The sequence below is a fragment of the Zonotrichia leucophrys genome, chromosome 1 (assembly GCF_028769735.1).
Source record: "Zonotrichia leucophrys gambelii isolate GWCS_2022_RI chromosome 1, RI_Zleu_2.0, whole genome shotgun sequence".
Lineage (NCBI taxonomy): Eukaryota > Metazoa > Chordata > Aves > Passeriformes > Passerellidae > Zonotrichia > Zonotrichia leucophrys.
Genome location: NC_088169.1, coordinates 39,510,474 through 40,628,482, shown reverse-complemented (window position 1 = coordinate 40,628,482; position 1,118,009 = coordinate 39,510,474). Strand labels below are relative to the sequence as shown.

The 1,118,009-nt window shown below is 40.6% G+C and overlaps 15 protein-coding genes and 2 long non-coding RNA genes across 42 annotated transcripts; 6 read left to right on the top strand and 11 right to left on the bottom strand.

Annotated features, from left to right (window-relative positions):
- Positions 1-2,717: 2,717 nt before the first annotated feature.
- Positions 2,718-54,581, bottom strand: STK24 (serine/threonine kinase 24). Of its 4 annotated transcripts, none has more exons than XM_064712371.1 (11): positions 54,211-54,581; positions 41,387-41,617; positions 19,231-19,287; positions 16,270-16,378; positions 15,988-16,145; positions 11,418-11,603; positions 11,031-11,176; positions 10,048-10,171; positions 9,075-9,143; positions 8,069-8,205; positions 2,718-5,719 (listed from the first exon to the last, which is right to left on the bottom strand). In XM_064712371.1, the coding sequence occupies exons 1-11, from the start codon at positions 54,250-54,252 to the stop codon at positions 5,683-5,685; spliced, it is 1,296 nt and encodes a 431-aa protein (XP_064568441.1). In that variant the 5' UTR covers positions 54,253-54,581; the 3' UTR covers positions 2,718-5,682. The 4 variants fall into 4 exon arrangements, with proteins under 4 accessions (XP_064568441.1, XP_064568449.1, XP_064568450.1 ...); XM_064712379.1 differs by lacking the exon at positions 54,211-54,581 and adding an exon at positions 29,267-29,404 and having other exon boundaries at positions 41,569-41,597; XM_064712380.1 differs by lacking the exon at positions 54,211-54,581 and having other exon boundaries at positions 41,569-41,617.
- Positions 54,582-69,584: 15,003 nt separating this feature from the next.
- Positions 69,585-96,457, bottom strand: LOC135450627 (solute carrier family 15 member 1-like). Its single transcript, XM_064719025.1, has 23 exons — positions 96,376-96,457; positions 92,947-92,969; positions 89,954-90,038; positions 89,729-89,870; positions 87,092-87,211; positions 86,830-86,929; positions 86,504-86,594; positions 84,589-84,672; positions 83,443-83,525; positions 82,187-82,273; positions 81,122-81,211; positions 79,848-79,892; positions 79,718-79,747; positions 79,508-79,596; positions 78,237-78,318; positions 77,354-77,479; positions 74,864-75,013; positions 74,405-74,454; positions 73,641-73,751; positions 73,400-73,496; positions 72,801-72,947; positions 71,429-71,536; positions 69,585-70,472 (listed from the first exon to the last, which is right to left on the bottom strand). Exons 1-23 carry the CDS (start codon positions 96,377-96,379, stop codon positions 70,284-70,286), a joined length of 2,133 nt encoding a protein of 710 aa, XP_064575095.1. The 5' UTR covers positions 96,380-96,457; the 3' UTR covers positions 69,585-70,283.
- Positions 96,458-117,504: 21,047 nt separating this feature from the next.
- On the bottom strand, positions 117,505-151,656 carry LOC135450568 (solute carrier family 15 member 1-like). Its single transcript, XM_064718909.1, has 23 exons — positions 151,615-151,656; positions 147,637-147,659; positions 144,812-144,896; positions 144,587-144,728; positions 141,780-141,899; positions 141,526-141,625; positions 140,732-140,822; positions 138,833-138,916; positions 137,669-137,751; positions 129,469-129,555; positions 128,404-128,493; positions 127,137-127,181; positions 127,007-127,036; positions 126,797-126,885; positions 125,531-125,612; positions 124,648-124,773; positions 122,171-122,320; positions 121,708-121,751; positions 120,959-121,069; positions 120,719-120,815; positions 120,115-120,261; positions 119,150-119,257; positions 117,505-118,523 (listed from the first exon to the last, which is right to left on the bottom strand). The coding sequence occupies exons 1-23, from the start codon at positions 151,616-151,618 to the stop codon at positions 118,335-118,337; spliced, it is 2,127 nt and encodes a 708-aa protein (XP_064574979.1). The 5' UTR covers positions 151,619-151,656; the 3' UTR covers positions 117,505-118,334.
- Positions 151,657-161,229: 9,573 nt separating this feature from the next.
- Positions 161,230-274,771, bottom strand: DOCK9 (dedicator of cytokinesis 9). Of its 14 annotated transcripts, none has more exons than XM_064712362.1 (54): positions 274,498-274,771; positions 236,942-237,058; positions 229,189-229,278; positions 227,382-227,464; positions 226,217-226,286; positions 222,109-222,204; positions 221,326-221,460; positions 217,595-217,769; positions 216,241-216,308; positions 212,264-212,338; positions 212,030-212,170; positions 211,465-211,665; positions 211,215-211,337; positions 208,732-208,814; positions 208,165-208,287; positions 206,366-206,445; positions 206,094-206,281; positions 205,914-205,979; positions 205,292-205,384; positions 204,914-205,037; positions 204,409-204,530; positions 202,963-203,049; positions 202,287-202,376; positions 200,912-201,027; positions 200,708-200,777; positions 200,443-200,568; positions 200,243-200,314; positions 197,854-198,000; positions 197,070-197,153; positions 196,350-196,461; positions 193,865-194,043; positions 192,972-193,088; positions 192,167-192,287; positions 191,520-191,653; positions 188,259-188,373; positions 187,323-187,389; positions 185,855-185,902; positions 183,974-184,041; positions 181,012-181,127; positions 179,171-179,308; positions 178,676-178,858; positions 177,945-178,058; positions 177,590-177,805; positions 175,851-175,908; positions 173,952-174,058; positions 170,559-170,681; positions 170,088-170,207; positions 169,400-169,435; positions 168,477-168,623; positions 167,479-167,689; positions 166,549-166,739; positions 165,267-165,367; positions 164,926-165,064; positions 161,230-162,453 (listed from the first exon to the last, which is right to left on the bottom strand). In XM_064712362.1, the coding sequence occupies exons 1-54, from the start codon at positions 274,609-274,611 to the stop codon at positions 162,331-162,333; spliced, it is 6,243 nt and encodes a 2,080-aa protein (XP_064568432.1). In that variant the 5' UTR covers positions 274,612-274,771; the 3' UTR covers positions 161,230-162,330. The 14 variants fall into 14 exon arrangements, 13 of the variants coding, with proteins under 13 accessions (XP_064568432.1, XP_064568418.1, XP_064568412.1 ...); XM_064712348.1 differs by lacking the exons at positions 183,974-184,041; positions 274,498-274,771 and adding exons at positions 183,412-183,455; positions 256,376-256,992 and having other exon boundaries at positions 170,094-170,207; XM_064712342.1 differs by lacking the exon at positions 274,498-274,771 and adding an exon at positions 244,643-244,882 and having other exon boundaries at positions 170,094-170,207; positions 183,974-184,110.
- Positions 274,772-305,827: 31,056 nt separating this feature from the next.
- On the top strand, positions 305,828-393,351 carry UBAC2 (UBA domain containing 2). The gene is made up of 9 exons (XM_064712278.1): positions 305,828-305,946; positions 314,521-314,648; positions 317,759-317,878; positions 318,307-318,413; positions 362,733-362,856; positions 364,745-364,792; positions 375,289-375,534; positions 388,772-388,891; positions 392,634-393,351. Exons 1-9 carry the CDS (start codon positions 305,916-305,918, stop codon positions 392,739-392,741), a joined length of 1,032 nt encoding a protein of 343 aa, XP_064568348.1. The 5' UTR covers positions 305,828-305,915; the 3' UTR covers positions 392,742-393,351.
- On the bottom strand, positions 319,696-324,423 carry GPR18 (G protein-coupled receptor 18). Its single transcript, XM_064718789.1, has 2 exons — positions 324,369-324,423; positions 319,696-321,032 (listed from the first exon to the last, which is right to left on the bottom strand). The coding sequence occupies exon 2, from the start codon at positions 320,986-320,988 to the stop codon at positions 320,023-320,025; it is 966 nt and encodes a 321-aa protein (XP_064574859.1). The 5' UTR covers positions 320,989-321,032; positions 324,369-324,423; the 3' UTR covers positions 319,696-320,022.
- On the bottom strand, positions 345,857-355,644 carry LOC135450451 (G-protein coupled receptor 183-like). The gene is made up of 2 exons (XM_064718654.1): positions 355,569-355,644; positions 345,857-347,906 (listed from the first exon to the last, which is right to left on the bottom strand). The coding sequence occupies exons 1-2, from the start codon at positions 355,607-355,609 to the stop codon at positions 346,802-346,804; spliced, it is 1,146 nt and encodes a 381-aa protein (XP_064574724.1). The 5' UTR covers positions 355,610-355,644; the 3' UTR covers positions 345,857-346,801.
- An 8,398-nt stretch (positions 393,352-401,749) lies between the features above and the next one.
- Positions 401,750-402,808, bottom strand: LOC135450397 (G-protein coupled receptor 183-like). Its single transcript, XM_064718522.1, has one exon. It carries the CDS (start codon positions 402,806-402,808, stop codon positions 401,750-401,752), a length of 1,059 nt encoding a protein of 352 aa, XP_064574592.1.
- A 34,886-nt stretch (positions 402,809-437,694) lies between these two features.
- On the top strand, positions 437,695-466,246 carry TM9SF2 (transmembrane 9 superfamily member 2). The gene is made up of 17 exons (XM_064712268.1): positions 437,695-438,003; positions 442,664-442,731; positions 443,800-443,893; positions 444,592-444,719; positions 448,838-448,967; positions 450,485-450,609; positions 451,464-451,575; positions 453,431-453,510; positions 453,597-453,705; positions 453,829-453,961; positions 454,206-454,325; positions 456,477-456,534; positions 457,184-457,343; positions 458,806-458,957; positions 459,977-460,088; positions 460,701-460,872; positions 464,886-466,246. The coding sequence occupies exons 1-17, from the start codon at positions 437,872-437,874 to the stop codon at positions 464,951-464,953; spliced, it is 1,953 nt and encodes a 650-aa protein (XP_064568338.1). The 5' UTR covers positions 437,695-437,871; the 3' UTR covers positions 464,954-466,246.
- A 19,912-nt stretch (positions 466,247-486,158) lies between these two features.
- CLYBL (citramalyl-CoA lyase) lies at positions 486,159-652,125 on the top strand. Of its 4 annotated transcripts, none has more exons than XM_064712237.1 (9): positions 486,159-486,241; positions 573,734-573,923; positions 623,336-623,524; positions 627,050-627,151; positions 628,907-629,000; positions 630,381-630,548; positions 635,636-635,760; positions 651,104-651,203; positions 651,334-652,124. In XM_064712237.1, exons 1-8 carry the CDS (start codon positions 486,189-486,191, stop codon positions 651,197-651,199), a joined length of 1,017 nt encoding a protein of 338 aa, XP_064568307.1. In that variant the 5' UTR covers positions 486,159-486,188; the 3' UTR covers positions 651,200-651,203; positions 651,334-652,124. The 4 variants fall into 4 exon arrangements, with proteins under 4 accessions (XP_064568307.1, XP_064568310.1, XP_064568318.1 ...); XM_064712240.1 differs by having other exon boundaries at positions 486,188-486,241; positions 651,607-652,123; XM_064712245.1 differs by lacking the exon at positions 486,159-486,241 and adding an exon at positions 570,691-570,760 and having other exon boundaries at positions 651,334-652,125.
- LOC135447325 (uncharacterized) lies at positions 606,734-678,484 on the bottom strand. 2 transcript variants are annotated; one of them, XR_010440073.1, is made up of 5 exons: positions 678,367-678,484; positions 678,183-678,242; positions 609,426-609,581; positions 608,034-608,105; positions 606,734-607,892 (listed from the first exon to the last, which is right to left on the bottom strand). It is a non-coding gene; the product is annotated as an uncharacterized LOC135447325 (long non-coding RNA). The 2 variants fall into 2 exon arrangements; XR_010440068.1 differs by lacking the exon at positions 678,367-678,484 and having other exon boundaries at positions 678,183-678,307.
- A 5,843-nt stretch (positions 678,485-684,327) lies between these two features.
- Positions 684,328-692,275, bottom strand: ZIC5 (Zic family member 5). Its single transcript, XM_064712210.1, is given in 4 exon segments — positions 684,328-686,481; positions 690,978-691,869; positions 691,872-691,944; positions 691,946-692,275. Coding segments are annotated over 4 exon segments (1,743 nt in total). The 5' UTR covers positions 692,269-692,275; the 3' UTR covers positions 684,328-686,026.
- On the top strand, positions 692,255-694,125 carry LOC135447289 (uncharacterized). The gene is made up of 2 exons (XR_010440050.1): positions 692,255-692,867; positions 693,605-694,125. It is a non-coding gene; the product is annotated as an uncharacterized LOC135447289 (long non-coding RNA).
- A 7,149-nt stretch (positions 694,126-701,274) lies between these two features.
- Positions 701,275-706,089, top strand: ZIC2 (Zic family member 2). Its single transcript, XM_064712222.1, has 3 exons — positions 701,275-702,415; positions 704,142-704,305; positions 704,501-706,089. Exons 1-3 carry the CDS (start codon positions 701,413-701,415, stop codon positions 704,759-704,761), a joined length of 1,428 nt encoding a protein of 475 aa, XP_064568292.1. The 5' UTR covers positions 701,275-701,412; the 3' UTR covers positions 704,762-706,089.
- A 9,992-nt stretch (positions 706,090-716,081) lies between these two features.
- On the top strand, positions 716,082-1,015,351 carry PCCA (propionyl-CoA carboxylase subunit alpha). Of its 3 annotated transcripts, none has more exons than XM_064712168.1 (24): positions 716,082-716,108; positions 750,775-750,852; positions 753,959-754,006; positions 754,095-754,163; positions 782,393-782,506; positions 784,282-784,335; positions 819,259-819,390; positions 825,855-825,891; positions 831,688-831,766; positions 837,413-837,515; positions 842,605-842,699; positions 848,896-849,046; positions 858,874-859,017; positions 860,680-860,754; positions 865,890-865,958; positions 866,754-866,829; positions 877,365-877,475; positions 886,283-886,385; positions 908,969-909,071; positions 945,165-945,263; positions 957,143-957,196; positions 999,343-999,483; positions 1,011,644-1,011,721; positions 1,014,999-1,015,351. In XM_064712168.1, exons 1-24 carry the CDS (start codon positions 716,097-716,099, stop codon positions 1,015,065-1,015,067), a joined length of 2,094 nt encoding a protein of 697 aa, XP_064568238.1. In that variant the 5' UTR covers positions 716,082-716,096; the 3' UTR covers positions 1,015,068-1,015,351. The 3 variants fall into 3 exon arrangements, with proteins under 3 accessions (XP_064568238.1, XP_064568233.1, XP_064568247.1); XM_064712163.1 differs by lacking the exon at positions 716,082-716,108 and adding an exon at positions 742,337-742,435; XM_064712177.1 differs by lacking the exons at positions 716,082-716,108; positions 750,775-750,852; positions 753,959-754,006; ... (1 more) ...; positions 782,393-782,506; positions 784,282-784,335 and adding an exon at positions 813,154-813,229.
- On the bottom strand, positions 1,015,086-1,043,261 carry GGACT (gamma-glutamylamine cyclotransferase). Of its 2 annotated transcripts, none has more exons than XM_064712187.1 (2): positions 1,043,118-1,043,261; positions 1,015,086-1,018,314 (listed from the first exon to the last, which is right to left on the bottom strand). In XM_064712187.1, exon 2 carries the CDS (start codon positions 1,018,295-1,018,297, stop codon positions 1,017,824-1,017,826), a length of 474 nt encoding a protein of 157 aa, XP_064568257.1. In that variant the 5' UTR covers positions 1,018,298-1,018,314; positions 1,043,118-1,043,261; the 3' UTR covers positions 1,015,086-1,017,823. The 2 variants fall into 2 exon arrangements, with proteins under 2 accessions (XP_064568257.1, XP_064568267.1); XM_064712197.1 differs by lacking the exon at positions 1,043,118-1,043,261 and adding an exon at positions 1,042,743-1,042,889.
- A 2,513-nt stretch (positions 1,043,262-1,045,774) lies between these two features.
- Positions 1,045,775-1,102,146, bottom strand: TMTC4 (transmembrane O-mannosyltransferase targeting cadherins 4). 3 transcript variants are annotated; one of them, XM_064712155.1, is made up of 18 exons: positions 1,102,028-1,102,146; positions 1,099,550-1,099,765; positions 1,094,901-1,095,016; positions 1,092,726-1,092,942; positions 1,088,654-1,088,741; positions 1,077,805-1,077,902; positions 1,075,623-1,075,715; positions 1,072,103-1,072,264; positions 1,071,143-1,071,345; positions 1,067,392-1,067,563; positions 1,067,173-1,067,304; positions 1,059,710-1,059,789; positions 1,059,430-1,059,537; positions 1,059,165-1,059,306; positions 1,058,378-1,058,492; positions 1,057,781-1,057,893; positions 1,051,071-1,051,140; positions 1,045,775-1,050,558 (listed from the first exon to the last, which is right to left on the bottom strand). In XM_064712155.1, the coding sequence occupies exons 2-18, from the start codon at positions 1,099,709-1,099,711 to the stop codon at positions 1,050,407-1,050,409; spliced, it is 2,223 nt and encodes a 740-aa protein (XP_064568225.1). In that variant the 5' UTR covers positions 1,099,712-1,099,765; positions 1,102,028-1,102,146; the 3' UTR covers positions 1,045,775-1,050,406. The 3 variants fall into 3 exon arrangements, with proteins under 3 accessions (XP_064568225.1, XP_064568212.1, XP_064568216.1); XM_064712142.1 differs by lacking the exon at positions 1,102,028-1,102,146 and adding an exon at positions 1,100,411-1,100,452; XM_064712146.1 differs by lacking the exon at positions 1,102,028-1,102,146 and having other exon boundaries at positions 1,099,550-1,099,780.
- Between the last annotated feature and the right edge of the window lie 15,863 nt (positions 1,102,147-1,118,009).

Here is a 1,118,009-nt window from a genome sequence, read left to right as displayed (position 1 = left end):
ATTATTATTCAGTGGTAAAATAGTACCTTACAAGACAGGGCCCTGCCTCTTCCCTTTAGAAGTGTTGTCTATAACAGTGAAAGACTTTTTTTTTAATGGAAATTATATTGAGGGCCATGCCCTTAATTCAGCCAAACTGAATTTTAATTTAGAACCCTGGGGCCTGTTGAATAGAATGTTCATTAACTGCTGTCTGCTGCAGTAGTTTATTCTGAGCTCTCCAAAGAAATCAAGTAACACTTTTTCTCATTAAGTTTCATTTTTACACGAGGTGAATTTGGAAAATAAGGCAAAGACCAAAATACAGTGATCTTTATTTTAACAGCAGAGACCAAGCTAAGCTGTGGGTGCAACTTTTAGAATATCCACCTAATCACCATTTTTACCTTTTTGTATTTTTCCTATAAAAAAAGCTGCACACACAAGACTTTTTTTTTATTCTCTCCTAGTGTGATTTTTTATTTCTTTTTAAAATGGAACCATTTGAACTGCTGTCACCTGTCAGCATTTTTCTAGGTGTCTATTCCCAGGGTTAACCCAAAACTGAAATGATAGTAAGAGAGTGAGATCACTTGTCATGATTCTCCTATCTTGGAAATGGGCAGAGTCCACATGTGTGAATAAAACTCAATGTACTAGAAAGCTCTAATGTAGAACCACTTATTTTTAATCCTGATTCACATCACAGCACTGCCTGCTCAGCCCAGCAGGGCCTGCAGAGAGGGAGGGTCACTGTGTGCCAGGTCAGGAGCTATCACTAAACACATCTCTCTCAGCTGCAGGCAAACCTCAGATGGGGCACTCCAGGAGATTTGCTGCTGGTGTTGTTATTACTCACCATGAAATAGCTGCCAGTTTCCAATAATGGACAAATAAAAACAAAACAGGGATTTCATTGCCTCAGGAGGTAGCTCCACAGGCAAAAGGATCAAAAAAGCCTGGACTCCTGTGGTTTTTTCAACAAGATTAAGCATCTCCACCATTTATCTGCTGTCTAATTTAACCTCTGTTAAGATGTGTTTGATAATATACCTCAAACCTACCTCTTTTCAGAACATTTTATTTGAACAACACTGACACCTTAATGCCTTTGTAAATTCAGCTGAAACCAGACAAAAATGACAGACTGAAAGACAAGTCAGCAGGTAGGGGAAAACATGCTGTGATTGCAGAAATCTTGATGAAAGTCTCTGACTAAGGAGGAAGAAAAATTTGTTTTAGAGACAAAATCAGGTGTAATAGCCTGCCATTCCATCAGCCAAGAAAGAGGATCAAGAAAGACCTGAAAAGCCCAATCTTGCCCATTCTTTCTTTCTATACAGGACCAATTACGTGGTCTTAGCCCTCAAAAGCACAGTTACCTATGTGCAGGCAGATGCACAACTCCAGCTGCTACAGCACAGGGACACTGCCCGTGCCCTGGGGCACAGGAACGCTGGTAGGGGACAAAATAATTGGCAATGTGCCACACATACAGGTTTTAGCAGCAGAAAATAGTAATGAAGTACAACTGCTGGAGTGCAGCTGTCACAGAGTTTGTCACCAGGTAAAGGTGCAATCCATGTAGTTTGTTGTGAGCACTTAATCAGTTTCACTGGGCTGGCAGGATGGAGGCTGCAAGGTGGGTTTTAACTCACTGCCATCTGCAAGTGCTACAAATTCTGATTGCCATAAAAAAACCCAACACTGTTTAATGACCTTTCTGCATATCATTGCTGACACATGGGCAATAACTGCTCTGGAAGCCCACAGAGCGTCCCCTCGAGGGAAGGGGCCCTGAATCTCATCTCACTGACCACTCAGGTGGCAACATTTCATGAAACTTTTCCTTCTTTATTTCTAGGTCACGTAGTTTACAAGGAGGTTTACTGTGTTGGTGTAGAGTGACAAAACTAAAATTGAAATACACGGTTATAAACAGGGAGCAGTGTTACAGAAAACAAGACACACACGTTCATGGTCCTCTGTAATCATGCATTAGAGGTGGCAGGAAGCCCTTGCATACAATTTGTCCATGGCATGTGCTCAGTGCAGTTCCCAGCACATCTGCACAGCACAGCTAAAAACAGGAAACACATTTGTGCTATACCTTCAGCTCCTCCCCAGCAGCCTACAAAACCGATTTGGAATTGTCCTGATCTTTGCATCACACCTGTTCTTATCAGCACTCTGGATAACCTTCCAATGGTGACAGTTTAAAGGGAAAACATATTTCCTTTAAAGTCAGGTTAGTGTAAAACTCCTACAAACTGGTACCACACAGTTTAAAAAGTAACACAGAATGTCACAGAAAGTAGTGAGACCTAAAGAAGACATTGCCCAACTACATTAAAAGCACATTAAGAGGCAGGTGATGGGGTGCCACCCTGCAGGAGGATGGGAACTCACACTGAGCCAGCTGCTTTGCAGTGAGGTGCCAACACACCCAGCCTCACCTTCCCTCTCCACCTGCCCCTCTTGCACAGCAGGGGCAGAACACCCCAGTTAGGGCATTCCACAAAGATCAGTTCATCTTCTGTTCCCACAAGCTCACACAGAGTGATGGAGCTGCAAAGGAACCATGGCACTGCAGAGTGAAGTCACTGCTTTGTCACTACACAGAAGTGTTCTGTGCCCTAGCACATCATCCTTCAGTAAACTGCACAGCAACCACAAAGTGCAACTGCAGAGAAAATTAAGGTAAAAAAATAGATCTGAGAGTTATAAAAAAGCAAGCCTTCAGTTCAAATAACTGATTTTATTGTTTTTAAACAGTGAGTTTATTTACTGCCTAATCATGAAATCCCTGACAAATAAGCAGTTCTACTAATTTAAGGGTTTGCATAAATAGGGATAGCTTGTCATTTAGTATAGTCAAGACTGAGAGAAGTACTACCTGCACAGAAAAATCATCAGTGCAACATCGTAACACAGACATGTTTTAAGCATGAAAAAAACCTCTCAAAAATATCAATACACTTCCTCTGAGAAACTGAGGTGGTGCTTCTTTCAAATGAAGCTCCTCTTCTGTTATCAATATAGACCTGATTTTTAAAGCATCAATACTTTTTAATAGCAAATGATTGTACTTCTACATTCAAGATACAGCACACTTTTTTTCAGTGAATCTCAATTTAAGATAGTCTATATTTAAATAATCTGTATATTACATATAAAAATACACATCTCTACCATAAATGAGGTCTTGTCTTCTTCTAAATGCCCAAGCCTTTTGGCCACCTGCCCTCACCACAAGTCTTACTCATCTTAAGCTCTGACACATCAAGCAAATTCTTCTACTCAGAGAAGTACTTCCTCAACATACAGTCCTGGAACACAATTAAAATGCAACTCAAAACACATATATATAACTTTTCAAATGAGTGTTCAAAGAGTGTAGCTAAGAATTTAATTCAACTTGCTGATTGATAAATTCTTGACATTCAAGCCAGCAGCATAAGTTTCAACTTCCCCACTAAGTCTCAGAGTTCTGTGCATCTCCAATTAAGCTCACTTTAATTTCCAGTCCTTACATTAACAGATGACTAGGGAACAGCTTACACTGATCAATTTACATTTCCAGTGCAAACACACCTGTTGATTTCCTTGTGCAGTCACAGCACAGGGATCTATTGAAGGCTGAATGCTCTCATATTGAGACATCAACAGGTAAATTTCCATTGCACTGCATTCTGATGCCCATTTCACAAAAGCAGTGCTAAATTTGTTTCCTCAAAAGTGAGCCTATCCATAACACTTGAGAGCACAGTAAACAACATAATTAAAACTATTAATCTAAGTGGAGTTGTAAAACATTGCTCAGACTTTAGCATTGTTCAATTTATTTTAAATTTCCTTAGCCATAAAGGAAACCCGTTACCTCATTAGGTTGGCAAATGAGTAATGCCTGAAAGCATGGCCTCAAGATGAACACACACCCACATTTCTTCCAACTTTTGTTCCAACCTGGGCAGAAGTTTACTAGCTCTGTTAGCAAGACAGTGTCCTCTTACTGTTAAATTCTTAAATTAATAAATTAAGGCTATTAATATGCATAGACTAAGGGCTACCATGGTGATAGAAGTCCTGGAAGGAGACCTCACCAGCTTCCACAATGGTTAGAGTACCTGGGTTTCTTGTACCAAGCAAGGCAGATATGCCTGTATTTTAAATGTTAAGCCTTTCTGTTCCAAAGCTTCCATCCATATTTTTTTAAAAAAGTAAATATGTTAAGTTACTTCACAGTCATGCAAAGCATAAAGTCATCAATTTCCTCATTAAAAGAAGGCAAAAATGCTCTCTTAGCTACTGGAATAAGATGAACCTGAATATAGTCTTGGTGAAACCAACCAAGGTGAACCTCAGAGTAATACTGTGGGGGAAAAAAAAATATCAGCTACCTAATCAACTGTGCATACAACTAATGGACTAGTATTACTGTTTCCAACATCTATCACACCTGAAGTCTGCTATCTAGAAGCCCTCACAGGAATAGTGGAAATCTTAAAATTCCAAATTTCAAGAAGTAACTCTTCTCTGGAGAGGCAAGCAGCAGGACCCAGCACACAGCACTTGGGCTGTTTCTCAGTCTCTCTGTCCAACATCTATCCATTCTGGTAAAGACATGCACAGAGCTAGGCAGCAAGACCAAACAGTGAATCTATGGATGATTTCTCTTTTATGCCAAAAGACATTAGTTTTAATGATAAAAATAGGCATGATAAAGAAATACTTGCCACTGTCTCAGAATCTACACCTTAAGGAGATATTTCAGTATAAATGAAGGGAATAAACATGTTTCACTTAAACATGTTCAGGTGAAAAAAAAACAAACCTGTGTCTGAATTTCACAAGCTTCACAAATATCTGTTACTAAAACTGAACTACTTCAGAATTTGCATTGGCACAGTTTGAAACTGAAGATATGAAAGAACTCATTCTCTAGGAAAAACAATAATTTAAATTTAAAGCTTTGAGAGACCAGGTGTATGAAATTTAAAACAACTAGAAGTAGTACCATAAACAGAAAGTGATGCTCAGAATATAAGTAAAAAGAAAGAAATGTTAGAGAAACAGAATAAAATTGTGTCTGTGCTGAGGTACAAATAGAAGGTTCTATAATACAGGATTAACTCTTTCAATGGCAAATACTTCACATACAAAAATCTAGCCGAGATTCACTTACCACATAATTCAAACTTTACATGTAATAAAGGCAAGGCAATACTCAGTTATGGCCTGTCAAATGTTTACCTCACTAACATTATCTACAAAAGCACTTTACCATTTTGTACACAGTGATTCCTTATGCACACTGAAAGGCTTTCTTTTAAAAAAGACATTATATACATATCTGTACACAATTCCAACAACCATGCTCCATCTCTCAGTGGAATTCTTAAAGCAAGATACCTGAGGTTTCTCAATATCTTCAATTTCTCTATCACAAACCTAAATATACATTTCAGATTTTACAAAAGGACACCTCCCTGGAATATGTGAATTATAATTTTAAAAAATTATAGCTTTAAGGAGCTGAAAAAGACTGCCTCCATCCAAGAGACTTCATTTTCACTCTTAGAACGTCCTTCCTCCCAAGGACTTTCCAGAGACTGAGAGGCAGAACAGCATTAGGGTGCACGCCTTCAGTGCAGACACCATGGCATCTCTGCTGTCTTGGGAAAGCCAGGAAGGAAGAGCATGTCAGTAGGATGAAGAACTTCCTCCAGCTAGGGAATATCTGAAGAGGAAAAGAAACAGTTACTGTTGCAACTTTTAGAAAGGCATTCTACAAGAAGCAGCAATGAGGTGATTCCATTTTATGCTGTTGAAGTTCTGGCCTTTTTCCTTGCACAATGGCACTCACCACCACCACCACACGTTCAAGGAAGAGCCTTGGAACCAAACAATCCTGATAGAGTATCACTGCTTTCCTAACAAACAGCAACAGCCTGTGCTCAAATGTGTTACTGAGCAGCACTTAATGATGGAAGAACATTCAGTGACTCCAACTTCCCTACTCTGCAAGCTTACATCAAATCTTTTCAAAATATTACTGGGCCAGGACAACTCTATCTCTTGATCTAAGCAGATTCTTAAATCATCCAAAGAAATTTAAGTACACCTTTTAATAACAGTTAACAATTTAAGTTTCCAGTAAACTTCACCAAACATCCAAAATCAAAACTGGAGGGGGAAGGTAACCGGATTCACACACATTACAGGGCAGCTATTCTGAGGGTCCCAGTTATTTTATTCAGACAAGCTTACAAAATCCAGTTCTAACCAATCATAAGGGGGAGTGAAAATGTAATCAGAAACTTGTTGTTGAAAACCTACCTTCAGGAATTAGCTATCAAATTGAGAGGGTATTATACTGAATGACCTAATGATGTAATAGAGCATACTTTTTGCAGCACTCAAACAAGAAGGAATCATTTTTTCAGAATTTGACTAGCCTCAAGAAACAGGTTTATCCCCAGGGGAAACCTACTAAGCTATGGAATGATTCAAGCTCATTTTTAGTGGGACTTCTTGCTATTCATTCTTTCACTCCCTTTCTGGAGTCATTATCCCATACTAGCTGGAATACAATCCCTGAAAAATAGAGAAAGTTCACCCAGATGTGATCCACTGACAAACATTCTCTATGAATAATTTTTTCTCTCCTAGAAAGAGAATAGAGTGCTTGCCTTCACTGCTCTAAGACATTATGACCAAGAAAAACAGTAACAGTCCAAGGAAGCAGAACAGAAGGAAAGCAATGCTAAACAGGTATATAAAGGGTTCTGAAATCTTTCTCACAGGACAAAAATTATGAATGTTGTTGTTGTGACAGAACAAGTAAGATGACTCCCAGCATCCCCAAAAATGCCCATGTCTTGGCACTGTCTCCACATGGCCATTTTCAGCCTCAACTGCAGCATCAAGTCTTTGAGGTTTCCGGTTCCAGGAAGATCCTGTACCAGACTGATAAAAATACGACACTGAAATATTAGCTGATGAAAGACTGGATTCAATTTTGGAACCCCTAATGGAAACAACCGAGATGGAAGCTCCAGCAACTCTTTCAATTCTGCCAGGACCAAATGAGACAGGACAGGACATCTGGCATTGGAAGTAACCTTTCAGCACTAAAGATGCTGACTGGGCTTCATTCTTAACAGCCCATAAAGCAACAAACATGATTGCTTGCAAGTTTCTTGGCATTGGTTTTTACTGAAGGAGAAAGTGTCAGCCTGGAAATCCTGTGCTTCAACCTCAAAGCTGTGAATTCCTAAACTTTACCAAGCTGTGGTTAGAGACAGTGTAAGGAAGACACTTGCTCCGGGTGATCTTTTTCCACATAGTGGTCCATGATTAATCATTGACATGAGTTTTTTCTAGTACCAAGCAATCCAATCTAGCTGCTGTGAATTTCACAGCAGCTGTGGGCTCCTAGATTCAATGTTACATTTATAGCCTCTTCCAGCAGCAATTCTGACATTTATACCTCTTACCTTTTCTTGTGCAGCATTTAAAGGAACAGAAAATTGATTATTTGTTCCTAACAAATTCCTAAGGAAGGCAGTTTGAAAATCTCATTAAATTTGGCCTTTTGAAGTAAGACCAAATACTGGTTTTGGAGGTGTCACCCAAAGGCCATTACAGACTGTCTTGAATGAACAAGGAACCACTGACCATGTGAGTGAGGGAAATACAGACCAACTGAACAGTCAATTTCTCCATGTGGGTAAAAGAACCTAAGAGTGACACAGAGTGCTCTCTGCAACACACACCCAGAAACCAAGGAAGTGTGTATCCTTTACATGAACTGCAAAGGGAAAAGCCTGTCCAGTCTCATTTGACACACAATATGCACACCAACAGGATGAACATGCATATGTGCTATCACCCAAAGCAAGAAATCAGAACTGCTGACACAATTAGGTGTTTTTCCAGTAAGCAAACACAACTGCACAAACGGCAGGCACAAGTGGTTTTCTTCCCCATTAGAAACAAAAATTAATTCTTCAATTCAACATAAGCCAAATATTTACAGAATCAGATTTGCAGTTTTCTGTAAGCCATACTGCAACAGTTTAATTACCTCTGAATCCTCTGCACAAGGTGTGACACCATGGTATCTGCAATGCCTGGACAAGCCTCTTCAGCTAAATAAACTGCCTTCCTCAGCTCTTCTATGGAATCTGTGTTACCACCACACACCTCACTCTTCTCTTTCAACTGAAAGGGAAGCAGGAAGAAATATAATAATGAGATATTAAGAAGTATTTCCATACACAATATAATGCAGAAACTTGTTAAGAAGTGACCATCAGTGTTCACAATGTCAGCATTTGACTTTCATCATACACCCTCACATACTGAAGACTTTTTTTAAGCAGAAGTTTGTCTTTACTTATCAGGATGTCATTCATCTTCACACATCCTTTTCAGCATGCTCACAGTCAAAAATGACAACAAAGTATCCCAAGGGAAAAAAGCAGTATTTACCCCTAGCTGTTAGTTACAAGATGTGCTTCCTATACTTTAGTATCCATACTTGCACACCTATAGTTTATACACATACACTGCAGTCATTTTATCAACTTTTTAAATAATGGCATCTTCATAAATTCTTCTCTTATACTTCATATATTCTTTTTCAAAGTTGTTTTTAAGTATTTGGGGGGAGAGTATAAAAAATATAAAATTCAGAATAGGAACAAAAACCAGTTTTCAACACTGAAATTCAAAAGTGAAATTCTTGATGATCTGGTCCACAACAGTATCTTGGAACAGATCTTGAGCTTGAAATTTGTAATAAGACAAATACATAAAGCAGTGTCAAAAATAGAATGCTTCAACCCAAATATTTACACACCTTTTACTTGTCATGTTCATTGCTTCAGGCCAGCATGGCTGATGTTACTACCATGCATATCAAGTATTGTTAGAAGCAAAATACAGATCTCAGAAGCAGACATACCAAGCTAAAACTTAACACAGCAAGTTCAAAATGGGTAGTAGCAATCTCAGGTATCATTCATAATACTTTCCATTTCTTTTTCAGATAAACCCTGGAATTGTTAAGTTTTAAAGCTATAACTTACCTCTGCAAATAAAGGGGATATAATTGTAGACAGACATTGGGATAGAGGCCTCTTTGGGATATCCTTTTCCTTTAAAGAAAAAAAAAATCTGACCAATTTTATTTTTGAAAAAAAGCATCCTCATTGTATGCTAATTAAAGACAAAATGTAGTTCCAACATGCTACACTTTATGAAAGCTCTGTTTCCATATATGGAAAATGTTCTACAACATACTATTCCAAAGCACTGTGGAAAATAAAGGCTGAATTAAAATTTGAGACTGCAGCACCTCAAATACATGCAAGCTCAAAATTAGAAGGGAAAAAAAAACCCAAACCACAAACCAAAACTACCAAACTCCCACAATTCTACTAAGCATTAACTAAGTCATAAATGTGTTGATATTTACTAGGTTCATCCTGGATGATACAATATTTTTCTTCTATTTCTCCAGAATTTTCAGAGCCAGCAAAGCAACAACCTGCTGTGGCCACACAGGTTGCAGAAAATACAATGGAGCAATTCCTAAACATTCTTTATTCTAGGTTGTTTGGGTTTGGAAATATTTTTTTTTTTTTTGACACAGGCACATTTTGTTCTTTGTTACATTGTTCTCTTTTTCCTTAAAAGACCAAAATGCCTTCTCTAAAACTCTGAGCTAGATTTGCACTGCACTGGTTTTAGTTTACTATACAGAATGAGATTTTAAAAATACAATATTGCCTGGTCTTCCTCCAGTGGTTATATTTCAAACTAGAGAAATATTTTGGTATGTATTTTGTCAACTACAAAAAAAGACACATTAAAAGAATGCTCGAACTTCAAGACTTACTCAGAAAGTTTTGTGAAAGACAACTGTAGAAAACACATTTTTAGCAAAAGTACTGGAAGTTTCACAATATAAATGCTTTTAAAGGCATAAAATAAAATCACCCCACTAAATTATTAAAGCAGAATTATCTCCTTGTATTATGAAGTCAATATTTTGAGCACCTTATTTCTTTGCAACTCCAAAGGCTGGGCTGCTCCATTCTCTAGATTCTTGGGGTCTTTTTCTCTTATTGTAAAGATCCACTCTTCTGTGTCACTCCCACCTGAAGCCTGACCATCTGCTTCACTTCAAGGGAAAGGAAAAAAAAAATCAATTTTCATTACCTACACCTTACTGCTGATGTTCATTAAATATACACACTAAATATAAAAACTCAGTAAAGACCAAGATCAGGATTCTATTGTGCAGGCCATTACATATAAAGACAAGTATGAAAATTAAGGTAACTTTTTTTTTTTGGGTAAATTAAAAATTTAAACCAAGATGCTCCACCAGATTTAAGGAAGTGAAGCATTACAGAGTGAAAACGTTTTCCCAAGTCATATAAACAAGTTACATGAAGTGTTTTATTGCTATCTGAAAACTGGCTTTAGCAGAGTACCTCAACTCATTAGGAAAAGGGGATGAAATTAGAAAACTGAATTCACTTTTCTTGCCTAGAAAAATAGCTAAGACATTGGAACTGTGGTCACTGGAAGGCATGAAGTCATTAATACTGTAAAGAAATAGCTGTAATGTCACCCAAGAAATAACCTGATGCTTGCCATTAGCATGCAGCTTGGAATTGCAGAGAATAGTTGTGTTTCCTTTACTATGAGGTATTTAATCCATTTGTGAATAAGTTGTGGCAACCTCTTCACCTGAATCTCATTTGCACGGTGTTTCTTGGCTGTGCAGCTTGAGACCTGGGCTCCTGTCTAGGAAGAACCCTGGACCCTACATAAAAAGAAGGCAGCATAGAATATGGGCCAGGAGAGATTTTCCTCAGTGACTGTTACTTGCACAAAATCCCTGCCAATACTAAAATTGAGACTGCAAGGCCACTAAGTTGAAAAGCTGCAAATAACTGAATACAGCAATACATGTGCTAAAAATAACTCCTTGGCTCCTAAAGGACGATATTTTATAGACTCCTCAAACTCACGTGTCCGAGTCATCAGAACTGGAGTCGTCATGGCTTTGCTCAGACTTCCATCTCTTATGCCTGTCAATGAGGTCAGCCAAGTAAGATGTTTTCTTGGAGTTTCGTAAAATGAACTTGTGTTTTAGAAGCTCTTTTGCAGTAGGTCTCTTAAAAGAAAAAAAGAGAGAGTTGGGGTTTTTTTACTATGTTTAAGTGTTGAGTGACTCACTACAAAAACAAATCCAGAGTTTAGTCTTGATACAAATGAGATTTTAAATATATACAGTAACTAAAAATATACCTGTCACTTATGTCACACCATATTAGAGAAGCTGAATGACACTTACTCATGCAATCCATGTAAAGCAGTCAAGTTCTCTACTACACACTGACAAACATGAAACTCACAAAGCTTGGGTCCTTGTTTAAGCAGGCCTCGACAAATTCTTTGAGGGATTTACTGAAGTTTCCTTCCAGCGTTGGTGGATTGTTCTTAGGAATGAGGAACAAAACTTTCATTGGATGTAATTCTGAATGAGGTGGCTCTCCTTTTGCAAGTTCTATGGCTGTTATTCCTAATGACCAGATATCTGCCTGTAAGAAAGAATGCTTTTAAGATGAGGTTGGAGAAAGAGAAGAAAAGAAAGTGTTGGCTTGCTGCTCTGGTTTAACCAGCAACTCACATCTGCTTGCTCACACCGTCCCCTGGTGGAATGGGGGAGGAAGAGAATTTGAAGGGTAACGGGAGAAAACTTGTGGGTTATGAACAGTTTAATAATTGAAATAAAATAACAATAATAATAAACTACAATGGAAAAGAAAATAAAGAGAGAGAACTAACACCCAAGAAAGGCAAGTGACGTAAGTGGAAAGAGCTGTTCTCCACCAACAGAAAGATGCTCAGCCAGTCCCTGAGCAGCAGGGACTTCCCCCTGGTTTCATTGCTGAGCATGCGGCCACATGGTGAGGAATATCCCTCTGGTCAGCCGGGATCATCTGTCCTGGCTGAGTCCTCTCCCAATTCCCTGTGCACCCCCAGCCTGCCCAGTGGTGGGTGAAAAGCAGGAGAGGCCTTGACTCTGTGCAAGGACTGTTCAGCAATCAGGAAAACATCCCTGAGCTGTCAGCACTTGCAGCATACACCCAAAACACAGCCACAAACAAGATACTGTGAAGAAATTAATTTTACCCCAGTCACAACCATCACACTTGTAAAGGTAGATTTTCAAGCTTTACTGTAAATAACTTCCTGTGCAAATTGGTTTTGTTACCATTGTTTTATGTGATTAGCCTCATAGCCCAAGTAAACAGAGCTTCTTGGTTGTCTCCACTCTTCTGTATAAAAGTTATACTAAGCAGAGTTTAAATTTTTTTGAAATCAATACTACTATACCAAAAAGCAATGGCAGAGTTGTTATAAACCATCATTTTATCTACCATATTCAAGCACACTCTGTAAATATGGGGTAAGTCTAAAATATTTACATAAAGTGTTTTAACTTGCACAAGATTTTTCCTCAACATAAATTAGCTAGTACAACCGTCAGAAGTTTAATACATTAGAATATAACTTCCCTGGAGCTCAACACTGGTTTTATTTATCATTCTTATTCACAGACTAGAGAAATGCAGTCTTGTACAGTAATATTCAGCTTTTTGGTCCAAGTAGCCTCTAAAAGTTTTCACCATCAAAATGTGCTACTCTTTCTAGGGAATGCTGTCTCCCTTGACACAAATCTTATTGCAAATCTGCCTGAAGTAATGTGAAGCAATGCATTGTAATTCTCTTAGGTTTTGCTGAAATCACAGACCCAAAAGTCAAGAGAATGGATCATAAACCTGTCAGAAAGGTAAAATAAAAAAATTTTCACAGAAATGTCTGTTCCAAGTACAAGATACCAATTAAAATATTTATGTTTGGTTTTTTCCTGTTTCTTTTTAAGTGAAAGCAGAACAAAGACTTATTCTCAGGAAAACAGGAAAGATCTGACATCTGACATAAGCTGTCTGGTTTTACTCCCAAACAGAGCAGTTGGAATTTTGATATGCTGTAAACAAAACTATTTCCAGGTACTGGACAGAGCAGAGATTTCATTCATCACTGCTGCCTTTACAAAGTACCCCTGAACCCCACCTGTGTCACCCCTGTGGATTCTCAGGGTTATCCCTGACAGACTTGTACACATCCATTCCACTATCACAGCCACAGTGCCTGGCCCAAAACAAGCTCCTCCTTCCTTGTTCAGACAGTATCCTACTGTTAAGAGCTTAGTTACTTAATTTTGCAAGTAAGAATGGAAAAAAAAAAAAAACACAGAGTCAATTAGCATACCATTGAATTTATGAAATGCCATTTTGTTAGCCCATGTTACAGAACAGTTCCTGAGCACAAAGAATTACATAAGCACATGAGCCCTGAGTTTCATTTATCTTAATAATAAGAGCATTATCAGCTAAGCTCTCCTCAAGCCTAATTATGAGTAACTTCCCTCTAGCAGGAAAGCTTTTCCTGGTTACAAAAGAAAAATGTCACCTGTGAAGATGAGTCTTCATGATAACAACTGAGTATTATTATTTCCAATTTATTCAGAATTTCAGTTTCTCAAGAGTGAAGTGTTAAAGCCACATAAATGGATACTTTTCCTCTTCCAGACTTTCAGTCACAGGTGGAGAATGTGTATATGAAGTATAAACACCAAATTTACATGTGTTTGAGTGCACAGACTTCCACCTGCACACACATATATGTATATAAATACTTCCTTTGTTCTCATGTACTTATAACTCTACTGCTAGTGACCTTCCTCTACAAAATGAACAAAAAAGTGCAACAAACCATGGCTGGTATAGTCATGCACACTAGACTCTTTGAAGTCCCAGATGGGTTTTGGAAACCCATCATCAAAAATAACTAACCCCATATTCCTCTGGAACCATATCCTCCCCTTTCACAGATAGGAAAGGAAGTACCAATTGCACATGTACCCAATTAGGCATTTCTGGGATGGACTTGACTGTGACAGTGAAACCCCAGAACAAGCACAAATAGTTCTCCAAATGGAGAGGGATAAGCATGACCTCAGGATGTGGTGACAGTCCATTCACATGTTGCAATTTTTAAAGTTTCAAATCTTGAACAGAAATTCTTCTTCCAAGTTCAGATGACAGTCACCAACTCACTGGTAACTACTATTTACTGCAATACTGCCATAAGCCTTTCCTCTTCTAATCTAATGAGTAAAATTCAGTCTGGCTTTGAAGTTCTTGTAATTCAAAGAAACAGGCTATGTGCAAAAGAAAGACACTTTCAAATTAAATATCTACTTTTTACAGTACAAGTTTTACAGTAGAAAGAACAGAGAACTAGATATATGAAAATGAAGCATGTTAAGAAAACATGTTTTCAGATAAGACAGGAATCAAAACAGGAAGCAGAAGCACTGGCAAAACCTAGAGCCCTTTCAAGCTTTTATTGGGAATCCTCATCAAGTATCCAAGACTCTTATGTCCATATGACATTGCAGACTGAAACAGCCAGAATGGAAAACGTAAGAGCTGAATCATACTTTGTCCAAGTGATGGTCACTCCCAGGAGCCAAACCTCAAAAAAACAAAAAGCCCAACCCCAACCAACCAAAAACAAAACAAATAAACTAACTAAAAATCCCCCACAAAAACACACAAAGGGAAAAAACAACTACCACCATTCAAAAAATGTTTACTCAACTTTAAATTGGGATTTGGGGGTTATTTAAGCTTCTATAGGTTCCACAGTGTTTTGCTTGTTATAGCCTCTTTACAGAAAGATATCAAATAGGGAATTAAGCAATAGTACAGCCTAGACCAGAATCAGCCTTGGCAAATGGAAAGAAACATCCCAACCTGTCCCATTGCATGGAGATACAACCAATCAACAAATCCCTAAAGGGAAATCAGAGGAGATGGGCAAGGAAGATGAGCTCAGGGAAGAACATAATGAAATACTGATTATTGTAATAAAGACAGTTTATCTTAACACAAATTGGGCTTGAGGGTGACCTTTGTTTCAGACCTACAGCTGCAGCAGTGGGCTGGGCAAAGATACATGGGTGCCTTTCCTGATACATGAGGGTCCTGCTGAGCTAGCCAGGCCGTGTGGGGCAGGGAGAAGGCAGGGGCAGCAAAGAGCTGTAGATGTACCTCAAACCAACAGAAGCATAAAAAACAAGTAACCAACACAAAGAACTTTGAAAAAAAGCAATAGGCTTGAAGTGGCTCTAGTGGGCATATTCCTTCCTGGCAAGTAGGGACACACAGTGCCATACTGGTGAGAATACAGAGAACAGTCATGGAATCACATTTCTATTGTGACCCAGCTATGTATTACAATTGGTTTTTTGTGCTTGTCTTGAGATTTCAGTATGCTGATGTGCCACTCTCCTAGATCAAAATCCTGTATATAGATAAATTTGGTACTTAATATCAACACCTCCCAAATGGCAAATCTGAAAGAACACGGTCAGAGCAGCACATTTTGCCAGAGATGAGTAACAGCCCTTTCAAACAACACTTTCACATCCACCAAATCCATATTCTTCAACTGTGTTGCTGGCTATTTTTTTTTTCTAAAAGCAAGAGGAAGAATATTAACATTATGAATATATTCGCACTCTTCTACTTTTTCTAAATATCTGCACTCTTCTACTTTTAAAACAGCCAAAAATACTCATCGATAGAGTGGGAAAAAAAGGTGATGAGATGCACTCGTGAGTACTGTATCATTTCTTGCCATCTGGATTGTCTTAATAAACTAGAAAACGTAAACTTTAGATACAAATTAGGAAACCTTTCCTCACCAACAGCTTTTAGCTGCTAGGTGTCATCTGAACACATCCTCATGTAGACACAGCCAAAGTTATTAGCTGCATTCTGAAGACCAACCTATGCAATTTGATTCAGAAAAAGGAAGGAACTTTAGTAATGCATTGAAGTAGCTCACCTTTGAATCATATGCTGATTGCTTTATTACTTCAGGTGCCATCCAAAATGGTGTTCCCACAAAGGTATTTCTCTTTATCTGTGTATCTGTTAGCTGCCCAGCTACTCCAAAATCTGCCAGTTTTACTTCCCCTTGTTCTGACAGCAATACATTAGCAGCTGGAATAAAGAAGAAGAAATACCTGAAATGAAGATATTTGATACCATTTGACAATGTAAGGGTGCTCATACAGGTTTGCATGAGTTCTTCTGATATTCTTTCATCACAAATAAAACAATTTACCTTTAATATCTCTGTGGATTTTCTTTTCCGAATGCAAGTAATCAAGTCCTTTGAGTATCTCCCTCAATATTGTAGCAATCTGAGTTTCATCAAGTGAGCCAGGCTCTAACTAGGAGATGCAAGAAATGTTTAAATATGTATAAAAAAAGGACAAACAGAGAACAAAAATAACACTGTGACTATAAAAAGAAACGACTCCTTCTGTCAGCCCTCAAAACTTCCAATTTTCTAACTTCATAATGGGAGACAAAATACTCTTTTTTAAAACACATAGTTCTAAACTAAATGGCTTAATGAACAACAGGCAAAGAAATAATTTATTTTAAATATTATGTAAAATTTGTTAAAGGTGCCATAAAGACAGAGCCTCGAGTTTTTGCTTTGTGGTCAGATATACTATGACATTGAAAAGCATCTGATTGTTAACATTACACTGAACTTAGATGTCCAACTCCACAGACCCTATGTGGACCCAAATCTCAAAGCCTGAGCAAGAAGCTAAGACATTCAAGGTACTACATCCATCAGTCTGTGACTACATACTGCACTGGACTTTGAGAAACGCTCTAAAACTCAATTCAAAATGACAGGCTGAAAGAATATTACCTTTAAAACATTAACTTTTTTCAAGTAATACTGGAAATATAAATCTGCTAATTGTTAAAAGATTCCAAGTAATTTTTCTTATGAGAGGAATCAGTAACATTACATGATCCCAAAGTACTTTACATGTCATATGAATTCTAAAAGTGAGAATAACAGAGGAAAGGCCACTACCCAGAGAGACAATAAGGGCATCTTAAACCCTGTCCTTAAACAATAAGGGCATCTCCAGGGAGACACTGAAACTTTGTGTCCAACAGTTAATATTGGAAATATTCCACTATTCTAGTTTACTGCACAACAGCACTCACTGAATCACAATCAAAACGTTGTACCTCTAAAGCTTCATTCTGGGAGAAGGAAAGACTTTCAGATAAGGATTTTCAGATAAAAATTAAAAATAGTACATCCCTCAGAAATCCTCATGCATAGCAACAGAGGTAATATTTCATGTAACAATGCATTTGCTTTATCTTTGCAGCTTTAGTTATAATCTTTATTGGCTTTTCCTTAGCTCTGATAATACACACAATATTACCACTGAAACCCACTAAGACATTCTCAAAGCTTTGCTCCAGCCAGGCTGTGAGCACCAGTTTGAGACTTGGTAACATGACACAGCACATCTAATGGGGGAAAACCTCTTATGTCAGCTTCAGCTCACCTTAGTGAGGAGGAATTACTGAAAACAGAGTAAATCTGAGAAGACTGGCACTTGTACCTTGGTCACAAACTTGAACTATACTCAAAGTTTGACCAAAAATGTACATGCAGTTGCACTATATGTACTTCTCCTTGTGAGGCAGGATTTTGAAATCATCCATACTCATGCATATTCAAGTACAGAAAACACCAAGCTAGAATGACACGTGTGCACTCAGAACATGGAATTCAAGGATCTCGGCAATCCTTGCCTTGAGTATGAAAACGTGGCAAAGCATGCCAGGCTCTAGTTGAGAACCATAATGTGCATGTTAGAACAAGGAAAACATACACCAGAACATAAACTGAAAATTAATGAAGCACACAAAAGGTGTTTAATAGACACTTAGAGGATGATTTAATTTCTGGGGTGAAATTTCTTCAATAATATTTTAAGATGTGAACATGTACTTTCTACTATTTCTAGGCAACAAACTTAGATAATAAACACACAGTGATCACACAAGTGAAATTTGTGAGATTTTAAAAAAAGAAGAAAACATGGAAACGTGTTTTCATTCTGCTCTCTTATACCTATACAAAGAAAGAAATAGCTAATTTATAAAAGCAAACACAATTTCTAATTGCTCTTCCGTCTGGAAGAAAAAAGTGATCACAACAATAAATCCAGATTTTTTATCGTATCTTTATGGGGAACTTAACAACCACTGAACTCCTAACAGATGTGGAATCTAAAGGTATAAATGCATTCAAAAATACAGAACTGCAGGAAGCCCACATTTAATACCCACTCCTGTGCTCTGGATGTCACCAGCAGAATCCCCTTGCTCCTTTTGCTCTTTCCTCAAGCATTTATCAGTTATCCTATCTGACAACTGCAAACTCTGCTACAAAGACATTCTGCCACAGTTTGAATAACAATTTTCACATACTTAAAACATGCATTATTATTTCTATAATAGTGTTTTTCAAATCCACAGTGAACATAAGGAGGTGTGTCATTTGGGAAGGGGCTTGGGTGCTTTTTAATAGCTGAATATCAGCATTCAGTTACAGAAAACATGATCTGCACTGTCCCCTTTGAATTCCAATTCAAACCTGGCTACTCCATCCCAGGTGCAGAATGAGGTCCTTGCTCCTGTTAAATTTCATACCCTTGATGATTGCACAGCCCTTTGGTCTATCCAGGGCTTCCTGCAAGGCCTCTCTACCCTCCATGGAGTCCAGAGCTGCTTCTGTTTCTCTGAAATACTATTTTTAATACCAGCCGAAATTGTATTTCTGTCTGTTTAGGCTTCAGAAAGACTTCAAACAAGGAACCTTTTGTTTATTTTCTTGGGGGAGGGGATGGTGAGGAAAATATATTAAAATGTATAAATTTGTATAAGGGTTCTGGTGGCAGAATTAAGAGATACAAAAATCTATTTTCAGGCACTAGTGCTCTCTGGCTGACTGAAGATTAGCATTCTAAGATGTTTATATCCTGCTTCCAATATTATGTTGCTTAGTTCCCTTCTATTTACACAAATAATCAGTCATGCCTCATGGAAAATAACATTTTTCTTGCATTGACAAATAATTTTATCGTTTCCTGAAAGTGAACATTGCCACAGTCAAGTGATCTATTATAGTTTCTAGAATTATAAGATAGGAATATAATTATGTGAAGTAAAAAAAAATGCATCATTTACTTACTAGATCAAGGGCAGAGCCTCCACCCAGATATTCCATTATTATCCATAATTTTGTGTCCTGCAAAACAAAAAAAACAAAAAAAAAAAAAAAAAGAAATGCATTAAGGTTAAAAAAAAAAAGTTGTAACTTGAGTAAATGGGACTTGTCCCATTCTTTTTGATGAAGAAATTATCCATAGTTTTGAAACATCACTAACATTTAGCTGTTCCTCAAAAATATCTCTGGATTATTTACTCAAGAGTGTGTGAGCATGGAGAAGAATGCATTTCAATTTTAAAATTCCAATTATGGACACTCCAAATATCAAATAGTGTTACATATAACATATTTCCTTTCCTTAAAAAATATCTCTATTTTGTTGATCATCTTTATTTGTACAGATACCTCAAAATATTTTCTTTAAGTAAGCTTGACTCCTGTCTAGTTTAAATTGAAATAGAATTTATTCTTCATTTTTTTGCACTGTTTCATTTTCTTGAACAGTCAAGTAGGTTTTCTCCACTAATGCTTATGCATCTGATATATGGTATAGAATTTTTGCACAATTTTGTTCAAGAAAGAAGAAGCAAAGTAGTAACGAAGACTGTTTAAAATGACTATAGCAACTTACTGGATTCAGCTAGTAAAAGAAAAGCTAACAACAACATCAAGCTACTATACTCCTAAAGAAGACCTTGGTACCACAAGACTGTTTAACACAAAATATACAACGCAGTGTGCTAAGAAAGACACTGGACCAAATCATTTCTTTCCACTGTTTGCAGCACATTTTTCCCAAATACACTAAGGAGAAGCAGTTAGTTCAGCTTTTCCTTACAGTACCAGCCTTAAAACACACAACAAAGCAAAGCCACAAATCTACTTGGTAGGTATTCAAATGAAATTGCTGCACAAAACACATTGGTGGTTTAGTTTTTATGGTTATCAAGTTATTTTACACTTAGTTAGTTTCACCTCTATGGTATGCACCAAACTTTCACAAGACCTCTAGCATAACAATATAGATATCTCTCAGAGCAAGGAGCACATAAACAGCAACAATATTCATGTACTTTATCTGACAGAATAAAACTTCGTGTAAAAATAATGGCACATAGCCAGGACACCTGACTCTGAATTCTCATCTGTAACGATGGATTCAAATTTTTAGAGAAGTGGTAAATGTATTGCAGGACATAACTTCATCTAAATCCTCTGAGGGATTAAAATTTTAGCCCTTAGGACTCACTTAAGTCTTTAAGTCATTATTATATTTATACTTCACTCATCAACCCCCTCTCTGGACTCCTGCTGTAGGTAAATGTGCATTTTTCCTACTCCCAGTTACACATACCGTACTATTTTTAGATAAGACCCTGGATTAGGGTTCCTTCTTCATCCACTATTTTTAACACAGAGATTCAGCTAAATTTAGATACCTTTCTTCAGGAATCAACTCATGCTATTTGACAAACACTGCCTTGTTAAAAATATTTCAAGAGAGCCAGAACATGGATTTTAGGAAGAAAGAGTAATTAAAAAATATATTCTTCCTCAGTACTGAGAGACAACACCCTGATAGTGCTTACTTTCTTGCAGACACCACAAATATTCCAAGAACTGTAACTCATCTTGATAGAGTCTCTCACAGTACTGAAATACTTGTTTTTCTGCTTAAACTTTTCCATGTTTTTCCTGTCCCTTCAAGGCTCCAGGTCCTAGCAGTTCCAGAACAAGAACATTACTGAGATGTGTCTTATAGTGAGTCATCCTAAACGTGATCAAAATTTTATATTTATATTTTGCTGATAAAATGTGTTTCAAAGCTACATGAAAGTTCCTGAATATTCAAAACTCACACTTCATTTTAATAGTAACTTAAACACAAAGATGTCAACTATCACTACTTCCCAGTCCACTGGAAGTGCCTGGTTGGGAAAGCACAAGGTAAAGGAAGCAGGCAAACCCCTTGACCATTTTCAAGAACAATGAAGAAAAGAAGGGAAAAAGAAAAAAAAATGGGAAAAACTTCCAAACATCGACAACACCTCACACAGATGTCAACGTGAGTTGTGTCTTCCCTTTTCTATTATCTCAAGGATTCAAAGATTTAACTCAAAAATAAGATGTAATTTCCCAAAAGAGAAACTCTCTAGAATCCTAGGTACCAAATTCTCCAGCTGAAAACTAGAAATTAGAAGTAGAAAATAACTCACATAAATTTTAATTACACAGTTGCACAACTATATAACACAATTACACTACTACATGTTATATTACTCACAGTCTTTTAAAATAATCATTTATAATTTTCATTATTTTGCTAGTTCAACTAGTCTTTGCTCCTGAAATTTTCATCATCAGCTGCCTGAGGCCACATGTCTGAAGTCACAATACAAAATCCACTAAATTCAGTAATTCTACATTTTAAAACAAATGAAGCACGGAAATACAGTAAAGAAATACATACACACACAAACACACACACACGCACCCCTGTACCTGTATCCCAGTGTAAAGCTAAGTAATTGCAATCTATTACAATTATGCCATCTTTTTATCTGTATCTCTATATTCAAAGTTATTTTTAATTCTCTATGGTTCCCCCTTGCCTCAGAAATATCACTCAACTTCATCTATGGTTTTGGGTTTTTAAAGTTTCCATCATTCATATGAAGTATCTGAACAGATTCACACGTTGTACTGAAACAAATTTAATTACTATGGTAGCAAATCTTATTATCACCTTTCTTTAATTATTTTTTGAATGTTTTTAAGCTTTTATATATAAAATCTGCATATATTGCTTGACAAGAAGATGTAAATAAATCCTTTTGGTGAGACAGCTGTAATGAATTTCTCAATATGTATTTCATTTTAGAGCCAACAACTATATATACTGACTTTATGTCTGTGGGGGCTTGGATGCTAGGTACCCCCCAAAAGCACTCTGTCACTCCCTTCCTCACCTGGGTATGGGACAGAGAATATAGCAAAAGGCTCATGGGCTGAGGCAAGGACAGGGAGAGAACAACCTCCAGTTGCCCTCATGGGCAAGCAGAGTCAAAATGGGGACATCAGTTTCATTAATTACTAGTCAAAGCAGAGTAGAAAAATAAAACCAAATCTTAAAACCAATTCCCCCTGGCCCATTCTTCATGGGCTTGAATTTCATTTCCAAATTTCTCCATCTCCTCCCCTCACTGGAAATGGGGATGGGGAATGGGGATCATGGTCAGTTCATCACGTCTCTGCCACTCCTTCCTCCTCAGAGGGAGGACTCCTCATACTCCTGCCCTGCTCCCACAGGAGATAGTCCTCCATGGACTTCTCCAATTTGAATCCTTCCCACAGGCTGCACTTTTTCATTAATTGCTCCAGTGTGGGTCCTTTCCGTGGGGTGCAGTCCTTAGGGAACAGCTGTGGGTGTCCCACAGCGTCCTAAGTCCTGTCAAACCTGCTCCAGAGTGAGCTTCCCACAGGGTCCCAGCCTCATTCAGGCACATCCACCCGTGTGGGTGGCGTGGGTGCCCCCATGGGCTGCAGGTGGATCTCTGTGGTCCCACTGAACCTCCCTGGGCTGCAGGAGGGGAATGCCAGCTCCAGCATTTGGAGCACCTCCTCCCCCACTCCTTCTCCACCAACCTTGGTGTTTGCTGTTCCTCTCACTCGTTCTCGCTCCTCTCTCCAGCTGCAGCTGTGCAGGTTTTCTCCTCCCTTCTTCAATCTGTTATCCCAAAGGCACTGCCACAGTCACTCAGGGGCTCAGCCTGGGCCAGCAGCACACCCACCCTGGAGCCAGGTGGCAGTGGCTCTCTAGGACTTGGGGAAAGCTTCCAGCAGCTTCTCACAGAAGCTGCCCCTGTGCCCCCCCAGTACCAAAACCTGGCCATGCAAACCAGAGATAATGCCTTGTAACAACAGCACAAGGCCAGCACAGAGCTACTATCAATTGACTTTGGCATCACCATAGCAACAGGCCTCCTTTCCTGCTTTTCTGAGTATCTCTGGCATGCCTTACATTCCCTAACACCTACTGGCACTTTCCTTTTTAAAGCTGCCCAAATTCTTTTTTTGCTTGAACTTCTCACCCTCTTCAGTATATATTCTCCTTTTGCTCTCAAACAGAACTCTGAAAGCCCTATATTTTCTTCCATAGCCTAGATTAGTAATTATATATTACACATAATCACTTATACTTTCAAGAAGATACTACATTTATATACTGACACTAACAACATTCAGTGCTTCACTTTAAGATCTGAAACAAGAACAGTTTTCTTCTTCTAAGCATCAGCCACAACACAGCATTGAATTTTCTTCAAAATACAGTGATGCCATGGTGAGTCACCAATCCAAATTTAGAATTATTATTTCTCTATAAAATTAGAAGTAGATTAATGAGGGCACATGGAATATTTCCTTTTTTTGCCGCAAGAACAAGGGGTTTTCCTCTGATACTATGAAGCTGAAGAAAGGAACAGCCAGAAGAAACTTTTAAAAGAGTTTCTATAGATCCTTTCCAAACTATGGTTGCTCTTCTTGAGGTCTGACTTCTGATTTTAACTCTGAAAGCACAGGAAACCTTACAATAGCAATTTCACCTCTGATGAAGTTTCCTTCATCAAGTTACTTCCATACCATGAAAGTACTTGCAAAATAAGTGCAGGTACAGTATGTAAAGAATTTCTAGTACATAAAAATTGAAGACTGTACACTGGAGAAAAAAGAAGGCCATCTGCCAAAAAACTCATATAGTATCTCAAAGGTACATTTTAACTGAAATCTGAGGAGGACAGAAGACCTACAGAAACAAGTAATCAAGATTACCATGTGTCCTGTGTTGGCTATATATATAATGTTTGTATCCCCAGTCATCTGTTCTGTTTATGCTGGATAATAAGTTTTGCTAATTTTAAGTCCCTACAAAGTTAAAAAAGATTTGAATAAACATGGGAGAGGCCTACCTTCAGAGATGCTTTGTATTTTTTTTATGTGAAGAACATACACATTTCTTACACAATGATATTATACAGGAGAGACCAAGCTAGAGCAATCAACCCAAGTATGTACTGATGAAATTGTTTCTAAATCTCCTTTCTTGTGGGAAAGAGAGACTGCAGAGGAAAACCAAACACAGTCACACAAAAGAAGGACTGGAAGGACCCTGAAGTAAGTGCACTGAATGACCTGTCCAATTTGAAAACTGTAGTAACAACAGTAAGCATACGTTTGCTTTTTAAGTGAAGTAAAATCTCCCCACACCAATTGTAAGAAAGAGAATTTCCCAACTTGAATTCATTGTGAGAAAAGGCATTTCCCACCTTACATTTATGGTACACAAATGTACCATAGCAGCAGAACAAAGTATATTTATAAACATGTGTAAAAAGCTTGTTTAGTTATGGACACAAGCCACGTCCAAACTCCACTTAAAATCTCTATTTGCAAGCATTAAAACACCTATGAACAATCAGAAGCTAGAAATACTACATTTGATTGAAATAACATGACAGATTTGCTAAATTGACCTATATACAGAAATTTTACCATCACTGCATTAGAAGAAAAACCTCAAATACAGAAAAACACAAAAAGACACAACTTCAACTGAAAAGAACAGACTAGTACCAAAACTGATACTCACTGCACAACTTGAGATGTGATAATTAGTTTAATTGATTTTTCAGTTATGCCAAAGTAATAAGACCAGAAAAAGACTCTTATATTTAAGTACTGATATAAATTTAGTATTGATATTTGTAATTCTCCAAGCATAAGAAACCAGATTAAAAGAACCTTGAAATACACAATGCACACAACATGATAACTTCTCTAAATTGCATTTCAGCTGGAAGTAGTTACCATTACATGGAGATTTGTCTTCTGTTAATCTCGTATTTTAAAACCCAGAGAAGCCTGACAAGTGTAGTAATCAGAAGTTTTTAAAATACTTGCATACTGATTCTTAAATGCTCAACTTTGAAAAACAAGATGCAGACATCATGTATCTCATCTTCCACATCTACTTTATGCCACTTTTCCCTCCATGTGAGGGGATGCATTTTTAAGTGGCATCTGAAGCCCCTGCTGTTTGTCAAAGCCACCAGGTGGCAGAACCACGTAATGCCAAAGGTGCTTTCACCAACCCCACAAGCACAATAAAAGGGCCTCCTCCAAAACAAGGTGTGTAACTCACCAGAGACAGAAACACAAACTACTTGTCTAAAATGAATCTGAAAACATTTATGGCCCTGACACCCTTCATAACAAGAGGAAGAATGATTAACCAGGGAACTCTACCTTAAGGGATATAATAGTTCATGTACCTAAATTTTTCACAGTCATCAAGCACAGCTTCAGGCACCATTCTTACTTATCTCACTCTCCTTTCAACACCAAGCCACAACTGCAGCCACTAGATCATTATGAACATTATGAACAACGCTGGTATTTGAGCTCTTGTTATTTATTAACACACATGGACATTGGGAAATTTCAAAAAAGATACAGATCAGGCACAAAAAGTTACGTTCTGTATGATGCCACAAATAATGCATTTGGGCAATGACAGGAAATGGCATTTATGTATCTGTGGTTCCTGCTTCCAAAACTTTCACCAACAATAAAGGTCTGAAAACATGTATCAAGAAGCATCAAGACCTCCCAAACACTGTAAATGTCCTTGTCCTGGAGCTCATCCTATCATAACAAGCAATACACATACAAGAAAATAATTATTTAGGGCTTTAGAGAGAGGACACCTGCGAGTTGATGTATTGCCATTACATCTGTGAAATTCATCAGGATTTGCAAACTTTCCACTAGCTCACTGTTCAATTTATAGACCCACAGATTATTATTAGAACAGAAGCAGCTGCCAAAATTGAGTTCTTCAGGAGTAAGTACAAGATGGCTGTTGCTGTTATTCAGCAAATGAACAATTTTGCTAATGAATACAATTCAGATCTACCTCATGGCCTCAATTCTTGTCATTTTTTGACTAATTTTAAATGTTACATATATATATACACACACACACATTATATATTTTTTACTCAATTTAAATCAAATCAGAACAACACCCAGTGCTGCCATATGTTAACAGCACAGAATGAGTAGCATATCACTATCTACTCTTTCACTCCATTCTTTTCAGTACACAATCACTGCAAAGGGACAGAAGGTAAGCAATGCACCCCTGTACTTCAAGCAGCCTATCCAGATGCCAGTCTGATCGCTCAATGCCACAGAATAATTCTTTCAACAGACAGCAAGGATTTGACAAGGAATAGAATCACTGATACCAAAAGTCAGATATTCACATTAAGCTTCTCCAAAATTTGAACATTATAGGTACCTAATTCTGTTAGTGTTGATAAATAAAGTCCTTTCCACTGCAAATGGGCAAATCAATCCTATTACTCCAAAACTCCAGTCCTACAGCTGTTAAACAGTTTCAGGAAAGGCTACAATGTTTTCAAAACTTTTTGGAATTGTATTCGCAGAAAACAAGGAAAGAAAAAGAAACTTTCTATGCTAATTCGCATCTTCTTTCTAAGACATTATGGTTTGTTCTTGAAGGCAATCACAATATGCACTGTAATTTTTTCTCCATAGCTGAAAGAACAGAAAATTTTTAGCCTCATTAATAAGGAATAAGAATACGACCATTACTCCAACACTTCCTATGAAGCACAGAGTGCTTCAATGTACATAATCTTTCACTTGAGCTTTTCTTTGACAATCTAATCATCTGCTAATCATTTTCCATCTAATTCCTCCTACTACAACAACATGAAATTGTATAGGTTGGTGTATTATCTGAAAGCTATTTGCTTATGTTATTAGAGATTTCATTAAGTAAAACCAAACTCTATTATTTTCTAAAGACACTTGTTTCAAAGCACTTGACAGTCAGATGGCATGGAAAGACAAGCACTGATTTCAAAGAACAAGAAAAACTATTATTTATGAGGTAACAGCACTACACATACACAGGTATGCCACCAAAGACATCCTCTGCATAAACTGTCCTCTCCCTCCCCATGCTGACACAACTAACAATCCATGCTTTAGAGCAGAGTCTTCAAGTACTGTCCCATTTTCTTAGAAAGGTGAAAAAGTATTGAAAAACCAACAGATGCCATGAATTAGTTATCTTTAACCTTGCAAATTAATATATTACCTTGGGATTTCGAGGTGTAAGAGGAGCAAAAGCAGATGGTAGGAAATACAGATTAAGATAAACTATTAATCACTAAAGCATGACTAAAAATCTTCCCATTCTGAAGCAGATCATCTGGTACACTACTAAAGAAAACAGTTTAACACTATTAACAGTTAAAACTGTTACTAAAGAAAATGGTTAAAATTGATTTTGCTTCCTAAATGAACGATTGAGTTCTACTCTCAATTTGAAAGAGAAAGAATGTTGCTTTGAATATCAGCTTCTTCCAGGAAAAACTGACAATAGGAGTAACTAGATTTACCTTTAAAACGATTTTTTAAATTATTTAATTCCAGAGCCTCCAAACAATATAACATTTCCCATCTACAGCTAGGTCACTCATTTTACCAGAGGAGATGCCCATCAACAGACACTTTTAGACTAGAAAGCAGTCTAGCAATTCTCAGTCCTGTTTCTACTCTTCCTTGCTGAATTTCTAGAGAAGCAGGCATAAGACCAAATTTATTTAGAATTATGTCCCCCACCCCAAAAAAAACCAAAATACACACACACACAAAAAACCCCAAAAAAACAAAACCCCCCAAAAAACCAAAAACAACCACTTCCACTTTCACTGAGAGTAAAAGGCAGATCAAATGAGGGAAGACAAGTTGTCTTCATTTCCACATATGTAAGTGTAGAATTAGGCAGGACATTATTTTCCAAGACAATCCACTTGTTCACTACCTCAACATATTTGAATATACTAAAGCTTCCATAGTCTGAGTGCCAACTATACTCTCCAAATCCACACCCTCAGAAAAAAAATAGTAGCTGTTTAGCAAATATATGATCATCTTTACTAAAGGTCTACATGCCCAAATGTTCCTACTAAAGGAAAAAAAAAACAAACAAACAAACAAAAAAAACAACAACAACACAGCAAGAACCTAGAAGGTTCTTCCTTATGATTCCAGTAATATTCTTTGTTTTCATATAATAAGAATATACTGGAACATATAATTTTATGTACAAAATATGCATAATATATATTATCTACTAGAATAAGAATGTGGAAAGAAAGATCTAGCGCTGAGTATTCATACAATTCACCTGAATTAACCGGTTGATGTCTGAAAAGTCTGCTTTTACAAAACAATAGATTTTAAAAAGCTACAATGGGCATTTTGTGTTTAAATTTATGATATCAAAGTAAACTTCTGTTTATTTTAAATTGCTTTCTTTACTAAGTTACTTTTCCACAGGTACTTGGAAGGCTGTGCTTCATGTAGGTAGCATCTCTAACATGGAAAAATAATTCCGAAGGACATATGTCCCTCAAGGAGAGTAAAATGCAGTAATTTACTTCCACAGGACCTTTCTGGACTAATGCTCACTAGAAATTTAAGCACACAAAGAATTAGGTGGAAATCATCTGGATATAAAGAGCTAATTCAAAAATCTATTTTAAAAATGGGTTTAAAACTATGTGAAGTAAGCAGCACTTGGTTTTGCCTTCTTTTTTTTCTTCCTCCAAATTTACCCTTAAGGAAGAAGAATTGAAAAAAGCGCAAGTTTGGACCTCATCCAAAATATGAAAATAAAAAACTAAGGGAAAGAGGGGAGCATATGTCTGAGTTATACTCCAGAAGCATAGCACGTCTTTTTCCCTTCCACTGGGGGCACGTTGTTAAGCAAACTGACAGCAATGGACAACTTTATGAATCTTAAAGGGGGCTGCAAGCAGCTGATGAGGCCCCATAGAGTTCTCAAAAAATTGTCCCAAAGGAGCCATGAATGCTGGTAGTGCTATGGTAAAGAATATTGCCAGGCTGGGGGGCAGGACTGACAAGTGTTTTGGCTGGGGAGCATTTCTGAGGCGCTTACCTCCTTTGAAGTCTCTTGGCGTCAGGATGAATGCTAGCTGTCCTGGGGCTGCCATCCCTTTGAGGGGAGGGAGATACAGATGAGCCCAAAGGTTCTCTTCTAAACACAAGTCCTTACTGCAAGCTGGCCAAAAGGTCCCTGCAATCAAAGAAATCATTGTGGTTTTGCATGTGGCGCATTTATGTCCTTTCATCAAGGTTTGTCAGCCATCTAACATGTTCAACCACAAAGGAAAAAATAAAGGCATCTGCTGGGTAGCCAATGCAGAACAGAAACTAAGTAAAGACAAGAACTGCTCGTCCCAGTTAGAGTCAACTCTCTGAAGTCCATGAAAAACACAGGTAACATGACACTTCAGACTAAGCAGAATCATCTCAAGTAGACAGTATTTTACACATGTATACATGTATAAAAAAAGCTGTTTGCCTTTGGAATCATTCTCCAATCCTCTGAAACTCCTGCCTTCTCCAGGTCTCAAGAAAAGATGTCACATTTCAACTCCTAGACACATATACTAGTCAGCTCTACCATCTAAGGCAGCAGACCCTCTTCAACAATTACCTCTTGCAATCACCACAGCAGTATACAATTAACCTTTAAATGCATCCTTTTTGCCATAAGCTAGTAGTAGGAGAGTTTGCAGAGCCACTTGCTTGCAAAAAAACCCACAACAATGAATGTTCTGTCACAGTGCTGAAAAAAGATTCCTTCTGCAGAGCATTTAGCAGACTTTTGTGTTTGCATGCCAACATGCTAAAGCCACGAGCTACATGTTTTTCCTAAAGTGAGTCATCTCTAACAGTGTCCATATTCACAGCCTCCTTGGCACATTTCCTGGGCACATGCCCTTCCACCATAGAAATGATTCTTTATAGCCCAGCTGTCACTAGCCTAGGCATGTCATATTAAGCACATGATTTCCCAGAGCTGCAAATTAGTGGGCAATCTGGATCTGTAACTTTCTACCAAAGTACATTACAGTGGAAGCACAAAGACATATATTTCTTGACTTGACTGCAAAACCAGCTCCTAGCTAGTAAATTCAAGGAACTTGCACAACAACAGAAGAACAGCACATATTTCACTTGGAATGGGTAACCACTGCTCTGGAACACTAAGTGTACACAAACTCATACTCTTCCTCCTCCCACCTGCCTACAGCCACTTTCCCTTTCCTTGCTTCATAACACAGTGGTGGAAGAATGAAAAATCCTGCCCCTTACCACCACTATCCTTTTAACTGTTACGTTTTTTATTCTTACTAAGACTGACAAGATTCATCCTTCCCTTCCCTGTCTACCAGGTAGATAAGTACTTCATAACCATATCCACCAAGCCATTGCCTTATGGAGGGGGGAAACCTACACTGCTGACTGGGGTAAATCTTTTCCCAGTAAGTCCACCAACAGAGTCACACAAAGATTAGTATGTGTATCTCTCTAAGTGCTAAATTACTTATGTGGTCCTATGATAATCCCAACAGACCATCTACTCACCTCTTATAAACAGTTACCAAGACAAAAATGTAACCCATAAACAAAGCTCCAAATGGAACTGAATTTTACTGATACTGGTTATTGATGAACTGTACAAGGTCCCAAACCAGAAAATTGGAAGCAAAAGCAAATCAGGAAATGGGAACCAAAAGTAAATTAGTTCACAGAATTCTTTACCTCAGATAAATTGCATTATATCTAACAAAAGAACCTTGCAGCCAACAAATACTGAGATTAGTAATTTCCCCCCCACAAAAATGTCACTCTACACCTGTGTATCTTAAACCTTCCTCACTGGAGTAGCTCAAATCAATAGGACGCAGGGGGTTTATAATTATTCCCTTCTTTATATCAGAAACAAAATTCCAACAAAAACATGAGGCACAAAACCCCCTTCTTCTCCACTGCCCAAAAATACAATTGCTCTAATGCTTACATCCATTCCTGTTCATCCATTGCATCAAATTAAATTAAATATGAAAGTTACAAATCAGATTTACTTCTTAGCTCAGATATCAATCCATTTCAGTTTAACCCCTTTTTTTACCACTTATCAAAACTTCCAACATCTGCACCCCTGTTTTGCAGCCTATCAAGCTATAACCCTCTTTTCCTCCCCCTTTTGCATTCACATGCTATTAAATTCCACTATTCCCTTCACAGAACACACATAGGCCAATCCTTCTTCAAAACTCTTACTACTGATGGCATTGTACACATGTATCAACCCTACAATAGCTCAGGATCTTCAAGTCAGATTTCTGTCAAGCTTATCATTCCAGTCCCAACAACACATAATTTTTCTGGAAACTCCTTATTATTTTCTAGTTTTAGTCTTTACAAATTTTACCCTGACCTAATTACTGGTAAAAACACCTTATATTCACATAAATAATTTCCACTCTCCCCTATTCTTTTATGTTTTTGTTTTGCTCTTAGAAGTTGTTGTTTCAAGGAACTACTGAAGGAAGCAAAAAGGGAGAAAGCTCAGTACCTCCAAATGATCATTTTTATCCCAACTGTTATGCAAGAGCACAGAATTTAATAGTATAAAGAAAGAACCTTAGGAATTTGTTTGAAAATACTGGCTACTGTATACAAGAACTGCAATGTTTTAGAACTACTACACTCCTTAAACCTATTAATTGGGCAACTTCCCTTTTGAAGTTCAGTATTTCTGAGTCTAACCAACTTTTTCCAAACAACAATTTCTGAAAGTTCAACATTCAACATTTAGAAATGTTTACTAACACGTTTTGCCACATGCCATAATGTCCCTTAAGTGTAAAGATTCCTCTGCTTTTATACTACTATGTGCATACAGAGCACACAGACACTTAGAACAAGTAATTTGACCCAAAATGCTGCATAAATGCCAAAGTATACTTAAGTAAAAGAAAGTTAACTAAGCTATGCAGACTACCTAACACTCATATTCAAGTTGCAACAAAAACACAGTAAGTATGTAAGAGCACCAGATTATGGTGCTATGGATGTAGGTAAAGAAGTTTTCAACCAGAATGTTTTAGAGGTTCATGAGAACATCAGATCAACAGGCTGGCAGCCCAGGACTAATCACATTCTAGATGAAAAGCTTTGTACCAGGAAGTGTATCTGAGCAAAAAAATGGGGAAACAGCCCACAAAACTAATGCACATAAGCCTAAACATATACACATACATAACACATACACACACTCTCCTTTTTCAGCTCTACTGCTGGCTGGCTGATGGAAGAACCTCCACAAACAATGTATTGGCATTGGGCTTGCATAAAACTTTAGACTAGTCTGAACCATCAGTGACAAATGCTCTAATCCTTAAGACAAAAGATTTAAAAATATAAATAAAAAATAGGTGGTTAGTCCCCTACCCACTCAGTGAGCTGAACCACTTCACTGAAAGTTCCAACAGCCTCTGTGGTCACTTTTAAGGCACAGTTGGACCTCCCCCTTTGCAGCATCAGCAGCAAAAGATTTACACCTCAATGCCACATTAATACTCTCTTTTTCATTATTTCGGAGGCCTGCAGCAAGAAGTGTAGCAGTTAATGCACAAGTTACAGAAGGACATTTAACACAAGATTACATATGGCTAGAAAGCAATGCTGCATCATCCTCATCTGTATAGTCAAACTAAATAAAGGGCTTCATGTTACAGCTAACCTAGAAGTAAGCCATTACCAAAACCTGAGGTACTTTTCTCTCCCCCTACCTCCCAGGTTTCAGACTACTCAAGTCTACCATTTTTTTATTTATATTTTTTTGTGCACCTGACCTAGCATTTCGTAGACAGAACTCAGAACTGGTTGATCTGTTAGTGTTTGGGGTTTGCTCTTTTCAAGGTTGTTTTTGGTAGGGACAGGAGAAGACACCAAGGAAACTTGTCTCCCAGATGAACCACCTCATGATGCAGCCAACAGATCCAACACAAGTTACGTGGCAGGAACAGGTAAGCAGGATGGGAAACAAGATACTGCTGCTGCCTTTTTTTCATAACTGTTAGATCTGCCTAAAAGCAGATACTGAGATGTGAAATTACACACATACCATACAGAGGTCAGCAATCACAGTGGTACAGAGGCAGCTGTTAAGACAATCACAAGGACAACAAACATATTATTTCCAATAAATGATATTTTATATTAAGCTTTCTAAATTTTTATTTAAAACAAGATCAGAATAACATGATACAGTTAAGTACTTACACAAAATACAAAATATAGTAACTACAGACTCTCAGTTTTCATTGAGATATACTAGGTGATGCTTCCCAACCTTGATACATTTGTACAGTAAGAATTACTTAGCCATAAAAGGCTAAAAGTGCAGAACTGATTACACTGATGAACAGCAAAATTCTTGAAGACACCATTGTTTACTAGGCAGATTTTTCAACAGATGTGAAAAAATAGGGGAATATGATACAGATTCCAGAAAGTGCCAAAAATCCCTGCAACTGCTAAAGAAAAATACTGGAATAACAAGTTTCTAAAACTACAATTTGAAACCATACCTTTGAATAAAGACAATGCAAACTAGGGACTTTTTTATCATTAAGAGCGCAGCAAATAGCTACAGCGAAAGACAGTAGTAAGGACTATGCACAACAAAGGCTCAGAGTTCAAGTTAACAACTCTGAAATAAGAAGAGACCAAACTATTTTAAATATGAAAACAGGACTTCACAGCAAAAGAACATGACTCTAGAAACAGAGTTTATGGGTTCTCTGGCATCCTTTTGCCTTTGTCTTATTTATGGCTACCATATATAGGGCTCTATCAATGGAAGTTTCCTACTCATTTTCTCAATCAGTAGACCAACAAGACCTGAGAGCCTTTTAGAACTACAGAAACCTTCTTGCTACCTCCCTCTAAGCAGTCCAGCCAGGTGTCATCTCCACATTTACTACAGCTAAATGAAGGCAACTCATTCAACTTCTCTGCAGGCCAGGGCTGCCTAATGAGAACAGAGGGTTACCAGTGATTCAAAAGAAGAGTAAGCATACCAGAACACAGGTTGGCTCACAGGAAAGTGGGCCTTATTTTGTTCTTAACACTGCCACAAGAACAGAATTTGCAGCCCCAGCCTTCTTCTCATTCCAGCTGCAAGAATTCCTAAAGATGAAGACAATTCCTTCTAGCTTAGGTCAAGAGAATGAAGAAAGCATTTCAGCACTTCAACCCCTCATAAAATGCAACGATGACAACATGGTTGCAATTGTAGCAGAAAAAATGAAAGATGGTTACTGTTTCATTTAATCCTGTCTAAATGAGTCCAGAGGACAACCAGTCTAGGGAAGGGTGTGGAGCACAAGTCACCTGAGGATTGCCTGGGGGAGGTGGGGGAGAAAAGGAAGCTCAAGGGAGACCTTATTGCTCTCTATAACCACCCGAAGGGAGGCTGCAGTGAGCTGGGGGTCGGTCTCTTCTCCCAGGTAACAAGTGACAGGATGAGAGGAAACAGCCTCAAGTTGTACCAGGTGGAGAAATTTCTTCACAGAAAAATTTCTAGAAAGGACTGTAAAGCATTGGCACAAACTATCCAGGGAAGCAGTAGCCACCATCCCTGAAAGCGTTCAGAACAAAGTGGTCATGGTGCTAAGTTGATGGCTGGGCCTCATCTTGAAAGGTCGTCTCCAACTTTACCAACGTTATGACTCCATGGTTCTAACAGCCAAAGTTCAGGGACTGCAGTTGCAAAAGTCAGCTCTGCCAGGGCACGAGCTGCTGCTGTGGGGCTGGGCACAAAGCACAACAATGGACCATCAAGAACTACTCACACCTTCCACTTCTCCCTGCGCTGAGGTAGCTCCCCTGTCACAGGGGACTCCACACTCTTACAGTTGAGCAGGAAAAATCTCTGTTCAGTCTCCCACCCCAATAAGCACCATGAAACCTGCCAAAGGCTGCCTGTTGTATCAAATGACAACAGAATGCACCAAGTCCATTAACTTCTGGCTGACATTTAAGGTCACATCAGCTCAGAGATGCTCATAAATGTTAAAGTAAACCAGTTAAACCTGCGAAGCAAAAGAACACCAACTTTAAACTCATTCAAGTCCCACACAAACACCCACATTCCAAGTTACATTACCTAGGATATTCAACATGTCCACATTAAAGTTCATGAGTCTCCCAAAGCATTCAAGCTCAGGCTTTTTTAAATTCAGCAAATACTGACACACAAAAACCCCAAAAACCTGCTAGTGGCATAAAACCCACCTCATATAAGCTGTTCCAATATTTAATCTGTCTACCCTTTAAAGCAGTACACTAGATTATGAGATGAAATTTGCTTACCTTGACCACTCAGCCAGTACATCTTGTCACATTTTGGCATAACTGGTTAGAAAGCACTAAACTCTCAGAAAGGGCTTTCCTATATACACAGTGAGCCACTTCCAACCTTTTCTTAAAAAAACTAAAACCTAGCCTGAACTTCAGTCATCCTCTTGAATACAGGCTTCCCAAACCTCGAGCTGTTCCTGAGAAGCTCTTTACTGACTGCATTGCAGTTTTCCAGCCCACCGTGAACTGGCCATGTTATTCTGAGAGGAGATATATTGGTATATAGGAGATATAGAGGATATATAGGAGATATTGGTATACACTGATCCTGTGTATACCAAAGCCCTAATCAACACAAGACTTTCTAAGGCTCAGTATCAGCACTGTTCACCAACCTCACATTCATCAGATTACCAAAAATAAAACCACAGATTAATTTCACAATCACCATTTTTCATAAATATTTTTTTGTTCTGGCTGGAGTTCATTTGCCAGAACTGACTGTACTACAGAATTCAGTTAATTAAACTTCATAAAAGCACTTTCTTTTTTTAATTAGGGTAGAATGTGTCACTCATAAAAGTTAACCAGAAGCTATTTTCTGTGTTCTTGCTGTCTATAGAAACACCAGCTTCACTTTCAGCAGTAGGTATATTACATCCTAGACAGGAAATAAAAAGCCATACTGGTTTTAGGCAACAAAAAGTCTAAAAATTATTGGCAGCTATCCTTTATGAACCTTCTATCACTGCTTCCTATAAAATTTAAAAAATAATTCTTAAAGTACATTCATAAAATAGGAGGCTATCTGTATGAAAAAAGGGGGAAATACAGAGTAAGTCTTATTCTTAGGTCAATGAATTTAAACAGTTCAAAAGAGGGTATTCTCTAAAACTCCAAAGTGTGCTAGAAAAATATATTTGGAGGATGAAGAAACACAAGCTTAGAGATAGTAGTATTTTTTAAAAACATACTACAAAACTAGTTCAATACCAGTTTGATATCATGTGCACTTAGTTACAATGGATGATGAAACTACTTATAGATTATTTGCTCTGCCATTACATACATATGTACAGAAGTCTAAGATGAAGAAATTAATTTTTAACATATACATACATATAAACACATCAATCTCAGCTTTTGACCATATACACTTATTAACCTGAGTTTGGAGTGTAATGTACATATACATATATGCAAAAAAGTCAAGGGTCTTTAACCTTCAGTGTTTTAAATATAAACACAAATTAATTTGCTCATATATTTCTAAATAATAAAACAAGATCAAGAAATATAAAAACATTATTAAGTTATAATAAAGCCATCCTTAAAGTTATTAACAAAACTGAAGAAACATTACCAGAGAGACATCTAAATCTTGAAAATAAAACTGATTTGAAACAACAAGGACAGGAGAAACAACCATAGAACCAAATCTAATTAAGCTCTTGAAAATTTGGTAAAACAGAATAAGATGCAAAAAGCAGAGCTGACAAGCTTCTAGACTGAAAAAGTTTTAGAATAAGTAGCACAACAATACTTCCTAAGAGTTCCAGCTCAGCAAAACTCAGAAGAGACAGCAAATTTCAGCCAAATTTATAAGAAATTTTTTAAAAATTAACAAAACAAAAATAATCCCTAATCCATTACAAGAAAGAACGTGGATGCTGTTAACCTAAAATCTAAAGAAGTAAAAAGATCCAAAGAAGTTTCATTAATTAATTCTATAAGGATCTAAAAAACTATTCTTCTATCCATGGAGCATTTAATCAGATGATAGAGGAACAGATGAACCTTTCATTTGGAAGACAGCAAGGACCATTAACACAGGTTTTCAACACACCATGGCAGACAAGGAATGGCAATCCCTGTAGATATCTGCACCCACGTAAACCATGGAACTGCAATTTATTTTAAGAGCAACACTGCAGTTACTTAGTATATCCCACAGACAAAAGAACTTTTTTTCCAATAGAATGGGAACATTAAGACATTGTATTTAAAAATATAATGCCCTTAGAAAAGGGCATTTCCATTTCTGTTTTATATAAATACATCTTGATTTCTGACTAAAAGGTGTACCACAAATAAATTTATATTCAGAATGACAACCTAAACTGGTACAACTTCACTATTGCTTTTGCTCTATTTGCATGAACTCTGATCACAGCAACTGCATACAAACCTCCAAAAACAGATGCACAGAACAAAGTCTAGAAGGAATGCAAGACTTGTTTTATGGGAGCAATAAGTTGCTTCTTATTTAAGATTCATTGTGCTAAAGCAGTAATATTTCATATGAACTTAGTTTTTTATTTCATATGAAAGAAGAATTTGCTATAAACACACTTTCAAAACGTTCAAATAGGATATACAGAGTACTGCAGAGTTAACAAGGCTTTTGAGTATATCACACTATTCTAGGTATAACCAGTGTTTTTAAAAAGTTACTAGAACAAAGAAACTTTCATTAACTCATTAAGCTGTAATGGTTATTTCAATCTGTCCTACCATGTATATCATGCAGAAGGCACCCAGAGCTTGACATGCTCTTCTCACATCATCTCAAGACAGCAAGAGGCATCAGGCAAGCACAGCAGTATTATATAAGCCTTCTAAAATTTCAGTCAACAGGTTCCTGAACACACTGGCATATAAAATCACCTAGCTTAATGGAAGAAGGTGTGGAGTAACACAGAATGAAGAACAATATAAAGATTTCTCAAAGACAGATGATTTGGTTTACTAAAAAATAAACAAATATTTTAAAACTCAAGCCCAAAATATTCTGCCTACTTAGAGAAAGGATAGCAATTCCAAAAACAATTTCAATCTGTCTGCCAAAGTAATTAATAGAAAATCAAATGAAGAGTTCCCTACAAACAGTAACTCTTTCTATCCAACATCCACCAGAGACATGGTCAACGTGCACGAGGCTGCACAGACTAGAGGATGATAATTAGTGAAGTGGCTGGCAATATAAACTGAGATCCTATTGTTTTTCTACTTGCTTACTTCAAAGAAGTTTGTTCTGTGACAAGACACTATTATCTTTCTTGTAATTAGTGCTAAACTCTCCAATCACAGAAGAAATAATGTCTCCTAATCACTCAACACATGGAAAATTAATGTGTTGAACATTCTCAGTGGCAGATTATCTGCACTGTCAGAAACAGAGCTAAAAGATGGTCAGACCCTTAGAACTACATATGGCAGTCCTGGCTTTCAAATACAACAGAGATCTGCAGCAAATAAACTTAGATTTCTAGCCAAGAATATGAAACAATTCATTTAAATATTAATATAGTCCCTTTTGTGTGTGTGTGTATATATATGTGATGACATAATATCTCTATCCGATAACAAAACCTTACTCTTTTTTTAGAAAGAAAATAAAACTGCAAAATGTTTCTTTTGCAAAGATTCTACCACTTATCAGCATCACCCAGTAACTACCACACACTAACTTTTAACAGCATAAAGAAATCAGCTTTTTGTTTTGAAGATCCAACATGCTGCAGTACCAAGTGTCTTACAAACAATACACATTCACAAAGTACTGAAGCTTCACATTCTACTAACTGCAGAAAGAGCTGTACTTCACTGCACAACTAACTGAGTCACACACAGCCACTATTGGTGCTGTATCTTACAGAGCTGACACAAGCTAAAAACTCACAGGCTACTGCACTGAACAGAAAAAGGGATATGGAAGGTATCAGAGGGTCCCCCTCACAACAATAAGCACAAGTATCCCTATTGACCCTTCAACCCAGCCAAACTCATTCAGGGTACAGAGCCCTACAATCTCCTCTCACCTTCTACTAGGAAAAGCAGCCACTGCCATAACACCTTCAAAAAACATCAACATTCACTTACTTCAAATTTGAACACTGGGTTTTCTTTTTCAGCCTCATTGTAATTATACACATTTTTAAAACTAATAAGAGGTTTTCCCATCAGACTTTTTCTTATATTTGATTTTTTATCCTGTGGGCACAAATGACACCAAGGGTAATAGGAACCATCACATCCAATATTAGGGCTCCGGAGACGAGGGTCTGGAGGCCCAGGTAGTCTTTTCATTAACTATGCCAGTTTGGGTAAATGATGAGAGCAGAAGTAGTTGGATTTACAAAGTAAACTGGCTGCACCACTGGTGCTGGCAACAAGATTTTGTTTTAGGACTCTGCTGATTGGAAGAGATAGAACCCACCTCATGAAACAGGTCACATAAAAGCCTTTGCCAACAGAATGGCCAACCTGGTAAAGTCAGCTTTGAACTAGGAGAAGTGGGAGAAGAGGAAAGGACTGTGTGACATTCCCTTGCAGCCCTACTGAGACACAGACACACTCAAATACCTCTGTGAAGAGCTGGCACACCAGTGAAGGCAGTACAGGGAATGATCAGCAGGAATTTGAGATCTCTGTGCAGTTACAAGGCTTTGATCTCACTGCAATTACCAAGACATGATGGGACAGCTCACACAGCTGGAATGTCACAGGGAAGGGCTACAACTGTTTAGAGCAAACAGACCAGGAAGGCACAGTGGTGCAGCTGCCATACTTCATTGAACTATCAGTCCTTGACAGTGTAATTTCAAAAGCAGTGGTAGAAGCCATGAGGAAAACTTTATCCAATTTACTGTGCTCAATTAACTGCCTTCTGATGCTTCTGAGCCCAAACCTATACCTAACACCGAAGTCCAGCCCTGGTAACAAGTTAACAGGTCTAAAAACCATTACCAAATTACTGATAAGACACCCAAGCAAACTGGTTCAGAGCACAAGGAGGAAAGGAAAAACTGTCTCTCATTTGAGTAACGCATATCCCGGATCCAGAAAAAGTCCTTTTTTCTTTGGAAATTAACTGGCAATCTCAGAGACAGAGAGATAAAGCAGGGTCCCCATTTCAGAACCTTCATGTCTTTGCAGATAAACAGAATACTTCCACAAAAGCAAAAGCAGACTGAATAAAGTATTTTTTGCCAACTTCTAACTTCAAATCTTGCCAAGACAACAAGTTCTTATCTAGATTCTCATCTCACTGTCATAAAAGAAAGAGCTGTTGAGATGGGAACAAAGTCTGCCCAAGGAATAAAGTAACACTAAAAGCTTCCGGATACTTCCACTACCTTCAAGAAATAATAAATCATTACATCTATCCAATTAAAAACAATAACCATAAAAGAAAACCTTAACAAAAGAGCAAACTATCTGGCACACCTCAAACTGAATCCTGACAATAATAATATGGCAGTGGGAGGAAAGGGAAACAGAGTCACAAGACAGTTAACAGAAACCCCTTCCATTATTAGCTTCACTTATGTCTAATGTGCAAAATTATTTACTTTCAGATTTTAATTTTTAAATCACTCAGACCAAGGATGGGTTCAATTTCCTCAGAAGAACAAACTAAGAGCTTAGAATGATCAGGGATCAAGCCCTGACAAAAAATTTCAAGCCTCATAAAACAGCTGATACTAATTGTTTTTAATGTTTTGGTAATTCAAATGCAGACTTAGGTTGAATTTTCTGAATTTAAATTAACTAATATTAAGAGAATCTAAACATATTAGAGCTCAACAAACTCATGTTATTTAAAGGAGTTTTTGTACAGAAATAGCAATAGACAAGTATTTTTTCTTATTAAATTCTGTCACATACTTCACAAAATACAGTAACTCATTCTTTCTTTAGAGTTGAAAGGACAAAAATATATTTTTCTTCAACCAAGGTTTGACAAACCTCACCAACAAAAACAGGCACAACTGGATAGCCTGGAAAAGAATTACCTGTAAAACCAAATAGCCACCATCTGTGAGTATCTTACCTTTAAATAGGATCCATAATATTTAGTTACATATGGACTGTCACACTGACTCAACACCGTGATTTCTTGTTGGATGTCTTCTATTTCATCTTCTGCTTCTTCTAGGTCAATAATTTTTATAGCAACAACTTTCTGAGTCCGATTGTCAATTCCTTTAAAAACTTCACCAAAAGACCCCTTACCAATTCTCTCCAGTTTCGTAAACAGTTCTTCTGGATCTGCCTTCAGAGTCTGTTAAAAAGAAATATAAAAAGAAAAGTCACCCAGTATTTTGAACACAATATGGTATTTTTAAAGGCAACAAACACTTCAAATTCTGCATATTCCTATTTATCTAGCTATCTTTTTCTACCTCCATAATTGTCACATTCTTTCTAAATCCCTTATATGCACACACTGATATGCTTATATTTTGCTCTATATAAAGAACAAATTTAACACTGTCCATGTGTCTGGGTTCTATCCTATTTGGCAACAGAAAATGCTGCCACCTCAATGTCTTTTTCTTTACCAATAAAGAGTATCAGAATGGAAGATCATTACAAAGATTTGTTTTTTATGAAAAGCAAATAGATCAAACACAACTACCAAAAAAAGTAAGCCTTTAGTCTAACATTTTCTCTTTAAATCGGTTCCCTCCTAGATCCCAGAATCCCTCTTCTGTATTTTTCTCCTATCTCATCCTTGCAAGGATTTCATTCACCTTCTTTAGTGCACAGAGCACTATTTCCCTTTGTTTGTATGACAAACAATTTTCAATTTTCTCTTATTAAGGATCACCTGCATGAACAGCCATGTTTCCTCCCGCTCCCTGATGCCGAGGTTTTCTCAATCCAGATTTGTTTATCTTTTTCTTTGTCTGTCCATTGTGTAAAGTCAGTGACTCCTAAAAAACATCCTGCTCCAGCTTTCCTGATTTGAGCAGTCACATAAAAGCCACGAGTGCTCACCTAAACATGCAAATGTAGGACTGAGGTGGACCAGGCTGCCACATTTGCTTTTTCTCCACTATTAAGTATTCAGCTCACTACTGCTTCTCACTTTCAGTGCACAGATGGTAAGTTCCACAGTATACCTTCTTAATCTAACAACATGGAGCCTCACTAGCTAACAAAAAATACAAACATTACAGCTACAGGGGGGTTGGATGGTACGACCTTTAATGAGCTCTTCCAATCCAAGTTTTTCTATGATTAAACTGGAAAAGCCATAAATAGAGAAAATAGTCATAAAATTAACAAAGATAGGACAGGATTACTTAGAATCTTGTGCTCAAGAAATAACATTAATACTTTAAAAGACTTCAGACATATGTGTTTTTAAAAGGATGACACTCATGCTAGCTAAGTGAAAAAACCTAGTTCATAGAGAAAAAGGCTCATACAAGAAGAATTCAGTAATGCCTACATAAGCATAAAACCACAGTTTATGCTTAGCCCAACTGTGTAGTAGCATGAAGTGGGGAATGAGAACTTCTAGAGTACCACTGACAAGCACTAAAACAGCATTATCTTTAACAATTAAATTTAGCTTATGAAGCACTACCCACCTATACTTTTCTGCTCTCACATCTCAGAGTTACATAATTAACCCATACAGCTGCAAGAGGAAGATAGCCTAGAACAAAGTTTCTCTGGAGGTATCTAAATTTCACAGCTGAAAGAGGTGTTTTGAGGACAGGTAGCTGGAACTGACTGAATCCAAAGATAAACCCACTCAGTTCTCAGAGCGTTTCATCATCATCTGGCACAAACTGGGAGTCCACAACAACTTTTAGTACTTTAAAGTCAGCCATAAGACATCACTGCTTTCAGGTAATCATTCCAGGAACACATCACTGGTGAGATCAGCCCAAAGCAAAAACACTCTAAGTGTACCTACTACAAGGCTTCACCAGCCCCAAGAAATTCCCCCTGCTTTACATCTTACTGATCCATCCTTTTATGCAAAGTCAGTTTTGGGAAACAAACAGAAGGGCACGGGGTTTTATCACCCTTTTGCCATTAAATGAACAGAGCAAAAGATCCACACCCCTTCCAGCAAAACCAGCTTGTTCCTCTGTTTATTTCAATGTAAAGAGAACAACACACTATTAAATATTACATACTGTATCTATATATGTATATGCTTATGTATCTCCCACTTAAGAAACCAGACCAGGGCACTTCATGTTTTCCCACAAACAGTCATCCCTCAGCTGCACAGCAACCCTTGCCAACACTTCCAGGGACATAATTTCTAAGAGATCACTAAAAAACTACAAACCAAATTGTGCTTACTGGTTCTTCTCATGCTTCACAGAATGCTCTGCTCTCAATATTCAAAGTCTTCTCTGAGAACTCCTCATGAATAAAAATAACCTTAACACCGGCATCAGATATTTTCCCTTGTGGAAAACAATTATCTGTCTACACTTTCATACATCCTGTGCTGGAATTTGAGATGATGTGCTGCAGAGAGATGTGCACATCTAATCCAACCAAACAAGCCTTCTAGTTCCATTCACTAGCCACAGGAATCTGAGCATTACATCACTACAAAGGCATCTGGATAAACCACAAACCAATCCCAGTCGCAGCTGCCTAAAACATTCCATGTTTCACCTCCTGAGACTAAAAAGCCAGCGCTGCTCAGTTGCAGTGCACTGCAGTTGTTCATACAGAGAAAATGCAAGAGCTACCTGCCAGCAGCTTTTCTAAGTTCTGCTGGCTTTATGGATACACCTCCTATTTTCCCTTTTCCCCTTAACAGTCTATGACTATCATCTATTAAAGCTCCTTGTTTCACAGCACCACAGTCTTCAGAGATTTTCAGGAACCTCACAGTTTCTTTTTTACAGTGTCAAGCTCTTGGGATTCTGGTGTTAGGCTGACAGTTTTATAAGACAACTGTAAAAGAGAATTAACAATTTCAGAAAAGTGAGGAAAATAACTTGCTGGAAGACCCAAGAAAAAGGGAACAACTGTTCGCTTGAATTTTTATAATCAAAATTTTGCAGCCATTTTGAAATGTTAATTGTTCAATAATAACACAACTTAATGGGATCAACATCATTATCAATAATAACGTTATTTCAGAAGCTTCCTGTGAAATGACGAATTATTAAACAAAAAAAAAAACCCACCTTCCTTCCCAGTTCACAATTTTTGTAAATTCATTCCTTTGTTCTAAAATGTAACAGTTGTCATTCCTGAATTTTCTTCTGAGCAACAGGAGGCAGCAGTTGTTTCAAAAAACCCAAACAACACACTCTTGCTCTGTAAGAAAGGGCTCAGTTTTCTTCTCAAAACACCAGGTGTTTGAAGTGAGAGCCTTGAACCACTGGCAACCTGTGTTTTTGCAAGAACTAAGAGTTGGTTTCTTTAATGACCTGCTGTCTTTCAAAAATATAGAGATCAGGCCTCCAGACACATAATGAACTGCTTGAATCTGAAAGTACATGATTGGCCAATTCCCACTCTTTTTTCAGAGATCACATCTGGAAAGGATTCTTGCCAAATTTGATTTTCCTTGGTTTTGTAAATACTTTCAACAGAGATAAAATAAACAAATAGCTTTATAAATATTCTCTCTACACAACTACACAGAGAAAATTACTTCCACAGACACTGTCACTATAGTCTTGCTGACTCTATTCTTTGCAAACTTTACTAAGCACAGAGTTTATTCCTACTAATATTAAAATAATGGGAACTGATAAAAGACCCTTCATGTAATGGAGCACATCAAATATTGCTAGAAACCACAGATTGGAACATCAATATCTGCTGCAAATGGGTAAAGCTAATCACCTTGATAAAGAACTAGATCTCTACCACTACCACATTTTTTTCAAAGCTTGTCACAGAATACATACAGTAACAAATCAAAAACAAGTTATGGAGCATTCAGACCGAATGATTCCAGAACTTTCAATTTCCATAGACACTTGAATTACTTTGCTTTTCATTTCAAATAGTTTTTCACACTTCTGAACACAAACTGCAACCATCTTGTCTCACAGTCCAGCTTGTTCAGCCATGCAGAACAAAGTCCTTTTCACCATAAGCAAAGCCACCATTCATCCAATAATTTGAGTAATCTCTCTGTACTTGTTCCACATTGGATTCATTACTTTTGACCTTAATCAGCCAGAAAAACATACTCCATTTAAAATTAACTCTTCTTAGGACCTAACAACACTATTGCCTACTTCCACAGAATAAAAATAGTTCAATACATTCTCAGATCCTATTTGTTCAATTTGGTCTCATGGCTCAAACTCAGCTGCAGCCAAAAAAACCAAATTGCCTACTTCTAATGCTCTGTATTTCCAACTAATGAGCTCCCAGACTTTTGCAAAGGCTCTTTGTAATACTCATACTCATGACAAGCAGCATTTTATGCTGTTTTGTTCAGTAATTCCAATCCCCAGGGGTGCACAGTTCTTCAGCACTGCCTCTCACATGTAACAGGTGCCTTTAAATTTTGTCTTTTTGAGGCATTGCCTTTTTCTATGCAAAGGTCACTTTTCAGTCAACAATAGTCAAGAACAGTCCTGGAGAAACCAGCAGTGTCACCCACTTGGACACCACCTCTGCAGTACCCTCTTCACAGTAGGGTTACACACATCTTGCAACACATTTATTTTTATGAACCTCCAATTCTCACCCCCACTGACTGTCCCTTAAAGCTCAACAGAAAACACTACTGTAATTCAAACTAGTTAGATCCGACTTTACCCATATCATTCTGAGAGAAGATACAGCTTTGAGTCTTTCTCCACATCTCACTCAAGTTCTTATTTCTAACTTGTTTTTAAGAAGAGTTGTTCCAGTTATTATAGAAAAGCATTAGAAATATTTCTCTTTAACTTACAAGAATTATAAAGCTTCTCCATAATCCAAGTTCTTCAGCTTAACTGTGCAACTGATGGTACTTGCAGATCTGTTATGTATTTTTGAAGCTTGTTTGAAACAGACAGTCAATCATCTTTTAACATCTCAATTTGCATAGTTTTCATTTCACCAAATCAATTTCCAATTTTTCAGTCCAATTCTCATTCCCTATCAAGACTGAGCCCAAAATATGATAATCTGAAGAGATTCCGTGATTTCTGGGGATTGTTTAGCTTGGAAAAGAGTAGCCTGGGCAGCTGGAAATCTTACTCTGTGAGAATACCTGATGGAAAGGAGTAAAGAACACAGGGCCAGACTCTTCTCTGTGGTGTCCAGCAGAAGGACAAGATGCAATGGCCAGAAATTGAGTTCTAGGAAACTTCATCTAAACTTCCAAAAATAAAAGAGGAAAAGAAAGAAAAGGAAAAAAACGAAAACAAAACAACAAACCACCAAAACAAAACAACCACAAACCTAAAAACCCAGGGTTTCTTAATATAAAGATAATCCTGTATTAGATTAGGGCTGCCCAGGCAGGCTGTGGATCCTTTGAGGCATTTAAAACTAGGCTGGATGTTGTCCTGAGCAATCTGGTGACTGCTTTGAGCAGGAGGTGGATAGATGTGCTCCACAGGTCCCTTACAATCTCAGCTATTCTGTGATACGCTTCCTATCACATGAAAAATTAGTTTTGCTGCTAAATTTACAGCACAGACATCTAATTTCTTCCAAATTGAGATACCACTGCTGCACATAATTTCTTTACTTTTTATCTTTGGTCAGACCAGAGAACAGAAATCTGCCAGAGAAGTTCACACAGGAAATTCTCCCACATACCCTGAGAACTTTGAGCCTAAAGCCAGTCAAAGTGAGCAGCAGGCACAGTGAGGTCATTCTCCTTCACACAGCTCCCCATTTCAAGGCACTGCAAAGGTTTCCCTAGATCACCACTTGCAATCTTTCAAAAACCATTTAATGTCTCTTCACCTCAACACAGACCAGTGTTAAGGAGCTCCCCTCTTTACTTTGATCCCCACAAAGCTAGCAGCACAGGGGACAGCACTAGAGATACATAAATTCGGGTAAATTGCACAAATTCAAATCAGCCCTCCAACAAACTTGGGCTTCCAAAGCAGGGGGCAGGGAATAAAAAAACCTACGAGAAACCACCAAGACCCCAAAACACCCATATAAGATGGTTTTGCACCAGAGAAAAAAATACCTCCAGGAAGGAGAAGCCTCAAAGTTTGCTACCCAGCATTTCAGCTATCTCAGAAGCTCACAAGTTCTTGTTTTCAGCAATATATATATCCCATACATGAATAACTGAAACAACACACAAAATTATTTCCTGCAGTTGGTGTGAAATTGAAATGCAAAAGAGGCAGTAAACAGATGATAATTGTTTGGTTCAATTGTATCAATCCCTACCTGCACTTTCAAAAAGCAGCCAACTAACGCAAAAAGACAAAATATAATCAAGTATTTGGATTGATAGTCTGGGACTTTTAGATAAACAATGAAAAAAAAAAGACATTTTAGAAGCCTTAAAATTGGAACCAAATTTGAGCCATCTCTCAGTCTTATTTATCAATAATAAAGTAAAATGAGACAAACTACCATAGCCATCTTATAATTATCATGAACAGCAACAACTGATTTATTTTATTTTATTTAAGAAGACAAATCAGCAAAACATTGAATGAGAGGTACAAAGACTAGAAAGAAAGCATTTATCTCTAATAACTAGGTGTAGAACTAAGATCCAGCTCTTTCACTGAGAATTTGTCAATTATAAAAAGTAACACATAATTGTTTTCTTTTTTTCTTCATACGCATTCCATATTTCTACCACTTTCCATCTCCAATACTATAATTATTCAATTCAGACACATGCTACCATAAGGAAATTGCTTTTTTTCTGGGAGAAATACAATATGCCAAAAATACAGAGAACTAGCAATAGCAATACTTTTAACTATCAGAAAAAGGAACAACTGCCACCAGTTCTGCTGTGAATCTTCAATGGGTTGAAAAAGGGGAGAGAGGAAGCAAAAACTAAAGCTGTAAACCTTGCATCTCAAACACTGAAGGTAAAAACATTTAGCATGAATCACTATGGCCTACTAATACTCATATTTGTCACTAGAGTTAACTCTCTTGTTCTGATTTCTACCTAGACTGAAACAGGGTGTAAGCACATTTCCACCAGCTGCCTGAAGTTAGCCTATCATAAAAATATTCTTCAGCCCTTGTATAACTCTCTTTCTACTTATTTTCAAGGAAGGTGCACTTGTCTTACATTCAGAATACAAAATATTCAATTTTTCATCAGTAACACAAATATGTAAAGCATGCTTCCAGATTTCTAATTAACCAATACCATTTTCTGGGTGCGATGTGGCCTGCACAAATCAGTCTGAAATTTTCTGCTATTTTTCATTCAGAAAACTGCTTAATGTACAAGCCTGAGAGTTTACTACCAAAATGAATAGTTACCTAACTGTAGCCTGCTTCCAGAAAACATATTTAATGGGAATTTTTTCGGAGTTTTTAGTGCAACATCACGAAAAACTTTCATAACCTGTAGCTGACTTCCTCCCTTCCATCCATGACACTTCTGAACTGTAAATTACTGCAATTAAAAATCCCTCCATGCCCTGGGCACACAGTGAAAGCAACACTCAAGTATCAGCAGCATGTGCAGTACGGCAGTGAAACACAAGATGTATTTCGGACATCAAGAGAAAGATAGCTAAGGAAAAATGTCCCAAAAAGAGTTTTAGAATAATGTCTCTCACTTATTTACACTTGCTAAAAAGCTAAAACTTCTGTGATGAAAATCACTCTTAATTAGCTAAGCTACTGATAAAAAGAAAAATTAAAAAGTAGCTCTTTAGGAAAACCCCATCATTACAACAAATGGCTGAAAAAGAATGCTAATAGAGGCAATGAGAAAGTTCTGTTGCATTAATACTACTTGACAAAAATAAGAAAAATAGCAAATTTTATTCTACAGCAATGTCATAATTTGAGGGGAGACTCTTCTTGCACCCATTGTGTCTGACAGAAAACCCAGATGTCTGTCTCAAGAAGCTGCCAAGCAGAGCGACTGAGAATACAATAAATTCTCCCAATTCAAGCCTCACTTTTTCTCAAGTTACACTACAGAAGGCTCTTAGTTCTATACTAACATACAACCAGCACAGTCTGACATTTGTGCATACCTGCACATAGAAAATTACCCAGATCAACAAAGAGCTTACAAGTAAAACCAGCTTTGATTATAAAGCTGCATCCACACAAATTATTACTTTTAGGCACACAGAAAACCACTGAATTAAACAGCACTCCACAAAAGATGTACCATCACAAAAGCAATAACCAGATCAAAATCACTCACAGTCACAGAACGCCAGGTTGGAAGGGATCTCAAGGAAGATCTGGTCCAAACTTTCCCAGCAAAAGCACAGTCTAGGCAAGGTAGCCCAACACCCTGTCCAGGCAAGACTTAAAATTTTGAGTCCAGCTTTGGGGAATCCACCATTTCCTCAAGATGGCTGATTGTCCTAATTGTGAAGAATTTTCCTTTTGTGTCCAATCAGAATTCTCCCCTGGTGTAATTTGTACCTCTTATCCTTCATCTTTCCATGTGACTCCTAGTAAAAAGGGAGTCTCCATCTTCTCTTCAGACACCTTTGAAACACTGGAACACTGTGATAAGGTCTCCATCCTGGGCCATCCTTTCTCAAGGCCAAACACATCCAGCTCTCTCAGCCCTCCCATGCAAAAGGCTTCCCAGTCCTCCAGTTATCTTTGTGGTCTTTTCTCAACTCTCTCCAGCTGTCCACGTATTTTTTTTTTTAATAGAAGGGACCAAATTATTATAGGATGGATGCAGTATTTTTTATTATTAATTTATATTCGATGCCGTGTTGACTTTGTCCATCAGTGTTGTGTGCATCCTCTATTCCCCTTCCCATCCCACTCACAAGAAAGGGAGTACGAGAAGAATTTAAGCAAATGTTGAAAACACAGCCAAGATACATTTTCTACTTCAGAAACACAAAAGATGGCACTATGTAAAAGCTGACATCAGAGCTTTGTGCACCACTTGTAACACAAGGCCTGGTATTAAATGTGTCTGCTGCCTCAGTGGCCTTTTGTCTCTCTGGGGAACAAAGATGCCAGCTGGCCAGAGGGTACCTTGCTCACACATGGAACTCACCACAACACAGGGCCAGTCTGACGGGCCTGTGAGGACACCTGAAAGACACAGTTGCCATAAGCTGCATCTATTTACCTATTCTGGAAGGCCACACAATGGAAATAGGTTTTCCTGACACCCAAACTGCTCCATACATCTATTAGATAGCCCTGAAACAGCCTTTGACTGCAGAGTGAGAAGATGCCCACTTCTTTTTCACCAATTAAAACTCTTCTGTCCTGATACCCAAGGGCTGAGCTTGTCATGTCACAGAACCATGACATCTGTATTGAGACTATTTTAAAACTGATTATCCAAGATCATAATGGTTCAAGGATCTGTCCAGTATTTAAGTGCTGTAAGTTACTGCAAAGTATTTGTCAAACTGTAACATAAACAGTAACAGTGAGCACAAACTCTGAAAAAAAAAAATCAAACTGGGGAAAGCTCATCTCCTACACAGAAGCTGCAAATGGAAAGCAGGAGAAGCTAAGAGGCCTTTCCACAGTGCCTTTGATTTAACAACACAATATTTTGCAGTCACCAAACACAGAGCTCACACAGGAAGCACTTAAAGCAGTTTATTTTAAAAGGAGAATGAGTTACAACAAGGAAGACAGTGTTACCTATAGTGTGTAACTATGAAAGAACAGCCATGCCGACCAGAACAAAGGATCCTCTAGGCCAGGACACTCATCCTACAGCAGCACAAAGCGCACATCTTGTGAACAGCACAAAAACAGACAAATAAACAGCAGCATTTCCCAAAGCACCCTTCCAGTCTCTGGCAAACTGACACTTTCTGAGCCTGAAATGGTGCCTTTATGCTTAAAAACCTTTTCTGTTCATTTGTCAAGTTCCCACTTAAATTTAGTTAAACTTCTAGCATTTCTTGAAGCAACACAGCTTGAATGTCAATGCTTATTTACATTTTGCATGAAGAACCTGTAGCTCTTGTACTGAAAATACAATGAAGAATGAATAAAAATAACTTGCTGCATAAACATTGTTATTGCTACAAAAACAACTGAAAAGGGAGGAAGATAAAAAAAGGAGTTTATCACACAGAAGAGGCTTGTCTTCAAGATGATGGAATTTTAAAAGCATCACAGGAATTTATTACCATAAATTTATAAACACAGTACTTGATTTAAAATACAGCTTCCTTAAAGAAGCTCCAGAAGCTTACCACAGCCTTGAAATGCAGGCCAGTCTGAAAATCAAGGTCGTGTACACGCTTACCGGAGCCAGTCTTGCAGGAATCTCACACGTTTACAGGCAAACACACACTCTGCCCAGGCCACTTCCATAAGGCATGAAGAAGCAAGACAACACATCCTCAGTTTAGTCATGGTGCAGCTTCACCCTGCACACCCAAACTCACATCTGTACAGAGCCCTTAAAACAGCAACAGCAAAAACTTCCAGTCCGAACTTAAAGTGCACGCACAGAAATTTAGGTCAAAACCCAACTCTGTTTTTATTCAGGTTACAACATGCCCACTGTACAGCAGACAGCAAATCTCAGGTTTTGACAACCTTCCAGCACCATCCTACATTTCCTCCACAGTTTTTCATTCCTTTGGCTCACTCTCTACCCACTCATTTTTATGCATCACTCTTCAAGCATTGATCAGACATCTTGTTTAGGGAGAAATACATTAATCCTTCATTCCTCTGCTCTACTGACACTACCATGCTCATTAACAGCATTAATAAAGTGATGTCCCTCCAAGTGATTTTCTGGGGTCAAGAAGTCGCCCTGCTCACACAAACACAATGGGTGGTGCTCTCTTGTGCGAGTACAGCAAAGAAAGCTCCATAACTTGTCACTGACACTGCTTCCACCATTTGTGGCAGAAGCTGGTAGGTGGGGAGGAGGGATCACACTACAGAAAAAGGATAGTCCCGTGATTTAGGCAATTTAATTATAGCCCAGAGAACTAAGCTCTATTTCTCTCTTCTACACAAAGTCCCAAATCTTTTTCGTATCGAAGCAGATGTCACATATTGTAAGTACTTTACTCTTTGAACATTTATTTGGGGTAAAATCAAAGAGAATTGTGTACTGAAAACAGGCCGCTATAAAACTGCTATATATTCTGACAGACTGGAAAAGGATACAGACATCTTGAACTGGGCACAGGAAATGAGTGAGCAGCATTCACATTGCTCACAGACTTCATGCCTCTACCTATTGGGAGATCTCTGGTGCTTTGGGTTTGTTTTTTTAGACTATGAAAGTTCACACTTGAGCAACTCTCAAAGTAATAGAATTAAATTCATGAGAAAAATGACACCACTTTGAATAAAACTATTTGAAGCAAAGTCCCAAATGACATGGACTAATAAGAACTCTGAAGATCCACGCATTTAGTACAGCTAACAGAACTACAAACCAAATAATAAATCAAGTCAATAAAAAGCACAGGTCCTCAGATCATAAAGTGACATACAACATCAGTACACGCATACTGATGGAATAATCTTCATTCTTTCACTTCCAAGCAGCTACAAATCTGATTTTTAAATGCTAAATGTTATAGGCTCTATCTCAAAGTAGGTAGTTGTCTTAGTTCTAGTACGTCCCAAAGGAATAAAATAAAAAGCCCAAACAATATCCATAGTCAATCAAGAAACCCTCATTTCTCTGTCTATCAGCAAACTGCTCATATTTGGAAGGTGAACTTGAACTCCCAACAGCAGGACCTACACAGCAATAAATTAATTAGCTCAGAGAGTGGGCCTACGTGGGCTACGGGGCATCCAGTACTATGTATGAGCACATAATTCATGCTTTGCCTAGGCATGTAACATTTTCAATTCAAATTTTGGAATGAAAAGAGATTCATGACTTAGAATCTTGACTCACAATAAAACAAACCATGGTAAATCAATACTTAAAGCAAATGATGCACAAACACTTTCAATTCAGGAGACAAATTTGAGAGAGACTCTTACATGTCATTTATAAGTTGTTCCTGTGGAGGTAAGGGCAAGAAAGTTTCTAATCAGATGTGGGGAATATTAGAATAACAACACACAGATACCAATGACCTTAACGTTTTCCTGGCAGCAGTTTCCATTTAAACCAAGAAAAACGAGGTGGGGGGAGAGGCTCAGACTGAGCCAGCTCAGCCAGCATTAGTTTTTTCAAATATATAGTTTAGACACAGAACAACCAAATTCCACCGTACAACAACAGCAGCTGAGCAACTCTCGGGATCAAACACGGGAGACAAACACGATTCCCGAGCACTCAGCTCACAGCAGCACCACAGACATGGGCACTGCAGCATGCGCTGAAGGTCAACATTTCCAGGCCCTGCTTGTACGGACTGGCTGTACGAATGCTTGCCCTACGCACCTCAAACTAACGGGGCCGAAAATCGCGCACGGAGCCGCGGCTGCCTTCAGGAATTGAAACACCGAGCAGCAGAACTGCCGGCCGGGGGAGGGGGCCACCGGCTCCGCTCCGCACGCCCGCAGCGGCAGAGCGGCTGCCGAGGACGGATGGAGGGAGCAGCGGCAGGCAGCAATCCACGGGCGGAGGGACCTCGCCGGGCGCCACGCCAAGCGCCGACAGCACGTTTCTTCTCCATCCCGCTCCTCTGCCCCCAGCCCCCGCGGCCGAGCCAGGGCCAAGAGGAGCTTTCTCCCCTCAGCCCCGGGAATCCCCCCGTTTACAGCCAGCCCGGCCCCAGGAGCGTGTCGGTGCCTGCCCTTGGGGCAGCTGCTCACCTGCATCCCCGGCAGCCCCGCCTGCACGGGGGAGTGAGCCATGGCGGCGGCGGCGAGGGAGGCTGGGAGGCAGCCGGGTCTCCTCAGGCGGCTCCAGGGCACAGAGCTGAGCTCATCTCCACGCTCTCTCACACACAGCACCGCCGTCCTCCTCCTCCTCCTCCTCCTCCTCCTGGCCCTTCCCCCGGGTGAGCAGCGCCTGTGCGCCGGCGGTGGGAAAGGGGCCGTCCCAAGCCCGGGCTCTCCAGGCCCCCGTCACGGATGCAAAGGCGGCAGCGGCTTCCTCATCCCCCCTCCTCCTCCTCCTCTTCTTCCTCCTCCTCCTCCGGGCCGTGCCGGCGACACGATGACAAACCTGAGGCGGGAGGAGGAGGCGGAGGAGGAGGGGGCGGAGCGGCAGCGGCGGCCCCGCCTGCCGTGCGCGGTACCTGCCCGCCCGCCGCCATGGGCGCGGCCGCCGCCCCACACGCCGGGGCCGTGGCCGGGGCCGGGGCCGGGGTCGGGGTCTCCGTCGCCGCCCCTTACCCGGGGCTCGGGGAACGCACCGCGACACCGGCGCTCCGCCGAAGGCTGCGGTGACAGGAAGCGCTCGGCTCCCTGTCAGAAGCTGCAGAAGCCCCAACCCAAAATGCCTGTCGTGCTTCTCCTGTAGTTCCTAAGCGGGCGCAGAGTGGGTCAGCACTGAGGTCTCTCCCACGCACAAGTTCTGCGTACATGCAAATCCCTTGAGAACTCGACAATGTTCTGTTCTTTGTTACAACTGGAATTTAGCAGCTCAGTCTCTCCATTTTCCGCCCCGGCACAAAAGGCTAGGGAATTTCAGGAGTGTTAAAGTTTTTGTAACCTGTCAGCCGGTGGGGCTGGGATCCGTAGGACAGCGAGGCTCGCTGTCTTTTCAAGTGATTTTTTAAAGTAATGCGAGCATCCACTGCAGCATAAGTTGCTTTTCATTAGATAATTCACTAGAGTTAGTACAAATCTCTTAACTGCAGGAAACATTTGAAAACAGTCTTATTGAAAAGTGGTTGGAGCTTCCATTGAAGTTTTTCCTATAGTTATGATATTCTTTGTTGTCTTATGTGGGATGAGTTAATGCTACACAATCTGGTTTTCCTGAAACTTGGAGATACATAAACGTTCCTAAGATGTCTACGGCAAAGTATTATTCAAATAAAATTAGCCAACAGCCTTATGCAGGCAAATAAGTGTGCCCACACACATGCATATTGGTGTTTTACCTGAGAAAATAAACTAAATATACCAGCCCTTGAGTACAGTGAAACAGGAAAAGATGATGGCTAGAAACTGAAAATTGAAATCTTGAAATTATTTTTTCAATTATTCATGAAGGAGTTTAAAATTTCCTTAATGCTGGGATGGAGTTGAGATTCTGTGGAGTTTGGCTTTAGGAAATATGAACAAGTTTCTACTGTTTACTGGTATGTAATTTTCAAAGAAATGTAAACTCTTTTCTTTCAAATCAAAAATCAAATAACAGTCATGAGAATCAGTATCAAAACTCTCTATTTAGATTGTTTTCTAAAGCATTTTTGCAATGCTCTTATTAAAAAAACAAAAAAAACCCATTTAATATCTCCATGGTTGCTCCACTGTTTGCAGTAAGTTTTTCTGGCTTGCTAGGAAGAAAGTCAGTGGGCTACAAGTGAACCTCTTCTCTTGTCTCATGAATATCACTGAGCTTTTGCTACAACACAATGTTAAAAATCCTCATTGAGAAAATGCCAGTTTTACTATTGTTTATGCAGTTTTATTTTGGGTTGGTTTTTTTTCTATATAGGCATTACAATACAGATTTTATCAGCTGCTTTACTGTTTCTGCAGTTGCATATTCAGTGTGGAATCAAAATAAAAAAGGTACACAAGTTTTCTCCTTTGTATTATGAAAGGTATGCAACTGTTATTTTCTGTCCATGAAAATAATTGAGACAATTAATTTTCACAAGGAATATACACTTGACTTGGTAGAGGTGATTCTGGTTTATTTAATTCCATTTCTATGTCTAGGTTGTAGATTCTGTAGCTCAAGGCACATAAGGACAGAAAAGTTCCCTTGCTGCTCTGAAGTGACTTCCACCATGTAACCTCCTGGCCTGGGGCCATCATGAGGTCTTTCTGTTGTTTATGTATTATTGTGGACGTATTTCATCACAAAATTTTAAAGTTCTGCATTATATGTTCAACAAGATTCTGTGCCTGAAAAATTATTTTATGGGCCGTGGAATAAACTCTGTGGGCAGATTTACTTGTCAAATGCAGGAAAACAAAGGAGCAGATTCAACTCTTCAGTCACAAACCAGATACCAGTCCGAGTTCTAATGAAGTCAGAACAATTCATTAGAAGGTCTAATATCTTGTCAGCTTCTAAATTTTGTGCTGTATCTCATGTTCTGATACACTTGCAATTTCTCTCAGAACATGTTGAAATTTTTAAATAACAGTTTTGAATGTAATTTTAAAATAATGAGTTAGTGTGTTTGCTGTTCATTTTGTCAATGCTAGTCTTTCTGTCTGAATTTCAACTCCATCTCACAGACTAAACAACACAAGCCTTTCAAATTTTCCTGTCCTTTTCTCAACCTTTTGTGGGTTTTAAAAATCTTTTCTGAGAAAAAAAAAGATTTTGTGCATTATAGTCCAAAGAAAGGCTAGTCTTGCAGAAATCTTTCTTAAATAGAATGATTACATGTTATGCTAGCCAACCATCCCAACACAATGACTGACTTCAAAAATAAACACTTCATATCATTAGGACAGTTCCCTGATGTATCTTTTTGAAGACAGAAGTTCCAAGCATTCAAAGATTCAATTTATTTTATGTATCAACTTCTCAATAACTGGTTTTCTTCCAATTTAACATGATATTTTGCATATGCACAGATTTTCTGCCTTGCTGATTATGTTTAAGCCATAAATAATAGCATTTCAATCTCTAACAGTAAGATAAGAGTTACAAAAGAAAAATATAATTGCATCATTGTAAAGGCTGTGACTGTGAACTTCTGCTTATAAATACCTGTGAAGAAAAAATGTTTTCCTTAGTGACAAAGACTGAAACTTCTCAAATAAACAATGTAAGGTCATTGGTGTTTTCTAAGATGAAAGGTGTACCAGGAACCCAGCTTGTTTTAAATTTATAATAATAAAAGTGTTACTCTTGCCTGTATCACACAATGCACAGCAGCTTTAACAAGACTCTTCACAAATGACCTTTAAGAATTTAAGTGTTCCTGGGGCAAGAGGGGAGCTCCTCACACGGGTCTCTAACTGAAGATAGAGAGGAAAGAAAAAGACAAAAACCTTTCACAGTGAGGGATGTTATCAGTAGGCTGTCTCGACCAATATGGGACCCATCTTGCTCAGCATATCCATTAATGAGTTAGGAAATAGACTAAAGAAATTGACAGTCTCATATTGCCAATCATCATGAGGGAGAAACTAAAACAAAGCCCAAGGAGTTGAAGAAAAATCTCAGAGTGAGTGACTGCTGATTGACATGCCAGCAGATGGGGGCTCAGCATGGAAAACGTGCTCCTTCAGCAGAGTAGAATGTCAGAATATGAGTGCTGTGAATATCCTCAATGTGGCCCTATAGAAAAGCAGCTTCCTGGGAAAACTTTATAAACATGAAATATCTAAATCAGTGAATTAAACCCCAAAGGTATAAGTAACGCTCATTTCTGCACACTGAGTCATCCTGACTATGCTTCTCTTTTCAGATCAATGGCCAGTCCTTTCAGCTTTCCTTTCTGGGAGATCTGATCAAACAGCAACTTAGTCTCCCAGGAATGAGCCAAGGAACCAGACAAGGGTAAGATGCAATTTTATTTTTTTTTAAAATGTGATAAAAAGCACATTTCCGTGTAAATAACAAAAAATATCCTTATGTTGTCCAGGACTGATGTTTTCCCTGCTTTTGGTTGTGTATGCTCCACAAGATTAGTTTCCAGTGTACTTCCAAACTAGGCAGCAATGATACAGCCACAAAACATTGGGGTTTTCTCTGTTTCCACCAAAATTTTAAAATTTCAGCTCTCAATTTCCGTTGGAAAGGGTGTCCCTTCTACAAAGTTTGTGATGGAGCCTTTCTTCCTCTCAAGGGCCACGGATAGCCCTGCAGCTGTGTATTTCTTCCAGCAGAGGAAGCTTGTGTAGTTTCAAAAGCACACAGCTTGCCTTCCACAGCTAGATTTGGCTGTGTATTTACGTTCTGGTTCAACAAGCCATTTGTCAGAAAATGGTTTTGTCAATTGCAGAAGCAGAGCTGGCAGTTCAAATAATGGCATTCTACTTTAGGTCTTATGAATGCTGAAGGGGAAAAATGTGGTTATTAAACTATGTTCCCCCCCAAAAAACCTTTTTTTCCTATGTTTGTATAAAACATGCCATTTTGTATATATTTCCCTTCCTGCAGTGATGTTATTAAAATCATTCATAGAAAATGGCAGGTTTTTGAGATTCCTAATAGAAGAAAATTCACTTTCTTGTAGTACTGAGAATCATAATGGATAAACCAGAATGAGGCAGGAAATGGAAGAAACATCTTGAGTGTTATATACTGTTTATTAATAATGAGCAGAATATAAGTGCCTGAAAGTATTTTAGTATTCCAGGCAGAAAATTAAAATTAGATGGAGACCTAGAGCTTATTAAGAAACATGAGATTGATTTTGCTGTCCTATGCCTCTGCCCCTGAAGAGCATCATTGCATTATATCTTGCTTTTTATAAGCCTTTCTCTTAGCCCCTTGTCACACAAGCCAAACTTATGCAAATGGAAGAAAACATACCTTCTCCATTTTCTTCTCACATTTCACATTTTATAATGGAGACATCAGTTCTTATCTCAGGTTAATGTCTGTGTAGACAGCAGACTAGCAAACTCTCTGGACTAAATGGATCCATTAAGGGTGACCTTTAATGGTTCTAAACTAAAATAGAGTCAATTTAGATTAGATAGAAGGAAGAAGTTTTTTACAAGGAGGGTGATAAAACACTGGAACAGGTTGCCCAGAGAGGTGGCAGATGGATGCAACATCCCTGCAAACATTAAAGGTCTGATTGGACTGGGCTCTGAGCATCCTGGACTATTAGAAGATGTTCCTGTCCCCAGCTGGGGGGTTGGACTAGATGACCTTTAAGGGTCCCTTCCAGCCCAAACTATTCTGTGATTCTGTAAGCATCCTGAGACACATGCCTTAGACAGTCCATGGCATCACAAACCTGAGATGTTTGCTTGCAGGCTGCAATTGTCCCAGTAGAAGAAGTTGCACTGTATCTCATTGATAACTGATAAGTAGCAGTCTTAAAACTGACTGCACTACTTCACTATTTTAATTCAAGGATTATCTCATTTTTTACTCTTCATTAATTTCATTATATACCAGCTGTTACCTGTAAAATCTTGTGTTGACAGAAGTGTATTGTATTCATCTGTTGAATAAATAAACATATTGATTCCTGCAAGTACCAGTTGTCACTCTGGGGTGCAGTTACCAAATGAAAATCACCATGATGTGATGAGTTTTTCAGAGTACAGCTTTGTGCTGTGTTTAATCCAACTAAACTGCAGTCTGCTGCCAAAGTGCTGATCCCACTCTTCCTTTCTCCCAGCCCTGGCTCCAGTCCTTGCATTAGCAATCACATGCCTGCTTGGTGATTTGGATCAGTTCACTGATCCCACGGGAAATGCATCCACATCCTGCTGGATTAGTGTCCTGTGGCAGCAGTCTCTGGATGTCACACAGCAGGAATACCATCTGGAGGGAGGGAGGCCAGCACCTCCCATGCTCTGCTAGCCCACAGTTAGCTCAGATGAGCTAGGAGGTGAAACTCCATCCAGGATGTCCTCTATGGAGTGGGATGGTGGCTCCAGCCCTCTCATACCACAAAAGCCACCTTCTCAGCTTGCAGGAATGAGTGCTCCTGCCTGTGGTTTAAGCCCAGAGCTGTGTATTCATAGCAGTCAGTCTTCACAGAGAATGTACAGAAGGTAGCAGTGGAGGAATGACTTGGTGGACAATAAACCTCTTCGCTAGGCAGACACCCTCAGCCTGCAGCCTTCATGGCCCAAAATTTAACACCCAAAAAGGAAAAGCCAGAAATCAGATATCCTCAAAAAAAGTAAGCTTGTTATTTTGGGAAGGTTTTTATTAGGCCATGAGCTATCTTCTAGCACTTGAACCTGCCATAATCCCCCCTAGGTATGTGTGGGAGACAGCTACAGTTTGTAACTGTGCCCCACAAAAATGCAGCTCCTGTGTGTGTCCCTTCCTCCTCTGCCCATCATTCCCTTTCCATTTAGCCTTCTAAAAGTAATTACCCAGCAAGTTCCTGTTATGCCCACAATGCTCTGACATGATCCAGCCATCTTCCACCTCCTCCTGCAGACCTCCTCTCATTCACAAAAGCAGCTGCAACCTCCCACTTGCCCTAGACCTTTGGCAAGATCCCAGAGCCTTGCGCTCCCTTGACATCTGCAGCTGCCAGCTCAGTTTTCTTCCTATCTTTTTTATGAGAGCAGGCTTCCTGGGGATTTTGGACTGAGTATATCTCTTCTGCCAGCTGAGGCAGTGGGTACCTGATGCTTTTATTGCAAACAAGAGCAGATCTTGCTATTCCACATCAGCACCACTATTCTTCCCTGCACAGAAGCAAATTTACAGAGTGAGCTATGGTAGGCTTCTCTTTACACTTCAGTGTAGTAGCAAAGCTGCACAGTCTGCCCATCCCACTGTCTCCTGACAGCAGAAGGATTTGCCTCAGCATCACAGCTGCAGAAGGCCACAAATCTGCATCTTTTTCTGTTGAAGCTTAAGTGAGAAAAACACATATAAGCCCTTGAAACCACTACCAAGAATTACCATCATGAAGAAATACAGAGATGACTCTTCTAGACATTTTGCCTACAGACTTACTTGGGTTAAATGCACATTTCTGCTACACTCAGTGTGCAGAACTCACCTTGACAGTGTGTTCTTACTGGATGAGGTTCTAGTTTCTTATCTGAATACTGCAATTTTGTCAGATATTTACTCACAGTTCTGCTCATTCTGCATCTTGGACCTGGAATATATCCTGCCCCAAAGTGCACCTTCTTCTCCAACTCTCCAAGGTGCGATTCATGACTTTCCCTACCATTCCCTTGAGAAACTCTTCAGTACCAACTCACAGGTACTGTGGATCAGGTATTGTAGACCATTATCTATCTATCTATCTATCTATCTATCTATCTATCTATCTATCTATCTATCTATCTATCTATCTATCCAAGGTGATGTGGTTTTGTCCACTGATATCAGTGCAAAGATTCTCATCAGTTTCACTGGAACCCATGATTTTTGATATTTGTAGGTAGTACAAAGGCTTCTCGGCCCATGGCATATCCTTCTTTTTACATGCATATTGGTTGACACTATTGTCACTGACTTATTTCCATGAGCAGTTTTCTCAAAGAATTTAATATGGCCCTATGCTTGCAGTTACTTGTACTTATGAAAGTAAAATAAAAATTTCTAAACTGTGCCTCACTATAGTTCAAGGTTTTACCATGTGTCTTCACATGATTCTTCCAGCAGAAACACAAGATCACTTAGCTTTTATGTTCTGTTAACCACAGAAGCACTTTCAAAAGATGCATCCCTGTGATTTTTATACACATGAAGGGTTTATATTTAATGACTCGAGTGTTCAACCAACTTCTTTAGAGATTATTTTTAAAGCATTTCAGTTCAGCTTCAAGATTATATTCCAGGCTTCCCAAGAAGTCCATGTGAAGATGAGGGTGCAGCATCATTAGGGTGTTTAACTGCTCAAAGACTGTCCTTTCCAACAACCACATCTTTCTTCAACACTGGCATCATTTCATGTTGACTTAATTTGATCTGGAAACAACACCTCTCCCCTACAGAGATCCTAAGCTGAAGTTTTCTCTGCTTTCCATGGGGCAGACAAAGTAGAGGACAGAGCAGGAAGGAGCAGCCCCAACAATACTTACACAGGTCCTTGGCCCAGTCTGGAGATCTGGTTAGAAGTGCCTGAGGAGCTGCCATCAGTGACTTTCCTAACTCCTTCCATCCCAAACCTTTGCCACTGAGCATCTCAAATGCCCAAAATTATTTAAAGTCCCAAATTATTTAAAGTATGTGATGCTTGGGTAATGTAAAGCTCCTCTGAGCAGTCCTGCCTCCCAGAGCTCTCCCATCCAAGTCACAATTCACTGCAATTCCCATCTGCTTTGACAACCTCCCCAGGTCCAGTTGCCTGAGGGTCCATCCAGTGCTGATTACAATTCTCTCAACCCTTACAGCAGCAGCAGCTATAGCCCCACAAGCTATGGATGTTCCTTGTTGTCCTCTCAAGGATTATACCCAAAGCTCTTTTCTTAGCATGTCCAGGTTTAACTCTAAAGTTTGAAGGATAGCTCTAAAACCTGCATCTCTACACACTTGACAAATGCCAGGATGAAAAGTGCAGGGCTTAGGAGATGTCTAAAACTGAATGTCATGCAAGAATGAGCTGCCCTTCCAACAAACTCCCTTAATGGACAGTGTCTAGCTGGCATGGCCTCACCAAGAGACATCTTGGAGAGCTGGGGCCCCTATCAAATGCAGTGATTATGGATTTTTGTTAACAACAGGGTGGGTTAAGTAGTTGTACAACAGATTAACAATCTGGGAAGCCACCCAGGAGGCAGGATTCTGAAATCAGTGCATACTCACTGTGTCAGAACCAAATGCAGCCCAATTCAGCCCAAATTTGTATCCACTTAACGCTGAAGTGTCTACACATTCCTCTGTTTAACATGGTGCTGTTTTTTCTGGGGCTGTTTTTTTCTGGGGATTAGTCTGCTGTGCCCACAGAAGGCAATATTGCTCTGTCTGACTGACATTTTGCTCAGTTACAAAAAGCCCCCTCAACTTTCTTGTGTCTTTGTTTCTTAGGGCAGAGTTTCATGCCTGGGGTTTAAGTCTTGCAGTTAAATTGGATTAAGCACCACATGAAGCTGTAGCCAGTGATTTTATCATCTTTTGGGGTAAGAGTGTTGGGTGCTGCAGCACAATCAGCTTTATTCTTGTTCTTTATTATTCTTCAACATCAAAGTATCTTTTTTATAATACCACGTGGTATTTTGGCAATTTTAATAAGTTTTTTAAAGTTTATAAGAGAGGCAATTTCCACCAATACTGCCAGAGACTCTCTCTTGCTAAAATCCACCCAAATATAATTTTTCCTAGTACACAGCAGTTCTGTGGTCTTCAAAAGCAATACTGATCTATATGTCTCATATGATACAATAGTGATCTAGGTATTTTCATAGGGTAATCTGAAGCTTGTGATACCTGCGAGCGAAGGGCGATTAAGTTAACGTTGTAGGGGGTTGTTCTGGGTGTGCTTCTCCGAACCCATTCCCTGCCACTGTAGAGTATTTTTCTGCCACCTGCTGGTGGAAATTGAGTTTCTGGTGAGGGACCCCGGGCTGCGCTTAGGGAAGCTTTGCCTGAGCAGGGGGCCTCAGAATTGGCAAACAAAGAAAGGTTAAATAAAGGTAGGGAAGTGTCGTGTATTTCATATCTAGCAATGTTACCTGGAGTCTGTACTCACAGACTGGCATTTCACTGCAACAAGCCCAATCTGGGAAAAGCAAATAAATCCTTCCTGTTAAACAAGCTGCCTCAAGGCAGATGGGAAATGGCTCTGGGCTTCTCTAATTCCTCCTGGTTCTGCCAAGCTGCCTGAGCTGGAAACAGCTGGCACAGAACAGCATCCTGGGTCTGCCCCCTGCACAGGGGTGGCAGCAAGTCAGGGAGAGAGCTGAGTTCATCACTTGTGTGCTGTGGGTGCTGGAGCTGCCATCTGCTCTGAGGCTGTAGTGGGGAAATCACAAGTCACACTTGCAATGACTGCATGAAATAAACACCTAAAAACGAAAACCAGCCAACCAAAAGATGCTAAACCCCAGCCTGGGTTTCCATAACTCACAATAGGTTCATACATATTCATTCCGCGTGACATTTATCGCCAGTTCTTCTTTATCAAAGTAATTCCTAGGTCAGGGGCAAATCGACCTTGTGGTCATTTCTGTTTTTGTTTTTTTTTTCTGTCTGCTCACTGTCTCTGCCCAGCAGTTTTTCCTTCAGCTTTGGCCTCACAGACTTTTCACCTCTCCTAGACACTTCACCTAATTCAGAATGGATCTCTACTCTGTCTCATTGTGTTGGTGAGTGACCATAGCCTGGTCCAAAACAGAGGGAGGAGATGATCTGTGGCAGTAACACCTTGCTTTGCTACAACAGAGAATAATGACCATTAGTCTCATATTCCTGCTCTCTGCAAGACAGAAGGTGAAGATGTGGAGAATCTGGAGGTTCTCTTCCCACCCTTCCCAATTTCCATGCTCAGTTTCTTAAACAAAATCTCTCCCTCCAGTTTCAGCGCTCAGCCAGGCCCTGCCACCCTGGGACATCCACAGCTCTAACTCGAGCACACTTGTGTAGCAGTGTTCAACTCCTACCCTCCCATGTTTGGGATCAGATTTCAGTAAAAATGCCTTCAATATCATGAATTCACTTAGGTGGTTACAGAAATGGCCTCAGGCAATCTGTTGAACTAAAGTACCAGCCTGAAGGAGCTGAAAAAATTGAATTAACCTTTTACTTGAAATATTTCTTTGTACAATAAGACCTTTAGGAAATAGAACTCTCACCTAAGTAGAAAACATTTCAAATTTTCACTACCAAGGAAGGATGGTATGGCTCTGGGAGCATTGATTGATTGACTGATTGATTTTAAATTTGTGAGGCTTAAATAATTTTTTTTTCCCAGCTGGGAAAGCACTTAAAATTTTTTTAAAAGCCCTTTATGGGCTAAGATGGAAAGAAGTTCAGACAGGAAGATACATTGCAGTCCTCTAAATCTCACAGGAGGAGGATAAAAACAATTTCACATGAGCAGACAGCTGAAATTTCATCTTAATCTCATGAGAGTTTTATTTGCCACTAGAGCAGCAGCAGGTCAAATGAGGGGTTGCAAGAGCAGGTTGAGAATCAGTGATGTCACAGTGCCTCAATATTTCGTGCTTAGCCCTTGGATGCTTTTTATTCATTATTTTATTTAGTTATGCATCTTCCACAGTTTTGAATGTTAACTCCCCTCACCCCCAAAATACAGCAATAGAGTTACAGAGACAGAGATGCTTTCACTGCAGATGTTCTCCTTCAGAGTGTTCAGGAGGTCTTATGACCATTTTGGCATTGAAAGGAAAACCAGCTTTTTCATCCCAGTACATCTGCCAGCAAAAGCAAACCTGTCTGATTAGCATCTGCAATAATTAGGAAGTAGTTGCTGGCTAGCCAGTTTGGCACCCATCTGCAGGAAGGCTCGGAAGGAGGATTCCAGCAGCCTGTCAGCCTGACCTCAGTGCTTAAGGAAGGTTATGGAACAGATTATCTCGAGTGTGATCACATAGCACGTGCAGGGGATCAGGCCCAGTCAGCAGAGGTTTAGGAAAGGCAGGTCCAGCTTGACCAACCTGCTTTCCTTCTATGACAAGGTGATTCACCCAGTGGATGAGGGAAAGGCTGGGGGTGCTGTCTACCTAGAATTCAGTAAAGCCTCTTGTGGTGTTTGTGAGGGTCTCAGGATGAGGTGAGAGATGAGAATTTGACTCTATGTTCTCAGAAGGCTGATTTATTATTTTATGATATTATATTAAAAGAATGCTATACTAAAACTATACTAAAGAAAGAGAAAGAATACATCAGAATGATAAAGAAAAACCCGTGACTCCTCAGAGCCTCGACACAGCTGGACCATGATTGGTCATTAAATTAAAACAATTCACATGCTCCAAATCACATTCCAAAGCAGCAAAACTGGGAGAAGCTGAAGCTTCTCAAGGAGAAGAAATCCTGGCGAAGGGATTTTTCAGAAAATATCTTAGTGACAGCCTCTGTCACTGTCTCCCACAAACTTCTGCTGGAAAAGCTGGGAGCTCACAGCTTGGACAGGTGCACTCTGCAACTGTCAGGAGTGGTAGTGGAGGGAGTCACCTCCAGTGTACAGGGAACAGTCTGTTTAATATCTTTATTGATGACCTGGACAAGGGGATCAAATTCTCCCTCAGTCAGTTTGCAGAGGACACCAAGCTGGATGGGAGTCTTGATCTGCTGTAGGGTAGGAAGGCTCTGCAGAGGGATCTGGATAGCAGGGATCCATGGGCAGTAGCCAGTGGTATGAGGTTCAAAAAGACCAAGTGCCAGGTCCTGCCCTTGAGTCACAAGCACCTGTAGTGCTACCGGCTGGGGGGGACAAGAGGCTGGAAAACTTGCCAGCACAAAAGGACCTCAGAGTGCTGGTCAACAGCCAGCTGAACATGAGCCAGCAGTGAGCCCAGGTGGCCAAGAGGACCAGTGGCATCCTGGCTCGTTGCTTATTGCATCAGCAGTAGCGTGGCCAGCAGGACCAAAGCAGTGATTGCCCTCCTGCATCAGCACTGGGGAGGCCACAGCTCAAGTGTGCTCAGTTCTGGGTCCCACATTACAGGAAGGACATTGAAGTGATGGAGCAAGTCCAGAGAAGGGCAGTGGAACTGGGGAAGGGTCTGGAGCACAATTCCTGTGAGGAACAGCTGAAGGGCCTGGGGTGTTTAGCCTGGAGAAAAGGAGGCTCAGGGGAGACCTGGTCCCTCTCTACAACTGCCTGAAAGGAGAGTGTGTAGCCATGTGGGGATCAGTCTGTTCTCCCAGGCAAAGGATGAGAGGAAACAACCTCAGGCTGGGCCAGAGGAGGTTGAGAGTGGATGTGAGGAGAAATTCCATCACTGAAAGAGTGGTTAAGCATTAGAATGGGTGCCCTGCCACCAGGGAGGTGGTGGAGTCACCATCTCTGGAAGCATTCAAAAATGGTTGAATGTGGCACTTCACAGAATGGTTCAGTGGGCAGGGTGGTGTTAGATCTAAGGTTGGACATGATGATCTTGCAGGTCTTTTCCAACCTTAATGATTCTGTCATTTATGTAAACACAGAGCTACTCTCTGAAAAGCACAAGTCCTGTTTTGCTCATCTTCCAGTCCTCTCCCTCCTATACAGTCAGAGCAGCTGTTACACTCCCTGGAATGTGGACTAAAGCCCACCTCTGGGGTTAATGTGGTTTATGCAGAGCTTGGACTCAGGACTAGGAAAGAGCATAGGAAAGGGATAACATTTAACAGCCACATTAGAAAAGCCACTGAATTACAGCTCTCATGTTACCCTTGTGCTGTGCTAAATGACACAAAATTCTGTCCTGCAGTGGAGTCTGTAAGAAGAACAGCATTGATTGAAATAGGGGAAAATGGGGCATCTTTGATTTTCCTGAGCCTCCTCCTGGTGGAGGAGGATGATTTTACTTGTTACTTCCCCTTGGCTAATTTGTCTCCCTTTGACATTTTAAGGCAAGACTCAGTTGTTTTATTACGACAATGGTCAATGAATATTATGCTAAAGTACTGCATCAAGCTGTGAAAGAAAGGGGGAAAAAAAAGGTGTAGAGTATGTATTGGTGGCTTGCAATTTCTTCCAGGAAATTTTAAGAAACCAAACAACTTTGTATAGACATTTTTTATAACTACAGATAAGTTTGTCCAAAGATTATGCTGCTAATAAGCCATTTTTTAAGAACAGCAAATGGCAGAGGATGGATTCATGTGGTTCAGAGAATATGACATTGAACTATTTTAAGCCAAGTGTCATTAAGCTGAGCTAAAGGTCATATGGAAAAAACATAGAAGTTTTACAGTATATTTGATATATTACTAAGCATACAGACATACACATTCCTATATCTGCCTGGCCATGCATGAGTGCAGATTGGATTGCTAGAGCAGGGTCTCATAATTCACTACTTTTGCATATTGTTAGTTTACAATTATCAGCTGTTAATTTGATTCATTTCAGGGCACTTTCTCTGTAACAGAAAATTACATGCAAAAGTGCCTCTGAGTAAGTCTCATAATCTAGTATAGTGTGCTGCTGTCTAAACACTATCATATTTAGAGGTTAACTGTACCTCTCTAATGCTTAAACTAAGAAACTGAAAACACTCAGTCTCAGCCCAAAGACCGATTCCCCACACACAAATTCTAAACACAGTCACTGCTATGCTGAGAGGAACTACCTGGCTAGGCACAGGGATATTTTAACTTTAATTACTTAAATCCCTGTTAAAAATGAGATTAAAATCTTGTCACACACAGCTGTCTCCATTCTACCGTAGAGGTAAATTTCACCTCATCAGAAAGGTTCCCTATATAATTTTACAGAATTACTGGCTTTCTAAACATAAACCATATCCATCATGTTGTAGACAACTTAGTGGGTTTACTAAAGTACTAAAATACAAAAGCTTATGGTTTTAGCTTTTATGGTATAAAAACGAGACACATGACGTATATTTCTAAGTGGAAAAAAAGGGAGTTGAAATGATAGACATTTTACCTGACATGGATAGAGTAGTAGGCAAAAGATGCTTCTCAACTGGATACAGTTAAGAGATAATTTATTTTGCTTAACTTGCAGGCAGAGGAAAAGCTGCCTAGTCTGCCAAAAATAAAGCTGGTATAAAATTCCCTTAAGTCCTCAGAGGATGGCAGGGAGCCAACAGCTCCTGTGGCTGTTACAGGAGACCCTCAGTTCCATTGGCTGGGGGACATGCAGTATCACAAATCCATGGGGAAGGCTCTCCCCAGATGACCTGAGAGACCAAGAGGGGATTACTGCCTCTGGGGTAACAGGACTATCTCTAACACAAGCAAAGAGGGCCTTGGACTTGCCTTTTCCAACTCCATTTGAAACTGTCTTTGTGGGTGAGCGACTCTATTCCCAGGGCACATGGAGGCCCAGGTGCCAGCAGCTGCAGTGGCCCATGGAGCTGCAGTGTGAGCAGAACACTCATGGCTTGAATATGGATGTCTGTGTCATCACTTGCAAATACCAAAATGGAATTGCTGTAAAATAGGATGAGAGTATTGGAAGACAGGTGTGAAAGCAGCTGACAGTCTGGCCAGGCAACTGGAGGGGCCAGTGAGTCCCAGCTGCTGGAAAAGTGTAAGATGTAGACCCTAAAGAACAAGAATTACCAAAACAACACGCAGACCCCTGGCACTCCATAACATGGAGCTCAGGACTACAGGAGCAGGTCCTGTTAAGCAGCAAAATTTCATCTCCCCTAGCAGAAATTTGGTGTTATGATATATAGACCAGCCCTGAGCCGTTAGCTTTAAGTGATGGAGTGTGTAGATAAAGGCACCACAGAGGCGGTATGGAGTTTTGTTACCATGCAACTGTAAGCCATGTTCTTAAAACACTTCCTTATTTTGTTATTATGTAAGTTTTATTGCTCTTGCTTGTTCCAAAGGTCATTTGCTGTTATCATTTCACCTGAGTGGGCACTTCTAATATTAACCAAAGACATAACAGGAGTTAAATGGGTAGTTAACAGGCAGATAAAGCATTATGTTACAGTGCACATCCAAGTTCCTGCCACTTGGAACACAGACAACATTTTAAATCTGATCACTGCCAGAGCTTTGCTCCCATTATCTACAAGGAAGTACAAAAGAATTTAAGGCACGTGTGACCTGCTGTCTTCAAGTAACAGTGATGCTAGAGAGATCATACAGAGAGCTTGGCTCCAATTGCTGTTCCTTGACAAGTCTTGTTTCCTTCACGATATAAAATTGAAATACAGTATAAAAATACATCTTTTCAAAGTGTCAAATAGTTCCAAGTCAAATTTCAAGATTATAATGCTATAATAATTAAGATTGAGGTACATTAAGAGTGCAACTTCTCCTGGAGATTCTTCAGGATACCATATTCAGTACAAGAGAGAGACTAATATTTTCCTGTTGCTTCCCTAGAGAGGCTGCACTTTAGGTTAGAACAGTTTTGCTTAATGTCTCCCATTGTACATGTAATCCAGTATGTTATTACTGATACCCTGGTTCCTCTGACTGCAGGAGAGTGAGTGGGATTTCCATGATTCCATGATTTACAGACACTCCTTGAGTACAGCTTTTACAGTTGAGAATGAGCTTCAGCTTCCTTTTCATTGGTGTCTTCATCTTTCTTGTCTTCTTCCTTTTCTTCCTTACTGAACTGGGCTTCAATCTCATTTGGATCAATATAGGTATAAAAAGAAGCCATGATAGCAAAAATGACACAAACTACCAACAGCAGGGCAGCAAACAGCACATACTCTGCCCACTGCAAAGAAAAAAAAACAATGCAGAATTTATCCACCAGTATTCACTTGAGTATTACACCCTTTTAGTATTTTCAGGAAGGAAACTCAGAATGTGAAACTGAGCACACATAACAGGTATCATATGGCTTACAGGACTAAGTATTAATTAAACATATAATGCATATTAAAGCAACTCAGAATTGAGGCTCTTTCAGCTTTTCTATCTTTACTGAAAAAACAAAAATTCTGTAAATGCTGAAAAACTCTGCAACATCCTTTTCCTGGAGGAAATGGGAATTGAGTGAAAGACTGAGAAGGAAACTCAGCTCCTTCCTTTTGGTCAGATTTCTAAACCAGGCTGGCAATGCTTCTGCTTACAGCTGATCTAGTAACCACAAATGTGGGCAGAGATCAGAAAAGCCTCTATCTGAAAAGCCTCAATGTCTCTGTTTCATGCTCTTTCTGATTTAATTTAGCTTAAACTGGGGACTGCCAGAGCTGTTTCAGAGACAAGCTTTTCCCTCTCTCAGATAGCCATTTGAATTCATTACAGAGCACCACAAAAGAAAATCTTGTACAACTGCTCTTCACCAGGACAGACATAGTTTTTATGCCCCAAATAATGAGATTTTAAACCAATGAAGCCAGAAGAAGGGATGTGGCAAGGCTCTGGTATGCCGGTGAAGGCTCATTAGCAATTAACAGAACTTCAGTAGGGTTTTTTCCATTCATGCAGAACTTCAGCTCAAAAGTTCGCAGACTTTCTATACCATGAGAAAAAATTTACTGCAGAGATGCTAGAAATTGCTCCTTGTAAGCAAAGGGGCCTGGCAACAAGAATTAAGGATGGCAAGTAATAGGCAAGTAGAAACCTTTGCAGAAAAACAATTTGTTTTATCTGCCATCATTTCCCACTGGATTAGAACTGCTTTTACCCAGTGTAATATAACAGCACACCTACTGCTTGCACACTTACCTGCTGTTGGATTGCAGATACCCCAGCCACAATAAGGACAATTATGTTACCAACAGCCACAGTCAGCAGCCATCCAGCCTGCAGCACTGACTTCATGTTAGATGGGGCCTGTAGGGACAGACTTTTAAGTTTTGGGGATATCATTTATTTTCTGATGCATTTACTGTAGTCTTTACCTTACAATAAACACTGTTTCTCTGTGGGGAAGAGGATTTCATGGTTTGCTAGGTTTTGGTGGTGGTTGGGGCTTTTATTAAATTTATTTTTTGACATTAAACATTGCTAGAGAGCTAAACAGGTCCAGAGAAGGCTTTGAGGAGCAAGAGACCACTAGCACACTAACTGTTAACACCTTTTACTTACACACACCAAGTAACTAACAGGTGCACAGGTGTAATTTTACATCTCAGGAACATGTGGCACACATGACATGAAGAAATTGAGGGCATCACCTAGCAAATCACACCTTACAACATGTCCATCACTGCAGTTTCTAGATTCAGAATGAAGAGAAGAAATACACACAGCTACTAAAGTGGACTCAAGAGACAAAGGAATTCAAAGTGTTTAATTATAACACTAATAAAAGCTAACAAAAAGGCTGTATGGAGTAAACTGGTGGGGAGATGAAGTCTCACTACTTCCTCATTTTATATTTGAGAGCTCTCCAGTTTGGTTTTATTGCAGCAGTACAGTTGCACTTAGTTTCAATAGAAATTTACATGGGAGGAGGAAATTTGAGGACTGGTAGTCAAGTCTTCAAATGATATAACTCAGCATAGTTATATCATAGTTTCCATTCATGGAAAACGCCAAATCCTTGGCTAAACAGGGCCAACTTGCATCAGTCTATACAGTCCTTCTAGGAGCTGTGAGGGACATAGGGGTCAAAGCAGCAGCACAGAGCCACCACTTCAAAACAATACAACGTGGAAGATCTTAACTTGCACCAATATTACAGTGTCTTTAGACAGTCACTGTGGTGAGAGAAGGACGAGAATCTTGTTTCTTGATCAGAAAGCTTGATTTATTGATATATGATATATAATACATTATAACTATACTAAAAAGAATAAAGAGAGAAGTTGCAGAGAGCAGCTATGCTAAGAATAAAATAGAAAGAATCAATAACAAAGTTCTGTGTCCAGAGAATCTGTCCCTGAGCTGCTCCTGTGATTGGCCTTTAATAGTACACATAGAAAATGAGCCAACCACAGAGACACCTGCTACATTTCACAGCAGCTGATAACAATTGTTTACATTCTTCTTCTGGGGCTCTGCTTCCCAGAAGATAGACAAATGTGAAAGAAAAGATTTCTATGAAAAAATGTCTGCGACACACCAAGATTCTTACCTCAGGAAAAATACCTACCTGTGAGTATGAAAACTCCAGCCCAGTGACAGAGAAGAGAACTTCTGCACATGTAAGAAGAAAATACTGAGGGATCTGCCAAGCCATATGGACTGTATTTGGTGCAATATCTTCAAAGTGTGTAATGAAAAGGTTTTTTTCAACACACTAAAATTAAAAATAGCATGTTAGGAACAGTAATAATGAGTGTGCACAGTTAAGGCATTCTAAGCCATTCTATAATTATATAGAAAGTTCAGAGTAAATAACAAATATTGCACATGAAGCACTGCATACCTAGTTATAAAAAAATAGCTTTTTTACAGCAGACTTCATGCAAATCTGTAGTGTCTAACAGGGCTAAAGGTTTAAGGCCATTAGTGGTGATCATGAATTCTTGCATTATGTTATTACTGTAACCATCATTATTTTTATAGTTAACAATGGCTTTGTGTCCTGTTAAGGATACCAGAATTCTATCATCTATACTTAAAGACAAGAGGAAATTAAGGATTAAAGACAAGAGGAATGATTCTACAAGTGTTTTTTTTAATTAAAGGAAAATATCAACATGGAAAGGAATTCTATCTATTTTGTCCAAGCAACAAGTGGTAACTCACATCATCAAGTGAAATGGTATAGGCAGCACCATATCCAAATTCCTTTGAATCAACTGTACAAGTGTCCTGAGGCATTGTAGCCTTAATGGTATATGACCTGAAAAAGAAAAAACCCAAACCCCACAGTTCAGACCATAGGTGCTGTCAATTGAGTGCAGCACATAATTTAAAAAAGCTCTTTGCCCTTTTCCCAAGGACAAGTATGTGTAGCAGATTAAATTAGGATAAAGGAAATGCTTACCAGCCTGCATGTGGAATGACGCTGTAATTACTGACAGAAAAAGGTTCCAGTACTCCAAAATTTATGTCACCCATAGTAACGTTGACAGGAATACTGAAATTGTTTATGAACCTTTAAAATGGAAGAGTGATCAAAAGTGTGATTAAATACTACACAAAACATACAGAAGTCAAAGAATCCAGGTTTTACTTTCAATTATATATTGGCAGCACAACAAGTATCGAGTCTTCCCATTGAAGGCCTTTTTTTTTTTTAAATCAATTAACATTTTGGAAAAAACTCTAAATCTCCTAGAAATGTAGCTAATACAAAAAGCCAGTTAGATCCCCATCAGCCCACTGCCTCAGGAGAACATCAAAAGTGAGTCACTACTACAACCACTAGGAAATGCATCTGCAAGTGGGAGATGCAGAAGAAAAGCAGAGAGGGGAGAGGTGATCTTGGATACCTCTTATGCAGGATTAAAAATGAGGTATAGATATGTAATCCATGCCATTTGTTCAATAAAAAAAAATCTAGGCAATGGAATAAAGCATACACTTCCAATTTTAGCTAAATTACACCCAAGCAGGTGTGCAAGATAACTTAAGTGAATCGTGACTCAGACATTATCCCATCCCCTAAAACGTCAAGGGAAGTGTCCAGCAAGATGTGAGTTCCTAAAGTATAGAAAACTTTATTTCAACAAGAAGAGGCTACCCAAAGACAGATTGAAGAGAGAGTCACATTAGTGTCAAAATTTAGACAACAAAAAAAATTTGTACCTGACGAGGCTTTTTCCATCCTCTGGTTTTGATGTGACATTGTCCTCTACCTAGTGGAAGAGACCATTATCAAAATATGTTCTTGGCATCAGAGAACAGCTTAAACATGCACTATTACACAGCAGTGGGACTTAACAGAGGCTTCAGAGCAAGAGTCCAGACCTTCCTCTTTAGGTTCCTACTAGCACACACATCTACTAGAAAACACTGTATGACCACCTAAGTCTTGGTGAAAGTGTAGTTGTCAAGGTACATAAGAAATTGGTAATTTTTTTTCTAAAGGACATCCTGGTGTACTCTCTGCAGCTTACCAGTCTTACTGGTCCAGCAGAGACAAGGAGAGACAGAAAACAAGACAGTGGAAAAAATTTATCCAGAGTTTGTCCTCTCAGCCTCACACACTCCACATAGATCGTTGTCAGAACATTGATTCATATGTTAAGAAATAAGCAGACTTACCCAAGTAAAATTGATGTCCATTGGAACCCATTTAAATGCCAAAGTGTAGCGTTGTTCCTCTTGCAGCGCCAAATGCTCAGTTTTATTTAGAGTTGCAGAAATTATGTCTAATGATTGCAGTTTAGAAGTCTCAAATGTCATGTAGGCAGTCTACAAAGACAAATTGCAATGGATTTCTGTGCAACTGCGTACTTGTCTATTGAGGGAATGTTACGGGCTCTGGGAGGGTCAGAAATTTACACATGTTACTTCTGAAGTGCCAGAGATCATGAACATCCCCTCATTTTCATTTTTGATTTGTTTTCTACATCAAGCATTATTTCCATTTGATCATGATTTTTTATTAGTTTAATTTGTTACACAAGCTTCACAGTTACATGAGCTTCCCACAAGCATTATGGAATAGCTGCTCTATTTTCCTATTTCTTGCTCCAGATAAATCAGGCTTACCATAAACACCCAATAAAATTCTGTTCAGCCACAGAGGTAGGACTAGCATAAGATGTGATGCAGTATTTTCCAAAAAAAGCAGTAATGCTATGTTTTAAATACTTAAAACACATTTATTCAACATAAAATACTTAAACCATTAATAAACATGTTAGTGCTACACTAAAATAGGCTCTTTGTTTTATGGGATTATCAAAAGCACTTTATAATCCACATCTGGATGATAAAGTGTCTGTAATAGGAAATAGAGCATTCTATACCTTTAGTTTTCATGTGTGTACCATGGTACATCAATTCCCTGTCTGTATATAGTGTGGGTGCCCTTATCTTCTCCTCACAACTCTGTTCCTGTGTGAGGCAAATTTGGAGGAGGTTGGACTAAGATCTCTCCTCTTCAAGGGAAACAGAGCTGCAGGCTATCAGAGAACACACATTCTAAGTTTCCTTATCCAAAACATCCATCAGAGCCACCACATTTTGCTGTCAATAGAACTACCAATGCTGTGCTGTATTAGAACCTGAATAGTTCTTTGGCAGAAAAACATGAAGCCTAATTTGTGATGTGGCCACAGAAGAAGTTCCCTGTTCAGGTAAGTCATTCCTCACAGTAATAGCAGCAACTCACTAGAGCTGAATGGACATTAACTGCAGGAAGGGGCTACTTTTAGGAAATGGAGCCTTTTTAACAAGAGTGAAATTTTCATCTAATTCCAAATTTCTTAAGTTTATGGAAATTTCTTGGGAAAACCTGTAAAAAAACCTGGTAATACCTCAAACATTGACATAGTTACCATTTCTTCATTCACTGTGTTTTCATTAACAGTTCATTCCACAGTACGAAAAAAAAAGAGAACTCATTAAAATGATTGGAGTAAAAACGCTGTAGAATAAATAATAGAATAAAATAAAGGTAATGTTGCAGTGTGTTTTAAACTTCCGGGTCCCTTACCCAGGTGTGCCAAAACCCTTCTCCCCCCTCGCCTCGCCCCTGCTGGGCTGTCAATCAGTTTTAACATTCCAACAAGGCGTTGTGTGGTTGGGCAAGTTCAAAGGATGCTCCTCAGGCCCAGAGGTCATTGGCCTGTCTAGGTGTCCCTTGTCCCTTGAGACCCCGCCCCCCTCACCTGGTTGGTGGCTCACCTCCCGTCCCCTCCCCCTGAGCTTAAAAGGTGAAGCAGGCCATGCAGTGGCCTTTCTGGTGGAGCTCTTCCCAAGATGCAGACCTCTGTAACCATGGAATAAACCTCTGGATATTAAAGCCTCCAGCAGAATCCTCTCCTTTTTCTCTTCACCATTGCTTGAAGCTTCCCTCCTGAGGGAAACGGATTTCCTAACAAGCCTGTACTTTTTTAGAGCCCAGCTGCAATCACCAGCAAGTTAAAGGTGTCCCTGGGGTGATACACCACAGTTGCTGCCTTTGGCCTGGCAGCGAGGGTCAGACTGGCCAGGCACAATCTAACTGGTAATATTGAGATTCTTATTCCAATAAGGTAATACTACAAAAGCATTGGCTAAAACTGACAGAACCAGAATTGGATCTGAAGCCCTGTCAGCCAGGTTGGTGGTAGCAGTCTGATGAAATGGCAGCTACAGTCATTGTTGGAGTGATGGATGGGATTCTATCTAAGCAGTGATCCTGTAGAAAGGTCTGATCTTTCTAGAGGTCCTGTGGTAGTTATCAAGCTCTTGTCCTCAGGGAATCCAGTGATTCTTGTGGTGTTCTGAGCCTCTGATTACACCCAGGTGGAAATGCTTGGTTCACAATGCTTGCATTTCACAATGGTGTGATGTAATTTTATGAGTCATGCAGTGAGACTCGATGGCCCATTAGCAGATATAGCCTCTGGAGGGGTTATCAGGTCTGACTTGAGGAGAAGATAAAGAACACCTCTCCACCTGTTTTGACAGCTTATGAAGATGGCAATAGAATACAGATTTCAGTTACATCTTACATCATAACCTAAAAAACTCCCTTAGATTTTTAAAGTTTTAAGTAATTTTTATTATTTATTAGAATGTTTCTCATCTACCCTTACTTACCGCTTCATTAGGTTCTACCTCCACACTCTGAAGTTGAGGCTGGAACTGAACTGTTGCAGGAACAGCACCCAGATTTATTAATTTAATTTGAGTTTGCCCAGCTGCAGGGAAAACTGGATTGTGGTTCTATAGGACAGAAAAAAAAGTAAAATCAGTGCTCAAGGTCACTTGGAAAAATTACTATAATTACTGTAATCTTTAATATTTCATGTTGAAGATGAGCATCTGCCCACTGCTCTGTGACTGTCTGACAGAGGAGACTGCAATCAGGTTTTGTTACTAGTCTCATAAGTTGCCTAAGGAAAGATGACTCTCATCCTCAACAGACACCTCTAGACGGCTGCTCAGATCTTGGGATGCAATGGATCACCACCCAGAGGTGTTGCCAACATCCCAACTACAGGGGAAAGATTCATTGGGCTCAGGCATGGCAGCTCCCTTTGGGGCAAGGAAGCTTAGGGGAGACAAATCCTTCCTTCCACAAGTGTCATCTTTGCACCTGCTGTGATGATGCTTCCCAGACTGTCACACTTCACCTCCAGACTAAATCTCAGAAGACGTCAAACATAAAGAGCTGCCCTCTGGTGGGCCAACCAAGTGTCTGGTTTCCAGCTTTTAGTCTCAGTTTAGAGATTGAGGTTGCCTTTAATGCATGATTTGTACTAACTGCAATGTGGTGTTTTGCAGAATGGTGTTTGTTGCTTGTTAATTTTACTATGCTAACAACAGTATTGCAATCTATTTCCCCTCCCTCTACTTCTATGCTTATATGATTGGCTCCAAATTTAGGACTCTTGATACATTTCCCCCTTAAACACACTTTTTTCCCCCTGAATTAACAGCTAAATATTAATAGTAAATACTTGCATGTGGCTGAACTTACATCTATTTGCACTTGCACGAGGGCAGCAGCAACAAAAGCCATGGAGCCGAGGAACATCCCCACAGTCATCTTCTTCAGGGGCCTGGCACAACAAAAGACACAAGAGATTCAAGAAAAGTGACAATTCAAAGCTTCAGCTGCTTGCTTTTTTCTTTCCACTCTGGGAAACTCAAATGGCCACAACTAGCACATTATTACATTTTGGATGTTTTTACAGAAAGTGTTCTGCTAAGCTGGGAACCTCTCAATTCATAGCCACACTATCAGGAAATGCATCTTTCCTGCAGCATCCTAACAACCTGTTACTCTGCATCTGCTGGGCACAAACATTGACTGACCATGATTATTAGGTTCCTGAAAAAATCTGGTTTTGCAGGAAAAAAACCCCCAATCCAATACAGTTGTTAGCTGTAAAACAAGAAAGAGACAAGAAGATATGCCTTTAAAAACAGAGTAACAGCTTGTCTCCATATTGCTATGTTTAAATAAGATTGAACAAAAATGGTCAGGGAAATTTGTTGGATTAGGAGACCTCTACTGGCATGCAGTTAAGCTGTAAGGATAGATTTAGAGTATATGTGTCATTTGTGGCATCATTTATCCAGTTCAGAATATGCACAAATGAATGACAGTGTTCCCAGCATAGCACACACCCTAGATTTTTAACAGCTATATGGAAAAACAGCAGTGCACTTTGGCTGTCTGAAAATTATCTGAAGAACTGTATTCTCTTCTGCCTCTCCAAGCATTCTTGCAACTGCCAGACACTTCTTCAACAACATTGAAAAATAAAGTGGAATACCCCCAAAGCTTCACCTAGAAGGATTCAATAAGTCAGACTTCCCAGCTGAGACTGAAGAGGAAATGTTTTGTGTCTCAGTTGCTTTTTAGCCCAAAGCATGACAAATGCCAAGGATGTATGTTGTCTTTCTACTTCATTTGTTCCTCAGGAGGGAGAAGGGGTAGATATAAGGGATATGGGAAGCAATCAAGATCATCTCTCCTGCAATCAAAAGATTTTTGTCCTCAACTGAAAAACATTGTCACTCTTCTCTTAGATTCTCCTCTTATAATCTGTGATGCCTCTACATACCACTTGCAGTATTCTGGGTTTTTTTTATATTTTGTTGAAATATTAAACCATTTTAAATACACTTCTCTTTCATCCTTAGCTGAATGCTTGCTCTTTTCTTACATTAAGGCTGGAAGAGCCAGTTACAGAAACCAATAAAATGAGCCTCGTTTGAAATCAGGTAATAACATCAACTTACGTAAAATTCAGCTTGCATTTCCTGATTAAAGGATAAATCAACGAATCTGCAACTGGGACCATTATAACAATCAGGATTGGATTCACAATCTGGGGAAGACGAACATGAGAGAAAAATTAAATATTTTTCAAAGTGCTTTTTATAAGTGAGGGCAATATGTATACAATCTTTAAGAAGTACTTGAAATTCGTAGATAGAAAATTAACGTACCTGCATTTGGTCTGGTTGAATTTTAAAACCCTGGTGAAGAAAAACAGAAATAATTTTTAATATTGTGACAACAAATAAAACGGGTCTGTAAAGTGGTAATTAAAGAAAAAAGGAATAAAAAGTAACCTACAAAATCCCCATCCATTGCTGTGGCTTGCAGTGTCCATCTTGACCCCTTAATAAGAGAAGAAAAAATTAGATGTCACAGTAAATCAATGTTCTCAAGGTCCTTTTGAATTGTTTTCATAAGTGAAATGTTGGAAAAGACATGCAATACAAGAAAAAGTAAAGCTAGCTTGCTATGGGAGTATTCTTAGTCTGCAATGTAAACCTTGGAACAAAGTGGCCCATTCCACTTCCTTTACTTGTTTTGTGAAATACAGCAGAAAAGAACTTAGATGCAGAAATCAGCTGGAGAGAGGGCAGGGCCATCCTGTGCAGGGCACTGCTGGGTGCTGGGCACAGGAGCCAGCCCAGGGCCCGTGTGCCACTGGCCTGAGCCCCAGCAGCCCCCACATCCCACTCACCCATCCTTCCTTCCTTCCCACAGACAGAGGACAAGCCAGGGCCTGACCTGCCTGGAGCCCCCTGCCCCAGAAACTGCCTGTGGCTGGGACAGGCAGGGCAGACTTCAGGCCTGAGCCCAGGATGGGACAAGAACGCTACTGCTGCATCTGTCACAAGGTCCTTCAGCCAGCCACAACACAGCACTGCCCGAGATATTACCCTGGGAATGAGTACTGAGCTCTGAATTTCACAGCAGGAATTCAGAGCTCCAATTGCAACAGGTCACGCTGGCAGCTACAGCTCACAGGCACTGCACTGGAGCAGTAGGACATGGGAACTCTGCAGCAAGCTTCCTCCCATCTGCCTTGGATAAGGTTTTTAGCCCCTGGTTCTCTCTCAAGCATCTTCCTAAATTCCTACTTCCGTGCTTCACTATAACTGATGCTTTTGTGGGCCTTGAGCAGCCAGTTCACCAAGTGAATGGGACTTACAGGATCACACTTCTGCTTGAAGGTGTAAGGTATTTATAACAAGGTGTGAGTGATTAAGCATCCAGATCATTTAAACACTGGTTCTCCAGCTCATTAACACAAGGACCCTAAATTTCATCTGACAACTGACAACTGAAGAAACATTAGTGCTAAGAGAGCTTTAAATTACTGTTCCATCCCCTGAGTCCCAGGCTGATACAAGATTTGGAGAGGCCTCAGTCACTGAATCTGTCCTGGGTGTACTCAGATAAACCAAGATTGCCCCTGGCTGCAGATCATCTTGTATTGACATGACTCAGTGACTACCCTTTGCAATAAAACAAGGATAAAGAATTTGTTTTTCCATGCTCCCATATAGACTGACATGGCACAGCTCTAGTTACCAAGCCAAACCCTTTCTACTTACCTGTTGGTCAAAAACTGCCCAGAACATGGGGAGAGGGATGTAAAGGAAAAGCACCCTCAACACCATCTTTATCTGAGCAATCAGTCGTTTCTGCAGAAAATAAAAATCACACAAGAGGAATTGGTTCAAAAAGAAAGGGGATAAAAAAACAAGACAGTTTCAGACTACTACGCACATGACAGCAACAGGTAAAGACCCATCGTGTAATGTTTACCCACACATTCAACTTTGCATGTTGTGGCTATATCTGATGACTTCTGTTAAAACAGTACAAAGTCTGCTTGTGTGTGTGGGAAGGGCTGCTGGTTAAAGGTAACTGATATCAGAAAGACTTGGGCCTCTTTGCATGTACACTGATGGCAGCATGAGATTGAGCACTGAGTGAAGTGGACATTTGAGCAATAGGCAACTGAGGAATTTCACATAAGAACAAAGCATACAGGCAAAAGGAAAATAAAGGTGACAGGCTAAGGTTTGTGCTGCCATTGGAGAGGATAGTAGGCAAGGGACAAGTTGGGAACTATGGGATACAAGGCTTTGAGAGTCATGATAAGAAATTGTACTGAGTTTGGAGGGGATGCAGTCTAAGTGTTTACTCACTTAAACTGAAATTCCAAAGCATAACTCTAATGTTTCATACCAAGAAAAGTATTATGGCCCTAACCTGTGCATTAACAATGACAGGCAGCATCACTTCCCTTTTCCCATCTGCAGCCATGAGATATGGGAAATAGAGAAAGAAATATAATTCTTGCTATTTCCCTAACAAAAAAACTTAAATGTTTGTATTTGTTTGGCAAGGGAAAGAACTTTTTTTGTCTCCCTTGAATTTCCCTGGACAGCCTATGATTACACAGAGCATTGAGACACACAGCTCTACTTTCTCCCACAGGAGCTGAGGAGATAACCTGCAGTGACACGAGAGCACTGAGGTTTGGCCAGGTCAGTTACTGAATGATGGAGAGGCCCAAAACTATTTGCCCAGTGCATGAGGCAATGGATCAGAGCAGAGAGAAGCTGAGGGTCAGCAGATGTCACAGCACAGGAGGCTCCCCCAGTACTTACATCATACTTGTCACTTGCCCAGTCCAGCCAGTGCTCTCTCTTGGGGAACTCCTTGCTGCGATGACGAAACCTGTTTTTGATGGCAAACTGAGGAGAGACAATTATGTTTAATGGCACTACAAATACTTAAAACTGCAAACTGGTTTGTCATTAGAGATGATGCTCCTGGCTTCTTGTGTTTAGAGGGTGCTAAAGGTGACTCAACTTTTGTTACCCACTCCAGTCATCTAGGGGAACGTTGTTTTTAAGGCCTCACACTGCATAATCAGCAGAGCGTGCACTTGGGGTCAGGTGGACCAAACAGCTCAGAGCATGAGATTCTCTGAGGACTCAGAGCAGTCCCTCTCCATGTGGGTTGCTGTGAGGAGCTGGAAGATGTGCCTTCCTCAGACTTACTTATGTACAGCAGTAAATAGAGTAGTGTCATATGCACAGGTTTTCAAGGCTGAATGGCTGTAGGAGAGAAGCTCCTATGACAAGCTCCATCTTGTAGGTATGTCTCACATCTTGACATGGAATATACATAAATACGGTCCCAGGGGACTCCTAAGATTTTCTGCATGGAATAACATTTACAGCCAAGCTGGGCCTTCAGAGCAGCACTCTAAGTAATGGCCAAAGTCACCTACAGAGATTTGGTTTTGACAGTGCTTACAAGATAGGCAATAGGCTGAGCTGTATAAAGATGGCAGATCTGTATGGAGAATGAAGTACCTCATGCATGAATAAATTTGATCTCAAGGTTGAGGCTCTGCAAAGTTGGGACATGAGGTGCTATTCCTGCAGATTCCACTCCTTTCCTTGCAAGATCACACTGATGTGCAACCCCCAGAATTTCCTTAATGCAGTGGGGAACAATAAACCTCTGGATTGTAAATAATATTCTTTTAATAAGTAATAAGTTTTTGCTGATAAGATGCACTAGTAGCTCTGCTCTTGACTCAGCTCAAGGCATGTTTGTCTCTTTCTGCATAAAGGGGCACAAATGTGGAAGGAATGATTCCCACAAGTTGGGATAAGTTTTTACATAACAATGACACCTGATTTTGTTTCCTATGTGCATAAATCCGCATATAAATCAAGATATGCATAAAAAGACACCCTAAATGTGGATGTATCAGTATGAAGCCTTCTGTAATAAAGCAAAAACCTTCAGAAACTTTCCTCATATTAAGACAGACTTCTCATTGTGGCACATTTACAGAACAGCTTTAGGAATGGCTGCCAGGGGTTTGGGGAATGTAAGCAGTACTTACTCCAACACATTTGGAAACTTCAAGCATTACATTTCCTTGTGGTTTAACTTTCTTGTACATTCTGCTTCCAATTACAAACACAACTACAATATGCAAACAGAAAAGCAACTCAGGATTAAATTAAAATAGTGGCAAATAATTAGGTATGGAAACTGCAAGCCAAAGAGATAATCAGGGTGGGAATAAGCCTCCCAAGAAGCAATGCAATTGCCTATTCACATGCTATCATACAGTAAGACCAATCAAATTAATACCAGCAGATTGCTTCTATTCAGGACAAAAACTAAATCTGCATACTCCCACAGTAAGTGCTCAGTGGGAGGTTTGCTCAACTGAGGGATGGTCAAAACGAGGGCATTTAGGACCTTGACTCTGGCCTTGCTGTAGGGGCTCCTTTTCAGGAGCTCACATCATGCAGGGACACACAAGGCTCTGCCTGAATGCAGGACTGGCCAAGGTGTCCTCTGCTCCCAGGCACGTTGCTCAGCCTCACCATCCCACACCCAGGGCAGGCACAGGCAGAGCCCCACAGCCACCATCCAGCCTGGGCTGGGCTCACGGGCAAGGCGAGGGCACTGGCAGCCAGGTGGGCTCCCAGGCAGGACCAGGAAGAACAAGGACCATCTAATGGCACCCCCGGTTTCTTGGGCAGCAGGAAGGCTTGGGGAGTGACCTGTAGCACAGCTGGTAAAAATGCAGGTGTTTGAGAAGTACTGACATATCAAATATGGGATTTCTCCAGCTCAGGGACAATCACCTTACACAGATTATAATCCTGGACTACAGACAATATCCAAAACACACATTTTCTGAGAGTTCTCACCCTGCATTCAAAAGATCAATTTGTACACACCAGTAATCCAAGAAACATAGCCAGTAGTTTACATGATGTACAGAATTCAAGCATATATTCATGCCTCAGCCCAGCCCCATCCAACTCTCCTGGTAAATCAGACTCTTCAGTAAAAGTTAGTACATCAGATTAATCCCACCCACCTTCCCATCCAGGAAAAAAATTAAGTCAAAAATCACAGAAATGATCAGGTATTGGGAGAGGTCAATACCTGGGAATTTCTATCACACTGTCATTATTCTGAGATTATCATCTAATTACCAAGGCAACAGGATAGCAAGAGATTCACCTACCCAAGGCAACAGCCATGAGGATAGCAGGAACTCCAAAAGCGAGGGGGTAACATTCCTGTTTGCTATGAATGCCACACTCTGAAGCTGAAGTAAAAATAACATCAAATAAAAGACCCAGTCAGCACTGCTGATGTTTTCCAAATGGTTTCTGGTCTTTGCATTCACTGAAAACTCTTGCGGGAACAACAAATCAGTCTACCAACACCCTCAGAGTGGAGGATCAGTATTCAACTTATCTCTCAATATTGGAAAGGGGATTTATGTATCACAGAACAGTTCAAGGGCAAGGGACCTCTGGGCATCATCCAGGCCAAGTGCCCTGCTCAGCTAGGGCTACCTGGAAGCAATTGTCTAGGAATGTGTCCAGATGGCTTTTGAGTATTTCCACAGATGGAGACTCCACAACCTCTCTGGGCATCCTGTGCCAATTGCTGATCACCCTAAGAGTGAAAAAGAGTTTCCTGATGTTCAGAGGGAACCTCCTCTATTTCAGCTTGTGCCCATTGCCTCTTGATCTGACACTGGGTACCACTGAGGAAAGCCTGGCTCTGTCCTCTTCATTCCCCATCAGGGATATTTCTACTTGGTTAAAATGCCCCCTTTGCCTTCTCTTCTCCAGGCCAAACAGCCTAATGCCTCTCAGGATCTCCTCACAGGAAATTTACATCTAGTTTTACACTGAGACATGAAGAATTACACTAGAAGGGTCAAAAGCATGTCCTTAGTGAGAAAGGAACTAGATTACAAAAGTTTTGGGCCAAGTTCATAAGCAAAGATTTTAGTGATGTAAGTGTAGCTTGTTGAAACAAAACCACAATCACCAGCCCCCTCCCCTCCTTGGCATTAGTCACAGATTTGACTCTCACTGACTTCAGCAGTATAAAATAAAAGACTAAACAAAATCATTACATTCTTTCCATACTTCTTCTAAAAGGAAAATTAGATAATATGATTGGGGAAAAAATGGTAGCTTGCAGATAATTCATGCCTTGATTTAATTGTATAAGTCTTCTGGTCAAACCTTTCCAGGCTGAAACCGGTTATCACTTCCCTCAGCTCAATTTGTCATTTTTTTTTCCAAGGAATTTTTCACCCTGTATCAGCAAGGAAGTAAACTACATGCTGTGCCTCATGCATCTCTCCTTTTTTTTTGGGAAAGGGTAGAATTTGCATTAAGCAAACATCTAAAACTCTTCTACAGAGTCTTTTCCAGTCAAGAAATCCAAAGGCCAGAAGTTCAGCCCGGTGCTTTTGGGTTATTCCAGAATTCACATGCTGTTTCCTTGCTTTTGGGAAAAGCAGCCTTGTGAAACTGCTGGCAAGTGCATCCATACAGCACCATCTGTGCAAGCTTGCCACAGAAATCCATATGCACACAGGTTAGCAAATTGCTGGGGTTTGTTTAGGATCATGCTATTCTTCACAAGCAAAAGACAACATAACTTTCTTATTTAAAAAGATGAAAAATTATTTACTTTGTCACATGGATTAATATATTCCTACATGCAGAGATGCTTCTGTACTTAGCATGGGCACATTTCCAGAGGAGAAGGCTCTCTCCCCCCTTCCTTTCCCAGGAAGCAATACAATTCTATCAAGTGTGATACTTCACAGGTATTGGAGATGTGACACATTTGTACCTTAGTGGAATTACAACGTGCAGTAGGCATACAAGCTGCTAGCTCCAGCATGTCTCTTCAGATCTAGTACTTCTGGCCCTAAAGGCAATGAAGGCTTTCAACTGGCTTGTTTTTGAGAGTACCTCATCTCTGAGAAGCTGGATGACACACTGAAGACTATTTGCTAGATAAGTCCAGTGTGTCAGAGAACAGAACCTGAACTTTAACTGGACTGGACTGCAATCCAACACACCTTTTCTGGTGTTTAACAATCGTCAACAAACATGTGACCTTACCTCTGATAGTTGGAGTGATTAAAGTAGATAAAAGACTTCCAGCATTAATGGACAAATAAAAGAGAGAGAAGAAGGTACTTCTTTGCTTTTCCTACAGTAAAAACAGGAAGATGTTTAGAAAGGCTTAGCCACAACCACCTTGATGTGCCTAGATCAAAAAATCAGTGCCATTGAAGACAATTCAAGACAAATAATTTACAAGCTCCTTCTTCAGCTCCTTAGGAAAAACCATGCATCTATTCAAACATGTATAATATGAGAGTACTATAATAGTCAAACATTAGTTAGAGAATCTGTATAACTGAAAATCTGTAAGACATTGTTACCTGATCATCTTCAAACTGATCTCCACCAAATGCTGACACACACGGTTTGATCCCACCAGTACCGAAGGCAATAAGGATCAAGCCAACCATGGACAGAGCACTGGAACAAAGGAGACAAGAAAAAAAACCCCATCATTTTGTGTTAGTTCTTACAGCATACATAATAGACTGGTTGAAAGACAGTTGAAATTCAAGTAACATAAACTTAAGTTGCCCCATCATTCACTTGCCTGGGACAAAAAATATGTACAAGGCAACTCACACGTTCACTGCGATAGCATCGGGAGAGCCATCCTGGTTGTGATCTGTCAGGTCATTTATGGAGCCCACGGACAGCACTGTCTGCCCAATGGCATAGACAATGGACAGGTAGAGAATGGTCCTGTTGTCAAGAGAGGAGATACATTTTCTTAGATATGTTAACACACTAACACAAAGATAATTCCACAGCTAGTGCAGACTTTTTGCTTACTTTAAAGATTCTTGGTAATGAAAAAAACTAACTTACAATGAGTTATGGACTGAACTTGTCAGAAGCCAGTATAAAAATCAGGTCACATGCCACAGCCACAGTATTTCTTTTTATTATTATTATTCTATGTAGCCTTTATTTAATAAGGTAGCCTTTAATTAATAAAGGCATGATAAAAAATGGATTCTATAGGTATCACTAGGTCACAGTATCTTAAGTGGTTGCCTTTTTAATGACCAAATCAAGAATGCTATTTTCATATTTTTATATGCTGAAGTTCAAATAGACTACTCTGCAAAACTAAAATCTGCAATTTACACTGATTTAAGGGGCATTAAGCATTCCCTATGGTATTTTAGATTTTAGTTGCAGGACTACAAAAAAAAGGAAAAATCAAAAATCTGCTTCACACATGGCAATACCCCTGAAATACTGTTGTGAACAACAACTCTATAAGACACCTTCTTCACTGTAAGTGTACCAACAATTTACACTCAGATCTGAGTAAGAGCTGCACTCAAGTGTGCAGGCTGCAGGCTTTCAGCCTGACTACCTTGGCCAGGAGGAGCCTAGGGCAATAGTACTGCATAATTACCAAGTCTCCCACCCTGGCTTTAGGGTCCAGTCCTCTTTTCTGTAAGTAAAAGCACGTTCCATTTTCACTTTGTTGGACCCTAAGTACACAGCTGAAGTTTAATCCATGTTCGCTTGTGTCCTTGGGTGGGCCTCCATTCAATAGGCACAGACACAGGTCTCCAGGTTGGAGGAAAAGCAGGAGAAACATAATGCAATGATGTGAAATTATTAAAACCCCAGCTTTCAGGAGTGGTCCCAAATCAAGTGCAAGGTAGGAGAATGAAAGACAATGCTCAAAGACCTAGAACAGCTATTTGACATAGGCAAGAGATCCTCACAGCAAGCTTGGAGCAGCGCCCTGACACAAGAGGGAAATTGAGCAAGTTCCTCTCACTTTAAACAAGGTTTCTCTGACTTAAAATTGACCTCATCTGTAGTGTAGTAAAAACAAAATCTATAAAGTGGGGCAACATGAAGTCTGCTCTTTAGTGGTATTTAATAGACACAGCTTAATGGGGTGCGCTTTTTTATAGCACTGTCACAGAGTCACTTTATTTACCTAGCAACCTGGGGAAAAGTCTCCAATTAAAGCTGAAACTGAGCTAATCAGGAGTGAAACTTCTGGGTTTTATTTGTGAGGCTTATGAACCCACTGCAAAGACTTACATAATTGACATTGCATTGATGGCACACACTTAAAAAAATAACTGTGGTTTCTGTAGTATTTTCCCCAAGAAATTCACACCCCACGATCCGTGAGCATGTCCCGTCACACTTCTTGACAGGCATTGCACCAAGTACATGGATTGTGGAAGACTGGAGCCTCTCCTTTAAGGGTCATTAACAGTGCCTAGGTTATCTCCCCTTCCACTCGACATCATAGATTTTTTTTAAAAATTCTTGTTTAAGCTTTCCTCATGACACCTTGCTGCATTTTTGGGTGTTAATACCTAATGGCATATCCTAAAGCATGTTTTCTCTTATTTAAGCCATCCTAGCAAGCTCCTGTTAAAGGTCTGGGCCTTTCAGTTGCAGCACGGGCATATCCAAGTACTAAAGAAGAAGAGAAACGAGCTCTGGAAAATTTCATCTTGATAAAACATGAAAAAGCCAAAATAAATTTTAAAAATAAACCATAGCATGTAGACAGGCAAGTGCATAATATTTTTAGGCTGCAATCTGTAAGACGTCCAGCTAGCTGCAATGAGTTTGCACTGCTCAGAGCAGCTGCACAGAGCTCACGGGGCTGTGGTTGCAGCGCTGGGCTCCCAGGGGCTGTCCCTACAGCAGAAGAAGACAGTGCAGCTGACTGCACAGCACATCTCTGATCTCTGGGAGACCTTTGGCAAGGTCTTACACTCATGGCTCATAACCCTCCATAAAATCTTTACTGTGCTTTTTCTCAGGCAAAGTAAACACTTTTAGAATCAAAACATCAGGAAAGGAGAGAGAGATAAAGCCCTTGGAAATAAACTGGTCACATTACTAAGCACTGCAGTGGTACTATCTTGATCAGTATCTATTTTCACAGCTTGGTGAACACTCTCCTTAGTTTTGCTTACATTTTGCCCAGGTGAGAGAAAAAACATGCAGCATGCTCAGAAAGCAAAATGTTACCACCCTTAACCAACTAGCAGATCTGGAACATTTGTTAACTCACAGTGCAGTTTCAAGTCTGAGCTGAATCAGTGAAAACCTCATTCTCTGGTGAAATAAAACAAACTATCCTGGAGCAGGCAACACCAGCTCTGAAGCTGATGTTCAGAGCTACAGTTTTAGGTGATGATTTAAGTAATACCAGTTTCAGGTGAGCTTTCAAGATCTTTGGCTGCTCTCTGAGGAAGCACTCACTTAAACTTTCCCAGCCAAGAGTCTGCAATGATGGCTCCGAGGATCGGCGTCAAATAACACAGAGCCACAAATGTGTGGTAGATGGCAGTGGCAAAGTTGTCTTCCCAGTGTAGGAAACGTGTGAAATACAAAGTGAGCACAGCTGTAGGAAGAACAACAAAACAACAGGTTACAGACCCAAGTCAGGCCTGGGCAACACTCAGCACAAGGAGACGAGGGACATACCTTTCATGCCATAGTAGGAGAACCGTTCGCAGAACTCATTGATGACAATGAAGAAAATGCTCAAAGGGAAGCCAAAGCAGAGCACCTGGAGGCAAGAGAGAATGTGAGCTCAGAGCTGTGCAACCCAGACTAACACTCTTCACTGCAACCCACAGCTCAAGCAAGCTCAACATGGACTCAGTGGGAGTGGTAGGTACTCAGGGTCTGTACACTGCACAGGCTTCTGAGGGAGGACAGGAGTTTACCTGAACCAAGAGTCAGTTGTCACTTTCCTCTCTTGGTCCCCAGAGGTCTGCACACCTCTCATTTTGCAAGAGACCTTCAGCAATGCTAGAAATGACCTATAAGTGTTGTACTATGCACATTTGAGGTCTCCAGCACCTAACCCTTACAGCAATCTTGACTGGTATCAAAAAATATACAAAAAGCCAAAATGTTTCTGGAAAAACAAAAAATTAAAACCCAAGACTAAACAAAAATGCACCAAACCCCTGCAGTACACCTGTTAGAAGCTCAGGGCTACTTTTAAGCACCTGTAATTAAAACAAATACACATTTAAACTTTTCATTCAAGCAAATCCCTGAGGAAAACTAGTTATACTTAAAAATATTCTGCCTGATGAAGAATCCTTCATTTCTTCAGACCTGATAACAAAACAGACTTTATTCCTAACCTGAATTGACATGGCTTTGGCTGCCAGGTTCACTGAGCCTTCACCTGCTACAACAGGCATGACCATGTTCATCATCATGCAGTTCTTGCCATCGAGACAGTGGTTTAAGAGCATACATCAGGTACAAATCTGACATGGTCACTAGACCTGTAGCTTCATTTCTGATCACCTACTTGGCTTCATGGAGTGGATGAATATATAATTTCTAAAAAAACTATTGGGGATGCAATTTAAACATAATCCTACCTTTTAACCTTTTTTATGGGTTTAACCCTTCTCCGTAGCAAAGAATCAAATTCTAAAGACATTTCCAGAGGCAAAAGAGTTCTCAGTGCTCAAGTTTAATTAAAAATGGCATTGTTTGAATTGCAAAAGCTTAGGAATTCAATGAATCTTTATTTTGTGTGAAACAGGAAGAAGTTAACTTTGCAGTTCAAAAGGAAAAAACATACACGGAAATCATGCCTGACACAAGTAAATTGCAAGCCACTGTTTCCAGCAAAGTCTCAACAAACACCACAACATTTGGAGACCTGGGTGCTACAACAGGCTTTTTTTGGGAATCCTACAAAAGAAATGAAAATAAGAGAGTGGCAGGAGCATTATTGACTAAACTCAGTCATGAGGATGCCTGAGCAGCGCTGACCTTCATTGTTTGCAGAACCAAGTACATACTGCATATCCTACCCATGGTTTGATAAGCAGGCTTCACAGCAAGAACTCTATCTCTCTCAGCTGAAGCCAGTGCCAGGTGGGACTCCTCTAGCTTCAGAGAACAAAAATTTTGAGCCCTAAATATAAACTTGTGACTCTTGATTTATCACATCCTCCATGGGCTGTAAGAGGTGTCTCCAAAGGAAGAGTATTCACACGTATCCCAAAATTAGGTAAAATTCATTTGAGCTTGCACATTTCCTTCAGCTGAAGGCAGCAGGAGGTTTGGACAACTACTCCCAAGTTGGATACAAGTGCTGGAGGGCTGGAGCTCACCCAGAAGAATGCCTTGTGCCCCATCCACACAGCATTCCCCTAAGCCATGCAAATGGTCACAGGATGGAGAGTCACACACTGAAGTTTTGATTCAGCACAGGTTAAGTTGGTTACTGAAACCCAGGCTGTGTGACTTGTAACTGGGAATAGCCCAGGTGGAGAGGAGGCAATGTCTGTTCCTGAAGCAGAACAAAGACCTCCCCATGTCTTTTCTTGCCTACAGAGGGAAAGACAAAGCAGTCCTGGCCCAGGACTGGTGGGACCCATCTCCACCTGAATTTCACAAAACCTCACTAAAATCTTTGACCACTTGGGGTTCTCACAAACCTCTCCAGTGTTTTGCCACCACCCTACACAAGACCTTATTCTTTAGGACGGTGTTACATGCTGGTCTGGGGAGGTCACAGCGCAGCAAGGCTAGGTTTTTGTTTCAAGCCACCACTGCTTCTGTGCCTGGTGGAGCTGTCCTGCACTCCCATGCTGGCACAGCAGCCATTGGTTGGTTTTAGTGACTGCCCCCAAACTGGAGAGGGTCTGCATGTAACAGCTGGAGCTGAGCACGGACAGGGCCATGCAAGAGACAGCTTCTGGGTCATTCCCAGGTGACAGGCCTTCTGTTTTTCCAAGTTGCTACAGAGAAGAGACTATACAATTAATCCTTGCTAATATATAATGCCTGCTTGTCCTAATATATAATGTCCTTGTTTTGCACCGTACTGTCCTCTGTTACAGTATTCATGTGCCCATACACACATCTACCAAAACCTTTTCTGTTGTTACCCTCATTGGTCAGGAAGCACCAGATCCACCACCAAAAGGTAACCTGAAGGTTTTATATGTTTTATAATCCCCTCTGTAACCTCACCCAGCCCTGGGGATGCCAGCACCCTGCTGCAGAGCTCTGACTTTGTCTGCTGAGGGAAAGCCTGTGGAGTAAAACCTTGCAAGATAATAAATACAAAGGCAGAGTCAGGGTTCCTGAGACACATGTGCTTAACAGTTCAAAGATTCAAGAGCAGCTGCAGTTCAAAGATTCAACTCAGCTGCAAGAAGGATGGGCTCCAGGGACCGATCTCCACCTTACCAACATCCGCTCAGTCAGCAATGGCTCCACAAACATTTTATCAGGGTGGTGAGCAAATTAATGCTTAGCTAGAATTTAATAAGTTACTAGGCTGCTTTTGCACATTTGCCAGTAAGTCTTTATTGCATACATTTAGTGTATGTTTATAGGCTTATTTTTATTTTGGGCACTGTGAACATTACCAAAACAATGTAACCTAAAGAGAATCAGTAGAGCAACATTTTATGTGGGAAAATAATACTTACCGACTTGCCGGTAGTTTTTCCACCTGTGGAAGGAAAAAACCAAAATACAAGTCAATTGCAACTAATAATTAATACTGCCTTGAAACCAATGGAAGATTCAAAAAAGGTTCAACTTAAATAAAGAATGAAATGTAAACACAGTACTGGTCAGGGTGAGTAAATTTTCAGTTTATTAAAGGGAGACTTTTCTCAGTTTTTAGGCAAAACTTCACTTGGCAGCCTTTGGTTCTTCAGAGTGAGCAGAAACTCCTACACTGCCAGGAGAGCCTCAAAGGGACTGAGGAGGCAAAGCATCCCATGGCCAGCTCACCACACATCATTCAAGGGGGTGGTGAGCCAGCCACCCACAGATGATGAGTCCTGTAACAACTCACTCTTGGGGATGTTACCTTCAAGGCAAGTCAAGATTAAAGAATAGGCTCAAGATGCCCTGCAGGGATGGAGGTCAAGTCCTGAAAAGGGACTTACAGAGGACTGAATATAAAGCCCCAAGTGAGTGATCCACTTTAGCAGGCACTCCCATAACCTGAACCCTTAATCTGGGAAGACCGGAAAGAGCAGAGGGGTCCCACTGAGGGCAGCAAGAGCACACAGCTGCTTGCAGCCCTGAAGTCACTTCCAGCTGCTCTTGGCAGGCCTCCTACCCCTGGCAGCACTCCAAGCAGAGCCCTGCAGGGCTTCCCCAGCTCAGGAGACAGGCTTGAAGGCTGAGCTTTCACTGTGTCAGATAAAGGCCCCATGCCCACATAGTGGATGCCAACATTTTATATAAAACCACATGAGCAAGCTCATTATCATTAAGATAAGACCAAGTACAAGATGTGAACTTTGAAATCCTTGCTTGTTAAACAAGTCAGGTCATAATACATCTATAAGGCCATAATACATCTTATAATGCCTATGAAAAGTATGTCTGTGAAAATCATTATTTAGTCCATAGTCCACAACACTTGAAAACAGCTGACAGCAACACTGTAGGTTTTGACAGAATATTAAATCAAGTAAATCTTCAGGAATCACTGAAAGAGATTATTCCAATTCTTTACTTCACTGCTGTGGACAAGTACCTTCACAACAGAGACAGTAGTACTATGCAGGTGATTCAAGAATGTATTTTATTAGGGAGCAAGCAACATTCTGAAAGTGCTAACAGACCCAGTTCAGAGCACATGTGGCTACACGAGTTATTGAAGTTATTGGCATTTGTCCCTTCCACAACCCACCAGAGAAGATACACTGAAGATACCAAGGTGTCAGCAATAGCCCATCTTCATAGCAGCTCCTTGGTTATTTCCACTTGTTGGCCTTTCCAGCACAATGTGCATCCCACTGCCCGTTTTTAATAACATGCACTGAGAAAAACAGTTTGGGCAGCTCACTTCTGTCGCTTAGCTAAGCCTTGGAAAAAAATATTTAGGATCTGGTTGTTGCTTTGGTTTGGGGTTTCTTCTGCTTTCCTAATAGCAAAAGTATCACCTCTGCAAGAAACCTTACCCAGAGGAAATCAAAGAGGCAAATTTTTTCAGACATCATCGTCTGACTTCAATGTTTAAGAGACACAACTATTTCTAAACATTTTGACTTCACCTCTCTATTCTCTATTCTTGTTTTGCAGAGAGGGTTGGGGATACTCCAGACAGCATTAAAGCCAACCTTTCAGCACAGGCACCTCAACTGAGGACTCCACTGTCAGGCAGCTTCAAGATCTGACCTGCAAAGCACAGAGCATCCACCATCTTGCATGATAAATCTGAAGCTAGCTAAAGGCAGGTTGGAGCAGTCCCTCTTTGGGGCAACCTTCAGCCCCTCTTCTTTTTTCCCCACAAAGAATGACCCACAGAACTGCTCATTTTCATGATACCAAAATACCAAAGAGCTCCACATTTTTCATGGCAAAGCTCGAATCAGTTGTTCAATTTGTATTCCCTTAAGACATTTAACATTTTTTAAGACATGTAAAGTCAACAACCACTCAGTTCTTGGCTTCAGCACAACATCTAAATGATTATCAGTGTGCCATTCTCTGCATCCCAACCTTGCAGGTCAGGTGGGGCAGCCTTACAGCTCCAGCCCCCTCCCACCAGGGTGGTTCCTTCCCTGCAGTCACAGAGATGCAGTGGATGCTGCAGCCCTTGCAGCTCACAGTCTGTGGCACGAGATGGGAGCACACTGCCTTGCTCCATGCAGCCATCACAGCAACTCTGCCCGGATGAAATGCTTCCTGTCCATGGCCACAATAAATCTGTACACACCCACACTGTCACCTAGGATGTTCCTGCCTCCAGAGCAAGCCCGCAGTCCTACACCTGATCTGGGGCACAGACAAGCCTAGTGCCTCTGCTCCCTGGAGCAGCCCTACAGCACCTGCACAAGGATGCTGCTACCAACAGGACTTCCCCCTTCAGGAGTCCCTGCTTCACACCTTGCTACTCCAGAAAAACACCTACACAGAAACTATCCAAGCAAATCTATAAAGCAACAAGCCTGATATTAAATGGGCAGACACAGCTGCATCCCATTTCTTTCTCTTCAGAGAACTCTTTCCATTTTTCTGGTTGTCTGCCCAAGCCAGCAAGACCCCTGGCAGCACCAGTGACATGTCCTGCCTGCTCACTACTACGGCTGCTTGTCCCCCAAGATTTGCTTGCTGAAGATGCAATGGCATTTTCTTGGGTTCATTTACTTGTGGGGTGGAGAGTGGGCATTTCAGGTTCCTTCCCTGTGTGAGACAAGGTTTCTCCAGCCCAGGAGCTGCTTGCTGTGAGAGACACCCATGGACTCAGACACTGCAGGACCAAAAGACCAACAAAAGGCAATGGAGGCGTACATCACAAAAAAGTTGGGTTTGCACCTCTATTACTCAGTGTTCCAGTTTAGACAGGAAAAAACCTTCAGGATTAATTAGATAGGTGGGTTCTGCCCTTATCTGAATCTCCCCGCTATTTATCTATGTATTTAAAAACCACTAAGTCAATCCTAGGTAAACACTCTCAATGAAAAAGCATTCTATAACATCTGCAAGGAACACCACCTTTAACTTGTGCTCAGATCTCAAGCCCCACATGCCTGACAAGTGTAGTGTAGGATAAACCTTACCGGCTCAGCTCTCGGAGCTTACAGAGACCGAGGCACCAGCTCTCGGCTCTCACTCGGGTTTCAAGGCAGGCTCGTATAAACACGAGGATACAGCGTTTGCAGAGGGAGAGTAGAGACCCAGGAGAGCCGGGGACTTCCTCAGACCGACACCGAGCAGCAGAGGCAGCCCTGGGCGGGCGAGACCCTTGGCCACGCTGTCAGCTCGGTCACGGCACGAAGAGCCGGCTCGGAGGGAAGCGGCGGGAGGGATGCTCATCCCGGGCCGGCATCCCTCCCGCGGGCCGGGCACCGCCACCCGCTCCGGGCTGCCCCGTCCCGCCCCGCCACACCTACCCATGTCGCCGGCGCGGTCCCGCCGCAGCGCTCGGGGCTGAACGCCGGCAGGAAGGCAGGGAAAGAGGGAAGGAGGCTGCTGGGGGCGGCCGGGCTTTAAGGGCGGCGGCGGGGCCCCGCCTGGCCCCGGGTGCTGCGGGGCGGCGCCGCGCAGGTGTCGGGGCGGGAGCGGAGCGGGTCGCGCTGGCCGGGAGCCATCCCGGGGCTCACCTGGCCCTCGAGCCGCCGCCAGCGGCCCCGGCTGCCCCAGGAGCGCTCCGGGAGCCCCGGCGCTCCTCCCGCCGCCGCCGCTCCCCTCACGGCTGCCAAACCAGGGCTCTCACCTGTGCCCGGGGCTCGCTTCGCCCTCCGGCCGCCAGCAAGCACCGAGACAGGGCCACAGCTGAACCGAGCGCCCTGCACTGCTGCCAGCTCCACCTTGTCTCTCTGCTGTCAACGGCGTGACGGAAAACTTAGCAAGCAAGTAAGGGAAATTATCAGCTGTGTGGAGAGCAGCTTTCTGCCTCGTTCCCTCCTCTCGAGCCAAGGAAACAGATCTCCTAGACTGCTGCAGCTGCCACACGTTTCTAATGTTCTCTGACCTGTGGCTCCAGTGGACAGATGCTTCTGAGAAGCTGCCTGGAGAAGATGTGCATGCGTCCCTGGAAGTGTTCAAGGCCAGGCTCAATGGGGCTTTGAGCAACCTGGTCTAGTGGAAAGTGTCCCAGCCCAAAGCATGGCATGGGAACTAGAAGAACTTTAAATTCTTCTAATCCAAACCATCCTGTGAGTCTGTGTTTCTATGACCACTTTGCTCATCCCTTGGTCAGTCCACAGCAGACATCTGTCCCATGTGCCATTTGTGCCACAAGCCATAGGGAAAGCTGGGAGAATGCACATCAGTACAGCATGATGTACGTTTCATGCACACACCTTACTGAGCCATGGACTTGGAATAGATGGATGAGAAGTTTAGCAGGAGCAGGAGAGCCAGAGTGCAAGGCTGACCAGAAGAGCAGCTAGGGGAAGCTACATGTTACCAAGGCTTGAATGAACTCAGCATGCAGAAACAGTTAAACATTAACTGACATTTTCAAAACAGAATTTTCTGAAAGAAGAATGAGCTCCTTCTTTGAGGCTTGAAGATACAGTGGTACACTCTAGTTTATGCAACCAATCCAATAGCATTCTCTATGGCATGCACTTAATAATTACCTGGCTGCCGAACAGGTTCATTTTGTCTTGGGTACAAATCAAACAAGCATTGCAATGCATTGCAATTTGGAATATCTACAGTCAGCACTTCAGCTGCTAAAGGCTGCTCTGATTTGTGGTCCAGAGCTACAGCTGATCCTGGGTTTCTTCAATTGTATCTGTATGGGGGTAATCTACTCAAAGGAGCTCTAACCCCTTAGCAGTTACCTGTACCCTTGACTGTAGAAATTAGTGAATAAATTCTTAAGTTAAAAATGAGTAGGTGGTTATAGCTATATTTATAGCAAGTTCTCCAGTAAGAAACATAAATCTTGCTGTATAAGCTCCACTGACACAGCTGATGCTAGTCATGTATCACTTCTCACTGGGATATACATATATGGCCACACAGCACAGGCAGTGTTGTGTTTCTCTATTATGGTTACTCCAGCAAAACAAGCAATCTGTAATGCAGCAAAGAATGCTGAAACCTCCAATGGCTCATTCATCTACAGAAATAATTGAGATATGACCATCATTTTCTGTTAAAGTATGGAATTACAGATGCCATTTCTTTCCTGAACAATGGGAAACTTCTCATTGCATGACCAGTGTTGGTAAAAGGTTCGTTCCCAGGCACATCTTATATAGACCTATGCATATAGTGAAAACGAAGAGTAGGCCTTTGATGTTTCTTCTTAGAAATCAACATACAAACTGGAATTCTGATGTTAAGGAAAAACATCAGTTTTCTCAAAAATTTGGGATAAATTAGTTAGTTTGATCACCCTGGCTTTCACTCAGCTGATCTTTCAATGTTTAAGGTCTCTGTTAAAGTATTCACCCTGCTGAGTACACACTTTCATTTGTCCCACAGAGAGATAAAAGGACACACAATGGTTTCACAGCTGTTTCTGAGGTGGATTGGCTTCTGCTGTCCTTTAGTAAATAGATGCCACAGGGTTGATCACTGTGGAGCTGTTTTACGGTTGTACTTGTTGTAGGGACAGAATTTATTATCAGAGGATTAAAGTTTCCCCCTCAGGCTCTCTTTTAAGGAGTACTCAGTGCACAGCAGGGCTGTTAAATACTCAGCAAACAAAAATGCAGAAATGCATTTCTGCTTTTTTTCTGCAAAAATCTGAAGTCATAGAATCATATTTTCAAGGTGTAATAGAATACTGTCCTGCTTCTTCCACACAAGATCCTACACTCCACCATCTCATGGTCACCCCAACCAAGACTACTCCCAGCTCTCATATCTCAAACCTGTCCTACTTTCTTAGTTCAAGGTCCAGCAGCACAGGTGCTTAATGACTCTTCCATCACTCATGTCCAAAAGTTACCATCAGTGCTCTGCAGGAACCTCCCAGGCTATGTGTGTTCCTGCTGTAATGATTCTTCCACTGGAGGGATGGTTCCACATATTGCTCAGTCAAAGGTTGTACCTTGGTCTGTAAGATTGTTTCCTTGCATCTCCTAGGAAGGAAGAATACAATAATTTCAGAGGGGCTAGTGAGGTGAGTCCATAACATGGAATAATTGATAATAACTATTCATTATTTAAAGATGAACAACCTGAATTGAGATTGAAGTATTTTAAAGAAAATTAGGGCAAATTACTATCTGTTCAGATTACATGTTATTTATAAATATTAATAGATGTTTTTGATTCATTTTTTTAGATTGGAAGAATTGTAATAAAGAATTTGCAGGGGTGTGCAGCTCATCATGGGATGGTCAATATTGCATGCGATGCTGCAAACCGAGTGAGGTTGTACATTCATTCATTCTAAACAAAGGCTAGTGGATCTTGTTCTACAGCCACAATCCACTGGGCTTTCATGATGGTAGTATGCAAACACTAGCACTTGTCACTTCCCAGTAACTACTCCTCCCAAGATAATACATCCTTCCAAGAAAAGTTTATTCAAGCTTTCCAGATAGGGAATGTCAGGGGGAAAAGTGATTTTTTTGCTCTGACTTTTCTCATGCACTGTGTCCTGTTTTGCAAGCAGAGCAAATAATAGGTGGGACAGTCTGGAGGAAAAGGGGACTGCTGGGAAGGAGAGCACCAGGGGTCTCTGCAGCAGTTCAGGTGTTTTCAGGCAGCAGCAGTCCAGCTACTGGGCACCGTGCATGCATAGTGACATGGGATTTGAGATGCTCACTCAACATTTGTTCAAGGAGCAACTCTGGCCCTAAAATACATGCCCTTGCTTCTTCAGGAGTTTTCTAAACCAGAGCAGGGACATGCAGAGAAAGAGGTTTCTATCAGCCCAGCCTGCCAGCCCAGCTCAGCAGCATTCTAAGTAATCGTCTGCACAAAAAGGAAAAGAGTTTATGTGCTGTGGCCCACAAGGAACTTGGCTTTTCTGGCACATCTTTATGTACACACGCTGGATGTGGGTGGAGATTAAAGCAGGGGAGCAGGAACTAGAGCCCAGACTTGTATCTAAATAAAGTAAATGAGTGAATTCTATTTATCTGGAGCTGCCAGGCAAAAGCAATGGCAATAGTCCTTGGCTCATTACCAGTGCCTGTGACAACATGCAGAGTTAACTAATATGGCAGATGTAAACCTAATGAGTTCATGGTAAACAATACATTGTGAAGTCACTCCTGCCAAGATGTGAGTTTGTTCCTTTTGTTTTTGCCGAAACATAACTTGAGGTTGATAACTCTGATTGTTTCCCTTTCATTTACACTGATAACATTGTTTCCTTGGTAGTGCCAGATTTACCCCGTGTCCAGTTCTTTTTATATCTATCTGCATCCTGACAACACCTTTGCTGCTGTTTCCTTCCATGGGTTTTCCCATGGAAGGGGATCTTTTGTGCAAAGCCTGGATTTAATAGGGAACCTTAGTTCTGGAAATGTAGGTCTGCATGGAAACCAGCCTTAGGTGACAGTTGCAAGGAGGATTTTAAAATCTTCACTTTGGACTTAGAGATGTGACCATTCCTTCCAGCCCTGAAAGGCCTTTGTGGATCCAGCCTTCAGCCTGGGTCTTTGCACACAGCCACAGCCAAATGTGAGCAGACATTGTCTTGTGCCTTCGCAATGCATGAGGCATGAGACTAGGAGAACAGAAACACACACAGTAATCCCACATTGATGCTGATTTATGGTCAGGTGTTGTGTAACCCATCTCTGAGGCCAGGAGAGTCTCCCTGCCAAGGGAGGGCACTCCCAGCAGGTATGTGGGGTAGACAAATAGGAGTGTTAGCATAAGTATTAAGGGTAGCTGGCAAGGGAATTAGGGCAGAACAAAAGAGCTCCTGATTTACATACTCCTTTCTACTGCAGATAAACACCTATTTCTACCCTTGAAGTATGTGACTGTATTCAAGAAAAAAACAAACAAAACAAGTGTATGAGTATCCTTCACCCAAGCTAGGATTCAAGCCTTTCAATGGGTGCTGAATTTTTTTTTTATTTTGAATTATGTACCTCTGCTTTTCTTCATATTAAATTTCAATTTCCTAACACACAGCATCACCCTCTCCCACCTAAGGCAGCGCAAGGATGCTGAATGTTGTTCAAAGCACCTTGAAACCATCCAAACATCTCTTCAATAGTCTTTTTTCTTTGTACTGCTGCATTGCTATTCTTCTGAAACTTCAGATCTGTGGTATGAGACCTGACATTTTCGAGTAAACTTTTTATCTTCTCATTGCATTGTGTCTGCTGAAGTTTCAGTTCTAGCATGTTTTTAGCCAAGTTGTGTTCAGCTTTTTTTTAATACGGAAAGCACATGAGAGTGTCAGCAACACAGCAGCTGCTAGGTAGAGCTGGCTGGATTATACTGTCAATTTATGCAACCAGCCCTACAACATGAATCATGTTGTTGACTGGACCATGCAAGTACAAGTGTCATCTGTTGACCAATCTGTGTTTTGACTCAAGCAGATGTTAAAAGACTGGAGTTAAACTGACACAATATTTAGGAACTGATGTGAGATTTTAAACTTGTGAAGATACTTAAGGGATTATTTTTAAGGGATGCACCCAATACACACCACCCCTCCCCATCCACACACCACCCTCAAATAAATTATCGTACAAGATTGGATACTCACATTTTCAAGGGAAAGCATCTTAACATCCTTTGACTTTATACATAATTTTTGGGGTGGGTGAGGCAGCAGTGATGCACAAAGCATACCTGACTACAGATGACATCAATGTCCACAGTGGAAATAACACCTTTTTATCTGAGTTCAGATAACAAGACAACATAATTTAATTTTCTAAAGACAAATTTTCCAGTGTGGAAATTCTGCAGCTGGAGACCAAGAGTTGACACTGTCTACCTATTAAAGCCCTGTTAGAAGTTTGCAGATGGATTAATTTCTCCTGAAGTGGATTTTCATGTTATTTCCACATTCATATTTCACCACAGGTTACAAAGCTTCCTTTTTTTCACTACCCAGAGCTGTCCTGTGTATTGTTCAGATTTAAATGAAAACTTCCACAGCAGTACCTGACAGAATTTAATGTGCAATAGGATTTTAATAGATTCACTTATCTCACTGCTCTCTCATGAATTCTCTATAAAGCCAATTTTTGTATTTCATCCTAGAAGTCTTGGTCAGTTCTGTTGCTATTGAAAGATCACAGCATCCAGGGCTCAAATGGAATCATTCACCTGTGCACTGCAGTGCCCTTTGGCACTTTTCTCTTTGGCCTTTTCCAGTAGCACCTCTAACCTTCTCTAAGTAGTCTCCTTATTACTGTTGTGATATTTGTCCAAATTAGCAAAAAGATCTGTTAGGATGTTATTGATCTACGTGGCTGTATTCTTACTTTCTTTGTTCTTGACATTCCGGAGCAACTGATTCCCAATAAGCACCACGACACAATCCAATTATTTTGTTCTGTCAGCTTCTAGAAAAGGGAGGTCCTCTTACTTTCATGCTTAAAAAGCCCAGGATCTGCTGTTACTTTGCAGGAAGTGTAAACAAATCCAATAGGTCAACCCATTTTCCTCTTCCGAGAGTGGGAGATTTTGAAAAGAAAGAAAGGAGAAAAAAGGAACCCCAAACCACAACAACAGAAATCCAACCAATGACAGCTTTTTCCTTCTTGCAAAGGCAGCTGGGTAAAATGCATTCAATACAAAGGTTACAATATGGCAGCACATAAACCACCCGAAATTACATAATATATTTCATAAACTGAAACTGCAGCACATAAATAATCTACTTGTCAGCATAACATGTTGCTGGGTCACTTGCTGCTTCCCTCACTATAAAAAACTTTTCCAAGGAACAGGAAACTGTCTTCCAAGAGGAGCCAGAGAGAGAAGAGAAGCAGCATGTTCACATTGAGTAATGCTGTTACGCAGAATTACAGGGAGCATACCTAATGACAGAGAAATAGTTTTTTAGGAAATCATTAAGAATTTTACCATGAAGGTTAATACTTTTCTAAAGATGAAGTGAATTGTGTTCATTTTAGGTATTTCAGCAATTGCATTTTTTTTTGGGAACCCAATTGTAAGGGGCAAAGAGTACCAACAGGTTTTTCAGCCTCTACCTACAAATAACTTTGTAAATACAGTCAGATAAATCCACTTCTTAGGCTGAAAACTTTGGAGTGTGAATTTCAGAGGAAATCCCACAGATACTTGAACATATCCCACAAGAATATTTTCACATCAGGACAAAAGCAAAGCTTGAGAGCGTATTGACTGCTCCTCAGAGTGGCTGGCCATGTTCCTGCTCAGGCTAGACTCGTTGTTGGAATACACCCAGCCATTTCTTTCTCTAAGCACATGTTTATTCATATGTGTTGAAACATATTCCCTTTGTCAGAAACGTCTCCTGGAGATACCAACAAACAAATGTTTGTCTGTGGCCTTGTAGCACATTCCTCATCAAAAAAGTAGCATCAGCAACACAGAAATTTTAGTTCTGTAATGAAAATTACTGCAGTTCTGGTGCTGAAAGCTATCCTGAAAAGAGTGAACAGAGACTCCCTTTCTGGCAGCTGAGGCTGGAAACATCTATTTTCAGATGTTTTAAAGAACCCTAATCCTGGCAGATGGGTTCCTTTCCATCAGTGTGTCTTTTTATCTTTGTTTCTCCCTCCTCCTCTCATAAGACTGGAAACCAAATTGCCATCTCACTTTCTGCCTAAAACCTCTTTGCTGAGGGAAGGTTGCAATGGGAAGGAGAATAAAACATGTTACATGATTGAGGTCTTGCAGTCTCCACTTCTTAGAATCACGGAATCTACCTTTTAACTACCTCCAGGGATGATGACTCAACCACTTCCCTGGGGAGTCTGTTCCAACATGTTACAGTCCTTTCAGTGAAGAAATTTTTCCTAATATCCAGTCTAAATCTTCCCTGTCACAACTTGAAACCATTTCCTCCTGTCACCTGTTACCTTGGAAAAGAGACCTCCCCCACCTTGCTGTAACCTCCTCTCAGGCAGCTGTAGGAAGTGAGAAGGTTTCCCTTGAGCCCCCTTTTCTCCAGGACAAATAATCCCACAACCCTCCTCCAGTCCTCGTGGGATGTAGCTTTCAGACCTTTGAGCAGCTCTGTTGCCCTTCTCTGGAGGCACTCCAGCACCTCAATATCTTCACTGTAGCAAAGGACACAAACGCTCAAGGTTCTTCTGGTAAGCATGACTGCTAGGTATAAGGATGGTAATGATCACAAAACCCACCACTATTTTTATAGTAGTTTAAATGTTTAAAGACAATATGCTGCCTAATCAAAGGTTATATTTTGTATATTAAGCAAGACTTAATTTTGACTGCTTTCTGAGCTGTCAAAGTTTGCAGAGTGTGTAGTTATTTTTTGACCGTGCAGTTTTATAAATGAACAAGTTTTACAGAAAAAGCTGTTATTACTCAGTCAGTAACAGGCCTAATGGGTTGAAAACAGGGTCCAAAACTCACAGCTCTGCTATTTCTTTCTTTGCTATTGACACACTGACACTTCAGTGACTCATCTAAACTTTTCCATCTGTAAAAACAGAACAGCTATGAATCTTTGCAGATATCAATCAGATTTTCACACTTAAAATTTGCACTCCTTTACCCCAAAAAAGCTATATAATATGATGATAAAATATCAAGTCAATACATGTATCATTGTAAAATTCTTTGCAATATCATTCTAAAACATCAAGTCTGCTTATAAGGAGATCATCAGTTAGAACATTGTAAATCTCGTGATCCCACACACATGCTACATGAAAACCTTGTAAAAGAAAGATTTCAAATTGCTCAACCTAGCCAACAGATACACTACATATGCAGGAAATATTTTCTATAACAGAAGCAGTCCCTTCACAGTGCAAAAGCAGAGAAAGATTTCCCTATAATCTATAATGAAGAGCAAAAGAAAAAAAAAGGAGGGAAAGGGCATGCAAGCAGAATTAATTGCTCTATTTTTTGTTTGTTTGGAAACTGATGCAGAACAGATTAGCTTGCATGTAGTGCTTTCTTCCATAAACAAGCAATTACATTTGGTCAAAAGCAAAGCTGTTTAAAACACTCCTAGCTAGCTATGGGTAAAAGCTCAGAAAAAAAAATAGCCTAAAATGGATGTTATTATGGAAAATGATAATAAATGCTTGTTATTGTGGAAAGCCCTTAAGACCCTTGAACATTTTAATAACAGGCTGAAAAATCATCTTCCAGAGAACAAATGTAGCATCAGCTTCTGAAACTGCTTGAACTGGAGTGGCTGAGAACTGAGACTTTGTGTATCAGAAGTTAATCCAGGCTTCTCCATCCAAAACTGTTGAAGCTTCAGACGAAGCAAGTACTAGAATAGGGCCCACATTCATCTGTTTCAATACTGGAGTTAAAAACTCTTAAGTTCCATATTTAACCTTGTATATAACCTTATAAGAAACCAGTGCTTTACTAATAGCAGTCTCCAGGACATTTAAAAATTCTTTTTAACTAACATAGTATTAGTCAGAAGTGCTTTCTTAACTAAGTCCTGCTACAGCTGCAGAGCAAAACCTCTCTTTTGCTTATGATAAAAAATCAAGTATATCCAAGCAGAAATGGTTTATCTGCATTCTCTCCATAAGAAACAGAAATGCCTTTTTCATTACAGCATACATCCTGAATTGTTTTGTACTTTGAAACTTCCTTTCTGACAAAATCACATGCTTGTCTATTACCACCTCTCTACACTTATTGGTGTGTCCCAAAAAGAAGCACCTCCAGATACATTAAGCCTCATATTGAAACAGACAGATTTTATTTGGGTTTTGAGAACATTCTTAAAAGGGGATGAGAAAATATGGTTAAAGAACAAAGTATCATCCTCTTGCTCCCATATCCATTCATTTACAGTTCCTGGAGACAAGGAGCAGTTCCTGCATTCTACTAAAATGACTTCCTATTCTTTCTGTTATCAGATAACCCGAACTTCTAACACTGTCTCTCAGCCACAGGTGGTTTTGTTAATATTCACACTGACCTTTTCCTTTATGGTTCACTTGGTAACAGCTGATGCTGGGTATCTGCCTGGGGCTTGAAATACTCCATCCAATAACCCTCAAGGAGTTCCTCTGAAGGCCAACAAACCTTTCCAGAAAAAAAAGTGTTAGTGTTCAACTGAACTCAGCTGAGACCCCAGAGGTTTTTCATAGGGCAAATATTGCCTACTACAGAAAAAAATCCCACTATGTTCAGAAATCTTGTGCAGAGATGGATACTGTCCCACCAAGGATCCTCACTAACACCCCCATTTGCTGCATGGGGTTATTAACAAGAAGGAAGGCACATCTCTGGTGCAAGATACCCATGGTCAGAATGGACAGAGGTGAGATTTAGGACACCATTCTAGTACAAGCGCACAGTTCAACATATTTGTGTCTAGCTCACCTTACACGATGAGCTGAACCATGCCATATGAAGATGTTCTGTCTGGTGCTGAGCATGGCTATTGTTTGAACATCAGTGCTGCTGACATGTGCTTTGCAAGAGCAGCTGAACACAGAGAGGAACTTTGGCTAAATGGCTTATCCACAGGGAAGAAAATTACCTTTTGTTTCCCCCTGGAATACCCCCGGATCTGAAAAGAATGCAGATGGCCAAAGAAGAGTGTTCAGGACTGGGTCTTGCAGAGGGGCTGGTGAGGAGAAAGACCAGTGGACTTTTCTAAAGGAAGTAATGATACAGAAGAACGCAAAATATTTCAGCAGCCAGGCTGCCGAACGTGAGCTAACTCAAAAGTGGAAAGGTCAGTCCAGGCAGAAGGGACACACTGCACGTGACTTATCTTTTCCCTTCTCATTATTAAATATGTATTTTTCACTCCTGATGTTATGCAATGCAGTTTTACAGTATGAAACCATTGCCACATCCTCCTAACAGGTGCTGCCACATTTTGTATCGGGGTGAAGCTGGAGTCGTATTAATTATGTTTGAAATTACCTGGGATACAGAGGTGTCGTTTAACTTTCACTATAGTGGCTCACTATTTTGGGCTTTTTTTAAGAGCAGTTTGACATATCTGGTAAGCAGAACAAACAGATGGAACAGAGATGATGAAACACAGCCAATCTTTCATGTAGTGATTCAGTTCTCCTAGCAAGGAGTTTTTAAAGAATTAAGGTTTCAGTAAGGAAGAAGCCAGGCCTGGGGCAGGTCAGGAAGCAGGATGATCCCTCTTACGATCCTTGTGGGTCTCTTCCAATTCAGAATATTCCATGATAGTAAGATGCTAATACTGCCAATAAGAAATTAAAAATTTATCAATTATTCTTAATATAGGACCTGAAAAATGGTTCTGATGACATAATTGCATGCAATACATAAAAAAGGGAAACAATTTAGTGCAGGTTTTGGGCAGGAATTTGTAAACTTCAATGGCAATATAACACATACTGCTAGGAAACAAGGGAGATCTGATCACGTCTTAATTTACATATAGTGATATAACTAGCTTAGGATAGAGTCAACCTCATATATATTAGTTTTAAATTAAATTAATAAAAATTAATTAAAATATACAAAATAAATGGATTAAGAAAATGGTGTTGAAAAGGTTGAATTGAAATGTTTTATATCAACTATGTAACTGTTTGACAAATAACTCTGATGCAACGTCATGTGTACTTGACTTGCAATTTGGTAGAAGGTGAAAAAAAAGCCAGAATTAAAGACTTACAAGCTTTAGGAGGACCACACCTCAATAAACAGCTTTTACAATTAAAGAAGACAACAAAGTACACTGCAAATTTTGTCACATACTTATTATTTAAATGAACTCAATTTGCAGTACAGCCCCACTCAGATATCTGGTACTTGAGCCAGAACAAGAATGGCTACAAGAACTTGCAGCCATTCCTAGGACATGCTATATGAAGTCTGAACAGTTTAAAAATGACAAATTAGGACACAAGACACATCATGGGTGAAATTCAGTTAAGGAGTTCCAGCTTCTAAGAACTTCAGCCCAGGACTTTGTTGCTTTTGACAGGATGAGACAAAATACAACTTTGATTCTGCACAGACCAAATGACACACCTGTGTTGCAGAAGCTGATAAGTACCACCCAAACTGAGTTCTCGTTGCTACCTGAAAAGCAGAGGCAGAGAAAAGGAACAAGATTGTAGTTCTAGAATATTCATGCAAGACACTGCTCTCTCAAAGAAGCATCCTAGGAATTTCTTCATTTATAAATTTCAAACCATTTCAAATACTATAAGTATTAGGATGTAGTTGCCTGGAAACTGCTTCCCCAGTTCTTGTGATACAAGTTTCTGCTGTGATTAATGCCAGGCTGAAATCTGGCTGTTGAACACAAGTCTTGTGGTAAGTATCAATGTGCTGTCCTGAGTTAAAACCCAGTCAACAAGACCACTTTCTAAAATTATCATGTTACAGACTGCATTCCTCTGTTTTTCCAAAACATTATTATAAAATAGCCATGGTATAGGTTAACAGTTACTAACATTAGCTTAAGACAGCTAATGATTTCAGGATTTCAAGTTTTGGTTTTAGCACTTAGACCTAAGAGAGACCAGTAGCTCTGAACCAGGTTAACCATAACTGAAATAAAATTGTAATTAAACAACACTGCATCAATACCTTTGGTATCCAGCACAGTTGATAGTGCTTCATGTAGTTGTTGACAGGGATTAAGAATCTGATTTGAATTTCTAGTTTGAACTTGCCTTGCTTCAGTATCCAATCTCTATTATGTCTTCCTTAACCAAACTATAAAAGCTTTCCAGCATTCTCTATTAACTTAGAAAAAAACTGATTTTGGGTTGTTCACTCCTCCTTGGGTTGTTCACTTTTACTTGGTAAGTTGAAGTGCTGTTCCCCAGATCTCCTACCACATATTGCTTGAGTATGGATTTTTGTGGCCCTTGTATCAATTCTTCAGTACAACATTCCAAAACCTCAGCCCCGGTGTTGACCCAGTAACAGAGTGGTTTAACAGTGGTTTCACGGGTTCTGTAGGACAAGGGATAAAACCACCACAACACATTCTGTTTACATCCACTTCCTGAAGTAGTTCTCTCTGCCACAGAATTACATTAGAAGTTTGTTTATGGGAAGCTCCATGTTCAGAAGATTCCTTAAATCCATTTCATTGGTGCTGTTTACCAGGACATAACATGTATATTTAAGTTCTTTTCCTGTTCCTAGAAGCATGACTTTGTAGGTGATTACACTAGCAATAGACAATAGCATACTATGTTTAGAGGTATGGTGCAATTAAAACAGAAGAGACTGACTTCTGTTTACATGCAATTTAAATAGGCAGGGTTTTGTCACATTTGTTTCTGGAATGCCAGTGAAAATGTTGAATAATACCAGTATGACACCAATAGGTTTGGGAAATCTTGTAGAAAGACTGTCAATGGTCTCTAAAACTATTTGCCAGGCTGCACTTCAACATTTGGACATAGGTGTGTTAAAAAGACCTGTCCATGTCCCACTTTATGTGAAAGCACAAGCAGCAGCACAGTTTTAAGGAACAGCATGAATTGATAACTGAGGACATGACTAAGAGCAATTCAAGTAGTAAATGCTGAGAAATGTGCTGTTTCCATCAAGACCAGGAGGACTGACCTCTGATAAGGCCATGGTAGGATGATTTGTCAGCAGAGGACCCGAGGTCTAATAGCAGGAGGATGGCAGCATGGTTCCAGCATAGCGTGTGCCTACTGCTTCTTACCCCAGCATGGAAAAAGGCCAAAAAGTTACTGAAATGAGGAAACACATACAGGTAACAACCCTCCCTATGATTTATGGGTGATGAGGTAAGCAAGATTATGTTGGAACATCACCTTGTACAGGCTGATGGATACAAATACCTGGGTGGCTCTGGTATTTTTATCTGCTATTTCACCCTGGCAGGCAGCTCAGCCCCACGCAGGCACCTGTTCATCCCCCTCCTAATGGGATAGGGGAGAGAACTGGAAGGGTAAAAATGCAATAACTTGTGGGGTTGAGATAAATTATAATTTGCCAAATAAACCAACAACAAAGAAAAACAAACCCAAATCACCACCATGCCCACCTTCAAACAAACAAACAAAAAAAGTAAAAAGCTAAAAAAAGGCAAGCAAAGATAAAAAAGCCCTAAATCAAGAAAAGTGTTGCCAAAAGCCTAATTGCTCATCAGTGACAGATGCCCAGCCAGTCCCCAAGCAAATGCTGCTCTGGCTGACCTCCCTCCCCTACAGATTAATTCCTGAGCTCAATGTCATATGGTGTGGGACGTCCCTATGGCCATTTGGGATCAGCTGTCCTGCCTGTGTCCCCTCCTCCCAACTCCTTGTGCACCCCCAGCCTGCTCCCTGGTGGGCTGAGAGCAGAAAAAGCCTTGACTCTGTGCAAGGGCTGCTCAGCAACAGCTGAAACATCCCTGAGTTATCAACGCTGTGTCAGGCACAAATCAAAAACAAAGCCCCATATCAGACACTGTGAAGAAAATTAACTCCATGCCTGCCCAAACCAGCACAATGAACAAGCTCTCCACTGCCAAGGAAGAACCCCAGACACATGGCATTTACTCAAGGGTCACCACTCCTTTTCTCCCATGGGGACCCCCAGCCTGCCTGGAGTAGCTGCTTTGACATGGGCTCCTTGGTGCTTGTGAGCACATGGGTGTGAAAACACAGCTAGGTGAAATCTATCAGATTCAACATGAGGGACTGAAATTGTGTTTAAAATAAATACCAAGTTCCTTTTCCTTCTGGCTTTGAGTTGACTTTTGTCCCATTAATTTCATCCTGCATTTTTTTCTATAAGCATATTTTACTATTGGCTGTGAGCCATTTTCCCCTGCAGATGTGCAAGGCAAGTTAATCGTCCAGTTCTGAGTCCACATTTTAACAACACAGCTCTTCACCAACACATTGCTGCCTTGTGCTTTACCAGCTGGTGCATTCCTTCAGTTCTGCTTCAGTTCCTGCATTTTGGAATTATCAGGATCTCCAAAACAGATAACAAGTAATTTTAGTGTAGTGTGTCACCTCCCCTATTTTATCTTTCTCAACTAAGTAAGAAGAAGAAAAAACCACAGAATTTGTCTAGGTACATTCAAATAATTTTTTTCAAGGCTCTATTGTCTATTGTGTATGTGTTATTTTAGTCTCCTAGCACTCTGTGATGAGAAAATATTCAGCTGTTTCAAATTATGGATGCAGAATAAGGATCCAACACTGCTGACAATGAAAGAAAAAAGCTTTAAGCAATCTAAAAAAAACCCCTTCAAAAGGCTCTTGTTGATGAAGAGATTTTCTGTTTTCTGTCACAGGCCTTTAAAAAGTCTAAGTAGTGATGTGTACAATTTTTCCATCTCATTACACCAATTGTAAAAAGGGTTGGTTCCCCTAGTGCCTTGTTATTGATTACTATGGGTAACATATGCCTTGTTATTGATTACTATGGGTAACATGACTACTAAGCTTCACTAAATGGAACACAGCTCCGGGCTTGTCCCTCCCCAGGCAACGTTCATGGAGTTCTGAGAGCTATGAAATGAACAAGGAATTCAACAGTTTTGCTGAACTAAGGTCCTTTCCTTGCAGTTATCTGTACATCCTTGGGAACTTCTTATCTCTTCCTTTTACAGTCTACACCACTGATAAAAACCCAGGGTACTTGCCAGCTCTGTCAGAAGTTTCACTTCTATCTTGGTACTAATAATGTTGACTGGAGCAAAACGGTAGAGTCACTTTCTTTTCAGACTTCTTCCAGGCTTCAGAATCCTTTTTTTTTCCCCCCAAACATTAAATGCTAACTCAAATTCTGATGTGTGTATTGTAAATCTGTGCGTTTACTGTGTACCTGTGTAAGATCAGTAATTGCCAGCATATCAGGAAAATCCAGGTGCGGAAGGCACCTGCTTCTGGAGTGCTTTCTCAAAGCTCTGTTTCTTCGCCGATTTTCCAACCCGCCCCAGCTCAGCTGGGGGGAAAGCGGGGCGTGAATGTGCCGCAGGCTGAGATTGTTTATTGGTGAAGAGAAGGATGACTGTGCTAGTTTATTTCGTGTTTAACATGCGCGGGTTTTGAATGCGGGGCTCGCCGGGGCACAAACAGGACAGGTTCCTCGGAGCGGCCTGGGGGCTCGGCCCACGCCATGGCGGAAGGCGGGGGAGCGGCCCCATCGCCCCTGCTCCCTCTGTGGAAATGGAAGTCCTAGACCTCGGCAGGCTGAAGCGGGCCAGTCCGAAGAGGGGCTCAGCTTCTGCTGTGAGAAAGGCAGAAATTTTGCGGAGTTTCTTCCCTGGGTTCTGAGGCAGGGGCGAAAGAACGGCCCAAAGTCACGCGGCAGTAGCGAGAGCGGGGAGACTGCATCGCCCGTGAGGGAAGGGGGAGCAGCCGCTCTGAGGGGGGCCGAGTAGGCCGGTAACGGCCGGCAGATGGGCCAGGTAGTGAGCCGAGCCTGGAACCACCGCTGTGCCGCCGCTTTTCTCGTGGTCTGGCGAGGGTGGAGCTCGGGACCGCGGCCCGGCCGGCCCACCGCCCCTGGACCCGCCCATGCCGCCCAGAGGGGCCGGGAATGTGAGAGCTGTGGGCGGGGACGCGCTCCCCGGGGGTGGCGCCGCTTCTGCTGCGGCGGGGCAGGGGCAGAGTTGAGCCGAGCCGCTCGGGGGAGCTGGAGTCTCGTTTGTAGCCGAGAACGGCTCCGTGGCGGTTTCCGGAGTAACGAGCTTTGTTTCTGTCCTGGTTTAAGGCAAATTTGGGAGAAAGCCTCCAAAGGGGGCCCCTCCAGGAAGCAAACCTACACGGCCCCTCCCCGCAACCGGTTCGGGAAAGATTCCTCGGATAGAACTGGAAAGAACCCATTTATTTAACAAGCACAGCACCCCCAGCACACAAAATGAACAACACCGGATGGCACCACTCTTTCACCGCTCTGGAGGAGATGACAGATTCAGAAAGTCTCTCTTGGGGGTGGTCGCTCTGTTATCAAATCCCTCAGGTCTTGGGGCAGCTGCTGCAGCCACAAGGTGCAAACTCTAGGTGTTTCCCAGGTCCCAGTCCCGAGCAGGTTCAAGTGGTTCCAAAAAGGGTAAGGAAAAAAGAGTCCAGGGGAAAATTCGGATCAGGGCGTCTTGAAGGCATAGAACATAATATCCAGCATAAGCAGAACACACGAATGGGGATACAAGCATCCAAACGTCACCCTAGGACGGTTTCAGACGGAAACCGAACGCGGCGGCGGGATGGAGCTCGGCGCCCCTCGTGCCGGGTGTGTCCCCACCGCGGGACCGTCCCCGCGCCGTGTCCCCGCACCCGCGCTAGGAGGCGCTGTGGCCGCAGGGAGCCACGGGCAGCGGGCGGGTCTGGTGGGCGCTGCGAGACTCTGCTCGGAGCAGCCGCTCCTGACACCCCGCACAGGTCAGTAATCAGAGTTTTATAAACCCCCTTAGAAGGGAAACTAAGTCAAGGTACTGTAAGTATTGTTAATGCCACAGGGGTAAGAGAAATGAGACCTTTCTTCCAAACTTTAAAATATTAATTAGGACAACGCCACGTGATTTATCAGTTTCTCTGTTCTTCCAAGAAGGGTCTGTTGGAATTTTGCAAAAAGAGAAGAATAGCAGATAGTTTAAGATGGTTTGCTGTATTAAATTCTAAAACACCTTCTCCTGCACTCCTGCAAATAAGGAAAAGCCAAGGACTCTCTGGTATGAAGTGGAAGAATTCTAAAACAGGGGAAAAGAGCCAGCTCACCAAGGCCATCCTGCTTGATGAAATAAACAGGGCAGGAGACTTTTTCTCCTTTTAATGCCTTTATTAAAAGTGATCAGCTCAAGGCTGAGAAGCTCGAGTCCGCAGCTTCTCTGTCAATACTCCCAGGGTGACTCGGAGGAGGAGGAATAGTGCAGCTTTGTCCACCAGGGGCAGAGCTGGGGGTCCGTGCCCCAGAGAACAGTGGGTGTAGCCCTGCGTTTCCCAACTTTGTAGTTCTCCAGGCTCGAGTCTTGGTTCCAGCTGAGGTCTATGCTCAGGGCAAGAGGTAACAAAGTTTTTCAGCATCTCTGCAGATTGTTCCTCACTTCCAGACATCACTCTAATCTCTTAATTCTGTATTGGCTCGTGTTCGTTGTTTTTGGGGTGTTTTCCGTAAGCTTAGTGGGGTTGCTTCCCATGGCATGCTGGTCTCGAGGCTGTTCGGCATTCTCTCTGGTGCACCCCCCTTCCCCCCACCCCCGTCCCCTCCTCTCACCTTCCGGGGAGAAGGACAACTTAGCCCCAGGCAGGGCCATACCGATACAAAAGGAGTAATTAACGAGAACGACCGGTGATTAAAATAACAGACAGATAGAACTTCACCTTGGAAGCAACTGGTTTAACTGGTTCTGCAACCCTTTTTTTTCCCCCCAAAAAATTGGCAGATTTTTTATTTATAACATCTGAGGGTTTAAATAACAGCCCAGTTCTATTCAGAAATCAGCTGGCAAAAGCTGGAGAAGGCAGCAGTTAAGAATTGCAGCATCCAGCTAGAAGCCAAGAATTACTGCATCCAACAGTTGTATCCAACTCACTGTAAGTTTATTCTGTGAAACTATTAATGACTGGTAATTTCCTACTAGCTGCAAAATTGTTAACACTGTTATTGACCTTATGTAAATCAGAGTGACAAAATTAAGAAGGATTTGGTTGAAATTTGAAAGCAACTCAAATTCTACACCAGGTAAACCTCAAAGGAGCTCACTAAATCTTGAATATGTCTTTAGTACAGTCACTTCATCGTTACCAAACTGGATAAAAGCTGTAGTTATAGTTGGCATCTGTATGATAACGATGGTGTGATTAAATATGGAGTAGAGACTAGACAAAGGAGAGTCTTGTTACTGTCTAAGAAAGGGAGAAATTATGCTGGGGGTTTTTTTACCTTTTCTCCTCCTCTGTATTCACTGTATTCCTTATGTATGTAAGGTGTACAGTATAACTTCTTATTGTAGCTTAGTTTCAGCATTTATCTAAGCACGAAGAAAAAGCAAAATTCAGGATCCCTTTGCTACCTTAGATCTCCCTGGCTACTAAAGTTGAAAACAGCTCTTTGAGACACATTTTCATAAACAAAGTACAGCAAGTACCAAGGGAGGTCTCCAGAAATGGGGCTTTACCAGAGGGGGAATTGCATCACCACTTGTCCTCCTAATTTTCATCCTGATTTTTGTCAATTACGCTAATTTCCTAAAACCTATAAAACTGTATTCATCCCTGTGGGAGTGGGATTTTGTGGACATTTTTCCATTTTTCCAACTGCTTCTGGAGGCCTTCAAATAAAGATCCACTTTTACATTACTTCCTCTGCTCATTTTATCTTGAAAGTGTGTTGTTTCATTTCTAGGTTGAAAAAGGCATCAGAACACCAAGCTGGATGGGAGTCTTGATCTGCTGTAGGGTAGGAAGGCTCTGCAGAGGGGTCTGGATAGCAGGGATCCATGGGCAGTAGCCAGTGGTATGAGGTTCAAAAAGACCAAGTGCCAGGTCCTGCCCTTGAGTCACAAGCACCTGTAGTGCTACCGGCTGGGGGGGACAAGAGGCTGGAAAAGTTGCCAGCACAAAAGGACCTCGGGGTGCTGGTCAACAGCCAGCTGTTGTTGTCACAGCAGCAGTGAGCCCAGGTGGCCAAGAGGACCAGTGGCATCCTGGCTCGTTGCTTATTGCATCAGCAGTAGCGTGGCCAGCAGGACCAAAGCAGTGATTGCCCTCCTGCATCAGCACTGGGGAGGCCACAGCTCAAGTGTGCTCAGTTCTGGGTCCCACATTACAAGAAGGACATTGAAGTGATGGAGCGAGTCCAGAGAAGGGCAGTGGAACTGGGGAAGGGTCTGGAGCACAAATCCTGTGAGGAACAGCTGAAGGGCCTGGGGTGTTTAGCCTGGAGAAAAGGAGGCTCAGGGGAGACCTGGTCCCTCTCTACAACTGCCTGAAAGGAGAGTGTGTAGCCAGGTGGGGATCAGTCTGTTCTCCCAGGCAAAGGATGAGAGGAAACAACCTCAGGTTGGGCCAGAGGAGGTTGAGAGTGGATGTGAGGAGAAATTCCCTCACTGAAAGAGTGGTTAAGCATTAGAATGGGTGCCCTGCCACCAGGGAGGTGGTGGAGTCACCATCCCTGGAAGCATTCAAAAATGGTTGAATGTGGCACTTCACAGAATGGTTCAGTGGGCAGGGTGGTGTTAGATCTAAGGTTGGACATGATGATCTTGCAGGTCTTTTCCAACCTTAATGATTCTGTCATTTATGTAAACACAGAGCTACTCTCTGAAAAGCACAAGTCCTGTTTTGCTCATCTTCCAGTCCTCTCCCTCCTATACAGTCAGAGCAGCTGTCACACTCCCTGGGCTGTGGACTAAAGCCCACCTCTGGGGTTAATGTGGTTTATGCAGTGCTTGGACTCAGGACTAAGAAAAGCTGACTAGTGTTAGTCTGCCAAAAATAAAGCTGGTATAAAATTCCCTTAGGTCCTCAGAGGATGGCAGGGAGCCAACAGCTCCTGTGGCTGTTACAGGAGACCCTCAGTTCCATTGGCTGGAGGACATGCAGTATCACAAATCCATGGGGAAGGCTCTCCCCAGATGACCTGAGAGACCAAGAGGGGATTACTGCCTCTGGAGTAACAGGACTATCTCTAACACAAGCAAAGAGGGCCTTGGACCTGCCTTTTCCAACTCCATTTGAAACTGTCTTCGTGGGTGAGGGACTCTATTCCCAGGGCACATGGAGGCCCAGGTGCCAGCAGCTGCAGTGGCCCATGGAGCTGCAGTGTGAGCAGAACACTCATGGCTTGAATATGGATGTCTGTGTAATCACTTGCAAATACCAAAATGGAATTGCTGTAAAATAGGATGAGAGTATTGGAAGACAGGTGTGAAAGCAGCTGACAGTCTGGCCAGGCTACTGGAGGGGCCAGTGAGTCCCAGCTGCTGGAAAAGTGTAAGATGTATATTGAAGATGGAGGGAGAAGACTCACCTTTCATTGATCAGCATCGACTCCGTTTATTCACTCAATCAATCACTTTTTATAACCGTGTTAATTAAGTTCATGCATATTGCAAACCCAAGCTCACAATAGGTCAGAGATAACACACCAACTCCTCCTTATGTTTCCAATACCAAGATTTGGGTTCTCAAAATTATTTTAGCTTTCCCAAAACAGACAAAGATAGAATATCTACTTGTTATGAGAAAGCTGCCTGAGAACTCTGGTATGCAAGGTTCTCAAGGTCTTCATGTTTGTCACTTTTACTTGTAATTAAAAACAACCTGAGAACCTCTGCTGTTTACAGAAACTGGCTGTGAGAATTTTACTCCTCACAGCTGCCTTCTAAGCCATTTCTGAAAAAATCTCCAACAGATGTAGACCCTAAAGAACAAGCATTACCAAAACAGCACGCAGACCCCTGGCACTCCATAACATGGAGCTCAGGACTACAGGAGCAGGTCCTGTTAAGCAGCAAAATTTCATCTCCCCTAGCAGAAATTTGGTGTTATGATATATAGACCAGCCCTGAGCCGTTAGCTTTAAGTGATGGAGTGTGTAGATAAAGGCACCACAGAGGCGGTATGGAGTTTTGTTACCATGCAACTGTAAGCCATGTTCTTAAACCACTTTCCTTATTTTGTTATTATGTAAGTTTTATTGCTCTTGCTTGTTCCAAAGGTCATTTGCTGTTATCATTTCACCTGAGTGGGCACTTCTAATATTAACCAAAGACATAACAGGAGTTAAATGGGTAGTTAACAGGCAGATAAAGCATTATGTTACAGTGCACATCCAAGTTCCTGCCACTTGGAACACAGACAACATTTTAAATCTGATCACTGCCAGAGCTTTGCTCCCATTATCTACAAGGAAGTACAAAAGAATTTAAGGCACGTGTGACCTGCTGTCTTCAAGTAACAGTGATGCTAGAGAGATCATAGAGAGAGCTTGGCTTCAATTGCTGTTCCTTGACAAGTCTTGTTTCCTTCACGATATAAAATTGAAATACAGTATAAAAATACATCTTTTCAAAGTGTCCAATAGTTCCAAGTCAAATTTCAAGATTATAATGCTATAATAATTAAGATTGAGGTACATTAAGAGTGCAACTTCTGCTGGAGTTTCTTCAGGATACCACATTCAGTACAAGAGAGAGACTAATATTTTCCTGTTGCTTCCCTAGAGAGGCTGCACTTTAGTTTTGCTTAATGTCTCCCATTGTACATGTAATCCAGAGTGTTATTACTGATACCCTGGTTCCTCTGACTGCAGGAGAGTGAGTGGGATTTCCATGATTCCATGATTTACAGACACTCCTTGAGTACAGCTTTTACAGTTGAGAATGAGCTTCAGGTTCCTTTTCATTGGTGTCTTCATCTTTCTTTTCTTCTTCCTTTTCTTCTTTGCTGAACTGGGCTTCAATCTCATTTGGATCAATATAGGTATAAAAAGAAGCCATGATAGCAAAAATGACACAAACTACCAACAGCAGGGCAGCAAACAGCACATACTCTGCCCACTGCAAAGAAAAAAAAAACCAGTAAAACACAATCCAGAATTTATCCACCAATATTCATTTGTCAAGAGTATTACACCCTTTTAGTATTTTCAGGAAGGAAACTCAGAATGTGAAACTGAGCACACATAACAAGTATCATATGGCTTATAGGAATTAAACATATAATGCATATTAAAGCAACTCAGAATTGAGGCTCTTTCAGCATTTCTATCTTTACTGAAAAAACAAAAATTCTGTAAATGCTAAAAAACTCTGCAACATCCTTTTCATGGAGGAAATGGGAATTGAGTGAAAGACTGGGAAGGAAACTCAGCTCCTTCCTTTTGGTCAGATCTCTAAAACCAGGCTGGTACTGATTCTGCTTCCACTTAAAAATTTTTACAGCTGACCTAGCAACCACAAATGTGGGCAGAGATCAGAAACTCTACCTGAAAAACCTCAACGTCTCTGTTTCATGCTCTTTCTGTATAAATTTAGCTTCAACTGGGGACTGTCAGAGCTGTTTCAGAGACATTGAGTGACACAGAATGGCACTCAGAACGCCATTTTAATTCATTACAGAGCACCACTAATAGCTGCTTTTACCCAGTGCAATATAACAGCATACCTACTGCTTGCACGCTTACCTGCTGTTGGATTGCAGATACCACAGCCACGATAAGGACAATTATGTTACCAACAGCCACAGTCAGCAGCCATCCAGCCTGCAGCATTGACTTCATGTTAGATGGGGCCTGTAGGGACAGGCATTTAAGTTTTGGTGATATAATTTATTTTCTGATGCATTTACTGTAGTCTTTACCTTACAATAAACACTGTTTCTCTGTGGGGAAGAGGATTTCATGGTTTGCTAGGTTTTGGTGGTTGTTGGGCCTTTTTTTAAATTTATTTTTTGACATTAAACATTGCTAGAGAGCTAAACAGGTCCAGAGAAGGCTTTGAGGAGCAAGAGACCACTAGCACACTAACTGTAACACCTTTTACTTACACACACCAAGTAACTAACAGGTGCACAGGTGTAATTTTACATCTCAGGAACATGTGGCACACATGACATGAAGAAATTGAGTGCATCACCTAGCAAATCACACCTTACAACATGTCCATCACTGCAGTTTCTAGATTCAGAATGAAGAGAAGAAATACACACAGCTACTAAAGTGGACTCAAGAGACAAAGGAATTCAAAGTGTATAACTAAACACTAATAAAAGCTAACAAAAAGGCTGTATGGAGTAAACTGGTGGGGAGATGAAGTCTCACTACTTCCTCATTTTATATTTGAGAGCTCTCCAGTTTGGTTTTATTGCAGCAGTACAGTTGCACTTAGTTTCAATGGAAATTTACATGGGAGGAGGAAATTTGAGGACTGGTAGTCAAGTCTTCAAATGATATAACTCAGCATAGGTTCATGGAAAACGCCAAATCCTTGGCTAAACAGGGCCAACTTGCATCAGTCTATACAGTCCTTCTAGGAGCTGTGAGGGACATAGGGGTCAAAGCAGCAGCACAGAGCCACCACTTCAAAACAATACAATGTGGAAGATCTTAACTTGCACCAAGATTCTTACCTCAGGAAGAGGAATACCTACCTGTGAGTATGAAAACTCCAGCCCAGTGACAGAGAACAGTACTTCTGCACATGCAAGAAGAAAATACTGAGGGATCTGCCAAGCCATATGGACTTTACTTGGTAAAATATCTTCAAAGTACGTAACTTTAAGTATGCTAGCAAAACACTAGAAGTTGCAAAAAGCATGTTAGGAACAGTAATAATGAGTGTGCACAGTTAAGGCATTCTAAGCCATTCTATAATTATATAGAAAGTTCAGAGTAAATAACAAATATTGCACATGAAGCACTGCATGCCTAGTTATAAAAAAATAGCTTTTTTACAGCAGACTTCATGCAAATCTGTAGTGTCTAACAGGGCTAAAGGTTTAAGGCCATTAGTGGTGATCATGAATTCTTGCATTATGTTATTACTGTAACCATCATTATTTTTATAGTTAACAATGGCTTTGAGTCCTGTTTAGGATACCAGAATTCTATCATCTATACTTAAAAACAAGAGGAAATTAAAGGGTTAAAGACAAGAGGAATAATTCTACAAGTGGTTTTTTTTAATTAAAGGAAAGTATCAGCATGGAAAGGAATTCTGTCTATATTGTCCATCCAGTAACAGTGGCAACTCACATCATCAAGTGAAATGGTATAGGCAACTCCATATTCAAGTATCTTGGAAGAAACTACACAATAGGTCAGAGCTGTTGAAGCGCTAATGGTATATGGCCTGAAAAAGAAAAACCCAAACCCCACAGTTCAGAACATAGGTGTTGCCAATTGTGTGCAGCACATAATTTAAAAAAGCTCTGTGCCCTTTTCCCAAGGACAAGTATGTGTAGGAGATTAGATTAGGATAAAAGAAATGCTTACCAGCTTGGATTTGGAAGAATGCTGTAATTACTGACAGAAAGAGGATCCAGTTTTCCAAATCTGATGTTGTCCATTAAAACATTGGCAGTTAAAGGCAAATTGTTTATGAACCTTTAAAATGAAGGAGTGATTAAATACGACAAAAAACATACAGAAGTCAAAGAATCCAGGTTTTACTTTCAATAATATATTGGCAGCACAACAAGTATCGAGTCTTCCCATTGAAGGCCTTTTTTTTAAAAAATCAATTAACATTTTGGAAAAAACTCTAAATCTCCTAGAAATGTAGCTAATACAAAAAGCCAGTTAGATCCCCATCAGCCCACTATCTCAGGAGAACATCAAAAGTGAGCCACTACTACAACCACTAGGAAATGCATCTACAAGTGGGAGATGCAGAAGAAAAGCAGAGAGGGGAGAGGTGATCTTGGATACCTCTTATGCAGGATTAAAAATGAGGTATAGATATGTAATCCATGCCATTTGTTCAAAAAAAAAAATCTAGGCAATGGAATGAAGCATACACTTCCAATTTTAGCTAAATTACACCCAAGCAGGTGTGCAAGATAACTTAAGTGAATCGTGACTCAGACATTATCCCATCCCCTAAAACGTCAAGGGAAGTGTCCAGCAAGATGTGAGTTCCTAAAGTATAGAAAACTTTATTTCAACAAGAAGAGGCTACCCAAAGACAGATTGAAGAGAGAGTCACATTAGTGTCAAAATTTAGGTAACATAAAAAACTCTACCTCACGAGACTTTCTCTGTTTGCTGGTTTTGATGTGACATTGTCCTCTACCTAGTGGAAGAGACCATTATCAAAATATGTTCTTGGCATCAGAGAACAGCTTAAACATGCACTATTACACAGCAGTGGGACTTAACAGAGGCTTCAGAGCAAGACTCCAGACCTTCCTCTTTAGGTCCCTACTAGCACACACATCTACTAGCAAACACTGTATGACCACACACCTAAGTCTTGGTGAAAGTGTAGTTGTCAAGGTACATAAGAAATTGGTAATTTTTTTTCTAAAGGACATCCTGGTGTACTCTCTGCAGCTTACCAGTCTTACTGGTCCAGCAGAGACAAGGAGAGACAGAAAACAAGACAGTGGAAAAAATTTATCCAGAGTTTGTCCTCTCAGCCTCACACACTCCACATAGATCGTTGTCAGAACATTGATTCATATATTAAGAAATAAGCAGACTTACCCAAGTAGAACTGATGTCTGTTGGACGCTGTTTAAATGCCAAAGTGTAGCGTTGTTCCTCTTGCAGCTCCAAATGCTCAGTTTTATTTAGAGTTGCAGAAATTATGTCTAATGATTGCAGTTTAGAAGTCTCAAATGTCATGTAGGCAGTCTACAAAGACAAATTGCAATGGATTTCTGTGCAACTGTGTACTTGTCTATTGAGAGAATGTTACGGGCTCTGGGAGGGTCAGAAATTTACACATGTTACTTCTGAAGTGCCAGAGATCATGAACATCCCCTCATTTTCATTTTTGATTTGTTTTCTACATCAAGTATTAATTCCATTTGATCATGATTTTTTATTAGTTTAATTTGTTACACAAGCTTCACAGTTACATGAGCTTCCCACAAGCATTATGGAATAGCTGCTCTACTTTCCTATTTCTTGCTCCAGATAAATCAGGCTTACCATAAACACCCAATAAAATTCTGTTCAGCCGCAGAAGCACTAGCATAAGATGTGATGCAGTATTTTCCAAAAAAAGCAGTAATGCTATGTTTTAAATATTGAAAACACATTTATTCAACATAAAATACTTAAACCATTAATAAACATGTTAGTGCTACAGTAAAATAGGCTCTTTGTTTTATGGGATTATCAAAAGCACTTTATAATCCACATCTGGATGATAAAGTGTCTGTAATAGGAAATAGAGCATTCTATATCTTTAGTTTTCATGTGTGTACCATAGTACATCAATTCCTTGTCTGTATATAGTGTGGGTGCCCTTATCTTCTCCTCACAACTCTGTTCCTGTGTGAGGCAAATTTGGAGGAGGTTGGACTAAGATCTCTCCTCTTCAAGGGAAACAGAGCTGCAGACTATCAGAGAACACACATTCTAAGTTTCCTTATCCAAAACATCCATCAGAGCCACCACATTTTGCTGTCAATAGAACTACCAATGCTGTGCTGTATTGGAACCTGAATAGTTCTTTGGCAGCAAAACATGAAGCCACAGAAGTTCCCTGTTCAGGTAAGTCACCACAGTGTCAATCCTCACAGTGATAGCAGCAACTCCCTATAGCTGAATGGACATTTACTGCAGGAAGGGGCTACTTTGAGGAAATAGAGCCCTTTTAACAAGAGTGAAATTTTCATCTAGTTCCAAGTTTCTTAAGTTTATGGAAGTTTCTTGGGAAAACCTGTAAAAAAAACTGGTAATACTTCAAACATTGACATAGTTACCATTTCTTCATTCACTGTGTTTTCAGTAACAATTCATTCCACCGTAGAAAAAAAAGGGAACTCATTAAAATGATTGGAGTAAAAACGTCATAGAATAAATAATAGAATAAAATAAAGGTAATGTTGCAGCGTGTTTTAAACTTCCGAGTCCCTTACCCAGGTGTGCCAAAACCCTTCTCCCCCCCTCACCCCCTGCTGGGCTGTCAATCAGTTTTAACATTCCAACAAGGCGTTGTGTGGTTGGTCAAGTTCAAAGGATGCCCCTAAGGCCCAGATGTCATTGGCCTGTCAAGGTGTCCCTCGTCCCTTGAGACCCCGCCCCTCCCACCTGGTTGGTGGCTCACCTGTCCCCTCCCCTCCCCCTGAGCTTAAAAGGTGAATCAGGCCATGCGGTCAGTATTCTGTTGGAGCTCTTCCCAAGATGCAGACCTCTGTAACCATGGAATAAACCTCTGGATATTAAACCCTCCAGCAGAATCCTCTCCTTTTTCTCTTCACCATTGCCTGAAGCTTTCCTCCTGAGGTAAATGCAGTTCCTAACAAGCCTGGACTTGTTTAGTGCCCAGCTGCAACCACCAGCAAGCTAAAGGTGTCTCTGGCGTGATACAGCACAGCTACAGCCTTTGGCCTGGCAGCGAGGGTCAGACTGGCCCAGGCACAATCTAACTGGTAATATTGGGATTCTTATTCCAATAAGGTAGTACTACAAAAGCATTGGCTAAAACTGACAGAACCAGAATTGGATCTGAAGCCCTGTCAGCCAGGTTGGTGGTAGCAGTCTGATGAAATGGTAGCTACAGTCATTGTTGGAGTGATGGATGGGATTCTATCTAAGCGGTGATCCTGTAGAAAGGTCTGATCTTTCTAGAGGTCCTGTGTGAGTTATCAAGCTCTTGTCCTCAGGGAATCCAGTGATTCTTGTGGTGTTCTGAGCCTCTGATTACACCCAGGTGGAAATGCTTGGTTCACAATGCTTGCATTTCACAATGGTGTGCTGTAATTTTATGAGTCATGCAGTGAGACTCGATGGCCCATTAGCAGATATAGCCTCTGGAGGGAGTTATCAGGTCTGACTTGAGGAGAAGATAAAGAACACCTCTCCACCTGTTTTGACAGCTTATGAAGATGGTAATAGAATACAGATTTCAGTTACATCTTACATCATAACCTAAAAAACTCCCTTAGATTTTTAAAGTTTTAATTAATTTTTATTATTTATTAGAATGTTTCTCATCTACCCTTACTTACCGCTTCATTAGGTGCTACCTCCACACTCTGAAGTTGAGGCTGGAACTGAACTGTTGCAGGAACAGCACCCAGATTTATTAATTTAATTTGAGTTTGCCCAGCTGCAGGGGAAACTTGATAGGTTTTCTATAGGACAGAAAAAAAAGTAAAATCAGTGCTCAAGGTCACTTGGAAAAATTACTATAATTACTGTAATCTTTAATATTTCATGTTGAAGATGAGCATTTGCCGGCTGCTCTGTGACTGTCTGACAGAGGAGACTGCAATCAGGTTTTGTTACTAGTCTCATAAGTTGCCTAAGGAAAGATGTCTCTCATCCTCAACAGACACCTCTAGACGGCTGCTCAGATCTTGGGATGCAATGGATCACCACCCAGAGGTGTTGCCAACATCCCAACTACAGGGGAAAGATTCATTGGGCTCAGGCATGGCAGCTCCCTTTGGGGCAAGGAAGCTTAGGGGAGACAAATCCTTCCTTCCACAAGTGTCATCTTTGCACCTGCTGTGATGATGCTTCCCAGACTGTCACACTTCAGCTCCAGACTAAATCTCAGAAGAGGTCAAACATAAAAAGCTGCCCTCTGGTGGGCCAACTAAGTGTCTGGTTTCCAGCTTTTAGTCTCAGTTTAGAGATTGAGGTTGCCTTTAATGCATGATTTGTATTAACTGCAATGTGGTGTTTTGCAGAATGGTGTTTGTTGCTTGTTAATTTTACTGTGCTAACAACAGTATTGCAATCTATTTCCCCTCCCTCTACTTCTATGCTTATATGATTGGCTCCAAATTTAGGACTCTTGATACATTTCCCCCTTAAACACACTTTTTTCCCCCTGAATTAACAGCTAAATATTAATAGTAAATACTTGCATGTGGCTGAACTTACATCTATTTGCACTTGCACGAGGGCAGCAGCAACAAAAGCCATGGAGCCGAGGAACATCCCCACAGTCATCTTCTTCAGGGGCCTGGCACAACAAAAGACACAAGAGATTCAAGAAAAGTGACAATTCAAAGCTTCAGCTGCTTGCTTTTTTCTTTCCACTCTGGGAAACTCAAATGGCCACAACTAGCACATTATTACATTTTGGATGTTTTTACAGAAAGTGTTCTGCTAAGCTGGGAACCTCTCAATTCATAGCCACACTATCAGGAAATGCATCTTTCCTGCAGCATCCTAACAACCTGTTACTCTGCATCTGCTGGGCTCATTGACTGACCATGATTATTAGGTTCCTGAAAAAAATCTGGTTTTGCAGGAAAAAAAACCCCAATCCAATACAGTTGTTAGCTGTAAAACAAGAAAGAGGCAAGAAGATACACCTTTAAAAACAGAGTAACAGCTTGTCTCCATATTGCTATGTTTAAATAAGATTGAACAAAAATGGTCAGGGAAATTTGTTGGATTAGGAGACCTCTACTGGCATGCAGTTAAGCTGTAAGGATAGATTTAGAGTATATGTGTCATTTGTGGCATCATTTATCCAGTTCAGAATATGCACAAATGAATGACAGTGTTCCCAGCATAGCACACCCCCTAGATTTTTAACAGCTATATGGAAAAACAGCAGTGCACTTTGGCTGTTTCAAAATTATCTGAAGAACTGTATTCTCTTCTGCCTCTCCAAGCATTCTTGCAACTGCCAGACACTTCTTTAAAAACATTGAAAAATAAAGTGGAATACTCCCAAAGCTTCACCTAGAAGGATTCAATAAGTCAGACTTCCCAGCTGAGACTGAAGAGGAAATGTTTTGTGTCTCAGTTGCTTTTTAGTCCAAAGCATGACAAATGCCAAGGATGTATGTTGTCTTTCTACTTCATTTGTTCCTCAGGAGGGAGAAGGGATAGATATAAGGGATATGGAAACCAATCAAAATCATCTCTCCTGCAATCAAAAGATTTTGTCCTTAACGGAAAAGCATTGTCACTCGTCTCTTAAGATTCTCCTCTTATAATCTGTGATGCCTCTACATACCACTTGCAGTATTCTGGGTTTTTTATGTTTTGTTGAAATATTAAACCATTTTAAATACACTTCTCTTTTATCCTTAGCTGAATGCTTGCTCTTTTCTTACATTAAGGCTGGAAGAGCCAGTTACAGAAACCAATAAAATGAGCCTCGTTTGAAATCAGGTAATAACATCAACTTACGTAAAATTCAGCTTGCATTTCTTCATTAAAGGATAAACCAAATAATCTGCAACTGGGATAATTATAAAAATCAGGATTGGCTTCACAATCTGGGGAAGATGAACATGAGAGAAAAATTAAATATTTTTCAAAGTGCTTTTTATAAGTGAGGGCAATATGTATACAATCTTTAAGAAGTACTTGAAATTCGTAGATAGAAAATTAACATACCTGCATTTGGTCTGGTTGAATTTGAAAACCCTGGTGAAGAAAAACAGAAATAATTTTTAGTATTGTGACAACAAATAAAATGGGTCTGAAAAGTGGTAATTAAAGAAAAAATGAATAAAAAGTAACCTACAAAATCCCCATTCATTGCTGTGGCTTGCAGTGTCCATCTTGACCCCTTAATAAGAGAAGAAAAAATTAGATGTCACAGTAAATCAATGTTCTCAAGGTCCTTTTGAATTGTTTTCATAAGTGAAGTGTTGGAAAAGACATGCAATACAAGACAAAGTAAAGCTAGCTTGCTATGGGAGTATTCTTAGTCTGCAATGTAAACCTTGGAACAAAGTCGCCCATTCCACTTCCTTTACTTGTTTTGTGAAATACAGCAGAAAAGAACTTAGATGCAGAAATCAGCTGGAGAGAGGGCAGGGCCATCCTGTGCAGGGCACTGCTGGGTGCTGGGCACAGGAGCCAGCCCAGGGCCCATATGCCACTGGCCTGAGCCCCAGCAGCCCCCACATCCCACTCACCCATCCTTCCTTCCTTCCCAGAGACAGAGGACAAGCCAGGGCCTGACCTGCCTGGAGCCCCCTGCCCCAGAAACTGCCTGTGGCTGGGACAGGCAGGGCCGACTTCAGGCCTGAGCCCAGGATGGGACAAGAACGCTACTGCTGCATCTGTCACAAGGTCCTTCAGCCAGCCACAACACAGCACTGCCCGAGATATTACCCTGGGAATGAGTACTGAGCTCTGAATTTCACAGCAGGAATTCAGAGCTCCAATTGCAACAGGTCACGCTGGCAGCTACAGCTCACAGGCACTGCACTGGAGCAGTAGGACATGGGGACTCTGCAGCAAGCTTCCTCCCATCTGCCTTGGATAAGGCTTTTAACCCCTGGCTCTCTCTCAAGCATCTTCCTAAATTCAGTGCTTCACTATAACTGATGCTTTTGTGGATCTTGAGCAGCCAGTTCACCAAGTGAATGGGACTTACAGGATCACACTTCTGCTTGAAGGTGTAAGGTATTTATAACAAGGTGTGAGTGATTAAGCATCCCGATCATTTAAACCCTGGTTCTCCAGCTCATTAACACAAGGACCCTCAATTTCATCTGACAACTGACAACTGAAGAAACATTAGTGCTAAGAGAGCTTTAAATTACTGTTCCATCCCCTGAGTCCCAGGCTGATACAAGATTTGGAGAGGCCTCAGTCACTGAATCTGTCCTGGGTGTACTCAGATAAACCAAGATTGCCCCTGGCTGCAGATCATCTTGTATTGACATGACTCAGTGACTACCCTTTGCAATAAAACAAGGATAAAGAATTTGTTTTTCCATGCTCCCATAGAGACTGACATGGCACAGCTCTAGTTACCAAGTCAAACCCTTTCTACTTACCTGATGGTAAAAAAGTGCCCAGAACATGGGGAGAGGGATGTAAAGGAAAAGCACCCTCAACACCATCTTTATCTGAGCAATCAGTCGTTTCTGCAGAAAATAAAAATTACACAAGAGGAATTGGTTCAAAAAGAAAGGGGATAAAAAAAGAGACAGTTTCAGATTGCTACTGACATGACAGCAACAGGTAAAGACCCATCGTGTAATGTTTACCCACACATTCAACTTTGCATGTTGTGGCTATATCTGATGACTTCTGTTAAAACAGTACAAAGTCTGCTTGTGTGTGTGGGAAGGGCTGCTGGTTAAAGGTAACTGATATCAGAAAGACTTGGGCCTCTTTGCATGTACACTGATGGCAGCATGAGATTGAGCACTGAGTGAAGTGGACATTTGAGCAATATGCAACTGAGGAATTTCACATAAGAACAAAGCATACAGGCAAAAGGAAAATAAAGGTGACATGTTAAGGTTTGTGCTGCCATTGGAGAGGATAGTAGGCAAGGGACAAGTTGGGAACTATGGGATACAAGGCTTTGAGAGTCATGATAAGAAATTGTACTGAGTTTGGAGGGGATGCAGTCTAAGTGTTTACTCACTTAAACTGAAATTCCAAAGCATAACTCTAATGTTTCATACCAAGAAAAGTATTATGGCCCTAACCTGTGCATTAACAATGACAGGCAGCATCACTTCCCTCTTCCTTTTCTGCAGCCATGAGATATGGGAAATAGAGAAAGAAATATAATTCTTGCTATTTCCCTAACAAAAATACTTAAATGTTTGTATTTGTTTGGCAAGGGAAATAACTTTTTTTGTCTCCCTTGAATTTCCCTGGACAGCCTATGATTACACAGAGCATTGAGACACACAGCTCTACTTTCTCCCACAGGAGCTGAGGAGATAACCTGCAGTGACAGGAGAGCACTGAGGTTTGGCCAGGTCAGTTACTGAATGATGGAGAGGCCCAAAACTATTTGCCCAGTGCATGAGGCAATGGATCAGAGCAGAGAGAAGCTGAGGGTCAGCAGATGTCACAGCACAGGAGGCTCCCCCAGTACTTACATCATACTTGTCACTTGCCCAGTCCAGCCAGTGCTCTCTCTTGGGGAACTCCTTGCTGCAATGACGAAACCTGTTTTTGATGGCAAACTGAGGAGAGACAGAATTATGTTTAATGGCACTACAAATACTTAAAACTACAAACTGGTTTGTCATTAGAGATGATGCTCCTGGCTTCTTGTGTTTAGAGGGTGCTAAAGGTGACTCAGCTTTTGTTACCCACTCCAGTCATCTAGAGGAACGTTGTTTTTAAGGCCTCACACTGCATAACCAGCAGAGCGTGCACTTGGGGTCAGGTGGACCAAACAGCTCAGAGCATGAGATTCTCTGAGGACTCAGAGCAGTCCCTCCCCATGTGGGTGGCTGTGAGGAGCTGGAAGATGTGCCTTCCTCAGACTTACTTATGTACAGCAGTAAATAGAGTAGTGTCATATGCACAGGTTTTCAAGGCTGAATGGCTGTAGGAGAGAAGCTCCTATGACAAGCTCCATCTTGTAGGTATGTCTCACATCTTGACATGGAATATACATAAATACGGTCCCAAGGAACTCCTAAGATTTTCTGCATGGAATAACATTTACAGCCAAGCTGGGCCTTCGGAGCAGCACTCTAAGTAATGGCCAAAGTCACCTACAGAGATTTGGTTTTGACAGTGCTTACAAGATAGGCAATAGGCTGAGCTGTATAAAGATGGCAGATCTGTATGGAGAATGAAGTATCTCATGCATGAATAAATTTGATCTCAAGGTTGAGGCTCTGCAAAGTTGGGACATGAGGTGCTATTCCTGTAGATTCCACTCCTTTCCTTGCAGGATCACACTGATGTGCAACCCCCAGAATTTCCTTAATGGAAATTTCCTTAATGGAAGTGGGGATTGTTATGAACAAAAATTCGGTTAATATTTTTTTTGTGAGAGGGAGTTACAGGGACGCAGCCAGATCTGTCTCTGCCAGGGTTCTTAGTGCTTTGTTATTGTAATCACGGGTCATTGTAGCTTATCTCCTCTTTTGTATTAGTAAAAGCCCTGGCTGGGGCGAGGTAATGGCCCTTCTCAGAGACAGTAAGGGGTGGGGACCTTCCCAAACAGTGAGGAGAAGAGACCTAGAGGGAGGGGTTATGCAAAGTGACTCCAAGACCAGCAGGCTTTGGGACCTCGACTCCAAAATGCAACGAGAAAACCCCCAAAACAACGAGCCAAATAAGAATTGAGAGACTAAAGTGGTGTCTGGACACGAGGAGCCGATTGCTGAGCCTGCAGAGATGCGGAGTCCCTCTCGCCCTGAGCAGAGAGTCGTCCCAATGCCGGGACCAGCCAGCTGAGACGCTGGGAGGAGTAACATCTGACGGGGACATCACACCCTAAAGGCTCCCACGAGGACTGGATCCCCCGGCTCTGCCCCTAGTGGACGGAGCTGCGCATATCCTCCTCCTCTGAGTCTCCCTGGGAGACGCGACGGGGACTGCAGCCCTGCCGAGCCACCCAATCCTGAGCTGATCACTTTTAATAAAGGCATTAAAAAGGAGAAGAAGTCTCCTGGCCCTGTTTATTTCAGCTGGGGACTTGTCTGGGATAGCCACGCTGAGAGAGGACTCAGGACTGGCCATCTTGGACCTCCAGGACAGCTGGCTACCAGGACCAGAGGGATCTGCTCAGGACCAGCGACACAGAGGAGCACCGGAGCACCGGATTGGTGAGAAAGCCGGTGGCGGGGGTGGGAGACATGCGCATGTGTGTGTGAATGAGACGGAGGCCGGCAGCCGGACCTTCGAAGTGAGAGCGGACCCCTCAGTACCGCGGTTCCGTGCTTTCACGAGAAAGCCGGCCGGAAACAGGGGGAAGCGAGTGTTATTAGCGTGAGTGAGTCTCCCAAGGGGGAATAAAGGGCCTCCCCCTCCGGGCGTGCGGAGGGAATATTTGTATGAGTGGCATGCACCCAAAATAGGCCCTGACAGAGGGAAGTCAGGCAGATTTGTCAGTCCCGAGAAGGATTCGGGTAGCATTTGTAAGTCTCGAGAAGGATTCGCGTAAGATTTTGTCAGTCCCGAGAAGGATTCGGGTAGCTCACAAGCCCTGCAGGCAAAAGTAAGTCCTGACACAGGAGTCAGGCACAAACCCCAGCGAAGGAGGCTGTGATTTGCTTTTAAGTCCTGATACGGTGAAGCCTTAAAATTGGCGGGTTAGGCAAACTAAAAATCAAGCAGTTGTTTTTCCTGACTGAGGGAGTCAGGCACAACCCAGATTCTTAAGGCCGAGGCTTCATGTGTTCAAGTCCCGATAGATGTAAGTCCTGACGTGGGGAAAAGTTGGGCAATCAAGAGATCGGGCAGTTGTTTCAGTATAAAGTCCTGAGCATCAGGCAGAAATTTGAAGTTTCAGTGGAGGAGGCTGAAGCTCCTCAAAGAAGGTTCTTTTTGAAATTACCGGTCAGTAAAGGCACCTTTGGGATTTTTTACTGTTGAGACCTGTAAAATGGGAGGGTGTAATAGTAAAACAACCGGCAAGAGGCTGAGGGACATACCTCCCAATAGTCCCTTAGGAGAACTGTTAGTAAAATGGGATTCTATAGAGGCCACAGAGGGATTAGATAAAGTGAAAATGATCCATTATTGTATGGAAGTGTGGCCAGAATTAGAATTACAAGGAGGATGGCCTTGGTGTGGGACAAAGGATAAGTGGATGTGCCAACAATTAAATAATTACCTGACAGCTCAAGGCAATACTGATCATGAGCAATTATTGTAAGTAGCTTGCTGGTTAAAGAGCGCTGCTGGGGATGAAGGGGTGCGAATTTGTAAGGTACAGAGGAAGAAAGAAGGGAATGAAGGAGGGGATGATAGGACTAGTAAAAGGATTATCTGCCTCCTTCTGCCCCTCCACCTTATAATCCTCTTTTTCAAGCACCTCAAATGGCAGGTCCGGTTCTTCCCCCGGCTGCCATCTCATTACCACCTGTTCAAACTCCTCCTTCTACCTCTTCAGCTTCCCTTATGATAAACCCAGTATCCCCTTCAGTTCCGTCTGCACCACCACAAGTGCCTGCTCCACCTGCTGCATTCTCCACCCCTTCTCCAGCTGCACTTAATATCCACTCAGGCTCTTCTCCCCCTCCTATTGCTGTCCCTTTACCTCCTCCTAGTTGGGGCACAAATGTCTCCGCGCCCGATAAACAGCTATCAGCAAATACACCTGCTGATGGGCAGAAAGTTCAAGGTAACCCAGATATCCCTCAAAGTAGTTTGGCATCTGAAGATGGGCCGTACTGTAGCACCAGATCCAAGACCTCCAAGGCAGAGAGACTCTTTCCCCTCAGAGAGGTTCCTATGGGAGGAGTAGCGGGAGGTGTTGGCTTTCTGAATGCTCCCCTAACTGCTTCTGAGGTGAGAGGATTCAAGAAAGAGTTGGGGCATTTAGTTGAGGACCCAGTGGGCATAGCCAACCAAGTGGATCAATTTCTAGGTCCAAATATCTACACTTGGGGAGAGATGAATTCCAGCCTGAGTATATTATTTTCCCCAGAAGAGGTCCAGATGATTAGGGTGGCTGGCATAAGAATTTGGGAGAAAGATAACCGTCCAGGACCCCAGGTGCCATCAGGCGAACAGAAATTGCCACTAACGGATCCCAGCTGGAACCCTAACCAGGAGGAGGGGAGGAAGGCCATGATGGAATATAGGTCTTTGATAATACGGGGGATCAAAGAGTCAGTTCCCAAAGGAACTAACACCCAATTGGCATTTGAGGGCATGCAGGAGAAAGATGAAGCTCCTGGTGCCTGGCTTAACCGCCTAAAGCGGAACTTCCAGTTGTACTCTAGAATTGACCCAGACACCCCAGAAGGTCAAATGCTACTAAAAGTCCAATTTGTTACCAAATCTTGGCCTGATATAAGGAGGAAACTGGAAAAGATGGAAGAGTGGCAAGCGAAGGACATAAATGAGTTATTAAGAGAGGCATTGAAGGTGTATTTAAGGAGGGAGGAAGAAAAAGCAAAAGCCAAGGCTAAGATCATGGTTGCTGTAGCCAGAGAAAGTGCAGGGTGGCGGGTCCACCACCAGGAGGAGGCAAGGATAGGCCTCATGTACTGTCAGGTGCAAAAGGGATAGAGACACCTCAAGTCCCTTTGAGAGGACAATATTGCTATTACTGTGGAGAGCCAGGACACACCAGGAAGTTTTGTAGAAAGCTCAGTCTTGATGTGGCAATAGCCAGGGAACAAAATAATTTAGACAAGATCCTTAGAAGTGACAATTAGAGGGCCAGGTGCTTTACACTTTAGGGGACCTGATGCAACATCTAGAAGAGCCCTTGGTAAACTTTAAGGTGGGACCCCTAAATGAAGAATTAGAATTTTTGAGTAGATACAGGAGCAGATAAGTCCTGTCTCAATAAAGTAACATCAGAAGTTAGACAAAAACAGCTAGGTAGAAAGGATATCCAATAGCACCAAAACTGGCCAGTAAGACTAAACTTGTAATAAGAGGTGTGAAAGTAAAAGGTACCTTATTGTTGTCTTGTTGTGTGTGTGAGAGTGAGTCACAAGCAAAATCAGCCTCAACTTCCCGGGCAGGTGGGAAGGGGGCAGTGGAAGTGTGTGTGTGACCTGCAAACCAGGCTTGTGTCCCCCGGGCAGGTGGGAGCTGTGACTGAAGTGTGTGTGTGTGACCTGCAAACCAGACTAGTGCTCCCCAGATGTGTGAGGGAGCCGTAGCTGTGAGAGCGTGAGTGACACGCAGGCAGCCTCACAGGTGAATGTACACCAGAGGCAACCAGAGTCAGGGCCCTTCCAAGAGGCCCAGAGATACTGAGACCTGTGGGCCAACCCCAGGGTGGAGGGGGGGCTACAGGGACCTGTGATTATCTAGCAATAATGATCCAGTTTGTGTCTTGAGGGTGTGGAGGAATGTGTGAAAGTGAATGAGAAATGAGAGAGTGAATATAGACAAGTTAGAATAGAGGTAATGTAGATTGTGCATTACAAGTTTTACCACATCTTCTTAGAGGGAAGTGTATTGTGTAGAAGAATGGTGTAAAGAAAAAAAGAAAAAAAAATTAAGTGTAAGGGGTTGAAAGAAGTATTTAAGCTGTAAGTGAAAGTAAGAAACAGAAGCAATTTAAGATCTTGAAAAATAGAACAGAAAACCAGTGAATTAAATATACAGAAAAAATAAGAGAATAAGAGTACTTTGGGAGTTAAGTTAGCTGAGAAATACAACTCCTTGCAAAAATACAGAGTATGTAGAAGTTGATGAGAGAAACATACAAACTATGGAAAAAGAGAAATTACTGATAACATTAAACAGAGAAGCTGAGTTTTGATAAAATCATTAACAGTAGACCATTAATGCCTGTGTTTGAAAGCCCGTTTCAGGTATTCTTCATTACTAAGACGGTTGGACTCACATCACTCTCACCCCCTGGTATTGGACCAAGATTCAACACCAGGTTTTTTCCCTCTGGCATTCTGGCATTGGACCGGATTGCACCCCATTCTCCCTCTGGCATTGGACCGGACTCCACCCCTGTCTCCTTCTGGCATTGGGCCAGACTCCCAGTTTCTTCTTCTGGCATTGGGCCAGACTCTCAGTTTTTCCCTCTGGCATTGGGCCAGAGTCCACACCACTCACCTCCGGGCACTGGATAAGGATTCATCCACATCACAAGTTAATTCACCTGAGTATACTGGGATTTAAAGTTGACCCTCAGGAAGAAGAGTCAAAAAGACTGAACTGTATAGGAAAAATTGGTATCAGAGTTCTAATATTGCTTAAAATGTTTCAAAACTGTTTTGTGTAAATTATGTTGGTAAAAAGTTTAAGGCTGTAAATAAGTAATTCTGGTTTAAGTTCCCCAATATATATTTCTAAAGACTCCAGGTTAATCCTCTACAGAACACTCCCCTGGGGGGGGGGGGAAACTAAAATTTGTAGGGAACAGACCAAGAGGGGCTTAACCAGAGAAGCGGGTAGAAGGGACTCTAAAGAGCTTGGAAGCTTCTTCTCAGTAAAAAAAAAAAAAAAAAAAAAAAAAATTCCCCAAGAGGCAAGGCCGGGTGGGCAGGCTGTGCAAGATGACCCATACCGGACTCTTGGGAAGGGTAGTAATGCTGGCTCTGATTGCTGGTGGTGCTCAGGGGAGCCCAGGAGAGCCGTGCAGTGAAGGCTACCAACCCCGCTATGAGGAGGAAGTGAGCTCCTTGTCGAAAGTCCACATCAGTTCTAACCCGGATTGTGTTAACCCCTCCCAATTGGTCCTTTATCAGAAAAATAAGAGAGTGTATTGGATAGCCCAGAATACTGCCACTTTTAGGCAGCCACTCCTAGGAGAGTGCCCTATAGAGGTAGCCTGGTTGTGCTTTGAATGTGATGCTGCTGACACAAGCTCAGCAGATCTAGTAAAAAGCAAAGAAATGGTGAAAATGGTAAGAAAAATTGTTTGTTATAAGTATTTATATGAGTGTACTGGAAAAGAGATAAACCCCTTTTGGAACACAGTTCAGGGGAGCTCTAAACCCCTAAGTTTGATCTCATCTGGCAACTGCATTGCTAGGGTGATAAAACCAATTTTCTTATTACCCAAAGAAACTGGATCAAGTTTGGGAGTTCCTATATATAATGATTTGAGAGAAATGAAACAAAACCGGGAAAGTGAAATAGAAATTGAGAAAATCCAAAATTGTAAAAGCCAAGTTCAGATCCCAAAATCTGTGTTGAACAAAGTCATCCGGCTCCAGGCAGTATTAAAAATAAAGAATTCAATTATTAGGGACATTTCAAACGAAATAAAAAGATTGGCATGTGTAAATAATCAAGATCAAACTCCTACACGTGATCCCAGTGGGTGGGAGAACTTGGAGATTTTCAGAAAATATGTATGGGAAAAAGTGGTTTTTCTCGCTGTGTGTGTACTTGGAGGATTGCTCTTTTTACTATGCTTATTTATCTGTCTTAGTAAAACAATATTGGCTGTACAAACCAACCTGAAGAAACCAAGAAAAGTAACAAGGTTAAGTAACCATGATTACCAAAGTGCACAAGAGATTTATAGTAGATTCAAAACAAAAAATTGTGAGTTGATGCGAGCTTAAGAATTTAAGCTTGATCAAAGAAAAAGAGGGGGGACTGTTATGAACAAAAATTCGGTTAATATTTTTTTTGTGAGAGGGAGTTACAGGGACGCAGCCAGATCTGTCTCTGCCAGGGTTCTTAGTGCTTTGTTATTGTAATCACGGGTCATTGTAGCTTATCTCCTCTTTTGTATTAGTAAAAGCCCTGGCTGGGGCGAGGTAATGGCCCTTCTCCGAGAAAGTAACGGGTGGGGACCTTCCCAAACAGTGAGGAGAAGAGACCTAGAGGGAGGGGTTATGCAAAGTGACTCCAAGACCAGCAGGCTTTGGGACCTCGACTCCAAAATGCAACGAGAAAACCCCCAAAACAACGAGCCAAATAAGAATTGAGAGACTAAAGTGGTGTCTGGACACGAGGAGCCGATTGCTGAGCCTGCAGAGATGCGGAGTCCCTCTCGCCCTGAGCAGAGAGTCGTCCCAACGCCGGGACCAGCCAGCTGAGACGCTGGGAGGAGTAACATCTGACGGGGACATCACGCCCTAAAGGCTCCCACGAGGACTGGTCCCCCGGCTCTGCCCCTAGCGGACAGAGCTGCGCATATCCTCCTCCTCTGAGCCGCCCTGGGAGACGCGACGGGGACTGCAGCCCTGCCGGGCCGCCCAATCCTGAGCTGATCACTTTTAATAAAGGCATTAAAAAGGAGAAGAAGTCTCCTGGCCCTGTTTATTTCAGGGATCAATAAACCTCTGGACTGTAAATAATATTCTTTTAATAAGTAATAAGTTTTTGCTGACAAGATGCACTAGTAGCTCTGCTCTTGACTCAGCTCAAGGCATGTTTGTCTCTTTCTGCATAAAGGGGCACAAATGTGGAAGGAATGATTCCCACAAGTTGGGATAAGTTTTTACATAACAATGACACCTGATTTTGTTTCCTATGTGCATAAATCCGCATATAAATCAAGATATGCATAAAAAGACACCCTAAATGTGGATGTATCAGTATGAAGCCTTCTGTAATAAAGCAAAAACCTTCAGAAACTTTCCTCATATTAAGACAGACTTCTCATTGTGGCACATTTACAGAACAGCTTTAGGAATGGCTGCCAGGGGTTTGGGGAATGTAAGCAGTACTTACTCCAACACATTTGGAAACTTCAAGCATTACATTTCCTTGTGGTTTAACTTTCTTGTACATTCTGCTTCCAATTACAAACACAACTACAATATGCAAACAGAAAAGCAACTCAGGATTAAATTAAAATAGTGGCAAATAATTAGGTATGGAAACTGCAAGCCAAAGAGGTAATCAGGGTGGGAATAAGCCTCCCAAGAAGCAATGCAATTGCCTATTCACATGCTATCATACAGTAAGACCAATCAAATTAATACCAGCAGATTCCTTCTATTCAGGACAAAAACTAAATCTGGATACTCCCACAGTAAGTGCTCAGTGGGAGGTTTGCTCAACTGAGGGATGGTCAAAACGAGGGCATTTAGGACCTTGACTCTGGCCTTGCTGTAGGGGCTCCCTTTCAGGAGCTCACATCATGCAGGGACACACAAGGCTCTGCCTGAATGCAGGACTGGCCAAGGTGTCCTCTGCTCCCAGGCACGTTGCTCAGCCTCACCATCCCACACCCAGGGCAGGCACAGGCAGAGCCCCACAGCCACCATCCAGCCTGGGCTGGGCTCATGGGCAAGGCGAGGGCACTGGCATCCAGGTGGGCTTCCAGTCAGGACCAGGAAGGACAAGGACCATCAGGGATACTGAAGCACCTAATGGCACCCCCAGTTTCTTGGGCAGCAGTAAGGCTTGGGGAGTGACCTGTAGCACAGCTGGTAAAAATGCAGGTGTTTGAGAAGTACTGACATATCAAATACAGGATTTCTCCAGCTCAGGGACAATCACCTTACACAGATTATAATCCTGGACTAGAGACAATATCCAAAACACACATTTTCTGAGAGTTCTCACCCTACATTCAAAAGATCAATTTGTACACACCAGTAATCCAAAAAACATAGCCAGTAGATTAAAAAATGTACATAATTCAAGAATATATTGCCCCATCCAGCCTAGCCCCATCCAACTCTCCTGGTAAATCAGACTCTTCAGTAAAAGTGAGTACTTCAGATTAATCCCACCCACCTTCCCACCCAGGAAAAAAATTAAGTCAAAAATCACAGAAATGATCAGGTACTGGGAGAGGTCAATACCTGGGAATTTCTATCACACTGTCATTATTCTGAGATTATCATCTAATTACCAAGGCAACAGGATAGCAAGAGATTCACCTACCCAAGGCAACAGCCATGAGGATAGCAGGAACTCCAAAAGCGAGGGGGTAACATTCCTGTTTGCTATGAATGCCACACTCTGAAGCTGAAGTAAAAATAACATCAAATAAAAGACCCAGTCAGCACTGCTGATGTTTTCCAAATGGTTTCTGGTCTTTGCATTCACTGAAAACTCTTGCGGGAACAACAAATCAGTCTACCAACACCCTCAGAGTGGAGGATCAGTATCCAACTTATCTCTCAATATTGGAAAGGGGATTTATGTATCACAGAACAGTTCAAGAGGCAAGGGACCTCTGGGCATCATCCAGGCCAAGTGCCCTGCTCAGCTAGGGCTACCTGGAAGCAATTGTCTAGGAATGTGTCCAGATGGCTTTTGAGTATTTCCACAGATGGAGACTCCACAACCTCTCTGGGCAGCCTGTGCCAATTGCTGATCACCCTAAGAGTGAAAAAGAGTTTCCTGATGTTCAGAGGGAACCTCCTCTATTTCAGCTTGTGCCCATTGCCTCTTGATCTGACACTGGGTACCACTGAGGAAAGCCTGGCTCTGTCCTCTTCATTCCCCATCAGGGATATTTCTACTTGGTTAAAATGCCCCCTTTGCCTTCTCTTCTCCAGGCCAAACAGCCTAATGCCTCTCAGGATCTCCTCACAGGAAATTTACATCTAGTTTTACACTGAGACATGAAGAATTACACTAGAAGGGTCAAAAGCATGTCCTTAGTGAGAAAGGAACTAGATTACAAAAGTTTTGGGCCAAGTTCATAAGCAAAGATTTTAGTGATGTAAGTGTAGCTTGTTGAAACAAAACCACAATCACCAGCCCCCTCCCCTCCTTGGCATTAGTCACAGATTTGACTCTCACTGACTTCAGCAGTATAAAATAAAAGAAAAATCATTACATTCTTCACCATACTTCTTCTAAGAGGAGATTTAGATAATATGGTTGGGGAAAAAATGGCAGCTTGCAGATAGTTCATGTCTTGATTTAGTTGTATAAGTCTTCTGGTCAAACCTTTCCAGGCTGAAACCGGTTATCACTTCCCTCAGCTCAATTTGTCATTTTTTTTTCCAAGGAATTTTTCACCCTGTATCAGCAAGGAAGTAAACTACATGCTGTGCCTCATGCATCTCTCCTTTTTTTTTGGGAAAGGGTAGAATTTGCATTAAGCAAACATCTAAAACTCTTCTACAGAGTCTTTTCCAGTCAAGAAATCCAAAGGCCAGAAGTTCAGCCCGGTGCTTTTGGGTTATTCCAGAATTCACATGCTGTTTCCTTGCTTTTGGGAAAAGCAGCCTTGTGAAACTGCTGGCAAGTGCATCCATACAGCACCATCTGTGCAAGCTTGCCACAGAAATCCATATCCATATGTTAGCAAATTGCTGGGGTTTGTTTAGGATCATGCTATTCTTCACAAGCAAAACTTTCTTATTTAAAAAGATGAAAAATTATTTACTTTGTCACATGGATTAATATATTCCTACATGCAGAGATGCTTCTGTACTTAGCATGGGCACATTTCCAGAGGAGAAGGCTCTCTCCCCCCTTCCTTTCCCAGGAAGCAATACAATTCTATCAAGTGTGATACTTCACGGGTATTGGAGATGTGACACATTTGTACCTTAGTGGAATTACAACGTGCAGTAGGCATACAAGCTGCTAGCTCCAGCATGTCTCTTCAGATCTAGTACTTCTGGCCCTAAAGGCAATGAAGGTTTTCAACTGGCTTGTTTTTGAGAGTACCTCATCTCTGAGAAGCTGGATGACACACTGAAGACTATTTGCTAGATAAGTCCAGTGTGTCAGAGAACAGAACCTGAACTTTAACTGGACTGGACTGCAATCCAACACACCTTTTCTGGTGTTTAACAATCGTCAACAAACATGTGACCTTACCCATGAGCCGTGGGATGACTATAGCAGATATGAAACTTGCAACAACAGTGTTCTCATAGAAGTAAGAAAAGAACTTACTTCTTTGGTTTTCCTACAGTAAAAACAGGAAGATGTTTAGAAAGGCTTATGTTGTATTGCACTAAATAGTTTATTTAGTAGTTGTTTTGCACTGGGTGATGGGAAGTTTGTACTGGGTATGTTATGTTACTGAGATTGTCATTGCCCCTTCCTCATCACATGGTTTCTCCCCATGCCCTCCTTTCTACACACCTGGTGGTCAGTCCCATGGGTACCCCTCCCCTCGCCCCTCCCCAGTGGCATCCCATTGGCCGCAGTCCTCTTTCCCACCCCCATCCCCTTGGGTATAAAACTCCACTGCAAAGGTACCACACCCTCCTTTCTACCTGGGTGGTTGCTGCCGCCCGGAGTGTCCTGTCCCAAGCCAATAAACAGGATACTTGTACCCACGTGGAGAAGAGTGCTTCTCATCTCTTACTTTCTGTCCACGCAAGTCCGTGTGGGCTTGGGTTCGAGCTAGCCGGATTGGACCCACACAAAGCCCAGAGGCCCACGGATTACTGCAGGCTTAGCCACAACCCCATTGATGTGCCTAGATCAAAAAATCAGCACCTCTGTTTTCAAAGTTCAAGATAAATAATTAACAAGCCCCTTTTTCAGCTCCTCCGGAAAACCCTGCAGTAATGCACCTGTCTAAACATGTATAATATTAGAGTACTAAAATAAAACATTAGTTAGAGAATCTGTATAACTGAAAATCTGTAAGACATTGTTACCTGATCATCTTCAAACTGATCTGCACCAAATGCTGACACACACGGTTTGATCCCACCAGTACCGAAGGCAATAAGGATCAAGCCAACCATGGACAGAGCACTGGAACAAAGGAGAAAAAAATATATAATTTTGTGTTAGTTCTTACAGCATACATAATAGACTGGTTAAAAGACAGTTGAAATTCAAGTAACATAAACTTAAGTTTTCCTGTCCTTGACCAGCCTGGGAAAAAACCGTGTACAAGGCAACTCACGTGTGCACTGCTACATTATCAGGAGAGCCATCCTGGTTGTGATCCGTCAGGTCATTTATGGAGCTCACAGTCAAGACTGCCTGCCCAATTATATAGACAATGGACAGGTAGAGAATGGTCCTGTTGTCAAGAGAGGAGATACATTTTCTTAGATATGTTAACACACTAACACCAAGATAATTCCACAGCTAATGCAGACTTCTGCTTACCTTAAAGATTCCGGGTAATGAAAAAACCTAACAGATACCATGAGTTATGGACTGAACTTGTCAGAAGCTACTATAAAAATCAGGTCACATGCCACAGCCACGGTGTTTCTATTCTTTTTATTATTATTATTCTACATAGCCTTTATTTAATTAAGCAAGGCATAACAACAAATGGACTCTATGGGTATCACTAGGTCAGAGGAAAATACTTATATATCTTCAATGGTTGCCTTTTTACTGATCAACTCAAGAATTCCCTTTTCATCTTTTTTATAAGCTGAAGATCAAATGGACTACTCTGCAAAACTAAAATCTGCAATTTACACTGATTTATTTTTCTGTGTTATTTTATATTTCAGTTGCAGGAGTAAAGAGAAAAACAAAAATCTGCTTCACACATGGCAATACCCCTCAAATACTGTTGTGAACAACAACTCTATAACACACCTTCTTCGCTATAATTGTACCAACAATTTACGCTCAGATCTGAGTAAGAGCTGCACTCAAGAGTGCAGGCTGCAGGCTTTCAGCCTGACTACCTTGGCCAGGAGGAGCCTAGAAAAATAGTACTGCATAATCACCTGGCCTCTCCTTTTTATGATCCAATCCTCATTTCTGTAAGTAAAGGAGTGTTCCATTTTAAGTACACAGCTGAAGTTTAATCCATGTTTGCTTGTGTCCTTGGGTGGGCCTCCATTCAATAGGCACAGACACAGGTCTCCAGGTTGGAGGAAAAGCAGGAGAAACACAATGCAATGGTGTGAAATTATTTACGAACCCAGCTTTCAGGAGTAGTCCCAAACCTGGTGCAAGGTAGGAGAATGAAGGACAATGCTCAAAGATCTAGAACAGCTATTTGACTGTTAGGCAAGAGATCCTCACAGCAAGCTTGGAGCAGCGCCCTGACACAAGAGGGACATTGACCAAGTTCCCCTCACTTTAAAACAAGGTTTTGCTGAATTAAAATTGACCTTGCCTGCAGCAGAGTAAAAAACTACATAAAGTTGGGCAACGTGGAGTTGGCTGTTCAGTGGTATTTAAAAGATGGAGTTTAATGGGGTGGGTTTTTTAATTGCGCTTCCATAGGGTTGCTTTATTTACCTAGCAACCTGGGAAAAAGTCTCCAATTAAAGTTGAAACTGAGCTGATCAGGAGTGAAACTTCTGGGTTTTATTTGTGAGGCTTACAAACCCTCTACAAAGACATTCATAATTGGCACTGCATTGATGGCACACAATTAAACAATAACTGTCGTTTCTGTACTATTTTCTCCAAGAAATTCACACCCCACGATCTGTGAGCATGTCCCGTCACACTTCTTGACAGGCATTGCACCAAGTACATGGATTGTGGAAGACTGGAGCCTCTCCTTTAAGGGTCATTAACAGTGCCTAGGTTATCTCCCCTTCCACTTGACATCATAGATTTTTTAAAAAAAAATTTGTTTAAGCTTTCCTCATGACACCTTGCTGCATTTTTGGGTGTTAATACCTAATGGCATATGCTAAAGCATGTTTTCTCTTATTTAAGCCATCCTAGCAAGCTCCTGTTAAAGGTCTGGGCCTTTCAGTTGCAGCACAGGCATATCCAAGTACCAAAGGAGAAGATGCAAGGTCTGGAAAATTTCATCTTGATAAAACATGAAAAAGCCAAAATAAATTTTAAAAAATAAACCATAGCATGTAGACAAGCAAGTGCACAATATTTTTAGGCTGCAATCTGTAAGACGTCCAGCTAGCTGCAATGAGTTTGCACTGCTCAGAGCAGCTGCACAGAGCTCACAGGGCTGTGGTTGCAGCCCTGGGCTCCCAGGGGCTGTTCCTACAGCGGAAGAAGACAGCGCAGCTGACTGCACAGCACATCTCTGATCTCTGGGAGACCTTTGGCAAGGTCTTACACTCATGGCTCACAACCCTCCATAAAATCTTTACTGTGCTTTTTCTCAGGCAAAGTAAACACTTTTAGAATCAAAACATCAGGAAAGGAGAGAGAGATAAAGCTCTTGGAAATAACCTAGTTACATTTCAAAGCACTGCAGTGATACTATGCTGACCAACTAGCCTGCAGCTAAAGACACTAAAGACATTATTTGGAGAATGAATTCCTAATCAGCAATACCCCCTCACTGATCTGTCAATTCTGAAATCACATAGCATTTTAAAACTTATTCTAAGGCCCAGTTAACTCCAGACAACACAGTAATTCACTATTTCATTGGCCACTTGCAACAGGTACATAGACTGCCCTATGTAATTATAAATCCCAGTATCTATTTTCACAATTTGGTGAATACTCTCCTTAGTTTTGCTTACTTTTTGCCCAGGTGAGAGGAAAAACATGCAGCATGCTGGGAAAGCATGTTATCACCCTCGACCAACTCGCAGATCTGGAACATTTGTTAACTCACAGTGCAGTTTCAAGTCTGAGCTGAATAAGTGAAAACCTCAAGCTTTGATGAAACAAAACAAACTATCCTGGAGCAGGCAACACCAGCTCTGAAGCTGATGTTCACAGATGCAGTTTTAGGTGATGATTTAAGTAATACCAGTTTCAGGTGAGCTTTCAAGATCTTTGGCTGCTTTCTGAGGAAGCACTCACTTAAACTTTCCCAGCCAAGAGTCTGCAATGATGGCTCCAAGGATCGGCGTCAAATGACACAGAGCCACAAATGTGTGGTAGATGGCAGCAGTGAACCTGACATCCCAGCGCAGGAAATTTATGCAATATATAATGAGCACACCTGCAGGAAGAACATCAAAACAACAGGTTACAAACCCAAGTCAGGCCTGGGCAACACTCAGCACAAGGAGACGAGGGACATACCTGCTGTGACAAAGAAGGAGAACCGCTCGAAGAACTCACTGTTGATGATGAATGTGGCTCCCAAGGGGAAGCGAGAGCGGGGCCTCTGGAGGCAGAGAGAGTGTGAGCTCAGAGCTGTGCAACCCAGACTAACATTCTTCACTGCAAGCCACAGCTCAAGCAAGTTCAACATGGACTCAGTGGGAGTGGGAAGGTACTCAGGGTCTGTACACTGCACAGGCTTCTGAGGGAGGACAGGAGTTTACCTGAACCAAGAGTCAGTTGTCACTTTCCTCTCTTGGTCCCCAGAGGTCTGCACACCTCTCATTTTGCAAGAGACCTTCAGCAATGCTAGAAATGACCTACAAGTGTTGCACTATGCACATTTCAGGTCTCCAGCACCTAACCCTTACAGCAATCTTGACTGGTATCAACCCAAGGCCAACCAAAAATGCACCAAACCCCTGCAGTACACCTGTTAGAAGCTCAGGGCTACTTTTAAGCACCTGTAATTAAAACAAATACACATTTAAACTTTTCATTCAGGCAAATCCCCGAGGAAAACTACTTATCCTTAAAAATACTCTGTCTGATGAAGAATCCTTCATTTCTTCAGACCTGATAACAAAACAGACTTTATTCCTAACCTGAATTGACATGGCTTTGGCTGTCAGGTTCAATGAGACTTCACCTGCTGCAACAGGCATGACCATGTTCATCATCATGCAGTTCTTGCCATCGAGACAGTGGTTTAAGAGCATACATCAGGTACAAATCTGACATGGTCACTAGACCTGTAGCTTCATTTCTGATCACCTACTTGGCTTCATGGAGTGGATGAATATATAATTTAAAAAAACTTAATGGGGATGCAACTTAAACATAATCCTACCTTTTAACCTTTTTTATGGGTTTAACCCTTCTCCGTAGCAAAGAATCAAATTCTAAAGACATTTCCAGAGGCAAAAGAGTTCTTCTCCGTGTTCAAGTTGAATTAAAAAATGGCATTGTTTGAATTGCAAAAGCTTAGGAATTCAACTAATCTTTATTTTGTGTGAAACAGGAAGAAGTTAACTTTGCAGTTCAAAAGGAAAAAACATACACGGAAATCATGCCTGACACAAGTAAATTGCAAGCCACTGTTTCCAGCAAAGTCTAAAGAAACAATGCAACATTTGGAGACCTGGGTGCTACAACAGGCTGTTTTTGAGAATCCTACAAAAGAAATGAAAATAAGAGAGTGGCAGGAGCATTATTGACTAAATTCAGTCATGAGGATGCCTGAGCAGCCTGAGCAGCGCTGACCTTCGTTGTTTGCAGAACCAAGTACATACTGCATATCCTACCCATGGTTTGATAAGCAGGCTTCACAGCAAGAACTCCATCTCAGCTGAAGCCAGTGCCAGGTGGGACTCCTCCAGCTTCAGAGAACAAAAGTTTTGAGCCCTAAATATAAACTTGTGACTCTTGATTTATCACATCCTCCATGGGCTGTAAGAGGTGTCTCCAAAGGAAGACTATTCACACATATCCCAAAATTAGGTAAAATTCATTTGAGCTTGCACATTTCCTTCAGCTGAAGGCAGCAGGAGGTTTGGACAACTACTCCCAAGTTGGATACAAGTGCTGGAGGGCTGGAGCTCACCCAGAAGAATGCCTTGTGTCCCATCCACACAGCATTCCCCTAAGCCATGCAAATGGTCACAGGATGGAGAGTCACACACTGAAGTTTTGGTTCAGCACAGGTTAAGTTGGTTACTGAAACCCAGGCTGTGTGACTTGTAACTGGGAATAGCCCAGGTGGAGAGGAGGCAATGTCTGTTCCTGAAGCAGAACAAAGACCTCCCCATGTCTTTTCTTGCCTACAGAGGGAAAGACAAAGCAGTCCTGGCCCAGGAACTGGTGGGACCCATCTCCACCTGAATTTCACAAAACCTCACTAAAATCTTCTGACCACTTGGGGTTCTCACAAACCTCTCCAGTGTTTTGCCACCACCCTACACACGACCTTATTCTTTAGGACGGTGTTACATGCTGGTCTGGGGAGGTCACAGCGCAGCAAGGCTAGGTTTTTGTTTCAAGCCACCACTGCTTCTGTGCCTGGTGGAGCTGTCCTGCACTCCCATGCTGGCACAGCAGCCACTGGTTGGTTTTAGTGGCTGCCCCCAAACTGGAGAGGGTCTGCATGTAACAGCTGGAGCTGAGCACGGACAGGGCCATGCAAGAGACAGCTTCTGGGTCATTCCCAGGTGACAGGCCTTCTGTTTTTCCAAGTTGCTACAGAGAAGAGACTATACAATTAATCCTTGCTAATATATAATGCGTGCTTGTCCTTGTTTTGCACCGTACTGTCCTCTGTTACAGTATTCATGTGCCCATACACACATCTACCAAAACCTTTTCTGTTGTTACCCTCATTGGTCAGGAAGCACCAGATCCACCACCAAAAGGTAACCTGAAGGTTTTATATGTTTTATAATCCCCTCTGTAACCTCACCCTGCCCTGGGGACGCCACCACCCTGCTGCAGAGCTCTGACTTTGTCTGCTGAGGGAAAGCCTGTGGAGTAAAACCTTGCAAGATAATAAATACAAAGGCAGAGCTAGGGCTGCTGAGACCCATGTCATTAACAGTTCAAAGATTCAGGGTGGTGAACAAAGGAATGCTTAGCTAGAATTTAATAAGTTACTAGGCTGCTTTTGCACATTTGCCAGTAAGTCTTTATTGTATACATTTAATGTATGTTTATAGGCTTATTTTTATTTTGGGCGCTGCTAACATTAACAAAACAATGTAACCCAAAGAGAATCAGAAGGGCAACTTTTTATGAGGGAAAATAATACTTACTGACTGGCGGGAAATTCTTCCTTCTGTGGAGGGAAAAAACCAAAATACAAGTTAATTGCAACTAATAATACTCCCTTAAAGTCAATGGAAGATTCAAAAAAGGTTCAACTTAAATAAAGAATGAAATGTAAACACAGTACTGGTCAGGGTGAGTAAATTTTCAGTTTATTAAAGGGAGACTTTTCTCAGTTTTTAGGCAAAACTTCACTTGGCAGCCTTTGGTTCTTCAGAGTGAGCAGAAACTCCTACACTGCCAGGAGAGCCTCAAAGGGACTGAGGAGGCAAAGCATCCCATGGCAGCTCACCACACATCATTCAAGGGGGTGGTGAACCAGCCACCCACAGATGATGAGTTCTGTAACAACTCACTCTTGGGGATGTTACCTTCAAGGCAAGTCAAGATTAAAGAATAGGCTCAAGATGCCCTGCAGGGATGGAGGTCAAGTCCTGAAAAGGGACTTACAGAGGACTGAATATAAAGCCCCAAGTGAGTGATCCACTTTAGCAGGCACTCCCATAACCTGAACCCTTAACCTGGGAAGACCGGAAAGAGCAGAGGGGTCCCACTGAGGGCAGCAAGAGCACACAGCTGCTTGCAGCCCTGAAGTCACTTCCAGCTGCTCTTGGCAGGCCTCCTACCCCTGGCAGCACTCCAAGCAGAGCCCTGCAGGGCTTCCCCAGCTCAGGAGACAGGCTTGAAGGCTGAGCTTTCACTGTGTCAGATAAAGGCTCTGTGCCCACACAGGATTTCCATAAACATTTTACATAAAACACATGAGCAAGCTCATTAATATAAGACCAAGTACAAGATATGAACTTTGAAATCCTTGCTTGTTAATCATGCCTGGCTGTAATTCATCTCTCTAAGAAAAGTGTATTTGTGAAAATCATTATTTAGTCCACAATCCACAACAGATGAAAACAGGAAAATACTATTGTTTTTGACAGAATATTAAATCAAGTAAATCTTCAGAAATCACTGAAAGAGATTATTCCAATTCTTTCCTACACTGCTGTGGAGAAGTACCTTCACAACAGAGATAGTTGCAAGTAATTCAGCTATGCAGGTGATTCAAGAACATATTTTCCTAGAGAACAAGAAACATTCTGAAAGTGCTAACACACCCAGTTCAGGGCGCATGCAGGTACATGAGTGTTGCAATCCTGGATGCTGATAATATTAAACTTTCTGCGCTTAAAGGCACAGACCCACAAGAGAACGCTGCATTTGACCTGAGGCTGTGGAGAAGGCTTCCAAAATTGATTGATAGCACTGGCATACAAGTGTGTAGTTGTTGAAAAGTGTGTAATTTCACAGGGTGGAAAACTTGGAGTTTGGGGTTTTAGAATATAGAAATAAATATGAAGCAAGATGGAGGTTTTAGGATGGAGGCAGGTTGTTCATCTTTACCTTCTTCCTTCTTCTTTATGGGTTTGTGTGGTGTTTTTTAATTGGGCAGAAAAGTCCGCATAGTGGGCTTCGAGAGATCAGTTATTCGGTTAAAAGTGAAAATAATCTAGGTGTCCTTTCTTAACTTGATACTTCAGGCTTAAAAGGCCTAGTAACAAGAGATTATTAGCCATTTGTGCCTTGCTAATGATAGGTTGTTGAACTCATGGTTGTGAGACTGTTTTACTGATAAGAAATAATAAACACCTGAGTCGAACATGAACAACTGTCTCCAGTGCCTTGAATCCAGACCCAGAGAAAAGGATACATGAGTTATTGAAGTTATTGGCATTTGTCCTTTCCACAACCCACCAGAGAAGATACACTGAAGATACCAAGGTGTCAGCAATAGCCCATCTTCATATCAGCTCCTTGGTTATTTCCACTTGTTGGCCTTTCCAGCACAATGTGCATCCCACTGCCCGTTTTTAATAACATGCACTGAGAAAAACAGTTTGGGCAGCTCACTTCTGTCGCTTAGCTAAGCCTTGGAAAAAAATATTTAGGATCTGGTTGTTGCTATGGTTTGGGGTTTCTTCTGCTTTCCTAATAGCAAAAGTATCACCTCTGCAAGAAACCTTACCCAGAGGAAATCAAAGAGGCAAATTTTTTCAGACATCATCATCTGACTCCAATGTGTAAGAGACACAACTATTTCTAAACATTTTGACTTCACCCCTCTATTCTCTATTCTTGTTTTGCAGAGAGGGTTGGGGATACTGCAGACAGCATTAAAGCCAACCTTTCAGCACAGGCACCTCAACTGAGGACTCCACTGTCAGGCAGCTTCAGGATCTGACCCGCAAAGCACAGAGCATCCACCATCTTGCATGATAAATCTGAAGCTAGCTAAAGGCAGGTTGGAGCAGTCCCTCTTTGGGGCAACCTTCAGCCCCTCTTACTTTTTCCCCACAAATGATGACCCACAGAACTGCTCATTTTCATGATACCAAAATGCCAAAGAGCTCCACATTTTTCATGGCAAAGCTCGAAGCAGTTGTTCAATTTGTATTCCCTTAAGACATTTAACATTTTTTAAGACATGTAAAGTCAACAACCACTCAGTTCTTGGCTTCAGCACAACATCTAAATGATTATCAGTGTGCCATTCTCTGCATCCCAACCTTGCAGGTCAGGTGGGGCAGCCTTACAGCTCCAGCCCCCTCCCACCAGGGTGGTTCCTTCCCTGCAGTCACAGAGATGCAGCGGATGCTGCAGCCCTTGCAGCTCACAGTCTGTGGCACGAGGTGGGAGCACCCTGCCTTGCTCCATGCAGCCATCACAGCAACTCTGCCCGGATGAAATGCTTCCTGTTCATGGCCACAATAAATCTGTACACACCCACACTGTCACCTAGGATGTTCCTGCCTCCAGAGCAAGCCCGCAGTCCTACACCTGACTTGGGGCACAGACAAGCCTAGTGCCTCTGCTCCCTGGAGCAGCCCTACAGCACCTGCACAAGGATGCTGCACCCAACAGGACTTTCCCCTCCAGGAGTCCCTGCTCCACACCTTGCTACTCCAGAAAAACACCTACACAGAAACTATCCAAGCAAATCTATAAAGCAACAAGCCTGATATTAAATGGGCAGACACAGCGGCATCCCATTTCTTTCTCTTCAGAGAACTCTTTCCATTTTTCTTTTCCATTTTGGTTGTTTGCCCAAGCCAGCAAGACCCCTGGCAGTGCCAGTGACATGTCCTGCCTGCTCATTACTGCGGCTGCTTGTCCCCCAAGATTTGCTTGCTGAAGATGCAATGGCATTTTCTTGGGTTCATTTACTTGTGGGGTGGAGAGTGGGCATTTCAGGTTCCTTCCCTGTGTGAGACAAGGTTTCTCCAGCCCAGGAGCTGCTTGCTGTGAGAGACACCCATGGACTCAGGCACTGCAGGACCAAAAGACCAACAAAAGGCAATGGAGACATACATCACAAAAAAGTTGGGTTTGCACCTCTATTACTCAGTGTTCCAGTTTAGACAGGAAAAAATCTTCAGGATTAATTAGATAGGTGGGTTCTGGCCTTATCTGAATTTTCCAGCTATTTATCTATGTATTTAAAAACCACTAAGTCAATCCTAGTCAAGCACTCTCAATGAAAAAGCATTCTATAACATCTGCAAGGAACACCACCTTTAACTTGTGCTCAGATCTCAAGCCCCACATGCCTGACAAGTGTAGTGTAGGATAAACCTTACCGGCTCAGCTCTCAGAGCTTACAGAGACCGAGGCACCAGCTCTCGGCTCTCACTCGGGTTTCAAGGCAGGCTCGTATAAACACGAGGATACAGCGTTTGCAGAGGGAGAGTAGAGACCCAGGATAGCCGGGGACTTCCTCAAACCGACACCGAGCAGCAGAGGCAGCCCTGGGCGGGCGAGACCCTTGGCCACGCTGTCAGCTCGGTCACGGCACGAAGAGCCGGCTCGGAGGGAAGCGGCAGGAGGGATGCTCATCCCGGGCCGGCATCCCTCCCGCGGGCCGGGCACCGCCACCCGCTCCGGACTGCCCCGTCCCGCCCCGCCACACCTACCCATGTCGCCGGCGCGGTCCCGCCGCAGCGCTCGGGGCTGAACGCCGGCAGGAAGGCAGGGAAAGAGGGAAGGAGGCTGCTGGGGGCGGCCGGGCTTTAAGGGCGGCGGCGGGGCCCCGCCTGGCCCCGGGTGCTGCGGGGCGGCGCCGCGCAGGTGTCGGGGCGGGAGCGGAGCGGGTCGCGCTGGCCGGGAGCCATCCCGGGGCTCACCTGGCCCTGAGCCGCCGCCAGCGGCCCCGGCTGCCCCGGGAGCGCTCCGGGAGCCCCGGCGCTCCTCCCGCCGCCGCCGCCGCTCCCCTCACGGCTGCCAAACCAGGGCTCTCACCTGTGCCCGGGGCTCGCTTCGCCCTCCGGCCGCCAGCAAGCACCGAGACAGGGCCACAGCTGAACCGAGCGCCCTGCACTGCTGCCAGCTCCACCTTGTCCCTCTGCTGTCAACGGCGTGACGGAAAACTTTGCAAGCAAGTAAGGGAAATTATACGCTGTGTGGAGAGCAGCTTTCTGCCTCGTTCCCTCCTCTCGAGCCAAGGAAACAGATCTCCTAGACTGCTGCAGCTGCCACCCGTTTCTAATGTTCTCTGACCTGTGGCTCCAGTGGACAGATGCTTCTGAGAAGCTGCCTGGAGAAGATGTGCATGCGTCCCTGGAAGTGTTCAAGGCCAGGCTCAATGGGGCTTTGAGCAACCTGGTCTAGTGGAAAGTGTCCCAGCCCAAAGCACGGCATGGGAACTAGAAGAACTTTAAATTCTTCTAATCCAAACCATCCTGTGAGTCTGTGTTTCTATGACCACTTTGCTCATCCCTTGGTCAGTCCACAGCAGACATCTGTCCCATGTGCCATTTGTGCCACAAGCCATAGGGAAAGCTGGGAGAATGCACATCAGTACACCATGATGTACGTTTCATGCACACACCTTACTGAGCCATGGACTTGGAATAAATGGATGAGAAGTTTAGCAGGAGCAGGAGAGCCAGAGTGCAAGGCTGACCAGAAGAACAGCTAGGGGAAGCTACATGTTACCAAGGCTTGAATGAACTCAGCATGCAGAAACAGTTAAACATTAACTGACATTTTCAAAACAGAATTTTCTGAAAGAAGAATGAGCTCCTTCTTTGAGGCTTGAAGATACAGTGGTACACTCTAGTTTATGCAACCAATCCAATAGCATTCTCTATGGCATGCACTTAATAATTACCTGGCTGCCGAACAGGTTCATTTTGTCTTGGGTACAAATCAAACAAGCATTGCAATGCATTGCAATTTGGAATATCTACAGTCAGCACTTCAGCTGCTAAAGGCTGCTCTGATTTGTGGTCCAGAGCTACAGCTGATCCTGGGTTTCTTCCATTGTATCTGTATGGGGGTAATCTACTCAAAGGAGCTCTAACCCCTTAGCAGTTACCTGTACCCTTGACTGTAGAAATTAGTGAATAAATTCTTAAGTTAAAAATGAGTAGGTGGTTATAGCTATATTTATAGCAAGTTCTCCAGTAAGAAACATAAATCTTGCTGTATAAGCTCCACTGACACAGCTGATGCTAGTCATGTATCACTTCTCACTGGGATATACATATATGGCCACACAGCACAGGCAGTGTTGTGTTTCTCTATTGTGGTTACTCCAGCAAAACAAGCAATCTGTAATGCAGCAAAGAATGCTGAAACCTCCAATGGCTCATTCATCTACAGAATAATTGAGATATGACCACCATTTTCTGTTAAAGTATGGAATTAAAGATGCCATTTCTTCCCTGAACAATGGGAAACTTCTCATTGCATGACCAGTGTTGGTAAAAGGTTCGTTCCCAGGCACATCTTATATAGACCTATGCATTTAGTGAAAACAAAGAGTAGGCCTTTGATGTTTCTTCCTATAAAGCAACATACAACTGGAATTCAGATGTTGAGGAAAACAGCCATTCTCTCAAAAATTCGTGATAAATTAGCTAGTTTGATCACCCTGGCTTTCACTCAGTTTATCTTTCAATGTTTAAGGTCTCAAAGTATTCACCCTGCTGAGTACACGCTTTAATTTGTCCCACAGAGAGATAAAAGGACATACAATGGTTCCACAGCTGTTTCTGGGGTGGATTGGCTTCTGCTGTCCTTTGGTAAGTGGGGGCCAGAAGGCTGATCACTGTGGAGCTATTTTATGGTTGTATTTGTTGTAGGGACAGAATTTGTTCTCTGAGGATTAAAGTTTCCCAGTAAGGCTCCCTTTCTAAGAGAACTCAGAGTACAGCAGGGCTGTTAAATACTCAGCAAACAAAAATGCAGAAATGCATTTCTGCTTTTTTTCTACAAAACTCTGAACTCAAAGAAGCATATTTTCAAGGTTTAATAGAAAATTCAGGCAACAGAACTTTGAATAATTAAGCATGTTTACCTATGAGGGACGCTCTCAGAAGCCTTGCTGAATTCAAGGTAGACAACATCCACTGCTGTCCCCTCAAATCCCCAGGTAGTCATGCTATCAAAGGCAATCAGGTTGATCAAGCAAAATTTCCCCTTGTTGAATCCACGGTAACTATTCCTGATAAGCTTCTTTCCCTCCATGTGCTCAGAGATGACAACAAGGATGAGCCATTCCATCACCTTTTTGGTGACTCAGGTGAAGCTGTGACTGCCTGGTAGTTTTCTAGGCCTTCCTTCTTTCCCATTTCTAAGACTGAATTGACATTGACCTTCCTCCAGTCCTTAGGCACCTCTCCTGGTCTCCAAGGTGTTTCAGTGAAGGAGTAGCTTAGCAGTAACATCTGCCAGCTCCCACAGCACTCATGGGTGCATCCCATTGGGGCTCATGGGTTTGTGGCTGTCAAGTTTGCCTACTTGATCTCTAACTCAGCTCTCTCAGTACCAAGAGAAAGAAAATCTGGAGACAGGAGGACTTTCTTGGCTTCACAGTCTGGGATTCCTGAGGGCAGGCTTTAGTAGTAGGAACTGAAAGAAGGCATTCAGTAACTGCTCCTTGTCTTTTGTCACCAGGGCACCCACCTAACCCAGCAGCTTGCACATGTTTTCCCTAGCATTCCTTTTCCTACTGATGTTCTTGAAGAAGCCCTTCTTGGCCTTGATTATATTAGGGTCATAGCTCTTCTCATCTCATCCCTTCATACTCTGACATTCCCATATTCCTACCAAGTGGCCTGTGCATTTTTCAACATTCCATAAACTTCCTTATTTATTTGAATTTTGCCAGAAGCTCCTTGCTTATCCGTGCATTTTTCTTCCCTCCTTCCCTTGATTTCTTACTCAAAGGGATGCACCAGTCTTTAGCTTGGAGGATGCGATGCTCTATAAGGGCAGGGTTATCAGGGTCTGTCTGTCCCTGGCAACCGTCGGTGTCACGGATAGAGGAGCACTGCTGAGCACAGCCTGTCCAGGTACCTCAGGCAGGCTGCCAGCCACAGGCAATCTTAGCAAGCAGCTCGGCTCTTGAAGTGAGATCAGCTTTTTGGTGAATTCAGCTCTTTGCTTGCTAAGTGCCGTGGCAGACGCAGGGATGACAGAGGAGAAGAGCTGTACCAGGTTCCACAGATGTGTCTTTATTGGCAGCCTCTGCGAAGGGCAACAGTGACAGCTCTTCTGCCGAACTGGGCAGAGGCAGGGGTTCATATAGAGTGTAGGGCTTTTGGGAAACAGTCCAATAGTAAGGGTCAAGGCAAATATGATCTATGATCTTACAGAGACATAACGAGGGTGTGAGGTGGAAGAGAGGTTTCTTGGTCCAGCCATCACGACTAGGCATTTCTTATCTTAGGCAGCTGACTGCCAGGGAGGCCTTGCAGGCCTACAATGCTCGAATATAAACTCTTGGACCCTCCTACCTTGCCCACGGGATTCCTCCAGGTAGCCAAAATTAGCTCTCCTGAAGTCCAGGGCTGTAATCCTACTTACTGTCCTGCTTCTTCCACACAAGACCCTACACTCCACCATCTCATGGTCACCACAACCAAGACTACTCCCAGCTCTCATATCTCAAACCTGTCCTACTTTCTTAGTTCAAGGTCCAGCAGCACAGGTGCTTAATGACTCTTCCATCACTCATGTCCAAAAGTTACCATCAGTGCTCTGCAGGAACCTCCCAGGCTATGTGTGTTCCTGCTGTAATGATCCTTCCACTGGAGGGATGGTTCCACATATTGCTCAGTTAAAGCAATATGTGCATGGTCTGTAAGATTGTTTCCTTGCATCTCCTAGGAAGGAAGAATACAATAATTTCAGAGGGGCTGGTGAGGTGAGTCCATAACATGGAATAATTGATAACAACTATTCATTATTTAAGGATGAACAACCTGAATTGAGGTTGAAGTATTTTAAAGAAAATTAGGGCAAATTACTATCTGTTCAGATTACGTGTTATTTATAAATATTATTATATGTTTTTGACTCATATTTTTTAGATTGGAAGAATTGTAATAAGGATAAAGAATTTGCAGGGGTGTGCAGCTGATAATGGAATAGTCAGTATTGCAACATTCATGGAGTTCTGAGAGTTATGGAATGAACAATGAATTGAACAGTTTTGCTGAACTAAGGTCCTTTCCTTGCAGTTATCTGTGCATCCTTGGGAACTTCTTGTTTCTTCCTTTTACAGTCCACACCACTGATAAAAGCCCTGATCAAACACTGATAAAAGGGTACTTACCAGCTCTATGAGAAGTTTCACTTCTATCTTGGTACTGATAATGCTGACTGGAAGAAAATCATGCAGTCACTTTCTTTTCAGACTTCTTCTAGGCTTCAGAATCCTCTTATTTTTTTTTTCCCCAAACAATAAATGTTAACTCAAAGTTATTTATTCAGTGGCTATCAGCATTTTCTTGTATTAAGTCTAAGTTCTAGGCTGGTAAGCATGTGGTTTCCCTCATACACTTGGAAAAAAATCTGATGTGTTACTTCAATTAATTTGAAAGCTATATTTGTATAAAGCTGCTTAAACCTTATACCAATTCTTAAAATAGTAAATTGAAACAAAACTAATGTAAAAGAATTTTTATTTTGAAAGATGAGTGTGTTTTGAAGGCCTCAGCTGCAGTTCTGCCAATTATGGTCACAATTTTCATGTTCTCCATCTTAATTTGTCACATCAAACTTCCACATTTTTGGGAGTCAGATATCACAGTTATAAACATGAACAGATTATACAGCACTAGCTACAAAAATCACTATCCCAAGAAGCTCCACTTGCTGTTCAGGTATCTGGTGTCAATGAATCTTACAGGACAGAGAGAGACACACAAAGAAAAAGATGTTCTAAGGATTCATAGTGAAAGGTTATTTACCTAATTCCCTTCAGACTCCTTTTTTTGTCTTTCCAGCTAATCCTTCATAGCACAACCCAGAGAGCAAAACAGAAACATGCAGCTAGAAAACTCTCAGTGCTTTTTTCATCATTTACAACATGTAGTAACAAAACAAGGTGTAGCGTTTCCAAGGTATTTTACTAAAATCAATCACACCCTGCTTTGCAGCAAAAAAAAAAAAGTTGCAAGTTTACATTGAGAGAAGAAATTACAAAACTCATTTCTAAGCAGAAAATACCAGCAAAAAAAGCCCTAATATCTACTACAGTTAACTTGAAAAGGATATACTGCCTAGTCTCTAGATATAATTTTAATTGTTTATTTGTGTTGAGACCAAAACATATTTAGAGTCTAAAAGATTCTAAATAACTCATATATTCACTATACCACTTAAAAAAGGGAAAAACCCACCATCAAAATATTTTAAAGATATTAAAATATTTTGATATTTTGAAAATTAAAACTTTCAAAATATCATAAAAACAATTGAATTTTTTCATTATCTGCCAAAGCTTTCTTTTTTTTCTTCCTGCAGGAAGCTCCAGGACTCCCAGTCTGAATACAATTAAATTCAGAATTTTTCAGTTCATGAAAAACCACAGAACAGCAGTCTTCATAAATTTTAACAGCTAACCTTCATGGCAGACAGATGTCTCCTTTGTACTGAAGTTTTTTCATAAAGAAATCAAAGATAATAGAAACTGGATATAAGAAAAAACCTTGCCTGCCTTAGCACCTAGACTAGGTGCTTTCATTAAGAGCTAGGTCCATCCAAAGAGACAGTTTTATTTGAAATAATTATATTTCAACTTAAATACTTATTTTTAATACTTATTTCTACTTAAATACTATTTAAAACAATATTTATAACATTAATTTACTGCTTACCATGTCCATCCTCAGACCCAGCTGCAAAGACCCCCATGACCTATTACAAGTTGCTGTTGTGCATCTAACTCTGGCAACAGTAAACCAGAGCCCGCTCAACAACTTGGAAAAAGATTTTTGAAGAGTATGAATTGGAAAGGTCCAGTTTCATTTGTCCCTACACCTCCTCATCTTTACAATCCTTAAGCCCCCTCATTCCCGTGGGGGGAATGACAGACTGCTCAGCACAGAGTGATGCAGTCGAGAGGAGGGGTCTCTGCTTTGGCCAGTGTCTGTCTGTATGTCCCCAGAGCCACAGACCCTCTGGCCAGTGTCTGTCTGTATGTCCCCAGAGCCACAGCCCCTTTGGCCAGTGTCTGTCTGTATGTGCCCAGAGCCACAGATCCTTTGGCCAGTGTCTGTGTGTCCCCAGAGCCACAGATCCTTTGGCCAGTGTCTGTGTGTCCCCAGAGCCACAGATCCTTTGGCCAGTGTCTGTTTGTATGTCCCCAGATCCACAGATCCTTTGGCCAGTGTGTGTCTGTATGTGCCCAGAGCCACAGATCCTTTGGCCAGTGTCTGTTTGTATGTCCCCAGATCCACAGATCCTTTGGCCAGTGTGTGTCTGTATGTGCCCAGAGCCACAGACCCTTTGGCCAGTGTCTGTCTGTATGTCCCCAGAGCCACAGATCCTTTGGCCAGTGTCTGTCTGTGTGTCCCCAGAGCCACAGACCCTTTGGCCAGTGTCTGTCTGTATGTCCCCAGAGCCACAGCCCCTTTGGCCAGTGTCTGTCTGTGTGTCCCCAGAGCCACAGATCCTTTGGCCAGTGTCTGTCTGTATGTGCCCAGACCCACAGATCCTTTTCTCCCCTCGAGGTTCCCAAGCAGGGCTTGGTAGCCAACTGTCAGCCCTGGCAGAGTGCTAAGCTGTGTTTCTGCCATAGCCAGGACATCCTTTTTTATCAAATATTTGATCACCTCAGGATCCTGCACTTGTTCTGTGGTGAAGTCCCAGACTGCCAGAGGGGACAGTCCTTGTCACCTGCCTGTATTATCCCACATGCCTTGCTACCCATGACCATACTGCCTCGGGACATACCCCTGTGTGATATTCTTGAATTAAACTTAGGAAAAGCTGGAAAAATATACTTGAAACATGCCAGTAGGAATATCTTAGTTACCAAAGGGTATCCAAGATACTGAAGAGTTTTTGTAGAAAGGGAGAAAACATCTACCCCACAAGAAAAGAAGTGGAAGGCGCCATTCTTTCTTTCATCCGCCAAGTGGTTCTTGGAAAAGGGAAAGTGTCTAACTTCGTTGTCCTCATGAGATGGTTCCCAACGTGCAGGGAGGGCAACAATGCAGGGCCCAAATACCAGTTTAGGTTCAAGGCCAACTCTTTTATCATAGTTCTCCCAAGCAAAACACAACTAAATGATACTCTGCAAATTCAGCTTTTAACAAGCTCTCAAATTTGATGTACAGAAAAAAAAGAAGAAGAAAAAAATAGGGAGCATGGCAGTGATTAGATAAACTAATGCTGTGAACAAGTAAATCAACACTATGACCAACAACTGTCAAACTGATAATAATTATCAGTTCCTTCTATAACACACTGTGGTCAAATCTGTTATCTCAAACCCTTCAAGCCTGACACTGGGTGCCAAAACAGGACTGTTGTGATTCAACTTGATCCAGCTGCTCCCTCTATCCTCTGCAGCAGGATAGGGAACACAATCAGAAGGATAAAAGTGAGAACATTTGTGGGTCCAGATAAAGACAGTTTAATACATAAAAAAAAACAAAACAAAACCAAGATGAAGAAATTATGCAAAAAACCCTCAATTGCTTGCCAGCAGCTGACCAATGCCCAGCCACTCCCTGAGCAAGTGCTGCTCTGGCAAACTTTTTCTGCAGTTTTTATTGCTGCACATGACACCTATATGGTACAGGACAATCCTGTGCTCAGTTGGGATCAGCTGTCCTGGCTGTGTCCCCTCCTCCCTCCTTGTGCACCCGCAGTGTGATCATTGGTGGGGTGAGAGGCAGAAAAAGCCTTGACTCTGTGCAAGCGCTGCTCAGCAACAGCTGAAACATCCCTGAGTTATCAATGCTGTTTGCATCACAAATCCAAAACACAGCCCCATACCAGCTACTGTGAAGAAAATGAATCAAAAACCTGCACAGAGCCCAAGTCTTTATAAATAAATTAACCTACACTGGATAATTAATTTACATGCTACAGAAGTAACAACAGAGAAGGGTACAGGTGGTACAGAAAGAATTATTCAGGAGGGAAATGCCCCCATTTATTACTATGTATAAAGCTTAAACAGTAGAGGGTGTGTTCCCTCATAGAAACACATCACAAGAGATTAAGTCTATAGACATGTCATTTATGTGTTAATCATTAATGATTTAAATGATTTAAGCCTGTGTAAACCTACAGCAATGTCAACTACAGTTTGCTGGTTTTCATAGGCCAAGGTTCAGCAAAGCAGTTACATATATATTTAGATGTATGTGTGCCTCTGTGTGTGCATATATATGCATATATATATATATACACATAAACATATTCACTTCTGAATACAAACTACATTTATAGGTTAGTTGTCAGATGCATCTTAACCCAAGTGAGGTCTCAGTGCAAAAGGCAAACTGTCAGTTCTGTTACCAAGGCAAAGCAGAAAAAGTCACAAAAAATGAGGCAATTCAAAGAAGCCATCGTGATACACACAGCAGCTCTAAATACATGGATACAGAAGTCTTCCTAAGTGGCAAAACAGCTTTACAAGATGTATTCTATATTCTCCCAATAATGAAACACCTTTTGAGGTAGGTGTTCCTACACCTATTTCCACAGACGAACAGAAGTGTGAAGCATTTAGGGCAGAGGAGAAGAAAATGCCTCTTTCAGCATTGTGAGTTCACTGTCTAGAAATGTAGGATTTTTTTTCCTCTTGAGGGAAAGAATTTTAAACAATGAGAAATTTTGCTTCAGAAACATAGAGAAAGCAGAGTATATGCAGCATTTCACTGCCAAGATGAGCTGCTTTAGAAAAAACCTTTGATGAGTAATGGCAACATATGTGTTTCACACTGTGCTACAGAAAAATGACAGCAAACCTTATGTCATAAATAAAAGATGATTTCTACTGTCATGTGATGAAAAGTTTTGAAGACTTCCTAATATTAACTGTTGTGGTGAATAACAACCTGTAATTACAGTAACATGGTACTAGAGTCAAATGCAAGGGACTCAAAACTGATGTTTCAACTAATAATTTAATTGCCTTTACTGACAAGGAATATGAAATAAGACTGACAAGTGTCTGCATCTCATACACAGGATGCAAAAAGGCATTTTTTAAATTCAAGCTTTCATTTTTCCCAAATGTCAGGAGTGAATCTAAAACAAAAAAACGCAGCACACAGTGAGAAAAGTAACTACCTTTTTTCTTTTAATATAGATGTAGTACAGAATGTTTAATTACAGCAGGACAGTGCTTCCAGTTAAATAAAATTAAAAACCTTTATTTCCCCCAAATATAAAATTACTAAATTAATGTCTTAAAAGAATAAGAATATGGAAAAAGCTTTAAATTATACCACCATTTACCACAGTAACCATGATTACCAATTACATACTCCATTGCTTTGGCAAAAAAGGTTTTTTTTTAATAACTGCATATAAACCTAACATAGCAAAGACTGTATACATCTTTATATTGCACTTATTTATATACAGGGATAAATGAACTGTAAAGTCTGCATATACTTGGAATGAGCAAATTTTCAAAAGAAACTGAAAGCAGAATGGTAAGAGCAGGTATGAATATTAAAAAAATGCTTAGAAATGTAATACATTTATGTACAGACTGTACGGACTGTATTAACAAACCATATGTACATAACAATTTACTACTATTGATATTTTAGTATAACTCAGTGTTCATTAATACAGACCTTTGGTTGTATTTAGTTGTTCAGTAAGACCTAAGCTCGCATACCTCCAAAATGCAACAAGGTATAAAATAAAGCACAACAATTTGCCAAATGGTACAAAAACTACTATTGTCAGTTCCATTAAACCCCAAAAACTAGTGTCTCTGTCTAGCCCCAAAATAGTTCTTGTACTTGGAATCTCTATGTGCCATACACAAAAAGAACACCTGAATGTTACATATCTGCAAAATTACATCCCACAACACTTTTTTTGTAATGTGCAATTCATCTTAATAATACTTTCTAACGAAAAACAGAAGCTAACTTCATAATTTTCCAACACGCACTTCTGCAATGACATTGTGAACACTTTTAAATTTTACCAGCAAGATTAAAAAATATATATGTGTGCCTCCCTTACTCTAAAAGACTATTACCAGTAACTGCTATTTGCTAAGTGTGCTCGGACATTCGTATGAACTACGCAGTTTGCATGTGCCCAACATTTAGCTTCGAGGTCATCCTGAGTTTGCACACAATGAAGCAAATCCACAAGCTTCAAAAGAAACAAACATACTTTCCTTTACAAAACAATCATGCAACTGAAGAAGAACTGGGCATCCCGTGAACTGTTGTGCTTGTCGGAGTCCCACTTATGGCGTTGAAAATGTGCAGTGAGTTGGGCATGACACTGGCCTTTTCTTCCACTGGAGTAATCTTAAAATGAAAGACAGGTATTTACCAAAATGTTTCAAAATGCATTATTTATGTATTTATTTTTATGTTTAAAAATGGCACAGGCATGTCTAAAACAGCTAACCAATTTCTTGATGTGCTGCTCATTGACTCAGCCTCCCAGTACTTTTTCAACTGCACAAAACTTTTTGGAAAGGGTTACTCTTTTCAGCCATCTCCTAGATTTAGGAGAAGTTACTTCTCCAATATCAGTTCTCCTAACTCACTGTCCTCTGCAGAGGATGCTTGGACAGTTTCTATCAGTCCTCCTGTTAACTTTCAAAAGGAGTTTCATAGTGACAACAAGCTAACTTTTTGCCCTTTTTTAGTTTTCCTTTTTTTTGACTTAGAGGTATGATTTGAGCATTTCTCACAAAAAGCTATCGAAACACTGCAAAGATTTCATTCTTAACAACTATAAACAAATTGATGCTAAAATTAGAACTACTATAAAAAAAGGAATTATATAAAGATTAGACAAACTAATAGAACAGAAGTAGAGAAAACTAATTACCATCCCATCTGATCATATTGGCAAGCAGCAGAGGAGAAAAAAAAAATCTGTTAAGATTCTTTTATGCATTTTTATAACAAATTTTTTGCAGTTCTTAAGACCTTGTATGGTTACATTACAGCTAATAGTTTATTCAGTGATGCAAAGCTCTTTTTCCCAAAACAGCAATAGGCAGATACATAAAGAAGAGATTTAAAAAGATTTAAGTGAAGACCTTCATGTTTCTAAGCCTTCAGGGGAATTATCAGTCTAACTGACAAAAAACCAAAACCCTAAAGCAAAACCACCAACAACATGGCATGTTTTAATTATATACAACTAATTACATTTGTATAAGAACACAGAGGTAGGCTTATAGTACATATTACTGCAGTCAGTGCTGTACTTTTATATTCTGTTCACAGTATCTTAAGGATATCAGTTGTTTGTCTAAATGTAAACCAAGAGAAGTAGGGGCAATGTGATTTACACCTGAAGTTTCACAACGTGCTTTTTCTTATCACCAATCTTTGGAAACTCACACATGTTAGCATTTTTTAAACATCTACATCTTCCACTGAGTTCAAAGTACTTTTTCTTCTGTACAAATTTTCATTATATTCTTTTCCTGTGCCAGGGAAATGCTAATCTTGCATTTATCATTAAATTCTTTGACCAAAACACTTGCCTGTCCTTTCCAAAGGGGTATTATGTATTGCTGTCTAATTCTCTCATGTACCTTGTTCATCTCAATCAGTTTTGCAATCAGTTATGCTCCATTCCAAATCCTCCTCTGCTTATCAATAAATCACATTGAAATATAGTCCAATTTCTGCTAGCTAAGCAAATTCTTTTTCTGTTCCACAAATCTTTCAAAACTGTTTTCCTCTACTACTGTTTTTTATTAAAAAAACAAACCCAACCACATAATTCTGGAGTGGTATCACGATCACTTCCTATAAATTTTGGTTCACAATGTCTTTTATTGATGGTAGTTAAAGAGTTATGTCATAAACTCTTCTCTGTGACAGGATATCAAAATAGGTGAAGGAAAATAAAGCCAGTGTGCTTCATTATAATTATATAATATCACACATCATAGTTATATAATATCACAGAGCTACTCAGAACACAGTACCTGAGAAACCACATTGGGAAATAATGGAAAGCAAGAAAGCATGTGAAGTGAGCTTTAGACAAGTGGCACGTTTTTGAACAGAAAAAAGTTCCCCATAAAAGTTTTGGGCACCATCTAAGCAAAGGTCGAATAAAGGCAAACCTCTCTTAAGAAATATGAACCATTCTATGTTTCTGGAAAAAGGTTTTAAAAGTAACAGTGCATGAAAGAAAACAGTGCTGAAGTGATGAATATGATGAATAAAAATGTCAAGCATGCAGGGATCAAGCACTGAACTTCAGCTCTTCCTGTCCTCCTGGAAATAATATCTTTGCCTTTGAACTCATGAGACATTTCTACCATGGAACCCAGATGCAAAGGTTCATCTCACTCCACAAAAGTTCTGGGTTTCCTTCCCCACATATTTCTAGCTTGTCAGTATAAGCCTGCCCTCAAGAAAATGTATTGGAATATCTCTTGAAAGACATTTAACTCTTTGTTGCAAAAGCAATTATTTACACCTCCAAAATCGATGAAGAAAGGGCTAAACTTGTGGATCATATATATTAATTTAATTACATTTGTTTTATCTTTACTGCAGTCTTCCTTGCCTACAAAAAACCAGGCTGGGAATACACAAGCAAATAAAAAAATAAAACCAGACTGGGAAATACACAAGCCAGAAAAATGAAGGTCCACCATCTCATGACAGGCTTATACTCCCACAGAAAGAAAAAAAAGAAACAATCCTTTTGTGTAAAGCATCCCATACATTTCCCCTGCTCTTTCCACATTATAGTTACATTCTGAATGATAGCATGCATAATTTCATTTCAGCACATACTTGTTCATGCATTATTTCAGAAAGCTCTTTTGCCATTTCTCTGTAGTTTGCCTTCATTTCTTCTTGATATTCCAACTGATCTTCCTTTATCAGTCGTTCATTTATACCCAGAGCATGCCCACAGGCTTCAACAAATTGCCTGATTTGGAGAAAATAAGAAAGTTCTCAAACAGAAATCCAAATGATTGATTTAAAATGTCAGCTTAAAGTACGTTATTAATGAATCAGAACACTTTAAATGTTGAAAGTTTCAAAAGGAATTTTTATGAGTCTTGGGAAAAAGGTCCGTTTCTTTTCCCTCTCCCTCATCCCCAAGAAATCCCAAACCTTCCATGTCATACCTAAAAACTTCTTTTAGGAGCTTTACTTTATTGTCTGGATATCTTTTGGTGTTAGTGTCATCTAAGAAAGCTCTTGCATATGCTAATGGACCAGCATTAACCTAAAAAGAACAAGAATTTAAAAACAGTCAGATATCGGACATACTGTCTTAGCAATAACAGTCCCTACAGGCATTTTTTGCATTTGATTTTCTTATGAGAATACATTGATTTCAAAAAAGCTGGACTTAAAAAACAAGAAAACTACTCAAGATGGAGCATGAAAGCAGGAGAGGTCTCTCCAGTGCTATAAACCTGTCCTGGCACAAAGAAACCACTTCAATGATGTGGCAAAGTAACTGCAGATATTGCCAATCTGCCATCTCTGTTATGAAATGAGGGTGGGAAAATGAGATAACCTACTACTGTTTGGTCTGTGTATCTATTGAAAACAGATTTGCAAGCTGAGAATTCTGCAAAAACCTGCAGAAGTTTAATTGTGCTCTTAGGGCAGCTACAGGAGAAGTGGTTTCAGTGACTTATGACTCATCCTTATTATTCCTTCATATTATCAACAAGAGCCTCTCCCTTCTCATCCCATAATACCAGCTTACAACTTACTGATTCTGGAACCTTGGTTTGTTTTTTTTCCCTTTTCTGCTGAATGAGACAGCTGGTCATATCAGATGACTGAACAGTTTCTTTGTTTCCAATCAATTTAAAATAATAGAGCAGCACTTTTGTCACTGCATTTTTTGAAGATCCTTTCCATACTGACTTGTATCATGCTATACCTGCTCCAGGTACCCATTCTGGTGAATCTGATGGCTTCTTTATACATTCCACTTCCTGCCTGCCTTAGGCAAAAAGGCACACACAATGAGATTTTCTATGGTTATCTTCTTCCTATATGTTATCACTCATTCTTTATCTCCATAGGGTTCTTACAAAAATGTCCTAGACCTACTGTGGGCAGACCTACAGCTAGACAAAAATAAGCTAATTTATCTTCACTTTCATCTATTATCTTCTTGCAGTTTCAGCTTTTCACCAAAATCTGGTGGGGCTTGGAATGCAACATATTCCAGAGATGAATCTTAATTCTTTTGTGCAACTGTCTCTGATCAGTTGTTTATACTAAATACTTTTATTTCTTTTCCTATTCATGAAATAACTGCAGACAGTGAGCATTTTTCTAATTTAGGACCCTGCTGAATGTGCAGAATAGAAACCAACTATAAAATGCCACTTATATAATATTTCAAGGACAGAAGCAAATGAAACTTCATGGCAAAGCTCTTACCTGAACACTGACACTTCCCTGTAGCTTCAGCTGCAATTTGATCATATCAACTTCAGCTGAAGAGCAAAGCTGCCTAAGCTCAGCAACTTTTTTACTCATTTCATCAATGGCTACTTCAATGGGGTTTAAATCAGTGTGGTGCTGGTACATCACTGGAATGCGCTTTTTCACATATGGGAAGCAATGTATGGCTGTGGACAGAAACAAGTTTAACAAAGTCACACACCTTTTAATAAGGTGTGCTTTGAGAGAATCTTACGCTAAATCTCATTTTGATGTAATTAGCTACCCAATTGTATAACTTATATAATTATAAATATTGCCAAATGGACTGGGAGGCAAGACACTGAAATGTAAATATGCACAGTGTTACATGCATTACAGCAAAGAAAGATCACGATCATTACTGCTACTAATAACCACCAGAAATAAACTACTGGAACTTAATTTATAGGAGAACTCTGAAAAGAATTGCTTAACATTGACAAATCTCAAAGAAGAGAAGAATCAAAAATAGCGAAGCTGTATTTTCTATTTCCTCACAGGTACTGGCTATGGACAGCTATAAAGTCACTTTTTATTATAAAGTCACTTTATTATTATAAAGTTACTTATTTGTTTTTACAACTATATTAATACAGAAACTCATACTTAACAGAGACAAAACACAAGATAGTCTTTTTCTAAGAAAAAGGAAAGCCAGAGTCCAGATTCAGAATTCTGAAAACTTAAGGAAAAGGAGATAATAATTTTGAGGATTCCTCACTGAAGAAATCAACCTGAAAAACCTAGTTGTGGCCAAAAATATGAAAAGGATTTTAGTTGATAGCTATAAAGGAGTTAGTTAAGTGAAAAGAAAAAACCCATACAGAATAAAATTAGACCATTTGAACTAATGCTTCCAGTGAAAGCATTCCATTCCATCAGTACCTGTCAAAATAGTCCTTCGCTTACACTGCTCTTCTACCCCTCCTTGTCTTTTACCACCTTGAGTAAAAGGCATCTCAAACATGAAGCGACGAATGTTATGAGTCCTTTCAAAGTCTGTTTTCCTCTCCTGCAGCTCCTTTTCTTCAAAGTATGGAACTACATGTGTAACTTGAATATATGCATATTTTGAATCTAAATCCTTAGGATTTACCTTAAAAACAGGACCAAAAAAAAAATCAAATAGCTACATTGTGAATAAAGTGGATCTAATAGTAGTCACACAACTTCCAGAAATTTTTTTAAATTCGGTCTCTTAACCTCTAAATTATTGAAAACATGGGAAATGTTCATGCTTCCACAGGGGTTTCCTGCATTCAATTTTTAACTATAAGGAAGTAAGACAGCCAGATGCATTACAGTGCACTGTGGATTTTTTGGTTTGTTTGGTTTTTGGAGGTTTTTAACCACTTGTGATCATGAAACCCAGCCCATTTATCAAATTTTCCTCTCCTTTAAAGTTCCAATATTGAAATGCCCACCATTTCTGCACTTAAAGGCCAAAATGCACAGAAATTTTTGAATCAAGGACTCAAAAGGATCCTTATCAAGGAACAAAAAGAGTCATGAAATTATACTAAGAGGAAGTCACCATAAAGTCTAAGGGTGAGGTGTGGAAAAGGGAAGAACTTCCAAACAATGACTGTGCATGAATGGGCAAGAAATATAGCTAAAGTTAACCCAGAATAAGATCATAATCCAAATTTGTTCTAAGATACAATTACTGTTTTGAGAGGTAACATTACAGAAATTAAGCTTTTTAGTTGCTCTAAAAGGCATACTTAGTAGGAGATAACATTCCTCTCATGCCTTTCCAACAGCAGAGCTTTTAGATGCAGATGCTTTGTGCCAAATGAGTAACAGCCAGTGAGCCCACAGTACTTCAAGTAAACTAGTGAAAGCAGTATATTATAATTTTTTAGAGAGAACAAAGATCATACTTTGCCAGAATCCTGAATCATTTTGACATTTTCAGCTCCAAATTTGTCAGAATAGAGTTTCTGGAGTCTTTGGGAAATTTCTGAGAGAGGTGTGAGTTTAGGCTCTTTATAGATATATTCCTTTCCATCTTCATCCTCAAAGAAACCCTGTAAAAAATAAAGTAATCAAAATCTTGGGGAACAAAACATAAGGGAAATTACTAAGATGGATATAATGTGTGTGGTTCAAAGGAAATATAAACATTTAACATTAGTATTCAAGCAAACATAAATAGACAGAAATTAAAATTAAGTAAAAAGATTTTCTAAGAGAATAAAAAAAAACAACAGAAAAATGTAATTCTCTACTACAACATGAGCGAAAGATAATGGAAACACAGAGTTTAAATTTTAAAAGTTTGTAGCAATTCTATGGTGTGACAAGCCTTTGAGATAAGTTTCTTTCACTTTTATTTAAAAGTGAACTTGCAGCACTGTTTCACTTGCCAAAATTGGTAGTCTTGCCCAACAGGACTATCTGTTTCACAAGTGACTATTTTGGCAGAAGTTTACATTGAAATAATCTGAAAATTTTCCTTAGGTAGTTATAAAAAATTAATTCCACAAGATGCAAAGATCTTAATTTTATGATGTACTATTGGTATTTATTTTATTACACACAATACTGTTTTTAAAACCACACCTAAATGCACAATACATGGAAAGTGAAACAGTTCGTTGGTTTAAAACAACAAGCCATGTTGAGTTCATGTTTGAAACCAGAAAATAAATATTTTTGTCATAAACGAAACAGACAAAATAGAAAGGCACAACATATCATGTATAAACACAGGCTAGATTGACAAAAATACCCACACCAAACTAAGGTGAAATGCAGTAGTTGGTACTGCATTGCTTGCTTTGTAAGCAGTTACTGTAATTACCTCAACATCTGTCTCACTGTCTGTAAACTGGTATTGCTATAAAGTCATAAAAGACAACAGAATACATGTAAAATTATACTGCTCAGAGTATTTTACAATTCTCCATGCTCAGCTGGACAATTAAGCAACTGGGCTATGCATGTAGAGAGTGTTTTACTGGATACTGCGTGATACCATAGGGATACAGAGGCATTCTAGACACGGACCAGAGGATGTGAAGCTGCCCAATACACAGCCAGAAGTTTGGTTTGAAGCATGCAATACTGATGCATAGAAAAGAGTGATCTGTTCTCTAAATGGAGCTTGATGTTACTTTTGGACTTGCAATGGCTATTAATGCATACCAATCTAAGAAGCAGCCTTGCAAACCACACCGTAGCACTACAGACATTAAGTCAATGCATTGCTAAAAACTGACATTACAGAAAACTTACCGCTGCCTTAAGGTAGTAAACAAAAGAAGAAAAAAGGAAAAAAGGCAAAAAAATTTACTGAGGAAAATTATAAGAATTTTACTGGAATTGATAAATGTTTTAAAAATAAGTTACTGATGGTGTTTCTTTATTTCATACAGAACACATTCCTTGTGCTTTTTATGTCACGGTATCAATACAGATGATGAAAGAGTAAACCTTGCAAAATAAATTCAGGTTTTTCTCACTGCATAGAGCAGGCCAATGGAAGTAACACTCACTTGTCCAAAGAATGCTACCCTGAAATAAGTCCCCAGCAGCCTCTTGCCTGTATGCATAACTTCAGTAACTTTGCTGTATGCTCGATGAAGGGTGTCATATAAGTGAGCAAGCCTCTAAAGGTAAAAGAAAACAATCATGAGGGAGAAGAACAAAGCACAACTTTCCCATCTTAAAATAACAAATCATATCTTTGTAGCCAGCAACAACTGAAAATATTCTTTTATTGAATGGTATTATTAGCTTTAGCATTTGCAACAGGATGACAATATCTAAGACTAATTTTTAATAATTTGTATTTAAAGAAAAAAGTTAATTATTTAAAATAAAATTAAACATTTCAACACATTCAAATTTCAGTTACTACTTTAATACTCTTATTATGTGATGCCCAATGTGCCATGCAGTTAAACTTGAAAATTCAGGAACTTTTTCTTGCCCAAATTTACATTTGATGAATTAAGTACCTCAAAATCTCTCCGTTTTTCATAAATGGGAATTATAAGCTTATATATATCAGCAATGAGTTCATAGCGTTCTGCCTTCCAGAGTCCATCAGCACACTGCTCCAACAATTCCATCAGCACATCCTAGATTTGGATACACATTTAGAACAATTCAGTACTCATCAAAAGCACAGCAAATAATTATACCAAAATTCTTCCCAGTGAAAAGGGAAATCTTGCCTCAAAACAGAATTACGTACACTTTGTAATTTAAATTATTGTGGCCATCGAAAAATGCTAAAAGGAAACAGAACAATACAGAATGGTCTGAGGTTACACAAATACTCCTCCTATTTAGAAACAGCATGTATCTTTTGTATATTCTTGAGAATTCTTTGGACCTTCTTCTACCACTCTTGCATCACCGTGGTCATGAAGGCAGAAGCTGGAAAAGCTCCTTTCATGCTTAGAAGCTACTCTATTCCACCTCCTTCTTCCCTTTGGAAGGGGACTAAGTCAGCTTAAAGACATCACTAAGAAAATCAATTTTAACACTGCGAGCACAGACTAAAGAATGGTACCCTTATCCTGTAACAGACCTTAAAATATTTCCTCCTTTCCCCCAGTCATTATGGGGCTGTACAGACTCCTCAGTACCTCCATTCTCAGCAGCCAAGTGGTGACAAGTGACAGACCAGTGTCACTGCTGGACCACGAGAGCTGTCCACCAACACTGGTTTATGACACAAGTCTTAATTCAGACACCAGAGGGCATCCAGATGTAGCAAAGTAAAATTTTGTTTACAAAAGGAAAAGAACATGAAGAGCACAAGCTTCAAAGCAGGAGAGCTGATAGGAAGGAGCAAAAGAACACAACATTTTTTGAGCCATATGTCTCAATATTTGTCCATTCTCATGGGAAAAGTTCCATATATGCAATCAGTTTCCCTTGACACCTGTGAGCACAGCCTCTTGCTCTTGGTGGTGCTTTTCTCGGAAAAGTCTGATTCTTCAAGTAACCGCTTTAGGAACTGGACTTGAGTTTCTTGACACCTGTCTTGACTTTTGGGGGTCAGTGCTGGGCACAAGGTTAGAGATGGGGTTCCACAAATGCCAGCATAAAAGGGAAAAAACTCCCTTCCCTCTGCTTCTTGAGTCAATCCTCTGAAACACATCACAATCTGCATTGGCTTTTGTTTCCACAAAGCCACACTGATGATTCCCATTCAACAGGCACTCCATTAGAAACTTCCATGTCTTTCTGCAGAGCTGCTGCTTGGCCTGTACTGAGATTTTTTTGCTCTTTTTTTTAAAAGGTGCAAGGCTTTGCACTTGTCTTTGTACAGGCTTGAGAGGACACTGTGTTCCTGCAAGGCTCCTTCATTTACCCATCTGCAAATCAGGACAATGCCTCACATGGAATGTCACAGGCAAACAACTGTTTTGGTGAAATGCACACAGTAGCCTTGTTAAAAAGCAAAATCCCAAACGAAATTTTTGGCTAGCTTAGGTAATCCTGACCTCACACAGAATTCTTTTAAAATGAGAACTAAATCGAGAATCCCAAAATTTCAATTTTTTAAAAATGAGAATCTATGGAAGTCTTCAGAAAAATCTCACTTAACTAGGAAGAGGTTTTGTAAACTGAAGAGTATGAAAGATATTTTCATCCTTTTAGAAACATGAAGGGATTCTCTCTGATCCTCCAATACTTGTAAATGCTCCTTTGGAAATTAAAATAACTAGCAAAAAGGGAAATATCAAGTTTTAAGGGAAGAAATTCCACATGGCTTGTTACCATGTATAGGAAAAATTGTCATCAGAGCATCATTTCGCTAAGTAGCAGCAAAATACAAAGATGTTGAAAGATGTTTCTGCTTTTTGACTTCTATGCAAAATTGATCTCATTTTTTTCTCAGACAATACAGTTCTGCTGACTTATGAACACACTGAGGAAACACTCCATTTCTGAATATGTTCCTGTTCCTGAAGGAACAGGCCTACCTGTTCTGAAGCACTTCTGAAATTATTTTTAGTCTGCTAAAGCCAAAAAGTTCTTCCCTATTGTTACTCTTATTATTATTACTATTTCTCCCCTATTATTCCTTTTCCCATGTTTCAGCTAACTTTCAGAATTTATCTGAAAAATAGTAATTTTTTTCAATATTTAATCAGTTAGAGTACTACATGGTTAAGTTTAGAAAGGGTTGCATGCAGGGAAAAAAGGAAATTGGCTTGGTTTGATCCTTCTGCAAGCTGTGCAGGCTTACATTTTCACTCTTGGCTTACTTCCGTTCCACGGAAATACTGAGAGATGGAAATAAATTTGTGTAGGGTTCAATGACCCAGAAAAATCAGTATATTCTTTTTGCAGGGAGTGACTAATGAAAACAAGAATAAAGACATTCCAGTTTTTAAAAAAATGCATAATAATTTAACTCTGACAAATGGTCTGGCAGGAAAACAGTGACAGAAATTTCCAACAAAACTTTCCATCAGCAGCAGTCACTAGAATTCCTGATCTTCAATAACTTAGAGCAGCTTGCATTTTGCTTTGAGTAACAACATTTCATGCTGGATCAGAAGAATCAATGATTTTAAAAAGACAGCACAAAAATTGAAAAAAAAATACAAACAAAAAACCAATTTGCACACTCAAGTAATATTGTCATAAAGCTTTACCATACACTAATTAAAACACAAAAGAAAAATATTTTTGTTGTACCATTACACTTACAAACAAGAGGGTTTTCCAACATGACTGCTGCCAGTTGTGGTCTGCCCCTCTCTGCCACAACTATACCAGCCAATACAGAGTGCAGACAGCTTTTCATGAGCAAGATTATTAACATTTTCATATAGGCTGCTCACTAGTAAAATTTACTGTAGAGTTTGCACAGATGGATCAGCAAACACACAAGGAGTGAAACTTAAGCCAGAAAAAACACATGGACACAAGTCTGGTGTCAGTAAAACTACTTTCATTGTTATGGCATATTTGCTTCGGGAAACTAAACAGCAGAAAACCAGTGAGCACATTTTCATGATTGCTGGTGGAGTAATACTCTAAATCCAAGTCAGTTTTACAAAACAACAGATTTTGCTAACTCTAATAAGTAACCCACATTAGTGTTCATCCTGTCAACTAGAATAAACCCCCAATTTGCTTTTATTCCAGAAGTGGAATAAAAGTTGAGTTGATGTGCCAGCACTGCATTTAAAATACATGCATATGGTAAATTCTCTAAATCTCACAGAGTTTTTTTTTTATTTCAGCTTTAGGGTACAAATATCAGATCAGAAAACAATTATTGTATCCCTTTATCAGCAATTCTCCAGACTGAAACATAAAATTTGGAAAAAAAACCCAGCCTTTCCATGTATGTAAAATTTAACATTTTTATGTTTACTTACTTCATTGAAGTGAACATCTTGCATTCCAACATCCTCCATCATTGAAGCTTCTTCATCTATATTTGGTGTGATTACTCTGAAAGCAGTACAGCCTTGCCTAAACATCCCTATCATTGAAAAAGAAATACAAACAAATTTCATTTTCTCCAGCAGGATAACATTGGGCCATTTTGTGATCCTGGATAAAGCAAAAGCCATGTTTAAATAAACCTATCACCAAATAAAGAAATAGATCAGCTTTCCACTGCATGGTTAAAATACAAGACCTTACATTACTGTGAATGTACAAATGGGTTTCAAAAAACCCAAAAATGTTACTATCTGGAACCTTACCTACCAAACTAAGTAGTGTCTGACTTTTCCTACTTTATCTTAAATTTGTGTCTAATCTACTCCACTCTAAGTCTAAGGTACTCAAGGTAACTTTTACAGTATTTAATTAAACTGCCATGAAGTTTACTTACTCAACTGGACCTGAGTACAGGAGCAGGACCTGGCACATAATTTTTTCCAGTCTGAACAATATGAATTACATTAACCATAAAAATATGATCAAGGGATGGCAAACCAGATTATTCAAACACAGAAAACCAGGAAAAACTAACAAAATACCAATCTAACTTCCTTCATTGAAAAAAAAACCAACTTAAGAAAAATGGAATAAAGAATGTTCCAACATGAAACCCATGTCTTTTACTCATGCTGTTTAGATATTTTTGATTACATCAGACTGCTGAATTAAGAAAACAGCATTTTCAAGGAAATCAGTAAATATTATGGAAGCTTAAGGATTTGAACATATTTATTTTACAACTCATTCCTCCAAAGATTCTTGCTCCTCAGTGAGGAGTTCTAACCATCAGAGGTTTTATGGAATGATTGCCTCAAATGCAAGGGGCTTTTCTGTTCTTAGAAGTACTATCCTCTGTATTACTGAGAGGAAATAAATTTTATATGACAGTTTACAAAAATAGCAGAACACCCAAAGGACTCACAAATAAACAGAGACTATCACTAGTTCTCAGGTATCATCAGGCTTCCAACTGGACACAGTAATTTGTCTAAGCAGCTTATTTCAGATTTGGTCTCAGAGAAGGTTCTGAAATCACTGGGGCAAAGAAAATAGACTATACACTGCAAAAGCATTTGGTGAGAAGCACAACAAGAATAGAGATAAATCATCTTTTAGACTCATGATTTTGCTTCATTTTGAACTGCCATGCAAATGCAAAGCTAAAAAGATGCAAACATGAATTTGCCCACAAATCCAAAACACTATCTCAACATCATAATCAGTTTTAACAGATTCCTGAAATTTTCTACAAGAGAGCTCTTTTTGTTAATTTAAATTGAATCTCAAATCCCTTACTGAGAACACTTCTGATCCTGTAGATGAAAGGTGGTTTTCTACCCTATCTCAAGGGTCATCAGAACCCACTTTTACAAAAGCTGCTGGCACAAAGTATACCACAACAAGGTGAAACAGCCTGAGCCCTATTATCATTGATTGAACATCTGAAAATTTGTACAAATTTATTTTGACTCCTCTGGCAATGCCAGATTTCCCTAGAGGCAGTGAGAGACTGACTGCTTGTAGAAACAAGAATATTCACAGATAACTTTGCTCTAGAAAGGATCTGATTTGAACTATTAGCAGCTCTGGTGTAAAATTAAAATTTTTACTTTCCAAAAATTTTACTTTGCCTTCACCTGAAATGCTGCCCCTTAGATATGCAAGTTTACTCTTAAGTATGTGAGTTTGCTACCTGGTTAGGTCAGAATTTTTTTCCCTGGTGAACACTGAAATACTTACAATTTCCTCAAGGAAATTATTTATTTTCCCAAATTCTAATAATAAAATATATTTGAGTCCATTAAAATAAGGTTCTGAAATCATACCTTTTCGTGTGAGATATTCTGCAACCAGTGCTGCTACATGGACGTAGCACATTGCTGCCTGAAACAGAAACAGTCTTTTAAAATACAATTAAAATGGGAATATTAAAAACAAGGTATATATGAAGAGCAACAGTATGAGACAGGTTCTTCAGTTTTCCGTTTTACTGCTTTGCAGGAGATATTCTATGACTACTGCAAGAGTTCTCCACCTCATTTATGTAAAGCTGTAATTCTGCAAGTGCTCTCTCTCCTCCTTAACCAGAGCCCTGAGTGGCATGGACAGCAGCTCACAACCTAAGAGTGACCCTGGGTCACAAATCACAAGGTAGGAACATCATGCTGTAATAAAAACAAGTGAATCTCTCTTTTGAGGGAGGTATTTTAAGTGTTAAGCTATTAATGATTCTACCCAACATTTGGTAGCCCTTCTGCTAACGTGTTTTGTCTGCTTTTTGGCTCCTGACCAAGAAAAATGCAGAAGAAACTGGTGACAGACCATTTGAGAGCAGCAAGAGAGACCTAACCTATGAATGGAATTTGAAGGAATTGGTGCAGTTTGGAAAACAGAAAAAAAAAAAAAAGAATAATTTTCAGATATCTGGGATTTTTTATGGATTTGACACTGACACTTTTCTTCAAAAAAATGAAAAGATTTCACATCCTTGTTTTATTAAAAAGGCTTAGGCTTTCAGCAAAGTAACTATCAATTGAACAGCTCAAATATGGAGGCTGCACATCCTCAAACAATGGAGGTGAAGGAAAAAGGTAAAAATCTGCCAGAAATTCTAACTCATACTTTGTATTGAGTTGAACTTGACAATTTGCAGACATCTTCATCTAGTTGCACAGTCAAATATTCTAAGCTTTTAACAAAAAAATGAAAAACATAACTGAAAAGGACTAAAAGACCTTGTCTTCTCAGATAGGTGAAGCTGTTCAGTTCAAGAGACAAGCTAATAACAGAGTAATGTGTATTTCTTCTGTGTTGCTACCATTTAGAAGAAGAGAATTCTAGTACAAAGAACTGAGTTTGGAAGATGGCATCTTCTATTTCTTGGAGATCTTTACTTGCTCACATGATGCTCATTTTAACAGATGTTTATGAAATGCAATGATTTCATACAAAGCAATTTACTTTCAGATGGAAAAACCTTCTAGAAAGAGACAAAATTAATCTCTATCCAGTTAAAGTGTTAATGTCTCATTAAGACATATAACAATCCCCAATTCTGCTTTTTGCTAGAACTAACTATTTTAAGAGCACAGTAAAAACAGAAAGCTTTCCTTTTTTTCAAATGACACAAAAAATATTTGTCAGTTTTAAGAACATCAGTAGTTTTTTTAGTAACAATTTGGAATAAAGTCAAGCTAATTCTGTAAAGGCAACTGGAGGAGAATTCAAGGAGTGGCTTTAAGTGTTTAAACAAGTAATAACAAAGATATTTTTAAGCAAAAGGCCTCTCTTCCATGGCTTGCTTTGTGCATTCCATTCTTAGTAGTGTGTCAGTTATAGCAGTTAAACATGTTCCTTACATTAATAACCAGAAATTACTTACAGATGTACTTGGGTCGGACAAAAACTTATCAGCTACTGAAACCAATCCAGCAACAATTCAAAAATTGTGAAAAAGACTTATTATGTTACATGCTAGCAGCTACATATAGTACACTTCCTTTCTATAAAGGGAAGCTTAAGCTTATTACAGATTACAACTAATTTGATTATTTTTTTCTCTTACCTCTGAAAGATCTCCATTTTTAACATGGATCCTTGCCATGCTGTCTAACCATGTTTTCCTCAGTTCAGGTGTACTAGCATAGGACTTTGCCAAGCTGTACTGGAGGTCTACAAGCATTTCTGGATCATTCTCATGTTCCTTCATCTGAGCTGTAGCCATCAGCACTGTACGAATCCGTTTGGTTAAATCCTTAACATCAGAAGGGAATGTAGTGTGCTAAAACATGGAAAAGTCAGGTTAACAACTGTGTTTTCGTAGTCATTGCACAACAAAGTGATAAAACATAACTGGAAAAGATGCTGTGAAAGAGTCTTCAAGCATCCTTCGCAGTATGGAAACAGGAATAAAACCAGACCTTAATAATCCTGTCGTTATTGGCACAATTGTTGATGATGGAAAGAGACTGCTGAAATCTAGTTCCTCCAATTCCAACCACATCAGCAATTAACTGGCTTACTGAAATAATAACCTTGACAGAAACAAACATCTTGTTAGTGCATATTTCATTAAATACCCTTGAGATGTACCTCTGAGGCAATTACAAAGCAGGTTTTGTTCTTTTTAATTGAAAAATCATTCTCCTAAATAAAATAATGTTTGGGGGTTCTTTTCCAATTACTTGTACAATAACATAGGATAAAACAGGCTTGTGTAAATTCAAGACACATGACTGAATGCTAGGTGAACTAGCCAGAGGTCATTAAACTGGCAAACTGCTGTTCCCAGCTTTGTCAAGACACACAATTTTCAAATTATTTGCACTATTTTAGACTTCTGTGTGCTTGTTGCTGCATTCTTTTCCTTCTTCAGATGCAACAGGATACACCATTTAACAAACAAAATAACATCTACAAAACAGAATGTTTGCACTGACAAATAAAACTCATTTCCTACAAAACACAGGGTCATCCAACTATTTCTAAGTATTTCCTTGTACTGAATATATTTTTATGGCCATCTTCTTACTCTGAGTACCAGCCTTGCTTCAACACCAGATAAATTATTTTAAGACTATCTGACAGGGCTTTGCACACTGGTATGCAACTGTGTATGTACAATATTAAAAGAAAAAGAAAATATACTAACTTGCAGATGTGTTCGAACAAAAGACTTCTTCCCTGTGTAGTCAAAATTATTTCTCATCAAAAAGTACAGTAACTGTGAAGCTTCATTTCGAATTGAACTCAGCTTGGAATTACAGTACTTCAGAATTTCATAGCACAGTGCAGAGCACATATCAGCTCTACCTTCATAAAATGTAGAAGGAAACTGAGGAAAAAGAAGAAAACAAAGAATTTATTCATTTAAACTAGGGTCAGATCTTGATAAATTAAGCATGTCAAGAAAAACACAAATATATTCATATCCTCAAACTGTGGAAAGAGCAAGAGTTAGAGTAGGTCATGATACAAAACAATTTTTACAGCAAATCAAAGGACAAACATTCCACACTGCTGAGATCAGATCAGTCCATAGTCACCAATTTTATTTTGGTATGTTACTTCTTTAATTCTTATATAGTATATTGTTAACTAAAGAACTGGACAAGTACTTGAAGATGAATTTTTTAGAACTTCTCACCTTGTAAATAAGTGCCCTTAAAGCACTGAATACGTTTTTCAATGCTGTTTCAGACTGATTCTTTTGAAGGAAGCAGAGGTATACATCAAATACTTTCTTCATCAGTGGATTATGTCCATGATCAGTCAGTAGTTGATTCTTTAAAACAACAGCAAGGATTTAGGAGTTTTGTACAGCAATACATTTATACTATAAGATCATATACAGATCATCAAAAAGAAAGACATTTAAAAAATATAACCTCTATGGCATTACCAGGATGTTTAATAACACAAACATACCTGAATTCTAACTAGGTATTTCTAACACTTCATTAATTTTGCTTATAAAGGAAGTGTTGCCTTCAGAATAGGCTTATAGAACATGATTGTTTTTATCAGTTGTTAATTAAATCCATTACTATTAATAGCTTTTTGAGGGGCACACTCAAAATATTAACAGACTTTGCTTTACACTGGCTTTAGCAGCCCACACAGTGCAATTTTCTCATAGCAGTATCTCCTACTACAAGGTGATTCTGCCCCTTCTGCAACTCCCCTGGGTGCACTCCACTCTTTCTTGTCCTCACTGCATAAATACAGGCATATATAAAGGAGTGGAAGAGGCTGGGTTCAGACTGGACATAGCAGAACCTTTTCTACAGTGAGGGTGCTGAGGCAATGGGACAGGTTGCCTTGGGAAGTAGAGGATGCCCAATTCCTTGAAAGGTTTTTTCAAGGCCAAGCTGGATGGTGCTTTGAGCGACCTGGCCTAGTGGAAGTTGTCTCTGCCCCTGCAGAAGGATTGAACTAGATGATCTCTGGAAGTCCCTTACTACCCAAACCATCATTTGACTCTGATTTTATATATTTTAGTGCAGTTTATTGAATAGAAGCTCCTGATTGTCCTGTTTTATTTGGATCTTTAAGACTAGTCTGGCATACTCTTGCCTACCCTCTCAGTATACAACACAGAGATAACCTTGAAGGATTGTCATTCCAAGCATGATGGGTTGATAAATGAAGGAATAGTGTTCATTCCTCTTTAAAAAAACCTTTTTAGCTAGTTTATTAATTTTCAATTCTGTAACCAGATCTGTAGACAGAACTGGCTCTAAACTCTACTAAATTAATTACCAGGAAAAAAGGAAGCTTATTGTAAATAAGCTCATGTTTTCATAACTAGATTAAAGATAAGACACTAAATTTGAATCTTCAAGCAAGAATCTGGATACACTGCCCCAATTAAGGAGAAACAAGCTAGAGTTATGATCTCTCCTTTTTATGGCTTCGATTTTAAAGTCTGGAAAACCTCAGAAAAACAGCCAAGAGGGGTAAGTAAGTGGTGTGCTATATAAAAATTCCACAGGAGAGCGACAGCAACTGATACAACTAAAAGAAGACTTATTAGTGGACAAATGGAAAAAAGTTACAGAAGAGGAATACACAAATCACTATTAAGGAGTGCATTATGATAATAAGCAGCCAAGCTCAATATGAAAGTCTGAGAGTATCCAATTATGGTTTTGCCATAGATCTTTCACCTCACATGGCCTTTAAAAGCCACTTTTACCACTAATATTAGATAGACACTAAAGCTCCTAGAACTATTTTTAAGTTAGGCTGAGGAAGGAGCTTTTCCCATAGATTACTGCTGGTGTATGATGTGCAGCTGAAGCCAAAGCATTTTGCTGTGAGATATTATCAGTCTTACATCGTAATAATAAAATACAATGCTAGAGAAGCTAAGAATAGCAATGCTATTTAACTAGACTATAAAAATGTAATTTAAAAAATAGTTTTTAAAAGTATTTCTTCTCAAAGATACTTAGGAGAGAAGTTAACACCAAGACATGAACAAACCTTAAAAGCCATTGTGAATAATGACAGAGTGTCCAGAATTGTAATGCAAACTTCGGTGGCAACATTTGCTTCAAGTAAAGACTGGTGAAGGACATCTGCATCTGAATGGCCATAGCCTACAGAAATTCCAAATGAAGTGTAAGTGCTGGATACACTCATTTAAATGTTTCTTATTTCCAAAAGACTTGCTGAACTAGGAAAAGATTAACAAGTAAAAAGCCTGACAGAAGTTAGTATTCAATACAGGAAAAAAAATCATATGCATTTAAATAGTTTCAAATATGGTCAGACAATTATTCTAACATAATTTGCACAGGACTATAAAATATATTAAGTAAGAATTTCAACAACAGAAGCATTAAACAGCAGTTAAAAACTATGTGATATTTCATATATATGTGCATGTAGACACAAATGTGTATATATATATATAAAGCTACACAGTTATATATATATATACACACATTTATACACACATATATTGTGGTAAGTACTGCAGTAGGATGAAGTTACAGCTGAAAATATGAAGTTTTGGCAATTTAGTGATGTTACAATGGTCTCAAAGTTAATCACAAGTCAACCAGGATATAAATACAAAATAGTAAGAGTTGAAGGAATACAATCCCATACTTATATGCAATTTACCACCCCAGTAATGAATTCTGCTCTTGCAGCAATACATTGCAATATCTTCATATTTAATAAAAACATTCTATCACTTCTAGCTCCACAGTGAACTTAAATAATTTTAAAAACATATCCTGCCTCAGCACTGATAATAATGTGTCACTTCTGTTCCCTAACACTGGTCATGAAGCACCAGATTGACAAATGTGATTGGGCTGCTTTATAAACATTTGGTCTGGGTCATGTTTATATGTCAGATTTACAAACAACTTAGCATCACTAAATCAATCACAAGGATGACAAACTTGTTGAGATCAAGTAAAGAACAGAAGCAATGCCAAACTCTTTTGTAATGACACCAGGCCACTTCTTTCTGCACCTTCTTGCTTCCCTCTCTGAACTACACATATATACTCATAACCACCAGTTTCTTCAGATTTATACATTCTTTCTTTAAGCACAAAACTACACTGAAATTTCTCAGAGATGAAAGGCATCATACCTTTCAGGTACGATAGGTATTGAAAAGGTATATATGGAAAAGGTATTTCAGTTTCATTTCTAGCTTAGGTGGTTAGAAAGGGAGAAAATAAGTTTATAATTTACACTAATAGACAACTATCTTGCCAAAGAATCTTGATTTTAGAAACAAGTAAAGCAACTATTTCCACCAGACACTTCCTCTCTTTATGTATCCCACACAAAATAGGTGCAAGATTATTCAAGCTCTGAATGCTATTTTGGATACATGACAGAGGCAGACTGACAACTAAACAAAACTGTAAGTTAACAACAACAGAACAAAGACATAAAAATTAATTTCATACTTCATGTGGTTTTTACAGCAACATATTTTTGATTTGTAAAACCTTGGTCAATACAATGTGTAATATCCTGATATTTATTAACTGTCCATTAAAAAAACCCTCACCTATTATCAGTTTAGACAAAGTTATCTGAATAAGACACCTTCCTTCATAATTTCCTTCAGTTGGAAAAGAATGGAAAGTTTCTTTTTACATAAGCATGCATTTTTTAAAATCTTTCAGCTCATTGTTTCCTAAAAAATCAGTAAAAATTGCCAAGTTCTGAAAGCATGAAATCTCTTTGCACAGAGACATGTTATCTGTTTCTCAGAGTTTTTTTTTTTTAACCTGTCTTTATCTGCAAATTATTATACTGTACCAAATGTGTAGCTACGTAGTGTAAAGGCTTTCTTTTCTGTATCAACAACCATGCAGAAACTATGACAATACAGCAGTAGCAGACTGATTGCAAGGGAAAAAAAAAGTAATTTTCACATAGTTGTCATTTTAAAAGCAGGCAATTCCATTTCTTACATTTAAACAGATGTGACAATGCATTTATGAATAGAGAGGTTTTGTGGGATTTTTTTTTCACTTTTACACAAGACAATGTGATAAGTCTTGTGCAATTAGGCTAAATTTTGCTTTATATTACAGCAAAAGAGCTAAAAGATTTTAAGGGACAGTTAGATATGCCTTGAGAAATCAAAGAATGAACACAGTGCAAATACAGTTAACTCAAGTTTTACTGCACACAACTCTTCAATACCAGTGTTGTATTTTATTGAATTAGTCAACCAGTTTCATTGTTTTTTGAAGCTGAAATTTGAGAAATGGTGCTTTAGAATACTTTACATACAGTATATTGCAATTTAGAAGCAGAATGTTTAAAAAGACAGGCCACAAGCAGATTTAGTTTTCAATACAGCAGTCTATACAAGCTGACTTCAACCTGATTAAATCTTACCATTGTCTACAGAAATTCCAAGAATACTTGATATCTTTCTCACACTGAAAACAGAAAAATCACTTCATTATTGGACGCTTTTTCACCTCCAGACAAACTAAATCATGGGCTTGCAATATTTGTAGAAATTCTAAGAAACTTATTTCTCCTCAGGGGATGTCAAAACATGGAGATATGGTCAGAATACATATATTTAATTTGAGACTAGTAATTTATAAGATCACATAGGAGAAGAAAAAAATTGAAGCTCAATAAAACAAATAGAAAAAAAAAGTCAATTTTGTAACTATGCGCAGCACAAGTGTGATGCGTACATAACTAAAAGAAAAGATTAAAATACAGTTTTAAGACAGACTGTAGTTAACCACGCTCCATGTTATGGCACCACCCAGCAGTGATTGCTCTATCACAAAGCAGAGAACAGACCATGGACTGCTTCCAGCTACTCGTTTGCCCTGGAACAGTAAAAGTCATTGGGATGCACTGGTGTGGCTCTGGGACCTGTCTCTGGTGTTGTGGTACTGGTTGAGGATGACAGATGTTATCATGTCATGAGACTTACTGTGGTTAAAAGTGAGAGAGTTATCCAGGCTGCTCAGCTGCTGCAATCTGGCATGCATCATTCCTGTTCTGTTACGGGAAACAGGCAATGTCTGAGATTTTCGATCATGAACTATGGATCCTAACCCCTCCTGGTTCCTGCAAGATGGGTGAAATGGGATAGAAGCAAAAGTTAGACATGTCAAACTGCAGCAAGACAGGAAGTGCTGTTAGTTAAGCACAAGAAGTTTTATAGAAAGAATTATAATGCAACCTATTCACTGTTTTCTTTATAAAACAAAAATAGGTAGCTCAAAAAAAGCATCACAGCAAACTCTTCCTTAAAACCTCAAAGCATGAAAGCAAAAGCACAAAAGCAGTCACTCTTGAAGTGTTAAATTTACTTCAGAGGTTTCCAAAAAATTGGTATTTGCAAACATAAATATTCTGAAAATATTCAGAACCCAAAACTGAATCCTCTATTTTGATTGCAAAAAAATTAGCAAAAAAGTTAGGACACACAGCAGTAAAATTAGAAAGCACACATGCAACAGGAGAGCAGGAATTAACTGAGATAGTATCATATACTTCTTACCCAAGCAGGAAGGGAGAAGAGCCATAGACTTTGTTAAATTTGCAGCAATCAAATGAAGAAAACAGAAAAGTGATCTGTGTTAGCAATCAGTACAGGCTAACTTCCTACTGTGTACCACCACCAGAGCTGATGAAAAATGAAAACCAGTGCTTGACCTGCAGAATTCCCTGTTCCCTCTCGTTCTCTGTCATTTGTGTATTTTAACAGCACGTGCATTGACTGTGATATACTTCAGTGTAGTGACAATGTGAAAGACATGAAAGTTACATTTACAATTCGCAACACCAGATGCTTTCCATAGCTCAGCATTTTCAACATTAACATGCAGCACACAGACCAGGTGATGAGTAAACAAAAAAGAACTGTAGTAGTGTCCTCTACAAACTCATCAAACAAAGCAGTTGGAAGAACTTTTATAAAAAGCCTGAGAATTATAGACTCCTGTACATTCAGAGTTTGATGTACATTTGAACACAAAGATTACAATCAAAAATCTGGCTTAAGAAAGCCAGATTTATTTTCCAGTTTTTTACGTTATTTGAACCATTTCCCCCCCCCCCAGAAAAATCTCCAAGGAGAGAGTCAAGTCTGTAGAAGATTCACATTATCTAAATTAAAATCAAAAAAGCTAACATTACAGTTAGAATGTATTACCATCCAAAGTCAGCAACAAATTTCTCACTGAGTTCAAAAGGGCCAGTATTTTAACCACATCAGTTTAATTATTACACTTTTACCATGTCAACCACAGCGTAAGGCCTAAAGAAGTTGGTATCTCTTACTCCATTAAAAAACACTTTGTATTAAAAAAAATTAATGCAAAGATATAAAAATAAATTAATACTAGTTTCTGACTTCCACAGATTTTCTTCAGACTTCAAATTTAACAACAGCAGTGTTGGAATGTTCACTACTTACCGTCAAGTAAAGACACTAAATATATGAAATTTCTAAAACATTTCAATTTACATGGTTTTATGGCCAACTGAGTAAACAAAACATTATCAAATTTCTTTCCCAATGACATTATTTCAAGGAAAAAATGCTGTAAAAGATAGCATTTAAGGGATGGATTCTAAAGTCATCATTAAAAAACAGCTCACAGAACATTCTTAAACAAATACCAGACTTCCAGACAGGATACAGATTTGTTAATATGGTAACCAGCTACTTACTTCAAAATCTTATGTATCATTCCACAATAACTCTTCTACTTGTGCAATTTGTTTGTTACAGAGGGTCAAGGCATATCTCACACAGTGCAGTTATTAACAAACAAGACAGTGAAATTTAAATTCCACACAGTACCTGGCTATGTATCGTTTCCCCATGTACTGGAACTGATGTAAGCACACTCTGCAGAGAACACAAGTCAGAGAAGACACATTTAAAAAAACCTTTTCTAGATTTATGTACACTGGAATTATACAACAATTATTGTTAACTTTAGACTCTTGCATCATAAAAGTTCTTTATTTCTAGCCTTAAAATTCCCTTCCAACTCCAAGCCAAGAAAAGGTAAATGTGTCAGTTATCTACAAATGGACAACAAGACAGGGCAACTAATGTGGAAGAGGGAAGCAAAGAGATAACCAGACATTGCCTATTCACACAAATTTTGTAAATTGTGTGCAAGTGTTCAAAACAGGGGCAAAACATTTTGCTTCCCCCCACCCCAGCCTAAACTCACTTAGCTACAAATTGGTGTTTTTGTTTTGTTGGGTTTTATTTAAGGTCTCCAAATTCCAGGATAACAACAGGGTTTCTGTTAGAACTATTTTCAAAAGGGAATATGCTTTTATAACAAGATGATGACAAAGACAAATTAACAACACAAAATTTTCATTAAAAAAGTAATCTATATTACCAGTAAGTGCACAACACTAATGACTAATTAACTAGAAGTCGTATTTTCAAATCAAGAGAAGTGGTGTGTGTGGAGCTGTAATACTGATTTTATTTTACTCTTTTCACACTTTAAACCTTTATTCCAATAATACAGAAAACAACACAACATCCTTGTTGATCCAATAAGATATTCTAAAAGTTCTTCTCTAAAGTGTAAAGCCAAAAGGAAAGCCAGTTTCAGGCTCTGTCTTCCATGTGCCAGCTGAGAATGAGAGCACAGACTGCCTCACTGCCTCTTCAACTCAGATTCATTTTTTCCTGAGACCTTGAGTAGCTCAGCTGCCTCCAACCTGCCTGGGCACAATGGTGTTTGCCTTCCCCAAACTTGTCATTCTGAGCACAAAATAACCTCAACTCCCCCTTCTGAGATCTTGTCTTTTAGACTAGTGGAGTCATACTGGAATACTGGACTCATCCTGCACCTATTCCCTTAGGGAATAGCAGAGGACACATGAGGAATGCTAGGAGCAAAGTTCTGAAGTTATGCAATTCAATCAGTTTTGCTACACAACCATGTATTTGCTATGGAACAGCTGATGTTAGAAGACACAGTTGAATGCAGAAGGGTATCAAGACAGTTGGTTCCTCCTCCATGAGCACTGCAATACTCTGAGCACTGCTTCTTGTTCAAGAACCTCCTGAGATCCCTTCTGGATAGCCTGATTCCAGAGACTATCATGGACTTGGACAGACATGCAATTGGGGACATCAAGTTAAGGACTTCCAAACAGATCAGGACAATATTATTTAAAAAAAAACCCAAAACAACAACAACCAAAAAAGCATTTACACATGCTTATATCCACACTCATGTTGTTCACAGAACAGCAAAACATATAGCTGCATGACAAGCACAACAAAAACTTACTCTGTAATGGTGAAAAAGTCCATGAGTTCAGATTTTGTAGCCTTGTTCCAATATGTAAACAATGCATCTAGGAAAATTATTAACAATATAAAAGATAACAATTACTATTTGAAGTTTTCCTTAAAACTGATTATACAAATGCTCCTATCAATTCTCCAAATGAGCTTCTGCAATATGATATTAATTAATAACCCATAATATTCCCATCCTAGTTCATATTTTACACAGTAATATTTGTGTAGCCTCTAGTGCCTACAGCCCTATAACAAGGTAAGACTTCAAAATATTTCAGACTGTTAGTCCTTTAACCTGCTTCTTTACAGATGGGTCCCAACCTTTTTTTAAAATTAGAATTAATTATTTTTTTCTTTGACCACAGACAGGGATGATTCCAAGATGTATGATCCTAACAAACAAGTAAGATGTGCCATTCATGCCCTATTTCTATACCTCTGCAACCTTCTTCAGGATAACATGACTCTTTCAAAAATTCAATGGATCATCTCACAAACATCCCAGGAGAATGAAGAAGCACTAACATCTCCATATTCCAGAAATGGAAATATATACAACAATCAAATCATTTGATTCCTTGTAATACAGCAAGTTCTGCAGAACAGAGCCTAAGACACTTTTACAGAACAATGAATTATTCTTCACCTCTGTTTTACAAACCAAACTGTACCATCACACACAAATGTTCACTTTCTTAAAAAGTCCTTTAGTTGACCTCACACTTTGAATAAATGATGAGTACTTAATGCTTACAAGTTTCCAGTCAGAGTTTAATTTGAGTGATCACACATATTTGTAAAATGCAGCACATCATGGTACCTACAACTAAAATATTCTGCTGATTTTGAGAAGTTATTGAAATAACAGGCATAAATCCAGCAAATGACTTTGAACTTATAAAAAGCAGGAGGAATTACCTACCATCTGACATGCTTCTTAAAATATGAAGGAAACACATGAGCAGACTTTTGATCTCTGCTTGGTCAAGTTTGTCATATCGAACAACAGAACTTCCTAAAGTGCTGCTCTGCTGGTTCTGAAAAGCAAACAGATGCATTTTGGTTGAAGAGTTCTTAAACTGAAAACAAATTAAATTGTTTTCAATTGCTGTAATAATTCCTGCAGCAGAAAAAGGATTTCAGAATGAAGACAAAAATGTTTCATGTAGAGACAGGCCACTAAAACACACATAACACACACCAAGTATACCAAATTAAGCCTCTTTGCTTTGCTTGTTTTTAATTCCTTCTAGGTATAATTTTTTTCCCCTAGGAGCAAAAGGAAAAGTCACCTAGGAGTGATTATTGAACAAGTTAATTATACCTAGGTACTCACATTGTAGAAATCAAGCCTGCCCCTTCTGCTTAGATCAAATACTTGAAAACCAAATGCTACTGTTAGGTGATACATAGATGCTCCTTTGCTTTTCAAGAGACTTTCTGCTGAACTGTAGACAGGCCTGCCTCTACAAAATTTGTTCCATTTAAAGATATAAGAACCTCAAGAAAAACGTACATGAAGGGCAATAATATGCATTCTGGAAGACTAACTGCTACTAAGTAACTTGCTCTTCCCCTCCCCTCCTCTCCCAACACACAAACAAACAAACCCAAACAAAAGCAAAACCCTTTCCCTGTTTCATTTTTTAATGTAATTCCTGCACTTGTGGGAAGTTTATCAGCAACCCACAATACCATCATCTGTGCAAAAAGATAAAAGCTCTATAATTGGTCTTGCAAAACGTATACCACCAAACAAAATGGAAAACTAAAAATTGTAAAAATATATAAATTGAACTTTGGGCAGAGACTTGTAAAAGAATAATTTCCACACAGTCTAGAGTTACAAAATCCTCAGTCTGAAGCTTTTATAGATATACTGCATAAATAATTTATATCTGTTTGAAGTATAAATTATGCCCTTCATAGTGCCTAATTCTCACATCAAATACGGCACTTATGCAAATGGAAAATGAACCAGACATTTAATAAGTTTTCTGTTAAGTCAACAGTCTGGTATAATTGATCTGTACAACTCTTACTGTAAAAAATTTACAAATACAAAGGTAGACTCAATGGAGAAAAGCACTTGGTTTCACAAACAAAGCAAGAAGTGACATTAGAACATTAGTATGCCTTTCCTGGCATACTCCTACCTGAAAGCAGGAGACACACTAACCATGAAGGAACATTTCACAGCAGCCATTCACTGCTGAGCCCTTTTTATGCATTCTGTTCCATTAAAGAATTCCTGTCCTAAACCAATCTGTGAATCTGATACCAGTAAATGTGTAAATCACATACTAGTCATTGAATGGATGCACAGTGAAACTGAATGTGAAACTATGATGAATAGCCAGAAGTTACTGTAATTTAGGAGGAGGTGGACACTTCTGTGAGCTCAATTATTGCAGATTCTAAAGACCTCAAAAAGACCTCAAAAACTGTTTATTTTGAAATATCTCTGGTGCACAAGGAGGTGCTACTCTACAGCTTTTTGGATGCCATGGCAGGCAATCAATGAGTGATGAGCAGAAACAGAATTGTGTTTCCTACACTTTAAAAAAACTGCCCAGAGCACTAGGTAATAATCCCACTAAGACTGTTTAAGATACATACAGATAAAATAGGACTATAGCTACTTCATTTAGAATCATGTCAATAACCTAAATAAATAAAGTATACACATATTGAAATAGAAATTGATATACTTCCAGTCTATTCTAATTCCACAAGCATAATACTACAGATTATTCTGAAAGAAAATTAGAACAAAAACATGGCTCTTCACTATAATGATATCAAGCAATGAGCAAAAACTTTGAAATAACATGCACTGAACAACTGATCTACTAGAAAGAAAGTTCAGAAAGCAACAAATAAGAAGCCAGGATTAAGTATTATTTGGGGAAAATATCAACAGCATGCAAAACATAAATCCTCTGTTACCTAAGTTGGCAGACCAGAGTAGAATTTTCAAAGGCTGTTGACTCCTTTGAAAACCCTTTTACTTGGTGAAAACACTACACATTAGTAATCAACAACATGACAACTAAGTAATAGATGACAGCATTGCCATTTAGCAACAGTGTATATACCAAGGTATTTCTTTATTACCTTGGTCAATACCAAAGAACTTTCAGTTCTATCAAAGACTCCAAGACTCAAATTCTGCAGTTATTGAAACTGATTGGATTTTTTATACTTGAACTAGATCACGTGCATGCGCCCCAGGTTTGACATTTGAACATATTTCACATGGTCAAATTGCATATATTGGGTTTGAGATTCAACTGTTGCAAAGAAGCGGCAAAACTACTGACCACACACTTCACTCAGAAGCTTAACTATACCAAGCACAAAAACCAGATACTTCTTGTAACTGAAGAGAGAAAGTAGTATGCAAAATGTTCTCTGGCAAAGCTGGGATTGTCAGAAGTGAAAAATCCATAGTGACACGGTTTTTCTTTGGAGGGTGACAATTCTCCTCTTCTTCTCCACCTGGGCGCAAAGCATGAGCAGAGTGCCTTCTGAGAAGCTTCTCCCTCTGCCCCACGAAGGCATGTCAGGGTCAAGGGGAAAAAGTCAACATGATGTGACTTGCACAACCAGAGCTAAGGAAATGAAATGTGATCAGCATTGACACAACCTCGAGAAAGACAGGACTGAATACCTCATAGCTACCGCAGCCAGAGCTCCTACTTTGTAACAGCTTTAAAGAAATGGTTTGGAAAAGTCAAACTAAGATAAAAGAAATCACCCAGAGAAAGCACAGAAACTGGTTTTCTCAACATTTTAGAAATGCCAAGTATATTGAGCATAGAAAGGGATGGAGTGATGATCTTTGGAAAACCAAAGAAGCTGTTCTAACTGAATTCAATCCTCTCAAGCACAGTTCAATACACTTCATCTAGTGCCTTTCACTAGCAAAGGAAACAACAACTGCTTGCTTTTGTCTCTACATTGAAAATCTGTTTGCATTTTTTGTGAAACAACTCAGTAAATGCAATGGAAATGGAGTTCACAGGATAATTATTTCACAAAAAAATTATATAAAATAGTGCTTTGAAGTTATTCTAGAAAGCCCATTCACAATGGAGATCAGAGAAGTTAACTTCTATGAGATTTAGGATAAAATTTTAAAATACACTTTTAGGATTCATCTTGGTTTGTTTTTTGTTACCTTGTCAAGAGAATTGCTCTTGTCACTGTGTCTTTCTGGGAGACTGTTTCCTGAGTCTGTGCTGATAAGAGAGCCTCTTGAGTCAGCATTCCTCACACTATTAATATTTGGAGTTGATGTGGTGTATGGGGAAGCTAAAAGAAAATGAAACCACAACCTCAAACAACATAAAAATCTCAAACAATACACACAAGTCACTCCATAGTTCAGTCAGACTTTTAAAATCACCATATATTTTTAAGAAGGCAAATAATTAACTCCATTTACTTATTTTTAATGAAGACAAACTTATTCCAGAATTTCAGCAAAGTATATATGTGTCTTAGGGTGACTAAGCACATACACACAGACTTATGTACAACTATGTAGACACATGCATAAAAAACATATGTAGCAACACATACACACTTCCATGAAGAAGCATGTCTATTTAATTAAAAAAAAAAAAAAACCAACAAACTATTCCCATTTTTAATATCTTATCACCTTGGACAGGGAAAAAAAGCAGCCCTGCTCCAGAAAATAGCTTTAGTTTCATGTAAAAGAGCAAACCCCAAAAGATCCCAAAAGACAGATTTTATGTACAGACTGAAAAAACAAAACAGTTCCTCTTTAATTATTTTATTTTACTTTTTTAAAGTGCTTACCAATGCCAGAGATAACACCAAACAGATCTTTAGGAAGGTTGTTATCCAGTGAGTTTCCTGATTTTTGTGGTGTTACTAACTGACTTGCAGTTGGCAAACTTGGTGCATCATCCTTTGTGCTCTGTTTGGTAAAGAGAGGAAAATGTGATTATTTTTCTATATTAAGGACTTAGTGAATATGACCTGCCTTCTAGAGAAATATTTGTTACATATTTCTTCCTTAAAATTTAATTTCTACTAAATATGCTCAAAAGAATGGAGATGTTCACATACTTGCATAACCTTGGAATACCTTAAAACTTAAGACACTTCAGGAAACATTGAAGAAATGAGTATTCAATTGAATTTTAAACCCTATTAAACAGATATTTCAAAAAGACTCACATTATTTTAATTCAAACACCCAAATATTTATCTTGTTGGAAGAGTTCGGGAGATTTTTTTTCTTAATACTAAATGGAACACAAGAAGATAAGGACAGAAGTAAAATACATGAATAATTAAATCTCAGATTCAATAGCTGTGTGCAGCCATATCAATATATACCCTTCACAAATTGCATTTTAATTAATTCTCCTGTAGCCCTCTTGCACTATAGCTCTTTCAAAATCACACTCCTTTAGGGTTAAGTTCTTCTCTAATTTCTAGAAAATTAACAATCTTTCTGTGGTCCATTTGTTTCAGTGCTGGACTGCGCTGAAAAATTGCAGAATTCTGAAGCTTCTGAAGCCAGAGTTTCATATACAGGTTACCAATAAATTATGATAAAAACAATTGAGAATACTAAACAAAAATTGTCACTCACATTGCTGGAAGGATTAACAGGAAATGGAGACACATCTTTCACATTGATCCGCTGAACATTTTCTATGAGCAGACCAAAGAGTGGCAAATACATAGTGGCTATTCTTGCTTGATGGCCCTAAATAGAGTTTAACAGTTCATTAAAAAACTACAGTTTTAATTTTTCATCACCAACTAGTTTTAATCTATTCACTCCTAAATTAAAAAAAAAAAAACAAAAACATTTAATAAATATTTGCCAAGCCTGAGCTTACATTTATAAATGGCAAAAGCAGGGATCATCATTGTATTTCATTCTAATTTACAAAAGATCAGCAAATTTTATTTACTGTCTGAATAAAATGCAGAAAAACTCCAAAAATTAATGTCATTTCAGCTAAGACTAACCAAGTAAATTAATGTTATGTTAGCTCGATGAGTTAATGATACCTTTCATTAAAATTTTTTTGGCTTCCCCACAGTACTGCTGATGTTAAAAAGAGTCAGAAAATTAAAAATCACTCAAAATTTACCACCACGACTTGTAGTTTTCTTATACCCATTTCATAAATAATAAATGATGGAAGGACAGTTTCAAAATACTAAGAGCTAATATTTTATGAAATTAAGATCTTGAAACACACTTGTAAAAATCTGATTACTTTAAGCACAGCAGTTAAAGTACACTGTGCTAAAATGCAAATCCACACCTAATTATATTAAAAGGTGCTTTGTCATTTAATTTGGTAAAAAGATGGAATTTGCAGATTGGTCTCAATACAGTTTTCATTACAGTCTGGGCAGAGATAATTTTGCTGAAAATTAACAAGGGTTTCTTCTATGAAAGAAAAAACTTTGTACGTGTGCACACCTAACCTTTATTATTTTGAACTACTAGCATAGCAATAGACTTACCCTGGTAGCATATCTATCATCAAAAGAATGCTTTATCATCAAATTCTTGAGCACACTGATGGCAATCTGCCTCACATCTCTGAATTCTTGTAAGGCATTGCCCACCTCCCTTAAAAGCAGTCCAACCAAGAAGTGATTTTTACAGAATTCATCAGTTAATGAATAGTCCAGCTGAAGGTCTGGAAGTAAAATACAAATTTCACATAAGGAATGGTTTTATTTAAATCAATTTACCAATCAACTTAAGGCTGAAGTAAAACCCAGCACATCAGACACAGCAAAGTCAAACTGCTCCTTCTGTAAAGTACATTTTGTGTAATAAAATAATCCAGTTTATTTATGTACTGAGTGTATGACATCTTTAGAGAAACTTCAGCTTGAAGGGCTCATTTATTAGAACATGTATGTTTACAATGTCAGCTGAGGAGGTGTAGAAGAGTTTCTCATGTTCCCTGTCATTGCTCAATACAGTGATCACAAACGAGATGCTAATCTCAAAGCACTTTCATTTTCCAAAGAACCCTCTCAGTAAGGCAATCCCTCAAGTCAGAGAGAAGCAGATCTGAGACAGCACAGCCATTATACAGACACTCTACAGGCATTCCTGTAACACACTTAAGAGCCAGCCACATCACCTGAGATATCTTTTGCTCAACACAGCAAAACAGAGCCAGAAACATTTCTTATAAAGGTCTTCTTTCCTGGCTGAACTCCTAGCTCTCAGGGAGCAATTTATACTCTTCTTCTATGTGCAATCAGAAACACTGTCTTCTCTGGGTTTGCTATTTTCTAAGGTTCCCTAAGCCATCAGCTCATAGTCTCTCTTTTCTATGAAAATATTTATGCAGTGTTATTATCCAAGACACTCCCAAAGGCTGAAAAAGCCAAAGACAAAAGAGGTTCTAAGCAGCTCTTCAGCTTGTGGTCTCAAATCTTGCTTTCTCTTGCTCAACCCTGAGGAAAGTGTTAATTAGTGATATTCAACTTAACTAACTAGCAGAGTGTACTGAATAAATATTTCAGGAAAAATAGCCTATTCTACAAAAATATGTTAGGCAGGTTTACTTGTTCCTTGTAAAAGCACCTTCCTTGCTTCTGTTTAGTGATTTCTGCTGTAGTTCAGTGCCTGGAAGAAATTAATGTGTCTTCACCGCCACAGAAGCAATAGCAAACATATGACTTGTTTTGGCACAAGACTGGATGTACCAGGAACCCAGCTGGGCTGCACAGAACTTTCATGACTGAGCTCCTACCCACACCAAAAAAAAAAAAACCCAAAACCAAAAAAACCAACAAAACGCCACCCCACAAAGTGGAAGCAAGAATGAGCTGCAAATGAGGGATACAGAAGTATTCAGGGAGAGTGCCAGGAAAGCCAAAGCTCAGCTCCAGCTGAAACTGGTAATGGACATCAATGAAAACAAGAAAAGCTTTTACCACTACATGAGCATTAAACCCCTGAATAAGGGAAACATAGGATATTTGCTAAATGGGGATTGTGATTTAAAGACAGTAGGCTCGGGTAAGGCTGAAGTACTCCATAGCTTTGTCATTTTATCCTTCTCTGACATGAGACTCAGGCCTTAACATTCCAGAAACTATCTTCAAGAAAGACAATTAGTGCCAGTGGATAAGGATCAGGTCAGATTGCTCACTATTACCTTTGTTAAGCCATGGTGAAGTCACCTTTCAGCAAGTGAAGGAGAAGAGTGTGACTGGGAATGGCCAAAATAAATTTTTAAATATTAAATCATGTTTTAAGACTAAACTGTTGTAAGGGGAGAATAGCAGATGTTGATATGGTCATTGTATCCAAGCTGGGACATTTCAGTCTAGGTGAAGAGACACCCAAATGTGAAAAATAACTATGTGGATCACTGGGCTCAAAGTTGGAGGTTAATGGTTTGTACCCTGCTTGGAAACAGCTGCAAGAGGAGTTTCACAAGGACCATCCTACTTATTACTACTTCATCAACAGCCGGAAAGGGGAGATGGAATACACCCTCATGAAGCTTGTGGATAGGTACAGTCCATTTGCTCAAAGGGCAGAGCTGCATTTCAGAAGAATCTAGATTCTACAGAAATGGCAATCAAATTTCTCAAGGAATAATGCAAAATTCTGCACCTGGGATGGACAAACTTCCTGTAATGACAGGAATCCTTCCTTCAGCTGTGGAAGGATTAGCATTTCTAGAGAAAGGTGACATGATCAAAGCAGAAAACTGGGCTACAGACCTACTCAAGTTCCTTTAAACCTGAATGAATATATGAAAATGAGTTTACCATGTCTCTCTTTGGAAAGATTACTCTGCTACCTAGCACTTCCTTTAACTTTCAATGAAAGGACTGAAACTTTAGACTTGTATTAAACAATTTCAAGCTTTCCATCATCTCACAGACCTGAAGTTACACAGTGTACACATCTAACAATAAAAAGCTGACATACAAGAAAGATAAATTCTTCTACTACTTTGGAAGAATTTACCTTGGTATCTCTGAACTCTGCCTTTTCCAAATGGCATTGGTAGATTTAGTGGTATATAGTGCTCATGATTACAGACTACACGAAGAAATTCAAATTTGAATTCAAAAAGAGCCTGCAAAAAGAAAAGTGTAAGTTAAACAACTGATGCAGTGATTTGAATAACATATTAAAAACAAATTTCTAACACAAAAGGCTGATTCATTTCAGCTTTGCACTATGTTAGATATAGACCTGTCAAAGTTCCACATGTCAGCACAAAATAAATCCAGAATAACTCATACTTAACAACTGTTCCTATTTACTGTTTCCATTGTCCAAAGTTTACAGCCCTATTATGTATTGATGTAAGAAAAGTTTGGACACACAGCAGAATCTCTTTGGGTATCTGATACATGCTTTCCCCACTCCAGTACATGTAGCTTACAATATTCAGTATCAACTCTTCCAACTTCAGACTTCCTGCACTCATGCTTAAAATTTCTGCTTAGGGTGGCACGCCCACACCCCACTACTTCTGAGATTCACACACTCTAGTGTGGCAAAATTGCACCTGAAGATGGGAATCAAAACAGGAAACACTGCTTTGATGGAAAAAACAATGCTGTAGGCACAGAGCAGGGATTTCTAGTGTAACTGGGAAAAGACTTAATGCAGGACTTTATCCCCATGCATCAAGAAGAGACAACACTTAAAAACAGCTTGCTGAAAAACACTGAGTACCTTTGGATCTCCTGGGGCAAAGCAACTGATGTAGTTATTGATCTGCTTGAAAACAAAGCCTCTATCCATAAAAGTGAAACACCTCTGGGGAGAACAAGCAAAACCAAAATAGAATTGATTTACTACTTTCTCTGCATTCAGTAATTATATTTCTGTATTTAACAAGTTTATTTTTGAAACACATTATTGACATTTCAGTTTGAATATAAAAAACAATAAAACAAGTAAACTAAATACATGTATACACATATACAATGTATGTATATTATATATGAATATCAAATTTTCCCTTAGGAGTGCTGATCATAAATCACATATAAAAAGCAGTTTGAAAAGAATCTTGCCAGAAATGAAAATGTCATGCCACTAGAAGTTTTATCTATTTCAGATCCCATCCTTTTTTATCCCTTGTAGATATTATTGGCTGAAAAATGAAAGACAGTGAAATAAAATGCATTCAAACAAAGCACTGCTGAAAACTTTTGCAGGATCTGAAGGCAACCCAGATGATATTTTTAAAGGAACAAAAAACAAAAAGCAAAATACATTTTTAATAAAATACAAATTCATTTCTTAAATTACCAAATTTCTGAACGGATGTCATCTCGTTTACAGAAGATGTAAATCATACTTCAAAGCATTTTAACATGGACATAAAACTATATTTAAAAGGCTTTATGCATGTTCAGCTTTATATGAGTTGGCTTTAAGATTTCATAACATCCATACAGAAGCGATATTATTGAAAGAATAACCACAGAGTCCAAACCTCTTGTGTACCTACTTTTATAAAGGCAGCCAGGCTGTGGTTTGCATTTTTTGAAGCCTCTGGATTGTCTCTGTACTTCTGAGTGATGTGTGGCATTAGCATATTAACAACTGTTTCCACTGCATGATGAAAGGAGGCAGAAAATCTCTGGTTTCTCAACAGCTAGAAATTAATTCAGATACAATATTAAATATGGTTTATAACACTGGGATATATCAGAAAATTTACTTCAGATAAGATATAGATAACCTGACAGGGAGAGAGGAAACAGTTTTCGAATTTTCTCATTTTCTAGAGTGAGGGATCATTTGTTTAAAAGAAAATATTATAACATGCACTAGCATCTATTAGTGAAATTCAAGCAAGGCAGTCTTTGATGACATAAACCACATGTATAAAAGCTTCTAAGTGTAATGCATTAATATTTTTATATACTGCAATAAACAACACAAGCTTAAGAATAAGAGGGAATCTTTTAATTTCACCCATCTTCCTCTCCAAAGGAGACACCAGCTGGTTCACATATACTAATCACATTATCAGTCTTTCCTGTCTTGGAAAAAAATCCTTTTTTACTGTTCTGTAACTATCATGGTAATAACTGCTTTCACCAGTGAGGAAATTGTCATCCATGCTTCTTTCCTTCTTTCTCATACTCCTCAGCAACTTCAAAATCTCAGCTCTTCAGGCATCAGAACCTTACTCTCTGTGTTTTTAAGTTTCCACAATCAGAACTTCTTTCTCTTACTTTTTGGTACTTTGCCAACTAGCTTAAAAGATCTCCTCTTCATTCATAATTTCTTACTTTCCACTCACCATCTACATTATCTTCATCAATGACTTTGTACACCCTGACAAATATTGGTCAGTAAGTGCTCTTCAGCTTTTTGGCACTGCAGGGTCTCTTTTATTTCTCTACATCTTACAACCCTTACTACAGAATCTGTCTTTTGTGTAAAGAAACTAAATGGCATGTGGTATGAGGCTGATGACATTGACAAAAATTGTTTCAATTGTAAAGTCATTATCTCTTTAATTTTTGAAAACTGAAAGCAAAACATCCATGTCCAAGTACTTTTCTTTAAATAGTTTTTTGAGCTACATTAAATGCAACATTCCTAAACAGAACAATTGTCAAGGCCCCACATAAATCAATGATTACATAATTTGCTCCCTTTGTGTTTGAATTGCGGTCCAAAACCTCTAGCTTTAGTTTAAAAAAAAAATTAAAATAGATATAAGGCTGAAAAAGATCCCTTTATAAATATAAACAGTACTCATGCAAGAAGTAACAAATAAGAAATAAAGACTGTGTTGGTGGGTATGCCAGCGTCCTACAACACCCTTGTAGCTCTATCTTTGTTGGACAGTAATGAAACATAATCCTTGCTATAGAAATAATTTTGTCACACAAGAAATGCATCTTTTTATCAGATATCATAAGCAGGAAACATCTGAGTGTATGTTGCATTTATTACATTATCTAGTAAGGCAGAAAAAATCTAGCTAAATAATTTATGTTTAAGGGGCTTGTAAATCAAGAAGCAATATTCAGGGGTGAGAACACTTGCAAACTGTAGAAAGTTCTTCTCTCTCTTTCACATTACAGAGAAGGTGACAATAAGGCTCCTTCAACTGAGACTCGAACTCTACTGATGATACCACAGAGTTTTAAGTGTAGCACTATAAAGCTTTTTTTCCTGATCATTGTACAATTTTTTTTCCCTCACATACTTCAGACTTCCAGTTATATTCTAAATACACAGTGAAAATAGTGATAACAATATCACAACAACCTATTATGTTACTCACATGAAACTATGTTGTATACTTGAAACTTTCAAGATTTGTTTCAATCCAGAAGTAAATACACTAAAAAGTTGTCACCAATGCAAAAAACACTGCTCACAGGATAAGCTTGTAGAAAAATGCATTTCTGAAGTCTTAGCATTCTCCTTCCAGCACAGCAAATAACACAAAATTAAATATTGACACTTTTTACTACATCCAGAAGACTGTAAATTTCATGACTCACTGTTCTCAGGGTCATTTAATATCAGAGCTACAGTACTGCTCAGGAAAAAGCCCACATTTTTTTGATACAGCTTAACTCAAAGGGTTATCTACTGCTCCCAACTTCTTTGTACCACAAGAATAACGAATTTCTAATAGAAAGTCTGGTGATTTCCAAAGACTGCTCCACTCTATGGACTTTAGGGTTTCTATTCTTTATATTAATGTTGAATCCAGACCTGTAGTTTTTTCCATCTAATATTTAAACTGATTTCTCCTGCTGCCTCTTTCTCTCCCTTTCTTTCTAATATGCAGTAAGAAATATGTGACTGGAGAAAGAAGAGACCACACAGATCTTCCTTTAAATATTTTTTTGCAAAAGTTGACATACCTTCACTTTAGAGTTTTCTATCAAATGTTGAGCCATTGACTTTATCAGAACTTCAAAGAAAAACCATGAATACTGCAGAGGAAAGAAAAATTCAGTAAGATTGCCACATGTGTTCAACAACTATTTCAGTACACTTAGTTCCTGTTCTTCAATTATGACTAGGTAAGAACATACAGTAAAAAGTACAGTTCAACACATACCTTAAGCAGTTTGTTGCTTGTAAGAAAGTCAGCAGATGGCTTTAAAATTGTTGTCATTGACTTTGTCAGCTCTTCATGTACTGTCTTATATTCAGAAGCAACATAGGGTTCTGCTTTATATGCATACTTGGGGAGGAAAAACAGAATTAAATACAAAATTATGGCATAATACAAAAGAATTGAAATTAAATAGGTGCAACTGAATTTAAATATGTTCTTTATTTGGGAAATAAAAAAAGGAAATATTCCATTTACTTTTACCTACCTTCACATAAGATCTCAGGTAGCTATCCAAACCTTCTTCATGACACTGAGCAACAATATGGATAATAACCCTAAACAGAAGTCAGAAAACAAGTAAACCTATAAAGAAAGCTCTGATTGCAACAGCAAAAATGCTACTCTGTTACAGATTTATGTGATAACCAAATCATCATGCAGACTCTATGAACCACTTAAAATTCTTTACCTTGTCACGTTGACTGCAACTTCCTCTTGAGTTGCTCTGGTGAGAACTCTGAACAACTGGTTTAGAACAGTTGGCAGGAAAGCTATCATCACATGGCCCTCCATAGCATGAAGGCTCTAAAAGAGAGTGGCAATACTGTCACTCCTGTGACTCAACAGCACTTAAATCACAAATTCTGAAACCAATAGTTTATTGCAAGTCTTCTTCCAAAAATACAAGCTGCTTGCACCACTTGGTGTTTGCTACCAAAAATACGGCATAGAAAGCAATTGAGGATATTTTCCAATATAAATATTTAGTAAATGCCTTCTACAGGAAAGTAAATTAGGGATACAAATTAGGTGTTATTAACAGCATTTTAGAAGTACTTATTTGTGTTTCTCCATTGAAATGCACTCTAGGTAATGATTCAGTGAAAAGTCTGTCCATGTGCCCAATAGCATGCTGAGACTGATATTGGTATATTTTGGTATTTCATCCACCAATGCAGACATCTAGCAAACACAAGCTCCACAAAAACATGCAGATTTCTTACTTGAGCTAAGTGTAATACTAATTACACTAGTTACTGCTAAACAATAAACTAGCAACCATGTTAAAACTGAGGATGAACTAAAATCCCTAACTACTTAAGGGAAATTGGAGACAGTGAATTATTAATGAAAATTTCTTCCTGATATGCCTTTGCATTCCATCACACGCAAAGGGTCCTACAGACATAATCACCCTAACAGAAAAGGCAGTGCATGAAGCTCATCCTACAAAGTATTATGCCAGAAAATTCCCTGGAATTAAAGAGAATTTGACAGAAAGAATGTATTTGCTGAACGTGCATGCAGATAACAAATATCAAATGTTTCCATTTAGTGTTGGGTGTTAGGCAGCTGTCTTGTCTCTGACTGTTTGCCTGCACATCCACACTATTCAGGACACAAAATGGTCGTTCATCCTATGTGATCTGTGTCAGAAAAAATTGAAGTGGAAACCATTACTGATCTAATCACAAAAGAGAACTGAAGACCCAACAATGACAACCTTCTAAGCAAAATTTTAGAAAAATCAAGAGCTGTGATTCCTCACAATTTCCATACACAGTTCAATTTGATTATTTTAGTGTTTTGAAATTACCACTCATAAAACTGACCAATACTGTCTCATTATTTCTTTTTGGTTTCCTCTTACATTGCAATTGTAAATTTATTTAAGGCAGAAAGTATCTTTGTGGGTTTTTTTCACAGCAAATTCCATTAATGCGAGTCATAGTCACAGTACTAATCCTCACACTGAAAAATGAGACCTATAAAATGTCTGAAGCTCCAAGGCTTTGCAAAAACATAAATGAATTACACAATCTGTTATTCACTCCATTTTATACCTTAAGATATTTCACGAGATCAGTTCCTAGTGCACGAGCTCCAGACTCTGTTTTCTGACAGTACTGAAAAAAATTATGCAAGTGCTGGTCCTGTCAAAGACAAAAAGAACAACAAATTAAACAATATCCAACCTTACAATCTATAATTCATTTATATGTATAAATACATATCTTTGTCCATAGATTCAATTTTCAAAAATAATAGCTGAAGTGCACTATTCTGAAGACTTATTAAGTCCTAGTTTAAAATAAAATTTCAAGTGTTTTTTGAATACCTGTTATACAAAATGCCACCTATATTTGCTTCCTACTGACAGAAAATAGCATGCTTAATTATCCCAACCAATCATAATATTTCTGTGAAATGGTCTAGCAGGACTCATTGCTTTGCAGACATGCCAGGAAACAGCTTTTAGACAACTATGACCTTTCATCTAACTGGAAAATTCAGACTGGAATGGATGACAGGAGACAAAAGGCTCATGTTTTGAATAACTTCAATTTAAGATCTGTTTTTCACATCTGATGTAAAAGAAACAGACCATGAGAAAAGCCCAAGAGACAAAAAAAGAGATGAGCACACCGAGTTCACGAATCTTCCCATATATTGTATATACATACTATGAACATATATAATTTCTAAAAATTCTCTAATTAAATTTGCTTTATAACTTACCTGTGTATACACAGTTGACACCAGATGAGTGGATATTTTTAGCAGTTGTTTGCCTCCATCTACCCATTTAATTTCAGGACCAGAATGCTGCACACATACATGAGGGGGAAAAGTAAAATAATGTAGTAGTATATTAAAATAAAACAAGTAACAGTACCATTAACAACACTTCTTTCAAAAAGAAAAAAACAGGTTGAAGAAATGCAGTGTGCAATGAATAAAGTCATAAATAAAGCAAAATTATGCAGGCAATATTTCCAAAAGCATTTATGAAGCTTAAAATGTACTTTACAAGTCCCACAGTATTTTCCTTGGTGGCTAACAAAATTGATTCTCTGCAAGTCACAGATTTTGTGTTTCCCCTAAACTCTGCAAAGAAACTTCTGACTAGAGAGAAATATTTACCAGTTTTCTCAAAAAAATAACACAAGGATTTCCACAGGTACTCACAAGGTTTAAAACTTAACATATGTCACTGACAGGTAGTGACACTGTCAGTCCTTCCTTCTCATCCCATTTCCAAAGAACTGAGAATGCTGACCCTGATATCCAGTTAGGGAGAGATTTTATTGCTAAATCTATCACTAGTCATATTGGTCCTGACATTGTACCCATGGGCATGAGCAGAGACAAACAGCAGAGGCATAAAGAATACACCTACAAGGTGAGAGGATGAAAGATGTGAAGGAGACAATGGTTGGAAAGCTTACAGCAGAGTTGAACAAAGAGCAGCTGGTACAACAGGAGGAGAGCAGCATCTCTTGCTGTTGATTTCAGGTCTCTTCCTCCAAAATTAGTCAATTTTGTCTCTGCATTCAAACTTTGTCAAATTCCCTATCACATTTTCATTTTGTATCCTCCTTGGTATGATTTTTATGACTACAATTATGCAAGCTTTCTGCTTTGAAAAATACAACCATAAATTTTACTTGTGAAGTATAGAGATCACAAAAATCAAGATGTGAGAATAAGACTTGTTCAGGAATAAAGGACTTACTGAAAGGAGACAGCATGAAATGCTAAAAAAAATTTAGTAAAGGACTTCAGATTATTTGCAGACCTTCAGAAACTCAGAATAATTTTAAATGTTTAAAAATTACTGTAATTTCTAGCTAATTATTACTATAGAAAATGAAACATAAGCATATCTTAATTGTATCAGCTAAATAACAACAGAAGTAAGCATGTAACAACTTTCTGACTTCTACAAGAATTTCACTCAACCTGTCCTAATACATTTTTTTTGTCTCCCATCTCTCTTTGGGCTTTTCTGTATCCTCTGTCAGACATCTGACTTTTGCTAAGCAGTCCACTTAAACTATAAAAGAAAATAAATTCTATTAGAAAATTACTTAAATCTTATCAGCAGACTAGGGAATTACAACCAATCTTTCTCTCCACTATGTTTAATCTTTTTTAAGATTAGAGCCATTTTCTATAACATACCTTTCCAATACCCACTTCTTGATAGCTAAGGTAGCCCGAGGGAAGATTTGCTGACACTGGGATTTGTTGCTCATTGGTGACCACTCTTCCATCTTTTATCAAAGGAAGCCAAGAATACCCAACTACAGAATATGAAAGGCAAGTAATTTTAAATATTATGAAACTCCACATACACCCTTACAACAAAAGTCTTAACAAATAATTTATGTAATTCATGAAACAGAAAATGTTACTGTAAAGGCCAAATGATTTGAACTCAAAAACTACAAAACATTGAAAGCACAAAGTAACTGTCACTGATTTTGAAAAACACTGTACATTCAAAGGACACTCTAAACCAAAATTTGAAACATTTAAATTAGAAGAAATATTTTATTAAATCTTTCAGTCAGTCCTATGTAACTAGAAAGCATTATATAGATCACAAGAATTATGGGTTACCAGATAAGCATACTTCAAAAAAATTCACTAGCAATGACTGAAAGTAAGGCATTAGTGTACAAACCTTGTGTTTCAACAACATCTTTCTTCTTTGTACTCCCTTTGCTTGAATTATCACAGCTGACATGGTAGAAAGTGAACAACAAATGGTGCTTTTCATGTAACTGAGTGGGGAGCTCTATTTTAATCTGAAAGACAAAGAAATCTCTGTAGAAGTTTGCAGCCAGAGCACTGACATGTGTTACTGGTTCTACATTTAAAGAGTAATTCCAGATTACATGTTATTTGAAGCTAGACCACAAATCAAACATACAAAAATTATAAAAGGTCCTTAGAAAGGGGGCCTGATTTAACTGAGAATTTTGCAACCCTCTAATATTTTCTTGCAATTTGAAATTTACATCGTAGCTGACCTGGTAGTTTCCTCAGAAAGGCAGCTTACCTCATCATAGAACTCTGGATTTTGATGGTGATGCAGAACAGCAGCAAATGCACTTCTAGTAAATACTGGTCCACCAGGCCTACCATAGATACACTAAGAATACAGAAAAGGAAAAAAGAACAAAAAGACCCTGTGATCCTTTTTTTACTCTCAGCTTAGGATGTCTCACCCAGAATTTGAAATATTTTAACTTGTGTTTAACTTGGTTTCTTTACATGATGTTAAGTCTGCCTGCTGTGCAGTAGAGCTGACACTGTGATCTCACTTCAGGATGCCTCTACATTTCTCTACTTCTGGTCTTCCAGGCACCTTTTATACACTGTGATAGCTCATAAAATGGAGTTTGGCTCTGCAGTTGAAATATATCTTTAATGTTTTAACTTACTGGGGAGCAGGGGTAAAATACCCTTGTTTGCAACAAGTTTATTCCTAGAATTTTAGCAAAAAAATATTAAAGACATTAAATGCTCTGAGGACTCTTTAGAATCTCTTTTATCAGAAACAAGCCATCCAGAAGTTACTCTCAAGCCACCATCCCAAAGTAGCTCAAATAAAGTACTACTGTTTTTTAGCTACCTGCTCACTATTTACTTCTATCAGCCACAAAAATGAAAAGACTGACCTTCAAAGGCAAAGAATCCTCTTCATCAGAATCCTTGAACTCAACACACACTGCAATATTTCTAGCCTAAAGCAGTAGTTAAAAAACATAAACCCAAGCAATTAATCATCACAGAAATAAATATGTAAACAACCTTAACTAAACCTGAGAAAGAAACTGGTACAGGTTTCCTCTACTCACCTTTGCAAAAGACTTTTGACTGTCATATTTTAAGTGCTTTGGATAAACATAAAGATGATTGTTGTAGATGGTAAAAGGCTGAGTGCATTTTGGTATACAGGGAACAAACTCCTCTATTTCAAATGCTGTGAGTGTCTTGGTATTGTTTTCAAACTGTTTCATGGGAATGTATGATGAGTTAACGTAATCTGAAAATACATTGAAAAAAACAAATAAAGAACTGAAGAGGAAAAAGCCCAAATGTCCATTTAACAGTGTTTGTTAATACTTACTTGGAAAATCTGGTGACACATTGTCAATTGTAACATCCAGATTTCCTAAAATAACAGGAAGTTTGGCCATCTTTTCAGGTCTGTAGGAAGGGGAAAAAAAAAACAACCTCTCAAAGTCAGGCTAAATGCAAATCAGATGCCAGTAAAAAAAGATAATAGGAAACAGAGGCAAAAGTAATATCCTGAAATAGGAGTATGAGAGGAAAGGTGGTTTGAGGGTGCATGACTGATCTGGTCTTGCTTTTTGCCTAGGTACACAGTTTTCTTTTCCTTTAAACTCTCAGGAAAAGAAAAAAAAAACACAAGTGTGTCAAAGATCACAGAAAAGCATGACTTTTTCTTTCTTTAAATTTAAATGAAACACCTTTTCAAAATTAAGTTTTGCCATGTAGTAACTCATGGCACCTATCATTTGCAGCCAAGAGGGAATCTGTAAGTAAGTTTTAAATCTCAGTGGTCACTGATAAGATCATGGCAGTAGGATAAACCTGGGGGAAGAGAAATCAGCAAGTTTCTATCTCCTGCTTTATCCAGACTAACAATTCACCTTGCAAAACCCAAGTATAGATGTTATGATATAGCTGCTTCAGAAACATGAAGTACAAGTTTTTCCATGCCAAAACCATGCAGAACCCTTTATTAAAGACAGTCAGCAGCAAAATTTTTAAAAATTATTGCACAGCAAGTGGATGCAAAGTTTCCCCTAAAAGCAATCCCATGTTGTGAAGCAAACTTCTGGTTGGATTTGGGATTCTAATTCCAACAGATATGCCTTAGACATTAGAACTCCTTTCCTCCTGTACTTCCTGTGAAATACTGTACATGGTTCCACAAACAGGATGCTGCAAAAACCAAAAGCACTCCCTTAACTCACGGAGTAGTGTGGCAGGCTAATTTACTGTTTGTTCCAATTCCAGTAATAGTGTTTATGGCAAGGAGTACTATTATTGTCTGTTGTAATGTCACACACTTTTAATTAAACTACATACTTATAATCTCAGTTCTACTATTTAATTTACAAAACTTTCTCTACAATCTCAAGTTAAATATAATATTCTCTTAAAAAATCAATACTTAACAACACAAAAAATCTAAAATTCTCAACAACTAAAGTTCCAACAGAGTACCAGCATACTCCACTGCTACAGGAAGTTCAACAAAACTTTTAGCCCCTTGCTAAAAGTGACCTAAAATATCTATTGCAAACCTCATCTCCTCATCAGATTTGCTAAGCAAGAAGAAAGAAACTGTAGCTCATTTTGTGCTTAGTGATTGTTCAAGTTAATACTTATAAGCCTTGCACACAAACCAATAAAAGCTTTAAGAATACTTGGTAAAAATGTTCTGGTTTTTAGGTATCCTGAGACACATTCCCAAGGAAGATGGACTGGAGACTTGCTTGAATCCCTTTCCCTGAGAGCCAGCATCCCCTGTCCAAGGTCAGGGAACAGATGATTTCTGCTCATACTTGTTTTCCTTTGAGAAACAGATGAGCATATTGTGCAAACATAACTCCTAGCAGAGAGATACTTCAGGATATGACAGCATTTTACATGTGGGATTATACCTCAGTCCTGTTTACAGCCCTATACCATGTAAGAGAAAGATCTGTAGCTTGTTTGAAGGCCTTAATTATATTTATATAGATTCTATATTTGATGTGAAAGACATTTATAAATACATACATCAAAATATTAGATGCTCCAGTTCAAGACCATAAGAAAATATTGTGTGGGTTAGGAGTGAGGGGTTTTAGGTTGGTTTGTTTCTCTTTTTTCAAGTGGGAAAATCAGACTTACTTCCTGAAATCTGCTAACAATTTCAACATGTCTTCATTTGAGAGTTTATTACTGTCTTGCCTGAAGAGAGCAGAAAATCTTGCACTTTTGTCCAGGGTTCCTGAGGCATCTTTAAACAACGTCCTGAAAGTAAAAATCCTGCTTTTAGCTGAGTTTATGAAAGTGTTGAAATTCATTTCAGGAATTTTTTAAATTACAAATCAGAATATCCTGCACCATCCTTCATTAATATTCATTAAGCATTTAATATTTTACTTATTGTAGGTGAGTTTAACGTATAAACAGCTCAGTCTAACAAATAAGTGTGAGCCATTTCATCCTTAATAACATAAAAAATATTGACAACAGAAAACAGCTGGCAATATCTACAGTTTGAATAATAATGTATGTTTATAACTCTTTTCCTACTACAGAGCTGAAGTACAAGGTTGCTGGAAATCTTGGGTTAATTGAAAGCAAAAGAAGAAATAATTCAAATAGCACATTAAGTTTTACAAGAAGGGAGATGAAAAAAGATGTTAGAGAAAAGTTAGGAAAAAAATACAGATTGACAAGATTTGTCCTCACCTAGCTGCCCAGGCAAAAGGCATTCTGTATTGACCTAATCTCTGGCATGCCTGCTTAGCATTCTTCAAAACTTTCTGTGCAACCTACAAGGGACACAAGAAATAGCCATATTTGAAAAGCTACGTTTTTTTGAACCATTACTACTCAAGGAAAAACCCACATATTGACACTGACATGAATTAGAAAATCTTCTTTAGAAGACTATAGATTAATCCTAAGTATGTGAAGAAAAAGACAATTGATAATGCCTCTTAACTATTTATTTGAGGTTAAGCACAGCCTGCTGATTTCACAGCACTTCATGGATGAAAACAGACCCATCTACATTTCTGGTACGAAACACTTAATTAAGCATGAGAAACATTATTATACACAGAATACAGACTGAAAGCTAGAGCAAAATTAAACTGCTTTTAAAAATAAAACTGCAACTCAAAAAAAAACCCCAACAAACAAAACAACATTTCCCCTCTCACTTGCTCCCCCACCTCTATCCAGCACTCACCCTCTGTACCAGAACACATTCCTGCAGAATACGTAGCACAATACCCTGCAAGACTTGTACTACAAAATCTTCCCCTACAAAGTCTCTTCCACACAGACTATTGGAAAGAATTGTATGAAGGTCACATGGACAACCCTGTGCATGGACACTGCAACACTGTTCTCATTAAAAATTTAAATTCTTGATTTTAACTTTTAAATGAACAAAAAACTCCATTATACAGAACCAACAACTACAACAATCAGAAGCCAGAAACCCACTGGTTTGAGATGTTCAACACTGAGCTGGACCACTTGGGCTTCTCTTTTCCAGAAATCAGCTTTTCCCATGTGTTCATACAGAGCAAAACCACGTACAGACTAAAACTTCCTGAGTATTATTCCCTGATCTGTGCTGTTGATCTTATAAAGAGTTGATTCTATTAGTGTGTTTGAGAGGACTCTCCATTACCCTTTCCTGTAAAAAAAGGGGAAATAGCACTCGGAACCATAGAACCTTAGTAAGCAATGATCATTAAACCACTGTATTCAACATTAAAGGGGAGAAAAGGTGATTTTTTTTTTTTTGGCTGTAGAATTTGCTGCTTCCATTTTCCCTTTTTCTTGTCCAGACTAGTAATTTTGCAGGGAACTGGAACTCTCTCCCTACACTGATCCACATGGAGGCCTATATAGCTGGTACTGTTCTAATTTGTTTCAGATTAATACAGTGTAGTTCCTGAGAACAAGAACACAAGAAAAATTCAAACTAAGCATTCGTTGTATAAAACTGTAAGTGATTGAATGCTAGAAAGCATAAGTTAGTATGACCATGAGCATTCTCATTGTCCACTCCCATTGTACAGGACAACTACAAGTCCAGAACTCAGCATCAAATGTGGGAACACCTGGGCTTTTTTAACCTCCCCACATGGCTCAGGCCCAAGGACACCAAAATCACCCACACTCAGTTCAGGTTTTATTTTAACTCAGAAACAGTCAACATCAAAACCAGACTCCTAAAATACAAAGCTGCTGTTTTTCCAACAATAGCTGGGGGGGAAAAAAAATAACTCACACAATCCTGGAAAAACAAATCAGTAGGCTGATCTATATTAAGACCAAGTGAAAAATACATGGTTTTTTACATGCAGCTCAGCCAGCATCAAATTTGTAGGAAAGAACACTGTTGCCCTGAAGAGACTGAAAGTCAACTGTTTATTCTTAGCTGAAAACAGGCAGAATGTCAACAGTAGCTGACACTGCCTACAAAACCACTTTTCTCACTTTTTCTGGTATGCTGGTCTGGCTATTTAAGCATAACTGTAAATCAGAAACACTGAACTTCTGCTCCTTCACTGACAAGAAGTAGCAACTAACAAAACTTTTTGTAGCTATGTTTCAGAGAGCATCAAAATGTTATGCCATCCTAGATTCCTGGAAATTTAAGATGTTCCAGTGGATAATTTCCAGAAGTGATTCGGGGTTCTATCAAATCTGCAAAGAATTTTATACATAAAACCAAAAGCTTAATGATCTCAATGGTTCTGGAGGAAAAAAACTGCAGGAGTGCAGATAAAGTTATAGTAAACTATTGTCACCAAAAAGTAAGACAAACACATCAACTATGTTACACTAAGTAAGATACACTAACTAAGAGAGACATATAGTTATGATCTATATTTAACATTTCACTGTTCAACAATTTTCAACTCAACTTTCACACTGAAGTCCAATATTCTCTTGTCAAAACAGTTTACTTAAAGACATTCTAAAAATTACATTGTCACAATTATAAAAAGTGAAATAAATGTTTCCAATAAAATGTTCCCTTATCTACAGTGTAATAATAGTTACATGAAATAACTACAACTTACTAAATCAAATTATCCAGTTACATGAATTTACTATAAAACAACTAAGATTTTGATTTATATTAATTTGAAATCAATCTGGTTTGCCTCAGCATTTTTTTCATGCCACAGAAGAAAATAACATACCTTTGATGAATCTGAACTTTTCATGTATGGCTCAGCACAATGTGTAATACTTCCCTGTAACACCTTTTCTATTCTAGCCACAAGGAAAATGTCTGTATGAGGACATGTGACTGAGAATATTCCCTAGAGACAAAACAAGAGATAAATAAAGAAGGAAAATGCACATTTTACATCACATATGAGAAAGCAAATGAAATCATGCAGGAAACTTGCATCCAAAATCCTACTAGCTCAGGTTCCTAGCTCTTACCTGCTTTGGGTATTGCAAGACAGTTTCATGAATGTCCTGAATTCTGTGTAAGCTGTCACCACTGCCATTCATCATTTGTTGAGATGCACTGGACAGCATGTGCCTTACTGAGGGGTGGTTCAAATCAACGTGGAAATCTGCTGAAATCTTCCTGTTGTTTTTGATATCAAATAGTGACAGTGTGACAAAGAAAGGTTCTACCTAGACATTAAAAAAAATTAAAAATCAAGTGTCAGTGCTGGCATCTACATCGCTGTAAAAATGTGTATGAAAAAAAGATAAGTAATATTTTCAGGAACACATATGGCCATCACCCTACGTATTACTGACAACATGTAAAAGACACTGAAAGAAAAATTTTTTTTCTCTCAACGACCCAACAAAAATATTAGCAGCAAAGTTAATTCATGTAGGATTTAGGCCTTCATTGTGATTTAAAAGAGCAAAAATCCCCATAATAAAAATTTCTCAATGACAATGAATCCCTGTCATTAAGGATAGTGCCAACTAAACATCAGGGTGTTTATTTCCAAATTAACTGAAAATAATTAGATTAATTATTTACATTTGTTGTTGGTCCTTCTTCATTTTCTGCAACGCAGCTTTGCAAATTAAAAGATAAATCATTACACCTTACAAGAATTTTTTTTCCAAATTTCTCTTCAAATGGCTTCACTTCTGGTTCAATACTAGAAAAGTCAAGTTTCTATAAAAAGAGAAAAGAAAAAGTAAGGTACATTTGCTTTCATCTCAAAAGGATCAACATAAAATACCCCTGCATCCTTGTAAGAAATCTAACCTGTGCATCTGGATCCAAGGCAAAAAGTTTAACTCTGCTTTCAGTTTTCAGCTTGATTTCTGCTTCTCTGGTGCTCTGTTCAAAATAAGAAAAGAGGTCTTGATATCACACCATTAAAGTGAGCTTTAATTTCAAGCTTTTTTCTGTGATGTTCAAAGCTCCACACATTTTTGATTCATGCATTCATTTCTCCCTTGCTGAGCTTTGTACCTCCTGAGTTTACACTGATCAAACATGACTAAGCACAAAGTGAGAGCCTTTTCTCCTAATGCTTCTTTCCAGCCTAGAAGTACAAAACCTTACATCAGTAACATATAACCTTCCATGCTCATGAGAAGTACACTTCAGTGTTATTTATATATCTGCCTCCTCAAACAATAACTTCCATAATCCTATTTTATTTAAATAAAAACACATACTAAGACTGCAGGTTAAGGCTCAGAGCTATCCTGAGACCATAAGATTGCTGAGGAAACAACAGATCACCTATATTAAGAAACACCATCATAGCTTGCTTTCTTTTTTTTTTTTTTTTTTTGTTGGTTGCTTTTTTTTGGACTTTTCTTGAGCTCTACAGCCAAAGAAGTGGTTTTCCTGTGGGCAGCTGGAGAAAACCCAAAAACTTCCAAAAGATAAACCCCTCACATTTAAAAGTTACTTTGCAGAGTTCACTGGGATTTGTGGACACCTATCTTTAAACAGTAAAACAAAAGTGAAATGAAACAAAATAGAATGTGAAGACTGATGGTATACATAGGTTACCTTTGTTTGAAAAAGGAATTATTTAAAGAGCATTCTATGATTTTTAAAGTCCCAGGACATGACAAATGAACAGATGCATGTACCAAAATTACCCATGCAGGAGAAATGCCATTCTTAAAGTAGCAACTGGCTAAACAAGGATACAAAATATTACATTACAAGCAGGTGTTCTTTTTGGATCAGCCTGTATGGGTTAAAAGAAACTACAACCCAAAATGCTCATCACTGGCCATCAGCAGGAAGTGATCTACTGTCTACATCTGCTTTGCTGGAGACTGAAGCAACTTTTACTCAAGAGAAAGAGTGTGTCTCGAGAGAAAGAAAAAACAAAACAAAACAAAAGAACAATCTCCAAGAGCTCATAACCATATTTTTAGGTTGATACAGGAATTTAAAAAAATAATTTGGCTTAGAGGATGTATTACAGAAGAGAAAATTCTGAGGTGCTATTTTGAATATAAATGCTCCAATGGTTTTCATTTACTTTACTTTGCTAACTTTAACACAAAAGAAGAAAAGAGGAGAGTTGCTGTGAAAGAGACGACCCAGATACGCAATACCAGCAGAGTACTGGTAGAATTAGCTTCTGGTTCAACAATTAGTTGAATTGGTACTGGTTCAACAAGCTAATTATAATTAGAAAATACAGGAAATGTGAAAAAGTTTAAGGATGGCAGGAAAGTTCTGTGCATGTTTTGCAAAGGTAAAATTTAGTGGCAAGAACTAAGGAAGAAGATTGCCCAGCCATAGGAGCCAGACAGAAATTGCTTCAGCTAAAGCATCTTGAATAGTTTTAGATTCTTTAGTGTTTTGTGCAGGAAGACCAGAGGATTATATGCATTTTTGACTGACAGAACAGGGGTAGTTGTCAGAATTCAAAAACTGAAAATGCATGAACCTGTTACCTGTTACCATGAACTCTGTCTACAGCACATCAGTGGCTCTGTGATTTTATTTCCTCATCTGTAAAACTGAGACAGTATTTTCCCACCTCAAGGTATTCTGGGACCAATAATGATAAAGGAGATGCTTGGGCACATTGATCATGACAGTCACAGCTACTTCAGAGGTCTAATTTATTTTAAGATTAATAAATGCAACAAAAACAAACAACCCCAACCAACCACACAAGAAAAAAAAATCTACTACAAAACCTCTTCATTCACTTCTGGTAGTTAAATTGCAGATAAATGGAACATGAAATAGGTAGGAAAGACAGACTGAGACAGATGTGTGTCCATCTATGCACTGAAGTGCAAAGTACAATCTTATTTAGTTTATGTTATGAACTAACAGCTATTGATAGAAAAATGAAGGCTTGGAGATGTATGTACTCACAAGGGTTAAACCCTTCCTAGGAAATCTGTTTTTTCCCCTACTGTCAGGTGCTCTACAATCACCCCTGAAGGAATTTCTCTCTCCTCATAAGGATATGAGGTCAGCTATTGTGAAATTTTCCTCCTAGAACTAACAAAAATAATAGAGCAGCTATAAACTCTTCTCAAAGAAAGCCCAATACCCTGCAAGGCTTCCACTGGGGAAAAAAGAACCAAATCCAAACAACAGCTGAAAAGACAAGGCAAGACAGAATACAGGACAAAAAATCCTCCAAACAACACCATTTATATATAACAATCAAGTAAAGACACAGAGAGTAATGAAAATGGGCAGAGTTTTCCCTGTAATTTTCCTCAGGAAAAAAAGGGCTAGGAAAATACATTAGAGGAAATTATTTTGAAAGGCAGTGTTTAGGAAAGGTGAATTAGAAGGGAAGGGGAAATTAAAAAAAATTGAAGGAAATAGAAATGTAAATAAGTTATAACAATGGAATAAATAATAATAATAAAACATGTCAGTGCTTAAAGAACTGAGCAAAAATAATATTCTAGAAAATAACGAGCTTTAAGAGCTGAATGCTTCTGATCTAAAAGTTATGGAAACTGGAGTACCAAAACTATATGCAGCCCTGAAGTAAAGTCCCCTCTGTAAGGAATATGGACCATTAGCATTACAATAACTGACTGGGAAGAAAGAAAAATCTTCCACAGAATAAGAGCATCTAATTTCATATTTAATTCTGAAACAAATTTTCATGGCCTCATGCAAATATGCTGTTTGATACTTGCAACTCTTCCTAGGAAGCTTTGATTATAAGCACCACAACCCAAATTAACTTCCAATTACAGCCATAGCTGGAGCTAGATTATCACATAAGAGCTTTTTGTGTGCATGTGCTAAATTGATTACAAAGCAGTAACAGAAAGAATTAAGTCAGCCAACCAATTTGGGTGCTAAAAGCTTGTTAATGTATTCTGACTGGATCCTTTGATATGTTAGCTACTGTAGTAAATAGAATTTGGTTTGCTTATTCTCAGTTCATAAGCTGCACTACTTTCAGGAGGAGTTACTAGGTCAGACAGATCCTCAGGAAAAAAAAAAGGACAGCATTCCAGAGAATGGTCAAGCAGAAAAGTTTCAATACTCCAGGCTGTACCACACAGAAGAAAGAGTAAGGAAGTCACAGGAAGGTGTTTGGATTCTGCAGCTTCAATAAAAAAGGTCACCAGTTAAAGTTCTTGGGTGATTTAACAAAAATTTCTCCTTTACAAAATTCACAAAACAAACTGCAACACAGAATTCACTGATTTAACTGAAAGTCAGCAAATGGGCTGAGGAAGAGTTACTGTTATTTTCTATTTGGCTCCATTTTATTTCATGCTTGTTTATATCACACTTCACTAAGAAAAAAATGGAAAAGCAAGAACCATGGCAACACAGGAAACATCCACAGACCTGCCAGTTCATTATAAACACAAACATCTTAAAATACATTCACTTCATCACTGCTATTAAGCTGCCCTGGATTTTTAAGTCTAAAAATAAAACTTGACTTTAGTACAGCTAGATTTCTATAGAAACACTTTAACACTTACCTGAATGCAATAAACCAACACAAAATAGAATGAATTAATAAAATAAGACATGCTGAATTTACACAGCATATTAAGATTTATATAGGAAACTTCAAGACAATATCTTGTTTCCTTCCAAAAGCAGAAAATAATGAAGCTCAATAACCACATCTCATAAAAGAGCTCCTAAGCTTTCCAAGCACCACAAGCTACAAGCCAATGCCTTACCTCTACTGAAAGTTCATGTGGCTAACTTATGTTTAATACTTTATATCCCAAGTTGACATTTACAATATATATTACCTTGGCAATTTCAGGATAGTAGTTATCAAAACTACTTGATGAGCTTTCCAGTTTGCTTTGTTCATCATCTGAAATTATAAAACTCATTTTAAAATAAATATAAAAATTCCAACGTGCTCACAAAACTCCATATCAAAAGAATTTCATATTTTTTAATCTCCTGCCCCCACAAAAATGACAACCATTAGCATAAATAGGTTGTGGACAACTGCATCATTTTGGTGCAGCGATTCTTGAAAGATGTAACTAGTTACAAAAACCATTAAAGTAGCAGTTATGTCTAATCTTACCAGAACACATCTTTAATTTTAATTTTAATATCTGCATGAGGCAAGCAGATACTCAGTGCACAAACTTACATTACTCTTTCCACAATGCATTGTAACTTGATTTCAAAACAAGTTCCCTCTGTTCATTAGGTTCCCAGCTCTACTCACCAACAGTTACTGGATTTACAAAGCAGCCATTCAGTCAGCTATAAACATCTTGCAGTGCTAAGGTCAACTAAGGACCACAGACTAAAATGTCTTTCCCAGAGCAAGATACTTCTCCTTTTCATATCTGCTTTTGTTGCAAACATCACACTAAATTCTGACAGTCTTTGAAGACTGTGATATCTCATTTTAAACTCTAATGATCCCTTTTGGTACTTTGTACTATCTATAAAAAACCATCCTTCTGTAATATCCTCCAGGCTCTTTTGGATATGCATACAGTTGGGTTCACACCAGTTTCTCTCCCCATTTACCCTCAAGAGGAAAAGTGAAGGAGAGGACATTCCGATTTTCTTTTTGTCACTGAAATACTGGTGACATACACTGCATTCTTTACAGATACCTGCCTGACCCATTCTTAAAGGGCTCCAACAGAAAGGATTCTGCACCCAAGCAGTCTATTTCAATACTTGCAGGAAATATTTGTGGTCAAGGGAATTATATTTAAATTCAAGCGCCACACTGTAACCACCATTTCTACCTACAGTGACCACAGAACAGATTATTTCATTTTCAGCAGCATTTTACACATTCCAAAACAAGTCCATCCTAAGTTTTTTTTTTCTTCCTTAAGCTGCCTCAGTCCTGATTCTACATTGTGGGTTCTACTTTTCTAGACTTAATCAGTCCCAGAATTATCTTGTGGACTTGACTCAACTGGAATCAATACAGAACAGTACTGTTTTAATGCCCAAAAGGCTAAAATGCTCATCAGTTGAATTGGACAGTAAAAATGCCTGCAATTTTTATGCCCAAAGAAAACAAACAAAAAAATTTTGCCACATGAAAGCCCTTGATTCCAAAATGCATGTAAGGAGACATGGTCACGTAACATCAGCCTTGCTGGAAACCCTGCTTACCTTCATGGGACTCGCCATTTCTTTTTTCTTGCATTGCAGCCTCAAAGTTAAGCTGAAGGATTTTGTTCAGAGTGTTTATCCACTCTTCCATTTCAAGTTCACTGTCTGCAGCTAAAAGGAAACTACTCTTGTCTTGCATCTTGAGCTCAAATGCGAAACGTCTGACTTTATTGTTCTATAAGAAAATAAAAGACCTGTGTAGCACTTCACATGCTGTCTAATCACTATCAAAGGAAGTTACACATATTTCAGATACTCTATACAAAAATAGTTTGATATTTTGAAAAAATGTGTCATAATGACAGTTTTTGCTCTCTGACATTTGACTTTTAGAAGTTATCCACAGCACTGCAACAAGTGCAAGTAGGAAAGAGAACAGCCTGTATTCCAGTTTCCAGTCATCATTCTGCTTGCAATCATTTCATAAAAACCCAAAAGCAGTCCAAAAAGATTTCCAAATCTTTATGTACTTCAGATCACCTAGAAATGAAGCTAATTAAGGTCTACTGAAAAAACAAAGGAAAACAAAAAGCATGAAACACTATTATATTTGAGTGACAACTGTTTGCAGACTGGGATTTTATACTGGAGGTAAAATTATAACCAACATAACCCCAAATGCTCCAATACTGTTAGTCATATAGATATACATAAAGTTGTGAATCAGTTCCTCCTTTTTTCCTCAACCATTTCTGTCATCCTTCTCTGCACAATTTAAACCAGGGTTTCAAATGCTACTTAGCCTGACTCATGTTTCTGGGAATGAATTCAGAAGTCTTAAATGAAAATTCTATATTATCATCAACTTAGTTTTACAAATTGATAATGCACTAGAAAAACACTAAAATAAACAGTAAGGCAGACTTAATAGTTGGGGGATTTTTTGTTTAAGTTAAATTAAATGCCAAATTACATATTAGTTTCATTGTATCTCTGATTCTTCAATTAACTACATGTTGACAAAACAGTCAGCTTTCTACCAAAGCTGAGTTTCTGTCAAGCATACAAACAAAAGTGAAGACTTCAGACAGCCCTAAGACAATCTTACCAGTTGAAGTCAGTGCTGAAATAAATGAAAAACTCTTGAGAAAAGTAACCTCTATGTTTGACAGTATAAAAGCTTGACACAGGCAGGAGTTGTCACAGATCTCAGATTTCACAAAACACTGAATTAGAGCAACCATACCTACACATGTGGCTGAATGTGTGAATAGATACACTGCATATATTATGTGTTCCTCATCTCTGATCAGAAAAGTCTCTATAGAATTTAGTATTAAAACAAAATCCCCAACAAAACAAAACCAAATATGAAAACGCCAAACAGAATTCCAAGAATTCCAGTTTCTTCATTAAAGTTTGGGGGAAAAAAGAAATCCACCCAAAACAAATACCCCAACCAAATAAAAACCCTCCTATTGCACAAATTTAGCATTCCTCTTGATACAAGTTCTGATGAAGCAGCATATTCTGGTCTAACTTCATGTCTGTAAGTGAAGTCAGTATTTTTCTCTCAGGCATCTACAGTCTTTGAAAAATAAGTAAGCAAATGCACTGAATGAACTCAGACCAGGGGAGTGTTATAGCAATGCAGTAGGAACTAATCTCCCCTCACTGAAAAGACTAACTCTGAAACAAGTAGTCTCATTCCAAGAACAAAATCTTGTAAGCATAACTACCTGAGAAAAACCATTTCTATAAATTCCACATCAGACTACTTCAAAGTAAGATGGCTGGGTCTTTTTTTCCTTTGTTTTCCTCTTCTGTTAAATGAAAGTGCAATTTCTACTGTGTAGATACCATTTTTTTCCCATATGAGTTTTTAAATGCTAATTCAACACCAACAGTAAAACAATAAGGTCAGCCAGAAAGGATACAGGACATATTATAAGACAATAAAAATACATGCCTGGAACAGGGACGTTTATGGATAATGTTTGATAGTTTAAATCACCCTTAATTGCTCCACATCAAAAATTCAGGTGAAGAAAGAGTTATTTCCAAAACCCTTTATTCTAGCCACTGAATAACTACTTGGCTTCTTGGAAGTGAGCATTAACTGGTTTTGATTTTGCACATGATGCTAATTCATAACTAGTCTCAAATTTTTACACGCAGTTTTGAAGACCAGGTACCAAGATGATCACTGAGGGTACTGTACAATACAGTACAGCACTAGAGACTTAGCCAACTATAAATTTTAAAGCATCCAAAGTACACTTTTACTTAGAGATGACTGTATCAGCCCTACTTGCAGAAGAACAAAAGAAACAGTAATACGTTGTTTGTTTTAAAAAGCAAGCTTCTGGCAGAGTCTGAGGAAACTTGAGGTTAATTGGATTGAACTGCCGGAACAGAAAGTATGGAACAGCATGAAAGTGTGTGTGAGGAAAAGAGATTTTCAGGTTTTAAATCCCATAATGAGAGAACAGTTACATGTTAGAAGGGGCCTCTGGTCGTCATTTCATCCAACACTCCCTCCTCAAGCACAGCCAATTGGAGCCGTTTAGCACAGGCCAGGGAGCTTTTGAACATCTCCAAGGATGGAGACTCCAAACCTCTCTGGGCAGCCTGTGCCAGTGCTCAGTCCCCTCACAGTGAAAAAGTGTCCCCTGATGTTCAGAGGGTTCCAGTGGTTCAGGTTGTGCCCATTGCCTCCAGCCCTGTCACTGCACAGCACAGAGCAGAGCCTGGCTCTGTCCTCTTTGTATCCTCCATCCGTATTTGTATTTATTGATGAGACCTATTGAGTGGCTTAGCAACCACTTTTGTGTTTGTTGGCTTGTTTTAAAAACACAAATTAAATTCACTTCAGTGGAGCTGGCCAGAATTGTATCTCTAACGCAAAATATTTCCTGTAAAATTATATATATAACTTGCAATATGATAAAATTTATTACAGTTATAAGATTTTCATAGAAGTTACCTATTAAATGTGTATCCAAAAGACAATATTACAATATTTGGGTGGAAAAAAATCCTCTGTAAAGCTGTTTTAGCTCTTTGTGTAAATCTCCAGACAACTTTATGTTACAAAAATATTATTTAAGCAACATATTTTCATTAAACTTTGCCTATTTCTTTATTTATTGTACAAGTTAAAAAAAAGCCTAAGACCCATGGGGTTTTTCCAGGTATGCTGTGCCTAACAGAACAGTTGCATGCTGTACTATAAATACATAACAGAATCACAAAAAAAATGAAAAACAATCTTTTCTTTGGCACTTGCTACTGACAAACATTTTACCAAAGCCCTTAACTTTTCAAAATAAAGAAAAGCACAAAAAAGTAACACTAGAAAGGTCAAACGAAAGCATCTGGAAGGGTGTTTGAATTCAATACAACTCCCGCAACAAAAATCCCACACAAGAAGCTATGAAAAACATTTTACAGCTCATGCAAGCACAAAATCTAACTGAAATAAACTTCAATTTTATGCTGTCATTACTTTGCCAACTTTGGGGTTCTTTGTGCATTTGCCTTAGAATTTGGTTTGCTAAATACTTGACATCAACCAGTAATTTATGTTCTTTTCAGAAAGATTTCAAAAATTCAGTCTCCTGCCCTTTGAAATCTTGTTCACTGCTTTGGCAAGATGCAGCCTGTCTACTTGTTTCTCTGCATAATAGGTACTTATCTACATTCAACAACACTAATCTATATTTTAAATAAAATTTCACTTGCTAATAAATATCAAATTAATTGGCAAACAGGAGAATAATTATAATTACCTGAACCACTCCCATGCATGAATCTAGAAATATTGATCCTTTAGGTTCTTTTGATATTTTTTCATCTTTGTAGAAATTGAGATTATAGGATCCATCACCAAGCTGGATTAAGTGGAAAAATCTTCTTTTAAATGACTAGTGAAAAGAAAGGAGGGAAGAACAGTGACAACAAGTATCAATTAGCTTCACATTGTATACTCAAAAGTGCTATTTACATAGTAGGTAAGAGAAAAAAGTTTTTATTTATAGATAACATAATCAGTATCTGCAGAAAAGAAAACAGAAACCATTAATTAAAATAAATAAGTTATGATATCTGCAGCAGGACTGTACTATACCATTTGACAGTATTTTTGACCTATTGAAAGGTATTTAAAACTGACTCTATAATATACATAAGAGGCATATTAAAAATTATAGTTTCATATAAAATACAAACAAATAAACCCCCATCAATATTACAGTCCCTTTTCCACTAAAATCACACAAGGGTATAGTTAGGAAAATTTCTCTCACGTACCAGATTTTTCATAGCTTTTTTTTTCTGATTTACATAAGATAAAAGCAAGGTTTCAGATACATGAAGTACATACAAGCTTCCCTCTTTCTTTTAATAAGATTTTTTTTAGAACTAAACTGTGGTAGATAGTTTTTCTGTTGTAATCTTAAGGTATTCCTTATTGTGAGTTTAACCACATACCACAGATTGACCTCTCCAAGGCCCAGGGATATTGAATATCAGTGCTCAGGTTTTTGTTTTATGTAAGATATTCTTAAACTTACTCTCATTGTCACACTGATTGCACTGTTCATGTTGCCTTTGTACAGCCATCCTTGTTTTGTTATTCCACCCTTCTGAGACCCAAGAGATGCTGCATCCTGGACATGAAGAAAGGAATACAGGAAGAAAGAAAAAAAGAAGAAAAAAGAAAAGGTAAATGTTTGCATCACAGTCTATGTAGTATTTATCAATAATTTCAGAAGTAATTTTAGAAGTTGGAATAACTATGGTCATAACATAATGATAATAATGTTACCATGAGTCCCCGCTGAAATTCTATGGCTTTTCCATTATTTTATTTAAAGACCTGGCATGAGATTGACCTCATCTAACTTTTACTATGTAATGTGGCCACTTCTACAGGCTTTATCTACAGCCAACAGAATGATCCAGCCTATAGATAGCTTGATGTTAGTCAAGACAAATCCCAATGAAACAGGGGAACAAGCAAACTTAACGAGTCAAAACTTAAAACATTTGCTTACATTTACCTTGTCACCTTTTCCACAGAGTGTAAGAATTTTCACCAATTTCTATTGCCAAAAAGAACAATGCAAACACATGCTTATCCAAAACTTCAATCAAGATTTTCAAACCATTTTGCTTTACATACAGTACTTCAAAGACATCTTTCTTAAAAATTTAGAGAATTAATTCTTGAATTGGGTCTGCCCTTTTACAGATCAGAATCAAAGCTTTGCAGAGAGAACAAGACTGAACTTGGCAGTGATGGCAAGTTCACAAACAGCAGATCCAATGCAAGCATCACACATCACACCCACTGCCTGTACCCCACATCCATCTGCCAGGGGAGGGAACTGAATGACTGCATCTAAAACCTTAAGATGTTAACAACTACCAAAAAGCAGCCCTTTGCAATCAAAACAGATCAAAAAGACAGATTTATAACTGCCACAAAATAAATATTAAATCACCAGTTCCAAGTAATCTTTTAGAGTACTACAAAGCTGACGTTACCATGGCTCCCTGTTGATATAGCCCACTTTGAAACAAAATTACTAATGAATTAGACATGTAGGAGGATTTTCATCCATATAAAGGAGAAATACTCCTGGTAATGTTTTTACTGAAACATTCAGAATTAGCTGAGCATCCAGCTGAAAATAAAATCACAAAACATCCTCGAGTACCTCAAGTATTTTTCTAATTCGTTTTCTTGGCTGTTAAAGAAAACATGCAACAAAACCTGATTATATAAGGGGGAGAGAGTCACTAGTTCAACAACAGAACATTAAACCAAATCTTGGAATAACATGAATCTGTTTCTGGAACTGAATCAAGGAACATTCTGTAAAATGTTACTAGGTAATTTATTTACAGATTATTTGGTCTGTCTAGCTTGCATACTCGTAAGCATATGCACATGTGAACTTCAAAAAACTGTGAACAGAAGGCAAAAGATGCATCAATCTGACCTTTTAAAATTTACTGTCAACTTGGGACTATTGAAGCTAGGCCCAGTAAAGATGACATGGTCATCAACTATCAGAGCATCTGATATAATGGCGCAAAGGCATAGACCAGAAATACTCAGTAAATTTTCATGTGCTCCAAAGAGTCTCCCTGTTCGAGCAACACAGTTATCATTTTTCCATATTTTCAAGTCATTAGCCTCCACTGCTCTTCTATTAGCTAATAATTATTTTTCTTATACAAGAATAAAGATACAGATACAAACTTAAAAAGCTAGGTTTCCAAATATGACTCTATATGACTCTTCACCTCCCCTGGCATGAGTTATCCCCAAGGAAAGGGTGGGTTTAAATCACCTTTACAAGTGTAAGGCCATGAATATATGATGAGTTATTGTCAAAACTTGGCACACAACAGCCTATGCTTTTCTGTAATCGCACAAACCATGCATAGGGTCACCTCAATGACTAAAATTCGTTGATTACCTGAGTTAACAAAAATTGAGATTTAGCTCTATTAAGACTCCAGTTCCCAGTCTCTGAGGTGCACATTTCCCAGCTCTGTTGAGCTGCATGCTGTTCTCTAGCAATAGAACTGAGCATCATTTGGGCCTCTCTAGTTACAGAATTTCTTCTGTCAGGCAGAATTCCTGCCTGGAGAGCCAAAAAGCTACTGAATCTTTCCAGCTGACCATCTGTTCATACAAAGGAACCCAGGATCCAGTTGTTAACACACCACTCTCACACTGAAAACATGCTTCCTGTTTCCAACTGGTAAGGTAATTTCCTCACTTTTATCATTGCTGCTGCACACTGTGCTGCACTTTTTAAAGTGATCTTTCCCACAAACTTGGCTCCAAAGTTTACTTCAACAGCAACTGTTTCAACAAAAACAATCCCATATCTTGATCCCATACCGGATTGAAAAATTCCATTTGCAAACATCAACCTGATGGCTTGATAGCCTGAATTAATTTTGCAAAGGTAATTTTCTCCTTTTTAATGATGTGTGATTAAACTAATATTTATCTGCAATTTTCCTGCAAATATTTTTCCTGCAATTTTTAATCACTTTTAGCTTTTTGTTTTCTATGATTCTCTTAATAAATCAGCTTTCTTCAAACACAAACAAAAGCAAAACAAAAGGACCAAACAACTTTCAATCTAAGGTTTGCATCTGTGCTTTTTGGCACAGAAAGATATTCATGTCTGAAACAAACACCTCTGGCATTAAGTCTTCCCTTGATGAAAGAATTTATGTCCCCCCACTCTATTGTACCACTAACTTCCCTTTTCCTCCCAGCATGTCCTTTTCTTGTGTTTATTTTCTAAGTTCCTCAAAGAGCAGCAGAGCTCTGCTCCAGTGACTGTACTTCTGAAAGAGATACCCTGTTCCTGCCTGTTCTTGCAGGACACAGGCTCTCCTCTCTACCTACATTTCCTAATGAAACACATACTACCTGCTAGTAGCCAAATTACAGTTTTTCAATGTTTAACTAACTCAACCCATAATGTATTTCCTGGTAAGAATTATAGTAAATTATACATCCATTTAATTTTTTAGTGTTTAACTCGCTGTTTTCTAATACACTTCTGTTGTCAGAAATATTATCACAGTAAATAATGCTAAGTCTTTTAAATGTCAGTATAATAGTAATCATAATTATTCCCATCCTACAAATAGGAGGTTTTGGATATAGATGCACAAAGTTATTTGTCCAAATATCACAGTGCAGATTAATAGCAGTGCTGGATAAATGTCAGCCTGGGACTCTCTGCTGGGGAATCTATCTACTCAGATGAATTCCCCAAACAACTTCTTCACATTTAATCCTTTCATTTCATATGCAGCAGTTCTGAGTACCAGGAATTTAGAAGCAAAGTAATTGCCAAGAGGTAAAAAAACCACAAAAAAGAAAAATTATTTTATTTTCATTCTTGTCTGAGATGGAAGAGTTCAAGTAACTGTAAGAAAAGGTAACAGTGGCATTTAAAAACATGTTTTGGAACAGGGTGTGGTAAAAAATAAATAAATCACAAAAATAACAGAGGCAGTTGCTGAAAAAAAATTCTTTGGCATTCTAAATATACTTGAAAATTGCTCGATGCTATACATCTCTCCTTTCCCTAAGCCAACAACACCAGAGAACATATCTAGGAGTTTTAGTCAATTTTTAAAGCCTTTGTTTCCATGACAGCTCCTCAAGTCTTATCCTGTGCTCATATTTGTGATGAATTGATTTTAGCTCTCACACTGTATGCTATACTGTCATGCATGCTGAAGTGCATGTGCTGTTGCTGTGCTGGAACAGATTCACCTATGATTTTATTCAATTCCATGATTAAACTGCAGGAAACACTTCCCTCTGGGAACCTGCCTACATAGACACAGTATAAAACAGATTTTATGACAGCTGAAGGATTATATGTCACCAAGTACTAAAACTTCAATTTTATTATCTGTCAAAACTTTTTCTGGCTCACCTGACAGATCTGCAGAGAACAAGGTTATTTGAAAGGAGACAAGAAAAATAACTGATTTGTTTCCCAATAAGGTGGTTCAAGCTAATCTCTGTTTTCATGTACTGACATCAACACTTAACCAAACTCACAACCTCTACACACCCAACATTCTTTAATGAAAACAAGAGAAAGTAAGGAATTGCTATTATCTCACCTCATCTTTATCTGCTTCTTCATCCACTTCATATAAATGAACAGGAAGCTTGTCTGGCTTTGTCCCTTTACTACAAGAGAAAGAAAAAGCTTCTGAAGTACTAGGAACTTTGTGATTAGTTACATATTTTATTGATGCAAAAATTTAGATGTTCTTTTCCTACTTAAGAGGAAAAAGCACAAGAATGACTAGGTAAAAGCATGTATTTTTCATTAATTCTACATCTTAGAAAGCAATTTTCCTCATTTGTACATCTGGCAGCCATGTCCTTTTTGTTCTGCTTGTTACTGTGCTGACGTGTAACTGAAGAGAACAGATGCCTTCTCATTCATTGCACTCCTAATATCTTATCAGTAAGAATTCATACCTGCAACCACTGGCTCCTTGCAGGACAATGCACTTTTTAAAATTCCTATTGTGGTTTCTGTTCAGGGCAAGTGAAAACCAGGTCCTGCCTTGTACAAAACCTGTGAGAAGATCAGAACTCTCCAGAGGGCAAGGCAACTATTTCTCAGCTGATAGATGCAGGACAGCAATCAGGGAAGACACAGATCTTCCAGAGCTAGGGCATTCAGGGTATTTAGCTACTCTTAGACATTCTGAATTAAGGTTCTAATCTCTATCCTCTTCCTACAAAATTTTGAAAAAGTGGGAAAACATTTCTCTAGCAGATGGTTTAGAAAGTTTGTCACAGATGTCGGCTAGGCTTGTACTTTGAATCATCCTTGTGAAAAAACCTGCTCCAACCATCTCAGTTAGGTTCTATTCCCCAAGCTCCTAAAGGGAGTTCCAAAAGCTGCCTTTGAAACAATGAAAACAGGATATTACCATTTTAGGTTCATCTAAACATTAGCCTGTTCAGTTATCTTACTCAAAGTCACATTGTCAATGATACAATGTCTTGTTTTCACTTCCCTGTTAACAAGGCAACGTTATGACAGTACCTTCCCAGCAAATGGTTTAGCATGATATTACAATTCAAGTTCATCAATTCCATCCAACAAGTCTTTATCCTCTCTACTGACCATTAAACATGGATATAGCATATTTCAGTTTAGATATTATACGTATCATACTTCTCAAATAAGTAACTCTATATTAAATGCAAAATTCCTCCACAATTTCAATTTATCATACCACTAAATAAACTACATAACATACTTACTTTGGAAGCTGTCGAAACTCTCCTGAGTAATCTTCATATCTGTAGTTAACAATATGCCAGTCTGAATTGTAGGTTTTGATGCACTGTTTAAATGAAAACCAAGTATCAATATTAACTGGAAGAGGATTAAAGGCATTCAATAGGCACAGGACAAGAAAATCTCTTAAGATATGTCTGTTTATGAACTATTATGGTTACATGTCAATCTTTGAAAATTCTGTACACTTCCTTTCTTTTGCAATAGTCTAATGCAATATAGCTTTTGGAACAAGTTATATGTTTCAATGGAATGTTATGATCCATGCTAGACATGTATTTAATAAAAGCAGAAAATGATGAATGCACTCAGCATCTGGATTAACCATCTTCAGTTGTCCAGAAAGTTAAACCAGCATTTTGCTGAAGCTGAAAACATGGCCAAGTCTTTAGAAAACTCAGCTGAAGCTGAAAACATGACTGAGCCCAAAGACAGCTCAGCACAAAAACAGACACCTTATTAAAATAGAATGTTCAATTGTGCACATAGTGATACAGAAAGCCAAAAACATATTTTCCTGAATTTATACTTCCAGTACAATTAAATTAATACTTAAATTTAGACTGCATGCTTACAGTGGTTGAAAAGCAATTATGTCATTAAGTTCTGATCTAGATCACAGGAAATACCACTTTACTCCACCCATATTGTTACAACATAAAAGTACTGATTTATCTTGGCTTTGAACAAAGTAACATAAAACTGACAAAATCTGTTGACAGAAACCATTCCATACAAAATTTTATGTAACACAATAAACCTACACATACACAAACACAGCATCCAATAAATCGTAAATATTTTCTTTGTATTTCAAAACACGAGTTTAATACTTGCCAAGCAATTGTTTCAGCAGAAACTCATTAAACTCTATGAATTACCTCTAACACTCCTCCCTCCTCTTGTCTATCCTCTTCAAATTTATCTCAGAAATGTTTAGGTTAGGTATTAAGGGTATTTATCAGTGTGGATAAAACACTTTGATGTACATTCAGCTATGTGGACTCCTTCAGTTTTATTAGAGTTACAACAGACATTTACTTGTTTCAGATGTTAAAATAACAGCTTAAAACATATCAGTAGAAAACACAAAAAAAAAAGGAAAAACAATTGAACCTTTAATTCCTTAAAGGCCTCAACAAGACAATAAATGAAGAACAGCCTCACAAAACCAAAGGAATGCCAACCTAAGCAAACAGTTCTGAGAAACTTTAGGGTTGAGGACATTTTTTCTACATATAGCATACAAGCTGAACAGTCATAATGAATTTTAGCCTCCACAAGTGTTACAGTTCTGGATACTGTTGTATCTTGTACAGTTCTGTTCCAGCAATCTGTACAAGATTATTTGAAACAAAGTAAGAATAGCTAGTGTGAGAGACTTTATCAGAAAAAACAAGTCCCAGTGATTCATTCCAGATTTATTGTAGATCCAATATTATGCATTGAAATCACCCACGTTCATCTGGAAAAGCCAAAAGCATAATGAAGTGGAGGAGAACCATCTGCAAAAGCCAATGACGCAAACAAAAGAATTAAAATCTATCCTGTAAAATTTCTTTTCCAGCCACCAATGGAAAAAATACTGGGTTTTAATACTAGGTTTTCCTGGAAATTTTGCATTGAAATAATTTACAAGCAGCAATAAATATTTAGTTCTTTTCCCAGGGCTTATTTTTCTGTTTGTTTTAAATGGTAAAAGAAGGAGAAGAAAAACAACTCAGGTATAATATTGTTATTGCACACAGTCACATGCAACTGCAGTATTACCTCAGTTACAAACAGGCTCTGAGCTTCTTTCTCTGCATTTTCAGGAACTGTTGACCGAATGTATCGACTCTGCCGCTGCAATAATGCTGTCTGATAAACAACAAAAGCAATTAATGAAAATTGCAATTAAGGGGAGATGACACACTATGGCCACACTCAGTTACACCACTACAATGAAGAAAAGCTCAGCAGAAAACATCCTATGAATAGGATGTTTCAGAATAGCCAATAGTGAGAATTTGCTTTCATTCAAGTGACATGTTCCTTCTTTCACAATAAGAGTAAGACTGGAATCAGTGAGGAATAGATGCCATAGGACAGTTTTTTCCACTACATTGCCAATGTGCGGAAGAAAATACTAGAAAAAAATAATTCCACCATGACAACATAACTCAAACATTCTGAAGACAAACATTAAGGTAGTGTTATTACTGCACATAAATACTATTATTCAAGGACGGTAAGAAAACCACACCAAAATAAAAGAATAATTGAACTGCAGATCTCAAGTGATAAAAAATGAGACTAGCACTGTTTAACTGCAGGTTTAGAGAGAAGGTGTGGATCACTGAAGTATATACATATTTCAGCCTACCAAGTCAGAACTTATTCCTATCCTATGTCAGAACTCAGAGAGGCACAGGAAGGCTGCCAGAGAGCAGGAAATATCTCTGTGACCATGGAATTCTGCTTCTCAAACCTGTGCTGAAGTAAGCCTTAGGATACTTTACATTTGTAAAAGTGAAAAAGATGAAAACTTAACAAAATCTTCTGGACTACAAATGAAAATAACTACAGAGCAATAGAAGTTGTTTTTGCACTATGTGGAAAGGAATCTCACAGCTTAGGCCATCAAAGGTGAGCAAGAGAGATTTACACAGCCAGGGCCTGGAAGGGGGTTGTGGTCCCTCACCTGTTAGTTACAGGACTCCACACATCCAGGAAGGATCAGATAAAAATGTGACAAGAAAAAGCTCCCCATGTTATATTGAAAAACAAAGGGTGCATAAGTACATTAGCTTAACTTATCTCTTTTGAGAGTCTGATCCATAAGGTGATTGATTATCTTGGTCATTACCAAAGCCCCACTCCATTAACTGGGGAGGGTATTTAAGTCAGAACATTCAATTACAGTAAAGATTGAAAGGGAAAAAAAAACCCATAGTCATGGTCAATTCATTCATCTAATCTAGAGCACTACAATTGACAGTGCTGACTTCTTGTGTGGGAGAGGTGGGGAGGTATTAAAAACAAACACCACAAACTCCAAAATATTTCATGGGACCAATAAATCTTGCAAATTACAGTTAAAAAAACAAAAACCCAAACTGCAAGACAATACACTTTTATATGCTAACAGGTTATAAATGAAGTTTTCTTAATTCTAGAAATAATTTCAAAGCATGTTAGATTTTTGTTTTCACAAGCTATGGAAATAAAAACTTCTATTAAGAGCAATAAACTTCTTTAAGACCAGAATTTCTAGATACTATTCCAATGAAATAGTCTGATATTTGATGAGAAATTATTTATACTTTATATATAATAAAGTATACATAATATATGTAAATACTGCATGTGTAAATATTACATGCAGTATTTATATATATTCTACAAGCACACAGTTATACCATGCTTTCCTAAAAAATATTATTTTAAGAAAAGCCAGACACTAAGGTGGTATCTTACCAGGCACTTTTCACAGGAAACTCATGAACTCATCAATCAAATTAACACTGTAGCATAATTTGGTAAAATTGAAGTTGCTGAACATACTTTTAAAATGTCTGCTGCAGTTACCCTGCTAGACAACTATCAATACAATATTAGGGCTTTTTTCCTAGTTGTTCTCACATAATAAGATTTTTATCTTAGTACTGCCTCAATATCAGTGACAAACCAGAAGAATCTGACTTGTCAATTTTGTTCATATTAGTAATTGTCTTAATGCATTTGTCTCCTTCTCAGCACATCCATCAGCTGCAGTAGTGCGTCAAAGAGCCAGGAAATGCAATGAGCGAGGTACTGTGATTTAGAGCAAACTCCTAAAAATAATTACTTAAGCAGCACCACAAAAGAAAGCACGCACATAAATACACATCATATTCCAAAAGAAAAACTAGAGAAGCAAGGATTGTCTTCTCAATAAACTCTCTTCACAACTACATTGGCTGAACTCTTTTGTAGAAATGAAACTTTTCAACTCTCTGGGTTTGAGTGATCATTTGATTTATGGTAACCTCAGGAACCATAAAGTGTTTGTCTCATGCTCTCAAAGAAAATTTAAAAACCCTTTCAATTAGTCAGCTGTCAAAACTAAGGAAGGCCACTTCTAACACGAGCCAGGACTCACATGCACTCACTGAGGCACACAGTGAACAGATTCTTAGTGACACAACTTCCTGACCGAGTCCCAGGGATTTAGAGTATGTTGAGGTCTCAGAAAAGAGAACAGCAGCAAGAACATTTCCCCAAGTCAACTAAGGAGTCCTCACTACCCAAAACCTGATGGAATGTGGATAGTGAACGTGTCCACAAGGAGAGCAGACTGCAATGGATGCTCTTTCTGCGCCAAGGTTGTGTTTGCCAGTGAGGCTGTTACCACAGAGGCTCATGCTCCAGATGCAGAGACAGAAACTGTTCTAAAAGACTCAATGGAAAAGATGGCAAGCTGTGAGATCCTGCCCTTAAAATAGCCATGTGTCAGAAGTGACTTCACCTTTGCATGGGAAGTGTCAGATCCTTTGTATGGGAGGTGTCAGAACCTGTATTATAAAGTAATTTCCAAACTAAATTGATTTAGAACAGTTGGCTAAGGACTTAAGGGAAAACACCAAAGAGATTTGAATGGGAAAAAGTAATAGAGAAATTACTTGGAATAATTTAAAATTAGTTATTTGAGGAGTTTAATTTGTGCTCTCTAAAATAAGGACATTACTTGGATTTATTTTTTTGCTTTTCCTCTACTGAAGATGTGCCTTCTCATAGAATGACCTGGATTTAGTTTTACTTCTGCAAAGTTGGCACAAGATCTATTTTCAGAAGTACTTAACTCGCATTAAATAAAAGCTGAGAGCTTTAAGTGAAAGTGTGTTAAATCCAAATGGCTCAAACCCAGAAATAACAAAGGTGAAATGTTGTCTAAGCTAAACCACCAAGTTGCCTTCAAAATAACACTGTGATAACTTTGCAAAGACAAATTTAATAAGGGTAGGAATGCACCCACATTTTATTTGCTACAAGCAAATTTAGCCTGAATTTGCATCATTTAACAGGACAAAGGGGAATGGATTCAAACTGAAAGAAAGCAGTTCAGATGAGACATTAGGATAAAGTTCTTTACTGTGAGGGTGGTGAGGTACTGGAACAGGCTGCCCAGAGAAGCTGTGGATGCTCCATCCCTGGAGATGTTCAAGGCCAGGTTGGACAAGGGTCTGAGCAGCCTGATCTAGTGGAAGGTGTTCTTGCCCATGCCAGAGTTAGAACCAGATGATCTTTAAGGTTGCTTCCCACCCAAACCCTTCTACGATTTTATGATTTCCTTTAAAAATTGAGGTAGTATGCAAAACTTATGTATTTTGAAAGGAAAAAAAGCACAGTATTTAGATAGAGGGTGACTTATTGCCAAGTACACACTAGTACTGTTTGGGTTAAGGTTTCTTTACTCACTGTGCAATTAAGATAAACATCACCAATTTTGCAGTCATTGAGCTTACAGCTTTAACATGACAACCACCACCACGGAGGTGGCCTGTTTTAAACTAATGCTATTTTGTTATGAAGCCATTTCATTATTGAGCAAATTACTGAAATTCAGGTGAGAAATTTACAAGCAGCCATGAAGAGGCAAAAGCTTGGATACAAGAGTATCCATGCAATGGATAATTTACTGTTACAAAGGAGATGGCTCTTCCCACTAAGAGGCTACAAGAGGGACAGCCTTGAAAATCTGGCAGCATTGTTGTGACTGGGAGAAGCAAGAACCTTAATAGAGATGTTCCAATGAGTGGCAGAAAAGTGGTTCTACCATCATAATTAACAAACACAATGTATAGGCAACAAAATGAAAAAGAGGACAAAAATGTAGCTGAAAATGAACAGACTACAAAGCATGAACAAAATTTAGGCACCCCACTTACTAAGAATGAAAGCAAATTCAGGGATGCCAACAGCAAAACATGTCTCTGAACACAACCTGTCTGCCTCTATAAATTTGTTGAGAACAAGGTAGGGAGTAACCTGATAAGTGAATTCAGTGCAGAAAACTCAGAGCTTGAGCTTGTGAAAAGCAGCTGAAACAATCTTCAAGTGGTACATTTAAAAAGACCCAATATATGGAGATGAAGTTGCTGATTAAGAGCTCTTCTGGTAACTACAGAAAAGCAAATCTTGCTATTATTTAGATATAATAGCATGAAGGAAAAAAAAAATTGAAAGAAAAAACATTACAAGTCAACTTTTTGGATTTGAAGCTCTACACAAAGCAGAACAGAAATCATGTTCTTATGAAAAGTAAATGAACTGCTATCAAACATATATAAAAAGAGAGAAAACAGGTTTCATAACCTCAGCTAACCACATTTGGGACAACAGCAAATGCAGTTAAGTGGAAATCTGGACAGATTCCTGTAACCAGATAGCTGGCTGAGGAACAATCCTTCAAACTTTATGAGTTTTCCAAGACTGGAGCATTTTCTGAGCATTTTGAGCATCCATGCTCAAATGTTTCTTTGGTAGTGATTTGAGCTGAGAGCTGCTTCTGACAGCATGTTTAGAGAACAGTCGTACCTGACAGAAAAAGAGCTATTTTCCCCTTTTGTGTTGTTTTTTTCCCCCCTTCTCTCACTAGACAATTTTAATCTGAGGAAGAGAAAAAGAGAGGAAGAGAGGAAAGCTATATGTGATCCCAAAAAAGCCAGTTGCTGTGCTTTTTCACTTCTGATATGGACTAAAACTTAATATGGGTGCTCCTTTAATACAAGCTTCTCACCCGTAATAAATTAACTTTCAGTTATCTAACTGCATTACCTGAAAAAATCCAAATCAAGCACAAATATTTCTTTCCTATTTCTCCCTAAATAATTTAAACTTTAACATAAATTCAATGGTGGTATCATCAATGGTGCTGTTTTGAAAACATGCATCTTCTTCTGTAATCTTCCAAAAATTCTGAAAGTCATATCTAGTACTGCAAGCTTTCTATTTCCCATGCCATTTAAGTGCTAGTTTTAGGGCCATGCTGAACAAAATAGCCTCACTTTTAATGTTATTATAAATTAACACTGCTGAGCTTCCTTTCCAGGCAAGGGTTTTTATATTGTAATCAATTTAACCTAAGTGTGAGGAAGAACTTTGTAAAGATAAAAACTGAATGCTCTGAAAGGAAATAGCTTCAACAGGTTTCTAGACAATGGCAGGCATTTCCACCTATAAACAGTCATAAGTGTGTTTACAGATAGTTCTAAATGCTCTAGTTCACTATTTAAAATCTTTCTTGAAGGGGATGAAGCCAGTATCAAACATTTGAGCCATGGCTTACCCAAGAGCTGCTCATACACTGAGTGACAGACACAAGTTAAGATAGAGGAATTAAAAAATACATGTGAAGCTGAAAGGCAAATACAGAAAATATGCCTTAATTAATTTTTTTTTTAATTATTCAAATGATACTTCCAACTATGTAATGACTAGTGATTTCAAACCTGTAAATATGGCTATGGAAAACTGAACAGGGTTAAAAGGTTTACCTTTCAAATAAAAATAATACACACTTAAGAGTTTTCTGTTCTCTGACTTGGAAATATTTGCTTAATATATTGAATGACAGATTTAAATGTTTCGTGTTGTTGAAAACAACCTAGATAGATCAAAGTAGTGCAGAAGAGTCATATGTACAACAAAAATATTTGGAGTTAGTTTGTGCCAGCAAGTCTTCGAAGGAAATGAAAGTTTGATAATACAGTTTGATAGTACAAACCTGTCTTCATGTAAATCACATTATGAAATGAGACTCCACCAAAACTGGGGAAACCCAGAAAACTTGTTCAGATATTATACTCATGAGGGATAAAGAAACAGGAAAACTGACTATATTCCAAAACTGTGACTACTTGAAGGAAATCTTCTGATGTAACACACACTTTAATGCCTGCCTTGATGAAAATCTGACCACAGAATCCAAACAAAGGATGACAAAAGCCAATACCATTTATGACAAGATTCAGTCACTCCTTTTGAAGGATGAGACTGAGCTATGGACTAGCTTCATTCATACAGGCCTGAGGCTAAGAACTGCAGGAGGTCACTAGAAATAGCAGTTAAACACTTCAGCCATAGCCCCAGACTGCTCAGACAAAATGCTGAGGATATTCTTGATGGCTTTGTTTCCTCTCCATTGATAATTCAGAGCTGCTCACCGGAATGACCCTGGTAAGTGAAGCAGTCAATCAGATAAGGGCACACTTAGCAGAGGTAGCCTGGATTCCTTTTCACCTGTGATACTGAAGAGGTACACTGCAGAAGGGGATTTTGGTGGTGTAGCCTACTCATGTTTTTCAGTCCCAGAGCCAACACCAGGTGTAGGGTATCATACTGAGAGATTCCATATTCGAAACTTGTCTCAGTACAACATCCTTTTCAAGAAGTTTTACTCCTATAAACTTCCATGCGGGGCTGGGAACACATGAAGCCCAAACTCCTCTCTAAATAACTGTAGCTTCCCAAAACTCAAATTTTTTAGCTGAGAGTGGGAAGACTACAAGTAGAGTTATTTGTGTCAGAATCAAAGAAGTCCCCAGACTGTATTAAAAAGAGAGTCCAGCTGCATTCAGGTAAACACTCTATTAGGCCAGAGAAAATTAATTACAAATTCAAGATGTAATTTATAGGATTTCAGATGTCCTTCTGTAGAAATATACCAACTCATCATCAACTTTCCCCACATTAAACAAACTTAGCTTCAACTACTTGGTTAAATAAAATTAATTTACAGATTGTTCAGATGTCTGCATACTTTTCAAATAGACATTTTGATTACAGGTATGAGCATGTGGACAAGAGACTTTCCTCACTATTTACTCCAACCCCAGTGTCTAAGATGCTTGGTAGTTATCCTAACAAGATCTACAAGAAGATTTTTTAAGAAGTGTACTGAAATAAACTATATATTTCTATAAACATCATCATAAAAAAACAAGATAACAAGATTATCCCAAAGCTTGGTTCAGTCTGGCTTAATCAAGTCAGAAGCTCTGTTATGTAAGGGGTATTTTACTAGAGCACAGTTTTGGCTGGGATGATGCAGCTAAGAGTAGCAGACTGCATTTGAAGAGTTCATGTCTTTCACTATTAAGAATGAGGGGAAAAAATCAGTTTAAGAATTAAAGAAAGCTGATTTATTTTTTAACCAGTCATCACATCATTTCCTACATTGGAAAGGGAGGGGGAATATCTACAAGTGACTGATCATTTACTTCAAAAGGCAGCAAAATTGTTGAGTTGCAATAAGTAGATCTTATGGTCAGATAAGGAAATTGTTTTATTTCTTCTGTACCCAAAAGAGTTAATCAAGCAGGGTAATGGGACTCACAGCAAAGATTTTGTGCAGATTTTTGGAGCTAAAGAGAGTTAAGAAACAAAGAAATAGGAGGTTATCACCTCATGGCTCCTACTGCTAAAAGCCTGTGGTAAAAAATGAAACCAACCCCAAACAAACAAAAAATCCCCACAACAAAACCAGGGTGGATTAAATTACCTGGAAGTCATCATAAGGGAACAGTAGCATCTCCCGTAGAGGATCATTCAAAATCTGTGTTTTCCTCTGAACAATGACATTTTCATAGTCTATCGGTTCTATAAGTTTTGGCTTTGCCTACAGGAAAAAAGAAAAAATCAAAATAAATTCAGATATATTGAGGGAAAATTACAATTATTGACTTATTCTAGAAGTTACTCTTTAAAAGATTGGCAGGATTATATTGCATCTACATCAAAAACATACAGTATTCAAAATGCAGACTTTGTCATGTTACACCATATGGGGAAGTGCAAGTGACAATTAGAGACAAGCATGCTGATTGCCTCAGAACTATCTCACAAAATCCAGTAAGCCAGAGCTTATTAACATAATCACATATGTATTCTCACAGCAAAAAAAAATTATAAAAAAATTACTGGTCTCTTATGTTGATTGTTGCCTTTGCTTGATACAGCCCAGAAAGCTCTGATTTGGGTTTAAGAGGAATGAAAACAACCTTGGCTCAAAGACTGAGCTGTATTTTAATTCAGCAGTAACCTGCAGCAGGGGCAGGCTAATTGACATTCCTCCTTCTTTCTATTTTTTTTCAAAATTCCCATAGGCCATCTACTTCCCTCCTAATTGCACATGTAGCTTTCCTCAGTAACTGTGCATTGATTCCACATTATAACCCCTTTCCACAAATGAGGCATTACAGCTGCCCCTGCACAATCAGACAGAGAAAAACCTTCACCCTGCCAAGCATTCTGTTAAGTGGTCAGATGGCAAAGCAGGTTTAGACAGAGCTCTGAACAAGGCAGCACTGCCTTGGAGTGTGCAAACTAATGCAAAAATGGGGTTATAATCTAGCTTGAACTAAAATTCAGCATCACAGTAACAGACAGAAAATTACATTTTTTTTTTCAAGCAACAACTACAAGAGACTTTACAAATTATACTTTCTCAAGATCAGTGGTACTAATTTATAGGCAAGGTAAATTAAAGATAATTGTAGCAGCAAGACCAGTTTCTGTCATCATTATAAGTAAAATGACAAGATAAACTTTACATATTGTTTTATATAACTCATGACAATAACCTTCCAAATTCTAATTGTCCTACACGGAACAAATATCTCTATCAGTAACTGCTGGTAATCACTAGTACATTAATAATATTCCTGAGAAACCCTACAGATGTTTTCTTAATCCAAAAGTGAATCAAAGAAATTTGTTTGTCAAGGAATTAGGAAAGCTTTGGTCAGAGAAAGTTACCAAAGTTTTCAGGGTTAGTTCACAGGCTATTTAAAAGTTTTTGAGATTCCCCCATATGTACCACACAGTAGTTTTATTGGCAAGAAAAATGTGGAAACATAACAAAGCATAACAGCTGAAAAGGCAAAAAAAAGCAAAGTCTGGAAAAATCTACCAAAAAATATGAACAAAATATGGCTTTGTTAAGAAAAACAGCTAGCATTTACAATCACACAGGAAGCATTTACTAGAAGTTCATTCGCTATATAACAACATACTCAGCACAGACCAATACTTCTAAGAGGCATGATTATTATGCTGTGTTTGACATCTTTCTGCTCAGATGAGATGGAGAAGGGCTGCTCAGTTCACTCCATATTGCACTCTGACACCCTTGGAGAGCTTCTCACCTCAACCCCAGCTCCTGCCTAATCTTCTCCTGTCATTCATGAACATGAGTTATCACAAAGCCAAGAACTAATGTCAGTGTCCATCAGAAAAGGCTTGAGTTTACGTTCATGCACCCTTCTGCAGCTTAAATGGTTGGACAGTTTAGCTCAGAAAAGCATAAGGCACACACAACCTAAGAAAAGATTATGTTTCCTCTAATGTACTAATTTACACAAAATATTTTGATTACAAGTTTACATTTGACTCTTCAGACTGCTGCAGTGAATCCCAAGCTAATGAAATGATGTGCTTTACACTTCCTTGTTCCTTGTTCCTTGTTCCTTGTCCACCCAACTATTTGAAACATTTCCTACACCCTGCAAAATTACCCCTTCACAAAATTTCAGACTGAGCAGCCCCACTCGAACAGATTGTCATACCCAGCTCTGATTCCAAATAAACTACAGTAACTTCACCTCTTCCAACTCTTCACTAAGGCAATAACTGTCCTTTACAAATTTTCTTCCTTAAACACAGTGAGATAACAGAATACAAAGAGCATTTCAAACTTTACTGGTCTATAAGTGAAGTACAAGGCAACATATCAGCCAAAACCAAAACACCCTTTGCTCACCTTTCTCTCACTTTCAGTATAACAGGTCTCTCTCTACCTATCCAGGCAAGCAAGATGCCCACCTGCCAACCACTGAGCCTGAGCTCCTATGGATTACATTCTTTCTTACATTAAAGCAAGGTTTAGAGACTACTACAGCAATGTGGCCCAGTCACTCCTTTTGGCCAAGTTTGCCCTTCCCATGTGACCACTCCTCAAGAGTTTGTCATGAGAAATGATACACAACATGCTATGGTGACAGGTTGGTTTGAGAGTGGTTCAGGATGACTGACCTTTAGAAGAAGCAAAAATAAATACTGCAAATTAAACTGTGCACAGAGGGACCATTTGATTTGTGGAGACAGTCTCTGCAGTGAGCTGAAAAGGCTTGGCTTCACAATTGCCTTAAAGCAATTAAAAGCAGGGCTGACACCAGAAGGACCCTTCCCCTCTCTCATGGCACATTTCTGAGAAGTGGCCTTCTCACACAAAGACCAGCAACTGAGGCAGAGCTTTTGTGACAGCTTAGGAGGTGATCTGGCTGGGGAGAATTCCTTCCAACCAGGGGCCTTCCAGTCAGATTGTGTCTGAAATGCTGCTCAGATGCTGTGTGACCACTTGCAGCAATCTGGGGAGCTTTTTAAAGGAAAGAATAAACACGTGCTTGGTCAATATTGTCAGAAAACTCACAAAGCAGGACAGCTACTATCTGAACTAGCAAATGGATAGATCACAGCCCCAGTTCCACAGCCTGGTAGCAAGGGAAAGCTGTCATCTCAAATGGGTAATTGTAGGGGGATAGAATATAAGAAAACAAAGGTAGAATAGAAAGTAATCTTATCCCTTAAGGAGTTGCAGCTAGGCCAATTATTAAAGATTAGGAGCCAGCCTGACTTTACCAGGCCACAGCTGTAGCCAATAAGAAGAAAAGTGCTATAAAAGAGTGGGGTGGCTGGTTGAAAATGGAGCTGGAGTCCGTTGGCTGCTGTGAGGACAAAGGACGAGTCAGTGCTCTGAGGAGCTGCCTACAAGAAACACCAAGGAGGTATGAAGCTCTAGCAATATGGAACCTTTGCAATATAATGACAACAGGTAATGGATTTTGACACGGTGCTGCACATGTTCAGCACTCTCATTCACCTCTCCCTGGTGCTAAAGAGCTATGTCCATCCTCCTGTTAATACTCTTGGGAAGGTGACAGGTGAACACTGGAAGAAACCTAGCTCTGGCTTCTCTCATTTTACCAGCAAAACCAGAGGAAAGGAATTACTTTTAAAGAACATGCAACTAATATTATTTCATGGGTATGCAAACACACACACGCTTGTCTAGCACAGCTAATTCAAAACCCAAAAATACAGCTTTAAAAATCATCCAATTAATTGCAAATGCCTCTCTTTGCCCTGTAGTCACAGAACTGGTTTACCACAACCATCAAATTCATGAAAAGGAATCTTTAAAGAATATAAGCTTTCCTTACATTTTGTTTGCATGCTATAAACACAAGATAAAAAAAAAAATCCTCATGAGAAGCTTTTAAAAAATCTAAAGCTCACTGGAGCTGAGGTCTTAAATACAGACTTCTCCTATTTAATCAGTGAGGTATTTGATTTGCAGAAATATCATTTATGTAAAAATTAATGAAGAATTTGCTTCCTTGGGTTTCTCCTAAATGTTACTCATTTCTTTCTTAGTCATTTTTCAGATTCAAAAGGAAGAGGATGTTTTATCAGTTTGGACCAGATATGAAAAAAGAAAACAATAAACAACACACTGATACTGGCATTTAGCCAGACATAAAACAGCACAAGGAAGCAGATTCTCTCTCAGGCTCTTTTACACTTAAAAATCTGGTCTATTACTTCATGTAACATAAAAGAAAATATGATGGGTAGTTACACAATTGTTAAATACGATTTATGGACCAGCAGACACAGATAAAACTCAGCCCAGTTAAAACTGCAACATCAAATTTATAGGCACTAAAAGTCAGTCTTTACAATAAGGCTTAACTTTTCCTATTAATCTGCAGCCAACAACATTTTTATTTCTGTAATCTAGGAAAATGCTAAGAGCATAGGTGTTCATGGCTGGTTCTGAGCCAGCCAATGCTCTATTTCTGAAAGATAAAAGAGCAAATTTTCTGCCATACCACTTTGGGGTTTGCCTGAGTATTATAGGCATGGAAACTTATCAGAAATAGGAAATATTTCAAAAGAGAAGTATGACACCCACACAGCAAGCATTTTAATCTGTCAGAACACAGTATATATATTTGGACAAGCAGTGTCAAAATTCATCAGATAAAATAAATTTTAAGCTAAGAGTTCACTGATTACCTGCATTACAGAAAAAAACCCACAGGACATGTTTTCCTTGCATGCTTAAATTGAGACAATTGTTATTGTCCAATTCTCTTCTCAGAAAACAAAAGGTAAGGCTAAGCACACTGAATATTGTTAGCCTCCTGCTACAAAACATCATTTACATTATAAAAACATGCTTGGCTTATACACCTGCAAATTAACAAGTTCCCATAAGGAGTAAAATGGAGCTACAGGCACTAGCAGGAAGCAGCGTATAAATAGATTAATAGGTGTTATGTATTTCTTAATAGTGGCCTGAGGAAAGCCACTGTGGACATGCAGTAAGATTATTTAATACTAAACATGGGTAACAGCTCCATGTATCTTACTGTCCCATAATAAACAGAAAATAAATTGCCCAGGTTGAGGTTTTAAAAATTAATTCAAGAAATTATTTGTATCCTAGAGCTTACTTTTAACTATTACATTTTATTCTGCCAGCAAGTTTCCAAGCAGAAAGATGACCTCCAAAATATCCAACTTCCCAGAAACATCATCTGTTTTGATAAGCAGTTACTACTTGTGACTATCAAAATGCAGCTGGACAGCAGGAACACTCATCCAGTAACTGCTACAAGAGCTAGCACAACAGCAGCTCATCCCAAGCAGGGTTTTGAGGCACCACCTGGAAAATCTAAATGTTTTTTCCATGGGCTCTTCTTGCTTGTTAACCTCAAGGGCAAAGTTATGACCCAATGTAATTCAAATCACAGGAACACAAAGGAGCGCACACATACTGACATACTGGCACTGAAAGCAGCAGATGACTCTGTCTGTGAACCCACCCACCTAATCAGGAAAAGTTAATTCTGGCACAGCACTCAATCAAATAACATTGTTTCAATAAAACATGGGAGTCTTCCAGTTACAGATACCCAGCTCCCTCAATACTCCGACAGACTCTCAGTGAACTACTGTTGAAAAAAATTAAATTAATATGACATAAATTGACAAAAAACCTGTTGCTTTCTGACAGCTGATCCTATCTCATCTTTATAAAGAATACTTAAATTGAGTGCTAGGCAAATCTATTTGCACAAAAGAAATACATCCACACTTGAAAAAATATATTAGGTAATAGTAAATGAGAAGTATTACTAGAGTAAACCAGAAGCCTACTGTTTCATATGGAGGATTGCTATCTAATGTAATTCCCAGGTTTTTAACCCAGGAAACAAGAAGTTCTGCTGTTCAGAATTTGTTGCAGCAGCTAGCAACTTTGTCAGTCTCAGTTATTTCCCCACTGCACCCTGCACCAACACCAAGGTACCTACCTTCACTGTGCCAGTAAAAATTTACTGCAACAATTTACTGCAACATCACAGCCCAATGAAATAAAAATGGACGCAAATGTCAATGTCAAATGAAACATATCACCTTACTCTTTGCTTTGAGCCTGGCAACACACTTGCTGCAGTTTACTTGCACCACTTAATCTAGCTGAGCCCAATAACTAGACAAAAGGGATCTATAATTATGTTATATACACATTTGTGTATATATATGTAAACAGATTAAGAACAAAATAGTAACTGAAATGACTGTGAAGAGATTTTTAGTGTGACCTATCCAAAACCTAAATGTTCTTACCTTTAAATATTAACCTTTGTGTTGAATGCATGCACTTAATCCAAAAAATTAAAAAATGGGAGAAAACACTGGAGATGTATTATTCCATGAACATTAAATAAAGTAGTATTTGAGGTATACTATTATAAAGAGGTACTTAATAAATGGCAATAAGTAAACACAACATTGTGTTATACTTCTTTTTCCTTCTTAAAGAAGTACATCTGCCTTGCTGATTGGCTGCAGTACTCCAAGTATCTGCAGAAACACTAATATCCTCTCTGAGTATTCATGGGGGAATAAAAACAATTCTAAATAAAGTTAAACATTCCAAAGGCAGGAAAGCACACAGAAGATTAGCTCATATTGTACTGATGAAAATCTGGACCAGAAATCAGAACACACCCATCCAAAAAAATCCCACAGTCTACTAACAACTCTGAATAGAACAAAACCAAAAAAAAAAAAAAACAGTGACAAAGAAAAGAAAGTTTGTCTTACTAGCACACATGTAAGCTTTCAGTTATATACAGTAACAAGTCCCTAAAAGTTACAGATGAGTATTACTAAATACAAATGGCCAAAATGTTTTAGTGCAATTCTTAAATACATAGTTTGAAGCTCAAATAAGAGGGAGAGGGGACACTATACTTTGAGGATCACCCCACTAACTTCAACTACAGGCAGACAAATAAAGAGAAGACCAGCAGCAGCAGCAATTAAGAATGAAATAATACCAAATGAAGTTGAAATTTTAGTAAGAACTGTCAAAGTACTTCTTTCTACTAATATACAAGTGCTAGTTTCCCAATTCTCCTTTGAACAGAGTTGGCAGATCTGTTGCAGCTCACTTACTATGTTCTCTTGCTGTACTATTAAAGTCCCAACAGAACTAAGTGTCTAGCAGTGTTTCAGACAAAATAGTTCTTATTTGATTATTTCCCCCACAGACAGAAAACTTTCCTTTTCCTTCACGGGAAGCTATTTTAGAACTTTAAATTCCTAAATAATTTGCATTGAAAGAATTGAAAAATAAGTCCTTTAACAGATAGATAGATACTTTAACAGAAGTAGTCATTAATTATTTAGACAGTTCTTTGATCATTTAAGTAAAATTTAACTGTTACACACACGGTTCAGGAAGTTCAAAGATACATTAATTAGAAGATATGCTGGGCAATTAAAAAACAGAGGTGCTAGGAAGAGTATTAAAGCATATGTAGTTTTCATGCTAGGTTCAAAGAGCTGTATAAAATATGCTAGACAGAAGAGACTGAAAAGCAGCTAGTCTGAAAGCCAAATTCCAAAGTCACACTCAAAGAGAACCAAATATCTGATAAACTAGAACAGTAAAAATCAATTAAAAAGGCAGACAACCCACAGAGAATCAAACCTAAATCCTAAATGCAAATTATTCACAAGTAAGAATGCTGGAACTTCTCATCTGTATCACATTAATAAGTTTTTCATTGACAGAAAGGACAGGATTTATTAAAGGGAAGAGACAGCCTGTTTAAAGAATTCTTACCAGCACAAGCACAGGACTCTCTCCTTGCACTTCACAAGGACCTGCATCCTTGCCTTTCTGTGGAGATTCTACAGAAAGCTCTTTCTTAGGATTTCTGTTTGTTCTTGCCTGCATTCTTTCATTGAAAATACAGACAGCAGCAAAACTGTATGTTTTTTGGCATCAAAGTAATCCACATGCCAGTGATTCAGTGAAAACAAAAGCTTTTTCCCTGGCACAAGCAGCACAAAGCAAAAACTAGTCTAACTTCTCAGCTGCAGTTTGCTAAATCTGTTATGGTGGGAATGCATGACAGACAAAGGCCAGCCCCTAAACATGCTGTACTCCTCTGGGGAAGGAAAAAAAAAAAGGTGGATCCATTTTAACGCCTTAAGGTTATGAGTCAAACACAAAAGAGAATGTGCATATCTAAAATTACTATGTAAAACAGGTTGAGTATTTTGCAGCATGTATAAAAATCAAGGCTTCAATAATTCAAAAATATTTTAAGTGTAAGAATTAGTCACTTATAGACAACTGTGTCTTTTTAGAAGCATGAAACCCTAACTATTGTGCTTTTTAAAATTTTTTGCAATAACGTCACTTACTCAGGTGCTATCAACAATCCGCCACTAAGCAAGGACATTCTCCCTGAACAGATACCCTACTCTTTTTTGGGGGTAGAGTGGGCATGACCTTTTTTATCTTAGTGCTAAATCTGTATTAAAAGTTTCACTTAACACCAAAGTTTTAGTGCCTTCACACTAAAAATCTTACATACTCTACAAAGATACTAACTCAAAATAAAATTTAAAAAACTTAACTCTTCAACTACCAGTATCCCTCTGCCTCCTTCCTCTCTTCAGCCAGTTAGCTCACTCCTGTATTGCACATTATTTGTGCTCATTCCTCATTCCTCACAACCCTTCAACACTGTAGGTGTCCATGACTGCTCAACGTCCAAAAACACAGAGAAGACAATGCAAAAAAAAATCTTCATTTTGAGAGAAGGCAGTTGGGAAGAAGACACTTGTGCAGCCATGAAGACCAGCCAGCCCTCGCTCGCTGCCTCTGGCCAGTACCAAACCCCGCAGGGTGTCAGCCCTGCCGTGTGAACAGCTTGCAGAAATGTCTCCTGGCCTCAGGATATCCAGGCTACAACAGCGCTCCGTGGCTGCTCTCTTCCTTCCAGTCTTTAATTACAACATAAACTCAATCACAGAATTCACAGAATCACAAGGTTGGAAGAGACCTTCAAGATCATCCAGTCCAATCCAAACCCCAATACCTCAACTAAACCATGGCACCAAGTGCAACATCCAGTCTATTTTTGAACTCATCCAGGGATGGTGATTCCACTACCTCCCTGGGCAGGTGACAAGTAATGCTTCAACTTTGCTTTTTTAACCCAACCTACTCTCTTACCATAGCACTGCTTATAGCCACTGTTCAACACACAAATACAGTGGCAAAATAAGAAGCAGCATTTTTATTGGAATAATTTCTGTGCAATCGCAAAGAAATTTTGTAAGCAACCTAGATGATATTTTTGGAAATTTTTAAGGTTTGACTACTCTAACTTCTGCACACAGTAGTTTTAGCTAAATTCTCCTGGGGAAAAAAAGTGAATGGAGATGAGCAGTTTTCTCCAGGTTTTGAGAGGAATATTTTGGTTTTCCCTTTGTTTCTTTTCAACACTAATGAGTTGCAACCTCCAAGTTCACAAACCTCAGTAGCTGTATTTACCAAGCAAAAATACATCTGAGAGAAAATTCAACTCCCCAGAGAAACACATCCTTATTTTAGACTCTCTGTCTACTAAGGAACCAGACAGCTGTGGAAACTAAGCCACCACCTTCATTCAGCTCTCAGTTCTCTTGGGACAGTTAGTTATCTCAGTTCAATATAACTCACATCCTAAATTTAACTTGGCATAGACTTTTATCTATTCTCTAGTAGAAGAGAAAGTCACCTTAAACTGCAGAAAGCAGATGAAGTTGTGGAGAAGCACAACTATCCTACTTTATCACTAGTATTCTTAAGAAGGCACAACTTGAGGCAGAGGTTTCTTGTTCTTCAGAGCTAACATAAGATGTTGATCTCCCTTTCTCTTCCTCCTCTCTCCACTCTCACACTTGTGTATCATACTCCTATTTCAGCCTGCACTCGTGAAATTGAGTCTGAACAGGTGTCCACAAGTCTGAAATTGTGTCCACAATGCAACTACATTTCTAAAGAGTAAGAAATAATAATATTTATTTATTGTCTAGACAATAATGATTTATTGTGTTTCTGACTTTTTCCCTAGGAGATACAAGTTCCATCCATGTACTTTTTAAGCTGCCTCTCTCATACTGAGAAATTAAACTCCAGAAAGCAGTACTTTATGAAGCTTCATTAAGAGTTAAGAAGGAAAGCAGCAGTTCAGTCAGATTTACAAAACAGATCTTCCTGTGTAAAGTAAGGTACACAATAGTTCAAGAACATTTAGTTACACTTTTTATTTTGCACCAGCCCCCTTTGTTTCCAGAGAACGGAAGCACAGAACAGCTTAGACTAAATTACACCATTACTTGAGGATGCAGCTGCCAAACAGGAATTTGTTTCATTGAGATGGTCTGCAATTATACTTAACTGCAACCAGAAATGCACAACCTTATTATGAAAAAGGCATTTGTGAACACTCATACTAATAAAGGCTTTAAAATTATATACATTGCAAGTAGTATTTCTGCTTAATTTAACAATGCATTCTTCTTCTAAATGGCAACATTATTTTACCCTGGGCAGGTACTTCTCCTGAATGCATCTGGATTACTTTAATTCAGTATAAATGTGATTTTCTTTCCCTGCCATTCTCCCTACTCTTCTCCAAATGTGATGAGGGACAAGAAGAAAGCCAACAGGCTAACATTTTTATAACATCAGTTTAAAGATATAGAAGCTGTTTTTCCTTATGAATGACTCATGTAATTTCTAGCTCGCATTTCACTCACAGATACACCAGTAGAAGAGGTTCTTTCATGTAACAAAAACAGAAGTGTGAGGCAGTACCTCTGGAACTGTATCCTGCATGAAATAGACCTTAACTGCCAAATTGATGTGTACTTCCAACATTCATTTTCTGTTGAGGACTTAGTGATTACCTCAAGAATTTAATTAATTTAAAAACACTTAGGGGGAAAAACCAACCAAACAAAAAAAACTGCAGCAAAAATATCAAAGCAAACCAAACAAACAAAATCCCAAGAGATATTGTCTATTCAGGCATCACACTGTCAAAATATTTAAGCTACTTTAATAAAGTAGTGTATTGAAACAATTTACCAATAATACAGTTAAATTCAAAAAGTGAAATATGAAAACCAGAACTTTAGGATATGATGAAACTTTTATAATCTTGTTACATGACCTGTAGTTTTAACCTCCTTAACTGCAATTTTTAAAAAGTAACAAAAAAAATACTCAGTTTGTTGCATCAGTCAGTTAGTTACCTCAATAATGATCAACAGAAAATCCAGAAATATAGTGCATACACAAAAAATGTCACACAAAAAATGTGCAAAAACTGACTGCATTTCCAACATGGCTTTCAAAATTGCAGGAAATGACTGGCTAGAAACCTATCTGCAAAATGACTCACATTATTATGGAAACAATGCAATTCATCTTTTTACAAACATTGTGGCTTGAAGGACTTCACATGGTACTTTTAGCAACCATAGTTTTCACACCACTTCCAACAGCCAAATATTTGTCTCTCTTCTTGCATCATACAGTCCTAAGGAACAGCCTAATTAATTACAAAATTACATAGGTAACAAAGTTCTGGCATACCCCAGTGATTCATCCAGCCAATCTGCTGCCCAAAAGACAAAAGATTTGATTCCTTCAAATCACTTTTCCCTTCAAGAACTTACTTAGCTAATGCACAACATCACATAAAAAGTGAGTGATGATAAGAGAACAGGCAGCCTATGAAAACTTCCTCTGAACTTTAATGGAAGAAAAGATGACTACCCAGCCTCTGTGTAGGAGCAGCCTAAAATCTGTGTAGTTTGGTTTGATGGCCCTTCTTTTGCTTCAAGTCCAACTTAAAGTTGGCATCAAGGTCACTAAACCTACTGGCTATAATTACAGGCACCAAACTTGCCTCTCTAAGGTGTTCTAGGGAAAGAACTGTCCCTAACCTATAGCAGTCAGAGGGAGAGGAGTTAGAACAAGAGAAGGAATAATATTACTGTAGGTTTGCATGTCCTGTATCTGGAAAAACAGAAGGATTTTATATTATTTGCTAAAACCCTACAACTGTTCTCTGCTCTGAGGCTACACTCTCTACTTTGTGTCTCTAAATTCCCTGGCAACTCACAGCATCTCTTAAAAAATAATTCAAAAATGAGAAGGATAGGTAACTGGAGAGGGTTGATGCTTTGTTTTGCTAGGGCTTTGGGAGTTGGGTTTCTTTGGTTGGTTGGTTTTTGGTTTGGGCTGGATTTCTAAGGCAATAGCTCATCTGAAAATATGGACCCACCTTAGCAGTGTGACAAGAACCATTAAAAGCCAGTACTTCTTGCTCTCCTCTGTATTAGTACAAGATATTCCAGCACTGCCCTCCCACACCTGGCAGCTTGCCCTGCAGCTGCATTCAAAGCTAACATTTCACAAGTCAGTGGAAGATTCAGTGTTGCAGCTATATGTATCTCAATGCTGCCAAGTTTCATAAGTGACCAACAGATAAGGGCTTCCCTGGAAGAACATATGCACAAGTTCAAGAAAAAGGCTGATAGCAGATGGAATGCAGCATGCAATTCACCTAGCAATTCCCTGCCATCCATGCTACACTCAGATGAAATAGAAAAAGTCACACAAAACTGAGGAAAACTCCTTCTATGGCAAACACTGCAAATGTGTAATTTGCAGTCCCACCAATAAGAACATTCTCAATTGGAAACAGGGATGAGAAAAGAAAATGTGTAGGATACAGATAGGAGTGTGCTGCACATTATGCAACTTCTTGTGTTCACTTTCTTTGGCAAAGCAAGAAATAAGCCTATTTCACAACAGGGAGAACCACAACCACCCTTTGTAGAGGTACCTCTAAATCAGTATGAATGACACAATCTTAAATTTTGCATTGCAGGGAAAATTACTCTCAAAACACTACTTTTAGGGAGAGAGTTAAGTAGCCTGGATAGGACAGAAATGCTAAGATACTACACAGAACAGATCTCAATCATGAGTAGGTTGCATCAATCAAAAAAATGTGACACCAATGTAGAGGTCCGTACTACCACTCAAGAAGCTGGACTAAAAAAGCCTTTCTTTTAGCAGCAGTATAAAGTTAAAGGATTCTTGCAGTGAGCACCTCTATTGGACCCACAGTGATTCTGCACAATGCAGTTTTTAAAAGCCTTATTTCACAGAATAAGAATTTGGCTAAATTTGTCAAATTTGTCAACACAGACATGGCATTATATAGTAGCTTAGTTGGGGCACTCTTACACAGTGACAAATAAAAACCAAAACAAATGTAAAATCACAGCAAAGCTAAAAAAAATACAGATTAACATTTGTCCATGTCACATATCTGCATACCATTATCTATGAAGTATCAACTTGTGATGCAATTAATTTCATACCATCTTAGTAGGAATGTTTTTGGGCAAAACCAGACTTCCTTAAGGTCCATGGGGAAAAATAAAAGAAAACAAATCAAACAAATAGGAGATGTCAAGATCAAAACTGCACTTCTGAATGAACTGTGGTCCTGACATATGTCCTTACAGACAGGACAAATACCAGCAGACTGACTGTGGAAACAGTATTGGATTAAAGATGGCTTTTTTCCTAACTGGACAGGACCTTATGACTATCAGAAACTAACAGGGCAGAACAGATCCAAAAGTGGATCAAACCCCCAAGTCTGAAGATCTCTCCAATGGAAGCAGTTCTGTGCCAAGCAAGCCTGAGGGATGGGGGAGGAAGGGGAGGCGTGGGAAGGTGCCTGGAGTGTTCAGGCCCAGGTTGGATGGAGCTCCAAACAACCTGCTAGGGGAAGATGTGCCTTCCAAACCAAAGGATCCCATGATCCTATGATTTACTTTAGTTGCATTTAATTTCATGACAGAATAGGGTACCTACATCTATAGATGAGTCAAATGAGCATTGAGGCTGTTCCTAAAGCAAGTGGATAGAAGTATTAATCAAGAAAGAGGAGCAGAGGTGTGAACTCCTTTCCATATGCTCATGAAGTCTACACTCTAGTCTTAAAAGCTTTATATGTGCAGCTTCTCCAACACAGGAGTCTTCTTCTCATTCCTTAAATCCATATAAAACTTTACAGGGGGTTTTCAGGAATTTTTTGTATGGGTTTTTTAGGGTGGTTTAGGGGTTTTTTTTTGGTTGGATGGTTTTGTTTGGGTTTTTTGTTTTGTTTGGGTTTTTAGGGTGGTTTAGGGGTTTTTTTGGTTGGATGGTTTTGTTTGGGTTTTTTGTTTTGTTTGATGGGTTGTGTTGCTCTTTGGAGTTTTTTAAGCTCCACACATTTTGACTTCTTTCAGCACAAGATACCCTTCTGCTACATTCAAAGGGAATATGTTTTCCACCTGGATGTAAACTGGGGCCACATTTTTGGGTTGGGTAGCACATATCTTTCTGTGCTAGTCCAACACATTTTGTCATTGATGAACAATGGATTATGCATGCAGACTTGACCAACTATCCTGATTTTACACCCAGGCCTGAAGACATTTTTCCTGAAGATAAAATGCTTAACCTTATCTTCTGTATGCCAGGGCACTGAGTGCTTGCCAGCCTGTTTCTGACAGTCCTCTCATGCATCTTTCAAAGATGTGTATTTGGTGTAGGTACTATGCACTTGGTGAATATGTGCTGCAATTTCCCCTGCTGAGAGGGCAGAGGGATATGAGGATGGACATTCGAGCATTCTTCCCAAAGGAATCTAATGAAAGGTCAAAACAAAAGAAGCCTACAGAAACCATCAGGAGATTTACCAAAACTACAAGTCAGCACATCAGCCGCCAGGTTTTTATTCAGGCAGAGCAGTAAGATGAAAGGAGATAAAAGAAGTGCTCTAATTCAAGTGACCCATGAAAAACCCCATGCCACAGTTAGATGCTGTACTCATACATATCTGTTTCCTCCTCATTAAGAGGCCTAATGAAGCCTAATGCTCCCCTTGCTGATGAGTAAAAGCCACTGGTAATACAGTTACAAGTTGAAGCAAGTTATGAGAGTGCAACAACAGACTAACTCGTACAAATTGTCTGCACACCATTACAGAATTGCTGCATAAGCTGTTTGAGCATATTAAAATAAAACAACTTCCACTTACTCAGCACAATTACTTCCTCAGAACTCTCTCCCTTTTATATATTTCTACTAAACCTTTCTACCTCATACAAACAAGTTGATATTAATTTGCAAATTCAGACAGCAAGAACACACCTTAATATCAGCTGTTCAGTAAATGAAGGCTTTAGAGTTTATTTAAAATATAACACATTAAATTAAGAAGAATCTTTCTTAAAAATTATACATATATAGTTCATTTTGAAACCAAAATATCTGCAACTTGAGTGTCTCCTGTGGAGTTATTTCCAGAATGATGTAGCTCACTGCTGTCATTAGTCAATCTTCCCACAAGTCCAGACTTTGGTATATCTTAAAAGATGTCACAGTTTATTAATAAACCAGATGACTCATGAGCAACACAGGAAAAGCAGTCACCAAAAAACTCAGGAACACCTAATGATGATGCTGCTGTCAAGTCAACTGGTGACACACACTAAGACAGTGCAGCTACTAAAATGCAGCAGGTTCTGTTTCCAGCCAACACCTAAATCTACCCTATTAAAAGCTGTGCACGTGCTATTTCAAAATGCCCCGCATTTCTTTTCAGAAACTGTGTAAGAGCAATTTAAATAACAGATATTTTCAACACCAGACATAACAAATTTAAAGACTACTTGAAATTATCAGGCCCCATCTTGCACAAGCTACAGCCACCATACTAACTTAAGTAGGTTTACCAAACCACAAGGTTCTAAAGCTTAATGAGAGAAATGCCAGCACTGGATAGGCCATTAAAAGCAAACTGGACAGAAAGCATTTCAAGCATGGGAAAAAAAGGAGTTGTTTTCTGCAATTTTCAGACAAATAAGTAAAAAATAAGTGAATGTCCTTCAGTGCAGTCCATCTCACTGCAGAATTTTCTAGCTCTTCCATAGGTACTAGTAACCCACTCACCCCAGCTTCTTCCATCACCAAATACTTCAAGGGGATTGTTAGCAAGCCTCAAACTTGTAAAATTTTGCTAGTTCTGCTATCACCACATCATTTATCCTTGCTCATTTTCCACCTTTATCAACCACCCAAAATAGCTGTTTATGACCTGACTTGTACACTGACATTTGACTCTGAGATAATGTCAGCTTATACAGTGATAACAAAAAAAACCCCAAAACCAAAAAAAAAAAACCCTAAACAAAAAAAGAATATTAATATAAAAAGAAATAACATGCAATATTCTTGTGCAGATTAATTTTTTTTAATCACAGGAAAATTGAGAAAAATTAAGTAAAGTAAGTAAAGTAAATGAGCACTCCAGCTAGTATTCTGAAACTATGTCCTTCAACTTACTACAAAATTAAGCCCATTAAAATGTTTTCTCAACACTTGCCAAACATAAATATGCCCAAGATGGGCATTTGGTGAAAATATAATTTCATTAATTTTGGTGCAACTTTTAACAGTATCTCAAACTAAATTTATAATCTTTAATTAAAATAAAGATCCTTATACACGTGGACCTAAAGACCCTACAAGACCCCATGTTCTAGCAACACAAAGTGACAGGTTAGAAATATGCCTGAAGCTAAGCTATACCATTTTCATTGCAAGTTTGAATGACATGAGGTGGACAGAAATAAACTGTACTCGTGAGAACACATTCTCAACATGGGCTTCATTTTATCTTTCCTTCAAGCAATCAAAAGAGCAGGTCCTCTTAAGATAAAACTTTAATTAGATTTAACTAGACTTTAGATTTAACCTCCTGACATCTGGGTTAAAGGGTAAATAAGAAAAACATATGCTAAATCAACTGCCTCTGCCTCCTTACTTTCTTCTCAGAAGAGGTGATTTGTTCTTCAAGTGGAGCTACTTTCACTGGAAATTTTCAGGTTTTCAACATGGATTTTACAAGAGGATCAATGTGTTGTTAACTGAAAGGAGTCCCTGAAATTCACTGGTGTTTTGACAGTAGCTCTGTATCTGGAGATATTTGATCCAAAGTGGCTACACAGACGTGATAGGAGGTACAGCCAAACAGGCTAAGCTAAGACATTGCAGCGCAGATATGTTACAGCACAGACAAAGAGGTGAAACCACACACCCACTTGCATCTGTTGCAACAATCACCAAAATAAAAAACAACACAAGCAAGAGACACTGCTTTTGGTGGCACTCTTGGTCTTGGCCATACAGGTTTTCTTTAGAAATGAGATTTCTGGAGCCTCCACCTCCATGCACAGCTTCTTGATGAGAAGTAACACAATTTGTGCCCCTGAAAGCCACCACTTTGGAAGGGAAAGAGCTAGACAAGGTAGCTTTCATAGCAAAGCCTGCAGACATTATGTAATGAGATAAATGAGTAATTTAAGAGATACAAGTCCTATATACTTCGACAAGTTCCATAAAATCACTTGTCACTGTTGCCGGGATTGCAGTATCTTCCCCCTCCTCCCCATTCTTCAGAGAATCCCACTTCCCAATCTTCAGGGCTAAATCTGTAGCAATTGCTCCCCACCCTCAGACAACACCTAAGAAAGCAATAGTCAGTGCCAGTTCTGATTATCAAGAGCACGACCTTTAAACAAACTCCTGGTTTGTTCTTGCAAAACCCTGACTTTTATTTGTCTGGACTACGCTGGTCCATTACAATGAGCAGGAAGTCATTCTGACTCCTTGATTCCACACACGCCTCCACACTAACATTCAGGTATTTTCCCCGGAAAATACCTTATCTTAATCCACTACTTCCAGTTAAACCAAACTACCAAAGCCATAAAGGAAAATTCAAAAAAGTAATGTCATTATTTAAAAGCATCTAGACATTTTGGAATTGGAAATAATCCAACTCCTCAAGAGACAGATGTAGAACTTCAGTTGCAAATGGCAGCTTAAACATATCTTGCCAGTTTGTATCAATTCTGAAGGACAAAATTAAAGAAAAATAATTGCTGGAACAGTATCATGTGAAACAAAGAAAAAATATATACAAAAACATTTCACTGCATACTCCAAGTTGCAGTAAGTCATATTACATTAAAAAAAAGAAGTATTTCTTCATTCACTCACCTAACTATATGCAGAATTCTAGGCCAGTAAGGGTGTTAGGTCTTAAATTCAATGGGTTACCAAAGTAATTGAAAGTACTCATTACACAGAATTTAACAAATTTCTAACAATATTCCGTATGAGGCTAACTTAAAAATGGCTAACAGTGTAAAAAGGCTTCTAATACCCAGAGGAAGCCATTTTATTTGTAATATCAAACTATATTAAGCAAATGCAATGCTATCATGAAGGGTAATATACATACTATAAGTTATTGAAAGCATCTGAAGACAGCTCAGATTATTCTGTGTTCTTTCCTAGAAGCTTGTGTGTGTATCCATGAATAGAAATATACATGTGTGCATACATATACACTTTCACACATATGTGCAACCACACACCTGTTTTTTCCCTTAAATTTCAGTTCAGCAAAATAAAAAGGACCTGAACAGCACAAAGGCAACAAAAGCTTTATGAAATTTCAAAAGACTTTCCATAGCTGCAGTTGCACAGCATGGTTATGCCAGCAAGATAACAAGCTCAAAATCTGTCCAGCTATTTCAGTGCACCACGCCCCTCTCATCCCAACTACCGAGCCAGTGACAAAGCAATTAGCAAGTAAACTCAAACTGGTTTGAATTAAAATTAAAATCCTTAACTAGCCCAATTGTGAAGCAAGTTATGCACATTAGTTAGCTCTTGCAATTCCACCCCCTCAAGCCTAAATGTAATACACCTGACGCAGGAACACGTCACAAACCTGGGGGGTACCAAGACCACAGTCTCACTGTAAAGCCTGGTTTCTTTACATCAGGAAACACCTAGAAAGTCTTTCAGAGCAAAGCAGGTTCAGGAAACAGTTATTGCTACCTTTAACCATTTTTTTCCCTTCTAGAATGCTCCTGTATTCCTTTCAGGAAGGTAAACAGAAATAGAACAGTTAAACCATTTCAGAGAAAAAAAATGCACTCAAATCCCTAAGAAAAAAATAAACCTTAAATGCTGGGTTACTGTTTCCTCAACAATGCCTTCCTCAGTTTTTTCAAAAAACATAACCATCAGTTGTTCCTCAGTCCAAGTGCCAAATACATTCCAAGAGTATGTTTAGAAAGATCTAAGAGCACACAATCTTCTACAACAATTACAGAGTGGAAACTCTTCAGAGCTATCATATAAATCTAAATGATACAAGGAATATGAATCTTAAGCTTTAACATTACAGCTGCATGCACACATACATAACATGCCACATACATGCACTAACATCCTACAACATCAGGACAAGATACATATCCATGTCTGTGCATAGCAGATGTTAAACAAACATGTTATTCTAGTTTTAGTTTAGCTTTCAATTAGCAGATAAAATTATTAATGAAACAAGTTTTTATTTACCAGGAATGAATGAATCAATATTTCTGAATCTTCATCTGGCAAGCTGAATGCTGTGTATTCAAGGGCATTGTTTTCCCCTTGCTGTTTGCATATATAACCACAGTTTCTCTCAAAAACTGTACGAATGCCTTTAAACAGAATCACACTTGTCGTGCAACCCATTCCCAATCTGTTGAATTTTGCATTTCTAGCAGCCCTGATTGCATTTGCAGAATGTCTTCTTCCGTTGCTCGACTCAAGTAATTTTCCTGTGCTTTGCAGAAATATTTCTTTGTACAATCCTCATTATGTCCCACATTTAGTATGTTCCTCGACTAGAAACCATCAGCTACGGAAATGTAATCCTATTTGCTTAAGCCAAATACTGCCAAAAATCCAGCGGCTGAAGACAAAAAAAATCAGAGGGCGATGAAAAGCAGAGGATACCTCAGCTGTAGAAGACAGGAGGCTTTCAGCATGTGCTGCACTCCACGAGAGAGATGAAAAGGTATTCCAAGGGGTTATGGAAAGAGCTCCTGTATTCAGAGATCCTCAGAACATAATCAAAGATGAAAGGAAACTGCAAAGATACTGCTGCAGTTTCTGCTGCCAGCCACAAAGAATCCTCATCTGCTGCAAGAAAGCAGGCTCCCAGAATGCTTAGCACAGAGTTCGTACTGGCAAACACTTCTTTACTTGACCTACATGTGCTTTTTAATGTCTGAAACAAAAAGCTTCAATATAAAACACTGGAAATATGAGGGGGAAATACTAAATCACTGCTGCTATGCAAAGAAAACAGCATGCTATGTACACTTCTTTCAATCAAACCTGTACGTCAGAGCATGCTATTATCAGTTCAGGCAAACCACAAGGGAGCTGAAGACTGTCTTCACTTTTCCCTTTCTTTCTTACATGCAAAGTGATTTGTCAGTTCCCACCTGACAAAAGCTGAATTTACCAGTCCTTGACTGCAAATAATCAGTTGCAATTGCAATAATTGCAATTTTCTTAATCACAAAAGAAAAGGAAAAACAAACAAAAAAGGCTGTCTAGTTCAGATCAACATCCACCTCTAAAACAAAAATATACAATGAAATTTAAAATACATATATTTCTTGGTTTTATAGTGACTCACACCTGTACTGACTGAATTTATCACTACAGGGTACTAGTTCACATACTGCAACACTACCTGTTGTACAAGCACATAAATATCTTTAACTGACATTGGGAAGAAATGTCAAATTTTTAAAAGCACTTTTAAAGGTAAACAATTTGCAAAAAATAACTGTTCCAATCCACATCACAAGAGTGCTGTGTCACCCTGTCAGAGTGTGCTGGTGAGTTTTATATTTCTGCTAAACTGAAAGCACTTATTTACTTACCAAATTGTAAAATTGGATGAAAAAGTGAACTTACAGCATCACAATTGTTGCAGTGGAGTTAAAACAAGCTAAATTAAAAGCAGGGAGGGAGGGAATAAACAGATTCAAGATGTCAGCTACAGATTTGTCCCCATGAAATTTTCTTCTCAAGGAAATATTTGCAAGCTATAATAATACTTCTCAATAAATATTTCAGACTTAATACCATTTTTCCCTAACATCTGCCTAGCTAATACATGTCTATATGCTTCTCATTACATTTCTAATCTAGATAAAACACAGTAACATGCAGACACATCAATAAAAAAACTCCAAAAACCCAACAATACTAGACAGTGATCCAAGTAGCTCCTGTCAGTCCCATATTCAGAAAGGCAGAAGTTAGACCATTTCTCATACTGGGAGAAATACCAATTGTTTTAAGGCAGTTCTGCTAATAATGAGCAGCTTTATCATAAGGGGGAACAAAGAAAGTCATGGTGAAGAATTTGGCATAAATTCTACTATGAAGGACAGAGATACTTCATACATAACCATGAAGCTTGCACAGCAACGTCTCCCTACCTATCTTACCCTCTTTGAAAAGAAGAAGTAGGTCAGTGAGGAAATGCAGTGCTCCATTCACTAAGGCTGCATAACGACATCCTTACAAACATGCAAGGGAAAACAGCCATGGGAATTACCACCGAAGGCATTCCCCAAAAATACATTCAAGTTAACTGTTTCTAGTGCAGAAGCCCACTTTGTTCCCATCTGAAATGTAGGATTACAGAGACCTGACAAAGTTCAGGTTATACACACGGTATCAAAAGTTAAGAGATCATTAAAAGGAAGCACTGATTAAAGGGTTTTCCATGCAATTTCAAAGACTTTATAATAGCAAATAGCAAATGCCTCTAGCAAAAAAAAAAAAAAAAAAAAAAAAAAAAAAAGTAGCTAACACCTTAAGAGAGTATGAGAAAAACAGGTCAGTTAACAAGAAGTTATCATGCACAAGGCAGTTCTTCCACATGTCTAGAAAATTACCTTACTTGTAAAATACTAGCTAGGTTATGGAGAAACAGGAAGACAAAAAATTTTAATTTGAAAGGACAAACACCATAATCTAACTCAGGTTGGAAATGACCCTGGGAGGTGTAATAATTCAAAACCAATTAAGAGAAAATTTAATTCCAACTATACCTTGAATAAATTTAGCATCAGGTTTCTACAGTATTTTAGAAACAGCAACTGAAACTGACATGGATCAACACAGTGGTAACACCACCATGAAAAGCATCCTCATCAGTCTAGAACTTCCTCATGAGGAGAAGGGGAGGGGCAGGCACTGATCTCTTCTCTGAACAGTGACAGGACTGAGGGAATGGCCTGGAGCTGTGTCAGTGGAGGTTTGGGTTGGATATTAGAAAAAGGTTCTGCCCCCAGAGGGTGTTTGGGCTCTGGAACAGCTCCCCAGGGCAGTGCTCACGGCACCAGCCTGACAGAGCTCAAGAAGCTTTTGGACAATGCTCTCAGGCATATGGTGCGACTTGGGAATAGTCCAGGGCAGGGCCAGGAGTCAGACTCTATGGTTCTTGTGGGTCCCATTCAACTCAGCTTAGATTCTGTGATTCCAAACAGATCTTGAAAGGGAAATCATTATGGGGACATGTGGGGTAGGAAGAAACCACAGGGAGTGGGAGAAACCTGAATAGTATACAATGCAAAGAAGTCTGCCAACAATCAGACTTTTCATTAATTTGGTGCAAAGTGGAAGTTTCCAGCTTCATTAAGGAGATTCCTTGAATTATAATCAGCAACCACACTGCACAAGCAGTGACCATCCGGGCAGCAATGTGACACAATGCAATATTATTCACTTCAGTTTCACATCTAAAAGTGAAATGGTGTCATGGCTTAGTAAAGGTATTCCCCAATTTAGTGTCCCCACCGAAACATTCCAAACCATTGCCATTGAAACACTCCTCATTCATTGCCCCCTGCTCTTCCACAATGTGGGTGGCTGGAGAACTAGAGGCACAAAGATCACAGGCTGAGAGAGGAACAATTTCCAGGAAACAGCAATTAAATAAGAAAACACAGTAACAGCAGCAACACTAATAACAGTGTACAAGAATGAGGTGAATGGTTCACACAATTGATCACCACACACCCCTGGTAACACCAGAACCACCATCACACTATCCCCACTGCAAGAGACCACTTCCCCTGTCCCCAGAAAATGACATAAGGTGGTAGAGAGTAACCTCTGGGAAAAAGCCATGCCCCTCCTGGTTACTGCAAATATTAACCCTGTCCTGGCCAAAACCAGGACAAATGGGAGGCCAGAAAAATTCTTACAAAGGTCTGACAGCACTTTGCCCACTGAAGAGAGCTAAAAGGTAGCCCAAGGTAGGTAAAAGTCTTAATCCAATGGTAAAAATACCAAAGCAGAACAAATCAATATATGAACAAGCCTGGACTGTCCATATGAGCACCAAACTACCCATTGCAAACTGCCTTTAGCTGAGCCTGGGTTATGGAAAGTCTTTTTCCATAAGGCAGGGAGTGGAGGAGAGGAATGTAAGGCTACAGGGAGGAGACAACACTAATGCCTGCCTTCTCCTGGTTTATGCAAAAGGGCATACACCAGAAAGCATGCAGTCTTACAAGCTATTTGTGTTAGTATAATTGCAAACATTGCACCCCTAAGCCAAACCCTCATTTATATGGGGAACAACAAGCTCCTCCCTGCTGCAGACTATATTCAATCTGCACTGACTGCACCAGGAGGACAAAAAAATTATTTAGGTGTGTTAGCTCCAGGTTATTCAGAATCATGTATTTTTGAGAAATGTTCTTTTGGAAAAGTAATAAAGAAGTTCTAGTTTCCTTCCAAAAAACAAAATTGCTTTAAGGACCCAACCACTCCTCTGATTACAGTAAATTACTAATAATCACTTTGCATTTGGGAACTGGAGGATTTCAAATCAACATGTTAAGCAATTCTTTGCCAACCAAATGAGTTCCAAGAAAGCATAATGACACAGGTACAAATTAAATGTGTGTTAGCAATCAGTTCTAAACAATGCTTACATGTTTCCATTTGACAATGCTTAATGTATACGAAGGCTAAGGAATCAGCCTCGGTTGATGTAAAATCTTCAGCTCATCCTATAAAATTCTCAGTATCAAAATGAGAACTTAGAGACTCCTAGACAGAAATAGAACAGTTAAGAGGGTAGAGGTCAAAACAGGGAGACCTTCCAATTGAATGGGTTACTACAAAACATGTTTCTGTCTTCAGAAAAACCTTGACTGAAGGAAAACACTTCATAGAGACACAGCCCCCTATCTGCAAGAGAGCATACTTCAGGGAGGATTCAAGCACCTAAGTCCTAGCATAAGAGCCACAAGAACATCCTTAACCACTTGAAACATTAGCAGCAGGTATTTGTATTTTGACCTACAAAGTTGTCCATGACAATTTAAATGCCCAAACTAATGCCATCTTGACATGACTGAACATCTGGTTCCTCAGATCTTACACATCCTGGCTGAATTCCATTTTTCACAAAACATGACAGCATTTGTAGGTGGAGGAGCACCACCTCTCATCTGGCAGCTGCCTGTACATTGGCTCAGAACATTTGAGATGGGGCCCTAAAGCCTCCTCAGTCCAGAGGTGAAAACCAACATCACTTGACATTTTTGGAGTGCCTTAACAAGCCAATGACGTATTTCAAAGGCAACACACTCCCTTCTGCCTGAAAAAGCTGTGCTGCAAAAAGACCTGAAGATCTAATAGCCCTGCAAGAGTAAAAAGAAGTGTATATCAAACACTTCATACTTAACAGGAGTGCTCATAGAGGACCAAAAGTTCAGATGTCAGTTCCTTTTGCAAATACTGTTTCTGCAATGACTGCTGCATGCAGATTTCATAGAAGAGTTTTACCAGGTAATTATCTTCAAGAAGTAAGGTTTCTTCAGAGAAAAGAAACTATGCTGAAAGTTTCTTTGTGGCCACAACAGGGAGTTTTATTTTGTCTTAAAATTCTTAAGCACTTGATTTGTCAAAACTAGTGCAGAGGATGTGTTTGAATTCAGATTATCCTTAGTTATCCTCATAGTTGCTCTCCAAAATGGTAAGGAGAATATGGAAAACTACAAGCTGGTCACATTCACTACAATCTCTAGGAAAATTATGATGCAAACCCTCCTGGAAGCCATTTCTTGACATACAGAGAGTGAGAGATGTATATCAGTTCCAAACAGACCACATGGATTTATTTAGAACAAAGTATGCCTGACCAGCCTGTTTGTCTTCTGTGATGTGATGGTTGGCTCTGTGGACTAGGAGACAGCATTGGACACTGAATACTGTTAGTGAAAGAATGCTTTGGGCAGTCTCCCATAGCATCCTTGCAGCCCAATTAGGCAGATGTGGTCTGGATGAGTGGGTATGGATGGATGAGGGGATAAGAATGACATCCTGCTGAACAGGGAGTTGAACATGCTGAGCAGGCTCCTCTGGACAAGAAAAACATTGATATATTGGACTGAGTCTAATGGAGAGCCATCACAGTGTTTCACATATGAGAAAAATCTAAGGGATCTTGCATAGTTCAGCCTTAAGTGAAGGCTAAAAGGAAATCTTATTGCTGTTGCAAAACCTAATGGGAAGCTAGAGAGAAGAGCCAGATTGTTCTTGAAGATACAGTCACAGAACAAGAGGAAACAGAAACAGAATATTCCATTTGCATAAAAGGATTTATTTACTTTCTCTTTAACCATGAGGCTACTGGGGTTAAAGTATTTCCATCTTTGTGGGTATAACAACCAGGTTGTCACAGTCTCTGAGCAACCTGCTCAGATCTGTTTTGAGCAGGGGATTGCACTAGGTGACTTCTAGATATCTGCATTTCAGGAAGTGCATTTCCATGATTCTGTGATGGTACACTGGAGAGCCACACACTAACCACTGAAACAGAAAGACAAAAGCTCCAAGAGAATTTCATCCTTCAGAAGAAAGCCAGGGTAGTTACTCCAGGAGTAGTCTCGAGAACAGTATCATTAAATTCCCAGTAATTTTGACTGAGCATCTGAGCACTCAGCAAGACCCTAAGAAGAGATTTTCATCCAACAGAAACAAAAAGCTACCATGACAATAGACATACTGAGTATAGCACCAGGCTGAAGACCAGAGGCAGTTTATCATTCATACAAGATGCCACGAATGTCAAAGATCAAAAGTAAAAGCAAATGCTCATGAAAATTGGAGGAAGATTTAGTCTGTCCTACCTGTACAAGGTATTTTTTGTGTCTACTATGCCTTTTATATTTTTAGAGAAGTGAGGAGGCATAAATGAAGCAATCTCAGAAATGCTATTTCAAATCTTACATACACATATGACTGGGATTATATAGGCACTGATGGAGAGATGCACACAGATTTATAGCCCTGCTAGCTACAAATTGCTAAATATCTTAGCTAATAGTTTTAAGTTTCATATTTGAGAGCTGCAGAAAGCTCAATCTTCTCACAGATCCATTCTTACATGAGTAATACACATTGATCCAGAGATGAGCAATGGGATCTGCCAGTTCTGTGCCTTAAGTTCAAACTTAATATTCCTTGAGGACAGACATATCAAGAACAACCCAAAGAACTTTGGGAAGTTGACCAAGCTGATCTAAACTGAATAAATGAGCATTTATTGCTAAGCATGAGACACAAAACACCAACCCCTTTTAACTCTGCAAGCCATAACACAGGATTTCTGGTATTGAAATATGCTCAGTGGACTCCATCTAGTGGTCACATAACTTTCAGCTTTCCGAACTTAAAATGATTATTCTGGGGTTTTAAGTAGCTGATACAATAACCATAACAGAATATTATTTCCATCAGAGAGCTACAAACCAAAACAGTAATTACAGGATATTATTTTATTACGAAACTATGATGGAATAAATAATGGTCAACAATACAGCAGACTAGGGAAAAAAAATCCATTTTTTTATCAAGCTTACTGTATTCAGGTAAGAGCAGCAGAAACTTCAGGCTCAGACATCCTTTTTTTACTTTTAGTTTGTCTAAGAAGGTCATTCAGGTTCAGGTCTTTCTCCTTTCCTTTGTTCTGAGCTCTGCCAGGAACAAGTTCCAACTTCCCCAACAGGAGATGAATTGCTGCCAAAATATTATGCTGGGTGTATTGTCCCTTGAACTTTATCAGCAAGACTGCATACAGCAGGATTAGTTGATTTTTCTTTCCTAATAGGAACCTCATATTTAATGTGAGGAAAAACTTATTGGATCGTGTTGTATACTCTGGCTGGGAAGAAATTAATATAACAACCACATTAAGCTATATACAATACCAGGCAAATAACTCCAAAGTGATAACAAGCCTGGCAAGCAAGAATCCCAGGACAATTTCTGCAGGAAATTTGAATAGCATCCTTGAAATAATTATGATGTGTGTCATCTATTCATTAACCTGAATGCTCTTTTTAAACTCACTGACGTTTAAGGACCAACACAGATTTAAAATCCCTTTTGGACTAGCAAACAGTGAGAGTGTGGCCTCCTTGAACATCCCTTAAAGACAAACACACCACTATAATTTACATATAAACCACCTATGAGATCAGACAACATAACACTGCACATAGAAGTGCCAGTGCAAGTGGGTGCAGATATGCCTGGCAGAAAGACATCTGAAATGCCACTTGACAACATCACTGTACTGGGAAAAATGAGACATGGGCTAGGTGAGACCACGTTCTATCTTATTTTCACAAGGCTCCACTTCTGTATCATTCAGCTGCCTGGTAGTCCCTTACCAACATGGCTACAAACAAGCCCAGAAAGGCATGAAGTGAAGGGCAAGCAGATTCTCTGTCAGAATCAGCACCGTGGTGAAGGACAGGACTCCTCCTGAAACCAAGGATATAAAGACCATTATGCAACATTAAAGAACAGAGTGTGATTGACAAATAGTATTGTCAATGTGATCAAACTGGAAAATGGATGACAACCCTTCCAACACCTTAAAACTCAAGCCTCTTTTCTATATGTTGATACCCACAGCATTTCCATTTGACTTTTGATTTCTTAACAAACCTGTTAAAATGAGAACAAGAACTATCTCACTGTCATTCTCCTCTCCATGGAAAACACCCAGCTCTTTCTGTGGAGCACCCACCTTCTCATTCACATATGTTTCAGCACTCCTTCCAGCCCATGAAGGGCAGCTGTGTATTGGATAACCAGTAAGGTAACAAGATCATGTATCTCCATCTCAAAACAAAAGCATCCAAAGGCAGTGGAGGCTCTGGATTTGCAGGCTGAAACCAAATTTTTTGTCTATAAACTCAGTCACATTGAATTCCAGGCTCTTGAAATTAACTACTTTACTATTTGGGTATTGTAACAAGTAAAATGTATTACATCCTGCACTGATGTAACCCAATCTTTAAATGCTTTCTCTACTTCAAATTATGCAAGCTTTATCTATTCTGATTTCAATTCTCCCACTCTTTGTTGGGAGAATAATTTTATAGTAGTCAAAATATAAGCTCCTGTCTTATCTCTGAATTCAACAAGCAACTCCTCCCCACCCACAGTGTACCTGGAAGTACTAAAAACAGTTCCATCTATGCCTCAAATTTCCAAACCCAGATCAGTGTCTGTCAATGTGCCATTTCTTCTTAAGTCAACAGCTCCACCTGAGTATCAAAAAACACACAGAAGTACACAAAGCAGCCGCTAAGGATTATTTATTTACACTGATGGATCTATATTACAGGCTTCTCTGAACCCTAGCAGCTATGGATCAGCATTACTCCTTCTCAGGTTTGTTGTGACTACATTTATGTGTTCATCTCCCTTGGTTTTTTTTTTTTTTTCATTTTGGGTGGTTTGGCATTGTTTCTCTTGTTTTATTTGGGTTTGGGGAAAAGTTGTGTTTTAAAGCATATTTAGGTAGCTTAGCTAATTTTATGTGAGGTCACTTGATACTTCCACTGCATGAAAAAAATTATGTTTCTTAGCAGAATAAACTTCAGGAGGGACTATTTAATTTTTACTTGTAAGGACTAACACTGTTCATTCTTCCCTGAAAACTTTAAACAACTTTAGAAGAGTAAGGTATCATTTTGAAAAGCGACTACTTTTGTAGAGTTGGTGTCCTACATTTTTTATTTTTCAGTATTCTTTCCTAGAATTGTTACTAGAAGAAATTTTCCATGAGCACTATAAATACAGTTAGGAGAAAAAAAGCCAGTCTAAATCATGTTTCCTTGACTTGCTCAGAATTATAAGGTTGTCACTTTCTTTCTGAACTATCGCTACTGAGAATGTTGCACAAAACAAGGTCTGCTTTGCATTTAACCTTTCCACAGAAATACTGTGAATCTGATTTTTTAGGCAATGTGCAGCCTCAGCTGACTTATTTCTTCCTCTTCCAAGTCTCCAGATTGAAAAATGATCTAGAACTTTCATATTCTTTGTTGTTGTTGTTGTTTTGACACAGTTGCTGGCAGGGGTTGAATTACAAATGTTGTTCTAAAGGTACCTGGCATTCTTTTCATCAGCTATTGAGCTGAAGAAAAATTCTAGCTGGTTCTCTAGAGAAATGGGCCTTTCTATTCAGAGAGGGCCCCAACCCAAAACTTGGCCTGGACCAAGAGGTTTAAAACTAGAATTGCAGAAAAAGCCTCCATTAACATTGCCACCAACAAGTACTCCAGTCTGAAAGAGCCTGCAGTCTGCTTGAGCCGCGGATGTACTGGAGAGAGCCCAGCAATGACCATAAAGGTGAATAAGGAACTGGAGCACCCTCCCATGAGGACAGAGAGCTGGCACTGTTCAGCCTGGAGAAGGCTCAGGGGATCCCATCATGTGTATAAACACCTGCAGGGAGGGTGCAAAGAGGACAGAGCCAGGCTCTGCTCAGGGATGCCCAGTGACAGGGCTGGAGGCAACGGGCACAACCTGAAACACAAGAGCTGCCTCTCAACGTCAGGGAACACTTTTTCACTGTGAAGGTGACCGAGCACTAGCACAGGTTGCCCAGAGAGGTTGTGGAGTCTCCATCCTTGGAGATACTCAAAAGCTCCCTGGACACAGCCTTGGCAACTGGCTCTAAGTGATGCTGCTTGAGGCAGAGAGTTGGACCAATTGACCTCCAAAGGTCCCTTCCAGGCTCAGGCAGTCTGGGACTGTGTGACAGAACCATGGCACTCCTTTGCATCCCATCCCTTGCAGAGATCTTACCTGCTGCCTTTTTTTTTTTTAATTCTGGATATTCACTACTAAGCCTAAGGTAACACTGCCTAGTCACAGAATGGAATGTTTAGTTTCACCAGCCTGAGGTGCCAGATCCAGACTTTTTAACAAAGGCTTTTGGTTTCTTCTTCCTCATTTTTCCCCTCATCTGAACTGCCAGGAATCCCTGGACCCAGCAGGAAAATGCAGAAGACAGTGCCTGGATTCCCCATTCCTCCTCTTACACCTGATTCATTGGGCACAGATGGGGAGGTGACAAACTGCTGTAACAGATGCAGCCATCCATCCTTACACTAACAGGGAATCCCATCCCTCACTCTTTGCAGCCAGATTAAGACTTTTTATTTTCTTAATGTATCTGCAGCAAAGCTGCTATTTCTCCCAAATGGTCACAATGGGAGTGTAACTAGAAGACAACACCAGCAACAGATGTTGAATTTCTCTGACCAAACCTTTTTGGTCCACAAGAGCTTTCTTCATAAAACCCCACTCAGTGTTTCTGATCAGCTTTCTGGAGACCTTTAGATAACCTAGCACATTTTTTCCTAAAGCAGAGTCAATTCCACCAATGGAATTCTAGCCCTTGCTTAATACAAGAAATCTAGTCCTTAATGTTAAAAGGGTTAGGTTTCAATGTGTGTTAATTTATTGCACTTTTAGTGCCAGAAGAAATCTCTGTTTTGAGATAATACATGTTTACTTTCATTCTCACAAAAAGAACTTTACTTACAATAAAATAAAATTTAAAAAAAAACAAACCTGTACCTTTCTCAAGATGCAATAGCTACCACTATCTCATAGATTATTAAATTTAAGAGATCAAAGACATCAGTGCCTCTGGACTAAGACAGAATGCAAGCCACCTTTCACAAATCAATCAATCTATCCATCTATCCATCCATCTTCTAAATTAAGGTCTTGAATAAGCTACCTGACCAGAATTATTGGAGTATCTTCTTGTCTTTAGAAATAAGTTATTTCAAAAATACTTCAATGAGAAAAGTGTTGTGTCATTCATGGACTACTCCTGCAACTTTTCTGCCTTGCATAATTAATCCTCTCCATGGACACAGACAATCTAAGGAGGGGCAAGGGAAAATGGATTTGTCTTTACTCTTGCAAAATGATGCCCAATGCCCAATGAAGCACTTGAGACTGTTCAAGTTCAAAACAAAAAATAAACAGTAGCTAAGGAAATAAGTTTTACATTTATATTATTTTAATACATATTATTTTCTATAGTCATTGCATTATTATGTTCTTCAGCCACCATCAGAAACTTCAGGTCTAAATGAAAGCTCCCTGAACACCAGCACAGATGTTACTGCACCTTTTATCTCCATAAAGAACCAGTGGCATCAAACCACCTCTAACAATTACAAAAATTCTTAAATAAAAGCAATATAGGCTATACATTTCTCAGGAGGCCAGAATCAAGCTGCTTGCTATCTTGAAAACTGAACTTCCCTTGTTTGCTTCAATAACTTATTAATAACTTCTCATTATTTTTAGAGCAGACCAACATGAATTTGTCAGAATCTCCAAGTTACCTCAAAAATACAAATATCTGGCAAAATTGACAAGTTCACAAATGGTTCATCTTGCATACACATTCATATCTCTGACGGTCATCTAATCTCAGGTACACACTATTCACAAGAGAGCCCAGTGACCACATAGGCTTAAAAATTACTTGAGCATTCATATCTATGCAACAGAAAAGACAGTTTACACTAGTTTTCAAGAGGAGTGGTTACAGACCTTTTTGAAGCACTTGCATTGAAGCATAATGTAGCACAACTAATGACTTTAAGTCAGATAAATGCTTTTCAGTTAATTGCACAAGGTCTTAAAAAATAATAATCACAGAGTTGTGAAAGTCCCAAGTTTAAATGTAGGTGTGATGAGTTCTACTTCCATTGAGATAGAAACATCCTGATTGAGGATTAAAGGGCATGAGTAGGAGGAAGAGAGGAAAGATAAGGTATGCTGTGGTATCCCATATTGAGTAAGATGGAAAACCCAAACCAGCATCAGGTACATCTGACATTTGCTGTATTAGGAAAAACTACTTATAAAAAGCACTTATTCTTCTATCTTAAACATAATTATCCTTGTCTAGCAGGAAAGAAAAAATTCCAGAAAATAATAAAGAAAATGCACCTTTCAAGAATGATCTAATGTTGCTGAAAGTCTAAAGGTCTACCTGTTCACACAGAAACTCAGCTGTCCTGTATTTTGTCTCTCAAACTGCCTTTCTGAGGAAGAACTTTAAAATTCAAATAAGTTTAATGGTATTTCTTAATAGAAACTTTAGTATTGTAGTCCAGCCTCTGAATCTTTACAACCATAGAAATGTCTATCACATCCAGTGAGTCCTCTTTGCAGTATCAGACTTTCCAGAAGTAAGTGTTGTAACTACTGTCTTGTACCAAATCAAAAAGGTTTATATATTGCACTTTGCAGAAATAAAATTAGCACCTTTATTAAAAATATCTTATTCTCTGAGTATTTTTATTTCCTTTACAAAAGGTAAGCAGCACATACCATAAACTAAAATAACTTCTTAGGGTCAAGGACTAAGCTTTTTCCCCCAGGTAAAGAAAGTTCAGCAGTTCAGAGTGACTGAATTAGCATCACCATTTTTAGCACGTTCCTACAAGATGAAATACGTTATGGTGATGTTCATTGCCAGCAACAATTTTTCCTTTAAAATCTTGAGTGTCAGTTCACATCTCCCTGCTTTTATTCATCCATTTATAACAATTTGCTGCTTCCAAATTCCCTATGTATACAATTTCGCATTCCATGTACAGAAAGCTCAAGCTTCATCCTTCTTTCCAGCTTTTCTGTATCCATCAGCTCTAAAACATCCCAGTCCTTCCTCATCCCTTTAGCATTACATACCACTTTTAAATTCCTACTTGGCTAAAGGAAGCCATCAACCCTCTTTTGTAGACACACTATGACTGAAATCTGGCACTTAATGAGGATCCAAATACTCTGTTCATCACATACAGAGAAGCTGCTGTGGAGAGAAGCACTCTGTGCACACAGCATATGAAATGATACAGGAATCGGGAAGGAAAATGCCAACCCCAAAATAAATACTACATAATCCTCCCAGTATTTTTTGGGAAACATTGTATTAAAAACTTGGCAATAACACAGCATAGAGTGCACCTCACCATCCTTTCTTATGGAGTTGAGATTCACAGGAAGCAGAGATCAGGATTGGAAGGACCAAGTTGACATAAGTCTTCTTACAAAGAAAAGAAAGAATACCAATGAATTTGAGATCAAAGGCTCAGTAGGAGATCCAAGCATTGCCTTTGTGATATACTGATTTTCCACCATGTCTGAAAAGCTGAATTTCTGAAAGAGTTTTAGAACTCAAGAGCTCCATCAGGTATCTGAACTTAATGTATGAAGCCCAAGATTGTCTTAAGATACAGTTCTAGCCTTTCAATAATAAAATCTATTTTACATATCCAAATCAAAAAGAAGAAATGTATAGAGCAATTTGGGAATCTCTCAGATTTCATCCTATTTCCCATATCGCAAATTTCTTCTGTATAATATTAATTTTTACATGGGGAAAACAACTTTTGCTGCATTATTTGGCATATTTCATCATTTTCATTATCTGCACATTCAACAAAGGCATTTTATTTACAGCTAGGCTAAAGCAGATCAAATTTCACAGGCCAAACATTATCTTAATTGCTTATTATCCTTAAATGTCAGCTCTAATATAGGTATATTATTATAAATAACCCTAATGTAGAGTAATTTTGTCACTGAGATGAGTTATCATTAACATACTACTGAACAAGACACTGATCTGTATGCAACATGCTTTGAGTAACTCATCATCACTTAAAGACATCACTTTCAATTATGCATAATACTAAAACTGCATTGAAAACTGCTCTTGGCAAGATTGCTGGTTTAAGAGACACACTTGTCATCCCCATAATCTTCCCTCTCAGACATAAATGTATTTGGGTGGCCAGAGGCATCAAATTAAGTCACATGACAAGTCTGAAGTCAAAACAACATCAACAATGCACAAGAGGATATTCAGCAAGGATGCTACTGTCAAGCAGAAAATACAAAAACTGAATCCAAATAATCAAGAAATGCATTATGGGCCTTAGAGCACGGTGAAAAGCTGATTGCCAAATAACAAGATTTCCTTTCAGCCAACCAAACTGTACTTGTTGGTTCAGCAAACTATATCCAACAGAGAGAATGTATGAGATGTCAAATGCTGACAAGACAGCTTGCTTCATTCTGTGATGAAAACTAGCTTGGCAAACCACATCTGCTTCATGTTTTTTTACTACACAGTCAAGTTATTTAGTCTGTCAACTGGCTGAAAGTCTCTGACTTTCAGATCCAATGAAGAGCTATCTGAAAATTTAAGATATACCACACTATCCTGCTGACATGTGGTTTTCAGTTCTTTTTCATCAATATAATCTCAAGGACATTAATAAAATGGAAAAAAATAAGCATATTTTAGTAATGTGATCTAATAAACCTCATTAAATATGGGCAAAGGTTTTCTTTTCCCTTTTTAATCTAGCCACACATTGGTGATTGTAAAAATGGATGGAACTGTTAAACAGTAGCCACAATAGCAACTTACAGAATCTACTCAAGCTCAGAGAGATTCGTAGTTCCCATTTATCTGCTAGTGCAAGTAATGACTGCATGTTTTGCATCACTGCTCAGTACATTCTGCTGCAGGGATGTACAGTCCAAAGCAATAGCTGGTTGTAAAGATCTGGACAGACCATCCACCATGAACTGTTAGTTGGAATTAATTCCTTCCTACCTCCACATTCTACACAGCACCACTAGTCAATGGCCAACAGCAGTGTTTCAGTACTGGAAATCCTCAGCACTTGCTCATGTGCAAGTGATGACAGTAAGATCCCTTTAGTAACCAGTGCTGAACTATGTTTTAAGCAAGACAATTTGTTGACGACTCAGTTGAAAAAATCCTGGGAAAGTGCTATATCAAAGAGCTGTGAGAGGCAGCTTGGGAAGGAAAATGGGTCTCCTTTACTTTAAAGTCCCACATCTGAACAGAGCATTCCACAACTACTCTAACACTGGTAAGACTCGTATTTTCACCAGGTCAGCCTAAGAGATTGTTCAGATAACAAAGCCCAGAACTTCCAACAGATAAGAAACAGGTTAACCTGTCAAACTTAGAGATGCAAATATTTTTTTAAGTCTTCTATAGCAGACTATAAAACAATACTATCCCACCGAAATTTCTCCTTTAAAAAAAGTATTATCTCATTCCAAACATCAATGTTCAACAAAAAGAGTTACAGTATATTAACAGGAGGAAGAAAATGCAAATGTAAACTTGCAATTACTAGCCTTTTATTTCATTATTTAAACAGTGTGTGCACAAGAACATTGGAGTTCAGTGATAAAAAGAACAGCACTGATAGTAAAAGAGACACAGCAGCCTGGGTAAAATACAGCTGAAACAAGAAGGTGAACTTCAGCACAAGACTGTAAGCGAGGGACATGGGGATTCAGCTTCATGCATCAAGCTAACATAAAAGGATCAAAAACCTGACATGAATGTTAAGTCACCACTAATGGCAAGTCACCCCTTCTGCTCTCTAAAATGCTGATGAAGACCTTATCCAGGATAAGCTAAAGACAGTACATCACTCCACACCATCAATTCTTTAATCTCCATAAAATTCTGCAGAACATGCTGCTGTGACAGCATAAAAACACCTGGGATATTAGTGCCTATCACCCTATTACGTACTTAATAATTTAATTAATCCAGGTTCACCATTATTATCATGAACCTGAATTAATTAAAGATGCACATAAATATTTTCCAACTCACTGACACTAGTCATGAGTGACCGAAGGAAAAACCTTCTAAAGGCAGAGGAGGTAATGGCAGGTTTGCAGACTACTGCAAAAAAAACCCATTTATGTCATGAAAATACCTAAATCTCCTTTGTGCTCCCCCAAAACTAAAAGTATTTTAAAATACATATACTCTTTTTCTACAGATCCCTGTAAGTACTTGGTTCCTCAAGAAGTGTTAACATATTTGGATGTTCACCCCATGTAGATGTGCTAGTACCTTGTGGAAAGCTGTCAGTATCCAGGAAGACTCTGAACCCTGCATGTTTTATAAATTCTGTGATGCACGGATGAGTAAAGGGCAATTTAGTTTTAGAGCCACTGTCTTTTTTAAAAAAGGTATTTGTCTTTCAATCACAGCTACAGCATTTGTTACTCTCAAAACACACACTTAGGACAAGACACTGTCCCAACAGGAGGTTGGGACAAGACAAGATCATACTTAGCAAGCGCAAAGAACAAAGGACAGATCAGCTTCCAGTATCAGGAATGCCAGCACCAAAACTTCTTCACTTACGCAGAGTTAAATGCTTACTGAAACATTCCCCTTGGAGATAACAAAACCGCAAAGAAAACAAATGCATACCATGAATAAGAGTCCCAGGAGAGAAACCCTGGAAAGTCTTACTGAGGCTATTTAAGATGTCATCACCTGCTGCCTCAGTACAGCATCGAACAGAATTAAATTCTGAGGGTTGGAAAGGGCTCCTGGAGATCATCTAGTCCAAACCCCCTGCCAAGGCAGGTCACCTGCAGGAGGTGACACAGCAACACATCCAAGTGGGTTTCAAATGTCTCCAGAGAGGGAAACTCCATGAGCTCCCTGGGAAGCCTGTTCCAGTGGTCTGCCATCCTCAATGGAAAGAACCTCTCCCTCATCTTGAGGTGGAAATTCTCGTGTTTATGGCCATTGCTCCTTGTCCTTTTACTGGGCACCACTGAAAACACTTTGGCACCATCCTCTTGACACCTGCCTTTGAGATATTTATATGCACAGCGATGCCCTCTCAGCCTTCTCTAAACTAAAACACCTGGTTTAGACAACTATTTACACAAATTTACTTTCAGCAGTTTCAATTAAATGAACGCGCCCAACTGTGCACTGGAGAGAGCAGCAACCATGTGCGAGCAGGGTACAGGACAGCGGAATAAACAACACACCAAAACATTCCTGCTGCACTTGCCAGCGCTCATCTTCCATTCTGCACGACACAACGAAAAGCTGCATCTTACTTGTAAAGAGAGCAGGGAGATGAAAGATGACTTTCGCGCCGCAATTTCGACACACGCGAAAGCGGCCGTGTCCCGTCAGGCCGGGCTCCAGCCGCCCGCTCCACAGGTGAAGTTTGCGGGGAGCGGCGGGAGCGCCCGGCCGTGTCCGCCGGGAGCCGCATCCCCCGCGGCCGGCAGCGCCCGCCCCGCACCTCGGCCCGCCGCAGAGGGATCAGAGCCCGCCCGCCGCCGTGACAGCCCGCCGGGGATCAAAGGGCCCGTCCGCTCCCGGGGGCCGCCGCCGCAGCCCCGCCAGGCCCGGCCCGGAGCCCCGCCCGGGCCGCCGTCGCACTCACCAGGAGGACGGAGCCGCGCACCACCTCGGAGACGCTCTGCCGCAGCTCGGCCGCCGTGCCGGGCTTGCTCAGCGCCCGCGTGAACTTCCGAGTCTCCGGAGCCACGAGTGCCATGGCTGCTGCCTCCGCGCTCCCTCCCTCCCTCGGCGCGGGGCCGCAGCAGCCCTCCCGGCGCGGCCGCCGGACGGACGGACGGACGGACGGGCAGCCGGACAGCCGGGGCTGGCCGTCGGGGGGCGGGCAGGGCAGGCAGGGAGCGCAGCCCCGCCGCCGCCGGGAGCCGCGGGCAGCCCCTCCCTCCCCGCTTCCCTCCCTGCCCCGATTGGCGCGGCCGCCAGCGGGGCGGGGGGCGGGGCCTCGCCGTGCCCACCTGTTCCCGCAGCGCCCTTCTGATTGGTCGCCGGGTTACCTGCCCGGCTGCGGCTCCGCTCTCCCATTGGCCCGGCGCGGAGCCGGGGCTGCGCGGGGCGGGGCCGGGCCGAGCCGGAAGTTGCCGCCTGCGAGCGGCCCCGCCCCGGCGGGAGAGGCGGCGGCGGCTCCTGTGTGGCGGTGCCTCGGCCGGGGCTGCTGCCCGCGCTGCTGCCGCCGCTGCTGCTGGTTGTACCTGCCCGGGGGAGCGAGGCGTCCTGCCCGCTACTCAGCCCTGGTGCAGTGCTGTGTCCAGTACGGTGCCGGGGAGTCCTGGAGCGGGTCCAGCAGCGGGGAACAAAGATGAGAGGGACTGGAGCATCTTTCGTGTGAGAACAGGCTGAGGGAGCTGGGCCTGCTGAGCCGCGAGAAGAGATGTCTGAGACAATGTTTATCAGTGTCGAAGGGAGCGTGCCAAAGGATGGAGCCAGGCTCTGCTCGGTGATGCTGAGCAGCAGGACAAGAGGCAGCGGGCAGAGACTGATGCATAGGAAATTCCGCTTGAATATAAGGAAGAACTTCTTTACTGTGCAAATGACTGAGCACTGGAAAAGGTTGCCCTGAGAGACTAAAGATTCTCCTTCACGGGAGATTCAAGAACCTCCTGGACACGGCCCTGTGCTTGGGATGACCCTGCTTGAGCAGGGAGGTTGGGCCAGACTCACTGTGGTCCTTTCCAGCCTTGTCCCTTCCAAGATTCTGTACCTGTAGACACACGTGCACATGGAGCTGTATAAGTGAAAGAGTCCAAAACTTTGGGAAATATTTCGTGGTATGAGCATGTGTGCTGCTCATGAATCCAGCTTTTTCTCTGAGGCTTTCCTTTTTACTTTTTTGCCCTCACAAATTGTATCTGTTTGTAGGTAAAGTTGCATGTGTCCTTATTTAAGTGAGGACTGCAAAGGTGATGAGAGCTCTGGAGCATTTCTCAGGAGGAGAGAATGAGGGAGCTTGGTCTAGAGAAGAGAAGACTGTATATAAATTGCATTAATGCATATAAATGTCTCAAATGCAGGTCTCAAAAGGCTAGCGCCAGACACTTCACGGTGCCCAGTGACAGGATGAGGAGCAATGGCCACAAAGACAAGAATTTCCACCTCAAGATGAGGGAGAACTTCTTTCCATTGAGGGTGGCAGATCACTGGAGCAGGCTGCCTAGGGAGATCACCTGCTCCAGGTGACCCTGCCTTGGCAGGGGGGTTGGATTAGGTGATCTCCACAAGTCTTTTCCACCCCTAAGAATTTGCTTCTGTGGTTCTGTAGAAGTGTGGATGCCTGTAGCATGTTTAATTACCAGGAGTTCCTGCTGAGAGCCTGGCTGGCAGCACTGCTGGAAGGTATGCAGGCATCAGACACGTTTAAATGCCTGGAGCATTTGAGAGCATTAGAGCTTGTGCACCTTTATCTTCTTAAGCACCTTTTTATATAAACTAACAGCACTTGTCTACACTGAATATACAGCTCACCACTGAGGGAGGGAGGGACAGAGGGACTGAGTGCCGTGGGCAAGGGGTAAGGGGGCTTTCAGGTGGACAAAAAATAGCACAAAATGTTTGTGTATGAGGGTGCACACACTGCTGGATAAAGGGCCTACTTTTTTGGCTGCTTCAGAGGTACATCTGTAACTAATAAGATTCCAAGTAATTGAGGTAATTCCTTCAGAAAGACAGAGGATAAAAAATGTTCAAACACACAAATGTGTATCTTACACAGAGTTCTTGTCCTTGAAGGATCTTGCCTACAGATGCTCTGCAGACCTGCGTCAAAAGCTCATTTATCCAACAAGCTGGGATTTTTTGGTAGGATGTCTGTCACAACTTGAGTGTCCCAACTAGTTTATACCTTAAGAAAGACATAATGTGCAGAGAGTGGGACTTGCCAGGCTCACTAAAGATCACTGAGTTTCTGTTTTCACAAGTCCAAGACCTGGTGTGTTTATGAGTCAATGTTTAGGCTGATAAAACAGAAAATTGCATACTGGTGAGAGAGATTATCTGAATGAGCAGTTATGTAAACATTTAGCTAGAATGAGTTATCTTATGATCATCTTTTTAATTTTTGTATCTCAATCTGTAGGATATGTCTAGATCTCCAACTTCCACAAGTAAACATGCCCTAGATTTTATATAAATAATTGATGATTATTTTCTAAAATTAAATAATTTGATATTTTCTCTCAGGTTCTCAGGTTAAATTCTGACAATTCTGACCAATATAAAGCCACTTTAATCTAGAGATTTTAACCATTGCTTGAATGTAAAATGGCATAATTTAACTGTGTTTGCATAATTAACTGTGTTTGTATTCTATAAATAATTCTCATGTATATTATGTATTTTCCTGGAAAAAAGACAGTGTTCCAAGTCTGAAAAAACTCTGAATTACACCTGTATAGGTAGAGATATGTAGGAAAATTGGTAAATGATAGTTTACTTAAGAAAACCACGCAGGATACCCAAAAAATTAGGTTATGACAATCATCAGAGTTTCTTTACAACTAAATTGATTTAGTTAAAGAAAGAAAAAGACAGTGACAATTCTGTGTATAAAACAAAAGGAAAATATGAAAGCTGATAAACAGAAATGGTAAATTACAGTTGTGAAACAATGAGAGTGACTAATAGTAGCTAAATATAGGAATGAAAAGTCTTGGATCATTGCCTAAAGGGCAAGGGGAATAATTTTTTTAAAATATCAGGATAAAGAAAGAAAAAAATCTAGACAATGGCATGGTTTCCCTGCTACTTTGAAATACACAACTTTGAGTAACAATGCCAATGCATAAAAGCATTTGTTTTTTAACAGAAACCTGAGTAAAACTTCATGGCAGTAATACTTCGTGGATGTAATTGCAAATGTTTATTCAATCAGTACTTAGTAAGGATGCTAAAGAGCAACCAGTAAAGGTCAGAACATTTAAACTTTCAAGACCAACTAAGTCATAGCACAGAATTTCTAAATGGGATTCTAAATCATTCATGATAATAATTGACCTGTGTTTTTTTCCAGAAATTAAGAAGAGAAACTGATTTAGTGTCCATTAGAAGCATAAAGCAAAGAGGTTTTGGAGCTAAAATAACATGATGGCACTCTTTGGCAAAATCTTGAAAGTCAAAAGTAAGAATCACATGTAGGAATTAAAGAATTATCGAGTTTCTAATATCAACATGATTTGCTGAAATTTAGGCCTGTTGTTTAATGGGATTAGTATTTTACCTGGCACGGGTCACTGTATAATTATGGGTTTCTATGAAGACGTTAATGTATATTCTCTTGAATGCTAATATTCTATTCAAAAAAATATTTATACAAAACTTGCAGCATAGCTTTATCTGAGAAAAAAAATAGATGCAGATATAAATATTTACAGGAAAGAAAGGCATCTAAGTACAAAGAATATTTAAAAGTCAAATTATAGAAGTGTTATAGTGTGGTTATGAACAACTCAAGAAGATTCATGCTTGTGGTACAAACTTTGGATTTAAAAGTGAAGGAATATTAAGAAGTAATGATGATGTTATATATGGCATTCATCAAATTTTTACTGAAATAGTGTTATTGCACTTTAACACAAATGATTGACAAACTGGAAAGGCCAGGAAAATCTGCCTTGCAGTGAGGGAATGAAGAAGCATCTGTCTAGCTTATACAAAACCTTGATCATAATGTACTAGGATTTATAAAAGAATTTCAAATATTAAAAGTCCCTTTAATCTGTCAGCTAAGATGACAGTGAGAACCAATAAATGGCAGGTGAAATTATACTCATGTAAGGTAACATCCTTCTCTTTTAGCCACAAGAGGAGTTATTTGGTATTATCCCTAAGGACCCACTAAGCTCTATTTCCCAATTTCTAAATTAAGATTCAATGGCTTTTCTAAATCCTGTGATCTAAGTCATCCCTCAAGGTATGGACTCAAAGCAAAGCTCACATTATAAAATTTCTTGGCTTTTGTTGCTGTGGAGGTCAAAATGATCATAACCTTTCTGGCCTGAATATCCTTTCTGTTGGGGAAGAGCTGTTGAGCTCAAGGTCTCTGAAAGTACCAATCTCTTCACTCTTGTGACCAGTGGCAGGACTTGAGGAAACAGCCAGGAGAGGTTTAGGTTGGATATCAGGGAAAAGGTTCTGCCCCCAGAGGGTGTTTGGGCCCTGGAACAGCTCCCCAGGGCAGTGCTCACAGCACCAGCCTGACAGAGCTCAAGAGGTGTTTGGACAATGCTCTCAGGTGTGACTCTTGGGGTGTCCTGTGCAGGACAGGAGTTGGATGGATAATCCCTGTGGGTCCCTTCCAACTCAGCTCATTCTGTGATATGGCCAGAGTAGGTGCTAAAAGATCAGAGGAAGCAAGGGTGTACTCACTAAATATTAGCTAAGCAGACAGTCTGGAGGTTTTACAAATAATAAACAACTTTAAAATGTATTCTAAAATCCAGAGAAGATGTAGGAGGTTTTCTGGGTGGTTTTTTTTGTTTGTTTTTTTTTGTTTTTTTTTTTTTTGGGTGGTCTGAAAGGCAGCAGCATAAAAAGATACATTTTGATAGCATTTTATCAGTAATTTAAAAAAATTTACTAGTTTTCTATACCTGTAAAAGTTAAATTAAAACAATACTGCTAATAGGTAGATTTTTTAGCATCTTCAGACATACTAACCCATTCAATGATGTGCTGGAGTAGGTTCATTTAAGCTCCTTTTTAAAATTCTCCCAAAGCCTGAAAAGAATAATGAAGTGTTTTTGCCGCATCTGGCTAAGCCTGACTTTGTCCCAGATACAGCTAATCTACCCTTCCAAATATTATACAAGCAGTGCACACAGATATTTCTGAATAGCAGCATTTAGTTCTTCCCCACCACCCCCAGTGGAACACAAGAGCTTGCCAAAGTTTGTGTACAGAAAGGTACAAGCATTTAAAAACTACTTTGATTATTCAACACTGGTCTTTTCCCCTCCATGAAATCCATAGTATGCCTTTTTAAGATAACACTTTTTTTTTTTTTTTCATATCAGATGGTGTCCCCAGGTCTACAAAGTTCATCCTAAATGCAAATACCTGATTAGTGTAAGGTAGAATAAATATGTATTTCCACTGAGGAGATACACCATAAATTACTTTGAGGTTATTTCCTTCAGTTATATTAGTAAAAAAGAGCACACACATGTTTCTGCTGCTCATAAATGGAAATGCAAAACTTAGTTTAGCTTATTCTCTACCTGGAAATCTGGCAATATCATGAGGTGAAAGGAAGGAGCATTTAGTGGAAGTTTCTCTGTAATTTCCAGCATGTTACTGTTTATAACACTACATCCATTGCCTGCTTTGCAGAATGATGTAATTAATTTCAGTGAAACTCTGTGTTTTAGGCTTAGTTCTTGTAACCCTGCCAATAGAAACTTGAAGAAGGACCAAGTAAGTATTACATGATCTTCCTACCCATTCATGTACAAGTTTAAAAGATCATTTTTCCAATTGTATTTCTCCTGTTCAGCGGAGATATTACAGAATTAATATAAGCAAACAAAATTTCTCTGCACTGATGCACAGCATAAATGTACCTTCTTTTTTTCTGAAAAGCAGAGGTGATGTTAACTCCCATGACCTGGCTGAACTCCAACCAGGATAACTGTAGTTCTATGTGAATATATTCCTATGCAAGTTCACAAGGATACAAAATAATTCGCTTTCTGCCTTTCCTACTGACCCCTAAGACAATTATGACACTCCTTTCAGTTTATCAGTCAATCAGTTTCATTCAGGCTTCTGGCATAGTATTCCCTCTTCAGCATTAGTTGTAAGACCCTATCCATGAGTATTGCTGACATCTTTTGGAGAGTTAGTCATGCAATATGAACTGAGTTCCACATAATTTTCTTCTATATCCAATGGAGGATGACAACTGTGTGATTTTAAACCTGATAGAAAATCGATGCAGGAATTCTGAGTGGCTGCTCTGATTTTGTTTTAGTTTATTTTGGTTTGTCTAAACACAGTTTAGATAGTTTTTGTTGGACCAAGTTTAAAAAGCCTACACTTAACAAAAGTAAAAATAGATGTGTCATGTTTTGTACCAATAAACTCATATTTTAAAATTATTTACAGTTTGACTTTTACAATTTAAAATGTTTATTTACCTTCACAGTTTTCTGTGAACTGCTGTTTAGGATTGCTGTGTTCTTTTAAGCGATGCTTCGTGTCATGCCATGACCACCAGAAGCTGCTTAAGAGCCTACCATGGGATACATCTTTCTTTTATCATCAGCATAAGGATTGTTGAAATCTTTAGAAGAGGATTTCTCTTCTCAGTGGGGATGGAGATTTCCAGCTAAGCCAGACCATATGCTGATTCCCGGATTTCTTATCTGTAATCAGTCTTTCTTTGATGTTGTCAAAGATGTTTCCACTAAAACTGCAGAATAATTCTGATACTTCATCAGTGTTCATGTGCAGTATTTATTATGATGAGACTACATCCCTTACTACATAAATCAGTAATACATTTCTTGCAGTGTTAATGTTTGGGATTCCCTACCCACTTTAAACTCAGAGCAGCATAGAGGAGATGGCTGATAACCTCTTAACACATAAAAGTACTGGCAAGGCCTCCTGCAGACACTGTAATTCAAAGTAGTCTTTGTGAGCACAAATCCTCCATTATTGACTTGCTTGCTCATTCCCTGAGTTTGACATAGCTCACATTTCTTCCATTCTGAGTAGGTAACTTCTTCCTACTCAAAGCATTTGGATAAGTGTTCCTTGTTTCAAGGTCAGTTTAGCTACAGTTCCAAGACATGATCTGAGAAATAAGTAATAGGGCATGATCTGTATTCAGCAAAGTAACTGAGCAGTGATTGTTTACACCATAGGTGAGTCCTAAAGCTCACAGTTCTTACCTCCACGGCAGAGGAACTGATGCAGCAGAGATCCTTGCTGGCACCAGGGATCAGCTTTCACCATATGTTGTTCACAAGAAAAAGAAAACTTTTTTTTTTCTGTTTATTGCATGCTTGTCTAGTATCTGTTCAAGTAGTGCATTTAGGAGCTTGTTTCTCTGGTATAAATATATACTCTAAAATAAATATATACTCTAAAATGCTAGGATTTGGTTCCTGTGCTTTCTTCCTTGCCAGTTCTGGCTGTCATCTATAATAAACACAGTCACAATAAGAAACACTGTCACAAGTGTCACAAATGCAGTACACTGCCATAAAATAAAATTATTATAGAATATTTTCTTGTAAATATTTATATTTTAATACAACATACAACTATTATAAACAACTGCACAATTGCTAATTTTTACTGGCTAGGGGTTTGGTTTGGCAGATTTTAAAACTGCTTGCTAACTGCTTGCTGTGGTTAGCTTACGTAAAGTAACCCTGTGGAATCAGTTTTTAAACTTTTTAAAGCAACTTTTAAATAGCTGCAGGGCAATCTTAAAACAAAATGAAACAAAACAAAAAAAAAAAAGCCAAGCAAACTTGAAAAACAGTACATATCCAAAACCAAAAGAAAATATGTAAAGGGTTTGAAAGTTTCCTGTTCCTTTATAATTTTTGCATATTTGTAGTCTATGATGGTATACCACAACAATAAGCCTTATTCACATGAGGAACCACAATGACACTACTAGAAATAATCACATGAGGAACAGCTGCAAGAATGAATTTGTGGATGTGGTGTAAATAAGAAAATTGTAAAATGGAATGCTGGAATTTTTGTGACTACTACAGAACAGAAGGGGAAAATTCAGACATCTTTCTAAGAAATATAAATACTAAGGAAGTTAAATACTTCATAATCAATCCTGGACTATATGACAGACTGAATTTATAACTTGGTGCAATACTACCTAAGAACAACATATCCTAATCAAAATAATTATTCAAATCCTTACTTGAAACCTTTCAAATGTGACCAGTGATCAATGTGACTTAGGACAAAAATCAGATTTCTTGGAAGGAGAGTTGAAATTTGTTTAGCTGTTAAGCACATTGGTCTTGGAGGAGGATCCCTGTGAGTGAATGAATCAGATTCCACTGTCTCCTATTTTCCTATGAAACATGATGAATGGAAGCTCATGAACACTTGTCAGCCTTCCTTTGCAAGGACAAAGGAAAAAGGTCATTTTAGGTTTGATTTCTTAGATTTTCCTGATGTACCCTTTCATATGTATTTATGTTGTTTCAAAAAAGCAAGCAAGCAAACAAACAAACAGAAGAGAAATTTACATTTAAAACTGATCTTGCTTGCTATATAGGATTTACATCACTTAGATGTCACTTCTCTGTCCCCCAAGAACTACCAAACAGGCCTTGCGTTTAATTTTAATCACATGTGTGTTCAGAATTAGTTGTCAAAAAAGTGACAGGGTTCAAACTATCTGTTTGAAAGCTTCAGCTGTCTTGTTATGTGTAGTAGTATCTGTAGCAACCATAAAGCCTAAGAGCCTTCCAGAAACCTATTAAGCAATGTGAGTAATACATTTTTGTTTGGGTTTGGTTTTGGTTGTTTTTTTTTACTCATGGAAAAATGTGCATCTGCTGGAATGTTTTGGCTGCTCTTTAATAACACATACTCCATCCATTCATCCACCAATATACTATGTTGTTTTCTTTTGTTAGACAAGAGAAATTCACAGAAAAAAGCCTTCAGAGCCTGTGGTGCAGAGTGGGGAATTAATTGCTGGAGGTCCCTGGAAGGCTCTGTCTCCTCCATCGGAAGTCTTTTTCTCTGTAGGGAAGTCTCACGTGTCAGAGGATGGAGCAGCCAAACCCAGATTTATTTTGGGGCCATGTTGTCCTTAGGTTCTCTCCTAAACACTTCGCAGCTGTCCTCTGAACTGGTAAATCCTTCAGGAGTTAACATGGCTTATATTCCAAATACAAAAGCAGCTGTAAGGAGACACAGGGCCACAGATTTACTGGCACATTCCAGGGGCTGCAACAGTGATAAATCATCTGTAAAACTCACATTTGTGATGCAAGTAACCATATAAACAAATATGCTATTTTTATGTTTTACATATATAATAAGTAAGAAAACATAAAGCCTTGTGTTTGTTCTGACACTAATTTTGTCTCCATTTCTCAGCATTGTTGCTCAATCCTATAACAGTGAGTAAAATTCCACTAAATAAAAATGCTCCTGCTTTCAACAAGCTTTGCATTTGTTTTCAGAAAAACCTCTAATGTGTTGGACAGTGTCTTCAGCCCTCATCATCTTTCAGATCTATGTTCAAACAGCAGACAGAGAGGATCAAACAAACTGTCCTCTGTCCCTGTGGCTCAGTCACTCGGCATTCCAGCTCTGCCCTTTCTCACTTTCTTACTTTTCTCAGGGTCATTTCCTTGCATCTTAATTTAAAGAAAAGGGGTCATTTAAGTTTGCATAGCACAGATCTGTTTGGGATACCATCTGTCCTGAAGCATCATCCCTAGATTCCATGTTTGGGAGACTTTTTACATCATGCCTCACTTTCTTTAGATTTTATATTATGCTCTAGTTATCTCCACTCATCATTTTTAGTTGTCTAAAATACCATTTTAAGAAAAATTCCTGTATCTTTCAATTGAATCCCTCCATTATTTTCTTCTCTTCCTTTAGTTTATTAAATGTATTTCAGTTCCATTCCTCAGAACAAATGCTACTTTTATTGTTCTTATCACTGTCTTTCCTGCTTACATTCTTCTTTTGTATTACTGGCCATGTAATTAGGAAACCTGGAAGAGAGTACAAAATATTTGTTTGCCTAATAATTTCAATTTCCAAAATTGGACATATTCATAATAAATGTAAAAGAGAAGGTGCCATAACCTGAAAGGATTGTTGGAAAATGCTGCTTTAGGTAAATAATCCAGCGTAAAGTGAAAGAAAGTCCAAAGAACAGTTAGAGTTTAGGACCAGATCGAGAAAATGAAACAATAACCAAGTAGCAAATAGACCAAAACAATGTAACAGAAAAGGAAAAGAAACAAAGTATTTAAGCTAGCCCTAGGACTAAGTATAAGAGGAATGGTGTAAAGGAAATTCTGACTTCCAGTTAAGAATCCTGCTGCTGCAGTTTTAACTTCTTGTAATTGTAACCTAAGAGTTTCCTGGAAGCTGCTAGCACGGAAGCACATTCAGCCTGCGGAGAGGCAAGTTTTGCCAGCCAAACATTTTACTTGCTGTTAAAATGAACTTGAAATCTGAATTTAATCCATTGTTTTTTATAATAAACCACATCACAATGCATATTATGAAGCTCCAGTGAATCAAGGCAAATGGTTACAGTACTCGTGCCCTGTGTCACCTCTGCTTTGAAAATTAACTCTTCCCTTTTCCACCACTCTTTATTGGTTTGGACTGGAAAGAGTGAATAACTTTGATTTAAAGAGCAGACTGAATGTCCTAGAAAACAGGTTGTGCCTTTCCACACAGGAGAATATTTTGCTCCAGCAGCCAGAGGAGCCAGTGAAACCTAGTGGGATGTGAGCATTGCTCCAGGGCAGTCCCACAACATCCTTCTCCCCAGCAATACATGGCCCCCAGCTGCCACCACAGCATGTCATTCAAGGACAGCTCTCCAGCAGCCTTTCCACAAGCTGAGCTTCAGGTGTGGCAATGCCAGGGTAAATTCTAGTGTGGAGAAGTCAGTTAGGTGTGCAGCACCCCATGGAAGAGGCACTGGGCTGTGCCAGACATGGTGTACTGGTGAAAAATGTTAAGGAGAAACTATTGTGGTGGTTGGATGCTGCAAAATCTCAACTTCAGACATGGCTCCTACCACAGCCTAGATGAGTTGTCTTCATACAAATGGGAAACAAAGCCTGTTAAAGCTGTGATTTTTATTGTCATAAAACTGCTTTCAGGTGGCAAACAGTTGGCAGAATGCCCTTGTCATGCCCCATCAGGGTTCCCTGAGAGCAGCACAGTCAGAGACCATCTTGGCTATGGCAATAGGCAGGGGTATGCTAGAAGGGGTGGGAGCTTCTTTGGATTTATGCTGAGTCCTGGAGAGCTACATCTGCATTCTTGAGGAAGCTGCAAATTTACAGTAACCTTGGGATCCCACCATAGGCTTTGCACGTCACTTCCATGGGGCAAAGTAGATTAGATGCCTTGGTTCTCTTTTCAAAACAACACAGACATTGAAGTTGGGATACATACAATTCACCACCTAAACAGTGGCCTAAACCTCACCATGTAGATAAAAGGCAGCAACAAATGTTTCCAGAGGGCACTTTGTTGGATCTACTTCAGCTGTCTGCCTTGGGCATGAGTTGCTCTCTGCAGGTGTCCCTTTCTGACCATCAGTGCTAAAGGAAGCCAAATGCAACTGCTATAGATACGGACATCCATCTTTTAGATGCCTAACTTTCCTCCCCTCCACTCTCCTGTGTGAGACTCCTTTCCAAGCTGTAGCCTGAGGAGGACAAAAGTGTGAAACTGAAACCTTGGCAGGGACACTGATAGGACATGCTCACACCATATAATCAAAATGAATTTTAAAATCACAGGATAGCTCCTCTTCTTGATAAAGTTGTTTCAATGGAGTCAGGACAGTGCATGTAACCTGTGCTCCTTAGAAAACAAACATAGGATTGTTAACTGAACTCCTCCTATGTAGTAATTTCCTTTGGTACTTCAAACTGTTTTTTTCTGTACATTTAATTTGGAGATGCACAATGGAATAAACTTCTGTTTTATATTCAGAAATACACATGAACATCACACCCTTGCCATGTAGTCTTTGGGAGTCCTTAGATCAGGCCTGGATTTCATACACTTTTAGAAAGGAAGGGGAAAGAAAAAAAATGCACTCGAGCTAGTATTTGAATTAATAGAATGCTGTGGATTGTTGACATATTTTGTACAGTTCAGTAACATTAGGGTCTAAAGTATTTTACTTGTACTTCAATTATTTGACTGGTAAAATGAAACAGGACTTCATGTAATACAGTTTGTTGTCAATAAGCTTTTAACACAAGTGTCAAATAATGACTTTACTCAGAACTAGGTCTGATTCTAATACATAAAAAACTTTACAGCACTTCAATTTACTATTTTAACATAACTGGGAAAAAAAACCTGTAAGTTATTACATAAATTAATGAAAGGTCATATAATGTTCACTGACATCTAGCAAAATCAGTGATTTGGTTACAGTTAAAGTCTATCTTAAGAGTATTGCCAGTTTTACTTGCCACAGAAAGCACTGTGCTTCTGAAAAGCCCTCTTAAAATGAAAATTTTTGTTGGAAAATATGGTAGGAATTCTAAAAACTGCAAAGTTTGGGTATTAAAATTGCTAGCAGAAACAGACTTGAGTAAACATTTTATGTCCAAATATAAAATAAATTAGCTGTTCAAACACTCTCTTACCAACAGATGATGCACTGTAGTATCAGTCACCAATAAATATATAAAGATATGCAAAATACATATTCTATTTAATTTCTCTAGATGTTAAAAGCACAATGATTTTGTTAAAGTAACTTTTCTGTAGACAGGTTGGCTGGCATACAGTGGACACTGACACGAAATTTCAGGGGATATGTGCTGTGATAAGAACAGCTACTATTTGTACATTGAAAACTGGTTAAGTGTAAGCTGGTTTAGAACTCAAATTAAATATATGCTTAATTCTGTGAAGATAATTTCTTTCAGGCTGCCCAAGCCTTTGCTTATACCCTTATATTTAGCTTTAATGATGCTTTTCTAACCTTGCCCTTCTCAGTGACATTCTTCCTTTTGAAAGTCTTCATTACCCTCCATACAGTTTTCCCCTTCTCATTGATTCAGCTGCTCTTAGGGCTGCCATAACTGTGGCAGTTCAATTACTTTGTTTCTGCCTACCTATTTCCTTTTCTCATTAAAGCTGAACGTGCAGCTTTGAGAAGGAGCTGTTGCAGCACACTCCGTGTAAGATGGTACTCAGAGGTATGAATGAAACAGCTGACAATGGTGATAGTCCTCGTGAAAGATCTGCTTTGATGCCTAAAAGGCTGCAATGGCTTCCTATTTGTCACCACTTGTATATTGGCTTGTTGCAACTGGATCTTTAAAGTGCTATGTGGTCTGGATCCTGTTGTTTACAATGCCACTTCCATCCCAGTGACAGCTGAGACAATCCCATCTGCTTTGGTTAGCAGCTCTGATATTAGTAGGTGGCTAAAATAGTAAAAATTGAAAATAAAAAGAAAGCAAGAAAGGCCACCTCCAGACAGGTGTCAGGTCCTTGACTCTGTCAGCAGTTAATACAACAGAGTCCAAGGGTATGTCAAAGAAATGAATGTAAATGTTTGCTGTCATACTTGTGATAGCATGAGTTTAGACAGGGCTTCACGGAACAAATAGTTTTGTTTCAGGCAACATTGGACAGAAGCCAGGGCTGGTCACATCCACATTCAGATGAGGTCAGAAAAAAAATCCAGAAGTGTTATTTTGCTTTTCTTGCAATAACTGTGAATCTTTGAAAAGCTCTCCACAGATTCCATTCTTGGGATGCACAGTGAGTCACAAAGGCCATGCTTATCCTCTCTGCCTTGTAGGATGTGTGTGGATTGTCTACTCAGCATGAATGAAGACTGAGCCTGGCCAGCTGAGTGCCCTGGGATGCAGAGTCAGTCTGGATGGCTACAAGGCTACAGAGCCTGCACAGGTCAGATACACAGTGCACAACACATGGCTGGCTGAATTGCAGGTATGACTTGTGCACTTTATCCACTTAGGTGCAGAAGCTGCTTACTGACAGTCCCCAAGAGCTGCCAGCTGCTATGAAATACAGGAAATGCCACATCTTGCACAGAGCAATGCCAGAGATCCTGTGAAGTCTGCAGGATTCCTAGCCCTGGCTGAGTAATATCACTGAGGGCTTGGACCTGCCAATGTTACTGTAATCTCACCAACCTTGATAAAAGCACCTTTCTTGTGGCAGGCATTTTATGCATTTCCCTCTTGCCAGAAGTAATCCTGTGGTTTTCCAATTTTGGAGTCAGTCCCTGGATGCCAGTCCTCTTGCCCACCCCCAGCTTTGAAGATGCTTGCAGAGCCATCAGCAGCATGTAGGGAAATTCCCTCCAGGAATCTGTGGTCAGTCTCACCACGGTTATTGAACATTTCTGTTCAACTAGCCTGGCTCCCAATTCATCTAGAGAGAGAGTGAACAGCAAAAATCAATAGACACACCACTAGTCTCCTGCTTAAGGCCTTTCAGTGTTGCAGTCCTTGTTGCAAGGAGAGGGACTTGGGTTTGCTACTACCATGATATAATCCTGGCTGAATCTCTGCCAGGTCACTCTCCTCAAGGCAGTGCATCCCTCCTACTGACGACCAGCTAGGCAGGGTGTGAGCAGATTTTTTTCCCTTTTATTGCTGGAGATGTTCCCGAGTAGCAGTGGCCTTTGGTATCACCCTGGCTCACACACCTGAGTGCAAATATCCCGTTTGTTCTCCGAACAAAGCTTCCTTCTTTCCTCCCTTGCTCTGCTCACTCATTCATTCCCCTGGCATGCTGTACTGCACAAAGCATTCCTGTGAGCCAGCAGGGCTGCTGTCATCCCTCAGAGCTTGCTGAGAGCAACCTGCTACTGCTGGCAAGCTCTTGCTGAGTGATGTAATCCTGGGCAGATCTTACGCCACCATCCTGATGCCAGATATTGTGTTGGCTCCTGTTGTTTGTTACAATGTGTATGGCTCCTTAATTTCCCCCCCCCCCCCAAAGGATCTGAAATTTAATCCATGTTTGTCTTTTTGGTTCTTGATTTTTCTGTTGGAGACCTCTGAAATCTCTGTATCTGGCATTGTGGAAGGCTCTTATCCTTCCTCTTGTATGCTCCATCTGGGCTAGGTGATTTCCTCTCTTTCACAAATTCTAGTTGTTTTGTTAGCATTTAACCCAAGTCTTCCAGCTTTCCAGTCTTATGTTCCTGATCCAAATAGCCTTGTTTTGTTTGAGTCAACTGTTCAAAACAGCCTGAGATCAGTCAACCTTCTCCTGTCTTTTACCCTCTTTACTTACCTCCTGATGAAAAGAGGGTTTTTAAAATGTTTAACTCCTGCATTTTTACATTCTGTAATTCCCTTTCATGATTCATCCCCCTGGTTTCATGGAACAGTATCAAAGGTACAAAGTGCTTCAGCTCTTGCCAGAAACAAAGCCAGGACCTGGCTGGTTTCCATTTTGCTGCAGCTGTAATATTGTTACAGTCATTATCTTTCAAGTACCTGGGTGAGAAAAATTTTGTAACAAGAAAGGTAAAATACCTTGCATTAACCTGATTTTTTTACAAATACCTCTCTGATTTCTCCTCTCATCCTCTACATTTCCTGATATTTTCAGCATTTAGGGACCAATATGCAGCTTCCCTGTCCTGCTCAGACATTTTCTTGGTTTCTTCTCTTCACTACAGTGTTTGTTTGCTCAGTGATGACTCAGAACAGAAAACTATGAAAGAGGTAAACCTATTTGTTTCCCAGCCTCCTAAAGGTGCAGTTATCCACCCCAACAGGAAATTCAAGACTTTGTGAATGGATGTTACAGAGTTATAGCAGCAAGAGGAGCCTTCGTGCCATAGCCTGGCACACATGCAAGGTGACTTCCATAAGCCAAATAAATTAGATTAATTGAGTGGAAGTAAAAATCTTCCCTGAATTAAATACACTGAAAAGAGAAATAATTTACAGACTGTGCTGCCAGGAACCCAAAAAGGTTTTTCTCCTCCTCCTCTGCCCTAAAACCTGTGCACTGACTCCTGGAAGGAGCTCACACAGCAATCTTCCCACCAGGTCCATACTAAACCACAATAGATCAGAAAGGTGATGTTTTCAGACTTTAAGTGTTACTAAATTAGACAATATTAACAGTATTACAACTTGGTAGTTACTTTGTAACATGGGAAAATACAGAGGTACCAGCTGTGTTTTTAAAACGCCTCACACATAGCAAGGCCTGAATAGTGCTGCAGCAATGACTGGAATCTCCCTCATCTGTTGAAATGCATGTGGATTGGGATCAGCAGGGCTCATTGAAGCAGATGTGTGCATTTCAGGATTTTACACCTTCCCTTTGACTGCAAGGTTACAGTGTTGACTCAACCTCCAGTTTACTTCCTCTCGGATTTCCCCATCTTTGGATTTTGTTTCCTCTGTCTGTTGTAGGAGTGAAATGTTACAAAACAGCCATTGACATATAAAAATAAACATTGCTTTTGAGTAAAATTATGGATTAACGTAGCATTATAAAATGATTATAAAATGATTAAAATCAGTTTTATTAGTTATTAGCTGGCAATAACTGAGACATGAATAATCTTTTTTTGAGGATTGACACTGATTTGTTGTTCATGGTTGAAAGACATATAAGATCTTCATTCTGTGCTATTGACAGCTCTTTGGCAGCACTCTCTTCAGGATCATGCACCTTACCATCAATATTCCTTTTTTGCAACCTGATCCATGATTCATTAGAATAATAGAAGTCGGAATTGTTTGACATTCAAGGAGCAGCCACTGGAGAAGTTATGAGTTTCTGTTTCCTCCTTTCGAGAGATATGGAGAATGGTGAAAGAATATTTGGAGCAGCTCCTTTAATATGGAGCAGCCTGGAGAAGAAGGACTTGGGGGTGTGATGAATGAGAATCTCCACATGGGCAATGTGTGCTTGTAGCCCAGAAGGCCAACCACATCCTGGGCTGCATCAAAACCAGCATGGCCAGCAGGAGGGATGGTGATGCTGCCCCTCTGCTCTGGGTCACATCCCAGCTGGAATGCTGCATCCAGCTCTGGGTCCCCAAGGCAAGAAGTGTGTTGGAGCAAGGACAGAGGAGTACTACAACTGTGATCAAATGGCTGGAGCACCTCTTCTATGAAGACAGGCTGAGAGAGTTGGGGCTGCTCAGCCTGGAGGACAAAAGGCTCTGGAGAGAGCATGTAGCGCCTTCCAGTATCTCAAAGGGGTACAAGAGAGCTGGAGGGGGGCTTCTTACAAGGGCCTGTAGTTAGAGGACAAAGGTGAATGGCTTTAAACTGGAGGAGGAGAGTAGATTTAGATTAGATTTGAGAATGAAATTCTTCTTTCTGAGGCTGGTAAGGCACTGGAACAGGTTGCCCAGAGACATTGTGGATACCCTGTTCCTGGGAGTATTCAGGGTCAGACTGGATGGTATAGTAGGAGTCCTAGTAAAATCTATGTATTGTATAAGTGGCCTTGCCCCAGTCCTAGTGGTTCTAAATGGGCTGCAGCTGTGATGTCCCTAATTGGGTGGCAGCTGTGGCTAATGAAGATAACTGGGATAAAAGAGGGTGGGTCGGCCAGTTAGGGAGAGCCTTGGAGGAGCCCTGATGAAGAAGCAGGAAGGGCACTGCTATTGAGATCTGCAGCCATAAGAAAACACTGAGAGAAGGTATGGGACCCCTGATGCAATAGAAGATAGGACAGCCGAGAGCTGTGGCAGCCTGAGAGCTGGGACTCTAGAAATATAACAACAACAGAATGGGACTCTGAGTAACCTGGTCTAGAAAAATGTATCCCTGCTCTTGTCAGGGGATTGGAACTCAATGATCTTTAAGGTCACTTCCAACCCAAACTATTCTATGATTCTACTATTCACAAATACCAAAATCACACTTTGATGGTTTCAGGTGCTTTGTCTATTTCATTAATAAACACTTACGTGACTGTCACTGAGTGACAAACCTGTGGGGAGGGAGAGGCAGAGCAACTTGCCTGTGGCAGCACAAGTCATGGGTGGAATGAGGATGATGAGACAGGATTTCCTGCCTCCCAAATCTCTTCAGGTTCTTCCAGATCAGGCTGCCTCCCAAGCAGGTAATTACATGCATATCAGTCATACCGCTTATAATTTTCTTATCTTTATTTATGAGCTGTGATTCTCCTACTTAACTCAATTGTACTTCACTGCATTAATTAGCTGTGCTTCACAAAACAACTTGGAGAAGTATTTAGTTAGTGTGTTCATGAAGTCAGTTCCAAGAGAGGTAACTAAGCTTTTAACAAGGCTAGACAAAAAAAAAAAAACCCAAAGCCCAATTACAGTGTATTTGAAAGTGCTTATTTCTCTGCCAATCAAATGTGGTAAAGACACTTAATCACCCACAACTCTGAGGGTGAATTAGTTGCAAGGAAAATTATAGCTGCACATATTGTTTGCGTTCAGGGAAGAGATTTGCATGCCTAAACAAAATGAACTTTAACACAGTTAAAAAAACTCACACATTTTGTAAGTGAGATGGTTTTTGTATAAAGTGATAAGAGGAAGCTATATCTTTTCTCAGTTTTGGAGGAGGGAGAGGGCAAATCCTCAACTGCAATAAAGTGATTTTGGTTTAAGGCAATGAATGGATGGAGCTAGAATTTTTAAATCCATCTAATGATCTACATCAAATATATGATACTTTCAACTCTGAAATTCATTTTGACAGGTGGGGAAAGAATGGCTGCTTTGGAAGAAATGTTGCCTAAACACTAAAGAAATTGTTGGCCAATTTCATTAGGTTTGTTGTTTTGTTTCATTTTCCATGTCACTGAACAATTCTGCTGTCTGTTCCAGCCATGAAGTATTTTGTCCTGTGAGGCTGGTGGGTTTGTTTTAAAAGTATCTCATCCTTTTGACATTTTATCCAAACTGAATTTCTTCACAGAATCGTAGAAAGAATTATAGAATATTCTGAGTCAGAAAGGATCCATGAATTCAGCTCTTAAGTGCACAGCCCCTATGGGCACCCTCATTGTTTCTGAAGTGTTCTTGCCTCTCTGTCTCCATTTAAGAAGGGGCACACAGAAAGCAGGATGTTAGCTGTGCACACCAAGACAATGGCAAGATGATGTTGCCCCAAATACCTAGAGAAGTGAACATAGAGTCTGAGCACAGACTTTTTGCATACATAGGCTATTTTTAATGTACACAGCCACAATTAATTATTATAATTAATAGTTTTCTGGTCTGCTGCTTCTGACTCCTTCTGATCTCCCCAAAGAAGAGCTGTGTCAGTTAGCTGTGTTTTAACATCACTATCACTTTGCCCAAGATTTTCAATAGAACAAAACAGAATCATTGCTCTATCCTTTGCATCACTGGTCTGAGTGAGACAGCATTGCTACTTTTACAAAATAAGAGTAGTAATGCTTTATAATTATTATTTTTGGCACAATTGTTTGCATAGGTGAAGTAGGGCGGAGATGACCCTACAAAATACTGCTAATTGCACTTTCCAAAACACATGAGTAAGCCTCCAGAGATAATAAAGTGCCTTTTATTAACTTTGGTGTTTTCTTTCTGAATCTCTGGGCCAAACTTGAATCACATTTTTCAAATCTTTCTTTGCCATGTCAAGGCCTCAAAAACGTTTCATTTAGAAACATAAAAGCAGGAATTCTCTGAAAATATCTGGATTTCACATAAAAGAAGATCACAGAAGGTACTAAATCTCATAATAAAGGGATGCTGTAATACATCTGGGCTGCTTTTCCATTTTGCAGTGCCTGCAGTACTGAGGCAGAATGGCAAAGGCGGGTACTGAAACACATTCTGCTACCAGCTTGTTCTTACATGTCCTCCAAATAAATATTTCTTTGCTTCAGGGCTGAAAGCTGTGATGAGCAAAATATATGCATGTGTGTATATATATATATGTGTGTGTGTATATATATATACACATGCATACACGTATCAAAACAAAATCTAAAATCAAATTAACATGAGAGGAGAATCGAACCTTTACCTTTGCCTAATCCTTGAGTACTTGTCTACACAAGGGACAGCCAAAACTGAAAAGGAAGGAACTATAATCAGCACATAACCTAGTCATGGGGCTAAGAGACAAGGAGAAATTCTCATATAACCATCCAAGATGTTGACCCAGGATGCAGAAATAATCCCTTCTGAGTACTATATTCATGGATCATGTGGTGTAAGACATGAAATAGCTGAGCAGGACAGCACCACAGTGTTTGACTTTTGTGCAGGGTGATGCTTCTCTTGGAGGTGGTATTGATGGAGGTCGTGGTGGACTGGGTGAGTGAGCACTTTAGCCCCACATTTGATTTCCACTTGTAAACTTGGGCTGGAGAGCAGCCTCTTTACCACCACTGCCTTGTTCCCAGCATCTTCTTGGTTGGTTAGCACAAGTTATGACAAATTCTTTAAATGTGTTTACATGAAGGAAAAGCCTGAAACAACAAGTGCTAGAAAGATTCTGTGCATCAAGTGATAGTACTGAGTCTCTTGCTGGTGTTTTGTGTGCAAAAGTTATTCTGCGTTAGATTATGCTAAACCTCAAGACAGCTTTTCTTGTAAAATAGGAAAGTCTATGCAGAGGGCAGATATTAAATAATAATTAAACTCTAATTATGTCTCATAGCTATTGCACAACAGTTTCCATACAGGAAGTCTTGGAAAAAAGTCACTTGACATGGGAGGAGAGTGGATGAGGCATTTGGCCCCTGGCACTTAAGTCATTGAGCATAGAATCATGGAATCATAGAATCCTAGAATGGTTCAGGTTGAAGAAAAGCTCTAAGATCATTGAGTCCAATCATTAACCCAGCACTGCCACATCCACCTCTAAACCACATCCCTAAGTGCCGCATCTGCCTGTCTTTTAAATACCTCCAGGGTTGGTGACTCAGCCACTTCCCTGGGTAGCCTGTTCCAATGCTTGACAACCCCTTCTGTGGAGAAAATTTTCCTAATAGCCAACCTGCACGTTTCTTCTACCAGCTGTGCTGTGGTGCTGGCAGCCATCGCCAGAGAGACTGTAATGACCTGCTGCAGGGTTGCAAGGGAAAACAGTAATATTAATTATGTAATAGCCCATGACAGCACTCAGGATGAACTGTTCCATGACCTTCCCCAGCACTGAGGTCAGGCCTGTAGCTCCCCAGCTCCTGCTTCCAGCCCTTCTTGCTGATGGGTGTCACATTTAGTAATTAGGGCATCCCATTTGCTGACTTCCAGTTAACCAGGACCCCTCCAGTGAGCCAGGGCTGCTGGTAAATGGTGGAAAATGGCTTGGTGACAAGTCCCACCAAGTCCCTCGGTGCCCTTGGGTGGTTCCCATGCAGCCCCATAAATTTATGTGTGCTAAAGTGGTATAAGCATCTGAGGTCACGCCTCTATTTTCATTCTTTCAAGCCCACACAGTTTAATGAGGGTTCCCTGTTGCCATAGAGCAGCACTGCTGATTGAAAGACCTGTGCAAAGAAACTGTGACAGAGCCATATCAGCAGCCTGCTCCCTCATGTTTGGGCAGTGGGAATATGCAGAACCAATTAGTCAAATTATGAGAACTGTCACAGCAGGAAAGAGATTAAATAATCCCTGTTGGGTCTGAAGACACTTTGATTATGCAAGCTGTTGGCAAAGATTCCTAGGCCTAGAAGTGATTTATCAGTCAGGCTACCCCATTTTGTTATCATACTGTGAATAAAAACCAAGACACTCATTTGTACACTGTGATCTAAGGGGGCAGGGTTATTGGTCAATAAAGCTTTGTAGGAGACAGGAACATCTGTTGTTTAATCATCTTCTCAAATAGGCCAAAATCTAGAGTTCCCTTTAAACATACTTACTTTTTTTTTTCCCTTGGTTAAATTATTATTTGTAAATCTAATCAATTCTCTTTCATTCCTCACATCTCTGAGAAAGCCAGCCAGGGTGCTGACAGAGGGACCACAATTGCTGTGGTTTAGCCAAGACAATATTAGAACCTGGATTTTGGCAACGTTGTCTGGTTTTTTCATGAATGCAGCTTACCTCTTAAATGTGACAACCCAGGAAAGAGAAAATACTCCACCTTTACCTCTACCCACTGTGAAAGTCTATATGATTTTTTTCTCCACACTCTAATTAAACCCTTGAAGTCTTAATTCTGCAGTGACTAATCTACTACCCCTTTGGATCTCAGTTCTGTTCTCCAAGTCTGAAACAGTCTTATCTTGAATCCAGGCCAATGTCTTTTTAATTATGGCTGTGTCTGAGAGGATCATCTTTGTTGTTACTATATCAGCAAGACAAAATGAAGAAATCTAATACGTGATGAAAGACACACACACCTTTTCCAATTTTCCACTCAATAGTGTTTCTCAGGCCCCACCCCACATTCTTACCATAGCTGGTTGCACAATGTCACTTGAATTAAGTGATCCACTTACTGATTTTCTTCCTTGTGCTTCTTTCAGAGAAGGGAGAAGCCAAGTTTCATGCTCTCTGGATTTAGAAAGTATTTGCCTCTTACTTGCAAAGAACCTTGAAACTTCCTTAAGAGCGCTAGTAGTAATCAAACACCAGTGAGTCATCAAATTTCAGTTCAAAGTCTATAAAATCGAGTTTTAAATTATATTAGGATTTTTTTCCTAACGTACCACAATGAGATCTTGTCCCATTTGCTGCTTATATCGGGAAGAGGCTCATTCTCATAGGCTGAAGCTGCTGATAGGGCTGTTTAGCCCGTGCTATTACTATGACATAGTCACTGATCAGCCCAGGTTTTCATTAAGTGTTTTCTATCACAGAAGTACCAACAGTAGACAAAATTACTTTTTAAACTGTAGGGTTTTTTGCTGGAGAAGTACCCTGATATCTTTTACAGCCTCCCAGCACCTCCTTTAGCTCCCAGATTATGGATTGTGTGTATTGTAGTTCTGTGTGCATGTACACTAAACATTTATTGGCAAGTACTCTCCAAGAAAAGTTACTTACCTGCACATTATTTGGAGGGTTTTGCTGGGTGTTGCCTACACCCATACTCACAAGGTCCTATAATATTTGCATTTTACACAGGAAAGGCATTTTTTGCACTTCTTTGTACCTTATGTGGAACATGAAGTTACTCAGAATACAGAACACCCTAGTTAGTGCAGCTCAGAAAACCCTTTTGTTGGGTGAACTCACACAAAAGGAGGAGACACAGTGGACACCACATACAAAGCAACCAGAATTCTTCAGCATTTATCTCATTTCCTTTTTCATCTTTTGTTTCTCTTTTTTTAAGTCATCATGCTACCCTGCACAGACCATGGGCTCCATGCTATTGATGTTACCTTTCCCGTCAATCCCCCCTACCACTTCTCCTCCTCGGAGCTTTTTATGGATTCCTCCTCCGCCTGCGTCAGGGGTTAAGACCTGCCAAATTGCATAACCCCAAGCGTGCCTCTGTTTTTTTCTCCTGTCTCTTGCTCCACCCTGCGCTAATTCCGCACATTCCACCCAGCCTTCCTCTCGGACCGCTCCCTTCCTCTCTCTCGTTTTGTTCTGGCCTCAGTATCTCCATTCATGCCATAGCCATCCATCCGCGCGGAGCACAGGCGGCCTCCCGGTGGATGCCAGCTCCGCGCCCCGCCGCTCCCCGCTCCGCAGGAAGGCGGCAGAGCCCATCTGCTCCCTGAATCATCCCGCCCGTGACGGCCACTTTCCATCTGCCCCAGCTTGCTGCTGCACTGTCTGCGGTTTGCAAGTTTAAAGTGCACCCATCTGAGCCAAAGTCTGCTGAAAACATAGCAGGCTTCTGGCTGATGAATTCAGGGCACTGTGAATCAGGCCGTAAATCACCTGGGACTGACATGCTCTTTTTTTGTCGCTTTTTTTTTTTTTTTTCTTTCCTGTTTTACAGCAAAATGTAGTGACGCATCTCAAGCGTTGCATCAAATGCAGATACTTAAGCCCCAGATTGGTGCTTTTCCTGGGCATGGTGTCTATCCACACAACGACCTTCAGAAGAAAGCAATTAACTTACAAGCAAGCAAAATATCTGGGGTTTGTGTGAGGCAGCCTAGGATACAAATGGTTAATTTTTGCCCCCAAATGTACATGCCACCAAAATCATTGATGCTGAATTCAGCTGAAAAGCTGCTTCTCCTTTTTACACAAACATATCAGCTCTTACTCATACTGACTGCACAATACGTTCAAATCAATTTTTATTGAGACCTCAACCATGCTGTTGTGGAAAGACTAACTGCTGTGAAATTTGGAATCAAAATGATAGGAGAATGGCTAAGAAAACTTTCTTTACAATTTGCTTTCACACACAAAATTAATCAACAGCAGTGTCCCATCCAGTACACATGAAGTATGTGTACTAACCCATTCTTGTCACCTGTGTAACATGTCTTATGTGGAAAATATATAGTTATTAGTATAGATAGTCAGAGAACAAATACATATCTAAGGAACAAATGCTGCAGTGAATGCATGCCTGGTGTGTATAAAGAAGTGTACTGACTTTGTTGGTTTATTTTTCTCCCACTTGAAAAGTTTGCTAGCTCAGTTTACAGTAGGAACAAAGTAATAAACTTGAGCTTTTAGTATGAGCAGATTTAGTATTTCATTACTATTTCTTAAGGGCCAAAAATGGCCTCAACCTTTAGCACAACTGCCAGATCAATATATGAGCCAGGAGGACATGTCTGGGCTCCAGCTACCCAACACTGCCTGTGCTCCCAGAGGAGTCTGTGGCAAGAGCTCCAACACATGTAAAATAGAAAATATTAAAATACTAAAGGAAAATACTCCTCAAATAGGGCCTTCCAGTTCCTCCTCTTGCAATGAATTCCCAATTGCTGTCTCATTTTTCCTCAGTGCAGCTGCATTTGCTTAGAGGAGCCACCCTGGAGCAGTGAGGGCAGCCCAGGCTGGTCTGTCCAGGCTGCAGGCCATGTGGGAAGGTCCCCTGGAAGCTTCATCACCCAGGCATTTTGGGGTTTACTTTGAAAATTGTGGTGACATGAATGGTTTCTCTGGTTTAACACCCCAGTCAAGTCTGTCCTGGGAGCCCAGTGGCAAAGTGCTCTCACGGTGGTGCCAGCTGACCGGAGAGTGACACTGTCCCACCTCCTGGGTGAGGTGAGGAAGAGCCCAGAATGGCAGCTGAGTGAGTCATCATGCCAGAAAAAATTTCTTTGCCACTCTTGGTGATTTCTACTACAACTAGCCCCACAACCAGAGAATTTTATAGTACCCCAATTTATAAAACACTCTAGGTATTTTAGAAATGTACTAAGTATATTAAATTGTGTTCAGCAAGTAAAGCAAGAAATGCTTCCTATGTGCAGAGAAGGCAATTATGCAGTAAGAATGCCAATGTTTGCATTTAATGAGTTTTATATTTCAGTCTCTGACTAGATCCAATCTTCAGTTTTAGAAATCTGCCTAGCCTTACAATGTCTGTAGCAGCAAACAGATAATGGTCCATACTGGAAAGAGTACAGCAAAGAATCAAGAATAATTGTAATAAACTGTAGATTCTCTGTGATTTTAATAGCCCTACTATACCTAAACATTATATGTGAATATACTGATTGTTTTTACAGTAGTTCTTCTTTCTGATAGTGAAAAGCAGTTTGGTTTTCTGATAGCTATTTAAAGGACACAGCTGGGCAAAATTTTACACTTTTGTATGCTAAAGCTTTTTGACAACTAACTTTGCCATTATCAACATTCATGGAGGAGAAAAGAAAACCTGGGAGTGCTTATTTCCTGTAGGTGTACATATTTCTATTGCAAATATTGTGCAAGTATATTGCTGGGATGAATATCCTCTATTCTTTTGCAAGGTCTTCTGAGAGATCATTGTATTTCAATAAAATTATATGAAGACAAACTTCTGGTTTCAGTAATTAGGTGAAAAAAAGACAAGACTATTCCTTCATGTTCAAATTTAACTCAAATACAAATGAGATAATGAGAACTGCTTAAAGCTTTATTGGTTCTTTTAATCTCTTAGCAGTGTTATGCTACAGGCCTGATAACATCATGATGTGGCTCATCAGGTATTCCCTTAAACACAGATTTGCCTCCAAGTGTAAACACAGGTGATTAATAATCTTTGCACTGTGTGGAGATACACAGATAACATTGCAATATGGATGTGAAGCAAGAGGATGAGGATATCTGAGACACAGAGAAATATGGGTAGCTATCAGAGATAAGGAAGGCCTTTAAAAACTTCATAAATATCTTCTAACATCTGATTTTCAGAATAGGCAATTTCAGTACAGTCGTACCTGTGTGGAACTATGAAAATAATTTTCTGCATCTTAAAGGCTCTAGTGTTTTTGCTATCACTGATAGTTATCTTGGGTAATTTAGCATATGCTCCAGATCTCAAAGGTACTCTTTGACATAAATTCAGTCTGAAATAGATGACTAGTGCTTGATCTCTTGTATGCATCAGAGAACACAGATAAGCAAAGTACATCATGTTATGCAATGCTATACATAATTATTTGCCCTCCTAATGGATTCCTTAATTGGGTCTTCTGAGCACTATGCTTAAACATTATCATTTTGCTAATGCTTACTATGTTTCACAATTTACTTTGCAGTAAATTAATGGCCTTCAAATGAGTGATCTAAAATGCAGCGACAGCTGCTTAAACAAGGGCAGCCAGACCAGTACATTTTTAATTCTCACAAGAAGTCTCATCTAAGTGAAATAAAACATGAGCATAGGCAGATTGATTCTGATGCTTCTTAATTGTTGATTTTAATCTGAGTTTTTAATATTCTATCTTAACCTTGCTTTCCCAATATGTTTGCATTAGGATCTGGTTCCTGGTTATGCCGGCCATATGTTCTTGTTTTTCACAGGATCTCAACCTTTATTGAAATAAATTTATTGAAAATAAATGTGACACGGAATTTTAGTACTTTTAGGCAGTGCTTTATGAGTACTTAGAGACCAAGCTGCTGATCAAGTGCTTGGTGCTGCACCTTGAACACAGAGATGCCAAAATCTGGGTGCATTTGGTGCCAGTGCTTGGGATCACATGACATGGTTAAAAGGGAAGTGATGGTTAAGACCTGCAGTGTAAAAGTGCATGTGGCTCAGCTCCAGATAAGCCAGTACCTTAAACTGTTACTGCACTGTCATTGCCTGCCATTCAGGGGGTCCAGCTGGAAAACAAGCCAGTGATGTGTTTGAGTTACTGAAGCAATAGCTGCCCACATTCATGTTACCAGACACTGACGTGCCATTCAGGTTTAACATGTTTGGCATTTTAAGTTTTGTATTCAGGTTTAACATGGCATTTAAGTTTTGCAAAAAATCTCATAGCTAGCACCTAAACTAATGGAACATATTTGAGTATTCTAATTTTTTTTATAATAGTGTGATGCAAAATCAATTGTAAAAATAGCAAACAAAGCCCAATATCCCTTCAGCCACTCCATTGCCCCTTATTAACTATATGCCTACCAGCTCTACATGGAAAGAACTGAGGGAGAAAACATTCTGTATCTTCTAGCTCCAGTAAAAACCCCCGAAACTATGTAATAAAATGATCACACTAGACTTTAAAAGGACAGGAGGTCTGCTGCAGTATAAAGTCTTGTCCACTTCTGAAGGAGTGAGAGAAATTCACTAATTTTGGAAGGATACAGGTCAAATCAGTCTGATTTCAGTAGCGTGAGTCTCTGCCTTCTGTTCCTATGCAAGCTGCTATCAGCAAGCTGCACTGCTGCTGAATTTTCTTCTGCAGGGCATGTGTGCTGCACAGCTGCTTTCCTTAACATCTTCTGTAGCTGAATACAAAGGTTAGAAACTGTAGGGAGAATTTACTGAAATAATTAAATTTAGCATTAACTTATCTATGTATCTGTTAATATTCCAGGTAATTTTAATAACTGCCAGAGCTACTATGAATGCCATGAAAGCCCTAGATGTCAAAGAGACAGAGAACATTTGCAATTAACCTGCAGAATCATTAACCTGCATTGAGTTTAGTCAGAAAATGCCTAAGCAAGGTGTTACATTTCCATCCTGTTTTCCTCTGCTGCTGTCCTTCATTCTATATGCCAGAAGAGAATCTGACTGTTGGAGATTAATTAGTAATTAAGAATTGCTTCAGAAACATCGCAAGTTCAGAGAAGAAAGCAACCTAATCATATTAGAAAATAGAAATCTAAATTCCAGTCTCCTGGGATTTTCTTTTGAGCAGGAAATTTAAATAACTTTCTTTTGACCATACCACATTGACCCCACTAACTAGATGTAATAAACAAATGGGAGATATTCAAGCTGACATTTGAGCAGTGTCAAAGCCTTCTAAGCTTGTTCTGAGTAGATTAGTAGATAAGTGCTAGCCTTCCTATTCTGGGATATGTTCCAAGGCAAGCATGAGGACTGATGATTTCATTTAACTCCAAAGTAGTCAACACTGTATACTTCAACAATGCAAATAATTTGCTTAATTCTTTTGACACACTACCAGTTGATGGTGATGGTGTTGTGATAAAAATACCTCTCTGCTTGGCACTCTATTTGAGGGCAAAAACTACATTTCCTCTGCTATTCAATCAGTATGTGAAACTGTCATTATTAGCAAGGGGTGTGCAGTTTTCTCAAAGATACATAGTGGATCTCATCTGCTGTATTCTCAGAAATATTGACATAATCATTTAAAAAAAAAGAGATAAAAACATCAGGGGTTTCACAGACTCCGTAATGTATTTGTAGACATTTATAAGATAGCAGCAAATAGATTGAGAGCCAGCTGCCTGTATTCCAGCAGTATTGACAAATCTGCAAGGGTTTTGGTTTGCTGTTGGGAGAAGCTTGCCAGCTATTGCTACTCATCCAGCTTTGCTGTATCTGTCAATGATAACAAGTCCACAGAGCTGCTTTCAAAAAGGCCCTTAAACATTTCCCAAATGCATCCTCATTGAGTGGAGTACATGCCTAAGTCTTTAGTACGTTCAGTGATTATGACTTGAATCCAATTCTAGCGCCTGACGTGGCAGAGGAGAATCCCTCTAATATGATTACCTTGCAGGACATCAATCTAAGGAAATCTTCAAAACAGAGCCTATAAAACAGAAAAATACTAGGCCTTGGCTCTTAGGACTGTAAACTTTTAAATAATGATTGCTCTGTCACTTGATTCTGTGAGACTGAAAGAAAAGAAAAAAAGGCAAGTTTTATCTCCAGCACTGAAACAACATTCCTAAACCTATTACACAGGCAATACTGGAAAAGTTTTCAGGTTTTATCCTCACCTATAGTAAAGCCAGACCCACAAAAAGGCTTAATTACTTTAAGTGGAGGTTAGTCAAAAAAGTTCAAAATGGTAATTAATTAAGCCATGAGTACCTCATTAGAGCCCTAAAGCTTCAGGAGACACCAAGCTTTTCCCAAAGAGGTTTCACACTGGAGGTATTACAAGCTTTGCAGGCTTTGCACCTCCTTATTTACCTTCCATTCCTTAGAAATGAGGGTTGCCTGTCGCTTTTGTGTGGTTACAGGCATTCAGCAGTGCACTGGCAAGACAGAGTTTGCATATGTAGCATACAGCAGCCAGAGTCATTTGCATTTGAAAGAAAGAAGGAAAATTTCTGTAGCAAATCATTTCTTCCAGCTGCGCTTTAACAGCAGAGAGTAAGCTGGTTGTCTGCAGCCAAAGACACAAAGTAAGGATGGGTTTCATGCTGTGAATCCAATTTAGATTCTTTTCAGAGGAAAGAACCTCAGCTTGGGATAAGTCAGGATTTCCAATGTGCTATCTCTTTGTCTCATCCTCCTGGCTGGTTTAGACATACCTCCTGCTCTGTGAGCGGATTGTAACTCCCAATCCCACCTGCCTGATGCAGGCCTTGTACAGAGAGGACAAGTGAGCAACACAAATCTGAAGATAGTGCCGGAAATTGGCCATTTTCAAAAGACATGCTGATATGCTGATCTTAGCTGAAGCCTTTGTGAACCAAAGCAAAAGGTCTTTTTATGTCCCCTTGGCAGTGTTTAGGAGATTATGTTTACAAAGATTCAGGAACTCAGCATTTCTGAGTGCTAGTTAATAGTTGCATTTGAATGCAAATATTAAAATGCATTTTTAAGGTATATTACAAAATTTATGGAGTATAAGAAATATATGACTTACCTAACATTTTTTTATTATTGGTTGCTCCTTAAAAATTGTTACCTAGCTGAAAAGTCACATTTTTCAGTTCCAGAGTGCCATTTGTTTTCAGTCTTCCACTGCAGTAAGGTAAATGCAACTTTGAGGCCCACAGTTCCATCACTACACAAACACAAAGCGCACACACCTTATGCTGCAAAGCACTGTCACCTTTTTTAATGCCCAGCATGATTTATTTCAGTAAAGTCTGAGTTCTGCATTTTCATTGAACATGTCAGTGAAATTTGTTGCCCTAATAGTTTCAGCCTTATGATATGCTATCTCCTATGAAATCAGGAATTTGGCTCACCTCATTCTGAGGGCCTACCTTGCTGTTAGAGAGCTGGAGTCTGATGTGCCATTAGAGCTCGTGTGATCTGTTCAATGCGGTCCCTTGGTGGAGCCCGGGGAGGAATTAATTGGATCCTAAAGCAGACACCTTAATTCGGCCACCTTAAAAGCTCTCCAGACTCTGCTCTCCAAACTCTGCTGTCTGTGTTGGCTCTGTCTCCGTTAGCTGCAATGACAGCTCGCCCACGGCTCCTAATGAGACATTTACCTGCTGGACTCCCCAGATCAGGGTGAGCCTCGAGGGCCAGAGTTTTCCCAAGGGTAAGGAGTCAGCCTTCCTCAAGGCACCTACAAATTTAAAATTTAAATCGTGTTGCACCACGAAATCACAGAGTAGTTCGGGCAGGAAGCGGCTTCTGGAGATCGATTAGTCCAACGCCCCAGCCAAGGCAAGGTCACCGGGAGCGGGTGACACGGGAAAGTGCCCAGGTGGGTTTTGAATGGGTCCAGAGAGGGAGACCCCAGGCCCCTTCCCGGGCAGCTTTCCCAGTCCTCTGCCACCCTCAGTGGAGAGAAGTTATTCCCATTTCTTAGGACAGGAGTAATTACAGATAACACACGCACACCGAAGCGCCGCCCGCGGCCCCGCTCGCCCGGCGGGCCCGGCAGGGGGCGCCGCCCGGTCGCCTGGCGGCGGCGTTTGGCCCATCGCGGCCGCCTTAGCCCTCCCCAGCCCCGGCCCCGGCCCGCCGCGGCTCCTCAGGGGCTGCCCGACCTCGGGGGCTCCGCCAGCCGCGCCCGCCGGCCGGGCCGGGCCGGGCCGCTGCCATGTTCACCAGCACCGGCTCCAACGGGTTCTGTGAGTACCGGCCCCGCCGCGGTCCGGGGAGGGCGGCGGCCAGGGGTGGGAGCGCGGGCGGCGCTGCCGCCGTCGGCCCCGGGGGAGCCGCTGGCTTCGGTCCTCCCTTGGCTGGACTTTTAAACTACGTGACGGCGGGAGGAGCCGCGGGTGTGTCTGTGTATGTGTCTGCCTGTCCGTGTGTCTCTGTGTGTTTATATGTACTTGTCTACATCGATACAGATCTCCGTGCCAAGATACGTATCAGAAAACGCAAGCAACCCCTCTTTTCTAAATGTGAAATTTAACTTATTTTTTAAATCCAGTTTATTGATAAGGCAAACGTAACGTGCCCCTAGCTCTGCACGGCACATGTAAATAATTTCGTGTCCCGGTGCTGCCTGAACTGACTTGGCAGGTGTGTGGGGCTGGCTCTGAGCTTGTTTTACAGGACAGACTCTGCAGCGTCTGGGGGCAGCAGTGGGGAGCTGACCTGCCTGCGCTGTGGACTTGGGCACCACAGTCCTAAGAGCAGGCGAGGACAAATGCTAAGTCAAAGCTTTGCTGACTAACTGCGTGCTCCTTGCAAAACGGGAGGGAGTGTCTGTCTGTCCGCCTGCTGAAGGGCAGGAGGGCTCTGCAGAGCTCTCTGAACGGGCTGGATCAATGGGCCCAGACTCAGCAGCAGGAGGTGCAGAAAGGTCAGGTGCCGGCTCCTGCACTTGGGTCTCAGCCACCTCAGGCAACACTACGGGTCTGGAGAAGAGGGGCTGGAAAACTGCCCGGAGGAAAACGATCTGGTGCTGGTTGACAGCCAGCTGAGCATGAGTCAGTGTGCCCAGGTGGGCAAGAAGGCCAATGGCATCCTGACCTGTATTAGCAATGGTGTGGCCAACAGGGCCAGGGCAGTGACTGTTCCCCTGTACCCAGCATTGGTGAGGCTGCACCTCAGGTGCTGTCTTCAGTCCTGTGCCCCTCAATTTAGGAAGGACATTGGGGTGCTGCAGCATGTCCAGAGAAGGGCAGTGGAGCTGATGGAGCATCTGGAATGCATGTCCTGTGAGGAGTGGGTGAGGGAGCTGGGCTTGTTTTGCCTGAAGAAAAGGAGGTTCAGGGGTGATCTTATCACTCTTTACAAGTACCTGAAAGGAAGCAAAGTGAGGCTTGCCTTCTTCTTGCAGGCAACCAGCAACACCAGAGAACTTAGCCTCAAGCTGTACCAGGGGAGGTTCAGGTTGGACATTGGGAGGAATTTCTTCACAGGAAGGATAATTAGGTATTGGAATGGGCTGCTCAAGGAGGTGGTGGAGTTGCTATTCCTGGAAGTGTTTAAGAAAAGACTGGAATGTGACACTCAGTTCCATGGTCTTGTCAACAAGATAGTGTTTGGTCAGAGCTTGGACTTGATGATCTCAGAGGGCTTTTCTAATGTAATTTATTCTGTGAAAGGGCCCTCTGACTAGGGGGGAATAATTCTGGCATTTAAAAAGGGATGTTAGTTGTAGCTGTATTTTGTATGAGGAATCCAAAGAAGGGAAGAATTTTTCAGATGGATCTGATAATACTGTACCTTGATTTGCAGCTCCTGATTTTTCATCTTTCCCTGTGCCCCCCCAGTATATAGATACTGTAGAGGGACTTTTCAATGGCATGTGTCTTTGTATAATTCTATGAGAAAGAATGGAGGAGGAAGAGTATCCTTGTTAGACTGAATGAGTGGAAAGTCATGGTCAGTATTTACAAGTTTTTCCAGGTTTGATCCATCAGAAGGATGAGTGGGAAATGGTTGTCATAAGAAACATATATATGGTAGGGAAAAAAACCTAGATAATATGTCATTCTGCAGAAAGAAAATCATAGACTGTCCTGATCTGGAAAAGACCCACAAGGATTATCCAGTCCAGTTTCTAGCCCTGCACAGGATAGTTCAAGAATCACACCATGTGCCTGAAAGCATTGTCCAAATGCTTCTTGAACTGTGTCAGGCTGGTACTGTGATCACTGCCCTGGGGAGCCTGTTCCAGTGCCTGGTCACTCTCTAGGTAAAGAACCTTTCTAACCTAAACCTTCCCTGACACAGCTCCACACTCAGTGTTGTGCTTTTTTTTCCTTCTCAAAAATAAATATGCAGATGTTCTTACTGACCTTACTGTTAACCTAAAGTGGGTTTTTACAGTAAGACTTGGCTGGTACAGGTGCACTGACAAACTCCAGTAGAGGCATGGATTTAGGTGCAGTGACATGTGCTCACTTAGGGCACAACTGTGGCAGTCTCAGGTGTGCCTGTGCCCTCAGAGTTGTTTCTGGGTGTGTAGCAGAAGTTGCTGCAGTAGCAGCAGGAGTGTGGGGTTCTGTCAGTGATGCACAGAATCTGATGGTTCAGGCAGTTAATGAGTTGGTGCCTGGTGTTGTATCAGGGAACTCTGTGTGTGTGTTCTGCCCTGGGGGTTTGGGAACCTCTGGCAGAAGGCAGTGTTGGTGGGCTATGGGACCTGTGTCAGTGACCCTGCATAAAGTAAGTGGACACCTGGTTCAGCAGCAGTAACAATGATCATGCCAGGTCACACTGAAGGCTCCTGCAGCCTGCTGTGCCACCTCTGACAGACTAATTGACATCTATAATGTTGGGACAAGGAGATGTAAATGCAAAAATAAACATACCTGGTACACGGTACGACTGTGAGATAGGGAAGCCAGGAAACAAAGGACACCACCTTTTAAAAGGACAAAGATAGTTTGCCTCTGCTGTGGAAACTGTTATCTGGAATAATGGAGGAGCTGGTATGCTCTGGAGAAAAGAGCCAGTGGCTCTGGGTACTAGTAAGAGACAGTGCAGATATATGCAGATGGCTTATCAGAACACTAACCCAGGTGAGCTGACTTGTCAGAGGGCATTGCAGTGTGCTCAGGGGGCATCCTGGCAGCACCTGGCTTTAGGTGGGCTTGACAGCTGGGCTGAGGTGCCAGACCCAGGCTGGTTGCTTGTGTTGCAGTCTGCTGGCAGCTTCAGTCCCGTGTACAATGCTGCTGAAACACTTGGGCAGTTCTGCAAGGGCTCACATGAGTGTGTGAATGGCCGGGCTGTTTGCTTTACTGCAGTGCTGCTTAGTTTGCCATGAGCAAAGGATGGTACACAGGAAGGCTTTGCCTTATAGGACACAAAGGCCTTACCAGCAGTTTAAACCAGTTAGACCAACACAAAACCTTTCTGCAGACATTGTAATATCCCCTCCCAATATTTTTCATGCTGTTTATGTACTAGTAGGAAAGTCTGTTAAGAGTTAGTCATTAAGGTAAAATTTGAGTCTATCTTTTAAAGTATATACACTTGTTACACCTGAAAAACATTTGACTACTTTGACTGCTGCACACAAGCTATTTCTTGTAGTAGGAGGGAGGAGAACCCTTTGAACTCACTAGTGCAACTTTAGCCTTTTACCTCTGTGAGCCTTGTAGTGCAGAGCTAGCAATTTGTTAAAAATCCCCAAGGCAAGAAGGGATCTCTGTGCTCCTCTGCTTGCATAACTGGCAGGACTGAACTCTGTTGTGCAGAGGCGTTGGGAAAATAATAAAGCGATGTAAATTAATGCTTTGTGGTATGACTGAAGGAAAAGTGAAGCATGTACTGAATACATAACACTTGTGCATAACAGTGTTATGCAGTACAGTACTATATGGGAAAGCAAATTAGCTTGTACATCAGCATGCCACTGTGCAGCCTGGTTAGCCTGAGCCCTGAAAGCAGCACAGCATTGAAGGCCACAAAACTGTGGCTATTCTGCTTCTGCAGAGCTAGCTCTGTTCATTTCAAGCTCGTGTGGGGATCTCCACATGGTTTTGTGGTACCTGTTATTTCTGACAGTGTATACTAAAAGTAGTATGGTAACAGCTCTGGTTAGAAGGAGGAAAAGTTTGCTGAATAGGGTGAATATTTTTGATACTTTCAACCTGAATCAGTTTCTATTCCAAGTATTGCTTTTAGAAACAAAGCTTTTCTTTTTTTTCTTTTTCTTTTTGTATCTCCTTTTTTTTAATTTGTGACCTAGGCTTCACCTAGCAGTTTTCTAAACAGTAAATGTATAGGCAAGTGGTTTGATTACAGTCTTGCCTGTACCTTTAAAAAATAGATTTAAAGCATGATCACAGGTTTCTCTATTAACTTTCTTAATACTAATATTATTCACCTCTCAGCTTCTGGATTGAATTTAGAAGCATTTGGTGAAGAACTGTTTCTGCAGTGATACTCTTACTTGCAAATGAACATCACTGCTGGTTGGTTAGCCAGCTGAAGGTTCTTGGACAGGTCTTGGAATACAATAGATTGATATCTGCATGATGGCTTAATGCAGGAAAAACAATCACTCAAAATGCAGATTCTGTAAGTGGGTTTGGGAAGTACTGTGGATTCAGTTGTGTATTAGTTATAGTTTAATTCACAGATCTTGTGTATGAGCATTTCAAAACCGTTTTGTGGGTATTTTGTGCTATTACAGTAACACCCAGCAGTTAATTGTGTGTTTGAAAGTGACATGCCTGCCTTATAGCAGCTGGGTTTGGGAAATTTGCAGGTGAAAGTGGAAAAAAAGAGTTGTTACACAGCATGTTTTCTGCAGCTGCTGTGTGAGCTCAGTAGGGATCCCCACAGAAATTGCCCTGAGCTGATTTGAACTTCGGCAGCCGCTGCTCATCAGCCGGCTCATCACTTCCCATCAACCGGCAGTGAGATCCTGTCCCAAGTCAACACTTGAGTCCTGAGCCTGGAGTAGCAGTCCGGGGGGTGAAGCTGTTCCTGCAAGGGCTCTTGTGCCACAGTAGCTTGGTCTGGCTGCCTGCTTTGCTATGCCCATCTGCTGTCTCTTCATCTGTGAGTAGTGAACAGGCAGGGACAGGAAATAATTTCAAAAACTGTAGTTGTTGCTGTATCTTTTCATTCTTGCCATTAGTGCTGTGCTGATTTCTGAAGCTGCAACTCAGGCAGTTGTGCCATAAACCTCCCCCTCTGTTTGTGACAGATGGACACTTGTGTCCTTCACTCTCTGTACTGTAAAAGAGGCACAGGCAACCAGCAGAGTAGTAGGTTCTGGAAGAAGAGGATCTGTGAGCTTTGTAGTAAGTGCAAGGGTGGAATGTGGAGGCTTAGAAGTGGTTTTCTCACCTATGTCACATTCTGGGATCAGCTTTGCATTGCACAGTTGGTAGTATGAAGGTTGGGACACTTGCCCATGAGATTATGAGGGCAGTTTTGGGGGAGAACTTCTCCATTGCACCAGGAGGAGGCAAAGATCTGTAGTGGAAGCTAATTCCTTGCTCTTCATCATACTGTGAGTGTATTCTGCTGGTTATTACCAAAATTTCTCTGGGTACTTAGGTGGATGCTCAGTAGATGTGTTGCAGCACCAGTGCTATAACTGCCTGTTGTTTGAAAGAAATGCCGCTTAAGGAGCACTTTGGGATTGCAAATTTATTCCAAGATCTTTGAAGACAGTATTTGATATGTTTTAACTTTCAAGGTCAAAATGAGTGTTTATCCTTTCATTCTTTTTTCTCTATGTGGTATAAAGACACCATGCTGCCAGCAGACTGGTGCCCTGGTAGGTTTGTGGTAACTAGTTCCATCTCATCCATGCTTGCACATTCATTGGATTAGAATTCTGCTTTCTAAATTTTACCTTTGCATTGTAAGTAAGGAATTTGACTTGGATATCAGAATGCCCGATTGTGCAAAATCTGGCATTGTTGTCATTTTTGGTCTGCCATGCTTGAGGCATTCCACAGTAGTGGGAAGGTTATTCCTTCCCCACAATCTCACAGCAGTCCTCAAGAAGGAACTATATGCTCTTGGGGAATGTAGCAAACTGCTACTCTGTGCAGTGAAACACTTGGAAAAAGAATTTCAGAGGATGCATTATTATATTTTTCAAGTTCACCAGACAAGAATAAACTTCTCAACCATGATGGCATTATAAGAAGCTGGAGAGTAGAAATTTCCATCACTTATGTGATGTTTCCTGTTGGGTGACAGTCAGATTCATGGGTTAGGTGCTTCTGTGGTTTTTCACTTGATGACATGTTTTATAATAAGTATTTTTCCCTGTATCAGAGTTTAAAGTGTCTAAGATGAAAGCTAAAAGGAGATTCTTAATAAAAATGTGTGTTCACACTTTTGGAGAAAACAGATATGGTTCTGTTGGTTGGATTTTTTGAAAGCATTCAAATTAGGAATTAACTTAATAGGATGAAGTATTTCGGTGTATATTACCTATAATGTAAAAATGATCTAATAAAAAAATTGCAGTAAAATCTACATATTAAACCTGTATAGAAAAATATAGTCACGGTGGGATATCTAGAGACTATGTTCTCATGTGTGTCTGTGGTAATGTGATCCTTGTGTAAAAAGTTTTATAGGATTAATTAGTTCTTGTGAACTAATTAATTTCTTAAAATTAATGAAATAATGTAAATGCTTTTAGTAAAATATAGTAAAAAACCAATTTAAAGTGAAATTTAAAGTAAAATTTAAATTTGAAATACAGTAAAGTAACAATTTTTATCAAACTTTGGTTCAGAAATGTTTACTGTTGTGACTATTACAATTCTTCCGAATTAGGCTGTACTTCCAAGTATCAAAAATCTGTATCCTGATTATAAAATTGACCTTTTCACATCGAGAAATGTTAATTTAAGTAAGTTAACTCAGGGAGTATTGCTTGAGGTTTCAAATGAATATCTGTGTGCATTGTCTTTGTAGTAGCTTTCAGGAAGTTCCAGCTTCTTTTTCCTCCCCAGTGTTGTACAGTTCTGTGATGGCTTCAGATGGTTTTGAAAAGTCCAACTGAATTAGAGGAATGAATAATTAAATAAAAAAGGATGTCTAAAGAATATAGACTATTTTTGGAGGAAAAAACCCAAAAAACAAACCCAAGGAAAGATAGCAGATTGAAATGTGGACAGTTTTCTTGCATTAAAAAAAAAAAAAGAATCAGCCAGACTGGTGTCTGATGCAGTCATAAAAGTAGAGCTTATATTTAGCATAGTAACATCAACCCTTGCCAATCCAAGTCACTGCCTAATTTCTATAAAAGGATGGTTCTTCAAGGCCATACTTGCTTAAATGAAAACTGCATTTTTAAATAATGAACTCAAAAGGTATGGGTGTGAACTGAATTAATAGTTTTAAGTACAAGTTTCCATTATGATACACATAGATGTTTTCTTCCCATGGTGAACATCAGAAGACTGCAGACTTCAAGGTGGTGAGCATCTCACTGTGCCCATCAAAGTAATTCTTGATGTCATCAGTTAATACTTGGATGAGGATCATGCTTAAACTATGTAGCAAGAGCCATTTTTTTGGTGGCAGTGGGATTGTGCCATGATTAAAGTCTTCTCTTTGGTGCCTATTGCCATCTGCTTTTTCTAGCAGTTTACTGTTCTAGTGCACAGCAGATGTTGAAAAAATCATTCATGATAGTCACTTTAATCTGGACAGGTAGTAACTGTTCATTGTATTATGCTGTTTCATGCAGTTTTGTTCCTGCTGTGTTCCTGCTCTTCACTCCCCATTAGTACTTTTAATGTAATCTCATTGCTCCTTTTATTATATTAGGAAGAATGACAACAGAACTATGGATTTTTGTAGTACCCTGCAAAAACAGTTGTGTGAAAATGAATGGATTTTGTGCTGTAGCTGAGGTGTTTGGATAGGAAGTAAATGTGATTCAGGTTGCATTTGTGAGAAGGAGAGAAGTTATAGAATGAATAACATTTCAGAATCTCTATGCTGGCTTGAGTTTTTAGGCAAGAGTTTGTGTTTTATTGCACCAACTGCACCAGCAGGTTAGGGGGAATTGCTGCTATGCTCCTGCTGGATATTCTACTTGGCAGATTTTAGTAAATGCGAAATATGTATTGCAGATTTCGCTGTTCTTTGCCTGCTTTCTTGTGTGTGTCCTTTCTGAAAGTCATGCCCCTAGAAGGAAAGAAGTTCTCATTTCACAAACATTCTGAATCTAGTAATTTCTTTATGAATAATTGTAGTGATTGAATGGAAGATGAGTATCATGTAAATTGACTTAGATATGATTCCTTGAATGGTATATCTAAGTGCAGTGGTGAGAAAGTCCATTTATTCAAGTGGTTCCTGCTTCATAGCCTCTAAGAAAAATCAAATCTTAATCCCTAAGGCAAGGGAAACAGAAGTATTTAACAGATGTGCATGTATATTTTGGTAGAAAAAAGAGTGATTATTTTATTTCCTGAAATGCAATGGAGCCTTCCTAAGTATAGGAGGACATGACCTCAGTAGGTGCAAAGAGCTTAGGTTTAACTGAGCCAATTTCATGACACAATGTTGGAAACAAAATGTCTGGTTAATATTCAACTGTAATTAATATTTCTAAACATTTCCTTTGATTAGTGTGTTCTTCCCATCTATTCACAAGTTTTTGAGAACTTGGGAAGTTGTTGAGCTAAAAAGTCAAGGTGATGTCACTGCTATTATGTCTTCCAGTCACCTGTCTAAATATGTCACTTTTTGAATGTGAAAGACTTTTCTCTGAAATGGTTTGATTGTTTATTTGTTTTGTCTTTAAGATAAAGCGCCTTTGTCAAAGAGTTTGTTACTAGTCCCAAGTGCCATCTCGATTCTATTGACTCTGCTCTTCCAACACTATCAGAAGTTCTTTGCTTATAACCTACAAGCTGTAAAGGAGGATTTTCAGGTAAGAGTCTGTTCACTTTGTGTGAAAAGGGACTGCAAACTGTGGTTTTCTGTGCAATTTCCCCCCACAGTCTGTTTGTCCTTTGGCTCTTTCCCTTTGTTCTCTGCTGTAGATCAGCTTGTTCTTATAGTTTTTTATATAACCCCAGTATGCTGCTTTTTGGAAAACATGAGAAAAACTGATCTGAAACAATCAACATAGCTTTTAATTTATTTTTCTTGTCTGGGAAACTACTTGGTTTGTGTTGTTTTTCCTTTCAGGCATTGGCATGTGTAAACTTGCTGTGAATGAAGTGTGACTTAACCCATTTATTAATACAAGTATTTTGATATGAATGTCAGTGTCTTATTGTGCCTAATTTTTGAGGCTGAAGAAGGCTACTTTGATTAGGCATGCTGATTATAAATTAGTTATTTTAACAACAGAGGCCATAATTTTCATTCTCTATCTAACTGTTGTAGTCAGTTGTGGAAAACTAAACTTTGCTTGTTGAATAGAACTGCTGCTTCTAAATTGAAAATTCCAGATGATGGGGAGTTTGTCGTGCTCTTCAGTAATTGGGTAATTTCATACTCATTCCTGTTTCAAACTAAGACACTTCATCTTTTAGATATTGTATCTTGTAACATTTTATTTTAAATTTAATTAATTAATAAATTTTAAATTAAATTAATTTAATAGTATCAGCTCTAAATGTTGAAATAATGCACTTTGATAAGTTCTGTGGGTATTTCTTTTGGGATGTTTTTAATTTTTGGAAGTGGCAAACTACTGCTCAATAGAGAAAGGTTAGCAAATGCCTCTGTGTTTATCTTACCCCACAGATATTACAATTGCATCAAACCAAAGGTATGTAGTCAAATTAATGTCTTTGAGGATGCCAGCTGTAGCCTGTAAGCAGTAAAAGATTATTAGACCTAGCTAGTGATCTCTGTGCTATTGTGGTCTCTGTAATCTTTCTTGTCAGAAACAAGAGCTTTATTGTAACAATAAATTACAACTCTGCAAGAGCACTGCTCATACTTACCAAGTATCTTGCTGATGCAGTGCAGTGAAAATACACAAATGATGTCTGCCTTTTAAAAATGTTACAGCCAAGTGTTTGAGGAGGGGAGTGAAAAAGTCTGAGAAGCTATTCAAGTTTTAATGGAAATTGTGTGGGTTTGGGGTTTGTTTATTTGTTTGTTTTGAGATCTGTCTTCAGAGGAATCCTCTCTTTCCATATGTTTGATCTGCTAAAAAACAGTAGTAGCTGCATTTTATTAAAAGAAAACATCTCTACCGTGTCTTAACCATGAACACTTGCAAGTATGTGTAAAAGCTGTGACACTTTTATTGTGGTGCATTGGGGGAATTTGTGAGTTTGGATTTTTTATTTCATGAGATCATTTCATTTATTGCCACAGCCCTTGGAGCAAGCTATGTACTATATCACTGAGTACCTCTGAGATCAGAGAGAACAGATTGTTTAACTCCTGTCTGGTGCTAATATTCAAATGAGAACTCTTAAAAGAAATTTTGTTTAGAATAAATTCACCTGCAAGGATGTGTTTAGTGGAAAGGTATTTTTTCAAGGAATGAACAAACATTTTGGATGTTGGATTTTAACACTTCTTAAATCTGGTAGAGAGCACACAAATTAAAGTGAACAGTTGAAGAAGAGTACATTTGATTTGGAAGGCAAAATATGTGCTGCCCAAAACTAAAGGGTCATTGTCTCCATACAGAGGGCCCTCAAGAGCAGTGAAAATGCTATGTGTAAAAGATCTTCATTACATCATATGTGTTTTTTTAAGCTGGCTAAAGCAAAGAGCAGTAAGGCTAGAAGCCTTTCATAGTCTGTATGAGAGCTGTTCAGTTAGTGCATGAAATATTCAGCTTCAAGGTCATGGCCCTGCCAGTCTTGACTTCAGGAGGGATCATAGTCAGGCTAGCATTTAAAACTGGGCAAGTTGACATGGGATAGTGGGAATGCTGAGTGGAGTGGATTTGGGCCAGTACTGTTTGGTGTCTTCATTCATAACTTGGACAGTAGGACATAGTGTTCCCTCAGCAAGCCTGTGGATGATGTAAAACTTGGATTTGGAGTTGTTACACCTGTTAGTTCTGCAGCCATTTAGAGGGGAGAAAAGGGTCAGTAGGAACATTAGTACAGCAAGGGCAAATGCAAACTCCTGCTCAGAGAGGAGTAACACCATGCACCAGTACAGGCTGTGGGCTGAACAGCTGGAAATCACTTTACAGGAAAAGCCCTGAGGGTCCTGGTGGAGGCTTAAATTGAAATGCAGCATTGAGGCTAAGAAGCCCAACAGCATCCTGGGCTGCGTTAGGTAGGAAGAGCCTCACAAGGAGGCCTGGAGGGTGATCATCTCTGCTCTCAGTGGGAGCAGTCTGAAGTGTTGTCCCTTGTGCTGGGCTCCTGAGTACAAAATTGACCTTGGCATGTTGCAGAGAGTTCCAGTGGAGGACCACCAGGGTGGTCAGGGGCTGGAGGATTTGGTGTATGAGGAGAGGCTGAGAGAGCTGGGATTGTTTAACCTGGGGAAGAGAAGGTTTAGGGTAGATCTTACCAGTGCTTGTAAATACCTCATGTGAGGGAGCCAAGCCCAATGAAAGGACAAAGAGGCAATGGGCAAGAATTGAAATACAAGAAATCCCATTTAAAGATAAAGGTTTTTACTGTAAGACTGATGGAACAGAGGAACAGTTTCCATCCTTAGAGATCTTCAAGACTCAACTTGGCATGGCCCTGAGCAAGCTGATCTGGTTAGACCTTCTTAGAACAGTTACACTGTACCACTTTGTATCTTGAGGTTGCTTCAAAAATATTTTTTTGTAATTCTAAATTCACTAGGGATGTGATTTACATTTGTATTTCTAAGTGTAAAATAGGAACCTCAAAGTGTATTTTGAGTTAATTTCAATTGTTTATTTATTTTAACAGTTAGACATCTGCTTTGAAAATATTTTTGAGACTCTCTGTATTTTCCTCCTTAACTGTGCTGTGTTTCTCTTACCTGACTCCAGTATTGCATTCTCTCTGAGCACAAATTCTGTAAAGAATTTCCTTGAAGGAGGAGTGACTTAACATGATGATATTAACCTTCCAGATTTGGAGACTTGTCTGTGGAAGAACAATATGTCTTGATTTGAAAGACACATTCTGCAGCACTCTGCTCATTTACAACTTCCGAATATTTGAAAGAAGATATGGCAGCAGAAAATTTTCAGTAAGTTCAATTTTGAGAGTTTTTTAATAGAAACTTTTCTATACCGTTTAGTCTTGTACTCCTGGATGAATACTGAAGTTTTATTTCTAGTGTGTTGTATAGAAATGTGTTATAGGGTTGTAAAGATAATTTGGTTTTAATAAATTTAAATTTATATTGATAATACCTTGCAGTCAGTGGATTATTCTGATTTCTATTTGCAGTATCACTTGTAAGATCAGACTCGTCAAATTTAAGTTTGGAAACAATCTTACTCTTGATTCTTCAGTATCTAGACAAGTAGACCTGGAATTACATTGTGTTCAAGATTGAATTTACCTTAATTTACCTACCACAGAGGTTTTCTTATTTTTTGTTATATTTAGAGGTATATTAAAACCTTATTTTGAAACTGTTGAATTGATTCAAATTAACCTTTTTCTTTCCAGTCTTTTTTACTGGGCGCTTGGATGCTCTCAGCTTTTTTTGATCTTCTCCTTGTAGAAATCACTCAGTATGTATTTGGCATCACCATCAACAGCTTGCCTTCTGGTTTGTAAGTAGCTTCTAATAAATTGGTTCCTTTAGATATAGTTTCAAGGGATTGTGTTCTCAAGATTTTATTTTGAAAAACCTTTCTTTGTGTAACTCTTCAAATTAATTTAATCCTCTTTTGAACTGAAGTGTAAAGGTTCTTGGCACAACTACTGTAATTTCAAACATTTATTTCTTAGCTATGATTTGTGTTTAATTTATAATTTATCCATACGATGATTAGTTTCCAATCTCATTTCCTCTGTTAACATGATTGCAACATGGCTTGCAGCACACAAATTATTGCTGTATTTGTTCAGTCTAAATTGTTTGCATCCATTCAGTTTGTAAAAACTGCAATCAGTTTGGGCTGATTACTGTCTTAAATCAGAAAGGCAACAGGACTGTAAGTCATGTGCTTTATGTTCACTTGTAAATGCACATGCATTTCGTATTGGTATTTTGTATGTTTTTGAAAAATTGAGTGCCAGAGGTCGTTACTCCATTTCATGCTTGCAGCTGAAGTTCTTACAGCTTTAAGGTGTTCAGTGGTTCAGTTTTGAATAACCTATGTTTGAGATTTCTGCACTTAATAAAATATATGCATATTACAGTAGGACCACAGAGCTTGCAGCCCTTTGTGGTTAAACTTCTGGCAGATGAGATCACACACACTTGAGTTTCCATGTGTTGGACACTCTGAGGTAATAATAAAAGCTCTTGGAGTAAGATTTTTAATATTAAACACCATATCAGATGTTTTCTTTTTTATTTCTGCTTTTCCAGAGAATCTGTTGAAAGTATCTAAAGATTGATTTATAAGGGACAAAAAGCATGTGTTTGATATTATAAAAATACGTTTTTTGTAGTGTCTGAGTATTCAAAAGAAGTTGAAAGCTTGAGTAGCTACTGCAGTTACTTGTGTTTGTTACCTAGAATTTGTTGCTAGGACATAGGCTGCTAATGTGTCTGGAGAAATTAATATTTTCCTATATGTAAAAAGATATTTTGTGCAAAAGTAAGGTGTCATAAATGTGCACACCATACCCACAGGTAGGTAATCAACAGTCTGACCATTTTACCCTTTGATGGTATTTTTATGACTGCAGAATGTAGTCAGTTACAAAGAAATCTGCATCAAATAAGTTTTTAATTAAGTAAAATATAAATATTATCTACATATACCTTCTCATTAAGTCATAATGACTTTGATATTGAGAGAATGAAATTAATTTTAGAAATGTGGGATATACAGTAGTTTCAGGAGCATTTGATCATGCAAATATAAAAAATTCATATATGCATTGCATCATAATTCTTCAGTGTTGTCTACTTTATTGTATTAATAGTCACTTTCACATCTGACAGTATTCACAGTCGTTTGAGGTGATAAAAGCATTGGAAAGTTTAACGCTGGTGCTAGGTTTTAGTTCATTTCAGGTGAAACAACAAAAGATGTTGAGCAAATAAAAAGAAGTGCAATTATTATTCTGCTTCTGTCACATTTACAATGCAACAAATATAGCTGTTACCTTTGGTTATCGAACATCCTTCTGTGTAGCTGAGTGCTAGAATTTGGAAAAAGAATCCCTTGTTTGCATTGTAAAAGTCCCCTGACATTTTTCCTCTTTTTATATCATTTCACTGTTAATATTATTGAGTGATCTGACACTTCCAGTTCGAAAACTTTTCCTGCGCACGCTCCGAAGGTAATTGCGATAAAGGATTACGCTGATGACTCTTGCCTGGAATTGTTTGGAAACAATGTAGTACAGTATAACATCCAAGCATGTGCTGAGATTCATGAGGAAGGTGGTAAAGGCTGCCCAGGGATTGTAACTTGTATTTTCATCTTGCAGCATCAGGAAGGCAAAGCAGATGTGGAAGGGTACAAAGCAGATGAGTACCTGAGCAATCAGAGTAACTATGATTCTTATGGATCTCTCCTTGGCCTTAGGCTTCAGTTTGGAAGTCTTGCCATGAATAAAATTATAAATAATGACTAGGTAACACCCCATCATGATAAACAAGGGGATCAGAAAGAAAAAAATCAAGCGACAAAAATTCAGTGTATTTACTTCCTTTAAATGGATGATATCAAGCATTTTCATGCAGGTGGTGAAATTTGAGGCTTGGTCTGGATCAGATCGTAAAAACACCAACGGGGATGTTGTTGAGAGGGTCATTATCCAGATTCCAGCGCAAGCCAGCACAGCTTTTTTTGTATTTTTGAGTTCTTTGACATGTTTGGGCTGGACAATAGCCATGAATCTGTCTACGCTGATGAAAGCGAGCAGCCACAGAGCAATGGCTGGGTAAAACACGGTGAAAGCCCCGAGGATCCGGCAGAAGGTATCTCCAAAAGGCCACGCTTCTGTCCCGTGGTAGATTATCCGGAAAGGCAGCGAAAAGATAAAAACCAGGTCAAGCAATGCGACGTTCATCATATAAACAGTTATAGTTGTTCTCTTCTTGGTAGTGCAGCTGAACACCCACAGTGCTGTGGCATTCACCAGCAATCCCACTGTGAACACAAAGCTGTAGAAGACCAGTGATGCAATCCTGTATTCTTCTGGGTGGGAGTTTTCTGGCGTCATAGTTTAATTGAACTCAGGAATAGTTGTTGCACTCCATAAATCCCCTACAATTAGATAAAATATGGGAAGTTATTCTCAGTCAAATAAAATCTGTCTTTAAAAACAAACAGGAAGAAACATCCTAAAAACAAACATCCTTGTTTTAGGATGGTGTTCAGTGATGAAACTATTGTTTAGCTCTGAAATGTTCTAGTTTTGTTGCTTTTTCTGACTGCAAATACATTATCATCCTCTGAGGGAAACATATGTATTTTCAGACTTGTGAAAATTGTAAGTATGTTTGAATAAAATATTTTTATTACTTACGGGGCTTTTAATATAAGGAATTAAAAAGTCAAGATTGGCATTTCAAGTGTGCATCAGTAGCTGATAATTAGATTGAAATAGTTGTATTTGAGATATGACAGGTACTTTCTAAAGAAAATATTTCTTCAAGCTGTCTCTGTTCAAAAAATTCTTGACTAAAACTAGTTATGAATAGAAACAAGTCAGCATGGCATTTAGTGACATTTGGATATGCAGAGTATTGACTTTGCCTTTTATCTGTGTAGGACCTACTTAACGCCCAAAAGAGCAGGTGCTTGCTTATTAAAGACACTTAAAAAAACTCTTTGAGTATCTGCATAGCTTCTCATGTTTAATTAGTGTTTAATCCCAGGGCATCAGAACCACCCACCCAAAATATGAGTAAAATTAATAGATAATTAGACTTCCTGTTAAAAAAACTAAAAAGGAGGAAAGCAGCACAGTCTCCAGCCTGGCCATATGGGAACAGTATTTGTCTGGGGCAAAAGTTGCTGTGTGGTAGCCAGCTACCCCAGAGCACAGTTATGTTCCTTCATCCTGCTTCTTGATCATAGAGGTTGGACATCTGAAATGTCCCTGTGCAGGCTGAGGTGATGAGAGCTGAAGGAGAGGGTCCCTGGTTTTCTCTGGAGCCCATGAGGATGGCAGGCCTTACCTGGTGCTTGCATGAGTGCTTTTTTAACTTTCACCCCCAGCACTTTCCTGGCCCTTTGTGTGGTCACAGTTTCATGACTTTATGTGGGAGGGTTCCTCTTGTCTGGCCTTTTACCCAGCCCTGTGGCAGCTTTATGAAGAGGAGGAGGAACAAGTTAGTTGTTTGTCTGATCTTCCCACTTGTGACAAACGGCCAAGGAAGTTCCACAGTATCTGTTAGGCACCAGAACTGTTCTCAAGAGCAGAAGGGTGCCTAGTTCCTGTGTGTTTTATCTCCAGAAGTGAAGAATGCATTGAAACCCAGGTTTATTGTTACTGCCCATCTGGTTAACATTCTCTGTAATGTTACCCAATGTTTCTCAGTGCTACAGGAATGCATAGGGGATTGAACTAGTGTTTATGAATCTGGCATCCTGGTTTGACGCTGGCAAATACCAGCTGCATTTGAGAAGATTACCATGGAGTAACTAACTTAAATATGACTTATTAAATCTTTATGTAGGTTAGTTTCTGCCTTGAAATATAAAATTTGGAATTCTAATTTTCTTACAGTTCTCCAGTTTACAGATATAATAAAGTTATGCATAGAAATATTTAACCCTTAACTTTGAGGTCTTTTTTTCAGCTGTACAAAACAAAAAAGGTGTGTTTTGTTCTCAGATGAGGACATTAGAACATGCAACAAAATTTATGTTTTGTTTGGGAAAAGCCATGTACGTAATACAAAAGAGAGGTTTGGGGGGCATCTGTATAAATGCCTCTCAAATTCCTCATTGCGTGAAGAACCCTAAAAATAAGAAAAATAAAATAATTAAATAATGCTAGCAAACCTTATTGAAGGTTAGATGGCATATGCTAAAAAATGTTGTGCATGTGCTAGCAGCATAGTTAAAATGTTATCTGGCACACTGTTCCACTTTCACTACTGTTGCACAAAATTGTCCAAATGTTGCTTAATATACACCTCCCCCTTGCCCTTGCATATTGTAAGTGGTTTTTTTTTTCCTCTTTTGTTCTGTTATTTTTTCTCTCTTGCTAGTGATTGTGTTTGACAGTTCAGAGCTACCAAGCTCAATATCCTGAGTGATTTGGCAGGTGAATTGAGTAGTAATGTATAAGACAGGTAGAATAATTCACTTGAATATTAAGAAACATCATGGATTTTAGTTTTGATTTTGCTCTTGTCTCCTTTGGACTTGCAGTGACTGCAGTTAGTTCTGGTCAGGTCATACTTTCAAAATAACCAGTAGCCTGATGTTGATGGGAAGTGAGGAAGCTGAATCTCGTGTCATCTACTTTTCATGCCTTGTTTGCTGGTTATTCCAAGTTTGCAACAGTTTTGAGATATATCAAAGAACTGACTTGCTGTAACAGAAAGGGTTTGTTGGGTTGTTTTTTTTTCCTTGGTTTTTGGAGACTGTTTCCCAACTTTGTGAGTTTAAATGCATGCCAGTTAATTTTTAAGAACCTAAAATGTAGCATTTATGTAGGTAAGAAATATTGAGATTTTTGAAAAGCATGTTACTTGTCTGCATTTATACACAATTGGAGATATTTAGCTTTTTCGTTGGTACTTTTCTGCTTGGAGTTCAAGTTGGTACCTCCCAGGTCAGCCCAAGCATATCTTTGGGTGCCTCTGGGTGGATGGTTTTGCCCTAGTTGCCATTTTTCATAATGGGAACATTTACTTACTGGTATTGATTAGAGCACTTGCTGAAGAGCCCTTGGTTCACTGGTTTCTGGAAGACTTGTCTGTGTCAATTCTGAATGACTACTCTGTTGTTTATCTCTATATTTTATCAATCTTTTAATTTTTTAATGATAACTAACATTCTGAATGTCTAATGTGGATTGTGAAGGCCAGCAGGTGCCGTGTACGAGACAAAGATGTTGACAGCAAAATCACAATTAAATCTTTTCTTTCAGATTCCTAATGTAAGTTAGATAACAGTGGTTCCATTTAAAGGGCCATGTGTGTATCTCTCTTCCCAATTCCCCTTTTTACTTTGTCCCTTATATTTGGTTGCAATTCCCCAAGGATAACATGGCTTTCACTGAAGCACAGAGGTACCAAGTAACATGATCTCCTGCTTTTCATTTCATGAAAACAAACATTTTTCTTTTAGTGATAAATGTACTTACCAATGTTTTTGTTTATTGCATACTCTTAAAATTTTTGTTAAAATCTTAAAATCCTAAAATCCAGTATTTATGGTACTATGCTTTTACAAATGCAATAATTTTTCTTTAAATGTTATTTATAGAATGCTGCTGATATTTTGAAAGTGCATTAAAAATTAAATATCTTTTCATTAGTTCTAGAATTAATGCCCATGTTCTGCTTCTGAACAAAGTCTCTTAGCCACATCTATGAACATCCAAGTTACTTTGTTAGCACAGCATAAGGGATAGTTACTCACCTTTTGTGCTCTACAAAATTCCTTCAGAGATGCTTCTTTCATGGCCCCAAATCTGTAGAAGGTTTAGACTTCCTCTTCTTTGCTCAGCTTCACTTAGCTAAAATAGCTCCTCTTCTCAGGCAGGAAACAATGACGTAATCTCACTAGTGCTGAGCTCTTTTATTGGTCATGCTTAAAAGTTACTATTTCACATAGATGGGGTGTGTGTGAACTGGTATTTCTATTACCTTTCAACAGTCAAACGTTTGTAATATTTCCAGTGTGGTCAGACTGGGCTGTTGTACTACATATATTTTCAACTTTTAAATATTTGTGGTACAATGAAAGCATATTTTAAAGTTTCCATAAAAAGGTATCTGCAAGAATACACATCTTGGTTATGCATAAGTTTGTAATAAGCACAATGTAAATGTATTTTCAGTAGAGCATAGTCTGGTGGATTTTTTGTGGAAATCCCCTTTTTATTTATATTGCCTTGGACAGTAGTCAATCTGAAAGTGACAGAAAGTCACTGCATTTGAAATGAGAAGTTTGATTCACTTGAATACACAACTTTGTTTATGCCTGTAATTACAACATTTTATTTACACAGCAGCAATGTTTCTATTTTTTATTTGCTGTCTAAATTAATAACATGCTTATTTGAGAGCTTTGCTGAAAAATGCTGTATGAAAAGAGGTTTTAGCCTGTGTTAAAATGGAGTAAAATCTCTCAGCTGTGTCTCTACAAGTCATCTTAGGTGGGATGGGAGTAGTCACAAAAGTTTATAGGTGGAGAAGACTAACTTCCCGTGTTTCCTCTTTGTCAGCTTGAGAAAAGATCCACCCTTTAGAAGAGCAACTTGGAGAAGGAGCTCGTGCCATATTCTCTGTAGAGTGCTTGTTGCTTCAGGTCTCTGGCTGGCAGTCTTTGGGAGGTGGTAGCAGAGAGCTCTGTGTTGAGTAGGGGAGCAATAATGTTTTGGTCTCCACCTGACATGTGGCCAAGAATTTGCCAGGATGTTCCCTTGGTGCCAGAAGCAACAAAGTCCTGCAGTTCAGAAATGGCCAGAATCAGGTTTGTTTGTGGGAACATCTTTCTTCACTGACTGTAAAACTAATGTGGGTAGGTGATCCTCACTTAGTGCTCAATATAACTTCTGGGAAAATAAACCCCTCTCTACTGTAAGAATGTAATTTATATCAGCTGAATGGGTTTGTATTACCATGTAGGTGTCTGCATGGGTCAGTGTGATTGTTTAGGTAATTATAGGGAGGGACCTGGGCGTGATCTTTGGTGTGTAGATTACCTTTAAATATTTAGGGTTTTTTTCTGTTCAGGGGAACTAATATGAAACTTGTTTTTTTATGATCATTCCAAAGGCCTTTTAAATGCAGTGAGCTGCAAATCCTGCCCAGATCACCCTAGGGAAATATAAATTTATTTAAAAGCACTTAATATTTTAGGACTAAGGTGTATCTTAAAAGGGCTAACCAGTGCTGAAAACTCTCCAGTGGCTTTATCATTAGTAAAGCAACTCCAGAGCATGCTTCAGCAGAACAAAGCACTGTTTTCAACTGTTCAGTGAAATTCAGTGCCATATGTCTATCTTGTGGAAGACAAGAACTGGACTTTTGCACTCTCCTGGGCAAGAGTACTTTATTTTGGGTAAAAATACAGGATTGTGGAGGCACCTTCTAAGCTGAACTGCTCTGTGAATGCAGTTTATGTATTTATGTTTATGCCAGAACAGGCAAGTGGACAGCCAGTGCCTCCCTTAGCAAAAGAGGAAGTACAGAAGTGATTCTGGGTTTAATAGGAGGCAGGCAGATGTTGAGTTTGGGATCAGAGAACCCATATGCTGTGAGTTGTCTCTAAGCTTGTTGTCTGCTTGGGGGAGGGTGGAAAGTGTGACCTCTTGTAGCTGTGTCATTTTGTCTGGAAGGTGGCTGATGTTCTGACCCTGCAAGGGAGGTCATGCCTTGTGAGGGCAGCTGAGATCAAATCCCACACTTTACACAGGTGGCTAGCTGCAGCCCAGTTGAGTCTGCTGGCAGGTTAGCCATCCATCTGGTTTGCTGCAGCATGTCAGTGTGTGTTCTGCTTTCACTCAGGCTTTTCACAGCCTTCCTGGTGGAGAAGAGGCAGCCAAACCTCTCTGCTGCTTGTAGGCTGGCAGGCCTTCCCCCAGGCATGGAGAGGCAGCTGTGTTTGGCAACAGGAGGCTGAAAAGAGGTGTTTGCAGTACCCGCAGTTGCATACTCCTTGTCTAGGTGCTCAGCTGGCTGCAGCTGCAGGCTGCTAAGCATTTGGAGGTGAACACCCAAGTCAAAAGTTGCACTGCCTGTGGTTTGTGAGAGGCAGTGGGCTGCTCTGCAGTGCCACATTCCCCTGTTACTTTGGTTTCTGCTGTAGGAAGCACCTGGCTCTATTTTTATTTCCTTTGCTGTTTTATCAGCTAGAAATGAGTGCCTTGCATTGGTTTCCCACAGATGGGTGAGTACTTCCTCTGCTCCAGCTTCTACTGAATTAAATGCTCAGTTCCATCTGGGGTCTTCTTTTGCTATTCTGAACTTTGAGCAGTAGACAAGGTAATTTTAGTTGCATTATGTTGTGCTAAAGCTGGTTTTAAGTAGTTAAAAGCTAAGCCAATGTGCTTCCTGTCTGAGGATAGGGCAGAGTGCATGTGGTCTGCCATGGTGTCTTCACTGACTGGTAGTAAGCCTCAGAAGAAATGAGTTTGATCACTTGCAACAACCTCAAAGTGCAGCACTAAAGAGATTGGTTTCATGCTGTTGCTTTTGCAGAATTAATGCACTGCTGGTTCTTTCAGTGGTTTAGTCATGGTACAAAAAAGTCTGCTTTTCCTGTTCACTTATTGTGTAATGTAAGCCTTGTCCAGCTGATACAGAGAAGGTCTGCACACAGTGGGACAGAAGGATTACCCTGTGCCTCAGTTTGGCAGGGAGCTGGCTTGAGCTCATGTTCTTCTCCTTTCAAACTTTCCACTGTTGGGATCTATTGAAAAGAAAGAACTGAAGCTTCTTGCATGGCTCACTGCACCAGTGGTGCAGGAAGCAACTCTCCCATGTCAGTGTGTTAACTTACTGGCTTGCTGTTGTGGGTGAGTTCACATGCACTTTTGGGTTACTGTTCTCAACCTTGATGAAAACTGGCCTCATTTTTTATTCCCATACTGTGTTCACCACAGTGAATACTAAAGAATAAACTACTGGTTAAAAGTTGGCACTGAATGCATAAACTTATTGCAGTTGTTTCCAGTTTTGCTGTGTGTGTTACTCAGAGGCTGTGTCATGGCACAACTGTCTCTCCTCTCCCACTCATGTGTGAGGAGGTATAAATGCAGTGTGCAGCAGTGCTGAAGGAATGGAAAAGGGAGCAGCTTAAGAGAACTGCAGCTTACTTAGCTGTACCTGACATGTCTTATTTACTGTTATAGTGAGCTTTCTCTTCCCTGTTTTGCTAGTACATGGTATGGTTTGAGGAAGGAGATCTTGTTTTTTCCCTTAAAAAAAAAAAATCAACATTCCATGTTTCTCCTGGGTAATTTCGGTTTTTTCCTACCCCTCCTCCCTTCCCTCCACCCCCTACACCACCTCTTGTACAGCCAAGACACACCCTGTGTCACTAAATAGCCTAAAAATATACAGTGCATCTGGCCTGTAGTTCATCTGTTTATCACTGTCAGTCAGCCTTTGAAAGAAACAATACTTTACAAATTAATTAAAGTGAAAGTTGCATCTCTGAGATGTCTGTGGCAGTGGGGGTAGTGGGCTGGAGACAATGGTCTTTTACACACCAGCAATCTCAGTGTGTCCATGGTCTAATATTAGCTCATGGCAAATACCTGCACAGTTCCATGCTCCTTGATGACCCCATGTTGCCTTTGACAAATTCCTGTGTTCTGTTTTTTGGGAAGCAGCTTTCCTAATTCAAAAAGTGCACAATTCTCATGACAGATATTTCATAGTTTTTTAAAACTGGCATGAATGCTTAACTTTTTTATTTTCTTTTTTAAAAGCTGCATTGTCAGGAACTAGTTAGTTCCAGTTTGGAAGTATCTAGGAGAGGGTTTTTTTCCAATACTCTTTCCTTACTAAGTATGGCATATGTGATGTTTTTGCTATTAAACTGCTCTTAAAGGTCTCAGGTGCATAAGAAGTATTGTTCTGAAACCTGATATGCCTCCCAGGAATAGAGTTAGTGTTTCAAAAGAAATGGCTTATTTGGACCTGTATGTACTCAGATTCCTTTGATGAAGTCAAGTGCAGGAGTAGGGAGAGTTGTTCTGACTCCTCCAGAGTTCAGGTGTTTGGACAAGCTCTGTCAGTAACTAGCCCAAGTAGATGTTATCAGAAATTAAACAATTAAAAATTGCTACATAGGCTTTAGCAGAGCAGTGAAGGGTTTAATCAAAAGTACCTGTAGTGAAAGTGGCCTGTGTGAATTAGAATAAGCACTTCAAATTCAAGGGTGCCTTACAGTGCCCTACAGTGATGGTCTCCTAATGCTGCTCTGCCTGCACCCCCTGTCCCTGGCACAGATGAACCAGCAGCAGTGTATTGGGGTTGTGAAGCCTGGGGTGCTGTGGTGGAGTTGAGGTGACACAGGAGGAACATCAGGATGATAAAGGGGCTGGCATAGTCCAGGCTGGGACAAAGCAGCCTGGTGCCTGTTGCACAGCAGTGAATCTGGTTGGTTAGGAGCTCTGCTGGGCAGGTTTGCTTGCTGTGTAGGCTCAGCATTGTCCTTGGAGGAAAATGAAAGAGCTGCTGAGTGCGAGTGTGCTCAGAGCACCAGGACAAGGGCAGCTCGTGCTCTGAGCTGGCTATAGTGGACAGCAGAGCTGGCTGCAAGCAGGTGATTTCAGGGTCACTGTCTTTTCAGGTACAGAGCTACGTCCAGTCAGAGGACTCTGTATTTCCCAACTAACTGTTCAACTACAAAAATTATATCTCCTTTACACACACACACACACACACACACACACACACATGCACATTAAAGGGAAGGGGCTGAAAATCCCAAGCTTTATCATGACAAGAGGCCTAGGAGCGTAAGTCAGGGCATAAATCTGAAGTTCAATAACGTAAGCAGCTGTTTTCCTTATGTAGAGATTGTGTTGGTAAAAGTGGTTTTAAGATAGGATGGAACAGTGAAACTGAACTGGGACTTGTGTGCTCCGTATTCTCTACCACTTTCATCCTTTGCCTCCAAACCATACTGCCTGTCAATGCTTTTTTATTTTAGTCTTAGAACATCTAGGACATTGCCTTTGTTTGCTTGTAACTGAGCTATGTGCTGTCTGATGATTGAGGCCACCAAATTCATATCACTTACAAATAGCAGAAATGAGAGGGAGGGCAAACCTTGTTTTGAGCAAGGAACAGTGAGAGAAGAAAGGGCAGTAAAGGTGGCAGGATGTTGGACATCTTCGCATTCCTTCTTCTTTCAAATTTGGAGCATATGGAGGTGACCATAAGAACTGTGGACAGCAGCTCTGGCTGGCTCTGAACCAGCAGCCCGTGGTTCACAGCATTCATTACTGTCTAGATAATGTAGTTTATTTCCAAGGTAATGGGGCCTAACCTGTCACAGTTATTCAGTGAGTGATTGACACAGTGTCTTGTAGTAGTGATCCTGGATGTGGCTTCTCTTTAACTGCCTGACAGTTCCTGGCCCAGTGCTTTTACTGCCTGGTGCTAGGATTTCTCGCTCTGGAAAATGGGGTTTAGCCTCAAATTCGAAGCAGTTGGGTGAAATGGTTTTGATTTGACCTCTGCTGTGGTGAGGACTAATTACTGCATCAATGCTGCCATCTGCGGATCTTCAGCAAGCATAGCAGCTCATCTTTGGAACGGCAGAAATGGCTGATGGATTCATTCCTTTATACACCTGCACTACTTAGCCTGTTTTTCAGAAGAACTGATTATAAAGAATGAAAGCCACTTTTTCTCTCCTATGAAAGGGACATACCATGTGGCATGGAAGCTGTGATTGTTCCCATAGTTGTGGAACTTCAAATTCTGTTATTGCTCAAATAGTTACATTTCATACAGGTCTCCCCTTTGCATTTCTGTTTAATTAATTCTGTGCATTAAGGTGCAATTCTGAGAATGAGTTGTAAGCAAAGACTTTCTTACTGTGCATAGTCTGAGTTGACCCCGAAAAAGTGAAGAATTAGAAGACACCTAGTGGAGGAAGAGAAGAAAGACTGGAAACATTTACCATTCTTCTTTTGGCTTTGTTATACAGCACGAGGATATAAACTAATAATAGAAATTAAGCAACTCTGTGTTTTTAAGCTATCCTCTTTCTGATTTTGTTGTTGTATTTGTTTGATATGTCTTTATTAAAATAAGACACAATAGCAACGACTCTCTTTGCACAGCATTCCATTTTTCAGAAGGAGATTTGTGAAAGTTTTATGATTAAATTATTTCATGAGAATAAACAATGCCTTCTTTCCTATGTGGGAATAGGGGCCTCCTTTTTAGCTTAGCAGTTGACCCTTGAAGGTTGTTTTCAGTCCACGTGGGCATGATCAAGCTTGCTTTCTGTCTTTACTGGCAGCTTGGGGTTTTTTTCCCCTCTCTTCCCTTCCTCTTTCCGGAGTTAGAAACACCTTGTTTGTTCGTCATGTTCAGCCGTAGTAAAGAAAGACAGGGATGTGGAAGTCCCTCTGGAATTTAAAAGGAAATCCTGCAGCTAATTGTAGATGTCTGTGCCAAACAATTCTGTACAAGTTATCATTTCAGCTATTGTTTGCAAACTGGCTCACTGCAGTGCCCTCTGTCATTTGATCTGAAGGGAAACCAGCTTAAAGGAGTCATTGCATCCTAGAAACATCAGTTGTCTCCTGTCTAGTTCTGCTACGAGCATACATTGCTACATTTTGTTTTAAGGATCTGATATCCTTTCATGTAAATGATATTGTCCTCCATCACAGAATAAACTGCTTCCATTCCAGTGATGTTCTTTGAATCTCTTCCCTCTCCCTGTATTTGTAGGGCAGTTAATTATTTGATTGCAGTGGAGGAAGAAGGAAGACAAATGAATTACTAATTCTTCACAGCAGTTGAAGACATTCCTAGTGTGAGGAGATACTCTGCCTGTTGTAGCCTTTTGCAAGATAGTGTGGTGCTAGGATTGGTCTCCTAGGACAGATGAGGAGGGTAATGAAGTAACTTCACAAAGAAGGTCTTGCAGTGACTAATGCTTTAAAGAAACCCCTCTTGATTTACCAAAGTAATGAACAGAAATTGATTCAGTAAGTTCAGTGGTATCTAAGAAGGTACAGTTGTTATGGCTGAGACTTTAAAAAACAAATGTGCACGAAACAGAAGATATTGTGCACAGTTAATAAAAAAAGTATTGCAGTTGTTTCTCTAAAGAACTTAGAAATAAAAATGTCTCTTTTTCAGAGTTAAATGACCTTGAAGACTTCCAGTATAAGTAACAACATCTTTTAAAATTTCCTCTTTGCTTTTATTTTATGCTTACTGAATACTCTCCTTTTGTTTAGTCATCACTTTGCTTCAAATACCTTGGTCTGTCGTTGAGAAAAAGGGTTATATGGTGGTCTTAATGGGGAAGTTTGTTTTGCAAAGAAATCACTTCTCTGCTACAGCTTTTCTATTTTGTTACTGTTTTATCATGAACAAGCTAAAGAGTTTCCTGCCAGCAACTTGTGCCTTACAGTACTTACTCATTGGAAAAGTCGAACTACAGCCATGAATCACAAGGAGGTGTGAATGGTCTCTCGACCAAAAAGCCCTAAAATGGTGGGAAGCATTTTAAGGTTCAAGTATTGTGAAGTAAGTCAAACTGTGTGACTAAGATAAACATTAAAACCTCCCTTTACTAGTCTTCAGCCTTTGAAGATATGTTATGATGTCTGTTACAATATCCTCATCATAATGTGGTTAGAAGGAATTTGATTTTTTTACCAAGAGTACAAAAGTAGTTAAATAAATGGCTCAGCTAAAAAATAGCACAACGTTTACTAATAATATTTACTGTAGAAGAGGACTGAGGAGTAGCCAATAACTTAATTGTTCTACAGAATTATGCTTAAAATATTGAACACAGAATATATGAGTCACATTCTGTATTTAGCTTCAACTTATTGTCTCTACCATGAAAATAGGTCATAGTAAATGAGGCAAAAATAGCTTGTGTGCTTTGCCACATAGGTCAACATTAATTGCTGCACTTTGGCTCCACTCTGCCCAAGCATTATGCTAAATACAGATCCTGATAAGATCATTTAATGCTTGTATCAGATGGGAGCTGGGAGTGAAGACCCTCTTCATCCCATCACATACTCAGGTGTGGTCTGGGTGATCTGAGCCGTTTGTGGGATCAGTAGGGTAGAGAGAAGCAGGGTTTCTGTGCTGAACTGTTGGAGCTCATCGTGCAGTGAAGGATCAGGTATCAGGAGATGGTAGGAAAGGCTACAGCACTCATTCATGTGTGGTGCCCACCTCTCCCTCCCCAGCACAGGCAGTTGTCATGTAGCCAGACTTGTCCATGCAAAGGATTCTGTGAGACTGATGCTACCCAGGGGGTTCTCTGCACTTCCTTTACTCCAGGAAATATTAAACAGGTGAAGTTATGGGAACTGTAAGTTCAGGTAGCATCTGCATGTTTTGAAAATGTTTCTCAGGTGAAGTGAGAACAGCTGTGAATCTAATAATGATGAAAAGTAAGTCAATGAAATCTTAACCCTGAAAATTCAGGTATGTAACATGCCAGGGTCTTGGATCACTACTTATCAAATATGTTTTCTCTAAGGCAAGAAGTTTGCAGAATAAAAGTATATGCATTAGAGTTTAAAGCTATCTCCATTACAAGTTGGATCATTCCCAGTATAAGGTTCTACTTTTGAGGTTATATGTGTCTGAAGGGCCTTTGAAGTAGGTGCTTATCTTAAATGAGGTTACCTGCTCTTCTTGATTCAGTAGAGTGCCTCCCAAGTGGCATTTTACCACAATAAGTGTCAAGATCCTTAAGATCTGCTAGACAGCTCTCTTTAGATTCAGAAAGATTATAAAAGGCTTGGCTGTCCCTCATAGAAGCATGAGTTTGCTTCCAGGCTGTCCGTGTCCAGACTTGGTGGGCAGGCACTTCCCTCAGGCTGTGGTGTGCAGCCTCACATCCTTCTGGATGTGTCCTTTTGAGCCCCTTGGCACTGTGTCCAGAGGTGATGCTTTGCTCCTTGCTTGCCTTGCACACAGGCACAGTTTGAGAGAGTGAGTATACAGTGGCAGTAAAGCCAGTGCCCATGGGATTATAGCCTATTGTCATTGTTACCAGGTGTGCAGTCACAGATTTCTGTGGCCTAAATCAGGAACCTCCTGTGACATCTTTTGAGAAACAGAGACCCTGTGTCTTTAGTTTGCCTATCTGTATATCAGCTAGGCAGCAACTTCGGGCTGGGTGGTCCCTTTGTCCATCCAGGTACAGCTTAAAGCTGACACTGCCATGGTGCATTACACAGGCATGAAGGGTGACACATCACTCTCCAGCTTTGGTTAGGGATACTGATCATTTGGTGGAACTGAGAGGGACTTTGAGTGCTTCAGTTGGGTGTGTCACGAGCAGGAAATCTGAGACGGTTTCTCAGAGCTGTTTTAAAAATGTTTTCCTCTGTTCTGGAACCAGTCAGATATGTGGACACCTGTTGTATTGCACTAAATAGTTATTTAGTTGGTTTGCACTGGGTTCTGTACTATTGCACAGAATAGTATGGTTGTGTCCTCATGGGATTCCCCTTTTATATCCCATGGTCTTTCCCAGAAACTCTGGTGGTGATGGTTTGTCCCAGGTTTACTCCTCCCCTCACCCCCTCCTCACTTGTATCCCATTGGCTGTGGTCCTCTTCCACTGTCCCCCATTCCCCCAGGTTTAAAAGTCTCCCACCGTGAGGCATCTCTCTCTTTTCTTCACCTGGGGAGTCACCTGGATGATCTGGTGTCTCCTATCAAGGAAGTAAAATTAGGACTTTGTCCTCACGTGGAGAAGAGCGCTTCTCATCTTTTCCTTTTATCCTGTGTAAGATCGTGTGGGCGGGGGTCCATAGCTGGCCAGATTGGACCCAAACAGCCCACCAGGCACGGATTCTTACAGACACCTTTTCCAGTTTTCTGACAATACACAGAGATTGGCCAGGATGTAGATGAATTAGCTGTGATGACAGTGTTCCATCTGAGTGGGAGCTTTTGTTCAGGACTATCTCAGCTAGCAATGCAGTTACACTACATCTACTTCTTTGCTTTTTGTAAATTTCTTCTGGCCTGCAGATAGCTTTTGGGCTTTCTAAAGCATGTCCACTAAAATTCTTCATTGAGAAACAGTTAAGAAGAAGCACTTACTCCTTTGTAGTTCATAAGTGAGCTGACTTCCCATCAGTATGAGACAAAATACGTTTCTCAATTTTAAAACTTTAGTTTAGTTTTTTTAGCTTTTTATTTCTGTGTCTTGTACTCTTAATAAAATCAGTTCCATAAAGGGATACTCAGCATTAATCTCTGTGCTTTTCTGTGAAGAGCTTTTCTATTTCTTGTCACCAGGGGTTTTAGCAAAGGCTTGATGAGAGGTGGTTTTGTTTGTCTTGCCTTCACTTAATGATCCTTCTTCTTAGTGAGATATTTGTTTGATGCAATCTTTCCTCACATCACAGCTCTTTGAGACTGTGGTCACCAGCTTTTTTCACCTTTTGATAGTGTTTTGGTGGTTGTGTGCTCTGCCACAAGTTTGAAAGAAGATTGAAACCTGTGTGGCGGAAAAAGTAGAACATCCTGTGCTTCTCCTCTTTTCATTTTTAAGATTTCCTCAGAATTCATCCCACATTCCTGTATCACTTGTCAGAAAATCAACCTGCTGGTGTTTCATTTAGACTCCGCTTTTTTTTAGAACTGGAGCACTTCTTTACCTCCTGGACATCAAGTACTTTATTCTTTTTATATTTCTAAAGTTTGTTCAGGAGTTTTTCTTGCTTCTTCGGTACAATAAATGTCTGTACAGGCTGACACAATAAACAGCAGCCTGTGTGGTGACAGGGGAGCTCGGGGCAAACACAAGGCTGGGGCTGCACAGTAGGTTCACTACATTCCTTCTTCAAGTAACTTTTTTTGGGCTGTGGTTAAAAGAAGTGAATGTTTGCAGTAATCCCAGTGAGTGTTCCTGCAAAGATTCATTCAAAGGAAAAAAAGGACTTCTTGCTTATAACTGGAGACAGGGACGTACTATCTGTCTGCATATCTCTGTCTTCAGATCTACTTCTGAACTCCTTCTGTGTGTCAGAAGTTTGAGGTAAGCAAATGGAATCCTTAGGGTATGTTTCACTCCTTTCACACTGTGTTTAACCAACAAGGGGAGTAGACAGTCAGGAGTCCACCTTTCTGGCATTAAGCTGAAATGTCTTTGTCCTTAAGTGCTTAAGTAATGCACTTCTAGATTGTCACTGATTATTCCCATCCAAAAAAAAAAAAAAATCTTGTGCCAAAAATGTATAGCAGGGACTCATTTAAAGTAATTTCTGCTTAATATAGGACTGATTGTGAAAAGAGCTGAAAAAGTAAGGGGACAGGATCAGAAAATGAGACCAAACATACTTAAGAGTCTTGAGGGAAATAGGAAGATCTTAACATATGGGGCAGAAGAGATAGAGCAATGGTAGACAAAAAATATCCATATCGAATACAAAGTGACACTTGGTCAGTGTAAGGGAGTCTGAGGCACCTGGACTGAGGGCTCTGACTTGCATTCAACTGATGGAAAGAATGGAACTCATTCAACCCATAACCATGGTTCCCAGCCATGTTCTCCAATCCTCTGCCTGTGCCTTGCACAGGAGGCAGCAAGAACGAGCACTCATGGCTTGGTTTCACCTGCTGAAGGTGCAGTTTTGTAGCAGGGCCGAGCTGGTTGAAGTGTGGGCTGCTGCTTACAGAGCTGCCAGTTGGCTCTCACGTGGACTTTCCTATCTACATCTTGCAGCACAAGTCATCTGACTTCTTACAGGCAGTGGTTATCAGGAGATAATGTTTGAATGTAAAACATATATATATGTATGTTTTGTCATTTGGGATCATTTCCCACCAGCTTAAATTTTTAAACCTGCTCACTTCTGGGGTGGATTCATACCAACACCAGAGCAAGGAAAGTGATGGAAACGTGTAGCTGGGAGATAGAACAGGACTTTCTTTTTCCATTGCTCTGTACCACAAGATTTACAGTTGATTACATCAGCCCAGCCTCAGGTGCCTGATGTTAAGGCACGAATTGCTGCTGACAGAGGATGAGGGTAGATGAGGCAGAAGATCATAACCTCTGACCTGGGGTTCTCTGTGGTGTATCACAAACTCTGATTTTAGTAATTGTAAGAGGAGTCATTATCACCCAGATGCTCTGCCCTGTACAAAGTTATGCCATTCAAGATATCACATGTAAGAACAAATGCATAATCAGGTGTTTTTTAAGTGGTGTCAAGATTTGCTGAGGATTTTGAGGATGATCTTGAAATGTGGCAATGCTCCATTTTCACATTAATTAGGATACTTACCTCTGCCTTGCAGCTGGGACGTGAAGTCAATCTGATATTGCACCTCTCTGATAGGCACACTCATGTTCAGTAACAGTATTTAGAGAATGAAAGCAGTGGGAGGTAATTTGGCAAAAAGTAAAAAAAAAAATTACCAATGATTGAATATGTCTGGAAACAAGATAGAGCATCTTCGAAAGGCTTTCCTGAAATGAGCTGTGCTTTTAAAATTCAGCGTATTGAGTGGCATTTGTAATTGCAGGCACTCATCACTTTCACACTTGCTGTTTAGTTGCTTTTGTTAGGTGGAAAGTACCAAGCATGGTTAGAGATCTGAGAACTACTTATTCCAATTGGAAACTGGTCTGCCCTGCAGCAGGATTAATCTCTGTGGTCAGCACTCTGTAAGCAGCTTATGGAGGTAAACATTACATGTGTCTCTGCCAACCTGGCTAAATAATGCCAGCTTTAAGTCTAAACTCTTTTTGAAGATAAATGAGCTGTAATTGGATTTCTGCACTGGATAATTTTAAACAAGGGCTATTAGAAGCGGTAGTTGTTATGAAGAAACTCCACAGTAGGCAAATTATGATGAGATACTGCATGTCTGAGTGATTTAGTATTTCTCTGTTAAAACTAGGGCAGCAGATTAGAAAGAAATGTGCTTTGGTGAGGCAGTTTCAATTTTTTCTTGTTATGTGTGAACAAACAGAAATGGTAAGGAAGTTTGGGTTGAGTTGGCTGCTACTGAGAGTTGCACAATGTCCCAACAGTGTGAACTTACTAAAAAAAAAATTAAAAGAAGGGAAAAGATAAATTGCTATCTTTTGTATTTCAACAAAACTTGAAAAAAATAAAAGCAGACTTTTTTTCTGTAATAATATGCTTAAAAGAAAAACCTGACATTTTAGTCAGAAATTGTTTCTCCATACAAACAGTTTTTGTAAGAGGGAGGTAAATATTATGAGTGGAAAGCATTAATTTGAAGAGACTTTTAACCACTGTGCTGGCAATCTTATTGAATTATATGAATCTTATGCTTATTGAAAATTATTAAAAGCGTAAAACTTAAGCCCAACAACTGTGATGTTGCCCACAGTATTTGATTTGCTTGGTGTTGTTACCAAAGACCAGCAAATGGGGTTTTTTGGGAAGCACGGATAAGAGTTCTCAACTGGTAAAATCTAAATTTTTTTATTTAGGGAGCTTTTTGTTTCACTAGTTTGTTTTGAACAAATAAAACACAAGTTTATTCAGCTTATGATGTGTTTGTGAATTTTTTACACCAACATCTGAGCTCTTACATATGAAGGAGAGGAATCACTAAAAAATTTAGCCATTTTTTTCCCAAGTTCATGTAGCCTTAATTGGTGGTTTCATTTTTGTGTGTTTTTTACCATCCCTAGACCATAAATGTGGGGTTTTTTTCAAGTTCATATTATAATTCCATGTTTTCTTACAACCACTGCTTGATTACAGTTTTTCTCAGAGAGAGCACTGCTTGAGGGTCTCACAGATTTTAAGATCACTCACTGTTTGGTTTTCCATGACTAGTAATTTGCTTATGTTTTTATTCCTTTTTATTCACTCAAAGCCTTATCATCAGTTTGTTTTTTTCGTTTTGCTCATAACAAAAATTAACTTATTAAATTTTTTTAACTTAGTGGCTTTGGTCTTTTTGATTTGATAGAATACTTCTTGGAGAAAATAATTACAACTCATCTGTTATCCTCCTGGTATCTGCAGTTGGAAAGGTGATAAATAAAAGACCAAGGAGGTCTTTTGCATAAGGAGAGGACTAAATCCCTGTAAGAAAGGCACAAACACTTGCAAGGCAGATAAGTGTTCATTAATAGCCTAGAAAAGCCAATAGCAAGTTATGAAATCCTTTATCTTTTCCAGTGCTGGGAACAATGAGATGTTACAGCACTGGCTGGAGCTCAGGTCAGGGGCAGCACACGGTGCAGATCCCATCTGTGGTGAGGTTCACCAGCTCTGACATCACCTGTATTCCTTCAGGGTCTTCTCACAGTACAGGTTGATCAGTCACTGGCAGAACCCAGCAGGGAGTAAGGACATGGCTTTCAAGATCCCTTTGAGCAATATAATCACTCTTATATCATTAATAAAGCTGCAGTCACAAAACTGTTTCAGATAATAATTCATATGAACAAGACATTACATTATACACATATACTTAAATGTGCATTGACTACACACTGGGTAATTATATATTGACTGTGCATATAGTGATTAATTATAATATTGATTACATGTGCCTTGAGTAAGTAGTGATCATGTAGTATGTGTGATCCAGAGGCCTGTATCTCAACTGGTAGTTATGTGGGTCACTGCCTCTTCACAAAATAGCTGTCCACTGCTGTCTGCTACAGTGGGTAAATCATTATTGATAAGGTTATTTCTGCAACTGCCAACATTTTGGTTCAAAACACAGCTGATTTTATGTTTTCTCATCAATTGAAGAAGTATTACTGTTCTAAGCAAAGGTCACTTAACTAAAATAAAATTTTCTGTATAGTTCTGAGGTGCTCTGCAGTTGTTGATGTGTCTTGCCTGTACACCCTGACATTTTTCCCAGGCCGGTGCTGTCAGCATTCTGTGTATGGAGGAATCCTGCTGTGAGCAGTTGTGTTGTATCATCAGATGAAATGGAGTATAAGTCATGGTTTTTCGTTGCCTGGACCTTTTTTGACATGTTCACAAAGTTGAGTAACACTGTCAAAAGAGAGTAGCAAAACCTTTTTCTGCTTGTGGGTCTGTGGCCAGTGAGGCACACTTGTTTCCTGTTTTTGTTTGGGACTAGAAAGTGGCACTTCTTGAAAGAGCATTTGAATCAGATTTCTGAGAATTTTTTCCCTTTTTTTTCATGTTGTGAAGACCTTGTCTGGACCATATGAAAATGAGACTTCATCTGTAGTTAAAATACGTTATGGTACTAACTCTTTATTGATGTCTGTTCCAAAAATTATTTTTGTGGGTATTTAAAAATTACAAATCCAATCAGTAATCACTTAATTTCAACAGGAATTTACAAGCTGCAGCACAAGAAGCACTGCAAAGGGATTGTGATGGCACTTGTGCTTGACTGCTTGAATAGAGATGCTGAGCTGCACAGTTAAGTGGTCCCACACTACCAGCAGCCACACTATTAGGAAGGCAGGGCTGTAGCCAGAGGAATTAGTTTTTCCAAGTTCAGCTTCCTCATGCAGTGGAGGACATGTAGAGAGACCTTTTGTGGAGGCAGTAAAACCAATTCAGACAGGAGGCATTTCCCTGACCCTGGGCTCTCCATCTGCAGCAGCCCTCAGCTGGTTGCTCTCAGCCATGAGCTTGGCCTCTGGGTTTGCCAGCTGTGGGCAGCTCTCCCTGTGCTCTTGGATATAGGGATGCCAAGGGCCTGGGATGTAAGTTGAGAATAATCAGTCTTCAGCATCTCTATATTTAAAGTAGGCTGCCTTGGAGTTAAACTAACCACAACTTCCCTTGAAAGTTACATGACACAGGAAGGATGAAACTGCTAAGCTTAGCTGATTAGAGGGAGGAACACAGCTCTCCTTTTGCATTTTATAAGACAATGCATACTTTTCTGGAGGGGATAGGATAACCACAACTTTGCTGCCTTCCAACAGGTGCAAAACTTTCTTTTTTTAGTTTAGCCCTTTGCACAACATCTGTCACAACTGAGGAAAACAAAAGAGGAAGAGGAGAAATTCATACTTTTACAGTGAGGAAAAATGAATGCAGTTTTGTGAAAATAAATCTGTGCCATGTCTTGACCTTTCTTTTATTTTAGGAGGATGCTAATGACAGCATTTTGATAAGGGCATAAGTAGAGGACAAGACCAGAAGATTTTAAAGTTATGTAATTTGCTAGTTTTACTGCAAGGCGGTTGAGTTTCATGTTGCTTTCCTGTATAACTTGGACTAATTTGCTGGTCATAACAGAGGCAAGTTGAAAGGAGCCACTGGGGATTATGTTGCTCAGCCCTGGAAGTACAAATTTCAGCATGGCTGTGTCAAATCAGGTTTGGAGTATCTCTAAGGACAGATATTTCAAAGGCTTTCTGTTTAACCTTTCCTAATGTCTGACTAACCTCATGATGAAAAAAATGTTTCTTAATGTTTAATTGGTCCTTGATGCAATTTTTGCCTGTTAGTGGGTGTTGCCAATTTTCTGTATCCCTGCCTGTGGTGGTGTTTGCAGGGGTCCCATGAAGAGGGAAGAGACGGGAATGTTGACTCCATGTTTCAGAAGGCTAATTTATTATTTTATGATATATATATTATTAAAACTATACTAAAGAATAGAAAAAAGGATTTCATCAGAAGGCTTACAAGTAAAGGAAGAAGAATGGAATGATAACAAAAGCTCCTGACTCTCAGAGAGTCCCAGCCAGCTGGGCTGTAATTGGCCATTAATTAGAAACAACCAACATGGACCAATCAAAGATCCACCTGTTGCATTCCACAGCAGCAGATAATCATTGTTTACATTTTGTTTCTGAGGACTCTCAGCTTCTCAGGAGAAAAAATCCTAAGGAAATGATTTTCATAAAACATGTCTGTGGCGCCTCCCCATTAGGCAATTGCAGATAGCAGTAACATCTCTCAGTGTGAACCATCTCAGTTCCCTCTGCCTCTTCTCCAGTAACATGTGCTGCAAGCTCCTTCCACAATTTTGGTGCCAGTCTGCTGGGCTTGTTCCAATATGCCAAATATCTTTCATCTACTGGGAAACCCAAGACTTAGTACAGAATTCCAGGCATGATCTCACAAGTACCAAATGGAAGGGAAAGAATTCGTTTTAAACACAGCCATGTTTGTTTATGAGGTCACACTATTAGCTCTTCTTTAACCTGTCTACCAGGAGCCCAGAATTTTTTGCCAGTTTGCTTTCTAGCCAGGTCATGCCCAGCCTCCACTGTTGTGTGGAGTTATTCTAGCTTGGTTCTGCATTTGGCCGGCTCATGTGAGTGCATTTTTCCAATCCATTGAAGTCCAGTTCTTCCTTATTTAGTGCCCTGGAGCAAGGTTATCCAAATTTGTCAGTCATGTGGCAAGATCCTAGTTTAGAGAACCTTTATGCAAATATGGTAAGAAAAGTAGATCAGTATACTGTTGATTTCATGTGTATAGAGATACCCTGTTCTCTTCTGCCACACAGCACAAACACAACTGGATTCCCATTCTTTATTTATACTTGCCTTCTTTCCTTCTTTTAGAGCTTGAATGAAGTGGTGAACAGCTTTTATCTGACTGTTTACAGGAGAAGAGACAAGATAACTTGAAGGAAGGGGATTTGGTGGAGGTTTGTAAAGTCACAAGTACTGTGGACAGGGTAAATAGGGAGTCACTGTGTTCATTCGTTTCTGGTACAAGAAGCAAGGGACTTCAGATGAAACTAGCAGGTGTCACAAGTGAACAAAAATGGCTCCAGACACCATGGGTAGTTATTCTGTGCAGCTTCTTGCTGCAGAACGCTGCAGTTGCAGATATTTTATTTGAGTTCAAAAAGGGACCAGACAGGCTGATGGAAGAAAACATTGATTGAGGGCTGTCATGTGCAAATATGAGACATCTGCCTCAGGAAGTCCAAAGTTAGACATTGCAGGAAGCCAAGGGAGTATTCTAAGGGGAAAAAAAATTGAGGAAATATATCTTAGCATTTACTACACAAACAGTAATTCCCATTTTTCTTCAGAGAAGGGTTGCAGCTTGGCAGAGTTTTTTGTATTTATTTTGTACCACAGTCTTAGTCTGCAGGCTGCAGATTAGCCAAGAGTGTATTAGGAAATATTGCACTCAGATGAATTTGTTGTTTTTCGAGTAATTCGTGTGTCTGTTGACACACTGGCTCTGTATTGAGCCAGCACAGTGGGAGACTGCTGAATACAAACCTTAGTTTATCTCCAGTTGTTCCCCTGCTCTGTACCACAGACGTGGTGACAGAAAGAACAGAGTATGTCACTGCTTTTCAGTTCCTCCAGAAGTGGTCATATTAGGCAAAGCTTTTCTTCTCTTTCTCTTCAGCTGCATGCTATTTATTTTTCCTATGTTGCAGGCTATCTCATTGGTTTATTGGAGTCTTTTCATTCCTTACTTATGTAAAAGCTTTTAAATTTCAGAACAAAATTTCCTTAAATGGAATATCTATTTAAAAAAGCTCAAAACCTTCCTTTTTTTTTTTTTTTACACTAATGAGTTTGCTGATTTAAGAGGAGTCACCACTTTCAAGAATTGTGTTATTTGTGGTGGCACGTTTACAACTTCAGACAGTTGCTGTCACTGTCTTTTGCTAGATGACCATGCTGCTTACAGTTTCCTCGTCTATATAGCTTTCAGAACCACAGACCACACAGGCACACAGCAATCCTCTGGGACATACCTGTCCTCTTCTGCTGGGACTGTAAGCCACAGAAGACTGCCTTCTTTATCTCCACAGTTTCAGTTAGTCTTCAATACCTTAGAGTCCAAGGCAGCTGAGGGTACTTGCACTATTACTGTTTAGTTTTGTGTTCTCAGTGTTCTCAGAAAGAAAAGATGAAGGTACTAGATGCTCTTCTGCTGGAAGCGTGCGTGTTTTGGGATTTTTCACATGGTGCACCTTTACTTGATCATGTGTTTGACAGTAGATGTCTATCCAGCTTTCTTTTCTGGACTTAGAGACAGCTAAAAGGTACCAGTTGGCCACCATCATCACTTTTGTTTCCTATATGCTCTGTCTCATTCCCTACCAGGTAGGTTTTGAGAGAGTTGTCAGCAGTGGACATGCAGTATTAGTACTAGAACTGGGACTCCACAGAGTTGGAGTCCTCTTAGCAACTGACACTCCAAAGTTTAGAGATAAAAGAGATTTTGTTGTTTTTTTTCAAGAACATGTGTTTCAGGATCCTGACTAGACTTCACCCTCCAAATAGAGACCCAGTTTTTCTGAAATACTCCTGTCAGATCCTCACAAGGAGCATGCCATTTAAACCTATTGCTACTTGTCAGTTACTTTATTTGTATGTGAAAAGCATGAAAGAGCCCCAGGTCTATGTGACCATTTACCAGCCTTTCACACAGAAAGGACCAATGCTTACAATGTGTGAAAAGCTTCCCCTAAAGAAACAGCTTCTTTTTTCTTGCAAAGCTCACACTACTTCAAGCCACAAGTTAGATAAGGGCATCATGGAGGAAACCAGTTGAGAACATCTGTAACTTTTTACTCTCACTGTTCTCCTTTGCTCCCATGCAGCAAATTGTTACCATCTCTCTGAGGATGGCTGCCAGCCCCATGCCACAGCTGGTACAAGGAGCAGGACAGATGCTTTCTAAATGGTTTGCCTCAGTGCAGTGTCCCAAGCCAAGTGAGCTCACTGCTGCTTTTGGCAGATGACAGAAAAGTCTCCTCATTGACACAAGTGTGCTTGAGCTGTGAGTGCATCCTGACGAGGAGTGAGGACGAACAGTGGCATCAGCTGCCAGAGATGTCAATTGTCATTGTCCATCTGTATGTCAGTGCTCGCAGGACTTTTGTCAGGAAACTGAGCTTATCTTAGCTTTTAAAAGTTTTTATTTTATTGGTTTCTTCTTCATTTGAGAAACATTTAAATAATGAGAAAAAAAGTAGCTTTTCTCAGACTTATATCTAACTGGACTCATGCTGGAGCAGTATTTTGATGTAGTGTTAGCTGTTTGGGAATGCTGGTGTTATTTAGAAACAAAATCCAATATTGAAAATAACAAAATTGCTAATATGAGAAAATGGGGTAGAGAAAGATGTTCAGTAGACATCTAGACACTACCTAGAAAAGTGTAGTTACCTGCTGTATGTGGTGTTTTAATACATACTGAAGTTACATTTTACAGACAAATATAAAAAAGGCTTCTTGTCATTAAGATTTTATAATCATAGTTAGATGAAATGCATGCTAAAAATTCAAAAAGCCCAGACATTGGTAGAATAAAGTAAGCTTGTACTAGTGAGATGTTAACAATACATATATTTTATTTCTACCACTTATAGGTATTCATGAGTGGTCTATGATTTTATCTGGTTACCATTTGCTTAATTCAGTAGGAACACATTCTTAAATAATGTTTTAAAATAGTTTATTAAAAAAGCTGACAAGAACAGAACCACTAGAATATACAGAATTAAGTAGAACTTCTGATAAAAGTTATTCTTCTTACACTGCTTTTCTGAAGCTGCATAGTGTCTTTTATATTTAGGAAAGAGAGAATTAGTAGTTTAGAATTAGAAACTCAATTTTGGCAGTCTAAGTGGTATGAAATATACAGGGTTTGTGGTTTCTTTGCCATAAAATATTAATGGTTAATTTAATGTTTTTGTACTGCTCGTCAGGTACAGCCCTTCTGTGTTTGCAGGTAGGCAGGGGTCAGCATGTGAGGAAGGAAGGAATTGCAAAGATGACAAATGTAATATGTTTGTTTGACTTCCAATACGACCTCAATGTCAGAAAGATAGAGCTGAAATAAATAAAATTTGTTTTAACATGTGGTATAGCCTTTACTGATGATTATCAGGCACTCTTTAATTTTCCATCACAACCTCCTGGTTGAGTTACCAAGTTGTGTTGGCCAGTGAAGGCATAGTAATAAGATAGAACACTAAAGAAAAAGTTAGAGGGCCAGGAATAAAGTAGGGAAGGAAGATGAAACGTGACGGAAGGGCACATCAGCAGGAACCCAGGGCTTACATCCTGGATTCTCAGCTGGTATTGAGCTGATTCCAGCAGGATGTGTTTAAGTCATTTGGTCTATTTCCTGAGGCAATTTCAGCATGCCTAAGGGGATCCCAGATATGCTGTTTGAAAGCATGATGGAAAACTTGTTCTTTCCCAGCCAATTCTGCTGTTCTTATTTATTGATCTTTCAGGTAAACAGTGCTTAAAGAGAGGTAGCCATCTCACACCATCAGAATTAATCCATTAATTTACTTTTTGAATGATCTCAACTATGAACATTTATTCAGGTTTCTAAAGCATTTGTCTTATGTCCATGACTGACTTCAGCAGAAGTTCTGAAGAACACTGTATCACTGTTCTTCTAACTGAAATGGTGCAGTTTTCATATTACAGTCTCTTGCTTCAATTCATGTTTATAAATAATCTATATACAACAGAGTAGAGAGAGACTTTTTACAATACACACTAAAAAGGAAAGTTTTCCTTTAGGAAAAGGAGTAAAGAGATAATACACCTTGTGAAGATGAGTGATTTTACATACAGGAGATGTTCAGTGTTGGGAAGAACCAAACAGTTCATTAGCTTTTCATGTGTTACATTTGACAATGTTTTCTATGTGAATTGTCCAATAAGGCATTTGTGCTCCAAATATTGTAAAATGTAGTTTCACCTCCAAAGAGCTATAAACTTGTCATAGTCAAATGAGCAAAGAAGTTGACCATTTTATCTCAAAATTTTATTTCCTATGTCTGTGTGACTGGCCCAACAAAACCATTGCTGTAATTGGAGCTCAGCTAGAGGTCTTGAAATTTTCAGATGTTCTGGTTGTAGTTGGTTGAATTGTAAGCTATGTTTGTGCTCAATCCTAACTGTGATTTGGCTCTGTTTGAGTTAGTAACATCCAGGCATATGTATGTGCAGCATGGAATCTGAACATCCTCAATGGTGCATATTTCCTGGAAAAAATAAGAGATCAGTCAAAAGGATACAGCAAGAAGATTATAATGCTGAGTTTTCCTGCTGTCCTGTGACAAATATTTTTCAGTCCATTACTCCTTGATTCTCTGACATCATGAGAAACAGAAGTTTACTTAAGCTGCTGTAGGGGAGGACTAAGAGTTTTTGCTGTGGACCCTGGCTTTATAGTCTTGGTTCACTGTGGTGTACTACAGAGTTTATTTTTCAGGTAGCTTTCCATTGGGGGATTTAGCAAGTACCGTCATTTGCGTTTCTCCTGCGTCACGGGAGCTTTCTTCATGATGTGACCTGGCAGCACTTGAAATTGATACACTCACTTGTCGTCGCAGTATTTTCAGTACAGTTCTCTTGTATCCTTTGCATGCAAAGAAGTAGATGAAAGGATCAAGGCAGCAGTTAAAATTCATTAGAAATACAGTATAGTGGAGTGACTTCTGGAAAATTTTTGTTTCACTGCACAAGGGTTCTCGCTGAAGTTTCTTAATCATGTGTTGTATGATTGCAACATGATAAGGAGTAAAGCAGATTATAAACACTATAATTACAAATATGATTGTATTGATGGCTTTTTTGTTTATCCCTGATTTTTCAGTCAGTGGATTTTCCTTGGCTGTTTGAAAAAGTTTGCAGCTGATTTGAGTGTAGCAAAATAGAATAATCCCCAGAGGAATAAGGTACCCTATTAAACAGGCAGCAAGAAGTATAAATGGTAGATGTTCTATTTTCTCAAAGTTTGGATATTCCATACATGTAGTCCTTTCATTTTCTCTCTGTGACATGGATTGTATAAGTAAAGGGAAAGTTTGACTGAATACAAGAAACCAGACAAAGACACAGATGCACTTGGCATATTTAATCCTTCTGATCTTGTATCGGAAGGGGTGGACGACAGCGAAGAAGCGGTCGATGCTCAGGCACGTCATGAAGTTGACGCCTGCATAGGTGTTGACGTAGAACAGGAGCGCCGTGATTCGGCACAGCGCCTCTCCAAAGGGCCAGTGGAAGCCCATGCCGTAGTAGGCGATCCTGGTTGGCAAGGCAATGCAGAAGAGCAGGTCGGAGAAGACGAGGTTTGTTGAATACAGGGTAGTGGAGTTGATCTTCTTTCTGTTTTTAAAGATGACGGTGAGGGCAATGGTGTTTCCAAGCACCCCAAGGATCAAGATGGAGCCGTAGAAGACAGACAATAATATCCGTGCTGTGTCTTTGTGCTCATATAAGTCACAGGTGGAAATGTTGGTCTCAGAGGCTGTGAAAAGGTCCATTTCTGCCATCACTGTTGTTGCAGGAAGCTCAGTAGACCTAACATGAGAGAAAGAAAACAACGAAAGGGAACATTTTGTAAGAAATGTAGATAAACTGCTTCTACATAACAATGGACAGCCTCTGTTGCAAAATAAGACTAAAAAAAATGAAATGAAACTTCATTGCTGTGAAATACTTTTCAAGACTCTATCTGAAAACAGACAGATGCCTCCTTTTGGCTTCTCTGTCTTGTTCCCAGTTGCCTCTCTAATAAAGAAAATCAGACAGGGGACAGTGTAGTAAACCAGGGATGTAATATATTTGGAAGTAAAGTCTATAGATGCTCAGGAGTTGGGGGACTGTTTAAAGCACCTTGAGGGGAAAAAAGAGTCTGAAAAAACTATGTGATAAAGCATCAAATTAAGTCCCAAAGGATCAGACAAGCAGACAAAGTGTTTTAAATGTATTTTAGTTAATTTTAAGGAAATTTTTGTTCCTAACAATTCACACTGTGATGCTTTAACTTGTTTAGAGAAACATTTTTTTTCTCAGCACTCTTACCATATTGACATTATAATAGAATCACAGATTAATTTAGGCTGGAAAAGACCTTTGAGATGATAGACTCCAACCACAACAATTTGTTTAATTCTAGTTTTAAGAATTGGCTTTTGGAATCTAATTCAAATATTGTTGCATACATAAATTCTTAAGACTACTACTTTAATCACTCCAGTGACCCTGCTAAAGAGAGGTAGTGCAGGTGAACTATTTTACACTTTGTCAGTTTAGTAGATTTTAGAAATTGTTTCATCTGTACAGTCATAAGTAGCATAGAAGAGTTGCAAAGTGGCAGTGATTTGGGGGGGCTAAAAATATTTTAAAATGATCCAGCAGAATTTCAGAAATGGGAAGAACCCCATTCTGTTGATACTGCTCAAGGTGCAAACATTTCCTAGGTCTGCTGTTACCTGACAGTTGTGTAGTGTAAGCATGAAGCTCAGAAAGGATGGGGCATCTCATGCTATTCCTCGGGCAGCTGTTCTACAAATGGGTGCCTCTTAGAGACCCCATTTATGAATTTAAACAGCAATCAAAACAAGATTGCTTCTGTTTTAACAAAGAATACTACCTGAAGATAAAAGCTGTTGTAATTAGAATTTTGAGTCTGTCTTGTACCTTTTATAAACATATCTATGTTATTTCTGAGGATCTGTCATTCAACACACAATATTTACAAGCAACTGTAGCCTGTTGCACTTGTAAAAACTCTTTCTGGGAAATACCTCTCAATTTTAAGGGATTTAAATCACACATTTTAGAAAGCATTCATTATCCTTGTCTTAACTTGTAAAAGCATTTAAAGGTTAGTGTTTTCTTTCAAGATTTGAGGAGTTTGTCCTGCTTATTTCAGGATGTTCACAATTAATGGTTCTCTGTAAACAGTAAACCTGCAGATAGTGGATGATGTGTATTAAAATATGTAAATTAGTTACATTACATGTTTGAGAAAGAGATTTGACTTCCAGGTAGTACATTAAGTGTGTGTTTGCTGCATTCCGCAGGCAAGAGGGAAGACAGGTGAGTAATTTCTGGCTGACCGATGCACAATGTTCTGATTCTTAGGTATTTGTAAAGTAAATGCTGTCTTTCAAGACATGGGGATACTGCATTCAGGGTTGTATGTCAAATCTGAATTGGGAGTTCTGTGCCTTGAATGAAGGAACCAATCTGGTAAACAACAGTTCCAAATGTAGTGCAGGTTTAAGAATGTCAGTAATTTTATATCAGTTAATTCTGCATTGTTCACGCTGTCTTGGTGTTAGTGTGTTTAATGATTGATTAATGCAGTGTTTATTACCCTGAGCATAGTTCTGGTATGATTTCCTCCCATCTTTTCCCTCGTAGAAGTTTTTAGGATGGATTTTGTTTTACCTAAGTGTAACAGGCTTTGCATAAAATGGTGTGGGTTTATGTAGGTACCGTATATGAGTCAGTGAGGTATTTTGTTTTGTTTCTCATATTTAAATGCTTCTAATTCTTGTTCACATTCCCAGCATCACGTCTATCTTCTATTAATCTCTTTCTTGAAGTTTAGTTAAAATAATTTTGTCAACATATTTAGGAAAGGATAATCTAAGATTTGTGATAAACAGTTCAATTGCAGTAACTAGCTACAGCATATTAAGTGCATGGGGTTTTTTTTGCTTTAAAGTTGTAATAGTTTAGGTTCAAAAAGAGTGCACATAATTGTCACATCCATTCATATGTCTTTCTAGTAAAATGTAGAATAACTATTATACAAATATATTGAACCTTAGTTTAGGAAGAAACCTGAATATTCAGTAAAATGTGTAATTTTTTACATCAAGAGTAGAATTTCATAAATTGCATGTTACCTAATTTTGTGCTATGAAGTTGGATCTTTAATGTAATAAATTAATCCAGAACTTGTTGTTCAAAATAGGCTGTTCATCCTCACATATTAGTGTGGCTGTATTGAGAAGGAGTCCTAGCTGAGACAAGTGTTTGTCTATGCATGGTGCTTGCATGGATATATGTTGGGAGCAGTTCCATGGCAGGACAAACTGGCCACAAATGGACGAGGAGAAAGCTGGAGAAGCACAGCTCATGGATATTCCAGGGCAGTGTGCAGTCAGCCAAGCTGTGCTCCTTAGCAGGCTCTTCTGCCTGCTGTGGGAGTCAGCCCTAGGGGCAAAAAGTATTCTTTTTTATCCTCTGTTATCCCCAAAATATTTTGACTGGTAATGTAGGGAACACATTTTACAATGCTGTAGATTACTGTTAGTGTTTTGTCTACCTGTAGGTAGGTCTGGGCATTTTTGAGAGCCACCAAGGTGTTTAGGTGCTACAGTACCTGAATATATTCATTTAAAAAAAAAAAAAAAAGGAGAGATTTTATCTGTTTTGTGGCCCAAACAGATGATAAAGGTCATACCATCCATCATAATGTGCATCACCCAAGCTGTGATAACTTCTTTGTACTTCTGAACTCTAATTGTTGATGGATGAACTCCATTCATCTCAGCAGGTATTTCGCATTTTCTTTTCTTCCTGAAAGGTGTCTGGACTATTAAGTAAGATAAGATCTTTTTTTAAAAAACCTACTCCTTGTGTCAGGTTGCTGTTTATTTCTTGGCAGCAATCCTGAGTGATCCACTTACACATACATCATATGACATCCTCTACAGAATGTATCTAAAAAAAGAACATTTTGAATACTTTTTGTGAGTTTTGTATTATTGGAGAATAAATGGAGAATGTTACATCCTTACTGCTGCAAACCTCAGATTAGCTGGACATGACTCTGTTTTAATGAGCTGTGTGCCTGAATAACTCATATGAACCTGGCCATCATGTACTGTCCCAAATCCAGATGCACCAATGAATTTAGAATCACTCTAAAACTCTAGAATCACTACTAAAACTTTTGCTCTTCTAGACTGTTGGATTAAAGACCCTTCCAGTGGCTTTCTACGTATATTAATTATACTACTTTGAAGTATATACTTGGAAGAAAGATAATATTAATATCCCTTACCAGTTTGGTTTTTGGCTTAGAGTTACATGCCAAAATGTTAAGGTATAAAGTATTGAGAATTCCTGTCTGTATATCTGTATTGTAAAGAAGACTGTTTAGGTGTTCACATTTTCTGAGTCTATAAACACTCAGTGACACAGACCACTTACTCAGTTAATGTAATCTTCTGTGTAGTTTAGATTATATTATTTTAGTCATTGTGTATGGATTCTGGTAACTTTTCTTTTAAGCATACTTTCTATGATGCTGTTTATCTTGGAGAACTGAAGAGAAAGCAAATTACCCTTTTGTACTCTAGTCTTTGGTCAGTACCTCTCTGTTAAAAAATGTGTGTCTCTGTCTTATATGTCTCTAAAATTAATTTGGAACTGCTGTTTTCATTGAGTCTCTTTACAAAATCTCATGGTTTAGGCAATTCAAGGTAAGCTTCTCAAATATTTCACTACAAGATGGAATGATCCTGTGATGTCTGTTCTAACTGCAGCTGTGTCCCACACAGGACTTGGGGTTCCAGATGCCTCTTGGTATTACTGTGCCTGGAGGCAAACTCACCGGTCCATCCCTGCCTTTTCTGCTCAGTGCATTATGCATGCAAGATAGAGTTGTGTAGCAGTGTACTGGCAGTTTGTGAAGTTAGGTCACTGTGCTCCAGGAGTATTTCTCTGATTCACTCTGTCATAGGATATCTCCAGTGTAAGGGCATTGCTCTCTGCTTTCACCTGGAAGGACCTTGTCTGGGAGAGTTTAAAATTAATTTTACTGTTAAATACTATGCCCAGGCTTGCAACCAGGGCAGGTTGCTCTATAATGTTCTTTCCCTTGCCATTTCAAGTCTTAGGACATTTTTGCATGCATGTTTGCATTTTTGACCAGCAAATTTCTTTAGTCAATTACTTAAGAGGTTTGTTAGATAGGCAGCTGCTAGTCTGTTCTCTGTGGTTCTTGATGTTTCACAGCCATAACATCCATCTGGGGAGAAAGTTCACAGCACAATGGCAAGTTGCTTACAAAATCTAGCATGTCTGAAATCTGTGCAGGTGTCTTTCTAAACTGATATTGTAATCTCATCAAAGAAGGAAAAATAGCTTGTGTGGGAGATTCATGTTGTGTGAAAACATTTGACTGGCATCAGTCATTTGTTTTATGTTTATACATTTGTTTTGTGTTTAATCCCCACAGCAGAAGGTGTTTGATGAACAGGATGGTGACCCCAGTCTGGAAGTACTGTGGAATCTAAACATTTGCTTCACAGACATGTTTGTGTGTGATGAACTTTGTGTGTAGTATCATAATATTACATACATTTAACTGTTAAGAAGAATAGATTTAAGCTGTGAGCCAGCAGTTGCAGTGTTGCACCTTAGATTACATGGGTTGGGACTGTGTGCAAGCAGCAGTACAAAACTCTCTCTGTATGCTAAATGAAATTTATTCTTGTTCTCATCTCCTGCTTCTGCTGAGGAGCACCATCTGTCTTTTCGGCAGAACAGGGGACATGTAGAAGCCTTTTACTCTATTGTAATCTAATTTGTGATTTCTCTGTGTCTCTTCATAATTTTCATTCTTTGAAGATGAATCCCTGGTCCATATGTCCCAGGTCCAGTTGCTAATTTAAGATTACTAATTATATTCTTGGAAAGGCACAGCAGTTCATTAGAAAGATCTCTACGGGCTCTCGATACATAGTATGGTTTAATCACTATGAGATGGACAGTATTTCCTTAACAAATCATATTGAGGGTTAATGTTGTTTTTCTCTGCATGAAGAGTATAAATTATTTTAAAGAAATGGTCAGGAAAGAGACTTCTCTTCCGTGCAAGATTCTCTGATCTTACAGTCCTCTATAGATATAATCTGTGTAGGTCTTACATTGTTTTAAAACAGTAGAAGATGGGAAATATGCAGTGCTGTGTTTTTGTAGGTTTGATTTTTTCCTTAATCTCAAAACTATTTTCTTTCTGTTGAGCAGTCATATTTACTGTTTGTATTTCTGTTTTACCGTACAGGTGATTTCTATTGTAGATGTTCTCTGTTTGAGAAAAGGGCTTGATTCAGCTAAGCTATGTGTATTAAGAAGTGTGTGTGCTACACTGCATAGCAGAACACATTGTTAAAATAGAAGGAACATATACCTAAGGTGCATAATATGGTATGGGTGGACTGGCAGCTGGGGACTGCATGTAGTTTAATGAAAGCTGAGGCGAGAGACAGACATGTCCTAAAGCTTCCTCTTTCTTTCTAACACTTTAACACTCATATGCTTCTAGTGCTGTTTGTTAATTTCTGTTCAAAAGCTGTTGAGTTTTGTGTTCTAAAGGCAGGTGAGCCAGCCTAATGACCTGAAGATTGAGTCCTCAGGTCACAACCCACAGCTAATTTTGATGACAGAGTTTCCAGGCTAGTGCTTTTATCCCTCTTTGATAGAGATCCAAATTTGTTGGCATAGTAAACTCAAATTTGTAACACACGTGTCAGAGAATCCCACATATTGTCTTAACAGTGTCTTAAATTGTTTTAACAGTGGCTATAAAGAATGAGAATATTCTTTAGCTGCTTAGCAGAATATGCAAGTGCACATGTGGGATCTTTATGTAGTCTATTACTATAGATTTTGTATGACAGTTATATTTGGTGCTAAAAAATAATACAAACTATAGTAAGTGAGATGGAAATAAAAGGAGTTGAGCTGAAGTGCATAACTAATTAAAGAAAAAGTGGAATTCATTTGAAGGGTGCACCCTGGTCTTATCTGTTGGATCTCTTTACAAGGATGATGTGTTCTACAAAAAGTGTGAGACCTATCTAACATAAATCATCTCTGCCTAAAATACATACTGATTTGGAGAGCTGTACTGATGCTAAGATGATTAACTTCCCTTCAGTTTACACTTGTTAGGTATACCAAATATAAAAAGGAGAGAGCCTAAAACTGGAGCAAATAAGCAGAATAAAAGTGTGAGCCACTGAAAATTACATTCTTTCTAGCAGAAGAAAAAAGTATTGAAATGAAGATTTTGTACTTTAGTACTAGAAAACATGCACACCTATTTGAGTTTGGGGTTTTTTTCTGAGTTACATGAAACCCATACAGGTATAATATTTAATTTTAAGATTTACAGCTTCAGATTATAGCTTCTGTATTAAGTTTATTATTCTCTGTACATGCTCCTGAGTCTTTTGACCAGAAAAAAACCCAATATTTGGGCTCTTAAAAACTAATTGCCAGGTAAATTTTCAATTGCCTTGTGTCTTCAGGAGCAGCCATGAAAATGTTAGACATATCTCTTGTATTTTATGCTCAAAGGCATGTACTCTCTCTTACTTTTTAAGATAAAAGATAGTTTAGTTTAGTTTCTGTCTGTTGAACAGTCTGTCTTGTTTTGCCAGTATAATAGGAAAAATGTATCCTTTTAAATTGGGAAGGTGCACAAAAATCATACCACTTGTAACATATCTAAAGAGCAGTAATAAGGAGAAATATATTTGGTCATTGCAATTCAGAAGAATGCCTTCTAAAAACCTTGAAAGAAATGTGCACTAGAAGTTAAAAGAGGAATTAGCTCATAAAACTTTGAGCTCCTAAAATGCTCTGTTGCAATATTCAGACATGAGAAGAGTGAGAAGTTTTCAAGCTGATAATAAAGGCTGTTTTCATAGACAAGAAATGCATGTGATAAAAGCAAGCTATGCATTCACAACCCGGTATGGATTTGTTTTAAGGCTTTCTCTTACTATTATTCTGTGAGGTTCAGTGACTTTAGAGCTTCAGTGCTTCCTTTACTACTTCTACAGTAGTTACTTCTGCACTGGTATAATTTAAATTAGTGTTGCTAAAAATTTGCCTAAGTTAAGGCAGTGTGAAATGTTTTCCCTGTGATTGTCAGAAGGCTGTACTATGAGAAAGGAGTTGGAATAGCTTGTTGATGCTGTAGATCAACAGATCCTTTAAGTGGAAACTAACTAGCAGCATATTAACATGGGAATATAAAATATCAGAGAATTTCTTCCATGGGCCTTTCCCATACAAAGCTCATTTATCCTTACTACCACATGAAAATATCCAGTATAATGCAAAAAAGGAAATATTTCTGGAATGGTTTGCTGTTGCTCAGTGACAAAGGAAAAAAGTAAAAAGTTAGTTCTTTTCTGTACTTACATCTCTGTAGCTTCTTGGATCCTCTGAGCAGTTAAGGGCATTGACAGGATGGCCTGACTGAGAAGGTTTACCCTTGCTCATTGTTCTCAAGAGTGATTACGTGAGTCTTTTGTGGGAGGAGTAGGGTTTTTTCAAGTGCTTCAAAAAATACCCAGCCCTGATTTGCTGCCTACTGTTGTTTTATGGGATGTGAAAGCACCTATTTTAGATCCTTTTGCAATTAGTCTGCTCAAAGAGAGTAATTATAAACAACACTTCCACCTCCCCCCTGAAGTTACGCACTACTGACTGCCACAGAAGGGACTTTACCAGAGGTTTACTTGAGTAATTGCTGACCGACTAAAATCCCTCTCGTATGAGAAAAACTTTGTTTATATGCCATCTGCATTTAAAAATACCTTAATTTACAGCAAAGAGCTGTGTAATCAGTACATACTTTGAACAACTTCTTACCGAGGAGATCTGATGCAGCATGAGGAAACCTCAAAAGTGAGACATACCGAGATGTGGTGTTAAAGAAGACGTCTCAAACGCCTGTGGACATTCCCAGCACGGTTTTAGTATCATAATGATGAGGATTTACAGAAATGCCTTTCAAAAACGTATGAGGGAGTTAAAGAACTCTGGGACTTTGAGAGATTAGTAAGAATGTCTGCCTTTGTAAGCTGCTTATTACATTTATATGTAGTAGTAGTAGTAGTAGTAATAATAATATTAATAATAATAAAAAAAATAATAATAATAGTAAGGTAAATACATGAAAGATAAAAAGCTTCTAAGACACAAATCTGATTCCCCTAAAATAATATTGACAAGAATGAGTGGCTAAGGAGTAGGAAAGGAATGGAATGTCAAATTTTGAGTTAACCCATTTGTATCTGAAATAACTTTGTTTCTGGGTGAAGAAGTCTTAATGTAAGAGCTAAATTTTGTGTTAAGAGGGTTTTGGAGTTCAGAGGCAGATGGAAAATCCTTTTGTTTGCTGTTAGAGGTTGTGGTTGAGAGCTACCTGGGCTTTTCCCCAAAAACTGATACTGATCATTCATGACTGCAAAGGACTATTTCATGACCTCATTTGGTGACCTAATTTTAAACAACCAACAAGGCATGATAAGGCTATTTTTGGCAGGTCCAACCCATGCAGAGTGCAGGATGCCTCCTTGGAAATGTTAGGGCTGTGTTCACAGCGCAGGTGTTGGTTGACATTGTAGTGGTTAAGGTGTGTAGAGAGATAGGATCTCTGCTAACACGTCCATCTCATCAGAAAACCTCAAGTAAACACAGATCTAATGGCAAAGTTACTTTGTATTATAATACTTTGTATTATAGGAAATGTTTTTGCTATAGCAGAACATAGAGCCTTGTGAGCTACTTTTGTACCTGCTTGGAGCACTTGGTTGAGACTGCACACTGATTTTTCTGGTGTTGAACTCCCCCTGTACACATGACTTGATTCCCCTTAGATGCCAAAGAGCTGAAAGGCTCTATCTAGGGCTTTCAGCTCCTCAGTCTTAATGGAGCATTCATCTTCTAACATCACATTAGAATTAGACAGTCTTTGGAAAAACTTACCAGTCTTATTCTGGATTTTTTTCCTTACTTGTTTTTGAATAATTTTTTAATTTTTCAGCTTTATCAGAGACTGAAATTGCTTTCAATGAAGTAATGAGAATTCAGGACTACTTAAAGGGAAATTGCACAGGGAACTTGCTTCATATGTACGCAAAGTTATACCACAGTGTGGTTCCGTGCCCAGCACCTAAGGTCTGCTGTGGAAATGGGAAATTCTGAGATACGCAGTCATGTCTTTGCTCAAGGGCTGACATTAGTACCCCAGCTTCTTATTAAAGGAAATGTTTGCTTCAGAATTGTTTTATCATTATAAAACAACGGCAGTATGTGTTTCCTGCTTTGATCGGATAAAATATTGCCTTCCTCTGAATAAGATACAGTACTAGATTGTACCCTTTGAGTCACACTGGCGTATTAGCTACCAATCCAGCCTAGCATGATGATAAATTAAATGGTGCAGGTTGCATTCTTTCACTAACTGTTTATCCTCCTAGCTGTTTGTTTTCTGTTCTGATACAGCTGCTGTTGGTCCAATATCTGTTTGACTGCTCCAGGATTTGAACATGTAAATTAAGAAATTGCTGTGTTTCAGAAAGTGTTTCTGTTTACCATATATGTGCAGACATACATTTGTGTACATGTATGTGCAAACACTGTTCAGATTTTGGCAGACAAGGTGAGGAACATGGAACCCAGGTTACAAAATATATTGTTGGATAGTCTTGGCATTAAAAATTAAAGCTTACTTTAGGATAGGTATCTGACTCGTGCCTTCATGAGGGGATTGTAAGCTGTTGGTTAGATGGTTAGTCTCAAATTTTCATGAACTGCAAGTTGCATGGATTCTGCGGGGATATCCATGGACAGGAAGAACCTTTCTTTTCACCTCCAGATGCATTTTTAAATTTTTCTCTTAGCATTCTTACTGCTTTCCTGTAAAATATTCGTATTAGCTAGTGAGTACTGGGTAACAAAGCCTAAGGCTTTTGCTGCTATTGAGAGACCTCAGGCAATGGGCTGTCCTGCTCATGTGTAGTGAAAGAATTGGGTGCAGTAGGTGAGTCCTTTGAGTCCAGGACTCCAGCAGGAAGAGGGGTACTCACATCAAGGGTAGTCACATTCCACAGAGTTCATTAATTTTAAGGAATGTTTTTGTGAATATTTAGCATCTTCAGAGTAAAGGCTGGAACCTTAAGTGTAGTATGGCAGTGTTTGGACTGACTGTAGGAATGCAGGTCACTGAAGTGACTTAGTAACTTGAATTGCAAGTGTCCTGCTTGCGTGCCTGTATAATCTGCAGCTGTTTTTATAGGTGATATTTTTAGCCCCCCCCCAAAAATATGTGGTTGTGAATTTGTCAGTTTAATGGTTTTTTGGAGAACTTGAATGAAGAAAAACACAGCCCAGCAGTTAGTAAGTGTAGTGAGTCATTATGAATAAAATAGGTTATTTCTGCAAACCTAATGCCACAGAACTTCTATTGACAGCAGCAAGCATTTTTGCAGAAGCTACATTTATTTAGCTTTCTAACCCTTTGTTCATGCATTTTAGAACCATTTTTCCTCTGTTTTGTATATATTTTCCTCTTTATTTTGCATATATTTGCTAGTGCTAATAATTTCTTTTAATCTGCATTTAATAGTCACTCTTTTAGACTTTAAATAGTATATTTCTCTTGTAATATGTATCTGCCCCTGATTTTTCCTTCTCAGACAATTTTTACATCTCTGACTTATTTTTTTCAGGGATATTGTTTGTATATGACTTTTTTTTATTTCTTTGTACAAAACCAATCTCATAGATTCATATGATGTAGAATGTTCCTATCTTGTCACTGTGTTTATGTTTCACTTCAAATATTGAAATTTAGCGTGCTTTTCAAAATGGGGATGTAATTATTGTAGAGACAGCTATTGCAGTACATCTTTGGGATGAATATGTAGAATGTTCAAACTCTAGAATTCAGTTTTCAGGTTTTAGAGTTTTCTGGGTTGTTTGAAAATTTCATTTTCTAACCCATATGACTAAAATTAACTTCCTAAATATGAAGTGGGCAAAAACTCAGTTCAGAATCAGAATATGCTTGTGTCTATAGCCCTTCTTTGCACACAGACATCACAGATTTCTAGTAGAAGTTAATCATGGCATGTGAATGGACATTCCTGATATTCTCATAGTATAATGAACAAATGGCTGGGGCAAAGGTCTCTGCAAAAAGAGAGAAAGCACAGAAAAGGAGACTAAAAGAGATGAGAGGAAAAGCAAATACAAGAGGATAAGAAAGAAGTGAAGGGAAAAAAATGCTGAAGTAGTCTTTCAATAAGAATATGTTTTCCACTTGAAGATGTTGAATCTGATATATGGTACCAAACAGCTAATTAACATAACTAAAAGAGTTAAGAGCCAGTCCTTTTATTTACAGTATGTGGATGGGTGTTTGTACCTGTCCAGTGAAATACAGGAACAGAAATTCCTCCAGTGATCTTGAGACTTTGATTTTTCACTGAGCAATAGGGTGGCTTAGGTTTGACAGGATCTCTGGCAGTCATTTACTTCAACCCTGGGTTCAAAACATGTCCAACAAGAATGGGTTATTTTGGGCTCTGTGTCCAGGCTGTGTCTCTGAGGATGGAGATTGTACCTCTGGGCAGCCTGGTAAAATACTGGACCATCATTATCCTGTCTGGAATTGCTCCACTATATGAAAACCTTTCTTGAAGCATGAAGCCCAAAAGTGGACACAGTGATTTAGGTTTAAGCTCAGAGGTGCTGAGCAATTACTTCACTTGGCCTGAGGACAACACATTGATAATGCTGCCCTGTATATGATTGACCTCTCCTGCAAGGATAAAATGACACTCAAAGGCTGACTAACACTCAAAGGATTCTCCAGCTCCTTATCTGCAAATCTGTTTTCTAACCAGTCTGTGCCACTGCACAAGGTTGTTCTAACCCATATGGAGACTCCACAGTTACTTCTGTTGAACTCCCTAACATTCCTAATGTCAGCCCATTTTCGTCAAGGAATAGCTGAATGTGGTCCTGCTCTCCAAAGTATTGACTGCTTCCTCCAGTTTGGTTTCACTCACCAGTTTGTTGGGAGTGCACTCTGTCCCATCATCCAGGTTGTTTGATAAAGATAATAAATAGTGTTTATCCCAGTAGGGATCCCTGAGGGGAGCTGCTAGTAAGTGGTTGCCCCTAAAGTTGGTGCTGCTGATCAGAACCCTTTGAGTCCAGCAGTGCAGCCAGATTCCCTCTAATCTGCTAGTGCAGTGCATATCTTCCCTGTTTTTCTTTAAGGGCTGAAGAAGAAACCAAGTCAAAGGCCATCCTGAAGTCAGAGTGTACAACATCTGCCATCTTCCCCTTCCTTATCCACAGCACCAGAGTCACTCTTGGTAAATCCAATGGGATGTTAGCAGCTGCCTTGTCCATCGTGTAGCTGGCAATGGCTCTTAGAAGCTTTGCTCTGTAACTTTCCCAGGGATAGAAAGCTATGAGGATCCTCTTCTTGCCCTCCTTGAAGATGGGTGTGACATTTGCACTTACCCAGTCAGGAGCCTGTCCTAATCACCATGATATTCCAGTGAGGTAGCATTGACCACCTCCCTGAGGTGCAGCCCTGGGGTGCAGCCTATCTGGTCCTTTTGCCTCCTGTATGATCAGCTGGGCTCAAGAGCCTCCAAAGTGTCTTCCTTCACAGCAGGTCTTGCTCCAGTCCCACAGGACACTCAGGGACCTGCAAGGCCTGAGGGCAAAACTAACCATTGAAAACTGACCCAAAAAGACATTGAATGTCCTTTGTCACTTTTTTCTTGTCCTTTTTTCACCACTGGGTCCACATTTTCCTTGACCATCCTTTTGTTGTACTTTACTGTGTCAGCCACATTCTAGTATTATTCTGTGGGTGACTTGTCTGACAGAGCAGTGTCCCCATATAGATATTCTAAAAAAAGGCATTAGTTAACTATTGAAAGACAACAGAAAATAAAGGAAAATTTTCGAAGTACAAAATCATATAAAGAAAGTTGAGGGTGAAAGTTTAAAATTAACTGGAATGAATTTTCACACAGTGGAATTGCCTGTGCAAATGAGTTTCACACAGCATTTTGAAGGGCACCAGTTTTGACATTTTAAAAAAAGAAACCTGAATGGATATTGAGTAATACCCATTTGTATTAGATATGAGCTCTGTCTAAAAAACAAACACTGATTCCTTTAGGAGCATACTTCTGTAGTGCCCATGAACTTACTGTTTTAGCAGAAAAAGGCCATCACTAAGTTTCCTCCAGCTCCTCTAGGTTGTTGGGTACTCAGCAGTGTCAGACACTAGACTTTGAATTCAGCTGATAGCCACTCTGGACTGGGGTGGTGCTTTCTGTGGTCTCTATTGACATAATTGGTGAGTACTAACATTTAGGGAACCTTTTAGCATGCTCTAATCTCGTTTTTTAAATGCACTTGCAGTCTTGGGAAATTCCTTTTTGTACTTTCCTATCTTATGATTGAGTGCACTGTTGCATGTGAATCTCTGTCTCTGAGTCACTGTTCATCACATGATCAATAAAACCTGAAAAGCATGCCGCAGTTGTGGTATTCTCTTAATTTGGTCAGAGTAGAAAGAAATAATTTAAAAGTACTCTTCTTAGAAGAGAAATAAATTTTTTCTTTGTTTTTCTTCTATCTTCTCTTGTAAAACCTGATTTTTTTCAGTGAATATGACTACAATGGGATAACTTCAGATGAAGAATTATTTTTGTATGTTGCTTTCTTATAGCATTTTGACTCTTAGAACTTCAGTAATTTCAGTTTATCTCAGTAACGTGTTGTGTCTATTTATACAAGTGTATTTTGTTTGTGTAAAAAGGATTATATGCAAAATTGAGTGTCTGAATGAAATGCATTAGCTCGTATTCACAAGTTCAGTCTAGGCATCTGGTCATTGTAAAAAGTGCTTGAAGTCTTAGATTCTATGTCATCCTTGCAGCGATGGTTTAAAAACTTAAAAAACATCTTGTGTTGTGATTAAGATGAGGACCCTAAAGGGAGTTTATTTGTAGGGCCATGAAAGTCACTGGCAAAGGGAAGTTAAATCAAACTGTCATTATTCCCATCTTAGGTACTGTACTCTTTTGGCAATCCTCTAACACATTAAGTCTGGGTAAATACCAGGGGCTTAGCTTCATAAGTGAAGTGGTTTCCTTAACCTTTTGGGAAAGGTAAAATCCTTGCCATTTGTCCTTTTGAATCATATTTTGTTCTGATGTAGAACATTACTGCTGTTCACACTGTTGTGTGCTGTGCTTTATGGAAAGAATCTGCTATTAGATGAAATATGTTGCCTTCTCTTCTGTCTCCAGTCCTAAACATTGGGAAATAAAATACTTTTTGTCACTCGTTCTTATTTGCTAATGAATCTGTTACCTAGAATGCCAGAAGTTACCTAGTGTGTGTTCTTAAGGGAGACCTTTGTTTGCAAAGTGGTGTAACATTTTGATTGTTATGTACTTAAAATTAACTCCTTTTGATTGTTTGGCACTACTGTTGCTGGTATCATTCTTATAACCATCTGGACCTTTCTTTTTGCAGCTTGGGTCCTGTGTTTGCGCTGTTTGTTCCATTTTATTCCTCCATTCCAAGAGTGCAGGTGACACAAGTATTGGGCCACTTTTCTATCACAAACAAGTCTCTGGTCTACATACTGGGTTTACAGGTATGGTATGTACTTGCTTGTTCATCTTTTAATAAACTAATAATGTCATTAGTAAGTTTGTATTTCTGTTTGCCTGTGAATTTTGATGCTTCCATGTGCATGATTGAGCATACATTTAGCTAATAACTATCCCATCTGCTAAAACATATAGAAACGTGTGATTCTAGTATGCTGAAGTGGTGAGCAAGTGGTCTGTCCTTACCTTGTCTTATATGGGAAAATATAATAGACAATTCCACAAGGGTTTTTTTTTTTTTTGGTCAGTATAATGAATTAGATGAAAAGAGATTAAAAATGGAACTTGATCCTGAAGCATTTTTATCTTTTACCTTTCTAGTTTGCTTATATTCTTGAATTTGCTTATTTTTTCCTTGTCAATTAGAGCTCAAATAAAGCTGTAGAATATAGTATTTTTTGTGTTAAGACTGTTAGTAAACAATCAAGGTTTTGACTGAATTTCACTTTTATATAAATTAATCTTACTTGTATATCATGCCTTACCATGTGGCAGGTAATTTAGAATAGTGTAACATAGAGCACAGCAACATCATATAGTATTCTGTGAAATATGACTAGGAAAATATAGCTACTTGGTATAAAAAGCCAGTAAGTATTCAAGAAACAATTTAAAAACCCCAAGACCCAGCAGCCTAGAAATGAATGGACATTTGTGTCACAACCTGAATTATGAGATGTCCAAATTTATGAGAAATTAGGCTCACTTCTATATTTTCTAGGGATTCAAAAGTAGCTCTGGCGCAAGCAATGGGAAATACACCATAGCTATGTGAAACGTGGGAGAGAGTATTTTAGAATAAGTAGTCGGTTTCAGAATATTGACTTATGCTCCACATGGCCATTTCGTTCATCCTCATTCCTGTTCAGCCTTTGGTTTCCTTCACTTTCTGCTCCAGCACTTTATTTTCTTGGTCTCAGAAATCTTGTTTCCTCTCTTCTGAGCCCATCACTTGCACTATTACTGCAGTCTTTGGGAAAGCCATGCTGATGTGTGGGCTGTTTTCCATCGGGTCTTTTGCCTTTTGCTTCCGTGCACACAGCACGTCCAGCTCAGATCAGTGCTGTCACTGAGCCCTGTATCTCTGTGGGATCTCTCCCTGCTGAGCTCTGAACACTTGCTGCCATCACCCAGAGCCTGAGGGGAGACTCATTTGCCTTCTTCTCATTTGGAAACTCTGCCCTTATCTCAAGTCGCTGTTTCCGTAGTCTGAACTCTGGAGGGAAGGTGTTCTCATGGTTCAGTCAGCATCACGCAGAAACATTTTAGTGACCATTTTCAGTCCATTTTTCCAGTTGGTAATAACCTTCTCCAGGTGATTAATCACATACTTTGCTAGAAACAATGGGCTGCCATGTTGACTTATCAGGATTTAAAAAAAATTGCTCCAACTTATTTCTGTGATTTCATGTCAGCAAATATGTCACTGGGTAAGAACTTTATTTCCTTAATTTTGATGCTGGTGCTTTGTCTGTCTGTGACTGCATGTCTGAGAGCTTCACTTGGAGTGCTTGCCTGCTTGGAACTCTTCTCCTGTTGCTGCTGAGTCATTTCCTTTGCTTCAGTCTGTCTTTCAGACCTGTTTTTCTGTGCTGCCTATAACTGACATCCTGTTATACTTAGTAAGCTATATGAAAATAAAATGTATTGTTCTCTAGAAGGAGAACAATTGTTGGATCCCTGTGTTTTTTCCACTTGCTCCTTCTGGAATACTTCTTTTTTTTAATGGTAAACTGAATTTTAACAAAGGTAAAAGTCTGACGTCTCTCATTGTCATGATGAGTGCATAACCTATATCATATTGCAACTTAGTGGTTAATATAGCAAGAACTTAGTAAAATAAAAATTTAAATCCCTGCTCTTGTCTTCTAGCTCTTAACCTCCGGTTCCTACATCTGGATTTTAGCCTTAAGTGGATTGGTAAGTCCTACTGTTATAAAAATCATATGTTGCTTAAAACACACTGTTATGTCTGTGAGCAGCACAGTATATTTGGGCTCAAAAAGAACAGAAATTACTAAGTAACACTCTGTGTTGCTAACCAGAAAGTTTTCCTCTTCAACTTCTAAATATGTGAAGCACTGACTAGCTGGTGACAAACTGATAGACAACAAAATTGGTGATTAATTTTTTCAGGGTGCCGCTGCTCCCCGCATAAAATTAATTTTGTTGCCATGGATATAGTTGTACACCCACAACTACAAATGAGATCATTGAGGAAATGGTAGAAATGTGTACCCCAGGTTGAGGTTTGTTTTTTCAGATTTCAGCAAGCCTCAAGCTTTGATTCCAAAACTCAGGTTTTACTAACTTTGCTGTGAAGGTTTTTCATGCTTTGCTGTTCTCCAAGGAAATCTTATAATATAACTGCTTCTCACAATGACAGTGGCAGTAAGGGCACAAAATCATGTTCATCACATCAGTCAGATAAAGGAGCTGTGATCTTTTTCCTTTCTGACTCTGTTGTTGGTAAAGTGCTTAGTGCTGGAACAGATTGTGCTAAATTTTTCAGATTGTTAGATACTGATAAGCTTTTAAAATTTTACAGACTTAGAAATTAGGAGCTCAGGCTGATTTCTTGGCCCAAAGGACTGTAACCTTTTTCAACAGTGGGAGTGCTGCCACTTCCAAGGGAACTCATTATTAAGTTGATGGAGAACTCAAATTATGCCCTTGCTGTATAGAACCTACTAATTTGAATTTGGGTTGAGCTCAGAAGGAAATGCTGCTACAACTCAGTGATTTGATCTCTTACCATTTGCATTGACTGTGAGTTTCTAGGATAACTAATAACGGGAGTGACAGAGCAGCAGTGATGTCTGTTCATGATTTGATCTTGCTATAAATATCGATGAAAGCAGTGCAACTAACAAATCAGAATCCATCTCCCCTGGAAATCAGCCCAAGCCTCTGTGCCCACTGAAGGATCTGTGACTTCCTCCACACACACTACCCTTCCTGTTACTCTGCTGGCTCTTTTAATAGCCCTTCCTTTCCAGCAGGTGTTCGTTAGAGAGGGAAGGAAAGGAAAGAAATGGAAAGGCATTTTAACTCCCTCTTTGCTGATGACAGAAGCTCTGTGTATACTTGATTATACAGACATATAAAGAGTAGCTCATTTTTTTTTTATAATACATTATACAGTTCTTATTTTCATTCCCTCTTAATATAAAGTTTTATTTTCTATATTACAAAACTTGCTGAACTTTCTTAGTATTCTTTTTTATAAAGGATCTTTCTTTTAATTTAAGATTGACAATATGTTTTACTTAGATGTAAACCCATAGGATTAAATTGAGTTACTTCTGTGTCACAGGATGGCTAGAAAATAATTTCAAGGTTTCATATTGCTTCAGTCAGCATGAATTAAGTCATTATCAATTATAACGTGTTTTCAGTGTCAATTTTTTTCTGCACTCCATGACTTTGTAAGAAGTGCTGCAGTTTGAAAAGAAATTTATGCTAGGATTTTCAGCCATTTCTTTTGCATAGCGTATCTGCCACACTTCTGTGATTAAGAAGTCTTTTTTTCTCCTCTGTTAGAAATTATAATTTGGTGTCTTTTGCAAAAACTTGATAAAGGAATAAAGTTTCATGGTATATTAAATAATCTAAGCAGGGATATGCAACACTATAAAGGTGCCTTTTAGTACTACAAGTGCAGTTGGTTGATAACACATTGATATGTACAATTACAGAAATAGATTGTCAAATTAATGTTAAGTCATTCTGACAACCTATGTTATGTAATTCTTATAAATCTTAACATTTTTCTAGCTTACTGCTGTAGTCTTTGTGGACTCAAATTTTCAGGTATCTGTACAGAAAGGATGAGTAAAGGCATAAGCACCAGGTCAGATAGGTGTAATATTTAGTCACTAGTTCATTGCCTGGTAGACACTTCACTGTATTTTAAGCACTGAAGAATTACATAGGCACTCATATTGAGTGCATTATGATGCTGTTCTGTCATTTAGCTTTTGTTACACTTCTGCTTATGTGGAATATTAAAATGGATGGTGCCAGCACAATATCTGAGTTGTTATCAGTTTCCACTTTGTCTTCAGGGTGTTCCTAGTTTAAGTTTATTTAAATTCTCACAGTCTATATTTGAACATGACTAAATGGGATCTGACTTTCTAGTTACATCCTTGCAAGTATCTTGAGACCTTCTTGTGAATTCTAGGCAGGGTATAGAGGTACTGGGAACTCTACTGCCTTGAGTTCTTGTTTTCAGTGGTTTTGAGTGATGCCATCATTACAGATATGCATGTATGAGTCTGTGTGGGCAGGTGGGCATTGATGTAATATGCCTGGTGATAGGGAATTTTTCAGGATTTGTGGTTTTGATGGTGAATTTTTCTCAGGTGCAGAAATTACAGCTCATGATTTGTTATTGGAATACAAAGGTCTGCTGTGTCTGTCTTTGTGATAAGGTATATTTTGCTAGATCCAATTTTAAACCAGCACAGGATTACGGTCTTAAAGGCAGTTTCTTTACTGTCCACATGAAACTGGACAATCAATTATTGTACTTTTGGTATGTCAGTTGCTGGTATGTTGTATAAAACATGCTGTTTAAGTACATTATGCTTATGTATAAGGAAAACAGAATTTATGAAGTAGACTGTAAAGAAATTCACAAATCTGATGTCATCAGTAATCTGTAATCATTTTATGATTGATAGGACTAATTTAGTTTCTAGTGATTTATTTTGCCAGGAATATATGATGCCTGGTGCATACAGACAAAATTTGTTTCTTGTGATAAGAGTTTTTTGGGGTTTGTGCCATAAAATTAGGAAACATACTAGAGATGCCCAAAATTCTTTCAGTAGTTGTTTACAGAAGTGCCTCCATGTAGTGCATATCGCTAAGTTAAGTGAAGGCTTGAAACAGTTTCTTCACTATTTTTTTTTCTTTAAAATAGTCAGAACACCTTAGGAAGTGGTATTCATGTTTCATTGGATGTAGACACCTTCTCTCCCTTTTTTTCCACCCCTTTAAAATCTTTTGGATTCCCACTTTACATTTTTCCTTGCCATACTTTTGTAGGATTGAAATTTGAGAAGTGTGTCAAGGCTCATTCATAGCTTGAGCTCATCTGCTTAAAGAAGTCATCTCAGGTTGGTGACCAGCAGAAGACATGTCCCATGAAGACATGCAGTTCCCTCCACTTTCTAGGATAATGCCATCAGGCAGATCACGTGCCATGGGTTTTTCTGAGTAGCTTAGGGCTATATTTGATAGGGGGAAGGTATCTTTCAGGCCCTTTCTGTGATTTTAGTGTTCTAGCCTTTCTTCTTACCTCATGTTAGTTTTTTATTTGTTTGCAAGATGACTTGCACTGCATAAAGTTTAAAATTTGGAACCCACCAAGTCTCCTGTGAGCTGCCTTGAATTTATGTAGAGTTCAGTTCAAACCTTAGGAAACTGAAATTGAGAAGTTTCTAAACCCTGCTTGACTTGGAGATTTCACTAAGCAGAATGCAACAGTTTTCTGCATTGTTACTGAGCTATGCTGGAATTTACTTTTCTCAGAATGTATGAAAAGTTGTGCTTTTTATATTTAGATATTGGAAAATGTAGAGAATCTGTAATTTAGAGCTTGTACTTTAACAGCTTAAGGTTAAGATGGAAAGTTCAGACAGTGTTGAGTGCGTGATTTTAATTTCAGTTCTTTTTTTTTGAGTACATTAGTTATTATTCATAATTTTGAAGTGGCTAACTTAGTTTTGCATAGACTACAGATACTGTTAAATGCTCCCAAGTGTACTTGAATAGTACTTTTGTGTTTTGTTTGTTAAGAATTTTATCCATCATTACTGTTAGTTGTTCATCCAGCTGAGAAGTTTTTGTATAGTGAATTCAGGTCCTTTATAATTGGCATATATAGGATAAAAAGTGATTCAGCTGGGGGAGCAAAATAATTAAACCAGTCTTTAATTGGTTTAGGTCCCATCTTAAAAATACTGTTATGTAGCTAATATCTGATCAGATCTGATCTGATCAGCTGATCAGGAATTATTAATTTTCTTGTTGTTTTTCTTCCTCTCTCACACTTTTCTTAAGTGATTTTGAAGAATGCATGCTGAATTCTGTGTTGTTTTAAAACATTTTGTATTTGCATTTGTGTTACTTCACAGTATAGTGTTCATGTTTAAAATATCATCCCCTCTACATACTTAAAATTCATATTAAATGTGTGCTTTCTCAAAGAGGATCTTTGTCAGAGTCTGTTAATGTATGCAGTTACCTCCACATTTGTGTCCTGCTGTTCATCGTCCTTCATCCTCCAGTTAGTCTGGGTATTCTTCAGTCATCCACATTCAGTCTCATGTAGGACTGTAGTCAAAGTATGATTTTTGAACACTTTGTAACTGTGCTTGTAAGTGGATTCAGGTAAATGTTTGCTAAATGTTGTATCTAGTTAATTTCTGAATATCTGACATTGGTATTACAGTATAAATATCAGTAGTGCTGCTAGTATCAGTGAGACTACTCACATACTAAAAATTCTGCCCATGCTTAAGTACTTACCCAAGTAAAACCATGTGTTTTGTGTGTAATGGATGTGATTCCCCTTTCCTGATAGAACCACCTCCCAAAGAGCATGTACTCAGTTCACAGAATCACTGAGGGTGGCACCTGGTGCAGCCTCCCTGCTCAGGCAGGGCCACCCAGAGCAGCTTGCCCCAGGACCGTGTTCTGATGGCTTTTGAGTATCTCCAAGGATGCAGATTCTACCACCACCCTGGGCAACCTCTGCTGGTGTTCAGTCAACCTCACAGTGAAAAAGTGTTTCCTGATCCTCAGAGCAAGCCTCCCATATTTCAGTTTGTGCTCATTTCTTCATTTCCCTTCAGGCATTTCTTTACTTTGGTAAAATCACCTGGGCCTTCTCTTCTCCAGGCCAAACAGCCCCACTTCTCTCAGCCTCTCCTCATGGGAAAAATGCTCCCAGTCCTTTGATTATCCCTGTGGCCCTGCACTGGACTTGCTCCAGCAAGTCCATGTACATTAACACATGTGTTGAATCCTGCCCAAAACTATCGTGCAGTATTTCTGTGTGGACAGTGCTCAGTGTTCAGCTGAGTGACTGTAAGTGACTTTATCTGAGTGCCACTACATTCCACTGACTTTACAGACCTAATGCTCCCTGTGGTGGGAGCTGTGACACCCTGCCCACGTCAAGGTGTGAACACATGACAGCTGACTAAGCTACCAGTGCTTACTCCTGCATCACTTAATGCATCTGTGTAAAAAAGGAGTTGATTCATCTGGAATACAGGGGATGTTGGTTTGGAAATGAGGTTGTAATTGTCTGGGGAGGAGGGAAATGCAGATATTTCCAGCTCTGGAAGAAGGAGAAAGTAGTGAGAAAGGACAGGAAAACGTAATAACATGTTGTAAGGCACTTTTATCTGTAATATCTGTGGCTTCTGTAGAAAAATGGATATTGGTTTTCAGTCTGTGTTTCACTTCTAAATTTCTCTTAGATCTGAGGAAGAGTTTCTGTGTCCAAGTTATGGTCTGTTTGATCAGCTATACCAACTGGTTTTTTAGTACTTAGATTGTTCTATCGGTATTTGCTTTTTTTGGCAGCAATGTTGCCCTTTTTCAGAGAGGGAATCCATGAGAGTAATTCAGCTGTGTGTGTACTTTGGAAACATCTGCCAAAGGATGAGTTACATCCTAAGAGTGCCCATTTCTCTCTGGTGACTATGACACCAACTTTAAACAACCAGCCTATTAAGTAGGCTTTTAAATTACAGATATCTATGTTGGGTCAGATTAATCAAATCCAGGTCTTGTAATTAAAGAGATTTGGTTAACAATGTGTTAATCATCACCTACAGAATGTTGGCAGAGACCAAGGGAACCTATGCTTAGGACACCAGCACAAGTTAAGAGTAGCTGTGCTGTGCTGAAATGGCAGTACAGTCATGCTTGCACATACACAATGTTTTTTAGCTGATAATGATTCCATCTGACCAATTAAGCACTGATGGACTCTGAAAAAAAAGTTTCAAGGTATCTGGAAAATTTATGAGCCAAATCAATGGGAAACAAAATTGAAGAGAAGTATTTTAGTATCTCTATGATCTTATTTTTCTTTCAGGGTAACTTTTACAAAAGGCTGTTTATAGTATTTGCAACAATTTCCAAAAAGGAAACCCAAACAAAATAATATGTTAGAATTGTAACAGAAGTTGAAAATACATGTGTAGTGGGGTTTATTTGTTGGGTAGTTTTGTTTCTTGGGTGGTTTTCACACAATCCCTCTTGGTTTGATAAATGCTTTCTCTAATGAAGATAAATACAGAATCCTGACAGAAATTTCAACCCATCTTTTGAGTCTAAATTTTAGAATTCAGAACATACTAAGGATTAAGCAGATAAAATAGATATAAAAATATCACTTCACCTTAAGAAAACTATTTGATTTTCATTTGTTGTATCTGAAAATAGCCAAGTCTTGAGTACATATCATGAATGTATTTACATTTTTCCGAACAAGATAATCGAGTATTTGATGTCATGGTTTGTTGTTAAAATAATTTTCAACATAATTCTCTACACCAGTCTGTTTACTTTTTTCTGTTTGATTTCTTTTTTTGGTATTAATCAAGTACAGCGAATTTAAATATTTAAATTTTAAATACTATTCCAGCTACTTGTGGAGCATATGTATCTTTGCAATTTAAAATACTGGAGAGCTTCTATGTTTGATTTACCTAACTGCAGAGAAACTACAGCTACTTCCTTTTTCTCAAAAATGTACAACTTTGGAAGGACTTGAGGGAAGGGGAGGGGAAGTCAGGCTTTATATGGGGGCAGGACAAGGTTAGGAAACTTCATGTGAAGAATCAGTAGTAAGTCACAGCATTAAGAAACTGAAAATATCTAAGCACACTTTTATTCTGCAGTGTGCCAGAGAATTTCCAGCATCCTCCATTTCCTCTTCTTAGCACTGTACCACATACAATATGGCGGAAGATGTTGTGACTAACAGAAATTAAGATGCACCTTATGTTGCTAGCCACAAATTCTCTATTTTAACAGTGTGAACATAACCACAACGTTTTTTTGTGGTGACTTTTGACGGCTAAAATACAGTGGAAGCTCCTCTGTTTGGGGGAAGTAGCCCTTTAATCTGATGTACAGTGCTGAAGTTGGAAGATAATGAGGTCATTTTATCTTCATTGAATAAACAATGTTGCTTTATGTTATTAAACACTAAAAATTCACTCTATGTCAATAACACAAACAGTGTAAAAAGTTGCTTTTTACTTTGTCAAAGCTTATGATTTTTAAAATTATATCTATCAAGTTCTGCATATGAACCAGCTATAGAGGAAGTTCTTTGGAAATACTTGACATTAAGATGAGAGTATGACACTGAGCCAGACTGAATCACAAGACTTTTTTAAACTACAAATGTCTCCATTCTGGGTTTATTGGAAATATGGAAATAGCTATCTTGTCCTCACTAATTGAAACTTATTGAAAATTTGATATAATTGACCACAACATTTTAAAGTTTCTTATACTTCCATATAATAGCTTTTCATTTTAGCATGTCCATAAACTTTTAGCCTTATGAAGCCTTTTCTCCTGATTAAGTGCTCTGGAATGACTTGCTCTCTACAACTACCTAAAAGGAGATTGTGATGAGGTGAGGGTCAATCTCTTTTTCCAAGTAAGATAAGTGGAAATGTCCTTTAAGTTGTGCCAGGGAAGGTTTAGATTGAATATTAGGAAAAATTACTCTCCAAAAGGTTCATCAAGCACTGGAACAGGCTGCCCAGGGCAGAAAGAGGTTGAGTCACAATCTCTATTGCTGTTTAAAGGACATGTAGATGTGGCACTTAAGGACATGGTGGACTTGGCAGTACTGGGTTAACAACTGGACTTGATGATCTTGAAGTTCTTTTCCAACGTAAATGATTCTACGCCCAGCCATCTCTGCTAAGAAAAATACAAGAATGCTTTTACTGATGCAGCTGTTAATTGAGGCTTGCAGTATGCCTTCCCTTCTGAGACAAACAAGTTCCAAAGCACTGACACCAAAGATAGGCTGCTGTTGTCTCATTGCTCTATTTTCTGTCTTGACTTGATAAATAATGATTCTCTTTGTGGTTAGTATGTTCAGACACGTGTCTAGATTTGTCATATATTCAGGGAGATGTAGATTTTCCTATCACCGCTTGCTTTGTTTTGTTCTTGTGACTTTTTGAACCCGTTCAAGATTTTTGAAAACATTAGACCTTTTCAAAGGTGGTAAGAGAGAGCAGAGATGAGTTCTAGGAGGGACATTTGAAAGAAGTGAAGGAATGTTGGTGTGATGTTGGACAAAGTATTTTGAGTGGGATTTCTTTCCCTGCCTAGTTAATCCCTGTACAATCAGGTGCAGAATCCCTGGAACGAAAGAGGGGTCCTGGCTCCATAGCCTAATGATACTGCCCATATCTATACCTAACAAGGTGGAGGAAGGGAGATCATTTATATGTTCTAGTGCTGCTTGTGCATTTCGCATTGACGAAAACAATGAGATTAAATGTGTATGTAATATTTGCAGTCTGGTTCAGTAATTCTCACTCTCCCAGAACTGCTTTTTCAGTTACTGTGCAATCTAGGTTTTCTTGAGTGAGGGGCCTATCTACCTAACTCCCTCAGGATCAGGGGGTTTGCTTCTGGGGGACCTTCTTGCTAGGCAGACACCTCAAGCAGTACATACCAAAACCAAGTGAATTGCAGAAGTGATAAGAATTTTCTTCCTTTTGTTTTTGGTGATTATAGCTATGCCTTAATTTCCAGTTGATGTGCACAGTTTTAGTCATGAGTTTACAGTCATCTGGAACAGTTTCACTAGAGCTGAGGAAAGGATCTCTGAGGTCATGAAAAAGCTTCTGTTATAGTGCCCTGTCCAGTTAGGATCTTCCTTTGAATACAGAGGAAGATTTAATTAAAGGCAGCCTTCACTCTGATGTGATTATGGCCTTTATAGCATTTACCTCCTTTCTCATAGCATGACTGAAAGACTGAAGAGGTTAAGACCAGTTTAGAACGGTTCTTTCTCATTTTAGAATGACAGCCTGTGCTTGGGCTGTCAAGCAACCAGCAGCTTGGGCTGTACATCCAACTGTGAGTCATAAAATGAAAGTAATATAAACCATAAATCTTTGTTTCCAAAAGCAGAATGTGTTTTTGCTAAAAGTCTCGCTACCTCATTGGGTATTTAACAATAACCTTGTTAATAGTCTGAAAAATATCCCCACTCCTAAAGAATGTTGGTTTTTCCTATACTGTCTCCCTTTGTATAATCAGCAATGCATTTAATGTCTTTATACAAATGTCAGTGAGATACAACAAATCCCAAATAAATAAATAAATAAATACACCAGATTCAGAGTTTCTACATGCTTTTCACATAATTTCATTGCTGGGGTATGTTTACAGATTTGTTGAGGTTCAGATCTCTTCCTGTTCATTTCGCTTTGCTTTGACAGCATATTTCTTGTGGCATAACAGACAGTAAAGAGTCACAAATGCTGAAATGTGGCATAACGCAGAATGCAGATGGGACCGCTTTGGGCTCAAGTGCTGTGGCTTCACAATGGCATTCAAAATAATGGCTGAGGGATGACTGTCATTCCATTTATGGGGCTCATAATTTCTCTTTCTCCTGCAGAATCTGAAATGAAATCAAGCCCCAAGGCAGGCACAAACACAGGGAATGTGGTTTTTTTCTTATAGGTAGGAGAAGGGCCTCACGAAAACTGGCTTTTTCAGTATCACAGTTTTTAATGAATTGGTTTTCAAAATTTTTTTTCCCTCCTGTAAGGCAGCTGGGCTTCTTTTGGAATGAGTGTGTGCATAGTCTTAGATTTAACTTCAGTTCCGCTGGTTTGCTTTTATTTTTACTAGAAGGAGAGATTCAGGTGGTGGGGACAGAAGCCTTAAAGGGGTTTGGTAGTTTTTTTTTGAAGGGGTGTGTAGAGTGCTTCAACATTCTCAAGAGCTGTCTTAATCTTCTCAGGTCAGCATGCAGCATACGCTGACCAGCTCTTTTACTAGAAATTAAAATTTTGTTTTCATTTTGACCAGTTTTAGAAAGGGTCATTTTCAAGGCTTGGGTTCAAATTCCAAAACAAACAAAAAAACCCTTGAACCTTTATGAGTCACAGGCAATGCACCACACAGACTTAAACAAGCAATTTGTAGTTGTAGGGAAGTAAAGAAATCCCCTGTTTGTTCTCTGATTCTTGGCTGAGAACTGTGAGTAAATACAGTAAAAGTACTTAAAAAACCAGAAAGACCAACTGTTACCTGCAACCAAATTCAAGGTAAATGTGGTGTACTTAAGTATTTTTGTTTTCAGGGTTTCTTTAACATTTTGTTTTTGATTTTAGATTTCTGGGATTTGCTACAATAGCAGTATGTTAAAAGTTCATCGAATTCTTTGTGTACCCAGATGGGTAGCAAAGATATTTTCTTGGACTCTTGAACCAGTCTTCTCATCTGCGGAGCCAACGAATGAAGTTCGAGTGGGAATGGGAGCCACAGTTGACATCCAGAGGCAGCAGAGAATGGAGTTACTGGATCGTCAAATCATGATGTCTCAGGTTGCCCAAATGAGGCGGCAGAGACAGCAGCAGGTATTGCTATGCATTCTTTAAGGATTATATTTTTTTGGTTCATAGATTTTGCATTGTTCCTGTTTCTTAGAATTATTTTTTAATTTTTCTCCATCAGTCTTTCATACACCGTTGTACTGCTGATAGCCATTTAAGTGGTTTGTATAGCTTTGTATGTTAAAACTGCTTCACAAGATGGGAACAGGATGTCAGACAATCTTGTGGGGATATCAGTACTCCTGGCATTCTGTCACAAAAAGTGAGGCTGAAAGGTAAAGTGATTGCTTCTTGGTGTCTTTAGTGAAAGCCATTGTGTAAAGTTAGAAAGTCAAAATGCTCCTTACTCTTTTGAGTATCTGTCTGGTCAGCAGCCTTTTCAGAGAGGCTGAAAATTTTCTATGAAATTCCTTTGTTTGTAGATGTATAGGTTGTTTCTTAAGGGCAGAAATTAAAATCTCTAAGTTACAGAGGTAAACCACAAGTGACTTTCTTTTTGCCATGTTTAATCCTCTTGGTTTATTTCCTTATTGAACAGAATAGCAGTCTTTTTATTTTCTCTGTTTTATACAAACTAACAAATACAGATATTCTCAGTCTTTGTGTTGTAGGGCAGCAAAACAAGGCAGGTGGTGTCTCAATTCCTGTATCTTAGATATGTTCTCTGTCTTCACTGAGTTTTCTTTGCCTGAAACACAGTTGTATACTGATACAAAAGTTCTTTTTGTGTTGGGGGTAGTGCAGTGCAGACAGATATAGCTGTGTTACCTTTAATGCATTCCCAGAATTAGAGGTGTGGTGGCATAAAGCTTTGGCCTGCAGCTGGAGTATGAATCTTTGTTTTTAGTCCCTGATAACATTATTCTGGTTTTCTTATTTCCTTAACATTTCAATATGATGAAATTATTCCTCAAGCAGAAACTTCTAATCTATCTTTCTCCATTCCTATTAGAACACTGATTAGTTTTAACATAAGAACTGAACTAGAAATTACTCAATTCTTGAACATTGCCATTGTAATAGAAAATGAATTGAAACTGTATGTTGGACTACAAACAGCTGTGAGGAGTGCAGCCGGGTTTCTTCAGATGTGAGAAAGGAGCCACTTCCAGTTATGAAGGACAGTCTTTCTAATATCTCTTTAATTACAAAAAGTGGTAAATAAGTTCAGAACGGTAAATGATAAAAGAACTGTTGATAACATTTTCTTGTCATCTTGTCCTTTCCCTAGGCTATGAACAATGAAAGTGGAAAAATGTCTTTTCATGTTTGACTTCAAATAGAATTCTTTAAAAAGGTGGAGGGGTTTGACTAAAATGTAGGAACACTGTTTGAACATCAGTAAGACGCTTCCCTTTACAAGTTGCTGAAACACTTTCAAGTTACCTTCATGTTTAGCCTTTAACTTGAGCACAGCATTTATTTAACTGGTAGTGCTAATCTGTGAAACCCGTGATCAGAAGGCTATAGGATCAATGTATGAATGTTCCATAGAGGCTCTGCAGAAAAGGTTGTCATGAAAGCTTTTGACCCACCTGATGTTTTTTATTGACTCATTCACAGAATTTACTGGTCATCAGCTAAATCGGAAAAAGCATCACTCACAAATGTGCAGTGGTAATAATGAAAAACAGACTATTTTCCTCTCAAAATAATATTTGAAAAGTTGAAAACCATTTTCTGGGTTGGTGTACTTGGGCCTTTAGAAATTTGGCAAGGTGTAATTTGAAGACAGTGGAGTGGAAGAGATCATGCTAGAGATGAAAAGAATTTAGATGATAATTTTACCTGTGGGAGTGAAGCTATAAAGAATGCAGCTCAGTTTCTTAGATAGTTTTTTTTTGTGAAATTTAAAATAATGAAAGCTGCGAAGTACATGTCAGTCATCAAAACAGGCTTTGAATTATATTCTGGGTAAATGTTGTGTGGATTTCTGTTGTCCCAATATGCTGTCTGTAGGTAGTGAGCCATAGGTGAGATAAATTAACATTTTCTCTCACACTTTCTGCTTTGCTTGGTGCGGGAAGTGAACTTTAACTTTCTTCACTATGCTATAATGTAAGAATTTTGTTCAGCTGCCCCTTGGGAAGGTGCTCTGCTCATTCCTCCCACTTCTTTACTCTTCAGTTAATCTGTTTGAGACATGAGACAGTGCAGTTTCCTTGGATGTTGGTAGCATTGTGGAAGGAGAGCGTCAGTGCTTCTAATGGGGCTCCATTGTCTGGGCACTTTTAGCAGACTCTCATAAGGGAGGCTCTTCTCTTAAATAGATAATTTTTATAAGCATCTATTTATAAGGAAGTTTACTATTTGAGTCTTCATAAGAAATTCTGAAGAACATGAGCCTGACAGGTTATGCAAACCAACAATAAAAGTTTAAATAAAAAAAAAAGTGGGGGCGGGGGGGTAGGGGAAGGGAAGAAACTGGGGGCAATGCCTTTCTCAAAAGTTGTTTAGAGTATACCTGTATGATACTGAGATGTAAATAATTTTATCTTTTTTTTCCCTGCTGTTCATTAAACACTTCTATCCAAAGCAGAATTCACTTTGAATGCTTTCTGCAAAAAAGAAAAAGCAAGAAACAGTAACCCCAGAATTTCTTTGCTGGCAATTCTTTGAGCTTTACCATTCCCAGTCTTTTTCTAGCTGAACTCTTCTGGTCTGGAGGAACCTGAAGCATGGAACTGTGTGTGTGAGTGATGAGTTGTCAAACACCCTTGAATTCAATGAGTGGATTGAGTGTGTGGTAGAATTTGAAAGTAAACCCACCAAGTTCATTACTCGATGTACCTCATTTTAGCTCTTAAATATTCTGCTGGCACTGTGTCTGAATATGTTGCTAGAAGCTGTTATGTTGATAGTTTCTCAGGGGAGTGTGGTTAAATGGTGACTGGTTTTGTGTTTGTTTCTAGTTGCTGTGGATACAGCTCTTAAACACGTGGTAGTGTTCATCTAGAAAACTTCTAGATCTTACTGTGTTCTTTATTTGCTTCTGTGGATATTGCTGAGAAATTACAATCTTGCCCCAAATGAATTACATAGCATCACCAACATTCACCTTTAAAGGCAGTAGAATAAAATGTGTGCCATATGTACTCATTTACTGAAAATACCAGCTTGCAATTTTTTTGCTGCTTTTTAAACTTTGCTTTTGTAGTTATTTTCTTTCACACTCTTTTGTCTATCCTACTTTGTAAATAGTTTGTTATGTTTTTCTTTTTTTCCCATTATCTGATCTTCTATTCCCCTTCATATCACTGTCACATTTTCATTCCCCACTGTGCCATTTTCTTCCTACATTTTTGTCACCTCTTCACCTTCATCTCTCTTGTTTCCCATACTTTGTATTTGCTCCTATATAAAATGCTTCTTCACTTTGGGGAAGTTCTCTCCTGTCATGTCTGACCACCAGTAATCATTTGCTATTTTATCCTTTTGCTACTGTAATATTGATAAAAGTTGGTCTTCCTCTCCTGATGTTTCTATTTTTAGGTCTCTTTTATTTCTCAGCATTTTTCTAAAGTTTATCTTTATTGTAACCCAAATAAAACACTGGTGGGAAAAGGGAAGCAACTGCAGCATCTGTGCACCAGTGTGAGTATCAGGGCGTCAACTTGACTTTCACTTCCCATTGAGAACGTGGAGGGAGGCTGGCAGAGACCCAAACTGTGAATAGATAGGGAAGATATTGTGCCTAGGTGGTATTGGCTACTCTGATGTCACTGCAGACTGTTATAGGGAGGTGGTGGAAGGTTGCAAAAAGGTGGGGAGCACCTTGTGTTGGCATTAAGTACAACTCCTTGGAGCACTCCTTGCTGTGCCCATTCGGGATGGGCGGTGTATCAACCTCAGTCCCTTTGTCTTGAAAGAATGGGTTTTGGATCTGCAGAGCATTTTTGCTGAGCATGTTAAGGACATCATATTGCCTTCCTCTTTAATTCTCTTAAGTGTCTTGTATCAGGGAAGAGCTTCACCAGGTTGCTCCAGACTGTAACAAGCCTACAGCCATACATGAAAATCTTCATTTCACTACCTCTCTATCTACCCTGTTGGCCACTTCAAGCTTATGCTGTCTTTTCCCTCCTGTATTCTTGTTCTTCTCTTCCAGCTGCCATTAATTTTCACTGAGGGCAGAATCTCCTAGGTTCATACCACATGGTATCTCATATGTATATCTCATCTTCATCATATATGAGATTCTGCTGCTTGCAAAGACCAGACTTCTATAACAAAGGGACTTCCTCTAATTGTTTGTTCATTAAATGTCTTTCTCCTGGGACACAGGAGAGATGTTCTGTGGGTAGGCACACTTAGTATCTGCATTATTATGGGGAGCCTCATATCCTGAACAATTTGCAAGTTTCAGATTTTGTCAACTAAGGACTGTGTGTCTAGATTGGTAATTTACCTTCTGGTTATATCTAAGCAATAAACTCCTGACCTTGGAAAAAAATAGATTAATGGAGCAAAGGTTTTCCTGGCTCAAAAATTCTTCCTCAGGAATGTTATCCTCATTCAGGAGGGTAGAAAAGAAATTCCCCAGTGAATATACTCCTAGACAGTCCAATTCTGCTTTCTTAAAGTGAAGAGCTAGATCCAGGCATATTTTTTAGCTTTTCTACTGGTACTGAGATGGCAATTCAATGGAGTTTTCTTGAATCACTTCACAAGTCTGAGTACCAGCAAGAAGTCCTTCCAACAGATATTTTGAACCATGAAGACCTTTTGCAACCTTTATACATTGCCAAGTCCACAAAACCCCTTGTTGTCACAGCCAGGACCTCAGATGGAAGCAGCTTTTCCATTTTGTTCCACAAATGTGTGTATCATTGTCAGGAAGGAAACTACCAGACTGCTTTATCTGAATAAATGGGTGAGACTTTCAGCCAAGTGTCACACCAAGTCTTTTCTCTAATTTGGTTTCCATTCCATTCAGTCTGTGTTACTAAGGCTTCTTTGGGATTTTGTGACATATTTTAATAGAAACTGCCTTTAGCAACACTTGCATAAACTCCAAAGACAGTGATATGTAGGGTACCAATAGGATAAAAAAGCTTTTATGCCTAGACTCCAGGGAAATGTGTGCACAGGATTTGACATCATATTTTTAATGAATTCTGTTAAGCAGTGAGTGATTTAGAGATTCATTTCAGCCCATGAATGACGCCTGTATGCTGCAGCAGTAATCACTGTGGCTAAATTTAGACTCAGTATTCTATCATTCTTCCCTTCCTCTGCATGCCAGTGTACACACGTGGACACATTTTGAAATAACAGACAGTTTCCATTTTTGTAGAGAGAACAATACCTTTTCCTTCAGACCTGTGTGTCTTAAACTCATCCTTTGCTTTGTTATGCTCTTCTGGCATTTTTCAAGCCTTGGTTATTCTCTGTAGTTGTTTAAAACTATTTTCTTTGCGTTGAAAAATAAACTTGTATTTATATCAAGAGTGTATGGGGTGTAAAAACTGCATATGCTGCTGATGTTGGCATGCCTGAACTCTGGTTTTTAATAGTTTCATTTCAGCAATGTATTTGCAGCAGCTGATAACCCACTGCTATCTAGACATTCCGGATTATTTTGCTGTATGACTTCTTTAATGGATTCTAGGTGTGAAATTAAATATGTTGAATTTCCTGTTGAATTTCCCAGTAATGAACAATTCATGACTATTTCCTCTACAGACTACCACAGAAACTTCAGATTTCTGTCTTGTTTATGGAAGTTGGCAATTCCACAAGTTGACAGAACTAGAGCCAGCAGACACTAGTACAACTAGAATAAGCTGAGTGTGTCTCATTAACAGCCAGCTGTCACAATCACAGGATTGAGTTTCTCTATCTCCTGCTCATTGGTAACACCCTGCTCATATATTGAACAATCCTTTTTTCTCTTGGACTGGAATGATGAAATTCTCTTTCATTTTGACTCAGCTTTTGAGCTACAGCCTTTGAATTTGGTTTAATATTTGTAATCAGCTTCCTCTAGGGAAGCATTGATTGGACAATTTCATAAGGCAAAACACTGTTTTATTTCAAAGCAAGTAAATTGTTTGGAAAATAGAGTATTTTTATTCTTCTATGTGATTGGTCTGTATTTCTTTCCTCTGGCAATTTAACTAGAGGCAATTTTTTTATAAAAAGCATATGAGATACCAAATTGCCCCAGACATTTCCAGAGTATTTAATCCACTGTTGTTGAATCAAGTTCTGTTTACAGAAGGCAGGGGATTTTTTAGGTGTACCTGTCCCTTCATTTCTAATGAACATGGTGCAAATAAGGCATCTGTTTTGGGGCAGTCAGTTACTGGATGCCAGGTCTGCTTCTGTTGTCCTTCCAGTGTGCACTTAGAGAGACTTGATGGCCAATTTCTTCTTCCAGAGTGCCATTCTTCCAGATGGCTAATTTCTTCTTCCATTTTCCATAGTATGTAGTGAAAAAGAAGCCTGTGGTTCAGATAGTACATGGTCCTCCTTAATATGTGGGTGTTCTGGTTTGAACTCTGATACTTGCACATAACAAGTGTGAGCTGGTTCCGCCCTTGTTCCTTAACATGCTGCCGTGGTGGCTTAAGCCCAGCCAGCAACGAAGCACCACACAGCCACTCTCACCTCTGCCTGCCACCCTGGTGGAGGGGTGAGGAGAATCAAAACTAGGTTGAGATAAGAACAGTGTAATAATTGAAACAAAGTAAAATACAGTAGTAGTAATAATAATAAAAATAATAATAATTTTTTTAAACCCACAAATATGTGATGCACAATACAATTGCTCACCACTGGCTGACAGAGACCGAACCCCATTCCCTAACCTGGATCAGCCCTCCTTTTGGTTAACTCACACAGTTGTATATCCTGGGCATAGTATTCTGTGGTGTGAAATGTCCTTTTGTCCTGCTCAGCTCACCTGTCCCAGCTATGCAACCTTCCAGCCTTTTTTTGTGTACCTCCTCACTGGCAGAGCATGAGCCACACAAAAATTAGTCCTTGACTTAAGATAAATACAGCTTAGCAACCCCCCAAATATCAGTGTGTTACCAACATTGTACTGAATCCAAAACACAGCACTACCTGTCACTAGCTGCTGAGAAGAAATTTACTCTGTCCCAGCTGAAATCAGGACAGATACCTTAAGAGGTGCCACAGGTGCAAAGTGTGGACACCTTTAATATTGACTTTGAGATGTTAATAAATGGAAGCTAATCCTATTTGCAGCTAAGACAGAACTTGAACCTTCACATCCCAGAATGGGATGCTGATCTGTTTTTTTCCCTATGTCATTACAGACTAGTCTTTTATTTACTAAGGGATGTATATTTACATTATGTAGTATTTGTATGATTATGTAGTATTTTTGAGGATTTAGGTTTGAGTTTCCTTTATGCCAAGAGTTTATCTCAGCTTGTTAAATCAAAACAATTTTGGAACTCTGATTTCTCACTTTGATTCCAGTCTCTTCTTATTCCTTATTACTCTTTGAAAAGGTTTTTGCATAGGAGATGAGTGAAGAATTATCTAATGATCATGCTTCAATAGCAGTTCAGTGTCACAAGTCCAGATCCAGAGAGCCATGGGGTAAGGATTAAAACTGACTCTGTTTTGTGCAAAATGTCTAATACAGAGCTAAAGTTATTTCCTCAAGTACAGACTCCATGCTCATGCTGGTGGACCTGCTTTCAGCAGCTGGAACACTGGACACTCCCAGTGTCATGCCAGTGCATGAAATCCCTTCCATTGTCTCTCAGGCAGCTTCAGAAGCCAGATTAAGATGTTCCTTCTAGATTTCAAAGGAAATAGCTGATCAGGCTTCAGAAAAGACCACATGTGGATTTCTGAACTTGTGTGACATATGAGCTCCTCAGGGACAATGTAGGCATCAAAGTTCAGGATGCAGAAACTAAGAGCTGGAGACAGAGCCTTTTGGCTGAATAGACTGGTCTGTAGGATAAATTTTCAGGAAATTAGAATATCATTAGAAATTGCTGGAGTGCTTTACTTGGTGAAAAATTCTTTCTGTTGTTAAAAACAACACTTACAACATTAATACTGTTATGTTTCTACCCCCTTTTAAAAGAAGGAAGTTATTAAAGTAAGAAGAAAACAAAACACCAAAAAAATTCTCCCCAAACAACCAAAAAACAGAAGAGTTTTATTGTCACAAAAAGAGATAGGCTAGACTTTGAGTAAGCGTGCTGGAAATTTCACCATTTTTCTCTCTTATGCAATGTTTAGGGCAGCAGATATCATGTCATCCAAGGCTAGGCTTTTTATTATTTGTTTATTTATATCTTCAGTATAGGGACTTTGGAGTCAATGCATTGTTGAAAAATTTATGCCAGAAAAGCAAGTCAGTGTTTCTTATTTTCAGTAAATTTTGTTTTGAAGCTTTATATGAAAAAAAAAATAACACGGTATTTATATCTTTATCAAGTAAAGGCTTCTATACAGAGTGGAATATTTTACAAATGTAACTTTAAAAGGTGAAATGCAAAGCAATTTCCTTTTTCTTTTTTCTCACTGTGGTTAAGAAAAGGTGAATGTGACCTATCAGGAGGTTCTTCCTGTTTGTGCAAGTAGATGGCAAGTTGGCATTAACCATCTACAGGAGATAACATTATCAAAATATCTTAACCACGTGCATCACTTTCAAGAGGATTTTTAAAAGGCCTTTAATTTCTTTTGAAATTAATGTAATTAAAATATGTGCATATCTGAAGGCTGCATAACTGGATATTTGTTAATTGTCCATAATTCTACACTTCAATTTGTGAAGCTTTGGATAAGAAGTGTTTTTACAAAATATGCCATGGCAGGTGTGTATATGGGAAACAGGTTGACCTGTTTTTCAAAACAGAGAAGGAGATTCTCTGAAAAGAAGTGGCATAGCCAGGTTTTAGCAGGCTGTACAATCAGAGACATTTGCTAGTTCTAGATATTTCTTCCTTATTCTGCAGGAAAGGAGGATACTTCTTTCCTGTAAACAGAATTATCCCAGGCACCATTAAAAGAAAAAAACAACAACCCAAATTTTAAAAAAGAAAAACAAAATCAAGGATGTGACTTCAGAAGGCACAGCTTCTGTACGTAAAGACTTGGCAGCTGTCCAGGAGTAAATCATCAATATGGCATTTCCTTAAAACCTTCTCTGTAATGAAGAGCTGCTGTTTTCCCCATTTCTTTAGTTCACTCAATTTGTAAATCTCATTCTTGGGTCATCTAAACTTATGATGAGTTTGTTGTCGTCCTGTAACAGAAGTTTCAACATCACCACTGTTCTCCTAATCCATTTCCAATAGTGATTTATTAGAGACCAGTAAAATTACTTCCTTGGTATGTTTGTCTCCTATCAGGCAGTAACAAAGAACTTAAAATCAACTGATTCACCCAGTCTGTGCTGCTAAACAAAAGGAGACTTCTGACTTTTTCTAAAAAATTACAGCATTGGATTAAAGGGGGAAGAAAGTCTTACAGACCTTTCTTAGGCTTGTCTTGTCACCCTTCTAGTCAAATAATTAATGAAGCAGTGCTTTTGTCAAATCTTTCTCCTGATGACATGTCAAAGACTAAGCTGGGAACAGAGATAAGGGCCCAGGCACCAAATTGTGCACAGCATTTTTATGAATCATGGTCTAGAATTTTTCAATGCTCCACATTCTCTAGCGGAACACCTGCACTGGCTGCTCCCCAACACCAAAGATCAGGACCAAGAAAAATATTGCCTAAGATAATCTCAGTGCAAGATATCCTAAGTCTATTAGTTGTAGAATCTAGCTCTGGATGTAAGGGGCTTGAGGCATCCTCCTGACCTAGTCCTGGGTCATGTTAAGTCTCAGCCCCCAAACCATGTAGAGTTGAACTTAATTCTTTTTATAACAAACTGCCAACAGGAATCACAGAAGAACTGCCTGCATTTCACTAAATGGAGTAGACTGGCACACTGAAAGTGTTATCACTGAAAGTGCTGCTCAGAAAAGGAGCTTCCGTAGTTGACCCTGGAGCATCCCCACTACTTAGTGTTTTGGACCACTCCAGAGAGCTCTGTTATCTGGGACAAGGCTTCTGTGGAGAGTGGGAAGATTGGTGTGAGCTCCCCTGTGCTGTTGAGTGTTGGTGCTGAGGGTCAAGTGTGGTGTGAAATGCTTAAATACAGTTTGCTGATTTCCCAGGAGGGAGTCTCAGATGGTTTAGAAGCATCACTTACATAAATTAATCAGACTGGATATCTTCATGTGAAATCTTCTTGACTTCTCACAAGTAAGTCTGGTGGCACAGTGTAAAACCACTGTGCAACAGAAATGATAATGAAATTATGAAGGGGAGGTCTGCAAAATAATTTCTGTAAGGCAAGAATGAATATTGGTTTGGAAATCTCCTTCTGTGCATTTTTGAACTGGAATTTGTGATACTTACTTGATGTCAAGACATTATTTATGTTAAGACATTATTTGGTGCTTGGTATGGCTCAGTTTAGAACAGATCTTCATGTTTCTGCTGTGATAGTTAAGGTTGTCTGACGGTCTTTGCACAGTCACCATCCATACTGTGAGCCTTGATCTCAGCCTCCTGTGGATTTAAGACATTTGCTGCACTTCCCAGTTTTCCCTTACCTTTATGAGGCTGACCACATTACCAGTCCCATAGTGCCTGCTGCAGTTCCTTGAATCCCTGCTCTTTTGAGCCTGACCTTGTGGATGTGTGTCATCTAATTAGAAGCAAGACTGTGAAGGGAAACAATTTTCTTTCAGTTAAGATAAATGATCCTAATGCACCCGATTTTGGTGAAGTTTAAAAGACTACACAGATGAGTTGTGCATCACAATGTCAGGGTTAATCATAACCATCAGTGTTCACATACCAATAATGTTGGATATTTCCCTCCCATTAATATAGCTAAGAGCTGATACATTATGTTTACCACAGTTTCCAAAGGTTATTGAAATACTTGATTTTGATCTAATTGGTCTAGTCTGTTTTCTCTGGGAAGAGGTCTTCACATGAAACTCTTTTGAATGCTTCAGTCAACATCTGTAATTTATTAAGGTATCTGCTGTAAACCTTCAAAACTAAATAGTTGTAAGAAAATATTTGTAAGGAAATGGCAGTTCTTATTGAAACGAATGAATTCTGTGTATGTTAATGCAAACTGTATTGTAAGCTTAAGGTAAGGAAGTAGACAAGTCTGTAGCATTAGGTGAGAGAGCCCAGGACAGAGAGGATGCAAAACCAAACTGGAATAGCTCAGTATTGAAGCTCAGTATTGAAGCTCAGGGCACTGCTGGAAAGGTACATTTATTTTGGTCTTCAGGTACACTGAGATAAAGGCAAATTAAGGTATATTGTAGATTTTGTATTTGATATACATTATTGTGTATGACTTATGGTGCCTCAAAGGGATGTGTCATAGTCCTGTTAGTATTTTTACCAATTCAGTGTGAATGATTTGTGGCAGCATTACTTTCTTCTCAAGTCATCTCTAAATAGTAAAAACAGGTAAAGCAGCATTAGTGCAGTGCTCTCACTGAACTGTAGAGCTTAGTAGACTCTGAGAAATTCAAAGTTCAAAGTTCAAACTCAAAGTAATTCTTAGTTATGGGAAATTATATGTGGGGAAGTACAGGAGGCGATTCCCCAAGACCACAAGGGAGTGCAGTGGTGTCAGTAGAAGATCTGATCCCTCTTTCTCCTTAGGCTGATGCACCAAACCAGTTCTCCTTTTTACTACACTGTGCTGTTTGACTAACATGAGACTTACACAGAATTCTTTGATCAAAACCTCATGAATGCTAAGCAAATATTTTATACAGTATGGGAAATGTAGACACATACTTCTAAAATTCAAATTCACTAACAGTGGGATCTATGTCTTGAAAATGGGCGATGGCTTCTGGCTATTTCACATCTTCACAAGGAAAAATGTACTCTAGTATAGAAGGGACTGGAATATTTCTCAAGCTGATGTTTCAAGTCTCATGACTCTTCAAATGCTTTTTTTAAGTGTGCCATTGTACTGCCCCCTGTGGTGTCTGGGCTGGTTGAGTCTCCTCTGGACAGAACGGAAGGAAACAAAGGAAAGGGCAGGAATGCTAAATATTTTTTTTTTGTGAGCGCATTTAGCTGTTGCTGATCTGATTGAGCAGAGGGTATTTAATGCTCTAAGGATACATAAAGGCAGGAAGAGCACTCTGAGGGAAGAAAAGAAAAAGCTCTCCTAAGAGGAAGGCCTTCTGAGAAACAACGTTATAGAACTAAAATAGAGCAACTAGAGGAAGGAAGGCCATGTCCTATATATACAGAAAGGGAGGGGGATCTTCTCCATAGTAACAGGGAGAGCAGGGGAGGAGGGAAAGGACAACACAGACTGACAGACTGCAAAAAATGTTTCAACTATAGAAAAGAGATTGTTACCTGCTTATGGGATCTATAGGCTTTGTGTGATACAAAATCCGTTCCAAAATGTTGATTTTAGCTAATGAAATGAGGATTAATTATTTCTGGACAATTATAAAGCTTGTATTTTAGTATTTCTTCTTTATGTTCCAAATACCTTGCTATTACAAGATTGAAGTTTGGTTGTTAAGAGGAAGTTTCAGTTCTGTGATTTGCACCAGACCTATGTTACTGCTGTCTATTTGCATTATTACTATGCAGTTACAAGATGTTTTGGCACTGGAACATGGCCAGGTTTTGCAACAATATTTTATACACAGAAGTTAGGTAAATGTGGTGGGTCTGCAAGTCACACTGGTGTCACAGAAGTAGTCACTTGCATGAAAGTCCCAGGTGTCCTGAAGTTTGGGTTTATTCTGTTTCCTGATGTAATTTTACTGATGCACTGAGAAGCCGCTTTTGCTTTTTTCCCTTACTTATTTCTTGTACTCTTTTTCCTTCGTTAACTTCAGCAGCAATTTTGTAAAGTACTTGCAGGACCTGCTGTTGCCCCTCTTGCCAGGACAACCCCTGTTAGTAAAGACAGCTGTCTTTCAGCCTCAGAAACCTAGCACTGTGCTAAACAAATCTATCCAAATGGATCTGAAACATCCTTTCCTCCTTCTTTTCCTTACTTTGCAGTGATTACTTCCATTAACAAGTAAAGAAGTAACCAGTCCAGTTTTTGCTTCACAGGAGACTACAGCAGTTTTTGTCCTTTAAAATAAAGTACTTCACTTAAACATCTGCTTTGATATAATGTGGTACAGATGATTTTTTGTTTGAAGCATTTGTAGTTCTTTTTGCAAAGACTGACAGTGGTGTCTGCTTTCAGGGCGGGATGATTAACTGGAATAGACTGTTTCCTCCTCTACGTCATAGACATAACGCAAATTATCAAGATCACCCATCTGAACAAGGCATACCTCCACCTACTGAGGTTTCTGAAGAGCAGGTAAACACTTTCTATTTTAAAATGGTATTTTAAATGGTTAGGAATTAATCTCTACTAATTTTTTATCATCTGTTTACACAGTTTCTCCATGCAGCAAAAATGAGCATATAAGGTAATGGTTGCAATACAGAGACAGCATATTGTCATTACTATCAAAACCAGAGTTACAGGGCCCCTTGAGAGTTTCTACTTTTATGTGTTACTGCTTGTATTTTGTATTTAAAGCTGTTGATGGTTTCAGTAGTGGAAACTATTCAAATCTCATATAAGAAGTGTTTCAAAGAAAGAAGAATGATAAATGAATTTCATTATTTATCATGTAGAAATCATCTTCAAAGTCCCCAGCTTAAGTTTCCAATTCAGTAATTTTGGGGGTTTTTTTAATAAAAATGTTATGCAAAACACACTTGGGCTAAAACTTGGATGTTTCCCTCCATAATGTGGTCAACTAATTCTTCATACTGATGCCACATACAAGATTGTGTCCTTTCTATCAAGTATAGATTTACACTTCTAGACTTTTTTCTGATAGTTTTATTCTCAAAAGAGATGATTATTTACTTAGAAATTGAAGAATTTAAGATTAGTGTTATTCCTGCATTCAGAATTTATTGCTTGCAGTCAAGTTCACCAGGTTGTAGCCTATCTGCAGTTAGCTTTATTGGCCATTTTATAGTTTAAGGTCTCTGCTGCGTTTGAACAAGATTATGTTTCTTTCCCTTTTTCCTTTTTTATAAGGAGGTAAGTCAACACTTCGTAGCAGCAATGTGATTTTTAGTTTAAGCTGAGCTTCTCCCAAACACAAGTCTTTTCTATGATCTGATTTCTAGCTTTGATTGGATGTTAGATTGTGTTCAAAATGTTCAAAACTTTTTACTGCACTTTTGACTGCAAACCTTCAGGACTACATCTGGAAAGGGGAAAAAATCCAACAACAGCAACAAAAAGAAAAACTCCCAAAAAACCAACAAAACCCCAACTAACAACAACAACAAAAAAGAAAATAATAATAAAAACCCACATGAAAAAGCACATTCTGAGACAAAGCCCAGAAACTTTGTTTTGGCTGTCCTGAAGGCCTACTCAGTGCCAGTATGGGATGGACCAAAAGATTTCTCTGCTGGGTTGGCTTACTCCTTTAAATACTGGCAAATTCTGCTCATGGGGACTTCTATTTTTGGGCCAAAACTAATGAAATAGTTGCCAGTCTGGATTCTTTCCAAGGCCCAGATTTATGAAAGCAATATGCACTTATATTTTCTGATGCATTGAGGATGTAGGGCTCTCTTGATTGCTGTCATTTGCAAGGCTCTCTGGTCACCCTGCAAAGAAGAAGTCATTAAAGCACCTTTGGTTTTTCAAGACTGTACTAATAATGCCAAAAGTTGTCTTAAAATGGCAGAAGTGCAAGGGCTTCATCTGTTCATCACATTAAAGTTTGTGAGCATTTGCAATGCTTGTGGACAAAAATCTCTGCATTTCTTGTGGGGTTTTAGCACCTTTAGTTACTGTTGCCAGTTATACACTGTTTCCTGGAGCTGGATTCATTTCCTGTGGTTAAAATATGAAAAGATGAAAAGAGGATTTTGTTATTACTATTCCCTGTGGTGCTTGATGAGTATTTCTGCAAATAGGAACGTTGCAATTCCATCCACCATTTCTTAAAGTTAGAATTCATGGCAACTGCAATTAAAGCTTTACTTCTGAAGTGTGTTTCTGTGGTTAGCTTTCATTCCACTGCCTGCCCTTTTTCTTATAAAAAACCCACAATCTTAGATGAAAAATAAGAGTTGCAGATTACAAAGCTGAGTTTGGACTTAAATTGTTGCTGCAGAAGTGTTGAAAGTAACAATTCATTTCTCTCCCTATGAGAAGGCGAAAAAACGTGGCGGTGGATTGTAAGGTTGATGTTCTGACATCCAAGGTAGCTGTTCTCAAATGTGTTGTGGGGGTGTGTTTATATTAAGAAAAGGAGGACCTGCGCCTCTGGGCAAACTTGGCACTTGTATATTTCTCAGGAAGTCACCAAAGCAGAGATGACTAAAAATACTGAAAGTTCTGGAGGTGTCTTAGAGGAAAGAAAAGCTGCTTTTGGTGGCAACTTTCTTTTGAAAATACTTTCAGTGCTAGTGCTGCACATTGGTCTTGCACCCTGGGAAAATTCCTCTCGAAATGTGTACAGCCTCCTCTGCGTTCCTGCTTCACTCTGCTGCTGCAGGCTCACTGCTGGCAGAGGAGGAGGAGTGGCAGTGGCTCTCTGGCAGCTGCTGTAGCCCAGGACCTCCAGGTGCAGAGTCGTGGTGTCTGGCCATGAGACCCTTTGAAGCAGGAATAGGAATCTTTATGCTGCCAGCAGCCACAGTTACTTTGACATGCCATTCCCTGCCCTCCCATGTGGAGAGCCTGGTTCAAGCATGGCTTAAAGAAAGAGGCCATGAAGGGATTCAGCTAAGGGAAAAAAGCAGCCTTTCCCAGGCTTGATTCTGTAAATAATTAAGGTTCTCAGCCACCTTTTATATAAACAACAAGATTCTCAGACCGTTCTGTCCTTGGCTGCTCCTGGGAACAGATGGCCGGTCTGGGAACAGATATGAAGGTTTTGAGAACTTTTCATATCATGGTGAGAACACTGATCTTGGTTTCAGTAAACTAACTTCAGGTATTGTAAACAAAAGGAGCAGCTGAAGTTTTCTCTACAGCCTATCAGGAGCTCAGATTTTGCAATATGCATGAATTAACACTGTTATAAAAGGTGTCGAATTTGATCAATAAACTGGAGTCGATGCTGATCAAAGAAGATGGGTCTTCTCCCTCCACTTCAATACTCCCACACCTTTTTTCCACTTCTGGAAGATTAATTATAAAAGTGAATTAGTTATATTGTGACTTTCAGTCATACCAAAGTGAGACTTATAGATTTTAAATGTAATTTAAGTTGGTATTTAACCATAAATTAAATTTGCATTGCCTTTTAATGTCTGTTAACACAGAGCACAAAGTTAGGTGTCAAGTATGTGATATTATAAAGAGGACTGGTCAAGTGGTTATTGATTTAACAAATCACTATCTTAATGTGCCCTTTTCCATGTTTTTCTTCTGTCAGATGTCATTGATTTTTGCTTTGCAGAAGTTTTTGACAAAAAAAATTGCTTTTTTGAGTATATGTAGAAGCCCTCCAAGAATTTTCCTAAACCAGTTTAAGTATTGTACTTCCTCTACTTTAGGTTTATTAAAAAACTAACTTTAAGGTTTATTTAAAAAACCCCAACACTTGGAATTAATAGTTTTGAGGGTTTTTTTAAATGCTCTCTGGAGAAGTAGATCTTTTCAAGGAAAAGAGCTGAAGATGCATTCTGGATAGGTTTTCTCATCTGCTCTATAATTCTGTGTTTTGGTCAGTGTTGGTTTCTTGAGATCCTGTTCTAGTTGAGAGCAGCAAGCCCCCAGGTCAGACTGTAGTTGTCATGTGTGGTACCAGACTCTAGATTTTACTCTTCTTTCAAAATTGGACCAGCCAGGAAAATGCAGGTGTGGCATTTTCTGCAATCAGCTTTGAATTAAGTGGTAGAAAGCAGTCATCTCTGTGGCAAGGTTTTGAAGCACGCTGTCCCTGATAGGTATTTGATCAGTGGAAAAGTGATTTCTGACATTATTGACTAATGTGCACACAGTGTGAACAAAATTCTGGTTTTAAAGTGGTGTTCATTTCATTCACATTCATTTCACTTCATTTCTTTTCCAGGTTGCACGACTTATGGAAATGGGGTTTTCCAGAGGAGATGCTCTAGAAGCTCTGAGGGCTTCAAATAATGACTTAAATGTAGCCACTAATTTTCTACTGCAGCACTGATGGTTTTGTGTGTGAAGGAGCTTCACCCGATGGGTTTGTGCCTGCCTGGGAGAGGATCAAAGCCACCTGCTGGGCAGACTCACCAAGGTCAGCCTGCAGAGCGAGAGAGATACAGCTCCACGTGACAGGTGACTCAGAGCCATGTTAAGAAATGATGTGAACTGTTCCCAAGCCTTTGGATCACTTGGTGGTTTCTAGTCTGGTTATCCTTTTCAAATTAACTTTAGTTTCTACTCGTTACTGGATATCACCTAAATTTATTTTTAAATAAAATAGGTGGGTTTTTTCTTGTAAATCTTTGTTAGACGTTATCAGACTTAATGACTAGGAAAAAAAGCTCCAACAACTACAACAACTAGATTTACCTGTCAAGAAAAATCATATTTTCTTCATTTACAAGTCTAATTTCTCTAGCTTAAATGTTATTTTACAGTACTTGATTTTTTATTACAGTAATAAGAGGTTTGAAGATCACTTAATTTTCAACTCAATAAAGGGTTATGGGACTATTATGTCATTCTTTCCAAAGTTTTGTTAATGCCTGTAATATTTTATTTCTCAAATTTCTTTTTGAATAAAAGTTGTCATTCAGCACATCATAGACAGATAAGGTGAGAGAAGATTCGTGTGTGTATGGTGAGCTATGGCAAGTGACCACTGTAAATTTGAATTTTTACAAACAGAGTGAATTGCTGTTCAAATACGGGTCATGAAGACACTCACTGGAAGCAATAAAGGTGAATTGAATGATGCAATAAGATCAGAACTGGAATGATGTGAATGACTTCCATGGCTAACTCAGAGATGACTTCTAGAACAATGGATGTATGTGGTGTCCTATGTGCTGCTTTCAGTTTTTTCAGCAGGCTACATACTGTCTTAAAAGGAATTATAAAATGCTAACTTTTCTACATATAAGTCTAGTTTTCTAGTGTCAGAGATGAGGATGGCCCTGCATTTGCTGAATCCTCACTGTCTGATCAACTTTGTGTTGACCACTGGAGCATTAACATCAGAGGTGATCCAGGCTGGTACAGGAGGCAGCAGGACAGAAGTGCCAAGTTTGTGCCATGCTGGGTTTGAAGCTTGGATTGATTCCTGAATCAGCTTTGTGGGCTTGACTCAGAAGTGCTCAGTATTCGCACCTTGGGAGTTGCTGGAGGTGGGGTGCAGAGAGGGGAACATCTCTATAAAAGCAATCTGAAGGAGTGCAGGATTCCAGAGTGCAACTCCATGAACCAATCTACACATGTATCTTACACATTTCATGTATGTTTCTGTCTGTACTTGTGTGTGTGTGTGCAGCATGTGCATGTCTGTTTATATACACACAGGCATATTTATTACAAGTATACATTTAGAATAAGGCATAGTGCATAAGAAGTGTAACAGAGGCAATAACAGGTGCATAGGGGATGTTTTGGAAATCCAGATGAACACTGTGTACCACAGCACAGATTTTTGCAGTCTCACTTGGCCTGGAAAACGTATCAGGAAATTGCAAGAGAAGATTTAGGGGGAGAGAGTGATACTTCTCTTTCCTTTTTTAATTGACTGATAAAACTGAAAAAAGTCCTTTGGTCATACAAGTCATTATCTAGAAATTGCATCAAATTTGTGCAGCTTTCAGTACATGACATAATTTTTAATTAAGTCAGTGTTCTGTATGTATTTCTTTGGTATTTTGCAGTGGGTTAAGTAAGGGGGGTTTGGAATGACAGTGTATTTTCTTGGGCTTTGATCAATCTCCTTCAGGGTTTAGCTTGTTTCTGTGATCATATTATTTAGGGAGGGTCTGCTTTTTAAAAAAGGTTGAAAGGTTTTGTTTGTGTGAAGCTGAAGCTATGTGTGTGTGTAGACCACAGACACTTCTTTGCCCAGTGAACTCTGGAAACCTGCTGTCTTGGAAAGCAAAGCATACATATAAGAAAAAGAAGTCCTACCATAATCTGTATATGCAGACTACTTAAATGTTTTGAAACAAGTACAGGTTTTAATTTTGAAACATACGGATTCTTCCTTCACAAATATTTTATCCAAAAATAGCAATAAAGACTGATCAATAAATTCATAAGTCAAATTTTTTCTGTAGGAAATAAAATACCTATCCCAGAATAAATAAACATGCCCTTTTCAGACATTGCCCTGCTGTAGGGACAAGCACAAAGAGTATTCCTTGGAATTTTGAAACATGTTGAGTGGCATATGGGGTATGTAAGTGGATATTCTCCAAGTCTAAATCCTTTCTCACTGTTGCCTGTACAGGGGGTATTCAAAGGCCATGGTTGCTTGGAAAGTTCTATTTTGCTGGGCCTTCTGCAAAACATGGTTAAACCTAAGGGGTAAAATGCAGGTCTTGGTGATGTCAGTTGAAAACTCCAGTTGATTGTGAGAAAAGTTTGTGTTCAAAATGCTTCCAGGGTTGTGATTTCCAATTAAAAAAAAAAAGAAGTGGTAAAAGAAGGGTCTGAGACGCTGTTGAAAACAGTTCCTGTTTCATGCAAGAACAATAGAAGAAAGATTCACACGTTAGAGCTGGAAAACAACTCAGTTTCCATTTGATGGTGAAATTTTCATGAACTGTTTCTGGGAATGTGGGGAGCGTGTTCTTCACAGCCTACGCTGGGTTTGTCTGATACAGTTTTGAATGTCTCGTCACACAGTTTCTAATCTCTGTGACACAAGTCATATTTTTTGGCACCATGAAAAAGGCAGAATACTTTTCTACGTATTGGATTTCAAGTCTCTAGAAGATTCATTCTAGTTCTAGTAAAGCCAAGATTTGATATCTTGAAATAAAAGTAGTTGCTGCTGTTAAAATTTTCCCACTAGACAGGGAATATCATCTCGTGAGACAGCACTGGAGTAACTTACTGGGGGACTTTCCTAGACAGTTGCACGACACTTTGAAACACACCCACAGTGAGGTTGATACGTGTGTAAATCTACCTGATAAGCCACCAGGCTCAGGTTCTCAAGCCTTAACTTTTTGCCAAGATGGAGATTGATTTGTCTCAAGACCTACCAAAACCATTTTTCTCCCTCAAAACAAGCGTTAAAGGCTGCCTGTTACTGAGAGAGCACAGGGACTGTTGCAGCTGCTTCACACACCAGCCTGTGCTGTCTAGCACTTGCCAGTGCCTTTTGGAATATGTGGTGGAGAAAGATCTTGTTATTTTTGTCTGGAACAGAAGAATGAGCCAGAAAAACTTACTGCAAGGCACTGGGCAAAGGGCAGCGTTTCTGGCTCTCCTGTTTGTATGTATATGCATATATATGATTATATATATGCATATATGTGTGTATGCATGTGTATATATACAGAGAGTGGGTTAGAATATTTATGTATTGGTTCAATGAATTTAAGTGGAGCTAAGAGTTTGTTAAAAGAAAATTAAAAGTCTGTATTCAAAGACCCCCCCTCTCTCAAACGTGTGTGTTTGGAGTATCTGTGCAGTTACAATGGCACCAAGCTTTGGAAACACCCCAACTACAACTCCCATGCTAGGAGGGGAACTGCATCTGTTTGAGGATAAATAAATGCACAGCATTCATTTGAACTGATAGAGGGGTTTGATACAAAATTGCAATTAAATTCTTGTGTATTCTTCCACAAGTGAGATCAGCTGTCTTTAACTGTGTGGCCACAGTAATCAGTATGTTATATAAATGAGCAAATGAACTGCTTTACTAGGAGAGTCACATGAATACACAAACACTGGATGTGTTTATATACATATATATATAAAATGTGTGTGCATTTACTAAAAAAATACTAGTTTAATTTTTAGTAGGATTACATTCCTCTTGTTTCCATATCTAAAAGGATTCTTTCACCACAGAAAGTGCACTCTGAAACTCAAAGAGGGTGTGTGATTCCAAGCAGTGTTTGGTGCAAATATGAGGTGAGACGCCAGTGGTGGGAGCAGAGGAATGTTGGAGCTGGACAAATGGGTGTGGCTGTTGAGAATCTCAACACATTGGGAGTTGAGCTGTCATCATTTGTTTTCCAAAGGAGAGTTTTAAGAGGAAGGAGAAGTTAGTTTGACTCATACCTGTTTATAGGAGGCTGTTTCTATACCTGAATGGTTGCAGTGGAGAAAGCACTCCAAAAGGAATACACATCAAAAATGAGTGAAAAATTGCAGGATCCTGGCTGAAGTGAAAGCAGGATCCAACCTTTTGACTGAGGATGGGTAGGGACCATAAATGTCATGTAAGATTAGCAAAGGAAAGGACTTGAGAGAGATGAGGCAGGTGGAACTGAGCAAACTCATGGAGTTTAGGAAAGAGAAGCAAAGTAGAACTGAGGACAGAAAGAGAAGGCCTGCTGAGAGAAAAGGGACAGAGTGTTGCACTGTACTTAGTTCAGTTTTAAAAGAATTTGCAGGATTTCATGTGGAAAATGAAAATATGCAAGGTTATGGCTAATTTCGTACTGAAAATCCACTCTTTTTTTTGTTTTAGGGCTGTCTGGTGGGGAAATCCTCACATTTTATTTGGTGAGTTTTGCAGGAGGTGGTACATGTGGCAAGTGAGAAAGCAGTGTTATCCCAGCAGCTGGACAGCGCAGCAAACCCTGGGACCACTCATATATGAGAATGCAGATGGTTCTGGCTTCCAAAGCAGTTATCCCTGCCAGCCTGCCTTCTCCTGGCACCTCTTCATCCCAGCTGTGGAGAGACCTGCAGCAGAAAGGACACAGCTCCTCGCAGGCCCTGCAGCTTTTCCCATGGAAGGTGCTTTATAATTCCCTGTTCCATGAGAGCACAGCACCTGTGTAAGGGAAGTGGATTGAGAGCTTGTGCTTGCCCCTCGCTGCTTCTGGGCATTTGCCTGGGGGCAGGCAGAGGCACAGGTGCACCTCTAGGAGAAAACAGTTGCCCACATCTCCTGGCCTGATCAATCACACCTGGGCTTGTTATTTGGCCATGAGAAGCTTTTATTTTTAGTAGATTTGTGCATAATTACATCGCAATATTTTACTAGCTTACAAAGATGGCTTACAGATATCATGTATAACATGCAATAGTTTCAGTTCAGGACAATTTGAAGCACAGACTGAAGAGGTGTGTAAATTGGGAACCACTGCTAAGGGAAAAAAGCTGTTCTGTTTGAGCTCTCTCCAGCCCCCCTGCCAAGGGCAGGAACACCTTTCACTAGACCAGGTTGCTCAAAGCTCCATCAAACCCAGTCCCTGAACACTTCCAGGCATGGGTCATCCACAGCTTCTCTTGGCAACCTGTTCCAGTGTCTCACCACCCCCATGTAAAGAACTTTGTCTTAATATCTCATCTAAACCTGCCCTCTTTTTGAAGACATTCCCCTTGTCCTGTCCTTAGAGGCTCTTGTCAAAACAGGCCCTTGTCAAAAGTCCCTCTACAGCTGCCTTGGAAGCTTTAGCTACTTAGATTTTCAGTGCTCTAAGGTGTCCCTGAATCCTTCTCCAGGCTGAACAATCCCAAGGCTCTCATCCTGTCATCAAAGGAGAGGTGCTCCACAACCTGGATTATCTTGGTGGCCCTCTTCTGGACTTGCTCCAACAGGTCCATGTTGTTCCTGTGCTGGGGACCCCAGATGCAGTATTCCAGGTGGGATTGCACCTAAGTTGAATATAGGGACAAAATCATCTCGTTTGACCTGCTGGTCTTGCTGCTTTTGACGCAGCCCAGGATATTCTTCTGATGCAGCCAGTGCATTCTATATCCTATATCTGTGCGTGTATTACCTATTGTTGTGTGTCCACAGAGGGTACCCTCTGCCCTCAGATAAAAGTGCAAACTTCTCTTAGAAGACAGCACAGCACCAATAGGCTGCAGCGAAGCAAGAATTACCTGCACAGTGTGCAGTTACACCTCTCTGCACGGAATGCCTTCGGTCCCCGTGTGCCTCCCGTACCCTCCACCAGCAACGGCGCCGCATCCCTGCGCGGCAGCGGACGCGTGGGGGAAGCACAGCCCCGTCTGTCGCCGTCTGCTTAGACCCGTGGGCGTATTTCTAACACCGAGCAAAGGTTCCGACTCCCTCTTTTGGAGGGAACCGGCGCTGCTGCTCTCGCCCGGAGGCACCGTCGGGGCTCCCTCTGCCGCGGGTACCCCCAGCCGGGGCAGGGCAGGAGCGGCGGCCGGGCGGAGCCCGTGGGGAGGTATTTAAAGGACAGGCAGGTGCTGCGCTTGTGGACATGGTTTAGCGGTGGCCTTGGGAGTGCTGGGTTCATGGCTGGTCCCAATGATCTCAGAGGTCTTTTGTAACCTAAATGAGATTCTGTGCTAATGCGTTTTTGTGATTCCAAGGCATCGCTGGTGGGTCTGAGCGTGGAGCGCTGGGCTAGCAGCGTACAGCAAGAACCATGCAAGGAGCTTGGACTGAACAGGTGAACAGCAAAGGGCAGGAAAATGTTACTGTGCCTCTAGACAAAATGCTATGCACAAAATGTGTATGGTTTCTTTTCAGTTTTAGAGAAATGCTCCTTTTGCAAGCAGACTGGGAGGACACGCAGGTGGGTAAGCTAGTCTGGGCAATAGAGGGTTCTTCAGAGTTCTTCTTTGCCCCGATTCCTCTTGACCCACTCTGGCCAAGTCCTTTCCTTCTCCATCTCATGGATGTTCCCTCAGCTCCAGCTAATTGCCTGCTGTCCCTGGATTGGTACTTTCAAAAGCAAAGTAGCTGAGGCTGGTGTCCATCCAGAGGAGGAAGGCCGGATCCCTCCTGTATTGTGCATCACTACACCCAACTCTTCAGCTGTTTCCTACTCCAAAGGCTCCTACTGGTGGCAAAAGGTGGAGGTGCCTTTCTTGATAAAGTACGTCTGAGAAAAGCAGAGTCCAATAAGGAGAAAACAAGGTTATGTTTATACTCCACCTTCTCCTGAGAAGGCTTGGTCATAGACTGGCTTTTTCTCAGCTGTGGGCTGCAGCTTGGCAAAACATCTCAACATCTTCACCTTGAGTAGGAGGGCTGGCCACTGCTCTGGTGCTCACATGGAAACAAACAGCTGTGAACCATTGGCAGGCCCAACACAGTCCTGTGGAATTTGAGTTACAAAGATGGCAGAGCCAAGCTCTTCATAGCATGAGTAGGTGATGTTAGGGGCAGCAGCCACCACATGTGGATGGGAAAAATGGTTTTATCCAGAGGGCAATGCAGAGTGGAAACTGTCGCTTCAGCAAGGGGACCCTCCTTGCCTGGAGTTTCCAAGCCTTGTCTGCATGAAGCCATGTCCAGCCTGACATTGTGCCAACCACAGTCCTGCTTTGGGTGGGCTGCTGGATGAGGTGATGCAGAGATTCCCTTCTAGCCACCACTTCCCAGACATATTAATAGGGCAATGTAACTGTACAGCAACTACCAACCTAACCAGACTCCTTCAAGGGTATTCAGACCACTGACATCCTGATATTATTGCATCCCAGCTCTTTTTTGTCCATTGTAATATGCTTTTCAGACAAAGGCCCTCTGCAGGTCAGCACTGAGGTTAAACCTGCTTTGAGGAGGGCTCAGCCTCCAGAAAGGACCTAGTGGAGTCTGTTTCCCACCTGAGTTGTTTTAGGCATCCCACTTAGTCAGCCTTCAGCATGCCGTCAGCCTTCAAACCCATACCATAAGTAAAACCATCGCTGTCCAAAAGCTCATTCATGTGCATTTTAAACAATGAAGGGCTGCATGTGACTATTATTAACCTTCTAGGCATAAAAAGGTTATTACCTTAAAGAATGATTTGTATTAATCAAGTGTCTGTTCATGAAGCATTTTCAGGTATGCTTTTCAGTAAAATAAGTAGCTTTTTTTTTCCCCTTTTCATGTCTGTGTGTGTGTCTGTCCCTTCCAACTTCAAAGAAAAGACTAGACATGCCAGGAACTGTGAAATGCTCTGTGTGGGTTTTTTATCATAGTTTAGTGATTTCAGCAAAGAGCTGAGGAGGCTCCTGCCAACTTTCTCCTTGTCTGAGAGGCACAAACCTCAGCAGGAACCTGATGTCCCAGGGTTCCTTCTCTTGCTCTGGCAATAGTCACAAGTACACTCCCATAGAAGGGCTCTCAGACTCCTCAGGGCACGAGCTTCTAGGCCGGTCAAGGTCACAAAAGGCCACTCTCAGTTCTTGTTCCTATTTCTCTGCTAAGGACTAATGGGAAGGTTTGCCCCATGAGCACATCCAGGGCAGGTTTGCAGCCTTAGAGCTGGGCTGGGATCCAGGCTATTCCCATGATCCCCTTCCTGGCAGTGGGTCCCAGGGTGACTGCAGTGCGGTCAGGTGCGAGGAAGGGCACCCTGGGGAAGGAGCAGTCACCCCAACGGTGAATGTAGGCAGCAACACATCCAGGAGCTCTACAATTCACATCCTCACACCTCTTGCTCAAGAGAGGGCTTTTCCTGCATCTCCCACATGCCCCACAGTTACTGCTTGCCCCACGCAGAGCCCTGGTGCAGGAGCGGGATGCCAGGCAGGCAGAGAGCAGAGCTGCTGTTTGTCAGTGTGGAGAAGGAGCTGTAGGCCATTTTCTGCATGCAAATACATCCCAGCCTTTCCCTGGAGTGCCCTGAGTCCATCTCCTCATGCTGTCTGCCCTGAAGCCTGCAGGGATGCTGCTGTAGTGCTCCAGGGGCAGTGCAGGGAAGGGGGCAGAGGGGCACCCATGGTGGTTACCAGCCCGCCCCAGCCCCACAGGGGGTGCAGACAGGCACGGGAGAGGGGAGCAGTGCAGTGCTGGGACACCTCCAGCTGGGTGTGCCAGGCAGGGCAGCTGCACGAGCTGCCCCTCTGGGGCTGGCATGAAAAGGAGCCTCTCTGTGCTCCAGGCTGGCAGGTGCAGCAGCGCTGAGCACAGAGCCAGGCATGCAGAGCCAGGCAGGGCTTTGTCCCTGTCAGCTTGGCTTTGTGAGAGCCCCTGGCTCCAGGCAGGGGAGCCATGGGCCTGTTGAAGGTGCTGGTCCTGCAGCTCCACTCCACCTCCTGCCATCAGGGATGGTCCATAAGTCACAGGCCAGGGCAAAGGGAGGGCTGGTGCTGCTAGACGGAGCTGGAGGCGGGCGGCTGGCTGTTGCTGTTGCTCTCCGAGGGGGTCTTGGCAGTGGAGGAGGTGGCCAGGGAGCCGCTGTTCCTGAAGATGCGGAGCAGCCTCCGCTTGTAGCCCCGGAAGGCGAAGAAGTAAATGATGGGGTCGATGCAGCAGTTGAGGTTCATGAACGCCACCGTGATTTGCAGGGACATCTTGAAGGCTTGCTGCTCACGGCAGGACGGCTGGTAGAGGATCTTCCTGACCATGAACTGGACAATGTTGAGGTGGTAGGGGCTGAAGCAGAGCAGGACAGCCAGCAGAACCACCAGGATGACAGTGAAGGCCCGGTGGTGGTGCCCATTTTTCACCGTCAGCGGGTTCTCCTTGGCCGTCTGGCAGAGCTTGAGGTTGATCCTCACATAGCACACCAAGATGATTCCCACAGGCAGGAAGAAGCCAAGCATGCAGGCCACCAGGAGCAGGTAGGGCAGATTGGGAATCTCCTCGAAGTTGAAGTACTCCATGCAGGTCAGCTTGTCTCCCATCCTGCGCGTCATGGGCCGCAGGAGCAGCGGAGCCGTCTGCAGGAACACCAAGGCCCAGATGAGGACACAGATGGCCCTGGCCCGGCTCATCTTCCGAATCCTGCCGGGGTGCCGGGTGCGCACCACGGCCACGTAGCGGTCCACGCTCACGCAGGTCATGAAGTAGATGCTCACGTAGGTGTTCATGTAGAAAAGGAAAGCTGTGATCCGGCAGACCCAGTCCCCCAAGGGCCAGTCAGACTCCAGGATGTAGTAGGCGATCCTGCCCGGCAGTGCCAGGGTGAAGAGGGCATCGGAGAGCGCCAGGTTCACCAGGTAGAGGTTGGTGGAGTTGAGTTTCTTCTTCCTGCGCTGGAAGGTGATACAGAGGGCCAGGATATTCCCACAGGCACCGAACACCAGCAGGATGGTGTAGAAAAGGGAGAAGATGACTTTGGTTGAGAAGTGTTGGTTGTGCACGTTGCAGCTGCTCTGGTTGCTGGAGGTGAGGTTGGTGAGCAGGAGCACGTCCTCCACAAGAGCCATCTCCATGGTGCCTCACAAGCTCTTGCTCTCTCCCTTGGAATAAGAACAGACATGAAACTTGCAGCTTATTGATAACAGAAGTGGCACTCTTAGAGCTGGCCCTCATCACAAAGCAAAAGCCCTGTCCCCTGCTCCCTCCCAGCAGCACACAGCTCGAGTCATTTGGAAAAATGCTTCTCTTGTGATTTTGGTGAGAGCATCTCAACAGTGGCTGTGACTCATTCCCCTTTTCTTATCACGAGCTACTCTTAATTTTGTTTCTTCACAAGTCCAATCAATATGAGAAAGGACTGGAGGTGCTGGGAGGGGGGATTGCCTGTCCCACAAGGAAGGTCCCAAACTCATCTGGTGGCAATGATATCATTTTCTCGTTACTGTCAGGGGAATGGGGAGCTTCATTGAGAAAATGCCCACCGGCAGGCAGAAGTGCTGAGGATCACTTTCACAACCCTCGGGCAGGACAAAAGCAGCAACAAAACTGAAGAAATTCAGAGGAAAAAACCTAGCCTTCCACCAAAAAAAAACCAAAAAAACCCAAACTTCCCCAAAAATCCCGTGAGCCATTCTCGTCCGATCAGGGAGCTGGGAACAGCCCGGCACCGAGCCCCGCTCCCCGCATGCCCTCCCGCTGCTCTCCCGCTTTGGGCACGGTGTCCGCGCTCACGCCTGGTGACAGCGGCGTCCCCTCGGCTGCGGGGCTGCGGCAGCTCCCGGGACGCGCCTGCCGCCCGCCGCCAGCCCCGCCGGGACCGGGACCGGACGGGACGGGACGGGACGGGACGGGACGGGACGGGACGGGACAGGACGGGATGGGATGGGATGGGACAGGACCGGACAGGACGGGATGGGATGGGACGGGACGGGCGCAACGCTGCCTCTTCTCTCCCCCGGCGGCGCGGACCCCGAGGGGCTGGGATGCTCAAACGCACAAGCACAAAGGGAGGTCAGGGGCTCCAACCTGAGTGCCGCGGTGCCGCCGTCTTCTTCTCTTCCTCCTCCTCCTCCTCCCGCCCGACTTTTGGGGGGCAGCGAGCGCGGAGCCTCCTGCCAGCGTCCGGCACCGGGGCTCCCCGGCAGTGTGAGCGCCTCCCGGGATTCGCTCACACTATAAAAGCACCGTGAGATTTGGGGTTTTTTTGTTTGTTGTTTTTTGTTGGGGTTTTTTTTCCTTAGGGTTAGTAAAACTGTGTTCTTTCTGGGTGGGGCTTTTTTTTTTTCTTTCGGTATGTGAGAGGCACGCTGCTGCCGCGGGGGATATTCTCAGTAGTGGCTGTTCTGGAGAAGATAAATGACTGTACCTGCGCGGCAATCGCTCCCGACATCTGAACCGACTTGGGGTTTTACTCTGAAAACTTCTACAGGGATGCAAAATGCAACCGAACGACGAAAACATCTTCAGCCCTGGTTCACGTGCGGTGCGGAGTGCTCAGCCCGGGCACACGCACATGGCCACGGCAGCACGATCGGATCGCGGCAGCTTTTACAATAAATTGTGGCACATGTTCGAAGGAGCTTATTGTGCCTGTGCCCAGTGCAAACCATGCTGTGCCTCTGGTGAAGCCCAGATTTGCCTCTCACACACACATAGAGACATCACCAGGCACGGCTCCTTAGCACAGAGACCGAGTTGAATGAAACAATTTGCCCTCAGTGGAAAAATATTTTTCTTATTAAGACGACACATCGTGCAGTGAAAGTGTGGCAAAGCCCCTTGTCCCAGCTGGAACTCTCACGGTGGGCTCTGTGCCCACAGAGTGCTGAGCAGTGGAGGGCTGTGATTTATCCCTCAGCTCTGCATGTGTGTGTGTTACAGCACGGAGGGCTGTGATTTATCCCTCAGCCCTGTATGTGTGTGTGTTACAGCACGGAGGGCTGTGATTTATCCCTCAGCCCTGTATGTGTGTGTCCCACAGCATGGAGGGCTGTGATTTATCCCTCAGCCCTGTATGTGTGTGTCTCACACCATGGAGGGCTGTGATTTATCCCTCAGCCCTGTATGTGTGTGTCCCACAGCATGGAGAGAGCCCTTTCCTTCCCAGCACTTCCCAAATGTTTGCAGAAGTGCAGCCTGCCCTGTGGCCAGCAGGATGGCCTTCCCCATGGTGGCTTTTTTACCAGAGACCACTAGGGTTTTCAAATCCCAAGAGGAATTTTTATGCTTTTTTAAATGGTTCTAGAGTTTGGGGGTTTTTTTGTGGTGATGGTGATGATCTTGCTAGTGTCTGGTTTTATCCCTCAAAAAAAAAATCCTAATAAACCAGGAAATTCCCATCATGGGGCATTCAGGATGCTACTGAAAAACTGAAGTCAAGAAATACAAAGGTTAAGATTACAGTTAAGCTAAACTTCCATATTTCCCTCTGGGTCAGTAAAGCTCCACTAATTATTTAATTGCATAATATTTCTAATGTTTTAAAACAGTGACATTAAACTCAGTACTAATCTGTGTACTCATGTACTGTGAGTCATCTGTATGGAAATTACACATTATGGTCATGAATTTACTAGAAGTTGAAGGTACCTAGCAAGAGTAATAGTGAAAATTGGCTAACAAGCTTATCTATTAATGAAGATTCTTTTGTTGCTCGAGGGTTTATATTACACAGAGGGAAAGGTCAGCTAATAACAGAATAACTGCTGAGTAAATTATTAAAAATATTCCCTAGTAAAATAGGGGTTTTCTACTTGCACATCTGTCAAGAGTTAAGCTAATCAGACTTGCGTGGGGCTCGAATGTTCTTGAGCTGTTTCACTGTGATGGTGAAAGCAGCCAATGGATTTAACATTAGAGAAGTGTTGCTTCTACAGAAATGCTAAGCCCACCCCAGCGGGTGGACCCAGGACCGTCCCTTCCCCTCCCAAAAGCACTGCAGGACAAACAGGACAAACAGGACAAACAGCTGCAGCTCAGACAGACCAACACCGCTCCCATCGATCCGGGGCTCACTGCGGCACCGCAGCTGCAAAGCTCCTGCCCACCCTCATTACAGGAGAGTTTTGTCCCCACAAATTAACACCGTCGAGGAAATACATTTGGATGAAGCTCAGCAAAATCCGCTGGCTTCCACCCAGGGGCCCGCAGCGCCTCGGGCCGGCATCACCCGAGCGCGGCAGGGATGGACGGGGAGGTTTGCGATGCAAATTCGCGCCCGGGACTTTTCCGAGCAGTCAAACAAGGCCCCTTGTACAGCCCCTCCCGTCCCCGGAGCTCACCGGGCTCTGAAAGGAGAGCTGCAGATCCCAGGAGAGGAATCATGTGCTGCTGGCCCAGAGCTGCCGCCTGCCTGGGCATGGGGGCTTCCCATGGAGCCCACGGCAGCGGGAAGTGCCCGTGCTGTGTAAAGGGGGCCTGGATACAGGAGGGTCGGTGGGGCCCCAGCCCCTCCTCCCCAAAGGAGGAGGATGACCCAAGTGGCACCACCAGTCTCAAAAAAAGATGGAAGAGCCCAAACTGCTGGGTGACAGCCGTTTCCAGGGTGACAACTGTGCCCAGGGCCTTGGGAATAAGACAGAGGGAAAGCAATGCTCTCCACCTGATTTTATTTTTCTTTTTGCAGTGCAGAACAAAGGAAGTGGGTTCTTCTTTTGTGCAAAACACGCTCCTGCCCTGTGTGCAGCAGGTGCTGTGCTACAGGAGCGCAGCCCAGCTCCACCCGTTTGCACGGCTCCAGCACGGCTGCAGCTCCCTGCCCTGCACAGCAGCAAGGCCCTTTCCATGGGGCAGGGCACTGGGGGAGCCTCTCCCACCTGTGGGGATCCACTCCCTGCCTCTGCAGCCCTGGAGGAGCCAAAAGGGGATCTCCCCTCAGACAGGGTAGAGAAGCCCTGTGCAGCCCAGTTTGCAGCCATCTCATTTAGGAGACTCTGCTCTTGGCTGAGCCCAGTGGAATGCAGGGTGGGATTGGAGCAGTGAGGTTCCACTTCTAAGCTAGGTCCAGGCTTTCTTCTCTTGTGTCCATGTTTGCATAAAGACACCTCCCTGGGCCTGGCAGGGAGCAATCAGAGTCCCACAGTCCAGGGTGAGCAGGACCTGCTGTCCCGGGGTGTCCCTGCTGCCAGGGCACAGGGGACACCTCTGGGGGGTCCTGCCCAAACACTTGGCATGGAGAGTGTCTCTCCTGAAATGTGCACCATGGTCCTTAACCATGGCATGTCTCCAGCCAGGTCCCTGCCTGGCAGCCTCCACATGCTATCTCCAGAGCCAGATGTTGGGTATTTCAGAACAGATGTGCGCCTCAGAGTCACTGTGGCTCTTCTCACACCATGCTCAGGGCACACCGCTCTCTGCCACCCCATGAAGGCTCCCTGCAGCCTCCTTTTGCTGCTGGGGACATTTCCATGGATGTTCTTCCCAGCCCAGCAGAAAAGCCAGGCTGCAGCTCCTCTGGGACCAGGTCCTTGAGGTCACAGCTGAGCCCGGCCCTGGTGGCGGCTGCGGCGGGCGAGGGAAGCTCAGGAGGAGCTGGAGCTGCACCTGCAGGCACGTGCTGGGGCTCGATCACTGTGCTCCCTCCAGGGCTGCTGCTCAGCACCTCAGGTAGCTGTTTACACCTGCTGGGATTTCCCAGAGTTGAGAGATGATTTGGAGCTGGACTTTCTGAGGGCAAGGCAGCACAACAAATGAGGTAAGAGCCCCTTGACAGAGAGACAGCAGGAAGTTTGCGCCTCCTCTTTCCATTGTATCATCATCTCCTCTCCCTTCTTGCTTTCCCCATTGGCTTTGGTTACATTTTCTGTCTTCTAGTGCAAAACATTTTCAGGAAGCTTTGAGTGTAGACACCAAAATCTCCAGATGCTTTCAGTTTTGGTGCAACAGGCAGGGATTTTCCACAGCTCAGCCCCTGCCTCCCAGGTCACCATTATTCATCTGGCAGAAGAGCAGAAATTAGGAGAATCCCTGACTTTGACATTCACCCATTCAGTAACAGCATCTGCATGGGGAGGACAATGTTTTAGAGGCTTTAACTTGATATGATGGGAATTGTAGAGGAATAAAAATCTAAAGATTCCTACCAATTTGTGATAAAAATCTGAAGAAAACAATTACTGGAGTTTTGATTTGTTTGAGACCTAATCTGGCCCTAAATCTAAGTGGGAAATACTGAATTACAAAGCAGCTGAAATCTGCTTCTGCATATGACTGATTTTGTTTTGCACAGGCAGCACCAGCTCTGGAAATGATGGGGCAGCACCAAGTCACTACAGTCAGAGAGGTGGCACAGCTCATTTCAGCATCCCAAGCAGTGGAGCACAACATGGCAGCAGCTTTGGGAGCTGCTTGGTTCCACATTCCCTTGACTCCAGCCCCAAAATGTGGGCATGGAGCCCTGGGGGTGAGCCCTGCAACCACCACTATTTCCATGTGCCTGTGGCTTTGTTAAGCCTGGCTGCAGAGGGGGTAGCTGTGCTAACAGGGACAGCTCTTGGTCAGGAGGGTCAGGGCACCTTAGCAGGAGAAATTCACATTCTAAAATAACTTCCTCCAGTGAGCATGAAACACACTTTCTCCCACGCTGTGCTATGACTTAGAAACTCCATTTTGCTTTTGCAGGAATAAGATGAAAGTTTTCTTGGTATCTGATTTCTGTGGTTAAAAACAACGTTTAAATGCTTATTAAAAAAACACAATCATAAGGCAAATTTGGAGAACTAAAGTCCTATTTTTATCTGGTTTTTTCTTTTTCCAGGGCCACAAGTGCTATATGTGCACACACAAATTCATAACGTACAGCTACAACATCAGTAAAACACAACCGACACAGAAGATGATCACAAACCACAGAAATGAGTGTGTGTGATGGAAAATGTGCCAAAAATGCACATCTTCATTCAGTCTGGATCTCTATGATCCTATACAACAATTTTTTAGGCAGGGCACCCTCATATTCTGTGACTTGTGAGTCTTTTCCATTTATTCTTTGCGGTCAATGTTTAGGCCGTGTTATGGCCAGGTTTTGGCCGTGTTTAACACATACCAGGGAAATCCTGGGGCAAAAATTAGCATCTTCATGAGCATTGCCATGGGGTGCTCTGTTGCATGCACCAATGCCTCAGAGAATCAGAGTGGAAGGCTGGATGGGACCTCTGAGGAGCAGCTGGTCCAACCACACTGCTAAAGCAGACACCCAGACCTGACTGCCCAGGACTGTGTCGAGACATCTTGTGAATATCTTCAAGACACAACCTGTCTGGGCAACCTGTGCCAGTGCTCCCTGCCCTCACTGTGAAAAAGTGTTTATTGATGTTCAGACAGACCCTCCTGTGTTTCAGGTTGTGCCTGTTGTCTCTGATCCTGTCACTGCACAGCACTGCACAGAGCCTGGCTCTGTCCTGCTTGCACCCTCCCTGCAGGAATTTATACACATCACTGAGATCCCCCTGAGCCTTCTGCAGGTTGAGCAGTCACAGATCTCAGCCTTTCCTCTCAGGAGACTGCTTCAGTTTCTTCATCATCTTTGTGTCCCTTTGCTGGACTCTCTCCAGTATGTCCATGTCTCTGTGTACAGGAGAGCCCAGAACCAAACCAGGATTCCAGATGTGGCCTCACCGGTGCTGAGCAGAGAGCAAGGATCATCTCCCAAAGCTGCTGGCAACACTTTGCCTAAGGGACCCCAGGATGTCATTTCCCTTCTATGCCACAAGGGCACATTGGTGCCTGGTGCTCAGCTTGGTGTCCACCAGGATCCTGAGGTCCTTTCCTCTGCCGAGCTGCTTTCCAGCAGGTTGGCCCCCAGCCTGTACTGGTGTCTGGGGATGTTCTTCTGTACATGCAGGATTTTGTGTTTCTCCTTGCTGAACTTGATGAAATTCCTGCCAGCCCACTTCTCCAGCCTGTGAGGGTCCCTCTGGATGGCAGCACGACTCTGTGCCATATCAGCCACTCTGTCCAGCTTGGTGCCATCAGAAAATGTGCTGGGGGTGCCCTCTGCCACTCTGTCCATGTCATAAATGAGGATATTGAGCAGGACTGGAGCCAATATTGGCCCTTAGGGCACACAAGGTGTTCCTGGTTTCCAACTAGAACCTGTCCTGCCCACCCTCACCCTCTGGGTCTGCCTGTGCACTTTCCAACCCACCCCAATACCTCAGCTTTGTCTGCTGATTTATCTACCCAGCATTTGCATGTGAGAGAGCAGGGTGCTCTGTGCTTTATTGTGGGAAAGGAAACAAACCTCAGAGAAGTTACCGTGAGCAGTGAATAGCTGGAGATCTTGGCACTTCATTTTTTTTTGAGTGGTTTGTTCTTGCTTGCTTGCTCAAAGGGTGCCTGCAACAGGTGCAGAGGCAGCCCCAAGCATTCAGCACCTCTGTGTGTGTATTTCCACCTCCTCAAGCTCTGATCCTGCAGAGTCCTGTGGCTTTTGGGGGAGGGTGGGACCAGCTTGTTGCGGAATAAAAACATTTGTTAATGAAAACCTTTCTTAACAAAGGCGGTGATCAGAGTGAAGTCTGGCTTTTGTGGCTATTGCAGCCTAGATTGGGTGAGGGCAGAGCCAAGAGACAAATCTGTTTGCCCCACAGCAATGATTCACCTGCAGAGTGGCCCACGCGGCACCGAGCGCGAGCAGGGCGCAGTGCCGGGAGGAAGCAGCCAGAGCTGTCACCCAGCCAGAGCTGTCACCCAGCCAGAGGTGCCATCCAGCCAGAGGTGCCACCCAGCCAGAGCTGCCACCCAGCCAGAGCAGTCACCCGGCCAGAGGTATCACCCAGCCAGAGCTGCCACCCAGCCAGAGGTGCCACCCAGCCAGAGCTGCCACCCAGCCAGAGGTGCCATCCAGCCAGAGGTGCCATCCAGCCAGAGCAGCCACCCAGCCAGAGGTGTTACACCCTCCTGCACGTGCTGTGTGCCTGCACGGACCTGGGCTGCCTTGGGACACGCACTCCTCATGCAGGAAGGTCTCCATTTATAGGCCCAGAACTTCTACATGGCTGTCATAGATGGATAATGAGATGACTGGCTCTTGCAATTAAGGGATAACCATTGTGTGAATATTAAGAAAAACTTAAGTGATGCATAGTTAGTTATGTTATTGGGGTTTAGATGCTCTCTGTTCTCCCCAGAGTTCCCTTTTCCCCCCTGTACTGCTGCCATCAGACAGCCTGGGCTGTCTAGGACAGGTAAAGAGAAGGCTGCACTTGTGTCCCTGGCATGGCGCAGCTGGGAATGGAAAAGCTTGGTGCTTAGGGGTGAGGCATGGCAACACCTGAGCTCCAATCCAGTTACAAGAAAGCAATCTCCACTGATAAATGGCAAAGGAGAGCTGACTGACAGACTTTGGGAGAGGCCAGGGCTGGCTGGTGCAACCCCCAGGGGTACAAAAGACTGAGCATCCATCTTGAAGATGAACTGACCATGTGGTATGCACGAGGAGCAGTTCCCAGGGCTGCAGCTTTTTCCTTATGTAGTCTTTTTGTTGTATTTTTGTTAAGGTTTAATAAATCTCTTTAAATTTTCAAGTTTAAGTTGTCTCCCATGTGGCTCTTGGGTGTTTTTTTTGCTCCTGTGTAGGGCCTGGGTTCACATTTCTCTGCAGCTCCCTTCCCCAGCAGATCTCCCCTGAGTTCCACTTGCCATGGGCAGGGGACTTCACCAAACCCTCCACACCTTCTGCTCCTTTTCTCTTTGCTGTGTTGCAACTCTGTGTGTCTCCATAAGAAAATGTACTGCATAAAGCAGATTGATCTAAACCTAAGCATTCAATGAGATTGAATTTTGGATATGCTGTAAAGGTCTGGATTATATGGAAGAATTTATTTTGCAGCCATCAAATTTTACCTTTTAGGGCTGACCTGTAAGACCAGACAGATCCTTTCCACCTTAAGCTAAAAATATTTAGTTTTGCTGACTAAATATTGTTGTAATATGTTTATTACATGCCATTGCTTCTCCAGTCTTGTCTCCTGAGTCAAAGTTGAGGTTGGTCTCCTCCCTTACGTGCCAAATTCTTTCTTCATAGAGTAAATTTTGCTTCTTGGGGTTTCACTCACTAGTAATGTATTCATGGAGACTGCAGCATTTTAGCTGCTAATGCTTACTGAAAACACTTGAGTCTCTGGGCTGTACTGTAGCTACATCTGATGCTTCATGCTTTAAATAATTTGTGATCATGAAGGGTTTGATCTGTCAGCATAATTGCAAGTGGAGAGACCTCTAAGCATTCCATAAAAACCAGAAACTAATTGGTACAAGCTTTTTGCATTTTCAGGGGAGTTTTTTATGTACATGGGAGATAAAGAAAATTTGCCTCAAAACAAAGTTTTTTTAGGAAAAAACCAGAATCAAATCTTAGCTTAAGGGAAGATGCTTCCATGAAACAACAAACTCCCTTCTTTACACATAAAAGTACAGCCTGCTCAGCATCCCGTTCAGCCACCCCACAAAGCCATGAGCCACAGCTCAGCCAGGCCAGACAAGGCCCCTGCCTGACCTCAGCACAGAGGGGAAAAAAATTGCCTTTTAAGGCCCCATGGCTCTAAGCTCCTTCCTGTTGGGAAGGCTTTGCACAAGTGGGAAGCCCCAGCACTTCCAAGGCAGCCCCTTGCAGAGGCAGGGATAATTCCTCTCCATCAGGGGCCAAGCATCCCCCCTGCTTACCACCCCAGCATTTGCACAGATTTTACCTCTGCCAGGAGACACAGAGGAATGATTTCCATCTCATGGACAAGGATCCAAGGCAGGGAATTAAGTGGTATACATTGGTTTCTTTACAAATTGCAGTTGTGGGGTTTAGCACCAGGAAGCCAGAAATCCCAAAGAGGGACCTTGCCTGTGAGCCATGCTGGAAATATTTAGGGACTGTTAAAATATTCATTTGTTATTCCCCTGGTATTTTGCTTGTGATGTTTGCATGTTATGGAAACAAATTATTTGTGGTATTTTCGGGGTTCCTAGAAGAAGGGAGGAAATTATGAATCTGACTCCATGTTTTTAGAAGGCTAATTTATTATTTTATGATACTATATTATATTAAAGAATACTATACTAAACTATACTAAAGAATGGAGAAAGGATACAGACAGAAGGCTAAAAGATACTAATGAAAAACTTGTGACTCCTTCCAGAGTCCTGACACAGTTTGACCATGATTGGTCATTGAGTTAAAACAATTCACATGTTGGATAAACAATCTCTAACTTACATTCTAAAGCAGCAAAGCACAGGAGAAGCAAATCAGATCATTATTGTTTTCAATTTTCTCTGAGGCTTCTCAGCTTCCTAGGAGAAAATCCTGGGCAGAGATTTTTCAGAAAATATGACAGTGACAATTATTATTTTTTAATTTGTTGTTGTTATTTGGTTCTCAACTAGCATTAATTGTCTGCAGCAACCCAGGCACTTTGGTGCTGTTAAAATGTGTCATTTTGAGACGTGCAGTCAGACAGAAGTGTTTTGTTCTTCACACCCACAATCAAAGTCTGAGCTAGAAGATGTCTAAAATCCTGCTACTTTGACATCATTTTCAAGTGCAGAACAGGTCTCCTTCCTTACCCAGCTCTTCCAGCAGTGCTGCCATCACATCATCTACTGCTGGCTACCCTCAGGCGAGCAGGAATTCAGCTCAGGATTCTTATGAAATCCTCCCAAATGTGGCTTCAGTCTCTGGCTCCCTGTAAGCATGTGAATGTCCCTGCTCAGGAGGGGAAGTGACTGCTGTGGCTGCAAATGGTTGGTGTCAGAATGAGTTAAAGCTTGGCTGATAGAAAATGGGAATAAGGAAGAATATTTCTAAAAGGGCAAGAAACAAAGGGGATTTTTTTTTTTCAAGAGCTGGGGAAAATTTGAGGGAGACCAGTAATTTCCCATCTCTCCAGTGTGGTAGTCATCTGATGACTTCAGCTGGCTTTGACCATTAATTATACAATTCACAAAGTGAGCAAAGGCACTTCATTGCAGTGGTCTTATCTGAGGGGTTTTCTGTTTGGCTGGGGTTTCTTTTTGGTTTTGGGGGTTTTTTTTGATTGTGTTTTTTTAATGCATTCAATTACTCGGGGACAATAGAGTAATCATTCTAATTTGATTTAAATGCCAGCCCCTATGAAGAGTAGAATTAGTTATTTACTAGAAATGGAGACAGTGTAGTTTCACTTGCCTGACTTTGCTCCTCCTCGGAAGGTGTAGATAAGGACATGCACAGTCTCCCCTCCCACACTGGTTCATGAATTAATGGCCTGGCCATGGCTGGCAGACAGAATGCCTCGAGGTGAAAAAGCAGTTTCGGCCTTCAGCTCTTTCTCCTACCAGGGAACAAAAGGTCTGGTCACAGCCAAGCCAGCCTGGCTCCAGAGGGAAGCCTGCTGGGGGCTGATCCTGCCATCCTCCCACAGGCAGACAGGGCTCCCAGTGCTTCCCAACACAGCTCCCACTGCCTCTCCACTGCCAAAGCTGCATTGTCCACTGGCTTCATGCTGCTGGATCACCCAACACCCAAATCATTCTATTTCACTGCTTGCATGCTTTTTATTTTGCAGACAAGTTGTTCCCAGTATTTGATTTGTATGGTTGACTTGTTACTTAAAAACCACAAACACCTTTTCTGGTGTGATGTGTATTGACAATGTGATTAATATTTGTAATGTTTTTGGTGGCTGACTGAATTGAGGATGAGGGGGAAGGTGGTTTTATGTTCAGAAACACGTTTTCTTCTTGAGATGTGAATGTTTTCATCCTGTTCTTTGAGGTGGAGCATATCTGTGGGTAGATTCCCCATGGCTGGCTGGGCCAAGGGATCGTGTACCTTCACATGGAGTTCTTGTGAAAGGAGAAAGTCTTGTAAAATGTACTAAGCTTGACAGTGCTTACCACTTGGATGACCCAGTTTTCATCAAAAACCAGTCTAAGGTAAAAGAAAGGTATCACATTGAGGCCCTTGAGTAAGGTCCACTAAGCAAATGCTAATTAGATGCAAATTCATGCATGGAGTGAGGGCCTCTGTGACAGAAATAGCCCTGAGCAGACAGACCATGCTCTCTGCTGGGCCACTGGAGAGCGGGTCCAGAGGGCAGCTTCAATGGATGTCTGCTGAGCCACCCAGCTCAAGAGGTGGCAAACCATGTCCTTAGGCCAATCTAAATGTTTCCTTAAGGATTGTTTCCTGCAGCGACACCTTCCCTAAAATGCAGCTGGGTGAGATTGCTGTCCTGCCTGCCGCTGAGGAGCTGGATGGGGCAATGCCACAGTGGGATGGCACATTGGAATTCCTTTCCTTCCTTTCCTCCTGGAGGAAGGGAGCTTGCCAAGGGGCAAGTTCCCCTTTCTCAGGTGGTGTTGAACTTTCTCTGGCTCCTGAGGGTGCAGAGTGCCTGCAGGGCCCTGGCACTCAGCCCTGAGCAGGGTGATGTGTTATCTAACACCTCCGGGGCTTCCAGGAGGCACAGGAAGGAACCCCAGCCTACCACAGCCGCAGTGATGCTGCTGCTCCCAATATAAGATGCTCCAAAGGGAAAAGCCACTTTGCTGTCACTCCTGTGTGTGCATGGTGCAGCCGGGAAGCAGTGCTGAGTGACTTCTGAATTTCTGAAGGTAGATGTTTCTCCGGGCTTGAGCTGAGGAGGGTGTGCAGAGCTGTCTGCAGGTCCTGGTGTGGATTCACAGAGCTGCTGGAGGGAGGAAGTGGTTGCTCTCATGTCTGCATGATTGCTGCTCACACCAGTTGTGAAGCCTTGTATGGGGCTCGTGACAGAGCCTGCCCTGCACAGGTAAGACAGGATGAGGAGCTGGTGAAAAAAACCCCACATTTCAGGGAAGAAATGTGATTTTTGTAAGGGGAGGGGGGACATGTCATCCCACTTCACCTGTGGGTTTGAGACAAGCCCTGCCTGGTGCAGATGGAGCATGGCAAAGGCCACTCAGGCATTCCTCCACACAGCAGCCACTGGCCAGGGACCACAGGGGCTGCTGAGGCGACAGCAGCTGGCCTGGGGGACAGGAGGCCTCCTTGCCCTGGGTGGAAGGTGATGGGACAGGGGCACATGGGACTGGTTTCTCACCCCAGGATGTCCAGATATGAGATGAGGCTGAGTTCATCAGCCCATTTTGGCCCAGGAGCTTGGTTTTGTCCAGGGGTCTGGTCTTGTGTGAAAGCGTCAGCAGGGTGCTGGAAAGAAGTGGGAAGAAATGCAGGAGAAGGAGGGGACTCTCTTCTCTTTCTGGGCCTATCTGGAGCGGGGAGGGGACATGGAGGGAAGCTGAACTTCTAAGCCATAAACCACATCCTCTCCATAGTCACCGACGCCAAAGAAATGTCGATTTACAACAAGAAATTAGGAAAAATGAGAGAAAGCAAAAATAGATTTTAATCCTAGAAGCTACATTTTAGGATACCTGGAGGTGAAATCTGCTGCCCACTGTCCTGGGAAGCAGGCTCAATACCGGGGAAATATCCTCACTACACAGCCATCACAAACTACAGGGATGGGCTGTGTGCGCACCGGGCTGCAGAAAGCCCAGACCCAGAGCCCGTTCTGGTTCCCCCTCCATCTCCTCGGCCGCAGGGGTGAATGGCGGAGCTCGGGGCGGGTGCCCGCAGCAGGAGCGGCCATTGGCGGCTCCCGGTGCCGCTAGAGGTCCCCGGCACAACGAGGGAGGGAGGAGCGGCCCCGGCGGGGCGGGACGGGCGAGAGCATCGCTCCCAGTGCGGGATGTGCGGGGCAGCGCCCGGGCAGTGCCTCTGCCAGCGCCCCGGGAACGCTCTGTGCAAGGGCACGGAGTTAGAACAACCGGGTAATTACGTAATTTAATTAACGTAAAGGAGGGAGGGAGAAATCAGATGAAAAATGCCTTTTTTTTTTTTTTTTTTTTTTTGAGTTTTGAGTTTTGAGTTTTGAGTTTTGAAACTCTAGATAAGCGCGCAGCATCCTATGCAAAACCTTCCCTACCACGGCGCTTGGAAGCTGATTTTTTCCAACAGCTTCGGTGCCAAGTATCTTCCCACGCTGGCACCTCCATCAAACACGTCTTCTTCACATTTCCTCACCTCCACCCAACGGCGAGGGTGTGGGCAAGACATGGGATCCCAGCTGCTGCACCAAAATCTTTGGTTTAAAATCTATGCTTCTTAGTGTGTATGAATTAAAGACATTTTAGAAAATGAGGTGTTAAACTTGCCTGAGGGAAATACCTACAATTCCCCTAGAGCTTCCCCATGTCCATCCTTGGATGTTTGCTCTCCTGCCTGAAGTGTGCTTCAGCCTCTTTGGGCACAGAGAGCTCTCATTTACAAGCCCCAAATATTCCTGGGTAGGGTAGGGTAACGTTTAAAACTAAGTAACCATCATGGTTTTAGCCAGGTTTCATTCTGAATCACCAACTTACCTCAAAGCAAAACTGAGAAAAAGTTCTGGGCTAACTCTCGTGTTCTCAAACCTTGGACTGTTGCATGTCGTGACTTAGCGTGAAATTATTCAGAGCTGATGCTGGCAATTATTTCTTCTGTTAGAAACCAGACAAAACCCCCTCAATTTCAGTGGTTTCGGGATTTGTTTTTAGTGGCTGCCCCCATATTTAGCTGGCGGAAATGCCGGCAGCACTCACCAGTGACACGAAGCAAATTCACTCTCACTTTCCACGCTCGCACCCTCCGCCAAGCTGCTGCTCTGGGGACACTGCCTTTGGGGAGGACTTGGACCTCCAGCCCTCACTGGGCTGGGAAATGCCACACAATAAGGAGAACTGGGATTTTTGGCCAGTGGAAGGTGATGGGTGTACGGTGTCAGGAAGCAAAACCTGGTCAATATAGTGCAGGCACTATTAAACATCTTTCCTCATGGAAGCCAACATCCTGCAGGGCTGTGAGGGTGATGCCCTCAGGAGGTCTTCCCATGAAATTTTCCACAGAAAAATGCATTTTCCTTGTGCTGTAAGGGTTTGACAGAAATGTTTTGCCCTGATGTTGCCACTGTATGCAGATACCATGATGCTGGTGGGCACCTCGGGTAGAGGCAAATCCTTCCCTTTCACTCAGAGCAGTGTGTAAAACAGCTCTGAGTGAATCACAATGGTTTGGGATGAAAAGAACCTTAAAGCTCATCTTATTCCCACCCTCCTGCCCTGGGAAGGGACACCTTCTGCTACACTAGGTCACTCAAAGTCCCATCCAACCTGGCCTTGAACACTTCCAGGGATGGGACATCCACAGCTTCTCTGGGGACAGTTCTAGGGTCCCACCACCCCCACAGTGAAGAATTTCTTCCTGATATTTAACCCAAACCTGCCCACTCTCAGTTTGAAGCCATTGCTCCTTGTCTTATCACTGTAGAAAGGTCTCCAAACTCCTATTTAGCAGACACTTCCTCAGCTGTCTGGGCTTGCAGGAGGAGAGGGAGAAAGAGGTTCAGGGCCCTGCAGTGTGGAAGGCTTGGCTGGGAGAACGCTGCTGCAGGATGCTTTTGGACCCTTATGTCCCTTATGTTCTCCTCTGAACCCCAGGGGCCAGGAGGCATTTCCATGTTCCCAAAACATATTCACAAGTTTTTGCAGGCACATCATAACAACTTTTGTTCGTACAGGCAGTCCCAAGGACTTGTGCAGCCTTCCAGCTTGCAACAGCTCCTTGGCACACGTCAGGAGAGGGAATATTGTTTCCTAGTAAAAATAAGGGCACTGGTGTAGGTGCTGCAGTTTAATTTATTTTCACAGTCCTCCTTACACAAGGCCAGGTGTGGGGAAGAGAGAGGAAGAAACCAATGGGAGGAAGCAAAACACCCTGAGAGCAGTGAGGCCCTGGCTCCTGGAGGACACCTAAGGGTATCTGGAATTTAAAGGCTGTCACTAGAGCCCCTGTGATGTGGGAGAGCCCAGGTGTCAAGGCTGATGCTTTTCCTAAGGTGTGGAGGAGGTCGGGTGGACAGGGCACACAAAGCCAAGGCAGGGGAGGGCTCCCACCAGTCTCAGCTGAAGCAGGTGCCACCTCAACCTCACGGCACTGTTTCCCTCATCTTGTATAGCAATCTCCTACAGAGGCTGTAGAGAATCTATAAGAAAACCTCAATAACAAGCCCTGTGGTTCACTGGACTGAAATTACCCAAAGCCAGGGCAGCTTTACTGGGGGTTTTGTCCATTTAATAAATAAAAGGTGCTTTCCATCTCACTCTGGAAGCACGTGACCCCAGAGATTGAAAGCAGGCCAGGAGAAGCCCTGAGGAAAACCCCACTGTAGGTATGGGATAAACTCCAGTACAGGCAAGTTAGGTGCTGATTAGAGACCATAAACACCTGAATAGAAAACACAGGGCGAGCCAAGGTGCTGGAAAATCCATTCCTCATAGGAACCATAGGAGAAGATGAACTGCAGCTCTGTTTGGCACCAGATGGCCATGGAAGGCTCCTTCATGTACCATTTATTGTACAGGGGGATCTGAGGACTAATTCTTAAGTCAACATTTAGGCAGAGTAAGGATCTTGGTGCATTTCAGCCTTGTTATTCAGGCATTAAGTGAAAATCAGGAAGACATACATATACTCAGCAGTTTACTGTGGAAAAAGTTTCAAATCACAAGCTAGTTAAAGAAAAAAATGTACAGTGAGATGATTTTGTACATCCAAGTTAAAAATTATTCCCACCAATGCTCTCTTTATATGTTACATACTAAACCCAAGAGATAAAAGCAATAGATCTATGTTTTTTTCTAATTTGATGATCAAATGGTCAGTCTTTACTGATATTATCAACTGCAGCTTGGGTTAGGCTGCTGTAAGACCTATTCCAGCCTTGCCTAACTTTTGATGAGAGTTTGTAAACAACATAGATTGACAGATTTTAATTAATTACAAGCAGGTTCTAAAGGTCATGGGCTTGCTATCAACAAGAAAGTTAATCCTAGTTAATGCCTCAATCAATCACAAAAATAAACTGTCAGAAAAAAATCAAAAGCTCCTCCTAGCAGTCACTTTAATACTTTATTCTTCTTGGTGCAATGCCAATGACTTCAATTTTAGGGCTTTTGAATCTACCTAGGAAAATTAAATTTGTGACATTTTGACAAATTGGAGAATTTTGAAATAATTGATATTTTTGTGGTCTACAAAATGCCAATTATTTTAAAAAGGGGAAGCAGAGGGGCAGGCATTGATCTCTTCCGACTGATGACCAGTGACAGAACTCAAGGGACTGAAATGAAGCTGTGTCAGGGCAGGTTTAGGTTGGGTTTTAGGAAGGTTTTTCATCCAGAGAGTGGTGGAACACCAGAATGGGCTCTCTAGGGAAGTGGTCACAGCACCAGCCTGGCAGAGTCCAAGAAACAACTGGACAATGCTCTCATACACATGGTGTGATTCTTGGGGCTGTCCTGCGCAGGGCCAGGACTTGGACTCTATGATCCTTGTGGGTCCTGTCCAACTCAGGATATTCTGTTATTCCATGAAAAAAAATGACAGTGAAGTCACTGTGTCTGTGTAGGTGAGATTCAGCATCTCTGGACTCACCCACTTACACTGAGATACTGCAAACTAGCTGTCTTCAAAAAAAAAAAAAAACAGCTCTAATATTCAGATGCAGAGAGTGGAGCTGAGGACAAACAAACCTTCTGGAACCTAAGTGGATAAAAAATAGGAAAAAGTTACAAAGAAAAAGTTACCAACTGATGGCCTGGACAGTGAATTAAAAAACTGCACAGGTCTGTTTGCTGTTATTTCTTAGATTTGGGACATAATCCTGCCCTAAGTCAATGGGAGTTTTGCTATTGAATTCAGAGGGATCAGAATCAGGCACTTTCTCTTCTCCAGACTTGACCACTTTATTTGGAAATATAACTTTTTAAAACACACACTTCTCTCTTAAAATGCTACAAAGTAAAGCAAATAATTACATTAGGCTCTACCTGAAGCTCCGGAGAATTAAAACAAAGGCTGCTTGACTCTTGCCAGCTTTCACTATTAGAATTTTACTAGCACCATATGCAGCACTACTGTACCTGCTTGTTTCACTTAGTAAAATCACTGGGGTTTGGGTTTGTTGTTTTTTTGGTTTTTTTCTTCCAAAGGAACATGCAATATCCACAAACAAAACTCCAGGGAGTAGGAACCAGCTCGGAGGCCCATATGGTCTTAGTATCAAAGTAATCAGAGAGGGAACAGGTCTGTTTGCTCAGCAGCCCCACCCTTTTTGCAAACATGTGAGAGCTGGCTCAGGAAAAGGTGCTCTTTTGGGTGGTTTCTGTTGCTTGCTGTCATGCAAGAAACTGTGAAGTGAGATTTCCAGTGTTATTTTCAGCACCCCTGTAGCCTAAAAGGAAAGAAGCTGTGAGGTAGGGAGAGAACTGGCTGTGTCAGCTTTGAGACTATGGAAGGGTCAGGGACACTTTCCTAAGGACACCCAGGAAAGGGTTTCTGCAGAGGAGAGTTTTAACCAGAAAAAAAGCTAAGCCTGTGATTCTCATTTGACTAATTCCAGCGCAGGAGAAGAGCTGAATGCAAATGACACATACAAGGCTTCACATAAAGGCCAAAGTGTCTGCTAAAGCAGAGTAAGAGTCAATGAGGGATCTTTCATCACTGGACTTGAAAATTTAGTGACTTCTTGCTGAAAGATGAGTTTTGAAGACCCAAGATTCTGCCAGTGTGCTGCTTTGGCATGCACAAATACACTGAGCTGTGACTACTGCAAGGCACAACCACGTGGAAGTCAGATATCAATGACTTCAAGGCACTGGCTAGCTAAGGCTGACAGGTTTGTTTGCAATCTTGGTTCTGAACCCCAGCACAGACTAATGCTCGCTTGTAAGTGCTAGGCTGAGAGCAGCCCTCAGGAGATGGAATCTGGGAGAGCTGTCCTCTCCTTCTGGCCAGGTGAGCTAGCTGATGGTTTGGGACATGCTTCTCTGTTGCTCTGGGAAAAAGAACCACAGAATCACAGGAATGTTGGCTGGATGAGACTGCTGGAGCTCACCTATTCCAATCTTCTGTCAGAACAGGACTACCACAATCACCATACATTAAATTAGCCTTATCTAGCTAAGTCATAAAAAGCCTCCAAGCAAGGAGCCACCATCACTTCTCTGGAGCATCTGATGGAAAAGGCCAAGCTGAACATCTCCATCTGCCACGTGTGCCTGTTGCCCCTTGTTAAGTCCCCTGACATGACCAAGAAGGGTTTGGATCTGTCCTTTTTGTACCTGCTCTTCAGGGAGATCTGCTTTGGGGTTCCCTTCACGGGGAAAAACAAACTCCTTCCACCTCAATCTCGCTGCATCTGCACTCCAGATGCTGGGCCATGGTGGCAGCCCTCAGTTGGATCTTTCCAGTTTTTTTCCATGTTCCCCTTGAGGCAGAAGTCCCAAAACTCCAGCTGTGGATGCACCAGTGCTGGGAAAAGGAAGTGCTTGGTGCCAGATGTTTGAGCCACAGACTTGTGTTGAGGGCCAATGCATGGTGCAGACACTACTGTACCTCCATCCCTATTTCCACTGCTGACTGTAAAGGGGACTAAATAGTTGATATAAACTAGGAGAAACAGAGTGATTTTGGTTACAGCTTTGGCTCAGCATCTGTATATAACTTTCCATGCTTACTCAGCAAATCAGAGCAGAGCCCAACTTACTCCCTCTTGTTCCTCGAGTTGATCTTTCAGTCTAAGACTTAGCAAAACATAGTTTTATATGCTAATTTCCTCCCAGTAAACCCCTTACTGTATGTCATTCACCCATACCAAGCGGTGTACATGGAAGAGTAGGCCAATATTCTTTGTATATTACCAACTTTATGAGTTAAAGAATTACAATGTGCTTGCTTTATTTAGGTGGTAAACTTTTTTAATGAGTCTGGAGGGTCCTTTACATAAAAGTAGTGACTCTAGCTTGGAATCTCTTTCCATGTTTATTAGAAATGTGTTTTACTTTACCGTGAAAAAAGCCAAGGAAACATGCAGCCCTAAAGTCTAATGAAGTAGTTACTCGTGCAGTCAAAGTTCATAAATTTTAAACACATTTAATTTATAAATTGAAAACATAGCTTGCACTGGCTTTTTCAAGATTATTGCTTGCCACAGGGGTTTTAGGATAGTTGCTGGGCCATGCATGCTACCTCTTTTCTTTCCAGGCCAAGACTGAATCTTCATGATTTGTTCACACTCGTGGTTGTTTGGGTTTTTTTAATAAAAGTCTTTTCAGAAAGGCATCTCTTTGGAGTATTAAAAATCATAACCCATCCAGCAGTCTCAGCAGTCTCTTTGTTCTCAGCTTAGATAGGATTTGCTTTTGAACTGACACTTTGAGAGCTCTTTCTCCTGGTGAGAAGCCCTTTGTCCCGCTGGAGACCTGTCTTCTCAGCTAATTGGGAAGAGCAGTCTCTGCAGTGGCAGTCTGAGCTGGCTTCCAGTCTCACACCAATAAAACCTCAGTGCCAACCTGGGTGAGGAGCCCAGCTCCCAGGAAAAAAGAATTTGGGGAAGTGGGGAAATGAAGATTCTAACTCACCACCTTTGCTCTCCACATTCCACAGGTTGCTCATCCATCCCTGGTGAGCGACTCTGGCTGCACAAGCTCCACCATGGTTTGTCCTACTTGCAAAGCAGTCTCAGGTACAAAACACTCCATAGGGATGTCTGGCACACAGCAGCACTCTACCTGCTTCAGGAGGAGATGAGAAGAGGGTTCCAGTCTTATGCCAGCTGGAATTTCCACCAGACATCCTCACTGGGCACACTGCTTCATGTTGGTGCCTCTGTGACGTGAGCCAGCTGATACCTGATGACTGCAGGATCACTGTTTGTTGACTCAGAGTGACAGAAGGTCAGTTCTGGAGCTTCAGGCCACTTTACATGGATATTATAGAAATTGCACTGTGCCTATGATAGGGGAAAAGATCAGACCCACAGTACCTGGAACAGCAGTGTTGGTATTTAACTGTTGAATCTTCAGATTTATATGGACAACTCCCCAAGCCTCTTTTAGCAATATGGCAATGCAGGTAAAGAAAAAACGGTAGCAGGGCTCGCCCTGTCTGTTTCCATGCCCCCAAAATGATCAATTATACCCAAGCTACTTCAGAAAGATATTTGTGTGTCACCTGCCTCAGCATCCCCATGCCACGACATCCCTTGCCTGGATACTCACAGAGTTTCTGTCCCACACTTACCAGGGCTGCTTCCGCATGGTCCTTCTGGATCACTCCATCCTCAGTCGAGCAGGCACCTCCAGGAGCTCCTGAGAAGGCAGCTGGGAGGTGATGCCCTCCCAGTGGCTGACGCAGGTCCCTGCTCTGGCTCACTGTTTCTCCCATCTCCTCCCACCCTAAGCCCGCAGTCCCTGCGTCACTGCCGGGCTGTTGGCACACACCAGGCCCAGCCAGCGCCGGGAGCAGGGCCAGTAATTGGAAAGGGGAATTGCACAGCCCCAAAGCTGATCAGCTGGCAGTGAGGGAGCGTTCAGCAGCCACTTCAGGGGCCAGCCCAAGGCCCAGAGCGGGTTGGCAGCCTTTTGTTTGGTAGCACGGGGCGGACACGCACGGCTGCTCCGCTCCGAGCGGGCACTGGTGAGGTTAGAGCAGGATGGTGCTCGCTGGCTGGGGAAGCCTTCTCCTTCTGCTGGGGCTGCCAGGCTGTGCAGGAGCAGGGAGCAGCCATGGCATGGCGCTCAAGGAGCTCACACACGTGTGAGCATGACAGCCTCAGGCACAGCTTCTTGGCCTCGGGAGTGCCACCAAGCACCATTCCTGGGCACAGCAGGAGCAGCTATTTCCTCATATATCTTTTACTCATTAACCAAGCTTCTAAATATAGCCCTGACTAGCAGTAGCAAGAGATGGGGGGTGCCCTCTGTGGTTGGGTCTTTGCTCTCTGCCTACCTGCAGCACCAGCACCTGATCTGTGCTTTGTCTGGTGCCCTCTGCTCTCAGCCCTGGGACACATGGATAATTTACACCACAGGTTTCCTGCTGCACACAGGAAAAGCATGCAGTCCCAGGAATGGAGCCAGCTTCTCCCGTGCTCCTGCCAGCCTGTGCTGTCCTCCCCTTCATTCCTGAATCAACTGACCAAAAAATATCACTCTCTCTAGGAGAAACCAGGCTCCTGGTGGAGCCAACATGGGTAAAACCCATGAGTTCAAAGCCTGACTGCTTTTGCAGTTGTTGTCACTCATTACCTAGGATGGGTCTATTGGGAGCTCTCTGTTCTTGGCAGGGAAGGATTGAATCTTATACAGGCAGATAAAATGGAAGCTATTGCCTTTGCTGGGGAACTTTCAGGACATATTGGGAATATCTGACATATTTGTATGATTAGGTTCCTGACTTCAGCCTTGGCTTGATGGCAGGTAGTAGAATCCCTGTACCTGCCAATTACTCACTGCCAGACAATGCTTACCCCTTCACTCAGCAATTTATTCAAAAAGTGGGCAGTTGGGGAAGAGGGAAGACATCTCATGTTCCTGTGTGGATTTTAGGCTACATTCCACCTGTAGCTTCTGCAGGAGTTACATGTGTCCAATTCTTCTCCCAGTTCTGTAAGAATTGAAAAAGACAGTCAAGGGAGAAAAACTAAATGACCATTTGCACTTTGTCTGACAAAGAAAAGGTTATGGATGTTTAAAGGTTTGTTGCTATATTCTAGGTAAAGGAATATGATTATGATTTCTTGCATGTTGAAATATTGTCACTTGACAGCTTAAGGTTAATTTTTGTCCATTTCTAACAAAATGGCCTTTACAATGCAGTAAAAATTCTAGGTAGTCTCCAAAACTCCTCAGAGCAGTCTACCATGAAACTTCATAATCATTCTATGTGAATTCCTCAACTCATCTAGCTCAACAGGATTTCCTCGGAGTAAATGAAAGACCATGCTTCTCTATGCCTTGAATTCCTTCTGTTATAATATTTGAGGTAGGATAGCATTTTGTATAGAGAAAAAAACCTTGTAATGGGCACAATATGCTCATCAGAAGTAACCTGCCTTCTAGTGAATGGCCTCTTATCCATCCTCTCTTAGCCAAGGATCATTTTTCACAGTAGCTGAAAATCTAACTACCCATGTCTTCTCTCGGGAAAACAGTATGAGAATAAAATCTGTCAGTGAGCAAATACTTGGTGGCAAAGCCAAAGAAATCATGTTCTTTTGAGACAAAATTCTCTTTACTTACAGCTGAGTAGACAGAGATTAAGTTCTAAGGAATCCGGGCTCCTTGCCAATTCATCCCCATCTGCTTGTCAGGAACAAATGCTTTGTTATTTGGCTCGGAGAGGGAGCAAAGAGCAGGAGAGAGGACAGTGGGCCATGGCCATGACCTCCCACAGGCACTCCCCTGTTGGATTTTTGGTTAAAACTTCAACACTCCTCCACCCACAGGAGCTGCTCCTGCAGCATTAATACTCCATGTTAGTGACAGAGAGGGCCAGGACTGGCTTGCCAGCAGAAGTGGGTACCATTCAGGAAAATCCATCTGGATAAGAAAAGAAATGAATGAACATGAATATGTGAGAGCTAAGAAAAACAAAGGTGGGTGCAGAAATCAAGAAAGTAAAGAAGAGGGATTTTCAGTGTCCTTGTGAGATCAAGGTATGTTGTTTCACTGATAGGAGCAAAGAGACTTCTGGGGGCTCTGAGCAACTGAAAGAGTTGGTTGTGCCTGGAGCCATGTTGCTGTGTCACCAGTATTCTCTAAAAATGTGAAAAATTAGAAGAACAAGTGCAAGAACTATGTACCTCTACCACAGCAGCAATCTCAGCAATCCTATGGAGTTCAACAAGGAGACATTAAAAAGTTCTGCATGTGGGACAAAATAACCTCAGGCTGTGAAGTAACAGCTCTGCTGGGGGATATGGTGGGTGACAAGAGGAGTGTGAGACTAGAATGTGATCTTATTGCAGGTAACTAACTGCAGATTGCATGGCAGAGTGCTGGGAGGAGGATGGCCAGCAGATTGAGCTGGATATCTGCACGGCACTGGTAAGTCTGCAGGTGGAGTGGAACATCCAGTTTTGGGACTCTTGTCTCAAGGGGGATGTGAAATGAACTGGAAAGGTCCAGCTAAGGGTGCCACTATGGTCCAGTGTCTGGAGAGCAGATGCAGCATGAGAGGGGGGAGGGAGCTGGGCTTGTGTTTCCCAGTGAAGGGGAGCCCAAATGGTGATGGAACAGCGGCCTATGTCTGCCTGAAAAGAAGGTACAAAGACGACAGGTCCAGATTCTTGGTGGTTTCAGAGAATGTAACAAGGGGCAACAGGCACACATGGCTGGTGGCAGGCTCAGGCTTGCTATTAGGAAAGGTTTCTTTGCCAGATGCTCCAGGGAAGTGGTGGCAGTTCCTACCTTGGAGAGTTTTTACAGCTTGGCTGGATAAGGGCACAGCTGACCTAGCCGTGGTGGCAGTCCTGCTTTGAGTGGGGTGATCTTCAGGGTCTCATCCAACCCACATTTCTATGATCTCATTTCTTGGCATAAAGTTATCAGTGTAGGTACTGCCTCCTTCACTAGCACAGATGTTATTTTAGGAAAGGTTGCAAACAATCAGTGCAACACTACATAAACAGCTTGCTGCAATCCAAACATGTCACCCAACCTGAATCAATGAATGCACAGGCTGCATATTCAGCTGCATGTATTTTTCCATTCAGCCAGATCACACAAATACAGCTGTGTCCTTCAAGAAGCTTTTCCCACTGCATCCAAGGTGTTGAGGCACTAGCAGACTCAGCTGTTGGTTTTCTGTAATTGCTTCCAGATTCACCATTTTTGGCAGGCCAAGTCAGCACAGATTGCTCTTTCTTTCTTTCCTTGGCTTGCAAAGGAAAGCACTCAACATGCTTCAGACACAAATACAGGATCAAGAGATCTTACAAACCATAGGTTGCTGTGTCAAATGCAATGTCAGCCTTCCAGACTACCACTCTGCACTTACCCATTTATAAGAAGGAGGAACAGTACAGAAGCTGATCCTTGCTGAAACAGTGTTGTGAAGCATCCAGCGTACAACATACTGGCCAGTGCAGCCAGCTTCAGTATCTGTGAACACAGCTGCAGTACCATGGAATGTCACAATAGTAATTACCACTTCCACACTTAAATTTTCTATTATTTTAATCTAGGAGTTCAACTGTTCTGCATGTTGCAAAGTCCCACTATTGAAACTGAAAAAGAAAGCTGACTTGACCATTGAAACTGAAAAAGAAAGCTGGCTTGCAAAATTCTTGGAGTTGACAGATTTTGGGTTGTGTTACTTTCCATTTTCTCTGCAGCACTGCTCTGTATTCCTGCTCATCCAAAGCCAAGAATGGCAAACAAACACCTCTTTCTGAGCAGTGCCACATAACCTTTTCAGACTTCCACCACTAGGAGTGTTTAGAGATGATTTTCATTACAGGTATACTTGATTTGTTAGCAAATTCACATGTCAGGTGTGATTCTTTTCATTACAGCCTATTTCATGCTCCTGCCTATTTGCACAGTGACCCATATGTCTCATGGTAAGCAAAACTCCCAGTGAACATACTGTCATTTCCAGAGAGAAAAGGCCACTGAGAGAGCCATCTTCATTTCACCAGGACTTCCCAAGCATTTCTGTCTCTTTCCTATGTAAATAACATGCATGGATTTTTTTCACATCTGAACAATGTTCTACCCACCAATCATAAATCGAAGAGGCGGTTTTGCATTTATCTGTATTTTACATAATCTTATTATTTTTTATGAGATATGGAAGACATAAATCAGCATGTAATTCAAAATTTCCAGCATTCCTCTGGTTTGCAATGAATTAGTAATACAGAATAGCAGAGATAATAATTCCCCTACCTGGTGTTTTACATCATTTTTTGTCATCCTAATCCCATTCATTGCTAATTTAATTAAGTTTTACACTAACCTCCATCCTGTTATTGACTGGGATGAATTTACAAAAAATAAAAAATTAAAGCATGTGATTCTTTAAACATTATCTCAGCAGACAATTTATACAAAAATCTATAGGGGGACGTATCTCTCCTGGTGCACTCTTTCCCCTGAAATATCTAAGCACTCCTAACACATCACTTTGAAAAGGGTAATGAGGGCACCTAAGAAAGAAGTTTATTTGCAAATGAGGCCACATAAATTTATTAAACCAGTTTGTGTGTGGGAGCTGGCAAAACCACCTCTTGCAGTCTACCCAGTAGGAAAATGCATCTCTTGGTTGTTTCTAATAATTCAAATTTGGGTGCTTAGAGACCCCACCCTCTAAAATATAAAAGGGAATTAATTATGGGAAGAGTTGCAGTAGGTTTGCTTGTTTTTCTCCCTCACTTGGGAAAACAAAAATCTTCATGCAAAGGATCTTAATATTTTTGTCTGCTTAGGGCAGGTTTGTGTTGACTGATCCAGCAAATCCCGTTCTGTTTACAGTCACACACCATTGCTAAGAAGGCAAAGGCATTTGCATGAAACTACAACAGTAGATCTGTAATATTGTGCTAAGTTTTTGTCTGGACATTATTTTGTTAGTCTTAGAGGAAACAAAGTTCCCCCATTTAGTGCCACTTTCTCTCTCCACACCTTTCTTCCTCCTCCATCTTCCACATACTTGGCTGATCCCTTCCCTCCTTTTTGCCCCACTGTGCAGTAGTTTAATGAAGACCACATGCCCTCAGTTTACCCATCAGAGTGTTTTATGGGACAGCACCAGAAACCTTTCTTGTACTGCCTGCCTGCAAGCCACCTTTTATAGCATCTTTTTGACTGTCTGGCCATCTTCCTTGATGGTCACACTGGCCTCTCCCCGTTCCTGCTGGGAGCCTCCTGCATCAGAGTGGTTTCTCATCCCATCTTCAGCGCCTCTTTTAGGAGCTGAGAGTTCTCCAGGGCTCCCTTTCCCATTAAAATTCCTTTCCACAAGACTGCATTTACCAATTCTTTGAGTGGGTTGAAGTCTTCTGGTTTAAGTTCATTAGTCCACTGCTTCTGCTCTCTCCTCTCCTGAAACTCAAGAGCTCTGCTGATTTGTGATCTTTTCCACTCAGAACACCTTCCTCAGCAGCAGCAGCCACTCATCCAGTTCTCCCACATTAACCAGCAGCAAACCACAAGTCACTAGGTAAAGCTGCACACGTCTCATGTCACTGCAGCAAAAAGCTGCTCTTTATCCACAAAACTTCAGGGATGGGCTAGACATTGTAATTGCCTCCTGAACACATATCTAGGACAGAGTTTCCAGTGCTGTGGAACTCCTACAGGAAATACAGGCATCACGTTTCCCACGTTCCCTGCTGCACACAGGGATCTGGTTGAAGGTATAAGCTCACTGCAGTTAAAGAAGGATGGTTGTGGCTCTGCAATCAGACCCCTCATCTCTATGCTAGCAGTTCCACTAGGAACCAGGACCAGCTCCAATGCTTTGGCTCTGTGCTGTCCCCCACTCCCAGTAAGCCCTGGGATGTAACTGACTGGAAAGAGATGAGACTGGGAACTTCAAAGTTGTGTTTGCATCCTTGTCCTTGAACCAATGCACTTCTTTCCCCAGTAACAGGCAGTCAGATGTTCAGATGCAGATACTGATTTTGCAGTTCTCATCCTGGATGCTGAATTTTTCTCTGAAGCCAAGGAAAGTGGCATCAGGAAACCGGCAATGCTGCAAGTCACAGACATTGTCTTAAGAAAGGGCAACAAAAAAACCTGAACAAAATCCACAAAAAGAAAGGCATATAAATCTGGAATGCAGAATTCACAAAAAGAAGAAAAAAGAATTTTTGTCTGGATTTCTCCCAGAAACAGCCACAAAAATTCTCTGCTGGGCTGATGATCAAGAAAATTATCTTTTAGTTCTACCCACATCATCTTATGTGGTATTTTAAACATAATATTATTCACGGTAATTTTTCACTTCTAATTGCAATGTCCTTTCACTTCTTTTACTTCTAAGTGCCAAGCTTACAAGAGCTAAGCAAAACTCTTTTCAGTGTCAAATTCTCCCCAATTTAAAGGGCTAGTTGCGCTGCATTACCATTACCATTTAACATCCATCCTGCTTTTTGTGGTTCTGTCTTGCTTTTCTCCACTTATTACTTTTTCCCTTTCTCCACTTTCTATTTCAGGCTGTCAAGGAGAAAGCAGAGTCTGACTCCTACAATGAAATGCTTCACCTGCAGAGCCTGCTGAGAGTGAAATTGATAAAGGACAGCACCAGCCCAGGCAATTTCACTCACAGCGGGCACTTGCAGGTGAAGCACTACCATAAAATGGAGCAAGGTTACTCGCCTGCTGCCTCCCAGCACAAGTCACCAGTCGATAGCTGCTTGTTTCCTGACCCTTTCAGTTGTCTCCTGCCATGCACCACTTGCTCTGACCCCAGTGGGAGAGGCAGGAATCAGCCACGTAGCCCAGTGTTTGCAGGCAGGGGCTGAGCCCAGCTAAGTGCTCCAAATGTGGAAAACTTGGCCCAGTTTTTTACGTGGCCCAGGCACGGGACTGCTCAGGCCACCTTCCTACCAGGGGGGTCCTCGGGAGGATGTTTGCAGTCCCACCCACACCTTTACCCAGTACAACAGTCCCACAGAGCTGTCACCACTGCAACTGCCTGACAGGACAAAATCAACTCAGAGATGCTTCTGTAACATCTCTGTAGGGTACCAGCCTGATGCCCGATGTCATTTAAGACAATCTATACATCATTTTAGCTGCTGGTTTCCATGCAACACAGGTTTGATCCCAGGGGATATCACTCTCACTGTCTCGCCAGCATTGCTTTGCCCCAAGTCCTGCTTCCTTTACTATTTGAAAATCTGGTGTATTAACGAGCAATTCTAGTCAGTTCAGGATTATTTTTTTTTAATAGGAATGTTCCTCAGAGCCTGACAAATACCAGGGCTGATGTTTTTCCCAAGACAGGTTAGTGTAAGGAGCAGTCATATGAGAATTGTGGTGATGCAAAGTAGGGAAACTGGGCTCTGCCATCTACCCCTTTTTTCAATACTAGAAGCAGGGGATGAAACTCAGAATCTCCAGATTTGGAAAAAACAAATAAAGAAGCAAACTTTTCATATGTAATTCATCATGTATTTAACAAGGTAATGACACTATTTCATGCCCAAGATGAGAATATTTTAAAATGTAAAATAGCTTAAGTCTTTCAGGAGAACAGTCATAGTTTTACTTAGATCACATGGATAAAGCAAGCTTAAAAGTTCCAACAGATCACCTTTCTCATACTTCAGGGCATAAAATTCCCGGAACAGAAGGGATTATTGAGAAACTCCTTTTCTAAACAGTGCTATACAGTCCTTGTTAGAGACTTGAATACCAGGCAGTGCCAGACATGTGGCAAAGCAATTCCTGCAGCACTGGTGGGGGAAAATCATTGCTACAAATATTCTTTCTATAAATACCCATCATACCATTTACAAAATTCGAGGACTGAAATTAAGACCTAAGGAGCACAGTGCAAACTCAATGTACTTGAATACCCAGCTCCTAATTTGGAACATAATTCTCAATTGAAATTAGTGGGAAAATAGGAGTCTCAGAAGGATTTAACTGCCTCAATGCCTTCATGTCTAGATTTCCAGTAGGTGCATCTCACATCAGCTCTGAAGCCTTTACTGTGCTGTTCCAAAAGGCTTCTCACAATCTGAAGTGCAAAATTTACCACCAGGAACTGGCCTTCGTAAAAACCTTTATCAATGGCTGATTACAAGTGTGATTATTGTCATTCCATGGAAGGGTACAGGGCAAGGACAGAACACTTCAGAAATGTGACCACAGGTTAACTGCAAATAAGCAAATGGTCTCTGTGTGTTCCCATTTATGAGCTAGAAACAGATTATAACACTTTTTTAAAACGATTTTTCCCCAAAAGATCTAGTCTAACTCTTGTCAAAGATCCTGAGCAGTCTCTTGGAGAAAAAAAAAAATCGACAGCAGATTCTTCTTTTCCCAGTTGATAGAAATCAGTGACTACTAAGAGTGATTTAAGCTTGAAAACTTAAATAAGCCTGTACATTTAAGCTGACAGTAAAACTATTACTTGACCATTCTCACTGCTGAACAGCTAACCAGCTCAACTGATTTGGGGGTCACAGAGCTATAAAAAGAAAGCATTTCCCTTTGTTTTATCCACAAACATATCAAGGGTATAAGAGTTTGTTTCTTTGCAGTCTCTGTAATTCGTGCTGATGTTAACAGCATTATATTTTTACACACTAATTGGTGCAGCCTGAACCAGACCTGGTCCAGACGAGCCTGGAGCCTGGGAGATGCGAGCCAGGCAGGCAGCAATCTTCCCACACTTCCTTTTGTGCCGGTTTAAAACTCACCAGGGACCTCAGAGAAACCTTACCAACAGCAACAGCTGAAACAAGTCATAAATGTGGCTGCTCCCAAGGCCCAGAGTGTACAGGCTGCTCTTGCCACGTGTCCCCTCTCCCTCCCGGGAGAGTCTGGATTGTGCTTGCTGCAAGGCATCACCACGGCCCTCCTGGCACACTCATTTCTCCAAAGGCTCTGCCCCATTGTTCAGGCAATTGCTGAATATTAAATTCAGGCAAATACAGTATATTAAAAGCTGAATTTAGCTTTAAATATACTGTAATTGTCTCAGCATTTTCTTTTTAGATGTAACTCATTAGCTGTTTTTACCTGAAAGAGCCCTTCTTTGCCTATTTTATTCAATCAGTCCCTTATCTTTTTAACTTGGAAAGTCAGGCACTGGAATGATTGCATGTTTCTAGTGCCTTTCCCTTTTACCAAAGGAAAAAAGGACATAGGCCTCCACAGCATACCAAAAGCTGGAAAGGATTTATGTTAAATATTAATCTGAAGTTGGTCATAAAATCACAGGAAGTGCTGAATCTAATGCATGAACAAAGATTAAAAAAAAAAAAAAAAAAGTGCCAGGGAACCAGACTTGCAAGTCATTAAAAACTAAACAAAATCAGCAATGGCACAACCAGATGAGTTTCTACACACCTTGTGACTACTCAGAACACTGCCTTGTTTACTTAGGTAATGATGTGGCTTCTGTATGAAAGGACACATTTTCCCATTGAGACTGTGCCTCTGCTTGGGCCTGAAGGAGAGGCACACCTTGGGTGCCACCAAGCCCTGATGAAGTCTTCACCTTTACTTCTCATTTTATAGAAAAATAAGGCCAACCCACCCGTGTAGGAGCTACTTAACAGCAGGGCATTTCCCCCCAAATATGAACAACAAATATGAAATTTGTCATTGTTAGTGCTGGTTGCCTCAGGAGAGAAAAAGAATGCACTTATTTACAAAGCTCTATATTTTAGTTGCTTCAGATTCCAGACTGCAAATAGATTGTTTATATTTTTAAAAAAGTTGAAATGACAATTAGCAGCAAAATGGACATTAGTTGTATCCAGTTAGCACCCTGAAATTTATGCAACAGAGCATTATTTTATTCTTCTGGTACTAAAATTGGAACAGAACTGTAACCTGTAGTGGGAAAAACAACTGTGTGCTTTTATCTGCCAGAGCAAGGATTATTTGTCTGTTCCACAGCAAGTGGGACAGCCCCACAGCTGGGCTGCTAAGGCACTCAGGCAAAGCAGGGAATACTCTAGGAGAAGGCATTAGACACTGAGCTATAGGATAAGAGTGAATTTTGGGACTTTGTTTCTGAAATGAAGAGATGAACTGTGGGAACTGTGAATCCTCAGATGAAGAAGGCACCCCTTGGAGCCCAGACACGAGAAGCAAAATGTGAGAACCACCACAAGAATAGCAAAAGTTATTCACAACACTTTCTGATAAAAAGAAGGGGTAGCACTTTTCCAGGAGTGACACTTCCTCAGAAGTTTCCAACTACTCTATATTCTTAGCTTTGTATTTTCTTATGACAATAATTTATCAGGAAAAAACACAGAATGTCCTTTTACATTGGCTTATGTTGGTTCATTAGTGTCACAGTATTTTTTCCTGCATTTTATTTCACAGTCTTGCATAACCTTGAAATTTCTGATGATAAAACCTGTGATACTTGTTCTGCCAGTACTAAAACCACGCCCCCTGAACTGTAACCTATGGCTATAAGACTCGTAGCAGGGAAATTCAAGAAGAGAAATTTTCAAGCAAGTTCCCACTGAATTTCTCATTAAATTAGAGAGGATGGGTTTTGCCCAGTTTCAAACTGGATCTCAAGGACCATGACCATTCCTGGCATTGTAACCCATGGTTATAACTGCTCCAAAATAACACAGCCTACAAACAGTTTTCCCCCATCACCTTTGCAGAGCAGTGAGGAGCATAGCATATGGCTCCACATGCACAGAAATGCTGTCTGGACTGACTGGCAGAGCACTCCTTAAAATAGCTCTGAGTCAGCAGGTTTTGCAGTCACGAAGGCAGAGCAAGGGGGGAGACTGAAGCAGCTCACAAAGCATCGATGCACACACCGCAACTCCTACTCCTGGCGCAGCTTCTGGAGCGTTCTCAAGGAAGAGGAGGGTTAGATGGGCAAAGGCTTTTAAATATTCTCTCATGCAAAGGAATGGAATTAGGCCCACAAAAGTAATTTGCTTGGAATATTAACCTGGGAAATGGGAGATACATTTGAACTCCCTTGTGGCAGAAAAGCAACTGAACTTGGGTCATTTACAACCTGATTATCCTAACCATGAGTAATTTTAAATAAAAAGAGGCAACTGGGATTTCTTCTCCAGCTGTGCTTGTCATAAGGCTTGATCTTATAATTGTGCTCTTAGGATACCTGCAGGATGAGACAAGTAGGAATTGGAATGAGAAAGGTAGATGAACAGCTTATATTTTAAATATAGGGAGAGTTCAAAAATATCTAATGTATATGCTATCAATTACCATGCATTCATCTCAGACTTGAAGAATGGTTTGTGTAATGTTGAAAATTCATACACATTTATTAAAATAACCTTGCCTAAGGACTATGTTCGGTGATCTAGGTGCTTAGATGCTCAATCCTGCATCTGGTCAGATGCTGTGTGAATTGACCCACCTGAAGCTTCACCCTGCCCTAGACACTTTGGCTACTGCAGGACTGTGTGATCAACAGGTGTGACCCCTGAGCATGAACAGCAGAAATTAAATAAAAGGTGTTGTGAGGCAACCTATTATTATTAAAACCAAGGCAATTAGTGAAAATTCTGCAGCATTTACAAAAATAGTTTTTCATGAGAGGGTGTTGTTTGGAGTTTCTGAAGTTGCACAAACCCAAACGGATGGAATCCTTTAGGAAGTAGGGAAAGATAAAATGATAATCTGAGCAATGTCCTCTCCTACATTATCAAAACAGACTTTTTATGTCTGCCTCTCTTATAGGGTGGGGTTTTTTTGGAGGGGATTTTTTCCAGTAGATTTTTACCAGTGCTATATGACAGCAGCCATAGATGATGTGGAGAGAATGAGGACAGAGATTGTTCTGAATGCTCAGCTGCAATGGACAGCCACCACAGCTAACACCTGTCTGTCTGTCTGTCTGTCTGTCTGCCCCTCTTCCCCAGCTCCACTCAGCCAGCAGTATGCCTCACCCCAAGAATTCGGTTTGAAAACCATGAAGAGTTGTCCACCCATGAGAATCAAAAAACCCAAGACCCATGAGAATTAAAAAGACCAAACCCAGGCAGGGATGTTGTTTGCTCTGAGTCTGGTATGGGCAGTGTCATGCCATGGTCACAGGACACCTGAGTCTGGAGGCCACTCAGCCTTCAGGGGTGATTGCTCCCTGCCTAGCTGTGTCAGTCAATAATTCCCCACAAGAGCCCATGGGAGGAGAAGTGAGGAATAAAGACTGGATTTTCTGTTTTGAAGAGATTGTATTTTGCATACAATTTTTCATATTTTTGTTAAAATAGCCTCACCCCCCTCCTTGCCAATAACAACCATATTCTGCTGCATCTAGAAGAAGCCCCTGTTTTGTTTCAGTGATTTGAAATTAACTTTATATTCTAATAACCCCTTCCTCACTTAAGAACCCTTGAACGGAAAATGATTGGGAATTCAAGGGTGCTGGTAACAGGGGCTGGGTATGGCAGGACCCTCTTCCCAGTGAAAACCTTGAGAATTAAGAAAAAACACAAAAAATAAAAAAACAAACAAAATTTATTTTTTTAAAATGATAATTTATTTTTTAGAAGACAAAATTTATTTTTAAAAAGACAAAATGTATTTTTAAAAAAGCAAGGACTGCAGGACAGGCATGAAGGCAGTGCAGCCTGACTGGGATCAGTGGATCCAGGCTTTGCTGGGATTGACTGCCCAGGTGCGGGGGTCCCAAATGGCAGCTGGGCACCATTCCTGTCTATCACCTGTGGACATGTACACAATCGCTGAATGGGACAGGTTGCAAGGGACCACAGTGGGAAATCTGGTCCAACCTCCCTGCTCAGGCAGGGTCATCCCAGAGCACACGACACAGGATTGTGTCCGGGCAGTTCTCGGGTATCTCCAGTGAGGGAGACTCCGCAGCCTCTCCGGGCAGGCTGTTCCAGTACTCGGTCACTCGGACAGTACAGAAGTTCATCCTCACATTCAGGTGGAACCTCCCGTGCACCGGTCTCTGCCCGATTTCTCTCGTTGTATTGCTCGGCACGACCGAGCACGGCCTGGCTCCATCCTTGGGCACCCTCCTTTCGACACTGATAAACATGGATGAGCTCCAGTCCCAGCCGTCTCCTCCCGAGGCTGAGCAGGCCCAGCCCTTTCAGCCTGTCCTGGTAAGAGGGGAGATGTTCCAGCTCCTGGATCATCTTTGTCTCACCCCGCGCTGGACCCACTCCAGGAGCTCCGGTCTCTCTCGTACGGAGGAGCCCACACGTGAGGAGCAGGGCAAGCTCACCGCCCCGCCCGCTCGCCGGGCTCCCCTCACGCATTCCTGCCCCCCCGCCGCGCGAGCCGCTCGGGGCGGGCGGGGCCGCGCTACCGTGGCAACGGGGGCGCGAGACACCCCGGAAGCGAACGCGCGCGCCGGCCCCGCCCCCCCCCCCCCCCCCTCGGCGCTCGGTCTGGCGGCCCCGCGCGCGGCGGGTGACGACGTGTCGCGCGCGCGCGCGAGGGGGGAGCCGGAAGCGGCGCTGCCGCGTCAGGGCGCGCGCGGGGGGTGAGAGACGGAGCCGCGGCCCCGCTGCCGCCCAGCGACCCCGGCCCCGCCGGTCCCCGCCCCGCGCTCCCCCGGCCGGACATGGCTCTGCGGCCGCTTCTCCTCATCGCTGCCGCGCTGGCGGCGGCCACCGCGCCCGCCGCCGCCTTCTACCTGCCGGGCCTGGCGCCCGTCAACTTCTGCGAGGCCGGCAAGGAGAAGCCCGAGTGCAAGGTGAGCCCGGGGGGCGCTGATGGGAGGCCCCCGAGGCCGCCCGGGCGCGGCGCGGCCTGGGTGTTGTCCCCCTGCCGCGGGGCTGCGTAGTGGAGTTTGTCCGGAGGGTCTGGAGCCGCCTGGCCGTGCCGTACCGGGGCTGTGGCTGCCGGGGCTCCGAGCGTGGTTCCGTTCCCGCTGTGCTCAAGTTGCTCACAGGATTGTTAGGGTTGGAAGGGACCTCTGGAGACACTCGGTCCAACCCCCCTGCCAAGGCAGGGTCGCCGGGAGTAGGTGACACAGGAACGCGTGTGAATGTCTCCAGAGGGGGAGACTCCGTGACCCTCTGGGCAGCCTGTTCAATTGCTTTGTCACCCTCAGCGTAAAGAAGTTCCTCTTCGTATGGAGGTGAAACTTCTTGTAATTTAGTTTATGACCATTGCTCCTTGAAACGGAAATTGATGAGCCACGGGAATGGAGAGGTGCTTGCCTGGCTCAGCTCCGGCCTGCTGGGAAGGGACCACGATCCCTGCGAGGGAAGGAGAGAGCTGTCGGCTCATCCTGTGACTTACGGCCACGTCGGGCAAGTAGCAAAGTAGGAAGCTCTGGTCTGTTATCGCTTGGGTCCTTTCGAATCCCTGCAGGAAGCTGCAGCAAGTAAGGATGGCAGTGACAGGTCATGCGGAGGGGTGTGTGTGTGATTGTTGGCAGGAGCGAGCAGCTGGTGACTGGAGCAGATAGCAGAGTAAACATCCCGTAACACTTTCCTTGCTCTGTCTTCCTGGCTGCAGGAACCTGAAGTGTAGGGGCTGCCAGGGCCTGGAGTGTCAAGTGAAGCTTAAACTTACCTTCATGTCTGCAGAAGGGACAAGCAAAGTTTGCATAACCAAGTAACTCATTTGTAAGGATATTGGTGGGGGAGCATTAATGCAAATCTCCTCTGATGAAAAATCATCTTTGCTCCTTTGGGGCACCTTTTGAAGTTGTTTCCTGCTGCTGTGATGTAAGTTACAGCAGACTGTGCTTTAATACTTGAATGAGAAAGTTCAAGACTAATCAGTTTTACGATCCATGGTCTTATACTGTAGAAAGCGGCTCTCTTGCACTTTCTGAGCTCTCAGCTTCTGCCTTGCATGAAACACTGGTTCATAATTCTTCAGAATAAGAGCTTGCTTAAAACTGTATGCTTTTGGTAAATACCATGTGCTGACTTTATCCTTCTGCTGTCCTGAATCAGCTGAGCTGGGAATAAGCCAAGCACACAATGAAGGCTGTTCAGTTGTAGTAGTAAAATGTCCTGTGGACATTCTTTTACAGGACCACAGAAATGGTGTTTGGAAGTGACCTCAGCAGGTCACATACTGCAGCCTCATGACTATGGAGCATGAGAGGGCAGAAAGCACCACTCTTGTCAACGTTAGATCAACTCAGCTCTACCTTTGTTAAGGCAGGCTTTGGAAACATCCAAGCACGGAGTAGCCATCTCCTCCCTGGGTGACCTGTTAGAGTGCTGCACCACCCTCTTAAGGAATGGGGTTTTTTCAAATACAGGCTTAAGCTTTCAAGCTGCAGTTTGTGTTTTTTCACAACATCCCTGAAAAACATGGCAATGTTTGGATTATTCCTGTCTTAAGCTTGTAGAAGGCAGATTTATTTTTTTTAAGTCAGGTGGACATCATGGCCTACTATATTTTGTAACCAATCTGAGACACTTACGGGGTAATCTTTCTCAGATATCTCTGCATTTTTATTCCTCATAAAGCACATACAAAATGTTTGTCTTCTCCTGAGATTTTATCATTTAATAAATGTGACATGAGGTACTTGGGTAATTTAAAAGTTCCACCAGCAGGCAGCTGAGCACCTCAACAGCTGCAGTAGTGCAAAAATTCTTTCTGCAATTTCCACATTAGACATAGGCATATGGAGAAGTCTAAAGCACTCTTCACATCTCATTCTCTCCATGTAGTCTGCAGCTGAATGTACTCTGGTTCCTTGTAAAGAGAAACAATATATGATTGCATTATTGCTGTATCATATTTATGTAAGTGGATAAAATGAAGCTTCCTTGGACAGGTTTCTTGCAGTTATCACTGTTAATTGCAACCTCAGTGCATTTTCCTCTGCCTGAGGATTTCGATCCAGATGTCAGTACCTACTATTTGTCTGTTATGATCCCTGTTATCTCCTGTCCTGTGTTGGTGAGCTGGGATGAGATGTTGTTTGCAGGGCATGTAGCTAAGAGCAGTGAGACCTGTGGCTTTCCCCCTTTCTCCAAGTTTCCTGCCAATCTGCTTGGGCAAGCTCAGTTTGGCTGCTTCTTCTGGTTTTGGTAAGAAAATCATCAGAAATGGAATGGGATCTATGCAGACTGAAATAGTAATTCTTGCTTAAAGATTAAGAATCCTTACTCAGTTTTAAAAAAACCTGATTGCTCCAAAAAGGGTTTGGTGTTGTATGGAAATGGTTTATCAAATGTGCTGATCTGCAGTAATGCATATAATTCTTAGGAAAAATTGCAGCATTCAGTAAATCTTCTCTGATGAAAGTAGCTAATTTAAGGCCACGGTTCTGTGGCCAGCTGAGGCAGTCTAATTCCCTGCTGCTGCTGCTGAGAGTGAGAGATTTCATTGCTGCCTTCCCCTGGGCAATGTGTTCCTGTCCTCTGCATTGACTCAGCTGTGTTACTTGTTGTGCTTTTGAGCTTAACATGGCAGGGAAACTATCCAACTTTTTGCCAGTCTAGTTTCCTGTTGTGTTTGGGAGTTGAAGTGACTTACAGAGTTATGGCAAGCATAGAGTCCCCAGAGGTGAGTGGCAGTCTGCATGGCTTAGGGCAGGGGAAAGCTGAGCCTGGAGGTGTGTTTTCATTTAGTGGGTCATGCTAACAGCTCACAGAACTTCTGTGTCTCCCAGGACTGCATCCTGACTTGCACATGGACAGCTGAGTTATCAGTAAAACACAGTACCCAACTGAAGTATCTGAGCTACAGATACATGTGAACATTTCTGGCTTTTCTTTTCCTCCAGAATTTCTTGGTTTGGCTAAACTTGAGTGAATTTTGATAGGGAGGAATGCTCTTCTGTTGGTAAGAAAATAGATGGCTTGCTGTTGAAAGGAAGAGGGTTTGCTCTTGAGGGCATTCACCTTTGTTTTGCCCTTCAGCTTTTGTCTGATTACACAGTAAGGCAGCTCAGTTTGTGTTGTGGTTTAACCCTAGCTGGCAACTAAGAACCACACAGCTGTGTGTTTCCTGCTGACCCCAGTGAGATGGTGAGGAGAAATGGGGGGAAAAGTAACTTGTGGGTTGAAGTAAGAACATTTTAATTGAAAAAAAATACATACTCATACTACTAGTGATAGAAAAAATAATAATAATTTTAATTAAAAGGAGGGGGAGAGAGAGAGAGAGGGGGGCATGAAATGCAGGCAAAACAAGTTGCACAATACAATTGGTCACCACCCACTGATGGATGCCCAGCCCATCTCAGAGCAGTGATCATCCCCTTCCAGCCAACTCTCCCAGTTTGTATTGTGAGTGTGGCATTCCGTGGTACGGAGTGGCCCCTTGGCCAGTTCAGGTCAGCTTCTCCTGGCTGTGTTCCCTTCCAGCTTTTTGTGCACCTCTGTGCTGGCAGAGCATGGGAAACTGAGAAGTCCTTGACTCAGGGTAAGCACTACCTAGCCACAAGTAAAACTTGAGTGTGTTATCACATAATTCACTCATTGAATACAAAACACAGCAATGTGCCAGCTACTAAGAAAAAAGAAAATTCTGTCCCAGCTGAAGTGAGGACAGCCTGCTGTGATACTAAGAGCTGCTTTTCAGAATTTTTTTGTTTAAGTCTTTTGCTGTTTAAGTCCATTAGATTGGTTTACTGTGCAAGCAGATAACTGCCAAAAGCAGTGTATGGCAAACATTTGAATTTTATTGGAACTGCAAGACTAGAATAAGGGAAGGGATTTTGAGACTAAGAGATAAGAGTGAGAGTCCTTTCCCTTTCAACAGAAGTGGAGTAGCCCATCTGTAATTAATGTATATTGATTAAACTAGTCTGAAACCACAGTAAACTGAATTTCAGGTTCTTACTCAAATTGATAGAGTCAGTGAAAAACTTCTATAGGAGGGTAAATGTGGGTATCCTTGCCTTCTCATTGAAAAGAGATTCTGTTTAAACTTAAAATATATCAGTCTGAATGCATTGTTTAAATGATCATAGTTCAGTTTATAGTTACTACACATATAAAATTGTGGAGCATCCTTAATTACAGGGAGAAGTACTGGTCTCATCTGCACTTTCCTTCATGTTCTTTTAAGACTTCTATTACACAAAAGTTGTGATGATAACTAATATGACTTGACTTGGTACATTAAACTCAAACACTGGCAGCTGTGCTAATGATATTATTTTTGTGCATGATTTCCTGCTATCTTGTAATTGGAATGGTTATGTTAGCCTTTAAGTGGTTTTGTCATGTGGTCACTGCTTTTGTGATGGTGAGATAGTGCCTTACTTGTGCTCCTAGCAGATACAGTGCATTACACATCAAGATGTACCATTACACAAATCTTACATTTTCAGCTTTCCTTAACCTTATTCTAACAAACCTATTTTTGTATATCCATGGGAATTGAAGGAGTGCTTTAAATCTAACTGCTGATTATCTCTGCTCTTTCAGTCTGGAATCGAGCTGTTTGTGAACAGGCTTGACTCAGTGGAGTCTGTGCTCCCCTACGAATACACTGCGTAAGTATATGGTACCATTTGTGCCATTTGAATTGTCAGTTCTTCCAAAAAGATGGATTTCATTTACCTTATAGTATTATGTACTTCTTCTTACAGCAGTGTGCCACTGAGGCATGGCTATTTATTTTGCTAACATAAGTTTACAAATACAGAATTTTCAGTGAGCAGATGGATGCCTACATTCCTTCCTTTGTCTCAGTTTTCTGCTCATAACTTCAGTGCATGGATTTATAGGCTCTCATGCAGGTTGAATCGCTATTGTAGTGTAACTTAAGGTTAAAATATGTGTGTATAAATATATGATACTTTACTGCATCAGTTGTCACTGTAGATCAAAGTATTACCTCTGTCTTTAGTAGCCGCTGCCAGATGAGTTAAAGTGGTAATGAGGTGCCAACATCCCATCGATTATCTTAATGAGGTGTTAAACGTTTTCTTTGTACGCATCCATAGGAGTGCACGAAATGTATCAGTGCCTGGTACAACTATGTAAAGTTTTTGCTATAAATAGTATTTTGACTGTTAATATTGAAGAGCTTAAGCATCAGTTATGTCTACACTTTAAAGAACATTAATGTGATATATTTAAAAATAGATGAGAAAAATGTGGAGGATGTGCTATTAAATGTGTTGCTGAATAAAACTGTAATAACCGTTTAATAGTGTTTGTTGTAAGGGAGCTGTCTCTGTCTTTTTTATTTTTATTTTCCCTCAAATTCTGGAATCTGGCCTGCATGCTTTTTTTCTGAGAGTCATTATTAAACTCTAGATGAAGATTTAATTCTTGTCTAAAATCCCTGTTCAAATAGGAAACTTCTAATTACTCAAAGAAACTTATGCTACACTGTTCTGAGATAGCTGATGAGGAGACTTCAATGTTGGTTCTGTTTCATCTGGTTTATTCTCAAACCAGGATAGTGATTTTCACACTTCACAGGTTAAATGAAGAAACTGTTGTCTACAGGGAAAGCTGTATAGCTCCTTCACTTGTGATGAACATGTTGATTTGGGAACATTATTTGCAGCTGAGAATATTTTATTCATTTTTGTATCTTTTCTCTAATTCAGGTTTGACTTTTGTCAAGCAGAAGGAAAGAAGCGTCCATCTGAAAACCTTGGCCAAGTCTTGTTTGGGGAGAGGATAGAACCATCTCCTTACAGGGTTGGTTCCCTGACAGTAATGTGTGCATTCAAATGTAACCAAAGGAGATCAGAATCTTGAAGATGATTTTCACAGAGGCTTTATCTGAGAAAGCTTCAGCATCTGAAATTCCACACGATAAAAATCTGTCAGTTTAATCTAATTGTAACTGTGTGCTCTGCATTGTGGGGCTGTAGCCTGAAGTGCTGTGCAGGTTATCTTCTCTCTTTGGGATCTGACAAAACCTGATTATTGCTGCTCAGCACTCCTGCTTCTTAGAACCAGATCTGAAAATATTGCAGCCATAAAGTGGAAGAATTATAAATGGTGTTAGCTTGCTGGTCTGTCCTGCTGACTGAAGCTCTCACATGCTCTTCTACAGAGGTAGTTGGAGAGAAAGCTTCCAGTTGAAGCTGCCTGTGCCAGCATGGCTGCTGAGAGGTCAGATCACTTATCTGGTAAATCATGGCAGAAAATGTGTGCTAGTCAGAAACAAGGAGCTCTTGCTGGAGGCCTCCTACAGTGAGCACAGGAGGGGTTTAGAGCACACACCAGTATAAAAACCTCCTCTGGAGGGTTGATGTACCTAGTCTCAGTAATTTGTTAGGTGTTTTCATTATAATAGTATAGGCAATGAAATGTTTGGGGTAAATTGTTATGTACTGAAATAAGACAGTTTGTTACAACCTTTTTGCTCATGAGTCTTTCACTTTTCTTAGTTCACGTTCAACAAGAAGGAGACCTGTAAAACTGTTTGTACAAAAACATATGATACCACAAAGCCAGAAGAAAAACAGAAATTAGACTTTTTGAAAAAAAGTATGCTACTGAATTATCAACATCACTGGTAAGTTGGTAAGTCTAAAATTCATAGATTGGTTAATGTAGTATGTTGGTGATAATTTAGTTTATACTTTTGTATTTGCAAGTTAATAGATGGAACAATAGATATGTGCACCTAATTTCTTCCCCTTCTGCTTTTGCATAAAATCTTATATTGCTGGTCGTCTTCATAACAAAGAATTCCTTCACTTGAAGGATAGGCATTAGGAGCAGTGGAAATGAATCTGTTTCTAAACACAAAGCTTTGTGCTTACTGTAAGATACTGCTGCTTTTTTCACCTGTAAACGTGGAAGTTAGTCCTGCCTTAGCTTGAGAAAAATTTTACAGGACCTTTATTCTTTTGCTATTATATATTTGTTTTCCTTGAGAGCCCTTGCGCTCACCTTGAATTGCTGTGTCCAGGAGACAGGATCAACAGTTCTTTTATGCAATGTTTGTTTCTCTTCTATGGATGTGGAAGGGAAAGGTGGCCAATGAAAGCTAATTAATTAAATAATTTTGAGGAATGCATAAAGGCTTGGTCCCTTCCTGTTCTCTGGGCCTCTCTGTAACCATCTGATTGACCTTGGAGCTCTGTTTGAGCTCTGACATTGAATCCTTGTCAGATGGGCATTAAGGGTGGGGCAAGGCTGAATGAGTGTGCTGAATCTCAGGCAGATATTCAATTTCCCAACACTGCACCCACATCCAAGAGCTGTGAAATGTTTATCAGCAGGCTCAGTCTTGGCACTGGAAATGTCCCAGCCATGTTATCAGTGTTTATTTAGTGCTTGATGTGTTGGCAGGCTCTGCCAACAGCAGCTTTCAGGTGCAAGAATAGAAGGAACAACTTGGGCATGAGTACCTGAGGCATGTCTTAGCAAGGAATGCATGAGCATCATTCATTGATGTCACTCATAGGTATGCTCTAATTCCAAATATGGGCCTCCTGCTTTATGGGAACAAGTGTGTTGGTCTTCATCTATTTGGATTGAAACTTTTTGGGTATTTTAGTAAAAATGCAGGTTGAATGTTGCCACTGTCATTAACTGTTTTTCTGTAATGTTACATTGCATTCCTTCAATTTTGAAACAGCTGGAAAGGCAACAAGTGCATTTTCTACTGCTCTCAAGAACTGATACGGGATATCCCTTTGTGGGGATAAACTGTGTTCACTGATGTAAATGTTCTGGGAGCCTCTTGAAAATGAGTGTAGTAGGAATTTGATAGGTTATGTCCACAGGGTTCAGAGGCAAGAGTCATGTGTTCAGGTAGGTGGACAAGGAGGCCATAAAGAAACTCTGAAATGTACAGCTACTTTTGCAAGGATTTGAAGTGTATATGCCTAATGCTAAAACAAGTGGAGCTTCAAACATGCTGGACTTGATTGTATTCCTCTTAAATATGCATATGTTTGTAATATTTGCACCACTTTGAATTTCAGTCATGCATGTGAGTCTGGCATGAAAGACTCAGCTATAAAAGGTTGTGTATGTTTTGGTGTGTAACTTAAAAACAGCTTCCTAAGACTACAAAGCTTGAAAGAAGTTAATATTTTTTAGAAAAGCCCATAACTTAAGCTGATAGAAGCTGAAACAGAACTGTGTAAAATTAATCATACAAAAAAGTACTTCAGACTGTTTTGGTTTTTTTTTTTCCCTGTAGATTAAATTGTTTAAAAAATATACTTAGTGTATTCAAGTAGATGTTTAAGTAAGATATAATTCTGTTTTTCAGTGTGAAAACTTCCCTTGAAATTTAGGTTATTTCTTAATTCTTTTAATTGCATTTTTACTATATTTTTTTTTCCTGCCCACTGCCCTAAAACTTAGGGACCAGTGAAAAATCCTTGGTTATGTCTGTTAGTCCTCCTTAGCCACAGCTTCACAATGTGGCTGTGGCTGGATTTTGTGATTAATGATACATGCTCCAGGAGTATGGTACAGAGGTATGTTGTACAGGGATGAACAAGGTAGCATAAGTGAGGATTCAGTAGAGGGTGATTATCCAGCTTCAATTTATCATGAAATTCCTGGGGAACACAGATGGTGCAAAATACTTCTAAGGTTTCAAAAGCCACTTAATAAGATTAGGAATTGACATACTGAATTGGACTCAACAGCTATACTGATATCTTGGCTGACAATGTTCATCACCAGATGTTCTTGAGAGACATATAAGAACACTGTTGAATAGCATATTTGCTCCACATGTATAATCTCTTCAAGTCATTTTAAATTTGAAGATTAGTTGTGAAAAATGATTTGCTTCTTAAACTACCAGTTTGCTCTGGCATTGCTGCTGCTGCTTGAAGGCAGCTCAGGATGTCTTTGCTGCATAGATGCAAAGGAAAGCTTTTATCCAAACCAAACTTACTTGCAATATGTTAATGTTGCCTTGTTTTGATTAGGAGATGAAAACACTAACAAAAGCAAGTAATCTCTCTAGCATACATTATGGAGATAAAATTTCAAATATACAAGCACAGAATTGATTGAGTTGGAGAAGACCTCTAAAATCATTGAGTCCAGCTGTGTGGTGGGTTGAGCCTGGCTGGACACCAGGTGCCCACCAAAGCTGCTTTGTCACTTCTCTCCTCAAGTGGACAGGGGAGGGAAAATGTAGCCAAAAGGTCAAGATAAGGGTAGGGAGAGATCACTCATCAACTACTGTTATGGGAAAAACTGAGGAATTTTGTTCAATTTATTAGCAGCCAAATGGGAGAAGGGTAATGGGAAATAAACCCAAAGCTTAAAACTTCTTCTCACCACCACTCCCTTCTTCCCAGGCTCAGCTTCACTTGCAGTTTTCACCACCTCCTTTGCACAGGGGCGCAGGGAATGGGAATTGTGGTCAGTTCATCACAATTGTCTCTACCACTCCTTCCTCCTCAGGATCAGGGCTTCCCACACACTGCCCTTGCTCCAGTGTGGGGTTGCTCCTATTGGAAGAATTTTTAATGAACTTCCCCAGTGCAAGTCCTTCCCATGGGCTGCAGCTCTTCAGGAACTGCTCCAGTGGGGGTCCCTTCCATGGGATGCAGTCCTTTAAGAAGAGGCTGCTCCAGGTGTGGATTCACAGGTCCTGGCAAACCTGCCATACAGTGGCCTCATCTTTCCGTGGGGCCACAGGTCCTGCCAGGAGTCTGTTCCAGTGTGGGTCTCCCATGGGATCACAGCCTTCTTCAGGGCACAGCCACCTGCTCTGATGTGGGGTCCTCCATGGGCTGCAAGCAGGTATGTGCTGCCCTGTGCTCCTCCATGGGCTGCAGGGTGACAGCCTGACCCACCATGGGCTGCACCACAGGCTGCTGGGGAATCTCTGCTTCTGTGCCGGGGGCATTTCTCCCCCCTCCTTCCCCACTGACCTTGGTGTCTGCAGAGTTGTACATATTTCCCACTCCTCTCTCCAGCTGCAGATGCTGTTGTGAAGAGATTTTTCTCCCTTTCCTAATCTGTTTCCCAGAGGTGTTGCCTCTGGTCACTTATGGGCTTGGCCTTGGCCAGCAGGGAGTCTGTGTTGGAGCCAGCTGGCACTGACTCTCTCAGACGTGGGAGTTCTTACAAAACAGTTGTTTGATGGCTTACAATTTTTTGGTAATGCAAATCAACTAATTAAAATGTTGCATACTCTTTGGTAACTATAAATGAGGTTAATGATTAGGAATTCATTTAAATAGCAAAAAAAAAAGTTCAAGAGTGCTATGAAAAATGTATTTTGCAATGAGGAAGCTGGAGAATTAATAATTTGTGATGTAGGCTTTTTAAAAAAAGTTTGTTTTGTCTTAAACTTGAATTTTAGCTGGTTCAGCAAATTTGATTATTTTGGCCATTATTTAAAGACAAAATAATAAATTAAACTGTTACAAATTTGGACTGGGTGAGTTTTTGGCTTTGGGCTGCTTTTGCATGGGGACTTCATGAAGCAGTGCAGTGAATAGAGTGGTTTCAGTTGAAGAGCTCCATGCTTTGTAACTCATTTGGAACTTGGATTGGCAATCATTGCAATTCCATGGGTAGTATTATTCTTGTAGTTAATATTCCAGTAATGAATATAGCAAAGTAGATTAATGTTAATCTGGTTTTGTTTCCATTACACTGTGTATTTTGAAAAATGGTGAAGTGTCACTATGTCATTTACAGGATTGTGGACAACATGCCTGTGACATGGTGTTATGATGTGGAAGATGGCCAGAGGTTCTGTAATCCTGGTTTTCCTATTGGCTGTTACATTACAGAAGATGGCCGTCCAAAAGATGCCTGTGTTATTAATGTATGTTTATGCAATTATATATTTTTTGATATATATTACTTCTTACTAATTTAGAGACTAGCATTTCTCCTGTGTCATGTTTCTATGGTGAGTCCTTGCTGTTTTAAGAACACATGTTGCCTAAAGATAGGTGAGTGTTTTGGTCTCTGCAAGTACCTCAATTGAAAGCCTGATCTAAGCCTAAGAACCTTGTCTCTTACGCTTTGTAGTACAGAAGAGCTCTAAAAGATCAGGGGGTGAACATGCATAATACTCAGTACATGTGGAGGGTAAAGGTCATCCTTCATTGCCTAAGAAATGGAAATGTTTGAGGGCTTGGACTTACATTTTTGTGGGATAGAGGTGTTTTCGTCTAAGCAGATTTGCATAGGTGTGTTTGTACCTCTGTGTACTTTTGGAAGGTTTGCTTTTCCTAAAACTGGGAGCTGATGGAAGAAGATTCTCTTGTGATAGATCATATAGTAGAGATCCAGATAAGTGCACTGAAAGCATTATGGAGATAAGAATACAACAGAAAGTCCAGGAAGTCTTTGACTACCACAGACCTCTTCCATGGCAAGGTCACTGAGAACTTGGGATAGGTTTTTGGGGTTTTTCAAAATGGTTGGTTTTATTTAATAGATCTTACCAACAGATAACAATTTCTGTGGTTGCCAATTTTGTTTAATTGCCTCCATAATGAGTTGGTTTCAGGGTCTCCATGTGAATGGATGCATTTATGATCAAATATGTAATCTGGCAATATTATTTTAGTCTTATTTTAAGGCTTGCTTTTAATTAAAGGAAAATACCCTTTGAATAAATAACTGATGTACTGTAGAATAACATTTCATTTATGTAACTATTCTTTTAACTGGGGCTGCTCTGTAGAAAGGGTGGGAATAGAACACTTTAGAGGTTCTAACTGAACTTCAGTAGACATAGCTGTTAAATTACTTGTGAGTTTAACAATCTTTTAAGCAAACTAAATTCCAAGGTGATGTTTCCCTTCACCTGAGGTTTGCATTTGGCATTCTTGGCTGCTGCTTGCTGTTCATCCTTGTACAATTTTGGTTTCAAAGGTGGTTCTGCCACAGAGAGCATTTATTTGCATCGTCTTGGGAGGTTCTGTTTAATTTCTGAAAAACAGACTCTTTGTTTTAAAATACCTAATGCTTGTGAAATGCTTCTAATAACAAAACTTGTCCCTTAGTTATCTGTTCAGGTTGCTACTTAAATGAAATAGGACATCTTCAGTTAAATTGATTAATAAATACATATATATTAAATATTTTAAATTAATTTTTCTACTTTTCAATTTTACTAGACCATTCTTAGCCTTAACTTTTCTAACTTATGTTTTTAATGCAAGAAGGCACTTACTGTCTTTATAATTTCCAGTATCTCACATTCATATTTTAGAACTTCTTGACAGGAAAACGATATGCAGTCTAAAATTCTGTTATGCAGACTTCTGTCTAAGGCTTTGTGATGTCTTTATTTTTTGTTTGTTTAATATAACCTTTTTTTCATTGCAGTCAGAATTTCATGAAAAGGATACCTTTTATATTTTCAACCATGTTGACATAAAAATTTATTACCATGTTGTGGAGAATGAAGCTCTGGGAGCAAGACTAGTTGCTGCTAAACTTGAACCAAAAAGGTTAGTAGTTGAAAGTAACTTGTCATCAAAAAGTCATCCATCCCAGGACACTTGCTTTGATCTGGGAACCTGCTGCTAGTCAGAAATGCTTTCAGATATGTGACCTGCAGATTACCTCTCCTGTTGATTGATGTAGTGTAGTTAGGACAGTGTAATGTAATTTTGTAATTTGATGGACCTTGGTGCACTTTCTCCTACTTGGACCAAGAAAAGATGAAATAAAACCTGTAAGTGTTTGTGGAGTGTGATGAGTGTGTGTATGCATGCATGTATTTCTCTACCAGGGAATATTCAGTCTTGTATCAGAACAGGACACCAGTGCTTGCTGTAGGCTTGACTGGAGTGCAGGATTTGATCTGTTCAACAATCAGGATTTGTATAGAAAGATTTCACAGCTACACTCATCAGTTGTCCTGGTGTCTGTGTGGCTTTTGCACAATTGGTGTCTGTTGTGTTATTTCTTAGCATCTTGTCTTTCATGGTATAACTGAGCTTGTAGCATTGTTGGTTCAGTTGAAAGTATTTTTTCCTGAGAGAAGTTAGTAATTCTGGTGGTGTAACTTTTAAAATGTTTTGAAAGTTCATAGCAATACTAAGGCTTCTTTCATTTTTGGTACTCTGCTTTAGAGACTGTGCTCTTTTTAGAAGAGACAAATCTTGTTTAAGAAGTTCAAGTTTCAGAAATTCCTGAGCTTAGGATATGTTCCTTATGAGTCCTGAAATTTATGAGACATTAAGTACAATTCTTATATCGAAGGGAAGAATCCTTGGTATGCTTTTCTAAGATGAATGAATTCTTTCTTAAGAATGTTGTCAGTGAAGTGGCTTTCATTGTGTGTCTTGTCTCCCTGCAGTTACAAGCATACTCACCCAGACAACCCCGACTGCTCAGGAGTGCCCATGGATATAAGTAATAAGGCCAGTGGAGAAGTCAAAATTGCTTACACATACTCAGTTACTTTTCATGTGAGTACTAAGATTTCTGTGGTGGTTACCTCTTAAAATCGTGCATTAGTACTCTGAATTATAAAGATGGACAGTTAAAATTGGCTCAGAATAATAAATTTGTAGTTTTAAAACTTTATTTGAACTGGAATGTCAGAGGTGGCTTGGGATTTAACCACATACATTACAGTTTTGCATACCAACACATACAGAGTAGATGTGAAACACATATGTGGTTTTTAAGAGTCACACTTTCCACATCTGCCTAGGTTGTCTGGTAGATTATTTTTCAATCCAAGTTCTTAAGTCTGAGAAATTGTATGTTTCATGTAGGTAGGTTGGAGCTGATAGTTTTCTGCCCTCCTGCTGCAAAAGCTGCCTTCTCTTTAAGGTCTATCTCCCCTGGAATCCTTCAAAAGAGTAGGAAGCTGGTGGTCTTTGTTCTACTACTCTCCATTTAAAAGCAGAGGAGCAGTATATCAGGCACTGCAGGCAGCAGTGATAGCTGAATGTTTTTCATTCTGCTGACAAGAGAGGGAGGTTTTGATTTTGTTTTGGTTTTCTGTAGATGGAGTTTGCTGGACAAACTCTTTATCAAAGTTCCCTACTCCTTCTCAAACTGTTTCCACTCTGAGTTCAAAATACAATAAATAGCATAAGAAGTAGGAGGGATTATATTATGTATATACTATATAATGATATTTTAAGAAATTATATCAGTTGTGGTGCTGAAATGAATTTGTATACCGAAAAGCAAGTATTTCTGGAAACCTGTGAGAAGTCAGTAATCAAGAGTGACCTCAGCTTCATATTATTTTATTGTTTATCCTTAAAAATGACATGCCCAGCTGTGTGTGTGCGCCTGTCTTGTGCACAGTGTTACATCAATTGGAGGTAATCTTCTGAATTTCTATTGGGTTGGCAGACCAGGTCATCTCAGGAAGAGGAAAAAAAAGGCAGTTTAGGTATGAGGAAAAATGCAGTTCTGTCCTAGAGTCATTGATACTGGTTTAGAAATTTGTTGCTTCCTTTGAGACATGGTTTTGTTATCTCAGTGAACTATGTATGTGATCTTGACTACATTTTTTAACCCACTGGATTTTTTTCAAAATCTGGCTTTACTGGAAAGCACCCTTGTTCTTGTAAATTAGAAATTACTGAAATAACAGCCTGTCAGACACCTAGCCAGTTTTGTTAATTGGCTTGTTTAATAGCCACCTTCACCTGATTAACACTGTCTATTCCTTTTTTCCTGTTTACTCTGCAAAATAAAACAAAGAAATGTTCTTTTTGAAGTGTTTTTGATCAATGAATGTTCATTTTGAATAAGTTTAATCTGTTGAAATGCCTGGAAGAATAATTTGCTTCCCTCTGCTAAGTTCTGTCTCCCCACCTGTCCTGCAGTAAAAGCTGTTTGTAATGGGATTGGTATTTGGTACTGAAATGAGGTTGGATGAAAGCAAAGGATAATTTGGACAGAGCATGATGTAGTGAGTGAAGTATCATCTGGAGACTGTATAGCATAGCTTAGTTTCTTGCTATATGGACTTATGTGCTAAAAAAAATCTATGTTCTTTCATTATTCTGCTATTCCATTCCAGTTCTTGAAGGGAGGGTGCACAATTAAATTAATCTGGTAAGCCTTAATGTCTTAAGAAGACACAAGTGTTCAAATTCAGAAAATATTTTGGTTTAGATTCTATGGTCAAATCTTAGGTTTGCTCTAGGTAGCTGTTATTGAAGTATTCCCTGTAAAGCATGGAACTTGAAATTTCAGTTAGTCACAAGATTTAAGATTGATTTGCACAAACATCAGCTTTCAAATGTATGAATTGGATACTGACTGTATCTGATGTTCATGTGTTTACTCTTTCAGGAAGAAAAAAATATCAGGTGGGCATCAAGATGGGATTATATTTTGGAATCCATGCCTCACACTCACATCCAGTGGTTTAGGTAAGGAGGAAATTTATTGTACTGAAGTGTTTACATTGCAGTTTGAATGATGATTTTCATTAATTTTCTTTTTTTTTTTTTTTCAGTATTATGAATTCCTTGGTGATTGTCCTCTTTCTGTCTGGAATGGTAGCTATGATTATGTTGAGGACACTCCATAAAGATATTGCAAGATACAATCAAATGGATTCCACTGTAAGCCTGAAATGTAGTTCCTAAAATTTATTTGGAATGTAATTTTTCCAGTTAAATGTGTAACTGTAACAGGCTATTTAAGTTGCAATCTACTGTATTCAAATAGATGTATTTCTTTTACAGGAAGATGCTCAAGAAGAATTTGGCTGGAAACTGGTTCATGGTGATATTTTCAGGCCCCCAAGAAAAGGAATGCTGTTGTCAGTTTTCCTAGGCTCTGGCACACAAATCTTAATAATGACTTTTGTTACCCTGTGTAAGTAAAGTGGGGAGGATTTAGTTGATTGTACATGATTTTTCACTGCATGGTGCTAGTAAAAATAGCAGTATCATTTTGTCTAGAAATCTCATTAAAGTCATTAGAAACAGCTGAGCTGATGTAGTAGACATGCAACTTAGTACACACAGATTGTAAGACAGCTGATGTACTGGCTTTAAGTCAAACATATAGTCTAAGGTTTCTAACATCATTTCTAAAATTGTGCATCTCTGCTTCACAGTTTTTGCTTGCCTGGGATTTTTGTCACCTGCTAACAGGGGAGCTCTAATGACCTGTGCTGTAGTTTTGTGGGTGCTGCTTGGAACTCCAGCCGGTTATGTTGCTGCCAGATTCTACAAATGTGAGTAATAGTTACTGAAAATGAAAAGGCTTAAGTTCATTAACATAAATTATCATTACAGAACTGAGTTTTATTTTGCTGCACTGTTTGTAACTTCCCTCAGGGCAATGTGGGGAAATGTACTTACCTTAACAACAGAATATATATATATAGAGCACTTAACATAGTTACACTGGTTTTGATGTAATCATGCCTAAAGACCCTGAATTGCTCTTGCTGCTGTGTATTTGTGAAATTAAATAATAGTAGTACTAAGGTCATTTCATCTTGACATCAGACTGTTTTCTGCTTCTGTTTCCTGTCACTGTGGGCACTGTGTAAACCTGCATTGAGTTTTAGCTGTGGATGTTGCTTGGTAACACACACCTGCAGCCCCAAATTGTGAACCTCAGTTCTTGCATGCCTGAGATTGGTGACCTCTTTTTAGCTAGCTCCCAGTTATTTTGGAGAATGATGCTTATTGGAGTGTCTGGAGCACGGGGAGAAGGACTGTTCTGTAGCTGTGGAAGTCAGCCCTGTGGTGTCTGGGCCCCTGACAGGAGTTAGTTGATACTGTGCTCCCTCACTGATCCCAGCTATTGTTTCAAGACCTGTCTGTCTGCCAGCCTCAGATGGTTTACCCCTGTATCCTCTGATTTATTTTAAGGTGAAGCATGGCATTCCACATACAGCTTGTTTTAATTACCTTACTCAAGGTGAAAGGTTTTTTGACTTGAGAGAAACGGATCTTTTAGTTGTGAATATATGGGGCTACAGGAGAAGTTTATTTCAGAACTTCAGCCTGGCAGTAGATACTGGAGGTCTTCTTTCTTACCATTTTGTAGTTTTCATGTGGGGAAAACCAGTGGGAAAAGTGAGTTTGTATCTTGTAGGGAGTTTTTTGCAAAGTGGTGGTGACATGAAAATGAAGTATTCCTAATATCCAAGCCAGTTAAGACTTAAACAGAAGGAAATTTTAGTACTAAGAGCATAATTGAGGATAGAATTATTCTTGATATTGTGGTGTATACTGTGTGTTTTGAAGGATATTTTGAAGTGTATTAGTGGTAAATTGAATCCTATGTCTTTGGTGGAAATGTAGTTTTTAAGGATAAAATTTAATATTTTATTTATTGGTAATCACTTAGTTGATACTTGAATGTTGTATTTAATTACTAAGATAGTGAATGACTGATCCAGGGACATTTTTGTTGTTATAACAGGAGGTGGTTTATACCCTATATTAGAGCATGTAAACATGAATGGGATTTTTTTAATAGTATACAAATAATGTGATGCATAAAACAAAATGCAACTGAAATGGATATCCAATTTTAAAAATTGGGGTGTTTTTCAAAATTGCATTTAAAAAGTGAAACATGAGTTGAAATTAAATGGTTAATCTTAATAACTGCTGTCACATTTTACCAAGTTTTTGTGAAGAAATAGAAACTTAATTAAAATCACTCTAACCATAATCACTTCTGACTCTTGAAATAAAGAAGCATGTCATTATGGCAGTGCTCAGATGAAATTATCTGCTTCACTGCACTCCAGCAGGATATTTTCATTTGAAAGTATATTGACTAGAATTTTTATCAGCATAGTGCAAATTCATAAAGATTTTCTTAAAAAAAACTGTCTTTGGTCTTTTGGTATCACCACTGCTTAATGCTGCTAAGACTCAAGAAAACATCACTACTTCTGTAAGCGTGTTAGTTCTGACTTCTGTAAGATTCATTGGCAAGAATTATTTCAAGAAAACTGTTAAGCTTGGTTTTCACATATTTATGTATCTTTACCTACTGAAACCTGCAGTCAAATGCTAGAAAGCTTAAATTTCTTAATCACTCCAGGTTTAAAACATTTTTTAAAGATTTAGCAATACTGCAAATCTGCTTCGTCTTTTTAGTAGATAAAGTCATCAGAAACACAGTTTTAGTTGGATACCTTTCCTGACCTTGGTCTGAGACGTTTTGCTTTGAAGTTCTGTGGTTAAGCAATAGGATAAGGAAATCCAATTTTATTACTGAATATTTAGTTTACTGGTTTTGGGCATGATAGCACATGATTTGAGTATTTGCAAGTTAAGTATAACAGATAAATGGACTGGAAAATTAATAGTTGAGCTTAATACATGTTTTAATGTCTGTCAAATGTTTTAATATACAGCATTTGGAGGTGAGAAATGGAAAACAAATGTCCTGCTGACATCATTCCTTTGTCCTGGGTAAGTTGAGAATATTGTCATGATTAAGAGAATTTATTGCTTCTCTGATGTGCATAGCTAATTTTTTAGGTTTCAGCCATACAGGTAAATCTTACATTGTCCCTTTATTCTGGGAGCTCCAAGAGTATCATGGTGCTTTTGACAAAGATGAGTATGTTAGTGGCATATCATCCTTAGATTTTATTTTTTTTTGTAAGCGTTTGTTTACTCTCACCACATGAAAAGGTTGATTAGGAAAAGGCATTATGATAGCAGTAAGTTTGAGGCCCACTTTTTCATTGTTTTCTTTCATTCTCTGGACTGCACTATTCTGACCTCACTGTAGTCAGTCTCACATAGTGTCATGTAATGTATAACCACTCTGATAATTTTTTCCACTTAATCACAGCAAGCAGTCTTACCCTGAAGTGTAGTTAAGACAAGCATATATTTGAAATAGCTTAGTTGGAACGTCAGTGCCTGCTGGAGTTCAGTCCCACTAGATTAACAAAGAATTGCTTGTCTGATCTCTTTGTTTTCATATTTTGCGTGTGTCATTTGGTTTTAGCAGAGATTCGTGCTAAAATCTCAAAACAGTGCCATTGTTTTGTCAAGGTTACTGAATGTTCAGAAGTATTTCTGTGCTCTAAGTGTGCTCTGTGTTTTTCAGAATTGTATTTGCCGATTTTTTTATCATGAACCTCATTCTCTGGGGAGAAGGCTCTTCAGCAGCTATTCCGTTCGGTACCTTGGTTGCTATTTTGGCACTCTGGTTTTGCATATCTGTACCACTGACATTTATTGGTGCCTATTTTGGGTTTAAGAAAAACGTAAGTGTTTCTGAGAATTTGTTTTTTTAAGTGTATACATACATAAACACACACAAATATTTTTCTCTGTACAGGCCATGACTGAGGTAGCACCTTAGCTAGTTGCACTGTTGGTTCCACTTCAGTTCAGTTCAGTTGCTTTAGAACTGCCTTAGAGAACCAACCTTGGTATTCCAAGGCTGTGACACATGGTTGGTGGCAGTGATACTTCTCTGCAGCAAATTGGGTTGTCATTCTACTTAATTGAGTGACTGCTACAGATAAGTCAGTGATTTGAGCATTTTTATTTTAATTAGCATCTCTTTCATATACTAAAACAAGTACTTGACCCAGCAAGCATGAGGGAAAGCAAATTCTGCATTTCTGGGTTTTGTCATGTATTTCTTGTTCCTGTCTGCCCTCTACACTGAGGATGTTCCCTGATCAAATTGCTAGAGTTCTGTGAAATCTGTTTGCATAAGTGTTCTGTAAATGGTTATCTCTGCTTGGCAGACGTTAATTGTGATTTACTCCTAAACCAATCAGTTTTACGTATGACAGCTCTTTGTGACCAAACATTTAATAATTTGGTGACCAAATCATTAAATAATGAGATTGGTTCTTTTTTTCTTTTTTTTTTCTTAAAATCTGTTTACTGTCCCCCACAAACAAATTTCTATAAGTGCAGATACATTTGTGGGTTTTCTCCTGCACAGGAAGCCAGGATTCTGTCTCTCTGTAGATCTCTTGTAATACCTTCAGAGAATATTGTTTTAGTAGGCACTTTTTAATTCAGTGGGCTTTTTCTGATAACCATTTTGAAATTCCATCAAGTTCCCCTGCATTGTACAGGTGTGTACATCTTCTTTTAAGGAAGGAAGATTTGATAAGCTAATAAGGCAATGTGGTAGGTGTCACAAAAACTTGAAAATCAAATCAGAAAAGAAGTATCTGTTGATGCTTTTGATGTGATTGTTATGAAAGCCAAAAAATACAGAGTGTGCATGTATCTTACAGTGCTTTACATTGTTTTCTTTCACCATGCTGATCCATGCATGTGTCTTGAATTAGGATTAAATTGCCGGATGGAGTCCTTTCAGTAAGTTTATCCTAGTGCAATTTTTAGGTAAATCCTGAAAGACAACACACAGGAATTTTTAGAAGGTGAAAGCAGGAATCTGCACCACCACTACCCCAGCTGAAATATGGTAAATCAGCTCAGGCTCTGTAACAGATGATAGATAGGCAAACATTGAGATGGAAGTCCAAAATATCTATCACTGTGTTTTCAGTGAGAGCTGTCTTTTAGCAAGTTTGCCAGGCAAGTGTTGGTAACTGAGCTGGAGCAAAAGCAAATGTAGTGTAGCTGGGTATGCACATGCTCAAAATAAAGAGTAGACTTTGTGCCACCAGTCGTTACAAAAAGAAAGCAAAAAGGTTTGATACTTCATTTATTTAGCTGTTTTGTTATTTTTGTTAAAAGGCTATTGAACACCCTGTTCGCACAAATCAAATTCCACGTCAGATTCCTGAGCAATCGTTCTATACAAAGCCATTACCTGGTATTATCATGGGAGGGATTCTTCCTTTTGGATGTATCTTTATACAGTTGTTCTTCATTCTCAATAGTATTTGGTAAGTTCACCATAAATTGAATTTTCTGTCATAAAAAAGTGATAATTTTTTTCTGAAAGTTTTCTTCAATATGCTTTCCCGGATTATTTGGGGATGCATTGTTACCATACTGGTTTAATACTATTTAAATGTTAGTATCTTTTTTATGTTTTAGTGATACTCGGTGCCTGTTGTGCTTGTTGGGGCGTGCAGAGAGGTGGCTGTGATATGCTTAGCAATTTGCAGCTGACCTACCTTCAGATGGTTTGTTGTTTTCTCATGCTACTCTTGTGACTTCATGTGGAAGTGGCTCTGAAGCTGATATATAGCATATAACTTGACGGTAGTAAAGTTTATTAAAATCAACTTGAGATTTGTTTGGTAGTTGTTATTAGGCTAGAAAAGTATTACTACTCTTGGGAGGAAAAAAAAGAACCAAGAACAAATTCTTGTGAAATCTTTATTAAAAAAGAGTAATGATTTTTAAAAAGAAAGCCCCATAGACTAGTGCAGTATATAAGTGAATTTTGATGTGAGCTCACTGACAAACTAATCTACTGTGAGGAATTTGTCTTCCTTCTGGCACAATTTAGTTATTGGATCTTGTTAAACTGTTTCTGAACCTTGAATAGGTGCCTCTACCCTACACAGACAGCTATAGCATTTGACATTTCTTGTTGTTTTGGAGCTTTGCCCCTTTGATTGAAATGTGAGGTGAAATCCAGGTTCTTCTGAAGTCAGTGGAAGAGGTCATGCTGACTTCACTGGAACTGTGATTTCACCATTATGTTTAGTCATTTCTTTCTCTAAAATCCCAAACAGGGTCATGCTTTGGCCTTGCTTTCTTAGTGTTCTCAGACCAAGCTGCCAAGGTTCCTATTCTTTAGTTAGAAAATAAATTAGTCAATTGTATGGCTGCACAATTGACAGTTTTTCAATAGGAAGGGAAAATACTTAAGGTGAAGGTGATGTTACTACCTGTGAAGAAATAATAATAGCACAATGGCCATTTAATTTTTTTTTTTAACTCCCTTTTATAGGTCCCACCAGATGTATTACATGTTTGGCTTCCTGTTTCTGGTATTCATTATTTTGGTTATTACATGTTCTGAGGCTACAATATTGCTCTGCTACTTCCATCTATGTGCAGAGGTAGGAAATATTTCCTCTGTTTTCAAACCTGATAATGTTCTAAGAATGCTTCCAAAAATGTTAATGCTTTTGTAATTAAAAATAAGTATTCCAGAATTCAACATGAACACTAGAGCTAGATGAGATGTGCTTAAACTGTGTCTTTAAAAAGTGAAGCAGGCTACTTTTGCCAACTCTTGTAAGAAATATTAAAACATTGCACTGGGTGTTGCTGAGTCAGATGGCACATCTTTAGATTCTCACTCCCTGTTTTCTGAAGGTGCTAAATTAATCTATTAATTTTGTTCAGTCAGAGTGCATTTTGGACATACCCAGCCTTGGGAAAAAAAAAAATCTCTGTGTCTGGAAATAAGTACACCTGGCTTATTTGAGATTTTAGGATTTTGTGTATTTGCTATTGATCTTTAGGTTACTTATCTCTAGTTTTGAATGGTGTTATTAAAGCAGTATTGGTTATATATAGTTCTTCTCCCTCTAGATAAAAAAAACCTGCAAAAACTTACTTTTGGATAAAGTCATAATAGAGAAGGTAGCTCTGCATTCCCTGGTAGGATCAGTGGGCTAGAGGTATGCACAATATTTCTCACACATTTGTATTTTCTCTCACTCTAGGACTATCACTGGCAGTGGCGTTCATTTCTCACTAGTGGCTTCACTGCAGTTTATTTCTTAATATATGCAATACATTATTTCTTTTCTAAACTGCAAATCACAGGAACAGCTAGCACCATTTTATACTTCGGTTATACCATGATTATGGTTTTGATCTTCTTCCTTTTCACAGGTAAGTGTATTCAACCTGATTTTTAAATTTTGAATCTGCCTTTAGTTTTGCACAGTAGAATCCTTGGCAAAACTGATCTTGATACAGAATTATAAATTTATGTATGCCTTTGATTTTTTTCCAGGTGTAGCATATTGCAACTATGTGCTTACAAACTTTAATAAAAGAGATAAATGAGGATGAGGCGAAACTACTGCTAACTTGAAGTGTGGCCTGTCATTAGGTCTACAAATATGTGATAAATACTTTTTCAGATTTTATTTTTATGATAGTCATATGACCAACTCAGCTTTTAAAAATAAGTTGTCTTTGGAGAAGCACACTTCAAATCACACACAAGTATAAAGTTACAGTGTCAAGATAAAAGCAGCACATTTTTTTGGAATAGCTGGAAGGAAGAGAGAGGAATAAAGGTAGACAAAGAATGCCTTTTTTTTTTAAATTTACTCTCTTCCAGGATGTATTTACCTGTATCTCAATTGCATTGAAGTGGCATGGGAAGCAGACAGAATTTCTCTAACTTTTTTTTTATTAGTCTTGTCTGAACCTTGTAATCTTCATTGTGAGTGTTTGGAAAATACATCTGTCTTAGGTGCTACATTTCAATTTCCTCTTCAGTAATTGAGATGAGGTCACAAAATTTTCCATTGTAGTCTTCAGTCAGACAGAAATAGCCCTTGTTTAGGGTGGGAAAATGGCAGTGAAAATGCAAGAAGTCTCCTTTCAAACTGGTGCAAGGAAGGCAGCAACTGCAAATTCCTCAAAAAGATCTTAAAAATTCTGTGTTCTGCTGCAGCCATCCCTGTATACTGTGCCCTACAGAGCAGTACTTCTGAGACTACTTTGAACTGATCCATGGTTTAAATCATTTCAGGCCTCATGTTGATGATGACTTTTAATGATTCCAAAGTCTTGGATATGTATCTGTGCACAGATACTATCTTTTGGGGCCTCCTAGACTACAAAGGGCTTGTCATCAGAGCTTTTAATGCAAATCTTACTATGACTTTTAAGTAGAATTTTCATTTCCACTTAACCTAGGAGAACAAAAATAGTAAAAGAAAAAAGAACTAAGAATGGTGTTCATTTTAAGTATAACTGAATATTTCAAAGACATGTCCACTTCAGCTAAGAAAATATTGAAGCTGTTTGTGGACTGAATGCAGATGATGATGAATGGGAGCAATGGCCTGCAAGGATTTTCTTGGGTCATTGCCTGTTTAAAAGGAAGAAATGGGACTTGTGTGCATTATATAATCTCACTGAAAAGTGATCAAGCTGTGTCCCAAAAGTTGTCAGTTTTATCTTCCATCCTTCATTTTAAGTCAGTCCAATGTACTTTGGCATTGCTTGCAGGTAGTTTGTAATTTATGCATCTCTGCTTTTATTCACATTTCTGTACCAGCTTGCAAGTCATTCTGAATGCATAGATCAGAGATTCTGCCTCCCTTGCTCAGGTTTTCTTCTTTCTCACCTTGCTTTTCTCTTAACCTTTACTTCTGGTCTGGGTGTACTGGTAGTTTCATTGAACTAAAAAATCCTAGGATGTGTGGTTGTTCAACTGGAAATGAATGTGTACTGCTGTATGCAGATCAACTTTAAATGCAGTGCAGACTTACAAAGTAGTGTGAAAAATAGTAAGGCCTTACATAAGTGTAAAGTCAATTAATTTAGTTTCACCAGCTTTTCCAACAGATGTTCAGCAAGCCTGCCTGTAATAGTAAAACAGTTTTGCCCAAAACCAGAATTTACCTTGTGTTTACCTTGTCTCCTTTGTTCACTTTGGATGTGTGCACTAATTCTGGAGCAGATTCATTCAAGATAAAGGGGATTTACAATAATTTTCTGTGCTGAGACATGGTTTAGCTGCCTTTTGCATCTCAGATACCCCTATAATTTACATTTTTTGCCCTTATTCTTTCGAGGCAGTCATGTCACATGGCATTGTCTAGAGGCATTAAGATGTGTCCATTGCATCCCCTTTTTTCCTTTGCTCACATGTTCACTTTCAGTTGACCAAGTGGCTGTGCAACACCTGCCAGCAAATTTTTAGGGTAGGTTCATAAGCATGCAAAGATGAGGTGGTTTATTCTCAGCCCCTTTCAGCTGCTTTTTGTGGCAGTCATTTGTTTGTAATTGGGACAGTGGAAATGCAAGTCATCCTGTGCAACTAGAACTCAGTTTTCAGTCTGTATGCTCTTGGTTTTTTAAATTTTCAATTTCTATGTTGAAATCAGGGGAGGTTACACTTGAGGCAATTAATTACACAGAATTGTAAAACACGGTGCTTAACAATTTGTTATCTAATTCCCTCAAGATTAAGTGCAAATTACCTTTTAATTTGGGGAAATAATCCTGTTTCTTAAGATTTGAGAAGAATTATGTCCATTTAGGTTGATATGAATGTAAAAGCAGGTTATGTTCAGTTCTCTGAGATTTACTGAAGTGCTCTGAGATAAGAATTTACAGAAGAAATCAGAGGTAGGGTAAAGGTACAGGCAGTTCTCTTTTTTTTTTTTTTTAAACAAAAGAACATATTAGCAATTTAGCAAAAACTGCTCCCAAAGGCATCTGCCTTCCCATGTCAGGATGATAAAAAAGCTAAAAAGAAAAAGTCATAATTGTTGTATGAAAACTATTCTGCTGCTGCTTACTCATCTGTGAAGAATTGTCAGGCTGGGGAGGAAGGGTTTTGACAATGCCCTGCTGCTATGTCAGTGTAACACATGCTTCAGGCACTTGCATCCGTACTGCATTCCAGGTCATTGATCAGACTCAGCAGGCACAGTACCGGGAGCTACATGACAAATCTTTGATTCACAGCTGGGATCACAGCTACGTATCACAGTCAATGAATCACTTCAACATCAGTAGTTTAGCAAGCGTAAAGTGAAAAAAAGTGACCATGATATCATTCATGGTTCCTTTCAAGCTTTGATAGACAACAAGTTAGCACACAACTTTTGTTGCCCCTCTTGCCAAATCTAAAACAAAGGAAGTTTTTTCCTCTAATGAACTTCTTTGATCCTTGTATAAGTTCAGGATAGAATTGTAGAAGAGGTACTTAGGCAGAAATCAGATAATCTTCAGGGCTCTTTTCCTGTCCTAGTTTTTGTGGGAAATTAAGGTCCCTGTAACAAGTGTTCTGAGCTGCTGTTTAATCCAGTATCATTCTGATTGAGACTGAATTTTGATGTAATCCAGTTAAATTAACAAATCCCAACTATATTAACTATTTCACATTCAAAATAATATTTTTGTTAAAAGTTTCTTTTGGAGTTACACAAAAAGAAGGGATGAAGCCACTGTTTTTTTTTTTTTTCTGCTAGAAGGATAATAAATAATCAGGGAAATGATTTTCATCCTCCAATTTTAGTTCAAATCTGTGTATACCTTTTGACTGTCATAAATATTTCAGAAGTGTTTGTTTTTAAGGTATGTAACACATGTTTTCAGTAGGACTACAAGTTGTGTAGTAACTACACTATGGTTTGAAATTTTTATTAACTCATTCCATGGAGAATTTGTATTAACTCAGTCTATGGAGAAATAAAAGTAGTGCTCTAGTTTTCCAAGACCTTAAAGTATTGCTAAGTAATGGGAACTCTGATGATGTTATTATGTTTATTAAACATAATAATGTTCTGACAGCTGAGCAGATGAGATAAAGTGTGTGTGAGTAGTCACTGAGAAAGGGTGAAATGGAGCAGTGTGAAGGAGTGGGACTGCAGCATACTGGAACAAGAACAAAAAAGTAAACAGAAACATCTTACTACTAGAGTGTTCCACATGATCTGTTGTGCTCCTGAAAATAATGAGAGGTTACAGGGTAGTTGATGCCTATAAGGTCCAAGTACTGTCTGTAACTTTCCATTATCTGATGTGATTGATGTACTGAAGGCTAAGGACAGCAGATCACAGATACATACATCCTGACTTATAAACTATGGATAGAAATTAATGTCTCCTGTGTCAGTGTTCTAACATGTCATTTTCTTTTTTCTCTCTTTTAGGGACAATTGGATTCTTTGCATGCTTTTGGTTTGTAACCAAAATATACAGCGTAGTGAAAGTCGACTGAAGAAACCGATGTAAAGAGTTAACACAGAAGAGGTTTAGTCTTCATTAACCTAACTTAAAAACCTGGTCTCGTTGATGAACTTGAGCTTTATCAGAAGTATTGGCTACCTGTTCTTTGAGAATGATATTGAAATGCACCTACTTTTCCACTAACACGTTTGTATTGTGACTTAACAACCTTTTTTCATTCAAATCTTAATGAAGATCAGAGTTACAATATTTATGCATTTGTAAATACAACTATACTTTGAAAGAAATGTTAAATTCTAATGGCAGAATAGAAGTGGCTGTATTACACAACTTGATGATACTTCTGATCAAAGTACAACTGTAAATAGGTTTTTCTAGCTTGGTAGGTGGGATGATTTATTTTTCTTTGAGGGAAATGAGAACTTTTTATTATGCTAACTTTGAAGGATGACTCTTTAAGAGGTGTTGCTTTTAGTCTGGATGTGATTTTTATTTTTTACTGGTGTTACGTCCATAAATATTCTGATTTCTGTGACTTAATTAGTTTTGGTGTTCTTGGCCTTTCAAACTATGTGCCTCTGAGTCCTTGAATTTATAAATTCATAATCCAATAAACGTTGTAAAAATGTCTTCATTGACTTATTACATATTAGAAGTTCATAAAAATATGTAAATACAATTATATTGAAGACAGGTGCTTAAAGATTGCATAGAGTATTTTCTGGCATTTTCTATGGTTTAATGTATATTGACACACATTTAGATCTGCAAGAATTATTATTTGTGCTAAATGGCTTTAACATGGACATGTGATGGTGGCGCATGGGAACTAAATTATACACCCATTTAACAAAAGCTCTCTGCAGCATTAATCCAGTCCTTAACCCAGAGATTGCCATGGAGTTGTCACTATGTTGAGAAGATCTTACAAGGCATGAGTCGGCATTCTCTGCTGATCTTGCTTTTAGATCTCAATGATGCATATTCTATAGAGCAACTATTGCTGACTGTACTTAATGTAGGTTAAAAAATAAAAGAAAATTACTATTTTTGCCTTATATTAAAAGACTAATGTCAATTTTGGATGACTGGCATTAAACCTATATTTGCCTTTTTTTGGAAATGGAGTATTTTGTTCAAACCTTGTTTGATAGTTTTAGATTCATAACACAATTTGGCTGGTAAAATTTTATTTAAAATTAAACTTCATGTACCAATTGCCATTCATAAGGTTGGGGGGTTTATTCTTACCAGTTTACTTTTCTATAGGACCTTAACCTGATGATGCTTGAATATTGGACCCAATAAAAATATCCTTGGTTAAGGTAACTTGTCATTATTAGCATCCCAAAAGTTGGCACATCAAGGCTTCACAAGTTACCACACAACTGCAGTGCTCCACAACCCTTCCCACATGAGCCACAGCACTCGTGTTCTGCCAGACACAGTTCTGCTCAGATGGGCACAGGTTTGTTCTTGTGCCCCTCCCAACATATAGTCACTAGGAAATGCTGATTTTAGGTAAATCTTCCATGCTTTGTGTTCAAAAAAGGAAAAGGGTGAGTTTGGTAAATGTTTGCCCTTTACTACTGCAGTGATCTGTAGTGTGACTCTTGATTCAAATGTTTAAAACTAGAATAGTCTTCATATCCCTGGTTTTGTGACTACCTAGTGTATAGTCACTGCCTGAAATCACCAGTAGTTTTTACACAAATAGGGATACTTAGTTTGAGAAACGTGAATCAATTGTCTGCTACTGAAATTCAAATTCAAAAAAACAGATTTTTGTGATGTATTTACAATTGCTGTTTAAAAAAGATTAATAGAAGTTAGATGAAACCACTGTGGTGTATGTGTGGGTTTGAAACTGATGGGTGTATTTTCCTGGGGATTTTTCTACAGACTAGTTGACAATTCATGGCAGCTTCTCAAGTATTTTAATTCCAGCTCTAAAGACAGTCTGTGAAATGTGTCACTATCTTCTGGAATCTGAATCTGCTGCATACACAGCTTTTCAAGCAGCCTTGCCTTGTCATAATTGCAGCTGTTTTGCAATTGCAATGTTTCAGTGTGAGACAATTCACAAAGTTTAACACATCACAGATTTTACAGAAGAGCTGTTTAAAAGTTGTTTTTGCCCTTGTAACACTGCCTCAGATAATTTTAAATGTTTTTCTAGGATTTAGGCTTTTGGTCTGTGGTAAGGTATTAAAGCGTTCTACTGTATCTGTTTTCCTCTTGGGAGACCTGTTTTTTTGCCTAAACTTTCAAAATACTGAGCTTTTCAAAAAACTTAATGTATTATCCAGTATTTTCTTAAATTGCACTTATGGCAATCTGAGAAAATGTCAGTTATTCAGAGGGTTAAGAGGTAGGACAGATTGCTGAGCTGCAGGAAGACAGGGCAAATTTGGACTAAACACTTCACAGAAGTGTCAATTTTTTGGTGGCTGAAAAATAATTTAAAAACTTACTGTTCAGAGTCTGAAAAAGAGTGCCCATCACTGCCAAATTTAGTCTGAAAGGAATCCTTAGTCCAAATAATACTTTGAAAATGTGATATGGGAGTTGGTGTCCTGATTTTCTTTCTCCAGAAGAAATAAGAAAGCAGCTTTGTGGCAAGCTGTCACTCACCAGGGCAGGCTCATCTTTAGACTTTAGCTTCCCTTCTTATGCAAGGGTTTGGCTGTGTTTGAACACCTGTGCGAGCCCTCAGGTTTCTGTGGTCATCCAGGTTGTGTGAGCCCTCAGCTGCTTGGCTGGATCTTGTAAGCAATGTTATAAATATTAGTTGACTGTGAACCAATCATAGTGTCTTGAGGCTTTTTGTGCCATTTTCAGGCACAAATGACTTCAGGAAAAGTTTGAAAGTGAGGATAAGAGGTGAAACGACAAAATTCTGGCAGGCACCTGAGGTGCTCACTTACACTGATCTGAGTATCTGTTTGAAGGGCTGGGAGGCACCAGCCAAGTCCTTTTTGAACTGATGTACAAATCAAAAAGGTGGAATGTGGACAAAATGTTTTGCTAATACTGGAAGAGGCAAAACCTCCAATCTCTAAGCAGGCTGGCACATCTATATTTCAGGCAAGTGAGAAACCTTGAAAGGGAGTGGTTTTAGTGTATACGACTTTGGTCCGTGGAGTGAAATTGTGATCAAATTTTTCTGCAAAACTTTGTGAGAATGGCTGGGAGAGGCTGCTGCAGCCAGTCCTGATGACGGATGGTAGAGATTTAAGTCAAAACTGAGGTTTCTCACTGAATTGTTACTCGCCTGAAGGAGATCCTGAGTTTCACAGGTAAGTTACATGGAATTCTGGAATGGAAGTATGGTAAATCCTTAAGAGCTGTAGATGCTTTTGTGTTTAATGGCTGATAAAGCACAGCAGTGAGCATAGAATCACAGAATGGTAAAACAGTCCAACATACTTTCCCCTCACCCTGCTTTTTGGTTGTTTTTTTTTTGGGGGAGGGGCAGTGGTGCTTTTTGGTTTTGGTTCTTCAGTTTTTTCCTCCTTTTAATTGAGTGCTTGGTTTAGCACAGTGTATGGTTTAGTGTATCTGCTCCAGGAATTGAGCAAGAACTTTGGTAAGTTTAGCTGATGTGGGACACACATGTCCATGAGTTTTTGCCATGAAGTTACAGGCCATTTTCTTTCTGTTTGAGCATCTTTACAGTTTGGACACCACCTTCATTTCTGGGCAGTTGTATCTCCAGCTCCATCAGCCTATCAGAGCTATGTATTTCCTTAAAGGAAGGGAGATTACTTGTGCAGAGATGTTCTTGTCCCAGATACACTGCTTCCTACAATTTACCTCTAATTTAATTTTTTTATTCTCAGTACCCCACTGTTTCTCCTTATGTCAGCCATGAGTGATCTATTTATTTCCATATCTCCATAAATATGTGTTCCTCAACAGACTCATGAAATAATTCTCCTGTTACTTTAAAGAATTACTTTGGGTATATGTGTCTACACAAGTGTGGGACACTTCAGATTAAAGCACAAACCTTCAGGGACTACTGAGAGACTTAATTTATCAGTTGATTACTGTACAGCTGCCATCATGCACTATTTCCTCTTATGTGAAACATCTGGAACTTGCTGTTGATGAGATGAGAGTAGTTAACTCTTGTAAATGAGATAAGCCAGAAGATTACAAATGAAGCCTGTCATGTTTGGGTGATGACACATTCTTGCCACTTGCCAGGATTCCAGGACTTGCAGTGAAAATGCAGTTGAAGTTCTCCCTTCCCTCGAGCTATTTGAGGATAGCCTGCTGGCCACAGCACGCACACAAGTACAGGATGCAGGAGCAGAGGCAAGGGCATGACAGGAAGGTTTGACCAAAGCAGTCTACTGGAGGGATTTAGCATTAGATCTGTAAACATGCATGATCAGAAATGCACAGCCAAAAATCTTGGCAAGGAATAATAACAGTAATTAACCAAATAATTCACCGGTGAATGTGCTAACATTGTGTCTCCTGCAGGTAGTATGGGCACACTGCTAGCAAGGGCCCTCGAGAATTCACTGGATTTGTAAAGCCTTGCTTTATAAGGATTAATTGTCCTTACTCAGGAACCCATTCAGATACCTTCAAACAGCTTTTCTAAGTTCACTACAAAAGGCTGCTTCAGACAGGGGCCCACAGGGTGTCCTGAGAGGCTGTCCAGCCTGGGCAGTGAGATGGGCAGAATGGCACATTCCAACTTCACAGTTCAATAGTGCTAACTCCTTATTTTCAAACAATTCAGCACAACTGCTGTTTTGCTGCTGCTGCAAGACTCAAAACTTGATGTGGCTTGTGTGGGTGGTTTGGGTCTTTTTTTGGGGGGTGTGGGGGAATGTCCGGTTATCTCGGCTGTTTGAGGGGCCTGGAAGGCCCGTGGTGGCCTTGGGGCAGCCCACGTGTCGAAGGACGAGAAGAGGCTTCAGTTCTTCTTTCTGGTTTTATGTTTATTAATTGTTTATCTAAAAGATGTTCTTTCAGCCACCAGAGATCTGCTCAGCAGTCAGCCATGGGCACACTGTCTCTGCCCTCCGGGGCAGGCACCTATCTTTATACCCATTGTGACGTGTACAATATTTATCATTTTTCCCCAATACCATCTATTCTTATAACTCGGTGTACTCTTAGTAATAACCAATCCAAAGGTGCCACCGTGGCCAAAGAAGATGGAGGAGAAGAGGAAGAAGAAGAAGGACAGGACACACCCCAATTCCTCCATCTTACTCCTCTAAACCCCCCTGTACATAAATCCTAAACCTTGTGTCTCACTCTCTAATTAGCTAATCTTTTCACCCTTCACCCTGTGAAGCCCTCATCCTTGTCGTCTCCTGTGCAGGGTTAAAGTCCTGCCACCAGACACTTCTGGCAACATTCCAGGACTCCCGAGCCCCCCAAGCTGGTCTCGGAGGCTCAGCATCTCAGGACTGAAATCTTGAGATCCGACATCTCCCCTTCTGTTGCCCCAAGAAACCCTCTTTTACAATCCGATTCATGGTATCTGGGACGACATGGATGAGGACTAGGAGAGCTATTACAATATAAAACCCTATCCTTAAGATTCTTCTCCAAATAGGAGAAATGTCAAAGAAATCTGCCAGCTGATCAATATATGATCCTTTGTCAGTTTTCCCTGTAATAGGTAAATTTACCCCATTGCCTATTGCAATTCAAGACCCCAAGGAGAAAACCTCCCAGTCTTTCGTTCTTATACAGAAATATTCAAGACCCCAAAGAGAAAACCCCCCCAGAGTCTTTCGTTCCTCTTGTTTCTCTTCTGAGTTGTCCTTTGCAGTCTGAGTCCCGACTTTTGTCTGAGTATTCGTTTCTTCTTATATCTTGTTGAGGAAAATCGTTGCATAGTTGCAGACTCGTTACGAAATGATGCTGTAGCTCTGCTGAACCGATCCGGCATGCCGTGCACTCAGGGGTTACCTAGTTTTGATTCAACTGACAATAGGGTTAAAACACACACGCCTCCCCGGGAGGGGAGAGGCTTGGACTCCACGAGGGTTTTTTACCAAAGGCACCAAGTCTGGAGAGGGCCCCTCCTCGCCGGAGACGTTACCGTGGGTCCGGCCCGCCCCGCCCGCGCTCTTTACTCTGCGCATGCGTGCTTTCCGAGCCGCCCTCTGTCTCTCCCGAGGTAATTTCTCCCTCTCCCTTTTTGTTCCGCCTCTGAATTTTCCCCCTTCGGTCTGCCCCGACTCTGTCTCCTCCTCCTCCGACACTGTGTGTGTGTGTGGCCCTTTGTCAGTGTGTGCGGCCGCCCCCGCCGGCACCCGCACCCGCCGCGACTTGCTCCGGGTTTTTTGCGTCACAACCGCGCGCCCCCTGCGTCTCACGGCAGCTTTCTGGGATTGCGCAATTTCCCCCATGCCGCTGCCCATGTCGGACGCCCCTGCTGCGCTGGCATGTGACTTCTCCCCCCGGGTTCTTGCGAGTTTTGCCCGCCGCGCGCGTTTCTGCTACCTTGCCGGCCCCCGGGGCCACTGCACCCCCCGGCCCTGAGCTTAGCAAAGCCGTATCTGAACACGCGTCTCTTGTTTTTTCTTCAGCCGCGCTCCCCGCCTGCTCCGCCGCTGCCTGGCTGCCGCGAGAAAGCGCCTCCCCTGATCCCTTTTTCTCCCCCCCCTGCTCTCCCCCTGCTCCTGAGTCCTCCATGCTCTCTGGACTTTTTGGACGCTTTTTGGGAGTTTCCCGGGGTTTCTGGGTTTTGGGACCTGGTATTTTAATAATATTTCTTGCTCTTTTTCTCCAAGAGCATTTTCCTCTCGGCCTTTTAAGGCCAGAGCTAATTTTTTCTTTTTTTTCCTGGAGCCTTGCTCCCCCCCTCTCTCAGAGAGTCCCCCCCCGGACGTCTGCTGCGTCTCGGGGTCTTCCTTCCTGGCCTTTTAAGGCCAGAGCTAATTTTTTAATTTAATTTTTTTTTTTTTATGTATGTTTGTGTCACACCTTATAAGGCGGACAAAGTTTCCCGTTGTTCCTGGGAAGGTGTGCCCCCATGTTCTTATTTTTCAGGCTTTCTTACCAAATCTGTTGTTCAGAGCAGTCTGGACGTCTCGATCTGTCCAGCAGATTACGAAAAGTGGACCCAGGGCGCCTTCTGGTTCCAGTCCGGGCTGTTTGCTACGAATTGTCTTCGGCAGAAACTGAGAGGTGGAATTCTCAGTGACTGCTGTTTTTTTTTTTTTTGCAGTCTCTGTTGGCTTTTTTTTTTCTTCTTCTCTTTTTTTTCTTCTTTTCAGGCTTCTTTCCTCAGGAGTTATCAGTGCTCTCCTGGGACCTCGTCTAAGATCGGAGCTGTTCCCTTCGGTCTTCTGGTCTTCAGGGCTTTGAGATTGCCCCCCCCCGAAAGGTTTTGTGGTGGTGGAGCCCAGCCAGGGACCGCCAAATGTCCGGTTTATCTCACCCCGAAAGGTTGTGGTGGTTCTGGTCCGCCCAGGGAACGCCAAGTGTCCGGTTTATCTCGGCTGTTTGAGGGGCCTGGAAGGCCCGTGGTGGCCTTGGGGCAGCCCGCGTGTCGAAGGACGAGAAGAGGCTTCAGTTCTTCTTTCTGGTTTTATGTTTATTAATTGTTTATCTAAAAGATGTTCTTTCAGCCACCAGAGATCTGCTCAGCAGTCAGCCATGGGCACACTGTCTCTGCCCTCCGGGGCAGGCACCTATCTTTATACCCATTGTGACGTGTACAATATTTATCATTTTTCCCCAATACCATCTATTCTTATAACTCGGTGTACTCTTAGTAATAACCAATCCAAAGGTGCCACCGTGGCCAAAGAAGATGGAGGAGAAGAGGAAGAAGAAGAAGGACAGGACACACCCCAATTCCTCCATCTTACTCCTCTAAACCCCCCTGTACATAAATCTTAAACCTTGTGTCTCACTCTCTAATTAGCTAATCTTTTCACCCTTCACCCTGTGAAGCCCTCATCCTTGTCGTCTCCTGTGCAGGGTTAAAGTCCTGCCACCAGACACTTCTGGCAACATTCCAGGACTCCCGAGACCCCAAGCTGGTCTCGGAGGCTCAGCATCTCAGGACTGAAATCTTGAGATCCGACAGGGGAACAGGGTTGTTTGGTGGGGTTTTGTTCAGAGATTTGTTGGGTTTTTTTTCAGTAATTATATCAAGTCAATTTCGTCTCTCTTTTGGGGAAATTGTTCAGGTAGAGAAGACAGTCTTCCTGATATTTTCCCAACTTCCCGTGACTGCCTTTTGATTTGTTTACAATTACACATTTGGTTGATGTCTGTGAAATCATTAAACTGCCTTGACTACATGAAGTGAAGAAAGGAAATGTGCAATTGGGAAGAGAAGTGATGTCCCAGGAGGGCAGGCAGATGCACAGTCTGGCCTCTGCTTGCCCTCTGTGTTGCAGAAGGTGAGCAAACTTCTCATTCTCTGGAGGCTGGAAAAGGCAGGTGGGCTGTGTTCCCACAAAAAAAGGCAGGTGGGCTGTGTTCCCACAAAAAGCTCCCACCTTTTGCATGCACCAGTATCAGTTGCTCTGGGATATTACTGAGGAGGTCAGTGGGCTTCCAGCATGGCCCATCCTCTCCCTTGGTAGCCCAAGGATACAAGAAGCATTAGGGTTGTGATATTTCTCCAGCCTTGCTTAGGAGCTACAAAATGGAGCAGCCAGAAAATCAGATCTGTTTCCTACATTTTTCTGCAAGTTCTCACAAGCAGCCCTCTCCACTTTCCTGCTGGAAACTGCTCTTCTCTGCCCACTGGAGGAAGGCTAGCAAGACAGCTGAGAAGAAACTGATGTTCTGTTGCTCTGTCTCCTTCTGCAGGCTGTAGTGACAGCAACAGAGCTAAATCATACGCGTTCTCCTGCTGCAGGATGTCACATCAGGGCAGCCCCAAGGCAGGTGGAGGGCAAGGCAAAGGAGAAACAGCAGGTGGCCTTAAATTTGCTGTCTATCCCAGAAAGCTGGGTGACTGTAGTAACACAGTCATAACACAGGATAAAAATTAGAGAGAGGCTTCCTTCCTTTCAAGAAGGACAATATCCACACCCAGGGGGCAGAGCCCAAACAAAGAATTGACCTATGCACCAGGAAAATGATGGTTTATTAAACTCAAGTCTTTTCTGTTAGTCTGTTACCTGTTTCAAGTGGGGTTTTTTTCTGGAAGAGACATCTTGGATCCAGAACTGAATTTCTGAATAGACCAAGACTAGCAGACAAATGTAGGCAGATTAAGAATATTACTAAATCCCCAGAGTTTTTCTTGACCAGTGTATTATGTTGAGGTTACTGTGTCTATCTTTCTGTCCTTTGAAACAGTTTTACCAACAGGTTTGTGAAGGTCCGTTGCTGCACAGAATGGGACAGAACTTGCAATCTCGGTTTTGTTGCATGGGACACTGTCTCCTGTCCCACTCATCCCTGACACTTCAGAGAATTGCTGGTAAAACAACCTGAGCAAGCCACCTACCATGTATTTTGATGCAGAAATACACTTCTCATTGCTCCAACTGCACAATGTTCATATAAATACCCATCAGAAACCCCTAGAGTTTGATGTAAAAAAAACAAACAAACAAACAAACAAAAGCTTAAACCCCCAAAAAAGGAGATAAGTAGGAAACAGAAATTTAATGAAAAATGCAAAGTTCTTGGGCTGCAAATAGATGACAGGAAGGACAAATACTCCGTCTTGCAGTTTCACTCAACTTTGAATCTCACACCCTGAGCAAATACAGATAAAGCTGCAGCACTGCTAGTTCATATATGGTATATAGCAGAAATGCATCTAAGTCTGGGCTTGTCACACCAGAAGTTGTTCATGGAAGAACAAATAAATATGCTCTTAAAAGGTTTGTAGGAACCAATAATAAGGGCTGTATTTACCACAGTTAAGCTTCAAAAGAAAATCTAGGCTGTCTGGAGTGAAAGGCAAAAGGAGATGGCTTGTGTGCAGATGCTACACAAGCCAGAGGGTCCAGTTTGGTATGGACATGTTCCAGCCCTTCACATTTATTTGTGTGGGTGCAAACATTTCTTTCTCTTTTACTTTTTAGCACAGCTTCAATAGGGTAGTGAAGGCATAGAAAGAAGCAGGTATTTGTCTCCGTGTCTTATGAGCAGTGGCAACATCCACAGCTGGAGTAAAAGAGATTGGATAGGACTAACAAATTAGAGAACAATAATTATTAAACAAATAATTATTACCCACTGCTTTCATTATAACTTTGGGCCATTTATTCCATCATCTCACTGCCTGCCCTGGCAGCTCAACAAATTGGTCAGGTGTTTGTTGGGGTTTTTTCCTCCTCTCCATTAGATGTTGTTCATTGTGACAGGAACTGCTGTCTAAATTTCAGGTAGAACTTGCAGGTCCATCTTAGCAATCAACACCTGGTGGTCTTTGGGAAGCAGCATGGAAGGTTGTGGTGGAGAATCACAGATTGCTATCAGTGAATCCGTACAAATTAAATACCCAAATTTGGCATTTCTGAGGGGCCAGGTTTATTCCTGGCAATGAACACTGGCAAGATTTTTATACACGGAAAAGACTGAATTCATACTATGGTCACCAAGTGTAGCAATCTCATTTTCAACTATTCTGTTAAAAACTGAACAACTGAAGGCTACTTCTGAATATCCCAATGCCACAGTGGTTAATGAGGCCAGCCGTCGTTATCGGGAGATGCACAGGCGGCTGTCAGAGTAGCTGTCACTCACAGCAGCATTAAGTACAAACCAAGGCATTAAAATAACAAACAGGAGAGGAAAGCTGGGCTGCAGAAGGATTATCCCGGGTCCTGTCCATGCTGAAAACACCACTGACCTTCTTCCCAAAGTGGTTGGCAATCACTTGGTTGCGTGGCAGTGAGTGATACCCTGGTGGAACTCTGGAAGGCAGCCTCTTCTCAAAATTACTCCTGCTAGACATTCTTCTTGTCTGCTTAGAGCATGGATTTCTCTTGGAAGTTGATTTCACTATTTCTGAAGATGATGATCTTTTTTTGAAGACTCTGTGCTTCCACCATGCCTGACAATGACTTTCTGCTTTGTGTGGTCTACGTCTAGCCAAAATTATTTGTCATTTTTACTTTCAGTTTAACTTAGGTCTAATTATCTTGATTTAAGCCTCTTGCACTAACACTAAGCTGCTTTTGTTTTTACTTTGGATCCAATAATTTTAATGTTTCCTCCATATGGCAGTGAGTTTTTGAAGGAAAAAACAAGGTCTGAGATGAAGTTATTTGAATGGGATTGAAATTTGGAAAGTGAAGCTAAAAATATAGATAGGAAATACCAAGTTAACATGACATAAATGTAAGGAATTCCTGTGTGATATAGACATATTTTTAAAAATTACAAAATTTTTCACTTCTTTTGTATCTGTAGTGGATGCCTTCCTTATGCCTTCAGCAGCTGGATAAGCAGCACAGCTACTCCTTTGGGGTGAATGCCAGAGAATAACAGTTATAAAATACATTTCAGTGATTCTAAACAATGAATTATACCTCCTTGTCAAAAGTATTTTTGTCAAGCATAACTGGCCTGTGGGCTTATCTGTGAGTGTGGTGTGTTTTGTTAGCCAAGTTCCTTTATAGTCACTTGGATCATTAGCATAGGGAGGAATATGGGTGTGTCGACCCAGTTTTTAGTCCAATAGGTATATTGGTAAATATTTCCCCTTTGAGAATATTTAGCATTTGTTAAATTCGTAAAACCAATATTGTTTCACAGAATCTGAATTTGGGTCCTCGTCCAGTTGTGGCTGTGCCCTGCGAGGCCAGGCTGGGGGGCTTTGCTCCCAAACATGGTAAGTGAGAGACTACATTCCAGTTAGATCTGCAGGCTGAAACGTTTCTGTGACCATCCTGAGCTCACTTCATTTCAAATACCCTTGATTAGCCAAGATTTCCTAATTAAACCAGCTGATTTCAACTAAACACCTTGGGTATAAATCATAAATCATCCCTTCTCTCAAGCCACCCACCAGGCAGCTCAGGAGGTCTGGCAGGTCACAGCAGGCCATTTATGACCACAACTGGAGCAAATCTACCCAAATCAGTCTCTATATTGCTTTGCTAAAAGCACAACTCTCTTTTTCCCTGTAAAAAATGTGTGAGGTACAGGAAGTGGCATGTTTCTAGATCTACTTGCCCTCCTTCACTTGCATTTAAGTCTCAGGTTACTCTCCAGGTTTTAGGTCTGGGCTCTAAGGTGGGAATTTTTTCAGTCCTGACTGATCCTAAGGTAGGCCAAGTTATTAGAGGATGTATTTCATGCCATGTGATAGCCAGATGGCAATATCTCTTAATGATGGATTATTGTGCTCTACTTGATGGCAGAAAATATTTATGTGTCATTAAAATCATTGTGACAACGACAACTACTTTTCACACCATGTCAGTCACAAAACTGGAATCAATTTAAACAGAGATTAAATGGGAAGTGTATTTCCAAAGTACTCCTGTAATGTCAGTCACTCTGAGGCTGCTGAGATGCAGGAGCTCTGTGTTCCTGATGGGCATGAGAAACATGGATGACAAAGTCAGCAGATATTCAGTTCAGGATCTGGGACCAGCACTAAGTTTACATCTGCCTTATCCACATGGAGAGCTGCAGAGAGCTCCCAGCTCGATCCTGCTGTGGCATGTGGCACTGGCACGAGTCAGTGGGGGAGCTACCTGGCAACTTCACCCAATGAAATGAACACAAAACCCTACAATTTGAACCCATGCAAAGGGGAAAGGAAAATTTAGTCATTAAACTTCTAGCTGAGACAGAACATGGGCAGCAAAGTGCTTCGGTAAATTTGCAAGAAATTCCAGGTTTTTTGAGTGTCCTGAGCCCTCCTGAGAACCTGTAAGGATTCTGAAGGAGTTCTGCTGCCAGCATTAATGGTCTGTGCTTGAGGACAGAGTATAACAAATCATCCCACTATTCATCTGATGAAGAGTCCCTGCTTTTTTCTGGGATGCTCTGGTACCTGGCTTATTTCATTTGATGTTTCACACATCGAAAACATTAACAAAATCTAATCATATTTGCCAAATCCTTTTTTTCTGTTTATAAAAATGAGAATATTACCTTATTGAAGTATTACCTTATTGAAGTGAAGCACCAGCCTTTGGAAAACTATTTTATTTTGAGATCTACTGCTTTCTGTCATGTCAGAAAGCAGTAGCATTGCAATGATGCTTCAGGCTCTATAAACAGAATAACATATTCCAAATATGCACTGTATTCAGAACATGTATTCATACCTTCTTGATCTCAGCAAATTTACCAGTTGAGAAAATCTTACTGGAAATCAGTGAAAGCTCTATTTCCTAGTTTTCTTTTTCCTGCTTTTTTACCTTTTGGCATTAAAGGATAATGTACTATGTATAATATTTTACATAAGAACTTCAGAAATGTTTAAAAATTATGTAAAGTCAGTCCAAGTGGTAGGTAGAATGGCTAGTTTCAAGTTCTCTATGACTTCTTTAAATGTTTTTTTCATCTTTCTGTCTTTTTCTCTAGTGGAGCATAATCTCTGAAACCAGTAGCAACCAAATCTAAATGGCTAGTACCACAGGGCCGAGTTATAACACTTTTTAACTCAGAAGAAGGAAAGGCTAAGTTGTACAAACCTTTAGTTTAGAATTAGATAGTCACTGAACATTCCTTAAATGTTGTCTCATGGAGAGGTGTGCAGCTAAATGAAGTCAGCTTTTTTCTACCTATTTTCTCCTCCAGTTTCCCAGAGCTGATTCCCCAGTTCTTTGGCCACAAGTGCTCCTTTGGAGATGCACTGAAAGGCTGCCATAACTCCTTCTTTTATTTTCATTCACGTGATGCTTTTTAGGATATGCAGCTTCCCAGTCCCTGTGATGCCTTGTGAAGGCTGACCTGGAACAGAGACCAGATGGAGTTAAAGAATAAAGTATTTATTAGGAGGCCTCAATGGATCCACCTTGGGCAGCACAAGAGCCAGCCAGGGCTACACCCAAGATGAGCACAAAATGGTCACCAAATGGATAACTGGTCACAGGGTCTCACACTTTTATAAGTTCTGGTCCATTAGCATAGTGCTGCCTTCATTTGCTGTGCCCTTCTGCTTGGGGTTTCACAACCTCCTTGCAAACCACAGCCTCACATGCCCAGAGGCTGTGCAGATGTAGAAGTGGACCTGAAAACTAACAGAGACGATCAGCTGGCAGATAGTCCGTGGAACAGAAATCTCCAGCACAGGCACACTCACAGGAGTTTAATCTGCTTGATATGGAAGTGTCTGAACCTCCATTCAGAAATATCAAGACTCTTCTGCAAAAAATACAATAGGGACCTGGACTAGCAGCCACAGGACTAAAAAAATAAAACCAAACAAAATCACAGCTAAAACTGTGATTAGGAAAAAAAAAATTAATAAGACTTTCAGTATAACAGAAATGTAGTATCAACATGTTCCACCTTGTGCCAAAAAAATGGCTCTGTTCTACTTATCTGGCAAATATCATGATTTCTGCACACAAATTTTTTCTTTACATTAAATTTTATCTTGCCTCCTAGTTTACTTGAAAGTGAGTGTCAAACAGAGTTCAGCTGTCCCTTACACAGAGTGAGTTTTAAAGACACTACTCCACTTACACACACAAACAAACCCAAGGGTCTCTGCCTTTCAGACAAACCCATTTCCCTCCCCCTTCAGCTAGTAAACAGCTTCTGGCTGCAGAATTGATCCTTTATGGAAGAGATTTTTCAGATTTTCAGGTCAGATGCTGGCTGACCTGTCCAGCACCCTGGTAATCCTCAAATCATCTGCTTGCCACGCTCACGAGGAGATGTCACCAAAAAGGCTTGTTGACAACCTTCTGCTGCACTAAGGACAAGTCTGTAAAACTGCCACCGTCTTACTCAGTTCAACTTCACCACATGGTTGCATAAAACTTAGTCTTCTGACAATTTCACCAAGACTGCCGACAGAAGGAGATTGTGTGGAAAAAATACTTTTGGTTTCCACTTCACTTTGTCTTAGATTAGATTGACACTGATCTGTATAACAGTTTGTGAACTCATTTGAATTTTTTTTCAATTTACAGGAGCTTTTTTTAAAGTGTGAACGTCCTTTCTATGCACATTCTCATACAATGCATTTTAAATGTCCACATACCATATTTTATAATTGCATGAAACTAAAATATTTTAATTAGATTCATGTCAGTTATTCAGTTTTTATTGTCTCCATATATAGTGACAAATTCTCAGGTCTTAAGATCTGTGTGGAAAAAAGTCAGTAATTTAGTGATAAAATAAAAACTGTGATATTATAAGCACCTATGAATCCTTCAATCAAATTTTGCATTGAATAATAAGTACTAATCTCAGCTAAACTGTTTTGTTACACATACAGCATGCTGTGATCCCAAACAACTCCTTAATCCACTATTTTAATAATAGCCTATGGATTAAGGGATCTATACTCTATACTGACACAATGTATTGAGTTCAGGTTCTATAGATGAACATTTCTGTGATCTATTTTAATGGCACACAAGCCATCATAGCATTATGGTGTCAACAAGGCTGCAGATTATCTCCTGGCTTTCAAAGCATCCTGCAGGAAAGCCAGTTTAATCAATCTCCAGAAAGGTGAAAACATTATCAAATCTATAGGGAGACAGGACTTTGAAATAAAAGTGATCATATAATAACCAACAAGCATTTTTATATAATCAGCTCTAGATACACAGAATGTTCGGAGTTTCGAAATCTGTCAAAATAACAATATTAAGAAGGACAGTCTGCTTTCTTGGCCACTCCTTCTCTACACATGCATCATCATTTTCTCCTGCACCCTCATTTCCTCTCACAATTTGCCAGTATTTCATGTAGGAAGCCCATCATGATGCACTTCACTCTTTTTTAAATTAACTTGCTCCAAATAGCCCCGTGGTCTGTTATATTCCTGCCTCTGAACTACAGAGTCACTGCCTTGCTTTAAGTCAAACCACAGTGCCTGAGCAGAGGTTCAGTGCAAAGCAGAGGAGTGTCCCCACCACCCACTTCACCTGGAAATGTCACTATGTGACCATGAAGGTCATTTTCCCCAAGCTCTGCCTGTAGGGAAAGGGACAGTCAGGGAAGGGACACACTCCTGCTGGAGTAGGAGTTGTTGCCAGCTCACACGAAACCCAGTGCAGAAACCGCACCTCTTTTTGTAACAGATCACCTGCTCCCACCCGGAGAACTGGCAAACACATCTCTCCAAAGCCTCTTACAAACTCTTGCTTTCCAGTTGTTTCCCTTGTTTCCCCACCCTGCCCCACCTTCTAATCTTTCCCAGACAGTTACAGAGCACACAGGGTGTGTTCTGCTTCCCAGCATGAAAATACTTTGACTTTTCTGAATTCTAGTGATACCATGGAGCTAATTTTCAATCATCTCCTCCCAAAACTGCATAGTACATAACAGCATCTGAATTGTACGGCAATGAATTCACTGTAATGTCCTCCCGATGCCTGGAAACAGGAATTCTTCATATCTCTTATCAAGCATTTTCTTCAATTTATGGCTGGACCTCTCTCCTAATTTATACTCCCTGCAGCTTCACCTCAGCTGCTAGCCCTCCTTTGTTTTCTCCAAATGTTTCTACCTTTTTGGACTTTTCCTATCTGTTGATGATGCTTACCAGTATCCCCAGCTTACTGCAGAAGGGAAGAGCTTGATTTCAAAGGTGGAGAACCAGATTGGACAAGCAACCTCCAGAGAACACCCCAGGTAAGCAGGGGTATTTACCTTTCCTGAGATCTGGAGAGGATCCAAGAGCATAAAGCTGTGGATTTCCCCTGGTTCAACAGGATGATGGTAGCAGGGGCTCTCTGCCCTTCCCAAGAAGAGGAAGCAGCTGCCTGAGTGGTGCTTCTGAGGTGGTCGAGAAAGGGAAGCTTTGGGCCCTTCAAGAGCACAGAGAAAGCTTTTCCTGACAAACAATCCTGTCTCAATATACCAGGGCTATTCAATCCATTTTCACCAAAATCCACCTTCCTTCACTCTAAATGCCCCAGATGATGTATTCTACATGGATTTATGGTGGATTAAAACACTCTGCACTGCTAGGATATGACACACACTGCAATTCCATTGGACATAACAGTGCAATGAATAGACACAGGACAAATAATTTTTCATCATGAAAATGCTGGCTTGTTTCCACTTGTTTGATAACACAGTTTTGGGGGAGGTTCTCAAAACTTTTAGGTGCTGGAAAGCACATTCCTCCTTTGGCTCTCATCCCACAGGAGGAGATGTGTGACATGAGGGAGTGCTGTGAGCTGTCTGGTCTCAGGTTTCTGTGGCTGAGATGACCCCTGAGGTGTTAGAAAGTCTCTTTTTTCCCAGCTCTGCAACTGAAGAAGAAGTGGAGATTCCTTGGTTCTGCTTTTCAAGGTTGTTTATTTTTTCTTATTTATTACATTCTTTCTCTGACCTGCTGAGATCTGTACAGCAGGTTGGGTTGTGGCACAGCCCCTGCCCTTGGGGTGGTGTTAGCTTTTTATACTAAAAACTACGTGTACTTGATTTACAATAATTTTCCAATACCTATCACTTATGTTAGACAGTTTGTCTCTACTCTAAACCAATCCAGAAGTGTCACCATCTCAGCAGAAGATGAAGAACAAGAAGGAGAAGAAGGAGAAGAAGGACAGGACACACCCAGATTCCTCCATCTTGCCTCTTGAACCCCCATTCTAAAACCACAAAATTCTACTTTTTCACCCTGTGATAAATTCACTGACATTCTACTCAAACTCTTGTGGCTTGTAACTCTTCACACCAAGTTGGTAATTGTTTCCATGGGCTAAAATCGAAGGCACAGGTGTTTTTGATTCCATGCCAAGGTCTCTGCCCCCTTGCCAGGGTCTCGAGTCACCCAGGGCAGCCAGAGGAATGTCCTGGGTCCCTCCAGTCTGGTGGCACCGGAGGCACAGCAGGACAAAGCTCCCTGGGTGATCTGTGCTCTCCAAGCTGGGGGCAGCAAACACATGGGCAGGAGGAGCTGAGGCCCAAAGCAGCGGGCTCACCACAGGAGCACTGTGGCACTGCTGGCCAGCACAAACCAGTGCCTGTCACAGAGAGGCACCGGAGCCTCAGCCAGACTGGTGCCAGCAGTTATTTGTTTCCCATTCTTGCACAGGAGCTGAGGACGACATCCTTTTGTGTTCACATAAACACAGAGAGGAAGGCACAACATGCCTTGGCTGTTATGATGCTCATTTCTCTCTTGAAAATCAAAGTAAATGAGTGTCAAGAGGACACTGACATGCAATAGCTTCAGGCAGCAGCACGGCTCTTTTTTTCCACTAAGATGCCAATAAAAAATTTCCTTTTATCGGCATGGTTTATTAATAGTTCTACGGTACTGCAGTAGTACACTGCTTCTTTTTCCTTTTCTCATTCAAAAATACTTGGGTTTGTCATTATCAACCGTCAAGAGACCATCATAGAATTAGAAAATGCTTGTAGAACAAGGACCACCACATATCCTGCCAAAATATTTGGTTTGCTCTTTTGTAGCAACCTTATTTGTTCAACATCTCAAAAGATACTAGACCAAGATGACAAATAAGGTGTTTGAAATCCAGCAATTTAAAAAAACACTGGACATTAAATGTACACTGTGTTTGGTGTGATGCTTTATTGAAGTATGAGAAGAAAAACTGGTAGGTAGTTATCCTTTTTTAGAATATTTTTCCTAATCCTTTATAGTTGCTAAATGATTTTCACCAGCACAGTCCATGAGTCATTTGACCTTCATAATTTATTGTTTATCTGAGAATTGCAGGATCCCTCTCTCTGATTAATTTGTGTGCAGTTATCTCACATCGAGCTGCAACATATGTGCACATGAGATTTTGCAAGGAGACACAAAACCCAAAAGCACCCACAGAAGTATCCTAATTCTGATGGGCAGTCCCAAATTAGCTCAGCAACACTTTTCTGCAAGTATTCTTCATGCACACATGGCTCCAGGGGTCTTAACCCCAACTATACTGCTGCTATAGTTGTATAGCAAAAGTACTTCACATCTAACTCTTGAGGATGGCAGTGAGAGTTAGGCTCATAAATACCTTCTGAGCATCCTGGAAAATGTTACACTGCCTTAATCCAATTAAGTGAAAACTTAGCATCTTTAAAAGGCTTTCCATTTTAAAAGGACGAGACAGATGCAGTATTTTCCCAGAATACAGAAGGGAAAAGATGGTAATGAGATTTAATTAATGTCCCTGTGCTCCCATGATCATTTACAAGTCAAAGGGATGCAACAGGCCAGGACAGTCCAGGTTTGCCAGCACTGGTTGATGCAAAACCCACACTCAGCTGCTAATGCTGAGGAAAGGTTATTTGGACTTCTGACAAAACCTGAGAGCTGCTCCTGTCAGCACAGCACCCTGCCTCCCCCTGATGTCACACTAAATGCTGTTCCTGCAAGGAGGATTCTTCTCTTGTCTCTGGTGACCAGTGATAGGACTTGATGGAAAGGCATGAGGCTGTGTCAGGGGAGGTTTGGGCTGGATATTAGAAAAAGGTTCTGCCCCCAGAGGGTGTTGGGGCTCTGGAACAGCTCCCCAGGGCAGTACTCACAGCAGTAGCCTGACAGAGCTCAAGAGGTGTTTGGACAATGCTCTCAGGCACATGGTGTGACTCTTGGGATGCCCTGTGCAGGGCCAGGAGCTGGACTTTGATGATCCCTGTGGCTCCCATCCAGCTCAGGATATTCTATGGCTCCATGATGCACATTTCAGGGGTTCTGCCTGGTCTGGCTGTACCCCTGCTCACATCCTCTCCAGGCTGCTGCTCTGCTCTGCTCTCTCTGTGGGGAGCCATGGAGAAACAAGAGCCAAGAGGGTCTATCAGGTGTCACACATCTCTTTTTGTTTTCCCCACTGCAGGCCATGCTCATCAGTGAAGTGGGGAAGGAGAGCATTTTGTACACCTGGGAGTCTTGGAGCTGGAAGGGGAAAAGACAAGAGAGGTGCCAGGAAGGAAATCTGTCCCTACAGAAATAAGGGAGGGGCAAGGAGACAAGTCCAAGGTTCTCCTCCAGCATGTCATTGTGCAATATCATCCTTCATAAGGAAGTTCCCCAAGGAGGTGAGGCTGGAAGGAGGAGAGAGCAAAGGAGGAAACAGTGACAGGAGGGAGAAGGAGCAGTCTCTGCCACACACAGTTCACTGGACCTGTGCTGAGAAGGGTTAACTCTGTCATGCTGCTGGTGATAAGGAAATGTTTGCTATCTCAGTGTGTCAGATTCAAGGGGTATCACCCATGACTTGCACGCAAGATTACTCGGGGGAGGGAAGCTGAGCACAGGTCACGTTCACGGTTCAGCACAGCTCTGCAAAACAGCAGATTTTATTTCTGCTAGGAGGGGAAGCTCATGCTTTGCTGACACCACTTCCCCAGTGAAGTGATGCTAAGCCACACTGGAAAATTTCCACACAGCTCGCTGACGAAGGAAAGCCAACTGTTTGTTTGGAAAACAACAAAGTTATACAGCAAAACTCAGTGACCCTAGGAAAGAAAAAGCCCTTCCATGAAGACTTGGGATGAACTTACGTGGATGTGAACCTGGGTTTTCCAAGGAATGGGGGCACTGGCTTGGGGTGTTCCGTTATCCACCTCCTGTTTTTAGGAAAGCTGCTGCAATTGAGTGTCTTGGGGATCTCTCTCCCATGGCCAGGGCAACATGTTCAGCAGTTGTGGAAGGGCAGGAATGAGAGATGACAGGACAGAGAGGTTGCATGATCCAAGTTTGTGTCCTTTGGAAACGAACTGATGTATCTACAATATTGGATACCTTGCTGGGATTATACTTTGTGGATCTGGCACATTCCAGCATCATGGCAAAGAAAATTATATTATATGCTCAGTCTAAGTTTGGACTGTTGGAAAACAGATTCAGAATCCCTATTTCCTTTTCCGGACCCTTTTCTTCTCAAGTTTGCTTCTCTCCTACCCCGCCCACTGCTACATCCTGTGTTATCCTCGGCCTTGTCTCTTCATGCTCTGCACGAACGGGCCGTTCGCACTCGCGGCAGTCACAGGCGCACCGGGGGCAGCGGAGCCGGGACGCGCTGGAGCAGCGGGAGCGCGGCCCCGGCGCAGCAGCGCGCCTCCGCCTGACGTCACACCGAGCGTGCGGCGGGGGCGTGCCGCGGGCGCCGCCGGCGCAGCCAATGGCAGTGCAGGGCGTGTCCCAGCGCAGCCAATGGGCTCGCGGGGCGTGTGGCGGCGGCGCGATGGCGGCGGGGCTGTGCTGGCGGGCCGGGCTGCGCGCGGGGAGGCGGAGACTGTGAGTGACGGGCCGCGCGCGCGGGCGGGGCGGGGCGCGGGACCCCCGGCGCCGCCTCCCCTCCCCCTCCCCTCCCCTCACGGCCGGAGCCGCGCCCGCCGGGGCTTCTCCGATCGCTCCGGGTGTGCCGGGGCTGCCCTCGGGCCCGGGCAATGTGGGAATGGCAGTCGGCTTCCTGCTCTAGGGGACGGTGTCCCTGCCCGCGGGAGGGGAGTTGGAATGTGGTGGTCCTTTAGGTCCCCTTCCGACCCGAGCTATTCCGTGCTTGCTCCCGCTACCGGCACGTTGCCCTTGCCCGGCTGTCCGCTTTGGTGCAGCTCCTGCCCGGAGGGTGACCTTGGGTCTTTCCCATTCGTGCTCCCGGCCTTGGATTGAGCGGGCTCCTCAGGGCCCCGTGCCCCATTTCCCGCAGGGGGAGCGGGGCCAGGCGGGCCGGGTCCGCACCGGGGCTTTCCCGTTGTTCAAACAGCATCCTGTGCCGCCTGCTCCACCCATGGATGACCCGGCATAGGTGGTGATGCGGGCAGGAGCAGGGGTGCCAGGGGCCCCCCTACCATCCCTTATCCTTGGGATATCCTGGGAGCCCCCCGTGAGCCCGGGGGTGCGGAGTCCCCTTGCTCCTGTGGGGGGACACGGCTCCTGCAGTGCCTGGATGAGGGAAGGTCGTGTAGGCAACGCATGTCCACTTGTCAAGGGCCCGAAATCAGCCGGTGCTTTCCCACAGGTGGGTGAATAGCTGTGCCAGGATGCTAGGAAAAGCTCTGCTTTAAACAGAGGATCGCCATACAGGTCAGCGTTGCAGGATCAGGCTCCGAGTGACAAGTGCCAAGGAAGATAAAGGCTCCGCTGCACTTTCCTGCTGGAGAAGTGTGTGGGTTTCATGCCCAGCTTTCTGCCTGCAGGTGTGTGCCTGCCTGTTCCCGGGGGCAGGGAGTGACTTCTGCCAGAGGGAGGGATTGATGGGTATGTGCTCATTTAAGGCAGGTTTTCAAGAGCACTGCTAGAAGGAGAACACTTTATTCTTTAGTATTGATATTAGGAAGGCAATCAAGTGTTAATTCATTTTAATATCAATATTTAAAGCTTTAAATTCTCGCATTCTCTGCTGAGACCGTGGTTCTGTAAATATTTTATAGCTGAGTGACAAAAGCCTATGCGCTCTGTAAAACTGTAACGTAGATGTTACTGTGAGCATGCAATATTGATGCTGGTGTTCTTGGGGAGCCTCAGGGACAGCTGGAGTGCTTTGTGCTGTACTGGAGGCACTCTGAAGAGCCCAGTAAGTCCATGTCAGTCATTCCTGCCCACAGGAGGGTCCTGCCTAGCACCCAGGGTCATTTTTCCAGTCTACCTCCTTCAGTGCACTTTTACAGCCAGTTTCTGGGGAAGATGCATGCACATACATGCTTTTTCCCCCCCCTTGTTTTCATCCCCTTTTCCCCATATTGGTGCAGAATCATAAATGCTATGCCTTGCTATTTCTGGTCATGAAGAATTTTGAATATTCATACTCTGGGGGGAAGAGGAATCTGCACAGTGTGAGGGCAGGGGTGATGACCTTTATGTGTGCACAGCACCTGTTCAGGGCTGGGAGAAGAGGCTGCCTGCATGCCCATGGTGAGGCTGCTCCCTTCCAGCTGTGGCTCAGAAGGGGCTTCCTTGGCCGGTGCTGCCCTGGGCTGGAACATGGCTGCCAGGCATCACAACACCCTTGCATGACTCCCAGAAGATGTGATGACCTCCCTGTGGTGGGATTTGACTGCTCCTTGTCATCAGAGCTCCTGTGGAGCCCAAGAGGCCCCTGGGCAGGTAGAGACCACAGAATTTTGGGCATCCAAGCAGTCAGAGACCAAGCAGGATGAGGCATGAGGAGTCCTTGCTCACTGTGTGCACTTGGGAGAGAAAATACAGGGATGACTTCAAATGTCAGCAATCAATGAACACGTTGATTGGATTTAATTGGCTCTTGTGTCCCACAGAGCTCTCTGCCATGCTGTTGGACTGGGACCCTAATTACAGCAGGTACCTCCGATGTGGTGTGGCTGCCTTTCCACTGCTGCCCTCCTTCCTGTGCGTGCTGCTGCCCCTGTGAGGCTGGGGGCAAGCAGTGCTGCGCAGAAAAGGAGGACCGAGTGTTAGTGTTATTATCAGGCAGGTACCCAGAGCTGGTTTTTCTTATTTGCCATGTTCCAGAGCCTACTGGGCTCTCTCTGCCTGTGAAAGATTTTTGTGTTGGAAAAAGTTAAAAAACCCTTCATGCAGCTGTTTTTAGTAGCAAGTGCAGCTGGTTTTGCTGTTGTTCTCGCTTTGCTTGGTGATGATGCGGTAAGAGAGGAGCATTGCACATTGAAGCACAGTCACCTGTTTGCCCTCAGCGAGCCAAGCACGTCACCCAGTACTAGAGGGTTTTATTACATGCATTCATTTACTGGCATGCCCCAGGCAGATCCATACCCACATGCCTGTGCTAAATCAGTCAAAGGCAGCACCCACATCTCAGTGGAACACTGCAGAGCATGGAATGTACAATGTGGGCACATATAGCCTGTTGTGCCAAAGGGGCACACGCTGGCATGCCTGCTAGGAACAAAGGAGCCTGACGAGTACTAACCCCGTGTCAGATCTTCTTCAGAGACTGTTCCTATGTAATTTAAAATTTCTAGCATTGGGAGTTTCTTTTCTCATCATCAGTTCTCATCAATTTCCCTCCCAGGAGTCCACCACTCCTGTGTCTTGTGGTTCAGGCTCCAAGTCTGTGTCTGCTTGGTATATTAGTGAAGATGTTTTTCATGTATTGGACACTGGAGGGTGCTAATGCAATGGGAGCTGAAATTGTTGTAGCAAATTAAAGGGTTCCCTTTTGTTAGTTGTGAAATAGTTTCATTCTTTGTTGCAGGTTTTAAGTGGAAAGACATGAATTGTGGTCCTTACCAGTAGCTGATCCTGTTCAGCGTGTGCAGAGCTGTGACTAAGAATATCAATAAAGTGTTATGTCTGTGAGGGATTTCTTTCCTTAACCTCAATCAAAAAAAATCACTCATTTTATGTTCTACACATTTTTAAGTGTGTCTTTTGAGATTATGGCCTCGGGGTGAAAATTATTTGAAAGTGTGACTTTCTAGTGATAAAAACACTTTATCTGGCAGAATTGCTGAGCCGCATGTGCAGAGTCTGCTTTTCTACAAGGTCACTTTGGTTCACTGAAATGAATATTGTTGTGTTGCTAGTGGGGTGAGAACCTGATAGCAGCTCACACTGGGGAGGGCACCCATTGGGGACACCCTGAGCACCCCTAATCAAGTCCCTGGCACTGGGATCCTGTCTCTGGGGGAGGACCTGATGGAGCCTCAGTCATCCTTGCATTCTGGGCTGTGTGTGAGGGCATTCCATCACAGGGAATGTGTGTAGGATGGGGCGTTCCATCAGCCATCAGGTGAAGCACATCACAAAACTGAGCCTTAGCTCTGGTGTTTCAAATTCACTCAAACATTTTTGTCAGGATAAAGTTCCATTGAGAGGTCTTAGACCAAAGGAGGTATTACCTGTTCTCTCTGCTCCAGCTTTCTGCTCAACCAGGTCTCTGTTCTCCTTTGCCCTTGGCAGGAAGACAGGGGCAATATAAGGTCCCTGTTGTGCACTCTGGCAACTCCACAGTTGGCATGAAGGACTGTGAAACTACTGCCTGAGCCAGTTCTCATCCTAGCAGCAGCAGAGGTATGATGGTGGATAATTAATGCTAATGAGAAGCAGGGTGCAAAGCTGGGTGTGTCCAGCTAATCACCACTGGCACCTCAACTGGTCTGCTAAAGCCTGCTCTGTTCTGGACAGTCCTGTGTGCAAACTCATCACCCAAATGAAAGCCAGTATTTGTAATGTGTGAGCAAAAATAACTGGGTACAAATACATCTTCCTTAGCAGCCTTTCTTGTTTGATATGCATGGAAAATGAGTCACTCCTCTGTCTCATTCCTTTTGCAAATGAATTGGGCTGTCCTGTCCTGGAAAATATTGTTATCTTGCTGTATTATATCAGTCAGGTTTTATTCTCTCCCAGGTGATGAAGTTTGCTTACATATGGTTCAATTTTTATTTCTTTTAAAAACACGCAGTTTTTTTCTGAATTCCTCCTTGAACTGAAGATGTGTATGAACACTGGAGAAAGAGCCTGTGGATGAGGAAACCAGAATCTCCTGTTCTGATACCAGTAGGGGCTTGCTGTTCATCTTGCAACCAGAAGCATGGACAATTTCACAGCAGAATTGCTTGGGTGTTTATCAGAAGCGGCAGAAATGTACCCAGTTAAAAGTTTACACTTTTTTTGCAAAGAGTTTTAGTAGCTTACCAGAATAGGGTTATAAGGGGATGTGAGCAGAAAAGCTTTTTAAAATCACTGTAATAAGTAGTGGTACTGAAGACACTCTGTTTAAGGGTAGTCTAAGCACACAGATGAAGTCTAAGCAGACAGAAAGAGATCTGGTTGACAGTATTGGTCTGGTTTAGCAGCTTTCAGAGAAGACTGCTTCTTCCGTTGCAGCTCCATGCTTCCAAGCAGAGAGCCAGGGGATGCATCCTGGTGTTGTTTCCAGAACCAATGGTCTAGCTGTGGTGCCAAAAGGATTTGAATTTGTGCATTTTATGTAGATGGTGTCCTAACTTGGAGTGAGAGACCTTTCTCCAGGAGAGAAGGTTAATGGACCTTCCACCAAACCTGTGTGTGTGACTGCATTGAGTTTAAACACTGCCAGCTGCAGGATGGCATCTTGAGGTCCAGTGCCAGCCCTGCATGGGAAAGGAGGGCGTGTGTTCCCTTGGTGGGTGCTCAGTGCCTTCCATCATTGAGCTTTCACACACTTGGGCAGTATTTCTTGGCTACTCATAAAGGCTGGGTGAGTGGGATCCCTGGAGTTTTCATACCTGTTGGGGAGATTGAGCTGCTGTACTTGAGGTCTCTTTTCTTAAGAACCATTCTGGCAGGTAAATGTCCCTTGATGCTAAGAGCTTTGTAGAATTTCTGCTGATGAACCCCTGTGTATCTCCTCCTGTCCTCTGCACATCATGTGAGTTTCTGGTAGTGGTTTTTCCTGGACCCCTTTCTCACACCTCCCCGAGTTCTGAACCTCCTTGTTTGGAAAGGGGAAACACTCAATTGGCCTTATTTTGTCAGCTGGGCTGTGCATGGAGGTGTTTCTCCAGCCAACTGCCCTTTTATGCACTTCCCTCTTCCACCCCACAAAGCTGAGGAGCACAGCAGGTCTGCAGAACTTCGACTGCAAGTGGGTCTGGAGGTCAGTTTGTGGTTTCTTAGCCCTAGGATGTTGAACAAGTCTCCTTCCTATACTTTACCTTATTTTCTGGTCAGACCTATATTTACTTCCCAGGTCTCCCTGTGCTCTTTAAATCTCCCAGCATCACTGGTGTAAATAGGATTTGCCTATCCCTGTGAAATGGGCATCTCTGTGGCTGCTTGCCCTGCTTTCTCTGGCTCTTTGTGGGACAGGGCTGTCCAGTTGTCATTGTCTGCGTGGCCAAACCTGCCTTCTTCTCTGCCTTTTTAATTAAAAAATGGTTGGCATCAGGGGCTCTGCAGCAATGAAAGGGGAACGATGAAACTTTGAAGAATTTGGAGCATAAAGTTGATCTCTAAATTTCAATGTACTCATTGCACTTAAGCACTTGATACATTTTATTATTGAGCATTCATGTGACCTAATTTCCCTTAGTACTGTACATTTAGCTTTATACATCTGCACCTAATTTGTAAAAAAGGACTTAATGAGAAACTTCAAACAGTTTAAATGTCAATTACAAAGAAAGCGAGGTTTTAAAGTTCCAGTAATCTGTCCATATTGGTCATCGAAACATGATCCCAGGTGGACGTTAATTCGAGACAGATGGCATTCCAAAGGCACAATTACAAAGAGCTTATATATTTTCAACACTAACAAGCTGTCACGCTATGTTGTAGCTACACTTCCACTACTGTATAAGCACAATTGCTGCTTTATCTGCTGTGGACTTGGTAATAAAGGGGTTTGATTCCCCACTCTTGATATTGTCAGTGGGATTTTTGTGAACCGGAGAGCGGGGTTAGTTAGTGTGAATATCTTTCATCTGCCCAGCCTGTTGGGTTGGGGGGTTGTGTTTGTTTCTGTGGTTTTTGTTAAGTTGGTGAAATGCTCTTCAAGGAAAGGAGAGGAAATGTTGAATATGGGCATAACAAGACTAGTTCATCACAGCTATATTTCTATTTCCTGGCAACATTAATTAACTTCAGCCTTATCAGCTGCTGGGCAATAGCTATGATGATTTGTTAAAACCCCCAACATCCTGGATGTTTTCAGTTAAAAAGTCATCTGAAAGCCTTTGGAGTAATGCACATGTTACTTGGAAGACTGAAGTCCAAGGGATTAATAGTGGCTTGACTTGCAGTGGTGTAAATGGGCAGCAGCTTGGCTGCAGCCAGGCAGGAGTGCTACCCTGGGAAGAAGGCAGTTGGAATTATTTTCAGATTTCTGAAAATATTGCTAGGCCCAAAGGCAGAGGTGGAAGAGCAAGGTCAAGGATGAAGCAAGGTCAAAGCAGGGTTTCCATGAGACTGAAGCATCAACATGTAGAGTAGTTGATCGAGTAGTAGATGGCCCTAGCCTTGGCAGGGGGTTGGACTAACTGACTTTTAAAGGTCCTTTCCAGCTCAAACTATTCTGTGTGGTAGATGGCAAGGTTTGTTGTTGAAGGACAATGTTTGGTATCTAGTTAGTAGTTGAGGTGGGCAGTGATCCGTGTAACTGAATGATGAAAGTTAATTTGGCATAATTTCCAGACTTTTTGTTTGTTTCTTGAAACCAGGTCACTAAAAAGCAAGACTTGCATGTCTATGACTAGACGGTGTTTTAATAGGCTTTAAAAATTCTGTGCTGCTAGCAGCAAGATTAATAATGCTCCCCAGGAAGGTTTTTAAGCTCCTATGGGCACGAGTGTCCTCTAAGAGGTGCTGAGAATTAAGAGCTTATATTTCTGCTCCTTTATCTACCTTTCATTGGTAAGTGGAGAAGAAAGCAGGAAGGCTAAGATGTTCATCCTCGCAAGGCAGGAATTAAATGGTAAGCTTACACTCTTTAATTTTTGTTTTTCATTAATGAATGTTATAAATAGGTTTTTTTAAAAGCATCATACCTGGCTTCCATTTTTGAAGGAGTTGTAGGTGCTATTTGAAATATGCAGCTCACCAACAAGTGAATTGGACTCTTGAGCCACACTTGAAACAAAATACCAATTTTGCCTGCAGTTTTACTAGGTTTCCTGGTTTATGCAGTGGCATTTGAATGGCCTCTAATAATTGTTTTTAGCAAGAAAAAATTCTAACAAAAATGAAAAACACAACTCAAACCTCATTAGCACTGTATTTGGCATGCCATGAATCGTTAAATCTTTATATAAATGCAGAAGTAATTTGTAACAAACAAAATCCTTTCTTTTTTTTGGAAAGACTTTCTTTTGAGTTTTTGTTCATACTGCTAAGGTGCAGTATGTTTTCCAAACACTGGATATTATTACCAGAATAAGAGCAGAACCAATCAATGTTTTAATTAAATATTATCTATAATCCTTGAGTGTCAGACATACTTAGTTGTGATAAGTGAAAAATATTAGGTGCAAAAAAAAAGACTAATAAATACTTAGATAGGGTCTTTTTAACCTAATATTTTTTTACCTAAATGTGGTGCTATTGTGTGTTGTTTTTGAAATGGTTTCCCCTTGGATTTTCTCAGTGCTTATCGGGGGAACATACTGAAGTCTTTTTATTTAGATCAGACTTGCTTTGAGAGTAACTAATTGTTCAAGTCCAAGTGGGAAACTTTCTTGCACCTGGAAAATTAGGAAAGCAAAAGATGTCCACATCCTTTCCCTGGTGGTTCTTCACCTGTGAATTTGAACTGCAGCAGTAGTAAAAGTTTTGTGGACCTCATTTTATGTGAGATCATTAAGCGACAGGAGAATTCAGGACTAGCTGCCCTTCGTAATTCAGGACACTGAAAGGTGCCATTTATAAGCTCAAAGTGCCTGCAGGAAGGCAAAACAGGCTTGTAAAACCCATGCTCCAAACCCTGCAAGGGAACCAGTTTGTACTGCTGCTTGCAGCCTTGGAGTGACAAAATTGCAAAGGTGCTGGGGTTTGGTTTAAAAAAATGGAAAAACACCTGCCTTTAATATTTCATGTAATAACTTGAGTTTTCACACTTCTTGTGTTGATAACTCTCTTTTCCCATAACAACCCCAAAATATCCCAGGCAGTGATCCCAGTAAAACCTTAGCAGTTGAACTGCCCAGCTGTTGGACTTACTGTCTTCGCTGTTACAGCCCACTGTTTTGCTGAGCTGTTAATTTGGCTATAAAATAAGTCTGTCCTGGCTTTTTAATAATCTTTTGCAACTGGTGACCTTGGCCCATCACATGGGCCAGGCATTTTGTAGGGAGAGCTCCTGCCTCCTTATTGCTTGAGAAGGAGTAGCAGCATGTACAACACTTGAAAGGGGGTGATATGGTGATATGCTGTTGTTACAACTCTGAACAGGCAATGTAATCTGCAAAATTCACAATATGCTTTATGGATTTAGAAAGCCTGAAAGGCAGCCCAAGGAAACACTGAGCCCAGTGTTTTTTCCCAGAGCAGGTACTGCTTTCCTTACCTGCTCCCCTGTTAATCCTCAAATAAGAGCTGGAGCTGCTGTTTTAAAGTTCATGACCAAAATGTAGCAATTGCTGCCTGGAATGAGCCATCCATAGCTGTAATCTGAAATGGCTGGGGCTGAACTCTTCCAGTCAGGCCAGAATAAGCCAACTATTGATGGCCACAGTAATGTCCTGTGGCTGAAGTTACCTGAGTGTCCATTTGCACCGTCAGAGCCCAAATGCCAGTGGAGACAGGAACTGACTGCACATCAAGTCTGCCAGCAGTGTCTTTGCTTTGTTAATCTGGATTAGTTCCACACCTGCCTGCTTGTGCACACCTATTCCAGCAGCACCTAGCTGTGCATTGTGGTATCCAGCCTGTGCTCCCTCCTCCTGTGGCTCACGTAGGAGCCAGTGGAATGGCTGCATTTTGGAAGCACATCAGTATTATTCCATTCTCTGTCACTGCTTTTGTTGGATTGCCGTGCTCAGGGCCCCAGACACTGCACTGAGCTCACTGTGACCCCAGGCCTTTGCAGAGCCGACTGCAGGACTCAGACCTTTGTAACCACTATTAAAAGGCAGTTATGTGACTGTTTATGTTACAGCCAGGTGCTTTGCTGCCTGTGGACATGCAGTTACTTGACAAAATTTAGTATTTTTAAAATTTGTGATCTAAATGTGATGAATATACTTTCCTGAGGACCTTACTCTGTGTAAATGGCTCAGCAGCCTTCAGCCATTGCTCAGATTTCTGTGGGGGATGTGAGTCACGTTTTTCTGGCTCTCTGAAGGGACGTGTCCACTACAGCATTCCTGTTATTTCTCTATTTCCTTTGTGAAGGACCTAAGGTTTCTAGATATCATATCAGTAATATATTTCTAATAACATTTTTGGGGAATTTATTATTCAAGTTCTCTGACTTGTAGTACATTTTTGAGTTCTGTGGGTTCCTTTATTGAGGCTTTATATATGAATGCAGGTTTTATGGGCTTATTGCCTTAACCATTCACTTGTTTTGTTAAATCTCTAGTGATACTAAAGCACTGAAGGTGCTTTGGGTTGGGTCAGCACCAAACAGTGACTTCAATATACTGGAAGAACAAAATCTGTTTTCTTACTGACTGGTTTTTTTTAGAAGTTGATAGATGTGAAAACCATTTAACAGTTGGGTTTTTTTTTACTTTCCTGTTAAACTAAGCTACTGAGGAAATCATCCTACTGCTACATGCTGCAATATGTCAGAAACACCGTTATGTTATAGTTGCATCATTATCTAAAGGAAAAATTGAGTGTGGGTTTGAAGTCGACAAGTGATGAAAGTAGCCCTGAGGTTGTCAATTAGAAAGCTAAGGCCTGGAACTGATAAGTTAATGGTCAGTCCCCTTCACACCCCCTGGCTTTGCTGCCTGCTCCCGCCTCACCCTGCAGCAGCTTTACTGCTTGGAACAGAAATAAAAGGCTCCCATTACTTTGTGTCCCAAAATGTATCTCACTGATCCTGTTCGCTCAAAGGCTTGGCTGATTGTGTTCTTAGTATGGACAGATAGTTAAATGAGGAGAAATGAGATGTAGCAGATCGAAAATACAAACTCAAAATCATCCCTTTTTTATTTTTTAATTAGTTTGTTCATTTTTGTTTAAATGTTGAACTTTTAACATGTTTTTTTCAGACTATCCTCCTGCAGTACACACAGCAAATTTAGCAGCAGTGCATAATTTTAACTTCTACCGTATGTTTGTTTGCAGATTTTAAAAGCTGAAACTTAATGGCAGGCAGTTGGAACCCATGTGTGCCTGCTAAAGGCAGAGGACAACATGTGTGGTTTTTGTGAAGGGAATACTGGTTACCAAAGTTTATGATATAATGTAATGTAATACAAAATGTTTGTATTTTGCTTGGGCAGGAGGGAACTAATGTGCTGCCATTTCTCCTGGGGAACACATGGGCTTACATAAATAGATATTATTTATCTTAGATAAACCATGTCAAACAACAAACAGGACTTCCTCAGATTTTAATGATTCTTGGTGTGCTGTGTGGTGACAACAACAGTAACTTTATGAAAAGAGTAGTATTAGAAGTAAATACAAGCATTGTGAAAAACAAAACATATAATTAATCTTCAGGTTTTGAAATTTCATTTATAAGTTTTTAGGGCTTGTAAAAGTTTTCAGTTGGGCACCCCCTTTGCAGTTTGTTATTGGCACTGCTTCAGTGGCAATGGAGAGCCAAGATTTTTTCCACATAGTCCTCTCTCAACCTAGAAGAGATAAGTAATAATGATGAGTTTGAGAAGGCACTTTAATTTGTAAGGATGTGCAAGTTTTTGAACTTTCTGGTAGTTTCACTGCAACCAGCAAACATCTGTTGAAAAATAAAAAAATTGTGGTTGCTACTTACCTGACACCATCCAATGAAATGGTGCTCTGAGCAGAGACTGCTGCTCTGGAGTCCCTCTCTCCTCCAGCCCGATTCCAAACCATGGAGTAAATCTTTTTCTAGCTTAATTCACAGGAAAAGAGATGTGGCATTGTGTTAAACAACTTGGTGTGGCATGGTATTTTCTCCTGATGTGCCATCTCTGCCCGAGACCCATGGGGTTGAGCTTTTCAGTAGTTCCCCATAGAAGCAGTGCAGAAGAGGTGGTACATGATTTTCCAAAGGCACGTGTTCCTTCTGTGCCCTACTTTAACTTACTCCTTGAGATACAGTACCCATAAATAATGAAAATGTGCAATGACATTTTTAATTAGAGGCTTTGTTTTCTTACACATTGTGACGCTGGTGTTTCTAGAGCTACAGGATAAGCTCTTGTGGTGGCCTGCTGCAAAGAGAGGTTATCTCAACATAAGGAGCACTGTATCTAGTTTAGTCTGGCTGGTTCAGGTATCAATCACATCTACCAGAAGGCATAATTCTGCAGTTTCCTCCTAAGATGATCCTTCCCTTGGATTGCAGTTTTGTCTTTTCAGGAGTCTTCTCTAGTTATTTTTTGAATGAAGTTCTGAAAGTTAATTGTGTTAGGTAAGAAAAGCTCCTATCTTTCTGCATTTTTCTTCTCTTGCCATCTTGCACACAATTTTACTCACCCATCAGCCCAGCAGGGCTGTTGTGCAAGGTACATCCACATGCTGTAAGGAAGCCTGTCAGCCAAATTTTGGTGGAGCCAGTAACTGCTCTACAAAAGGCAGCCTGATGCCGAAAATTTCCATCTCTCCCAGTGGGTTGGGTTCTGTTCCTCTGGGATTTTTTCCCCTCCCCTTTTGTTTCTGTTATTGGTTGTGTGTTTCCTCACCCATGACACTCTTTCAGCTTGACAGTCCCTCTCTTGCCACGTGTTTCTTTTGTCATGCTTTAAGCACATCTGTGTGTTTCAGTGTGGATGGTTTGATATGTGTGCTGTTTGCTTACCAGTATACACCAGTTGCTTCCACAGCACATGAAGCACAGCATGCTGAACAGCGCCCATCTTAGGGTAAAGGCTGTGGTGCCATACAGAGAGGGTACAGGTTGAATTTGGTTTTGTCTCCCTTTGTCTACCTAAGGAGTAAGAGTCTCATTTTAGGAGGAAAAGTTTCTTTTTTGTCTGCAATGCTGGATCCACATAAACTCTTGACTCTCAAGAAGTTTGGTTGCATTGGATCACGTCTGTCTGAAGGTAGGGAAGCCTGGCATCAGAGCTTTTGATGATATAAACTTCCTAAGGCTAAAAATCAAAGGGGCTCCTTTCCACCTACATACTTTACCTTCTCTGCCAAACAGAACCTGAGCAATGCTTCCTTCCCTTTTGAGTGCTCTCAAGCCCCATTTCACATTCATCTGACTAGGTAAATGTAGGAAAGAAATGAAAATGACTTACCAAAGAGTGATGTGGCATTTCCTAACATTTCTTTTCATTCTAGTAGAGAACCTTAAAATTGGGAAAATCTTAGATCCTAGATCCACTAATTTGGAATGAATAGAACCATGTCTTATACACAACAAATTAAAAAAAAAAAAAGAACAAAAGAAAAGGAAAACACAGTGACACAGTGCTTGCACAAGGACACATTCAGAGTGTGAAAGTTGACTTGGGATTTCCAGATTTGTAATTTCTGAGACAAAATTGAAGTGCACTGTGGTCTTTATGCAGTCACAATGGATTTCCTTTGAGTATATCTGAAATGATACAGACCTCAGTAAAGTCAACCTTGTCTTTAATGTCAGTATCATCATCTAAGACACATGCCATTGGCAGCATGTCTTCCCACAGAAACTCAGCATTGGTGTTCCTGAACAACATAAACCAGAAAATGAATGTAGTCTCAAATGGCTGCATTTCTTTGGACATTTTTGCTTTGGGTATTTTTTATCAGCTTCTTTGACTGCTTTTGCCTGGAAAATGGTATATTAACCTGAAAGCACGACCAACAAATGGCAGAATCTAAGAAACAAAAATAGACATGATAGTTTAGGTTTGGTATTGTAATCTATGACTGCATAAAATGACATTGATTATGCAATGGTAATGGCAAAATTAAATTGTTTTGAACCTAAGCATAAACTTGCTGGGGCAAACCAGCAATAGTTTGGGCCTTTCTGGTATTTCGGACTGCAAATATGTTGGGAGGCCTTGGCTTCAGAGACAGGAATTCTGATCCTTTGCCAGATGGATCTGTTGCAATGCCTCACAAGATCTACAGCGTGGAGAGTAGGACCTGCAGGATGTCTTCACTCCACAACCATGAAGGGAATTAGTTTAGAAAAGAAAGACTTTGAAAATTTTCAGCACTTTAGACACTGCCAGATTCTTTTTCAGACCACTTGCAGCCTGTTTACAATGGATAAAAATTATGTTCTGGCATCTTTATATAAAATATATGAGATGTAGGTCTTGCTGCGTTCTGCCACCAGTAATGGTAATGCTGGTATATTCCTCTGTTAAAGGAAAAAATTCTGGAACTAAATGATAAGCAGAGAGCTGAAATCAATGAGATGGCAACCACTTTGTGATCAAGAAATAAATAAGAAAAACAGTTTTCAAAAATTTGTGCTGGGTATATTTATTCTTAAAAATATGCCTAACTGCCTAATAAAATTACAGCAAATCCTAAATTTACTGTAATCTGTTTGAATAATAATCCCCCACCCCCAGCCAAAACAGAAACAGTGCTTCCAGGTTGTGGATCAAACCATTCAGCTGATGAAAGTCAAAATCTAAACTCTGGAAGCCCAAAGTGTTTGAAGTATTGTGTCGGCTTTTGAGATCAATAGCCTCCTCTGCAAGTACCAAGAGAATATTTTCTTCAATATATTCAATTAGCTCAGTTAAATGACTAATTTATTCAAACTTGACCAATTGGGAGTTGAAAGAAGCAGAAAAGCTTGTTCTTCTCTACCAATCTGTGAATAAAAGCTAATTATGAGAGGATTAGATTTGCTAATACTACAATATTGGAGGATTTTAAGACCAAATACTAGATTGGTGCTAATTCTAGCTAATACTAAGTTATTTTAATAGATAAATTTTTAAATCTAATCAGAATTTTTTTACAAGTCCAGCCTCTCTCAGATAGTGCTATGCAAGCTATAAGACATCTCATTATGTTTTAAATTGCATTCCAGTTTTCATCCAAAGAAACATAAATCCTAAGTAAACACAAAGAGATCAACTAGTAAATAAGAATTGTGCCATACATGATTTTCTAATAAAAACAGTAAAATTAATCTGAAAAAATGTATAATGAGGTATAGAAAAGTTTAAATATATACCAGCAGAGCTACTCTGTCCTTCTGGCTAGCAATAAGAAGTGCCAAATTTAGTGTAAAAGCTATATTTAGTTACAAAGAAACATACTTTAGTGGTTACAAACTGAGAATTAACCTTTCTCCAAGAAAATAACTAAAACCTTTACATGGGAAAACATGCTTCAAATTAATTATCTAACTCAAGGTTTCCCATTTGGTAGTGTAGTTTATTTTTAAGAAAAGTGTCTTGAAAGATTTAATCCTGCTGAAAGTCATCAATAACTGAAGTGAACCTCACCGTCAGTGCAAACTTGACATAAGGATTCAGGAATTCAGCCAAGAAAGCGATGTCAAGAAAATGTGAGGATACAATTTTTCAGTCCTGTCCATAAACATTTGGTACATGGGACACCCCACAATGAAATTTAATTACCTCTTCTGCTGGTAGGATCACGAGAGAAAACCTTGCTTCAGGCAGCAGCACAATGAGGTACGGAGGACACGATGGAGCATCTCGGTCATCGCGCCTTTGCGGCAGAGACGCTGCTGAGTCCTGCTGCCTTTGGTCCGTGGTGTCCCCAGCTCTGGGACAGAGCCACCATGGCTGCTCTCCATCTACTGGTCACTCTGGAAGCTGTTCCTGTAAATGCCAATTTGTAACCTGTCATCAAATTGCTTTGAAAAAACACTGCTTTCAGTTGCTGCTTAAAAATAATTTTGGCACTTCCCCACAAGCAGAGTCCCCAGGTGGTGCTGAGTTTCTGAGGGGTGGTCCTTCTCCAGCAACTTACTTGACTGTGTGGCTGGATGACTCTTCCTCACCTCTTAGCCAAGGTGATTGACTGGAGCAGTACAGACCAGTGCTTGGTGCAGTGCTGCCAGACTAAGAAGCAATCTCAGGGTGCTGCAGCACCCCATTTGTGCACCTGCTGCTGTGTGCCTGGGTAGCTTCTTTATGTTTTGAGCTCTCATGAACATGGGTTCCTCATCTCCAGCAGGTCCATAGCAGAGCAGTGTAACTTAGCAGTAGCACACTAGTAAATAGGAAAGGAATTTACGCTGGACATTTTGCTGGGTAGAATGGCCTGTTTCCCCCAGCTCCCTATTTTCCCCAAGGCTGATCACTTCTGTTGCTGACAAGCCTGGGAGAGAATTGTTCTTAACTGGCCACCCAGCCTGGTGCTCACTACTGGAGGCACAGCAATGCACCAGTGATGGGTGTTTAAGGGATGAAAAGCCCAGATGATCATGTTTACATCCCCAAAACTATTAAGATGACCAGGCTATGGGTTCATCCCAGCCTGTGTTCTTTGCAGCCTCCCTTACTGGGCTGTGGGATCCCCAGCCCTGCTTGGGCATTCACTGTGACAGCAACGAGGCTTTACATCTTTATTGAACTGTAACCACCAGTGTAAAGGGTGCTGAGATAAAGGCTGTGTGTTACCTGCCCTGTGTGTCTGCCAAGGCTCCAGACTTTTAAATATGCTATTTCTTTGCAGCCCGTTTCAAGTGAAAATCCAGATTTTGCCATCTCTCTCCCACATACATCCACTGTGAAATTCAGCACAATATTTAGGTTTCTCTGGACTGATTTTCAGGACAACTTGGACCTTATTTTTTTTTCCTGTGATGTTTCTAAAACTGGCAGAAGAATATTTTTTTTTTAAGCCTGCATATGCTGCAATGAGTATTTTAAAATAAAGATTTTTTTTTAATCTGTAAGCATGTTTAATGCTTGTATAAGGTGCCAGATTTTAATTACAGTTGGCATTTATAAGTGTGGTGCTGGCAATGGCAACCATATTGCTGAAAAAAGGCATAAATTTTGACACTGGCAATATGGGAACCCAGCATATGAGACTGTAAACCTCATTGCTTCCTGTTTTAATATGCTGCTTTAAGGGAAGGTCTTTTAACAGTTAATATTTAACTAGAACATTTAGGGTTTGATATAAAGTTTTTCTAATTTCAAACTATTTAGTAATTTAGGTCCTATCAAAGATCAGCTTAGGTAATAACTTTCTATTAAATAGCCTTTAAATAAGCATGGTTAAAGTAGGGAAAATAAGATGCTTCATTACAAGAAATGAGGTTGGCATCTACCAGGTTTTCCATTAAGTTCCAGGTCACAGACAAATAAAGGAAGTATGTTAGAAAAAAAAAACCTTTTTAAAAATAATTAGGGAGATGTCTGTTTTGTTCACCAGATGGAAAATCAGTAGTTGTGGGTGGTCTGTGCTGGATGGGGCATCTCACAATTGGCAGAACTATGCCTTTAACTTTTAAAGTCCTGGGACAAAATGTGAAAGTAATTGACTGTTCCGAATGCTCCCTCTCTGGATACCTAGCATGCTTTTAAAACCAAGATTTGGTGAGTTTCTGACTTTTTTTTCCTACAAATGCTCAAGCTGTTGTGTCTAGTATTAGGCCAATTGGATATATTTTGGTAGCTGTTTAGTGGGGCTGTTGTCTTTTGTATTTATGCCTGCATGTGCCTAGACCTGCCTGCACGCAACTGAAATGCCACAGCTTTACAATTAATTCTCCATTAACACAAGATTTTCATAATATTGTTGGTGTTTGCTGTGTTCAGAATATATGTAACTGTTGGCTAACATCATTAGATTCTTTCTTCTAGTTAATTCAATTTTAAGGAATTTAAATCTATCCACTTGCCAACGTGATAAAGAAAACAAAGTTGCAATCTCATTTTCACAAACAAGAAGAAAATTCTTGGTTTAAAATAATTCAGGCATTTACAAAAGTATTAAAAATCCACAGTATTCTTTTTTTTTAAATGTGAATAAATAAATCCAAATGTGCATGTGTGGATAGTATGTGTAAGATATGTATATTAAATACTGTCATTTATGAACATATTAGAATCTTCTTGGTGTAGTTTGTAACTTTGCTTGCTGTTTCAGAACTACGTTATAATTTCAGATTAATTTGAGAAAACAGTATTTTGAATGTGGAAGATGGGTTAGAAAATCCTTCTATTCACATTAAGAATAACAGATTTTATTATCTGCACTGCCATAAGAATGTATTCTGTTCAGTGGTGACCTCTCAAAGAATGAGACAAAACCCATTTATGTCACAGGAGGCAATTGCTTTATATTTACCTTACTTTACAGACAATTTTTTTGTAGTTATCTAGATGAACGGTCACAGGGAATTGTATGTGTGTGTTATATCTATATTGTGGCTTGTGTTAAACCGATCCCCACACTTATTATGTAGAAGCATTCTTGAAGATAAGTGAGGCACTCAACTTAGTGCCTTCTTTGTAAAATCCCTTTTGCTATGCATGACATGTACTCTGTATTTTTTTCCTTGCAGTAAATTAAAAGCTTTTTTCTTTCCATGAATCTCCTTCCAAGAAAACACATACAGCCTAATAACACTCGCCTTGAGGACCGTGCATTGCCTCCACTACAAAGCCGTGTTTTCATTGAAGAGATAATTATAATATGGTTTAATGTTCTTGTCAACCCTGAAACACTGTCCCTAAAGAGTGCTATTCTGCTGGATGTCTTTTTGAAGAGAGCTGAATGTGCCTAAGAGAACATACACATAGCCACACACTTGTCTGATAAACCAGGACACATTTTTAATGCAATAAATGCTCTCTAAAAAGAATTATATGTTTTCTAAGGTGCTAATTCAGAACTGCATCCACCACAGTGGATGCTAAAAATACACAACATTTTCTTGAATGTATTTATTTTACTTTCTTCTCTCCCCATCCCCCATAATATTTATACACTTTAAATCCATATGAGACCATAAACTCATAATAATTAAAATGTTTTTAATGTGCTTTGAGGCACAGACTTCAGATGAGTAAAAAAGCCCAAACTGGAACACAAATGGTTCTTCCCGGGCAACAAACACACTTGGCTGTTAATATGCTGTAATTTTCTGCTTTACTTAGTAAAAACAGCAATTACTTATTTGTTCCACATCCCCCCCCAGCACAGATGCTCCTCAGTCTGTCCACGTTGGAGCACGGAGCGGGCTGTGCGCGCGGGGCCACGCGTGCCTGTGCTGAGTGCGACACAGGGCAGCCTTGCTCCCTGCACTGCTGCCAGCACTGCTTTACTTGCACGGCCTTGCTCCCCGCATGCTGCACTGCTGCCAACTTGCACAGCCTTGCTCCCTGCATGCTGCACTGCTGCCTGCACTGCTTTACTTGCACGGCCTTGCTCCCTGCACTGCTGCCAGCACTGCTTTACTTGCACGGCCTTGCTCCCCGCATGCTGCACTGCTGCCAACTTGCACAGCCTTGCTCCCTGCATGCTGCACTGCTGCCAGCACTGCTTTACTTGCACGGCCTTGGTTCCTGCATGTTGCACTGCTGCCTGCACTGCTTTACTTGCACAGCCTTGCTCCCCGCATGCTGCACTGCTGCCAGCACTGCTTTATTGCCACGGAGGCTGCTTTGCCACCAGCCCAAGACAATGGTGTGCTGGCTGGGGCCAGAAAGGCCTTGCTTTGAGCTTGCTTTGACGTTTCCAGATGCTTTGCCAAGCTGACCTTGGCTGTGTGAAAAGCTGGTCAGTCACACCAGTTAAGGCTGAAGTCCTGTTGAAGAAATCTGTAGCATCTTGTCTTTTGCAGTGGTCTGGTGGTTGGGAACGGCGTCTGGTGCTGCTACAAGCAAAGTAGTCTCCGAAGTGAAAAGGCTTTGAGGCAAATGGAATCACAGGGTGGCTGAAGGCAATGCAGGGTGGCTTCAGGCTGTCTGGGATTTCCCCCTTGGGTTTCCAAGACCAGTTAAAGGCTGACACACCATAAAAAGTACAAATGACCAAAAAAACCCCCAAAAAGCTATGGACAGCACAGTTCCCTCACTCCTCATATGACTGTTAGTGTAGACAATAAATTGTGTGGCTCAGCACAATACAACCTGCTGCTGAATCAGGTGCCTGGGATCTTGAATTTAATACCTAATTATTTTTAAAAGTCAGTGTAAAATGAGGAATATGAGAGAATATGTTAATTAATTGAAAGACATTCTAGTAAGCATTTAATTAGCATAATTCTGGAAAGGTAGTACAAAAGAAACACAATCCCTGGCAAAAGTGTATCATTTGAATCTTCATTGCAGTTATCTCATCCTAAGCAATCAATTTGCTTGCTCTGAAGCCAATGGGATTTATTTTTTTTCCTTTGAGAAGGAATTACAAAGTAAGGCCTTAAATTAATATTGTAAATAATCTCTCTAGAGAAACTTTTCACTGCAAAAATTTCCTCAACAAGCAAATGTTAAAACGTTTATGGAGCACAGTTTAAAAATATCCTTGAGAATTTTTCCCCGTAGGTTTATATGTTCAAGATAGAAAGAATAAGCAAGTGTTTCTTGCAGAATTAACATTTTACCATCATGACAAGTATGTTTTGGTTTCCTCATAATTTTTCTTTCTTTTTTTTTGGTGGAAAAAAAAAACAGCCAAAAAATACAAAACCTTAGTTAATGAATGCAGATGCAAAGCATCATAAAAATGAAAAATGCCGTTTTCCAATTGCCCCCTCTTTTCATAGCTTTGAATTTGTTACTATGTGCACTATTTTTAGAGTTTCTTTTCTTTTCACAAGATACATTGTGCTCCCACCTAATCTTTTTTATGCAAATCAGCATGTAACGTTTTGTTAAGTCTTGGGTTTGGGGTTGTTTGGTTTTGTCTTTTTTCCTAAACTACCCCGTTTCTTTTTTGAACAAAAAACTCATTGTGGGATTAAATATCTGCAAAAAAACATACTGGACTTTGCCAACAGGAGAATATACATTCCTTTGGCAATTTTATTTCCTCTTTCTTTTTTTTTTCAGGCTACATATTCAATTTACTTTAAATTTTGTTTTGTCTTATTTTAGCTATGGTGATGTCACATATAAATCCACTGTCACATTAGATGCTACAGCAGTCACAGCTAGAGCTTGGTGATTTCTGTCCAACAGACAACTATTTTTGTTGCTGTGTGTCCTCACAAATTTCCCTCTCTAAGAATGGCTGTGGAGGGATACTACTTCCCTCCAGCCTATTCTGTGCAGTCCTCCTCCTGCTGCCCAGAGGCACTCCTGCCAGGGCAATGCTCCTTCTCTGCTCTTAACATATTCTTAATATTTCACTCACCTTTTCCATGGACTCTTGCAGATAAGAAATCCTAAAGGCCCTAAGTGCTCTCAGTGTTTTATTTAAAGTAATCTTGATTTCTAGCACCTAATGTTTGGAAAGGCACTGAACTTCCAGTTCACATCCAAATCTTGATATACAGAAAGCAACTGCATGGAAGGCTGTGTTGCTGAATGCTGATGACCAAACCTGGTTTCAGTGTGTAAATACTCTCTCTGACCACATCTCCTCTGGAAATTCCCATTGGCTGCATACTTTATTGTTGTGAAATGTAAGCTGATTCACTGATATTTTCTTGCCTTTTAAAAGACTGGGGCAAAATTTTGCTGAAGCTGTCTTTTGATATTATTAACATTGTTTTCTTTTATGATTCAGTCATTCTTTCAGCCTCTGTGTCTCCCCACACACAGCATTCTTAGAAGTGTTCTTTTATAAGGGGAGCTGGCAAAGTCTTGCAGCAGCTCAAAGCAGCTTCATTAAGGCTGGAGAGTAAAATATTCAGGAGTGAGGAAATGTCAAAATTAAGATAGCTGGTGCAGTTAAGTTCATCCCTCCTATATATTTGCTTGATAGCACAGTCTTTTAAAATCAAGATCATACACAGCTTTTTCCACAGGACCCCTGCCTCAGCTAGTGAACAAGATGGACGATGCTGAGTTAATGAGCAGTTATTCAATATTTTGTTTTCTCCTAATTTTTCAATGTGTAGCCCTAGGCCTTATTTACTGCACACTATTGAAACCCTGCTGTGAAGACAGAATTGGTAATTTCCTTATGAGGTTTTCTATGGCACTTATTGCTATAAATATCTGAATGCTTAACAAACATTAATTAATTTATCTTCTGAAAACCCTCATGATAAAAAGGGCTGGTAATACTTCTGTTTTACAAATACTCAGCTAAGGCATACGGAGATTAGAGTCATGAGTGTCCCATAAATATGGGTACTTCACTGTCAGCTTGCACTTAGGGAAATACAGATCTCTCTTCATCTGCACTCTTTTACTTTTGAAATCATTTTAATTCTGTGCCAAGTAGAAACTTCTAAAAAGACTCACAGACCATCACAGCAGTTGACTTTACTAGACTTGAGAAGAGGTGGAAATACTTACCTTCTAAGTGAGCAGGGAATCACCTAAACCTAGACAAGGGGAAGTACTGCAGAATACCATTGCTTAAATCACAGCCTTTTCATGGATTTAGTATCCTTACTGTGGCTTTCAGGAAAGCTGTTTCTCCTACTCAAGATTTAGAGCTCTTAGCCCCTTATATTAGAGTCACTCATCTAAACTCCTGCATCCAAAAGCAGTTTGGAATTTGTCTTAACTAGGTAAGACCCTTCCAGAAGAGGACAGAAACAAAAATGTTGACAGGAATGTCCTCTTGCTTTAGAAGTTGCTCAGTGATAAGGAGCAATGGCATGAGTTCATCTTTATTTTTGAGGTTATTCAAGCCTGTATTTTCAAAACACTGCTTTGGGTTAAACCATGACTTTCTAGATGAATAAGTAGAGGGATTCACTTGGTAGGGGGCAGACCCAGTTTCCATCCTTGCTTCAATTACTTATCAAAGTAATTAATGTTAATCAAGTATTGGTTACAGTAAAAAAGTTGCTTTTGGTTGAGTCTCTTGAACTGTCCTCAAAGGTCATGCTTGGGCTTCTGTGGATCAACCCCCTCAGATACAGTGAATATATAACTGTGTGCTAGAGAGCAGCATGTCCACCAGGAAGTGCAAGACCTTAAAAAAACCTTAAAATGGACACACAAACAAATAAAAAACCACTCACATTCCTACAGACAATAATCATCCTTATCAGTCATGATTAAGGTCTGTCTTGTAGAACATCTCTGCAAGAATATATTATTGAAGAGAGTTTCCTAAACTGTGTGCTGAATTTGGATTACACAGAAAAGTCAAATTGGCTATTTCTTAACCTTCTGTTAGTTTACCTCATAGTATTTGCAGAAATATTTTAGTGGGTTTTTTTGCAGATTGCTAAGAGGAGATTTTAGCCTGAAATGATACTGGATCCCCCATGGTTTGTCAGCATGACTTCCAAGCTGGAGAGCACCAAGCTATGAGGCCAATGTGCAGGTAGTGCTGCAATATTTCATTGACCAATATGCATATGGTACCAAGATACTGGGCACTGATATGCTGTTGGTGTCCTCTGCACAGGTGTTTTGTCTCCTCTGAGGGGCCTGGGGTCACTGAGCCACCACCCCTGCCACTTTTGTCCCCAGAACATGGTCCATACCCAGTGTTGTCCATGGGTGGGAGGTTGCCATACTGCTTCTTCAGCACAGAGTCAGGGCAGGAGACAGGAGCCTGGTCCTCCTAAGAGCAGGGGACAGAAAACAAGACTGCAGGAGTGGAAGGAAATGGGGATTGCAGTGCCTTTAGAGCCCTATTCTGCTGCAGCTTTTCCTCACAATGTCTGAGCCCCCACTGTGGGCAGATCACAGGAGCCACAGCCTGCCAAAGTCCCATTTACTGTCTAACAACTTACTTATAGTTGGTGGAGCTATGGCACTTCTTCTGGATTATTCTTATGGGGGAATCTCTACAACTAAAAATGCTCAGGTACAGCAGGGCCATTGCAGGTGATCTGATGCTTTCTGCTGCAGAAGAATCTCACTCTCTGAAATTGCCTGTTATCACTGTAAACCTCTCAGAACTTTAGGCCAAAGTGGACATGTAGCCATGGCATTTCCTTTCCAACTGAAACTGAGAACTATATGGCAACTTAGGCTACAATATGATCCTACTGTAGATAGCCCACTTCCATGAGGGAAGCTGAATGTGAAGAATGATGTTGCTGTGCTAATGGAGAAACAAAACTTTCTGCAGACTTCATGGGGGAAAATGGCTATTTTTTCAGTCTGCTTAGGTTGCAAATTCCAGAACTCTAGAAAAATGAATTCAAGCTGTAGGCAATGATACCCCTCTCCAGTGCTCAGGTGCAGAGCTCACTAAATGTGGAGGTTTGATGGGTTTTGATAACAAAAAGACCAACACTGCTGATGCAGACCCCCTGCTATTGGAACACCACAGTGTTGGACTAACAAATTAGCACACAAGAAGTCTGCAATTGCGGAAAAACACGGGTGTCATGATTGTAACAATTGTTTACATCTTTCTACAGCAAAAAGGCTGTTTAATCATGTTGAATTACAACCTCATGTTCAGATAGTGGGCTCTCACATTACTGTCTTTGTGAAGATGAGTTGTCACTTCTCTGATCTAGGTTGCTCTCACAACAAAGAGGCACTAAGGCTTTCTTTTTGAATTAGAAGAAACAGAGGAATTTCATTTGGTGCTAGGCTGTGCAACAGTTTCCCTAAAGCTGAGCCTTTACTAATTGGTACTGAAATGAAAATGAATCTGTGTGAGAGAAGGGAATTCACAGCTCAGTTTTAATTATTGCAGAGAAAGCAAGCAAAACTGTGCTTGGGCTGTGTGAAAACATGGCATAGGAGTAAAATGCTCAGCTCGAGCTTGTTAACTGGAACTGATGTCCTGGAACAGCAGCTGGTAGCTAGGTCATATCTGTGCACTTTGTAGCCAGCCATGCAGGTTGAGAGTGGCAATGTTCCCCTGTCCGTGCCGCTCCAGGAGAGGCAATGGCTCCCGTAGGTGTGCCTGGGAGAAGTTCAATACACACTAATGGGGCTCACGGCAGCACTGAGGCAGCCCCTTCCCACCAGCGCGGCTCCGGAGGCAATCGCATCCGGCCTGCCTGATCCCAAGCACCACGGATTGATGCCATCCCAGGTTAGGTCCAGAAGAGGACGTCTGCTGCAGCCTTCAATCACTGAAAGCAGTAGGTGTCCTGCTGGTATATGTTTTATGGCCTCTGCTTAGCACAGAGCTCCCTGGAAAGCATTTCATGTTCCTCTTCTCCCTTTCCCTGGCTGAACTGCATAGGCTTTCCTCCCACATGGGTACTCAGTCAATGGAAACGCCACATCATAATACAAGTGTTGATTCTTTGCATGTCTCCATGAAGAACAAATTCATCCTCTGACTGATGTGCTATATCTCTACTAAGCTCCTGTTTAGCTAACATTCAAGCTGACTGATAAACATAAAGCAATGTATCCAGGGTTTTGGAAAAGGATGCTTTTTTCCTTTTGATCTATCTGTTGTTTAAAGAAAAAATAATGGGTTTCATTCCTTTTGTTTTTCTTTCTTTCCTTTCTCTCTCTTCTCTTTTTTTCCCTTTTTCCTATTTCCTTTTTTTATATTAGTTGCCTTTTTGAAAATAGGCAGCCAGTGAAATGAAAACAATAGATCAGTCTATGCCTATATTTCTTCGCCTCCCAATTTTGACCGGAATAGCAAAATAGCTTTGACAGTGGGTTTAGGGTTTTTTAATTTATTCTTTCTTAATTAAAATTTAAAAATCAACCTTCCCGAGTGAGTAATGGCCTTAGAGTACTCCTGGAGGTTGTTGGTAAGCAGCAGTAAGATGGGGATGAGATTCTGCAGCAGCAGTTTGTAGGCTGTACCCTTCTGGTTTGCATAGCAGTCATGAGGAAACACAATGCTGAAGTCATACCCCTTGTGAAATGTGGAATTACTGCTCCCCCAATACTGGCTGTTCTTGTAAGGGGCAAAACCAACCACAACCAGAGGTGCACGAGTAAGAAAAGATCATGCCTTTTGCAATCTCTTTTCTGAAAGAGATTGTAAAATTTGATTTTTGTTAGCAAATGGCAATACATGCTGGGTTTTACAAAAGTATTTTTTAAAAGACTTACAAAAACTTGAAAATCTGGTGACAAAAATACAGGTGTCCATCTGATTCCTTGGCAAACACTCATTTCCGCTCTTTTTCTGCTCTGGAACAGTGGCATTGTCTTTGTCCTGCATATTTAGAGGGACTTAGGCAGAAGAAAACAAGAAGGACTGAACTTCACAAAAGCTGTACTTGGCAATTATCTTTGCCAATGCTAAAGTCTATTAACTGTTGATTTTTTTTTTCTCCAATAAAAAGTAGAAATTAAATCCTACTGTGCCCATTGGAGATGTTTTTCAAAGGAAGAGTTACTGATGAGCTATTCTTCCATGATTGTGCTGGTTTCTCCAAATAACAACATTGCCGTGTGTTTTTCTCAAAGTGAGTAATTTGCATAGCATGCTTTTGGGGGTTTCTGCTGCTGCCAAAGCTAATTTAATACTCATTAAAGTACTGAGCAAGTCTAATCCAAAGCCTTATGTGCCTTCAATGCAGGCCCATAAAATGTGCAGATTTGCACTTGCTGGGCTGCTCCAGGGAAGGCATGCTGTGGAAGGAGGGGGTTGGTGTGCATCCTGCTATCACAGAGCTGCCACTGCATAAGGGGGAGTTCGGACAAGATTCCCATCACCGTGGGCAGGGGCATCTATCCTCTGGTAGCAATCCTAGCTGCCAAAGCTGCAAACGGAACGAGGGTCCAGCTCTGATGATGATGCTCCCACCCCAGCAGGCTGCCCAAGCCATGTGGCTGCAATTCCACGAGGAGCAGCTGGCGTGGGCTGGTGTGATGCCATGGTTACCCTTTGCCTTGTGCCCAGAGAGGTCCTGGGCTGTGCCCCCCAGCCCTGCTTTTCAGGAGTGGGGCCCAACACCAGCTCGCCCCTGACATTTCAGTCTGGCGAGGAGTCTCTGCAATGTATGAAATCATGGCACTGCCTTTGCTTGACATGGGGCCTAGGATTTACCCAGCCTGTTGTAAGTGCCGAGCAGCCCAGCTGCCCGCGCTGTACACCAGGGTTCAGGCCAGCCTCTGCCAAAGCGGCACAGGCACGGTGTGCGTAAAGCCACTCGCCTCGGCGACGCCAGCTGTGGCTTCTCCGGACGGCATGGGTGCTGCCGAGAGCACGGAGGGGCCGCGGCTGCCATCGGCCGCCCCAGTGACCTCGGTGGTGGCAGCTGCGATGCCGACTCCTCTTTTGGCCCCGTGTGCGCCCCACACCTGGAACAGTGTGAACTGGGGCACGGCGGCGCCATAAACACCTGCGCAGCTGTGCGGTGCCGAGAGGCAGCCGGGGGCTGCTCCAGCTCCTCGCCGGGGCTCGCCTCACTCCGGACGGGACACGGACCCTGTCGCGCACCTCACCTGCAGCTTCGGGGCTGCCTTGTCGCAGCTCGCGATTGTTTTCCAGGCCGGGGAGCGGGGTGCCCGCGGCTCGGTGTGGGCCCGGCCCGGCGGACGGGAGCACCGCTAGATGGCAGTGCCGGCCCGGCGGAGCGGCCGCGCCCGGCCCGGGGCCTGCTCGGAGCCCGGGGCTTCCGCCGGCACCTCAGTGCTGCTCTCGGGGCACAGCTGCCGCCAGCGCTTTACTCTTCATCCCCCTATTTGTTAATTTATGCATTATTAAATGCCGCGGTATTGTGAAGTATAGGTAAATTGTTCCCTGCCAGTCGCAGAAACAGCAGCAACACAGGGCCCTTTCCAACCAGCCAGGATCTCTTATGTCCCTTCCGAACCAAGCCATTCTGTGATTCCAGGAGAACATTAATTCTGAGGCTGTTCCTGGCCGGCCTGATGGAGAAACAGAGATAAAATGTCAAATAACACTGTCTAAAAGCCATAGGCTTTTCCTCTGTCTTACAAACTGAGACACTGCCATTTAAAGGAATCACATTTCTATTACAGCAGAGATTAGGGCTAGACAATTTTATATGTGAACATGATAATATAATATTCAGGAAATTCCTAATTTTCTGTTGGAAAGGAAGGAACAAGTCTCCTGATCCTCCTTGTCCATGAAATGATGTCTGTCTGAGGCAGCTCTGCTTGTGCTGCTCGGTGAGATGTTAAGAGCCAACATGCGAGAGTGATTCATCTCTGTGCTTCTGGGTTGAGATAACAGCACCGCAAACCCGGCTGTTAAGGTTAACCTGTACACTGCATAAGGACAACAGATGGAAATTCTGGTGTAGAGCCACTGCAAAAAATAAAAACACGTTCCAAAGGGAAAAGGAGCTTGTATTTCTGTGTTTGAACCTTTGATCTTCGCTCACATCTGAAGGGAAGAGTAGACCTTTTGCTGAAGACACATGGTTTTGCATCTGTGAAAACACAGCTGTATAGAGCAAAACAAAATTGCTGCAAAACACAATGGGTTTGCTGTGTCAGTTTAACTGGTGGTGCTAAGATGCTTTAAAAATAGTGGGAGTTTTTTTTGTAGACTCTTTCAGAAAGTCTGTCTTTACACAATTGTTTGTTGAGATTTTACTCTGTGGATTTTAAAGTTCGTTAGTGATCAAGAGACAGCTGCTACCTAAATATTTAAAGCAAACTCATGGGAAAGTCTGGTGGTCCCTCAACAATCCTGTTTTAACAGTTTTCAAAAAGATATAAATGAGAGCATCAAAATTTACAGAAAAATCCACACTGTCAAAACCACCTTGATTCTGAGAAAAATAATCCATCTGTCATCAATGTTGAAATTCTTAACGAGGTGCATGCTGTATACAGCTATTTCATGGTAACACACCGCTTTATCTGAGTTGCCCCAAAGCACCCCCTGAAAGTAAAGGGACGTGTCCGGGTGTCCGCAGTCACATCGTTTTGCATTTGAGCGTGATGGCAGGGCTGTTCCCGGATGCCTGCCTGTTGTCTCCTGCCTCCCCGCATTTGCGGCGGCACATCGCTGTCCCAGCAGCGTTCCCTGCAGCCCTGCTGCCTCGCTGCATAGCCCAGCGCTACCTGTCCCTCCCCACACCCGTCTGTGTGTCCCCCCAGCACTGCCACTAGCACACTTGTGTCAGGAGCCTGGCAGCATCACTTGTTTTCTCCTTAAATCCCTACTCTCTCCAGTTGGTTTATTACGAAGGACAAAGAGGAGCTAGAAATGAGGAAGGCTAAATGCAGAGATGCAAAATTGTTCCTTTAAATAGAAAAAAGTGCTCTCTTATTTCCTAACCACCAGATTCCTTTTTTGGACAGAGAGGGAATCTGGCTTTGTTTTTCTAATTCTTGACATCATCACAACAACACTTTGCTCTTAAAATTTATCCATCCTGGAGCCTTATGATAAATTTTCAAATGTGTTTGGGTTCCGAAACATGCAGCTGGCACTTAATAGGATTTTCAAAATAGCATAAGCAGGTTAGACATCCTCCCATCCACTGAAATCAGTGGGATTTAGGTACCTATCTTGCTCAGTTGCTTTTGAAAATCCTGCCAGGTGCCTGTCTGCATCTTCAGTTGCCCTGGAAAATCTGGTCCCCATCTATCTCCGTGACACCATCCCACCCCACCTCACCCCCACGGCTCCCATGAATATTTGTCTTCTGTCTCTGTCTCCTGCACTCTGGCCTATATTGATGCTGGAGTCTCCTCCTTTGTAGTTCCTAACACCAGGGACATCCCTCTCCTTTCTCTCGACCAAACTGGCTCTTCAGCTGGTTAAAAGCTCAGCTGAGCAGCTATGAGCTCTCCCATATTTTTCAAATTAGTAGTTTTCCTCTCCTGATAATAATTTTTAATTCTTTCTTGGTGTTGTTTTGACTGTGTAAAGCATTCGAGGGTAAAAGAAACGGTGCAAACGGGAGCGAATGTGAGGGGAGCTGCCTCTTATGCCTCTGTTAGGCTTTTTGTGTCTCTAGGCTGAATGCAAGATGGGGAATTAATTTCTCCATCAGCTTGTCTTCTCCCCTTCCCTTGGAATGGTAAAGTGGTCAATGGGTTGTATATTTAAAGACGAGAAAATTGGTGTTTTAATTTCTGTCTCAAGCACGGTGACTCACTGGCTCTGCTCGTGCAAGCAGTTCCCCATCTGTAAAATGGATCCCCGGGTCCCCGTTTGCACGGGTACGGAGCAGGGGTAATTAATTAGTGTTTGTGCAGCCCTTTGAAAATGCTCAGACAGAACGTGCTGGAAGGTGCTGCGGGTTGGCCTGGGGCTGCAGAGGCTCACCCCGGAGCCCTGCCGCTGTCAGAGCCCACGGGGCCAGGACGGGAGCGGAGGATCCAGAGGGAGCTGCTGGCCAATTCCTTCGCCGCAGATATTTTCCATTTTCTTCAGGAGAAAACAAATTGGAAAGGGAGTTATCGGTGTGCACGCCTCCCTCACCGCGTGTTGCCTTCTCCTTTCCCAGGAATAACAACAGCTTCATTAGTAAGCTGACAAAAAAAAAAAAAAAAAAAATAGAGAGACAGAGAAAGAAAGAGAAAAGAAATAAGAAAAAAAGGAAAATAAAAGAAAAAAAAGGGGGGAGGCAGAGAGGTACGAGAGTACTGAAATATTAAGGACAGTAATAGTCCGGGTAAGGGAGACACAACAACTCGTCTTTGCCTCATGCAGAAAGTTTCCTCTTTGAAGTGGTTTCTTCCCTCCTCACCACGCCGGGAGGGAAGGGGGAACAATTGTGGAGATCTAAAGCCAGCCAGGAATGCTGAGCTGATGGCTTTCCTGCCTGCCCCCTGCCCGCACCCCTGCACACATTCCTCTCTGCCCCTGCCCGCACCCTGACCGAATCCCAGCCTGCCCCATCCACATCTCTGCCCGCCCCTTCGCTACCCCCTCCCAGCGCACGGCCTGCCACGGCCCACACTCCTGTCTGGATCCCTGTCCGGTGCCTGTCCGGATCCCTGCCCGGATCCCTGCCCGGATCCCCGCCCGATCCCTGTCCGATCCCTGCCCGGATCCCCGCCCGATCCCTGCCCGGATCGCCGCCCGATCCCTGTCCGATCCCTGTCAGATCCCTCCCCGGATCCCTGTCCGGTCCCTCCCAGGATCCATGTCCGGTCCCCGCCCGGATCCCTGCCCGATCCCTGTCCGATCCCTGCCCCAATCCCGCCCGGCTCCCTCCCGGCCGTGCCCGTCGGTGCGGGGACCCGGCCGCAGTTCGCGGGGCGGCCGGTGGGTGTCGCCCCGGCCCCGCTTTCCCTGCGCTGCGCGGGGGCGGATGAGGGGTGACCCCGAGCGGGCCGTGAGCGTCCCACGCCGCGGGTGTCCCGAGGAGACACAATTCCACAGACACACGGCGCTGTGAAAAAGCCTGGGGTGCTTTGGGTTTGACTTGTTGGTTTTGGTTTGTTGGTTTTGGTTTTGGTTTGGTTTCTTTACCGAGGGGGTTGTCGAGTTCTTCCCGCGTGGGGAGCATTCTCCTCCCTTCTCCTGAGCGTGGCGGGCGCCCTCCGACTTGTGCTGCCAAAGCGGCTGCTCGGAAAGGGCGCGATTCTCATCACGGTGCTTTAGCCAGTGTGGAAATGCCACCGGTAACAGCGAAAAGGGGAAATTTTCCCCTTTCGAGGTGCAGGTGTGCAGGTGTCCGCTTGCCATGGGCAGCAAGGACAAGAAATATTTACATCTTGCTAAAGATCATCAATGCACATGAGGAAGAAGTCCCTGTCTGGCTTGGACCAGCCAGGGAGATAGATGGATATTTGCTCTTTTGCGAAATACACACTCAAACCATTTTTATCCCTTGAAGTTTCTTGCATATCTCACAGCCACACTTTTTCCCAATCTAGGATTGTTTACCTAGAGCACTGTGATTTCTCTCTCTTCTTTTTCTCATTAAAAAAACCGAAACCAACCAAAAAAAAAAAAAAAACCCCAACCAAAAAAACCCCCAAAACCTCACAGAAACCAAAAGCAAAACTCAACCAAAAAAACCACCGTAAAACGAAAACAAAAACAAACAAAAAAACCCCCAAAAAAACAAACACAAATAAAAAAAAAAAAAACGAAAGAAAGCAAAACAAAAAACAAGGGAAAATACTTTTAGACGTCTTCCTATGTTATGGGTTATTCACGTTTTGCAATGTATTCCCAGTAATTTGCAACTTTTGAAAGCTGGGCATTGTTCATTTCAATTTATTGAAATGCACAGATATGTTAAATAGGAAGGGGAAGAATCCCAACCCCAGTGACTTCTGTTTGGCTGCATATGCAAAGAGAGGGCAGCTTGATTCTTCCCTCGGCGTTTGTTAGTCACATCCTCTTGGCCATTGTTTTGCTGTTTGTGCTGGGAATCCAATTTATTTAATGGTAAAGAGCCAGGGGTTGTTCGGTGGTTTTTTGGTTTTGTTTTATTCCACTCATTTCGAGCTGATCTGAGAAAGCAAAAAAAAAAAAAAAAGTATATTAGCCATGCCAAGGAGCAGCTCTCAAAGGGAACTCTAGTTGCCTTGAGAGAGGGATGAGGATCTCCGAAATGACAGCATACAAAATATACAGTGTTATTACACTTCCTTAGTAATTTTTGGTTGTATATTTTATTTTTGAAGATCTTAAAACCCATCCTTTGGATAGATGGTGAAAACTTGGCTGTTATTTAAGACGCTGGGCTGCATGTACAGTACTTCTTTCCTTTCTGCAAGCCTTAGGAGGTGGTCCCCTGGCTGCTGTAGGTTGCCTGTTTCTTGAAAATCTAAGTCCCCCAGAAAAACTGTTTATAGCAACAGGCCTATTTCCAAAGTCAAGGGGGGAAGGAGGGGCCATCGCTTCCAAATTACTTTTTTCTTTTTTTTAGGGAAACAGAAACAAATAAGTTCCTTGTGAGAAAGGTGTGAGCTGCCTAAATTGGGAAACTATCCCGTCTTTGAAAGCTCCCAAATCCCAAAATTATTTTATTTAAAAGGGCAAAATTCTGATGTTGTTATGGTAACAGAAATAGTTGGGTGGCAATGTGGGTATCCAGAACGTCAAGACTGTAAGAAACCAGCAAAATAAGAAGCGTGTTGTATTTGGAAAAACAAATTGAACGATGGTGGCCAAGTCTTACACTTCTTTCATTCAGTGTAATCCCCATTTTCTTCTGTCCAGCCATGCCGACAGTGCCTTACCAAAGGTGCCAACAAGTCATTACAGTATTTATTGCCCTTAAATGCGACCCGAGATTACAGTCTGGGTTTTTTTGCCGTTGACATACTAGAAGGGTATTTCCTTGTGTTTTATATTTACTCCTTCTTCAGTACCTCCAACTTTTCTTTTCTTTTCTTTTTTTGTGCCTTTCTGTAGCGACACGTGCTCCAATCCCTTTTTGTCCCCGCGCTCCCTACCTCGCCTGCCACAGGACCGTCGGCAATGCCCCTGTAAAAACAGCCGGACGTACTCCCCTTAAATCTCCGCGATATTAAAATTTCACCACCCGCTTTCATTTCGTTCTAGCTGAGGGAGCCCTGAAACCGCAGCCCCGTATCCCCTAGTTTAGAAACAGCCAAAGTATTTGGGAAGCTCGCGGGTCCCTACTGTAACACGCTTCAGGGACCTTTTGTACAGCAGCCGAATGAGATGAATTTGCCAAGTTTCAAATTTCAGGGGCAGGCAAGACATTTGTAAGTCGGTGGTTTTGTTATTCTGGAAAAGTTCTTTGATTTGCAGGCTTTTTTTTTTTTTCTTTTCCCTCTTACCTTACTTTTAATAAAAAGGAGATGGAGTGTGACATTAAGCAATTTTACAGCATTAGCAGCTTTGGGCTGTAAACAAAAACAAACGAATCCCGCTTACTTTCAGGCTCAGAAGTTTGCTGTCAGTCGGTCCTAAACTGGGGACTCGATCCTACGGGACGTTATTCAAGCGAAACACGGCTTGAAGTCTCGGGAGTTGTGTCTGAGTAAGTACCCGGGAATCAGCCCCTCTGCCTGCAGCAAAAGAGAAGTGCTGGTTATCTCCTTTTAAAGTTCTTTAAAAGAATGCGGTCTTTTAAAATGCTGTCGCAGACTTCGTCCTAAAGCTTTTGATTTGCTTTTAGATTGCCTTAATAAGGCAGGGGTCCTGATGCAAAAACTGGAGAGAAAAAGAGAAATTAATGCGGTTTTTTAGTAAGGCTGGGTTTTTTTTTTTCTTTTACATTTAAAAACATCTTCTCCTCCAAATAAAACAAACCAAAAAACCGTTTTTTCGAAGCATCTGATTTTAATTTGATGTGATTTTTGTTTCAAGTTTCTTTTAAAAATTAAAACATATCCCACTCAATGATTTGAGCTTCAATTTTCAGCATTTTACAATGTAAGATTACTTGACATTATTTAATTGGACATGAGGGTGTAATACAGGAATTTCCGTTATGTGATGGATTAATTGTTTTCCTAATACTTTAAAGGCTGAGATCCAAACATTTTTCCATTCTATTGCAAAATTAACTGCAATAAATCTGTCAGACCCAATTATTCATTTAAAACATTCCACACTGATTAAATCTGCACATTTGCCTGCGTGCAAGTGCGAGCGAGGGAGAGGAGGTGTGCGCGGAGGGGGAGTCCAGGTTTACTCCCTCTCCTTGTCAAAACGGCAGTGCTGTTAGAAACGAGTTCTTTAAATTTAACCTGGAAAATGTGAATAGCTAAATAGTCTAACGAGAGGATGAGGAATATGTGGATGCACATCCCTGAGCATCCCTGCTGTATCTCCTTCTCGCTGCCAGGTCCGGACAGGCAGAAGCGTCACATTTGGACGCTTGATGCTGTTTGAAAAGATCATATTTTACTTCTAGTGCGGGGGGGGTTCTTGATTTTTGTTTTGGTTTGTTTTGGTTTTTTTCTTCAGTTTGTTGGTGTTTTCAAAGTCTCTAAACAAAGTCAGATGTGTTAACAGTCTTATTAACAATGTTAAAATGGAATTAACAGCTTGTGGATACCTCAGGAGTACAATAGCATGTCAGCATACCCTGCCCCCTTATAAATCGCGTCCCGCTGTCTTTCTTTTGTTTCGTGCCCAATCAGCAAACTAAAGTTTTGTTGAGACAGAAGGGCAGTTCAAGTGTTCCTGCTCCGGCGGAGGAGGAGCGGCGCTGGGCTCTCTCCCCGGCCCCGGCCGGGCCCCCGTGCGAGGCAGCGAGCGGGGAGACGGAGCGGCCCCCAAACCTGCGGGCAGGGCTCCGCTGACCCGCCTGCCTCCCTGACCTCTGCCGTCCGGTTTTGTCAGTTTAAAGGGCTTTGCCGAGGTTGTAGTTTACTTTTATGGGCCTTTCAGCCCGGCTACAAAAGCTTTTGTTTATTTTAAATGTAGCGCGGTTCAGATTTCTATTAATCTTCATATAACTTCTGTGGCTTTGCCTCTTCTGTAAGGGTTCGTCGCTGAAGTGGTGCCGTGCCTGTTCTGAGGCAGCCAACATCGGCTGGGTAATTACAGCGAGTTTGGGGACTTTCAGAAATAATTTGCCTCTGAGAGTGGAAATTAGCACCAGCACATGCTGTTGTTTAACTCGATTTCACCATCATTTGGGCTCAGCGCTAAGAAAAGACTTTTGTTTTACCTGTTACTTGCTTGAGTTTTTACTTTTTTGCAATAGAACTCTTCAGAAGCGTCGCCCAGCCAATTTCAGCATTCAGTGCAAAGCGAACATTTAAGACGATCTAAATTTTTTCATGTGGCTAGAATTACATTGGGTTAATTTGCATAGAAAATTTATGGGGAACTCTTAAGTGTTTTCCTTTATGGTAATTATATTTTTACTCATTTCCTCCCATAATCTCCAAGTATTTACAATTCCTCCTGGAAGAGCAGAGCTCTACCAGGTGGGCATGCATTTCAAGTCCTTTTACTAGTAAAAAAACAGCAAGGCACAGACAGGTTGCAGTCCACCTAAGGACTGCAAAACATTCTCAAGCCCAAAATGGAAAATGTAATCCCTTTTGTTGGGGTACTCAGGCCCCATGTGCTTTCAGTCGGCCCCACAGGCTGCCCCAGCTCTGGTGCTCCCACCCCACTTGGCTCCCTGGCCCTGCAGCCGCCCACTGGGCTTGCTGGAGATGTACCTGCGCTCCATGGTGCCCCAAAGCAGGCAGCCTCTGTGTCCAAAGGCTGCTATCTGGAGCTCTAGTTTTGTCTCTGTCAGCCCCTCATATGGTGCCCTCTCTGAAGTAATTTGGCCAAGCTGGACTATGCTCTTCCCTTGCTGTCCTTGGGCTTCCCAGTGCTGGCTCCCACTGTGTCTCCATGTGCATCCCGCAGATCAAGGTGCTCTGCTTTTGCTTTCCATGCGGTAGCAAAGGGATGCTTGGTGTCCAGTGTCACAGCTGCAGCTGGACTGCCTGGCCCTACTTGTCTCTTTCCTCTCTTGTGTGTGTTCACCCTCAAACCCCAGCCTAAATCCCTGCTGCCCTCCCTTCCCTGCCCTTCAGTTTACACAGCTGTTCTGTAAACGGAGGAGATGATACCAAATGCAATGCAAATGGATTGGTAGCCTGTGGGCCATTTGATTCCACTCTGGTGCACACCAAGCATGGCTTGCCCACCACAGCACATGAAAATGTTTACCCTTTCTGCAGATTGTGTCCTTGAGAAGGTGTGCAGTGACGAGGATTGAGTTCATTGTTTTCTTAACTAACCAGTACAAAAACTCTCTCACAGGGAAACTTGTACTTTGCAACTACAAGTTTTGCACTTACAAAACCCAGTATATGGTCTTAATATGGAAAGAATCAGAGTGATAAAGACTAAATTATAGAGGAAAAAATATATCTTATTAGTAGTATAGCTTAATTTACTGTATTGTAAACATATTATATTTAACAGGCCATAAAGTACTATGAGAATATATAGAATATAATATTTTCTTTCGGCTTATCTGAACTGCTATGTGCCTATTTTTGCACTCCAAGGGTTTTACATCAAAAATCTACAGAAAAAGATGCATTTTCATCTTATTTTAAAGTCGATGAAGCTGATGAAACTGATGAACAAAGAAAAATTTATAAGTATGTGCCAGTTTACTTATGGAGAAAAAATGAATGCCCATTTTTGGGAATCAGATTAATTTTTGCGCAACATCAGCTGAGAGAACAAACACGTCTTTTGTCTGACTCCTAGGAAATTCATAAACAGTGTTTGTTGAGAAAATATTTGTTGCTGATTTAAATGGTACATTACAAAAATGGCATTAGTACCTTGTGCTTTTTGTGATTTTCCAAAATCTGAGCATGTTAAGGTGTCTCAGAGGAGCAGTCTCCCAGGAAAGGTGCTTAGGAATGCCAGGGTGAGCTCCGCAGGTCACCCTCTGCACACGGGTGCTGTGCTTTGCATTGGCCATCTCCATCACTGGGGCTCTGTGCTTCTGTCATTGTGGGGGTAAATCTCATTTATTTCAGTCGCGGACCGACAGCAGTGGAGGAGGGCAGAGGAGCAGGGCAGCCCTAGCTGGCTCACCTTCACGGGGCACCAAACCCAGACATCAGAAGTGCTGAGACCTTCCCATGGAGTGACTTCCACAGACTGGTGCCTGCTGCCTGCTGCCTGCCAGCATCAGCCCTGGCATCACTTTGTTGTACAGAAGCTTGGTCTCACGTGTGATTTTTCCAGGTTCCTTAATTTCTCTAGTTATAGAGAGATCATCTTCCTGCTAGAAATCTCCTGAAAGAAGATTTAAGAAGAGCCACATTTCCCCCTTCTTATTTCTATTCTTTATAATTTGTAGCAAATTCCTATTTTGAGGACTATACTACAGTTTGTTAACTTTTAATGTGTGGAAGTTTTGTATATGGAGCTATGTGGAAACTCATCGTCTGTATTGTCATCTTGATGAGCTGTCAATGATGCCCACAGGAGTTTGCACAAGCTTACTGAAAGGAGACCCCTAGAAACTACATAATTTTTTTTTAAAGAAAGAACAAATTTCGTGCCACTTATTTTAAAGCAATTTTAAATGACAGAATATATTATCCATTTGCTTGCCATTTGGATCCAACTAATTCTCATACAAAATTGTGGACTGGAAATTGCACCATAAGAACAGGGTCAAAGAAGTGCTACATTCTTGATCCAGAAGAATGTACCCACATATTCCATATTACAATGCAAAGAGATCTACTGAAGGTAAAATCAAGATACTGAAAAAAAATCTTTCCAGGATTTAGCCTTTATACAAATGTCTCTATTTGAAAGAAGCTAAAACCTTATACAGTATGGTGCTATCTTTTATTGAAGTCTAAAACTACTAACTAGTACCTTTTGGTCATATTTCCTGCTGATAAGTCTGAGAAGCCTCTTGCAGCTGTTGGAGTAGGCAGGATAGGAAGAAGGAGTCAGTTTTAGTAAAAAGTGGCTATGCTAGAGACATGGTGATCACTTGTTGACCCCCCCCTTGGAGAAGCCCTTTCCTTAAGACCTCAGAAAAGACCCACAGATGTCCCCAGAAATCTTACCTTGGCCTTTCACAGTAGGAAAAGTGAGTATGTGGCTTTGGGGGAGGAGGAGAGGGTTCAGCTTTGATGGGGGCCAATTTTGGGCTTTCTTTTCCTTTGGGTGAGCTCCACACAGGTTGAGCCAGTGCGGGGGTCCAGGTATGTGCCAGGGGCAGAAGCTGCCAAGGATGGAATGTCTCATCTTTCCTGCAGGGCAAAAGAGGCACCGTGACACAGAGAACACTGTCCTGAGCACTGGGACACAACTGTGCTTGAGAACCAGACGTTGTCCATTCAGTCATTGCCCGGTGCTCAACTGAGTGGAGGGAGGCCTTGGACCAGACTGCCAGGAGCTACACCAGAGTATTCCTCACCTCTATACTTAAATCCACCTGGCTAAGCTTTTCTGAGGCAAATAGTTGTGTTCATATTCAGTGTTCATCTGTCTGGATGACTTATTTACCTTTCCCATGCCAGGCAAATTTTACTGAAGGCATCCTGCAGGTTAACTAGTTGCAGGTGACTTCTTGTTTTGCATGCCTTCTGCCCTTGCAGAGAGATGGCCAGAGTGAGGTGCAACTGAGGAGGCTGCATTTCATCCACAGGCAGATCTGCGATGGGGCAGGTCCAGGTGAGCCATGGCTTGGCAAAGGAAGGAGGTTTTGGGTGCCAGAATGGCACTTTGGCTTTCCCAATCAATGGAAGAGTCCTATCACATAAATTCTTTACTATCACTTTATTTCTATGAAAACATACTCATGGTAGGAATGCTGTCTCACAATGTGTGATCTATATAGGTGTGCCTCTCAAGAGATTTCTCCCTAGAGGTATAATACTTTATAATGTATGTAAAAGGTACGAGATGCATTTTAAAGATGTAATACTTTCAAGTCTGTATTCTTTCCTATTGCAAGATGATTTTTAGATTGGAAACTTGAGAAAACCTTGCAAATGAGGCTGTTGGTTTATTTATTTATTTGTTTCATTTCAGCTGAGACAGATGGGATTCTCGGATCATGCACTGTTAAGCCTTCCTTTGGAATTCGCGCCACTGTGGCCACAGAGCCCAGATGGTGCTTAAATCTGTCATTTTTTAACAACCCGACTTTCTTAATTTTATATCCAAACACATTGAGCATTCAGAGTGATTAATTACTGTCCAGATATGTCTGTGCTGCAGCAATTTACTCGTGTGTGCCAAAGATCATTTCGTTTTGGAGTAGGTAGTTTGGTGAGGTCTGAGTGGGGGGCAAGCAGCACCCAGCAGACACTTCATGTTGGAGGTAGCAGCACGGTGCTCCTTGTATCATCCTCCCATGGCAGCAGCTTAGCAAAAAGTTTCTGTAAGTAAATCAGAGTTTTTGTTCACCTGGACATTTTATAGCTTCTCTAGGGAATTTTCACTATTGCATGGAAGTCTCAGTCTCACCAAATCCTCTATTTCCCATCAAAAGGGAATTATTTGTTGCCTGACACATGCCAACATTATTTTTTCAGGGTTTTAACTCCAGACATTAGAGGCATGACCAAGATTATAATGGCCAAGTATTTAGCAAGAGAAAGCTGAAGAGTTTCCACCAAGAAGCAGGCCTTGCTCCAGAGGGTTTTGTTTGAGTTTTTTTTTTTAAGTAGTTATTTTTCTGGAAGAGTTTAAATATTATTTGCAAGTCCAACACTTGCATTAATTTTCATGCTTGCAGCAGGCGGCCTTCAATTTTGGAAATGAGGGAAGAGCTGATGCTGTGTGGTCCGTGCCACTCCAGCTCTAGAGTAGACATCAATATAGCCTGTCAAAATCCTTGAACCCGTGCCCTTGGACTGAGCACCATTAGGCAATCACCAGAATGACCAGAAGGCTATTCTTGGATGTTACTGTATATTGTTCATTTGGCTGTGTGGGTTTTGGTGCAGGTGGAAGTGCAGTTTCAAAAAAACCAGAGAAGTGGGAGCTTTCTCCAGCCTTAAGTCAACCAGAGTTTCTAGGACTTCCATCTCCTTTGTGAAGGAATTGTGGTGCTTGTGGTATGTTAAACACTGGCAAAGCAAATGTCCAACTATTTTCATGCTGGGGACGCTGGTCAGTCAGGCTGTGTCACTTCTTCTACGCACAGTCCTTACACTTGCACAGTCTAAAGTGTTCATGCTGCTGTTTTGTGTCTTACCCATCGTGCACATCACTGCTGAGGGCCACTTCATGCTCAAGAGCAATTGGCAATTCTTTAGGGTGTAGAGGTTTAGCCCTGACGAGTTTGGGCTCTTCTCAAAAACCTAGAAAAGGAACTGCTCCTCACCAAATCAATACACTTTAAAAGGAGAGGGAGAGTGTAGTCAGTTTGAATGTTCCCAATTTGATACTGCATCTTCTGTTATTGAACTGCTGCTGTAGGCTTTTGTTCCAAAAGAAGATACATCTTGGAATAGACATTTCCCTTGTTACATTCCAGTTGAATTTAATTACCATTAGTAATTACTGACTCGTGTCACTGTTGCAAAATTGACAATTAATATGAAAAAGCTAATGTATAGGATTAGAAAAAGAAAGTTCTTTGGAGGAGGGAAGTTCCTCACCACCAAAGCCCAGCGCTGCATCATAGCATTGCTTCTGGAGCAGTGAACTGCCCCTCTTTCATGTCCAAATTTTCCTTCCATCTTCTAACACATTCTAGGAGGTCTTACAGTAATTATATGAAGTTGCAGCAATGCTTTGTTGTTGTTTTGGTTTGGTTTGGTTTTGGTTTTGTTTTTGTTTTTTGGGGTTTTTTTGTGGTTTATGATTTAATAAGGCAGGAGAAGGCTGAGCAGGCTCTGGTTTTTAGGAGAGATTTATTGGCTTTCTGGGAAAGGAGTTCAAGTTACTGTGCATTTCCTCACTTTCTTACTGGTCATATGGTTATCTAGCATGACATTTTTCAGACGGACTAAGGGTTAGAAAGGATTTTTTTCAGTCCTTTCTGGTTTGTACTCTGCAGTGTACTGAGAGGTGCTTACAAAGACACCTTCTATAGCATCAAAATATTTGGATAAATTTTAATGTAAGTTATAAACTTATCGTTTATATATGTAAGTTATGTAAGTTATAAACTTATAGTTTATATAAAATGGACAGATAAGCCCTTAACCTAACACCACTCAAAAAAAATCTGCTCTGCATAATTAGCACTAAATTAGAGTAAGTCTGGTTAGTATTCCTTTTTTTCTATTTTTTATTTTTATAAATAATTCAGCAACTCTAAAAGCTGTAAATAACATCAAATTAATGAAATCAAGTAAAATCAAAATAATTAAATCTTAAGTTTCCATTAAGTGAATCCCAGTGGTGTGGTGGGAACTTATTCTTCACTCAGAAGATTCAGTTCTCTACTCATGTTGCTCGTGGGTACCTAAGTTTCAGTAGCCTATTAACTGCCTGTGCTAAGCATCAGCAGTCACTTCTGCACTTTCTAGGTGCCCTTAAAATGTAGTACCTGGAGTTTCTTAGACAGTGGAAGGGATAGTTTTGTGATTTTTTTGGGGGTCTCTTTTATTTAATAGAAACACGGGTCAATTTCTGTCTCTAGCTTTAACCCTATTTTGTCCTTCCTGTAAAAAGAAAAATGCTTTGGGTTCCATCAGAAAGTCCTGATTTCCATTCCCTTTATTTGCAGGTAAATATAGAAAATTGTTGTACTATAGAAAAAGTGCTACCAGGTGTGCATTTTTCAAAATACTTCATGACAATTTCATTCTGAAGAAAATTACTGCTGTTGACACATTAATATTGCATGTTTGGTTTTGACACAGAGATAACTTGGAATATCTCTATACCAACTTCCTTAAATCTTCCTTAAAGCCAAAGAGTGACCTGGCATTGCTCACCAACTTCTGACACTCCAAATGCCTGAGTGTGTCTCCTCCTTGGTGTGTGTCCCTCAGGAAATCCAGAGGTTTGATCTAACTGCTCAAAATATAGAAGTGCTTTGGAGAAGTAAAAGTTAAATCAGGTTATGTAATCAAAATTTCAAAACACAATAACAGGAATGAAGTTCCCAAGACCTTGGTTCCTATTCACCTTCAAAAAAGAGCCCACGTCACAAACTCATAGAATCACAGAATGGTTTGTGTTGGAAGGAACCTTAGTTCCATCTAGTTGTGTGTAGGGTGTGTACGGACACCATCTGCTGGACCAGGCCCTGAACACCTCTAGGGATGGGGCATCCACAGCTTCTCTGAGATGTGCCACTGCCACACCACTCTCACAGTTAAGAGTAATCACTTTCATCTTATTTGAAAGCTGTCAGCTTCTATCTTAGTTATGCAATGCTGAAGGACAATATTCCTATCAAAATCTTTGTTAGGCTATGATGCCATTTTCACCAGTCCTCTGTCAGGGCACGATACAAAACTTTAATGGGAAAAACTGCAAAACAATTTGCTTTTTTCCGGAGCATATTTTTGTCATGGGAACAAAACATGGTGAGGAAAAAGGGTACCGACTCTGCCTAGGGCTCCTTTCTCCTGTCTCTGGGAGCACCTCTTCCCAACACCCCAAATGCTGGACTCTCCAGGATGCTGCTCTGATCACAAAAAAAAAAAAAAAGCTGTCTTTCACAAGTGAGTCTTTTAAACCTTTTGCTAATGAGTTCCCAAGTGCTTTTTGGCCATAGATATTAAAGCTTGTGTGTTTGCAATTTCCCTGGCAAGCTGCCGTTCGTAAAAAGGATATAGTGTTTTCTTGGTCCTTTGCCCAAAGTAATTTTGCAAGGAACTGTAAGTGCATTTAGTACATGTCATTCATTGGAGAGAAGTCATTGTAATTGCATTTGATCACAATCAGTTTATGGCTCTTTTATCATGTTTTCATGCTGCATATCTACTCAAACATCATAGCAAAACTTAATGGCTACTGTTTTACTTCTGCGTAAAACATTTTATGGCCTTTTTGTGCAGCCCACATTAGGTTTCAATCACCATTGCCCCATAGAGAGAGAAAAAAGTTGGATGAAGAACTATCAAAAGTCCTTAACTACATAAAATTTTATTTTAGGTCAACTTCCCATAAAAGATATTAAATGTATTTTGTGGTTTATTCTGCACGTTAACAATTTTAGAGGAGCTGCAATATTTCGGGGGAAGCAGTATGAAAGGGGGAAGTTAATTCACAGAAGATGTTTTACATTTGGGGTAGTTTTCCTTTGTAAAAGGATGGATTTGAATGTGGAAGGGGTGGCTGGAGAGTACTGCTGGTGCATTCTTGAAGCAGCTTTAAAAGCTCACTGTTGCCTCCACAAAATTCAGATTTCTGAAATTCTGCTGAGCCTTTTTAATCATTGCTTTAAATTTTTGATGTTCCATTCATAAAACCCTGCACAATTCTCGTGCCTTAAATTATATCTTTGGCTGCCTGAGTGCTGCCGAAGTTCCCAGCTGAAAAGTTTAATTAAAAGGGAAACTTTGACATGCTGCTGAGAAGATTAGTTCGCATTAGAATGGTGAGATAAAAGAAAATTTACTTCTAATCTAATTAACACCAATTAAAAGATGTAAAAGAATTTGCATCAGCCAATTGTTAATTATGCATCAATTTGCCTTTCCTGTGACAAAAAAAAAAGCAAAACATGACCTGTTTTGTTTCAGGATACCTATAGTGTGATGATATTGCCACAGTCATTTTTCATGTGAATTGGCTAAGATGGTAACACTTGCTTTGCATCGTCCTGGTGCTTTGGTTTGTGTTCAAGACTTTAGCAGAAGGTTATTTCAGAATTAAGCAGAAGCTTAATTGGTCTGTAACTTGACAACTGTATGTAAGGATGATAGAAACACAAAAAAAATCCCAGTTTTACAGAAATCTATTGCATGTATGTTTATGCTGCTTCTTAAATGCAATAGTTTGGAGATGTGAGAGGGGCATGCCTGTCCACTTCAAAGTTTGTCTCTGTATTTACACATGCTTATATTTATCTTGATTTGTGGTTTTAAGATTATAGCTGGGATTGTCTGGTAGTAAATATGGGTTAATTCCATGTGCTTTGACTGTGCTTTTATGAATGATGTAATATTTTGGGAGAAGTGATATGGCTAGTGAGCTTCTCAATTTGCTTCCAGGTGGAGGGCTGAAGGTATTTCATCACTGTATGGAAGGCACTTGCTACACGCTTAAAATGTTCTTTTTTCTTTTAATGTGCATTTGGTTTTTTAAAATTTGTTTATAGTTTTGCTTTTGCAGCTTTACAATTTAAACAAGGTGTTGAGTATGAAGAAAAGACCTAGAGAAGCCTAGAGACTAGAGAGTAAGTCCTGTGAGGAGCATCTGAGGGAGCTGGGCTTGTTTAGTCTGGAGAAAAGGCGGCTCAGGGGAGCCTCTGCAGCTGCCTGAAAGGAGGGTGTAGCCAGGTAGGGTCAACATCTTCTTCCAGGCACCAAGTGACTCCATGACAGAAAACGGCCTCAAGCTGCACTACGGGAAGTTCAGGTTGAACATCAAGAGGAATTTCTTTGCAGAAAGTGTTGTTAAACTTTGGCATAGACTGCCCGTGGAGGTGGTGGAGTCACCATTCCTGGAGGTGCTCAAGAAATCACTGAACATGGCACTTAGTGCCATGGTCTAGCTGACAAGCTGGTGATCAGTCAAAGGATGGACTTGGTAATCTCAGAGGTCTTTTCCAAACTAAATTATTCTGTGATCCTCTAAGTTGTTTACATTCTGTTAACTACATTTATTTTGATTGAGGTTGTCATATTACTATTTTTTATATAAAATTAGGTTTTTCTGGTAACACAACCAGACATACAATTAGTTTATGATCTTGGTTGCTGCTTGTGCCATCCGTAACCTGGAGGTAAATTTAATACAAGTTTCCTGAATTCATATTTACTCTATTATCTTTCCTAATGCTTTTACTCACTGCCTATCTGTGCAGCTGAGGGTGTAGATACAGTTTGCCTTCAATGTGGCAAGCCTATCAGGGTTGTGAAGATGTCAAAGTTCTAAGCACAAAGAAGGTTGGGTATGTCCAGAAACCAACTACAGAGGACAGCAGATGTGTTTTGGGGTCTAAAAGAGCAGTTAAGTCAACCTGCTTTAGAAGAGACATATGGGAAGGGGATTTCATAGCCACCTTGTAAGTTGCAGGGACAAAAAAGGACAGGGAACATGTCAAAGGGAATAGAACTATTTGTGTTACAGTGTTGTTTGCAATCGAATGGTATAGAGTTATAACAATGTCTTAATTAAGAATTGCCCTTAATTTGCTCATAATATTCAAAAACATAAGTAATTCTTTACCTCTGTAAAAATGTATCACATAACTCTTCTCTGGGTCTTCGTGTTATGCCTTGCTGAGCCGTTCTTTATGCTTTATATTGCCTTTTGTGCAAAGCATCACAAAGGTTTTTTCTAAAGAAAACAAACCAGGAGCTAGAACATTAAGAGTACATTATATATTTGACCAATCACTTTTATAAAGTCTGATGCAAGTCTTTAATCTGAGATCCTTGGAGAATGCTTTAGTTTTTAATATTTCTATGACCTTCTCCAGGGGACTGAAAAATTACTTTGAAGTAACAAAGTGGTGCATGGAGTTTTAGCAGTGTGATTCCCATTAAAGTCAGTAGGAGCCAGGTAGCTAAAACTCAACACAACTATGAAAACACACTCCTTGTGCAGTGTTAAGTAGTAAAGCAATTCTGTAACATGGCAGTGACATTTTACTGCATTTGCTAGCTTTATAGCTCCACTCAAGGCTTGCATTTTTACTGAAGTTTTACTGTTCAGTGAAAATAATAAAAGAATATTCAAAAGCAGGTGTAGGCTATTCTAGTAAAAGGCACAGCTGTAGGAAAAAGCTGGCAAATTACCTATATTTCTAATGTGAAATGGCAACATCTATTTTGCAAACTCTAGTTCATCACCTGCAGACTGGCCATGTTGTAAGCATTTGTTTGAGGTGCCTGAAAATATTTTGCATTCTCTCAGCCCAGGGCCAAAATCAGCCCTCGGTGACCAATGGTGCTGGCAGGTGATGGGGACTTCTCATCCCAGCCATGCTCCTGTCCAAGGAGAAAGGTGAGCCAGTGCTTCCCAGAGGTACTGACAGGCAAAGCAACCATCCAGAAGAGGAGCCTCATCTGATTAATGCAATTTCTTTCTGAAATATCTCTACATTTGTTGAATATTTCTACGGAATTCATTCAGTCTTTGAACCTCAGCAAAGGCAGAGCAGCTGAGGGGGTTAGTGCCATTCTTTTTCCCCCCCAAACCATCAGGGTGGTGGGAACCTCCAAGAGGGCAAAGTGTTTTCTATTTCATGTTATTTCACCTATGGATCAGGAAGAAAAGTCTTTCTATGGAAATTACTGACTTTTACAAGACTTTCAACTGAAATTCCAGTATTTAACTGGAAATTCTGGTATTCCAGTATTGTCCTGATGATTTGTGTTGGATAGATCCCAAGGAAGTCTGTCACCACATTTTAATCATTGTCACCAGTCTTCAGTAGTGTGGCTTTACTTTCAGTTTATGCACTAAGATTTTTAGTATTGTTTGTCAAAGATCTCCATATGTGGTATTTTATACGAGCTTCTTATTTTCATATGAGCCTCTGATTATGCTCCAAACCCTGATGCAATAAGTTTCGTGCTGTAGAGAACCTGTATGTATTATTTTGCATTAACCATGATAATCTGTCCTACATTTCTTTCTAGTAGAGGCAACCCATGAAATCAGAGGTATTGTTTATTCTCTTTAATAAACTTTTAGCTCTTCTTGTTTTGCAAGTGCATAGTTTGATTCCATATTATAAAATCAAATTGCTCCAAGCAGTGCTGTTTTTTTTTCCCTCTGGAGCTACATTCAGAAATCCACAGGGTTGTCCTGCACCAAGGACCATTTAGAAATAATTGATAATACACTATAGCATTAACGATGCTTGAGAAATGAGAGTATCACAATCTGTAAGCAAAAGACAATTCCAAGTTTTTCTGCCAAAGTTATATTTTCTTTGTCTGCTACTTTAGAAGAAGAAAAAGTGTCAAGAGGAGCTGATAATCAGAGCTCCATTCATCTCCTCATATGTGGGCTTTGTCCATGCTGACCTTAGTCCAGTCTGAAGTACCTGGAACCAGAACACCCTCTAAAAGGTCACAACACAAATTGTTAAATGCTGATGAAGTTAATTTACAGCAGCATAAGGCAAGAAGTCAGCTGTTCTATACATCTTTCCTAAATTCAGAAAGGAGGATTTAAAGCTTCCAAATCTTGCATTTCACAGCAAGGTTCAGTGGCCATCTGGACAGCCTTCTAATGACATCCCTACCTGGGCCTGCCATGCCCTCCTGATCAAGAAGCAGAGCTGGCTACCAGTGCTGCTGGCTGGGACGTGCTCCTTGGGGCAGTATTAGCTCATAGATGTTTCTTCTGAGAGCAGTCCTCCTGCATTCAAGAGAGGAGTGGAATACCTGATGAGGTGTACTGTCACAAAATGTTGTTCAGGAAATAAATTTATAGCTAGCTTATTGGTTTCACAGGAAGCACTGAAAAGTCAAAATCAATTGCTCCAGAATCTTGGGGCCTGGGTTCTTCTCTGACTGACATGACAACTCAAAAGATAAATCTAGCCATTAATATGTGACTATAGCTTCTTGATATAGCCAATGATATGCTGACATTTGCATTTTCACCCCAAAATGTGAAATGTGCATAATGCATCACATTACCTCAGTAATACTGCCATTTTTATGCAGCTGAGCAAGTGTATTTATAGTTTTCAAGTTATAGCATATAACATTTTATAGCATCAAGTGTTTTGTCATTAACACCATCATTTCAGCTTTTCTCAAGCTGACAAAAAACTTCCAGAATTAAATAACATTGAAAGATAGCAAGTAATGCCCATATGTCCTTAATTCCCAAATTTTTATTGTGTGGGTCTCAGTGCAGTTTACCAAGATCTCCCCTAGTGTTTTTTCATAGAGAGATGGTGGTAATTCATCTCCAATACGGGCATAGAGCTCCCAGCAGCTGCAGGCTACAGGATATGAAATGACCCAAAGTGCAAACTGCAGAGACAAAAATTCTGTGTCAAAGAGGGGTTTTGCAGCACTTCAGTTTTGAAACAGGACTCTGCATTTGACAGTCATAGTGTTGACTTCCATGGGTCCATCATTTTTGTGAAATAGATTCTCTGACCTTTCTTGAGGGTTTTTCAAATAACATTTTCATACCTTCTGAAGAGGCCATAATGATGAAATACTGAATTATATTATAGGAACCAGGCACAAGGCCAAGGAGTTGCTCCTTTTTCCTCTTCTGCTAACCCATGCATGTTTATACTGACCTACTGATATTTCTTGCTACATGACAATACAAAGTAATTCCTCTCATATGGTTAATACAAACAGATGTTTCTGTAATTTTATAACAACACAGTGTATGAGAGTGCATCTGTATTTTCATGTTAAATTCAATTAGTAGAAAAATCTTGCCTTTGATTTGCAATACATAGCAAGCATCTGAAAAACAGAAGAAATTGTATCATTACATTAGCTTGGTAGACTTTTCAGGCTTACAGCTGTAAACATATTATGATTTTATTTAATAGACTGTTATTTTATCATTCATTTCTCTTTAATTGAGAAGTATTTTGAAGTATACAGAGACTGAATTGAATTTTCATTACATACCTGGTCAGGGATCAGTCTAAATGATTCTTTAAGCAGTTTGTGAAAAAAAAATACTCATTGAAGACTTGTTAAGTTGTGTGAGAATATGCATTAAATGCTTATCTCTCCTGTGGGTATGTAGGTATCAGCTACTTAGTTTACTGTGTGAGGTTTAATGCTTTTCTTCTAATTTCTAATGAACTTTACCACCAGACTACTTGATCATGACTAAGCCTATGAACAATGCAAATGGAATTGCCCCCTGATGGTGAGGAATGGGGCCCAGATGGCCCTTAAAAGGTGATAATTAGGAAATATAGCATATCTGAGTAGCTAGAAAGAGAGAAATTTGTTGAAGACAGTCAATCTGTTTGAAGCAATGGTCTTTCCCTTAATTATATAGATTTTCATTTAAAGCTGCTTTAAAGTAAATTTTCCCAGAAAGTTTTATTTGCAACTGGAAACTAGAAACCACTGATTCTGCTTCTCCCTGTTTTAAATTCTCTGTGGAATCTGTGTCATGTTGTCTTCAAAATTTAGGTGACAGGCTGGCTGTGTGTGTTGAGACAGTATTTTGGGTTGTAGGTATTCTTCTGCTGCAAAATGGCAGAAAAAATGGGAAGCACCAGAGATACAGACATTGGTATGTTGTAAAATATATGTATTACCAAAATTCAACTGTAAACTCTGCTGGATGAGGGTTTACTTGCTCCTAGAATGATTTGTCACTGGTTTTCATTGCCTTTTGGGAGTTTCATTAAAGCTCAGATTTTTATTTCTCTATTTAACTTTATAACTTTGTTAAAACACTGTCATTTGGAAATATATTGTTGCTTTATATTATGGCTCAGATGCTAATGAAATAGTACCACAGGTTGTTTAAGGCTTTCCATTGTAGCTCTCCCTTTACAGCCACCTTATGAAACGAGGTTTTATGTTGATTGTATTTGCTGTGTTGTGAGAAAAATGCCTGTGGGGAGGGGACATCCATATTGCTGACTTCTGGGAGGATGCCACAGGGGAAAGGGTCAAGTTCTCCATCAATCCACTGCTATTAATTTCCTACATTCAGTAAACCCTGTCTCTGAGAGTGATGTGACTCAAGCAAATATCAAAATTTCAGAGAACAGGTAAATAGAAATAAAGGGAGAGCCATATCACATGTTCTTTAACATCCATCCATCCTGACTTGAATTCAAGTATTGAACACAAGCCTGTGGGAAGTGGTTTGCAGTAAAATCTGTTGGGATGGCCTTTTTGTCCCAAGCTTTTAGCATGAGTCACCATGTCAGAAATAATTCTTCATTACAAAGGTTTGGAGCCTTGCAGACCGTGTTTTATCGCTTTATTGAGAGGGGACAGTCTTGCTGACAAACTAGGGAAGGTGCTCTAGGGCGATTATTTTGTTCTGTACAATTTTTAATTCTGTCTCATATTTTGTGTTTCAGGAAACAGTACCATGTTCTGACTCTGTCACATTGAAATGGGAATGCAGGGCTCAGCAGTCACTGTATTGCCCAAAAGTGCTCTGATCATCATTGCCTCTGTTACTCTCCCTAGTGTTGTGTATGGTCCTTGGTTTCTAAATGCATTTTCCTCAGCTTCTTCTAGGCTGAATTGGATCATTGAAAGGTCAAGTTTCTAGGTCTTTAAATATCAGTGCATTGCTGGTTCCTCTTCTGCTGGAGCATCCTCTTGCTAGGAAGCAAAATCTAGTGCTAAAGAAAAGCCAGCCTGAGAGGAAAGCTGCAGGAAAATATTTTCTCCATGATTTTTTAAAATTTTCTTATTTCCAAGACTAAAGTAGTCTAGTGCATAGGATGATTATCTACATTCAGTTATCACTTCTATGTCTGGAGGTCTTACTGCAGAAAGTAAAAATATTTCCAAGACTTTGAATACACTTATTTGATGATACAGATAATATGAAATGGCAGTGTTAATATGAAGTGAGACTAAAAACATAGCTTTTGTTGCCAGTTTGGGATAGGTTAATCTGACAGTGTTGTAATAGATCCATAAGTTGCTTGTCAGGCTCATAGTTGTTTGAGCTCCAAGATTTTTTTTAAATTAAGTGTTTGGAAGCATGAAAGCAAAGTTCGTGAGAGTTGTGAAATTCTCATTTTAGGACAGTTTTAAAACTATTAGCTCTTACATAGAAAACAATGTCAGTTATTAAGAATAGCTCTGGCTGGCAGTATTTAAATTCAAATGAATATAATTTTAGGAGGCATGTGACTACTGAAGTGCCAAAAAAGTACCAGCTGTAAGTGTATGTGTGTGGGCAGAAACAGTAAATAAACACAGCAGATTTTGTCCTCCCTACCTCACATATCACAGCATACTGTAAATAAAAGTACAATTTCAGCAAGGCCTGTGGGACCCACAATGTGCCTGACCCAGGAGTGGTCCAGACACACACCCCACTAATCAGCATCCATACCTACAGCCAGATCCAGCCTGCAAGCGGGGGCAGTCATGCTGAGAATTGCCTGTGGCCTTGCATAATTTAGATGATTTTGTGGGTGTTGGAATAGCACTGTGTATTTGGATAGAAGCAGTTTAGCAAACACACAAAAGAGGTTCTTGTTCTTCTTGAGTATGAGTTTTCCACACGCTCAGCTGCGTGTCCATCCCAAGCAAGCGGCACATCCAAGTGCATGGGGTTAAAGGTGTGTAAACAGAAAGCAAAGGGGACAGACAGCTGATGTGTGCCCCTGAGGAGCTGTTTGCCTGTCCATCAGTTCCAAAGGTGACTTTCCTTCTGACAATCCATGTGGTTATCTTCCCACTTTTCCTTCCTTACATGCTGCCATATGGGAAAGCTTTGCTGCCACCCCGTTGTGTCTCCCAAGTCTCTTGAGTGCTGCATGTCTTTATGTTCTGTCTATTTTAAGCCAGCTAAGTAAATCTCATCTGCTAGGCATGCTTGCACTGCTTCCCAGTGTTTCTCTAGGGCCAACATTTTGGGTTCCCTTCTGCTTTGAATGGAATAGTTTGGGTTATTCTGCTTCTCTTTTGCAGCTGGTTTAAAAAAAAAAAAAAAAAAAGAAAAAAAGAGAGACTCTTACTGCCATTAATGGGGTTTGTTATTCAAAAAGTGATTTTAGTCTTTCTATCCATCCCAGCCTACCAAAAAACTTCCAGAACATTCCAGATTCTGACATTTAACAAGTAATTTATTGCAAGGTTAATTTTACATGGCAGGAAGGAGAAGTCAGAGGTGGAGGGTTACTGCATGGTGCTCTGATGTGATTCAGTGTGCTTGCTCTGTTTATTATAATTGATTGGGAATGGTTAAAGTACCTAACAGCTGCCTACTATATTGTGCTGATATTTATATGGTACTTTTATATTCTGTCTGAAACCATAAGCACAAAGGGCTTCTAAAGAATTAATATAAAACTTGCTTGTAAAATTCCAAGGTTTATAGCACGATTCGTTTGGTGCAGACCTGTTTGGTTTATGTGGGTGGATTCTACTTAACTCTGCACAATCCTTTTTCATGTTTCTCTCATACAGAAAAACTTCAGGTTTTGAAAAGCTTAAAACATTTTATCTTACTGAGACAAGCCTAACATCTTTTTGTAAGGATTTTTTTCTAAAGAACGTGACAGGTATACATGCAAGATTAATGTGGCACAGATATCCTGAAGTACTTTAAATCACTTAGGTAACCAGTGGCCACTTTCCCCTAGCACTTGAAACCTTTTGTTTAGGATTAACTCTTTAGAAGCTTGCTTGTTTGTCCTGTCATACAGACAGCCCATGGTTTGATCCAGGACATGATACCAACGCAAACTGGCTCAGGACCATCTTTTCCCTTTATCCAGTCACCACACTTGTCATGAGACAGGCCTCTTCTGGTACTTGCTCCACAGCTGAAGTTTTGTTTTTGTGTGTTTTACACCTAACCCTGGGTTTGGGGCTCCTGGTTTCCTGCTCTGGGTGCAGTAAACCACAAGCTCTTTTCCTCATGAGCCTGTAGCTATTGCAAGGCTTTGTACCACCTCCATCCAGCTGCATTGGCCTTTTGTTGTAAAAGCACAAGGGGCTGAGAGAAAACCTGCAGCTCTTTTAGGTGTTGGCAAACCTGAATGTTGCAAATATTTCCTCTGGAGCCTCTCCCACTACTACTGTGGTCACTTCTCCAATTTCAATGACTTCCTGGGAGCCACTGATTTCAGTCCCATAAAAAGAGAGCAGGCACATTAGTCCCAAGTCAGTGGCTTTGCTAAGGGCAAAGGAGGTGTAATGTGATTTTTTTCTAAGTCCCTTCTTACTGCAGGAGGCAGTGGGGCTGTCTTGGACATTTCTACCTCTTGGAAGGCTGCTCTTTCCCCAGCCCATAGGCTCTTGCCTTCAGGATTGGTGTTTGATTGTGGAACTACTGCAACAGGTGGGCCAGACCTGCCCCATGAGATGAGCAGGGCTTAGAGCAGGTCTGTGTTAGCTGTGTATGGCAGTGAGCATTAATCCTACCTGATGCTGTAACCCCACTCAGTTGCCTTGCTTTGGTGTTGTGTCTGCTGGAGCACTCGAGTCTCTGATTTCCTCTGTGAATGAGGTTTCAATGAATTTTCACCTGAAACATTAAAACTCACAAGATTTCAGCTCTTGTAATAATAATGCTGAGAGTATTCTGGCTTTGAACTCTGGGGTTCCCACATTTCCAAACTTTTCTCTGCAATCAACCAGTCCTGAGATTTACCTCATTTAAAAATCATCATGTAGGTCTATGATTCTCAGAAAGGAAGTATGAACAAAAACCAGCATTCCATGTTTTTTAATGCCTATAAATCCCAAGGACACAGTGAGAATCCTGTATCTTGACAAAAATGAGAACAGGCAAATATCCCTGTGAGTGTGGTTATTTGTGCCCATTTTCTCTTCATGGGCTGGATTCAGTTTTAATGACTGCATCAGTGTGGCAAGATCATCCCTGCTTCTTCCCACCCTTCCCACCTACCCCCCTCCTGGTCCGGATGTTATTACACAATGTTAAACATATTCTCTCTTGGACATTTGCAAAAGAATAGGAAGATTACCTTATTTTCATGTCTATAGCCTGAATCACAGATAACTTGTTCCCTGTTAGAAGTACTTATACTTGAAAATAAGGCTGTGGTTAATTTGCACCCACAGAAAACCTGTATTAAATAAAGAGGCAGAAGCAGGGTGGGATTAGAGAAAAGAAAAAAACTAATTGGTCACACAGAAGGAACTCTTGGGCAAGTGGGGGAAGAGCAAACTCCCAATCAGATGCATTCACCTTATTTTGTTTTGTTTTGTTATTGAACAGCTAACCCATGGATTGCTGACATGAAAATCAGAGAGTAGGAATCTGTGGTTTGAGTAGGCAGCAAAGCTGCCTGCTTTAACGGAGTGCTCAGTAGTGGGATATAAGGATTGTCTTCACTGGGAAAAGCAGTTTTGAGTTCAGGTAGCTAATATACATCTGCTGAGCTCAGGTAAAAACACAGTGAAGACCAGGCACTTGGGTTTTGTTCTGAGGTCATACCCTGACTCCACATGGAGTTAACCTTCTGACAAAAATGAAGTTCCCAGTTTCCACTGTCTTTCTACCTGCCCATATCTGCCATGCACAAGTTATTTCAGTGGGAAAATAAAAAAAGGCAAGCCGCTTTTTTATCAGGGAGAAGCCTGAGGTGATGGAATCCTCAGCCTTACAGAAATATAAATGACCAGGCTTTGATTCCTGCAGAAGGTTTAAGGCTGATTATTTTAAGAACCGTTGAAACCTGAAGCCGCAGCCCTCTGATTACAGTCCTAGTCTGTATTTGACATAGTGCAGTAATGATTTCTAACATCTATTTTAGTTTGGATTTAGGGAGAGAGAGGCAACCTACATTGAAGTATATTACCATGCTCTGACTTGTGTGCATTGTGTAGGAGGTTTAAGTCAGATTATTTTAAGAACTCAACAAGCCTGAAACAGCATTTTTATGATTATAGCTTTCCATCCCCCCCCCTCCTCCTGCATCCTTTCCACCCAGAGCAGTACTGAATTCTAACATCTCTTTTAGCTGGCTTTAGAGCAGAGCCAGCCTACACTGAATTGGCCTCTTTTGATGCTACAGTATTGACTGAGGGGAGGGACAGATGGAACAAAAATCCTAATTGCCCAAACTTACAATAGGTTCCCAGCAGCAGCCACCACAAAAGAAATGTTAATGCAGTAAAAGGTAAATGGAAGCAAGCTAAACTCAACTTGTGGACAATTCAAAACCTACATCAATTTATTTTAAACTGCTTCCTGCAGTTTGTGAACACCTTCCTTGTCATAGTAGCATTGTATTTGTTTTTACATTAGTCACTGCTCTGCAGAAGTCTTATCGTGCTTCTGCAATTTGTAAAGTAACTGGAAAATGTCATCTGGAATGAGGAACAAATGACTTCCTATGGTCTGGGCCAACTCTCTTGAAGTTATTTTTTGCAAGTGGTCAACTTCCCTTGCACAGTCTTCACAGCTGCAGCTGAACACTGTCTTTTCTAGCAGTGAGAGTTGAGGGTATCTGCGAGCACAACAGATGGCAGTGGTATTTTGATGCTTCAGCCATAAAATGAGGGGGCAAAATGTCATTACTCATCCATCCATCTCATAACAATTCTACTAACATGCCATTCATCACATTTATATGTTTTCTCTTCCATTTCCATTTTCTGATACCCTTACCTGTGCATTTGCCTTTTGAGCTGTAGATCCTACATCATGAGGAGTGCATTGCAACAAGCATGTATCCCTGTTCCATTCCATGAAAAACATCCCTTCATTAAATAGATTCTAAGAATTATTTTCTTTGGATGACCATAATTACCTTTTCTAAAAATGGGTACGACTGAGGATCACTTTTCTGATTTCTAAACTTCCACACTAGGCATTAATTGAAGATACAATTTCAACATGCTTTTTCCTGGAGTGTAAAGGATCTGTAATCACAGAGCAAGCCCTCTTATGTTAGACCAAATATTCATTATTTGGGAAGATGATCCATTCTCTAAAGAGACATCAGTCATAAATAATTAATATGTAATTTTCTTAACCTGTGTTTGGGATGATTGTCACAGACTGTCTGGAGTCCACTGTTCTACAGTTGATGGATTCCTGGAATTACACTCTCAGGAGAAGCAAATACCACTGTCCTTTAGAATTAAAGTGTGGTGGAAACTGATCCATATTTATCTCAGACAACTTTAATTTTTTTGTTCCACCCTGTTGATGAAAATAATTAATGAAAAATATTTTTACAAGGACTATGACTGGAAACTAAATCCTGGCATGACTGACTCAGTACCTTACTGAATTTGGCAGTCAGGTTCCTGCCCTTGCCTTGTCATGATCATGCATGTCACACCAGCAAAGTCTCTCACGTGGACAAGAGCAGAGGACAAAGCCCTTGGCCACTGGGCGAGGAAGAAGAAAGCTATTAATGTATTGCATATTTAATCAGAAGCTTTCTTAGTTGCTAGACATACAGCTTAATAGACTGCCATCATAGTTTTCTAAGAAAAATTAACCTCTCAGATGTGACTGCATTTGTCCAGCCATGGAGTCACATTCAGTGACATGGCTGGTGTCTCCCTGTTCCTCTGCACCCAGAAGGAGGCAGTCGGAGTCTTGGAGATGAAGCAAGAGATGCCTTCACTGTTGCTGGTTATTAATGTCAACGAGCTTACATGAACATACATGTATGATGATCTGTGCTTTTATTGCACAAAAACCCCCCAAAGTTATCTGTGTGCTTTGACATTATTCCTCATGCAGCTCCAGCTGGGTTCAAGATTTACATTTTAATTATAAAGTGCTTTTTCCTACTTCTGCCTGATTGTTAACCCCTTCTTTGCCTGGCACATGCACCACTGGTGGGAACACTGTGAAAACAGTGCTCCTGAGGTCCAGTATCTGAGGGGGGATGCATCTGGTGCTACACAGAGGCCACCAGTAGAAACATCTCCCCTTCTCCCATTTCTCTTTCTGCCTCCTTTTCCAGGTGTCAAGGAGTGAAACTTGGGTTCTTGTGAGCCAAATCACTTCCATCCTGTAGCAGCCCACGACTGTGGGGCACCTGGTTTCGGTGCCTGGCAGCAGTGTCGCTCGCTGGTCCCCTCCATGCTAACAATTCAGGGTCTGTATGTTTAGTTATAAAAGTCAAAGGTTAAGTGATTTGGGAATAAAATGTCACTTAATGCGACAGAAACACGACAGAACTGAACCCGCTGAGGCTTGCCTTACTCCTGGGGTTTTCTTTTTGCTCGCAGGCTCAGTGTTAAGTAATTTTATTAACTGAGGAGGGGGTAACATATTATTCGCTAACATTTTTATCCTCATTGCAAAATTTATTGTGTGTTGCCTCATAAGGTTTTGAAAGCGACATAATTGTGAAGGCAAGGAAAGTAAAAATGAAACATGTTTGGGTTTTGGGTGGTTTTTTTGTGGGTTTTTTTTTTTTTTGAGGTGTTATTTAAAACATTGTGTGATTAGTTAAAAGATTAATTGTTGCTTGTGGCTAAACAGATGATAAATTTAAAAATTATATTATTACAGTGTGTCAGCATAAAAGCTCTGTGTCCCAAGTGTGTCGCCTTTTTATGTTTCTGTTGACAAGGTTCACATTTTATAGCACACTACCAGAAAGTGTTGACACATATTCAGATCACTGATTAAATGTTTTAAAAACGTGCCACTCAGAAACTAACCCTGATGGTCTTGGAGACCGGCATTTTAGGAGTCTGAATGCATTTCCCTTCATCAGTAAGGCTGTAACACAGTGAGCAGTATTAATTAACAATTCTTATTTTCTTACACTGTAGTACATTACTTAAGAACAGAGCAAGTTATATTATATTTTTAGGCACATATTTTTTTGTTTGTCTTTAATATGGTGTCAAAATTATATGTTAAATAGTTCCTCTGAAAGATACCTAGACACTGAAATGGGGGGGAGGGGAAACATCTTTCTCATGTAGGAGCTTATGAAGGTGTATTTTGGTTTGGAGGTTTTTTGCTTTTGCTTATTGCTAACACTTTGGTTTGTCTGTCTTGAGACCATTGGACAATATTAAAAAGTACAGCTCAGTGTGTTTGTAATTTCAAGCTGGAGATATTCCCCTTATTTTGAAGGTTTCACTTATAACTTGTTTCAAGTCTGATTTGCCACCTCAGATGTTTTCTTTTGCATGGAATTGCCTGTTGTAGATGGTCAAGCTTCTTCCAGACCCACCATCCAGGTTTATTCCGAAACTTTTTATTATCCAGCCTCACAGGTTGCTGGGCAATTCATATTTCCCACTGCTGTCACAGAAGGACTACTTCTTTCCACAGAAGACTCACAGAATAAAAAAGCAAAACTAGTCTGAAAGCACAGCTTGGGATGTAGGTGGTTCCTCCCCAGACCTGTTCTCTTTTGCAAATTCGGGCTTCTTTGTAGTTTCTGCCCTCATCCATTTTCTGTTCTTGGAAACCAAGCAGCCTATTTGCAGGGATAACAAAGGTGTGCTATTAGTTGATTGTAAAAGTCCCTCCTGTGGGTTGTCATGTGTTTGAGCCTCTGGAGCCTGAGCCCAGCATGGGAATCTCAGCTCTTGCTCTGGACAGCAGCTTCTGAGTAGCTTCTTCACTGTCTGTCCTTCAAAGGAAAATAATTAATCCTCATCAGAAGAGCATTACTTTTCATTTGAGATAGGCTGTGGAACTTAATCTGATATTATCTGTTGGGTTTTTCTAAGGTTGTAGAAGTATGAAACATGCTATCTATTAGTGTTTGTGACTCCTATTTCCTTTCTCAGTGTTTGAGACTATTATTTCTGGAGTGAAAAGTTTAGTCAAGTAAGAATATCCAGTTGACAAATTACTCTTGCTATTTCATTGAAAAGAAATGTTTAAAATACTATGAACATACCTATAATTATCTCATCTCTTGGTTCACTGGTAGATTTTATTGTGCCTATTATTGTCCATCAAACTCTCTTCATATTATGAGTGCCATCTGTATTCTGTTTTGTTGTCTTGCAATGCAACTATTCAGATATTTTTGGCTTTGTTCTCAAAAATACTACTCAAATTTTGTGCAAATTTGGAAGCTGACTAGCTGAGTGAAGAAGGAATTTTTAATTGCACTATTTATAGCCTTTTGCTTGTTTTGTTTCCAAAATATTATCCCTCATGAAAAGCAGGTGAGGCCTCATCTTCAGTTTCTAGTGAAAACTCCCTATTAAATATTTCTAATTAAAAAACATCTGACAGAAGACTTCCTCCCATCTTTATGAATTGAAATATACTGTTGTGGGACAGATAAGTTCTGTTTCTACATCTGTAAGCCCTGCAAAGCATCGTATATGTGCTCAAATAGAGCAGATGAAAGAGACCTATCAATCTCCCTTCTGCTCTTGATGTTGACCTGTCTCTTGTTTTCCTTTCCTGTTGTGCCACTGAGGAGCATTTTTAAAGTGTCTGGATGGTGATACATACCTGTCCATGGGGCCATTGTGCAGCCACATGTACAACCAGTCCCTCTGGTCACCACCTCATGTGAGAGCCACCCTTCTTATTTTGCTCCTGCCATCTTGGGACCGCCACCCTTCTGCTTGTCCTCTCTGCTAGCAGGAGAGTTGGTTGAGCTTGTACAAAACAGGGAGGTAGGTATTTATTAAAGAGAGAAAAATCATGATTTTCCTCAGGAAGGTATTTCAGCCCATCCCTCAGACAGCAGTGATATACCATTCCATGGGGAGCTGCCTCTTTATCAACAGACTGCCTAAAGCAAACATAACTTGTGTAGGTTCAATACCTGATACTTAGTTGACTAAAGAATGTTAAAAGGCAAACTAATAAAATTCTGGCTCCGTTAAACCAGTGAGGTTTTGATTTTGTTGAATTCAGGGGTGTCAATGTAATTCTTCTTTTGTTGAATTCAGAGGTGTCAATGCAGTGCTCTGGAAAACCCCAATCTGGCAGTCGGGTAAATGGCTGGGCACAGGGCACCTGAAGCAAACCTCTTGTTTGCTGAAGTGACCGACACAGAAATGCAGGATCAATGGGCTCAGCTTGGGGTTTCCCAAGATAAACAAGAAAGCATTGCTTCAATATTGGCTTAATTTATATTTTTGAAAAATTAAATACCTTCTGAGCAATAACAAATGGAGCCATCACCGCACTATCAGACATGAAAATGCATCCATCGCTTTGCTCATGCTACAAAAAAGCTTGCACCCAAACTCCCAGTTGGGTATTATTTCCTGGATTTACTACAAAAAGAACAATGCATGTTTATTAAAAACAGAGTGGCTTTTAGCAGCAGCAGTAGCTCCGCACACAATACACCAAAGCACAACGGGGGCCTTCTCCCGGCAATTGATGTGGAGAAGACCTTTGGCAGAGCAATATGGAAATTCGCATTCAGTGGCTTGATTAATTTGGAGTTTGGAAGCCACCTTCCCGAGATGGATGACAGTGGCTTATTAAATAAATAAATAAGGAGCAAGCTGAAGTCGCGCCGGCGTTATAGCATCAGATTTATGTCATCTGCGCAGGCAGAAAAGGCCTTTGTGGCCGCTATTGTTCGGGCTGTCAGCGGAGGCCTTGGCAGCGCCTTTTGTCAGGACTTGTGTCGGGGGTAATGATGGGGAGATGCCGGCGGTTGGTCTGTTTGATGTAACCCAGTTTTATGGACGCCGGAGTTGGCACCCGCGCACGCGGGCGGAAGAAAATAAGCGTGCCGGGGTGCCGGGCCGGCCTGCGCTCAGCTCCCCTCCGCAGAGCTGGCAGGGAAGGTGCCACCGCAGCTCCGGGGCTCAGCCTGGCCTCGGGCCAGCTGAAAGGGGCGAGAGGTGGCCCTTGGGATGGCAGGTCGTGTCTGCTCCCCAGCAGCACGGCTCCCCGCTCCCCAGGCTCCGGAGAGCGTGCAGGTGCTGAGGGAGCAGCAGAAGCAAGCAGCGGGGTTCGGAGCACATGTGCCTAAAATTATGTGGAAGTAATTAAGAGTTGTCTGGTACAAATCAAAATAATGTGGTGAATGATAGTAACCTGGCACACTCAGGGTAGAAGCGGGGTAGGAACATTAGAAAAAATGCTGCACCACAAGTTGCTGTATGACATTTTTAAAGGGGCGAAGAAACCCTGATTTAACATCTTTTCAGGAAAATAGATCTGCAATCCCTGTGGTTTTTGCTAAGATCTTTGTACTTTTGCATTGATATTTTAATGTCTTGTCTGAAAAAGCAGAAGAGTTTAAAAAGCAAAACTTTATTTGGAATCCCCCGTGATTCATTTTCTTTACAGAAACATAAAAGAAGTTTATGCTGCTCATGTGGGAGTCACTTAGCTCTTCCACACTACACATGAAAAGTACATAGATCACTGCGAGTCATCAAAAATGTGAGCACACTGACCTGAAGGTGGAAGATAAAAAAGCCCTCTCATTCTAGAATCAACTAACAGCAACCCACTTTGTTATGCCACAAAGCCAATATCATTGGGTAAAAAATTAAAGACTATTTGCACCCACTGAGAGTACCTGTCCAGTCTGAGCTCTGTGACTACAGATGAGTTTGCATGAGGACTGAACTGTTGCCATTCACATTAGAGGTCTCAGTCAATTAAAGTCAATTAAACTCCACAAATGCAGAACTGAATAACTAGGAATTTACTAAAAAAACTTCTTGAACTTCCTACTTTGGCATTGTTTTGGAGGCAAGTACCTAAAAGTGAACTGAGTTTGACATCAGTGAACCCAGTGAGAAAGACGCTTCATCCAAAAGCCCTTTTTTGAGGAGTGAAGGGAGGGAGAGAGTGTTAAGACAAAGTCATCGAGATTCCTACTTAATTTGTGAATAGATTTTATACAAAAGTCCACAGTGTTAAAAAAACAAACAAAACCACAAACAAACAAGCAGTAAGCCTGGACAAACTCTTAGTCTCTCATGCCACTACTGACTACTATGCCACTACTAACTATGCTAAAGAGATTTGCCAGGGTGGAATTACAGCACAGAAGTTTGCTATAAAATCCACTGGACAGAATTTAATCTCCTTTGTATAATACAAAATCCATAAAAATACTGATCATTATTCTCTATAATAAGCCCAAACTTTAGTTTTTTTGGAAACAGGAGTGTTAGTTCTTTGTTGTATGCATGTAATGGAGAAAAATGTTTTTTTGAACCAGCTTTCTTACTCTTAAATTGGAGGGGGAGCTGAATGTAAAGAAGAAATAAATTTTACTGGCTAGTATTGTCCCGTTAGCTAGATGTGTGCTGCAGGTACACCACTTTGCATGAGGATTCCAGAGGAATGTTTGCTAAGGTCTGTGATGTTACTAAGATTGCATGGTATAGATGTGGTATTAACAGATCTGTAATAAAGTAATTTCATTTAAGAAACTGCACATTCGTGTTCATCTTTATGTGACTGGCTGAGTTTAGTGTGAACAATGCCAGTATGCTTTGAAAAACTGTCTAGATTGGTAAAACAGAACTGCTGTGGTAAGCTAAGGAGGTCTATACTACATGAAACATTTAAAATTTAAGGGCTAAACATTATAGATAACCATACAAAAAGTATTATATCTAACTAACTTTGGAAAGTATTCATGTTATAGATCTTTAACTTTGGAATATATTTTAGTAGCATTACATAGAATACTTTGTGTGATATTTTTCAATAACTCCTGCAAACACACCATCAGCTTCTCAAAGTGGTTGATGGTTACCCTGGTGCAGTTTTCATCTACAGCTGGCACAAGTTTTCATCCACAGTAACCTTCTAGAAACAGAAAATCTTCTTTCCAAAAGGTCTTCACTTCTGTCTGACTTCAGTTAGTGAATTGAGAACTTTGGGTATTTTGGAAGAAGCAGACTTCATTTTGCAGCATTTGTCTACCCTAATTTACCCATGTAAAAAACCACAAAAATGTCAAAAACCCCAAAATTGTTTTTGAAACCTCCTTCTGCTGTGCATGCTGTGACTTCTCTTTACCTCTGGAGCTATTCTTGCATGTGCTCAGTTGTGAGTGCAAATTACTGTTAGACAATGTCTTGAGGTGGTATTCAAAATGTTTTAAAGAAATTAGGGCACATATCAAAAGGAGGGCACCTAGTTATGGTTTGCACTGAAAATAGAGCTCCAAAAACCTGGAATGTTACTTGGGGTGAAACAAAGCCCATATTTTCATTTTGCAGAAGTACCAAGATCACCTTCTAACCCACTCAAATATTGCTCATTCACCACCACTAAATATGAATATAAGTCAGGCAATCACTCTGATTACCAGTGTAATGTTCAACACCTGCACACATCAGAGAATTTGTTTGCGTTTGGCAGGGTCTCATTGTCTGAAAGCATCTGATTATCACTGATTTAGCCATGCAGACTTTAGGAAGAAAATATATTTAAACAAGATGATTTAGCCATGCAGGCTCTTAGGAAGAAAATATATTTAAACAAGATGGCTCTCTTTAAATGTGTAGCAGGAGTTAGCTACTGACATTTCTCCTTTTCCTATTAAGTCATGGAAATCAGTGGGAATTTTACCAGAGCAGTTTTATCAAGAATGTTGGGCATGTGGATTTCTAAAATATTCTCCTTTGATAAAATGTTTGGGTTTGTTTCCTTCTCTTTTATTAAGTGCATGGCTCTGGTGTCCTACCAATCTTCTCAAATCTTCTTCTTTTCTCTCTATTTGACTACATTTCCTTTTGTACTGTTTAATTATGTAGGATTTACTCCTTTCTTCTTTGCTTGTTTGTAGCAAATAGTTCCAGTTGTTGTTCTTGGGGGACAGGAAGGATTTTTAGGTGAAGATCTGAGGACCCCAGGTAGTGAGATCACCATTTCAGTTAAAGCCTGAATTCTCCAGCAGCCCTTAGAGTGCAGTGAGACACATTCCAGTAAACTTTGTCCCACTAGTTGGGTGTGCAAACAGAGCGAGGCTCTTGCCTTGACATTTCCTTTGCAGATCCTTGCCCCCCTCTCATCTGGCCAATCTGATTGAGTTTTATTAGGCAAAAAAATGTAGCACCTTCTAATTGGGTAAAATGTTTTTGCTAAAACTGTTTTCCAGATTTTTGATGTTAAGGGACTAGAAGAAAAATTAAATTCCAAAATTCCTCTTTACCTATTCATTAATATTTCTCAAGACCCAAAAACAAAAACAAAAAAAAAAATCACGGACAACTATGTCTGAGAAGCAATGACTGCTTCAGGTGTGCACACCAACTAGTAAAAGATAGTTCCAAATCTGAAAACTGTGTTTGTGTTAAAGCAATGCCCTTGGAGATCTTTCTACAGCTGTTTTGTAATGTGCTGAAAATTTTTTGCTTATTTCTGAGCTAAATTTCTGGGTCCTAACCAAATCTTCCAAAAAGAGAATGAAAAAGAGAGAAAATCTTTTTGGAGTATGCCCTGACCTATAAAAGCACTGCTCTGCAGGAGTTACAAATGGCTTTTTGGCTAAGTTCAGCAGCTGAAAGGGCCTCTACTTTTGTCTCCAGCCCTGACAATAGCTGTGGAGAAGAATGTCTTCTTTAAAATTTCTGAGGATCAAGCTGAACCTTCAGCTGCCAGAGTTTCGTCTCTCCTCTTCCCTGCACACTCCATCCCTTCCCCCCAACCCCAAAAAAAAAAAAAAAAATTAAAGAGCCTAATCCTGCTTCCATTGAAATTGATGTAACTTTTTCTCTTGTCAGTATTTTTTTTTTAAGGCAGGCTCCCCTTTTTGGGATGCTGGAAGTATTTTTAGCTTACTTTTTAGAATGCTTCCCAGCTGAAACCAGGTTGCATATTTTACAATACCATATAAAAATAGCTAAGGAAAGGACACAAGATTTCATTTCTGTAAAAACTGTTTGGATTTGATAATAAGCAGTAGAAAGCTGGTGTTTTCTACATGGTTATAGACAGTGTAAGCTCTCCTATTATGGGTTGCAAGCTTCTGTATCAGGGCTATGGGCAGCTGTCCCCCAGCACCAGGGATCCAGCACCATCAGGCTCTCTGGAGTCAGGTAAGCAAAGCAGTTATTCCAGGAAATAGTCGAGCTGTCAGCAGGTCTCCTTGTTTATTTTTTTTAAAGAAGTGCCTTGGTGCCTGTATTTCTGATATTCCAGTGCTACCCCACCTGCCCTGGCAGTGAGAGCTGGGCTCAGTCTCACCATCACTCTGACCAGGTTCAGACTCCAAAAATGCCCAAGCTGTTCAGCCATTTGCTTTTTTCATCAAGGATCCATTATTCTTCCTGATGAAGCTCAGCAAGAGAGAAATGCCAATGCTTTTTATGTAGCAGAAATGTACCTGTGCCTCAGTTCTCCCCAAACCAGCTGGTATCCTGGAGCACAGGACTTCCCAGAGAACATGGACAATCGGGGAGATCCAGGATCCCCTTCCCTGGAACAAGCTCATAGGCACAGTGGCTTGGCCCTCCTTTTGTCCAGCCAAGTTTTAGGAGAAAGAGGTGCCTGTGAGGGAGCTCCTGCTGGGCTGGAGATGTTCTGCTGTACGGAGGAGACCCATCAGAGCACACTTTGTTTCTCCCTCCCTTGGTCCTCACAGAGAGCTGCAGAGGAACGGGAATACCATAGGAAGGGTTAAAAGCCTCCTTAATTGCAATTATCTTAAATTGCTAATACAGAAGTCTTGTGATGTAGCTGTAGCTTTTATAGTGCAAGTTGTTAGGGTAACTTCTTGTTAGGTCAGTAAAGGGAGAGAGGCAGATCTTCCAACCCAAAGACCACCAGGCTTTTTCTTTGGAAATACCTGATTTTCTTGGTTGATAAATAGAGATCACCTACACAGGTAATGCATTAGATTATTGGTGTGAGATATAATGAAATCTGCTTCTGAACTGGTAAAGTACTTAAATTTAAAAAGTTGTGATGCCACTGAAAAGATAGTAGCCCTGAAGCAGCTGGGGAAGCAGAAATATCATTCTGCACCCAAAATAAGTCTAATGGTTTGCTGGTGAAAAAAAAATTATCCTAAAAGATGTGGATTTCCAAAGGACTTAATCTGTGAATAAATATCTGTGAATTTGTAGAACTGCTAGAAAAATATATTTTGCTTTGCAGAGAAATGTAAAGTGGGCATCAGATTGACAGATTTTGAGAGAATTATTGCAAGGGAATAATGCCATTGTTTTCATTATTCATATTTTTCATATCAAAAGCACGGATCTTCAGTTTAACAGTTTCTGGGTTTTATTTTAAGGGGCAAAATGACATACAGAGACTTCTGAGAGTCTTCCCTGGTAGCAATAACCATTTTGAGCAGAGGCTGTGTTTGCTGGGTACAATACAGTGTCATGTAGAAAAGCTTAAATTACTTCTGAGTGAGCTAGCTCAGGAAGTCAGAGCAACGTAATTGCATTAAGTGCTCTACTCAAGCTAATGTTTTTTTCTGCTTGTACCAAGACAGCTTTGATATGTCTGATGGCATTACATTAGGTGTGTCAACTTGCCTAATGCACAGAGTAATGCAGGGTGCCTAAAGAGCTGGAGGACCAGGATAGGTGCCATGAAAGGTTCTGATGCTGTGTTACAAACTCGCTTTTCTACAGCAGGAAAACATCACGTGTGTGTTTGTCGTTGCTGTATGAAATCTATATAATCTATTTCATATAGTGTCAGGCATAATGTAAGGCCTCAGAGGAGGATTAAATCAGAAAGAAAAAGGAACAAAAGTGGGATCATTTGGCCTCCTGAGGCCCTCAAGGGAATGGAAAACAAGTGTAACAATGTGATGATTGTAGCTCCAAGTTGTCTCCTTGGTGTGACACCGTTGTGGGGCTCCCTTGTGTACCTATGAACTGTGGGATTTGCCTGTGCACCCCACTGAAGGCAGCCTTGGATGCACCCGGCACCACTCCAAAATCACAGTTCACCGGGATAAAATGGAGAGCAGTGGATTTCTTTAAGGGTAGAGAAGCCCTTAAAGAGGATAATGCAGTCATTTAACTGCCCTGCCTGGCTTGATGTATGAAGTGGATTCTCGAGTAGTTCCCATAACATTTTGCTGGTGGTTTAATCATTACCAAGAGAAAAGCCTAAAGAATGCAGAGAACAGGGCACCGCACTTGTGGGTTTTTTTCAGGGGTAGTGTTTTCTTCTGTTTTTAAGAAACGCATGTCTTTGATGAGATATGGCTGCAGGCTACCATTTTACATTTTATGGCTGCAGGCTACCATTTTACATTTTATGTCAGCTACCTTTTGTCAGTGGCTCATTATTGATGCTGTATTCTGTTTTAATTCACACTGCTCTGCTAATCAATTACAGCATTTATCCATTAATCAGGTGTTCTGACAGGGTCAATAACTGCTTTGCAGTTTTGCGGAGTGTTGCGCGTTATCAAGCAAGTAGCAACAGCCAGTGGATTAGTTTAGCACGGTGTTGTTTTCACAGGCTGGTGGACCTTCAGGGGAGTAAACACTTAGTGAGGTTTCTGGCAGGTATCTGGGTTTTTTGGATTCCTTGTCAAAAACCTCATCTGTTTGCAAAATTTGTCCTGGCTGGTGGGTGTGCGAGTGCAAGTGCATGAAAGTGTGCGCTCACGCATGTGAGCCCGCATGCACCCATGTGTGCCTGCCTTCCCCATCTGTGTGTGTACAAATAGACATAGGTACCCTGCAGCCTAAATATCCACCTTGTAAAACGTGCCAGTTCAGCTCCATGGCTTGTAACAGCTATACTGGGGGTAAATCATCACCAGCTTTAAAGGGTTTTTTTCATTTTAGCAAGTGGTATAGATAACAGAGGGGGCAACACTTAATTGGACAGTTACAGTTTTGGTAGTTAAGTTACCGTCTATAATGATGGTAACAGGTTTCAATTATCTTTTTTATGACAGATGTACCAACATTTAATTGTTTCTCGTCAAGTGTGGAAAGAAAAGACACTTCTGTAGATTTTTCAATTCTTCTACATGTCACTTAGCTGTCTGCACCATTGTTTGAGCTCCTTTCTCTCATCCTTTTTGCAGCAATGAGTTGTGTCATTCCCTCATGATCAGCACTTTTGTTGTCTTTGTTTTTTGCTGTACCTCAGAAGTCCATCTTTTCTTTCATCTCCTTCCCATTCATGCATGAGGGAACAGTTGTGCTCTGTTGTGGGGATGTTCCGCTGGATTTCAAACAGTAGGGTTTCTTTTTATTCTCTTCTAAGTAGTACAATGGGGCTGAATGTCTGTTGCAGAATGCACACACTAATATGCCAGGTTATTTGGTTTCTAAGAAGTCAATAAAAATGCTACATTTAGGTTCAGTACTTGGCTTGCTTTTTTTCTGCTGTTTGCCTTTCAGTCTTCAGTTATAAATCTGTTTGTTTGTTTCTGGTTATAAAATATAATCCTTGATATTAAATCCAAGCGTGGAATCAACAAACACTCAGGAAAAAATGTTACTGGCGATGGAGTATTTTCACACTAGCAGATTTGGCAGACTCTGTCTTCCCTGATAAGGAAGAGAAAATTGCCGCCAAATCTAATTAATGAGGTCTATAACAGGAAAGGAGAGAGAGGGAGTACAGGGCGGGGGGGTAGATGCAATCATGAGTTCATCTTGGCAAAACTTTGTTTCTTGGAGACTTAGCTAGTCTTTGCATTTAAGAAAATGTAGCATCAGTAGATTTCATTTTTAAGGAATTTTCTTTTTTGCTTGTGCATGTACTTAGTTTATAAACACTTGTTCAAAATCCATTTCAACAGCAAAAGGCTAAAGACATAAAAAGCTAGAGATATCTTCAGACACTTTGTTCTCATACTCAGGAACAATCTTCAAAATCCTTCTTAATGAGGTCATAAAAGAAAAAAAATCGAACAAGTGGTACTTGTGTACCTCTCTAGGATGTGTCATCGGGGTCACTTGCCACTAGGTTATCCTATTTAAAAAGGGATTGGGATAGTTCAATCAAGCATTGCATTAAGAGAGAGACTTTGATTAATTCCTTCTCTTCTCTATTGTGCTATAGATAATTTCAGTAAATTTGTGATACTTTCTTCTTAGTCAGTGTTGAGGCTTAGCGTTCTCAATGCGTCATGCTGAGTATTAGCATTTATTGGGCCTATTTGGCTGAAGTAAAGACGAGTGTAGGCTGCAGACAGCCCTCTAATCTTTGACAAGTGAGGCCATTCTTTCAACATTACCGTTATCTCAGGTCATAGAGAGAAAGTGTTCTCTTGCAAGGTTTGCTGCAGGAACAAATATGTCATGTAAAGGAAGGGGAAGAAGAAAAAGTAAGTAGGCTGATGATTTATTACAGATTTCTTTTTAGAAAAAATAGATGTGACTTTTACAGAGAAAATTACTGTCTTGAGTAACTTGTTCGTTTTGTGACACAATGGGAGAGAATTAAAGGAAGGCAAAGCTGAGCCTTGTTACCAACTTGAGCCGTGACTAGAGACTTGAAATGCAGCAGAACTGCAATTCAGAACCCAGCTGTGATTGCATTATATCTGTACTTCTTGAAAACTAACTTTTAATTTTTTTAAAGTGATTGGCTTTGGTGGGAAATTTCCTTTTTCCTTAAAAAAGAAAAAAAGGAAAAAGCCTCAAAGGACCTGTTTTGACAATGAAGAAATCATGTTGTGTCCTATTTCTCAACTTAACATGCACTTCTTTCCATTTAAATGTAGGTCTTTAGAATTTGCATGATATGTCTTTTATTCATTGTAAAAAATTTCTCTCTTTATGTTGTTGGGTGTAATCTCCCTTCTCTTCCCCAGCTGATTTTGAAAATGTGTGTGATAGTTGCTCCGGAGATTCAAGGCCCTGTTGGGCATACACATATTTAGGCGCTCTTTGAAAAGTGGATTTTTGACCTGATAGACCGTAACGGCTCCCAGGGAGCCACTATGGTCATTGTGTAAATCCTTCTTAGTTTTCGGTTTACTCACTTGATATACCGTAACGGCTCTTAGGGCCGTTATGGTCTTTTGTGGTAATCCAGCTGCTGCACATGCGTGTGAAGCTTTTGTGCCTGAAAATCCTGGGGAAGTTTTGTTGGGACCATAGCGGGCGCGTCCAGAATTGCTTCCTTTCTGGTGGGGTGGGATGAAATGGCTGGAGGAGAAAGTGATGGCTCTTCTTCCTTTCCCTCTGGCAGTTGCCGAAACCGCTGGAGCACCTAAAGGACCAACAGACTGCCAAAAAATATATACAAAAAAAGCCACAAAACCTACTGTTGGATGCTCAAAATATCATATGGAAAGAGTGATTTGATTCAAAATGTTCACAAGAGTGTAACAGCTGATTTTTATTTATGCAGTTGTTTCATTTATGTCTAAGACGTGTCAGGCTACTGCCCAGTGGGATTTTTGACAACTGAGTTATTGACCCTTGAAAACGGGGAGTTGTAAGTGAAAGGCTGATATAGTCGTAACTATAGCAACACTGTCAGTGTTCCTGTAATTATTAACTTTTTTTAATAAAAAAATTAGGAAGCTGTTTCTTTTCTTAAAGAAGCCTCTATTACAAACTGATGATGCCACCATGGAGATGTGATGTGTTGAAACAATGCATGTCAACTAATTACTACAATAATTAAAGTACTGCTAAAGTATCAACAAGAACCAAACATGGCTTGCGTGTATGAGTGAGGCCTATCGGTTCAAACTGTTCATACCAGACAGTGATGGCAGACAGGTTTAGCCATCATTTTGTGCTGTGTAAAGCTCTTAGAAGGCTTCATTTTAATCACTTGTGCAACTTTTCATGGAGTGCTCCCCTGAGGGAGTCAATGTTTGTACTGAGGCTGCAGGCAGAGATTCAGACATTTATTTGGAGTTAATTCTTTTTGTACGCGACCAAGTGATTTGACTGCACTGCATGTGCCTGCTCCTAGCATGAGAGCGGCTGCGACTCCCCCAGATGCAGTTTTCCATGGGTTGCTTGGCAGAGAGTGCTTCAGGTGGTGATGCCAGTGGATTGTCAGAGCCTCCCTCTGCTAAGAGCTGCCAGAGGTCGCAGATCTCTCTCCGAGCACGACTCTAAACACATGTGAGACATATCTTCTTGTACCACTTCCCGTGCTTTTCTCCCAACTCTTGCTCAGTAGTGGCTGTCAGCTGATGTGTTTCAGGTGGGGCACCTTCAAAAAATGATGCTGCTGTTCTGGAGTAGCCTTTCACCCCCATGGGGACACAGCCAAAGACTGCCCATCTCACCTGAGTATGGTTTTTCAGGACTATATGCATGCGTGTTTCGGGGGGGAATCAAGAGGAAAGGGAAGGACTGTCATGTTTCAGCAGGATCTCCTGAGCTGCAGACCACTTGCAGAACACTGTTATGGTTTTCTAAGATTTTCAAGTCACTAAAGCTTCTATTACTGGGCTAGAGTTTTTTTGCATTCTATAACCCACCTTCTCACAAGGATGAGAAATGTCTGTTTCTATATAAATCTTGAGCACCTTAATTTTTAATGTAAGCACAGGAAGACTTTAATGTTGCCACAAATGACAGCAAGTCCTCTATTTTCTTATTCCTTACAATCCAAACTATTGATAGTACTATATTTAATTGAGTTCTTTAATTCCGTCTGTTGAACAATCAGTTGCTAAGCTTTCCTTAGCCAGGTTTTAGATAATGGCTTTTGTTTTTACTTAGCCATCTGTCCCTGTATTAATTGTCCTTTTTCCCTAGCATTCACCCATAATTTTGGCAAACTGGTTCCTGAGGTTGGTCTAAATTCCTTTTGCTTCATTTTCTATTGTTGGACACTGTTACCTTTAGCATTTCACACATTTAATAGATGCAGTTCTGGCTACTGAAAGGAAGTTCAGTCACTTGCACTGCGTTGCAGGGAGCTTAAGTTTCTTTATTTTTATGCAACATTAAGTGCTGGCAAAATGATCTAGAAGCCTAAATTTAAATGATTGCTTGTGTACAAGAAATCAGTGTGAAGGCCACGTAAAAATATTTTTCTGCTTTCTCTATGAAGTGAGGTGAAAGGTCACACTTAGAAGGTTTCAAAAGAACTTCTTTTGGGATGACCATGGAAGTCCCCATTTCATTTCCATTCTCAATGCTGAACCACTGTGTTCTGTGCATTTTACACATCTTCTTCAGTCTTTTGCTGGAAGGCTCCTGTACCAGGCCCTGGTTCACAGTGGTAGTTAGTCAAGTGATACTACACAAGTGCTCAGACTCTTCACATTAGGCTCAGCTTAGTGGCTGAATCAAGATCCCACTGTCTCCTTTTTGCTTCCTCCTCTTCCTCCCTGGTGCTCCCATCCTTGACTCCTCTTTCCACTGTTTCATTTTTCAAAGACTTATGCCACTCTACCTGTTTTCCTTAAGTGATACAGCTGGCTTCCCTGAGTTAATACATCTTCTCTGTGTCTGATCCTGAATCAAGAGACTCCTCAGTTTCTGCTTCATTGATTCTTCCCTCACCAAAATCTCCACTGACCTTGTCCTCTTCCTGTTTTTTCTCTTTTTTATCTTTAAATTACATCTTCACCTTGCTCTTTTAATCTTGCCTTTGACCTTGTTTTCTTCAGACTTTCTAAGTGAATGCCTATTATGTCTTCTTGTTTGCATCCCTGGTTGATGGTGTGGTTTCTTTTCCATGGTCTCACCTCCTTTCTTTGTTCATCTCTCCCACATTCCTTCCTTGTCTTCTGTGGTGGCTCGGCTGGGGACATATCCTGGCAGAGTCTGCCTTGCCACTTGTGCAAACCTAAAACTCCTTGTGGTGCCTGGGGACCATCTCACCAAGGCCCTATGCATTTGTCACCCCTCTCCCGGCCAGCTGGGCCTTCCTGCCTTGCTGTGTGCTGGCTGTTAAGACTCTCTTGCTCTGACTGACCTCTAGAGCTGCCTGTTGCTTGTTGTCAACTTCAGTTTTTGTGTGTGTGGTGCCCTGGTCCTGGGCTTTCCTCACTTCGTTACTCTGCCAGACCTGTAAGCTTCTTGCAGCTTACAATTACTCTTTCATTCTCTTCCTCCTGTAGATGATTTTTAGGCTTCTTCCTTACTGGGTCTCAAACATGAACAGTCTTACAAAGTTCTCCATCTTCTCTGTTTTCAAAGCCTCCCTAATATTCCTTGTGGTAGGTTAAACATTGCTTTGTTGATTGCTGTTTCCAAGCAATGGAAAAGGTGTAGAGAGTAATAAAAGTGTATTTTGAATCAAGATGTGAATGTCCTTTAAAATAACAGGGTAATAAATATACTGCAGCCACCTGCAACCTTATTTGTCTCTCCAGCCTCTTTTATCTTCACTTCTCCTTAATTCAGTCTGTCCTGGTCTAGAATCTGTCTTCTGTTTGTTTTCTTCATAACAGGAACATTTTTGCAGAGGTTAGAGAATAATGAAACAGAATATTTTATGATTAGTATAATTACAACCACATGCAACTTAACTACTGGTTATTTATTTTTCAAACTAATATAAGCCACAGAGTCATGAAAAAACGTACTTGAGTCATGAAAAAACGTACTTACTAATGGTTATAATGTCCTTTTTGTGGATCGAAATCTACCAACATCTTCAAAATGCTCAAGTTAGCATGTATGACTTTTGTCATGGTGGGAAAACAATTTACATTTTATCTGCTTAGGACAGGAACAGAGCCTGTTTTCCCAAGGCCTCAGCTGTGGTTTTCACAGCCCGGACTGGGCCCTTAGGAGAGGGAAAGAGAACATAACTTGGATTGGAAAAGACCCTTAAGATACTCATGACAATAGTGTGCCCCACCTTATCCTGATTCTTCTCAAAAGGGAAAAAGGAAAGAATCATTATCTCTTCTCCCAAACCCCCTCTTTTGTGGTTCAGTTTAATGTCTCTGCCTACTGCTGTAAATGCCTGGTTTAGCCATTAGTCTTTCTTCCCCTCTATTAACAAATACTGGTAGAGAATTGTGAAACAGCCCCTAAATCCCCTCCTTCACCTCCAAAGTAGTATGAGCAGGGGCAAGGAAAGGAGGATATGAGTGTTCACTTTTTCAGGGCTAAAAATGTTGAGTTCCAGGAGATGAAGTGGAAAGAAGAAGTGTCACTTGTGGCTTGTTTATTCTGGCAGGGATTTGTCAAAGACAGCAGTAACGTGAGGGGCTGCACTGCTTTGGCTCACTGAGGCACAGCTTCAGTCTACAGCAGCTGTAAATATGCAGGGTCACACCTGAGCTTGCAAGATGCACAGGATGCCCACAGCGTGTGGATGCAGTGTGTGATGCAAAGACCTCAAGCCTTGCAAAAGCAAGGCAGGGCCATCCATAAGTAATGGTGGAACAGCCTTCAGTCTGGTACATTTGGGGTGCTGGGGGAACTCTGTATGCCACTGGAGAACTCCCACTCTAATGCCTTTGCTGGAGATGCAGGAACAGGAAGTTTATTCCAGCAAAGTATGAGGAATGTTTGAGACTAAAAGTTGGGGGAAAAAACCAGTTTTATTACTCCTTGGATTTATGGAAGTCAATTCTTTTTTACCACTTTCCACTGATCAGTGCTGCTGTTGTACTGTGCCATGTTGGGTCTTCTTATATGCATACATGTATACACATGTACATGTATGGACACTTACACATGTACATTTATATGTGCACAAATACATAAATAGATTGTGTATGTAGATAGACATATAAAGGCACACAAATATATAAACACAAGCATGCACACATACAAATGCTCACCTCAGAATATTGTGGCTGCAGGCCAAAAGAAAGCCTTACTTTTAAGGGTGGGCCTATTTTAATGTCTGCTTGGTGTCTCAGATTCTGTTCTTGCTTGCACACAGAACTAGTGAGGTCATTGTTTTGCATGTTCTCCCTTAAACACAAATGACACAAAAACAAAAAAGGAGAAAGGCTTTGCCTGCTGGATATGTTCTAGAGAAGAGAGTGAATATGCCACAATTTTTTTTTTCACCACATCTGATATTAATCTCTGTCAACAAATTTTGCTGCTACTGAGACATCAGCTCAACTAAACTGTTATTCAGGAAGAAGATAAAAATTGAGACATCCATAACATTCTTCCTATCAGCAAGGAAACAGATGATGGCAAGCAAGGCGTCAAGTGAAACTAAAACTGGTTCAAACCATCCAAATTCCTTATATACAATATTAACTTTGGGAGGTACAGTTTCTTAATATTCTTACAGATTGCTGGCATGCACTGCAGAATTAAAATGTATCTCAAGGCCTTTACACTGAAGTATATCTCAAATGTTACTCAAAGAAAAAAAGTTGGCTGATTCGGTAATGGAATAATTTTTCTCTTTGTGCAGTACAGGACAAAAGACATATGCGATCTAACTGCCTTATTTCCTTAAGCCTAAACCTATATTCATGACATAGGTTGTAAAGGAAGACTTAAAGGAAAGCCAAGCAATGTCTTTATGCATTTTCACAGGGATTTTTTATCCTCACAAGGTTATATATCAGTGACTTGAGAAAGTCTGTCTGTCATTCAGTTTTTATACAGATGTGGAATGCTATAACACTTACTTAAAGAAACACAGCTGCTCATTTAAATGTCATAAAAGCTGTTATGTGGAAGTAGGCTTAATCCTATTTCTCCTTATAGATTTTATTTTCCTGTAATCCAGGACTTTTGCTTATCTATAATGTACCATCATTATGAGCTAAAAGCCATTTTCTTTGTATGTGCAGATTGCAAGGGAGGAAGTAGATTTTTCTTCTTCACTTATTTTTAAATAAATATTGAACAGCCTGTGTCAAGAATTTAGAGGAGAAAACCCTCACTCTTAAACTAAGTTGGAAGAATTTCTTCTTCATGGGTCTCCCAAGCAAGCTGTGTGCTTGGTGACCTCTTCTCTTTTTCTTCCCTTCCCTCTCTGCCAACTTCTCTTCTCTCTAATATCCAACTCTTTCCTCCCCTCTAGGCAGCCACTAAGGACAAGGCTGTTCTCTAAAATTTAGTTTTAAGAGAGGGGAACCAGTGTGTGAACCAGTGTTGTGAGGCAGTGAGATAGGAAATCTCCATTTAATGGAACTGCGATGTCTGGGAGAAAAGGAATATCCTGTGGAGCAAGGCTGCTGGTGAGGGGAGAAGCTTTGGTTCTTCAGCTTTGCCAAAGTGTCAGTGGGCCTTTCCATGTGTTCACTGGCCACAGTGGATATATGTTATAGCAACCATAACCACACAAGTAATCTCACCTGGGAAATACAGATTAGAAACTTCCACAGGGAAGTTATCTGTATTCCACATGCCATAAAATGAGAGTGCTTGGACTTGCACTTGCACAGGCCCATCAGGTGCCCCCAAAAAGAGCTGCTGCCTGATAATTTAATCATGCTGATTTGCAGAGAAGTTGATTTTCACCCCATCTGACTTTCAGTCTGGATTAATTTTTTTAAGTGTTCTCGTTGATGATGAACTGAGCCTCAAATGGGATGGGACTTTGACAGTGGGGGATCTGAAACAGGGACCTGGCAGCCATGGTTTTAGGACAGGTTTCTGAGTTTCTTGGGATGTGGCAAAGCTAATCTGAAGAGTTCTGTGAAAATGTTCAGAGAATTAAATTATAAAAGTATCTTAGGAATAGGGCTAAAAAAAATAAAGTTATAGCAATCTTCTGATTTAGTGTTAAAATGTATTCCTTGGCTAATGTTTATCCCCCATCACACATTCATATTTTCTGCCTGGTAGGTTCAGCACCTTTATGGTCTCTGAGCTTGCCTGCACAACAAAGGTTGTGCCTGGTAGGACAGGCTGTCATGATATCACCGATGTGTTCCTTGAAATTGGTTCTCTGCTGGGGACACCCTGGGATGGGGTTCATCTCCCCCAGGCACACTCACCTCCTCCAGGGACATCAGGAGCTGCCTGAGTCAGGGGGAGGATTATGGCTGAACCTGCCCTTGAAAGGCGCACCCAGGGCTTTGACCACTCCCCCCAAATATGCACCCATGGGGGTGGCAGGACCTGACCCAGCAGCTCAGTGGAGGGAGGGGTTTGTCCCTTTCAGGGTAGCAAATGCCAATCACTCACTGTGGGGAACTCTGTGCATAGAGAGGTGCTGAGCTTGAAGACACTGGTGGGTGCTAAATTTGCAATTTTTAGTTTGCTGACCTTACTAAGGAGATGGTTTTGGAGGGCCATTTTGGAGTTAGGGTTTGGCATTCCCATATAATAAAATTATCCTTCAGCTGCTTATGTGAAAGATCAAAATGAGCTGACAGCTGTCACCTATTCATCATTAACGTCACCGTATTTATTTCCTTTAATCCTGATTCCTGAAATCTCACCTTTCACTTTTTTTTACTTTTCAAGAAAATTTTTGTCTTTGAAAAAGCTTGAAACTATGAAGGACACAGAACCAGAAAATAATGTTTCAATGTGTACTTTTAAAATATTGCAATTTTTAATGCATCATGTTCACGATTTTTTTAATTCTTGGTGGTCTTAACAAATAAAAAATGAACAGCTTTTTTTTTTTCAAGAGCCATATGGAATAAGGGGCAGATGCAGGATAAATACTGAAGAAAATATAGATCTTTCATTGTACTCTGTACAATAACAGTAATAATGTTAAATTTTGTAATGTACTGGAAAAGGCAGGGAAAAAAAGGAAGTTTCATTATTGCATAACAAAGCACCTAAATAGTGTTTGTTTACTGGAGATCATGAAGGTTCTGTCTTTATAATGTTTTTTAATCCACCCACTGCTTCTAGTTTGGTGTGCTTTAACATTGGATAATAGAACAGAGATGTAGTTAAAGGCATGAAAATATAGAAGTCAGAATTTTTGTGCATTTCTTGCTACATTTTGAAATTAATAAAATAAGAGCATGTTTTCAATTCATGTCATTTTCAAAAGAAATAGGGCTGGGCTTATTATTGTTACTACCACAATCAGCATAGAGAAAGTCCAACATTTTGCTAACATTGAGTAGTGCTAACAGCACAGAAGATTCATTTGATCTTATATAATGTTTTCATGGTTAATAAGATTTTCATATGACATTTTTGCATGATTATAAGTGCTGGAATTTCATTGCAGTAGGCATTAACTCCTGTGATTGAAGTTAAGGGAGATTTCTTTTTTTTTTTTTTTTTTAATAGCTAATCAAGAGTTTAACTGCCTCTGGGGCATTTTAAGAAAATGTTATACTGTACTTAACGAACATTATACTACAAATAAGAGTGATATTCCTGTAATTAAAACAGTCTGGATATTGCTTAATGAATGTTTTTCTTATCTTAATGTGTAGGCAGTAAGGATTCATGTAGTTGCCTTTATTAACTTGTGGAGTTAGTTAAAAAGCTGGTTAAAACAGTAAGTCCATATCAGGTCAATATAAAATGCTTATGTAGGGATTTCATTGCTCTTATAAATCCACTAGTTAAAAAATAAACACAGATGCTTGTTTGTGCCATCCTGAGCCATATTGCAGGGTAGTATTTCTGCCTGTAGACATTCCCAAAGTTAAGTGTTGCCTGGAGCACTGCAGGATTTGTAAGCGTTCTTCTTTATTGTCCGTTTAGGAAATATTTTTAAATTTCCACCAGGCTTGTATTCAAAGCCAGGGAGCAGTTGGTTTTCAATTAGTGTGGCCACAATTGCTGTTGAACTAAAAGCATTGTGTATTCGTTCTTTTTTTCTGTCATATTGCATCAGCTTTGATGTAATTACAACATTTTTCTTTTTTTGGATGTAATTGCAGTGCATTGTAGTTTTATAGTTCTGTTCTTCAGCGATTTAATATTTACTAATTGCTTGCTAAATTGTTTTTCACTGCTCAGTTATTTGGTGCAGAAAACATTCTGAGTAAGTCCAGTTTAATACAAAATAATTCTTTGACTTAGTAATTCCTTCACGTAATAATCCTACAGAATAATACCTGGCTAAACATAAATAATATGTTTACTTTTAATCTTATTCTGAAAATATCATGTAAGTTAGTTTTTTTTCCACCAGCTGAAATTGAGCATCTTTATATTGTTTAAAAGATATTCACCACCTGGATTGCATCCATATACATATAAGTCTCAATTTTGCACAAGTCTCTCTGCAAAAACCTGAAAAAAGCAGGTTGATCCATGTATAGCCTAAGAACACATGGAAATGGAACAGTTTCATAATTCAAAATTAATCCCCAGTTCTGGAAGCACTTAAGGACATGGTTAACTGTAGGTGTTTGACTAATCTTTTTGATTTCTCTGGGCTAGGCACATGCTCAAGTGGCTTTACAGGAGCAGTTTCAAAATGCAGAGAAGACTGCAATATTGTTTTCTTTTTCTTATATGGTAAAAATGTCTGTGCTTTATATAGTATTATAATTTACCTATGTTTCTAAGTGCAGGAATCATCGAAATGTTTGTGGTTTGACTAAGTGTAGACTGATGTAAATTGCAAATTGAGATAAAGTATGGTCTACCAGTGAAAAATTCCTAGAAGTGTGAAGGGACCTTCAGTTTGTAAAATATCCTCACCACAACCAAAACTATGAAGACAACAGTTTGTAATAAAAAAATCAGAAATTCTGGAAGACCCAAAGTGGATGACAAATGCCTTCTTTCTCCTGACTTCTTCAGCACTAGTATATTGACACTCCATTCATTTCCTTCTGCTAAAAATTGCCAGTCACAACTTTGGTGTAATTTTATTTCAACTCAGATATAATTCAGAAGTGGTTTTAAGGACTGTAGTGTTTTCCTTTTCTCTCACACCATGCAGACATAGATATCTAACCTGCACAGGCTCTGGTGAACATAGTGACTCTCTGTGATGGATGGCAAGATCATTTTAACAGGCAGGAATGGCACTTTATTGATTCTGACTTTATCAAGTGCCTGTTTCTTACTTTGTGTAGAACTCATTAGCAGCCTGCTCCTAAACTGCTCAGGAGTCTTTGGATGAGTCTGGGACTCGGACTTTAATCACAGTAATTAGCGTGGAATTTTTGAATCCCGCTCTGGATCTTGACCTTGCAGCATTTAGCCAATGCGCGCACAGCTGGGCCGGCGGCCAGGGCTGCAGGAGCTCAGTGCTGGGGATGCTCCCGGTGTCCTGGTGTGGGAACCGACGCCGAGGGAACAGAGGGCAGCGGGGGAGAAAAGGGGAAAACACCTTCAGCAAGAAAAGAAATTGTGCCCAAACATCGTTACCACTTTTGGTGCATGTGCTCTGAGATGGGTGGGTGCAAAGTCAGTGTGTGAAAGGGCTGGGCAGATTTAGGAGCAAGGGAAGTAAGTACCTGATGGTAAGATGGAAAGGAGAACTGGAAGAACCAAGAGTGGTTTTGCAGTGACATAAAGAATCCCTTCAAAGTTCAGCTTTTCTGCAGAGGCCACCAGGATGGGTCTGACTGTATAAAAGGGCAACCATTGCAGATTTGTCGCTTTTATGTATTCACTTCCTAAGACAGATTTTGGCGTGGGATGTTCCAGGACAGCTTTTTGGTTATATGTGGTCCTCCCCCTGAACTGGAAGATTCTTAACCTCCAAAGGCATGTTTTTTCCTTTGTGCCATACAGCTCTGATAACACTTGGTGCATATTTGTCTGTACACAAAACCCAAACCCAAGTAAATCAAAGCAAATCATACATCAACATCACATATCTAAAAGCAATATCTTCTTACTTCTCAATGCATACCTTAAAAAGGCAAATTTATGTGTATATTTTTTTCTAAATCTCTCAATGTTGGTATTGGGTCTTCATCTTTATTGTGGGATGTTTTTGTTATTTAAAATGTGTTGCAAATTTCTGTTGCAGCTGCAAGTTGCAATTCTGTTTAAAAAATGTAATGCAAGAGTTTCGCTGAAAAAAACATACAGCTAGACAAAATTTTGCAATATCTATTTACAGTGTTGTAGATTTTAAAAATGCAACTTAGAAACTGAATTAGTTAAGTAAATTAAAACACTTAAAATTTTCTTTAAAACTGTCCATACTTGGTGTTTATTTCTGTATCTTTATATTTAGGAAGACAGAGAAATTAACTGTTATCCTAACTGCATGTTCCTTAGTGGCAAAGTGAATATGCTACAGACAGACAGAGTGCTTTTCCATTGCCCTGCAGGGCTGTGGGTCTGATTAAGCAGCAGAAAGCATCCCAAGAAGCCAGATACTTTGTCAATGGCAGAAGCAAAGTGAGGTACAGCTTGGCTCAAGAATACTTTATGGGCATGACGAGTGGTTCAGGGTTATCCACACCGTAAGGAAGGGAGCAAAGCCTCAACTGTATGTCACATATGCTAAAGCTCCCCAAGACAGGACACCAATTAACCTTGGATGATAGCAAACACACACACACACACAGGCTGCCCGAGAGGAGCAGCCTGTTGCCATTAGTAGGAAGCAGCAGCCCTTGTCACCCTGAGCCATTATTTAAATCTCTTTTAAAATTCACTTCTTAAGTCAAAGAACCGTAGCACTCTCCTCTTCCTCACAAACAGGCTATTTTTGCTGCCCTGAAAACAGGACACGTAGGTAATATGAGAAGCCAGTGGTGCTTTTATTTTTATCCTCGCTGTCTAATTTGGCCATTTTGAATTGAGAAGAAAAAAATGCCTGATCTTCAGTCAAAGCAATTTAAGGCATGATGGAGCTCAGAGTGAACCAAAACAACAGGGTCAAATGTAGTTGAAAGAACATGGTGGGGTAAATAGAAGGTCTTCTTTTTTTTTCTTTTTTTTTTTTTCTTTTTTTTTTTACTTTTAGTGCTGGTGGGAGGAGAAAGTTTGGTTAACTATTTAACCTATGATAGCCTTTTATCATTTTATGGCTAAGGGGTCCATGATTTTAAGCTTTTGCCAGTAAGTTCCTGGTTTATATTCATCTTTTCTTGTATTAATCTTTTCTCTGGAGCCCAGTTATATGACTTACATTGATTTACTGGAGATAGGGAAAATTTTTAAATAGCAGACAAAGACACATATTTTTCTTAAAATTACTTTCCAGCAGCTTTGGATTTGGTGCCTAGTTTTCATTTCCACTCTTTCCACTCACACTTCCCTGTGTCTTTTTTTTTTTTTTTTTTTTTGATCATTGGGGCTCTCCTTCCCCATTTGGTTCAGCTCTCTGTTTTTTGGCTATAATGCAATGTGTCCTGATCAGTTGGAGTGAGTGCTTGTGAAAGGTCACTTGGAAGCCCCCTTTTCATTTCTTCCTGCTACAGTTTTTCCAGCAGGCAAGTGCTCTCAGGAGCAACCCCCTCCAATCTGTCCCTTTTGATATCCAAAGCTGGTTGTTACGGGGGTTAAATTTCTTAATTCGCTGAGTTTTTGTGAGCGCTTCTTCAGCTCACCACTCTCAGTCCCCGCAGCTGGGTGCAGACCGCCTGTCTCCCTTAGGATGCTGAGGAAGTGCTAGGGCTTATTCTTTCACTTTCTTCACTTTTGGGAGGCCAATTTTATACCTTTATGTCTTCCATCAGCTTCAGGGGAATTAATCTTCACCTTACGTCTGTGAGACATAGTATCAGCCTTACGGTGGGAAGTTTAAAATCAGACAAAGCCTCTCCTGGTAAAGAAAACTGCTTGCAAACAGATCTCAAACCATGAGAGCTGGTGGCTTCTGCCTGCCCTGGAAAGGGCTTAGGTTTGGGGGGGTTTCTTAATTAGTTTTTTGAGGGTCAGGGAAATGACCGTACTGAGTCCGGAACAAAGGAAGAAATCAAAATGTAAAGCTGAGTGTTTGGTATGTTGATAACCTCTCAGTTTTAATTTCAGCATAATTGGATCAGGGTTAGCGGCAGTTGTTACGTAAAGTTCCTTCCCTTACATTTTATTCAAAAGTAAATATCATAGCTCTTCACTTTTAACCTAAGTGTTTTTCTTTTTTTTTCCTTTTTTTTTTCTTTCCCTAAAGAAGAGCTGCTTGCTTTACCCAGATTTATTTCCACTAGGAGAGCACTAAGATTTTGGAGACCTGTATTCTGATGGTAAAGCTTGTGACATGAGCTTTTGTTTTCCATTCGAGGAAATGTTAGCATTTTTTCACATGTTAACTTTTTAACAATTACGAGGAATTTCTTTTCCTTGAAAACTGCTGTCCTTTTCTTTTTTCTCCCCTTTTCTCTCTTCTTGATATTTTTATTTCCCTTTTATATGGAGACTTGTAGATTTTGTCACTTCAAACATTAGCTGTTCCTCCTCTTTTCTTTCACTTTACAATACACACTAGGAGATTTTTTTTTTTTTTTGCATATTCCTTCCCTTTCTCTGTGAGATATTGTAGTTCACCAAATTTAAAACACTACAGTATTTAGAATCCCTGCAGTGCCATTTTAAGTATTTGGACCTGGAAAATGCCCCAAGTAATAACTACCTGAATTGCTTTTAATTACACAATATAGCTGCATCATTTTACTTCAGATTCTTTTTGATTGATGCTGTAAGGCAATTGTAACCATGGATGATGGGATTAAGTGCCTCTTGAAGTGACTTTAGCTTCTTGTGGGAACAAAGGGAAAGAAGAGAACACTTAGTCCCTTTTTGAGTGAACAGCCTTTTTTCACTTGCTGTATAAAGAAATACAATTAACAAACATTATCCCCAGAGGTGAATTGAAATGTACATGCGGACAATAACCGCTCTTGACTGCAATTAGACATATATGATCCGAGGTATTTTGGCCATTCATTAGTGCTAATTGTTTGAGAAACAAGCCCAGAGAACAAATGATTAAAATGTTAGTGCCATAACCAGGATTATTAGCATGTGTGATAAAATGCATGTGCCGCAGCTGTACCAATAAAACTCTCCAGCGAGTCGCTTTGATTCGACAAACACTCGGCGCGGCTGCGAGCCCTCCGTATTTGCACAGGGCCTGCTGATGTTTATAACAAACAACTTGTATCTTCTTTTTTTAATTAGAAAGAATTACTATGCAAATTGTGGGGCTTTGTAATTCCATAGAAGTTTCCTTTGTTTTGGTGGATTATTTGTGTGCGCTGGGGTGCTACTCCCCAGTAAATTCAACGCAGGAAAACCATTACATTTTCTCTGGAGTGGGGTTTTTTTGCACATATTGCAGAAATAATTTGTACAACGTTTTCCTGCATTAGCTGGGTCTTTTTCAGGGGGGTTGTGGGTCTTGGATCACTTCTGTCTTTCTTCCACAGCTCCACAGATATCATGGTGTGTAGTTACATGCACAGAGGTCAAAAATACATGTGGAAATTATCCAGATTTTTTAATAGTTTTAGTGAAGTGTCTAAAAATGCTCTTTTCAAACACTTTGCCTACACTATGCCAAAGATTGTAGAAGGAAAGATTTGGCCTACTGAACAATGAATATTTTTCTATGTGTTTGGCAGATCTTCCAGGGGTGATTTGATTTAGCAAATAAACAGGGAACAGAGGCACAGGTTAAAGTGCTGGAAATCACTTGTGCGAGTATTTTACTTTGTGAGCTATATGTTGTTGGCTCCAGTGTCACTGCACAGGTGTGTGCATTTAAGTATGTGCATGAGCAATTCTGGAATGTGGAAATGCAGTTTACAGCAGGGAAATTTGCATAATTTGGGGTAATTTCACTGTTCGCAGTCACGCTGTATGGCTGCCATTGCAAACTGCAGTTTCTCTTATTAGTCAAATAGGTTTTCTTTTCTCCTTCCTGAGGATGAACTATTCACTCTTGGGTGGAATGGTTCTCAAAGGACCATGAGAAACTTTAACTTGCCAGCTACTTTTACATATTTGATGAAGACTTTAGTAGAGTGTTATGTTTGCTGAAGAAATTTAGTTTTATTTCCAAGACCCAAGAGCACTCAGCATGCTGCCAGATGCTACGAATGAAAATATGCTGCTGTAAAACAATTTAATGAGCATTACCCAATAGCCTAGTCCTTGTTTTAACTTACAGTGCTTAAAGGAAGAAACATTGTCTTAGCAAATTCACTTGGCTTTTGTCCATGTGTTTAGTTTAAAGCATAGTCAAGCTTAGTTTGAATCATTGAAATACTTGGAGCCAGGAAACATATGTAAGATTTTCCTCCTCTTTATGGCACAGGGTTAACAGTATAATCGAGACTGCAGTGCTGTGTGGGTTTTTTGTCCTAAAAAAGCAACTGCTGGGGATTTTTTCATTCTATCAACATAACAGAAGTCAAGATAATCAGGGGAGTGTTTCCTACCAGAGTTGCTAACTGCTCATATACAGAGCGCCACAAGCCTTGCCACTGTTTAAAATAAGTCTATAGACAAATGGATCTATTAATTAATCCATGTGTTCCTCTGCTTTTTTATTGTAGAACATAAAATATGACTTTGCAAGCAAAATGCACAGTGATGATTAAAGAATATATGTCAAAGAATTAGCATTGATGCCATTTACTGCTGTCATACCTAAAAAGAGGTACGATGTTGATTTTGAGAACTCTTATTTTATATGAATATTTCTAGAGCTCTTAGTTTTGAAAGGAGAAGGATTCTGTGTTGGTCCACTGACACCATCTCCTGCTGTATATATTTTTTTCCTGGCCATACTTTTTGAAAAAATTATTTCTTCTTCAACTTGCTAAGATATCCCATAAAACTAATAATTTGACACATTGACAGTGTATTTTTTATAATAATTCGTGTCCTGAGAAACCTGTTGTTTGAGCCCATGTGGTTACAAAGTTGTTTAGCTGAGGGAGAGACAGCAATAGTCACCAGACAGTAGCATTTCCAGCATTAAGCCTATTAATGATGGCTTTTTAACTGATTAAGTCTATCACTTCTGTGGAGTCAGGTGGTCTGCTGAGGATGCTGTACTGCTCCTCCATCTAAACACAAGTTCATAGACCTGACTGGTGACACCTGACTAAATCTGGTCTGCAGGTAATGGTGCTTTCACCTACACAACACTGCAGGCCATTGTGTGTGGTATGCAGAGCCGGGCTGCTGTCACGGGGCTTGCAGCAGTGAGAGGGAAAACGGCTGGTCAAACAGCCCTTGGTTTGATGACAGCCCAGAAGAAATCCTGGGAAACATGTGTGACAGAAGATACATCTCATCTCAGCATGCTCTGAGATTATGGTGCTCGCCATGTCTATCAGGTTTCTGGCAGGTTGGAGGGCTGGTGAGAGGCAGTCATGAAGGGTGCTTCAGGGGCTGCTTGGCTCCAGGCTGGAGTTAACTATTAATGGGCTGAGCTCTTTGGCTGCTTTGTGCCCTTGGGAACCACAAGGCTGAAGCCATCAGAGAAAGAGAATAGAAACTAATCGCTTTTGTTCCCTCATATATGTTATGGGAATGACTGCAGACTTCTTTACTGATCTCTGTGTCACACTGAAAAAAGATCCTCCTCTTTCCATTTGAGATATACCACTCTCCACCCCATCCTTGCTCTCCCAAAGTGTACTACTGCAGGAAAATGAGATTAAGTGGATTTGTCTAGCAGCCACTTGAGTTGCCACGAGTTCTGTTGCCATCCCCACTTCAGCCTGAAGCAGGGAATGTGAAGCAGCTTGTGAAAGAGGTAAAGAGAGTACTTTGGAGGGGTTCAGTGGATCTCAGTTGCATGCCTCCAGGTGCTGATAGGACCTCCTACACCTGAGTCTTGAAGCTGTTGCTGTTATTAACAAGGGTAACACTGGCACTTTTAATGGAATAATGTCTATTTAACTGCCAAGCTGTCCCATTTCTTAAACTGAGTTAAGCATTACCAGGCATGTTGCAAAGAAGAGCCCAGCAGTGGTTTTTGTAGTCTCTTAAAATGGATCCACACAGGATATGCAGAGAGGCAGCAGATGAGATGATGGAATCCTTTCCTTTTAAATTTAGTTTACTGAGGTAAAATGTGATAAAAGCTTTTTTCATATTTTTAACCCAACTCTTATATTCAACTTTAAGAGAGGGTTCTTCAACAGATTCAGCTTAGAAAGGCAAGTATTACAGTGGTCTGTCAGTGACATGCCACACTGGCTCTGATTTAGATTGACTGAACTCATTTCCAGGCATTTGAGAGTGTTAGTCGTATTTGCTTTGAAGAAAACCCACATGTGTGTGTAGCCATGTGTCATCCAAGTCTAGCAACTTGGGAAGCATTATTAAGAGGGGCACAGGAAAATGCATGGGTCCCTGACATGATGTGATAATGACATGTTCAGCATGGTGCTAGGAAAGCTCTGCATTATTCAAAGTGCTGAATAATATACATGATAATGCATAATGGTGTTATATGGTAGGATTATTTTGAGGTGTAAGTGCCTTGTGCTTAGCACGAAGGTAAATTGTATTATGTTGTCCTCATCTTCGATGTAGCAGAGTAGGCCTGGGGGTACAGCATGCAGTGGGGAGGAACAGGAGCAGGCAAGGGGATTTTTTTGGAAGGCCAAGAAACACAGTGGCACTCTATAATTTATTTCTGTGCTCATAATTATGGAGCAAAGCAAGCTCCCCACAGCACTGAAGAGCAGCCTCCTCTGGCAGACCCACAGCCTCCAAGTGCAGTAACCCAGCTCCTGCCTGGAGCAGGTTAGCTGGGCCTCACCAGGAATATCAGCATGTGGGGGAGACCACCCCAGAGCTCACAGCTACGGGCCACAGGGACATTATCCTCTCAGGCCATGTGGCACCAAAGGCTCACACCTGCACCAAAGTGTGGTGCACAAAGCATTTACAAATTTAAAAAGACACCACAGCCAAAAACCATGCTGCTGATGCTGCTGGGTTTGTGAACTCTGCCAGTGGAAGTCTGTGCTGTGGACGTGAAGGTCTGAAGAGAGTAGCAAGGTTCCACACTACCTGGGGTTTTCATTCTTTTTTCTTCATTTCCCCCTCCATCCATCTTGCTTATTTAAAATTTGCATGCAAATACATTTGTTGATATAATGCTAAGGTTGCAAAATGAACTTCACAAACCTGTGTTTGTTTTAACCAGCACCCCTGCATCATTCACAGCATGGCATCCAGCTCCTGGAGGAAATGTAGCAGATAGCAGCTCCTCCCCAAAGCAGTCCTGCTCCATTCCCAGCACAGTCTGCATCCTACAGAGGAGTCCTATGACAAGGAAAAAAAACCAACCACCACCCTTCTGTATTTCATACTTGCTCTAGCACCCAGAATAGGCAGTGTAATTAAAGCTGCATAAACCTCAGCCCTGGCAGGTCATCAATTATGATTAAGTTTGCAACTTCTATTGAACACAGTGGTTTTGGAGTTTTATATTGTAATTAACTGTAATACTGATATGTCCCTAACTTGTCTCTTCCGAAGGGAAAAAATATGTCAGTAGCCCAAACCTAGCCACTATTTAGGTAGGAATGTTTTGCTTTTAAAATACAGTCAAGTATGATTTACAGCATTGCTGCCAATAGTCTAATTTCAACAATATCCTTTACAGGGTGGATTCTCTTCTGCCAGCTGGTGTTCCTAAGCTCAGTTATCGCTTTACATCATCACACAAGTATGTTCCCAGACGTGCTGTGCTCTATGTACCTGCGGATGATGAAAAGAAGATAAGAAAAATCCCATCACTAAATGTAGATTGTGCAGTGTTGGACTGTGAAGATGGTGTGGCTCTGAACAGAAAGGTAATTAAAAATTATCTGTGTGATATAATCAGCACTAAAGAGAACTTGTGGAAAAACATTGCCTTTGCCTTGGGGAAGTGACAACCAGAAAGACAAAGATAACTCTTAAGATATACAGAGTAATGTCACAGTGATAGGCTTTGTGAGGGTGTTGGGAAAATCTGGTTACCCAGAACTCAAAGAGGTCCCGTGTGAGTAAGCAGGGAGGGAGTTTTGCAGGAATACAGAACTGGGCATAAGCTGTCATCACAGAGGAGTGGGAGATGTTGTTATTATTGCAACACATTTCTTAGGGAAGAGGAAGAAACAGTGTAAGAAAAGAAGTGGGAAAGGAAGCGTTAGTTCAGAATCACCAGGTGGGCAATTTGTTATTGAAATAAAAGCATCTTCAGATTGTGAGCAAAACAGCATGAGTCTGTTTGGTGCATGAGCCTTGGCGTGTTTGGAAATATATACTTCCTGAAATTTTGGGGAAAATGCTGTTAAGGATGTTTCTCAAGGAACCAGAAGTTCGATCCCAGGTATTATCAGTGTTTGGAATGGGGATGGAGAGCAAAGTGGGAGATTGATGTGTATATGTCAAGTACCTGTGCCAAGTTTTTGTTAACATTAAACTATGGAAAAAGTGAGAATGATCTAGCATGCATTCAGTTTTGCTTGCAAACAATTTTTTTTTAAACATATGGAAGTAACCATTTCAGTATGTTCCATGTCTTAGAACCATAGAATTATTGGAAAAAACCTTTAAGATCATTGAGTTCAACTTTAAAAATAACTGCCAAGTCAGCCATCTTAAACAATGTATACGAGAAATTGGTGCAAATGTTTCCCAACAAAAGCTATTTCTCAACAGGAATGTAAGTTTGCTGTCACAGTATTTTCATACTTGTTGGTTTTCCTAACTGTGTCTCCATGCTTCAGACTACAAAAAGCAGTGTTCAGGGTGTGAGTATAAGTATCTTGTCCAGAAAGTTAGGAAAACAGACTTGAAAATTTTCCTATTTCCTTTCAAAATGTGGATGAAGTTTTATTATTTTCTTTTTCTTGTGAGTTAATGCTTTCCAGAAGGACTCTCTTGGATAGTGCTTTCTTTAACCTTCCGTTCTTTACAGGTATGTTGGAAAGGAAAAATTTTACAGAGTTTGCATGTACCTGTTTTAATTCTGAAAAGTGAAAGTAGCATTGCTGGATGTTCCTGTGTGCTGCTGAAGATGATTGGAAAGCATTTTTCAGTTGCTAAAATTCAGTGTTGAAAGACTAGGATTATATCTCCTGTCACAGTGAATTAGTATTGTTTCATCACCTTTCAGAGGCTGCTGCTGTGTGATACAAGATGTAGTTGTGTATAAAACTGAAGTATTTTTAGGTGCAGCTTAATTACATCAAATAATTCATAGCATAAGCATTTATTTGTAATAAACAATGACAGAAAACCAAAATTTTATGATCAAGACAACAAAGTTGACAGTAGCAATTTCTCAAGGGTGGTAAAATTCTAGCTCTGTTAAAGTGAAGTTGTGCCACTGGGTATAAGATATCTAGGAAATTAGGGGGAAAATTGGTAATGAAAACTTGAGATGACAGATGAGCCCCTGCCTCAGCTTAAACGCAAAAAGAAAGCAGACAGGAGGTAGAAGTGGGGACAAGCTACCAAGAAATAACATAAAGTGTGGTCCAGGCTTGTAGGAGCAGAATGAGGAAGTTCAGAGCTTGTCTGGAATCAAAACTGGTGAGGGATGAGCAGGACAGCAAAAATGGCTACCTCAAGTGTATCAGCAGGAAAAATGAGAATGAAAACCAGTCAAATGGATGCACTGCTCCATGAAACTGCAGGATTTACTGTCAGAGTCTGCCCAGTCTCAGGCCTGGAAGCAAAACTCTGGGGAGGGAAGGAGCAGCCACAGTAGGGGAGGATGGAGTTAGGGTCTATGTAAATAAGCTGGTGTGTGGGACCAGACAGGACACACTGCAGGCCTCTCAGGGAGCTGTCGTGTGTCATCATGAGGCTGCTGTCTGTCATCCTTGAAAGATCAAGGCTGGGGGATGTTCCTGAAGCCTGGAGAAAGGCACCTCTGCCCAGAAGGCCCTGGTGCAGTTGCACAACAAGCTGCACAGGGTCACTGGTGTGTCCTTGCAGCACCAACCATCCCCAGGGCCGTGCTGGCCCAGCTGCACCCAGCAGGTCCAGGGAAGGGCTCCATCCCCTGCCCTTGATTCTGACAGTCTCTGTGAGGAGTCCCTGTGCCAAGCTGTGGATCCCAGGACAAGAGAGAGGCTGACCAACAGCAAGGAGCCCATGAAGGGCCATCAGGATGATCATGGCACAGGAGGCGAGGCTGAGGGGTTGAGTTTCTTCATCCTGGAGATGAGATGGCTGAGTTGGTTCTTGATGGACACTTTGCTTCCTGAGAGGAGCTGAATGGGTGCAGAGCCACACTCTTCTCAGAGAAGATCATAAATGAAAAAAGGAAAAAACTGGGTACAGATTGCATGAGGGGAGATGCTGACTGGAGACAAGGGAAAATGTTTTGCCCACGCAGGTGGTCAGAGGCTGAAAGAAATTGTCCATTGGTGGTGTATCTTCCCTCCCTGAGGAGACTTGGCTGGATGAAGCTGTGATTGGCCTGGTGTAGAGCAGTAGTTAGTGCTGCTTTGAGGTGGTCTCCTGAGACCTGAATTAGACTCTGTGATTGCATGATTTAGTAGAGAAGCCTAATTCAAAGTGATTGGAAGTTTGAATTTCATTTTTAGATCTGCCACAGATACTCAGGAAGAGTTTGAGTCATAGGTTCTATGAATGTGAAGCTGAAATTCTTATTGCTCTTGCAGCTTAATTTATTAATGTTTATGAGGTGTTTGGAGACTTTGTGTGAAAGATATGTCAAGAACGTGCATTGAAGTACAGTGTTCAGTGGCCCATTGCAAATGGGTCATTTCAAGCTGAGGGGAAAGAACCCACTAGGAAACACAGCAATGCTGACTCTGTCCTTTATTCATTCTTCTCAAATAGTACTGATGAATTTGACTATTTATTGCTGTGTCTTATAATACTTAAAACGCTACGTATGGACTTCCTTTAAATTGCTACAGAATTTTTGAATTTGGGGAAAACCAGGACCTGACTGAAGGTTCACAGTGCCTTGGGCCAAACCTGCCTGTCTACAGATCTTCATTTGCAGGAAGTCCAAGCAGCAAGCTTGAACCACATCTAATGGGTCTATTTTAACAAGATGCTGTGTGGTTTTTATTAGGATTAAGTTAAAATTTGACAGATCAATAAACTGGCATGTCAGCAGCCCTATTTGCTTGCTCATTCAGAAGGAAACGAGGAAGATGAGCTTCCTGTTACTGAAACTGATAACATTTGTAAAACTGCATTTGGTTGCACTAGCAGCTTTTGAAGCTGTGGCCAGAAAATAAAAATATTTAACTATTTTCTATGCAGTATTTTCTCTCAATGAAGTTTTGAAAGACTTCCTTCCCTGTGCCTTACCCCCACAATTATGTTTTCTAATGATGGTCAGAGAGCACCAGAAGGGGGGAAGCCATACCCATACCCTAATCTCCTTTACCATTTCAGTGCCTGCATTTCTTACCTTCAAGAACTACAGCATTGACCACAACTTCAGGCGTCAGCTCTTTCCCCTTCCTTTGAATCTTATTGAATCTGATATTTTGACTAAATCAGGAAAACACAGAAAACCTCACAGCATTCATAAGGAGAAAATATTTCAATGAATTTTCTGAGGAAAACCAGTGGGAAGAAATGGCTAATAAGCAAAGTTGTTGTAGTATGCTGAGTACTAACCCTGAAGGTAGGGTTACACCTGATCCTGGTATGAGTAGCACAGGGGCTTTTGCAGCACCTTTGGGACCAGACAGAGCAGTAGGGGGGCTTCACAAATTCAGAATAGGAAAGGTAATAGGGAGATATGCTGATGTTGCTGAAAATATATTTTACAGAGGTAGCATCAGTCTTGCTGAACATACCCTACATGTCATGCTGTTCTCTAATCCTGATTGGGGATCCACGTGCTGTTTTTACAGGTTCAGATGCATAGTGCCATATGATGTAGACTGTCAGTTGCCTCTCAAGGTTTCTGACTCTGTAAGACTTTGGGTATTTCTACAACAGAGATTTAAGTTTTGGTTGTGGGAACAATTGAATATTAGTAAAGGGAAGTTACCTTCCCTGAGGTACTATTCACAGACAAAGATATGATTTCTTTGCCACTGATGTGCATTTTAAAGAAATTAGTCAGAATTACAACCTTGGTGATATTTTAAAGTGTACAGTTCAAATAAAAATTCTAAAACTATAAAATTAGAAATAATACAGATTGTAGTGTTGATATATCACAAATGCATCACACTCTTAGAGACAAAAATAGCATGTATCTATTTCAGCTCTTCACAGGAAAAGGTCTGAATATGCTTTCATTTTGATTCTAAAAAATAAAAAGATTTTAAAAATGGCTGCATTGATATGCTTGTATGAATCATACAAGCCAGCAAGCTGAATTGCATCTTATGAAAGATCTCTGTGTAGGAGCTGAGCTGTCTCGAGGGTGCTCAGCCAAGCCAGCAGTCCCTGCTGTAGCTTTCCTCTGTAGAGCTGCATCACTCACTGTGCTTGTATGTCAGGTGGATCTATTATCATGTGGAAAAGTTCTCCTGTTGAAGTAAGGAAGATTTCCATGTCAGTGCATTCATTTTCCAAGGACACAGTGAGCTGAGGTTTTGTAGTTAGTTCCCATGGGTTATGTAAAATTACCACCCCTACAAGAGAGTTTTCTAGAACTGTCTTTTTTCCAGCAGGATCCTGTCTTGGTGGTGCAGTTCTTCAGAGAATCTGGGAGGTGTTAGCTGCCAGGTCAGCCGAGCAAGAGAACAGTTGGGGGTGCTACTATAGCCTTTATATATCTTTCTGAGTCCTTGGCAAGAATTTTGGAGAATTTTAATGCCTCCAAATCAATGCTATTTGTGGCTTTATCCTGTTTGTGGTTTGCAGGGTGGTTTTGAAAAACTGGGATAATACAGTGCACTCTGCAGCTCCCTTCAGTGAGCCATCAGGCCAGGCAGGGCACAGTCCCTCCTGCCAGAGATGACCTTTGAAAATTCTCGCAGGCAAATTTTGAAAGTGATAGGATTTGGCCTTTTCTTTCCATGGGGAATGCCAGTGTTATAATTAAGAATCAAAACAAAGCCCCATGTTCCCTCTGCTCATGTTTTTTTTTTTGTACCAGAGGTGTAAAAGCAATCCCTTGGAGTGCACATATGGCTGAGAAACATCTGTGCACTCCTCTGACATAAAATACTTGAATACAGGAAATTTTATTGTTGATTCTTGGGAACTATATGGAGCTCATTCATCCAATAAAAATTATTGATATTCAGGGCTTCACTGTAGAATTATGTCAGACTGATTAGAGTTTAATCTCCTAAGCTTTATTTAATGTGAATCATCATTGTGCCGCTTTGCCTTTTTTAGAAAAATGTTGCTCTCTCCTCCAGCACTTAAGCAAGAGAAGCTGGGGAAGAGAAAGCCTCAGCTTTGTCCTTTCCCCATATCTTTTCCTTGAGAGAGGAAGTGGTGGCTCCTGAGTCTCTCCTGTTCTTCCCAGTTTCCTTAGCAGTGAGGGGAAATTTGGTTGTATTAAGAGGAGGTCTAGGGAAGGACCTATTTTACTAATCCGAAGCATGTCCTCTTAGAATCATAGCATAAATGTGTTCCTACCTAACATCATGGAGCCACTTAAAACTCATTGTGCTGTGTCATGAGGGAAGGAAAAATCAGTTAATTCTTTTGAATTTTCTGTTTTTAAAAATAGGATTAAAGCCTGGCCACCTTTCAAAGTGTTCCAGTATGAATAACACATATGTAAGAGATGACTCTTAGTTCATTACAGTCAAGAGCAGATCATCCACAAACATGCTGATTTTATGGAGATTTCTCCCTGTGAGAATGCCTCCTCCATCTCTCTAGTGATCTCATCCTGGGGTCAGAACAAACAGCACTCCAGAGAGAGGGCATCCTTGCCTACCATTTTCCCCTTAATCTGAGACCTTCTGACCTTTTTAGTCCTTATCATTGATGACAAGAGGCTCTTGCATATAAAACAACACTTCAACTAAATTCGGGGGTGGAGATAAATACATAAAATGGGTCAGCATGGTATACAAAAAAAAAGTGAGGCTTTCTTTGTTGAGATGCATTTTCTTATTGATGTTATTGAAGGATTTTATAGTATTAGTGGAAGAAAGCTCCAGTTGGTTTCCATAAATCTCTAGTTACTTCAATTAAACCCAACAGTTTTCCTGTATTATATGATGATAATCTCTCTTTTTTTTTTTTTTTAATAAAGCCGTGTTGGTTAAGATTTATCAATGCTGCAGGTATTTCTCTAGGCTCATAGTGAGACTGTTAGCTGGTACTTCATAGGCACAGTTGCATGAAACATTGATAACTAGGTTATTTTACCAGGTCTTTGCTTTATTTATAATAAATTAGTACTGTACCTAATTGTATTCCTCCTACAGGGAGAAGGCTTGCTGATAAAGTGTGTAGAGAATGATTAAATGTACACAGGCGCATAGTAGGGTGACTTCTTTTCAAAAGATGCACAAAATTAAAATGGGAATGCTGCTTTCCCCACTGGCTTGCCATTATTAAAAGTCTGAGTAGCATGGGAAATTTCTTCTGTAGGAATTGGGGAGTCCAAAAGTCTCTCTGGTTTATTGTAGGGGAGCTGAACTGTATGGTGAAACTCTGCAAGGCCTTTTTGATCCTTGAAGAGTTCTGATGAATATACATTTTTATGAAAGTTGTAAAGTGTTTTCATTTCCTCATTAATCCCACCATGGTCCTGGAAGAACTGCCACTCCTGAGTACTGACTGTGACAATAAAAGTTTTTGTTCCTATTGTTTTACTCTACAAGCCAATCATCTTCCTTACATAAAGATTTGAGGATTCATAAGGAGATCGCAATATTCAGCAATTTTCTTCTTAATGAGCTCAGTAATGCCTATTTCTCTTCGAGCAGAGCCTTTGAATTGCCAGTTATTTCTTTTCCACTGATTCAGATGTATCCAATTAAGTTTGACTTGGACATGTACTGATGTAACCATTACTGCTGACAGAATGGTGTCTAGAAACTTAGGGAAAATGTCTTGGCTCAGTATTAATGGGGATTTCAGACAGGAATACATTAATAGACCTAGGAAAATATTTTAAAACGTACAGTTAATATTTGTATGGACTTGTAAGTCACAGTCCTTCACTTTTGTGTATAGTCCACTGTCTGCAGGCACATCAGCACACCTGGGTATGAAAGGCTAACTGCAGGACTTGAATGGGTTGCTACACATTTCTGGACCAAATTTCAATATTTCATCTGTTCCTGTAGCAGGAAGGACCTGCCTACACAGCCATTGCGCACCTATCATTCAGTTAGAAGGGAGCTGTTGAGTTCCAAGTGTGCTGCAGAAAACCAAGGTAATACTAAAAAGTTCAGTTTACATGGGTAGCTGAGAAACAATCTGTGGGATCAAATCTGGGCACTTTTTTTGTATGCAAAGCCATGCATTGTGTTGTGTTGTCAGTGCTCCAATGGGGTGAGAAAATGATAAAGATACTGCTCCTCTCTCAGTCTCAGGGGTACTCAGCACTTAACACCATTTGCTCCTTTGCTTTTTTTTGTTGGAAATGAGCAGGCATTGGAATGTGTTTGTGTATCCACGTTTCTATTGCAATTAATCTTGAGCCTGGTCTTGAACTTCAGATTTCATTGTGCTTTCATAGTCAGTAGTCCACCCTGCTTGTTCTTCCTCATTGCAAGGCCCACACTGCTAAAACAGAGTGGAAAGTGAAGCGTGAGGAAACCCAGAGACCGTCATCAACAGGGACATGGACCAGACAGTGGTAGGACACACAGAGAACATAGCCCTTGCACTCTTTGGTAAGCTTGTCTGCAAGGTATCTCTATGGTCACAGGTAGTGATACAGTGGCCCTGTGGTCTGATTTGGGCAAAATAGGTAGGGAAGGAAAGGTGGAAATGCATGGTACTTTTCCCAGTGCATTGGTGCCATCAAAGCTGGACCTGTCCCACTGAAGAGAAGAACCTCAGAGATACGCAGAAGATTATGGGGAAATCTGTGGTTTATTTTCCAGACTGTTTAAATACTACCTGTTCACCTGGGGTTTAGCAGTGTTATTAGGTGGCAACACAAGAAAATGTGGTGAGATGCTGGGTAAGAGAAAAGAATTTTTGATGTCAGATGGAGAAACAGCATAACCATACACATGGAAGTTGCAGATGAAAGTGAAGGTGTGTGTTGTTATGACTAGGCTTGGGAATCTTGGTAGGTGTTAGCTGCCAAGATACCCAAAAAAACATGATGTCTAACATCTGTATCTTTGGGTTCATCTACTATTCTTCTGGAGAGCAGATAAAAGGATCCTAGTGGCAGGAACTAAACCACCAGTACCTATGCAAAAGCCTCATTTCCTTCCACTGTATGACAGGAGCCCACAATACTGACAGTGCTATGGATTCTCTATCCTTATTCAGATAACATTTCACATTTCATGAATTAAGGACATTTGTGTCTAAATGAGTAACTCAGACTTAAGCCCTTAGGGAATTTCAGCTTCTTCCTCCTATACACCTGAAAATATTGAATTGAAGACATGTGAACTGTGCTAGTTGTGAAATAAGCAGAGAACTGTCTAAAACCAGCCATTTATTTCCACCATGAATCAAACCCATGCCATGACATCCCTTTAACTTAGAGTGGAGCAATTTATCTCTGTTGAACAGAAGACAAAACACATGGATTATGATTTCCTAAAGCCCTGGTTTTTACATATTCTGTGAATAACTGTCTTCTCCAAATTGTGAAAGATTGTAAACCTCTGCTTTATACACCAAAAGAATATACTTTCATGGAACAAGCTGATACCCAAAATCTCTGGCTTACTGACAATGGAGGGCATCCAGAGCCACAAATCTAATGTGCACTCACATACAGAATAGAACACAAAATGCAAGTATTGCAATTTTTCTAGTCCCTGCCGTAAAAGCCATAACAAATGGGGATGGAGCATTAGGAACTCTATGCATTTTTTTATTCCCATCTAAACCTGCACAGCTCTGCAGCCTCCACAGTATGCAGCAGGCTCCACGGGCATGAAAGCTCTTAATGCATCCTTAGATCACACATTGCCGTGCCCAGAATTTGGGGTCCAAGCAAGAAATTCTTTTACAAAGAAGTGAGAAACTTGCCAGTTTTATTATTATTATGAGTAAGTCAAAACATCCAGCTGCATTTGAAAAGTTGCTGTTTTGACAGTGTTTTTTACAGCTGTATGGAGCACGTGCAGTTGTTAGCATACCTAAATGTGCTGTCCAAAGCACAGTGTATAACTCTCCAAAAACAAGTGTACATGTCTGTAAATCCAGCCTGCCACAGATTTGGATGTTAATTTCAGCTGCTTTGCTGAGGTTGCTTATTTTTCTTTTTGTCTGTAATATCACAAAATGAACTGCCTTTTTGTCTATCAATAAGGAAATTGATAAGCTGACTGTGGAGTCTGATCAACACTTTGCATCTTTTTGAAAGCATAAATGAAATTCTCGTGTTTTCTGAGGCTGACTAACAATTTCTATCTTTAAGGCAGCCTGGTTGCTCTGAGATTGCTGCTTTAACTCCTGCATAACACAGTGCTGCCTGCTGTGGGTCGCTGTAATGGCTCTTTTGCTATCCTTCTTTCACTGCAGTGCAGCAGGGCTACCCTCTCCAGAACAATGTACTTACCAGTTATTTCAAGACTGGGAGAAAATAATTATAAATACTTTCTTTATTTTGATCACTGAGCTCCAGAAGACCATAAATCCTTGTGTTGTTCCTCATTTGGGAGCAAATGGTTATAAAGATCCTGGCTGTTCATTTTAGGATGATTATAAACCATGACTTGCTCATTCTTTCTTCCTAACTTGTTACAGCCTCTTTCTAGATTGCCTTAAAATAGCTGCTCCTATGCCAGACTTCAGATAACTTTATCTTCTAAGGTTTCACAATACAATTGTGCATTAAAAGGGGATATGTGGAACAAATTGGTATTTTCTTCCAGCTTAGTCAGGTTATTTGGTTACATTTTAAGCTTTGATTCCACACAGACCAAATCTTCCACTCATTAACCAATTATTTTTAAATAGAATATTTATAGATCATAATTTAGTATGCATTTTCTTGAGAAAAAGGGCAAATTAATACATGTAAACATGGATGAATCTATTTAAATACGCTGTCCACAAAATCCTTACAATATGTAAACAACATTTGTTATGCCTTGGAGATAACATATGATTGGACTCACGAGACCCTGTTTATCCTACCAAACATTTTCTTTTATAACTTCAAAGGGAATTTTATATATTTATGGCAATAGCAGGGTGTTAAGTGCAGCTAGACAGAAATTATACCTCAGCTATTTAGTTAATGCCAATAGGGATTAAATTAGATTTTATAGCTGTTAGTAGAAGTCTGTTTTGTAGCTAACAAGTGGGATTTTTAAATCCTGGAAAGCATAATCCTATTATAAAACTGGCAGCTGAATTAACATTATCTAGGAAGCAAGTCTTCACGGATTAACATTTTTTGACATTAACAAAGAAAAACTAATGCTACAGGGATATTAGATGCTTTTCCCAAAAGTAGGAAAAAAAAGAAAGTGAATATAGGACAAGATAAATGGCACAAATAGTGCAGGAGGGGAAAATGGAGTGAAATATGCATGAGGTGAAATCTGGGAGTGGTCATGTTCTGCCTCAAATACAAAGGAAATACACTGAGTAGGAAGAGATACCACAATTGATAATTCATATATAACCCACACATTGATTTGTACATGCCTTGTGGCTAATTCTCAGTTATCCAAATGAGCATGGGACAGCCACAGAGACCTTCTCCTGTCCTGGGAGGCTGCCTCTGCATTCCAGCTGTAGGAAGACTGACAGCAGTGCAGAAGGAAACTCATCTCTTTACTGAAAGGCCCATCAAGCTGTTCCACAGAGACCCTGATGGAGTTCTCCTTACACACTTTGAAGAACAGTTCTGGGACAGTTGCTGCAGGCAGTGGGACAGGGGATGAGTGGGAGAATGAACTTGCTTGTCCTGCAATACATAAACTGAATAGCTATAAGGGTATGTACTGTGTCATATTTCAATTTAAAAATCTTTGTCCACAATATGGTTGCAGAATGAAACTTTTATTACTTAAAATTGTGAATTATGCATCTCCTGTAAGTTATTTTAAATGTTCTGTAGTTAAAATCCGAGGCTTTACTTAATCACAGTTGCAGCACTGAAATAATGAAATTAGAAATCTTCTATGTGGTGGACTAAGAAGAATCCACTTAATAAACTCACCAGTCACAAAAACATGACAAACTATTTCTTCTAGATTTTACAACATCATATTCAGTGTTGCTGGCCCAGTACAGATTTTATGGCAACTTCTTTTTTTGCCTCATAAGTTTCTTCTTTCTTATCAAATAGACAATTTCAATAATTACAAATGAGAGTGTGAAATACCTAAGTGGCCAAGCTATCTTTCCTCCTCTGAAGGCAGTGCCATGAGGAAGAACCTTGTAACCATTATTTCAGTGGGAAAATACATATCATTTGGCATCAACAGGACCAAGATTTATACCCTATTGAATGCATTTTGCACCAATGATTATGAACCCTACTAGGAATGGGAAATAGCAGTTCACCCTCTGTTGTGGCTCTTTTTCAAAAATCTGTCCTCCAAATGTGTTCTTTTATTCCATAGGCAACAGACCATAAGCCTGATGCTTTAAAGCACACAGGGATCTTGTAGCCACTGCCACAGAGGTCTGAGGTGCTGAGAGTGTTGAGAGAAATGGGCATACAACGTGCCTGTGATTTCTCACATCAGGAAGGGCACAAACTTCATGTCTCCCAGGAGCACATGGTCCTTGATAAAAGATCTGCCTTTCCTTCCCCCTTAAGTAATGAGCAGTGCTATGGCATTTTGTTTCCAGGTTTGCTGTCAGAGTTGGAAGGTATATACACTTGGCCCTTAAGATAGGTTGTTTTTAAAATGTTTGTCTATCTCCTCAGCTTGGGTCAATAGGCTTAGCTCTTCATTTTCCATATGGAAGCAGCTGTCAAGTGAGAAATAAAGAAAGATCATGTGGAAATACAGAAAAATTATGTTATATGACCAGAGAGTTGCAGCCGCATCACCTGACTGGATACTCATTATCTGCCTTCAGTCTCTGGAAGAGAGAGATGGAGATGCAAGGGGGCAATGGGGTTACTGAGCAGAACACCCTTCCTCCATATGATCCTATGCCTGCTGTGACTGGCTGCTGCCTGGCTGTGACAGAAGTTATTGAATGGGGAGGGAGGGATGAAGGATGCTTGGCTCTGCCACCCAGCACTCTTGGATCTGAGTATGTGTTTTCCTGGAGTAGATGCTCTGTAGAAGCTCCTTCAGGACCAACATGTGGAAAACAACAGCAGCATCACCTGAACATTGCCAGCCAGGGCACCTGACCTCAGAATCTGGCTTCATGTTTTCAAATTTGCTTATCATCCATGAGGTACTGTGGAGGTACTGAGGAGAAAAAGAAATGCCCAGAAATGTGAAGGTGGGTTGTGGTTCTCAGTGCTTGAGGCTGTTACAAGCAGCCCTGCACACATATGCTTTATTTTGTAGCTAGAGGTGATTCATGCACTGAGCAACCTCTGGGTAGTGCTTGATGTGAATTGACAGAAACTAGCAGAAAGAGCAACTGGCTTCTAACCTCTGACAGCAATTCCCATTCTTGGTCATCAGACATCACCTCTTCCTACATCCACCTACATTCATTGAGGTGTGGTGCTACACAGCAAAACCTTGCATGGCTTGTGCCTTCATGGGGGTGATGTTTCCTGCAGGAAAAGCAGCAGCTCTTTGCCATAAACAAGGGCTCTCAGAGATCTCCCACACACACACTTTTGTGTGTTTGTTTGTTTGTTTTTGTTTGTGGGGTTTTTTTTTGTTTTTTGTTTTTTGCCATGGGATCTCTGGGATTTCATTGTGCTGCTAGTGGTGAACAGAGCCACAAGTCTCACCTGTCAAAGCCATATAGTCTTGGAAGGCAGACTAAGGTCAAAAAATATAATAATAATAATAATAATAATAATAATAATAATAATAATAATAATAATAATAATAATAATGATTATGATGATGACGATGACTATGTATGTTGTGCATATTTAACGAGTAGTAGTGGGCACTTCAGATAATGGCAGAGGCAACATCTATGAGCTGGTTGTGTCCACGGTAGCTGGAGGTAAGGAGGCTCTTTTCCAGTGTGGTCCAAGAGCTGGTAAGTGGAAGGCAGGGTGTGAAGAAATGCTAGGGAAGCAAATGAGGTGCTGCTGAGGAACAGTGGAACAAAGCAGCAGCTTCTCAGTTCAATGAAGTCTTGCCAGGGGTTTCACATTGGGCTGCCTACTTTTACTCTCACTGTCCAAGAGAAGAGAGCTTGTGCTGCCTTTTAAATAGGCAAGATACATGCAAGAAGTTCCCACCTTGTCAGCCAGACAAGTGGCACCCTGAACTCCATAAGTGCTTAGGAAACTTAGAATGTGTTGTAAATCTGCTATGGCTATCAAGCTCAATTCCTTGAGTGAAGCAGAGCATTTATAGAATTGTGACTTTTTTTTGTTTTACTGATGAATGTATCTGGCAGGGGAAACTAGAACTTCCATTTGGGATCATTTGTCGCATTAGCACATTCCCTTTGAAGTTGCTTTATGCAGCAGTGTCAAAAGCTTTCTCACATCTTGACTGCCCTCCACAGTCTCTCAACACCTCTCTCAAAGTCAGTGGCCAAAGCTGGAGATTGCATTTCAGGAGCAGCTTCACCAGTGCTGAGTAATTATCATGAAATCATGATGTCAGCTTGTTTTGTCCTGTCTTCTTTACCCAGGTCGAATCAATAGATATCATGAACAATAGACTTTATTCTTACTTCATCATGCAGCTTCACAATTTCAGGTATTTTGAAGCATCCTTAGCACTGGAACATGTTATAGTTGCCTTGAGTTAACTTTAAACAGCTGCATTCAAGAGTGCTATTCCTAGACATACCCCTGAATGTACTCTTAAGTGCTTGAAAGTTTGCCTTTGTGCCTACTAGCAATATTTCTGTCTTCTGGTGGTGGCTTGTTGTCTCTTTCATGCCAAGGTTATCAGACAAATATTTTCTGTCTGAGGCACTTGAGCAATCAAAATTTGCCTAGCAGACTGACAAGAGACACATGCAAAGCACACAAGCTGTGGCTTTTTTATTTTAAGATGGCTAGGCTAGAAAAGAGGAAATAATGGTCATGTCCATGGTGGCATCAGTAAAAGGCTTACTGAAAGCTGATGGATCAGGGTCAGAGGGGAAGCCAGAATACAGGAATGTCTTGATGGTGACTGATCAAGGAGAGACTGTGGACAAATATGTCTTTAAACAATTGAAGAACAATTGTTCAATTGAATTGAACAATTTGAATTGAATCTCAAATTCTTTCTGACTCTCATGGAGATCTTTAACCATGCTAGAATTTACTGACAGGAGCACATGATGGGTCACAAGACACTCAGATTTCTGGAATGCAAGAAAGACAAATTTTTGGTGGAAGTGCCGAGCAACTAACTAGGGGAGATGCTTTGCTGGAATCCTGAATGAAAATGAACTGTCAGTCAATAGCAGTTTTGGCTGCAGGAGCTGTCAGATGCTGGAGTTTATGATCCTGAAGGCAGTGATGAAGGCAAGGACACAAGACTTCAGCTGTAGACAGAACCAATTCCACATTAAGCTTCCCCTGGAGGCAAGGGAGCTCATAAGGGCTAGTCAGACTGCAGTGACAATCTGCACAAAATACAAAAAAAAATCATCTGAAGGGTGGAAGAACAGGCAGGCATGGCAGACAGCCAGCTTGTTGCAAAGGGAACTCGTGATTTAACTCAAACACAAAAAGGAAGAATATAGGAAATGGATGCAGGAATGGGCTCCCAAGGAGGAATGCAGAAATATTACCTGGATATGTAAGCATAGAATGAGGAAGGCCAAAGACTGGCTGGAATCAACAGCCACAGCCTGCCTGAAGGAAGATGCTGACTGGAGACAAAGGGAATAAAGTCTTTGCCATGCAGGTGGTCAGCCATTGGAAGAGGCTGCTCAGAGCACTGGTCTATCCTTGCTCCATGGGGGTATCCAAGCCCTGGCTGGGTGAGGCCCTTATCAGCCTGGTGTAGAGTGGTAGATAACCCTGCTCTGAGGAGGCAGATGGATGAAGTGGTCTCCTTTCCTTCCTGAAATAGATGTGTGATTGCATGACTTTCTTAGTGGTTAGAAAACTTGTCCAGGAAGCCAGGAGCACAGGCCTATTTGTCCTTATCTGGAGTGATGACAGCAGCACCCTGCTTGCTAAATAAAACTCTGGTGCTCCATCTGTATGTATGCACCCCTGTGGAAGAGACATCCTCCACCTTGCTTTAAATAAGTAGATATTAACTGGGCCACAGACCAAATCTAGGCCTGAAGCTGACTTTCTAGCTTAGTGGTCAGGACATGAAACACGAGAAGACAGACCTGGATTTATATCTGTGCTCAAGGGACAGATTGTACATTTTGGTCTATGACTCTTTTTTCAAGCATCACAGTGCATGTGTCCCTGTGTGGTTCTATTCCTAGTTTACTGACATCATCAAGAAATCAGATCCTCAACAGACATGAAACTGATACCATCACTATACTAGTAGGGAAATTTTCATTTCTGCATTTTCCTAATAGCCTGCCAGCTCCATGAGCAGCTTGTCCTGTTTAAAGACCTTGAAACAATGCGTGCAGTTTTTACTGCTTTTCTAATTGTAACTAGAAAATTATGCATTTTACTTTTAACTGCCAAGAGATATTTTCTCCCTCCCTTTCTACTCTTCCCTCACCTGTTGTAGTTCAATAAACAATTCAAGCCAGTTCTTCTTTTTGTTGGAAGGGCCTGGATAGAGACTGAAAGGATCAGAAAAATTAAAAAACTATGTTCTTGCAGCTGCTAAATCCAGCACCTGGTTATTACCAGTTTCACCATCAATGAGGCTGAGCAAGTGTTCCTCAGATCCCATTAACAGGTCAATTTCCCTTGCCGTTAGTCTGAGAATTATCACCTCTTACTGTCCATAGCCAAATATATTGTTAGCAAATTAAAGGCAAGATTTCTCAAAGTCAGAGATTAAAGGCAAGAAGCTTGCTGTCAACTTTTTTTCAACAGAAGTCGGATATTAGGCTGTTATTCCAAATTCTGTTCATCTAGAGATGTAGCTATGAAATGAGCAGCTGCAAGTGTGGCATGCTTGAGCATTTTGTAGAAATAAGTCGGAGACTTCACTGATGCATGTTTTATTTGCAAGTAAAAATTCAAAGCACTGTATCACTCATCTGGGCTGACCCACATGTGAGGATCTGTATGTGCAGCATGTTTCACTGATCCTTTTGTAGAAGGTGATGGAGGAGGAGGAGCAGCTCAACTGGGTTAAGCACAGTAGATGGTTTAGATAGGAGCTTCTGGCTACCCTGCTGCTCTTGCAGTTGATTAGCTGTTTTCAGTAATTATGCATTTCCATCAGGGGTGCAATGGTTATCACCTCTGGTAATGAGATTACTCCCATTTCATACAAGTGTAATGTTCTGCCGGCTCCCTTTTGGCACTTTACACGTTTCCGTGCCTCGCGCTTCCAGCGCTTGCCGAGGCTGCACACCATCTTCTCTCCTGTGCACTCATCCAACCACGCAAATGGGTTCCCCAGCATTTGTCAGTGGAAGCAACCTACAGGCCTGCCAAGGTAGCCTCACAGCACGTGCAGTGAAGAGCCTGCTTTGCTGTAACCACAGTGAACTAGTTCTGGGGTTTTTGTTGTTGTTGTTGTGGCTTTTTCCCAAGTGGCTGCACCAGGCTGTCACAGAATGGGAATTACATGTTTTTCACTTATGTGAAATCATCTCTGTAACCCATGACATAGCATCCCAAAGCATGGCTTTGCACCCCAATCACCATAGTAGCAAAGGCACTATCCTTTCATCACAATATTGAAAAACTTGCAGACTTTGCCTGGATTTCCTAAATACAGAGTACTCATTCCCCAAAGCGCTGTTAAAAATCATTATTGTCAATTATAGGACAAGCCAGAGAAGTGGACACTGATGTTGCATCTGACTTAGACAATTGATTTGTCCATTCTTTTGGTGGAAATTTCCCTGGAAATCTTTTAAATGGCAAGAAAGAGAAACACCCTAAAAAAAAAAAGAGAAGTAAGTCATTGAAGAAGGTACGAAATTGTAATGCACACTTCTGGAGCATAACAAAGAGGAAGGAGTATGCAGTGAAACATTATACTGCACAGAGCTGCAGATTCCAGGCATTCCTTTTGATGGAGCCTCTGAAGGAAGTATAGAGGCTGTGTATCCCTTTTGAGGCAGCTTTACAGGTCACAGATCTGGCCTAAACAAAAGTATTTTTTTTCCAAACTACTCCTTTCATTTTCCTCCTCCTCATGTCAGGACTCCAGCAGAGTTTTGTAAGCAGTCCAAGGGCCATCCTGGCAGCATCTACCTCCCTGCCTCTGGGGACTGATTCCAGGTCATAGATCAGAGGGAAGGTACACTTCACAGAGTGCCTTGGCGCAAGCACACCTCCTTTCATAGGTTTTTTTTTCCCTTCCAGAGTGTGGCATGAAAAGGGCAACACTGTAGGCTACCAATCAACCACCTCCTTAAAATAAACCCCATCATCACAGTATCTTTCATGTAGACATCCCAGGGTGTAAGCTGCATGGTGCAAAGAAGGGCATCTGGTTTTCACCCTGTTCTGGAAATTGAGTACATAAATGCAGGTTTTGCCAAGAAATATAAATGCCAGTGCTTGAGCAGCAGCCTTGGAGTGTGGAGACATCCTGGACTCTCCATGTGATTCCAGAAGCCATGTGACAAGATCCTTTAATGCTTTTTGCCATTAAAATTGATCCAAGATACCAAAAGATAAGCTATGAAATTCCCCTTCTGTGTGAAGCTGCCAGATTTCCAAAAGAAAGAATCCCATCAGAGACCAGAAAAAACCACTGTCTCTGCAGAAAACCTCTCCCTGTCACTTCCACAAAAGGTCTTCATCCTGAAGGTGCTGCTCAAACCAAGTGCTTCCAAGCAATTTAGGGGAAAAGACACTGGAGGTGCCTTCTTTAGGAAAGGGAAGACCTGAGACTCCTGCACCAAGAGGAGGCACAAAGGAGCTGCCAGAGGAAGTCCTGCCACTCAAGGAAACAGTCTCCTCCCTTCCTGCTTTTCCATGTATGGTTTCTTGCCCACAGCCCTTGTTTGCAACGTGCTAAAATGAAACAGGGTGGTGCATTTGCTTTCTTTGGGCTTTAGAGAATCAAGCTTTTGGAGGCCAGGCACCAGCTGTGACGTTAAATTGATAAGATCTACATTTCAACAGAGTCAGACATTTAATTCACCCTTGAAAAGTCAGAAACCGTATTTCTGAGAATCTGCTATTTAGGCGATTATTTGACTATGCTCTTTAATTCAATTTAATCTACTCATTCTAATTATATGCTCATTTATTCTCAATCTGAGAATAACGGTAATAAAAAAAAGAATATAAAATTTGAGATTTTTTTGAGCATTGCATGAGATCACTAAGCCAGGGTCATGTATGTGCTGTGAAGACAAAACCAGATTTTCATTGAAAAGGTTTGATAAGGGACTTGCATTGTTGCAGAGGGATACACACTTGGAAAATCTCACTATTGAACTTGTTACTTCATGTGAAGCAATAGCTGCAATAATAAGAAAAAAAAATCCCATCTAATTTCCTGAAAAGGTGGGAGGTAGAGAGAATGTATTTTAATAGCAGTTGTATCATTAACTCTTTGAGATGCCAGTGTATTTCAGTGTTCTCTAAACACAACTGTACAGTAAAAGTGCCAGTGCTGGCACAAGCAGCATCTGAGAAAGTTCCCCGTTGTGCCAAGACTGTGACATTGCGTTCTGCTGGAGATCTCTCTGGCTTCGTTTCATGCATACCTAGCAGATTTAGCAGATTGTGAAAATGAATGTTTTCCATTCTCATGGCTGATTTTTGCATGCATCTGTTCACTCATCTAAACCTTAGTTACATGCTGCTATGAGAATGAAAGGGTATAATTTTTTCCTTGGAAATTGGGATTGTTTCATGCACCACAATTTCTGCTTAAGGATCCTGCACAGCAATTGTGAAACACTTGTCTCACTAATGTCTTAGAAAAAATTATAGCTACAGGGATGCATTTCTCTCTCCTTCCGCATGCATATCTGGGCTTCATGTAGTAGGAATTATGTGCATAAATCAAGAGAAAAGTACTCCCCCTAGAATGGAAAATACCTGTTGGCAGGTACCAAAAGATAAATATTTAAACATGGCATTTGCATATAACATTAATAAACCCACACTGATTATGTTGCAAATTCTGTATTGTAATTCACAGTGCTTACTTCATATACCAGGTTGCAAGTTACTGCGAGTGCACAGAGTTTGCCAAATTGTTTGAATATTGTAGCTGTGCTATATTACAGGGCTTACACAGGCATTTATGTGCTGAACACTCCTCATTTTATTTTTCTTGAAAAAACATAGCCTGGCAATTAGGTCAATACAATGAGCTTGAATAGGGTTATGAGAGAAAATGGATGTATGTGACACTCCAGAATTAACAGTGTTTGCACTCTTGCTTCTTAAAAGTTACCTATCTGGCATGTAATGTTTTTATGCTGTAATTTCTCTATGTTAACCATTCTAAATAACCTTTAATATTATTTTTTTTTTACATAAAGGAAGAATTAAAATGGCTTAACCACATTCTCATAAGAGATCTAGGCAAAGACAAAGGCTGAGATTCCGATAGCTCTCAGCCCACCCAGCCCTTGAAACATTGCTAGTAAACAGCACAAGTCTGGAGTTTTTCTTCAAAATTATTTGTGTTCTGCAGATTTGTACTACCTTTGTTGCAGAGATGTACTTCTGTGAGCCTTGTCCCCATGCCACCAAAATTAACATGCACCGTCTGAAAGGTAAAGACAAGGATACAAAGCCAAAAAGCCATCAGTAGGAGCATTGTGCCCCACAGCACTCTTAGCACACTCGCTTCTTGTGCATCCAAAGCACCCATTAAACCTTTATATCACTCTTCAGAGACTGTAATTTCTTTTTCCATAGCATAAAGTTTACTGGTTCTTGTCTTTTCTAAGGCACCCTCTTTGCTGGGTAGTCACACAAAAGGAACAGAGCTAAAAAGTGAGTCACATTAGTCATGCTGTGTAAGGTCCAGTGAAGTGGATTTCCAATTATTGCTAATTTATTCAGGGGTAAATTGTTGCACTGCGAGGGGGCGAGCAGTAGGGGTGGGTGCAGAGCCCAGCGGGCGCCTGGCGGGGCACGCCGTGCTCAGCCTGTCGTGGTTGCTGCATTTCCCAGAGCCTGGCTTCAAGCTGCAGGCACACACATGCAGAGGCCCCTCTGCCACCTCACAGAAGGACGAAGGAAAGGCTGGGTTTTGTTGTCCCCTTGCTCCTCTGTGCTTGCTCTGGCCACCCAGATTGCACATGGGAGCTGAGCTGGTCCTGGTCACAGGAACCTCAGGTCTGCTCTTGGGCTGGGTCCTGCCAGAGGCTTCTGTGAGGATGGGGTGCTTCCTGCCCATTTCTGTCACCTGAACGTGTAGCAGTGCTGTGGGCAGCATCCAGGGACGCAGGAGGTCTCAGGGTGAGCCTCCACTGTCACACGTGCTTGGCTGCACACAGCCACAGAGACAAATGAGAAAGTGTGGCCATGAGCAGCAGTGGGCTTCAGCTGGCATGCTGTAGTCCAGGGAGCTCCTTGTGGAACACATCTCTCCTACCTTATGTCCTGACACAGTGCTGCTCCTTTAGCTTTGTCATCAGTGTGGGTTCCAAACCATTGCACACCAGGCACTGCTCAGCTCTGCATTTTCTTCCCTCCAACTTCCATGGCTCCAGCAAGGACACGTAGGAGAATTTGTATTTTGATTTCAAGACCCTGTCTCGTGCAGCCAGTACATACGCTGTCCATGTTCTGGCAATGTAAGGTAGGAAAAGTCCCCAGTCACCTCATGGAGCAGCTAGTCAATGCTTTCTTATGCAACTGGAAAGCTCACGTGTGTGGGCACCTCAGCCAGTATGATCAGAGCACTGGATAAAGACATCTTTGCAATTTTTAGCTACACACTGTTATGATTGAGAGCAGCTGGTTTGGTTTTAGGGGTAAGCTGTGTGTTTCTGGCTGGACAGAAAGCAGCTGCCCATGGGAACCAAGTCTATCCGGGCCCTTCCCCAAGGGCCACTCTCTCTGCTCTGACTAAAGGCTGTTTCCCAGTTGAACTTGCCAGCCTTTCTCTGGAAAGGAGCTAGCTACTAATTTTCACAAGCTGTGTCTTAGTGAACTTTTGAGGACCTTCTGAAAAGCTGAGGATCTTTTCAATGAAGTTTAGAAATGCTACTTTAAAAGTCTCATTTAGCCCATCCAAACCTCTAAGTCAAAGACAATTAAAGTATTGTATCATAGCAATTTTCTCTGCTCAGGGATCACAGTGGTACTTGCAGAGCCAAAAAGGCTGTATTTTCCTTCTTAGACTAGGAAGAAGTACACTGAAACAGGTGGGGTTTGGAGCTTTACAGGTTGGAATTAATCCTGCTGTCTCTTGCATTAATTTAAAATTTCCATTCTGTTAAACTCAAAGGAAAATCATGTTTCTTCAAGGAAATAAAATGCCTTTAGACTTTTTATGATCCTGCATGCTAGGGGGTAGCAACAGTAAGAATAACCAATCTTATTTTACCAATACCTAAATAGCTTATGATGCTTTGCAAAACTTTCCTGCATATTTCCTGCAATATGTTTGTGCTAATTTGTCATAGAATTGCATAGAATTGGGCAGAAGGTTGTAAAGTGTTTACATTTGTGAAGATTTTGTTAAACTGGAATACTGCTGTATTCTCCACCGGTCTGATATTTTACATAATGGAGATGTAAGTTTTCTTGCCTTCTCCTTTTTTCTTTTTCTATTGCAAAATGTAAGAGCTGAGAAGCAATTAGAAATGGTGTTTTTCTTTTGGCAACTAAAACCTGTTAATAGTTGGAAAGTTATGTTTGCGGCATAGATTGCTAATAAAATTCGCCTCTTCCTGCCAAAATCAGAGATTCCAATTTTCAACATCTCCCCTGTCTCTCTCTCTGCACGAGCCATTCACACCGAACTCGCTGTACTTCTGGCTGTTTTGCTCGTGCACTCTGTCAAAAAATATTTTCTGCATCTCTAATTTCATCAAGATATGCTTGACTGGGAGTGTCAGCATCACCGAGCAGTGGTGTTTAATTCAAAATTCGCTGCGTCCGTGGCTGCGGCAGTGAACAACTGAAATATCAGTGAGGAACCAGACCTCCGAGGTGCCGCGGTTTGTTGGAGTGTTTGTGCAATTAGGTGGGAAACGTCACTCTTGTGTGACTGCCCGTGCTTCAGCAGTGCTCTGTTGACCACATAGCATCCATTTCTAGTATTTACATCAGCAAAGGGTGATATGTAAAAGCTCAGGATGTAATGGTTGTGTGTGCCATATTATGAGAAATATAATTTCTCTCTTTTCGTCTCCCTTAAGTCATAGTAACGCATTTTTAAATAGCAGTCTGCAGTGATATTTATCTCGTCGTGCAATTGCCAAGGTATTCTGATACTGAGATACAGTCAGCAGTGTTCAGGCTTTGGTAGTCCTGAAGTCAGATGTGGGTAAAACGGCAAAGGTAAGGGCAAAGACTTTAAAAAAATAGATGGAAAAATGTGGGGCGTCTGCCTGTCTCTTAAATGTGGATTATTCTGAGGGACATCAGTCTTTTTTTGAAGTGAAGCTTTAACATTCATGTGTTCTCACTTTCACTGTTGGTTGTGATCTACCCTGGACACAATGGTGTTTTTCTCCTATCCTGGCTATTTTATTGTCCTTATTTTCTTGCCCTGCTTTCAGCACTGGTGTGCTGGGAGAGGTGGATGCCCAGGCTGTCAAGTGAGTGACATCAAGGCATTGCACTTCTATTCAGAGCTGGACATGATATTGCTCGGTGAGGGGTCATGTGTTGGGAGCAGGCAGCTGCCTGGACACTCAGAAGTGTGGGGTACAGCTGGGCTGGTGTGGCCCAACATGGAAAACTGGCCAGTGAACTCAGTTCACATTGTGTGTAAATCCAAGCATTGCTGATCTTCCCCTGATTATATTTAGCAAGGGAATTGGGTTTAGGGGGTGATTGTTTTGAATGATGAGCTGTTCATTACATCTGTTTTCCTTGACTGCTGATGTGAAATAATTGACAGATGAAATGTGAGAGGATAATTTCATGTTTCACACCAGTGAGTCCATTTTATTTGGTACCCTTCTCACATGATTGGGGAAGACTAGTGTCATATGAATCCTTTGCCTCACTGAATGGTGAATCAGCAGGTCAATGATGAGGTCATACCAAGACCTCCTGAAAAGCTTTTTATTGTTGTTTGGGTTGAATTGGGTTTTGTGTCTGAGTAGGTTTCATGATGCAGCATGCAGTTTAAATACTTGGTTCGTATTTATTCCTGTTTGGCACTGCCAAGGATTGCAACTCTCTGACATAAACAATACTTGGTAACATCCTATTTTCTGGCAGGTTTAGCAGAGTCACTAGTGGTTGATCAGACACAGACAGTGGCCAGTGCTTGCAGTCCAGGGATAAAATCTTTGTCTTGGGAATGAGCAGTACTTGCATGAGCTTGTGACACCTTGTCAGGGAAAACTGTGTGCTTGGGCTCTGCCTGCATCAGGCAAGCCTAATAAATCATGGAATTTAATCAGAAGAGAAGGGCCAGACACAAGTGAAACAGAACCTATGGTAGGTTTTATCCTGGTAGAAGTGTCCTTAACTGCTTGCTTTGCTTTAGATGCAACTGGCACATAGCAGAGGGCAGCCCTGTGTGCTGTGAAATGTAATGACTGATCCAAACCACAGCAGGTACTCCTGGTGGAAATGAGACCTTAGTCACCAGGAACAGCTCCCCAGAGCAATCACCGGTGCTCAAAGGCTGCTGCCCAGTGCAGAAACTTGCAAAGCAAGGCAAAAGTGCAGAAAGCCCCCTCCTTACTCCACTACAGAATTTTTGTGTCGTAATTCTGAAGCTTCATGGAGCTCTGTAAAATAATATTTGTCTCATGTCTTCTAGTGGCAGTGCTTGATTCTGAAAAGATGACAGCATTTCCTTCTGCTGTCCCCATAACAGAAGAGGGTGAGGGAGTCAGAGCATGGCTGCTAATGTGAGCACAACATTGCTGATACCATCCTGGCATTCAGAGTCCTAATCCTTTCCGTATTTCTGAGGTGCCTGCCAGTAGAATTTCCTTGATGCACCAGTGCTCTGGGAATAAAGCAGATTTCTAACTTACAGTGGGCTCTGCACAATTGCCACCTCACACACTCCTAGCACAAGATAAATAATTGCTCTACGTTTGTGCTTCTGTCAATGGTTCTATTCTTGAGGCTGTTCCAGTCCCAGTGCTCGCTCTCCCTGCCAGCAGGTGCAGGAACCTCAGCAAGGGTGGTCCAGCTCGGCACACTCTGCCAGGGGCTATCCTGTGTTTCTCAAACACAGCTTCTCCAGCCAGCGGATGAGCCCCAGAGGGAGCCCTAGACAGTCCTGCGCTGGCCAGGAGAAGCTGGCAGCCACACAGGGCCTCAAGGATGTCGTTTATAAAGCTGGGAAAAAAATCCCCTCCCGCAGTGTGGTGCTCTGTGCCAAGGCCATCATCCTTCCAGCCAAGGCAGGCTGGATGGGTCTCCCACAAGAGCCTGTCAGCCCCTTTCATTAGGCAGCCAGAGGGGCTGCTGCTGAGTGATGCACGGCACCTCCTTCACCCCATGCGTGCTTCCTGCCGGCCCCGGGAACGAGAGGCTGCGATTAGAAACCAAACTCCGGTTCTTCTGCATGACTGTGCAGGGCATTTTGGTATTAGAAAACACCACACCCCCCCCCCCTTTATTTATTTATTTAAAATAAACAGTTTGGGTTGTTTGTTTTTTTCTGGCATCAGTGCTTTTGTTCTCACCCCCCCACACCCCCTCCTCCAGAGGTGTGGGTATGTGGGGGATTATTTGGGATGTGGATTTCAGGGTTTTGTCCATCTTGTTACAGCGAATGCATCACCTGCGTGACTCAGTCATTCTGTGGCTGCCTGGGGAGAGAGGCCTTCAAGAGCAGTTGCAACAATAATCCTGTCTCATTACGGCCCATGGCACTGCTGCTGTGAAAGTAGGCAAGCTAGCAGATCTCCTTCTTAGAAAATACCAGTCTAGCCGTGCGGAAAAACTACCTTCTATTACTGGGTAGTCAACACTCTACTGTGGGCTTCCGTAGATGGGGTAATTTAAATCACAATAATTAAAATGAAAAGTGATGCCAGGATAGAGCAATTTCCCTTTCCTTCATCTGATATATCTAGTGGGAAAAGAAACTACAAAAATCTCTGTTGATAACAAAAGAAAAAATCAAAATAGCCTGTGGGTATACTAAATATTTGTGAAAAGCAGATTTACAAAATCCTCATGATGATCTGTGTTTGTCTGGTGATCTTTTCCCCTGCATTTGGGGGCAAATGCTCAGACTCTATGCAGTCAGTGAGTCCTACTTTAAGTCACTAGCTCAGTTTGCCACTCGCAGTCTGCCAGGCTTTTCCAAACCATAGCCCTTTCACTGGCAATTCCTCCATGGGTATTCACATCTTCTGGTGAATACCCATCCTTCAAGTACAAGGGCTGGAATAAGTTTAGGTACAGGTTTAGGAGATCCTCTCCATAAGAAAGAACTGTGAACTGTCACTGAAGGCTCTTGCAATGAATTAATCTCTTCCTATAAATCCATCTGGGACCCCTGGGAACAGTGGTTCTAGTACAGCCTTTGTCCTGCTGTAGCCACCATCGTGGGGCAGCAGAAAGCTGCTTCCCTCAGTCCATCCTGTGGCCATGGCTTCCCCAGAAGCTTTCCCTTTGCCTGCTTCCAGGCCTGGCCAAGGAGCTCCCTGGAGCCACATGGGGTCCTCCAAATTGGGGCTTCTGGAGCTGGAGTTTGGCTCACTCACACTCCCACTGAGTGGCCAGAATGGCACTGCCGTATTTTAGAGAATTCACTGCAGGAACATCCTCCCAAACCATAGATGTCCTTGCCAAGGAAGGGTAGTCAAGCTTATGTTTTCCATAAGAAAGATGTTTCCTGAATGATATTTTTTTTTCTCTGATTCTCTGTATTAACATATTTTTTTAAAGAGAAAATATTTCTTCTCATATGTGACTGTGTATTTTAAATATAATTAAAGGGAAACTAGTCTTTTTTTCTGCCTCTAAAGAGTTGAATTTATACATTTTAATATGAAGATATTCTCAGTAGGGAGCAGGAGCCTATCATTGGCTTCTAATACAGGCAACACAAACTGCAAATCTAAAAGAAAGGGCTACGGCACAGAAAGGAGGAAGCGGATTTTAGATGCAGAGGGAGAATACAAGTATTTAGACCATATCTGTAGCTATAAAGCTAGAGATAAAAGGCTTTTTCCTTTATATTTTCTTTTTATTGTTTTTTTATAGTGCAGTACAATACAAACATTACAACCTGGCTGACTCCTGCAGAGATGCCAGGCACTAGCATCGTGTCCAAAAATTAGCTTTATACATATGCTAAATTAAAGATTGGCAGCCGCAGCAGCACAAATCCCATATTGGCAGCAGTTTGCAAATCCCACGTTGGCAGTCTTCTCCACATGAAAGAAGAGAGGAAATACAAAGGGCAAAAAGCCCAAGAGTCTTTCTCTAGCAAATAGCAGCGAATGGAACACAGAAACTATCTGCAGGGAAAAAAATCTCCAGATTACTGGAGATAAAAGAATATAGCTGAATCTGTGATGAGCTCGAACAAGGGCCTATTTACACCTTTTGGAGAAAGAGACATTATTAGTAAGCAAATGTTATTTTGGTGGAAAGGGTGGGAGTCTGCTGCCAGACAGAGGACAGCACTAGCCCCTGCATGATCTGCAATCAAGGGGGGCTGGATTCTTCTTCAACAAGAAGTGCAAAGATTCCTTTCAATCTCTTTAATTTGGCTTTTGCTAAATGTATTGGACCTAAAGCATATAGGGTGAATTGGGTTCTCCTTTGCAAATTGTGTGTTTTGATTTATCTACAGAAATAATTAATTGCGTGTTTTATGAACCAATCAAAATTGGCGTTGCTTTCAATTCATTCATCCGAACATCCATGTTTTCATGTTAATTCTGTTTATAACTGTGTTCAGGGTGCATTTTACAGCAACAAGTGATTTCTCTTACATGTATGGTTGGCAGCAGTTCAATGTAGGTCTGCTCAGTTGGGATGGATTACTTAGCTCCTTCAACCTGCCCACCTGTGTAATTTTGGTTGGTCTGGCTCCCTTCTTTTTGGACATGGCTCTGGTGCACAGCATCCCCTGCCCTATTGCATTTGGCTTTCCCACCCTCTGCAGTGTGGTGCATGAACCACCACATCAGCTAACCTGCCACGGAAACTGTGCCATTTCCAAGATGCTGTTTATTTTCAGCGGCTCACACAATACAGAAGCATGTGCCGGGAGAAAACAAAGACCCTGTAAAGGGAATCAGAGCTGTGCTTGGAGTCTCCAGCCACCAGGACCATCTCCTGTGCCATCCAGACCATGCAGAGGGAGAGGCAGACTGCAGGTGGATCTGGAATTACAGAGCACTTCAGTGTCTGTCCTGCAGGAGAGGGAGAGGCAGGGGCTCCAGCAGCTGCAGGGAGGACTTAGCAGCAGAGCAAGAGCTGCAGGATGAGAAGGACCACATACATAGCTGATGGACTCCCCTGCAAAGAGGGAACAAAACCACTGCCATGGCCACCTGGAAGCTGGTGATTGCACAGCTTTCTCTGCTACACTACCAAACATTCGTGACTGCAAAGTGAAAGCCAGCAGAGCTGTTGGCCCTCTCTTCTCACAGATGATAGACACATGGGTTGTCAAAATGCTTTTTGTTGCATTGGCTTTCCAGCTGCACCAAGAGATGGGATCTAAAGGCTGGACACGGGATGTAGATGAGCAGAAAGTGTTGTTACTGTACTATTCGTTACTGACCTCTGCTAGTCATGCTCTGGACAAAGGCCCTTAGGTTTTTCGCTGAGGCACTCACTGAAGCCTGGCTGTGCTCCACACTTGTGGTGGCTTTCTCTGCCAAGTCTGATTTTGCACGTTCACTCCATGGAGTCTTCTCTCAACTCTGCAGCCCTGGTTTTGTTCCTAGGGTTTCTCTAGAGCCTGTAGGACCAGCTGTGTCCTTGAGTTGTCTGCCTTTGGCTGTGGATGCCAAGATGCTTCAAACAAGAAAAATTACCAAGTGGCACGTTCCAAGCAAATCAAAAAGCAGCTCTGTTTCACACAATGAATAGTTAGACTCATTTTCCTTCCGATAGTGTGGCAGTGAACATGAGTCAAAAAGCAAGAATATATTCATGAAATAATCCAGTCAAGGACTATTAATCACAAAGGGCCTACCACTCGTTCCAAGGATCTCTCATCCACTCTAAGTAGAAGGAGAAAGTTGTTCTCTTCTTACTGCTGGGAATTGACGCCCTCTGTGAAAGACGAATGCATCAAGACTAGCTTCCAAAATACAAGACAGTGAGCAGAAAGTGCTTAAACTGACTTTTTGGTGATGTCTCTGACCATTTGAAGGCATCACACAGACCAGAGGATGCGACTTGGACCCATGCTATTCTAGGCTGATGAATGCACATCTTGGCTCATGCCAAGCATATCCTTATTCCATGATTGCATACTGTGCCTGCAGTACATTAAACCATTGAGAAGAGTTCTGGGCAGGTTTTTCTGGAAAAACTTGCTGTGCTGGGAATCTCTTTTGTTATCTCAAGTTTAAGTTTGATTTTTATAAATCCTGAAGCATTAGATGAAGTTCAGAGGAAGATCTGTAATTATGTATAGGCTTTGCTGTGTAAAATTCCTGGCTCTCACAAAATCAATATCATGTAATTCATAGCCATTAATCCTAGTGAGTAAGCCTGTAAGGAGAAAGTCCTTAGGCCATGGAAAGTTTAGGCTCTGTGTCTGCTCCTGGGAACAGAGAATTTTTGACAGCCTCTGTGAAAGATGAATGCATCAAGAGCAGCTTCCAAAATACAGGAGAGAGAGGAGATACAGCTTAGGCTGACTTTTTGGTGATGACTGGCCATTTGAAGGCATCACACAGACTGAAGCATGTGACTTGTATCCATGCTATTCTAGGCTGACAAATGTGCATCTTGGCTCATGCATCAAAGTTAAGCCACTCTCCTCGTGAATCATCCTGGTCCTGCACATAAGGGAGGGTAACCACATCCAAGGGACAGCCAGGTGGCTTTGGAAGGGTGGAATGGAAGGGGAATAAGAAGGAATCCATGAGAAATCCATGGTTAGCTGAGGGAAGTCCAGTAATTTTTGTGCACACACAGCCTCTGATCTGGGCTACAGTTACCATTTTAGAAGTTCTGAGCAGCCTTCACCTGGCAGAGGGACCTTATGTTGCATCAGTGCTTCACATCATGTGGTCGAAATTATTTTTAAATCTTGGATTAGGTGCTTTAATCATTAGGCACACTTCCCTGCTGACAACAGCTTTGGTTTTTGTAACTTTTTCGTAGTTCTTATCCAAAATGCTAGTGATGCTTCTCTTTGCTTATGTTCAAGAACTTATCATTCTTAGTGAAGCATTCAAGTGCTTGAATTATTTGTACATGCCTTGCATCTTGATTATAGTTAAAGCAAACAATACATATTTATCTATTTTAATCTCTTTTTTTCACTTTGCTCCTTTTTGCTTCCATTGAAACCTATTTCTATTCATTATTGTCTTTCTGATGATAAAGTGACCAGAATTAGAAGTAAAAACTGGCAGTGCTGTTGTTGCTGAGCTGTGCAGTGATGGAGATGACATGATACAGCTCCATTGGCCCTTTTCTTGATTACTGCACAGTCATGTAGCACATCCCTCTCTCACTCTCATCCCTCATTAGCCACACTGCCACTTTGGCTTTGTCTTTCATACTCATGGTCTGTGGCTTTGAATTTTGATTTTATCCCTATCTCTTCTTTATTTATTTTCATCCTCTTGAACCACTTTTATTTCATGCTACGGCCACTAGAAATTTTTACTAGGATGATGTTCACATTTTCTCCAAGACCATCAGCATAGATGCAAATTAGAGAAAAAATCCAGCAGGAGTACTCTGGACACTTTTCTTAACTCAATCTGATTATTTTACTGTTTATTTCAGCTTTTGATCTGCTTAACAATCTTTTCCAGCAAAGCATCTTTTCCCCCTTGAACATTAATTTTGAGTGCTCAGATCTCAGTGGTAAAACATGTAAATTGCACTGAATGTGTGAGAAAATCTTAAGCAGTAAAATGCTGCTGCAATGCATAATTGTTGGAATTGTCCTCCTGACTCCACTGTGTTATTTTCCTTCTATTATATCACAATGGCATGAGCACATATATCAAAAAGCTGAAACGTGCAGGAATCATGACCATCTACTCCTCCCCCATGTCCTGTCAGTTTCTTCATCCCAGATTAGTGTCTGTTGGCTTGGGAAGCAAAGAGGGAGCAGATGGACCACAAAATGAGATTCTGTAACCTTCTTACCCAATAGATCTGCTTTCTGCATGTATTCAGACATATTTACTTACTGTAGTGACAATTATCAGTTTTATTTCTTTTAAGAAAACCAAACAACTTCAGCTCAGTATGAAAGAGCAAACTAATTTGTCTTCTGGCACCGTTACTGTCCATATAATTTCAAATCAATTAGGAGAAATGTGGCTGAATTCCTATCTGCACAATACCTGAATATGCCCATTAAATTCATAGACATGCTTAGATATAAGGGCACAAACACAGCATGTACTTTCTCTGGACCTTTAGGTAACTTTTTATTCTTCATAACACAGGTCACAAGAGCAGAGTTGTTTATTTTCTTGTTTACTTTGAATACATTATTTGGACAGCCACATGAAGCATCTTTTTATTTGTAAATGGAGTTGGATACAAACATGATGAAATAATAATAATAATAACTGCAAAGCTTCAAAACTATTTTGTGATTCTATGAAAATGCATCAAGTAAAGAATTCCCTTTATTCAGAAACTTGCATGTTTCCTGTGCCTCATTCAAGATGTACTCATTGAGAGCATGAGGCGTATTTTAAATGTGAAAAAATTAATAAATGCTTGGTTAGGGGGTAGCTGTGAATGAAAGCTGCCCTCAGCCATGCAGCATGTCAGTACAACCATACATTGAGCTCAGATCCATTGCTAATGTAACATTCTTATAGCAGCAGAGGTCTCTACCTCTGCTTTTCATATTAGCAAAATGTTGTGTGTCTGATCTGGGATTGGAGACAACAGCCCAGAAAACACTGAGGTAAGATTCAGCCTGACTGTTGTAGCTCCATAGGAAGAAGGTGCTTCAGCTGTGGGATCTGGGTGCCTCCAAAGCCCAAATAATCTCAATGCTGCAGGCAGCCACTCTAGAAGATAAATCTCCTTGCAGATATACTGACCTCTGTAACAAAACCTCTAGAAAAAAACCTTAGAACAGACACCACACTTGTAGATGACACAGGCTGGATGCAAGGAATCCAAGTGTCTTGTGACAATGCATTTGGCCAAATAAAATGTGACAAGCTCCTGTAATGAAAAAAGTGCCTTCACTCTCACGCTGAGCCAGTGGGACTTGTCCAACAAGTATATGGCACACATATGGCCCTGCACTGGAAGCACTGGGTATCTTCCTTAGGAGGAAAAAGGAACATGTTAAACCTAGTGGTTGGAAACCAGAGTTTTAGGATGTTTAGGAACTGGGGAAAATAAAATCAGGAGGTAGAGACTCCGAGTGCAAGAATTGCCTGGCTGCCTTATACACACGAGTGCATTGCCAAGAGCTGCAGGTGTTCAATCAGGCTGCTTTTATTTGAGGTGCCTAACGTGGATTTTGAAACCACCATGTAGGCAACCCGGCTTGAAAATTGACCTTAATTTCTTCTAATTGCATGTCTTATTCTTCATTATTTTTCTTGTTAGAGACAGAATTTTGAAAGGCGATTCACTAGTGCAGCTATTTTTGACTCATCGCTGCCTGTCTTACTTTGTGTTATTTAATGGGTTCCAGTGGCCATATGCTGCAGAGAATCCTGGAACAAAGTGAGTAAACTGGGAGGCATTGCTCAGAAGGATAAATTTCACAGTTGGAAACACACTTAATACTAAGCCTTCTAACCAGTTTTTCCAGAAATCACAAGCTTGATTGCCATGATATCTGAACATGGCATTAGCTACTCTAATGAGGAAAATAATTGATATGCTATGGAAATTAGGTCTAATTAGATCTTGTTAAGATAAATATCTCAGTTCAGCTGAAAACTTGAAGAGATACATTTTGCAGCATTCCAGATTATAAATATGACCCTTGTTCTTCACCCCCCTCTGCGTCTTGGGTTACTACTGGTAGAAATGGATGTGAAAAGCCTCCTTATCACAATCACTACATTCTAACCCACTTGACATGGAATAAGTGACAAAGATGCTGGATAGTTTAAACTTTACATAGGCTTAAAACCCATTTATTTTTTACATTGGCTTTAGACAAAGAGCCAAATTTCAGAACTGTGCATCAAAATGTATCCTGCCTATTAATTTTCTTACATTAAATAAATATATTAATATTTATACATTTTCAGATCCATGGCAAACAGTGATCCATGGCAAACAGTGTTCTTCAGTGCTCTTTACCACTCTTTTCAGTGACTTAAGAACGGCATGCATGCCAAATTATATCAATACCATCTTAATGGAGGACAAATATTGAATACAAACGCTAACAAAATCAAAGTCCCTTTTACATTTTGAAGGAAAAAGAAGAAAGTAAAAAAATATATGAGATAGGCCATCCAAAAGGTGGCTAAATTTCATTAGTATTTAGATGACTTATACCTCCAGGTATACTATTCAAGGTACTGCCAAGCAATGGACCAAACTTATCTCCCCCCTTCACTGGTGGAGTTGCCATGGTACTCAGAGCAGATGAAACCTTGTGGGCAGCTGCTTTGTTTTCTTCCATCTTGCAAAAAAACACAGATTCAAAATATTTACTGTCCCAGTGGGCTCGAGTTTCCATCTTGCACACTGACACTTCCACAGTGTAAAAGAGATGGGAATCGGTGTTCTGCAATAATTTTAGTTTGATGTTTTTTCATTCTCACAGAATAAGCTATTTAAAATGAATCCTTTAGAAGTCTGTCTTCAGATATTATTTTTTCAGATCCTCTGAGCTAATGACCTACAAGCCCTAAAACAACTTATCATGTAACATCACAGGCCATTTTAAAAACATAACATATCAAGGAGTCAATTTCCCTTATTTGATGCAATTCCTATGCCATCAGCCTGGCAGAGCTGGCAGCCTTAGACAGCTGTTTCTGTTCCCTGCAGCCACCAGCTTGCCTTCTGGGGAGCAGGATGTGCTGGAGCAGAGCTCCCTCTGCTCCCTGTGCAGAGCCCCAGGGACACAGCCTTGGTGCACCAGTGCCGCTGGGAGCCAAGGGCATGGGGAAAGCACAGGGGACCAGTCTGGGCCGGGGATTTGTCCATGAGCACCACCACTCCAGGAGGCAGATCCACCAGGCAGTCCCTGCAATGATGAGGGTCTGATGGCTGAAAGCACAAAGGCTTTTTCTAGGGAAATCCACTCCCTCTGAAAAACAAGAAAACAAAAATCCATCTGTGTGTCCTCTTCGTGGCAAGTCTTGAGCAAGGGGAAAGGTGAATGATCTGATGCTTGCAGTCATGGTTCCTGACAGCTTTTCAATGTCCCTGTGTCTTGATGAATACGTACCTCTGTCCATTGACCTTTTTTCTTATGAGTGTGGGGGAAACTGGCTCGCAGGGCATCTACTGTGTCATTTCCCTGGATGAAGGAGAATAATAAGTGAGTAAAACAAGATTACTCTTCCTATGACCTTTAAATATTAATAAATTAAATATCTATTTGCATCACTCATTTTCTATTATTAATGTATTTATCTTCTGTTTTTCTTGGTCTGCCTGGTCATTACCACCAGAAGATTCTGTATCTTCCATTTCAGAAAGTACTTGCAAGAATTAAGAAGATTCCCAAAGATTCCCTCCATGTAAATATGTACATATATAGTCACTGGATGAGATACCATGCAGACCAGCAGCAGATGTATGCAGATTTCTTCTGTGGCAGCCTGTAGCAATGATTTCACTATTTAAGTCACACAGCACTAAGGCAGCAGTTGGGATTTTTTTAAAAAAATCTATTTACTCTTTTTGTTATAAACCTAATGATTGCAGAAATGAGAAATCAGCCTGCAAACAGTCCAAATTTAAATAAAATCACCCCCACACTAGACTATAACAGTGGCAGATGGACAGAGGAAGAAAGTGTATATAGTCATATTTTTTGCCATTATAGTATAGACCCTTTCAGATTGCAGCAAGCAACTTGCCATCTGCAAATCTGAGTCTTTCCTTTTCTGCTGAGGCACTGATTCAAAAATCATGATTTGTGAAGTTTGAGTTAGAGTATTAAGAGGCTTATCTCTCATTTTAAAGGCATACTGATCTCCTGATTTTGCTTCAAACACATGGGAAAAGCATCCTGAAAATTTCCCTCAGCTTCCTCTTAGGACAAAACCCAAAGCCACTGGCTCACTCTTAGGTATGTGGTGAGGTAATGGGTTCTGCACATGAATAGCTTTTTGTCAAATAGTCTCTTATTGCTGTTGTTCTCTGGCTTTTGTTTGGTTTACTCTTTGAGGAAGCGGTTTGCTCTATGCCTATAGGATATGTAGATCACACTGGGCACCTTCCTTACAGCAGCACACATACTGACAGCAGCAATGAGCGCTTGGGTTTAGCGCTGACCCTCTGAAGAGAGAAGAATCTGATCACTGTATAAATGTCATTGATTTTTAGGGCCAGATTTTCATTTAAATGGCCGCTGATTTAGTGGGTGTGTCAATTTAATACAGATTTGCAAACAAAATCTGAGCACATTTTAAAAACGTTTCAGTGTGTCTACCCGCCTCTGCTTTCCACAGTTTTATCTTACCTTAAGTAAGGGTGTGCAAAGGATGTGAGCATCACAGAGATCAGACAAACATGCACAATTTGCAGCCTACTGGGGTTTCTGATGCTTTCACACTATGGGCAGGGAGTTACTTCATCTAAGGGTCAGGACTCTTACGCAGGTTTAACTTACCAATAACCAAAAAATCGCCTCTAGGTATGAAAGCCTATTTTGAACTTGTTTAAGAAGAGGAGGATGCAATTAAATTCTGGCAATTCCCTTTCAAGAGGTGCTGCAGTATGCTTTGCATTGCAGTATTTCCAATTTTCACCAGGTCAGGGTTGCTCTCTGTGAAGCAAAAAAAAGAAAAGGTTTCTTTTCCTAATCATACATGCAAAAGCCATGTACAAAATAAAATACTAAATACAGTAATTACAGTAATTTTTGTTAAAATGTTTTTACACAGTAAACCTTTGGCTTTGAAAGCTCTACCAGAAGCAAAAGAAAAACAAGCTGTAATGAAAAAACTGAAATCAGAGGCCACTAATAACACTAAAGGGAGCCCAGAAGCCAAATTAATGTTTCTACAAAGAAATACTTTTCTACACCAGGCAAATTCCTAGTAAGACCTTTACCTGGGTCTTTATAGACAGGCTTCAGATTTCATTTTGAAGTATGTTTTTTACAAACTGTTTAGTGTTCATATGTCATTACCACTGTTGGGCCAGATTGCACCTGGCATCGATATAAACAAAGCTTTGGCAAGAATTCTTTCCTTTGGGATGGAGACATCTGATTTTCAAGCTGAAAACATGTCAGTGTTGCAAGACACTCCAAATAGCCTGTTTTACCAGCGCAGTAAATTAACCCGCCTGGTGTAGTGTTAAATGCTTTACAAACATCGACTGAAGGTGAGGGACGGAAACACCAAAAAACAAACAAAAACATTTCAATAACTTGTTTGACTACGAGCAATGAAAAAAAAGTACAAAGAAAGCTTGAAGGGAGGGGGGCATGCCTAGGAGACAGGACAGCAGAAAAATGAATTTTCAGAATTTTCTCCTGTATTTAACCTAGAGACTGTGTGCCATGGTGTGGGAAGACACAGAAGGAGCAGAACAAGTTATATAGATCAAAGAAAACGAATCTTCATTTGAAAAGCAGATCAGGATAACAGCAAACAGTGACTCTAACTCATCATTGCCTTGTCTAGAGGAGGAAGGCTTTTTGATAGCTATCGCATGAAAGAGGTTCACCTTTAATGCCACAGAACACTGGTGGACAAAGACTACGTAGGCAAAACAGAGGATGAAATATTAGGCTATCCCCCTTGCTTCCCCATTGTTCAGGATGAAAAAGCTGAGCTGAACTTCTGGGCATGCAGAATCGGCTGCGTGAAAGCTCTCGTCGCTAGATCGTGCATTTGTGCTAAGCTTGAATGCTCCGGAGGACAATGGGGTTCATCCTGCCTGTGGCTCTGCAGTGATTCTGCAATATAGATGTGAAACAAGAATAGCTGGAAAGTAGGTCCACATGCGTACCGAGTGGAACAACGGCCTGTCCTGAGAAACACAGGCAGAAGTAGTATTCTTAAATATATATTTATTTATATAGCTGTTAGACTGAAGCCATTTTGCTACTCATCTTGCTATTTTAATTGTCCTAATAGCTGTCTATTTACAAACATGCAAGCAAGTGGGCTAGAATAATTAATTAATATTCATAAGCATTCATAAAATGTGACAAAGTTTATGTTAGGGCAGATGTTAATTCCCAAGAGGATTACATTTCTATTAAGTGTAAATTTATATTACTAAGATCCAGCATGATTGATTCTCGCTTGGCCAGCAATAGAGGACTTAGCATCCATACTGGCAGAGATTATATCTGGTCAACAGGAAGGGAAAACTGGCCAAGAAACTGCCAACACAGAATCTGAAGCTGTGAAACCTGGTCAAGAAGAAATAAAGCCAAATAAGCAACAGATGAAAAATTATCTTAAAGCAAAGATCGAATCACTCAGTTGGAAATTATAATTGTATTGGAAAAGGTGATGCTGAGAGCATGAAGGGACATGAGAATTTTAAAAACAACAAAATTAATAAATAAAATGGAGTGCAGGTTACTAGTAATTTTTTTTAGTGGATCTTAACATTAAAAAATAAAAGTAGACAGTTTTAATTTGCTCAAACATGTCTGACAAAGAGCAGAGAGGACTTCTAAACTTTGCAAATCACGTGGAGGAGAATGCCAGAGGTATCAGTACTCAAGAGTCATGGACATACTGGAGAAGCCTCAGGAATGGGCTCCAAAAATGTTAAAGGAACTGGAATATCTCTCCTTGAAGGAGAGGCTTATAGATCTGACTGTTCAGCTCAGGGGGATCCCATCAATGTATATAATACCTGAGGAAGGATGCAAAGAGGACGGAGCCAGGGTGGCTCAAGGGTGCCCAGTGATAGGGCTGGAGGCAACGGGCATAAGCTGAAACATGGGATGTTCTGAACATCAGAACACTTTTCCACTGTGTAGGTGACTGAGCACTGACAGGTTTCCCAGCAGCTGTGAGTCTCCATCCTTGGAGATATTCAAAAGCTATCTGTACAGAGTCTCAGCTGGGCAGCTCTGGGTGTCCCTGCTGTAGCAGGGGATTGGACAAATGACCCCCAGAGGTTCCTTCTAACTTCAGCAGTCCTGTAATTCTTTGACTTCATCTGAAGCCCAGTAGGGAAGGTGATAGATCAAATGAAGAACCAGGAAAGAAGGAGACTTTGGTAATATACAAACTTTACAATAGTTTTCTGGTACTGTTGTACCTTGCACCCTCAGGTACTGGAGTGGTCTAGTGGGTTCAGGAAGGATTTGTTTCTGCACCCACGCTGCAGAACCCTCTAAAGAGGGACTTCCTAGGAAGTTTATCGATGATTTCTTGCCAAATCAAAGAGTGAGGAGAGAAATGGATAGGGAACTTGCCAACAGATAAAGTCAAAGAGCATTAATGCCACTGTGCGTTTTGTCCTCAGAACAGAGTGAAGTGCTCTGGATATAGGGTAACACTCTGGACTGTGCCAGCTACAGCCTACCCTAAGCAAAAGCAAAGACACCTTAACAGGGCAAGGGCACCCAGAGCCCTCTGTATCCAGCAGCATCAGCACACACCAGCACAAGCACTGCTAGCACACTGCCAGGGACAATGCCTCAGTGGCCAGCTGGAATGAGGAAATGGAGCCAGGGAGCTTCCAGAGCTTGAGGGGCGGCTGCCAAACAGACACCGTGCTTGGTGGCAGGCTGGCAGCACAGGGAGAGGCCGCTGCCAAGAAAAGGGAGGGGAGCATCACCTGAGTCCCACCAGGGTTAACCTGCACCTGATGCAGGTGATGGGAGCGGGGATTCTGGCTGGAGAAAATGTCTCTGAGCACTTTGGGGGGAAAACTACCTTCTGTTCTCAATACAAAACACATTATTACTGGGGAAATCAAAAAATATAAACAGGTTAGCAAGTAAAGCAGAACAGTTTCCCAAAAAATAGATTTTTTTAGGTAAGTAGAACACATTTTCACATTTTCATATTTTTCTTATGGCAGTCCTTCAGTCAGAACAAGAATGATATCATATCAAGTCAAAAGGACAAAAAAACAATTGCTAACTGCATACTTTGTTCAGACAGTTACGCAACAATAAAGCAAGTTGGGGAAAAATATTAGAGGAAAAGAAAGTGAGAAAAAAGGCAGTTTAATGGGTGTCAAACTTGTAAACACTGAATTCTATTTTATCACTGTTGGTTTAAAATTAATATAAGATAAACAAAGCAGCAGTACTGTATTAATTCAGTTATATTGCTGTAAAATCCTGATTGTCCATGAATTTTATTCACACAGGAGAACAAATTATATTACTAGTAGCATTTTAGCAAATAGTTTCTTGCCAGAGCATTGCATCAACTTTATGTTATTGGTGTCAAATAAATCTGAAGTAGTTAAATCAGTACAAAGTCCAGGCTGACCCCAGCATTTATTGTATGTTTATAGAAATGGTTCAAAGCTGAACCCATTTTCTTATTAGTATTTTACTTACACTACATTTGGCAGAGTCATTGTCCAGAAAGTGAGAGAAAATACCTGATAAGCCATGTGTAAAGAATTTGAACTCGAACCCTGACAGTGTGCTTGAAGTGAATTAAATTCATGTCAGATTTGGACAGATGCAAGAGTAGCTAACAAAAGCACAGGTAGAAGGAGCCGTGCATATTCAGGTCTGGAAAGATGTTATGAAGGGAACCACATAAATTAAGGCAAAAGTTGTGTTAGTCAAGTAATCAATAATTTAACAAGGTGCTCTGCTTCCAGATGCCCCTGTTGGTTATGCTGAGGTAATTTTATGGGGAAATGCACATGGATGTAAGAATGGGGGCTTGTAGTGAGGGTTGTTAAGGGATGCAGGCATTTGCTTGAGTCCTACCTACTACTCTCCTCATGGGCACAAATTAGGTGCAACAGTGCTGCAGCTGGGTGCTCAGCTGGCTGGGCTGTGGTGGAAAGAAAAACAAAAACAGCTCAAGAAGTTCCTTTTTCCATGTTGCCCTTCCTAGCTGCTTGTTGTCTTCCTTTGCCATGCCCTTGCTTGTAGCGGTGCAATTGTTTGTTTGGCCAGGCTGTAAACAGGACTGATTAAACAGGCTGGAGTAAAAAAACAAAATCCTACTCTCCCACACAGAAAAGCCTGAAAAACCCATTTCTCTAATGGGATTGCTTCAGTGATCCAGTTTGCATCTCAGCTTGAGAAAAAGTTGATTGGAAAAGCTTGCGTAAGGAAAAAGCAGGGCATGGAATAGGAATAAGCAGAAGAGGATAGGAACTGCTTAGATGTTGCAGAAATAATAATATATTGGTTTATTTTATCATTTTATTGGGAAATATGCACCAACTTTACTTTAAACTTCATAGATATTCCAGAAGCCCCACTGAGGAACACCTTCTCAGCCAACCTAGCATTTAAAAATTATTTTTTCAGGGAAGTAAGTTGAAGAAAAGCTTAGGGAAGAAAATATCATAAGGTCTAGTAACTTGTTCCACTGCCATCAGGAATATCTAAATGAGGAACTTAATCATGTTCTGAAGAATACCAATAAACAATTCTCATCATGTCTATAAAGGTGTGTACTTTATTCTACGAGGACAATACATCTATCACTGATGTACAAATACCACCCTACAATCCTGAAGCATTAGCAGAGATCTGACCTAGAAAACAACCGCCTTCTCAGGTCCCACTTTCAAACTGGAGAAAAATCTCAGTTCCTTTGACACCAATCACAGGTCTAGGCAGGGAAAAATTCACTTTGTCAGGTTTTGTTTAGACCACAGAACACAAGTGAATTCATTTCCAAAAGGTTCATACTCCTTGCCATGAATAGATGAGTCATGGAGTTTATTTTTAACAATTTTATTTTGTATCAGGGATCACTCTCTGCCTCAGTTAGTCACTGCCAATACAGGGACACATGGGACATGGTGTTCTGGTGCTGTTTCCCCTCTCCCACTTCTGGGGTGTGGGGGCGGAAAGAAGGGAGGACGACTGCTTTTGTACCACTGCCCATCCTTCAGGGACTCTGCCAGAAAGTGTAATGGGCTTTGCCTCATCATATGGAGCATCTGAGCAAATGTTGCCTGCAGGATGTGCTAAAACCTGTATTTGGGGTGAAGTGGGATTGTTGGGTCCATGACTCACCCCAGTCACCCATGCAAGTGTGATTTCTATCAAAAGCAAGCCTTTCTTCTGCTAGAGAAAGAAGAAGGATCTCTGGCAAAATCCAGCTTAGTGAGGTGGATCTTTGTTGAGGTGAGCACTGGCTGAGAAATACAATTATAAAACAAGGTTGCTTTGCAGGAAGGCAAGAGTTGTGTCAATTTAGTGCAAAGCTCCTTAGATCAAAGCTTCCTGTGTTGAACATCTCGTAACATTATTTTCTCACAGAAGTAATTACTGCAATTCCAGGCTACTTCTACAATGCTAAACGTGTGAGATCCAAAGAGAGATCCCTGCTGCCCTCGCCTCGTGTGGCAGAGTGCCATGTGTGCCCACATGGCATAGGGGTAAATCTCTAGAGCAGACTAGGTGCAGTGATGCATAATTAGCACATGGGTGCCCTGTGTCTCCTCGTGGGGTTTTGATGGAGTAGCTAGGTTTGTAATATGGTTGGGTTTTGGGAGGTTTTTCTTGATTTCCAGCCTATGAGCAGGGTGGCATACCACCATGAGGTTTTTAAACTTTAACTGAGGATATGTTGCACACCCTGGGGCTTGGCGAGAGAGCTCATGTGAGTGTTTGGAGGGACACAGGCTTCCCTGGAGCAGCCTCACAGGAGCAGGGTGGGGGCAGCTGAACTTGGTGCAGTCCTGTCCAAACCACTCTCTGGGCATGATGCCTGAAGAGATCTCTCTCTGAAACCACACCTGTATTGTGGTTTGGAGGAAATAGATGATTTGGTCCCCCAAAGGAGAGTCTGGATGTACATGGGCAGTTGTGCCTTGTGGGCAGCTGACTCAAAACCTTCAGGTGAAGCTGGGAACTAAATTCTTCCAGAGGAATAGATTTTCTCAGAGGGTCTGTACATGGAAATTTATATGAATGGCATGATCTCACAAGGGCATATGCAGTATACATGAGGTAATTTCTGCTTTAAAAAAATGCCTGTGGCATAAGAAGGTTTTAGAAGTCCTCTTCTAAGTGTCTCAAGAACCCATCTGGTGGGAGAACTTCTGGGATTGCCTTTCTCAGTGTAAGAGACCTGAGTGACCAGTTCTGGTCTTGAATCCCCACTGCATGGAAAGACATGCATCTACAAGGTGACACCACTTAACTTTAAAATGTAAGTTGAAAACAAAGAGTTGAGAGCTTTTATGTACCACTACAGTTTTACTGTGAACACTTGGACTTAGGGCATTCTATGGGGCTTTGATCACATTACAGAATATTAATTTGCTAATTTACTGATGCAGATAAGGCACCTTATGAAAACTGAGATAAGAGCTGTTAGTCAGTGTTTGCACCAACAGAAACACAACTGTCATTTCAAGCTATCTCTTTGAAACACACAGTTTTATCGAGACTGTAGGTATGCTGGGAAAAGTTTGTTCCGGAGAATAGGAAGGATAAAAAATGCCATGGCACACCTAACCTGATTTTTCTTAATGTATTCCTTGTTCCTAGGAGCTATTAAGCAGCTTAGGACAGACACTGGTTCCTCCAGTACAAGCAGGCATAAAGTTCTAGCCAGTTAGTATTTTTTCAGAAAAACTCTGTTTACCTCTCTTGGCTTTAAGTATTTTTTTCAACCAATTTATTAAATAATTGAGGCAATAATTTGCCAATCTTTAAAACATTTGATCTATATCTCACTTAGAATCACCTGAAATCAGCTGCTGAAGAGGGATCGATAGTTTGCTAAAGCATATGTACTTTTGACAGACAGCAGTGCATTTCATTATCAGCATTAACAAAAAGATGTACTTGTAAAAATAAAAAATAGGTGTCTAAACATAACCATTTTCCATAGCTATCTATTACATATTGCCAAGTAAATGCATCTAAAACTGTAATATTTTTTAATAAAAATTAACATACTCTTAAGTTCAGATGAAAAAACAGTATAATCTTTTTCTTAACTGATATATTGGATTGCATATTTTGTGGCTTTATTTCATCATTCAGTAGCACATTTGGACTTTCCAGGAAGACCAATTAACACTAATGCTTCTAAAGAATTTTCATTTGTGATGCTAATCACAAAACAAAAAGTGTCTTCAGAAAGCCAGGGGGAAAAAGTAAAGAGACTACTTCTTGTAGCCAGCTTAAATTAGTGCTAGCTTGATTTGTGTTAATTGAAAGGTTGTTTACATCTCTTTTGTAAGTGTTTATAAAAGTTGGCAGACAGAAGAATAGCTGCCTACCTGCATGAACAAAACTTTGATTTATTTAAGCTGCTGTATATATTACTGTCATTAAAAACCTCTTGGAACATTTTTGTACACATAATCTTAAGGTATAAGCCTGTGTCTGTGTTTATGTACACACAGACACACACACACATATCCCATGCTGTATCATTTTTGCTACTGAGACATTTATACTCAGCCCTCATATTATGTGAATATTTCTACGTACCAGTTCATTTTAGCAGCCTACTGGTCTCTATTTCTTTGAGGTATGTGCAAGTCAGAAAAATACTTTGATGACAACTTGTGGGAATGTCTTGCTGTTGCATTCAAATCCACATCCTTGGACAGTCAGGCTCAGCAGAAATTTAGTCCTGACATAGCTGAGCACCCCATAAGCTTTATTGGGATTCCTGAGCCCTGGCTCCTGTCTGCTGGCTGAGACCACCTCAGGCTCTTGTTCGCTGGTTCTCCACATTGACAGCATCTCAGGACAGGCCGCCTGACCACCATGTGTGGAAATTGCCCAACTCTGATGGTGTTGGATAGACCCCCACCTAATATCTTCAGGATCCACATTGTCCACGCTGGTAGAGGGAGGGAGAGGTTTCCTAGGCTGATATGGCAGCAAGCACTCCCAGCTGTTCCTGGACAGACTTTAGAGATCTTTTCTTTTAAAAATACAGGGTACCTATTGCTGATAAGTGCACTGATGTGTTCCCAGACCTTAAAAGGAATTTCTAGAGAAATAGGCAAAGAAATTTGGTTTCCTCAGCAGAGCATAATTAAATTGCTGCTTAGTTCACAATGCTGACTGCAACTGACGTTTGCATCATTTTAGTGTGGCTAGACCATGTACTGCATGTAAGGACAATTAGCAGAGCAGAGAGAAAAGCAGCAGATGCTAGAAGTGCACAGAGTTAGATGACTCATTTTGATGTCATGAAGAATCTTTTTCAGACAAGTGGAAAGGTTGGTATTAAACAAAAAAAATTAAAATAACAAATAATTATTAAAGAAATAATATGAAGATTTCAGGAAACAGTAACAGCAAAATCAGTGTCTTGCTGTATGCTAAAACATATGTTTACCTGAAATACAGAGGAGAGACAGCAACATACATGATGGAGACACTATTCTTCCTGCTTCTCCTCACTCCTGCCCCTTTTTTCCTTCAGGACTGGTTACATGGTGGGTTTGGTGTGTTCCATGTTGAACCAAAAGAAAATGTGTTCTAAAATTTCTTAAATCTTTAAAAACTTGTTAACTGATTATCTGCTCAGAGGTAAAAATAAGAAAATATTTAATGACCACTTTCTGGAGGCTTTGTGCATATTTTACAGCACAGTTTTTCAGTTTTTCAGTCTAACTAGACTGAAAAACTAGACTAACTAGGAATACATAGTTGCCGTTTCAAAGATTTATTCTAATGAGTACCTGATATATGTGAGGTAAAAAGCAAGTCTCATGAGACAAGTACCTGCTGCTCTCAGAAGCACTCTACTCCCCATTTATGGATCTCATTGTTTCCTTAAAAACAAATGTGACTTGTCTTTTCTTTTGCCATTCTCATTTGTGAGTTTGAAACTAAATAGCATTTGTATGCTCTCATTCTGTATGGCATTTATTGATGGAGAGTTATGCTTGGAGAAGGTGTTAGACTTTTCCCCTGCAGAAACCCTATTATGCACAAAAGCTACTATGGGTATATAATGTGTATGTGCTCTTCTGAAAAATCTTATTTGTGACGTGCATTTGTATGGCATGCACTAATACAAGTGACAAAAGATTCAGCAATGTCAAATTCTGTAAACAAACCACTCCAAGGAATTAACATTACCACATAATTGTATGTTTTTACCATGTCAGGCATGTCACAAAAAAAGCACTTGAATTGTGATTATAGCAATTAATTTTTCCTCTCTTATTTGAAACATGCCAACTTATTATGGCATTGAGGATGATAGATTCTGGCCTGCCATTTTAGTGCATCATATATTTACATTTCCACATGAAGAACTGTTACCAAATGATTTTAACAGGATGGGATCTATATACAAACATATATTTAAGTATGACCACTATCTTTACACTAAGACCTGGAGGTCTTTAGAAAAAGGGGAGGAAGACTAGGCAAGAAAAATAAAGCAAAACAGAGGTTTTGTTCTCAAAATCAGGTAGGTCTAGAAATCTAGAAAAAATGATGAAAAGCAGGATTGTAGGCAATTGTACCAGTTAGAAAAGAAAGAAAAAAATATAATTTTTCCATCTGCTGCTAATTTGGCCATCTTTTGCTGTATTAATAGTGTGTCCAAGGTGAGTGGGTGGCTGAACTTCCAGCTCTGTGGCATTCTTTCTTCTTTAGTTTTTCTGTTCTGAAGTGGAAATATCGATGTTTTGACAAATAACGTACAGGGAAAAAAAGGTGAGAAAAAGAAAAAAAGGAGAAAATGGCAAGGTACTAATTCAGATGATGGGAAGCTGTTTCCAAATACTGTTACCAAAAGCACACATTCAGGTCCACTAATACAGTGTGGTTTTATCGAGGAGCCCAAGGGGCTCCCTCTTTGCCGCCACCCCCTTCCCCGAGTCTCGCGCTCTGCCTGCCTGATCCCATCCGACAGTAGAGCTGATACCGCACTAATCCCCGCAAGTTTGGGACTAATGAACTAACTGCTGGGCTGCCGCCACGGAGCTTGGTCCCAAACTATACTGTACTTCACACTCGATTTATTCTCCAGATGGCGAGACTGCGCAGCCCTGCCGCGAGGGACCACCTCTTCCACTGGAGTGTAAAAGTGGACGGATGTTGTTTTCTTTGCAGATTTGATAATTCAGAGCTAGAAACTCATGAGGATGCTTAGTTATTAGGTTTAATGGGTGCCAGTGGAGCCGGCATTGTGTGTATTCCCATTTTTAATTTCAGGGGGTGTGTGTGCGTGTTTGGGTAGCAATGGATTTGTCAGCAATGCTGCGTCACCAAAACCTTTATCTTCACCAGTTGGCGTAGCTGCACATGATAATGAACCTCTTCCTGTGTCCTCCTCAGAGTCAAACAGAAGGGGTGCTAAAGTAGCCACCTTGACCAACCATTTTTTTTCCTCAGTGAGCTTTCCAGCACAAATTTAAAGCATTTTGATAGCATCTCTATTTACCATGAAGCTCTCTGTTGTATTTCTCTCTTGTTCAGTTTGATAAAGAACTTAGCTCACATGGGACCCAAGGAGGATATCACCATCCCAAGCTACTTGAGCATGAAATATTTTACTTAATGATTTGGTTTATTTCTTTATCAGCTATTCCTTCATGACAAAGTCTTATCTGATGTTGTAGTTCTCATGTGAAGAACAGAGCAAATATTTTTCTCACCATTCCTTAAAAATTCTTGTTTTCCCGTTCTTGGCACTAAGGATATTATTGTATCAAGGACTACCTTTTTCTCTGTTACAATTTTGGAGTAGTTTATCTAGCATAGGATTTTAGCTATTGCACGAATTCTACAATAAGAGCCTCTACATTTCCCTGCCTAATGAGGCACAAAGGACTCTCCCTTTTCTCCATGTTTTTAATACGTTTGGTCAAAGGTTTTAGTATATAATTTTTTTATTTACCCATGAAATGTTTTATTGGAAACCTTTATGGGAACCTGATACTCCCCGCTAACATTAGTCAGATTTCCTCCACTGTAGGAAGGGTAGGCACAGTCAGCCCCCTCACAAGCTCTGGCTTTGGCAGCCAGGTCCCATCAGTTTGTTCCACAGTTAAAAACATAAATTGATTCTTGCTGTGGAAACTATAGTGACTAGAACTATTATATCATGAAAAGGAAACATTTCCATTCCTGGAGTATCTAGGCAGACAGATCTAATACATAGCAGTTCTAAGAAAACGCATGAATTCTCAACCCAACAGATGGCATGGGTGTGTTAACTAACATAGCGACATATTTTCTATTAAAATATGGGAAAAAACATCAACCCCCTCCCCATGTTTGTTGGTTGGTATAAATTCAGTGAAGTTGTTGGTTATTTTTGGGATACGTACCAGAGGGCTGCACATTTAGTTTATGTAAATTGATAACAGCAACAGCCTGTTAATAAGTGTTTTGTATGGAAATATACCTAGAAAGACACGATCTGTCTTTTTTGGGAAGGGAGTTTGCAGACTGAGGAGAAAAACAGATATTAAATGGTCTCATAATAGTGCTCGTTATTATATTCTGAAAAAAATCATAACAAATTAGGCTGCAAGTTTGCTGGAGATGTGCCTTCAGCTGGAATTGAGTGCTGCCTTAGAGGATACTTTGGGAAGATCTCTCTTTTGCAAATTGCATTGGTGTGTGCTGAAACGGTGATAATCTGACTTTAATTAAAAGCATAAATTGGTTTGGAGTGTGATTTTAAGCTACCCTTCTGCATCATGTCCAGAAGCTTTCAGCTCAGCCCTAGGAACCCATTACCCTGAGTCAGAGAAGGAAAACATAGGGGATTTGTATTTCCCAGTATTGGCATCATGCAGTTGGGTTGACCAAATTTGGAAGAGCCATATCAGACAGCCACAGGCCGGAGCTGTCTTCCAGCTGGACGCGTTTGTACTAAACTGCGTGCATGTTTATGTGGGTCTCCTAATGGCTCCAGACAGAGTCCATTCACAACAGCTCACGTGTTTTGGGTTGCATTTTCCAGAGATTCCCTCTGAAGGTACCCCTTGATGGCATACAGGGATGCATACATGGGTGCCTTGTTCCCGCCTGTCCCATTAACAGGCATATGCTCCCAGCCTTGGGAGGAGCACGGCTAGGAGCCCCAAGCTGAAGGCTGCTTGCTTCAGATTTCATTAACTTTCTGCTTCATTATTCCTTCCTTTTAACCAGTTAGAGCCACCAATTGCTTTTCTCTAAACTTACCCTAATTATCAGGGGTCTCAGCCCTGTAAATCAGTACACTGCAGAGCTGTCTTAAACTGGCCTGGGAGACCCTGTTCTCATCAGTCCTGACAACTGTAAGCTACTGTTCCCTCACACTGTTTAACTCAGACCACATTGGGAAACCACCTCTGCCCCTCTTGCCAGCAGAGGTCTGCATCCGTCTGGTTTAAATCTACTGTCATGTGCTCTCTTGCTGATTTGTATTAGCCTGGATATTAACTTTGATGATTTCTTTTTGTTGTTTTTTTCCTCTTGAGTCTGCCTTTTTTCTTGAAAAGCATCTCTATTCAGCAACTGCATATTGTTAAAGTCATTCCTGAGCCTCCATGGCTCAGGAGCTTTAAAGTTTTATTAGCCCCATAAAAACTCTTCACAAATGAAATGATAAGTGTGCGTTTTGACAATGCAAATTTGTTAGGGGCTGTTGGTGAGTGGAAGGAATTTGGGGTTGAAACTTCAGTTGGCAGGATGCAAGGAGCCTAACACCTTCCTTCGACCCCTACCCCCTTCTCCAGGCCAAGAAATGCATTTCATTTCAGAAAAGCATGCCAGTATTCTTCATGCAAATCAACCATTAAACAGATTTGTAAATTTACTTTCACAAAAATAGCAAACGACCAGGGGAAGTGTGTGTCTTTGGAGATTTTATTTTGTGCCAACAGAATGCCCTTTCATGTGGTCTAAGAAAAACCTTGGAGTTATTTCAGTGTTGTTTTTATATGCATGTTGTGAATTCTATTACTGCCTTTAATGCACTTTGAATACATGGAGTAAAGGAAAACCAAAGAGGCATATATATGTCTGTACTTTTCGACATCAGGCAAAATTACAGAGCTAAATTACAAAAATTAATTTTTAATGCAAATTTAAGAATATGCCATTTCTGAGAGAGCAGACAGTTAGTGCAATACATTATGTTAGCATAAAGATTTGTGTTTGTTACACATGTTCAGCACTAGCAGACACAAAAGTCTTGTTTTCTGCAAGTGGTAGAAACCCCATGCATTGAATTTACCAGTTATAAAGAAACAGGAAAGAGGAAGGTAAAATTGTGAGGTTCTGGTGACGACTGCTTCAATAAAGTCTAAGAGTGACAGACATTTTGAGGAAACCACTATATTGGCTGTCTAGTTTTTCCCCCATGTCGTTTCAACAAGTTTTCTTCTCAGTGCGTTCTTCTGTCAATAGAAAATATGCTTTCTTTTTCTTTTCTTGTGCATCTGAACTCGTAAATAATGTAGAGAGAAGCAAGACTGAACATCGTGAAAACCCTTGAAGAGTTTGACTTAGGCCATGGTGAAAAGTGTGTCAGGATAAACTCCGTGTCCAGCGGCCTTGCAGAAGAAGATCTAGAGGTGCTTTTGCAGTCCAAGACCCTGCCTTCAAGCATGATGCTGCCAAAGGTTGAAAATGTTGAGGAAATAAGATGGGTGAGTACCAAAAACACAGTAGCTTTTGACTGAAGCTGTTGGACCAAGTTCACCCAGGCACAGAGAGGAATGACTGTGAGTTAAGAGGAAGGCTGAAAATGCCATATGATGTTGTTGCTTGGCTGAGGTAATTGGGCAGTGCATCCACTTAAATGTGTGTGTGTGATGTGCTGTATAAAAAGCAAATATGGAACACGTTTATAAAGAAAACTAGGTGTATTTCTCCCACGGCTGACAAAGAACCAATACTGCTGTCAGAATATATTATCAAAAGTAGAAGGGTAAGTGCCTGACTCTTCTCAGACTACCCTAACAAGCAAAATTATTGTCTGTCCAAGAGCTTTAGTTACATGCATTGGAAGCAGGAGATGGAAAACCATGTTAGCAACATATGAAAAAATGGGTTGGGGGGAAGGTCACTCCTTGGGGCAACTGGAGGAACAAACAGGAAGCTTTTAACTAGTGTTTTTAATTAGCACAGATATTATTTCCTGAACAGTTCTCTACTTCTTCCTTTTTAATTGCTGACAGGTGTGTTTGTGTTTCACAACTGACTTTTCAGCCAATAAAAACCTGAAATGTAAATGGTTGGCATGTCAAATTACTTAAGAAAACTTTGAAATAGGCCTAATTATGCTATAATTGTTTTAATTGTCAAAAAAGAGGGATGCTTGTTTCGATATACCATTATTGCTGTAACACACCAGTAAAGGAATAATGCTTAATTATTCACTTCATATTTTTGCAAACCGCTAGCTGAGCAGCTAGCACGCGTGCAAGCTGTGATGAAAGGCAGGCAGGAGCATTAGGGTCTATTTTAATCTCAGCACCTAACCTTGATCAGGCCATGGAGATGGGCCTGAGCACACCACGGAGCTCAGCCCCGTCACCGGGTGTGGGACAGGCCCTGTCCATGCCGTGGCGCTGCCCCTTTGGCCTCCACGGAAGGTTCTCCATCCCCTTCCACCAACGGGTAATTAAATTAACCAGAGTGCACCTCTCAGGGTTTACAGCCATGTAAGTGTTAGACAGAACTTGTCAGTGATGAATATTCATGATACCAAAATGGCAGAGCCCTTGCTGCCACCAAGTAGGTTTTGCAGGGAGATGGGATGCCAGGGCTCTTTGTCACCTCATCCTCTTCCACCTTCCCTCTGGCTAACTTTTATTTCCATCATGGAAAACAAGCCAACCCCAGAAGCTTCTGCATCACTGTCCTTCTTTTGCTTCGCTCTCCCTTTGCCCAACCTTTGCACACAAAGAACATACTCTGCCTAACACCGCTGCCTTCTTTTCCCAATCCTCAAAAAATTCAGTCCAGCATGATTTTTCAGCCTCCCAGAAGCTGTTTCTCTCCCCCCACGCACACCCGCTCCCCCCCTTCATTTTTATTTATGTGCAGCAGAAAACCTGGAGGCTGATGCACAACTAAAAGATGGGCTTACTTGTTTTCTTTTGTGTGAGAATCTCTTGCTTTCCTTTTGTCCCTAGTGTGGGTACTTGTTTGACTGGCATGGCTTATTGGACTATAACAAGCGTAACTCTCCCTCCTTTGTGGCGGGACAATTCTCCCACAAATCCCGACCAGTGTGCATTCTTCCCGACACACTATTGGGTGTGCACTGGAATTGAAAGAATTGCTGAGGCCTTGCTACTTCATCCCCTCCCCAAGCTTTGTGGGTTTTTTTTTCCTCCGCCTTCTTCTTTTTTTTTTCCCTTTCTCCCTGAAATGAACACTTTACCGGGCCGGAAACATTTAATCGTCTCCTTTTGAAAAAAAAAAATTAATTGAAACTTCTCCACTCGTTACCTTTTGTATTGGTGCTTATTGCAAATCTTTTACAAGGGAAAGGAAGGGAGGCAATATTTAATTAAATGTGCTCTTTTTTTTTTTTGCTTTACCTTCAAAACAAAAGATAGCAAAAATTCCAGGAGTGTGACTTTTAAAATATATAAAATAAAACAAGAATTCTGCTCTTAAACTTGCACCTAAAATATACACACAATAACATTTTTTTTCTTCTTAAAAAAATTAAAACCAGGTAAGAGTCTTAAGAAGATATACTGATACCATTATATTACCTCATTTTCTGCATTTGCCTGGGTGAACTTTACTGTTTTCTGTCACTGTAGTAACCTGCCATACTGTACAGAGAGAAATGATTTTTTTTTCTCCTTGCACATTTTTGAGTGGAATCCTCTTCACTAAAGAAAAGTTATCAGGAGGGCCATGGTGATGATGCAGAGCAGAGATGGGAGGGCAGAATTCTTCACCGGAGAAAGCTGTGATTTATTTTGGCCTAATTGTAAAGTTACTGCAAATTGCTGGAAAGCTTTTTTTTTTTTCAAGATCTGGGTGATTAGATTTTCCTTCTTTTGGGGAGGGGTGGTGGGGGGAAGCTAAAAGGGGAAATAACACCTCTAATCCAGCTTCTGGTAAATAGGCTGCCAGCTTTTAAAATGAGTTTCCTTTCTATTAGTCAGAATATTATGCTAAGCCTTAAGCATTAGTTTTTTATGTTGCCATAGCAGCCTTATTCCTGCAGGGTTGTGACCTGCGATGATTACAGTACAAAGCTTATAGGGTCTTGAAACCCCCTTTGAAGATGAAAAGTCTTTGATGGTTTATATTTATGCAAATCTCTTAGATATGATTTACCCAACTGAGACTGAATGGAGAGATGATTAAAATTCCCTTTCCTTTGATATCCATTAATAGTTGAATATTCCTTAAATTTAAAATATATGCATATGTGATTTTTGTCTTTATTTACTAACATTTTTGCAGTACCTGAAATATGTTTATCTTGACGCAAATTACTCGATCTGGATAGACATAAGACATTTACAATATAGGGCTGAAGGTTTTCCCCCCTCCTTTTTTTTTTTTTTTTTTTTTCTCTTTTGAAAGGGGAAAAATCTGTGCAAGAGCTTTTGTATGTTTCCAGATGATAGATTTTGGAATTTGGGCTACCCCACTGGCAGCTCAGAGCTAGCTGTGAACTGGTCTCATGGAAAAAATTGGCAAGCTTTGGTCTTCAAAGAATTAAACTTCCTTTTTAAGGCCTTCCTAGGTAAGCTAAAAAATTATGAAGAAAAGCCTATTGAACAAAAGGGTAACGGTGCCGTAATGAATAATACGGATGCCACTTAGAAGGCTGGGGAGCGCTTCCAGTGATGGCAGTGCTGGACCTGAAACAAAACCGGACCTCAGGTACAGCAGCACTTCATTGTTTTCCACAGCCCACGGATTTGCATTTCACTAAGCCAGGGTGAGAGGTGCTAAGATTGGATTTTTTTTTTAATTTTTTTTTTCCTTGCAAACCAGCCTCCAAATTTAGAAATGTATGGGAATGTTGCTGTTTCAGATCACAGGCCTTGTTATAAGCTGTTCTAATTTTTTTAGTTATCAGGTTTTGGGGTGGGGAGAGGTGTTTGTTACAGTAAGGTGAATATTTGCCATGTTGTGTATACATGTAGACTGTTCTTTCTTTGCCTCTGATAGCTCATTCTGTGTAGTTTTAGTTTTCAGACAAATTCTTACATCACCTAAAAGGCCGAACACTTGTAGAACCAATGAATTTTATCCCCTTTGTGGAAACTGCAATGGGCTTGCTCAATTTTAAGGTAAGAAAGTCTTGAAGTGTTCATATTTTGCCATCTCAGCAAACTAGGATAAGGAGAATACTCAGTCTCTCCGTGATTTCACCAAGGAAAAGAGGTTAAAAAATACAAAACGTATTGTTCAATCCCCAAAAACATTTGCACATTGAACTCTGATGTTTGTATTGTAAAGGCCTTCATAAATTCAAAGTATTCCAGTGACAGAACAGCTCCAGACAGTCCACAACAAATATCAAAACCTCTCTTCATTCATTGGTACTGTTTTGAACACATTTGGAGTGGAAAAGGTCTCTCCAAAGATTTGGAATACTCAGTGTTTCAGGCTATTTAGTAGCTGTCAGACACAACTTTTGTGTAACACTTAGTTTGAAATAAGAGTTAATTATCACCTCACTATTGCTAAACTTGCTTCTTTATAATGGTTTCTACTAATAACATTACAATCAAATTCCATGTTGTCATGTCTTTGTCTGTATGATGGAGTGTTTAATGCTAAGATTAGACACAGAATTAACACTGAAAATACCTGAAGAACATGCTTATTTTTAGGGTAATTTTAGATCAAATCTAATTTATTAATTTCATTTCAATACAAACCCCTCCCCAGACCTTCCTATTGAGTCCAGGCTTTTCAGAATGTCAAGGAAACATGGTAATGAAACAGAAGAGCTCGTGCATGCACAAGGAACTCCGCATTCCCCTCCCAAGCTCTAAGGGAAAAGTTTCAGACCAGCTGAGGACACACAGATCAGAAGTACCTCCAGAAGTACCTCACAGGCAGCCTGGTCGTTTGATACAGCCATTTATCTTACAGCACACACTCACCTATGTGCGAGCACGATAAAGCCATAACCAAATGGACATGTTCCTGTCCAGTGTGCAAACACAGAATTAGATCATTTATTAAACCATTGAGGTTTTTCTTCACCTACAGTATTTTATAGTGGAGGTTTAATGTTGCAGTTGCTGATGCTGGCAGGAGAGTTCCCTTTTAAAGCACACTCTGTTACAGAATGATTCTGTGTCCCACCAGCTGCTACAGAAGAACGCCCGTTAGTAGAGCTGGTAATTACATGTCTCTCTCCATGTACCTTAGCCTTAAAAGATACTAATATTATCCAAACACTGATATAAAATAGTAATACTACTCTCCTCATGAAAAAAGCTACAGCAGAAAATTTACTTTTATTTTAGTGTTTTTCTGCAGCACTTGTTGCATTTTTAACTTCCTTAGCTTATTTTTAGTTATATGTAGATGGACACTTTAAAGTGGCAAATCTTCTGTCTTGTAAGGAACTTGTAATAACTGTAAACCATTAATATTATTTATTTCATAAAAGAGTTTCTGATCTTTATTTCAGTTTCTCATGCAGATATATTGCTTGTCAAACTAATCAAATATAATACTTTTTGTTTGTTGTTAAGCAATATTTGCCAAATGTTTTGTTTCATATTGCTACATAAATGTCTGAAGTAGTGGTCACAGTAACACCTGGGGCATAATGTAAACCAGAAGGTGGGGAACCTGTTATGGATGTCCAGTATTTGCTATCTGGATGCTTAGGGAAAGCAAAATACTTTTTTCTTTTGCTGAGTCATTTTAAAGCACTGTGCATTGTCGAGCACCTACAGCGGCTTTGCTTAATAGGAGCAATATTCTCGGAAGGATTTTGGTGACGCTGGGTTGCTGTAACAGCCTCTGTAGTCTCTCTGCATCCTGCATTTCTGTAGACATTAATGCTCTGTTCTCATTTGAAGGCTGTCTGTGAAGAAGCACTCAGAACAGGATCCCAGGCTGGCTTTCATTTGGATGCAGTTGTCTTTGGAGGAGAGGATTTCCGTGCCAGCATAGGTTGTTACTTGCCTCTTTATTATAAATGTTTATGTATGGCATTTGTTTTGGAGAAGCCTGTGAAATTTCTGACAGCAATAAGTAAAGTAATAACTTACTTGAGTCTGCATTTTATGTTTTCATTTTACTCCTTAATTTCTTTTCAGTGCAGAATGTACCACTGGCAATTCAAAACATGGTCCTTGTGCTACAGGGCACTGAGACTTCCTTGTACTGCCAGTCAGTACCAGAAGTTAATTTTAAAAAAACACCAAAAAAAACCCAAAACAGACAAACAAAATAAACCCTCACCCTGTTGAGTCACTGAAATAATTTTAAAATATTGTATGCATAAGCAACATTCACATGCTTTTTATAACTACATTTGAAAGTCCTAAAATTCTGGTGTTCGCTTCACCACTTCTTTACATACAACTGTCACTCAAGCTTTTAACATCAAGCACACTCTCCTGCTACATTTTGCTTTCATAAATTTATTTTAAAGTTGTCACATGTCAATACAACCACATATTCAAATGAAAGCACTACTAGTCTTCCTAAAAATTAAAAAGTGCTTCACTATTTATTTTCTAAGAGGGCACTTAGGTTCTGATTTAATTTAAAGACAAAAGCCCAGAGCTATGAACTTCTACATTAAAAATAAGTATGTTGATGTAAAAATCAGCATTGCTTTACTAAAATATTCCTTACAGACTGAAAATCTCTATCTAAATAGTAACCTTATGGTTATTATTGTTATTATTTTTTTCCCACTAGCCTTCACATGAGTACATTGCTTAGCTGGTAGCCTGTGAGCGCATGAAGTCTCATGAATACTTTTGCTTCTTCTCAGAAGTCATCTACCATCAATTTTTCATTCAAATACTAAAGCTTAAATATTCAGCTTAGGACATCAGTTGTGACAAGAATCAGAACCAAGGAAAGTGCAATTCTATTCTCAGTGTGAATTTTTTAACCATTTAGTTGGACCCAGTATATCAATTTCTGTAAAGCTTCTCTTGCTGTAATGCTTCTCACTGTACATTCAGTAAATAGCAAAATCTAATAATTACTTTCATTTTAGCCAAGTCAGCAGTCCTTACCAGACAAAGCTTCCACTGACTTCAGGCTTTCAAATTCTGATTTAAACTAAATCAAAATCTGAATTTATAAGCTAGTGTTTAGAGGGATGTTATTTTTATTTTTGCTAAAGCATCTTTTTTCCTCAGAAGAGTATAATTTTGACTCTACTGTATAGCTTTGCATCCCTCTTCTATTTTCTAAATCAGTTAAATATAATCTCAAATTTTCCCCTTTTTCTTTTTTAGCATAAGAAATATTTAAAACAGAAAGGTTTGAAACACTCTTGTCAGCTTTTCTTTGTTCTCATTATTTTCTCAGGTGCAACAAGCAGTAAGGAAACTCACGATATTCTATACGCCAGGCAAAAAATCATAGTCACAGCAAAGGCATTTGGCCTTCAAGCAATAGACCTTGTTTACATTGATTTCCATGATGAAGATGGGCTCCGCAGGCAATCGAGGGAAGGCGCCTCCATGGGATTCACGGGTACGACTTTTGCCGATGCCTCAAAAGAACGCGGACCTTGCTCATTTTAAATAGGTTGCTATGTTTACTGTCACCTGGACAAATAGCTTGATTTTTGTTTCAGGGCACTTATTGAAAAACTCATTGATATCAAGCTCTTCTATGTTTATTACTATCTTAAAAATTGTGGCTGGAAATTTTGCCTAAAAAATCACAGGCTGCTTTTTGAAACTGTCTGCCATGAAGCGTGTGACTGGTTTTGAAGAGAAGTTGGGGTAGAGGCTGTGCAGTGATTCCTCCCTTCCCAGAGCACAGGAAACGCAATACTGTACTCTGCCATGCCTCCTCCACACCTGGAGCCCTTTCTCTTTGTTTGAACAACAGCAGCAGTTTAAAAATACTTTTTAGGCAAAGAAAAAAAAAAAAGAGAGAAGTAAATCTCATATGCTAGCTGCTAGGGGAAAGTTATTTTCTTATTGTTTTCTTTGGTTTCTTTGTAGTCTCCTGGCTTTCTCCCTAGTAAGTGCTGGTGACACCTACAGGTATTGGCAGACAGCAAGAGCAGCAGGCTCCTTGCCCCACAGTGCTGTAATGCAGCCTGTCACCCTGTGATTGGTGAACCAGGTCACTCGGACACCTCTTTGGGACAGTGCAGCCACCAAAGACCGGGGGCTGCAATAGAAAGCAGCCATTCGACACATGCATGAGAGAATTCTAACACGCAGGACGAACACCACATTATTTTTCTTTGACCACTATCCAGGATACGCAAATGAGAATATCCCTTAGGTTTCTGTTACCAAAAGCGTGGGTGCTAGCAATGCCACCTAGCAAACTCTAGTTTCACAGTTAGCTGTATATAACATCTTAAAGCACCAAACGAAAAAATAAGTGCAATTTTAAGTGCCCTTGGCATACCAGTAAAAGAATAGCAATCAATGCTTTTCAGCACAAGTTCTGCTTTACTGTCTGTTGAGCTTTGACATTTGCAAGCCTAAGTCTTGTTTTGGAGGTGAAATTGTTAGCTCCTCACAGCCACATTATCCACGGCCGTGTGGACTTCCACCCGTCCCTCGGCTGCCTTTGAAGTTGGGAAAATAATAGAGCTGCTGAATGGTAGCACCTGCTGACGGCTACCTAGTCTCAACCAATATTTCCTAGTTTAAGGAAAGGCTTCATTTTTGAAAAAACATAAACATCTGAACCTCCTGTTGACAGAAGATGGACTTGCAGGTGCCTAGACCCTTTGAGAGCACTCTTTTTGAATGCTTAATGCACATTTAAGTACTTAACTGAGGCTGTCAGTTTAGGAAATTTACAAATGTTCAGCATAACCAATGCTGATGGTGATTTGGACTCCAGTGACTTTATGGTGGAAGTTGCCTGACCCTAGAACAGGGTCCAGACAGAAGACAAATGAAAAGGTCACACAGCAATTTAGGGTGTAAAATTACTTTCTGTCTTAGCTGTACGTGTCATACTTGCCTTTCCATACAAGGAGTAAGGATCTGTGTAAAGTACAGATTTTATTAAGGTGCTCTCACTGCACCTGCCCTTTGCCTCCTGCCTTTCTGCAACTATCATTGACACATTTCTAAAATTCAGCAAACAACCTGACAATCAGTCCAACTGTAATTACAGATGGGTCAATACTGATTCTACGGATTTGGTGGGGGAAAAAAATTAAAATCTGTTTGAGCTGAAACAAAACAGTATTTTTCCTTTTCCTCTGAAAAAAGAAAAAAAATATTTTAGGTCAATCTAAAATATTTCACTTGTTCTTTGGCTTTTTGCTCTCAGTTTATCTAATATTTTTATAATCTTTCCTGCTTCTTTTGATTGAAATAAAATCTAATTTCAAAACTGATAGAAAAATCATGTTTTTCCAAATCTATGCAAGTATTTTTTTCATAATCTATATAATTTAAACATTTTAAGATTTCCAATTCCACATTCATCACAGAAAATTACAAATGGGCCTCAGCTTAATCCATGACTTTGTATAAAGCAGAAGTACGCACATCGCATTTGCCACTGACAATCCTCTGATAATGTAAAAGTACTGAAATGTCAACCTATTAGCAAATTCAAAATGTGCAATTCTTCTAATTTTTAAATATAAGATCCCTCCCTGTTACTTTTTAATAAACAATCAAAATCATTGAAATCAAGAGAACTGAAATTAACTGAGTCTTGCAAATTGCTCTCATAGCTGGAGAACAATTCATTTATTTGCACGAACAGGGCTGAACTCACCACTCTCAAAAGCAATGCAAATCCAAAATATTTAGCTAAGTTGTATGTCCTTAGATGTCCCCATATTAGGCCAGTAAAATTGCCCTTAATGTAATCAAATAGCTTCCCTCAAGATTAAACAAGCAAAATAATATAATGAAGAATTTACCAGGTATTTAAATATTATTGCAGACCTCACTGAATAATATTCACTATTATTGCAGCCAAATTTTTTTTTCTTTTCCAATTATGTTAAAATCAGCCTGGTTTTCCTTCAGTGAGTGTATAAACATAAAATCAAATGTTTTCAAATGTAATCCATCCAAATTAATAGTCCTTTAATATTTATATATATTTTAAAATTTATATATCTATAAATAGGCATCCATCAAGATGTTTTACACTAGCATTACCCGTGGACTTTAAATCAGTGCGTTGCCTATATAAATGGGCATAGATTTTAGGAATGTTTGTGTAAAAAATAAGGTAAACCTTGCCATAAGCTTTAACACCTGACCTAGTCATTATAAAAAGTCCTGTGCTACATGCTGAGAGAGCAGATATAAATACGAAACAGTCTAGGTGTCCTCTCCTTTTCAGTCTTTTGTAGGAGACTAAAATGACACCGTCATACAGTTACCTAAAAGACTTGACAAGTATTGATTTAAAACACAATATATCAAGTGGTACTGTAAAAAGGATTTCGTGGTCATAAATTTTAATGTCTTCCAATTTTGCACTCTCTCAGTAACTTGTCAATAACAACAATTCTGTTTAAAATATTTACTTTGTTCCTCCATGGCATTATGTCTGCAATACAGTTATTTGAATAGGTAGTCTGTGACAAAAATCAACCAAGTGCTATAAATCAAAAGTTTGATTATATTCTTCCTAAATTGTTCAGCTGTGTTTTAATGACAAAAGCATAGTTTACTAATATAGGTATCTTTATCAAAAGCAAGTCTTTTTACAGAAATGTTTTACACTTTTAAAAAGTCATATATGTGTATTTTTAATACAAATTTAAATTTTGTTATAATTAGAGATTGACTTCAAATATAATTTAAAATATACTCAACATTTTTTTTTAATAGTTAAGCTCCAGAGGATTTTTTAAGAAATTGTTGTACACACTTCAATTTTGGAATTAATGGTTTAGCTATGGAGAATTTGTTGTATTACAAATAAGGAACATCATCAGCTTTTATTGTGACATTTTATTAATTATGACATTTTATTAATATCACTGAAAAACTTCTGGGTAAACTTAAGATAAAACACATTAGTTTAAAAAAATTATTTGTGTCATTTCTTTCAAAAATTATGGTTCTTAATGGGGTTTAAATTTTTACCAATATTTAAGGTATTTTTAAAATAGTTGTGATATTAAAATTTCAAACTAATATTTGCATGCCTGTAAAATCATAAACTAAAAGTTGTTCAAGAAGAAGTAAAATTGAGCTACTTGTGGCATTTCAGCAAAGGAATGTAGCAACACCACAGCACTACTATTTCTTTGCTCATTTAATTAAGTAGAGTTTCTTTGTACTCCAGGTTATCACTCAGACCCACTGCAGCCTGATGAAAACAATCCAGGGATTTTTGCAGTGGTTATTTCATGGAAAATAGGTGCATTCCTGCGCTCAGGCGTGAGACTTCTCAGATGCAGGGATGGGCTGGTTCCTAAAGTCCATCTGGCCTAATGGCAGTAGGGACAGGGAGCAGACCCCGTTGTGCAGGGAACTTCCTTGGGTCCTGACACTTCCAGCTTGTCCTGGCAAAGTGCAAAACTCTCGCTGGCACAAGAGGCAGCGGCGGCGGGGCTGTGGGAGCCTCGGCGTGCAGGGCACTGCTCACTCGCTGGCAGCTTTGCAGCATCAGGCTCACCCCTCTGCCTAGTTTTGTTTTCTGGCACCGAGGAGAGTTGTTTCCTCCGAAGGAAGGAAGCTGGGAGTTACGGCAGCCTCCCTTTATTAGGGCACCTTAAAAGCAAACCACAGAGATCCCACCGGTCTGTGAAATTCCCATAGAAATGAACTAATAACGCCGAACGCCGCACTTTTTAAAGTGTCAAACAAATTAGACGTGTATTTGTTTTAAGGAAGCTAAATTCAATCACAGATTAAAAGGGATTATGTGGCTGTCTATTCACGTTTGAAAATCTCTAGTGAAAAAGACAACATCTATTTTTATTTTCTTAACTTATGTTTATACAAGAAAGGATTAAAAAACCTGTTTCATAAAGCCTCAGGGCACTGCTGGTGGTTGTTTGCTATACCAGTGACTAAATAAATATTGCAGCCTACCTGCAACTACCAATAATTGCAGCAACAACAGTTTAAACAACGTTGGGGATTATATGATTATAAGCCAATACTGAGAATTTAGGGAATGATCCTTAGGGTACTGGTAACTTTTCTGCCCGACAGATCTCTTGCCATCTTCTTCAGAATTCATTTTCTGAGCACACTTTAATACAACTTATTTAAGAGTGGCTGGAGCTGTTATTTACATAGTCAAATTCAGAGATGCATCACACTTAATTGTTATTGATTGCCCAAGACAAGCAACTGCACCTGAAATTCCTGAGGGAAGATGTATGGATCAAAATGGGGAGGGAGGAGAAACAATCTTGGATTCTTTCAAACTATATTGAATGCAAGCATAGCACAAGGTATTCTTACTTTTAAAATAATCTGCCAAAAAGCTATCTGCCTGTTTCCCAGTTTTAAAAATAAAATAAACCAAGTAAAATAATTAGTTAGAGAGCAAGAAAGTCTGCAAGGCATATGAGAGCCTCAAGTGGTTGGAACATTTTGCTTGAACATCTGTTTGTCGATGCATGATTCTGGTGTTATTAATCTTCTTTGTAGGTAAGCAGGTGATTCACCCCAACCAAATTGCTGTTGTCCAGGAACAGTTCTCTCCAAGCCCTGAAAAAATAAAGTGGGCACAAGAACTGATTTCTGCTTTTGAAGAACATCAGCGATTAGGCAAGGTAAATATTTTGCTAATATGCCATTATGGAACAAAATTTGAATAATATTTAAGATTCTGTTAGAAAGGTCAGTGATTGCTCTTTGCTTTTATCTTACGAAGTGCTGTAACTGAGAGTATTTCTTGTGAAATCTGTCTCTGGATAGTGGATATTATAAATGTATCACTTCCCAGTATATTTAGAAATAGAATGGCTATCTTTTCCTTCCTCCCCATTTTAATTTTAATTCTTTGCTTATGCAGCCTTTTGAATACCTGCAAGTATCTACAGCATCAGAATTAAAATTGTTTCTTCATTATGCTGCATAATCACTGTGTTACTGTCAGAGGAAAATATTTGCAACAGAAAGTCAGGTAGCTCGCAGAGGACTCAAACTGCTTGCACAGACATCATTTATGGAAAGAAATAAATGCATTAGGAAGCCTTGGTTTCTAAAAAAAAATCTCTGAGTTGGTAGACCTGTTTCACTTTTGGGGGTTTGATCCCTCAAACATGCCCAGTAGTAATTGTATGTACTTTTGAGTGAAACTGCTTGCAGATTGTGGTTCTTAATCATTAAAAATGGGAATGTTTTATGTGCATTTGTACCAATTGCTGGACCTGGATTTTGGATAGAGGAGAAAGCAAATTAACACTAGAATATGATTGTTCCTAATTTAGTGCATCATTGAGTCTCACGTTTCCTGCTCTGTGGGTTTCTGCTATGTAAATATTGCGGTGGTGATGCACAATCTGTCTCCACTTTGTGCCAGTAATACTTAAATTAGGGGTCGCCTGAAGGAAGATTTTATGCTAGTTGCGGCATTGTCAGTTAATTATCTTAAAGGTTATTTGCTATAATCCAGTTTGCCTCTTTTTGAAAGAAAAAAAAAAAAAAGTTGCAGCCAAACATGTTTATCTTAGTCTTAGCCAAGCCTGGGCTAGTTAAAAAGGAAAGTCCCAATGTCAGAATGGGGAGTGCAGATGAGTGAGAATGGTTCACACTTGCTTGTGTGGCATTCAAGTAGGAGACAAATCCCTCTGGTCGAGAAGTTCACCTATAAGACTGTGCATAGGGTCTCATTTCACTGGTGCCATATAAATGCTTTCTGCACATTTTTTACACTTTCTAGCAGGTTAGAAAAAAATGGGATGTCTGCCTTCCCTGTTCCCCTGCATTTCTGATACTATGGATGTCGTGCATTAAAAATGCTGCAAAGGTCAAAACAGATATTATGCTTTCTTCTCAGAGTTAAAGTGTGACGAGGTATTTGCTATTGCTCTGCCCTTCTCCTTGCTGGGCTATTGCATCCCCTTTGTGGTCCCTGGCTGTTTCCAGCACAACCATGACTATGCTCTTTGGGTGCTGTCCAGAGCACTGATTTCAGGGTCCCTATTAGGATGCTGTGTGCCTGGATCTCTTTGTTCTCTCCACCTCAATTTTGGAATGTAGCTCTCTTCATGCAAGCAATATAGAAATAAAAATATACGTGACTGGTTTTGCCCATTATTCCGATTTACAGGGCTTGGCTCCCTCACAAAAGGCATCATTACAAACATACTGCTGGTGCAAATGTGTAGGCAGGTACATGCAGCAAGAAAAAAAGTCAAGCGACTTACTCAGCCAAATATTTTTTATTATGTGCTTAATACTATTCATTCAGTGGAATTTAGCATCAGAAACTCATCTAAGGAACACCTCTGTCATATGAGCTGTCGACTAGGAGACTGGACCAAATTTAACTCTAGTCCCAGTATCATACAATCATTAAGCCAAAAATGTTAAATATTGAATAATTTAATGTTAGGCAAGCATTAGTCTTTGAATCTATTTTGAAACTGCTATTTTACTGACATAATGCTGAGGTTTTTTGTTTATAACAGCCATTCGGGGTGGGGGGATTTATTTGGGTTTTGGGAATTTTTTTCCTCTTCATTAATGCTTTTAAAATATATTATAAGCTTCTGTAATCAGCTGCAAGATCAAATTTGCTGAGAGTTTGTGGTGCAGGCTATTTTTTTAACCAACCAGGTTGCATGCTTCATATATTTTTTGCACGTAGCCATCTACCAATAAAAAAGGACTGGCAGGTTAATATGTGAACTTCTGGATCTCATAGCACTGTCGTATTACTGAATTTTATAACAAAATTGGAAAAATAGCTTTCGATGTAATGCTGGAAACTCATTAACTGAGTTTCTAATTTGCTGTTATGACTGTGTCAGTAAGAGGGGCTTGGACAGTCTGATTACTTAATTTTTTTTCCAAAGCAAACATATCTCACAGAGGGATCCTCTCTCTCCACATCCTAACGACATGCTAAAATGTGAGTAATAACTCTTCCCCTACCACCTCCTGGCAAATGCTCCACACAGCGGTTTCAGTAATCCTCGTGTCCTAATGAAACACCTCTTCTGTTTTCCTTTCCCTTTTATTATATTAAAGTGTTCATGTCAGTAGGACTAAAAATATAGCTGTGGTTAATATGGTTGAGACTTGCATGGTTTTACCATGTTATTAATCAAAGTTGAAAGCCTGGAAAAAATAAATGTGAGGGATTTGTGCAGCTGTTTGTGTGGTAGATAAGTTACTGGTCTGCAGTCTCTGGGATCATAGTTTGCTATTAATGTGGTTTAAAGTTTGATGCCTTTAGTTAGCAATATTTTACATTAAAATACAGTAATAAGCTTTTATAATCTATTCTGATTTGAGACCTACAATTACCATAATAATCTTCTTTTGAAAGAAGGCTGAACCAGGCTCCTTCATCCTGGACGCTGAAAAGCTTTGACATAGTAGCCCCCAAATGTGAGTACTGAGGTCAGGAAAAATTGGGATCTCAGATGAGCACTGTGGAATTAGAGATGCTGTGGCAGTGTCCAAACAGAAGGAAATTAGAGACCTAAACCAGCTAGCAAGGAGTATTTGGCCTTGCCTTATGGAGATAGTCCTGTTTGAGGGGTTGCTTTGTTTGGTTTCTAGGTTGTTTTGTTTGTGGGGCTGTTTTTTACATTTCTAATCCAACTTAAAAATGGCATGTCCGGGAAATAAATGGTAATGTTGTATTTTGGACAAGTAGAAACAAATGTTGAAAAAGTTCATTTTGTATTTTATTCAATTGTTTATTAAGTGTTCTCTTTTGTCTAAAACTTTGAGATCTAAAACTGAAATGTGCTTAAAAAGAAAAGTGTTATTTCCACGTCATTTCAATATTTTTCCAGTAGAACTGCATTACTAGGGAATATTATTTTCAAAATTAGAATATTCATCCTAAAAAAAGCAGGTGTAGCTTTTAGAAAGTATAAGATAGATGTCAGTGTGCTCAAAAATAAAAAACAAGGGTGATAAACATAATTCCAGTAGTCTAAAGGACTGTTTCTGTTAGAAATTTCTAAAGCATTTGTATTACATTAAACAGGGAAGTGATCTTATGAATGCAGATAAACTGAATCTGAGGGAGTAGAGTTAGTGGGAGAAGTTATTAGCCTATTTTAAGGAAAAGATCTGATTTCTAACAATGAGGACATAACAGTCTTTACTATTTAGGTAACTCCAGAATTAACATTACCAGTACATTGGATACAGGACTGCATCTCTTCTATAAGTAGTTAGTGTTTATATATGACAAAAATGTAAGACGTTGAAAATGCATTTTAAGCCATTCAACGTGGAAATACATCAGGCACAATATCATTATTGGAATTGAGTCTTCCCAAATTACCTTACTTTTAAATGAAATTCAAATATAAGAAAAAGCAGAAGAACAAAGTAAAGGGTTGATTACACATTTATCTCACATACTAATTTACAAATGCTTTCAAAGCACTCACTCATATTAAACTAGGGAATAACTGAATGCTGCTGCTAAGGTCACCTGTCAGGTAAGGATTATTTAGAGTTAAGGTAAGTATATCACAAATCCAAGTTGTAATAGGGGTTGAATATTTAAATCCCATAGAGCAAATCAAAATAAATATTTGTGTATGCCACATACAAATGCACAGAGTGCTTCTAAGAAGACCTTTAGCATATGTTTCTTGCATTATATTCTGTGCCATTGTATATCATGTTCCCAGCAGCTGAGGAATAATATATATGAACTCCAGTGATTTGGCAAACTATACAGTTTCATTTACGGCCCTTTCCAGGATTATGAAAAATCTTAGGAATGCATTTATTTACACAGCATCAACCCAACAAAGGAATGGAAATTTCCAGCAGTGGCTCTCTTATAATGCTCTTTGTTTAGGAAAAGCTACCCCAAGCCACTGTATCTTAGAGACGATGCGCCCTCGTGCTTCGGCCAGCTCCAGCTCCCACCGCCTTACAGGGAGGTCTGCCCCGACCTTCTTCCCCCTCCTGGCTGTGTCATGGACCCCAGGAGGGCTCCCCAGCCAAGTAGGATCCACCCTTTCTCAATCCAGCCCGTGGTTGCTAGGAAAGTGGGACCATGTCCAAGGGATGCCTCTTGGAAGGGATGCACAGGAGCATCCCTCTGGTGTGGGGCTGTATCAAACCCCATCAGTCCCCAGGGATTATATTGCACCTTACAGGGCATTATATCTCAGAGCTTTATGTAGAGCTGGGAGTGAGGGAGCGGCCCAGGCCCCCACTGCCACTGCCCAGGACAGATTGCTGAGTTTTGAGGTGCCACCAACCAAGCTGGATCCCATCCCAGGGCGGCAGTGGTAGCCCAGGGTACCTCTGTGTGTGTGCAGGGCTGCAGCACTGTCAGCCCTCCCCCTGAGAGCACAGGGCGTGTGCTGTCCCTTATGTTATCTAGACAATGTGTGTTCCTTTCACTGCAGAGTGGGGGATTCAGGAATTTGTGATAAATTGCCACCTTTAAGGAACACCAGCCTTAAGAAGTCTAGGCTCAGGTGCATCTTATGCAAAGATGAAGAGTGCTAGTGGAATTTAAGCATGGACCATGGTTATGTTGTTTGTCTTTTTAAAAAGTGGCCAAATTAAATTTTAATGTCAAAACTGAGATCAAGAGAGCTCATATTAGTACTCAAAATTTCCCTATGCACATTTAGTATTTGAAAAATGCTTTATAAATGTGTTTTGTGTCATGGTTGAAGGCTTTTCTCTTAGAAAGATCCATCAGGGGTGGATTTTGAACCTCTATAATAGAGCAGAAGGGGATGTATTAGCTAATTGCTTGTGCTATACTGGTTCCTACATTGGTGCAATCAGTCCTGAGGGAGTTATGCCAGGTGGGGAGAAAAGGAGACAGATTTTACTAGACGGGGCTGCAAAAGCTTCTAAGCAGGGCAGAAACTCATACAAAACCATTTTCTTGCCAGCTTCCGCCCTTTCCACTCCCCAGCAGGCATTCAGTGGCTCTTAATCTGTTTTCCTCCACTCATTAAGACCTGTGTCCAAAACACAGAGGGAGAAGGACTCGGATGGCACGTTGCTGTTTCCCGCGGGGAGAAGTTTTGCCATGAGCCGGGAGCAGGATGGATCCGTGCCCCTCCATGGCCTTTCCACCCGGAGGTGGCCCTGGAGGGGGCAGCTGCTCCTGTCCCGGGGGACACAGGCCCTGCAGAGGATGGCAGCTCCCTGGGCTCCTCCTCAGCAAGGCATGAGCCCCCATCCTTGTCGGCTCGGGGAGGCAAATGCAGGGTGAGCTGCTTTTGGAAGAGCCGTGCTGTGTCGGCACATTCCCGGTGCAGGCACTGCTTTGCTATGAGCATGGAGTGGGAAGGCGCCCAACACTGCAGACACCTGCCCACCATCATGCCAAAACCTGCTCTGCACCAAGCAACACACCAAGGCAGCTACCCACCTCCAAAGTCCCTGTTTAAAAAGCATTAACGAGTGCTCATGAGCCTCATTTCAATTTCCAAAGCAGGCTCTAACTAGAGAGGTAATGCTCTGACCAGATGGCTCTTTTTAAGCCTTACTGAGGGAATTCAGAAGCCTGTACGGCCAAAATATTGTTTCAGTTAATTTAAGTAGCAGCAGTCTTGCTGTCTTTTCACTCCTCTCTGTGCTAGCCAGCTTTTCCAGGGACCTGGAGTGGCTGTCTGCAGAAGCTCTGTTGGTTGAAATAGAGAATCACAGTAAAAAATGGCTGTTCAATCCTATTCAGAAAATGAATCTGAAATTAGAAAAAACACAGAATACAAAAATATGGGCAATTCCATGCTTGTTGGCAGAACAAGCCTCACTATTATTATTTTCCTCAACTCCATTGTATTTTACAGCTACCTTTCCCTTCAGTATCAAATGCTGTCTCTGTGCCCTGTAGTCATTTACTTTCAGATTGCATTTTCTAGTTTATATTTAACAAATTGCTTCCATGACTATAAACCTCAGGTTAATTTGAAATTACTAAATGAAGGTCATCTAAGGATGCTTAAGTCTTAATATCTGTTCCTTTTTACTTTTCCATATAATAACCATGATGCTCACTAGGGAGAAAAAATGCATGGTTGGATAGGCTGTTTGTCCAGGAAGCTGCTTTTGTGCTATAAAATAAAGATTTGCTTGGCAGCAGCAAGTGTGCTCTCTAGGATTCTTCCGTTCCCAATACAGTATGAGACAGAGAATGAAACCCAGTGGAGGGTATTCCTGATTTCTAGAACTTTCCTCCGCTTCTTTAGTTTTTTTCCTTCCTCCTCTAGAGAAGCACACAGGAAGGCAGCAACCACAATAAGAAGGTAACTAAAGAAAATGCAAAGACAGCAATAAAAAACCCTCCTATCTGCCTTTCATTCAGGGATGTTAAATAGATTTTTTGCTCAGGCAGAGGGAGAGACTTTGGTGGCCTGAGGAGTTTCTGGCGCTGGACCAAGCAGCATCCCCAGGCCCACCCCAGCTGAAAGGGCTGTCCCTGGTGGTTCAGGGAGCTTGGGGGACTGTAAGATGGAAAAACAGCTTGTCTGGCTCACCCAGCAGGGCAAAACCCTTATATATGGGCTGGAAGCAGTACTGCCAGGTGGAGAAGAAATGAAGGACCTTGTAGGTCCTTGTTCTTCATCTTTCCTGCCCCACTGTGGACTTGAAGGATCACAAAGTCCTTTCTACCTGTTGAGCTTTAGAAAGGGTTTCTTCTGTCAGAGTTCTTGCACTGCTGCTCAGGAGTTATTTGAGGCAAAAATCAATCTCTATTTCATGTGGTTGTTGCTCTTTCTTTCTTGACCTTTTGTGTCCTTCCATCTGCTCCTAGAGGCAGAAGCCTATCTCAAACAAACAGGCCTGCTTCTGGCTTTACAAACTGATTTATCCTCTGAACTCACTGACTACTTCTACTCCTGTGGAAGATTACACTGGCAAAAAGAAACAAAAGGTAGTGATTTCTAATGTTTTCTACATATCAGCAAAAAGGTTACAGAAACTTAATGGTGATGATACTTTGCAGAATTCCCTCTCTATGCACGCTTCAACAGATCAGAGACCCACTGAGCATCTCCTCTTGCCAAGAAGATATCTTTGACAAACCTTTTCAAGGATCACTTTTTTCCCCAGAGATTTTGTGTACAAGTGTTTTTCCACCCATAATGTTTTTACAGAAAAGGGGTGAATGTGAAAAGGTCCATGGGAAGAAGCTACGGAAATATGTGGCCCAAAAAGCTTTGTCCATACAGCTCACTGCCTGTGAAGTCTGCAGTTTGTCATATGTGACTGCCCTGGTTACTTGGGCATTCCTACCTACTGCAAAGACCCTTCAAGACAGCCAGAGTTGTGTGTGAGCCTGCTCTGAAGGCAGGACAGGCCTGAGCAGAGAAGAGAGAGAGGCATTATCTTGTCACAGCCTGGAACATACTCTCAGTTGACCCAGATTTCACTGAACACCTCCTAGCAGCTCACTAACCTTTGGAAGTTCATTATGAGAAGGTAGAATCATGACCCAGCTCTTTATGACAGCTCTTTGGCTACAACTTGCAGAAGAAAAAAAAAATTAATTAAACCTGCATTCAGCACCATCACAGCTGTTAGCTCTTGACTTCCCCAAAAATATGGTCTCAACCTTCTGTTTCAAGAGAAATCATTCCTTTGTACTGAGGATAATCACTCCTCCCCCAGGCACAGACCCAATGCCATTTGCTGTGACCAGGCTCCTCTTCTCCTTTGTTCATTACCTGTAAGCAAATCCAAGCGTTCTTTTTAAGCCCCAAAGCAAAGACTTCCAAATTTCCTCTGCAGGGAGTCACTCAAACAACGTGTGTTTTCATTAATCCCAGGGGAATTATCTTCATGAATGCCATGCTTTTTAGGGGGAGCCTTTGCCATCCACCTGCTCCCTTCCCTCCTCGGAAGACCAAATCTGCCCTGCTTGCAGAACACAAAACTCTTATTGCCTTATAACAGCTAATATTTTACAGGATTAGAGGCAATGTTCTCAGACTCAAGCAGATTTTAGTGCATTTATTCCTTTGGTGTCTCCAAAAAGTCATAGCTAGACCTTTGTGTTTCAGAAGTGGGTGAGACACTGAACTACCATGGGAAGAATTAGTGTCTCAGATAACTGTGGATCAAAGATTTCCTGTGTCTGTGGACTTGAAGCCATTTGTCTGTATGGGTTAGGGGGTACACAAGGTTTGCCCTGGCCAGCTGGCATCAGCCCTTCTGCCCATTTCCATTTAGCCTGGCGCTGCCCGCGAGTGCCGACACAGGTCACCGGGGCTGGAAGGGCACTTACATAATTACTGATTTACACAAAGGCTGTATTCACACCAGCCTCTGGCCCGTGCTGCCAGAGCAGTGAGGGAGCTCTCTCTGACTCACGACATCTCCTAATGATCAAGGGGCTGGAGGAGAGAAGGGTGGCTGGTTTGTTGGTTCCTTTACACCCATTTCCCCCGTGTCCTAGGTGCACATCCCCTCCAAAAACAGCCCAGTAGGACAAGGGGATAACCAGACTGCCACACACTCTGCAGGGATGTGGTCTGCAAAGGGAAGTATTGTAAAAGTGTTGAGAAAAGTAGTTGGAAAAAACCCAATGCCCCAGCCCCCAGTGGGGCACTGTTTCTAGCTGTGCAACAGCAGAGTTCTGTCCAAGGACCTCCCCTCACTTGTGAGATGTCATACAGTCAGTAGTCCCCTGAGTAGTGGAAGAGGGGTTTTGGGCAATTTCATAACCATCGCATAATCCCTATTTTAGACCCATACTTAATTCAAAGTTCAGCAGCAGGTGATTTCTTGTCCATATTGCTGTTTCCTGGGACATTATCTTGTCTTGCTTTTCCTTTTTTTCACTGGCCTAACTACCCAGAGTGTCCCCCATGCCAAAGCCTTGCCTACTCCCAGAACTCCCTAGCCCCTTCAAGCCTGCCATCTGAGTACCCTGACTAGATTCCCAGAGTAAGCTGCTTTGGAAGAGTTAGCTGTCTCTACACAGTGACCTAGGACAGCCCGTCTATGGACACACACAACAAATTAACCAAGTACTATTAGTTAAATTCCAAATTAACTTAGCACAATTAGTTGTGTTCTTTCATCTCATGCAGGACAATTAGGGGTTTTTCTGCTGTGGACAAGCCACGATATTAATGTAACCTATATAAATATATTTGAGAAAATCTTGGCAACTGTCACATGGGAGTTAAAGTTGTTGGCTACATGTATGATGCGATCAAGGCATCAAATCACAGGTTTATCAGCAAAGGCTGGACAATGATTGAGTGGAACCACAGCAGTGTTCCAAAAAGAGAGCACAGAGATGTCAAAACCAATGCTTGTGCTTGGAGTCCCATCTGCCAACAGACAGGGAGCCAGCTGACTTTTTGGAATTTACAGGAGTTATTTGGTACTTCAGAATTTACATACTTTCTTATTTTTGTACATACTTTAGCATACAATCTTCATATTCAGTACCAATGCGGGTGATTAATAGATTACAGTGGTCTAAGAACTGAGAGCCTGCAGTAACCCCCTTAGTGAGCTCATTGCAGTCATTGGGATGGATGTGGTTAGAGGCACAGGTAACCACAGATAGAGCAAATGCTGAGGAAAAGGCTGCAAGCATTGGCAGGTGCAGGAGTACATCTAATTCTTCTGTATTGCCAGCCAAAGGGGACTAGCTCGTCTCATCACTGTCCCACATGTCCCAGAACAATTATTGTTTGACTTTAATTAACTCAAGTACTTCCATACGCAACTCAGAGATAATTGTGTCACATTACTAAGAGGTGCCTTGAATGTTCTGTATCATGATAGTTTTACTCTGCTTATTTCTCTCCTTAATCCAACAGTACATAAAGTAATACAGTATGGTGAGAGTAAAACCTCGTGTAACATTGTGTATCATAAAAAAGGTTTCAGTACAGATGAAGAAGTATAAAACTTTACATTCCCTGATCTTATGGAAAAACACAAGGGTACCTCACTTGCCCTTCTGTCCATCCCCTGTGCAAAGTCAACACATTTCCATATTTAACACCATTCCATTACACCCATGGTAAACACTAGCACCTGTATCATTTCTTCCCCTCTCCTGGTTCCACCAGAGAATACTGATCCCTAGACAACACTGAAATAATGGACCCTGAATCCTGTCCATTTAACTTCTAGAAAGGTAAAAACCTTCTTGCCACTAGAAACCACTATTACTCTGGTTATGAAGTGGTTTTACAGATTTCCCAAGCTCTTAACCACTCCCAAAAGTTCCACAAAGTAAATGTTCCCGAATACAGGAAGGACACACACAAAAAGAGGAGGTCTTCATGTTCTAGGAAACATTGCAATAATGTGCTCATCTTTTGCCATGGCAAATGACAGACCAAGAGAGACTCTTTCTGTGACTTGATACATGTCATTTCTTATAAATAAAGGAAATCTTTAAAGATGACATATAGATAACAAGATGACATACAGGTAACAAGAGCCATCTTCAAGATTCATGGCAGCATGCGACCAGGCTTGCATTCTAAGTTGTCAAAGAAGAGCCCTAGCCCTCAATTACATGTTGAGCTTTGCCAGATCTGAGCTGTGCTGGAGTGGCTGCATTTATCTAAGAGGAGGTTCGTATGTTACAAGCATAAAATCTGACAGGCTTGTGTGCTGCAAAGTTAGGTTCTGCATCTCTTCAGTGTCTCCACAACCACCTGGAAATTTGTTGCGTTTGGTATTTTTATTGCACAACTGATTTACCCTCCTATATCACAAACCTGTATCTTCATGCCCTGACCTGTGAAAATGACTGTTCTCTGTCAGCTATGCCTTATGTGCCTTATGGCTTCTCTTGCCTGCAGGCTGGATCCTTGCATCACTTGGAGCTGACCATTGTCAATTTCCATTTTTCCAAGATTATAATTTGCCATTACCTCTGAGGGGGAAAAAAAAACAAAAACAAAAAAAAACACTAACTGCTGTCTATAATTTTAATTCACTTGCAATTGTTTTCTGTATTTGCTAAATCTTCTTTTTCCCATCCTCACAGCTCTTCAGGTTATACTGACATTTGAAGTAGAGCTATTAAGGCCTTTGTCAGCCTGGCCTGTATCTTGCATAAATTGCTGTTATTTTTCAAAAATGTTACGACTGTCCCCATAGAGCATTAAATGTCACTGTGAATAATACTTCATGCCAGAAGGAAAAACCTTGAGTCTTTCCTTGCTTGTCAATCAGTTGGGAAGGACTTTTAGATAGTCTGAATGATGACCCAAACAGGGCACACTGTCCATTCACTTTCTGCCTTGATTCCTCCTTGGTAGTCTGCCCTGCCAGAGCTGTAGAGCCATCAGGCTGAGGGAGCACAGACATTTTGTATTTACAAACCCTTCTGCTGTGTTGTGCTGCCTTCACAGCCGTGCAGTTGAACCAGCCAAAGTGCCCTTACAGCTCCCAAACACTGCAGACCAAAGTCACCCTATTTCTCACAGGGCTTTGCCTTCTGCACATTCTCTGTGTGGCTGCATGGAGGATGGCACTCAATAGGCACAGCAGAATCTGTGCTGTGCCACTTTAAACAGGGGCACACCAATCTGTCTTTGGCCCGTGGATCTGCCCATTCCTCAGTAGGGCTACACTTCCAGACTGCTGTCTGGTGAGTGCCACAGTTGTCCTCCATTCCCCCACCTCTCATCCCAGCTGAGGCATTTGCATCCAGATATTGCCACCCAGAAGCTGTGCCCATCATCTGCAGCTCTGCCGCCTGCATGCTCCTCCTCCCCACTTCTCCATCAGCCTCTACCTGGAAGGCCTCTCTCTTCCCAAGGCAGGTATGACACATTTGATTAGTCTGATGGCACGGTCACTTTACATGTTTCTGAAAAGGCTCCCTCTGAATGATTTATATGATTGCATGGTGAGTAAGAACCACAGCCACCAAATATGATGGAAGCAAATCCCAGCCCTGCTTTACCCACCTGCCATTGCTCCTGTTCATGCTGCAAGCTTCCTTAGAAGCAGGCCCTTAGTCCCATAGCAGAACTATTGGAAATCTAGGTACAGACTGGAAGTGTGAGATTGTTGAGAAAATTAGCCAAAAACAAAATTTAGATCTATGGCTAAATTAATCCCCAGATTAATGCTATCAAAGCAAACGGTGTTTATAGAAAGTCTTGTTTTCTTTATATTCATGTGAGAGAAAATCAAAAGAATGCTAGAGGCAAATTTCGTCTAGCAGAATTGGAAAAGAGAGCATGGGGACAAAGCTGTAATTACTGGTATTTCCTATCTGTTGAAACCTGTGGGTGCAAAGAGAGTCAGTGAATAGGGTATATTCAATGGCATTAAAATTAGTTTCTTTTTCTGGACTTTAGCTCAACACTGCAAATTAGCAGGGGGAAAATAAGCCTCAGAGTGAGCAGGCAGAGAAGCCAAATTCATGTTACCCTTTGCTGTTAGGGGAAAAAAAAAAAGGCATTTTTTCCTTCAAGAATTCAAATTCCTAGCAACCCGCAGTACAGCTGCACACTGACAAGCAGGAAATGTGCTGTGTTTCTCACGTGGTTCAGTGTTTGTGTGTCCATGTACACACCATTAGCCTGTTTTCCTTTTAAACATACTACTTTAATGAAGAGAGGACAAGCTTGCTGTTCAATTAACTCTTGCTGTATAAAGACATTCTGCCAAGATTCATCATGGTACAGCTTAGGTACCTGCAGGGGTATCTGACTTTAGATCATTCTGTATCCAGTCAGTGGCAGGGTTGAGACCCTCCCAGCCATGGTTTGGACCACCAGAGATCAGAACTGACAATGCTAGGCACCCATCTCTTTCTGCAAACCATTGCAGGTACTTAGGATAGCTGTACTCCTAAATCAGCCTTTTACAGAACTAGGAAAGATGATTTTGTTGAAAGATGATTCAACATGTTTCTACATATGACTGTCATCCCACATGCAAATTTCTTCTCTAAGCAATAGCTGTTACTGAATTAGCTCTACTCTTATTTTGTCACTGAATTAGCTGTTACTGAATAGGCATTACTGATGCCTACAGAAAAAAAAAAAGGACAGGTAAAGGATACTTTTTTTACAGTTAAAAAATCTACCTTGCAGTTTGTGATCGCTGCATAGACCTGAATTATTTCAAATAAGTTCTATGTCATAAAGTGTTTACTTAGTTCCTATTTTTTTCACAACCATTAATAAATTTAATCATTTGAGACTGCATTTTCTTTAAAGTTTTAAAAGTATAACTGGAAACTACAGAGATGTAACTATAATTAGAAGTGATATATTATTAATAGTAGAAATACAATAATATTGATGTTGGTGTTGGGGTACAGTAGGATTGCTTGTTTGCTCAGTACACAAAAAAAATGATGGTTGAAGCACCAACCCTTGAGTATCTGTCACTACCATTCTCCAAACCTACATTAAATATTGCAAATTATAGTAGGAAAATCTACTTTGAATAAAATAATTGGTTTTACTATTATGTTTTCAATGGCTTTAATGCAGCCTGCTCTTATACGCAAGAATATTGATTTGTGTTAGATTACTGTTTAAGGTGGATTTTTATCTTAATTATTCCAGAACATGATTTAGTATTGAATTAATGCTGCTTCAGTTTAGCTAGATATGCCACTGGAGCAACACATTTCCTAAATATTTTTGTAAATGGGTTTTGTTTTCACTTTACTTGCTGGAGTCCTCTATTTAATAATTATCAAGCCTCAAATGAAAACTAGAAAAAGGTTTGTTCTGTGCATTTCTCTCATGCACTGCTCATGCACAGACACATGTGCTGCTCCTGGTTAGCCTGGCTCACTGTCAAACCCAAGGCCAGCCTGTGATCCCGTACGGATTGCAGCAGGACATTCAAAGGGTGTGCAGTGCTTCTCAGAGCCACCCCATGCACTGCTGGGGCTCAGCTCTGAGTTCTTCAGGGAAGGGATTGCACCTTTGCACTTGGATTTTTGGGTTTGGTTTTTAGGGGTTTTTTAATGTGCCAAAATACTGTTAGAATTGCAAATAAGATTTTTTTTTTTTTTGTCTGTTGAACTTCAGCATGTCTTAATGCAGTGTTTTATCTTCCAAATCCTACCTCAGTGGGGATTAAAGCATCTAAGGGAACAAGTCTGGTTTGGCACTATTTAAAGTATATGTCTTCTGTTTAAGATTTAACTATGATTCGTAGTTAATTGTTTTAAACTTGTCACCATGGTACCAACAAAAAATCCTTAGGAATACAAAGTGACTTTTGAAACCTGTCCTGACTCTCAGATCGCCACCGCTGAGGCACACAGAGTAGCTCTGCATCCATTTGGGGAAATTCCCTGTGTGTGGTGCTCAGGTGGGCTTTACCTTGGCTCCAGAGGAGATTTGGGCAATATTACTGTGCCACCCATTTAGTTATTTCAGCTTTCATCCCAGTCCCTGGCTCTCAGCACAGGCCCAGCCTGTCTTTAGCACTGATGGAGAGGTGCAGCAGCAGCAGCAGCACAACCTCAGCAAACCCCCGAGTCCAGAAAACTTCCCTCCATCCCCACAAACACCCACTGCTGGTTGCTGACAAAGGAAACTTCTGGCTTTTCCTCTCTCTGCAGGCAGCTTCCCACTGGCCCTGTGGCACAGCCCTGCTGGATGCTGGATGGTGATGCCAGAGGTGGGGAACAGAGCTGCCGCCAGTGTGGGGTCTGCCAGCCCCTCTCCCCAGCTGGCACACACGGCCTCACTGCTCTTGGCCCTCGGTGTTTGCCAGCTAGGGAGGCTGAAACAGGCCAGCTGCACCCTGGGCTTCTTTTTCTCTCTCTTTTTGCCTCCCCTTTGGAGAGCTTGCTGCCCTTCACATTTCTTTAAATGCACTTGCCCTGTCTCGGTGAGCTTGTCTCCTAAAACTTCTTCAGGATTTCTGAGGGAGATGATGTTTCTTGGCAAACAGATGTGTTTGTAAAGAGCAAGACAGGGCAACTACAATTTCCTAAGGTGTCTCAGGAAGTTCATATTCTCTCTTTTCCAGGGAGCGTTTACTTTCCGCGGGAGCATGATCGACATGCCATTACTGAAGCAGGCACAGAACATTGTTACACTTGCCACAGCCATCAAGAAAAAATGAGCTGGTAAATGAAACTCTCGCCATGGGGCCCCAGGAGCTGTTTTAAAAGATGACTGTAATACTTTGGGGAGGGGGAAGGGGGGTGTAAAATTAAAGACGTCAGGCTTAAACAGAAATTCATTTCCATTTTGCAGATCTGTCATAGTTTGCTTGCTGGAATTGCTAATTGCTAAAACTATTCCCAACTCAAACCACTGCTCACTGCTGCATGGCCCGTGTTCTACTCATAGCCTGCAATGAAGTTACATCATCAAATCTGTGACATCACAGTAATTACTGCAAATGTGGGAGTATTACTTCAGAGAAAGAGAAAGGCAAAACGTGAGCCCTGAGCTCTGTTAAAGAGCAGATGGAAACTAATTCAATTTTTTCTATTTCTTTCTGTGCTTCTTCCTGCTCTGATGCAGAACTCCTGGCAGAAAGGAGAAAGCCTCAAATAATTACGCACCAGTTGAAATAACTGCGATGAAATTCTTTACCCTTTGTGAGCTTTGCTTTCCCTCCACACTGCCCTTCTGTAAGTGTGCAACAGCCATTAAAAATAATGCTCCAACAATGCAGGACTCTTGACTTTCTTCTCCCTTTTTTTAAGCAGTCTCTATTCAGAGAGTTTCCTCCTGGAAGCGTCCAGCCCGGGAAGGGTTGGACGGCAATAAACTTGTAGTTTTTGGAGACACAATGCAGCAGAACTTGTGCATATGGTCTCGAGTCAGATTTACATCACATTAGGGATACGGCTACAGATCATGTGGGCTGTGTGGTTAACGGGCTTAGTAAAGCTGTTTTGAAGAGGTTAACCCAGCTTGTAGTAAGGGTAAATAAACATAACAACCAGGCATTGTCCTCTATTCAGCATGTACTCTTATATGGAGGGCTAAAGGGTATTGAAGCTGCAGAGGATCAACTTGTGGTTGCCAGAGGACTCCAATGAAGTTTGAAACACCAACAATCAGAGATTTTGTTTCTGTTCCTCATTAAATCATGAGCTTTTGTGCTCAGACTATGAACGACTGTTCTTTAAGAAATTAACAGAATGGGAAGTTTTAAACTATGCACCAACCTTTTCATGACCTACACAGCAGCAATGCTGCTGCACTTAGACAAACACCGCGGGGAAGGCTGTTCTGTTTATTTAAAATTGTAAATAGAAAACAGTTGTTTTTTAGTTTCATTTCTCACCGCCTCCATGGCCATTTCACATATGGAGCCACAGTGCCTTATTCCTCCCGTTTCCCCGCTTAGTGTGTTTCCCCTCCGTCTCCGAGCAGCGCTTTCAACTTATTTTGGGTTATTTTCAGTTTAATTAAGGGGAGAGGAAAAGGGGGGAGGGAGAACCCCACCATCCGGCCCGTGGAAGCAGCGAGGGAAGGGAAGCGCGGGGGCGGCGGGAGCGCCTCTCGGCGGCTCCCCCGGGAACGGCGGGGCCGGGCCGGGAGCGGGAACGGGAACGGGAGCGGCAGCGGGACCGGGAGCGCAGCTCAGCCCCGTCCTGCCCGCCGGGAGGCCCCGGGAGAGCCCCGCAGCCCCTGGCGGAGTTGGGGACGAGCAGCCAGGGCCGATCCCCCTCTCCCCCTCCGCCCCCCGGGTCCCGTCCCAGGCGCTGCCGGGGCATCCCTTACAGCGCGGGGACCTCCGGGCTAATCTGATTAATTAAAGACTACCTGCTTATAGAGCAGCTCCCCCCCATCCCCGCGCGTTTCAGGACACTCTCCGTTATTAATTCTAGGCTGGCTAAATTACGGGCAGCGCTATTAAAACATTATCAGAACTAATGAGAAACAATTACTTAGGAGATGAGCTGGGACGAGCCGCGGCCGGGCACGCGTGTCGCTCTCCCCGCAGATTGCGTTAATAAATCATCAGGTGCACGGCAAGGCGGCGGCGGGGCCTGGCGCGGGGCACGGAGAATAAGATATATGAGATAAGGGTTGTTTGGGGCTGGTTTTTTCTTTGGTGTGAGTTGGGTTTTTTTCCTTTTTTTTTTTTTTTGGGGGGGGGGGAGGATGGGGATAGTATTTACATTAATCTCAATAGGACGCGTGTGGTGTGGATGGTTTTATTCCCTTAATACCGCGCAGGAAGAGGGAGCGGTGGGGGGAGGAGTAGGATGAGGACCATTTCAGAAGCGAACGTCTTGATTGTTTTAGCGGAGTCTGAGCCCCCGGCTGAGCAGGGCGCGGTGGGGGCGCCCCGGACCCGCACCCGCGGCTCGGCCGCGCCCGGCGCATCCTCCCCCCGCAAACAGAAGGGATGGGAATACACTCTGGGAATGCACTCGGGGAATACACTCTGCCGAGGTGTTTACGCGCCCCCTCCCTCCTCCGCAGCTCACTGCTGAAGGAACTTCGTGACCCGCACTCGGAGAAATCTAATATGCAAATAAAATGCTGGATATATTCCGATTTTTCCTTAAATTTCCCGGACACCCACCCCTCCAGCGGAAAAACCCGCTTCCTTTTAACAGCCTTAACGATTTTTGCTTTATCAAAAATAAAATCCAATTTATTTGGCTTTTCCGTTTACTTTCTGAAGCTTTCCGTGATTTTCCGGCTTTATTCTTCTCCTCTTTCTTTCTTTTTCTTTCTCTCTTTTTCTTTCCCGCCTGGTGCTAGGCAAGCAATTGATGAAACAAAACAGATTATAAGATTAGCAGCAGGATTTTGTGCATATTAATGATAGGGAAGGGCACCGAATGGGTTTGTAATTGCAGATCTTGCGCTTGGGATTGGGAACTGTAGCCCTGCTACAGCAAAGACCCCCCTGTGAGGTTTTCACATTGGAACTTAGGGGAAAAGTGAAAAAGTAATTACCAGAGCACAACACTGAAATGTTAAAGCACTTATTCTTTCTTTCAGCGTTCTGTTTTAAAGGGGGAAAACGGGCAAAATGGAAAATAAATTGCTTTCAAATAAGTAGGTTAGCACCTGAATGCTGGTGCGCATTTTCCCGGCTTTTTTTTTTTTTTCCTTCTTCTTCTTTTTTTTTTTTTTTTTTTTTTTTTTTCGAATTCTAGCAATTATTTAGCCGGGCATTGCCGTCCATCCAAGCAGCAGAAAAGGGGGAAGGGAGGGCAGGGAGACCTCGGGAACACAGGGGTACTGCGCCTGTGAGGTTTGAAGCAAATATCTCCAGGAAAACTCTTCAAAGATCACATTGGAAATTTAGTGGGATTTTTTTTTTTTTTTGCTTGGTTTTAGTTTGGCGGGAGTTTTTTTGTTTTGAAATCGGGACTTAAAAGGAAAAAAAGATTGGTTTGGTTTTCTCTTCGACACGAACATCAAACGGTATTTTAGCAGGGGATGCGTTTCACAACCACAAATCCCTTGCAGGAACGGCGTATTCCTCGCAATATCGACAAGTAACCTGACATTGAATTTTAACTCTTATTAAGGGTTTCCCCTTGTTTCTTAAGCTGCTTCAGCCGCCTCTAAGCTTACTCTTCCTAAACTCCGGATTTTTGCGTTTCAAACCCAGCGCTCCTTCACTGACTTTTCTAATCCTTGTCTCCCGTGATTAACGGCCAGAAATGGTTTAGCTTTAATGGCACTCACTCGCGCTTATTGTTTTAATTCTGTTTTCAACGGAAAATCAATGTATCTGGTGGAAATTAGGCTTTGAAAACTTTTTTTTTTTTACGAGCCAATAAAACGGAGAATCTGCTCCTCGGGCAGTAATTCCTGATTTTGAATTGGAGGAGAAGGAGGGGGGGGTCTGGAGGGGGGAAACCAACTTTGACTGCATTTCATCCATCCCATCCCTCCAACCCTCTTCTCCCACCTTCACCTCCCTTGGGTTCAGAGCACAGCACAGTCCCGAGGCAGGGCTAGTTTATAACAACTGATATAAAGGTTAAAAAGTGGGAAGAAGGGAATGAAAGCTCGTGCGGGCAAGTCCATGATCCTCTATTTTCTCCATCGCTGCGGCCGGGGAGTGTGCGCTCGGCGGGGGAGCCCCGGGGAGCGGCGCCGGCGGGACAGGGGGAGCATGCGGGAGGCTTTGGGGTGCTCGGGCGGCTTTGGGGTGCTCGGGTGGCCTTGGGGTGCTCGGGTGGCCTTGGGGTGCTGGCACTTGCACCACGAGGTGCCCCGCAGACGGGAGGGGTGTCCTGGCCGCCCGGAGCTGAGAAGCGGCAGCGGGAACTCCCGGAGCGCTCCGCAGCTCCGCGGGACCGCCGGGATGCGGCCCGGGACAGAGCGTGGGACGGACGGACGGATGGATGGACGGACGGATGGATAAATGGATGGTCGGTCCGCAGGGACCAGAACTGTCCCATGACTTCCTGGGCTGCTGCCAGGAGCGCTGGACACAGAGGAGGAAGGGAAGGGGAAGGAAGGCAGAAGGAGGAGGAGGTGATTTAATCACACCCATTACTCTGCCACCAAAACGGCTCCTCCAGCCACCCTCAGAGCCACAGCATCCCTTCAGTGGGGACCCGGCTGCCCGTGGAAAGGCCACCCGCAGAGTGGTGCACACACACACACTCACACACACACTCACACTCACACTGTCACACACTCACACTCACTCACACACACTCACACTCTCACACACTCACTCTCACACACTCACTCACACACACTAACTCCAGCGTGACACCAAAGGTGCCTGCAAGGGACAGCACAGAAATTCGTGCTCTCCATTTCCATCACCCCTTCCCTCCTCCTCACCATCCCCACCTGGGTCCCTCATGATGTTCCTCAAAGCTCCCTTTGCCTCCCAGCACTGGGTGTCCCTCAGTGGGAACTGAACGGGGGCTTTCCTGCTCACCCTGGGCTGCAGGGAATGGGATGCACAGTGGAAATGCCCTGATTATGCCCCTACTTCAAGCAGGGGAGAGATCAGACAGCCTCACTGTGTTTAGGGTTATTGCTTCCCCAATTCATTCTGAAGCTCCCAAAATGTGATATCAAGGCTATTACCATAAGGTGATGCTCAGAATGATGCCTTCAGAAGTGCAAGAGGCCCTGTCTCTAAGGCTGCTGTAGGTGCCCACTGCCTGCTGGCAACATTTGAAACTGATCATCCTGATGAGAATGAGGAGTAATAAATGCCTATGCCACCTTCTTGGGCCTCTTTAATTTAAAAAGCGATTCCATGTAGCTTTGGATCTTCTGTTTACAATTTTGTTCCTGCTTCTTCTAGTGCTGCTAATGTTATTAAAGCTGTGCTGTCAAGCACAAATACCTGTTAAGAATTTTCTGAGCTGAAGCTTGCTGAAGGTAAAAGCCTTGTCTCTGTGTGACACATGCCTGCAATAACCTAGAATTTATGGCAGATGTTCATGCTGCTGGGAAGAGCTAGCCTAGGCTTCCAGATACCTGACTTCCTTCCTGGCCTGCTTTTGCAGTAGTCCCTAATACATTAAGTAGTGTTTGTGTTTGTCTGTTGCTCTATGGGATGCCAGTGGAAGTGGTTTATGTTAACTCTCCATGTCCTGCTCTCCCTTAAAATGTAGCTTAGATACAGTCAGTAGTGCATGTATCTCTGCAAATCTGACCATCACTGACAGCCCTGCCTCCAGACTTGTCACCAAGAGGCCTCTGCTTGAGCAACACAGAATTAAATACTTGCAAAATGAGAGGGAAACCAGTGGCAGTGGATGTGAAAATGCTGCCTGGTTATATCACTGTTATTACTGAGTGAGAGCACAGGCCAGGGGGAAAAATCACTTCCACTCTCCTCAATCATCAGCACCTGAGTCACCAGGGAAGGGTTTGTGGTTTACTGTGAGCTACTGGAGGAAGGTTCCTCAGCTCTGTGCTGGGTGGGAGTGTAGGAAGAGCTGTGGTCTCTGCCCATGAGATGCCTCATGAGGAGCTCATCCCTGCCTGCCCTGTGTGACTTCTGGTCACACTGGTGAAAGCTTCCTGCTCATTCGAAAGCATTCAGGCACTTCCAGCTCCACATCATGACTCTGCTCAGAGACCACTTAAAATATGTAGTAGGGAGAGAGATCTGCTGCTTTCTTTTCAATTAGTTCCTCCTGAAAGAAAAGGCCAGTCCTGTACTAATGGCAAACCCTCTATTGGTGCAGTTCTAAGGTTTTGCAAAGAGTTGCAAAATGGAGAGGCAAGCTGTGTTAACTTGCTTCATCATATAGACTAGTTTGTGTCTGACATTTTGTTGAATATTAAGAATATGCCATAATTTACAGAAAAAGGCAGGCAGTAAGTTCAGTAATAAAAGGTAAATATGTCTCTACATTGTGACTATATTAGGAATTCTTTATTTAATGTTTAACAACCATTTTTTAAAGTGGGTATGTTAGGGTGATGTGTACAGAACACATTTACTGACAAAGCCTAAGGAAATAAGTGTATCTTTGTGCCTCGGTTTTCCTAAAGCATGCACGTTCCTGAGTATAGGCAGACAGAGAAAACTGGAAGGCTGTCCCGTTTCATGTGGAAGGAAGATGTAAAGACGTGCTTGGTTCCTGGCCTTGCTCCCCCATCACTGACATCAGTTTGTGTCAAGTTTACCAAAAAACCCTGCTGCTGTAACACTCCATTTGAGAGGCAGGGGGGAAAAGGATAATAAACTTTTTTTTTTTAATTGCTTCCCTGGCTATAAATTAGCATGCATTGGGCTAATTTTTTTCCGTGAACAAAAGCACAATTGACTACAATTGCCTAAGCAAGGCTTGGGCAAAAGTAGGAAGGGAGTTCTGAGCCTCAAGGCTCCCCTGTGTATTGAACCTGAGCAGGGGGAGGTCTTGTCTGTGCCCAGAAGTTGAAGGGCACCGAGAGCTACAACAAAACAATAGGGATTTTTATGTTTCACTGACTGTTTTTGCAGCTGCATCTTCCCCCCTCCTCCTCTCCCCCCATTATTTCATATGAGAACCAAGTATGGAAATCGAAGCCAGGGCTTTCCCTCTGGATACAGTCAATGTGCATAAAACCAGGGCAGACATCAGCAGAGAGCTAAGTTTGGTTATAACTCAGCATTAGGAGCAAAAGCAGAAATTGTTTTTTGCTTCTACAGCATATTTCATGTCTGCCACCACAGAAGTAAACACAGGGCTGAAGCCCAGCTGCAGTGTGAGTTCAGTGTGCTCCTCTTTGCAGCACTGAGGTTCCTGATGGCATTTGAAGAGAGGCTGGCAGAACCCACTGAGTTCTGCCTTTACAGGTCCCCTTCCATGCTTGCCTCCCATTCAGCCCTGGAATACTTGGCAGATCACCTTTTCCCGTGGCCATAGCTCAACTGAGGGGATTTTTGTCCGGAGCTGTCTGTGGAAGCCCTTATGCTGCTTCTCCTCTGGTGCACCCAGTTAGCAGCCTGAACAAAAACCAACTCCAAGCAAAAGTAGATGGGCATGTAAAACAGCTTGCAAAGCAGATGTTAACAGAGATGTGGCCAAAGAGGTGGGGGAATTACTGCTAGAGAGTGGCTGAGGAATGGGGGTGGAGAGGACAGATGCCTGTTCCCTCATGCCCTGCAGTGGAGTCATCCCTGCTTCTCAGCATCCATGAGCATCTTCACTGTTGTAAAACAAGAAGGAATCTAACTGAAGGCCAGTTGCACAATGAGATGAGTTGCTAAAGAAAAGGAATGAAGTTCCTCTAGAAAAGGCAGGAAAGGCAAGCATTTGCCACAGGGCCTTCATGAGGGGGTAGACTAGGTGTCTACCCAAGGTCTTTTCCAGGAATTTTTTATACTGTAGCAAATCTTTGATGCTATAAAATGTACAGGGATTGAACAAAACAAAAGGATAAAGAGGACTCTTAAAAAATGAACAAGGGAGGAATAGGAAATTTACTTTCTTACCCCTCTATTTTTTAAGATGTTCTTGCATCTTAGTTTGATGCCTAGAATGAACAGCTTCTCCCCTTGAAAAATTTTTCTTTCTCTTTCTCTTTCTTTCTTTCTTTCTTTCTTTCTTTCTTTCTTTCTTTCTTTCTTTCTTTCTTTCTTTCTTTCTTTCTTTCTTTCTTTCTTTCTTTCTTTCTTTCTTTCTTTCTTTCTTTCTTTCTTTCTTTCTTTTTCTTTCTTTCTCTCTTTCTTTCTCTCTCTCTCTCTCTCTTTCTCTCTTTCTCTCTCTCTCTTTCTCTCTTTTCCTTCCTTCCTTCTTTGCTTTCTTGTATCTTGACCTACAACACTACTATTTAGAGAGATAAAGAAGTCCCTGTATTATTGCATGGGCCCTCCCTGATTTATTCTCTGTTCTTCCTAACTCAGAGCGCCTTTGTCTCATGGCAAAGTGGTGGTGGGCTGGAAAGCCCAGATTATGGTTTTCTAAAGGGCAGGTACCCTGCCTCATTCTCTACACATTCACTTGCAGAGATATCTGTCTCCTGAGATGCCTTCCCACTTCATTTATAAGGAGCCATGTGTGAAGGCCCCTCTCCCATGAGTGTGTCAAACCTCCCCCCATCCAGAAATCTGAGTAGATGCTGAAGGTGTGACCAGGCAGTTGTGACTTCCAGGGTGGGTTTTCTGTCAGCTACTGACTGCATTTCATGTATCAGTGACACAGCAGTGACTCAAGAACACCAAATCTTTCAAGTTAAAGCACATTGCTACTGCTGGTCAGATTCTGAAGATATCTACATTCTTTAAAATGTGAGGTTTTTTAGTTTGCGTCTTATTTTAAAACAAATTTACCCCAGAGGTAAATAATTCTTTTCTTATTGTGTTTTAGAATGGAACATTTGCAAAAGTCATTACAACCCCCATATTTGAATCAATTTCAGACTAATGTCCTGTTATCCAAAGTTGCCAGGTTTTTTTTTGGCCTTATTTTGGGTGATTTTAAAGTTGATGTGTTCTTCACTGTTGCCATTAGGATTATTTAAAGCATATTGTTTACAGAGCTGTGAAAAAGCTTTAAAAGCAGCAATCATCCAAATTGAAATTTATTTCATCCGAAAAATGTCCTGAACATCTGGGTGGTAATAAACATTTTTCAACTGCACACAAACTGTGAATTGTATTTGAAATTAAATCCCCACATTAAAATCTGCATTGCTGCACCTCCCACTGGCAGCCACTGTTCTTCTGCAAAGTGACATCTTCCCTGGCGCCGGTGGGGCCAGAGCTCTCGCACAGATGTTGCTGAACGGCTGCTTATCACTCTCCCCATACTGGGACTTTACAGCCACACATGCCAAAAAAGTACAAAGGAAGCAAGGTGTGTGAGGAATACAGGGGGGGGCACCTCAGATTTAGGAGCTATAGATGTTTTTGTCCTCACACACAAGGGTGGGAACCGCTTTACAAACCCCCATTGAAGCAGCATATTGCTGATGTCACAAATTATGTCATTTTTCAGCAAGCTGTTAGGCAGCAGCAGGATACTTGGAGGTCCCAATCTGAGTGCACAGCTTGAAGCCTCATCATCCATTGAAGTCAAGGAAATACCCCAGTCCCCTGGCCCTCTGTTTACAAATAATATATCAAGAATCAGGATGCCCACAAATGAACTTTCAGGCACTGAGCTAAAGGAAATATGTTTGTGAATGTGTATCTCTAGACATATATACATCCATACCGTGTATTAGTCTATTTGTGTATGTGCATGTGTGCATTTGTGAGTAATGCAACTGAAGTCTGCAGTCTGACATGAGATTTTCTTTAAACCATCAGTTTTCTTTATTCCTTGATATACAGAGTGGATTCTTCATGACCAATTTTGCACACAAAATCCTCACCAAAGTTAGAGACAATCCACATCAAAAAGGGGTATACCAAGTACTCCCATTTTTTTCTCATCTTTAAAACAGTGAGAGTATAAAAGACCTCTGATTTAACAAAAACTACATAGGAAGAGATTTACATATAATGGAGTTGTGCAAACTAAAATAACAGAAATGTCTATACATTTACTCATCAGTATAGCAGAACAGCTTGTTGGAGGCTCTCCTCATCTCTTGGATAAACCACATTTACTCAAATATATGCTTTTCCCCCCACTAGAGTGGAATACATCATTGTGTTTTTCCAACAATTCACATGCACTTGGGAGAGAGCAGGCTACATTAGAAGACATGAAATACATAGTATGTGGCCTGAGGTTGCAAAACAGATGAGGAGAAGGAATTAAATCCCGAGCTAGCTGTGCCAAACCCATCAGTGGGTGCTTTAACCCCCCTCCCCACGCATTAGTGGGAGCTGAAGATGCAGTGTCAAGGCACAGCTCTGAATTGCCTGGTTTTTGCCAGCGTGCTAACATCCCTCCCCTGGCAGAATGAGGGTCCTGGCAGGGAGATGGATTAGATGGCCAAACATGGCATTTTAATCCCCACACCCTCTCCCTACACCGATTCCAGCATTTTGCTACTTATTTACTGACGTAGTTGGTGGTAACTTCCTCTACTGGAAATATTACAGGGTTGGATTAGCTTTTCCTCTGCAGCTATCCCTGATTTAATTACCACTGCAGCTATCCCCCACTATCTGCACCATAAATACTGTTGCTTACAGAAACATGATTACAGGATTAGGGTTATTGGGCCCCCGCCCAGACGAGTGCAGTGACACAGCATAGCACTGGCACCTCTGAAAGCTGCACTGACCTCAGGCATCTCTACATCAAAGGCCACGGCCACAATCTGAGCTTCATTAGCTTTCAAGGCTGAAGTTACAGGAGCACTACTTCCTCAGCCACTAATGGGAAACATTCTCCTCCATTTGCTGTTGAGGTGTTAAAAGTTTCTCTTAACATCAGTTACTGAGCTACAGCTTCACCGGTATCCCAGTAAAATAAAAATGAGTTGTGGAGTGGGAGCTGAGCTCAAATTGAAAAGCTATGTTGGACATCCCTTGCTCAAGGAAAGGGCAGTCACCAGTGCAGGGATGCTTTGTGAGGGACTACAGGGGGAGGTGCACCCCAAATTGTAGACTGGGAGCCATAGGGAAATTCCCCCAGCTCCTGAAGGGTTTCATGTGGTTGTAACCAACTGTTCAATGATGGAAATATGTGAAGGATGCTCTGGTTTTCATTTGTAGGATGTGATGAGGGTGATAATGCAGCTAGCTGCAGCTCAGAGCATCTTCAGGTCCATATCCACCAGGAGAAATCTGTGATCTGTGGTGATAACTCCTCCAGCCCCCCAGGTGGATCTCAACCTGTGAAGAGCAAACCTGGGAGGTAACATTTAATCCCAGGGAAAAGCTGCTCAGAGAGAGAACCACAAGGTCATAAAGCACTAAGTTGGACCTAACTGAATTTTTCCTTCTAGCATACATTCCCTATGTGGAAATTTCTCTGAAATTTCAGTATACATCAGTTCCTCTTTGCACAGCTGGAACATTTGTGTTTCCTTTGTCTTGTCTATTTAGATGATGCATTCTGGCATACAGGTCACCTCTTACTGTGCTTGCACAGCTCTAGCAAAGCAGTTTGGGGCTTGCAGTCATCTTTGCCATAATTGAAGAAACCAGGTAAGTGTCTGGGTGATGTGAAAGAAACCCCAAGGTTTCATGACTCCATCCAGAAGGGGGATATTTGTTCCATGAAAATATTTGAGAATGGTAGGACACAGTCCACCACAGTGAGCACAGAAAAGCAGGAACTGGCCTTGTACAAGAATTAAGAGGTGAAATACACAATTTGCATTAAAAGACCTCAATAAGAATAATTTTTAAAAATATTTTTTAAAAAATAAAGAGGAGAGTAGTATGGAGCTAGAGGGCTTACACTGAAGGGCCAGCTTTTCTTTTTTCAGTCCAGATAGGCTTCTCTGGAGCTTTGCCTGTGGGATTATAATTTCTGCTTTTTGAGCTGGTGCTGGATAAAGTGGCTTGCCCATGAGCCTCCCAGCTGGGCCAGCTGGATAAGGTGGGCTGGTCAGGTGCTGCCAGGGATAAGGCTATGGAATTACAGGCTGGCCTCTGGAGCTAAGCTGCTCCTTCTCCTCAGGAGGTAGGAAACTTTCCCAGGTCTGAGAGCTCCTTGTGGCTGGAAGATTTCGTGGAAGATATTAGCAGGCTCACATGCCACCTTCAGAGTTTTCTCCAGCTTGTATGTTTGATAAAGCTTAGAAGCTTTCTTCAGCTGGCAAATTTAACTTAATCTCTTGGGTTTGTTCTGCCCTAAGCATTCTGTTCATGTTATCAGAGCTCATTTCAGTTTCCCAAGCTTAGGGCTGGGTTAGGAACTGTGGCATGTTTAGAAACTATGGTAAGAAGATTCTGCTGATTTTCAGCTAACTACATTTTCACCGCAGAGATTTACAAAAAGGCATTTATTTCCTAGGAAGTTGTCGCTGGATTTCTTCTTAAATTAAATTACTATCATTCAAAGAAATAGGAAATTCCTTCTTATGTGTACATTTTTCATGAATTACTGATTCTTTCCAGGCTTCCCCTTTCCAGGGCAGTGACCCCCAGCTCAAACACTGCAACAGCTCTCTGACCAGTGACGGCTTAACTATTGCAGCAGCAGCCACTGCTGTTACAGCAGAAACCCAAGCCCTTTGCTTTGCAAACCTGGCAAGTATGTGATGTTAATTGGAAGCACTCACTCCCTTTACTGAGATCAGGGGTGGTGTGAAGGCCTAGGCTGACCCAGGGAGGGTAAAGAGGGCTCTTCTCCCTGTCATCACCAGGACCTTACTATCATTGCACATGACACACATACAGCTCTACAGTAATTTTCATTTTTGTTATTTCAATGGCTTTCATTCATCATTTTTTATAATTTTCATAATTTCCATTATTTTCTCACTTTGGGACAAGGCAGAGTGTGGAGTGTGGTAGAGTTAGATGAACACAAAAAAGCTGAACAGTGGTAATGGGGTCCAGGTGAGAGAGTGGCTCTTTAGAGCTGGCACGTTCTTTAGAGGTGATGTATACCAGTTTCTGGTGTGTCACTAATGATTCTTGCTGTAATGATTTTAAGGTGCTTAAGGCTCTGTTGAAGGGTCTAATCCAAAGCCTAGAAATGTGGACAGGAATTTTGTATTGAGAGGAGCCAAAAAAAGCAAAGTGTTAAAGATCTGGAAAAAAGTATTTCTAAGATTGTCTTTATATAAGAAAATAAAATGGGTGAGGAAAACAGTTTTTCTCTTCCTCTGGCTTGCCAGCATGCTTTGATGGAAAACAGGGAGGTGATTTCAAGAACACTTGCTCCAGCCTCCTGTTCATAAGTAGCAGGAAGGCCTGTCAAACCTGTCAAACTCCTTGAGCTCCTGGGGTTTACAGACTTCTCTAAGCTACCCCAAGCTAAACCACAATCCCATAAAGAAGCCTTTTCAGTAAAACCTTCTGCCATTTGCCTGAAGCCAACATATCACTCATTAAAAAAAATATATTTCTCATTTGGAAACATCCCTTCCCCCTGTGCTCGCTCTCTCCTGGTGAAGCCCCGAGCAATGGCCTTGCACCATCAGTTTTTTGCAGAAATCTGCCACCACAGGGAGTGTCAGAGCCCAGAATCTGCAGTCCATACAGAAACCAAAGCCTTGCTGGTCCAAGGAGAGTCTGGTTTGGGTAAGGACTGCAGAAATGACCTGGCTTCAATCAGAGCTCAAGGTCAGTGGATGGCTTGCATTCATTTCTGTGCCTTGCCTCTTGGCGGACTTCTCTGAGCTCCTTGACTCCAGCTAGCTGCCAAGGTGCATGGCCTGCACTCTTTGCTAGAGATCCTGGAGAGACCTCCTGGCAGCCTGGCCTTTGCCCTTTCTTTCACTCCCTATTTTGCCTCATCCTTTCCCTGAAATCTGTTGTGAAAACAAAAGCTCTCAGATAATTGCCACCAGTACCAGCCTTCGTCTTCATGCTGCTCTCTCCAAACTCCCCTCTGTACCTGCTCTGCTGGAACATGGAAACCTTCAGTGCCACAGATCCAAGATTCCAGCTGGCCATGGAACAAATCTCTGCAATGCTCAGGACCACTTCTCTGTTATGATGTCTAATCCAGTGACAGAAATAAATAGTAGCCCCAAAAGAAGAGGGTAGATGTGAAGCAACACTCATTCTGGACGCATTTCGGGATTTGTTTGAATGGAATTGCAGGGGCACATTCTGCCCTGCTTGCCCATGGGTTTGTCAGCTACTTCCCAAAATTATTTTGGGCTTGTCCCAACTGGCATATGTCTTTGGCAATTATCTGACTAGTTATATGTCAAATCATTTTCTTTGATTTATAGGTGGCAGATCAGAGGACAAGGCACCATATTTTTTCATGTACTTGCTGAGAGCAACAGAATCACACTCAAAGTCCATCGTGGCAGAACCATAGCAACACCATAATGAATAAAACAGTGATTCCTCAATGGGAGCAAAATGTGGCAACTTCAAGCTAGAATTTATTCACAATATGGGAGGCACACTCTGACAAGAGATAAACACTCATCAGTACATGTATCATAAGGGCAGAGGGAGAGCAGAAGTAAATCTGCTGACAACACAGTAAACAATGATATCATAAAAACTAAAGCAAAACTTAAAACATTCCCCAAAATACAGGTTTTGAAACCTGGCACTTAGTCTGTGCTATGAGCTGCTATCTTCTTTCATTTTACATCTGCTCTTACTTAGCAAACAGCTAGAAACTCTTCAGCAGAGGCTGAAATATTCATACTGAGTGAAAAAGGATCAGTACATGGACAATATTGTAGTTGTTGTTGTCCAGAATGCAAAATATGAAAACAAAGTTAAAAGGAGAGAGAACCAGCCTAACATACTTCCTTAGGACCTAGAGCTACTGACTCCATAATTAAGCCCCTTAATAGACACAACTAGACATGTGACAGGAAACATGAATTAATCTTCAGTTCATTACACAAGTTCCCATGGACTGGGACCTCTCCATGGCAGAGGAACACACACGTTTCAAGGTAATACTCATGCACAACCATGGATTTTATCCAAAAGTGGTGCATAGCCCTATTTATTAACAAACACATAGTTGTTGATTTTATAGTCAACTACTATAGTTGTTGATTTTATAAATGTACTTGCAGGAAAGAATACAAATGTAGCAAGAACAATAGACAGAAATACTTAAGATGCTCTGACAAAAAACTCCTGCCTTGTCTTGAAGCTCTTTTCCCTTATGCTTCATGCTTTTGTTACTTAAGCACAACCACTGTAGTTCAGGATGAATAGTGGCCAGCAAGCCAGGAATCCTGTGTCCAAGGGTGTGTCCTGGGCTCCCAATGCAAAGGATGAAAAGCACAGACACTTCCAGTGCATTTCCACAGCCCACTCACCTCCTCCATCTGTAAAGGACGGCGAGATACCCCAGTTCATTGCACTGCCTCAGACCCCGCACCAACACTGATCTGCGCTTTGTAAGGGCCAGAGTCGCCACAAAAAGTTCAAATAACGAGCAATTAGGAAAAACCATCTATTTATCTGGGACCTGAAAAACTCAGATGAGTAGTCAGTCAGACCCAGTCCTGTGGCAGTCTGTGCTTTGGGTGTTAGGTCACATTTTTTGGTATAGCCAAGCTTGGAAAGGTACAGGGGAAAGTTGGAAAAACGTTCACAGTTACGATAAAATAAGCAATGTCCTCAAAATTGTATTTACAAGTAGCCAGTACTTTGCCTCGGCTTTATGCATGTGCTAAAACTGAGGATTGTCACACCAGAGAGCTAGGGGGAGGCAGAACAGATCCCAGGACTGTTCATTTTGTCTAGGAAAGGGTTGACAGGATACACAAAACCAATGCATGCTTGAGGCAGCCATGTTGGCCTCTACTCCACTGTAAAGAAAAATGTTTGCCACATGGAAGCAGAAAACATTGGCAGGAAAATAACTTTAATTTTCAAACCTGAAAAAGAGTGTTGCAAGCACTAAAAAAAAAAAAAATTAAAAAGCAGGGAAGGGGGAGAATAACATTCACCTGGACTGTCTCATTTCATCTTCAAACTCTGTCTCTATGATGGGCATGTTTGAAAGAAATGAGTTTGTGAAAGAGATCTGAACAGTGACTTCTGAAATTCTGTTAGGTGGGGAAAAGCATGTGTACACATCACCTGTGGGCTGGGACAAGGATGAACAGGTACTTTTTGGAGGAAGGCAATGCAGCTCTCCCATCCCTGTTACCAGCACAGAGATGTTGCTGGCGTTATGAATGTGTACATGTAGTTATATACACATATATTGGAAAAGGCAGTGGAAGAAGTCCCAGCTATAACATGCACTCTGCAAACATCCAACCTTCTACATTTCTCGTTATTTACACCTTGAATCAACTTAAGACTCAGAAGAAAGACAAAAAGCATATTTATTTCTAGTCAGTGTCATCAGAGAGTGGCAAAAACCTTTTGAGACATTTTGTCTCATCTACAGCCTCCCATGCCTGTTGTCATTTGCCTCCTGAACCTAATGGAAACCTGCTCTGGATGGTCTGTTCTTTGTTATTCTTTCAATTTCCTTGTCTTTTATTTATTTCCCTTGCATCTCAAGAGCCATTCAGAGGTCCCATTACTTCCTGCTGGCCAGGGAAGGCTATGAGAACAAATAGTTACATTGGATTAAAATACACACACTGTCACAAGAAAAACAGAGGGAAGGGGGCAAGGGACTTGCTTAGCAAAGGGTGGTGGAAGTCGTGGGACAGAGAGCTGCCAGAAATATTAAAGCAGGGTTTTATGTCAAGACTTGTTTTAGCCATGATCTCTGCAAGGAACAGAGCATCTGAATTCCTACTGTGGTAGTGCTGCAATTTGAACCTGCATATATTGAATTAGTTCAATGTTTCCTTTGGATTTTAAATGAAAGTGTGTTTGAAATAATGCAAATTACAGGTTTTGGCAGTGTGGATTCTCCTGGTACTGGAGGGGCCAGTCAGTGCTACAGCAGGAAGAGGAGAGCTCATGAACACAGCGTGCTTCTCCTCTGCAGCAAAGAATTCACAGATTTCACGGAAAGGCGCTATGCCGACCACCACCCTAGAGGAACACAACACAATTGCCAGAACCATGGACATCATTAGACCCCCATCTCCAGGGCAAATGAACCCTGTGGTCCATGCTTGACCCAGGCAACAGCAGATTGTATCTGCTGCATTTGGAAATTTTCCTTTCTATCATCTGTTAAAAAAAAATATTAGCAGGTGCTGAAAATTGCGGCCTCCAACCTAGAGACCAAGAGCCAAAATACCAGAGGGGGAGAAGTCACTTCTAGACAACCACCTGACTCCAGGGCTGGATGAGCCAGAGAGACAATCTGCTGCTATGGGAGCTGCCACATCAAAGGAGGGAAGTGGTGGCACCTCCTGCAATTAGTTTGGGTTTTGGGTTGTTGGGGTTTTTTTGAAGCTACAAGTAGCAAGGGCCAATTCCTTGCCTCTGTGAGGTTATAAGCCTGGTGATCCTTTCTGGTGCCCTAAAAGAGTTAGACCAGCTTGCATCTGATCAAAAATGGTTAGAACACCTGTGCACCACCCAGAATAACAAACTAGTCATCTAACATTACCTGTGTAAATGGAACACTGCTATGTATGCATATCTCAGTGAACACAGGAGAATAAATTCTTATGTGCAATGTAATCACACACACACTGGTATAAAAATGGGCTGATATAAAATAAATATGTATATAGCTATGCCTTTGCCTATTCCAGCCTCCAGGTTATAGCATTGCCAATGTGTTGACATAAAAATGCGGTTTTATGGATCACATCTCAATAGGAATGTGTGAAAAGGGATTTTGTTTTGGCTACAGCTCAGTCTCTTAATATAATTATAATTACAATTTTTACTACTACCACCACTACCACAGTGAATTGGGAGCCCCCTTGGTTCTGTGTGTGGTACAAATAACAAGAACAAGCCTGACCTAAAAGACAGGACAGCTGAAAAAGGGACAGACACAGCACAATTATCTCCAGGATGGAGTAACAGGGCAGGAGGTGGATGTAGGATTCAGCTCTCTTAAATTCCAGTCCCTGGTGTGCCCTGGGTCCTCTCTGCCACAACTTCACACACGGCTTTCTCAGGGAAGAAAAGGGGGGAAATTACTTTATTGGTGCAATGGGGGGAGTGGGTTTTGTTGCAATTGGTGAGGCTTTGCTCGGTGTTCCTGGGATTTTTGCAGCAGAGATGGAGTTTAGAGTGGTGAGGGTTGTACTGCGTGTCCAGGGCTCGTGGCTGGTGGCCTTGGCCAGTTTCCCTGTGGCACTGTGGCCACCACAGTGGCGGCTGAGCTTGCTCAGAGGCAGCAGCTTGCTCAGGTCACAGGCACACTGACAAATATGTGGGGGCAAGAGCCAAGCAAGCATTTCTTTCCTCCTTTCTTTTTTCACCTGCCTGCCTTTATTAAGGACATAGTGAGAGTCATTGTGTTTTGTTCCAGCCTGAAAATCAGAAATATCTCTCCTTGACAGTTTGTCAATATAGAAGAGTTTTTTAAAAAACCCTCCAAGGATAAAAAAATGAGCTCTGAATGCCATTTTGGCATTTACCAGATCTCTTGCTGCTCCATGCTGGGTTCTGCTGGGTGCTTTATGAAAAACCCTCTAAAAGTGCTGCTTTCTTTCTGACAGTGATCTTAATCACAGGCACACAGCCCGTGCAGCCAGGAAGCATCCCCAGCACAGCCACTGCTCCGCACCAGCCACGCTTTTCTAAGGTAGCTGTCTTCTGCCAGCTCTGGGGCTCAAAAAATGAAATGAAAGAGAATAAGAGCATGCCTTCCCCTCCCCAAAGGAACATTTTGAAAGAAAGGGGCAGAAAATGCAACATGAGCCTCTCCAATAAACGGCAGTGGGCTCAGAGGCCCAGGAAAGCTGTGTGCCAGGAGGCCAAATGGTTTGCCTGCAGCTCCAGAAAAAAAGAGACATTATTTTTGTTGAAATCGTTTAAAGAAAACAAAGGATGACTGCTACATGGCTGCCCGTGATCGTCTGGAGCACTGTGCTGTTGTGGGGTATTTCTGCCAACCAAATGGCAGCAAAATGCCAGTGTGTGGAGCGGGGCTGCACACAGGCACGCACACGGCACCCAGCCCCACGGAAGGGAGGGTGCCCTGCTCGGTATTTCCATTTTACAGGTGTTGAAAGGGAGGCTGGGGAGATTTGCCACCAAGGAGGTCTCTCAGAGCTGGGATTAGTGGCTGCGTGTCCCAGCTCCCAGCCCTGTGCACAGACCACGTCTCCTGGAGCAGATCTGGGGGAAGATTTTTATTTCTCGCACACAAGAGAGAAAAGAAACACCTTCCAGCTTCCACTGAGGGAATTCTTTCTTCGTGCCAGTGCTGTGTTGATTTGTCTTAAGGGCAATGTTAGTATTAGCTGAGTTAGAAATCCATATTGTCAATTAAAACTTTACATCATCCCAGAGAGATCCTAAAGAAGATAGGCTTTCAGAAGCAAGAATAACCAAGTCTGCATAATGATGATCAGCAACAAGAACCACCATTTAGGAAAACTTGTAAACGATCCTGCTCTGCTAGCTGTCCATGTAGTCACAAATATCAAATTATTTGCATGTGTGCCACTAAAAAAAACTACACTACTCCAAAATACTTCTCCTGCTTTGGACTTCCCAGCTATCCAGCATCAATCCTGCTCTGAAACCCTTCAATGCCAAAAAGAGTGTGAAGATTTCCTACCTCATTACTGCCTTTCAAAGGCAGCCACAACCACAAAAAATAGACCTCAGGGAAGGGGGAGAAAATCTCTGCATGCTCAAACAGAGCCCCACCTGCCAGTTATCCCCTCTCCTTTGTGCTTTGAAGAAGTATCTCACCTCTTACAAGGGAAACAAGTTTGTCGTGGAGGGAGATGTAGTTAGCAATTCTGTCTGTGCTTCCCTCCCTCCCCTGAGCTGATGGCGCCCTGGGCCCAGCGCTCCCTCCCGTGCTACAAAAGGAAAGAGTCAGCCCTGAACTACACTGATTCCCTGGCACCCCTGGCTCCTCCCAAGCCATGTATCTCCCAAACTGTCCTTTAAAAATGCAGTGCTGGTGGCTGAAGAGATGGTTAGCTAGCAGCAACTGGACCATGACAGAAATGTGAGTTTATAACCTGGCAACATAATTTTGGCTCTGAAAATGTAATTGATCCCATTATGATCTCTGCACTCAAAGACTTGAGTTTTAAATCTTTAATTGAAAGATAATGTCCTGAGTGTATTTCAGCTTTAGTGAAGTTTAGTTTATGATCTGTTCCTGGCCCTTCTCAGCTATCAGTAATATTTTCCCAGTGTCCCTCTTGCTGCTTTAATGCTGCCTCAGTTAATAATACCTGCTGGAGAGGCAGCAGCATCTCTTGGCAAACTAAATGTGCACAGTCTCAGGAGTCAAAATCTGAATATGTATAGAGCAAGTAAGTAATCATTAATGCATAGCACGTCCCCTCTGGTCATTGAAATAAATTATTGACATCAACATCAACAAGAAACAAACCAGGTACCACCCCAATGGCTGAGACCCCATAGGTAAGCATAAATTATCAGAGTGCTTCAACATTTCTGAAAATCAGAAATATCTCTCTGAACCTTCTGAAAATGAAAGAATAATCAGGCAGTGCTGATTGTAAAGATATGTGTGTGCCCATACGTGTATGTCTGTGTTTGTGTGTGAGCATGTGTCACACCTTAATGTGTGCACACCAACATCTTGCAGCCTTAATCATTTGTCTAAATGGCTGGTGAGGGATCTCTATAGCATCTATAGGTGCACAGCCAAGATTCACACTTGCCATGCCAATTCTTATTGCCACACAGTCTCCAAATTTCTTCTGGAAAAGTGTAAACCTTGTTTTACCTCTACATTTTAAAAATCATTTCCCCACGTATTATCTCTTCACGGTTCTGCACATTTATGCTTTTACTCTCCAAATTCCTTGACTAGAATGCTATATCCCTGAACAGAAATATATTCACCCCTGCTATTTTTCTGCAGGAGCCTAGTTCATTCAGAAACAAGGATAAAAATACGAATGATTGTTTTTAAATTCCCCAACATGCGGAGCTCAGACAAGCCACAGATGCAAATGTGGAAAGCAAATGTAGTGCTGGCATTAGGCAATGGCTGGGTTCACTACACTTGTAAGAAAGTACCTTTATTATTTAGGCATGGTTGTAAGCTGCCATTTTGATATAATCCCTGGGTTTCTGGACTGGGTAAGCAGAAGCTGGCACGACACATCCACTGTAGCCCCACAATACCCAGGCATCAATCAAGCACCTTCTGCCAGCACTGAGCCACACTCCTTCCCAGAGCTGGCAGCCACAGACAAGCCCACACATCCATGTCACCAGCAGCTCTTGTATTGTCACACTGCTCCCTTTTGTCACTGGGGAGCACCAGGGCCTGTGCTAGCACAGCAAATGGTGCTGCTGCCCTTCGTGAGTCACAAGCCCAGTGTTGCCATGGGGAATCCTGAGCTGGAAGGTGTCCTGCCGTGTCAGAGCATGGGCACTGCCCCAGCGAGGGTAGAGGTGGCGTCCTTCCCTCAGGAGCTGAAGGATGCCCTCCTCAAAGCAGCAGACAGAGGCAGCAGACAGATGTGCAGGGCCCTCTCTCCTGGGGACCAGCTTGGGCTGTCTGCACACTCATTTCAGCATTGCCCTTCCCAGTCCCATATCTGGGCTGCCCAGCTGCCCAGCCAGAGGATGGGATACATGTTCCTCCCCATCCCTGTCCCTGCTGGCTCACCAGACCCCCAGGTTCTCTGGGGAGAGGAGAAGCTGCAAGTGATGCTTCTGGTAGGGCAGCAGGTAAGATGGACTTGATGACAACTTGGCCCCATGTTTTCTGGCAGTCAGAATAATTTTTTTAAAATAAAATCCTCCACCTTGACTTTTTAAATTTGCTTAGATACAATAAATAGGTTTTGTAAAATTCCTAGTTCTTCAACAGATAGGCAGCTGAGAAAGGGAGGGAACAATGCCGTAATCCCTAGTAAAGATGGGACTGCTTCGTAAGAGGCAAAGTAATAAAAATAAAGAAAACACTACAAAACATTAAATAAGGCCACATCTGCCATTAAAGGGGACCTTGCTGTCACTCTGTGCCCCTTGCTCTGTGCAGTGGCAAGGTGTTGGTAGTGTTCTTGGAGAGCTCAGGGGAGAAGGCAAGTGGATGCCAGCAGCATCATCTTCCTTTCAAGGTTGTTTTTGTTTCCCTTATATTCTGGGAAAATCCCTGTGGAATTTATTCTTCTAATGAACATGATCTGAGGGCATTTGGGAGAGACTGGTGCCTGTGTGAAGGGGCAGGTGTAGGTACATGCATGTGTTATGTGTGTCTAGAGGGGTTTTAGCTGCAACTGCAGACATTGTCTCTTTTTGGGTAAAACACAAAGCAGAACTGGAGCAGCCAAGAGACAGAAGGACTTATGCTTTATGGTACCTTACAAAACACCGAATGTAGTTCCATCTACATGGCTATAAAATGTTGCTAAATCCTTATCTTGCCAGCTCATTGCCATCTTGGACAACCAGGACTATTGACCTCCCTGCTTCTCTACTCCACTGGAAGAGCTCGATGCCCACAGTTCATTTTTGTATTTGGGGTTGAAGTTCTTCCCATTTTCTCTGCTTTTTATTTAAGAGCCACCTGGTGCAGAATTGCATGCACCCAGCTCAAAGTTCCCTCTCCAAGGACTGCCTGGCAGGTTCACACCCCTGAAAAGATCCCAGGTGCCAGCAGCAAGCATCAAACCCCACAGGTATGCTCCCAGGTTAATCTCATTCCTGGGTTACATTTCTCTAACCCTGGCAGGATGCACTAAATGGCAAGTGCATCTGGCATATGAACATTGCCAACTAGAGAACAGAAATCTAAGTACTGATGAAGTAAATGTTGATAAAATCCTGGGCAGACTGCCATGGGTTGGGTGATGGCATAAGGTAATTCAAGGTTTCCAGGCATTGCATGATGAACAGTTTCAAGGGAGGGTTTTTTCTGTGCTAGAGAACAGGGGGGAAAGAATCCAAGGGCTGTCCCCAGCAGTTAGGCACACTTGGGCACTGGGGCACGGCTGCCGAAGCCAGCGCCTGGTGCTGCCCTGGCTCACCACCAGCAACCTTGGAACCTAAAATTCTGCTCTGGGCCAAGCTTGCTTCCCTGTCCTGTGAGAAATGAGAACAAAAAAGTCAAAGGAGGCCTCCCACAATGAGGGTATCTGAGGTAGAATCAAAGTATTCTGGGGTAGAATCAAAGCAGCAGGCCCCTGTCTTTGGCCTGCCCTGGCCCTTGGCCTGTGGGATCACGGCCCCTGTGCCTCAGCTTGGTCTGAGCTGGGCTGGTTTGTATTAGGCTACAGTTTGAAAAGCAAAGTCTTATGTCATTGTGGAGAGTCTGCATTTTTGTGGAATTCAAATATTCCTTAATTAGATGTTGTCTTTTAGTAGAATGAAAGAAGGGTTTTTACTTCACTTTACTTTGCCATTTTAATTTACTCCCATTTGTCTTTAATGACTGGGTAGGACAACATTAAACAGCTGCTGTAAAATATTTGGTAGCATGGCCCCAACTTCCAAACACAATCTGCCGTCCAGGTTGGTGATGGCAGATGTTTGGGAAGCTGCTTCCAGGTTTGGGACAAGGTAGAGCCGACTGGATTTGCCCTGTTGACCCTTCTCTCCTCACCCATTTCCCACAGGACACAGCTTCCCTCCTCCTTAGTGCAGATGAAAGGGATGTATCCTGCGAGAGGGTGCAGCCCCAACAAATGTCCATGAGCTCCTGCCAGTGATGAGCAGCACCAGCGGCAGAGGCTGAGGGATGCTGGTCCAGGGAATGCGGGTTGGGCAGGCAGGGACAGGCCAAGGCAGGGAGAGTGGCACAGGCAGGACACAAGTGGGACGGGCAGGCACGAGCAGGAACACTCGTGGCCAGGCAGGAGAGGTCGTGGGGCAGAAGGGACCAGAGCCAGAGGCCGGGGAGGGCTGAGCTGCTCCACACGGACGCTCCCCATGACTCCCGAGGCTCCACCCGGGACATGCCCTGCCGTGGGGCCTCGGGACGGCACAGCGGCAGCACCGCCGCCCACCCGAACGGGCTTTAGCCTATGGAACACGTCCGGGCTGGGAAAGTGCTCCCACTTCCATAAAACTCCGGGGCAAGGGCAGGACCCGCTCCCGGTCAGGGCAGGTGTCTCTGCCGCAGGCCGCCTCCGCTCCTTGCAGCCGCGCACGGCGGGAGCAGCCCGGCGGCGGCTGCCCGGCACACTGAGGGGCTGGACGGGGAGCACGGATGGCCTGCGGTCCTGCTTTCCTCCTCCCACCAGCAACTCTCCTCACCCACGGCTGCCCGGCACACTGAGGGGCTGGACGGGGAGCACGGATGGCCTGCGGTCCTGCCTTCCTCCTCCCACCAGCAACTCGCCCACCCACGGCTGATGCCCTGACTCGTCCGGCTGCAGGCAGCGCTACCTTCCCCACCTGCAGCTCTCTAGCTCTGCAAAGTCTGGGGTTATCCCTCCATTTCCAGGCCCATGCCCTAAAAATGGCACCCTCCAACACGGGCCGGTTCCCGCGAATCCGCGTGAGCACCCCCCGTGGAGTAAACTGCGGCATTTGTAGATACGGGAGGAGGAAGGAGAGAGGATGGTACTGGTTTTCCCCCCACGGGAAACCCTTTTTTTCTTTTCAACGTTTATGGTTTCGGCTCTGTCCCAGACTCGGTCTCTGCCCGGCAAGAAGAGAGCTCGCCGCGCTGGGACCGCTCGGCCGCCGCGCAACCTCCGCGCCCGCGCAGCCTCCCTCGCTGCCATCGCGGGGAACTCCCATTTATCCCAACCCCGGCCACAAACGTGCCCCGCTCGGCTTCTCGGACGTCGTTTTCGGACAGAAGAGAGTAGTTATGTTACATGTTAAAACGATTTAATATTAAAAATATGTAGCAATTAAAATCACGTCGCGTCCCGGCTGCTCCACGCAAATAAAGCGCCTCTCTGCTCTCCATCTCCCAGATGATATTCAGGGATTTTTTTCCCTGCTGTTTGCTTGAATTTGCGAACTTGGCCCTTGCACTAATGCGGAGTGGTGTTTTCGGGGCGGAGGGGAGAGAGGGTTCTCCCCCACCCGCCCCTCCCCACGGCGTGTTTTATCACCCGTGTGCCGCCACGGCAGCCCTGCCCGTGCGGGGGCCTGTGCCCTGCCAGCACCGCCAGCCCCCACCTGGGCCCTGCAGCTGGGGGGCTCCGGGGCTGGGGGGCTCCGGGGCTGGGGGGCTCGCTCCCCTTGGCCCGGCCCGGGGCCATGGAGACCCACCACGATAGACCAGGTGACCGACGGCACGGCGAGGGGCGGCTCCATCGCGGGTGACATCTGCACCCTCCCCTGCACTTGTCTTGCCCCGGACCCGGGCTCTCGCCGCGTCGAGGATGGAAATTAAGACGAGATGGAAATCACTATCCATCCCCTCACAAGCCGGTAGGAGCCGCCCACGCAAGTACCGGCGGGGCTGCTCGTCCCGTTCACCTCTACGGTTTCCGTGGGGAAGGACGGGGCGAGAGAGCCCCTGTGCAGGTGATCTGCCGAAACATGGGCAGCGCCCGAGTACCAGGAGTGGGGCTGTCGTCAGAGCCGAGCTCGGTACTGCTCCCGTACAGGGCACACACGGCCCGACTCGCCCCTTGTTCTTTTCCCTCGGGTCTCTGCCTCGGTGCCGACCCGCGACTGGCACGCGTGGGGTGCAGGAGCCCCTGGGCTTGCGAGTGTGCTGCAGCCTCCAACGGGACATCAGCTCCCCTCCCTCCCTCGGGCTGACAGGGAGTGGGGAAGTGAAAGGGCGGCAGGCAGATGCCCCAAAACAGCCCCGACTGCCCAAACCCCTGCCTGCCTGCCTGCCTGCCTGGAGAGCTTCTGTCTGGGAGCCAGCACAGCCCGAGGAAGGAAGGGGCTGCAAAGGCCTCCTCCGCCCGGGCCGGCCCGGGATCCCGGCCCCTCTCAGGGCCCGAGCCGGGATGCTCAGAGTCGCGGCCGCGGCAGCTCCTGCGGCGGGAGAGAGGGGCTGGGGCCGTCGCCTGGGGGCAGCCGTGGCGCGGCCCACGCGTGGAGCCGCCTCCCCGTGGGGAGCCGCGATGGCAAGGCGCTGGCTGCGGGGAGAAGCAGAGGACGCCTGGATGGTTACGTCGGGGACTTTTTGCTCTTCTCCTCCCGCCCCTAACACAGTCACGTCCACCCCACGTCCGATGCGGCTTTCCCTGCCCTTACCCGCTCCCTTTCCTGCCCCGAAGCCCCCCACACGAAAGCATTCTTGCTGCGCCCCCAGCGCTGAGCCCCGCTGGTCCTCCCCCGCACGCACACCCAGGGCCGGTTCGCACCCCTTTTCCGTGCCCTTCAAGGCACCGAGCCGCTGTCTTTTGTCCTGGCTGCGGATGACCCATTTCCTCCCTTTCCCCCCCTTCGTCCCCGGCGTCCGTCCCACCCTCCGGTCCCTCCGCCCTCCTCCCGCCGCCCGGCCCGGGAGCCGCACCGCGCCCGGCCGGGCAGGGGGCACACGGACACGGGAACCGGTGCCTCGTCCGCGCCGTGTTTGTTTTCCTTTCCTCCCTGAACGCTAGATTAAGACGTGAAGATTACACTTTTATTGTGGCGGCCGAATAATACCACGAGTCAACACACACAGCAAACAAAAGTGCTTGTAGTACATGGCCAACCCCGCTGGGAACCGGGCTGCGGGCTGCTGCAAAAATCAAGCTCTTCAGTGCTAATTACAAATAAATGATGATGTGCTCACTAAGTAATTGATTTAATGAAGTTCCTATGAAACTATTAAAACCGGGTAGAGGTCAGGCTGGAGACGCCCCAGAGCGCCCATTGTGGGATGTTTAACTCCGCCAATCTCCTCGGAAAGACATCGGGGCTAATAGGTGAAGTCACAGCTGGGTCGGGCTGACTTTTGCAGCACCGGCACTGGCCTCCCCAATTTCGCCTAGCGGCCCGCACCGCAAGTTCGGGGAAGCGAGTCCCACCGGCACTGCCCCGGCCCGCTATCCCACCCTCATCCTCATCCTCCCTTCCCACACGTCTCTCCGGGAGGCGCTGCTCGCTGCTCCCCCCGAGCGCGGCGCCCCCGGCGCGGCTCCCCGGGCGCCCGTCCCGGTCCCGCCGGGCTGCGTTCGGTACTCACTGGCTCGGCCCGGCCGCCTCGCTCGCACCTCAGCCCGGCGCCTCCGCGGCTCTCCCCAGCCTAATTAGAGAGGGGAGAAGTGGAGCTCTGAACTTGTGTCTACCACTACAGGACGGCTGTAATTCCACCCCCCCCTCGGCCCCGAACCCCCCCACCCCCCTCGCATACTCAGACACACACATACTTCTTGAAGAAACTTAAGCTAGGATGCCAGGTAGGGTGCTTGGGAGATTTTGGCAAGGTGCCTGGAAGGGGATGTGTGCCCATTTTTCCTTGAAGGGTTTTCTTGTTTGAAAGGCCATTTGGAGCGCTTTAGACGGGCTTGCCGAGTGAAAGGAAGAGGAGGAGGAGAGGGGGAACATAGAGATTGAAAAAAAAAAAAAAAAAAAAAAAGTAGAAGAAGACGAACAGAATCTGGCTATTGGGTTTCCTGGCCTCACGCTTGGCTTTCCCCTCCTCACCACTCTGGCAGGACAGAACTGAAGTGAACCATTCCTTCCCCCCCCCGCCCCATCCAATTAAGGGGTCCCCTAACCCGACCTCAGCTGTGAGCGCACTTTGGGCAGAGGGTCCCCGCTGACCCCGGGGGGAACGGGGGCACACACCCCCCACACCTGCAGAGGATCCCTCTGCGCCCCCTTGCTTTCAACGCGCGGTGCCCTCGGCAGGTTGAAAAGGAGCCGTACAGAAAAGAGGAGCCGCCCCCCAATTTGCACCCCCGCTGTTGGCATTTGCTGAGCGCGGAGACGATGCCCCCCACGGGCAAAGCCCCTCTCGGCCTCCCGCGCTCTCGGGGAGGGAGGGAGGGACGAGGCGCCCCGTCGGGGTTCGAGGAGCCCCCCCGAGCGGGGCAGGATGGGGCCCGGGAAAGGCTTCTCCCCGAAACGCGGGGTGCCTCGGTGCTCCCCGCGGAGGGGAGAGCGGCGAGCCCCTAAATACGAGAGGGTAAATGCAGGGCCAGGCGGGTGTCCCTCGCCGGGTGTCCCAGCGCTGTGTGTGCCCCCTGCTCGGGGGCTGCCCCGCACCGAGGGTCGGCCCCACCGGCGGGGCCGGGCAAGGGCTGCGCCAGCGGCTGCAGCGCCGGCCGGGAGAGGGGCACGGCCGGAGAGGGGCACAGCGCACGCCACGGCTCCCCACGCAGCCACGCGTGGGCCCCGCACGGGGCTGCCGCGGGACCTGAGGCTGCTCCTCCTGCTCCCTTGAGGGATTTTGGGGAATGCTGTTTGACGCGTGGAGTTGTTTTTTTTTTTTTTTTCCCTTTCTTTCTTTTTCTCGTGGAAAACGATTAATTTGAAACAAATTAAGCTCGCCAGCCTCCTGTTTGCCAAACAGGCTGTTGGCAATGTGCAAACAGGCTTTCACCCCGGCGCCGTGCCCCCGCTCCGCTCCCTGCTGCCCTGCTCCAGCCTTGGCCGCGCACCCTCCTCCTTCTCCTCCTCCTCCTGTCGCTGCCCCACCGCTCCACCCCCCACACCCCCCCAACCCCACAACACCGCTTGATTACTATCTCCCTGTTGCCCTTAATGCACGATCCGGGTTTCTCTTCAGCCTCAAAATAAGAAGTGACACATGCACCACTAAACCAACTTGTGGGGAAAGCCCGCGGTTGAGAGGGGCTATTGATGGGAGCGCTGCAAAGAGACAAAGCTGGGGGCTAGTGGAATCAGATGCAGCCCTTAATTAACACCATCTTAAATAGTCCAACAGGCACTGAAGACAAAGTTGAAGAAAGACTTTAAGGCTGAGTGCCCCTCGACAAGTTCTTTTTTTTTCCTCGTGTCATTCAATATTTAATGCACTGTGCTTGTAATGCTACTACTGGTGCTCCTTTCTCAGCAAGTACATTATTTTTTCACGGTGCCCATGGCCAGGGAAAACCCTTTAGGCAAAGAAAATCAAAATGTTTGTTGTTTTGGATGACTTATAACTCTTGTTTAACACAAGCACTTTCAAGAAAGTATAACAGGCGCAGCCTCTAAAGCAAACAACGAAATCCTTGTGACAGAGTCGGACACAAAAAGCACATTGTGTTATGGACTATCCCTTTTCTCTCCTGCTAGATGGGTGCCTGTCTGAGGCTGAACACCACGATGCCATTTTACTTTTGAACTATTGTTTTTGAGTTATGCCATGTGGTCAAAAGGAGAAGAAGGGAGGTTGTTTCCAAGCTCATAAGACAAACGAGTTGCCTTTCATTGAACTACCCCAGAGCTCCTTTAAAACGAGGTTTAAATGTCACCTCCATGTTTTTAATGGACACAGGGCTTCAGGGGCGACCCTTCAAAGCGCCTTCGTAATAAACGACCCTTATTAAATATGTCTCTGCCTGGGAAAATCACTTGGCAGAAGAGAGAAAAGGGGGAGCGGGGGTGGGGAAGGAGGGACACGGCGCTGCCGCAGGAGCTCCGCCGCCCCCCTGCTCGCTCCGGGGCCGGCCGGAGCGGAGGGACGGGCCCGCTCGGGGTCCCTGCGGCCGGGCGGGGACCGGGGGGCCGGGGGTGCTGCCGCACGGATCCGCTCGCCTCCCCCCGCCCCAAACCCCCTCTTCGCCCTCCGCCCCCCCTCACCCCCCAAAATAAGAGGCTGAATGAAAGGTTGGGGTGTTTTCCTCCTGACTTCTTTTTGTCCTTAGAAGAGCGGCGTCTGCGAGTCTGAGCTGCGAAGTTACTGATTTGCAGGCTGCATGTTAAGGCAGCCCATGTAAGTAATTTCTGCGGGCATCCCGGCAAAGGAGAACAAATCGTTGACAAAGGCGAGCCCTTTCAATTCAGCAGCGTCGTTAGGGAAACCAAAAAGTATTCTTCCTATAATAAGTTCCACTTCAAAGGATTTCTCATTCAACGGTGACTGCTTCGCACTTTTATTAAGTCCGGGCTTTTTCACTTGGCGGAATCATCTGTTTGGTTATTTTTCATCGTGTTTATTTTTCACCATTCACACAGTACTTGTATTAAATAAACAAAGAACAATCGCTCTGCAAATAAAAGTACTTAGGTGGGGAAAAAAAAAGAGGGAGGCAGAAGACGAGGAGAGCTGGAGATGGAGCTTCTTCCTCACTTATTTGTTTATCTGCTGAAGTTGGGGAGGGGGGGTCCTAAAAAAAAAAAGGGGAGGGGGAGGGTCGTTGGGAGAGAGGCCAAAAAATATGAGACGTTCTGATGAAGTGAAAATTGACTGCGCTAATACGGCATGAAACTAAAGGTCAATGCAACTGTATCTTAATAGAGTGTCTCGAATCGAGGTGGACTATTTTAAATGCAGCTTGCTTTTGCTGCCCTCATTGCCATAGCAATCCTAACGCTCCATGTTGATGTACCATAAAAGCAGTAGTTTGAATTTCAAAGAACCTGCCTTTGAACTTCTCCCTGCCTGATTAGGCACTTGCGTGGTGTGTGTGTGAATGCGGGAGCGTGGTTGTGTGTGCCGGGGCTGCGCGGGATGCGGGGGGAGCGGCGGCAGCGCCCCGCCGGCCTTCGGGTGTCCGGCCGGGGGGAGCGTGTGTGCCGGCGTGCGATGGGAGTGCGGCTCCCGCACACTCCCGCTCCGTCCTGCCCGCTCCACCTGGGAATATTTTTCCGGGGTGACGGCGGGGGAAGGGGCGGGGGGAGGGGGGGAAGTGTGTGACGGTCCAGCCTCGCCAGCGCTCCACAACTCCCTGGCGACATCTCCAGAAGCACGAAACACGCGGAGAAAAACCCTGAAAATCCTCGGTTCTCCCCGCCACCCGTGCTTTGAAAAACAAAGCAGCAGCCTATCCCGGCCGCGCCGCGTCCCACACCCTGCCCGTGGCGGGGGCGTCGGGGGGAGCAGCCCCGAGAGCTCCCCGCTTATCCACATCCACAGCCCCCCTCCCCGCAATGCCATTTCCCACACTCCCGAAATTTCTTAGTCCCTTCAAACTTCGCTACCGCCGCTGTCGCCTTTAAAGGGCCGAGCGCCAGCAATAGTGTGGGGCGAGATGTCTCCCAGCCGCGACTACAAAGGTAGATGATTTAAACAGTGTTTGCTAGGACCACGTTTCGCCTAGGAAAAGATGAAGTCTTTGATGATGGCCAACTCGGTGTCAATAAGTGGCTTTCTTTGAGCCATATTCAGATGGGAACGTCTTGCTTGCCAATTGCCATAGAAATCCTAACACACCATGAAGATTGTCCAAGCGCCAAGCCTTCCGTTCTGGGCTAAATTACTTTGAAGTGGGGCAGGACGTGCACTGGTCAATGTTAACTCTATAGGGCGGGCAGGGAACACTAGGAGAGGGAGGCTGGAGGGGGGGGGAAGCAGAAAATAAGAAGGGGAAACTTGTTTTAGACACTCTATACAAGGTTCTGCTCATTGTCAGATATCTTTTATCTTTTATATTTCCCATGAATGATTCATGTCTCGGTGGCTTTGTGTCGCCCTCCTTTTCACAAGAAACTTCATTAGGGAGCTATAAGTTTTCCCATTGATTGGAGCCCTCATTTATGAGTGTTTTTCTGCTTCGTATGTTGGTTATTGTCATTCTGCTTGAAACAACTCTTTGCAACCTGTTTCACCTTTACCACATTTAACAAAACTGACTTAAAAAACACTCTAACCTTTTGGTGAAACTGTTCTTGACATTTTGACCAGTCATTTTCAAGCACTGGTAAATTACAGGGCGGGGGTACAATCACTCTGGGCCAGTTTTATTTAATTTATTTTATTTTAAAAGAAATTTTAAAAGAGGAAATAATCCTGGAGGATGCCGACACACGATTCTGTCCGGATTTTTTTCACGGGTTTTACTCAGTTTTCCTCTCTCGAAACGAGAAACCTGTCCTCACTCAGCTTCTGAAAACTTCGGGGTTTTTCTTCTCCTTCATTCTGGTGATTTCCCGGCGTTATTTCTTGTCTGACCTCACTCTGAGTTTCAGAATCATCTTCTGGCCTACGGTTTCGCTTATATGGCTACTACCGAAGAGCAGTGCTATTTAACTCATGAGTATCCTCAAGAGAACGCTGCCAGGAAAATCTCCCTTTTTTGTTGTTGTTTTGGTGTTGCTGTTTTGGGTTTTCTCCCCAACAGATATAAACATGTTAATTGATTAGATTTTATATTCCGATTTTATATTCTCTCTGTCCTTGACAGAGATGAAGAATGTCATGTGTGTGAATGTCTGGCCTGTGCCTGTGTCGTCCCTCTGTCTGTCTGTCCCTCCCTCTCTTCCCCCTGTGCCCGGGATGGCAGCAGCAGGCACCCAGCTGCTCCATCGGCACCGGGCACCCCAAAACCCTCAGCCCGGGCCGCCCTCAGCCCGGATCGGGGCACACAGCCCCGGGAGCGAGGCCCGCAACCCCGGGGAGAGGGGCTGGCTCTGCCCGAGCATCCCTGCTCTGCCCGGCTGCAGAGAGAGGAGAACCCGCAGGAGAGCCCTATTTACTCGCAGGTTTCTCTGGGCAAAGCCGGAGCACCTCAGCCGCCCCCAACACCTGGGAGGCTGTGGCTGGGTCTGGATTTACCTGCTGACCCCCGGGGGAAAGGGGGTGTTCTGGTCTGTCTCTGCCCCTTGTCTGTTAGTAAGGCACATGCAATACGTAGGAATAATATTTTTATTCATTTGCATGATTTTTTTTTGTTGATTTTATGGGGTTTACAGAGATGAAAAGTTTTAAATTAGCAATTTTTTATTATTATTTAGGAGGTATCATGTGTCATAAAACTGTTGGGCAAGTGTGTGACCCTACGTGTAGCAAATACATAAAAATAGTGATATATCCCCCCGAGCCATAGTTTATAAACCCTGCCATGTCGTAATGTATAGTGCAATCTGTTATTGAAAAAATGCATAAATTAAAAAGTTCGTTTATAAACCAGCACCAATATATCTCTAATAAGATTACATTACATAAATTATTTTTTAAAAAGTTCATACCTCAGTTTATTATTTTCTATTTATTCAAATGGGCTTTGAAAAACGAATAAAAAGCAAATTGAATGAGCTTTAAAAAATTATTTTCTATTCAAGTTTTCGGCTTGTTTTCAAAGTAACGCCTGCTTCTTTAGATCCAACACAACAATATGAAGACAACGTTTAAAGGCTTCCAGAGTGACAGCACCATGCACTGTACTAATAATATAATATCTCTATGAACTATACATAAATTTATATATTATCAGCACCAACACACCGCACGGAGGACATGCAGGAAGAGTCTGTTTCACATTACATCGTTCATTCAAGTAAGCTGAAAAATATAATGATTTCTTTTTTGTACAAACCACATCAGCATAAACAACAATCTATCACCAAAATTAATAAGATAATTCTTTGGTGTGCTCTGTACTGTTACAGGGGAGTCAAAAAAAAAAAAAAAAAGGAAAACAAGGGTGATGTCAGAAAATAAATTAATTTGACTGTACAAAATAATCGCGTTCACATACACGTTATTAACAATGACAAGACGACATCCACCATTCACGGCACACAAAACACATTTCCACAAGCCCTGGGGGAGGGGAGGGGAGGGAGGCTGCTGCCGCTTCTTCTCTCAGGGTCTCTGAGGAGGAATTAGTGCTCTTTACTTCATTTGCGCCCCGCTCCCGACTCCAGGGCTCTGGGCTGGGGTGTTCCCGCAGCCCCTGGCCGCAGGGCTGGCTCTTGGCAGCTTTGGGCAGGCTGGCACCCCGAGCCCAGCCCGTGTCCCCACCCCGGGCTTCCCTCCCAGCAGCTCTGGTCCCCACCTGCCAGGTGACTCTGCCGGGCCACTTCAGGGGGATGCTGAAAAGCACGCAGGCATCAGCTCAGTTGGAGAGATGAAATAATATACATAAAAATAATAATAAAAAGATAATCCCTCTGTGCCTGCCCCCTTCTCCGGGAGTCGTCAGGCCCGGGGGGCTGCTCCCCCTCCCAACCCCCAGAGGGCTGGAGGGAGCATGAGGCAAAATCTTCATCTGAGAGACGAACTTTAAAAAAAAAACAATAATAATCAGAGTAATAATAACATCAACCCCAAGGAAAGCAAAATTCGCAGAGTTTCCGTGTGCTGTTTTTAGGGGGAAAAAAATCAAAAATGTATCACAGTATCACAGTTGTCAAATAGCAGCGTGTTTCTTTTATTCTCTGGCTACGTTCTAGGAGCCATACAAGTACAAACCGTGGAGGAGTGAAAAAGGAGTCCTGCATCTTTTGTCTTTCCTTTCGTAAATCGTTTGCACAATGTTACGGCTAAGGGTGAAAGAAAGGCTGCAGAGAAAATGCCGGGTGCAGGTGGGATCCCCCGACTCGGGAGAGAAACCCTCAGCTACAAAGGAGCTGAACTGCAAGAGGGGCGGGGAAATGCATTTATTTAATTTTATTTTAAGGGATGTGCAACCTGTCCTTGACTAGCCGGAGCTTTAGCAGGTGCTGCTTTACAGTCAAGAGGCTGCTGCTGACCTGGAGCTTTACCCAGGCCAAAGAGGAGGCCCTGGGGTGGCAGCTAAGGTACTTAAGAGCCATTCCAGAGATTGGCTGGGCTCTGCTTGTTTGCAGCCTTCGCCAGCTTAATCTTGTTAAGAGCAATGGGCATGGGCAGAGTGGAAGATGGGCATCTCCATTGACACCGTCCCCCTGCAAAACTGTGCGGCTCGGGTGGCTGGGACAGCCCAGCCTGGCGTTATTAATGCTTTTATTTACAAAAAAAAAAAAAAAGGTCCGAGTCTCTTTAATTAAATTAGTTACCATACAAACACCATAGGGTTTCGTACATGGAATAAATAGCGCGAGTCAAACCTGATGGCACTTCCACGGCAGCGCCCCGTGCCAGGTGGCTGCCTCTGCGGCCCGGGCCAGTGCGGTGGGGCCGGGGCCACCGGCAGCTTGGCACGGCTCGGCACGGCCCTAGGGAGCAGTTCTGCCTCCCGAGGTCCTGTGGGGCTCATCCTCCTCGGATGCCGGGGAGGTGCCGCGGCTGGAGGGGGTGCGGGGCCGGCGGGGCGCGCCCCCGGCCTGGCAGACGTACCACTCGCTGAGGTCGGTGACCGGCGGCGAGAGCGCGGCGCGGCGGCCGCGGGGCGGCTCGGCGGCCGGCTCTGCCTCGGGGGGCAGCGGGCCGTCGGGGGGCCCCGCCGCCGCGTAGCCCTGCGAGCCCGGCGGCGGGGAGGGCGGCGGCGACTTGCAGTGGATCTTCATGTGCTTCCGCAGGGAGCTGGGGTGCGTGTAGGACTTGTCGCAGCCGCGGATCTTGCAGTAGTAGGGCTTGTCCGAGGTGTGCACGTGGGAATGCTTCTTGCGGTCGCTGCTGTTGGCGAACTTCCTCTCGCAGCCGTCGAACTCGCACTTGAAGGGCTTCTCCCCTGCGGGGACACAGGGGACACACGGCACCGTCACCGGCCCTGCTCGCAGCCCCTCCGCAGCGCGGCCTGCGGGGCGAGCGGCGAGGGCAAACATCCCCCTTCCCTCCTTTTCCTCCCCTCGCCCTTCTTTCCTCCCCCTTCGCGACAGTCCTGACATGCCCGAGGTTTCCGACTTTTCCCCCGTGTTTTGCTGCCTGTCACACGTCGCTGGCAGCCCTCAGGCCCCGAGTCCCGGGCTGGCGGCGGCAGGGCCCCCCCGGCCTTGTTTGCCCTCGGCGGCGCTCCCCTCGCACACGAGAATCCTTCATTACCGCTCTAATGACCGAGCCCAAACAAAACCTCTCAATGCCTTTGCCTGCGAGGGCTGGCGTTCGCCGGCAGCCTGGCTCGCCTGGCACATCTCCTGCGTAATCCTTTCCCAATGGGCACTGCGCTGGAGGAATAATTAGTTTGGGGAAAATAAAAGTAACACCTGTTTAAGCATCCCGACACAAAGGAGGGAGCACCCGCAGCCCGGACTGGGAACCTGCAAGTTGGGGGCACCAGCCGAGACATCGGAGATGAGGGCAGCGTAACTGCTCACCCTGGGCAAATTTGGGTCTAAACGTGTGCGGGTGATGTACTTTGAAGAGTTTTTACACATTGCCTAACAGTTAAAGGGGTTGTGAAAATCAGCCCGGGGCTGTTAGCCTGGCGTAGCTCTCTCACACGCGCTCGTCTCCTGCAGCACACCCTGGAACACAGATGTTCTGCTGCTTATAGCCGTGTCCTTCCCCATAGCTCCGAGCAGACCCTTCCTCGCAGATCCCGAATGGGGCTGGGTAAATGCCTCTTGCTGAGACACCAGAGGAAAAAGAAAAAAGTGGCAGATCCCTGTACGGAAGCTTCTTGCAGCGAGTTTTTCTCACTCTGCCGTGCTACACGGGAGTCCAGCACAGACAGACTTGCACTGATAATCTTTGTCATTACTATTGAGTCCCTTTAGACGTGGCTGATATGTATTTTCAGATGTGATTTGCTCTGAGGGCTCAGAAATAACAACCCAGCAGCTCTCTCGGTGGACATTTTCTCCTTACTAGCAAGCGATTTTTACTACTCCTCCCCTTTGCAAGATCGTATTGCGTTTATTATTTATTAAAATAATAATGGGACTAAGAAAACTATTTTTATTTTTAGAAGCAATTTCTTGGCTGTTACTATAGAAACATACACCTCCACAGCTTATTTATGCATCAATTTGTTCAATTAAAATCGGCTCACCTACCACCAATGTGGTAGCACTAGAAAGTGCAAGGTTTATCTTAAAAAAAAAAAAAAAAAAAAAAAGAGAAAGAGAAAAAAAATTAAATTGTGCCTCATGGGTTTTAAGTGCATGAAAACCTCGCACACCCCTGAGACAAGCTTCCAGTCACTTCGTTTGTTCATTAATTACTATTAATTTTCCTGGGAAAACAAAGCAAATCTCCCAGAGGTTTTGGGCAGTTTCTAACTGTGTTACCCCAATGCTGAAGGCTCACACATTCTGCTGCTGGCTGTGCCCGGCAGAGCCCGAAGCCCCCTGAGAAATGCTCCAACCAGCTAGACCAAACAGTGTCCACTCCCTCAGGGTTTTAGGGAAGTGCCTTTCCACCCGGATTCACGCGTGGGCACCCTCCCCAGACTCCAGATCGCCACGACAAAATTCCCCATAAGTCCAGGACTGGCGAAGGTCCCGGTGTGTCCCCGTTGTGCTGACGAGGGCACACGTCAGAGTTTAACCATTTGTAGGTGGTTTCAACCCACGGAAGGGGGCGAGATGCCGGGCGCCGTCCCCTCACTCCTCCTGGCACCAGCAGTGCGGGTGGAAGGGAGAGGTACAGATGGGGCTCGGGATCACTTTTTTGGAAGGTCTAGGAATCGCTGGAAGGAAGCCTGAGCATCGTCCTTGGCAAGGAGAAAGCAAAATTGCAGAAGGGACTAGGTCCCGATTCCCCGTGGAATGCACCGGGTTTGGGAATAGTGATTTGTCCCCAGAACAGGGCAGCAGCTGCAGAGCTTGCTGTGCAGCCCCCCGGAGGATGCTTCTGAGGTAAAAGTAAAAAAAAAAAAAAAAAAAAAAAAAAAAAAGGGGAGAAAAAGGTCCCAAACAACAAACGCTTCCTGAATTACTGAAATACTCTTCTTCCTCAAGAATTACCAGAAATATGCAAAACCGCCTAATGATGCAATTATAATGCTATTATTTTTTCCCCCGGGCGCGCCAAATGCCCATAATATACGAATAGTTTGTAAATCTCTCCTGCTCCCTGGCTGCACATGACTAAGTTAAAGCCGAAGTGGCAAAATGACAGTAATTAATCTGATAGGAAGGGGCAGAAAGTTTAGGATCCCTTGTCCACTCGAAGGCGTGGGGAGAAATACGTAGGGAAAGGCTCCTGTCGCCTTTGCCCTCCCATGGGCAGAGATGTCATTAGGGGTGGGATATTGCCCCTCTCCCCGAGGGCTGCTTTGGTGCAACGATAGAGTGCATCTATCCACTCTGCGTGGACAGAGCCTTTCTTCGTGGGCTCACGCACACACATCCTCCCGGGGACTGCGGGTAGCTGAAAACTTCTCCAAATTTTCTTTGCAAGAAGCCACGTCCCACGCATTGTCTCGGGGCAATGCTCGACCTCATCTAAGAGCTGCAAACTGTGCTACGCATTCGAGTTTTGGTGGGGGGCTCTTTTTCCCGGCTGAACCTCTTTGCCTCCACGCAAGCTTCTTTTCCCACCTCCCTCCCGCCTGCCCCTTGGAGCTGAGATGGGTAAGGAGTTGAGGAGCCCAGAAAAGTCCGCGGTGAACTTTAGTTTTTCGAACAGATCACAAAACCGCGGGCCTCCAGCTAACTCATTCCGCGGTGTCGTTAACACAACAACAACAAAAAGTGTCAGACCTTGCCCCCTCCTCTGCCCCGGAGGAATCTCCCCACACACCATGCCCGGCTCGGGGTGTAGAGCGCCAGGCACCCTCAGGGCTCCGCTGCTACACACGGGCTCGTGCCTGACATATTCTGGAGATAAAAATCTATAATCCTTTCAGCCATGGGCCATTTGGTTTTACATCGGAAAAACACGTTGTACGGTCGCCGCTTTTCTCTTCCCGAGCAGCAAACAATAAATCAAGAAAGCAATTACGGCAACTCCACTTCCTTAAGTATTCTCCAAGGAATAATATTTGTCTGCCACTATAAATCCCGGCTTCGTTCGTTTTCGGCAGTATTTTACACCCAGATGGAAATGCGTATTTCGGGAGTGGCGAAGAATGAGGAGAAAGTGGAGGAAAAAACCCAACCCAAAAAAAAAAACAAAAAAAAAAAAACCAAAACAAAAAAAACCAAACAAAACAAAAAAAAAACATCAAAACCAAACCCAAAAAAATAAAAAACACTAAAAGTCTCAAAGACACCCTAAGCCCTTCCAGGGGCCCCCGCCTGTTCCCCGAGGCGTTCTCCGGGGGTGCCGCTCCCTCCTCCCGTACCCCGCCGAGCACTCGGGGAGACTTTGAAGTTTGCTTCTCAGATCCACAAAGGGAGGGCAGCGTCCTCCGGTGAGAGCCTTCCCCCGCCTCGCTCCCTGCTCCCGGCTCCGCGGGCACTGCCGCCGGCGGCAGCAGCCCAGGCAGCGCCCGGAGCCGCGGCACCGGCGGCACTCCGGTAGCCCGGCGGCACGGGCAGTCCCGGCAGCGCAGCGCCCTCAGCATCCCCCGTGGTTCCGCAACACCGGTAGCCCAGGCCGGGGGGCACACCCGGCAGCATCGCTGGTCCCGCTAGCAGGGACAGTCCCGGAGCGGGGCAGCCCCAGAGCGCTGGTCACAGGGCAGCCCGGCAGCGCCGGTAGCACCGGCAGCCCCGAGCACCGGCACCGCCGCCCGCAGCGCAGGGGAACTGCGCCCCCAAGAGCCCCCGCGGCCCCATCTCCGCCGGGCCAAGCGGCACCCGCCCGGCTCCGTCCCCGCCGACAGAAGCGGCAGGAAGGGCAGAACCGCCGTCCTCCGGCGTGCCGGGGGGACGGGGCAAAGCGCAGCGCCTCCCATCCCGGGGAGAGCCCCCCGGAGCGCCCCGGACAAGGGCGGCGGGAGCAGGGAAGGGCGAGCGCTCATCCTCTCCTCGCTCTTCCGCAGGGGCTGCTGCTCATCTTCGCCCGGCTCCGCGTTATTTATTAATCGGTGTATTTATCCGGTGCTGCCGGGATGCGGGAGGTGGGCAGCGGAGGGGGTGGGGGTGGGGAGGGAGCTGCCCAAGGTGAAGGGGGGGCTGGAGGGGGGGACGCGACACGTGTGTGCAGGGCAGAGGGGCCGGGTGCGTGTACGTAGCTCTGTGTGCGTGGCCCGTGTGCTGCCGAATTACTTATTCATGAAAAAGTCACATGTTCGGCGGTGCGTAGGAGAGGAGGAAAAGAGGAGGAAAGGGGAGAAAAAAAAATGAAGGAAGGAAACCCTTGCGGGGAGGGGGGGTGGGGGTGTGAAGAACAACCCACCTGTATGAGTCCGCTTGTGGATCTTGAGGTTTTCAGAGCGAGCGAAGACCTTCCCGCAGCCGGGGAAGGGGCAAGGGAAGGGCTTCTCTCCCGTGTGTACTCGGATGTGGTTGATGAGTTTGTATTTCGCTTTGAAGGGCTTGCCTTCACGGGGACACTCCTCCCAGTAGCACACGTGGCTGCTCTGCTCGGGCCCACCGACGTGCTCCACGGTGACATGGCTCACCAGCTCCTGCATCGTGCTGAAAGTTTTGGAGCAAGGCTTCCTAGCGCCCGGTGGCGGCGGCGGAGGTGGAGGAGGCGGCTCCCGGTCGATCCACTTGCAGATCAGCTCTTGCTTGATGGGCTGTCGCATGTATCGCAGGAAGGCCCCGGCCGCCGCCGCCGCCGCGGCCCCGACGTGGCCATGGTGGTGGTGGTGGTGATGATGGTGGTGGTGGGGATGGGGGTGGTGCGGGTGCCCGTGCCCGGCCGCCGCCAGGTTGAGGTTGACGGAGCCGTAGCCTTGCAGCGCCGAGGAGGAGGAGGAGGCGGCGGCGGCCCCGTAGTGCGCCTCGGCGCGCCCGTAGAGCTCCCCGGCGGCGGCGGCCGCCAGCCCCAGACGCATCTGCCCGTTGAGCGGCGGGTGGCGGCCGGCGGGCGCGCCCTGCTCGCCGGGCGGCGGCGGCGGGAAGGCGGCGTGCGCCCCGTCGGTCGCGCCGTAGGTGCCGGCGGCCGAGATGAAGACGCCGTGCGGCGGCGGATGCGGAAGGTGGGGGGAGCCGGCGGGCGGGTGCTGCTCGCCCAGCGCCCCGTGCACGGCGGCGGCGGCGGGCAGCTCCCGCCGCAGGAGAAAGTCCCGGCCCGCCGCCTCCCCCGACGGGTATCCCGGGAGGGCGGCGGCGGGAGGCGCGTAGGCGGCGGCGGTGGTGGCGGCGGCGGCGGTGGCGGCGGCGGCGGCGGCGGTGGTGGCGGCGGGCGCGGCGAAGGCGGCGGCGGTGAGCGCCTCGGGCGTGAGCTTGAGGGCGGCGGGCTGCGCCATGTGCTCGGGTCCGAGCGGCGTGAGGGCGCCGCCGGGGTCGCCGCCCGCGTCCCCGGGGTGGAGGTGGGCCGCGTGGTGGGGGTGGACGTGGTGGTTCCCCAGCCCCGGGAAGCCTGTCATGTTCTGGTGAGGATGGGGCTGAGCCGCTGCCAAATCCGCTAATCTCAGTGTCGGGTTCCTCTTGCTCAAAGGGGGCTCCATAACGACACAGCCAAGCCCATCTACGCTCGCTGTTGTTATTTTTTTCCCTTTACCCGCCTTCAAAAACATGTATATATTAAGCGGCTCTTTAACTTCTTTTGTCTGCGCTCCGAGCCCCGCGCATCCCTGGCCCCGCTCTGCCCGCCCGCGATTGGCAGAGCCCTCACCACACTTCGGCGGCGCGCTGGGGAATACGGCTCGGACACCGCGCCGGAGGGATTGGACGGACGGCGATGATTGGCAGCGGCCGGGGCCCCGCGATTGGCTCCCTTTCAGGCCGCCGGCGCAGCGGGGATCCGCCCCCGCCGCCCCCCCGGGCCCCCCCGCGCCGCCCCCCGAAGTTGCACTCGCAAAACTTCGCGGGGCCCGACGGGCGCGCCCGGCGCCTCCCCCGCCGCCCCCCGCCGGCAGCACCGGGCAGCAGCAGCCGCCTCCGCTCCCCGGGCACCGGACGGGGCGCCCCGCTCAGGTGCTCCGCCGTGTTTACGTTTGCGGGGCCGTGGGGTTTCTCTCCTCGCCTGGCGGCGCGGCTGCTGCCCGGCTCTGCGCTCAGTTCCCTTATCTTTTTTATTTTTTTTTGGAGGGCCGCGTTCATTCATGGATGAGGCGGGAAAGCGCTCCCTCCTGCAACAATGTGCGCAACCCCACGCCCACGCGAGGCCGAGCCTGTGCGTACTCATGCCCAAGGCACCGCTGGGAGAAGGCGGCCAAAGTTTCCCTGAAAAGAAAACGGCGGGGGTTGGGATTCCTTTCCTTTACAAAATAAACGAGTGAGCGGGGAGGGGAGGAGGAGGGGGGCAATGGCACATGTTAGAGCCAAGTTTTGGGAGCCTGCGCTCGCTGCCGCTTTGGGGCTCCCTCCTCCCGCAGCGGCTTCCCGGGGCATCCCGGGGAGACCCCCCCCCCACTCCCCTCGGCTGTCCCACAGCCGGATTCCGGGCAGCTGCATCCCCTCCAGCCCTCATTCAGCAGCGGCGAAATAGAGATGAAACCCCCGCAGCGCTACTGGCCCCGAGCATAAATGCTCCTCGACTCCTTCGGATGTCCGAAGGGTAGGGTGGGAAACGGGGGAGTCTCCGGCTGGCGTGTGTCGGCCCCGAGCAGCTGCCCCAGAGGAAAAGGCAGGAAAAGTGGGAGCTCTCCTGCAAGGGGGCAGAGGTAAAGGACGGGCGGGGACAGCGATGGGACCGCCCCTGGGGTGCGGGGTGTGCTGCTCCTCGAAAGCGAAGCTCTTTGTGGAGCGCCGAAATTGGCCCTTCGGTACAAAGGATGCTGCTGCTCTTTGAGGGAGTTGATTAGGCAAGGCCGGGATTTCCCTGCGAGCCAAAAGGGGAAAGGAGCACTGTCGCGACTTTTCTGAGGGAGGAGAAGTAGCTTTTACTGATATGTCATCTGCTTTCTTTAGGCTGTTGGTGCCCCTGGGAATGCCTTGAGCTCCCGGGCTCATGGAAAGTGCAGCCAAGCTGGCTGCCCTTGCCTGCCTGCGGGGCAGCCAGGGACTCTCCTCCGCCTCTCCGGGAGAGGAAACGGGGCAGGGGACGCCAGCGGACCCACACGCACCTCCGGCTCTCCCCGGCCACCGAATCCCCTTGACGAAACTACATCTATGCGTCTTGGCCGCTTCCCCGTGCCAAGCCACGTTCAAAGGAAGCCCCGTGCTGGTCCGGCATTTCCTGGGCCAGGCTTCAGGCTCTCCCTCCTCTGCCCCTCGCGGGGGAAAATCTCGCAGGATTTGGCCCACGGCTGCCAAAAGGGGGGCGAGAGGCTCTAGGGGGAGCTCAAGGGAGAGAGAGAGACCCGCCGGTTCCCTCCCTTCTCTCCCCCACGGGAGACGAGCCAGTGCTCCCGGCTCGTGTGGCAGCCGCGGGAGTTTCAGTGATGCTGCAAGGCAAGGAATGGGAATAAATGATCCCTGGGTTTTTAAAAGCGGCTGCTCGATGGTTTTATTGCACAGTAAAAACTTCACGCAAAGTAGCCGTACGTCTGTATGGGTATTTATACACATGTATTTTCTACACGTCCAGCCAAATAATGCCCTTCCTCCCCAAATTCTGGGTGCCTTGCTGGAGCAAGATCCAGAGATGGAATGGTTTGATGGGAGATGCTGTGGAGGTGAACAACAAGTATCACAGCTCCGTGGAACCTTCTGCACGCTCCCTGTCCCTCTCCTGTTAAACGCAGGTGATGTGTATCTGTCATCGATTTAATATGTCTTAATTCAAATATATACCCCGATCAATTTCTTTTTATGAGAGGCCATAAAAAAATGGAATTATTTTATAGCTGGCTAATAGGCAGCTGACCTGTGACTGTGGGAGGGAGGGGTTGATGGAGACTCACGTGGAAATTCGCTCATTTTTAGGACTGGCTGCAAACGCCGGGCAGAGAAGGTGGCTGCCCGCGCAGGGACTGTTTTGGACGCTGCCAGCTCCAGAAGAGCCATGGAGAATTTAAAGCCCATTAACTCACCGACACCAGCTCAGGCCCGGGCTGCCGCTGCCCCCGGGCTGCAGCAGAGGGGAGGCGTGCTGTGCTGCCCCCACAGCCCCCCACAACCCCAGAGCCCCCGTCGGGGGTCGGAACGAGCCCCGCTCCCGCGGCGGAGCCGGCTGCACAGCCCTCCCGCAGGGCTCCGCTCGCCGGCAAACCTGCCAAGGGACATCGCGGGAGGCTGCAGAGGCGGGGTGAAAGCCTGGAAGCCTTCACATTTATTTCGTAAAGCTTCCTCTATAAACTGAGCTCGGGCTATCGGCTTTAGGAGGTGTTTAACCGTAAAACGCTGTGCTGTGAGCTGCATTATGTAAATGTATGCTAATGATCATGAACACCATTTACAAACAATCGTCTTAATGCACGTCTTATTGATAGTTAGGGAGCGGGGAGCAATATTTTATAAGGTGTAAAACATTCTTCTGGGGAGCCATTGGAAAGGGAGCGCGATTGCTGCTTTCCCCGGGAAGAGCTGCTAGGCTCCCCAAATACGCCAGGAAAGCCTGCTCTCCTCCCGAGCCGTCGCGGGTGGCTTTCCACGCCCGTGGTGCTGCTCTGCTGCTCGTGGGGAGCCTGTGGCACGGTGCCCTCCCCGAACGTGCTCCATCGGAGGTGGAGTCCGCCCGCAGCGGGACGGAGCGCCCCGAGGCACAGCCCCGTGGGGACCCACACGGGCAGGACGGACCCACGGCACCCTGCCCACCGTCCCGTCAGGGGGATTGCACGGAGACGCCGGCACTTCGGCCGAGAGCGGGAGGCTGCCCAGAGGCACGAAAGGGAAAGAGAGTAGCGATATGGCAGTGAGACTCCCCACCTCTTCCCTATGGAGGGGCTCAGCGGATGGATAGCTTGCACTCTTAAGAATTAAACTTCTCCTATGCCAAATGTCGTCGCTCCGTGCGTCCAGGCGGGAACCTGAGGCTGTCACAAGGATCCGGAGCTAGGGGCTGTCGGGGCCGGGACCCGCCGCACCTTTGGGAGAGGGATTTAGGAGCATTAAGTTCCGGAGCTGTCGTGTTCAGTGCGCGCATCGCCAGGAAAAGAGGGGCCATCCCCTTTGGGGTTTGCTCAGTTAGGGACAAAAGAAGGAAAAAAAAAATCCTATCTATCTATCTATCTATCTATCTATCTATCTATCTATCTATCTATCTATCTATCTATCCATATATAGAAAGAAAGAAAGAGATAAAGAGAGAGGCGGTCTCAGGAAACCCAGGCCAAATTTTGCTCTGCTCTCTCTCTCTTTCCCACTTCCCCTCTCTCTGAACGTCACCGTTGGAAGAAGCTGTTGAGATAAATCAAATAGTGACACTTTGACGGCTTTACTTGTATAAGCAATATGGTTACCATATGGCATTGTTATTTATGAATGACAGCATAAATTGTATTACAAAGTCCATCGCGCTTTATTGGGACGCTTCTCCCCTGCCTCTAACGTTTATATGGGCATCTCCAGATGGAAAAAGGTGCATCTAATAAAGGCCGGCAGTGCTGCGGCAGACCCATTTCGGGGGCGTTGTGCCGGGTCTGCGCTGCCTGCAGAATGAGCGGCGCAGTGGGGCAGGGCGCACAAAATCCGCGGCGCTGCGCGTCCCTCAGCCGCAGCTGGGCAGGGCAGGGGCACCGGCTGCCGCTCGGCCGAGGTTCCCGTCTTGGAAAAAAAGTGCTACACTGCTCCTGGCCCCCGCCGTCCCACGGCATTGCCGCCGAGAGCGGGGGTTTATACATATACAAGTGCAACAGAAGGAACAATAAATATTAATGGCACGAAAGCGAGGTGCTCCTTCCTTCTGCCCCTGCCTAGTGTATTTTTTCCTTTTTTTCCCTTCTTTTTTTTTTTTTTTTTTTTTTTTTTAAGCGTTTAAAAGTTATAGCTTTGGCTGAGATTTTCATTATTTCCCCTATTTCTTTTACATTACTCTGCCGGTAGAGCCTGACAAAGAACTTTTGTCTCGAAGTGTGTGTTTTACAGAGGGAGGCTAGAGGACAACACATGTGGTCTTCACGGGTCATAGGTCGAACGGCCTAGAAGTGGCTCGGATCGGCACCATCAAAGCTAACCTGCAACTTAATATCCTGTTGATGAGCTTGTTGAATTTATGAGTGTCTGTGATACAGACAACGGTGCAAGTGATGCTGCTCAACGGGCCCCTTCTCGCCAGGCTGCGGGCCGGCCACAATCCCCCGCTCGCCCCGCATCTCGTCCCGTTACTGCGCTGGAAGGCTGAATTTTGGGGGAAGGACACCCTCTTCCCCCTTTCCCTCTCCCTCTCACATGCACACACACCCGTCCCCGGTAGGTCCTTCCGCCTCTTTTCCCGACGAGGCCGTCGCCAGCCGAATCCTCCCGCGGGCAGAGCCCCCGGCCCCACCGCAGCCTGCGCCCCCACTGCGGCACCCACGGCTGCCAGAGAGAAAGAGGGCACGGAGAAAGGGGGGGCACGGAGCCTCCCCAGAGGGCGGTGACGCCTCTCGGGAAAAGGGTCAGAAGGAGAAGGCGATGTATACAGTTCAGAGGAAACAAGAAATTGCTCTCCCCTCGTCCCGCCTCTCCCCCTCCACACCCCTCTCCAGCTCCCTTCGCATCACCAGCCCGTAAGAACAAGACAAGAGTAGTTTTAAAGCGGATTTCGGAAAACTTACAAAGACGGGAAAGCTTTCCCGGGGAAGCTGACGTTTGCTCTGTAGGTCTGGCACCTCCAGAAACCTGTTGAAAAACTTCTTTCAATAAAACAGTTTACCACCGACTTGGGGTGACCGCTCGCTTTCCCCCCCGAGAGCTGCCCTGAGCCGCAGGCTGTGTTCGTGGAGGTGGCCCGACAAGGGAGTGCGGGGCTGGCCGCGGTGCCTCTGCCCCCCTCCCTTCTTCCCTTCCTCCCTCGCTCCTTCCCTTGTTACCCTGTGACATGGGGGAAAGGGGTTTTGCGGTTCAGAGGCAAATAAAGCACTTCTTAGGAGGGACGGCGACGTGACTTTGAACTTGGATCAGCTCCTCTGTTTCCTGCAGAGAGAGTGGGGCTGGAGCCCTGAAAGAATAGCAGAGAGCGGCCAGCCAGCGGGGGCTCCGGATGGAATTCACTGCGTCCCCCCGAAAGCGCCCCGATGCCGGCACCGCTGAGCAGGCAGAGCCAGGGGCGAGGGAGGGAAGGCAGGAAATGCAGAAAAAATAAGGTAAGGAGAAGAAAGAAAAAGGAGACAAAATGATAAAAGAAATGAAGAAATGAATAGCAGAAAAATTAAAAGAAAGAAAGGGAAGGAAGAAAGGGAAGGAAGAAAGGGAAGGAAGAAAAGGAAGGAAGGAAGGAAGGAAGGAAGGAAGGAAGGAAGGAAGGAAGGAAGGAAGGAAGGAAGGAAGGAAGGAAGGAAGGAAGGAAGGAAGGGAAGGAAGGAAGGAAGGAAGGAAGGAAGGAGGAAGGAAGGAAGGAAGGAAGGAAGGAAGGAAGGAAGAAGGAAGGAAGGAAGGAAGGAAGGAAGGAAGAAGAAGGAAGAGAAGAAGGAAAGGAAGGAAGAGAAGGAAAGGAAGGAAGGAAGGAAGGAGAAGAAGAAGAAGAAGAAAGAGAAGAGAGAGAAGAAGAAGAAGAAGAAAGAAGAAAAGAAGAGAGAAGAAGAGAAAAAGAAAGAAAGAAAGAAAGAAAGAAAGAAAGAAAGAAAGAAAGAAAGAAAGAAAGAAAGAAAGAAAGAAAGAAAGAAAGAAAGAAAGAAAGAAAGAAAGAAAGAATCGAGAAGGTAGATATTTGTATGATTATTCACCTTTGCTATTTTTTTTCCCAAAACTGTTTTGAACTGCCAATTTTCTTACACATATTTATTATTTTTCTAATCTCAGTTGTAGTAAATTCTTTTAAATCGGGGCAGGGGGGAAGTGTTTGCGAACGTCCAGTTTTCTGTGTGATTTTTATCACTGATCTGGAGGCAGACGATGCAGGAGACCAAGCTTTCCTCTTCAGCTTGGGCTCTCGAAATCCCCAGCAACGGTGGAGGACTCCGCTCAGACCTCCGCCTCTAAATCTTTTCAGGGAAGGAAAATAGAATTTGTTCGCGGTCTGTTCCTGGGAGCCTGGGGGGTCAGGACAAGGATAGCATATGCTCCCAAGCTACAGCCTGGAAAGGCAAGATCTGGGGAGCAGACACTCCTGCCTGCAAAGGCAGGACAGAATGACAGCGAGCAAAGAGAAAAAGGCTGTTGGCATCAGAGGTGCAGCTCTGCATTAATATTCGGTTTCTCTCCTATTGCCCATTTCCGATTAGAAGGAATCCCACTTTTTCCCAATTTAAATCCTCGCCTTGTTCAAAGACTAATGTCCGGTACCGGCACATTTCAAACACTTTCGTACAGTCTTGGAAATATTTTAACCATTTAGTGACAATGATGGGAAAGACCTTATTTGGTAGGCAGTGTTACCTTTGCCTGCCTTCCTTCCTTCCTGCTATCCATCCATCCATCCATCCATCCATCCATCCATCCATCCATCCATCATCTCTCTTTGTAAAGCTCACGCTTGGACGCTGTGGGTCCAGGTTTGAGCCTGCCTGTGTCTGATGTGGGATTTAATGCCATGAGGGGCCATAGGAGGAATGTCGAAGGGAGAATTTCAAAAAGACCCCTCGAACCACAAAAACCCTTATATTTTGGGTTGCTTCTCTGCCAAGCAGAGAGCTGATGGGTACGGAGATGCAAGGTTTCGCGCAGGGTGGTTAAGACGACAAATGTTATGCCAGGCTTTGATTTTTACAAAGCCTTATTTATTGGGTGAGCTGCTGGCCTCGAGATGATTATTTTTCAGCCACTACAAAACAAACCGAATCAGGGGCCAGACGTGTATTTACTGGAGGGGGAGGGGAAGGGGACTTGTTTGCTCTGTGTGTGTGCGGGTGCGTGTGTGTGTGTGTGTGTGTGTGTGTGTGCCGGCTTTATGCTTTTTATTCCTGCCATGTAAGAATCCGGTTTCCAAATAACAATGGCAGGGTGGGGTTTTGGGTTGTGATTTTTTTTTCATGTTTATTTTTGTTTCTTTTTTCAAGAAAGAGAAAAGACAAGGAAAACTCCTAAAGCATCTGCTCTCAGATACCCATTCACAACACATGCAGATCGCAGATCGACTTCTGTGCTCCCACAGAAGTGGTTTAAAAGCCCAAACAGACAGGGCGACGGTTCCGTCTTATATTTTAATTTTTATTTGATTTGGGTTTTTAGCCCCAGCCACCCTAGCCCCGTCAACGTGACTTTTATTTGATTCCCCCCTCGCTCCCTTTATCGATCACGGGCTTCGTCTGCTTTAGCCGAAAGGAGGAAAGGGGCTGCGGGGGTTATATTTTAAGCCCCTCGCTTTGTTTGTTTGCCTCCCGAGGCAGGATCACATGCCAAAGCGTACATCGATATTTTCCGAGATCGGCGCGCCTCTCCCCCACCACCCCTTCCCCTCGCCGCAGGGGAGACGGGCAGGGAGGGGTGGGGTGGGGGGGTGACTCCCCCAAAAAATCAAGAAGCCACCGGCAGAGCGGGGCTGACGGCGGCCACCGGCGCGGAGCGGGCCCGTGCGGCGCGGGGCCGGGCGGCCGCGGGGCGATCGGCGGTGGCGCGGCGGGGCGCGGGGCGGGCGCTGGGGCGGGCAGGGCTCGGGGCGGCCGCTCCGCCATTAGCCGGTGGCCGGGGGCGCCCGGATGGACGGGGCGGCTCGGGCCAATGAGCGGGAGCCGGGAGAGCGGCCGGGCGGCGGGCGAAGGCGGCGTTGGGAGAGGAGCCGCCAGTGCGGGCGGGGAGAAGGAGAGAGGCCGAGGGAGGGAGGGAAGAAAAAGAGGGGGAGGGGGGGGAATAAAAAGCCGCCGCCTCAGCAGCGCCCACCGAAATAAACAGAAGAGCGAAAGGCAGCGAGGGCCCGGGCGGAGCGGGGCTGCAACTCCGCCGCCGCGGCGCTCCGGCACTCCCCGGCCCCTTCCCGCCCCCCGCCTCCCCTCCCCACCCCCACCGCCGCCCTTATTGTTTTTAATCCGCCTCCGGCACCCCCCTCCTTGCCCCCCTCCTCACGCCCCTCCGCCGCAGCGGGCGGGGGCTGCGCGGCGCGGGGCACCCCCCGGGTCCCTTCGCTCCGTGGGAACCCGCGGCTGCAAGTTTTTCTCCGTGAGAGACACCGCTAATGCCCGGCGGAGGATAAAACGAGAAGCGGAGGCCCGGCAGCGGCGGGGGGCTCGGGGCTCGGGGAGGGCCGCGGCCCACGCGGGGAGCGGCGCGGGGCCGGGCGGGCTGGGGTCGGCGGCGCTGACATCCCGGTGGCGGCGGAGGAAGCGGGGGGGCGGCGGCGGCGTGTGCGCGGGTCTGTGTGTGCGAGTGTGTGTGTGTGCGTGCGTGTGTGCCGCAGGGAACGGCGAGGCGAGCCTTCCCCCCCCGTCCTCAGCCCCGTCCCTCCCCTGCTCCCCCTCCCCTCCCCTGCCCGCCCCCGCCTCAGCTCCTTTAATACACTTTGGTTCTCCGCTCGCCTTTGGACTCTGCTCTGCCTGGCTCCGGATACGACTCCGCCGGCGGCGGCTGCGGCGGCATCGGGCCGGAGCGGGCGCGGGCGGCGGCGGCGGCGGCGGCGGGGGGACGCGGCGGCTGCCGGGGGGAAGCGGAGCGGAGCGGCGGCGGCCCCGCGCCCGGGCGGGCGGGCGGCGGCAGCCCGGAGGCGGAGGCTGTAGCGGGGAGGCGGCAGCGGCGGCAGCGGCTGCGTCCCCGGAGCGGCGCGGACCATGCTGCTGGACGCCGGCCCGCAGTTCCCGGCCCTCGGAGTGGGCACCTTCGCCCGGCACCACCATTCGGCCGCGGCGGAGATGCAGGACCGGGAGCTGAGCCTGGCGGCGCAGAACAGCTTCGTGGACTCGGCGGCGGCGCACATGGGCGCCTTCAAGCTCAACGCCGGCGCCCACGACCTCTCCCCCGGGCAGAGCTCGGCGTTCACCTCGCAGGCGCCCGGTTACCCTGCCGCCGCCCTGGGCCCCCACGCCGCTCATGTCGGTTCCTACTCCGGGACGCCCTTCAACTCTACCCGGGACTTCTTGTTTCGCAGCCGGGGCTTCGGGGACTCGTCGCCGGCCGGCGGGCAGCACGGCATCTTCGGCCCTGCGGCCGGCAGCCTGCACCACCCGCACACGGACGCTCAGAGCCACCTTCTCTTCCCGGGCATCCACGACCAGCACGGTCCCCACGCCTCCCAAAATGTTCTCAACGGGCAGATGCGATTGGGCTTGCCGGGGGAGGTATTCGCCCGGTCGGATCAGTACCGCCAGGTTTCCAGCCCCAGGACTGACCCTTACTCGGCGGCTCAGCTGCACAACCAGTACGGCCCCATGAATATGAATATGGGCATGAACATGGCAGCCCACCACCACCACCACCCAGGTGCCTTTTTCCGCTACATGCGGCAGCAGTGCATCAAGCAAGAGCTCATCTGCAAGTGGATCGATCCCGAACAGCTGAACAACCCCAAAAAAAGTTGCAATAAAACTTTCAGCACCATGCACGAGTTGGTCACCCATGTCTCGGTGGAGCACGTTGGGGGACCCGAGCAGAGCAACCATGTCTGCTACTGGGAGGAGTGTCCCCGCGAAGGCAAACCTTTCAAAGCGAAATACAAACTGGTCAATCATATCCGAGTGCACACGGGAGAGAAACCTTTCCCCTGCCCCTTCCCTGGCTGCGGAAAAGTTTTCGCCAGATCAGAAAATCTCAAAATTCACAAAAGGACGCACACAGGTAATTCGGGTTTCTTTCGCCACATTTCCTCCCTCTGCCCGTGCCTATATATGCGTGTGTATATATATGTGTAAACTGATAGATACTCAGACAGAGTGATGTTAAATTAGGAGAGTGATAAAATAAGCCTCCAGTTTATTTTTTTAACCCTCTCCATCACATGGCTGCGTTTGTTTTGGTTTCTTCCCCTGCAGCATACACCCCCCTCCATCCCAGATTTCGAAAGGATATTTAACTGATTTGTTTTAATTTGGGAGTGAGAGCTGTAGATTCGTGCTGAGGTTCAGCGGAGTCTTTCCGCAGAAACGCGGAATACAGCGCGAACCAATTTTTGCCGTCTTGCTAAAATAGGGGAAGACATCCGTCCGTCCATCCATCCATCCATCCATCTGAAACGCCTTAGTCATTTGTTCTGTGCAACGTATTTGCATACAACTTCAGCGCTTGTGAGCATGGCTTTTATTTATTTATGGATACTCAGAGAAACTATATAAATACGTGCAAAATCAATCGTTAGTCCTAAATCCCGTTAGAAGTGGCAAAAAAAGTCCCTTTCTGGGAATGTTTTCCATTAAATTTAAATGGTGTGAGCAAGGCAATAAAATTTTCTCATTTAAAAAAAATTGTTTTTAAAGTCTCACTCGATGTGATTTAAGGTGTTTTTGCAACAGTTTATTAAATTATGTAATAGGGAACAGAGGATTTGAGGTTCGGAAACTTCCACCCAAATCAGGTGGAAGAGGGTCGAGGGAGCTCGGGCTTTCCTGATGGAAAATCGCCTGAGCCGAAGGGTAACAAAAATAAACGCATCCTCCCGCCTCATCTATTATTCATTTACTACTCCTGCCGGCTCAAACCGTGCCAGACTATTTCATAAAAGACGGCCAAATATTTTAGCGACTTCCACTCCAAATATTTACCCGGAGAAAGGCTAAAAATCTCGAGGCCTATTGTTTTCTCAAGTGCTAAGCCCGATGCGAGGTGCGAGACGAGCTTTAACAAGGTTTAAAATTTGAGAAATGTATTTGCATGAGATGCCCGCACTGAAGTCATTGTGTCTGAGCGGATGTCTTTAAGAAACAATTTAGGTGCTAATGGAATCTAATGTTAAATGCTTCCCCTCCAAAGGCGGGGGAATGTGGAGTTCTCACCTCCAAAGTACTCCCCGGCATTTGGAGTCTTGGCAGCCGGGAGAGAGGAATCCCTATGAAAATTAAATGAAGTATTTTACAGACGTTTAGTTTTCCCAGCGGATGTGAGTTTATCTCGAATATCCATACACGAAACAATATACCCGGCCTTAAATCTGTCGGTAATGGTTTCCAGTTTAACAGGATAGCGGATTTGGTACCGAGGCGAAACGGCTCGGTGATGCTTGCTTCTTTTTTTTTTTTTTTTAGTCGTCTTTCTTCTTCAATCTCTTTCGGGGCTGGCTATGTGTGTCCGCACGGGCCGAAATAAAATCGGGCGAGATTCCGGGACGGGGACATCCCCGGGGTTTTGGCAGGAAAACCAGCTGGGGGACGGGGGTTGCCTCGCTGCAGGGCAAGGCGTGAGCGACGCGGCCCTCCGGCGCCGCGGGCACCGGGACGCAGCCGCCCGGCCCTTCCTTGGGGAAACTGCCGCACGAAGCGACCGGGAGCGGAGGGCGAGGGCGGGGAAACTCTGCGCGGGGTTTGCGCGGGGCCGGCCGCGCTCACCCCGCTGCTGCGCCGCTCTCTTGCAGGGGAGAAGCCCTTCCAGTGCGAGTTCGAGGGCTGCGACCGGCGCTTCGCCAACAGCAGCGACCGCAAGAAGCACATGCACGTCCACACCTCGGACAAGCCCTACCTGTGCAAGATGTGCGACAAGTCCTACACGCACCCCAGCTCCCTGCGGAAGCACATGAAGGTACCCGGCCCCGCAGCCGGCGGCGGGAGGCGGGAGGGCGGCCGCCCCGCTCCGGGCGCCCCGACGGGGCGGCGGGCGGCGGGCGCGGGGCCCGGGGGCGGCGGAGGGCCGGGCCGGCGGCGGGGGGCGCGCCCGGGGGGCGGCCGCGGCCTCGCCGTCCCCCCTCCACCCGGCCGTGTTGCCTTTGCCCCCCAGGTGCACGAGTCGTCCCCGCAAGGCTCCGAATCCTCCCCGGCCGCCAGCTCCGGCTACGAGTCCTCCACCCCCCCGGGGCTGGTGTCCCCTAGCGCCGAGTCGCAGAGCACCAACAACCTCTCCCCTGCGGCGGCGGCGGCGGCTGCGGCAGCGGCGGCGGCCGTGTCCGCCGTGCACCGGGGCGGCGGCGGCGGCGGCAGCGGCGGCGGCGGCGGCGGCCACAGCGGCCTTTCCTCCAACTTCAACGAGTGGTACGTGTAGGGCCCCGCCGGACTGCGCTGCACGGCCCCGCCGCGCCCTCCCCGCCCCGGCGGCGGCGGTGGCCTTGGCGGCGGGCAGGAGGGACCGAGCGAGCCCGCCGGAGACGCGCCGGGAGATGCCGCCGCACCCGCCGGCAGCGAAGTGACGGCCGAGCAGGATGGGGACAGGGGGCCTTCATCTCCCCACACCCTCCCGCCTTCGCGTCTTTTTTTCTTTTTTTTCCCCCCTTTTTTCTGGTTGGATTTTTTCTTTTTGAAAACATTTTGAACCAGCAAAAAAATTCCAAAAACTACGTGCTGAAAAAACATAAGAGAATGAGTAAATCAACGGCGGAACGGAAAGGGAGAGAGAGCAAAACATCCCCATGCTCCACCAACACATCACCCAGCTAAAAGCTTCCCAAGGCGGAGGAAAGAAACTCTCCCTCCGGAGTCTTCAGACAAAAGATCAGAGACTCAAACTCCTCTAGTCCCCGCGCCTCCCCTGCCCGGAGCAGCCAGCGCCCTCCCGTCCCACGAACTGTGTATATAGCGGCCCTCTCCTTCCTCCGGCGAGGTGGGGAACGAGGTTTTCCTGGATTGTCGGTGTATAGAAGTTCGTCCCGTTTGTAAACCGCGGATTGGTCCCTTTCTTCTTCTTCTTCTTCTTCTTTTTTTAAAATCTTTCTTTTTTCCCCCTCTTTCTCCCTCCCCGAGAAAGTGATGGACTTGTTTTCTTTTCTCCCGCTCTCCCTCCCCACTTCCTTCTCTCCTCCTTTTTTAGTTCATCCCTTTTAAAAAAAAAGTAACGTGGAAGAAAAAAAATGGTTTCTTTTGTAATTGTGATATCTTGAATATTGTGTTCCTTTTTAAGAAGCAACTTGATTGTAAACTGCATTTCAACGATAGACTGGGGAAGAAATACCGTGCCAAAGTCTCCATTCTATTACTCACAGACACACACACGAACAACAACGCTTGTGAATGTATTTTTCTGTTAGCTGGGTTTACATGTGATGTTTTAGTGCTTTTGCAAGTTCAATTTGTTAGTTCCTGTTCGGAAGATTGTGAGGAAAAATAAACGTCGTGCCGTTAGCTTTTCCGTAATAACGCCCTTCCTCCTGTAAATACCTGTTACCATATTTATCCATTTGTAATTAAATTATGGTATTAACTTGCTACAGAGGAAACAGTATTTATAAAGAATGTTTCTTAACTATAAATATGTACAATTGTGAGCATAAACTGTTTCAGATTTTTTATTTGAAGGTTTAAGTGGTTTCATCATTTCTTGTGATATGTTTTGAGAGTAATGCATACAGAAATATAATAAAACGTGTTGAAACTGCACGAGCTGTTTCCTTTTTATGCCAAAGGCTCTAAAACCTGCTGTAAGGTATGTGATGGGCTGAGCGGCGACTGCAAAACAAATGCTTTTAAAACTTCCGCTGCTTACTGGAAGAGGAGGATTCCTTCCAGCTGGGCTCTCCCGTCCAGAAGGAATAAAAGGGGAAAAAAAAAAAGAAAAATGCAAAAAAAAATAAAGCCACAAAAGCCCCTAAAAGCTTGTGAAGCTTCTGAACTGAAAGAAAAGGGTGAGGGAGGATATGCATATTCTCCAAATGACTTTCAAGGCAGGATCTCCTTTACTAAGATATTTACCCGGCAAGAGCACATCTTCCTCCGGCTCCTGCCTTCCTCGGGCTCGCCCCTCTCTCCCCGGTGCGTGTCTGGCTGGGGGATCATTGCCCCAGAGAAACAGGGGCGTTTCGGGACGAGGTGGAGGGGCAGTGACAAGGCTCTGAGCTCGGCTCTTTGAGCCATAGATGGTCCTTGCCTCCCGTGTTGTCATCTTTTTGGCAGCCTCCGTACAGCCCGGAGAGAAGGAAGTTGTGATGACCGAGAGCTCACATTTCCCCTTCGAATTTTTTCTCTCTCTTTTCAAAAAATTGTATTTTATTTATTTTATTGTATTTGAGCCCAGAGGGCGGTTTGGGTTGTCAGATGTGTTCGGGGAGGGACGGCGAGCGGCCGGCCGATGGTTTTCCCGGGATGCTGGCCCGGCGTTTGGCTCCAAGCGCGACGTCGGGGCCCGGCCGGCGGACCCGCCCGCGCAGGGCAGGCGGACAGCGGCTCTCCGGGCACCGGGACACACAGGGAGAGTGTCACAGCGGCAGGGAAATCGTGGCAAAAGTTCGGCCTTGTCAAGGCACCGAAATACGCCCTGCGAAGCGGCAGCGCTGTGACCGGGCTCCGAGCGCCCTGCGGCGGCTGCGCTGCCCTCAGCGGCGGCTTGTGCAGCCCGGGAGAGCCTCTGCTCCTCACACCGGCCGGGCCCAGCCCTCGCACCCCCCGGGCCAGCCGCTGCTTTGGGTTTTTCGGGCTTTGTGCCGTGTGTTCCAATATCAATAGAGCTGTCTCCGGCCGGTGTGGGAGTTAGGCGAGGAGATGAGGGTACGCGGGCCCTGCTCACTCCTGGGGCGAGATGAGGGTTACCTACACCCAGGGGAAGGGGAGGAGGGAGGGAAAGACCCCCCCCTCCCCCTGTCCCGCCGCTGACAAGGAAGTTTAGATGTAGAGGGGATCCGGAGCTTCCTCGGCGGCCGTGCTCCTCTCAGAGCGGCCATCCCCGCGCACCCGGCAGCTCCCCGGGAAATCAAACTGCTATTAAAACCTAATTTATGTTCGGTAATAATATTACGTAAAAAAAAATTTATTAAAATCATTGGCATATGCCGCCTGCCCCTTGGAGACATCCGTGGGAAATGCAGCTAGAGGATCCCTCCTTGTCCTGCCGGCCTTCCCACAGCTGAAAAACCATACGGGGGTCCCGCTTCAGAGGCAGTCCCCGCCAGCCACCGCCTGCCCAAATCCCCTCCCGGACCCAGGGGCGGACGAGCAGCCCTGCCCAAGGGCCACCAACCCCTCTCTGACGTCCCCCGCCCCAGCGGGCTCATCTCCGGCCGGAGAGAAGCGCTCGGCAGCTGGGCTCCCTTTCTCCCTGCCCTCGGAGTCTTCGGGGAAGCCCAGGGATGATCCTTGAGGGGGCTAGGCGGCCTCCCTCTGGCCGAAGCGCAGGTCGTGCGGCAGCAAGGACAGCCCCGGCCCCTCCGGCAGGGATGCCTGTGCTCCGGCAGGCCCAGGGACGCGGCCGTGGCGGCTGTGGCAGTGAGTAAGCTCCCCCTCCTTCCCTGTCCTACCCAGGCTGGCCTTGAACTTGACCCTGGCCTTGGCGCATCCCGCCCGCAGCCCCTCTCCGCCCGCCTCCCTCGTGCCCTGACCCTGGCCCGGCCCTGCCACCCTCAAAGGAGAGCAGGAAGTCATCAGGCTCAGGGGTTGGGGCTTTTTTAGGGGGTAGAGCAGCCAAGATCCCTCTCACAGCCTTGTGCGAGGGTGGCCCAATGGCCCCGAAGTCCTCCTCTTCGCCCTTGTCCTTTGTCCACCTCGACACCGTCAACCTCAAACCCCTCCCTCTCCCCAGCTTTGTCTCCTACGCTGAACCTGCACTTCCCAAATCTCCCTGCCCTGGCCCTGCAGACAGCTTGGGAACCAATCTGGAGGGAGGCCTGAGGCTTCCCCAGCCGTCCCGAGCCTGCCCTGGCATTCCACGGTACCCTCATGCCCGCAGCGAGCGGGTGTCCCGGCCGGTGCCCGCACTCCCCGACGGCTGTGCCCCGACGGCTCCCGGCCCTCCTCGGCCGCACGGCCCCGCCGTCGGTGAGCAGCGGGAGCCGTCCCGTGCCCAGCTGTGGCAGCAGCCCCACTTGGCCGGTTGTCCTGCCGTGGTGTGATTCCTTCTTTATACCGTGAAAAGCAGCGTGGAGGGGCGGCTTTAATTTTTATCGTTATTAATCATAATGAAATCGTCTCCTAACCCTTCCTGCGGACCCAATGAAAAGACGGGTTGATTTCCCTGGGAATTACTCTCTCTTCTCAAGCCAAAAAATTTGGGGGTCCGTCCATACGACAGGCTGTGCTTTGCCCCCCGCACCCACAATCGGAGGGCAGTTCGGGGCTCTGCCGTCACCTGCCGCCTCTCCGCTCCACCTGGCCGGGCTGCTCTGGCGCCTTTGGGCTCCAGCCGGTGGCGGCAGAAAAAAAACAGAGCCCAAACCCAAAGGTAAACCAACCTCCCGACAAACCAACAGACATGACAGCAGCCCACACCGAACCAGGATAAAATGCAGGAGCTCTCGCCCGAACCCGAGTGTGGAGCGGCGGCCGCTGGCGCTGCCGGTGCCGGTGCCGGCGGGGCTCCGCAGCGGGCAAGGGCTGCCCCGCACGGCCAAGCTCCGCCGCCGGTGCCGGGGGCAGCAGCCCGGGCTGCAGCCGCTCCGTTTGGCTCCGGCCAGACCTCCCCAAACCCGTATCTGCCTTTTAAGTTTCCCCTTTGTTTTCAGAAACTCGAACACATTTCCTGCCCGCTATGAAGACATAGCAGGCTCCCCCAAACCTCTCCCCAGCCACAAGTGCACGCTAAACTGTGCCTTCCCGGGCACAGCGAGGTATGTATATTTTTCAATTTGTCATCTTCACGCATGGTTGTGAGGGTTGGGTTTTTTTTGGTTTTTGGTTTTTCTTTTCTTTTCTTTTCTTTTCTTTTCTTTACTTTTTTTTTTTTTTTTTTTTTTTCTTTTTTTTTTTTTTTTTTTTTTTTTTTTTTTTTCTTTTTTTTTTTTTTTTTTTTTTTTTTTTTTTTTTTTTTTAGTGGTGTTTCTTAACTTCTTGCGTCCCTTTTTTTTTTTTCTTCATCTTTTTTCCCCTACTCCTTTTTTTCATTCCTCTTAGGTTTTAGATTTTTCCCCCCCCTATTGTTTTTGGTTTTTTCCTCTTTTCCCTGAGCTAGACGCCAGGGATGGAGCTGCATATTAGCAGCAGAGAAAGCAAGAACTATTGTCCCACCCTGCAGGGCACGGTGCCCCCCTCTGTCCCAAAGTGCAAGCCTTCCCCAGTGCTTGGAGTTTCCTCACTTTTCTTTCTTTCTTTCTTTTCTTTTCTTTTTTTTTTTTTTTTTTATCTTTTAAAAATTTATTTTCTGGACGGTTTCTCTGTCATTAATACTTTCGGGAGAGAGAAAAGAAGAAAATAAAAGAAAAGAGAAGAAGAAGGAGAAGGAGAAGGAGAAGGATAAGGATAAGAAGACCGGGTGAGGGAAGACCTTCGCTAGAGGTTTCATGTCTTTAATAAACACTTCAAAGTGGCTGCCTAGCCGCTGTCCCGAGGAAAGGAAGCGCGGCACAAACGGAGCGCGGATCCCGCTTCCTCGCAGCGCGGGAAACAGGAGCAGGTTCCCCCTCGTCCCTCGCCCGTGGTGCCAAGCGCTTTCCAGCGAGGAGCGGGAGATCCGGCAGGGCGGAGCGGCTGGATCCGGAGCGGAGCGGGGACTCCTCCAGCCGGGGCCCCACGCGCGGGATCAGCTGCCGCGTTCCGGAGGGGGAAGGACGCTCTTTTGGTGTTAAAAAGAAAATAATCGGCAACTAAAGCAGGGGAGGGGGGTGGGGAGTAACTCAAGCGCCAGCAAGTGACGGAGCGGGTGTTTTACACGAGCGGCATCGCGCCTCGCAGGGGGCTGGGGGCAGCCGTGGGTCCGCGGGGGGCTCCCGGCGTGAGCCAGCCCCAGGCGGGCAGGGCTTGCCGCCGCGGGACGGGATCTCCCCGACACCTGTCCGGGGCTCCGCCGGCTGGGGGCTCGGCACAGCGCCCCGGGGGCCCCGCCGCAGCTCCGTGCCCGTGCCGGTGCCCGTGGGTGGCCGCGGCCGGCGCGTCCCGGGGGCAGCGGGGACGGCGCTTGGCCCCAGCCGCGCTCCTGGCGCGGAGCCCCCCAGGAGACCGGGGCTGGCTGCGCGGTGTGCGTGGATTCCGGCCGGACCTCGGTGTACAGCAGTTTGCGGTGGGGGAAAAAAAAAGAAAAAAAAGAGAAAAAAACTAGAAAAGAAAAGAAAAGAAAAGAAAAGAAAAGAAAAGAAAAGAAAAGAAAAGAAAAGAAAAGAAAAGAAAAGAAAAGAAAAGAAAAGAAAAGAAAAGAAAAGAAAAGAAAAGAGCAATTTTCATTCCAACTTTTTTTTCCCCTTCTTCTTCCTAGACTGCTAATTCCTCTGTGTGGGCAAACACCCCTTCTCCTTTGATTCTTAGCCACAGCGCCTAGATTAAATACCGGTTTTAATGAGAGCGTGGCTGTGGCCGCATAAGGTGATGATAGTTATGAAGACGGTCTGACCTGTTTTGATGAAGACGATCTGACCTGTAGGGAGAGAGGGAAAGGTCAGCCACATGCAGTGGCCAGATTTCTGCTTGTTCCCGGCACATGCTGCTACAATATTGATCCGCGGAGAAAGATAAACATAAAAGATAGATCGTATGTGCTGAATACTAATGAACGTGGCTTCCAGATTTTAATTGTTGTTGACTTCTTATTTCCACCGTAAACATTTGCTGATATCCGTAGGGCATTTCCCCCAGTTTTTAAAAAAATTATTATTTTATTTTTTCTTATTTTATCTTATTTTGCTTGTTTTAATTTTTCCCCCTCATCTCTCAGTGTGTCTCTTGATGGAAATCTTCCCACCAAGTTATTTTCCCTATCAGCCGAGGTGCAACCACCCGAAAGTCACGGCCAACATCTCCTTTCCAGCGAAGGAACCTCTCCTGGAAACGGGGAAAGCTACTCTGAAAGGCAACATCTCGACTTGGGATGCTCCTTTCGGATTCCCGCCTCGTCACTCGCTCCATTCCTTTGCAGCAAAACGCTGCAGATGACACCGGAGTTGAGGGTTAATTTTTTTTCCCCCCCCTCTCCCGGATTGGAATGCTGCAAACCCAGCACTTGCGCTGGAAGAGAGCTCTCCTTTCAAAGCCTCCCCAGTTTCCCAAGTGTTACCAGACTAATACACCTACGGGAGGCAAAGAGATGGAAACACGCAGTGTCTCGGGAAGAGAGGCATGTTTCCCCTCGGCTGTGCAGAGGCAGTGGGCTCTGTTCCGAGGGTTTTCGCTGCGATACAAAATTGTTAAGATCTTCCACCGCCCTGACTGTCTCTTTAATTTTTTTTCCTCTTCGAGATGGTCAAAATTATCTGTAAACCGCGTAAAGCAGTCAAGGAAACAGCTATCCCCAAACACGCGTTTCAAGTTTCTGCTGCTTCGAGAACGAGCGAGAGTAAGCACCATCGGCTATACAGTGGCAATTAACTATATCAGCCTCACATTTAAGAAAATGAGGGAGATATTAAACTCTTAATTCCCATCATTACTAATAATTTTCATGAAGAGAACTTCTAAAAGATTTCCCCCCCCCTCCCTTACACTTTCCAGTCTATTTTTTAACTCTGGAGTGATTTACTACGTAAGTAATTTTAGAGGATACAGTTTACAGCTTGAGTTATTAGACTGAACACCTCTGGCTGACACCACAACACCTTTTTTTTCTGCCTGCAGCTGTGAGTCACAACCCCATTTTCATACCAAACTGCTGCACATTCCTTTACAATATAGGCTTCCTTCTTGCAAAGATCAAACACTCTGCAGCCAACGTGTTTATTTTAAAATACAGGAAAATTAAAACTAAACATGGACTTAAAAGAAAAAAAACAAATGCATCATTTCTTTCCCTGCTGTCTTTCCCACTAAAATAAATTAAAATAAAATTAGGAGGGAACGGCGTAGACTGCTCCAATAAAACAATACAGTGACAGAGCCAAAACAGTTGTTTTCGACAGGAATAGGAACAGTCCCTTCTGTTTGCTGTTATTTATTTATGCATTATTGTGGCTATGGTTTTAATTATATGTGGGAATATTAGGCCAAGATGCTGTAACCGTAGCCTCCCTTTAACACACTTTTCTTATTTGTTTAGTACCAGCGCTACAAGGCAAGAACAGGCACCATAAGGAAAATGTTTTCAATATTCTGTTTAAGAGCTTACAACAGGGAATCCCGGAATTACAGGAAAACCTGCAGGCCTGCTCCGTGGAGGTGCCCGGCAGGACCAGGCAGATTTCGTGCTCCTCCTGGCAGGTTTCGGGGTGCGCGGAGGGGGAGGAATTGCGGGAGAGGTGCCCGGAGTAATTTTTACCCAGCAAAGTGGCGTTTTGAAAGCCTCCTTGCTGTTCAGCAGCACAGACACTAGGATGCTTCTTAATTTTGAGCGTAGTAAAGGTAGACTTAATCTCTGCTCCTTCCGGTAACCTACTGCCAACTCCTCCCCTGGGGCTTGAGAGGGGGGCTTTGCTGCAAGTCCTTTTTCTTCCATTCTTCCATCCCCTATTTATGGGTTTTGTTGTTCTGTGGGTTTTTTTTTTTTTTTTTTTTTTTTTTTTCACCGTACTCGATGGTGTTGGCGTTGCCCATAATTTCCTCCTGCTCCTTTGCCAGTCTTTCCTCACGTCACCGGAGTGATGGGTGAGGAGGGGGGAGCGGGACAAACCTGCCCTCATTAATTTATCTTTGGTACTCATATCGTACTTTAGAGAAGAAAAATTTTAAAAAAGGGGAAGAAAAAGAAAAAGAAAAGAAAAAAAAAGAAAAAGAAAAAAAAGAAAAAAAGAAAAAAAAAGAAAAAAAAAGAAAAAAAAAAAGAAATAGGAAGGAAAGAGAAGGATCATTCACTTTAGGAAACGGATAAAACAACTTCTCCCGTCATCCCTCCAAATTATCTCCGGTGCAAGCGGCTCCGAAGAGCTGAGCGAAGCAAGCGCCGAGCCCGCAGCGCTCTCTGGGCTGTCTCGGCGCAGCGAGGGGAGCAGGACCAGCCCTTGCCAAGCGGGACCGCGGCACATCCCCCGCCCCGCCGCCGTGGCTCCCGGGGCCGAGGCCTCTCTGTGGTCCCGACGTGCGCCCCACAGCAAAGCGGAGCGGCAGGGGCCCACCCCGCTGGAAGCGCTCCCGTTCCGCGGGCATGGCTGCTGCCGTTCCTGGGCCTCGCCATTCCCGCTGTCCGCGCCTTCCCAGCGCTCTCCGAGCCGCGCTCCAGCCGCCGCTCCCCGGCCGCTACCTGCGCGCTCTCTGCGCGCACCGCGGGGCGGCAGCGCCGGGACGGGCGGCAGCGGTGCGAGGAGCCTCGCCCGTCCGGCACAAGCGACACCTGCTAAGGCGGATGGCTGCGGCCACCAAGCCTCCTCCCCACCCTCCCACCCACTCCCCTCAAAAAAAAAAAAAAAAAAGAAGAAGGAGGCGAGTTTCTCTTTTCCAGCTCCTAAATGAAGTTCTGGGACTTGGCAAAGACAGCACAGGTATCTACGGATGGCCCGTTCCGCCCGCGGAGGCTGCCGGAGTCTCACGGGGACGTTCCCTAGCGTGGTTCCTCCCGCATGGTTCCCCCTCCTGCCGCGCCCCCAGCTCAGGGGGCGATGTGGCTGTGGTCCCTGACGGGACGTGCCCGGCCCACCTGGCCCCACGCACCCCGGCCCCGTGAGCGCCTCCCCCGCTCTCCCGTCTGGGACCGGCCCCTGGGCTCCTCTCCGCGCCTCCTGCACAGCAGCCGTGCCCGTGCCCCGAGGTGTTTGGGGTGTCTACAGCAGGCGGACTGCTGGTTCCGGAGAGGGGTCCAGATCCTACCCCCCGAGCCTTTCCTTTAATGGATTTGTGACAAACTGGCGCCACAGCCCCACGTCTCTCCCCGTGAAGGTGCTCCATGCATACAGAGCTGGCAGGGGTGCACTTAGCGACCGCCCCCCCCGGGTCGGAGAGTCCGATGCTCAGCGGCCAGCTCACGCCGTCTGCCTCCCCAGAAGTAGGAACCTAACCCTTCTCGGCGGGGATTTAACAAAAAGGGGCAGTTGCGTTTAATTAAAAGCATCGACTGAGGCCGGGGGAAGCCGGGTTCAGGAGGTGCTCTCGCGGCTGAGGAGGATTTGACTCGCAAGTCCTTCAGGGTGCTCCTGCCCTCTGGAAAGATTCATGTTTCCGCATTAGGGGGGCATTAGGGGAATGAACGTAAAAGTCAGAGACAGCTTTTGTCCCCAAACCCAATGAACGCAATTTTTCAACGCGATGAGGAGTTCAATTTTTTTTTTATTTTTGACCAGTTTGTCCTCCCCGGGGAAGCGCCGAAAGAGGCTCCCCTCGAAAGAATACAAAGGAGATGTGCGTCCTGGCGCTTCCAGGCTTCGATGCCCGAGCGCAGCGAGTCGCAGTCCCGCAGGTATGGGAGCAGCTACCCCAGAGAGCCCAGGCTCTCCAGCGTCCTGCTCCCCCTCTCCCGCGGCCGTAACAGCGGGATACCTGCGCCCCGCTGGGGCCGTGCATCCTGCTGCCCTGAATTTCACTGTCGGGAGAAACGCTGGCCTGCCACCTGCGGGGCCACCGAGTGATGGGTCCCTCAGTCCGCTCCGGTGCACCGGAGGGGCTCCGGGTCGCGTTACCCCGTGCCCGTCATCTCGGCATTTCGGCACTTCGTGGCGACCTTTAGGCGTCCGCCGCGCTAGGCATGTAAGCCACTTTTAGGCTTTTAGTGAGGCTGTCCCCGCCTCCGGGGCGACTTGGGAAACAAGGAAGGAATTCCTCGAGGAATGCCCCAGCGCCAGCCCTCGGGAGGTACAGGCACACACTGTGCCACCATCACTTTGTGCAATGCTCCTGCCAGGCTCCCGAGCCTCCGAGCAACCTTCCACAGGGAATCCCGGCCCCTCGCCCCCTCCAGCTCTTGCAGCAGGAGGGACGTGAAGAAACAGGGCTGCGGCTCCCTCCCGGTTTCTGACAGTGTCCCCGGTGCTGGGAGCTCCTGGGAGCGCCTGGTTCTGCCCGCACCGCCGGGCGGGGTCCCATACGCGCCTTCGAGAGAAGCAGCGGGCAAGAAACATCGGGAGGTCCGGGGAGGGCTCTGCGGGGCCGGCGAGGTGTCCCCTGCCTCGGGATGTGTGTGTGTGTCTGTGTCTGTGTGGGGAGGGTGTGTCTGTGTGTCTGCGTGTGACTGTGTGGGGTTTGCACACACGGCGCCGAGAAGCGCTGTGGATGTGGTGGCGGCTGTCGGGGCTCAGCCCCACTGCCGGGCAGCTCAGGCTGAGAGGCCGTGGCGGTGCCTGGAGCCCGGTACCAGAAACTAGACCATCGGGAACTAGAGCATCGATAGCATGCCTCTGAAGCAGCGGGAGAAGGGAAGCAGCAGTCTTTGCTACACTAGTTCTTATTTTGGTGGGGTACATCCACATTCACGATCCCTTTCACGTTAATGACCTTTATCTTACACTTTCAATGCTTTCTAAGGGTACCCACGTGGGCTCATCGCACACAGCGTGTGGGCTCCTCCACTGCCAGCTCAGCAGATGCTGTGGCATCTCAGGCCCCTGCCTTGCTGGCTCTCAAACACCCATGGAAACCCACACCTGCTTGGAGACACGAGTGAGATGGGAAAAAGATGCTCCATGACACAAAAGGTAATGTAAAATGAAATGGTAACCTAGTACTGCAACAGTTACACGAGAAAACCCCCCCCTCCCATTTCCTTTGTCTGTACAGTGGCTATGTTTTTTTTCCAGAAAAGAGAATAACAAGCAGAATTCACACATGGAGGTGCAAAAAACCAGCAAGAACCAGGGTCAGATTCTTGCTTCCCAAGCAAAACCAACGAACCACCACCACCAGCCAAAAGAAATCTCATATGTTTTATTTGCCTTCCATGGACTTGTATATTTAGCACATCTTTTATTGCCCCACTGTGCTTCCAGAAAGTTGCTATACCTTAGCCTGAAATCACATGAGCTTTTGGCAACTCCCTCCTGCTACAGCTGTGAAAGGAGACTGAGCCTCCAGCAGCACTCAGTCATCCCACCGCTCATGCCAGATATTCAGAGAGTACCTCAGCTGTTGGGGAGGTTCCTCATGCAGCCTAAATGATCAGCTCCCACGTGCAGCACACTAGAGACATCTCCACCTAAGCCAGAATGACGCTGATATACAAAACTGCCCCAGCCAATGGCTGGGTTTTAATAAACAATAATTACATCACACACAGCTCATACCAGTTCTGCTATTATCAAAGAAAGCAGAAACTATGTCAGAGAATGTAACAGCAGAAGTTCTCAGGTTAGCCCAAGTTAGGGGCCTGAGCACTGAAATTAATGGGTATGTTAATCCTTCATCTTAATTTCTGCAGGAGATGAAGCAATAAGAAATCACAAAGGGATTTTTGTCTTTAAAATATGTTCCTTTAATACTCTCAAATAATAATCCCTAAATGCATGACTTCTTACCTTTATGGGGTTTAAGTGGATTTTAAATAATTCCTCGACCTTGCACAGTCCTTTTATAGATAAATACCTTTTATCCTCTGCATGTATTTTGCTAAGCAAGTATCATGGTGGGGTGTATCAGAAATATCCAGATGGGCAATGCCATCATCTGTAGTACTACCAGGAGTTGCTGAAGAGATAATTGAGGTGTCAAGAGGCTGCAGTGGGGATTGAGTAGCAAGAACTTACGAACTTTAAGAGCAAACAGACCATTTTAATTCAATATTCTCGAATGGGAAAGACAAATAGAAACACCCCAGCAGAACTGTTTTCAAAGAATGTTTTTTATGAAATCTCAATGGTGTTATGGGCATATCCCATTTGCTTGAGAATATTTAGTTTTCTGTTGGTTATTTGAGAGTCTTTGATGTTTACTCAGCTGACCCATCCTGGTTTCTTGCCCTTTGCTGCCTGTAGGCACCTTTTGTCACTGCATGCCTACATGCTTTATATTCAGTTTCCATACGGATCAGAGTTGTCTCTTGGGCAAGCCAGACAAAATGAAACCTCCAGGTTTATTTCAGCTGATTTGAACTGCTGCCAAGGCAAGGGCCACACTGTCTCAGGGACTGAGTTTTAAAAATCTAGTAAAGAACAGAACACTCAATTACTATTTATTTCCAGAAGGTATTTCTGCCTCTTCTTACAGTTGGATTTTATGAAGACTCACCCCATCAAATTCTAGCCCCAAGCTGTGGTTTGGTTTTACACATGTCAGTGAGGCAGTTTTCCTTCTACAAAAAAAAAAGACCCCTGATGGTTTTAAATCTAGCATGATTGAATGTTTGATTGTGATCATTGTGGAAGGGACTTGAAGTTTAATAAATAAGTAGACAATCAACTTTTTTTTCTTTTCAGGATAGGTGTTAGTGAAATGGAAATATTTCTATAAAACAAGAACATTGCTACTCTACTTTAAAAATCTATATAAAATACTAAACTTTTTAAAACTCTGTGCAAAATTATTCTTTGAGACATATCCTAATTCTTAGTGTGCTAAAGAAAACTGAATTTTAGACTTCTGCATCTATAGAATTAACAGATTAGCAAACAAAAAATTCTTCAACCAGTCCTTCCATGTAGAAGAAAGCACACTGCATACCCTGAGAAGTGGTCTTGCTTGCTAGTTTTGTGAGCAGTCTTCAGTGAAGAAGCCAGGTACCAGCAGGGGATGAAGAGTGACCATCTTTCTCTCCCCAGGAAGCGATTTCATCGGGTCAGGATTAAGGAAAATAGCAGAGCAGGTTGGAGTATCATGCAGGACTGTCAATCTGACATCTTCCAAGAACAGTACATTCCCATAAAACTATAAATAAGAAAAAATATGTACCAGCTGCAGCATATGAGCAGAAAACCTATCAGGAGCCTCTAGAAAAAAAAATCATCTGTCTTTTTGGGAAAAGTAAAAAGCATATGCTTGAAGCTGTTATCATATAAACACATGCCTAGAACATGAGCTTTTCAGGATGCAAATAAATGGGCTAGTCACTTGACATAGTCTCTATATACTGAAATTTAGAGTAATTAGAGGAGAATTGCTGGGCTCCATTCGCAAATACTTTATTTTAATAACATGCAAATACTTTATTTCAATAACACTCAGGATATTTTCTGTATTTTCAGAGGTACTATATTTCAGTTTGCTACAGTTAATATAATAGAAAATTCTGTAGTCATTATTGACTGCAACTGCTGACATACAATTTGAGAATTAAAGTTCCATGTGGAAAGCTGGTGATGGATATTGAAAGCACTTTATGCTCATACTCCACCTCATAACCAACAGCTAGAATGAGTTGGTTTTTGAGGACATACAAGGGGATGTGGAAGCTGGTTTCAGGGAAAATCAACCAAACACTTACAGACACAACACTGTGTCTGCAGTCAGTGGGTTGGTCTGTGAGTTGAGGCTGGTTTGGTCTGACAGGAACAGATAACTGCAGTTGGAAGTTTATGACAATGGATTTGACAGCATGTGATGATATTCAGTATATCCTCCTGCATTAGCGTGACTGCCCATTCCTCATTAGGGCCAGAATGTTCTCATTAGTAAATTGGCTTGCATGATCCAAAAGTGCTTTCCCTGTGGGCTGAAATGAAGTGCTGCCCTGGGGAGGAGGAGCATGGGGGTTACCAAGTCCCAGCCCTCTGTGCTTAGTGCCCTTCAGCACTGTGCCAAGCACAGGCCGGTGAGATCTGAAGCACACCCCTGTCCCAGTGCCAGGCAGGGGTTTGGCCCTTCCACACAAAACAGCTTGGTGCTCTCTTTGCAGTTCAACATCCCTGTGATCTTTCTTTTCTTTTCTGCAAAGATACAGAGACTCAGGCTTACGACTCAAATTGTAGGGGACTCTAAAGAGCTCTTGATGCAAGGGGAACCTGTCTGTTCCCATCACAGATGGTATCACCTGGTCATGGGGCTTAAAAGGGACCTAAACATCTGTGTTTCCAGTGACACTGTGACTAGATCCTTTTGTCCTTGATTAAATTTTACCTGAAATTGTAATTGGAAAAGCATTAAACTTTTTCTTGACAAGAAGATGGAGGCAGTGTCTGGCTGTGTCCTGCTGGTAGCCAGAGCTCGGTATGTTCCCGGTCCACTTCCCAGGGACTTCTTGAATGACCTGGTTTGGGTGTCCACTGACTAGCAGGATATAATGAGCACTACTCCCCTCTCAACATTTCAGTGTTCTGACCCCACATAAATTGCTGTGACAGTTGATGGAAAAATTGGGAGGCTTTAGGAACAGAGTCAGAGTTCCCAAGCAGGTAGTGCCATCAGCCTGTTATGCTGATGTGGGGCTTCCCTCTGGAAACCCAAAACCATCTATGCTGGAGAGGCACTCAGTCATCTCTCAGGAAGTGATCAGTTACTTAGAAGATGGAGATCCCCTCTAATGAATTAATAGAGTCTTTCTCCTCTGACATCAGCAGATTATCCCTGTGAAGGCACTGGACCCATGGATTTGGGTTAAATCTTCTGCTTTCAATGCTACAGTTAACCTCAAAGGTATAATTTCCTTGGGAATATGTTTGAACATTTTTTTCCTCCCAACATTTGTAAGGATTTTCAGTATTTCCTTCCTGTTATCTTAAATTTGGCTGTCTTTAAGGCCAACAAAATCCATTTTAATTTATAGAAATTTATTTTCAAATGAATGAAATGCTACCCTGCTACAGAACCAGCTGTAGCTACACTCAGGAGTATGAGCAGAGAGTAAAAGCAGCACTCAGGGGCACAGATTGCCTTTCTTGCTGTGCTTTAAGGGGTAAGCACTGCAGATAATCCAGATGCCCAATTTATGCAGAACAATTGTCAACCTTTGATAGAAGTGACAAATAATACAATCCCCCTGATTTATTGCAGTGCTATCTTCTCAGTCTGCTGCTTTGAGGTTGAATGAGAGACCACAATATGAAGTCTGGGGCCTCATGGCTGTATGACACTTCCCATAGGACATGAAATGATGAACAGGAGAGCAGCTTTCCTGCTTTATTGATGGAATATTTAGGTTTTAAGGCCTGTAGTATCAATATTACAGTCTCCATATTCCACATGCTTTTGGGAACATTGTTGAGAAAACACACATTTCTGGGAATCATAAGGCAATGAACACATAACCTGGCTCACACCTGAAATCTGACATATTGTATATACTTAGCCTGTTCATGTGCAGCTTATACAGTAAACACATCAGCAAATGATTACTGGTGTCTATTATACTTAAGGTTGCCAAATATTTTCAATTTAATCATCTCCTTTCCTGTTTTCACGTGATCAGTTTTCCTAAAAAAAATTTCTGTGGCTTTGAATTTCCTCTCTGTGGCTTTTGCCCCTAAATGATTTTCCAAAGTCTTTTTTTCACAGTGTTCTTTCATCCACTTTTGAAGTGGTGATGGTTAAAAAAAAAAAAAAAGAAAACAGAAAAAAATTGGTTTCCACATAGACTAAACCTCCAAAACTATGAGAGTCACAGCAAAGTTAATGTGGACAAAATCTGCACTGAAGACCAGTGTCCTCCAGTCAGGTTTTGATTAATTTTCCACCAATTTTGACTGTATTGTAGTAGGAACCTTTAATTTTGGGAAAGAAGTTTAAGAGATTTGACTGGAAAGACAGATACTTCAACATAGGTTGTCCTCAGTCTGAAGCCTCCAGATATATTATGCTCATTAAGTGTCCCATTCCTCTGTCTGCATTTTTGTTTCTAAGAGGCAGAGCCTGTACCCTCTTTAGAATGAATAACTTGGAAAGAAAGAATTTACAAGCTCCACAAGTTTATTGGTTCCAGATTTCTTTCCTTTCCTTTTTTCCCCCTCCACACATAATTTGAGATCCCTTCTCCATAAAAGTTTAGATAAATATGTTGAAAACATTAATACATCATAAAGGTCAAAAGATTAAGCATTCAAGAGTCAGCCAACCTCAAGAATTATTGTAGTGAGCTTTACATGATCTATATCCATCTTGTATCAAGGACAGTTACAAACTTGTTCCAGCATTTCAATCTCTTTTCTGAGCTGCCTGTAAATTCATATCCTGTTTAATTCTTTGCTGAAACATAAACTAGAGAGAAAAGACGTTACCACATCACCAAAAATTCACATGAGACTCCTCTGATCTTGGTAGGCAAGATGTGCACAACATTGAATAAACAGTGCAATGCCACTGCAACCCTGGCATTTTTCAGGTATGTTTTCAGCCATATAGAGACTGAATTCAGACAAAAAATCTATTACTTTTCACAGTAGCATAAATAATTTCAGGACAATAAAAAGACTGTTCCATATACAGCAAATTAAATGAATTATGGTTCGGGGGGGAAAAAACCCAACTAAGACTTAACAAACCAATAATGACGCTACCTTATAACAGTGGCTGCTAGGTATGTATATCCAGTTAACATTGTCTCTACAGATTAGTTCTGTTAATCTGAAACTCTGCACCAGTTACACAGACCAAGACAAGCTAAGAGGGACTTTGCCATCTCTTTCAACTCATAAGGATGGCTACTCTGCATTCTTCTCCTTTTAGGGGCTTCAGGACTCAGCAATGTCAGGCCAGTTGTGAGGAATTAATTAATTTTCCCTATTGCACTCCAGCTGTGGAGTTGGGCTGCAATGTTGCTGTTTTAAAGTGTAATTAAGCTCCATTTTCTCTCTCTAATCCTTATTTTCTAAGAAAGTCACGGTCAGGACTAATAAATGCTCAGCAGGGCTGTGTGTAAACCCTAAATCTAAACTAAACTTTTGGGATGGTTTTGGTTTTGGGATGAATCTGAAATTAAAATTGCTCCACGTTTTCCTCACCCCTAAACAAGACTAAATCCTGACTCCCAGTCTGCCTGAAAAAGGGAGACTCTGATGGAGACTCTCTCTGATGGAGAGCAGCAAGAGCAGCAGGAGCCAGAAGCAGACCAAAAATCAGGAAGGGTGAAGAGTATTTGTTGGCATGACAGACATCACCTGGCATTTGTCATGGGTAGTTCTATGAGAGATAGGTTCCTTTCCCTCTAAAAAAAATAGCCTGAACTTCTATTTTAAAGCTAAGGGAAAAGCTATTTACTTTTTCCAAACACACTATGGAAGCTGATGTTACTGAACAAACTTATCTCAGATCATTTATAGGCACACCGGCCTAGGAAACTTGCTTTAACCAACTCTGAGTATAAAAATAGCTTTTTGGTCTTCTTCTTGCTAGAATGCCCTGTTTTGAACAAGAAGAAGCCAGTATAGCTTTTCAAGTCCACTCCACAGCTGCAGTGCTAAGATATTACTTAACTGCAGCTTTTTGTGTTTTCTAATCTGATCATCCGGATCTTCCAAGAACCATCAAACATGTTTTCCACATCTATTAGGAGAACAACTGCAGAGCAGGGAACATCGCAGTATTTGGGTGTATTTTCCCAGACATTCACATTACTGTGAGTAAGGACTGAGAAAGGGGCTCTTCCTCAATTATGCTTCCAACTGAATGGAATTTCATTTCCTATTTGACTGTATGTTTTATTTCTTACTCACTTTTCCTCCTTCTCAACAATTACAAAAAGGCAAAGAAAAGGTGGAATTGCTTATGTGAAGCAAAAGCAGTATAGCCTCTGTAGAAAAAAGACACACCATTATATTTAGCAGGTTTTGAAGACAAGTTAATTTAATGAGATTATTTACAAAGTAATAAATGAAACATAATGGAGCTTGGACTATATTATGGTTAGAGAGGGCAACTATTTTTTTATCAACATCTTCATGCTACCTTAAAAGTGTTGAAACCCTTAGATTCCACCTACAAAATCTACTGAAAGATGCAGTGAGGAGAACCAAAAAAAAAAAAAAAAAAAAGAAGAGGTGAATAAAGAAAATCTATCCCTTGGGGCAATTTCTAAGGAGGCAAGAGCTTCTTTCCTGCCAAGAACCAGTGTCTTCAAGGATCATGCAGCACTCGTGCCAAGTGTTTTATGGCACCACACTCCAGCTGGCAATGGGTTTTGGACCGCAGCTTTGGCAGTGGGAGCGGGGTGAGCTGACTGCTGTGTTTCTGAATGTAGCATGGTTCTGATCTGACAACCCTGGTGTGATCCAGAAAGGCACCTTATTGCTTCCTGAGGAGGTTTCACAAGCAGATTAGGTGCCTGGTCACATGGGGAGAGATATTTAAAATTAAACATTTATATTCAAAAGACAATCTACCCGGTGCCCAATATTGGTTGGGGAGCTCTTCACAGCTGGGTGAGAAATGCTGTGCTGTAGTCCTCACCCCTTGTTAGGCTTCAGCAGCCTGGTTTGCCCTGGATTGGGGGTTTGAATTTGTTTTCAGAGACAGTCTGACTGATAGAGGGGATGTTTTAAGTGAGGTGGGCTGAGAGCTGTTGAAGGGTCGAGAGGTAGAGCATGACTTTCCTGGGGAGCCTTGTAAATGAAGAGGGGCTGAGTGGGGGCCACATCCTCTGCCCTGGATTGAGGCAGAGACAGGAATGCAGGAGTTATGAGGCCAGGAGGAAGGCAGCAAGGAGAAACATCAAATAAAAACCTAGGGGGCAGGGCAGCCAGCCAGAAGAGAGAAGACACCTAGCCAAATACATAAATAATCCTGGGAAGCCAGAGTAGAAGTCAGTAACTCCCCAGTGCCTGCAAGCCTGTGGTTAAGGAGCTGAGGCTGGATCTTCTGAGGCAAAGGACAGCCTATAGCCATGCCCTGTAGAAGACATCCTCCAGCCACCCTGACCACCTTGCACAGGGATCTGGATGAAGAATAATTTTTTACTGAAATCACATTTCTGTGCCATTTTTATCCCCAGTGCAATGGCACAGTAAATAATTCCAGTTTGCCTTATTATACAGCCCACCTGACAAGCAAAGGCAAATATATTTTTGGAGAAGCAGAGCCAAGAGAGTGCATTTAGTCTCCATACTGAGAGTGTCCCAGACTCAGCAAACTTGCTGTCTTTAGTTTAACGTGGTGTTAAATACAGAACATGCTCAGATAAGAACCTGAGTAACCTGAGGTGCAGTAACACCTGAGGAGCTGTAAAACATAGATAGCATAGTTCTCAAAAAACCTTTTCATGTACACTCTGAAGTTTTTGGTGGGAATGCTACCATAACACAAAGTAATAATTCTGGAAATGGAGATGAGGTTTATTCATTCTTTTCTTAAAGTAATCTGGATGAATGCCAATATTTCATACATATCTCTGATAAATGGGTGCACCTAAACCAAATTATTCTCAGAAAGTTTGCAAACTCCACAGCTTGTAGCTCCAAAGAGTCAGTGGCTGTGGTCTTCATACCTTAACCAGGTGTGTACTGAAAGACAACCAAATGTTTACTTTTGAGCTATATTTCCACATATGCCAAGTTTCCTATCTCTTTCTGTAATGACATTTTGTCACAAAACCCAAAGAATGTCTGCCTGAGAAAAAATGCTAAATGGCTGAAATGGCAATGAACTGATTAATCTGCTGCAGGAAGGTTATGTACGTCTGAATATCTGTCCCAAAAAAGAAATGGAGGAAAAAACATTAAAATGACAAGCCAATGCTCTGTAATTGGCAGGAATCTACTTTGTCACTGACTGTGACAGAGTTTGCAAAACCTATTAAGACATCAGATGTGTAAAGAACTAAGAAAAACACATTGTAGGTGTATTTCATGGAACAAGGATCTTCTTGCCATAATGCCTTTAAAAATTGTAATACTCTGAAAAGAAATGTTGTAGATGCATTAACTTACACCCTTAAGTTTTGAAATAAATTCAGGGACTTAGGCAGACTGCAAAACAAATCTGTGAAACAACAGAAATAAATGTACTGGAAAAACAAAAAGCAAGCTGTAATTTTCTGCAATAATCCACTCTTTCATATGGGACACACTCTCTGAAGTTAATGGGAATTATCATGGGTAAACAGAAGGATGTGGCCCAAATTTGATCTCCAGGGAGACCTACAAGAAGAAAAGGCCATTTGTAAAGGAATCAGGCTTGAGACACACCCATGGAAAACACTGCATAGTATGTTTCTAAATTGATGTCTACTAAACAGTAGCATATCGCAGCATATAAGTCATGATCCAGTCCTGTGAGATGTCACCAAGAGATGTGGCCCTTCCCTCACTTTCCAGCTGAATCAGGGAGCTCAGTGGGGCAGGGCAGGTAACACAGCACTGCCCCATGGACCTGGGGCCCTCAGGAGACACAGCCATTCCCCACCCAGGAGAGAGCTGTGGCAACCTGCCTTTTCTCAACAACAATTCCCTCTTCTGCACAATTTTCAAGGATTGGTGGGTCAGTCATATCTCAACCAATATCCCTTGGGGTACTCATAGGTACTTTTCAATAAAGAAGTATTCTATCAAATGTTACCCTTTTAACTCCCAGCCCTTCATTCCATAGAACAGGATAAAAAACTGCTTGCAATTTTTGTAGAGAGAAAAAAGAAAAATATCTTGCACTGTCTTGAGACTTGAAGATTTCTATACTGTCTAGATCAAAAATCCCATAAAATTTCCTTTGAGGGGACTGCAGGAAAGCAGATCTTTGAGTGGAATAGATCAGGAAGTTGTATGGAATAAAAGATGGTGATAACGTGGGCTACTACTAACATGAAGCTTTGCTACATCAGCTGTAATAACTTATTATTGACATTTGGTCTTTGAAAACATATTTTCTTCTCCACTGCAGGCTAGAAGAATGGACTACAAACAATGTTTAATCAAAACTGGAGACACAATACTAGTTCTTAAGTAAAGCAAATAAGAACAGCTGAGGAAATAAAACATTCAGCTATAGAGAAAACTGTGAACTTAATATTCTTTAAAATGTGTCAAATTGATCTGTCAATTTCTCAGATAGAAGCCCTCAAGCCATCAGAATCCATATAAATTTAGGATTTAGGAACTGAAGCTAGGAGGGATGCAAATCTTGGCCCTTGTGAGAGTTTGATTCTCAGGTTATGAGCACCATGGCTTCAGGTATAATGAAATGTGCATATCACACCAGTAGCTGAAGTTTGGAGCAGAGAGCAAAAAAAAAAGGTGGAAAAGAAAACAGACATCAAAGTAAACTTCAGTTCTCTGTGGTAGAAAACTATTTGGACACACAGAAACCACGTAGCCACATCTGTGAATATAAAAACAACAGTGAAAAATAAAAGTTTTCATTTTTTTTACAACCCTCTGACTAGAAGATACAGTTTGCATGGGAAACCACAGTTGTTCTGGGTTTGCTGTGTTCAGGTGAGACTGATGGTTGCTATCCCTGCTCCTCATTCGGGGTTATTGCCAAAACCAGGTGTTCTGTGGGGTGCAGCAGGAGTGGGGCTGTCCCATGAGCGGGGTGAGGTGCTGTATGAAGCCCAGAGCCGACCACGACCCCTGATGGGTGCTGTCCCACAGGTGCCAAAAACCCTTGATACTTTTGGGAACCCAGAAGTGAACCCAGAAGAAAAGCTCCCCATGGTGCTGGGCCCAGCCCTGGCCAGAGACAGTGCAGAGATGTGGCTGAGATGGGGCATGGCTGAGCCAAAAGGGAATCCTGTGCCCTGGGTGGAGTTGCTGTGCATGCAGGTCACTGGGAAGAATGTTGGGGAGAGCTGGGGTTGCAGGTACCCTCAGGGAGCTGACACAGAAGTCACAAGTCAAGCCAGAAGCATTACTCTGCTCAGGAATTAGAGGCATCCTGCTAAAGACAGTTTCATGGGAGGTTACTTGAGCAGAAATGTGTCCTGCTGTTGTCCTCTCAAGCACTTGCTAGCACAGCCCAGGAAATTATTTCTCATTATTTATTATTTCCCATTATTAGGATAGCAGGATCTCTTACATCATCTCAAAGTAACAAATACACCATGGCACTGCTGAAATAATGCAGCCAAATATTTCCTCACCAGCGCAGCAATGCAGGCAAGCTCCAGTTTTTGCCTGGTTTCTCTGGTTCCCTGTCAGAGAACAGTCCACTGCAGCTGTGCAACCCAACACCCAATTCTGTGTGCAGATTCCCACTTTCCGCTTTTGAAAACTCAGTCCAGATTTCCTTTCACTCTGGGGCTTCATGAGCTGAGGATGTGTTTTCAAATACCAAACACACTGACTGCATTTTGGAAGGTCTCACTGTAAACACTCAATGAGCTTTTCCTGCAAACTTCATTGTTACAAAATTACAAATGACATGGAAATGAAAACAGGTCAAACCAAATTACAAACATGCATTTTCTGTTAACAATCCATTTCTCAGTGTATGAACTCATTTTTTTGGGAAGTATGCCAAAGCATTGTTTTGAATTTATGTCTATCTCTACCAACATGGGATTACAAATATGAAAAAGATGCCAGAATTTATTGTAGGCAGAAGAATGCGGAAATAAGGATAAACTTTAACCAAAGTCTGCTATACAATATTTTGTATCTGCATCTATTACTGGTTGTATGGGATACTCTGGACATTTTAAATTCAAATCCCTACGGAGTGTGATAAAATGGCTGGTATTATAAAATGACAACAATCCAAGTAGCACACATCCAACAGGTAAGAAAGACATCCTTTAATGGCACAGTCTTTAGCAAGGAGCCCTCATTAGAGGTTGGTAATGTCCTGCTCCTTGTAGGCACACATTCACCATATGATTCAGTCTTGTGTCATATGACTGTGAAGACCATGGCCTGACTACTTCCCTTCCTTCCTTGACTAAAAGTTTCTGCTGTTCCATCTTCCAAACTGGACACTTAATGTTTCTCATGGAGCAGAAGTCCTTCATTGGCTCCAGACTATTTGTGAGTTCTAACTCCTTGTAATACATATATACAGTCATTTATTCAAAATGCCCCTAACTCCTTAAGAATATTTCACCTAAATATTGTATGTTGCCAGTAAAAGGACTAATATACTAAAAATATCTGTTTTCAGAAGCTGAAAACTACAAAAATACATGCTGACACATTTTCCTGGGGATGCTTTAAGCAACTCAAGAGGAAATTTAATTAGAGTGTTGTAAATTGGAATGACTCTACTGATAACAGTTGAGTTCTTGTTTAAGTGTAATTGGTATAAAAACGTTTTTCTGCCTTCCAAATAATTTTTTTGAAAGTGGAACTACTACCATGACTACAAAAACTACCAGCAGAAGTAGAGGAGCAGTTGGAGTAATCAGACAGTTCAGACTATACATTATAAACTCCTGTGGAAGGAGAGGTTAGACTACCAGAGATTTCTTGTGTGATGACATTATTTGCAGAAGGCTGCTGTTGACACTATAACATTAAGCACGGCTGAAGTAATCTTCCAAGTCTAATGCAAAAACTTTCATTTCCCTTGAGATCTGCTTCTATAAGGGTGACACTGCAGGATGCCTTGGGGACAATATCACCATCATGGTATCAGTCTCACTAGCACCTTTCTCAGATAAAAAATGCCTGCCCCTGTTGTTCAGAAAACTGATACGAGTAATCAGTAAATCACCAAACTGTAAATTCATTTAAATAAAGTAACTGGTGCTGTGGTTTGAGACGTAGAAGAGTTGTAAAACACATACCTACCTCTTCCTACAACTGTAAAAGGGCTCAGTGCTGGACAGAAGTCTCTCAGAGGGTAATGGGCAGATGAATTTGATGCTGCAGCATGAAGGGATGGAGTGTCAGAGGCTGTGGTGGCTGGGCTATCATGACACAGAGCTGTGTCCACTTCCAGGTGCATTCCAAGAAGCTGTGCTGTCACCTGCCTCTGAGTTATTCCTGCAGTTTCCCTGCAGCTCAGGTCTTCAAGGTGTGTGGGATCCATCCTGCAGCCCCAGGCAAGTCTGGGTGCAGGGCTCACAGGATCACAGCACTTGGTCCTTCAAGAGGGGACATTTGAAGGAGGGAGGTGTTCTCTTGTGTTTATTGAAATACTACTCTGCAGCATTTATTACACAGCTGCATGCACTATATCAAGCAAAATCATATAATAACTACTTTAAGTAACACAAAACAAGTAACAATTTGGTATTTCCTACAGGCTTTCTTGTCAAAACCTCTAGCTGATTTGTACTTTATATTATCTGTTCGCAAAATAAAGCCACGGTGTTGGCCTGAGCTGCTTCTTGTAAGGATAAAACAGCTAGCATTTATATTATATTTTTAAATGCTGCATGCTGTTTTGGTTAATAAGTCATGATCTCTGTTAGTGAGGGCATGATAAAAACTAGCCAAGCCTCTGCTGAACAAGAGTACCCCACTGCACACCTGCTCAGCAAGCACCAAACATGTTTTATGTACTTCACAAAAGGATAATATTTTTCTTTTAGCAACATTTTTTGCTTTGGCCACAGTGATTTTTGCTTTATTATCCTACTGGTATTTTGATATTCATAAACAAGTCTCAAAACAGTTTTAAAACCTGATTTAAAGGAGTAGTTCAGTGGTAGAAAACAACAGAGCCTCTGTCTACATATATCTTCTGCAGCATTCAGCCTCTTCCCTGAGGTGTTGGACTTCAGACACATTTTATTAACATTCTGGAGTTGTACCCTCCTGACTAACCAGCCATTAGCTGGCTCACTGATCCTTAACTGCAGATCAGTTTCTCTCTTATATAGGCTGCATTTCCCTTAGGTTCCAAAATAATTAGTCTCCCGGCTATGGATGTGATTTCCGTTTAAAGGAAAGCAGAAGCACCTCAGCCACTGCTGGCAAGCATCTTTATTCATGCTAAGCTCCTTCTCTGGTTGATATTCACAGAGCACAAGATTCTAATTCTACTTAATAATTAGACTAATACCAGACATACTTACATTTGCCTTCCAGAGCAATTTTCGACACAGTAAGCAGGGAGTTGCATGCACAGAGCTCCCATAGCAACATGTTATTGTTAACCAAAGTTGTGTGCACAGCTCCATGTGCTAAAAATTCACCAAGGACCAATTCAGCTGTCAGATACACAGGGGCAACTCCCACGGGACATCAGTGGAAGGCTCAGATGGCAGAACAACCTTAAAAAAATATAATATTGTGTTATGATAATAATCACCCCAAACTCTGCTAGGTCAATACTGTGAGCTGACCTGCTTTGGATCACTGAGATAAATCCCTGTGCTCTCTCTTTTGCCAGAGCTGAATATAAGGGAGTTGTCACTATAAAATATTTGAACACTGTTTGTTAAAATATGCTCTAGGTGTGGTACCTGTATACTAAGTAGGTATTGGTGCATCCTGATGAACTGTGACTGAAAGCATCACTTTGGAGAACTGAAATGGAAAAAAACTGCTCTTTATCTCCGACTACTAAAAAAAATACTGCAAGTGATGTCGGAAGGAGACAAGCTCAATGCAAATATTCACCACATAAAATAATAAAAATATTTTCTTGCATAGCATATACTGACCTCTTCATTTAGGAAAGGGGAAAAAAAGGAATAAAATTGCTATGCCTGAGGAGTCACTTTTGCATAGAGTCATAAAAATCCAGTGGACTTTCCCTAAGCATTTAAGAGTCACTGTTTGATTTGATTTGTTTTGATTGCCTTTTAATCATTTTATGCCTTCTGATTTGGCCTCCTGTTTACTGAATATGTCAAAAGCAATCAGAGTTGTAATAGACTAAAGAAATTTTACAAAAATTAAAGATATCTAGTAAGTAACTTTTGCTTCTCATACTTCCTGCATTGCATAACTTTAGTGACTCTAGGAACATATTTTAACTCAGGTTACTGGACATCATGAACCAATGAGAGCAAACACAGTAAGAGGTGGGTCCCCACAGAAAGTACTGAGTGAATTCAGCTCCCCTGCACCCATACACAGAGGTATGAGAGCTATTCCCCTCCTCATGTTTGCATCTTCCTAAGGTAGGCAGGACCAGGCTCCCTCTGTCTCCCTGCCAAGGCTGCTCTGAGTGAGAGGCTCTGTGCTGCTGAAGTCCAATTACATCTGCCATTTCTAGGTGTCTTCTTGGATCACAGTCAATCCTGGCTGGAAATGCTGAGATTCAGACATCTTACCTTAGCTGCAAATACAGCAATGTAATGCATAACAGCAGCCTGACTTTTGCAAAAGTAACGTGGAAAATAACATTTTCTTTTAGAGACAGACTCAGTCCTCTGACATATCTACTTCATAAAAAGATGACTGGTTTTTCAGTCAAGCACATGAAGCCAGGGAGGGAGTCTTCTTAATTCCCTGGGAGGGGAGTACTTGGGCAATCTGCATATTTACTTTCTTTCCCCCCTTATTTTATTGGATTCCATCTTCCTTGATAAGTCATTCTAAAATGTACATTTCAGGCATTTACTTTGATCTGTTTTCCTGGTAATTAAATTGCCAGTCTTTAAACTGACAATTTAAAATAATCCTAATTAAGACAACTTCCCCAAACTTCAAATACTGGTTTTGAATTCTAGTGTGAAGAGAATGAATAATGATTCTCTAACACTGTCTACTTCTCCCACACAAGGAAATTGATTTTCTCACCTGTCATGTTAACTAAGGGCACAATCCTGCAAATTCTTCCTTCTGCAAGTGGGTCTTAGTCAGAGAGCAATTCACTGGAACTAATGAAAGGATTTGCTCACGTGAATAAGGATGGCCTGGATAAGATCATTTGGATAAATGTGCAAATGTGCAAGTGCACTGCCTAAGACTGTGCAATGACCATTTCATCCATGCTGATGCTTAAGAAGCTTTCCCTTGTGAAACAGTAACTGCAGTTCACATAGGAAGTGGAAATAAAGATTTTTATAGGTTGAAATAAAAAAAATTATCATGGACACATAGATATATGCAGTGAATTGTTTTCAATCTGTATTTGAGTAATTTATGATCAGATGATCTGACTGTAAAACATAGATAAAAATCTGCAATACTTTAACTAACTACAGACATCATTGTGTACTGTGCTATTATGACACTTACAGAATACTTAGACAAGAGCTTAAGAACAACTGTGACAGTCAGGAGAATATGAAAAAAATGTAATTTGAATGCCCAACTACTAATAGCCTACAGAGACTGTGAAACAATTTTACATTACTATGTTTACCTCAGCTTTTTATATTTACATATTGGAATGTATATTGGAGGGTTTAATTGTGAGGCTGTCAAAAGTAAAAGCACTTTGAGAAAACCAAACCATGCCATATTACAGGAGGGAAAAAAAAGATTCAAAAGTCTTTTGTTCAAATGGAAATACAGAAAACAACATGTTGTTTAAGCAGGATTTTATTTTCTTCTACTCAAGTGATGAAGAGGCTTTTGTAAAGAAAGGCTTTCATCTTACATATGCAGTACTCCATCACAACATAATTACCCTAATTTGTATTCCACTGTAGAAATAGGCTTTTTCAGCTTAAACAAATTAAGCAACAATCACTAAGTGTACATGACCGGCATTCTTTCAAGTAACCTGTTATCAGCTCTGGCTACAGCTTTATCTTGATAAAATGGAAATCCTTTTTGATTTTCCTACTTTCACAGCCTCCCCACCCCAGGATTATGCCAGCCAGATTGCCTAGAGAGGCACCATGATTCACTGGCTGGAGAAAGGGATGGTGCATCCAGAGATTATTCCCTACAGCCTCACTAAATCATTATGTGATCTGGGTCAAATCCTGGCTGCCTTTGGGCCCCTATTTAGGAGAGAGCCTAAGTACACCCTTAACTCTGCACATGTGAATAATCCAGCCACACTCAGGAGGTCCTTTAAACAGCTGCATGTGCTCCCTGCTGAATAGAGGCTGCTCTGCTGCTCTTTTCCTCTGGCTTTGGTTGATATTATGTGTCCTGAAGGATGACAGGACAAGCTCCATCTGTATTTATATTGCTTGTCCCTTAGCTGTGTAACTATGGATACCCCTGCTGTTTGTACACATTCTTCTAAATATTAATGTCACTCTGACCCAGTGGATCACGTCAGTAAAGCTCTGCCTTCATCACCTTCTTCTCCTCAGTTTCTCCAGGGATGACCAGGGTATCTTCCCCACTGCTGGATTTGGATGAGATAGAGTCTCACTGGTGCTCTCTTTACAAGGTACAGCTGTGGAAATGGCTTCTGGCTTCATGTAGGCTTGTTAAGATACTTTTATAAAAAACAAAAACAAAAACAAAAAACAACACCCAAAAAGAGGAGAAATAAGGCCATTCCAGAGGCGTGGTAGGAGGATAGAGGTACCTCTCTGCTTGTGAGGCAGTAGTTACCAGAGTTTGGAAATTTCCCCAGGGAATAAAATGATCTTCCTTCAGACGTAAAGGAGGCTGATCCACCACACAGAGACCTTTCAAAGCAGGTAGCTCTCAGCAGGAATGAGATGAATGGGAAGAGAATGTACCTAGATCCAAAGAGTGGGAACTATCGTTGCTTCTCCTGAAGTGCTGGAGAAACAGCACATTCATTGTGATCTTCTCTGACACAGCTGAGATCAGCTGTCAGAAACATGAGAATTAGTGGTGGCAGCTGGGGAATGCTACCTTCCCCAGAGTTTTCCATCTCTCTCTCTTTCCCAGCCATCCCTTGCAGACTTCCCTTTCTCCTACAATCCCTACAGACTGCCAGAGAGGAGCAATCTCAAGGCTGCTTCCCTCAAGGAGGGAAGGTGAGCAGAGGATGATCAGAGCATAGGCATGGCAATGCCCCCACTGTTGGGTGAGCAGAGCAACAGTTTTGAAGGCAACAGGTCTCATCAACAATCCAGCAAGCTGAAATGGGGCTCCTGAACATGGGCAGAGGGTGTGAATTCATGAGGCTTCAGGGGAGGAGGCATGGAAAATGGGGTGAGTTTTCAGGCATCATGTCAGCCAGGAGCTGAGGGTGGACACAGACCAAGTGAGGCAGTCCCACAGCAGCACAGTGGGGTGGTGACAGCAATAGGTCCCACTGACAGTCCAACCATTATCAGGCAGAGACAAGGTCCAAGAACCAGATTTTCTGTCAACGGAAAAAATCTGAACAATAATTCAGGAACAGGCAGCTCAGAGCAGGCCTAATGACCCAAACCTGAGCTGAAATGATTGAGTTGATGACATGGGTGCAGTGAGGCTGACCAGGACAATTAGGGCCCCATCGCAGCCCTGCCCAGTCACAAATCTGGATCATGGATTGAATGGAGCAGAACCCTCTTTTTCTTAGAAAAGGCAGAGAGAGAGAGAGCGCGAGCAAGTAGTGGTTGTAGTGCTCCTCCCTCAGTGGTTAACATCTTATTTGTGCTCAGGGGTTCCTGAAATTAATACCTCAAAATCTGGTTTTTGTTAACTCCACCACCCTTTGGACTACCAAAAGCCAGCACTTCCTAGCACCTTATGGTGAATGCATTGCCCTCCCTTGTCATCACTGGATCCAAGGAGGAATACGAAACCATGGGCATTGGGAAATTCATACTAGAGAAAAGTTGTAAAGACTTAGGGGGCTTAAATAGATTTCACAGGCAAAGTAAGAACCTGCCAGGAGTATCCTCATGCTTGATATTAGGATTATCACCCATGTGTCATGTGTTGTGCTATATACAGAAGATACTACTCATTCCAAAGAAAATGAAATCATGGGAAAATCCCACACAATAGAGAACCCTTTGTGTCAGAGAGCTGTGACTAAATGAATATGCTGTTTGATCTTGAGATTTAACCTTCTCGAACTCCTTTTTACAAGTTTGAAATTTCCAGTGTGTCCCATCAGAAATCAGAGGAGATGGGTAATATTGCTGCCATAGCACGACAAGTTGTAACACACTGGAGATGGTTTCAATTGCCAGTTCTGGCTGCCACTATCAGGAACAGAGCCGAGCAAATACTTTCCCTCATGCCTGTTCCCCTTTCCTCCCTCGGTGTTTCATTTCCATCTCTGTAGTCAGGGGTATGGTTGCACTATGTGCCCAAGAAGAAAGCTTCTTTTCCTTTTGATCAAACCAACCTGCCTCTCTTGCTCCAAGCTTTCATGCCATGGCTGGAATCCAAATAAATGATGTAGCCCTGTTGAATTTATTGCCTCTTTTAAGAAATTCCATCATCTCCTTTAGCCTGTCTGTGCCCAGGAGTAGCAAATTCTAAAAGCAATCTTAAATTTAAATGTACCATTCTGTTTACTGAGCAGTGAACCTTCAGGCAATAAATGCTACAGCAGGAATTCACCAGGACTCTGTTAGGGCTTGACAGCCCCGACAGCCATTGCGCAAATCTTTGTTAGTACTGACAACATGCGGGTCTTTTTCAAGCAAATGAATTACAAATTTGTTTTTAATCTTTGGGGTTACTCCTAATGCCTTAGAAAGGATCCAAAGCTGTTTAAAACTGTATTCACATTACAAGCAGGCAGTAAATGTCAGACTACTAGGCAAGCCCATTGTCACTCACCGTGAACAGAGAAGCACAGAGAACCACAGACAAGCAACTCAGCAAAACTTTTGTACATGAACTAGAGTTCTTTAATGCATTTCACACACAACAAGTGCTCTGGACCTCTCTGGTTTTAAAAGTCACTTCCCTGGTTCTCAGACAGATGACCTGCCGATCATACAGAACCTCTGGAAGCATCATGAAGGTGCTAAACAGCAATCCCAACATTGCTCGTTTTGTGTTAACTTTTCCTTGGTCCTACAAGTGTGACAGCCCCAGCAGTTGCTCAGCAAGGTTCCAAGCAAAAGATAATTTCTATACAATGGGGTGAATAAGCTCATATTTGCTCAGACTTGTAGAGCCATCATGGTTATCCTGGTTCTGTAACACCCTTGTGCCAAGGCTCCTGAGGAGGAAATAAGACCTTTACAATGGCACAGTCTGAGCTCTCCCCAGACTACGAGCCTCTTTCAGTATTTCATTAAGATGGCATTTACTTCCAGGCTACACTGCAATACATTTTTTTGGTTCTTTTTGCCTTCTCTCTGTGAATTTCAGATTTTCATCCTTTTCCTCCTTAAAGAACTGTCTGGGTCTCTGCTACTTTGATGCAGTCTTGCAGAGCCCTTCAGTCCACTAAATCAAAGGAAAACCACAATTCCCACAGAGACATCACTTCTCTGTGTCAAAGCAGTTGAGATTCCTGTGCTAATCTCGTAAGAAATTTCATTAAGCAGTATCACTTCATCACATCCAAGTGCCATGTCTTCCCAAAATGTGCCATTTAGGGCTGTACCTCAAGAGCTACTCAGAATTTTCTGATAGGTGCTCTGCTTCCCAGCCTTTGCTGCCCTCTCTGCTGCAGGCTCTGTGCAGACTCTAGCTAGGCCTGAAGCAGGCAGAGCTTAACTCCCGGTTTTCATATCATGCTTCTGTCAATGGGCTTCTAAAATCCTGAGGATGTGAGAAAGTTAAAAGTTGTGTTTGATCCAAATCATCAGAGTGGAGGAAGCCAGACGTGGTCCCCAAGACAAAAGGACTCTCATTCTGCTAACGTGTGAGCTTCTTTCTGTATCTCTCCCAACCAGCCCTGTGTTGCAGTGGGAAGCTTTAACAGGGTCTTGGGGCACTGAATGCATCAACAACCTTTAATGTCCCTGAGCAGCCTCACCTGTGACCCTCACCCAAATCCTCGGCCCACATCCTGGGACATCCATTTCAGCTCAGGCCTGAGCCTTCAGCCTTGCTTCAAGCTCTGTTGTTGGAGGTGTATTTGCCCCCACTTGTAGGGGGACAGTAAAAGAAAATAAAGGTAGTACAGAAAGTAATCTTACCCCCTAAATAGCTGAGCCAATTACTAAGGGTTAGGAGCAGGACTGATGTTAACAGGCCAGAGCTGTAGCAAATCAATCAGAAGAGTGTTATAAAAGAGGGGATTGGTTAGCTGAGGGGAGCTGGAGTTAGTAGGTTGCTGTGAGGACAAGGAAGAGGCAGTGCCTAGAAGAGCTGCCTACAAGAAGCATCAAGGAGGTATGAAGCTCTAGCAATGTGGAACTTTTGCAGTATAATAATAATAGAACTCTTGCACTATAATGACAACATCCAGTCTCTGTTCCTGCATCCTGGCTGGACTTTGCTCTACTGTCAGTGCTTTGTGCTCAGCCCTGCGTCTTGCTGCTCCACCTGACAGGAGTGCCAGGATAGACCACCCAATTCATCTCTGTGCCTTCAGCAGTCTGGGACTGTTCATGGAGCTTGATACCAGCTTCTGGGTCAGCCCACCCTGTTCAGACCCCACAGGACTGTGCCCTGTAGGTGAGGGCTCCCTGAGTCACCCCTGCCTGGGCTTTGAGGCTCCTCTGGGGTGCCTGGGGCCAGTTCATGCTGCCCCCAAAGAGGTGTAGGGACTGAATGGCTGGTGGGGGGGTGTGTGACCAGCAGCTGGAAACTAGCATGGTGAAGCAGTCACTGGGGTTGAGCAAGTGTTGGACAATCCAAATTTCCCTGAACTCTCCTCTTAAATTATGTGTTTGCAGAGGGTAAGGTTGTCCCTGGGGGGCCAAGCGGATCACAGAACAAGGCAGCCTGGCTTGGGTTTTCACCATCCTCTACCTGGCTTGGGGAGGCCACTGTAGGGGGATAGGACATAAATAAATAAAGGTAGTACAGAAAGTAATCTTACCCCCTAAAGAGTTGCAGCTGAGCCAATTATCGAGGATTAGGAGCAGGCCTGATGTTAACAGGCCAGAGCTGTAGCCAATCAGAAGAGTGTTGTAGGAGAGGGGATTGGTTGAGGGAACTGGAGTGAGTTGGCTGCTGTGAGGACAAGGAAGAGTCAGTGCCTGGAGGAGCTGCCTACAAGAAACACCAAGGATATACGAAGCTCTAGCAATATGAAGCCCTTGCAATGTAATGATACTAGAACTTTTGTGATATAATGGCAACATGCCACCCCTGAAGCCAGGTAGAGGATGAGGCCAAGCCCCCCTAAGAATGAAATAGTGGTGCCTTGGTTGCTTCTGAGGCCGGGGAGGCTCAGGACTTTCCTGAGGAGACCTGAAGGCTGGGGAAGTTGAATGATGATGCTTAGGTGGTTCATATTCCTGGAGAAAGAGACCATAGACGTGCAAAGCTTCAAGCTACCCCTGAGGCCAGGAGGCTAATTTAAGGATCAAGTCAGCTCTGAAGCGTGTGTTTATGTGGTACGGTCAACCCTGAGGAGCCTTAGAGGGGGAAGGTTGTTTCTGCCGCCTCTGAAGAGCCCCACTGTACTCCAAAGCCTGAGAGCTGGGCGTGGGGTTGAAATTAGGGACCTCTTAGCTCGCACCCTCTCCTCACCTCCCCTGTCTGCGGCTGGGATTTGGGGTTTCTCTGGGTTGCCTGAAAACACCTCCAGCTCTTGACTCTCTCAGGTGAAGCTGGCACGAGGGATCTTTCCTCCCAGTCAAGGTTTTTCTGTAGGTACATAGCAGAGAGGTGTAGGGAGATATTGACTAGTCTGATTCTAAGGCTGAATTTCTGTCTCTTGCAGAGTGTTGAGCAGAATGCTGATAGAAGAAAAGGCTGTTTACAGAATATATAACAGATACTTCAAAGAGTTTTTCTAGCTTTGAGTTCTTCAGGCACAGGCTTTTGTGCATAAGGCATTTCATGTTCAGTAAACCTGATACAATATATTCCCTATTAGATGAAGGATTGCAATTGCTCCAGTTTTCTCCCTGGGTTGCAGCTTAAAATTTAGGTGATGATACAACAACTTATGATTTCTGTCTGAATTTGGGGTTATGTTAGAAGATGAAGGTAACTCTCTGCTCTAATGAAAGGATCAAAGAAATTCTCAGTACTCAAAGCTGCAGTTCTCTAGGACCCCCTCAAAATAATGAGAGAATAAATTGCACAGTGTTCTAGTGTCTTATAAACCTGCTTAACTTTCTGCATGTTAACAGCTTCACTGAGACAGGAGTTTATATTGAGTTATGACATTACAAATGTGCTTACAGGCATGCAGAATTAAGGTCTTTGTGTTTATCCAAACTCCTTTAATTATTCTAGATATTTTAGTTTCACAATTTAATTTTTGAATATCTACATTTTTTTGGCAGTGATGCTGTGTAAGTTCTCTTTTTTTTTGTATGTTCAATAGTAATTGTATATGATCTTGATCCATTACATATCTTCCTTTTCTTACAGAAACAAAATCTTATATTTTGTGTGCGCTGCCCACTACAGAACAGAATAAGCAAAAAGACTGCTAGTAGAAACATGTCAGTCAGAATCAAATCATACTGAAAGCAGAAAACTTCATGTGCAGGGAGATTAGCATTTTTTTTTCTTTTTTGCCCCAGTCCCTTCGACTTGCGAGGAGCCTTAGCTTCACTTGGAAACAGGCTTGCATTAGGCCATTTCTCATCAAGTTCTTTATGCACCCAGCTGGCGGTGTCTGTGTGTAATCCCAGACAGTTTCCCTTTGCAGCTGTGGGGGGCCTCCTTTGATGCGCCTCTGTAGGTGGCTGCCAGCCCTCAGCCGGGCTGGCAAACAGAATCTCCTCTGCAGAGGGAAAGAAAACACGCCGGGGATGCCACGGGACTGTTTGCTTTATGAGGGCAGGAGGAACTGACGTCAGGTGCCTCGGGATATTGTTCTAGTGCAGGAACACCGTGTTGTGGTGTGTATCTCCCTGCATCTGATACACCCGAGGCACTGCCTCTGGTGGATGTGGTCAGTCCACCTCCCTTCTGCTCTTGGTCTCTTCTGCTTTCAGAGCTCTCCACATCTACTGAAAAAAAAAAAAATCTGCAGGGTCTGCTTGTGACTATCAACTGAAAATAAGGTGACCTGCTCTAGACATGTTCAGAAGAGTTTTATTGCATTGATCCCACCTTTGTGGCTGTTGTTAATGCAGCAGAGCAAATGTGTAAGTGTGCAACAGAGGGGAACCAATGCTGATTTCATTTTTGCTACTTGCTTGGGAGGAAAGGGAGAGAAGTCATTTCACAAATCTTTGGTATGCAGCAGAGCTCACAGAATGGTTGAGGTTAGAAGGGACCACTGGATGTCTTCTAGTCCAAACTCCTTGCTGAGGCAGGGACCCCTACAGGGTGTTCCTCAGGATTGATTCCAGATGGCTTTTGAGTAATTCCTGGGAAGGAGACTCTGCAACCTCTCTAGGGATTCTCTTCCAAAGTTCAGTCACCATCACAGTAAAGAAGACCTTCCTCATGTTCAGGTGGAATTTTGTGTTTCAGCTTCTCCTTTTGCTTCTCATCTTATTGACCAGCACCACTGAGTAGATCCTAGCTTCATCCTCCCCACAGTCTCCCTTCCGATACTAGTGTTCTCAAGTTTTTTTTTTTTTTTTTTTTTTTTTTGTCACAGCTTTTATGTCGTTCCATTTGAATGTAAATACTGACATAAGAGGTTTAAAAGTGATGCCAAACAATAAAACTAGGCCAAAATTTTCAGTCTTATGCATAAATACAAGTAGGGACTTGTGCTTTGCTGAGGGAACTGTGCAGCTAGTATCCTATGAAAATATCTATGTTTGTGTGAACCCAGTTGCCTGGAGCTTCTGCCTTTCTCTGGTGTCTCCCTGCAGCATGGGAATGTGCAGAATGTGATTGTCCATATAACATATATAGCCTGAGACAGTTTACTGAGGGTTATAAAGGTATAAAGTGTAAGGGTTGCTATGTAATGATGTGTGAATTGAGGGAGTGATGTAATCTGGTAAAACCCACACTTACACAATCACCTGGCTGTATAGGAAGCACCTTCTTACCTGCCCAAGGACCTACACTGTTCTAAATTCTGAGGGGGTTATTCCTAACCTGAATGTGTGCATTGCTCATATACATTTTCCTTATGGATGTAAATTTTTTTTTTTCTTCCAACCCTATCAGGAGGTTGTTATAAAGCATATCTTGGGTGAACTGCAAACTATGACCCACTCTCTCTTCTTAACTGGGAATAATTGTTTTTCAGCCTCAGGAAATGTAGTCTTGATCTGCTACTGTAGTAAGGATGAAGGCTTGGGTCTACCCTCATCTCAAATCACCACTGTAGGGAAAAATGGTAGAAATAATGCTATTTAAAGTAAACTCTTATTCCTATGCTTTGTGAACACTTGTTTGGACATCTTGGACTGTGTCTTTTGTATGCTTCAGTGCTAAGAGCAGTTTATTCCTCCGTTGCATTTTAACAGAGGTCTGAGACAATAACAGTGACACTTGTTATGCACCATCATCGTGGTGAAACCTTTACAGCATTTCCTGGGATGACAGTTTACTTGGGGCTCGGCACTGCTCTGTCATGTCCATCAGCTGAGATCCAGCAAGCCCGCAGCAAAGAGCCCAGATCCAGCAGCACAGGTCATTTCAGAAGGAGCTGTCTCAGAGTTTCTGGCGTGCTAGAAGCCGTGCAGCAAGTACATCCTGCGGATGATGTGAAGCACTGGATGATCAGCATCTCTCTCATGCCGACTGACCGTGCTTGTGCTTCGTTGGGCAGGAGCTTGGATCGGGCACGCTGTCACAGCTGCGCTCTGCACCTTCTCCGCTTGGAAGCCCGGGGAGGGGTGGATCCGCTCCCGGGGCTGCTGTGGCTCCTGGCCGGAGCACAGGAGCAGGCGGCCCTATGGGTTCAGGGTAAGGGCACGAGGCTGTGTCAGGGGAGGTTGAGGCCGGGTATTGGGAAAAGGTTCTTCCCCCAGAGGGTGGCTGGGCCCTGGAGCAGGCTCCCCGGGCAGGGGTCACAGCGCCAGGCGGGCAGAGCTCAAGCACTGGACAATGCTCTCAGGCCCATGGAGCGCCTCGGGGGCTGCGCTGCGCAGGGCCGGCAGTCGGCCTGGGCTGGCCCTTGCCGGTCCCTTCCAGCCGGGGATGTCCTGCGGCTCCGTGCGCGCGCACGGGGCGCGCTCCCGCCGCGGTCGGCCCCACGCGCCGGGCGCGCGCGCGCAGCCGCCACAGCCGCGCCCGGAGCGGCACGCGCAAGCGCGACCCCGAGGGGCACGTGCGGCGCGCGGCGGGCCCCTCGCGCCCCTCCTCCCCGCCCCCGGCGGGCGGGCGCGCGCCGGGATTGGCTGCGCGCGGCCCGGCCCCGGCGGCGCGGGTGAAAGGGCGGCCGGGCAGCGGCGGCCGCGGACATGGCGCTGGCTCCGCTCCTGCGCTGCGGCGGCCGGCGGGCGCGGCTGCCGGGGGTGAGCGGCGCCTTCGCGGCCGGCACGAGAGTGGCGGCGGCCTGGGGGCGCCGGGCTGCGGGTGGTGGAGGTTGCCCATGGATGGGGTCGCTGGGCGGGGGCTGTTCTGTGTGCGGGAGGGCGGGGGGTGGGTGGTGTCTCCCCTGAGGAGTTTCCGCGTGTGACCGGCGGGGATCCCCGGCTGAGTGAGAGACTCCGGGGAACGCTGCGTGTGCTGGGCCGCGGCCCCGGGTGGGCCGGGGGCGGCCGGGAGCAGGCGGCTGCCGGGGGCTGTGGAGCCCGGCTCCTGTGCCTGCGGGCTCCCGGCACACGAGAGGCCCTTCCGTGCTGTGTCCCGTCGGCGTGTTGCCAGGAGACCGTGATTTTTTTGTTTGTTTTGTTTTTTTTTTAAAGTTAATTTTCTGCTGGTGAGGCGGGTTATGTGGTACTTCAGGATGGTGGAGTCAGCGTTTTCGGCGGTGTTCATGGAAAGACTGGACGTGTCACTCGGTGCCGTGGTCTGGGTGTCGTGATGGTGTTTGGCCATAGGTTTGGCTCGATGATTTCAGAGGTCTTTTTTGACCTGATTGATTCAATTCACAGATTGATTCTGTGATTTCAATTTCCTTCTGCCCTTTCCCTCTGTTAAACATAAGCTTATGAAAACTCTGGAGTAGAGGGTCGTTTTGTGCTACTTTTAGTTGTAAAATGTTAGCTGACAGAGAAAGGAGCTATCTTCCCCCCCATTGCCCCCACCTCCCCCTTTACTCCAGATACTTATGGTGCTTTCAGCTGTTACGTAAAGCTTTAGTGTGGATTTCTCTTTTTCTTGCTTTTCATGCAATAATCTCTTCTTGCGGAGCCATACCAATATTTTTGATGAAGACCTGAAATTATCTAGAAAACCTTATTCTGTAGCCTGTGGAGTAACTTCACTGAGGCACCTGCTGTGGTTTTACCTCTGTTACTTCTACAGATGGTATTAACAGAAAGATACTGTTTTATAGAAGAACAAACAGCATTTGCACATTGTGTTGTGTAACAGTTGAATGACACTGCAGTTAGTTTCTTTGTGGAAAAAGTAGTGCAGTGTACTTCTAATTGTTTGCTGTAGAAAGAATTTGCAGTGTTTGTTTTTTTTTCCTGAAAAGGAAAATTTGTGTAGCGTTCCAGTGGAGAAGACTGTGCAATGAGTTACAGAATTGTTTTACTCAGTGCACCCCTGAGGCTTTGGGATGGGCCTCTCTCTAGACATGTTGCCTCATGGCAATACTGTAAGGAACTCACCTAGGAGGAATCATGTAAAAGAGGTGGTTTCTGTGGGCAGGGAATTTTGTAAAGAGATTAAAGAGGAAAAGGGCATGTATTTTGCCCAAGTATTTTTCCTTAGGAAATATATCTCGTAAACCTGTGAAGGTGTACCCAAGAGAAGCTCTTTGAAAACCAGAGTTGTTTAACTGGAGATGACTTCACTTTAACAGAGGGCTCATCCTGTTTGACATCTTTGTTTTTGGTAGCCATGAGGATGTGTATAGAGATGTGGAAGGCTTCTGCTCTTCCTCCTAAGTAGTTCTAAGACTGATGTCAGTCCTTTGGAGCCTGTAAAAGGCCGACTTTGTTTCCTTCTCTCTGACATCTCAAGGGTCTTGTCTGACAGCACCAGTGCATGCAATATTGAAAATGTTGCATTAGTGGCACCTCAGTAAAACAAAATGTTTTTATAGCTACTTAATAGCACTCATGAGTTATGTCACTGAAGTGATTTATAGCCTGAAGGTCACCATCAAGACAACAATATGTTGGGAAACCTCTTATAAAACGAATTTGCATGGAAATTGCTTTCATACATTCTTTTATGTTTTGCTGGCCTAGACAAATAAGAAATTGACATCTTCAAACTTGACTGTGCTTGGAACTCCAACAATTTTGCATGGGCTAGTAGCTACTGAGATACCCTTAACTTCGTGTGCTGCTTTCATGTAGGAATTAATAAAGGACCCGAGAAAGGTGCAGAAACACTGAGTTGGGATTTGACTCTCCACCCTGTTTCTAATGTAGTGCCTGTCACCTCTGTTTAGGTTTTGTGCAGAATGGGTTCTTGCTCGGGGGCGTGAACGGCCCTGGAATCCGGCTATCTGGTGAGGGGCGAAGGCCAGGGCCCCTGCGCATCAGAAAACAGCCCCCCTCGGCGGCTTTGGCCTCGGGCTGAGCTGGGGGGATAGCTCGGAGCAGCGCGGTGAGAGACGAATCAGGAGGCGACCACTTGCTGGGGGTAAAACTGTCGGTTTATTACAGAAGAACCAACAAAGAGGGGAAAACACCCAGCAAATGGCCCCGAACAAGGGGCAGGAGAGGGTTTTAAGGGAAAAGGGGGGAAGAAGGCAGGGAAACCCGGCTATCCAATAGAAATACATATTTGGAGGTACGAAACATAACTGATACACTAAAGTAACCAACTGTTATAAATCATAGGAGGGGCTCCGGGGCTACAGCCAACCATACCTCCCAGAGAAAGGAAAATTCTCAAAACCTGGGAGGAGAAAAAGAGTGATTGACTGACCCCAAGGAGGAAACAACTTTCACTTTATAAGAGAAACCAAGGGAGGAGCAGTTTCATTTCCATAGCAACATAACTGGCAGGGTAGCAGCAGGAAGTAATACAGAAAATGGGGGGAGCAAACTAACGAACTTAAGAACACACCACAGCAGGTTCTGCTTAGAATATAACCAAAATTTCATTTTGAGTGCTTTGCACTTATGGAGCTGTGAGAAAACCTGATGATGAAAGAAGGCTGTCATCAGAAAATGTGGGTGGGACATGGCTTTTATATTTCAGTCATGAAACTCTTGAAAGAGAGCTGCTGGACTGTTTAAAATAATGTGAAAGGAAGTGGTAAATACTATACATCAAATTTCAAAACTAAACTGCTGATATAGATTTTATCAGTGTAGGTAAGTTTTCTAATAATTGAATTCAATGTATGGAAAGTTTCTCTGCCATCTGTGCACCCAACATTAAGTCATGGAAGTTATCTGTATGGTGGGAGCCTGTTGCTCGCTCCTGTGATGTTATTTTTAGCATGCTGTTATTCCAGGGAAATATTTTCACCCTTGTTCCTAAGTGCAGGGATCCTGATGGGATAGCAAGGTTGGATATCATTTGCCACTGGGGAAGGGAGTTCAGATGATTGCCAATTTGTGGAGATGAATGTAGCCACAAACTTCTGGAGTTTAGTGATTGTTTCTGGTATGTAAGCTACAGATTTTAGTACTGGCAAGCACTCTGAAAGTGTAATTCAGGCAGAGATTTCTGGTTCCAGGAGTAGCCTTTTGGAATTTGTAGGGAAGGCATGCTGTGCTATGTACTCTAGGCAAAATGTACAACAAAAGGTTTTGAAAGGAAAAAAAAAATTGATAGTTCATTAAAGGCTATATTGGGTAAAAAAATGTCACTTTTGTTTTGAAACACTGTGTTATAACTCATTTTGTCTGTCCCCAGCTTGCATAGATGGTTACAGTACTGTGATCTATTTCACAGGTGCCAGCCTTACTGTACATCTTAAGGCTGCTGCCATTAGAAACTGTTCCAACTTTCTGCAGCTGCTAGGTCTTGACCACAGGCTGCTCCTGCCTCCCTCCAACTTGTGCCAGCACTACTGCATGGATATCTTGGATAAGCTAGACTGAAATCTGGCTGAGAATATGTTTTTCCCCACTCCTTGTGAGTAGTTTCTCAGCTGGTTGTATTCCCATGCCTGGCTCACTGTACAAGCTTTAGAGACTGGCACAGAGGAGGAGCTACCTGGATGTAGAAATGATTGAGCTTAAAAAAATAGCCTTAGGTGGATGAGTGTTTCCTTGTTTGTAGTTTGCATGCTGTGTTGGCAGATATGAAAGATTTCCTGTTCTTAGAATCGTGGGTGTTTGTCAGTCTGGTCGGAGAGAAGGGACACTGAAGTGCAGTGTGCATTACAGAGCCTTGTACCACAGCTGTGTTTGCAGATGGCTTCAGGAGAATCTGCTTATGGTTACAAGGGCTTGGCTGTTCAGCGCTCTGGGCATACAAAGGAAGGGAAAGTGCTTCCTTAGAGAAAAGAAATACACAAGTGTTAGGTTTCCCTTTCTGTTTATGAGATTTGTACAATATTCTATTACAAAGCTCTGTTTCCAGCCTTATAGATTAAAAGTCTTGCAGTCATGTGAGGGTGTCTGCTTCCTATGTGCTTTATACCTATCCCATCAGTAGAGTTCCACACACAGGAAATTGTTGTCAAATGAGTTGAAACAAAGATTTGGGAACAGTAGTTGTGTAATCAAAACATGCAAAAAGAAATAATAATTTTAGTTAGTTTTAGAACTACTCAGGAATACTGATGGCTAATACTAGATACACCACAAAGATAAAGGGGTTATTCTTATGGTATCTTACATCCAAGTCTCTGAAAGTGTAGGGGCAAAAATCTTAAAAGATGTAGACTTTGTATAGTGAAAAGAAATGTGCTAGTCTGGCTGTTACTGTTGGGTATTGCTTACTGTATTTTCTAGTAATGCTAAAATATACATTCCTTCCCATACTAGACTTCTTACAGCAAATATTGGTATATTATGCTTTTCCTGCCTGAAATCTGGAGCTCTCTGTCTCCATTTAACACTGAGACCTTTTTCTGCCTGTAAAGCTCAGTATCAATGAGTTATTTACAAGCTGACCGGCATGGCAGGGAGATTTCCTTCCTCCATGAGGGCATGTAAACCTTTAAAAATGCACATATAAGCCATATCTAAATAACAAGTAAATTTTCTGTTTGGCTGTTGTATGCTGTGTCCTTAAACCACCTCAGGAGGTTTCCTAGGGTTGGGTGCCCAAGGGGCAGTTTGTCTGTGAGGTCTCAAAGTGACTGTGTGCAGTGGGCATACTATTCTACAAGGTGTTCTGTAGTTTGATTTATTTTTTTTTAATATGAAGTTATAAAATAACTGTTACAGCTGTTGTAGTTTGGATATTTTGCAATTAATAATAGACAAAGCAGGATGCTTTTCCAAAATACTACTGATACTGTCTGTTTTCCAAAAATTTGCTAGACATGGGAAACTCTAAGCCAAACACAGAAGTCCAGAAATGAGTTCTCATAAATGAATAGCCTGCATTCTTGGGCTTTCAAGAGTCAAAAACTTTATCAAGTGGAAGTAACAAATCATGACAAAAATAGGTTATACCAGATGACTCTACTGCCCTCTCCTAGTTTTACAAGATAGAAGGAAGTGTTTAGGTCAAGCTGTGCTCTCTGGGCTGTGTTCTGAGGAAATGTCTGTGTAAGGTATAATAGCTGGGGCATGTGTGCTTTGGGGGAGGCAGCCAATTAAGGATGTAGCTTGAGTGTTAGATTGGCTTTGCTGGCTTGTTGGTTTGAGAGGTCTTTGGGGGTTTGATGTAGCTCTTAGAAAACCTACCTATGGCAGGAGCTGGGGAGCCTAGGCGTTGATGATGATACCTGCATAGCTCTAGGGTTGGAGATGGCAATTTAGTAGCATTCCTTTGTGGCCTTAGATAGGCATTATTTTCAAAATGCTTGTTTATTTTTAAGTAATTATTCAATTGCTCTTAGTGGCTAGGAGCAGACCTCTAAAGACATATTTCTTTAAGTGGATGCAATCTCTTAGTATATATAGAAACCCTTCTTTTAAAAGCTGTGAACTAGAGTTGAGACTTCACATCTGAGTTGAGCAGTATGCTTGATTTGTTTTAGGAAATTGCCCCACAAGTACTCGATTCAGGGCTGAACTTGACTTTCTCAGTGCTTTGCTTGTGTGTATGAGAGGAGGCAGTTAAATTTTTAAATGTAGGTACATAGTTAGGTTAGGCTATTACAAGATTTTTATATGGAATCTGTCCAATTCTGTAGTGTAAAACCAGAGCTGAGTGTGCTTTAAAGTTTTTCCAAGTTTTTTTTTAATTGCTTGGTAATTTTATTCTTTCTGCATAAAGTTTTAACAGGGCTTTTTTTTTTTTTTTTTCCTCCCAAGATGACTAAGATTCTACAGTTTAATGCTAGCTAATTTCTCCCATCATAGCTTTTCCTTCCAGTCTCCTGTGCATAGCTCTTCTGGCTTCTCACAGGCGTCCAAAACTGGTTTTAGATGAAAGGTATTTACAAGAAAGTTCAGAAGCTTTTCCTTTCTTGCCTGGTTGTTGCCTTTTCCCCGCTAACTGCAAGTATTTAGATTAGCCCCACTGACCCTTAACAAGCACTTTCTCCAATGAATAATATTAACTCGTGGAGAGTTTTTGTGTGTGTCCTGTATGACCTTCTTTACACTATTTGTGGTCTCTCAAGCACTTCTGTTAATAGTGTTTCCAAGGAGGGGGACTCAGTCTGCTTAACCATGTGTGTTCTGGAGCAGGAGAGTGTACTCTGCTGCTTCTCTAGGAATCCTTCGTCTGCTCTCTGACTATATCTAGATCACAGTACAGTCACTGAAGGTGTAACAATTGTGCTGTAAACTTGGGATAATGACCTGCTGGCAGGTGTGATTGCAGTTTGCAGAATTCTGTCCTTTAGTCCATCTCTTTAATGCCTGAAACAGATTGTACTGTCACACCCTCAGATGAAGAATAATATACTCCTGCAAAAAAACCCCAAAAACCCAAAGAAACTTCTTTCTAGTGGATTTGATTCTAACGTATCAGATGATTTGTGTTTCAGGTTGGTTTGGATTTTATCGTTGAGGAATGAAGTGAAAGAAATAAAAGAAGCAAAAACCCCCACCAAAACAAAACTGAATGGAAAGCAACTCAGTGAACAAGGTGGAATGGTTGCTTTCCACTAACCTTTTTTAGTTTCAGGAAAAATTAAACACTCGTGAATTGTTCGGAAGAATTAAGCATAGGTGGATTATCTGGGAACAGTGTATGCTATGGCTGCCATTAGTAACTGGCAATTTAGTAACTTGTGTAACTATAGTAGCTTTCTGCTCACAAAGCTTGGTTGGAGCTGGCAAGAGATGGTATAGCTCCAAGGCTTCCTTTACTTCTGTTGGAATATGTTGTTTCTCCTTTATAACGTTAAAAGATCAGCTGCCTTACAAATGTGATGGCCTTCTCAAGCCTTGGCTGGTTTCTGCTTTCTGTGATGCAACGTGAGAAGTATTTTCAAGCTTAATCGTGCTAAAGGGCTGTATAGGGAGTGCTCACATTCCCGTTACTGACAGCCACTGTTACTTCAAAATCAATATGAGCTTACAGTAAACTTTAAATTTGATCAATTTTTGAACTGTCCTAAGTTCACTACCCTTGTGGAAGATGCAACTGAATTCTCCAATTAAGCTCTTTATGTGAGCATATGCTTCCTTATTTTATCTTTTTTCTAATGTAGTCCATATTTGTATCTTTTTTCCTCAGTCTTTTCACAGGACACCCTGTAGTTTCTACTACTTCAAAAGTTGCAGAAATCAAAAGATTTTTGCAACTTTTGAAAACAGTTCTTTAAGACAGAATTGACAGATTCTGAGTTCTGGCAGTTCCTGTCACTGCTGTTTTGTGTTTCCTACTAGACAATATCTGTTATTAAGGCTTTTTATACTATTTTTGTTTCCACGTGGGTGATTGTGTGACTTTGCCAGAGCTGTCTGTATTCATGTATCTTTGGTGTGGTATCATTTTGTCTGTATGATTATTTTTGTTTATGGCTAACTGCCATTACGTTGTAAATTGACTTGCTTAAGTGATACCCATCTGAATCTCCTTTTTGATTCACTTACAAATCTGTGATATAATCTATTGTGTTTTCTCTGAAATAGCGTGTGTATACTGCTTTTTCCTGTGATGTGCAATAATGGCAAGCTGTAGGAACTGTCTGTGTAGAAGTTGGTTGAGAGCAGAAGTTTAAGGGAAAAAGACCTCTCTTTCCTCAGCTTGCTGTCAGGAGCCTGGGATAGGGAAGACTGAGAGCTTAGCTAGCATCTAAAGTCTGCTCCTTCTCCCCTCTGTATGGGCCAGTCTGCTCCCTGCTGTATGCCCAGCAGTGAGGGCCTCTCCCCATCACCACTGTGTACAAGCATATGCATGCATGCTCTTTTGAGAATTTCTTTAGGTATTTCTTGGAACAAGAAGGAAAGAAGATGGTATAGTAAAGAATATATTACAAAAAAATTTTACTTAAGCTAATGACCTCCTATGTAGGGCTTCTGACTTTTTTCTGGTTACTGTTTGTGGGTGTTTGCTTGAAGAAGGGCAGTTCTCTGAGCTTTAATCCACTTGGTGAGGGAATGAAAGACTATGGACATTTCCTCAAGATGTCAGTGTATGAGATGTTTTTAATGTAATGGCGTACTGCAACAGGCCTAACTCCCTGTTTCTTCTATAGTGGGACACACTGTGTTCAAGATGGTGCCTTATAACTTCACATAAACTCTATTCATCTGTGTATGATCCAAATGAAAAGGTAAGTAGTATGGTGCATGTTTTCCTTTTGACATCTTACTAATACTAATACTGACCTTTGGTTTTTTAAGCTGCCCTTTTCTTTCTGCTGCTACTAACAATGGTAGTTCTCTCGGTATAACCCATCACTGGTTTAATAGCATGTTTTTCTTTCCAAACCAAAAAAGAAGTTGCTTTTCCAGGATACATGTCAAGCAAGATTGGAATGCTACTTTGAGTGCATCCCAAAAGGCTGAAGTGATTGTGAGCTTGGGAAAGTCACATACTGGCCTGAACGTGTTATAATTATGAAACAACTGTTAATGTTTTTTGTAGTGTGGGTGGTAATGGACCTGTTAAAACATTCAGGAGCTAGACTAGCCAAAAGCTGTTTGTGGAAACAAAACTCTGTAACAGTGGCAGCATGATTGGTAGATGACCTGGCATGGGGGTGAGAACTTCAGACCTTGGAAAAAGATGGGCCTTTAAGGCCTGTGGAGAATAGCAAATCCTCATCTTGGGAGTTGTGCAGTAGTAATCTCAATTTAGAGTTATGAGCCAAGAAAAACTTTCCTTCTGGAAGATTGTCTTGGCATGGCCTCTGAAGGAACACATTTGGAGAAATAATGTGACTGAAGGTACAGTAATATTCAATGACAAGGATGCCAACAATTCAGGACTGATAGGCTTGTCCTTATACACCAGTGTAGAAGCAATTAACTAGAATTGAAACAGTATTAGGAAATGGGGAAAACCAGCGTGTACCTAGAACTGTAGCTTTACAGGTTTTTTTTAGAAGATTTATTTTTCTTAAGGTTCTTGAATAGTTAAGGTCCCCTTGCTTTTCTAACTGCATAATAATATTTAGGCCACATAGTTGGGTATTTGGTTTCTCTCAATTAGGAGCTATGTAATGTCAAGCAGTGACTACCACAGACAAAGGAAGGGGCAGTGAACAAAACAAACCTGAAAAGCACTTAAACTGTCTTTGCAGTGACAAGACTTTAATGTGACACCTTTTCAGCCTAATTAGTGGAAATTATACTAAAAATGTTACACAAAGCAGTATGTGATTTTAATTTTTTTTTATTGTGCTGGGCTGGAGTCTAATCTGTGTCTTTAGACAGACTAGAATTGAAAAATTAAAATGTTAAATATTTTTATCTTGATGTTGAAAGTCTTGTCTTGTACTGTGATCACAGCTGATTAATAAAGCAGCATTTATGTACCAAGAACTAGGCTGGTGGTAAACTTGAATCATGACACTTTTCAGCACCAGGTATTTGGGAGTATTTTTTTAATTCCCCCTCAAGTCTATATGCCTGAAAATCTTTAGGTACCTAGAATGCTGAAATTTAGACTCAGGAACAGTTTGTGTATTATGATGTTGATAACCTTTTTAGACCAGATCACCAGTTAAGAACTCTTTAAAAAAATTGCTAGCTCCTGTGGTGTTCTTAAAGTATTGGTACCTCTGATAATTGAGCTTGTTTAAGATCCATCTGAGTCAGGTGTGCCTGTGCACTGGGCAGTGGTATTCAGCAAACCGGGCTGAATTTACTGTGTAAGCTTGCTGCAGCTCTCACCTGGAGGGGTTTCTTATCACTTAATTTCCATATGGTGTTATCACATGGCAGTATTTTTAAACTGGTCATGTGATGTCAGCTCAGCCCTGACTTTGAGAAAGTAAATTTGGTTAAGGGCACCTTGAGTTTCTCTGGAGTGTAGAGCAAATAATGTGTTCTAGTCTGTCAATAGCAGTTCCTATTGGGGCTTTGCAGTGTTCCTTCCTCTCCTCAGGCGTCTATCTTCCTCTCTTTAAATTAGCTAATGCCTAAAGGCTAATAAACCCTTTAGTTGTTGTAGTGGCAATACCTCCTCTTCCCGTGGTCCTTCTGAAGGCAAGCTGTTTGGTGTAGTGGAGGAGGGATAGCTGTCAAATGTCTTTGGGTATCATTTGATAAACTTGATGTGTATAACTGCAGACTGCCCCTAAAGGACAGTCCTGCTGGTTCCCTATTGTATGTTTTTCATTTGGAGCATGGGAGGCACAGTAGGACTGTTCACAAACTTGGGATGTGTCCTGGAGCTGCACCCCTGTGGTCTGGGGTGTGGAAAGCAGTGGGGTAAGTGTGTCACCCAGGACAGTCCCTTTCAGTGGCAGTCTGTATTTATAACTGAGCAGGTGCAGTTCCAAAGTGCCCCTGTGTGTAGTAGCAAGGCCCATGACAGCAATAACCCTCACTCCCAGCAATGACATTTTCATGCTGAGCAACTGTGCTGCTCTGCCACTCTTTTCTCAATGGGAAAGGGTGTAAGGCTTGTTGACTTCCAGCAGAATGGTATCCCCTCTTACAGGCATGATGTAGAAGTATTGAAGGTACATTTGCAGCATTAGTGCATTCCAATGTGAAAGGTGACAGTGAATTTCAGGGGAGTAGTTAGCTTGATTTGCTATTCTGTTGCATTGCAGATGCTAGTTAGTGTGTAACAATGTCCTGATGTCCACGCAGAATTTTGCTGAGTTCCTCAGGTGAGGCTCAGATAGGAGAAGGGGTAAGGCTGGTACAACTCAGCAGGTATGCCTGTTCAGGGTCAAACTGTCAGTCTTTTATCCACCACAACCTAGGCATTGTGGAGCCTCTCTTCCTTATGATTGGAATGCCTTCTAAAGGGCTCCCATAATTGATGAGTATTGTGTTCCAGGTCATCTACACTGGTTATGGGTAGTGACCACTGTTCCTGCTACCATTGCACCTGTATAATACCAGCATGTGTCTGTGCTGCTTCCAGGCAACATAAAATTGCACCTCTTCCCTGGGCTTGACTGACTTCTAGAACTGCTGTAGGGTTCTGGTTGGCAAGGAGATCCAAGGGAGGTTGATGTGAATAGTCAAAGCCTTTTTCTTCTAGGTGTGTGCTAGGTAGATCTAGTATAGCATGCTGTTTGTTATATCATCATTTAAATCAGAAGAGCTCTTTTAAAAGTAGGTGATCTCAGAATTATAAGCTCATGGATAAACCATGGTTTTAGTGGAAGTGAAGGAGAAAATAATACATGTTTCTGAAGGGAGAGAAACTTGTGTTCTTTTTGTTTCTCAAGACTCTTATTGTTCTTTTCCCTTCAGACTTTTGAAAAACTGCTTATTGCCAACAGAGGAGAGATTGCATGCCGAGTAAGTATGTAACATTTTCATCTTTTTATATTTAATTCTGAAAGTATCGGTGTTTAAGTATTGGTAATTGTCACTTCTTATGTGGTAGGTCATCAAAACGTGTAAGAAGATGGGGATCAAAACAGTTGCCATACACAGTGATGTCGATGCCAATGCTGTGAGTACTACTTAATTCAAGTGGTAGATGAGGTTTTAGTAATTCTGCAAGACTTGCAGCTGTTATGTAGTCTTACTGATTATTGTTGTAGGCATGTTGGCAATTGTGAAATATCTTTGTATATGCCCTTTTCCTCCATGTGCTTGAAGTGAGTGGAGATAGCAAGGTGGAGGAAGGATTGGATAAGTATTTAGCATGGTTTGTCTGTGAACTCTTCTGTGTTTGTGTAAATGCTACCTTTCTCTTTGTGTGGATTAAGCTAGATACATGTGCATGTGTGTAGATGTGGGCAACAAGTGTGAGAGTAGCAGTAAAACCTAAATTTTGTTTTGCTAATATGCGCAGAAAAGCAATGAAGAGTGGATCCTAGAAGAAGGTATAAAGCTTAGTATAAATTTTTCCTGTGTATGGTAAATATTTTTCATTACTTTCCAGAGAAATGTCCCCTTCTACTAGGTATCCTAAACAGGCTTAATGGAGCTGTTCCCTTCGATGAGGCTATTGATGTGCCTTCAATATTCAGCAGCATACCAGAAGGGGGGTAAAAAGGCTTTTTAGACAAGCAAGGTACATGTATTGCCCATTTTCAGGTTTTGTAGTCTCTTCATTATCATTCATGGCAACAGTAACAGGATAATTTCTTGTGTGGTATAACAGCAAGTGTAGTCACACTTGCATATTCCTGTTGACTAGAGACAACACAGTATTCCTTGCCTGCAAGAACTGCTACAGTAGAAATGACTAGGGGTACCTCCATGTTCCAGGAAGGTTTGTTGAAATCTGGAAGGTAGTTAAACCCCTGTGTTATGATTTAATAAGAAGTCACTCGGACCAGCTACCAAAAAAAAGTGTGTTTTGTGTAGGACAGGACTTCTGAATATAGGTGGTGAGTTACTCAACATTGAAAAAACAGACATGGTTCATGAAATCTGAAAGTAGTTAGAGCTTAGGTGTTTTCAGAGTTAAATGAAAGATGGGAGCTGTTGGGAGTTTTGGACTTTGACATAGCTTTTGTCTGAGTCCCTTTGTGGTTCTATTATTCCATGACCAGCTCAGCTTGGATGAATAGGCTGTAGATTGAGCAAGGGACTGAAATGGGACTTTCTGAAATGCTCTACTGATGGATTTTTATGGCATGTATTTCTTTCTTTGAGGTGAATGGAAAGTACACTTGGTCTGGGTTTCAACTGGTAGCCATAACTGGTAATGTGGTAGCTTGTGGGTGCTCAATGGGCTGTGAAATGAATTCTTAATGGGTGGATGTCAGACATCATGATAAATTCTAATTCTTTTGGAAGCCAAGGGTTATGTGAATATGAATACAAACTACTCTGTATGATCTCTGATTCCTCTAGTAAAACTGAAGCATGCTGATGGGTACTTGAATTCCATCTCATGTATATAGTATCTGCTGTAAAAATAAATGGATTCACTGTTTAGCAGCACTGCATAGCCTTTTCACTGGCATGAATTCATCCTGAAAATAGACTTAAAAAGCTGTTTAAAACAGACCCACATGTTCTTTCACCAGTCCATAATAGAGTTGAGAAAATGAATTGGTCTTCTCTCTACTGTGTCTGTTGATTGTGTGGATTCTGCTATGAACTGGAAACTGTGACAAGATCTGAAAGCAGTAAGTAAAAACCAAGATTGAAGAACATAATAAGAGAGTAAGAATGGCATGAAAAAGTACAACTCATGACCTTAGGGGGAAGGGTGTATAAATAGTGCGTTACAAAAAGGAAATTGAAAATATGTCTATGCTGCTTTGAGCTACAGTGCTGTATTAGCTTTAAAATACAAATAGGATCTTTAATTTGTAATAGTTCCCAAGAGAAAGAAAATCCAATGTGGTATCTCAGAAATGCATTAATATACTCATGGTAGTTCATCAAGATAACATTAAGTGTGTTGGAGGGGATGCTGCCATTTTGAGTTTATGGACAAGAGATGAGGATCTAACAAATGCTGTAAGGGCAATGTAGGTCTGCTTAGCTCTCTGGAGCCTTACCTAAAGACTCACCAAACTTATCTGTATGAGGTTGAGCATTAGCTGTGTGCATTGCAGAGGCTCCAGGTATTTAAAGGAAAATGAGAGGAAGGCTACTTGAAAAACTATTCTAAGTACTTAAGGTAGTGGTATGAAATTGAAGCTAGTTTTTTGGGTCTAATTATACATGTTGTTTGTCTACCATAGATCCTTCAGTCACTGCCCTGTGTGCTTGCACTGGGAAAGAGTTAACTTCAAGTTGTCTGTTTTAATGACTTGAGTACTTCTAGTTTTTCATTATGGGAATAACCTGGCCCATTGCAGTGATGTGTGTGATTGCCATTTTGGATGACCTTGATAGATGAGTCCACAGGCCAAATTCTTTTACTCTGTTACTTGCAGTAATGTCACCAACAATAGTTGTCCATAATTCTGTCCAATGTTTCATCAACAGCATCCTTCTTGGTTGTACCAGTCATAGCAAAATGTCCAATGTTTTGAAGTCATGCTCAGGAGCTGATGCAACCTGCCAAAGGAATCTCTGTCCTCATGGAGCTAGGAAAAATGTGTTTGCTTAGTGATGGGATGCTGCAGGAGAGTTGTTAGTATTCTCTTGATTTTGCGCTGACAGGATATCTCACTCCTTCATGACTTGTGTTGCAGAAGTAATGAGTATGAGAGGCAGCTACCCTGATGATGATGGGCACTGAACCAAAGACAGAAATAGCTGTGAAGATGTGCTGTTGAACTGGGTGCCCATCCCAACAGTATTTGTCTTTACTGAAAATAGTGGGACTGGGTTTTTAGTAACAAAAGTAGGTAGAGATATCTTCTAAAAATAACTTTTTATTAACATGTTTAGAAGTAGCACTAGCTACAGTAGGTAAATTTTATGCTTAGAACTTGGAGTAACGTTTGAGTGTAGTTAGAGCCCCTTATTACATTACTTGTCATCTGTATAGCTACTCACTGAATAGGAGATAGCCTGATACTCTTAACATGAATCAATTGTAACCAATGTAACAGTAAAAGGAGGGCAGTCCAGTTGGTTTGTTACTGGCTCTGGTTTTGTCATACTGTTTGAAAACACAACTGAAATTGAACAGAAGCGAAGTTCTTCAGCGTGCTCACTAAGTATTTAAGGTGAGAAAGAAAACAAGTATCACAAGGTATTTAGCAATTCAGGCTTTTTAGTGATAGCTTCTAGTTTATTCCTTATTTAGTGATATACATTCAATGATTCAGGCAGGCATTTTCAGTAATGTTTGTACAGGAATTGTATACACAATCTTAAAATAATGCTGTTAGAATAAAAGTACTACAAGACTTGTGAGTTATCTTAACCTAGAGCTCTATTTTGATTTCTTTTGGTTGAATGTTTGACTTTTAAAAAATTTTCAGATTACTGAAATCCTTGTGGAATTTACAGTGCTGAATAGAGGTGATGGGAATAAACAAAGTGCATATAAACTTTCCATGAAACAGCTTTTTCTTGTTTTTCACACTTAGTTTCTGTGGAGCACCATGGCAAATGTCTTGAGTATGCTGTTAGAGCAATATCAATCTGGACATATTTACCATTAATAGATAAAACTAGTAACTAGACTATAAGAGCATAAAGGAATTTTCATTTCAAGGAATTTAAACTTTGCTGGTATGAGGAGGAAGCAGCAGAGAGGACTGTTATAAACTGGGAATGTGGCAAAAATGGAACAACCTGCTGAGAACCAAATAAAGCTTACCTGAAGTGGGAGAATACAAAACCCAAAATATACTGCTTTGTGCTATTAATTTTAAAAATTACCAAAGATCTGAAATATTTTTGTAGGTGAATATTGTTATGGTGATAGGGCAGAGAATGTTAACAAAACTTAAAAGTAGATAGGTGACTTCAGAGACTTTTGGATGCTCCTGTATTAATGCAAATTTGTAGATAGCTGGAAATGGTATTAAATGGGATTTAATTGCATTTAGTTTTGTGGAGGTGAGAGGATGTGTGAACTGGTGGGAAAAACAGCCTGACAAAATGGCTGCTGAGACCCCCATAGAGCATTACAGTTGCTTATGTGGTACTGAATAAAATAGATCATAATGGATGCTTTCAGGCTTTTGAAAATAGTGGCTAATACTCTTTGATTGCATCTGTTATTTTGGGGAAAGCTGATAAAAAAAGTTGTATACTGTTCCAAATGCTAAGTTTTGTTGCTTTTTTTAACTTCAGTGTTCAGCTTTCAAAACACTGATTCTTTACACTTGAATAGGTAAAGTGGGGAAGGACCAGTAAAATTCAGATTTTTTTAAATTAAAACATCTGGTGGAATTATTTTTGATATGAGAAAACAAGCAAAGAAGTTTCATCTGAACAAGAGTAATCATATGTACTTTTCCCCCTGAACTGATTGGAATAGAGGGTTAAGATGAAAGAGCCTCCTCAACCATAAATGTAACACTGATGGTGCAAACATTGTCAAGGAAAGCTAGAGAACTATTGTAATGCCTAACATAATCAGCTAAAAGTATGATAAATGAAGAACAAGCTTTCACTAATTGGATCTGAACAAAAGAAGGTATAGCATAAAGCAGTGAATGAGATATAATTTTACTTGGCATTTTTTAACACAGCAGGGATTCTATAGCCATATGAAGCAATGAACTATAAATGACTGAAAAAATCCCATGGGAAAGTAATGTAAACTACTAAAACTTAGCAGAGTAGTGAGCAGTGAGTTATACTTCTTTCATAGAAGGTTTTTTCCTATCAGTCACTTAAGACTTCAGGTGTTGTATTGAACTGCCTGTTTTAAATCTTGTTCTGCCACATAATATAAAATGAAAAATAATGCAAATGCTTTTATTGATGTAAAAGTAATTACACAGAATTGAGCTGTTCTCCAGAAAGTGTAGTCTTTGAGAGACAGAAAATGGAAAAAGTTAATTAACTAGCAATGGAAGATCTATATTCCTTTCCTAACTTTTTTTTTTTAAGCTAGGAGTCTGAGACAGTATTTCAGAAGGAGACTGGGGAAAAATCTGGTTTAGGGAAACTGCAAAGTTGATAAGGGTTATAAATTTCTAGACCATGTCTTTATTCAGCTGAATGAATTTGAGTAAGATGAGATTATTTTCTGCAAAGTAAACTGAGAATTTTGCTGAAGACTTCTCTGTAGCTTAATGGGATGCTGTCAGTTTTTGCTCTTAAGAAATCCAGCTGGCAAAAATAAGTATTTGAGGGCAATTTGGCATTTAAGTTTTAATGTAAAAAGTTAGTTTGAAAAGTGAAATTTTATCTAAAGCTGAGGAGTTTTATTTACATGTAATGAACTTAGAAGTTTTAACATTTGTCCAAACTCTCATTTACTTTTTTTTTTTTCTTTTAAAATGTGCAAAGCTTTCTTCCATCATCTGCTACAAAACTAGAAATTCAGTCATTTTGACAGCTCATTGTCTCCCATTGGCATTTCAGGGATTTATACTCAGAAAACTTGGAGAGATCTGTTTTGAGTACCTATATGAAAATGAAACTAATATTTTAATGCCATTTTGAAGTACGTGAATCTTGGGCTGTTGTCCAGAGTGTATAGAGTGGACTCTGCCTCCCTGTACTGTCTGGAGAAATTCACTCCTCCTAAGTGTAGTGTTTGCAGGGTGTGCAGAACAGGAGTGGGCCAGAACAGTTGCTGTAATGCTCTTCCTTCAGTGTATTTGCCTTTTGTTTCAAAGGCAAGACAGCATGTTGTTCATTTCTTCACGAGAGGGGATGGAGATGATGTTACTGCCCTGTCCCCATGCTTGGAGTGAGCTCCTGGACAGTTTTGTAAAGCATGAGAAATGTAGATGGTGATAATGCCATGAAGGGAAATACCTCTGTGGAAGGAGTGTGCTTTTGGTCAGAATTGTAGCTTGCTTGCCAGTAATTTGCCTTTTTTTTTTTTAAAGTTTATCATTGCTTTGAAACTGAGTGGGTTGCTGGAGGAAGTAATTAGTTTTTCATTGGCTATAGTGAAAAGTGCAAGCTTGATCTGCTCTAGAATCCTAAAGTTTCAGCCTTTTAGTGTGCTTTAATCAGTGATAGGATGATGTGAAATGTGTATATGACCTCTGAAATGAGTCAGACTCCTGTTGCATTGTTTGATGGTCAAGCTGAATGTCGATTTAGTTGGATTCTTGTTGGAACTCTACCACTAAGAAGCAGAGGAAGGATGTAGAATAGGAGGCTTTAAGCATCACACTGCAGCTCAATTGAGGACACTGCCTTGCAGGTGGAAAGTGTATGTTGTAAAGAAGGAATTGATACCAGATCTTTTGACTTTTGTGGGGATGGTTATTTAATTACCAAGCTGATTTATATGAAGGATCAATGCATGGATTAAAAAGAATGTGTCACAAAGCTCATTTAGGGAAAGTGGCTGTTGTTGGAAGTACTGAACTACCCTTGGGAGAGGAAAATGTGGGAGCCCAGTGAGCAAAGTTAATTGCAGCTTAAACGTGCAGGTCCTCAGTGCTGTGGAGAGTCAAGTGGTGCTTCTGTGGTTCTGTGCCTGTCTACATCAGTGTAGTGGGGAGTAGCAGAAGTGTATCTGTGGAGTGAAATAGTTCATGCTGAAGACATGGTGTTCTTCCTTTCTGCCTTTCAGTATCTCTGTGTGCTTGGTTCGTCTGGTGCTGAGGGTTTGGTGTCTGCTTGTGGTGGTTTGCTGTGCCTAGCAGGTATGTGGTTCATGTGCTTTGAGGCAGCTGAGTGTTAGAGATAAGTGTGTTTTAAGTGGGGGTGACTGAGAGATTTGCTTTTAAAAAAACAGTTCTGATTTGAACTTAAATACTGATGTGTCGCTCTTAATTGCTTGCTTGGGACTGCATCCTGGTGCTCTAACACTTCTCTGATCTTGTGCTGGGTTGTTTCCATGCTCTGAACACAGCAGACACCTTGATCAAGTTAGTTAAAACTTCTTTCTATGACCTTTTTATATTAAAATATTTCATTGGAATGTGTGACAGATGCTGTAGCCATTTATAGAAACCAGCTGAGTTGCGGTAGGTCAGTAAAGTGACTTTTATTGCCTTGGCTGGCTGCAGGGCTCTGATGCTGTACCCAGAGCTATGGGGTTTGGAGGGATGTACAGGCATCTCTGTGATCAGGTCTTAAGCTTTAGGCTGACCAGAGCTGAATCATTAGGCTTCACCTGTTCTAGAGATTTGCCTCTCTTGGACAGCAGTGGCAGAGAGCAGGCAGTTCCTTCCTCCTCAGTTATGTGCTGAGGGCACTGCCATCAGCAGTTCTGGATCAATGTCTCCTGCTGCCATAATTCTGACTCAAACTTGCTGTCCTTATTACATTGGGTTTCCTCAGGAAACCAAGTTGATGTACATCTATTATAGCCTGTTTGCTTTGTGCTCATCTCTAAACCTGTCCAGAGGGTGGTGGAAAGTGCTATAAGTAGGAATTTTAATCCAATTGAACATTGTCAATGTGATAAAAAAGATAGTTCTGCTATCTTCCTCTGCAAGAGAGGAGCTGCAGCAGCATGGTTTCCTGCTGCCTCACTTCCTTGGATACAGAAAGTAAGGTCCCTTGGATTCCTCTTTTGAGGCTTTGAGTGTCTTGTCTTTTCCCCAATTTCATCCTTCACCCATGTCCTCAGCAGCAGCTGCTTCATTGTGTAAATTCATTGCTCCTGTGGTTCATATGTCCCAGTTGTGGTATTTGTTATCAGCTGTGGTTGTGGTTATTCAAGGATGATCTGTTTTCAGGCACTATTAACAAACAATACTATTTGGTAATACTATCTGTGGTTTCTTATCTGTGTGGGTGTAAATACTGGTGAAAAGGCCCTGGGCTGGATTTCTTTTTAGTATTTGGATGAGCTCTAGACAGAGAGTGACCTAAGGCAGATTTTCTATGAGTAATGTTCACAAGTACTTAGAAAATTACTTCTACAATTGATGTAAGACTGTGCTGTCTGCTAAGAGTAGTTCTCTTCCTTCCTATCTTTTGTGTACCTACCATGTGTGCAGCCTTTGTTAAATGGATCCAGGCTGCTTATCTGTATGAGAACAGTGGGAGAAAGAAAAGAAAGAAATGTGGATCAGCAAGCTGATGTGGCTCTTTGCATAGGTTAATGAATGCTGGAGCTGATGGCATCAGGACACATGGCTGGGGACAAGGAGAATGAATACCTGATTAACCTTTTGAGAGGCAGTGTAGATTTAGTGTCTTGAGTTAATGCCATCACACATCCTTATAGTGGAGGATGTGGGGAAAAGAGAGCAGGGTAGGAAATATGCATCAGAGATGCAGGTTCACACAATGTAAAGAGCTGCATTGGTGAGCAGAGCCATCTTAACAGATCCTAGTAACAAGTGTTGTATTTAAAACCAGGTACTTTCCTTGGTTCTTAGCTGAAAAAAAAGTTGCCAGGCAGTTGTGGAGTCTGGGATTCCACAGATGAGGTCCTGGTACCATTTTTTTAGGGAGGGCTGTTAAACAAGAAACTGAATTGCTTATGAGGTGTCTGAAAGATTGAAAAACTCGAGATGGGAGACAGGAAATGAAGACACAATTTGTTAGGTATAAGGTATAGGTGCATATGTCCTTTTATGGGTGTTGTGGTTTTGGGTTCTATTCTTTTACCTTTTCACAAAAAGCATCTGTCACTTGTTTATTTTCATCAAGAAAACACTATATAAAGGATGAGATTTACTTATTACCGCTGAATTGTATGTAGGCAGCAGCTAATATCCTTTGATAGCTTTTTGAAACCAAGCAACCCCCCCAAACCCTTCATGTATCTTGTTTATTATACAGGAAGAATGGTAATCAGTGTTTGACTAGTTGGTGCAAACTAATAGGTGTACTGAGAGGTGGCTTGGATTTATAGAAATGCATGTATTCTGTTTAGATACAGTACCTCCTGCATTCTGCCTCTGTCTTGCTAATTCGGCAGTGCTTCAAGTTTTATTCCTGGATTTTAATTGGATTATAACATTGCATGAATTTTCACAGTCCCTTTGTAGCTGGTGTTTAATGTCAGGTCACCTGTTGACCTGTAATGTTACTGGCCTTGTAAAACAGCTGCTGACAGTTTTGAAAGTGAAATTGTTTTTAATGTGGTTTTAGCTGTTGACAAATTTGTGACAGCATATCATCTCCCTTGTCTGCTTTTTGTGGCAAAGGAGCATCTCTGTCCGGGAAGTGTATCTCCTAGGCTGATCTCTTGTGATTTTGCTTGGGTGGGGGCCTGCATCAAACTGGTATTTTACGCATTTAGCAAGAAGCCAGGGGAGCTTAGTGCTTGTTTGTGTAAGTCAATTTCTTTCTTAAAACTTTTAAAATAGATGTTTGTCTCTTTTGGGATAGTATCAACACTATATTTCTAAAGGATGCTTTGAAAGTAACATTAGTCAAATATTGGTGTTTGGTATCTTATGATACTTCCAGGAAAAGTTTCCCCTGCCCTCATTAATTCCTTATTGTGCCATGTTTTAAGAGCAGATGAGAAGCTTTGAGTAACTGAACGTGTTAATCATAAATCTCTCCAGCAGCCATAAGTTGGTACTAAAAAGTTTGTGGAAGGAGTAGGGCTGAGGTCTTTCATGACTTGGACTGTAGCAATTGCCTGGTGCTTCTCTGAGAGTGAGAGTAGGAGCTAGGGGCCCTTATAAATGTGAGCTGTGCTCTGGTTCAGGCACTGACTTGTAGGGGAAGGAGCTGCAGGGAGATGAGCTGACTTGCAGGATCAGGAAGGACAAACAGACTGACAGGCTCTTTCCAGAGAAGCTGCAGAGCCAACAGATTTGTGTGAGACAAATTTGCTTGATTAAGTGGAGGACAGAGAATTTCAGGGGAGGCTGTGATTCCTGTCCTAGGCCAGGTGGTGTTGGATGTGTAGACCTGATCATGAATAAGAAGCAGACGAAGTCAGCTCTGGAAAACTGGAGGAAATGTCATCATTTCAAGTCACTAGTACATATGTGGGACAGTGAAAACAACTGAGGAGTCTTTGTTAATGTGGGGAGAATGATTTCTTGACACAAGTGATTGAGTTAAATACAGGAGGTGCTGTGCTGGTCTTACAAAGAGGGAGGAGGTAATCAGGGATGTGAAGCCTGGGACTAATGTGAAATAGTGAGGTTTAAGTTTCCAGGAGGACTAAGACAGACAAACAGCAGAATTGCAACCACAGACTTTGGAAATGCAATTATATTTTCCTAAGCCAAGGATTTGCTTGCCAGGGTGTCGTGAGAGGCTGTTTTGAAGTCCAAGTGGCTCAGGAAAGTTTTTTTATACTCATTGTAATCTTCTCCAAGCAGAGGAACTTGGGCAGAGTTCAAATGTATAGAACAGATAAAGGATGGATGCAGGGCTTAATTAAGTAAACCAAAGCTCTCGTGGTGTTGACTATATACTGAAGGATGTGAAGGGATGGGAGGAAGTTTTTGTGTAGAAGCTGAATTTGTGAGGTAATCAACTTAGGTAAACTACTGTGTGATTGAAAAAATGGATCAGCTCTGAGAGGTCGTGTCTCTTGCACATCCTGCTGTAATTGTTTTTCAGTTTTGTTCACTGTTTTTTTTAAAAAGCTCACATGGTGAGAGAAGAACTTGCAAAGCAGAACAGACTAAACTTTTTTCTATTATGCTGACAAATGGGCAAATACATGATTAATAATAGTCCTTGGTTATGCAATGTGGAAGAAAGATGCTATCTATTTGACCATTTATTGCATCATACTTGATCAGAAAAGGAAGCTTTTTCACAGGTAATTTAAAAGCTTGTTATGGAAGTATGACCTATGGTATTTATTTTATTTTTTTTTTTACTTGGAGGATGTTTTTTTAAATTGCTTGTCACTTGTAGCAGAACTATCAGGTTCAGCTTTAAGGTGAAGATTTTCATTGGTATAATAAAACTACCAAAATACTGATGTGATTCTGAGAAGGTCTAAAAAGCTGATAATAAAAGTACATATAAAACACTTGTATGTTAATTTTATTAAAAGTTGAGTGTCACATTTCAGGAATAATGTCTAGGAAGTTTAATTATAGCTCATGTTTATGACAGACTTTCATTTATAATTTTGTTGATCTTGTAGTTAATGTTTTCCAATTTTCTATAAGGTGCTTTAGGTGTTTAAAAGCTCTTCAGTTCAACTTTTGGGGGTTGGTTTCATTCCAGCATGCACAGCTATCATGCTTAACTAGAACATTTGGATGATGCTGCTGGTTTAAGGATTGGAACTGTCAGTCCCCTGGAAATGCTCCTGAACTCAAGAAAAATTAATTTGCTGTCCCATATTATGATTTTTTTTCCTTTAAAGACCTTTCCTGAATATAACAAAGGTAGTTGTATTGACTGAGCAATGCTCGTGCTCTGTGGAGGTGAGAAACCCTACTTGAAATATGTTGAGGACTAACACAGGAAAAAAAAAAAAAGCTTAAAAAAAGCCCGGGGAGGAAGCAAAAAGCAAGAAGCTGTGATGACAAGTTTTAGGTGCTGGCGCTTGTGTAGCATTAGGGCTTTGGCAGGTGTGCAGGTGCTGCAGTGAGGGCTTGGCGCTGGAAGCCTGCCCTGCTTGCCTGCCTGCTGGCACTCCAGGTCACTCACTTGATCTGTGAGAAAGGATCCCCTGTGCCTTTGGGTGTGGGTGACTCAGTCGTGCTTGCTTGTGTGCATTTAGCAGCTGCAAACCCTGGGGATGTGGGAGGGAAGGGACTGTGCTTGGGGGGCTGCCTTTGCACACTAGTGCCTGATAAAATCAGAGCCTGCGTTTTCCAAACCTTTCCTTTTGTGAAAGAGTCAAATGTAGAATGGTCGAGCTCAGGCAGCTTCACTGCCTGCCACAGTGAGTGGCTGTGGGGATTTGAAAACCCATTGATGTTCTTTTGTTTTTCTCTTATGCTTTCAGCCAGATCCTGCTTTGCTTGCTCTTAAATTTTAGGTTAGACTAAACTTAACTATTTGTGCTTGCTTGTGTTGTTTACCTCATTAAGCATAACAAAATTTTGGAGAACTGTGGAAACCACTGTTACATCTCTTGTACTTTTAGTTTGGAAAGCCATTTTTTATGTCAATTGTAATACTTGATAAATTTCAGGAATTGATGATTCTCTATGAAGTAATTAAATGATGAATTCAAAGCTTTATTTTTGCAAGACTAGTGCTAGTAAGGGTTTTGCTATTGGATTTTGTAGTTTTCATGTTTTTATTTTTTAGATGGAAGCTTTTATTTGATAAGAGTATGTAGAGGGTCTCTAGGTACTTTAAATGGATTACTGTTCTCTGTACATACGAAATTGACTAATGTAGGAGAGATTTTAGATGTATGATTGAGTTTTTGATAATAACCTGAATTTGAGTAGCAAATGTAATTTTTCTTTTCCTTGTGGTAGTTAAAGTGCAATTTGTGTTGGATTTCTACTTGTTAAATATTTTGAGGAGTTCTTAGTATCATTCTTGGATATGGGTTCAACTGAGCCTGAAGTTTTGTCATGTGCTTCTTGTTCAGTATCTGTGGAGCTCAAAATTGGCAGATAAACTTAGACTGTGAACTCTGCAGTGCTGGCACTTGTTGACAGCAGTTTCCCATTTACTCTTTTTTCTTCCTTTAGAGGAAGTACTGTTACTTGGCTGCAAATTAACTTCAAGAACTTAAGAGAAAGGTGGAGGGTGTTTAAATGTCTTAATGTGTCTAACTCGGTATTCATCTGATAATAAAGTTAGCTTCTGTGCCAGGTTTTTTTTGAGCAGAGAATTTTCCCATTTAACTAACAAAACCTATAATGGGTGTTTTCTGTCAATTAGTACTGAAAGCTAATTTTTTTAATTAGGGTGCTGAGATTCAAGAAGTGACACTGCTGTGTTAAGATTTTTTTTTTTTGGTAAAGCTCTTAACATAAAGATGCCCAACTGAACTAAAACTTAAGATTATTATTACAATTTCCTGCCCTCAGATTTCTGTGAGTACAGCTAACAAATTAACTTTGGTAAATTCACTTTGTAGGCATGCATGCTTGTGTATTCTCTGCACCATTATTCTTTTTGCAGAAGAGATTTGTTGTATGCCTTCAAGCAGCTAAGCCAACAGTAGCCTTCTCACAGCACAAATAGATCATGTGTTCTTTAAGAAGCCAGTGCTGTGGAAAGTCTGGGATGAAGGTGGCTCTTTGCTTTTAGGTTAAGATGAAAATTCAACACATTTATGTATGATTTTATAATATAATGACACTTCTAAATTTTTTTTTAACTTCTAAGCTTGTCTGGAATGATACTTTCAATTTTGTTGCTATTATATTTGTTCGCTGCCCTTCTTTAAAGATAGGAAGGAGAGCACTGGGGTTGCATTCAGTGGAAAAAATTTTGCCCTGCTTTATGTGCTACACTGAAGAGGTTATATTTTATTTTCAGGCTCTCTGGTTCTTTAGGGGAAAATGCTTTGAACTCCATTGTCCAAGCATGTGGTGGTTAATGTTTCTTGGATAAGTTGCTGTAAAATCTGTTGTACTTGTAGCATGATTGGCAGGGTTGACAAGGTAGATTTGATAACCCAAAGAGGTGAGGGATGTGGGTCATAGATTTGAGAATGAGAAATCTGTGCGTATGTGGGCTGGAAACTCCCTTTTTTAGGGAGAGTATTTTGATAGGAAACTTGTGAGGAGCTCTTGGGTTTTCAACTTTGGTAGTGATCCACACTTGCTTTGAAAAGTAGACTCTGAGTAGTGTGTCTCAGGTATGTGCATCCATACCAAAATTACTTCATTCAGGGTTTTTATGGAGCTTTGCTTTTCTGTTGTATTTGCATTTACATATATTTTACAACACTTAGAATATTTGGAGGTGAAACCTCTGAGTTTCTCCTTGAAAAATGTTATGTTAACATTATCTGAACAGGAGCCTGTAAGTTTCTGCCTGTCCTGTGTAGCCCCAGAGGGGGGAAGAGTACTTTGAAATGGGACAAGGGTTTCATTGTGAGCCTGTGATCGTATTTCAAACAGTCTGGGGCAGCGGAGGTGCAAGGAAGTGTGTGAGGGTTCCTGCCAAGTTCAGGCACCGTGGTGTGGGCAGGCCGTCTCTGGATGCAGAGCCAGCGTGCCTGTAGCAGCAGTACCCTCCACACCTGCAAGAGAGCGCCCTGCTGCTCTGGCTTCTGCTGAGCATTTCAAGTGCCTTCAGAATGTGTCTTTGGACTTGCTTGGTGCTTCTACTGTCTGCTCTTTTTTTTCTCAATGTTTGGTTCTTAGTTTTGGCTCGTTTTTTTTCCTCCCTGACAATACCTAGCACAAGCAGACGTTGTTGTGAAATTTCCTCAAACTTTTCCCCATATTCTTTCAATATTGTTTTCTTTTCTCCTTCATCTGTTGCATGTGATGCACCATAAATTGAAGGATATGATCAGCCACTTTGCAAGTTTAGTGATGGTGCATGATGATCTTGGGCAAGAAAATAGACTGTATTACAGACCTAGAAGGTGGTGGTGTTTGTAGCTCCCTCTCTAGAACAATTTTTAGATTCTGTGCTGGATAGCAAGCCCTGGGCTTTACCATTAGAGGTTGCTTTAGTTATATATGTAATTGGGCTGAGAGAGATGGAAGGATGATACTATTTTGGAAATAGGGAAAGAAGTAATATTTTCTGAGAAAGCAGCTACTACTAAGTTCTTATTTTGCTTCTTTACTGATCAGCCCCCCCACCCTCATCAGATGTTTATTGAAGCAAGAACATTAACTTGTTTTCATCACAGAAAGTGAACTTTGCGCATGTCAATGAGTTTCAAAGCTAGCATTTCTTCTTTCGGACCTCTGAATGCATTTATATTGTTTCAGCAGGAAGGATGCTTAAATTGTGAAACTGAACTTTGAGACTTAAGGTTGGTTAATTTTCTTCTTAAATTAAAGAAATTTACCTGTCCTTCTCCTCCCCTTCGAAGAACCTAGATTTTTTTTTTATCACTTGAACCCTTGAGATGAATTGCCTTGCTTTCAGCATGTCCTTTTCTGCCAGCCTATATACACATGGTAAAATAGATGAATATTTGACATTTACCTTGTTAAAACAAAAAGCCAACAAAATTCATGAAAATCTCCAAGAGCTGCATCTTATCCAGGTGGCCTGCTGTTTGAAATATGACTCCTGGTGTGTATTGTACTCTTAGCCCTAGGATTCAGTAATGAGATTGAGTGGTATCTTGCGTGAGCACTTCTGGATGATTGACAGTGAGGTGATGTGAATCATCATTTATCAGGATATTATCATGCCTACCCTTGATAATTTCTCCCTGCTGTCTGGGGAGGTGGTGAAGACAGATAGGACTTTGTGATGTCAAAGTAATTAGTGTGTGTTGGTTTCCAGCTGAACAAACTGGAAACTAATGATCAGGTAAATGAAGATGAAGTGCATTAGTGTAAGGATGAAGGTGCAAGGACCTTGGGGAAGAGCTTATCAAAATTTCATGGGGGTTATTTGAATATCTTACAATTTGTGCAGTTGCAAGCAGTATTTTTAAACTACTAAAGGATACTTCTGCAACAGTCTATTTACATGTCCTTTGTTGATATCTCTTCCAGTGAGAGGGTCAGCACTAGGGTTAAGGACATTAGACTCTTTCCTGTAAGGACTGGAACTCCTTATGATTTTCATAAAATCTAAACAGTCAATTTCCAGCTAATGGCAGCAATTTTGAATTAAATGTTAAGGAATTTCAGTGTACACTGAAAAGGTTGGGTTTTCCAGTGACTCTACCCTTTCTAAAGTGGGGAGATTTACTATCATTTGGCTCTTTATTTGACCCATGACTGGATCTGTTATATTATTAAAATATTTTACTGTTGCTTGGTGCATCTGTAAATATCTTTAAAAATGTGCACTTCACTATGTAATTAGTGCTACAGGCTTTTAACAGGCATGGTAGTTTCTTGGTACAAGTTCTAAAAATTTTATGAATGTGTCATTAGTGAAATAATTTTATAACCTGAAAAAACTTTGTGGAGGTGTGTACAGCTATGCCAATGTTGCAAATAATGCTTAATGCACAAGACTGGCTGAATATAATTGCTATACCAGCAGCAAGTGATCTGAGTTAATTTTATCACCTGTGATTAGATATTGCTAATTGTAATTAACTGATTGAAGAGCTATCTATATTACATGCTTGCTTTTCAATTATTAAAATGGTAATTTACTCATTGCATTTATCAGTAAACTTGTATTAATACGTGCCAATTTCCCAGACACCTCCAAGAATAATGTACTTATGACAGCAAAGTTTTGTAATTAAAGCCTCATGGCAAAATTATTCTTTTGGCTAATTTTTATGTACACAGCTTTTTTTTTTTCTTTTTATTTCAGTTGCTTCTTTGGAAGTGAGTGGGCTAGAATCTCTGGCAGGAATTTGTCTGTATTAATATGGCTCATCAGAGACATTATATTTAATTGGAGAGCCTGTGGTATAGTGGCAGGAGGCTGGAGGGAATTATTTAGCATTAGCAATGGCTCGTCTGGGAGTTGTGCACTAATCAAGGAGCTTGTGTGTTAACTGGAGGGATGATGGGAGTTATGACGATTATGACATGTGAGCACATGTCTGAATGAGAACTGGACAGGCAATGAGTTAATCAAGAAGTATATTAAATGGCTCCCATGCTGCTTCATTATTACTCTGTACAATGTTTGTCAGATTGTGTACTTTAACAAAAAATAAAATCCAACAAATGGATGTTTTTGCAGGTAAAGTTAATACCTAATTTTTAAACCAAGAACCTCTTTACTCTCTCTATTTTTAGAGTGAATGTGTGCTTTTAAGCACTGTGTTGAAAAAGAGCGAGTGCTCGGCCTGCAAAATGTATTTAAACACTCCAATCTGCAAGCTTTTGTATTTTGGCAAATGCTTGTTTTCAGTAAATAGGAATTATTTCCCACTTTCAACTAGATGTCTTTAACATATTTAAGCTTTTACATAATTAATAGTTTGCTAAAATATGAAATTTATTGTTAGCAACTTAGCTTCAAGGAAATAGAAATGCTACTATATTACATTACCAGGATGCTCCAAATCTTATAAAGTAAAGAAACCAAACACAGTACACTTGAACTGCAATGCATGGGCTATTTGTATGCAAGGTAGACACATTATGTGCTCAGCATGGTTATAGGCATCCATTTCCTATCTGTTATGAAGTTATCAGTTCTGCTGAAAAAAATCATATTTAAAGGAAATGGAATTAATAAATTGAGCCCACTTACAAAAAGTTAAACCAACTGAATTGTATTGGTAGGCAAATTTATCCCAGAGCTACTGGACAGGTGAACATTTTCCTGCTATTGTAAGCACTGCCAAATTTAGTACAACTTTCTACCAAACTGTAACCTTCATGTATTAGCTTAATTAAAGCAGTATCGTGGCTACTACCCAAAGTGTTAACCTGTAGGAGGTTGTTATTGAAATCCATTATCTGTGGAGTCAGTATTAGTGGTCAGCAACAGCAGAAGTAAAACTGCAAGTAAGACCCTCCCTTGGGTGCTGTGAGCTCAGCAGGTTAAACTGTCAAAGCTTCTTAAAGGATGGATAGTTAAACCCCCTGGAGTTCAAGGTAAACCAATCATTTGCTGTCAGCAGGAAATATGACTTTATTTAGCAGGTTGGAGGAGGAAAATACCCAAACCTAAATGCTAACAGGAAAGAGGATTTAGAAGGAACCATTCTGTAAGAGTGTGTGTTGCTGTGCTATGTAGATTCCATGCAGCCTGGAAAGATTTTTTTTTTTTTATTTTAAATTCCAGGCTTTTTTGAAATAGGAATTTGTTTATATAGATGTTTACTCCAGTGGCTTATAAAACTATGCTTAAAGTTGGGTTAATTTCCTAAGTATGTGAATATTATCTGTATGTTGGGAGGAGTGCAAAATTTTGTGCCTCTTAAATGGAAACAGTTGTCAGTTTGCAGAAATAAGTTTTCTTTCCTTTGGTTCTGTGCAGGTGTTGCCTGTATGGCATGTAATTATCTCTTTAATCATATAAAATAAATATAAATATATTTAGCTTTGACCAAGTGTGCTGTGTTGGAGATCTAAATATGTATTAATAGAATTTGTATGTGTAGGCCACATGGATTTGATACTGTAATTAGGCTGTTCCAATAGTGGTACTTCTCATTTTGTCTAGCCTTTACTTAATCTTCAAAGGTGAAGATCTGGAGCTTTTGTCTTAGCATTTCTGAAATTCTTCTCGTAAGAAAGAGAATCCCAGAAGTGATAGATTATCATAGAAGGGTGGGAACTAGGTAGTGGGGGAGCACTTTACTATCATTCTGTTAATTGGAACAAGGTTTCTGCTTGGGTGGGAGGAACTTTGTAGTGTCCTGCAAAGAATGGTCTTTTGTATATCAAGACCCATTTCCTCAAGATATGCTGTGTTCTTAGGCTAAATCTTCTTGATGTGCTGAAATAATACTGTCTAAGATAAATGGGATGCAATGGACACTAAAATTCTACTCGCTATCCATGAGTAACTTCAGTTGGGAAGTGTGTATCATAGGAAATAAGCTAGGAGATAGAAATGTTGTTAGGGAAAATAATAAGCTAAAAATCGCCAAGCAAATAAAGGGTTTTTCTAGAGTCACGCTAAAGTAAATTTTTACAATTTGAATTGTAGCTATGGCAGAACTCTGAGGGCTGTAAGGAAAAAAAAAATCATTGACAATATTTTTGTCAGATGATCTGGAAAAGAATGGGACCACGTAAAGTCTGGCATCTGCAACTGTGAATGAATTGTCCAGCGTTGGTAGTACCTGTGTAAAAATCGTATTTGGACAGTGCAGATTTCCTTGTCTATTCCTGCCTGTTTGTTAGACCATGCAGTCCTTACAGACTTGAGCTGCCTGCTTGTCTGTGCAGTCATTTTTCAGGAGTTCTTGATGCTTTTTCTCCATTGCACTGTTTTTGTTGACTTTATCTGGACATCTGCATCTTAATCTCAAAGCTGTCTTGTCTTTCAAAAGAAGACTTTTGAGGGTAGAAAACTTACAATGGGTTTTATAGAAAGGACTATCTTCTTTGAAGTTCTGCTATAATGAATAATTAGCATACACTGGCAGAGAAGTAATTTTCTTGCAAAATGAACACTTTCATTTAAGAACTTAACAAAGAATCATTTTAAAGAAACCTGAGCATTCATATTAGTGGAATTTTGAAGGAAAAATGCTTTACTTTTGTAAATGTCATATAATAACATAATATTAAATATGAATATTTTGTAACGCATTTTTAAGGATTTAATTCCTCATAAAAGCATAAGATTATGCTTGCCATGATGGTAATGCTGGGATTTTATGATGTAATTTTTGTTAATTTTTATGTACTGCTTTAGTACTTAGCCTTAGTGGTAAAACTCCTCTCACTGGGTACCTAGAAGTAGTGAAGGATATGTGTATGTGCGTGTATATATACATACATGTGCATATATATTTTCTGTTGAGCATATATGTATTGCATAGACATGAGGAAAATCTGTTTTAGGAAACCTGCTCTGGGATTTTGTCATCCTTAAGATATTCTGCATTCACTGACAAACTGTTTTTTCTGGTATTTTCTTTGGTTTATTTGACATTGTAGAACTTGCTTCATATTATGTCTAAATTCCTCTAAGTCTACAGTACTTGTGAAAGGAGTGCTCTCCTGCCCCCTCATTCATTCACTGTGTGGGATCTGATGGTCATGCAGCTGGGAGATGGTTTAACTTGCTGATCTGACAGAAGGTTAATTTCCCCTCCCCTCAGAATCCTTTTCCACTGTGTCTGTTCAGTTCATTGATCTGTCTCAGCAGCACTGTAATTGCTGGAGCTGAGTGTGGAGGAGCGTTCAGGGGTGGGATCTTCCTTTGAGTGGCACTTTGTGTATGCCTAAAGTGAGGCTTATTGTGAGAAGTGAGGTAACTCTCAATACATGGTTCATTTTGGGCCTGAAGTTAGTCCACACCAGGAAGAACATAACTCACTGTCTGCATCTTGTGTTTGCAATTAAAAAAAAAAATTAAATAAATCTTCCAACTACTGATACAGACTATGTTGTATTCAGTTGATGCCCACATTTCCCTTTTCAGTGTTCTGTTAAATACTGTTCTGTAGTTGAAATACCAGGTAGCTGTGAAATCACCTTGCTGTTGTTGGGAGCTATTTTCTCAACACTAGAACTGATTTTAGGAATCTCTGATCTTTGGATGCTGGAAGTAACTTCTGCAGTCCAGCCATGTATAGACATCTGAATGTGCGCTGTGTTCATCCATCTGAAAGGGGAACTCTATCCAAATTAGAGCTGAAAATGCTGAATAGGGGCATGTTACCAGTGCATACTGCATGGTACCTTGCACTGTGGCCGAGTTTAACATACTTTTTCTGAATCCCAAGTGTCTTCTGGTATATCCAGCTTAATCAAGAACTAAATCTCTACTATATGAAGTTCTGCTGTTGACTGCCCTTCCTACCATGTGATACTATTTCCTAGACCTGCTTAACTGCCAGTTTTCCCATCTCCTACATGTCTTAACCCCTTTAGAAGGCAAAACAAAGAAGCATGCATGAAATGCATTCCTTGGTGAGCTTGTTTTTGGGAGAGGCAGGAAAAAGAAACAGCATGAGAAAGATCTGTCCTATTGCTTTGCTAATGTGCTTAGAAGCTGAGATTCCATTAGGGAAAGGCTGACATGTGGGTGCAGATGCGTTTGAAATGCAGGGAGGCTACTAAAAGCACTGTAGGGCATCACTATTTTGTTAACATCACAAAAAACTTAATTCTTTTTCTAAAACACTGAAAGTGCAGAATCACATATGCTGCAAAGATGAAACTCAAGCATCCTCACAGAGCATAGTGGGCTGCTCTAATAAATATGATGAATTGCTCAACTCATGCAACAGATGGAGACTTTCTTTGGTAAATACATTTAGTAAGTGTCCTCCCAAATTGTTAGTGTATGTTCTGAACTAAAAATCTCCTGTTTATCCTGGAGGCTTGCTGTAGATAATGTATTCCAAAGTAAAAATAGTCTGCAGACATGAGTGCAGTTGCAAGCTTGCAGACTTTCTTCACAGCCCTCCAGATATCTGCAAAGGTTGTGTTGAGTGGCTGTGCTGCCTCCAATTTTACTTGAGCCAGGAAACTTGGTAGCTGTCCCACCAAGGGAACACCAGTGCAAGGAGGCAAGGGGAGTGCTTTTCCCTCGAGATCATTAATGCCTTTTGCTACTGGCGCAGTAGCTTGGAGTTAAAGTTTGGGACATTCTGGTTTTCCCCTCCTGGTTGCTCTGCCTCTGTTAATTGTTCAGTTCATCTAAAGGTAGGTTAGTGTGCAAGGTGACTGTTGACCTACTTTTTCAGTTATTCTACCCAAGAAATGGACTGTTCCTGGTTGGTGTTAAGTAAAACATGTTGGAAGTTGTGATACAAATTAACTGTTTAATTCCGCCAAATTTTCAATAGCAAACTTGTGTCCTAGTTGAAGGGCTCAACAGAGTAAACACTTGGAATAAAATTTTGATGGAAAAGCCTTCTTTCTCACTTTTGTTCTAGAAGGTGCTTCACTGAAACTATCCATCAAGCAATTAGCATATAGGAAGAGGTTTTTAGGGACAAAGGCCATTCTGGAACTCATCTCTAGAGTCTTATCTGTAATGTCTTCAGTACTCAGAAGGCATTTTCTTGCTTGTCCCTCAAGCAGAACACAGTTTGAGAGTATCACTCTATGACAGCTTTAGCATGGTCTGGTTTTTACAGTAGGAGTGATCAGGCCTATAAGTACAATGGGGAGTCCTTTCCCCTTTATAATGCAAGTAAAATTGTGTGTCTTTTTAGCAGCATACAGCATTCCAGGGCTTCATCCATGGAAGAGAGAATGGAGGTTTACTTTTTCTTTTTTTAAGGTTACAAAAATAAATTCATGTCTATAAGCAAGAATGCAAACAGATGAAAATCTTGATATGTATTGAAATGTGCTTTCTCTTGGTGTTGGTTAAAAATGCTTTCTTCCCTGCCTGGTTCATGTTGCCTGTCTTTTAGTGATTGTTCAGTTCAACCTGGATCCATTAATTGTAGTTGAAAAATGGGTTTTTGAGGCCCTTGGTTACTGAGTTTATTTACTGTCTTCATTTTTTTATCAGCTGGCAAACTTGAAGGGCAAGACTAGGAAGTAAAGCAAAGGATATTATATTTTTAAATTTATATTTCTCAGTTGGTGTCCATGAACCAGGGATCTAATCCTGCAGATGCTGAAGGATGGGCTGTTTTGAGGGTCTTGGTAGACTTGGAGGGGAATGTAACTAAATGCCCTTCACCAAAACATGTTTGAAGGCCACTGAAGGATTGTTTTACAGAGTCCTTGTTTAACTATTTGTGGGCTATCAAATAAAATAGTTTAAAATAGGCTTGCAGAGAAATCTATTTATGTTGACTCTGCAGGTTGACCTGTTTATTTGCATGAACTTTTTTTTTAGGTTTTTGGGATGCTGAGTAGAATTAAATTTGGGAAATGTAGGGTAGTTATGGTATTTGTCTTTCACAGTTTTGTTTATGTGCTCTAGCCTAATATTGTTTCCATTATTTTGTTTTAGGGTTAAATGATGTAATGGTGTGACAGTATTTCTTTGCAGATAGCACTTTAAAGGCTGTATGAATACTGCACACTATGTGCTCATACTTACTGTATTACTGGTGTGTGTATTTTAATGTCAAGCTGCTAAAGATACTTAGGTCAGATGGAAGATGTGTTTTTGGCAAAGCAGTGAATTTGAACCTTTTTTGCATCAGTTTGATTTTTTTTTTTTTTTTTTTGTTTAAACTCAAGACTGTTCAACGCCATAGGCTTTTTGTTCTGTTTTGTCTGTCTCTTTTGGCAATGGTGCTGGCAAGATTTGAGGTGGTTGGTTTTTTTTAGCTAACTTACAAAGGATTTATTCATTAGCCCTATTTTATGGGTTGAGCTAATTGTGATTTGTCTTGCTGAGCGGTATTATGCAGTTTGGGCCAATTAAGTGAATCCACTTACACCAACGGATGTTGTTCCAATGTGTAATATTGATTTGAACTATAAAAGGAGAATGACTTGTTTGATTAGATTTCTTTGTCTGAACAATGCTCAGTCTTATCTAGTGTACCAAACAAAAGTGTTCTCTTTGCTGAGGTTGTTTTAATTGCTGCTTAGGTTTGATTAGCACTGTATATGCAGCTATAACAGTTTCCCTATAATATAAATTCTGAAAGAGCATAGAAGAATCAGGAAGAAAATGCAGCCTGCAACTCAGTATAACTGTCTCTGCTGTGTGAATATCAACTTGTGTTGAGACCTGGTGATGTGTAGGCTGACCTACTCTGAAAAACTGGGGCACTGGGGAATCCCAGACATTTACTCCTCAGAGATGGAGCAAAAGGGGAGTGTGTGTGTATGTGTTAATTAGACATTTACACTGAAGTAAATTACATCTGTCACGTGATAAGCCTCAGAAACTGCTGAGGTATATAAAATCTGTGGAAACTATACAGATGATATTAAACACTCCATAGGGAAATGCATGTAGGTATGCTTTTCTTTGTTGACAAAGTCAGTCTTTACTTTTTGGAGTTAGTAAATAAGAATGATTCATTCAGAAACAAACTGAGGAGAAAAGCACTTTTTGTCTTGAACCAGCTCCATAAGAAGGTAACAAACTTGAGCTGCTGAATAATTATAATGCTAGAGATCTGTAAATTTTCTTGGTGTCTTTGATTGTTTCATAGACTCTATATGCACTGAAAGTGGTTTATTTCTTTGCCTTAAAATAATTTTTAATACATTCTGTGTTCATACTGAGAACTTTTCTATGTTTAAATGTTGAGAGACATGTATTTAAATGTGATTTGTTTGTAATGTAGATTCCAACTAGTGCTCTGCAGCAGATGGGTGGCCCTGGAGAAGTGTGCCTTGATACTGCTGTGTCAAACAGAATGCCTCTAGGAGACCCATATATATTTTAAGTAGCAAGTTATTAATTTTGATTTCTGGAAATTATTTGAGATACTGGTTTAATTATGAGGATAATTCAATAAATTCGGAGTATGGCTATTCAAGAGAGCATGCTACTGTCAAATGAACATGTGTCACTCTCCAGGATACAGGAGAAGTAAAATAATCTAGGTAATTTGGGTGTGTACTGGCTCTGATTCAGTGTAGTCCTTCTAAATTGGGTTGTCTGCAAGGCAGATATTGACTATTTTTGTGGTGTTCACATCCAAAACTTTGGGTTATGGGTATGTTTGTCTTCTGTAGTATGATGCCAGGCCCTGTGACCAAAACTGGCTTATAAATCCTCCTGAAATATTGAAATGTAGAAGGATCTCCAAACCCAATTGCTGCTACTGTTATCACTCCTTACTGTGCTCTGCACCCTGAGAGCTGCTGCAGCCTGGAGTGGTGCTTGAAACCAGTCCAGGCCAAAAATGGCTGGCGAGTCATCCCCAATGGACTCCTTGCTTTATTTGCCTGTTTGCTGAAAAGACGGTGAAGAAACATGAAGCTGTTCCTGTGTAAAGGCGTGGCAGGATCTGCTGATAGAACTGCCTTGCTGTGAAAGTGGCTCCTCGACCTAAACTAGTTTTATAGCCAGTGGTCACTTCTGTGCTGTTTGCTTCTGAAAGAATAAGCTTGTTGTTGTGTAATAAGATAATTGTTATACTTCAGATTATTTCCAGTTGACTTTGTATCTTAATCCAAAAATAGTTACACCATTTAAAAGTATTTATTCTAATGTTGTTCTGCTAGGGCTCCTTGTTGAACCCAGTTTTATTATTAGTAGCTTATTTCTCATAGATACAGGAGTGTGATGACCTGGTCAGCTGTTTGTGATTGGTTTGGATTTCCAAAAGTGACTGTATTTAGTCTCTAGTTCTTTAATTAGATTGAGGTTCTATAAAATGAAGATTCAGTAGGTTTTGGTTTTGTTGTTTTTGACATATAATCAGCCTTTATGAACTAGAGTACTTAAAGTAAAAAACTTTTACAGAAATTAAGCGGCTTTTGCACACACAATTTTCCATGATTTCATGTTATTTGTATTCTCTAACACAGCAAGTCCTTGGTAGCTGCTTGAGACTTCTCTCTTGAGGCCCAGGTAGCCCAATATGATTAAAAACTGCAGTATAAACAATTGAGCACTTAGTTTCAACTGTTTTCCAGCCTTTGTTGTTATCCATTCATGCTTGAGATGGCAGGGTCAATTCAGATATTTATGAAGGAGTTGCATTTTTCAAGAACCTCCTGGGACTTGCTTCTTTGTTTTTGTTGACATTGGGTTTTTTTGTGACCTAAAACAGAAAAGGGATAAATCACACCTCTGAGATTTTAGCTGTTAGGGACAGGCTTTGAATACCTAGGATTGTGTGATTTAAGTCAAGTGCTTAAGCAATCCTTGAATTTGAAAATCAATATATTTGAAATTTGTGGTGATTGAGGAAAGGGAGTTGCTGAATTCTTTGTACTGCCTAGGAAGATTGCATTATAAGTTAGCTTCTGCAGAGGTCAAGGTTTAATGAATTACTGAAGTAGGCAGCCCTTGGTAGTAGGCTGAAAGTTTCAGTTGTCATGTAGACTCAAATGATGGTTTTTGTAATGTTTGCTAGTAATTACATTTGTACTATACAAAAAAATCTATGATAAATTTGTGTTCCAATATTTGGGGTATTCTTCATGAACTGCAATGCAATGTCAAAGGAATCTAAATGCTAAGGGGAATTGTCATTATGAATTATTAAGAAGCAGATTTCCAGTTCGTGTGCTGGTTTGCTCACAATAAAAATAGATATGAAGTCATAATAAAAGTAGATATGAGAAGCCTCTTAGATGGGGCTGGATCCTGAAAATCCTCCCAGCTGTCACTGGATCCTGAAAATCTGGAGGTTTTGAACTAGTGGAGGTGGAATAGAGACCTCTTTTTTTGGGAGATTTGCCTGGTGCATTCAAGGCTCAAGTGACACTGAACTAGAGAAGGCACCAACAACTTGCAGTAAGGTGAGCAAGGAGAAATGGATTTATATGTACAAAACCAATCGGTTTGCAATATCTTCTCTGGCTGCTTTTGGTACTAGTGGGACTCTGTTGGTGTCTTAGTGCAGGAAGTGCATGGGTGTGGAATTTTCATCTTGATACCTAGAAATAGCTAACAATCTTTAGTCCTTTTTTATAAGGAAGCTTTTGGTTTTGTAAAATATACATTCTTAATTAAGCTTAAGCTTGAATGACTTTGTTTAGAACTGTACACCACATTGGGATTCAGAACAACTTTAAGCATATAAACTGATCATTCAGATAAAGCTGCTGTTTCTTCAGCTTAGTGCTGCAGGAAGGATGACACAGACTAATCTTGATAGCATTTGATCAAAATAGATTACTTAGTTGCTAAGGTGTGTGTACTAGAAAGTACAAAAACCTGCTGCATGATTGTCTGTGCTGCTGCTCAAAGATTTTTTTTTTTCTGGTTTTGCTCTGTTTATATTGTGAGACCAATGCTGTAGTGATAAAACAAAACAGTTGAGATGTTATTGAAGCAATAGTTGAAATGTATGGTGATTGCAGCAGGTTATGTGGTTATATACTTGAGAATATAGCAAATTCAGAAGCTATTCAAGAATGCTTCCAGAAAGAACCATGGAGTTAGTTGGAAAGTTAATATGCTGCTTGTTGGTAGGACTAACTTTTCCCAAGTTCAGAAAAGGTCAATAAAACTGAAGAAAAAATGAGAATGCTTAAGTGGCTCTCTTCCTTTTTATACATTTGTTATATTTCCCTGCTACTTATTTCTCATTGTAGTGTTCAAAATGTTGTCTCACTGCTGCCTGTCAGTGTTTGTAGATTTTTTTTTTTGCTTTTTCTGGCCTGGTTTCTTCTGAATGAGCCAATAGTGTATCCAGGCTATGTAACTTTTGTCTTGTTTGACACACTTGACAGCCTTCAAACTAATTGCAAATAAAATTCCTTTTCACAAATAACAAAATTCCCTGATAAAAACCAAAAATATTGTGCAGAATTACAGAATGTGCTGAGTTTGGAAGGGACCTACAAGGATTATGGAGTCCAGCTCTTAAGTGAATGATCCATGCAGGGACCAAAACCACAAGCTTGGTGTGTTTATACCATGCTTTGGCCAACTGAATGCATCTCAGGGTTTTGTGTTTCTCAAATGTTAATACTATTTTTCTAAAAGAGTGCTGACTTTAGACAGTATATTTTCAGTTTCAAATGCTGAAGATATCAAATAGTTTTAAAAATTGGTAAACATTGGAAATGTCAAATTGTCATTTTAAATAAGTCTTACTGACAGCTAAGAATCTTACACAGTTTAAACAACGGCATGCTTTCTTAAATGCATACTGAAAGGGAGCTTACAAAAAACAGAATGAGGTAAAACTGGTTGTTTGGTTTCATGGTTATATCTGTATCTTACTTGAAAGAAAAGTATTCTGAACTCTGAAAACATGTTAAAGACCAATCTAATTAAACTTTTTAAACTTCAAGATAAGCATTCTTGTGAGATGTAAGAAGACTTCTAACTCCAAATCTAGCTATTTTACTATTCTTGGTAAAATGTTGCAGATGTTTGTCCCTTTTTTGTTTGGCTAAAAAATATTTGGCAAATGCATATAAATGAGGATACAATGGATTAGAAATCAAACATGAGCCTGCTTAAATAATTCTCAAGATTTTCTGGTTCACGTGTAGTGATATTGAACTCTTTAGTCATAGGCTTTAATTTGTGCATGGTGCTGACCTGATGCTGTGCAGGGACACTCATTGCATCCCTTCATTCAATTCACTCTAATTATCCCCAACTTCCTGGGGAGCCTGCTTAGAACTGGTCATGAATGTTTGTTATTAAGTATTAAGATATTAGACTACCCTAGTTACAAGTAACAAAGTAGTTTTTAGTCTGAATTTACATATAGATGATCAGTATAGGAAGGTGAAATTCTATTTGTCTTGATTTTATTTAATCAAATTTAAAATAATGTATTAGAACAATAAAACATTTTGAAAGTGACTTAAGCTCAGAGCTAAATGAAATGAGATTTACTGTGCAAGTACTTGTATGTATGCCAGTGTTGGTGATTTCAGTGTGTATTTTAGAGTGGCTATGGTATGTAAATGATCTTTGACACAATCAGATTTGTGTGCATGTGACTGGGTGATGTTAATTATTTTTGCTGGGAGCATCTGTTAATGCAGACTATTGCCTCTTCAGGTTCATGTGAAAATGGCGGATGAAGCTGTCTGTGTTGGCCCAGCTCCCACCAGCAAAAGCTACCTCAACATGGATGCCATCATGGAAGTCATTAGGAAAACCAGGGCCCAAGCTGTGAGTCTGAATGTGTCTATCTGCTGCAGCTGTTTCATATATAGAAAGCAGAAAAACCAGAGTTTGTATATTTTTTTTAAAGGTGTGTGGGGGGGAGGTGATTGAATATGCTATTCCAGTTAGTTCATGTCACATGAGTTAAATGTGTCTGAAATCGCTACTGGAAATCAAAGGCTTTGTAGCATCTGGCAGCACTGGTCGCTGATCCTGCAGGTGGCTGCTGGATTCAGCTTTCACACCAGGGAGCAGCTTCAGTTCATTTCCAAATTTGCTGGGGGAAAAAAAAATCCCAATTAGTTTTGAGTGCTAACCCTTTATATGCCATAATGCCTTTTTTGAATGTTTTACAATGTGTATCCAGAAAGGCTTTTGCTTAAACTTCATTTGAATCACTTTCTATATTGTGTAAATGTTACTTGCAGGAAGGTAAATGGTGCATCCTGTAATTGCTTTTGTTTCAGAAGGCTTACAAAATGCACATTAGCTTATTTGTGTAAACGTGGACAAGTCTGCCTATTTTCCTTCCAAGTTGGCCAGAGATTCAAAGCTTAAGTGGAATCAGTAGGAAAAACTAATATGTTCACATTCCTAATGTTCTTTGTTCTGTCACTGAAATGAATGTATTATTCAGAGCTACTGTACACAGAGCATTTATTAAAATGAAATTTGATGTGTATCTATCAGCAACACTAACTACCCTTGAACAGTTGGATCAGCACTGTGATTTCTTTCTAACGTGATGTTTTGGTACAGTGCCTTTAGGGGCCAGAAACAAAACCAGTATTTTCTCCCCTTTGATTTTCTGAATATGAAACCCAGTTATTGGCTCTTTAAAAGAGGTGAATAAAATGGCTTATGCTTTGTCTGTTAGAGTTTATTAGATCTAGAATCTTATATGACTTGCAAAAAGTAAAATGAAAACTTTCTCATGCTCCTCTCAAGTCAATAGGCTGATGGAATATTGGGGTGTGAGTAGCAAACGAGGCGCACAGGATGCTTGACTTAGACTAATGAAGAGAGTATATTGTGCTCTCTAGCCAGGGTCACTAGAGGTAGGGGGCTTATGGCTGGGGACCTGTGCACCATTGTTGTGGTTAGGGCTGGAAATATTTTGGGATATTTCAGAAATGATGATTCAGATGATTCAGGAAGCTATATTTTAACTTTACAGTTCTTGAAATTCACTGTTGATGGGATAATTGCAGTTTTAAATAAAATTATGTATCCTTTTGTTACTAGTTCTGGAGTAGTGAGGAAGATGTGTTTTCACTTGTATGGTTTTACTGTCAGCTTTTCAAGCTAGCATAAATACAGCTCATCTGTCACTAGTAAATTTCACTGAAGCTTGCTTCACAAATAAAAGTGATGAAGTAATAATGATGTGTGCTAAAAAGACTTAAGAATTTTAAGTACTTTATAGTGGTTACTGAGGAGAGTGTGGATGAGCATACTTGGGGCAATCTGCAATGGGGCTAAAAGAGCAAAAGGCAAATCACCAAAGGCTATGTCTGTTTGCTCTGCAAACCACTCCATTTGTTCTGCAAGCAACCCTGTTCTCCCTAGTTAAATAAGGAAAGTTTGTTTCAGAAATGATAGCTCAACAACTTAAGTTAGGACAGAAAAATCAATGTGTTAAGAGAGTTTCTTAAGGTATTCAACCTGTTTAAATGCTTAGTGATCTACTTTACCATCCCCAGTATCTGAAAATGTGCTACTGACTTTGGTGTGTGGTTTCAGAACTCAATCAGCTTGAATTTTTTCTTTTGTCTTCCAAGGTACACCCAGGATATGGATTTCTTTCAGAAAATAAAGAATTTGCTAGACGTTTGGTAAGTTATTTTGATTTGCTTGGCTGTGACTGATGGCACATACTTGTTTCAAGGTATCTAAGGAATCAAGATAACAACTAAAGGCAATTCTAAAAGATACTTTAACACAGGGGATTTCAATATGCTGTACATGTGAATTCTTTGCATTTTGAGGATGCGATTGCAGGCTGAGTTTTCTTTTGGGAGAAGTCTGTTTGTAAGAACTTTACCCAGTATGTGAAAACCCTTATGCTTATGCCTGGACTGTTTATGAGGCTGCTCTGCAAAACTGGGTCACTGAAATGATCTAGGTTAAAAGTATCTGGTTTTAAGTGATCATCTTGGTGATTCGTAGCACAGCTGGTGAACAGCTGTATCAGCAGCCCTGAGAAGGTGCTGAAGTGCACTTTGGGTTGGGAATAGAAAGCTGTTTAAAAATTGGCTTCTCTGCTGGTGGTATTGTATCATGGAGCTGCATTCTCTGAAAGGACCGAAGAGTCAAGAGGGTGCTGTTTTCACTTTGTCTGAATTTATAAAAATTATTGTTCAAAACCTCTTTACTTCAGTAAGGTTTTTGTATATCATGAACTGATGATATGGTCTGATTTTATTTTTTTTCCAAAAGCTTTCATGCAGCTGCTTAAAAGTGGGCAGTGCTAGGAGGAAGTTGCATTCACAATGTTTGAACAAAGTCCTGGGTGGATGCTGTATGCATAGTCACTGCAGATCATGTGTTGTTGTCTACTGATTTTGCTCAGAATAGGGACAAGCACATACTACATTGAAGTTCAAAGTAAAAAGCCATTGCAGCTACCAACTTTGTTATGGAGTAAATGAACCATGTAGCTGAAGAAATACCTTGCTTTGCAGGCAGCAAGAGAAATTTGTTTCTGCTTTTGAGAAAAATTTGCACCTTTTTGATTCAAGATAAAAAACTTAGATGAGGAATATGATTCTTGAATGGTGGTTCTTTTTGTCCTTAGCATTTGTGAGACAGGTGTTCCTTGTACCTTCCTTAACTATTTCCTGTAGGTTTGAGTTCTAGTTGTAATACAGACCCTTACTATTGAGTTGATTATTTGTTGTTAGAGGATACCACCTGCTCATTAAGGAGACTATTTGAGAATGAAATCTAAAAATTTCATACTTCAGTTGCTGTGGTTTTTTTTGTTTTTTTTTTTTTGTACAGCTCCTAGACAAAAACAAGTACAGGTTCTGTGGGATGCTGAGTACACTCTGCTGAGTGCTGGTGATGTTTAAGTTGAAAGGAATTTTAAACACTTGGTGTTTGCCAAGATTTACCAAATCTGGGGTTATCTTTTACATGTTATTTTCATGCAGTTTAGCAGCTTTCTTTTATCACTGTTCTGCCTCATGTACCAGAGGTTCTTTTTAGAGGGAAGATTCCTGGCTTAATTTATAACAAACTCTGTTCTCAATGGATTCGACTGGGATAACTGACTTTAGTTGGCAGTTCCTGGTTTTCCAGTAACAAAAAAATTTAGTGAAATGGAAGTGTTCACTTACGCTATTTTGCTTTGTTTTGCTGCTGAATATAGAAATTTGGTAGTTAAATACTCTGAACCAGGCACGTTCTACAGTGGTGTGGCTGTTATTAACAGTAAATATAAATAGTGTGGTAATGTTAGTTACAATGTTGGTGATGTGAAATGGGAACAATTTTTTTGGCAGGATTAAGCAGAAATGGAGAAAGTACAAACATTCCTGTAGATCTTCTCCACCCTTCTATTTCTCATCTTTTCACTCAGATCCTAGGAAAGTTTCTTAACAATTTACTGCAATAATGTGGTGACTAAAAACGTTTGAATTTTTGGTTGGTGCTGCAGTCTCAAAATAGCTTTAATTATGTTTCAGAAACCCGGTGTGTTCAGTTCTCTAAAAATATAATAAAACAAGGTAATGTGATTTTGCTTTCTGAAATGCACTATTTAAAGTCTCAATTAAGACATAATCATGCTTTCCTTGATGTCAGTGGCTCTAGAAGATCAAACCCCTGGTGAGAGCTGGTGAAATGATCTATCTTTTTATCCCTAGGGCTGCTTATATTTTTTTCAAGACACTCTGATTAATATAGTTGGGAGAAAAACTTGCCTGCTGTTTCTTCTTTTTATTGAAGACTGTAACTGTTATGTTGTTAAACTGTAATGAAGTTGCAGAAGACATTTTTGTTCTGTTTTCTTTCTCCCTATCCCGTTCTTTGCATATGCATTATTTTGTTCTTTTGCACTGAAAGTAGTGATGGAACTTATGGAACTCAGGCTTATTTCCTGGTACACATCTGTACTTTTAGAACAAACTTCTTAAATTGGGAAACTGAGAAGGACACTAAACTTTCTAAACTTGCCAGTGTATCTGTAAGAACAGTAATGAGCTCAAAGCAAAGCTTTGTCTTCAATTAATGCATGGAGGGTCAGTTCACATGTAATCTCACAGTGTGTGATTTGAACAAAAGCATGTCTTTTTGTCCATTATTTTCTGAATGACTCATGGAGTGTAGGATACAGCTGTAGACAGTACTTTTGAAGAATTTGGTAGATATTTAGAGTATTGAAAATTGCTGGTCTTTATTTTTTCTTCTTCAGAAATTTAATTTTGTTCTCTCTTAAAATAGGCAAGGGAGGCACAATAAATGATCCTTTGTTTCCAAAACAAAATTTCCAAAAAACAATCAGTGGGTGAATATCTGGTATGTTGTTCATTGTGATTCAGTAAAAATTGGTGCATTCAGTCCTGTCTTTGTGTATCTACTCTGGTTGCTGTTGTTGGCTGACAGAAAAGAGATCCATGGCATTTATACTGAGTGAATCTGTCAAAGGTTTTATAAATACTGAGGTCAATTTCTTAAGGATTGGTATTTGAACATGGAATCTTTGGATGATTTTATGATAATGCTGATAGCATTATGTAGAGTAACAAAATATGGGTTTATGTAAGTGGGTGTATTTTCTTTAGAATCAGCAAATAAGTTGTACTTTTACTTTATGCATTCAAATATACTTCCATGTAAGTAATTTCCCTCCTTCAAAGAATAATTGCATAATATTCAGTATTGTCATAAATGTTAAGGTGAAGTTAAAAATCTATATTGCTTCATTAAAAAAAATGCCAGTATCCTTTGCCAGGTGTTCTGCAGAATTGCAAGAGCAGTTTGTTCCTTTCCTGCTTTAGAAGAGTTTGCTAGTGACCTCTGTATTTAGGTTAGCTTGCTTAATGTTTTCTGTTTCTTAAAATTAATGCAGACCTTTTCTTAGAAGTCCCTTCTGTTACCTAAAGCAGTCTTTGGAATTTGGGAAGGAGATAGGCCTGAGACTAAGCTAAGCCTTTTGGCTGACCTGTAATTGAAAGATATACTTTTCTGAATTTGCCATTTTTCTGTCCTTGCTTGCAAACCTCCAGAGCAGCTGTTTTGGTGGGGGGATGGGAATGCTGAGTTGGGTCTCTTAACATGATGAATAGTTTGGGAGGATTGGCCCATGGTTCCAGTGACTCTGTTGTGTGTGGTTTTGGTTGGGTGTTTGTTGTTAATTTTTTGTTGTTTTTGTTTGGGTTTTTTGGGTCTGGGTGAGAAAACAATGAGAAGAAAGCAACTGTGTGATAGACTTGCAGAGTAATTTTTCCAGAGTCAGTGTGGCTGTTTGTCTAGCTGATGTTAGCAGCAAGTAGGAGTCTTACACCTGCAGTTGCTGTTATGTTCCTTTCCTGGTAGTGATTATGCACTTAGACCTTGATGCATGGTGACTCTGTGTTGCAGTTAGTCATAATGGGATCAATTTTCTTCTTAATTTAAAGAAACACAAATGAACTTTCACTTTCTTGACTGCCATTAAAGTCCCTTGTGATGCTACTGTTAAAAACAAAAGAAACAAATCTGCTGAGTTATTATTTCGTAAGCTTTGTAGAAAAAAAAATCAGTTTGCAAGGTTATAAATTGTCAGTGTATTTTGATGTTTTGTATGTGATAGTTTGTGCTTTTATGGAAGGTTGTGGATTGTGGTGTATTTCCTCCAAGAAAATTATTTGATATGTGCATAAAATTATCTGAAAATGATAGTAGTTAGTTACAAATGCAGCCTTTATCTGGAATATTCTTTTCTGAATGTAGCCTTGACAGTATTCTGATGCTCTATTTGTTGATGCAAAAATAGCCAGCCACTGCCTCCTGCCAAAATCCACTCCTTGGGACAGAAGCCATAAACATGGTGAGAAAAAAGCATTCAATTTTGGAATAAGATATTAATCTTTTTGGAGTTTCTAGTGAAACCTGATTGTATACATCTTTTGTGCCTTTTAAACAGCTACTGTTTGACATGACTGGGGGAGAACAAAGCACCCAGTGCTATTTCTCTTTACCTTTGAAGCTAGATTAACATTCTTGGTGGAATTAAAAATCTCAACAATGTATTGTTTGAAATAAATGGGCAAACAATGTATATGGAAATGGTTGATCACATGATTGTAAATGGCTGCTAAGTTTGAGAAGGAAAAGGTAAACCAAAGAGCAACTTGTGTCACCTTCTGTAAGACACATGTCTGATCTGTGAAGAGCTTTGTGCAGGTGGATCTACAGACCTATGCACAGCTAATAATGGGATTCTCACAATTTAAAATATAGACACTTACTGGCAGGAGGGTTTCTTTACCATTGTTGTGCATGGCTTTGTTATTTGTAAGCAAATTGTGAAGTTCCTTCATTGTGGTTCAGTGGATGTTACATTTTTGAGAAACATTTGGTGTGATTTTCATGCTGTTCCCACATTCATTAGCTTTTTACCTGACAACTCTTGTGACTGGCTAGCATTTGTGCTTCCCAAATTGTGGAAAGGTGGTTCAAAAAAGGCAGTGGAAGTTGGTATCAAGAAGCTGCTTATGGCAGAGATTGTATACTTCAAGGAGTGGGGAGGACAGAGCATTTAATGTGTGTTTTGTACACTATGCCTTGCAGGCCAGAGTTTCACTGCCTACCAAAGCCAGCAGTGTGATTGCTACCAGTGCCTGTGGGGGCTCAAGGTCTGTTGGAGACTGGAGATTTTGTCTGTACAGGGTAATAAAGTTTAGGCAATGTACTGGCTTAAATGAACAGGTCACCACTTTGCTGCCCAGAAGAGCTCTGCATGTGAATCTATAATTTTGATGCTTATTTTGTTTTAAGGCAGAATACTTGAGTGTTACTTGGGTTCTTGTATTTAATTCTGAGCAAACCTTTTTTTCATAGAAAAGGAATCTAAATCTGCTGTATCAGGTTGGGTGGAATCCATGGGAGAAACAAATAGTGTGTGTATTGAATCATGGGCAGTGTTTGTCAGACATTATTAGTCCATATGAGCTAGAAAAAATGAAATTAAGTCATCTGAACTGCCTGCTTAGCACTTACTAGGGTGGAAGTAGGAAGGCTGTATTACTCCTGTACTGTAGAAAACTTCAAATACCTTTGCTAAAAGCCTTTGATGGTGTATGTTAAATCATCAGTGTCCTGCTTAAGATTGCTATGCATCAAAACAAATTGATGCCAGTTCTTCCCTGTGGCAAATTTCAAATGACTATCTTGAGAGCTGCTGTATATAGCTAGAACATTTCTTTCAAGGGCAGGTATATGCCTAAACTTGAGAGTCTCAGGGTGCATATCTACAGGTCTTGTGGGTATACATGTGTGTAACCTATATGCATGTATTTAAAGATGCAGGGTGGTGTTTTGTAAAAGATTCACGTAAGTTGACAAAATATTTTCCTCCCTTTTTATTCTTTTGCCTAGACTTCATAATATTAATACTTTTTTTCCTTGATCTCCTTTGTGATTAGGCAACTTCCTATGCTATGGCAATCTTGACCTATTTTTTTTTAGCTTGTGTTTTTTAAAGCTATGTTTTTTCTTCAAGTGGCTTAGTTTGAAAGCTTTAACAGGTGCAACTGTCCTTAGGAAAAATGATAGCACAAAACCTCTTTATTTCAATAGTAGTGTGTAGCAACTTGAGACTCTTGGTGGATGAACTGTGGACTTGCATGGCTTCTGGACCAGTGTTTTAATGCTGTGCATGTGATTAAAGAAGATATTAGAGATACTTTTGCCTATATGGGCTATTGTAAGTCATTTAATGTTTCATATGAGATGTCTTTCAACAGCAGTATTTTGGCATGCTTTTAGGGTGTGTGGGTCTGGAGATGAATGGATAGATGGAATCTTGATTTGTAAAAATTCATTATTTCTTGATGTGCAGTGTCACTGCAATAGTACTTACTTCCAGACTTACAGGAATCCTTCATATTTCTTTAGAAATACTTTGTTCTGTCCTCTTTTTTTCACTGTTGCTGTCTGGTTGTGAGAATGAAAATGTATTGTTCTGTTTCCACAACTGCAATTATATTAACTGTGTGTACTTGTGTTTTTCCTCATTGAAATAATAGATATGCAAATGAAATGCTATGTAATTCTCTTCTTACACATGTAATATTTCCTTCACTTTCTGCCTCTTTATTATTGCTTTGCAATCATGCAGACAAGCTTGTCTGGTTTTGGTAAATTCTGACCATTATGATCTATGGTGATTTGTTCATTTGTCCTATTCTGTATAACTGATATAAGCTTGTGTGGTAACCTTGCAAATGTGATGTCCTTCTCTTTTTCTAAAATCAGTTTTAAATATTCCATTAATAATAGTGGAGTTGGATTAACCATGAGTAGTTAAGAGATGTCTTTGCAATAAGGACTTCTGTTGCTCTGTAGATTCTAATTTACTTTTGTGGCAAGGCACGTGAAACTTCAGCTTAGAATTCAACAATGCTTCCTTAATAATCACTTCTGTTTTCTGCCTGCATTTTAAGAAATTATGTATTTTATAGTGATTGATAATCTGTGTTCAATACATTACAGATTGAATACTTAAGAGCTTATATGTATTCTTCGTAAAATGTATATCAAGAAAATGAATTCTGACTTTAAAGATGAATGCAACTTAGTAAAGGGTTTTTTTGTACATTCTTAGAGTTGAAATACATTGAAGCAATAATGTGTTTGGTAGAATCATTTTCTGTATCACAATATGACTTTTCTGTTCTCTATTGTTGCTGAAAACTAATTGCAACAGGACCAAAATCAGTCTACTGAATACACATTTTATGAGCCAAGGTGTCTTCTTACAACTTGCTGTATTTTTGTACACAAGGGCTTTTGTTATTGACAGTGGTGTGTTATGTGAGGAGGGATATGAACATGCTACATCTGTTTGATCCCAAGGCTAGGAGGTGATTACTTTTGGGGGAAACTTTAAAATTTAATTCTTTAAGACTGTTTAGCTTGGGTTGATCTGCTGAAAAGCTGCTCTGAGGAGGAGGACCTGGAGGTCCTGGTGGGCAGCAAGCTGTGCAGCAGTGCCCTTGTGGCCAAGAAGGTCAATGGTATCTTGGGGAGCATCAGGAAGAGCATGGACAGCAGGATGAGGGAGGTGATCCTTCTCTTCTGCTCAGCCCTGGTGAGGTCACATCTGGAGTGCTGGGTTTAATTGTGGGCTTCTCAGCACAAGAGAGACAGGAAGTCCTGGAGTGGGTTCAGTGGAGAGCAACAAAGATGATCAAGGGACTGGAACATCTCTCTGGGAGCTGTCAGCCTTGGGAAGAGATGAGTGAGAGGAGACCTCACCAGTGTAAATATCTGAAGGGAGGGTGCCAAGAGAATGGAGCCAGGATCTTGGTGGGACAAGAGGAAATGGGCAGAAACTGATGGATGGGAAGTTTACCTGAACATGGAGATGATCTTTACTGTCAGGGTGACTGAGCACTGGTGCAGGTTGCTGAGAGAGGTGGAGTCTTCTCCCCTGGAGATATTCAAAGACAGTGTGGAAGGAATCCTGAGTCATGTGCTCTAGGAGTCCCTTCTTGAGCAGGGAGGTTGCACTAGAAGATGTCCAATGGTGCCCTTCCTACCTCAGTCTTAGAGGTCTTCTGATTGTTATGGTGATAGAATGCATTTGTGTCTTTTGGTTCAGTGACTTAAAAATGACAACACCCTGCTGAGTCCTGGTCCTAATTCACACCCTATAGTTGGCTCTTACTGATTTCACTTCTAGTGGATTCTGAAGTTTTAGTGACTTCTACAATAGCTGTGGAAAAGGATGCTAGCTGAAAGATTTTTGGTTAACATGCTTCTAAAGATGACCTATTATCCTGGACTGGGCAATTTTTTTTTGTGGGGGGTTTTGTTTTCATGGTACATATTTTGATTGTAATCTTATTTCAAGAAATATTTTCTTGAACATAGGGTTTAACATCACGTTGAATTATTAGAACTTAGTTTTATAAACATAATTTATTTTATACATCTGTTTTTTTATATTTTTGTATTTGTCTAGATTAAAACTTTTGTATAGGTGCTTAATATCGGTACAGTATGAAATGTTGGTGCTGAACTGTAAAGTTGTCAAATATTTTGAATAGTTTCTACAGCTGTGAGACTTAATCTACTTCGTTTGGTACACTGTAGGATTCCCTTGTGGATTCCCTTGTTCCAGTATTGCTTCCTGGGCAGGAGTCTGTCATGTAACCTGTCTGGGCTGGGTGTTCTCTGTGGTGTGAGAACTGCTCCAGTAACCTCTGAGTGTTGAGAGAATCACTGCTCGTATGCTGGATATAGTTGGTTGCTGAAAGTGAATTAAGACACACTATTCAGGCATGCCAGGGTTAAATGAGGTTTTTCAGTCTTTAACTTGTTTAATGACACTTTAACTTCTTAGTCACTCAGTTACTATGCTCTAGATTGTTACAATATCTTCCAGCTGGTTGCACATTTTTATTGTATGGTTGTAGAATGCATAATTCAGCTGGACCTGGTTTCTACTGCAGCTATCAAATACAGTCTTTATTTCACAGAATGGTTGGGATTGGAAGGTACTTCTGGGGATCAGCTGGTTCAAACCCTCTGCTCAAGTAGGGATACTCAGAGCTGGTTGGCAGGACCATGTCTGGTGGGCTTTTGACTGTTCAAGGATAGAGACTCCACAACCTCTCTGGGCAACCTGTGCCGGTGTTTGGCCACCCTCACAGTCAAAAAATGTTTCCAGGTAGAGGGAACTTGCAGTGTTTCAGCTTGTGCCTGCCTCTGATCCTGTCACTGGGCAGCACTAAGCAGAGCCTGGCTCTGCCCTGTTGGCACTTTCCCTTCAGGCATTTATATACATTGAGCTCCCCTTTAGCCTCCTTCAGGTTCAACAGTCCCACCTCCCTCAGCCTTTCGTCATAGGAGAGTTGCTCAAACAAAAACTCTATAAAGGTATCAATATAAACACTGCTTGATAGCAGCTTACCTTGTTTGTCAGATTTTGTCAATGACAGCTTTTATTGAGTGCAGCCGGAATCATGACCCCCAGATAAGAATAAGAATTTATTAGATTGCTTGCAGCTGCCTCATTGCGTTTCGCGGTTCATTTTGTTCATTTTGCAAGTCTTTTAAAGAATTCCCTGGAATTTTTAAAAATTCCATTAACATACATGTGTAAGAATGAGCAGGATGTATCTGCCTTTTCACTGCCTTCAGGTTTGCTTACACTTGTAAGCTTTGTCTATTTTCACAGTATATTTCATTCATTTTTATTTCAGAACGAATGAAAGCCATCAATAATATTGGTGGCTTAAAGTATTGCATCTACTGCACAATTCCTGCCAGAGTTATGAGGAAGGTTGCTAAAATACTTAGCAGTTGGAATGTTCTAGCAATGAAGTTTTGAATTAACACAAGTGTAAAAGTTGATTTCCTTGAGTTAGGTGATGTGTTTTGTGTAGAACATAGCAAGTGCTTCTTGTTCCCTGAAGGCCAACTGGTGTTCAGCTCCTGAGGATCAGGTTACTGAGCTGTGGCCAGACCTCAGTTCTGACTGTGACCAAGAGATTGCTGTTCCCAGTTACTGCCTGGGAACTGCCTGTCCCTGTGAGGGGTTATTGCCTTCCTTGGGTGTGCTGGGATGACAGTGACACCTAGTCACTTTGTAAATCTGTCCTGTTAAAATTATCTTTGTTTAAACAAATCATGTATCCCCTGCTCCTAACTCCTTTATTGAAGTCTTTAGGCTAGTACAGCTGATTCTAGCAGAAACAAGTTAACAAGGTTCTGCCTTACTCAGAATGGAGGTGGATTTAAAGGGGTGGTAGCTTGGGATTGGGGTAAAGGGTATGAGGGAAAAAAAAGGCAACTGAAGTTGATAAACTTTTAACTTATTTATAGCTGAAATAGTATTAGACAGAAACCTTATTGAGAGGGATTTAAGTACTTTTTTTAGGCTGATTCAGGTACCTAATTTAGCTTTTGAAAGTCCATTCTGAGTGCCACCTATTTATGATGCGTCCTTATAAAAATTTACTTAGTAAAGCATTTGAAGAACTTGCTTAACCAAATAAACTTTAAATAATTTCTTTTCATCTACAAAATATGAAGATCCCCATTTTATAGGTGTGGTTTTTCACAAAAAATTGTCTCCCCATTCTCCAGCATGTAAATTTACAGCAGCTTCTTGCAACATTGATAAGTGTGAATTATTAAAAGCTTTAAAACTTGTAGTGAACACAGTTGGTAGGGCTTTTATTGCACTATGAAGTTGCATCACTGTTAGATGCTGTGGAGGCAAAGGTGTTGTTTTTTGTGACTCTGCGGGTCATTGCTGTTTGGAGAAGATTATTTTCAGGGTCTTTACCTCCCATGTGCATAATAGGAAGGGAGAAGTTGCTACAAGTTGACTCAATAACCTTGGGGCTTATTGGCAGCTAATCCTGTTTTATTTGATCACCTAAGATCTGGCGCTGCTAATGTTGTAAACCTGGAAATGTATGTATGTTGTCACATTCATGTTTATTTTTTTACTGATATCTTGAAAAGTTTAATGGAAGATTAAATATAAGACTGTTATCAGTGTGCACACATTTGTCTGTCATCCTGATTTTTGTATCAGAACTGCGTAGGAAGCATACACCTGCTGAACAGTGTCTCACTGTTTAGAGATGAGTTCTTTAATTGATACTCATTTATGGCTTTCAGTACACACAGGGTTAAGTGAAAAGGTTGCAGTAATATCTAGTAAGCTTTTTTCCCTTTAATGTGCTCATTAGCAGTGGCAAGTGCAGGTTTTAGCACATGTCAGTAATTTACATTTCATTGCTGAGTGGCTGCCCTTGTTCAAGAGTTGTTTTTAAGCCTGATGAATATACTTGTGTTGGGAATAAACTGAGTAGAAGAATTGAAAGCCAAATACCCTGCCAGGCTTTTCAGTTGGTGCTGAAGTTTCTAGTGGGCCACTGATTAGTAATGCATGAAGCAGCAGAAAAATGCAAAGATGATGTCTAGAAAGGTTACTTCAGGTAGATTTACCCTCAAACTGCTCTTCTTTTGTAACTACTTTTACAGTAATTTACCTCAAAATTTCTCCTTTAGCAGGCCTTCTCGAAATACAAGGACGTGGTACATTAGATTACTAATGTAATCCCAATTAGGTTGCTTACTTAGAAGTGCTACAGAAAAGTAATGCTTGTGCAATGAGACTCAGAAACAGATGATCTTACAGGCTGTGCAGGTTCCTGCTCTCAGATCATGATGATAGGGATCGCAGTGAATATTTGCTCTTGTACTTTCTTCTTTCCTCTGCCTCATCTCCTACTGACTGGCTTAAAGATGTGTGTGGTTCACTGCAGTAATGGCAAATATGTGTGTTAGGATGCAGTCACATCGTGGTTGGCAATTCAGATGCAAAATAAAGGTTGCTTTTGGAGGAAAATTGATGCTTTTATGTAACAACAGTTTCGTTTGGTAATAAAACCGTATGATTAGCTAAATGTATTCTTGATGGAGTGATATTCTTGCTATTTCCCAAGCGACTCTATTTTCAGAGCACTATGTGGAAACTTATACTGTGAAATTATACTTTCCTTTGTAGAGAGGCCTGCATATATTTTCTGTCCGAAAGGACAGATATTGCTGAATTTACAGATATTGCTGAATGTACACAGACCACGAGGCATTTTTATTGCAGATGCCTGTTGGATCATACTGACATGTTCTTCAGAGCTCTTGCAAAAAGAGTACTGGTGCTTACTCTTTCTCACTTTCACTCTTAGGTACTGTGAACACATGTTTATATTCAAGTTACTTAAAGTTTGGAGATGGGGAATGCATTAAACATTTAGAATGGAGGGAAAACCAGTAAAAGATATTCTAGAACATTCTTGTGAATAAGACCTGCCAGTTTATTGTGTAAGAATCTGTGAACCCTTATATTACTCTATCTGAACATTGGGTGCACATATTTTAATGAGAATGTTTGTAGAAAGTAGAGCCATTTGAATATTTTTCACATGCTGGAAATATTTTCATACCTGCTTTGGTCAGGCTTGGAATTCCTATTGATAATTTGCAAAGTAGCTCTTTGCATTGTCTAGAAAGGCTGAGTCCTTTACCTTTCTTGTGTTAGCATGGAGCTATCTGCAGTGGTAATTCAATGATTGAGATTGTGGTTAGACAGCAAATACTAGTTTGAGTTAAAAAGTAGTAAAGTATCTATGGATCTTACTTGCAAAACTTTTTTGGTTGTGAGCCAGAATTTTTTTCATGGCTTGTTATAAAAAAACCTGAGGAAAATTGTTCTTTTCTTGAAAAAGAACTTGTGTGAGATACTTTGTCTTGCGGTTAGGACACTTGTATGTTCTTTGCTCTCTAAAAAAATCTCAATATTTGTGTGGCAAAGTCATTGAGAGTAGCAGACAGTTGAGGCTGCCTCAGTAGAGCTTGCACAAAAGTAGGGAGAAGACTTTATCCTTTAAACTTAGAATGGTTTTATTTTCTTTTTCAGTTGCAACTGAGGTCATAAAGTATTTGCAGATTATGTCTTAGAACTGGATTGTCGTTCTGGATGGATCAAATGGAGGGGGGGCTAAGAGTGCTTTCAATGAAGATTTCGTGGAGGTTTATGGTAGGGCAGGCTTCTGGGCTGTGGGCTTAATCTCTACTCAATAGGTCCTCTGGCTCTCACCTACTCCTGCCTGGCTGAAAGTGCTTCCTGATGGCTAACCAGGCACATCCTGTGGCTGTTGTGGGTGCCACTGCCATCCCTAGTCATCCAGGTAACATGGAGTTGTGTCCTAAGGCATTGTTTATTGTATGTATTTGTGTGCAGTTGTTAAAGACAGGGGAACTGTTTGCTTTCTGGATCTTAAGACTTTTTGGAGCATTGACCCACATCTTGATTGAGCATCTTGTACTTTGCTGTATGTGCTCTGGTAGGAATAGATTTGAACTGTGAATGCTGGAGCAAAGCTGTTATCACACTAAAAGTGGTTCTGAGTAATGAATGAACCTTTGGTCTTTGGAACAGGATCTGATATCAAAATGTAGACCGTTTCTACAGGCTAGTCATGTAGCTCTTTTGGGGGGGAGGGACTTTTGTTCTCTTAGCTTAAGTTTAGAATTGGCTTTCTATGGAGCAAGAGGCAGATGCTGGTTGGCCAAGTTGGTATAGCCCATAACCATGTTTGTCTTCAAGGACATTTTTGGTAGAAGGCATCTAGGGAGTTCAACACCCATGCAGCCCATACTGCAATGTTCAAAGGATATTTTTCAAGTTGCTCAATTTAAATAGTTGCTATTGTGACATATGTGATACTTCAGACATTAATTGTTGTATCACAAACTGTGATTAAAAATTTTGAGTCTTAGGGAAGACAATAAGTATACATAAAGTTAGGCATGAATTTAGGAAGCCAGAGAATAATACAGATGTGGGATATGGCAATCTCTTATTTTCAGTGGATATTTTTATTCTGCTTGCAGAAAGAACAAATTATTTTAAGGTGGTACCAAAATGAAATGCTTGCATTTTGTAAGACTGGTACTTTTCATCATGGGTTCTGTTTTAATAATGTAGATAAATAATTCACATAGCAGCCATATTATAAAGCTGTGACTTCTTTTGGTAAATGACTGTAGTGGACTATGCAAATACTGTGTGAGCTGTTGCATGTACAAAAGCTGAAAGTACATTATGTCTGTATGTGGAGAACATGCCTCTTAGCACAAAAGGGCTGCTCAGGAATCCCATGTGTAAATTTGCTTTTCAAAGGCAGGCAGCAGGTGTGCTGCAGAGTGGTGCTTCAGCCTATCCCACCTAGAGAAGTTGTTTAATTTGCTCAGGCTGGAAATCAGGAAGAATAAATTCTGTGCCTGGACTTTTGGGCAAGGCATCTTGCTAGCAAGCTGTGCTTAATTTTAAATTCAAAGCCACCATACTAAAATAATAACAGGCTATTTAAAAACAGGTTACTCAAAAGGTAAAAAATGCCTGAGTGAAGACTTTCATTTGTGTCGTGTGTGTGTGGAGGCATTCACGCAGTTCTGTATTGCATAGTTGCTTGCTTGTTTACTTGGGACTCTCACCTTGCTTGGGGACTGAGTATTTCTTTATGTTTATTCTTTAGTGTTTGGCTTCAGACAGTATTCAAACCTTGCACTGGACACATGTATATTTAATTTATCTGGAAAATTTTGTCCATTTCTATTGTGTTTGTGAATTTATACATGTTAATGTATGTATTCTCAAGATATATTGTTGCTCTCGAGCTGAGTAGGACAGGATCCTGTCCTGTTACTTCCTTGCATGTTTTTTTTGTCTTTGTGTTCAAGAATGTCATCTTGAAGGCACAGGAATCTCAGGAGATAAGTGGCCTTTGCACTTATCCAATATGCCTATTTGTAGCTCCAAGGAGCAGTTTCAGAGTCTGGGCATCTTGTGGGTGGAGTGTGATCTGATTGTAATGAGTTTTCATATTACCTAACAGCTAGACTCTCCATAGAAGGTGGTGCAAAATGAGGTTATCCATGGCTTGTGGACTGAAATATGCAAGCTTTCATGAGAGTAGTAATGGTTCTCATGGTACAGTGTGGCTTCCATTCTGCTTTCGTAGTTGTTACCTGGAGCCTCCCAGCTGCTGTATGAAACTCCTTTTCAGCTTATTGTGAATAACAGTATATACAGTATTACCACTGTTCTTTCTGACTCTTCTTACTGAAAGGTCTAGCCTTTTGCAAATGCTGAGGGAAATTCTTGTGCAAGAAATCTGTGGAGTGGAAGACTTGAGTCCAGTGAGATTTAGAATTTGACAAATGTCTATTCAAGTAAGAGTTTCTAAAGAGTAAATAAAGGTCACTCTGGGTTCTGCTCTTATATAGGCTGTCTACCTTTCTACCATACTTTATACCAGAATTTGTGTGTGATAAGATATTAATGGTTTATTTACAAGATGTTTTGTCAGATATGTTGTGTAGTAGATTATAATTGTATCTTCTTTTGTTTTACAAAAGGTTTTGGGTTTTTTTTGTATTTAGTTACTTCCAACTATACAAAACACTTTTCCAGTCATTTTAATGCTTGATAAGTTTAGGCTTCATTGCCTCTGTACATTTTTCAAATTATTAGTTTCCTAATGCTTATGGCTTTAATTTACCCCCTACTGGTGTCTTTAAATGGATTTTCAGAATTTTGAAAGTGGGCTACTATAGTTGTATTTCAGTATTGCTACTGACTGACACAGAATTTCTTAAGTAGCCTCCACAATTAAAGGGATGGGAGGTTCAGACAACTCCTACAGCAAGAAGCCAAAGCATCTCTTAAATAAATTTGTGCTTGGTTTCTTAGCATGCTTTTGCTTTGATTGTTTCTGGTAATTTGCCTGTTGCTTTTGCAAGTGCTTTTCTCTCTGATGTAACTTAAATATGTTAATTTCAGTATCTGTTCTTCTAATGCAATATACTCAGTGTTAAAACATTTGCCTTGTTTAAAAGATAACAGACACAAAACTGACATGCTGCATGCCTCACAGCACCAAAATATCCGTAAAGGATAGCTTGAAGAGTTGAGTACACATATTGTATCCATGGATGAATGTATTAATGCATGCTTGCACATTATGTTCCAAATATAATTCAGGCTATTGTTTTAGGTCCAAGTGCCAGAAAACTACAGAACTCTTTTGCTTTGAATTTACAGTTTGAATTTTCCATTACAGCCTAAAATTGAAGAAGTAGCGATAAAATATCTGCAGTATGTTCATGCTTGGACTGTAGTCTATATAACCTTTGAGTCATTTAACATTCTGCCACATTTCTGTGGAAAAAGTGTCATTCATGAGGACTGATAAAATCAGGCATTCTTCTTGCAGTTAAACCCCAATGTTATCTGTCCCTCTCCCTCTTGAATCTGTTTTCTGGTAGGTTTTCTTTTTTTTTCAGTTTCTGACTACTGTATGATTTAGGGAAAATACACAAATATGTTTTAATGTTTCCAAGGTTCAGGAGACTAGGATATTTGTGACCAAAGTTTAAAATGTATTAAAGAGCAGCAGAAGAAAAGAAGATGGAAAAACCCTACCAACCCAATCTCCCAAGAGTTGTTGTCTGTGTCTTAAGATTCCAGTTCAGCTAATTCTTAAAAAGCCTGTGTTGTCATTAATTACAGGAATGGTTTCCTGAATCTGTGACTCCATGAATGAAATACTTATATTGCCATGTGTTTTCAATATCATGTAGTGGAACATCAGTCCTGATAGACAGTACTATAAAAGTGCAACAATTGCAACTGCCTTTGAAAAACAGTGAGACAAAACGGAGCCTTAAGGAATAAGAAAATGTTATTCCCTTTTAAGGAGTTTCTGGTGTAGCATATTTCTATCTTGGTCTGGTGGAGTTAAATAAAATCTGGTGATTGAATTCCATTCTAGGAATGACCAATCTTCCTAAAATATTTGGACTGAAGAGCTACTGCAGGAGTAACTTAGAGTTGAAATGGAAATGGAGCTTGCCTAATGAAAAGCCGGGGTAATGATGAGGTTTCAGCATGGGTGAATGAAACTTTGTAGCCCCCGTTCCTGTGATAGTTGAATGCCAGTGATACGAGTGATGTAAAAGAGTTAATGTTACTATTAAGAGTTTAAATTTAACTTCTGGTTGCTTACTTTTATTTGAGTATAAGACTCCTGGTTTGATCTTGCATTTATCTATATAAGATACCTGGAGTTTGGCATTTATTACTGTCTTGTAACAAAATTATAAGCCTGAAGTTTCTCATTCATGTTGGACCACATTTTGAGGATTGCAGTGAAAGCTACAGGTATCATCATAATGTAGTAGCTTATGCTAATTATTCCAAATCAGAGATTGGTCAGGATGCTGTACTGTTGCAAAGAACAAAAACTTGAACCTCAGTCTTAAAATTGTCACAAAACAACAATAGAAAACAGCTGAGATGCTTTGGTGGGCAGCAGAGGAAATGCTATTAGGTGTCAAGAAGTTGCTGTGTCTTGCTGCTTTTTTGAATGGTGTTGCTTTAAAGGAATTTGGCATTTAGCTGTATTATCTGCATTGCAATAGCTGGTAATGGAGGTACTTCCTTAAAACAAGGATCCTGTGTGATCTTCCAGGGAGTTTTGAAACTACTCAGATGACACGGTGATTTTTAACAAAAAAAGTTTGAACTGTTTATGTACTATAACTTTCCATTACTAAGGCAGCTAACATTTACTGGATAATAATGTTTGTGTGATGTTTAAGAGTCTTAATTTTCCATGCCTTTCTAAAACTTAAACTGGCTGCAAGACAATATGTGAGGTGATGGATATATTCCTTTTAGGATTAGAAAAGCATATCATATGGATAAATGGTATATGTATTTGGACCAAGAGAAGAATGTTTAATATGCTGAGCATTGTCAAATTAATTTTTCTTCAGAGATTAAAATAATGGGGTTCGGATTTGTTGTGAAATTGGAGCTCCATATGAGAGAGTAAAACAGAGGCTGTCCTTTCACCAATGTATTCAGCCTGTTCATTAAAAGATTTGGTAAATGGACCATGAGAGAATCATTATTAGACAGCAAAAGTGTAAAATACCTTTAAAAATTTGTGGGCATATGTAAACTAGTTGAGAGAATACATTGAAAGAAGACCTTGAGATTATAGAGTGAATGTGGTTTTAATTTTGTGAATGGCAAGAACTCTTATATGAACTGTTCATATGTCTGCAAAGATGAGATTTGATCCTTGCACAAAGATCACTCTGTTTTCTGATCTAATGCTGAAGGATAAATAGCAGTGAAGATGTAGTCCTGGAGCTGAAGAAAATTTGCTTGAAAGATCAAAGATAGAAATTACTTCAATCACATTTTTGACTATTTAACACTTAAATGGCTCTCAATTTTTTAAGTGTAATGATGAATATTGTAAATTACAATAAATGTAATTACATTCCAGTATCACTAATGTCTGTTGTTGACTTCATCTGTATTACAACAAAATCCAAAAAAACTAATTATGCTCACCACATCCTTGTTGTGCTTGATGTCATGTGCACGTGTGTAGTGAAAAGCTGGTTTGTGCCTTTTCCCCTTCTTCCAATTCTGTTTGCATCTGAAGAAAGATAAAAAGGGGTAAGCTAAAAAAATAAATGGGGACAAAAAACCTGGGGCTCCAAATGCTTTAATGCCTGCAACCACAAAAAGGTCTGAATCCTCACTGTTCTTTAAAAAAGGGAGACATGTGAGCAGTCCTTGTGGCTGGGTAAATACCTATACTTAAATACCCATATTTGAAGGTATGGGCATTTGTGTCTCCTCGTTTCAGATTTTGTTGTGGGAAGAGTCTTGTGCTCTCCACTAATAGCAGCTTGTCTGCATAAAACTTATTTAAAATGTGACCAGCAAAGGCCAATAATTATTATGCAATATAATGCAGTACGATGTTTGTGATGCAATGGAAGCTTAAGAGACTACTTAAAGTAACTTTTGTTTCATTTTTGTAAAGAATAAGCTCTTTGTATTAATTCATATAACCCTACAGGTTTAGGGACCTGGTATCTGTACTCTAGTCCTTAAAATTAGAAGGCATGGTTGCCTGGAAAAGTGACAGTATTGGTCTTGCTTTCTATATTTTTGGAACTTTCCCTTCCTATACATAATATTTTTGAATTCTTTTGGAATGTATATCTATTCAGAGTGGAAAACTTTATTTATTCCAGACATGAGTTAATGAGTTCCTTATTTCCACATAACTTTCCTGTATTGAAAATCTTGGGAGCCAGGATCTTTGTTTGTTTGTTCTTCTAAAAGTCAGTCCCAACCACCCGCTCTAGTTCTAAGTACTTTTTTGTAGGTGAATATCTTCTGACAGATTACCTCCTTTTTTTTTTTTCATGGCTTAACTCCCTTGTCAGTTTTCATTTAGTTTCGTTCTTTTATTTTTTAATTTCTAATTTGTTGGAGAGATGATGAGTGTCAATTTTACCCACAGAGACTAAGAAATACATGCTTCAGATGGTGATTTTGTTAAAAAATATACACAGACTGAAATGTGGACATAAAGGAGTTAGCTTAACTTGTCTCCAAGCAGATAATGACATCTTTTATTACAATAAACATAGAGAGATCATTATGGCACCATATTTAAAATAATGACTTATTTTTCACTTGAAGTGATGAGTCTTAGTTATTTTAAAACTTTGCCAAGCTAATCCTTTTATGTTCATGGCATCATGCTTACTTTGTATTTGCTTGAGATTGTTTGTGATGATTCAGGTAGAGCCTGAAGTATGAGACTTGGGGAAGGAGTTCTGCTGATGCACAACTGTTTTTCAGCAATAGCTCTACAGCTGGTTAGAATTTCTAATTTGGAGCAGATCTTTCCCATCTTTCAGCTGATTAAAGGCATACTTGGTTTGGAATTGGGAAAGATAGGTTTTTAACAAGTGATTAACAGGCACTGTTAATTTTTCTAGAAGTTTCAATGATAGGACCAGTTACTGTTTAGGAGGATGCTATAGATCTTCCATGGTAAATTGCGTTCTGTCTAAACCTTTCCTCCTCCTGGGACTCCAGAGTGAATGTTTCAAGTCCTGCTCTGGCTTCTGCTGCCAGTGGCACTTGAGTTGCTCCTACAAGGCAAGGAATGGGAGCCATAACACCACTTTATATCTTGTGTGCATTTGTGCAAAGATGCAGTTTCATAATCTCTGTAAATGAAAGTTTTCCTGCTGTTGTAAGGAGGTGCTGGCCCTGGTCACATGTTCCTGCCATCTCCCTTGTGCTTGGACTACTATTTATGTAGTTATCTAGAGCAAACTTAAAAATAATCTGGAAAGAGAAGCTATCAAAATGCAATGGCTGAGGTGTGAAAAATGAAAAGCCTGGAGGTCAGAACCCCCCCTTTTTTTGTGGCAGAATGGCGCTACATTCTGACTTTGTTACCATGGCAGAGCACTTCTCACTGTTGATAGCTAAATTTCCTCTTGGGTTGAGCCCATCAGAACAAGCCTCTTGCTGCTACCTGATGTGTTGTTAGCAGGTGACTGCAAGGATGGTGGAGCTTTGAGACTGTGAAATCGGCCTGGCAAGGTTTAGGGCATGGGATTAGAGTTGCTCTGCCATGCTGTGCTTGTTCCCTGGATACATTTGTGCTGTGATGCAGTTGTGATCTCTCCTTGTCTCTTTGCCTCTCTTCTTTGGTGCAGGAGGTGAAATGTAGCCCTTTGTATATACTTATGGAGGCTTTTTTTACTGCTTATATAAAGGTATATTCTACCTTTAAGGGATTTTTTCTGTAGCTTTGAGGAACATGTAGCTGCGCACACTCTTCAGCGTTCAATTTGCAAGTAAAAACCCAGTTTAGTGAGAATTTTGAGGCAATCCTAGCTCAGCAGATGAACTGGATGATGGACTTCTGGAACTTGTTATATTTCACCATTTTAATGTATTTAGCTGAGCTATTAAAATAGAAAAAATTTCTAGGGTACTGTGGTCTTATTTACTATCTTATGCAATTCTCGGACATCAGTTTGCATCCAAATGGAGCATATGGAAAATTTGATAGTTTTGCAGTTTCACTCCTTTCTTACCTTTGAAAAGAAAGAAATACCAACTTTTCCAGAAAGATTGCTTTAATTTAACAGGCTGATTCCCTCTACAGGCTAAAATTTTTAAATTTGGGGCCTGTAACTGTTTAAGCATGCTTAATTCCAAGCACATGCTTATTTACAGGATCCAGATTTGTTTGTCTAATTACTTTATAGCATGAGTGAAGCCAGACTGTCTAACTCTCAGGCCCATCTGTTGGGAAGGGGAAGGAGGAACTTGACTGTGTCTGTTCCAAAAAGCTGTTTCACCCACAGTCACCAGATAAAATTTGTTTCAGATTCAGAGTTGGTGGTATTCAGAATACATGGTAGATGCTTTTGTCATAATATATTATCCTGAGCTCGGAATAGTTGTGGTTCATAGAAACAGCACCACAAGGACATCTCATGGATTGCTTCATTTTAAGTGCCTGTAAATTCTGTGATACTACATATTGAAATAATTTATTGACTTGTTTTATTTATGACAGAGATAGTGAGAGATTGTCGTTCCAAAGCTGTAGCATTTTGAGTGATGTAATATTGTCTGTCCATGTTTTGTTCCACAAGTTTAAATGTGCCGAATTCCACTGTTGCTCCCTCATGCTAGCTAAGAAGTGTAACTTACACATACTTTGAAAATAATTTGAAACTTTTATAATATTCAGTGGTGTTTATTATCACATGTAATTCTTTGCCTTCTGTGGAAAAATAAAATTAAATAGCCAAATCTGCAGTTTTCTTCATGTCAGAACATGTGTGAGTAGAAACAGGGCTTTGTAGAAAACTCCAAATTTGTATATATGAGTATAAAAATCCTATTCCTTAAAGGAAAAATATTATTCCAAATTTTATTATCGTTAACTTTGGCTACAAAAGCACCTTAACGTTTTTCTTAGTTTTACGTGAACATCCACATTTAAGAGGACAACATAATCACATGCATGTCTGCCCATAATATCTAATGTAAACTTCATATAAGTGGAGCAAAAATAGAAACTGGAGAGAGAGCTATGTACATTAACTATTAAAATATATAGAAAAAAAATATTTTCTGGGCATGATTTCCAAAGGGAAAAAGAAATTGAATTTTTTATTGACTTAAATGTAGTGTAGTAGGCCTCTCTTGGTGGGCAGCTGTAAAATCTAGTTATCTTTCATTACAGGGTAATTAAACCACACTTTTCTCCAAGGAACTGTCTGTAAGATTTAAATAAGAACATCTTCCATTAGTAATACCACGACTTCTTTGCAAAAAGATGCATGGAGTAAAGGAGACAAGGCAGAGTGTGCTTTGCAGGATTCCATGGAATGGTATCTTTGCTGTGACTGTGTTGTCTGATGTTATCCCATCCGCACACTAGTGCTTGCTCAGCTCATGAGGGGGCATCACAGAAGTGCTCCCTTGCCATCCTCTCTCAGATGCAGCTGCTTCTCCCAACTTCTTCCATGCTTGTGCTGGTGTAGGGCATTTCCTCTTGTCCCTGCTTGCCCTCCAGCTGTGTTTTCCTAAGCCATGCTGTATCCTGTGTTGACCTAAGACAATTGGTTAAGCTTGCCTTTCAGAGATGGGAACCCTTGGTTTGTTTTTTTTTTTTTTTAAACAATCACACCTGCAAAGCTAAAGGAGCAGCATACTTCAGTACAGATATAGAAATAAATGGCTAGAGATATCAATACCACCAGTTTTTAGAGAAGGCTCTGCTTTCTCTTAAGGACATGGATGTTGTGAGATTCAGTAGGAAGATACACATCCCTTTATCTCAGACAAAGTATGTGGGTCTTGTCTATTTTGTGACAAGGATTGTGCCAGGTTCTCTCTACTTTTAGTTGCTGTCCCTGTCCAGAGATTATGATCTTCCTGATACACTTAGCTTTATGGAGTAAATAACTTTAGAAGGGAACACTGGAGACTAGTCCCTTTCTTGAAGTGGCATCAGCTGGAATGGTTGCTTAGGTTTATATCCAATTGAGTTTGGAATATCTGTAAGGATGGAAACTCCACAGCCTCTCTCAGCTATGCATTCCTGTGTTTGATCAACATCTTGCAGTACTCCTTGCCTTTCTAGATTGCAGCTATCTCCCATGTGACTTGTCTCATCACCATGGCCATGACAGTACCTCTGTAATTCCCAGTTTTTCCCTGCTAGTGACTGCCATAGGCATCTCTGGTCATAAGTGTGGTTTTCAGTCAGCCTCTACCTTTCCTGCATGCTTTCCCCCATGTACCCTGTTAAATGTCTGGTGACAGTGTGTTTGTTGGCAGTTGTCCCTTCTGCTGTTAACTCTTCTTGGGACTATCCCTCAAAATCCTCTAAGCACCCCCTGCCCCTTTAGCTGTTTTTAGCTCATATGGTTCCCAAACTGATGGGTGCACAGCTGCTGCTGGGGGTGTGAGAGTCAGGAGGGATTGGGCCCTGGGGTGCAGGTACTGACTTTGGGTCACTGCTCTGTGACAGTTACTGTGACCTATGGGACACCATCCCATCCTGGGGTTTTATAATGGTTTTATGCTTGAGCAACTATTGCCCCAGTCCTATCCTTCCCTTACTTGTTGTGATGTTTTGTGGTTTTTTAGTAATTGCAGGGTCAGTATATCCTGGCTTTGGTAGAAGACAGTCTGTTGGTTTAGTGAATTAAACCTGGTTTGGTGTGGCGATGATGAACAAACAAAACCACAAACAAATGTGTGCCCATGCACATTTAATTATTGATATTTACTGCTTCTCTGGTTCTGAAATAATTGTGATTAATGTACCTGACAACATGATATTTATTTTTTTCATAAATATGCCTGTTTATCATTTAATGTTGCGTCAGAAATTAAATTTAATGCTGTTTAATTGCTCACTTCTTCTGGGAAAATAACTCCAGTTTACTAACAAGATGTAGATGCATCTGCTTTTTTGAAGTGGATTTGATGGTTTGTTCTGCATCTTCCAGTGTAGCTCAGGGAGTCTTTATAACCTCTCTGGAGATCTTCAAACTTAGACTTCATAGACTCTCTGGAGGTCTTTGAACAATCTTTATCAAATGTTTGATGATGAGTATTTCTGTTGACACAGTAACAGTTGTCTAAATATCAGCAATTGCAGCTATTTGACAGGAAGTAAATTAGTAACCTTGTGAGGACAGTGGAAAGGATTTTTAAGTCCACTTGGCCAGCTGAGAAAAGGGCACTGTGGGTCAGAATGGCATTACCCATGTTAGAATTTCGTTAGGGCAGTAGGCTTTTAACAGTCTTGTTTTTACCAAGAATGTTGCTTATTCAATGTCTTTGTCTGTTATAATGTTTGAGAAATGACTCTTTTTCAATCTAGTTATTAGAGAAGATACTTCTAGGGTCACTTACCTTCCTGGCTGTCAACACCAGGGTTCCTTATGCTTAAATCATCAGTAAATTCAGGGTCGTGTGAGCTTGGACAGTCATCATAAGTTTTCATTTGGTTTTTGAATGTGCAGTATAAATATCATTATAGTCACCTAACTCTGGAAGCATTTTAGAATGTTTGGAAAAATACCAGACAGGTTTTTTTTCAACGCACAGGCATAAAATTAATACCCTTTGACTTCAAGCTCAATGTAACATCTCAGTAACACAGTGCTAATTTTTCATTACTCATTCACTTCTAAATATTTTCTCATGTTTTGATTATTGATTTGGCCTCTCCTTTGAAAAATGCAAGGTATGATATTGCGAAGTGCACTTACTGAACAAGCTATATGTTTGTGTTCTCTATTAATTTGCAAAGCTTCACGTACAGCTTTAGGACAGGAGAAATAGTGTGGCTGTATTAAGCGTATGCCTTGTGTCTGTGCATATTCTTCGTTTGCTCTAACATTGGAGTTTTTGAACTGTTTGTTCTGCTTGTTTTCCCCACTGAATTTCAGTTTGCTACAGAAAATTTTGTAGATGCCATAAACTTGGGTCCTTGGTAATGTGAGATATTGCTTTGGCTAGAATGCTGCTTCCTTGTTTTCCCCCCTCATCATTGTCCTGTTTTTTTCTTCATAATTGCCTGGTCTTAATTTAGACTAATGTATATTTTTTGTTAAACATCTCATTGAGTATTTTCTGCCAAGCTGAAGGCTTTTTCCAGACCAAAAGCCAAATGGCCTAGAAAGTAAAGTTCTGCTAACTTTCTGTGCTATATGCAGTGCAGGAATTCCAAGTGCTTTCCCCCTCCAAACAAATTAAAAATATGTAGCTTGAATCCTAACTTTCGACAAAGTAAAGAACTAATACAGCTCTAGAGTAACTAGTACTTGATAGTGGTTTTTTTTTTGTGAAACAAAGTAGTTAATAGATTTGGCTAGTTGTGGCTCAAATGTATTCTTTGATTGATAAGATGGGATACTTATCAATCGATAAGCAGGGACTCCTTCCTACCTTGCTAGCATATTCAGACTGGATTTGTGCAGCACTGGCATATTACATTTTAAACTAAGCTTGAATTAATGATTAAACAAATGCTGCTTTTACATCAGGCGAAGTCTTGTGTGGTCATGCAACTGGTGGAACTATTTTGTGTTGCATGAAAAATGAAATGGTCTTCCTGAGGCTGGATGTTCGGGAAGACTAAGATTACACTCGGGTTTACCATTTCCTTTGTGCATACCTGATTTCTTCTCTTTATCTTCCTGTAATCAGCAGCTATATCCATTGCCAGGATCTAATTGAACTTAATGAAGAAAGAGGTTCTGCTGTTAAGCTTCTGCATTTTCTGCTCTTTGTGCTGCTCAGGGTGCTAAAAAGAGATGAGTTAACATAAACCTGAGTAGGCTGTTTAACCTTCTTTCTCTTCTGGAAATGTAGATGCAATAACATTTGCAGCTGAAAAGGCTCATTCGCAGTTTCTAATGTTTAAGGATGCAAATGAAGCATTTTGTCTTTTCTGTCGCCTGGAGGTGTTAAGCAAGGAAACAGAAAGAGGTTTCTAGGATTAGTTCCACAGATTTCTTTTATCATGTAAAAATCAAGGGTGGTTTCAATGCCGTGAAGTGAAGAAAAGCAATATGGAAACCATCCAGGGAAAATTCTTAAGTTTAGTTTGTTTCTCCCTAAATTTTCTGGGCATTCCTTACTACTGATATAGGTGACTACTCAAAACTCTTTCGAGCATACCAAGGCTAAGTTTCGGTGCCTCGGGTGCTGTGTAGTGTTCCATGTATGGTGAAGTAGTTAATCACTCACAGTGGCGCGTCATGCAAACTCCTGTATGTTCAAATTTTATAGTTTGTACATGAGAAATGCTTCTGAACCGAGTTAATTCGATATTGCATTTAAGTTCTGGACAAACATAAAATATATACACCATCTAAAGCCTTAAATAGTTTTAAAGTGAAATTATCAAGTAAGACTTCACATTGCAGATCCAAAGTGAAAGCTTGTAAGTGTCGAGCCACAGAGGTAGTACTTGTTCTCAGTGTCTTGTGCTTTGAGCCCTTGGAAAAAGCTGGCTCTGTGTCTTTTCACTTGCAAAGATATGATTGGGAGCTATGTCTTCCACTTACAAGTTACAATATACACTATGAACTTTTTGGTAAAGGAGAGTTTTTAATTTCAAAATGGAAAATTAAATCAATGTAAGCACGTTTTCCCTTTCTATGTATAATCTGTGATAATAATAGTTCACAACTTATATCTTGTTAAGGATGTTCTCTATGGATCACTATCATTCTTAGTTTTGATTTTGTAATTTTACCACTTCTGTGGAATTAGAGGAGATGACTTTAAAGTTTATTTAAAAAAACCATTTTTCATGTGGCATTAGTACTTAAGGTGGTGCTGACTATTTAGAGTTACTCTGGCCATTCCCTGGTGTTTATGCAGAAGTCATAAACCTGTGTACCTTTTCTGTGGTGTACACCTTTTTTGGACACTGGAGTTTAGTTGCTTTAGATTGTTTGTACTAGCTTGGCAACTGTACCTTTTGTTTAAGCTGAGCTTTAGATTAGTATAACAAATTGAGTTCTCTCTTTCCACCTCCAGTATTTGAATATACATATACTACATTTTAAAAAGCATAATTATGCCTAGCCTACTTTAAAGAAGGCATGTTTGGGACCTGGATAAGACTTGGTTTTATTTCATCCTGCAGAAGTTTGTCTGGTCCTTCTCGTAACTGATTAATGGATTTTCATGCCTCTGCATATTTAAAACTATGGAGACAGGCATTAACAGACTCATTGCAGAGTTAAATAAACCAGTTAATATTTCTCAGAATGATAGTTTACTGGGAGTCTATTAACACATCTCCCTCTCCATGGTAAAGTTTAAACATGGAAACTGGCATCAATTGGCTTATTTTCAAGTAAACCAGTGTATTCTAGTTTTCATTTGTTTTTGGGGTATTGCTGCCCAGCAATTTCCTTCTTTTCTTAAAGTGTGGTTGGAAAATGCTTTAGTGTTCTTTAATTCAGTTTTAAGAAGGAAGACAAACTTCTTGCAGCTGTGTTCAGTTTTAGGTAAAGCCTTTTTTTTTTCTGCTAGCTTTTTCCTTTCAAAGGAAACACTTCCCATGTTTTACTTTCTCTTGCAGTACATACTCCTGTTGGAGACAGTGAATAAGATATTTAAAGTACCAGTGTAGTGTCACAGGTAGTGACATAGCTTGTGTGGGGGTTCTGACTTCTACATTGTAGTGTGTTTTGGAGCCAAGTAACAGTTCTGATTTTGAAGCAGAATTTGGAAGAAGCCCTGAGACCTGATAGGCTGGGCAGCACAATTCTTTATTACTACCTTCCCTGCAAGTTGCCTCAGGCACTGTTACTTGCCAACTGCCAATTTATATTTTGCTTTTGAGGCTACTTCCTGTCGCAGTGTACCTGCCTTGTGTTTCTGAAGCTCAAGGTGATTGTAGTAATCCATCTCCTTCCAAAGACCTCTAACAACACAAAAGCCAAACCTCTGCAGAAATAACTGTAGTAGTCAAAGGCAGGTGTAGAGAACAGTAGGATGCTACAGCCCTTCCCTCTTGCATATTTATGCTTTTCCTTACATCACATACTGTCTTCACTGGGCTATAAGCTGTACAGAAAGCTTTAATTTACTTCAGCTCATCTTGTAAAAATATTTGTTCTAATGAAGGATGCTACTTGTATGTGTTGTCTTTTCTCTCGTGCGTGTTGGTGTAAATGTGTGTGCATTGTAAAGATCCTGTAGAATCTTCAGAAGTTCTGCTTATTTCACTGTAAACAAGGTTGGGAGAAACTTTTCTTCATTGAATTGTTGGAGAGTTACTGCTCTTGGTGATCCATGACAATACCTAGGCTTTTTACTGATTCAGGCCCTTTGCAGCTTAAAATTAAACATCAGAGAATGAAATTTTCCATTTATTGGTACTGAATTTGCAGGTTGATGCCTGCACAAATCATTGGCCACTCCTGTGTATGCTCTTAATTCTGAGCCTTCAAGACAGCGGCAACAGGGCCAAAAAATTGGAGGTGATAGGTCATGGCTGTGCATGACCTATCCTGATGATATCCTGATGATATCCTGAAGGCTTCAGGATATTTTTTCATGTCCACCACATTGTATTGTAGAGTATTTTACCAGTTCAGTATTTCCTAAGTTATTGAGTGGATGCTTCTTATTATATAATCTTATAGTAGATTTCCTTGAGGAGTTCCTTCCCAATGTTGAATGGACAGTTCTTGAATTCTGAAGTGTTTTATGTACATGTCTTTTTCAACTGATGTCAGTGTGCTTGTGTTGGTGGTGGTGTTGGACTTTTTTCTCCCCTTTTTCCCCTGCTAGTACTCCTGAATCTTGTCTGACTTTGGATGTTTCATCTGGATTTTTCTGTTCTGCTTGGTTTTTTCCTAGGTTATTTGTACCTCTGTTGGACCTTCCTTTTGCTGCCAACTCAGCTTTTCAGCCCTGCATTTATCTCATGTGACTTAGAGGCCTTTTGGCCCAGCTGTCTATTCCAGTCATCTTTGAGGTGTGCTGCTTATCTACTCGGCTTTGTATGTGTCTGCAGGCAGCTGCACATTCAGGTTTGTGTCCTTGTGGTGGTCTGTGAGCTGTATGTGGGGGTTGTGTTTGTGGATGATCCCAGTTTTTCTGGAACACTGTGAATACCAGACTACTTGCGCCTGTTCCCTTCTTCTTTGGATCTGCCTTCTTGGCTGGTTGTGTGGCAAGAGGGAGTACAATGGTGAAAGAATCAATCAGTAAGGATTTAATGGATACCTTTTCTAGTTTCTCCTGTGAAGAAAACTTGCAGGTTAAAGCAGAACTCTTTTGAAAACCAGACCCATGATAAAGTTTCTACTTAAGTTTTTAGCTGTGGACCCTCCTTCATAATCTTACCAATAAATTCTTCAGTAAGTGTGGTAACTTGTGCTGCCCACACTTGCTGATCTTGCTGTTACTTCACTGCCACAGAATCTTGTTTCTGTTTCTCTTCTGCCCTTAAGTTGTTGGAATACTTGTAACTACATGTCCAGAGTTGTTTTTAGCAGTGGCTTTGATGCTTCAAACTTCAGCCATTCTGTGACTCAAACAGTGCTCTTCAGAGAAGCATCATGTTTGATTTTTAAAACAAACCTTAAAACAGTAATGCAGATTTAACAAGAACAGCAGGTCGATATGGCAGCATGCAGCCACCCTCCAGAGCACCTCAGAGTTTGAGCATGTGCCATCCTCCCAAAGAAGATTGCCGTCCTCCGAAAGAAGATTCTTGTTCCCAGTTGCATGCACCAGCAGCTTGTGGTCCTTCCTTCAGTGCCCATAAAGCTTCTCTGTTTAGCTCATTTTGTCTCATGAAAGTGATGGAAAACATTTCTTACACAAGAAATAGACCATTGTCTGTCGTGTTGGTCAGCTAGGTCAGCTGAGGAGTGTTTAAGCCTGCCTTTAAAGAAGGGGGATAGATAGGACTGTGGGCAGGCATGTGCAGGAGGGGAAGGAGAGAGGATGAGGGAAGAGGAACTTGGTTGGTTGCCTCAGTTACTTGAGGGCTGTTAGTGTCTTCTGTAAACATCACCCTGAGTTGAAAATATCATATGTAAGTCTGAATTTGAGAATCTATGATTCAGTGGCAGCATGCAATAGATTCTTTGGGTTCTCCTGTAAAGTTTCATGAACTTGTTTAAAACCAGCTCTGTGTTCACATAGAAAAGCTTATTTTCAATAAAGCAGAGCAGCTACAAATGCCCCTGAGATCTCTCTAGCCTTTCAGCTATTTCTTCCTCAGATGAGAAATACTTCCCTAGAACTACTCATTTCAGTTACTAGGGAATGAACAAGAACAAAGCCTGCATTATTGTCACTGTTTCTGTGTGGTAAGGTAGCGGTAGGGGCTCTTGCACCTGGAAGCAGCCGGGCACTTGGAGTGTGCTTTGACACATCAGCATGCTGTGAGTGGAAAAATCCCCTCATCCAATGGTCCTGAAAGAGGAAACACAAGATTCTTGATAGCACTGTTTTTGTACATGGCATATCTCCTTGTTGGTTGAAGCTGTTCCTCTTAAGCTGATATTACATGTAGATTCAAGTATCTTGGCTCAAATGAGGACACCAAAAACTGTGTTTAATTGTCCATAACAAACATAGTAAAAAACAGAGGATAAGTTTTAGTATCATTTGTTTTGTTTAAAGCTGAGTTGGAACTGTTCAATCATTTCCTGCAGTTTCAGGAGGCCTGGCAGTGAGTTGGCTGCTTTGCCACAGATTCATAAGCCCACAGAAGAGTATATGTTGCCAAGTATACGTGTGTAAAAGTTGCTTATGCAGTTTCCCCTCCTTCATGCTTTCTATCTTTAGTTCTGCTTGGGCTGTCACTGAGACTGAATCTACTACTGACTGTGTAAGACACTAATTGTGAATATCTACATGCATCATTTCCAGGAGGAGGTGCAAAGGGAACTCCCCTTCTGGATGGTCACTTTAATTACCTCAGGACTTTATCAGATGGGCAGGTCCTTTCCCGATGTTGAGAGTATGATGACTTACACTAACATAGGTCAGTCTGGCCCACTCTGTTCCCAGAGCAGTCAGATGTTTGACAGACTGTGACTGTGATGGTCACAAACTCAATCATGAACTTCTCAAAAGGATTTTCCAAATCTTGCCTTTGCTTGTTGTACTTTGACACTATGTTTAGTTTTTGCTATATTAGCTGCATTCTCTGAGGATAGACTAAGGCTTTTGTCTGGCATAAAAAGAGCCAACCACCAAAAGGAAGGGAGAATAAACTGCTCACAGTTTTTATGGCATGACTATTAGACCTGTTGTTGCTGCTTTCAAAAATAGTGGGCGGTTGGGGGAAACTAATATCTGATACCTAAGACAACTAAAAATTAACTTTTTTGCATGAATTTCTATGAACTTGTTCTTCTCTAAAATATTCCTTTTTATTTGCCTGTACCTTTGATTGTGCAAAATAAAGCAGTGATACACAGATATCACAGGTATGTTTCTAAACAAACTGCTGGTGCATGTTTATGGTGAAACTTTTGATGTGTTTTCTGCAGCCAGATAATTAGTCTTCAAGGCTGAAATATGCTGTTGGATGTGTGGAGGAGTAACAGAAGTTTTGTAAGAACTTGTTTGATATGCAATGTGTAAGCTTATATATGTACAGCAGAGGTTTTGGTACTTGTTGCCACACTGACAACTCTGTGTGTGAACAAATTAGTAAATCTTTGTGGGAGCTGAAGATGTTGCCACTGCATTCTTTCCTATGGTCTGTTTTTGGTATTTTCAGTATTGGGCAGTAGACTTTTGAATGGATTGTTTAATACATTGTGTGAGTGTGGGTGATGAAGAAGCTGGGGCACTTGTCTGGTGTTGAGCAGAGAAACTTTGGCAGAGGGCTTGAGCAAGCATCTTTGGGTGATGGGGTATTAAATTGCTGTAGCAAGACTTGCAAGACTTGTTTAGCAGTGCCTTAAGCTGACAAAAGTATTTTTTAATGTGCTTAACTAAAGTTAGTTATGAGTCATGTCAGAGAATGCACAGCCTTCCAGTGTAAGAGATGGTGAGACACACTGCCTGGAGACCAGCAGAACCTCCTAGGTTTGTTAATTTATTTTTGGTTTATGGATGTTGCAGAATGCAGAATCCCATGTTTTAGGTGTCCTTTGATGATATATTGAATTAAACTATTTAGTTTCAGATTGTTGATGGAGAAATAACTGGCTGTGGTGATGGCCCCAGGTGACTGATATTATGAGGGAATAGCTGGTTGTACTGTGCTGCTGTTTGTTCACCATGGAAAAGCTGATATGTGTAAGGTACAAAGGTTTGAAGCAACTGAAGCCAAAAGCTGCATATGTAGACAAGTGCAGTTTGTAAATTCTGACCTATGGAAAGTATACATTAAAAAAAAAAGATGCAGGTTGCCACAGGTGATATTTGTATTAGAGTAGTGTGAATATGCTACACATCATCTGGTACTTAATTTTTAGTAAGTATTATAGGCTGTGTCCATGTGGAATATTACAGCTCTACAGGATTCACGTAACAAATATATTGGATGCAGAGATTAATTTCTTGAAATGGCCTGCAGTGTTCCTTCTCAGGTGGTTCATTAATCTTTCCTGAATGGTACTGTTCTCTTATCCAGCTATCTGGATGGGAGCAGGGAGTGAACTGGGCACTTTGGAAGTCCATGCCACAAATCAGTGAGATGAGACAGCAGGTCAAGCCTGATGTCCCCTGTAGGTCAAGCCTGATGTCCCCTGTAGGTCAAGCCTGATGTCCCCTGTGGGCACTTGGCTGGAAAGGTGCATGCTTGCTGATGCCATCAATGTAATTTTTATCCTCCCCTGTGACCTCCAGTTCGAATGAAGATTTTTCATTTTCTGTCAGTGCAAATAGGAGAGAAGAGAAATACTGTAAGAATATGGAAGTAGGCTGCAAGCTACAAGTCTGGGATGGTCTGATATGGCAGCAAAAGTTTTGAACCTGATATCTTGACCTCTGGAGATCTCGTGTTTTTGTTGGTAAACTCTGAGAAGAAAGTGAGGAGGGGAAACAATACGTGCTGAAGTTGGAAGTGGTATTGGTCAGGATGCAAATGCCAGTATTGTGGCAGAAACTGGAAACAAGGCGTGTCCAGGTTAGAAGTGATACAAGAGGGACAGTGTAATCTCCACTTGTCAAGTGTGTAAGTGATCCTTCTCCGCAAGGTTTTTTGAGATTGGGATACAGTCTGATGATAGAACTCTGCCCTGCCTCTGGGTGTATGCAGGTGCCAATTTCTGCCTCTTGTTAAGAGAGGAAGTAGTACAAGTTTTCAGGTTGTTTCTGAAACAGTCAGCTCCAAACTTTGTGTCACTGTGGTTTCATGCATCAACTCCTTGCTTTGTTTCCCTTCTCCTTTGAAAAGTGGATTTCTTCAAGTGCCAAAGGATCTGAGCACTACTTAATTATGGATCTGCATCCTTGTTTTGGTTCCTCCTCTCTCTTCCTTCTTTGTATTACACTCTTCCCAACTTTCTAAGACAGCTGTTAATCAAGTTGTTAATTCCTGAGTTGCTAAACTAAGAATCCCAATGCAGTGGAGAATAGGTGGGCAGAGATAAATCCCCAGATGGTTCATTGTGAGTCAAAGCTAACAGTTCTTTGATGTAGCAGGACTGATGCTCTGCATTTGGTTTGGGTGTCCTTGCACTGAGCTTCCTTGTGTGTCTGTAATGCTCACCTGGTCTTTTCTGGATGATCTCTATTTCCCTGTTAGCCAGGATGGTGTGAAATAATCTACACAGAGCTGCTGCTGGCACACTGATCTTGCTAAGAGGCTGCTGACAGTGCAAATGGTGACTTCTGAGCATGTTGACATCTTTTGGCTCTTATAAGATCACAAATAAGAGGATGTTTCCCAGCTTAAACATATTTTTTCCTATGTTCTGGGATTGGATCATGTACTTCCATCATACAAAGCTTCAAACAAAGCTTCAACAAATAACTTTTTATTGTTAGTGACTGTAACTGTGTGATTTGTGTAGCATAAGTATGTATCAGAAAGACAAAATACTAAGGCTTGAATTGTGATATAAGAAACTGCTGTTTACCATTTTGCTGGTAGTGGTATGAAGTTAGCTGCCCATTGGCTAGGAACAAGTTGGTTTTAGACATTTTACAGATATCTTAGAACTGGGGAGAAGAAAATAAATGTAACTTGGAAAAATTGTGCAAGGCTTGATTTTTAAAAAAAAAAAATTAAAATTTTGTTTCATCCTTACTCCTCTTCCATCTTCTCTTTCCCCGTCCAGTACAAAAGATATAAAGTTACCTGAAACACATGTGTACTTGCTATTGCATCAGTAACTCAGGGAACAGTTCTGATAGAATTATCTTTAACTTAATGTAGTACTGACCTGGAGAAGTTTGGAAAAATGCCTCTATCTGAATAACCTTGCTGAAGTTGGCATAGAGAAACAGGAGGAAGAAACATGCAGTTCAATGTTTTACCTACGTATTAGTGTTGAAGTATTAAAACATTTTATGTTAACTGCTTTCCTTATTATTGGAGAAGAGTTGTCTGAAAGAATCAGGAAATGTTATTTCACTTATTGCTTTATTTTCAAGGTCTTTTATCTGTTGAGTTAAAGACTGCATTTTCATTCTGGTGTTTCATTGAGGTTTGGTTTTAGGAATGTATACCAAATAGAATTTTAAACGTGTTATCATTTAGCAAGTGCATCTTTGTAAATTACTTTTGTTTGTTTCAGTGGTGAATTAACAAACCTCTGTTTTCTGAAGGGATATTTTTAACTTCCAGGCTGGAGTACTTCCACTTGCAGCTATTTTTCTCTGGCCTGGCTTTTGATTTATACAAATGCTAATTATAGGGCTTTGAATCTGTGTGTATACATAGTTTCACAAGGTCATACACATTTTTAATGAACTGTCTGAAATATTTATATATTGCTCTGTTGTTATGTGAAGAGATCACTGCCTTATAAGTCTTGTTGTACTAGCTCAAAAAGAGAAAAAAGTTAATAGTAATATCTGTGTATGAAAAAGCTGATTTTTATTTTTGTCTCTTAAAGTTTTGTCTTCATTGTCTTTGCAGGCATCAGAAGGTGTCACCTTCATTGGACCTGACACACATGCTATTCAAGCTATGGGAGACAAGATTGAAAGCAAATTGTTAGCCAAGAATGCAAAGGTCAACACAATCCCTGGCTTTGATGGAGTAGTCAAGGTGAGAAATCATTTAATTACTGTCTGCCCACTGTAGGAACAGTGTCTAAATCAAAGTACACCTATTGAAGGTCTGATGCAGAATCTAATTATAATTTCCTCTTCTTTTTCAGTAAAATGTAATTAAAAATGATGTGCAGATTTTTACTAACAGGAGAGCTTTAGAGAAGTGGAGAAAGTCCTTGATAATAAATGATGTATTAGGAATTCTTCAGTAGAGTCTCTTTAAATTTAACATGAAGGCAGGTAGATGTGTAAAATGTCAGGTGTGGGTTTGACTTATTTGCTGCACATTTTTACATTTCTCAGGTCTTCTTATTGGCCAAGATCTTGACAGCTCTAAGTTAAGTGAAGTTTGTGAAACTGTGTGAAGTTTCCATTTTATGGTCTGTTCTGATGGTGCCTATTTCCATGTGTTGCAAAATTCAGGATGAGGATGGGTTGGAGGGGGGATTTGACGGCTCTTTATCAGAATCTACAGCTGTGTAGATTCTTTGTGTATTTTAGAAGGAATGTCTTCCAACAGTTTTGTGAAAAAGAACTTGTTATTTCTTTATAGCTTCTAAGGTTAAATAAGGTATATCTTCATTTTTGTTTATTTTTGCCATAGTGATTGTGTTTGGTTCTTCTAAGCCTTCCTTTGTTTCTTAATATATTGTCTATGTTAATGTAGTTAAGCTTTTCTCTTTTAAAACCTTCATTGGATAAAACTAAAACTTGGTGCATTGTAAAATATTGACCTCCTGGGTTGAAAATTTTTATGCTTTACATGTCAAATCAAATTTTTTTTAAATGAAGTTTGAGTAAAACTTTAAGTTGCATGGAAAAGAGCATATAGCTAAGCTGGATTTTAAACTCTGTTAAAGACGAATTACCCCTCAAAACCTGACTGAAAGTGAAAGGTAAATAGAGTACAAAGGGGCTCAGCCTCCACAGAAATACTTGGTCCAATGAGGCTGCTTGGAGAACTTGACTAGTGAGAGAGAATGATAAAATTACAAAATAGCTGAGGTCAAAATGCCCAGAGAATTTTTCAGTACTTGTGATGGAAATGCATGTTTGTAATGTCTGGTAGCAGGATAATGCTGCATCAGGTAAAAGTGCAAAGACTCCTTTCCCTTGTGGAGGACTCCATATGAGTTTTGGACTGGAATTTGTGGCCATGTTGAAGTGTGGGAGTGGCAAATTGGCAAATTTCAGGTTTTTGTTGTATGTTTTAGCAGTCCCTTTTGTATGTGGTCATTTAGCACTTTTAAGATTTAACAGCAGCCAAGCTGTTGGGTAGAACATTCTTTGTTCTGATGTCCTGTATATTCTTCTAGCAATCCTCAAAGTAACTTTCAGAAAAGCATCTAGCTAGAAGATAACTTTGAATTAATCATTTGAACACCACAAAACATTCTCTAATGCAGAATTAAATACTCAAAATGATGGTTTTCTCATTGTATCAAGTTAAAATTTAAGGATCTGTTATTCTACTAATAAAAAACCCCAAACCTGACAAAGTAAGATAATGGTTAAGGAACAGATAGGCCTATAACCAGTGCAGCTGAGCTGCTTTCTTGTATGAACTTGTTTCATAGACCTTCTGTTACAGTGTTTTTGACAATTATCTGAAGTTCCTGGCACAAAAAGGAAACTTAAGTGATGTGATTGGCCATGGGCTATATGCAGCAATACCTTTAAAACCAAATGAACTGGAATGTAGGCCTGAGTTGACAGCTCCAGTCTTCTGCTATTGAAAGGATCTATGTGGTAGTTCCTTAGTCCCAAAGTGCCTGTGTTGTACCAGTTTCACCTTCCTCAGCCCTGCATGTGTTCTGATTATCTGAGGAGTGTTGATGAAAAAGAGTACGTGCAACGTGCCCACCAAATAAGAAGTCCCACAGACATTACCAGCATTGTAGTCTCCATCAAAAAGTGGAGTTGCAAATTTTAAGCTAACCAGTGCTTTGATTACCAATTATAGGAAATAAAGCTTCTGGTAATTGATAGTGTCATACTTGCTATGGATCTAAATATGTGCCTGTGTTTGTTCTCTGATTTCCTTCCTGTGACAATGTCTTTTGCTCAAATGAATATCCAAATAATTAGGTCATACAGGATGCCTGATCTTTGGTCAGAGCTTGATATGCTATTTTGCAAATTTGGACTAAGATAGGAAGGGCAAAGCTGCATGATACCAGCTCTAATCAGAACAGCAACACACAAGGAACTGGAGACTGTTTAAAGTTTCTGCCATTCTGTGGGAGACCTATTTTAGTCACAGTTATGAAGCTTGCAAAATCCTTGTGGGCTCTTTTTCCTGAGAAATAAAAATTTTAAAGATCTTAGGAAGGAGTTAAGTGTTTGCTTGATGTTTAAGGTTAGACCTGGCTTCAACTTTAAAGTGGACTTCAGTAAAGTTGGAGGAAATCTGCATTTATGCCTCTGACAATGCTAGAAATTAACACAAATCTGTTGCATGTGTTGTTTGTAGATGCAACAGCTTCTAGAGGCTTCATTATTCAACTCAGGACTGCACTGAAAATCTTTGTTACTAGAAGAGTAGTCTTCATGTTAAATAGTGCTTCAGATACTTAGGGTCCTTCATGAATAAAGGATATTTTTCCTCTCTTATGTTGCTTAGCACTTAGACATAGGAGACACTGCTAAGGTTTTGTAATAACATCTTAGAGAAATTGCATGCAGAAGAATTCCCAGTGAGTAGTAATGAAATAAGAAATGTAAAAGAAAGAAGCCCTTCAACAGTATACTTAAAGCTGGAAGGATTGAAGAGGAGGATGCCTGGCATCAGACACAGTGAACTGTTCTTGTACAGGGAAATGCTCTAGCAAATATGAAACTGAGAGTGGAAAGATATGGAATGGAGAGGGCAGTTTGACAAAGAGTGATTTTCTTCTCATCACTGGTTCAGTTTCTCAGTTGGCTGGGGCAATTGAGAAATCCAGTTTGAACATATAAGGAACTGGAGTCTTGTGCTGTCAGCTAGAGAGCCAACAAAAGCAATGAAAGGTAATTAATTTCAAAATGTGTAACTAGAATTAGTTTTATAAAACCTGATTGGGAGATGTAGTCATAAATGGTTTTAATCCGAGAATTGGCATTAATCCATCTGAGCAATGGCTATACTAAAGTTAGGGCTGAGATGATGTATAGACTGTAAACAACTGAAGGGGAGTAAGAGACTAGAAAGTGGAGGCTGAGTAATGAGCATTAGAACATGCTGTGGTGAAAAACTGGGAAAGAAATGGCAAGGAAAGAATTATTTTTGTATTGTTTCACCATATACAGCCAGTTTGATTTTATGGCTGGTAGAACACAGGTGGGTGTAGGCACAGAAGAATAATGTCTGTGTCTACTTAGTTTCACTGATGTCAGTAAACACATTAGAGGTCTTCAGTAAGGCTCTGAATTTACTGTAGGTAAGTTTTGGGTGCCTGTTTCAGATGAATTTTTGTACTGGGATATTGACATTGGGATTGAATGATCACTGTTGGAGAGGTTGTTAAAGATTCTGGATATGAACTGGAGGTTCTCTAAGGCTGACACCCTCAGCCATGAAAACCATGATGCAGTTCTTCATCATTCAAACCATGTTTCACAGTTTAGGAGTCACTTCATCAGCTTTACCCTGGCACTCCCCTACATCAAGATGGATTTGTTTTTCTGTCTCCGCCTGCTGGTACCTGATTGAGAGGCATGTACATGAAAGTAGAAGGATAGGAATTCTTATGCTAAAAGGAGTATTTTATGTCTCTTTAACTTAATGGAATCACCTATTTGTGAAAACACTTGACATAATTTTATAACTCCTAGGACTTTCATTAACTTCTACCATTACTTGAACATTTTTATTTGTATAATAAAAGGTGGTGCTCAAATTATATTTCTTTACAGTTTCCAGTTTATTTTGGGAAAATGGTAGTGTAGCTAATGTGCTTTTGGAAGAAATAGCAGTAAATCATTGAGGACTTTTGCTTTTAAAAAATAATTTCAAGTGTTTTTAGTAGCAGTGTGGTTTTGTATATTTTGCACATATGGACATGTGTTTTAGGCAGTATCATAGCATTCTCTTTTTTGCTGCTCTTGTACAAATATTGTGTATCTGTCATAAGTTTTATATACCAAAAAGCTAAAATAACTGTCCCAACTTTCCAAACTGTTTCTGTATTTATGCAATCAGCAAGTGAAATTCATGGTATTTTAAGCATATATTCAACATACCTTCTTATGGAAAAAGATCAAAATATAAACCAGAGATTGCAATATATCAGTTTTTTAAATTAGTTTTTCTCCTTAAATCACAGCATATTTTTGTTTCCTGGTTCAGAAATGCTCTTTGAAAGCAAAAATTGGAGTAAGCATGGATTTTTTTTTTTTTCCTCGTGTCTTAGCGTTTGGGTTCTAATATGTTAGAACTGTAAAAGAAACAGATGTTGACACAGTGTAAATTAATAACTGTGCTGGGCAGATGACTAAAATCTTTTCAAGCCAGAACTAAGACAATTAGTGCTGCTGATACCAATCAGTTGTTACTTAAAGTTGTTGGATGCATGTGTAAAAACACAGTGGCAGTGAAAAGTTCCTCTATAATGATTTGCAGCTTTTCTTCCTGTAGATTACAGTGTATCAGTTAGCCACTTGTTTGCAGGTAACTAAGTGAAAAAAGATTACCCTGTTTGCTTCCCCCCCTTAACTCTATTTTGCAAATATGTGGGGGAATTTGCAAGAGAAAAGAAATGTAAAAGTTTCCTTCTCAACTATAATCGTGGCTCTTCATCAGTCATCACTCTTCCTGCATTTTGTTCAAGAGGCTCTAATTGTCTGCATTTGGCAGGTTTAACACTTCCTGACAGAGAGGCTATTAAGGGGAAGTATTCTCGCATAACTGTCACGGGCAGGAACAAAGAACCTTCAAACTCAATGTGTGGAAACCACTAACATTCTTAAATGACCCTTTTCATGCATTTTATCCCTTTAAGCTAAAATTTGGAGGGTGCAGGGTCATGGAAAGCAGCAAGGTGTAATAAAACAGTAAACTCTTGAGGGTTTTTTTTTGGGGGGGGGAGTGAGGGGCAAGTTTTTTTTGCTAGATTTATCTCTTGAGTTAAAAACAATTGTTATTTGGAAAAATCTCATTAACAGATGTGACTGGAGTAAAAAGACTTAAAACTGATGTTGCTTTCAGGACTGCTTTGAACTTAACAAGCACCGATTTGTGGAGCAGACTAGCTAATGAAAGGAAATTAAATTTTCTGACAACTTCCCCTGCCAGCCCTCTTATTCTTCATGGGGCTGTTACTAGGTACTGAAGACTTTTAAAGAGGATTTTGTTTTATTATCGGACATAAATGAACCAGGTATGAACATTTCTTATGTATTTTTTTTAAAGTTCTGACCTGGGTGCTTTTAAAATGGATTGCCTTGAAAGCTTTAAAAATATCAGGTTTCAGTTTAATGTTCATAAGTCAGCCCCCATAGTTTCAGACACACTTAGCAGCTGGTGGTTTCCAGACATTACTGCCTTTATACAAATTTTTTAATGTATGTCATGGGATAGTATAAATATTAGCAAATTTGGATGGAATTTTCAAACTTAACATGTACCACGGTAATTTAACCCTTTTTCTTTCTAATTTTGTATAAGGGAGATATACTGTTATCAGTAGAAATAACTGCTGCTGGGAAAGTGATTTGGTTATTGAAATGTAATTCAGGTATTCTGGTTTTTCCTCACTGAGTTTCCCAGGACTTTTTCCTGTACCAGGCTACAGTAGTATAAGACAGCTGAAGCAATAGGTGGCATCAACAAAAGATTTTTTAAAGTTGGCTTATGCAACTGTTAAATGAATACAATTATGGGAATCTTCTTCTTTCAGATACAGCTTAAAATGATGCATTTAAGGTTTATTTTGTTTTCAGAATGCAGAACTTTCAAAACTGAAGTGCTTGTGTTCTTTCTTGAGTAAACAAAACCCATTTGGCTTTGAAGAAGTTCTACAAGGTTTTTTTTCCTGAACTTGAATTACTCCCAAACAATAGAGAATCAACTCCCCCTACTGACAGCAATCAGGAAAACACAAGGAATACCTGCGAGGACAGAAACAAGCTGGTAGTGGACAAACTTTAACGATCTGATTTATGGTCCATTATTGATTGTAAACATCTAAATTCTAGCATTAAATTCCTACAACTGCAGAAAATAATTTTGCGATCCTGGTTGTGTTTCCTGTCAGCTGATTCCTCGTTGCTTTGAGTTTCTCAATGCACTAATGATGAGGTAGAATTTACATTCCACTTATGGTATTAATTTTGCATTCCTCTAGCTGAAAAGGGTCAGGAGGTTGTAAAATCAAACATTAAATGAATCGGAGGAGACAGTAGTGCAATATATGACTGCCCTCAGGACATAGTGCAATGGCTGATGGGATTAACGTTGGGTCTCATTTCCTGCTTTTACAGGATGCAGATGAAGCTGTCAGAATTGCAAGGGAAATTGGTAAGTTCTTAAATTAGCTATGGTGGGATTTGTGTGCCTCTCAGCAGACATGGTTGACTAAATTGAATGTGTAATAAGTAATCCCTATAGAACAAATAATGTTTTAATAGTTTTTAAGTTCCCTGTTGCCCATAGGGCTGGAGGAATCTAGGCATTAACGCCCTGTCTCTTAAATCATCAAATTTGAGCTTTTCAAACTGGACTTTACAGAACAAGTGCAGCCATGATTTGTGGAATGAATGTAATATGCAGTAATAAGTACCTCACTAAAGGAGTTACCTGAAACTATATCTGCAATTGGACATGATAGTCAAAAGTTAGGCATGGTGCACTTCTCTGTATGTGGAGACTGACACCAGTGATGTTATGATCTTCATTCTTCATCGCTGTGTGGACTGCAGCGAGCTTGAATATGATCCAGAGCACCAGCCTTCTGTGCTTACTGAAATAAAGTCACTATTCAGCTTCTGAGTATCTTACAGATTGGTGAAAAGAGCAACCAGCAAATGAGTCTGGGACTAATTTTGATGAAGGTTAAGTGTAATATGTGTTTAATGAGTTTTGGCTTTTATTTACTAAAGCTTGATATTAGTGAAAATGCTAAACCATATGCTTGAAATTACACATGTTCTTAAATGCTTTCTAGAGGAAGAATCTAATGCAGTAAGATATCTGATTTTTCTTGAGGTTTTTCTTTAATTTTCCCTTTGAGATTGAAACCATGAGAAGCTATTTAGGTTTATCACAGGTGGATAAACAGCTTTTCACCTGTGTCAAGAGCTATTGCTGTGCCTTTATGTGCCTGATAGAAAGTGGGACTTGCACTGCTACAGATAACTTAGCAGTGTACGTTCTTTCTGCTTTCAGTTGAAGTTGGGGCTTTTACCCTGCACTGGTTAACTGCCCTGAAACCCCCCTTAGGCTTGTCTGACTTTTAGGCTGACACAACTGAAGTCAGCGTTTCTGTGAGTAGTCAGGCTTTGTGTCTTGGTTGTGAAATCCAGTGATAACCGACCACTGTCATGGGAGCATTACCAAAAGAAAGAGACTGTTAACCAAACTGGAACATTCTGAAGGGAACGGTAGATAAAATTTGGTTTAGTTCTGCGTAGTAATGTGACAATATTTCTGTTCACTTTCTCTTCAATGCCCTTTCTTGCTCTTGTGTTTTAAAGATTTCCTGCAGGTATTTTCCTAAACAGTTTTGATGAATGTAAGTTAGAAGGCATGCAGTGGCTTTCTAGACACCCTTTAAAATACATTATTTTTTAATTTTCTTCTGATTTCTTCTGGTGTTCTGTTGACTGGTTCCTGTCTTTGATATCAGTAGCACTTTGGGGGTCATTATATCAAGGCACTCTTAAATCTGTGATAATAAAGTCAATTACAGACAGCTGGGTGGTGCTTTATTTAGATGAAAAATTCTTAAACTGCTTTGATACAAGAAGGGTTTGTACTACAGTGCCATGTAGTGAAAGAAAAATATTCCTTCTAGCTTTTTCTCCACCCATGGTCTGACAAGTTGATCAGTTTGGTTAAGCTTCTGTCTAATTGTAATCACTGACCAGAATTAAAAATAGTGACTTTAATTTCAAAGGATCTTAATATAGAATGAAATTATAGTCTCTTGTGTGTATATGTAATGTATTTGTCCTTGTATATGAAGCACTTGATAAGTGAAATACTTTCAGATTGTTTCTAATTTCACTAATTCAGTGTTTCAGTCTTCTAAGAAAGCGTAAGTAATTCTTAAAAAAGCGACTGTGGGGCAGTGCTCAAAACAGTAGAACTGTGTGTGATGCTCTCTTGCTGCCTCTGGTTTTTTTTCTGCTTCTCCCTGCTGTGTTTTGGCCAAATATCCAGTAGTAGTGAAGCATGGCACCTCAGAGTTGAGAATGCAGCCTTTACCTGCTTCAGTGACTATTATCTATGGATACACATTTTCTAGGTGTGGGAGTGAAGCATTCTTTTTGCCCCTGATTTAAGATGTTTTCCTGCATTGTGTAGAGAATGTGACAGGGAAACTAGGTTAAATCAGAAATTGGAAGAAGTTCAGGCGCAAATTGCTGTATTGGCTCTTTTCTACTGTCTCTCTTTTCTATTTGTTGGTGTGGGCTGTTGTGCTCTTCTGATCCTTTCTGTGTGCTTAATTGCATTGGCCCTTTTCCCATGCTGCTTTTAGGTCTGTTTGTAGGATTGTACATTAAGAACTGTTGGCTTCTTAATTCTGAAGCATCAATGAAACTCCAGAAAGTTTGACTCTTCTATTTGAAAGGATTGAGCAGCTATGAAGTGCAGTCAGTTAAAACAAAATGAAAGTCTGTACAAAACTGAAAAGATCAACAAGATGGTTTTTTGTCATGTTTCATTTGACATGGGTTTAGTTAGTGCTTGCATTTAATGGATATTAATGGATTTAATAATGGATATTGAAAAGAATCTTGTATTGTCACATGGAACATTGCTCAAACTGATATTGCACAATGTGTTCTGTGGTCTACTACCTGCAGCTTTGTAAAAATGGGTAAATTACATCTAAAAACCATGGTGGCACAGGGTAGGAGCAGGACATCAGAAGTTTGTTTACTCCTTTTATCATTCAGATTCTCAGAATAGTAACTGTCCTGGAAACAAAGCAGTCCTAACTTATGAGTACCTATTTAGGAGCAAGAGCAGGTGCAGTGATCCTCAAGTCTGACTGCTTTTTGTGCCTCCTAAAATCTTCCTTAAGAGGTGTCACAAGATTGGAAAACTATGAAACAAGAGTAGGTTTTAATCTCACATGCAATTTTAATTTCACATAAAGTGACATCTAATTTGAGGGAGGGATTGAAAACCTAACACCTACTCAAAAATGTGTCTGTGAGTCTTTTCATTGCTGTTGTTGTGGGTACTTACAAATAAGTGTTAGAAATTGTTTGCATGCCTCTCCCTTCCACAACTAATCCAACCAATCCATGGGAACATACTTTAGCAATTTTGATTGCTGCAAAAATGGAGAGTGTTGAGTAATGCATTCTGATCCCAGTATCCTCTACCCAATATGTATGCAAAAATTAAGTTTTACAGGGCCTTCCTTTCAGTCTTTGGTATTGGCTAAAGAGCTGCTGTGTAGCTGAGTTTGGCTTAGCTCCCCAAGAGTGAGCAGTGTCTGGGCAAAAGCTCCAGTACCCTTATTTTCAGGTGACTGGCTAATTTACGTGCTAACATGTTGAGGTCTGTTGCAATCTTTTCTTCTCAAACAGAAAAGCTGTATGTATTTTTTCAAAACAGGCCTTACCTTATTTTTTTAAAGCCTGTTTTATTTTTACTACTATAGTGGCTTTTGGGAGCCTTTAACTGCCTTGCCTACAAGCCTGGCTGACGTCTTATCACTGTATATAAAAGGTGGGAGGGAGTGGAAGCAAAGTGGTGCTACTAGTGATATGATACTAGTAACCCATGTATACTCCCTGATAATTTAACCATGTGAGTTATGATAGTTGAATTGCATTTTGAAGCATACAAAGACTTACCAAGGCTCATTTTTGAGATGCCTGTTTGTTTTGCTTTGGAAACGAAAGAACAGTAAATTAGGACTAGATTCTGCTTACAGAATTAAAATCAGCAAACCATTTGAGACTGATATTGTTAGACTGAAATTGATAGCATAATTAATGATTTTTTTCAAGTACATATAACACTGAAGATTAAGTTATGGAAATTGCCTTAGTGCATTTGCCATAATAAGGCATAAAACAATGCTTGTTTTAAAATTTCACTCTTGCAGCTTTTGGCTTGGACAAGGTCTCCAGATGGTGATAGTATTGCCAGAGATCAATATCCAGTGTTATCCAGTAAAATCTCATTTCTTGCATGGAAGTTATACAAGATGTGCTTTTAGCTTTATTTCAAGATATCCAGTGACTTGTGTAGGAGCCTGGCAGCTGCCAGGGATCTGGAGATGCACCTTACAGCATCAATAAAATGCTCTTGTCTAAGTGTTGCATATGCTGCATTTCATGAAAATTGGTTGAATTTCACTGTTGCTGTAATCTAGAATTATTTTGAGTTTACCCCTTAATCTCTGGGATTATAGAGGCCTGGATCAGGCTGATTGTTACTCTGTGGCTTATCCTGTACCCTTCTATGGGCAGTATCACATACTTCACAAGAAAATTTAAGAGAAAGGTTATTTACATGGCTCTGCTTGGTCTTAATCTTGCATGTTGTAATAAGAGACTACTTTAGACTCCAGGGCATGGAGATTTATAGCCTTTTGGTAATCCATGCCTATAGGAGCTTGGTTTGTGCTCTACATATGCTTAACTATGACCTCTCTACAGCTTTCAGCCATGTGAATGCTTTACAGCCTGGAGTTTCACAGTCTAATAATGTGTTAAGTTGGATACTATTTTATTGATTTCCCCCCCCCCCCCCCCCGTTTCTTTGTTAATTTAATGTTCTTGTGTACTGTTACTGCTTTTCTGCCTTCCAATCAACACTACTGTTCCTTATGCTTCTGTCGTGCCTTTTTTTTTTTTTTTTTGTGTCCATTTCAGACTTTTTAAGCAAACAAAGATTTTCCAGATCTTGCTGGTTTTAATTTGCTTCTCCTGAACCTTCTTTCAGTTAGATCACTATGAGGAGGATGTGGGAATATTGTACTGCTGTCACTTAACAGAGCAAGAGTAGATCTACATTCCAGAAAGAAGCTGTAAATATCCGTAACACATATGACAGTAGACTGGACCACTTTTAGGAACCATATTCAATTGTCTCTTTCTGTCCCCAGATCAAGGCCTTTTACAAAATAAATCTACAGTTCTCAAGGACTGATGGACTCTTCTTGGCAGATGATATCAGATGGTCTCATATTTGCCTAATGTTGTGATTTTCATTAAATATTCTGGAGACCAAAGGCATTAAGAATTTTCTGCTATCCTAGAAATGTCAAAAGCATTTTAATCAGAGCCTTGATTTTTAGTTTTCTGCATGTTCGTGTAAAGAAAGGTGATATTCTCTGGTATGATGGAATTGTATCAGGAAGCTGCTTTGAATGAGATTGTTTGTAATAAAAGATAAACAATTGTTGCCAAATCTGCATTTAAACTGTGTGCTTTGTTACTGTAATTTTTTAGTTTTCAGAAAAGGAAGATGCTGCCTCATATCTGTATTACAGTAGCTTACTGTATGAGTAAGGTATTGCTGGTTATGGACAATGCTGACAAATTTATGCTCCTTGTTTTTTTTTTTTTACCTCATGTACATTTGAGGAGAATACTTTTTAATTGTAAACAAAAGTAATCTGCATTCTGATACTGTTACATAATATCTAAGCAGCACAGCTCTCAAGCTGCTGTATTATTTAAAATGTGCTGTAATAGTGTTGATAAAGATGCACATTTGTTTACTCTATCTTTAGACTTAATTTATGAAGGTCTACTAATTTTTGCTATTAACTAAAAAAATATTATTTAAACAGCAATAAAAGAAAAAAAATTTCCTAAAGAAATGTGAGCTTAAGAAGGTCAAATGCCTTATTCATAAATCTCTTCATTATTTGGGAATAATTCATTCAGTGTTTTTTTTGGTATAAATGAATTGGAGAAGACAGCCTTTCTTGGCTGTAGAAATTACTGCACTGACAGCTAAGTTTTGAAAAGAAAAAATTCTCCTCTGTTCTCCCTGCAAACAAAGTGTTTTAATAAACGAAGTTATTGTCTACTGGCTTTATTGGACATGTGGTCAGTTGTCATGTTCCTCTGACCAACTGAACAAAGTTTGAACTTCTGTCTAATTGTTCCCCGCTGTTAGGCTACCCTGTCATGATCAAGGCCTCAGCAGGTGGTGGTGGGAAAGGCATGAGAATCGCTTGGGATGATGAAGAGACCAGGTGAGATGCTGTCCAAAAGCTTGCCCTGATGAATGCTGCAGTTACTGAAGTCCCATTAAGCCATTGTGAGCTGACAGTTGAGCAGATATGAAATGTTAGACAGAGAAATTGGATATTATTTGGTTTTCTCCCTTTAGCATAGTGAGAAATATACTTTGGAAGTTCGCGTGTGCCTATTTCTAATTAATTATTGCATAAGCCTTACAAAATATCATCCATTAATTTGAATAAAAAACCAACCTTTACAACTGCTGTTAGTCCAATGTTAGACTGTAAATAACATTTTGCTGTATGCCTTTCAGAATGCTGATTCATTAATTTCTCTGTTAGGTAGAGTATTTATTGGCCCTGATTCACAAACATTAATGCATGCCATTAGTTCTGTTAAAGTTGATGAGTCTGATCATTCATACGTGGGAACACATATGGTGTTACCAGAATGTGCTCTAATAAATTGCATACTTCTGTGTTTAAAGCATTTGTATCAGCAAACTATTGTACTTTTGTCTGTTTTGAAACAACACACGTTTCATCACACAGATGTTTTCATGTCTCTTATTGGTTGTCTGATTGTCTGAATCCTGAACATTGCATGATGCTCTGTTGTTGACTCAGAATTTTACAATCCTTTCTCTGCTGATGTTCTGGCAGCAAGGGAGCCTGATTTCAACTCCATGTGCTGGTGATCTTACAAAAACATCTATTTTCTGATTTTTCTAAGCTTGTAATGAAAAGCTTATTTGATCCAAAATAACCGGAATGGTTTCCTTTCTGCATGGATGGAGCAGCACATGTACTGGTGTAAACTCAAACTACAACTGAATTTTTCATTAGTTTAATTTAGCCACCTGCAAGACTTCCCTGTTGTTTTTCTGTCCCCTGTTAAATTTTTTTGTCAAAACCTAAAAATTGGATGAAGGAATAATGAATGTCTAGCAGTTAAATTTTAGATTTAAAGAAAACATGATGGGTTTATTTGTACCATGCTCTATGTAGTCCATTTGTATTCAAATCTAAATAGGAAAGTAATGTTTTGTGCATTAGAATGAAGATCTAGAATAACCTTCTTTCTTAAAAGGATACTTTGTTTCTACTGCTTTAGAATCCAAAATTACTGCCTTGATCTTGTGCAGGCAGCAGTTCATCTGTTGGACTTGAAAGGAAGGAGTTATTTCTTGTTTAGTTCAGAAAGAATCAAGGGAGCTTGATTAAAGTAACTGTTTTAAAATAAAAGTGGATGTTTTAAAATAAAAGATCTAAAGTCATGATTGCTAACTTATTTTGGCGAAAGGCTGGGGTTATGGAAACCACAGCCAGTGCCCAACCACCCTCTGGGTAAAGATTCTCCTTGTTTGAAACATACTTTTGGATTTTCAGGCTAGTTGAAAATCTTTCTTGTTTCAACTGGCATTGTGTACAATAAGGAGCCTTAAATTAATGTGTGGCATGATGGTGAAAATAGCCACTGGAAGTGGAAAAGACTGATCTGAGGAACTTAATTACTGCTGTTACAGAATTGTTCTCTGTGGTAACTTACTGCTTCATCTTTCATGTCCCTTGTATATGCCAAACGATGACAATTGTTTTAGGTCCTCTATTATTATCTATATAATAATATATAATATTATATGTTATTAATATAATAATTATTTTTACTGCTATAGCTAAGATTTCTGTTAATTTTCAGCTAGTATTTCTAAAAGAAATACTGGTACAGTTTTGTCAATGTTGCAATTTGTTTTTTGAAACAGCTCTTCACATGCCTCTTCACTGTGGAAGTCTGCAGTGTTGACCCCCTCTCTGGGTAGGGCTGCTGTTGTGTTTTTTAAGATCTGAGTCCCTCCCAGTCCTCAATTTTATTGCTTTTTTCCTAATTTTGGTGAAGTTCTAGAGATGAATTTTGTGTACAGTTCAAGCCACTGACCCACATCTGAAATTAAAATAGCCCTATGTTCACTTTAATGTAATCCCTAGCTAGATTTCTTGGTTTGGAGAAGCGTAATTTAGCATGCCTTTTCTTCACCTAATAGATGCCCACTTGAAATTATATTGAAAATCAAGGGCAGATTTCTGAAAAGCAGTTTACCTTAAGCTCAGGTTGGTAGATTTTTTTTTTCTTTAGCCCAAGAAAGTTCTGTCATGCTCTGTATCTAAACCTATTTTTAACTGAGTCATTGATCATCCCAACTCTGGTCTTGCATGTGAAGAGCCTCTGTGGTTGCACCCCAGCAAACCTGATCTGAAAATGCTTTCCAGGCACAGGCAATGTGAAGTTCATGATGCAGGACAGCAGAGCATGACCAGGGCAGGTGTCTGATATATGCACCTCCTCTGTATCATTCCCTCTTTGTGCAGAAACTGAAGGCCTCTTGCTTCCAGTATGCTCATAGCAATTGTACATCTAACTAAACCTTTAGGCTTAATGGCTCCAAGAGGTGGCCTGGCAGCTCTGAAAAGGAATTAAATGCAAGATTCTGTCTTTTCCAAAGAACAGATTGAAATTTTCTGGCAGAGGTTGTGATGGGTCTTTGATGTGAAGGCACGCACTTGCTTGTAAGTTGAGTGTCAGAGGTCATCATGCGGGAGCTATTGGCCCATGTTTTAAACTCTGTGGATTTGCAGATAGAAATTAGTGTCTTTAGCTAGCAGCTTCAGCTGCAGACATGATAACCTCCAAGTTGGAATTTTGTACTAAATTATTTTTTTAAGAGTTGCCTTTGAAAGTTTTGGAGCTTTGTGTTAGCAATTCCCCCCTATTGTCTTGCCTTCTGTAACTTTTCCTAGATATTGAAGTCTTGCATGCTTAGTGGGTATCTGTTTTGAAAGTTTTTACCGAGGCAGCTTCCAGCAGCGGATGTTTAGAGAAATGATTTTGTTTTTTAACATGTAATAATAGGAAAATGTAAATTTTCCTGTTTCTGAAATTCTTTCTTCGTGCTTATGCCAATTTTATGAATGAAAATCAAACATCTGCTCTCAGATTCCAAGAACGCCTTATAATTTCTGTTCTGTGGTCTTGTGAATGGAAAGAGGAGTGGGACTGGAAGATATTAATGTGGAATAATAATTAGCAAAATGATTCTGAATCCTCCACCTCCTAAAGCAGAGGGTATATGAAGTGTGTGGTCTAAGAAGACAATGCTTTTTAAAACTCAACATTATTACCTATTACAAGCCTCTGCATTAACTTTATTATCTTCCCAAAGCATTGCATTTGGCATTTCAAAGTACTGTGCAAAAACAGGAGTGTATGGGCTTGACATCTTTGGTCTGTCCTGCATCCTATGTGCTGCTCAGGTAAGGGGAAGGAGTCTGTTGGATGAGTAAACAACAGTGTTTCCTAAAACCCTATTTTTTAAAAAAACCCCTCATTCACATATTCATGCCATCTACATGTGTAAAATGCTGTGACTAGGTAATTTTAGTTGTTTTTTTTTTTTTTTTTAGTTTGGAGTTCAGCTGAAGCAATCTATATTGGTTCTATGTGTGAAGTCAACAACATTAGAGTATCTGTTGGCTACTTCTCAGGGTTTTAAAGGGCTGCTACTATATTAATGGCTATCAAACATCTATTTTTTAATTAGATGGCCCTTCTAATGCTGGCCTTGACAAGAAAAAGAAAATGTTCTTTTACTATTTCCTGATTTTGAAAACTGAAATTTTACATAATGAGTACAGACTTTTTTTAGTGTCTGACTGCCTTGAAATAAAATTGTTTTAATTAAAGCAGCACTGCTGATTTCAGAGCTGGAGGCAGAAAGTTGGCGTGGCTGTTTCACTTGAGACAACCACAGGAAGGCTTGTGGCAACATCAGTAATGCTTTTGTACAGCTTAAACTGCAGTGTGAGTAAATGTACTGTAGGGAGAGAGGTGAACCTTAAAGACATCCTGTTTTTCCTCTTTATAATTGTGCATGTTTGAAGGGATCTAGAGACAGCATCTCATCCAGCTTCATCCTCTGAATAACATCAGCTCTCAGTTTAAATGGATTGCTTAGAGCTCTGCCTGATTGGTCTTGCACTGAGATTACACAGCCTTCCTAAAAAGCCTGCTCTGCTGCTTCTTTTAAATTTTTTTCCTCACATCTATTTGGAATTAATTTTTGTCACTGGCCAATTACAACTGCACAGTTTCGTAAGCTAGAACAAGGTCAGAGTAACTGAGATATTAATTCCTATTATATGTAATTTAAAAAGATTTGCAGATGTATGGATGAGATGATTAGGCACCTGTCTTTTTTTAACAAGTATTGCAGTTTAGATTTCTAATTAGCACACTTCCTTCAGTGAAAGAAAAAGTCAATTGTGAATAATTATGCATAAAACTATGTGACACAAAAATGTTTACAAAACAAAACAGAGCCTTTGGTATAGGAGTTAAAATAGCTGTAAATCACTTTCAATAAGAAACACTATGTATGGCTGTTTGTTATGGCACTTTTTTTTTTTTGACAGATCAGGTAGTGCACAGAATCCCTACTTTTGATGTCCCTTTTTTCTCTTTACTAGGTAATTCAATGTGTTGAAGTTAAGTATGACTTTAGGAAAGTTGTACATTAGGTATAATCTCTCAAAATTACAACATGTATTATCCCACAATGTTGAAAAAAGTATGAAGATGTACTTTTATATATACACATTTCTCTACTGTAAATTTACCTATTTTGCAAATCTATGGTCTGGGTTAACTACAGCCAAGATATGGAAAGCATGAAAACTTCAATTCAGTTGTGCTGTAGCTCTTATTCTGGGCACAGATGTCAGGGATGCTGTTTCAGTAGTCAGTCACACAGAAACTTGACCAAGCTTTCCATATGTATCAACATGGATGGCACTAATGTGTGACTTACAGAGCTTGTAGAAAATTTCAGTGAAGCCTTTGGGTCCCTGCATTATGATCTTTCTCACCCTGAGAAAGCTGTTGATAAACTTGTTTGTCAGAGCTTATGGCTCAAGGAGTATTCTTTCTGCTATTAAAAAAAATTAATAAATAAAGTAGCTTGCAATATTTATTTTGTTTAACTACATGTGTAAGAGAAGAAACAGAGGGAAGCATACAGAATGCTCTGTATAACTCTCACTTATATTTTAAGGCAGGGAAAAACTATTAATACAACTGGTGTGTTCTTTGAGGTCAAATATTGCATCTTTAGGTTGTGTTCTGTGCTGGAATTTGCAATGTCTGAAATATTGTTTTTGCAGTTCTTTAATGCAGAATTAACCAACTTCTGCTGTTCTTGAATGTTGAGAGGGCTGTGTGCTGGAAGTAATGGTGAACTTCACGTTTACTACTGTATAGCAAGTACTTGGTAATCACAGGGTCTTAAAATTCAATTACTTTATTGGTTTTGTGGAAGAAAATGAATACATAGTTGTAGTAAATGTTCAGGCTTTTTAAACACACTGAAATTTTTTGTGCTTTGAGAATGTTTTGGTTCTATTTGTGGTTGGTTGGGGGTTTTTTTGACTTGGCAAAAAAAGCGTGAAAAAAAGGATTGATTACAGAATCAATTGCAAATGATATGACTTAGTTTTTGGATGTGTGTTGATTAGTGAAGATTGATTGTTTACTGAAATCAGTAAGTGTTCTTGTGTGCTTCAGGACTTCTTAAATACAGATTATTCTTTTTCTTTTCATTATTTAAGGGAAGGTTTTAGGTTTTCGTCTCAAGAAGCTGCTTCAAGTTTTGGTGATGATCGCTTACTGATAGAAAAGTTCATTGATAACCCTCGTCACATAGAAATCCAGGTTTGTACTATTATTATTGCTACTAGTAATTATTGTGTATTTATTTAATGAGATTTGAACTCATAAATAAATCAAAGTTCAAAATGTTTCAAACACTCCACTAAAAAAGGCCTAGAGTCTTGTGTTTTCCGGTGTCTTGGGTCATTGCTCAAACTACATGGCTATCATGTACAATACAGCCTTCCTGTTTTTATTCCCTAGCCTTTCTTTAGCAGGAAGACTGTGAACTGTGCTCAGTTTGTTGGGGGAGAAAAAAATGTCCTAGGCATCTGTCCTGAAGGCTGGAGGTTTGAACTCTGGATCCTGTTGGAGTGCTTGAGTGCAGCAGAGGATGTAGGAGTTCAAGAACTGCCTAATGATGCTTAACGATTTTTTGCCAGGTCTAGGTGGTTTTGTCAGTATTTTGGAGTTCTGTTCTGAAGTATCTAATTCTACTTGGCAACTCAGGAGGAGAATTTGTGTCCCATTTTGGGCAATTTCTGGTTCACAATCAGGTGTATTCTCTTCAACTTCTGCATTATTTCCATTTCTGTCATTTATTGGATTTAGATTTAAGTCTGCTGATGCAGAACAAAAGTTGTTTCTTTTAGGCACTTGTTCACAAAATTATGATTTCAAAATTTGTGATGTTTGATCTTATGTAGGTAGCTGGATTGTGTTTGTCAATAGCCTTGAGGTATTTCCTGACAAGAAATCTATGTGGAGCGTATTAATTTCCTCAACAGAAATTTTATTTTTTACACAGTAATTTCATTTACTTTTGTGTGAAATCTAAACCCTTTCTGTGTTGTGGCACATGGTAGTTGGTCTTTTTTTTTTAATAGTGAGAGCCTGAAGTAGCTCAATAACTGAGTGAAACAACAACAGTAAACTTGATAGTATGGAATGATTTCTAAGAGAGAAATATTAAACATTTTTTATTCTGCTGGATATGTGCCCACAGCCTCACGCTTCCTATGGGGCTAACTTGCAGATCATAGAATTTTAGTTTGGGTTGGAAGGAACTTTGAAAAGCCATCCAATCCAACCCCTTGCAACGAGCAGGGACATCTTAAACTAGATCAGGCTGCCCAGAGTCCTGTCCAACCTGATCTTGAATGCTTCTGGGGATGGGTCATCTGCCACCTCTCTGGGTAACCTGTTCTGTTGTTTCACCACTCCCATAATGAAAGATTTCTCCCTTATATCTAGTCTAAATCTATTGTTTTGGAGTTTAAAGTCATTACCCCTTTTCCTGTCACTATAGGCCCTGTCTCCATCTTTCAGCCTCATCTAAGTACTGAAAAGCTGCAGTTAGATCTCCCCAGAGCCTTGTTTTTTACCAGGCTACCCCAAATCTCTCAGCCCTTCCTTACAGCAGAGGTGTTCAGTCCCTCTGATAATTTTTGTGGCTCTACTCTGGACCTGTCCCAACAGGCCCATGTCTTTCCTGTACTGAGGGCTCCAGAGCTGGATGTTGTGCTCCTGGTATGGTCTCAGCAGAGAGGAGTAGAAGGGAAGGAGGAAGAGTGAAATGAAGAAATGTGTCTGTAAACAGTCTAACAGCAAAATGAAGAAACGGTGTAAAAATGAAACCTTATTCTCTATTGAAAAGTCATGGAAAGGTACAGAGTGAACTCAGCTTCAGCATTGATTTAGGGTTCAAAGAGGTCAGATTGCTAGAGCATCTTTCTCTTTTCTCTTGCCATGGCTAATCATTTTTGGCTATATATGTCTTTTTTTTTTGTCTGTGCGGATCAGTGCACCTTAGAGGTCTCTTTCAGTTCTTGCAGATTTGGGAGATTCAGCAAGTTCCTACTGATTCTTCAATGAGAAAAGTTAGATGAGATTCGTTCCGCCATACTTCTATGAGTTTGGGGCAGTATTTACATTGTCTTGATTCCTTTGGGTTTAATAAAGGGTTAACCCAAAAAATTAAGTAGTGCTTTATTTAGGAACAGATGAATAAGTTCAATAAAATGGCTTTGCTATTAATAATTTATAGTGTTATTTATAAGGGGTATACAGTGAATGTTGTTTTCCTTATACAAGCACTTTGATGGTACCTTTTAACAATATCATAGCATATCATTTTAACTTCATGTTCTAATCAGCTTTAGGACGTTGACCTTGGTTCATTTTCAAACTGCTGAATATACAAACAATTTGAGACCAGATGCCAAATATTTATTAATTTAGCAGTGACTTTTAAATAGAACTTTTTTTAGCTTTCTTATATTTCTCCAAAGCACTGGTACTTAAAATTGTTAAATAAAAAGTTTCCTGTGTCTAGCTATAAAACAATCACTTTGTAAAACATGAGAAAAGACTAAAACAATTAACAGGAAAATAGAGTCCAAATACACTTTATGCTTGAACTGATTTGAAGTCTTGTTCTCCTGAAGTATCTGATAAAAAGCTTAAAGTAAGAGTACATGGAATGTCTACTACTTGGCCAGACAACAGTCCTACAACTGGAAACAGAATTTAGCTGAATCATGTAGGGGGGATTCCACTACATAATATTTAATTAATTTTATTATTACAAATGCATGTAGATGTACATAGCATATACTGATGTCCTAACCATCTAATCCTGAAAAATGGACGTTTTCTCTTATGAATGTTTAGATAATAGAAACAAAAGCTGTAGCTGGGACATGCATTTTTAGTGAAATGTGTACTGGATCTCACGACATGTCAGAGATTATGATTTTGGAATGCTGCAAATGTCTTCTGAAATACAATTGTTTTATGGCTAGTTTCTTTTACTGGGAACAGTGGACACAGAATAAAAATAAAAGCCTAATGCTGGATGTTGTTGGCTTATTCTATTTGTAATTACTTTCTCATAGTAAATGTTCATGCATGTCTTTTTTTTCCCCATTAACTAACAATAGAAAAACATTTCTTTTAAGATCCAGTTGATGAAATTTAGTAGGATATGAGAAAAGTCATGAAGTGGAAGAAAAATTACTGCTTGGATTGAAAAAATGTATTATCCTCTTCTGAAAAATAGAGAGAGAGGAGAGAAGCACAATGACGAGTTTTTATTGTAATTTTCCAATTTTTTTGGTTTGTTTTACTGAGACAGAATTCTGTGGAAAGTTGTAGGCTTTCTAACAGTGAAGCAGAAGTGCTCAACAGGAATCATTCTGCTTACAGGACAGTGATTTTTCCATCAAGTACCATGCTAAGCTCTAGAGGTACTGCTTTAATACTAAAATAACCCCCACAAAAAATCAGTCCAAAAATCTTTGTACCTTCCAAACAATTTCTTGTAGGGCCCCATGAGTTTGTAGAGCTCCACTCATCTGGATTGGATGGGTGAGCACTTAGGTAGGAAGCACCGACTTTCCCTTTCCCTTTCCCTTTCCCTTTCCCTTTCCCTTTCCCTTTCCCTTTCCCTTTCCCTTTCCCTTTCCCTTTCCCTTTCCCTTTCCCTTTCCCTTTCCCTTTCCCTTTCCCTTTCCCTTTCCCTTTCCCTTTCCCTTTCCCTTTCCCTTTCCCTTTCCCTTTCCCTTTCCCTTTCCCTTTCCCTTTCCCTTTCCCTGCTTTTCTTTGTGTTGAGTCCCTTGCTAGGGAATTAGCAGTTGGCTGGAGCATCCTGGTGCTACTGCTGCTGCTAAACCTCCCTCTGGACAGGAAAGAGGGCTCTGGCAAGTGCTGTAGTTTAGAAAATCCTAAAACTGTCAGTCTTCTAGGCTCCTTTTTCCACTAGAAAGCTCCATAAATTGGTGAGAGCACAACAGAATTTTTGAGGAGGGAAAACATCTGATCTTACAGGGCACAGAGCACCCTGGATCTGATGCTGCACAGTGCACCTAAGTTTTCTTCATGAGTTCACTGCCTCGTTTTCAGTCACATCTACCCAGATTTTTCACGCCTTAGCAACCATTGGTGTCATAGATGCAGGAATTCATCTTGCCTTGTGCCATACTTGCTCTGTGGTGCTAAAAGGAATAATAAATAATACAGATTCGTTGTCACAAATGTGAGTAGATATGGTTGAGTTCACACAGTTTGAGGAAGATTGTATCCTTGTTTTATCTTGTCAGTTTTCAGTGTAGGACCGAGCTATTAAAGAATGAAGCATGAATATTGGCATGGGTTCCCGCAGATCAGAGCAGGAAGATAGATGGAAAAAAAATGAGTTAAAAGAAAAATTTTATAAGGAAGAAAGGGAGCAGGTGTGGTCTGTATTAAAAGAAATTGTTCTAAGAATAAGTGTAGAGTTATCGTCATAAGATGGGAAGAAGTCTACTTGAATCTTTAGATCTAGTATTTGTTATTGGAAATGGCTGCATCATACCATCAATTTCATAAAGGGACAGAGTTCCTTTTCTTACTTTCCCCTCTAGTTTGAAGTTGAAGAATCAATTAAGAGTTCTGCTATCCTCAACTTGTGGGCTTTTTTCTAGCATGTAATTTATGTAGTTGGATCTAGATAGTTGATTTTTTTACCTCTTCCATGAACTGAAGCTGCAGCCAAGAACTGTAGTTACTGATTTTTTGAAAAAAGTCTTGAAACTACTGCTTTTATTTCCTTTGAAAGTATTAAGGGAGGTGCAAATTTTGTTCTCCTTAATGAAGGATAGCAAAGTTTCTGAAATTTTTTTTCTTCATTAAAGACAGGACATTGTGGTTTGCCTACTAAGAAAGCTCCATTAGACATTTTTTTCTGAAAGCTTTTGTGTGTAATTCAGGACCAAAATTTGGCAACCTTTGAGATTTTTTTGTCAATGCAATATTTTGCTTTTGTGTAATTTTGTAATGCAGTGCAATTTAAAATGTTTGAAAATGTAGTTTTAATCTTATTTCAGCCTTTTGTAAGAAGATCCCTATTATTCAGAAATAAAATTTTGAAGTGAGAGGGTGTTTTGCTATGTACAGATTCTCCATAGAGGCTTTAGAATAGTCCTTCTCAAAATTTGAAGGAATGTTCAATTAGTATACCACATATAATTAATTTCCTACATGAGCTTTTCTCCCCCAAGCTTTATTTTTAGATTGGGAAAAAACTCCAAACTCTAAATACTGCAGAACAGTATTATGCCAAAAGACCATATGCTTACATCTGTTTGTTAATAGCAGTGTGTTATTGTTTCAGGTTTTGGCAGATAAACATGGCAATGCCTTGTGGTTGAATGAAAGAGAATGCTCCATTCAAAGGAGAAACCAGAAGGTTGTGGAGGAGGCACCAAGGTGTGTATACTGGATTCTTGATGTGGCTTCATAGTAACTGAAAGCACTTTTGAAAGCCTGCTGGTTCTATTTATTGTACAAACACAGGGAATTTTTATTCTATTAAAAAGCACAAAGAAAATAAATGTTTGTTACAGTCGTTTGACCATACTGCAATTTTGGTGTTGTTCTTGAGGGTATTTTGATTTTGCTTTACAGTGTCTTTCTGTAAGAAAATTAGTGTGGTGTAGTTAATTTTTAAAATGATAATGTATAAAATGGATTTGGATCTTACCAATCTGCTGTAGGTGGTATGGTTTTGTGTATACTTTGTCAAGTAAAATATGAAATAAGTATGAATTTTACCACAGATACAGGTATTTGACTGTTAGAGTAATTGTGTAGAGGCCACATAATACTGTACATTTCCATTTTAATTGGAATATGAAGTACAAAATACTCTGCATCACTTTTAGTACCGTTCGTGGTAGTGAACTAGAGATGTAGGTGTTTAATAACTCAAAAGTGCAAAATTGTTTTAATCTTACTGGTTTAATGTGAAGCTGAAATTCCTTGCTGCTATGCAAGAAATGGCCTTGCTGTGTTTTCTGTTGCATAGCAGTCATCAGGGAATAAGTGTATAAAAAGGGCAGCAAGAAATTCTGATTTCAGAAAGGCAGACACAGGTATACGACTGCTTGTGGGAATTACTGGTGTAATATGTTCAGCAGCTGGAATGGGTTTGCCATATTTTTTTATAACACAGAACTATGTGATGCAACAGTTTGGGATGTGAGTAAAAGCACATCATCCAAATGACATTTCTTTAGAGGCTCCTTATTAGTTAATGTTGAATCATAATTGCAGGACTGCCACTGTTTGGTCTATATTTTAAATAAAAGAACAAAGTTCAAGTCTGAAGATACAAATCCACTTACAAATGCTTCCTGCTAGTGCTTGTGGATTTCTTGGAACCTTATGCTGCTTATGTCTAAAGATCTCACTGTGTTGTTGTGGAAAGTGAATACTTCAGGTCCTGATATAATGCAAATGCACATGTATGTGTACCCAAGCACTTAAATGAGTATATGTAAAGCAAGGCCTGCTCTTCCTTCCTGCTCCTTCTCCCTGCCTGTGGTCAGTTAAAGTGGTGTGATGCATCTTTCTCTTGCCAGCCAGAGTGTTTTCTTTCTTCAGAAATGCCAACATTTTAACTTTCTTGGGCTTCTCTGTTGGAGTTGCCAGTAAGTTGTCTCATCCCCTCTTATGACCCTACAAGAGTGTGGGCAAGTTAATAACTTCCAAAATTCGGCATGAAAACTTTTCTTCCTTTTTTTGTTGAATGTTTTAAACTCTGCCAGACTTCTGCTGGCAGATTTGGAAGAGTTACCTGCCTTGTAGCCACTTGCACTTGGCTGCAGAGTCCATTAATTTTCAAAGGGTTACAAGACTTGCAGATAAGCAGAGCACTAACTTCTGTGAGACACCAGAGAGATCCTAAAATGTCAAGTTAACCCTTCCTGTAAATGCTGTTTCAGTTTGATAACTTAAGGCCTCCTTGACACACCTATTCTGGTATGGCTGGATGTACGAAATAGACTGTTCTCGTTTCTCCTGTTTTAAATGGCAGCTGCTATTAAGGACTCAGAGATAGGTCAAACCTTTTTATTTTCTTTCACGAGGCCTGGGAGATAGGGATGTTAGGGACAAAAATTTTTTTTTTTTGTCTTTTGGACAATTTAGGCCTTTTGACATTTGCCCTCTCTCATGCCTTTTTTGATTTACTCTATTATGATGGCATTTTCCTAAGTGTCTAAGTTAGGAGACTGAGTGCCTTTTGGCTTTAGGAGTAACCCATGATTTTCTTAAATCTAAGTCTGCAGCTGCTGAACTTATCCATATGGGATCATTGTGTTTGTATTTCTAGTTCTCCTAGGGAAGTTTAGCCTTATGTTTAAAACAAACAAACAACAAACTAAACGCCCCCTTTTGAGGAGAGAAATCCATTTAGTTCATACACTGAGGTTACAATATTCAAGGGACCCCTGGTGTTCACGGTGGTCAATCCACCAGATTCAAATAGGAGACAAAAACTTTGCTTGTACCATTTTCACATGGTGAGTTTCACATGAGTTGTTGTTCCCTCTGTTTTGGGAACCACAGACAATAAGATACATCCAACCATCTCCAGCTTTTTAGTTTGTGCTTGGCAAAGTTAGTGGTGCACAAAGCTTCCAGTGATGTACCATAATTTTATCTGCTTCTACTTTCACATGTTTTTGGATATGATGTTGTCTTCTCATTTCACAGAGGCTAATACTTAGAGATGAGTGACATGAGTGGCATTTAATAGTCCTAGTGTTGTTTCTTAGTTGAGGTTTTTGTTCTTCAACTGTCCAAATTCTTCCCTGTTCATTTTCACAGACAGTTGCCGTGAGACACTGTACTTTGGCAAGAAAAAATACAAAGGTGTGGCTGTATTTTCCTGTCTGCTGGAGTGATTAATAAGAGATTGTTTCCCATGTGGAAAGACAAGGCCTATGAGTTTATCAGCAAAACCATGGATCCTTTGGGATTAATCAAAATTAAATGCACAAGAGTATTAACTGAAATCCTACTCAATAATTGGAGTAGTAACTCAGAGGAGTGCTCTAAAACTTTATTTGCTGAGCACGTGTCCTATCTAACAATTTCTGAACCTGTTAAAAGCTTCTTAAAGCACTGCAAATTTGTCTCACTACGTGTGAAACGAAAGGTACTCGGTTCATTTGAATGAATGTATGTAGGCAGGAACTTAGCAGAAAGGTGCATTATTGAATTAGACTCTACAAGTTCTCCTTAGAATTGTTATGCATATATGTGTGTCAGACTCTACATTTCTTCTCATTGTTTAGAAATCCTTGAAGTATTTTGGGTTGAGAGAAATGTGAACCTGTTCTGTTGGTGACTGTATGTGTGATTCATGGGTGGGCACCATTTAGATGTAGGGGCAGAACTGTGTACTCTAATTCTTTAGCCTATTTTATGCCCATGGTCTGGTAGTACATAGTGAACATCTCAAAGGGTAATGCTTTCTGTAGATGAGTAATTTTTTTAAACAAGCAATATCCTTGAAGCAGGGAAGCTGACCTTGACATTTAGAAAATTGAGGTTCACCACAGCAGTGTGGTGGAATCTTCAAAGGGCAAGTGTTACTGATCACTTATTTATTTTTTTGTCAAAACTGAGCAGTAAATTTCCACTGATGGTGTAACTGTATTTTTCAAAATCTCAGCTCTGTCTGTGAGTGAAGGTGATAGGGATATTTTGGGAAACCTTATCTGATGAACTAGAAGTGGAGAGATAACATCTTGCCCATGTGGGTCATTTCCCTGGCTGTAGAGACAAAGTGACAAACCAATTGTATTCCCTTTGATTAACTTTACAATAACTTGATGAAGGTCTTATGAATAAAGTGTCATGTCTGATTTATTTTTTCTTTTTGATGCTTTTATTTTGTGAATACTTTTTAATTTTTTGTGTTAACTTTTGTTCTGCCATAGGAGCTGTTTGGTCTAAAGAAAAACAGGTGTATGTGTGAGAAAAAGATTTGAAGTCAGGTTTAAATGCTATGTTTTCAAGTGATGCATAATTAGACTGGAGAAGAGTTTTCTTGGTTATCAAAAGTGCATTGTTAAAAAGGGGAGAAACAATGTGTTTGAAAGATAAAGCAGTAGAGGGGAATATGAAAACTTTGGTTAATTAACCAAGCCAATGGTAGGGATGATCCAGTCATTTCAGAGTGTAAAGCTTAACTGTATGGCAGAGATCAAGTTTAGCAATGTGACACCTGTGTTCCATTCTCTGCCTGCAGCAGGAGGTGAACAGTGAGATCTCAGACCTACATTTAAAAAGTACAGGGAAGACACCACTGTAATGAAGGGGAGCTACTCTTACATCTATATGAGAAGTAGTAATGGTTATTCTAGAAATAGACTATGAAGCTGATATTGAGAATGTTTTGTTCTTCATAAGCCATTAATTGACCTTTCATCATCAAAGCCCTGCAGAAATTACTGAATTATAGAATGTTGATTTCATGTAATGTATTATCCTCTTACTGTATCAAAATAAAAAATATTATTAAACTATTTTCCATTTACCAGTGCCTGTTCTTGTGACACAGTTTTTGTGTCTTCTGATCTTCACTTTCATCTCATGTAGGATCTCATACAGCTTTTTGAATGAGACTTGACTTCCTTTTCATGTTGGTCTCATTGTTTGCCAAGAAAGAAACTTTTTGCTGAAATCTGAAAATGCCTGCCTTATGGTCTATTAGAATGTGCCTGTGTGGGCACTGGAAGGACAGAGATGTGAAGTAGCATTTTTCCAGTGAAAAAAAATTATTCCACTGTCTCCTCCTTTGCCTAGATATTTGCTCACTTCTTGTGTCATGTCAAATATGGTTTGTGGCAGAAGTCTCTAGCTCTTCTGTGGGTTCAGTGAAAGACTCCACAGTAAGTGCTGGAGGATAAGTCCTGGCCCAGCACTGGCTTCTGTCTGAGAGCAGTCTGGGGCTCCAGATGGACCTTCACTGGGCTTGAGGCCACTTTAGGTGAGGGCCCCTGATTGCTCCTTTGCAGAATAAGGGCCCACTGTTCAAGCCACCTCGAGAAATATGTAACACTTGGTGGTTTTGTTTTACAGAGTAACTTAGAGGCAAAGTAGAAGTGACGGTCTGTTTATTCCCTTGCAAAAGTACTTTACAAATTACAGCTGAGTTATGTACCTAATGTGAGTCAAAACAGAAATATAAATAGTAAGTGTATTTACAAGCATATGTAAGATGAATAGCGACATGTTCTTTCATTGAAAAATCAGTGTGTCAGGTTGAGGGGCAACTGGTTTCAAGGCTTTGGCGGAATACCACAGAAATACATATCTATCTGTCTGTCTGTCTATCTATCCATCTGTCTATCTAATCTGCATAGGTTAATCTAAATCTGAATTTATGGTACAGAAGAGAGTAACAAGTAAAATGTGTTGCTTCCAGAAAGACTTCAGAGTCTTTTGATTCACTGGCCCAGTGCAAGTTGTGGAATGCTCTCCTAGAATGAGGGCCCTTGGCATTTGGGCAGTGTTCACAGTGGCTCCCAAGGTGGTAGCTGAGCTGCTCTTTGGGTGCCCTTGAGTGTGTCCAAGATTTGTGGAAAAGAATGTATTGCAATTAATGTGGATAATAAGTATGTCTTCTAAGGTTGCTGTCCAGGTTTAGAGCAAATTTGGGGAAGAATCCCCCCAAAGGAGCTCCGGTGGGAAAAGCAGATCCAATCGGCCCCTCCCCCCAACTGGTCCGGGAGGAAAGAAAAATACCTCCTTGGAGAAAGGTGGAAAAAACCCCTGTTTATTAAACAATAAGACCAAAACAGTATCAAAACAATGAGACCCCTTGCCACTCTAAAAGAGATGACAAACTGAGAAAACCCCGGGTTCAAGCAGCAGCTCACTCAGTCTCTGATCAGTCTCTCAGTGCTGGAATTGTCGCAGGCCAGGGCCGGCCCAGTGGGCCACAGCTGCAGCTGCCGGTGCTCTCCTGGGTGTTCAGTCCAGAGCAGTTCCAAGAGGTCCAAAGAAAAGGGAAAAAAACAGTCCAGGGAACTTCTTTGCCTCAGCTAGCTAACACTAACTAAAAAGCAAAAGAAGAGCTCTCTGTCCTGCTGTCTGTCCGCAGACAACACAGTCAGGAGCAGGAATGTGGAGGAGTGAGTGCAGTGTCTGAAAACAAACTGCGCGCTTCTTCTCTCTCCCCCTTCACTCTCTGTAACACTCTTAAAGGTACAAAACTTATTATTATTCAACATAAACAGAATGAGACGATTGGGGATAAAAGCATCATATAGTCAACCCAGGACAGTTGCATTGCTTTGTATGTCCTTTTTTCATTTAATTTGCATTATTTTAGCTCTCACTGTTTAAAGAGTGTTGTGTTATTTTATATTTTAGAGAATGTGGTTATTAATCCTGAATTTCCTATACGCTAGCAGTAATTGTGAAGCATGCAGTGTATCCATTTAGGGACAATATAAGTGTGAAGACATACATTTGACAGTCTTTACATGTTTTCATAACTTTAATAATGGTGCTGTCCTCTTTTGACCATAGTTTAAACAGAAAAGCAAATGATACAATAATTATTGTTTTTTAACAAAAAAAAAAAGTAATTGTTTCTACATTGCAGCACTTTTCTAGACCCTGAAACTCGAAAAGCAATGGGAGAACAAGCAGTAGCTCTTGCCAAAGCAGTAAAGTATTCCTCTGCTGGAACAGTAGAATTCCTTGTAGACTCCAGTAAGAATTTCTACTTCTTGGAAATGAATACTAGACTTCAGGTAAGAAAAACAACTCTTCAGATTCAGAAAAGTGTTATTTAAATAAACAGACCATTACCTTCTCCCATGTTTAAAGGTCTGTTCCCACAAAGATTTAAACATAAGTATCTTGATGTGCGTGAGCACTTCCCACTGAACTTAAAAGATCTACTTACTGAAAAGATCTACTCACATAAACCTGCCTATGCAAGACTTTGCAGCAGTGAGCCCTTGCACAGCACTCAAGTAAATGTTCAGAGCTTTTTCTCTTTGTTACACTTGACCTAAAGACCTTGCTAAAGGTCACTGCTAAGTGCCACTGTGAATTCACAGTAAGTGGCTAGCCACTGTGCTCTGAGATTTTCCTGAAGCCTACTGGTCTCTGAAGTTTCTTTCTTATTTTTTATACTTTAGTGATCACTTGCTGAGTTTCTCTAGGAGTGTGATTGAAACAATATGTGTATATGAGCACTAAGCAATCTGCATATGATTGAAATTGTGACTTGAATGCAACTGTGTGAAAAGCATCCTGACAAGGTGAAGGAATTTTGTGGCAATTCATGTAGTCAGTTCTAATGTGCACTGCAAGTGAAGAGATGATCCCCTCTACCACTTTTTTCACTGCTTGATGGATTTCTGGTCATAAGCTAAGAAAGCAAGTATATAACTTGAAGTCTGGATATCATTCTTGAATACCAGAAGTGTTCAACTTGTGAGTCCATTCTGTTGCCTTTGTCCTCCTTTTCTCGCTTTGTTAAATAACACCAGAAAGACTGAAATGTGGAATCAAGCACCAGTTTGATAAGCTTCCCATTCTGTTTTAGCTGCATTTCATTAGGGTTATGTCCTGTGTGCTGCTTGTACATGATAGAACATACATGAGATCCTCTGACATCTTTGCATGACCTTATGTAACAACTGGGTAAATTTATGATTAGGTAAGTTTATGCTTTGGGTAAAGAAATTAAAGAGTGTTTGGGGAGTGTTATGATCTTCTGTGCCAAGGGAAGACTGCTGGTAAATTTTTTTTTGCCTTGAAGGGCAGCAGTGGTTTTGGAATTAGCCATGACAGTCACTTCACATGCCTTTGCTAGGCACTATCAGGTCCGCCTTAGATTCAGTGAGAGGGAGTGGTCATTAATGGCAATGTATAGTTCATTAAAATATTATGAATAATTCTTTCACTTTGGTCATATTTTTTACACTTTCCCCCATCTTGTAGTTTTTGAGCCAATGTTTCTTTGGTGACTCCACATTCTTGTTTACATAGAAGAAAATTAATTTATGCTTTTCTGCATAATCCACTAGAACTTCAAAACCATTTCCTTGCTGTAGTATTATTGAACATGAGTTCCTAAATGGGATTTGTGATGGAATATCCTTGGGCTCCTTTTTGTGGGCTGTTTTTAAGACATTCTTTGCCGTTTTGCAGTGTATTCACCATGCAATATCCACTGGTATGTGTTTATAGTCCCAAATTTCTAAGGTCTCCAGATAGACAGGAAGAAAGCTTTCACAGTCCCGTGTTTAACGACTTTGTACTCCTTTTGAAATATAGCCTAAGCAGTTTGACAATCCCCTGTAATAGCAAACTCATTCTTTCCAACTCTTAAAGCAATTTACTCATGTTAAATTAGAGTACTTGTTTTGATATTCTCTACCTCTTCTATCCTGTCTTTGTATTGTCTCTGATTAGCATTTTAGCTTGAGTCTGGGGTAACAATTGTCTCTGATTTTTCCCCAGTCTTACCCAACTGATCTCTCGTTTCTCCCAAGTCTCAAGATTTACTTTCTGTTCAGCTAACAGTTACGCAACTAATGTTGTCCTTGCTCCCTACTGTTAAGAGCCAAACCTAGAAACTTTACTGGAGCTTGTCCAGCTTTAACTTCAGGACCAGGATAGTCTCCAGATGTTCCTGTATTGCTTCAGTCTTTTTTTTTCCTTTTGCATCTCCTAACTGTGATCAGTGTCTAACAGATTCACTTGCCTTGTTCTTGCTGAACACTCCACAGCTGGAAGAGCTTTCCAAAATGATAGGTGTCTGATCCATAAATGAGCCTCTTAAGATATTTGTCAGCGTGCATTAGACACAGTTACCTGTCACCATCATCAGAGCATTTCTACTAAATTATGCATTTTGTGTCTGTTTTAATGTTTCAGCAATCTCTGATCAGATCACTGTCGCATTTTTAGTTTAGATACAGACTTCAGAATATACTTGCTAACTAAACTGTGTCCAGTATTTTGCACTGCATGTTGATATCTCCCCTCCCTCCCTCTGGTGTATCTTTTGGATGCCTTTCAGTCTTTCTGGTAAATTATTTTGCAGTAATCAGAGTTGTATTGTTATTTTGCTGGTTTTTTGGAGACTCTTTGGGAATATACCTTTTCTGTTGTATAGTTACACAAAAGAAGTGCAAATAGCACCTTGAAGGAAGTTGATATTTTATTTAGGTTTTGTTTTAAGTCTTGCTGCAATACTATACAAGATTGGGAAGCAAAAGAAAATTGGTGAATCAGCTCCATTGTGTCTTTTGTATGCTACACAAATTTGTTACAGATGTTTTACTGCCTCTAAGTGATTCAGCTAGGATGGCTTATTATTTGCTGTTGGCAATGTTCTTTTGTTCTATTTGCTTTTCTTCCATCTTTGAGACTAGCTGGTAAGCATGAGACATAAGATGGAGGATTGTATGATTGCATAGTAAAACTAATTCCTACTTTCTACAAGAGGACATAAGAGATGTCTGCCCTAGAAGCTAGCAGAGAACTTCTGGGCACTTTTGCAGTGACCACTGTTAAATAAGGCAGACCAGATGTTAAATATCTGATTCTTTATAGCTGCTCATAGTGTGGTGTGTTTTCTGTTGCCTAGTTGTCATCAGCCTAATCAAGGGCAGTCCTGGTCCAGAACAACTTATCAAGAGCTTTGCAATCAATACAAAGCTATCAATATTGCAATCAATACAAAGTTTGACCCCTTAGACTGATAGCCTTTCTGGCTTCCAAGTTATGTTAAAATCTAAGGTACTTCAGAAGTGCTGGTTTTCACCAGAAAAGTTTCTTCTTTTCTTCACTGGAAGAAAAGGTGTTGTTTCTCTTGGACTTTATATGAAGGAAGTCTGTGGTCTGTACTTAAAAATATCTGTTAATACATTTATGTGTGGTATAGCTAAGCCTCATACATGTGAAACAGTGACGGCAAAGGGAAAATTTCCCATATTTTAGATGTTTGTAGTACCTTGAAATGAGAAACCTCTCTTGTTGGCTAGAGAAACAGAGAAATGTACAATGAGTGATGTGAATCGAGCATTTACAATCAATACAATTGGTATGTTTGTGTCTCAGGCCTGTTCCCAACCTTCTGCCTCCCTCATGAGTTGTGAGATTTAAATAACATGTGAGTACTCCCTTCCTCCTCAAAATGTAACTGAATTTGCTTAATGTAATTGAAAAGATAGTATGTGTAGATTGGAGTTGAGAAATATGGTAATTTCAATTGGTTTTCTCTTCATGTGTCAGTTTGAGTATTTTTGTCACAACTTTTTAGGAAATAAAAATTAATTTTTTAGAACAATCTCATGTGTTTGTGAGAGATTTGCTAAGAGCAAATGGCATACATATGTTTTTAGTTTACAGTTAGTTGTCAAAAGAATATTTTATGTAAATTTTTTTAAAGTAACTTGATTCGAAGGCATAAAGTAAGGTAAGTAACCTTCCACAGACCTGCAAAACATTACCCAGCGCTAAGACTTTTGTTTATCACTTTCTGGGTTTTCATCAGATTTTACTGACCTTTGGAAAATTATGTATTCCAGAGAGTTGTCTTTTTGCAAAATTGGCTATGACTAGTGTAAGACATGGGAAGAATTTTTACATGCAACATGTCTTCCCTTCTTGCGTTTGTCCACCCATGAAAATATAAAAAGCATGGTAGGAAAATGTCTAAAAGTAGGTAGAAATACTGTTGCAGATGCTTTGGTGCTCCACTGCTTATAAACTCCTGGTTCCAACAGCCTCTTAATTGTATTTCTATTCTTTGCTCATCACCAATCGGCACCTGCTACATGTTTGCTTAGTGAAGGATATTAGTGCTGGAAAATATTGTAGCGGCACTATATGTAGCAGTAAGAACAAAATACAAATACCAAAGTGATGAGCTGAGTCCAGATTGCCACCTAAAGCCACAGAGAAGTGGTGATTTTGGTATCTATAGCAGAGCCATGGGATGGCAAGCTTTGATCTTGCTGTCTTGGTTGTGCAGAGCTGCCTGGAGGATGATTTATGATAGGTGGGCAGGAGAATGGGAGCACAGAAACAGTCGGTCAGGAGTTAGAGGAGTAGATTTCTGTGAAGTCAGAATGGTGGGATTTCAAAGTAAATCTGTACTGTTTCTGCTGTTTGCCAAGACTTCATATTTCTTAATACTGGATTCTTGGTTTACTGTGACAACACTTTGCTTCAGTCATTTTAAATAGACTGACGAACAGTGTCAGATGGTAAGGACTTTCAATCGCTGCTAACCTGGGCTGAATTTGAACTACTGACCTAAAGGTGAAAGGTCTCTTATCCCATTACCAATCTGCTAAGCCCACCAGAATCCATTCTGCACACAGTTTATACCAGCTGTTCATGGCCATTTTTAGAACTGAAAGGTGATTTTACTGCCAAACAACACTTCTTCACACAAGAGGGTCAGCCGACAACAGTTAACCAAATTTTTGCCACATTCTTGCCTCCTAATGCAACTTCCATTATGTATCTACTGGTTGTCTGCTTTTCAGGCTTCCCAAAAGAACTACAGAAAAGCATTGCTAATTGTTGTTGACAGAAGAGAACAACATTGTTTGTGTAAGTCATTGAATCTGAAAGATGCCATTAACAGTGCTGCCAAGGCATGGAATGATATCTTAGAGACGACATTCCCATGTAACGCTCATAAAATACTATTAAAAAACGTAGAGAAAGAGGAGACTACTTAATAAGTAGAGAAACAAAAGGTCATTCTTCAAAGGGTACTTTGAAGAATGTTAGTTAGTTCTTCTTAGTTTCTTTGCTTTGGTGAAGTTGATGTAAAGTAAACCAAAGAATAGCTGTGGTGTGACCGGAGCCATCCTGAATGAAGTGTTCTGAGAAGGCTTTAATACTACAGCTAAATACAGTAAAAACAGGAATTAGATCTTTAGGAAAGAAAGTATTGGTTTTGTGGATACTAGTTTCTTTATTTTCTTACATGGCGCATGTAGTGGGATGGAAATTGTGTAGAGTTACTAAATTTTGAGAAATGTTTTTTCAAGTGCAGGATGTTAATTGAGAAAGTTATGTTGAAATTATGAGCTAATTGACTTGTTGACCTAAAGTGTGTGCTGTTTGTCTGAAACACAGAAAAGATTCAGAATTCATAGGCCACATAAGATGTGTCTGTCCCATACAATGTAGAAACAAATCCTTGCAAAAGGTGTCAATGATTATTGGAATATTACTTCCTATGAGGAAGTAAATTAAATACCTTTTCAAAGTTATATGCTACCATTAAAAACCTAGTTTTTACTGAATGTCTGTGCATTAGTTTTTATTTCTACATCCTACTTGGGAAACAATAAAAGAAGTCTACCTGAACATCGTAGCTGATGGAAATTTTAGTAGTACTGATTGCCTTCAGTTTTCAGTTGTATCTAATATGTCACAAAGCAAACAGCAAGTGTTGTTATGTAGGATGCCTGTAGTTACCCAGTTATGTATTCCTGCTTTCCTTTCATTCTGTATATTAGTCCAACCATTGTCTGTTTTTCAGTAGCCTTTATGAAAAGCTGTTTTTTTGCTGTGTGCTCCCAAACCCCATGTACATTGAACTATTTTGCAGAAAGATGTGACCCCAGTGTGCTCCTGCTCATAGTAGTCAGGAAGCTTGCATGCCTGAAGAGCAGAACATGTGTGCGCTTCTGTTGCTGTTCAGTTCTCCGAAATAGAAACCAGGCTTACTGAAATACAGGGACTTGAGAAGCATCTGTAAGTTGGTGAGTTTGGGTCAGTTGATACTGGATTTAGCTGCAGCAGCAAAGCCTGTGGGACTCCAGGTGAATCACATTTCCTGGAAACTGAGGTGTATGTTGAAAGTTAGTTTTGAGATTATTTATCTGAATGTAAAGGGGTATATGACACCAGCTAGGGACTTACAGTAGTAGGGGTGACATAGGCTGTAGTTTTAAGTCTACTGAAATTTAGATTTTCTTGGCTGATGTGCCGTGCTTGAATGTTCCAGCTGGTGTGTGAGTAACTTGATGCCTTATACACGCAGGGACAAGAGCAGTCTGTGAGTGTCCAGAAGTGTTTGCTGTTAGATCTGAGTACCTTGATAGTCTTGAGAAAAATGTGTCCCAGAATTATTCCCCTGAATATAAGGGGAACAGTCATCACTAATTTAATTCTCAGCTCCTACTGTCCATAAAAACTGCATGACTGTTTTTGTAGCTCTGGATGAACCCCACTATGGTAAAGCTTTAAAACCACTGGCAGTCACAGAACAAGAGGAAAATTAGGAGCCTTTCCATACTCTTCTGGTGATGGATGCTAATTGGCCTGTGATGTTGGTAGGTTCCCCAACTCTTATATACCTGCTTTACTATCTATAAACTGGGACCTAATTATTAATTTCTGACAGGCTTTGCCACTAGTTTCTCTTGCTGTATAAATGGGAAGGGGTTAGTGAAGCAAAAACACTTGCAATGCTCATGGGAAATCTGGTTGCTGTAATGTCTTAAGAGCAGTAGATCCAGTATGAAGGGGAAGCACTTTCCCTTTACTCTGTGTAGCTATTGCTGGTCATAGCAGGTATAGCTTTGTGGACTTGAAAGCAGGAATATAAGTGGCATATTACAGAGACTTAAGACTTTTTAAAGGAGGTGTATATTGTTCTTAAGTGCATTGAAATGATGACTTGTTATCAACTGGTTATGAGCAGACTTGGTATAAGTAAAGGAACTGATAATAAAGGTGTTACTTTTGGCTGATTGAGAGTTTTTGCTGATCAATTTTTTCTGCCTGTCCTGTTGAGAATAAGGTACAGCTGTCTTGATACAGCTATGCTCTGTAGAATGCTTACTGCAGACATGTCTGGTTTTGCCCTTTTTGTTGAAGTCAGCAGTAATGTGTGAATGTAGCTACTGTTGTATAACCATACCAACACTGGCTCTTCGAAGGCTGGGCTTCACTGGCAACATCTTGCATCAGTCGACTGCAAAACTGAGTATGGCCTAAAGCTAAAGGAGTTGATCAGTTCAGTGAGATTCAGCTCCATTTGTGAGCAAACTTGCCTTCATCTTGTCAGAAATGTAGTACTTGACTTAGTCTCCATATGCTGGCAAGTAAAGTCTGTTGATGGAGAGGGGAGATAGCATAAGTAGAAGAGAAGGAAATACAACGGGCAGGCGGAATAAAGACAGCACCTGAAGTAAAAAGTGGAAAAGAGGGAAGTAATTGAAGTCTGACTTATAAGAGTGATTTTTACAACAGATACAATTACTTTAGGCAATTATTAGTTATAGTTGTTGTAGAGATTTCAAGATTAAAGTTCTTTTCTACTGTATTTCATCTGATAGTCTTAAGAAATATCAAAATGCATTCAAATGTATTTGGTACCCCAAATTAATGCTATGATTGGAATTGTCTGTTATGCCTAAATAGTAGTAGTTGAAGCAGAGTCCTAAAATAAAGTAGGACTTCTCCCCACCCCAAAAAAACCCTCAACATTTTTTCCTATACGTATTTGCTGAATGCTGCTTTGTGTGGAGACACAAAGGGAGTATTTTGAAGAAACAGAAGAAAATATTGACCAAGTCAAAGATCTGTATTGAAGAATGGATTAAATAAATGTTTGTGAGACTTAAGAAGCAAACAACAAAAATATTTTTCTTTTCAGAGACATTCCATCTTATTTTGATCATCAACAATAAAACTGAAAACAACAATGAAGCTATTGAATCTGGAATGCCAATTGCTGTCCAAGAAAAATGGCAGTATAACTAAATAATGCAAATGCCTTTGGAAAAAGAAAAAGTATTTTAATTACCTGGAATGTTAGAATTCCAAACATGTTCCCAGCTCAAAGGTAATCTTTTAAAACTTAAATTCCAAAGTAGTCCAAATATGAATGTGTGATAAGTAACTTTCTATTAAAACTTAGGGAGTTTCTATTAAAACTTCAAGTCTTAATAGAAACTTCAAGTCTTAATAGAAATTGAATTGCTTCAATTTAACACTGCAGGACAGACACTGAGATGTTTCATAGATTCCCAAAATACTGTTATTAAGCTTGACATGCTGGAAAGTATCATGTGTTAGGTAGAATCAAGATTGAGTCCCAAAGGTACATCCTTAAACTGTATAATCAGATTCCCATTTCAATGTCACTTTTGTCCTTCAAAGAATAGGTGCTTGTTTCAGTGATGATTTGTCATTAAAATTATGTCAAAATGTCTTAAAATGTTGTTGAAACTCTAAACAAACTCACAGCACACACAGGGCTAATTATGGATGCCATCTGTTTATTTTTACAAAGCGTTTTTTCTTAAAGACCAAAGCATCTACTTGTTCTGGTAAGCCACAATGTTGTTATAATGACTGAATGTTTTCCTTAATACTGTATACTTAAAGGAAGAAGGACAAGTGGTTTGGTCAGTGACCTTTTCCTGTGTCAGAAAAGGTACATAGTGTGACATCTCACCACAAGCAGTTGCAAAGTGCGTTTTCTTGAGGTATTTTTCCGCTTGGAGCACAAACATTTTATAACAAAAATGGCAGTTCTGTCATGGTTTCTGGTGGTATAGCTGTTTCTGTGGGAAGAACGTGCTTTTAGCATGCCTGCCTTTAACTCGATTAGTGTGGTGGCGATCGGAGGAATCACCTTGGTTGCTTTTTACTGTCCTATGCCTAGTTAAAGGTTTTTTCAAGTTAATCAAGGTGCTCATTTCTGTGCCCATTTGAAGGCAGAAGCGTGTGCATGTGCCTGTGCACACCCACGTGTGCATGCTTGTGCGCACATCCTGTGAGCGCGAGTGACGGCAATTCCCAGGGCAGCCTCTTCCAAAGCCGTTAGCGGCAATTTGCTGAGCGCGCAGAGCCGCTCTGCTGGTCCAGCCCAGCTATTGTGCATGCTAAGCACTAAACAGAGATAAGTCTGGAGGGGGGGAAAAAAATTGAAGGATCCATCTGCTCATTTCTGCTACACTGCGCTGATGCAAGATTACGCTAATCTGGTTGCTTGTCAGGACAGGTTAGTGAAAGAAGGCGAATGGGTGAGATATAGGCTACGCCGGTTCTGTGGAAAATTGGTAGCGGCTCCTGTATGTGCCATGTTAAGTGTAGCAGAATGGGTTGATTATCAGCTACTTGGAGATTTTCATTCAAAATATAGTTATGGCCACTGTGTGAGTCTCTTCAAAACAGAATTGAATGGGAAAAGCTTCCGAACAAAGAAAAATTAACTCATTGTCACCGGATGCATTTGAATTTGTAAAATAAGTGGGAAAAAAAAAAACCCTAACCAAACAAAAAACCCCTACAAATGCCCAAATCCTCCCAGGTCACCTCTGTAGTTTTCCTTTTGTATGCTGCTCCCAGTTATTGTCATCTGCTAATTATTTTTTTGCGTTCTTATGCAAAGACAGCAGTTGCTGGTGTTTAAGTAGGGTTGGTTTTCTTTGTGGAAAAAGACCAAAATAGAAACATGGTCTTTCTCTGTTCTTTTGCAGGTGAAATTTCTTATTTATCTGCGTTTGTTTACAGAGAGGTGCTTTTTTTTATTGGTTGCTTTTTGTTACCTACTGACTGACAGTTCTTGACCTTGCAGGTTGAACATCCCGTCACAGAATGCATTACCGGCCTGGACTTAGTCCAAGAAATGATCCGTGTTGCCAAGGGTTACCCTCTCAGGCACAAACAGGCTGATATTCCCATCAACGGCTGGGCGGTTGAATGTCGAGTTTATGCTGAGGTAAATGAGTGGTAATGGGGAGGAGGGGGTAGGTGGTTGAATTGTGGCGTAATAATACCCAGGTGTGGATAGATGCCAAGGTGAAATCAAGGAATATCATATGAAAGTCATGATTTCAAGCTTGTAACATGAATGGTTAATGAGGTTTTGTAGAATTGTCGAGTTCTTGTTTTTTAATTAAAAATATAGTGTGTGTTTCAACATAGCTTTTTCCTGAAAGTTGAAAGTAAAGATGATAAAAGAGGTAAGCAAATGTCATTAGAAATAAGCCTGCATGTTCAGTACACGTTTAATGATGCTGGAGTTATTTACCAGAGTTAACCACTCTTTCTAAGTTTCTGAAATGTGTTGCTGAAACTTGTTGACCTTAAAAGACAGTTGAAATTCAATGTTTTACAGAATTTTTGTTGTTTTAGTAAAACTTTTGAAAAGGTCATTAAAAACCAAGTTACACATTTTCTCAAACAACAGTTTATAGGATAAACTTTGAAAGCGCATTCCAAAACAATAACTGTAATTATGGTGTGAGTCTCCATCTTACCTTAAAGAAGCTTATGAATATTTAAATCATGTTTTCAAGCACCATCAAGGCATTTTGATGTAATGTCTTTTTGGCGTCACTTTTGATATATGAAAATGAAAATTTGTTTAGTAAAAAATAAGTAATTGAATCACAGAGTGGTTTGGGTTGGAGGGGACCTTGAAGATCATCTGATCGCAACCCCCCTGACATGGGCAGGGACACCTTCCACTAGACCAGGTTGCTCAGAGCCCCATTGGAGCCTGGCCTTGAACTTTTCCAGGGGTGGGGGCTGGAAAAGAATGTCTATCTTCCTTCATTTAGTTTCAGGAACATTTTAGGTAACTTGGCATTTCAAAACTAATTCAGCACTTTGAGACATTTTTCCCCTTACTTATCTGTTGGAAATTTTGTTACCTAGACCATCTTATGTTTCTTTTTATCTCATGACATGCATCTAACCTCCAAATTCCTCTACTGATTCAAAGTTGTCCAGACTATTTTGATAAAGAATAAATATTTGCCCTGTGACTGTCATGGAAACTATTTTGAGTTTTAGTAGGCTTTACACTGGAGTAACTGATGTTTAGGTTTTTTTTGTTCATCTTAGATCTCCACACATTTATGAGTAATGAATCCAACTACTTTGCCATGAATTAGGTTATTCTGTAGGCCATATATTTTTGTTTTCCTATTAAGTTTGTATTAGTGTTGCATTATGTACATGTAGGAGGTTTCCAGTGGCATAAATATCGGTTTGACTTCTTAAGATAATTGAAATTCTAACTGCCCTTTTTATCTCCGAAAATTTTTTCTTATACTCCTGAATGCTTTCCCATCCTTCTTCCAAGTGTAGCTAATGAAAATGTCATCTTTGTATATTTTATTTTCGTATATTGCAACTGGTGCAGAATACTTATTTCCTTTTTTTTTAAGTGATGCAAGAGAATTTATATATCTCCATTTCTTTATTTGGATTTGTGGGGGCAGATGGATGAAGAAATGTTCTTTGACACAAGTAATTCTGGGCAAAAAAGCAGAGTCATTCCAGTAGCAGTTTCTGTTCTACTTAAAGCTTTTAAACATTATCTGCTCCACATCTGCAAAAGCTTAATGCTTTCTCATGTTGAATTTTTTTCCAGGACCCCTACAAATCTTTTGGCCTGCCATCCATTGGTAAACTGTCTCAGTATCAGGAACCATTGCATGTGCCAAATGTAAGTAACTGTTCTGGTTTTTCATAGGTGCTGAGTTTCTCTTATATAAAGACTATAAATATTCAGCTGCTTTGTAAACCAGGCCTTTTTTCCAGCTTTTTGCCAGAGTGGGGACAGGACATGGCAGTACTGATTAGTGCAACCTGAAAAACTGCTTAAAAGTGAACAGTTCCAAACTGGGTTAAAAATGTTCAGATTGGGTATAACAGGGAACCAATACATGTTGAAATGGTTTGTTCTATAACTTTAAGCTTAAGTTTTTCAAACACAGTTTTAGTAAATGTACTTGTGGACATTAAAAATATTAGTGAACTGTTCAGTCAACTCTTTAAGCACAGAAAACTGGGGACACTAGTGAGAAACTGCCAGTGCTTTTTGTTTAGCTTTGTAGACTTTAAAGAGGAGTTTCTTACAGTGGTTATTACATGTTTCAGGATACAGCCTAACCATATAGAATAGGTGTTTAGCAAACAGTGTTTTCTGCTGGGTGTAAAGAGCAAATACACTGCCTTTCTGTAAAATCAAGGTAGTCTTAAATTATAAGTGCACATATACATGAGTGACACTGTGTCAGTGCAGTGATGAGACTGTACCATCTGTGAATACAATTATTCAGTCTGCTTGCACGGAAAATACTGAGAGATTACAGGAGGAATCTTAAATGTGGAGTTGTTATTGGATATATGATTTATTTCGCTTTTTAAATTGTTTTTGCCCGTGTACTTTCCAAAGGGACCTGACCCTTTCTGGTCTTTAAGGCTTCATGCTGTGTTCAAAGCCTGAAAGCAGAAAAAAACTGTGAAGATCTAAAAGGCATTATGTGCTCTTAAAGAGGAGATGAGGGAAAAAGGTATCACTGGATGTATCTAAACTTCTTTTTAATGAAACAAAGAGTGTATTTAATAAGAATTTATAATGAGTACTCCAGTGGTTGTTAGAAGTTTTCACCATGTTGTAATAGCTAACACGATGTCAAACATTTTGCCCTTGCAAGTTTTTGCAATTTGCAATTTTCCAAACGTGAGACCTGTTGAAAGTACAAGTGATAATGGACAAACTATACCCCCTACAGTCTTTGTCCCACCAAATCTTTCTTCAATTAATGCTGCAGCAGGAGTTTTATGTAATAACATTTGCGCTCGTGAGCCATCCATACAAAGAAAAAACAATTAAAATGCCTTAAATGTTCTGCTTACTGCTGTTATTTGCTTGTGTGAATGTTGCATGTCAGCTAAATGGACCACGGAATAGATAAAGTGATTGGGTGTAGGAGAGTGCACACTAAGCTTTGTCTATCATTATTGCTGGGAGCAATCAAATTGATGCCAGCAGGACAGTAGATGCGTTGACAGCTGTAATTATGTATCTCCATGGTGATCACTTTTGGCCTGTCATGGAGGCCCATGAGTCCCCTCCCTTGCAAGCATTTAATCAGATTGGGCTGTCACTTGTCAGGTAGATGGGGTGGGCTGGGAGTTGTGCTTAGGGGGAGAGGTGAATTGAAAATGAAGGGTGGGAGACGCCTGATTGCTTCACGTAGTCCATCGTGGTACCAAAGAAAGAGATTTTAATTACACTGGAGGCTTCAGAGCATTGGGTTGAGGAGCTCATATGGAGTCTCTAGGCTTTCTCTTCCTGTTTACTTCCACTGTCATATTAAAAAATAGAAGAACTATTTTTATGTAGGTACTCATGATTTGGTGTCTTAATACATATATTTCTGCTAGCATGAAACTAATTTCTCTCCTGAGAATGTCATGCTGCTAAGAACAAAATTAATGTGGCTAAAAAGGTACAGCGTTACAGGCCCATTGTGCCGTGGTGTTTGTTTTCTGCATTTTAGGTTTTAGAGTTGTCAACAATTTGGCTTGAGAAAAATTAGCAGAGATTTGTAGTGTGTCACAGTAAGTTCAGCTTATGTATATTGCCAAATGTATTGGCAATTCATTTCTTCTGTGTCTCAAGTTAGCTCTGATTTACCATCCCTGTGTGTCAGCTGCCCATGCTGATGGAACTGTTGAGCGTGGCTGGGTGAGAGCCGTGTTTGGCTTAGCCATAGGGAAGAATATGATGGCTGTTTTTGTGTCATGTAGTTTCTAATTGCCTTAGAACGTGGTGCTCATAAATACCTTTTTTTTTTCATCTTTGATAATGAAACTGAAGACAGGTGACCATAAACCAGCCCCTTATGTGTGATAGTGGGCTTTGATGTTTGGTACTCATACACAACATGTTCTGCTATGTCTGGAGAGCTCCAGCATTGCTCTCTGTCAGTGTGAGGAGTAGTCTGGTATTTTAATGACTCTTACCAGGAAAAGAAAATTCTCAGACTCAGATATAGCAAAGAATTGAGAAATACAAGAATCTGTTTGTGTTCCTAAGTGGAATTTGATGCATTAAAGAGTCCATTGCAGGACTGAGACACAGATTGTGCTTCCCCCCAGGCCCCCCCACTTAAGCATTTTTTATTCATTTTGCTGTTGTCCTAATGTAATAACACATGAGGGTAATACAACATCAATAAAGTGTTAGGGCTGTAATATGAATGAGCTCTAGGCTACAGCAGGACCTTTAACCCTAGCTTTTCCTAAATATCTTAAATACTGAGTAAAAGAAGGGAATTATATTAAACAGAAGTAAATGCTGGAGGTCTAATAAATATTGCTATTATTTATCAAGTTCAGCACATTATAGTGAGTAGCTGTTGAATTAGGGTTTCTTAGTCATCCAATATTCATTAAATTCTGTCACACCATATAGTTTATAAAATCACCTACTGTTACCAGGCTCTGAAAATGTAAGCACCACAGGGAGAATTTAAGATAGTAAATGTATTTCTTTTTTGCTGTCATTTTTTTGGTCATCTTGAGTTTATTTTACGAAAATTAACTTCCATAGAGGACTCCAGATTTTTTTAAAATAAGTTATGCAGTAGTTTAAGTAGTTTATATTCACTGTAGCCTTTTCAAGATATTGTGGTTAGGGGAAATGTGAATTTTGTAGTGGTCATGTACATGTCTTGTATGAACAGAAACATAGAGCCAGGCAGAGCATATAGTTGGGGTAGCCTCAGAAGTCTCAGTTAACTTTAAGGTCTCACTAACCTGCTTATTGTGGGCCTGAATTATGCACCTTTCATATGTTTTTTCTTTGTCAAAAGATGACATACATGTGTCAGTACTTACACATATGTAAAGCACTCCTGAATGCTTTTGTGCAGTCACTTTGTAGGTGCTGCTTCAAACACAAAAGTCACAATACAGCTCAAGTATGTGTGGAGTATGTATGTCATACCTTGTCTTATGTATGTATTTATTGAGTATTAGAAAATAATGTCAAGGGCAGGGGATTTCTCTGGAACTGGATAGGTAAATTGATTCTTTGACTTCAATGTGAGAACATGTGCATTGACTTTATACACGGACAGCCATTCTGTGAGAAAGGATAGTTTAGCAGCTGGAAGAAAGGAAGCTGAGAAATACACTGCGTGTTTTTTCTGTAATCATCACATGTCTGAACTACCTTCTCATCAGTAGCTAATGTTAAATGTACCTGATGTGAGTAGTGGGGAGCCCAGTTAAGCACAGATAAAGCACATTCAGATAAGAATCTATTAAAGTAGTACAGAAGCAATGCTGCCTTTACATGTGAATAACTATAGGAAAAAAGTAAATATGTAACTACAAATACATGAATACAAACATGTGAATCAGTGAATTTCTTCTTAAAATAAATGTAATGTCCCATGAACTTGTCAGACAATGTTTTTTACTGAAGAAAGTGAATACACCTGCTAGGGTATCTTTTTATGTCATTTGGATAATAAAGTCATCATCATGCCCTCATGTGGATTCTCTAGACAAGAGGTTCTACATGTGGTCCCTTGATAATTGCCTAAATTAAAATATTAAAGGCCTAACAGCCGTTGCGTTGACCTTTTTCTGCCTTGCTGCAGACAGATGAGCTGCTGTTTATTACAAAGGTTCCTTCCCACAGGTGAAGATTTAAGTGAGATTCCAGGACCCTCTTTCCCACCCCTTTACAATGCAGTATATCAGAGCCCTGCTGTTTCAACAGCTTTGATTAGAGCCCTCCATCCTTATGATCCCCAGAATGCATTTATCACTCGAGTTATTTTGATTAGTTTAAAAAAAATATTTCGAATTCCAGTGCTCAAAAGCAGCAATTTAATAAATATTTATTCCCCAGAAATTGCTCATTTGAAAAGTTTTATATGGCTAACCTCATTGTTACAGTGATGAAATCAAACTGAGAGATGAAAACAAGAATCAGCAATATACAAACTAACTTGTTGGCTGGTTAACAGCAATCAGCCTCTTCAAAAGAAATTTTTGAACTCGTGTTATTTTTTTCCATGAATATTGCAGAATCAGAGCTTTAATTGGGGCTGTGTCCTTACAAAGCAAAGCCATGGAAAAAGCTGTGTAAACATTAAAGCCCCGGGGAAGAGCAGCAACAGAAAAAAAATGTTTAACAGTTGAGAGGGTGAGACAGAGAAGGAAAGTGTTACAGACATGAAAACCATAGGCTCAGTATTCCTATGGAGCTGATAAGCAGAGCTCCAAAGTTCCTGCTGAATGCTCCCTACTTCTATTCCTACTGAAGCCCTTGGAAGGGCTGTGGCAGAACATGAGGGATGTGATTACATATAGATGCAGAAAGGCTGTGATTATAAGGGTCATCCCTCATGCCAGGTGTCAGTCAGAAAAATAATTACAACTGTATTTTATTGCAGGGATTAAAACAGAATTGAATGTGTTTGGAGTTGAAGCGAGTGTAACACAGCTGAAATTGTTAGATTGGCTTTACTGTGTTTACTGTATCTTCTGGAGAACAAAGGAGAATTTTGACTATGAACTCAAGATTGCAGTCAAGTTTCTCATAAAGGAGAGACTAATTTGCAAGTGCTTTTTTTTTGGTGGTGAAGAAAAAAGTTTCCCTTCCCTGCTCCCAGGTTCTCTGAAAACAAATAATTATTTGAGTCTTTCTAGAGGGAAAAATGTATGTGATAAGCTTTGTGGGGGTTAGGGTTTAAGGCTGATGGTAGATTTGATCCTCATGTTGAATTTTTTTTTCCAGTAATATATAATTATTTTCATTTCTTATTTTTGAAGGTACGTGTTGACAGTGGTATACAACAAGGAAGTGACATTAGCATTTATTATGATCCCATGATCTCAAAAGTGAGTTGATCATTATTTCTCAATATTCTAAAGGTTTTAAATACTATTTTTCTACATAGATCTTTTATGCAAGGGAGCATATTAAAGGATTGGTAAATCAGTGTTTTAAAGGTGCCAGGCATAACATGCCTCAAGGGAATACAAAAGAAGTGAAGGAAGATGTGGAGTAGAGGAAATCTAGTGTCTCTTCTAAATAAAATTTTTACTTTTTGACACTGTAGTTATTTGTCTTGCAGTTTCTAATTAAAAAGATTCTGATTTAAACACCAGCCTTTGTCTGACTTAGATACTGCCAATCTATCTTTTTTAATATCGTCTAGCTTGAATGTAAATGTCAGTGATCCTGGCTTCTAAAAAGAAGCATTGAAAGAAATGCTTGATAGTGTCTCTTTGTATTAGTTCTTATTCATTGGGAATATATTGGTAAAATTAAAATATGACATGATACAGTTCAGTCCTCAAAAAAGGGATGTCTTAGGAATTCGTTGGGCATTAGGAATCTGGTCAGCTTGGATAGTCAACCTCTCGTCTGATTTTCTGAGAGCTTGTTTAGATGTTTTGAGTTTTATGAAGTAAAAAGTGATTGGCTTTCTTTCATTGTAGTGGGTTAAGAGATCTTAGCTTTTTCTTGATGTTTCAGGGAGCCTTTATAGCATAAATACAGTAATGGTCAAGCAATGGTTTCTTATGACTGCAGAAATTCTACAAACATATTTAATTTTTAAATGCTATTCAAATTCTAGAAACAAACATCTAATATCTAGGTAATGTAAATACCTTATTTTTTTTCTTTAGCTGATTACCTATGGCTCTAATAGAGCTGAAGCACTGAAAAGAATGGAAGAGGCTTTGGACAACTACGTAATTCGAGGTAACTAGAGAAATTTGGATTCCTAGTGTGATAGGCTGTCATCTCTTTCAAGAAAACAGCTTGAAAATGTAGTAATTAGCAAATTGAATAAAGTTCCCACTTCTTAAGTGCAAATTAAAAAAGGAAAAGCTTGTGTTAATTAAGCTGAGAAGATACATCAACTCTAAAGAGACTTTTTTTCTCCATTTTTCTCTTGAATATTGTAGGATAAATATTTAAGTAACTTTCTTAAAACTCATAGTTCTCACTGAATGGTAGCATGTAATTGATTATGTTGTAGGGGGGAAAAGGCAATTGTACTGTAAGAAATTTAAAGTAATTGCCATTTTTAGGAGTTTAATACGTTTATTGCAATTAAATATTATCACAATGCAGTGGTTGATTGTGTAAATCTAGGTATTTCTCTAATTTTCAAGGTCATTGTTTAGGTTTGGGCAGACACAGATGTAGGCTGGTGATCATCAGCTGTTTCAGCTCTTGCTCACTGATTGCATAGGAGATGCAGCCATTCTTCCAGGCTTTCCAGGCAGCAGGGGTAAATCGGCCCTGACCACTTTTATCTTTTTAAGTTTTGGTGAGGGAAGCCATGTTTTGTATGGGAGAAATTTTTAGGTCTTCCTCTATGTCTTATGGAAAACAGGAAGGACAACTCAGGATAAGAGAGGTAAAAATTTCTGTGAAGTTTCTGTAAAACTTGGTTTCGCTTTAATGCTGGGCTGCTGAATCGTACAGATGTCCTGTCAGACTCAAAAGATCTATCTGTCTAGGGGAAAATGAACATCCCTCCACCACAGTGTAGTTAGATCCCATGGTAGGATTAACCATTGTAAATGAACTGCTAACTCTAACATAGATTTATATTGGTGCAACTTGAGCCATTAGATTATTGCAGTACAATGTGCTGATGTAGACCCCTGCTGTAAAACAGCTGAGTAAATTTATATGAGAGAGAAATTTATATTGCTATAGTTAGATTGATGTGAGGTGGGATTTGTTGCTGTTGTTATTAATGGAGACAGGCTCTGGATTCATACTGTTGTGTTGATAGCAAGTGATGCTAAAAGTATTTTATTTGATGAGACTATTGCAAATGTGTGTGGAACATTGTCTTTTATTGTGTGCTATAGTATGGGATGGAAACTGGTTGTTTGGGCTTAGATGTTTTACACAGATGTACCTAATAACTGTTCCACAGATTATAAATATTTGTGAAGTATTTGAAACCTTACAGCTGAAAAGTACCAATTTCTGTTCTTGAGATTTTTAGTCTTTTTATTAGTATGCATGTATTCATCATACTAATGTCTCTGTAGTATTTCTATCTGAGAAAGCTTTTAGTCTATTAAAAACATTTAAAGAGGTAATTAGTGAACTACAGGGGGATTTTTTTTCTAAAGTACTGCAAACCACAAAATGTAATGTACTACAGGTTTCAAAAGTAGATGAATTTTCAGAACACTTTTTTACTTGCAGTGGCCAGTGGTTTCCATTTGAAAACCACCAAGATTTTTGTGTAATTTTACACAGCTGGTAGTTTCTTCTCAGTGTTTATTTAAAATGGAACATTTGTGGATATTAAAGTATCTCTTTTCTTAACTAGTGTGAATGATTCTTGGTAGGGTAGTTAGTAGAAACTTGTTTATTTTTACCCTAAAATGATGGTGTGTATTTTTGCTTTACAAAGTTGGGTTTGGGTTTCTATGTAACCAAATATTAAACTACCTTGATATTTTGTAACATACTTCACAGTAAATCTTTTCCAACTTGAGTTTTTGTTAGTATTGAAAGATACGGAATAGGTTTTTTTAAACGTAGTGTTGAAGTTACTTGGTTTTATGTTTGAACAGTGAGCTTGTACATAGAGATTATCAGTCTTCCTGAATATTATGCTCCAGATCCCTGTTTCTCAGCACAGCCCTCTTGTCACTCTGAAATTGTGTGAAGCAGCATTTATGTTTGCTTAGTGTTTTAGAGACACTGTGTTTTTCCCTGTGAGTAATGAACTCTTCTAGAGCATTTTAGATAAGCAATACCAGCTGAAGTCAGTGTCACTTGTAGTGATGATGTGCACTGGGAGAATTTGAGATTTAAAATCCCAAGGATTGCAGTTTCTGTAAACAAGGATGCTTGTTCACTGACATAGGATGGGAATGGGATGTAGGGTGGCTGGGTAACAGGTCAAGGACCATCTAATGCAGAGCTTAGGGACTGCTAATGGAGGATGGAGTCTTCCCAATCACTTCTGTGTCACCAGTTCAAAGCAGACAAAAGTTGGTAAGGAATTTTAGTCACTACTATTTTGATGGTTGCTTGCTGACCTGTGTGAAATCAGTGGTTTTTATCCAGTTCCTAGAAGACAAATATCTTCTTGGAGCAAATGCCACTATACAATGTCATTCATGGCAGTCCCAGCAGAGAATCCAGGACTGAAGTAGCACAGTGACCCTTCAGGAGGTGACTCATCTAGGCTGGGTTGAGGCATGTTGGCAGTGTGAAGGTCAAGGACTTACTCTGCTGCTCTTTGTCTCTTGGCTCTGTGAGAAAACATTCAGTTTCTTTGCTGTGGCTTTGGGGTATTCACAAGTTACCCCATTCCTTTTTAGCTCTGTTCCATCTACAGGGAACAAGTCCCCAGACAAGTCTTTATTAACTTGTTTTCTTGGACTGGATACTACCTGGCCTTGAATTCATGGTTTAGCTGCCCTTCCCAGTTGAATCTTCCTGACAAGATCATGAGGGAAGTAAAAGTAATTAAATGTTAAAAATAGTCTAATACTTGCAAAGAAAGCAGACTTAAGCAAAATTTGAGTAATACCTTAAACAACCAAGGCTGCATCATATAGTGCCTGTAATAGCAGTATCTTTGTTAAAAATAGAGGATTAAGCAAATAGGGGTATTTGCAACAATGCTGTGCTCTGAAAATGCCTGATGCATGAATGTTTTATTACCATTTGGGCTGATGACAACTTGTACACAGTGAAGAGAGACATTCTGCAGTCTGTTCACTGGTAGATGCTAAGAGTATCACTAACTCAAGATTGAGTCAAGATAGGGTCAATGTGATCGAGGGACTGTAATCTCAATTATTTTTCCTGTGAAATATCTCCATTGTTGCTAATAGGAGCAGATGAAAGTCTAGGATAGCGTTTCTATGAGTTGTGGATTAGATTAAATGATCTCTTGAGGTTCTTTGCAGTCTAAATTATTCTGACAGGAACTGACTTCTCCACTGAGAGCTGATCTGAATTCAAAATCTCAGCTGAGACTCCAGAATGACAAAGGGTCTAATTAGGTAACATTTTTATCTCTGAGTCTTGCTGTATAATTCAGGGTTGATTAAAGTTGAGGGTCCAACTCAGATTTCTCTTAAGAAGAGACATTTCTTATTTTGTACAGTGATTACTGGGAAATTTGTGAATAGTGAAAAGTTCAGGATTCCAGTCAAGCGGAGAGGCAGTGTTGCTCATTGGGATAGGGCATGATTTTTTTTCTGTGAGCATGCACTGTTGTTAGTAGTTCATGTCTGTCTCTTATGGTACTTTTTTCCAGAACCTTTTGTTTTGTTTATTTTGGGGGGATTTAATTTGAACAGCAGAAATAAGTATTGAAAGAATGCCTTTCAGTGTATATTCTGTGTGTGTAAACATGGTGTGGTGTGCTTTCCTTCTTTTCTAAAGTTTTAGTATGCTTTTCTAAAGTTTTAATATGCTTTTGTCATTTCTGGTGCTGGTTAATCTGTTCATTTGGAGGCATGTATAAATCCCAGTATGTAGTTTTGGAAAGTTTGTATGGAAGCTATTTTACTCAATTTAAATAAAAGAAATGGTTATATTTATGCATTAAGTAGACCACACTATCAATTCACTAGAGGGTCTGATTGGACAGATAGCTCATATCCTTGGGATATGAATCCTTGCAGATTCCTGTAATCTTTCCTTTGACCTCTGTTTGCTTTTTATCTTCTCTGAGTGTTCAAAAGTAAAGCAATAACATGAATTTCAAGTCTTTGTATAAAGTCAGCCCTTCTCTGTAGAGATCCTGCTTGCTGTGTGTAGAGAGGAATGCACTAGACCATTAGGGAGAAGGAAGAGTTGGAGGAGCCTCTGAAGAAAAGAGTAAGCAGCAGATAGAGCAAGAAGGAGTAGAAATGAGGAGAGAATAAGGGACCCACCAGCTGGGGGTGGGGGAGTTTTCCAGCATGAGGTGAAAGAGCAGACATAAAATATAAACCAGCCAAGTGTTAAATGTTTGAGGGGTAGAGAAATGTAGAAGTTAACTCTGAGTGAAGATCTGCCAGAATAGTGGCAGCAGAAACTGTTGTATTGAGCTTTTGTAGCTGTAAACACACTAATTAGGGGCAAAAACAGAGAGCTGTACTTAGTGTTGTGAGAAGACCTTGGCTTTCCACAAATCACAGAATGAGTAAGATTGGAAGGGGTCACAGTGGATTGTGGTCCAACCTCTCTGCTCAAGCAGGGTCATCCTAGAGCACAAGAAAAAACGCCCAACTTCAATGTTAGTATTTTATCATGTATTTCAAATAATGCACCATTAATTTCAGGTACAAAGCTTTTCACAGTAAACTTGCATTTAGATCCAAACATCATAAATTACTGAATTATTTTAACTTTGAAGAGACTTCTCTGTGTCAGTATACATGTCAGTTTTAAACTCTCCTGTATTCTGAGCCCCTGCAAATGCTCTCACTGGTGTTGTGAGCAAGACAGTCTTTGAGTGTAAAAAAACCTATTTACTTGCAAAAACAGTGTATTTTGTCTGCTCTTAAAAAATGAATTGAGGTTTTGATTTTTTGGTTGTGCTTTTAAGAAATGCTTAAACAGGTCATGCAACTTCTGCATAGCAGCGGTAACAGACGGGTACTTCTGCAAGAGTATTTGTGTTCTCACCCTTTGCAGATTCCCCAGTGTATTGATGTGGAAACCAGAACTGGAGAAGGGAAGGGAACAAGCTTAGTTCAAAATCACTAGAAGGGATCATTTCAGAATGCTTAGTAGCATCTGCTTGGAGCTCAGATGCTGCCCCTGGTCTCTCCTTTTTTTAAGCCAGTCAAGAAGGGAGGGAGTAGGAATGGGAGCTTGTCAGCAGAATGCTGTGGGATGTAGTTTAGATTACCACTGTCCTGTGGAGAAGAAAGAGGGAAGGGCAATTGAAGGGCAGGCTGATCAGGTAAAAGAGGAAGGCAATGTTATTGGTGCAGAAGGGGAAATTCAAAAAAGATACCTTTTTTTTGCCAGATAAGATTTTTGTTTGTATGTTTTTTTTCCTCTTCCTTTTATTAAGGAGAAAACTGGGGCAGTGAAAAACAAGAAATGATTGTTATTTCTCTAGATATCAAGTTGTCCTAGTGTTGTATTCCCCTTCTTCAGAGTAAAAGGATATCTGAAGAGAGGAAAAGTGAAAGTTATTTTCTTTCACTTTTCTTGACAAAGCCTGCTTAGCTTCTGCTTCCAATTATTCTACTGATTCACACGTTAATTTGTGTTTGCTAGTACTGTAAATAATGGTCCTTTAAACTCCTACTAAGAAGTTCAGAACCACATGCAGTTACAAAAGTTTGAGTTTGAATGTATAATTTTACAATACAATATTATCATATATTATCTCCTTTTGCCTCCCTTCTTCTCCCCCTTTATCCTGGTGTGTGAATTCAGCGAGCTCCAGACTTTTGTATCTGAAAGAATTATTGTTTTTAATTGGAATACATGTTCAGCTCTGAGGGTCAGTGGTGCACTGATCCCATGAGAGAATTTTATGTGGATGTTTGTGTATTAAAATTAAAAGATAAAACCCCCTCTTTTCCTTGCTTTTGGGATGGGGCTTTGTACATGGATAGCCAGCTCTGAAGTGAGCTGTAGCAAAACACGAGCTTTGAAAGACAGTTAAACAGTTGAATGTTGAGGATTTTAGGGAATATTATGAAAACTTTTGGAATTACAAACATGGAGGCTTGCTGGGTGGTAATCAAGAACTTGGAAAATTCATATGTTGAAAGTGGTGTTTTCATAGTCTGTGCAAATCCGATAATGTTCTTGTTTTAAGTGAACAGTAGCATAATCAGTGTTTCATAATGCTCAGTGCAGAGCTTAGTAAATATTTTTTTATCTTTTCTTTAGAGAAATAACTGATATACCTCCTAAGCTTCATCACATTTATTCTTATTCAGCATTTAAATTGTTGGCTGATAGTTTAGTTTTGCTGGTTTGTTAAAAAGAGAAGCCTCTAGTCCAGTGCTCCACGTGTTGGTTTTGCAGTCAGTAAGTGTGCAGATAATGTTCTTTCTGTTCCACTTAGCACCATTTGAAATGATCAGCAAGTTAAGTCTATTCAACTGCTTATCTACAGAGGGGCATGTAGGACTCCAATTAAGTTTACATGGATAAATGCAGATTTGTGTTTGCAGGCATCAAGATGACAGAAGCTTAATACTGTAAAAAGGCTAATCAACACTGAATATGTTTAGTGTCAGTAAATATTTATAGTGAAAACATTGCCTATGATTTTGTGCCTTGGCATTCCAAGTTCTGATTTTTAGTGAGTAAAAATGTGGTGTGATAGCCTCTTTATAAACCTGTTATAAAACTGTTTTCTATAAAATGCATTTTGTTGTTGTCTTTGGGTTTTCTTTTGAGGACAGGTTCAGAGTTAGGCTACAGTATGTAGCTAAGTTAATGAAAAGTCTGGTGTACTTAGCAGAGTTTTTAAGGCAGAGAATGAAGAAGAAGAGGAGGCAAGATAAAGACAGGCAGTATGGGGAGTAATTTCTTCTGATTATAATTTAATTTTTTTTTAATGAGAGTTTATTTAAATGGGGGTTGCTAATAAGCTCTGGTGAACAGTGTGATTATTTAGTGTGTTCCTGTATTCATTAGGCAATCATGATAATTTAATTGGAAAAATTAATGGAACCTCAGCAATTTGTGTTCTATATAAAGCATATCAATACATAGTTTTTAAAAATTTCATTAGCTCTCCATAATTTAAATGCTAGTCTGCTTTCTTTTACAAATGTATTCTGAAGAATGGTGTGTAAAAATTGAAACCCAAGAAGCTACTGATGTAATATTGTATGAAAAGTACAGCCAAGCAAAATGAAAAAATAGAGGTACAAAGCCAGTGATTATTATATTTTATTATATTTTGGCTTAGGGGAAAGAAGAACATAACTGTAACTACAGTTCTGCCTCAGCCTTAACAATGTAAAAATCATGAAGCTGAAGTGAAATTTGGTTTTCTGGAGGAGAAATGAACTGATATAGTTTAGGATTTTGTTTGTTTGTTGAAAATGTCATGGCTTGTCAGGCTAACAAATGTGATTTTGTTCCTGGCAGTCTACAGATCTGGTCAAGAAAAAGAAAAATTCTCTGAAAACCACTGCAATACAAATACAATATACTTCAGTTTAGTGTCTAACTTTGCATGAAATAAGCACTGCCTGTTAGCCTCTGTTTGATCCTGTGAGAGTGTGAGGCTAATGTCTGGCCAGTGTTTTGGAAGCAGCAGGTAGTCAGGAGCAAGCTGCTCTAGGGGTCCATATTTCTGTAGCCTAGTAGTTACTCACACACAGATGGAGACCTTATGAACTTTGACAGAGGTCACACTAAATTGCAAATCTAAAACTTGTAGACTTCTGAAGGATTGCACTGGTAATTTTTTTTAAAGCCATATGATTTGGTACATCACTAAAAGTATCAACTCAGTCTTGAGAAGCAGATCAGCCATGCAGTCATTGCTCACATAATGATCGTGGGGATAGATAGCCTTTCATGATACTTTAAATGGAAACTTGTTTATTAAAATTTTAATTCCTGTATGCAAAATGCTTTTTATATTGCTTCCCAAGCACCTAGGCTTCTCTGCTCTTTTGAACTTATTAAATGAATTTTAGAGCTTAAAACATTGCAGAAACCTCATATTTTTCAGATGCTCATGAGTTAGAAATAATTAAGAATACTCATAGTATTTTTTTTAATTTTAGGTCTTTTGGGGCAGTCAGTTGAGACACCAACCTCTGTCATCTGTCATCAGCCATCACCTCACCAGGGATCTTATAGCAGTTTAGAAAAGAAAAATGTGAGATGATCTGGTTACACACTGTAGCATGTTTAAATCCTGGATTCAAAGTTGGGCAGCACTGAAGGATTCATCCTGCTCTTGATTTTGTAATAGATGAAGTCTCTGGGATATTTCAAATTACTAGTCAGATTGGGAATTTTGGGGGGAATCCGTAGCAGGCAAAGACAGACATTATTTGTTTCCAAGTTATGGTCATTTAGTGTAAGATTTTTAATTCTTTTGTTTAGTGGAGATACAGTGTGACTTTCATTCCGTGTTTATGAAGTCGAGGTCTGTGAAGGATTATTTAGGTCGCAGGCAGCAAGAATCTTCTTTTAATCAAATGGACAAATTTCTGTCATGTCATCATTGAACTGCTTGTGTTATGTGCTATTTAATGGCTCATGAACAAGTCTTTAAAGCTGTGACTTCATGATTCAACCAGGCCGAGTCTGACTCGGTGCGTTTAAAGTGGTTTCAGTGACGGCCACACAGAGAGCTTGAAAATTCACACCAGCAGCAGACTAGTAGGGGAAAAGAGCTTTGAAAGTGTTTGAACAGGTCTGCATATGAAATAACAAGGATGTTGTTCATGCTCCTAAACTGGAAAAACACAAAAGGGAAAGGAGTGTAAAAGAATCTCCTGTAGCCTCAGCAATTTGCATGCTCTGTAATGCTAGTGTCTGTGCTTTGGTGAGATCTCAACAAGGGAAAAAATCCAAATAACCTAATTTACAGCTGAAATACCCCAGTTTGCAATTAATTATTTTTTCAATATTATTTTACACTAAAAAACTCCTGCAAATAATTGAGTCATGTTGTCTCTAATTGTGATCATATCGTCACAATCTTAATAACTTGTGAGTAAACATATGTGAAGTACAGAATTCTGTGCTTTGCAAGGGGCGTGGATGCACAGACAAACTTTTGTCATGAACTGTTTTGTGATGTGCTCTGCATTTTATACGTAATGGTGTGCAGCTAGAGCCAAAGTTAATGTGAAATGGTAAATGCAATGTGATTTGGAGTTACCTGCTCCTCTGACAATGATGAAAAAATGTCATTGGTTTGTATTGCCAGAGGGGTGAGAATGTGCACAGCTGAGGTTGGATAACCTCTTTCCTGTAGGAGCTCCTCAGTTATCCACACCTGGAATAAATCAACACTTGTAATGCTCCCAAACTGCATGTATATTCCAGCTTTTCTTAAGAACTATTAATGTTTATGAGCCAGTGTTATTGTGTGTAGTCATATTAAGATGGAACTTTCTGGCTCATCAGAATTTGTTTGATCTCTTTCTAAAATTGAGAAGAGAATGGAGATTAAGATGCTGGTTTTCTGACCTGTAATCTTCAACTTTCCAGAGATCACCTGTATGCCATTCTCAAAAGAGAGAGTACCTTCTTTTTGAAAATTATTTGCAGTAGGGAGAAAATTTAAATGATCTACACAGTTTTTTTTTTCTCAAGGATTTTTTTTTTTTGCACCACCTTTCCTCTCCCACCTTCTATAAGGACTTGTATTTAATATTTCAATGAAATGACTTTTAGTGACCATCATATTCAGGGCTAAACTGCAAGTACTTCTGGCAAAGTGTAGTTCAGAATGAAGTCACTAATTTAGTTACACAGAAGTTATGAAATTAAAGATAGAATCATTTAGGAGATGGAGGAGACAAGCTGAGAAGTGGAATGAGAAAGAGATGAAGAAATGCAGAAAATATGAAATTGCATAATATTCAAAGAAATTAAAGGATAAGGGTGTCTCTAAAACTTCTGTGATAAGTAATTTTAAAAATAAATGAATTATTTTTGTTGGCTATATGCCTAACAGAGTCACAGAGTGGTGCCAAAAGGGAACCAAGGTATTCAATAAAAGAATTGACCAGGCAAGGTTGGATAAAAGTACATGTGGAGGAAGCAATAAATTTCTTTCTTTGTAAGTTACACAGGAGTCTCTTATGTATTACAAATTATAAAAATGTTGTAAAATGATATGCTAAGTGGTTAAAGTCTTTAGGGCATCTCATGACTGTGATTGGGGTGTAACATGGTGCATATTTTCCATTCAGGGTTCAGTGGAATTCAGCTACTATTTACTGTCATGACTAGTTTGGTATTTCAAGGAGATAGCTTTGGTCTTGCCTACATCTTCTATAACGGAACCAAAAGTGTCTTGGTTGTGCTTCCTGTCCTTAACTCAACTAGGTGTTTGAATTAGGCTTGATGAGGTGACAATTTAGATTGTTTACTTTATTAAACTGAGTGTTTAAAAGGGTTTTGAAGCAGGAGTGAAACAACTGGTAAATCTGCATTGGTTATGTCAGTACTATGGTATCTAAATTGTGAACAAGTATTTATTCCAGAAATATAGGAGTGCATATTTTTAAAAGTCCTTTCCTACTGTAATTTGTGATTAACATTACCTGATTTTGTATTGGGTTTTTTTTGTTTGTTTTCAGGTGTAGCTCACAATATTTCTTTACTGCGAGAAGTCATCATCCATCCACGCTTTGTTCAAGGGGACATCAGCACTAAATTCCTTCCTGAAGTCTATCCTGATGGTTTTAAAGGTTTGTTCCATTTGGAAATATTTATTTTCTTAAGTAATGTTATTTTGATTATTGCTCCTTTATATTTTTAGACTGACTTGCTCGCCAGTCTTTACTTTTTCTTCAAATGGATCTGTGCAAACACACTTTGAGTTTTTAAATAATGCATGAAGTTGAAATAGTTAATTTTATTTTCAAGAAGGCGAAATACATACTTCTAGTGTTAAAATAGTAAATTGAATACACCCAATGTCAAGAAAAACCATTTATAGGTCATATGAAATACGTAACATAAACATCAACTCAATTCTGCTATGCTATCATGCTTCATTGCACACAGGACTTGTATTATTAATTATAGTTGGATAAGTTTACACTCAGCACTGTTGCTTCTTTATAAGGTGGTGTGTCACCTTTAGAATTGCCTTTTGGCACCCTTTGTTTTCTCTGTAGCCTTTTCTGGAGGATCTGGCATTTTACTGGAGTTTTCAGTACCCTGGTTTTAATATACATTGCACACAGTAATGGGCATCATTTTGAAATTGTTAACTCATACACTAGGTTAACATAAACACAAATGCAATTATTTCTTCACAGCATCTCAAACTGCTCAATTTCAAAATGTTTACCAATGGTTGCTGGAAAAATATAAGAAAACCAATACACTGGTTTCCTTTCACAAGGATCGTGTTTTAAAAGGTTGGCTTCTCTCTTAGCCAATCTGCTGTAGGTGCTTGCTTGACCTGTGTGGTCAGAGACTTAGTTCTTCCATACAGTTCTCTCACCTCAGCTGGCATTCACCAGGCAGAACATCTTTCTTATTAAAAATAAGTCAGTATTTATAGTTCATCATTCATGGGTCTTTCATGAATCCTGTGGAGATTCCTGTTCCCCCATTCATCATGAATCCAATGTGGCAGAATCCTCATCTCACTTTGGAGGCAGCAGTGCCAGATTGGCAGTCACTGGACGTGACTGGCACCTTGCCAAATTCTAGTCTCATTAAGGAGCAGAACAGATTTTTCTTACCTCAGGACTCAGTGTGTGAGTGTGTGGATGACTGTTCTTTGCACCAGAACTACTTGATATCGTGATGTAATTGACAAGTCTGTGTGTGATACAGTCCTGCACGTGGGATTGATGCATCCTGCTTGTTCCTGGCTCCTGACTGAGACCACAGGAACAGGTGTTGGCCACCTTGAGTGGCAGTGTGCTTGCCGTGCTTCGAGCTGTAAAGTTCCTGTGTTGTTTTTGCTAGGGGGTACCTAGCTAATATTTGGGTAATTCAGCTGGCTTTGATCCAGCAGAGATTCCAGGGTACTCTGCTCATCTGCTCTTGAAGGCTTGGTGCTGCTGTAGCTGGTCTCTCTCCCTTCCCTGACACTTGAATACAGAATCTCATGTCTTGCCTCTCTGGTGTTTCTGGGACTATTCAGTCATTTTCCTGGGTAGATCCAAATCTCTAAACCACCATGAAACCTGCATTTTTTTTTTTACTGTTGCTGCTTTTGCTGGAGTAGTTTTTTGTAAATTCCTGGGCTGACTTAGCTTGTGAAGGAATCTGGTGAACTTCAGCAGATGTGCCAAGTGACTGGCAGACTGGGAATGGGGAGAGGGGAATGGAGCAAAAAGGCAAGGAAACAAGATGTTAGTTAGAGTCCCAGTGCCATATTGTGAGAAGGCTGCCTCCCCTGGCATGTAACTGGGAACAATAAAAACATAAATCAAATAGCAGTATTGTATTAGCAGATTGTTAAAGGTAGGCTTTTGCTCTGGACACCAGAAGACACAAGAACAGATAGTGTGATGCTTTATAATAGAAACTGATGATTGTCACATGTGAAATTCCTAGACTTTTTCCCTGCTATATAAGAAGTCTTGCTCATCTTCTTCCACGTATCAAACACAAGCACACATTAGCCTTCTTAATTATAGATAAAGAAACATATTATGGCATTGAACTTCAGTTCAAGAATATTACTTGTGAATAGTGATTAAAAGCTCACCAAAGAAACTGAGAGCCCTTTTAATGATGTAGTTTGCATTGGATCAAATCCTTCATGCTTAAAAAAAAAAAGATTACTTGAATTTGAGGACAGTTTTTTAAGTACCCGTAAAAATATTTCTACAAATCCAACGACTCAAATGGGAACAGCTGAAGGCAAGCAAGGATGGTGGGTAGATGACAGGTAGAAGCTCAACAAGAGGAGCAAAGACAAAAACTAATTTACATGTAATTTCTTTAATCACTTAAACTAACTTTTTAATATAAATATCCAGGGTAAACTTTGCTAGAGGATTTGAAAATTAAGTAGCTTCATATATCTTACTGTTGTTTATAGAAAATGAATAGCTGTAAAAAAAAGAGCTGTGACAGTCTGAAAAATTAGAGCAATGTATAGCCAACACAGATCTGAAATAAAAATATGTGCTGCTGTTAACAGTAGGAATCCATACCAGAAATGTTTTAAACTTAGAAAACTTAAGAAATAGAAACATTTGAATAGAGATGTGTGTTAAATTCATGCTCAAGCACAATCCATTGTGTTTCTTTTGTAACCTGCACAATTGCCACTACAGTTGTAGTGATCTACACTGGTGATAAGTACTGAATCTCAGCTGTGTTCTCTCTGGTGACTGCATGAAGTACTGGCCCATTTTGTATGTGCATTTTTCTTCCAAGTATAAATATTGAGTCTTAAGAGTAAAATAAGAGCTTCTTTGTTTTCCAGTCTCATTTTTGAGTTCCATTATAATCCTTTATTAGAAGACCTTTACTCTAAGTTAAGAAAAAATTAATTATTAGATGCATCTTGGCTACTTTTCTATTAACCTGTGTGATGCTCTCTTCAAATTACGTGTAGAATGGGTATGTTTAGTAATTTTTATAATTAGAGTTTAACTCTTTCTTCCCATCTTTAAGTAAACATTCACTACCAGAAGTAGTTTGTTTATTACAAATTATTTTAAAATACTAGCTGGGCTGAAAGTAACCTTGTGCAGAGTATGATTTGGGTGGGAAAGCAGTTCCTGTCATGCCCTTTTTTGTCCATGTGAGGGCTGGCTGGCTGGAGTGCTGGCTGGCAGTAGGTGAGCTGGAGTGGGTTGTTGTTCTGAGCACCCATGCATGTTTGTGAGGTGTGTGGATCTGAGGGTGTTTGCAGGAGCTCTGATTAGGTCAGGTGGCACCTGTCTTAGAGTGGCCTCCAAGCACTTTGCTTACAGAATAAAAATGTCTGCCAAGCATGCAGGAGTCAGATGCACTGTTCTTCTACAGCTTCCAAACAACCTGGGAAGCCTCTGTACTTTCTAGTCTGCCTGATGAGAAGGAAATCTACTGTGTATTATCCCTACTTCATAGGCACAGACAGTGTATCTTTGTTTGCACAAAGATGCAAGAAGAGTCTTGGACCAAAGATAAATTAAAGGATCTTTAGGTTAGACCCTGTTTATGGGGTAGGTCATTGCAGTTCAGTCTGTTTCACAGTTTATATTTTCCTAGTTTTTTATTAAAATATTGAGATCTTCTTCTGCTTGATGTTGCACTCTTTCTGGTTATTAAAGGATGTCTGAAATCAGTCACTCGCTTTGTGAGACACATCCTGTGCCAATGAAAGATGGTGCATTTTCCAAGAGATTGTCACAGAAGTCATCCTAAAAAACATGAAAAAAAAAAAACCAGGAATAATTTACTTTCCCTCTTCTAGCATGTTTACCTCATCTGAATGGAGAGAAAAAACAAAAATTCTTTATATTTCTAATATAGAGAAGAATAAAGAGGAAACACTTCACTTCTGAAATGGCATATTGGCTCCAGAGACTGTGTATGAGGTGAAGGCTTTTAGATATGTTGTGTTTATCATAATTATACGGGTTGGATGAAGTTGTTACTCTGCTTAATGCTTACTAAACCATCTCTGGAAAACGGTGTCCAGTTTTAACCCTCTGATGCATGTAAGAAGGATGGCAATAAACATAAGGAAGTCTGTTGAAAAGGCACAAGGGTGTTGTTGGGATTGGAACAGATAACCTGTAGGAAGAAGCTGGGAGAACCAGCTGGATGCAAGAAAGCTTAGGGCGGACCTAAGGACAGCCTTCTAGGACCTTGGGGTGATTTCCCAAGCATAGGAAGCCAGGCTCTTCAATGAGTTGCACTGCAAGAGTCAGGGGTCATGGATTGGGGATTTTAAAGGTGTCGCTGCACAAACTTCTGAGCAGCCTATTCTGAATTTGATGTTGAGATTGCTTCATGGGGAGGGGACATGCTGAATAAACTAAGGGCCTTTCAAGGTCCCTTCAGCCTCAGTCACTCCATGCTTCCGAGTGAAAGTGCTTTTTAGGTGAATTGGGACTGCAGATATGACTTTTAAACTTAAGTCTGGAGGCTATTGCTATCAGTAGGAGGGGGAACACAGCTTCCCCTGTCTGTCACTATTAGAATATGGGAGATGCTTGCTGCTGATTCCATTAATTTTCTCTGCATTGGAATCTAATATTTATAACATTCAACTTTGTTTTCTGCCTCAGCCTACTTGGTGTCGGTGCTGTCTGTAATGGTTAACTTCAAAATCCACCAGGAAAAACTTGAGATAGAACCTAGGAATGTTATAAACATTGCCTACATTGGTGTTGATCTGAATTATGCATTGCACTTTTAATCTTTCCCATTATGCTTTTACTTTTTATTCTTCCCTATCAGAACACAGCCACTCTTCAAGTATTAAGTAACTTACTGGGGCACATAACCAGGGCTTGTTTGTTTTGTTTTGTTTTTTTCCCTGTAATTGATAGTAGGAAACGCGTTTCTAGGACAAAATGCAAATGAGACTGTTATGGGAAAAATGACCTTTATGTAATTTAATTTGAAGTTAGTTATGTAAAGTAATTGCTTGAACCTTTTTGACTCAGCTTGGGGGATACTGAGATAATATTGATTTAAGCAATCATAACATCAGGGAAATGAGAGAGAAATGCTTTTTTTCTTCTCTTCCTTCCGACCAGGGTTCTGCCATTTGGTAGTAATAGATGTGTGCAGTCTAGTTTTAAATAATATGAACAACACTTCTCCCACTCCTTGAATTGTGATTTAATTTTATAATAATTCTTCCTCTTTTGCATTTGCTTTATCTAATTCAGCTGATAATCAGAAATTTATCCCAGGTTAAACAGAGAGGTGGGACCTGCCAGTTCCACGTTTCATTGTGGAGGTGAAATTTCTGTCTAAGCCAAGAGTCTGCAGTGAGGAGAGCAGGGAAGAGCAATGGTGTAACTTCTTGTGTTGGAAGCTGGGTGGCCTTTGCTACTTATTCATTTCACTCTCTTTCAAGGAAGCACTTGGACAGCTGCTCCAGAGGTAGCTTTGTTGCTCTCCAAATCAGTCTGTATGGTGAACGTGAAGGACTGTGTTATATCTTTGAGGAATAAGTTACTATTCGCCATCTTTATTGATGGTGAATATTAACTTATTCCTCAAGATACCCCACTGAAATTTTCAGGAGTAGCTTCTGAAGGAGAATAATACTTGATGGGAAACAAAGGTGTTTCTATCTGGAACATTTGTGTATTTCCAAATATAGTAATGTAATTGTAAGTTTGACTTCAAAACTGTTTAGAATTCAGCTGAGCTAGCAGCAGAGCAAAAGCTGACAGCAAGGGGAATGGGACTGGAGTTCAGAGAACTAAGGCAGTATTGACAGCAGTCTGTCCTGCCTAATAAAAGTAAATTGCCATCCTTCGGAAGCAGCCTTTAATCAAACTTCTGAGGTATGCCTCCAAAGTTATGCTAAGGACATTCTGTGGTACTGTTGTATGTTTATTGCCAGACACCAAAACCTGATTTTGCTATGTTCCTGTTAACAGTTTCTATTATCTCCCAGAAATCCTACATTGGATACTACAGTCATAACTGGTTTTCTGCTTGCCACATGTGGCACAACTGCTGTCAACAGTGATAAAGGAATAAATATATTTTTCATGTTGGCAGTAATGAAGCGCGTGTGACTCTTGATCAGTTGTTAACCTGTTTCAACTTATTGACCTTTGTTTGGAGTTTGATTTTTACTGAAGATACAGGAAGAAAATAGTTTTTGTGGCAGAGCAAGCTCAAAAGCAGTTACTTCATCTAAGACAGAGGACGTGCAATAAAACCTTTGAAATGGGACCTTTTTAGTTTTACCTTGTTCCTGTATTTAAGTTGGTTCTAACAGTGTGTGTTGGAGCAGGTGGGAATGTGCAGTTTTGGTCACACGGTCTTGTCATGAGTGTTGGGCAGGGGGACTGAAAGGCAAAGGCTTTAGGGCAGATTCCTAATGTGCCTTTAGCTGGGGCATGTAAACAAATCACCAGTTTTAGATTCAGTGTTTTGAAAAAATGATCTCAGAGTTTCTTCACTATGTGTAAGCAATGGGAAAATTGGCACATTTCAGATCCAGATAATTGATGTTACTGCAATGTATAATTATATAAGGCTTATATATATACACATATATGTGTGTGTGTATATGTACAAATAGTACAAAAGTTCAGTGCTTTTTGAATTTTGCCTCGCAATCAGTTTTCCTAGTAACTGGCAAAGTAAAGATCAAGTTTGTTTCTGAAGCCAGGTTCTAAACCTTTCAGCATTTGGATTTCTGCATGTGTTTGTTGAAGTGAAGACAGTTTCCATTTCAAGGCAGATAAAAAAAATAAACAGTGAGCAAAGGAACTTGCAGTAATATTCAGCCAGAATATGCTAATGCAGACTAAATTAAAAAGAGATTGATGCAGGTTTTCTGAGCTTTGTTATTTTTAAATTTACATTTTTTGGCCTGTGACAACTTCTTTGTACTGTTAGCTGGACTTTAATGAATGTATTCCCATCACTGTGGCATGATTGCATTTCTGAGGTGGACTCTAACTAGTCTCTTTACCTACCTCTGTTTAATATGCCCAGTGGAACGATGGATTCTGTGCAGAAGACATCCTGTTTTGAAATTGTGGCTTTGTTGCTGTAGAGTCTGCTCCAGTCCTTTACAACAGTCTCCATTCTGGATTTTCTTCACGATCTCATTAGTCTTATTTTATTCTGCTGATAGAGATTGTCACTGGCTAGTAACCACTACTGGGGAATGTGAATTTACATTACATAGCACTGAGGCCATGGGAAGGTGGAGGTATAGAAGGGATCTGTGTTACTGTTTGCTGCAGGACTGGAAGCAAATGTGTCTCCCTGGACAGAGTTCCTCTGGGAGATAGAGCCTTCTGAAGCTCTTCCCCCATCCTTTAATGTGAAAGCGATACCTATTCTGGATGATGGCATTTGCTGTGATATGTACACATAAAGCACTTTTTGAGAGCTGTGTTGTAACTGAGTTCAGCAAAGTCTTTCAGTTCTTAACCTTTAACTTTATTGTGTAATTCTCCTCTCTCCCTTGTGAAATGCTCTTGCTTTCACTAGTGCAAAATCTTTCTCATGGATAAAGTTTGCCTCTTTTCTTCATGACAATTCAACTTTGCAGTTCTTGTCCTATTTTATATCAATTTTAACTTCCTGTCTTATAAACTGAGTACTTTGTCTTCTTGTTCTCTCTCACACACTTGCAGAGTGGCTTGGGTTTCAAGGGAGCTTAAAAATCACCTGATTCCAACTCCCTGCCATGGGCAGGGATACCTTCTGCTAGACCAGATTGCACAGTGCTCCATCCATCTTGGCCTTAGGACTTCCAGGGGTGGGGCATTCATGCCTGGACAGCCTGTTCCAGTGCCTCACCACCCTTGCAGTAAAGGATTTCTTCCTAGACTCTTTCAGTTTGAATTATTCCCCTTCTCCTTTAACTACATGCTTTTGTAAATATTCTCTCTCCATCTTTCTGGCAGGCACCTTTCAGGTACTGGACAGCTGCAGTTAGGTTACTGTGAAGCCTTCTCTTTTCCAGGCTGAGCAATCCCTGTTCTCTTAGCCATTCCTCATAGGAGAGGTGCTCCATTTCTCTACTCATCTTGGTGGCTCTTCTCTGGAATCTCTCATTATTCTTGGCCACCTATTTGCCATCTTTTCATACCAAATCTGTGTTGTGTGATTTCTGACCTAAAGATGGGGAGGGTAGAGTTCTGCTACTGTGCTCTTTTTAGCTTCTTGAATGGACAATTGAATCTCTATTTAACCATCACTTTCTGGAGCAAGACCAGACTGGGAGACAACCTACTTCCTGTCACACCGGTTGTATCTTTTTGCCAAATATTTGTTAGATTGCCTGCCTTCAGATTATGAACTGCTTTGAGCCACTTTCTGCTTCTAAAGTGTCAAACATGACTTTTGACTCCATTAGTTGTGAACTAATGATTACACAAATAACACTAAATGACCTAGGGCTGAGGAGTAGCCTTATCCCCATTTATTTTTTGGGTTTATGCTGTTGTGCTCTCCCTTTTGTTTGAAAGATCTGTAGCCTTTGCCTCAGATAAAGCACTGAGAGTGTTCTATATTTTGAGTAAGTTCTAATGTACAGATGGATTCCTTACCAGCATGAGGCACAATATGTCAACCAGTGACATTTCAGTAATGAAAACAAGATGCTGCAGCATCATTCAGTTTCTTTTCTTTCAGTTGTCAAATTGTTTTTAACAGAGATACCCAGTGTTAGCAGTTAGGCTGATTTGTATGAAAACATGCAATTTAAACTCTGAAACTCAGAGCGTCTGCTATGCTATGCCTCATCCTAATTTAGAGGGAAAAAAATGTAGCTTTCATGTGTGAGGACTGAGCAGTGTCTTTACTGGTAGTTGTTACTTTTTGTATCTGTGTTGGTCTGTGGTATCTAATTTTTTTAAAACTTTTTTCTGAAAACTAGGACACAAGTTGACAGATCTTGAAAGAAGACAACTACTGGCAACAGCAGCATCTTTATATGTGGCTGAACAACTGAGATCACAGCGATTTTTAGGGACTCCAAGGTAAGTTCATTTCTAAGAACTCAGATGTGCTGATGCATTTCATTAATGACATCTTCTCATGCACAAGAATAACTGGTGAGAAACTGCATGGTTTCTTAATATGGTCTGTTTTTTCTAAATTCAAATGAGCTGTGGCTTACATTTCCCTACTTGCACAAGTCATACACGATTATTTTTATTCTAAGTATTAGCAAACTAATAGGCACAAAAATGTGTTACAAGCCAGTACAGTAATTAATGCACATCAGGAGTTTCATTAATGCAAAATGTTGCTGCATTAGTAACTAACCACAAATTGAGCATCACAAATTTCCCATGTGCCCATTTGAAGCAATCTAAGCACTTTGGCATAATATGAATATTCAGCTACAGGGCTTTAAAATATTGTAGATTTGTGAGTAATTTGCTACCTGGATGAAGAACCTTAATAGTTTAGTCTTAATTCTTAAAACACTTTCAGACTGTAAAGGTGGAAGGTAATTGATGGAAGAGTCAACACCTTGCTTTAAGTATGGGTTTTTTGTGCTTTTATTCCCCCACTCCTCCATTTTTTTTATTTGTAGCTGCCAATAACCTGGGCAGTACTGTTAATTGTTCAGCCATTGCAGTACCCATGTCAAAATGCTAATTCACTTCTTTGGCTTTTTTAAACAGTATGCTTTTTTCCTCTAGGATGTTTAGCTTTCCTTGTGCTCTGGCCCATCCCTGTCAGTGCCTTGAGACCTTCTGTTAAAATTAACTGAATTTGTGAAGCTTGTTTGTGTAGTTGGTGTTAGCAATGGTTGTACACAGTGAATCCTGACTTCAGCTTAACTCTCCTTGCCTCATGTTTTGTAATGTAGTTGCATGTAGGTTTGTATGTGAGGGAAGTCATAGTGCAGGGTAGACATTATTCACATTCCATGCCAGTGGTTTGACAGTGTATTCTATTACTGATTTTTCAGTGGTCAGGAATAAATCAAATGTGGTTTCAAGAAGTTTTTATTTTTATTTGTACCCACAAAGATAATTAATACCATATGGTATTAAAGAAAAAGAAAGAGACACTTAAGGCAAGCATAACAGCTTTGTAATGTATAGCATATGCAGGGCTGGGTCATTGCTTGCCTTATGCATCTATAGGGGAAAGTAAAGCACTTTTTTATTTCCTTCCACAAGTTATATCTTCATAGTGAATGGGATAAGGAGAAGAGCAGACGCTCAAAGGCCACCCTCACCTAAAAAAAGATGAGTCAGGGAAAATGAGGAGGGGCCTTGATTCTAGTTTTTTACTGGCCAGCATAGGAAGCTAAGTGGTCTGGTACTGCTACAGAGAAGCGATGGATTAATTTGTACTTAGAGTAAGGATAGGAATTGTTAATTTAAGCAGTGATGATCAAACTACTATTGCATTCTCTACTCTGATTTGTGATTTCTTTTTCTCTTCCCTGTAAAATACTCTAACTAGCTAAAAAGAAAAGAAAGGAATCCAATTTTTGAACAGTCTTTTAATGTTTTGTGTCTTTTGCAAGTACTTTTTTTAGTACTAGGTGTCTGTGTATGCTAATAGAAAAGACACATATGACTATTTTAACTGAGATAAAAGAGATGTATATCTCTGTATGGCATTGAGCAATCAGACATGGTCATCCATCTCTTTCTCTGCTGTGTTAGGGAAACAAATACACTCCTGCTTGAAAAAAGGTTAGCTCATTTTTGGAGTACTAGCTAAACTCAGTTACAGGTATCCTTCCACCATGAGAAGAGAAGGCAGCAGAGTCTGGTCACATGAAAAAACCACACATCTGTAAAAATAGATTAAGGTAAGATTTTTCAGATTTTAAATGGTGAAGTTAAGAAATCTTTTCAGTACAGAGGAATCACTTTCTCTTGCCATGATGGTGTGTACTTATGATTCCTTCAGAAGTCAAGCCTTAGAATTTTCTCCAAGTGATGTCTGAGTGTGGTTCTTATTGAATGTGTCATGGTTTCAATACATACATACTGTTAGATCTACTTGCTTTAATGATAGCAAAGCTGCCTGTTTGAGGACAAGTAAGGATGAGCTAATGCAAAAATGCTTACTGGCGAGTAACTTCTGAAGAAACCAAACCTGATAATGATATCCTTTCCCCAGAATCACACAGCTTGTTCTAAGGAAAAAGGATAGAAGCAAAGGCAGAATGAGGTCAAAGAATTGTGCAGTGTCTTGGCCGGTGTTCTCCATTCCTTAGAGCAGTTAGTGGACTCCCTCTAGAGGGGACTGAGCACTGTGGAGCATATGACTTACTATAGTCCCATCAAGGATTCTTCACCATATCCTTAACCAAACTGCATCTCACTTATTTTTGAAGGCGCTCCTTATAGTGGGTATTTTTTAATGAGCAGGGTTGTGGCCAGAGGAAAAAGCACATCTTTATTCATAAGACTGCACTCTGTTTGAAAAATACTCGTAAACAAAATAGTTCAGAGTAGGAACTTGTGCTACAACAAATCCAAAAGGCCAGTTGTGATCTTGCTCACTATGGCAGAATTGGGCATTTGGAGTCTGTGTGAGTTTTAGGTCTGTGTTGGAGGATGTGAGCAGACCAGACAGACTGCATGCTCCAGAGCTGATCCCAACATTCTCCTAATGCTTTGGACAAGTACAGTGATCATCACCTACAGAATTTCAGCTCTCTGGCACTGTTTATGTTGACAGCATTTTTTTTCATCTGCACTGAAAGCAACTGAGCAAGTTTTGTGTAAAAAAATCCTGAAGAGTAGTATTTTGGAATGATACATTATTTCTTTAAAACTTTTCACAGCTGTCAGACAGTTTTCTGATAAACTTGAGTTATATGCTTATCTTTGCTTTTAATTTGTTTTCTTTTCCCTTTTGGGAGCCATATTCATAATATGCATTCTTTTCACAACTGCAGGGGTGTTTTATGTTCCCTTTTTTCCCTGTGATTTATTCAGCCCATTATCAGGATTGTTATTCTGGTCAGATAGACAGAAAGTACCATGCTTGGAGCTCTTCACAGAAGGTGCAGCTTTCACTGTCAAGGTTACCAGGACTGTAATCAGATGAAGTGCAGCTGAGCCAGATTAAGGAATCTTGTTGCAGGCTGTTCCTCCTTTGCTCTCTGTCTTTTTTTCTCCTCCCCAGGTATGCAGGTGTGATTTTGTGTGTAAAATTACCTATGTTAGCATAGAAACTATTTAATAATAGTTTACTTCAGATCACTCTGTCAGAAGCAGGTTACTTCTGACAAGGGAAATTACTCTGGAAGAGCTACAAGAGTGGGAATGTGTAGCAAGGAGGAACATGTGAGCTCATAAAAGGGAGTCAGGGGTGTGCCTTAGCTCTTCACCACAGGTCAAACTAGTAGCAGCCTCATGAGGAGGATTTCTGTATAACTGATAGTATTTTCTCATGTGACTGGAAAATATGTATTTTGCAGTCCCCTGAGTGATTGAATAATCAGCTGTAAGGTTCTTGCTGAAGCATATTCTGATGACCAGCCAGCTTTGGCACCCAACTTCCCTCAGTTAGTTTCAGCCAGCCTGACCTGGGTAGTGGCAGTCTTCATTGCAGAAGGTTGGCTGCTGTTGAGGTTTGTGCAGGTCACAAGCCCAAGGCTGGTTTGCGTTTCCTGTGCTCAAATAAATGGTGTTATGGTTTGGGTGGAGCACCCACAGGTGAGTTTCCACTGTCTGTACTGTTATATAGTGCCCCTGGCCTCATCAGCAGCTCCTAGAACTAACATGCCAGGCTTTAGCTAAAACAGCTCTTGGAGATCCATGCAAGCTCAGAGTTCAAGGAATATAAGCATTTACTTTTGTGATGCTATCAAGTATTTAGAACATTTTCTGTGTGTGCTTTTTTTTTTTTTTTTTTTAGTTTTAACTGTTTTTTATTTTTGTATTTTATTTAATTTTCCCATTTTCTTGGGAAAAAATTGGATGTGGAATGGTTTGGTTTTTTAGGATTCTTCTCGGTTGGGGTGTTTTTTCAAGTATTTTTTGAAAGATGATTTGCTAATGAAAGTGTTTGGTATTTTGTCAACCACATACTAATGTGAATATTTCACTGTGATATCCAGATAATAGGGGCACATATTTCCTACAGGAAAGAGCCATGGATGATTAATGATTGTTTCATTGTTCAGCTTTTAGTTATTTTACCTAGGACTTTTCCTACTTACTCTATAGTCCACTTTATTGTGAAACTGGTGCCACCCACAGCTGCTGAGCAGATTTACAGCATCTAGTAAAACCCCAAGGTCTTCTAGACAGAACTTGATCTTGTTTCAAGTGGAAACATATTTTGGCTGAAGCGAATCCAGCTTATTTTATGTCTGTTTGATGTAGTTAGCCTTTGAGACCAGAAATGATGTTGTACAGTTGAATCTTCACATTTTGGCTTCAGACTTGTTTTCTTTCGTGGGTTGGGAGGGGAAAAGGAGAGTGTCTCTCCAGGTGTGGCTACATCATGCTATCTCCTGGGTCTACTAATGTGATGTTTATACTTCTAAACCCAATTGCCTGCAGCACTTCCTATGTGTTGCTTGTGTTGGCTGCTAAGTGTATTTTCCTAATTTTTCTATGGGTTTTACCCTTTCATCATTTATGACTTGGAAAAAAACCAGTGGGGCTGCATGCCCATATTACCTGATGCTACACACAAAAAGATGGTAACACATTGGAAAATGTTTTAAATTGCTAGCAAGGGAAAAAAACCACTAAAGATTTTTCTTGCTTGTGTGTATAATATAGAAGACTGGATTGGGATTCTTGAGTTAAACTGTTCTTATGGGACCTTAGAGAAGTCAGTTGAATTTGGCCTCAGTTTACAAAAAGGCAAAGTGGCCTTAGTACTTTGCTGCCCTGTTGAGGTTTTGTAAATATCTGTTTATCAACATGTATGAAGTATTTTGAGACCTAAAATGGATTATACTTTCTAAGCATAAAATAAATTTTTCCCAGGAAGGAAAGTGTATAGTGGAAAGTTAAAATACAAACAAGCTTTTGTCAAGTTCTGAAATAGCTGGGCTAAATTTTTGTTTTAAAATTCTGAAGTCCAGGGCTCCAGTGCAGTGAATGTAAAATGGCTGGTGAGCTGCAAGAACAGAAATTTATTTAGCTTTATGTTTAATGAATTATTATAGGTTGCTGTCTGTGTTGATTCAGTACAGCTGCCTTGCTATTGCTTGGTTATAGGGCAGTGAGGGAACGGCTCAGAGAGCAGTAGAGTCCCACACCTCTCAGGCATCCTTGCTCTCACAGAGACTACACCTATTACCCTGCTGGAGTCTGGGACAGAGCCAGCTCTTTGCCAGCCTAGGGCTTCCCCATATGGAAGGATGATCAGCTGCCCAATAGCAAAGCTTTCTGGCTCTCCTGCGCTGCTGGAGCAGCACAAAATAAGGTTATGTTGCATTAATTTTAAAAAGAAGGAAGATGATGTCAGGAAAATTCACTGGAGTCATCTGAACCGGCCTGTTGGAAAGAGAAAGAATTCTTACTTTTTGCACAGGCACTGCTGAATGATATCAATTGTATTATGTGAATTGAATTTTTTATTTCTTCCCTAGAATTGTAGTATTAACATGAACTTGCAAGTTATTGGAAGTGCAACCAAACATGAGTACTTCTCTATCCTACAGATGGCCTCTGTATGAAGATAAACTGCTTTGTTTGCATTGGTATGGTTGATCAAGTCCAGCCTACTTGTGGCTTTCTTCATTCCCCCACTTTGGAGTTATGCAGTCATCCTTAGCTCCTGAAAACAGCACTGCCTTATCCTTACTGTTCTGGTCCCCTGCTCAACAAGTTGAGCATGCTTCCCATGATTTACTGTTAGGCCTTTGAAAGTCTTTGGTATGTTTGTGTAACTATTGCAGCTCCACACCATTATTCACTGTGTGGTCTTCTCTTTTGCCATAGACTTGCAAGGTACTAAGCCCTTTTCTCCTCTTTTTCATGTGAAATCCTTGTTTATAATGAGCTTTTCTGGTTGTGGTAACCCTCTTGTCTCTCTAGCTGTTATCTAATGTTGTTCTTTTGACCTCTTGCGAGTCATTACTGTTTTGTGGTTTTTTTTTTTTTGTAATCTTGCTTAATAACTACAAAACCAGATGCTCTATATAATATTCTAGATGTCTTTAAACCTGGTATTATTTACTCTTGTCAGTTGCTCAGTTGTTTATCATAGAAAGAGGATTATATGTGCTAGAAACAAAAAAAGTAGCTGTAAATAAATGAAACATGCATTTTTTGCCAGTTGGGAATGAACTTCTATGGAAAATATAAAAGTTGGAATGGGATGTTAAGGTAGCATTTATTCTGCAGAGTGTATCTATGGTATTTTTTGCTTTGATTAATTAATGCGATCAGATTGGAAACACAGGTAATATAAGGTATTTCTATAGTTGTTTGAAAGCACAGGCATGTGTTCCATATGATTCCTAAATATCTATTCCAGGAATAGAGCAGTCTGTCATGGGAAGTTTCCATGACTTGTCATCCCTGTCATTTGTAGGGAAAAATGTGTTCTGGGCACTCAGAAATGCACACTTGCTCAATCTTTAGAGTTGCTAACCATTATGAAATCATTATGAAGATAATGTTTGAATTAATATCTCTTGGGAAGATCCCCACATCTTGCTGAGGTGATTGCTGGTGGGAAAGGCTTTCACTAAAGTAAATGGACCTGGCTAAGTCTCTATGTTTATTTTTTATTTTCACCATGTCTTCTGGGAAAACAGCATCTGCTGTAAGAGCTTTATAGCTTCTGTAGCTACTGTTCACTTAATGCTGAAACTTGAATTTGCATAATATAGACATGTGAATGTTTTCTATTGTGTTGCCAAATTCCTGTCCCTTTTTTAGTAGTTAATCTGGCCCTTTTCTCATCTATGCTTTGCTTATGACCTCTTCTGCAAGATCCTCTCTTTACAAGACCTCTCTCTATTTAATTTACTTTGATCCCCTCTATAAGCCCAATGATTATTTCCTCTCATGCAGGTTTACACCTCCTAAACCTGTTCTTTAATATTTGTCTGTGTGTAAAATGTGTATGCGTGAAACCGTAAAACTGACAAGGTGTGTGCTAATTGCCATGTGCTCCCTGGTCATTTCACAGGTATTTTTAGGATATGTTTTTGTCTTCCTCTGTGTATTTTACTTTGTATTTCCAAGGGCAGAAATGAATGTCTAGGATAATTTTATGGAAGGGCAACATTTTTCTTGACCTTTGGGGTCTCTAAGCTCAGTAAATACATCTGTAATTGCATTCGCATGAGAAGTTTTGCTGATATTTCTTTTCTAGGATTATTAAAGATAAGCATGACCATCAGCACCTGACCTTGTGTAGTTCCTTGAGGCACTGGTTGTGTCCTGCTGTTTGTTTGTGTAGTGTACAGCTTATTCTTGATGCTGTTGCTGTAGAAATGTTGTCAACAAAATATATGGGAAACAAGTCTCTCATTCAATATTGTCTGCATACTTGTACATGTATGTGTCTTGATTTGTCCATTCTTTAGCATGCTTACTTCATTCATGTTCACAGAGGCTGTAGTTAAATACAAGATACTGATTGAAGGGATAGGTAATTCATTTATACCTTTGTTGTTCAGTATTACAATTTTCAACCGTTTCTTTTCCCTTTGATTCAACTGCAAAAGTGGGATGGGACACAGAATGGCCTCATTATTGTAGGAGTATTTCTCTGTTCCCTGCAATGATTCCAAAAGCTCTTGCACACTTCATCAGTATTATTGTAATTCTTTGGCTGCAGGATATTTGGCAGCTGTTGCACCCCACTGGCAAATCCTATTCAGACTTCACTTCCATTCACCATTGCCATTGGAGAATTGATTTCTCTCTCCTCTGCTCTAACCTTTCCCAATTCATTTTGGATTGTTCAATGTGAAACATTTTAATTTCATATCATACAGCCATTCAGCTCACAATCCTTTTTTAACCTGTCACCAGGGTAACAGCATAGCATGCTTGCTTTAGGCAATCAAGTTTTTATTTCACATGCTTAATGTTGCATTAAATGTTTGCATTTTGTTTAACCCTCTTAAATACTTTAAAATGTGGATATATTTTGCAGGGTAATGAAGTCTCTGATTTCAGTGTCAAGTCTTCACAGAAATTATCTTACTTAAAATAAAAAATGAGAAATTGGAAGATGAATACAGTAATGAGAAAATTATTAATAAAATCCCAAATGGCTGAATGAGGCAAACATCCATAGAATGGTAAAAAATCTTTTTCCTCTGGTAAAACCTTCCAGAGGCTTATTATTATAATCTTTAGACCTATACTTTGGGATTATTTTTACCTGTAAGTGCTTGTATCAAATTAATGCAAATATAGGATTAACCATGTAATAACATGACTTTAAGAAGTGAAATGTCTGGCCTATACGTGTCAGTTTACTTGACACTGCTTGCCAGATGTGTGTGGAACTGTAAGCTGAATTACAAGTATTTTTTGTACATCAAAATTAGAATTTATTGGGGTGATGCAGTTGATTAAAGAAATATGGGATTTTCACGTATCTGTTTTATGTCTACATGCCAACCATCATGGCATGCAGAACAGGCTATAATCATTTTATTCTAAATAAGGATAATAATGAATTTGTGTTATCATGGATGATTACAAAAATAAAATAGAAATGGACATTTTCATATTTGAAAAAATATTGATTATTTATAACTGATGCTACAGAGCAAGTCCTGCCTGTTTTGGTAAAGGAATAGGACCAGCCAGCTTTGCCCTCACTTTGTTTTTGTTGGTATTTAAAAAATGTCTGTAATCGCTGTCCTGAAATTACCCAGTCTTTAACTATAATTAGAGGTGTAGTGGTAAAGGCTTTTTATCTGTCACAATTTAGTCTCAATTACATAGGTATAAAAGATATAGGAGGAAGGGATGGGAAGTATTTAATTTTAGGATAAGTAAAATCTAAGAACATTGCATTGCAAATAAGCCCAGACTTTCTCATTTATAATGAAATAAACCCATAATGAAAGCACTGATAATATGCATGTTAACACTTCAGAATACTAATTTTGCAAACCTTCCTGTTTTCAAAATAGGTCATACATATATATTGTTTAAAAAAGCCAAATATGGAATATTTGATTACTGTACTAGCCAGTGTGTGTTTTTTGAGAAGACAACTCTTTGCCATAGATCAGACCCATAAAGTTGACTTTGTTAGAATTTTTCTTCCAACAGCATGTAGCTAACTATAGAAGAAAGAAATGAAGTTTCTTCTATTATTTTCCAAGCTTTCTGCCCAGTTTTCTATTTTCCCAAGTTGTGCTATAAGCTACCAAATGTTATTGCTTGCCTAAAGAGGTTTGGCAGTGTTTTGTTACTGAATTTTGCCAAAAGGAGCCAAGCATATGGTAACAGTTAATTTATTGGTTCTTCTAACCTCCAGGGAACTCTTTACAGAGAGCATATTACCTTTTTATCTAACATATTTTAAATAAAAGAGCTGTTGACTTGAAATTTGATATGCCCGTGTAGAAGCTAAACCTTCAGTGCGGTTATGCTCAATTCAGCCTTGTTTGAGGGTGAGACTAAAAGTGTAAACATACAAGATTGAGCTAAGACTTCTTTCTTTTCATCTTTCAGAGAGGTGGGTCTCTTCTGTATAATTTTAGTGTGCGTGTTTAAATAAAAATACTGAAGAGACATTTTCTTGAGGAGAAAAATAAGCCCTACCTTTGTCTCAGAAGTCTTGGAGATCCCTTTCTTTTGTTTTAAGATATTCCTGGTATGTGCATTACCAAGGGATGCTAGAAGAAAGGAATTTTTTTTATTTCTTTGTATACAGGCCTACAGGCCTATTTGCTGGTTTGTTACAATGCAGTTTTGTATCATTCTAGTGGGAGAATTATTTGAGAGGTAGTATTGCTAATAGTGTTGCTATGTGCTGTCTTGGAATTGAATATCATCCCTGTTATTTGCAAACTCAAAATTAGTGATCTACTGCCTGCATAGTAGCTGTATATTTCTGGTTTTGTAACTGGGAGGTATTGTGAATCTTAAAAGGAAAGCTGCATAGATATGCCACTGTATTTTCAATTGAATACTTGGGATAGATGGTACCTTAAGTAAAAAATACTTAATATTGATTTCTGTTGTTTCTTCACAAGTATTCAAAGACCCGGATATTTTTCTCTGGATCTATGTTGAGATTGCTCAGATTACTTTTTCTTTTATGATTATGGATGATTCTTTAATATCTTTCACAGACCATTCTTTTCTGTGTAATTAGATGTGGTGCTTGGAGTTTGTTTTGGCTGTGGCTTCCCTTTAACATAGATCTTCAAAGCCTGTAGTGTGAGAAAGACTGGGCAGGAAAGAACAGCACAGAACCTCGTTCTTTTGAAACCAGGGATGTTTACCCATGGACTTAGAAAGGAGATGACAGGTCTTTATCCTGTCTCTCTGTGGTGCTTAATAAAATTAGTCTTTCTGCAGTTAGTAGTGAGATGATACAAATAAACTATTTGCACATTAATTCCAGTTTTTAAAAAAATACTTCTAAAAAAATCTGAGTTCCTAGGCTTTAAGCTTGTGTCTTAACCCCTGTGTGTTCTGGTACGTGTTTCTGAATCTCCTCTCTCTGGCGTGATGGTGGCAGATATGGTGACATACCTTGGTGACACAGTAATGACTTTCTCCAGGCCCCGCTGCCCATTTTTCTATCAGACACTGAAATTTAAAGCAGGTCCTCACCTGGCTGTTAACGTTGGTAGACAACTTTACCCTGTTTGTTTCCTTGAGCTAGTGAGAGCACTTTTCTTTAAATTCTTAGTTGCCTGCCCTGCTCCCTCCCCTGCAGCAAAGCCTTTATTCTTGCTACTTGTATCCTCAAATCACAGTCACTTAAAGATGCTTTACTAATATTAAGTCCTCCTTATTCCTCTATTCACTGTGCTTTTTATCTGTTCTTTGATCTCTGACGTTGCTTGTCTGCCTCTACTACAGGCTGCCTCTTCCCAAGATTTAACCCTTGTATTTAAGTGAACCCTTTTAGTAAATAGGCTCAGAGTGGAGCATAACTCTTCAGAGATGAAGACGTTCGTGATTTAACCCCAGCCACTAACTATGAAGAGAATTACCTCTACCCTAGCCAAAATCAGCACACAAAGCTAGTTTGTCTCCCCTAGGAAGGTCCCGAGGGGCTGCAGTAATTTGAATTTTAGAAAAATTATATTGGGTATGAACAAGGAAACTTTGGGCTGAGGGAGAACATGGATGTTGTGTATAGAATCCCTCAGCAGATGAGTGCACAGGAAGGATTGAGGCTGAAGGCAAAGTTGTGAGAACCAGTTCTGAACATCTTCTTTAGGTATCCTCTTTCAGCTGCCATGCACTACAGCTGAAAGTGTATTTCAAAAATATTTTGGATCTTCCTCATGTTTGTACTGCAGTTTTACTTCACATTTTAGCATTTCTGTTCAAAATGAGTCTGTCTTTTTGAGTCAGAAAAACTCTAATATTCTTTTTAATGTCCTTTTGATCACATACAATTTATTTGTTCTTGTTTATAAAATAGAAACATTCACAGAAAAACATATATGTATTGGGTCAATAGAAAGAGTTACAGTATCATCTATGTGTAACTATATTCATTAAATAGTGATTGGATGTGTAAAAGGTAATGTTTAAAGAAAATTGTTTTTCCACAGCATTTTGAAATTATATAGTACATTTTAATATATTGTATTATTTATGTATTTAGGACATTTATTTTTTGCCTTGTTTAATACTGAACTGCACTGATTAGTGCTAATTGGGCAAAAAAGAAAGGAAGGAGGTGGAATTTACAGTTAAGTACATTATAGAAGTGTAGCTATATTCTTATATTCTTGTTAGATCTTATTTAACTTTCCACTGTTTATCATTGAATATTAGACTAGATGGATATTTAGGCCAGTCAGTACAGCCATTTTTATGTCCCCATCCTGTATTGATCATGATTATGATAAAATAACCATCATCAATAACGTTCATCGCACCTACACAATTTTGTCCACTAAGCTTTCTGCTAAGGTCAGTATTTGACTTCTCTAATACTGACCTTAGCAGAAAGCTTAGTGGACAAAATTTTTTATATTAGTACTGAGAATGAGACACTAACTGTTACAAAGGTTTTGTCCTTCACATTCAACCCTAGTTTAATAATTCTCAAATTCCTTCATTCAGGTCTGGTGTATATAACTTGAGCAAAATTGTGCATGCACATTTTTTTCTTGTTGTCTTTCTTCTTCTTTCTTGTGAGACCATAATTTGAACAATGGCAGATGTTTTATTAAAAGGATGAAAACACACAGAGGGCAATATTTATCATCTTTTGAATATGTATCACTCTTAAATTATTAGACGCCTGTATTTCTGTGGCTGAGAGTTGTAGTGCCTAAGTAATGTAAAAAATATAGCAGAGCATTACCTAAAGGTAGTAGAGCCAATTTCAGGCCTAACTCATTGTGAGAGGTACCTTTCTCTTTGCATTAGTTAGGAAGGGAAAGAATGGTTGATATGAGGTGCTGAAAGCTCGGCGGTGTGAGTGCCGGATGTAAGCTGGAAGTGTAGGGGTGATGTGTGCGAGGTACTGAGAGTCACTGAGCTCTGCTATGGGCTCCAATTGTCTGGACATGACACATGAGGGCTTGTTGGAGATAGGCATGTTTTATGTTATCTAATATAATTTTTAATGAACTTTTGGAGGTCTTCTCATCTGCTATGGTTTTTTTCTTTAACTGAACAGAATTAGTAGCATTAATCTGTTTCATAGGAGTCTAGTGCAGAAGAAACAGAGAACAAAGCTTTAGAATCTGTGAAATATGCCACATTTCTTACATCTAGGGGGGAGGAAGTAGCTGTGACATTGCCTGTTGGAAACTGGCTTGAATACTTGTAGCCAAATGCTGTAATCACATTTACCTGTGGTTTGGTAGATTCATGGTTGATACCTGTGTTGTCACCTAGCATTAGTTCTTGTGCACGTAGTTTGAAAAGCCAGGCACTGTCTAGAAAAATAGAGTTCCAAATGAATCCCAGCTCTTGGCCAGTTTTTGGTTCTTACGGTATGGTGTGTAGGATGGCTAGCAAGGAAAATCTGGTCACCCTTTTTGCAGGACTGTCCTGAATGTGCATTCTGTGTATTGCCTGAATTAAGTCTCTTATAGAGGAGAAAGCACAACAGAAAAATATGATCAATACAGCTGTATTCCCCAAGTGATTTCACTGGCATGAGATGGGTTAAGCTCTTCGATGGACTCTTGGTTCTGCTGCAACAAGTTTGCAGGAGGTGATAATCTGTGTGATGGCTGAGCTCTTACAATACTCTGGAGCTCTAGTGAAATCTGGCAAGCATTGTGTTTTCTATGATGCACAAAAAAAGAGGGGGTAGTTCTATTTTAAATAATGACCTTTGGGATATTGCATATCTGACAGGCTTTAGAGAGACCAGGTGAAATCATGAGTCCTACAGAGTGTGGCAGAAATTCCATACTTCTGGCAATACAATCTGGTTAGTTCCAAGGGGACTGGCAGATCAAAAGGGCGAGACCTAAATGAAACTGTAAACCACAGGAAAGACAGCATTCAATGCACAGCTCTTCACAAAAAACTCAAAATATTTTTGAAGGTGGTGTTCTCTAAACAGGTGTTTTCAGTTTGGTCTAAGACAGGTTGGGAGTTTTATTTTTGTTAGCTAGTATAATTTAGAATTTTTCCTTAGTTTGCACATTGTGTTCCTTGTGGGCCTTAAAGAAGGCCAGTGTTCTTGCTCTCTGTGCTGTTGCCAAATTTCCTCAGAGATGGCTTTATTCTGATGTCTTTCCTTTTCCCTTGGCTGTAGTAGTTGTCTCTCACTCCTGATAGTGTGCCTCCTTTAGTAAGTTCAGCAGGTTCTGAAAAGTTTCACTCTATTGGGTTTTAAAAACTTTGTTGTTTAAGGAAACACTGTATTGTTGTTAGTGCCTGTGGGTCAGATGTGTATCTCTGAATAAGAAAGACGTTAATTTGGTTTTTTGGAATAAGTTTGTAAATTAGTGATAGCTGGGGAAATGGCAATCTGTTTGAGAAGATATCTAAAAAGATAGAGGCAGCTCAGGCCATGACTTTTTCAAAATGGAATTTTAAACTTTGATTCTAAAATATGCATTTTCTCCTCCACAATTGTACAAGTTTTTCAAATATGCTGCACTTCACAGTATTTTCTTTGCTTTCAGCTGGCAGAAGCTGGTAGGTATTGAACACTTCTTAACAACTTTTACTGGGGCAACTAAATAAGAGGGGTTGAACTTGAATTTAAATGTCAGAGTTTTTTTTTTTTTTCTTTATATCTAGACTAAGTACCAAACTTAGGATTTTGAGGCAATTCAATTGCAGAAATAATCATTAAGATCAAAATCTCTTCATGAGAATAAGTGATTCTTCAAAAACTAATCTAGCTGTCATTAGAGAGTGTACCAGTACAAGTGTACAGTCTTGTTCATGATGAGGAGCTCGTGCTCTCACTGTATGTATTTGACTTTTGATTAGACTTAGTCTTGTCTTGTGAATTGAATACCCATTTGCGACTGGGGTGTTCTGGATGCAGGTTTGCGATCTAGTTTCTGCCTTTCTTCATCAGAAAGGGACTGCTTTGCACATCCCAAGGCCATTCTGCAGTGTGATCCAGAGCAATCTAAGTGCAGGTGGTTGGGATAATTTACTTTGAGAACTCCTGATCTGAGGTGCAGCACTGATAGTCTCACAGCCCCTGCATATTGTCCTGTTACCTCTGAGTTACCACACTCTCCAGACCTTCTGTTACAAAAAGGGGTGAATAACTGAAATTTTGACAGAAGGGTTGACAGATTAAAGCACTAAATGTGTTTTGATTCAGGTTTACAGCTATTAGTAGCAATTAAACTCAAGATTAGTAGGCAGGTTTCACCACTGAGATGAGCACAGCAAACCTAGCATGAAGTTTGCCCGGATGTTTCAAAAAAGAGAGCATGGAAAGTAGTCTCATATGTAGAAATAAAATTGGATTATTTATTTATCTAACTTAGATGTAATTTTTAATCACTTCACCTCATTTTCATATTAGTAGGTTAGCATTTCCTTCTGACTGTTTTTTATGTGGACAGCAAACCTGTAATATTCTACACTTAATACAAGTGAAAAATAGCACATTATTACCAGGAACTTCTTTGAATGGAGGTGTAGGAAACATGCTGCCCAACAGGCAGCTAGATTCCAATGCCATCATGTTATATGAATGTACATAACTGCTGTACATAACTGGATAATGTTAACAGAAGAGCTTTAGTCCTCCCTATTCCGTCACAGTGGCTTGTTCTGAAGCTCTTTGCACATAGAAAAGAAAGTGAGATAATTATTGTAAGACTGTTCTTAAATATCTGCACAATAAGTTTCTTTGCTTAAGGAAATAAGGGAAAATTTGTATAGGAAAGGGCATTTACTGTTTTCCTTTTACAGAGTAAATTATTGTTATTAGTTTTGCCAACTGCCCAAAGTTATCTCTCAATAAAAATTTAAAAAAACCCCAGGTTTTGGAAAACAGCAAAGTTATGAAATGAAATACTTTAATTGAAGGAGAAACAGCCCCAGCTTTTTTTGATGACAAACAGATTTTTAGATTTTTCTCTCCATAACAGTTGTTAGCATGCATAAGTCAATATTGTTGACTGATCTGATTAAAAACACCTGCTTGCAAGTGGCTACTCCTTTGGTAAATAAAAGATGGTTGAAAAAACAGATTAGAAGCACAGACTTGTAAATTACATTAAAAATAAATGTCTTTTCTCTGTACTTGTGAACACTCAAATTATTGAGTGTTCCTTGCTTCTTATTTCACAAATGCTTGCAATGAGACAAATAGCAAGATCTCTTATCCAGCATTAATGTCTGACATTTGCTTTTTCCAACATAAACCAAATACTAAAGTAGGTCCTAACATCTCATAGGAGAGGAAATCAATTTCAGATCTATTTTACATTTATTTATTTGAAATTTTCAAGATATGCTGTTGCCTGCTGAAGGACTGGGCAATCTGACCCTTTTCTGAAACGGAGAGGCCTTGGGGTCTACTGGCAGCTCCCAGGGTTACTGTGTTTCCACAGTTTACTAATGCAAAGTACACAGAAATTTCCCAGCATTAGGATCAAGTGCCAAAACTTTTTGTCCCAAAGAATGTATAGTCAGGCTGCAAACCTGAGTCTCCATGAATCTCATATTCCTTCCTGCCATCAGCAGGCTAGGGTGGTGAGTTCCCCAGTGCTTACCTGAGCCCTGGCTCTTTCTCTTGAGAGATGGGAGATGGATGTGAGCCCCCACAGGCTGAGGAAGACTTATAGCATGGATCTTTGATTCTTTGAACATAAGCTCTGCAAACATGACTTTGGTATATCAAGACAGGCAGTAACAGCAATCCTGCTTCGTTTACCTGATAGATTTAAAGCTAAAAGAGCCATGAAAGATCTTTCAAGAAACTTAGAATTGTTGTTTGCCTGCGTTTTTGGAGGACAACTTCTTGTTAAGACTGTGGAGACAGCTTTGGCAGAGGAGCCCCCAGTTCCTTGCCCCTGCCAGGCTGCTGAGGGTGCTGGCTGTAGAACACTGGGGTGAGGGTGTTTCTCTTTGCAGGACCTAAGCACTGCAGGTGTAGAGACCCCCACAGGGGAAGCGTGTTAGCCAGGGTGAGCTCAGGTTCTTTGCAAGGTTATTTCTCAGTTAAATGGAGATGAAAGGCATTGAGCCATACTTTTAGGTCTGGGCAGCTAAATTCACCCTGAATTTATAATTGTTTCCTTGGCCCACATCTGGGTTTCACTGCTGAAGGCACTGGAGGTTTTTGTTGGTCACTGGATTGCAGGCTCTTATGTCAATGCAAATTGCCTGAAAAGCTTGTGTTGAAGAAAAAGGGAACATCCAGATGTATGCTGTTCTGAATCAAAGCACAGTGCACTCCATAGCATCCTTTTAAAGCATTTTTTTTATTTTATAGTTTACCTTCCATGTAATTTCATTTTTTCCTGCAGTCACTATTCAAATAGAGTATAGGCTATAAATATTCATATTTGTTATTGATTTTAATGTGATATGTAAGAAAATGTAATGTAAAATCTTTTTGATATAACTGTTGAGTAATTCTTTCAGCCTTTGTCTGATCAGCTGGCACACAGGCTAGTAGAGGTTATTATTTTGTATGATATATGAAGAACTATAATTTGGTCTAATGATGGTATGTTTTCATATTCACAGTGAAAGAGGAACACATATATGTATGCACATATAAAGCAGGAAGAAGAAAACCTTTTTTAATGTAAAAAGGCATATGATATATATAGATGGACCAGTCTGAATATATGTAGAAAATGTGTGTGAATAGATGCAGAAAATACTTCAAATTGCTGAATAAAATATTCCCAGATTCTTAGGTTCCTTGCACATAATTTTTGGTTCTTAAAATAATCCTGTGAAAGTGCTGCTTTTATCTTTTCTGTGTGATGATGAACTTTTATGTTGGAAAGTGTTGAAAGTACTCAGATACTAAAGCTTAGATTTGTGTTTTGTTTGGCAGTACACTTCTGTTTAGAATTCTTTTAATCTATCCATTCCCTGCTTTTATATTCATCTGATAGTTGAAGGTTCTCTGAAGGGTATTTTTTTGCGTATGAACTTATTAACTAAAAATGCTTTAAAATGTGGGATTTACTTCCCTTTTTGTTTTTTAATTTTTAAATTTTTTGGTGGTTTGGGTTTTTTTTTAGGGTTTTTTTTCATAGCAAGATAGGCTCTTGTTTGAGTTGTTGAATTTCTATTTGCCTTTCTTGATTTTTTTTTTTTGGAGGGGTGGGGGGAGGGCAGGGAAAATAAGAAACAATTTATATGGTAGATCTAAAGTTTCATTAAAATTGCTTATGCCCTGTCCCAGGCATTTTAAGTGGGCCATCTGTCTAAACATCTCTGCATTTTTTTCTGATCATTTCCTCGACTTATTCATGAGCCATGGGAGGGCTCCTTTGTAGTCTCCATGTAGCTGGTTCAGTCTACCCCCACTGAATACATCTATGTGCTTGCATAACATATCTTTTCACAGTGCTGGAAATTCTCTGAACTTGGTTCAGATGAATGGCCCACTTTCTGAAGGTCTTTTTTTCTCCCTTTGCAAGATTTGTATGCAGAAACTGACCTTGGTGGCTACAGAATCCAGCACATTATTCTTGATCATTTTACAGGCCACCTGCTGTGAAAGTTATGATGAAGGATTTCTTAATGATTCTTTGACCATTAACATTGTTTTAAGTCAATATTTCACTTTTATTTAACTGGTGAATAGGTAATTGCACAATTGAAAAACAGCTTTATGGAGTGTCATATAATGTGGTTTTCAAACGCTTGTAATCTTTCAAACGGGAGGGTTTGTTATGATAGTTTGGGATTTCTCTGTTTACATAAAGTATTATGCAGCAAAAATATCAAGTGAAGAGGAATTTGTGTTTTCCACCTCAACATTAGAAGACATATTTTGAATTGGAAGAATAAAAATCTATACTCAATTTTCTGATCCTTTAGGAGCTGGTGACATCCTAACTCATTTACATCATCAGTGATAGTAGGGAGAGGGAAGTTTATTTGCCCCAAACTGCACAAAATGGTAGTTTTTATTGAGTTCCTTCTATCTGATCGATTGGTGACAATCAAAATGGCCAGGGCAGAGTTTTTACAAGATTTGCTTTTGTGAGTGTCTATTTTTTTCATTACTTATTTTTGACTAGAATAGATAATAGTTTAATTAATGTGTTCCATGAGCACAGTAAGTATGTGTCGACCCAAAATTTTTAGCAGTTGTCTGCTTTCCTCACTGAAAACATGCAATGAAACCAGGAGCTTTGGTTGCTGTGTTATTTTCAAGTGTCTTCCTCTCCCACATATGGCATTTGGGGGTAAAAGGGACATAATACGTTTCTACACACACATCATCTCTAGCTAAACAAGTAGCAGTAGAGCTTGAAAATGAATAACTAAGCAGGCAAACAGTGCTGTTTTTATTGTTGTGTTGCTTACATGTTTTTGTAATTGGTGCTTTGGAGTAAAGCCTTTATGACTTAAAGCCAGGCCATCAGTCTTCAGCTGTGTTCCTATGCTTGTGATGCTTCCCCTTAGAAGGCAATTTGGAGTGGAGAGGTTCAGAACTGCCCATTTTAGTGTGGAAGGAGTTTATAACCCCCTTGTCCACCCATCTCCTGTTGTGGCTGTCATGCTGCCTTTGCTCTCTGTCCCTTTGTGTGCAATGCTCCTGGCAAGGATCAGCAGCTCACAGTTCTCCATGGCCCTGCTCCCCATCCACCTGGTACTCATCTTGCTGTGAAACTTGTGTTTCTTCCTGCAGCCAGTGATCTCTATAGGCAAATGAAGTCATTTTATTGGATGATGTGTCATTTGCCTAAACTGGGAGCGGAAAGGGAGGGCATGTTGAACCCTAGGAAAGACATACTGTGTGTACTCTGAATCTAGGGTTGGAAGGGAAGTGCCTTATGTTTTCTTTATGGTTTTTATGATGGCAAAAATGACAGTATTTTTATTTTCAGTGAGATTATCCTTTTTTTCTGTGAATACAGTATGCTGGATTTCAGCCCATTATGTAGAATTTAAAAAGTTCTGAATTTTGAGAGTAGCCAAAAGTTTGGTAGTTTTCTGTGAACTAGTGTGAAATATATTCAGAGTTCAGATGCTTTCTTTGGGAGGACTTTAAAGTCTTCTCAGCTAAGGGAGCAACCTTGGCCAAGAACAAATATAATTTCCCATGCACTCGGATGTCTCGGATTTAAAAAACCCCAAACATCACAAAACAACAGAAAATCCCACAATAGATCTTGTTTCCTAAAGCCTGGTAGAAACGTCTGCATTTCTAAAGTAGTTCATGGATGTGAGCAACTTCGTTTTCATATTTAACAAACTTAGACTTTGATCCTTATTTTTGGACTTCGTAATCCTTATTTATATGAACATTCCCTACCCACAAATCCTATCAAAATGGAGTCAACTACAAGATAATTTCTTTGAAAGGAATTTGGTTTAATGAAGATGTAGGATTGTCATGAGCTCACATAAGTATATGTCCTAGCTAGTGTCAGTTATAGTTAAAAAAACCACAGGCAAAGCTGATTAGGAAAGCTGAAAAATGTCCCTGTGCAAAGGGATCTAGCAATTCCAGGAGGGAAGTACAACTTGCTGTATATTTGTTGCAGCTCTGGACCTTGCCCTCCTGGCCAATGGTGTTGCAGAGAGAGGAATTATGTGGCTGTTTGAAACCCAGGCAAAGCAATGATGATAGTCATGCCTTTCAAGAGGCATGCATCCTGTTTGGAGATACACTTGACAAAGCTCAGCAAGACAGGACTGAACAAAAATAATCCCTGCTGGAGAACAAGACTGTCTTTCCTTTGATGGCCAGCAGCCAGATTCATGAGGTCACTTCCAGTCAAATGCAATATGAAGCAGGGCTGTGCCAGCAAGGCTGTAAGGAATCTCATGTCACCAGTGAAGCAGATCTACTGAGCTGAGTTTGTGATGTGATCCTGGTTCTAATGTAAGAAATATGAAGTAGCTATAAACCACTAAATCCTGTTGGTTGTTGCAGTGGAGTGTCATGGAGAACTTAACCAGGTGCTGTCTGTATTCTTCCTTACTGGTGCTCTGATACCAGGAAGTGCAATGAAAATATCTCTCAGCTTGCTGCCTGCTACCTGTGCAGGAAATTCCTCTTCCTCTTCTTCAGGAACTCCTGTGTCTGTCACATTTCCTATCAGCCAGTCTAAATGTTTGGTGACATACAGGAATTCCAATATGAGTTGCTGAGAAATGATATTGCTCCCAATAAACCATAAATAATTCCTTAGATTTATTGTTTTCACAATTGCCACTATATTAAATCTGACAAGTGATGCTTGGCATCGTTAGCACGGGAACAGCTTATTTTCAATATCTGTCTTGTGAACTTTTAGGGTAGTGGTAGAGGTAAGATAATTGGTGAAATTTCATGTAGGCCTTACTTGGCTTGCATCTAGAAGTAACTAAGGATTAGTATGCATGTATTTGTGTCTGATATATTTAGTATTTTCATTTCCCCTTTTCAGGCACATAGCAAGGCACAAGTTTTGAAAGCTACTTGCCTCATTAAGTACTTGAACTTGTGCTTTCTTAAGTTCCAAGTATCTAAAAACCTAAAGTTCTTAAAAAAATTGTGGAAATCCTTGGCAAGCATTTCAGCATGGCAAACGTGTTATCCTTGGCTTGGACAGATACTTGCTCCTCCTGTGGCCTCTAGAGGCCTCACAGGTGCTTCTCCCTGTTGATTCCACAGGAAACCTGAGCATTCCCTATGGGGACATGTGGTTCGCTGGTCACCTGAATCCTCTGGAGGATCCATGTGGCATAATGTGTTCACAGGTTTTAAGACTGCAGGATGCTATAAAAGGTGTAATAAGTGCTATAATGTGCGATAGATTGTTGTGGCAGAAATGATCCTTAAAAGAGATGTAAAGGTGATAAAATTATTATCCCTACAAATTTCTTACAGTAAAATCTAAATATGTAAGAGTCAATGTGGAAGAAAAGATATACCAAAATGTGGTTTTGTTTTAATAGAGTTTAAACCACACCTTCCTGTCTTCCCTTTAGGCCATGTGGTGCATGCTCTTGGTAATATATGGTACCCACTCATTAGAAAAGTTGTAGTGTACTTTTGGACACCAGTTCTTATGGCAAAGTGGGAGAGACTCAAGAAGTTAGAATGAGGAAATGGAGAATGAATATACATTTAAATAAAATAACTGAAAATTGCATGTTTCACTCTGAATTTTGAAGAATGGAGGCTCAGTTCTCATTCCTTTGCTGCCAGGTGTGTGCTTTTTTAAGTTGAAAAGATTCAGGTTTCCTGTGTTACTTGATAAATGGTGCAGCCACAAAATGCTGCAGGAATCGGTATAATCCTCCATGTGGGCTGTGATGATACATCATTATTTTTTCAGTATGCTTGAAGGGCTCTGTGGATGAGTACTTAAAAATGTGTATTAGTTATAAAATTACTTGTATTACTTGTTTGGCTGAATCTTTTGTCTGTAATTGGCTTTTAATTAAGGTTTACTGAGAATGTGATTAAAGAAATAATAATTATATTTTGCCCTTGAAAAGACTGCTCCAGTTATCACTGTTGCTATTCTCCTACCAACCCACTTTCTCATCTGCTTTTCATCCTGTTTGAGCTAATTCTGCAGCAAGTGCTGGCTGCATTCAAGGGCCTCCTCTAACTTTATCAGCATACCCAGTGTGTCAAGGCAAATCTAGAAAGAAAGTAAGAGTGTATTTTCTTCTTATATGCTGTTTGACAGAAAAGATGTATTTAGTATATATTTTTTTCAAGTGTGCTCTCCAACTGTGTCTATAGATTAATGATATTTTATATCCTTCAGGACCATCCTATGAGGAAAGTGCTTCTGGTTAACTTGGGAGAAGCATGAAATCTCTGTTAAAATTTTTTCTTCTGTCTGTTTCTTTTTTAGAATTCCTATTGCTAAATCAAAGAGAAGTAGCTGGGAGCTCTCTGTGCATCTAGGAGATGGAATTTACCCAGTTGCAGTTTCAAAGCATGGCTCATCGTTTTTTGTAAGTTCTGCTCATTTCCTAAGAAATTCAGTGCATTGAGTCCATATATATATTATCCTTGATGCCTGCTAAAATTCTCTTTTTGTTGACTAAGGATAGATGTGTGGTTTGTCTTTAGTAGGCATTGCTGTTAATTACCAAACAGGACCCTGACAGTTAAATAGTGCAGAGTTGAAAAGATTCAGATAGTGTACTAAGATTTTTCTCAGGGCTCGTGCCTGTGGAACATTTTCGTATATATTTGTTTATTAAATTAGTTTCTGAATTATTCTGTTTAGTGTCTTGTTTGGAAGTAGCATCTTATAATGGAGCATATACTCCATTATAAATATATGAGAGCAAGAAAACAAATGCAATGTTGACAAAAATTGCATTACCTTAAGTTAGTGTTTAGAGAAACAAATCAAAGATCCAAGCCAATAGAATAAGCAATCATCCTGGAATAACATTATTCAGCACTCTGTGCTAGAACTGTATGTGGTCATAGTAAAATGCTAGTGTTTCAGGATGTGCTTATTCACTTCAGATGAATGTGTATAAACTTTTGTTTTTTAGAAATGTTCTAAGGTAATTGCTTAAGCACTTAATGTTGTCAGCATGAAAGGCAGAAGGACAGACCATGACAGTAGAAGAACAGTAATGCTGGGTTTGGTAATTCAGCTGCTCAACAGAATGAAGGCAAGACACAAGCTGGTTGAAGTATTAAGAAGATAAATTTATAAGGAGAACTGCTGTTTATGTCTGTTAATGGTGATTCCACAACGAAAATGAGATTTTTATTTTTTTTAAATAGGCAGTTGACTTGTATAGTATTTGTTGACTCTTAGGCAAAAGGTTTCAAAAGAGCCTTAATAAGGCAGATTTTCTTAGAATGGCAGTAACACACCCTACTTCTTGAATTGCTGTTTCAGAAGCCAAGGCCAAGCCTTCGTGCAGTTTTTAAAATCTACATAATAGTCCTAACAGGCATCCTGTGAGCCTGGATGCAGCCCATTCAAAGAACAGAACACCTCTGTCAGATTTCAGCTCAGTTTAGAGTTGGGCTGGCACTGGCTTGTGGGACAGAGATAGCCCTTCCCAGGAGCAGTCATTGCCCTCAGCCTTTCCTCCTTTTTGTTGCAGCACAAGAGCTGCCTGCTGCTGTGGGGATAGCCTGCTAGTTGCTGTGAGTGTTGCATAGGCCCTGGTTGCTGTGAGCTCAGAGATCTAATTCCCATGGTTAGACTTCTCTAAACCAGGGAGCTGGTTAGCACAGCCAGTTACACAAGCATACATCTGCCTATGCATACATTTTTAGAGATTTGCTTGAGTCCAAGCCTGTCCCTCACTTTCAATGGAGCTGCTAACAGTTGTGATGTCTTGCAACGGTATGAGAATTACAGCTAGTATAAACCAGTTTGACAAGGTGTATGTGATGTCTGATTTCTGATCGTTTGGTTTGTTATTCAAACAATAAGAAATGTGAAAGTTCCTTCTCATGCCTTTGTGTCCCTGCAGTGAGTTACTGCTTTTACCTTCTACTGCTAGGCAGGGAGGCAGGAGCATCGCTCAGTGTCAGAGAGTGGGTACCTAAGCACTAGGGAAAAATTAGGAGTGCCAGGTTAGGACCAGCTGTGGGCCTAAAAGCCTGGGTCAGAGGGATTTATGACAATTGCTTTTGCATTTTGTTTCCACCTTAACCATGTCTATATACTTGGGGAGGTGTAATTCCTTATTTGTGTCTGGAAAATACCTGGTGAAATAAATCATATCAGGTGGATTTCAGGAGAAGTTTGTTTCACTTAAACCATATACCTATGAAGATATAAAAGTGTATTAAAATTTATGTATTAAAATACCTATAAAGTGTATTAAAAATTACACCTGAGCTTAGTCATGTAAAAAGCGGGGAAACTCTTTTTTAATAGCAGGGTTGTTTAGATTTAAACTTATTTTTATTGTTACTGGATAAAGAGCAGAGGACATGTTATTCTTCATCACTAATTTTCTTTTTCCTGGTGTTCTCCTGTGATTGTGGTGCAGATAAGAGTTTATAGTAAATACAGCACTGTCAAAAATCTGAATTGTTATTCAAAACCTTACAATGGAAAACCAACTGCCTTAAAACTTCAAAGAAGAGTCAAGATTAGGAATGAGAAATCTTGTTTCTGATCAGGAGGTGTAACATACCATCAGGAAAAAAAAGGGGAAATTCAATACTTGTTTTATTAACTTTGCTGTCAGAAACACAAGCCTCACTTTTTGAACTTCTGCATTTAGTTTTTTGCTATTGAGTTGGTGTGACAGAGGCTCCTGCCTTTGTGGGTTGTGTCCCCTCGTGGTTTGTGACAAAGATAGCTGAACCTGTAGTGCAGTTGGGTAGCCCAGTGGGAGGGCCACCTTCGCATTCCCCTTCAGAAGTTTACTCGGCTGCAAACCGTGCTTTGCGCAGCGGCGTTCGCATCCTGAGTTACTCTGTTTACCACGGGGACCCTTCCAGCAGTGCCTCTATTCTGTCCCTGTGGCTGTGCTGCTGTCCCAGCTCCCAGGTCGGGGTGCGCTCCCGGCTGTGCCGCGCTCCCTGCAGCGGCTCCGAGCGCATCGCTGCGCAGCTCTTTGGGCTATGGGTCAGCTCTCGTCAGCTCCCTTTGGCTGGAGATTCCTGATGAATTCTGCAGTGCTAACTGCTCTTCGCTGCTCTTTATTTTTCAGAATTTTGAGTTTTGAAACCATCTGTTTTTAACTACTTTGTTTGTAACAGAGGTCCTTGATGGGGGCTGGCATTAGGCCACTTCAGCTGCCTTGCTTCCCAAAACGGAAGGATTTAAGGATGAGTGGTCCACAAGTGTGAGCGATGCTCTTTGCCTGAAGCGCTGCAAACAAAAATATTAATTTTTATGATTGCAGTAGAGGTTGAAAACTTCTGAGAATCCTAATTTGATATATTTTGGGGCAAGAAGTAACTTGGTTTTTATTCTGAAGCCAGCAACATATATACTAGTACTTAAGTTTATATAAAACTATTGTACTAGAATTTTCAGTACCAGACAGTTGTTTCTGGTGATACCCTATCAACATAGCAAATGCTTTTGCAATTAAAAGATTCCAGTGACCTGAATTGAGAAATAAAATTTAGCAGCTTTGGTGGGACCTGCTTGCTTGTGTACAAAGAACTTGACAACTAAATTGATGTAAATGTCATTTATTCTTTTTTTCTTTGTTCTATATATTAATTGCTAGAAGAATCTTTAAACTAACTGCTTGTCATGCATGCCACTTAGTTTTTCAGAGGACAGATGGTCAGATTCTTAGCTTTGATTAGTGTTCTTCTTAAGCTTAAATTTTTTTCTCTTGTCAATTGAATTAAAGATCTTGCAGTCAAGATTGCTTCTAAAATATAATTTGAAGAATTATTGTTTATTATAATTGTTACTCTCTTTACATGAGATAGTAACAAGCAATGCAAAACAGCAACAAGCAGCCCAGAAGCATCCCACCTTCAGACTCTGGAATATTTTGTTTACTTCAATTACAAACAGGAGTCTTTCTGTTCTTGCCATTTTCAGTTGCTACTCTGAGTATCAAATGTGTTTGCTTTATAATTTCATTGAGATTTGCTGTTGAAGGTTGGAGTCTGTTCTTCCTTTATAAAACTCGGCTGTTCTGCAGGGTATTGAAGAGTGGGAGAGACAAAATCAAATAGGAACCTACATATGTTGAGGAAACCTGGTTAGCTATGTGGTTTCCCTGCAGTGTATGAATATGGCCCTTCAAAACCAGATGTCAGCCACCAAGGATGGTCTAATTCCATGTGATGGTGGCATTGTTTATTCATAGGATGGTTTGAGTTGGAAGGGACCTTAAAGGTCATTTAGTTCTAACCCTCCTTCCAACCTAATTTTAGTTCAATGAGGAATTTGTGACTGTATTCTATGCAATAAACTTAATTCTTGAAAATATTTTTGCTATTATTCATTTTCTGATTATTTGCTACAGTGTAGGAATACTCTGTCTTGAGAATTCTTCATTGATGATTTGCATGTTTTCTCTGCAAGTACTTGTTATTCTCCTTTTTCATGTTTGAAAAACAGTCCTTCCTGTTAGGGTTCTTCATCTCTGTAGTAAATGCATACCTTCCCAGATTGCTTAGCCTCATCTTCTCCTCAGTTTAGTTGTCAAAGAATTTCCAGATGTTTTCAGTTATAAAGTAGCTTCTTATCATTGAAGTTGTTTATTTTTTATTTTTTTAAGCATAAGGTGTCATAGTTCAGAAGTTACTTTGGGCAAATGGAAATTCGATATATTTCCAGAGGGACCTGCATAGGTCAAATGCTGAATAAGAGGAATAGAGAAAGCTAAATTCCTTAATTTAGGTTGTTACTAGAATGCGCTACCATTTTCACAAAACATTGAATGACTTGCTAAATCCAAATTTAAGAAGAGAAATGTAGTACAGGTATGAAATATTGAGAAGAATTTTTGACGCTTGTTCAGTCCAGCTGGAAATAAATGTTTTAAATATTTTTGAGGAAAAAACCCCAGTGTTTTTCCCCTATCTTTTTCTTGAGAAGTAAAGAATTTATTAGATACCTGTGTGGGTGGAAAATCAGCCTGTGTACCTCTTAATGTTTTTAAGAGAAAACCTGTTGTGTAATGCCAGCATAAAAATAAAATCTAAAACATTACTGTCATCATTATTTGAATTTATCCTGTATGATCAATATAGAGTAGGTGCATGTCTATGTGAATGCTTTAGTTAGTGAATTCATGTTTATCTAGCTAAGCTTTGACTTCAAATTCAAATATAATAAGCATTTAATTTTGAGAACTTTGGTGTATTTATTTACTGTAAATTTCATGGCTGATGAGTAAGTTTATTTGAAAACTACTTCAGGAAATATTTTCATTGTGTTGTAAATTCATTTTTGGGGGGAGGAAAGAATACCACCCAAAAATCAAACAAAAGTATGCAAAGCATCAAGAAGAACAAGGAATAGTATAATGGAAAATCAGAGCAATGATACAGAAAGTTGCTGTAAGCAAGCTTTGTTCACATTTAATTCCTTAAACACAAATGTGCATGGAGTGGGATAGTAATGCAGTGCATATTAACTTCTGTCTTTCCAGTAGTCCATGTGGAAGAATAACATTGCCCATCTATCACTATAAAATTATTAACCCTGTTAAGAGAATCAATAAAATGCTATAATTATTATTACTAGTATTTCACATTTCTGGTATGCTTCAGGCACATACTAACTAATTGGTCACATGAGAGAAATATGAGTGCTGTATTAATAGGGATGAAAGCAAATACCTGTAGGAATTAAAACAGTAAGAGTGGCAGCCAGTTGTAATACAAATTAACATATATCCCTAGAAGCAGTAGAGGAAGACTTTTGGCTTAGACTAGTTCTAAGTATATATTGTTGCATGTTATATATTTGAAATAAACTGTATTGTTGTTCCCATGTCCAGCATTAGTTTGAATGAAAGGGAAGTGCATGTTTAATGGGTGGGGCAAGATCTATTAGATAATCCTTACAGCTGTAAGCACAGAACTTTCCCTGCCTTTTTGCACATGGTTTGCATTGTTGTAAACCTATATTGTTGTGTATCTCCTTTCAATCCCTTTGTTCAGAGATTGTGTATGATGTATTGTGTGCAATGTCCCTTCAATGCAGTATGCACAGTCTAGTGCTGTGGTGAGAGCAAAACCCCGATTTCCATTCGTGGAAAGCACTGGCTATAGTAGTCATGCTCCTGCTTGTTGATGGAGTCTCTGGCTTTACAGATCCTGCATTCCTTTTTCTGCAGTGACAGATTTACTGTAAGGGTAGAGGTTGCCCTGTGCTATCCTGGTGGAGTGGGGACAGGTGCTCCTGGGAGGCAAGCACTCTGCACTTGAATCTTTCAATCTGAGGAGAGCATTGATCCCTGAGTTTTGACTCTGTGGCAACTGCTTTAATTGCTACATTTCTGTGACTGCTGACAGAGTGGTTTTTTAATGAAAGTGGCCTTGGCCTCAGTATCTTGTGAACTCAGTGTTTCTGGTATGCATTTCCACTCTGCCTCATTGAATGTCTCAAAGTTTCAGTGCTGGGATCCTTTACATGAACTACAGGTAAATATTGAGTATACTCATATAAAATTTGTATGTACTTAGGTGTGCTTTAGTACTAAGCCAGAGGACAAGCAGAGTGTGTCTGGATTGTACAGGTTTTCACATACCATGCCAGTTTAGCACTAAGTATGTGATGGTAGATGTTTGCTTGTAAAGAGAGATTTTTGGCTTGGCCTTTTGTCTCCTATTAGTTTGTTCACACAGTACTCCATAATCAGGTAGAGAAAATACCTATAGGTTTGGGAATTAAATTTACTTGAGTAATCCCTTCACTGTGTGGCTTTAAATATGCTCTTCCCTCTGTGTCAGAGCAGTGTAATAGCTTGGTTATAGTAGTTTTTGGAGATTTCTAGTTGTGCTAAAAACTCACAATAGCATGGTCTGGTGCTGGTATGTAGCTGACAAGACATTTCTAAAAAGAAAATGCAATGAAAAGTCTGGAATGATAAAATGCAAAATGTTTTAAAAGCAGGCATGGTCTATTTGGATGTATATTTTCCTTGTGTTAGAATCAGACTTCACTGCTTTAAAGTATGTCTCTTAGTAGGCAGAAGAGGAATTAGGTTTTTACAATGATTAATTTTAAATTACCTGATGAAGAGTTTTACCCACACAAGTGGCTTCATAGCATGAATTGCTGTGGTATGAGAATAGAGACTATGTTCTTTCATGGGTAATGATCCAGTGGTTCCAGAAATTCCAGTGAGCAGTAAACTAAAATATAAATTGAAGCTCTGTAACAATACAGAACAATAACATACCATTTTCTTTCTTCAGAAAGTCATGTTTCTGGCACACAGCATTTAATGTATCCTGTCACCCTTCAGTCTTCCTGTGTTCTTTTGGTGTAAGACTGAAAACACCTTGAGGCGTAGGTGTTGCTTCAGTTTATTTTTGTGCCATGTGCACTTGACATCCTGCTGCACAATATTCATATAATGATTTTCTAATTTCTAAAAGCAGTGCTTACATGAACATTACTTGGATGCTTTTCTTTACAGTCATTTCTCATCCAACAAAACTGCAAAGAAAATACCCAACCAACTCCTTCCTGTGCCCAGAAACGCCTCCAACATCCCAACCTCTCTTCCCAAATTTTGTAGAATGAATAGATTAAAAAATGTTGTGAGCTCCTCCTGCTGGTTCAGCAGAAGCAATAGTTGCATTTAAAGAATGCTAATACAGTGTTAAGAGCCTGTCTTATTACCACAAAAGCCATAGTTAACTCTGCAGCTCGTGGATGCTGCTTCAGCTTTAATTCCATTCTCTGAGCAAATTTTAGCACATTTCATATTCAGTAAAAGACACTTTTTTTGGGTATCTCTTGATGCTTTGGCATAAGGAGGTACAAAATCGTTGCTGTTTTGAGTACCTTTCTTAGCTGTGAATTTCTTTGCTGCTTTTTTCCCCCTCTTTAATTTTTAAGTAAGCCAGACTATTAAAATTACTTAAATGTAGCTTTTATGGCTTATGAAAAATAGTGCTCCTGTCGTGGATAGATGTGCGTCAGCTGTGACTAAATGTTTTGATGTAGTCTTCTCAAAAGATAGACTAGAAGAGCTTTCCTTTGAAATATGTGAAGCAGTTTTAGACACAGCTTCTCAGATGGATCTAATTAGTCTTTCATACAGACTGGATGTCCGTTTGTTGCAGCTCAATTCTCATTTCATTCACCCATAACTAGAAACACCTCGCTTCAAACGTGTTTCTTCAAAGAAAGAAGGGTTTAGGGTTCCGTGTTTTACTGCTTTTTGATGTTGGTTTCCCTTTAACTGAGAAGACCTTATGTTTATACAACTGTTATTATTAAGAAAACATAGCTTTGTTCATGAGAGTTCATTCGGTATCCATGTTGGCTATTGGTGGCAGTCGGAGATCTGTGGAATAGATCTTGCTATACAAGACTAGTGGGACAGCTGTAGGGCTGGCTATTAAGCTTGTTGTAGCAAAGATTTGAATGCAAGCAGTACATTCTAATAAGACCATGGAATCTGGTTTGTGGGGAGATGAAAATGAAGATTAGAGTACAAATGTTTGGGCCCATCGATGGATAGCAGTCCTGTTTGTTATTTATACACAGTATAATGTCACCCAAGAGACACTGTGCTCTGTTCCCCATTTAGGATTTGTTTACATGGCTCAGTTCAGTGCAGCACAAAGGAGCCTCTGCTGACTAACCTAGTTTGGGCAGTGCTGCATTAATGCTGCTCTACTGCTCCTGGTTGGAGTAACTTGTTAAGAGCTGGCACATGTAACTCTGTGTAGCAGTGCGCTGTGCCTTGTTGTGACACTGCTACAATAAAGATTACAGTTAAAACTATAGTGGCAAGTGTCTGATCAGTGTTAAATAATCAGTGTGATACTTGGATACAGCTGTGGTTGATCTTTAAGGAAAATGAGTGGAAGGGAGGTGAGATGGCAGATGCTTTGCTTGTGTTTATCCTCCATGGGCTGCTCTGTGGTCATGGTGTCATTTAGTGGAGTTTTCAGGAACAGGCTGGTGGTGCTGGCTTAGCTTCTCTGCTTTCCAGAAGCGTAGCTGAGCTGGTTTTGCCACTGGACATTGCTACTTGCCTCTTATCTTCCCTGTGAGAGGAAGGGCAGTCCAGCCTCAGATGGGTGACACCTAGGACACGTTGATAAGAGATGGAGCAGGCTGGTGGAACTGGCTGGTCTGCAGGGCTGTCACTTGGGTCCCTGTTAGTTGTGCACATCAGTAACTCCACCACACTTCTGTATTTGCTGGCGACCACTTACTGCATTACCTCTTCCTGCCCTGTGCCTTGCCCAGTCATTTCCTGGATTTGGCTCTCACCATGTCACTCTCCTTTTTCTCAGTCCATGGAGGCTTCACATTCCCCATTTGTCCTGCTAGAAAGCAGGACTGGGTCTGCTGTGTATTCACTCACAGGTTGGCCAGTCCAGCTGTTGGGTGACAACCAAATTGCTCGTCTGTCCAAGAGCTGAATGGAAGCACTCATTCTGTCCACTGTGCATTTTCATTTTCATAAAACTTAAAGGGATTTTAGTATGTCTGGTTAACACTGACCAGTCAGTGGGTTCAGAAGTTGAGTGTGTGCTGGGAATTTTGAGGAGGGACATGCAGATAAACTGTGCATTTTGTTAGCTTCTTTTTCCTTTTGAGATCAGGCTAATGGTAGTGTTAGTGAAAGGGTTAACAGAGAAAACAAGGCTGTTTGGAATGCAGGAGGAGGGAAATTATTTTAAATTATTAACAACAAGTTGCATCTCTGTCTGTGGCTTATCAAGAATAGAAAAAGGAATCAGATTTAAGTAGTCATAATCTATTGCCAATATTTTCTCTTCTGGAGAAAAATCTACATATCTCAAGGACATACAAGAAATTTAAATCAATTGGAAACCAAAATAGACCTATAGCTCTATAATTCTAGAATTATTTCAGGTCATGTTGTATGCACCAGTGTGGTGGATTGCCCTTGGCTAAACACCAAATATTCACCAAGCTGCCCTATCTCCTCTCCTCTTCAGGACAGGGCAGAGAGAATAAGATGGAGAACAACTCATAGGTTGAGATAAGGCTGTTAGGTAAAAAAAAGTGAAAAGTTGCACACACACAAACAAAGGAAAAGCCAAAAGTGTTATTCTCTGCTTTCCATCAGCAACTGGTATCTGGCTACTTCCTGAGAAGAATCCATTCCTAAAAGGTGATCACACATTCAAAAGCTGTACTTTCTGCCTGTTAACATATTTTTCCTTACTGCTACTAACATGTAATTTTTCAAATCCTGCCTCTTTTGAGTATGCTCTAGTTTCATTCTTCAGATTAGTCCTCGTTTCCATTCCTCAGTTGTCTTCCCTGCTCATTGTCTGGCTAGTCTGAGTCTCCCCTTTGGACTTCCACATCAATTAGCAATTAGTCTTGATTCTCTTCTGTAGAACCCGCTCCTATGTAGCTATGCCCTGCTCCATGGGCCTACAGGCTTTTTCATCCATGTATTGGTCCTTATTTTAGAGGGCTTCAATGTTGGTTTTGCTTATTTTTTCTACCATACAGTCTGTTTGGTAGTTCTATTTCTAGTATCACTCTCTCACTCTTTAGGTAGTTCTCTCTTTACCCTCATCCTGTACTTCTAGCTCCTTCTTCCCGAACAATCAGTGCATATTTCCCTTGCTTCCATTCTCTGAGATAGGTTTCATGTGTTTGTTACCACTTCCATTTCTTTCCTCTATTTTTAGTCTTCTTGCTCAGTGAGTTTCCCCCTGCCTCCTTACTTGTTCCAAATTTTCCCCTCCATCTTTTCTGCACCTACCTCCCAGACACATCTGATCTTTGTCCCAGCTTGCTTTCTCCAGTTATGGGGCCCTCAGTGTCCAGTTTTATTGTGTGGGCGTTGTTTATGCTGCTGCTTCTTCCTTTGCTGCTCAGCCCTAGCAGCTGATAGTCGTAGCAGTTTTATGCTTGACCTGGTATTCTACAACCCAAACTCATAATTTCAGTGGGAATCCGTATTCTTCCCCAGGCTAATATATGTTAAATGCAAGGAAGAATCTTTTAGACCTGTGGCTGTGAAGTGTAGTGACCTACAGATATAAATAGGATTTGCCTTTTTGAAATGCTTAGAACTTGCCCAAAATTATGCAGGTTGTAGGAGAATGGTAGAGGTGCATTCCAACTGTTTCGCTTTCCAGGCAGATTTTCAAGCCTCTGTTCTAAATCATAAAGATATTTCAGCCTTGCATAGAAAAGTCAATAGAATTTAGTAATTTGGCCAAAAATGTACTCTTGTTCTGTGTCAGAAATAGCTGCATATTTCTCTCTGAAATTTCTCCTCTCTGAAAGCACTCCTGAATGACTGTTCAGCCTAAATAGAGTCCATCTGAGTTATAAGAAACTAAAGGTGCGGTGTGATAATGGATAGCTTTGGTACTAAGGCTTTTCCCTTCCCTTCCCCCTTGTTCTGTAGCTGTGTCCCAGCCCCATGCCTTTTGGCAGGCTCTTCCTCTGCTTCTCCCATACTCCTGTCTTCATTCCAACCTTCTCTTTCTGTTGTGGCTGCCCTCTTGTTTCCACCACCTAACCTCTATCAGCTGTTTCCTTTATTGCTGTAATCGCTGTGTATTTTCACACAGTGACCTCTTTGTCACTGTTGGAGCAGCCCAGCTGTTTGATGGCAACAGACTAGTTTGCATGCATAGTTTATCCTGTTTTAATTTAATATTTTCTCCTAGCTGATAGAGGAGGAGGGAAATAACCATATACCCTTTATGTTAAGCCAAAATGGCAGCTTGATTTTGATGATGGTGAGGTTATGATACTGGTAATTTATAACAAACATAATTTTGAATAACTTAGCTTCTTTTGTAGTAGTTTTATCAGCTAAACTGTCAAAGGGAAGCTGCATTAGTGACAAATCATCATAAATAAAAAGACAGAATGGTTTGAATTGGAAAGGACCTTTAAAGATCTAGTTACACACAGACTCACCGGTGCCACGGGCAAGGACATCTTCCACTAGATTAGGTTGCTCAAAGCCTCATCCAGCCTGGCTTTGAACATTTCATATGCAACAAGCAGGAATGAAGACTGATTTTGTTGTCTAAAGTTAAACAGCGATAAATGAAGAGAAGGGTAGAGATAGATAGTATATCCAAATCTCAGAAAACTGGAAACCTGAGCTTCCTTTGTTTAACAGTTAAACAGACCGAGAGCAAAACCAGCCAGAATAAGGTAGCAGCAACTTCCAAGATTAAAAAGCAATAGATCCTCTACTTTACGCAGCTAATGGGTTTTTCCTCTCCTTGGCAAAGGAAAGCTTGCGGAAATAGATGAGTTAATAGAAGCAGAGGGGAAAAGCCAAGGGATGGTCATTGTCATTGTCAGTCACAATCAATCAGTCTGAACAGCCAAAGTCTGTGGTGAGATCAGGTTGTACTGGCCCCTTCTGTGGGCTGCATCTGCAATCCAAGGTGAACCATTGGTGACGTAGAATTGCTCGGGCTGACTGTGCAGACTACAAATCTTCATTACTTCTTTTATTGCAGCTTATATAATAAATCCCAATTCAAGAGAAGTGGGTTTGTTTTGTAAAAATATGCTTGAAAAAAAATGAAGTGCCATATGGCTGTAAGGATGAATGCTTTATGGGTATTACAGAGTGGGATCTTTTGAACCTGTTGAACAATTCACATTTCCCGACAGAAGCTGGTTCAATAGCTATGGGTGTGTCCCAGAAAATTCAGCATTAGTAATGCTTTCCAGAATAGGTGGGAAATTGTTTTGAAAATGGCAGTGGGAAGTATGTTCAATGTTGCACAAAACTGTTATTTTTCAGTCATTTGGGACTATTAATGTGCTTTACTAGATCTGCCTGGCTTTCTGTGGATATTCTTCAGATGGAATTTTTTAATGGTCTCCATTAGTTTATCATTTTAACAAGTGTACAGATAGCTGGAGTGATTAGCAGATGAAATGACTTCAGAGTATAAATTCTCATTTGGTCTTTGAGGTTATATTTCATCTCTGTTGTATGCCTTCCTAATTACAAGCATATTTCAATACTTACAGTTAGAATTTTAAAGATGTATTATTCAACTTCTCCAGATCAGAATTGAAAGCAACATAGGCTGACATGTTGTATTTTTTCTTCAAAATCTGATAATGTATTTTCTTTCTCATTTAAGCTTAATTATATTCTAAAAATATTAAAGCAATAATTGTTTTAAGCTGCATGGCAAAGTTCAGTGTATTTATCAATTAAACTATTGTTGGTTGGATTGTTTTGGTTTCTTTTTTTCTTTCCTTGTTTAAACAACACTGTGCTCTGTTACACTTTCAGTGGAACGAAGCAGTTAATCTCTGAACCTGCATCAGTGTGTGCTGTCATTGGTGGCAGCACTGAAGAAAGCTCAGTACAAATGTTGCAATTTTGTCTTGTCCTCAAGTAATGTCTGAAGACTAAATAAAAAGTACAGGAAACTGTTGGAATAATATGATTTACATACAGCTTTGTGACTTCAGATAATCTCAGAATACTCTTAACTGTGTTGGATCTTTTCCTTGTGAAGTAGTGTCATTAAAACCCAATCTGTGCTAAGCACGTAGAAGATTAATTAACATTGGGAAGAAAAGAGATGTGTCTGAGCCTTTCACCTGTAAGTTACCCTTTATCTCCAGCTGAGTTTGCCAGCCTTTAATGCTATTTGTCATCTTCCCCAACAGGTATCTTGATATTTTTTTCCATGGTACCTTTTATACTTTGAATGGCTTCTCTAATGCCAATACCATGTGTTAGAATATTATCCTCTCATGCTGGAGGCTTTAAATATTTTTTTTTGCTTACAAAACAAGATACATTACTTTAGCTGGTGTATACTCCCTTTTAGAAACAATTAATTTAAGGGAGCATTGAGAAAGGTAAAATGTCTATTCCCAGTTTAAGGACGTTGTATATACAGATTTGTATAAGGCCTGTCTGTTACCATGGTTTTTATATAACTGTTCTTTACAGGTGTTCTTTACAACAAGGGTGTTGCTCATTATTTTCTGCTAAATCAGACACACACAAGGATAGTTCTACACAGAGCTTTGGTGTGGTGTTCTGGTGCACACTCGTGGGTGGTCTTTACCTATGCATGGAGCCATCTTGGCTTCGGCTGTGGATTGTAAGGAATGAAATGGGTTATGTAGACAAGGACTCCTTTAATGAATGATGATCATTAGGGCAGGATGGACCTGTCTGGCTGCTCCTAAATGTGAAATAATTTAATTTTTTGTTAATGGTAAAGATATTATATGATTTGCAATAAAGGAATGGTGAGATCATTCTCTTTGTGCTTTTATTTTGCATTGATGCTTCTATTTTGATACATACATGAAAATTCACACTTTTATCTTTACATTTTTGGTATATTTATTTAAGTGCATACTTATATAAGTGTATACATCATATTTAATGATATTTTAGCACACTATTGAAAAAGCATAGCATTATTGAGATACTTTTTCATAGTATCTTAAATCTCTCAATCACAGGGAACTTATTTTTTTTTGTATGCCTTTATTTCTTTTTTCCCTGGTTGCACCTTGGCCTTCCTTAAGGAAATAGATTTTGTCTGAGCAATCTCTTGGGTTTAGCTAACCTTGAGCTTCAGTGCTTGTAGGAATCCTACCCTGAGCTGCATGCTGTCCTTTAACTTCTTATCATAAGCACAGTCTGCTTCTTCTCCTTGTTCCACTGTAAGGCATCTGTATTTAAAATAGTGTGGATAATCTCCATTTTTGATTACATGCATTCAAGGCTAAAAAGGTTGTGATTGCACTATGTCTTACTTTAAAAAAGTGATTTTTGCAAGTCTCAGGATGGGATAAGACATAACAATTTTTATTTTTCTGGGACTGAGGTTTTTGTTCTGTGAATTAAATGGTAATATGGTTTTATTAGATCATTCTGCATTACGCTGCATTACAGAGGAAATAGGGCTTTTAAATATGTGAGCTATTGGTAGTTTAGGTATCAGATCTAACACAATGAAATGGCATTTTAGGATCATGAAAAGTTCTAAAATTCTTGTATGAATCTTCGTGGTATGTGCAACTTTATAATCTTGTCAGTTTTAATGGAAATAGGTGATCAATGGTTTTCATTGCCTGAGAAAGTATTTAAATCTTCTTTTAACTGGTCATTAGTTGCTGGTGGGTAGAAGGATTCAATGATACCAAAGTGTCTCTTCACTGAGGGACTGCTGATTATCTGGCGCTGGTTGCTTCATGGATCATGTTTGTCTTACAGGAAAAGCCTGCCCAGAATTTCTCTCCACAGAAATGAACTGTTCTTTTTTCCCCTGCAAAGTGCTTCACTCTGGAAGGTCTTGCAGGAACTATGAATTCCATATGTAAAAGTACATAAAGTGTCTACTTTAGTTACAGTATACCTGAGTCACCATTCTTTTCAGTTCTGCTCAGATTCCTAAGTGACAATGGAAAAGTCAGTTATGAGATTTTAAATTACTTGTAGTGGGTGTACTTTGCTGTCTTGGTGCTAAGGATGAGATCCATCCTCATGACTGAAAGAGCTTGTGTTGTGGGTGCCTGTCCAGTGTTAGCATCCACGCATCTCTGTGTGTGTTTAGGCAAAGACCCTGTTGAGTGTAAAGAGCACGTCTCACTCGACACCCCAGACTCTGGTCTGGCCTGAGTCCAGCGAGCAGGAAGAAATATTCTGTCAGAGTGCGTGTAACTTGGAAACTTCTCCTTTTTCTCTTCCACCTTTGTTAGTAGTGAGTTTATTGCAGTTTTCTTTTTGTCATCGAGGGCTGAAACCATAGTGAATGTGTAACAAGAGCTGCCAGCTTTTTATGTTAGGGAGGCAGGCAGCCCTGTGAAGAGAATATGGTTTAAGCTGGTTCAGAAAGGCAGCTTTATCTGGCTTGGGTTGAAGGATACTACGCTATCGTTATCTAAGTCTCAGAAACTATTTTTGTGGAGAAGTAGGTGCTTAACATGATCAGCAACACATTGCAGCAAGCAGCACCTATGAAAATGGCACAGTCATAATTGCGAGAACAGGCAAGGGATACCTTTCCATGGAGAGAAATGTGACCATGAACTATTTACACCAGAAGCTGGCAAATGGATTTTGTACTGAGAAACTGAATTAAGGGAATGGTAACAGTGTTGTGACCTCATTCAGGCAAATCTTAAGCCTTAGGAAACTTAACAAGAGAGGAGGTGTTTTAAAGTTTCCAGGGGCAAGGAGGACTGGGAGACTCCACCACTGCAAGTGGTCATGTAACTGTCAAAGTTACTCTTGAAGCATTGACTGCCAAAATAAAAGTGTATTTTTAGGAAATTTGGAAGTAAAGATATGCTCTGAGTAGGAGCACTGTCTTCTATCTCTTAATTGTTGCAATTCTGTCAAGAACTTGTAAGACCTTCAAATATTTTCTCCTAAAACTGCCACTATGGTTTTGTGATTGCCTAAACTTAAAGGGAACCTGATATATCATACCTTATGTCCCATTAAGCACCTGTTGTTCCAAGTCTCAATTCAAGCATGTTTGGCTGCACCGGTCCTACAATGAATAAAATGTAGGTTTCATTTTTAGGGCTGTTATAAAGCAGGAATTACTGCAGAGGAAAAGAAAAAGTGTCAATAAATAGATGTGGAATTACACCTATTTGGAATCACATAAAAAGATTGATTAATTTCATAAAGTCCACATTTCCTTACATGTCAAAGTCACAGCAATGGGTAAAATAAAAGCACTTAAACCAGGGTTCCTATTGCTATGGCTCCATCTTGACATTCTCCTAATCCATGACTAGGTTAACTAGGTGAGCAAAGTACTTCCAATCTCTCTTTTCTGTCTAGTTGAGCTGCTTTATTCAGTATATCTCTGCTTCTGAAGATGTAAGGTTCCTTTCTATATAACATAATGGTAAGGAAGCTTTTGCAATTTTGAGCTTTATTAACTGAATTAATGCCTTCAGCAAGAGTACAGATACAGAATGTGTGCCTTTACTGAAAGTATATTTAATTTTTATCACTTTTATGACAGTTCTGCTGTCTTTTGTCTGGAAACAAAATGGGTGAATATAAAAAATTGGCACATAGTTGATATGAAATTTAATGCTAATGCATCTATATTGTGATTTTTTTTCTAAGTAGCAAGTAGTGTAATGGCTCGATACCTTGAAAGAATTGGAGAACTTGAAAAGAGAGATCCCTCCTTTGTTTTACATTATCTGGCTGTGCTGAGGAAAAATGTGTGAAAAGTTTTCATTGTGAGGTGGGTGGAATTCTTTCTATCAGAGAATATCAATGCCCAGGACCTCACTCTTAATGGGATCAAAGCTAATTCAACCTGAACAATTCTGAGACCATGGGTAGGAAGAGAGTAGATTTCTGCAAAAAGAGGTGCAAAGCTACAAAGTAATCAGACATTGCAGTTATTAACAAAGACCTGTAAACTTAATTCAGTAGCTAGCATTTTCTTGGACAGAAAGTTCACCAAGCTCCAGGTATTTTGAGAGAATCTTTTTGCTAGTTCTGAATATTAATTTTTCCCAATCCTACTTGCCATTTCTATCATTAGACATCACTTTTGTTGTGGTTATAACAAGGAAACTCCCCACAGTGAAGATCAATGCAGAGTCAGGTAATTACAGTTTATATCTATGTTAACAAGCTTTGATTATTTTGTAGTCAAATGGAGCTGTAATGCAACATAGAAGTCTTCCAAAACTTAAAAAAAAAATCTCATATTTTAAGCTATTTTTGTAGAAAATGTAGAGATCATTCATTGTAGGGAACAGGAGTTAGCAGTAAACCCAAATGATGGGTGCTCCAGCTCAGGGAGTCTGTTGTTGCAGAACGAACTTGTCTGAATTCAGTTTTCCTAGACTGATTATTCAGGAATGCACCAAAATTTTTTTGAGACTGCTGAGAAAATAAATACATAAAATATACCTGGTTTTCTTATTGTGTCATCTTTATGTAGTTATAAAAATTCAGTGTTAGAATTTTAGCACTTCATTACGTATTTAGGGCTTTGACAGCTGATCTTGTTGTTTGTTCTGGGTATTTTGACCTTTCCTAGACACTTCAGCTGTGAACTGTCAGAGGTGTCTGTGTGTGTCAGACTTCATAGCTGGCAGTCATGAGTATGATTCCTTTGAAAATTCGTATAGATAGGTAGACAAGTTTTGCTTCCTGTATCATTTTAAGAACAGAAAAATAGGTTTTTTTGTCAGCCTGTTGTCTGTGCTGAAGGACTTTTACTGTTATTTTTTCCTAAGTATCCCTGAGCTTACTGATTAAGTTATACACTCTACCATCTATTGGCTAGAGGGGCAACAGACATTGTTTAGGTTGACCCATTAAAGTTACTATTTCTTCAGTCCTTCAATGTGGGATCTCAGGATCTGAGTCCTGGGATGCCGGGCCCCCGAGACCACCCTTGGGGGGCCCGGGAGTCCTGGAATGTTGCCAGAAGTGTCTGGTGGCAGGACTTTGACCCTACACGGGAGACGACACCTGTATGAAGATAAGAGGACCTCACCGGGGTGAATGGCGAAGAGATTAGCTAATTAGAGGGTGAGACACAGGGTTTAGGATTTATGTACAGGGGGGTTTAGAGGAGTAAGATGGAGGAATTGGGGTGTGTCCTGTCCTCCTTCTTCTTCTTCTTCTCCTCCATCTTCTTTGGCCACGGTGGCATTTTTGGATTGGTTATTACTGAGAGTGCACCGAGTTATAAGAATAAATGGTATTGGGGAAAAATGATAAATATTGTACACGTAACAATGGGTATAAAGATACGTGGCGGTCCGGAGGACGGCACAGTGTGCTCATGGCTGACTGCTGAGCAGATCTCTGTTCGGCTGAAAGAACATCTTTTAGATAAACAATTAATAAACATAAAAACCGAAAGAAGAACTGAAGCCTCTTCTCGTCCTTCGATACGCGGGCTGCCCCAAGGCCACCCCGGGCCTTTCCAGGCCCCTCAAACAGCCGAGATAACCGGACACTTCACCAAAGCTTTACTATTAGGATGCCTGCAAAGCACTGAAACAGGGGTTAAGCAACAACCATGCTGTGGCCAATTTTATCTAAACAAATGGTGCCATTGCCAAGTCCTCATCAGGTAGACATGAAGTGTTCATTTTATAGAGAGAGCTGCTGTGTATGGCTAAGGTCAAAGGCTCTGTTTTCATGAAAATAACCCTTGCAGGTAAAAGAGAAGGAAGGAGACCTAAGCCCTGTGTTTTGGATATCTTTCCCTTTTAGGAGTATTTTTCAATTTCCCTTAAGGAAGGAGTGTTTGACTGTCCCTAGCCAGTAGTTGGGGTAGAAGGAGGATGGTGTAGCTTAGTTCTCTAAATTTGTCCAGTATTGCCTTAATTTTGGCTGACCATGTGATAATGAACATGACAAATTATTTGCTGTGCAAACCAAAGAACCAGTGTAGTACTTCTGTAGAATAAATCAGTTGTTCTAAAAGCACAAGTTGATCATAGATCTCTTCTGTATGCAGGTGGTATGTTGATCTTTCATTCCTGCGGAGGAGGGGGGGGTCTTCATCAAAATCCAGGATTAAGCTTCAGTATATCTGAATTTCCAGTATCATGCCTGTGCTGAAGCCCTGGAATCCCTCTCCCACCTATTTCTGCAGACAAAAAATGGCTTGGCTGTTCCTGCACAAGCCTCCTTTAGACTAGTAAACACTACCAGTGTTGAGTTCAGCATGAGAGCCAGCAGCCACTCACCCATCTGTCAGTTTTGTGTAAGGGGAGGTGATTAAAGCCTCCCCTTTTGTAGAAGCTTTACTGGTGCACTGAGGAATAGCAGATTCTTGAGGCCAGAGTCTAAATGGCTGAGGAGCAATGTGTTGCAGGACAGCCATGGGGCTGCGAGGCTGGAAGAAAGGGAGCCTTGGCCTGGCTTCTGCTTCTGGGACTGCTCAGAGGTTTTTGCCCAGTGACTGGTTTTTGACACAACTGAGTAAACACAAAGTTTAGCTTAGGTTTTGTGGTCTTGCAATAAGTACAGTTATTATATACTTGGTTGTTGCTATTGATCTATAAACATGAAACACTTGTTTTTTAAGAGTTGCCTCAAGTGCCATTTTTTACCCTTAAAAATTGAATATAACATATATGTAAAATATAACTTACGGTTTATATCCGCTAAAATCAGCTGTTCCACTTCTTGAAGTCTTTCCAGTTTTAAAAAGACCATCCTTTCTGTAGGGGAATGAATAATGTAGGTTAGCTTGTTTCTGTGGGCATTTATTACAGCCACACAGAACAGTTCCTGGAGAGGTTTTGCTATTTTTTATTTAGCAGCAGTGAAAAACGCAATTATTCTATTTACTTGGCTTGCCACTATGGCAAAGAGTAACTCTTTGGACTGTGAGGAGGAAATATTTGTTTTCTCTGGCTGCTCCTTGCATATGCTGCTCTGATTATGATTAAATATGAATATTTATTGATAAAATGGGGCATTTCTCAAGTTCAGTTAAATTGATTTTTTTAAATCCAAAATATAAGTGAAGACAACCCATCTTGTGTTTTGTGTAATGCTATTCATTATACAGAACTAATAGACAGTGTAGGGAATCAATAAAATATCACCATACATGTCAGATGAACATTAGGGCTGTAAATTCTTCATCAGGAAGAATCTGTAGGGGAAAAAAGGAAACAAAAAGCTAGATCAAAAGCGATGTGGGGAATTAATGTGGAGAAGATGAAAGGGAAGGAAACGAACAATAGGGTTGATGTAAGTGGAGGATTAGGTAAAGCAGAAGCAATCATTTTTTATGGAATAGATGAAAATAAATTGAGAATAATTGTTATGGGAGGTGCAAGTGGTGGCAAGTTGAAATTGACGTGTATTTAATGGCCTGATGAAAACTAGAGCTTGTTCATGAATTGTGCCTATGATTACTTTCCAAGTAGATTTCTAATACTTCTTGTGCTATTGAGTGTTGTTCTGTCTGTGGCATTCACACAAGCTTATTGGATTCTTTAGAAAATTAAAATACTGTCCTGGCATCATTCAGCGTTATTTAGCTCCAGGTAACAATTTTATTTAAAATATTTGAAGTCAGGCAAACCCTCCATACACATCTGCTGACTCTGTATACACAATGCTATGTTAACTGGCTTTGCTTAAAGGAATGTTTACAGACACAGTTCATTTACTTGGGTCTGCAACTTAACTCTGAAAGTTCCTAGAATACAGGATAAACTGAAATTATTATCAGGGCAAGATTTTGCCTGTTGGTAAGTACACTAAATGCTGTTAATAATGGCTTAGGAATAAGGAAAGCCTGTTTCCCAGAACTGTGCATTAGGCTGATGTATGGTTCTGTTATGAAGAGTACTTTGAGAGGACCTGGTGTTTCTGTGTTCCCTGGCTGTCCTCTGCTGTATCCCACTCCATGCAGAAGGTAAAGGAGCCGGATCCCTGGCTCTCAGATCTCATGGTCATCCCATTCTCTCACGGAGCAGCAGTAGTTCTGTAAACTCTGTGTCCTTGTGCTCAAGAAAGATCGCTGAGAAAAATCTGAAGGGACAGTGCCACCTTCTTTCTTGAGTCCTTTTCCCACAACTAGTAGGGAAGCCCTGAGTAAGGGGTGGAGGAGACATTTGTCCTTGAGGGAAATTTGTTTGTTCATTAGCTTAAAAGATTCTTCCTGGAGAAATGCTGTTTTTTTCCCCATAATTCTGCCATAGTACTCACATCAGTCAAGAGCTATGATGATTACACCTGTAGGACATTTTGTTATTCCTGACTGTCCTTTGCTTGCCAAAGTTCATCTATAAGTCAAAGCATTGGACATGGTGGTGCCGGAGGGAGGCAAGGGTGGTGTTGTGATATTATGTAGATCTGTCACGTATAATTTGGAGGCTCTTTCAACATTTTGCTGTTTTTCATAGCAGTGTATTCAAGCTCACTTCAATCCTTGTTGCTCTGTCTCTGCTGTTCTCGATTCCTCACCACCTTTTGAATAATGAGGCCTTGAATTATAGACATATGATGGTACCAAGCTCTTTACAGCCCTCTCCCTACCATTTATGATCTGTTTGATTTTTCTCATGTGTGAAGTTAGCTTTAAGATGATTTTCTCAGCAGAGCCTCTGTATAGACAGGGACTATGATTTCCCTGCTCTGAAATTGTGTCCCTTGCCTTTTTGACCTTGTTATAAAGTAGTTATTTTGTTGAATCCAAAATTAATTTTTTATTTACTGGTGTTTTCTTTTAGTGTTACTGAGCGTTTTCCCCATAGTTTGTAACTTGTTATTGGGATTTTTTTTTTAAATGTTGCTCAGCTTTTAAACACTTTTTGTTTTCTACTTATTTTTTTCATTTTGCCTGCAATTTGCCTGCTGTATTTCCTGCTGATGTACTTGCATATAACCTTTCAAGCTATTAAGAAATATTAGGAAGGTCTTTTTGATTTATTTCATTGACCATTTCCTAAATTTTCAATTTCCAGCTACATTGATACTCTGGATTTTAGATGCAGCCTTCTGAAGGCCTGGATCTCAAAGAATGCCTTGCACAGTTATAGTTTTTCTTATTTTTCTGGGTTAAAACTTGTATGGAGCAAAATCTTTAATGTTGTCTGTTCAGTCTCTGTGGTCCTTCCAACTATTTGCTGTTATAATGTCAAAGTTAAATCTTGTTTCTTAGCAAGAACGAATTTCATATTTTTTGAAATAAATTGAGATCAGCTGATTGCTCCCCCATATCCTGTTATTGAAGGTAAACTGCAATTGCTTCTACTCTGTATGGATATACTGTCCTTGTGTAGTATGAGGCGAGTGATTTGGACTGATTTATCCCCTTAAAAGCGGGGATGCCCCTGGCAAAGTTTAGTCAGAATCATTGCATTCCTTGCATTGAGCTCTTCTCCAGTCTTCTAAGAGAAGGAGGAATTTCTCTTATGGAGATTTTCTTGATTCTCTCATCCCTGAATGGAGCATCTCTGTGTTCTTGTGCAAGGACTGCTTTAAATGACTGGGATAGTGGAGTGTCCAAGAGTCCCCATCTCTTACACAGGACGTTTTCTGCAATGTTAGAGTGCTTCTGCAGTGTTAGAGCCCAGACAGATTTACTGGGCTTGGGAATTGGGCCCTCATTTAAAAGTGCTGGGAGAAAGGTGGGAAAGTGTTGTGACTTCTAGGATTTTAAATATGAAAGTGTGAGGATCCACAAATAAACCTCCCACATTTTCCCATCTCATTGATGTTTTACAGCTACACTGGAAGATATGAAATGATGGCTGCCAAAATGAAAGATTCTGTCTTGTCTTCTAAGTTTTTAGAAAAAGTTGATAGAAAATCAGATTAAGAAATATTGAGTTTCTGAAAGGTCCCAAAATGTTTTTAGAGATAGCACCATAGTACAATTCTATGAAAGATAAGCCTTGTGTGCCAAAACCTAAAAAAAGAGGAAATCTAATACATTTCCCACATATTTAAACCAGCAAAGGCAACTGTAGTGTCAGGATGCCCCTTCTGTTGCTGCCTGAGAAGCAGTCATGGTTGTTGGGTATTTTCTGAGCATTTTCTTCCAATCTGATATCTAATTGATATCTAAATCATATCTCTGTAATATCAGTGTTGTAGTAAATATGCAGCCTAATGTGTAGTGATTGAATGTTTTATTTTTGACAGTGTAAAACTTGCTCTGTTTTTTTTGACAGCTGTTTAAAAGATGTGTATTTTTGATTTGTCCAAAATCTGAATATTTATAAGGGATTAAAATAACGAGGTTGTTTAGCAGGTGCTGACTGCAATTTTGTAGCTGCAGTATCATAATCACTTCATGAGGTTTCTGTGTTAAGGAAATTGTCTTTGTTTAATGCTAAAGGATGTAGCTAATCTGTCTCTAATGCCAAATTATTTCAGGGTGTGCACTTCACTTTTTCCCCTACATTTACGTAGATCGGAAAACTGAATGTTCCAAACAACTTGTGGAACAGTTTCCATATCAGCTTTATGTACTAAAAATGTAATTAAAATTGTTCAACCTAAAACGTAAAAAAGAACTCAAATTTAATTTATATGGCTTTTAAAAAGAAAATATTGTTTCTTATTTAAGTGGTTTTGTTAGCATGGTGGATTTGAATTTACCCCAGTAAAAGTCAGTGGCAAGCCACTGTTGCCTATTTAAATATAAGTAGCTGGAACCTGGAAATACTGAATTTGAAGAGGTATCTATTCACACACATTACTTTTATGCCTTTTGAGTGAATTCATGGTAATCAGTTTGTTAACATAAACAATACAATCCCATTAACTTCTAAGGTAAATAGCATTAGATGCAAACATCTTTTTTACATTGCTACATGACTTGATTTGTTCTGCATATGGAAACACTTTAAAACTTTTTTGCATTTCCTCTTTTGTGTAAGTGGCTTATGACTCTTGTGATATTTCATCTTTTACCTGCTGTGTCAGCTTTGCATCCCTATCCCCTGTGCACTGGCCTGTGTTCTTCCCTTTCCTATTTATCACTGACACATCTGGACTGGTGACATTCTTATTCCCTATTCTACGTTTATTTTAAAGCTAGAGGAGGGGTTTCTAAAGAGGGAATATGCTTACTTACTGCTACTACTAATTCCTTACAGTTTTCCCTGCAAGATGGCTGGTGTGTTTTGATAAAAATGAGTATTTTTGTCTTGGTATTGGTCAAATATGCTTGAGACAAATTATTCAAGTATGACGCTGGGGATTAGGAAATGATGGAATGGATTTGGTAAGGATTCATGATGCTATTACTTCTCACAGCTTCTGAAAATTTATCAGATAAAAACACTTGCTTTGGTTTTAAAGTCATCAAGCCTCAAAAGTAATCAAACAATGGGAATAGATATATAGGTATTTTTATTGCATCTAGACTGTTCTTCCTCAATGCTTACTTTTATTTCTAAAATGAAAGTCCACTTATATCTCCTAGGTCAAAGAAAAGGTCTCCTATAAACACTTTTCCTCATATTTGAGAAACATTAAAGCTAGTCTAGCTGTTACAATTTTATTGTTTACCTTAATCCAAATGCTTGGTAGAGCATACAGAAGTGATCTCTTTGGCTATTTGATCAAAGGACATTGCAGATGAGATCAAAAGAGATTTGGCTTTTGAAAGAATCAGGTTTGATTCTGTGATACGCTTATTGTTCTGAACCATCTGGGGCAGTTTGGGGAAGATATGAAATAGCAAATATTTAGCATGTGAAGCTTTTAGTTGAAGTGGTGAATAACCTTGGACTGGGTACATTCAAAGGACTGGTGTTGACCTATATCCTGTTGTGACAGCTGAGAGCAGCAGGTTGGAACTGCTGGATGAAATCCATACTCAGTTGCCCACTGTACTTTCTTCTTGTCACTACACAATGTCAAATCAAAGACACTTTTTTATTTTATTTTTTTTAACTGTTGCTTATTCTAGCTGTTTACTAATTCAAAGAGAATATGGACTTGGTACCATGGCAGTACAATGGGAAAAGTAATTTAAATCAGTGGCAGACTGTGTCCAGTCTGAGCGCCCACCCTACATAACTAGGCCGAGGTGGAATACAACTTCCAGATATAATGAAGTGGTGCTTTTCTTTCTCATTAGCTGTTTTGGTGCCTGCTGATTTTGTTGGATCTCTGTATCAAGTTGTAAATGGTGTGTGAAATAAAACACTTCTCAGCTGATGGATATGATCCTCATGATTACAAATGCTCTTCAGATTGCTGTGGTATGTTTTATTTAGATCAGACATGGAAATCTACCTAATGCATAATGCTCAGTTTAAAAAGAAGATGAGGCCAGATAAGAAAAAAGACCAGTAGAAGCCAGCTTTTGATATCTAGGTAGTAGTACTGGGAGTTCCTCACTGGCCAGTATTAATTCCCACCCCTCTCCTAATTATGAAAACAAAAATTAGGGACTTGAGACTTACACTTGACGTGTCAGCAGCACATTGGCAATCAATGCAATAATTAATTAATTCTTGACTCTAAGCTTGAGATCCAGCTTCTGGTGATACAGTCTATTTTTTAAAAAAAGTAAAATCTGTCTTAGCTTGTGTATCCTTATTACATAGCTTTCACTGAATCAAATGAATATTCACGAAATGAATATATGTATTAGGTGAATACTTAAAAAGAAAGAAATGTATTCCAAAATGTGGTTTTTCTAAAAGGGTAGCATGAATTTTAGTCTGTCGTGTTTTATAGTGGCACTTTGGTATGATAATGTCATTCTACTCTTTGAGAATTTATACTGTCAAGTGGGATAGGGCTTGGGGATCTCTGTGTGCCTCTGAAGTGAAAGAATGGAAACTTGGCAGCTCAAAGTCATTTTGGAATGAGGCTTGCTTAATGATTTCAGTATATAGACATGAATTGTGACTCAATAGCTACTAAACCAGCTCTGTCTACCTTATCACAGTCTGTTAATCGATGTGTTTTTAGCTCCCAGCATAATGCTCCTAGTCACACAGATCCTGTTATTGGCCCCTATGCTAAACCCCTTTTCAAGACAGAAAACAAGAATATCCTCAACAGATTATCCTATCAAACAAGGAAAGCTAAGTGCAATGCAGCTTTCAAAGTGCCCAGTATGCGCAGATAGCAATACTGTTTGAACCACCTGCACAATTTTCCAGCTGCCTAGGAGCAATATCTGTAGCCAGGTTGGAGTGTATTTAGCTGGGCAGAGCCGGAGCATATGTCTCTGTAGAGCAAAGTGAAAAGGAAAGTAAGTCATGTTCTTTCTTCTTTTTCACACCGATCCAATAACAATAGACACCCATATTCCTCAAACCAGCTGCACTTTTTGTGTCTGAAGCTGTTGCTAGCAGATGTCAATTACTTTTAATTGTTGTTTTATTTTCTTCATGTATTTTTAACTTCTCCCCCCCACCTCTTTTTCTAGCCTTAGTGGGCTCAGGCAGGTTACAAGTATGAGATGTCATTTTAATAATGACTCCACAAGGAAAACTGAAGGAGTAAAACAAAGCATTTGCTGCAGTGAAGTGTTTTTGTTGCATGCAGCCTCTCTACTAGATTTTGCAGAGAGGATCACTTCCCTGGTGAATGCTTGAAGAAAGCCCTTGCTGATTAGAGGTGATGAAGGCCATCACTTCTCCCTCTCCTTTTGTTTTGATTCTGTTGTTGTTAAGCTGAGGAGCTGATGCCTGTTGTGTGCTCTTTTCCTTGGTCTCTATGCTGGCATGCTCCCATTTCTAAAGTGAGATCTACCAAAGCAGCTAATGGTAATTTGCATCTATAAGTGCTACTTTAAAGAAAAGAGAGATAATTTCAATGTGTGCACATGTGTTTGATTTATTCTAGTGGTTATGTGCTATTTGCTGCTCTTGTGATTGAGGACTGCCCATTCTGTGAATGTACTTAATACTTTGAAAACTTGAAAGTTATGATGGCACCCCACACAATGTCAAAATGTGCATTTGAAGTAAAAGCCCAGCAATTCAGCTCATCTGGTCTTGTTCATAGCAGGTAAAAGGCTGCCTTGATGACACTTAGAGCAAATGAATTTCTCTCCTGCAGTCATGCACTGAATAAATTGCTTGATCTAGTTCGGTACAAAAGGACATGATCTATAAATAGTTAACAGAGCTTTCTTCAGGACAAGTGATCTATAGACTGGAACTCTCTCTTGGGGTCTTTTAAAAAAGTAAGTGCTGATATGAACAAAAGGAAAGTTTGTTTTAAAAAAAGGCCTTTTTAATGAGATTGAAACTCACATACTTTAACTTCCTTTTGAAAGCATCTGGCCGACCACTTCAAAAGTCCAAAAGGCTAACCTTACAGTCACTTGAAGAAAAGAAAAAAGGTCAATCTGCTAATCTGATGTGAATATATTGTCAATAACTGAGAATACAAGATAAAACAGCTGGTTAATTTGAATCATAGAAATTGCAGTCATATAAGCATCAGTGAATTCAATTTTTACAGTTTTAGGCTTAAAGGAACTTCTTTTTATGGCACTTTTATACATTTGTCTATATACCACACTGTTGGCCACAGGGTCTCTCTCTGTCCTATATGCTCCTTCATGCACTTTTTTTGGCAACTAGTATTGCAGGTTTTTAGACCATTGGTATTTGTAATAAGCAAAATTTTTAAGACATTTAAGTGTGCTAAAAGAAGTGTCCATATACCAAATTTCATCATATGGCATTTTAAGAAGGGAGAAAAACTCTATAAAATTGTAGACTCATTAATGTTGAAAAATATTTCCAGGATCAATGAGTCCAAGCTTTAATCAAGCACACTGTGTCAGTTAAACCATAGCACAAAGCCAGACTTCCAGGAGTGTGCTGTGGGAGACAGTTCCAAAGGCTTTACGATAGTCCAGGTAGGCATTATCCACAACCTTTCCCTCACCCACTAGGCGGGTCACCTGGCCATAGAAGGAGACCAGGTTGGTGAAGCAGGACCTGCCTTTCCTCAACCCATTCTGGCTGGGCCTGATCCCGGGTTGTGCTGTCCATTCTGTGTGACTGCACTCAGTACAATCTGTTCCATAACCTTCCCCAGCCCCAAGGTCAGGTTGGCAGGTGCAAATCCTCCTTCTAACCCTTCCTGTGAGTGTCACATTGGCCAACCCCCAGTCACCTGGGACAGGCTCAGTTAACCAGGGCTGGTGATCAGGGGTTGAGTGTGGCTTGGTGAGCTCTTCCAGCAGCTCCCTCAGTACCCTGGGATGGATCCCATCAGCCCCACGGAGCTGTGAGTGTCTCAGTGGCACAGCAGGGCACTCACTGCTTCCTCCTGGCCTGCAGGGGCTCTGTTCTGCTCCCTGTCCCCGACTCCCAGCTCAGGGGCTGCCTGTCCTGAGGAAAACCAGTCCTTCTGTTAAAGACTGAGGCAAAGAAGGTATTAAGTACCTCAGCCTTTTCCTTTTCCTCAGCCTTGGTTGCAATGTTCCCCTCAGCATCCAATAAAGGATGGAGATTTTCCTTGGCTTTCCTTTTTGTTGTTAATGTATTTATAAAAACACTTTTTATTATATTTCACAGCAGTTGCCAGATTGAGTTCTAGCTGAGCTTTCGCCTTTCTAATTTTCTCTCTACATGAATCTTGTACTCTTCCTGAGTTTGCTGCCCCTTCTTCCAAAGGTCATAAACTCTCATTTTTTCCCCTGAGTTCCAGCAAAAGCTTCCCGTTCAGCCAGGCTGATCTTCTTCCCTGCCATCTTGTCTTTCAGTACATAGCAATGGCCTGCTCCCACACCTTTAAGATTTCCATCTTAAAAGTATGTCCAGCCTTTCTGGACCCTTTGTTAATAAGGGTGGTTTCCTGAGGGACTCTGAATCATTAAGTTCTCTTTTACTGAGTTGAGAGCAGTCATCTTGAAAGTGCTCTCAATGTGGATTTCCCTGACTCTATGACCTGAGCATGTAAAGGTGGGGTTTGGTGGCAGTGTGCCTGCAGGCCAGGGTGGTGATGGTGACAAAGGGGCAGGCATGTGTTGTTGGTGTGGATGTCAATCCTGTCAGTGTCTCCAGGGCACATCTAGCACCAGCACTGGCACCAGCAAGCACAGTGTGTGCACATATGACTGGACAGAGCTTAAGAAGCAGAGATGTGACTGTGAGTGCTTGGAGGCCAGAAGGATCCTTAACTAGAAAGAAGAGAAAGCCATCTACTTAGAAATTTGCCATCTATTTAGAGAGTTTTTGGGAGAGCAAATAATTCTGTGCCTACAGAGAAACTGAAAACTAAGTGTCCAGACTAGGAAATCACTTGAGCAGGTGAAGGTCACTGGATTGTTCAGTTGAAAAAAAAAAAGAAACATAGTACAGTCCCCTGATCTAGAGGAGGAAGTAGACTAAGACTACTTTAAAGGACTGAAGGAAATCTCTGTCACTGGATGTGCTGGTCACAAGGACCCCGACATCTTCTGGAAGGGCAATGCATGGGATGAATGGTGGAAGGTTTTTGAACGGTGTTTGGGATAACTATTTCATACTGGTACTGGATGGGTGAACTGGTGTTGACACACCCAGATCTGCAGCTCACTTCCAAGGAAGAACTGGTTGAAGAGGTGATTCCAAAGGTAGTCTTGGCTGTGACAGCCATGAAATAAATGGCTGTTGTTTAGGATCCTGAAGGAAATTAAGAAAAAGATTAGCAGGGCATAGATCCTGGACACCAGGCTAGTGGATGTCAGCGTATTATTTATTTGTGCAAGGTGCTCCACTTGGTTGGGACAACTTCAGGTATCAATGCAGGCTGGGGGATAAATGGATTGAAATTAGCCATACTGAGAAGGATTTGGGGGTGTTGCAGGATGAGAGGCTTCATGGGAGCTAATAGTATTGTGGGGTGCATCAAAAACAGCATCGCCAGCAGGTAGGATGATGCTGTCTCTGCTCTGCTCTGGTGAGATCCCACCAGAAGTGGCATCAACCTCACAGACATCTGTGATAAATTGACAGGATTTGTGGTCTAGGGGAGAGCAATGAATGTCATTTACCTTGACTTTAACAAGTCTTTTGGCATGATCTCAGCCAACAAGATAAAAAGCCATTTGAGTGGTCAGACTCGGTGGGCCATGGTTAGCGGGTTGTAATCTGCTTGGAGGTCACCAAGGGCCTGCAAGGGTCTGTATTGTGACCAGTCATGTTCAACAACTGAATCAGTACCTCGATGCAGCAATGAGACTGCACAGTCCTTACATCTACAGAGGACAGAATTGGAGAAAGTGCTTAATGCAGTCAAGGGCAATGCTGCCACCCAGTGGGACCTGGGCAAGCAAGAGGAATGGGCTAATGGGAACTTGGTAAAACTGACCAAAGTCAATGTCTGTCTTGTAGACACAGTGTGTGATGTGGTCTGAGTTTTGAGTAGCAGGATCTAATGACCTCCCTCTATCTGCAGACTACACCTCTGTTAACAGAGCACAGGGCACTGATTGGAACTTTTGGTGCCAGGGCATGCTGCTGACTCAGTCACATTCTGCTGACATGTCTGCCCACACCACCAAATCCTTCTCCACAGAGCTGCTCCCTAGCCAGTCAGGTCCCAACATATCTTTGCAATGGGTTCATCCTTCCTAAATGCTTGACTTAAAAATTAGTCTTGAGTTTCATGAAGTTTTCATGAGCCCGTTCCTCTTGCCTGCCTAGGCCCCCTGATGGCAGCCCTGCTCTTGAGTGTTTCACCCAGTTTTGTGCCATGTGTAAACTTGATGAGAGTATACTGCCACCTCTTCCAGGAGGTCCTAGAAAATGTCAAACACTTAGGGAGTAGTCAGAACCTGGGTCACTATCAAATACAGTCCAAAGAACAGCAGATAAAGCATATACAAGGAGAAGCTTAACTAATAAGAACTGCCCACATGGGAAATCTTACTGGGTTTCTTTGCATTTATGCATTATTCATTTGTGAATGACAACATAGGAAGCACTTTTTGGTTGCTGCTATTTCCTAATGTGGCAAATATGACTCTGATTTTGTTCAAGATTCTTAAAGGCAATGTGGAGAAAGTTAGAGCAAGTTGTACAAGAAGACCCAATAATTTCCAAGAAAATTCTGCAAATTACCACATGTTCTTACAGACTCCAGGTAGCCAGTAATTTTCATGATAAAGAAGTGTGTTGTGATTATTTGCTATGAGAATATATAGATGCAACATAGTGTTTGAACTCTTCTGCTAACTGTGATTTTTTTTTTACATTAAAAACTAGCAAAATGTTTTACAAAATGCCTGGGGTTTCATGCATCATGCTTCTAAAGGAAGTCTTGGGCTCATCAGCCCCTTAAAGACTTTCCTCGCGTTCTTGAGATTGCATGGGACTGCAAAAGGTAGGCTTTGAAAGAGGACAGTTTTCACTTGCCTTTTCCATTCCCATGTCTTTCTCTGTTGGATGGACAGTAGATTAGATGAGAATTTCATGCATTTTGTGAAAACTGAGAGCCAAAACCTGTTTTGTCCAGCTCAGTTTGGCTTAGTCTGAGGTCACAGTAACTGTGACCTCAGACTAAGCCAAAGTTCAAACTGTTACTGAATACTGCTGCCTATGGCTGGACCTTCTATTGCCACACTGCTACCAGCTCTCTGATCACTCCCTCTTCTGCACAAGAAGCAATACCTATCCTTTACCTGATTTATAAAAATGTAAAGAATCTCCTTGCTGTTTTGACATGGATGGTGTGGTTGGCAGTGATGGAGGTAAGGAATCTTCTGCTTGAGACAGTTGCTTTTACACAGAAGAGGAGAGCTTTATGTAGGTTTGAACTGAGTCCTCAAATATATAACCTACCTTATTTTTACAAGAGTTATGCTTGCTGTTATTGTTCCTTCCTTGCAGGAACGATTTTAAGGTTCACTTTGTAGAGCCCTTGCTGCCCAGTGGATGTCCCTTAGATTAATAGCAGTTGAAGGGAGTGAAGAATATGACAGTGAATATTTATGTATATCCTGTGAAGAGCAAAGCCTGTTTACCTGAAAAGTGCATCTTCATGGGCAGCTGTCTTGATCAGAGAAAGACTTCAGCAAGGCAGGTCTGCAGAGTGTGATTTTTCATTTTCTAGATCTGATTGATTAGAGAATGCCATCACTTCCATTACAGCAAGAGGTAGAATTAGGGGCTGTAAGTCCTATGGCTAAGGGTGGCATAGCCAAGCCATTAGGGCTAGGACTCTCGAGTTAAACAGAGACCATGCTGAGAGGCAGAATTGAAACCATGGGATTAAATCAGCAGACTTAAGTTAGTCAGACTCAAGGCTGGCATGAGGAACTTCAGGCATAATGTTTTGAAGGACCAGGCAGGAAACAAATGCTTTAGCTGCCCTTTAGTCTCCTGGAAAACCACCTTCATTTCCAGGAGAAAAGAAGTGACATGTGCCAGATGTACGCGAGACTTTGCATTAGTAAATTAACAGGGCTATAACACTCAGGCTTGTGCTGCCTTCTTTAATTGCCTGACATGCACACAGAATGCCAAATTATGTTCTCTAAAGGAAACTGAATGCAGATTATGCTTTGCAGCTCTTTGCACTATTGGTTAGCTGGTACATATCATGCTGAACATCAGGAACTCACTCCACAAGAGGTGAAGGGGCTGCTACTTGTGTAGTTCAGGTGCATGCCAGCGAAAGTCTGCAAAGTTGTGACAGTGGGGTAAGCTGTTGACCTTTTTCTAGCATTGTGCCTTGGACTTGTCACTCTTCTTTCTGAGAGCTCATTTACAGTAGCTTTTGAATTGGAAATAATTATGAACAACTGTGGCTGCTTTTATCTTTTATGTCCTCACATAGGGACAAACAAACCTTTAAAAAAAGGGATAATTCACCACCGCTATGTCGCGTGGGTGTAGTGCAGCAATGCAAGCATAGTTACTGTAGATGCACAGACACATGTGTACACATGTGTAACTGAGGAGTTAGGAATAAAGCTACACTATATAGGTGTGGTGTAAAGCACAATGTGACCCACTGCAGCAGTGAATTGACTGGGATCATCTCCCTGCAGCTCAAGTATTAGCATCCATTGAACGGTGATTTGTTCTTGGCTGTCTTAGGAGCAAAGAAACAAAGTAAGATGGGAAGTAGTCAATATAATGTTAATTATATTGTTAATGTTAATCCCCATGTCCCCCTTCACACCCTGAACCCTCACCCCCAATCCTAAAGCAAAAAGGTCCTGGTTTTATTGCAGTATTTATTATGTTCAGTTATGATACCCCTTGCTAAAGCAGGAATGAAAGCAAATGGAAATGTCTGACAAGTTCTTCTACCATCTTCTCTCTTCCTCTGTTTCTACTTGCTAACCTTGCTAAGCTGTTAACTGTTGAGCTGCAGAAAGAAGGTTTGCTCTATTAGATAAAGTATTGGTTTGATTTCAATCTCCATCTGCTTTTGGCACACAGTGTCCCATCTTCCCCTCCACCCCTGCCTTTTCCCTCATTTGTAGTAAAAGTAACGTGATCACTACACAGTAAATATGTTGTCCTCAATCCTTGTTCATTTTCTCTGATATCATGTCCTGTCTTTGTCATCCTATCTATTGGAGCATAGGCAGTGAAATTTCCTTGCGTTTCTCTTGGCTTCACATCATCAGTTGGTTACACATGGTGCTAATAATGCAAAGGTGGTGGGGTCCACCCCTGTATAGACCATTAATTTAAGAGTGGAACTCAATCATCCTTGTGGAACCCTTCCAACTGGGAATATTCTGTGATTTCTGTGATCTTCCTCAGTTGCACATACCATGGTGAGTTGCAGGGGAAGGCAGCTAAGAGCCTGTAGCTCCATTCTGTGAGAAGTCTGCTGCAGTTTATGGGATAAGCATTAGTTCATATAACCCTTCCTCTGACCCTCTGTTCTTTCTTGAATAGAGAAACCATAATAGTGGCAATGTATTATCTGCTGGTTTCTCAATTGCACATAAACAGCCTGGTGTGCCATGTTCTGTTTAGACTTAGCATCTGCTTGCTCTCTCCTTTCAGGGTGGTTTCCACCAGAAATGTATTGATATTAATGTAATCGAGAATCAAAAATGGAGAGACATATAGACCCTTGTGAGGGATTTTGGACAGGTCTTTTACCACTGTGACAAAGAGGTTTACTTTTCTTTTGCTCCTCTGTACAGTGACAAAAGAGCTAATGATTAGACTGAGTTTGTTGTGGAGATATTGACTTGCATCCTGCCCCTGGAACACCCTTTGCTAGAACTGTAGATTTTCTCTGAGGCTGCATGTAAATCCTACACTGCCACAAGCAGTATGGTGTATACTTGAAAGATTTTTTGGTGACCAGTAGCCTGGTCTGCTTTGATGGTGTCTCACTTCTATCCCTGGAGACACATGGTAAATGATGTTTTCTAATCCAGACTCCAGTGAAGACAGTCTTTCTGCAATAGCGACATTTATAGAATGTCTTTTAGCAATAGTGACATTTAAAGAATTTAAATAATTGCCAAAGTTCAGTTGGTAATCACAGAGGGTTGAGACAGAGCACTGGATTTGCTTTTCTCCATTTGGAAAAGTCTTTTTGAGATCTTTCTCCTGTTCTCAAAAAAGAAATTATTTGCTGATACGCGTTTGCTGAGAGCGGTCTGGGCTCACCAGAGGTTCCAGCTGCTCTGCAGTGCTCTGGAAATGCAAACCAGCTGCAGGTCTGGCTTAACTCAAGCCATGTTTGTGGCTGGTTTGCATCACTGGAGCAGTGTAAAGTACCTGAAGCATGCCAGCTAATCTGGCCTATTGGTGAACCATTATAAATGACTTGTTTTTCTTCTTGTTCTTTACATGTAACTTTATTTATAGTCTAAGCCTGTGGAAATTGCATAGATTGTATCACTAAGGCAAACTTTGTGTTCTAAACTAAAGTCTATAAAATTAGAGTGTTTTTTAAGCCAGAACTTTTTCCTCTTAACTGAAATAAATTTATCAAATTACACACTGTTCCTCTGCACTTCGCTGTTACGGATTTCTTTAAAGATGCTTCTTATTATTATTAGATCAAATAATATAAGTCTGAGACCTAAAAGAGTAGGCTTTATAAGTTTTATTTTGCAAAAGGTGTGCAAAGCTTTTATTCTAAATGCATTGAATTTTTTTTCAAGTTTATTGAGAATGTATGCAATATAGTAAATAGCTACCTACCTTCAATAGTATGATGACTGTTCAAAATATGCCATAAATATTAACTACCAATTACATTAGTCCATATGTAATAATTTTTTTCATAACCATCTTTTTCTCTGAGGCTGTTACAGTGTTGAATGTGTGATGTGTGTTTTTAAACACTATAATACAACGAAAGAATGATAGAAGTGTCATTACAGCTGCACTGGTCTACACTTTTTTCAGAACCCAGAATTTTTGCTCTTCACCTAGAAATATTTTTGCATAATTAATATGGTATGATTTAAAATAAAACCCACTTTCTGGATAAGCATATTGACATTCGAGTGAGAAATTGTATTTCTCTGATCACCTGTATATTGAAAAGAAACATGTCAGAATTTGCAAAATTTTTCTAGACTTTGAGGCAAAACGACGAAGAATTAATTACTGCCTCATATTAATTAAGATAACAATGCAAAGCCCTTCATTAGAAGCATAGGAAAAGTTCTTCCTTGGTCCTTGGAGAGAATATTATATGCAAGCCCTGTTGTGTGGGTTGCAAGGTGTCACTGGAATTTATATGCATTACTTGTCTAATTGCAGTAAATGTAGCATGTCCAGATAGGTTTAAAAGTTGGATGGCTGTTTGTTACTTGCTGGAAATCACTTGAAACCTTGCTACTCAGAGGCAGCTGTTCACAGGTCCTTCACCTCTCCCCAGAGATAGCTGGAAGACTCTGTTGTTGGACCCTGTCTTTTATGGCAGAAGCAGTAAACATGACAGGTTGTTTGGGAGCCATCTGTTTTAAAATGGTTGCTGCTTTGTATGCAGTAATGAACTTGAGATCAGTTTTCTGTCTGTCTTCAATAGTAACAGCCTTGTTTGGTGTCACAACAGGTGGAAGTTGATGGGATGAAACTAAATGTGACCAGCGAGTGGAACCTGGCTTCACCCTTGTTGTCTGTCACCATTGATGGCACTCAGAGGACCATACAGGTAATCTCACCAAAGCCTCTTTGGGCATACAAATAATACTGAAACGTGGGGTTTAAACCTGCTGCATCACAAAATTGATGTGATGTTGTACAAACAGCAGAATGTTTTTACTTTGGCACAGATTCACTCCACTAGAGCTCTGGATGCACTCCACGTTACTTACATAGAGTTTTGAATGAGAAGTTCTGTATTTAGACAGAAGTTTACCCCAGCTTATAGGCTGTCTTTATTTAATGTCTTGTGAGGAGACAGAGTTTCTTAATCATGTGAAAAATAAGAAATGCTTTACTGCAAAGAACCAACCAACCAACAAAACTGATCAACCAAAGTAAAATGAAAAAACTCCCTCCTAACCTAACCCACAACAGAATCCCACGTGGGGACCTACAGTAAAATTAGTCTCTCCCTCATGTTTGGATTGTGTGATTGTTACACTTCTGGGCCTTTGCAGTTTAAAAGTCACAGGGCAGCACATCTCCTATGTAATATGTTCTTTTATATAAGAAATGTGATTAGTGCCATGATTTGAGAAGATAAATGTAGAAGACATCCCAAACTTGTGACTCTAACAAAAGAGGACTGAAAAGCTTTAAGTAGTTGTATTTTCTTTTCTTCTGAACACTTAAGTCTTTGAAACCTACTCCACACTCTAGAGAGTGCTTTTCTAAATGTAACCTCAGTCATAATTTATATATTTCCTGACAAATAATTTCTTTACAAGTATCTGTTGATCCTGGCAATAATGAAAAACAAATCAAAACTTATTGAAAGTATTTTTCTACATACAACAGTATCTATTTCCTATTCATTTATCAGTGATACAATGGTCAGATTTATCATAATTTACAATGAAATACATTAATTTAGTTTTTCATTTTACCCTTGGTAAATTACCCAACTGGAAGATACTATTTTTGCTTTGATTGAATTTAAAAGACTGCAACTTGAAAATAAATAAAAAATTGTTGTATCTTTCAAAGTCAGTATTGCCTGAGAGTGAAATTTTCATTATGTTCCCAAGTAAATTCTGGACTTAAGTTCTGTAGATTTCTTGGGAGGTTTATGCAAGCTTCAAGGAGTGTGTATATCTACAATAATTTTCTATTTTTAGGTGTGTTTTTGGTGTGTGTATATCTAAACCAATTTTCTATTTTTAGGTGTGTTTTTGGTGTGTGTATATCTAAACCAATTTTCTATTTTTAGGTGTGTTTTTCTTTTTTTAATATTTTAATACTGGCCCATTTTGGTGCCATTTAATAAAGTACATTCCTGATTCTGAACAGGAAAAAATACCAGTGTATGAATCTATAAAACCTGCCTAGGTGAAAAGCATTATCTTTAGAGTGGATAACTGGGTTCACGAGACCTTATTGCAAACTATATTGTTATATGACTGGTTATATAAGTAACAGTAGTAACACCATTTAGCTAATAAGAGTTGAATTTGCACATAAAATTAGTTTGAAAATTAGTGATCATATGATCTGAAGAAGCTTTCTTCTAGGAGCTGAGCCAGCAGCAGTGTTACTTGCACTCCCTGAGAATGACCATGAAATACTGCAGATCTAGCCCCAGCAACATGCAGTGAGCTGACTGCATGGTATCCAGCCAACAGAATGTGGAATAAGCACACATGTTGTTTCCTTCTCAGATTTTATCTGCCTTTGCTTTTAGCAAAGAAACTCAGTAGCTTGAGAAGTTATTAATCTTTTAGTGTATATATGTAAATTTATGGGAACCTTAAACTTGACCTCTGATAGTCACTCACTGGAATCAAAATTGGTTTTTTGGTTATATATTTCTTAGACTTGCCCCACTGCAAGAACCAAATTAGACAAGTGTATTCCTGTAGGTCAATTTGTCTCCAAAAGCAATTGACCCCTGAGTCTTGAAGTATCTTCTTTCTGCAAAACTTAGCCCTAGAGCCATTTAAGCAACAAATATGGATGAATCGAATAATTCCAGCTGTGCTTTATTAATTTTCAGCCAATCTAATTTTTCTTCATAGTTGGTTTCATTCTTCTAACTTTGCTCGACCAAATACAATCTTTGTGAATGTTTTATTCCTTTGAAGGTTGGATTTATGCACCTTTGGCTCAATCCTGCAGTCTGGCCACAATCTAGCAAAGCACTTAAACAGAAACAGGGAATAAATAATTTTAAAATGTTTTGGTTTGAAATATATTTATGTAATTGTAGTGTAGACATTCAAATTTTTGCATCTGTTGCATGTTTAAAAATAAGTAGTAAAGCACGCTTCTGTGTTTTTACTCCTCTGCTAAAGGCTCAATGAGAATTAGAGCAAAGCAGAATACCAGCTCTGCTGCAGAGTTATGAAGGGCCTTTGAGTTTAAAACCCACATTTTCTAGGACATTTTCTAGAGTATGGGACCTGAGTGCCTGAGGAGGATTGTATGCCCTGGTCGCAGTCTGTCTAGGGCATACCAGGGCACAGCAAGGATGTGTGGCAGCCCCCCTCCTCCTGCTTTTGTTTCCTGTGTGAGGAAGCCCATCTGTGTGCAGCAGATGGGAGCTGCAGAGTGCCTGGCCAGGTCCCCAGATGAGGGTGGGACCAGAACCCTGGGGTGCACTGCAGGTCCTGTGGCTGCAGCATAAGGGCTCTGAAATCATTGTGCTGCTTTGGGTTACTGGGAAATCCATAGGATGCCATACAAAGGAACAAAGTGGTGAAAACTTGGGATCATTTGAGCAAGAGACTTTTGAGATAGAGTTTGCAGGGGTGGGGGTGTGGGCAGACCCCATGGCATTTCTTGTAGTACTCAGATTTCATCATGGGGGATTTTTTGTGGCTTTCAGTTAATCCCAGTTTCTCAGCATTTTCTCTAATTATGACTAAACTCTCTCTCTCATTTGGTGAGGCTGAATTTAACACATCCTGAAGTGTAGGATTTTGTTCAGCAAGCAAATGACATTTTCTTGTACAGAAATACTTCACCAAAATGGTTTCCCATATTTGTTTCAAAATATGTTAGTGACTCAGAATTTGACTTACACCTAGCTATTATGAATTTGGACTTCGCTGAAAATCAAAGAACTATAGGAATATAGTTGCAATACACCTTTCTCAGTTTTGAAGGGATTGGGTTTTATTTAATTGCAAATGCATGTTTAACATACTCATGTATACAAAACAGGATTTGAATATGCTATAACCTTTTAGGAAATATTTAGAATAAAAATAAATGCATAGATGAGGGTCTTAATGATTCCTGTGAAGAGTGAGTGGAAAAGTAGGGGTTGATTTGAATTGTGGAAAAGAAAAACAAGAACTCTAGTGGAAACTGGAAGGGAGAATGGTGGCTCAATATGGTATCTTGAAAAGTAGGGACAGGTGGAAGAAAGACAACAGGCATATTTTGGGGCAATTTTACATATTTTGGGAGCATTTTTACTTCTCTGTCTCTCCTCCCATATACAAGTAACTGTATTTCAGTGCCCCCTGTGCCCACACAAGTTGTCTGTGACCTCTTCTGTCTCCCAGTATGAGCTGAGGAGCAGGTGGAAGGAAGGAAAAAGTTGTCTTTTTCCATAGAGTTTGAACATCATCTATTCTTCATGGGAACTAGAATCTAAGGGGACCTCAAGATGAGGAATCCATGGAGTCCAGCAGATGGACTTGAACCTAACTGCAGCTCTGTCCTTGCTAGTCAGGTTGCATGGGACACTGTGCAGGAACACCTGATATCAGCAGGGTGAGCAGGTTGCTCAAGAAAATATGAGTCTAAGAGGAGATCCTCAAAGCAGCAACTGCCTGTGTTTGGGCAAGGTCTCAAAAAACACTGCTGACCTCAGATTTCGAGGCTGCTCTGTGGCAATGCTACATGGAGAAATTTTACAGCTGCTTGGGACTGTTGAATGCTGTGCCTTCATTGATCCCACCATCAGACACTCAACTCATCCTTAAATACCTTTTACTTGCAGAGTATTCCCTGTAGCAAAAGGATGCTGAGCCAGAGCCATAGAGTGGTTTAGTTTGAATTATTTGTCACCATCTTTGCCAATGCTTTTGTAACCCTTAGTTCCATCACATGCACCCAGCCTTTTCACTGCCAAACTGTTGGGCCCACAGCTCTGCTATATTGCTGTTATGAAAGCTTCTACCCCATAGAGGTAGTGTAGGTATTTTACCTGGACCCTGGAAAACTTTTTGTGGCTTTTAGCAACTTCAGCAAAGCAATTTTACAATAACACTGGTGATACCTCCGTTTTTGTGTTTCCTGGCTTTCAGAGAACTAGTCTCTGATGAACTGAAGCTCTGTAGGATGTAGTGAGAACTGAAGGATCCTGAGCAGTTCAGTGTCACTTTGACATTAGTCTTGCTTTGAACAGGGAATATGACTAGCTGATTTCCAGAGCTCCCTTCCAGCATAACTGTTCTGTGTCCCAAACTCTACAGTAAAGAGGTCTTTATCAGTCACAGCAAGGTGTAATTAAGAGAGTAATGGAGTTGCTAAACAAGAACATGATCCTGTAAAGCTGAAATCATCAGTCTCAAGCTTCAAGTGTTTTTGTGAATGAATTAGATGAAGATTTATCAGGGGATCTTTCTCTACTTAGTGTTAAAGGGAATTCGGTGGTGGCATCACTTATTTTTTCATTTAATTTATTTATTGCATCAACAATTGCAGCAGGAGTAGTATATTCTGCATCCTGGGGTATGACAAATATAAGTGCTTCTCTGATACAATGTTTCTTTAGATTATTATTTTGGTCTATAATAACAGAACAAATGAGAATGCTGTAGGTTATGAAGTCTTTGTTCCAGGGAAATGCCTGACAGGAGAACAAAGCTTTTGCCCAAGTATTCATTTCCTACAACTCTTTAGAGAGTTTTTCATATGTGTAATTTTTTTACTTTTGTAAGAAAAATTACCCTTTTTTTCATTTTGCTGTTTTGAGATCTCAGATGTAATCTGTGATAATGATATGATACATGATATAGATTTTCAATCCAAAGTACTATTACCTCAGAACATTCAGTTTCTTAGCCCCTGAAAATTATCTTGTGAAGGTTTAGTGAGCAGTGTTCATGACTGCTTGACAGTCCATTTTTTTGTGCTATGCAATTACTGCACATACTCTGCAGTAGTCCTTTAATCATGACTTCAAAATTACTCTTGCTAGGTTGTCTCCAGAAGAGGGACTCAGAATGATCTGCAGACATTTGCTTATCCTGTACCCACACAGCTGTACTTTTGGGTAGAGAAAAGCCAGTGTGAGCCTCAGCACTGAATTCCTGATGGCCCACACTGATTAACCTGTAACTCACTCCCTGTTGTGGTTTTTTTCAGCCTTTTCCAGTTATGACTAACCCAGCCAAATCTGGTACAAATTTCTTGTCCGTGGTTCAGGTGGAGAATATGTGAAGGGAAGGGGAAAATTAAAGGGAAACTACAGCAGAGGAACTAAAAGCACATACCACTACCTTTACCAATTCTTTAATAAAAATGAATACATTTTCTTTTTTTTCATTCAGGAAGGAAATGAGTGGTCAACTGATATGTTAAATCAATCCCTGTCTTACTTGAGATGTTAATCAAATAACATTAGTTGTCATGGTATCTTATGCCATATATTTTTCCTCTTGGAGCTATCCATTTTCAAGACAAACAATATTAGGATGAATAACTATAAGGATTCTGTGTGTGTCCAAGGAACAAAGCATTGTGTTCAGTTGCTGACAGACTCATAGTTTTATGATATCTAAACCCTGAAAGAGATGAGAAGTGGTTCTCTTGAACATGGTAACACATTCTGAGAGCAAAGGGGAAGGAAGAGGAGGGGCATAAGAGTGAGAAAGGACTATGGATCCTGTCAGGAATTTTTCTCAAGGCAGTCACAGACATTATCAGATCTAGAATCATATGGCAGCATTTTGACTGCATGATTCCCTCCCTTATAGGAGCAGAATGAATCATGGCATGCCAAAACAAGGGTAAAGCTTCCACAAGTTCTAGTCACATTGTGATTTAATGTAGTAAGAGCAAAAATTTAGAAGACTAGAATTTAGAGAAGACTAAATGCCTAATTATTGTATTGTTGTAAATCTCAGCTTGAAGTAAATGTCCTTTAGATTAATTCTTTACTAACATTGAATAAAGAATATTTCCTGTGGAGGCTTTTTTTGGTTGATTTTTGGTGGGGGTGGGATTATGTGGTTTTTTGTTTGTTTTGATTGTTTCTTTTTTGTTAGTTCTAAAATTTGTTATCTACTTCTTTGTAACACCTACCAATCTCAAGGATTAAAGAAACACATGAGCATACTTACAAGGCACTCTCTGTATATGTAATAGCATACCTGCACTGGTTTTAGTATTTAAAAAAAACTTTGCAAAAAGAAGTGACAAGTAACAGTCACATTGGATATCCCATAAAGAAGTATTGGGAAGGATTTGTGTTTCTATTTTTCTGTTTATGGGAGGACAGAAATTCCCAAGTCTTTTAGTGCAATTGAATGCCAGGCATTTAGAGAACTCCTAAAAAGTAGTGATAAGACGCCTCAGCCTCTTAGAAACTGCACCTGCACAATTATCTGTGGGGATTGATGCCCTGTAAGTCCCTCACCTTGTATTTAACATCTATATTTGTACTGTTTGGGAACAGGTTCCATGTAAGGACTGAGGTAACTTGCAGCAGGTGCCGGGGGAGGCCAGTATTTCAGCATTCTGGCAGGATCCCTTTTGATGGGAAAGACTGCTTCAGCACAGTGCCACTAACATCTCAGACATCTTTCACAATCAAAACCCTTCACATGCAGCACTTGATCATCTCTTTCCCCACTGGCTGACTGCTGCCCTTGTAAGAACCTGGGAAATGTGGACATGCCCTGAGGAAGAACAGCTCACTGAGGCTTCTTTTACTGTCAAGTGTGAACTGAGACCGGTAATGGCTGAGGGTAGAGCACTGCACAAAATCAGGCTAACTTCCCATCTGTAGTTTAGTGCTCTAGGGGGAGACAATGATGGCACCAGCAGTGCAGAATGTTAAATTGTGAAAAGCTGGGGTGATTCCCAAAGTGGAAAGGCTTGTGAGGGTGAACAACTCTGAATGTACAGTGCAATACAGACAGACTGCAGCATACTACAAATCCTGGTCACATTGCTAGTCTGGGATTGTATCCCTCCGCTGGGATTTTGCACAGTGCAAAGGCAGTGCTGAAATGAAATTCTGCTTGCTAGAAGGAGAGGGAAAATGAGACTGGTAAGGTCAAATCAATCACCCTTTTTTGTTGAGAGGATGACTTAAAAGTTTCACAGCTACTTCTGCAGCTTTTTCCTCCTTTCTGACCCAACCATGGGACTCCACAGGTTGGAGTGACATGGGTGGAAGATGGAGCTTTCCAGATGTCCAAGCACTCTCATGTACACAAAATCTCACAGATTAGGTACTAGCAAATGAATCTGTTACAATTTTACAAGGTAAATTGCTGTGGATTTTCTTCCCCTGACTTCCCTATGGTGGGAATAATTTGTTTTTTAATTAAACCTGTCTGGGGATGATTCTGGCCTGTGTTTTGTTAGGTGGAATTTTCAAAAATTTATAAGTACTCACCAAAAGATAGCACCCTCCATTTGAAATTTCTGGCAAAAGATATTCAGAATTTTTGTTAGTGAGCAGTTGAAATGAAGCAATAGGAACTGAGCTGCAGGAAATTCTGCATTCTGAAAAACAGCACCATGCTGGGAAACTACCAGTGTTTTGATCAAAATTTTATCTGTAGCTTATCATTAAATTTTCTGGGCTTGTAATTTTGGGTTTGGTTTGGTAGTTTGCTACATGTTTTTTCATCTGGGAATATAGTCATGCCATAGCTTGAAAAAATTGCAAAAAACATTGGCTGAGTAACAATCTGTGTTTTTTGTCTCCAGAAAAAAACAAACGGGCTCCAGCTTTTACTTTCAGCAAATAAAACCTTTTACTTTGCTTTTACTTTCAGCAAAAAAGAGTTTAAGATAATTGTATTTGAGAAGGTTGTGTGTCCTCCTTGAACTGGCAATTTATCTGATTGCCTTTGCCAGTTCAAATTAATTCTGAGTTTAGGGGTATCATTACTTTTTCATTTGTAAGCAAAGCAAAAAAAAATTGCTTTTGGTGTGTTGGAGTTTCTTTGCTTTTGTATTGTACCTTCTCTGCAGCTGCTGCCTTCTAGTAGCTTGGAGAGTCATAGAGACCAGAAGATTTATGGAAAATATTCTAAGATCTTGTTGTTGTCTAATAATGTCAGTTAAGAATTTCTTTCAGTAATATATATATTATGTTTTCTTGAGCTGCTTTATCCCTCTTCATGTAAAGGTTGTTATCATTTTTATCTGCTAGTGCTCATCCATTGCAGGCTTTATGCAAAGCTGATTGTAACCCTACTGCATCTTAAAATGAAGATATCATTGATACCCAACTAAGTGGAAATAATTTTCTATGGCAAAGCAGAAGAATTTAAAGTCATATCACACTACCCTTTTGAAACTTACTGGGATTTACAGATTAAAATGATTATTTATGAAATTACTGTGGTATAGCATACACAAGATGGAGGAGGAGAATCAAACACATTTTGTATGATTGTATATACTTTTCTATTTTTACATGTGTGCAGAAGCATTTTGTTTGTATATACGTAGCATATGCAGTATAGCATACTGTAACCTGTGTGTGTAAAAATACATATAATATTTATGTAACACTCACACCCATTTGACAGCTTTGAGACTGCAGATGGATTTTTTGAAGTTGTGATTTTTTTTCACATTTGAGTTAGCTTGTTAGTTTCTCATAAGGAAAGAAAAATATACTTTTAACTCACATGATAATAATTAAATTAGTCTGAAGCTCTGCACACTGAATCAACCAGAAAAGAAATTGGTTATATCTAAGATAGCATAATTTATGTCAACAATGTAATTTTACTGTATTGGCAGGTAAACACATGGGGGTGTTTTGTCTTTGAACAAATGATAAATTTCCCTTGCCTTTTTGCTGTAAACCTAGCAAATAATGTGCAATTTATTAAGAGACCAATGACAATGCATACAATTAGCTATTCTCTATTGTTACCTCTATTTGATTACTTTCCTGCTATCACATGCAATATGAAACCATCTATTATGAGGTATAGAATATGTAAATATCTAATTTTACAAGAGAAACTGGAGACTGGTCGTTTTTCTAAAGAGGTGAGAAATAAAAGAATGATTGTTAACCATGTCCTTTCATTTTCTTGAAAACATCAATTACATTTACAAATCCCAGAAACACAAGCCTGCCAGTGGAACAGAAATAACTCTTTTCAGAAAAATTTAATCACATCTAATAGCTGAAATTTATTTACTGTAATTTGAAGCATTAATTATGATAATGTTCTGACTTCTTTTGTAACACAGTTCTCAAAGCCTGGCAGTTCTCTTTTTTGTTTTGTTGTAACATATGTTTTGTGACTTGGAAAATTTCTCTATCTTTCTTTATTCTTTGTTTTTTACATTCACCCACAAGGGAAATTTCTTCTTCCCTTCTGTTTCTTAGCTATTTTCTTCACTTTCCCCATTATTCTCTCCCCACCCTTGTCCCCCCAGATGTTGATTTAAGAGATGGATTTTAGTGCTTATACAGACTTTAAATGCAATTGACAGTGAATGAAATGCCTTTTTGGACACGGCAAACAGTAGCAGTGGGAAACTGCTGTAGAGTGATACCAGTGTGCTCCAACAGTGTCAGGGCAGGAAAAATGCTGCTGATATCTTTGTCTTGACTTGAGGCTGAGGCTTTAGAAGGTGCCTTCTTTATATACATATTTATTTGGCTTCATTAAAGTGGTTATTAAATTAGTTTTGGAAGGGCTTGGTTTTTGCTATGCTAGCTTATTTGGCTGCAAGTAAAGAAAATCTGTGTGAGGAAGTACTTTAATGATTTGCTTTTCAGTTGTGAAAAGTAAGTCAAGATGTCAAGATACCTGGCTTTACTCTGAAAGCCTTTAAAGAAAATGACAAAAGGGCCTCTATTTTTCGTTTTGTTTTGTTTTTTAAGTTGTGTTTTTCTGTGTGACGGGGAGATTAGCCAAAAAAATGGAATTTTTATTAGGACATGAAAAGGTCTCTAATGACCCTTGAAAGCGGACAAAAGGGTAGCACAATAAGTGACAGAACTCTAACGAGGGTGGAGGGCATTCCAGGAAAAAAAGAAATTAAATCCTTTAATTTTTTTCGGCTTGCCATTTTCTGACAGCTTATCAAGTGGTTGGGACTTGTTTGTTTTGGCATGTGGCTCATTCATTGTAGGCAGCCGGTACTTTGTTCTTCTTTGTGGTTTCCAAAACCTGATTGTGTTTATCCTAGACTGTGGGAAAAGTGTATATTCCTGTTTCCTTTATAAAAGTAAACGTCAGGTTTTGTATGAAATTTTATTTCCCATATTTTCCATTCCATTAATCATTATTGTTGAAATATGTCAGGCTCTGGCACATCACCCTTTGTTTTCATATGATTGTACAGATTGCAATGTCAGTGTGTGACCTGTTAAGTCAAAAAATAAGCGTGTTTGGGCTGTAGTAATTATTACTTCATAAAGTGTGGCTGAGGAACATGCACCATTAGTGAAAAGGGATTAGGATTTAATTTATTGCTATTAAAATTGTTTTGGGAAGTATCTAGCTATTGTGGTGCAGCACTTTCTCATTTGGTCTAGATAAGACAGGACTTAAGGGAGCCATGATTAGGGCTCTTCACATACCTGGATGTAGCTGTAGAAGGGAAGGGAATAATCTGTGTTTCCTGTGTGTAGTGAAACAAATGAGAATTAATATGAGTAATACAGTTGGAAGTAAGGGTTATTGTAATCAAATATTAGGAAAAACTTCCTAATGGTAAAGATGCAGAACAGTGGGATAAATTGCCCAGGGGGAGGCTGTGATATTTTTGCAATTGAAAGATTTTGAGAATGAGTTAGAAACACATCATTTGGGAGTGACACTGGTGTGTTTTGATTCTGCTGGGAGATTATTTGCAGCCCTGCTCTTATGATTTTTTTGTCTTTAAAATGCTGAAGGCTTCTATGCAGTTCTTTGCAATAATACTCATCTTCTCAGATCTGTGCTTTAGTACTTTTATGTACACTTGGCATTGTGTAAAAGGGCTGTGTGCTCATTGTGTAAAATGAGGGCTGTGTTCCTTCAGTTGGGACCCGTGTGGGCCATAGCTTAGATAGCAGGAATGAAATGTGAGAAAAACGTTTTGACACTGAAGGAGAAAACGATTCACAGGAAGAAAGAATTATTTATACATCTTGCATATTTAAATTATGCTTAATGCTGTGTGAAACCAGTAATATATTTTCTCTTGCATTGTCTTGTGGCTTACTGACAATGTAATATTTGAAGACTCTTTAATAACTTCAATCAACTCCTGAACCACAGTAGGTGACCAGACATTTCATAAGGTCATTTTTTTTTCTGTTTTCAAAGTAGCATCATTGGAGGTTTGCATTTTAAAAAGAGATTAAAATGTCTCTCATTAGGAGAGAAGGAAGATAATACTAAATGTGAGTAACAGGAATACAGAATCACAGAGATGGCAGAAGCCTCATTATTCATGACATTCGAGCACAAGGTTGCTCTGTGTTGTACTTGGCCATCTTTGACTTCATTGTCCTTCAAAAATAAATTTTATTGAGTTGACTGAACTAAAACCAAAATCTGAGATGAAGTATGCTTTAGACTTCTAGTACTCCCATTGAAGGAAATTATTTTATCTGGTTAATGTATAGATTTATGTATTAAATTATTTTTGATTACTTGAAATGATGTGACAAAGAAAATGGAATGGTTACAAATTTGAGTTGCTTTAATAAATTCTTACATTTGTGTTTTTCAGCGTATTTCTCGGAATGCCTCTGGAGAGACCAGCATTCAGTTTCTAGGCACAGTGGTAAGCATGTAATAATTGTGTATTGACAGGAGTTAAATTTGTAGAAGAATATAATGTAAACAGAAAGTAGCTAAATTACACTTCTAGTACATTTACACTTGTGGTTATGGGGGCCAGTATTATGTGTAAATATTCTGAGTTTAGCAGGTGAATGTCGGCCAACTGAAGCAAACTTCCAAGGCACAGTATCTATGTTCTACTTTTCTATTGATTCAAGTCTGTATCTGTTTCACTCAGAAGGGGTCTAAAAGTAACTGCTTATAGATTTGTAAGCTTATTGCAATATAATGAGGTTTGGTGCACATCAGGGTCAGTCCCACTCTTCCTCACCACATAAACTTTCTGATCTTTATTGCTTCACCGTATCACATGTCCTTATATCCCAGAGTGAATATCCCAGGAACTGTCTTAGAAAAAATTGTTCAGTAATGCAAAGTGCTCTGTTCTTTTCTCACTCTAAACCAGATTTGGTAGCTGTGTCGTTCTCTCAGATTTTGTTTGCTGGGTAGAAGTATGCCTAAAATGCTAATGAGATTTTATATCATTAGACAGAATTTACTCTATGAAACTGTTCTGTGGAGCACTCATGTATAACATACAGGTTTTGTTTAGGTCATGGATGCTTATATGCATACATGTGATTGAAATAACTTCAAGTTCTGTGATTTGCATGGGTGAAATGCAGCCATTGAATTTTTCCAAGTTCCATATGCATCTAAAAATAGTTCTGAAAGTGAAATAAAGTTGCAGTATCCTCCAAAGTAAGTTGTCCTGCTTGCTGCCAATAAATTTCACTGTAGTGTTATTAACAGTGAAAAGCCTAGGATGAAACATTCCATTTAGAATTTAGTCCTAACTTCTTTGTGCACTATTTGTTTTGGACACGAGAGGATTAGGATTGCATATGGTCATGCTTTCATTCTATTTGTGATTAGTTCTCCTGCAAGTCCTATGAAGCCATTGTTCGTAAGGTGTAACGTGGTAAAGGTAAACTTAACAAGAATACCTTGCATTTATGTTTTTACCTTACAGGTTTGTTTTTAGAGATGAGAAGTGCCCCTAATATATTTTACTTCTATAAATCTCTGTGTATGCATATTTATTTATTTGTCTTAATCACAAGCAGAGTAGCTGTAGCATAAAGATATAAAAATGAAGTTTTGCTCTGCACTATTGTATTTATGATGATGCTTTGGGTCTGGAGTTGCAACCTGTATATGTGAGATTGCTGCTAGGTGGCTGATCAGATAGTCTTTGTGTGAGAAGTAAATAATTACTCCAAGTAGATAAGATATAAACACAAATAAAACTTGATAATACTGACTAGATTTTAGTTGATTTCTCTCTAAGTGGGTGTTGCAGTAGGGAAAATTCTGGTTGTGTATTTAGTGACATTAGTATGTAAACTTGTTCAAATTAGGTATGAAAATATTTTGTATTCTTTTGTTAGAAGTGCCCTGAAGTCTCACTTACTGACCAGGACTCATGTTCTGGGCCTTGTGCAACCGGAAAATATTATAAAAGAAGAAATAGAATTGATGTGCTTTTGTGTTAAGAAAGATGATGATGAAACAGCTAATGGATTGTAATATATGTTAGATCTGACTGACTCGCTCATGTGTGTTTATTGAATCTTAGTTATTTGGGGAAATCAAGTTTGTGATTACAACTAAAATTCTCAGGAGGACTAAACAGAAATGCCTTGAGTATTCTGAGATTTTTTTTATTTAATATGAATTATGCATGTCTTGCTGATCAAACCCAGAGAGAGAACTTCAGCAATCAGGGTAGAGAAACAGTAATGAAGTCTGCTTCCCAGGGTGTGTTCCAATACCAGTTTTCCCACAGAATCCAATCTGTGCCTGTGCTTCTCAGTTCTTCTAGCCCACTGTCCTTCTTTCCCCTAAGTCCTACCTTTTCATTTGTCCTTTGCTCATTTAACATCCTTTTACTGTTCTGATTTAAACTTAATATGCTCAGTTTAGGTAATGGGGTGGAAGATACAATGACATCCACTACAAATTGCTGCACATACAGATACCCAGTCTGTATGTGTGTACATGTGCACACACAAAATGTAAGTGTTCCAACAAAGAAAATGTTAACTTAACAAAGGCCCCAGAAATACATTTTGAGTTCACCATTACTTATCTGTTGTTAAACCCTTGCTAAGTGCAGTTGACTTAGGAAGTGTTTGAAAGGAAAATTTAGCAGAAAAAGAGTCCTGATTGCTCATTATTATTTTTATTATAATCCATTGTTATCAACATAATAAACAGCTTGCATAGTTACTTCTCTTTTTTTTTTTTTTTTTAATAGCAAACATAAAGGACGACTGAGCATTCTGTGTTCCTTTTGATCAGGGCAAATGTTGATGGCACTCCAGTGGTACCAGGCAGGACTGTGCCATGCAGTGTACAGACCACTGACCTGCCCAGCAGAATATATTTTTAGATCCAGCTTATAAGGAGCACAGCTTTCCTGGCTTGTCAGGAAGGCATCAGCTTCAATAAATGGTTTTTGACATGGTAGAAACAACTCTGCTGCTGGATTTTGACACAACACAAGTCCCTGCTTCAGGTAGGCAACTGACACTCTGAGGGGAAGTAAAAGCTGTGCTTCTCTATTAGAAATATCCTGGCTGTTCCAGTTAGTTAGGTGGACAGAGAAGACTGCATTGCAGATGAAAGACAACAGTAAAATATGAATTTTGCTGCATAACATATGGTAAACCTCTGGACAGTAAGATGAATGTTTCTGTTAGTGTAGCAGCATATTTATGTTATTTTAGAGGAGAACAAGAAAAATCATGTTGCTTTCTCCAGGGATATCATAGCTTTGAGTGCATACTGTTAGCATCACTTGGGGGTCTACATGGATTTGTAATAATGCTTTTGTTTGTTTCTGATCATGTGTAGAAATTCATTGCTACTTGAGCATTTCTCTTCTCTCCAAATTGTAGTGCATTAGATAGCTTATTTTCTCCAAATTGTTTTTTGATAGAGGGTTGTGAGTCTCAGATATGATAGGGACTCATGCTTTTGGAAGATGCAGGAGGATGTTTCTGCCTGAGGAGCAAGCAACTTGTAACTGTAAGAAATAGTTGTTGAATGGGAAATTGCACTTGTTTGGTTTAATTTTCTTGTGAGGATAGCATTTTGAGTCCTCACTAAATTATTGCAGAGGAGATCCTGGGTTATTGCTGTAATTGAGATTTTTCATGAGTTTTTGCTCATTTGTCCCCTCTGATGAATGACACTAGATGTGGTGTGCTGATGTCCTGCTATTTTGCCACTTCACACTAGATTTATTCAGATAGTATTGATTAATAGCATTACCATAACAACAAGGTTGTGCCAAATATTGTACAAAGAAAAAGGAAGCAAGATAGTACATGATTCTGACTAATGTCTAAAACTGTGCCCAAAAACAAGAGTGCAGGAAGTAAGGAAGCAGTCCTTTCTGGGGTGCCTCCTGTGTGTAGGCAGCTCACAGAAGCAGATTTGTCAAAAATGTAGAATCACAGAATTGTTTAGATTGTAAAAAGTTCTCCTGGATGATTAGTTCCAACCATTAACCCAGCATTGTCAAATCCACCACTAAACCATGTCCCCAAGTGCTATGTCTACACATCTTTTAAATGCCTTCAAAGACAGTGACTACACCACTTTCCTGGGCAGCCTGTTCAATGTTTGACACCCTTTTCCATGAAGAAATTTTTCCAAATATCTGATCTAAACATCCCCTGGTGCAGCTTGAGGTAGTTTTCTCTCATCGTTTGTTACCTGAGAGAGAAGACCAATCCCCACTTGGCTGCAACCTCCTTTCAGGCATTTGGAGAGAGTGTGAAAGTCCCCCTGAGCCTTCTTTTGTCTAGGCTGAACAACTCCAGCTCCTTCAGCTGCTCCTCACAGGACTTATTCTCTAGGTGTAAAGATCATATAAAATAGATACATAAATTCTATAGAAAAACACTAAGATGTATACACAGAGCTTCTGCTTCAGCCTCTGCAATTCAAAAACCTGGATGTTTGACTACTCAGAAGACCAAAGTCTACCCTTCATTCCTGTCATTCTAATTGCCCTCCATTTTCTGTTGTGTCTTTTGTCTTTTCGTTCCACCTTCTGTTCTCTTACGTGAGAGGAATGTTTTTGGCTGGCCCACTGCTGGCCCCAGTCATTTGTTGGTTATTCAGGCCTCTCAGCAGGACTTCAGCAATGAAATACGTCTGGGCAGGCAGCCTTTAACACTAAGAAAGCTGCGAGTATATAGCGAAGTGCAGATTATTGTGCAAGCATTAAACGTATTCTAGACTGTGTGTAGAATTTGAAATAAAGAAGTTGTGTATGCTCAGATAATGAGCAGCCTGGCTCCATCACGTCCCTAATGCCATTGTCAGCTTTGGGCTGCAGGCCATGCTTGACAGTGATGCTCTGCTGACCCAATGGATCACTTTCCTCAAAACAGACGGTCCCTATCCTCTGCTCGTCGTTCATGCTGTTTCTTTGATCTTCTCTAATACCACAGCAGAAATATAAGCAGTTATTTTTTTTTTCCTTTGAGGAGCAATGGAAGAACGTATACATGCATACTGCTCAGTATATTACTTAACAATATAGGGGAACACTATATAGGAACAGACATGGAATGGTTTGGACTTACTTGGGCTTAAGAGTCAAGCCATCTTTAGGTGTTTTCTGAATTTCCTAGCACTGTTTTTTTTGATTCATGCATCTCACTAGAGGTTTCTCCATTACTGATGGCCAATGGAGTGCTTTTTGCCACCTTCGATTTACAAAATATTTGAAGTTTTGCTGTGGTAGCTTATGCTCACTTATGACAACTAGTAGCCTGTTGATACTACATGTCCTTTTCTTCAGCCTTTTTGCACACCAACTTAAAGTAGTCCTGAGACCCATCACTGCAACCAGTTCTACAAATTCCAGGTTGAGAATACTGGATTTAGGGAAAGTAGTCTCTGTCAAGCCCTTGACATACTTTTTAGCACAGCTGGCATATATTGTAGTGCAGTAGTAATCCCAGTTAGTATTAATGAGTTTTGGCTTTTAGCTACTTTTGCATAGGTTGGCAAAGGGAAATTCCATATGCAGTTGGGGTTATTCTGTATCCTGTTCATGGCAGTCAGAAATGGAGAGCTTTGTGTAAAGACAATCCTCAAAATCTGTCTTACTGTATTTTCTTATTTCAGTTGTGTATCTAAGGTAGTCTTAGGAGCTACAGGCCAGTATACTAACTTTTCTTACTGCTGATTCTCCCTTTTGCTCCCTCTTGCCATGGATTATCTGCTTTTGCTTCAGCAGCAAACTTCCAACTTTTTGTCCCATTACTGAGGCTTACAAATTGTCCCGAAACCCTGCAGTCTGTGTATAATCTCATCAGCAGACAGCTTCCTCCTCCTTTTCTCCTTCTCCCTGTGTTCTTACAAAGCTTTGGCTGTATGAGTCTGATTCAGCTCACAATAGGAAATGTTTAACAACCTGCTTCTTTCACCCTTAGAAATCGTTGCCGTTCTTAACAAGTCCTTTTCTTTCTTTATGCTTTTCTTTCTATATGTGACACTTCTGAAATTAGATACTGAAGGTTTATGCAGACTTTCAAACATTGGTTGAAGACCTGCAGAGGTTACAAAGGTGGTATTTATTGGAATATATAGAGTACTAACCACAAGAAAATAAATATAGACCAGTAAGTGTTTATTTTGCAAGCTAATGTCTTTTTTAAAAAAATTTTTTTTACTCTTCCTATTCACAAGCCTTAAGATTAGGGTCCCTGCTGATCTAAAGGGAATTGTACTGTTGTATAGGTTTTATTTTCTTTTCATCCATTTTCAGAAGCACTGTGAACCACAATGCTTCTAGTAGTAGAACTATCATCAGTGGCATTTCAGTAGTGCAAAAGGTGTCAACAGAAAAAACATGCAGTTGTTTCTGAAAACAATAACTTCCTTTTGAACGTGGATGATGAGAATCTTGAGACTGGCAGCAAGGTACTGCAGTATTCTGTGGAAAGTGGGTAACTCACACAACAAGGATTTCACTTGGGAAAGTAGTGACCATCATTAGGACTCAGTAGTGAGAATTGTTCAGTTCATGAGGTGTGAATGATCAGGTGCAGCCACACAGATGCCTATGCTGTTCACATTTCGATTCTCTTATATATCGTTTGCATGTTTTAAAGCAGAAGGTATAGTGAGTATATTAAAACTGTCCACTGGGAGCAAACTCAAAACCACCTGAGTGATCTAGAAACACCAGTGTTACCAAAAGCCATGTCCCTAAAATAAAAAGGATCAAGCTATTTTGGAAATCTTGCTCTGGATTCCTTTGGAAAGAGAAATAAGAAGGTGCTTGGAGTTCTTTCTGAATTTTGCTCCTGTGACTTAAAAAAAGCCAGAAGTGACACAAGTTCCCACAGGACAACTTGTAATCTTGCCTGAGATCTCCTTGAACAAGAGGTGCTGGTGCTAAGGTGAAGCTGCAGATGCGTAGGTGCTTGTTGGACACCTAATTGGCTGCTGCCAAATTTCCCTCAACTGGACTATGGATTTTGGATCCAGTGTTCTTCAGAAGACTTGTGAAAACTTAGCTGTGGTACTTGTGGGTAGATGGACTTAGCTTTCCTTTGGATCAATTTGGCTGAAATTGATCAGCAGTTTATATAGTGTATGTGGGTGCAAATTGGAGCTGGGAATGGGGATTGAGGAGGCAGAAATCTGCATTGCAAGCGTTGTATTCTTACAAAACCAGGATGAAAGTAGGCTATTGCATTTAAATTCTAATGTTTTGCCTTTTCCTTATTCATTTTTATCTTAGTATTTTATCTGTTGTTAATTAGAGTTTTGATTTGCAGAAAAAAAAGTGATGCTGTCACAAGTAGGTCAGGATTTCCATTAACGTCCTTAATGTTGGTGGATTCTGCAGTGTGTGTGTGTATAGTGACCTTTGTTTATAATAAATTAGGCCTCTCATCCCTCAGAAATAAGCAATGGAAAAGTTAGGATTTTTGATTTTCATACTTCTTTTGACAAATTTCTTTCTTACTGAGCTAAGGAACACTTTAGGACAAGGACTGAACTTGTTTGGTTGGCTTGTTACTTCTTGGAAGATAAGTGGGCAGCTCACCCAAAGGTGTAACTCAAGTGCTTTACTTTGGTAGACTATGATTTACCACCATTAACAAATAATATGAAATAATTATTAATTGCTTAATTTGGGCAAAAAAGTGTTGGTAAATTTTTTAAGCTGTATCAAGACTGTTACTTCATAGTGAAGATGATCATTTTCTTATGAAGATGTTTACTAAGCATACATGTAGCCCATGATTTTGAGCAGCCGTTTGATGTCTGCCACTTTGGCATATATGCAAGAACTGTTTAGGATGTATTAATTTATATGACTTTGATGCTTAACCAGGAATCTTAATGAAACAAAGGCATAATGAAGTTAGTAAAGCTAATTTAAGTCTCTGAATGTAAATTTTCAATGAAGTTTTTATTGATAATAAATATACTTTGTTTCTCATTAGTCTTCTAGGCTTCAGTGGTAATATCAGTAAAATAAACATGTTTTACAAAGATTTAACATTAAAAATGCTATTAATATGACCCTTGGTACACCAGCACAATTAGATTTCAAAGTGAGCATTTAGGATGTAACAGCGATTAATGACAACCATCGAAAACAATTTTGAACTCCATCAGTTTAACTCAGGAGGGTAAACTTAATATGATAATTTATCTAGTTGAATTGTATCAGCTTAGCAGGAAAGTATGCAAATATGTGACCCTTACCTAGAATCTAAATGGATGCTGTGCTGATAGATTTATCAGTTCCATTAAAGAACTTTAGGGAACTTTGGAATTTCAGCAATTGTTCCCTTGGAGGTTGAAAACCAAACCTGATCTCATACTGGGACCATTCTGGTCTGCATATTTCCATAATTTGCCTTTGCTACTAATATGACAGCAAGACGCAAATAACTGTTTCTAATAATATCAAATGGAGTTGTGGAGGACAGCATTTTAATGTAGTAAAAGACCTCCCCGTGGGGTTGTTATTGCCACTATAGAACAGCAGTTACACAGTTGCAACAATAGTCTCTTAATTGATTCGTTTAATTAGCAAGAGATGAAGCTTGTGCTGCATCTTGTCATCTGTTATCATGGGGGTGGCTACAGAGAGAATCTCTGCATTTGTCACTCCATACAGTCAGGTTTAAGCAGAGTAAAAGGCATTGCCCCTATGGAGGTGAGCCTTGGTGAGAATGTTTTGTGAGTGTGCTTTCACTCAGGTTTTCAGTGTGTGGACATGTCTGCCTTAAGAGTCTGCATGGTCTCTGGGAAAGAATTTATGACAAAGCATTGTTTTACTGGGGGAAATCTTAATCCAGCCATGCCAGGCATTTCTAACCTAAATATGCAAATCTAAGTATTATAGGAATGGTGGATTATTTGGGGCATCACTGTTGTAGACTAGATTTACTTGGAAGAAATAGGGTCAGATTAGTGAAACGAGCCATCTGCCTTGTGATTGCTTTTTCATGGCATTTTTGTCTCCAGACTAGATAAACAAAGAGTTACATGAGCACATGGTCCATGGTAGGGAGCATGTGTAAAAGAGGGAGTTTTTTTGTGGTTGATTTTCCCCAGAGTAGTTATGAATACAGATACAGTGCTTTGCTTGTTTCTGGGAGATGAAGTCATTTTTTACTGAGATCTATTTTATTTACATTTTAAGGGTATGTAAATAAATATATTTTAAAGACATGTAAATATATTTGGTGCTTCAGTTTCATTTTTCTCTTCTCCTTGGCTTAGCTTTGTCTTCTGTTCAAGGTTATTCTTCCTTATGGAAGGAAATATTTCTAGAGGAGGACAAGCTTCTTGTTAAATGCTAATTAAGAAAATGAAGGTTAAGTTGGCATACTTCCATTGTCATAACACTGACCTAAAATAAGGGATCTGGTACTAATCTGAAATAAATTAGAGGGGGAAGCAAATAATTCTGTGCACGTGAAACACTTGAGATGTCTTCTCGTGGTCTGCTTTTTAAATGCCTGTGCTTTGGAGGTTTTTTTTGTTTGTTTTTGATTTTCCATTTGTGTGCTGTAGTGTTGGACATGCTGTCTAATTTTGGAATACAGTGGTCCTGTCACTCTGTAGCAATATGCTGTTAGAAAAGGCATGCTTTTTAGGACAATTTAAGTGAAGATTTAGCCTACTTATCATTAAAGATCCCATGGTAATTTCCACAAGGTTCTGAGATTGCTTCATATTCTGAGAGTCTTGGCCAAAGTCCACTTTGTGTAATTACCTTCTGTCTGCACAAATCCCTATTGCAATTTTAGGTGTGTTTGGTATTTTTCACTTTCTGTCCTAAATAGTGAAAATATTGCTACATACTGCTCATAATTGCTGTGCGTTATAGCCTAGGTTCAGATAAGGAGATTATTAGTGAATTTTGTGTTCCCATTGTTAAAACACCAGAATATGTGAAAAATTATGAGTAAACAGTAGGATATAACTTAAATCCACAAACAGATGGAAGTACTCTAATTTTTTGACTGTTTCACTGCATCTTGTGTCTCTGAGCTAAAGTATCTCTACTGCTTGGACCATCATTGAGGGAAAGACCAACTCTCAGACCATGTCAGAGGTCAAACTCAGCAGTCTGCATGGTTCTTTGAAGCAGGTCAGAAACCAGTGTGGGGCTCTAAGTGCTGTTGTTGTGCGCTCAGTTGACTTTTACGTGGATTTCATAAGTTTTTGTTCCCACAGCTGAAACACTTGATTGTGTTAAGGTTTGTCTCTTAACTAAAACTGGTTTCAGTTCCTCTTTCTGCATGCTTTCATGAGCTCCAGAGTGTATGTTCAACCATGCTGTCTTTAAAGTGGTCCACTTCTGTGTTGCTTCATTTGATAGAATTTATTGTCTTCTTCTTGAAGACAGTGCTTTCATCACTAAAGCCTTGTATTACTTTGTTGTATGCCATGTCAAATCTTTTTATTGATATTTCCTCTTTCTAGTAATCCTTTCTTTGTTTCTTCTGCCATATTTATCTTCTCCATCTTTTTTCAGATTGCCTCTCTTGTATATTTCCTGTGTCAGATTCTTTGAGACATACTTGTATTTTGGGATTTTTAATTTTTTTTTTTCCTCTAGAAAGATACGTGGGTTGAGAAGAGAGATAATAGTATTAATCTGACATCAACTTTCACGTCTTTCTCTAAGTAGCATTTGGGAGAAGAATAAACTTTAGAAAAATTGCTATGCATCATCAAGTCATATAGTTACTGGAGTTAACATATAAGTGTTAGAGATGGAGGGGGAATACCAGGGGCTCTTGTAACACAAAAATTGTTCCTTTTTTTATTCATTTTCTTCATAGCACATAAGATCTATATTTTGAAGTGCTTAAAATTTTCCCCAGTGTTCATTTAAAGCTCTCTGCAAATAACAGGGGAATTTATCATGCAGGAACACACAGTTTATTTCACTTTTTTATGCAACTCAAGTTTCACATAAATTCTCTTCTGTGTAAAGTACATTGAAAATGATGTGAATGATGTTTTAACAAAGATTCTGTGCATCCCTGCTTATCTGAAGGACAGCAATCCATGCTGCTGCAAGCACTCGCCTGGTACAAGCAGGCAGTCTCCATCTTTGTTTCATTCATGCTATTTGGTATTTGCAGTCCTTGCCCACAGCAAGGCAAAGGAAGGTGAAGGACAGAGCAGTGGCAGTAGGAAGCATCATGCTTTGTGTGACCATCTCCCAAGCACCAGTCCTATGGCTTGGAGAGGTGCCATGTTGGCAGGGTGCACAGGAAGTATTCACATAGCAAATTGTGTTATGAGCAGCAGAAGCACAACAAGGTTCTTCCTGCATCCAATGGTGTTTGATCAGGGGAAGGGAGAGAGAAAAGGGATGGCAGGGCAATGTGGTAAAAAAGGAAAGGCCTACATTATTGTAAGGACAGTGAAAACAAGCTATCCCTGTGCCAGAGACCTTCAGTGTACGTGGCAGAGCAGTGCTGAGTGGGCCACAGGAACGTTCAATCAAGGCCAAATGCCCCGTGGATAGGAAAGCTGTAGTAAAGTCCTGTATTTCCACTGTAACTCCTACTCCTCCCTGCCTTAGAGCAGCTTCTCTTGACATGCCCTCAAAAGCAATTTTCACTTGCTGCTTTCTTTGACATCAGCTTTTATATGAGGAAAAACAAAGATGTTTGAGTTTTCAAATACTTACATTAGTGTTCTGTTACAAGTCTTTGGGCGTTCCTTGTTTTTTTGTGAGGGTTTTCTGTTGTTTTGTTGTTTTTTTTCTCCCTAGGTTTGTCTTTTAGTTATAAAGGAGCTGCAGGAAAGCCTTCCCTTAGCCTTGCAAGTTCCAAGCCCACTGTTAACATTTAACAAATACTCATCAAGCAGAAGAGCCCAATGTGCTTGCTGTACCTAAGCCAGATCTGTTCACTTCATCAGGAAGATCCCAGCTATGTTCTGACAGGCATTTCTTCCACAGCCTGATTCTGACACATTGACTGAGAACAAGAATACATGATAATGGAAATAGCCTTGTTTATGGCATCAAATGATGGCTTTTGTCAGGCACAAACTGGACTCAGGTGTCCTGTAAAGGAAAATAAAACTTTTGTTCAGTTATTAATCATCTCAAGATGCTAGGGAGGCAGTGAATTTCTCCACCCTTAAAATCATGCTGTAGGCAAGATGAAAACACAGAATGTTAATGTTTCCTAATTTAGCTTCAGTAGCCAAATAAAATTGCAGCATTATACATGGAGTAACTGTACAAACATGCTTCTACCCAGAGAGGCCAGAGATGGCTCCTGTAGAAAGTTTGAGGTTGAAGCAAACCCCCCACTCCTTCAAAGTTGGGTCAGTGAGAGCAGGCTCATCAGGTCTGTGTCCAATTGGCTTTCAAATATCTCAATAAACTCCATATCTTTACAATGTGTTCAGCAATTTGCAAATTCTTGGCTGTCCCCAGGGCACCGGGCAGTGACACAGAAGTGATGTCGATGGAGAAAAAGTCAGGACAAGAAATTCCAGGTTGTGGTAATGCTGAGTGTAAAAGAGAATAATCATTCTTTGCCAGAGCTTGTGTGACTGCACTAAGAAGTATCCAGTTGAGGAGAGGTCAGAAGCTCCATTTCTTATGTGAAAAAGACTGAACACTTGTGCTGGAGACATAGGCATATAGCAGAATTCAGGAGTGGTATTATATTCAGGAGGAGTTTTCAAAAGCCCATCACTGAATGATCCACCCTCAGTGGTTCATCTGCCGAGACCCTGCATTAGCAGTGGTGAATTTTGAGTCCAAGACTGATCCATTTGTATTCTTTTCAGGTGTCTGTCAGTGCTGCAGAAGCTCCTTCACCTTTGCACCAGTTCTTGAAGGATTTTTCAAACTCGCGTGGTGTTTGGGGTGTTTCAGTTTTGGTCATTTGGTAGTTGGCACTAATTGGCTCCAAAACCATTTTCAGCATCATGAGACTGCTGGGAGACCCCTCCAGCTGTAGAGAAAACAAACTGCTATTCTGCTTCTGATTTTGTTCTTGCTGGCTTGGTTTGTGGTTCACAAAGTCCACTCCTGTTTTGCTAGAAATATATTTGAACTGGCGTCAGTAACATGAGAGATGTAACAATTTACCTGGAGCACCTCATCTGGAAAAAGATTATTCTCACTGACAGATGATCTTGTGTTGTGTGTGCAGCTTGAGTGCCTATGCTGGCTTGAGCAGTGAGCCTCAGATTACTGACAGCTACACTGAAACTGGGCACTGGCTGCCAAAGAATTTGGATGTGGTGGGGCTGGAGAATAGGATGTGCTAGGGCTGGAGAGCAGACACCCCAATAACTGGTTGTTGAGTGGAGGTAGGGGACTCTGAGCCAAACTCACTTCCTTGGGCTTGGAGGAAGCAGGATGGACTCCTCTTACCATAGTTTCCCTGCAGTGTCTTTCTGGGTAGGGTGGGACTGTGACAAGACGTATTAAGGCAACTACTTGAGGTTGCAGTGGAGATATCAGGTTGTAGGAACTCATTTCCCGTATATAAATTTTGATGAGCAGAGTAAAAAAAAACATTTGAAATGGAAGTCAGGCTGAAGGCTGTGATTTCCACCAATTTTCATGTATGACAGTGTGAGATGTCTAGCATGAGCAAGTCAGATGCTTGGTTTTATGCACAGACTGCAGACTGAATGGCATATATTAGTTTTTGGCTTCACTACAGAATGTAATACTCTCCAGGCCATTGTGGCTTCTCAACAGCAGGAGACAGCAGCAGAGAAGCTCCCCTGCAGAAAAACTTTGTACAAAGGCAGCTGCTTCCTAGGGAACTCGCTGCCACAGGCACGCTCAGCGTTGGCCTAAAAGCTTTTGGAGTGAACGTCACTCTCTGGTGTCCAAACTAGAGCCACCATCAGTGCCTGAAGGACTTGTCTGTGCCTGATAGGTCAGAGCTAGACCTCCAGGGCAGAGTAACCCAGTGCTGTGCAGCCCTCCTGAGCTCAGCCTGGAAGTGCTCGTGTTTTGGTTTTGATCCATTTTTCACTTTGTGTCAGAATTTCCTTATGTAATATACAGCTAAAAGTGATTTTCAAGTACTTTGGCTTCATTGTGTTTTTGTTCCCCACCCCCATGCTTTTATGTTTGAAGGCTCCATTAGTGTCCATAACAAAGAGAGAGTAACACAGATGGTAAACATTTTTACCACAGAACACCAGCAGCGAACACCATATCACTGATTTAGGAGTCTCTGCACTGTGCTTGCTCAGCTGTACATAATCACTCTCATTTCCTTCCCTTGGGTTCCTGGCCAGCTTGGGGAGACTTTTCCTGACGTGCTCAGCGAAGTCTCCCTGGCACTGCAGGGCTGTTGCTCAGCTCTCACGTGTGCCTCTTTGTGGAGCGAGAAGCTCCACACTGGACCTGGGGTGAGCTTTTCTCTGGCATGTTCTCTGGTTTTCAGAAATGTATTTTCACCAAATGTACAAGGCTAAAATTAAAATTCTTTTGGATGAGGACAATGTCTGCCTTAGCTGCCAGGCTGCCTTAGTGCATTTGAATGCCTCCCTGATACAAAAGATAATAAACCTTTGGGGACTGTGATTTGCCCTGCTAGGGTTTTGTGGGATAGTTGCCATGGTAGAAGCTAGTGAACATTTGGTACAAAGCAATAACATTCTTGAAGTTTCAATTTTCATTCTGGGAATGCTGATAGAAAGATGAATGCTATGAATAAGGGTTGTTGGTTCTCTGTAGTAGTTCAAATAAAACTGTAAAAAAGTAATTTGGTTTGGTGCAGCATTTTACCAAGCCAACTAGCTGTGAGGGTCTTATGTTCTCTTCCTTTTTACTTTTCTTTGTACAAACAAAATAGCAAACGTAGGCTCTGTCTATCAAAAATGCATGTAGCTTTTCTTTTGTACTTGGATGAGAGAGAGAAAGTCAAACTAAAATTTCACATTAGCATTCTGCTTGTAAAATAAAACTGTGTCCTTTGGGCCAGAGGAGTTTTTTTTTTTTTTTTTTTTTCAAAACAAGCATGCACTACAGTCTGTGTAGTAGTGGCCCATTTTGGTGACTTGTTTACTGGTGTGCCTTTCATATCCAAATTCTTGGCTTCGGACAAAGCGTTCAAATACTTTTTGTCAGAAAAAGAAGAGGAAAATTGTCTGAAATTGGAGCCAAGTTCACATTCTCTGGAGTAGCATTTCAGCCTTTGGGAGGACCATCTAGTGCAGAGTGACTGAAAACTTGAGCTAGGTTTGTTTGAACAATCTAAACTAAAAGAAGAGACAGCAAAACAAATACTTTTTAATTCTTGTGCTTTTTTATATTTACACTGGCAGTGGTGTCTTCCTCAGATAAAAGGTTTTGATATTAAGCAGTTCCTCTAATTTTACTGGGCTCTGTTTCTTTTTATGGTAACACACACTGTGCAGGAAGGTCATTATATGGGAGAAAAAAGCTGTCAGCATAAAAGAGAAAGTTAACATTGCACATGTCTTTATTTATGGGGTTCTTGGAATGTGCTGTGACTTTGAGCCAAATGATGGCTTAAACTGTTCTTTTTAATATGCTGGACGGCCCCTCCCTATGTTCTGCCAGTAACAGGTACTCCACCTTGCAAGTACAAATTGTAAAATTATCTGTGAACTCATTTCAAATGTTTCCTTTGTATGTTGCTAGTACTTGCTTTAGGGACCATTTAAATTTTTTGTTAAGGTTGGAATGTGGTTGTGGTTGCATTTAATTAACCCAACTGTGTGTGAGGAGAACACTGTCATTAATAATTGAAACCTGTATTGGTTGCATATGCAAAATGAGTTGAGGCTTGTGCCAGTCTGTGTTGTCTGATGACCATACATCACAGGGAGCCTTGCAAACTTCACTGGTGATTTTTGTCTCATTTAGTATTGCATTAACATCTGTGGCACAAATGGCCATTTATCACATGGTAGTTTTGTTTGAATTCCAGAAGAAAGATGAAAGAAAATGCAGCTACTCTACATTTATTTTTACTTCCAACCCCCAACAAGTTTCATGTCTAAGGTTAAATGAGGGCAAAGGGGTAAAAACACTAAATAATTTTCAGGTTATAAATTTTTCAATTTTGTACCTTAATAGAAGAAGAATAAAACCTTGTCTTTTCTAACCAAAACTACTGCCTTTGGTTTCATGTTGAAGTGAAGTTTCCTCATAAAAAGACATGAGGCTGATCAGATGTTAACCATCTTGGGGATTCCTGTTGAACCAGTCCTGCACAGGAGTGAGGAAGGAGCTCTGACTTGGAACATGAGAGATCAAGTCAACAATTAAAGGATAATAGTGAATTGGGAAGGAAAGGGAAGATGACTAGCCAGGAAGGATTAGCCTGAGTCAGGAACAAATTTCCTGAAATTACTCAAGCAGGTGCTTAAAGGGAGGTGTGTTATTCTTCTAAGGAGTGATTTTTCAGGAGTGTTAACCAGCTACAAGCAGGTCTGAGAGGCCATCTTCTCCATTGGGGAAGAGAAGGATACTGCTTCATAGGGTCAGACAGAAAGCAGTGTTCTCCTGAAAGACAAGATTTCTGCTCGTCCCTGTGAGAGGCAGTGTGCATTGTTCTATGAAGGAGGTTAATGTCCTTGCCCAGTAACCTTTTCTAGTGAGGAGAAAGAAGTGTTTAAAGAGCTAATATACATATTTTCAGTGTGATTTCTTTGTATAACATCAGTAGATATTAAAAGCAAGACTTTCTGAAAGGAGAACAACTGGTATAAACTGTGGCAAGTTTCACAGGGATTAGCAGCATCTTTTTTATTAAACCAGCCAATGAGGTTGTGAGGAAAAAAGGCAACACCTAAGTTCATAGCCTGTTCCTTGCTGCAGCTTCAGTAGGGAAGGGGGATAAAGATTTGTCTGAGAAGTTTTCACAGGCTCTATCCCTGGACTTTGATGTTGGGAAGCTGGAACCAGAGAAAGGGACAAATCAAGCATGGGATGGGTGAGGTGAGGACTTTCAGTTTCTGCTCTGAATGGTTGGTGTACCAGCTGTCAGTGCAGTGTGAGCTTTGTTTCATGAAATGACCTAGCATTAACAGATATTATAGCTACCTATGTTTAGATATTACAGCTGCCTGTGTTTCTTTTTATTAAAATATTCTCATATCGATTCTGTGCGCTCAACTGTATGCATGCCTGCCTAGTGTATAAAAATGAGGGTTTGGTTTTCTCATTTTCAATGTGTTTCATTACACTGGATTCCTTTACAAGCCAAGCTGATATTTGTTTGGCTGAATTAATCTTGGAGTTGTATGGGAATGGACACCTCAAATGCCAATATCTGATACTATAACATCTGCACTAGTTTTTGTGGGGATTAGGATTCTATGGGCAGTGGTTTTGCTCAGGAGCAAGTACATTAGTAAACCTGAGATTGTATATTTTACTATTTATCAAATATTTGTCAAAGGATTGTCCATTGAACACTTCTTCCACATAAAGAAAGAAAGCAGAGTTAATTTGGATGTTTCACCAGAGATTTCACCAGATTGTATCTTCTGGCCTTAATCTAAAGAAAAGGAGGGAGACCTGCGAATACCAGGCATTTAAAATTCCAGTGTATTTTATTGGACAAGGAAACTTTATGTTAAAAAAAACATGTACTTTGAATGATTTCCAAAATATATTGTTGGATTCAAAGTTGTGAAATGTAATTGCTTTTACATCCTGACAGAGCCACAAGATCTGGAGTGGCTTAAGAATAGTGAAGACTGAAGGCCAGAGTTTCAGAGGCAGCTTAGTCCCACTAAAATGAATGCATGTTAGGCACCTAAATGCCTTTGAAATCTGACTCTGAGCCCATAGTTTTTGTTGCTCTTAATACTTTGGACATTTCTTTATGCCAGCCCTTTGGTTCAACTCAAGGAACAGGAGAGGGATTTCCTGTGTCGGTCGTCAACGTGCTGTTTAGCACTGGAGCTAACCCCAAGCACAGGGCTGGGCAGTGCTGCTCTGGGACGCACTCTACATCAATATTACTCCAGTAGAAGTCAAAGTTTAATTGCTGATGCAACATTTGACTCCATTCTACAAATAAGTTCTGAAGTAAGGAGGATGTCAAAGAACAATTTCCCCTTCCCCCCCCCCCACTTTTTCTTTTTCTCCTGGGTTTCAGTGTTTCTCCCAAGACTTATTTTGAGAGGGTAATATATATCCCAGCAACATGGACATCACTGTTCAGAGCTCTTTGTCTAGTCATAGTTTTATGGGTAATAATACTATGCTGTCTTTAAAGGAAGGAGCAGCCTTAGAGAATCAGGCTGGAAAATAGCTAAAAAGTGTAATTTCTTCCCTGTCAAATTATAAACCTGTACTGTGCTTGCTAAAAGCACATAATGAGTAGAAAGTGAGCACTAATCTATTTGGCTCTGCCTGAACCTTCATATTTCTATTTATCTCAGTGGGAGTTTTTAATATTCTACTGATGTTATTTTATGTTTTGCTGACTTTCAGGTTGAGATATTGTCACTTAGAATCACGTTGACTGCCTGAATGCAAAATCAGATTTTGTTAGAATTAATAAAATCACGCTATTATGGACCTTGGAGATGGCAGTAGCTGATATAAATGATGTCCAGAAATGATGTAATGAGCTGGTTTTGCCATTATTTCAAGATTCTTTTTCTTACCCTTGAAAGGGTTTTGCAAAGGTATATGCATATTAAGGATCAGATTCTGCTCGCATTACTGGGAGAGTATCTCTAATTGAGCTAAGCTTCAGTGCTGAATGCATGAATGAAGCTTCTTTCCAGTTGCTACTTCATTAATTGCAAATTACTTTTTCCTGGTCCTCAATTTGCCCTCTGATTTTCCCTGGGTGCCTGCCTCCTCCCTGCCACAGTTCCAGACTCTGGTTATTGAACATGCAGTGGCCTTGCAGCTGATTCAGTGAGGACTGCAAAAAAGTTGTAAAGATGAGCAAAACTTGATGTAGAGTTTTGACACATGAGGACACATAAGCTGCTGACTGTGGTGTTGAAGTGTAGGATGTGCAGTGGTGAGGAATACAATGCATGAACTAAGTAAACTGTAGCTCCTATTGGCAGTTCCATGCATAGCTGGAAAATGCTTTTTAAAGTAACAGTAAAAAAAGTTTTGTTTATAACAAAACTGGAAACACAAAAAAGATAAAAATTAATTCAGCATTGTAAATTAAAAATACATTAAAATCTGCTATGTAAATGCAACATTTAGTTATTTTGTAGTGGAACTTAACTAAATGATCTTGGAGAAATAATGGAAACCTTTTATTAATACCTACGTCTTATCCATCAAGTTACTCACTTTGTGTCTGTGCTTGCCAGATGGTGAGTTGAAATTCAGGCTCAGATTTAAATGCTTGGTATAAATGAGGCATATTATGAGAGAGCTTGTGAATGAGATTCAGTTCCACTTGGAGGTGTGAAGACAAACAGTGGAAAGACTTTCAGATAGGAAGAGTCCTGGGGAAACAACAGCCTACAACCACCTCCTTCTCCCTTTGATTCAGTCTTCGTGAATTTTGAAGTGAAGCAATTTCAGGGGAACTGCAGAGTTTTATTATGGCTGTTTTTGAGATCACTCAATTCTGCAATTTCTCCAAATAACTTAGGAGGCTTTTAAAAAGATTTAGGAATGGAACTACTAAAGTTGTCCATTCTGAAGAGTGACCCCAAAACTATCAACCTCTTCTGAGAGCTGGTAGAGAGGTTGCTGACACATTTAAGGCCCTTAGGAAAGTGCTACAGTGAATGAGGCATCGTAGCCTTATCCTTGAAAGCACCTAAAATACTGGCATGCTATTATGAACTGAGATCTGTATAGACATTTTTACCTTGATCCATCATTTAGCTGCATTCATTATTGCTTTTTTGCCTACTTAAAGCCTCTTTGAATGAACTCATGCAAAGCAAAAGAGGACAAACCCTCAGTTCATGCACTGCTTTTCTCAGTAGTTTCCGTGTGACTAAGGATTCATAAGTAATAGAATTATGAATGCCCAAGAAATCTTTCTTCATTTGTAACAGTTTATATTCAGAGCACTTCAATTCCACAGAAAGTCTGTAAAATCTCCAGCAAATTATGAGTTTAGACTCTGGTTTTCTCACCAGAAAGAATCCTTCTCCAAGTTCTCCAGTATTTCAGTGGTTGGCACAAATACAAATTTTACAAGTGTGTGTCATTTTTCCATCTTCTTGCTGCTATGTTCTTGTGGTAGAGGCAGTAACATGGCTAAAGGCAAGTTGACACCTCCCAATAGTATGAAAAATTATTAAAGAATGGATTCTTTATTCTTCAAAAGTCAGGACTGTGGCATTGAGTAAGTCCACCAAATTTCAGCTTAGGATGGTGGGAATACAAGTTATTTATATGCAGCACAGATAAATTAAGGCTGATTGCTGGTGACAGACTTAAGTGGGAGGCATCTAGACCACTTCTATAGACAAGAAAGCATTTCAGTGGAGGGTAAAAAATCCAGTTTTTTGCCTCTACTGAAAGTTCTTACATGTGCTTTAAAAATTCTTTATAGGTGTTTCTGGAAGGTGAAATTGGTTAAAGTGTGGTGCTATTAACACCAAGGTCATGGGTTCAATCACCACGTGAGGGCTGGACTTAATGATTCCTATGAGCTCCTTCCAACTCAGAATATTTTGTGATTCTGTGAAATGCAAAAATATGATATGCAATAGAAATTATTGTCAGATGGACACATTTGGTCTCTAAGAAATGGAGAAGATTTATTCAATATTATTAGTGCTTGGTCATCGTTTGTTCGTGTGCCAGGTTGTATTTGAAATCACAAGGCAGAACAAATTGAGATCTACTCAAAGAAAAGTGGCTTGTTTTGCATGAAAAAAGGCTGGGCCTGCTCCTTAGGTAAGAAATTAGTTGGGAATTATGTGTTGTATTTTTGTGATTACATTTTCAGATGTGATAGATTCCTCTTGCATGCATGCAAATCGGTGGAAATCACAAATTCTTCATGTTTCAGGAATCAGGATATCAATAGTTCTCCCCTGTCTCTTAGTTGAAGTAAAATCTTTCTCTCTGTAGAGAACTCTTAAAACCTTTTCTAATATGATTTTTTCTACAGCTTGCCAGTGACATCTTTACTATGCAGGCATGCATGGTGGCCCACTGGGAGTTTCAGTTCACTTCTGATTATTTCCCAGGCTTTCGCCAGGGAATTTCTCAGGCTCAGACAGTTCTGAGTAGTCATTTCAGAGCACTCCCCTTCTTCACTGCACATCAGTGCCAGATTTTCAAAGATGCAAATACAGCACAGTGTGTGACAATTCTGTCTCTGCAGCCCAAATGCATGTATTTGAAAAGACAATTCTCTGTGTCTGATTTTGAAACTTCCAGTGATACTACAGTGATGCTGTAGAGACAAATTAGTCCTTTCACCAGCAGAGAGGGAGAGAGATGAATGTTTTAATCAGAAGAACAAAGAAAAAACACATGTATTCATCAGTAACAGGGTTAATGGAGAAAATTTACTTTTTTAATTAAAAAAGTGAAAAATTAAGCCTTACTGTTAGCTTGTTTCTGTTTCAGATGATCTGTTTGCATCATTACTTATTAATCAATACTGTTTTTCTGTGCACAAGGAACTTATTTATTGTATTTATATAACATTGCCTGATGAACAGAGTGGCTGCTTACAGTGCAGTGATATTGAAGTAGTTTGAGTTATAAATATTTTTAATGATCCTGTTGTTGATGGATGGATTTTTCCTCTCGGCAAAGGCGAAGGCTTGCCCAAGTAGCTTAAGAGAACAATTTGAGTGTCAGTTTCACAAGTGAAAAAAATCCAAAAAGGAAAAGGAAGCAATTCATTCACAACGGGACATGGTGCAGAGGAGGATAACCTGCCTTCAAAGATTTTTGTTTCGAGTATTATAATGTTTAATAAATAGTTTACTTCAAAGGGCTTTGCTGGAGAAAAAAAAATAAAATAAGCAGCTTTCCTGCTATTCTTGTTCACTGGTCCAGTGTTGCTATAAGTAGCTCATATCCTGTCCTCTGTGGTCTCAGGTGGTTAGCTTTTGTTTGAGAAACTGAAGCTTCAACCGAAAGAGCTGTGCCTACCCGTTAAATTATTAGGTAGTTGACAATATGTCTTGAGAATCAATGGAACTCATTGTGGAGCTTGGTGGGGTGACTTTGGCAGGGGAGGAGGGGTCTCAGTATTATTTTGGGTGATGAGCAAAGGCAACAGGTCAGATCATGTAAAAATAGAAGTTGCTAAGAAAGGCATCCAAAGTAGGTTCATCACTTTCATCTGCCCCCGTCACACACTTTTTTTTGAGCATTGTTAAACTCTCATAGAGTACAAGATATATTGGGAGGTCATTTGATCTGTTCTCGGTGTCATGATTGGCTATAACCCATTCTTATTTGAAGTTTTTTTTGACATGTTTTGTATCCATTTCAGTATTTCTGTATTGTTTTATTTCTGCGAAATGTTGTACTTTGTGTTTTTGTTTCATCAAGTAAAGAAATGACTCAAGGTTTAAAGGAAAAGGCTTGGATGTTTCTCTAATAATAATAATCATCATCATCATCTTAGGCTTTCTAGTTCTGGGCATATGAACTAAGCTTCTGTTTTCTTCCATTGTTTTTAATTCTGAGTTGTTTTAAATCATTTGAGGGAGTACTAGTATGTTGCTATCATTGTTCTAAAGACTCATGGGGATGAGGCACTTGCCCAGGGATGTTTCAGAGCCATGTTCTCTGGCCCAGATTTCAATGTCTTCTCTATGAAATATCCTGTATTTCCAGCCATGACAACTCCAAGCCAATGAAACAAGAAATACTCTCCTCATGTGTTTTTTGTGAGGAATAAGTTTTTGTCACAAAGGATTGATGGGGTAAGGAGGAGAACTCTGAGTGCAAGGACAAACAAATTCTCCAGGAACAAGATACCATAATCACCTGTAAGAAGAGCTTCAGACAGGCAAACCACAGCTTTACTCCAAAACCAAATACGTAAGGTGTAACACTGAGCTGTCTCAAAATCTGTTTTTCTATTCAGTAATGTGTGGACCTACAGTAACATCCTTAGTTACTCTGTCTGGAGGAAAGTTGCCTGTAGAAAAGTAAGAAGCTCTTTGTCTTAAGCAAACTCAGCTGCCATGGAGGGAAGACATGAACCTCCTTCCCAGCCATCCATCAGCATATGTATGACTTGCCTCATTTTTATTTTTTTACAGAAGGGCCTTTTGTGAATGTTTTTCCCATTATCCCACTATGAAAAAAACATATACCCGTGCTTTCTTTTCAGGTAGAGTGTAGTTCTGTTGTTCTGTCCTGTGATATTTTGCTACTGTTTCCTGGCAAAGGGACAGCATTTTTCAGAACTGAAAAAAAGAACAGTCTAATTTTGCCCTGTGGTTTTCTAGAGCAACATGCAGAAGCCAGATGGGATACCTTAAAGCATCCCAAATAGCAATGACACTTGAACTTCACCCCTAAAGCTGAGATGTTACAGAAAGTTTCTCTTCAAGTCTGGAATTTACTGGGAGCATTACTGGCAGAATTTTTTTTTACTGTGTGATGTACTATTTTAATACCTTAACTGAATAACAACACTTCCTTTAGAATGCTTTTCAAATGTATGAGAGCAAGAGAAAGCCTTGTTTTGTTCCATGTTTCATGTTGCTGATCATAATAAACTCCCTTCCACTTAATCCCCTCCTGCTCAATACATTCTTTCCTGTGCAAGAGGAACACTCACAGCTGTAAGATAAAAGGTTTTACAACCTTGAAACAGAAATAGATTCTTGCATTTACTTATGTAAATGTATAAATTTAATTTGTACATACACACTGTGAACTTCTGTGCTTGTGTTATAAATAATGTTGTTTATTCAGATTGAATTTAGGTAAAAAGGGAACAGTTTAATGTAGAAATGAATGAATCAGATGATGTTTGCACTTTGTGTGTTCAGGTAATATGGTTCTATATGTGATAAAGAAGCTTAATTAGTTTCCCACATTGTTCATGTGAATGTTAAATTAGTGAAATTAATGAAGCCAATTAATAGCTAATATTTCAAATATAAAAGGCAAACTTTGAGAAGATGAGGCTGGGAGGAATGGAAACAAAAAGAAAAACCAGCAAAGATAAAATATTCTTTGGTGGTGGTTGCTGACTCCTAGACTAAGTTGCCTTACTGCCCCCATTGTCAAACCTTCAGTTTTGTGGACTCCAGCAGTTGCAGTGGCTCTCTGCATTTTACATATGCTATATTGAGTATTGTTTGTCATCATGGGCACCAGAAAGTGAATTATGGGCATTTATCTTCTGCTTGTGGTTTAATATTACACAGGAAACAATATAAAGCATATGTTGTTAATTGCAGTTCAGTTTTATATTTATTCTGTCAAGCTAGATATAGCATTTCTGTTCTGTTTTTGTGAGAATTGTAGGAGATTATGTTTGTCATAAGGATGTTTTTATGAAACACAGGTAAAAGGAAGTATGGATTGCACACACTGGCTTGCTGTATTTTTTTGCAAGCAAATAGCAAAACAATGATAGATGTAATATACGAGCAGGTTGTTTTTTTTAAGGAAAAGAACTACTCTAGATTTTCAGGAATTCACAGTTTTTTTCAAGGAAGGCAACTTAAGTTTTAGAACATATGTGTAAAAAAGCTGTAAAGTTGTAGTTGATTTCTGAAAGATGTGAGCAGTAAAGATTGTTTATATTTTGAATCACTATTCTCTTTCTCTCTCTCACCATAAATATATATAAATGTTCCAGTGTTATTGTAAGCATTCTGATTTTGTTTTCCTGGCTCTTACACAAAGAATATCTGAATATTAAATCAGTAGTAAAGCATGTGCTGAAGTGTGCTGTGGAACTAAGCTTTTCTTCAGTGTACTTCCTAGAATTTTCTATAAGCAAAGCAGGATTGCTCAGTATGTGTAAAGGTTGAGGAAGTGGCTAGAAAGAAGTGATGCCTTGGTGGCTGGGAAAGTGACTGCTGCATCATGGCTTCAGAGTGGTGCAGGCCAGGCTCAGTTACTCTAGGAAAAATGGGGACTGCCTTAAAAAGATGACAAGCTGAAGGATTGTGGGAGTTCAAAGCTATGGTCTGTAAGGGAGAAAGAGCAACCAGAAGAGCAGCTCCCACTGAAAGGGGAGCTTATCCCACCCTTATCTCTAATGTCTTCTAAAATCTTCTTTCCTCACATTTTACTTTAAGTAGCTGTAAACAAAATGACTTTGCCAAAGTCTCTATTTTTACTTGATTTTGAAGTTAAGAGAATTGTTTTGTCACTCTCATTGACATTAGCTTTGTTTTCAATGTATGTAATACAACTTAAAATGAATCTTAGCTTATATTAACTGATATTACATTCATACATTCTTTTCTAATTGAAAAACGCTGTCATTGGATGCCCTCCCTAGAACTAAACATTTCTTTCTTACTCTGTTTTGAACAAAACAAATTGAAATTTTTTCAGTGTGCCCTTTAAAATACAGAGTTGTCTTTCGCATGATACTCATATGATGCTCAAGAGTTCAAACAAATACTTTTCAAGAAATGCTGAGAATCTTCAACATTTCTTTTTTGAAGTTTCCTTTTTTTCTGTTGGCTACCTCATGTGGCATAACCTTAGATGCTCAGTGGTGTTGCCTGGTAATTTTTCAGATTGTTACTGTACTGGTGCTGCCTGTTAAATCCAGATTCTCCTTATATGAAACCTAGAAGAAGCAGAAAAAGACAAGACTCAGCTTTCACTTCAGTTACAATTCAGTCACACACCAGAAAACTCACATTTCTGGGTATTGATTGTGTTCATTTACCACAGCAAAGTGCATTCATTGATAACTACCTGCTGCTATTGAATCAATTGTATGTGAAACACAGGGCATTATTGTCAGGTAGGGTAAATAATATTGATTCTATTTTAAAATGAATACAGCATAGGAGAAATTAATTTGATTCTATGAAATCATTAAATTATGCTCTATCAAATATATAAACAGTGAAGATCATGTAATATGATATCATGAGGCAAGTTACAGCTGCAAGTTTTAGCAAGCTTTCCCTCCATAACTGCAGCAGAGACATTTTAGTTTTGTTTTATATTAAAGAGAAAAGAGAAATCCAATGCCTGTAATCGATCTTGAGGTAGGATCCCAACTGGTACCAAGTCCTCTGACACTCCTTAAGTGGAACTACAGACTTATCTGACTGCAGTAAACCTTGGTGATGCTGTAGGTCAGCAGACTTTGAAGCTTCAATATCATTGTGACTATGGACTCTGCAGTCAAAAGTCCTTATCTTCCAAAATTAGCAAATAATCAGAAAGGGGAGAAGGGAGTTGTGTTGATTAATCATATTTGAAGCCATTGGTTCCATGAAAGAATAACAAGGAAGGACAATAAGCTCAACTACCACAAACATGAGTCAGCCATGAAGATGGCTATGGATTGCTCTTGTATCTGTTCCCTTATAATGACAATGAACTGTCTTACAGGAAACTGTTAAACAGTGCAGCTAAAGCACTGAAACGGTGAAAAACAGAACCCTTTTTTGCATTACAGGTGACCATACAACTGAGACTTAGTCACTGATGGTGTACCTCAAACATTGCCTTCATAATCTGCACTGTGATCTTGAAGTCTTCATATATGAGCAAATAAGTTCCTGATTATCACATACCATGTGAGGAGAGCCGGAGACGCTGAGAATTCTGCCTTGTCTCATTTCAGATATTTAGTAACAAAAAACTTACAACCAAGCTCTAGCTGTTTGAACAAGTATCTAGAATTCCATGTTTGGAAACATAGTAAGTCAAAAGAATTGGAGGAATAAGAAAAGTTGTCTGTACATGAAAAAGGGGTGGAGGATCTGAGCCATGTGACTGTAATTGGTAGATACAATTTCATCATGAGTGAAATTTGTCTGTAGAAAGTAATCCATAGAGACATGAAGGTAGATAGATAATTGTCACTAATCAGTGTTACAGAAATCAATTTAAAAAAAGTGTGTTACACTTCTTTGACAACAGCGTCTCGGTATCATGTATACAGATGTCTAAGCATCAGGCTTAAAGGTTCAGAGCAGTTCAAGTGCCCATTTTGCCACCTACAGCAAAATTCAAGTACAGCTTGTGTGTCTGAGTCCAAGAAAGTGATCCAGGAGGTTTAGGATACAGTAACCTTCTGAGTGTCCTCAGGACACCTAAAATGGGTTTCACAGCTGTCTAACTAAAGGTACCTGTGTCTTCTCAGCAGCCCTGCTCTGCAGAACTGGATATCAAATCACTTCTCCTCCCTGTGCTGCTGAAACAAAGTACCTGAGTGCAGCTCAAGTCTCCTGGAAGAACAGTCTTTGGAAAACATCTAGCATGGGTGGGCAGAATTGAGTTCAACCCAAAGCCCAGCAGCTGTGGCTACACTGATGAAAATTCATAGCAGTGAGAGGTAGAAGTGGTCACTTTTTGCAGCTCCCCTTGCTGCTGAGAGCACTTGCCTACAAGACTGGGGGTGGGAGCTCTGTGCTAAGTTCCATTGACAGAATTAAAATTTGCTCCATGCTTGCAATATGTTGTAATTGCCAAGTCTTAGAGAGATAGAGGGAGATACCCTGCACTTGAGGTATTGTATGAGGAATGCAAATTTTGATCCCTATTTTCAGAACCATTTCCCCACGTCAGACCGGATAATGGCAGATTGCAGCTACTTCTCCTCTTCCCAGCTGAGTTCCTCGGCCTTTAAGGCACATAACTAGTTTTGTTCTTCCCTTGTCCTGTTTTTCCACTCAAGTATGCATAGCTGCCTGCCTTACACAGCAGCAGTGGTCTTCTTTGAGCACCTTGTAGTCAAATTTGTAAATATTTTAATTATTGAGTCCATTTTGAAGTATAGAGTGCTGAGCTGCCTGACTGCCCTTTCACCACTCTGCTTGGTGTGTTGCAGTTTTCATCTGCTGATGAAAGCACCCCTTTATTAGCCAAACCAGTATTGCATTGTCAGCCAAATTTCAGCCATGTTGGATATAGTTAAAATTTAAAGAAAAGAAACATTTTTGCAATGTGTCCTACTTAAAAAATTTATTAGTGAATAATGTTAGAAGAGTGATCTGTTAAACTTTGATCTTATCTCTCTTTGAAATGTCCTCAATTCTATTTCTTTGCAGATTTGACAGACAAACTGGAAGCTTTAAAACTTTCAGATAATCTGCATGTTTCTTCCTAAAATTATACTGAGTAGTGAGAGTATTGTGATGGATAAAACCAGTGCTAATTATTTCTAGTCCTAAAACCCTTTCCTTCTCTTCATCCTCACGTTACTCTACACAGCAATACTCAGGAATTTCTTTTTCTCAGCAGCATTCTTTGTTGTTCTGAGTTCCTTTTCCTGTTCCCAGACTAGGTTTATATAATTATTGATACACGGACTCACTCCTGTTGCTATTTATGCCAAGTGTGGTGAACTGGTATGTTGAAAATAGATATCTAACTATGGTTGTGTTACCCTACCTATATTATTGCCACTAAAATTCTTTCCAGTCGACTGGTTTTTACCTTGTGGTTAGTGGATCATTTCTAGTCTTCTCCCAGAGTAGAGAAATTCACTGATTAGCAACAGACTTAAGAAGGAGTTCAAATGCTGTGTAAATAGTGCTTTTGTGGTGTTTTTGTTTTCTTTTTTGTTTGTTTGATTTGCTTGTTTGTTTTTTTAACAAAGAACGGCAGTTAAAAAACACAACAAAATTTTCTAGTGATTGAAATAAGTGCACTGCTAGTTGTATTTCACCTTTAAACCAGCTGAGTATTAGCCTGGTGACTCTGGAAAACACCTTTTGGATCTAAACCAGTGGTAGCTCCAAGTGTCTGAGCAATCATTCTGTTGGATTGCACTCAGAAAAATGCTGGTATGAGGAATAAATATAGTTTAGATACATAATAAGATAAGACAGAATGTGTAGAATCTGGGCACCCTGGTCTGGTGGGAGGAATCTCTGTCCATGGCAGGGGGCCAGACCTAGATGATCTTTAAAGACTCTTTTAAACCAAACCATTCTCTGATTCTATGAAAATGAATCTCTAAAAGAAATCCTACAATGGAAACTGTAAATATAAATATAAATTGCAAATATAAATCAATTTTAAAAATAGATTGCTCAGTGAAGTGGAGAACCAATAAAATATTTATTCAAAGTCCGTTATCTTTGAGTTTGATTTGCATTTCAGGAAATTTTCCTAGCTTTCTTTCTGACTATTCTCATTAGGAGGATAGTCAGAGAGTATCACATGTTGTGTAAATAATTGTGTCAGTAACAGAGATGAAATATGCAGATCGGTACTGTCTGTGAATGCTTCACAAAGACTCAGTTTAATTAAAAAATTAAACATTGAGTCACTTTAACCAAGAATTTAATAATATTGCTGTGAGGATAGAGGTTAAATCAATTATGAAGTAGTGGCCACAGCTCACATAATAATAACTTTGGTGGGAGCAGCTATGAGTTATTAACTGAGGTATTCTAGTCTGATGGTAGTTTGGGTGATTGCCTTTTACTGCCCTGCCAAGCATATTTGACAGGATGACAGAATCCTTAGGGTTGGATGGGATCTCTGGAGATCATTTGGTCCAGCCCCCCTACAAGTCAGGGTCACACATAGCAGGTGACACAGGGATGTGTCCAGGGGGGTTTGCAATGTCTCCAGAGAGGGACACCCCACACCCCCCTGGGCAGCCTGTCCCAGTGCTCTGCCACCCTCCGTGGGGAGTTCTCCATGTCAGGGAATTGCATACAGCATCATTCATCACTTCATCCCAAGTCCACTGGATAATGTGGCTGTTCACTGATAAATGAGTCCCAGGACTCACTTCTTACAGGAGTGTTAAAGGTTTGGGCTAAGACAGCTCAGTCATAAGTTGTTTAATCATAGAATCATATAATCGTTTGGGTTGGAAGGAGCCTTAAACAGCATCTCATTCCAACCCTCCTGCTGTGGGCAGGCACTTTCCACTAGAGCACATTGCTCAATGTCCTGTCTAACCTGGCCTGGAACACTGCCAGCATGGGGCATCTGCAGCCTTTCTGAGCAGCCTGTTCCAGTGTCCCACCAATGTCACAGTAAAGAATTTCTTCCTAATATTTTATTTAAATTTACCCTTTTTCAGTTTAAAGGCATCAATCCCCCTTTCTCATGTCGCCAGAGGCCCGTGTAAAAAGTTCCTCTCCAACTCTCTCATAGACCCATTTATGTAGTGGAAGGCTGCTCAAAGGTAGAAGTGGCCCCTGGAGCAGAACTGGACCCTGTTCTCCTGACTCTTGTGGCATATTTGGACCTGAAGAAGGAAGTGTCTGTGTTATGTGGTACTGAGGAGGTACAGCAGCAAAGCTCCAAATGTGTATTTTGAATGAGGAAGGAAGATAGAATACAAGTACCTTCATTGCTGAGTGACACATGATCAAGAATTTGTATTGCCAGATTGGATTTAGACGTTTCAATTTTGCTTAAGTGTCCTACTTCAGGTATGTAAGTCTTTTTGAACCTAGCCCTAGATAGTGGCAAATGTTGTCATGGAAGGTTTGAATTACAAAAGCACTAGTCTGTGCTGTGACACAAAAGAGCATTTTAAGTCCTACATGAATAGTTCTGCCAGTAATCATGGATGCAATAGCATGTATTTCTAAATGATAAAGGTTAGAGAATGTGCATCTATTGCTAATGTATGCATCCTTCCTAAGGCCATGAAACAATAATTGGAAATTTAATGGTAACAGGTATCACACCAGTGCTGTGCTATGGCTGAGACTTTCATGATGATTTAGGATCCAGTATAGTTTTAAAACCATAACTAAACCCTGTTTTATTGCCTATAATAAAATGTGTAGATTTTGGGTGGATTTTCATAGTCTTACTGTCACTCTTATTTTATTGCCTTTGAAATAAAAATGTAATTTCTTTAAACGGGGGAATGAAAAAGTAGAGCACAATTAAATGGTTTTTCAGTAGCCCCCTCCTGAAGAAGACAGTAAGAATGAGGGTTTACTTTTTCAAACAATTTTTTCCAGGCAGATATGTTCTTATTTATGTGCAGTGTAGTAATTCACTTAGTTCTTACTGAATTCAAAGTCCTAACTGAAGTATCTTGGGTGATACCATGAACTGAGTGAAATTAGTGGGACTACTGACAAAAATAAATCCAGAACAAGATCGCATCCAGGATTTAAAGCCTCTGTATCTCTAACCTGGCCAATAATGGTACTAAATCCCCTAAATCAGTAGTCAGGCTGTGTAATTGCCGTGGTGTGAGAAGAGAGTGTCTGTCAGGAAGACATATGGAAGAGATTATCACACCTTTTATGTAAAGCTGCACCATCTTGGATGACCTGAGTTCTCACACATGTACTACTTTCTCACAGCTTCCCCTCATGACCATCTAGACTCCTGCTTGGAATTTTGAGTTTGCAACAGCCTCACAAAGGTATCTAGACTTGCCCAGGGGGCTTCATATTTAAACTTTCCCAAGTCCGTATTTCAATCCAGAGAGGATTAAAATATACTGAATCAAATGTCTGTAAAAAGGCCCTGGCCTCCTACATGTATTTTTCTCCAGTTGTAGATGTCATGGTGCTACCTGCTGTACAAAACAGAACAGAAAGATGCTGTGGCTTACCAAGTAGTATTTGGAAGTGTTCCAAGGCAAATTAACAGACCAAGCTCTAACCAGTGCTTGCCCAACCATTAGAAAACTTAGTAAGCTGTGAAAGAATGCAGTTTGCTCTGCAGTTTTCTCCCTATGAAATGCACAGACTAAAACCATTTTTGCAGTCAGTGGGAATTAAGGTCTATCTAAATGTTCTCTGTGGTTGTAGGTATCCTCATAATGAATGAAAGACCTCTCTCTGCTCTGCTTTTCCCTCCATTTAAGCGAGTGCCAAAAGTAGTGCTGAGCTTGAAGGGAAGAGGAGTCAAACATTTATTATATCCTGGCCACCCAGAGGGGGAAAAACATTGGTGCCTACTTGACCTTTCAGTAAATGAATTTTATTCAATAGGTTGGGATTTTTTTTTTCCTAGTGAGGATATGTTATGTCCCAAATCAGATAGTACTTTTCAAAAAGTACTTTCGTACTAAACTTACTGAATAGCTTACAAATTTGTAGGTAACCAAAAGGAATCAGGGTGAAAAGTAGTAAATATCCTACAGGTTTTGGTTTGCTATGTAATTGGTACTTCAGTTTTACACATCTTTGGCTTTTCCCTTTTTATAAGTAATTACCTTGGTTTCTAGTCAAACCAGGCTCTACAGGTTGCTTTTGTGAGCCTCGAGCCATTTATTATCAATGGACTTGCTTTTTATTGTTGTGAAATCCCTTACTCAACAAGTTACTGTGTCAGGACATACAACTAAGTTTGTAGTCACCTGTGGCCAGTGCAGCTTATGGCAGCCTTTATTAGCTGGGAACATCTGTGTAACTCCTCAGACAGTGAACTCCAGGACAGCTGAACCAAACTTCTCTCTAAAATATTTCAAGATGTAGTTGTAGGTGATGATATTGCCTCTACAGCTGCTTTCCATGGGTAAGAACAGGAGCAGGGCAAGTGGCTACTTCTGAGGCAGCATGTTTTCATTTTCACAGTACTGAGCCTTTCCAGCCATGCTGGCTGTGGTACAGCTGAAATCTCACAGCAAGCAAATATTATAGTTCCATGCAGGTAACTGTGATAGGTACAGTTACATGGAGGTTCAGACTATCAGCACACTTAATCTTGCCTGCTACCACTGGCTCTGCCCCTCACCTTTTCCTGCATGCATCCTGTAACAGTGGGCACTTACATGGTTTGCTTGGTTTTTTGTTTGTTTGCTTTGGAGGGATTTATGCTTTGTTTGTTTGTTTGTTTATTGGGTTTTTTAGGGGGTGTATTTTTTTAAAAAATGAAACCAAAACCCCATCCCATTTTGCAGCTGTCTGGGTGTTCTCTGCTACACAGTGCAGAACCAAATGTATGGTTCTTGTCAGTGGTTACAATTTTGTTGTCATATAAAATAAACAGGTCAAATGTTCTTGCCCATTTAAATACTTGTAGAAATAAAAGTTATTTTTAAATTAATACATGTTAAAAACCTCAGTATTATATAATAAGGCTAGTCATGTTTAACCACACTGTCTGCAAGATATATTTTTTCTTACTCTAGATCATATTCCGTGTTTAAGGGGTATGATTTTGTAAACACTTAAGATGTGATCTGCCTTATACTAAAAAGAAGTCCTGATGGCTGCTGTTGGCCTGGTTATATGTGAAAAGTTAGGCAAAAGCCTGCAGGACTGGGAGACACATTTCAGAGAACAAGTAGTTGCTTTTTCTTGTGCAGATATTTTCATGCTTTTTTTCAACAGATTTTATCAGAGAAATGGAAATTATTACAGTAGGACCTTCTGGTGTTTTGAGAAAAAAAGCAAGTCAGTAATGATGTAACCAAGCCATTTTCACAAAGTTGCAAGTGCTTTGGCCGAAACCCCTTTCTAACCAACCTGCAGGTGAGTTGAGGCAGTGTGTGTTTTACCCATGTTCCACATGTGGTACTCAGGGCAGTTCTCCTCGGCTTTGTCATTAAATAGCAGATTTAAAGTAAATGTTTGAAGTATAAGTTGACTGTATTTGAAGCATAAGGGTGATGAAAGTGATGCATTATGTCACTGTAGCACATTGACATTATCAATTATGTGTTATTAAACAGCTTAGCTAACTGAATGATTTACCTTGTGTTTAACTGCCTCTTTCAATTAAAAGTAGCAAATGCTGTAGAACTGGGGCACAGTCACAGAAACCATATATTTTCTCCTGTTAACACCAGCACTGCTGACATGCAAGTGATGGGAGTGTTGGCATTTTGCTGCAGGCTCTAATGGGCTAGTTTAAATGGCCTAAAAAAAGTGATTAATGATTAGGAACAGGAGTGTTACACAGCTTCACAGCTCTTTTCCTCAATGCATTTCCATTTGCGTCAACCAGCTGCACACTTGGGAGGTGTTATTTCAAAGTAGTCAACACAGGGGCATTTTTCTACTACCATTTGTTTCTATTTCTTAGGTCCCTTTGCTTGTGCAGATATAGCTAGTGTTTCCTTAAAGCTGTAAGCTTTAGTGATAAAGGAGGATATCCTCAGATTAGTATGTCTGGTGACCAATATCTAAAACTGTGGAAATCTATTGTCAAAATACTTTTACCATCACTGTGCTTGCTCCTGTTTGGTTTATTGTGTTGGAAATAATCTAAAGGTTCCTCTTGGAGTAACTGAAGCACTTCATCAACCAATACATGATTCTCTTCTGCTATTCACTTGATTTTTGCAAGCAGTAATTTGTACATTAGTCCTGCTTGTTTGTAATGGGTAACTGTCCACCCCTAAGCCCTCCCTTTATATACATGGATACACATCTACATATGTATCTGTTATGTGTATTTCTTTGGGATCTGAGATCAATAGACACTGCTGCAACACTCCCACCCCAAGTAATAATTAACACTTTAACCCCTCTCGCCCCAAGTAATAATTAGGTGCCATGAGTCGAAAAAGCAAGTAGTTCCAAAAGAAAATTAAAAACAAGGTTGGAAAATCTAGCATCTCACTCTTTTTAATGAACCTTAGGAGAGTGAGGCTTCTAGCAGACATAATGCATTCTCTTTGCTCTTTCAAGCTAAGGCAATATCAAACGCTGGAGTAGAGGGGATTGAACACTCAAGGGTAAGATATCTTGTACTTTTTGGAAGTTTATTTCACTGTACTGAGATCTTAGAGCTTGTGGCTGAAAGTCAGCACTTGCTCTCAGGTTGTTGCAAGAGAAGGAAATACATTTTCTTAGAGCAGGACATTTGTGTAGTATTTTACTTGCTAGCATTTTTTTAGTGATCAAAGTATGAAGCTAAGTCTTAGCTCTGTACAAGTTCAACTAAGTTTTCTGAACAAGAAACTTAAGAAAAAGTTCATAGAATAATTTGGAAGGCAGAGGGGGAAGGGGTGTTTAGGTTTAGAGTGTAGTGGAGTGTAGTATTGACTGCAGCACATATACTGGAGCCACTCTTTTGCAGAATAGAAATGATGCCAAAAAGATTTGCAGTGTCTGTGGAGGAATAAGCAGTGGCTCAAAGATGAGAGTTGGCTTGTCCTTGAATACTGTGTTCAAGGTGGTATTGTAGCTCATGTTCCTTTTTTAATGCTATTTTTAGGAAACTAAGGCTGAGGCAGGCATGCTAAGACTCCATGTGTGTGTTTGTTCTCTGGCTTTGCTGTACCTTTGACTCAGCTGATGGACTTCAGCCAAGCATATCAGAGAAGGAAGAAACCAAAGATCATTATGGTCCAACCTGTTTCTTGAATAAAATGTGTCCAGGTGGAGGAGGAAGCTGTAGCTCTGTGTGGTGGGGAGTGTGGTCAGAGGCTTAGGGTAAAGTCGAGTTTTTTAAGATGAGAGAATGCAGTCTGGGGAGTGCAGCTGGGAGTACCCTCAGGGCTGTAATGGTGTTTTACGTGGCAAACAGCTACAAACCTTATCTGAGAAAAAGCAGGCCTTGATAGTCCTGGTGCTGACACAGCTACTTGTTACATCTGAGAGGTTCTCCTCTTGTTTGTGCAGTACACAGAGGGGAGTTTAGATGAGTTTTCTTGTCTGCATATGCACGGGCCAGAATATGAATAAGTTTTACTACAGGTGTGAAAAGCTGCTTCCTTTCTTCCTCGTTATCCTTATTAGGACATTTAGCTTGTCAGTAGCCACTTGAATGTCTTGGTTGGTTTATTTATTATTTACTTATTTACATTTTATTTTTTCACGGACATTTTCTGTTTGCAGAGCCTGCCTTTCTAGTCCTTGGTTGGGCCAGGGGAAAATCTGCTTTACATAGTTTGCAAGTGTTGCTTATCAACTCAGGCTCCCCAAATTCGGGCAGTGTGGTGCCTGTTCCCAGGCCCGGCTCAGCCTGCTGCTTGTCCTTTGGAAACACGTGTTGAAGTTCATTACACACATTTATTCTTCAGTTTTCTGCTTGGCTTGGATTTGCTCCTAAGATTCTGTTCTGAGATGATGATGTAAACTATATAATATTTTTTTTTCCTTAGGCACCCGCGCAGCACTTTTGCCCCTGTAGTTCATAGTAGTACTGCTTGTGGGCAGGTTTCAAAGGAATCTCATCTCCATATGGTTTTACCCGATAATCCTTTATCCACCATCTTCAGCTCTCATTCCGTTGCTTTCTTGCCTGTGGCTACGTTTCTATCTCTGCATCAATTAGCACAGTGATTTATACAACAAGCAAGCAGTTTAGAGGTAATGGTACACAATTAACATCTCATTCCACCATAAAGGGTATGCTAAATACCCCAGTCACTGCTTTCTCTGCCTGGAATTGAAATAAGTGTTTGTCCTAATTCATATGCTATCTGATGTGAAGTGGGCCTGCTTTGTACGGCACTACACCATTAATCTAATTATAGATAGCTGCAAATGAAGTGCTGTCTGAGCACAGAGACTGAAGAAAATAGCGCTTTTGTCATTTAGCATGACTCTGTGAAGCAAGATCGCACTTTACACGGCAGCACGGCAAAATGGGAATCTGAATAATATCGCTGCCTGTTGCATCTCTTCTAATTACAACAGCATTGTAAACACAACTGGGCGCTGATATAAATAGAGCTGTAGATACGCTGTCATGTGGGTTGTAGGAGAAAATCCTTAGTGTGCTGTTGTATTAAATGATGCATCCTGATTGACAGCTACCTTGAGACTGCGCTGATGGAGTTGTCAAAGCATTGTGCGACCGCGCTGCTCCGGCGGCGGCAGCTGCGGCTCCCGGCCGGGCGGGAGGGCATCGCCGGCTCCCCGTCCGTCTGTCCGTCTGTCTGTCTGTCCGCTCCCGGCCCGGCCGCCCTCCGCTCTGCCCGCCCGGCCTCCGAACGCAGCGGAGGGAAGCTGTTTTTTGCATGGCTTTAACCCTTGGTAGGTTTCTCTCGAGTGTTAATTATGTATCACACAAGGAATGGAAAGTGGGAAGTGCGGCTGAATTGCGAGTCTAATTAAGTTTCTGCTGCTGGAGTGTGTACTACGTGGTGGTGAGGCTCCTCTCGGTTTTCTTCCCTTTTGCTGCTGCTAGAGGCTCGTGGTTTTTGTGACTGTTTTGGTATTTTTATTATTGTTATTTTTTCATTATCTGTCTCTGTAGCAGTTTGAGTGTTTGCTCCTCCATCAGACTAAAAGTGCTGTTATTTTGTGCAGGTGGTAATGCCAATCCTCACCACCACCCTGTGGAAGCAAATTAGCTCTAGAACCCAGAGCTCGGGGGAAAAAAAGTGATTTGCAAAATGTCCTTTATCTCCTATTTCAGTAAGGAGTCCTTGACTCTGAAAGAAGGTGGTGTCTGACATTGTCGAGTAATATGGAATAAATAATTTTCCTGCTTAGATGCTGTGGTGGAAATCTAAGTAAAGGTATGGTCATGATGTTGTCATGTATAATGGTCAATAAAAAAGGCAGCGTGCTCATTGTGTTTGGAACTGGAACATTGCTCAGGATTGCTTCCCCTGAATACAGAATAATGTACTCAAGTGAACTGATGACGTCAAACCACAGGTGACAACAGTGAAGTGACTTGAGGCAGGACGTGCATTAGGAATGCTGAAGGGAAATTATGAGACCACAGTTAATACATTTCACTGGTTCCAAACCCCAGACTGTGAGGCTAGTGAAAATAATGAAGACGCAGAGCAGACAATTTCTCTACTGAAATCTGAGCTATGTAAGATTTTCACCCTTCTGACCACAGGAATGACAGACATTTGAAAAACATGGTTGAACATTTGGGTAAAGCATGCTGAAAATCCACATCTGGTCAGCAGTCCGAACACTAACGTAAGTAACATATGGGTAGTGATTACTCTATAAAATCTCCAATGGAGTTTGAACATTTACAGCTTCTGGGGACATGAGTTTCAAGTGTACGGGGAAGATCATATTTAATAAACTAATGTGAGGTGTAACAGAGTGAATTTTGAACATTTTAGTGAATGTATGCCTAATATTCTGATGTATATAAGGGAACCATATCTGTGCAAACTACAGAACTTGTTTTAAACACAGATGGGGCAATATATGCCCTGGCCATCTTTCTTATAGCACTCAGTCTATTTGCCTACTGACTTGGGGGGGACACAGTAGGGAATGTGCTGACAAAGAACAATCCACAAAACCCAAGGTATAATTTTCACGGTATTTGGTTTCTTCTCCCCTGCCCCCACCTTGTATTGCTATTATTTCACCTTTTTGTGTTCTTAATTTTGTCATGGAGATTTGGTTGTAAGAGGTAGTTTTGCGTTTTACATAAACATCCAATTTAGTGGGAGATGTCAGACAGGATGCCGTTACCCTTAGAAAACTATTAAGTAACATCACTTTTCCCTACTATAATTTTTGTCAACTGACTGTGGACTCCAGCGGTCTGGTGGAAAAGAAACACCTGTTTTGTGCCATCAAAATCTGTATGGCTCCTTTCGGTACTGCTTTATTGACTTTACTTTGGCTGGCAGAATTGGGCTTTGAAACTCTGTGGAGTGGAGCAGTGTCTGGTGACAAGTACTCATCAGCAGAGATCTGATGGCTAGCAGATTTCCCTGCTCTCAGAGTCCACCTGCAATCTATTTATGACTTCAACAAATGTTTCTTCTGGTTTAGGCCAGTGGAAACGTCCTGGTCTCTATTTATAACTCAAACTTAACAACCTTCTCCAATTTACGCCCCCGTCTTTCTCCCATCTCCTCCTCCTCCTGAGCGTAAAGGAAGAAAATCAGAACCTCATCCGTACTTGGTTAGCAGCATATCAAAACTTCTGCTTCCTATGTTCAGCATTGTTCTCGCTAAATCAAAGGCATAGCAGCAGCATTCGTCATGTAATGAAAATATGTGGTATTTTCTTAATTGTCTTTGTTGTGGCACCACTGGTGGGCATTGTTTGGCATGGCCTTCCAGAGAGTCCTGTGGCTCTCACTGAGCTGCACCTGGGTTGGGTGAACAGCACCCTGCACCCCACTCCACAACTCCTCTCCAGGGATAAGCAGCAGCATCACAAAGGGATATTTATGCAGGTATTTAGTGGGGTCCAGCCAGCAGCAGAAATACATCAAAGGTAATCTTAGAGAAGGAACCTTTCTTTGCACTGTCTTTTTATATTCTGAAAGGTCATTTGTGAACCAACTGTACCAAAAAAGGCCTTTCCCCAGAAGTTTACTGTTGTTATTTTTTACTTTTTGATTATAGTAACTTGCTTATCCCCCAAACAGACTAAAGAACAATAAACAAATACAAAAGGAAAAGGAACAGCTCATCAATAACAAAGACCTGGGTTTTAAAGCTTTGAGAGTACTGACTCTTACATCTCACTCCAAGCAAAGCAGGAGTCCTGCAGAGAAAGGAATCTAAAAGATCTGAAAATTATAAAGATAGTAAAAACAATGTTTGGTAGGGATATTTTAGCTTGGTGTGGAGAACTGAGCTTTAAAGTGCAGCATACTGAGGAATGTGTTTTTCCCCCACTGCTGAATGTTGTGAAGTGCATAGGGAATTCTGTATTTCAACCCCTGTGAAATACTGTAACCTAGATGAATGCAGAAGGTCTGGCTTTCTCTTCAAGTTCAAATTTTGAAATTGGGCAGCTCAGGAGTGTTAATGTAGCTTGAAAAAACTAAATGGTATCTAAACCTAATCCTTTGAAATCATACCAAAATAGTCTCTTGCAAGAGACAACAATACAGTCCACAAATATAACTTATTTCTGCATTCTTCCTTTTTTTATTTTTTTTTTTTTAAATTTCAAACTCTTGAGTACAAAGAAGACACCAACCATGGATACTGAAACTGTGCAATTTGTTGTAATTATATTCCCCCCCATAGATTTAATGAAGGACTTTTAAGTACAATTTATCTTTGATAAATAGTCCCTCTACACAGAATGTTTATTAGATTGACAGCAGAATACACTCTGCAAGCTTTTTTTCCTTGCCACTTATGACTCAGATGAATTTTAATAGGAGTAAAAAGCTTTTATTTGCACAGTAATTTCACTTAAGGATCATATCCTTCAGAAACTGGCAGACACTTGTATGTCTTGATTGCAAAACAGACACTCAAGAGTAAAGAAACATGCATAAGATGTTATTATTTGACTTGTCACACTGCTGCAATTCTATTTGCAGCTTATGTCACCAGTTCTCCTGTGGGCATCGCCCGCCGTGTCCCTGCACACGGAGCGTGTGTCCGTGTGTGCTCACACATGTGCACCTGGAAAAGGGCTGGATCAGCCTGGAAAAGGAGCCGTGATCAGCCTGGAAAAGGAGCTGTGATCAGCCTGGAAAAGGGCTGTGATCAGCCTGGAAAAGGGGCTGTGATCAGCCTGGAAAAGGGGCTGTGGTCAGCCTGGAAAAGGGGCTGTGATCAGCCTGGAAAAGGGCTGGATCAACCTGGAAAAGGAGCTGCGGTCAGCCTGGAAAAGGGGCTGTGATCAGCCTGGAAAAGGGGCTGTGGTCAGCCTGGAAAAAGGGCTGTGGTCAGCCTGGAAAAGGGGCTGTGGTCAGCCTGGAAAAGGGCTGTGGTCAGCCTGGAAAAGGGGCTGTGATCAGCCTGGAAAAGGGCTTGATACTGAAAGGGCTGATCAACGAAAAGGAGCTGCGGTCAGCCTGGAAAAGGGGCTGTGGTCAGCCTGGAAAAAGGGCTGTGGTCAGCCTGGAAAAGGGGCTGTGGTCAGCCTGGAAAAGGAGCTGTGGTCAGCCTGGAAAAGGGGCTGTGATCAACCTGGAAAAGGGCTGGATCAACCTGGAAAAGGGCTGTGGTCAGCCTGGAAAAGGAACTGTGGTCAGACTGGACGTGGTGCCTAGAGCTGGGAGAGGGCTGGCTGTGCTTTGGGGTGGGAATCCTGAGTGGCACGGCCTCAATGGCCATGGTGATGCCTGCGGGAGGCTTGGGGTTAAAGCTGCTTTCTGCGTACAAAATGGTGCTGGTTTCCCTGTGCCATGGCAATTGTGACCGAGGCACATGGCTGGGGATGGTCCTCAAATTTTGGGGTGCTACTTCCAGCTCCAGGGAGCATTGCTGTGGTGTTTTACTACACTTACTGGGCTGTGGTGGCAGGATCGGTTCATGTAACTGTTTGCCTGTGTTTCCAGGTAGAAGTGAGTATTTCTGAGTGAGTGGCTACACTGTTCATCTCACAAAATGTTGTGTGCCCACACACCATTTACGGAGGATGATAATCCTCTGTTACGTTGTTTTAACTCGGCTTTGAAAGCTGCATTTTAAAGATGTCACTGCAGAGTTAATCACCTTTTGCATGTATTTCTAAACGCCTTGTTCTGCTTCCTACAGAAACAGAAGGTAGTCCCCCTTTACCTTCACCAGAAGGATATCGGATTTTTTCTGTCCATGTAAAAATGAAAAGTAAAGACATTTTATTGTTAATAAAACAATAGCTAATTGTTTTGGAGGAAAACATACTGTTCCAAGCGAGGTGTTGAACTTTACATCAGCAAAATACGCATTTGAATTGTAAATGCCGCCCGTCGGATGCTTATTATTAAAACCTTTGTTTAAATTATTGATGAAGTGCGGTGCTGGCCTTCGCTCGGTGTGCCCTGGCGAGGCGCGAGTGTCGCACAGAGACCTGCTGCCATCTACTGGCTCCGTGCGCTCCCTCCGCTGCCGTCCGTCCGTCCGTCCGTCCGTCTGAGGGCAGGGAGCTCGCCGAATAATGGCAAGCTTTTAAACACTAAAAGCTCTGGGGCCGAAATCACTTTAGGCAATATTTATATGCCTTCCGAAGGGTTTCGTTTAACGGGATGCTCTCACCTGAGGGTCATCATATTCCCCTCTGATTTTAATCCATATAAAACATACTAGAGAAAAGAATACTTTCTCCAGATATGTAATAGTTGCTGAATGGGTTTTATTGCAGATGAAGCATATTCAATACAACAGGGTTTGATTGTTCTGCTTATGCATGAAAAATCAGAATTGAAATGGAATTACTAGGCTTTAATTGCAAAATCTGAGCAAATTACTAACTTCAAACATTAAATACATGGTAAATGTTTAAAAGGTAAACATTATGTTTAAAATCAGTCATGGCATTGACAGTCTGTTAGACTTTCCCAAAAGGTCAATTTCCAATTCATCACTGCACTGCGAAAGAATCCCTCGATATTCCTTATCCACCAAAGATAATGTGCAGCAAGCATAAAGGCATTTTTGTTTTTAAATTTGAATCTCCCCTCTTTACCCCCAATTTTAAAATGAGTCTGACATCTCCTTACTGTACTTGATTCTTTGGTTTTATGTGCACTTTGCTGCAGACTGGGGTTGCATATTTTTCTTTCTACATCCTGAAAATGAAACTCTATTTGAATAAAGATTTCAAACAGTGTTTTTTAGACACTCCCGTGAAGAACAGCTAACAGATGTATTACATAAAAACATGCCATAAAATAATGCAGGCTATTGACTGGAATTCACCAAGGTACAGTTTTCTAAACCAGTCCTCTTCCTATTCTTTAGTACAAATTGCAAATCCTGACGAAGGTTGCTGCGGAGCTGAGCAAGTACATGCCAGAGAAAGCAGCAGAGGACACCTCCAGCATTTTGAGATCTCCCATGCCTGGAACAGTGGTGGCAGTTTCTGTCAAGCCTGGGGACATGGTAAGAAATGTGATCTATATATCTGCGTTTTCATTATATATGCCACAGAAATTTCACCTTGGTGCAACTGAAACTGCAGGTCACAAGGTTTGGTGTGGGGTTTTTTGTTGTCTTGATTTTGTTTCTTATTTTTTCTTTTGTAATCACCTGTAGAATAAAGTGTGCTGAAGAATGTGTGCTGTTTTTAGTTTGAGTTTTAAAAACTAAGAAGGAAAATCAATTCAAATTAAATTGGCTTTAAAAGAAAAAAAATCAGCCTGGTACAAGTTCACAGCAGAAACTCAAAGAGATAGCTTGGTTTTGTATCCCAAATACCTTGATACCTTGAGGGGCAGGACAGGTACAAGGAAGAAAATGGTAAGTAAATTCACATAAGTGTGTGTATCTATCTATCTATCTGTCTGTCTGTCTATCTATCTATCTATCTATCTGTCATCTATATATAAAAGCTGTTAATGCTAGCAGGAGGAAATTGTTGATTTTCTGCCCTGAGGTAATGAAAATATTACTTGAAAAAAAGGGGACATGGGATAGATATTTAACTTTACTGTGTTTTTTTCTTTTTTTTTTTTTCTTTTCTTTTAAGAAGTTCTGTGTTATCATTTCACAAAACACATGAGTTGGGAATTCTATTCTGGGAATTTCCAGGCTCATGTGGTAATCTTCTTGTATTGGAGAAGGAATGAACTTTCCATACAGAAGGGTAAGGGATTATGCTGTTGCTGGTCTGGGATTTCCAGTCCTCCTTACCTCACATTGAGTTGGAAACAAACTTTTGTTTTAAAGTTGTGTATAAACACTGACTTGAACTCAGCTTTATATGAAATTCTACCACATTGTATCATGTTATTTCTAAGGTTGAGGCCCTTATGTCTCATAACCACTGAAAACCAGGTAGTGAGAGCAGACACAGAACTATTTGAATCAGATTGTGCATATTAATTTTAAAGTACTGTCATCAGTAAATGATGCCATAACATGTATGTAGCACTTAGATACAAACAGAAGCTTCAGTCACAGGGTTCATAATTTATGGCAATGAAACCTAGATTTTCTTGAAAGATGATTCAAAAATGGGATCAAGATCTGAATTTCAAAATCAGGATTGCAATTATTACATGGCAGTCACCGATCATGCTGGTAAAGTGGTATATTTGCTTACATTTTGCTATGATACCGCCTTTGGTTTTAAAATACATGGTTGTTTCTGTCTGTACAATGAAAACAGAGTCATCGTGTTAAGATAAAAGATCTGTAGGTGCCAATGTTTGTAGTAATGAAATAAAGACATTTCAGAGGAAAAAGATCTAAGTTAAGCTGGTAAGAAATTAGAAATTCTTTTAGCTTCTACACTTAGCTTTCTTGTCTGTGGTCTATACATGCATGCACACAGTTTAGATATGTTAAAACAAAAGAACAGTATTCAATTAAAATATTCTTTATGTCATAACATGGACAGAGGAATCTGCTTTCTTTGTCAAGGGCAAAACAAGTGGCTGAATGAGGAAGGTTGTAAGCAAATACTTTTTGTGAAGAATTAAGGGAAACATTTTTAAGTCAAGGATTTTAAGACTTTAAACATTTGTTTAATATTTATTTTTGAGAAGTTAATTCTAAAGGTTTCCAGCCTTCTTGCCCTGAAGAATAGTTCTTGTTGTCTTGAAAGAATATAATCAGTGGAGAAGGAGGCCAGAGCCTAAGGGATTTTAAGTAAATAAATAAATGAACCTCCCTCCACAAATCTACAAGTGGTGCTGTGCATCAGAGCACAAGTTGTTAAATAATGTGTGTGAGATTTCTTTTTTCCCTTCTCCTCTCCTGCAGCTTTTTGCTGGAGGCACTGAGTGGCAGAGCATTTGAACAGCATAATCTATGTTCTGCTGACCTGAGCTTGTCATTGCTAATTGTGTGGCTTTAATTGCAAAAAACACATTTGCGTTCTTGAAAAGGGTTTAGCTTAAATCCTTCCTTTTCAGGACTAGTGTCAAAACGTTAGAAAAAAAGCCAGGCAGCCAGCGAATGAGGGTAACATCAGCTCTCGGCTCTGAATAAGCACTGGGATGGTGGGATTCAGATTACTCTTCCTGGCTGTCTGTCACAAACCAGCTCACCCACTACAGCTGCTGAAGGCATGATGGGCAGGGAGCTGTAGCTCCTTGATAAATACAGCTCTTTTTGTTGCACTGCTTGGGAAAAGTCTGATTTCTTTAGTGCGCCGGAGAAATGGGAATTTAAGCAGCTCCTATTCTGTGTGCTTGCCACTGGCTTTGGCAGCTCAGATTTGCATGGTGTGTGAAAACAGCACAGCTGAAAAATGGGAGAAGGTGAGGTAGTTGTCCGTCCTTCCCCTCAGGTGTTGCTGCTGCTGGCAGTAAAGCTGTCAGGTTAGAGCTGCTCTGAGGCTGCTGGCCCTGAGCTGTGAGCTGGGCACTACAGTGTTAGTGCAGCACAGTCCCTGTGCTCACAGAGATGCTCTCAGAGCGGTCAGGGGGAGCTGAGCTGCCACCCCCTCCTTCAGGTGTAACTTTACAAATGGTGCAAAAGCACCGAGAGAGGCTCACCTCACCTTTGTGTGCCTGGCCGTGCTCGCAAACCCGTGTGATTGCCCGCGGTTCAGCTCCGGGCACCGCGCCCGGCCAGGTGAAGCACATGGTGTTTGTGTTTGTGCAGCCAAACGAGGGGGCAGTGCTGATCCCTGGGTTAGCGTTCCCCACTCGATGGGTCTTGTTTTTACTTGGAGCATAGTGTTCTCTTTCGGCTGCTGTTGCTTTGGTCTGGTGAAGCCTGATAGAAGATTGCATGAACATCCTCTATCCAGCTGGTCTGATAAGCAGTTTTCAATTCATTTTTTGCCAAAAGATATTGCATATGCAAGGAATTTATTTTCTTTTGTCTGCAAGATGATCTGTAGATTTTAGTAACACAGTGGGGAAGTGCTGTTTGTCATTTAGAGAGAAGCAGAACTTGTGATGCTGCCAATTTCTTTAGGTTTTTAGTTACTTTCTACTTTCTTTATTTTCCTTCATGTGATCAGAAGACTGTAATTAGTTGTCACTCAGTTATTCCTGGAAGCACAATGAAGGCACTCAGAAGCAGAAAGCAACATAAACAATGAAACAGAAATCTGGCTGACTAGAAAGAAGGTTAATATTATTTAGGGAAAGAAGATTTAAATTTAGATTACATTCCTCATAACACAGTCCCATTAATATAGGAAATATATCCCTTGTTGGGGAATGTTTGTGTATTTGTTTTCTAAGTAGTTGTTAATGACTGTATGCATTAGGATGAAATTTGTATTTGGGAGAATTAATTACTTTTTAGTTCCTCATGGTGCCATAGGCCAGAGACACCACTGGACTTCAAGAGTCCAGGCAAGTAATTCACTCTGCTTTCGATACCCCTGGTGGCAGCACAAGCCAGCCCTGCTAGCACACAGCAGGATTTTTATGCCAGAGTGTGGAGATGGCACTGCACATGGTTCTAATCTCACCATAGCTACCACAAAGACAGCACCATAAAAACTACTAAAGCTGCACAAATTCCTTTATTTACTCAGAGGGGAGGACATGGGTGGGCACTTGAAAATACTTCTTCGTATTGAGTTGTTTGGTGTGGTTTTTGTGCATGTAGATTCTGTGCACTGAAAGTGCAGGAGAGGGGAGAGCTCTTGAAATCCGAATGGTTGCCCAGGTAAAGCAGTGTTGTTGTTCCTAAAGCAAACACACCAAAAATGTTCCCACTACTGATTTCAAATTTGGTAGTCTGAACTGCCCACAGCAACAAAGAAAGATCTTAGCTGTCCTGATTGCCTTGCAGCCTTTGCTATATTTTCACCTTTGAACACAGCTTTTGCTTCTTCAGTTTTCTGTCTGTCAGGAATACGAAGGTGGTTTTCTTTTAGCAGTATGCTTCTGTTGGTTGTTTTTCCTTTTTAGTGACATTAGCCAGGACAGGTGTGTTAGTAAGCTGAGCTTTGGTCAATAAGCTAATGCCTAATACCTGGCAGCCTAAATCACTTTAATGATTCCCCCCCACACTTAAATGTGTAAAAGGTGAGCACCCCAATGTTACTGAGTCTTTGAGGACTACAGCCAAAAGAAGAGGACGATTATTTATTTTCACCAAAGTTTATAAATTGCCTCTCTTTCCAGTAGATTAAGATTACTCCAGGTTTTATAAGTTATCACCATTCAAGCTATTTTTAAAATGTACTTTTCTCATATAAAAATTCCTTCTGATTTCAGCTAATGTAGCTATGGGCATTAATACTGCATGGGATGAATTTTTTCCTACCAAAATGTCAGCTGTTAAATGTAGATGCTAATTGTCTCAGTAATTTCAAAATTGGGTAACGTGAAAGCTGCTTTTTTAATTGTATAACTTAGGAAAGACACTACTGTGTTTCCACCTTTTAAAAGTAATTAAAGAAAAAAGTTTTAAACTGCATTCATCTTTCAGTTCAGCTGCATGCATTTTATTTCAATTCCTCTTGTTATTCTTTAGAAGAATAGTTTTTAAAAAAATCTTTATTCATGATTTTCCATCTCATAAGCCTTGTTAAGTTTTTGCTATGGGAAAATATGTTTTGTTTGACCTCTACTGCTGAAATGCTTGCTACTAAAAGCAAAACAAAAGAGCTTTCTAAATTCTGTTTATCACTTCCTCATTCATTCATGTGAAAGGTGATGTTTTAACCTTACCTGTTGCCATCAGGCAGTTGTGTGTTGTTTAAAGTTGTGTTTGCCATTCAGACCTCAAAATCTTAAAAAAAAACCCTCTTTTCAAATCTTATACGAATTGCAATTTATAGCAGGGAAGCAAGATCCAGATTAAAACAGAAAAAATGTATTTAAGTTTCATATTGCATTTGGATAAATATGGTAGCAATAATTTAGTAAGATATTATTTAATTCAAATACTACTTTTCTCTTGTGTATGAATGTTTTCTTTTCTGCTGTCTTCCCTTTTTCTTTCCCTTCCCCTCCTTTCCTTGCTCCTGTTCTTCAGAGCAAATATAAATGCCACTTGTCAGTTGAAGGGAATTTGCAAAGTTGACAAAATATGGTCACAAACCTTACATAGTTTTTATGATTCTGTGTATTTGACAGTTTTCTTGGGGTTTATCTTCTGGGCCAAAAAGCCCTGTTGGTAAACAGGAAATGTTCATGGTTGTAGAATATCCAGAAAAAAAGAATTAAATATATCACCATTCTTATTACATGGGGCCATGAGTAATAATTGTAGTTACATTGAAAAAAAATTAACTGTAATAGTATTTCATAATGTATTTTTCATATTTGACTTGAAAAAATTTTACTATATATTTTATGCAGTTGTGTTCCAGTACAGTGTAATAAAGAAGGAAATCTGATTTTGATAAATTAGAAATAGTGAATATTATTCAAGTTTCCTCCTAGGAGAAAAAATGTTACCAATCCTTTGAGAAGAATTCATATAATTTTTTCATTATTATTTTAGTGTGCTTTGCCTCTTCATGTAATAGACAACATTTCAGCTGTTACTAAAAAAGTTGATTGGTAGAGATTAGGCTGAGTTAGCAGAAGAATAGCCCCAGAAGTGCTCTGCCTGAATATCACTTGCCCAGCGCCCTGGGATGGCAGAGGCAGTTGGGGCAGCGTGTTTTGGATAAGTGGGAGTGCAATGACCAGTGCTGATTGCTGTCAGGGGGACATCAGTGACCTTCAGTCAGAGGTCAGAAGATGTGGGATGTGCTATGTTCAGCTTCATTCGTTAAAGGAGCGTGGCAAAAAAAGTTTAGTAATGATTTGTCAAGTACTATTAATTGCCGCTAATTATATTTGCAGTTCTGTAGCTCTGGTTTCAAAGTTAATTTGGAAAGAAGAGAAAACTCGCACTAATTATTTTACATGGTAATGGACAATGCCAAGGAATTGCAATTGTTGCTTATCCAATTCCTCTTGATTTGTTTTCTTGTTGGATGCTGGCTGCCAGATTGCCAGTAAGTCAGAGAGAAAAATATCTGGGAAGGGAATGATACCAGCATGGACTAAATTTAAACAACAAATAAACAAACAAAATTCCCAGTATCTTCATAAATAGTGAATGCATACTTAACTCACTGCTCAGTGATTTTGCACAAGCACAAACAAGGTGCATGTTTGCAGTTATTTTGCAAAAGGCTACAAGAGAGGATAACTCTCTTTCATATGGCACTATCTTGCATTGTCCCTTTTCACTTAAAAGGCTCAACAGGGACTTAAGCTGCAGAATAGTGGAAATTGTGAGTGATGTTTACTGGTGTTTTCCCAAATATGAGGAAGGAGATACCAATAAAACACAACTCTCACTTCACTTTAAACCAAATCTAAGCTTGTATTTGCTTTGAGCTCTCATTGTTTTTTTCCACTTCAGCTCCAAGAGCCTTAAAAATGTTCCACATCAGAGCACCTGTGTTCTAAATATAATGGTCTTAAAAATGTAATTGAGGGATTTTCACTTTTGTAGGCAAATCAGCAGGGTTGATATTGATCCGTCTTTTTAGGGAGCCACAGTGCAGCAGAAGGTGATACTGTAGAGGGCCCCGTAAACCCTCAGAGCCTTCTGTCTAATTTGGCAGAAAAACACAGAATGTCGGACAACAAAAGAACGATCCGATTCTGTAAGAAATCTTCATCCCTCCCACCTCCTTTTCACAAGATAAAAAAAAGAGACTTAATTTTTTCAGCTGCACACAATGATTTGGTGCTCACTCTTGCATTGAAACAGTTGCTGTCAAAACAGGCAGGAAACAGTTTTCTTTTAATTGCTGAAATCATTCGGAAGTGCTTCATGCACGGCTTCTATACAGCAGATGCTGTGCATTAATTGGCCTGTGTAGGGCTGACCCAGGGTTCCTTGCAGCGGGCCCAATTTTAGGCAGAGGGTTTAAATAGCTTATTTCTTATTTTGTATAACCTGGCGTACATTATGAGTGCGCCTGCACGTGGGGTATTTCATGGTCTGCAGTTTCTAATGTCATGTGGGTTTCAAAACCTGTGCTTCTCTGGTAATGTACTAGCAGCAGGTAAGCTCTAAATACCATCCATCAGGAGCTAATTTTTTATCCAGATACTCCAATGACTGATGAACCTGTCTTTTGTATGAATGTTCAGCACAGGAGAAAGCCATATGCCCCTGGCACTGGTTCCTATGCATTCTTTACAGTTTGTGGGGAGGAGATTAAGGAAAAAACAAACCCTTACATTTACATGTCTTTCATTTATTTAGCAGCTAGCACTTTCTAAAATAGCTTTAGTATTTTTTTTTAACAGTGAAAAGAGATTTAGGTCTTTTAAAGCAATCTGACTACCACTACTCATTTTCTTTATCAGGAATATTACTGCACACCCTTAATAGGGAACCTTGTTTTGCTACTCCCCGTCTGTTCAAAACAGACCTTAGCCCATTAGAAGGTCCTCCCTTGTGTGGGAAGACCACAGCTGTTACTGTAAATCTCATCCAGTAACTGTATCACCCCCATTTTGTGGCTCTGAAGGATGAAATTGAGAAATGGAATACTGTGCAGTCATCCTTTACATCTCCAATTTTAGGCCTTTGCACATCATTTTCATGCTTTTATTCCAAATCAAACAACATTAGTGAGCAACACCACTCTGTGCTAAATGCCTGGTGTCTAAGCAGCACCTACAATCTTTGTTTTTTGGAGGATTTAGGATTGGGAGGCAAGATAGGGTTTTGTTGTTGGTGGGTGTTTTAATTTTTATTTTTTTAATAAATAAAGTCTTTTCTCTCCTTTCTTCCCCACCAAATCCTTCCCAGTCCCCAGAGTTTGTCAGAAGCAGAAATCCAGATGGTAGTGAGTTGCCTAAGATGGAGGATGCTCTGTTATGCCTCCAAAGAGGAAGTGGGAGCTCAGCATGGCTTACAAACACAACTTTAAAAAGGCTTCTGTTTCTTTAAATCCTTCTGAATAAAGTGGATCTAACTTCTTGTGAAGGATATTGGGGGCTTTAATCAGAAATAAGAAGTGGTTTAAATCATTAGCACAACAAAGCAAACTATAAGCTTGAAGATAAAAGTCTCAGGGGAAAGAGTCCTCTGAAAATAAATGGGACTTGATAGATTTCCATATCATTTATAACTTCCCTTAATTACACTTGGAAGACTTGCCAGTAAAACTGGAAAATTGGCAGCCTATATCCATTATAGTAATTTTGCCGACCATGGCAAGCAGCTGGCTTTACTGGATTTTATTTCCCATCACTCACAATTAATCATCAGCTGGAGATGTCTGAAACTCCTCAAAATGTAGCAATACTGTGTGACATTCAGGCCTCCTTAAAATGCTGAAATCTGCTGAGTAAATGGGCCGAGTTCCCCTTGCAGGGAGCTCATTTTGGTGCGAGGCAGGCTGCCGGTTAATGAGTGCCACTTCGATAATCGGATGCGAATGTGAACCCTGACCTCGTGTCAAAGGAGAGGACGCAGCAAGCTGGATAAAAGATCCGTGATTCAGGTCTGCAAACTTTACACCAATTAGACAGAGAGCGGGGAAATGCATCAGCGCCCATTGGGTTTATCAGAAAGACTTGTGGGGCTTGTGACCATTTTGTAAGCCTAACGTGGGAGACGTCCTGTCACAATCATTAAGTCTTTATGCCGTGACGCACCAAAGTCTGCAGAAAGTGCACCATATTCGCAGAGATCCTGTGCTGGCCATGCCCTCGGCTGTGCGCCGCCTTCTCGTGCTCCTGAGCTCCAGAGAGCCCTAGCTCTGGGTGGGGATAGTTTTTGTGCTGCTCACGTAGGTGCAATGGGAGCAGGTTGGCCCTGCTGCTGCCCACATTCTGCTTCCACCCTGTGGCGTGAGTTGCTTGGTTGGGAAATGACTGGAGACACTTCCCTGTCCTGTGTAACCTTCTGGCCAGTGGAGGGAACTGCCACCGTGCAGTCCCTGAGTGACTCAAACAGCACCATTGACTGGTCCCAAATCCACACTGCAATTGTTAGCAGCATCGAGATGTTATGTACCCTCCTCTTCAAGGATCTTTTTTCTTCATTGTCTTTTCTTTCTCTTTTCTGTTTCTTTTTCACTTTTCACTCTTTGAACTGCACCATGCAGAAATAAAATGCTAAAATGCAGACTGCAGGTCTAGCAGTTAATCACTCATTTATTTTGATATACCAAGCAACATAAAGGTCGATTTGTCTGTGGTGTAACTCTGTGGAAAAGATACCTGAGATTAATTTCTTTTTAAAAAAGGAGCCCTTTTAACTTTACTCGGTTCAAAGAAATGAGATTTTTTTGTTTGATTTTAGTTGCCTGTTTTGACAGATTTGGGTCATCACTGAGACCTCTCTAAATGGAAATGTAAAGATGGTGGTTTTCACTGGTGGTTTACCATCCACTGAAAGAAATAAATTACAGAATGAAAATACAGCAGTAAAATTGGCCCAGATAAATCCTTAAATAAGTTAGACAGCAAGAACTTGTACACATCTCTGCAGTTTTCATTTGCAGGCTAAATAACAGGTAAAATGAAATGTGCAATTATAGAATGAAAGAAATTGGACAATGCCCAAAAGACTGAAAAAGAGGAAAGAGAGATACAAGTGCCTAATTTTAGGATTTGTCGCTTTTCAACACAATGAGTGGAGCTGTAAAGGTTTAACATAAGAACAGTAATTAAACTTCTGTGCTTAAGTGACACTTGCACCAAGATAATTTTCAACAAATTTCATCAGAAGTACTGCTACAGCATTTTCACATGTGGTACCTGCTGAAAGTGCCTCCTTCCTTTCAAATTAGTAAAACTAGATATTAACTGGATACTTAGACTATAAGTTTTGTGAGTTGAGGGGGTTATTTCCTTCCCAGACACTGTCCTTTGTCATCAACCCCAGCATGCATTATATAAAACACAAAAACTTTATTTTTGAGAAAGAGGGGAAACTGAGAAGAAATTCAGATTAAGGGACATTTCCATCCCACAATCACTAACACTTCATGACATTTTAGCACCACACTTTCGATTTAGTGAGACAATTCTGTACTTTTCCCACAGATGTGTTTCCAGAACTCTCTTTAGATAACTGCTGGGGGGTTCATTTGCACACCATCCTCCTGATGAAGCCATGTCACAGTTAAATGTAACTGCTCGAGGAGAGAGTTTTGTGGCCTTGTAATCAGGCCTCTCTGATAGCAGAGCTTAACCAGAGGGTGGCAAAGTTGTTTCTGAAATGCATATTTTAATAACAGCATTATTAAAAAAACCCTCTTCCAACAAACTTTCCTGCCTGTTTTCTTTCCTTCTCTTTGAATCCAAAGTAGATATTCATTGGTTCTTCATAACCTCAGAAACGTTTGGAAAGTTCAGAGCAGATGGAAGAAAAGTAATGAGGTAGGGAAAAGGAGAGGAGGAGAAGAAAGGAGCGGAAGAGTGAGCTGCTGGGACAAGGTGCAGGCAGAGCAGCAGGTGTGGAAGGAAGGAGACAAAAGACAGGGAAAGGGAATAGAGGGGAAATAACAAGTCTTTGATACTATTCACCAAATTGGACACCTGCTAATGACTTAACTGCTTGCCTAAAGCTCAGGATGGAATTTCTGCAGGGTAAGTGTTGGGTTTTGGTTATTCTCTGTATCCAGTTAGTACACCATATTCCCATAGCAAATGCTTTCCATATTTACTCTCCCAAACCTCTCATACTGTTGTTGCTAATCTTTTGGAGAAAGGGTGTGTAAGCAGCTTTTAATCCAGTTGTTTGTTTTGTTTTGCTCAGAATCCATAGGCAGATATCAGTGCTTTTTAGTGAGTTAGTGAAAAAATAGGTTTACTTAAATTTTTAGAAAGTTCTTCATTCAATGTACATTTGATCTCTGACTTCACATCTGTCTGTTAGTATATTCCTCCAAAGTGGTACACACTTGCTCTTAAATCTGTATTATTAATTTTACATATAATTAGAGAAATATATCTATGTTTATATATATGTGTATATAAACAAACATTTTGTTGGCACTGGCACATATAACAGTGCATAAACCAGATTTCTGCAGGTTTCAGATTACCCTGTTTCATGAAACTTGGACATCAGAGTGAAAGCCTCCCAAACTTGCTGAGCTAATGAGGGAATAGCAGACTCCATCTGCAAAAGAGCCCAATGAAAAGGCTTGCAGTGGACACTTGGAACCAGGCATCCCATAGGAGTGTACAGGTCCTAAATCCTGGCATGTAGGTCCTGGCACCCTTCCTTCCTGGCATGCATCATCTTTGGGGAATGACCAGCTGATCCCTGGGTTACACTGGGTAAATTCCAAATCCCTTGTTTGCCTCTCCTGTTTAGGCAGCCTCCAGAGCCACTGTCAAGCCTTGAGCAGCAGTTTCCTCTGTGCAAAGTGGTCCAAGTGATCCACTGGAGGGAGGACCTGACTGGGAGGCACAGGGAGCCCAGCAGAGCAGCCCAGTGGGTTCCTGGTGACCTTGAGCTTGCACATGCCTGCTAGCAGGACACAAACAAACAGAAAGAGGAAGCCACAGTGTTTCCTATGAAGAGCTCTGAGCTGTGGTGAAAGTGACGAGTTTGTCTCTGCTGTGCCTCCCCTGTGGATGAGCGCTGGTGGCTCCTCACTGATGAGCTCCTTTCTGTCAGTCCAAAGTCACCAGCCACCATCAGAGGCTGCCATGTGCAGAGGTGACACGTTCTCCTCAGCATCAGCCCGCTGGGTACTGCTGGACCTTCCAGCTCCCCCGGACACCTGCCAAGGAACTTCTGGCTTCTGAATCAGTATGAGTATCTGTGGGCCCTGCACCAGGGAAGCAAAGCAGAAGTTCCCTGGCTAAAAATGCACAAATTAGATTTTGCTCTGCATTTAATTGATGTTGAACTGTGGCGGTGTGAACTGTGGAACCTGGAGGTGAATGGATGGGATGGGAGAGGAGCCTTTCAGGTTTGCCTGGGGTAATAGTTTTAAGCAGCTGATTTTTTCCCCCCTTATTTTGCTGCCAATTTTGTGATTGTCATTTGTGTTGTGACTGTGTGACTGGCTGACTTGACTTGTGTCATCAAAGTCTTTATAGCATTTAATGAAATAATCCTTTTATTTTCCATAAGAATCATCACACTTAGAACATTTTGAATCCTCTATTCTCATTTTGTACTGCTTGAATTTCATCAGGTTTCGGAAGGTCAAGAGATTTGTGTAATTGAAGCAATGAAAATGCAGAACAGTATGATTGCTGCTAAAACAGGCAAGGTAAGCCACCTTAGGTCACTTAAAACCATATGCAACTTGTCAACAGGATAGAATTTTAAAAGGAGAAAAGGAGGATTCTGGTTGTTAAGGAATTAAGTCTGATTGTTGTAAGTCTTTCAAAGTGAGGTGTCTTTAATTTTGTAACATTTGCATCTGCTGTGAATGCTGTTAAGTAGTTCCGAGCCTTAGATAGCACAGCAGGAAATAGTTTTACTGGCTTTGGAAATTCATATAACTCTTTCTCCTAAATGATTTGTTTTCTGTGATGTTACAATGCCAAGTTGAATTGAAAGGTGTTGCAGACCATTTCTCCAAATTTCATCTTTCCAGAAAAGAGAGATCTCTTTGCCAGTTAATTATTTAATGGCAAATAATTTGTCATTTAAAAAACCCACCCAGAACAAGGCATAGAAAGTGCTTTTGTAGGCGGGAGAAAACAGCAATTTTATTTTATTATTGTGACTGTTAAGTATCAAGCCACATCTGCCCATTTGTTAAGCTTTGCAAGGCTGTGCATTAGCCTGTCCTGCTTCTGAGGGTTCAGCACTGCAGCTCTGGAGCTGGGACTTGCTGCAGTGTAGGGTGTGCTAAAACCAGCACTCTGGGCAGGGAACTGGTTAAGCTTATGTGACAAGAGCATGCCCTAAACCTGAGCTGGTCTCAGGACTGCCAGACCTCAAACTGGGATTTCAGAGCATCCCCGTGCCAGATTATAATTCACAGCCTGAAACCATCACCAAGATGTGGGCCCCAGATCCATCCTTTCCAATGGGAGAGCACAGTGCGGATCTATGTTCCATGTTCTCCTCCATTGCTGATTTCCTAACCTGCCCGAGCCCATCTCTTCTGGGGTGAAGCCCCTCTGCTCTGTCTGAGGCACACAGCCCAGGGCAGGAGCCCTCAGCCCACACGGAGGCAGCAGGGAGCCTGACTGCAGGCAGGGACGGCGCTTGCCACTGGCAGGGTTCGCTGAGATCTCAGCATGGCCCTCAATGCCAAGGACTGTTTGTGTGTTTACAAGAAAGGCTTTTTTGGCACAGCTCTAAAATTGTCACCCAGGCTGGGTCCCAGACTTGCCTCTTCCAGTGCATCCAGTGCAAAACTGGGTCTCAAGAGAAAAAATACTGAGAGAAGGAGTATGTTCCCGTTCCTTTTGCTCTAACATTGCCACTTTATTATTTTATTTCATGCATTAATTTCTATATAATTTATTTTCTCACTTGATTAATATTTCCAAGCATTTCATTTTTTATCTGCTGTTATTTAAACCCTTACTGCTGCTCTTTGCATCCACTGATTTTAACTTGTAATTAAAATGCCATTCCCTCTCCCACCCACCCCCTTTATTTTTCACTTTAACCTTCCCTTTCCCACCAAGGTGTTCTGCAATCCATGGGTCTGTTCCTTACCATCCTGCTTGTACTTCTCCTAATAATAAATATTTCCCACTCACTCAGTACAGATGCCACATAAAACCTGTGTTTGGTTTATTAATCCTCCAAGGTAGGATGTGGAAGGTGCTCAGGCCATTCAGGAGGCCTCCTGTGTGCCTTGCAGTGTCCCCTTGGTGCGCCCATTTTAATAGCAAGTGCATTATTTGACCTTTAGAATGTTAAGAATTTGAATAAGCACAAAGATTTTGGGCTGTGTAGAAATGAAGCTGCTAAACAGAATTCATCCTGTACTGCAGTGCAAAGTCATGGCTCTGAGTGCTAAAATAACTTGGCCTCTCCACAGGAATGGGATGTTTGGCACAGGCTGTTAGTCCATGTTTTGATGCTTTGAAACTGTGTTTTGAAACTCAGTTCATTTGTCTTCAGCTGGAAGACGTTCCCATTTTCATTCCTGACTTGAATTCCTTTTCTGTATCAAACCCCATCTTCCTGTTTGTAATTGTGAGAAAAGTGGCTTGTTTTTATCTACTTTGAGTTTACTCCAGCTGCAGGTGGCTTAAAAATGAGAGAAAGCTGGAGATGAGCTGGCGAGCCTCCTGTCTTCTCCAGGACAGCTGTGCCTGGGTCAGCACAGGGAGCCAGCCCCACTGCACGGCAGAAATTGCTGGGGAATTTGAAACACTGGTTCACTCTGGTGTTTGCTGAACCTTGGCTTTGTAGAAAAAGAAAAGCAAGGGGTAGAATGTTTTTCACACTGCTTTCATCTCCTAGAAGATTGAAGCTCAGCAATTGGGTAGGCTGCCCAGCTACTGATTTAAAATAAAGCCCTTGTTTGTACGTGTCACGCTGACTTTGCCCGTGCTCAGCATCGTTTCTGGAGCGGTGCTGTGAGTGTGCCTGTGCTACAGAGACCTGCTCACAGCTCTGGTGGCCTCAGACTGGCAAACATGGATGTGGGCAGCAGCGTGTCCATCACAGCCTGGTACTTGGGCTATGCTCTGCATTTCCTTCAGGAGCCCAGGGTAGTGTTTGGGTGATTAAAATGAGCTATCTGCTGAACAAGGATTTGGGCATGTCAGTGTGACCTCTGATTTAATACTGGAAACAAGCTCTATGCAGCTTCAAATATTTTCTATTGCTTCATGTGCTGAAAGGGAATTCAAACATGTTGCAGCCTTTTATAGAGGAAGTGAGGGACTAGTGTAAGATATTTGTGTTTTAAAATTCAGGAATCTGCATGGCAGCATGTAATTAATCTACAGATATAGTTGCACTTATTTTGACAGTGATAGCCCTTTGCTGAGTTCAGTTATGTTAAAGGATCCCAATTCAGATTTGAATAATCTATCCCAACTCCCTGGAGATAGAGAGAAACCAAACCCACTTCATGGCTGCAGTTCCAAGATTCTGCTATATTTGAAAACTGTAATTAAAGAAATGGTGGAATATTTCATTGTAACATCCCAACATGAGTATTGAAGAATCAGCCTGTCCTCTATTTAAAACAAATAAACAGCAGTGCAACCAGGTGAAAAAAAGTGCATTTTCATTTTAAAAATTGGCACCTCTAGCTGATGTTCAGGTCTTCAAGCACCTCTGTTGCAAGCAAACCTAATGGTAGGTGCCTGAATACCCTGATAGGGCTGGACACCATTTGTCAAGCACTGGTCCTCAAAACTCAGCTGGGCTCTGAGCACTGGAGGTCGAGTGCTCAAGGTCTCGAGGCCCTGGCAGCACAGGTGGATCTGTGTCCCCGGGGTGTCCTCAGGTGCACAGCGGCCACCACCCTGTGCACGCAGACACAGTGCTCTGTGCAATACCAACCACGTCAGCCAGGCCATTTATCTCACCAGGGTTTAAATTCTGCTGTTTCTGTACCCCAGGTAAAAGCTGTGCACTGCAAAGCTGGGGACACCGTTGGAGAAGAAGATCTGCTGGTGGAACTGGAATGAAAGTTTGCCTCCACACTGTTGAATTAACTAAGCCTTTATTATTTTTATCTGTAAAGTAACATTAAGACAATTCAACAGAGAAAACAGACAGTACTATGCACAAGATTTTATACAGGCATATTTACTGTATCAGTGGTTAAGACAGCAAACACAGATGTTAAATCTTGGCAACAGATCCCAGATTTTTACTTCCAGAAATACTTGTACATAACCTTTGTAATGCTTTGATTTTTCAGGATCAAATAAAATCAATAAAATACCATTTCTGCTTTGAAACAGGAAAAGCCTCTTTTTTTTAAAAAAAAGAAAACACAACAAAAGCCAAAATCTGATTTGTCTTCTCCACAGCAATGTCTCTGGTTTGAGGCCCCAGCCAGGCTGTGCAGAATGGCTGGCAAGAATGAAAAATTAACCACTGAGCAAACTGAGCAGTTCTCCTTTACTCTGTATAAGTGCTGCACAAGTACCACCAATGGCTTAAATTCTGATCAGATTGAGTTTGAATTGGGATATATATTTATTGAATTATTACTTATTAACTAATAATAAATTATTATAGAATTACTTATATTTTAAATACTTCTATAGTATTATACTTTTAATGCTTTGTATAGATTAGATTTAAATTACAGTTTAGAGGCTTTATTTTGCTAGTGCAGACATTTGTCGTGTATTTTCATTTAAAGTTGTAAGGGAATTGTCTTCTTATCTTCAAACTCCATACTCAATTTCCCCACCCCTATCTTCTTGATACTGCTTACTGGATGCCTTTACAGGAGCTGGCACTGTTCTCAGAGGTCTTCAGCTGCCCCAAGGTACTGCTAAGAGCATGTGCTGTCCTCAGACCAGGCCTCCTCCTGAATGCTTACAGGAAAGGGAGACAAAGGGACCTTGGCCATTGCCCCAGAGTGGAGCACGCCTGCTCTCATTTTCTTGCCCAGGATGTGCAGTGTCCTGCTGCTTCCCAGAAAGAAACCCTCTGGCCAGAGGTGCCTGGGCCTTTTACTGGAAGGTGAAGGATGAAAGCAGTTGGTGACAGGGCTGGTGACTCATGTTCAACCAGGAAAGTTTGATTCTGCTTGGAACTTCTGACTGAAGAGGCTTTCTTCCTGTTATTGAGACACTGCTAATTAACTACATCACATGGCTGAGGGGAAATATGTAATCCAGGGATCTGCTTAGAGAATTAGTTTATAAAATTCATCAAGATGAGAGAGTGTTTGGATAGTACCTGCCTTTCAGGAAAATTAATGTTTTTGCAGTTGGAGAAACTGAGGCAGGCACCCTGCAGATCTCCTTTCAAGTCTCCTTACTGCCATCTTACCCCTTCCCAAAGGAGCACAGTTCAGTCTCTGCAGGTTGCCCTAAACAGACAAGTACTGTAAAGAGACACAAGTATTCTACCAGCAAGTTACTTGTTTTGCTTATTGCAGCAACTTAAAAGCTTTTCTAAATGAGATGCAGCAGTGCCTACTACTGCTAAAGTTTAGGCTGATTCCCTACCCCGGATCTCCTCTGGCCATCACAGGGCTACTGGCAGTGAAGCAAAAGTACAATATTGTTCTGAGTTGTATCCTTGCTGCATTTGATGGTACTTTGGCTCACTGCATGGCATACAATGCCTGCTCCCCTCCCGTTGGCAGCTTTACAATCTATCTGTACCAAACACTGCAGCTGAAGAAAAATATAAGGCACAGGAGTGTAACAACAGAAAGCCATGGTTTTTCCAGATTGTACAGAAACCAGCACAGTTGGTTGGGTCAGGGGGACAACAGTCTTTACATATATTTTTCCCAATTTAAATGTTGTAATAATCACAATACAGGTCCTTTGGATATTTTCATAATGTATATACAATTCTCCCCCTTTAGGAAACTCAGTTTGCATATGGTTGGAAGTTCTGCATTAAAATGCATGGCAAAAAGTCACCTTGACAGTAAGTGCTCACAATGGCTCCAGTGTAGATTAGCTTTTTCTGGTCCCCAACAGCCCCCAAAACAGACAGACACACACACACACACACACTCATCCCCAAATCCTACAGTCACGCAGTGAACAGAAGCAGAACCCAAAGTGCTTAGAGTAGAACATTAAAAATACAGTTTTAAATGTAACTCTTTTATATTCTCTCAGTATTTCTTGACAATGCCTTTTAAAACTAAACGTGGTTTAAAAATACACCTTTCCAGTTCAGAAAAAACCCATTGCAATGAATAATCTTTAATCTTTACATTTTCTCCAGCAATTTCCTATTTGTCTAGAAGCACCAAGTTATCTGATCAGCTTTCCCTGTTTACATGCAGTAGCCTACTAAACCCACTACAAGTCAATATTCAATAGGAGTTGTGCTTTACTTTGCAGACATTTAAATCAGTTTCAAATTTTGTCAATTCAGGGGAAAAAAATTAATCCATTCCTCTGCCTTTCACTGACCTCCATTATTATGCACCAAGGCAAAGGGGGAAGTTGAGGGAATAGTTAGACCCCAGACCTGATGTGCACATAGAGTTACTTTACACCTGGTGCAAACCCAGTTACCTGCAGCAGGCTGGGGGGGCCAGGATGACACTGCCTGCCTGGAGAGGAGTCTGCAGCTCTGGGCCTACAGGACTTGAACACTAGCGCCAAGGCTCCTGGGTTGGGAAGGTTACGAGAGCTCCTGCATTTAATAACAAGGCATTACAGCTTTCCTGGAAAGGTTACCGAGCAACACCTGCGTGGCGCTATGGCTGCGGCCAGGCCGGCCCCTGCCGTCCCTATTCCCGGCTCTCCCGCAGGACGTAGGCAAGGCCGTGCTGCCCCGAGGAGTCGTAACTGTCATAGTAAGGGAGCCCGACCCACTCGGGCGGGAAGGTGGCCGTGCTGTACACGAAGCACTCCAGCACGCCGTCAGCCGCCGCCCGCGCCTCGCCCGCGCCGCCCTTCCCTTCCCACTCCACCACCTGGATCCTCATCAGGGTGCGCTGGTACATGTCTGGGCAGCCTTCGAACTCATCCAGGAACTGCAGCATCTGCTCATCCACAGAGTAAATCTCCCCAGCAATGTGGTGGCCTGTCCCCGGGATGTTCAGCATGTAAGGAATATTGTATTTCCCTGCAATCACCAGCGGGTACTTCTCCACCGTGTGGCCCCTTCCTTGGAATTTCGCCAGGCCTTTGGCCGTGTTGATCATGTGCTTGTAGTTGGGCTGGCCCTTCTTGAGCGTGCCGTAGACGAAGACACGGGCCATGGTACTTGCAAAAGCAGCTGGAAGACAAAGAGGTTCATTACCCACAGGGCCAGTGCTCTGGAGAGCCACGGCCCTGCCAGGGCACTGCCTGCACAAAAGGGCTGTTCTGGCACGTGCAAAAGTGGTCTTGTAGTCCTGTACCACATTTAAGTATCAAACTCAATTCAAGTATCTTGAAACTTTTCAGACAACTGCATCAGTGAAAAACAGAGACCAGGAGAAAGTCAGCCTTTTGCAGTTCTTTGCTGTAACCAAATGATATTCTCTAAAGTATCCCAAACATCAGCCAACACATCCCTGACCCCCAGGAAAAGTTCTGAATCTTAATTTTTCTCTCTCTCACTGTTATGGGAGCTGTGCTGCAGCAAATGTGTGGTGTCATGGTCAGTGACTCCCCAAAAGCAAGGGTAACCTGGTGTGGAGTCATCTCATGGATGTGCTGGTGCATTTGCAATAACGCCAGCACCAAGGTCCTGCTCACTGAGTGACAGACAAATGCTGAACAGCAAGCTGTGGGGCCAAGGGAGAAACTGGAAGCCAGGGCTGCTGGCAGCGAAACCAGGTAAAGCTGTGTTCCTCCTCTCTTCCCCAAGTGTTAAATCACCTCAAGCAGCTGGTCTGCACATCTGTGAGCCCCTCTTGAAAACAGACCCTGAACGACCATTTGTTGTGTCTGTGACCATGAAACACTCAAAATTGGTTTGAATGGGGTAAAAGACTGGCTTTACTGAAACATAACGGGGGGGAAAGGTGCCTTCACAGTTCCTGCATTATTTTTTCACACTGTGCTGTGTTTGTCCTCCATCATTTCTGCAGGGTAGAAGCAGCTCTTGCACTGTAATGTTTTCCCACATTTTTCCTGTGGTCACTGACTGGGCAGAGCCTGCCTCATCCACAGTTGTCATCTGGCTGGGCCAGACACCCAACATCAGAGGAGCCTGTGCAGCTCCTCTTGGAAAGAGTTTTATTAAATAATGTATTTCAAGTTTGAGAAATATTTAAAAAGAGACTGGAAGTAGAAATTTAATCTATTTTCTGCAATTTACTATTATTTTAGTAAACTGTTAGGTTTGGTCAGTTATCCTAAAGGGTGTGTTGCTGGCCAAGAACAGTGTCATTTAAAAATCCTCAGTAGCCAAGCAATTTCCCCTTTGGTGAAGCAAACAGTTTTTCTGTGTATCAAAATACAGCTTTCCAAGCAAAAACAGTGTGTGCCTTCATTTACTGGCAAACTGCTTTCACTTAGGGGAATAAGAACACACTGATTTTTTCCCTGTATTTTATCAGATATACTTCAGAGTAATTTATCCTTCATTACATAAATGAGCTTTTTTCTTGGATGCAGCTCATTCCCTCACAATAAAAAGAGCATTAATATTCAGTCGGCCCGAGTCTCTTTTATAAGAAAAATCATTACCTTTCAGATTGTGTTTTGAATAACAAACACAGATCCTTCAGGAAGAAACTTGTCCCAGTGGGGATTGAGAAAGGATCAGAGTTAAGCATTGAAACATGCAATTAATTCCCATTAGGGGATTAGGGCACTCGTGTTCACTTTGAATCAGAAAAATGAATTGTGAATTAAATTGTTCACAACCAAGAGGTTACTTGTCAGAGTTAATAAGTTAAAAAATAAAAAGGGAAACCTAAAATGCACATAAAAAGCTCTATAGTGAGTGGTGCATCTGTAAGGAAAAGGTACGCTTCATTTCCATTAAACAAAAGCCCTGTCCCTACTGTACCGCCGGAGATAGGCTTCCAAAAAGTTCACAGAGAAGAGTGTCACCATGTCCTGAAACGGGTGAAAACAACTTAACTTCCCTGTTTCTGATGGCACAGCAGCTGGCTGTTGGGAAACATCACCCATTTAAAGAAAGGCGCCCATCATCCCAGTGCAGAATTCAACAGCAACAAAGGAACTTGCTAACCCAGGTCTGGGCAAGTGTTTCTGATTTAGCCTTTGAGCAGATTGATTCAGCAGGCAGTACAAACAGAGATGGAGTGGGAAGCTGAAGTTACAGCCACAGCTCCCTGTGGCACTTCTGTGCCCCACAGTGGCCCTGTCACTCACGCTGGATGGGCTGAGCACAGTGACTTCTCCTTCTATTAAAAAAAACCAACAACAAAGCAAAGCCCAGCCCTCCAGCCAATGAGGGATTGAAATAAACTTGGTAATAACATTTCCTGATCACTGCTCCATATAAATAAGACATACACAATTTGCTGCACAATAAATCTGGTCTCCAGTGTGCCGTGTGTTGTGCTGCAGAAAGGCTGTAGATGTATTAGCATCACTTAAAGCACTCGCAAATCCTGGGCTTTTAAAAGAGTTTTAGCCACCTTGTGGCAGGAGAGCACAGAGCAGAATTGTATTTGAGTCATTTCACACTGCTTCCACTAAGCAGCTGAAAAGAGTTACAGATGGCACCCCCTTGCTGAATCACCAACAAGAAGTTGCTTTTTCTCACTTAATGCAGTTTGACACTTCTTACCGTCACTAAACCACCTGAGAGGAAAGGAAAACCCACCAAAAACCAAACAAAACCCGCCCAGACTTATACTGAATATTAGATGCCAGGACAAAACAAACTCATTCAGAAAGTACTTTCATGAAATATTCATACCGGAATCATGAAAATTTAATGGCATGGAGAAACACAAGTGAAATTTGTACTTCATCTTGGCAAACTATTTCTTTTAGCTATGAAAGATGACCTGCCAGATCGCTTGTAGGATCTGTAACTAGTCACTTCATCAGGCAAGATGCAAAGATCAGAAAACACAGGAAACATTTCAGCATCACACAGGTAGGTGGTGCTGGGTGAAAAGTGGCTCACAAGTGGTGCTAGCCAGGAGCCCAGGTGCTGCTCACCATTAGTGCTGGTAGGGCAGCAGGACTGTACCCACAGCCACCCTCACCCACCAGTGGAGCTCTGCGTCAGGGCTTTGGTTTTCCCTCTTTCCCCAGCTGTTTGCCCAACAGCTCCAGCACGGTGAGAGAAGGGGGGGTGGCCATGGGGCCAGTCACTGGCTCACTCACCGTGCACTCACAGATGAAGCTGCAACCAGACTCTTTGCTCCCAAGCTGTTCCCAAAACAAGACCTTGCTCCCCAAGTGGCAGCAGCAGCTTTGGCAAAAACCACCTTCTTTTATTTTTTTTTTTTTTAACCTCAATTCAGACAATTAGAGGACCCTACCAGCTTCTTTTAAAAATGAAGCATGGCCTCAGAGCTGTGCATTACACTGGCTCCAGGCTGTTTGCAATCATGCTCTCAGTGGGTTTGAGAGAAGAAATTTCAACAAAACAAAACCTAACTCAGAAAGTATCCATTTCTCTCACTCCATACAGTAACATTATTTTCCCTTGAGAAAAATTCTCTGCATTGGCTCTGTGACCAGATATAGTTACACATTAATTCTTCAGAAGTTTCTTAAAAACTGTAGGAAACAGGTGAAAAAACAAAATGCCTTGAACTTTAAACTTGAGCCCAGTCTGTTTGAATGAAGGGAGTTTTAAGGTCACTCTTCACTCAATGCTAACTTTCAAGAAGGACTAACATGCCAGAGAGGACTCCTGGGACCGCATCCTGTTGGTCCTTTGATGCTTTCATTTTGTTGCTTGCTATTTTCTTTATAGCACAGACAAGGGCTTCCTGCCTGGGCCGACCCCTTCCCAACCTTGCTGAATACCTCGGAAAAAGTTTATGGCAAGACACCTTTCTTACATTAACCACAGACGCACCAGAGAAACGATGGCTCCTTTGAAATCAAGAGGTTATGGTCTCCTCGCAGCGGTCACCCGCTCCAAAACCGCGAGGCGCTGGTTTGTGAAAACAAACAAGAGTATTGGAGTAACCAGGGCCATGCTGGGGCTACTGGGCACTACCTGAAACTCCACTTAAACTTCTTTGCAGATTGCTTTCATTTCTTCCTTGGATAACTCACATCCCCAGACCAACACTTCTGTGCTTAAACTGGAGTGTCTTGTGAGTCTCTGCCAGGAGGCAGAGTGAGGATGCCCTTGGGACAGGCATCAATCACAGCACTGCTCACATGCTTTGTACCCCTCTCTCATCAAAAACATTTGCCTTTTGTCTGTTTGAAAACATTCCAAATCACTTTCAACTGTATTGCATAGAGAAAATGTGTTACATTTTATTGCTTATAGAAAGAGTTTAATTCCCAAAGTGACTTTTAGAAGGTCTCAAAGTAATAAACAGATAAAACCACCACATGCAAAAAGATGATGGGGATGGAATGCAGAAAACACACTGGACACAACATTAGACTGATTAACAGGCCAAATTTCTGGAGAGTGCAGAGACAGGAGGGGATTGCCAGCACATCAGGACAAGAAAAGGCAAATGAAAAAAACAGAAGCTCAGTGGATGTGGACAAACTGAGTTGAGAGGAAGGATGGGAAAGCTGTCACCTCAAGAGAAAATTATGTAAGTATTGACTGTTTTGTCCTCATATCAAGTCATGTTGTACAAGTTTCACTGAAATCTTGGGACCTCAATTCAGAAACCTGTGGACTACAAAACTGTTTAGAAAGAGCTCAGGGCAGAGCACTGAGTCCAGAACTGTTTTACTTTGGCCAAGAATGAACCAGCAGGAGCTTAAATAGGAGCTGATGAGATGGGGCATAATCACTTGCAAATATGGGCAAAGGTTATAAGAAGAGAGAGTTGATTCTCTGCATACATGAACATGTAGCCAGCCAAAATTTTTTGCACACAGTCATTAACAACAACCATAACAACAACCATAACAAATGACCCCAAAAAAACTTGAGGGCCAAGTGCCCTCTATCTTAGAGTGGTCAACAAGATACCTCAGCATCACAGCACAAGAACAGGGCAAGGCAACATTGATGCATTTCCAGAGTTGGGTCCAGACCCTCCCCAGGTCAAAGTGATGAGCACTGAGCGTTATGCTGTGTAGATGCCTTTTCTTCCTGTGAGCTCTCACGCCTGGTTTTGTGTCAGCAATGGCAGCAGCAGCATGGAAGGCAGCCCCAGGCAGTGACTGCACGTGTGTGCATGAGGCCAGATCACTGTGGGGTCTTTCCCTGATGCCTGCTTGCTTCATCTTCCCGACTCAGGGGGCTCTGTGCACCTCCTCAGAGCCACCAGATACTTTTCCAGTGTTTACTCTCTGGATGGCTGACAAGTCTACATATATTTAACAAACCAAGCAGGACTCTTTACTGATTCTCCTATGGCTTTCTGACATAAGGAAACTATACCTGAAACATTTAAGAACAGACAAACCATGAATTTATACAGAGAGAAAAACTGCGTCTCCTCCTTTGTTCACACTCCATTCTCCCCAAGCTTTTTTGAGTGTATTGAGCAACACACTGATGTTTCAGAAGAACATTGCAATACCTCAAGCATCTTAGTCGTGAGTGTCAACTGAGGTGTGTTTACTGAAAATTAATAAACAGTGTGGAATCCTTGAAAACTTGTTCAAACTATCATGGATGCTACAGTTATTCTTGTCTTAGAGACAGGCAAGAGACTAGATGGCTTCTCAAACTCCCACTCAAGCATGGAGGGTCCTTACAATGCAGTTTTGTGTACACTACAATTAATTTAAATTATATACACAAAAATATCTTTGCACTTTTAGCATAGGTGTTTACACTGTTGTAGCTACACAACAGTAAGGGAAAAAAACAACCCACAAGAATGGAGCATATGCTTTAAATGCCAGACTGCTGTTACAGGAGAAAAGTAGAAAAACAACTTTTGATAGGGCAGCCCTGTTTATGCCATGGTGAATTTGAAGTGGTTTCCATCATTGAGATGCAGAACAGAGCCCAGAGTTTCAAACCGCCGACATCCTGAAACTGGGGACAGAGCCTGCAGCTTGGACGGGTTCCCTGCGGGGTCAGCACATTAATTTACATGCCAATACCCGGAGCGGTCAGCTCCTGTTTTGAGAAGATCATCCCGGCCTGTGGAACACGGCAAACACTTGGAGTACCTAAGCATGGGAATGTATTTTCCTACACTGAAAGGATGGCGAGAGAGAGAACGGGAAGCGAGAAAAGATGAGGTCTTGTGTGGGATCGTGAGGTGCCTTTCCACAAAGGAAATGAGGGAACAGCTGCACAATGATCCTCTGTGAGGAGGGGAGAGGTGCCCAGGTCACGGCCCAGCACCGTCCCTTGGGAGTGCGACCCAGCCTGGAAGGGAGATGTTTATAAAGCCCCATTGTTGAGCAAAAGCATCCTCCCACTGGCAAGGGCCTGTGGCTTGGGAAGCCTTTGCTCCTGCCCTGTGGAGGTGCCATGGCAGGGGGAGCAGGCAGGATAGGCTCTGCCCAGTGGGGCCTCTTGGGGCTCGCTCTGTGGCTGGCTGGGAGGGCCAGTAGCTGGACATCCTGACAGAATAGGGGAGGCCACTCCAACCAGCAGCTCCATTGGTGGTGGCAGGATGTCTCCCTGGGATGAGTCAAGGTGCCTGAGCCCTGCAGCACCATGGGGAAGGGTCCCTGCAATACAATGCTCCTCAAACCTTGATAAAAACCAAAGGAGAGCACAGATGTTCAGGGAACAAAATGTGCTCTGCTAAATGAGCCAAAGAGAAAAATCCAGGTATATATCCCAACAGTGTACATTATACTGTAGTATTTTTCCTTCAGAAATGTCTACATACTCCAGTCCAGCAAGGACTAGCTACTGAAACACAAACCTTTGACCAATGTGCCAGAAATTAAACATCAGAAAAACTCAAAAGACTGTTTTTTTTTTTAACACATGAATCCTGGGGAACTATGGGCTGCTTTAAATGATCAAAGAAAGACAATTCATATGCATTTGCTACACAGAGGCATGCTTTGCTTGTGAAGTGTTAGTGGCCACCAGATTTAAATGCAAACACATTTTAAATGTACCACCAGAAAGGGTACAGGGAGTGTGGGATAACAGCCAGGGATATTTGCCCTGAAGCAGGGTCATAGAAATTTTGTGAGGTTCAGAAGGAGTAGTGGACAATAAAGTATATCTATACACACAGAAGTTACACTAATAGTTATGCTTTTTCATTTGTATGTATGCCACTAGGTAGCAACAGAAGGAGGAGAGGCCTTCCCTGACATTTACAGGACCAGAGCCGAGGTTACTAAAGGTGCTCAGAAGCTTTTTTTTTCTTTAAGAAGGAAGCCTTATACCATTCTTTCAGTGTATGAATCAAATTTGTGGAAGAGCATAATATTTAACATGGGATACTGGTACAAAATAAATCAGCTCAACAGGCTGCCCAGGGAACTGGTGGAGCCACCATCCCTGGAGGTATTTAAAAGATGTGTAGATGTGGTGCTCAGGGACATGGTTTAGTGATGAAGTTGGCAGTGCTGGGTTAACAGTTGGACTCCATCTTAAAAACCTTTTAACAAACGCAGTGATTTTGTGATTCTATTATAATTCACTGCAGTTATTTTATTTGTCTTACTAATTAAATGTATATGCAAGTCTTACACTGGTAAGCTATCTAGTAGTTTTATTTAACAAAAAGATTTTTAAAGTGAATTTCAGCTTGTAACTTAATACAAGTCAGAAATAAAAACCCAACCCATATCTCAGCAACATATCTCTTCCACCATTTTCTAATATAATAAAAGGCAAGAAAATACAAACCAAAACAGGACATCAAATCAAAAACTACAAAGAATTACAAACAGATGTTCAGAATTAACTTCAATCCCACTGAGGCATATCACTCCTCTTTAGAAATTAGTAACAAGTTTACTACAGAACAAGTAAGTCACAGATCATCATGAGAAGAGAATTAATGAGTTATTTCAACTGTCCTGGTCTTGATTTTTGGTCTCTAAGAATGACTTGCAAATTCCTGCAATGAAGTCCGAAACATGCCTCATGTCCTTCTTCAATAGGGAATGCATCCTCATCCCAAAGTAAATATATTAACTGGCCTTCTCTCTTCTACATAGAAGAAACAAATGCATATTCTGGGGACATCCAAAATAGACAGAAATTGCACTTAGCAAGGCACTGGAATATTTGCTTTCAAATCCATAAGATATACTGATCAAACTCAAATATCTTCCTGCCTGGTAGAGTCAAAGCAAGACAAGAAATCTCCAATTTGTATGTGTCCTATAAAATTAAATGTTTATTTTCTGGTAAAGAGTGGTTTGGTCTCTGATGCAGAAACAGGTTTTATAATCGAATGCAAAATTTAATACAGGTCTGTAAGACCTGTATTTACTGAAAAATGAGGAAAACCAGCTACATAATCCCTTAAATCTTCTCATGCAGCCACAAGAGTCTCACAAGAATTACTGATGGAAATAATTCCCTATTTCTACATATACATTTGCAATTGCAGATAAAAGCTATTTTAGTGTTATGATGACACATAGAATTTACTCTAATTCAAGGTCTCCTTGCCCGTTCTCCCTCCAGAATGCATGGATGGAAGCTTTAATGAAGGGTATCTTATAGCAGGGGTAAGACAGTTACAGGATTACATAATATCTGTCTTAATTTATATCAGTCAATTATTTACAAATAAAATATTTACATAAATGAAAATGGCTTTATACATGCTCTGCAGCCTCTCTTCAGTGACCTTTGAGAAAGAATTTCTGATAGTAGCTTGATAAAGGAAGACGAACAGAATTAAGTGCTGGAAGCAAATGAGAAGGGGATTAATAAAATAAAAAAAATATGCAATGTGGTTCTGAATGCAAAAAAAGCCAGGCCAGGATCATTAAACAACTTACTCTGACAAGGATAACACAGTGAGCTTGGAGTTCATTTTTTAATAATCAGTTAAAACATCTCCAGACCAAGTCATAGGGAAGAACTGTCTATGAACAAGGAGTAAGTTAAGGGAAGATTATAATGGACTATATTAAAATAAGAAGTGATAATCACAGACAAAATTACCAGTCATATTCCTCAGGAATCCGTGTTGTTTTATTTCTTAGTCATCATACTACAGATATTAGCTGTGTGCCTACCACATCTGTGTGTGATGCATCCAGAAGAGCATCATTTCATGCGACAGCCACATGAGATGGCCTAAGAACTGTGCAATGGAAGTAAGATGGCTTTTAATGATACAAAGTGCAAGACCATACGCTTGGGGACCACAGACAAGAGCTGCTGGGGCACTCATCATTTGAAGGCAATAAAGGAATCAGAATCTCTCAAGCTGGAAAGGACCCATAAGCATCACAGGGTCCAACTCCCTGCTCCTCACAGGACTGCCTAAAGCTAACCCATTTGATTGAGAGCATTGCCCCAGGCTCTCCTTGATCTCTGACAGGGTTGGAGCTGTGACCACTTCCCTGGGGAGCCTGTTCCAGTGGCCAGTCACCCTCTCGGTGAAGAACCTTTTCCTAATGCCCAGTCTGGACTGCCCCTGCTTCACCCATTTCCTTGTGTGCTGTCACAGGTCAGCAGAGAGATCAGCACCTGCCCTCCACTGCCCGCCCTGAGGAAGCTGCTGGCTGTGATGAGGTTCCCCCTCAGCCTTCTCTTCTCCAGGCTGAGTGAGCCAAGTCACCTCAGCCACTCCTTGTGAGTCTTGCCCTCGAGGCCTTTCACCACCCTGGCCACCCTGCTCTGGAAACACTCTAATGGCTTTTGTGAAGGATTTCACTTTTACAAACCAGGTGGTTTCCATCTGTGATTTCTGCATCAAGACAGCATACAGAGCAGCTGAAAAGGACCTTTTAAATTTTTAAAAATAAAATTAGCATTCTAGAGACATAAGCCTTCCAAATCACTTTGTGGGCACATCAGAAGAAACTCACATACCTTAAGGCACTGAAATCTAGGAGAGTGTCCAACTACACCTATCCATCAATCTAGAGTTTATGCTGAGAAAACTGGCATGAATTAGGCAATATAACAGTATAAAATGTTCTGAATGCCTCAAGCTACATCTTAAGATGATCCAATTTAGGACTGGAGCAGGTCCCATGCAAAGGAGATTAAGCCACCATTACAAATTAGCATATCCTCTGACTAGCTTTAGTATCTCCCCACAACAGCCTCCTCACACACCCCAAATACAGACCAAAATTACGAGATAAGAAGATGGCAAAACTGGCTACCTTAGCTGTCAACAGAGCAGAGCAAAGGGGATGCACAGAACCCAGCACAGAAAGGGGAACTGCCACTGTCCCCTGTGCATACCATGGGTCACCAGGCAGAAGTGACAATGGATCACTATATTCCTGCTTTCTCAGGGAATGCTGTGAAAATAAGAAAGCAATTCATAAATGCTGCTATTTTATTGGAATCCCACTTTTCCAAATAGATCCCAAATATCCAGTGGTATGTAGAGTACCCTCCAATTCACTTCCACATGCTTTTTCAAATTTCAGTGTACTGGGTAAGTAGGACAGGGAACAGCAAGTCCCAGGACCTCTCTATCCTTCTAAGTGAAAAGTTTCCTCTTGCACTGGGATCAGCAGACATTTTCAACACAAATGAAATACAGCAGCACAACTGATATACAATATAAAAACCAACTGCTCTTCCTGTCAGCAACTTTGCTCCTACTAAAATAAATTGGCAAGCACCACTTATAATTTATTTTTATGCCACAAATAAAGAGAACAGCCACCAGTAAATACAATCAGCACCACACTTTTAAAAACAGACTGCTTGCACTGAAAGGTCTTGGCTCATAGCAAATACAGCTTGGGAGTTTCAAGAAGTAGTTCTGGATGAACACTGGTACACCCTCACACCAAATGCATTTGACAAGGAAAAACTGGAATAAGAAGGGCCAATTTTACAGATTAACCAAAAATTGTAATTTTGGAGTTAAAATGATGCTACCTGAAAAATATTGAAGATAAGCATTATTCACAGGATATTGAAAATGCACAAAACATTATTAAATAACTTCTTAGTCCAAGTTTGCCATAGGAAGTTATGTTTCAGTTGTTGAATGAATCAATCAGTGCCTTCCCAGTGCCACTCTCCCCACCAAATACTGTGCAGTACAGCAGACTTGGGCAACTCCCAATGCCCACACACAGGAATAATGTTATTATTCTGAACAGCATTTCTCCCAGACTTGACAGTATCTAGGGACATCTGGAAATCTCAGTTAATTTCACTTCTGCATTCCTTAAGCAAACACTCACTTAGTGATACTAATTAACTGAGGAAAAATTAAATAATATAATTAGAGAGCCAGATGTAAATCAAGAAACAGTATAATACTTAAAACACAGAAAGAAGAGAAATCATACAACATTTTGTCTTTTTTAAAAGACAGGTAATGATCAAATAACTTCTGACTTTGCACATGAATATTTCTTTCAAAACAGACAAATGATTGGCAAATTACAAACCCTCCCTAGCTCACCGTTTACCCCACAGTAACTATCAATTAGTAAAGGCATGCTTCTGAATACATAATGCATTACATTTTTTACTTCCAACACCTGGTGTCACCAGAATAACACCATATATTTCTAAAACGCTCTGCAGTGGTGTGTGTGTGTGTGCTTTGATTTTAGGGCAATGATACTTCAAAGGAAGTGGAATTGTAGAAAATTATGGCAAGCAATGCACACAGATTTTTTTTTTTTTTTTGTTAATTGATGCATTAGCAGTTAACTGACCATGGCAGGTCATTTTAAAAATGCGGCTCAAGGTGTCTAAAAGCCTTCATCCCTTAGACATGGTCAAAAAAGGGCTGAACAAAGTGAAAATTTTGCTGTATTTCAGTATTTCAAGCAAGCTAAATCATAAACCTTTTTTCCAAAAAGCACTTTAACTGGTGATTTCCTTTACACCAGAATTTTGCTAATTGCAGTCAATTTTTGTAAGGGCTAATCAAGACCCTTCTGTCCAGTCTAGGGCTGCATTAATTGGTTATTATTACAGTTCCCCGGAGAATAGACAGAGGGGAGCGATTTTGATTGATTATTGCTTGGAGCTCCCCAAGACACTAAAGAAACAGTTAAATATCAAAGAAGATTTAATTAATTTCAGTGTCTCCTTCTTTCTACTCTATCAGCAAAATAGAGCTGATAAAAAATTGACATATTAAAGGGAAATGAAAAGAGTCAGAACTGGTGACCCTGTATTTTTTTTTTTTAATGAGAAAGTACATGCATTTATTTGCTCTAATATTTAGATAATGGGCACAAGAAAATGAAAACTTTCTCAGCTTTTGATGCTTATTCCAAAGCCCAAATGGAATTATGGCTGGCAGTTAGATTAACTGGTATAAGATTTAAGTTGTTATTATGGCTTTCTTTTAATATAGCATTACAAATAAATCAGTGAAAGAATCCTGAACTCTTGGGAAAAACAAAAGTCGTAAGCTTGTTATTCAAGAAAGATAGAAAACACTCCATTATAACATACAAATGCAGTATTTAAGAATCAAAAGGTTTAGGAGTCTCTATTTTGGCAGAAAAATCTGTATCAGCAAACAAAGGAAGATGTGATCTAGATAATTATGATTAATTTTTTAAAAACTTACTCAGACTGACACTTCCACTAATTATGCCTGGGTCTCCTGCAGCAGACTTTCCAGAAGGTATATTGTCTTTCAGTACTTTTCCAGTTAAGGTAGAAGCACTTCCACAGGTACAAGTTTTAAGGTTTTAGTGCAATCACTGTGGATTTTAAGGGTAGAACAGAAAGCTAACCCTGATACAGGAATTAATTTCAGGTGAGTGCATTTCTAGGCTCCACAGACAATCCCTATGGATTGGAGGAGATCCCTATGTGTCTGCAAGGCATTTACTACCTCTAGGCTGATCTGTAGGGCCAGGGTTTTGATGACAGGCTTCCAGATCCCCTAAAAGGAAGACAGGCAAGCAATACAACCTTGAATAATGGTATCAAATAACATCAGCCCATAAAAAGAATAAAAGAGCATGAAAAGCAGGAAAAAAGCTTAAGCTTGGGAAAAGAGATGCAAGCTATTAAGAAAAAGTAGCTCTTCTCCTCAAGGCTTGATTTAAACAGATGTTAAGATAAATCAGTAATTTTTAAGAGACAGCCTAAGCCTGGTGGGTTAACCAAGTTAGACAGGTTTTACAGGTAAGTAGTATTTATTATAACACCACCACTTGTTTGCTTCAGCATTTCAAAACACAAATTCTCCAAACCAAAAAAACCCCCCAAACCAAACACCAGTAGTTTTCTGTAAAACAAGGTGTTGTTGATTTTAGGACTCACTAGCCCCTTATTCCTTTTTTAAAAGGGAAAACGAGTAATAATAACAAAAAAGACCATAGAGCACCCCTTTCTCCCAAAAGATACAAGTATTCAGGGATCACTGACTCAGAATATGCTTATGTGCACAGAAGCAGAAGGACAACTGGTAAAGTAATACTCAGGTCACAAAGGTTTATCTGGAGCTGCTCAGCAGAGTGGCCTGGTGTGTCCTCCACCACAAGACTGCCCAGGCAGACCTAGGGGACACGGCTTGGATGGAGTTACACACTATTTCCAATGTCAGCTCCTATGGAAGAAAGAAGGGATGAAGACCTTTTAGTAATAAAACCTAATATTTAGAGAGCACATAGAGGCAGTTTCTCATCTCTACCACTGGCAAGATGTGCAGATGCTGAAAAGAAATCATCTGAAAATCATCTGTCTAGATCCATACCAATTACTTTGTTTTGACCTTGATAATGCTCATGATACTCCCACAAGCAAGCTAGAAAAACATGATTTAACAAGAACTGCTGGTATTTAGACAAAAAAACTCCAAAACACCAAACAACCCCCTCCAAACAAACAAACAAACAAAAAAAACTCACAAAAAAACTGAACTCCAAAACTGTTTAGAAAGACTAGTTAGTATTTATCAGCGGTGAATCTCAAACTGGATATATGCTCAGGATTTTTTATGCTCATTCCAGCAATAGGGAAGCGCCAGTAATGAAAATACTGAATGATGTGCACAAGGCTAATGAGACAGTCATAAGCCCCTGCACGACTGCTGCTCTGCAGCAGCTGTTCAGGTAAGGCTAGAACAAAGTTCTAAGATTAAGCCAGGAATAATCAACCACATAAACAAAATCTGGGGAAGCACTTCCACAGAAAGAAATTTGACATTTACAATGATCATGAAGTCAGCAAGAGTCAACAATGTGGTAGGGCTGGAAAAAATATCCTGCTCTAATCTGGCCATAAATTGAGTAGTACACCCACCTTTGAGCACTACATGTAAAGAACAGTGATCAGCTGGACAGAGAGAGCAGTCACAGGTCAGGAAATCAAAACTTACAGAAGAAAACAACAGAAATGAAGAGCTTGTACTGTGATCACTTCTTTTAGAGAAAATAGCATCCTGCCTTTAAGAATATGAAATCATACAGGAAAAGAAAGAGCTGTAAGCTTCTTTCCACATCTGCTTTAACAGAAGATCCAATACGCTCAGATTCTGAAGATGGACATTAGGTGGGCACTCTCCACCTCCTGATAAGCAGGATGCCCAGGAAGAGTGTAGATAACTAAGTTAGGAATCCTTCACTACTGCCTATCCTCAACAGCAGGACAGCAAACCTCCATCAGAAATAATGCAATGCTGCAAAAACTTGCCTTTTGCCAAGGAACTGGATGAGACAATCTCTTAGCCCTCCTTTAAAAGTAAACATAAAAGGCAGTTTGAATCATATGCTACACATGGAAAGGAACACTGGACTCATGAAGACTGCAAGAGACCAATTCTGAGGTCTACTGCTACCTCAAGGAGAGGTTTCTAGTATAGATTTCACTCTCTGCCTCTTTATAGATGGTACATTATGCAATTACTTGATTTCTGAAATTTACTTTCCCAAACAGTAAAAACCCTGAAAAGCACATTGAATGTTGGATTCCCAACCCTTCTTACTCCATGCAGTGCCTCCTAAATACACTCAGAGATATAATCCTGAGGTGCTACACTGAGTGCTTTTCTGACCCCATGAATCTTGCATTGCTTTCTGCACTGTGATCTAGCTTCAAAAGGCCAAACAAGACCAAACGGGACATGGGTTAGAGCCCTTGGGACAAAGGGCATGAATCTAATATGTCTACTTCCCAGGAGATCACAGACTCATAGAATATGCTGAGTTGGAAGGTGCTGATCAGGATCCTCGTGTAGAACTCCTGGCTGTGCACAGGACACCCCAACAATCACACCATGTGCCTGAGAGCTTTGCCCAAATGCCTCTTGAACTCAGACAGCCAAAGACAGAGCAGTGCCAGCCCAGCTGTACATCTGTGGCTGATAAAAGCACCCAAAGAAGGCAAAGTGCATGAACAACCTAAGCCTCTGACACCACTGCCTCAAGAACAGATGCACAGCTCCCCAGTACCATGCCCACTCTGAAACTTCTGCTCCCCAGGCAGGAAGCCACACACACTTGTGCCTTGAGGTTCCACGACAGCCATCCTGGTTTACTTACTATACATAAAGGCCACTATAAATCTGAGTCCACAAAATAATCTTTCTGGTTGTATCTATTATTCATCTCAAAAATTGTTTTTAGTTCACAGATTTTGATCCCAAGTAGTTCTGAAATAACTGCTATTTAATAAATATTAAAAAAATATAACCTATATTTTTTTATAGGCATATAGGTTTTATTTGTTCTATTGATAGCATGCTGGTGAGATACATCACTTTGATATGGTACCATTAAAATTCTATACACTCACAGAGTTTTCCTCTAAGCTGCTGATGTGGCAATTGTTGATAAGAGACACTGCTATTTTTCTAGACATACAGTAACCAATCTTACACACACATTTGTTTATCCACTGCATATGTGATTCACAGGTAAACTACTGCACATACACAGGAGTGTAATCCACAGCAGTGTCACAGGTTTTATCAAAAACAACAATGTAAGCTAGTACACATTTCTTAGACAGCTAAGTGATTGTATCATGGTAGCTCAGAAAACATGCTACAAAAGTTGCCTCTGCAGCAGCTTTGCCCACAAGACAGAAATAATGAGAGTTGGGATCCAACCAGAGCTGTCTAAGTAAACACTAAATTGTGTGTGCTGTTAGTACTGCAGAGTGTTCACAGATCACAAAAGTAGAAGATTACTGGGGAGTTTATTCCCATTAAGAGACAAAAATCATGAAGCTTAAAAGAGACTGTTTCACTGTCACCAAAAATATTTCCCAACACTCTTCCCTAATTAAACTCCCAAAGCATCACTACTTCCAATAAAAACTCAGTTGATAATGTAGTTGTGCTGATGGTTTAATGGGCTGGCACAGAGAACCACAGAGGGGTGGGGCAGATGTCAAATAAATAATCCATCCCATATAGAATCTCAAAAATAAGCCAAATAGATTAAGTTTTGACATATATAATGTCAAACCAAACTACCTGATGTGGTAAGAGGGTAATGAAAGACAAATTATCCTAAAGGCAATGTCATCTGTTCCTTCTAGTATCATATCTGCCAGCTCTGGTGTCTGCTGCATCACCCTTCAGACTCTGCTTAAAATCTGGTTGCAACAACACTGACGGTCAATCTCAAAATCTCCCCTGAAAAAAGTGTCCCCAAAACCAAACAAAAACTGAAAGGTCAATAATGGACTTGATAATTTTCTCAGTCCGTCATAAGACTGAGAGCACAAAGTTATTATATCAAAAGAATTACTACACTTAACAAAATTCAAAACAGAACTGGATCTCTATGTCAATGAATAAACATGTCCTGTGTTCACAAGACTGCAATGATAATAAACCTCTGCTAAAGACAGCTAAAATACAGAGCCTGATTTGAGTTTCCACCTAAACCAATAAACCTAAACCAATACTGAAAACCAATACTGAAACAGAAGCTACAGGTTAAGACATATAGACAACAACATGACAAATTAAAGAGATTATTTTGTTATACAGAAATTATGAAGAAAATTTTTAAGTTCCTCCTGTACAAAATTAAAGATACTTGATGGCCTCCATTAATATAGTAAACTGTCACTAAGCATACTAATTAAAAGATATAATAACTACTAGCAGTAAAAGAACAGACTAGATGAACAGATGGATCCAGATATATTTTGACCTAAATTTCTTGGTATTTTGACAAGATAAATAAAGGTAAATATAAACAAGAAGAGGAGGGAGAGGAATAACCAGCAGTCAGTATATCTCAGTAAGAAGTCTCATACTAGAAAGATGGAAAAACCACTATCAAATCCTTTTCTTTCTCTGCTCATCTGCTTTTCTTCTCAAAGATGTTTTGTTTCTGTTAAGCAGGCTGAGGCTTCCTGTAACCACTTACATATTCACTTTACTGAGACATTAATTATGCCTGGAACCCAAATAATGAAGTAAGGCCCACTACCTTAGGACAGTTGAATCGAAAGAAAAAATTCATTAACCTGTAATATTATTTAAATCTCTTAAAGGCTGATTTTCTTTTATACTCTCTCTTGAATCTGACCCCTGCCAGAGATAACAGTTAAGAGAACTGTTTCTATCTACAGAGTCCACAGAAGGCAGAGATTCTTCTTTCTGAGCCCTTCATATCACCTTCCCTTTGGGCACTCTCCCCAGCCAGACAGTTCCCAAGTATGTAACTTTGTGTTACTTATCATGTTTGAAATGAGCTTCAGAAAGCTTCAGTAAGATTTGGCCTGTGGCTGGATTCATATCCTGAAAGTTTTCATAGCAGGTATATTTGAACTACATCACAGCAAGGACTGCAGCCTTGGAGCAGGCTGGTGGTTTGATGTGTGAAATGTCTATGTGCATGGTAAGCATCCTGCTGGGATTTACTCCCTATGTAATTTTCAGCTAAGGCAAAATCAAGCCTGGGGCTCCACTCCATAAACTGTGTTGAAGCATTCCTCTCCATTCATATAGTTTCTCAGTTATTGGTACACTTCAGTAATACTGTGCAGGGTCAGTGCAATCTCATCAAAATTAAATTTAGTTGTTCTCCTATGCCCACATCCCATCCTAACACTTACCAAGCATGATCTCTGCACCTCACAAGCAGCACCAGACTTTTGAAGCACTGCTCCACAGTACATGAAGCCACACTCCATATGTGTGCTGTACTCCATCTCCTCTCAGTGAAAACGTTCTGGAACACTGAGCTCACACTCCTACTTATTCCACAGAAAATCTAAGTTTTGAAGGCTTCACTAAAAACTGCCTCAAAGAAAATCAACAGCAATTGATATACACTCAAACATATCTGGAAGATGACATTCATTCCAAGATTATGTTTTCTACACAGTAATTTTTAGTTATCTTTTCCCCTCCATTTTCTAGCCTCTGTAGGCTTATCCCTTCCTCTTCAGAGTTCTTATTTTGCCAGAAATAAGTTTGGGCTTAAGATGTTCTTCAAGCCACAGCTTCCCTTGAGCAGCACCTGTGCAGATATGCAATCAGGGGAATAAAGAAATTAGTACCTATTATCCTCCTTCTATTCCTGTCAATAAATCCACAACCATCACATCTCAGGCAACAATCATGGCAAGTGTATTTTTTTTCATCCCTCATCAGATCACCTGCACCAAACTGCTATCGCTGAAAACTCTTTTCTTCAGTTGACTTCAGTTCTTCTATTCACATATGCTGGTGAGTTTCCCTCTCAACTAGTCCTATCTTCTGATCTCTGAGATAAAAAATCAGAATCTACTAATTTTCTCTTAAATTTGTTACTATGGGTGCTTATGTTATTAAGTTCCTTCTCTAGACTCCTAACATTTCCCCTCTTTTTTTCACGAGCTTTTCACAAAACCCATGAAGGAATTTCAGTTTTCCCCAAGTTAAAACACTAACAAGAACCATTGTAGAATAATGTCCTTGCAGTCCAGGTGAGGTGGGTTGGCTAAATCCTCCCAGTGACTGCATATTCCAGCACTCATTCCAAATATTACCATTGTACGATTTTTATTAAAAAGAGGAAAATACATAAAAACAGAAACCAAAAGAATGTCATCACAAAAGGGAGGCAAGAGTTAGGCAGGAGGACATCACTAGGTCTACCTGTCACTCAAAACCACTGCAAACACCATTCCATCAACAGAAAACCAGAACAAGACCCTTATTTCTTACTCACTACTTAGTCTCACTTCCAAGACCATTTTTCTCAGCAATGTTTTGAAGAAAATTGGTTTGTTTCTATTTTTCTTCAAGCTTTCAGTACTATCGTATACACAGACTGGGCCTCTCCTGATGGAAAATTATCTAACTTGTTACCTTTGATTTCTAGAGAAATCCACACATTCTGAGATCCAACCAAGAATAAAACTGTTTACAGAACTTGCAGTGCACAGAATCCATAGGCAATTAAAATGACATACTGATCTCAGTGGTAAAATTCAGTGTCCACACCTTAGCCTAGCTTAATGTGCAAATTAAACAACAAACACTTGGGCTCAATTAAATGGACTCAGAAAGAACACTATTAATAGCCTTCAATGAGCCAGAGGGTAGCATTCACCTTGATTTAATTTCCTACAGTTCAGAATCTAGGCTGGTCACTCAGGCTTCACCATTTGGAGTAGAGAGATGTGAGGTGCATCTCTTGTCAGCAACTACAGACAAAACTTAGCATTTCAAATCCAAGTCTGTCATCTTGTGAAGTAGACTAAAGGGGGCAGTGCTGGGGTACACACTCATGATTCTTATCAGTACCACGTGTCAGCAGAAACAATAAAACCTTAATTATTGAAAGTCCTGCACACAAACCAGCCTACCCACCAGAAGGCAAAATGTACTAACTTTTCATATTTCACAAGATGCACAGACAACATTTAGTACCTGAGCTGCAAAGGTGGCAGCAGAGGTACAGGATGAAATCCAGCCTATCACAGAATGAGTCAGGTTGGAAGGGACCACAATGGGTTGCAGGTCTCACCTCCCTGCTCAAGCAGGCTTATCCTAGGGCACTTTTACAGGATCACAACCAGATGGTTTTCGAGTATCCACAGTGAGGCAAACTCCAAAACCTCTCTGGTCAATCTGTTCCAGTGCTTGGTCACCTGCACAGTAATGAAATTCATCCTTACGTTCAGGTGGAAGTTCCTGTGCACCAGCCTCTGCCCATTGCTCAGCACCACTGAGCAGAACCTGGCTCCATCCTTTTGGCACTTTCTCTTCAATACTTACAGACACTGATGAGGTCCTCTCTTCTAGATGTCCCTTCTCCAGGCTAAACAGGCCCAGATATGGAGAGATATAAAAGAGAAACTATACAAGATTTGAGTCTGGATCAGCTGTAAAAAAGGCATTTTGGAGAAGAGAGAAGTCTTTTATACTAACATTCCAAAACACTACTGAAACTGCCTATGATATTTTTACCAGGAAGCAACATAATGCCAACAAACATTCCTAACACTTCTGGAATACTAAGTAAACAGCAAGACTTCTAGACACATGATGAGAAATTACTATCTGTATCTGCTTCCTCACTAAAAGGAGGGCTACAACCCTGACTGCTGCTGGAGCCAAGACTCAGCCAGAAGTGCAAAACAGCAGTCAAAATGATACTGTTTGGGATCCATGTTTCCTCTGACATCTCAATGATTTACCTTATATATCCTTGCCTTAGGACCCATGAATACACCTTGCTGAACAAAGCAAGCAGCCAAGGCAGCAAGCACCCTGCACTGTATTAATGGGAACACAACCAGCAGATTATGGAGAGTGACAATCTCCCTTTATTTGACACTCACTAGACCACACCTACAATACTGCACCCACTTTGGGGCCCAAAACAAGAAAAAATATGGACAAACTGCAGTGCATTCAGACAGTCATGGGCAAGAGTACTTGCCTTGTGAAGAGCAGCTCAGGAACAGTCTTTTCAACTTGAGAAGAGATGGCTTTCAACTGACCTAACAGCAGTCTTCCCATACCTGTGGTTATCCAGGAAACACAGCCAGGGTCCTTACAGCAGTGCATGTCAGAGTTGAAAAGCAGTAGGTATAAACCAAAATAAGAGAGGCTCCAATTTGATGCAAGGAAAAGGGTTCTCATGATACAGACAAAAATTGAAGCAAGCTGCCCAGAGGTGTTGTTTAGTCTCTATTCCTATAGGTTTTTAAGACATGTTGGATAAAACATTGAGCAACCTGGTCTGGCCACACGAACAACCTTGCATTGAATAAGGAGGCTGGATGAGTGACTCCCTATGTCCCTTCCAACCTGAATTTTGCTGTGATAAAAAAGTTGTGGGCTGCATCAGACTACACCAAATGAGGGGAGAGAAAGAAGATACAGAGTTACAGTTACTCTGGTATTATTTGATAGCACAATTTTTCAAATTGCAGCATTATTCTAATACAGCTACTCTCACACAACTGAAGCTCGGCACAGGTGGGGTAATCTCCCTTGCACTTAGTAGCAACACACAGCACTGGAAAAAAAAGCAGTGCTTGAGGGAAAGGATGAGACAAAGCAATTCTACATGACCAAGAACTTCTGTCAGAATGTCAGCAATACAATACTGGTAACTCTGGCTGTTAGTAAAGGTCATGAGCAATTACAGTCAAAACAGTGCAGAGAGAGGTGGTTATGTAGGTAATTTCAAAGGAAAAGAGGTGTCTTGTAAGACAGAGAAATCAGGAGTGACAGTGATATCGAATATGCTTTCTCAAGATGTTAAGAGTGAATAGCTGACACACTTACAGAAATCACAGTGGCCAAAAATCTTAATGTTAAAGGCCATTCTTCAACAACACCATAATAGTAAATCAATAGGACACGATATTATCCTGCTACAGCCCATCCTTCTTTAACATTAATTGGAAGTGGAGAAAAGAGAGCTGTATCTGACATGGTCCATAAAATGTAATTAAACCTTTGCAGTGAAAAAGAGCAGAAAATTCTGGATAGCTATGGATTCTGGGTTAAGAACAGTGATTTACTACTGCCTGAACAGTTCAATTTCTAAAGAAAAAAGGTATTAAACATCCTCTTTGGAGAGACAGAATGAAAAGGGGTGTTCCATTTGCTAACTCAATGACACGAGTGGGTCCATCCATTTCCCCTGTCTCTTGGACAATTATCTATGTAATACTTACCCTTTCTGTCAGAATACTGCAAAAAATCTATGGAAGATGAGAAAATAAAAGGTAGCATCAGTTCATATAGAAAATGTGTTCTGTTATAGCACATGCTCTCTGCTTAAGCAATTCATGTTATTTAAAATGTCATTCAAGTTTCACATTAAATTCTACTTAAATCAAAAGCGTTATGAAAATGATTTGACCAGGTTCGAATTCAAAGAACTTTTAGAGTGTGAGAAACAAACAAGAAGACTTTAATAGGAATAGAAAAGTGCATTGCTCCAAAAATGAAATTACAAAAACTACAGTGAAACCCAGCGTCTTTTTTTTCTACCAACAGTATCTATTAATAGTATTCATTACAGAAAAATTCAATTACAGAAAAATAATTTGGCTAATCCATTAGATAGCAAAAGCATATCAGAGCTAGCAGCAGAAGGCAAATGCCACAACCTATGCCTGGAATTTACTCTCTTATTTCACTCCATGACACCCCCATGACTATACCTTTGTGCCTGTACTTACACTTGCACATTCACAATACAGACCTGGCAGTCACATAACCTCATTTCCCTGAAGTTCCCCAAGAACAAACACAGCCATATAAACAAGAGAAGCAGAACTGGCAAAACCTGGGGTTACATGAGCAGTCAGATGAAAGCAATTTTCAAGAGGAAACTTCCTTTAAAACAGACAGTTGGGTTACTGTTGGGAGTTACAAGAATGCAGAGACAGACCTGGAGGAATGTTGGTTGGATGGCACCTGTGAAGGTCCCCCAGCCCAGCCTCCCTCTCAGAGCAGGGCGAAAGCCAGTGCTAGATGACACTTTCCAAGGGAAGAGGCTGTGTTCTGCAGAACAGTGGGTGGCAGAGACAGCAGGACGTCTGCTGCAAACCAGGCCTTGCTTGTGCCCTCTACTCCCTGGAGGCACCTAGATTTCCATGTCAAACATCAGCCAAGGAAAGCATGAACTGACATGGGAAACCTTTCTAATGGATAAAAAGGAGACACTGCAGTAAATAAAGCACTCCAAGCAATATTTCTATGCTGAATGATAGGAGAAAATGAGCAACAGAAAACTCTAAGCACACATTTAAAGTCACCAAAAAGAAAAGCTGTAAGGAGTGGATGACATGACACATACCAACAACATGACACTCCTTCTTCCATTATGGAGCAAACCTGTGTTCAGTATTCCAGTGGTCTCAAAACAAACTCATGAACAAGCACAAAGAAACTTGCTTGCAAAGCTGATGGCAGAAAACCACACTAATTGGGAAAGTGAGGAGCAAACAGGCTGCAAGAACCCAAGGAAAATTAAGTGTGATGCACATATCAAGTAGTTACTATTTGTCAGCAGTCGGGTGCAGGTTCAAAAACATTAGCAATGCATGGAAAGGCCATTTTTTTGTTTTGTTTAACATGTAACCTCTTTGAAAATTCAGGTTTTGAGACAGAGAATAAGAGACATCAGTTCTATTTAGCATTTATTTAATCATGGCAGAAGAAAGCTGTTCTACACTTAGGTAAGAGGACATATTAGTGTTCATATGATTTTGTCAGCTGTGACAGAGTGAGGGCAGGAGATGAGCGCCACTTAAATATACTGTAGAGACAGACTAAGTTTTTAAGACTTCTCTCAAGAGGAGGAGAGAAGAATGATGAAAATTTGCCCATGTTTTGTTCAGAGATGTGAAATTTAAGGCCTCTCTTAATGTCCTTTGTCACACAATAAACAACTTTAATTGCCAAGAAATTGCTTTTCCAGGTTGACTGCCCACTTAAGCTGGAGAGTATATAAAACAAGTTCATTTCTTACAGAGTTCTACAGGAAACAACTTGGTCATGGAAATATTTACAGTTGTGCCACTGTATGTTCAGCTCTATAGAAGTTGCTATCTTGATATTTTCAAAGCATAGCAAAAGTTACAGAAGCAGCAAATTAAAAAATACCTGAAGCAAAAAATGAGGAAGTTAATTGTCTGGAATTAACACAGATATAACTAAATGAACCTTAACCCAAACCCAAAAAGACTTTGTAACTCTATAATGGAAAAGGACACAGAACAGGTAGGGGAACTAAAGTATAGCAAAATGAAGCCGAGGTGAATAGAAAAAAAAATTTATTCCCCCCCCAACATTCCGGTCCAAGCAATGCAGGCAAGAAAAATAGGTGTTCCGAAATGTTATCTTGTAAGGATATATAGTCATGGAATGGTTTGGGTTGGAAGGGGCCTCAAACCATCTAATTTCAAGCCCCACTGTGGGCAGGGGCACCTTCTGCTAAACTCTGCATCTGCAGAACCTGAACTCTTTCCTTTCTCTTTTCCCTCTAGTTTAGCACACACATCACTAACCCACTACAAGGGCAAAGGCACGTTACTAAAAGGAGTATTTGGATCATAATGAACACTTCTGTTTGGAGAATGTCCCCGAGCACCTCGGCCGGTCCAGCGCTGGGGACAGCTCTCCCTGCACCCGGCCGTGTCACCGACGGGCCGCCCTCGCACGGTGAGGCGCTGCTGCTGGGCCCTTGTCCGGCCGGGAGCCCCGAGCCGCCCGCCGCGCCGGGCCGGGCCGGCTCCCACGTGGCTTTCGGAGCGCGGCCCGGGCCGCGGGGCGCTCCCCGGCAGGGCTCTCCCCGCAGTGCCGCCCCGCCGGGAGAGCCCCTGCCCGCCGCCGGCCCTCCCGCAGCCCGCGCCGCCACCTCCGCTTCCCCTCAGCGCTTCCCCGCGGCATCACGTGTGGCGAGGGCGGACCGGCCCCGGCCCAGCCGCCCCGCCCCGCTCTGCCCACCGCTCTTCGGGACACTCACTCGCCAGCGCTGCCGCTGCCTCTACGGCTCCACTCCCGCCTGCGGCCTCCGCGTTCTGCCCGTCCCGGGGCGCCTCTCGGGGGAATAGGCGGCGGGGCGGAGCGGGGCGTGGGGCGGTGCCTGCCCGCGCTCCCTCCCCTGCGGACGGGGCAGCGCGGGGAGCCCGGGCGCGGGGCCGGGGGTGAGCCGGGGTTGTTGGCCAGAGCTGCCGGCCGGAGCCGGCCCCGGCTGCCAGAGGCAGGGATCGTGCTTGGCGGGAGCGCGGCCAGGGCGGCCAGGCGGGCTCGGGGCCGCGAGAGCCGGACACCCCGCGGCCGCTGCCAAAGCGGGAGGAGCGCCCGGCGCTCCGGGAAGGGTCGCTCCCGAGGCCGGGGCCTCCCCTGCTGGAGGCCGTAATAAACATGCGTGAAGCAGTGCAAGGTTTGGCAGCCAGTCTGGCCTTTGGAGAACCTTTAAACCCCCCCCCCCCTTTTTAATAAGCGTTGTTGACTACTCTGTAGAAAGGGACTTTGGCTGCAGGCACTGATTGGTCTTGAGCCTGCTGAGGCAGGAGTTTTAAACTTTGAGGCCGCTAAGTGCTTTTCTGCTGACCCCCTTTGCAGGCAGCTTCTAGTTCCCAGCCAGATTCCCTTAAGCTGGCTCGGTAGGGATCAGTTTGCTCTCTAGTAAAGCGTGTGCAGGTTCCACACAGTAAATCACTTTAAAGTAAATGCATTGATAGGAGGAATAAGTGAGATACCCTTTCTACTGGTGCTGTAGAAGGGGCCCTGGGGGTCCTTGTTGACGGGAAGTTGAATGTGAGTCAGCAGTGCCCTGGCAGCCAGGAGGGCCGCGTGCGTCCTGGGGGACACCAGGCACAGCAGCACCAGTGGGATTGTCCTGCTCTGCTCTGCACTGGGGTGGTCTCAACTTGAATATTCTGTGCAATTTTGGGTGCCACAAGATAAGGAAGATAGTTAAGAGTGTCCAAAGGAAGATTTTGAAGATGGTGCGCAGTCTAGAGGAGAAGCCATGTGAGAAGTCTGTTCAGCCTGGAGGAGTCTGAGGGGAGACCTCATTGCAGTCTACAATTTCCTCATGAGAGGAAACAGAGGGGCAGACACTGATCTCTGGTGACCAGTGACAGAATTCAAGGGAATGGCCTGTGAAGTTGTGTCAGGGAAGGTTTAAATTGGATATCAGAAAAAAGGTTTCTCCATCAATGGATGGTTGAGCCCTAGAACAGGCTTCCCAGAGAAGTGGTCACAGAGAAGTGTCAGGCATCAGCCTGACAAAGTTCAAAGTTTTGGACAACACTCCTGGGCACACAGTGTGACTCTTGCCTGCATGGCCTGTGCATGCAGGGCCAGGAGTTGGGCTTGGATGATCCCTGTGGGTCCCTTCCAACACGCGATATTCTATGATTCTCTCTGGAGCATACAAGTACCATTCTGTAGCCTGGTTACTGGGACAGCAGGCGATATTTTGGTGTCAGTTCTTCCTCCCTGACCAGTTACTAAGTGGAAGCCAGGTTGTGTCTCTTATAACTAGTCACTTTTTTACCCAATTACCAGTCGATAATTCTATTCCACCTATAACACTAGGTAGGATTGTTGCAAAACAACATATGTAAAAATGTATGTGTAAATATATATAAACATTTTCTTAAGAAAGGATGTTCTTTGATGTTTGCTCTTTGTATGCTTTTAAGTCTAATCAACAAGCAGGGATATTCAATCTGTGAGCAAATAACAGCTAACAAGCAAGCCCTAGGTGATGTCCAGATGTTAGAAAAACAAATTACTTGGTAGAATTGCCTTGTTAGGATTTAAGGCTTGAAATGCTTCAATGATCTCAGACCTAGGGGAAGGTTAATAAAGCTTGGGAAGAAGGGTGAACCACTGATAGTGGACACAATGTGGAATTTACAGGCCACAAAGACATCTAGCATAATTCCCAAGATAAAATAGGAACTAATAAACCCAACCCAGTGATTGTGCTGCAATCAGCTCTGACTGGGTAAATTATAATTCCATCAGGGGGAGATTGTGACCACCAGCTCACAGACCACAGACCCCAAAGAAGAGAAAGACTGACCATAGGATTAATTAGCATGAGAAGCAAGAGAATCATTAATCAATAAAAGAATACCAGTTAATAAGAAAACTATGTAACCTGTAGCCAATGAACACTTATTCTTTTGTTTGCTAAATTCTATAAATAGTAAAAAGTTCTGATTAGTGTGTGTAATTTGTGCAATACCACCAATTGTGCAACTCTGAAATAAATAATCAATGTCTCTCTTAAGTGTGTCATTATTGGCTTGTTGCACACTGGGTAAAAAATCCGATTTTGGCAGAGAAGGTTGCTCAGCATTTGAGGCAGTAGCTCCTGCTTTCTATGTTATCATTTTAGAGACTGAATTAATTAGGTAAGTATTCCATTGCTTTCTTCAGGTGCTGCTTTTTGTTTGTTTGTTTAGGCACACACAGTGCAATATTCAGCATCAATAGACTCGTGCTGAATCAAGATTTTGAACTGTTACTCTAAGAGGAAGAATGTCTTCCTGTATGTTCCAATCCTAGTCTGCCAGGCCCATTAGGTTTTCTTCCTAGCTTGTAGTAGAACCCTGAATCAAAAACTTACTACAAAAATAAACACCATTATCACAATCAAAATCTATGCAAAAAAAGATAGCAAAATGCAGATTTATTTCATGGCTTCATTACAAATGTATTTACTTCCTGCTCAGCTGAAAATAAATTGAAACATACCACTGGCAATCTAATTCTGATTAATTCTGCATAAAAGAAGTTCATCTCAGAAATCACAAGCTACCAGTTCCAGTACCTGTAGGGATTTTTCTTAACAAAAATACTTATTTTAAAAAGCCCTAACCCACTTGACATGTATCATCACTGACACACACTGAACACCCATGCCACAACACGGCAGTGCAACTTTCTAACACCAAGTAATCAGTCCTCCAATGCTCAATAGTCCATGCAGCTGTGCACATCCTCTTCCTTGGAGAGATATACAGTCCTTTTCCTTTAAAACACAGAGTTCAAGTTGCTGTGTTTATAACATTACACCTATGTACAACCACTTCACGTTATTGTGGAGCCCAGCACAGCCTGAAGTGCCCTTTACCTGTGGCACCTGCTGCTTAAGGTGTTCCATGACACAAATCTGGCTCCCTCAGCTTTTATGTCGCAGAAATCCAGCCATGTGATCTCACTTTTGCTCCCAGCAAAATTTAGTCTTTTTGAGTGAAACATGCCCTCATTAACACACATTTGGTAGAGATACCCCAAGAGCTGTGAAAAGGGAGCAATATTCAGTGAAAGGGCCAAGCTGAGAAGCACATGGGAATCTACATGTAATGACAGGTATGTGAATGTACCAATACTCATGTGAAACATGGGACACAGGCAGGAACCGGCAAATAAATATCAAAAGATATCAAACCAAAACCCTTACCCTATTGGAACACACAATGCTATCACATTTAGCATTCTAATACCTACAGCTTGAAATAGCAACTGGAACTTAAGGGAAAAAATACAAATCTCACTGTTGCGAATTTAAGGAAAAATAAATCTCACTGTTGCAAATGTACAGTTGCTTTAGAATGCTTTTTAAAATAGGAGTGAAGGACACCCAAATTCAATTCAATAAGAAGCCGTTACTTTTCATTACAGAAACATAAACAAGCTAGCAATGAATCAAACTTAACGTGAATGTTCTGTTTTCATACACAGGGATTTGTTGTTTAATGCTTTATCAGTCATTTATTTTAAATTCATCCAAGTTCATTTGTTTTCTCCCATTCCCTCATCCAGCTACCCTCTCAAGGCAAGTACCTGCCAGTTTGCTTCAATGCCAGTCTTTTAACATTCTTGGCCTCAATAATGTATGAGAATGCTAGAGGGACCAGATTACTTCATGTGTGGCACCAGATTACTTCAACTGAAAGCAGCAGTGAGATTTTTCTTCAGGTATATGAGCTGATCACCTTAGTTACCCTTTGAAGTTCAGACGGATATCTCCTTCAAGTATGAATTCTCCCATCCTAAAGATATTTTTTTTCCCCAGTGACTAAACAGAGAAACTAGATTGAATAGCTCAGATACAGGTATCTGAAATATGAAGGAAAAGGTTCCCAGTGAATAGGCCAAATATTTTTAACGAACCATTCAAAAGTTTTGTAGGTTTTTATTTCTTAGTGCCCATAAACACACACACAACCCACATCTCTAAAGTTTAAATACTATGAAATTAAATAACAGGAAACTTCATGTACATGTCATTGGTCTAGACACAACAGAGACATACAATTAGGGAACTTCACTGGAAGTTTTTGGTGAAAAGAGACTAATATCCATAGCAGTCATTGTGATTATTTTCCTGACTCCAGTCTGTGCATTAAATCATTCTGTTTCTCTTCTCAGAACTGTATTTGAACAAGAAATCATTCTCAAAAAAAAAAGAAAAAAAAAAAGAAAAAAGGCTTTGTAATTTCCCTAGAGAATCAAACAGGCCAACTGATAAGGAAACTTTAATCTTCTGGAATTAGCAATGGGAAAAAAAATCCAGCATGCTGGAAAGATAGGCAATATGTGTAACTACAGTTATGTACAAGCCGACTTTTTCTTCACCTTTTTCTCTTTGAAGTTTAGTGTTCTGCACTGTTCCAGGAGTCAGTTATGAGGTATGAAAAACCAATAAAAAGTTAACATTATAACCATTTTAATAAAAGCCACTGCACTGTTTGCACTTTCAAAATATTTCTGAAAATAAAGTAAAAAAATATTTAGTATTCTTAAAAGTCTTAAGGAAGATTTTATTACAAAAGCAGTCATTTAGTCATTTTTGTGGCTTCTTTTGAACACAATTCTGCCTCAACATTAAACTCAGACATATGGGTATGCTTCATTATACCATCATACAAGTAATCACATTGAATCTCTATAGCAGTATATATAAAACAAAAAAATATATATACAGGTAGCCAGAAAGCTAATCAAGAAAAAATGATGTTGTCTGTACTGAAAAGTAAAGACCATTTTCAAATACTAACAAAAAAATCCAATTTGTTTGTCAGTCTTTTCTGTCTTTTAAGACTTTGTATAGAAGGACTTCCACAGAGGAGTTTCTACAACTTTGGTTTATAATGACCTAGAAAAAATTCATCCCTCATACATAATATTGATCTAGTGGATGTCTTTAAAGCTGATATGGAAAGCAACAGGGAAAACTACACATATGGATTTTATGATGAGAATAATAATTTAAACTCAGGATGCCATATTCCAAATATACAGAAAAGACCTGATTATAGTAAACATATTTATCTTCTGCTATAAATTAGCTCATCCAGCCAGATCCCTACTCTTTAATTCCTCATGACTGAAGAAGCTATGTGTTCTCTCTATCTGATGAATAGTAGGCTATGTATGGAAAGCCTTAAGAACATGCTGCTTGTACTGAAGGGTGTATCTATTTCAGCACCTTTCAGATACAAAAGTTGGTACTAAGCTAGGCTGGTCATTCGCCATACTGGTGCAGTGTTCTGCTTGCCAGACACTTATCAAAGAGCATGCTTGGATCATATTCAGAAACAAATTTCTGAAAACTTTATCCAGAAACCAGAAGAAATGGAAATAATTGCAATTGCTTTGTACCCTATGTTACCCAGTGAGAAACAGACTATATTTGTAGGAGAGGACCACACATGCATGCCTGTGGCACCACAACTAAAACCAGTATGTAGCCATGTTCATTCGTTCCAAGCCAAACTGGTGGACAGCACCACACTGCCACAGCCTTGCTGGCTAGATCTACAGTTAGTGTGGCAAAAATAGTACACTAAAGTACCTGCATGACTTGGAGTCCCTGAGCTAGCTTTGATCATACCGAGGTGATCAATTTCTCCCAGGGGACATGGATGGCAAGAATAAAGGAATATGGAGAGACAGGTAAAGTTCCCCAGGTTTCATATCCAATAGCAAATTTTCAATCTTAAACAAACAAACAAAACTAAACATCTCAAAAAACCCCAAAGAAACTGGAAAAACCAACCACCAGCAAATAAACAGACTTGTTACTACTTCCTGAAGCAGGAAAGTAAATATATAATACATGACAAACAACTCTGGACAGCCAGAGTTCAAATGTGTATTAAAGCATAGCCCCATTTGAGAGGTAACATGGTATCAACATAAACCACCTCTGAATCATCCCACATTGATGTGCTCAGTTTATGCATTAACAGCTATGCTTATTTATCTGTCCCTTCAGCAAACACATGAGCCATGGGAGACAAAGGTGAAGCCAGGTTCTTTCAGGTAACAGATCAACAGCCAAGGTCAGGTCTTCTGCACAGTTACTGCTCCACAGAAATTCTCTCTTTATTCCCCAGCAATATAGGAGCTGAAAGGTGTAATGTCCTTAACCAGAAAGCACTGAATTGCCTGAGAACACAGCAATTAGGTCCTACAGACACTATACTGTATTTAAACCACTGACCTGCCACAGGAGCTAAAGCAATTCTGTCTTGTTGTCCGTGTTGTCTGTGGTAGATGAGGCTGCTTGCGAAAACAGAAACCCTACCTAACTCCTCTGTTGCCTCACCTTCTTTTCATTAGCGCTTGTTATAATCTTCATCTTCATCTAACAGTATTTTCTACACTCAGGCATACTTGAGCAGTACACTGGCTGACAGATATTTATGGTCAAATCCTTGCCCTTATTTACTCCTGTACAAATCTGACACTTCACAGGCTGGAGAGAGAAATGAGCATACGGGCTTAACTCAAATTATATGAGTAGACTGATGTGCTGGAGAGAATTCATTCTTCCACTGTCTCTGCAGGACTGGCACTGGAAGGCAGTAATAAAACTGAAGTGGACAGATATTTTTCATACTTGAAAAGATCAGGATTTAAACAGGAAATTGCACTTTTAAGTATCACTTTCAGAAATAAAACTGCCTCCTGCTATTCATCCTGCTACTAAAAAGTCAGATGAAGATATCAAATTACACCTGTATGCTGTGAAATTCCATCTGCATTGCTTTCATATACCTATAAAAATGTTCTAATGGACTTTAAAAACAGTTCAAGTAAAAATAAAATGATCCCTCAAGCTGAAGTGTTAGGATCTGTAGGAGGGCAAAACTGGACATTCAAGTGTGCGGTGCTGGTGGTGTTGTTTTTGAGAAATGATGACTGAAGCCTGTACATGGTCAGAAGTACCCATGTAACAGCAGCTGTAAACAGCATGCACGGGCAACCTGAAAAGGAGCATCAGGCACCGCCTTTCTTTTGCAACTGCTCCAGTTTTCTCCTTAGGAGGCTGTAGTTTTCCTTGGTTCCTGGTGCCATGGGATCAAGCTTCAGAGAGACTTCATAGTGCTTCTTGGCCAAGTCAAGGTTTCCCCAGCGATGGTAAAGCACAGCTGGAACATCAATGGGGAATTTCATTAGCAATATTGTTGAATAATGTACAATCTTGCCAATCACTTGGAGAACAACATTGAGGTATTTGTTTCCAGCGAGGGTCTGTCACTGGCTGGTGGCACAGTAGCTGCTTGTTCTGTTGCCAAATGCAGGAGCAAAGCCTGGGAGCAGAACTGGCATGGGAATGATGAAGGAATGAATTACAATGGAGCCATAAATGGCAGCTCTTATCTGGTGAGCTCATTGTGGGTTACAAGCATAGCATAAATGAACCAATTTGCAGACACTAAAGTGCAGCTACCTCTGGGCTGGATTTTGCAGCCCTCTTGATCTGTCATATCATGTGACAGCTTTTCTGGCTTTAGTGCCCTGTTCTTCTGGCTGGCAGTTCTTCTAGAAAGTAAAATAGAAATCTGCCCAGCAGGAAGAAGGCATTGCTTTTTTCTTTTTAAACACAATGAATATGAAGCAAATAAACAATACAGCTGATAAGATTTAGAAAGGCTCTTACCCAAATTACCATGATAACTGGCAGCATTTGGATTGGCTTTAATTGCCTTGAGGAACAAAGCTTCAGATTCCTGAATAATTTAAAACAACAAGTCATCAGGAAAGTCCATTCTCATATATATAAAACAATGCCAAATTTACCCACCACTGTAATTACAAACCCTCCAAAACTATGTCCTATCTATATGATACCACCATATAAATATCCTGAGCCTGCCTTATCCTGTAGCTCAGGTGGTTACAGCCCTCTGAAACCAGTAATAATGCTGCAAATAAGTGTCATGCTTTCACAGGCTGCTGTTAATTTAGCAGAAATTTATTAAGCACTTGTGAACTTCGCTTTTTACCTAAAGTAACTTTTTTAAAATAGTTATAGTATTTTCAAACATTACCTGCTGAAGTTTTCCCTATTTATGCAATCAAATTAAGGAAATGTAATTTGGTATCTAAACAAACTGCTTATAGACACTTTTCCTTTTACAATAGTTTTAGCATTACAAATAGGGACATTCCAGTGAATCCCTTTCAAACAGATGTGTGGTTCCCCATGAAGAGTAGCTGAATACCTTTTACTTAAAAAAGCAAAAAAATGCCAAATCATATCATGCCATGTAACATCCTTCACATTTTCCTCACCAGTTATCTTCTCTGTATTACTGCTTGCAATGTGTGCTCTTAAGACTCTTGATATCTGAGTACCTCTTAGGTACCTCAGGTGCCTCACCTAATATTCAGAAAATAATTTACCGCTAAATTTATTCTCTAATTAAAACAATTCTGTTTTTCCAAACTAGCACCTAATATTGCTACTTTTTTCCCCAGAGCATATTTCCTGCAGAACTTTAAAAACTCACATCCCCTCCCCAATCCAAATGGAGCATATTTACTCACTAACATGCAAGTTTAGATATTTGAGAGCAAATTTTACAAAGACTTCTATGCTGCACTGCACTCTAGGGAAAGTTGCTCATTCAGTTTCAATGCAAATGACCTGAAGATAAAATTACCTCAATGCGGTAGGCTTCCATCTGAATGCACATACTTGCTGTCTGAGGTATGTGAGAACAGTAACATGGAGAAAAGTCCTTTCCTTTGTGCTAATCTTTCACTGCTTAAAATAAATCACAGGCTTTACTGAAAAAGAAAGCCTGTCAGCCAGATTTTTGGTTCCACCATCTTCTCATGTCAAGCATGAAATAACTCTCTGTAAGGGTCCCTTCAGGGGAAAAGAAATCTCTGATGTCAAGATTGAGTCACTCAGCTCTGAGTGACTTAAGAGCTTCCCCATATGTCCAAATTCAAACCCAAACTAAAAGCATTGCTGAGCACAGCTGAGGCTGCCATTTTCAAGCCAGGAGAGACTCATGAGGAAAGTGCCTTCATCTCCACAGGTCAAGGAAACTACAAACCCCAGGTTCTCTGAGCTAGTCCAGTGGAGGGCTATGAAGATGATGAGGGGACGGGAGCATCTTTTATGAGGAAAAGCAGAAGAAGCTGGGCCTGCTCAGCCTCAAGAAGAGATGACTGAGAGGGGACCTCATCAGTGTCTAAGTATCTGAAGGGAGGGTGCCATAAGGATGGATCCAGGCTCTTCTCATTCATGCCATGAAACAGCACAAGAGGCAATGAGAAGCAATGATGCACAGAAAGTTCCATCTGAATGTGAGGAAGAACTTCTTTTCTGTTCAGGTGACAGACCACTGGAACAGATTGATGAGAAGTTGTGCAGTGTCCTTCCCTGGAGATATTCAAAACTTTGTAGGATGCAATTCTGTGCAGCCTGCTCTAGGGTGAACCTGCTCTAGCAGGGGGTTGGATGAGACAATCTCCAGACATCTCTTCCAACCCCAACTATTCTGTGATTCTGATTTTGTTTCAGGACAAGGAATATTTGGAGAGGTGTTAACAAGGGGAACCAGATGTCTGCAAATTTACCTTCATAGTACAAGTTTTAGCATTGCTTTTCTATGGCATGAGCAGTTGCTCCAGCATTCTCATATCCAGACTATTTTGAAACCCATATTGTTTAGTGATTTCATTCATATTTTGGATGGTGGGACTGAATGCAGTTTCAAAACTTTACAGATAGCACCTAAGAGGAGGGAGTAAGAAATACATTGGAAGACAGAACAGCTATTTTGAAGGACCTGGGCAGGGCAGAGAAACAGACTAGCAGGAATCACAGAATGGTTGAGGCTGAAATGAACCTCTGGTGGCCATGTGACTTTGGTAAGCATTGTATTTGCAGGGTGCCCAGACAAAGGAGGGAATGATGAATCTGACTCCATGTTCTTAGAAGGCTAATGTATTACTTTATGATACTATATTATATTAAAGAATGCTATACTTAACCATACTACAGAATACAAGCAGGATATTTACAGAAGGCTAAAAAGATAATAATGAAGTTCATGACTCTCTCTCCAGAGTCTGACACAGCTTGACCCTGATTGGCCAATAAGTCAAAACAATTCACATGAAACCAATGGAACAACCACCTGTTGGTAAACAATCTCCAAACACATTCCACATGTGAGCACAACACAGGAGAAGCAAATGAGATAAGAATTTGTTTTCCTTTTTCTCTGAGGCTTCTCAGCTTCCCAGGAGAAAATCCTGGGCAAAGGGATTTTTCAGAAAATATGAATGCTACAGATAAGCACTTCTGAGACCACACCTGGAGTATGTGTTCAGGCTGGGGGTCTCCATTACAAGAAAGACACAGACATACTTCAGTGAGTCTTGCAGAAAGCCACCAAAATAGTACAGAGCTGGAGCACAAGATGTGCAAAGACCAACTGAGAGAACTGGATCTTTTCAGACTTCAGGAGAGAAGATGAAGGTGCTGCCTACAAGTACCTGATGAGATAATACAGAGAGGATGGAAACAGACTCTTCTCACGTGTCTGTGAGATGGGGTGAGACATAATGGATGCAAACTGGCATACAAGGAAACATTGTTTGGGTTTTTTTTACTATAAAGCTGGTCAAGCATTGAAAAATGCTGTCCAGAGAGGTCACAGAATCTCTATTGACAGAGATATTCAGGATTCAACTGGAACTGGCACTGGTTTGGATTAGGGGTTAGACTAGATGACCTTTAGATGTCATTTCCAAGCAAAATTATTCCATGATTTCCATATTTCTCAGTCACCTGAGAAACATACTGAGACTCAAAAATTTGGCAAGTGGTGCAAGATAACCTCCTCTTTTCATACCACTCTCAAATCCTAAAAATCAACAGTGGATTGGCACTTGAAAGCATGCAGTAATTTCAAGTCCCATAAAGTTGTGCTTTTTCCCACTCCAAATTTTGTGGTCTAGTAAATCTCCTTTTTCCTCACTGGGCAGGTTAACAACAATTAATGAAAGATATACTGAACACTTAAATCAGCCTTACGCCTAAAAGTTGCCACTTGCACAGAGGAGGAGCACCTCATGTACAGACTTGCATCTGTTCACTGCTGAAGGACAGTGGGACAGCACGTGCAATGTGCTTTCAGATAATTTAATGAGATAGATATTCAAGAGCTGGCTGCCATTACCATACATCTTCAGCTCCATGCTGAGAATATTTTTATCACCACTACTTCGCTCAGCAGCTAGTAGAAGCACAGTGGTTGTTTAAAGGCTATTTAAGGTGCATCATATTCATATTACTGTGGATATATGGAGTAAATGTACATTCCAGTACATCAGTGGTATTTCAAATTGCTGCATCTTGCCAAATCTTCAAGTGTTGCCAAGAAACTTGCAGCTTGCATATAGCAAAGGCTTGGGGTAAGCACACCGCATTCCATCTGCTGCCAAGGCCACAAAAATGTATCTGGCTTTATATCAAATACAAAAAATGCTGAATGGTTTCAATTTATTGCACTTTTTACAGAAAAAGCATAGATGCATATGTAACACAAACAGAGCACACATCTTTTTCAAAGAACTAAAGATAGCTTGGTTCTTCATCAATTGAGATAAGAACAATCACTCAAAGGAGAATCAAACTTGGTATAACAGATGTTAATTAAAAAACCCAAACAAAACCACAGAAACAGCTCATCCTTTATGTGCTTTTCTCTCTGGAACAATAAATCATTCATCATTAGATACAAACACAAAATAAAGGGCTATTTTTTTATTTTTTGTGATGTAGAAAACCTATCTTGTGCTGAAAATTGAAGCATATTTGAAACTGAAGGAGAATGTTGTGTGCTTATTGAAAGGAGGAGAATGTTGTGTGCTTATTGGAAGGAAATCTTTCACAACATAATAAAAACTTTTTGACTCAATGTCTTTTAAAATAAGAGATAACAAAAAATCCCAGAACAAATCTTCCTGTGCGACAACAGAGCCAACATAGTAGCAACTTTTACACAGACACATAACGAGTAACCTAATAAATTAAATGCCTGAGGTCATACAACACATCAGACACAGCCAGGCAGCACTCTGAAAATTACCTCCATCACCTTGACAGTCTTCATCCCCTGTTCCTCCCTCCAATTCTACTCAATAAAAATCCTTGAAGAGCCATCCACTTCTCTGTTTTTACATGGTGAGGGGGTGGACAAGAAATCTGAATTTTTCATGCTTTTTTTTTTGCTCAGTAAGCATTCTCCCATTACAAACAAATCTCTATTTCCTCTTTTCAGGCAATGTCAAATACAGCTGCTAAGATCATAACCTTTGTGAGTCCTCTTTCCAATTCCCTTAATTTGTTCTCCCTGTTATAACCCATCAGTTTTTAGTGACTAGTTAAGCTCTGCACAAAACTACTACTCCATATTGAACTATTAAAACACTCACTGGTGCCCTGCTTTTTTTTCTGGGCTCCACTATTCCTTTTGCTTTTTTCAGAATGTGGACTTAAAAGCTGCACTTTCCCCTACTCTTACTTCTACATTGTCTCCAACAAGTTCTCCTGCAGCATAACAACATTTCAAGGCTGGCAATCAAAACCAGTATCTTCTTTTTCATTTTTTAAATCCACTAAGACAGTCTTCTCTCCTACACCTGGAAAAAATTTCTAGCTTGTTTTCAACTTATTTTTTCAACTTTATTTCATTATAAATGCTCTGTATTCTGCCATGCTACATATTCTCCCTGATGAATGACTATAAAATCCTCTATTCTTCCACAGGCCTGACTCACCAAAATAATTCTAGCAATTACCTCCTCCATAATCTCATACCTTATGTGTTCTGGATGTTAATTTGTATCCTTCTGGAACTTTGTTAAACCAACCTAAAATATGTATTTTATAACAGTCTCAGGTGGAGAGAGAAAAGATTTAGAGTGTCCAGGAAAATAACCTAGCCAGTCTAGAAGAACAGTAACTGGGTGTCTGAAAGCATCACTAACACAAACAAAAGCCAGTGCTGGTTGTTACAGGCCCTGGCCTCACATGTGAACAGGTCAGGACTCCACAGCTGATCAATACTGTAGAAATATAAGTTGTCACACTTATATTTCTGGACAGATATATCTATTTTGAGAATCATGGACTTATTAAAGTTGGAAAAGACCTTTAAGATCATGAGATCTAACTGTAAACCCCGCAGCACCAGCATGTTCACCATTAAACCATGTCCTCAATGCCATATCCACACATTTTTTGAACACTTCCAGGGATGGTGACTCCACCACTTCCCTGGGCAACCTGGCCCAATGTTTTATAACCCCTTTTGTGAAAAAAATTTCCTAATATCTAATCTAAACCTTTCCTGGTGCAACTCAGGCCATTTCCTCCTGATAAGTTTCATATAATGGAATCTTCTTACTTTGTATATACGTGAGGGTGTTCCTGCAGTGCTGTTAACATTATCACTATCAAAAAGACATCAAATCCCTTAAAAGCCTAAAAAACCTTAAAAAGGTTCAGTAAATGATTTTTTTCAAAGGTACAACAAGGACTTGATTATTAATTTTTCCCTATCACATACATAAATCACTGATTATAGAGTCAGTTTAAACAACTAACTATATTAAATCTGTATGATTTATTCTCTGTCATATAAGCTTATCACCTGATACAATTCCCTTTGGGAAACAAGTCATCCTCATCACTTTCATTACATTTACTACTTGCAAATAAAGGTAGCTAATGCTGAGGTACCACTCCCAGGCTGGTCCAGTGCATCCAAGAGAAAGTTCAATACATTGAGCAATGCATGTACTTTCTCTCATAGCATTCTGAGATCACCCAGGTATCCCATCCTCAGTCTGTATCTATATATCTAATATATATTACTATATTTTAGATCGTGTCTGAGGCAAAAAGGCTAGAATTCTTATCTATAGATACATGTATTCACAGAATACATAGTAAAAGCAGAAGGACTAGCCTGTTCCATCTAATTTGAGTTCCTAAAATGAGGTCTCTAATTCAATGCAGGCTCTCTCCCTCTGCAGTGAAGCAACACAAGACCCTAACTGCCCTCTAGTGTGCTGAAGAGCCTATTTCTCTCCACTGACCACTGACATAGTGTAGGGCAGCAACATCTAAAATAAGGAGGGATAAGCTCAAGACAGAATCACACACCAACACTGTGGCAGAAAAGGGCACTGAAACGTTTCAAAGAGATTCTCTAAGTCATGGTCCACAATGATCTCCTCAAACGATTTTTACAAAAAATGTAGGTGGAGTTTAATTAAGGAAAAAATCCCAATGAATCCAACCCAAAGCCCTAGAGTCAAAAAGCTCTAGTTACCTACCTTATATTTTTGTGATTTCCCCAGTACATTGGCCAAGGAAAACATAAGGGAATGATCATTAGGTATTAATTCTAGGGCTTCTCTTCCAACTGCTTCTGCTTGAGCTAGATTGCCTGGGAGCCCAGGTAGCAGAAAAAGAGAAAGCACGTTTTTAACACAGCCTTATTAGTTCATGCTGCAAGCACACATCTTTTACAAATAGCTGACTGCATAATTTTTTAGAGAAAACCAGGCATCACACACACATAAAAATGTAAAATCCTGTAGACTAAGGCAAAAGAATATCTTCATTTTGTTTTCAATAGATAACACCTTCAGAAGAACAAGAAAGCAGAGATTAAAAAGTTCTGGAATTTAATCTACAATACAAACATGCTTGCACATCGATGGCATTTTAAGTAAGTATCAGAAATTCAATTTATGGGCTGGATTTCAAGTGATGCTTTAAAATCACTGAGTCAGAAGGCATTCTTATATTATTAGAAGGGGTCTGGGTAGCCAAAGAAGAGGTAGAGATCCTTTTAGATAAAAACAGATAAAGGTTTCAGTTTTTCTAGACACTGAATTATTCATTAAAACATTCAAAAAGACCTTTACCTGTGTTATCAAGCAATATTATCATATTGTTCCAGGCCAAACTGTGCTCTGGTTTCAGGACTGTAGCATTCCTCCATGCATTCAATGCATCTATATGGCGATTCAAATCTGCATACTAAAATGAAAGAAAAATCCAGTGATTTTGCTACTACTTGCTCTACTTTCCTATCATTCACTAAAGACACTAAAAAGTTGTTAATGTCTTGTCCTTTCTAGTAGGATTGCTTTTTATAGACAAAAATAAACATAAAAGGAATAATCTTGTAGTATGGAAGATAAGAATGCTATATCCTAATTTTGCTTTTCTTTCCTCTGCAAGTGAGGCTTGTCTTCAAATATGCATGTACCAACAGAATAAGGAGAAGAAACAGCATACAATTTAGAAATCTACACAAGAGATTTAGTAAATATTTCATGTACATATTTTCAAAAATCTAATCTGAATTTTTCAGCACAGTTCTACTAGCTAACAATATACTAAGGAATGCAAAACATTGGGAAATTATTAATAATACCTTTTGGAAAAAAAATTAAATCTGTATTTTTGTTGATAGTTCTTTGTATGATAGAGTAGGATTACCAAAGGTTGTATGGAAGGAAGTATACCGGGAAAACAATAGGAAAAGCTACCAAAAGTATGAAATCACCCTAAAATGCAACATAAGCAAACTGGGATAACTATCAGCTTTTAACAGTACAGCAGAATTATATAAATCTTTCTATATATACACACACAGAAAGACACACAGATTCCAGTCATAGCTATCATTTATTCAAAAGCACTTACCAACCGCCCTAGATTGTAGTAACAATCTGGATATTTTTTTCTGTGTTTAATTGCTGTCCAGTAGCTTTGCTCTGCCTCTTCAAACCTCCTTAAACTGTTCTGCACTATTCCTAGATTCATCCATGCAGCAGCAAAATCAGGTCTGGGCAAATTGGGAAAAAAACCACCGAGAGAGAGGACAATTAAGCATTTGAAACACAAGATCCTATTGTATCATTCTGGCTCAGTTGGTGCAAAACACTGCTTAGCATTGGTCTAAACATACTGTATTTGTACAGCTAAGGACAGCAACTCCTCTGCTTCATGGAGCTCATTTCTTTCTTTCAGAATATTTCCAAGGTTGTTCATGGCATGCACATATTTTGGATTCAACCTAAAATGTAAAATTTAAGAGATTATTATTATGTATGGCCATGTATTAATATATGCAAATTGCTAGCTCTGCAATGCTGCAGAACATGAAAATGAATACCTAAGCATTTTCTTCATGTTAAACATGAAAGCAATTTTAGGAAATATCATTAAAGCAGTAGAATTTTTAATACCTTACAGCTTCTCTGTAGTATTTGATTGCAGCACTTTGATTTCCTTTGTCAGCCAGGTTTTTGCCAACATTGTAGTGCACCTGAAAACACAGGTGGATATTCCACCAGATGCCACACAGTCAGATATTTTGTCGAATCAAGTAGCTAAAAATTCTTTCTCTAAAAAGAAACAGTCAGCAGTTGTGTCATTCACTGCTGGCTTTTAGTGTAGGTTGATTCTTAGGATTGAATAATTCATGCAATGAAGACAGTAAGACAAAATCTGAGGTACAGATCAGCTTACCTATTCCAGCTATTTAAGAAAAATTATTAATTTCCTAGTTTTATAAATGAGGTCACCACACCTTTCACAAGGCACTTTGTATGGAGACCGCCTGCTCCTAATTTAATTTGTTTGCCAGGTAAGAGAAAGTTTGACTCAAATCAAATCTATCATAGCAGAAACAATGTGTCAAACTTTATTTTCATTATAGCATAAACTAGAAGAAATTCAACATTCACAGAAAACCCAAACAAAATGTAACAGACAGGCAAAATTATTGTCTAAAGATAAAAATATATCAAAGAGCATTTCTGAAATAATGCATATAGCAACACGTTGAAGACTTTGCCTATTAAAAACTGAACTATGAAAGAAGGATCTAGAGCTTTCAGACTACAGGGAGAAGATGCATCATCCTAATTTATGGCAAGAGTAAATAGGAATAAATATATTTCAGAACAAATCTGAGTTAGAAGACATCTCAAATCCCACTTTAAGAGAAATCTCAGAAGATTATGTTACCTGGTTGAAAAGTACTGTGAGTGCTGACTCTTGAAAAGAGATTTCTCAGCACCCAGACCAGGACTTATTATTTAGATTACTTTACTATTTGAAATTGAATTTATATATTTCATCTAAAACAAACACATATGCAAATTTTTTTCAGACTCTGAAAATCAAATTTCAAAACAGTATACAGGAACAACTTCAGATTGAAGTCCAAAATGATAGGTTCATAATGCACTTACATAAGTCTAATTCACCTTCTACATTCAAAAAAGGATTTTATCTGACATGTCCATTAACTGAAAACCCCTAATTGCAGTTGACATAGTATCTGGGACCTATTGATCCAGCACACGTGAATGTTGGAGCCTAGTTGTTATGGCATTTAATTGTTGAATTTCATCTCTATGTAACTATTGTAATATGCAGTAGCATACCACCAACAAACAGAGTTAAGGACATTTCCCATGCTGTCTCAAATGGGAGAAAAAGTATTTTCACTGGTTTTACAGAGAGCAGAGATGCTCTAAAGCTTACTAAGCACACACAGAGGCAGCTCCTCACATTGTAAGATATAAAATAGCACACAAATTCAGTACCCCATAAAAGCAGTTCTAGCACAGCTTCCACAAAGAAAAAAATCCTGGCACTGTACTGTACATTTGTGAAAATATGACAAGGTCCATGGCAAAGAAGCAAAAGAATGGTACATTTACATCAAGAAAAAACCAAACAAAGATCCATTGACAGTGTCAAAAAATACAAGAAGCTTGAGCAACATTTTCCCAGGAGTCATTTAAGTAAAATGAAATACCCTGAAAGATGTTTCTCAGGACTGAATTCTATTTATATATCTCTTCCAGAAATTATTCAGAACACTAAGATTCTTAACAAATTGGACTGCTCTGATTATATATTGAAGTTCACATATTAAAATTTTACCCAGATAAAAGATAAATTGTGGCAACACAAAAGAAATACTTAAAGATTTCACTGAATACTGGATGTTAGCCCTTGAAGTAGATAACTTTACACTTCAGTATCAGCAAACAAAATTATATTTAACTTGACTGCATTTCATTCTTTAAGAAGCTTTACAAAATGAAATTTTACTAAAGACCGGGACAGAGCAGATGAGAAAAATCATGGTGTACACCAACCACTCAGTCTTTCACATGTCAGCTGTCTTGTGTTATGAAACAGCACTTCACTTTCTATTTTTCACAGTTTTTTTTTTAAAAACATGTAGTATCTTCACATCCATTTTTTTCCCAAAAGTACCAGCAGCAAGAATATTTTTCTCATGTAAACAGAACTGTGCAGTCTGAAGAAAACTAAGAGATATCAATTCTCTCAAGTCAAAACATCAAATGAAGTATTAAGTGCACAGGTACATTTTGTGAGCTGAACTAAAAAATGTATTATAGTCTATTAAAACTGACTGCACAACTATTTAAATAAACTATTAACATTTTCAATGGTGTATTTCTTTTGCCCTCAGCTATAGCTCCTGTGTGAAAGGAAATGATGTTTCTATACAATACTCCCAAAAATGAAGGGCTCCTTGCTGTATGTAAGTTTTCTAATTTCCCTTCAAGTGAAACTGTAGCTTTAGTTCCTCTTAATATGGTGGTGACAAAGAAAGGAAGAGGAAAGAAGCCCAAAACCAAACACATCAAAAGAAGTGCCCAGCCCACCAGAGACATCCAACGACAAAACCAGCTCTGCAATGGGCTATAGGATGCAGTGACATCCTGCTCTTAAGAGCAGAAGCAGCAGAGGGTTTCCAGGCACATCCAGACATCTGAGAGGTACTTGTGCCATCCAGCTGTGTCTCTCACTTCCGTGGCCAAGGCAGAGAGAAGCCAAGGTCAGCCTTTAGCTCACTGAAGGCAGGCCTGCAGTAAGCACTGCTGTCTGCTGAGCACAGGGCTGTGCCTCTCCTGCACAACACAGGCGCTTTCTATGGACCAGTGGGTGGGAAGAATCTGGTTTTATTAATGAAGGGCTGGTGAGTTGTTTAAAATTTCATCTCTAGAGGTGTGGTTCCTCTGTTTTTGACAGATTTTGTGCATGCCAGCCTGGGAGGGAAGATTTTCCTTTCCTAGTTAAACATTTAAGAGCCCTTCGTTATTAAATGATTAAATATTAACTGGAAATGACGTATTACATTATACTCAGATGATCCTTTATCAATCTTAAACAGGCAATTACTTTACAGTAATAGCTCTAAAAGGAGCATTTCTCAGGGATGCATAACAACACAGTATTCTCAGAAATCTAAGGCATCAGGTAAAAATACCCTAGGGTAGAACCTACTTTCAACAGGCATGTGTTGTTTAAGTTAACATAGCCTAGCCAAGGGATAAGCTCTGTGTATTTGTCTGTCCAATACCTCAGTCAACCTAAGAAGCCAGTATAAAAAAGAAAAAGCACTGCATATTATTCAGTGCCAGACATCCATCGTACTTGAACTCTTATTTAAATGTTAAATTTAAACAAGGAGAGGAAAAAAATATTTTCCTGTACAAAAATGAAATTGTTGCCAGACTGATTTTTTGCTTTTGTTTTCCCTCAAAGCAGAACAGGAAGAAACTGAAATGTAACATCATCTTCAAGGAGGTACACCCCCCAGCAGTTGGAGCCTTACTATTATCACCAGTTTTACTCTCTCTTCTTAGCTGCTTAATCTCTTTTTCAGCAAATATGAACATTTACTGAAAAGGATGAAAGCAAAGCACAGATGTCAAAATTTCTCCAGGAACATGCAGATGCCTCTGTTAAATGCCAGCTTGTGTCATCAATCTTCTCTTTCTTCTACTACTAAACCTCTGTTTTCTAAATAATAATAAAACAAAGCTTTTTTGATATTCACATCTTGTTTGTGTATCTAATGTTGTCTAAAGATTCTTCTGCATGACTGTGCATGTATACATAAAAACTGACATCTAAAATGGTGGCAAACCACTGCAAATAGCCCATATAAACACAGCCCACAGCACTTAAGGTAAATTCCTCAGAACATAATCCCTTTTTAATATAGAGCATAGATCATAAAGAAAAAAATCTCAATATCTAAAGGAAAGCCCCCCAAATCAGCTTCCTTAAGGATCAAAGATCAGATCCTCAGGCAGCATTAAATCTTGTTCTGTAACAAAGAGGTTTTACAGGATCTTTTAACAAAGTATAGAAACCAATCTCACAAACTTATTGTACCTTTTCAGTATTAGCATAGTTAATCTCTGACAAACTTTTATCTATAATGATTGCAGTTTGCATAAAGCATAAATGTCAAAGTTACTTACTCAGTATGTCAAGGCAGATAGCCAGTTGTGTTGGGAGTATTTTAACTTCCTTGCTTATTATTGCATAAAAATTGATACTGAAATAGCTACAGCTTTTCAAAAATTATGTTTATTAATTTCTATCCTTTAAAGAAAAGCCAATAGCAAGGAGAATGTAGAGATTATGTACAAAATCACAATAATTTACAGTCATTTAAATTCAGTTATTTCAAATCCAGGAAAAGAAAAATGCTGGCTAGTTCCCATGTGTGTAACAGTGTAACTGCAATTATTTATTTAGAGAATCAATGAGAGGAAGTCATCCAGGAATAAAGACCATCTCTGGATTCTTAACTGCTATGGCTTTTCTAAAAGCTGACAAAAAATAACTCAGTTCTTCCAACAATGCAAACATTTCCAACAGAAAAAAAAAAAAAAAGGCAGCAAGATGAGCATTTTTGGGAATAATCTTTAAACTTGAAAGAAACAATGTTTAATGACTTCAGAAGGTGAGGAGCAATCAGCAATGTCTATAAATAGTGATCAGCAGTAGGAGAGGGTCAAAATCTCACATAATCTTACATATCCACATCTGCTCCAGTTGTCAGGACTTCTTTTATCATCAGTGGAGAGAAAGACAAATCTAGGATGCAGTCCTTCTGACTTAGGTCCCTCATTTAGTCCTAGGAGAGGAGCTAAATGCTAAAAGAAACAGCTTCTTCTCCCTCAGAGAAGAATCCAATCCATATAGTGTGAAAAAAGGTGGTAGGGAAAACAGAATCAATGCAGAGGCACCTCCTGTTCAGCTAAGGAAAATACTGCCAAATGTATTAAAAATGTGTATTGTGTCAGTCCAATGACCTTTGAAACAACCTGAGGTGCAGGGCCACACAAGTTCAAACATGTGACATGCTCCTGGACATGTTTAACCAAGATCTGTAACATACTTGTTTCTCTCTCTTAAAAAGCCCTACCTACTCACCCACCACATATTTTTTATATATATATATATATATATATCACACATAAAACACACACACACATACATATAACATATATATTTTAAAATATTGGAAATAAATAACATTTGAATAAATTTAACAATATTTAGAACATTTAAAAATCTGTATTGGGAACATTTTTAGAGGTTAAAATATTTTGTAGCTTCATTATGGTACCTGATTATTTCCAATATATTTTAAAGTCACTAGGCAATGTTTATTAAAGTTGATCTTAAGTGTCATCCTCTTGAGCCAGATGTGTCAAGGCACCAGATTCACTACTGTGCCACACAATCTCATTTAATGCAGTTTCCACATTTTTATCTAAAGGATATCTTTAAAGAAATGAGTCTTGAAATTAGACAAGGCAGTGCTGTTACAACTTGTTATTTAGAATTAGGGTAAGTTTACTCTACTTCCCACACAGACAATTTGTAATTGAAAAGAGCTGTACAACAAAACATGAACAGCTTTTTCTGCTACTGAGGATTTGAGATTTTGAGATCCTGATAATGGAAGCAAAGCATGACCACATTACACATATTTAATATGTTCCAAGAACAACAAGAAAAAGCTATTATCTGTGTGCCATTCTTTGGTCTGCAGCAGCCTCCCACTGAAATAAATGGGTCACTGAAAGAAAGTCCTGTGGAGTCATTTTAAAGGAAGCCTGCAATTTCAAGACAACTGAAGATCAAAAAAAAACCAGGTTCAAATTTTTACATTTACACCTTTATCAAAATTAAATAACCATAGCTGAGTCCATAAAGAAAACAAGACATAGGTCCTCATACATGGACTCTCTAATGTTCCTGCTTAGAAAAGTTTCCAACTATTGTGATTTGAAAATTACATCCTTCAGCAAAACTGGAATGTGAGCCTACCATCCTTTCCCGCTTCACATCTCCATGCTTTCCCCTTGCACAAGCTGTCACCAGGAGAAATACAGCTCAGGCATGTCTGCAGTGCCCAGTGTTGACAAACAAAGCTCATTTTGCCTGTACATTCGCTGGCTTTGAACCAGCTGCATTAGCTCAGTAGCTTGTGCACAGCTTATCGGCTCAAGCCCAGTGCTGTGGGAGCACAGGCACAGCTTCCAGCCAGGCATGGCTGCAGGCCAAGGAGCCTGGAGCACAGGCAGAGACTGGGGATCTGTCTAAAGCACTCTCACCATGGCAGATGGATGGAGCTGCACACAAAGAAAACAGATTGCATTTGCTCCATTTATAGCATGCGCTTGTCATCCAGAAGACAAGATATACTGAGGTCATCATTAAAAAGAAGATGGTTGCCTACCACTGCCACACAATAAAATACAACAGCTCTTTCCTATGTATTAAAATCTCAGACTATTGAAAGATGCCACCATGTTGCAAATACTGGCCATAAATGTTTTTTGCAGCTCAGTGTTGTGTATTTGTATTCCAGTAAATGCTAAGTTTATCATTCTCTTTGTGAAGTTGAGCCTTCACAGGTTCCTTTTTAAACCCTGTGTCTTGATTGGCATTTTCTAGATACCACTCTAGATTACAGGAATCTAATATTTTAAAACATCAATGTATTTTTATTGACAAGCTGCACATTCCCACTCCCAGGCTCTTCAAAGAGTCTCTTTACTAAAATTCAGACAACATCAGGACTCAGTGGTGTGCTCCAACAGATCACACTCTTGGCTGTCAAAGGACTGCTGTGGAGGTCACCTCTGTTGGAGGCTGGAGTCAGTCCGTGATGCTGGACACTGCTGCTCAGCTCAGTGAAACATCCTATCCAGCCCCACCATCTTACTTGTTCCCTCACTAAGCCTGCAGGGAAAATTGCAGCTTTCCTCAGTGCCCATGTCTGAAGAGTCTAGCTCGCTCAGCTGCTGTAAAAAAGCAGAAGTGGGAGCAAGATTTTACTCCCACATCCTGCAATTGCATTGATGATATGCTGCTTTGTCCCTCAGCTGTGCTGGCTTTATATACCACTGGAAGGTACACAGAAAGGATTCTAAAAACAGCATACACATTTTTCAGTTGAATGCATTACTACAACTTACTAACCGTGTTTTGATATTTTTGTTGCAATAACTTGCAATTATACACACAATTCTTCTAAATAGATTTTATTAGCACTACATCCAATTTGACTTGATGCCTTTCTTGAAGTGCATTCTCCCCTCTCCCTCACCTCCCCACTCCCACCTCCAAGTTCTGAATTACAATATTGTAATTTGCACTTTCTGGTATTTTGACTATGCTGCCACTGTAATTTAGATGTCTGACAAGTCAATGTCATTCCTGAACCGAGCAAGACTGTGAATAACACTGAAGCACAATATATTAACTATGCATAATACTTCCTTGACCCCACATTTGAAAAAAAAAAAAAAAAAAAAAAAAAAAGTGTAGAAGTCAGTGAGTGACTTACTTTTGCATTCAGAGGGCACACAGACAATGCACTCCTAAAAAGCTGTTCTTCTGACCTCCACTGACTGCTGCGGAGCGCACAGCGCATAACATTGATCAACAAGATTCCAAGTACTGCCACAGCAAGAATTTTCTTAAGGAAAGAGAGGCAAGTTAAGAAACAAATCATGCAATTGAACTGCTTCATCATCAGCAACTTTACTGATTATTTTGATGGTACCTTTTTCTTGGCTTGCTTACTCAAGAGACTAAATCCATATGTAAAGAGAATACAATATCCAATACTGGGGAGGTAGATGACTCTCTCTGCAACAACAAATCCTACTCGGAAGAAGAGATTACTTGCAGGAAGAAAAGGGATAATAAGAAATCCAAGTCCCAGCGTAAGGATTCTGCAAACAAGAAACATTCTCAGGTTAACTACAAATCTTAACTAAAGTACCTTTTCCACTTAACATATAAACTTTATTTAAACATTGTAGAAGGATGTGCATATAGGGCAGGGAGGCACTTTAAAAATCATTGCTATAATTTCCAGAAAAGCAATATTCATGCTTCCAGGCGAGAAAATAGTCTCATAACATATTAATTATATAACTCCTATTTAAAATACACTGGCAGGAAAAGTAATGGTAAAAGCTATCTGTCTATTTTTGGACCTAGTAAGACAGTAATGGGAGCAAAAACATAAGTCACTGTTAAAGAAGAAACTTAGGTGCACATTCAACTGAGAGGGTGGTTTTTCTCCTAACAAACACATCAATAGTAGAATCCATTGTGGTTAACCACGTGAAAGTTAGTAATCTACTCTGTTTCTACAGACAGAAGAGACACACAGCTTTTGAGAGCAGTTTGTTTCCTTTTTTTGGCACCAATGTTAGCATCCTCAGCAGGTAGCTCTTTATGGACTACACAGAGCTCAGACAAAAGAGTCAGGGTACCTCACTTTTACAGAGCTGACATAAGGGAATAAGAACCTCAGGTCCATGTTAGGTGTTTCTTACAAAGGCCATAAGCATGGTAATTGTCTATTCTAATTTATTACAAATGACTCTCTACACTGTAAGGTAGACGCATTCTACCTTTTCTCATCCCCACAAGTCCTAGGCCTTCACATTTTATCTTCACTTTTTACTAAAAACCTGTTTAGTAATAAAGGCTTAGTGAGTGCATTTTTACTAGAAAGTAGGACATCACTAGCAGCAAGAGTTCCACCCCCTCTCCAAAATGATTTATCTATGCAAATAAGTATGGGAACAGCAGAAAGGCAGGCAGGTACACCGTTAACATTTGAAGGGATGAGAAGGAAGAACAGAACAAGATTTTGCACTCTGAACAAACACACAACTCTGAATTACCTAGGTTGGTGATAAAAGGAACACTGTGGAAAATGTGGAAGCATTTGGAAAGCCTGGCTACCCAGGACATGGAGAAGGCTGAGGTATTCAATGACTTCTTGTCTCAGACTTCACCAGCAAGTGCTCCAACCCCACTGCTTAAGTCACATAAGGCAAAGGCAGAGACTGGGAGAACAAGAAACTGCCTGCTGTAGGAAAAGGTCACGTTCAAGAACATCTAAGGTGCACAGCTCCAAGGGATCTGGTAAGGTGCACTTGCAGATCCCAAGGGAACTGATGGATGAAGCTTCTAAGATAGTGCTGAGCTCCTACCCATCCTACTTGAGAAGTCATGACAGTCTGCTCAAGTTCCTACTGACTAGAAAAGGGGAGACATAACCCTCATGTTTTAAACAGGGAAAAAGGCAGACTCAGGAAAGTAGGTCAGTAGGTCACCTCTGTGCCTGGCAAGATCATGGAGCAGATCCTCCTGGAAAATATGCTAAGGCACCTGGAAAAGAAGGAGATGATTAGTGAAAGCCAATCTGGCTTCACTAAGGGAAAAATGTGCCTGACAAATTTTATAGCCTTCTACAATGCAGTTACAGCATTGCTGGATAAAGGAAGAGCAAGTGATATCATCCACCTGGACTTGTGCAAAGCATTTGACACTGTCCAGCATGACATTCTCATCTCTAAACTAGAGACGTGGATTTGACAGCTGGGCCTCTTGGTGGCTAAAGAAGTGGCTGGATGGTTGCATGCAAAGAGCTGCAGTCAATGGCTCAGCGTCCAGAGTCCAGCGACAAGTGGTGATCCTCAAGGGCTGGCACTGGGACTTGTGACCGTGGTCACAGGGGTTTTCAGGATGAGAGAGAGATGAGAATGTTGACTCCATGATCAGAAGGCTTGATTTATTATTTTATGATATATATATTACATTATAACTATACTAAAAAGAATAGAAAGAAAAGGTTCTCAGAAGGCTAGCCAAGAACAGAATAGAAAAGAATGATAACAAATATCTGTGTCTCAGCAGAGAGCGAGAGCCAGCTCTGCTGTGAGTGGTCAGTAAATCCAAACATCCACAGAAGACCAATCACAGATGCACCTGTTGCATTCCACAGCAGCAGATAACCATTGTTTACACTTTGTTGCTGAAACTTCTCAGCTTCAGCAGGAAAAATCCTAATGAAAGAATTTTAATGAAAAGATGTCTGCGACAGGGACTGGCACTGTTGAACATCTTTGTCGGTGACATGGATGGCGGGACTGAGTGTACCCTCAGCAGGTTTGCCCACAACACCCAGCTGTGCAGTGGAGGGAAGGGATGCCATCCAGGGGCACCTGGATAGGATAGGTGGGCTGATGCAAACCTCATGAAACCCAAGTGCAAGGTCTGGTGCTTAGGTCAGGACAATCCCAGGAACCAAGACAGGCTGGACAGAAAATGGGATGAGAGCAGCCCTGAGAAGGACTTGGGGGTGTTCAGTGATGAGAAGGTGAACACGACCCAGCAATGTGCACTTGCAGTGCAGAAAGCCAACCATATCCTGGCTTGCATCAAAGAGCATGGCCAGCAGGGCCAAGGATGTGGTCCTGCCCCTCCTACTCTGCTCTGGTGAAATCCCAGCTTAGAGTGCTGCCTCCAGCTCTGGGGCCCCCAAGATAAAGAGGACATGTTGCTGCTGGAGTGAGTCCAGAGGTGGGCCATGAAGATGAGGAGAGAGCTCCAGCACGTCTCCTATGAAGACAGGCTGAGAGAGATGGAGTTGTGTATCCTGGAGAAAGAAGCCTCCAGGGAGACCTTCTAGCAACCTTCCAGAGGGCAACAAGGGAGCTGGAGATGGGCTTTTCAAAAGGTCATGTAGTGATAGTGCCTCATTCCTGGAAGTGTTCAAGGCCAGGATAAACAGGGCTTTAGAAACCTGATCTTATGAAAGGTGTCCCTGCCTGTGGCAGGGGGACTGGAACTACCTGACCTTTAAGGTCTCTTCCAACTCAAACCATTCTATGACTGAGCAGTTGAAAAATTTCAAGGAACTGAGAAATTAGGTCTACATAAAATCAATGGTAACAGAACCTGCAAAGATAAGCAGAAGCATTAGTGAGAAAGAACAGTTTACAATAATTTTTTGTAGTTCCTTTGGGTGAAGTACAAGTTGTTTTCTGAGTACATACTATGGGTCAAGCATTTTACTTTTTAACTGTATGACCATGGCCAGTATTTCTACCTGCTTTCAAAGTCCATCTCCTCTCTTCCATTATTAGGAGGAAATTAAAGGAAATGATGACTTGTAGGAAGTACGGGCAACAACAAACAATTTCCTACTGCATTTTGAGCACATATCACTTTTTACCACCTATAGTGTTAAGGATCTCAAGACACCCTTTCAGGAGAAAAAAATAAAGCAGCCATCCGTGCCTCCTCCTCCAACTCTGCTTCCTACTAGTTGGTGTACAGTGATGGACCCAAATTGGGATAAAACTGTAATGACAGCTATAAATATTTATTTGGACTGCATTTGCTAGACACTAGTTCCACTGAATTGTTAAAATTATCAGTAGTGGATTTAACAAAATAATACTGTACTCAAGTTGGCCAGGCATTTAAAATTCATCACTGTCTCTTACCTTCTCTTATGGCTGTCTTCTGAGCACAGAGCTTGGCATATCAGACCAATTAGGCAGAACCAAAGTGCTGCTAGTGCAATTATCCTCCAGTCACTGACGGATTTAATGAGGGGTATGCAGCCCATTGACCAATCAAAACACAGCCACCAGGGACACAACAGCAACCATGCATTCAGTGAATAGTAGTAATTATAGTTTATAGCCTGTCAGTCAAAGAGAAAACAAACATTTATTTGATAGTAAACTTGTGGGGGTGAGGAAGGGGGAAACTTTAGTCCATCTCTCTTCCCTCACTCCCCTTGTAACACAATAGAGGCCATGAATACTGTTAGACTACAACTATTTACATATCCATTACAATTGCAGCTGTGAAGTTAATTTTTAATTTTCTTTTAAAGATAGCTAGGTGGCTCTCTAGTTCAGAGCAGGGAAATGGAATTCTGTGCTGTCCAACCAATATTCACAGATAAAAAGAACAATCTCGTACAACAGGAGAAAACATCAAAAGACATCATCCACTGTCTTAATCTTTGATTCTCCATCTCCAGAAAGATCCTTAATGCCATCAGAGGTGTGTAGGCAAGACATGCTCCATATACACCAGACTAGAACTTTGTGCTATTTCCTTTAGTTGTGAAAGATGAAAAGTCAAGCACAGTATGTGGAATAGGGATGAAAATCAGCAAAAGCTACTTTCTTGCATGCATGGGAAAAATATGGAGTAAATGGAAAAGTATTGCAATGTGCATGCTAAATTGAATGCAAAGAATATACACAGTATACTATTAAAAAAAATTGCAGAGAATCACCACAGCAGCACAAGTGAAGGTGACTTATCACACATATCTTGAAATGTAAAAACCGCTCACTTTACTGTTTCTTAGAAGCACAGAAAACTTAATTTTATCACAAAAGACAAAGGTTCTGAGCTGGCCAGAAAAAAGCAACTTTGTAACTTACTCTTACAAACAGACTGTCAGCGAATGAAGCCGGGTTGTCTACCTCAGTGAAAGCTGGCGGCCCTGTGCCCATAATTCTCCAGCGGATATAAAGTATTCCAGCCCCTCCACACATCAACAGAGCTATCCTGAAAAGCAGCCCCTTCCTCAACAGCCCAGCATTCTACAGGAAAGAAAAAAAGAAAAAAAAACCCCACCTCATATAGAAACAGTATTTGTTCTCTTACCCAACACATTCACATCTTTTTCATCTCTATCTCAGAAAGAAAAAAAGCTATTCCTGTGTGTTTTTGCTATTACAGCTGACATTTTAATGGAAAAGTATTTCTTGCAAATATCTTAATTTCCTTCTCAATCAGTAAACGAAACTTGTTCCTTCAAGAAGACTCTTCTACAAATCCTCCTTAATTCTATAGCTGATATAGTTTTACATGGCAATTTCTGACAGGGAATTTGAGCAGAATACAGCCTTTAGTATAGAGCATATTAAATTAATTTATCTTTTCTTTCTAAAATGGAGGATGTATACTTTGGGGACTTTGTTTTAAATATCTATTTTCAGCTGTCTGCTCGTCATGGAAAAAATGTGTCCACTTAGGTATCTTTAGAGGTAAAATTACAGGTATGTACCAAGAAAAATGCACAGTTAGGAACTGGGAGAAATTAGAAACTGAATTAGAATTGTCACACTCAAAAACTTGATTAAAACGCTAATGACAGAGAGGCACCCAAATCACTTACTTCAGGGCAAATGACCCAAGATCAGAAAAAGTATTAAATTGTGTTTGATCTATATTAACTCAGTTGGTTTACATCATGCATTTTATAATATACCCTCCAGGCTGTAAAGAAGGCAAGTCACATAAAACTAAAGAAACGATGGTGTAGACAGTAAATCTGACAGACTTTTGTATCTTTTTCTCCAGAACATATAACACTTTTCTCCAAGCACACATCATTTTCATTAAAAAAAAAACAAAAACAACAAAACAACCAAACCAAACCCAAACCAAAAAACAAACCAGTGTACACTGTAGAGATTCTTCAAGCTTCTCCAGTGGAGACTAGAAGCAGAATCATCAGTAAGTATAACAATACACCAGTCAAAGCTTTAAGATGGCACAATAATTATGATTATCTCTGAGTGGAATATGCTCATTAGCAAGGATCACCATAGTTGTTTAGGATATCAATATCAGGTATGTCTGAAGTTTAAAAAAAAAAAAAGGTAGGCTTCCTGAACAAAGACATACATCAGTGCACTGGCTGAAGATAAATATTTTCTAAAAGGATAGAAAAGTTACATTAAAAAACAATTTTCATATTGCTTTTTTAGTATTTGTAATTGACAATGGAGTCATGATAAAATATATAGTTGAATATCTAAAGATAAAGCAGCTTGTAATTTTGAGTTTACATAAGCAAGCCTTTGTGCTCAAATGATTGCTTCCAACCTGGACATCTCAGTAACCAAAATTACTACAAGGAGGATTTAGGAATAGTTTTCCTATAAAATAGCTTTTGGAGAAAATTGTACTATGAAAAGAACCCACATATAGTGACTATTTATAACTGCTTTATGACAGATTAACAACAAAATCTCTTAGCCCAGGGCTTCGTTTCATTTAACAGTACAAGCAGTCTCTTAAAGGCCAGATTTCACAATTGCCACAAAATCTCTCAGTAGGCAGAATGTGAAAGTGGAAGAAGTGTTATTGTATCCTCTCTGATTCAGAACTAACTGAAATCTGGCATGAAACTGAAACCCGTCTCAATCAAGAAGAAAAAAAAAAATGTTCTTACTTGAAGAGTTTTTAGAATCTGCCTTTCAACAAAGCAAAACAATCTTAGATATACTTCCTTGAAAAGAGCAGAACAGATTTTTGCAGGTAACAGGAGCTAAAATTAATTACTTCTGCCAAAAGAATAAGAGGGAAAAGGCACATCTGATGTTTTCTTCACTGAAACAGAACCATTTAAAAGTTCTTTTAAACAGAAGCACCACACTCTGAGCACTTCATCCTTAAAAAGTAACCCTCCAAAAAGGTTTGCCTCTGACATTTCCTAGAATCATAGAAGGGTTTAGTCAGGAAGGGATGCCATGGATATCTTTTGCTAGATCAGTTTGCTCAAAGCCCTGCCAAGTCTGGCCCAGAACACTTCCAGGGATGGGGTAGCACAACTTGTCTGCATAACCTGTCCCAGTGCGTCACCACCCTCATTGTAAAGAATTTATTACTGTCAAACACTGAAACAGGCTTCCTAGAGAGGTGGTCTCCTGGAGCCTTCTCTTCTCCATTCCAGAAGGCCACTAGACTAGTCAGGCACAATCTGCATGTGGTGAAGCTGGGCTGGCTGTCTCCAGCCACCTCCCTGTCATTCATATGTTTTGCCATAACTTCCAGGAGGATCTGCTGCATGATCTTACCAGGCACTGATGTGAGGCTGACTGGCCACTTATTCCTGAGATTCTACTTACTACCTTTTGTTTCCAGCACTTAATTCTGAACCAACTCTGCTGTAGATCCCTACAGCTCTAGATGCTTCCCATGTCATATTCTAGTTGACATTAGTCCCCTTATACAGCAAACCTCCTCAGCATTCCTATATGCTGCCTGAAATATTCCTGTAATTCTCACTTAGCCCTTCTTGGTCAAATCTGTTCTTTCATTTCTAGAGAACCTACTTCCCCTGATTTCCCCTGCAGCTCATTTCACTCCTTGCAAAGGAATTTAAAAGCCCCACAGGACTCGTGCCAATCAGAAACATCAGTGAGACTCCTCTGCAGTGAAACCACTGACTGAAGCAAAGTCCAAGGAATATTCTTTTGCCTTGTTGAATGTTGGATGAGAATCTTAGCTGTAGTAGGCTGTAGGTCTATTTGGCTGTTATCCATCATTGATCTGAGGCTGACTGTTTCTCTTACTTGCTTGCCAGTGCCAATACTAGGTGCCAGGCTCCACTTGAGACAATACCAGATAAATTGACATCAATAAAGTCAGAAAAATCAATCTCTAGCAACTATCAGTGCTTACCTAACTTTTTCTTTTAAACTTCAAAGCTACTAGGACCTATTAACATAATATGTTTTTAATGTACTTGTCTAACTCTGTCATTGAGAATCTGAATAAATCTCTCCCTCTCTTTATTCTGACCAAACCATTCTGAGTACCATTTCAGGTGTATAGTTACTGATCCTGGAGAACATGCTGCATCAAGCAGTCAACTGTTCCATACAACAGTTTTAACATATTGTTGAGAAAATTGTGGAAGGGATTTTACTATTCAGAGCAATTCTAACAATACCCCATTACTACTCATGCTGCTGCAAAGATGCCTTACTAGGCTGACTAACAAGACCTTTTTTGGTTGTTTGGTTGGTTGGTTTGGGTTTGTTTTTTCCTAACTCTCAACCATGACAAAACTGCCAGAAGGTGAATCTTTGTCTTTTAGGACATAACTGTCTGAATGGCCAGAATGAACAAAATCTGTGAGAATGAACAAAACACCCAAGGACTCACCTCCAACCACTTGTCCTTATACAGTAACTTTCGAATGAGCTCCAAAAGATTTATCTTGTTAATCACCAGTGCATCAAACACTGCATTCAAACCCTAAGGAGCCAAGAGAAAAATAACAGCAAAAGATGAAGCAGCTAACCACAAATATTTTCTTTTAAATACATCCTGAACTGACTTACTGTACATCTTAATTCTGATTCCAAACAAATTAGAGAGATACATTGGTAGCAATGATGGCAGAGTGGTAAATGCAGCTCAGAATAGCAGAATAACATTTTACTGTAATGAGAATTCTCCTGCTACATGGAATAACCCTTCAGGGAATACTATGCACCAGCAAGCTAGATAACATATGCATGGTCACAACAGAATTCTGCTCTCCATCTTCTTCCCCAAATGTTCCGCAGTGTAAATGCTGCAGTCAAAAGGTAAAGCTTCTACCAGAAAGGTGGAGTTTCTTTAAGCCTTCTACTTATTTTTTGTTGTATGGTATCTTTGGACTTCCAGGTTTCAGAAATACTGTTTTTAAAGGGTACAGGCAAAGGCTGAGAAAGATTTAACAGAGGTATCAGGCTTGCTTTTCTTGCAATTACAGCAATAAACACAGTGCAAGTTGCTGGGAAAAAAAAAAAAAAAAGAAAAAAATTTCTATATGACATCAGCCACTACACATGAAACTAGAACATATTCAGTGCTTTGCAGGGCTACACTTGCACATAACTACCTCCAAGCAGGAAACCAAAAGGTATAAATGTGTCCAGAGGTAATTTTACTGAGGTTACTGGCAAAACCATAGCATCTTAGCATTTCTACTTCAGCATATCACCATGGTAATTCTTGAGTATTTATCCTATATTCTAATAATTTCAGAAATTAACTCACTGTTCTAAAGACTAAATGGAACAAAACCCAGTAAAACTTAGTTCCAGGTGAAGCAAAGGGAGGCTGGTACACAGGGAGGCCACAAGCCCTTAATTAACAGTGAGAGGGAAGGGACAGAAGATAGCTTAGAGTGTGGCTTGGTTCCATGTAGAAAGGCCACTTGGCAATTAAAAGGCTTTTGGCTCACTCAGATGGAAATAGGAAGGCAAGAATTCTACTGAAAATCACATTCAGCCTCCAAGTAATCTTTTTAATGGGTGATTTAGCCCTTTATGCCTCTGACCTGTGTCCCTTAGCACAACAGTAAATATAATCATCCTAGCAGCGCAACAGCAAACAAATAAAATCCCAAATCCAATAACAGTTCTGCATCTGATAGCTCAAATAGTTACTTCATACTGCTGGAATAAATTACACATTTTAAGACAATCCCTTATGCTTTCCTTACAGACACCTTTGAAAAACACATCACAACGTCTAAAAACATCTATCAAAAAAAATGTCCCAAATCAAGAAGTTTTCTGTAATTTCTTTTCCCTTTTCTTCCAGCAAGGACAAGAGGGTCATTGCTTCAAAGAATTTTCTGACTCCGTTCTTATCTATGTCAGCTAAAGCTATAAACTGGATTTATTAATAAAGACATACGACTATATAAAAGGTAAAAATCACAGATACAGCATTTCAGGTGGCCAGTTTGGTCACCCAAACCAGCATTGTCTTCACTGAAGTTATAAAAAGCCAGACCACAATAAACATGAACAACAACTACATCTGTTTCCACAGACAGATCATTAAATAAGGGACAAAAGGAAGAAATGCAGTACTAGAAGTGCTAATTAGGCCACAATATAATTATAATTAGGGCCATAAACAATGGCCCTAATTGTAATTACACTGTTCACAAAAGCAAGGGAATGGAGCTTTTAAAAATGCTCTCCTCTGGTTATATCTTTGTTCATGAGCCTTCTCTTCACAAGAAGTTTGTAGTCCTGCTATGTCAAGCATTTAATTCAAAACCAAGGGCAACAAAAGTAAAACTAATGTTGTAAACTCTTTAAGCTTTGCAAAAATATCTGCAACCTGCTTACAAAAGTTAAAGCGAAAGACTCTAACAAATTGGCAAAGATACAGTTAAGACGAATCTATGAGAATACTGCTTTTTGTCAACATTAATTAGTTTTCTGAACAGAATATAAAGGTGAGCATGTCATTAGCTGTGGAGAAGATTAATTTCTGTAGACTTTGCAACTATACCTGACAGATGTTGAGGTGAAAATTCAGTTAATAAGAGAATTCTTACCAGTATTGTAATTCCTTGTTCTTTGCACAGCATGGCTATTGCACCTAGGACAACACTCACCAGCACCCAGAACACAGAAAATGTATGTCCTTCCTTATCTGTTAAAATAAAGAATGCCATAGCATTAGGCATTTTATACATTTAAAGGTAAATTAAAATAAAAATTTCAAAAATAAACAGCATTTAGTATTGCAGTCTTTTCTACCAGTTAAGATCTGGACTCGCAGACTTAAAAAGCATAGGGCATCTCCTGCAATATGCTGGCATTTGTCCCTTTATTGCAGTCATTTTCTGCTCTTGGAGACATTAGAAATGTTCCTATTTGCTTGATGTTTTAGCCAGATTAATTAGAATGGCAGAAGCCTCACATAATTTCCACAATTTGTCATCTGCAAAGGTTAATTCCCAATATTTAGAGATATTTATCATCCTTAGCTAGAGCTCTGTCCTTACTGGCCACTGTCTTCCTACCATAGGAAGCTACCATAAAAACAAGAAATTCTTTATAATGGTTACTCATGAAGTGTCACACACACAAACTGTTTTAACTGCAGTCTAGTCTACAAAGGCACAATGAGCTGCTTCTCCAGACCTGCTGCATTTAGCAAGTGCCTCATGTCATTCTATTATCACTGCAATAGAATGCCATGGAGCTCAGAAATGTCACAGCTGAGCTGAAGCAGTTAGTCCTTGCACTCAGGAAGCATTTTTACAGCAGGGTGAGGAACTCTGGGGTTAAAAGATCAAGAGCCACTACAGCTTCTACTCAAAGGAAAACTCTTTACAGACTGCACCATGTAGCAGATTTTGGGTATGACAAGCAGGCATATCTGAGATGAATAACACAATCAACCCTACTTCAGCCAAGCTGCTATCACACACAAAATACACAGGTACTTCACATAAAAAACATATCTGTCACAACCTCTACTCCATAGGTGCAAGCAGCAGAGGAAGGCACTCTGCTCATTCAGAGGCAGCTTCTTGATTCAAGTAACAGGGGCTCTACAGGCATCACAAGAATCAATCTTTGACTTGGCACTTGCAAAAACAAAGCTGAACTCGGCATTCATTGATTGAACCCCTTTCTTACTTTCCTTGACCTCTAGAGCAGTTCTTCTGTACTGCTAATGCAGGTTCGACCCTCAGTGCTTAAAGAGAACTGCAATAATGGTCTGTGGAAAGGGTAAATGGCAAGATTAAGCTATTTCACCAGAAGTAGAAACCTACACCTCAGCTAGTACACTAGGCTTCCTTTATAACTGTCCATGAGAAGAGGACATTTTTAGGGACTAAGTTACCTAATTAAATGCAGCTGAACCCCCTTCAGAGATGTAACTCTGCACTGACGATACAGGGAAAGCAGTAAACCTCAACCTCAAATGTTGCTGGGGTCAGATACAAACCATAAGCATAAGTGTGAAAAGGATTTGCTGACATTGGCCTCCTCTTTCATTTTGAACCAGGCTACTTCTTTCGTAACAGACAGCTCCAAACTTTTAATACAAATATGTCAAAGAACAGGTTTTGAGGTTACTTCTAACCTAAAAAAACGCTTTCTTATCTAAGACTTCTAAAGCTTCAACAGAGTGAATACTAAGATGTTTGAGACTCATTGTTGCAATACATAGAGGGAATTTGATCCTTCTCCCTCCACTCCAAATTGTAACTCCAGAGGTGAAGTAAAACTTAACATTAGAGGTGCAAATGTTATAAAGATTAAAAAAAGTCTTCTTTTAGGAAAGAAGTCATACACATTTGAATAATGCAAAAAAAAAAAAAGCCAAGACAATATAAAATACACAATGACTAAAGAGACATTGGAAGTAGAAAAATTAGAATGCAATGGGAAACTCCAGCCCACATCAATTATACAGAAGAACAGCTGAGGGTTGTAACTCATGGAGGAAAGAGCTTCAACATTCCTTCTATGAGTACTGCTAAGACAGAAAGAATTCTGTCTAAATACATCCCTTCAAGGAGCTTTTCAGACTTTGCAGTACAAGACTGTTCAGCCAGCTCTTGAAAACCACTTTTGGTGGGTTTTTTTGTTCGTTTGTTTGTTTTGGCATTTTTGTTGTTGTTTTGGGTTTTTTTAAAGTAGAAATCAACTAGCACAGAGAATGCAAGGATAGAAGACAAAGTAATTGACTGTGCTCACAAAATGACCATCAACCATCCTAAGTATGTCTAAAAAGGAAAATAGTGAAGACAGCCAATGCACATTTACTGTGTTTATGGAAGAAGACTTTCTTCCATTGAGAGGTTTCTTCTTCTCAGAATCAAATTCTAGTGGGAAGGAGTCAGGACAACTAAGTACTTCTCAGAGAAGCAGTATTCAGTACACAAATTATCTTAACACAAAAGATAGTAGGAAATATATATAGTAAGTGGCCAGCTGGCAATTCAGAAATGCTCCGATGATTCAAAATATAAGAGTAATAGTAAAAAGGGAACTAGGCCAAATCATCAAGGACAAATGTAAAAGCAGCACATTCACACAGAAAATCTAACACAGAAAGGTCACATTGCAAAATGAGAAAAGGTAATGTACGTAAAGAACAAATCCCCACAATTCCACAGATATATTAGTAAGAAAAGTAGTGAGGAAGGAGTTATTCCAATATTCATTGAGAAATAAAATGGACAATGCCAAGAAAACAGAAGTGTTCTCTGCCTTTTTCCTTCATTTTTTCCCAAAAAAGTCAGTTGCAATCAGACGGTAAGTACAGCATCAGCAGAAAGGGAGGAAGAACAAAAGCAAAAATAGTGAACTACAGGACAGAATTCATAGAGAAGTTGATCTGTTTTAAATTACTCTTGGTTACAGTCACTCAACAGGTTCTATACAACCCAGAGTAACCTCAACTGTTACCTCAGAAATAATGAAAAATACATGAGAATCCAGAATCTCAAATAAAATAAAACAATGCCTTCACATCTACTTTTGAAAAGGAACAAAAAAACAAAAGGACAGACTACAGATACAAAGCTAAGCTGACTGGTCAAAATTACAAAAAAATTACAACACCTAGACAAACTATTTTCTAGGTGGCACTCTAAAACAAAAAAGAATATGATTAATTGCTTGCCAAATAATTTAGTCATTTATATAGAACTGAGTATAACTTTTGACTTGGACAGAAAAAAAGTCTTCCTGATAAAAGGAAATCTGTAAACATCCTATGCCTTGACTTTGCAAAGGCTTGAGAATAACACTGGAAGCAGTGTGAAATGTGCCACAAAAAATAAGGGCTGCATGAAGTTTTTATAGAATGGTTATAAATAACAGCTGGAAAACTAGAGTAAGATACCAGCTTGCTGTGAAAAAAAGTAAAGGTAACATTCTGTACTGGATTCTTCCTTTGTCCTGACTCCATTTGGATGTTGGAATAAGAAATACCCTTATTAAGACCAGAAGTGCTGCCAGGCTGCAATGGCCAGGAATCATACAAAGGAGAAGTCAGAATTCTATTGACAAACTGGAAAAAACATGGAATCATAGAACAGCTTGGTTTTGAAGGGACCTTGTGGGTCATCTGATTCCAAACCCCTGCCATGGGCAGGGACACCTTCCTCTAGACCAGGTTGCTCAGAGTGCCATCCAATCTGGCCTGGAGAAATGGTCTAGCCAAATAAAAGAAAACTAAAGCCATTCAATAGGCACAAGCTCAAAGTTGTGCATAAACAAGTTTGTCTTTGTGTGAACATCCCAAGTCTCAGATGCAAGAAATATCTCAGCTTGTCCAGCAAAGCCAAGCTAAGCATGGACTTGCAAAGATGATAAAAACACACAGCAGAAGAGAAATAATATTCTCCTTAGGACCTTAGAGAAGGTCCTAAATACTGAGCATCAAAGACCTGGACTTCAGTAAGGCCTTTGACGCAGCCTCCCATAAGATCTCACAGAGAAGCTGCTGCTGAACAGGCTGGATGTGCAGACAGGGAGGCGGACTGAAAGCTATCAGAATGGCTTCTCCAGAGGGTGGTGGTCAGTGGCTCTAATCAAAGGCCAGTGTACTCAGGGGTCAATACTGGGTCCAGTCCTATTCAACATCTTCATTAATGACTTGGATGATGGGGCAGAGGGCACCCTCAGCACATTTGCTGAGGACACCGAGCTGGGGCAGTGGCTGATACACCAGGGGGCTGTGCTGCCATACAGAAGGACCTTGTCAGGCTGGAGAAATGGTCTGGCAGGAACCTCACACGGTTTAATGAGGGGAACTGCAAAATCCTGCAGTAAAGCCTCCTGGACAATTGGCTCTAGGCGACCCTGTGTGGGCAGGTCAGATGACCTCGAGACTACTCCAACTTCAAACACTCTGTGATTCTGTAAACAAGATCTCCTGAACAGCACAATTTCTGTTCCTTTGTTTCCTTTTGCAGGCTCAAAAAATCAACAGTTATTCACAGAATTGTAATATTATCAAAATTCATCAGTGATTAAGCTCCAAAGAGAAAGAATTTTAATTAAGAAAAATTTTATTTCATGCTTGTTCCTGGGTCAATATGCACAACACCCCTTCATCCCCACCATCCCCTGTCTCAACTGCAGAAATCTCAGTAAACTCAGCTGCAAAATAGATACAAAAGACCACCATTCAGCAATGCTTTCAATTTCATCTTTTTTTTTTTAACAGTGAGTTAAAATGTAAAGCACTGCATAAGTGCTTATTATGAGATATACACATGCCAACAGAAGTAATCAGTCTAACAAAGCATATTCCCCTAATATGGCGCTGCTTCCCACCAGAAAAATCTTGTGTCAGAAAACGAAACTGATCTCTCATTGGCACCTGTGCCTGGTTGAAACTGGTACACCATATTGTGAGTGGGCATCTTGCCACTCTAACAGATGGACAAAATTGTAAGCATGCCAAAGAAATAGAGTACTTGCTTATTTTTCTTTTAAGCTGGAAAAAATATAGTGTTTCTACACAAACCCAAAAAGCGTTGCTCAGATGGTCCCTCTTTAGGAGTACATGAAGTCTGGAAGTTGAGAGGATTCAATAAAATACCTATGTAAACCATAAACAAGCCATGAGAGCTCCTCCATTCAGACTGCTAGACTTGAGTATAAGCATCTCTAGGGCAAGGATGCATACACAAAGTGTTTTATAGTGTAGCATTGACTGATCCTAAATTTACAAGCAACACATTGACAGTGGACTTAAATACTAGTCCTATTGCAAGAGACCTTATTTTCTGGTGTCCTAAATCCACATGCCAATGAAAACAAACTCCTTAGAAGTGAAGCATATGAAGAAAATGCTACATTTAACTACCAAGCTTAGTTTTCTTGTAAAGCCAAACTAACAATATCCAATTAATTACTATCAATTCAGACACTTAGGCATTCAGCATTTCCTTCTTCCAACCCAGCTGAGCAACTTAAGAGTCAGCCAGGTGACAGCCTGGAGCAGTTTATGGAGTCCCCATCTTCAGGTGAAACACAGCGACTGATTCTGTGAAAGCACCTACTCCTCTGAAGGTTGAAGCAAAGTAAGTTATGTTGAGCTCCTGCAGGAAGTTTTAATTTTTAAATGAAATGGCTCACAAACACTCCTATATTCCATTAATGTGCCTTGTCTGTGGGGATCTTCCAACTAAACTGCTACAAATATTCTTCTAATCAAGTTCTAAGAGTTCCCTGCTCATGAATTGCTAAGGAAAGGGGGAAGAATTATCTAGTCTTAAAAGATCACATAAGAATCCACTGTTAGAATTAAATTAAGCCCAAGATCTCCTTGTGTATCTCCACATGTACATACTACTGCAGTTCAGCTCAGTGTTTCACATAATAGTGATATTACAGTAGGAAATGCCACTCCTAAACATATCCAGCCATCTCAAACTCATTTCCTAGAGGCCACACTGAAAGAAGCATCTATCCCCTGAATTACATCTTGGAGAAGTGAAAGTCAGCATTGATTCTACCAGAAAAAAGTCACTGTGTTTTTCCTCAGCCAACTAAATAATGAAATTGTTAGGTGTTTCACTTACACTTATTCCCTCCCAATGCGTTTAAATACGAACAGTAGGGCACACAGTTGAAAAATCAGGGCTCACAGGTTCAACAACAGTAAATACCCCTTGACCAACTGCACAATAGCTAACAAATTCCCCATATCTTAGCAACCATCTCTCTCACACAGGAGACTTAAATGTTTCCAATCTGTAGGAAAACTTCCATAATATAAACCTCCAATATTCACAAAACTCATCACTACTTTGCATGCTTTATTAAATTAGCAATGAACTAGTAGATGATTGATTGACATCTACACAGAATAAAACAAAACAGAAACACACAACCAGAACAAAGTAATTTTTAGATGTCACAGCATATGAGCAAAGAGCTGATCCCATATTTAATATCTGCACCAATATTATTCACATGGACCAAGTCATGAACTCCTCATTTTAGCCCATTCAGAGATTGCCAATGCAGATGGCAAATACATGCAACTGGATCACTGTCAAAACTGAAGACAAAGGAAGGCAAAAAATGAACACTACAGCAGTTTTAAATTGCCTTATGAATTCCCAGAGAAGCTGCATTAAAATTCAACAAAGTTAATAACCCACAATTCCCTTCAGAACATACCTAAACAGTTGTCAGCTCTTGCTGTCTCCAAAGCCTATGCAGTGGATTTGTCCCCACAGTTGTGTTTAAAACAGCAGGACAGAATGAGAACAACAGATTACTTCCTTGCAATTATAAATGTTATCCTTTCAAAGATGCTAACTTCAAAAATGGTATACTGGGGAAAAGTAACAGAATTGTACAACTTCAGTAAGACATAATTATAGCCCACATAATTAAATGCCTATACTTAAAAAAAAAAAAAAAAAAAAAGAAAGCTTCTGATTCTGGCTAAAAGAAACTGTCTACCCAAAAATCCACTGAAACCACAAATAAATCAGGTAAACAAGCTGCAGTATATCTTGAGCTTTACAAAAACCATTATTTTCCTTTGGAAGTTTTCCAGCCTGACACTGATATTTTTCTGATCTCCTGACTGTTTTCACTATTACATATACTTTCCCCATAGTACTTCCAAATCCTCCTCAGACATTTCATGAGTTCCTACTCCCACGCAGAAAAAAAATTGTAAATCTTTATATTCATTTTCTCAGGTGAAAAGAAGCACGAACCAGTCTCCCACATACAATTTTGACCCCTTTTCTTGAAAGAATGACAATTCATTAACTGTGTCTAAACTATTGAAACATATACAGATTTTTTCAATTGAGTCATACACAAATTTCACATTGCCTTGCTGAAAGAATAGTCAGGTTCTTTATTAAAAACTTGGATAATCTGTCTGCTAATAGCATTGGGATGCTGCTGGTAGCCAAACAATATATGTTACTGACTCAACCATATCAGCAGCATCACATCAGGCTTTTCAATGTTTGTTTAACTCAGATGCTCACTTAAAGTTCATGAAACAAATACAAACTGGCATCAAACATGTTTTGGTAACCATATTCAAAAGACAATACAAATGCAGTCTACAAATCTTGATGGTCTTAAGAGCTGTACCCTCTTTTAAGTGCTCCAAAAGAGTCACACTACAATGTGTCTATCCATAACAATTAAACAACAAAATAGAAATCAACCTTTGATAATTCTCCCACTCCTGTAAAAACTTGGCGAGCTAAGCTCTATATAAATGTGACAGCCAAATCCAGGAACAAAGACATGTGCAGCTGACCTACAGTTTAGGGCCATGCTTGCCTTTAATATAAAAAAAGCCCAGCAGGACAAAAGGAAAAAGGATGTTGGTACCATCCACTTTTGTGTAGGATCACCATAAAGCATCTCTATTTGATTAGGAACATAAACCTGATACCTGAGGGGTTTTTTTTGCTAAATGTTTGGTTATTTTGCTAAAAATCCCTGAGGGGTTTTTGGTTGTTTTTTCTCTCTCTTTCTCACAAACGAAAGATAAATTACCTTCTTGGCCTGACTTAGAAAATGACGTAATAACAGTTCTTAACTTGCTCTAGAACTAGCAACATGCATTGGCAATATCACAGACATTCTGGATCTTGAGGATTTGACATCAGAAGGACAACACTCTAAAATTATATGTGCATATTTTTAAAATGCACGTTCTTATGTTCACAGTGAGACTAGCTTCCATTTGGGATTGACTGCCTCAATCTCTGCAGAATCAAACTAGCTACAGTCAGATAAAAGTTCTTTACTCCTTATTTAACCTATTATTTGAGAATACCTAGAAGAACTGTTCACAAAAGAAGGAAATTCATACCAAGGGTAAAACTTTTTATTTACTTTGCAAACCCACTGAAGAGTCATATTCTACCACAGCCACTTCCTCATATTTGGTTACCTTTTCCTAAAACCTTTCATACAAAGAATCACAGGAACAGCTCAGTTTGGAAGGGGCCTCCAGAGATCACCAGGTCCAATCTTTGCAGGAAAGGGAGTCTAGACAAGATCATGAAAAACCCTGCCCAAATGCATGAAAATCCCCAGTCATGGGGACTCTGCCACATCTCTGGGGAGACTGTTGCAGTGATTGTTCTTGTAAGGAAGAAAAAATTCTTCTTTACATCAGGGTGAAACCTTTCCCAGTGCAACTGCACCCACTGCCCCTTGTCTTTGCCATGTAGCTCCTTGTGAAAAGAGAGGCTCCCTTCTCTTTGTAGGTGCCATTTCCAACACAGACACACCCCTTACTACACAAGCATTCATGTTCAAACAGCCGCAGGCTGGACAAACCTCCCCAATCCACAAAGGAACAAAAATAAATATAATAAGGGCAGCAAGAAAAACTGCTTGTGGTTTTTGGTGGTGTTCAGCTAGATGGACACGATGGTGAACAGGGCTGTCGTTTGGAGGGACTATGACAAGCTGGAGGGATGGGTCTCATGAAAGTCAAACACAACACCATGCAACAATTAAGGCCTGGGCAGCAGCTCTGCAGAAAAAGGTCTGGAGTGCCTGGGTGATTAGCTCCTGGCTGATGAGTCAGTAGTGCCTTTGCAGCAATCAAGAGGAAAGACTCAAATATGTATCTTGGATACAAATTCTTGTGTACAGAGGAAGTCTAAACTTCTTCAAGAAGTAGCTGAGGGAAACGCAGGCAGTGAAGGCGACAGTAAACATTGGAAACTGACCTGAAAGACAATGCTGGCAGATTCTAATTTTCCTTGGCAAAACTGCTTAAAAGACATCTGCTCCCCTATTATCATGTAATGCCCAATAAAAATCAATAAGGGCTTCTTAGTATCTTGTCTTTGCAAGATTTTCCTTCTTCTGTATCAGCGACACAAATTTCAGTCCAAGACTATTATTACATTAATGCTGATATCTAAAAGTGATTAAAAACTGGCCCTCACAAGTTGAAGAATATCCTTAACCAGAATATGCATCCTTAATCATTCCTAAGATGTCCTCTACAGCAAAATAATTAGAGGGTTCTATATAATTGTCTCCGGTGGTCATCCTAAGAATTTGGTTCTTGAGTTCTTCAAGCAAAGATTATTATCTCTGCCATATAACCCTACTTGTCTACCAAAGACATTGGAAAACAGATAAGGCAGTATATTTTGACTGGTCTATCTTATACTACCACTAACAGAAGAAACATCATAAGCACAATCATATCCAATAAAACAGGTGAGAAAAGAACAAACAAACAAGCAAGAACCCAAGGCAAATTTTCATCAAGAAATCATTAGCTCAGTTGAAAGAAATTAATCCTATTCAAAGGGAAGAAAAATGTATCCCAAGTAAACAGGAATCATTCTAAATAACATCTGAAATGGCAAGATAAACTTATTATATCAGCAATAGAAATATGTACAATAGTTCCAAAGAATCTAAACTGAACCAGCAGGAGCTGTTCACAGCATCTCACGGCTCGCTGCGGACTAAGTCACTCCCCTCAGCCCACACTGAGGTCTCTGTGATGCCATAACCATGCTGTTAAGCCAGATCCCAAAGTCAGCTGAGGTGCCTCTGAAACACCCTGCCAGCTCTGGTTGATCATCACAGGCCATGCCTATGGAACTGCAGACAAGCTCTTCTCAACACAGCTCCTCGTGGCTCCACCAAGTGAGTCCCACACTTCGTGTGGTAGAGCACATCCATATCCCAGACTGCATGTCCTGCAAAGCTTCCCACACTCATCAACTCCTGCTTTCTTGTGTGCTTACTTAACAGAGCCCCCAAGATAATTTCTCCACAACTGTACTTGAACTGCCAACCTGCAGTCGGATCAAACAATACCAGAGATCTGAAAGCTCACTTGAAAAAACATCTACCAAGGAATTGTTCATGCTAAACACAGCTGTCTTACAAAAACTGTGAGTAACACTATATTCAGCATTATATGCCAGCAGTTGCATATTGCAGGAATCCAGAAGGCTTAGTCATAGGAATAATTCTTTGCAATTCATTAAAAATACAAATAATGTTCTGAAAAGTTGACTCCCATTTAAGACATCCCAACATAATGGCATAAAGAGTAGTACAATATTTAAGCATATACATTTGTAGGTTTGATTTATTTCCAAAATACTTATTAAAATACTTCCTTAAACTTCCAAACAATAAAATATTTAGCAAATAAGCTTATCATAAAGTGGACTTTGCTTAAATTCAGTATTTAACAAGAATTATGGACAGTAACCTTTTCAGAACTTCTAACAATAAAATAGCTGCTAATGCAGGTTCTTTAAAAAATATATTTTGTCAGGGTAAACAAATCAATCTGACATTTTAAATTTTGCTATACTTCACTGTGCAAATGTGCAAATGCTGAAAATACACACAGTAGGAAATTAAAGGGGCAAACAGAACACTTACTTTCTTTAAATGCTTTACAGTAGCCAAGGAATGACAACAAGAAGAACAGGGCACACAGAAGGTCTGCTCTGCCAACAATCCCAGCAACCTTTAAAAAAAAAGTTTCAAATGATCAGATTTTTATTCTTAGAAAACCTGTAGCAAAGGAACACATACAAAGTGAAATATATAATAGAATATAACTGTATCACTTTTTCTCTTTAACTGGGCGTAGTGGATTAGTTATACCGAGTTTTTTTAGATGCATCCTATTTTTTATTGGGTATTGCTTAGTATCAACTACATAAATGGTTTGGCTTTGGTATATGAAAATTTTAGTTCATGGATTTTTTTTTAAGAAATGAAGGAGGATTTCACTGCATAAAATTTAGACTCTACACAATTCCATCTGGTTTTTGGATCAAATTGCATTTCAACAGAACACTTAGAAAGCATCAAAGTATGAACCAGTTTGGGTTGGAAGCAACTTTAAATACCATCTCCTTCCAACCCCTCTGCCTTTCACTAGACCAGGTTTCTCAGAGCTCCATCCAACCTGGCCGTGAACACTTCCAGGGATGGGGCATCTACAACTTTCTGGGCAACCTGTGCCAGTGCCTCACCACCCTCACAGTGAAGAATTTCCTCCTAATACCTAATCTAAATCTACTCTCTTTCAATTGAAGCCATTACATGGCTTGGAAGCCAAACATCCTGAACCACAATTAAATTGGCAGCTCTGCTGAAACACAAATCAAAACTGTTCACTTTCAAAAGACAAGCCAGCCTTCAAATTGCAATCTGAACACTCAGAATGGACAAGTACCTTCCAGCTTGCAGATTCAGGTAAAAAAACCAAAACAATTCCCCCTCTGGCAGTCTTTTGTGTGGTATTAACTGACTGCATTAGAGCTACCTCCATCTGCATCTTGAAACAGAAGTTGTACTAATGCAAAAGAAAATGAGAAGCACATCCTGGGACCTCTGTACTTGAGATCTGTGCCAACCCATTTAAATCAAGTGCAATCTCAGGGCTATCTGTAAGCTTTGGTTCAAGCCCCTAAACTGTATTTACAGTAACTTGCTGAGACAGAGCAAGACACTTTTGGATCTTCAGTTCTCAATTACACAAGTGTCAGGATAACACCACAAATTTCTTTGTGAAAATCATGACATGGAGCTCGTAGGGGACTGATAAGCCCTGATGTTGGAACCTCACTAGAATGTAGAGCCAGAGCAAGGATCATGGAAATACCCCTCATTTTTCAGTCTAGCTCTGCTTCCTCAAGTGCTGAGTTCTATGTTATCATGAGATGTACAGAAGCAGGGCAGAAAAGTTACAGATTTTCTTTTTAAATTCATTTTTATGATCGTATTTCAGGGACAAAAGCAGAAACTTCAGTTCTCCTATATTACACCAGCTGTCCCATTTTGTGTGTAGAACAGAAAGAGCAAAGTAAAAAGGAAATGGGCATTTTTTGTGTCAGGGAAACATGATGGAGCAACTATTTCCAAATAACATCAGAGAAAGAGAAGTACAGAGGCATGAGAGTATGACTGATTCCACTGCAGAGACTCTCTCCCCCTTTTACCCTCAGCCTTCCTTAAGCACTGTGAAAGTAGAAACTGTTGGACTCCTGAATTCAGTACAGAAGAATTTCTTGATTTATCTACAGCTGTACACCTAACTTCTCTGCTGCTCCTTCTTCTATCATACAAAGGAATTATGAGAATTAACTCAATAGTTGTGGAGTGCTTTGAAAGGTGAAAATAATGAAGTGTCATTCTGCTTCAGGAGCCGCTCTTCCTAATGAGATAAAAGTTAAGGTGAGCTGACAAAATTTCGAAAATAAATGTCCACTTGTTTCAGCAAAGAGATTAAGGGGCTAATAATGCACATGGCCTCAGATTACTCCAACAGCAAAATGTTACCTAAAATGCAAGATAAGGCATATAGATTCTGGAATGAAAGCAAACAAAGGAAAAAAAATAAAAACAGTTTTAAATTAGTATCAGATATATTCTTATGTCCCTGATTCATTTAGCATTTCATCACTGAAGTGTTACAAAGAATAGGTCTTTTCTAGAGCAGAGAACTATAGCACAAGAGTATTTACTTGTAGGTAGAAAAATTATAGTGTTTTCCTTGCATAGGTACTGAAAGCATTACACCTTTCAGTATCTGTTTGACATGACAGTTTGTTTCACTGTATAAACCAAAAACCCAAAGCAGCAAACAGACGGATTCTTCACGATTTTATGTCAAAATATGTCATCCCATTTCAAAGCCAGAATGTTGGATACTTAAAACTCACAGGTTTAAAATCATAAAGAATGCTTTTTAAGAGATGCTGCCAGTCACACACTCATCCTAGAACTGCAGCAGTACAAATGACTTCTTCACTGGAGCAAGATTTATTGCTCATCATGTAAATGATTAGAGGCTTTTGTTCATTCCTGAATTTTAGAAGAGGCCTGATATATAAGCGTGCTACTTTTTCTCCCTCTTCTTCCACTGTTTGCCTGAAACATTTGCAAGTCTTCAAATATGCAAGGAGACCACATCACTTGTAATTTATTTGACACGACAAAGGGCTTATTAATATTCTCGTGGCGAGTTAAATACATTTTTAGAGTCAAATGGAATGCAGAATAAATTTATGGATATTGATAAAGGGGTCAATAGTAGGTCTACTACAAAGTTAAGACTCAGTGAGATTTCTCTTTACATGTCAGAACATCAAAAGCACTGAAGACTTGTTTTACGTTACTCTGACATCTAAAACTGGTTTTGGAGAACAAATATGAGGGGGCCCTTTTGACACAGTGCACTCTCACAAAGAAGTTATTGTGCAGATGAGTGAACACCAGAGAATGATTGTCAAGATGTTTTAGCCACACTGCCAGAAAAGGTGGCAGATTACTAATGCATAACTTTGCACCATCTCTAGGTCTTCAATACATGCATGGTCTCCAGACAGCTGAGAGCACAGCTTTCAATAACTTTTTCCCCACCATCATGTGCAGAGCAAATGCGAGAAGCCAAAACCATGGCATATTGTGAATAAGTGAAAAATCATATTCACATATGTAGAATGTGCACTGTAGGATTCACTGTTCATTGCTAGGACAAAATCAAAATATTTCTTTACTTTTTTTTCTGTACTTTTAGTACTTTTTTTGCATTTCAGACCTTTCAAATTCTAACAAAACCCCAAAAATATTTCCCTTACTGTGACAATTTTATATTTGATTTATCATTATCACAAGGTCAAGAGATCAGTGATAACATTCAGCAAGCTCACTAGCAGGAGGCCATAAGATTTTCTTAACTACAAGCACAAAAGAGCTTTTTAAGAACAACATCTTCTCTTCACAGAATTCCCTCACAAGAACTTTGTGTTTTGGTCAGATATTTTAACTGATTGCTATACATGTGCCATGATTCTATTCTGCATCTTTACATCTGTGCTTTTGCCTGCACTATTAAAATTACTGTCAAGTTTGTGTATCCCATGTACATGATTACAGACCGCGATTAAAAAAAAACCTCTTTAATCTTCTCCTTCATGTTAAAAATATAAACCCAGTTTGATCTCTCACAAAACAGGATGATTTCCAGCCCTTAAATCACTTTCATGGCTCTTCTGAGCACTCTCCAATTTTTCCAGTGTTGTCCTTGCAGCATGGATGCAACAGTGAATGCAATATTCTACTAGTCACATATAAAGTTCATAGAGTGCTCCATCTCTGATTTTAAAGCTCTTTGCTTTTTTTTTACCAATGCAAATGGAAATGAACAGTAATTAAAGAAATCCAGGAGGTAGGGAAATTCTGTAGCATAGAGCTCTCCTCTTTGAGTTATTGTACTTGACTGATTTGTGTTCCTTAATAAGGTCTAGCTCGGTGGAATTACAAGCCTTGGATGTACTAACCATAATATTTGATTGTTCTATTAAGACATGTGCCAAGAGAAGTGTTAAGAATATATAAAAGCAATCTGCAGAGTATAAGGCTACGCCAGAATTAATTAGTCAAGATGGTCAAGAACTTCTAAAATAAAAATCTCTGGAGATAATGATTCAATACTTACACACTCAGTGTGCACTGGATGCACAGCAAAGAGCAAAGCAGCAAGAAGAGAGGATTTGGGAGCCAGGTTTAGCCGTCTTCCTTTATTGCTGAATTGCAATCCACCCAATAATATGGAGAACACATCAACCATCAACACTGAGATAGTACAATGCAGTATTATGTTGATGACATGGAAACCAACTGGGTAGAAGCCTCCAGCAAAAAGGTAATTAATTCTATATAGAAACAAAAATATTAAGGGTAGGAATTACAACAATGGTTAGAAAAATACAAATAAAAAAACTAAACAGCCCCATAGGAGACACGGTTGCACACAAAAATAAAGTGGGTATCTCAGTACAGGTGGAGTTACCATTTAACCTCCACAACAAGACAAACAATATCCCAGTCTTCAGGCCACCTATTCATAGGGAATATCACATGGATACAGTATCTATCCTCTCCAAACACATAGTTTAGTACCATTATTTTAATCTTACAGTTACTTAGAACTGGCTTTTGGTCAACAACATAACTTCAGTGCTGCAACACAGGAGTATCCTCGGGATAAATAACCCAGCCCACTGAAGGATACCCCTGGGCTTAAGAGCAGCCAACTTGATGAGTTTTTGTTAATTAAATCCACACAGTGAGGAAACGAATATGCACTGGGACTATGATTTCCACTGACATACTCTCAGAAAGAGGTCCTAGCATGTGGATCCACCCAGAAAACAGTCAGCATATCTTGGTAACTGATTTGTGAGACTGGTTAGAGAGATGTTTCATACAAGTGTTAGAATCAGAATGAAGTGTAAGTGAAAATACTGTCTAAATTCCTATTCAAGACAGGAACTCTGCAGTAAAATGGAGGCTGAGAGAAAGGGGAAACATTGTGCTTTTATCAGTAGATAAAAGATAGACAGAAACTTAGAACAGGGGAATTTACACAGTTCTTTTGGTCAATGTGCATCTGGCATAAATGAAACCTATTTAAAAACTTAACCTATTATTAATATGATGCACATAAAGGTTGGAGCTTAGGGAAATTAAGGAAATCCATTTCTTTCTTTGAAAATAGCATTTTATGGACCATCTCCACAGGCTCATCTATATTTTCAGCTATAATAAGGATTGTATCCCAGTTCACTCCTTAAACAAACCGGAATGTTATTAGAGATGGAACACACCACAGAAAAAAAAAGAAAAGAAAAAAAAGGAAAGCATGTTCTGTGTAGTGCACTGAAAACTTCAACAGGTTTAGGACTCTGACATGTTCTATTCAGTTGTTTATTTTTCTTGATGAAAATGTGAAGAAATCCCAGTAGACAGTGAAACCCACTGCCCTAGGTACTTAAAACACACTACCGTAAAGGGTCAAAGTTTTTGCTTGAATATAGGACTAAGAGTGGGAACACTTCTTCTGCACTTAGTTCATGACTTGAAATGGGCAGAACAAGCACTGTCCCCACTGACACCACTGAGTCACAAGGGTAAAATAAAGAAATTAAGACTGAGTCCTCAAATATTCTCTGCATTACTGTGCCAGATTCCTACATGGTCTACTGTTTGCTCAAATCTTTCTGCAAAAAACATGAGCTAAGCATCTACAAAAGTAATCCTCTTAAACCTTTAGTTATTTGACAAAACCAGCAAGTTATATAGAGGCAGAGATTTCACTAGATTCTCAGACACTCGAGTTAGAATATTGCAGTGAAGAGGTGGGAAGACTATACAGTGTGCTGATAGAAAAAGGCCACAGTACCATGATGCTATTTATAAAATAAACAATTTGACAGGTCAGCAGGAAAGCAGAGAACAAAAACTACAATAGCAATGTAAGTGGCAGCATGGCTAAGTGAAGGGAACATCACCTCCTAGTTCCTTGATGATGTGACATACTAAACTACACCACCCCTAGTAGCAGGTATAGAAGACCCTCAAGACAAAATCTCTGAAAACTAGCTATAAATACAGAATGTCAAAATAATGAATATTTTGGGAAAGAAACCAGTGGAAAATTAAAACACCATTTGAGATTAAGGTAGTGAACTCAAAAATCGTATTCTGGAAAGGTATCCAAATACCCTGCAGCTACTTTGTTCTTGCCTTTTTTGTTGCCTCCCCCCTAAATTCAATTGAGTCAATATAGGTTAAAAAATATTCAGACCTCAAGCAAAAATACAAGTCTCACCTGAAAGTTAGGACAGTTAGCGGTCGATATGACTTATGACTGGTATTGCTGCTGAGTTTGCTACCCCAAAAGTCATGATACCACAGGTCACCAAGGGGGGTTTCTGCCCTGAGGTCCTAAAAGAAAACAAATTATCAGATCCTTAAAATTTTTCCATTGTTCAAAGCAGCTAAACTACAAACAAATTCTAACTAATGCAAGCTCACACTAAGATGGACATAGCAGGAGTTTTGTTGGCTCACTAGTAACATCTGACCCACAGTACCTAAGTTTGCAATGAAGGTCAAATCTTGAATGCCTGTCATTGTAAAGGTCACAATCGTGGATTCTGAAAGTAGGCATCACTACATGAAATTTAGAGCTATATTCACATCAGTTTATTATCTGGTCAATAGCTGAGATATGAAACACATAAACCTCCTTACCTCATAATTTTGTAAAAAGCCTTTGATTTTAGGTGTAGGTTATCTTGCAAAAAAGGCCAACTACAAACTGCTGCAAAATAGCAATTTTTTACCAGTGCAGTAGCATAACTACTGACAAAAGCATGAAATCAAGGAGACTAAAGGTAGGAAACAACAATTAGTTCTTTTAAAAGCCTTGCTTTGCACAGGACTATTCAAATAGTTGAGGCTGTTTTAACACTTAATACATTAAATCAATAATCAACATCTCTATATACTGCTCCTAAAGATTAAAAGACAGAAAGGTAATGAATTATTTTAATTTGGGGTGCAAAAGGGGCTTATTAAAAAAATACTGCAAAGAAAAAGTCTTGCTTGCTTGTTCTTCCCTTTTATCTCAAAGCCATGCTGATAATGAAAACCCAAATAATGTAGGCTATTAAATGGGAAGCATACACTTTGGAGGAAAAATAAGGATCTTGCTATCATCTGTCTCAGTCTTCTATGAGGACAAGCTTGGAAGTTCAAACTAACATATGCTTGCCCTCTTCTGCTTCCCTAGTGCAATTAAATTAAATACCAATTTATGCTACACCAAGGTACATGCAGGTTAAAGACACTTGAGACAGAACCTAGGAACAAAACTGGGCTAGTCAGTACTACTCCTGCAACCAACAAGGGGAAAACTCTACCCCTACCTTCTGTCTTGAAATTATTGAGACCAGTGAACCAAAGGAGGTGAACAAGACACCACAATCACAGGCAAGTAGACAAACAGGCTTGCTCTTGCTAACCCCTGGTGCCCCTGTCATTATTCCTACAACTCCACCTACTTACAAGATCCCCCACATCGCAATTCCCTTGGTTTTATTAATTCCAGTTCCTCTCCAATGCTGCTACCACCTCACTTGCTTCTATAGTAACTTGAGCACTCCTGTGGTCTCCAGTTCCTTCCATCTCACCCTTAGTCCATGCCTTATTTTTGGCTTGCATGTACTCCCAAATTACAGCCAAATTGTTGGACCCTGATGACTGGCTGCTGCTAAACTGAACTTAAAATAACTAATTTTTTCTTGCTTTTTCAACAAGAATATTCTTAACATATTCTGACGTTCATCCATCCAAAAATATAAATTAAAAAAAAAAAATCCAAGAAAAGATTTCCTTCAATCATTTGATCAAATTTGGCTAGTATTAGTCAAATGAATAGAAGTATTCTCTAATGGGATACCAATCAATACACAGAAAAGAGAGCACGGCTAAAACTGCAGTCTGAAATAATCTAGACTGCAGCTGTCAATTAAGGCACTCTCAGGCAAATTCTTAAGAAATCAAGACTCACAGGGGATCCTACTTGAGCTTAAGAATTACCAAGGTGAAAAATTTCTTCACGCTCTCACAGATGTTTCTACTGCCAAGTAACAGCTAGAAATTTCTTTCTTTCTCACAGAACCACAATTTTAGCCTGCAATTTTAGCCTTAGGCATCTAAATTCCCGTTCCATTCCTCATCGGTATGCACAAACCCTAAAGGTCATAATTTGACTCTCAGAGCAGGAACACGCTCAACCAGCAGCTCACTAAATGGATAGAGCCAGCTTTTCCGGGGCAGGCTGGGACAGGGATGCACACCAACATCTACTGAAGTCCTTGTACTCGGCAGGGGACCAGAGCGTGGTGCGGCCCTCACACTGTTTTTTCAACCAGCAGCACTGCTCCTTATGTACAGAAGGTTTATGAAAGACATACTTTTATAAATGTTAGTACTGGAAAAGAAAAGTATGTCTTCCATGTCACAGATGGTCCTCAATAACTTGAGATGGGAAATTTACAAGGCTTGATTTCCCATTCTGCTATAATCAGCCTTCTTTTGTCTTCCATCGGAAGAAGGCAGGAAAAGCTGAATGCATGGAATTACTTAGTGATTAGATTACACTTCCATATGACCTAAAAATCTTCAATCATGTATCTCGTCCTTGTATCCAAGTTCTGTGAGAAAGTTTCTTACATCAATTTTCCTCCTTAGTGAACTTACCCTAAAATAGGAATGGTTTTCTTCAAGAGACAGCTGTTTAAAAGCTACATATGATTTTCTCTTTAAAAACCAAAAGTAGCTATCAAATAATCTCTAAATATTTGATTAGCAGCAGCTTTAGAGAGCAGAGTTCAAGATTTGAAGAAAGGTCAGTTTTTCTATATAAAGGCTTATGGAAATGACATACTGTGTCTGAAGCTCTGCTTAATCCAACTGTTTGTCTTGCCAAGCTAGTAAATAAACAAAGACAAAAGCCACTGCTGTGTACCCGTTAAAATGCTGCTTAAAATGGTAAGAAGGCATCTGGAAAACAGACTTTAACTCAAATAAAATCTAATAATGGAATATTCTGTGATACAATAGGGTTGGGGTGAATTAAATGTGTATCTTTTGCTAAAAAAACAATAAAAGAAATGAAAGATTGGGATGATGGCAGCTAGCAAATTAACAGAGAGGGCACTGTGTGGTACCCAAGAAAATACTACAGTAGCAATGCTCAGTAAATCTATAAAATTACTTCAACTGCTGTCTTTCCTATTAAATAGGAATAAAATATGCTATGCTTTGTTTAATAAACTGTGCCATTGCTAGATAATCTCCCTCCCCATTAAACTGGTAAACTCACTGTCTCTGCATTTTTCTTGTGGATTTTGAATTTCCATATATCCATATGACCCCTGTGTTAAAATGATGTTGTCACAAAATCCTCATTTAATTTCTAGGGAATAACAGAGGATTTTGATGTGAGAAATAGAAACAGTCTCCCAGTTTTCAAACATACAGACTCATATGAATTAATTTATTTAAGCAGTTGGTTGAATTTCTCAGCATTGCCAACAGCTAGAATCCTGGTGCAAATTGTTGGGTTGCATAGATAAATTGAAACATTTTTAGAGTAAAGACTGAAAGAAATGGAGAGAGATTACAAGTGTGGAAACTGCACATTACCAAACCAACCTGCTTTGTTTCAACATCAGTCTTTTGTTCATTCTTTCAGGAAATGAAAATATTATAAACAGGTCCCAAATAAAATTTTGCAGAATGAAACATTACCAGGAGCTGTGCAATCTAAAATACAACACTACTTTTAAAAAAACCCCAAACAACAATGCTGTAGGTTCCTAATTTGTCTACGGTATTCTCTTGAAAGTTTTGAGATTTATTTCCACGTTGACAGATGTATTTTCCCCCCATACATCTATAACTGAAGGTATGATGACTTACACACACATAATACAAGTCTGTCTAAGGAAACAGTAATTCTGCATGATTCTAAAAGGCACATTGTGATAAGCTGCCTCTAGATTTTGTGCAAGGAAAAAAAAAGTGAATTGTGTTATTCTAGCAGTGTGAGTCTCCAGATTATCCTCTTTGTAACCCCATGGCTTCAGGAAGACAGAACCAACAGATGAATGTGATTATTTTTATCCCGTGCTTTTCTTTCTAAATGCTTAACAAGTACCTTCCAGAGCAGCATAAAAGCTGTAACACCAATACCCATCCATGGGCATGGGCTCACTGCTACATGTGATCCTGTGAAGTGTCTCAGCAATTGAAGACACACTCCACTGCTCAAAGTCAAAAGAATCTCAGTCAGAGGTTTGTTTGAATCACATGTTAACTTCTAAGTATTTCAAGGTCTGTTCACTGCATGTATGGTCAGCTTTAAAATGGAACACAATACTCCACCTCTATCTCAAAAAGGTGCTATTGTCAGAGGAACTTGAGTGGTGGAAGGAGGGAAAAGGGAGCTTTGCTTGCTCCTGTAACATTTTTATGGTAAAAACTGCACCTGAAAACCCCATGCCCCCTACATGATACCTTAATGATGCCTTATGTACCAGCAACCAGACTAAGTTCATTCCCTGGTCTGATTCTGTGACCAGAGAAGTTCTGTGATGATAAATCTCCTATTAACATCCATGGGTATCAGAAAAGTTTACTGTACACTCTCCCTGACAGGAATGGGCATAAAATTAGACCTACTGGCAGTCTTGATGTACAGGTACCCTTAAATCAGCTTAACTTGAAAAAACACCCAATAAAACAAAATGGAAAAATGAAGTTTAAAAAAAAAAACAAACACGTAATGCCCAAAGGAAGCTCTTTACTAGGCTGAAACTTTTGAGCCTGTTTAGATCAACTGTTGCATTATTTCTTTTCATATAACCATTTATGCCAAAGGTTGTGAGGAAAAGAGGAGAGACTAACCTTATTATTGATGATGGCTTCAGAATCATCAAAGACAAAATCTCCATCATAGCTGTTAGCAAAACAGAGGAAGGAAATTAATGCCACAACCATTTTAGCCCAGTATGATGGGAGGAGGAACCATGATACATCATGGTCCAGGTTAGGTTCCATTTGTGCCATTCTGTGAAATGCTGGTTCCAAGTTGGGAGCTTCAGCATTATGTTGGTTGAAAATCTGGAAGAAACACATACAAGTGCATGGTTACAGCTCTAATTCACAAAAAAAAAACTCTAAAGGAAAGCTGGCTTGGGAGAGGAGATTAAGTTTCATTTAACCTTACATTTTTTTTCTCAGCGCCTCTCATAGTTACTGGAACACACCTAAACATAATTTTGTACTTCAAATGAGGAACTAAAGGCAGAATTTATCATGGTTGGAGCACAGAGATAAATACAAGAAATTCTTAGATGCTAAGGTAAAACTTTGGCACAGACAAATTTTAAAATGTAGAGCAAATCACTGTTTTTACTGTTTTTCTGTTTCTTACTGTTCTTTTCAAGCAATACAAACAGATGCAACAGAGGGACTGTGAAACATTTATAAAGCTCTGTAGAAAATGATAAACATTATAATTTCCTTCCACGTTTGAAAAGCAAACATTGTCAAATACCAAAAGAGCTAAACTCCCTTCAGTTAATCAGATTAAAGGACCCAGTCTCACACATTCCCCCATGCAAGGAATTCATACAAACATCACAGATCGACATATGGAGGTATCAGTTAATGGCCTAGGCCCTAAATCTCAACAATTCAAGCAATGAGACACCAAGACCCATAGAATTGAGACAGGACTAGCATTCAAGAGATCACTCAGCACACCTCAAGTGCAGCTGAAGTTCCACTGCTGTATGGACTCATGGGGTTGTTGAGGCAGATGAAAAAGACCCTGCAAGCCAAGCACACTGAGTGATGCATCAGTGTGGAGGTACTGAGCTGGAGGTTTACACCCAGGAGCCACCTTTACTCAGATGGGTCTCTCTGGATGCTCCAGAGCCAGCCTTCTGTCTGGACTTCTGCTCTGCCTCCGCTTCTCAGGGGCTCAGACACCACCGTGAGTGCTCTTATTATCAGGTGCTGGTATAAACGGCAAGCGAAGGAAGCTATGAATGGAAAACTGCAGTAAAAGCCAGGCAGAATATGGATTTTTTATTTTGTAAGCCCAAAGAATGATAGGCACATATAGCAGCCTATCTTAAGTTTCTTCTTATTTATTTGCTTATTAAATCAACTGTTGCACTCCTGAAAATATAACATTTAATCCCTTCATAGAGAAAAACAGAGAATCTAGAAAAACAGCTCTAGTGCACCCCTGCAAACATTGCATTCAATGTCTTTGCACGGTCTAGGCAAAGAGCTCCAAGCATCTGGCTGCTGGAGCAGAGCTGACCATTAGAGCTGCTGCAGCAATTGCTTTGCTTTTTGCAGTAGCTCACTCCGATCCCCGCACACTCCGGCACACACACGTGCCCAGGGACAGGCAGTGCCCCCTGCCACACCGGGGCCGCTCCTCGCTTTGGAGTCCACATGGCGCGGCTCCCACATTCAGGAAAGGTCAGTAACCTGGAGCTGCGCAGCCTGAGCGGCTGGAGCTCCCTGGCTGAGCAAAGCAGCTGCCTTAAGAGCAAAACCTTCTCTCGGAGCAGTTCACCCTTGTGCTCGTAGTTTGACGGAAACAAAGAGCGAAAGCGTGGCTGTTAACCGAGCGAAGCGCACGGCGTTGCTCCCAACAGCACGGATACAGCATCAACACGCACCACGCAATTAAAATATTTAACCTACTCAAAATTTATCTCGCCCTGAAAGTTTCTCCCATTACGCTTGCTCTATTTACCCGGCGCACACCCACTGCCTGCCCTCTTCCCGGCCGTCCAGGATCCGGTCCGTGGGGGCTCCTTCCCTCCCTCCCCGGGAAGCGCGGTGCGGGCACCCTCGGGGCACCGCCACCTCCCGGAGCGGGCACACGCCGCTGCCCGGGGCCGGGAGGGCGCCTCCGCCGCCCTCCCCAGGGAAAGGCGAGCCCGAGCCGACCCGGAGAGCGCCCGCCGCTCACCGCAGCACCCCCGGCGGGGCGGGCACGGCGCCTCCCGCCCAACAGCGCCGGCGCCGGGGGCGGCTCGCACCCAGGGCGGCGCTGGCCGTGCCCGGAGCCCGCAAACTTGGGGGCGTCCCGGGTACCCGGCGGGCGGTCCCGGGGAAGGAGCCCACCCGGGAGGGCAGCGGCAGTTTCGGGGTAAGGGTTGAGGGTGGGGGGCAGGCGAGCCCCGCCGGGAGTTTGCCGGTGGCCCTGCCCCGCTCGCCGCTCCCCTTTTGTCCTGGCGGCGACGGCTCCGCCGGAGGAGGTGGCCCGTCCCGTCCCGTCCGGCCCTCACCCCCCCCGGGCCGGTCCCGCCGGCGGACGGGCAGTGGCGCGACCCCCGCTCCCCCGCGCGGCGTTACCTGCGAGGACACGGAGCCCGCGCGGCATCTCCCACCCGGGAGCGAAACTCTCCCGCCCGGCGAGCCCCGAGCCGGAGCGGCCGGCGGGGGAGGGGCCGCGGCGGCTGCGCCTCCGGGAACATCCCCGCAGCCCATTGGCCGCTGTCCCGCCCCGCCCTCCTACGGCCCCGCCCCCAGAGGCAGTCCAGCCTTCCCATTGGCTGCGACCGCGCTGACGCGCGGCGGGCGGGCCCGGGAGGGCGGAGCCGGGCGCTCACTCGCGGTGGGCGCGGGGCCGGTGCGGGTCGCTCTCCCTTCGTCCCCAACTCCGCACTCCGCGCACGGGCGGGGCCGGGCGGCATTCCCGGTAGCATTCCCGGTGCCTGCCCGCCCGCTCTGCCCTGGCCGCAGTCGTAGCCCGGCGCATCTGGCTGGCCGCGGGCTGGGGGGCGGCTGGGCTGAGCCGGGGAGAGCGGGGCCGCCCGGCACTGGGGCGGGAGAACTGCGAGCACCGCGCCCCCCGCTCCCCTCGCAAAGGCGAGGTTCCTGCGGCGGCGGGCGTGCACGGAGCGGGAATTCCCCCAGGAAGAGGATACAGAGGCGGTGGGGCGGTGGCGGGGATGGGTGTCGGGGTCTCGCCGCCTGGGACGGGCAGCGGTGTGAGCCGGCACGGCGTTCCAGCCTTTCTGTAGGAGCTCTCGCCCTGCTGGGATTGTTGTGGATGTTCTCCGCAGGGTAGATAGTGTAAGGAGAAAAAGGCTGTATCAGGTGCAGTTAATTCGTACGTTTAAACATCACCGCGATTTCCTTCTAAGAAAGTGTGATTAAGCATTGAACTGGTAGCACCAAATGTTCGCAGACGCTTCTCTAAAAAAACCCCATTAAAAGCTTAATATGCTGAAATTGGATGAGAACTCCTGGCTCTGTGCCAGGGAGTGACATACAATTTGGAGTGGGATTTTTAAGATGTTTGCATTATCAAGCATCAAATTAACAAGGTTATTTCATGTGTCCTTTGAGGCTTTAACTCGAGTGGAAGCGCTGCTTTGGGAGGGCTTTGGTGGTTGCCACCCATAAGTGCCGGCTGACACCTGCTTTGGAACATCTGCTCTGCAACACGGGCAGCAGCTGAGCCAGCACAACTGCCACGCTCGTCTATTATTCAGCTGTAGATGTGGAGCTCCTGCCTTTAAGATGGAAGTCTGTAACTTGTGCCTTGTGTTAAACAGCTCTCACAAAGTGTCTGAGGTGCTTCTCGGTGGTGAAGGGGTGCAAAACCAGCGACCTGCTGTCATCAAGCCCACAAAGCTCTGTGAACTGATTGCAGGCTTCTGGTCCCTGTGGTACCAGAGCTGAAATAGATACACAAAGACCTGCGAACCACTAAATTGAGCCCTGTGCTTTAAAATGATCTTGTCTGTTCTGACTTTGTCCCTGACTTAATGATCTAAATGGGCACAATGAGGAAGCTTTGTGTTTCATAATTTGCCATTGTGAAATGGTAAAAGTGAAAGATGTCTTTATGGCTTTTGGGTCATTTTGCCTTATAAATACAAGGTAAACCATGAGATAATCGACAAAAGCATGTGTTCTAGGTTTCTGCTTCTACAGTCCAAAGCATTGAGATTTTAATCACTTCCTAAAAATAGCTGATTTACCATATTATTTCATGATTAGGAAGTGCTGGTTCATGTTTCCTGACATTTCCTTACTGTTTCAGCTTCCACCCCCCAAACTACCACACATGTGTATTATCAAGTCAAATTCTTGTCAAGAAGAATTCTAAAATTCAACAATCTTCCTGAAATTATAATATGTATAAAATTTTTAATTAGTGTTTGTTAATGGAAGGCCCAATTTTGAAAGAAATTCCTTAGTTGGAAAAGACAATATATAATGTATTCAACCTTCTATAACTTCTAATGAAGTAAATGAAATTTCTGTTCATGCTTAAGTTTGCCCATATGTAAGAATTTATTTTTATTTAAGCATATGTAAATATATGTAAGGTTCTGTGAATCAAGGTTGAGTTTGCTTCACCAGACTCACTGTGACACTTGCCAGACTTGTACTGTTTGACTCACTTTCACATTTCTGTGTTTTGTGCTGTAGCTAGTTCGACTGTATCACATTTGCTGATGTATTTATTTTTACTAATGGCCCATTCAAATCACATACTTTTCTTAGTAGCTCCTTTGCTCACATTTCTTGGATGTCTGCACATCTTTGATCTGTGCTTTATAACTGGAATTTCATTTGTTTAGTGTGTCTGCTGGTATCATCAGTTCTGGTCAAATATATATATATCCACACAGCCAGATGCACAGATGGTATAAATCACCTCATCACCACTTATGTCAATACAATAATAGTGATTAACATTTCTGCATGAACTAGTTAACACGGGCAGAAGGCTCTGCTTCCCATTATTTTCCATTTAGAAATAACCATTTTTTTTCTTAGGGCTTTATTATTTTGCTTTTTATAATATGGCAGCATTTATGATGACCTTCTGTTCTGCTTTAATTAACATGAAGAACTGCAGAGCAAATACCTGTTCTGGAGAGTTCCCTAGTTCCCTCAAAATCTGATTTAAATCAGCTACAGTTGCATAATTTATCTTCAGTCTGCTTCTTTGGAGGGTTATTATAGCATTTCAATTTGAAGCAGTTCCTAAATACAACTTTTTTTTTTTTTTTTTTTTTTTTTAAATCTGCAGTTTCTGGGAGGGTTGTGTGTATGAAGTATCTCCTCGCTCTGTAGTTTTCTCAGCATGCTAAATTGATCTGCCTAAGTGGCTATTGCATCCTTATTTTTAGCAGCCTGCCACTGCAGATCTGCACAAAGGCCAGCCTTGCTCTTGTTAGAAAGGAGGGTGCAAAACCCGTCATATTTCAAGGGATCAACACTTGACAGTGTCACTGTGGCTTTGCAGACAAAGGGATAAAATGTCAGGGACTGTGGTAATGCAGGTTTCAACCAGAACAATTCAGAAGCTTAAAAAGGCTGTCAGTTGCTACCACAGTCGTTTTTGGAGCAGCTGTGACTTCTCCACGGCCTGGATTTTGCCATCATAAATGTGGCCTTGGCCATTGAGAGCCACTGCTTGTGCCTGTAGGTAACCTGCAGCTGGTCCCTACCTGTTCCCTATGGTTGGGGCATGCACAGGCATTTTATATGCAAATATTTTCATAAATAATAGGCATATTTTCATAAAGAATAGGCATATTTTCTCTACTGTTGTTAACAGTATTTCAATGGTCTCTTCCTCGAGACAGCTGGTGTCCCAGTTAATTACACTGAATGAGGCATTGAAGTAGCAGGTCTCAGGCAGCTTGTTTTGTATGTTGTGTGTTGTACGTGTGTGTGTGTGTAAGTACACACACATATGTAGAGACATGCAGACTCCTATGCCTGGTGCAGTTGCAACGTTGATCAACTGTAAGTCATAAAAACAAAATAGAAATGAGACAGAAATTAAATGATATTGTCACAAGAGGAGTGCAATGAATGGAGCCTTCTTTCTTGTTTTTTCTATGTCTTATCTTCCTACACCTCCTTGCTTTACTAACTGTGGTTCCCCTCGTGACCCATGTATGTCATCCTCATTAAGATCCCTCAGTATTCCTCACTTTGCTTTTTGGCTTGCCAGTTCTCTTTATTCTGTGACTCACCACAGCTATGGGTATGACTGCCCAGACTTCACCATGCAGAGTTGGGTCTCTGTGAAAGGGCCTGTCAGGTTGCTGCCATTTACACACCCCATTATGGGCTTTTTTAAATGAAACATGCAGGAACTGTGCTTGAGGCTCAGAGTTGCTTTGATAACTCTGGGTTAAATGGAACAGAAGTTATTGGAAAAGGATTGACAGAAAGACCCTACAACTCTAATTTTCTTTTGAATTGAGGCTTCCAGTGAAGTACTGAATCCTTTAGCCCTGCTGCTGTAGCCATATCCTTGCTCACTGGTTGAGAATGAGCAGGTCCATTGAAGACTTGTTGCTACTATGTTTTGCTGGTACTAAAATGTTTAGGGTAGAGTTGAAGGATTATGGCTCACAGTCTTAAATTGTGTTAAAAATATATAGTTAATCACACATTCTCCTTCCCCTAAATAAGTAGATAAGAAACATATATTTAGAACAGTTAATTCTGAATGTGAGAGTTATGCTCTGTGGAATGCGTTCTTTTCAATAAAAAATGGAAATGTAGTAGGTCAAAGACTTGTGGATAACAAAGATTCCACTATTCTGTTGTTCTCTGAACCATAAGAATACTCATCACTGCTTCTCACTGTAGTACTTTAGACTTAGTACAGGCTATACTTCAGCTTTTATGGGTAAAATAGAGAACTGTCTATTAATAATCAACCTAAACATTTCAAGGAAAGCACCAATGTAGTTATGCCAGCTTGTTACAAATTCACCATTAATATTGAACTACTTCACTCTGTGCATCTGCCTAGCTTTTTGTTAGAGAAAATACACCTCTCTTTGCCAGACATTGAAGTTAAAATAACTATCTGTTCTTGACACAAAGAAGCAGAAGATAAAAAAGGAAAATTTAAATGGAAAGTGGAACTCTTAAATAATTTTCAAAGGTTCTCAAATTTCCTTCCTAAAATTACTTCAAGCTGTATGAGGAAAAGATTGGAGACACACTCTGAATGATTGCATGTGCTAACATTATGATTTAAGAATGTTTCTAAGTTTTACATTTTAGAATTGTATTGTCCTAATCAAGAGGCTGTAGAAGCATCTCTGCTGTCAGAATTAATTTGCAATTCATTACTTTTGTCCTCCCTTTAATAGTGTTTTAACTACACACACACACACACACACACAACTATAAATAAAAATAGGCACTTTTAAAGACTGCTGTATCTATCTTAAAGTTAAGATGATTAGAATTTTAATGTACACTTTATAAAATTGCATTGAGCTGTATATGAAAAGATTAGGAAAATTATAATCTACTGCAGAAACTTTCCAGCATCTAAAGAAGCTTCTCTTGAAAAGCATTAGAAACCCTGGTCAGAGCACCAGAAAAATTATTTGCCTTTCCTAGTATTACCTAATGTTAGCACTTTGGACCTTCATTTTACACTCACAGAGCAATTTGCCCAAATAAAATATAGTGCTGAATGTGGTAAATCAGTCAGATGATGTCATTTTGTACTGAGTAGTATAAAATTATGATGTTGTGAAGTAGAAGAAAGAATTAATTGGGGCCTCTACCTTTTCCTGCTATTTTTAACTTTTCAACCATGAGTCTAACCTTGTCTTTTATTTCCTTTCCACATTCCAGCTTACCTAACAATGGGTTCCATGAGATCCTGAAAGTTCATGTGCATGTGAAGAACTCCATAACTGAGGCCTGTATTTAAAAAGTAGGATGGAAAAAGGGATTTTTGATCTCTAAAAGTGAGAACTCTATGGAAATACATATGATGAAATACTATAACACAATGAAAAAAAGAGAATTTAATAGTGCATGATTTATATGAACCCACTTTATAACTTCTAAGTCAAAATCTTTAGTGAAAGATTTTAAAACTGCATCTGTGTTTGAGGTACAGCTGAAGAGCAGCATGATCCAACAGGCAACCATTAGACACCATCAGACAGCAGGCCAGGATATCAGAGTAACTGACATAAACCACAGAAATTATTTTAAAATAATTTATTTTCTTGTTGCTTTTATTTGTGAAATCAAATTGTTATTCTTACTAAAATAATTTTGTTTCATATAATTGTGGCTATAAGCATGAGATCATACAGTAATGCTTGCATTTTTAGTGTCTACCCAAGAAAGAGATATTTAAGACCTCTGAGTTACTGTAGAGTGTAGTTAGAGTGGCTGCTTTTAGATAATTTCCAGCTGTGATTTGTAAATAACATTTTTCTTTCTTTCCCTGCTTGCTCAGTGGTAATTATAGCTATATAACAAATTTAAGAAGGAATACTTTATATCTATACAATCTATCATTGTTTTCATCTAGAGTGCTTGGCAAAGGAAAGCATCTTGCTTTAGAGGTGGAAAACCTGAAGAGTAATGAGATAAAGTTGCTTTTCCATGATTGACAGTAATTCAATAGCAAGAACAAGAAACAGAACCCAACAGAGCTGTTCATAACAAAATGTTTTTCTTCTAGTGAGGAGTTCTGAGGTTTCACAAAAACAAGCTGAGCTAGAAGGATGTTAAAACCCCAGCAGTTTCAAAGGGCACAAATTTCACTCTTCTTCTTCCACCCATCCAAGAGAGCTCCATCTCAGGAGAAATGGGACTGACTTTTTCAACTACCCAATTATCTTCTAGAAGACTTCTTGTTGGTGTAAGGTGGATTTGATAGGACACTCCTGGGCAGGCTGCCATGCACTGAATTTTACACCTCTCCCTCTGGCCCTCTAAGGGGAGAGAAAAAGGATTGTTCTTTTCTCTCTCCCCACACTGACTTCAGTTATTGCCTCCCAGTCTTGAATATTTTTGGCTGTTATTTTGACTTTCTCCTGTGAGGAAGTTATTGAGAAAGATTTCACAACCAGCTTTGTAATCCTGTGTGTGTAGCTTGTAAAAGAGACCCTTCTTCATAAGTTGGCCTGAACAACACGTGGTCTGTGGAGCACCTGGCTTTCTACAGAGCCTGTAACATTTTTTTCTTGTCTTTCTGGTTGCTACTGAAATGCAATTATTCTCCCCCCCTCCAATTAACTAAGGCCTGTGGGTGAGACTCCTGTAGTGATAGATATTACAAAAAAACATAGCAATGACAGAATTCCTGCCCCAAGGAGATAATTTGTAGCCCAGAATTTTGCAACATTTAAACGAGTAGAGCAGCATTTTTCTAACAACCTCTAGTAGATCTGGAAAGGAGTAGGGCAGGGCCATCCTTCTCTTGGTGGTGTTCCTTTCCATGGACAGAGGCAAACTACTGATGTGCTCTTCTGTTCTGATAATGCTATGGAGCTCATTAAATCTCCCTTTTGCAAGGAAGGCCTGAGGCCTATTAATTACCCTGATTTTCCATATATAAAATGGGAAGAATGCTACTAATCTGTTGACAAGTCTGCATGAAGCTGTCCAACTGTGAAATAATGTTGAAAATTTCATTTTCTCAGAGATACTGCCATCTTCTTTTGGGTTTTTTTTCCTAAATGAGTTAGTAAAGCACTTCTCTCTCATTACCATGGAGACTAATATTTTATTGCAAAAATTGTAATTGCAAGCAAGTTCCAAGGTTTCAAGCAGATTTTCCAGAAATCAGGTCAATTGATGAAGTACCTGCACTCGGTGTTGGCTGCTGCAGAGCACATCACTTTCATTCTGAGTCTTATTTACATTCCAAGCCTCAGGGCTCGGCTGCCAGCAAATCAATCGTGGAATTGTTGGGCTGTGATAGATTCTGCAATAGGATCATAAAGGAGAAATAGCTTCACTGAAGGGTAAACTTGTTTGCATCTACCCTGGGGTATGTCAGAGTATCAATGTGTGTATGTAGGCAGTGACTGCAAAAGAGCTGATGCCCCACAAGAACATATATGGGTTGGCTTACCCATAGCGGGTTGTTCTTGTAACCACAGCAAAAGATAGATGGCTCAGTGCACGACAAATCAATTAATTATAAACATCTCTTGCAATTATTAGTTTGATTTACTAAGAAAGAAAAAGAAAGAAAAGCCTCAGTGGCTATTTTCTCACTATTTTTTAATTTTTTTTTTAATTCTGTATTCACTTTTCTTTTTTAACACATAAAAAAAGTGAATAAATTAAAAAAAAAATGTCAAAAAGAAGAAGAAATGCCTCCAGTCTGCAAACTGGACGTAAAAATATCAACCATGCAGTTCAGTCCCACTCCTTGAGGCAAATATATGGGGAGCTTTCAGCAAGTCTGTCTCTCTGAACTTTGTGTAGAAACCTTCAGGCAGAATTCAAAGACATAAGAGATTTCTTGACCGCATCTTGATGGAAGAACTTTTCTACTCATGTTTCTTGCTCTTGTATTTATTCCCTTCCAAATGAGTCAGAAGTATCAATAAACTGTTCCACAGATGCAGTGGCCTGTGGAACATGATCAAACACAGGCCAGGCATTAGTTATTTTTATTAAATATATCTGGCTTTAAAGAGCCCTTGGCAACCCACATGCATTTGAACACTTACAGTTTTTATCAGCAACTGCTTGAGGACCCAGCTCTGAAAAGTGCCAGGTGTTCCTAACGTGTGTGTGCTGACTTCAGTGGCAGTAGGTGTATGAAAGCATTGACACTTGGGGGAGGCTGGAGCCAGGCAGAACTATAGCCCTAGCTGGTGTGTACAGACATTCACATTAGCTTTTAAGCTTTCCTTTTCTAATCACATTTAGTTTGAAATGCATGTTGGAAGATATCAGAGATATCAGCTGCCTCTGAGCAAGTTTGCTGTCTTCAGGATCAAGTCCTGGTGCTGCCATGTCCCTCCCTCAAACACCAGCACTCTGGTGTGCTGCATAAATTTTATCTTGTCTTGTCCTCTACTCTCTTGCCTGTGGTACAACACTACAGGGAGCTGTCAGGAAATACAGATGTGTAGCTCTGTCAAACAAACATTCATAAAGGACCAAATTAATCCAAAAGGAGAAATCTGTTCCTACAACACTGCTATGGTGCTTACTAGCAGCAGAACTAAAAGCAAAGTCTAGTACTAGACCACTAACCCCATTAGATGTACAATAATAAAAGCAGGGTTTAACTGTATTACTACTCTTAAATTCTGAATATCATGAGAACTGATACTGGAACTCCATATTCTGAAAATGCATTATAAAATACTTTGTGTGGTTTTTTAGCATATCACATTGTCTGAAATACTGGGCAGTACTCAAGAAATGGTGCACTGATACATGAAGAGGAATTTTTTCTATTTAGTGGAATGAGAGAGAAGGGAAAAATAGAAGAAGGAGAAAAAATTAAGACCCAAGGCAATAATTATAGCAGGCAATAATTCCAATTATGTTGTCCCAGAAAGTTCTATAACATGAATTTTTAAACACTTGCTTTCGTGCAGTTGTGTTCCCTTAAATATGTAGCAAAAGATTAATATCTCTTGACTGCAATAATAACAAAATTTTTTTTTGCAACTGACTTGTGCTCATGTTGTTGATTTTATTATTCCCTCAGGAGTCATTATTTTGTGTTTAGATTCACCAAGTCTCATTCTGAAATCATGCACCATGATCTGTATCACATTCTTTAAGTAGTATGGTAGAGCTGGTTCATAGATTTTAGGATTTATCTTAAGTATTTATCCGTTTTGGAAATAAAAATAAAATCAATAGAAAACTTTGAGAAGTATTTTCTAAAACATTTTTAGAGACTGCAGTCTCTGAAATGGTGTGAAAAAATTATTTATTAAGATTGTGTGGGGTCCAAACACAGTGATATCTCAGTGGCTGCCCATGCTGTTGTACACTCAATAGTTTTGGAAAAGGGATTTCAGCTTCTTGAGTAGTGAATCTTGTGGCTCCATTCATGTGCACTACTTTCACACATCATTGCTTCCACCTTACAGCTGAGAGATGAGCAATAACCTTGCCAATTTCAGCTTGATTTTTATCAGTTCAGGACTAGCCTTTCCCACTTAAGATCTTGATTGTCCAATGAGAAAATGGAAAGGAACATGTGGGGAAGGGAGAAGTTTTTTTCTAATAGCTAACTTTCCTCTTGCTCTAAATTCCTTTGTGTGGCTCCACTGGTTACCAGTAGAGATTAATAAGACTAACCTTATTGGGCTACTGTAAATTCCTGCCACAAACTGAAAACTAATTTTCTGAATCCCATGCAAATAACATACCTCTAGGCCATCCACTTTTATTACCAACTTTATTTCTTTTATTTTGCTGTTGAAGGTGTATTGAGATCTCACATTAAGCCATCTGTCAAATTCAAAAGGTGTTTCTTGTAAGAAAGGATATTGCCTATGTGTCACATCTAACTACTATTTTTTATCTTTTGGCTTAAGTTATTTAACTACCTAAATAAACCATCTACCATATAAAGTGTTCTTGAACATGTCTTATACTTCTTTCTGTCATAAGCAGCAAAGAAAACAAACACATATTATTATTATTATTGTTGTGGGCATTATTCTAACTCTTTAAACACAGAGGCAGCACTAACAGTTTGTTAGAAAAACAGCTGCTTGAGGACCTGCTTTCTCCAGTAAATCTAGACCTTGTAGGCAGACCCATGGTCCTTTTAGGCATTCTAGGCTATTCCCAAGGGGACATTGCTGTCACTTTGTGCAAGTTTTGGTTCAGGGGACATCTAGTGCATCAAAACCACAAACTGTATCCTGGGCTGCATGAAAAGGATTTTGACCAGTAGGTCAAGGAAAGTAATTCCTTCTATTCCACTCTCATAAGACCCCACCTGGAGTGCTGTGTCCAGGTCTGAGGCGCCCAAGATAAGGAGGATATGGACCTTTTGGAGTCCAGGGGAGAGTCATGAGGATGAGGAGGGGGCTGGAGCACCTCTCCTTTGAAGGCAGGCTGAGAGAGCTGGGGTTCCTCAGCTGGCAGAAAGGCTCCAGGAAGACCTTAGAACCTTCCAGTACCTAGAGGGGGCTGACAAGAGAGCTGGAGAGGGACTTCTGGAGAGAGCATGTGGTGAGAGGACAAGAGGCAATGGCCTAAAACTGGAAGAAGGTAGGTTTAAATTGGTATTAGGGAGAATTTCAGCATGAGAGTGGTGAGACACCAGACCAGGTTGCACAGGGGACTTCTGTCTGCCCCATTCCTGGAAGTCTTCTAGACCAGGTTGGATGGGGCTTTAACCTGGTCTTGTGGAAGGTATTCCTGCCCATGTCAGAGGGGTTCGAACTAGGTGGTCTTTAAGGTGTCTTCCAACTCAAACTATTCTATGATTCTATGATTTTATGATTCTATGAAAATTGCCTGCTTTAGATGTGTACACCAGCTTCATTTTTGTTGTTTACAATTCTCAAGATTCAAGATGAAACAAGAGTCCCTTCTTCTAAAGTTTTGGAAATTATGAATTACTGGTTTTTAAACTTGAGAAAGTGTACTCATTGTACTCATTCAGTATTGTTTTACCAGTAATAATTAAGTCTTATGTAAGCAAGAAAAGAGTTCTCATAGCAGGTCCAAAAGTGCCATTTAAGATGGTGTTGTGTGTACTCACTGGAGAATGACTGTCAAGATCCACTGGAAGACTTGAGGAAATCCTTATCACAATCAAGGTCCACTGGAAGATTTGAGGAGATCCTTATCGCTGTGAATAAGAATGGATAAGGAATCATCAGTAAGCCACAACTCATGAAGTGCAGGAAAATAAATCTATGTGTGTAGACATAGGTATGCATAGACATATACAGACACATCTATCTGTCTGTCTGTCTGTCTATCTATCTATCTATGTATCATCTATCTGTCTGTCTGTCTATGTGAGTAACTGTAATGACTGCTGAAAATAGCTCTGGAAACATGCTTGTAAGGGAATAAGAGCAGCTTTTTAACTATCTCCCAAAAACTTCATTGTTATTTTGGAGCATTCACCATACTGCTGTTCTTTTCTGTTGTACATGGCAGTTTTTGTGACTTTGCCAGTAGAGGTTTTAATCCTCTTCATTGCAACAGAATGGAAGTTTTGTGACTCCCAAAACTCAATGTCTATTAAACTCAATGTCCATTAAACAAATGACAAGTGACTTCAGAGGATTGAATAGGTGCATTCTTAAGACCCCATCTGTATTTCCTCTGCCTTATTAAGCTTTCAGTTTAGTGGGAGTCTGAAGGGCTCGAGAGGAACTTACACACAAGTATATGTATGAAAAGCCAGATGATAGTTTTAACTGACTGAGGTCAGAAGTAAATTTCAGTGAGTCATCTTGACTTGGTTTCTCTTTGTTTATACACATTTTGTCCACATTCAGTATATTCTGTTATAAAAGGCAAAGTTGAAGCAAGTAGTGGCTCCATCTGAGAAGAGTCATACATTCCTAAGGGCTTTCAGAGGTTTTCAAAGACAGCTTTGATGAACTAAATACAGAGCAAAGACTTGCCATATTTGACTTTTAGCCACATTCTTATGACAAAAACATGTAGCAGATAAAACAGATATAGTAATTATTGAACAAGCTAGCAGAGAAGCTATTTTTGACAAGCACATTTAAGTATGGCACATATGCAAAGTATTTCTGTGCCTTCTTGAAAAGATAACCCAGTAATTTTTTGGGATAAACAAAATGTCTAGCCACCCACTAGATGGTGGCAAGGAGCATAGTTAGGTAAAATTGTATGTACAGCAGTGTATGAAGTTTCTTAGCAGCAGAATCAGATTAATCTGCCACCAGATTCTCCCCCATAGGTAGAACTTAGAGCAAATCCTGCTGAATAACAGGAAAGTCTTTGTAATGGTGGTCTAATAGATTTTCCCAGTTAACCATGCTGTAGAGCAGCAAGAAAGAGAATAGTTGGTGTCTGTGTGGGCGTGGGGTGCTAAATGGTACAAACAGTTCTACTGTTGAGATAACTCCAGCAACAGAATTATTTCCCAGTGGCAGCTGTTTCATACAGCTCCAAAAGTGCACTGATATGTTCAGAAAAACAAAAGAGAAGTGACAGCAAATGCTTTTTTTCCTAAGACAGATAGTGATCCTGGTGAGTTAGAATATCAAAACAAAGGCTATGTGACAGCTGAAGGGCCTGCCTGTGCTTTCCCTCTCTCTGATCTGTGCTGCATCTCATTAGTTCCCCTCAGCAGTGGCAGGTAAGGGCCCCACAGGCACACAGTCAGAAGCACCAGCAGCCAGTCCAAACCAACCCTTTCCCAGAAGGCATTATGCACAGTACACCTAGAACACCTCCTTCCTCCTTCGTTGCTATAGGGGTGGTGAATTTAAGGGAAGTAGTGAGCAGGAAAGAATCAGTTCCTGACTCTGGAGAGGTGAGGTTGAGCACAGAAGGCACCTTTACTATCTGCATGCCCTGTTATAAAAATGAGATAGCCCTCCCTAGAGGGATTCCCATGTTCTGTATCATCTGCAAAGGGCTAGTTTGTACCTTGATGACAGAGTTTATTGTTTGGGAACACAGCTGTGGAACTGCTAAGGCATCGGCAGAATTCAACACCAGAATTTTGCCTGCATTTTTAAGTTGAGTAGGGGCACCCTCCCTAAATCCTGCCCCTCATGGTAGGTGGGTCATAAATACCAAAACAGCCTAACAAAGCTGCCTGAGAGGCAGAGAATGTGCTACTGCATTTGGTGAGGGTTGGCTGCCGCAGTTTAAAGGAAAGGATGTGCATTGGTGGAAGTTTTTTTGCTGTAGTCCACAGAAGGAATAAAATGCATAATAAATGAATATAAGAAAATGTGTAGTGCATTATTATTGTGCAAGTACTTAACCATAAACCAAATGTTTGCTCAAGATTCCCAGATTTTGGTTCAGTAGAAATGACTACAGCAAACTTTGTAGACATGCAAAATTTCCTCATCACTCCAAGAAGTGTGGAAAAGCAAGCTGTCTGAAAATTTCACTTTCTCACTACAAAGTGATTAATTGAATAAGTGAGTTTAACAATGAAAGAAGAGGGAGCACATTGAACAGAGTAAAAGCAACAGTGAGGTTGTAGCAAACAGGGCAGGATTCTTTTGATTCCACTTTAGGTATCTTCAGTGCAGCCTGAGTCCTCATCTCTCCAGTGAGTGACTAATAAAAAAGCTGGGTACTACCTTCCTACCATCAGCATATTTTGGCAAGACTGAAGCTGAGTGTGATTTCATCACTTACCCAATTATAGGGCGCTGAGTAGAGTGCTGTCCTGTCTTCTTAAATCCCAAATTGCAAGCTGCATCCTTACTCTGGATGATTGCCATGTAACATTGTGCATCCTGACCTTCTGGAGTAGCAATCCCGTATTTACCCCAGATTTACAGAGTGGCTCTCTTTTTTTGGTAGAATCACCTTTCACCATTGCACAATAGCTGCCGTAAACGTAGCCTGCTGCAGTCTGTCTGCTTAGTGATTTCTTCCCTTTAAATACCTTGCTAAACCATAGATGCTAACAGAGTGCCTATCTTCTGTTACAGGCCTTACAGCACCAAGCTTAGCCAGAAATAACCTAGTTTGATTGAAAAAAAATATCCTATTTTACTTTGTATAGTTTTTAAACCACCAGTGATGCACAGGGAAAGCAAATAAAAGGCTCTATGGATTGTCTGTCTGAGAATCCGTATGTTCAAAGCTCTTGTGATGTTTTTTCCTAGCACACAATTCAAGCACATTAAGAAAGGCTGACACCTGCAGTCACAGATAATTAGATCAAACAAAAACAACTATAGGATGATGAAGAATGAATTAGGAAGGTCTCTGCTTCAATCACAATGGCTGGTTAAAGTCACAAAGGCTATAAATAGCCCTCAATTCCATTCGGCATTAACAGCGATCTAGAAAATGTTGCCCACGCCCTTTATCTTGTGCTAAATTTAAGATTAAGGCACCCCAGCTCTCAAAAAAAAAAAAAAAAAAAAAAAAAAAAAGAAAAAAAAAGAAAAGAACAAGTGTTTTTTTGTTCTTATCAGCAACAGAAATGTGATTTTGACAGTGCTGCCCACTGCATTGAGTAAACAGGTACTGGGTTGAACTTTCAACCAGACTGTGTATTCTGAATGACCCTTCAGATAAATTTATGCTGCTGACTCTGAAGTGTACAATATCTTAAGCAAAATATCACACTGCTAAATATGCTGAAAGTTTCAGAAGACACTAAGGTGTAGATTTGCTATTGCTCTTGGAGTTTGGGTCTGATTTAGATCTAAAGCTTTGGGTCACAATCATTTGCTTCCACACAACTCCTAGAAAGGTTGGGGATTTTCTCTCTGCAGCGGGAATGCTGCCAAGGCAGAATATTTTGAGCAGTCATTCATTTTCAGATCATGACCAAGTGTGTCCAAGTGATGCACAGGAAGCAAATTAGTGACTTGAGGGCTAACTATCGAGACAAAATTTATGAGTCAGGCAGACCAGTCTGTCAGTGTGAACTTGGTGGAAGATGCCCTGCAGATCATTTAAAAGCCTCCATTTTATCTCACATTTGCTTGATCAGCCTACCTGGGGACATGTGAGCACAGGAAGCTGTGGAGTACACCATAACAGAATGGAAGGCAAAACACACTGTGCTCACAAGTGTTCTTACAGCATTAGAGGAAAATTTTTCTTTTCTTGGTTAACCACCACACAAACTCTTTGTTTCATACTTAGCTGCTGGATATTCCTTTTGTACCTGTTCTGAAGCTCCAGAGAGGTTCCTGGTTATCAACAGGCTATGTAGAGTAAATGCCTGTTTTAATGTGCCCTATCTTTGGCAAAGATTGCATCCCTTAAGGAATTTCCTGCTTTAAAATGTTATCCTAATTGTCTCAGAATTTACAATTTCTCAAGGGAAGCAATGTCACTGTGAAAATTTTAGTACCTTGTCAGACTGGTAGAATTGCCAACTCTTGCAGAACACAAAATGTTCATTCCTCTTCCACTCTGCTGGAACTGCTCCTGAAGATGTGTAGTGAAGTTTTGAATGGGATTTATATTTCCCCTTCTAAGAAGACCTTTAGACAACAGACAGAGGTAAATTTACATCACTTGAAGAGAGGTTGGTGTAACTGATCACATGTGGCTCTTTATCTACATCTGAACCTCTCATTCTGGCCTTCTTTATAGTCAACAGGAAGAAAAAAACACCCATAGATCCCCAGTCTTATTTTAGAGTTTTGCATTGGCAGAAGCTAAAATGTAATATAGTAAAGCCTGTCTCCTTTGACACTAGAAACTCCCATTTTTTGGTCTTGTGATCTTTCCAAAGAGCATTCCAGGAGCCAGCCCCTGATGAAAGTCTCTCAGTGTAACAAATATTTTTAATTTCTACTAAAAATCTTATATAAATGATACAATGCAATAATGCAGAAGAATGCAATACAGATGGCACATTAAGAATTCATATCTTCAATAATAT

Coding starts and splice junctions, on each gene's coding strand:
- PCCA (XM_064712163.1), top strand. CDS start 742,382: ATGGCGCTGGCTCCGCTCCTGCGCTGCGGCGGCCGGCGGGCGCGGCTG. Junction 750,853..753,958: donor TGTATGATCCAAATGAAAAG/GTAAGTAGTATG, acceptor TTTTCCCTTCAG/ACTTTTGAAAAACTGCTTAT. Junction 831,767..837,412: donor TGGGATGATGAAGAGACCAG/GTGAGATGCTGT, acceptor TCATTATTTAAG/GGAAGGTTTTAGGTTTTCGT.
- LOC135450627 (XM_064719025.1), bottom strand. Junction 79,893..81,121: donor GGGCAGTTTTTGACCAACAG/GTAAGTAGAAAG, acceptor TCTCTTATTAAG/GGGTCAAGATGGACACTGCA. Junction 72,948..73,399: donor ATACCATTTCACTTGATGAT/GTGAGTTACCAC, acceptor TTTTAATTTTAG/TGTGTTGAAAAAAACCTTTT.
- LOC135450451 (XM_064718654.1), bottom strand. CDS start 355,609: ATGCCCTTAACTGCTCAGAGGATCCAAGAAGCTACAGAGAT. Junction 347,907..355,568: donor ATCCAAGAAGCTACAGAGAT/GTAAGTACAGAA, acceptor CTCTCATGTTAG/GTCTACTGAGCTTCCTGCAA.
- GGACT (XM_064712187.1), bottom strand. CDS start 1,018,297: ATGGCCCGTGTCTTCGTCTACGGCACGCTCAAGAAGGGCCAGCCCAAC.
- TM9SF2 (XM_064712268.1), top strand. CDS start 437,872: ATGGCTCTGCGGCCGCTTCTCCTCATCGCTGCCGCGCTGGCGGCGGCC. Junction 457,344..458,805: donor ATTTTGGGTTTAAGAAAAAC/GTAAGTGTTTCT, acceptor TTTTGTTAAAAG/GCTATTGAACACCCTGTTCG. Junction 458,958..459,976: donor TTCATTCTCAATAGTATTTG/GTAAGTTCACCA, acceptor TCCCTTTTATAG/GTCCCACCAGATGTATTACA.
- ZIC2 (XM_064712222.1), top strand. CDS start 701,413: ATGCTGCTGGACGCCGGCCCGCAGTTCCCGGCCCTCGGAGTGGGCACC. Junction 702,416..704,141: donor TCACAAAAGGACGCACACAG/GTAATTCGGGTT, acceptor GCTCTCTTGCAG/GGGAGAAGCCCTTCCAGTGC. Junction 704,306..704,500: donor CCCTGCGGAAGCACATGAAG/GTACCCGGCCCC, acceptor TTTGCCCCCCAG/GTGCACGAGTCGTCCCCGCA.
- STK24 (XM_064712371.1), bottom strand. CDS start 54,252: ATGGCTCACTCCCCCGTGCAGGCGGGGCTGCCGGGGATGCAG. Junction 10,172..11,030: donor AGTTCTGATGACTCGGACAC/GTGAGTTTGAGG, acceptor TTTCCCTTGAAG/TGAAGCAGATGGTCAGGCTT. Junction 9,144..10,047: donor TGGAGTTGCAAAGAAATAAG/GTGCTCAAAATA, acceptor TTTTCTTTAAAG/GAAAAGGATATCCCAAAGAG.
- DOCK9 (XM_064712287.1), bottom strand. CDS start 256,537: ATGGGTTGCACGACAAGTGTGATTCTGTTTAAAGGCATTCGTACAGTT. Junction 206,282..206,365: donor TGTGTCACCAGATTTTCCAA/GTAAGTATTAAC, acceptor ATGTATTTTCAG/ATTACGTTAACTCATCATAC. Junction 196,462..197,069: donor TTGCCCCAGGAGATCCAAAG/GTACTCAGTGTT, acceptor TTCTTTTTGCAG/GCTCTTTTTGAATTCAAATT.
- LOC135450397 (XM_064718522.1), bottom strand. CDS start 402,808: ATGGCTCTTGTGGAGGACGTGCTCCTGCTCACCAACCTCACCTCCAGC.
- LOC135450568 (XM_064718909.1), bottom strand. Junction 141,900..144,586: donor TCTTGGCTGGGAAAGTTTAA/GTGAGTGCTTCC, acceptor TCTTGACAACAG/GACCATTCTCTACCTGTCCA. Junction 125,613..126,796: donor AAATGCAAGCTGAATTTTAC/GTAAGTTGATGT, acceptor TTGTTGTGCCAG/GCCCCTGAAGAAGATGACTG.
- TMTC4 (XM_064712142.1), bottom strand. CDS start 1,100,449: ATGAGTCCATACAGCAGTGGAACTTCAGCTGCACTTGAG. Junction 1,072,265..1,075,622: donor ATAAGGACAAGTGGTTGGAG/GTGAGTCCTTGG, acceptor TCTTTCCTGTAG/AATGCTGGGCTGTTGAGGAA. Junction 1,058,493..1,059,164: donor ACTACAATCTAGGGCGGTTG/GTAAGTGCTTTT, acceptor CTTTCATTTTAG/TATGCAGATTTGAATCGCCA.
- GPR18 (XM_064718789.1), bottom strand. CDS start 320,988: ATGACGCCAGAAAACTCCCACCCAGAAGAATACAGGATTGCATCACTG.
- CLYBL (XM_064712237.1), top strand. CDS start 486,189: ATGGCGGCGGGGCTGTGCTGGCGGGCCGGGCTGCGCGCGGGGAGGCGG. Junction 573,924..623,335: donor GTGTGGCTCTGAACAGAAAG/GTAATTAAAAAT, acceptor TAAATAATGTAG/AGAGAAGCAAGACTGAACAT. Junction 623,525..627,049: donor ATGTTGAGGAAATAAGATGG/GTGAGTACCAAA, acceptor GTGTAGTTTTAG/TTTTCAGACAAATTCTTACA.
- UBAC2 (XM_064712278.1), top strand. CDS start 305,916: ATGTTCACCAGCACCGGCTCCAACGGGTTCT. Junction 314,649..317,758: donor CTGTAAAGGAGGATTTTCAG/GTAAGAGTCTGT, acceptor TTAACCTTCCAG/ATTTGGAGACTTGTCTGTGG. Junction 318,414..362,732: donor AACAGCTTGCCTTCTGGTTT/GTAAGTAGCTTC, acceptor TTCTTTTTGCAG/CTTGGGTCCTGTGTTTGCGC.